At 50.3% G+C, this 827975-nt stretch overlaps 232 protein-coding genes across 232 annotated transcripts; 115 read left to right on the top strand and 117 right to left on the bottom strand.

The window, feature by feature from the left end:
- Nucleotides 1–10692: 10692 nt before the first annotated feature.
- Nucleotides 10693–15840, bottom strand: T069G_01405 (histidine phosphatase superfamily (branch 2) domain-containing protein; the record flags this gene model as incomplete). Its single annotated transcript, XM_056168615.1, has 8 exons — nucleotides 10693–10927; nucleotides 11062–11642; nucleotides 11718–11749; nucleotides 11813–12147; nucleotides 12208–14436; nucleotides 14556–14577; nucleotides 14689–14817; nucleotides 14913–15840. The coding sequence occupies 8 exons, from the start codon at nucleotides 15838–15840 to the stop codon at nucleotides 10693–10695; spliced, it is 4491 nt and encodes a 1496-aa protein (XP_056033931.1).
- A 1427-nt stretch (nucleotides 15841–17267) lies between these two features.
- T069G_01404 (utp21 specific WD40 associated putative domain-containing protein) lies at nucleotides 17268–21090 on the top strand (the record flags this gene model as incomplete). The annotated part of the gene is made up of 4 exons (XM_056168614.1): nucleotides 17268–17378; nucleotides 17459–20135; nucleotides 20202–20509; nucleotides 20650–21090. The coding sequence occupies 4 exons, from the start codon at nucleotides 17268–17270 to the stop codon at nucleotides 21088–21090; spliced, it is 3537 nt and encodes a 1178-aa protein (XP_056033930.1).
- Nucleotides 21091–22709: 1619 nt separating this feature from the next.
- Nucleotides 22710–25314, top strand: T069G_01403 (16S rRNA methyltransferase rsmB/F domain-containing protein; the record flags this gene model as incomplete). Its single annotated transcript, XM_056168613.1, has 3 exons — nucleotides 22710–22727; nucleotides 22804–23015; nucleotides 23112–25314. 3 exons carry the CDS (start codon nucleotides 22710–22712, stop codon nucleotides 25312–25314), a joined length of 2433 nt encoding a protein of 810 aa, XP_056033929.1.
- A 243-nt stretch (nucleotides 25315–25557) lies between these two features.
- T069G_01402 (GTP1/OBG domain-containing protein) lies at nucleotides 25558–27351 on the bottom strand (the record flags this gene model as incomplete). Its single annotated transcript, XM_056168612.1, has 1 exon — nucleotides 25558–27351. One exon carries the CDS (start codon nucleotides 27349–27351, stop codon nucleotides 25558–25560), a length of 1794 nt encoding a protein of 597 aa, XP_056033928.1.
- Nucleotides 27352–30026: 2675 nt separating this feature from the next.
- Nucleotides 30027–30821, top strand: T069G_01401 (uncharacterized protein; the record flags this gene model as incomplete). Its single annotated transcript, XM_056168611.1, has 2 exons — nucleotides 30027–30196; nucleotides 30290–30821. The coding sequence occupies 2 exons, from the start codon at nucleotides 30027–30029 to the stop codon at nucleotides 30819–30821; spliced, it is 702 nt and encodes a 233-aa protein (XP_056033927.1).
- A 1506-nt stretch (nucleotides 30822–32327) lies between these two features.
- On the bottom strand, nucleotides 32328–34085 carry T069G_01400 (uncharacterized protein; the record flags this gene model as incomplete). The annotated part of the gene is made up of 3 exons (XM_056168610.1): nucleotides 32328–32459; nucleotides 32536–33693; nucleotides 33948–34085. The coding sequence occupies 3 exons, from the start codon at nucleotides 34083–34085 to the stop codon at nucleotides 32328–32330; spliced, it is 1428 nt and encodes a 475-aa protein (XP_056033926.1).
- Nucleotides 34086–35176: 1091 nt separating this feature from the next.
- T069G_01399 (uncharacterized protein) lies at nucleotides 35177–36064 on the top strand (the record flags this gene model as incomplete). Its single annotated transcript, XM_056168609.1, has 3 exons — nucleotides 35177–35269; nucleotides 35355–35437; nucleotides 35539–36064. 3 exons carry the CDS (start codon nucleotides 35177–35179, stop codon nucleotides 36062–36064), a joined length of 702 nt encoding a protein of 233 aa, XP_056033925.1.
- A 980-nt stretch (nucleotides 36065–37044) lies between these two features.
- T069G_01398 (uncharacterized protein) lies at nucleotides 37045–38728 on the bottom strand (the record flags this gene model as incomplete). The annotated part of the gene is made up of 2 exons (XM_056168608.1): nucleotides 37045–38260; nucleotides 38394–38728. The coding sequence occupies 2 exons, from the start codon at nucleotides 38726–38728 to the stop codon at nucleotides 37045–37047; spliced, it is 1551 nt and encodes a 516-aa protein (XP_056033924.1).
- A 9568-nt stretch (nucleotides 38729–48296) lies between these two features.
- T069G_01397 (uncharacterized protein) lies at nucleotides 48297–48895 on the bottom strand (the record flags this gene model as incomplete). The annotated part of the gene is made up of 2 exons (XM_056168607.1): nucleotides 48297–48683; nucleotides 48731–48895. The coding sequence occupies 2 exons, from the start codon at nucleotides 48893–48895 to the stop codon at nucleotides 48297–48299; spliced, it is 552 nt and encodes a 183-aa protein (XP_056033923.1).
- Nucleotides 48896–51208: 2313 nt separating this feature from the next.
- T069G_01396 (uncharacterized protein) lies at nucleotides 51209–55145 on the bottom strand (the record flags this gene model as incomplete). Its single annotated transcript, XM_056168606.1, has 6 exons — nucleotides 51209–51983; nucleotides 52068–52305; nucleotides 52366–52720; nucleotides 52784–53527; nucleotides 53579–54907; nucleotides 54975–55145. 6 exons carry the CDS (start codon nucleotides 55143–55145, stop codon nucleotides 51209–51211), a joined length of 3612 nt encoding a protein of 1203 aa, XP_056033922.1.
- A 1184-nt stretch (nucleotides 55146–56329) lies between these two features.
- Nucleotides 56330–58212, bottom strand: T069G_01395 (glycosyl hydrolase family 76 domain-containing protein; the record flags this gene model as incomplete). The annotated part of the gene is made up of 3 exons (XM_056168605.1): nucleotides 56330–57628; nucleotides 57684–57963; nucleotides 58040–58212. The coding sequence occupies 3 exons, from the start codon at nucleotides 58210–58212 to the stop codon at nucleotides 56330–56332; spliced, it is 1752 nt and encodes a 583-aa protein (XP_056033921.1).
- A 3069-nt stretch (nucleotides 58213–61281) lies between these two features.
- On the bottom strand, nucleotides 61282–64349 carry T069G_01394 (variant SH3 domain-containing protein; the record flags this gene model as incomplete). Its single annotated transcript, XM_056168604.1, has 6 exons — nucleotides 61282–61577; nucleotides 61648–62322; nucleotides 62403–62490; nucleotides 62547–63688; nucleotides 63758–64060; nucleotides 64133–64349. The coding sequence occupies 6 exons, from the start codon at nucleotides 64347–64349 to the stop codon at nucleotides 61282–61284; spliced, it is 2721 nt and encodes a 906-aa protein (XP_056033920.1).
- A 6060-nt stretch (nucleotides 64350–70409) lies between these two features.
- Nucleotides 70410–73025, bottom strand: T069G_01393 (calcium-activated chloride channel domain-containing protein; the record flags this gene model as incomplete). The annotated part of the gene is made up of 7 exons (XM_056168603.1): nucleotides 70410–70494; nucleotides 70589–71132; nucleotides 71194–71637; nucleotides 71708–71816; nucleotides 71905–72794; nucleotides 72853–72890; nucleotides 72964–73025. The coding sequence occupies 7 exons, from the start codon at nucleotides 73023–73025 to the stop codon at nucleotides 70410–70412; spliced, it is 2172 nt and encodes a 723-aa protein (XP_056033919.1).
- A 709-nt stretch (nucleotides 73026–73734) lies between these two features.
- T069G_01392 (calcineurin-like phosphoesterase domain-containing protein) lies at nucleotides 73735–74832 on the top strand (the record flags this gene model as incomplete). Its single annotated transcript, XM_056168602.1, has 3 exons — nucleotides 73735–74255; nucleotides 74321–74402; nucleotides 74464–74832. The coding sequence occupies 3 exons, from the start codon at nucleotides 73735–73737 to the stop codon at nucleotides 74830–74832; spliced, it is 972 nt and encodes a 323-aa protein (XP_056033918.1).
- Nucleotides 74833–75119: 287 nt separating this feature from the next.
- T069G_01391 (WSC domain-containing protein) lies at nucleotides 75120–77640 on the bottom strand (the record flags this gene model as incomplete). Its single annotated transcript, XM_056168601.1, has 4 exons — nucleotides 75120–76655; nucleotides 76737–77179; nucleotides 77257–77474; nucleotides 77546–77640. 4 exons carry the CDS (start codon nucleotides 77638–77640, stop codon nucleotides 75120–75122), a joined length of 2292 nt encoding a protein of 763 aa, XP_056033917.1.
- Nucleotides 77641–78380: 740 nt separating this feature from the next.
- On the bottom strand, nucleotides 78381–79658 carry T069G_01390 (pex2 / pex12 amino terminal region domain-containing protein; the record flags this gene model as incomplete). The annotated part of the gene is made up of 1 exon (XM_056168600.1): nucleotides 78381–79658. The coding sequence occupies one exon, from the start codon at nucleotides 79656–79658 to the stop codon at nucleotides 78381–78383; it is 1278 nt and encodes a 425-aa protein (XP_056033916.1).
- Nucleotides 79659–80725: 1067 nt separating this feature from the next.
- On the top strand, nucleotides 80726–81299 carry T069G_01389 (thioesterase superfamily domain-containing protein; the record flags this gene model as incomplete). The annotated part of the gene is made up of 2 exons (XM_056168599.1): nucleotides 80726–80818; nucleotides 80874–81299. The coding sequence occupies 2 exons, from the start codon at nucleotides 80726–80728 to the stop codon at nucleotides 81297–81299; spliced, it is 519 nt and encodes a 172-aa protein (XP_056033915.1).
- A 132-nt stretch (nucleotides 81300–81431) lies between these two features.
- T069G_01388 (f-box domain-containing protein) lies at nucleotides 81432–83338 on the bottom strand (the record flags this gene model as incomplete). The annotated part of the gene is made up of 6 exons (XM_056168598.1): nucleotides 81432–81744; nucleotides 81810–81948; nucleotides 82019–82271; nucleotides 82333–82938; nucleotides 83012–83110; nucleotides 83180–83338. The coding sequence occupies 6 exons, from the start codon at nucleotides 83336–83338 to the stop codon at nucleotides 81432–81434; spliced, it is 1569 nt and encodes a 522-aa protein (XP_056033914.1).
- A 504-nt stretch (nucleotides 83339–83842) lies between these two features.
- T069G_01387 (uncharacterized protein) lies at nucleotides 83843–84573 on the bottom strand (the record flags this gene model as incomplete). The annotated part of the gene is made up of 2 exons (XM_056168597.1): nucleotides 83843–84317; nucleotides 84518–84573. 2 exons carry the CDS (start codon nucleotides 84571–84573, stop codon nucleotides 83843–83845), a joined length of 531 nt encoding a protein of 176 aa, XP_056033913.1.
- Nucleotides 84574–85777: 1204 nt separating this feature from the next.
- On the top strand, nucleotides 85778–86298 carry T069G_01386 (uncharacterized protein; the record flags this gene model as incomplete). The annotated part of the gene is made up of 2 exons (XM_056168596.1): nucleotides 85778–85780; nucleotides 85834–86298. The coding sequence occupies 2 exons, from the start codon at nucleotides 85778–85780 to the stop codon at nucleotides 86296–86298; spliced, it is 468 nt and encodes a 155-aa protein (XP_056033912.1).
- Nucleotides 86299–88967: 2669 nt separating this feature from the next.
- On the top strand, nucleotides 88968–92320 carry T069G_01385 (fungal specific transcription factor domain-containing protein; the record flags this gene model as incomplete). Its single annotated transcript, XM_056168595.1, has 3 exons — nucleotides 88968–89284; nucleotides 89455–90366; nucleotides 90433–92320. The coding sequence occupies 3 exons, from the start codon at nucleotides 88968–88970 to the stop codon at nucleotides 92318–92320; spliced, it is 3117 nt and encodes a 1038-aa protein (XP_056033911.1).
- A 581-nt stretch (nucleotides 92321–92901) lies between these two features.
- Nucleotides 92902–94541, bottom strand: T069G_01384 (protein kinase domain-containing protein; the record flags this gene model as incomplete). Its single annotated transcript, XM_056168594.1, has 4 exons — nucleotides 92902–93720; nucleotides 93795–94312; nucleotides 94382–94454; nucleotides 94524–94541. 4 exons carry the CDS (start codon nucleotides 94539–94541, stop codon nucleotides 92902–92904), a joined length of 1428 nt encoding a protein of 475 aa, XP_056033910.1.
- A 1688-nt stretch (nucleotides 94542–96229) lies between these two features.
- On the top strand, nucleotides 96230–96849 carry T069G_01383 (sin3 binding region of histone deacetylase complex subunit SAP30 domain-containing protein; the record flags this gene model as incomplete). The annotated part of the gene is made up of 2 exons (XM_056168593.1): nucleotides 96230–96424; nucleotides 96523–96849. 2 exons carry the CDS (start codon nucleotides 96230–96232, stop codon nucleotides 96847–96849), a joined length of 522 nt encoding a protein of 173 aa, XP_056033909.1.
- A 1686-nt stretch (nucleotides 96850–98535) lies between these two features.
- On the top strand, nucleotides 98536–100235 carry T069G_01382 (dnaJ domain-containing protein; the record flags this gene model as incomplete). The annotated part of the gene is made up of 3 exons (XM_056168592.1): nucleotides 98536–98721; nucleotides 98789–99987; nucleotides 100061–100235. 3 exons carry the CDS (start codon nucleotides 98536–98538, stop codon nucleotides 100233–100235), a joined length of 1560 nt encoding a protein of 519 aa, XP_056033908.1.
- Nucleotides 100236–101134: 899 nt separating this feature from the next.
- Nucleotides 101135–101918, bottom strand: T069G_01381 (dnaJ domain-containing protein; the record flags this gene model as incomplete). Its single annotated transcript, XM_056168591.1, has 3 exons — nucleotides 101135–101666; nucleotides 101726–101769; nucleotides 101844–101918. The coding sequence occupies 3 exons, from the start codon at nucleotides 101916–101918 to the stop codon at nucleotides 101135–101137; spliced, it is 651 nt and encodes a 216-aa protein (XP_056033907.1).
- Nucleotides 101919–102315: 397 nt separating this feature from the next.
- Nucleotides 102316–105097, top strand: T069G_01380 (DEAD/DEAH box helicase domain-containing protein; the record flags this gene model as incomplete). The annotated part of the gene is made up of 2 exons (XM_056168590.1): nucleotides 102316–102580; nucleotides 102666–105097. 2 exons carry the CDS (start codon nucleotides 102316–102318, stop codon nucleotides 105095–105097), a joined length of 2697 nt encoding a protein of 898 aa, XP_056033906.1.
- A 688-nt stretch (nucleotides 105098–105785) lies between these two features.
- Nucleotides 105786–108740, bottom strand: T069G_01379 (uncharacterized protein; the record flags this gene model as incomplete). The annotated part of the gene is made up of 1 exon (XM_056168589.1): nucleotides 105786–108740. One exon carries the CDS (start codon nucleotides 108738–108740, stop codon nucleotides 105786–105788), a length of 2955 nt encoding a protein of 984 aa, XP_056033905.1.
- Nucleotides 108741–115073: 6333 nt separating this feature from the next.
- T069G_01378 (cation efflux family domain-containing protein) lies at nucleotides 115074–116750 on the bottom strand (the record flags this gene model as incomplete). Its single annotated transcript, XM_056168588.1, has 9 exons — nucleotides 115074–115421; nucleotides 115493–115543; nucleotides 115616–115807; nucleotides 115865–116037; nucleotides 116107–116187; nucleotides 116255–116405; nucleotides 116472–116516; nucleotides 116565–116614; nucleotides 116669–116750. 9 exons carry the CDS (start codon nucleotides 116748–116750, stop codon nucleotides 115074–115076), a joined length of 1173 nt encoding a protein of 390 aa, XP_056033904.1.
- Nucleotides 116751–118426: 1676 nt separating this feature from the next.
- On the top strand, nucleotides 118427–124257 carry T069G_01377 (vacuolar membrane-associated protein iml1 domain-containing protein; the record flags this gene model as incomplete). The annotated part of the gene is made up of 8 exons (XM_056168587.1): nucleotides 118427–118978; nucleotides 119047–119502; nucleotides 119542–119928; nucleotides 120325–120906; nucleotides 120949–122676; nucleotides 122752–122816; nucleotides 122862–122920; nucleotides 122987–124257. The coding sequence occupies 8 exons, from the start codon at nucleotides 118427–118429 to the stop codon at nucleotides 124255–124257; spliced, it is 5100 nt and encodes a 1699-aa protein (XP_056033903.1).
- A 900-nt stretch (nucleotides 124258–125157) lies between these two features.
- Nucleotides 125158–126979, bottom strand: T069G_01376 (sodium/calcium exchanger protein domain-containing protein; the record flags this gene model as incomplete). The annotated part of the gene is made up of 2 exons (XM_056168586.1): nucleotides 125158–125195; nucleotides 125260–126979. 2 exons carry the CDS (start codon nucleotides 126977–126979, stop codon nucleotides 125158–125160), a joined length of 1758 nt encoding a protein of 585 aa, XP_056033902.1.
- A 4405-nt stretch (nucleotides 126980–131384) lies between these two features.
- T069G_01375 (HEAT repeat associated with sister chromatid cohesion domain-containing protein) lies at nucleotides 131385–137108 on the bottom strand (the record flags this gene model as incomplete). The annotated part of the gene is made up of 5 exons (XM_056168585.1): nucleotides 131385–131966; nucleotides 132015–134911; nucleotides 134978–136605; nucleotides 136670–136853; nucleotides 136961–137108. 5 exons carry the CDS (start codon nucleotides 137106–137108, stop codon nucleotides 131385–131387), a joined length of 5439 nt encoding a protein of 1812 aa, XP_056033901.1.
- A 574-nt stretch (nucleotides 137109–137682) lies between these two features.
- T069G_01374 (transcription factor s-II (TFIIS) domain-containing protein) lies at nucleotides 137683–138123 on the top strand (the record flags this gene model as incomplete). The annotated part of the gene is made up of 2 exons (XM_056168584.1): nucleotides 137683–137797; nucleotides 137870–138123. The coding sequence occupies 2 exons, from the start codon at nucleotides 137683–137685 to the stop codon at nucleotides 138121–138123; spliced, it is 369 nt and encodes a 122-aa protein (XP_056033900.1).
- Nucleotides 138124–138187: 64 nt separating this feature from the next.
- T069G_01373 (HEAT repeats domain-containing protein) lies at nucleotides 138188–139216 on the bottom strand (the record flags this gene model as incomplete). Its single annotated transcript, XM_056168583.1, has 2 exons — nucleotides 138188–138698; nucleotides 138762–139216. 2 exons carry the CDS (start codon nucleotides 139214–139216, stop codon nucleotides 138188–138190), a joined length of 966 nt encoding a protein of 321 aa, XP_056033899.1.
- A 1013-nt stretch (nucleotides 139217–140229) lies between these two features.
- On the top strand, nucleotides 140230–141255 carry T069G_01372 (NUBPL iron-transfer p-loop NTPase domain-containing protein; the record flags this gene model as incomplete). The annotated part of the gene is made up of 1 exon (XM_056168582.1): nucleotides 140230–141255. One exon carries the CDS (start codon nucleotides 140230–140232, stop codon nucleotides 141253–141255), a length of 1026 nt encoding a protein of 341 aa, XP_056033898.1.
- Nucleotides 141256–141362: 107 nt separating this feature from the next.
- T069G_01371 (cofilin/tropomyosin-type actin-binding protein domain-containing protein) lies at nucleotides 141363–142208 on the bottom strand (the record flags this gene model as incomplete). The annotated part of the gene is made up of 4 exons (XM_056168581.1): nucleotides 141363–141548; nucleotides 141643–141776; nucleotides 141895–141997; nucleotides 142143–142208. 4 exons carry the CDS (start codon nucleotides 142206–142208, stop codon nucleotides 141363–141365), a joined length of 489 nt encoding a protein of 162 aa, XP_056033897.1.
- A 429-nt stretch (nucleotides 142209–142637) lies between these two features.
- T069G_01370 (putative molybdopterin binding domain-containing protein) lies at nucleotides 142638–144062 on the top strand (the record flags this gene model as incomplete). Its single annotated transcript, XM_056168580.1, has 7 exons — nucleotides 142638–142817; nucleotides 142950–142994; nucleotides 143068–143162; nucleotides 143235–143252; nucleotides 143319–143611; nucleotides 143681–143891; nucleotides 143957–144062. 7 exons carry the CDS (start codon nucleotides 142638–142640, stop codon nucleotides 144060–144062), a joined length of 948 nt encoding a protein of 315 aa, XP_056033896.1.
- A 7292-nt stretch (nucleotides 144063–151354) lies between these two features.
- T069G_01369 (ras family domain-containing protein) lies at nucleotides 151355–152337 on the top strand (the record flags this gene model as incomplete). Its single annotated transcript, XM_056168579.1, has 4 exons — nucleotides 151355–151372; nucleotides 151489–151603; nucleotides 151756–152031; nucleotides 152102–152337. 4 exons carry the CDS (start codon nucleotides 151355–151357, stop codon nucleotides 152335–152337), a joined length of 645 nt encoding a protein of 214 aa, XP_056033895.1.
- A 1579-nt stretch (nucleotides 152338–153916) lies between these two features.
- Nucleotides 153917–157340, bottom strand: T069G_01368 (uncharacterized protein; the record flags this gene model as incomplete). Its single annotated transcript, XM_056168578.1, has 2 exons — nucleotides 153917–155140; nucleotides 155202–157340. 2 exons carry the CDS (start codon nucleotides 157338–157340, stop codon nucleotides 153917–153919), a joined length of 3363 nt encoding a protein of 1120 aa, XP_056033894.1.
- A 972-nt stretch (nucleotides 157341–158312) lies between these two features.
- Nucleotides 158313–159351, bottom strand: T069G_01367 (uncharacterized protein; the record flags this gene model as incomplete). Its single annotated transcript, XM_056168577.1, has 4 exons — nucleotides 158313–158634; nucleotides 158779–158951; nucleotides 159026–159091; nucleotides 159166–159351. 4 exons carry the CDS (start codon nucleotides 159349–159351, stop codon nucleotides 158313–158315), a joined length of 747 nt encoding a protein of 248 aa, XP_056033893.1.
- A 1419-nt stretch (nucleotides 159352–160770) lies between these two features.
- On the bottom strand, nucleotides 160771–164121 carry T069G_01366 (exportin 1-like protein domain-containing protein; the record flags this gene model as incomplete). The annotated part of the gene is made up of 8 exons (XM_056168576.1): nucleotides 160771–161569; nucleotides 161648–161810; nucleotides 161904–162480; nucleotides 162529–163187; nucleotides 163270–163360; nucleotides 163476–163757; nucleotides 163813–163902; nucleotides 163993–164121. The coding sequence occupies 8 exons, from the start codon at nucleotides 164119–164121 to the stop codon at nucleotides 160771–160773; spliced, it is 2790 nt and encodes a 929-aa protein (XP_056033892.1).
- A 1725-nt stretch (nucleotides 164122–165846) lies between these two features.
- On the bottom strand, nucleotides 165847–166482 carry T069G_01365 (AAA domain-containing protein; the record flags this gene model as incomplete). The annotated part of the gene is made up of 2 exons (XM_056168575.1): nucleotides 165847–166257; nucleotides 166321–166482. The coding sequence occupies 2 exons, from the start codon at nucleotides 166480–166482 to the stop codon at nucleotides 165847–165849; spliced, it is 573 nt and encodes a 190-aa protein (XP_056033891.1).
- Nucleotides 166483–166852: 370 nt separating this feature from the next.
- On the top strand, nucleotides 166853–172238 carry T069G_01364 (RNA dependent RNA polymerase domain-containing protein; the record flags this gene model as incomplete). Its single annotated transcript, XM_056168574.1, has 4 exons — nucleotides 166853–167740; nucleotides 167798–169591; nucleotides 169668–170978; nucleotides 171069–172238. The coding sequence occupies 4 exons, from the start codon at nucleotides 166853–166855 to the stop codon at nucleotides 172236–172238; spliced, it is 5163 nt and encodes a 1720-aa protein (XP_056033890.1).
- A 172-nt stretch (nucleotides 172239–172410) lies between these two features.
- T069G_01363 (5-formyltetrahydrofolate cyclo-ligase family domain-containing protein) lies at nucleotides 172411–173266 on the bottom strand (the record flags this gene model as incomplete). The annotated part of the gene is made up of 2 exons (XM_056168573.1): nucleotides 172411–173066; nucleotides 173173–173266. The coding sequence occupies 2 exons, from the start codon at nucleotides 173264–173266 to the stop codon at nucleotides 172411–172413; spliced, it is 750 nt and encodes a 249-aa protein (XP_056033889.1).
- Nucleotides 173267–174517: 1251 nt separating this feature from the next.
- Nucleotides 174518–177797, top strand: T069G_01362 (OPT oligopeptide transporter protein domain-containing protein; the record flags this gene model as incomplete). Its single annotated transcript, XM_056168572.1, has 2 exons — nucleotides 174518–176820; nucleotides 176894–177797. 2 exons carry the CDS (start codon nucleotides 174518–174520, stop codon nucleotides 177795–177797), a joined length of 3207 nt encoding a protein of 1068 aa, XP_056033888.1.
- Nucleotides 177798–178265: 468 nt separating this feature from the next.
- T069G_01361 (proteasome/cyclosome repeat domain-containing protein) lies at nucleotides 178266–181257 on the bottom strand (the record flags this gene model as incomplete). The annotated part of the gene is made up of 4 exons (XM_056168571.1): nucleotides 178266–178292; nucleotides 178394–180877; nucleotides 180982–181055; nucleotides 181131–181257. The coding sequence occupies 4 exons, from the start codon at nucleotides 181255–181257 to the stop codon at nucleotides 178266–178268; spliced, it is 2712 nt and encodes a 903-aa protein (XP_056033887.1).
- A 622-nt stretch (nucleotides 181258–181879) lies between these two features.
- T069G_01360 (RIO1 family domain-containing protein) lies at nucleotides 181880–183204 on the top strand (the record flags this gene model as incomplete). Its single annotated transcript, XM_056168570.1, has 4 exons — nucleotides 181880–181942; nucleotides 182014–182088; nucleotides 182152–183094; nucleotides 183140–183204. 4 exons carry the CDS (start codon nucleotides 181880–181882, stop codon nucleotides 183202–183204), a joined length of 1146 nt encoding a protein of 381 aa, XP_056033886.1.
- A 450-nt stretch (nucleotides 183205–183654) lies between these two features.
- On the bottom strand, nucleotides 183655–185582 carry T069G_01359 (RNA recognition motif domain-containing protein; the record flags this gene model as incomplete). Its single annotated transcript, XM_056168569.1, has 7 exons — nucleotides 183655–183820; nucleotides 183870–183929; nucleotides 183984–184241; nucleotides 184303–184394; nucleotides 184451–184540; nucleotides 184596–184686; nucleotides 184744–185582. The coding sequence occupies 7 exons, from the start codon at nucleotides 185580–185582 to the stop codon at nucleotides 183655–183657; spliced, it is 1596 nt and encodes a 531-aa protein (XP_056033885.1).
- A 3544-nt stretch (nucleotides 185583–189126) lies between these two features.
- On the bottom strand, nucleotides 189127–191348 carry T069G_01358 (FAD binding domain-containing protein; the record flags this gene model as incomplete). Its single annotated transcript, XM_056168568.1, has 4 exons — nucleotides 189127–189144; nucleotides 189219–189365; nucleotides 189429–189497; nucleotides 189561–191348. 4 exons carry the CDS (start codon nucleotides 191346–191348, stop codon nucleotides 189127–189129), a joined length of 2022 nt encoding a protein of 673 aa, XP_056033884.1.
- A 3062-nt stretch (nucleotides 191349–194410) lies between these two features.
- Nucleotides 194411–202300, top strand: T069G_01357 (cell morphogenesis central region domain-containing protein; the record flags this gene model as incomplete). The annotated part of the gene is made up of 7 exons (XM_056168567.1): nucleotides 194411–194414; nucleotides 194606–195273; nucleotides 195329–196360; nucleotides 196418–196802; nucleotides 196881–196963; nucleotides 197021–197207; nucleotides 197262–202300. The coding sequence occupies 7 exons, from the start codon at nucleotides 194411–194413 to the stop codon at nucleotides 202298–202300; spliced, it is 7398 nt and encodes a 2465-aa protein (XP_056033883.1).
- A 1293-nt stretch (nucleotides 202301–203593) lies between these two features.
- T069G_01356 (uncharacterized protein) lies at nucleotides 203594–204190 on the top strand (the record flags this gene model as incomplete). The annotated part of the gene is made up of 2 exons (XM_056168566.1): nucleotides 203594–203792; nucleotides 203859–204190. The coding sequence occupies 2 exons, from the start codon at nucleotides 203594–203596 to the stop codon at nucleotides 204188–204190; spliced, it is 531 nt and encodes a 176-aa protein (XP_056033882.1).
- A 450-nt stretch (nucleotides 204191–204640) lies between these two features.
- On the top strand, nucleotides 204641–205192 carry T069G_01355 (uncharacterized protein; the record flags this gene model as incomplete). Its single annotated transcript, XM_056168565.1, has 1 exon — nucleotides 204641–205192. The coding sequence occupies one exon, from the start codon at nucleotides 204641–204643 to the stop codon at nucleotides 205190–205192; it is 552 nt and encodes a 183-aa protein (XP_056033881.1).
- Nucleotides 205193–205932: 740 nt separating this feature from the next.
- T069G_01354 (chromosome segregation during meiosis domain-containing protein) lies at nucleotides 205933–208366 on the bottom strand (the record flags this gene model as incomplete). The annotated part of the gene is made up of 3 exons (XM_056168564.1): nucleotides 205933–206138; nucleotides 206211–208044; nucleotides 208112–208366. 3 exons carry the CDS (start codon nucleotides 208364–208366, stop codon nucleotides 205933–205935), a joined length of 2295 nt encoding a protein of 764 aa, XP_056033880.1.
- Nucleotides 208367–209494: 1128 nt separating this feature from the next.
- Nucleotides 209495–210224, top strand: T069G_01353 (uncharacterized protein; the record flags this gene model as incomplete). Its single annotated transcript, XM_056168563.1, has 2 exons — nucleotides 209495–209609; nucleotides 209710–210224. 2 exons carry the CDS (start codon nucleotides 209495–209497, stop codon nucleotides 210222–210224), a joined length of 630 nt encoding a protein of 209 aa, XP_056033879.1.
- A 4136-nt stretch (nucleotides 210225–214360) lies between these two features.
- Nucleotides 214361–218186, top strand: T069G_01352 (rhoGAP domain-containing protein; the record flags this gene model as incomplete). Its single annotated transcript, XM_056168562.1, has 7 exons — nucleotides 214361–214441; nucleotides 214515–214545; nucleotides 214738–215806; nucleotides 215855–215904; nucleotides 215984–217771; nucleotides 217848–217981; nucleotides 218040–218186. 7 exons carry the CDS (start codon nucleotides 214361–214363, stop codon nucleotides 218184–218186), a joined length of 3300 nt encoding a protein of 1099 aa, XP_056033878.1.
- A 1553-nt stretch (nucleotides 218187–219739) lies between these two features.
- T069G_01351 (uncharacterized protein) lies at nucleotides 219740–223221 on the bottom strand (the record flags this gene model as incomplete). Its single annotated transcript, XM_056168561.1, has 6 exons — nucleotides 219740–221018; nucleotides 221082–221204; nucleotides 221244–221465; nucleotides 221537–222433; nucleotides 222486–222604; nucleotides 222667–223221. The coding sequence occupies 6 exons, from the start codon at nucleotides 223219–223221 to the stop codon at nucleotides 219740–219742; spliced, it is 3195 nt and encodes a 1064-aa protein (XP_056033877.1).
- Nucleotides 223222–224571: 1350 nt separating this feature from the next.
- Nucleotides 224572–225339, top strand: T069G_01350 (peptidase of plants and bacteria domain-containing protein; the record flags this gene model as incomplete). Its single annotated transcript, XM_056168560.1, has 1 exon — nucleotides 224572–225339. The coding sequence occupies one exon, from the start codon at nucleotides 224572–224574 to the stop codon at nucleotides 225337–225339; it is 768 nt and encodes a 255-aa protein (XP_056033876.1).
- A 583-nt stretch (nucleotides 225340–225922) lies between these two features.
- On the bottom strand, nucleotides 225923–227059 carry T069G_01349 (uncharacterized protein; the record flags this gene model as incomplete). Its single annotated transcript, XM_056168559.1, has 1 exon — nucleotides 225923–227059. The coding sequence occupies one exon, from the start codon at nucleotides 227057–227059 to the stop codon at nucleotides 225923–225925; it is 1137 nt and encodes a 378-aa protein (XP_056033875.1).
- Nucleotides 227060–229370: 2311 nt separating this feature from the next.
- Nucleotides 229371–229684, bottom strand: T069G_01348 (uncharacterized protein; the record flags this gene model as incomplete). The annotated part of the gene is made up of 2 exons (XM_056168558.1): nucleotides 229371–229452; nucleotides 229542–229684. The coding sequence occupies 2 exons, from the start codon at nucleotides 229682–229684 to the stop codon at nucleotides 229371–229373; spliced, it is 225 nt and encodes a 74-aa protein (XP_056033874.1).
- Nucleotides 229685–233169: 3485 nt separating this feature from the next.
- T069G_01347 (uncharacterized protein) lies at nucleotides 233170–234160 on the bottom strand (the record flags this gene model as incomplete). The annotated part of the gene is made up of 2 exons (XM_056168557.1): nucleotides 233170–233865; nucleotides 233936–234160. The coding sequence occupies 2 exons, from the start codon at nucleotides 234158–234160 to the stop codon at nucleotides 233170–233172; spliced, it is 921 nt and encodes a 306-aa protein (XP_056033873.1).
- Nucleotides 234161–239275: 5115 nt separating this feature from the next.
- On the top strand, nucleotides 239276–240487 carry T069G_01346 (uncharacterized protein; the record flags this gene model as incomplete). The annotated part of the gene is made up of 1 exon (XM_056168556.1): nucleotides 239276–240487. The coding sequence occupies one exon, from the start codon at nucleotides 239276–239278 to the stop codon at nucleotides 240485–240487; it is 1212 nt and encodes a 403-aa protein (XP_056033872.1).
- A 1128-nt stretch (nucleotides 240488–241615) lies between these two features.
- T069G_01345 (uncharacterized protein) lies at nucleotides 241616–243020 on the top strand (the record flags this gene model as incomplete). Its single annotated transcript, XM_056168555.1, has 2 exons — nucleotides 241616–241843; nucleotides 241923–243020. The coding sequence occupies 2 exons, from the start codon at nucleotides 241616–241618 to the stop codon at nucleotides 243018–243020; spliced, it is 1326 nt and encodes a 441-aa protein (XP_056033871.1).
- A 576-nt stretch (nucleotides 243021–243596) lies between these two features.
- On the bottom strand, nucleotides 243597–245103 carry T069G_01344 (cytochrome b5-like heme/Steroid binding domain-containing protein; the record flags this gene model as incomplete). Its single annotated transcript, XM_056168554.1, has 2 exons — nucleotides 243597–244732; nucleotides 244809–245103. The coding sequence occupies 2 exons, from the start codon at nucleotides 245101–245103 to the stop codon at nucleotides 243597–243599; spliced, it is 1431 nt and encodes a 476-aa protein (XP_056033870.1).
- Nucleotides 245104–248211: 3108 nt separating this feature from the next.
- T069G_01343 (protein kinase domain-containing protein) lies at nucleotides 248212–251341 on the bottom strand (the record flags this gene model as incomplete). The annotated part of the gene is made up of 2 exons (XM_056168553.1): nucleotides 248212–250302; nucleotides 250370–251341. The coding sequence occupies 2 exons, from the start codon at nucleotides 251339–251341 to the stop codon at nucleotides 248212–248214; spliced, it is 3063 nt and encodes a 1020-aa protein (XP_056033869.1).
- A 5208-nt stretch (nucleotides 251342–256549) lies between these two features.
- T069G_01342 (ATP-dependent protease la (LON) substrate-binding domain-containing protein) lies at nucleotides 256550–259942 on the bottom strand (the record flags this gene model as incomplete). The annotated part of the gene is made up of 2 exons (XM_056168552.1): nucleotides 256550–256717; nucleotides 256778–259942. 2 exons carry the CDS (start codon nucleotides 259940–259942, stop codon nucleotides 256550–256552), a joined length of 3333 nt encoding a protein of 1110 aa, XP_056033868.1.
- A 2035-nt stretch (nucleotides 259943–261977) lies between these two features.
- Nucleotides 261978–263306, bottom strand: T069G_01341 (transcription factor TFIIB repeat domain-containing protein; the record flags this gene model as incomplete). The annotated part of the gene is made up of 1 exon (XM_056168551.1): nucleotides 261978–263306. The coding sequence occupies one exon, from the start codon at nucleotides 263304–263306 to the stop codon at nucleotides 261978–261980; it is 1329 nt and encodes a 442-aa protein (XP_056033867.1).
- A 2061-nt stretch (nucleotides 263307–265367) lies between these two features.
- Nucleotides 265368–267505, bottom strand: T069G_01340 (protein kinase domain-containing protein; the record flags this gene model as incomplete). Its single annotated transcript, XM_056168550.1, has 2 exons — nucleotides 265368–266078; nucleotides 266129–267505. The coding sequence occupies 2 exons, from the start codon at nucleotides 267503–267505 to the stop codon at nucleotides 265368–265370; spliced, it is 2088 nt and encodes a 695-aa protein (XP_056033866.1).
- A 1216-nt stretch (nucleotides 267506–268721) lies between these two features.
- On the bottom strand, nucleotides 268722–272207 carry T069G_01339 (uncharacterized protein; the record flags this gene model as incomplete). The annotated part of the gene is made up of 1 exon (XM_056168549.1): nucleotides 268722–272207. The coding sequence occupies one exon, from the start codon at nucleotides 272205–272207 to the stop codon at nucleotides 268722–268724; it is 3486 nt and encodes a 1161-aa protein (XP_056033865.1).
- A 968-nt stretch (nucleotides 272208–273175) lies between these two features.
- T069G_01338 (fungal specific transcription factor domain-containing protein) lies at nucleotides 273176–274887 on the bottom strand (the record flags this gene model as incomplete). Its single annotated transcript, XM_056168548.1, has 5 exons — nucleotides 273176–273554; nucleotides 273605–273846; nucleotides 273913–274347; nucleotides 274419–274714; nucleotides 274773–274887. The coding sequence occupies 5 exons, from the start codon at nucleotides 274885–274887 to the stop codon at nucleotides 273176–273178; spliced, it is 1467 nt and encodes a 488-aa protein (XP_056033864.1).
- Nucleotides 274888–276037: 1150 nt separating this feature from the next.
- T069G_01337 (transferase family domain-containing protein) lies at nucleotides 276038–277444 on the top strand (the record flags this gene model as incomplete). Its single annotated transcript, XM_056168547.1, has 1 exon — nucleotides 276038–277444. One exon carries the CDS (start codon nucleotides 276038–276040, stop codon nucleotides 277442–277444), a length of 1407 nt encoding a protein of 468 aa, XP_056033863.1.
- A 2009-nt stretch (nucleotides 277445–279453) lies between these two features.
- Nucleotides 279454–279909, bottom strand: T069G_01336 (uncharacterized protein; the record flags this gene model as incomplete). The annotated part of the gene is made up of 1 exon (XM_056168546.1): nucleotides 279454–279909. The coding sequence occupies one exon, from the start codon at nucleotides 279907–279909 to the stop codon at nucleotides 279454–279456; it is 456 nt and encodes a 151-aa protein (XP_056033862.1).
- Nucleotides 279910–285345: 5436 nt separating this feature from the next.
- Nucleotides 285346–288039, top strand: T069G_01335 (uncharacterized protein; the record flags this gene model as incomplete). The annotated part of the gene is made up of 1 exon (XM_056168545.1): nucleotides 285346–288039. The coding sequence occupies one exon, from the start codon at nucleotides 285346–285348 to the stop codon at nucleotides 288037–288039; it is 2694 nt and encodes an 897-aa protein (XP_056033861.1).
- Nucleotides 288040–288556: 517 nt separating this feature from the next.
- On the bottom strand, nucleotides 288557–289609 carry T069G_01334 (TAP42-like family domain-containing protein; the record flags this gene model as incomplete). The annotated part of the gene is made up of 1 exon (XM_056168544.1): nucleotides 288557–289609. The coding sequence occupies one exon, from the start codon at nucleotides 289607–289609 to the stop codon at nucleotides 288557–288559; it is 1053 nt and encodes a 350-aa protein (XP_056033860.1).
- Nucleotides 289610–290146: 537 nt separating this feature from the next.
- On the bottom strand, nucleotides 290147–295665 carry T069G_01333 (DNA gyrase/topoisomerase IV, subunit A domain-containing protein; the record flags this gene model as incomplete). The annotated part of the gene is made up of 4 exons (XM_056168543.1): nucleotides 290147–291565; nucleotides 291645–291899; nucleotides 291960–295283; nucleotides 295600–295665. 4 exons carry the CDS (start codon nucleotides 295663–295665, stop codon nucleotides 290147–290149), a joined length of 5064 nt encoding a protein of 1687 aa, XP_056033859.1.
- A 3894-nt stretch (nucleotides 295666–299559) lies between these two features.
- On the top strand, nucleotides 299560–301151 carry T069G_01332 (uncharacterized protein; the record flags this gene model as incomplete). Its single annotated transcript, XM_056168542.1, has 5 exons — nucleotides 299560–299929; nucleotides 299997–300106; nucleotides 300178–300262; nucleotides 300322–300353; nucleotides 300426–301151. 5 exons carry the CDS (start codon nucleotides 299560–299562, stop codon nucleotides 301149–301151), a joined length of 1323 nt encoding a protein of 440 aa, XP_056033858.1.
- A 383-nt stretch (nucleotides 301152–301534) lies between these two features.
- On the bottom strand, nucleotides 301535–302743 carry T069G_01331 (uncharacterized protein; the record flags this gene model as incomplete). The annotated part of the gene is made up of 1 exon (XM_056168541.1): nucleotides 301535–302743. The coding sequence occupies one exon, from the start codon at nucleotides 302741–302743 to the stop codon at nucleotides 301535–301537; it is 1209 nt and encodes a 402-aa protein (XP_056033857.1).
- A 921-nt stretch (nucleotides 302744–303664) lies between these two features.
- Nucleotides 303665–305383, bottom strand: T069G_01330 (major facilitator superfamily domain-containing protein; the record flags this gene model as incomplete). Its single annotated transcript, XM_056168540.1, has 3 exons — nucleotides 303665–304824; nucleotides 304882–305247; nucleotides 305314–305383. The coding sequence occupies 3 exons, from the start codon at nucleotides 305381–305383 to the stop codon at nucleotides 303665–303667; spliced, it is 1596 nt and encodes a 531-aa protein (XP_056033856.1).
- A 3470-nt stretch (nucleotides 305384–308853) lies between these two features.
- T069G_01329 (HIT domain-containing protein) lies at nucleotides 308854–309567 on the bottom strand (the record flags this gene model as incomplete). Its single annotated transcript, XM_056168539.1, has 2 exons — nucleotides 308854–309384; nucleotides 309505–309567. The coding sequence occupies 2 exons, from the start codon at nucleotides 309565–309567 to the stop codon at nucleotides 308854–308856; spliced, it is 594 nt and encodes a 197-aa protein (XP_056033855.1).
- Nucleotides 309568–310381: 814 nt separating this feature from the next.
- On the bottom strand, nucleotides 310382–312328 carry T069G_01328 (major facilitator superfamily domain-containing protein; the record flags this gene model as incomplete). The annotated part of the gene is made up of 4 exons (XM_056168538.1): nucleotides 310382–310497; nucleotides 310565–311928; nucleotides 311996–312069; nucleotides 312140–312328. The coding sequence occupies 4 exons, from the start codon at nucleotides 312326–312328 to the stop codon at nucleotides 310382–310384; spliced, it is 1743 nt and encodes a 580-aa protein (XP_056033854.1).
- A 1882-nt stretch (nucleotides 312329–314210) lies between these two features.
- T069G_01327 (pre-mRNA splicing factor component domain-containing protein) lies at nucleotides 314211–316614 on the top strand (the record flags this gene model as incomplete). The annotated part of the gene is made up of 3 exons (XM_056168537.1): nucleotides 314211–314859; nucleotides 314902–316211; nucleotides 316282–316614. The coding sequence occupies 3 exons, from the start codon at nucleotides 314211–314213 to the stop codon at nucleotides 316612–316614; spliced, it is 2292 nt and encodes a 763-aa protein (XP_056033853.1).
- A 205-nt stretch (nucleotides 316615–316819) lies between these two features.
- Nucleotides 316820–318959, bottom strand: T069G_01326 (major facilitator superfamily domain-containing protein; the record flags this gene model as incomplete). The annotated part of the gene is made up of 5 exons (XM_056168536.1): nucleotides 316820–317462; nucleotides 317524–317710; nucleotides 317765–317789; nucleotides 317879–318161; nucleotides 318268–318959. The coding sequence occupies 5 exons, from the start codon at nucleotides 318957–318959 to the stop codon at nucleotides 316820–316822; spliced, it is 1830 nt and encodes a 609-aa protein (XP_056033852.1).
- A 3408-nt stretch (nucleotides 318960–322367) lies between these two features.
- T069G_01325 (uncharacterized protein) lies at nucleotides 322368–323858 on the top strand (the record flags this gene model as incomplete). The annotated part of the gene is made up of 5 exons (XM_056168535.1): nucleotides 322368–322563; nucleotides 322632–322739; nucleotides 322812–322993; nucleotides 323102–323397; nucleotides 323549–323858. The coding sequence occupies 5 exons, from the start codon at nucleotides 322368–322370 to the stop codon at nucleotides 323856–323858; spliced, it is 1092 nt and encodes a 363-aa protein (XP_056033851.1).
- Nucleotides 323859–324628: 770 nt separating this feature from the next.
- T069G_01324 (uncharacterized protein) lies at nucleotides 324629–326253 on the top strand (the record flags this gene model as incomplete). Its single annotated transcript, XM_056168534.1, has 8 exons — nucleotides 324629–324746; nucleotides 324800–324846; nucleotides 324894–324925; nucleotides 324979–325199; nucleotides 325254–325501; nucleotides 325557–325847; nucleotides 325900–326031; nucleotides 326092–326253. 8 exons carry the CDS (start codon nucleotides 324629–324631, stop codon nucleotides 326251–326253), a joined length of 1251 nt encoding a protein of 416 aa, XP_056033850.1.
- Nucleotides 326254–326765: 512 nt separating this feature from the next.
- T069G_01323 (FHA domain-containing protein) lies at nucleotides 326766–331269 on the bottom strand (the record flags this gene model as incomplete). The annotated part of the gene is made up of 6 exons (XM_056168533.1): nucleotides 326766–326812; nucleotides 326871–327754; nucleotides 327815–327983; nucleotides 328047–329138; nucleotides 329189–330261; nucleotides 330314–331269. The coding sequence occupies 6 exons, from the start codon at nucleotides 331267–331269 to the stop codon at nucleotides 326766–326768; spliced, it is 4221 nt and encodes a 1406-aa protein (XP_056033849.1).
- A 351-nt stretch (nucleotides 331270–331620) lies between these two features.
- T069G_01322 (phosphorylase superfamily domain-containing protein) lies at nucleotides 331621–334514 on the top strand (the record flags this gene model as incomplete). Its single annotated transcript, XM_056168532.1, has 4 exons — nucleotides 331621–332369; nucleotides 332447–334062; nucleotides 334126–334179; nucleotides 334231–334514. 4 exons carry the CDS (start codon nucleotides 331621–331623, stop codon nucleotides 334512–334514), a joined length of 2703 nt encoding a protein of 900 aa, XP_056033848.1.
- Nucleotides 334515–337657: 3143 nt separating this feature from the next.
- Nucleotides 337658–339433, top strand: T069G_01321 (uncharacterized protein; the record flags this gene model as incomplete). Its single annotated transcript, XM_056168531.1, has 3 exons — nucleotides 337658–337779; nucleotides 337839–337922; nucleotides 337984–339433. 3 exons carry the CDS (start codon nucleotides 337658–337660, stop codon nucleotides 339431–339433), a joined length of 1656 nt encoding a protein of 551 aa, XP_056033847.1.
- Nucleotides 339434–340469: 1036 nt separating this feature from the next.
- On the top strand, nucleotides 340470–341554 carry T069G_01320 (scavenger mRNA decapping enzyme c-term binding domain-containing protein; the record flags this gene model as incomplete). Its single annotated transcript, XM_056168530.1, has 3 exons — nucleotides 340470–340542; nucleotides 340651–341392; nucleotides 341452–341554. The coding sequence occupies 3 exons, from the start codon at nucleotides 340470–340472 to the stop codon at nucleotides 341552–341554; spliced, it is 918 nt and encodes a 305-aa protein (XP_056033846.1).
- A 5-nt stretch (nucleotides 341555–341559) lies between these two features.
- T069G_01319 (gamma interferon inducible lysosomal thiol reductase (GILT) domain-containing protein) lies at nucleotides 341560–342544 on the bottom strand (the record flags this gene model as incomplete). Its single annotated transcript, XM_056168529.1, has 4 exons — nucleotides 341560–341703; nucleotides 341781–342063; nucleotides 342155–342234; nucleotides 342296–342544. The coding sequence occupies 4 exons, from the start codon at nucleotides 342542–342544 to the stop codon at nucleotides 341560–341562; spliced, it is 756 nt and encodes a 251-aa protein (XP_056033845.1).
- Nucleotides 342545–343853: 1309 nt separating this feature from the next.
- Nucleotides 343854–345590, top strand: T069G_01318 (hexokinase domain-containing protein; the record flags this gene model as incomplete). Its single annotated transcript, XM_056168528.1, has 4 exons — nucleotides 343854–344041; nucleotides 344156–344173; nucleotides 344264–344765; nucleotides 344811–345590. 4 exons carry the CDS (start codon nucleotides 343854–343856, stop codon nucleotides 345588–345590), a joined length of 1488 nt encoding a protein of 495 aa, XP_056033844.1.
- A 768-nt stretch (nucleotides 345591–346358) lies between these two features.
- T069G_01317 (alcohol dehydrogenase groES-like domain-containing protein) lies at nucleotides 346359–347891 on the bottom strand (the record flags this gene model as incomplete). The annotated part of the gene is made up of 5 exons (XM_056168527.1): nucleotides 346359–346637; nucleotides 346694–347172; nucleotides 347239–347331; nucleotides 347383–347682; nucleotides 347741–347891. 5 exons carry the CDS (start codon nucleotides 347889–347891, stop codon nucleotides 346359–346361), a joined length of 1302 nt encoding a protein of 433 aa, XP_056033843.1.
- A 1857-nt stretch (nucleotides 347892–349748) lies between these two features.
- Nucleotides 349749–351118, top strand: T069G_01316 (uncharacterized protein; the record flags this gene model as incomplete). Its single annotated transcript, XM_056168526.1, has 6 exons — nucleotides 349749–349882; nucleotides 349939–350109; nucleotides 350174–350245; nucleotides 350323–350645; nucleotides 350766–350978; nucleotides 351093–351118. 6 exons carry the CDS (start codon nucleotides 349749–349751, stop codon nucleotides 351116–351118), a joined length of 939 nt encoding a protein of 312 aa, XP_056033842.1.
- Nucleotides 351119–351546: 428 nt separating this feature from the next.
- On the bottom strand, nucleotides 351547–352143 carry T069G_01315 (uncharacterized protein; the record flags this gene model as incomplete). The annotated part of the gene is made up of 2 exons (XM_056168525.1): nucleotides 351547–351835; nucleotides 352109–352143. The coding sequence occupies 2 exons, from the start codon at nucleotides 352141–352143 to the stop codon at nucleotides 351547–351549; spliced, it is 324 nt and encodes a 107-aa protein (XP_056033841.1).
- A 167-nt stretch (nucleotides 352144–352310) lies between these two features.
- On the bottom strand, nucleotides 352311–352895 carry T069G_01314 (uncharacterized protein; the record flags this gene model as incomplete). The annotated part of the gene is made up of 1 exon (XM_056168524.1): nucleotides 352311–352895. One exon carries the CDS (start codon nucleotides 352893–352895, stop codon nucleotides 352311–352313), a length of 585 nt encoding a protein of 194 aa, XP_056033840.1.
- Nucleotides 352896–353843: 948 nt separating this feature from the next.
- Nucleotides 353844–359989, bottom strand: T069G_01313 (phosphoribosyl transferase domain-containing protein; the record flags this gene model as incomplete). The annotated part of the gene is made up of 6 exons (XM_056168523.1): nucleotides 353844–354068; nucleotides 354128–354404; nucleotides 354554–354975; nucleotides 355366–355815; nucleotides 355885–358797; nucleotides 359327–359989. The coding sequence occupies 6 exons, from the start codon at nucleotides 359987–359989 to the stop codon at nucleotides 353844–353846; spliced, it is 4950 nt and encodes a 1649-aa protein (XP_056033839.1).
- Nucleotides 359990–364864: 4875 nt separating this feature from the next.
- T069G_01312 (transglycosylase SLT domain-containing protein) lies at nucleotides 364865–365623 on the top strand (the record flags this gene model as incomplete). The annotated part of the gene is made up of 1 exon (XM_056168522.1): nucleotides 364865–365623. The coding sequence occupies one exon, from the start codon at nucleotides 364865–364867 to the stop codon at nucleotides 365621–365623; it is 759 nt and encodes a 252-aa protein (XP_056033838.1).
- A 498-nt stretch (nucleotides 365624–366121) lies between these two features.
- T069G_01311 (uncharacterized protein) lies at nucleotides 366122–366607 on the top strand (the record flags this gene model as incomplete). Its single annotated transcript, XM_056168521.1, has 1 exon — nucleotides 366122–366607. The coding sequence occupies one exon, from the start codon at nucleotides 366122–366124 to the stop codon at nucleotides 366605–366607; it is 486 nt and encodes a 161-aa protein (XP_056033837.1).
- A 1329-nt stretch (nucleotides 366608–367936) lies between these two features.
- Nucleotides 367937–368525, top strand: T069G_01310 (uncharacterized protein; the record flags this gene model as incomplete). Its single annotated transcript, XM_056168520.1, has 4 exons — nucleotides 367937–367939; nucleotides 367998–368307; nucleotides 368363–368385; nucleotides 368439–368525. The coding sequence occupies 4 exons, from the start codon at nucleotides 367937–367939 to the stop codon at nucleotides 368523–368525; spliced, it is 423 nt and encodes a 140-aa protein (XP_056033836.1).
- An 845-nt stretch (nucleotides 368526–369370) lies between these two features.
- On the top strand, nucleotides 369371–370127 carry T069G_01309 (uncharacterized protein; the record flags this gene model as incomplete). Its single annotated transcript, XM_056168519.1, has 2 exons — nucleotides 369371–369977; nucleotides 370030–370127. 2 exons carry the CDS (start codon nucleotides 369371–369373, stop codon nucleotides 370125–370127), a joined length of 705 nt encoding a protein of 234 aa, XP_056033835.1.
- Nucleotides 370128–371308: 1181 nt separating this feature from the next.
- On the top strand, nucleotides 371309–372163 carry T069G_01308 (alpha/beta hydrolase fold domain-containing protein; the record flags this gene model as incomplete). The annotated part of the gene is made up of 1 exon (XM_056168518.1): nucleotides 371309–372163. The coding sequence occupies one exon, from the start codon at nucleotides 371309–371311 to the stop codon at nucleotides 372161–372163; it is 855 nt and encodes a 284-aa protein (XP_056033834.1).
- A 655-nt stretch (nucleotides 372164–372818) lies between these two features.
- On the top strand, nucleotides 372819–374733 carry T069G_01307 (fungal specific transcription factor domain-containing protein; the record flags this gene model as incomplete). Its single annotated transcript, XM_056168517.1, has 4 exons — nucleotides 372819–372878; nucleotides 373033–373608; nucleotides 373662–373805; nucleotides 373864–374733. The coding sequence occupies 4 exons, from the start codon at nucleotides 372819–372821 to the stop codon at nucleotides 374731–374733; spliced, it is 1650 nt and encodes a 549-aa protein (XP_056033833.1).
- Nucleotides 374734–375459: 726 nt separating this feature from the next.
- Nucleotides 375460–376579, top strand: T069G_01306 (uncharacterized protein; the record flags this gene model as incomplete). The annotated part of the gene is made up of 3 exons (XM_056168516.1): nucleotides 375460–375737; nucleotides 375794–376365; nucleotides 376515–376579. 3 exons carry the CDS (start codon nucleotides 375460–375462, stop codon nucleotides 376577–376579), a joined length of 915 nt encoding a protein of 304 aa, XP_056033832.1.
- A 140-nt stretch (nucleotides 376580–376719) lies between these two features.
- Nucleotides 376720–377806, bottom strand: T069G_01305 (uncharacterized protein; the record flags this gene model as incomplete). The annotated part of the gene is made up of 3 exons (XM_056168515.1): nucleotides 376720–377483; nucleotides 377537–377655; nucleotides 377709–377806. The coding sequence occupies 3 exons, from the start codon at nucleotides 377804–377806 to the stop codon at nucleotides 376720–376722; spliced, it is 981 nt and encodes a 326-aa protein (XP_056033831.1).
- Nucleotides 377807–378767: 961 nt separating this feature from the next.
- T069G_01304 (nmrA-like family domain-containing protein) lies at nucleotides 378768–379736 on the bottom strand (the record flags this gene model as incomplete). The annotated part of the gene is made up of 1 exon (XM_056168514.1): nucleotides 378768–379736. The coding sequence occupies one exon, from the start codon at nucleotides 379734–379736 to the stop codon at nucleotides 378768–378770; it is 969 nt and encodes a 322-aa protein (XP_056033830.1).
- A 967-nt stretch (nucleotides 379737–380703) lies between these two features.
- On the top strand, nucleotides 380704–383103 carry T069G_01303 (wyosine base formation domain-containing protein; the record flags this gene model as incomplete). The annotated part of the gene is made up of 2 exons (XM_056168513.1): nucleotides 380704–380746; nucleotides 380813–383103. 2 exons carry the CDS (start codon nucleotides 380704–380706, stop codon nucleotides 383101–383103), a joined length of 2334 nt encoding a protein of 777 aa, XP_056033829.1.
- Nucleotides 383104–383720: 617 nt separating this feature from the next.
- T069G_01302 (MAS20 protein import receptor domain-containing protein) lies at nucleotides 383721–384490 on the bottom strand (the record flags this gene model as incomplete). Its single annotated transcript, XM_056168512.1, has 4 exons — nucleotides 383721–383837; nucleotides 383907–384007; nucleotides 384088–384333; nucleotides 384430–384490. The coding sequence occupies 4 exons, from the start codon at nucleotides 384488–384490 to the stop codon at nucleotides 383721–383723; spliced, it is 525 nt and encodes a 174-aa protein (XP_056033828.1).
- A 576-nt stretch (nucleotides 384491–385066) lies between these two features.
- T069G_01301 (vps51/Vps67 domain-containing protein) lies at nucleotides 385067–387219 on the top strand (the record flags this gene model as incomplete). The annotated part of the gene is made up of 3 exons (XM_056168511.1): nucleotides 385067–385267; nucleotides 385323–386794; nucleotides 386856–387219. 3 exons carry the CDS (start codon nucleotides 385067–385069, stop codon nucleotides 387217–387219), a joined length of 2037 nt encoding a protein of 678 aa, XP_056033827.1.
- A 1339-nt stretch (nucleotides 387220–388558) lies between these two features.
- Nucleotides 388559–390126, top strand: T069G_01300 (calcineurin-like phosphoesterase domain-containing protein; the record flags this gene model as incomplete). The annotated part of the gene is made up of 7 exons (XM_056168510.1): nucleotides 388559–388714; nucleotides 388865–388906; nucleotides 388995–389100; nucleotides 389171–389704; nucleotides 389867–389939; nucleotides 389993–390042; nucleotides 390104–390126. 7 exons carry the CDS (start codon nucleotides 388559–388561, stop codon nucleotides 390124–390126), a joined length of 984 nt encoding a protein of 327 aa, XP_056033826.1.
- A 682-nt stretch (nucleotides 390127–390808) lies between these two features.
- T069G_01299 (uncharacterized protein) lies at nucleotides 390809–391931 on the bottom strand (the record flags this gene model as incomplete). Its single annotated transcript, XM_056168509.1, has 2 exons — nucleotides 390809–391783; nucleotides 391890–391931. 2 exons carry the CDS (start codon nucleotides 391929–391931, stop codon nucleotides 390809–390811), a joined length of 1017 nt encoding a protein of 338 aa, XP_056033825.1.
- A 2002-nt stretch (nucleotides 391932–393933) lies between these two features.
- On the bottom strand, nucleotides 393934–394811 carry T069G_01298 (alpha/beta hydrolase family domain-containing protein; the record flags this gene model as incomplete). The annotated part of the gene is made up of 2 exons (XM_056168508.1): nucleotides 393934–394290; nucleotides 394389–394811. The coding sequence occupies 2 exons, from the start codon at nucleotides 394809–394811 to the stop codon at nucleotides 393934–393936; spliced, it is 780 nt and encodes a 259-aa protein (XP_056033824.1).
- Nucleotides 394812–396497: 1686 nt separating this feature from the next.
- On the bottom strand, nucleotides 396498–399636 carry T069G_01297 (HIRAN domain-containing protein; the record flags this gene model as incomplete). Its single annotated transcript, XM_056168507.1, has 9 exons — nucleotides 396498–396724; nucleotides 396800–397431; nucleotides 397479–397583; nucleotides 397634–397906; nucleotides 397974–398542; nucleotides 398623–399042; nucleotides 399099–399191; nucleotides 399254–399339; nucleotides 399399–399636. 9 exons carry the CDS (start codon nucleotides 399634–399636, stop codon nucleotides 396498–396500), a joined length of 2643 nt encoding a protein of 880 aa, XP_056033823.1.
- A 971-nt stretch (nucleotides 399637–400607) lies between these two features.
- Nucleotides 400608–401380, bottom strand: T069G_01296 (cysteine dioxygenase type I domain-containing protein; the record flags this gene model as incomplete). Its single annotated transcript, XM_056168506.1, has 3 exons — nucleotides 400608–400729; nucleotides 400789–401041; nucleotides 401102–401380. The coding sequence occupies 3 exons, from the start codon at nucleotides 401378–401380 to the stop codon at nucleotides 400608–400610; spliced, it is 654 nt and encodes a 217-aa protein (XP_056033822.1).
- Nucleotides 401381–404280: 2900 nt separating this feature from the next.
- Nucleotides 404281–405878, top strand: T069G_01295 (voltage-dependent anion channel domain-containing protein; the record flags this gene model as incomplete). Its single annotated transcript, XM_056168505.1, has 4 exons — nucleotides 404281–404501; nucleotides 404627–404865; nucleotides 404932–405656; nucleotides 405732–405878. 4 exons carry the CDS (start codon nucleotides 404281–404283, stop codon nucleotides 405876–405878), a joined length of 1332 nt encoding a protein of 443 aa, XP_056033821.1.
- Nucleotides 405879–406308: 430 nt separating this feature from the next.
- T069G_01294 (ATP synthase regulation protein NCA2 domain-containing protein) lies at nucleotides 406309–408395 on the bottom strand (the record flags this gene model as incomplete). The annotated part of the gene is made up of 2 exons (XM_056168504.1): nucleotides 406309–408298; nucleotides 408379–408395. 2 exons carry the CDS (start codon nucleotides 408393–408395, stop codon nucleotides 406309–406311), a joined length of 2007 nt encoding a protein of 668 aa, XP_056033820.1.
- A 1760-nt stretch (nucleotides 408396–410155) lies between these two features.
- T069G_01293 (fatty acid hydroxylase superfamily domain-containing protein) lies at nucleotides 410156–411213 on the top strand (the record flags this gene model as incomplete). Its single annotated transcript, XM_056168503.1, has 3 exons — nucleotides 410156–410166; nucleotides 410225–410330; nucleotides 410416–411213. 3 exons carry the CDS (start codon nucleotides 410156–410158, stop codon nucleotides 411211–411213), a joined length of 915 nt encoding a protein of 304 aa, XP_056033819.1.
- Nucleotides 411214–412364: 1151 nt separating this feature from the next.
- T069G_01292 (uncharacterized protein) lies at nucleotides 412365–412949 on the bottom strand (the record flags this gene model as incomplete). The annotated part of the gene is made up of 1 exon (XM_056168502.1): nucleotides 412365–412949. One exon carries the CDS (start codon nucleotides 412947–412949, stop codon nucleotides 412365–412367), a length of 585 nt encoding a protein of 194 aa, XP_056033818.1.
- A 352-nt stretch (nucleotides 412950–413301) lies between these two features.
- Nucleotides 413302–413743, top strand: T069G_01291 (DASH complex subunit dad4 domain-containing protein; the record flags this gene model as incomplete). Its single annotated transcript, XM_056168501.1, has 5 exons — nucleotides 413302–413304; nucleotides 413362–413418; nucleotides 413471–413515; nucleotides 413567–413651; nucleotides 413715–413743. 5 exons carry the CDS (start codon nucleotides 413302–413304, stop codon nucleotides 413741–413743), a joined length of 219 nt encoding a protein of 72 aa, XP_056033817.1.
- A 561-nt stretch (nucleotides 413744–414304) lies between these two features.
- On the top strand, nucleotides 414305–416762 carry T069G_01290 (actin domain-containing protein; the record flags this gene model as incomplete). Its single annotated transcript, XM_056168500.1, has 4 exons — nucleotides 414305–414482; nucleotides 414538–414858; nucleotides 414936–416656; nucleotides 416733–416762. 4 exons carry the CDS (start codon nucleotides 414305–414307, stop codon nucleotides 416760–416762), a joined length of 2250 nt encoding a protein of 749 aa, XP_056033816.1.
- Nucleotides 416763–417601: 839 nt separating this feature from the next.
- On the bottom strand, nucleotides 417602–419510 carry T069G_01289 (bZIP transcription factor domain-containing protein; the record flags this gene model as incomplete). The annotated part of the gene is made up of 3 exons (XM_056168499.1): nucleotides 417602–418114; nucleotides 418390–418802; nucleotides 419474–419510. The coding sequence occupies 3 exons, from the start codon at nucleotides 419508–419510 to the stop codon at nucleotides 417602–417604; spliced, it is 963 nt and encodes a 320-aa protein (XP_056033815.1).
- A 3063-nt stretch (nucleotides 419511–422573) lies between these two features.
- T069G_01288 (amidohydrolase family domain-containing protein) lies at nucleotides 422574–423938 on the bottom strand (the record flags this gene model as incomplete). Its single annotated transcript, XM_056168498.1, has 1 exon — nucleotides 422574–423938. The coding sequence occupies one exon, from the start codon at nucleotides 423936–423938 to the stop codon at nucleotides 422574–422576; it is 1365 nt and encodes a 454-aa protein (XP_056033814.1).
- A 667-nt stretch (nucleotides 423939–424605) lies between these two features.
- T069G_01287 (pterin 4 alpha carbinolamine dehydratase domain-containing protein) lies at nucleotides 424606–425206 on the top strand (the record flags this gene model as incomplete). The annotated part of the gene is made up of 3 exons (XM_056168497.1): nucleotides 424606–424812; nucleotides 424878–424940; nucleotides 425012–425206. The coding sequence occupies 3 exons, from the start codon at nucleotides 424606–424608 to the stop codon at nucleotides 425204–425206; spliced, it is 465 nt and encodes a 154-aa protein (XP_056033813.1).
- Nucleotides 425207–425497: 291 nt separating this feature from the next.
- T069G_01286 (uncharacterized protein) lies at nucleotides 425498–426322 on the bottom strand (the record flags this gene model as incomplete). Its single annotated transcript, XM_056168496.1, has 1 exon — nucleotides 425498–426322. The coding sequence occupies one exon, from the start codon at nucleotides 426320–426322 to the stop codon at nucleotides 425498–425500; it is 825 nt and encodes a 274-aa protein (XP_056033812.1).
- A 168-nt stretch (nucleotides 426323–426490) lies between these two features.
- Nucleotides 426491–427206, bottom strand: T069G_01285 (uncharacterized protein; the record flags this gene model as incomplete). The annotated part of the gene is made up of 3 exons (XM_056168495.1): nucleotides 426491–426664; nucleotides 426750–426940; nucleotides 426999–427206. 3 exons carry the CDS (start codon nucleotides 427204–427206, stop codon nucleotides 426491–426493), a joined length of 573 nt encoding a protein of 190 aa, XP_056033811.1.
- A 6395-nt stretch (nucleotides 427207–433601) lies between these two features.
- T069G_01284 (got1/Sft2-like family domain-containing protein) lies at nucleotides 433602–434327 on the top strand (the record flags this gene model as incomplete). Its single annotated transcript, XM_056168494.1, has 5 exons — nucleotides 433602–433629; nucleotides 433715–433741; nucleotides 433817–433865; nucleotides 433942–433957; nucleotides 434031–434327. The coding sequence occupies 5 exons, from the start codon at nucleotides 433602–433604 to the stop codon at nucleotides 434325–434327; spliced, it is 417 nt and encodes a 138-aa protein (XP_056033810.1).
- A 552-nt stretch (nucleotides 434328–434879) lies between these two features.
- On the bottom strand, nucleotides 434880–435609 carry T069G_01283 (profilin domain-containing protein; the record flags this gene model as incomplete). The annotated part of the gene is made up of 5 exons (XM_056168493.1): nucleotides 434880–435014; nucleotides 435107–435250; nucleotides 435312–435396; nucleotides 435465–435480; nucleotides 435597–435609. The coding sequence occupies 5 exons, from the start codon at nucleotides 435607–435609 to the stop codon at nucleotides 434880–434882; spliced, it is 393 nt and encodes a 130-aa protein (XP_056033809.1).
- A 4135-nt stretch (nucleotides 435610–439744) lies between these two features.
- Nucleotides 439745–442051, top strand: T069G_01282 (uncharacterized protein; the record flags this gene model as incomplete). The annotated part of the gene is made up of 1 exon (XM_056168492.1): nucleotides 439745–442051. The coding sequence occupies one exon, from the start codon at nucleotides 439745–439747 to the stop codon at nucleotides 442049–442051; it is 2307 nt and encodes a 768-aa protein (XP_056033808.1).
- A 532-nt stretch (nucleotides 442052–442583) lies between these two features.
- T069G_01281 (synaptobrevin domain-containing protein) lies at nucleotides 442584–443541 on the bottom strand (the record flags this gene model as incomplete). Its single annotated transcript, XM_056168491.1, has 5 exons — nucleotides 442584–442624; nucleotides 442703–443068; nucleotides 443178–443260; nucleotides 443344–443426; nucleotides 443521–443541. 5 exons carry the CDS (start codon nucleotides 443539–443541, stop codon nucleotides 442584–442586), a joined length of 594 nt encoding a protein of 197 aa, XP_056033807.1.
- A 565-nt stretch (nucleotides 443542–444106) lies between these two features.
- On the top strand, nucleotides 444107–450164 carry T069G_01280 (sec63 brl domain-containing protein; the record flags this gene model as incomplete). The annotated part of the gene is made up of 3 exons (XM_056168490.1): nucleotides 444107–445015; nucleotides 445074–448005; nucleotides 448060–450164. The coding sequence occupies 3 exons, from the start codon at nucleotides 444107–444109 to the stop codon at nucleotides 450162–450164; spliced, it is 5946 nt and encodes a 1981-aa protein (XP_056033806.1).
- A 587-nt stretch (nucleotides 450165–450751) lies between these two features.
- On the bottom strand, nucleotides 450752–451837 carry T069G_01279 (ras family domain-containing protein; the record flags this gene model as incomplete). Its single annotated transcript, XM_056168489.1, has 2 exons — nucleotides 450752–451479; nucleotides 451642–451837. 2 exons carry the CDS (start codon nucleotides 451835–451837, stop codon nucleotides 450752–450754), a joined length of 924 nt encoding a protein of 307 aa, XP_056033805.1.
- A 1330-nt stretch (nucleotides 451838–453167) lies between these two features.
- On the bottom strand, nucleotides 453168–455493 carry T069G_01278 (dynamin family domain-containing protein; the record flags this gene model as incomplete). Its single annotated transcript, XM_056168488.1, has 6 exons — nucleotides 453168–453413; nucleotides 453485–453776; nucleotides 454068–454288; nucleotides 454352–454530; nucleotides 454591–455183; nucleotides 455252–455493. 6 exons carry the CDS (start codon nucleotides 455491–455493, stop codon nucleotides 453168–453170), a joined length of 1773 nt encoding a protein of 590 aa, XP_056033804.1.
- Nucleotides 455494–456725: 1232 nt separating this feature from the next.
- On the top strand, nucleotides 456726–458498 carry T069G_01277 (uncharacterized protein; the record flags this gene model as incomplete). Its single annotated transcript, XM_056168487.1, has 1 exon — nucleotides 456726–458498. One exon carries the CDS (start codon nucleotides 456726–456728, stop codon nucleotides 458496–458498), a length of 1773 nt encoding a protein of 590 aa, XP_056033803.1.
- A 1132-nt stretch (nucleotides 458499–459630) lies between these two features.
- On the top strand, nucleotides 459631–460693 carry T069G_01276 (SUR7/PalI family domain-containing protein; the record flags this gene model as incomplete). Its single annotated transcript, XM_056168486.1, has 3 exons — nucleotides 459631–459759; nucleotides 459817–460123; nucleotides 460194–460693. The coding sequence occupies 3 exons, from the start codon at nucleotides 459631–459633 to the stop codon at nucleotides 460691–460693; spliced, it is 936 nt and encodes a 311-aa protein (XP_056033802.1).
- A 671-nt stretch (nucleotides 460694–461364) lies between these two features.
- T069G_01275 (large-conductance mechanosensitive channel, mscL domain-containing protein) lies at nucleotides 461365–462185 on the top strand (the record flags this gene model as incomplete). Its single annotated transcript, XM_056168485.1, has 3 exons — nucleotides 461365–461537; nucleotides 461662–462016; nucleotides 462096–462185. 3 exons carry the CDS (start codon nucleotides 461365–461367, stop codon nucleotides 462183–462185), a joined length of 618 nt encoding a protein of 205 aa, XP_056033801.1.
- Nucleotides 462186–463016: 831 nt separating this feature from the next.
- On the bottom strand, nucleotides 463017–463939 carry T069G_01274 (uncharacterized protein; the record flags this gene model as incomplete). Its single annotated transcript, XM_056168484.1, has 2 exons — nucleotides 463017–463497; nucleotides 463662–463939. The coding sequence occupies 2 exons, from the start codon at nucleotides 463937–463939 to the stop codon at nucleotides 463017–463019; spliced, it is 759 nt and encodes a 252-aa protein (XP_056033800.1).
- Nucleotides 463940–464680: 741 nt separating this feature from the next.
- Nucleotides 464681–465626, bottom strand: T069G_01273 (uncharacterized protein; the record flags this gene model as incomplete). The annotated part of the gene is made up of 2 exons (XM_056168483.1): nucleotides 464681–465191; nucleotides 465358–465626. 2 exons carry the CDS (start codon nucleotides 465624–465626, stop codon nucleotides 464681–464683), a joined length of 780 nt encoding a protein of 259 aa, XP_056033799.1.
- Nucleotides 465627–466311: 685 nt separating this feature from the next.
- T069G_01272 (uncharacterized protein) lies at nucleotides 466312–467174 on the bottom strand (the record flags this gene model as incomplete). Its single annotated transcript, XM_056168482.1, has 2 exons — nucleotides 466312–466738; nucleotides 466909–467174. The coding sequence occupies 2 exons, from the start codon at nucleotides 467172–467174 to the stop codon at nucleotides 466312–466314; spliced, it is 693 nt and encodes a 230-aa protein (XP_056033798.1).
- A 2651-nt stretch (nucleotides 467175–469825) lies between these two features.
- On the top strand, nucleotides 469826–470674 carry T069G_01271 (uncharacterized protein; the record flags this gene model as incomplete). The annotated part of the gene is made up of 3 exons (XM_056168481.1): nucleotides 469826–470023; nucleotides 470123–470265; nucleotides 470323–470674. 3 exons carry the CDS (start codon nucleotides 469826–469828, stop codon nucleotides 470672–470674), a joined length of 693 nt encoding a protein of 230 aa, XP_056033797.1.
- Nucleotides 470675–472458: 1784 nt separating this feature from the next.
- T069G_01270 (glycosyl hydrolase family 76 domain-containing protein) lies at nucleotides 472459–473931 on the top strand (the record flags this gene model as incomplete). The annotated part of the gene is made up of 2 exons (XM_056168480.1): nucleotides 472459–472540; nucleotides 472598–473931. The coding sequence occupies 2 exons, from the start codon at nucleotides 472459–472461 to the stop codon at nucleotides 473929–473931; spliced, it is 1416 nt and encodes a 471-aa protein (XP_056033796.1).
- A 271-nt stretch (nucleotides 473932–474202) lies between these two features.
- Nucleotides 474203–475478, bottom strand: T069G_01269 (aminotransferase class I and II domain-containing protein; the record flags this gene model as incomplete). Its single annotated transcript, XM_056168479.1, has 2 exons — nucleotides 474203–475343; nucleotides 475405–475478. The coding sequence occupies 2 exons, from the start codon at nucleotides 475476–475478 to the stop codon at nucleotides 474203–474205; spliced, it is 1215 nt and encodes a 404-aa protein (XP_056033795.1).
- A 490-nt stretch (nucleotides 475479–475968) lies between these two features.
- Nucleotides 475969–476784, bottom strand: T069G_01268 (uncharacterized protein; the record flags this gene model as incomplete). Its single annotated transcript, XM_056168478.1, has 1 exon — nucleotides 475969–476784. The coding sequence occupies one exon, from the start codon at nucleotides 476782–476784 to the stop codon at nucleotides 475969–475971; it is 816 nt and encodes a 271-aa protein (XP_056033794.1).
- Nucleotides 476785–477955: 1171 nt separating this feature from the next.
- On the top strand, nucleotides 477956–479011 carry T069G_01267 (uncharacterized protein; the record flags this gene model as incomplete). Its single annotated transcript, XM_056168477.1, has 3 exons — nucleotides 477956–478475; nucleotides 478537–478854; nucleotides 478908–479011. 3 exons carry the CDS (start codon nucleotides 477956–477958, stop codon nucleotides 479009–479011), a joined length of 942 nt encoding a protein of 313 aa, XP_056033793.1.
- A 3495-nt stretch (nucleotides 479012–482506) lies between these two features.
- On the bottom strand, nucleotides 482507–483211 carry T069G_01266 (uncharacterized protein; the record flags this gene model as incomplete). Its single annotated transcript, XM_056168476.1, has 1 exon — nucleotides 482507–483211. One exon carries the CDS (start codon nucleotides 483209–483211, stop codon nucleotides 482507–482509), a length of 705 nt encoding a protein of 234 aa, XP_056033792.1.
- A 3685-nt stretch (nucleotides 483212–486896) lies between these two features.
- On the top strand, nucleotides 486897–487883 carry T069G_01265 (dienelactone hydrolase family domain-containing protein; the record flags this gene model as incomplete). Its single annotated transcript, XM_056168475.1, has 3 exons — nucleotides 486897–487134; nucleotides 487206–487281; nucleotides 487355–487883. 3 exons carry the CDS (start codon nucleotides 486897–486899, stop codon nucleotides 487881–487883), a joined length of 843 nt encoding a protein of 280 aa, XP_056033791.1.
- A 1021-nt stretch (nucleotides 487884–488904) lies between these two features.
- T069G_01264 (GDSL-like lipase/Acylhydrolase domain-containing protein) lies at nucleotides 488905–489996 on the top strand (the record flags this gene model as incomplete). Its single annotated transcript, XM_056168474.1, has 2 exons — nucleotides 488905–489821; nucleotides 489894–489996. 2 exons carry the CDS (start codon nucleotides 488905–488907, stop codon nucleotides 489994–489996), a joined length of 1020 nt encoding a protein of 339 aa, XP_056033790.1.
- A 1162-nt stretch (nucleotides 489997–491158) lies between these two features.
- T069G_01263 (uncharacterized protein) lies at nucleotides 491159–492633 on the top strand (the record flags this gene model as incomplete). The annotated part of the gene is made up of 4 exons (XM_056168473.1): nucleotides 491159–491414; nucleotides 491491–491753; nucleotides 491823–492163; nucleotides 492219–492633. The coding sequence occupies 4 exons, from the start codon at nucleotides 491159–491161 to the stop codon at nucleotides 492631–492633; spliced, it is 1275 nt and encodes a 424-aa protein (XP_056033789.1).
- Nucleotides 492634–497167: 4534 nt separating this feature from the next.
- Nucleotides 497168–504001, top strand: T069G_01262 (carbamoyl-phosphate synthase L chain, ATP binding domain-containing protein; the record flags this gene model as incomplete). The annotated part of the gene is made up of 3 exons (XM_056168472.1): nucleotides 497168–497762; nucleotides 497839–503885; nucleotides 503942–504001. 3 exons carry the CDS (start codon nucleotides 497168–497170, stop codon nucleotides 503999–504001), a joined length of 6702 nt encoding a protein of 2233 aa, XP_056033788.1.
- Nucleotides 504002–505162: 1161 nt separating this feature from the next.
- T069G_01261 (pyridoxamine 5'-phosphate oxidase domain-containing protein) lies at nucleotides 505163–506183 on the top strand (the record flags this gene model as incomplete). The annotated part of the gene is made up of 2 exons (XM_056168471.1): nucleotides 505163–505220; nucleotides 505405–506183. 2 exons carry the CDS (start codon nucleotides 505163–505165, stop codon nucleotides 506181–506183), a joined length of 837 nt encoding a protein of 278 aa, XP_056033787.1.
- A 748-nt stretch (nucleotides 506184–506931) lies between these two features.
- Nucleotides 506932–508006, bottom strand: T069G_01260 (uncharacterized protein; the record flags this gene model as incomplete). Its single annotated transcript, XM_056168470.1, has 2 exons — nucleotides 506932–507602; nucleotides 507820–508006. 2 exons carry the CDS (start codon nucleotides 508004–508006, stop codon nucleotides 506932–506934), a joined length of 858 nt encoding a protein of 285 aa, XP_056033786.1.
- A 5582-nt stretch (nucleotides 508007–513588) lies between these two features.
- T069G_01259 (corA-like mg2+ transporter protein domain-containing protein) lies at nucleotides 513589–515069 on the bottom strand (the record flags this gene model as incomplete). The annotated part of the gene is made up of 4 exons (XM_056168469.1): nucleotides 513589–514442; nucleotides 514508–514629; nucleotides 514769–514859; nucleotides 515003–515069. 4 exons carry the CDS (start codon nucleotides 515067–515069, stop codon nucleotides 513589–513591), a joined length of 1134 nt encoding a protein of 377 aa, XP_056033785.1.
- Nucleotides 515070–516112: 1043 nt separating this feature from the next.
- Nucleotides 516113–517811, bottom strand: T069G_01258 (protein kinase domain-containing protein; the record flags this gene model as incomplete). The annotated part of the gene is made up of 9 exons (XM_056168468.1): nucleotides 516113–516185; nucleotides 516240–516423; nucleotides 516493–516571; nucleotides 516633–516989; nucleotides 517109–517208; nucleotides 517279–517322; nucleotides 517429–517558; nucleotides 517643–517690; nucleotides 517756–517811. The coding sequence occupies 9 exons, from the start codon at nucleotides 517809–517811 to the stop codon at nucleotides 516113–516115; spliced, it is 1071 nt and encodes a 356-aa protein (XP_056033784.1).
- Nucleotides 517812–521082: 3271 nt separating this feature from the next.
- On the bottom strand, nucleotides 521083–524378 carry T069G_01257 (carbohydrate phosphorylase domain-containing protein; the record flags this gene model as incomplete). Its single annotated transcript, XM_056168467.1, has 7 exons — nucleotides 521083–521493; nucleotides 521550–521622; nucleotides 521675–522591; nucleotides 522665–523174; nucleotides 523235–523500; nucleotides 523581–523901; nucleotides 524219–524378. 7 exons carry the CDS (start codon nucleotides 524376–524378, stop codon nucleotides 521083–521085), a joined length of 2658 nt encoding a protein of 885 aa, XP_056033783.1.
- Nucleotides 524379–526780: 2402 nt separating this feature from the next.
- Nucleotides 526781–528266, bottom strand: T069G_01256 (g-protein alpha subunit domain-containing protein; the record flags this gene model as incomplete). The annotated part of the gene is made up of 6 exons (XM_056168466.1): nucleotides 526781–526880; nucleotides 526953–527191; nucleotides 527250–527379; nucleotides 527506–527634; nucleotides 527714–528059; nucleotides 528143–528266. 6 exons carry the CDS (start codon nucleotides 528264–528266, stop codon nucleotides 526781–526783), a joined length of 1068 nt encoding a protein of 355 aa, XP_056033782.1.
- Nucleotides 528267–536202: 7936 nt separating this feature from the next.
- T069G_01255 (transport protein avl9 domain-containing protein) lies at nucleotides 536203–538510 on the top strand (the record flags this gene model as incomplete). Its single annotated transcript, XM_056168465.1, has 4 exons — nucleotides 536203–536453; nucleotides 536518–536944; nucleotides 537032–537244; nucleotides 537308–538510. 4 exons carry the CDS (start codon nucleotides 536203–536205, stop codon nucleotides 538508–538510), a joined length of 2094 nt encoding a protein of 697 aa, XP_056033781.1.
- Nucleotides 538511–539534: 1024 nt separating this feature from the next.
- T069G_01254 (cullin family domain-containing protein) lies at nucleotides 539535–542100 on the bottom strand (the record flags this gene model as incomplete). Its single annotated transcript, XM_056168464.1, has 5 exons — nucleotides 539535–539723; nucleotides 539794–541679; nucleotides 541763–541839; nucleotides 541899–541985; nucleotides 542057–542100. The coding sequence occupies 5 exons, from the start codon at nucleotides 542098–542100 to the stop codon at nucleotides 539535–539537; spliced, it is 2283 nt and encodes a 760-aa protein (XP_056033780.1).
- A 1323-nt stretch (nucleotides 542101–543423) lies between these two features.
- Nucleotides 543424–544606, bottom strand: T069G_01253 (uncharacterized protein; the record flags this gene model as incomplete). The annotated part of the gene is made up of 2 exons (XM_056168463.1): nucleotides 543424–544388; nucleotides 544474–544606. The coding sequence occupies 2 exons, from the start codon at nucleotides 544604–544606 to the stop codon at nucleotides 543424–543426; spliced, it is 1098 nt and encodes a 365-aa protein (XP_056033779.1).
- A 1808-nt stretch (nucleotides 544607–546414) lies between these two features.
- On the top strand, nucleotides 546415–547992 carry T069G_01252 (extracellular mutant protein 11 domain-containing protein; the record flags this gene model as incomplete). The annotated part of the gene is made up of 1 exon (XM_056168462.1): nucleotides 546415–547992. One exon carries the CDS (start codon nucleotides 546415–546417, stop codon nucleotides 547990–547992), a length of 1578 nt encoding a protein of 525 aa, XP_056033778.1.
- Nucleotides 547993–548353: 361 nt separating this feature from the next.
- On the bottom strand, nucleotides 548354–549421 carry T069G_01251 (uncharacterized protein; the record flags this gene model as incomplete). The annotated part of the gene is made up of 2 exons (XM_056168461.1): nucleotides 548354–548961; nucleotides 549109–549421. The coding sequence occupies 2 exons, from the start codon at nucleotides 549419–549421 to the stop codon at nucleotides 548354–548356; spliced, it is 921 nt and encodes a 306-aa protein (XP_056033777.1).
- A 1168-nt stretch (nucleotides 549422–550589) lies between these two features.
- On the top strand, nucleotides 550590–553857 carry T069G_01250 (short chain dehydrogenase domain-containing protein; the record flags this gene model as incomplete). Its single annotated transcript, XM_056168460.1, has 6 exons — nucleotides 550590–550748; nucleotides 550826–551252; nucleotides 551326–552119; nucleotides 552173–552583; nucleotides 552841–553004; nucleotides 553131–553857. 6 exons carry the CDS (start codon nucleotides 550590–550592, stop codon nucleotides 553855–553857), a joined length of 2682 nt encoding a protein of 893 aa, XP_056033776.1.
- Nucleotides 553858–554553: 696 nt separating this feature from the next.
- T069G_01249 (uncharacterized protein) lies at nucleotides 554554–556581 on the bottom strand (the record flags this gene model as incomplete). The annotated part of the gene is made up of 1 exon (XM_056168459.1): nucleotides 554554–556581. One exon carries the CDS (start codon nucleotides 556579–556581, stop codon nucleotides 554554–554556), a length of 2028 nt encoding a protein of 675 aa, XP_056033775.1.
- A 788-nt stretch (nucleotides 556582–557369) lies between these two features.
- T069G_01248 (uncharacterized protein) lies at nucleotides 557370–557927 on the bottom strand (the record flags this gene model as incomplete). Its single annotated transcript, XM_056168458.1, has 1 exon — nucleotides 557370–557927. One exon carries the CDS (start codon nucleotides 557925–557927, stop codon nucleotides 557370–557372), a length of 558 nt encoding a protein of 185 aa, XP_056033774.1.
- A 1307-nt stretch (nucleotides 557928–559234) lies between these two features.
- On the top strand, nucleotides 559235–563078 carry T069G_01247 (subtilase family domain-containing protein; the record flags this gene model as incomplete). Its single annotated transcript, XM_056168457.1, has 6 exons — nucleotides 559235–560441; nucleotides 560587–561053; nucleotides 561113–561142; nucleotides 561214–561893; nucleotides 561943–562399; nucleotides 562485–563078. The coding sequence occupies 6 exons, from the start codon at nucleotides 559235–559237 to the stop codon at nucleotides 563076–563078; spliced, it is 3435 nt and encodes a 1144-aa protein (XP_056033773.1).
- A 995-nt stretch (nucleotides 563079–564073) lies between these two features.
- On the top strand, nucleotides 564074–568939 carry T069G_01246 (WD domain, g-beta repeat domain-containing protein; the record flags this gene model as incomplete). The annotated part of the gene is made up of 5 exons (XM_056168456.1): nucleotides 564074–564667; nucleotides 564721–566706; nucleotides 566783–568091; nucleotides 568170–568255; nucleotides 568391–568939. 5 exons carry the CDS (start codon nucleotides 564074–564076, stop codon nucleotides 568937–568939), a joined length of 4524 nt encoding a protein of 1507 aa, XP_056033772.1.
- A 991-nt stretch (nucleotides 568940–569930) lies between these two features.
- On the top strand, nucleotides 569931–570395 carry T069G_01245 (uncharacterized protein; the record flags this gene model as incomplete). Its single annotated transcript, XM_056168455.1, has 1 exon — nucleotides 569931–570395. The coding sequence occupies one exon, from the start codon at nucleotides 569931–569933 to the stop codon at nucleotides 570393–570395; it is 465 nt and encodes a 154-aa protein (XP_056033771.1).
- A 586-nt stretch (nucleotides 570396–570981) lies between these two features.
- T069G_01244 (uncharacterized protein) lies at nucleotides 570982–572304 on the bottom strand (the record flags this gene model as incomplete). The annotated part of the gene is made up of 1 exon (XM_056168454.1): nucleotides 570982–572304. One exon carries the CDS (start codon nucleotides 572302–572304, stop codon nucleotides 570982–570984), a length of 1323 nt encoding a protein of 440 aa, XP_056033770.1.
- Nucleotides 572305–574481: 2177 nt separating this feature from the next.
- T069G_01243 (pyridoxamine 5'-phosphate oxidase like domain-containing protein) lies at nucleotides 574482–575163 on the top strand (the record flags this gene model as incomplete). The annotated part of the gene is made up of 2 exons (XM_056168453.1): nucleotides 574482–574679; nucleotides 574741–575163. The coding sequence occupies 2 exons, from the start codon at nucleotides 574482–574484 to the stop codon at nucleotides 575161–575163; spliced, it is 621 nt and encodes a 206-aa protein (XP_056033769.1).
- A 111-nt stretch (nucleotides 575164–575274) lies between these two features.
- Nucleotides 575275–576247, bottom strand: T069G_01242 (tetrapyrrole (Corrin/Porphyrin) methylases domain-containing protein; the record flags this gene model as incomplete). The annotated part of the gene is made up of 3 exons (XM_056168452.1): nucleotides 575275–575875; nucleotides 575929–576053; nucleotides 576113–576247. The coding sequence occupies 3 exons, from the start codon at nucleotides 576245–576247 to the stop codon at nucleotides 575275–575277; spliced, it is 861 nt and encodes a 286-aa protein (XP_056033768.1).
- Nucleotides 576248–576477: 230 nt separating this feature from the next.
- Nucleotides 576478–577253, top strand: T069G_01241 (zinc-finger double-stranded RNA-binding domain-containing protein; the record flags this gene model as incomplete). Its single annotated transcript, XM_056168451.1, has 2 exons — nucleotides 576478–576831; nucleotides 576894–577253. 2 exons carry the CDS (start codon nucleotides 576478–576480, stop codon nucleotides 577251–577253), a joined length of 714 nt encoding a protein of 237 aa, XP_056033767.1.
- Nucleotides 577254–577784: 531 nt separating this feature from the next.
- On the top strand, nucleotides 577785–578416 carry T069G_01240 (ubiquitin-conjugating enzyme domain-containing protein; the record flags this gene model as incomplete). Its single annotated transcript, XM_056168450.1, has 2 exons — nucleotides 577785–577950; nucleotides 578052–578416. 2 exons carry the CDS (start codon nucleotides 577785–577787, stop codon nucleotides 578414–578416), a joined length of 531 nt encoding a protein of 176 aa, XP_056033766.1.
- A 317-nt stretch (nucleotides 578417–578733) lies between these two features.
- Nucleotides 578734–580284, bottom strand: T069G_01239 (uncharacterized protein; the record flags this gene model as incomplete). The annotated part of the gene is made up of 3 exons (XM_056168449.1): nucleotides 578734–579696; nucleotides 579765–579958; nucleotides 580014–580284. The coding sequence occupies 3 exons, from the start codon at nucleotides 580282–580284 to the stop codon at nucleotides 578734–578736; spliced, it is 1428 nt and encodes a 475-aa protein (XP_056033765.1).
- A 1684-nt stretch (nucleotides 580285–581968) lies between these two features.
- Nucleotides 581969–583812, top strand: T069G_01238 (cation efflux family domain-containing protein; the record flags this gene model as incomplete). Its single annotated transcript, XM_056168448.1, has 5 exons — nucleotides 581969–582471; nucleotides 582526–582702; nucleotides 582764–582982; nucleotides 583041–583190; nucleotides 583257–583812. 5 exons carry the CDS (start codon nucleotides 581969–581971, stop codon nucleotides 583810–583812), a joined length of 1605 nt encoding a protein of 534 aa, XP_056033764.1.
- Nucleotides 583813–584548: 736 nt separating this feature from the next.
- T069G_01237 (uncharacterized protein) lies at nucleotides 584549–586535 on the top strand (the record flags this gene model as incomplete). The annotated part of the gene is made up of 4 exons (XM_056168447.1): nucleotides 584549–584552; nucleotides 584610–584623; nucleotides 584691–585518; nucleotides 585576–586535. 4 exons carry the CDS (start codon nucleotides 584549–584551, stop codon nucleotides 586533–586535), a joined length of 1806 nt encoding a protein of 601 aa, XP_056033763.1.
- A 1333-nt stretch (nucleotides 586536–587868) lies between these two features.
- On the top strand, nucleotides 587869–589014 carry T069G_01236 (mitochondrial carrier protein domain-containing protein; the record flags this gene model as incomplete). The annotated part of the gene is made up of 2 exons (XM_056168446.1): nucleotides 587869–588208; nucleotides 588338–589014. The coding sequence occupies 2 exons, from the start codon at nucleotides 587869–587871 to the stop codon at nucleotides 589012–589014; spliced, it is 1017 nt and encodes a 338-aa protein (XP_056033762.1).
- A 775-nt stretch (nucleotides 589015–589789) lies between these two features.
- On the bottom strand, nucleotides 589790–591860 carry T069G_01235 (uncharacterized protein; the record flags this gene model as incomplete). The annotated part of the gene is made up of 2 exons (XM_056168445.1): nucleotides 589790–591746; nucleotides 591826–591860. The coding sequence occupies 2 exons, from the start codon at nucleotides 591858–591860 to the stop codon at nucleotides 589790–589792; spliced, it is 1992 nt and encodes a 663-aa protein (XP_056033761.1).
- A 1358-nt stretch (nucleotides 591861–593218) lies between these two features.
- T069G_01234 (uncharacterized protein) lies at nucleotides 593219–593611 on the bottom strand (the record flags this gene model as incomplete). The annotated part of the gene is made up of 1 exon (XM_056168444.1): nucleotides 593219–593611. One exon carries the CDS (start codon nucleotides 593609–593611, stop codon nucleotides 593219–593221), a length of 393 nt encoding a protein of 130 aa, XP_056033760.1.
- Nucleotides 593612–593707: 96 nt separating this feature from the next.
- On the bottom strand, nucleotides 593708–594426 carry T069G_01233 (uncharacterized protein; the record flags this gene model as incomplete). Its single annotated transcript, XM_056168443.1, has 4 exons — nucleotides 593708–593792; nucleotides 593855–593907; nucleotides 593977–594219; nucleotides 594367–594426. The coding sequence occupies 4 exons, from the start codon at nucleotides 594424–594426 to the stop codon at nucleotides 593708–593710; spliced, it is 441 nt and encodes a 146-aa protein (XP_056033759.1).
- A 1048-nt stretch (nucleotides 594427–595474) lies between these two features.
- Nucleotides 595475–596708, top strand: T069G_01232 (peptidase c13 family domain-containing protein; the record flags this gene model as incomplete). Its single annotated transcript, XM_056168442.1, has 2 exons — nucleotides 595475–596007; nucleotides 596075–596708. 2 exons carry the CDS (start codon nucleotides 595475–595477, stop codon nucleotides 596706–596708), a joined length of 1167 nt encoding a protein of 388 aa, XP_056033758.1.
- Nucleotides 596709–597251: 543 nt separating this feature from the next.
- Nucleotides 597252–599885, top strand: T069G_01231 (transcription factor IIIC subunit delta n-term domain-containing protein; the record flags this gene model as incomplete). The annotated part of the gene is made up of 6 exons (XM_056168441.1): nucleotides 597252–597266; nucleotides 597556–598341; nucleotides 598395–598652; nucleotides 598709–598886; nucleotides 598943–599629; nucleotides 599695–599885. 6 exons carry the CDS (start codon nucleotides 597252–597254, stop codon nucleotides 599883–599885), a joined length of 2115 nt encoding a protein of 704 aa, XP_056033757.1.
- Nucleotides 599886–603979: 4094 nt separating this feature from the next.
- T069G_01230 (uncharacterized protein) lies at nucleotides 603980–604738 on the bottom strand (the record flags this gene model as incomplete). Its single annotated transcript, XM_056168440.1, has 2 exons — nucleotides 603980–604393; nucleotides 604481–604738. The coding sequence occupies 2 exons, from the start codon at nucleotides 604736–604738 to the stop codon at nucleotides 603980–603982; spliced, it is 672 nt and encodes a 223-aa protein (XP_056033756.1).
- Nucleotides 604739–610565: 5827 nt separating this feature from the next.
- T069G_01229 (uncharacterized protein) lies at nucleotides 610566–611424 on the top strand (the record flags this gene model as incomplete). The annotated part of the gene is made up of 2 exons (XM_056168439.1): nucleotides 610566–610580; nucleotides 610696–611424. The coding sequence occupies 2 exons, from the start codon at nucleotides 610566–610568 to the stop codon at nucleotides 611422–611424; spliced, it is 744 nt and encodes a 247-aa protein (XP_056033755.1).
- Nucleotides 611425–613549: 2125 nt separating this feature from the next.
- On the top strand, nucleotides 613550–615190 carry T069G_01228 (AFG1-like ATPase domain-containing protein; the record flags this gene model as incomplete). The annotated part of the gene is made up of 3 exons (XM_056168438.1): nucleotides 613550–613745; nucleotides 613806–614259; nucleotides 614326–615190. The coding sequence occupies 3 exons, from the start codon at nucleotides 613550–613552 to the stop codon at nucleotides 615188–615190; spliced, it is 1515 nt and encodes a 504-aa protein (XP_056033754.1).
- Nucleotides 615191–619205: 4015 nt separating this feature from the next.
- On the top strand, nucleotides 619206–621504 carry T069G_01227 (variant SH3 domain-containing protein; the record flags this gene model as incomplete). Its single annotated transcript, XM_056168437.1, has 4 exons — nucleotides 619206–619335; nucleotides 619416–620908; nucleotides 620980–621115; nucleotides 621215–621504. 4 exons carry the CDS (start codon nucleotides 619206–619208, stop codon nucleotides 621502–621504), a joined length of 2049 nt encoding a protein of 682 aa, XP_056033753.1.
- A 1701-nt stretch (nucleotides 621505–623205) lies between these two features.
- On the top strand, nucleotides 623206–623895 carry T069G_01226 (CVNH domain-containing protein; the record flags this gene model as incomplete). The annotated part of the gene is made up of 3 exons (XM_056168436.1): nucleotides 623206–623561; nucleotides 623625–623758; nucleotides 623810–623895. 3 exons carry the CDS (start codon nucleotides 623206–623208, stop codon nucleotides 623893–623895), a joined length of 576 nt encoding a protein of 191 aa, XP_056033752.1.
- Nucleotides 623896–624996: 1101 nt separating this feature from the next.
- Nucleotides 624997–625611, top strand: T069G_01225 (uncharacterized protein; the record flags this gene model as incomplete). The annotated part of the gene is made up of 1 exon (XM_056168435.1): nucleotides 624997–625611. One exon carries the CDS (start codon nucleotides 624997–624999, stop codon nucleotides 625609–625611), a length of 615 nt encoding a protein of 204 aa, XP_056033751.1.
- A 2396-nt stretch (nucleotides 625612–628007) lies between these two features.
- Nucleotides 628008–632904, bottom strand: T069G_01224 (AAA ATPase domain-containing protein; the record flags this gene model as incomplete). The annotated part of the gene is made up of 8 exons (XM_056168434.1): nucleotides 628008–628061; nucleotides 628119–628661; nucleotides 628725–629915; nucleotides 630154–630977; nucleotides 631119–631847; nucleotides 631919–632240; nucleotides 632303–632700; nucleotides 632757–632904. The coding sequence occupies 8 exons, from the start codon at nucleotides 632902–632904 to the stop codon at nucleotides 628008–628010; spliced, it is 4209 nt and encodes a 1402-aa protein (XP_056033750.1).
- A 623-nt stretch (nucleotides 632905–633527) lies between these two features.
- T069G_01223 (calcineurin-like phosphoesterase domain-containing protein) lies at nucleotides 633528–634961 on the bottom strand (the record flags this gene model as incomplete). The annotated part of the gene is made up of 5 exons (XM_056168433.1): nucleotides 633528–634409; nucleotides 634464–634525; nucleotides 634594–634684; nucleotides 634762–634885; nucleotides 634945–634961. The coding sequence occupies 5 exons, from the start codon at nucleotides 634959–634961 to the stop codon at nucleotides 633528–633530; spliced, it is 1176 nt and encodes a 391-aa protein (XP_056033749.1).
- Nucleotides 634962–635696: 735 nt separating this feature from the next.
- Nucleotides 635697–636050, top strand: T069G_01222 (uncharacterized protein; the record flags this gene model as incomplete). The annotated part of the gene is made up of 1 exon (XM_056168432.1): nucleotides 635697–636050. The coding sequence occupies one exon, from the start codon at nucleotides 635697–635699 to the stop codon at nucleotides 636048–636050; it is 354 nt and encodes a 117-aa protein (XP_056033748.1).
- A 1484-nt stretch (nucleotides 636051–637534) lies between these two features.
- T069G_01221 (uncharacterized protein) lies at nucleotides 637535–638428 on the top strand (the record flags this gene model as incomplete). Its single annotated transcript, XM_056168431.1, has 2 exons — nucleotides 637535–638339; nucleotides 638415–638428. 2 exons carry the CDS (start codon nucleotides 637535–637537, stop codon nucleotides 638426–638428), a joined length of 819 nt encoding a protein of 272 aa, XP_056033747.1.
- Nucleotides 638429–639073: 645 nt separating this feature from the next.
- T069G_01220 (CDC45-like protein domain-containing protein) lies at nucleotides 639074–641775 on the bottom strand (the record flags this gene model as incomplete). The annotated part of the gene is made up of 4 exons (XM_056168430.1): nucleotides 639074–639818; nucleotides 639882–640951; nucleotides 641011–641056; nucleotides 641108–641775. 4 exons carry the CDS (start codon nucleotides 641773–641775, stop codon nucleotides 639074–639076), a joined length of 2529 nt encoding a protein of 842 aa, XP_056033746.1.
- A 6377-nt stretch (nucleotides 641776–648152) lies between these two features.
- T069G_01219 (methyltransferase domain-containing protein) lies at nucleotides 648153–649512 on the top strand (the record flags this gene model as incomplete). Its single annotated transcript, XM_056168429.1, has 4 exons — nucleotides 648153–648310; nucleotides 648462–648652; nucleotides 648751–648964; nucleotides 649062–649512. The coding sequence occupies 4 exons, from the start codon at nucleotides 648153–648155 to the stop codon at nucleotides 649510–649512; spliced, it is 1014 nt and encodes a 337-aa protein (XP_056033745.1).
- Nucleotides 649513–652500: 2988 nt separating this feature from the next.
- On the bottom strand, nucleotides 652501–655172 carry T069G_01218 (fungal specific transcription factor domain-containing protein; the record flags this gene model as incomplete). The annotated part of the gene is made up of 4 exons (XM_056168428.1): nucleotides 652501–653889; nucleotides 653984–654478; nucleotides 654560–654602; nucleotides 654718–655172. 4 exons carry the CDS (start codon nucleotides 655170–655172, stop codon nucleotides 652501–652503), a joined length of 2382 nt encoding a protein of 793 aa, XP_056033744.1.
- Nucleotides 655173–656915: 1743 nt separating this feature from the next.
- T069G_01217 (major facilitator superfamily domain-containing protein) lies at nucleotides 656916–658826 on the top strand (the record flags this gene model as incomplete). The annotated part of the gene is made up of 4 exons (XM_056168427.1): nucleotides 656916–657441; nucleotides 657493–657591; nucleotides 657654–658139; nucleotides 658192–658826. The coding sequence occupies 4 exons, from the start codon at nucleotides 656916–656918 to the stop codon at nucleotides 658824–658826; spliced, it is 1746 nt and encodes a 581-aa protein (XP_056033743.1).
- A 412-nt stretch (nucleotides 658827–659238) lies between these two features.
- On the top strand, nucleotides 659239–659631 carry T069G_01216 (uncharacterized protein; the record flags this gene model as incomplete). Its single annotated transcript, XM_056168426.1, has 1 exon — nucleotides 659239–659631. One exon carries the CDS (start codon nucleotides 659239–659241, stop codon nucleotides 659629–659631), a length of 393 nt encoding a protein of 130 aa, XP_056033742.1.
- Nucleotides 659632–660248: 617 nt separating this feature from the next.
- Nucleotides 660249–661558, top strand: T069G_01215 (maintenance of mitochondrial structure and function domain-containing protein; the record flags this gene model as incomplete). Its single annotated transcript, XM_056168425.1, has 2 exons — nucleotides 660249–660525; nucleotides 660585–661558. 2 exons carry the CDS (start codon nucleotides 660249–660251, stop codon nucleotides 661556–661558), a joined length of 1251 nt encoding a protein of 416 aa, XP_056033741.1.
- A 433-nt stretch (nucleotides 661559–661991) lies between these two features.
- T069G_01214 (PX domain-containing protein) lies at nucleotides 661992–663869 on the bottom strand (the record flags this gene model as incomplete). Its single annotated transcript, XM_056168424.1, has 3 exons — nucleotides 661992–662851; nucleotides 662913–663366; nucleotides 663429–663869. 3 exons carry the CDS (start codon nucleotides 663867–663869, stop codon nucleotides 661992–661994), a joined length of 1755 nt encoding a protein of 584 aa, XP_056033740.1.
- Nucleotides 663870–664364: 495 nt separating this feature from the next.
- On the top strand, nucleotides 664365–665285 carry T069G_01213 (uncharacterized protein; the record flags this gene model as incomplete). Its single annotated transcript, XM_056168423.1, has 2 exons — nucleotides 664365–664457; nucleotides 664515–665285. 2 exons carry the CDS (start codon nucleotides 664365–664367, stop codon nucleotides 665283–665285), a joined length of 864 nt encoding a protein of 287 aa, XP_056033739.1.
- A 16-nt stretch (nucleotides 665286–665301) lies between these two features.
- On the bottom strand, nucleotides 665302–666252 carry T069G_01212 (uncharacterized protein; the record flags this gene model as incomplete). The annotated part of the gene is made up of 3 exons (XM_056168422.1): nucleotides 665302–665970; nucleotides 666038–666098; nucleotides 666182–666252. The coding sequence occupies 3 exons, from the start codon at nucleotides 666250–666252 to the stop codon at nucleotides 665302–665304; spliced, it is 801 nt and encodes a 266-aa protein (XP_056033738.1).
- A 1359-nt stretch (nucleotides 666253–667611) lies between these two features.
- Nucleotides 667612–669889, top strand: T069G_01211 (uncharacterized protein; the record flags this gene model as incomplete). The annotated part of the gene is made up of 6 exons (XM_056168421.1): nucleotides 667612–667677; nucleotides 667818–668418; nucleotides 668530–668976; nucleotides 669037–669422; nucleotides 669501–669548; nucleotides 669614–669889. 6 exons carry the CDS (start codon nucleotides 667612–667614, stop codon nucleotides 669887–669889), a joined length of 1824 nt encoding a protein of 607 aa, XP_056033737.1.
- Nucleotides 669890–670427: 538 nt separating this feature from the next.
- On the top strand, nucleotides 670428–671924 carry T069G_01210 (cupin-like domain-containing protein; the record flags this gene model as incomplete). Its single annotated transcript, XM_056168420.1, has 1 exon — nucleotides 670428–671924. The coding sequence occupies one exon, from the start codon at nucleotides 670428–670430 to the stop codon at nucleotides 671922–671924; it is 1497 nt and encodes a 498-aa protein (XP_056033736.1).
- A 200-nt stretch (nucleotides 671925–672124) lies between these two features.
- On the bottom strand, nucleotides 672125–673663 carry T069G_01209 (uncharacterized protein; the record flags this gene model as incomplete). The annotated part of the gene is made up of 1 exon (XM_056168419.1): nucleotides 672125–673663. The coding sequence occupies one exon, from the start codon at nucleotides 673661–673663 to the stop codon at nucleotides 672125–672127; it is 1539 nt and encodes a 512-aa protein (XP_056033735.1).
- A 5965-nt stretch (nucleotides 673664–679628) lies between these two features.
- Nucleotides 679629–680132, top strand: T069G_01208 (uncharacterized protein; the record flags this gene model as incomplete). The annotated part of the gene is made up of 1 exon (XM_056168418.1): nucleotides 679629–680132. The coding sequence occupies one exon, from the start codon at nucleotides 679629–679631 to the stop codon at nucleotides 680130–680132; it is 504 nt and encodes a 167-aa protein (XP_056033734.1).
- A 1288-nt stretch (nucleotides 680133–681420) lies between these two features.
- Nucleotides 681421–685258, top strand: T069G_01207 (GRAM domain-containing protein; the record flags this gene model as incomplete). Its single annotated transcript, XM_056168417.1, has 4 exons — nucleotides 681421–681668; nucleotides 682178–683253; nucleotides 683344–684519; nucleotides 684597–685258. The coding sequence occupies 4 exons, from the start codon at nucleotides 681421–681423 to the stop codon at nucleotides 685256–685258; spliced, it is 3162 nt and encodes a 1053-aa protein (XP_056033733.1).
- Nucleotides 685259–688147: 2889 nt separating this feature from the next.
- On the top strand, nucleotides 688148–691741 carry T069G_01206 (uncharacterized protein; the record flags this gene model as incomplete). Its single annotated transcript, XM_056168416.1, has 4 exons — nucleotides 688148–688332; nucleotides 688549–690491; nucleotides 690576–690841; nucleotides 690917–691741. The coding sequence occupies 4 exons, from the start codon at nucleotides 688148–688150 to the stop codon at nucleotides 691739–691741; spliced, it is 3219 nt and encodes a 1072-aa protein (XP_056033732.1).
- A 2882-nt stretch (nucleotides 691742–694623) lies between these two features.
- Nucleotides 694624–696800, top strand: T069G_01205 (uncharacterized protein; the record flags this gene model as incomplete). The annotated part of the gene is made up of 2 exons (XM_056168415.1): nucleotides 694624–696277; nucleotides 696385–696800. 2 exons carry the CDS (start codon nucleotides 694624–694626, stop codon nucleotides 696798–696800), a joined length of 2070 nt encoding a protein of 689 aa, XP_056033731.1.
- A 2568-nt stretch (nucleotides 696801–699368) lies between these two features.
- T069G_01204 (dynein heavy chain and region d6 of dynein motor domain-containing protein) lies at nucleotides 699369–712657 on the top strand (the record flags this gene model as incomplete). The annotated part of the gene is made up of 4 exons (XM_056168414.1): nucleotides 699369–699729; nucleotides 699836–706640; nucleotides 706689–712158; nucleotides 712220–712657. The coding sequence occupies 4 exons, from the start codon at nucleotides 699369–699371 to the stop codon at nucleotides 712655–712657; spliced, it is 13074 nt and encodes a 4357-aa protein (XP_056033730.1).
- A 1871-nt stretch (nucleotides 712658–714528) lies between these two features.
- Nucleotides 714529–715320, top strand: T069G_01203 (uncharacterized protein; the record flags this gene model as incomplete). The annotated part of the gene is made up of 1 exon (XM_056168413.1): nucleotides 714529–715320. One exon carries the CDS (start codon nucleotides 714529–714531, stop codon nucleotides 715318–715320), a length of 792 nt encoding a protein of 263 aa, XP_056033729.1.
- Nucleotides 715321–717689: 2369 nt separating this feature from the next.
- On the top strand, nucleotides 717690–718736 carry T069G_01202 (uncharacterized protein; the record flags this gene model as incomplete). The annotated part of the gene is made up of 4 exons (XM_056168412.1): nucleotides 717690–717708; nucleotides 717770–717986; nucleotides 718045–718447; nucleotides 718503–718736. The coding sequence occupies 4 exons, from the start codon at nucleotides 717690–717692 to the stop codon at nucleotides 718734–718736; spliced, it is 873 nt and encodes a 290-aa protein (XP_056033728.1).
- A 637-nt stretch (nucleotides 718737–719373) lies between these two features.
- On the top strand, nucleotides 719374–720049 carry T069G_01201 (4'-phosphopantetheinyl transferase superfamily domain-containing protein; the record flags this gene model as incomplete). The annotated part of the gene is made up of 2 exons (XM_056168411.1): nucleotides 719374–719678; nucleotides 719779–720049. 2 exons carry the CDS (start codon nucleotides 719374–719376, stop codon nucleotides 720047–720049), a joined length of 576 nt encoding a protein of 191 aa, XP_056033727.1.
- Nucleotides 720050–722185: 2136 nt separating this feature from the next.
- On the top strand, nucleotides 722186–726971 carry T069G_01200 (ABC transporter domain-containing protein; the record flags this gene model as incomplete). Its single annotated transcript, XM_056168410.1, has 6 exons — nucleotides 722186–722277; nucleotides 722433–723359; nucleotides 723420–725992; nucleotides 726035–726427; nucleotides 726485–726797; nucleotides 726866–726971. The coding sequence occupies 6 exons, from the start codon at nucleotides 722186–722188 to the stop codon at nucleotides 726969–726971; spliced, it is 4404 nt and encodes a 1467-aa protein (XP_056033726.1).
- Nucleotides 726972–728133: 1162 nt separating this feature from the next.
- Nucleotides 728134–730369, top strand: T069G_01199 (glutamine amidotransferase class-I domain-containing protein; the record flags this gene model as incomplete). Its single annotated transcript, XM_056168409.1, has 8 exons — nucleotides 728134–728170; nucleotides 728223–728260; nucleotides 728323–728358; nucleotides 728429–728508; nucleotides 728652–728893; nucleotides 728955–728962; nucleotides 729018–729209; nucleotides 729266–730369. 8 exons carry the CDS (start codon nucleotides 728134–728136, stop codon nucleotides 730367–730369), a joined length of 1737 nt encoding a protein of 578 aa, XP_056033725.1.
- A 5071-nt stretch (nucleotides 730370–735440) lies between these two features.
- Nucleotides 735441–738173, bottom strand: T069G_01198 (phosphorylase superfamily domain-containing protein; the record flags this gene model as incomplete). Its single annotated transcript, XM_056168408.1, has 5 exons — nucleotides 735441–735451; nucleotides 735515–735627; nucleotides 735693–737133; nucleotides 737186–737710; nucleotides 737801–738173. The coding sequence occupies 5 exons, from the start codon at nucleotides 738171–738173 to the stop codon at nucleotides 735441–735443; spliced, it is 2463 nt and encodes an 820-aa protein (XP_056033724.1).
- Nucleotides 738174–739344: 1171 nt separating this feature from the next.
- T069G_01197 (uncharacterized protein) lies at nucleotides 739345–740455 on the bottom strand (the record flags this gene model as incomplete). The annotated part of the gene is made up of 2 exons (XM_056168407.1): nucleotides 739345–739552; nucleotides 739647–740455. 2 exons carry the CDS (start codon nucleotides 740453–740455, stop codon nucleotides 739345–739347), a joined length of 1017 nt encoding a protein of 338 aa, XP_056033723.1.
- A 1602-nt stretch (nucleotides 740456–742057) lies between these two features.
- T069G_01196 (NUDIX domain-containing protein) lies at nucleotides 742058–742657 on the bottom strand (the record flags this gene model as incomplete). Its single annotated transcript, XM_056168406.1, has 1 exon — nucleotides 742058–742657. The coding sequence occupies one exon, from the start codon at nucleotides 742655–742657 to the stop codon at nucleotides 742058–742060; it is 600 nt and encodes a 199-aa protein (XP_056033722.1).
- An 848-nt stretch (nucleotides 742658–743505) lies between these two features.
- T069G_01195 (CHAT domain-containing protein) lies at nucleotides 743506–746676 on the bottom strand (the record flags this gene model as incomplete). Its single annotated transcript, XM_056168405.1, has 1 exon — nucleotides 743506–746676. The coding sequence occupies one exon, from the start codon at nucleotides 746674–746676 to the stop codon at nucleotides 743506–743508; it is 3171 nt and encodes a 1056-aa protein (XP_056033721.1).
- Nucleotides 746677–746922: 246 nt separating this feature from the next.
- Nucleotides 746923–747339, bottom strand: T069G_01194 (uncharacterized protein; the record flags this gene model as incomplete). The annotated part of the gene is made up of 1 exon (XM_056168404.1): nucleotides 746923–747339. One exon carries the CDS (start codon nucleotides 747337–747339, stop codon nucleotides 746923–746925), a length of 417 nt encoding a protein of 138 aa, XP_056033720.1.
- A 386-nt stretch (nucleotides 747340–747725) lies between these two features.
- On the top strand, nucleotides 747726–748619 carry T069G_01193 (uncharacterized protein; the record flags this gene model as incomplete). The annotated part of the gene is made up of 1 exon (XM_056168403.1): nucleotides 747726–748619. The coding sequence occupies one exon, from the start codon at nucleotides 747726–747728 to the stop codon at nucleotides 748617–748619; it is 894 nt and encodes a 297-aa protein (XP_056033719.1).
- Nucleotides 748620–750246: 1627 nt separating this feature from the next.
- T069G_01192 (d-isomer specific 2-hydroxyacid dehydrogenase, NAD binding domain-containing protein) lies at nucleotides 750247–751383 on the top strand (the record flags this gene model as incomplete). Its single annotated transcript, XM_056168402.1, has 2 exons — nucleotides 750247–750354; nucleotides 750418–751383. The coding sequence occupies 2 exons, from the start codon at nucleotides 750247–750249 to the stop codon at nucleotides 751381–751383; spliced, it is 1074 nt and encodes a 357-aa protein (XP_056033718.1).
- Nucleotides 751384–754377: 2994 nt separating this feature from the next.
- On the top strand, nucleotides 754378–755910 carry T069G_01191 (alpha-L-arabinofuranosidase b, catalytic domain-containing protein; the record flags this gene model as incomplete). The annotated part of the gene is made up of 1 exon (XM_056168401.1): nucleotides 754378–755910. The coding sequence occupies one exon, from the start codon at nucleotides 754378–754380 to the stop codon at nucleotides 755908–755910; it is 1533 nt and encodes a 510-aa protein (XP_056033717.1).
- A 1534-nt stretch (nucleotides 755911–757444) lies between these two features.
- On the bottom strand, nucleotides 757445–760046 carry T069G_01190 (fibronectin type III-like domain-containing protein; the record flags this gene model as incomplete). The annotated part of the gene is made up of 6 exons (XM_056168400.1): nucleotides 757445–758452; nucleotides 758518–758859; nucleotides 758911–759219; nucleotides 759284–759356; nucleotides 759413–759656; nucleotides 759710–760046. The coding sequence occupies 6 exons, from the start codon at nucleotides 760044–760046 to the stop codon at nucleotides 757445–757447; spliced, it is 2313 nt and encodes a 770-aa protein (XP_056033716.1).
- A 1785-nt stretch (nucleotides 760047–761831) lies between these two features.
- T069G_01189 (uncharacterized protein) lies at nucleotides 761832–763001 on the top strand (the record flags this gene model as incomplete). Its single annotated transcript, XM_056168399.1, has 2 exons — nucleotides 761832–761994; nucleotides 762070–763001. 2 exons carry the CDS (start codon nucleotides 761832–761834, stop codon nucleotides 762999–763001), a joined length of 1095 nt encoding a protein of 364 aa, XP_056033715.1.
- Nucleotides 763002–765660: 2659 nt separating this feature from the next.
- T069G_01188 (methylenetetrahydrofolate reductase domain-containing protein) lies at nucleotides 765661–767504 on the top strand (the record flags this gene model as incomplete). The annotated part of the gene is made up of 3 exons (XM_056168398.1): nucleotides 765661–766310; nucleotides 766353–767359; nucleotides 767410–767504. 3 exons carry the CDS (start codon nucleotides 765661–765663, stop codon nucleotides 767502–767504), a joined length of 1752 nt encoding a protein of 583 aa, XP_056033714.1.
- Nucleotides 767505–768519: 1015 nt separating this feature from the next.
- Nucleotides 768520–770990, bottom strand: T069G_01187 (PWI domain-containing protein; the record flags this gene model as incomplete). Its single annotated transcript, XM_056168397.1, has 7 exons — nucleotides 768520–768852; nucleotides 768953–769095; nucleotides 769153–769522; nucleotides 769568–769986; nucleotides 770064–770627; nucleotides 770715–770833; nucleotides 770926–770990. The coding sequence occupies 7 exons, from the start codon at nucleotides 770988–770990 to the stop codon at nucleotides 768520–768522; spliced, it is 2013 nt and encodes a 670-aa protein (XP_056033713.1).
- A 989-nt stretch (nucleotides 770991–771979) lies between these two features.
- On the bottom strand, nucleotides 771980–774875 carry T069G_01186 (elongation factor tu GTP binding domain-containing protein; the record flags this gene model as incomplete). The annotated part of the gene is made up of 3 exons (XM_056168396.1): nucleotides 771980–771997; nucleotides 772054–774562; nucleotides 774868–774875. The coding sequence occupies 3 exons, from the start codon at nucleotides 774873–774875 to the stop codon at nucleotides 771980–771982; spliced, it is 2535 nt and encodes an 844-aa protein (XP_056033712.1).
- Nucleotides 774876–776566: 1691 nt separating this feature from the next.
- T069G_01185 (uncharacterized protein) lies at nucleotides 776567–786503 on the bottom strand (the record flags this gene model as incomplete). Its single annotated transcript, XM_056168395.1, has 3 exons — nucleotides 776567–777361; nucleotides 777428–786122; nucleotides 786181–786503. 3 exons carry the CDS (start codon nucleotides 786501–786503, stop codon nucleotides 776567–776569), a joined length of 9813 nt encoding a protein of 3270 aa, XP_056033711.1.
- Nucleotides 786504–786968: 465 nt separating this feature from the next.
- T069G_01184 (organic solute transporter ostalpha domain-containing protein) lies at nucleotides 786969–788777 on the top strand (the record flags this gene model as incomplete). The annotated part of the gene is made up of 4 exons (XM_056168394.1): nucleotides 786969–787060; nucleotides 787116–788286; nucleotides 788346–788454; nucleotides 788521–788777. 4 exons carry the CDS (start codon nucleotides 786969–786971, stop codon nucleotides 788775–788777), a joined length of 1629 nt encoding a protein of 542 aa, XP_056033710.1.
- Nucleotides 788778–789192: 415 nt separating this feature from the next.
- Nucleotides 789193–791778, bottom strand: T069G_01183 (glycosyl hydrolase family 92 domain-containing protein; the record flags this gene model as incomplete). Its single annotated transcript, XM_056168393.1, has 5 exons — nucleotides 789193–790084; nucleotides 790139–790518; nucleotides 790569–791045; nucleotides 791102–791623; nucleotides 791683–791778. The coding sequence occupies 5 exons, from the start codon at nucleotides 791776–791778 to the stop codon at nucleotides 789193–789195; spliced, it is 2367 nt and encodes a 788-aa protein (XP_056033709.1).
- Nucleotides 791779–793385: 1607 nt separating this feature from the next.
- T069G_01182 (uncharacterized protein) lies at nucleotides 793386–795678 on the top strand (the record flags this gene model as incomplete). The annotated part of the gene is made up of 2 exons (XM_056168392.1): nucleotides 793386–795510; nucleotides 795569–795678. 2 exons carry the CDS (start codon nucleotides 793386–793388, stop codon nucleotides 795676–795678), a joined length of 2235 nt encoding a protein of 744 aa, XP_056033708.1.
- A 790-nt stretch (nucleotides 795679–796468) lies between these two features.
- T069G_01181 (exocyst complex component sec5 domain-containing protein) lies at nucleotides 796469–799701 on the bottom strand (the record flags this gene model as incomplete). Its single annotated transcript, XM_056168391.1, has 5 exons — nucleotides 796469–797176; nucleotides 797253–798311; nucleotides 798375–799032; nucleotides 799114–799330; nucleotides 799398–799701. The coding sequence occupies 5 exons, from the start codon at nucleotides 799699–799701 to the stop codon at nucleotides 796469–796471; spliced, it is 2946 nt and encodes a 981-aa protein (XP_056033707.1).
- Nucleotides 799702–800686: 985 nt separating this feature from the next.
- On the top strand, nucleotides 800687–802207 carry T069G_01180 (isocitrate/isopropylmalate dehydrogenase domain-containing protein; the record flags this gene model as incomplete). The annotated part of the gene is made up of 5 exons (XM_056168390.1): nucleotides 800687–800770; nucleotides 800833–800892; nucleotides 801071–801157; nucleotides 801237–801359; nucleotides 801416–802207. 5 exons carry the CDS (start codon nucleotides 800687–800689, stop codon nucleotides 802205–802207), a joined length of 1146 nt encoding a protein of 381 aa, XP_056033706.1.
- Nucleotides 802208–803815: 1608 nt separating this feature from the next.
- On the bottom strand, nucleotides 803816–804922 carry T069G_01179 (uncharacterized protein; the record flags this gene model as incomplete). The annotated part of the gene is made up of 1 exon (XM_056168389.1): nucleotides 803816–804922. One exon carries the CDS (start codon nucleotides 804920–804922, stop codon nucleotides 803816–803818), a length of 1107 nt encoding a protein of 368 aa, XP_056033705.1.
- A 4427-nt stretch (nucleotides 804923–809349) lies between these two features.
- On the bottom strand, nucleotides 809350–811513 carry T069G_01178 (uncharacterized protein; the record flags this gene model as incomplete). Its single annotated transcript, XM_056168388.1, has 5 exons — nucleotides 809350–809406; nucleotides 809640–809647; nucleotides 809704–809988; nucleotides 810046–811228; nucleotides 811310–811513. 5 exons carry the CDS (start codon nucleotides 811511–811513, stop codon nucleotides 809350–809352), a joined length of 1737 nt encoding a protein of 578 aa, XP_056033704.1.
- Nucleotides 811514–813371: 1858 nt separating this feature from the next.
- T069G_01177 (f-box-like domain-containing protein) lies at nucleotides 813372–816657 on the bottom strand (the record flags this gene model as incomplete). The annotated part of the gene is made up of 6 exons (XM_056168387.1): nucleotides 813372–813842; nucleotides 813896–814764; nucleotides 814807–814984; nucleotides 815069–816011; nucleotides 816107–816447; nucleotides 816553–816657. The coding sequence occupies 6 exons, from the start codon at nucleotides 816655–816657 to the stop codon at nucleotides 813372–813374; spliced, it is 2907 nt and encodes a 968-aa protein (XP_056033703.1).
- Nucleotides 816658–819326: 2669 nt separating this feature from the next.
- T069G_01176 (transglutaminase-like superfamily domain-containing protein) lies at nucleotides 819327–821351 on the top strand (the record flags this gene model as incomplete). The annotated part of the gene is made up of 2 exons (XM_056168386.1): nucleotides 819327–820112; nucleotides 820161–821351. 2 exons carry the CDS (start codon nucleotides 819327–819329, stop codon nucleotides 821349–821351), a joined length of 1977 nt encoding a protein of 658 aa, XP_056033702.1.
- Nucleotides 821352–822250: 899 nt separating this feature from the next.
- Nucleotides 822251–823817, top strand: T069G_01175 (glycosyl transferase family 4 domain-containing protein; the record flags this gene model as incomplete). Its single annotated transcript, XM_056168385.1, has 2 exons — nucleotides 822251–822694; nucleotides 822837–823817. 2 exons carry the CDS (start codon nucleotides 822251–822253, stop codon nucleotides 823815–823817), a joined length of 1425 nt encoding a protein of 474 aa, XP_056033701.1.
- Nucleotides 823818–824872: 1055 nt separating this feature from the next.
- On the bottom strand, nucleotides 824873–827647 carry T069G_01174 (PHD-finger domain-containing protein; the record flags this gene model as incomplete). Its single annotated transcript, XM_056168384.1, has 1 exon — nucleotides 824873–827647. One exon carries the CDS (start codon nucleotides 827645–827647, stop codon nucleotides 824873–824875), a length of 2775 nt encoding a protein of 924 aa, XP_056033700.1.
- Nucleotides 827648–827975: the final 328 nt, after the last annotated feature.

The raw sequence follows: 827975 nt of genomic DNA, 5'->3' as shown, positions 1-827975 counted from the left end.
GAGAATCCCCCCAGATGGCCTGCCATGAAAATGGTCAATCCGGTAGCTGTTGTCGATATCAGCCTTTGCTGATTCACTAGCTTAGGCTGCCTGGGTGCATGGGCGGCAAAGATGAAGCTTGCAGTATGTGCATTCGTAGATGGCCCAGTGAGGTCCCGACCGGCAATGCTGGCAAACCCACTGAACGAGGGTATTGTCAGACTTGATCATGACAAAAGAGTGAGCGCAAGAGACTGCCATTGTCATTGGGTTTGCGGTTGATGGTCGGCTTAGCAGAGCCTTGTGATTGAGTCAGGAGGAGTTGGCTGGCTATCAGAGATGAAGTCTCTGAAAGAGATAGATTCTTTGACTGATTCTATCAAAGAACAATAAGAATTTAGACAGTGTGAAGCCAAGCAACTTTGACTCAAGGCGGCTGATGCAAATAGATGATGTAGTAGATAGAGCCTTGGTATGGATGTCAGACTGTGGCGGCTTACAAGAGATGAATGTGTCTCTTTAAGTTTTCAACGGTGGAGAGTTTCTTAAAAGATAAAAGCTTGTTAGAGATGAAGAAGAGGCTTTGAGTGAACAATGCGTGAACAATGTGTGAACAATCAAGGTGTTATATAGACGTGAATGGTTGAGTGTTGATGGCTGTGAGCGACAGACCGGAGGGCTGCGAATAGCAACCTTATATGTAGTAGTATCGGCGTACTGAGCTCGGCAACCAGTTCTACCCGCGTTTGTCAAAAAAGCTCCTAGTAGTAGCTCCTCGTTCAAACACTACTACTGGGCTTTCAGGGATATTACATACGCTGGGAGGCACGGGACGTGAAAGCAGGGGGAGGGTTCGATAAGCCGGGCGTGGCCTGTCAAAATCTGGAGCAGTATGACGATGTAAAGCTAAACATCCGTGCCCGACGATTGCGACTAAGTGACGAAACAGCCTGGCCAGGGTATATCAACAAAAATAGAACAAACCAACAAGGCGTTTGTTTGATCCTCACCGGGAAGAAAACGGGGATGCGGGAGCGGGTGCCGACAGAGATGTAACACCGGAGCCAGTTCCGGCGGTAGACAAGTGCCGAAGTGTTTCTGGAAGGCGACGAAGCGGGAGTGTGTTTGACGACGATGAACGGAATCAATCAATGGCAGGAGAAGTGAACTGGCGGGCTGCTTGCCACACGAGCCTCTGCAGAAGGATATTAATTGTCAATCACGCCTTTTCCTGTTGGTAATTGACAACAAAAGTTGCAAAACCCGTGCAAGGATGGTCGAGGGGGAGGGGTAGAGGGGTTGAGGACAAGGACGAGGATGAGATGATGTGATGATGGAGCAGAAAAGAGAAGGGAATGGAAACGCTGAGGAGGAGGAGAAGATTGAAAGGAAAGGAAGGGGGGTGTGTGGTTGAAAACGTCAAGCAAGGGATGAATTGGCTGCATGTGAATAGAGACAGCAAGGCCAAGGCAAGGATGCATCAATGCATATGTACACGCAACTTAATATAAATGGTACTTACTTACATGCAGCCCACAAAGCAAGGCAATGCAAGGCAAGGTACCTTCTCTGCGCACTCTGCGTCCCTCGAGGTACCCAGCAGGTGCTCTGCAGCCCAACTGTCCATCTGGGGCTTGAGGCAGCAAAGATCAATGCCTGATAGAGCGCATCTGGACTTTGAGGTTAGCTATACTGGATCAAATCGCTTCACTGAATTTCAAATGGTTCGAATCTCTTCTCCTCTTCTCTCTTCTCTCATGCAAGCAACAAAGAGTACATTGCAAGGTGCCTCCCTCTGTGGAGATGCAGAAGCACGGCGACCCGGCGGGATGGAAGGATAATCAGATCATCGCGCATAGCCCTCCTGGCCCTGGCCCTGGCCCCCTCCAGCCCTGGCCCTGGAACCGTCGACGGCCAAAGCAGATGATGCGCTCAAACACGCGCGGACGGACGCAACTCTCCGTTTGAACCGGAAAGATCGCTGTTACCTGTCTGCTGGTCACGCTGCGGGCGATTCGACCGGGGCTAGCAGCCAACAGAGCCTCAGCACAGGGGTGCAAACATTCCAAAACGGTCAAGGCCAGACCCCCGGTTTGTCAACGACTAGCTCGGGGTGGGAAAAGGCCATCGTCATCATCACTGCTCGACTCCGTGTTGTATGTATAGAAGAGAAAACGTACACCCCTCCGAGCTGACCCGACCCGCAAGCGCCGCTCAAGTCTCTCCCAAAGGAAGGGTCTGACTTGCCCGGAGACACGGGAGCGGGCTTTCACCCCTGGACCTGTCTAGCACTAGGACGAGCGTGAAAGACACCACGGGTCACCTAAATAAGAGCTACTACAAGTAGCAGTAAGCTAAACTGCGCCCACTTGCGACTCTGGGAGCGGCCAGGCCTAATTCTCGGCAAGAACTCACATTGGTGCTTTTTGCTGCCATTTGTAATGCAGGTGGTGGTGAGTGTAAACTGATGGCTTGCTTGGGCTGAAGTTGTATGCCGGCCACGTCGTTCCGAGACAGGCTGATTCATGCAGCAAAAGGCTGCGAAGATGTGCGTTTGGGCCTCATACATGGCAGACCACGTCAACGTACGTACGGGTGCGGGTGCTGCATGTACATGCAAACACATGACGCACCTTGAGTATCTGGCAAGGAAGCATCTCTCCCGGGGCATTGCGGAACAACCCTGGCAGTCATACACGACACCTGCGCACCTGCAAGTACTCGGGCTCGTATGCTTCAACAAGAACGGCACAGACATACGACTAATCTCCAAGACTCGTACGCCGCATGTAGCCCTACCGGCTAACGGAATGGGGCCGCTCAAGGGAAAAGTTCCCAGCTCCAGCCAGGCCCGTATTGACGACACTTGTCCTAGATGGGATCAAGATGCGCCGAAAGCGAAAGTGAGAGGGTGAGACGAGCGGGTGACAGCCTACATGTATGGACTTGTATGACCACTTGCTTGTTCCAGGTGAGCAGTTTACCGCACGTCTGCCGTCCATGATGTACGCCGTGGTTCTCTCGTCTCTTCCCTCAGCCGGCCCCGGCGTGGACCTTGACAGCAGCGCCTCATGTCGGATGCTGTTTATTTAGGGCTCTTCGGTGGGGTCCTTGCAGGCAGGGCTTTGCGTGTGTCGGCGCCGTTTGGAGCCTGGCACTGAGCCGAAGCTGGAAGCAGATGGAGACGGGCGGCCCGCCCTTGGAACGAGACCGAAAACACGGAGGAGGATGAAGCAGGCCAAGATGTTGACTGAATCAGTCTTGCTGAATCATTTTGCCGCGCCATGGGAGCGGTGTGTTTTGTTTTTTTCTGCCAAAGCGTGGCGAGGAAGGTGCTCGGCGAAAGGACTTGAGTGAGGTAAGGCAGCGAGACTGACTGACACCATACGAGTAACTCCATAGAGCCAGGATACACTGAGGCTGAGAATCTGCCGTTGCTCTTTGCATATGGAAACAAGGCTTCTCATACATTAGCTGCACTCATGCATGTACGGGCATGCACTCCGTATCTTGCCTCGTTACAGGTCCAGACCTGTGCTTTTTCAGCCCGTATGGGGGTAGCGGTTGGGTACTAAGGCACCCTTTTCCCGAGGTAGCATCTCGCAAGCTCTGCCTGCTTCGAAGTATGCAAAAGCAGGCTTGATGAAATTAGCCCTAGCGAGGAGGGAGATACTGACCCACAGGATTCAATTGCGAAGCGAGGGAGGACATGAAGCCGATGTGATTGATTTCTTTTCTCACTGCCCTGGCTGCTAATCTAGTACTACTAACATCTCTCAATCTGGTGGCTTGAGTTGGCCCAGGTACATCGACTAGGCTCTTATAGCGGGATGGCTTAACAGAGTAATTCAGCGCACCAATTGACCAATGAGAGGCGCTCCCCCAAGACCAAAGTACATCTGCACTTGCATTTCATTAGGGCATCTCAACCAACCTTGGGCAAATGTACCGAGTCTGGAGCTAGCCGTGGGACGATCTCGCGCTGCTGCAAAGATACTGTAGCCTGCTGTAGAGCCTGCAGTAGAGCTTGCAGCAGCATGCAGCTTCTTTTCACCGGTATGCAGCCCAACAGCCAATGCGATCTTAGAGCTGTTGTTTTCTCACTCAGCTGCTGTAGGCACCGCCCGCATCTCTGCTCCCTGCCTGGGGCTTTCGCACCGGCGCCAACAAGCGAGCCAGCTAATGCAAACGAGACCGGTTTGGGTCCAATGCGCAGCATCTCTCACATGGGAACGCCCAATGGTGATTTAAGGTAATTCTTTTGTTTACTACATGTGAGTTATCACTCTTTACACGCTTTCTTGCATGCCGCATTGATTGGCCTTGGCATGAGATTCGGAGTCTCGACCACAGCATTGTTGTCATTGAACCTGGCCAAACGAAGGGGAGAAAAGACGCCCTCATCTCTTCTGCGCTGGTTTTCGCATTTTGAGGCGTTTACTTTGGACGACTAATACTTCGTGGTCTCATCTCTCAGGGTGGTGTCTCAGGCTGCTACTTTTTTTTTTCTCTACTTATCCCCCTCAATGGATATCCAAGGCGTTCTAGCTTTTAACCCACCCCATGGCCCGCAATGAGTTGCCTGATATTCTCTTACCACCCACACCACCCACAAAGCCTGCTCAGTACGAGACGTGTGTATGTTTGCATGTGGGATGAATCGTTTGATGGCCAGGGTACGTGTAATGCTCGAGGGAAGACACAAAAAGAAAAGCAAGGAGAAAAGGACGCGGCATTCCGGAACCTCGCATCAATTCCCGCGGACACGGACAGACATCGGGGAAATGCTGGAAGATGTCCCGGACAAGGTGTTTAGTGCTCTTGTAATACTTGGTAGTGTGATTCAAACCGTGGACCTGGACGTGCCCGTGCAATTTGAAGTGTTGCCCGAGAGCATTGCCCGACGGGCTTATGTAAGGGGAGCTTACCAAGAAATTCAGGCGTGTAAGGTAAGGTATTCCGTGAGATGGATTGATTACCTTGATACCTTGCAAGTATTCCATGCTTCATGTTAGGTTGGGACTCAAATTAACCTCATCCAACAAGGGACGCGGAAATCTGTGGCTTAGCGAGCCTTGTACGTACCGTGTTACTCTTAGGTACTGTAGGCTGATGGACTGCATGGCACGCTGCGTTAATACTTGCAAAAGTACCTGCCACTACTTCGTATCTGTAAAACTTGTTCGTATCGCACTTGTACTACAGGGCATGATGCTCTCGGCAAGCACAAACAAGATGACAGGGGGCCTATTTCCCTATTTGGTACACAGAATGTCAGCGAATAAAATGCCCCGCTATTCCACGACTGCTTCCTTTGTTGGTTCTGTGAAACTGCTGTTTTGGTTCGCCGCCCAAGTTCCGTTTGGAAAAAGGAAAGAGCACGGGAAAAGCAAGAAAAAGGAGGAGGAAGGAGACAACAAGAGTAGCCCAGAAAAGGAACTAAAATGATAGGCTCTAATAAAATGACATGTAATGAATAAAGGAAAGAAAAGAAAAAAGCAAATAAACAAATAAACTCAGAGAAAAGAACGATTGCCAGTGTTTTGGGCCTATCATCATTCTCTCACACCTTGGGTACGCACACTGACCACCCGTGTTTTCTCTCTTCTTTGTTGTCACCACCACCTTGCCTCTTCTCTCCCTCCCCATCGGCTTGGCCACATTTTGATACGTTCACCCTTTTCACCCTTCAACCGCCATCTCGTCAAATATCATCTTCGCCGCCGCAGCACAGCGACCAATCATCTCCGCCGCCAACTGTCTGTCTTCTTTTGAAACCCCGCATGGCCGACAACAAAGGCTCCGCAACCCCTGCCAAGTTGCTTTACCCAGTTGTCATCCATGGTACAAGAGGTGCTGGGTATGATTGATTGATGTGCAGCGCTGCAAGACGAATACTCGCACATGCATATGCCTGCGCCTACGCCTGTGTCAGTGCCAGCAACGGCATTGAGGCAAAACACCTTTGTCCGGGCGTGGCTGCGCAGCACAGCACGGGGAACCGGCCTGCCCTGGTTCGCGCCCCATGCCATGTTACAGTGAACTCATCTCGCTGTACAACAGGATCGTGCTGATTGATACATGTAGTCGCACATGTGCCACTCACTCGCTGCCAAACCCAGCCGATCTACGATTCGCCGTGCGCCACCGCCTGCCTGCCGCCGGTAGCTTAACGGCTAGCGAATCCTGGCGCCGTTTCTGCTCCTGTCACATCTTACCACGTACTCCGAGCTCGATGCTTTGTTTTATATACGATTTGCCCTTCTTCCACGCACAAGGCCCGCCATCAATGGCCATCCAAGGTATCTGTGCTGCGATGATGCCGTGGCTGCTCAGCTCCCGGGATTGACCAAGTGCGTATCAACTTGGTACAAGCACGTAATATCGTCGCACTAGGAGCACCTGGGATGACATTGGCTCTTCTCCCACCCCCGCCTGCATCCTACTACTCCATGGACGCAATCTAGCCCGCCCCCTCCATACGACTCTGCTTCTCAAAGCATTCAAACATGGCTTGCTGTCCTTGCATGCAGGATGCCTGAGCTATTGCCGCGGCCGATATATGACTGCTCTACTCATCCGTTCTGGCTATGGGGCCCTGGCTAACCCTTACATGAAAGGTACGGCCGGCTTGTCTCGTAGGTGCCACATCCGAGCAGACCATTGTAACCACGCAGTCCAGCTAATCTATGCTCTCAGCAGCATGACATGCTGAGAAAACGACATGTCGTCCTCATCCACGAATGATTCCCAAACATGACTTATCTGTCCAAGGTTACAGGAGGGTAAGCCACCTGCAAACGTAACCATGCGCTCACACCATTACCATCGCCGACCTCGTATGGGCGGCATGACCGGAAGCCATTCCCGGCAGCACCAAGAGCGTTGTATTACCGAGACGCATGCTATTTGCACTCGTACAGATCAACTAAAGCAATCGGTTGCTGTGCGATTGGCAACTGCAATTGACCACCAACCAAAAGTCACAGGGCTACGTCGATCAACAATGCATTCATATCCTAAGCCGCCAGCCTATCATCCCCAGCCGTGGGTATACGAGTACACTTATCAGAAGAATGGATTTCGCAAGTGTGTGCTGCGCCATAAATCATTGAAACACGTAGCCCAGCGTTCCAGATCCAGCAACCCCAGCCGAGAGGGAGGAGGATGAAATCGGCAGAGAGCAGCGGGAAAGCTGGCCGGCAGACAGCGACGGCACTGAAATCACAGTCGCATGGAATCCTTACTGCTGCGCTCCTACCACCTCTCTTCCGGCATCCGGCTTTCTACTGGTACAAAGTACACAGCTCAACTTCTTCTTGCTTCAGTCTCAACCCACAATCACGGCCGCCCACTGAATCCGTATAACAGATGTCCCCAATAGTTCCAAGCTCGGCCCTCACGGAAGAGTTTGCTCAGCAGCCGTCGCATATTTTCCTTGGTCCTGGCTTGTTGTCTTTAGCAGATGCAGATCTTCGTGCACATTGACGACACCAGCCTTGAGAGTCATGATGAGTCGACCAAGGTGGTTGACCACAGTCCGACGATCTAGCCATTAAAGCACCGGCACTCGATTCCGGTTGGTTCGCATCACATCGCACCTAAAACTTGCATGGACGGGCTTTCTACATATCAACCCAGTCCGGCTATCGGCTGACAGGGCCAGGGTCTGGGCGCCGTTTTACTTGTATGTACATACTTTATTCCCGGACGCATGAGGCCTCTGAATGCTGGCTGGAATGATGAAACAGCTCCCCCGGCCGTGGTTATTGTCCATCTCTTTACCCTTACCCGCACTAGTGGTTTATCATGTGACTGCTGCGGTAGGAGATGAGCCATCTTTTCCCAGTGCTCCGTGTTCCCTGTTCAGCGTGGTGATCGAGTCATTTGAAGATGATGCAGCTCCGGTGTTCTCGGCGTTACCTACTCCCTACATATGAGAGGACGCACATCTGGCACCCGAACAATGGCAGACACGCCGCTGACTGGCCCCACTGTGTTGGCTCGAAAAGGTGAGGACGGCGCGGCCATGCCCGGAACATGGCCTTCATCCGACGCCGGCGCATAATCAAGTTTGAAGAGAATCTTTCCAAACCAATGACGCTCTCAGATGGGATGACTTGTGGCCTGTGCAAATCCTGATTGCGGGTGTAGTGGCATAAACGCCGCCCGTGAACCTCGACTTTTATCTGCGCCATCTGCGCCATGTTGGTTATAATACGGACTGACGGCTCTTACATCAAGCCCCGTTGCCGGCGAGCATGGCCCCTTGCAACATCTGGCGCTGGCGTTTTAATAGTCTCGCTTGGTGTTTACAGGTGTACTCCAATTTCGACATCTCAACATACTTTACTCCGTACTCATTCCCGCTTTGTAAGCGATCTACCTCGGCGTTACTGCCGATTTCAATGATGTACCGTTGTGCAGCAAATGCCTCCTGGAACACGAGACAAGATATTTCGATTGCAATCAGCTAGGCTTTTGGAATTTGAAATCGGAAGCTGGTTCCCAAGTTGACCAGGCGATTTTGGATCAAAGAGGCATCTCTCGGAGTTCTAAAATGTCTATACGTGCGTTATGGGCCATTGCAAAATTGAGCTGTTCACTGGTCTCATAGGTGGTCTACTCGTATATCCCAGGACTACCAGCGAATGGTCTTGAGCGACACGGTAGACAGGTATATTCTAGAAATCGACTTCTGGGGTATTCTTAGACACGATCGGGGATCCCGGCTAACTGCTCCCGTTTTCACAGCACACCTATCGGCTACCCTGTTCACCGCGCCGCCGGCTCGGCGTTTATGAAAACAGGGCGGGCACAAGCTATCCATCAACGTACTAGTCCGGTCCGCAACTCTACTTGTATCTCAGCTCCTTGAAAGCGGCTGTGGCGTATGAAGACTCCTATGTATTACTGAATATCTGTTGCTTTGGAACTCGATTACTCATTTCAGATCTTATACCTTGACGGGAGCCTTCCACAGCAATCAGTTGCCATATATGGCCTACGGAATTGTAGTGCTTACCGATGCCGACAAAGCGAGCACGACCCTTGGGATCTTGCGTACTCGAACCCAGGCAGGGCTCAAGATACATATGTTCGATGCAGCCCCGAGTCTGTTAGTCTGCTGACTTGGCCTGTCAGCAATATGAACGAAGTGCCGAGGACCACGTGTTTGGCCATAGCAGCATCGCCAAGAGACCCGTCAAAGATGGGATGGCATGCCACTACGTACTCGTAGCAGCATTAATTCCAAAACCTCTCCGCAATAGCCGTACCTAAAATACAGGTACTTAGCATATCACCCATCACACCCCCCAGGCGGCCGCTCCGGATTCCTTGATGGGTATCAGGGAACACTACTGCAAGTTTGGTCATGCTACCAGCACCGCTGCGCCGGCACGCTAGACAAGGTCCTGAACCAGCGCTAATGCGCCTCCTCCCGTGCCCAAGTTCCTGGGTCTGACGTTGATTGGGGAGCAGCTTTTGCCATCTCTGGACGGTGAGACAAGTCATCCTCTAGGGTGTTGTACCGAGCGCGCCCTCGAGGCCGCTGGTGGTGGGAAGCCGGCTCAAATTGTGTCTGCCTAAATCACACACAGCTGGGACGGCCAGAGAATGAACCCGTTTTCAGCCGTGATGGAAACCGGGGCTTGCAGTGAGTAGCAGGGGTGTTTTTGACGTATTGATGGCTTCGCGCATGACTTTGCGCATGACTTTTTGCTGCCAAGACATGCTATTAATGGTACTGCTCTACTGCCATTACGTTTGATGCAAAGCTGTGGAGTCACTTCTCTCATGAGAGTGAGGGAAATGCTTACTGTAGTGGTCAGAGACAAATTGTCTTTGCATGCTCTCAGGAGGGGTGACATAACATCATGTAACTCTGGAGATGTCTTCCCATTGGCCCGCCAATGCTAGGATAATTGAGAGAATGGCATTTACATAATAATTCGTCGTCCATCTACACTACTGCACACTTGTGATTAATCGAAACAACGATTATCATCTTAAAGATGTATTGCCATCTATTGGTTCCAAGGATGAAGTCTCGAGGAAAGAAAAACAGCCTAAACATGCAAAGTTTCTACCTATCTATATGCAAACCCCTCCCTCCCCCCTCCCCCTTTCCCTGTAACCATTCCAATATCCTTGATCCTAGAGAGACAAGAAGAGTGATGTAAAACAAAGCCCCTTATCTAAAATGTTGTTATTCCCGACTATGCATCTCACTTGACACATGGCAAAGGCGTTCTCCCACTTCGATTCCGATTACCGCGCGCGCGATGCCCATGGACTATGCGATCCTTCCGAGACGCCCCGGGCCCTGACACGGATATTTCCGACAAGTCACAACGGAGGCTGAATCAGAACACATGACGTTTGGAACATGTTCTGTAGTATTGGCGGCTGTGTCGGCAAGCCTCGGCTTCGACGTCAGGGCGTGGCATGTTTCAACGACTCTTAAAGAATAAACATCGTCGTCAAAAAATAGAGTCCGAGAGGAAAACACGCCGACAGCCCTAGGAGAGAGCTGTCTTATGTATGGGTACCCCAGTAAGGATAGAAAAACATCCTTACATCCCCCTAGCGGAACGAGAAAGAAAGAGAAAAAGGAAAGAGAATCAAGGTTATTCTGAAGCCGGGGCATCGCTGTCATCCCCACCAAGGCATGATCGTTGTCTCGCCTTATAGGGCTAAACTAATCAAGCATCAAGTGGGATTGACAATGGGACCCTCGGGTTCGGGGATAGGAGCAGCTTCGTCGTCGACGACCGCGCAGCTGCTTTCTTCGTTGCCGGCATCAGCGGGTGCTGCCTTATCCCTTACATGGGTTGTTGACTTCATTTCGAGGCCACCCTCCTGATCGCTTCCATGTCTTTCGAGCTCTTCAAAGGTGAAGGCATCTGACAGGTTGATGGCGAGGAACGTCTTTGGCAGTTTAACCCTTTATATCATAAACATGTTAGCCACCGTACTTTCTTAACGAGATCACTGACAGAACGAAAACAAAACAAGCTTATACCAGACAAGAGCCGAAAACGAAAGGGGAGGAGGGGAATTAAAGGGGGAATAACATACTGATTGAATTTGGCGCGTAGGGTCTTGATGACCTGCAGCCAATCTAGATGGGGCGTGAGACTGCGCCGCGGCGCACATCCGATGCAGTGCCGGCTATCCAGCTGGACGTGCAAGGGATCAAAGACATGGCACCCAGGGCTGATGGTGATGCGGATGCTATAAGCAAAAGTGGGCTCGTCGCCATCCTCGGGAGGCGGGTTGACTTCCGATTCATACAGCTCAAAGCAAATCTGCGAGAGATAGTCCAGCTCAGGGATGGTGCTTCGGTTGATTTTGGTCTCGATGCCGCCTTCGATGATGCAGTTGAGCAGGGTGTAGATGTGCGACTCCTTGGTGAAGTAGAAGAAGGACTTTGCGTCGTTGGAGGCCTGCATCTCCTCCAGATCCTGGACAATCTCCTTGAGGAGCGGCAGGGATGTCAAAAGTCCGATTTCCAGCTTCTCGCTATCCGAGATACCGTACTCCTGCGGGCAGATGAAATCGAAAAGAATCTTGGCCAGCCGGTACAGCTCCTGAAGCGGTTCGTTCCGCGGATCCGTCTTATCCGCCGCGCCGCTATTGCTCTTATACAGCCTAAAGTACTGCTCAGGGGGCGCCTCGTCATTCATGTGGCGGAGGCCATTGAGGAAGGATCTTCGCCGGAAGAGCTTGCGTACTGTTGCCGACCGGTTGGAGCTGTCAGCCTTGTCTGAGTTGTCGGGAGTTGCCCCTGTCGCCTTGCCGTCATCCGCCGCCGCCGACGACCCTTTACCGGCGGCGACATCCTCGCCGTCCTTTGTTTTACCATCTTTGACACCATACTCCTCCTCGAGCATGCTTCGCGGCGGGGTAAACACCCACTCCAAAAACTGCCGGTTGTGCAAGGCGTCAAACTTCATCGTGTCGTAGAGCTCAGAGATCTTGCTAGGATCCACCTTCTCTGCGTCGCAAAACTCCGTAAAGAGCTTCTCCCACCTCTCGCGGAAGAGATCCGCGTCCTCTCCGCAACACCATCTGGGCTGGATGTTGGTGACTGCATTAGCCTGCGATAGTGCTGACGAAAGCGACGAACTAGATCCCTCCCCATTGAGCTTCTCGGTGCTGGAGCTAGAGATGGCAGTCAGGGACGTGGCAGCGTTGCTGTTGTGTAGTTTACCATAATTGTACTGCATCACTCGGCGGTGGAAGTTCATTAGTTGTACGACTCGGTTCTGGACCTCTGACGGCTCCGGCATGTTCTCAGGCCAGGCAAACTGTGCTGGACGTTCATTGCCCTCACGCAACAGCCCCTTAAGCTTCTTCTTGACTTTGTCTGTTTCATCTTTGGCGGCATTAGAGTCATCCAAAAGGTCCTTACGGATGGTGATGAAGTCTTCCGGGAGCTCTTTCTCGCCTAAAAAGGAGCATGCCCAGATCTGTGCGCTAGCAGTAACTCGCCTCTCGGAGCTGCTATAGATGTGGACCTCGTCGAGGATATCCCTGTTGAGCAGCATCAAATCATTACGCATATTCTCTCCCAACTCTTGTGACTGGTACCTTGCCGAATGGGTCGGCTCGCCACCCCATTTGACAATGAGCTGGAGCTTGTCGAGGACTAGGCTCTCTTCCGCGGCGGTAAACTTTGACATGGTGACTTCTGAAACTGAATCATGTCGTTTGGATGATCGCCCCTCAGCTTTATCTGCATCGTCTCCTGGGACCAGGGGCGTGCTATCGCCGGTTTGGCCCGGCTGGGGAGCTTCCTCAGCTTCCGGCACTGGCTCCTTCTTCTTCTTGCGGAACATGGGCTTAATCTGCACCTTGGTTCCAGCCCAGCTTCCTTTTTTAACAAGGACATTTCGGAGAGATCGAAGTTTTTCTCGGTCCTCAACACCTTGTATGTAGGCGACATCTACGGCCTGTATCACGCTCGCCAGGGCAGGCTCTCCAATAAGGAGCACTTCTTCCTGGTGGCCTTTAAGGAGGTCGATAAAAGGCTCAGTGTGGAAAGTAAACTTGTACTTTTGCTTGGGAGTCCTGTCCGCATGCCTGATAACTGAAACCATACCCTTCAACTTCCACGAGTGCTTTGGAGGAGGAGGAGGGGGAGGCGTAGGTTCAGCCACGTCCTCTTCCTGCGCTGATGGACCAGCAGGAGATTGTGATGCATCCTTGCTGGACCTGGGAGTTGATGACAAAACGCTGGGTGACAAAACATCTGAAGGCGGTAGCAGCGGCTGTGGAAGCAAGGGGCTCCCTGCCGAGCTCTGGCCAACGGACGTCCGCGCACTCTCTATGGTTGGCGATGCCGTACCGCTAGGGGGGACTAGCGCGGACTCAGCTTGACTGGGTTGTTCAGCTTGCGTCGTGCTGTTGTTTGGCTTCGCCGCAGATATGGGCTGGCTGGTGGTAGCCCCGGTGGTGTTTGTGCCTCCTGATTGCTCGTGCTCCGTAATCGTCTGTCCTGCTTTTGCGATAGGGTCGGCATCCGAAGACGGGGCGGGAGAAGCAACTGGCGGCGGTGTTATGCCGCCACGGCGAATTCGTTCTTTGATGAAGACATCCTTAAGAATACTGGCGCAATGCTCGTAATAGTCCTCATTGTCCTTGACAAAGCTCCAGCCGTTGACATCAATGACATAGCTCTTTCCCGAAGCTCTGAGCAAATCGAATCCGCAGACTCTCTGTCCAAAAGCAGTCGAAATCTTGCGAGCAATTTCTCGCTCTTCCGCACCGAGACTCGTCACATAGCGCAGCTCCTTGCCGTGCGTGTTTCGTCTAACGATGCCATCGACAACTGGAGACTTGCGGGTTTCCGCATGGCAGTACTGAGGGCCAACAGTATAAGCCTTGACATCTTCCGCGTTATCCACTTCCATAAAGCTTTCGTAGATGTAGCTGCCTTCGGGTTCGGAGATGGCTCTGGGGACGTTGAGCTCGGGAATGTATTCAGAGCTCTTGTTTCCAACTTTTCGGAACAGCTTCCGTGCTCCTCCTCCAGAGCTCTTTGGAAAATATATGATGATGTTGTGATCCTCGCCGCTGATTGGTTTCTCTACAAAGGGCTTCTTGAGAAGGGCTCCATCAACACTGAGAACGTCTCCGTCGTCTATAAGTTCAACTTTCTTTGGTGGTGGAGTATTTTCGGGGTCAGCGGGTTCCAGTGTCACCCCAGACACTTCCTTGATATATTTTGACATTTCTGGGGTGAGAACCTCTGGGCCACCGTCCCGCGTCACTTCAAGCCGCTTTGGCGTGCGAACCTGAATCTTGTCCAGCAGACGCAAGCACGCACGCCTGTCCCAAAGGATCTTTTGCATCGGCACATCGTTGACGCAGAAGGGCTTCCTCGTCTTTATATATGCAATAGCCTTTTCCAAAGGAAACCCATCCGAGTAGAATGATATTAAATAGTCACTGAAAACTGTTAGCCAATATTGCGTGTTCTGTGGTCTGTTGTTTTTGTCATCTGGTTGATACGCCAAGGGGATCATGCCACTATCCTCTTTACGCTGACCGAGAAGGGAATTGCTCACCACATTGGCCAATTTTCAACCTCTATACGAAAAATTTTCTGTTAGTACCACCATCCTTTTCAAGAAAACATTAAAGACGACCTGTATTTTTTTTTCCTAATCCGAGGCTGGTGAAATCGAAGAAATGGCATACCTTCATCGAGAATGGTTTTGTCACCAAAAACCACCACATCGAACTCGCGGTTCGCTATAAGGCGATTCAGAATGTTCCGGCTCGGCTTGCTTCTGGCCTTGATATCGAGAGCGCAAATGCCAATAACACCTAGCGGCGCAGGTTTGACTGAAGCATAGTTGTCAGCTACAATGTACAATCCAACGTGGGAGACTTGCCCGATCGACAATCGATTCCACACGAACCTTCTTCTTTCTCTCGATGGTGCGGTCCTCGTTCACTGCTTGGGCTCTGACTGCTGTATGCAGTGCTTCCGCTGAACCGTCTCTTTGCTCTACTCCGAGAACGATCGGGCTGAGTACTTCGCATGGTTTCGGATCGTTGGTTTCGCCTGACGAGATCAAGATGCGGCGGTTGCGAGTCTCTGGCCGCGAGACTGTGAGTATTAGGCGATCCATGTCCCGACTGGCTGCCTGAAGAAGTGGTGACGGTGACGCTAGACAATGCAGCTTCAGGTTGGGCCGAGGCTGGCCCTTTTCCGGACGACATCAGACTCGGTACCGATCGCGGAGGCGGTCCTTGATCAGACGCAGGATTGGGTTGCGATTGCGATGGGCTGATGATGACGCCACGTGCCGAAGCCAATGAATACAACGATGTTCCCGACAGACGCTTCGATCGAATTGAATGAGAATCTGAAAACGACGACCTGGTAGTCAGAGCGGGTTCGGGGAGAGCCGAGTGGTTGGCTGGAACTTCTGGGTTGGGGCGCATCCGAGGAGTATCGTTGTCAGAGAAGACCTGCTCCTGCTGAGATTCTCCCAAGTAGAGTTCCTCAGTCAGGGCTTCTGAAGCGGCCGAGTGTCGTCGACTGTACGAACTCATCGATCGAGCACCTTTGAGAAAAGTGGAAGAGTGAGGGCTGCTAGAGAAGCTAGATCGTTCGGCGTGGATGTCGGAGGTGCCCGGCTCGGCATAGCGGCTCTTGCTGCTGACTGAGCCCGTGAAGGAGGAAACAGACACGCTGCGGGATTGTCTCGATGGCTGGGACGGCAAGGTGTTCGGCGAGGAATTGGCGGCACTGGCGTCGTACGAGGCTTCCGATGGTGGTGGCAGCGGAGCCTCTTCGTTCCCCATGGCGGGATCGCTGAGGCTGGCACTGGAAGGGTCCATGATTTGGATAGTGGCGGAGGCTTGCCAGCAGAAAGAAGCCTTGGGCGGGCTGGCGGAGGGGAGATAGTCTATCGGCTAACGGTCTGGAGGTAAGCAGGAGGAAAGGAAAAGAAAAGACTGGAGTCTCTCGCCGAACGGGATCCGGGAGGAACCCACTCTGTGCGGTCAATATGGGTACAAGTATTTTGCAGGAGCTTGGCTGCAATCATCCGGTGCTAGACACGGGCGGGCGGTGACATCATCCGAGAGCGGCGAGTTTACACGCTGCAGCAAGACACGTGGGGGCTGGAATTGAATCAAGATAATGAATGGGGGCTGGATTGAAAGAAGTAGAGCGTTTAGATAGGAGATGTAGAATTGAAGAGCATTCCTTCCTCAGTGCATATATGTACCTACAACGAACCTTATCAAAAGTGTAACTTGCTACTGGAGTCGCTCCAGAGACGGTCTGTGTGGCGGCGTCCTTGGAATAATTTTTTTTTTCTTCTTCTCTAGGCTTCTGGACGGTCCCTTTTGGCGATTGCTGAGATATAATTGGCTCAAGCCACATGCAGCGTCAGCTAAACGAGGGGCAAATCGGGGAGCTGAGCAAGGATATGCTTGGCACCAAGTAAGAGAAAAAGAGGGAACAAGCTGCAATGGAGGGGCAAAAGTCCAATTGGCGAATGGAAATTGATGTCCTGGGGCTGCAAGGGGACAAGTCTGAGCGAAACCAACCAACAGAATCACTATTTGACGTCTAAATCCACTTGGCGGTGAGGCCGTCGTCGAGCTGCTATGACAAACCTGTGCTATGAGGGTCTCTTTATCTCATTGATTTGCGCTGCAGTCTGGGGATGGATCATATATACGGAGCACTGTAATGAGGTTTTTTAGCCTGCAACACCGGAGAGGCAGCAGATGCCGTCTGTGTAACCGCACCGAGGATTCAAATCCATTGAAAAAAGGTGGTCGTCCGACACGTGTGGTTGGCTCTATGGCGATCAAAGAGAGTTTGCTGAAGGTTAATACGAAGTTGAAGCTTTGTGGTATTTAGTGACACTTTGCAGAACCTTGAGATCTTGCCGTAAGCATGTATGTACGTATCTCGCATCAAAGAGCACCTATGCAGATGATTCCAAGCAGCCGAGGGCATCTGTCGTCGATCAATATGATGCTGCGCATATAGATCACAAGAGGAAGGGAAATAATTGGTGCCACACATTTGGGATGAAATCCTTACACACATCGTCTACAGACTTGGAGGGCATGTGGCGGTGTCATGTGGCGGGGACATGCGGTCCAGCCACTTGTCATGGCTAGCTGCTCATTAAGTAAGCGGCAGAAAACGGCAGTATCCATCACCGCCAAAAATTTACAGATCCACGAACAAGTGAGTGCTGCTCCCGACGACGAATCGCGAAACGCTGCACAACACCAGCGTAAAGATGCCGCATTCCGATCCCGATGGGCCGCTGGCAAAGCGCCAGAAAGTGTCGACTTTGGCCAATGCGCCTCAAGTCTCAAGCAATTCCTCTCGAATCTTTGCTCCTTTCCGAGTACGTATATGCGATGCGCTCTTCCTATGAAAAACAGCTTTTAGCAACTAGATGCGTGTTTCTAACTGCTCATCCTGTAGACTGTCGGCCTCGTCTCTCCATCGAGTATTCCTTTTACGTCTTTTCCATTGGGAAAGACTACTTTCCAAATTACAACATCGGTCGGCCGGTCTCTCCAGACCTACGATTTGCTCCGAGGTCTCAACCTAGTCTTTGTCACCCGGCCGCAGACGCTCGCGGATATCACTGCTACGTATGCCTGGGGAAAGAAGGTCTTTGCCGCATGGGGTGGATCGCAGGATGGCGAGCCTCAAGGCCTATGGGTCTTCCAAAGAGGTAGAAAGGTTGATGAGGTAGCTCTCCCCAGCGACTTGACAGAGCCAATCCAGCAAATCACTATCTTTGGAAGCTGGTTCATCGCTTGCGCCAAGACGAGGATTGAGGTTTTCAAAACCGCCACACTCGAGCATTACACTACTATCCACACCATGGCTGCTGCCAAAGGCGGCCATGAGATCACGAGCGGCGTCGTCACTATGCCTACATTCCTCAACAAGATCTTCGTTGGTCGCAAAGATGGTTGGGTCGAGATCTGGAACGTCAGCACTGGAAAACTGATATACACCATTTTACCTCCTTCTCCTGACTCTGGCTCCGTAACTTGTCTCGAACCCACTCCAGCCCTCTCCTTGCTGGCCATCGCCTACTCAAGCGGTACCCTAGTCATCACCAATGTTCTAACCGATAAGCGCGCTCTCCAAGTCGAAGCTGGAAGCCCAGAGGCCCCCATTACTTCGATATCATTCAGAACCGATGGTATGGGAGCTGGACATGATGGCAGAAAGGACGGCGTCATGGCCACAGCTACACCATCCTCAGGCGATATTACCTTTTGGGATCTGAATAAGGGAGGTCGTGTGATGGGAGTCCTTCGAAGTGCCCACAACCCACCTTCAGGTGAGGGCGGTGACGTGCGCGGTGGCATCAGCAAAGTTGAATTTTTGGCTGGTCAGGCAGTCATTGTGTCTAGCGGCCGAGACAACTCGCTCAAGTCATGGATCTTTGATGAGACGCCTTTCTCTCCTATTCCAAGGATCCTGCACTCCCGGAGCGGACATTCTGGTCCTGTAAACTGCCTCCAATTCTTGCCCTCCGATTTCGATGGTGCTGAAGCTGGAAATAAATGGATCATCAGTGGCGGCAAGGATAGAAGTCTCTGGGGATGGAGTATGCGTCGCGATGGTCAGAGCACAGAGCTGAGCCAGGGTAACATACGGAAGAAGGCGAAGAAGATTGGCATCCTGGCTAGCAATGCTCTCGCGCATGGCCCAACGACAACACTGGAGGACCTTAAAGCCCCCGAAATCACATGCATTGCCACTTCACTTAACCGCGATGGTGGCATTGGCGCCTTGCCTGGCAAGCAGGAGATTTGGCAGAAAGGACGGGACCCCAAGAAGAAGATGGACGCGGAGATTAGCGGGATGACGGGCTGGGAGAGTGTAGTCACTGCCCATAAAGGCGACCCTTTCGCCCGTACCTGGTTCTGGGGTCGAAAGAGAGCTGGGCGCTGGGCATTCCCAACTGGCGATGGCACCAACGTCACAACCGTTGCTATTAGTCCCTGTGGAACATTTGCGTTGGTCGGCTCCGGGGCTGGTGGTATCGACATGTACAATCTTCAGTCTGGTGTCCACCGCCAACGCTTCCCCTCCAAGTTGACGCCAGCACAAGCCCGTCAGCTGAAAATGCAGCAGCTTCGACAGGCAGATGACGTTGTTCAGCTTCAAAGCGAAGGCAACCGAAAGTATCCCGCCGGTGTTGGCAAGCATACCCAGGCGATCACAGGCCTAGTTGTTGATTCCATGAACAAGACTGTGGTGTCTTGTGCGCTAGACGGCAAGATCAAGTTTTGGGATTTCTTGACTGGAACCCTCTTGGAGCAGTTGGACTGGGCGCCCATGACATTCCCGACTGGCTGCCGTTATCACCCTGCCAACAACCTCTTGGCCTTTTCTTGCGATGACCTGTCCATTCGAGTTGTCGACCTGGAAACAAAAAAGACCATTCGAGAATTCTGGGGTCCCAAGGATGTCATCAACGACTTTTGCTTTTCAAATGACGGAAGGTGGATCATTGCCGCCTCTCGCGATTCCGTCATAAGGATATGGGATCTTCCCACCAGCCATCTCATCGACGCTATTCGACTGGAGAAGCCGTGCAAAGCTGTGGCCATGTCATACACAGGCGAGTACCTGGCTGCTGCTTTGGAGGACAGCCCTGGTGTTACGATATGGACGAACAAGGCTCTGTATAAACATGTCCCAACTCGCCAGATATCCGAAGCTGAAATTGGCTTGGTGACTGCCCCTACGACGTCCGGAGAAGGAAACCTCGGCTTGCTGGAGGCAGCATTTGAGGAGGACAAGGCAGAAGAGGACGTTGGCGTCGTCGCGCCTACCGTCGATCAAATCAGTGCTGACCTGATGACGCTCAGTTTGGTTCCTAAGAGCAGATGGCAGACGCTTCTCCATCTGGATCTGATCAAGGAGCGTAATAAGCCGACGGAGGCACCCAAGCTCCCCGAAAAGGCACCCTTCTTCCTGCCATCCACATCCGGGGCACAGGTGCCTGGGACCAAGGACGGATCAGATGAACCAGAAAACGGGAGCAAGTCTCGTATCAGTAGATACGACAAGGCTCGATTTGAGGAAACATTCACGTCGAAGCTGCGTGCTGGCGCTGCCGACGGCAACTGTAAGTTCTTTTTTCTTTCTAGACATTACAAAGCTACAAACACTGACACTCTCCTCTTCTAACCAGATGATGATTTCATTGAGCACCTCAAATCTCTCTCTCCCTCGACTGCGGATCTTGAGCTTCGGTCGCTTTCCCTGGGCGAGGATGACGATTCCAACGAGCTCCTCCACTTTATCCGAGCTCTTACAACACGGTTACAAGCGCGAAAGGATTACGAGCTGACGCAAGCGTGGATGACGGTGTTCCTCCGACTTCACTTTGATATGGTGATGGAAAACAAGACGCTGCTCAAGGCTCTTGAGGAGTGGAAGGGACAGCAGGAGAAGGAATGCAACAGGCTGGATGATTTGGTTGGATATTGCAGCGGCGTGGTGAGCTTTTTGAGAAGCCCAAGGACGTGATGAGCTGTGGTTTTTAAAAGGTACATAATAGATGGATAGAGGAGCGGATGAAAATAATGCATGTGATCTGTCAAAGTTCATTTATGATGTGCACGATGTGACTCGACAAGGATGATGTGAGAAACTATGTACCACTCACCAAAAGAGAGATCGAATACAAGATGCTGCAGTTTGCCAAGGCGTCCATCGAGCACTCCAGAGAGGGAGACACCAACATCATACCAACAACGTTGGACGTCACGAACTGGACGCGCAGCAACTTGGCGAAGTCGACGAACAAACCCAACGCAAAATGGCACCGGAACTCGAGCGCCTCGAAATCTGTTTGCTATTGGCCGTTCTACACGACTACGAGACACCTCACAGCACAACCTCACAGCATCCTTCTCATATTCACGAAACGTCTTCTTCGTGGCTCCCGCAAGCAGAAGCAACACAACGAAAACAAAAAGCCGAAGCCTTCAAAATCAAAAATTGCGCCTCCCATGGCCCCGAAGGACAATGGAGCAAGGAGTGACTCCGCGATGTGCAATGCAGGCCCTCCACACTAGCACTCTGAATTCTTGAGCTCAGATAAGGTGCTGGAGCAAGGTAAGTATACAGAAGAAAGGAAGAAAAGCGAATCGAAAGGGAAGAGGGAGGAGGAGGGTTATATAGTTGGGCAGAGTGGTCTGTGCGCGGGGAGGAGGAGGGCGGTGAAAATGGGCAGGTGAGGCTGCTGCCTGGAGGGCTGAAGTGAGGGTGAATTGAAGGTATAGGTACTGTAAGTGATGTATCGTTGGGGGGAAGATGAGGTGACTGTACTTGCAGTTGGTCAGTCGTGTTTGTAGAGGGACTTTTTCTTGCGTCAACTGGAGTTGATGGCATTACTCCTGAGGTGAGGCTGAGATGGATGCCTGATGAGAGGAGGATGGGAGCTTCGGATCGCCGATGGTTGGAGTACAAAATGTTCTAAAGGTTGTCAGCCCAACTAATCGCTCAATTGTTATTAAAAATATCTTGTATTTGAAATCAAGGCATAATCAGTACGCCATTCAAGACGGCAGCCGGGAAATGGAACCCGTGATAAAGGATCAATGGTGCTAGAATATACGCCAGTCGAATGATAGATCAGGCAGACTGGGATGATCAGTTGATCTCATAAAAACATATTGGTAAAGGAGATTGTAGTCCAAATTTGCAAAGGTGTTGAAGTTCCAAAGAAAGTTGGTCAACGTCTTGCCAAGATCACGATCGAGGCAGTCTTGCAGTCGTCTGTCGCTGCTGGATGGTAGCTGGCCCTGAAGGTTATATCCATCTATCTTTTCTTACATCGAAGCAATGATCAACGGTCAATGAATAATCACCAGTGTCCCATTGATCATTTCGATGACAATTTGAATCTGGTATCCAAGGTCTGATCGAGCTCAACCCCTTCCGCCCTGTTTTTGCGTAAGATTTGATGGCCTCGATATCGCTTGCCAGCACCTCTTTGGCGTCAGATGTGTTGTGAGGCGAGGACAAGGGCAACCAAAAGCATGTTGTATTGTATTAGGTATCTTCCAACTCCTAGCTAACATCACGTAATGATTGTCGAGCCAATACATTGTCCAGACGATCTTCAACCCTTTCATATACATGGCCTGAAACACAACGGCAAGCAATCTACTACATTCAACTTATCTACGATGCCACCGGGCCTCTTTTGTCAACAATGACCTGTTGGTACAATCATCAGAAAGTGTTCGAAAGGAGGGCCAGGAGGAGGTGACTTTAGCTGTAGAATAGAGAGTGAATGTACCTCATCGTGTGAAGCTTTATTAATTACATCTATCGTAGCTATGAGAGAGATACCCTATAGGTGTTTTACAAGGCCTACAACAGATGATATGAAAGTAAACCTCGAAAACGTTTTCCTCTGGATGAGCCTACATTCACCATCCATATCCACGATCCATCCATATTATTTGAATTCTACGGCTGTAGGCATCCATCGTCAATCAATGGATGGATCAAATGCTACCAACCTGCATTCCTTAGCGCCCTTAGTCTTTGAGTTTGGAGGTTTGGCGCCACCCACCCTCTGGCTTTAGCGCATTCTACCCGCGATATAGCGGGGCATCCAGATTTTCTATCCTGTAAAATTTCCAACCATCACAAGCTCCAAACGCCAGCAGGTCAAATCGCAACGATGGGCAAGAAATTCAGAGTGAGTTTCATCGAGGAACCAGCGGATTCAATTGAAAGCAATTGTCAAATACTGATGATTTATTCTTCATATATAGGGAAAAGGACGTCGTGGAGGCGGTGGTGGACGCGGAGGAGGCGGTGATCGCGGCCAAAGCTGGAGAGACTACCCTGCTCTCAAGAAGGAGAATCAGAAGCTCCAGGAGTTTTACGACTCGCTGCTGCAGCTTCCCGAGGAGGAGAAGACGCAATTCTGGGACGCATTGAAGCGAGAGCTTCCCAACAGCTTCCGCTTCTGCGGTTCCAAGGGGTACGTTGTGCTTTGCGCTCTCATGCTGATTTTTCCCAACTCTTCCTTTTACGTCGGTCTGATTACCTGCGCTCAACGCTAAACTTTGTCGCATAGCCATGCGCTCGCCGTCGAGAGACTTCTGCGATCCCGATACATTCCCGAAATCGTCAAGATTGAACACACGGATGGCCGCCCCGTCGACCCTCCCCAGCCTGTGTCCTGGTACCCCGACGAACTCGCTTGGTGGATGACTACGCCCAAGAACGTTGTTCGCAAGTTCCCGCCCTTTGCGGCCTTCCAAAAGTTCCTCGTCTCCGAAACCAGTGTCGGCAACATCAGCAGACAGGAAGTCGTCAGCATGATCCCTCCTCTTCTGATGGATCTCCGACCAGGCATGACTGTGCTGGACATGTGCGCCGCGCCGGGAAGCAAGTCTGCTCAGCTGCTGGAGATGCTCCACGTCGGCGAAGAGTCTCGCGTGAGGAAGGTTCTGCGAGAATTCGCCAAGGAGGATGGTTTGGACCTCGGTTCCGAGACCAAGGACGAAGCCGAAGCCGATCTCGAGGCCGACCCTTCTGACGCCGGTCGCGCCACGGGCCTGTTGATCGCCAACGATGCGGATTACAAGCGTGGTCATCTTCTTGTCCATCAGCTTAAGAGACTGTCATCGCCTAACCTCCTTGTGATGAACCACGATGCCACCCAGTTCCCCTCTATCAAGCTGCCTTCGACCGACAACAAGCCTGTCTACCTTAAATTTGACAGAATTCTGGCCGACGTTCCTTGCTCCGGAGACGGAACAGCACGAAAGAATGCTAACCTGTGGAAGGACTGGCAGCCGGGTAGCGCCTTGGGACTGCACGTCACCCAGATCCGTATCCTGGTCCGAGCCCTGCAGCTCCTCAAAGTTGGTGGCCGCGTTGTGTACTCCACATGCAGCATGAACCCAGTTGAGAATGAATCGATCATTGCTGCTGCCATTGAGAGATGTGGTGGCTTGGACAATGTTGAGATTGTTGACTCTAGTGACCAACTCCCTGGCCTCGTGCGACGACCCGGTCTGAAGACGTGGAAAATTATGGACAAGAGCGCTAGGATTTGGAGCTCATGGGAGGAGGTCGAGAAGTTCGCCAAGGAGAGCAACGAAGGTGTGATTCCTGGACGACTTCAGTCATCCATGTTCCCAGACCCTGCGGGGACCAACCTGCCTTTGGAGCGTTGCATGCGAGTCTACCCTCACCTGCAGGATACTGGTGGCTTCTTCATCACCGTTTTGGAGAAGAAGTCTGAGTTCAAGGCGAAGCCTGAGAACGAGGCAAAGGAGGCTGCCCAGTCGAACGAAGCCTCTGAGACCCTCGCCGCTCCTGCTACCGAGGCAAAGCCAGAGGAGTCTACCGCAGCGGAAGAAAAGAAGGAGGATGAGCCAATGGACGATGCCTCCCCAGCCGCTAGCAAGCGCCCCCTGGAGACTGACGATGGTGCAGAGCAACCAGCCAAGAAGACCAAAACTGGAGAGGAAAGCTCAGCAGCCGCCACTCCCGTTCCCGCCCCTACCACACAACGCGAGGACCGTCCAGGCAAGCCCAAGAGAAATGGGCCAGTTGAGGAGCCCTTCAAGTATCTCGATCCCGAGCACCCGACCATCCAGAACATTAAGGAGTTTTATAAATTGTCCAGCCGCTTCCCCACCAACCGATACATGGTGAGAAATGAGATGGGAGAGCCTGCCAAGGCCATCTACTACACCACCGCCTTGATGCGTGACATCCTCACGGAGAACGAGGGCCGAGGCCTGAAATTCATCCACGGCGGTGTCCGCATGTTCATGAAGCAGGACGCGCCCTCGGCCGAGGTTTGCCGCTGGCGCATCCAGGCCGAAGGCATGCCCATCCTGCAAGGCTACGTTGGCGAGACCCGAATCGTGCGACTGCGCAACAAGGAGACGCTGCATAAGCTCCTGATTGAGATGTTCCCCAAGATCAGCGACGGCGGGTGGCAGAACTTTGAGGAGATTGGCGAGAGGGTGCGCGACATTGGCATGGGATGCTGCGTGCTGAGGGTCGAGCCCGAGGGCGACGACCAGGAGTGGCAGGAGAGGATGGCGCTTCCGCTGTGGAAGAGCATCCATTCGCTGAACCTGATGCTGCCCAAGGAGGATCGGTCGGCGATGCTGCTGAGGGTGTTTAACGACACTTCGCCGTTGATTAACATTAGTCTGCAGAGGAAGGAGAAGAAGGAGGCTGAAGAACAGCAGCAGGAGGAGGAACAGCAGGAGATTGACCTGGAGGATATTCCCACCCCAGAAGGATCTGATTAAATGGGATCGTGATAATAGCTACCCCTGAGACAAGGATGAAAAATGTACAATTGGAGCTTATTTGGAAGAAATTGGTAGAACTATCTATTTAGGTACTTATGTCTATATGTTTATTTTCGTTTGATCCAAAGATGTCTTTCGTCAGGGTGATTTTGCGTATCACATCTATTCATACAAGCGCTGCTGTCCTCCCATACATATCGTACATATCCCGCTTTTTAGTCCATCTTTTATGCGACGACTCTACTCGTCCAAAAGTCCAACAGTCCAGTGAACAATCCGGTCAACCCCCTGGCCATGAATCGCACTGACTGGAATAGCCGCACAGCTCTTTGTCCACGCTCCCTCAACGCCACTCGGATGCGGCTCTCGTCCTTCCGTCACATCATCCAGATACGACTTGAGCTCCCGGAAGTTGTCCTGCGTGTCCGCCAGATCCGCCTTGGTGGCGACGATAAACCAGGGCTTGCCCGCAATGTGCAGCGTCGGCGTCCGAGTTTGCGCCTCCTGCATGGGCAGCGGGGTGCCGTATGAGGCACCCATCAGGTTGACGGGTCCGCGCGTGACCTGGGAAGCGAGATCCCAGTCGACTCGGGCCTCGATCTCGCGGGAGCGCTCTTCTTCCTGACGCATTTCGGCGTAAAGGCTGACTTCGCGCCAGAGGGACTGGAGGGCCTTGACAGCGTTGCCGGCGCTGAGGTCGATGACGAATGCGAGGACGCCTGCGCGCTCGACGTGACGGAGGAAGGCTATGCCGAGGCCGCGGTCGAGATGGGCTCCTTCGATGAGACCTGGGATGTCTGCCACACTGAACCGTGTCCGCGGCTCTCCCAGGGCGGAATCGTCAGTGTTGGCTTCCTGGGATGAAGATGGATAGCGGTGGCGGCGCGGTTTGACGCTGGGGCGGCCAGAGTATCTGTCCAAAACGACGGTGCCAATGTTAGGTTGCAGAGTTGTGAAAGCCCAGTTGCCGACCCGCGTGCGGCTGTTGGTGAGAGCTCGCAGGAGAGTGCTTTTGCCGGCGTTGGGCAAACCCACCAGACCTACATCTGCGAGGAGCTTGAGCTCTAGGGAGATTTTCATAGTCACGGCTTCATCACCCTTGGTGGCGAAGACCGGTCGGGGGTGATTTCTCGAGGTAAAATGAGGGTTTCCGAGGCCGTTGATACCACCTGCGGCCAGCAGGATGGGCGTGGGCGTCGGTCTGGAGAGGTCGAGATAGACTGGCGCAGCAGGCTGCTGGAAGAAGCGAGTTCTCTTGGGCAGTTTGGGGAACTCTGCTGATTTCATGTCGTTTTTGGACATGCCAGGATAGAGAAGCCACTTCTCCCGCTCCGGATCATCGGCATCTGGATCGTAGTCGTCCTCGGGACTGTATTTCTTTGAGCGTCGCTCATCCATGGCGTCTTCCTCTTCTTCTGCTTCTTCTTCTACTTTTGACTCTAATTCCTGTTGCTGCTGAGCCAAAAGCTCGCGTCGCCTCTGTTTCTTCAGCGCATTGTATGCCTTCATGGCCATCTCCTCTTCGGCTGCTGGGTCATGGCGCTCAATCTCTTGGACGATTGTGCCCACGGGAACAGTAATGACAACGTCTTCTCCTCGCATGCCTCCTTTTCCACTTCCCTGTCCGTGCCTTCCGCGCCCAGCACGGACGAAGCGTCGACGAGCCAGTTTATGCAATGAGGTTTCACCATGCGCCGCTTGGATATAGACATTGCCCCCTATGCCGCCGTCGCCACCATTGGGGGGGCCGTCAGGGAGAAAAGCCTCTCGCTGGAAGGAGACGCAGCCGTTGCCCCCACGGCCGGCATAAAGCGTCAATTCGGCTTTATCAGCAAAGCTCGGCGCCGCATAGTCGTCCGGTGCGGGATTCAGTCGCGACTCGGGGAGGCTGTTCAAGGGAGACGAAGAGGACGAAGAGTGACGAGTGAGAGTCGTTCGGAGCAGCGCAGAGTGGACGAGCCGAGGGCGAAAGAGTGCCGGGTAGAGGAACGGCGCCAGAGGCAGCTGAGACGGGCCGGGACACCGAGGCGGCATGATGAGATTATTTGCGCCGCTGTAGTTGCTCGCCCATGATTATATACGGGTGTGTCTGATGATGCGACATTGATGCACCAGAAATTTTGACGATGCTGCGTCGCCGATAAGATAAGAACCCAATGGCTCACCCGCTGGATATGGAGGGGTTCTAGTGGTAACTACGGCCTGTAGCCGGGGCTTGACCCCACCAGCGCCGGCATAATAACGGGCATGGCGGGGTTTGGAGGCCGATCAGAGGCTCAATTGAATCAAGCACCAGAAGCTTGATCAGCCGCTATAATAATAGGCAGAAGACGGGAGGCTGGATTGCTGGAGTTGCTGCTACAAGCTCTAGCGGTTGTTTGTACGACTCTTCAATGCATAGGTGCATAACGACGTACACGAATGAGTCAGTTTGCACTCATTGGATTTGTGCATTTGCATGTACCCTGTACACACGCTGCAGGTGTTGCCAACTCAGCGAGTCCAGCTGGCAACAGCAACTGCGCTGTAATCAACACTCGACTTTTCTAAGCTTGATTCCATTTTGTCTGGCACCCCCGCTTTGAGGCCAATCACTGGACCCTGGCTCTTCAGTCCCCCATGTCGAATCCGTGACAGCGAAGAGAAGAGGAGAAGGAGAAAAAGCACGCACGAGTGCAGAATTGAGGTCGGCAGCCTGTGATTTGATTTGCTGCTGCTGTCAGATCGCCAGTGCCATGTACGAGTACGGTCAACAGAAGCACCCGGTGCCGGCATGCCTCTCGCGGAGGGGCGAAGCAGAGCAGACAAGAGACAAGTCAACAGCTAGAGCATGGCAGATCTCTACCACTGCCAGCCAGCATCGCATCGCATATCACCAGTTTCCCAGCATAGTCAGCGCATCGTGACCTCTGCTGGCTGCTAGGGCTCCTCTAGCTCCTCGCAGCCTTGTCCACAGGGAAGCCATCCGGCCAACGGCGGGCCTCGTCCATGCATGTCCCGCCCCTCGTGATTCGACGGTGCATGCTCGAGCCCGCTTCCCAATGCTACAAAGTGCGGTGAAATCTCGCTGGCTGCCAGCTAGTCTAGATGCCCGCTCGTCGGCCTGGCTGTCTGATATGCTGTTACTCGCAGATTTGCGGCTTCAACGTCTCCATCCGCAGGTGACTTTCCCACCTGTTTGCCCGCATTCCCGCAGCAAGCACCTACATAATACATACAGCATATAGTCTACGGCACAGCACGCCCGCAGGCAACACAAGGCAAAGAGCAAAAGAAAAGGCACCGGTACGGACACGACGGGGCCGCTGCAGGCAGAGGATATCAGTGTCTCGCTAGGCCAGACCCGATTGGTGAGACGAACCGCCGTCAATCGGTTTGGCCCTCTGCCGGCTCCATCCGCCTGCTGAGTTTTCGCTGCATGAGACCAGCCCATCTCTCTCCTCACCACGGTCAACAAGTCAGCGGTCGGTCCACCAGCCTCCCTTGTGTGTGTGTGTGTGTGTGTGTCGTGTCTTGCTTGTGTGACACCAGCGGCTCCATTGCTGCACGGACAACGAGACGCCAGCGGCCACATATCCAGACTGCAAGAATCGACCGCCACCTTTTAGATTACAAGTACGAAGTGCTGCTACGGGAAGACGGACTGCGACTCTGCGTCTCGGCCACGGCAGATACTGTACGGCCTGGGGATACTACACGTACGTACGAAACCAGCTGGCATTGTTCTGCATCTGTGTCTGTTCTGGCAGTCCAGCGGAATTAATTACTCAGCCCAGTCTGCTCTTTGCAATCTCGGATTTTCTCTCTTTTGCCCTCCCCAAGCCCTCTCTTGCCACCACAAAAAGACGTCGCCTGCTCGACAGACTCTCCTCTCCTCTTTGGGCACCTTCATCTTCGTTGGGCCAGTTCGCTGCTCGTTAGGCTAGCCTGCATAGGCTCCTCGATCCCGCATTCGAGCCACGACAGCTGGTCACCCACCTGCCGCCTCCTCATTCGACCCCCAGGACACGCTCGTCGTGCTGCAGCTGCCCTTTGGCCTTCCCCACGCTTCGGTCCCGGACCTTGAGATCTTGTCCCTCCCAAAGGCCCTCTTTCTGGTCCCCTCCGGAAAGCTTCATCCTGGGCCCGACGCCGCCAGAGCTGCTTCGTGCTTGTGCTGTGCTTGTGCTTGTGCTTGCAGGATACATCCCAACTCACCGGCGAGACAGCGTCAGCCTTCTGATCTAGCACAGCAGCCGCTGCTTCTGCTGGCATTTCCTCTATTCCCTTTACCGCTTGGCGTGACTCTATCGTTGCTTCTGCTTGTCTTATCCTTTCCTCAACCAGGTCAGTCTCTCTCTCACTCTCTCTCTCTTGCATTCTCCTTCTCTTCCATCCCTTCCCCTCCCTCTTCCTCTTCCGCTCCTCTTCTCTGCCCATATACCACATCTTCCATCCGATATCTGCCACAATCTCCCGATTTTCCCACTTGCATTCCCCATGAAGCCCGTCTATGGGCTTACCAAAGGGGGAGTGAGGCCTTGCTACTGCGGTTGATTGCCTGCCAACAAGCCCACCGTGCCCTTTCTCTCGCGTGCCTGAATGCTTTCTGTGTAATACTAGCCCGTATTCTGTTTCCTATCCGTCTCTCCCTGGGATACCCTCTCAATTACACCTTTCAACCTAAACAACGCCTCCCCGCCAAAACCCAAAGATACCCCATTGCTAAGATGCATACCAGAGATACCAAGGTGCGCAAGTCCTTCATCAGGATGGACCCGGACTGCGCCATATGCCATGCTCCGGCCTCGATGGCCTGTGACTGCGAGGCAAAGGGCCTCGAAGTAGCCGTTAAGCAGGCCGAGGAACGCATGATGCGATCCATATATAGTGACATACGGTTGGTTTGGCCCTTTCATCTTCTTTTTATACTGCCCTACCTTGACCGCCCTTGATGCTGAGGCTTAGCGTCCACTAATACGTGAGATAATAGTTCGTGGGTACGGGCCCATGCTCAAGATTATATTCTCGAGTATTTCCGTCAACTTGCCGAGCGACGAAAGACGGCCCACTCGGCTCATCTTGACCACATCACTGCCCACGCATTTTACCATTACAATGCGCCGCCACATCCAAACCAGATCGCCGAAGCTCAGGCAACTCTGAAGCGAGGCATCGATGAGGATTGGCAGGCCAGCGTGCAACGTTATCCCGAAGTCCTCGAATACTTCTACAGCCTCATTGAACTTACCCTTCCCGCCGATGATGAGGCTGCCGTAAAGAACCCTCCCCTGACTGCTCCTCCTCCTCGAAAGCCGAGCCGTCGAGCCGGCTCAATCAGTGCCAGCGCTGGTTCCGCTCCTCCTCCTGCTATAGCTCCTCCGTCTCAATTTCACGCAGATCGCGATGCCCTCATGGAGCGTCGTACCCCTGCACCCGCCGCAGCACCCCGAGACCGAAGGACATTCAGGCCACCACCTCCCCAGCACCACCCATCTTCATCATACTACGCACCATTTGGATAAGCCGAAGAAAAGGATACCAAAAACAAATAAGCAACTCAAAAAAAATATGAATGAACTTTCTTCTTTCATCATGACATGAACGTCAGAGGCACAAACAGTCTACATATCATTTTACTTTACTTCTACCACCTCTGCGACAAAAGCATCACGACATGTACGATCACCATTAGGTTTCATTTGTCTGGGATGGGAATGGCATGATTGCATGGTAGTTGGAGTAGCCTTACTTTGGGACCTTGGACGTTGGAACCTTTTCCTGTTTTTTTCCTCTTCTTTTTGGCTACATTTACAAGATTTTGGATCACTGTGTTTAGACGAGTTTGGAAACACACACACACACATACATACCATTCAGCCTGGCGTATAAAGTATGCATCAAAGGAAGCGAATGATTTTGTCTGGAGCACAGCATGACCATGGTCGAAATGTGAGTGGCTGAGCCATGAGGGGAGTGCTCGTACGCACTGGATTCTTTGTGTCTCGTCATGAAACCCGTCTATAGTGAAGGATAAATTGGTCCGTATGAACCACTACGCGCATGGGTCCTCGTGGTGGGCAGTTTCGAGATGAGATTCTCAAAATAGTTGAAGCTGGTTGAGCAAAATATCTAAATGAATGAATACTACGAGCCAAAGCTTACAAACGCGGTGAAGAATGTTGCTCAACTACTAACCTTAGCTTGTTCATGCGTTGAACAGTTGTGGATGCACCTAGTTTAGCTTCAGTTGGTGCCAGCCAATTCACATGTGATCAATTGAACGTATTCTGTGTTCCCGTAGACGCACAACGCATGCAGCCCCTTTTGATGGCCTCGGATGCAGGCCGCTGAGAAAAGCAGCCACTCAAGACCATCACACTCACCGAGAATGAACAAAAAGATTCGGGCATGTACAAAGTTGCCGGGCGTCACATGTCATGTTGCAGGGAGGGAAGAGCGTGTTTTCCTTTGAATCTCTTGGTTTTCTTGTTACATCAAATCATGAGGTGTATATTTCGTGCTTGGGCCTAAACTCCTTTTCCCATGAGAGGAATAAAGATAGATATACCTAGGTACAAAATAAAGAGATGACAAAAAGCTAAAAAAACTAGATAGAAAATTGAGACAAAAAAAAACAACCCAACACACGCGGGCACACGTATAACGATATAGGGGGTGATGAGAGAGGTTTTCGGGATGGAATCACACTCTCCTGTTCCCTTATTTTTGGTTCTTTCTCATTTCCCTTGCATGGACATGTTTTTAAAAAAAAAACAAATTCCTTCTTTTCTGATTCCCAAGGAAAAACTCCTGGGATTCTACATTCTTGAAGCTGACGGTGGAAGAGGTATATAATATAGCGATGTATAAAGAGACGAGAGCGGAGCTGGGAACGAAAGATGAGGCTCGTCAGCTTGATATGATGAACGTAACTTTTGAAAAGTTTAAAAAAAGAGGTTACCATCGGCTGTCGATGGTTGTCGATGGCTGTTTTGACCTGCAAGGGAGACAAGAGACTCGGGAGCCGTTTATGACTCCTCCTGCTTCTCCTTGTCCTCGAGAGAGGTGTCCTTGAGATCGGCGGCGACCTCCTCGACCTTGTCACCGTTGGCCTCAGCCTTCTCAATCTCCTCGAGCTTCTTCTTGGCCTTCTCAATGTTCTGTTCAGGGGGAAAAGGGGTAATTAGTCTATGCCTTTCTGAAAAAATGCTGTTTTTAAGGGGTTAAAGCACTTACACGCTGGGTCTGGGCAGCCTGGTCCTCCTTCCAGTGCTCAAGCTTGGCCTTGACCTTCTCAATCAACTCAGGCACGTCCTCCTTGCGCATGGGGGGATCGAGGGAAAGGAACGTGCAGTCCTCGACCACGGAAGGAGGGCAGTTGAAGCCCTTCTGGGCGGAACCGGCGTTGTTACCCTTCTTGCCCTTCTTGCCCTTGGACTGGGCGGGGAGGTACTCGTCATCGCGGTCCTCCTTGCGGACAAGCTTGGTACCCTTGAGACCAGCCTCGTCAACGGTGCGCTGAGCCTGAGCAGTCAAGCCAGAGTTGGCCAGCAGAGGGGTCTTCTCAGCCTTGAAAGTAGGGTCGAGGAAGACCAGCAGGCTGTTAGCGCGGCGGATCTCGTCGAGGTAGGCGGGCTCGCTGGCCTCGGCAAGGACACGCTCGGCATCGGCCTTCTTGCGCTCCTGGACGTACTTCTCACGCTCCAGGCGCTGGCGCTCACGCTGCTTCTCGCGGGCCTCACGCTCGTAGGCCTGGTAGGCCTTCTTGGCGCCATAGTAGTCGTCCTTGAGCTTGCGGATGGCGGCAAACTTCTCCTGCTGCTCGGCCTGCAGCTTGGTGCGCTCGTCACGGAGGCTGGACAGGCTCTTGTAGGCCTCATCCTGCTCGGCCTTGATGGTGTCGATCTCAGCCTGGATCTTGTTGTACTGCTCGGACAGGGCCTTCTGCTCGGGGTCCTCCATGGAGTCCTTGATCTCCTTGATCTTGGCGCGGAGATCGTCAATTTGCTTCTGGGCCTCGTCGAACTGGCCAAAGTTCTTGCGGAGCTTGCGAAGGTTGGAGATGTCGGTCAGGGCCTTCTTCTCGTCGACAAGCTTCATGGTTCCCGAGTTGACCTGCTTGTCGAGAGTCTCAATCTGGCGGTCGATATCCTCGGCGCTCTTGAAGGGGACCTTGGCCTTGGCAGTCTTCTGCTCGTTGATACGGCTGCGGAGCTGCTCGTCAAGGCGCTTGATCTGGTCCAGCTTGGAGGTACGGGCATTCTTGCCACCGGCCTGCTTCTGACGGATCTCGTTGGCCTGAGCAATGAGCTCCTGGCGACGCTTCTGGGTAGGGCTGGGCTGGTCCTTGTTCTTGTTGGGCAGAGCAACGTCAATCTTGGCCTTGATGGCGTTCTAATGAATGGATGGTATATTAGCAAAAGTCCGGCATCAATCGACAATCTGCCTCTTGTCATCAACCCCTTCTCTTCTCCTTCTTTTCCTCTTTTTTCTCCTTTATATTTTCTTCATTGTGCGAGTTGCCAGTTTTTGTTGGGGAGACCATGTTGAGATCGTGTCACTGCACACTCGAGTAGAGCCTCTTATAAATCAAAGAAGGGAGGTATTAAACACCAAGGGAAAAGCAGCCACGCCATGTGAAAACATACAAACTTGTCCATAGAAGCCTTGTGCTCCTTCTCAGCCTTGGCGAGCTCCTGCTTAAAGACATTCTCGTCGGGTCGAGTCGGGCGAGTAGAAGGCGCAGAATCAGCCGCGGGGGCAGCAGCGGCAGCGGGAGCGGCCATTGTGCTAATCAAAGCCGATGGGCAGAAGATATTCTCTGAAAAGAATGAAGAGGCCAGACGAAGCCGTCACGACTTCCCTGTGGAGAATGGAATGGGAACCGGGGGAAGGGGAGGGAAAAGGGCGAAAGTTGACGATGGTTGGTGCGACGTAGCAAGAGGAGGAAAAAAAAGCCGTAGTCGACACTCTCCAATAATTTGGTGGTGAAAAAAAATTGCCCTGGACGCACCACGTTTTTCTTCAATGGTCTGGGGCCCACACCCAAAAAAAAAATCAATATAAAATTCAAGGCTGTCGAATTCAACAGATACTTCAAATACACTGAGCGACGACACAATTGGATTTTTACAGGTATATTCTAGCGATTGGGATGCTACAACTTCCACTAAAGGCCACTGCTGTAGAGGACACTGTGGTGCCAAGTCAGGGCGAGTTTTAGTGAGAAACTTTAAGCGCGAATGTTGGAGCTGTTAAAAGCAGCAGTATCTTGTTTTGTGAAGTGCTAAAGTGCTTCTGGTTTGCTGCGGAGGGTTTCCGAAGTGGGATTGAGTGGGGTGGAGAGCTGGGGGAGCCAATGAGAGCCCTGAAGTTGCTGTAGAAGCCAGCACATATGTACATGTACGAGTATGTAGCTATTCTGCCCGTATGCAGCCTCAATTGAGCAATTCCGCTGCCATGTTGCATTTTGTGTCTTGATTCTGCTTAGGATTCCCAAGCTAAGCTATCCGCGAGGCTCAATTTGGCCCCCAATTCACAACCTGGGAGAGATTATACCTCCTCTTGGGAATTTCAGTTACAGGCACAGGCACAATGCCACGTTATTGCTTACTAACTTATCAGCCAAGTCACATGACACTTCCTTATCAGCTCCGAGCGGCCCCAGCAAATCGCCCAGCGAGCCAGCCAATGCAAGGCTGCGCAAACAATTTTTGAACGACCGCCCATCTCTCCTGCGCAGCGGACCTTTGGAGCAAAGAAAAAAAAAACCAACCATCGCGACAACGCGCAGCCCGCCTTTCCTCCGACCTCTGGCCCTTGTCGATCTCTCTCCTCGTACACCTCTTTCGAAGCGATAAATCAAAAGCTCCCCAAGATGATTGACGATTTGCCCAACGATGCCAAGTCCAAGGAGGTGGTGAGACTCTGGCGCGCGTGGAGGACTGTTCACGAGATGGTTGCGGACCGAGTATGGCTCTCTCATTCTACTGTGCCTCGTTCTTTGGCGTATCGTAGCCTCGAAAACGCTTGACTGACCGTGTTGCCTTGTTCAGGAGTACGAGCTCGCCGAAGACGAAGTCACCATCTCTCTCGACCGGTTCCGCGACGAATACTGCCATCCCGACGGCACCGTAAAGTACGACCACCTTTCCGTCTCCCCTCCCTTTCCCAATTCTATAAATATCATTTGTCCACGTAACAGAGTCACAAAAGGCTAACAAATGCATACAACAACAGCCGCGCCAAACTCCAGTTCTCCGCCCGTCCCAGCGACTCCATGCTCCGCAAAAACACCCCTCCCGCCACAGCCTCCAACCCGGACCCCGTGCCCGACTGCGGCCCCATCTGGGTCGAGTTCCTGACGGACAAGCAGTTCGGCGTCGGCCAGATCCGCCAGTTTGCAAAGTACACAATCTCCAACAACTACAAGACGGGCATCATGGTCACCCACGTGCCGCTGTCGCCCGCCGCCCGCAAGTCCCTCGCCAGCGTCGAGAACCTCGCCAAGATTGAGTGCTTCCTCGAGGACGACCTGCTCGTCAACATCACCCACCACGAGCTGGTGCCCCGCCACGTGCTGCTCTCCCGCGAGGAGAAGATTGCGTTGCTCAAGCGCTACCGCCTCAAGGAGACGCAGCTGCCGCGTATCCTGCAGAAGGACCCTGTTGCGCGGTATCTGGGGCTCAAGAGGGGGCAGGTGGTCAAGATTATCCGAGTCAGTGAGACGGCGGGTCGATATGCCAGTTACCGGTTGTGCGTCTAATGGGCGTCTAATGGAACTTTTGCTCCTTGAGTCTCCTAGCTTTTTTGAGTAGAGAGACATTGGGAGATGGGGATTGAAGAGGGTGACGATTTGGGGGGAGGGCATGTGCTCGCGAGGAAGTAACTGGAAGAAAAAAAAGCAAAATTTTCAAGTTGGATTATTTCAGCTGGAGGGGAGCAGCGACGATGCTGTTTGATATATTGTTTTGCATTTGCAGTGTGAAAGCTGGCGTTTTGGGGGGTTAATTAACTAGAATTACGAAACAAACCAATCAATAAATTACCAAGTATATTTCACAACGTCAAAGAGTGGAAACCGCATGAATACTACAGACGAGGCATGGATCGGTAGGCGTGTTTCAATTCACATGGATATCATAGCACATACAAGCACATAGACACTTATGCAGACACCAAATGTACGTTTAAATCGTTTCAATTCTCAACGTATTCATCTACCACGTCTTATCATCAACCATGCCCTACACGTACAGGGCACCCCCTCTTCAAAAACGGTGCTAGTCACCGGGGTATATGCTTGCCAAAGTACCTGGCAAATAAAACAAATCGCATTTGCCTCCCGCTTCGTTCATCCCTCTCATCGCTTGTCACCCCCCTCATCTTCATTCCAAAAAGCTGGATATGCCAAAGCCATCAAAACACCATCATTTCCGCCGAGGTATCGTTCTTGATGCCAGGAAAAGAGAAAAAAAGAAGAAAACAGAAAAGAAAACAGAAAGGAAGTGTACTATATGTATATATATGTGTATATGTATACAGCGAAAAGTACTTTCGTGAACGCCATGCCTGACGGGTCATATCTAAAGATATAAAGGTGAAGGTGGTAAAAAAAAAAAAAGGGCCAAATAAAAAAAGTATTTCCCAGAAGGAATAAAGAGATTCGTGATATCAGGTCGTAGATTAGTTCGTCAATTAGATAAACGGCAGGTGGGTGCGGCTGCCGTAGAGTGCGTCTTCGTCTCATGATCGTAAAAGGCCACCGGGGTCCATGAGAACGAGATCTGACGCTGCGCTTCCAGAAGCATGATGCTCCTGATGAGACTGTGGGATTGGTTGCAGTTCAGTACCAGTTCTATGCTTGGAACGGACTGACGACTTTGAGTTCAAGGGGCCTAGAAGGCCACCCAAGTCTTGCAACAGAGCTGTTGAGCCACGTCGAACGCCGTTTGTGCTGGCTTTTCGGGACGCCTGCGGGATGGCGGCTTGAGAGGTGCTTGCCTCCTGGGAAGACGAGGTAAAGCTGCTCCCTCTTCGGAAACTTCCGCTGCTGGTGGCGGGTCCCTCTTCGAGAAGGCCACCGACATCAAACAGTGAGAGTTTTCGAGATTCGTGCTGAGATCCGTGCTGGGATTCGGTCTTGTAGATCAACAAGTCTTGGCTCGCTTGAGCACTCTCCTGGGCGCTTTCATGCGCACTCTCGTCCTGCTGCTGCTGCTGCCATTGCCGTTGGCGGTCTTGTCCGATAGAGCTCATCGGCTGGATGGGCGCGTAAAGATCAGACGACGGGCTGTCGGGCTGCTCTCGGAGCTCAGGTTCAACGGCCAGCCCAACATCCCTGACCAAATCCTCATCGCTACCCCACTGTCTGTGGATGGTTGGCCTTCGGATGGTGTTGGTGCGTTCGAAAGACTCGGCGGCAGTCGACGTTCGCCTGGGCTTCTGCTTCTTGACGCCTCGGTCTCGGACGAATGAGCCCAGAACAAGGGCGTTTGCGGATGCAGTGGCGAAAATCAACTCGACTGACGCCAAGAGCGATCGGTACTGCTGTCGACCGTCGACGTCGATAATCCGCGGGACCCGGTAGAGGGTGACTGCCACGACGGACAAGCTGAGAGAGAAGAGGATGAGGAGCTGAAGCTTTCTGCGAAGCGGCATGTGGCTCTGAATGATGATAGGAATGGGAAAGATGACAAGCATCAGGTCGGTTAGGATGTTGCAGGTGGCCATGGTGATGAGCTGGACATAGCCTTGGCGGCACTGACCACCGGGGTCAGGCAAGACCTGCCAGTAATGCTTGAAGGGGTTGCATTCTGCAAGATCGCTAATGATGACGGCGATGAAGGTGAGCCCGAGGGCCCATCGAATGGCGATTAGCGTGTACTTTTGCGACTGTTGCCATGAAAGGTCGGTAATTCGCCTGAGGAATTCGAGAACAGTGCCCTTGAGGATCCATAGTCTGTAATTCGGGATCAGTCAGTAAAATGCGTCTCTTCTCATCCATTCATCCATTCATCTATCCATCTATCCATCCATCCCATTCACTCCACCACTACGCGCTGAGTAACATTGCAAGCATGCGGACTACTTACGTCGCGGCATAAAGTATGCGGCTGAGGAGAACGAGGCCGCTGGCCACGGATCTCTTGTGAATCTCGTCGGGGGTGAGGGTGACGCCGGTGAAGTCGGCGTTGTTAGTGCCGTGGATGAGGATGAAGTGGACGCAGCCCATGCGCAGGAACAAGGGGACCAGGGCGACGGCGGCGAACTTGTCTTCGGAGAAGAGCTTTTCGGTTCGGATAAATCGGCCGGCGATGCGAAACAGGATCATAAGGGCGCAGAAGATTGTGGCCCACCAGCAGACAAGCAGCGTGGGCTTGTCCTCAGAAAACGCTCGCAGCGCCGGGGGATCTGAGTAGATGGACATGGCGGGCTTTTTGCTGCTGTGGCCCGCGCCCGTCGACCTCCGCAGAGGGCTCGACGAGCGAGGTAGGGCGGGTTTCGGGGGCGGGTTTTTAGGAGAGTCGCGATGCTATTGTTCTTGGTGTTGTTGTTGTTGTTGTTGTTGTTGAAGAAACGCAGACGCTAGGGAGTCTCTGTCCAGCGGGCATTCGGCCTCTGCTGCTGGCGGAAGCGCTGTGCTGGCGGGAGCGTCGATTCGGATAGCGGGATTCGGAGGGGTTGCTGCATGAACGCTGCAAGTATAGTGGCCGCAGCAGGCGGTTACATCGGGGGGGAAGGACCTCGTCGGGATAGCAGCAAGAAAAATATAGAGAGAAGGAAGAAGAAGAAAAAGAAGACCGATGGGAGGGTTGGCGAGAGATGAGATTCTCGGGAGGGACCAAATGTATGTATGTATGTAATGGGAAGAAAGGTGTGTTAGGATGTGGAAAGTAGTAGATATGGATGGAGGGAATGGAATGGCGGCTGAGAGAAGAGAGTGCGTGCATGTACTAGGCCTAGTAGCAATGTAATGTAAAGCACGGAGCAGAGGTACATGTATGCACAAAAGCGAGGAGTCAGAAGGCAAAAATCCGCTGCAAGGCCAAGACACAGGGTTTCCGTCGTTGATAAGACTGGAGCAGCAGCAGCGCGGGAGATGGGACCTGAAAGGCAGCGCAGCCCCGGATGCGGTGGCGTGCGAGGCAATACCTAGCACCTGCTAGTGGGATGGAGGGAATTAGCAGTACCAGCACCTGCACCTTGGCCGACTTAATTAGAGAGTACCTGGCGATACATTCCATGTCTTGGGGCGATGGGGATGCACACGAGCGCGCTGGTGCTAACCCGTTGCAGTCGCACCAATTCCGTGGCTGGGCCAGGATTTGCTACCGCGCATCAGGTCGACTTCGCCAATTAGCCGCGACTGGCCTTTCAGCACTAGAGCAGCTGCAGGTTCCATGCAAGTACTGCGCCGTATCTTCTTGGGGCGAGGCGAGGGGACGGAGTAGGGGCTAGACTCTTCAATGGTTGATTGATTCACCAACTGGACGTTTGATAGATAGCGGTAGCGGTGTCTATCCTCCTGTCCTCCACGTCTGGCCCCCGAATTATCTGACGAGAGACGGGGGGTGCTAGGCTATGGAATCAATAGAATAAGAAGACGCTTACCTATTTACAATGCCTGCCAAGCCTTTGCACAAAACACAAGACACAAGACACAAAAACACAGACGGTACATTCCGCAGGTACCTTACAAGTACACTACAGTAACGTGGGTACCTGCTCGCTGCAGTGCTCGTCGCACACAAAGTCGCCAGGCCCCATAACGCGGACCCGAGTCCTTGTTCCCTGGTGCTGGTGCTATTCCTGGAGCCCGCCTGTCTCTCTGGACTTGTCATTAGCTCGTGCCTCATTGGAATTACTCGATCCAGTAAACTGGGCAGGGGTTGTGGAGCGCAGTGGCGCAGCGCCATTGGTGCAGCACACGATGCACGATTTGCAGCCCCATCCAATCCAACCCTCCTGATCCCAAATGCTGCAAGCCTTCGGTCCAGACGCCAGACAAGAGAGGGGGGGCCTGTGCGACCAAGGCAACCTATCCGTTCACTATTTGCACCAGCTGGTTATCTATCGACCGACAATCGATGATTTAATATTGGCCACCGCCTCTTAGATGCCCTGCAAAGTCAGCCACCGACTCTTTTCATTGGAGCCTTCGTATCAAGTAAGCCAGGCAGACTGACTAACTGCCAGCTTACATGCACTCATGCCCCGTGCTCAAGACGAGGCTCAGTAGTCCGACTCCCCAGAATGCCTCGCTGCAAAAGGATGAGAGGCCGCATGCCAGTGGCAGGGCTGGCTGTTGTGTAACGGTCTGGCGCCATATGGAACTTGTTCGGAGCTCGGTAAAGCAAAAAGGCAAAATTTTCTTTCAAGGGGGGAGGGGGAGAGACGTTATTGTGGGAAAACAGCCACAAAGCCACAACAACAGCCATGGACGGCGACCACCCGAGAAAAAAAATGGAGGCTATCAAGCATGTACTTTGTACTGTACTCCGTACTGCACCTAATGATGGCCCCACGAAACAGAGCGCGAAAGGGCGAGATACGACGGGGCTGCCAAATTGCGTAGTCGCTGCTGCGATAATGTTCCCAGGAGTTAGGCGCATGGCTCCGCCCGCCGATATCCAAATTAACCTACCGATGCTTGTCTCTGAAGGATGCGATACCGTCCCTCATCTCTGTCTCTGCAGCAGGTCAAGTACCAAAATGTACAAGTGCGGTAGGGTATCTCGCGTCGTTATCTCAGCCCGCCACTCTTCGGAACAGGTAGGTACTTTGGTTCCGAACGGTAAGGATGCTGCATCAGATTGTCTGTTCTGTGCATCCTTTTCAGCAGGTCGCTGTATGTACATCTTACTGTACGCGACATGTGGTTCAGCAAGGCAATTCGTGTCTGATGTGGTGGCTTTTCGCCTGTGCCATGCGAGCCTCACGTGTGTCAGTCTCTGGCCCTCCGCATGCCCTCTGAGACATTGATCTAAAGCTAGCGAGGCTTCCAAAGTATGGAGTACGAAGATCCTGACCTGCAGAAACCTAGTGCGCTAGCTGCAGCCCGCAGGACGCGCAAGTACCTGCGTCGGTCAACCAATGTTGCAGTACATGGGCCCCGGCTTTTGAGAGTTAAGGCGGCGGCGGGTGGCCACGAGGCGAGAGTTGGGAGGTGGCCTGAGCGGTGCTTTTTTTCTTGTTCCAGGCTCTTACGACAAGACAGCCTGGCGCCGCCGCCGGAACGCTCGACTGGCTTCGCAAAAGAAAAGCGCGGTACCTCGGCCCGGCGTTTGTCCAGGCGCAGCCCCAAGTACCATGCAAGAGAAACCACACCCGCAGTAAAATCCCACGCTCTGAGTGACACAGTGCATCACATGCATTCCCATGGCGATGATTCCTCTCGGCGCTACTACCTACTCATCTTCAAAGCCAAGATATGTATGCAGCTTCGCAGGACACAACGCGTACGGAGCACATTGTGTGCATGCCTGTGCATGCAAACACTCAGCTCTTAGACGAGCACTCGTACCTCTTGGTACCTACAGGGACAAAGAGAGCATGATACTGCTCACCCACCAGCGTCATCTCGACTGCTGAGGATTGGCTGGCAAGGTAACCCAGCACGCCTTCTGGGGCTGAAGACCCAGTCCAACCAAGCACAAACTTGCGACAGCATCCAAGGCCGTTCCGCAACGCTGGGAGCAGCCGAGGCCATGGAGCCCCTCTCTCGCAGCGCGCACGGAGCAGCATGAGGCATCGGCCTCCAAGTGGACTCCTAGTAAAGCTCTCCCCGCCGTCCGTCAATGAACCCAAGAGCCGGTGCTGGCAGATGGCACAAGAGAACAAAGCTTTGGATGCGATGTGATTGAGATCGCGATTTTGATCGTGCGCGGGCCCCTCGTGTCGGCTTTTGCTCCCCTCCAACCGAAAAGTCGACTGAAACGGGCAGCCCTAAAGAGGAGGGTCAAGAGAGCAAATTGCATTAGTGCCAGAACTCAAAAAGTCGAGCCAGCTTCCATATCGGATAATTTTTAGGGGACCAGCTCATTCGAGCCTTGCAGATGCTGGACTTAACTACTCTCCCCTTGTCCCTTTTCTGACCCTCTGCTTTGTACGAGTACAGCACGACGGAAAATTGAGTCTTGACTGGAGGGGATGCGGTGAGCGCAAAAGCTAGCCGGCTCGATGCATGCGGGCGCCGGGTAGCTAGCGGTTTACCCTAATTGCCCACGAACTAGAGATCCGTGCTGGGGATGAATTTCAGCCAGAACCCCTGATTGGCGTTCTCTACGAGGTACGAGTACGCGTTTCTGAGATTGTCGCCGTTGTTGTCGTTGTTTGCAGGCTTACGGTTTGTTGATCTCTTACTTGGCCCGTCAAAGCAGCTCTGGTGGGCAGTGGAGGCCCATGGCAAAAGACAATGGGTCTGGACTGCAGCCACCGACGGAGCACGGGCACCAAGTACGTCACGACTTTGGTTCCAAGTCAATTGATTAGCGGGGCCCCTGTCACTGTGCCAAAAAGCTGGGCCATCATCACCGAATGCCTTCTAGGCGTTGATATGCACAGTAAAGAGCCTTATCACAATGGCCAGGCAGCAGCATTCTCTGCTTGCACATTCGTTCTTGGCATAATCCATAGAGGCGGAAGCGCTCTGGTGGCGGTAGATGTCGCCAAACCGCATGTATGGAGAAGTACTTGAAGGAGTCCTGGTACTTCAAAGTTCGGATACGAGGGTACAATCTGTCAGTGGAATCTGGGTACATTGCGCTCCCGCCCTTTGGCACGCGCAAATGTTAGCGCCTCCCGTGCTGTCACTGCGCAATCTCTTATCTCCATCACGTGGTCGTAGCTTGTCACCAAGCGCCTGTGCGACGGACGTAGCTCCGTACCTTTGTGCGAAGATGTCCTTTGTCGCTCGCCTCTGCCTTGTGCGCCATCCGCCACAATGATAACAAAGGACGAAAGGAACAATGAATTAAAAAAAGATGAAATTAGAGAAACAAAAAAAGAAAAAAAACTAGGCCATCCTTGTACACTTTGGATTCGCCTATCGTACCTATCACCACTCGATCCACCGTTGCGACAAGCCCCGATTGATTCGCTGTGGACTGTATCATCCATCTGTCTCATTTCTTATACGGAGAAGCGGGTACCGGCATGAGGCACTGCATGAGGTACGGAGCAGGAGCGGTCCGACGTGTGGAAACCAAAGTATTACAGACAACTGGAGCCGTTGCTTTTTATGGAGCCCTCCTTACGAGCAGGTACTCCATCAACTCCGTATCAAGACTGAAATGACGAGCGTCGATGGAGCAATCGCCGATATCCAGGGGTGGAAAAGGGCCCCTCAGGGAGCTGTCAAATTGTTTTATTTGCTTTGCTCTCGGAATACGGCTCCGCATGAACACGCGCCATGCATGATTGACTGCCCCCTTTCGCCCAACCTTGTTGCCGAAAAGGGACCTGTCAAGTACTGTAATCTAGCATCTTCAGCTGCGTCGTGACAAGAAAATGCGAGCTGACGGGCTTGACAGTGGCCATTTCCTTGAGCTTTTACTGTCTAGCTGGGCTGAAGCTTTCAAAGTCAGCTTGCACGTGACCTTGCCTTCTGTCAGCTCTCCACATTACTAATCTTGAACGGCAATTGTGTCGGCAATGCTGCGTCTCGAGATAGCAGCAACTTCCTACTTTGTACAGAAGCAACGGCAATCCCAGCAATCCCTTGGCGCCACCAACAGATGAAATTTCTATCCGCCGGACCGATGCGCATCTCGTGCGAGTTGAGCTGCTTACTCCGTTCCCAAAATACTCTGTGATAGTGGCCGTTTTCTGTCACTACGGTATCTCAAGGACAAGCTGGCATTGTTTGTCGCGATCGTGCTGTTGGTCGATGGCGAGACTTGAAGCGTTACAGGTCCACCAACAAGTGCCAAGAGCAGTCGAGATGAATTCATTCCAATATGAAACCATTCATACATAGCCTCCCGTGGCATTGAGACAACAACAGCAACAACAACAACAACGCCTTTTCCATTCATCCAGAAAGTCGGGAATAATGACGAACTACCTCCGAGTTGTCACTCCACTTCACCCAACGTCCAGATGGCTAAGAGGCGCCACGCCGCTCTAGCTGAACCATGTCCATCAGATTTTTCTTTCCCTTCTCAACTCTCATGCTTCTCATCCAATACGGTACCCTGCAGGTACAACCTAATGGAGCGAGTTCTTAAAACGTTATATCGAAAGAAAAGGTACATATCCATACAAACGTCGTGGGGGTGACCGCTACCGGGTTTGCCATCCTGACGCTCCATAAAATCTTTCGCTCGGTGAATGATACGGAATAGACGCCATCATCTGCATCGACACTCAATGGATACAGACATACACCAGATTGAGTCTGCTCCCATGTCTGTGCGCAATGTCTTGTGACCACAATAGTGCGACACGGCTTGCTCAATGTCGAGCGTCAATGTTTCCCCTGTGCTTCTTGCCCTGGACCCTGAAGGCTCTAAAGTTCCGATTCACGCCATGTGCTGATAAACCTCCTATCATCACTAGCTCACAAGGAGAACGTGCGAGATGGCATCAGCATCAGCACTTAATATTGCCCTTGCTTGCTAGCTGGGTAGGCTCTCAACCGCGCGGCAGGAATGCAGTTTGTGGCTGTTTGTGACTAGCCACGTGAGAGAATGCATTTCTGAGAGAAGCAGCAAACGTGGTTACAATGCTTCAACTCTGACTCAAGGGTCGACTGGGTGCAGTTTTCGTTTCAATTCTGTGGATGCCTGGAATATAAGCTTCTCACCACCATCCTGCAAGCATGGTTCGTGCGCGCGATAACACTGTTTGCCGGATCGGGCGATGTGCATTTCCTTACTTGAATCTCCAGCCTAAACGAATCTCGGTGGCGGTCTCACCACAGGGGATGATTACAAGCTCCCCATGTGTTTACTGTATCCTAGCGGTCCGGACTCGACATGTGGTCATACATCTTGCGATATGTAGTTTCAGATAACGCCATTCTCAACGTTCTTATCAGGGCTGACGGATGCGTGCTGCCGTCTTTCGGCAGCAAAAATCCCCAAGATCCAATCCCTGCAACAAAGGAGCTATCCTAGCAACATTGCCAACAAAATCCTGGGGTCAAGGCACGTTGCCACCAAGGTTATCGCTCCACGTGTTTGCTTCCTGGAAAAATGCCACCCTGCATCGCTTCGTGAATGGAACGACAAACTATTGGATCGACTAATCCCAGACCACAGGTACGGGTACGCCACGCTTTCATCGAGCCCCTGAAGCGGTAAACCCATGATTCGGGGACATTCATTGTGCACTACTCGTTCTACTACATACGAAGGCTTGATACTACTAGCATCTAATTTCGTCGCGACGTACATGCCTGTACTCCTCCTATACCGCTTGGCGTTCGCCCGAGTTCGAGGAGAGCATCACAAGTTTTAAGCCCCTTTGAAACCAGAAGCAATTTTACTTTTGCCTAGAAGCAGGCCAGACGTCTTCTACGACAGGTGGCGTCAAATTAGGAGTTTGCGACTGACACATTGCCACCCCAGTGAGGCCTCACCGCATGAGTCGTTTGAGCAATTACGCGATCTTGCCTTTGACTTTTTGACTTTTGTGATGACTTTGTGGTGGCGGGAAACTTTATTTGAGCGTGGTGGTTTGAAGTTGTTCCAGGCTAGAAGGGTGGCTTTCCTTCTAGCCGCGAGGTGAACATCTGGGGTAGAGAGATGGCTGTTTCTAGCCTGTAGGGCGAGCCAGCAAGCGCTGGAGATCACGATTCATTCGTTCAGCTCAGTCGATCCCATTATGTCAAGAATACGGAATACGGTTCAGCTCGTGTACTAGCCCCGGCTCTCAGCTCCCTAGGAAATGCCACCCGGCATCAGATGTGCCGGCAGTGAAGTTTCACGCCAGCGAGCGTTGCCGTCAAATTGCAAGAGTGTTTCTCGCTTATGGACAAGAATATTCCATACTCTGCTAAACCGAACGAGTATAACTCTGGATTACCATATGGGGGTTACATTTTTTTATCAAGAGGGTCAGTAAAGCTGCAATAGCTAGGTCAGAGCAAGGCTACGCCCCAGCCTTTGGTTCGAAATCCAGAATCACTCTGTAGCTCAACCCGATCGGCCAAAGCCGACCAAGTCAAACCTCGAAGATTCAGGCCACAAAGTATGACTGACTGGATTACCATATATATATCTTCTGGAGAAACGTCCAACTAAAGTCCGAGGCTCTATTGAAACTCAGAATGCCTAACGAACGGTTTCAGCTCTTCTGCAGTAACTCATTCAAAGACAATCTATCATCAGTTATTTCTGCAATTACCCCTTATGTCAAATCAATATTACAGAATTTCAAAGGAGACAAGTATTTGCTTTCTCAACAACTTGCCCAGTTGCCTACAGCAACACCTGAATGGCAACAGCCCGGCTCAAAATACATATATCTTTACCTATATACAAACCAAAATAACAATCCAAACTCAACAGCTATATATATATTGGCCAGAGTCGAGCTAATGTATGGTTATGGCACCCCTTAGCCATGAAAGCGCAATGACTCTTTACCCTACAATGTGTATCAGGCCATACAAGGTCTGATCACGGCATCAATGGTCACAATACATAGAGACCGGAGGTGATACAGAAGGTGACTTGATGTATCTAAGGGCTATGGCAAGTGTAGCTACCTATATAGTAGGTAGGCGGAGGTCATGTGGCATCACAATGTGGCATCATCGAATTGCAAAGCGTTCTACTAGCAATTGTCGACTTATGATCCCGTTGTCAGAGAACTAGACGGCGTTGTTAGAAGACTAGCACGAGGCTCTCGTCGACTCCGAAACTTTGGAGGCTGTGCGCAAACTTATCGAGATGATCCGCGAGATGGTGGCCAAAAGTTCCTTCTTGCCCCCTCCTCCTCCTAATCCGACTGTTAATTTGAGCCAACTTCTGGCTAGGAGCTTGACAGAGCCATTTCGGATAAATTTGTGGCCTAGAAAGGAAAAAGTCTCATGGGCCTTGAAGGGCAAGGCAAAACGAGAGGCTCAAGTAGAGGTATTTGGGAAATTGATCCAACACTTACATCACCTTGTGCCCATAGACACTATGTCTGGACCTACATTTGTTGAAAACGCCTCATCTCGAAGTTTCTCTTGTTTAAACCGCCCAAATCAATAGTGATTGTGCCTTCCAGCATTACCAAGCTGGCGTTGAGTGATTAAAAGCGGTGGTAAGCTCACGAATCATCTGCGAAAGAGCAGCCTTTTCATCTTCTAAAGTTCTAGTTCTCTCTCTCTCAAAGCCGCGATTTCAATCGAAGGCGAATGCCGTCCTTCATTGGCGTTGAGGGTAGGGTTGAGCTGAGGAGAGTAAGTTGGACTCTTCGGCTGCGGTCCGGGAGTTGTTGAAGGAATAGAAATGGGCGTTGTGGCCCAAAGACCAACGGTTGGTTGAATCGACGCTGAATTTGGCTCGACTGGTGCTTCATCAGGAGGAGAGAAAGGGATCCCACGCTTGACGAGCCGTAAGAGGCGGGGCGGCAGGAGCAAATTGTGGTTCGTTGGGAGGCGGCGTCATTGGCTGATTGATGGGGGTTGCACCAGTAGAAGGAGTCTCATCTACTAAAGTTGATCCATGGGCTGGTGCCGCAACTGCTGAAGCAGGACTATCTTCAGTTGGCGACGGCGTCGAGTGGTGATAAGAATGATCGTAATGTTCTGAGTAGTCCATAATTTTCGAAAACATCGCCAGCGCCTTCAACATTCTCTCGAAGATGTGGGAGCTTGGAGATGCCATAAGCGGCGGCCAACATGACAAAGTGAGCATGGCAATAAGCATTCACTGGGTCCTTGAGATACTTCCACAGTTTATTATTACTGGGCGTTGTTCTGTTGGAGGGACCAGTTTGGCGTTCCTCACCTCCAGTTGGGCAATCTGATTTCCCTGGCTGGTGATTGTTTCTTGCTGAGCTTAGCGTAGCTCTCTTTCTGTCTGGAGTTCCAATTCCAAGGCCGCTATCTTGGTCTCAATTTTGTTAGTTCGACTCTCGCCTGTTCCCGTGGGGTTGTTTGGTAGCGGTGTTGCCGCGAACCAGGTCGGGGAAGGGTCTTCGCCGTAGTCGTCGTCTGGCAAGCGGAAGCGGGAGGTGGTGACTTTGAGTTTCTTTGGCCGTCGATTGTCATCTTCTTTGTCCTTGCGCTTGTCCGGGGTATCATCTGGGTCGTCGGGCTGTTCCCATCCCGATGCTGGCACCCATGTAGTGTCGTTGTCTTTCAGGATTCTTCGAGTGTCTCGTGGCACGACGCCGACCTGCCCGCCTGTATCCAAGTCTCCGTGGTTCTCTACCACGCGTTTGTACTATTTTTGTTGGCTGCATAGTTTTGGTCCAAAGTAGAACTCCGGACCATTTCAACGTATTTTTCTTGCTCATCCGGGGTCATTGTTATAGCTTGTCGGTGATAGTAATCCACCGTTTGAAGAGCGATGGTGTACGATTCGTGGGTAATGCTGATCTTGATATTATCAAGATCCAATCGATGAGGTCTGGGATATGGGTATTCGCTCGACATTGTGACAAGAACTGCTAGAAAGACCAGTTAGATAGGCGTTACTAAGCCATCAAAGTGTGATTTCGAAGGGTAATTATTACCTGTTGAATATTTGAATAGATATAGGTAGAAGGTGGCTGAAGATGTTGAATCTTTGTATGTAAATGGTGAATCTAAATAGATGTTGAATCTAAGTAGATAGATTGGGTGGTGTAACAGGCCGCCCAGAAGTAGTCTCGTCCATCGTTAATAACGGTGTCGATGGATAGTAATAGTAATTGTAGTATTCTGAAGAATCGCAGAGTTTGAATAACCCATCTCCATGTTCAACAATATCTCGGAGACGTGAGAGACAGTGAGTACTATAAATACTAGTCAGTATTACGAAAAAAAAAGACGGCAATATAGAGCCCTGTTAGTTAAGACTCTGGAGCCTTCTAACTTTGCACGAAAGGCCACTGGGAAAAGTGAGCTGGCACGGGTGCAGGCTTCCGGTCAGAGTGAATTGGCAATGTGGATAGCTACCTTTTGTTGAGCTGCTTAAGCATGCAGCCTTTTTTGTTGAGTTGATAGACAGAGCTGGGTATTTCACCCAAGTAGCCGGATCATTGTCAGATTTCCAAACCATTCGAGCAAAGGCTGCTTGCTCGTCTGGGGTCATCAATGTAGCTTGCTGGTAATAGCAGTCGATAGCCTTAACATCGATAAAGTTCATTATCAACAGGTGATGCCGTAGATAGAAAGACTGAGGTAACACCAACGAGACCTCAATATGCAACGAGTATGTGGTTGATTAGTTGCTGTAATAGCCGCAGAAACGGCTTTCGGGTAGTTGGTAATGTTGGATATGTTGATAATGTCGACGAGAGACAACAAAGGTAGAATAATGAAGATGAAAAACGAAGGAAGAGAGAAATTTTTTCAGCAGGCGTTGTAGAAGTTTTCGCGTTTTATGTTTTCTCAGTGGCAAGTGGCAGGCGGCCTGTCACTTTTTATTCCTGAGACGTCGCCAGATGTATACATTAACGCCATCCATCTTTGGGCTGGCAGCTGTTAACTCAAGTTTTTGAGACAGACGCTTTGGATTGGCTTCGTTTATCGGCTATCATAAAGAGTAACATTGGATCATGCGGTTGTCAATATTAGAAGATGACGATGCTAGAATAAGAGATCAATGGTAGAAGAAGATATTAATAGTAGAAGACGATGTTGACAATAGAAGAAGATCAATAGTATAACTCTGATGGCTACCAAGGTAGGTAGGTAGGGGTACACAAGTTGCTAACCCCAAAGTATATACAGCTTGTTATCAACTATTTACCACGGCGTAACTCATCAATAATGATATGTGTAGACAATAAACTCAACCGCTCTCATTTGTCAATCTCTCAAAGACATCCTCAAAGCCTCTTCTCATTCAAAACTAACCATACATGTAAATCACCTTCCCATCCAAAGCAATTTTACCAACGCCCATCTCATATCAGATTCCAACGACTACAACGCACCACCGCTTTGCTCTTCACAGAGATGACTTTTACACTTCGTCTCGCTCCCTTCATCCTTCGAGTTAGACCTCTCGCGAAGACTCATCGGCCCCGACTCCGGACAAAACGGATGTGATATGGCCTCGCGGCACGGATGCTCGCTTCCAGTCGTGACGCTGCCCATGTTGGAGGGTTTACGGGCTTTTTCCAGTGCGTAGTCGCCAGAATCGAAAAAAGTCCTCCTCTTTGTTCAAAATCAGCTTGGGTCCAGACGAACAATTGGGGGAGAGATTAGATTGGTTGTACGTCTAGCTGGTGGTCGAGGAGTTGAGCTCGGTTGGGCACTATTCCGTATATATCTCGGAGATGTGTTTCCCTGTCGCTTTCACTCTTATTGGCCGCTTCGTTTTTGGATTCCATCATGTATAGATATAGATGTGTTCCCAGTGTCTGTAGGAATTAATTAAGGGGAGTAGAATTGATCGTTGATTGCTGGGCTGATAATGATATCATAGCCATGTTGGGATATCTTCACCATCGCCACATTTTGTGGTTAGGAGCATAACCACCGGGCCTAGTATTCAAGGTGGCGATAAATGCTACCTCTTTACTTAAACAGCCTTACCCGTCGATTTTCATCAATCTTGTGTTTTATGTTTGGACTATAAGATAAGTTCTGATTCTTCGTTTAAGAAGCTCTGTCTATCTGTCTATGTTAATAGTAGCCCAAACAAAGACGCTATGCTGTATCCATGACAACCTCCTCTTAGATAAACAACTTGTACTCTATCAGTAACAGTACCTCTTAAACAGCTTGTGATGTATCAGCAATTACACCATAGCAAGTCTATTCCAACTTCAGCTCCGTCACCAAAGCCTTGATCTGACCCTTCTCCGCACTCGCCCAATCCACACCCGTCAACCCATGCCCATCTGCTTCTCCTTCTCCATCCTCGCCAACCGCCTCCTCGCCGCCCACAAGCCCCCAAATCTCATCAACCACAGCACTGCGAACCCGCGGCCACGGATGCGACATGAGCGCACCGAGTCTCTTCCGCGCATCCTTGGCTCCAGCCTCCACATTCACTCCTCCATTCGCAGTCCCGACTGACGCAGCGATACCGCCGTATACTTTGATGCAGGCAATCACCTTGCGCACGTTGCCCGTCTTGTATCCCGCCTTTTGCGTCTGCAGGCAGAGGCCGCGATAGCTGATGCCCTGAGACCGCTGAAAGAGTCCCGCGTAGAAGAGAAACGCGATAATCTCCAGAGTTGGCACAATGATCCGGTCTTCGCTCTGGCAAGTCTTTAGGTTTTGTATTAGTGCGGAGCATACTCGCTGCAAGTTTTCTGGTGATTCTTCGCAGTACTCTGTGAGCGCTGCTCGACTTGCAATGACCAGCTCTTCGTTTCCGGTGTCTGCGGATGAGACGAAACCGGCCATGAGACCGGCCATCCAGTTGTCGTCGGTGTTTACTATGGCCATGATGTGTGGGTGTAGAGCGTCCTTGGGGATGAGGTTAAGCAGCAGAGCAAAGTAACCTTTTGATGAAAAACTCAAGAATTTCGTAAAGTAAGTCTTTCTTGATGGCTGATTCGAGTCCTTCAATTCATCAACGGAACTAAACATGAAGACACGAATTAGTATTTGATACTTTACCAGTCACTCGAGAACAGGGGCATAGAGTTACAAGAAAGAAACCCACCTCTCACTCATAAGTAGCGCAACAACGTCCTTGGCCACACGACGGACACGATCCAGTTTCTCTGCAGAGAGCCGCAGGATGTTGTAAATCAGCTTCCGGACCGACGCTTCAACCCAGTCTGCCTGGCTCGTAGGATGTCCAATATCTCCCCAAAGAACTGCAATGGCTTTAAGTGTCTGAAACCGCACCAAAGAACCCTCGTCACCTCTGGCTGTCGTCGTGTAGTCGTTGAGGCCCTCTGCAAGAAGGTCCAGGAAAACTGTCGGCCTGTCCTTGAGAATGCGACTACTCAACAGACTGTGCAGAATGGCAACCCTGGTCTCAACCTCAGTATCGACGCTCCATCGCTCAAGGAACGCATTGCACACTACATCGCTGCCAGAATTATCTTGTAAAGTGTGAGAGAGAGGTTGAGCCATTGCCATGACGTGAAAGTAGCCGTTTCCAGTGACTATCGATCGGCTTCCAGGCTTAGCTGCGATCAGCTTGGCCCACTGCTCTAGAATCTTGATACGTTCTTCCGTTGAAGAGAGCAAAAGAAGCATGAGACCGGCTGCAGAAGCAGAATCGGCAGTTTCCTGCTCGTTTCTACTAAGCCAATTTGGCATCACATCTCGCAGCCTTGAAGTCAACGTCTCCATCTCAGCAAGCTGCTGTGCAGAAGCAAAGGCTGAGGCAATGTCTGGCAGCCCATTCGTTTTTTCCATAGATAACACATCGCTTCCCTTTTCTAATTTGTCGTAAGAAAAGTTGCTTAGCGTAGCAGCCTGGATGAGAGGCAAAGAGGAAACAACCAAGCGACTCGCTGCCTCTACAATAAGCTCAGGCCGACGATACTCATTGTTCTTGCAATCTTCAAGAATTCCAGATATATAGCCCAGTATCTTGCGGACAGTAGCTCGGTCAAGCAACTTCCCCTGAGCTTTCTGAGCAAGCTCAGGGAAGCCGTCTACGACTCCGGCAAAGCACGCTAGCAAACCATGTCGTTCTTCTACCTGTCTTTTTTGCAAAGTGCTCAGGCGATCCATCACCAAGTCGATCGATTCTTCAAAGCGAGAAAATGGCGTTTCCGAGGCCGTGTTCGACAACTGTACTATTAGCGTGCCAAACGCAGAGCCAGCAGCTCGCCTTGAGCCCGTATCCAAGTCTCCGATCCCCCGCCAGCTCAAGATGCCATCAATAACAGCCTCTCCATACTGCGGTGAAAGTTTTGTTGCACCAGTAGCAACCTCCTGAACGGCGCGCGATCTCCGAGCCACGGCGTGGTAATCGACGCACTGAACAACTCCAATGCCATGCTCCACGGTATCCGGGTGCCGGCCAATGAGTTCCTGCAGCGCAGCTGAAGCTCCGCGCCTAATATTTCCTTCCGGGTCCAAGGACGCCGTCGTTACCAGCTCTGTACCCAAGACTTGAAGAATGGAGCTCGTCGCAGGGTGAGATTTGGCCGCGTAGACGGACTTTGTGGACACGGCGAGGAGCTCGTCAGTTGTGTATCGGCGAGCAAGTGCCCAGATGCCAAAGCACGCTGCGTCGCGAACGTTTGATCCCACGCTAGCTCCAGAAACGCCGCGCTGCTCAAAGGTCAATCCCAGAAGAAGAGAGTGAAAGATGTCGGAGAGCTGGCTGGCTGGCGGAGATCGCCGATAGAGCAAGTGCGACAGGGTCATCATCAAGCCATGCCACTCCAAGGGATTCACAGCGGACAAGTCGCGGACCGGTTTAGCCCCTGACTTGGCTGACGTCTTGCTCCAAAGCACATTGCGGTTCAGGGACTCGAGAACAGCTTCGACAACTTGAGATGCCATGTCTGGGTCCAGCTTCAACGTAATAATGCTAAGCGACTTGCTAGCAGACAAACGAACCGGAGTGTCGTTGTCAGAGAGGCTCTCAAGGAAGTAGCCAATTGCATTCTCTACCAAGACTGTGGTCTTCATATCTCGTCGGGAGGAACGCAATAGCGAAACAACCAGCGAACGGATGACTTTCAGCATCATCTTCCGTGCTGACGCCTGAGACATGATGATTTTTGAGATGGCATCTTCACCAGTCGATAGTTCAAGCACGGATTCAAAAATGGTGGGCAGATAGGTGTCCATATCAGACGTCTCCGATGCAGACCGTAGTATTCCAGCCAGGAAAGAGAGAACACCAATGTAAAAATAAGGATTCTCAATCTCAGTCTCCCTCTGAGGCCGTAGCGATTTCAGAGACCACTGCACGAGGCTCTCCAGAATACCAATCTGCTGCATATCACGCCGCATGGCGAGTCTCACAAGGAGAGCTTTGGCAGCATCTCGTTCTTTTCCTGCAGAAGCGATGTACTTTGTAGCCAGAGGAATAACCCTCATCGTAAGTCCCGGCACATTCGCAGGCCAGGTAAACCCAGCAATAGACGGCACGCCCTCTTCATCAAGATCAGCAGAGGAAATAGTCGATAGGTCAAACGGCGCGAACAAAAGGTGAGAAAGCCAGAGCAGCGCAATATAACGCTGTTCCCACGACCATCCTTCATCGGAATCTCGCTCAGCAAAGAAATCCTTCTTTTCCTTGCCGGCGTGGACTTCAGCTTCTTCGACAGCTGAAAGGATGAGCTCCAGATACTTGGTCTCAACATTGAGAAAGCGCACAATGACCTTTTCCCCGCGGACCTTGCAGAACGAATAGAGGATCCTGGAAATTGCATAGTCCAGGGGAGCAAGCAAGTTGGTCTGCTCTGGAACCCTCTTGTGCCGATGCCGCGTCTGCAAATACTCCAGATATGACTCTGCTAAATAGGGAATCCACTTGGGCAGATGCGGATCCAGCAGTTGAGGCAGTTCTTGAAACTGATCCAAGACCTACAAAGACAAAGTCTCTCGTCAGCAATAGACACACATACACACTCCATCTCTTTCAGAAACTCACAGCACAAGTAGCCTTCATAGTCTCCCTGATCCGCACCCATCGCCGTATGCGTGTTCCCCCCCGGCCATCCGGCTTCCGCAAACAGGTCACCAGGCTCTGATCCAACTCATCAAGCAGAATCTTGGAATGCTTGTGCAGATACACATCGATGTCATTCTCAGAGGCATCCATTTTGAAAAAGAAAAAAGCGATTTCTATCGCTCAATATCTTCAAAAACGAGTCGGGCTGAGCATCCCTTTTACATCAAAAAGGATAAGAGAAAAAAAGAGGGACGTTAGGCACCACTTTATGAGCGCAGCTGGAGGCGGTGACGATGTTTTGTCGTTGCAGCTAGGCAGCTGAATAAAATCACGTCGGCTTACAGATGAGATTTCTTGGTTGTGAGTTCGTCTTGGGGACCGCCAGTGACCTTTTGACGGCTGCCTGAACATCGGGCTCACATCAGTATCGCGTGCATCTTGTCAAGTTGCAATCTAATCGGGTAATATACAGTGTGTATAATGTATAGCTCACTGTCTGCTGTAGGGTAGGCTCCGGCTGAGTGACGCTGCACTTGGTACAGCTTGCTGCCTGACATTGTGCATTTGCCTCGGCAATGTCAATCTGTCTACGGACTTAAAACGGAGCAATTGTTCCCAATTAACCGCTTCCAGATCGCCATCTTGCAATTCGGAGCTACATGTCAATTAATTTTTAAGGTTTTGACAAATGTGTAAATGGAGTGTTTGATGTAAAGTATGATTAACACTAGATCGAATCTATATCTTATCGCCAAATCGATAGGCGTTTCCGGTTTCTGCGCCTTTTTATCCGTCTGCGGCGCTCATTCTATGCTGTTCTTGTTATCCTCGCCTATTATATTTCGATGCTTGCAGAAGCTCGTATTCAAAGATTTCAGTAGCTAGAGACATTTCGGCTCACACATTTTTTCTCTCGGTCGCATAAAGCTTGGCAAAATGATAAAATTGCTTAGCTATCACTGGCGAATCATGACCTTGCCACTGTCCAATATGAAACACGACAATGTGACAGGGGCATTTGCCATGTGCCCCATATTAAGGCACCGTCTCAAGCGAAGGGGGAGAGGGAAAAAAAGTAAAGGAATGTTTCACAACATTATGATTTATCATTAATGATGCCCAAAATGGTTGCGTGCCCGTCGCGCAGATTAGAGAAATAAAAACTCCAAGCCCACACAGCAAACGCCTGGCTCGGCTGTGACCTGAGTAAGGAGTCGTACTCCTGAAATGTTGTCGTCACCAGACGGTCCAATTCAAAAGCAGCAAACGATGAGAGAGAAAGGGGGAAGTAAAGAAAATTATCAAATTGCCAAGACGGGGGAATCAAGGTGAAACTATGAAACAGCAATCGCGGCCACTAGGGCATCTAGAGCACTGCTGTGGGACGAGCCAGTAGCCGCCACATAGGGCCCAGTCCAGGCGACGCCAAGCATGTTTTGGCTGTTGCGATCGTTGTTCCAAATGGACTGAGCATTGCGGAGGATGAAGTTCTTGAAGGTGCTGCTTGGTGCCAGGTCATTGAGGTATCGCAGGTTGCGGATGAAGGCACCCTTGAACTGTTGACCATCTGTGCCGCAGTTGCCTGGGTTGAGCTCGCACTTGTCTGCCTCGACGAGGATGCCATCTGAGTTGGAAAGGGCGTTGATGGCGGCGTTGGCAATGGCGGAAGCTTTGGTGAGAAGAGAGTTGTCACCAGTAGCCCTGGCGAGCTCGCTGAGACCACCGAGGATAACACCCTGGTTATAAGACCAGGTGGTCAGGCCGTTGTTCTTGCAGTTTGAGTCAAGACCATCATTGATGAGGTTGTTGGAGTTGATCATGCCACTCTGGGAGAACCATTGCCATTGAGCCTTGGCAATCTGAAGGTAAGTGCCGTTGGATGGCACCCGGTTGGCAAGAGAAGCGGCAACAGAGAGGTACAACTCGTTGGCGATGGCGTTGACGTAAGTGCGGTCCTTGCTCCAGTAAATGCCCCCACCACAAGGAGTTCCTCGACCGGTCTGCATATCGTTGAAGATTTCAATAGCCGAATCGAGATAGTCCTGATCGCCGGTGGCGTCGTGAGCGTGAATCAAGGCGAGAGCCCACCACCCCTCGTCGTCGTAAAAGTCATCGAGGAAGTCAGCAAAGCCTCGCTTCTGGAGACTGGTGGGCAAAGAGGCCGCAAAGGAGGCAGAGCATCCTCTGCCGTTGATGCAGTGAAGAGTTTGGGGAAGACCGGCAGCATTCACAAACTTGGCGACAGAGACGCTTGTGATCTGAGCCTGGGCGTAAGTGTTGCGTAGAAAGCCACCAACGTTGAGCTGGTTTGCCTCGTTGAGACGGAGCTGTGCAAAGTCGGCCAATGTGGTGAAAGCATTGGCGCTGTTCCACCAGGCAGCGCTCCAGAGACCAGTCTCAACATCATAAAAGGCATTGTTCAGCTCCCGGATAGCTGTGACGGAGTTGGCGACATAGTTTGTAGCAGATAGAGAAGTAGAAGGAGCGGCGGATGAAGGGTTAACGAGTGACGAAAGGACGGCCGAGTAGGCAAGAGCGTGCTTCCAGATCCAGCTTGGAAGTGCCATGATGTAAAGAATGTTGCGGTGGGAATAAAAGGCAAATCGATCCAGCTGGGAAGCCGGGAGCTGCGTCTATAAAAACAAATGAGCGGAAGGGGGTAAATGGGAAAGAAAAGAAAGAAGATACCGAGACATCAGGAAGAGCTGCATCGAAATCGGGGCCGCGAGCAGTTAATAAACTTAATAAACCGGAGACTAACAATGCAACGGACAGCAACACGAACACCAAGCAAAGCTTGTGAATCAGGGACGCGAGGGAGAAGCTCCGTGGCGGGTCCGGACGAAGCTTGGGACTGGCATATGAAGGGCTAGGAGACAGGGGTCCGGATTTGGATCCATGGTGGTGATAGCTCGGCGGCTCGGCAGGGCTGCCGCGATTCTTTTCGGACTGGTCGCAAGCGGCTTGACTAGAGCATGAAACTGGTTAGCAGTAGCAATGGGTTCGGGCTTCACCATGTGCCCCTTCATCAATCGTTGGCATACAAGCAGGCTTGGCCGCCTCTGCCAGCGCCAGCGGTTGTCATTTGCTGGGTCGGCGTCAGGGGTACACAGGATTCAGGGCCCGGCGAGCCAGGCAAAGTGGCGTCCAGACCGATGGCGGCTTCAAAGCGGCCGAGCCACGGCGCAGCATCGGGAGTGGCGCTACGGGGGAACATTGTGTGAATGATGCTTTTGTGTCTCACGCTTCCGGACCTTTGTGCTTTGTCCGTCTGCGTTTTGCCGGTGTTGTTGTTGTTCTCGTACAGTACGTATGAGACAACGCGGGGCCTGTCGCCAAGAGTCTTGGATAACAAAGCGCTTCTAGGGACTAATGCGAGGCTTCCAGCGGTGGCACCAATTGGACTGGATTGTTCTCTTCTATTTTCAGTCTGTTTCTCTCTCCCTCGTTCCGAGAGTGTTAGACAGCGTTAGTTAGCTCCGGCCGGCGCGTAGGTTTAAAATCAGGGCGATGAGCTGCGGGCTATTTCGCATGATTAAGTTGGGACGAAGCGGACGAGGCTTGGGATTTAACGGTAGCACTTGGTGCAAAGTATGTATGCGAGGCGAGGGGCAGATGATCGACGCCGATCCTTCTTTGGGAATCCATCACGAGGATCAGTGTCCCGCACGGTGCACCACCTTCTGCGACAATGGGAGGAGAATCGGAGGTGGTAGAAGTTGTTCACGAGATGTGTTATGGAAGAGGGGAAAATACAAAAAGGTGAAATAAAATACAAAGAGAAGGAAAAAAGAAGACCGGGGTGGCTTGCCTCAATGAGGAAGCTACAAAGGATGCTGTTGTCTTGCCTTGTAATACCTTGAGCGCATAGGTTTGAAGCAGTCTTACTGAGGAAATCACCACCACTGTGCTTGCTTCAATGTTTTCACAAGCTTGTGTTAGTCTATGATGTCACACAAATAATGACATAGCTTTATGAACGAATTGAGTTTTTTCTCTCTCTGACATACAATCATCCATCGTATTTCTAGATAGGCACTAGTAGATATTCCAACTTGATGATCCCGTACGAGGCAACACTTTGTAAATAAGGTTGTATCGACATCTATACTCTGTCACATCTCGATATCCTGCGTGACCATCTCTCAATTAACTCAGTTGCCTCTTTCACTCACGCACGCGGCCTCATCGGCATCACTGATTGTGCCGGCATCTCGCATCTCGCCGGCAGTGATACAACCCCCAAAAGAGCCACGAGACAATGGGCTCCATCTCCGCATGCCCCTCACACACTCACCCACACACTGTCCTCCCTTGTTATGCTCGGTTCTGAATGTCTGACTTTCATCTCCGAGGCGTACAATCCAGAGCGGTGTGCGGTGCGAGCTGATGTGTCTCAGGTTGGGAGCTGTGATGGACTAAGGCATGTACAAACGTTGAATGAGGAAAGACAATGAATGTTGTCATTTTACTCTCCCCTTTGTCTTGGAATCCGAGGCTTTCACTTTCAGGTCCAAACTCTACTCCGCTTACATGGTGGCATCCAGCATTTGCGATACGGGCATTCATCGCAGATACAGACGGCACATGGCGTTGACCCGAACGCCCTCTTGTCGGGCAAAAAACAAGGAAATGCAACTTTGTTTCCCCTCACGCGACAATCTCGTATTTGTAAGAGAGGACAATGCAGAGTAAAAGCAAAACAAAGCTATTTAATGGAACGTGTGTTGAGAGGCACGTGTGTATCTGTGTGCCTTGATTCCTGTGCGCAACAAAGCCCCTCTGTGTGAACGGCACTGCATTCATGTAATAAAGAAGAGCATGGCCAAGGCGACACAAGTGGAAATAACAACACCTGAACAACAGCACACGGGTTGTGTATTCTCTTTGTCCGACTCCCGGACCAACAACCCGGCGTGACAATGTGTAACCAAATGACTGTTTTATTCTGCGGTGCCACCACTGAGAATACCAATGCTCAGATGTAACATAATTATCTCGTCATTGTTCACGTTGACGAAAGCACTTCCCATCTTTCCAAAGAAAGCTCAAAGCCAATTACCCAAATGGGTTGACCTACCTAAACCCAAAGCCTTGACCACTTTCACGATATTGAACTCATCTTACAACCGTAACCGATTCATTAAGCTCCCATTAATTCCGTAGCCGACGCACTACCCCAGCAAATCAATCCCACAAAGCCCAAATCCAGTGGATGCGCCACCTGAAAAATCTCCTCCATCCCTTTGGGCCTCCATTGAGCGCTTAAAGCAGAACCTGGAAAGGAAAAATTCCCGGAGTTCCCTAAATTTAGGTTCGCTCGACCAAACACCCCGGCCTCGTCCCCCTCGTACCCAGAAACAGACAAGAAACAAGGGCCTGCTTAGCTGTTCCGGGGGCATTGACGCCTGCATCCTTTCATTTCAACAACAGCTACCCCTGTCTTACCAATCAACTCGTTATCTCGTCACATTGTGGTTTTGTGCATCGATAAGGCGACGACGAAAGGCTATTCGTGCATGTTGCTAAATTAAACCTTCGAAGATTGCCAATGGAAGCACGTCGTGTAATTGTAATTCCTCTGCAATTCCGGGCGGACTCTCGTAAACGAATTATTGTCGAAGGAAAGCCAAACCAATGGAAGACGAGAACGTCGTGTAATTCCTCGGGCGGACCTCGTAAACGAATTATCGAAGGAAAGCCAAACACCACAGACGCTGTGTCTTCGGACCCAGGCTCTTCATTCAGTCTAGCATCATGATACAAAAAACTGTTCGTTGCCGAGCAATGACGAAAGGACAACCTTTATGGTATCATTTTTAACTCTCCCTTCAGGCACAGGCACAAGACAGGATTGGCCCAGATTTAGTATATTATTTTTTTTAAGTGCGACCAGCTTGTGTGCATTTCCAATATCTCGTAACCATATTACCCATGATCCTCAGCCAAAAAGAAAAGGTCCTCTCCGACATTTGTCCTCCAATAGCGTCTGTTGATGACGTCTCGCTTCTCTCTATGTAATGCAGAGCGAAGAAAGACAGAAAGAAAAAGTAAAAAAGAAAAAGAAAAAGAATGAAAAATAGATATGCCCGGCTCACCCAAAAGTTCCCAAGATTCCCCAAATGTGAATTTTACAGATAGATAGCACCACAAAATGAGAACATTCTCAGGTGGAAGTGTTGCAAGCCAGGGCTCCCGTCAAACGCCCGCTATGATATTTAGAAAATCCCATTGGTGCCCATATTAAACACATACACCATCACACTCAATATACCTATATTCCTGTTCAGTAATCCTCTCGCGATCGTCGAAGGCTCCTTGAGTTTCCAAATACCGATCGTGTTTCTCCACTGCTTGTCGATCCGGCGACGCTCGGCGGCCGTCCGTTCTTGCTCCGGGTGGAAAACTTGGGCAGCATAGTGTTCGACTTGTTCTTCTCGCTGCTGAGAATGCTGGCGCGGTCTGAGCTGATGGTCGATGTAATCTCTTGCAGCGAGTTCGAGTCGAGGAACGCCTGGGGGAAGACTCCCCATTTGCCCTTTGAGTTTGTACCGGCCCAGCACCAATACTCGGGATATGACCCTGGTCTCATGTTAGCCCTTCTATTCTTCTTCTCTCTATAGTTGAATGTTAGTAGTAGTGTAAGACTTACAAGTGATGTTGGTGATGATTTCGTCCTTGTCAAACTTGAGCCAGTCCTCGTTCTTTTCCTTGGGAGCAAACTTCCACTTAGCCTTAGCACGGATGCGGCTCGTGTTGTTTCTCTTGATCTGGCTGAATGGGGGTCGATCCAGCTTTATGATTTCCATTGGAATCGACGCGTGAACACCGTCGTGCCAGCCGAAAGCCCACTCTCCGCCATATCGAGCTGGCCAAGTCAGCCCCGTAATCTTGGCTCCTTGAATCAGCTCCAAGGCTGGTGTTCTGTCAGGTAGCAGTCTCTGGCCGAAAAGTCTTCGAGCTGATTCTTTTGCATGAGCTGTAGGGAGATGGGCAATCTCGGCAGCTCTTTCCTGTACAGGGTGAGGTTCGGGAGGGCTCTTGAAGAGGAGATCGTAATCGTTGACCAGATGCGGTGGGATCTCTTCTTGGTCCACTACAGCGATACCAGGGACATCTGGAAGTGGCCGAGGATGCCGGGCCAAGTGGGCAAACAATGCAGCTGTAGATGTGAAGACCGTGGCGTCGCTCTGGTCCAGTGTTCGACTGGTGTGGATGCAAAAGACGCAGGCATACATGATATCATCAACGCGCTTGGCTTGCAGGTGGCTCTTATGCAAGAAACGGAGGCGGTATCCAACGCCATGCTTGGTGTAGTTACCCTCCTCTAGAAAAATGGGTTAGATATCTGAACATAGGTCTTTCTTCCTTTATATCTAAAGATATCACTGTTCGCGGCAGACATACCTTTCTTGCTAATATCATACTCCAGGTGCTTAAAGTCGAGCTCATACAGACAATGCGTGCATTTAGCAACCACGGCTGTGGTGAGGCCCTGGATAACTGAATTTAGTAATGCCGTAAAGAAAAAACAGAGGAGGGAACACTAACAGGTTTCTTTTGTCTCTTGACACCAATTCCTCCGTTTATAACGTCGGTCGCTCCAGCGCAGAATTGCTTCTGCACGTAAAATGAACTGAAATTGTCGATGGACAGATCCTGCGGTGGTAGGTTCGCCAGATGAGCTCCAGGCACAGAGGAGTCTACTGGAATCAAGCCACTATCCATACCATCGGACAAGGTAAGGCCTGTGTTGCGGCGAGCGAGCTCGAGCCCTGGTTGTTGCTGCTGCTGCTGCTCTTTTGTTGGTAGCGGCGGCTCTGGGTTAGGAGCTACCGGCGGCCCGGGGTCGGCAACGGATCCTCTTGTGCTGATGGGTAGAGGATTCGGGTCGATTAAGCTCTCGGCGTCAGACTCTCTACGCTCCATAGCTTGATGTCCGGGCTCGCTTAATGAATCGTTCCTGAATGAATCATTCCTGCGAATAGTCCTAGCGTCATCCATTCGCTCATCAGCCGAGGTTGGGTGCGATGGCTGGCGTGGACGCTGCGATCTGTAGGGCATCGGTGAGTACATGACCGCAGGGCGTTGTCGTGAAGTGCTCCTCGACCTGATATTTTGGGTCTTTAGCATTTCCTCGGGTATAGTTGGCGTGCTGCTGCTATAGGTGGGGTTGCTGTGATTGCTTGGTGCTCGAGGCCGTGAAGTTTGAGTAGGGCTCATGCTGTAGTTTGACAATTGGCTGCTGATTGTGGTGGCCATGGACGAATGCTTGTCCTCTGAATCGCTCGTGTATTCCTGAAGCAACCCAGAGCTGCGAGCACTATCCGGGTGGTTGGGACGCGGAATTGAAAAGTTTCTAGAGGTAGTATACGGGCTGATTGGTGATGTTCCTTCAACCGGTGTGTGGAGAGCTGGCTCAACAGGCGGCCTTCGGCGTGCTGAAGGGGCATCACGTGGCCGTTCATCGTCAGAAGCGACAGTCTTGACTCTAATGTCCCACGGGTTCGTTGAGGGTGGTCTTGGGGGCAGTTGTTCCAGTGTTGCCGGTGGCGGCGGCGGCGGAGGAGGCAGGGCCCTGTCTGGAGGTGGCGCTGGGGGTGGTTGAGAGATGAGCTCGAGGGTGTTGCTGTCGCTGTTGAACGCCTTATCAAGTATCACACTCAACTGCTCGTTGGCATTCTCAACCGGGCCTGTATCCATGACAGATCTGCTGTCTGTCTTGGAGCTCGATATGGAATCCCTGCCGACTGAGCTTGCACCAGTTGTTGAAGGCGGTGCTGTGGTGGGCATCATGTTGGGCATCATGGGTGGTAGAAGCATCGTTGGCGTGGGATGAGGCGATGAGGGAGGTGACAGTTGTGACATGAAATGCTCTTGATTGAATGACTGGACCGGCGCCTCGAGCTTCATCTTCAAGAGGATATCATAAATCTTGGGTGCAGCTGTTCGCGACATCATCTGAAGCTCGGTAAACTTGTCGGCATCAAAGTCATCTACTTCGATATAATCGTCAAACTCCCACAGCATGTCGGTAAGTTGGACTCGGAACTGGGCAATGTCCTCTGTTTGAGGCAGTTTTAGCTTCTATTGCTCCGAGAGCATATCAATGCATCTTTTTCTTTAGAAAAGCTTACCATTGTCTTTCACTGCTTCAAGAAAGGCCGGCCCATAGTCGTCAAAGTGCTTCTTGCATAGCGGCTCTATCTTCTTTAGAGCACGCTCGCCTTCCTTCAGCAGGGCCTGAGAGGCCTTGAGCATGGGCTGTGTGTCACCAGCATTCTGGATAGCTGTTCTCCCCTTGTCGACGATATCCCTAAACGGGGTGAGGATCAGATCGACAATGGTTTCCATCTTTGCTGTCCCCGGGCAGAATTGCTCAGGCGAGCAGCGTCAACACGCCGGCGGGGCGAGGGACTGGGGGGGTTTTTGTACGATGACAGCCTCGTGCAACCGACTTGGTGCAAGTCGGTGCGTACGACACGTGCGATATTAAGCGCAGGTGGAAGCAATGCAATGGGAAGCGGAGATTAAAAGAGGATAAAGATGTTATAGCAAACTGATAGTCTTGGACGGTGGTTGCTAGGCGTGGCGTTTTATAAAAAGGGAATCAGCACCGAGAGACTCCCCGCGTGGGGCAAGCCTATGAGGAAGTGAGAGTGAGCCTTGGGAGGATCTCGAACAGACTGTTAGGTGGAATGAGTAGCTGCAATTCGACAGCAGACACTAGTGAGATAGAGTGTAGAGTTGTAGAAATTGTGAAGTTGGGAGAGGAGAGAAGAGGTAGATGGAAACGGGGAGAAGGAATACAAAAAGTGGAAAATGCCTGGAGAGTGCGAGGAAAGAGAGGCGTATGTATCAAGAAGCTGAGAGAGAGAGAGAGAGCTGAGCAACACCCTGACACAGGTAGCACCATTCGTGAGCACTGTTAGTCTCGAGGCTGAGGGATCCATGGATGAATGCCTAGGGCAGATCTTGGCCATGGCTGCAGCCACCCAGGCGTCGATATAGTACATGTATGGATAGCATCGCCTGTGCTAGCTATCACGGACAATCACAGCAGTTGGCACGGTTGCAACAATCAATGGACAGGTACCCGCCTAGCCTTAGTAGGGCAATTTTGGATGCATGGATGGACGCATGCACGATTATGGGACGGAACGGAGACAGACAGACAGACCAGACATGCCAACCAAACCACGACCAGCAACGGTTGGACATGCATGGAAGCGAACGAACGTCGGGTCTGCATCCCCTGAAAGATCCATGGATGCCCCATTCCGGGGCAGCGTTGCCAGGCATGAATGAATCGACCGAGAGCGAAACCAGGCGTTGACTCTGGACCCTCGAACATCATCTTTGTGAGGCTTGTGAGCACGAGGGCACCGACGATTGGATGTCGATTGGACAGGCTCCGTATGTCGATTGGTACGAGGTCCCCCCAGTGGATGGGCTAATTCGGAAGCGGGCTGTTAGTGTCGCGATCCTGCCGGGACCCCCTGTAACTTGCAGCACTTGTAAGTAAATCCCTGCTCGGTCAGTAAGCCCGGGACTCGAGCTGTCCTGTCCACGTTGCGCAATGGCGATCGTGCATTGGCCGGAGCTGTCAAAGAAAGCGCTATTTTGGGAATAGCGGCCTGGCGCCAGTTAGCTCGTGTGCGCGCGCCTTTGAAGTTGGAACTGCAGCAGCCTCACTTTTTTGCAATTTTCTTGTCGAACGAACGAACCTCATTAGTTACTAGCTGGGCCATGCAGACAAGGAGACAAGGGTTAACGGTTGCGGATATGCTTCCCCTCTTTGTCTGGAGCAAGCAATTCGTATACACTGACGATGGAGATGGTGGTTCCTCGTACGAGCGGGCATGAACTGTAAGAGCACTAGATGGATATCACCTCGCGTGGGAGATGGATCCCGTACCTGGATGCAATATGCAATGCAATCAATAAACCCCAACCTCGTTTCTTCTCGCTGCCCACGCGGTGCCAAGCAAGCAGAATAAGAAAGAAATCGGTGACTGACTACAGTAGTGTCCCGTATCCGGTGGCGTTTGGTCATTGTTTCGCCTTGGCTTTGATGCGTCACATTCGCCTCTGCTTCTAGTCAAAGATCTGGCACGACGGTGCGGTGTCGCAAACGGCAAAGGCTGCAATAGTGCAAACATGAAAGCTCTGAAAGGGACCCCTCTTCCCCTTTGCTCAATCTCAATCAAATCAAACAAAGCCGCCGCTGAGCGAATATTTCATCTTCTTTGTGGATGCCAGTCCAGCTCCAGTCGAGTCTCCTTAGCAGCTTCTCTGCCCCTCCACTCCATGGATCCCGTTCCTGGATGGTGGTTGGGCTGAAGATGGAGAAATTTGGGAGCCGCGAGAGTGGTGAAGAGTGGAGAAGGCAGATGCACGCAGAGGTAAGACATTTGATCCCATCCATCCATCCATGGACTCGTAATCCATGCACACACAAGCATCCAGGTATGACGGACCAACGGGTAATTGTTCTGTGCCCGAGCGTCAATGCTGTGGTTACATGACATGAACCCTAACACGAACTGCTCTCACCTCAACAACACCCAATTGAGGCCCTGGAACATGGTTATCGGCACGCTCAAGACCAATTGAGTCTCAGCAGGTTATCTCAACAAATCCCCAAGGACTTTTGGGTCATCGAGTTTCCCGTTCGAGAGTAGCAAAAAAGGGGGGACCTCACGATTTAAACAGATTAGCATCTCACATGGGGGACGCAAGGTGTATCAGCCACTCACTCTCCATCCATCCATCACAAACTCACGTTCCGGGTAATGTTGCAATGCACACACCCCCTTTGGTTGGCCGATGCTGCTTATTTCCATGTGCCTCTAAAGAACTGGAAGCACGGTTCGTCACATTTCAGTGAGCACTTGTGCAGTAGCTCAAAGCAGGCACCGTTGTTGATCGATGTCGATACGAGTGCCGCATTGGAGCTGCTCCATCAAAGGACTTCGAGGCATCAACAAGAACCATTTACTTACATCAGTGCCCGTGAGAGAATGAGACAACGAGAGAAAGATACATCCATGTATTCGTAAGTACTGGGACAAAATTCAGCTCACCCATTGGCCCTCGAGGTATCACTCGTTCAACATTATGAGCTCATCATGTATGAGTATGTACACGCACATGTAGTCTTACTGCCCGTACCTTGCATGTACGACATGTAAGTGAATGCACTCCAACCCCCATGTCCCATTAGTCCGCATACCATCCGCATAAACAGATCCTACTGGCAATCTACCAACACCACCTAGTCGGATCAGTCGCCTCCATATGGGCTAGCCACCCATGAAGGGTTCTCGACCGTCAAGGGTCTCATGGGAATGTGGACTGTGTGGAATCTGGACCGGCCAGTAGGGCCATTTAGCACCACTTCCCCTCGGGAAGTTGACGCCGCGTAACAGGTTAGCACTCGTAGCTCCTTTATGTTCTTCATGCAGCCTTGCTAGTATGGTAGCGAGACGCGAGAAATTGCAACATGATAATGAGCGGAGATGTGGCCAGCCAAGTGCTGGTTTGAGATGATGTAAACCATCCGCATGAAGCTCGCTTATATTGTATTATCAAGGTGCCTGCTATAGAAAGCCAAGTGCTACAATGTATGTACATAGACCTACCTACTAAGCACATCCAGCTACATGAACATCAAGTTGACCTCCTCCTTTGAGCGAGGAGGCATCAAGGCGGGCATTTAGTCTAGGTGCTATAGTAGCCCGTGTAAGTTTAAAACTTCAGCCTTAAGAAAGACCGAACCCTGTTAGGGCCCATGCCTCTACTACAAGGCATGTTCCAAGTTTATTAGTGATTCGCATATGGTCAAGCTCGTAGGACTTCAGGTTTGTAGATGTGATGGATGCTGAACGGTGGGGCCTCACTGAAAACCCGAGCCTTGTGTCTCGCTAGGTGGAGAAGTATGAGAGAAGCTCTTTGTAACGCAGTATTCGAAAAGTTATCAAATTGTGGGTATTAGAAAACCCAGGAAAGCAGTGTCCTATTACAGTCTCTCCGAAGACATCGGGCATCATCCGGGTTGGCCTCGCTGTTCTACTCCGGCCTACTGCTGCAATCATCTTGCGTACTGCTTACCACATTTAGGTTAATAGACCGCCAACAGGCATGTTTTGTCCTGTTTCATGACTGCATTTCAAGTTTATCCGGCGGATTGTTTTTCGGCGGTATCGGCGGGCGTGAGACTGTGTCGAGCTCGCTATTTCAAGAAAACTGCCATGACGACACTCCTATTTCAGGCCTCGACATTTATACCTCGATTCGTAAATAAAGGTTGAGTGGCCCTGCAAAGCGTCGGAAACTGTGTGCTTGAAGTTTTCCAGCTGAGTGACGGGGGTCCTTGCCCACGTTCATCAGGAACGAAGGATGGTGTTGGCGGAGGAGTAGAGGCCGTGATGATGCTCAAGCCTTTTGGGGACACGGCTGGGACACGGCTCGGCGGAATAGCTACGCGGACACGGTTACGGGGCGGAATACGGAGGTGGTTAGATCGGGTAACTTGCTTTGCATCCTTTGTAGCAATTATTAGCAGTGAGTTGACCCGTTTGAAGAACTAGGGCTGCTTGCATTTATAGAAGGTTGATGAGGTCTCTAGTTCTGGCATTGTACAAATCGGCGACCACAGGTCGAGAGAACAATGGACGAAGTTGCTTACTACGGCTGATCACGTCGCTTGGCCTGCTCAATTGTGTTGAGACCGCTTATTCAGCTCATCTGTTGAGTTGAGGTTATACAAGTTTCAGATCCTCTGTCAGGCTCCAAGAAAATCCTCCCAACGTCAGCGTCGGAATCCTTATTGCGATGTGAGCGCCACTGAATCCTTGGCTCTTTTAGTTTTACTGCCTGCTAGGCATCAAAAAATTACAGATAAGAAATTGACACAAAGGCTGTATGCAGTCCCTCCCAAAATGTGTGTCTCATAACACTAAAAATGCCATACCAGCGAATCTCAACCTTTTTTTATCAGCGTTCAAACGATAAAGATTTTTCAACCATCCAACTCCAACCCATTTTTAGCCACAGATTTTCAATAAGGCAGCCTAATCCAACTGCTTGCTAGCATGGTATTCACTTGTCACATTTACCTGTGCGTACATGTTATCCTGAGTATGGGGTAAGATCGATTAAAAAAAGAGATGACACGGAACTACCTAGGTGGATCGTGGGACCCCTTGTTCAAAAAAACTCAAATTCTATCAACAATTACATACAGAAGCGCATCTTGATATCAAATTGTCAATTTGCGGAACACGATCGGTTGAGCCCTGCCGGTACCTGTGAATGGGGCAGGCTTGCATGCTTTGTTGAGGCCAGTATTGATGCAATGTTTGACTTCATCTCAAATCTATTGTTAGATCAGTCTCGAACTTCCCGCATCCAAACCAAAAAAGTCGGTGACAGTATCAAATCCCTTGATCCTTGATTTTTTCTTGTTTGAGTTCATCTCGAATCTATTGTTAGATCACTCTTCATCCAACGTCTCGCGTTGAACCGAAAAAAGTCGGTGACAATATAAGTCCCTTGATCCTTGGATTTTCTCCATCGTCAAAGGAATCGCAGATCACCCTCACGCCTGTGCGCCCTCATGCAGAGCATCTATAGGTTCCATCTCATCCTTTTAAATCCTCTAGCTGCATCATGTGCGAGCATTGCGGATTCCTATTGTCCAACCCGCCGATCAGATCTGGCCTTGTTTGCTCGCCTCTCCCCTCGTGATCAATCGCCATGTTGGGCAAGATGTGCTAGCTGCACGGGCTTCCTATTGTCTGAAGACACAAGCGCGACTTTTTTTTTGTCTGATCCTCAAGGGGGCGTGGGCTTAAACCAGGGGAGGGGTGTCTTTTGGCGTTGATAGTTCAAGCCAAGCAGAGCCAACGTCAACATGCTTGAATCTCGTTATTCCATAGGCGAGAGAGAGCATCCTTGTATAGATAGCATCAAGTTTCTACAGCACAAAACACACGACAAACTCATCGCTTGTGAAAAGGATTCAAGACAAAACGCTAGCTAGCGAGCAAGCTGCTTTCCAAAATCCAGCAAACAGTCTCCATAATCAACTTCAGACCCCCGTCTTCCGTCCTCCGGCTTCCGTCTTCCGTATCGGTCTCAAGCTCCGAGCACGTGCTGTGTCTTCAACATCGCCGCCCCACCTCGAACGCCTCCACATTGTCCCATGTCTAAAGTTGTCGGTATCGCAATGGGGCATATCCCCATTTCCAGAGCCCGCGGCAAAAGTTAGTCGACGGGGCACGCAGCGTATTAATCCGTACGGAGTCTTCTGTACGACGGCTGCAGGGTGTGGCCTTGACCTGGACGCCAGAATCTCCGCACTCGAGAGATTAGTCCAGATGCCCCTGATGCCCTTAAGCAGGCTCAACCTCAGGCCTTGCCACTAGACTGCTCTGCGATCAATTTCCGGCCGACCAAGATTGTATCCTGCATGCCTCGCTGGCGTTGCCAGAACCTGTTATCCATGTCAGCCACAACTGAGTCTGCACGACCTAGCATGCAAGGCTATCCAGAAGCCAAGCAAACAAGTTTGACACCAAATTTCTTACAGTTCTTCGGGGGATCCATGCCCATGGATCGAGGCCAGCCTGGCTTCCTCTTCCAACGTTTGCCTAGTGATTTGCTCCGTCTTTTCGACCCCTGGAACCTCGACTGTGGCCTTCTCGCTCGCCACGTGGCCGACGGTCTCCTCCAAGAGCTTCTTCCTCATCTGGAAGCGTTCCTTGCGTTCCCTCTGGAGGCCAGGGCTCTCCACCTTACCCATGACAAATCGGACGGTAAGCTGAGCCGCAAAATAGAGGTGTTCAGCTAGGAGGATGCTCAAGAGAACACCGCCTGCAGTGATGTATGATACGGTGCCGTCTTGCTTGTCGGCACTGCAGAGATAGACAATAGCAGCGCTGGTGACGCTGCCGAGCCATGAGAGGAAGCCCAGGGCCGTCAACCACGGTCCAATAGAGTCAGCTCGCCACGGGATAGGTCTGCGACAGCCAATGACAATCTTCAGAGCATCGGATCGCAGCTCGATCCAGTTGTTGAGAAGGAAAAAGCAGGCCGTAAGAGGCCATGAAACGGAAAACAGAGAGAGATAGCCTGTTCAAAATTATTAAAGGTATTCCTTCACGGCAAAACGTAATGCAGAGTCTCAACTCACCATACTGCATTACCATCTCACGGTAGTCTGCAGTAACGTCGTAGACCTCGAGTCCAGTTTGATTTCGTACACGTTTCAAGAACTCGGCTTCTTCGGGCTGGTCATTCGACTTAACCGCGCCATTGGACGACAGCTCCTTTGCTTTAACAGTAGCTTTGTGCTTGATGTAGGGTACAACGACTTCGGTAAGAGTATTGATAATTTGTGCCGTGACCGTGGTGTAGTACATTTGGTTGGCAATCCTCTGGGGGTTTGATTCAAACTGGCGCGTGGTCAAGGGAACCTCGCTCATCGTGAGAGTTTGAGCAGTCTTGCCCCAAAAGTTAAGGAATGGCTGCAGAATGCTACCAAAGGGAATGTAGACAAAGGCCGTAAAAGTCAATGCCATATATGAAGTCATGAAGTTGAGCACAAACTGTTTCTGGACCAAAGCAGCATGGTGTGCTTCAAATGGAGATTCAGTTAGTTTCGCTTCGCACTGACTTGCTTTGAGATTTGTGCTTTGTACACGTACCATCCATGGTATCGTAATTCTCTTTATCTGTCAACTTCTTAGCAGCAGACATGAGAATAGTCGAAAATGTTGGTGTCAGGGTGGCAAGTAAGATGGATGGCAGGAAGCCCTATACCGCGAATATTAGTATTGCATGTTGCAAAAATAGTGAATAAGGACAGGATAGGGGTTCTCAAGTCGAAAAATGGCATACTCACCAAATACGCCTTCCCTGGACCAGCATATACTTCGTTAATAAAGATCTCCAGAGAGTTTACTGTAGCCACAAGCCCGCCCAATACAACAATGCAAGCTAAAGCAAAAGGTATCTGAAGAAGCTGAGTTTGTAACCGCTTAATAGGAGCATAGATCTTGATGGGCTCTCCCGTAACCGCGTCCTCCGCCTCAAAATCCCACTGAAATTCCGCTCGTGGATGCTGTATCTTGGAAACGCCGCGAACACCCCAAGTGATGGACAAATCAGCTTCCTTGCGCTTCCAATACTCAAAAAACACGACGGACCAGAGACAGCTGCAGATGGCATAAAAAGTAGAGAACTGTCCCATCAGCATCCAACAAGAGAAGCCTACCACGGCCGGGAATATCTGGAAGCGGAAGTAATCCTTGAGGAACGCAAAGTAAAAGGCAACGCCCTCGCCAAACTTGTCTCGAATGTCGTCTAAATCGGATTGGTCCAGGATGTACTTTTTGCTCCATTTATGCAGCCACTCCTTGTTGAATGCATTGTTATGGAGTGGAAAGATGGCCTCGACGTACTTCCACTGACCTTGCCCCTGCGTGATGCCCGCGCCTCCCTCATTTCGAGACTCTGTAATCAGGAGATAGACCAATCGAAGCCTCTCAGCCTCAGTAACGGGCTCGTCCTTGATTGCCTGCGTGACATCGCTGGCAGGGGCTTTGATGCGGACTCCTTGCAGCCAGTCCTGAAGGCGAGAGCTGTAGACCTGCCGGGCCAACAGATCATTTGAGGCGAGCCTGGTGAAGACGAGAAGAGAGTCCTTGTCACCGCAGCGAACGGCGGTGGTGAGACCGATATTTGTGAGAGCTTCAATGAGCTGAACAAAGGCGGCCTCTGCCTTGGCTCTCTCTAGAGTGGTGTAAGCCAGTGCAGGAGAGGATGAGTTCAAATATCAGGACGGACGTACCCTTGGGTGGTATTCGGTAATGAATCACATAATCAACCCTTTATTGTTTTCAACATGGGCCGTTAATTAGATTATGAGATGGAAAGCTGCAGATCGTCTTCACATGCTTACCCAAAGTTGCCCTCTATACCCTGATCCTCCCCCTTACCGTACAAGCCCCGCAGGCTTGACATGTCGATGACGTCGAGCACGAGACAAGCAAAAGAGCTCGAAGAGGATTGTTAGGAAGAGAGAAGTGAATTAATCTTTACAATTGACTGCATGCAGCACCTGGGAGCGCGCGTGCAAGAGGTACGCAGTTGTAGGGGGTTGCAAAACAGAGAGAGAAAGAGCTGAGCTGCGTATGTGGTCAATCGATAGCAAGATTGTCAGGAGCTGTTGTGGGGATGGCGGGCAAAGACGTCACTGGGCTGTGTGGTTACCCTATAAGGATTAGCCTTGTCTAGAAGCAAAGAGGTTGAAGCGTGCTCTGAAAGACAGAAATAGAGGATATGGTGAGAAGGATAAGAGTGAAACTGAAAAGGGGCGAGGAGGGATGGGAAATAAAGAAGAAAAAGACGACGTGCATCATCCATTACAGCTGAAAACCTCGTCATGTGAAGCCATTTCCAAGCCATTGACGATCAGCTACTGATAGCTAGATCCTAGATTTAATCTCCAGAAAAGCCCGGCTAAGCCTCTCCCGGGAAGGGCTAGAATCCAGCCAATCAGCGAACAGTATTGACACCATGAGCCATGAGCTCATCCCTCTTGAGATGCGTCATGCTTTCAGCCCTTCTCATTACATGCAGATTTTCGTATGCAAAAACACCACAATGCTGGTCAATTTCTATCAAATCTAGCATCAACATCTCCAGTGCCAGCGCTGCTTTAACGCTCGTCATGGGCCTGCTCACTTTCCTCGGCCTTCGCCGGGAGAACCAGTGGGAGCGCCTCACTCTCCTCGATCAGCTCCTCCTCTCGCCATTGACTTTCATCACCGTCAGGCTCTATCACATCTTTCTCTTCCTCCGAGGCCAGCCGTTTGTTCCTCCTCGTGGCAAACCAGCTATTCGAGTCGTCTGCATATCCGACACCCATGACCAAGTGGTCGACATCCCCGCGGGCGACATCCTCATTCACGCAGGCGACTTGACCAATTCTGGGACCGCTGAAGACATTCAAAAGCAGCTCGATTGGCTGAAGAGCCAGCCTCACCAAGTCAAGATTGTTGTCTGTGGAAATCATGATAGCTGGTTTGACTCGCGTAGCCGCCTTGACCCGGACGTCAAGGCTGGTGCTGTGGTTAACTTGGAGGGACTGCATTATCTTGAAAGTGGCTTGACTGTGCAAGAGATCCATGGACGTAAACTCACCATTTTTGGTGTGCCCGACATTCCGGAATGTGGACCAGAGAGCTTTGCGTGAGTGTACCAGCGAGAGACATTGGCTTCGAGTTGGGACATTTGGAATGCTGACTCGAATATAGATTCCAATATGAGCCTACCAATTCACCGTGGTTTAGCAGAATCCCACCTCAGACCGATATTCTGGTGACACACTGCCCTCCGGTATAACAATTCTCCTCTTCTGTCTACCAAAGGCTCAGCCTGCTAATTTGTCTCGTATCAGAAACACCACTTGGATCTTGGTCTTGGCGATCCTAATCTGCTTAAAGAACTCTGGCGCGTCAAACCTCGTCTCCACGTCTTTGGCCACGTTCACTGGGGCTACGGCAAGGAATCCATCTTCTTCGACGACATGCAGCTTGCCTATGAGCGGTTGCTCTCTCGGCCTACTCGCGGACCCTTTTGGGATTTTGTTCCAAACGCTGCTTGGTGGGATCACTTCTACGTGATGCTGCATGGGGTTCATGCCGTGTTATGGAAATGGATCATGGGAGGCCCCGGAAGCAACCAAGGTGGCCTGCTTGTGAATGCTGCTCAGATGTATGGAAGCACTGGCAAGGTGAAGAATAGGGCGGTGGTCGTAGATATTTAGCTTGGATGTTTATTAGATACGAAACGCAAAGATCAATGTATAATGACCATGTTTTGAAAATGGGAGGAGAAATATAATGAAAATTGTGTTTTTAAGAATTTGTCGTTTATTAAATCCTATAGGCTACATACTAAACAAAGGAGATGTCCCTGTGATTAATACTGATACAATGCGCGCACTTTATGCTGGGAGTGTTCTGTATACAAAAGATAAAGGCCCCGTCCCGAGCGTTCATATTATGTTGTTCCTTTTTTTGTCTTTTGATGTTTTTTTCTTTGGATTTGAAGTTAAATGATTCTCATGATAAGAACCACTATGCTCAAACCCAAGATTGCTAGATACTTCTCTAATCCCGCATACATTGTTGATGCTCCTGCAACAAGCACCACTGGCGGGCTCACAGGAGTATCTGGGTACGTTGAAGGCGGCGGGTGAGATTTGTCATGATCGTTATTGCGTGAAGGAGGATCATGAGGAGGATCTTGCCAATGGTCGTCGTGTGATGGTAATGGCCCAGGAGGAGGGTGAGGAGGGTCAGAAGGAACCCAAGGCTTCGGATCAACATGCGGTGCCCATGTCGGTGTCACAACAGCTTGCTTTGTCTCGGGGCAGTCAACGACCGTCTCCGTCACCGGGATCACAATCTCTGAGATCTCAGGTTTCGAAGGCCAGCCCTTTTCCTCTGCTGCTGAGGGGTCCCAAGAAGCGGATTCTTTCCAGTCACCCTTATTGTGACCTTCATGGTTGTTCCAATCGTGTCCGTCTTTGCCCTCGTCGTCACAATCACAATCTTCGTGATTACCATCTTCATATTTGTCTCCGTCATGCTTCTCGCCATCGTATTTCTCACCTTCATCTTTCTGCCAATCATTCTTCTCACCATCCTGACCACTCCACTCATGGCCACCTTCATGCTTGTCACCCCACTGCCAACCCTGTTCACGAGAATCCTGCTCAGAAACCGGGAATACAGTCACTTCAGCCACCTCAGTAATCGTCTTAGACCACCCCTTCTCCGTCCAATTCGACCCCGGTGCCATCGCCGGCGGTTGTTCCAGCTTCTCGTCTTCAACAAAGCCGTACACAGTAAGCGCATGCAGCGGCAAAGTCTCTGAGACAAACTTCTTGCGTGGCGCATCGATGTCCCTGGGCGTGACTATACCACCACAGAACTCAAAATTGTTTCCTGGACACTGTTTGTTGCATAGGCCCTCTTTTCTGGTGGCCAATGTTTCAGCATCGAGAGTATCTGCGCAGAAACAGTGGGAGTCGAAGATGCCCACATAAGTCTTCTTGTTGCATAGATCGACGCATCGCTCGAGAGTCATGTCCCAGTTGTCAGCGACTTCGTGGAATGTTTCAAAGCCGCTGTTGGAGTAGAAGCAGCCGAGGTACGAATAGTGATTGATCTTGATGGGATTGACAGGTGCCCTGGTTGCCACCGGTTCAATTGCATCAGTCGTTGCAGCAGGAACTTGACCATCCCAGGGACGGTGAGGAACATGCCCAGTAGCGAATACCGTCACAGTCTCGGTCCAGCGAGTGTGCTTGTATAAAGTTGTTGTACGCTCATCACTGTAGGGACCTGGACGAGGACGAGGAAGAGTCAAATTCCAGCTTGGCTTTGGCTGGGTTGAGTTCCAGCTTGGCCACGGGTCGTGGACACGCGGACGGTACTCATAGGCATCGATATATTGCACGTCCCAGTATGCATTGGTAAATGCCTCCGGGTTATTTGCCACGTATTCATCGCACGTCGGGGCAAATTCATCGCATTGATCCGTTTTGCCCCAGACAGCATCACCGTAATCGCCGCAAAAGTTCTGGATATATCTTAGTCAGTCTCAGAATGCTCTTCTTTCTCAACGTCCATTGCGTATGAGCAGATGTGTTTATATACTCACAATGTTGAGAACCAATCTCATGTGCTTAAAGTAGTTGTCAACCTTGCATTGCGATCCACCAAAAATAGCAATCGGCTGTCCCCATGTGTCAGGATCGGGCTTCTTGGCCTCGATGTCTCTCGGGATCGATCCGCGAGGGAAGTGCCAAATGCGAATATGGACATTATCCCATTGCATGGCATAAACACCTCCATGAGCGGCATTGAAACCGTCACCATATGATGAAGTGTCGTCGGGTGAGGGATGAAAGCCGCAGCCAATGTTATCCGTACCAACGGCACATTCTGTGTTGATTTGCTCGCCACTGAACAGTCCGAGTATGTCATTGCCCTGACTACATCCGTCTGCCGTGTGAGCTGATATGATGTTGGTGTGGGCTGTGTTGACTCCTTCAATGATGTCAATCTCGCCGTCGTACGGCCAGTTGTCACCATACGTCCAGACTGTTTATAATCCATGGTCAGTCAGTATCCTGAACATTTTGACCTTCAGTATCATAAAGGACTCGATTCAAACTTACATGCTGGCCACAATCCACAATGTGAAGGAGGCATGTGTAAGAAGTCGGCAATGAAAAGGCCCTGATCAAATGTGTCTTTGCTCTCAAGTCGAATACTCGGCCGACCCCTATCCGAGATGGAGTAGCTATTCGTGCTGTCAACTCCTAGTCTAACAACTCCTGTTCTATCATCGATCTGGTATAAGCCCATTGCGTGAGCATTTTGTCTATTCTGATAACTACATAACGCAGATTAAGTGTCAGCTCAGCAAACATAATCAATGGTCAGAACCACGTCAAAAGCACTTACGAAACAAATCCGTGCGAGGGATCTACCCCATCGAACCAGTTAAAGTTGGAGAGCAGAGACTCTCCAGCATATGTTGTGGATAAAAAGTACTCCATCCTCAATCAACTGCAGCACGACGCTTGATACTGCAGTTTTTGGTTGAAGACAGCTTGTCATGAGAGAAAAAGAAGAAGGAAAGAGGAGATTTTCAAAGCTGAAAAAGGCATTTACACATTATATACACGAATATCTCACCAAGGGCTTGAATCCAGCCCCTGGAATGTCCTCTCTGACCCGTAACCTCATGGCGATCAAGGCCATAAATAAGTGAGACACACTATAGCCAGTCTCAATCCGGACGTGCAACATGTATCGTGGCATTGAGAGGCATTGTTTCCCGGGGAGATTTGCCTCACCTCTTCATTGTCTAGAGCAAAAAAGGAAAAATGCCAATTCCTGGAAGCCTCGTTGCCGGGATGGCCAAGACACAGAAGAATGGTGGTGCTGGCAACACACACGAGAGGGCATTCCAGAAGGTGAGACTTTCAATTCACAGAGTCACAGAAATGGCTGCCTGTCGCGCAAATCCCAGGCTTTTGACGCGTGCCATTGAAAAGTTTTAATTGAAACAAACGCGCGTTAAGTAAGTCTATTTTCAGGTCGGGTATTTCGCCCAAGTAACGCCCCATGATATGCCTCCATCTACAGTCGCTTCCCGCTTGCTTAGATCTTTTAATGTACATGTTTCTAACCGAATTAGACTCTGGCTGTCATGCTATAATATCCACCTCTTGTATATATAAATGATTCTCAAGTATCCTCCCATGACCCTCCCTGTGCGATTACGGAGGTTCCTTTATACAATTATCCTCCTCAGGCCTTCTGTGCCACCAAGCACACGTTTCCCGGTAACGGCGCATCGACCCTGGCCACTCTCCCACTTGCCCTCGCGGTCTTCCATGAACTCCTCCTGTTTAGGGTGCATGCCCTCAATCCATCGGTGGATGCATGTGTAACAGTAGACAACACCCGTCTGGCAAACCGTTGGGGTGACGATTTCATCCACACAAATAGGGCACAGGGAAGAGTCTTCTGGGAACCGAACAACAAAGATGGGGAGCATGGACGGCGTTGCAATCGGCGCCTCCTTTTCCGTAATGGCCACCTCTTTTGATTCCTCCTCTTCCTCCTTGCCCTCCTCCTTCTTCTTTTTGCCGAAAGAACCCTTGCCAGATACAATGGGAGGAGGCAACTCGATGCTCTCAGCTGCCTTTCGTGACAGCTGCTTCGCAAAGTCTGACTGGTACCACCACTCGAGGAATTTCAGTGCGAAGATACTCATGGGTAACAGCAGAGAGAGGCTTGACATGGCCCTGGATGCCAGCTCCTTAGGCGTCGACAGCAGAGATCGCGGACCGGGCTTGGCGGCATTGCTCGTCGGCTCGGATAGCTTGTCGATGGCCTGGTAGTCGGCCATGGTCATCCTTCGTATTCTCGTGCCAATGAGCCACATGAGCGGGTTATGGTATTTGGTACGGTCGAATAGGTAGGCCAGGTTGAAAGCCAGCATGGCGAAGCAGTAGGCCGCGTTGACGTGCGGATAAATGTTGCGCAGGAACCACCTGTAGTAGTGCATGAATCGATCGCGCAGAGTCGGATTCTCGGGCATCCGCGTGTATGCCGCGCCTAGAAGCGCTCGGGGCGCATTAATGTCGTATGACTCGTCCAGCTTCCGCTTCAGATACGGCACGCCGACTAGCACGGCCAGGTTCTGCCACACATCCTTAGTCGTGAGCTTCAGTGTCTCGCGGACCAGATGCGGCGCGGCGAGGCTGGCTCTCGGGATCTCGCCGTGAAGCGCTTTTTCGCGTTTTAGGCCGTAAAAGTTCTCTGTAAAGGAGCCGCCGCGGGTGCGTAGGTAGTGACGCTCGACGGCAAGCATCAACAGCGCGTATAGCTCGTCGAAGGAGTTGAGGATTCGGAGCAGGTATCGCGGATGGCGGTGCGTGGCGACGGTCAGGAGGTATCGCAGCGTCGGCGGTAGCAGGCTGTTGAGCTGCTGCTCGGAGAGAACCTCGAAAAGCGAGGGCTTCTGGCCGTCGAAGGTGCCCCTGAGGGCCGTGATGAACTCCATGGCGGCGGCTTGCTAAGCTGCTGAAGCTGCTGTTGTTGCTTTGCCGCTGCCAGTAGCAGTATCAATCCGATGCTGTCGCTGTCGCAGTCGATTAATGCTGTATTTCGTGTGTGATGCCGTGGATAAGAAGAAAATAGTCGTAGTGCAAGGATGGAGGAGACAAAAGTGTCGATATGGTGGATTGTTGATGATGAGGTGAAAGTGTCAGGAGGAATAGGTACATCTCATCTCAATAGCCTGGATTTCGGCATGGCGCGGTCCACGCACTAAGCCAATGACGCTCCAGCCATGTGAAGTGCCTCGGTAAAAGTGCCGTCGCCATCTGCCCCAGATTCCCCGGAAACGTTGGTTTGGAGCGGGCACTGGGAGACTTTATGTTGGTTTATTGATTGACATAATTTGAAATAATATAATAGTGCTATGGCTATATAATTGTTTGCTTGAATAGGAACCATTTTCATATCATATCAATTCCACAGTCTCTTCAGACGCTCCAGCACCGAGTCCCGGGTACTTGCTAGCTTTATGGAAGCTTCAACGAGCAGTATCTAAGTTTATGAATGCATATCGACTTCCTTTTAAATTGATATTCCGATTGTCTATTGAGAGGTATAGACTACCTGGGTACTTTAATTATGGCCTCTCTATCGGAGCATCAATTAAAAAACATTTGCCTTGTCTCGTCGTGCGAATGATGTACCAAATAATGTACAGTACAAGTGTGGTCACTTTACAGCCAAAGAAGGCCATCATCAATCCGCTAAGCTCCCGCGCTAGCGAGATCCAAACCGAGGTTCATTTCACTACCCGATCCGACACTTTCCCATCTCGCTCTCACTCTCACTAATCACGTCCACTTCGCCAGATATCAACCACCATTGCATTTCCGCAATTGACGATTAAATTCGCTCTAAACAAGCATTATTAAATCCTCATTTAGTTTTATCTACATACAAATTAAATCCGGACAAATTTGGAACCTCTCTGCGCATCCTAGCTAGAGCCAGCGCGCCGCGTTCCGTCTCATCTCATCTTCCTTACATAGGTACCTCAACCACTCATTCAAGATGAGCAACAATAACGACATCCCCCACGAAGACACCGATGTCGGAAAAGTCGAGGCTTGGTTAAATCACTTTTCTCAGCAAGACGGCGAAGAAGTATGCTCGAAATCTTCTTCTCAAAGTAAAGCTACAAGTGCTAACGAACTCACAGAATCAGCGGTGGATGAGTAACCTCATACCCAACATCAAAGTCCTATCTGCATCATCAGCTCTCCCCCATCCTTCGGTGAAATTTTCTTTCACCGTCGAAGGCAAGCATACCAACGGCTTCAACAACCTTCACGGCGGGGCTGCAGCGTCCTTACTTGATTTCTGTACATCTTTGGTCCTTGTACTCGTCAGCAAGCCTGGTTTCTGGCAGACCATGGGCGTCAGCCGCACCCTCAACACCACGTACATGCGCCCCATTCCAGCTGGCATGGAGGTACTCGTGGAGTGCGAGATCCTACAGGTTGGTAAGAGACTGTGTGCGCTGCGAGGCACCTTGAGAAGAAAAAAGGACAATGAGCTGCTTTGTATTTGTGAGCATAACAAGGCAAATGTCGATGTTGTTGATCCAGAGCCTTCTAAGCTGTAATGGACAGAGGTCACAGATTTTCCAACTTGACAAGTATTGTTAATGAGAAATAGGATTTGGTATGAAAGCTTGCTAGTATAATAGAAAAGAGACCCGTCATCCTACATAGACGCCATAAGCAATAGAAACATTTCAAGCCCCAGATGACGGCTCTGGATGATCCTCGATGTGGTGGGTAATCTCGATAATCTCCAATTCCGCATCCAGTAACAGCTCTGGCAGCTCATTCGCTACCGGCTCGGATTCAGAATCATCCTCTTCCTCTTCCTCTTCATTCTCCATAGTGTACTCCATATCGCCCTCTGGATCAGAGTCTTCCATCTGAATCAGTGCGCTCCATAGGAGAAAGTTTCTGGGAAGAACAGCGTGCGTACCATGCGCCGTCTCCGAGTCGCTGGCCTTCCAGAAGGCAGATGGCCCACAAGGTCCATGAGGGTCGTAGTCTCTGCAAAACATTCTGGTCAGTCGAGGGATAGAGATGGGATGGGATGCACAAGTGTTTGGCCCTACCTATCAAACCAGTTACCGATAACTTTGCCACTTTTTGGACCGCTGAGCTGTACGCCTTCTGATTTCCAACGCTCGTGTCCCTGAAAGATGGACACTGATGTCCATCGTACTTCGCCCTCCTTGGTCAAGCCAACAGTGCCTTTAGAAGTAAAGTCTTTAGCTTCAGCAACGCTTATCAATAAAACAGCTGCAGCGATCAAGATACCTACCTCGGAGATCAGATGACGCATTGTCGTCCCAAGAATCATCAAGCGGGCGAGAGATGCCCTCATAATGGACGATAGGTAGATCCGAGGAGTACTCCGAATCCGGTCCGGCCTGCTCGATTTTTGTGACGTGAATCCTCATAATGATAAGACGAGTAGCTTCCCCAACATCGAGCGTGTGAAGAGGGGATTCGTCTCGTTCGGGGTTGGTGAAGTTGTAACTAAAGAAATCGTTGTAGTCAAGGAAACATACAATCTACAAGCAAGTTTAGCTATTGGGCACAGGTTATTTCAGACCGGGAGATAGGACAACATACTCTATACCAAGTGCCGGTCACGCCGTATGGATCCATGGCATCCAGTGACGACTGGTCGGTAATGGGGGAGGATATGAAGCTGCCTTTCCACGACCCAGAGAAAGGGCTGTCCCAAACATCGTTGAAGAGCCGCGTGAGCTTCTTGGTGTAAATGTTACTTCCGAGTACAATGAGGATTGCCTCCACCTTCTCCCAATCTACTTTTAAATCGCCAGCTTCATCCATGAAGGGGCCCCATCGAGTCCGGTTGGTGTACTGCCGAATATCATAGACTTTAGAACACGCATAAGGGTACGTCCTCGCGGATCGCAATCTTCCAGTCTCAAGAATTGGCTTGCCGTATAAGCAGTGGAGCTTGGCGCTTTCTTGTTGTTGCTTCTTATCCAAAGCCGGGAACGGGTGGTGCTGAGTTCTGTAGACCCTCTCAAACAGAGACGACTTCTGAAGAAAGGCTTTACGGTTGGACTCGTCTTCAAAGAGGGCATTGAGAAAGTCTGCGTTCCTGGACGCATACTGAGTGTCGGATGTTTCCACAGCATGGCTTGCGGGTGAGGCATGCTTAAGCAGTCGAGTCACTACTTTGTATACAAAACTCAGCTCACCCTCCTGTATTGTGTAAATGGTTGGTTAGCGCATGATTATTTTCACAGATTGGTGAACCAGTAACATCAATATATACCTTGTCTTCAACATTGTCACGGTGACAGATATTCTCGAGCTTGACGATATCATGCAACTCAGTCTCCCAATCAAGTCTGTCATCATCGGGAGGCGAATCCTATCTCCCGTGATTAGCTTGTGCTCTCAATACATCAAGCCAAGATATAAGACCCGCGAATGTACTCACAAAATGATGAATATAAATGTCTTCACACAACTTCTGATTCCCTTTCACGAAGCTGTGAAGTGCTTTACAGACGCGGGGTAGCGACTCGAGGTCCTTCGGCGCCAGCCATTGCAGAATGTTGTGAAGGATCTCGTTTGGCAGCGTCGTTAGATGGGCCATGTTATCTTGTGTTTTGTGTGATGAATGGCAAGCTTTCCGCGGTGCCGAAGCTGAAAGTTGAGGTGACGGGTTCCCTATCAGGAGGCGGGCTAGGTGATGATGCCATATCACTTGCCCGGGTGCGACTTGTACGCCTTATCTCCGTTCACACGCACTGTACAGTGAGCACTATGCGGGGCGTTTCGGCGTGGGGGATCGGGCCTAGTCTTTGTCCGTGCGGAATATAACTCCGTGCGGGCGGACCCGCGGCGTGCACAGTGCCGAGAACAGGTACTAATCCAATGTACCTACCTCTCGTAGCAGTGATTCCGGTTGCGGTTCTGGCCAAAGCTTACATGTACAGATATCCAAAAAGGCAAGTCTCATAGCCATTCATCCTCCAATCAGAACCGGCCGCGTCGGAAAAGATAACTTTATGAGAAGGCCGGGGATGATGTCCATCGTTCTTGGATCAAGCAGTGAGGACATAGCTATTAATATCGAGCGTCCCCTATGAGTTGTTCTTCATCCAACCCGTCGGCTAAGGATTTTTTGCTGCTCCGATGAGAGCAAGACGCATATACTCTGAGAGAACATCTTGAGCATAGGTACGCTATTGTTTGCCAGAACATTCCCCTTGTACGTCGGATCGGGAGTGAGCAAGTGGCATTGGGGGTTGTCATCACGGGATACAGCTTCCTTGTTGTTAGGAGTAGCAAAACCCATTGCTCTCGTAGTCAGGCGAGTGCCTTGGACAATATCTGGTGCCCGCGCATAGCTCAGCTGTAGATCTGTGCCCCTGCCTCCCTCGAGAGCTGCGTCGATGAAATGTATGTCACTCCGAATACAGGTAACCAGCGTCCTGGGAACCTCCGTATGCTGGCATCGTGCAGGAAGAGGCGCAGTTCCGCGGAAAGCCTTGAGCAAACTGATAGGATATGATGATCGTTCGGTCTGTTTGTAAGGGGCCAACACGGCAATGACAGTTGTCGTGACATTCCTGAAGCAGTCGTTAGTCAGGTAAAGGATTTGGTGGCTGCTCTCGAGGTTCACAGGAGCTAATCCAAAGGCTCAGACCCGTGCCGGTGGCGGAAGATGTTTCATGATGGCTCCTGGAGCTGAGCCACCTATCCCGTTTGCATGGCGTTAAAGGCGTCATCGTGAGGAAGCGTAGGAGATCCTCTCCCTTGCAAGTCGTACTGCATGGATGGGTGACCGTCACCAAGGCTGGCCATGCACGAGCGTCGGTGATCCATGATTCAACCACGACACTAACTATTGAACAACTGCAAAAGGCTGAGTTAGTTAGCGCTTGCAGATTTAATAGCACAATTCAACGAGACTTACAACAACCCCCGCAGCCGAACATCGACGGTTATGTGCATCTATCGCCCCCAATCTCACATGTTGGAGAATGCCGATCTTTACGGCTGATGATGAGAGGATCCCACGGCATGTCTAATTAAGCTCGCAAGCCAAGTTGTCGGTATGCGAAGTTAATTGAATAATACCACCCTTCCCCCTTGGCAAGGCTCAAAAGGGGGTCGTAGTGGGATCAACATGCAGCGGGGGTCTGAAGAGAAGGGAAAAGATCAACCCTGAGGTGAAGTATAGGTATAGATAGGCGAAATTCAGCTCACATATTGCAGCCTCTCATCCAGCCACTGGCTTTATATGAAATTATACGAGAGAATGCGAATCGGCGCTACACTGCAATTTGTGATATGACTTTGGTCTCCAGAGCATGTATCCACCATCGTACTATGCCTGTTCTGGTGTTTATTACTTAGTTAGTCCTCCGTATTACTCCATATTACAAGAAATGTTTGAGGAATATTTGAAGCGCAATATAGAGGACATGATTAGGCAGAATGACAAGCATCTTGGGCTGGTAGCAGTGATGGTAGCACCAATAGAAAGTCACCTCATTATGTACCTTCGCTGTATTGTCGCATCTTTTGTGGATTGAAGAGCCATTTACTCCTATTAGAAAGCCGCATTGATCTGGCGACGCTGGAGGCTGACTGTCTCCCCATACTGCCCGGAAATCAAGGCGGCGTCAGCTGAATCACCCAACATGCATGTGTCTGTTTGCGTATTCTTATACGAGAATACCAATTAGTGGAAGAAGGGCAACCGTGGCTGGAGTATTTGATGGCATTTGGATGCAAGCTGTTGTGAAAATTTGTAGAATGCCACCTATAAGTGGAGGTGCGACAAGCCTATTGTGCAAGCACTGGATCGAAGGCATTCGGCCCGACAGTGCGAGATCGATCTCTGTGACTTGCAGGACACGAGAAAAGCAATCCATCCAGTGCGTCTTATTGCTGTCAGTGATTGCTTTTTGGTAGAAAGTGATGAGGCAATTACATTGAGGTACATGCATGTATGCTTCCTCTGTCCTTGTACGAGTAGGCCTCCTCTGCGCGTGCTCGATTGACCCAAACCCCGGCCTCGAACATGGTATGTACCATTTGCATATGAGCAGTCAATAAATGCTGACCGAGAACCTGCAGACAGACGCCCCAAGTGCTTCGATTGATGCATCTGCCATTCAGCTGGCGTGGGCTCAGCAGATCCCTGCTCTGGTCCGTGGCAGCGGCGCGGGTATTGCTCCAACAACAATCGACCTGCTGCCACTTTGTGCAGCTTTCTGGCCTATCAAAGCATCGCGGGCGTGGAGGCTTGAGGATTCTCGACCGCTAACCCCCGCACTTGGCCAGCGCCCCCAACGCCAACGGCTTTGTGCCGGGTCGTTAGACAGAACGTCGAAGCTAACGGCTGTCCACGCGGCATCCTTCCTCGACTTTACTGTAGACCTCCCTGATCAAGAGCGACGATCCATGCGAAACGGAGTTTTGGCCTCGGAAAACGTTGATCTCGGCGTCTTCCGCGCCTTGGGACCGGTGCCAACGGCCTGCGTGGGCATTGAGGCGTGCTCATGTCATGTGGTGGCCCGCTGCGTAATCGGCGATTATTAGGCCGGTGGGATTAATGATTGGGATGCTCCGCATTCTCAAGGCTCGGCTCTGCTGGCCCAAGCACCGGAGCATCGCGAGATCGATCAAGGTGTTACCAGCACCTGTATGTACGAGTTACTTCGACGGTCCGGACTTACCCCCATGGCCTCGATTTTTAGCATTTTGCATTTGGGGGTTTGTGCGTCTTACTTGTGGCTATCGCCCGATAAGCTTTCACTCGGGCCCGCTGCTACACAGACTACACAGACTACACCGGCCTGCAGCCACTCAGTTTTTTTTCTCTGCTTCTCTTTTGTTATGTCCTCTCTCGAATCTGCGGCTTGCAAGGGAAGTCTAAACTCCACAGCGGGCGGGTCAGGCCGCGCCAGCCGATGAGGGTGACATAGCAAGGCTGAGGACAATGCACTACTGGGAGAGGTAACTGAGAATGGTGTGCGAATGGGTGCAATGGGCTTGGCATATGAGTTCGGCATCAACCTTTTTTTTCTGACGTGCTCGCATTGGACGCTTGACTTGTCTTCAACAGGCCGTTCATCGAGCCTGCAGACCTATGAGACGACGACATGGTTCGCAGCGGGCGTCTCTGGGGCTGGCATAACGGCTCGTACCTACGTGGGAGCTCATGCTGTGCAACATTGACGGGTTTGGCCAGGGTCATGAATGGTAGGCTTGTGCTGGGGTATCCCTCCCTCCCATGGGCATGGATCACGAACATGGGACTCGCCTCCGAATGTCCCGCCTACTGTCCGAGTATACAGCGTTTGCACAAGCAAACACCGATGACCGTCTGTTGGCGAGATGCCGCTGCAATGCGAGGCAGACTGCGTGCGTGCATCGAATAGCACTAGCACACGAAGCCACGGAGCACGACAGCATTGGATTACTTGATGAATTATTAATGCCGTGCTGTCCCGCGGATGTTCCCTCATCAAGACAAAGGTAACGGCCGAGGGAGCATCAGCCGTTCGTTACGCGCATCGGTTCGTACCCTTTGCCTGTGCCAGTTAGTTAGGCTTTAACGGCTCCCGCGTTGGACAATACCCGCTCTGCAAGGTGCTGCTGCATTCCGCCGAGGGAGTTTGAGCTGGGAATGATTCCAGGCTGCGACATCCAGCCCAGCCTCCACAAGGCGGTTGCGCGGTTAATGTTCAGTGCCTGGACGGGAAATAAAACTCCGCAGAATCAAGGGACAGGTATGGAGTAGCTGAGCTGAACTGTACCATGGAAGGGGTACGAGTACAGTCGTTTCCTCTACTCGTGCAGAATCACAAGTAAACTGAGTGGTGATGCATCCTCTGAGAGAAGAGCACTATCCATGTACTGTACTGTACTGCACACGATGCACTCAAACTTCAGCCCTTTTTTTTTCGTTTGCTCTCAACCTCTTCCATCCTTTTTGCTTGCCCAACCCTGTCCAGTCTAATCCAGCCTTTCTTGCGCACCCAATCAGGGGTCCAGCCGCAGCATCGCTTGCAAAGGCCCGCCCGCCTCGCCCTCACTGGCTCAGTCCCCCAAAATAGCGCTTGTAGGTGCATTTAGCAATTACAGTGCAGCGCTGGAGTGCATGTGCTAGGCCTGCCCGGCATGCTAGTGCCAGTAAATTCATGGGTGACCCCATGGTTCAGCATGGGGCAATGTTCCATGGGGGTCCCTCCACTGTCAATCCTTCTTTTGCAACGCCCAATCTCCATCTGATCGCCCATTGTGCCCGCGCCATCTTGTCGTCCCATCACCATCAAAAAAGGGACCAGAAAAAAAAAAAAAAAAAAAAAAAAGAGGACGGCTGACTGCTGCAACTCACCAGCAACACGCCCGGCCCGACAAACGGCTCCGGTCGACGCCTCGCAGGATCTTCCCTGCTCTGCTCGGATCTGCTCTGCTCACGCAAGGCATCCTGTCTGTGCTTTGGGCAAGCTCCAGCTTTTTTCAGCTTTGAGGCCATCGTCGAGTCGAGTCGCTCAGCTTTTGCCCCCAGTCCCGCACCCGTCGCCGCCCCTCTCCAGACGCCAGACGCCAGACTCCATCGTGAGCCTCAGTCTCGCCAGAGTCTCTCCTACGCGCCCTGTACTGCACTTTTTCTGCGCTTCTTTGCCCTGCTTTGCCCTGCCATTGCCGCCGTGTCGGTGCTGAGCCTTGCCCTGCCAGTCACACGACGGTGCGCTATCGGCTGTCCATCATCTTGCCCAGTCCTCGCCGAGCCTCTTCGTTCCCTCGCATGATCGGGCCCGGATCTTAACCGTTGGCCGGGTCGTTCCGTTGGGCTGGTTTTGGCAGCCATGTTGTATTGAGCGCATCCTTATAATCGCTTTCCTAGACAGGCTGACATAGAGGACGTCGTCTCGCCAAGTCCAACACCTGTCCTGTCTCTGGTGTTCTTTTGCGTCCCGCTTCCGCTGCCGGTCCCGTCACAGAGGTCCCGCAAGACTAGAGATCAAGGACAAGAGAGAGGAAGAAAAAAGGGGAGCCACTCCGCGGAAGAATATCTTCGAGTGCCTGTTGATCGGAGTCGAGGCCGTTGTGCAATCGTTTCTCTGCCTATTTTGTTTCCCGTTCTACCGACGCGGCGATCCGGATCCCTCCCTTGACGCTGTCCACACCTTGTTGGTGGGCCCTCGATCTCTGCCCTCCTGACTTCTCTACCCAAGAGAGAAACCGTCTCACATCAAGCAATGACTATTAGTGTTCAGTCTGCAGCGGCAAAGCCAACTTTACCCATCTCTCCGGCCAGCTCCACCGCCATGGGCTCCGCCCGCGATGGAAGCGGCGCGTCGCCAGAAGACTCTGGACAAGCCCGAGTTCCCAAGACGGAAAATGGGACCCCCAGTCGTGATGAGAACCCAAAGAGAAATGGCGATGACCAAAATGAGGCATCGTCAAATTCCGAAGAGCCAACACGCAAGAGGAGGCGGAGCCGTAAGGGCCTTGAGAAGAGATTCGAATGCAACGCCGAGGGCTGCGGGAAGAGCTACTCAAGAGCAGAGCATTTGTAAGTTGACCAATTCAGATACCCGTGTTTTCTTTGTTGCTTCTCCCTAGGACGGTAACTGGGATCGATACCGTTCCTGGCTGCAGCACCCGTGCGTCTTCTTGGTGCGGGATATACAACGTCTGCATTCTCCAGCCCTTGTCAGATATGCTCGACTAACAGCATCTCAGATATCGACATCAACTTAACCACAACTCCAAACAGATTTTTCGCTGCGAGTACCCAGACTGCCCTCGGACCTTTGTTCGAGGCGACTTGTTGAAGCGTCATATGGACCGGCATACGGCCAAGGGCTCACAGCTTAACAGAAGAGACTCCATGGTTAGCCATGCGGCATCTGTTACTTCTCCCAAACTCGTTCCCGTTGATTCTAGTCGGCCTGTGCCTGTGCCTGTGCCTATTCCCGCGCCCGTGCCTGTGCCTGCATATCATGATCCCAGGCCACCCCCACCAATACATCATCATCACCCCTCTCCCCAAGAGCCTCCGGGGGACCCTTACCCTCTGATTAACAATGCCGGTCCTCCTCTATTCCCCGGTAGTGTATCGTCTGTTGGGCATGATGCGTATGGGCGTGACCCCATCGCTCATGGCGCGTCTGCGCCTCGCAGGCTAGCAAGCGGCCAGCCTTCTCATGGACCGACCCGGCCGTCGATCCAAACCAATGTCGGGCCATATGGCGTGATATCACCAGCCTCCAGTGGACAAGGCTACCATAGCCAATCTAGCAGTACTCCACAAACTGCCGGCTTCGTGCCTCAGCATAATGTTCTTCCATTTAGCTTGCCGCCAGCACAATATTCTCACTTACAAACGGCCCCAGCGCCGCCGAGGGATGGACCGCCGTCTCATGGAACGACAACAGCATCGGCGCAGTATTCTGACGCCCACCATCATCACCCAAACGAGATGATCATGCTGGACCACATGGAAATGTCAAGCAGTGGACCCGTATTTGCTGACGATGGTGTCAACAAGTCTCCGTATGTAGGGATGCCCGAGGATTTCATGGCATATCTGTTCAACTCCTTGCCAGCAAATGGTTCTCCTCACCCACAGGCGCTGCCCCCTCCTCTCCTACCGTAAGCAAAACTCAACGCACCCCCAGCTGGGATTTGCTATAATACCAAGCTAATACCCCTTTTTAGTTACGGCAATTCGCAGAATGGCAGTCACGACGACCACTTCTTAGGCGAACATTCAACTGTGGGATTCTTTCCTTCTGACCCACAAGATGTTATGGCTGTTAATAACATCTTGGAGCAGCATGCCCCAGAGGCCAATATCACAGAGGAGCGTAGCCAGGAGATTTTTGACCTGATTAGCGACCGCTTCCAAGAAGACAATGAGGACATTTCAGCGAGACAACGGCGCAACAGCATTCTGGGCGGCGACCGCTCTTCCGGAGAGCACATGCTAAGCAGACGGATGATGCAGGCCTACGTCGGGTCGTACTGGTACCATTTCAGCGATCAAATGCCAATCTTGCACAAGCCCACCTTTGCTACGGAGAAGACACCCAACCTTTTGCTCATCGCCATCATGGCCATTGGCGCTGCTTGCCTGGACAGAACACACGGGACGAAAGTGACAATGGCAGGGGCTGAGGTGTCCAATTTCCTTGCGGAGCATCTGCGATGGGAAGTATTCATGGAGCGCAGTTTTCGGCCTCCCGCTAAGTTATGGGTTTTCCAAACGCTGATCCTGCTTGAGCTTTACGAAAAGATGTATTCAACGAGAGAACTCCACGAGCGAGCTCACATTCACCACGCCACTACAGTTACCTTGATGAGGAGAGGACGATCTCTCATTGGAAAATCGACATTGGACTCGCCACCCCAGCACAGTTCCGACGGATCACGAAAATCTTCGGCCTCCGGTATAGCTCACACAGCAGACGAATGGTGGAACCACTGGATTACGAACGAGGCCACTCGGAGAGCTGCCTTTGCTGCCTTCATCATCGACTCGACTCACGCCACCATGTTTGGCCATTCGGCAGTCATGGTAGCCCACGAGATGAGGCTAACGCTCCCTTGTGACGAGTCACTATGGAGGGCGGCCAGCAGCGCTGAAGTCGGTCGAGTCGAAGCCAACCTAATGTCCCGTGGCATCAAACCCGTAACGTTCCTCGAGGGCCTGAAACGCACACTGAGCCATCAGGACGTACGGACGACACCATTCGGCCGATCAGTCCTTATGGCCGGGCTTCTCAGTGTCACATATCATATGCACCAGCGTGATCTTCAAGTCAACGTGCTAGGAGGAGGCGTCATTCAGGCCCTTGGTGGGCGAGACAAGTGGCGGGCAACTCTCACCAGGGCATACGACTCATGGAAGTCCAACTTTGATAAGGCGATTGAACAGAACGAATCTGACCCCTATCGATTGGATCTACAACAGCAAGATTTCAACGTCGTATTTGAGAGCCGTACGGTGTTGCACCATTTGGCCCACATGGCTATGCATGCCGATATTGTAGACTGCCAAATGTTCGCTCGGGCGAAGCGGCTTCTTGGTCGGTCGATCGGCCATCAAGAATTCCTCAGCGCTCAGCGAAGAATCAAAGAGTTTTGGGCCCCGTCTGCAAGGGCTCGCGATGCGGTGTATTACGCACTCAAGTTTCTGTTATCTGTCCTTGTGCCTGATCAAGCTGGACCTCCGTATTCGACGAGTCCTGATCATGACAAGCCATACGAGACCCGCGATGATGTGCTCTTGAATCGACCTTGGGTCCTCTACTTTGCAGCACTGGTCGTCTGGTGCTATGGGTTTGCGGTCGAGGGGCCTTGCTTGGCTGGATCGACGCCCGTGGGTCACCATGAACAATGGCAGCAGATGAGAGCCTACCTCAGCAAGTATGGCGGGGTTACAGACCCCAATGAGCTGAGAAATATGCGAGGGATAAACGGCAACACGGCGTTGCTCATGGTGCTGAAGGATACCTTTGACAACTCTCGATGGGAGCTCCTCCACGAAGGGGCAAACCTGTTACACAACTGCATAGTGCTGAACTCTGGAGGCAATGTCCTGTAAAAGCCTTGTGAGCGACTGACACTTTTTTCTACTTTATGAATTCATGGTATATTTTTTTGCTTTTGGTTTTATATTTTCTATTGGATTTTCTTGGTTCGTCTACGCATCACGATTTTAAGGGATACATCAGCCGGAGGGTGGGGGGTACAGCTGAAAGATTTTACGTGCGGATAGCTGGCGGATTTTGCCTCCAACATATGGGACGGCGCATACTATTGCTTGGTTTCAAAATACCCCTTTTTCTAGTGACAGCAATGGCGGGTTGTGTACGGTCTGTGTTTATTATTGAGGATATGAAATCTTTTTGGCTTTGTGGGAAATGAAGGGACAAAAAATAGCCGGGCTTGTTAAATAAAAATGGAAAGTTTTATGTGCTTTTCGTCTTCTATGCTATTTTGTGACAATGTGAACACTGACAGGTATTCTGTTGCAAACTACGCTTTTGACCAATACGCCACCTTGTTGAAAAACAAAATTCTACACTCAGTACTATACATTATACGTGCATCATGCATTTATATAAATCTCATGCTCTACCAGTTGTCAAAAACGATATGTCTTGTCGAGCCTTGTCAATGAGCCTAGGCCCGGGCAAGGGGTTTCTTTGCTGGCGCTTTTTTGACAACGACCTTGATTGCAGCCTTGTTCGCAGCCGTTTTCTTCGCAACAACCTTTTCCTTCTTTTCCTTCTTTGGCTTCTTCACTACCTGGGCAAGTTTGCCTCGGCGTGTTCTCGGAGGAGGAGGGCTTTCGCTCTTTTTCTTTTTGATGAATATGATTCTGGGTTTTCGCTGTGGCTTGGCGGGTTCCTTGTCTTGCTGCTTTGTCTCTTCCTCCTGCGCTTTTTGTTCCTCCTTGACCTTTTTCGCGCGAGGTTTTGCTGCCTTTTTGGGTCTTCCCTTGATCTTTTTTGCGGGGGGTTTGTAGTCTTCGTCTTCCTCTTTCATCTTTTTCATCGGAAGGCTGTCATTTACCAATGTGAGCTCTGAGTCCACCGCCAGTTCTTTGTACTGCTGCACGCTGCCATGTACCAAGGTAATCTCTGGGCCATGTTGCATGTTGTTGCTACTACCATCCTCCAACAAATCCCAGTCATAGACGCCATCGTACTTATATCCTAGGCGCTTCATCAGCCTTCTGTACATTGCCCTCAGCTCGGCGTACTTGGGCTTGTGGTTGTACTTGGACGAGCGGGCGTACATGAGGTGTCGGGCGAAGGGGGAGGGCAAGCCTTTGCAGATGTGTTTGATGGGGAGGCCGAGCTTGAGGCGGGCGACGCGCTGATCCAAGAGGGCTGTGTTTTCTTTTTCGTTGGCGTAGCCTTGCCAGGGGAGGGAGCCGCTGGCGAAGTAGATGAGCATGTAGGCGAGGGATTCGAGATCGTCTTTGGGAGATTGAGACTTTGAAGGTTCTTCTTGTTAGTTTCTTTGGGAAAGCAGATGATGAAAAGAGCAAAGGGAGGAGATTTACTTACACGGTTCAAGTGAGCTGCTATAGGTGCCCAATAATAAGTGCCGCAAAATGCATAGCTAGGCGCAGCAACAACCTCTTCGTCTTTCGTATACTCACCAACTAGACCAAGGTCTAGGATATAAACCATCTTCCCATTCTCTTTACCAAAGCCCATGACGAAATTGTCCGGCTTAATGTCCCTATGTACAATATTGTGCGAGTCAAACAACTCGAGACGCTCCAGCAGCTGGTCCGCCAGCATGAGCGTCGTCTTGAGCGAGAATTTTTTCCTGCAGCGGTAGAAGAGGGTCTGGAGTGACGGGCCGAGGAGCTCGTAGACCATGAACTCGTGGGCGGCTTGACGACCGATTTTTTCTTGACGGCCGTTCTCGTGGTGGGTTGCGATGCCTGGGTTGTTGCGGAGGAGGGTGTAGTAGAAGGACTCGCTTTCGAGGTTATCCATTTGAGAGGGTGAGGATGTACCTGGGGGGAGGTTTTGGAGTTTGACGGCGACGATTTGGTTTGTTTCGAGGTCGGTTGCTAAGGGTTCTGCGTGTTAGTGGTGGATTGGAATGTGATTGAGATTGAAGGAAGAATGGGATGATATACCGATGTAGACGCTGCCAAAGCCTCCTTGGCCGATGAGGCCATCGAGGCGCCATCTTTTGTTGATGACATGTTTCTTGAAAGACTGAGATGATTAGTTTTCTTTTTGCTGGAGATGGGTGAATTTGGATAGTGTGAGATATACCTGTATTATTTCAGACATGATGGCCTATTGAACTGTAATAGAGGCTGCCAGAAAGTAGGATGTAAGTGGAAGAATATTACAGTTGAGTTCTTTGGGTGATTCTACGAGGACATATATACAAGTTGCAGAGCATTTTCAAAATTGCATTATTTCTTTGTACGAGTTGACGGCCTCTTTTATTATGATCATGATCTATAAATGGAAATTGGAGATACGCTTTCGAAGGTGAGGATAAAAGAAGCATAAAGACAGCATGAGGAAGGAAATAGGTACATGTAACAAAGAATATGATATAACAAGAGATGAAAGATGTTTCAATGGATCTGCTTATCTATCCATTGTCCTGCAAATATGGCCTAGTATGAGCTGGGTTCATTGTACGAACTATGCTTCTGAGATATTGCTGACATCTCCAAGCTTGACAATTTCATGTACCTAAATATAAGCACGGTGTTGGAATTAGGATCTCGAGCTATGGGCATTGAGACCGAGAAGTCAATGGCTTGGTGCTAGCCCCAATGCGGCAATGTGTTGTCAGGGTCGCTAGTGACATCACCGATATCTTATCGCAATTCGGGGTTCACCGTGCTTTTTATTTTATTTTTCTTCAGCAGCTGCGGCAGCGGCAGCAACAGCAGTAGCAGCATTTAGAAATAATATCTCCTAGTTAGGTCCTTGGCAGAGCAAAATAAAGGGCTTGAATTTTTAATTTTTTTTTTTTCAAAAAAGAATAGCCGCGGCTATGGCAGATCCTTGACTCAGCTGCATGTCTCAATCCGATCTTTTTTTTTTCTCCTGGTGAGACGCTGCACAACTTGCACCGCGCTTATCCAGGCGCTAGCACCTTGCACCAGGAACAAAAAAAAATCGAAAAGGAAGAAAGAAAACCCCCATAGTGGCAAATCCAGCAAAGTTCAAAGAGGCGAGCACCTAGAAAGGCATAAAGAAGCAATGGAGAAGAATAAGAAGAAAGCGACTGGAAGAAAAAGTCAAAAGCCCGCCCTAGCGAAGCCATTGATGCAAGTAGCTCTGCTCAATGCACCACTGTAGGTACATGGCGGCGCATACTGTCTGCCACCAACGTGCAGTACCTACCGCACTAGGCCTAACTCTCATCCCATGTGCTCTAGCGCTGCTAATGGCTGGCCTTTGGCTGGCAAAAAAAAGGCACCGGCACACGCATCCTCTTAGACGCCAATTCGGTGCACGCGACGCATTAAAAGCGACCCCACCAGAAGCGCCTTTGGTGGCTCCCCCACTTTCTGAGGGCGGAAGGTCAAGGACAGCGACAGGTACCCTCGCACCGAGCAACGCCGTCAGCGGTACTTTGCTCGGCGCTGTCAAGGCTCGGTAGCGCGTCATTCCGCCCACAGTGCCGGTTCAACGTTCCTGTACTTGCCCTCGTAGCGGAAAAAAAGGCGGCCATAGCATTAGCAAGAGTCAGGTGCTGCACTGCCAAAGCCTCTCCCTCCAGGTTCCTTGTCCAGACCCTCGCTTCTCCTCCGAACCTCGCAGCCCACACGCAAGCCAAACCAGCTGAGCACTTTTCGTCCATGAGATGTGACGATCTTCCGTCTCCTCTTCTCTTCCCACAGCTCCATATCCCGCATTCTCGCTCCTGCTTCTTCGTCTAGCAGCTCCAAAGCCACAGCTTGCATTGCCCTGATTCGGTCCACTTTCTACTTTCTACTCTCTCTACACCTGCCATGGCTCCGACCAAGACGTCTCGAAAAGATCACGACGACCACAAGGCCGACGCTCCCGTCAAGGAAAAGAACGGCCATGGTTCGACAAAGATGCGCCGTGGCGCAAGCCAGCAGACTCACGCTGCCAAACACGACCTTCATCCCGCTCCCACATCTGTGCCCGTCCAGGTGCCGACCGAAGCCCTGCTCCCAAGCGTATGTCTTCTCCCTCTGTGGTTGCTTATTCCACCTCTCCAATCCTCAACTCAGCACGTCAACAGCGTCCAGAGGCGATGCTAACACAACCCTCACAGCTTCCCTGGGACTCCTTCGAGCGACGATCCCTCCACGCCTACCTCCGCGAGCACGAGCTGACCACGCCGTCGTCCTACTCGAGTTCCTTCCATAATTGGGTGCTCTCGCGACCCGGCAGCTTGGGCCTATACTCTCCCACAATGGTCCGCAAGCAGCAGATCAAGCGACAGTCCAAAGACCAGCTCGCCCTGGCCGTGCGCAAGCACTTCAATGGGCTGGGCATCCAGGAGAACGATGTCATTGTCGACTTCATATACAAAGTACGCAATCACCAGGTCGTAAAAGACCAAGGCACGGTCAAGCAAGTCATTGTCGTGGCTGAGTGATCTGGTGCCTCATAAATGGAGAGCTCTGGTGAGCAGCTGCATCGTTTTACTGGCATGGATTGGTGTTTTGGCGTTACAAGGTTCCTGAGCACGACACCAGATGTGTGTACGTGGTGGGTAGATACCCGTGGGAGTCGTTTGGCACTCTGATGGCTTTTGTTTTCCTTTTTCCTTTTCCTTTTCTTCTTGCTCTCTCTCTCACTTGTTTCCTGCGAGGCACATCGTGGTGTGCTCTATCGCGCCACTTGTTACTATGGTAGTACGGGCCAAAGAACCCGTCGGTTTGGGACTGGTTCAATTGTTTTAAGCAGCATATCGACAGGCACTGGTCCAGGAATTCGCAGCGCCACTCATATAGAAGGGGACGAATTGGTGTTTTTGTTTATATATATCCTGTAGAGAACTGACGAATACAACATGATGCTGAATGAATCTACAGTTAGCTTCTTTCTTTTTTTTTTCGTGTCGTTTAGAAAAAACGGTGGCGTGAAACATTGCATGCGAGACATAGGAGGGACACGAAACATGCTGCAAGGATGAGAGACACACTGAAGAAATTCCTTCATAGGGCACGGGCCTGGCTCAGGTGGTTCGACGATCCACCCGCCGCGCACTCTTGCATGTTACTCGTACTCGGTACTTAAGTCCACAGCGCTGCATGTCATCTGGCCAACGGCTCGGGCGTCGCTTGGCCACGACGAGACGTGCATGGAGCTGCCCGACAGGTCGCCTGGTACAGCCAGCAGGAGTGCTCCATTCCTCGCAGCATTGTACCAGGTACTTGTGCTTGCCACTCAATGGATGTGTGCTGCAGGCTGACCTGATAGAGGTAACCGTACTTTAGTAACGTCGGGTTGATATGCGCATTACAGTGAGCAGCATATATAATATCACCTGATTAGCATCCATAGTAATATTCGCGTCCAATTGCATGAGTGAAGCCGTTCGCGAGCTTCGTCAGTCAGTCCGCCAGTCTGCCTGTCATCCATGTCGGTGGGTCCCTTCCAGCGGCTGGCTTATCAATTCTCGGCATGCAGTAGAAAAGTGACAAGGGCAGGCTTCTACTGTATGAGCATTGGCGCTCTGTATTATCTGGAGCTTTACTAATATCACCCATGCTACAGGTGTAGAATCTCCCCCATAATTGAAGCCGCCCACAGAGTCGATCGAGTGCGGTTATCCGTTTCCTCTGCCAACCTGTTTTCCCAAGCAAAACGGCAGAGAGCGGGATCGGCCGGGTTATGACGGCATATCGGAGGCGCGGAGAGCGAGCCACCAATCACCAGGCACGCAAAAGGCGTCGAAGACAGCAGCTCGAGCTCGGCTTAAAATCGGCAAAAACGCGGCAATTCCAATGAACCAGCCAGAGAATCAATTTACCCCCACCTTTTTTTCGGTGCATGTTCGTCTAAATTATTTCTCGTCGCAAACATCGACGTCCGTGGAAGCTTTTGGTGGAGAGCTGCTTAATAACTTTTTGGAGGGGACAAATTTCGAGCCGATCGCCGTAGAGCCGGTTCTCTTTTCCTTAGCTTTCCATCTGCTACTCGGTCTCATTCTGTCTGATCTTATCTCTGTTCGGGTTTTGCTCGGTTTAGGTGAAGGATTGAGAGGCAATCGGAGGACAAGACTAATCGAAAAAGAAGGAAGACGAAAGAATATATTGGGATTTTGACATCTTCAGCAATGTCCAACCTCCTCTTCAAGGCCGCGGCTCCGGCGCGCGCACTTGCAAAGAGCCATAACTTTTCCGGGGGACCGAAACTCCAGCAATGCCTTCGCAAAGGCGCTCGGCTTCACACGGCTTCTTTCCGCTCTCGAGCTGAGCGACCCAGTGCCCGGAAAGAGCACAATGCTCGGGCGTCTCACAGGGTAGGTTCTCGACACAAGGAATGGATGGGTTAAAAGCTGGATACTGACAACATACTGGTGATTATAGACTTTCCACGCGACCAATACCTTGCTGCAGAAGGATCCGTACAAGGCCCTCGGCGTAGACAAGTCCGCAACCGCCGCCGAGATCAAAAAGGCATACTACGGCTTGGCCAAGAAGTTCCACCCCGACACCAACAAGGATCCCACGGCAAAGGATAAATTTGGCGAGATCCAAACCGCCTACGAGATCCTCTCCGACCCCAAGAAGAGGGAGCAGTACGACCAATTCGGCGATGCCAGCTTTGATCCCAACGCGGCCGGAGGCAATCCATTTGCTGGCGCGGCTGGCGGCAATCCTTTCGCAGGATTTGGTGCACAGGGTGGATTCGGCGGAGGATTCGGCGGTGGTTTCAACTTTGAGGACTTGTTTTCGGCTTTTGGTGGCCGTCGATCGAATCCTTTCCAGCAGGAGATTCTCGTGGGCGACAACATCGAGTCACATGTGAGCATCAGCTTCATGGAGGCAGCCAAGGGAACGAGCAAAACTATCACCATCACACCTGTCGAATCTTGCAACACATGCTCCGGCAGTGGCTTGAAGTCTGGCGCTCAGAGGTCTCAGTGCCACAGCTGTGAAGGAACGGGAACGCGGGTGCACTATGCGCAGGGCGGCTTCCAGATGGCCTCGACATGCGGAAGTTGTGGAGGAACTGGCTCAACGATCCCAAAGAGCTCCGAGTGCCGGACGTGCTCTGGCCAGGGTGTCGTGCGCAACAAGAAGACCATCACCGTCGACATCCCCGCAGGTATCGAGGACGGCATGCGGCTCCGGATAGACGGGGCCGGTGATGCTCCCATAACCGGAAGGTCCACCAGCCCCGATGCCCGGGCCCAGCGCGGAGACCTCTACGTCTTTGTTCGGGTTGCTACGGACCCCAAGTTCAGCCGCGAGGGCTCCAACATTCTCTACACAGCAAACATTCCCCTCACCACGGCCATTCTCGGCGGACAGGTCACGATTCCCACGCTGGACGGCACAGTTAACCTCAAGGTAGCCACCGGCACCAACACCGGTGACAAGGTCACTCTCCCCGGGATGGGTATGCAGCGCCTCGGTTCGCGGAGAGCGGGTTCCGGTGATCTAAAGGTCGAATTCCGAGTCAAGATGCCCAAGTCGCTCAGTGCCAGCCAGCGCACCATTCTCGAGATGCTCGCCGATGAGATGGACGACAAGTCAGCTCGCCGCGTTATGAACGTTTCAAGGTCAGAGGGAGATTCCAAAACTTGAGCTGCCGCGATCGCTTTACTAACATGCAGGTTTATTTCCGACGTGCAGCCCTGACCCCAAAGACCCTGATTCTCACAAGGACGAGGGGTTTCTCAAGTCCATGTGGCATAATCTGACTCACCATCCCGCACACGAAAAAGACGCCTCTGGAGCCTCTGGATCGACCGGCGAATCCACCAGCGACGACAAGGGGAAGAAGGAGAACAAGTCTGCGTCCGACTAAGATCTTCATATCTTCTGGAAATAGTGCCGATATCTATCACCAACCTACTTCACTTTTACTCGTACAACATTCGAACCGAGGAAATCAAAATCTTAAAAACTGAAAAACCTAACGCGATCATGCATGAAACGTTGGTAGCTCCGAAAGGAGAAGGGAGGATCATTTTTGCATAGAGCTGGGAAACTAAACACACACTCACACACTCATCACAAAAAAAGGAGAGAGAGCTTGCATTCGACGGTGTTGTCGTTGAAAAAAAAGAAGGCCTTGAATTATGTATGATATTGTTTGACGGCGGCGTTTTTGCTCAGAACGGTTTGGGGCCCTGGCTTTTGGGGGTTTACTGGCGGCGGTAGATGCTTTGGGCATTGTGTATATTAATATCTGAGAGATGATTTTGAAAGAAAAATAAGAAAGGGGGAGAGGGGGACGAAAGAGACGCGGTTTCGCGGAGGCCAATCTCCCCTCTTTGATATATACGGCGCTGTTTGCTACCTATTTCTATGTGCATTGTGTTCTAAGCTAAGACGTGGATTGAATCATGGCTGCGGAATTGCCGAGCAGCCAGATTCATCACCGGTCTTCGCCGTGTAAAAATCGTATATTCTGTGATGTCCATCTTTGTTTCTAAATCCGTGCCAGAACATGCTTAACCATGACCCAAATCATCGTCGAGGCAGCGAGAACCTGCTGAGACCTGTTTGCGCCGATGGTATGATATGCTTGGCTACCATTGTCAGACGTAAAACCTTCATTAAACTCCAAGCGACTCACAAGGAAAGATATCATCCTCCAACCAAAGACCCTCCCAGCTCCCTTACCTCCGCAAAATGCAAAAGAGGCAGTTCAGAGGGAGCTCTGATGATTCATATAATTTAAATTCCATCCTCCCCTGTCCTTCAACCAATCGGCTTAAGCTTCTTCTTCTTCTTCTTGTCCGGATCGCCCGACTTGCCCTTCTGAAACTGCCGCCAGCTATTAATTCTTACGTCCCGCGTTGCCTCCCAGTCCTGCTCATGCTGCCTCTTGCGCTTCCTGTCCTCAACCTCCTCGTCCTGCCGCCGCTGCTCCCTGCCCTCCTCCTGCAGCTGGGCCTTCATCTGCCGCCTCCTGCGGTGCTCGTTGTCGATGAGCACCTCGCGCGTCTTGTCGCGCCACTTCTTGGCGAACTCGTCCGTCTTGAGCTCGGGGCTGTCGACGGTCCACTTGTTCTCCCTGATGAGCAGCATGCGGGCGTCGGCGATGGCCTCGTCGAGGCGCTCGCGGTGCTTCTCGTCCATGAGCTCCGTCTGGGCCTTCTTCAGCCGGTCAAAGGCGTCGGGGGCGCGCGGGTTCTTGGTCTTGTCGGGGTGGATGAGGAGGGATTTCTTGCGGTATGTCACTTTGATGTCTGATTCCGGGACGCCGGGCTGCAGGTCTAGAACGGCGTATCTGTAGAGGTGAGTGTTAGACGGATGTGATATTATGGTCTTGGGGCGGGTCGTGCTCACGCATCGAGGCGGAATGCCTTGAGGATCCGGTCAATCTCGGCATCCTAGGATTCGACTTGATTAGCATACAAGTGATTCGATTCTGCGCGGCGGAAAGAGGAGGGTAGCTGCAGCGAACCTTGTCGAATTCCTTGGCCTCTAGCTCGAGGGCATCGAGGGCATCTTTATCATCCTTTGTAGTCGCATCCGCCATTATGACGATGGTATCGGCCGAAAGGCTTTCGCTTTATAAATATGCAACAAATGATTCTTTGACGACAAGAAACGGAAGAGGAACAACGAGCGTGAGGTGAGCAGTTGGGATGTCGGCAAGGCAGCTTCTCGCGTGCCTTTTGTCAATTGGAGCGATGATTCGCGCAAGGCTCGAATGTAGCAGCGAAAAAGAGTGGATGCGATGCCGCATTAAGAACTCGACCGGGGTCCACAATTCCGCACCCCCACTGGGCCGATAAGATAAGGCCCCGAACTTTTAGATGGAGAAGAAAAAAAGTTGGCTGCGAGTTTCAAGTTCCAGCACGTTGAGGCTGGTGGCAGTGAGAGGAACGCAAAATTACATTTCATACAGCGAAAGATATCGCTGGTTGCTCATCATGCCCAGTCGTCGCGCAGCTTCACCGGCGGCCTCAGAGCCCGAGCTGGACATTCTCGACTCACTATATCCCGGCGACGACGACAATGGACAGCAAGGCGGCCAGGATGGATTGGACTTTGATGCCTTTCTCAATGCGGGCGCGGCTGGAGGAGGCGAAGAAGATGATGAGGCGTTCATTGCACTGCAGCAGGCAGCTTCATATCGCAAAGCTTCAAACTTGAAGGGCAGAACAGTCAAGAAAGGCGGTGGCTTTCAGGCAATGGGTGAGTTGGAGCGCCAGAGAAAGACTGAGCTTTGCGATGCATTGGCTCTCGATCAAGGCACCATTCTAATCCTAAATCTGCACAGGTCTCAATGCGAACCTTCTCAAGGCTATCGCTCGCAAAGGATTCTCAGTCCCGACCCCGATTCAGAGGAAAACGATCCCCCTGGTTCTCGAGCGGAAAGACGTCGTCGGCATGGCGAGAACGGGTTCAGGAAAAACTGCGGCATTCGTTATTCCCATGATCGAGCGACTGCGCGCCCACAGTTCCAAGTTTGGTAGCCGAGCGCTGATTCTTTCGCCCTCACGAGAACTGGCCATCCAGACCCTCAAGGTTGTCAAGGAACTCGGCCGAGGGACAGATCTCAAGTCGGTGCTTTTGGTCGGTGGTGACAGCTTGGAGGAACAGTTTGGTTTCATGTCTGCCAATCCCGATATCGTCATTGCCACTCCAGGTCGGTTCCTGCATCTCAAGGTTGAGATGGGGCTTGATCTCTCATCAATCAAATACGTCGTCTTTGACGAAGCCGATAGACTTTTCGAAATGGGTTTCGCTACTCAGTTAACCGAGATTCTACACGCCCTCCCCCTTTCAAGACAGACACTCCTCTTCTCCGCGACACTTCCAGCTTCATTAGTCGAGTTCGCCCGAGCCGGTCTGCAGGATCCCAGTCTTGTGCGACTTGACGCAGACACCAAGGTTTCCCCTGACTTGGAGACAGCATTCTTCTCTGTCAAGGGGGCTGAAAAGGAAGGATCCCTTCTACATATTCTCCACGACGTCATTAGAGTTCCTCTAGGACCTCCCGCGGGCGTAGAGGACGAGACGGAGAAGAATTCAAAGAAGCGGAAGCGCCAGCCAGACAACGGCGCCGGAAAGCCCACACAGCACTCGACAATTATTTTCACAGCTACAAAGCATCACGTCGAATATCTATACAATCTACTAAAGAGCGCTGGATTTGCAACATCCCATGTGTATGGTTCTCTTGACCAAACCGCTCGACGAATACAGGTTGAGGAGTTCCGGATGGGCAAGACGAATCTACTCGTCGTCACAGATGTCGCCGCCAGAGGTATCGATATTCCTGTTCTTGCCAACGTCATCAACTACGACTTCCCTCCTCAGCCAAAGGTATTTATCCACCGAGTTGGTCGTACCGCTCGTGCAGGCCAGAGAGGTTGGGCTTATAGTCTGGTTCGAGACGTGGATGCCCCATATCTTCTAGATCTGCAACTTTTCTTGGGCAAGAAGCTAGTTGTTGGACAAACAGAGACAGAACCGTCATACACTGACGATGTTGTTGTTGGAGCTCTACAACGAGATGCTGTTGGAACCCACGTAGAATGGTTCAACAAATTCCTTCATGAGAATGAAGATGTCGATGCGTTGCGAATCGTTGCCTCCAAAGCAGAAAAGCTCTACATGAAGACGCGAAACTCTGCCTCAAGCCAGAGCGCCAAGCGTTCGCGAGAGGAGGTGGCATCCAGGGGCTGGTCGCAGCTACATCCGCTCTTCGGCAAGGACGTCGACGGCGCAGAAGAGGCTCGCGCTGCCATGTTAGCCAAGATTAGCAACTTCAAGCCTCAGGAGACAATTTTCGAGGTTGGACAAGGAGACAAGGCGACGAGCGAGGCGGCGGAAGTGATGAAGCAGCTCCGCAAGAGAGTCAAGCCGCGCAAGAAGGAAGAAACCAACGACGAGGAAATGGAAGTCGACGACGACTACGGCGGCGCTCAAGCTCCCGATAGCGACGAAGACGCGAATATGGATGAGGATGACGATGATGAATACGGCGACGATCTCGAGGTCACAATCACCAACACGGGCAAGACCAGGAAAGAAAAGGGCCGGACCGACTGGCGCGACAACGAGGTCTTCATGTCCTACACGCCGCGCACCATCAACGCCGCCGAAGAGCGCGGCTACGGCGTCCACTCGGGCGGCCAGGGCTCCAGCTTCGTCGAGCTCGCCCGCGACGCGACGATGGACCTGACCAACGACGACACGGCAAAAGCCTTTGGCGCTCCCACGAAGCCACGCATGCGCTGGGACGCCAAATCCAAGAAGTACGTCAACAGCGCCAACGACGAGGACGGCTCCAAGGGCGCAAAGATGATTGTCGGCGAGAGCGGCGTCAAGATTGCTGCCAGCTTCAGTAGCGGCCGCTTCGACAAGTGGAAGAAGGCTCATCGCGTCCATAAGCTTCCTCAGGTCGGCGAGCTGGTCAAACCTGGTAGTGCTACTACACAGCTGCCGTCAGGCGTGCGGTACAAGCACAAGAAGGAGCTTGCGCCCAAGGAGGCCGATAAGTACCGGGACGACTTCCACGTGCGCAAGAAGAGAGTCAACGAGGCGCGCGAGAAGCGTGTTGGACGCTTCAAGGACGGTATGGGTAGTAAGAAGGAGGTCAAGGGGTTGACTGATATCCGCAAGGCCAGAGAGGAGAAGGAGCGCAAGAGGGCGAAGACGGGCAGACATCAGGCAGGAAAAGCAGGAAATGGCCGGAGGAGATAATTGAGCGTGATAGAACTTGATTTAAATACTGTATTAATTTCTTTAAAAGCAAGTATATGTCCGGTGTATCAATAGACGCTGAACTTTTCCACATGGAAGCACGAAAAGGAAAGATTCCCATTACTAAAATCACCACATATCTTACACATTATCACACGCGCCAGTAAAATAGATTGAAATGAACATAATTTGTGTCTTTCAAATTAATAAAAAGCGTACTCTATCAAAAGTTCTTAGCAACAGAGAGGTCTTGTGTGGCTAAGTTCAACGTAGCAGTCATAGCCCGTTTCTGTCATGTCCATCCAACGCCTCGCTCAAAAATAAACGCGAGAAAAAAAAAATCAAGATATCGCTAGGCCAAAAGACAGCTAGAGAGAGCGAGAAGCTTCAAGAGCGTGGCCGTATACAGCTGGAATTCGAGCAATCGTATATTGGTTTCCGAACCAACCGATAAAATCAGAAGATAGGGTGCGTTTAAAACATCTTTGCACCGCTGGGGTATCATATGTTGGGAGTATTAGGGTGGTGGTGGTGATACAAGCTTCGTTTGGTTGGTCGTCCCATATCGTAGAAACCAAAAGTTCATAACGTCGTTAATAGGAGAAACGTCAGAGGAAGTGTTGTAGAAGACAAGAACAGAAAGAAAGAAAGAAAGATGATACAAGAGGGAGAGTGAGGCCCTCAGGGCTTATTCGCTAGAGTCAAGAGTGCTTGCCCACTGCCTAACCGCGTCACGCAGAACGCTCTCGCTAGCTGGCCCTTGCTTGTTGCGTCCAAAATTGTTGCCGTCGTCATTGTCGATAACCTCTCGGATAGTGTCTTCCAAAGCAGACAGCACAACCGTCTTGCACTGTCTCCGCGGTATCTCGAGTGGAGGCTCCGGCATCTGCGTTGACTCCGAGAGCGTATCCGGTATGGCACTGCTGCCACCACTCTCGATAGGGCCGAGGATATCAACATGAACCTGGGAAGAGGCAGAAGAGTGCTCTTTACTAGAGTCTGGGATGAGGTGAATAACCTTCTCCAAGGCATCTGCAAGATTCTCATCAGGCACGGTTACTGTTTCCTCGATCCACTCTTCATCCAACGTCGTTTCATGAGGCAAAACCGAGGGAGTGATGGCAACACCTCCAATCACAGGCTTTTCCACAGTCGGCCTTGGCTTGACTAGCCTGCGGTAGGTAATGCGGAGAATCGAGTCGGTGGTGGTGTCGGCGACAAGAGCCGAGCTGACATCAACCCAGCGCTCAGCCACGTCGTTGGCATCAGATTGGACAACTACCGGAGTGGGCTCAGCCTGGAGCGAGGCCTTGATCTTATCAAGGAGGCCTTCTTGAGGAGGAAGGCCTTGTAGAACAAAGTCGGGATGAAAGCGATTTAACCAGCCAGCCGCGTTAAGGGGCAGGTCGCCGTCGATCGAGATGCGTCCAGTCTGCTCAAAGGAGTCAAGGCCGGGCAACCCAGGCGTCGAAAGGTACCCGCTGCTAGAGGGAGAACTGATGGCTGATTCAAATGAGGCAATGTAATCCGGGAATGGAACATCAACATCAATGACGCCATCGTCTGCGTTGATCGAAGTCTTGACGGGAGACTCAAAGGCGCCGTTAGGATCAGGTGTCCTATCGCTCTGGGTGAAGGACTTGCGGCCGCGCTCGGTGGTTTCCCGCGTGACGTCGACATCCCTAGCATTGCTTGCCCGGCGGAGGTTTCCCAGTCGTCTATCAGGCCCTTCTTCAGCGAGAGACAGCTGAGCCAGGTCGGAAAGCTTGTTTGATTGAGAGAAGCCCGCCTTGATTGGTGACCGAAGGTCGCTGGCTTGGCTATACGTGCTGCCGCTGTCCATTGACTCACGGCGGCGTGCGCTCCACAGTCCACTCATAAGGTTGCCCCATCGCAGGCCTTGGCTTGGGGGCCGCGCATTTCCTGCTGTGCCGCTTTCGCCCCTTTTCAGGGATCGCTTGAGGTCATCAGCAGCAGCACTGCCACTGCTTCCGGGTCGTCGCCACCTAAGACTATCGGCCCGTTGGATAGTTGCAAAGTGCGGGATTGTTGAGTCCTGCATAATAGTGGAAGTAGCAACACTGCTCTTCCGGCTCATCAAGTCATGGCCCGGAATTGGAAGCCCGGTGGTCCGGATGGAAGCAGCGTCGGAAGCGCGCCTGTGGTGGCTCGCTTGGTCCGCAGCGCTCAAGTGTCCCGTTTGAGACGAGACCGTGCCGCTCCGGGTGCTTTGGCTTGCTGTCCTGGAGTGGGAGACACGCCCAAGCCCGGTGCGGCGGTTGATCTTGCGGCGAAGAGACTCTTCACGGACAACAGGGACAACGTAGGAGGGAGGAGAGTTTGAGAAGGCACCAACCGAAGCCGAAGTGCTTGGCCGATGCACTCGGGGACCGGGAACGTGCTGGTTCGCCGGCAGGAAAGCAGAAAGCAAGAATATGATGCGTCGTGCGGCCATCTTATCGTCTGAAACGATAATGGTTCGCGCCGGCAGTGACAGATCATCTTCGTTTTGGTTCTGCTTTCGGAGCAGTGCTCGCCTCCTGTACGCGGGAGAGCTGAGCGCTTGAAGCCAGTCAACGTGCGTGGCCAAAAATCCAGTAAGCAGAGTGTGGAGGAAGACGCCTTGGTTAAGCGCAACAGCCCATTTGCATGTCCAGATAGCTTCGTCTCGCCAAATTCCCCAGCGTCCCTGTCCTGTAACAACACGGGAGGCGCTCAGGCCCATGACAATTCTGGATCTGGCAAGACCAACCTCGGATGCAATATGCACGTCATCTGAGAGACAGTTAGGCAGCAAGGAGACGAGTTTAGTAGTACCCTTAGACGGCTTGACTCGTGATTCGTCCAGGCGCCTCTCGGTCGGAAGAGACGGCCTCCTGGCACTCATGTTTGCCCAAGAGGCTGAGTAAGGACCTGGAGAGGCCATGTCGGTTTGCTTAAGCATGGTGTGCAACCTAAATGCAGCAATGGATTGGAGATGAGTCAGAGTGCGCATGATGATGTCCCAGTGCTTCGTAAGCGAATCGATGCGATCTTCGACATCAATGGAAAAGGATGAGTCGGTAGTTTCGCCGTAAAGGCCCGATCCGGACATGTTCCAACCAGACATACGAGTTGAACTGTAGGACGAGGAGAAGAGGTCTTGGTCATTGTACGATCCTGGCTCGCGAAAGACAGGCTTAGGAGGTACGGCCGAAGATATGCGTGACGGTGACGGTGGGAGTTGTACGACAAGGACTACGGCGTACATTGGCGTGCGCCGCTGCTTTGGCTGCGGTTTCTTCTTCTTTTGGGCGGGCTCGTCGCCGGTGGGAGGAAATGGAAAGCCGCCATTGTCATCTGAGTACCGGCTGGGAGGCGTAACGGTGGAATCCAAGTCGTCGGCAGCGAGGGTCACCGGGAAGAGTCGTGTGATGAGAACCTTCTTTCTCTCACTCTGGCGCGGAGTAGATGCGCCAGTCGGCAGCTGCGGGTGAGTTGGAGATACGGTTTGCGACGAGTAGGATTGGGATAGCTTGCTCGAGCGGCCAGTGGCGCGTCCAATGGAGCTGCGGCCGTCTCCGAACATGGAGCTTGCATGGTCCGGGATGCGAGATTCCGATGGCACGACGTGGACCTTTGTGGAAGTGCCCTTGTAAGCCATGAGCTCTGAGTTGCCAAAGATGCAGCTGGAGAAGGTAGCCAGCTCCTCTCGATACTCGCGCGCAGCTCGCTGCCCATCCGTTTCCCCAAAGCTATGGCTACGGCTATGTACCGAGGCCCGACGGTCAAATGCCCCCTGGCGAAACTGAGAGCTATCCGTATGGGGGATGGTTGGCCGAGAGCTTTGGCTGTGGCTCCCCTTGCGAGGTGAAAGCGGGTTTGTCGTCGTCCTCTTCACGTCCTGGGTAGCAGTGGAATGCCTCTCAGTAGAGGCTGCAGCCTCGGGAAGGGGGTGGCTGTCGAAGAGGAGAGATGCATTAGTGGGACCGAGCGCATCCTGCATGATGATGACACGGACGTCCTTTACATCGAGCTCGAGGTCTTCGTTATAGTCGAAAGCGTTAGCCGGAGAGGCAGATGTTGCCGGAGCATTGAAGAATGGAAAGACTTGGTCATTGCGATGCTGGTAGAGATCCTGGGCGTCGGGAAAAAGCAGATTGCGGGTGTGTGAGTCCTCTTGGACAGATTCCAGGGAAAGGATAGGACGAGAGCCATTGTTGGACTGTGTAGGACCCGTAGACTGGCCACCAGAGCCAAGATGCAGAAGCCGTCCTAGCATATCGTGTAGCGCCGTCGAATGGTACAAAAAAGAAGAATAGGAAAATAAGACAAGAAGACGAGAATAGAAGTGGAATATCCAAATGCCGGGAAGTAAAGCTCAGCGAGGGCGCGGAAGATGCGGGATATCAGCTTCGGCACAGTTAACCCAAGCGATGCGCCATCACCAATAATAAAGTCGGGACATGGCGGCGGCACATGGACATGTTCGTTTCTTCTTTGTTCTTTTGATATTTCCTTTTTGCTGCCCTTGATTTAGGTTCCCTCTCAAGTCTCGTCAGGCGCCAGTGCGTTTAGCCTCTTGGAAAATGGGCTGTGAGTCGCAAGCCGTGTCACCAAGCTGAGATGGTCGCCGTTCAAGGTTTCGCTTATTTCCCAGATACTAAATGGCTGCAGTACAGTCCAGCCGGTTCGGAGACCAGGGAGATTAGCCTGGCCGAAAGGGAAAGGAAAAGAAAGGAAAAAGTGATGTGTCTATCGACGCAAGACAAGACACGCAGCGCGCCGTGATAGATGGTGTGGCGGCAGAGCAGCTCCAGCTCCAATGCAAGGCACGTGCGTAAAGGGAGATGCTGGGCTGGGGGGGCGACGGCAGCGACGACGATGCGATGCGACGGTTCGTATAAGTACTCGAGTATGGATTATTGGCTGCGAGCGAGAAGCAGCAGGAAATCGCCCCTCCAAAAGGCTGATTGTGCGAGGCCTATTCGCGAGGCAGCTCGAGCCTTTTGTTGGTGATGGGCGAATGAATGGTGAGGGAGAGGTCGGGTTGGAATCCAAGAGGTCGGGACCAGCAGACGAGCGCCTTTAGGGCGGTGGGGGCGAGGGCGAGCACTGAAAGCGAAAAAAACAGCAGCCCCCAGCACGGCCAACTCCCGCTAGCGCTCAGCAGCAGCAGGTTGCGTAGTGGGCTAGGCAGTGGGCTAACAGTGGGTTCGCTGCGCTGTTAGGGCTCTTGGGGTGCCCCAGAACGCTGGAGCCCACTGGGGGCGTTGCCAGTTGAGGTGGCGCGAGCCAAGCACTAGGAGCCACAGCGCAGTAGCCGCGGCGGAGAGCGCGGGGCGGCGTGTGCGCTGTGGATTTGGTGCAGTACAAGAGCGGCTGGCGGAGGTTCAAGTATGGGGTACCTGGTGTATCCCGCAGTGCCTTGTGCAGCTTGCAGGTACTCCATACATGCGAACTCTTGTACATTCAGGACCGCTGGACTTCAAATATCGACAGGTTGACTGGCAAATTCAATCCAAGGACACACTCGCAGCTGTGGGTTCGATGCTACTAGGCACTTTAGCAACTGGTGACCAGTTTAGAGTCCCGTCGTTGTGCATCACTTTTCTCCTTGCGTTATTAAAGTGCCGCTGCTGATTGGCTGCAGAGCTCAGATCCCCAAGGACAGGAACGAAGAAGCTCCAACTGCCATTTGATTTGCTGCAAGTATGACGGCGCACCGATACGATCCCGACCCGAGATATTGACCGTTGCAGTAAAACCACCGCCTTGCAAAGAGAAACCATGAACATACCAGGCCATCCTGACCGTTGGCATCATTTGCATGGCCGCAAATGCTAGGGCATGGATGGAAGCAGTCGCAATCCTCGTACAAGCACTTTATGCGAGCTTGGGACTTTTGACTCGGCCCTCAGCCCGCCAGGTATCAGCCCGAAATTGTCTGGTACTTGCTTTTTCTTCCTTGCTTTGGTAGGTTGGTTTGGTTTTGCTTTTGTTTTGCATATCAGGGCTTGAATCCAAAATGCGCCGAAAACACAGCGTAGAAACGTCACTCGCCTGTTCCCATGTTGTTGTACAGTAGTAGTCGGTGCGTTGTCTTCTCCCAACGCCAATCCAACCAGCACATGGCACCCATTTACAACCACTCAAGCTGTCCGTCTCCCCCATCCTCCATCGCATCTGCCGCCCAATGATGCCATCGACGCTTTCTCAATCAACAACGATGCAGCACAGCTCCAGCCCATCATTCTCTAGCCCACTCACACTGTTTGACAGTAGAGTCACTGCGGTAGCGTCAGCGCGAGGGATGAGATGCTCACATGCCACATTCAAGCACAGGTGGCAAGGAAGGGCCTTGCTCTCTGAAACACAGCTACGAAAATGCGGTGAATGCAATGCAAGCTGGATGTCCCAAGTCCTGGCCTGGCTGGTATGGGCAGGAATCGGCGGCGCACTCCTCGGCCGCCCACTCCATTTCTCCCTACGGAGTATGCTATGCTGCTACTGTATGCCTATCCACCCCCGCCTGGCTGGCTCGATGCGCTACTTTGTCTTTGCAAGCAAGCCAAGGTCCGAATGACCTGTGACTGGTGACCGACCAGGGACGGCGCATCGGTCTTGTTCGGGCCATATCCACAGCAATGCTGATCTTGCGAGGGGCCAGAGCTCTCAACGATGAAAATCCAGGGTCCTCAATGGGTCCCCAAGTCGGCGGCGGCAAGGGAACCAGAAGCTGAATTGCCACTGGAGCACAGCTCTTGTTTCTGTACTCTACTGCACGTTGGTGCGCGCATTTTGACTGCACATCTGTTGCATCATGTCCAACAGATGTGCAGAGCATCGCTGCTGAGAATTCGCCCTGAGTTGGTGCAGAGCTGCGAGATCGCCTTGGCCTTGACATCATCATCCCGTCTCTCTCAGGCTCGGCACCTTTCCAACACGTCAGTCGAGACCAACGGGACAGGGGCCCAGGCAGCAAAAACGCCAGACATCCACTTAGACTACCGTACAGACAGCGAATTAGAGGTGCCGGGCACCAATGGGGCAAACACCTCGCGATGCCCAATGAGCTGGTGGACGCATTGCTCCTCTAGGTTTACACGAAATATGCTTTTCACGCGCCTCATCCGCGCGAACCATCAATCAGTCGGCCGCGCCGAGCGACAGACCGTCTTTTCGACACTCACTTACAAAGTCCAATTACTCAAGTAGCTGCGTCGTGACAATTACTAGCGCTGGTACAGCCAGTAGTACGATCGTTGGGCCGAAGATCATCTGAGCGCCGCGTTGGTCTTAGCCATCCGAAATATCATTTGCTCAAGTCGAGGTTACGAGTATGCTTGGCCTTGAAGCACTTCTCTGTGCCGGCCCGACACGACATTGCAGACGGACGGGGCATGTCGTACAGCATGCTGCGGGTAACTAGTAGGTAAAAATCTGACCGTCGCCTGCTTTAGCGAGAAGGAAGCCCCGTTTTTCTACCATTCAGATATCAAGCACTAACTTGAGTGCTTTGTACGAGACTCCCTACAGGTAGGTAAGATGAATACGGAGCGCGGGACGGCATGGTTCGTGCATATAGAAGCACCATGCAGCTGCTCGTACGCCCGCACTTTATGGGATATGCCTATTCAGATACACGTACGATAGGGAGTAGTATTACGAATACTCCCTTATTTTTGGAAGCATCAAGCAGTCTCGCTGTTGTAGGTATCTGTTCAATTCCGTGGAGCAGTCATGTCCGGCACTTCACCAGCGGATACTTTTGCCTCCATATATGTGGGTTTGGCGCCGAGGGCTGTGAGACGGTCCAGTTCGAGCGGAGTCGTTTCGGTTCCTGGAGGAGTGCCGCACCCTGGCGTGTAATAAACGCCGACGGAAGAGAAGGAACCCATGGCCCTACGGTTGCTAGATCTCTGGAAAGTAAATGGCCTGCTCGTATCTCGAGCAGTGGACTGAAGCCAATGTTGCTGAAACCCCTACCATCTTCCATGGGGAAGACGGCGCCGCAAGCTCTTCGCTTCGAGTGAAGCAGTTGTTGAGTATGCAAGCTCTGACCAGTTCTCAAGCCACAGACGGTATGGTATCAGCGAGGACGGGTCTGCCGGCCTCTCCCCAAATAGCCACCAGAATAGCCAAGCTTTCTTCTCTTACTTTCCATGCCGCCAAGAGAGAAAGCATGATTACTGGCGCTGGTTCGAGTAATCGTACCTCCTATCCTGGAAAGGATGCAGGCATTATCCTGCAATCGGAATGTGAAAGACAGCCGGCATGTCAAAACGATTCGTCAGTTACTAGCTTGACTTCTAGAATCCACGGGCCTGTATGTGACCAACATCTGACAGAGATCCAACGACAATGGTGTCCAAAAATGGAATCTATCACTCTCTCTGGGAATCTGTCATTTCCGGAGCTTTCCGGACAAGATAGGTCTCAGAGCCAAGCTGTCAAAGCGCGTTGTTGGTTTTCTGTTCTATTATCAGCAAGTGAAAAAGCCCACATCAAGAGCCGGTCCCACCAAACGCCAACGCCACGACTCATTGCCATCGAGCTTGTCCAATGGAAAGCGCAAACTCTGTTGCCATTTGCTAATGGGGCATTCTTCTAGAACAATTCGCCGCCGTGCCGAGCGAAGGGGATCCCGGTGCAAAGCGAGGGCCCTGAGATGGAAAACTTTCACAAGCCAGAGAAGCGTTACACCGGGCTGGCATCAACGGCCAACGACTTCGCCCCATGTAGGGTGATGTAGGTGTGCGCAATTTTGCATGTACAGGAAGCAGCCCTGTTATCTGTGCGTCTCGCCTACTGCATGCTGCTTGCACATGTGACATTTCAAGGAATGATGGATGCAACCTGAGACCAGCCTACAGAAACCTTGGAAACCTTACCCGGACCAACTGATGGCTGGCTAACCACCACTACCAAATGTATCAAGATGTCTGATATGCGAGTTTCGAGTACTATCTATCCGAGACCTTGACCTCGCTTGCGGCAGGCCGAAATTGCTTGCTTCATGGCTCTTTTCACCGAATGCCCACATTCCGAGCCTCGGCATGGTGGAAACCGGCTCCAAAGTACTAGAATTGTCAGCTTGATATTTACCAGTGAGGCTCAGTTACAGCCGAAGATGCCCTCATCGTATTGCCTACATACAGGAACTCGCCGAGATCAACCCGGCGAATAGACGGAGAATCGATTCATGCTCGTCCACATTCGCCGCTGCCCACTTCATCGCGAGTCGTATAGCGTAGTCTGCCATCCACATACGGATCGGGATATACTAACGTTATATGGAAGATATTTTCCGTTGCTAGAGCATTTAGGTTAAGAGCTCGGAAAAACAGCTCCGTTTCTGTGTTTATATGATATGCTACTCCGTACATGCATCTGTTTCTGGCTTTAGACCATCGAGACTTGTCCATCTAGATTTCTTCAGCATGCTACCTTAAAAATGACATCCTTTTCAAATGTTAAATCAAAATGAATGGCTTCGTCGTAGCCGGTTAAACCAAGATGTAATTAATGATGTGCTTTTTTTCTCTCGCTATTACTGGTCTCAGTGCCGGACTTGAGCGGGGGCATAAATGAGAACCTTGATGGCCACCGCTATTAGAAATACAGAACGTGGCCTTCTCCAGTTTTCAACCTCATTTCCTCTTCTCTCAGATGTGTGAACAAAGTTCGTCAACGAGAGACTCGTAGGCGAATGCAATTTTCTGGTTCGAAATCATGTTTTAAGATTCTCAAAACCACTATTTACTAGGCACATACTATTTGCTGCCGTGGAGATGTGCTCCCCCTATTGCCAAAGCTGTCAATAGCTGCGAGTGATACATCCAATTCTTTCCCCATGCGCCTGTTTATCGCAGCCCCTAGAGCAACCATCTCGCCCAGCTCTGTTCAAGTGTCTCTCTCGTTCTGCGGTCTTCAAGTGAAGCCAAGTCTTCCATTCTTGTTACATTCGCAGCGTGTCCTATCAAAGGCTGGTCTTTCAAGAGAGCTGTACCGATGTGCAGCATCTCATTTCGCCGCACTGGCTTCCGCATACAATCTGGCAATCAGCGCCGTTATCACGTCGCCGTTGAGTCGGCGTTCCGGTACCAGAGTTCGGGGACACGGATGAGCTTTGAGCTTGCTGCTGCTGGTGAGCAGGCAGTACCTCTGGCTGCAGTGTTGCCGAGTGGATGCCGTACGCATGGAGGCATTCCATGATGATCTTGGCCGTGTCTGCAAAGCTTCGGACGGTTCTACCGTCAACGACAACATGTGCAGATGCAATCGACTTGCGTTGATCTAGTCGCCAGACGTGAAGTTCATGCACAGATTCGACACCAGGGACCTGTGGGCTTGATCAGCATTCAACCACTTATTTGGGTGTGCAGCAGCTTGGGAATGGAAAGCTGTGTCTACCTTATTGATATCGTGCTTGATGTCATCAATCTCTATCTCATTAGGGGCAATCTGCAACAGAATACGGCCGCTGCGATTTGTCAATGGCCAAGCGGTCAAGAAGATCATCAGAGAAATAAACACGCCAATGGCAGGGTCGGCATAGTATCGTGCTTCCCCTTGGGCTTTCCAGATAATAAGGGCCGATGCTATGACGCCAATGTTGTTGATGGCATCACCAACTACGTGGATCATAACGCCAAGCATCCCCAAGTCCCTGCTAGGGCGAGATGGCGAGACTGATACATGCCTGTGCTGGTGGTGACCGCTGGATGCCTTTGAGGTTTCTTTTGTCAGACCAGCGAGCTTGATATGGTGGGCCAAAATACTCACCAACGTGGGACGAGCCTCTGCCTCAGGCGCCGTTCCATCATCTATCCTGTTAGCAGCGTCTTCCTCGTGCAGGGTTTCATGCCTATGGCTGCTACTATGGTCGTGCTCGTGCGCATGTGCGTGTCCATGGTCGTGACCGTGGCCGTGGCCATCACCATGATCGTGATCATGATCTAAACGATCATGCGTTAGCCATTGGCTTGAGGCATTGCAGAAAAAAGGGGGCTCAGGGTGAAGCTTACCATGAAGAAACGACAAGACCAGGAGATTCAGTCCTAGGCCAATGCATCCCACGATCAGAATGACCTTGGGCTGGTCGATGACTTTCGATGGAATTCATAGTCAGCTCAATTCCGCCAACCCGTCCACAGCCTGAGTGCTACAACTCACCGGTCACGTTGACAAATCGTTCGATAGCTTGAACCAGAATGCTGACGCCGAGCGCCAAAAGGAACACGCCGTTGAAAAACGCCCCCAGAAGCGTTGCACGTGCCCATCCAAATGTGAATTTTTGTGGTGGTGGATTTGGGTCCTCAGACACCTAAGAAAAAAAGAAAAAAAAGTCCATCAGATGGTGCTGCTGTATTTCAGATTAGGGGGGACGAACCACGACAGCGACCAAGGCCACCACAAATCCAATCAAATCGCTCAGCTGCAAGGGGTCAGCGACGCAATCAACTATCTTGGAGATATACCATACATAGTGGAACGCATCAGCGATCAATGCGAGAGAGTGGGTGTAAAATCCGGCTTTGCATTCACGTTAGGGCGATTGGTACTTAGAATCATCATGATCAAACACACCAATGAGTTCGGCCACGAAAAAGGAGAACGAAATGGCTATCGTCGCGGTCAATCGCTGTTTGCGATTCATTCGGATCGCCATCTTGCTTCGGAGACAACAGATGCGGAGTGTATCTTGCAATATCAAGAGCGACGTTGGATCTTGTCGACTGGACAAACGCGACGCTGGTCACAGCTAAGGCTATATGAAGGGGAGGAAAAGGAGAAGAGACGTCTCCTCATTGACCGCAACATACCACTCGGATACCAAATAGCCGGACAGCGGCGTCGCTTGGGAATTCCGATGGATGTGCCTGAAGCGGGGCTATACTAACCAGCTTTTTGCTACGTGGTTTGATGAGATGCAATCAGTTTTAGCATCAACATGGTTTCAATGCTACGTACAAGCGGGACGTTTGACAGCTGCACCTGCCGATTGCTATGTCTAGTTGCCCAGCGGACACTCCGTATTATGCGCAGGAGACCATGTGCAAACAGGTACCCGATCAGAGGATAACAGCAATCTATCTCCGATGCTGTGGTGATTCGAATTGAACCCTTGCACGGAGAACGGCGCGCTAGAAGGCGGATGAAAGGCCCCCAATAACGCAGCATCTCACAACATTGCCACCGTCCGAGGAGCCAACGGGGCAGGAGACCGTGCTCATGGCGTATCCTCTATAGAGGGGCAGAAAAAAGCCATCTGTTGGCATATTAACGGGCCGAGAAAAAAACAATTATGGCTCGGCGCATGGGCTACGGATTGACAGGAGCTGATCCCGCTGTCGTCGGCTCCGAGGCAAACAAGCCGATTGAAACTGATTTGCCTGTGAATGGGGCTTTGTTCAAACATCAAGATCCTGGCTGAGCAAACTTGCACTGCGTCACCGGGAGGGGTGATGAAAAGTGTAGGAGCTACCTAGGTGACGGAACAGAGCATGATTGGGGTACGAAGTACCCATCTCGTAACGCCGACATTGATTCGGTTGCCGGTGTTTTAATGCCCAGTCTTGATCATTTCAGTGACGGTCTTATTCAGAGTTGACCATATATCGTAGCCGGATCGTAACATTTACAGGGCGTAGTAGCAAACTTGTAAAGGCAAACACACCAGAGCCACAAATTTCTTTGTCTTTTGCTGTTTGTCGGTTTTCTCTTTGTTGACAGGCCTTGGCTGTGATTCGATATTAGGTACTACTAAGTATTCGAATAGTCCCAAACCTGGAAGTCACATCGTGATAGAGCAATGCGAAATATGCAGTGTGCGATTTCTCTAATTCAAACTTTGGGATTTAAGTCTATATCTATGCCCTCGATGAAGGGAAGCCAGGATAAACAATAGTAAAGGTCAAGGTAAACCTCTTTAGAAGCTTATCTCGAGTGGCACTGGAAATATTTCATCTCAACCTAAAAACAGCCATATAATACAGTATGAGACACAGTAAGAGCAAAGTATGGACAACTTTGGTTGGGTGCTTCCTCGTGGCATTGCGGCAAGTAGCGAATACCCGCAGTCTTCAGCCCCACAAGGCTCTATGACCCCACTGAGACAGTGCGGATGGATGCAGCAGGCGGTGAGGCGCCTTGTGCTACCATCAAGCTCCGTTTCTGCCGCCACTGCTCAGCTTGTTGAACCGTCTACATTCATACCCCCAAATTGTCGCGCGACACGCATCAGCTGCTGAACTGGCATACATCTGCGCAGTTTCTCGCGGGCTATGCTCCCATAAACCATCCCCCCTATGATTTGCACATCGTGAAAACGCCCGAGCCGATTCCATGTCCCGATATGTCGGCGCAGCACCATCGGCTCCGCGGAGGGGACCGCATTGGTCCCATCACCTTCGACAGTCGAGCTCGACCAACTCAGACCGCGCATCCGAGATATCTGCCGCCTCGCCCAGGAGTGTTTCTACGCATTCGACTGTCAAGGACGTAAAGGATGAGAAGCCGCGAAAGACTGAGCGCTATTGCGCCGTCACTCTCAATGACGGATATTCGCGAGATGAGGTGTTGCTAAACCTGGACCTGATTGGTGGTGATATCAAGCCAGGCACCTTGATGTCCATCGCCGTCCTGAAATCGGAATCTGTGAAATCGGCGGCGGGATTTGGCGGCCTCAAGAAACAGTCGCATGAGGACAATGGCAGCTTGCGATACCAACACATCGGCCCCTGCGACCCGAGCTCCCTCGGCGACCAGTACATCTTTGTCGCCAAGGATATGCCCAAGGAGACCAAAGCTCGGCATCCTGATATCGAAGTACAAGTTGTTAAGCACATTGCGGACATATTTGGAATGAAGAAGGGGTCCATTGTCCTACTGGCACCAGTTGGTTTATTCTCATCACGTATACTAAGTAGATCCATATGGCTGACATACCTTTTTCCCCTCCCTAGGTTGATAATGACCACCCGGTTACCGAAGCTACACACGTGGAGATGATATTTAAGGATCAGTATCTATCACGAGCAGATATGTGGAGGGTAGCCGTCGGGGAACTCACGCAGCGGACCGTATATAAAGGACAGTCCCTCCTCTTTTTGGGCACGATAAAGGCACAAATCACGACAGTCTATGTTAATGGGAACAGCGTCCAATCCGCTTACTTTGGCCGAGAGACGAGGCCGATATTTCGCAGCGAGTCAGCTAGATATGTCCTCTTCATCCAAATGTCCAAAGAGATGTGGGACTTTGACTCCGACAGCTCTGGCGAAATCATGTTCAATAAAGTTGTCAACGGGTTTCTGCCAGCCCTCTTTAAGAGGTGGGCCGTGCTCAAGGTAAAACACTTGGTCAGCATTGTCCTCTTTGCTCGTGTCGAATATGATACGGGCTTGACCAATGAGCTGGACGTGAGCGCACTCCAATCGGATTACTACACGGGAATCCAGCCCTATGGGAACCGGCGTCCATACAAAGACTTCTATCGAGTCGTAGTGAGTGAAATGGCTAGTGGAGAGTGGACCAAGATCCTGTACCAGCTGAAAAGGCAATTGAACTACTTTCGAAAAGACATCACTCTGCATCACCAGACGGCATTAGATGGCCTGAAAGAAGGTGCATCTGGAAATGAGGCAGCCAGTCGAATCAGAGCCGAGTCTTCCTTTTCCATCCACGGCAATATTCTGGAGGCCATTAACCTCGCTTGCGCACAATTTGCTCACGATTATATTGACCGGGACTTGACCAGGACGGGCATCTCCATCGCCGTCATTAGCGCTGGCGCTGGCATCTTTGAAGTGGATTATGAGACACTGCGAAGAACTACAGAAGCCCTTGTAGGAAATGGCATCGGGATTGATTTGATCTGCATGGCTCAAATGCCCCTGCATTCTGTTCCTCTTTTCAGATACAGAAATCCACGATTCTCAATAGCGGGAGACTCCTCTCAAGATCGCCACCATTCACTCTCAAGGTCCTTTCACAGTCGTGATAGCACACCAGGCCAACCAACTCCCGTTATCGGAAGCTTTCAGTCCACCGGTGGCTCTTTCTCGCCCTCAAAAAGCAGAGACATGATGCGCCGTGTTGAACACTTGGATTCCCAGAGTAGGCGTGATGAATGGTGTTATGTACTGCCGCAATGGCTGCACGTTTCATTCTGGACGGGCACCTCAAACGAGGCACTTTCATACGCGGGCGTGGCCCTGTCTGTGTCCAACAAAGTGGATCAGGACGACGACGATGATTTCAAAATAAGATGCCGGATGTACGACCTTCAGATGCGGAGCGCACTTGATACGAATGAGATCGAAATCACCCCGCTGCACTCGGACCCTCATTATCCCAGCGATATCTTTGAGAAGAGTAGCTTCTTGAAGAGACGCCAAGAGGCGATTGGCGATATCTGGTACAACCCCCCGACTCGTCTTCCGGATCACCTATACGATACCATCCAGGGGATTCAGAGGTTCTCGCCCGAAAGGCATGCGCGGCCCGCGGAAAGACCTTCTTGGAGACAGCTACAGGAATTTGATGATTCTAGAGCCATCCTGACTCGCCACAAGCGCCACCACCACCATAGCTCGGAAGCAGGTGGCAGGTCGGACGAGACTCGAAGGCATCATATGGAGGACTTGAACGTCCTGGGCTCTTCTCTCCCAGAAAAGAAATTATTCAATAATGTCCCTTCGGCTAGGAAGCTCTCCATGAACCAAGCAGAGATGGAGAAACCGAACATGTTCTCAAAGCGAAAACTACCAGATCCGCTACCTCTGAAAGAATCGCCTTCTACACAGCAATTACCACTGCCGGCCGTTACGAAGGTGTCTTCATCTTCATCTTCGTCGTCAAAACAGCCCAAATTTATGAAACAAATCAGTCTTGGGCACCGAGGATTTGGCATAGCAGCTCCAAAGATTGCAGCAGCCGAAGTGAAAGCAGAAACTGTCAATGCAGCCGTTACCAAGTCAAACGCACCACCAACTCCTCGGTCACGTCCAGATTTGAGGCCGTCCACTCCGCAAACAATCCGAAGCCAATCGCCATTCTCAGTTAACAGGCTCAAGCCGGAGACGACTGATCCTGAAATGGTGAGAATGTCATCAACGCCAAGCATCCCCATCCTGAAGAAAAACGGGTCGAATCGTCACGATATGCATTTGTACAACCTAAAAGCGGGAACACCTGCACATACTTCAATATCCCGCGCTCATGGTGACAGTCCCGAAGATGACAGCGAGTTGTATCAAAACATGTTCCGCACGGAAGATCACAAAGTCGTCCTGAGCAAACTTCGTGCAGGAGTTGGCGTGACACCGGAGCCTCCTGTGACGGTTTCGCCATCTTCGGCAATCAGTCCTTGGCTGGTGTTGTTGAATCCATCTGATCCAGAGAAGAATCAGATAGACGCGGCCAACTTGTACACGCGCTGGCAGCACATCTTTCCTCGCATCTCCGAGATGAAAATACAGAAATGGAAAGCCCTCTGCTGCCCCGCTGCAGTTCCATTGACGACTGAATACTTTCCTACTAGAGCCCAGTTCGATACCGAGTATCAGAGGCACCCTTACAACGTGGATCAAAACGCAGACGATGACGAAGAACCAAAGACTCGACAAGAATTTATCAGCGAGCTGATTAGTCTCCGATTTTCACAAGGATTTCAGGTGGTAGTTGGTCCAGCCGTGGCGAGAGCATTTGGCCAAAAGGTGATCAAGCTCGGAGACATATTCTCGCGTGACCAAGTTCTTGAAGACGGCACGAGTATATTCATGTCTGTCGGCAACATTATTCATCAGCTCTCATGCGTAAATGGGACTGAGGTAGAAGTCAACATCTACATTAGAAAACCCACGGCAGACATGTCAGGATTGCCAGAGGGATTCTCTCCCATGTACAAGCCGGCCATCCGAACGCTGTTTGATACAGACTATGAGGCCCGACATATAGAACTGCTATCGATTCCAAGGCCCGACCGTAACTGGAACATGATTGATTCGTACGCTGCGGGTCATCACGATGAAATGATGGAGAGCCTGCGCTTCTGGAGGGCCCGATTCGTCCTCATCCCACTGGTCGCCCACAATCCTTCGGTGCCCAGGACCCAAAACGGTCTATATCCTGAAGAAATCAGGATAGAGGGCATCAAGCGGTTGGCACAGCTGTGGCAGAAGAATCGCTACATACCGCCATCGGAACGCCGGTTCCAAACTGCCAGAGGGCGCAGGCAGCTGGACCGTAGTCCTCTGGATATTGTCTACAAGACAGAGGATCCGTCCGTTGTCATTGCAGCTGAGCTGGAAACACTACCCCTAATCGAGGGCCTCGAGGGCGGCATGAGTAAGAAGCATCAGCTCGTATCGAGGAAAGACCGATTTGAAAAATCCAACTTGAACTTTTCTGTCTTGGCCGAAGCTATGCAGCAGCCAGTGGAACAGGGCGGCGTGCCTCTGCGGAACCGCCGCTGGCATCTTCGTTTGCATTATCACTCTTTCCTCGGGTCTGATATGACAACGTGGCTATTGGAGAACTTTGATGATCTCGAGACGCGTGAAGACGCAGAAGATTTAGGCAATGCTCTGATGGTACCGGAAGAGCCTAAAGGCAAAGACAAGGATGTGTCTGAAAAAGAAAAGGAGAAGGAGAAGGACAAAGAAAAGTCTAAGGGGCTTTTTGTGCACGTCGAAAGACGACACCGTTTCCGAGACGGTAATTACTTTTACCAGTTCGCCCCTGAGTTTGCGAAACACTCGTCGGGCTGGTTCGGCAGCAAGAAGAAGGAAAATCCCCTGCCCTTGACACCCATGACGGAGTCGTCCATGGGCTCGGGTAGAAGATCGGTACATGAAGATCACTCGCCGTCATCACTGACCAGCACTCCCACGCTGTCGTCAGCACATATAGCCAAGAGTCGCCCCAAGGTTATCCTCAGCAAGGTCATCAAATACGATGTGGATCCTAGGAAGAGGTCATATCGCCCTGAACGGATTGACCTACACTACGACCGCCTTCACAACCCAGACAACTGCTACCACGTGAGGATCGACTGGATGAACGCAACAGCCAAGCTCGTGGAAGACGCTGTCGATGTTTGGGAGCGCGAGGCTAGCCAGTACGGCCTTCGCCTCGTCGAGGTCCCCATAAGGGAGTCCAGCGGCATCACGGAGGTCAATCCCTTCCGTAAGCCATTCCCCATCAAGCTTGCGGTCCAGCCACCCGACAAGCAGCCCGAGACGTTTTACGATCCAAACTCTCTGGGACCGCAGACGGTCCCGACGAAGCACTTTTATCAAAAATCTATACTGCGGCACTTTGACTTTGTGCTCGATATCGAGGCGGCCTCGAATTATCCCAGCAATGTAGACATTATCTACTCTTGGGGGCGTCCGGATTACAGATACACGCAGTACATTCATCGCTCGGGAGTCCTTCTCGCCCAGGTGACGGATGATGGCAACTTCATCGTGTTGGCAAACAGGCTGTACGGCAGAAGAGCTGTGAAGGAGAGAGAGGCCGCGGCACGGAACATGGCCCCGATGGAGCCGCCTCGTCGCTTAACGGACGGAATCGGCCCACGAGTACCCTCGTACGACTCCTTCAACCTCTCGGAATCAGTCATGGCGGGCTCCTCGATGCATCATGCTGCTCATCAGGGGCACCTGCAGCACCATCACCACGGTGGGATACATCAACACCAGCATCACCACCACTATCACCATCCATACCACCACTACTCGCCCAGCATCAAGGCTGTCAACATGTCCGGCCCGACCAGCGACAGCCCCGTGGGCAAAAGCTCGAGCCAGCATCATCAGTTCCATTCCTCCACCAACCCCACAGCTCATCTTGGCGAGCCCGAGGCCATCAAGGAAGAGCTCGAGGCATTCTGTTCCGATGCCGCCGCCCTCGAGGCGTTTTACAAGGAGACGCTAGAAAAGGCCCAGCACATCGAGGGCACGCCCGCCGTCGCCGCGGCGGCCGGTCCACCGGGCTTGGAGGCCGTGCCTGAGGCGAGCATCCCGTCGTTGGGCCTGCCGCCGGGCGTTTTAGCATCTTTGGATGGGGGAGGGCCGGCGGCGGCGGCGCTGAGGATTGGTAGCCCGATGATGTTTTTGAGGAGGGGAAGTGTGCAATTTGATGGCATGGGGTTAGGATCTAAGAAATGAGCTGTGATGATTTACCGAGTGAGTGGATTTAGTTGTCTATGTAAGTTGAGAGATATTAGGAATGAGGAGTAATGTAATGAATGTCATGTATATATACATCTATCGGTTTCTTTTTTCTTGGAGAGAATCTTGTCGTGACTAGAAATCAAGTCAAAAAGGAATCAATAAAATCCTCTCATTATTCATAAGTTCCATGTGTCAAAGAATCAAGAGTAAAAAGCCAATTATTTTTCCTTGTCATTCTCTAAGGCATTCATGGTATATCAAACTACCACTACCCAGCTCTACTCAAAACAACTTGTAAAATTTCCATGCCATTTCATAAAATAATAAAACTACTCAAACAATAAAGCCCCCATCCCTTTCATATCCATCTCAAAAAAAAAAAAAAAAAAAGCAAAGCCATCATAGTAATAGTAATAAAAAAGGCTAATAAAAAAGCACAAAAATGCGTCGTGTTGGTCCTGGATCTTTGTCTTTATATGTGCAAAAAAAGTGTTTTTCGTGTGTACGTCATGAAATAAGTACATCGAAGTAAGAAGAAACAATGAAAAATTCGTATTTTTTTTCTCCGCCGCAGAAAAAATGCTGGCCGCTACACAACGATAAAGGTAGGTAGTATATCCGGGGGGATTCCGATCTAAGGTAAAGGTAACAATCGTTTTGAAGTTTTGTGTGAAATGCAACCGTTAGAATTTTTTTTTCTCGCGTTGATTTTTTTCTTTTTGGTCCGTAAAAAGGTGTGTATCTTCATAAATCCTCCAACAGGCATTAAAAATCCGAGGCAAATAATTTGCTGTATGCAGAAGACGAAAAAAAATTAAAAGAGCAAATGTGAGTGGTATCAAGAGAAAATAGAGAGAAAACAAAAACGAATGCAACAGATTTTTCTTTATTTTCTTAACCCGACTCGGCTCCGGTGTCTTGATCGGGATAAACTAAAGATTTATGTTAGCAACCAAGATTCTCTTGATATATGTCTTGAGCTGTGGTGAAACTTACAGAATGCGCAAACTGCAATGATTGCGTACAAACACATCAAAAGCCAGCCTTCTAACCAGTGGCTCTTTCCATCGCCAATGAGGTAGTTGACAAGCAGGACAGCGACAAACATGACGGCGACCTGGAAGGTGTCGAAACTCAGGTTCATCTCGTCGTTACCCATACCCCAGCCGATAACAACCAGCATGGGGATGAGGAACAAGGCGACTTGCATACTAGATCCGACGGCAACACCAATGGCCAGGTCCATCTTGTCCTTTACGGCGACGGTGACGGCAGTAACGTGCTCAGCGGCGTTGCCGACAATGGGAAGCAGAATAAGACCAACAAACTCCTCGGAGAGGGCGCCGTTCTGGGTGATGGCATCGATGGAATCAACCATGTACTCGGCGCAAAGGGCAATGATGGCGGTGGAGGCAGCAAGAGTAGCAATGGCCACCCAAAAGTGCAACTGAGGCTCCTCCTCCTCTTCCTCCTCTTCCACTTTGTTCTCAGAAATGTTGGCCATGTGTCGCCCGTTGTCGGTGTCGATCATGATACTGCCCACTTGAGCGCTGGATGCTAGGCCTGATTTGATGTTCGCCTTGGAAGTGCTACGGAACGGCTTGCGCTCTACCTTTTCGCTCGGGGTCGCAAATACCTCCTGGTGGGTCTTGAGCTGGAAGAACAGATAGGCGCCATAGACGACAAGCAGGATGACGGCAGTGCCGCGAGACAGCTTGGCGACCTTGTCGGTGGGCGTGTTGGCGGCAGCGTCGAAGACAGTAGGGACAATGACCGAGGCTGCGGCCAGAGCCAACATGGAGGCGGCCGTCTGGGCCACAGTCTTGTTGAAGTTTTGCTCGGGGCGACCCAGACCGCCAAAGAAGAAGCAGAATCCCATGACAAGCAACAAGTTGGAGAGAATGGAGCCGATAAGAGAGGTCTGGACGATGGCGACCTTACCGTCGACAAGGGCAAGGATGGCTACGATGAGTTCGACGGCATTACCAAAGGTGGCGTTAAGAAGACCTCCGAGAGTCTCACCGGTTCGCAGGGCGATTTCTTCGGTTGCGAAGCCCAGGATAGAGGCGAGTGGGACGATGGCCAGGAAGTTGACGACAAAGACTGCTTTGCGGTCGACGGCAGGGATGTAGTTTATCGCGATACCGACCGGGGCAGCGAGAAGCAGCAGGTTGATCCATGAGCTCAGGAACGTTCGCTGGATCTGGTTGGCCACGGTAAAGGGCTCCTTGGGGTAGACATGGCGGATGAAACCACCCTCCTTTTGAGGCTTCTTGGTCTTGCTGGTTTCAGGGTCGTCGACCCGTAACTGTTCGTTCGTGCCATCCTGTTCTCCCTTGCGATTGCGCAACGAATTCCGTTCGATGAGCGGAATGTCGTGGCTGTCTTCGCTCACCTGCTTGCCAGCAGCGTCCTCGGTGCCTTGGCCTGTTCCGGAGGTCGAGATATCTCTCACGCCACCACTGGTCGGGTAAGGTGAGGTGGCGGCATGTGTCAGATCTTCACCGTCGCCCTCGGTCTGAGCCTCGAGACGGCCGCCGTTCCATGTCTCGGCGCGCTTGGGCTTCCACGATACGTGTCGGAAGGGATTCCATGCCTCGGTGCCTTGGCGGCTGATGTTGTGCGCTTGGCGCTTGATGCGAAAATGATTGACTGAGAGCAGCTGGGTTAGTCTGTGTCTCCCATTTTCGCCATCAGTCGTCTCGTGTGACGACATTCGCGATGTATGGCAAGGGAGAGGAAGCGTGCTGCTTCAAGGGCACGGCGCAAGAAGCATGAGATGGGCGGGCCCAAGATGGTAAACAAATGCACAAGGAGTGACGGGTGAGGTGAAAGTCAAGGAAACAAAGCTAGGCTAAACAGAAACAAGTGTCTATTGATGCTGCGCTCAAGTGAGAGAAATCCCGATAAACCACACCAACGGCAGGGCCATCGAATGGTCTGCAGTTTCGTACGGAGTATAGGAAACGGGTATAGGTATAGGTTCAGGTATAGGATCGGGGTAGGGATAGACAGATGGGATGCTTTCGGCGCGGCCGGGGATTGGGATGGGGATTTTGAGAGACGGGGGAACAAGGCAATTAACAGGAAATGAGTGGTGCAGAGACGTTGCGCATAAGAGACTCACAGGTATCCATGGTATGGTTTGGGTCGTCGACTCAGCACTGCCCGGTCCACAACAAAAACTCCCCACTGAGCGATTAGTCCCGTCAGGTACAGACAGTCAAGGGGATTGGGTTCTTGGGTTCGGACGGAAACTTGGCGCGCGCGTCCGGTTCGGTGTCGGAGGAGAATGGATGCCGGATGGTGTTTTGGGGCGGGCAGGATTGGGGAGGGACTTTGTAGTTTCTTAGTTCTGGATCAATGGGCGGCCTCGATTTGAACAGCCTCAGCACTGCTCCCTTGAATCGTCTTGGGACGCGTATTGATTTGGAACTTGGGGATCCAGCTGCTGGTAATTCCACCGTTGCTCCTGGGGCTGTGGCTGGTGATGGTTTCTGCAGCGGGGACTGCTAGTACCGGAAGAGTAAATAATATCCTGGGCACCCCTGGCAAGGCCTAAACGCGTACTTGTGCGGAATGGATTCGTGGGAGAGTATCGCAATAAAAAGGGTAATTTGCCCTTGTCTCGGAAAATGCCTGTGCTGGACTGTAGCGGACAGGTATGTGAATGTGTGGCTGATGAGCCGGATAGTATATCGCAAAGAGCGACTGGATTGTTATTTGATCAAATGTTGTTGTATGTCGCTATGCAAAGAAGCTGCAAGCTGCAAGCCAAGATTTCTCCAAGACACTTCTTTCAGCGTCGCACAACAGCCGTTCGTTCGGATCGATGGCCCGAAGCGTCTTGGCTCTTGGCTCCTTGGCTTCTGGCGATCCGTGAGGCAGACAGACCGAAAGTTCGCTATTGATTCCACGGCTTCTTGATCAGGCAACCATGGAAGCCAAAACCGAAGTCCGGAGGCGGGGTTTGCGTCTGTTGGGATCGAGAGAGGCGAAAAAGGAGGCTGTGCGAGATGCCGGCAGTACAGTAGTAGCAGTGGCAGGCAAATGCGCGCGCAAAAAGGAAAAAGAAGGGCTATGCAAGGAGAAAAGTCGAAGTGAATGAAGGCGCCGCTGTTTTCCGTTAGAGTGAATGGCGAGAAGCAGTCAGCCGTGAGTAATCTTTCTTTTTCTTGCTGCAATCGAGAGAGAGGAAGGAGAAGAAGAAGAAGTAGGAGAAGATCAATGCCTCCAGCTATGTGGAAGTTGTTCAAACGAAAAGGAAAAATAGCCCAGATCAATGACGGCAGGCTGATCCCCTAAACACAAGCTTAAAACTGCCCGCCAACACGTTCAATTGTTGGTGCTGCGTCTTCAGGGGGCTACAGAGGGCTGCTCGTATCGTACTGGGACTATCAGGTGCCGAGCAGGTACCGCACAAGTACTCCGCAGTTACTCGTACACTTGGGCAGAAGGGGCAAGAAGGGGGGCCAGTGTGACGCTACGGTATCACTGGCTACTGGAGATTGCGTTGAGATGGTCTGGTGGTTTTCACTGTATTGCGCTGCAGTGATCAATTGATCTCATCACGGGATCCCTGTTCTGCTGGAGGTTGCGCTGGCTAGTGTGTCTGTTAGCGGTATAGCAGCATCGCCTGCAGGGGACTTAACAACTTAGTATTAGGACGAGACACTGTATTCACATCTTTGGGCACGTAGCCAATGAATCATGCATCGAAACAGACCGTTTGATGGCATGCCAATCAGTGGGCTACTGTATAAAGTACGGAGTACATACACGCACACCGGTTCAAATGGCTCGGAGGCCTCCTTGACAACTCCTCAGACGGGTGTTCAAATCTGTTTGTCTTAGGAAAACGTCAATGTCCAGGTCAGTGCCGTTCAATAACGTCTGTGCTGTTCGTCTGCTAAAACAATACGAAACGTTTCCGCCTTTTTGCTTACAGCATTCAAAGGGCGACATCAAAGCCTCGTTTGTCTTCCGTTCAACGGCCCTTGCACCCACCGCCTGATTCAAGCTCCCGTTCAGCTTCGTTCAGCCCGTGCCGTCTTAATACCCACCTCAGACAAACAAAACCACCACCCGACAACAGTACAGTACCTTACAAGTACATCACAGGTACCCCTCCACCAAACAAACACACCGGCGCGTCGAAATCGCTGCCCCATCCACACAAGCGCTTTTCTCAAACCCCTGTCCCGCTCCTCCACCCCTGATTGATGAACGAGAGCGAGCTAAACTCTCTTTTTTTCCCATGCGCCTTGGGATGATTTTCCTTCTTTGTGTCTGAATGTCAAATCCTTCTGCTCGCTAGTACAGAAACTCTAGAACAATCATCAGGCCCCGTGGAACAAACAGTTTCAATAGGTATCAATACATGTACGAGTACTCCCAACCCAGAGCCACGGCCCAACCAACGGCCCATTTCACAAAAACCTGCTTGCATTGAGCCAATCACTCGCCCGCCCAATGCCCAACACAGTAACCAAGACGCCACCTCATAATTACAGTCCAACTACGTACTCCTACTCCGTACCTAAGTGATCAACATGGCCCAAAATCAAGATTTCCTCCAATTGTGTGAATGCCCAGCGCCCACCAAAAATCTCTTCGCTCTTTTTTTGCCATCAGTTTCAACAAGCAGTCCCTTTGGTTTCATGCACTCCTGCGTCCCCTCCAAACCAACTGCATCATCCCCTGCCTGACGTCAGATGCTGCACTCCCTGCAACCTGCGTTAGGAATCCCATTCGACTGGAGCTCTTCACCGTCCTCCGTTCTTCGTCATCTCTCCTCCGTATCGGCCGTTATATCCCCCGATCGCTACTAAAGAATAGCCATTACGACTCAAAGAGCAGTCTGTACTAAGGTTATCTCGGGCGATTTACAAAGACACTGCCCTCTACCAGGCCTCGTAATGCGCTCAGGCTCAGCCTTGGGGATGGATGACACCAGCCACCCCAAGTAATATCTCGTACAGTTTACCCAAACCGGCAAAATTCCATATCATCCTCACCGTAAGCATCACCACATCTTTTCTGCAGCAAAGCAATATATCTCTCGAACTCTCGTAAGCCCATAAAAAATACAGTCATGGTCCCCAATCCCCGAGTATTCCACACCTCCCCGTCCAATCCAGTCCTGCCACACCTTAACCTCTCATCCCTAGTCAATGCAGCTACTATTACTACCATTCGTACAAAAAACAACTCGCTGCGCATACGCCAATTCATGCAAAAAGCTTCTACTCGTAACCACCGTCTCGTTAATATCTAGCCGTCCCAGCGTATCAAAATAAGCCACTTTGGCCTAACTTGCTAGCTCTTCCGCTAAAACATGAGAAAAATATCACCTTAACTCCCAACCAATCCATCCACAGCATAAAAATGCCAAGTCATCTTTGGGCTGCGACGAGAGTCGAATCCTTCTAGTACGCATCATCGCCAAATTCCCACCAGTACAATCGAGGAAACCCCGAGCATGACGCCTGCAGTAGCACAAACAGCCAACTGTCGCGTATCAGCATCACCCCATTGTCACATTGTCACACATACGCCAGCTCTTCGTCGTCATTCGGTAGTAACGGTGTCTCAATTACAGTACTACCAAAGATGCTAATTCCTTTCCCATCTGCCGCCCTTGTATCTCTCTGTGGCGCAGAATCCTTTTTCTATCATACAGACTGAATATCAGTATCTTTGAAAATGCCTTGAACCAGGTCCTCCCATTAAACGCCATTCCTCCATCAGATACGTCTCGTCCGAGATTTGTCTTGTATGCTGAGCAAAATGCACACCCCAGATTGCTTTCTGCGCCTTGAATATGACATCGATCCAGGCGCTGCCCAACCATATATAGCCACCATCGTAGATCAACCAGTTCTCAATACCCACCGCTACTCTCACTGTTGCGTATGAACAATAAATGAGAGGGGTGTGAGTAAGGGAACATAAAAAAAATATGTGAGAAAGAAGAAAAAATGAGGGCGCCTTGATGCCGCTATGATAAAACGAGAAGAAACAATGAAAAGTGATAAAAAATAGAAAAAGGAGAAAGAAGAAATCATCAAGTAGCATCCGACGCCGGTTCGGCCCAAGTCAATAACCCCCATCTAGGCGCTCTAGATCCATTCCATATCTTCGTCTTCATCGCGTGACTCCGCTCCTTTACGTGGACGACCCCGTTTGCGTGGCTGAGATCCTGAGCGAGCTCGCTTTTTGCGGCCTCCGGGAGTGCCTACGCCTTTCCTCTTGCGACCCCGTTCCGGTGTTGTGCTCTCTTCTTCGCCTTCGCTAGGCGTACTCGGCCCCTCCAATGCCATCTCCTCGTCGTCGTCGTCTTGCACCTTGAGCTCCTTGTCGACGTTCATCAGCTCCACAAACGCCTTACACTTCTGTGCCATTTTGCTGATCGTCTCCAGGCTGCTCACATGCGCCGTCACCTCGTCCCAGAATCGCTCTCCGTGAACTCCCTGTACTTTCATCGGCATCTTGTTGAGGTCCTTGGCCAAAGCCTTGGCTTTGCCGTCGTGTCGGCTTGTTCCCATTCCATACAGGCGCCGGAGATGTGTGCGGGCTTCCCACAGGCAAGAAAGAATAATGGCCCCGGTAGTCAACTGGCGAAGTCGATTGGGGTCTACTTTGAGGCCGACGAGGGATTCCCCCTCCGCAGTCGCCTGCGCTTCAACCGTCTCGCCCATGAGCTGGTCCGTAACTTCGTCTTGTTCCGTATGGTCCAGATCGAGACGCACGTCGAATACTTCCGACTCAATTAGGTGGGCAACTGCTGCGCCTGTTGTACTCACAATCTTCTCCATCATGTTCACAATTGTCTGAAGCTCTCCAACCGTTTGATACTCGAAAAAGGCCATGTTCTCGATGACGAACCGGGAAAAGTCGAGGTGTGGCGGCATCTCTTCACTCGCGTCCAGCTGGGCAATGTCAAAGTTGACCAGTCCACACAGCTTCTCCAAGAAGCGCTGCCTGTTCTTCATTTTGCTAATCTTCAACACTTCCATCATAAGATGCAGCTTGGGTTGGAACAACTCAGGAATCGCCCCGTGGGAGTCTTTGACAATGTCTCGCTGGTAGTTATAAGCCGATTGGATTGCCTTGACGTATTCTCTTTCAAGCACTGTCTCGTGCTTCTCATGAAGTGATCGATGCTCCATAAAAGCGAGTTCCGCAATCTTTCGGTTTGACGATGTCTCTAGCGTCATCAGTGTCACTCCCGTCTCCTTGGGGTGCGTCAGACCTTGACGGTTGATGCTGCCCAGGACTTCCATAGCTAAAAAGGCGAGTTCATCTAGGCTTCCCAAGGAGATTCGCGTAATGTCTTTGAGGAACCTTTGAGTAGTAGCACTGGCAACGTCGTCAAAGTTAGTGCCGCCCATCACCGTCAACTCTCTCTTTTTCTCCGTCGCCCCAGACTCGGCGGCAGCTTCGGATCGCCTTTCTTCCGTGAGGAGGAATTCTTTGAATGACTTGAGAATCATTGTTTCCAGAATAGGAACCTCCTCTTGGAAAACCTGCTGGAACGCTGTGTAAACCTTGGCCAACACGTAATTTCGCGGCCAGGACTGGCAAACCAGGCCAATCGCTTCGAGAGATGCCTTTCGTGCCTCCAACGGCTGGGAAGGTGAGGAGAATGGCGATAGCACATCCACAATGAGCCGAGGAACCGAGTCGCCCTGCCATTTGGGAAAGCGAGCCTTGAATATTTGCATCTGCTGATCCAGGTCGCAATGCTTCCCAACGCTGCCAACAATGATAGAGTAAGCAGCCAGATGGTTGATCCTCTTGCTATCCAGGGCAGCACCCCCAGCTCCTAGTTTCTGAATACCCAGCAGACCGGATGCGACTAGATTGCCCAATGGTCCAAAGTCTTTGAGCAAATCGCAGACTACTTTGGTACATGCGATCAAGTCATCCAAGGCTCCACGAGAGGAAATTTTTCCAATGCCTTTCAATAGCTGGAGGCGAATTTCGGTCAAAAATTCAGAGTGCACTGTGGGCAACTGGGGAAGTACGCGTTTGTAGATGACCGTCACGGCTCGAAACGCTGCCAATTCGTCGGTGCCACTGAAACTTGCGAGATGAGGTTTCAGAAGTCTAATCTGCTCCAGACTGAATAGCTTGGGGTCGGCCTTGGCAAAGATTGTGAGCACTTGCAAGGCATCACGGCCGGTCGGTCCTCCTTCCTCCGAATCTCCGCTATCGATGAGGCCAAACATGCTGCTCACCAGGTGGGAGCAAACAGCAAATGGACCTTCCAGCGACTTGTCTTTCGGCCGAAGAATGGACTGAAACACCTTGTCTAGAATCTCCGTCACGTTTCCTGACTTGACCGTCTGGATGATCAGGGCCACATGTTCGGTCAAAGAGGTTTGGAATGCGGCCGAGTTGTCGCGGCCGTAGAAAGGAGCAAACCAGACTTCTTCAATCATCTGGCGGGCAAGGTCGCGAACACCTTCGTCAGGATCTTGTACACGTCGGAGAAGGCCATTAGCTATAGAACTGCGAAGTGCACTGTCGTGGTTGCGGAGATAGATGTCGCGGGCAAGCTTCATGGCTCGCTTCCTAACACCAACACCGGCGTCTTGGAAGCGGTCGATGATCTTGGGTGTCAACGGAGATTCTAGAGCCGGCCTCAACGTGATACAGCTTCCCAAAAGGCCAAGGGCAGAGTCTCTCACTTGCGTAGAGGAGTCGCTCGAACAATCTAGAATAAGTTGGATCACTGTGGAATCCCCATCCAGAATGGATGGATCCGTCTCGAGAACCTGGTTGATACTTTTCAAGCTCTTGCTGCGGACTGTTGCTTGATCACCAGCCATTGAACCAAGGAGAATGTTCAGAATCTTGCCAAAGGACTCAAAGAGCGGAGAACGCAGCAAAATAATGGAGTAAGAAAGCTTGGCTTGAGCAGGGCTCACAGCTTTGAAGGTGTATTCGTTGGAGAGCCATCGGCGGTCTTGAATCATCATCCGCAATCTGTAAGCAAGACGTCCAAGTTCCCAGTCTCTCTCATCTTCGCTGTCCTGGATTGCATCATAGCCCGCATGCACCCGAGTAGCCCAGTCGGTTATAAGGAACGACACAGCGCTGAATAGATATGGGTCATCTGATAGACGAGCCTGCAGGAACTCAAGCGAGGCACGGTAAGGTCCATCCCAGGCCACAATCTGCTCGATTGAGCTCTTCTGTTCAAGGACGTGGCAAGCCAGCGCTGCCAAATACCGCGACAGATCGTCGACGTCAGTGGTTTCGAATGTGTTGGCAGTCTTTTTAACGTGAGATCGCAGGCGAGATATGGCCGCACTCATGGTACCGAGGAGCTCAAGAGCCATGTTCTTGGCGGGAGCGGGTGTCTTGGGAGCCTCGAACAACTGCACCATCATGAGCATGAGGAGGCGCAATAGCAGCTCGGCTGATGGCCAGTCCGGGGAATCGAGACATGTCGTGAAGTCTTCGACGAAGAGATCCAAAAGGTTGCGATATGGTGTGTCACCCGACTTCGTCGACCCAATAGCGCGCTTCACAATAAAGTTGATAATGTACGAAGCATTCCGTCCGGCACCTTCACTGAGAGGGGCAGCTGCTGCCTCCAGCTCTTGAATGGCAACGGCGTGCTGCTGTGCGCCTTGTTCTTCGGTGTTGATAGAGGATGTGAATTGCGTCTTTTTAGCCCGGTTATCAGGCAATTCATCCTCACTCTCGTTATCCTCGTCCATCTCATTATTGCCATTGCCGAGAGCTTTAAGCACTGCAGTACGACCACCCTCGTTCTCTTCTACCCTCCCAGAACTAGCCTGGACCAGTCGCATGAGAAGTGCCGACACCGGTTGAATGCTTCCACCTTCGGAAAGCTTAAAATGGCGTGCGCTCTGTTTTCCCACGGGAAGCTTCTCTAGAGAGGTGAGGATATCGTCAATGATGCCCTGTCGCTGCTCAGGTTTGATAAGAAATATTTGGCAGAGCATGTCCATAGCAACACTGCGAATTCCATCAAACCGCTGGACTCCGACGGCTGAGTCTTTCTCAAAATAGGCGTTTTCGACAAAGATAAGCTTGGACGCGGTAAACTCTAGAGTGTTGAAGACGCTTTCCGAGAGCTCTACTTTCGTCACCAGCTCAGCAAGTGTGGCGAACAACTTCTGGCAGTTGAGAAAAGTAGACGACACCGCCTTTTTATGCTTTAGTACCATTCGGAATAAGTTGGCAGATGTTGAGTTTCGAAGCTCAACGAGGGGGATTATTATGTCTTCGGTGACAGTCTTGAAGATGTTGACGCATCTGTTGATGATGCTTTCCGAGTAGAGTCGTTTGTCTTCTCGGCCTCCAGACAAGATTCGCAAACAGGTACGCGCAGCTTTCATTCCTACTTCAACTTCTGCCAGCTGCTGAACCCACGAATCAAAGGCAGCTTCATCCCAGCTTTCATCAGCACGGATATCCATGCCATCGACCTGCTTCAGGCTACCGTCGCTGAGTTTCATGATCTGGAGAAGGCCCTCCACCGGAACTCTACCGAAGCACTTAAGTGCGATAGCCTTCTGGATAGCGCCTTGCATCTTCTGCTGCGTCGCGCCATTCAAGACGACCTCATTCTCGGGCGTCAGCGTCACGACGTGATCATATCCGGAGTCCATCCCCAAAGCTCGACCAACCGCCGAGAAGACGTTGCGCATAAGCGAGTCGAGAGACTCTAGAGCGGCTTCAGCTCGCTGCTGTTGGTCAAGACCGCCGCTGCTAACGAGGCCCTGGTCCCCTAGGGCCATATACCTCTCTTTCTTACGGGAAGAAAGGTTCTCAGGGGCGGACGGTATATGGGCAACTTCTAGGTACTCGTCCCTCTTGATATGAGACAAAGGAAGCTCAACTCGAAACGAGGCAGGATTGTAGTTGAAGTTTACATCAGAGGATGCAGAAACGGCAGTTAAATTACCGTCCGGGCTGGCAGGCAACGCTGACGGCGCCTGCAACACCGGAGTCTCGAGCTCAACTTGAGGCTGAGAAGCGTCAACATAAGCTGAGGGATCAAAGCCCCCTCGTCTTGACGGGATGACCACTTCTATCCTTGACTGAGGCTTCGGTGCCTCGTAATTATCTATACGAGCTGCGTGATTCTCAATACTGCCGGGCTGTATAGCCATATCCTTCGAGACGGTTCGGCTCTTGTTGCCGTTCACGCTAACAGCATGAGGGTTCACAACATTGGGCTTGGTAGCCTTGAAGTAGCCTCCGACTTTTTCGTAAACGGCTCGTGTAATGGGAGATAGTCCTTGTGAAAGACTTCCGGGCCGTGAAGTTGCCTGCCCTGTCAACACGGACTTGAAGTTGCTGGATAAAACGTAAGCAGAGGTACTTGGGACTACGTTTGAGAAGCAGTCTGTCTCAAACTTACTAGTGCGTTCTTTGGGATGGCTTTATTTCGTGCAGCACAAGGTCAACGGCCTGCTTTGTGTTTCTTGGTAGGTGAGCCTGCCCGAGAGCTTCTCTGTTGAGTCGGTCGAAATCGCTGTGGGGGAATATATCGGATATGGATGGAGCTGGCGAGCCAAAGCCTATGTTGGGATCGGGGATGATTTCTAGGAGGAGAGGATGAGTAGGTAGCTATAAAATGGCAGAATATAGATGGATGCAAGAAAAGTAGAAAGTAAAAGGAATATCAAGCAGAGGTAGAGCAGCGACTGACCAGGAACAAACGGCACAGTGGAGGTTTGGGGTGAGTACGGCAAAGATTCTTGCAGTGTGAAAGGTCGTGAAATCGCGTTTTGCGAGGCGGCCGCGCTGTGGTTGGCGCTTGGCCCATCCTCGAGGTAGTCCATGTTGCGTGGCTGCATTGTGTTTGTTTGCCAGAGTCTCGATGTTGGCGAGGCCTCACCAGAGACGCATTGTCGGTACAGGAGCTACTGGGACATCAGCCGCTCCCCCAGCGTGTCATGGAAAGAAGCTGCGAGATTTGAACACGGCGGAAACGAGGGAAACTTGGGCCGAAAAGAGGACTCGTGGCGTCGAGACGAATTCCGGGGCGAATGCACACTGCATTAATAGAAACGAGTGCGGCTTCAATGCGTGCCCAAACGCTGCCAGTTGGGTTTGGGTATTGCTTCAGTCGAATCTTCGAATCACGCGCTGGCGCAGCCTGGAGAATCCGACAGCCTCGCTGGACCAATCTCGAAAGTCAAAAAGGATCCAATGGCCCGTGCGCCCCGCCTGGCGCCAATCAGCGGCGCTTCCGGAGCCGGTACCTTGCTTTATCAGTTATTCCGGATTATCAACCCCCTGCAAGGCCTGCAAGATCTTTTGCCAGTTGTCTTGCATGACAATTTTTGTACAGCTGGTTCCACGCGATCCCTCCCATTGCACAAGTAGAATTCGTCATAGTGTCTCTGCGCTGGCAAACTGACGAAGAAAATGGCTGCCATTGGGTCCATGGTGTTCTGCACCGACTGCGGAAACTTGCTTCCGGCGACCAAAGGAACCGAGCAGAATGTGCTGAGCTGCGAGTGCTGTAGCGCCGAAAATAAAGGTTTGGCTCTCCGGATTGGGCAGCATTTCAGTTGGAGTAGAGAGAAAAAATTTTAACAAATGAGCTTCTCAGATACTGGCGCAAAGATCATTGTGACAAAGTCCAAGCCCTCAGATTTCCCTTCTTTCCTGCGGCAAAAGCTGCAGTCCAGCGTCCAATCCGTCGAGCGTCACACACTCAACACCGAGAGCACGGTTCGCGAGCGATGTCCAAACTGCGGCCGAGAAGAAGTCAAATACACAACGGTGCAACTGCGGAGTGCCGACGAAGGCTCAACCGTTATCTATAACTGCGAGTGTGGATTCAGTTGGCACGAAAACAATTAAACTATGTCTGGAAAGTTCTGCTATTTGTAACACGGAATTTTATCTATTTTTTTCGTCCTTTCTTCTATGCAGAGGCGCCGGCCACTTCTGGGATCAACGCATATTCCGTCTGGCCACCCCTCTCATACTCAGCCATATCTAATGCTACAATGACACTCTCACGAACAACCTGCTCCTTGTCTTGAAGGAACCGCTTCAAGATGTCCTCGACGCCGTCTTCGTCACCAAGACTGCCTAGAGCCTCGGCAGCTTCGTGACGCACCATGCTCGCCTCTTCGGTGTTGCTCAGGGCCTCAGTAAGGGCAGGAATAGATGCAGGATGTGAAAGCTGGCCAAAGACGAAGGCAATCTCGTGGCGGAAAAGTGCTGAGGAGTCGGCGAATCCCTTGGCTAGAGCGTTGACAGCAGGGACAGCAGTTGGGCAGTCTGGAGGAGAAGCCAGATCGCGGAGGGCAAACATGGCACGGTATCGCATGAAGAGGGGCTGGTTGACATCCATCAGCACTCTGCCGAGTTCGTCAACCGACTTTTCGGACTCGGGCATAGGAGGTGCCGGGTCGACTGAAGCAAAGTCGCTTGAATAATGTATTAGCGAAATTCAAGACCATCAAGAATACAAATGATTTGCATAGATTTACCTTTGACGCAGCTTCTCCTGCTTCCTTGCCTCGGAGTTTTCCCATTCAATGCGATCAATGGCAATCTCACAGGTCTCTGTAACAACAACTTCCTCGCCAGCACGATCTCTGAATTGTCGGAGCAGATCCAAGCTGGATGCATTGCCCAAGGCGCCCAGAGCTTCAGCGGCCTCATGTCTGCACATGGGGTCCTCCTTAAGATCTGACAGGACATCACGCAGCGGTGCAATAGCCGCCTCGTTACCGGTCTGGCCAAGACAATATGCGAGCTCGTGCTTCAACAGAGCAGACGGCGAAGCGAAAGCAGCGGCGATGGCTTCGATAGCCGCAAGGGCGGATTCAGGGTCGGTTTTGGCGACATGTTTGAGAGAGAACAGGGCACGGAAGCGCACAGGAAGGGGAGTATCTTCAGAGCAGAGGCTCTGCCTGAGACTTGCGACAGTAGCGCTAGACATGACGAATTGCAATTTCTATAAAGTTGAGGGTATCTTGAAACAAACGACAAAAAGACAAGACAAGTTTGCACGGCTCGTAAACCGAGATGCACGCATCTATCGAACGAAAATTTAGGTGGGGTGGTGGGGTGACACCCTTTGAATTTCTCTTATCAGATGCCGAACGGCGATTTGCGAAAAAGCGAAAAGAAAAAGAAAAAAAGAAAAATTTTCATGGTGATTGCGTTTATAGTATGCAAATCGATCAAAGTTGGCATGCCATGAGAAGTGGATAACCACTTCAGCGGTTCCATGGTCTAACGGTTATGACTGCGGATTCTGATTCCGCCAGCGAGGGTTCGACTCCCTCTGGAACCTAGATCCTTTCTTTTTTCTTGGAATTCTTTTTGCCATGTCCACAACAAGTCGATAATTAGTTTCCAGGTAACAGTTTCACCATCCTGGACTCTTTTTGAGTTTCAACTTGTTTTTGCTCTTTTTTTACTACCTTCAAAGATCTGTTCAAGGTCCATTGTCTATTGAATAAACGCTGTCAGCGTTATACAAGAACACTCAGAGGTGGCGAATAGCGTCTAATGGCTAGCGCATTCAGCGTCTTCACTTCTTACCCTGTATCATTCTCATGAAAATCGAAGGCCTCATATTCCATAACTCCCACGGCATTGGTGCGATTCAATATCATATCATAGAGTTCTACAGAGTTCATTGCTTCATATTTTCATTCGCTAGCTCTAATAGTGCTGTTGTGTTGTGATCCCGATCTCGGCCAGGCTGGATTACCAACTCCAGCTATCCACTGAGGCAGCTCACATTATTAAGCTTCCATCCACCCTCCAATTCCGGCCCGAAGAATCAACAATTCTCCCACTTCATACAACATCATAGGACCTTGGATACCCAGTACGAACTTCATCACTCTACTCCGCAAGAAGAAAGGACCCGAATCTTGCGACCGTTGAAACCACAACAGACCATCACTGCAAGTTAGGACCTTTATACATCCAGCCGCCGCAATGGCGCCATCATTAGAGGAACCCGAGGCCATCGCCGACGTCCTCGCCAACCCTCTCAAACAGAAGCCCCAGCTCGTTGCTCCCGAGCCAGAACACTGTCCAGGCCCCGAATCTGAGCGTGCCGGAACAGCATCATCATGCGATGGCTGTCCTAACCAGGCCATCTGCGCATCTGCCCCCAAGGGTCCCGATCCAGACATCCCGATCATCACGGCGCGGCTGGAGCACGTCAAGCACAAGATTCTGGTGCTAAGCGGAAAGGGCGGCGTCGGAAAGAGCACGTTTACCAACCTTCTCGCTCACGCCTTTTCAACGAACCCGGACAGCACGGTGGGCGTCATGGACGCCGACATTACGGGCCCCAGCACGGCCAAGATGCTGGGCGTGGAGGACGAGACTATTCACGTCAGCGCTACGGGCATGTCGCCCGTGTGGGTGACGGAGAACCTGGCGGTCATGTCAATACAGTTTATGCTGCCAGATAGAGATGCCGCGATCATCTGGAGAGGCCCGAAGAAGAATGGACTGATTAAGCAGTTTCTAAAGGACGTGGAGTGGGGAGAATTGGATTTCCTACTGGTCGATACGCCGCCGGGGACGAGCGACGAGCATCTGAGCGTCAACTCGTTCCTAAAGGAGAGCGGGATTGACGGCGCCGTGGTGGTAACAACGCCGCAGGAGGTTGCGCTGCTGGACGTGCGCAAGGAAATCGACTTTTGCCGCAAGGCCGGCATCAGGATCCTGGGCCTGGCGGAGAACATGAGCGCATTCGTGTGCCCCAACTGCAAAGGCGAAAGCCAAATCTTCAAGGCCAGCACAGGTGGTGGTCGAGCGCTGGCGGAGGAGATGGACATTCCGTTCTTGGGGTCGGTGCCTCTGGACCCGAGGATACGCATGGCATGCGATTACGGAGAGAGCTTCTTTGACTCGTTCCCCGATAGCCCGGCTTGTATTGCGTTTAAGCAGGTGGTGAGGAATGTAGGACGGCAGCTGGGCTTGGATGAGAAGAGCGTGCTGCCGGAATAGACTTGTCTAATACCAGAACAGAAGGAAAAAATATTGTATATAATTGGATAAATAACGAAATCAGGCATAGCAAATGCGATAGTCTCCGTTTTATTTTATTAATAATTCTACGTGGTTAGCTGCGTTGGAACTTCCTCCAAATCCTCTGTCGATTCTATATCAATAACCTTGTTCACCTCGGCCGTGTTGCGTATCAGCTCCTTGGCGCCGGCGTAGAGCATCCTCGTCTCGGCATTGCATGTGATGGGGAGGTAGTACAGCAGAACATAGGGTACGGATAACCGTCCGTCGGGCTACATAGTGAAGTAGTTGGTTAGCAACGCTGAATATGTATATCGGCATATGGTAGGTAGAGTCCACGTGGAAAGGGAGGGGCATCGGGCTCACCATTGTCAAGGGATAGCTGAGGAGGATGAATCGAGGGGCGTGGTCGGGCAGGTCGTCGGCGATCTCGTCGAGGGATGTGTATGTAACCTTGTCTGCATCCTGGTGGATTTCGTGGGTTGTTTTATCAATCAGGTCTATGCATTTCAAAAAGCCTCTAGTTAGCATCGTATGTTCAACTCTCTCCTCCCCATAGCCATGACTCTCGCTGCAACCGCCACAACTACAGAAGAGAGAGGACCGCGACGTACATACATATAACTGCTTGAGGCTTGCTCGCCCGAGACGTCGTCAAGCGAAACTTGCGCAAGTGCTCTTTGGTCTCGCCGGAGATGTTGTAGAGCCTGGATTCGGAAGCCTGTTTTACCCTCGAGTTAGAGGGGTATCTTCGACATGGCGGGGTTGTGATGGGAGGGACTCGCCATGGCTAGGTAGGAGTTTGTGAAGCTGGAAAGAAGCTGCTGCTGGTAATGTCAAGCCTCCCGGGAGAATTGAAGCAATACAAATCCAGTGTAGACCAAAGGTGGCACGAGATTTGACGGGATTTGATGCCTCCAGAAGCCTAACATAGCAGTTTGATCTCGCCTTAGACTTTAGCTCCGGCCCTGATAAAAAGCTCCCCCCCAAAAGTCACCCCCGCTATAAGCCCATTGATTATTCCCCCACATAATCCAGTTGTAATCCATCGCAGCGGCTTTCCGGCCTCGCCCGCAAAAAAATGGCGTCACGGGCCGTCTTCACGCGCCCTCTTTGTCCCATCGCTGCGGGTTCCGGTTTTTGCTTGAAGCTCGGACTCTTGAATTTTCATTTTCCATTCCAATTGATCTTGAATTACCTATTTGAATACGGAATTGACCCCTCTTTCTTCTCTCTATCATTTAGGCTGTTGATGCCCAATTAGAGCAAATTAAGACGCAAAGATAAAAAGAGAATAAGAGGACATTCACGCCTCTTTGACGTCTTACCCGTCTTCCCATCTCCACCACCTCTTTTCACCCATGTTCTCGCGGCTATCACAGGCTACAACTCATCGCTTACTCACAGCCACATCTCCCTCCTTCATCACCCAATCCTTCGCTCGACCGGCCGCCTTTTCCCTGAGAATGTCAGCCACCGGAAGCAGCACCATCCATACGGCAGCATGCCTAATCATTGGCGATGAAGTGCTGGGCGGAAAGGTATGAGATAAATGAGCTGCGTTATTTGAGCTAGATGAAGAGAAGCTAATGGAATTGAAAAACAAATAGACTGTTGATGTCAGTATGCCGAGGTAGAATGAGAGGGGGAGCGTGAGTTGACGGGAATCACAGACAAACTCGGCATACTTTGCAAAATGGTGCTTTTCTCTCGGCATCGTGAGTCTTACATCTCGATATTGGTGTTTGAGAACCCTGATGAGCTGACACCCTATGTGATGTGCCGGTGTAGAACTTGAAGCGTATCGAGGTCATCGAAGACGATGAGAGCGAAATCATGGAGGCCGTGCGCCGAATGAGCAACCGCTATGATTTTATCATCACCAGGTAAGCGACTCACCACTCAGAACTGAAACATCGAATCTTGTTCTCTTGCTAATCATCATGAACACTCTTTAGTGGTGGCATCGGCCCAACGTAAGAATGCCCTTCTATCTGTCATCTATAGAACCCCCGTCTCACAGCAGTCATCAAATCTCATAGGCACGACGACATCACTTACCCGTCCATCGCCAAGGCCTTCAACCTCCCCCTCAAGCTCCACCAAGAAGCCTACGAGAAGATGAAGAAGCTCTCAAAACCGCACCCCAAGCAGCCCAACTTTGACTGGAACGTCGATTCGCCGGCCCTCAAGGCTAGGCTGCGCATGGTGGAGCTCCCGACAGACGAATCCCGCGATCTGAGCGAGCAGTTCATCTTCCCGAAGGAAGATCTGTGGGTTCCCGTTGCGGTTGTCAACCGGAATGTGCATATCCTGCCAGGAGTGCCGCTGCTCTGTGAGTGACAAATCCTTTATTTCTTTCCACAGGAAACTGGGCTAATGAGGTGTTTTCCGTATCTTATAGTCCAAAAGCTGCTTGATGGACTGAAGCCCCACGTCGTCCCCAGACTGGAGGGCAAAGAAACTCACCGAATCTTAATTTCCACACCTCTACCAGAGAGTGAGATAGCAGAGTACCTCACCCAGTTGGAAGCCAAGGCCAAGCCTCACGGCGTCAAAGTAGGCAGCTATCCTCGATGGGGCTTGAAACGAAACACCGTTACGCTGGTTGGAAAGTATGTCCTCACTCTACATCTTCATCTCTGGTTTCTAGAACCCCAATTAATGTTTGGTTTCATAGGGACAAGGACTATCTGGAAAGCCTTGTGGCGGAAGCAGAGGAGGCGGTCCAGGGCAAGCGTGTCTCAAAAGAAGACGAGCTCGACGAGGCAGAGAAGAAGCTCTAGTCGAGAAGACATCTCAAGCGTCGTTAGTATGTAGCATTACATCCTCCTCTATACAGAGAACACAAAATACAAATCTTGTCCTACCCTAAGAGAGGACATGAATCTTCTACTACCGTTCCCTCCACTGTCTCGGACCGCGCCTCTCGTCTGTTCCTTGCTGGCTTTTGCCGAAGCGAGCTTCTACGACTCGTACTAGTCCACAACGCCCGGACCCTATCGCGAAAGGCACTGCTTTGGTGTCAGTTCGGACTAGTAACCGTCAATGTCTCACCCAGAACCCGTGGCATGGCAAGGATGTAATTGATGCCTATTAGAACCCTTGTAGAATCCCCAGAGATAGGCGCACAACGACGCGAGACAGGCGTACTGTAGCGGAGGAGCGATGCCTACAGTACGGTGATGGTACTAAGTGGGTGTATATCCAGTATACATCTATGGCTCGGTCCAAGTGTTGGAGGGCCTGGCGCTGTTTTACGCTCGTGCCATCTTCTCCACGATTCAGCCTACAGCTAAAACATGTCTAAATGGTGGCATGGCTGAGCTATTGGAAACACGTAGGTTGGACTATAGCTCTTGGTTTCAGCCTCAGGGTAGCTACGCCAACGGTGTATACGGGCTGTAGAGTATATGCTGCGGATGGAGAGGCATCTTCCAGCTATTCTCCCTACACTCCATCTAACGTTTCTCTCTGTCTTGGTCATCTCTCTCAACTACGATCGGAGAGCTCATATTAAAGCCCTCGATAATATGCCTCCATATTTTCTTTCGTGTGTAAGCTGCGAGCTGGCATTTATACTCGGCAACTCTCTGACACATCTAAAGCTCAGCTCAGAGCCATCACCGCTGATCAAACCCCACTTGGCTCGTTTCTCGACCGCAAGCCAAGGACGTGACGAACTGGTGCTAATTTAGTCATTTTGCGTATCATCATGGATCCCCAGAGTTGCATCGTTGTCAGCCTCCCAGCAGAAGAGCAGCTGCCCAGTTTGGATCTGACTGGCTCCCCCATTTGGGCACTCTCTGTCCGGCAGTTATGGATCGAGCAAAAGAAGAAAAAAATCCGGCGAGGGGGGGAGCGGATGAACGTATTACGTGCATGCTGATATCGAAATCCCCGTAGTCTGCTTGCCGTGGCTTGACTTTGATGAAACCAGCTATTAGACGGAGGCCAGCTGTTTTACATATGTTGCTGGGACCATCTCAGCTGAGCTAGCAGCACTTCCACTACCTGAGCTGTAACATCGGCACTGATTTTAGATTCTTCAGTACTGCAGGTACGAGTTACAGAATAGGATGTTGGTTCTCTGTATCAGGTAGTAAGCCAACGTAGGGTGGTAATCCGATGCTACAGTACGAGTACGTGTAATACTCGTACTCTGCGAGATTCGTGATGGCTGAGCGAAATACGCCAATTTTGCAAATTGATAATGAAGCTAAAAAACAATCAATTGATATTTGCAGCAGGGCAGAGAGGGGGCGCCAAGACAAAGATTCAGGTGCATCATCGGAAACACACTATTGCGATGAGAATCTTTATCGAACCGGCCTGTCGTACCCCGTATTACGGGTACAGGTACAACTGTTGATGACGTTTTTGGGTCGCAAATATGCTTGAACATGTAGCACTTTCGCGCAAAAGAGCTTTCGCCAAGGGCTAAAAGGGGGACAAGGGGGCAAATGGTCAACCGGGAGGGGAGATGAAGAGGCCAGTGGAGACGGTGCGTGTGGAGGTGTCGAATGTGGAGAGCAATCATTCTAGAAGGTCGATAAGTGGCGCGAGATGGAGCTTTTTGGCTTGAGCTTCATTTCAATTGATTGCGGAAGAATATATCCATGCCCGATGCCTGATGCTGCTTGAGATGAGATGCGAAGGACGCGATAGGGCAATTCAAGCAGAAGCTTCCCCGAGGATGCGGTCCATGCTAGCTTCGGGTATGGAGTCTGTTCATTCTATCTGTACAGATGGAGCACGAGATGTATAATATGTGCATGTTGTCTTAGTACGCATGCGGTAGCATAATCAGTCTGGACATATAATTACTCTGTCGGGTCAGAACAACAGCCCTTGACTCGTCAATATAGTGCTGGGAACGACAGGGGCTATTAGAGAGAGAAATGGAAGAGCGAGAAAACCCGAAAGTTTGTCCGCCTGAGAGACATGATTGACATTGAAAAAAGTGACAGAAGAAGAAAAAAAATATGAAAAGAAAAAGCTTACCCCAGATGCCGGGTCTGGCAAATTGCTAATGACGTCCACGCCTCCAGTGTTGTCCAGGGTCATTCCGTATAAAATTGGCTTCACAGAGTCGCGATCCACCTGCGACGGATCGTCTAGGCTGGGACCCAAGAAATCGGCACCGGACCGAAAAGAGGACTGCGGCGCCACGACTCGCTCACGATTCGACGGGCGAAACGGGCTCCGAGACAGAAGCTGGTGTCGCAGAGCTGGGAAACGAAGCCTGACTCGCTCGTGTAGTTGTGCGAGCGCGCGCGTCAAGATGCACCAAGACCCAATCATTTCCTCACTTTCAAGCAGTAGTCGAGATGCTAGTAGGCATAGCATCCTCGCAGCGGGCGGCATCTGCTATTTTCGAGGTTTTAGACTGGCTCGAGTCGAGCGGCTGTGATGTTGGTCGTTGGCAACAATGTCCAACCAGGGCCCTCTTTTTGGCGCTTCATCTGCGACGTACGTGTACCAAATACCAAATACAGGCTCATCAAGCGCTTGATCTGCTGCCTCAGCCTCTATCGTGAGGCCAACAACACTGTACAGTAGGTTGCATGTGAGTAATCGGGTCGGCCTGCCGGTCGCATTGCCGCCCGTCTCAACATCTGCATGACAGAGACCTCAACTTGGTTTTGATCCACGCCCATGTTTGTATGCACGCCCGATACCAATCGCCTGCAAAAGTCCACGCGAGGCTGCATGATATCAGACCTGGCGATGCAGCTCCAGTCGTGTGCTGTGTTGCCCCAACTGCAGCCTGCTTCCGGTCGGCGGCAATAGTAGAGCCGGCATGGAACAGATGTACGAGTCCATGTAGGTAGGATTCATTCACTGGATGGGGTTGATGGCTCCGTGAGACCTCCAAGACATGAATGTGGTCGAGATGGAGGAGCACATGCACACACGCCCAATACGAGTACACCAGCAACTGTCCATCCATCCATCCATTCATCCATGGATCGAATCGGGTTCCGCACTTTGGGCGAAAGTCGAAAATGGTCTCATTGTTGAAGTGAACTGGAGACCAGTTTGATTGGCGCAGGGGTAGTTAAGGTAATTGCACCTCCACCGGGCCATCGTGCTAGTACTCGTACGGCGTAGCAATCGAGCTGTAATTGATGCTAGCAGTGGTAGCACAGCGACTGTACGGAGTGCGAGTACACTAGCGAGCTGCGATTGATGCGTCAGGGGCGGCAACGAAGAGAGACAAGCATCAGGACTTTCTTGATTATGAATGGCGCCATCCGAGGAGCAGAGGCCACTCTCGGGCAGCAATTGACGACCGGGGGTGCTGCTTTCAACAAGCACCCATGAATCACCAAGCAGCTTACCCCGGCTATACATACATGTCCAGGTACGAAGTAGCAGTAGCACCAACTTGTCTGCCGTTAAATTTGCAACGCGAGCGGCGGAAGAACCGGCTCGAGTTGCCGCGACATTGACCGGATCTTTTTTCCTGCTTCTCTCGTAGGTATGTAGAGGTTGTATGTACGTGCGAGTATCGTAGCATCGTGTAATACTGCCACTGCCGCTTATGGCCAGAACTCCATGTCTGAGGCGATACGGAGCACAAGGACTCTGGATTGCCGAACCAAATCCAGGGGCTGGGTAGCGAGAAGCGACGCGACGGCAGACGAGACGAAGCAACGTTGATGCTTGGTAGAAGTACGGTTGAATGGTGTAGAGAAGTACTGTAGAGCATCGGAGAACTTGCAGTCTTTGGTGCGACGGAAGGCACTACTAACGGTCGCCACGTGAATCCGGATATTACAGGTACCCGGTTGTACTTTGTTTCCATTTTCTTTTCTTATTGCTCGCTTCTACTTCTTTAGCGAGAGAGACATCGCTTGGCTTATCTCGAGGCCAATGCCAGCGATGCCAATCAATGCTGAAAATAGCATGTGAGTGTCGAGCCTACATGGTTGTACGGAGCAGTACTCGTAGTAGCAGCAGTGATTGATGCTACCCGTCTGTGCTGGCACTTTGGCCACAACGTCACGGCTGGCCTGCCTGTTTGGTCTGGTCATTACAAAGAACGAGGGCATGTCATTGACGGAAATAAGACGAAGGTGGCATCGACGTCAAAGGAGGTTTTGTCGGTCAAAGACGGCATCCAAATCTAAGGCACGGGGACATCACGGATATCGCCTGTCAGAGTGCACGTGCTTGGTCAAAGAGATGGAGGATCTGGCGAATCCTTTGTCTTTGCTGCCCGTGAGCCTTGAAAGGAGAAGTTGGGAGAAAAGGAGCTGATCGTGAAGCATTTACGGTCAAAGCTTGATACTTTATCTCTGTCTTAGTTGCAGCTATGTTTGCCCGAAATGACTGTAGGTGTACACACTCCGTACCTACTAGTAGTACACAGGGTGTATATTGTATGGGCTTTTGTCTTCAACCGACCAAGCTAGTGTACAAGACATTCGATGCAATTGAAGAAAGAAAAGAAGCTTGGACCTCGTGTAAGCCATTCGGCAAAAGAATATTGAAATTATAAAGAAATGGAAGAGAGAAGCACACGGAGAAAAAAACAGCCCGTGAAGGTGGAAGCGAGGAGCTAATATCAATTGATTAATGGCAGACGCAAAATGGAGCTCACGCCCCCCCACACGAACTACGATGGTGCACTTGGACCGATTCGCAGACCGAGGCACAACGGCCGCCGTCTCTTGATGGGGACGGATGCGGATCATGGCGACCGAATTATAGCTTCGAGAAGCCAGTATCTACGGCTGTTGAAGGAACGTGCAAAGAAAAGAAGAGGAATGAAGCAAAAGGGAGAGGGCGACAGACAACGGAAGAGACTCCAAAGCTGGGACAGGCAGACAACGCAGACGAGCAGCAAGCAAGGGGGTTGCGCTAATAACATCGTCCTCCACTTTGGGCACAGGTTTGCCAGTGCTAACTCTGTACGAGCAGCCCGTGGTAATTCCGCCTGATGCTACTGTACCTTTATATCTCCCCGTAAAGGATGCGTGAGGGTGTCGCGTTCTAATTTTTTTTTTTTTTTTTGCCTCCATCGCTGGCGCGTGCCCTTGCATTGAAAGCTGCGATGCCGACTGGCTGCGGTCTGGGGTACATGCTACAACGCACCTCGACACATGCACGGCCTAGGGAGTTAGTTGCAGCGGCAGACGCGCATGTATGGAGTACTTTGGGCCGTCGCTGCACAGTGATGTGATGAGCGACTGGCAAACATGAATCAGAACGAGACGGGAGGACGAAAGAGATGCCATGACAAAGCGGCCGGAAGGGGTCCGGGCGTTGACAAGGGAGGGGGGGGGGCAAGGGAGAAGAAGCCAAAAAAGGGTGATTTTTTTGAGTGAAATATGAGAGAAGATGAAGTGAAATCAAGCAAATGGGGAGCTCGTACTGGGGGGACGCTAGCACTTTGAGACTACGACAGTAGTACCCGTAACTTGTACTTTGACGAGTTGAACCCAGACATTTGATGGATGGATGCCATGCAAACAACGTTGGACAAACATTTGGTGAATGTTCGCATGCCGTGGTCCGTATCTGCAGCACATGGCGTCCACTTCAGATGTACATGGCCGGTACCAATCAATGCTTGTACAAACAGAGGGAAAACATACAGCACAAGAGAGAGATTCATGTACCTATGTTCTCCTTTCCTCTGCGTATGTACCATATCGAGGTCTACATTAGGCACAAGCAAGCATTGGCAAAAAAGCACTGACTGGCACTTTTACGCGCGCTCTTGAAAGCAGTCAATGAGAGTGATAGGGAAATCAAGCTGCGCTAGTCAAAACCCCATGCTTGCTTGAAATGCACTTTGCAGCTCCCTGCGGCAAGGCGCCACTCCGACCTCCTGTCCGGCTGCAAGTACCCCGTCGCGGAGTACCAGGTACTGCGGATTGTGTGGAGTACAGGTATCAACCGCCGGCCCTTTTTTTTTCTGGTGCTTCAATTCTTTCAATCACTCTTTCATCATATCGTACAAAGTGGCACTGCGTACGAAGTACATGCCTGTCTTGGTAAGAAGATGTCTCAAGCTGTGAAATCTCTAAACTTTGCTTATCGACAATGTATCATATCATTACTGACCCCATCATCTTGTGTTGGGCGAGCATTATCAGCTTCCATGTACTTCCAACTCCATACCTCAAGCTCTTGTGTCTTTTTTCCCCCGTGTTCCCTCTCGCCTTTTTGCTCCGCACCCCTTTGGTTTGCTGCTAAACCAGGGACCAGCAGGGGGATCTAGCAAGCCACTTGGACCGCTGAAGCACCCGATCCGCCGCTCCTTGCACAAGCCTGGACCAGTCTGGCTTCTTTTCACAGCAGATAGCAGCATCAAGCATCAAGCAGCGCCGGGCTCGTGAATGTACCCTCTACCGGCGCGCGTGTACCTCTCGTCGCACGCTGGTGCCTGCTAGCCTCACAGCACTCCCCCAAAAAGGGCCCTGAACCGCTCACCACCCCCTCGATCGCCCAATCCGGGCCCGCCATTCGCCTCCACCAGGGCCAGCCTCCACCCCCCCAAGACCCCCCTTCTGCTGCTAACCTGAACGCCTAGGCACTGCTAGGGGACCATTGCTAGGGACACCGACCAGGTGCTACTAGGGGCCCTGGCCTGCTCCATGGCCTGCTCCCCAGCAGCGCAACCAGCCAATCTCTCAGGGCCGTCCAGCCTGCCGTTCGACCAAGGTTCCTTTCCACTTCCTACTGCAATCCGCGTTCCTCCTCAGAACCTAAACCTCTCCTTCACCCTTTGCTTTTTCCCGTATTCCACCCCTCTTCCATCTCTCGTCTTCCATCTTCCATCTTCCTCATTCATTCCTCTCCCAATCGCCCTCTGCGGCTCTTCTTCTCTGCTTTGCATTGTCTTCTGGCCAGCTCTGTTTTAATTTTCTTTTCCTCTACACCCCCCAAACTACGAAGCTCTCAAAACCATCCTCTTCCTTACTCTCCCTACCAGAGCCGCCTTTTTTCTTGTCCCTTCATTGGCTGAGGTACACCTCCTGAAGCCAAGAAGCAGAAAAAAATATTACACAGCTGCGGAAGCAATCCTTTTTTCCCGCTAGCATCATCAATCAGTGCCTTTACAATGGCTTCAGCAACCAAGGTACGTTGATCAACCTGTCTCTCTGCGCGCGCGTTTTTTTCTTTGTCTCCCCTTGTCCTCCCCCTTCTTTTGCCCTTTGCTTTAGCCTGTTCTGTATAGCTAACATTAGCTGCTAGTTCCTGCGAGAGTATAAGCTCGTAGTTGTCGGCGGTGGTGGTGTCGGTAAATCTTGCTTGACCATCCAATTGATCCAGAGCCACTTCGTCGACGAATATGATCCCACAATTGAAGGTTCGTCGCTCTCCCGCAGCAGCTCAATGCTACCCCCTTTCCCGGGCTTCGCGGCTCGCGAATACCGTCTCCCTATCCGCCACCCTGTCTACCTTGCCCTCATCTGGTTTGAGTATTCGAATCCTTGGCTAATACGTCGATAACGACAACAGACTCATACCGAAAGCAATGCGTCATTGATGACGAGGTCGCCCTGCTCGATGTTCTAGACACTGCCGGCCAGGAGGAGTACAGTGCCATGCGAGAGCAGTACATGCGCACAGGAGAGGGTTTCTTGCTGGTTTACTCAATCACATCACGACAGAGCTTCGAGGAAATCACAACTTTCCAGCAGCAGATCCTGAGAGTCAAGGACAAGGACTACTTCCCCATGGTGGTTGTCGGCAACAAGTGTGATTTGGAGGGCGAGCGAGAGGTCACCAGGCAAGGTAAGCAACCGTCGTACTCCGTCATGAGCTGCTTTACAGGTATCTAACATGGGATTTTCTACTTGAACAGAGGGTGAGGCGTTGGCACGATCATTCAACTGCAAATTCATCGAGACGTCGGCCAAGTCCCGAATCAACGTTGACAAGGCCTTCTACGACATCGTCCGCGAGATCCGAAGATACAACCGTGAGATGCAGGGCTACTCAACCGGCAGCGGCACCAACTCTGGCGCAAACCCTCCCAAGCCCATGGACATTGAGGGCGAGGAGCAGGAGGGCGGCTGCTGCAAGTGCGTCATCATGTGAGCGCCACAAACCATAATAGGGAGGCTGCATTGTCTTGTTGTTCATGATGATAGAGGCGACATTCATGGTTGAAACGGGAGGCTCTTGGACGCTCAATGGCATGGCATGGAGTGTGCATGCAACACCACGCGCGGCTGGACGGCCTTGGACGATCGACGAGCACGATACCTCTCAATGCATCGGACGGGGAGTCGGGTTCTGACTTGGGTCGCGCATTCGGATTTCTTTTTTTAGTTGCCTTTTTATTTTTTCATGTCTTGTTCTATTTCGATGAAAATATTCTCCGCGCGTTGGTGGGAGATGGAACCGACGGGGTCGCTGTGTCAAATGGTACACACAGCCTGGGAACCCCCCTGTCAAGAGCGCGTGCTGGCGAAAGAGGGCTGTCTCGTTGCACTACCAGAGGGGAAAAAGAAAAAAGAAGGCTTGGGAGCGATTTTGAACGAAAGGGGGTTGGAGGCGCGGATGATGACGAGGGTGTTTCGACACTGCGCCATGCGTGTGTGCGTGCAGGCGAACAAAGGCCTCGGGGGGGACCATGGCCATTAATTCCCCTCTTGGGCTTTGCGAGGATGGTTTTCTCAGACTCTGAAACTATGGGTCATACGTTCTTCTCTTATATCCCATTATTTCACACGTGTAATTTCATTTTTTTTTCTACTTATTGACTGTTAACTTGCATGGTAATGAGGATTCGCTTCAAGATTCTACCGTCCTTTTTGTATCTAGGACCAATCAATTCTACTCGGGTGCCTTTGAACTCTTTGCTCACCTCTGATTGTTTTTGAGTTTTTTCTTCCTTTTTCCCCCTTTTCTTTTCTTTTCCCTTTAGAACGTCTTGACAGTTTCTTTTCTTTTTTTTTTTTTTCCTTATAACATCTTGTCTTTTCTTTTTCTTTTTCTTGTTTTACTTCATTTTTATCTTCCCTTTTGCTTCATTTTTTCTTTTTCCTATTCCTATTCCTTTTCCTTTCTCTTTTACCCCTCCTCTTTTTCTTTCTCTTTCCGTTGATAAGACCAATAAAAAGCAACTTGTAATTTTTTGTCTCAAGTTAAGTGGCATGGGTGACTCGGTTGGCTTCAAAAATACCTTAGGTTGTCTAGTGCGAGTAAAATAGACTTACGTTGAATGGTGAGACGGCAAAAACGCGGCCGGGTACAAGCTACGGAGGATTTCAGGTGCTGAAACCCGTCGTTTTAAGTGTGTACATACATACATCATACCCTTGTAATTGTGATCGATTTGCTAACATACATTTTGGAAGTTTAATCGTGCAGAGTTGAAATATGGCACTACTCCATACTGGGCACCGAGCCAGACTTCCGATTTCAGTGGCGGATATAGGTATATCGTCTGGTTTAATGCTATGGTCTTGGTGAGTTGCATACATGGTTTCACGGAGAATAGGTAGGCTCAATATTTGTCTTTCAAATCTTGTTAATCGTGAATGACAATAGAATACTCGTACATGGTCCAACAAAGCCCTCCTTCTGAATTATGAGAAGAGAGGGAAAATATAAGCAAGTGTTTCTTGACCTCTTGATGTCAACGAGACGCACCCAGTAACGACAAAAAGAGCTAGATCGGGCGGTGAACAAGAGTCCAAGATCCCCCCCAAGAGGCTTCTTCGTTGGACTCGGATGTATCCCGTTCTTGAGCTTGTTCTCCATCTGCCCGTGCATTTCGTCCTCCATTTCGTCCTTCCTGCTCTGCTTCAGCTTGCTCGTATAGCATTCCTTCTTGGATCCCATTTGATTCTTCGTCCCAATACGTTATCGATGGCACCCCAAAAGATACCTGGTCTCCATTCGATCCTTCGTCCAAGTACGTTGCAGATGGCGATGGCTCCCCAAAAGATGCTTGATTTCCAGTTGCGTATGACCGAAGCTCTTCCTCTCCCTTCAGCTCCTCGCTAGATATTTCCTGTGCAACATACTCAGTTTCTTGCTCTTCTCCATCCTGGCTCCCATATACAGCGTTAGTAATTACCCGAGGTATCGAAACTATGGCTTTGGGCCCTTGCGGTCCGAAGATGCTCATAGTTGGTTGATTCAGGACCAAATCACCGCAGACAAGACACTGCCAAGCAGTGCATTTGGCCTGGTTGGCAGCCCACTGCCGTCCCTTAAAGGCAACTACACGAGGCTGGCTTCCCTTGAGACAAACAAAACAGGTTTTGGCGCCGTATTTTTGTTGGCACCAGTCTTGCATCTCCTGAGCCTGCTTCACGACCTCGTCCCCGTACTTGAGGCGGTGGCTGTAGCAAAGGCGTCGGTAGAGAAGTTTCGTTCCGCACAAGCACCCGGTGATCTTCTGGGCGTCGCCCATGAAGGTGATGGTGCCGCCGTCCTTGTTGAACAGGACGGGAATACGACTCGCAAGGGGAAATTCCTGGCATTTGCCCCAGACCTTGAGGTCGCTGGTGAGCCTGTTTCGCAGCACGGGGCGGACGTCTTTGCTGACTTTCTCGGCGCAGTGGTTGCAGAGGTACGCGCGCATATTCTCAATCGCGGCCAAGTCGAACGAGCTTCCGATGCTGACGAGCTCGAGGGCGCTCGCCTTGCTGCAGTGGTCGCAGACGTGGACGCGGTCTTCTTTTACGTGCGAGCCGCTTTGGCAGATGGAGTCGGCCGCGACTTTGTGCTCGCAGAATTGGGCGTCTCGTAGTTCTAGGCATTTGTTAGGAGAACTTGGTGCAACGTGCTTGGCACGTCGCGGTATGTCTTTTAGGACATTATTGAAACCACTGGGTTCCCCGTTGATCTTGTCATGAGCGATGCCGAACGAGGCATCCTTAGGGTTCTGCTCCATTTGATCAGACTGGCTCGTCATCTACCGGTGCAGTTTCATCAAGCTGAGGAACGTCTTCAAGGAGTAGAGGCGTCGAGTTGGTTACGTCGCCTAGAATAGTCATGCATAAGGCGATATCCCTCCTTGTTTGTTCGGGATCTATCCTGGGATCTGTGTTAGGATTATTAAATGGAAGCGGATTGAAGTCGACAAATTCCGTACGCAGTCTGGGATCGATATTGGCTTCTCTATCTTCCTCGTCGACGAGAACCTCGGGTGGATTAATTACCAAACCCGCCAGCAAGCTGAGATCGATATCGGTGCGAATGTTGGATTCACCAACGGGAAAGTGATTCGAGGAGAAGTTGAGATATGAATCGAGGTCCGCATGGAAATTGCTGGAAGCACTCTGAGGTGGGTAGAGTCTGGCAGCTGGCACACAGGGGCTGGGATAGAGATTCAGACCAGAACAAATATCCATGTCAACTGGTAAATCTGGGCTGAACCTGACAGCTGGCAGCTGCTGGTCAGAAGGAGCTGCAATGGTAAAGTCAAAGTGCAGATCGGGCCACTGGGAATTGAGAAATTGGAGTGCTCCTGCTCCCTGGCACATGGTATTCTCATTCTCATTCTCATTTTGATTTCCATAGATGTAACCCGTTGCATTGATGGTGTCGTTGCCATCAATATCCATTGGTATTGGTAAGAAAGCCATGGCATCATCATTCAAGAAAGGAATCGGAACCTGAGCTGACACGGGGACAGGGCTGACGATGGCAGAAACAGCAAGATTATGGGCAGCGACATTGCCAGCAACATCGACGCAACAATGCTCTCCGCAATCAGGGCCGTGTGTGAAGCTCCTCGGTTCGTTGCTCAAGAATTGCTCGACGCGGAGACGTGGCCTTCCGCTGCGAAGATTCTGCACAAAGGACTTTGCCGCTTGGATACAGTCTGCATATCCCTCATACTCCTTGATCGGGTGATGCTGAGGAAACTTGGATTCGATCCATGCCACAATGTTTTCCTTGGTTATCGCGCTCGCTGGTCCAAACATGACGCCGTTCTGAGCGACATCACCGTGAGGAGGCTCTCCATGTGGAAACAGTTTTCCTCTTAAATTAGCGGCGAATGAGGCGACGAGTTGCCTATTATCCCTCCCGAGGATCATGCCGTAGATGCTTGTCAACGGACCTACCCAGTGTTCCACGGCAGATCCATCTTTGACATCGTTGACACCATTGGCACCATATCCCAGCGCGAGATAATAGAGTGGCCCAGGAGGCGGGTTTAGTCGACCCTTTATACAATACTTGGTTGTTTCGTCCTTCCACGCATCGCACTGATCGCCGTGCTCGATGCATGAATCACACGGGCGCTGTAAATCGCAGTTTCTCCCGTTCCGTATGCAGCATGAACACTGGAGAAAGGGCATGTGTAAGCCGATGCCAACTCTGGCCAGGTCGAAGATGGGATAATACGTGTCATTGCCACTATCGACACAGTCAATGCCGAGCTCAGCACAACGAGTACACGCATAACGATAATGCCCGGCATCAGCATGGCAGTGACCGCGCTTGTCCTCGAGACATCTCTTGCAGGTTCGACGGGTTGTACCGGTTTTCCTACAGTCAACAAATCCAAATTCGTGGGTGGCAGCGACATTCCACACTTTGGGGAGAGTCAACGCTTGAGGCTCGGCGATGAGGCGTCCGCCGTTGAAGCACGCCAGGTTGCGGGATTGACAGTTGAAGCAGGCTTCGTTTGGATTCGCCCGATCCCTGAGCCAACTGCATCCGATGGTGATCCTGCCATTCGTCGTCATGTGCTCACAATATTGGCATTCTCTGCGTGTCCAAGAGCCACCGAGGCAAATGACAGAACTGGGCGCTGCCTCCAACCTGTGGCCGTTGAGTGTACAGTGGCCCTCTAGGCAGGCCTTTGTTGCTGTACAGCCGTAGTTGAGAATGGAATCGACGTTGCACTGGTTGGATTTGCCGCTGGTGATGCACTGGTCGCAGGGCTGCGCCGGATATGTCGAAGGATGGTCTATGCCGTACCGGCGCCAGACCTTTTTATTGCGCAGAAGCTCAGGAGGTTCACACTTGATTTCTTTTTCTGGATGCTCGGAGCGATAATCGGCGCAGTTTTGACACTCGAGGATGTCTCCGTTCGCAAGTATTTCGTAATTGCATGCCCTTACTTGGGCCATTTGCCTGCCTTGGAAACCGTGTAAGCAAAATTTGCAGCATTGTTTAATTTTCTTCGCCGGTGGACCGTTGGAATTGGGATCATTATTGGAATTGCTGTCATTGTCTTGTTCATAAGTATCGCGGTTTCTCCTTTTTGTGGACGTTGGGTTGCTTGTAAGGGTCATTTCAAGACCCTTGTTCTTGATTCTATTTGCAGGACTGGCCATGATATCGAACTTTGGATACTGCACTCTAGGATATGATGCTAACTTGGTGGCTAATGTTGAGTAGAATGTAGAGTATTTTTTTTTTTACAAAGATGGGTTCATAGACCAAGGGTAGATATGCTAATTATATAGAGACTTTGAGTCGTCTTTTATCATATTCGCGAGTGTGACACCATCTTGGACACACCTTGTTAACCGGATAATTTAGTGTTCAGAAGCTGTTTCACCAAATCGAAACGGCGGTAACGAGATGCCTTTGTCTGTTTCATTGGAGTGGCTAAAGAAAGAAAGGGTCTGTACAAGAACAATTACAAGAGAACGGATGGCTGCAGATTGAGGCGAAGCCTACAAAAGGAACAATTGGAAGAGAGGTTCAGATGAGAGAAGAATAAAGGAGAAAAGCGCTTCCGAGTTTCAGACTAATATGAAGAAACAAAGAAAGACAGGAAGACACTGAATGGTAGGGGTCACGATAACAAAGAAAACTCTTTATTTAGAATACAATAGTAGCGGTCTACCAAGGATTCTGTTATTTTCACAGCAGTATCGAACCGTGTTTGTTCAATTGAGCGAAACGAGTGGTTGTGAGTTGAAGAGAGAACAAGAACAATACAGTTGCACAAATCTAGGACCTCGAAGGCGGTGCTTAACAGATTAATAAACAAGACTTTGGATACACTGTAAACCTACAGTTACCATTACATCTACGCCGTCTAAAACGCCCCCCTTTGAAACAACAGAAACCAACTCAACTCCATCAAGCGTTCAAACAAGCTGCTTCTTCATAAACACCGACGGCACCGAAATCGCAATCCCCGTCTCCTGGTCCACCCACTTGTACATCTCGTCAACATAACAAATGATGTCGTACCCCTGGCGCGTGTACCACTCTTCGTTGGAGCGGAAGTCTGCGCTGGCGACCTCGGAGCCGCGGATCTTGTTGAAGATGGCGATGCTCTCGGGGGTGGTCTGGAACTTTTTCGTCGTGGTGTCGAGGGCCATGACGGTTGCGTTGAGGGGAGGGAGGGCGGCGAGGCGTTCGAGTTGGTGCATTGCGGAGCGGCCGAAGCCGCCGGCTTGGATGGCCCTGATGGTGATGATGGGAATGAGAATGAAATGGCATTAGATGGGAAACGAGCAGTGATGATGAGATGAGGGATAATGATGAAGACAACCATGAAGATCGATATGAGATGAGAGAGTAAAAGAAGAAAGAATCTTGTAGACTTACCATGAAATGTACAGAGACTTGATCCAGACCGTGGAATCAGGCAGGGAATACTGTTCCTGGCGTTCCGGGTACAGTTCGAGGGCAATGTGGCCGATGGGAATGAATGAGATTAATGTTGGTGTTCTCGATGACTTGCCCAGAGTTTCTGCTGTGTCGACGATGGCTTCTTTTTCCTACATAACAAGGTAAACATTTTCTAACCTTTTCATGAAGCATGCGTTTTATTGCTCTCTCTTGTTTGACTTACTTTGGGAAATCTTTCGATGTGCTTGGCCAAAAAGTCGTCCTTCTCAGGTAACTCATCATTAATTGTCTGTTGCCGCATTGTCAGCTCTTCAAGTCTCCCTTCACTCTCTCATCCGCCTAATCTCAGACAATTAAACTCACAATCCAGTACATAAACTTTGTCCCCTCGCGCACTTTGGCCCTCCATTCCTCAATCAAGTCGTAGTCCCACGAGCACGCCAAGCGCTGCTCGTACAGCCGCTTGCACTGGGCCTCGCTGTTGGGATCAAAGGGGATGAGAGTAGCCGAGCCGTATTTGGGCGAGTTGATGAATTCCTGGGGCGACATGCTGTCTGTGTCTGTTTCCTTTGCTTCTTCTTCTCTTTTGTCGGTGTGTGTCTCTGTGTTGAACTGTTGGATGCGAAGAAGAAAACACAGTCTTTTTTTGTCTTTATCTTTGTTCTGTTTTATTTATTTCATGAAGCTGATTGAACAAGCAAAGAGTTGTCTAAAACAAAAAAGAATGAAAGAAAGAGAAAAAAAGAACAAGTTCGGTGTGTCTTACATACATATGCACATAACAACTAATAAATGACTCCCCGGCGTAACTAACAGCCCAAAACTCACACCCCAGATCCAAGTCCCCGGTCTCCAATCTCAGTCACAACCCCCACACCTCTCTCGACTCGTAATCCGTATAACTAAAAGCTCAACTAATAAACTTGAACCCACTCCCCTCCAGATTTCGTCCTTCTTTTAGCCTCCCAGTTTAACGGGCGCCCGCCTCTCTGCTTTGTCTTCTGACTCATGCAGCGCCAGGGCTCTAGTCTCTCAATTAGGCAAAGACTAAACTTCATCCAGGGTGCCCGATCTGGTCACTTGTTAAAAAGTGCTGGAATTGAGTTTTGTTAAGCAACTCGCTCTTGTTCTGGTTTAGGTCTTACGCACAGAAAAGTCCGAGTTGTAGATCTAACGACTATTAACTTGCATGTGAATGATTCCATATCATCCATCGGTACTTGCCGCGTCCTTTGTGCCAACTTGCAGCCATTAAATCCCTCGTATCTCTTGCATTGTTGCCTAGGTATTGAATAACTTAGTAGTTGCTCCTTGACGGAAATAGATATAGATTCAGGTTGTGTGTAAGCACCTTGTCAGTTCCTCAGCATGCAAATCTGCCAGTGACGCCATGCCAATATTCCAACATTGTACATGCCAAACGCCGATACAAGAGAAGAGCCAACAAGACCGCAATCAGCGTTGCTAAATTTACATCTTCGGTATTATTCCTACTCTCCTCGTCTACTCCTTTCTCGTAAAAATATATGTCTCTATCTACTGTAATATTCGGATATTTGCATAGTCAGCCTCCCCCATAGAACAACCCAGATTTCCTCCCAATAAGTCCTCAGCTCCAAATGCCCGTTCATCACCATATCGTTAAGTTGTCGATTCCTTGCTTCAAAAATGCTCTTCTTCTCTTTTCGTAAACCTCCCTTGACTTCGCCTTCAAATTCCAACCCCGGACCCTCTCTTACAGTTCTCCCCCCATTACCTTTGTGCTCTCTGAAACATACACGCTTGCGTCGCCTCGCCCTACATTGTCCTCAGGTCGGATCCGTGTTGGTCGACGATTCCTATGCTCATCACCTCTCTCATTTGCTTCACCCTCCCCAAACCCTTATTGGTATTTGCTGTCAAATGGTATTTTCTTTCATTTCAAATTTGCTCTCTTTCCATATCTGTTTATTCGTCCCTGAATCCACCTCAGCCGGCAAACTGGAATCTGGTTGCCTCAAGCTGTCCGAGGCCGTCTCGAGGAGCAACGTTACGGCGCCGATATGTGTTGGTAAAGTCTTGTAGTAGCACCCTCACATGTCGGATACCTCCGGCCTCATTTACCGCAAGTCGCTCCTTGATCTTGGCCATCAGTCTGTTTGCTTCTTCCGGAGATACAGTGCCTGGAGGCAGTAACTGGATAGTGCGCGAGACCCATTCCGTCGTCTCCACGGGCAAAAGCTCGAAAAGACTGAGCAAAACGCCACTACCGTCCGCGAAGCAGTCCCTTGGGAAGGTAATCATCATGCCGGCCATGCACTGCTTGACCAGGTTTTCACCGTGGCTGGCGAGGAGGCCCTTAACTATAGTCCTGATTTCAGCCGCGGTTGCTTCCGGTAGCCCCTCACTGGTGGCCGGGTTGTCGCCACCGTATGACAGCAGATCCCTCAAGAAGTGAAGCGTGGAAGAAAGAGGATCCCGCTGCTCCAGCGTCAAGGCGTAGATGGAGGCCTCGAAGATGGGCACCAAGAGTGGGGACGGCACCAGCTTCTGAGGATAGTACAGCAGCGCATCAATAAGCAGTCGGAAGAAGTCGTCAATCACGTCCGGCAGCTCCTTGGGCTGTAGCTCGGTCATGACTCTTAAGAACGTCGTCATTTGCGCTTCAAAGAACGTGTAGATGTTTTCGGTGATGGATGGATCCACGTGCTCCCGTGCCTCGGAGAACTCTCGCAGAATGGCAGACGTGACCCATAGGAAACAGCCCTCCCTAGAGACATTGAAGCCGCTAGCCAATTTGTTTGCCATGTCCGCCAGCATGGGCGCGATCGCAGTGCGGTAGGAAATGACCATGTTTCTCCAGCACCTACATACTCTCTCGCAGATAGGAGAGAAGGTGAGGAAGTTGTCCAGAACGGTAGACAGAATAGGGAAGATCTCCTGCCAGTACTTAACTGCGGGATTCTCCTCTCCAGGGTTAATGAGTGGCATCACATTCTGCACAAAGATGGTGATGAGCTGTAGGTGATCTGTCATTTCGAAAACGTTAGCAGAGGAGCCAGGACCGCAAGAGTGGTGGGAGAAAGGGGAAGGGAGAAAATGGCGGAAGGACAAGTCATTACCTGCTACGGCCAGTTTACCCTCGTCTGTGGTCGCATGGTTTGCCTTTGTCATCAGCCTTTGGACCAGAGGATCGCAGTAAGTCTTGAGCAAGCGATAGGTCTCGGAAACAGGCTGAACAGCGAGGACATTGGAAACGCCCTCAGTGACCTCTTCCTTGCTGAGATCCGGGAGCTTATCCAGAACTTGGTCGTAGAACGTCTGAAGCTGCAACACTTGGCCGCTGAGGAGATGCTTGCAGTCGGTGCAGAAGAACTTGAGCGATAGCGCCGCCGCGCGGTTGATTTCTCGCGAGTCGGACTGGAATGAGTTGACAATGTAGTTGAACTGAGGCTCCAAGTACTCGGGGTGAGCCGCCGTCCACTCCGTATAGCGTCCAAGCACCATGATGGTGGCAAAGCGAAGCTTCTCGTGGCTAGGCATCTGCACCAAAAGGGGCATCAACTGAGGGAGAACAACATCCTCCTCCTTGTCCACCATGCGGCCGAGGGCGCGCATCGCGAACAACGGAGCCTCGAGCTCTTGCCAATGCGGCACTGTTGCCTCAGTGGCCTGGCTGGCGTATTTTTGCGTCCACAACTGGATGGCATGGAGCACCTTGGTGAGGCACTCGGTGACGCCCATTACTTCACAGCAGTCCTTGAGCGTGTCACCCATCTGGTGTCGGAACTCGCGAAATTTCTCTTCTTGCTCACGGTCTCCGTCGAACAGATCCGTTTCGCTTCCAGACTCTGGTCGTGGGTATTGAAGATGCAATAGAAGAATATCCACAAGCTTAGAGAAGACGTCGACCAGCTCCAGTCTACCTTGAATATATCTTTCCAGCACCAAATACTGCTTCAGTTCATACCAGAAGTTGAATGTGTGCTCGATAACCTCTCGATCCTTGTCTCGGGCGGCGCATTCGAGGACAGCGTCAACAAGGGGCCGGAATTGAGTTGGCTGTCGTGCAATGGCTACAACCCAGCTTTCAGCTGCTGTTGCTAGAACCTTGGTTAGAGATTTCAGCCCTTCGGTATCCTCTTCTTCGACGAGGGTAGCAATGCGCGGCGTCAGACTGATAATTCGAGGGAACAAGGTCTGGATAATATCTTGGGATTCGTCGACGTCGCCCGTCTCTCTTAACATCGTGCTCAGACACTCTGCAGCCTCTTGACTGCACCCGTCAGATGCTATCCCATGGAAAATCGCATCCAGAAGCGGTGAATTGGCAATGGTGGCCACGGAGACTTCGCGAAGCCAGGATGTAATGCATTCCATCAGGAGTGGGTTTTGAGATGCGGCAGCTAGAGAAACTCTCATGTCAATCTTCCTTCTTATTATAGATAGGCCGTGGGGGCTGAAACCCCAGGGGACAGAATAACTTACGTGAAGATTGCGAATAATTGATGAGAAGCTGCACGACTTGGTCTGCATTATCTCCCAGCAATGCCTGCGTCCGCAATGCAAGGTCTTCTTCCTATTTCCAAACAATTAGATGTATTCTTCGAGGGTGACTACCGATCGGCCGAAAGGGTAATCGATGAGGGCCAAGCGTCGCGCCGATTTTTTATAGAGTATCGCAATCCACGTACAGACAAGGTAATTTTTCGACCTTCAGTCACCTCCTCGGGAAGGACTCGTAAAAAGTCGAGGATACAAGCATGGCTCTCGGGGCTGTCGCTCAGTGACTGGACAACCGAATGGAGCACATCGTTCCAATCCTTCATTTGGATCGCCAGAATGGCCAGACACACGCATAGCTGGACCCGGATGGGTTTTGGTCCGGAGGCGTAGTGCTTCAGAAGGAGCAGAATCTGATTTCGAAGTGCGGGCAGCTCGTTCGGAGGCACCTGCGTGATGAGATCATAGGTGATCTGGTATTGTTAGTAGTCTGCAGACAAACGCAGGATGACAAGAAAATGGAACAACCTTTCCACGAAGTGTGATGGCGGCAAAGAGTGTCGCCTCGGGTTCGGCCTTGGACTGGAGAATGCCAATTACTGTTCCCCACGAGTCCTTCTATAGATTAGATTGGTGGTGATGATTAGCAAGCTGTAAGCTCCAAGCTGAGAGCTAGTCAACCAGACGAGCAGGTGGATTGCGACGTACCGATTTCTGGAACGCCTCCAAGTATTCGTGCGCCTTCTTCTTTGCCTCCTGCTCCCCGCTTCGCATCGTCATGACGGCACCTAAGACGTCCGTAGGCGCAAAGGCCTCCTGCGTGCCGTTCGAGGCCATCTCGGGCGCAAAAGAGAGAGACAGCTGGGGAGCTCAGAGAAGACGAGATGCCGACAGAATCTTTTCAGAGCGGATTTGAGTAGTCGAGGAGCGAGCAGCGCTCATGAGCCAGCGTTGACGTGCTGGAGAAGAAGACAATCGTGAGCTGAATCCCGGGTCAAGAGAGGCTAAGCCAGGCCAGGCCGCGAGAACCAAGAGAGGGTACTGGAGGGAGAGCAGAGGAGAGGGATAGAGGAGAGGGATAGAGGAGAGGAGAGGAAGCGACAGAGGCCTGGAGCGCGAGGAGGCTTACAAGAGTCGCAGACTTGCTGGCTTTGCTGGATGACTGGCTCCAGGCAAAATCATGGAAGTCGGCCTTGCCTTGGTCGAAGTGGCATGGCTCCTCAGAGGCTTGAATTGGCGGGGCAAATCTGCTGGAGGAGCTCTGGCAGCCGATGTTTTTCCGCCTCCGTGGCATGTGGGTGTACTTGGTCACTCCCGCGCCCGAATGAGGGGAGCTTTGTACTCGTAAATGTACATGTACTCTCCAAGACGACGAGATGCTTCAGACCAAGAGAACCATTATTGACCAAATTCTAATGTTCAGCCATGGCTTAGTTATGGTTTGGTCGCCTCAAGGCTTATCATAATCTGTACAATTCCAATTACCACAAGTCAAACCAACTAGGACCTTATGTACCTACCCATCTTACCCTACCTTAGTACACATCCATTGTGTTGCCAATAGCGCTGCCTCATCTTATACTGTTTACCTATTGCAGGTTCTTCAACCTGCCGAGTAATTTACTTCAAGATTAATCCCTTCCATATTTTCTGTAATAGGAAATAGGTGAGCATAGCTACATGTAGCGCTGTTACACAGAAGCCTAAGTGGCTGGCTTTATCCACATGCAGGGGAACCGTATAAAGAGGCTGCACTAGGATACTACCTTCAGTAATGTTATATTGTCTAGCTATGTATACCGCAACCCTCTCGTAGATGGGAAACTTGTCATTTCAGTTCAACCCAGTTTTCTCAAATCTCAATTTTCGCTATAGGTACGTTGGTACTCAACCTACCGACCCGTGAGCCTCCCATCTACCCTGCATGCATGTGCACTCTATATAATATATGAGACAGGAGGTTAACATCATGTCAAAGTTATCCGATCTGATAGGACAGCAAACCAACAAAATGAAGTTCAATAATTTGATCACATGCTTGATGTTGTATTTCAGCTTTGTGGCTTGCAAACCAGGGGCCCTGAATGACACAGCAGCTGTTGAGGTGAGAGGGTTGGGTCCAGGACTTTGAACATCGTTGGTGAGGGTAGCATCTGCCACTGTCGGAGCACTGATCAAAATGATATCAATGACAAACGGCGGTAGTTTTTACAGTGTATTAAAACGCGATGAGGACCTATCAGCACAGGCTAGCTGCGGAAGCGGAACACAGTATTTCGACAATTGCTGTGCAGTCGAGATCGATTGAAAAAAAAAAAAAAAAAACAGCGACTTATTCACTTATTCACTTAGGTATTCATCGATCTAGCGATCCGACTCATCAGACTCATGGGACGAGTCCAATGAGCCCCTCACCTTAACTGGATAACGAGTTCACTTCTTACACTCGTTTAAACAACTTCGATGTAGGTACTATCCAGTAGGATGTCTAATATGCCTGGTATCTCTCGTAAATATGTGTAGTAACATCTGAAGTTTACATCATTTCGGCGCAATGTAAGTTTAAGCCAATGTAGCATTCTTCCACCTCGACCACACAAACGAAACCCTATCTTCAAGACTTTTGACCGAACGCGGGATCATCTGGTACGGTATTTCTGCACTCTCCAGCATACGACAGAATTCATTGTCATATTCCTTCCAGTCCTCTACATCTCGTGGCATAAGTCTGACTCCATCGCTTACAAGCCAATCCTCCACCGTTTCGCAGACAAACACCAAGGATTGCGACATACGATCTCTCAACTCTTGCCAATATGTAGACGAGGTCATGAGTTTTACGGCCTCACTTCCAATATGGCGCGATGCGTATATGATGGGATCTATTCCCGAGCGATCTGATATAATCCAAGGATTCCTTGTCAAGGCATCGCGCTCGCTGTTGAATTGAGCTTCCAGTATGAGCGCCTGTAACTGCAAGCAACGAGCAGGGTCTGAGGTGATGTCACTGGCTGTAAATCCGTGAATCTTTAGCACCGAGCGAGCGACTTCTCTAACAATAATGGGAGGCGTGGTGCTGAATAAATCGGCAAGGGAGCTTTCTAATGCGTTGACAAGTGAAGTTTTGCCCGTACATTGTGCGCCAACAATGTATATGTTCTTTGGCTTGAATTGCTGAGGTACGCCGACAGCTCCCATATTGCTCACAAATTGCGTCCGTGAAAGGTATTTGGGTGAGAAACGTGGAAAGGTCTAGAACAAGGGCATCATTGGCGGAATACGACGATATATAGAGTAATCGGCAAGGGCTAATGCGGGAGGCCTTCGATATGTATATGTACAACGTATCACCAGAGCCTCGTGCGAGTGCGGAAAAATGCCGTGCAACCAACCCTGCACATTCACATTCCCCTCCCTCAGGGATGCTGACATTCACAATGGATTTCTCAAACTGAACCAGCAGCACGACATCGCCCAAGTGAAAACAGAGAAAATATTTCCACTTCATTCCATCCATGTACACCAATCGCAGTACTGAAACGAGCAAACCAAATACAGTCACCCAAAGATGCCTCCTCGAGCTTCGTCTAACCCCAAATCCTTTGAACGTGTTCTGCTGGACAAGATTTCCCTAGACGATCAAAAATGGGAATTTCAGGTTCCGCGGCTACCCACTGCCGAAGCAACAAATGGGTTGAAACTCATCAAAATGGTCAGCCTCTCGACCAAAAACTCTCAACATCGGCTCGAACTCCGCTATGGACCTGTGGATATGAATCGTGCTATCCAAGACCTGCCCCTTGACCGGTATCTGGTCATCTCGCTGGCTGAATTTCGCTCTCTAAAAGGCGCCAGTCCTTCGTCTTCGTCAGAGGGAGCTACAGACAAAGTAGTACAACCAACAACTTTCAGAGAATGTTCAGACTATGCAGTCAGGCTTCTTCGTACAGGGATCACCATACAAGGAGTGCATTACAACTTTTACGGTCACAGCAATAGTCAACTCAAGTCTCGCACCTGTTATCTCTGCGCAGCCTCCAAAGAGCAGATTACACAGAAAGTGGAGGCATTGGGTGACTTTACAAAGATGAAGACTGTAGCCAAAAAAGCAAAGCGAATTGGGCTACTATTTTCAGTTGCTCGCGCAGCAATGCAAGTTGATCCGAAGAAAGTCGAAGACATCCCCGATATCGAAGTGGGAGACTTTATATTCACAGACGGCTGTGGGCTGATAGCACCCGGCCTTGCCAGCCAGCTATCACGTCGCATCAAGATTTCGTTTCGAAATATGAGATACACACCTTCTGTCTTTCAGATACGATATCGTGGATACAAGGGCGTGGTGACGTTGGATCCCACCATGCCAAAGGGCGGACCATGGCTCAAGATGAGAAAGTCGATGAAGAAATTTAGCGGCGGCGACGACTTATCTTTTTCGGTTGTAGAATACTCAAAGGTAAAGTTCATTTCATCTCATCATGTATCGGCATACTAATGGTCCATGCAACTGTAGCCATATGTATTTGGACATCTCAACGACGAGGTGGTTGTTCTTCTCGACGCGCTGGGCATCAGTCGACAGACTCTCCTTCGCAAACAGGAAGAGCACTTCAAATTTCTCGCCGAGGCACATCAAGACCCACGAGTTGCGTTTAGAATACTCTGCCATTTAAATATGCCACAGGTTGCCGAACGGGTCATTATTGATTCGTTGGACGCCGTACGGCCAACAATCAACAAACTCATCAACGCTGAATATGACAAGATGCTGAACAAGCGAGACGAACAAAAGTGTCGTATTCTAATCCCGAAATCAAGGCTCTTATTTGGAGTTTGTGATGCCTGGGGCGTCTTGAAACCGGGCCAATGTGCCGTCAAAGTGACCATGGATGGGGACGGACAGCCTTACGCATTGAAAGGTATGAAGGTATTGGTAACGAGGAATCCTTGCTTGCATCCAGGAGACCTTCAGAAGCTCGATGTTGTGGAAAGGCCTGAACTTGCACACTTGGTTGACTGTATCGTCTTCCCTACAACAGGACGACGACCAGCCGCGGATATGATGTCAGGAGGCGATCTGGATGGCGATACATTTTTTGTGACGTGGGACCCAGACATCATCCCATCGACGGTATCCCAAGCGGCACACTATCCAGGGGTCCGTGAACCCTTGAGGTTCTCGCCAATTACAGATGATGACCGCTTACTCTACTTTGCCAAGTATACAAACGCCTCACTGGGTCGCGTCAAGAACCTCTATCTGAAGTGGGCGAGAGCCACTAATGCCATGAGCCCCGAGTGTCAGGAACTCAACCGTCTCTTCTCACAGTGCGTTGATGGTAATCGCATCAAGGACGATCAGCTCAGGAAATTCGAGAAACCGCCGGAACCAGGTGCAGATGCGCCCCCCTTTGTTCTGGACGAGCTTCACGAAGCAGCCAAGAAAATCATCATAGAACAAAAAAACATGACCCGGAATCACATGAATAATATGGAAGGGTATACCTTTGACGGCGTTCAGCTATTGCTGTGTAGAGACGATATTGCCATTTCTGAGGTTGAGTTGATCAGGATGACTGTGAGATGGTGTAGGAGAACAAACACCTCCTTCTACGATTTGATGCACATGTTTGACCTGAATTCTCTAAGTTCAGAAGAGAAGGCATGGATTTTAGCCCAAGTACCTGCGTACATTGATGCTCCAAGCCTAGTTCTCAACGCTCTCTCCTCATCAAGCCTGGTCAGCGAAGCGGAACTGAAGCATTTCCATCTCAACTATCCCGGTCTTCATTGGAAACGCGTCTACACGTCCGAAGAAGACCGACTAGCCACCTTCTTGGAAGCAGCAAGCAGAAATCTCGAGCTGTTTCATAAAAAACTAATCGTCTTCCGCCCAGATGAGCGACTGACATTGGCAATGTACGTGCCGCAAAAGATCACGCCGGCCGATGACTTTGTGGTGGGCAATAAGGTGAGGCTGTTTGCCTTTCCGCACTCTCAGGGGAGAGAGACGCAAAGCCGACTTTCTCTGCCGACGAAGAAAGAGTATAGACTCTTTTGCGATGAGAACAGATTGCAGTTGTTTGATCGCACCGTGGGGAGCACTTGGGTATTTATTGGGCGTTCGGGATCAAATGATAGTAGCTACCGGAATGCGGCCAACGAACAAGATCGCAGAAGGGCAAGGCAACAGACTCTTGCGAATGGAACCAATGTTGATTACAGAGCGAGCGTTGCGCTGGATAAGTTTAGTAGGAATCTACAGACGCATATTGGGAGACTACAGAGGCAGGGCATCTTGGCTGCGGTGAGTTCTTTTTTTACCAAGTACATGAAGAAACACCATGCGGCGCAATAATGCTAATAGCTGCTCTGCATCGAAGGAGATTTATATCATCAGCAATAGAGATGTCAGTTCGATGCGCAATCTGGACCTATGGGAGGACTACATTGGGACCGAGCAAGTATTGCCCCTATTCCCTCGCGAACCCAAGGAGTACGATGTCCCAAAGCTTCATGATGTCGACTGGTCTTTGGGCGCGCAACCTCCTCTTGTAGTCGAAGTTGCCAAAAGGGGAAATTTGTCTGCTCTGCAAGACGTCTTAGATCCGGCAACCTTGCAGCAACTCTTCGCCTGGCTGGTAGAACGTGAGCAGCGAGGGCTACTCACACGCTGCTTCGAACACTTGATTACGAGCATCAGGAACGACAAAGTGATGGCTCCGGCGGATACTCTGCGCACCATGGCCGATTTCTTGCAGACGATGCCCTACGTCTCAGCTACATTTGCCAATCTGGGCTCGTGGAGAGAACTGCCCGAGGAATTGAGCGTTGTTCTGCAGAATAGCAGCCATATACTACTCCGCAGCATTATCCTATCGGAAGCTGAATTTGGAGACCTTGTGCTCACTCCCTTCCATACCATATTGGACAATGTGGATTGGCTTAAGTTGACCTCCTTTGCCGACCTCGTCGAACTGATTGCGCTTACCGTTCACTCGTCGAGCACGGCGCTGGATCTTCTTCTCGAAGGCCTTGATAGACACAGCTCCAGGCTGCTAACTGGTAGGCCAGCCATTGTTCAAAATTTTGTTCACAACATGATCGGCATTGCGGTAGAGCACATTGGATCAGTGCAGGAAGAAGCAAAAAAGCGAGACGAGCTTCTGAATATCCGAATCGCCAACAACGAGAAAGAAACAAACTCGAGCACAGATCAACCAGGGACTTCAGTCGAAGTCACTTTTAGAATGGATGCCATTGGCGGCACACCGATATCCAATACTCACGTACGACTCATCGCAGCCAGTCCGCCGTCAAGCTCGATTTTAGACAGGGTCTATTCAATGGATGGTCTAGTCGTCGAGAGCAGGTCGGGGTTTGCCAAGATACGTTGTTTTCATCCACCGCCGTCTTACGCTGAGAAATGCTCCTGGATACTGCAAGAGTGTGGCTTGTTTGTGACTGCAAAGACGATGCTAGATGCCGTGCGTGATCTTGCGACTTATGAATACGCTTGCTGTGGAGTGCTTGATCAAATCATTGGAATTCAGTCCCAAGTTGTCCCCAGCGCACCAACTATTGTTGAAAATGCAAACAACGAAGTGGCATCAACTTCGACTCTATCTACAGCAGAGGCTTCATTAAATCCAAGTCAAAAAATCGCAGTGGAGGCATCACAGAACAACAAACTTGTCTGTCTTTGGGGTCCCCCAGGCACCGGAAAGACGCAAACCATCGTGGCAATCATCAGAAGACTACAGCTAGATCCTAATATCGGCAAGATACTAGTCACTGCTCCGACTCATAACGCCGTGGACAATGTCATGAGACGATATCTCGGGCGAATCAGCCAGGAAGGTCTCTTGCAGGGCTCAAAGATGACTCCCTTGCGCGTGGCGACAGAAGTCCGCAAAGTCGGCGAAGACTTACGAAAGTATACATGCGATGCGTTGGCTGGCCAGGAAGTACACTCTAGTCATAATGCCATGCGTGAGGCCAAGAAGCGTGTCAAAGCCGCCGGGATCATCTTCACGACGTGTATCGGAGCTGGATTAGGCTTGCTGAGAGATCAGGTGTTCGACACGGTGATTGTCGACGAAGCATCCCAGCAGACAGAACCTGCATCGCTTGTGCCGCTGGCAAAAGGGTGCGAAAAGGCAATTCTCGTGGGTGATCATGTACAGCTGAGGCCGACTGTACAGAATATTGCACTTGCGTTGGACTTTGACGTCTCACTGTTTGAGAGATTATATACTCGAGATAAAACAACACCAAACATGGTCAAGGTGATGCTGGACACACAATATCGGATGCATCCCTCTATATGCAGTTTCATCTCGAAGGAGTTTTATGAGGCAAAGCTATTGTCTGGGCTCAGGGATGAAGATAGGCCGATGCCGCCTTCATCTTTCCCCTGGCCAACCTCTCCAACTACCAATGATTCAACGCATCTCCCTCGGATGATCTTTGTCGAGTGTTCTGGAAGAGAAGATTTGGGCCACAAGTCTAAATCTAATAAAGAGCAGGCAGACTTGTGCCTCTCGATTTGCAAACTCCTACGCACAACTAAAGCTACATCATCGACTGGAACAGACGCCAACAGCGCGCAGGCCACTAATAATACATCTATCGCCGTGCTGACTCCTTATTCACGACAATCCGAGATTCTCCAAAGATCGCTTTCCGGAATTCCCAACGTCGAAATTTCTAGTATTGACGGCTTTCAAGGGCGCGAAGCCGATATTGTTATTTTTGTCACCGTTCGCTGTAACGAGAGCCGAGAGATTGGGTTCCTCAAGGACCTGCGTCGGATGAACGTAGCTCTCACCAGGGCCAAGTTTGGAATGATTGTGGTGGGAAACAAGGCGACTCTGACGGGCGGGAGGGAGGAGGAGGAGAGTACAGGAATGTGGAGGAGGTTTATGCAGCAGCTTTCTAGCGTTGAACTTTGAGCTTTTGTACAAACAGATTGCATGTAGCAGCTGAATCATGAAGGCGGAGGAAAATTTTTGTGATTGATGGGACGTGGGACCGGGTCACTTGGATACTGTGGCGAAGTAGACTCACAGGGAGATGCTATGCGTTCGGCGAATGGAAGAAGAATCGTAATGACATGGCATGGTATCAAGATGCGCTTATTGTCTGAATATCGGGTGAAAGTTTAATCTCGCCATTGCCCAGTATCAGGCCGTGCAGCTTCCGATCATACTGACCCATGGGCACCGGCTCATCCGTCTCTGGGTTAAGAAGCTGCTCCGTAAGAGCCAATCCGTAGAAGCGTAGTACAGGGCCGTCATTACCAGCTTCATCATGAGGTTTCGCAGCCAAGTACCTGTTGAGAAAGAAGTCGTAGAAGCCTTTGCCGTGGCCTAGTCGTCGAACACTTCCCGCATCATCGGTATCAAAAGCCACACCAGGCATAAGGATCAAATCCAAGGTGGACTGGTCTGATTTATGCACATCTGGTCCCCCGAGGATGCGCTGCCGCAGATGGACGGTAGCTGGATCTATGCTAGGAATCCCCCAAGAATCTCTCTGAAGGCCGTCGTAGTCTTGGACATCTTGAAGCTGAACCATGTCCATTACGCGAGCTGGGGTTCCAGGTTCATCTAGGGGTGATTTATGCAGATATGGGACAAAGACTTGCTTTCCTGAGTTTAGAGCATGGCGAACAATTGCGTCTGTCTGAATCTCTCCGACGGGCATGGAGAGGTATACACTGATGCGGTTGGCGTCTTGGTAGGGTTTGAAGGTTTTGAGCGTCTCGAATATTGTGCTGCCTGATACAATTTAATTGTCAGTTCTCTCAAAAAAGAAAAAGAAAAGAAAAAATCTCAAATTTGATAAGGAATGGTTGGATGTTGATGCTGGTTGGGTTCGCCATACTTTGAGCGAGAACGGAATCCTGTGAGACTTTTGAGAGCCTCTGCTTGAGTAGACGCCGGAGCTGCTGCTTGGCAGTAGCCAATGGAGCGGCCATAGTGAACTCAGCCTCAAATGCCCCAAAATTTGTAGAAAATTACGGAGCTGCAAAGTCAATGTGAGGCTGGTGATGAATGAGATGAAAAGCGTGTGGAAATTGATGAGCGCCGATGGCGGGGAGAATCATCGGATCGGAGGTCCGTGATCCGGCCGGGCTTCCGTTCTAAGGTTCCAAGGTGCATTTGCATGGCAACAGGACCCGAATCAGGCCATAGCTATAGCACACTAAGAGGCTCGGCTCGGGCCATGGCAGTGATGGGAAATTATACGCATCTGCATGCATGATGACGACGATTAATACACAGCATTTTGGTAGAGCTGCACTGAACTGCGCTGAACTGAGCTGAGTAGAGCTGAAGATTTTCTGTGTAACCCGAGCGAGCGCCAGAGCTTTCAGGAACTCTAGGCACCAGCGCGTGTGTATATGGGTGAAGAGGTGGTGATTGTTCATTTGGTGTGTGTTATTCAAGGTCCAATCAGTGCGAGTATATTTTGTACAGCATGAATTATTTGATCCATCCTTTCTGTGCCGCCTCTCCAACGCCTGATTGATGCTTTTCTAGTCCAAGCTAAGCGTTGTCTCACATTATTGTATGTCACCGATCCTTCGGGTCCGCATTCGGACAAGGTCGGACAGGCAGCAAGAAGGCCATTCACGAAAGAGACATATTTGGTAGAATATCACTAGTATAACTGGACAAAAAAGACAGCGAGTGATTCATTTTTTACTTGGCTGCATATGAGAGAGACAAATGGCAGCGCTGGGAGGCATAACGGTTGGAAATCCAGACGCGCCGATTGGGCTACAGGACAGAGGATTTTAATCTGATATATATTAGATTGCCGGTGTGACTAACTCCAGCTCCAGCCGGAACTTTTGATTGCATCACTAGCTGGATTGCGGGTGACACGCTGCATGCAGACAGATGCTCTATTCATGCAAGGAGAGGCCCAAACGGGACACGGCAGCCGAAGCAGAAAAAGGTGGTTTGATATCTGATGCCGCGGATTGGGCCAAAGTCGAGCAAGCATCAGCCAGACAAACAAAAAATGTTTCAGCCGTTGGTTATCATCACATCAAATTGACTGCCCCGATCCTTGTCCATGTCCTCTGTGCTCCAACTACAGCGCCCGCATTAGTGCATTCTCCCGCTATAACCCGCTATCCAACCCTCGTTGAATTTTCGGCCCCCTCTCCCCCACCATCACCATCGATTCGATCCGCCCTTTTTCGCACAACCGCCCCGCCATGGGTCGAGCCAGCGAATCCAGAGAATCCAGAGAATCCAGGACTTCAAGCTCCCCGGCCAGCGATTCCTTTCCGCGGCAGCATGGCGTTGCCCTGCAGAATCTGGCACGAACAACAAGGGAATCACAAGCAGTAGCACCAGCAGCGCCAACGTCATCCGTCACCTCACCACCAGCCGCTGTCTCAGTCTCCTCAGCCTCGGTCTCAGTCTCAGTCCCGGGCTCTCCAACAACCACAGGGATCCCCGTCCCACAACCTCAATCCCAATCCCGTCCCCATTCCCGCTCTTCGACTACTTCGACTACTTCATCTCTTTCTCTCCCCCCTCCTCTCTCTTCCTCCATCCAGCATGATCGCTTCCCTGGGCGTCAAGAGGCTGTAGCCCAGCCTGCTGCGTCTGCTGCCATGGCCTCCTCCAGCAAAGCCTCCAGCAGGGCGACGAGAACATCAGCAACAGCTTCAGCAACAGCAACAGCAGTAGCAACGCCGCCGCTGCTCTTCGCCGATGGCCGTCGATCCGACTCGTCGCCCTACGGCTCCACGGCCATGACCCCGAACCGCAGCCAGTCCCCCTCCGGGTCCGGCTCCGGCTCCGATTCCAGCAACCGTGGGCTTCGCCTCGCCCGTTCAACCAGCCGGGGCGAGGTCTCCAGACGATCCTTTGCTTCCCGGCGCTCGTCTCGCAGGTCCGGGAGCTTCGATGGCGCGGCGCTGGTCTCCGGTGTCGAGGGCCGGTTTGGCATGCCCGAGGCTCTTCTGTCAACCGTTGTGCTCGACGACGACATCTCCGAGGACGGGCCGCTGCTCGACGGAGCTTCTTCCTCGACCGAGATCCCCGACCAAGATGCCGACGAGAACTCGCCCAACGAAGCCGTGCGAGCCTCTGTGTCACCAATTGACGATACGACTCTATCTATAAACACGCCGCGCATGTGGTGCTTGTCCATACTCTTCTCCATCCTTGGCTCCTCCACCAATCTGTTTTTTTCTTTGAGATACCCCAGCGTTGCCATTACTCCCGTCATTGCGCTGTTACTCGTCCACCCTCTGGGCCATTTATGGGATTATTTGTTGAAGCGGTCGTACGACCCCGAGGAGGAGTTCACCGACGGTGTACGGACCGCCATCTCGTCGCATAGCCATGACGGTCATGGCCAAAAGAAGCGGCTCGACTCCCTACGTCTGTGGCTGGCCCAGGGCAGGTGGAATGAAAAGGAGCACACATGTGTCTATGTGAGCAGTAATGTTGCCTTTGGCTTCGCCTTCGCCACGGATGTCATTGTCGAGCAGACACAATTCTACAATCAAGAGGCGCCCATTGCCTACCAGCTACTATTGACGATATCGACGCAGATTCTTGGCTACGGCTTCGCGGGAATGGCTCGCCGCTTCTTGGTTCGCCCCAGCGGCATGGTGTGGCCCGGCACTCTCATGTCTGCCGCCATGTTTTCCACCCTCCATAAGCAGGAGAACAAGCCGGCCAATGGCTGGACTATCAGTCGTTGGAAGTTCTTCTACATCATCTGGACCTGTGCCTCAATCTTTTACTTCCTGCCTGGTCTCTTGATGCCCGCTCTCAGCTACTTCAATGTCATTACCTGGTTTGCGCCCAAGAGCGTCGTTCTTGCAAACCTGTTCGGCGTGTCCTCCGGCCTTGGTCTCTTTCCCATGACCTTTGACTGGGCCCAAATCACATATGTCGGCTCACCTCTCTTGGTACCTTTTTGGGCTGCCATGAATGTCGTTGGTGGTCTAGCCATCGTCATGTGGATAATAGCACCACTGTTCTACTACAGCAATGTGCTCTACTCCTCTTATATGCCCATCCTTTCTACAGCCGTCTTCGACAACACGGGCAAAGTCTACGACGTCAGCAAAATCCTCACTCCAGACTTTCTCTTCGATCGGGAAGCATACTCAAACTATAGCCGCGTGTTCTTGCCAGTCACGTATATGCTCAGCTACGGCGTTCAATTCGCCGGCCTCGCTGCTCTCTTGACACACACCCTATGCTGGCACGGCCAAGACATTTGGCACACATGGAAGAAATCGCTAGTCGAGGCGAGAGGACAAGGCAAGGAAGGCTATCAGCAAGTCTCTGACTCCCCCGACCCTTCATCAGCCACCGCCGCACAGTCAGAAGGAACTCCCCGTGTATCAATGTCGGGATCCCATATCGAAGGCCTCATGAGCCACGAGGATATCCACAGCCGCCTTATGAAGCGCTACAAAGATGCCCCCATTAGCTGGTACTTTGCCACCTTTGTCTCCATGGCAGCCATTGGCATCTTTGTCGTTGAATAGTAAGCTATCCCTCTCAATATGAATATCTCATATGTCTTCAAAGTTGTTACTCACCTCCTGTGTTTTCTCCAGCTATCCTGTCCACCTCCCCTGGTACGGCCTTCTCCTCGCCCTGGCAATCGGCGCCATCTTCTTCATCCCCAACGGCATCATCATGGCCATCACCAATCAGCACAGCAGCATCTACCTCATCTGCCAGCTCATCTGCGGTGTCGCCTTCCCCGGCCGCCCCATCGCCAACATGGTCTTCGTCACCTACGGCTACATCTCCTCGGCGCAGGGCATCAAGTTCGCCTCCGACCTCAAGCTCGGCCACTACATGAAGATCCCGCCGCGCATCATGTTCTCCGTCCAGATCGTTGCCACGCTCGTCTCCTCCGTCACCCAGATCGGCGTCCTCAACTGGATGTTTGCCAACGTCAAGGGCATCTGCACCCCCGAGGCCGTCAACGGCTTCACCTGCCCCATCGCTCGCGTCCACTTCAACGGCTCCATCCTCTGGGGCGTCGTCGGGCCCGGCGAGTTCTTTGGCGCCCGCGCGATATACCGCTCCTTAGTATGGTGCTTCCCGCTCGGCGCAATCCTGCCCATCCCCCTCTGGCTCTACTCCCGCCATAAGAAGCACAGCCTCTTTCGCAAGGTCAACCTCCCCGTCATCTTCGGCGCCATGGGCTGGATCCCGCCCGCCACGGGCCTCAACTTCTCCGTCTGGGCCCTCGTCTGCTTCTTCTTCAACTACCTCATCAAGCGCCGCGCAAACGCCTGGTGGGGCAAGTACACCATGACCCTCAGCGCCGCCCTCGACTCGGGCCTCGCGTTCGGCATCGTCATTGTCTTCTTCGTCTTCATATACCCCGGCTGGATGAAGGGCTTCAGCTGGTGGGGGACCGAGGTGTACAAGCAGGGCTGCGACTGGCAGGCTTGCTCGTTCAGAACCGTTGACGACGGTGAGCATTTTGGACCTGATTCTTGGTGAAGCGGTGTGTAAAATGCTTCACTTGCACGTACAGATCCTTTGTTTTTGTTGGATATATAGATTTCTATCCATCTGTCTGCGATGTTCTCTTGGATATCATGCATATAATTACTCTACTACTTACTACAAACCACATTTGACGATATCAATGACAAATTAGCAATAGAACTTACCAATCTCAATCTAAAAAAAAACATCTTCAACACATAAGCAATGCAGAAGACATCTAGTATACCAGATAAAGAGAGGGGCGACAGCAAATGTCACCGTCAATGTAAGATATTACCAAGTTACTCATGACCATGTTTTTTTAAATTTTGAAATTTGCTTTCTTGTGGCGTTCAAGTAAATTACTATACAGCGCAGTTTCGCCTCCTCCCTTTCTCGTCCGGCCCAAGAAATATTTCTATACCAGTGGTTTCTCACCCGACCTCATGTAATGCCTTTTTATTTATTTAATTGCCTTGTTTATTGCTCCGCTTGCCATTCGGGGTTCTATACACACGTAAAATGTTAGTCAGCATGTTCTCACGGATAGGGTCAAATCAATCAAAGGGAAGGGTGGAGTTGTTCTTGTTGAGGGCGGAAAAGCTCACCTTTCGCAGAATCACTATGCCTTCCAGGAGGGTGCTGTTAAGGCTGATGTACTCCTCGTCCTCCAGCTCCGCTCGGTCGCCGTAGCTTAGCACCACCGGCGTGCTCTGTGTCTGCCAGCCGGTAATAGTCTTGGGTCGACCAGCCTGGCCGACAACGTCGACAGCCTGACCTACACGAACGTTGACCTTCAGGAGGTTCAAGTCTTCATCCACAGTGACAAGGAATCTAGGGTGCATGGCAGGAACAAGGAAATAGAGGAGGTAGTGCGAGTTGGAAGCGATAAAGTCCTTGGGGTCAAGCATGGCAATGATGGTGGTCAGCAGACCGGCGGTCGAGACGGGGGAGAGCACCTGTCTGTCGGAGTGGAATGGGTTCAAGGAGAGTGTTCCCTTGCCCATGTGCAAGAGACCCTGTGCGATGCGGACCATGAACAGGGCGTCTTGGTCTCGGTGGTAGTAGCTCGCAAGCTGTCGGAGTAGCTGAGCCAATCGAGCGTTGTTGGTGCCCGCACCCAGCATACCCATAGCGAAGATAGCGTTGATGGCCACTTCCGGATCATTGTCGTGACTGTATCTTGAAAGCGTGTCATAGACCTTCATCTGCGGGTTGCTCGGGCTAATCAAGCCCATAGCCAAAGGCACGGCTTTACGAATGTTGGGCTCGCCGTAATGCATGAGATGACCAAACTGTCTCAGGACCATCTCCTGGCCAATGTCCTCTCCCATTGACACGAGCGCAATACCCAGGACCGCGTACGCTTGCAGAAGTTCGTCGCCCTTCTTATCGTCCGACTCTTCTTGGTGCTCGTTGCAAATGTGCAACAGCTCCTGGATCTTCAGGACAGCACCGGTACCGGCCCAAGCACAAATCTCAGCCAGAACAGCTGTAGGCTTGGCCATGGGGTGGTCCACAGCCTTGAGCGTCTCCAAGATAACATCCACCTCTTCCTGACGACCAAAGAAAAGGAGTCCCAAGCCCAGACCCAAAAACCTCGTCCACTTATCGGTCAACTGGTTCTTGCGCTCTTCGTCCATAAGTGTCGTCACGATAGCCTCGCTCACTTCGGGGTGAGATGTGCCAATAGCAATGAGACCACAAGCCAACGCTGCCATGGCCGAGATTTGCATGTCCTCCTTAGAGTCGACAATCATGGGCATGATCAAATCAATAACGTCCTCCTTATTGGATCCAGCATAGGCCAATCCGAGACCCATCAGGCAACCAGTGCGGACAAGAGGGTTTTCATGGTGCAGCTTGTCAGCATCTCCCAAGAGCGCAATGGTTGGCTCAGATTCCAGCCGAACACCCGAGTTCATGATACCAATGGCAAGCATGGAACCGGCTGTGATCTCCGGCTCAGTGGCATAAGTGTACCTGTCGACGCTGTCGAGGCCGTTCTCAATATCCCACATCAACAGGGTACCGAGGGAGGCAACAGTTGACATCATGCCCTCACCCTTGGTCTTCCACACCCAAGCCTCCTTCTGGGAGTCGACGAGCATCATCTTGTCGTTGCCGAATCCAGCATTGACAAAAGCATTGACGAAAGCGGCGGCAAGGTTATGCCTAGCAGAGTCCAAGTTGGTCATTCCGGCTACTCGACTGCTCTCCAAGTGGCTCTTGTAGATATCCTCGGTGGACTTGGGGTCGAGGATGTTGAGCTCCTTGCCCAGGCCCTTGAAGTACCCTGACAGCTTGATGTTGTGTAGACACTCGAACAGCTCCTGGTCATCGCCCTCACCATCTTCAACCATGGGCATGACAATCTTCTGACGTGAAATCAAAAAGGCCAGCTGTCTCTTGAGTATGGGATCTTCCGCCTTGTCGAAATCTTCCTGGAGCAGGTCAATGTCGTGCAATCGAATAGCAAGAATAACTGCCTGAGTAAACTGCTTGTGGGTGATGTAGATATCGTGGGCGACACGGAGGAAGGTCTCGTTGTCGGGATATGTCAACAAATTCACCATGGTGACCATGTACAGGCACACTCTGGGGTAGGAGTTCTCGTCCACAAACTTGCTAATCTCCTCAATGATTTCCAGCTCGCTCATCAGATCCACGGCATCAGCCTCCTGGTTGCTCTTGATGAAGAGCGGCACCAGAATCAGCGCCAGGTCGACAAGGTCCTTGGTGGGCTCATCGGCCGTGATGCGCTTGCTGTACACCTCGCCGATCTCGAGAGCCAAGTGCCGGACGTATTCGTGTCCCCAGGATCCAATGTCGGTCGTGGGGGCCAGGAGTCGGTACTTGAGTGTGTCTTGTCGGTCTTCATCGGAGAAGGTCATGCCAATAACTGACAGAACATCGGCCAGTGACACCTTGTTCTCGTCGCTGGGCCACTCGTCGTACAGCTTGGTCAGGGTCTCGTAGTGTGGTCGGAGAAACTTGAGCGGCTTCGGTACTGCTGTCATGGACGATGTGGAGGTCTTGATTGCGCTCTTCATCATCTCAAGGGCGGATTTGTAGAGGGAACTATCGGATTCCTGGAGACAAAGAAGTAAGCTTCCAAACCGCATCGGACAAACGCACAGCTTGCCCCTCCCTCATCTTCCCCTCCTCTTATTGTATGTTATCCGGCAATACTCACTGTTAAACGCTCCACCATCATATCTAGCTCGCTCTTGAGCTGCTGGTCCTCTTCATTGAGCTCCTCTTCGGCAGCTGGTACCCCTCAAGTCAGCCATTGTAGAGAAAACCACGGGATATCGGGCGTCTCCAAGGGAGTGGGGTATTTACCGTCCTTCTTGTCGTCCTCCTTCTTGCCGTCCGCGACAGCCTTGTCATCTTTGACCTCATCCACGGCCTTGCCCTTCCCCTTATCAGCAGCCGCCGCCGGCTTTGGCAAATCGCTGTCCTGGGCCATGGTGACGTAGAGAGATTAGGCGTCTATGATGAACCCCCCCAGCAAAGACGTCGGGGGCTGAGATGGATGAATGCGGAGGAAGTCGTTGAAAGATGGTTGATAAGTTAGAATTAGAATTGCTCAGTATCGCAGCCCCGGGGAGGTTGAGCAGGTCGAAGTTGCGGGCGGAATCAGGTGGAAGTGCTGATGGAGACTTTGCTTGGTAAAGCTCTGGGCTGGGTTGAAGCGCTACTCTCAACAGCTGCCATGGGCTGCTATGTACACTAGGTACCAGGTATTACGCGAGGCGCTGCCGCCTACAGAACCAGCTACGTACTCTGAACCCCAGCCTTATGATCACGTGCAACGACCCCCAGAATTTGCTCTAGGATGAATTAGGGCTAGTCGCAGCCATTCCAACCTCTATCTTTTATCGATAAGATCTTGGTCAATTTTCTTTCATCAAGGTTGTTTGCTGCTGGTAGACCCCACCAACTTTCCAACGGAACCCCCCATCCGTCGAAGAATTAAATTGAATCAAGATACTCGCATATCAGATCTTGCGGTTTAGCGTTGGACCTTACCGGCTTCAGCAAACTTATTTACAAAGTTCGCCATATTCAGTTCATCTATATAGCCGGCCATGAAGTTGGACACTAGAGCAATGCGCCATCTGGCGGCCGAGGACTGGCGAGTCCTCACAGCAGTACGCCCAACAAACTCGAGATAATATACAAACAAAAGATTCGCTAATCATATACCCCTTCGCCATTACAGGTCGAAATGGGAAGCAAAAACCACGAGATCGTTCCAACTCCTCTAATAGAAAAGCTGGCCCGCCTTCGAGGCGGCGTAAGCGGCGTCCACAGGAGCATATCAGCTCTCGCCAAGGTCGGCCTCATCGCCCGTGTCAAGGAAGCCAAATACGACGGATATCGCCTGACATACGGTGGACTCGACTACCTCGCGCTACACACCCACGCCAGCCGCAAGGATGTCTACAGCGTCGGCAACCGAATCGGCGTAGGAAAAGAGAGCGACATCATGGTTGTCGCAGATCACTCCGGCAAGCAGTGTGTACTCAAGATCCATCGCCTTGGGCGAATATCTTTCCGAACAGTCAAATCAAACCGAGACTACCTAAAGAACCGCAATGCCCAGTCGTGGATGTATCTCTCAAGGCTCGCCGCCATGAAGGAATACGCCTTCATGAATGCGCTTCACGAGGAAGGCTTTCCTGTGCCGGTGCCGCTGGCACAATCCAGACATACCATCGTCATGTCCCTGGTAGACGCATTCCCTCTCCGACAAATCAGCGAGGTTCCCGACCCGGCCTCGCTCTACGCAGATCTCATCTCCCTCATCCTACGCCTAGCAAGCCATGGCCTGATTCACGGCGATTATAACGAGTTTAATATCCTAGTCAAGGAGATTAAATCAACAGCCGAGGACGGCACAGAGTCTATCGTACTCGAGCCAGTTATCATTGATTTTCCACAGATGGTTTCCATGGAGCATGTCAATGCCGAGATGTACTTTGATCGAGATGTAAACTGCATTAAGCGTTTCTTTTTACGACGATTTCATTTCACACCCTCCCAACCAGGGCCTTTTTTCAAGGACGCAAAGAAGACTGTTGGAAAGGGTGGTCTGAAGCGGTTGGATGCTACCGTTGAAGCATCAGGCTTCACCAAGAAGATGTTGAAAGATCTTGAGGCAGCAATCAAAGATAAAAAGACGGACAAGGAAGGTCAAGAGGGGGCAAACGAGGATGACGATGACGACTACGATGAGGATGGTGATGAGGATAGTGAAGAAGAGGAAGGAGAAGAGGGTGAGGGTGAGGATGAGGATGAAGGTGAGGGAAGACAAGAAGCTCTTTTGAGTGGTGGGCTCTCGGAAGGTCTCTTGAGTGGTGAGCCGGCCATAGACAAGGCCAACAGCGAAATGGCAAAACTGGCAGTATAGTGGCCGGATGATTGATACAAAGAACCAAGAACTGACATGACAAAACAAAATTGAATTTCATTAGCAGCCGTTGTTCAAAAATGGTCAACGGGAAAAGAAGACACAACAAAAGAATTCCTCAGCATGTGATGGAATGATATCTCATCATTGTGTGTAAAACGATGCTAACGCCGCCAACTTTTGCCACAGCCTGCCATTATCTAGACTCTAAAGTACACGCACATAAAATAATCCCTTCACACAGTTTGATCCCACTTATTGGCTATCTCCAGACCTAGAACATGTTTCAACCGTGGCGTAAAAGCTACCGTGACTGTTGGGGTAAGTGGTCCCAAAAAAGTCCAAAACAAGTAGTGGTAGAGATGTTGAACCAGCCGGCATCATATTATGGCACAAACGTGCGGACAAAAAAGACACAAAAAAGCAAAAGAATGAAGACTGCATGGGTGTTCACTGCGAGTCCTTCTTCGAGGCCTCTTTCTTGACCGAGGGAGACAGCTGGATGTTCTCCTTGCCGGCGGCGGCGACAACGGCTGGGTCCGCTCGAATCGTGACACTCTCATCGCACTCAGACGTGGTGGGAGTCGAAATCGTAGCGTCCGCGCTCGTGGTCGCCCTACCGAAAGAGTTAGAACTTAGCAAAAATGCTGCGGCTATATCCATACGCAGACTGTGCACGGGGCAATGAGCTTCGCGTGTCGTCAAGCGACGAGGACGATAGGCCGCTGCGAGATGTTAGTGGCAAGTCAGTGTCTACCCCGGAATCACCAGAAGCAAACCTTCGGGACTGAGGTAGATTGCGTCGCCAGTGGGCTTGCTGGTTGTACAGAGCAGGGTTCAGGCCAACAAGCGGAGTGCCGTAGGCGCCAATATTGTACTCATTAGTGCGGAACTGACGACGTTCAGCTGTAACTCGTTTGAGCTCTTTTTGAGCTGGAGTATCGGCATAGCGAATGTTCATTGGAAGACCCTCTTCACCAATGCCGATGCCGTTGAACTTGCGAACGATCTCATCGCAGATGTCTCGAGAGTCAAATCTAAACTGTGTCAGGAGGTACAGGACGTTGTGAGGGCCGACAGGGGCTTCAAGAAACCTACCGAGCAAAGCCGACGCCACGGCTGTTTCCCATGCTATCGCGAAGGATCTTGCTGGACTGAATGTGGTATCCAAGGAAGATGGTGGCGAGTTCCTAGGCCAGGGTCAGCCACACAAGCTGCAAGAGAAGAGTCAAGTAAGTCAACGTACCATCTCGTTCAAGCTCTTGGGCAGGTTGGAGATGTAAAGGTTGGTTGAACCCTCATCACCCTCAGCTTTGAGCCGAGAATTGAACGACTCCTGGAAGTTGTTAGCTCAGAAGAGCTGAGAGAAGGGGAAAGAGGTTGAATCGTACCCGGGCAAAGCCGATCTCGTAGCCGAGGCGGTGGAAGGCCCGAATGCACAGTTCAGAGTCACGAACATCGTAGAACTTGGCGAAACCAAATCTATGGCCAGTCAGCATCAAGTAGAGAATTGAGTGTTATAGGACGAGCAGAACTTACCCCTTACAAGCTCCAGTGTTAGTGTCGATGATGGCCTTGGACGTCTCAACAGCACCAAAGCGAGAAGTGAAATGGTACAGCAGCTCGTCATCCGTAGTGGGATGAAGACCACGAATGTACACATTGCGGTTGCCGGGAATGCGATTCTCCAAACTTTGTTCAAGAGTCTTCATCTGGCCCGGAGGAGTGAAGACAGCTGGAACCGCCTTGGGAATGGCCGGATCCTTCTTGAGAAGCTCATCAATGGTGCGATCCGAAATGACCATGGGAATCGGCTTCGTGGTCTCAATGGGCGCAAGACCCGTGGCATTAGGAGACGGGGTCGTGTATGAAGACCGATCAAGGCTAGCAACACGAGGGGGATAATCGCGGACAATGGAGAAGGCGCCGCCGTAGTAGGGGGTGGCAGGAGCAGACTCCGTCGTAGAGTAAGAACCGCGACGATTCTCAAGCCCTGGGACATCTGAATGCCCACGATCAGCACGAGGCTGGGCCGTGCCTGGGCGGCCAGGGGTAAAGGGCATAAGAGGCATCGAAAGGCCAACATAGGAGGCACCATAGCCGCCCGCGGCACCCGGATAATTGAGATAAGGGTTCTCATTAGAATGGCCAAGGCCCATGGGTTGCGCAGTTGGCACAGGCGTGAGGACGAACTGGCTGTCCGAGTTGACCATGAACGCATGACCTGGTCCCATTGGGACGGGAGCGGCATTGCTGGGCATGCTCAAGCTGCCGAGAGTCAATCCATTGAAGTGATTAATAAGGCTGCCGGGATCAGCAGCTGCATGAGCGGCTCGACCGGTGTAATAAGGATTAGCAACGCCACCGTTGGCTTCCATTTTGGATTCGGCAACAGTGTGAAGATGGTAAGACATGTGTTTGCCTGTCGTTGTCGCGGTCAGTGATTTGCGGTGACGTAGAGCGTTTTGGTGGCAAAGATGGCAAGTGACATGATCAAAAGACATCCAAGACTTGGGATGGGCTGCCCCGATATTGGCGATGGCAAGAGGCTCATGATTCAGGGCATCAAACCCGAGTCGAGAGGAGTAGAAGATGAGTTGGAAGGTTGGCCAGGGGTGGTGATTCAAGAGATGAAGCTGAAAAGAAGGCAACTTACCCAAAGAACAGCAGATCGGTCACAATGGTGATCGAAGAAATGACAAATGATTCGACAGTACGACGAAAATCTGGAATCAGTTAATGAGTTAGAATTGTAACCAAGATGAAGCATAGCGGTGCTGAAGTGGTCTTCATGTGCAAAGCCGACTGGAGATGATGAAATACGAATATCAGGCAGCCTGGCAAAGAGCTGGAAACGAGAGAAGAAACCATGGAGAGGACAAATGGAGAATGACGTTGCAGATATGTAGAGAGGGGGGGATTCATCTACCAGCCTGTAGATGGGCGGCTCGAGAGATGAAGATTTGCTCGAGCAAATGGAGACAAATTCGAAGAGAAGCAGAAGGCTAGGTGATAGAACGAGACTATCAAAATGCATGCTCACCTTACCCAGTCTTGGGAATTACGTGGTGTTGCAGACAATGAAGCTCGAGGGCCAAAGGCAAATGGTGCTACCAAGACAATTGATTGAGATGAAGCGAGAGTAATTAAGATAGAACAAGCTATCAAGCAAGATGAAGTCTCGAAGAGATTCGGTCGAGGCAGAAGGCTGCAAGAGAGTGACGAGGACTGTGGGATGTGATGCTGTGAGGAGAAAGAAAAGGAAGAAGAGATTGAGGAGGAAGAAGAGAGAGAAGCAGAGAAGTAGGCGGAGGCGTAGACGAGACTTACCTAAGCCCTGCAGAAAAGGAAGCTGCAACAAAATCTATTTCTCCAAGAAACGGAAGGAATCGTTGTGATAAGCTATGCCAAGGGGAGCCGACGCTGGTGTTGGTGCAGGCGTGATGGCCGCGATATTAAAGACTAGAATTACCACCAAGCCAGGAGAGACGCGTGTGAGGGAGGAAGAAATGACAACAAGGCAAAAGGAAGCGAGAAATGACGAAATACTCGCGGCGTTGATTTGGCAGGCTGGGCTGGACAACTGCCAGCTGGCTTGACTTGCTGCTGCCAGGTGTCTGTCCGTCTGCCACCAGTGCAGATGATTCAGCTCGGGCCGTTGATATCCAGGCTTGCGGATTGAAGGATATGTATATGCAGGATTGAGAGGTTAGTGCTGATCCTTTTTGTTGCAAAAGATGTTATCTGTTTGTTTCTTTGCATCTGCAATGCAAAGTCGATGCTTGGTACCTGTGTTAACAATCAATTCTCAGTGGTAGCATGGCAGGTTCGTTTCTATTACTCACCAGCGTTATCCTATCCGCTCCAACGAGCTTAGGCTTCTCCTCCTCCCAATACCAAGCAGATCCCTTCTGGGCTTCCGTTTGTCCCTAATAGCGATGCAGTGAAGGACAATTGATGTTATATTCGAACCGACAGTATCTTCCGCCTTTGTCGACACCCAAACGTTCGCTTTGAGCCAACAAGGCTGCTCGAACGTCCCTAAAAGGCACTGTTCATCTGCGGAATCAACTCGATGCTATTGCTCCAAACATGCATTACCAAATTCGAAAGTCTAGCAGACACACTCGAACGAACAAGGCACAAAATACTCCGACAGATACCGGGCAGATAGAGGCGATAAAGATACAATCGAGCCTATAGAAGGTCATGTAATAAGGAGCAGAATGATCATGGAATACTTGGACAGGCACAACCACTGTCACGTTTCTTTCTGGGATGTGCACCTCTTATAAGTGCCATGGGGCTACCCGTGCAATACGGTGGATGCAACAATGCATTACTACGACAAGAAGTGTAAGTATCCCAACAGAGTGTGCCCTTCTGACACCGATGGCACCCAGCAACAACAGTCTTTCCTTTTTCTCCCCCTTCGCTGTCAGACATGCGCACAGATGGCCGTGGTTCACTATTCCCGGAGCCAAGGTACTGGCCAACCGGATTTCTGGCCTTGATGAGACCAGATCCATTCTTGGACGGGACGCAGTCCCCAGATTGTACTCCATACGAAGGCCACCAAAGGGTCCTGAATCCACTCGTCCGAATTATTGTGCCTATCAACCCCAGCAAGGAGCACGGGGCAGGCGGGAAGGTGGTTGAATTTGTGTCAACCCGCAAGTGACTAGTTGGGAATAAGATTCGGATGGCTCCTGAGGTCCATTTTACTAAGACATGTTGTTTGTCTGGCAGCCGATCCTGTGCTTGGACCGAGACTACGGGATGTTCCTTTTTATGGTGCTTGTCCGAGACCCTTTGGCCAATCATCCTCACAAGTGTACTGATTATGCTGCGCCTTTTTGGTTTGAACAGAGCCGTTTACTCACAGTCATCTCTCGCACGATGAAGAGCGGATATCGACTATATGGATCGGATCTCGGTAGATCATCTCCCAGGCAACTGACTAGAGCCCTCCTCCTACCATCCCCGGATAAGAGACGATCTCTTATGCACGGCGTTTAAACTATCAATTTTTTTCCACCAGAGATGGATATTATTTCCCCTCTGGGGCGACTGGCAAGAAAGCAAGGAGGATGGTGCTAATTCCGCTTGTCTCCCTGGCCAACTAACAGCCAATCCAAGATGCCTTTGCTCCATAAAGCACCAACCACGGTAGCTTCATAATTGCTTTTTTTTCCTCTTCTGATACCAAAAATTAATTTCACTATCAAGGGTCACGAGCGCCACAAACATATACGACCAAGACTCCTGGGGGTGCCTCTTAAGACCAGAATCATGACCTGTCATTATCGCCGTCTTGGTATCTGTGTTGAGCGGGCTGACTAAGTGCGATAATGGACCGGGCTGAGACATGGACCCCAGGTATTCAAGACAATTATCCCAAGTGAAGTTTTCGTACGAGTATTTAGTAAATTTAGTAGATTTAATACATACTATCAATGGCGATGCACATGGCATAAAGAACAATTATGTCAAAAATATGTAGTGATATTCTCAGTATCTTCCCAGCCTGCACACGTTTTTTCCACCAAAACCATACATATCCAAGCCATCCATCTCTATTTACCGGCCGGCCTACCCTTCCCGCACAACAACGAATAATTACCAAGGTCTGTAAAATAAAAAAAACCTCTGTGCAAGAAAATGGGCCCGGCCTTCCCTGATATAACCTCTAGATCCGATAGCTCAGGTATTTACGGATCCGTCTAAGAGCAAATGTCAGATGTTGTGCATGGCTTCATAAACAAACGCCGGCGATGTGCTTCGCAGTCGAAATGACTCCGGCCCCCCTTCCCGACAAAGTATTTATGCAAAATTTATTTTTTTTCGAGCAGTAGGGGGGTTTTGGTCCCCGTACAATTGTCGAGAAAAAAGAGTAAATCATTTTGTGCTAGATGCATTTTTTTATGACCAGACATCCTCCTGTAAAAAATGTATTAGTTGACGTTTTGTTCCTTGGTTGGACTTTTTAGGTGACGATGGGGGATGAGACATACCTGGTACTGGTTTGCTGCTCTCATGTTCTTGACAATCTCCTCTGCCTTGGACTCTGAGACACCGCGGCCCTCAGCAATGATTTGAGCCAGGACAGTGTTGACTTCACGGGCCATGTTGGCAGCGTCACCGCAGACGTAGAAGAAGGCCTTTTGGGAGAGCAGGTCGCTGATCTCGGCGGACCGCTCCTTGAGTCTGTGCTGAACGTAAACCTTTTTGGAAGATTCTCGGGAGAAGGCAGTGACCAATTCGAACTTGTCGCCAAGAGCTTTCTTGTATTCCTACACATGGCAAAAATGATGAGTCGATGGGAATCAAAAAAATGAAAAGAAAGGAAAACATACCTCGAATTCAGATTCATACATGAAATCCTCAGTGCTCTTACGGCAGCCGAAAAACAGAATGGTGCGACCGACATTGATACCTTCACGTGCCTGCTGAGCTCGCTCCTGGATGAAACCTCGGAAAGGAGCAACACCAGTTCCAGGGCCAATCATGATAATAGGCTTGGCAGGGTCGGACGGCAGCTTGAAGTTGGAGTGGCGGACGTGAACCGGGACGTGAATACCATCGTACTTGTTACGGGGACCGTGGAGCTCGTAGGTCAAACCGAAAGGCGAAGGTTCGGGGTCTCCATTCTGCTTCTGCTTCAAAGCCAGCAGGTAGTTGGTGGCGACACCGCGGAACGGGTCCTGTCGGCCGACAACCATGGACGACTCGACGACGGCGGTAACGGAAATCTTCTTAGGCTGAACGTGGGAAGACGACGAGATGGAGTAGTAGCGGGGCTGCAGCTTGGTCAAGCCTTCAATGAAAGCAGAGAAGGGGATCTTGTCCCAAGTCTCTCCGTTGCCGACGTGTTCCAATAAGCGAGCAATGTTGAAGAGCTGAGAACCAGTCTTCTCATGGAAGTAGTCCTTGTCGCTACCAAGCTTGGTCATCTCGGTCTTGATCTCCTCAGTGGGAGCAAAAGCAGCCAGAGTGGAGACGAATTGACGGGAGACGGGAGCACCAATTTCCAAATGGTAGCGGACAATGGCATCGTAAGTGGTCGGGGTCGGGAAGGGAACCTTGGCAGTGGGCTCGAGAGCCTTGACAGAGATGACTTGCTCACGCTTGTCGGTAAGTCCAGTAACGCGCAGGAATCGGTCAACCTCGTCACCAGCGTTGGTAGGCCAGATGGCAATGTGGTCACCAGTAGTGTACGAGAGGGTGGAGCCGCTGATGTCAATCTCAAGATGGATGCAGTTCCTGTCCTTGACCTTGAAGAGTTCGTAGGATTCGGCAATGGGGGCAATGTAAGGGTTGTGAGCGTTGAAGGGACCCTTTTGGGCGCCTTCAAGGTGCATCTTGTTGGGCTCGCCGAGATAGACTTCGGGGGACTGAGGAGTCAGGCCCTCACGGACAGTAATGCCAAAGACGGGTTCGTAGACGGCCTCGCGCTCTTCCAGGCCCATGTGAGCAGCCAAAGCGGCCCACATGGGTTCCTTCCAAGCCAAAAAGTCCTCTTCCATGGTTCCAGCGCCATCGTCACCCTCGCCGGCGTTGCCAATGCGGTGAGCGCCATACTTGGTCAGGAGCCTGTCGACATCCCTCACCATGGAGTTGTAGTGTTCGTAGGTGTTGTTACCGAGACCGAAAGCGACGTAGTGGAAGTTGTCGAGAGGAGCGTCCTCGCCGCCCTGGGAGAAGGCGACGTCGTCTCCGTTGATGAACTCGTAGAACTCGACAGCGTTATCAGTAGGCTCGCCCTCGCCGTAGGTGGCCATGACGAAGAAGGCGATCTTATCCGAGGGCAGTGTATCCATAGCGTCGAAGTCGTACTCTTCTAAGTCAGCGACCATGGTCTCGAGGCCGAAGCGGCTCTTGCCCTCCTTTGCAAGGCGAGAGGCGTAGTCCTCAGCGGTGCCGGTCTGCGAGCCATAGAAGATGATGCAGTTTTTGCCGGACTCCTCCATCTTCTCGACAAAGTTGCGCGTCTTGCCCGCCTTGGCGGCATTGCCGTTGAGGTAGGCGGCGTTGGCATAGGGATCCTTCTGCTTGGCCCAGAGCGTGCCCTTTGTCAGGTAGGCAAATGTTCCCAGCAGGATGACACCCAGGACCAGGATGTCCAACGTGTCCAGTTCCGCCATGGTGGCGGGGTTGCAGCAGCAACAGGCGATGCTCTGCCTCTGCTCTTCTCTCGGTCAAGTCAAGCGATTCCGGCGAATCAGCAAAGCGAAACAACGCAAGCAAAGAAACCAGGTGCTCGAGAGTGTCGCGCAAGTCGGTCCCCCTTGCAGCAGCAAAAGTGTTGGCCTTTGTCGATTTAAGGCTGGATCTGTCTGGCGGTTTTGCGCGGCCCAGTCCGGAATAATTGGACGGGGGAGGGGTCGGACGAGAGAGAGGGTGGGCCGTGGCGCGGAATAGAAAAAAAAAGAATCAAACCAACCCAGCCAGATAACGGAGCCTGGCGGGTGAGAAGCCACGGCTTATGCTAACGTGTGCTTGGTATCGCCCTACTTTGTTTGCGGGCAAAAGTCAGCCCGATGTCGTTCTCAGCCCCTGAGCAAGAAGACGGGAAAGGAGAGATTGAAAAGGAAGAAAAATTAAAAAAAGAAAAGAAGAAGGTTTGATCAAGTCTGTTTGAACTTGGAGGGGGGAACAGCCTCTTTTTCACATGATTCGAGTTCGGGATTATGACCAGGCATTGCTCAACAACCTCAGCTTACATGTACTTTCCGTGTACGTGTAAATCTGATTGAGGAATTCCGCCCCAGTGCCGGCTCCGCCCCCCGGCGACGGACTACGGAGTAGTGGTGCAGCCCGCGTGCAAATTCAAAGTTCATGGTGCGAGAGAGTGAAACCATTCCGAGTGCAAGGCTGGCTGGTTCCATGCATTGCGTTGCGTCCGCTTACTAGTCTAGCAGGGTCACCTGTGCCAATCCCATCGAGATTGTATCCTATCCTATCAGAGACTCACTGCCCAAGTTGGTGATAAGAGGCCACGTTGTAAGTTAGTATCGGTGAGCAACACAGCTTGTAAAAAGGTAATACATATGACGTTGAACAACTCAGAAGAGATGCAACAACCAACAGTGTAGACTCTCATATTGTATATAACATCAATGATAGCCAGCTCTACCGCGTGGAGAAAACTCGGCAACAAGTTGAGGCTATTTGCTATTAGTCCTAGGTTCTAGCAACCGCCAACTCTTAAAGAGACCAAAAGAAGAAACCCCAATAACCCGATCTCGCTCAAACTTGCTTTGATCAACTAAAACTACTCCGTAACCCATGAGACATTTTCCCAACAGCCAGGACACTCTTGCACTGGTCGCATCTTAATTTCGTACCCGGCATGCTCCTAGCGGGGCAAATGACCTGAGACCACTGATTCCATCGTGTCGAGGACGAGCGACGTGCAAAACCCGAGTACGGGGTATGGAGTCCGAGGCGTCGGCGCGGCGTCGGATCAAATGGTGGCACCGCCAAGGTACGGGGCCAGGGCCTGTGGCTCTGGGGGATAACCAAGTACCATGCGGGTACCTAAGATAATGCGCATCAGCTCGTACGAGCTACTCTACTCGTACGAGCATCACATATGCCCGATGCGTTTTCTTTCTAAATACTACATTGACAAGGCTGCTGCAACTCTATAATACCTTGATGTGCGTCTGCATCCTAGGGCATAAAAAGAAACAAGAGACACGACCGGAATAAGGAGGGCTGTGGTGATGGAAGTTGATGGAAACGATACAACACTATCATCAGCCATACGGTAGTGAATGTGGATGGCAAGAAGGGTTACACTTTATGCTCTCGTGCATGAGTAGTCAGCCATGACTAGACCTGGTTGCAGATAACTGATCACCACACTAACGAGATCTTTTTCGTCTTCCAGCTGCAATATGCTTGGCCCTGGCTCCCATGCTCACCTCCTCGTACAATTGATATCAGGACAAGTGTTCATACAACCGCGGAACCCTCCGGACTGCATCTGCAATGACACACTGCGGTAGTCTTCCAGTCGCAGATTCGCAGTTAACAGGCTTTGATCCGGAAACGAGCACCTCTGGCCTTGCCCGTCTTCTCCCGTGGGCGTCGGTCTCGGTCGTCGCGTATTCGGGATGTCCGCGGAAGCGAGGCTTGCGAGCTGCTATCCGTCGGAACCTCTTCCGAATTTATGAGCGACGAAAAGACGTCCAAATATCCCGGGCATAGGCGCGCAATAGATCAAAATGCTGGGGAAAGGAATATAACGGGTAAGTAAGGAGATCTAATACTCCCCGCCTCAGTTTCCTTGCCGATTCCGATTCCCCAGGAAATCCAAGTGCCGGCGCTTTGGTCCATTTGCTGGAGAGCACGCGCCACCGACGCTATTTGGGAGGGCTAACATACCGCATTTGGTGCAGTGTCGTCAATGTCTATCAATTCGGCATCGAGCTAGAAATCCGCGGCAACTGTGCTTCGAGTCGAGTTGACCCTGCGGCTTTCGGACGGCAGAATGCGGGGACTCTCCCTCGCTCCGTATTTTTTCGTTTCTTTTTCCTTTTCCTCTTACCACCCACCAAGGAGAGATCACATGCATATATAAAATTGGGCGATGCTTTCTTCCGCGTGGCCGTGGCGTCCCAGACAGACATCAGCCAAGGCGCTACCCTGGAGCTCTCCGCATTTTCAAAATCTCCCTTACATGATCTAATTGACACCGGTCCAAGTTCTCCCCACAAAAAAAAAGAAAAGGCTCAGAGGCAAAGGCAAGGGAGAATTAGAAGAGGAAAAAAAAGACAACTCAAGGAGATAGACAATGCTATTCAGATTTCGACCTAGCTTCGCATCCCGGAGGACCCTTAATCCGCGGCCAATCGTCTGCCCGCCGGCTGCCCCTCCCTTTATCATGGCCGCCGCTGATAGGACCAGCCAAATGCCCTTGCAGCTCTCGCAAGACACCTTCTAAGCCCAGGCGGCTGGGGAAAAAAAGAAGCAAAGAGCCCAAGCCGGGCCCTATAAGGAATTAGTCTCGCTCGGACAGCGTTAACGGGGAGCCAGGCTAAATTGACTATCCTGCTGTGTTTCCCTGCTCTGTGCTTCCCGGCTGCAGCCGTGTCATCGTACTGGCTGATAGCTCCAAGACTTGCTGTTTGGCGTCATCGTTGGAACAGCGCATGCTACCGTAGGCAGATGATGGGATTGGGCTGCGGTCCGATTCGAGATGGGTAAGTAGAGCGAGATTTCTGCCTCTGTCTCTGACCCTGATTAGCAATCTCCGGTTTGGTTTGGTTTGGTCGATTGATTGATACAATATCAAATCAAATGGCGTTGCCTGTCTTGCGTCTGTGTGTCTCGACGGGCGCACCAAAAGCCTCGTTTTTGTCAAGTCTAGCTGCTGACAGATGAACGCGCCCAGTGCCATCGCAATCGGCGCCGGACAATGCTCACGAGTCCGCCAAGTTCCCGAGGCCTGCGGCGAGGCTCGATGAGGAATCCGACTGGGATCAGACATATCGCCCTCCTCCTCCGGCCTTGGACCCGGCCTTGCGCCATCCTCAAGATCCGGCCGAAAAGACGACTCCTCTACCTTTGCCTTTGACATCGCCGCGAACTCTCGGGCCTCCCCCGCGGTCCAACGTCGTTGATCCGCCTCTTAGCTCGGCCAAGACCACGTATGGCCATCATCGCCAGACTTCCATCGTCCACGGCATCCAGCACTCGAGAAATGGCAGCGGCGCGAGCTCTTCGTCAAACCCGCTCAGTCCCCAGATGATTGCGGCTGCTGGCTTGGGCCTTGACCGTGTAGATTTACAGACGGCCCTAGCTCGCTTAGAAGGAGATACTGCGCCCCCCAGGCCTGTTGCTACACCGACTGGGCAGCAGGCAAATTCCAGCGATGGAACCTATCCGATGAAGCGATCGCCTTCGGGCAACGCTGTTACCCCTCCAGGGACGGCTCCTTCGCGAAGAGCAGAGAGAATGCATAGCAAGTCGAGGCGTGACCATCCATCACGCTCGTCCCGCCACCATCGAGACGAGCAGAAGACTGTGGGCGAATATGCGCTGCACGTGCTGTTTACATCTGTGAGATGAACCGAACCAGGCATGACAAAATGATATGCTAATGCACTTGGAACAGTTTATTGCTCAAGCAGAAGAGAAGCTGAACGAATGTATAACCACCCCGTTTGACCCCGAGCCTCAGATTGACAAGATATGCGGCCCTGGCGTGGACCCGGCCTTTGACCAACTCATTGTTGCCCTTGGCCATATCGCGAGCCCCAAGCCCAAAAACCTGATAGACTCGATGATGCTCTGGAGGAAGAGCAAAAGCGATGCTGCCAACGAGGCGAGGACGCAGCTGCAACAATTGCGAGGGGGTCAGGGTCAGCCTCTGTCACCTCTGCTGCGCAGAAACACCGAACCTGTCCCAATTGGACCGGTTATCTCTAATGGATCCGACAGTGGCCTCTCCGGAGGCAGTATGCTAGCTTCAAAGCAAGAATTTGTAGCCCAGCAAGAGCGCCGTTCAACTGTTTCCATTTATATCCTCTGCCGCGTCTTGCTCGAGGTCATATGCCAGAGCAGCCTGGCAGCCATTACCCCAGAAGTAGAAGACAAGCTCGAGAGCATCATCTTTGGCCAGCTCAAGATTGCCGATAGTGAACAGCTGCTGGCCTCGCCCTTGAAGATGGCCAATTGGAACCTCTTTGCACTTCTTCTTGGCCATATGAGCGATATAAACTTTGCCGGCGTTACTAGGAGGTTTATCGAAGATCTCGACAATTCCCTAAGTGAGCGTGTGGCCAAAAGTCCCACCTCCTTGTCCAGTCGTGTGGATGCCAATGACGGAAAGATGGATCTTGTTCTGGGGGGTATGAAACACCTTCGCATCAAAATCTCGCCTGAAGATGCCTGGGAACAATCGTGCGATTTCCTCGTCTCTTTGGGCCGCCTTTTCAATAGATCTCATGGTCAAAGAGTGAAAACAGCCTTCTGCCAGATTATCGACTTGTTGCTCCTCGGGATCGCTTCCAAGGCGAGTAACAGCCACCTGATGCATCCAAAGTGGATGGAGGTCGTGGCAGCTATTGGAACACGGCTGGCACAAATGTTTACAAAGCCGCGACATTGGGCTGTCGCATTCCCACTCACTGCCACGATGCTTTGTGTGTCTTCGCCAGATAACTTTGGAGCTCAATGGCTGCAGCTGGTCCTACCTCTGCAGACGAAGATAAAGGACCGACTGATGAAGCCGCTGTGCTTACAAGTCATCTCCCGCTTGGTGTGGACTTACCTCTATCGTACCAACGATACCTTTCAAAGTGTGGCACGGAAGCTGGATGATGTGATAAAGCTGGTGCTTCCTCCCTCCAAGCGCGGCGTTGTTGCATCTGATGCCACCATCACAGAGCCCCTGATCCAGATAATTCGCATCATTGGGTTCAAATATCCCGAGTTCTGTTTCCGTACCATAATCTTTCCTCTCATCAATGCAGAGCTTTTCATTGCCAATAAAGAGCTGAGAGTTGAGCAGCTGGACCCGGACAGAATTGTAGTTGGCATCAGAGCTTTCTTGTGCATCATGTCAGATTTGGAAAAGGGGGAGCAAGGCAGGCCGCCATTTCCCCAGTTGTACGACTCGGGGACGCCAACAATCGCAGAACGATTCCCAGCATCACCCATGTTAGCACCGCCTCGCAGCGCTTCTATCTCTGTAGCGAGTTCTTCGACAATACGAGAAAGCCACGTTTCGCGACCCGTCCTCACACACGTACTGACGGATGGTGTCCGAGAGTACTACAACAAGTTTTGCGAAATTCTTGGAAAGATCACCATTGTGTGCGATAACACATTTGGTGGCCAGGCCGCCCTGGATGAAAAGTTTGGCAGCCCTGGACCCAAGACGCCAATCACAGAATCCTTTACCTTTTCTCGGAGGGATGAGCATCAAACTGCGGCGGACCAAAAGCAGGCGTTTTACGAGCTGCTACATGTTGCCGTTCAAGCACTCCCGCGCTGCCTCTCCGTCGACATACCCTTCAATTCTCTAATCAATCTTTTATGCACAGGCACTGCTCACGTTCAATACAATATTGCGGAATCTTCTGCCAACTCCCTCAAAGCAATTGCTCGCCAGTCCCGCGCGCAGCAAGTCACCATGGGGTTCGCCCGCTTCATCTTTAATTTTGATGACCGATACTCGACCATGTCTGACGGAGGAATGCTTGGGGCTAATCATATCGAGAATACGCTACGGCTCTATGTCGAACTCTTGAAAATATGGATAGAAGAGATTCGGCAGAAGGCTAGAGACGCCGCTGCGGCGGGCGAATCCGAGGCCAACGGGGCTGGTGACCGGGCTCTAGAATTCTCTGGCATTTGGGCCGAAGTTGACCAAGCTGAGGCGCATGGATTATTCTTCCTTTGTTCCCAGTCACGTCGCGTTCGATACTTCTCCATTACAGTCCTCCGTCTCATTACCGAGTTTGACAAGGCTCTTGGGAAAGACACATCGGAAGAAAAGGACTCGTTGAGGTTGATCAATGTTCTTGAGAATGACTCGTCTCAAGTGATGAACTTTGACGACGAACACCTATCCGTTGCTGAGCGTAGCAGGCTTCAGCGAGGCTTGCAGAATGGCAATGGCAAAGGCGCCCTCGTTGAGCTCTGTACTAGTGAGGTGACCTACGATACGACACTGTGGTTCAAGATATTCCCTAACTTGATGCGGATTGCCTTTGAGAAATGCCCATTAGCGGTCACAATCTGCCGAGATCTCATCTGCAACCGCGTACTTCAAATGTACAAACCCATTGTCTATCTGTCTGAACCTACAAGAGGTCCATACCACACTGGCGAGGGTATTCACAATAACCGCCCCGTGCCCAGGTCGCCCACTACTCAGCCGGAATCGATAGTGGAGCAGTGGAAGCTGTATCTCATCTTTGCATGTACCACTCTGGCAGATCCAGGGAGCGTGCCGCAGAGCATTCCCAAAGATGCCATCCAGCACACGCGCAAATCCTCCAAGCCCTCTGGGGCTGATAAAAACGTGACGGCAAGGACTCTTTTCAAATACTTGATCCCGCTCTTGTCTGCCACATCAGTATCCGTACGGGATGCCGTTGTCGTTGCCATGGGATCGAGCAATATCCACATATATCAGACCTTACTAGAGGAACTCCAAGGCCAGGTATCTCGCTGCAACGACGACGCTCGTGCGAGAATCCACCAACGGACAAACAGTAGCCCTCGCAGAAACCGCAAAATGGATCTTCTGAGAACAGAAATCACACACGTCTTCAAATTGACTTCGCATTTCCTCAAGGATCCAATTGTTTATCAGTCCGAATTCTTCCTCAACACTTTGACCGCGTACGCCAAGGACCTCAAGTTATTCCTAATGGACGGAGAGGTGCAGATGGATTGGGATTTCCAAAAATTGAGAAGATATTATTGTGGACTCATGGAGTCGCTGTTTGAAGGAATCAACCGGACGAGCGACCCAACTCGCTGGATGACGTTTGAATCTCGTAAATCGGCATTTTCTCTCATGGAGGACTGGTGTGGATTCTCTCCCAACCAGAATGAGATCCGGGCTAGAGAAGACAATATGCGACAGAGCCTGATGGATCAGCAATCCTTGGGCGAACGGGGCACGGCCACTGCGGCCATGGAAATCGAGAAACGCAACTTGAGGACTGCAGCCTTGAGTGCCATGTCTGCATTGTGTGGCGGGCCTATCACTTTGACGACTGAGAGCGGTGCTACGCTGCAGTTTGATATTCGCAGAATGCTTGCCTGGATCGAGGCCATTTTCAATTCGGGCAGCGACAAGATGAACGTCATCGGCAGGAGAGCTCTGAAGAATCTCGTGGTTCACAACAAAGAGTATCCGTATCTGCTGGAGCATTGCATCGCGCGTTGTTACCTAGCTGACGTTCCCAAGGTTCTCGAGAGTTACTTCATCGTCACTGTCGAAGTTCTACAAGAGCATGGCGATTACCCCTGCCCCTTCTGGAAGCTTCTTGCGCTGTGCTTGTTTATGCTGGGAAATGATCAAAGCGAAATCAGGTCCAAGTCTTCAACTGTGCTGAGGATATTGGAGACTCGCCAACAAAGAAACTCCAAGATCCAAGACTTTGACATTAGCATCTCAGATAAAACTCAAGCTGTGTACAAGTTGGCCCAGTTTGAGATCTCAAAGCGACTCGCTAATCAGTACACGGAACTCGCCTTCCATGTCATCTCTGAGTTTACCTTGTACTTCAAGGACCTTCAGCCGGCAGCGCAGCGAAATGTCGTCGCAGTTGTTTTGCCCTGGATCCAGGCCATTGAACTGACGCTGGATCCGAATGGTGGCCCTACAGCGCAATCCTACGTGCTTTTGGCGAACCTGTTGGAAATCACAATCAAGTCAGGGGGCGCCCTGCACAATGAAGTCCAAGCCCTATGGCAAGCGCTTGCTACTGGACCGCATCTTGGGAACGTGCGTCTCGTGCTGGATTTCATCATGCAGCTGTGCCTAGAGCGACGTGAACAGAACTTTGTCGAGTACGCCAAACAAATTGTCGTCTTCCTTTCCACATCCAACAGCGCGCCTGGCATCAAAGTTGTCGAGTTTCTGCTGATGCAGATCAACCCCAAAGCCATGGTCCCCATCGAAAAGAGTGGGATATCACAGGCGCCGCCTGACACCAGCAGCCTGCCTTACTGTGCAGATTTGGCGGAGGCTCTCCCCGTGGGCACAAAACAGGCCGGGTTTTCTCTCGGTCAGCTTTCGCTAATTTTGCTCGTGGATCTCATGGTGTCTCCAGTCCACCTTACACAGGAGAGCGTCCCGCTTCTACTACATGTTGTTACCGTGCTTTGGGATCACTACACTCCGTTGGTCCAGGAGCAGGCTCGCGAGATGTTGGTGCATCTCATTCATGAGCTGGTCATGTCACGCATTGATGACCAGACAGATCCCCATCACAAGGAATCCATAGAGGAATTGATAGATTTGGTTCGTCGGCATGACCGTTCCGTTGTGTGGAGCTACGAAGACAGCAATGGAAAAGTCAATGATCATGAGAACAAGGTCCCTCCAAGCATGGAATATCTCACAAATGAGGTCGTAAGAACCTTTGAGGTATCGTTCCCGGGAATCAAAGAACAATGGGGCAGGTTGTCGTTGACATGGGCTACTTCGTGCCCGGTTAGACACTTGGCATGTCGCTCATTTCAGATCTTCCGATGCGTCCTCACGTCCCTGGACCAGTTCATGCTTGGAGATATGCTTGCCCGCCTTTCAAACACGATTGCGGACGAGGACCCTGAAATTCAAGCATTCTCTATGGAGATTCTGACAACCCTCAAGACGCTCATCGTCAAATTGGACTCTGAGAAACTCATCACCTTCCCGCAGCTGTTCTGGACTACATGCGCATGCTTGGAGTCTATCAATGAGCGTGAATTCCTCGAGGCGGTAGAGATGCTGGACGAGTTGATTGGCAAAGTCGACTTTAGAGCACCCAATGTGAGGAGATTGATTGCAGATGGACAACCAAGTCGGTGGGAGGGCCAGTTTGAAGGGCTTCAGCCCTTACTTCACAAAGGCTTAAGATCATCGCTTTGCTGGCAGCCAACGCTCGACATTATGGATAAGCTCGTCATGCTCCCCGGAGATGGCCTCATTGGAGATGACAACCGACTATTCTTTGCTTTGCTGGCCAACTTTCCACGTTTTCTGGACGAACTAGAACGCGGTGGTCTTAGCCCAGAGGCAACAAACACGGCCAGGATACTCCTCGCCGAATCCGATAGGCAGGGTCTCGAAGGCATTGCGCTTATTATGGACGGCTTGATTTCCGACCACTTCCAAATCGCCGAGGATTTCATGAACCAGCTCTTTGGAGCACTCCGCGAGTTTTATCTGCCGCATATGGAGTTTAAGATGATTACGTTTCTGATTGGGCTGCTTACCAACTCGCTCTCCTGGGTCAAGGTTCAAACTATGCGTATCCTCTGCCTAGTAATTCCAGATATTGATATGCGCAACCCAGAAATTGCAGTCCACGGCTCTGATCTCATATCCCCGCTGTTGCGCCTTTTGCAGTCCGAGTTTTGCATGGGGGCTCTCGAGGTGTTGGATAACATCATGACCATGTCTGGAAGCCACATGGACAAGCAGCATCTGAGAATGAGCATGGCTCGCTTAACATCCAAAGCTGTGCGGAAGGAGTACGAACGCGCTCAGAGCCTCTTTGGTATTCCAGAATTGTCCGGATGGGCCATTCCTGTTCCCGCTCGGAAGACGGAGGCTACAAGAGCCAATATCCACGCCGCCTTTTACATGTGCCAAAGTGCTGAAGGCTCGTCGACCGAACCCACTCCTACGGCGGAAGTTGAGTTCCATTCGGAAGACTTTCCCTATGGATACTTTGATTCCCTGGAGCGCTCGGAAACAATGCTGTCTGATGAGGCCCGAGTGGATGTTCACCCAGGCGATCTAGTCACCAAGCTGGATAGCCTTGATGACTTCTTTGACGAGCCTGCGAGTCCTCACACGGATGATGATGGACGCTCCTCTCTTACTATTACCGAGTTTACTCCCGAGTCGTATGAGACGGGAACAGAGCTCTACGACGAACAGATATTGCCAATCCTGCATGAAGCGTCCACTAATAACACTTCGTTTCAAAACGGATTTGTTGATCGACCCGCAGTGGTCTTTTCTCGAGAGCATGCTGCCAATACGATGACTCCGGGGGCATTCACTGTCGGTCGTGTCCTATCGCCCCCAACTCGCCCCGGTCTCCACGCTCGCTCCATTACATCGCCTTCCGCACCGTCGTCTCATTACCCGCATGATTTTGCATCTGATGACGAGCTGGTCATGGGCGGCTTTTCAGACGCAGACGACGAGAGAATCGATCTGGGAAGCATGGACGACGCATCGTTTTCACTGGGGAGCAACAGACAGGGCGCTCCGAACCCAAACTTTTTGCGCCTCACAAGCAGGTCTCGGGAGCGGCAGAGAGATAAAGCGCCGCCGCAGCCTGTTCCCAAGATGTCGAGCAAGTTATACGTGACGAATATACCTGGACAAGGCGACGTTATTTAAAACAAAACAAAAAATACTGGTTGAAAACAAAAACAAAAGCTATATAGAGGTGTTTTTTCCCCTTTACTTATATTTTTTTTCCTTCTTTTTTTTTTTTTTTTCTCATTTACGAAATGTTATGAGGCATGTGGGAGTTTTTGTTCAAGATGAGATGAGATGTTACTGAAAATGGGAAATAGATGGACATGAACCTGTATGAGTCACTGACAAGCAAATAATACCCTTTTGGCAGTTGTTATAAAAATTGGGAAAAAGAAGGAGAAAAAAAAGGGAGGGCGATGGCGTGTGCCTATGAGGATTGGGGGGTGCGTGTGAGTTGCGGAATTGAAAATAAGGGGATGTGTGTTGGAGGGCGGGAGGGAAGTTGTTGGATGTGTATGGGTGGTGGATGCAGATAATAAATAGTTTTATTTTCTCTAAATGTGAAAATGGTAATGGGATTGGGCTTTTGAGCCGATTTTGGCCATTGTGATGAGCTTTTAGAAGCTGATAGATGATATACCTATATATATAGTTGCTGTCAAGCATGGAGTGAACCGTGAATCCATAGGCTTCGTCATAGGACAGATATATTGAACTTTGGAGAGCGCTATTACTTACTATACAGTATTCCGAGCATAGAACGAGCTAATATATAGTAAATAAAGGCTCTATGACCATTTTGAATGATGGATTCAGACATAAGATAAGTGAAATGAAGAAGATGCAGGTCAGTTAATCGAATTATAGGGTAATCGAGACTAAATGGCTACCCAGCGTCCGAACTTGGCTGCCCGGCATCTCAAGTCTACGTCAGGAGATGTAATTTGTACACAATTTGACATACTGCCCTTTATTAGAGAGCAGAAATCGTAGAAACGACATGGATAACAGCAAAACGGCAGCGATGGTATTCACAGTGAAAATCGGAAGCTTGATATAACGAAAGATGAAGCACGTGACCGTAAGTGGGCATTTAGGTTGGAACATCTACTCTAGCACAACTCTATTGTAAAGTCGTACCATTCAATCAACTCATCCATAAACACCAAAGCAGAAACCAAACAAAGACAACACATACAATTTATTCAATCCCTCCAACTATCTCTTATCTCGGACCCACTTTTAGTGAACCATCACTTTGAGCGAGGGTTGCCAGCGCAGAACAAACCTGATCGCGCGGGGCATCTCACCACAAAGCTGCGCTTATACGCCCACCCGGCTACGTTTTGCGTCATAAGAGATTAAAAGAAACCCCGTACCCAATATAACAAAATCACTCTCATCTCATCACCTCTCATCTCATATTTCATCATGGCCTCGGTACTAAAAGACAAGGACGAAATGGAGTCCGCAATCTCAAAGCTCGCAATTGACTCCGCAAAAGCGGCATCCAAAGGCAAGGCCGCAAAGGCCAAGAAGCCCGTAGCAGACTCATGGGAAGACGAGGACGTTTCCGACGAGGAAGAAGAAGACGACCAGTCCACAGACAAGGACGCGGAAGCAGAAGCAGGCACATCAACTCCCTCGTCACTCGCCACGCCCGCCGTCCCGCCGCCAACACCCGCCTCGCCTTTAGGCTACGACTCGCCTCATGAGTGGGCGTCTCTCGGCAGCCAGAGCCACAGCCAGAGCCAAAGCCAGAGTCAGAGCCAGAGCCCGATGGCGACGTCGGCGTCGGGGAGCGGGGCCGGGACGCCGGCGAAGAGGCCGGAGAAGACGGACGCCGTGGCGAGGCGCATGATTGCGGCGGGGTTGGGGCTCAAGGCGCCGCGGCAGACGGAGGAGCAGAGGGCGTACCAGCGGTCGGTGAGGGAGCAGGAGAAGAAGAGGCGGGATGCGGAGAGGGCTGAGGAGGAGAGGCAGAAGGAGTTGGCGGAGAAGGCGAAGGCGGCTGTGTGGGATGATTGATCTTTTTTTCGCTGTGTATGGAATACTATGGATGAACCTTTTGTTTTGGGTAGTCTCTTGAGATGTTGGTGTAACATGTTGATGCTTATAATCAAGCGGAGGGTTTGCTTTCATCTACGGGGTTTTCACTTTCCCCTATTCTAAGCAAAGGGGGGGACTCGACATGCCAGCGGCAGCGTAGCCTTGACCTGACTGGCTTCAACGTGTGTGAGTCAAGATCCATGCTGCTCGTGAAACCCTCCAGCTTCAACAGCAAGTGAGTGAGCATGAAGCTCTCTTCAAACAAACGGCAACGGCTCTCCATTCTTAACAAGAACAACCTCACCAACATCCCTCCCCCCTCCCCTCCTCAATGCAACATCAACGCCCTCCAACCCCCTCTCTTCCGCCCTCTGATTCCAAAGCATCTGCCTCACAACCCCATCCTCCCCCTCACAACAAAAATACCCCATGGGCATCCCCGCCCTACCCAGCGCATCCCTCATGCCCTTCGTCGCAGTCTTCTCCGCCACAAGCAGCCCCAGCACGCCTTGCCCCCTCCACCCGGCCGGCGCCCCGGCGAAGGATCCTTCCAGCTCCCGGATCATGTGCGGGCCTACCCGCTGGATCCCGCCTTTACACTGCACCAGGACTTTGATTGCTGGGGTTGTTGATGATGGTACCGTCCATTCGCCTACTAAGTCGACGCCAAAATCTGATGCGCCGCCTATTCTGCGCAGCGAGAAGCCGTATCGTGCTAAACGCTCTAACACGAGGTACTCGTACCGCGTCCCCGTGAAGAAGGGCGATTTCTCGTCCAGTCCCCGTCGTTTTGCGTCCTCGAGGAAAGACTCGAGGTCAGAGTGCTGCGGCGACAGAGACACCAGCGGAGAGGAAGAAGAAGAGGAGGAGGAGGAGGAGGAGGAAGAGTTATGCTGCTTCGGCTTGGACTTTGTAGACGTTGTTGCACTTGCAAACCCGCGGACAGCGGGCATCATACGGGGTATTTTGACGGCAGCATGATTGCGGATAATGCCTGTGGTATTGAAGAGTATGCCATAGCGTGGCATTGTCCCTTAAATCAAAAGGCTTGAGTTTGACGTTCAGTCTTATAGCTTTGAGAGAGGTTGACTTCATATAAGACAGTTATTCAGTAAACGGGGCGTATCCCACCAAGACCGCTTATTGGAATATAGAGCTACAGCTGTCTGTATTGCGAGAGGAGAACGAACGTTCAAATTATTTACACACCCAATTTCAGCTTTGTCCAAAGAACTGAATTGATTTTTATTATATTTAGCTACTGAAGCTTAAAAATACTTTTCATCTTCTGCATTAATGGGAAGCCAACACCATGTCTTGATACATGTAGGTTAAGGCGCACAGTAAAAGTGTAAGGTAGTTGAGTGTACACGTGCTTTTGAAAAGTCACAGAATGGAGGGCGCAGCGTCAAAATAACAACTACTCACCTAATTGCATCGAAAATATGAGGAGGGGAAAAGAACCAGTAAAAAGTAATCTATGCCGAAAAATATAATCCGCCCAATCGAGAAGAGCTTTGAACAGGACTCAATCCTGTGTCTTCTAGTGTTCCAACGTCCAATATCACCTGGGATGAGTGTGGTATGTCATGACGAAAAAGGATAAAAAAAAAAAAGAAAATAGAACGTAGGTGAATATGATGTACATGCTCTGAAGCAAATGACCGCGAAGACACTGTTCAATCTTGCACGGAAGCAGAATGACGGATAAGTCTCATTGCTCAGTCCGTCTGCTGAGGCTTTACGCCTAGGCCACGCAGGCGCTGAGAGAGCAGTCCCTCAGGAGCATTTCCAGGAGAGCTGCTAGAAGCAGAGCGGCTAAAAGCGTTCCCTCCGTAGCCGGCATCGCCCCTGTTGAGCTTCTCGTATTGCGATGGGCCCCAGGTGTCAACGCCTCCCGAGTCCTTGGTGAACGGGCGGCTGTTGGCTAGAGAAGACGAACCATTGAGTGAAGCATGTTCCACGACGGCTCCACCAGAACCACCATTGCTCTCATTACCAGGGGTGTTTGGCTGCGGAAGACGCAGTGGGATTAATTCCATGGGAGTGACGCTGCCGCGATCAGAGCCGGGCGACGGAGCCGTCATTGGCATTTCCTCAGGAGATGCAAGGCCGTCAATACCATCAAAGTTCGACGTGTTGCCGCTCATGAAAATGCCCAGGCTGCGCCGCCGCAAGGCCTTTTCGTTGGCCAACATGGCTCCCGCGCCACTGGAGGTCGAAAGCGGAGGATTCATCACACGGATGGGCTTGTAGGGAGAGAAGCGCGGTTCGGGCAACGTTGTTTCGTTACGCAGCTTCTCCTTGCCGTCAGGCACCCGGTTTGCAAAAACAATGCGAATGCTCTTGTACAGGTAAAAGCGCCCCTTGGCGGGCGAGCAAATGTGCAAGTGAACGAGATATCGGAGAATGGGGCGGTCGCCGTCCGCCTGGGACATGTTTGGTACATTATCAATTATGGGACCAGCAGAATAACTGCGCTGGCGGATAAAAGTCTTGGTTCCTGGCATCATGCCGGTCAAGTCATATGGCACTAGAAAGAGTTTGACTGCTGTCTTGTTTGGGTTTTTGATGACGATTTGAATCTGCCCTGTTTCAGGGATTCTATAGCTTCCTCCTGGGGGCGCTCTCGGAGAAGCCGGTAGGCGCTTGGACTTGGCAGCCTTTTGCCGTTCTCGATCCGCCTCCGTTTCTTGGACACTCAACCCGGCTGTTTCGCTGCTGGCCTGCTGCTTTCTGTCACTGTACCGGCTTTGTGCCTTTCTTCGCGATCTCGACTCCTCTTCGGGGTTGGAAAGTCCGTTCTCCAAGTCAATCTGGCCGACGTATGGGCTTGGGCCGTCGTCAAGGAGCGATCTCCCATGGGGAGCACCACCGTAGCTATAGTAGACGGCGGGGAAGGGGAGAGTTACATGCCGCGGGCATCTGAGGCTGGATTTGCAGTTGCCCTTTCCCATTACGCCAATCTGGGCAACAAACTCAAATGGCTTTGATGGTGTTGTTGACATGCGGCCACGCAGAATGCTCTCTTCGTATGAACCAACCATGGAGGCGTGCTGGATGGGCGAGGTGTCTGGGCCAAAGGATTGTCGTCGAGAGCGCAGCAAGGCTGGCGTTTGAGGAGAGGAGAAGTGGTGGTGACTGTGGGGGAAAGTAGGGGTAGAAGTCAAAGAGCGGCGAGGCTGGTGGGCTTGATATGGCAGAGCACCCTCTCGTCGTGGCGGAAATCGTGACTGTGGCCGTGACCTTGAGGAGGGAGGATGAAATGGCGAAGAATGATTTGAGTTGAGCTGGTGTCGCCACGTTGACTTGTATTTCATAGAGGGGAATTCAGGAGGCGTAGAGAAGTCGACATCTTCATTCGTCTCAGACTGGGCAAGGGGACTAGTCGGAGGTTGATACGCGAAGCTGGACAATGATGTTGATAGAGGAGAGGTATCGGACTTGAAGCCATCGGCGATATCTGTATCCAGCGGATGTGTTCTCCTACCATGGGCCCTTACTCCGTAGGGAAATGGCGTAAAGTGTCTAGGTGGTGAGGTTGCGAACCAAGCATGCTCAGTCGTCATTCGTCCTTGGGCACCAGGCCTGCCCGGGTCGTTGTGCTGCCCATTCTCAGATGCTGTTACGTCGCTCGTGAAATCGCCGCTATGAAAGGCTGATCTCGGTCGTTCGATGCTCAGCCCATCTCGTAGTCTCGCATCGGCCGACTCTGGCAGCTTGGTTTTGTCTGGTGTAATCGGCGCTGGCGGTAGGAGATTAGGTGACTCGGGTGAGGTTCTGCCTTGCTCCTGGGCGCTATGGGAGTTTTCATGCTGAAGAATCGACTCAAGCTGGAGAGGATTTGGTTAGCAAGAAGTACGAAAAGCCTCTAGAGATATGCGCTATGCTTGGGCTTACATGTCGGTTGGGGACCCAAGTTGGGCTCTCTCCCCGTTTCAACCTCTCTATCAGCTCGGCTCTATCCGATATCCTGTTCTCCTCGTCGCCCTTTGTTGTCGATGAATGCATAGGGCTATCGGGAACCGGCCCTTCGCAAAGTTCGGTTCGTAGACTCTCCTCAGACAAGCGACGGCTCCTCGAGGGTGCCGGCTCAATAGCGATAGGGCTAGAGGCCGGCGATTCATGATGAATGTCGTCCTGGAAGATGGGCATTTGCGGCCGATTTTATGGCGGTGGTTCCGCAGCAGCTCCAAAGCAGCTGGAAATTACCGTATCATGAGAAAAAGAAAGCATGAGTATTGAAAATCTCTGCCGCCGGGATGATGGACGCAGCCGCAGCCGGAAACGTCACCATCGGAATCGATCTACTGGCCGGGCTGTTCATCCAAGCGGGACGTTCGCTGATGTTCTCGTGCTAGGTAGGGAAGATGCCGGCGGAAAAGCTGAGCTACGGGGGTGTCTTGCTTCGGTTGCTGCACGTCTGTAGCAAGGGTCGCTGCAGGTAGACGAGGGCAGCGTTGCTTTCGGTTGGGGGCGAGTAGAAATGCTTCAGCTTGGATGGACAAGGGAACAAAGTTTCTTGTGTTTACTCAAGTAGTCTACATACTGCCGGGGTGTCGTTGGGCGGTGAATCACGCAAACATTACGTCGGAGCCCAAAGGGCCCCGTGAAATGCCGATAGCGGGACGCCGGATAGCGCACGTTAGTGGAGTTTGGGGATCATTTACAGGCCATAGGGCATGCGCCTAAGATAAGGTGCATTGGCACCTCATGGATTTGAGAAGGATGATATTGAGCACGGCCTAATGTTTGATAGCATTGATGCCTTTATTAGGCCTCTCAATGACGATGATGAGCCGTGGGAATGTAGCTGCATCATAGGTCCTGTTCCAGCTAAAATCACGAATACTTGAAAATGAAATTCATAAATGTTCTTTAACACGCCCTTCTGTCTCACCATGAATGTCGTCGCATGACTTGCATCTGGCTCCGCTTCCATCTGTTGATCAGGTACTTGGCCCAGCAAAGGCGCACGCAGCTCTCAGCTTGTACTCGCCTACTGTACTCGCATGTACAGCGGGCTACAGCACCCCACCTGCCGGCAGTGCCGCTGGAATAGCGAGATGGTGCGCTGTTCCGGCGTGTCCTTCAGTGCTCACCTGTGAGGGGCTCCCGATTATGGCGCTACACTCGCGCTCACCCCACTGCCCAGCACCAAAAGGGCTAGCGGCCTGCTCTCACCTCGCGCCTCACCGGCATACTCACTTTTGCTCCAAAAGCAGTTACAGGGCATAAGAAAAAACGAGGCAAAGACGATATTGATTCGTCTTGACAAGCCTAATGGCCCCCAAAGGAGCATCTGAGGGCGCAGGCACCACGTCAGAAGCCCCAAAGAAGAAACACGGCTTCAGAGTCGGACCCGAGAATCTGCCAGACGGGCCATGGCGCCGTAAAGGTAACGTTCAAATTTTTTCCCTACAGATTTTTTCATCTCACTTCACATGGCTGTGTCCTGAGCTCAAAGAATGAAACTTACACAATTGTCTTGAATGTAGTCGATCAGAAGAAGCGTGATTTAATTCACAGAGCCAAGGTCAAGAAGGAGTACGCCAAGATTAAGGCTGCAGAGGAAGCCAAAGCCCGGCCCAGTCACGGTGATGATGAGGATGATGGCAAGGATGAGGTGAACTCAGCACAAGGCGACGCCCAGGAGGGCAATGAAGAGGAAGGAGAAAAGATGCATCCCACAAGGCAGCTCATGATTAAGGATGAAGACATGGCACAGGTGGGAGCTGAGGCGTCTGGTCCCAGCGACGGCCAGAGGCGGAGGACTCGGCGCCCAGGCTACTACGAGAAGCAGCTGAAGAAGGCTGCGGATCGCCGTCAAGAGGCCGATGCCAAGAGAAAAGAGTATGAGCGACGAATGGAAGAGCGAGCACAGAAACAGGCTGAGCGGGAGAGATTCAAAAAGGCCATGGCCAAGACGAGGGACAAGGACGGCAAGAAAAAGCTGGGCAGGGAGAGTTCATTGTTGTTGGAAAAGGTCAAGAGGCTTGTTGCTCAGAAATGAGTGGCATCTCGGAGTTTTGCATTGTTCATGTTTTGTTACGATACCTTTGGCATATCAGATTTTGCGATTGCACCCTACGATAATAATGGAGCAAAGGAATGAAGACTTTTGATATCAAGCCGAGCGGGTAAAGCAGACACGGAATTGCATAGCACCCTTTACAAAGACCCAAATTGTGAAAATTGCAGATCAATTTCATCAGCTCAAGTAAGGAGGCGCAAGGAAAGAGAGAGATGAGAGAAAACACGGTATAACAAACACCAATATTGATCAATTCAATTGAAACACCGGGTAGAGCGAGACACACAGTTGCCTGCCTAGTAGAGGCACAATCTATTAATCACAACAACTACTCCATACTACCTTGTAGGATATGCAATAGGCATAAGAAGCACAGCAGGGCTCTGACGGCAGATCGACAGCTCGACAAGGGTCGGGTACATGTCATGGGTGAGCCTCACACGTCTGCTGGAAAGCTTTGGCTCACGTTGTCTGTATCTCTATGCCTGGGTGGGCTGAGACAATGAGCGGGCTGTGATACTTGGAACCCCTGCTAGAGTTTGTACATTTTGCTTTGTTCAGCTGGGCGTTTAGGGCAGTGTAGAAAAGTTTGAAAAGGCTTGATGAAGCCTGAGGCGGCATTTGACTGATAATGTTACAGCAAAAAGACTGGGCAAGGTTGTGATGGTAGACGTGGGCTGCGACAAGGTACAGATCGGGAAGCTGGCTCGGCCAATTGATGGGGATTTTCCATTTACATGAGGCGCCTTGTTGGGTTCGTCTTGTCTGGCGGAAAAGACTGCCATCTTTGGGTTGTAAAAGCGAGTGTGACGAGTAAATGGAGGATTGCTGGATGGATTGAAGCTACATGTACTAAAAAGGCTGTTACTCGGTGCATTTACTCGGTCTATTACACGTATGTTGGTTGGTTGGTACTGCATTTGAAGCAAGTAAATTGAAGGAAAGCCACCATCTCCACGGAGAGATGAAGTATACTCGTAAGAAGGAGAAGTCTAGTGCTGTGTTTAATGAGTATGTCATTCGACGCGGAACAGCCGGGTGCTCATTTCAATGCCATGAGACGTCAAATGCATTTCGTCCGAAGCAACCAACGCCCGCCCCAAATTCTCATCACCTCACCTTGGATTATTAAAGGCCGTTTGCTAGGAAAAGAGGCAAATAAGAGCCGTCCCGTCCTGTTTCGTCCTAGGAGCTGGAAAAGCCCAATCAAGGTGAAACACGGCCCTAGTGGAGAGAAGGGGTTCAAAGTCATGCCGTGAAACACACGCGGGATGATGACTAAGGAATGTGTGGTGGTTTGAAGGCTGAAGGCTGGAATGTGGCGTTATCAAGACAAGTTATTGGGCAAGGGAAAAAAAAGAACAAGAAAGAAAAGTCGCCGGCAGAGATGAAACGGGCAAGGGCTGGATTGCAACGATGAAATGGGTTCGCATGGCACAATTATCACTCCCGAGTCAAGAGGCGTGTGATGTGTGGAATCATTCGAGCCATATCCCCACGGCTTGTTTTGGCGGTGGGATCCCCCCTGGTCCTGTTAGTCTCACATACTACTCGGAGTATGGATCGTATGTACGAGTAGGTACGTAGAGATAAAGACTGGACACATGTGTGTAGAGACAAAAGAGGCAAGTTTCGAAGGCCCCCCTGGACGATTTGGAGGAGGATGAAGCTACATGTAATGTATCAAGTCAGTCAGTCCTGGTTAGGCAGTGTGCGACTGTTGTTGGAAAAGTCTTCGTGCTACCATCCTTCAAAAACTTGCAGGTTACCTCTGGACCCGTTTGTCGACGGATGTTCCGCTGCAGATGTGGAAATACGTGCTACGCAGATTAGAATTGATACAATCAAATTATTTGATGGATGCTCGCACAAGCAGGTTGGCTCAGCTGAATAAAGGAGAGCCACAGTCTTTCCTGTAACACGTCAATTTGGCAGAATGATTGCACGTTCAAGTATTCGCATGTACATGTACACGTACTCCATATAGTACACGTACTCCATATAGTACACAACATCAAATCCATCGGCAAAACTCTCAAGGCCGAATTGGTTTCAGCATTGTTCGAGCGGCATCGACTGAACAGAGCAAATCGTGCGAGGCGGTCGATCCCTCAGACAGCGCCAAGGCAGGCCGCTACACCCGCTGCAGTTTAGGATTCACGGCCAACAGTGGCTTGGCGACCGCGAAACAGCGTTTGGAGGCGGTTAAGCGGCTACATCTTCAAGCAGCGTTGAATTGCTCTAAGAGAGACTAACAAGCTCCCTTCATTTTAGGTCTGTGTACTCGTACCTCTGTTGGTACCTTGGCAGGAACTTGTCCATCTGAAGTCGACAAGTACCGTGTCTTGGTGCATACTCGTATCTAAAAGTGAGATCCATGTACGTGGAACGGCGAATTGCCTCTAACTGTACGGAGTAGTGCTTTAGTAATTGCCCAGAAGCGTGTTCTCCAGGCCATGTGAGATGGATTGATGGCCTTGTTTGCAACGTGCTGCCCCATGGAGCTGCACAGTTTAAGTTTCATGTTTCAGCCGGATCCCGGCCCTCCACGATACATGATTGAGGCGAGGTAATAAATCGACGGAGAAGGAAAAATAGGGAGCAGCAGCCCGCCTCCCTTGTGGATGTTCAGGCACGAGTACGAGTGTGGACATATACAATCATTGGGTTGCTGCTCATGTTCCTGAAGAGCAGCCCCTGACCTTGCCTTGACTTCTGCAGTTGGACAAGCTGCGCCCTGCCTCCTGCCAGGTACAGGTACCAGTACCAAGGCAACAAAGTCCATCCCACAGTGATTACGAATTGAAGACTTCGATGCACCCAAAAGATACTCCGTAGTGCGACAAACTCCTTATTGCTTCTGTCCAGCATTGCCTTGATCTAATTTGAAGTTTTTTCGCTGATGCCAAGTACAGCTGCCAGCCTATGAGGTGGCTGAGGATGTTGGGCGGTCGAGTCTTGGTGGGCACAGGGGGAACCACTCGCATGCAGATGCTGGATATCGGGCCATGTACCTGTACCTGTTGGGACCAATGGATGGTTCTCAGCTCAAGCAGGTACAGGCAATCCCATACATTCCAAACAATCGGCATGTGGTTGCCGTCGTCAATAGAAGCACGCACATGTAATAACTGCATCTACAGCAAAAGTCAATCCCGAGCAGCAAACACAATCAATCTCACTGCCCGGCCAATCACCACGCATCATCGCAAATCTTCATCACACTTCCCTTCACCATCACGCGCATGCTGATTTGCGTGGCTTGACGCTAATCATGTGCTAAAGAGCCTTTTGGTCATGAATCTGCACCGTCTAATTTTAGGTACATGTACTTCCCATCTTAACAAGCAATGGCGCAAACTTGTAACACCCTGTCAGTGCTGGACAATGTACCTGTTCCGTACCTGTTTTAGGGGACCATGGGGGGGAGGGGGGTCCTCTAATCCTCTAACCCTCACTGGGGATTGCTCTACGGGGGGTCCTCCATTATTTTTGGGGGGGTCCTTTTGGCGTGGCAGTCCCTGGTACCTGCTTCTACGAGTACAGGCGGCCAGCACATCCCCTCCCCGTGGCCATCCTGGACTGGAGCATCTTCTCTCCATCTCGCCGCCTCTCCTCCGCCGCTCTTCTTCTCGAACCCTTCTTTTGCTCTGCTCAGCTCTGCTACAGCTAGACGCAACGCCTTTGGACGCTCGCTGTCCCGCTGGTGCCTTGATCCCTTGTCTTGCAGCAACGACTGCATTGCTCTGTGTAGCACCGGCCCCAGCCAGCCGTCCGCGATTTGCTGCGAGAGCTTGCGCCAAAGACGCCTCCCCTCTGCTCTGCTCTGGCCACGACGAGACGACGAGACAACAGACTGGGCTGGACCAGATTGCTTCCTGTGTATCGCCATCGATGCCTGTCCTACTCAGCCCGTAGCCGTCAAACCTGCCCGCCTCCAACACTCCGGCCCTCGACGTTTTGCTGACGAGACGTCGGACACCGCACAGCCTGCGAGCTCGCGCACATATACAAACTCGACCTGTATATATATACATATATAACGCCGCCCCGACATATTCTGGGCTGCGCCATTCTCCCCCTCTCGTCCCTCTCTGTTTACCCTCTAGCCCATCATGGCTTCCGCTATCGTGGACGAGTATTTGGAGACGCCGATGGAGGCCGACGATGCGTTCCCCTGTAAGGGCTGTGGTGAGGTTTGTAATGCTACCCGCGCTGCGGGACATGCTCCCTGACTTATGGCTTCGACTAACGGTGCTCGCACTTTAGATACTAGAAGAAGGCAAAGCTTTTGAGTTGGGTAAGTTTTATTGCTCTGTCCTGGGAAGAGGGAAAAGCTGTTTCAAAGTTGCTGGAGACCGCGGTGCAGCCTCGACGGGACCCCGTTGTTTCTTGACCGCCACGCAACTTGTGACATGACCCTACGTTGAATGGATCCTTTCTTCTTCAGCGTGTGTGAGAGTGTCTACGTACTAACATAATGACTTGCTAGCCGGCAACCGATGGCATCTCGACTGCTTCCGTTGCACCTCGTGCGGTTCTCTCCTCGACTCCGATGCCAACCTTCTCCTGCTCGGCGATGGCTCCCTCATCTGCAACAACTGCACATACAGCTGCACTGCGTGTGGCAACAAAATCGAGGACCTGGCCATCCTGACAGGCGACCAGGCCTTCTGCTCGACATGTTTCCGTTGCCGAAACTGCAAGCGTAAGATCGAAAACCTGCGTTATGCGAGGACGTCTCAGGGCATTTTCTGCATGGACTGCTATGAGACTTTGATGGCTAGGAGAAGAAAGAAATCCAAAGCAGCCGCAGCAGCAAAAGCTCGAGAGAAAGAACAAGCACCCACGGTGCCGGAAAAGTCTCTTCCGGCCCTCCCACCCGGTGCGATTCCGAACAACGCCTTCTCCGATGACCGCGTCGACCCCGATGGGCCCACGGAGTTGTCTCCTCGGCCTCGCACTGGCCATCGACACAACGAGTCGTCGTCTAGGGGCGGTTCCAAGGCCTCGCGCTCTCCGGAGCGTGCAGCCGCTGATGCGACCAAGGACGGCCTCAACCTTCCTTCAACTACATATCGCAGAAACCGCAACTCGACCATCACTTCCAACAACGGTGATGGTGGTGACGGCTTCTTGATATCTGTGGCTCTTGATACGAGCCCATCGCCCAATGGTGCCCAGAAGGAGAGTACTAGTGAGAAGAAGAAGGACAAGGACCACATCCGACCGACCATGAATGACAAGCGCGCCGACTCGCACTCTTCCGCTACCCACATTGCCTTCCTGGGCGCCGCCGCAGCTCCTGACCCTTCGCAGACCAAGTCTTCGTCTCGTTCCACTTCCAAGTCGGACCCGGCCAAGGCATCCGCTGATGAGGCCCCGAGGAAGAGAAGACCTACAGAATCGCGGACTGACAGCTCGCAATCTGTCCCTCAGCAACAGGAAACCCCCAGTCGAACTGGCACCAGTACTCCACGCAAGGACAGCACCTCGCAGCCTGATTCACGAAAGGCCATGGACAATACTCCCGGATCGCGAAGCTCCTACGATTCCAAAGCGCAAGACGAAGCTGATTCTGCTCCAAAGATTGGACCACGCTCTGACAGTGTCAAGAGCATTCCGCGAAAGGAGGTTCCGTCGGCACCTACCCGTCCTGGTATTACCCTCCCCCTCCACCCCCCTTTATATCCGCCACGCAATAAATTCACGTTCGTTTCACTAACAACTCTATTCAGTCAATGGCAGCCCAAGTGCCGCGCAGGGCAAATCTTCCACTTCTGAAGATGCCAACGTCTCGACCCCACGCCAGAGCCCTCCCTCTCGGTCTGGCGCAGCTGACAAGCCCTTGACTGACACCTACATGCAGCCCAGAGCGGCTCCTGTGCCCCCAAGTAGCCAGGCACAAACTCCGCCCAAGGAGGGCACACCTGCAGCCAAGGGTTCTCACGCCTCACCCACTTCGCCGAAGCTTCCTAGGTGGAGCAGCGGCGCAGATTTCACAATGGAAGAGGACATGGTCAGGATCCTTGGCTCTGATGAGGGCTCATCATCTATCCTTAGGCGTGTCTCCAACGCTGTCCGCCACGGCCGTACCAGCAGCGTTGAATCCAGCCAAAACCATGCTGCCTCTCGAGGCTCCCACACCCGAAGCATTAGCGAGACGACGCGTGGTGCTATTTCGCCTCGCTGGCCCAAGACGGACGATGCAAACGGCCAGGAAGGTGGCAGCCCTGCTTCGCTCACATCTCCAGATAACGCCACCGTGCTCAAGCAACAGCTTAGGTCTTCTGAAATGCGAGTGGCCGAGTTGGAGAGGCAGTTTGGCGCCGAGAAGGATCTGCTGAACATTAACCAGAAGCTCATTGAAAAGAGAAAGACCGTTTCCGTACTGGACACCCAGACTGAGATTATGATTCGACAGCTTGAGGTCCTGGCTGGATATGTTGAGCGGGCAAAGGAGACACAGGCTCCTCTTAATGTCCAAGAGTTGGAGGAATCCGCCATCAAGGAGTTCGTTGAAAAGCTCGAAAAGGTCAAGCAGTCCTTTACCGAGGAACTCGAACGCCTGCACGAGGAGCGTGATCAGCTTCTTGAAGAAAAGAACCAGGCTGTGACGGACCGGGACCGTGCCCTCATGGAGTTTGAGCAGCTGGCCTCCAAGAACGCCCAGCTTACAGACATGAACAACGATCTCACGCACCAGATCCAGGAACGCTTCAAGTCCCAGATTGGAGATGGCAAGTCGAACGGCTTGGGCATCTACGGTCAGCACAAGGGCGCTTCATCCATCAACCTCGACAGTGCAAGCGTTACTACTGGCACTACCCTTATCGCTGACGAGGATCCAACCATTGTTGAGCACGGGCCTACTGTGGTTCATGTCAGAAAAGGCCAAGTCAAGAAATTCAACTGGAAGAAGGGCTCCAAGACAATGGCACAGAACATCACAAAGGGTGTCGGGCGTGCTGTCGTTGCTTTCCAGAACGATCGCGAGAGAATGCAGCAGCAAGGCTTGGCTGGTGACAGCATTGGCCTGCCATACAACATGACTGTGGCCCAAGGAGAGTCCGCCAACCCGGCGTCGGCTAACCCTCCAGCTGGACGACAGCACCAACAACAGTTTGGCTTCTTTGGCAAAAAGAACGCAGCTGCCAAGGGCGGACCAGCTACCCAGGCCAACATTGTGGTGGCGCAAGCAGCTCCAGAGCCTGCATCGACTCTGTTCGGATCCGAACTTACAGAGAGATGCGATTACGAGCATCGCCAGATCCCTAGTGTGGTGACGCGATGCATCGAAGAGGTTGAGCTGAGAGGCATGGACCAGGAGGGTATCTACCGAAAGACTGGCGGTAACTCCCAAATCAACCAAATCAAGGATGGCTTCGACAAGGACGAAGACTATGACATTTCAGACCCTGACATGGACATCACTGCCGTCACGAGTGTCCTGAAGCAGTACTTCCGAAAGCTGCCCAACCCCCTCCTAACGTTTGATGTCTATGAGAAAGTCCTGGAGTCCAATGGTGAGTTTTATTCATCTTGTTCTTTTGTAACCGTACACCATTTTCCAATTGCGTATTCTAACCTTTTAACCCATAGCTATTACCGACGAGGCCGAACGGTGCTCTCATCTGCACAAGGTTTTTACTTCAATGCCCCAGGCCCACCGGGACTGTCTAGAGTTCCTCATGTTCCACCTTCATCGTGTGGCAATTAGAGAGCCTGAGAACTTGGTTAGTCTTGTTTCCCCTGTACATTTCATCATCTGTTTTGCTCTAACCTACGTATCAGATGTCGCCCAAGAACTTGGCCGTCGTGTTTGCTCCAACCATTATGCGAGATCTCAGCATTGAGCGTGAAATGACTGATATGCACAACAAGAACCTTGCCGTTCAGTTTGTCATTGAAAACACTCACAGAATCTTCCAGGATGAATAAGCATCCCATACATGCACTTGACAATGGCCTTTTTCATGTTGTTTGGTTATGATGGAGGCTTTGTTGGCTCGCTGTTGTGAGCCTACAGCCTCTGGGCGGTTTTTTTCTCGTCATGATTCGATCCCCTTGCTTTTGGGTTTGTCGGTTTTTAGCGAGACGATGTTTACGGCGTTTTGTGCTTGGCCATAAAAGTAATGTCGGCTTTTTTTCTATTGGCTTTGATCAAGACCGAGATTGCAGTTGAAGAGGAGACTACCATCTCTCTCTTCAACCAATTTTCACCTTTCCCCCACACACTGCTCGATGGTAATGTTGTTTTGTGTTTAACCCGCCCCATGTTGAACTTGTTTGTTTTTCCTGGGCGGTATGAAGTCTGATGTATCTCAACTGTTTTTCATTCGAGCTGGCTTCGTATGGCTTGATGACAGAAGCTGATGCTTGGTTTTTATTTTCTCTTTCTAAATGCTTCAGCTCATGACTTTTTTTTTTTATTTTTTTTTTTCGAATCTTGTTTTGGCCGCATTTTGTCAGCATCGTTGAAGAGGAGTTTGACGCGAAAGAGAAACAGAGGAGAGGAGCTGTCTAGGAATGGATGGCCTTTTCGTTGCTGTTTGTTCTCTTTCATACACCCCCTTTATCATTATATAGCTACGATTTATATTTGGACTGAGCAAGGCAGGCGGGCATGAAATGATTGAAATGGTTGAGTGATGATGCTTAACTGATTTGATTAGCATGATGAAGGAGTGAGAGAAAAGAAAATATGAAAGTTTAATGAATTTCTTTGTACTTGATTTGCCCCTTGCTTCTTGACTCAACTTCTAGTATCATATTACCTGCTTGATACATGTGAATAACACACCACCATGCCGTATCACGAAGTAAACATAAAATTGTGAGAATATAAATTTCCAAAATTACAAAAAAGCCTAACTGATAATCGCGGTGCCTGCCTGCCTAACTTAACAAAATGGTGTAACAATAACTACATGTACTTTGGAACTTGATGCGGAACCACCAGGGGCCGTCCAAACAAAGGGGGGCCTTTTTTCACAGGAAAAAAAAAAGAAGTGAACAAGTCGAAATAAGAAAAAATATGAAAAGGCCAACAAAGGGGGAGAGGAGGCAAGTTTTTGTCTCAAAGAAGCAGAAAAGGGGGTGTTTTGGTTTACAACGGGAATATAACAAGACCAAGTGAGAAAAAGCGAAAAGAAGAAAAGAACAAGAGAAATGAGAAGAAGAAATCAAGCCTTCACTTTTTATCCCTCCTCCTATTTTCCATCTATTCCACCACACACACACAAAGACATCCGCCGCATTTCCATGTATGCAAAAGTCACGTTTCGAAGACAGAGCGAGAATTTTTCTTCAAGAACAATCCGCCTGACGCCTCTCCCATAAAGATGACACTTTTTCTTTACTCCTCGCTGTCAGATTCTCCAGACGCCACGCCTCATCTCTAGACTTCGTGATTGCAAACTCGTGAACTAGGAACAGCCGGAAGAAAAATAAAAGTAAGAAAAAGATCAAGCGAGAAATAAAAGTGCAAAAGCTTATGCGGCAATGCTATCTTCACGCTGCTTCTTGACAATGTAATACGTGATCAAGCTCTTGGGATCGTCCTTGATGCCAGCCATGGCCTCCCAGAACGCCGCCTCGCCGACACGAGCGTGCAGAGCAACGCAAAACTTGACGGCATCCATGCGAACGCCCGAATCAGCCGATTCGAGGCACCGGCCCGCCATACTAGTGAGTTGCAGGAGCTCCTTGTGGGTGGGCACATACTCGGGTCGCTTGTCAAGCATCTCCTTGAGAACGTGAAGGCCCATGCTAAGGGTACGGCAGCCTTCGGTGGTGGTATCGCTGCACGACTGCAGACGTTTGGTCAGCACGACGGCCGTTTCGGAGCCATTGCCGAGAGTGACGAGTTCATCGGCCAGAAGCTCCAGGCCGCTCACTACGTGTGCTCGGGTATCGTAGCCGCCACGCGTCTGGAGAAGAGACTCAAGGCCCCTTGATACGTGGGGCTGGAAGTTTCTCCGCTCCTTTTTCAGAAGCACCTTGATAGTTGTCAGGATCTGGGCCTTGACGTCCTGAGCCTTGTCTGCGGAGAGATCTGGCAGGGGATCTTCCAGGTACTGGAACAGGCCGATCAGCAGGGCCTCGAACCGCTGATCAGTGAAGACGGTCCTGCTGTCACGGATCAGAGACTGTAATTTTCGGAAGCCGTGCACCTCTAGACTCTTGGCCTTGATCTTCGTTATACCGCTATCCAAGAGGCGAGCGTTTTGTCCATTCTTATCTTGGGATTCGGAATCATCTGAAACAGGCGGCTGCGAAGGTCTCTGAATGTTTGCCGCATCTTCATTGATTGCCCTCTCTTCCAAGACAGGTCCAGTATGAAGGGACGCCGTTGGCGTTGGCTGGTCCTCGGTGAAAGGGTCTTCATATACCTTCAGCGTTCGAGAAGATGGCTCGTTCCGAGGTGATGTAGAGGTTTCGCCGGGGAGAAGAGGAGATGGTGAGGCACCCAACGACTCTAATCTAGGTGAAGCCGACTGTATACTAGAAAGCGTTGGCACCACTAGTGTGAGATCGTCGGTTGCTCTTGTTGGGCTCATCATGGTTTGGGAGTGCCTGAGCCTAGCCGGGCTACCTCGCGGTGATGGTATGCCAGTCGGTCGGATATTGGTTGGCGATATCATGCCCGACTCGCTTGCATGAGATATATGAGTCCTTGAAGATGGCCTTTTTGGTGTAGTAGCTCCCCCAGGCCTCGACGATGACGATGACGTATATTTGGGCTGATCATTTTCTGGGCTATGGGCTTCCCTGGACGAAGGTTGATCTCGAACAGAGTAAGGGCCTGCTGTTGCAGGACGAGCAACATCTGGCCGTCTCTTGACTGGCCTCATAGGAGCTACCGACATGCCGCTAGCGTTGACTGATATCGTGTTAGTCTCAGTCCTATGCCGGGCCAGTGGTTTCGAGGCAGTTGTGTGAAGTTGCGTGCTGGAACTATGAGCCGAGGATGGGGTAAACGTAGACATGGCGGACCCAGGCCGGCTTGGAAGGTTCTTCGTAGCTAGTGTAGCTTTCTTCTGGGCCATCATGGTTTCCCGCAGACTCGGTTTGCTACCGACCGCGGTGGTGCTTCTTGAGAATCCTGCACCGGGCCTGGCGGCGGCGGCTGGTGCCTCTACTTTCCTTCCAGGGTTGGGGTTGTTTGGATCCTTGATGAGTAGCTTCTGGGCGGTGGTATCCAGGTCTGCCATGATTCTGTAATTTGTTATGCTTGTTAGTCTGAATTTCTTCCGTATCCCAAGATTTTTTGTTAAGACGAGACTTACGCATCAGCTCTCGCTGGCCATACAGCATAGAAGGCCCAATAGAATGCCCTCATCTTTTCTCTGACACCAGGATTGGCGTCACCCAGGGCCTTTTTGATACATTTCTCCATCAGTTCGACGCCTCCGGTATGTTCAACGTGGCTTTTGTGATGAGCCTCCTTCCTCAGTATTGTCAACAGCCATCCAGACGCATAGGTTCGAGGCTGTACATTCTTGTCTTGAATTGCGCCCCAAATGTGCTGCATGATACGTGGAGTGTATGTGACCTTGCTCACAATGGCGTCAATGGCAGCATTGGCCATCTGGGAGCTAATTTTCTTGGTATTGGCAGCCAGTTTCATAAACGTTTGCATGAGAAGCTCAACCAAGGGGTCCATGGCGGGCCCAAATGCGACAGCCATCTCTTGAACCAAACTGCAGCCCTCTTTCGACAAGCTTGTTCGCAGTGAGTTGACGGCCTTGATGATACCATCTAGCAGCGCCTTGAGCCCAGGCATGAAAGTGTCCAAAAAGTCTGCCGGGCCGTTGCCAGCCACCAGCCTCCGTAATGTCACGATGCCCTTCTCTCTCTTCATCCAATTGTGTTCAGATTCCTTTCCTTCAAAATGGGGGGCCATCTCCTTAATGATGTCGTCCAATTCGCGATGGGTGTTGACATATTGCGGCTCGACGGCTTCGGCTGGAATCTCCATGGGCGTTACGGGTCGGTCGCTTACGGCAAAGGACGAGGGCGCTGACAGGGCAGGTCGAGGAGGAGCAGGTGCGGCATCAGACGGAGTTTCTGAGCGAGGGCCGGTGGGAGCGAGGGCCTTGACGATGGCTTGTTCGATGGCAGGGCGGACTTTGAAGTTTTTCAATTGTCGTTTCAAGTCGGATTTGGCGGCACCGGGAGCATTCCTGGTCATTGGGTTAGTCAATATGGTAAAAGGGGTTGGAAGATGAATCTCACTTAAAGAGCTCGATAACGGTGTTTTTAGCCATATCTCTGACCATTCCGTCCGCATCTTCCAGAAGCTCCATCAGATTTGGGACATAACCTCGAAACGGCAAACCGTGCTGTTGATGAGTCTAGAGAGCAATATCAGTCTTGGCCTAGCTCATGCGCACGCTGAGAGGGCCGATAGACTTACCTCCAAAAGCCACTGCATAGACGCCTCCTTGGCCCTCGGATTCTTGCTACCCATGGCCATGTTTCGAATCGAGCGCTCTACGTCGGCGGGGGCAACGGCGTACAATGTGTTTAGACTCTGCATTGCCAATGCGCGAGGCTTATCCTTTGAATCCCCCAACTTCTCTATGACGAGAGGGAGTGTCCGAGCTGCCTCTTTGGCCAGATACTTGGGCTCCTGGCGCGACATGCGCGTAAAGAGATGATTGAGGGCCGTGAAGCCGGCCGTGGCCAACGCGACATGTTGGGAGCTGGAGGCGCTGCGGAGGCCCTCAAAGAGCTGGGGGATGCACGTCTCGGGGACGTTGTGCTGCTTAATGCCGGTCTTGATGGTGTTCACATACTGTACTTTGACATCGAAGTGGGTGTTGTCGTTTCGCAGGACGGTCGTCAGGTTGTTGACCTGGTCGTCGGTGAGCTTTGTATCGGCCATGGATCCGGTGGCAGACCGAATCTGCTGCTGGACAGTCTGCGCCTTTGTCAGAACCTTTCTGTTGCACAGAGTAGAAGAAGCCATGTGTGCGAAAAGTAGCGAGTCAGTTTTGCGACAAACTGGCCTGTCGCAAAAGAGTGAACAGAGCCAGCGCAAACTCCTGATGATGTTCTTCTATCACTCACAGCAATAAGCGGGTTGTTCTTTGCGTCTCAGCAGAGAATTTCCCCTCCCCGATCTCCTTATCTTTTCTCCTTGTTTTCTCTCGCTTTAAGGTCTCAGACTGTGTATGCGCGGGTATCGTTGGAATGAAGCTGGCATTTGGAGGGGCAGCGCAAATGAATTAGTAATTTGCTATTCCTTTTGCCTCTTTCTTTTTCTCTTTTTTTCTCTCTTTTCCCCCCTTTGCTGTTGATTTTTTGCCCTTATCGCCGTCTACTTAGTGGGCGCGGGCGCGTGTGTTGATGTGTGGTAAGTGTGAGTGTGTGTGGAGTTGTGTTGTGTTTTTGTCCGGCTCATTTCAAGCCCAAACAAAGAAAGAAAATAATCAGGAGGGAGTTTTTGCGGCGTGACGTGACCATGCTTGTTGCCCCGGTCGCCAGTGCGCCACGTGTGGCTTAGCGCTGGTGGGAGCTTGGGGCTTCTGCTGGTCTGTGCGCGCAATTGAGCAAGTGAGCAGCCGCCCCTGGAGGGGGAAGAGGGGCTGATTTTGCGTGTAGAGGGTACTTGGCAGGGAGCTTAGATGAGGGCTGTTTAGTGGTTCCAGTGACTCCTCCAGGGGGCTGCCAGCGGATACACCAACACGAAGCCCCTGAGAGCCACAAGTCCCGGATACCTCGGAGCCCTGGGAGAGCGTCAGGGCCGTGGCTTGGGCACCAGATTAGCCCCAGAACCCCTAGAAGGCCCAAGCCAAGGGTCCCCTACCCCGCCATCGTGAACGGTTATTACAGCGATGCCCCGCGACTTCGTTACCGCTCCAAGGTTGAACACGACGAGGAATAAGCTGATCTGATGCATTATCGATACCATGGCTGATTACCTTGAGATGTAAAACACCCGATTGGGTGCTGAGAAGGATTGTTATATAGACTGAAGTAAGAAGGTGTAGAAGCGTTGATTTGGCCGGCACTTGTATTCTTCAGCCCCATTTAGCCATGTGATCATTAATGTCTTCCGCAGTGGAATGTTGTCTCTATCCCATGTTCACTTGTCTCTATCTCGTCTTCACTTATATCTATCTCGTGTTCAATTGTCTTCATTCCGTCTTCACTTATGTTTATCCCATCTTCACGTATATATATCCCGCCTTCACTCACCTCTATCCCGTCTTCACAGCCTGTCCTCTTACATATTACAGCCTGTCTTCTTACATATTACAAACTGTCCTCTTACATATTACAAATATCCAAGTAGACAACAGACGACATCAACACCATGACCCGAATTGCAGAGCCCACGCCACTTCCCCCCTCAGCTCACATAAACGGCAATTACAAACACCAAGACCAATCTCAAGATGAGCGCAAGGACAGCTTGGACACCTTCTCCGTGCCAAACATCCAGCTCCAGATCCGGGACCTCAAGCACCCCGGCTCAAAGCGCTTCCTCGGCGCCGTCAACGCAACCGATTTGCTAACCACCGGCACTCTGAACGTCCTCAAGCTCTTGTACAACACTCCCCCAAACCCGGAGACGACAGTCCCACCAACCAGCTCCGTGACGCTCGTCCTCGAGGACATGCCCGGCGTAGCCTACACAGTCGGCCAAAACGACAATAACAACATCAAGGAAATTCACTTTTCGCTCTCGTACATCGCGCAAATCAACCCGCCGTCTCGCGTGATCCCCGAAATCAACGGTGTCGTAACTCACGAGCTCGTCCACTGTTTCCAGTACAACGGCTTCGGCGCTGCCCCAGGCGGGCTCATCGAGGGCATCGCAGACTGGGTGCGTCTTCACGCCAATCTTGCACCTCCGCACTGGAAGAAGGAGGTCAAACCGAATTGGGATGCCGGGTACCAGCACACTGCCTACTTCCTGGAGTATCTTGAACGGCTCTATGGTCAGGGGACGGTTCGTCGAATAAACGAAAAACTAAGGGTCAGCAGATATGTCGAGGACACCTTTTGGCCTGGGCTTTTTGGAAGAAAGGTTAAAGACCTGTTTGCAGACTATACCAGGACATTGCAACATGGCGTATAATTAGATTTGAGGTATGTGCATTAGGAATCACAAGGCTGCCGTCATCATATGGGCCATATCATGGGGGGAAACTGGGTAGCCAGCATTCCAGCCTGGCTGTTCAGCCCCCATGTCTCAGATATATATATACTTTTTCGTAATAGTATTTTCCATAGTAAGATAGAAAGCACAGACTCCAGTGAAGAAAGAGAAGGTGGTTCGAGCTTGATTTCATTGATCGGTAGATACCTAGTTAAGGCAATGGTATTTAGGTAGTTTGAAGGAGCGCAACAGGACAGCAGAAATGTGAACACGTATATCTTGCCCCAAGGTGCCACAATAGTTGACTATTAACCTTTCCAAGAGATCAAAAAATTCGACAAGAATGAATAGAATATACACGCCCGTAAACGATAGAGGGGCTACCTGCAGTAGTGTCATGTCTGGTTAAATCAGATCCCGGAGCGCCAAAACTCAACGCCACACCATTTATACCCAAAAAGGAAACAACATATCAAAAGGAAATAGAACAGGATCCCGGTTTAGGCTCTCTTTTGTATGGTGACAGACCGCATATGCATATGCCAAGTTACACACATTACGCTCACGCGTGCATTGGGCCGTCGTTGTCGCTGATGACGCTACCCACCTCAGACCAGCTGGCCGGGGTGGCCATGCCCTCGCTCTCGCTCATCACGTCCATGTACCGTCCGTTGCTGTCATGCTCGGAAAAGTGAGCATCATTGGCAATATCCTCGCCTGACCCAACAAGAGAAATGGAGTCGGTGGGGGTAAGCTCTCCTTGAGAAATGACGTCCGGCTCAGACATTGGTGCTACGGGAGTCACGGGGAGGGGGGAGTAAAAGTCACGGCTCGATTCCTGGGCCCAGGCCTGGATGGTAGCATGAACGTCGCGGCGATCATCTTGACCAGCAGACATGAACTCGTTTTCGGCAAGCTCTCGCTCGAGGGTAGGTGGCGGTGACTGTGATGGAATGGGTAGCGGAGCGACATCAATCAACGGTGCTGGTGAGACAGGCTCCAGAGTAGCAGTTTGACGCTCTTCATGATCATCACGGGTGGTTGCGCTGTAAATGTCTGACATGACCTCGCCCTGCTCTGGGGCGAGCTGGCGGGCAATGTGGGCGTCTTGGATTTCGTCGGCTTCGATGTGATGCTCGTCTGCAAAGGGATTGGAGTAAGCGGGCGACATGAAGCCTCGGGCGCCTTCTCCGCGACGCCGCAGGCCGCCATAGTCTCTAGTGTCGGCACCAGAGTTGAAGACATATGCACCTTCTTGCTCGGCAGAGGTATCCGGCTGCAAAAAATCGTCAAAGGTAGATCCGCGAGGTAGTTTGGCTGGTCTGGGAGGCGGGTCGGAGGAGTTTCGCTGTTGGCTCTCCCGCTCCTGCTGCTGGAGCCGCACCGCATTCCAGTACAACAGCTCCTCTCTCTGCCGGCGGCGGGTTTCGTCATCGGCATCGACGCCAGGCTCTGCACCTGTACCACGGCGAGACTGGAGGAAACCCTCGGCGTCTTCGGGCCTGTTGAAGCGGGGCTCTCTGGCCGGAGGAGTGATGCCGTCACCCATGGAGTAAAAGGCCATGGCGATGCGTCGGCGGACGTCGTCGGCGTACTGGCGCAGCTCGGGGGACTCGTAGATGGCGATGAAGGTAGCCACTGCCACTGAGACGGCGACGACGGCGCCCGAGGCCAGGACCATATGATGTGCTATGGGCATGTTGGCGGCTCGGCGGGTTTAAGTAGGTATTCGGTGTATGTATGTATGTAAGAAGCAGGTCTGAGCTGGTCTGAGCTGGTCTGCGCAAGAGAGCGAGAGGGGCAGCAGACGGGCGGCTAAGGCACAGACAAGGCAACGAGCGCCTGAGCTGCTGACTTGGGAAATGCGGATCAGCAGGCGGCTGCAACTCTACAATTGCGTGCGAGGAGGAGAAGAGAGCGGAAGCGAGAGGGAAAAGGCAGCCGAATGAGCGACAAGTCCTTTTCTGCTGCTCTCAGTCTATATCGACCCGGTCTGTGAAGAGTTGAGAGAGGGAAGAATGGAGGGAAAGTCAAAGATGTCACCGCCACAGCTGGTAAAGGAGCAACAGGACAAGCCACATGAAGCAAGCCCAAGGCGACCTGATTGCGTGGTCCTGGGCGAAGCTTTGCCACTTCCTCAACGCTTTTTGCTGGCGTATTCGTAACGCCATGCGCGGCCTGGGTGGGCGCCTGGGTGCAGGTACTCGGTACTGCCAACCTGGGGCTGAAGCGTCACATGATCTGATCTCTGACCTGTCATGACAACGCATCACGTACCTCTACCTGAGACTTGATAGCTGATACCTGATGCTAAATGTGCTGTGCTGATATCCAGGTGCCCAATAATGTGCTGAGGAAGCACTACATGGCGGTAGCTCAGACTCAACGTTGGCATCCGTGATGTGTCAAGCGGAAACAGATGCCATCTGGCAGCAATATGCAAGGCCTATAATGCTAGTGCGGTGACAGCCTGCACTAACAGACGCAAGCTCATGTACGATGATGGAACCCCCACTAACAGAAGACGGTTTATTTGTGGGGGAATTTAGATAACGCTCCCGTCTGAAGAGCTTGAAGAGAAATCCATAGATATTTCATGTACGAGTACTCCGTACATGAATAAAGGCGCTGTCATGAGAGTAACCCTATTGCAGATACTGCCAGTGATAGGTGGGTGCATCAAGGTGATAAATTCCAAGAAATGGAAGCTGGGGATTTCCTGGCCAGGCACCATGTGCATCATCGTGATGCTGCCTTGTTGGTAGTAAAGAATCGCCAAATTCGTCGATTCTTCGGCGCTTTGTGTGACATGCTGACAGGGTTTGCCTAGCCGCTGGCTTTCCACTTTCTCAATGCAGCAGAATCATAGCTCTGTTAATCCCAGTAGGTGATGCCAATTGACAAGGGTCATCTCTGGGATGTTGAGCGCCGGATCGATGTGAAGCATGATGAGCAGAAGGTAGATGATTGAGTTGAACATATCCATATATCCCGTCCTGACTGTTTAGTCAGTAGTGAGCACGCGACACACGATATGTGAGTGCTCGCCTCATACGCTACCCCGTAACTAATTACGGCATGGAGTCTTAACCCGCATTCTTTTTACGTTGATTATCGACCAACATCCCAATCGAGACACCGAAGAATCGAAACGCCAAGAATTCACAATAGCATAGAACAGAGAGACAAAAAAAAAAAAGGTAAGAAAATGGTACCAACAGCGAGTATTACTCTGAATTTCAACGTTCTTCTCCCCGATAACGGCCCGATCCGATCCTAGCCCAAACACAGCAAAGCAACACCTTAACTTGGCCAGAGAAGCTTATCAAAATCAGGTCATACAAACAATCACATCGCACAACTTGGCACTCCGTCACGCGAGCTCCCCGGCATGCAAGTCACACATGGCAAATATTTCTCCCAAAGCTGCGAGAATGCTTTGCTGTTGGCTCGATGGCTCGATTGGATCCTTCTTTGCCAAGCTGACGGCTCCGGACTCGAGCGTCCTCATCTGGAAGCCATGCCCGTGTCCTAGAACATTCGAAGCTTGTGGTCCCTGTCCAATTGGCTCCGATGATGCCGTCAATCCTCCTGGACAAGCCTTTTTTTTCTTGCTCTAAAACTCTTGGCCAGGGCGTTGAAAGCTTGTCTTGCATGAGAAGCGGTGCAGAAGGATTAAATGTCCCTCATTCATTTACAGCACGAGGCAGAGGAAATAACGTAATAAATCAACGTAGTATGGTTCTAATCTGCAAAGACAGCTCGGGGTTCTAAAACGCCCCCAAGATCTAAGTAACAAATCCCAATCGCTAAAAGCACGCATCCACCTATAACACCGACTGCTCAAAGTGAGGCAGTATGAAACGGAGCTCCACGATTTCCCTCCTGCAGTTGTTCTGAATCCCTAGCGTGGAAACGAGAGCGACTTCAAGAGCGCGAGAGTGTTCCCCTAAACGCCATAGTATAGCTCTGGTAGATTTTTTTGGTCTCGTTTTATTTTTTTCTTCGTTTTACTTTGACTCGGCAGTAGAAGAAGAATCGGTGGTGGAAGTAGAGTCGGTGGAATCGGTGCGCTGGGCCTTCTTGCGCTCACTGTTGTTCTATGTTAGATGCTGCCGTGTGAAGTACGATGTGACGAGAATCTTGTGTTGCGCCAGAGTAATGGTAATGATGGGACATACTAGTGAGCGCGGTCCTGGAGAGTGCATTCCCAGCGAGCATTGCCCGTCTTGATCTGGAACTTGATGGCCTTGTTCTCGCCGAGGCCAGCAGGAGCAGGACCAGCAGCAGGGGCCGCAGGAGGAGCAGAAGAGGTTGAAGGCATTTTGGTGTTGTAGGCGTAGTAAAGTTTTGGTGGAAGTATATGCCACAGTGGAAGAGTCAAGAGAGAATTCGGCGGGTAAGAGAAACGGTTTGGAGGAAGAAGAGGAAGCCAAGTGTGGGCAACGGGGGGAGCAGGGCCGCATTTATAGATCTCCAGTTTATATAAGAACAAAATAAAAAAGGCGGGAACGGAGATCCAGCGATCAGCTCGGCCCGGTGCAATGGATACACGTAACTTTCATGCCCTATTGGGGGAGACCTGATATCGGCACCATTTACGGAGTATTAGTCCAGCCTATCACAGACAGACTTTGCCAATCTCGTGTATGAATCAAATGATTAAAAGTCATTCCCCCTTTTGGCTGTTTTACTTTTTTTTATTATATTTCTTCCTGTGGGCGTGGCCCCCAAACGGCTGACCTAGACTTTGCGCTTACGCTCTCCGGAAGGATTAATTAGAGATTCACAGCTGAAGGGGAAAAGGAGCCGCAGATTAACCTCCAAGGTTTATCTCAGATTCAAGGTTTGGGGGTCCAGCTGGATAAGGTAGGTGAGCTATTTAATCCCGCGCCTTATTTTTTTGCTACTACTGTTGGACGGACGTACTCGTATGTAATGCTTCTGATATGTGTGGAGTTTGTGGGTTCTCCGTAATATTAATTACAGAACGTCCATGCTTCTTTATTTTTCCCCAGTCCATGGACTCCAATGACAAAAAATACCGAATCAGGGATATCATTATTTACCCCCTATTCAGGACAAATCAAATAGATGTAATTCACAGAGGCTCTTCTGTCAGCATCTTCCTGACAAACAAGGTAGCATTACAAGACGTGGACATGTCGATAGCCAGACAATCAGGTGCTCGCCCTGTGTCAATCGTTTCACTACACACATCAACGCATGTACTAGACTAGCGCAACACAAAAGCACCAAATAGCAAGCAGGCGTTTCCTTCACCGAGCCCTGAAAAGATGGCCGCTCAATGCAAGAAGGTCGTTGTTCGGTCGGCAAAAGCGGTCAAAGGCGCGGCTCGGAATCCGGAAATTAGGACCGCAGACGCACATGCAAATGGAGATGCAGAAGCAGATGCTGGTTTTGTTTCAGTGGCCCACCGTGACATAATGGCATAAACGATGATCTAATAGTGCCTGTACAGAACCAATACGTGGTGTTGTTTATATATATGTTAGGCATGATTCAGAAATTGGAATAGTATTTTCATGCGCTGCGGCAAAGGCGGTGATGAGAATGAATCCCATCGTCAAAGCAAAAACTCTCCACAGCCACGCTACTGCACACACTTTGACGTCGTTGGACACTCAACGTTGCAGCCAAGTCTTCTAGAAGCCGGCACTCCGCCGCCAAGACTTCTTCACAGGTGACTGAACAGCATGTTGTGTGTCAAACTTTTTGCCACATACACACAACAAATCCATCAGTCTTGGCGGTTACATTTTGCGATATGAAAAACGGTATCAAACATGGAGAAACTCGTTTCTAGCCCCTAAAGTAACAATCGGGTTTAACGACAAATGTCGCACGGGGAAGAAGAAGCAAAACTCAGCTGGGCTCACAAGCACAAGGTTGGTGGCGCTGTGTCTCGTTGTAGGCTTCCAAGACATATCGTTGTGATGCATGGGATTTGATTGGATGTAAATGTTTCTTTGGAGGCGCGACGATCAGTTTACCAAAGCGAAAAGCGAAAGGCATCTAACATGCAGGTATACACACATTCACACACACACACATGCGGCCCCCCACACCGCTGATATGACATTATTCGTGTCTCAGTGGCTAGCTAGCTGTTGGCTGGGTAGAAAGTCATTTGTCTCTGGATAACTCGGCTTCAAGCTTGGAGTTTGGCAATGATTACCTAGATGGTGGCGCCGCCTTTCGGCAGATGCCCGACAAAGTGGTTCGAGGTTTTTGGGCTGAAAGATGGAAACAAGATGGAAACAAGATTTCGGCTCATCGGTTTTATGCTTACTATTTTTCATCAGAGAAAGCACAGCGAACCGAGTTAAAAGGCGTGTTATCTCCGTGCCACATGCTATCACGGGTAAAAGAGGCGCCCAAGAAAGTCAATACTCTGGGGAAGGGTCCCTTTTTTTCTTCCAGGTGGCTTCGATAATTAGGATCCATGCATCCATGCAACACAAGCGAGAAGAGCATTTTTCTGATAAAACGACGTTACACAATAGTTCTCAATAGTTCCATCAGGATTCGGGGTTATTCGGTGGCCGTCTGAGCCCGTTTTTGGCGCCGCCATCTAACAGCAAAGTCCATCCATCCCACATCGCCGTCTTATTGCTGTCTTCCCCCACATTGGGGCCCCACGATAAAGCTGAGACGTGATGGAATGACGTGCCGATTGGCCTTGAGGAACAAGTATCAACCAACCACCGAGCACTGATAGTCCGGATTGTCTCAGTCTCACCGCTGCTAATAATGTGAATCAGCAATATTGGCCTCTTCAGCCAAGATCCCCACGGGTTTCCTCAAGCGGGGTGGCGGATGGTCATTGCTGGTGTGGTGCTTCAGCTAAGAGAAACTAGCTGTCACAAAAAGCGTGGTTTTCCGCGATATATTTGTCTTCGATGCTGTTTAGCCTAGAAGGCAGAAAGCTAGCCACTAATGATTCGTTTTTGCAAAACCCTCTGTAAGATAGGATATTGACTCGGCGTTATCCTAATATGGTGGTCAATCCACTTGAACATTTGAAGGCAGATTTGGCTGCTTTATCCCTATCCCCAGTGTCGATACCGTGCCATCCCTTGTATATCCCACATCGACACTGTTCAGAAGAACAGCGAGAAAAATTGATATCAGAGTATCAAATCAGATGATGCGTCGAGCAATGATGCTGTTGTAGTAGAGAATATGAAGTGCAATACCACCTCTACAAACTACCTTAACACTCCTAGTACTTGGCGATAGTCTACTTGGAGCACTGGCTGGCCATTTCAGGCACTGCGGACTCCGACTAGGCTGTTGCATCACTCAAAGAGACAGTTATGCAGGCAACCGATTTCCGATGGCACGGCATTCTGCCAAGCATCATGGCTCCGATCCAGAGCTGTTGCAAGGATTCGAAGCCACTGTCAGCATATAGGAGCTCAAGAAGCTCAGCTAAGGCGGTCTAAATCGAGACCATTCCGCCTGCGACATTTCTCAACCCATTCCTTGCTCAGCCAAGCGACGCCTCGTGGGGTCTGAAAATAAGACCTTGACGATATTGGTGTTGGCATTTTTGTGACAGGAACAGCGGTTTTAGTTGAGGTAACCTTCGCATAATCGAATGATAAATCGCCGGATGACGAATTCCGGGAGTCCTTTGGCAGCTAAAACCAATATGCCTTATGCTGGCCTTTGACTCGTGTTGCATCTGGATGCGAGGCAGATTTCCAAGCTTGGCGCTTCTAAGCGGACAGCTTCGTGCACGAGCCCAGTTTCGTAGTTTCATTCACGGTAGAGTTTGTTACCTTACCGGCTGTCCATCATTCGCATAACTTCACCCTCTTCATCTCGAGGTGTATTATCCCCGTTGCCGACTTGTAACCCTCTCCTATGCAATTCGTCCTCCACCATGCTTCTCCTTAGCATGCTGTTGCCAAAGCTCGGGAAATCTTCCTTGAGTTTTTGCATCCATCCTTCAACGCTACGCATGGCAACCACTAGAAATCCCAATTCTTCACGGTCAACGTCAAAGACCTCCCACCACTCATGCTCCGGCATCTTGGCGCCTAGATCACGCGCCGCATTGTATATCGCTGCTGTGGCCAGGGCATTAGGCTGGTGCGTTATGTAAAGCATCTGGGGTGACAATAGAGCTGTGTTGAGATATTGAATCGTTCGTAAAGAGACTGTTGTTCGTGGCTGTGATAAAAAGTCCAGAGTCTGGAGATAGGTAATGGCTAGCGGATGTGGAAGAGAGACTTGGGTATCAAATGAAAGCGACTGAAGGATGCGAGCCTCCAGGCCCAGCATCCGCTGCTGGAAGGCATAGTAGTCCGCTTCGGTCTGATAGTATGCCCTTGGGTCGTCCTTGGGCAGCTCGCCACTGGGGAAAAGGGCCGAGTTGGCAGATGATAGATAGGCATAGACGTTCGAGACGTCTCGTGGCGAGCGAGGGAGTGGCCCCAGCTTCGAGACGAGATATATCGTAGCAGCAGATACGTCCTGTGACAAATATCAAATGTTAGTCATCTCCATTCGCCCTTGGCGGCTATCCATCTATCAAGGAACCTACGCTGAATTCATGAGCCATTGGCGACTCTGCCAGCCAGAACCGCGCCAGCAAGACATTAGCCTGCGCCGTTACCGATTGAGGCAGTTGCAACAACCGGCCCGCCGCCTGCGTCAGGCATTGCGTCGCAAAATAAACAGCCTCGTCGACATCTCGCGGCAAGATTGCGGAAGAAGCGCGGCGATACAGCTGCGATGGCGTCGCCAGCGGGTTTGCGAGGAGGCTCATGATTGCGGATGCGAATGCGATTCCGATTGCTAGAAGCCGTAGCCGAGTCCGGAAATCTTGCCGAGGGCGGATTGGCTTTTTCACCAAGAAGTGGGATGCCGGCTGACCCTGGCGGAGAGATTACGCGAAAATGTGCGAAGCGGTTTGGGGATTTCAAATATTTGAGAGGCAAGAAACTTTTTGGATGCGATGCGCGATTGAGCTCCAGCGACCCACCAGAGCTTGCCGCCGCTGTACACGCGTATACATGTGACAGGTGCATGCTCAATGCTTGGCGTGATGTACTTGTCGAGTACCAATATTGCATCCATGGATTTACACCGAGTACCAGTAATAAGGAGGCAATAGCACTAAATTATGATCAATGGATATGCCCATCTACTGCCTCTACTCTTGGTATTCCGCGGACCTGGGAATCCAGCATGTTTGTAGTTGAAGTAGCCTAAAAGCGAAAATGGTCTGCATTGGCGTTGATATCAAGTCGACATTACTAAGGCATCTCTAACAACATAAGCTGCGCTAGAAGCTTTCTCTTCGACTTGTATATGATTGTGCAGACGCTCCCATTGGTAAGCTTACAAGCTTATATTAGTATAAGAGCCTTTCTGAATCGTGCACCTAGACTTCAATAACGGGATATGCTTGTTACTGTGGATGGCTGCATCATTGGGTAATCCATTCGAGAAGGTTATCTTACCTAAAAAGGTGACTCGAAATAGTTTGTCTTCGCCACCCGATTGCCGCTCTCCTTACCTCGGGTTTTAATACGGAGTACACCACTCCAATTCCCGGAGGCATGCGGATGAGTAATCGAGCCGGATTTCATCTCTTTGTAAACGCCGGCTGCAAGAATTTCTGCTTCTGGCAAAAAGCTTACAGGGCGTCAGATGGACTTTTCGTATCCAGAGAGCATGTGTCACGCCAGTCTGACCAATGGCATTCCTAAAATATTACTTGGCTGCAAGTTGTGATGCCATTCAAGAGCCTGCAAAAGTCTCGCCTATCTCTCTTTTGTTGGCATTTGATATGTCTTTCGAAGCGACTTGGTGGCTTTAAACACTGGTGTGTTATGCCCATGGCCCGTGTGGCTCAATGGCGACGGGGATTATTTGATACCCGCTCGCCGAGCTGATCTAGCAATTGAGCGCCATGAATGACACAAAGTCCGCAAAACTATCAAGAGGGCGCTCTTCAGCTAGTTAGGGCTGAATGCCACAGCGAAATGCTCATTGGCCCATCGGGCTCGATTTCAACAACTTTTGAAGCTCGGGTCCGAACGTCCAGCCCTCTTGACGGTGCCTAAGCACTAGCCGTTTAGCCCCAAAGCTTCCTAACCTCGCCGTCTAAGTTGACCACTGATATCCTGGGTAGACCAAGGGAAATGGCGGGCGGCTGTTCAGCCTTACAAGGCCAGAAGAAAGGTGACAGCGTGGCTCGCCGATTATCACGTTGTTTTGTTGGAGGAGGGGGGAAGAGGAGGGCGACTAAATTTCGTGCTTGGTCGTCTGAAGCTGCTTGGAGCTGTCACTGGCATACCTCGTCAAAAAGGCAAAGAGCTGCGGTCTTTTCTGGATTGAGTTGCGCGTGAATGCACCTCGCCATGCAGGGAGGCGCAAAGCATTGGCGAAGGATTCAATGTGATATGATGCTGACTGAAACACTGTCTGGGCATAGGGCAGGATGCAGATGCAACGAAACCTGAACAGTCCATGCTAAAGTAATCCCGTCTATCCGCCGAACCGGTGCCTTCGGATGAAAAATTCCGCGTAATACTTGCCAACCGCTTGCCAATAGTGGTATCCAATCCGTTTTTCCCTAATTGGAATTTGGATGAAACGAGGCAATCTATTGAATGTCCCATCCTTTGAACCTGGTTGGCCCCCACAATCGCCATCTGCAGAGAGGACCAAAACAAGAAAAGAAAACGAGCCAGTGCTGTGAGCTAGTCTTGGGAACTAGTTGCAAGTTTCATTTTCCACCTCGTGGCTACTCGAGTCATGAACTGAGCTGGCTCTGGGGATTCTAAGTCGTTAGTGGTGCCCAAATCCTCTGGAAAGGGTCTGCCGGCTAGATCTGGGACCCAGCTATTAATCGGGGTACCGGCCTCACGGACCCGGGGCGCCATGATATGATCGACGGGGCAGACGAACCAACACGTCCAAGGCATTGTCAGCCGGGTTATGTTTGCACCTTGTCGTCTTGCATCTCGTGTTGTGTTGTGTTACGGTGGTGTACTGAGGTGTGCGGCGTTGAGCCATTTTTCTTTCCTTTTTCTGCGCTCTCCTTCATTGTCTCGGCTTTTTAGTGCTCGATTGTTCAGACACCCATGCCGGGCACGTGTACCTGTGCGTGCCTCAGATGCTGTCTTTCAGGGCACATGCAATCCATGCCAAAGTCCTCAATGCCACTTTTGCTTCCTGCCAGGGTACTGGCAATTGTATGTACCACTAAAGCCACTTTGGCTTAGGAGTTGAGGGCTTGTCGCAGATAATGGCCATGACAAAGAATCCCGAATGGAAATCGCCTAAAATGCTATTGGCTATCAACTCCAAAAGAGCTTGCGGGCACCCGGGATTCCGTAGCGGTGCTCGGATTTACTGTAGGTACGGTATACAGTGCTCCCAGCATGTAATACTTGCCCTGTTGCAGATCGAGGTTGGTGATGAGATTTTTTTCTCACGCTTCTCGGTTTACCCTGGGCCAAATGGATCAACCCACTTTCTGGTTCGTGAGGCGTCCCGGAAAATCGGTTGGGAGTGCTACCTCGAACCTGCTGCTGGGAGACATGGGTCGGCTTATTTGCAGGTACTTTTTTGACGTCGGGTGTGGGCGGCAATACCTCGCACTTCGGTACTCGACACCACCTCACAGGTACCACGCCCAAAGTAGACCCAATGTACTCCTTACGGGGTCCGTAAGCACAGCCGCCACAGGTTAGGCAGGCTGGGAAAAGGCCTTTTGCAGCGACGAAGTACGATGCGGTACTTTGCAAGAACCATGGCACACTTCCTGCCGTGCGCTCAACTCAACCTGAAGCCTCCATGTGGCAGCCCTTCCATGTTCCTCTCCCTCGGAATTATATTGACTTTTGGCCAAAACACCACATGCAGCAATTCCCAGCCGCTCTCGCTCTCGCTGTCTTTCGGCGTCCAACTGCCGCGGCCGGCAAGCTACGCGCCCCCCTATGTCGGCATTTTCAATCAATGACATGGCCTTGCGACAGACGGCTGCAAACGGGCGGTTGAAGGTTGTGGCCAAGAGGCAGGTTAGTACGAGTTCTGCTAGCTACTGCGACGCTGCGACGCCTGCAGGGGGGGAACCACGGCAGAGCAAGCCGTGGGCGCTGGGACTACTGTAATCTACTGGGGCTAATCTGTTAGGTTGCATATGTGCCTGTCTGTGTGCGACGAGGTCGATGCCAGGCTAATGTTGCCAATCCACCTGGGCCTCAGCCCAGCGAGAGCCGATGGGGATGGGCTTGGATGAGCATGGCATCCAAGGGCCAGCCACTAGACTAATGGCTAATGGCCCAGCTTAGGCACGCCCCTCTCGAGCCCGTTCGATGGCCTAGTCCAGCCAGAGTCTCCCAAGGCGCAACTACTCAAATCATCTAATTCGCTCCGTGCCTCCTTTCGGCGTGGAGTGGCGACGTGCCTCCGTGACCAGCCGAAGAACCAGCTCGATAGAAAACAAGAGTTGCACCCTTGTCCGATGTGCTACGAACCCCAAGACTTGGACTGCTGCTGGGAAGAAAAAGTCCTTTCCCTGCAGCGCCTTTTCCCTGGCTCATTTCCATCGCCCTCCTCCCAGTTTCTCTTTCTGCTTAGTGTGGTCAGGCTCCGCATTCCGGCCCGCGGGTCAAAGACTCCCTGGACAGCTTGGACTTGAGCGCGAGAGAGCGAGCCAGCGGGCGACAGGAGTGGGCTTTGAAGCATTGCAAGGCCGTTGACAGCCCACTTGACTGTACAAGTATCTGCTGTCAGCATTTAATATTTGTTTGTGCTGGCTGTTTTCCTGCTCCCCGCCATTTTGGTCGTGTCAAACACGTACTGGCCCCCGTTTGGTTGCTGAACAGGGTCGCACACGAGAAGGGGAAAAAATAATCCAGAGAGAGAGTCTGCAACGATCTTCGCTGGCTGGGGGCTTTGAGCCTCTTTCGTCCGCCAAAAGAGCCTCCCGTCTGGCTTCCACTCTAACCGGCCGTGTGTTGGTCTTCGTCCTCTTGCGTTGGGTCGACCTGCTCGTACTTGGGCGCATCTCTTCTGCACTGCGTTAGTGCTCGCATCGATATTGGCGGCTTTCAAATTGTTTGTTTCATTTTTCATTTCCATCACTTTATTGGAGAGGCGTGGGATCTTCAACTCCAAGCCGTAACGCACCTCGTATTTCCAGCCAATGCATCGATCATGGCGCCCCCAAAACCCTCTCCCACGGCTTCCAACGTCGTTACTCCCATGACACCACCGCAGGAGTCGGAAACACCCCCGGTCAAGGAAAAGCGAAGACGGGCCGGCAAGCCCAAGGTTCGGACGGGCTGTGTGACTTGGTATGTTGTGTAACCCGACCTTGTGTGAGGGCGAGGCCCCTTACATACGTCTCCTCTCATTCGCTCTCCGCCATGACTTGAACCTTTTGCGGCTAACAACCGAGGAACAGCAAGTGAGCTACATCCTCATATACCAAACCGAGGATGAAGATGAACTTCTCCTCTTCCCCATATCCCCTGCTTCCATTCCGCATACTAACCGTGGGACTCACTGTTACAGAATAAGAAGAATCAAATGCGACGAGCAAAAACCGGCATGCCAGAGATGCATCTCGACAGGTCGAACTTGCGATGGCTACAAAACTACCGCCAAGCCAAAGGCGACGAGGAAGCCTGGGTTTTCTCAGCAGCTCTCATCATCTTCATCGATTAATTCATCATCATCTTCTCTGACGCAACTGCGACCCCTGGTGACCAACTTCAGCGGCGACACGGTGGAGAGTCAGTACATTTCCCAATTTCTTCCTCTAGCGGAGGACTTGGTGGGCATCACGCATGTTCACAACACCTTCTTCTGGGGACATGTCGTGCCAGAGTATTGCTTCACGTCTAAAGCCGTGAGGCATGCCATGGTCGCTCTCAGCTCTGCATATCACGACTTTAGGCTGGCGGGATCCGGCACAACTGTCATCGGCCCGCCAACTAACAGCGAGCGCTACATCATCAGACAGTATAACCTGTCGCTGAACAGGATGGCCGAGGAGTTGAACGGGCTGCCCATGAGGAAACGCTACGGAATCATCATGATATGCTGCGTCTCATTTTTCTACATTGAGATTCTGCGAGGGAACTGGCCGACTGCCATGATGCACCTCGCCAACGGCATCCGGCTAATGTCCAACCTCCCAGACGAGGTCGAGGACGTCTTCCGCCACCCAGAAATATTCAGCCACGATCACGACAATTCTCATGCCAGGGCAACCTACATGACGAAGTTGCTTCGCAGGTGGGAAGGATCGGCGGCATTCATGAGGACCAATTCACCACCGTCCTTGTCTCTCCAAGCCTATGAGACAAGGAAGAGCAACGCTGCAGGGCCCAAGCAGTTTACATCGTTGGAGAAGCTCCAAGAGGTTGTTGATGACTTTTTCCAGGATGTCAACGCCTTTACCTGGATGTGCAGGCAGTACAATGGTGATGACACTGCTTGGGATCATGAGGCCGCTCGGTTCCAGTTCGACGTGCTTCACCAGAGATGCTATCATATCAGAGAGCTGCTGAAGAAGGCAAACAGCATGTACGGGGACATGGAACGGGCGCCGAACCCGCGCGACTTTCTGAAATATATGGGCTGCCTGCTCAAACATCGCGGCGCGTCGATCGGTCTTAACTTCATGCCTCTGCCCCAGGGTCTGGCATATACGCCCCCCGACGAAGAAGAGAGCCAGTTTAGGGAAGTGGCCTCTATTGCAGAGATGATCAAGGATGGCTTGAGGGCGACGTTGGTACCCGGACAGTCACCATGGTTTAATGTGGACTTTGGCGTCGTCACCACGCTATATATCGCGGCATCAAACTGCTACACGGTCTCGATGAGCGAAAAGCTATTCGACATGATGAAGAGCTGGCCGTGGCGGGAGGATCTGTGGGACGGCCCACAACTGAGACGACAGTTGTACGAGCTCCGGAAACCCATCGTTGAGGTCCCCGTCGCAACCACGCCTGATGCGGAGACGCCCGTTCCTACAACGCCCCATCTGATGAAGCTCGCGCATCGGCCACCATCCCGAGCAGCAGCAGCAGCAACATCAACACCATCAACACCAGACTCGGACGATTAATTTTTTGTTCTGTTTTGGACGTATGATATATACCCCTTATTCTTTACCATCTTTTCTTATTACTACACAAACGAGCGCTTCAGGTCCAGAAGCTGGCCTCGTGGCGCAATTGGCGAACGACTTGGGGAGAAAAGAAACCGTTCCTCCATCGCCCTGGAACGGTTTGGTTTTTATGAGTTTTTAGACATGGGCAGCGATCTTTTTTTGTTTTCCTCTTCTTCCCTCCTTTCTTCTCCCTCTCTTCCAACCATCCCTCTCTCTTCTCTCTCATTTTACAGAATGCACTGGGTTTTTGGAGTTCCTGTCAGGCACGGATGGGGGCTGCATTTTATTCATAAGGTTACGAGTGTCACATATTGAGGAGTTTTCTTTAGTGGATAATATCCTGCTTCAACTTGGTGGACTGATGATTTACTTGGCTTGGGACCTTTACCTACATGCGTGCTCTTTTTCTCTCTCCTTTCCTCTCCATTCAGAGATGCGCTTGGAAGGCAGCGAGCTCAAAGAATGCTCTGCGATTCAAAGTCTATATATATCTTACAAATACACGACATTTGATCAAAGCCGTTTTTGTAATGTGCTTTTGTGATGTAGCCAAACTAACTGAGTCATTCAAAAAGAATAGTAGAGAGACAAAAAAAGGTTCCAGAGGGAGTCGAACCCTCGCTGGCGGAATCAGAATCCGCAGTCATAACCGTTAGACCATGGAACCGATTGAAGTGGTGATCCACTTCCCATGGTTTGGGGATGTTGAGACGGAGTTCGAATTGAAGACTTTGAAGCTTTTGCTGGTGAGCCACTGTGGCTGAGCGGGCACAGGGCAAGCCACAGACAGGTACCTCTGCTGCCCCGCCAAGTGACCTCAAGCTCGAGATTATCTTGCTGCCATTTCCGTCCGTTATCATTTCACATGCAGCCTCAACTTTCAACTTCACCTTAACAAAGCCCATGTATCCAGTAGCTGCACTGGATACGACAATAAGCAGCAATTCGATTCATTGTAGCAGATTCAAGAAGCGTATCAATTGAACAAGCGCTTTTTACCCGATTACGCACCCAATTCGCCAATTCCCCAGTATCCAAGTTAGCTCTCCAAAGCAAAGCCAAAGTCGAGCACAACATAGAGACATGACAAGCTCGATCCCGCAGTCGCCGACCGACGACGAAAACAAGTCGTTTGACCTCAACCTGCAGCACGGCCACAGAGACCTGGTGCAGGCGATTGCGTTCAACGCTTACGGCGACCGGTGCGCGACGGGGTCTGTGGATGGCAAGATTCGGGTGTTTAACCGGCATCGGGATGGGACGTGGAGGTTGTGCGATACGTGGAGCGCGCATGGAGGCGAGGTTGTCGAGGTTTGTCTCTGTCTGTCATATTTACCCTTTTGTTTCATTACAGAAAGCTGACGCTTGAGATTCTTTGCTATTACTACAGCTGCAATGGCTCCCATCTACGATATATCCCAACCTCGTTGCCTCTCTCGGCATAGAGGGCTGGTTCCGTCTCTGGGCTGAGAATCCTTCAGCTGCCCCTGGGCGCCGCTTCTGCGCCGCGCGGTCGGTCAATGGCCGGCCTGCCTTTGACACGCGGTCGACGCGGGCGCCGTACCGGTCCTTCTCCATGAAGCACAACGAGGAGACGCGGCAGACGTACCTGGCGCTGCTGGCGACGGACGGGCGGCTGACCGTGTACGAAAACGACCAGCCCGAGAACCTGGCCGAGTACACGTCGATTGACGAGTTCAGCATCTGCCCCCGGCCCGGGCGCGGCGACGAGGTGGCCTTCAAGGTGCGCTTCGACCCGAACCCGGAGCCGTGCTACGCGGCGCTCAGGGCGGGGGTGCAGTCGGACTCGCTGGGGCTGGTGGTGGCGGGCATGACCTCGGTGAAAGTGTACCGCACGCGGGAGATTGCGTCGTCGAATTTCGGGGCCAACACGCTGCAGAAGGAGTTTTACTTGGCTGTTGAGATTGAGGGTCATAGGGGGCTCGTCAGGGACGTGGCGTGGGCGCCGGGCAACATCAGGGGCTACGACATGATCGCAACGGCCTGCCAGGATGGCTACGCGCGCGTCTTCCGCATCGATACGCCCTACTCTGATAACGACGGCAAGTCGTGGTCCGCAGCCCACCTCCTCAAGCCCGACAGCCGCGCGCACAAGGATGCATCATCATCAAAGGACGACAACAACAACAGCAACACGCCCGGCTCCGGCACAGGCACAAACAACCACAACTTCCAGCACCACCACCAGCCGTCCTCCACGCTCAGCGCCAGCCTCGCCAAATCGAGCGCCGTCACCGAGCGCGCGTGGACCGGTCAACCCGGCCAGATCAAGCACGTGGCGCGCGAGGTCTCGCGGCTCGACAGCCACCGCACGCCCGTGTGGCGCGTGGGCTTCGACGACGACGGCCAGATATTGGGCAGCACGGGCGACGACGGGCGGCTGCTGTGCTATCGGCAGACGCCGGACGGGCAGTGGGCCAAGAGCTCGGAGCTGGTCATGATGAAGACGAGGATGGCGACGCCTTGAGTGGGCGAAATGACTTTTGATGGGAGTATGAATTGAGTATATAAGGGTTTTGCGGATGAAATGGGATGACTCGGAGTTTTTGTTTTCAAATGTTACGGCGAATGCAGGCATCAGTGTTTTGTTTTTATCAGCTACGGCTTTCACGCAAGGGTCTTTAAATCGTTCAAGTAAGACGAAACATGTATATATAATTGTATATATCATCATTGAGAGTTGTCTTTTTCCCACATCCCCCATCGCTCAGTGGAATTGAATCTAGCCTTCCCTTCTTTCTCTTCATTCTGTTTAAATACAAACGCCCCTAATGTCCGGCCTATTCAGCAGGCCCCTTTAAAAAGAAATACACAAAAATGTCCCCCCTTTGAAACGCCAATTCGTGATAGTTTGTTTTCTGGTTTGTTCAAAAAGCCTTAGATGGTATGCAACCATCACATGCTAATTAGTTCGGGAGCTTTCCCCGATCTACCCCACACACCGCTTCTTTCTCCTCACACAGCTTTTTTTTCCCAGCTTGGAAAAACTCCATTCTTTTCCTTTAATGTGAGAAAACAAAAGAAAAACCTGACGACCACTTATTTAAGCAGCGTCGGCGCTGGCAACGGGCTGGGCGACCTTGGTGACCTGGGAGCCAGCACGGACGATGCGCTGGCCGGCAGAGTCGTTGATGTAGGTGACGTCCTTGTTCTCGAACTGAGCACGCTTCCAGATCTCGACCTCGCAGCCGCCGCGGAGGACACCGACACGCATAGTGGACAGCAGGTTGTGGGCGGCGTTGGAGTGGTTGTAGACACCGCCGTTGAAGATGGCCGTGGCGTCCTTGCCGATGGCGGAGGAAATCAGGGCCTTGCCACCGGGGTGATCGCGGATGAAGTTGCCGACGTCGTGGATAACACCAGCAATGGCCACGAGGGCCTTTCCGTTCTTGGAGTCGGCGACGAAGTCATCCCAGTCGACAACGGGGAGCTGCTCAAGGGGAGTACCCCAGTCGAGGGTGGCACGCTTCTGGTCGAGCTTCTTCTGGAGCTGCTGGACACGGCCCTTTTCGATCTCGTTGGCGCGGAACTGCTTCAGGTCGTAGGCCAGGCCAGTCCACTTCCAGAAGACAATCATCCACTTGGTAGGGTCGTACTGCCACCACTCAATGGCGTTTCGGTAATCGGCCGGGAACTCGTGGTGGAAGTTGTGGTAACCCTCGCCGAGGGTGACGAGCGCGGTGATGACGTGGTCACGGGGTGAGTTGCGGTCGTCAAAGGGCTGGTCGCCGAGCCAGTGGGCCAGGGAGTTGACGCAGAAGGTGGCCTGCTGGACGAAGCAGATGCGCAGGATGCCGGCGTAGACGAAGCCACCCAGCCAGTCGTCGAACATGAGGCCACAGAACATGGTGGGGAAGACGAGGCCCATGAAGATGACGCACTTGAGGTAGTTGCGGTGCTGCCAGACAACGATGCTGTCCTCGTTGAGGTCGCTAATGTCGCAGCGGCCGATGCGCTTGGGGTTCTGCTTGAACAGCATCCAGCCCATGTGGGAGTACAGGAGACCCTTGCGGACGGAGTAGGGGTCCTTGTCGGTGTCTGTGTATCGGTGGTGAGAGCGGTGGCCTCTTGACCACCAGCGGATGGAGCCCTCGACGGCACCAGCTCCAACGGCAGCGAGGTAGATTCTCAGAGGGAGAGTGGCCTTGTATGAGGAGTGAGCCCAGAGACGGTGGTAGCCTGTTTTGAAAGAGAAATTCATGTAAGTAAATCTGAGCTTGAATTGATATCCATGAAAAGCCGTTCTTTTACTTACCAGCTGTGATGCCCAGGCCAGTGTTAAAGTAGTAGATGACAGAGAAGATGGCGGTGGAAAGGTGCAGAGGCACCCAGTAGGAGGAGACAAAACCGGCCAGCGGGATGAAGACGATGAAGATGGCGTTGAGCCAGTTGATGTGCTTGTACCAGTTGCCCCAGGTCATGGGCAGGTCGGAAATGTGCACCTTCTTGGGATCGTACTTGGCGTTAGACCGCAGAGGCACATAGTCGGTTGTGCCATCTGGGAAAGCTGCCGCCTGGACCTTTGCGGCCGAGGCTGTGGGTTCGGACATGTTGAACGACGTCCTTTTGGAGTTCCCTTCCGTGTTGAAGAAGAGGAATACCAATGTGAAGATGAAGAGTGGAGGTTGACACAAAGAGAGGAGGACGGGGAAGCAGAAGGAGAGAGAAGAGGCTTTGTTTTAAAAAGCGTCGAGTCTCGGAGGAAGGGAGGACAAGGGGAGCTATCGAGAGGGGCGGAGGGGGAGGGGGGTGTGTGAGCAGCAAAAAATGGATGATATGAGTGAAGCTTGTCGCTTCTGATATCAGATTCCGAGGAGGGGCGTTTGATCAACAAGGATGGGGGGGCGTCCGAGATCAAATCAGAATCAGCCCAGATCAAGCCTGAAAGTCCCGGATATCCTAGGCGGAGAAGAGCAGAGAAACTAACAAACGACGTGCAGAAACGAAACCCCGAGCGAGACCATTTGGCTGGTCGTCGTTCGTCTTTTTTTGCCCCTGTGGAGAAGTTGAAGTGGGTGGGAAGAGAAAAAAAGAGAGGGATCGAAGAGTCAAAGGCCAATCCCCAGCGGTAGGCTGTACGCGCCGCCACTGCGGCCAATGGCGGGCCGACCGGTGTACCAGCTACCGGTGGCTGTACTCATCGGAGCAGCACTTACGGTATGCCTCGTGCATAGACTGCCGAGCGCGGTTTGTTGGATCTTTGCTCAGCTTGGTTGAGGAATAGAGACGGACGGTCATCTTGCAGGCTGCAGTGCGACCAGGTCCAGGTTCCAGGTCCAGGTTCTAGGTCTAGGTCAAGGTACAGGTACAGGTACAGGTACCCAGGCGCTGCACGATTACCGCTCTCGCTGCAACGATGGTACTGTAGTGTCTGGTACTCTTACTGCAGGCGAGTCGTTGAAACAGTTGGGGGAAAAGTCGCATCGCATCAGCCCATGGCTGCTTGTACAAGCCGCCCAACAGGCTGCACAACAAACACTGCAAGGCGAGTCTGAATCTGAATCGTTCGCCCCAAAGTTCTTCAATCAGCAGATGAGCAATTCATTCTGGCCTGACATTTGTTTTTCTCTCTCAATCTTTCTCTCATCCCATCGTCAGCATCCATTGTCAACAACTGTAATGTCATCCATGTATACATGCTCAATATTGAATCCCCCCTAGTACAGGTACAACTCGCCAATCCCTCCGTCAGTGGCTAAAAAATCCTGGTAGCGGCTTTCCCTTGTCCGGGTTGAGCGACACGCCATCCCCCGCAGCCAATCACCGCTCGCCGAAACGGGACCTTGCTCAACCTTTTTTTTCTTTACTTGTCTCTTGCAAAGAAAAAAAAAATCTTCCCCAACAACTTTTTTGGGGCTGCGTGCTACTGTACCGCTACCAGTGCTAGGTGACCTTCCCGCCCCAGATAGAACGATGGGAAGACCCACCCAATTGGTGGGCTCTATTTCAGTATATCGCTGCATATGGCAACTTGTTTGCAATTTTCTCGATGGGCCTGAAACGGGAGGACGGATCAAGCCTGTCGTCCGCTTGAGGCTGTTTTACTTGCGTGAGCATGTTCGGTTATTTCATGAAAGGATAGAGCGGTAATTAGAGAGAACAATGCTGCTAAAACTGCAAGTTACTGCGCGGTGATGCTTTATCGCAATTCAGTCAACTCGTTTGCATCTAGTAGGTGCCTATGATAGGTACGATAGCATATTTTCAGCTTGCATCGAGACCAATCAACTGGCATCAAATTCATCCAACAACAACTGCAACAGCAATTCGCATAGATACCTTGTAGTACCTGCTACGTATACAAATACGTGTACAATCAACGAGTTACCGTGCATCCAGTAAATTCACCAAATCTTAGACCATGAATCCACCAAGATAGATAACCAACTCATCTGCAAACCTCACATGTCCGTCTTCCCCAGACGAAATCTACCGAATAGCCTATCCATCCAACCATCTCAATACATTTCACATTCACATTCACGTTTCAATCAAAACATGCCTCGGCATCAACCACTCCCCCAAGCAGAAAAATCAAATCAAAAAACCCCCATGTGCAGCTTCTACAGTAACTCGTGTGTGCATACACACACCCCCGAACTAATCAGATCCATTCCCCCCTCCCCTCCCCATAATCCCCAACAGAAAATGGCCCCGTCCTTCCCGGCTGCCGAGCTTCATCCGCATTACCTCTAGACGGGGTAATTCGGTACGTACCTTTTCTTTCTACTCTCCCCCAAAAAAAAAAAAATAAAAAAGCTTGCGCCATTTGCGCCACTGAGTTGATCACCCTTGTCGGTGCGCACCGCCACATTGGACGTTGCAACTCTGAGCTTTTTTGACATGCAAACCACCAGTTGTGCCATGGGATTCTAAGTTACGTTCTGGAACATTGCCGTGTTGGGAAATTAGCTTTTGATGACACTGCCTTCTTTGATGTGACGTGTCCAATGGTATCAAAAGTGGTTTGCCAAAGAGTTAGAGACCGCAAAATGAATATGAAGAGAACAAGAGCATTACTTTAGATGAGTTTAGTGTGATGAGCATATGCGGATCTTTCGATTCCGTGTGTTGATGATAGTCGAGTCCCTCTTTTTTTGTAGACAGGCTTGGTATGTATGACGCACTCTGCTCTGCTGAGCTCTGCTCTGATGCTCCACGCTTGGTATTTCAAAGAAAAATTAATCTTTGCTAGTTTACCATTTATCCAAATCAAAGTCACATACGACACATTCAGTTATAAAAATAAAATATTCATATTCAATTGTCGCTTGCTTAATGCTTGCTTGTTCGCTTGTGTGCTTGTCTGTCTGTTTTGTCTGTACCAAAACCAAGGTAGTCCTAGTCATATCTCATATCCATCAGGCTGGGCGCTCTTTATACCTCGCCGCCATATAGTAGTCATTTCAGTGTCATGATCCCATACTCATATCCAAAAATCGTCAGAAACAAGAACAAAAAAACAGAGAAGCCAGGTCAGTTGCCTGCAGCCATATCTACTTGTACAAAAAGGAAATGGGTAACGAGTCGCAAATAACAGGACAGGAAAAGAGAAAAATTCAAAAGGCTGTGGTTGTATGACAATCGAAATTTTGTGCGTGATGTGTATGCGCTTGTGTGTGTGAGTGTGTATCCGTGTGTGTATGTCTGGTGTGTCTTCATGTCTGAGCATCTGTCGTAATCATAAGCGGCGCCGCTGCTTCGGGTCGCGTCATTAGTTGAAATTCGTCATCGATAAGTCCCTTCTCTTGCAACAGCTCTCCCTCAAGCCCCAAATGAGCTGCTCCGATGCCCGTCAGCGAGACATGCATTGGCCCGTGTCGTGGATATCCAAGCCCTGTTTCCGTCTGGTTGCCACCGTTGATCAGCTGTCCGGCCCTCTGCGCATCGCTGGCGTTGTAGCCTTGCCTTGGGTCGGGAGATTTGAAGCCTGGTGACCGCGAGGCGATATAATCAGGCTCCGACTCCGTTTCTGGCGTCGTAACTCGATGAGCTACCCCATCGTCCAGCCGGGAGCCTGTTGGGGGCTCTGCCGATATGGGCGTGTTGGGCACCTCTGTATGCTGCGGCGTTGGGTGAGAAGAAGATGAACCATAGCCATCTTCAACTCTCGTGGCTTTCCGGAGCCGCTTGACCTTGATGTTGGCAGCGTTCTTGGTGAGCTTGAGTCTCCCACTTGACCTTGACCTCGGTGTCGAAGCATCGACACTTCGGGTGCTATGCGTCCTTTGGGCGGTGAAGCGCATATCAGCGGCTGACTCTTGCTTGTTGTCTTCTTCACGGTCGACCTTCTCCTGGTATCTCTCGTGCTGGGATTTGGGGCTTCCCGGCTGAGCTACCGAGTCTAGGGGTGACTCGGTAACAACAACGGCAGGAACCGGTGTAGGTTCGTCGTCTGCATCGACGTGGGCTGCTGATCCTCCCCAACTAGACTCGGGGGCCCCTGGAACGAGACCAATTGCTGTCCTATCAGCCTCGTCGTCTACTGCTGTGAAGTAGTCGGTGCTTTCGTATGAGCTGAGCTGCTCAATTGGCCGTGAACGTCGGTCACTGATATTCAGAAACTTCCCGGCCGAAGGCGTCGGGGGTGTAGGCTGTCGCCGTATGTCGTATTCGTCCGGCAACACATAGCTCTCTCCGCTATCGCTGTATGATGGGGCAATGTTCCTGTTTGCTGCCCAGCCCGACTTGTACGCCGGATCATTAACGTCCACATCGCTCGGCATCGGGCTTGGGGGGGACCGGCCTCGCGCGGAGTAGTTCTGGTCATAGGGCATGAGCCCGCTTTCAGCATAGGCCGAGCCTGAGTAGGACCAGTCGTTGACAGGCCGCGTCGCCCTTGCTGCAAGATGGGAGTCGACTTCGTAGCCTTCAGAGGAATAGTCGTGCGCCACGGCGCCGTTATCCATGCGGACAGGCTCCTGGTCCGAGTGCAAGGCATCGCTGTGCCCGTCGCCAGGGAGGGCGTGTGGGAACATTCGAAGTAGCGAAGCCGCCTGCAGTCTCAGTCGTGGGTCATCGCTGAGGCAAATCTCCGTCATCTGTCGATACCAATCGGGCACGTTGATCTCGGGCCCCAGAATCAGCGGCCGGCCTTGGGTCTCAGGTTCGTCCTCAAGCATGGCGAGTCCCCAGAGCACCATGCCGAGCTGGTACAGGTCCGACTTGACTCCAATGTACATGGAGAGACGCTGGTTGGACTCAATCAGGGCCGTGGCCTCTGGAGGCTCCCAGCCGACGGGGCAGCCACGCCTATTGATGTCGATGATTTTAGCATCGCCGTCGTCGTCGATGACAATGTTGGACAAGGTAAAGTCTCCCTGAACAAAGCCCGACTCGTGGACATCAGCCAGCCCCTGGACGATTTGTCTTGCCCACCTCTCCCTAGTCTCCCAGGGGATACCAATGTTGTTTTCTTTGCAGTTCTCAAAGATGATGTCGATCAGGGCGCCCTGGCCGGCGAAGCTAATGAGGAGGCCTTTGACGTGCTCGTCATTGTCATCCACAACAACCCCGTAAAAGTCAATGACGTGCCTTGAGAAACGCAGGCCGTTGAGCGCATTGACCTCGTAGAGAAACTCCTCGACGGTGTCGGGGCTGGGAATCTCCTTCTTGATCAGCATGTTGCCATTGACGCTGACCTTGTAGACAAAGCCAGACATGTGGGAGTCGAAAACAATGTCTCGCTCTTTGACTCGCCTGCACCCCAGGTGCCGAATCTGGCTGACGGACGGATAGTGGATGATTTCCTTTTTGAAGCGCGGCTTGTTAGTCTCGTGACGAGGGATTGCGATTCATGAATGGGCAGTCACTTACATTGCCATCTTCTACTACGTGGACATGTAACCTCCCATCCGTGGTCTCGAGCTTCAGGTTAGTCACCGTGTCGTAGAACTGGATATCCGGCAGGCTCTCGCGGATGGCTTCGTATATCTTGGCGCTCTTGTCTCTCTGGTATTTGGTGTGGCTAAGCTCCCACTCGAGAGAGTTTTCGGGCGCATCGCGATAGTCGAGCGATATGGTGACGCGGCGCCACATGTAGTCTTGCTCGCGGTACGTAACAAAGAACTTTTCCCGCTTCGACCGATCTCTAAAGTGCATGCTCAAGTTGAGGATCCATTCCCTTTCGAGCTCGTCGTGGATCATGGCTTCGTACTGCGACGCCGTCACGGAGCGGGAGTCGGCCACCGATGCACCGTCCTGAGCGGTGTACTCGTCGTCAGCATCGTCAGCCTCGGTGCCGTCAACATCGCTCGCGGCGGCGTCCTGCGGCCTGTCTGAATAATTTGAGACAGCCGCCTCCAACTCGGCAAGGTCGATTGGTAGCGACTGGGCATAGTTTGAGTTGGTCTCGTGAAGCGGCTCGCCAAAGAAGCTGGGCGCGCTGGAACGAGGGTCGACGTGAGCTCTTGAGCTTCGCCGGCCTGGCTTTTGCGGAAAGTGAGTACGTCTATCGACCGAGGCCGCTCTCCGCTCCTCGGCTGAAGGTTCTACAGGAGCAAGGTGCTCTCTGCTCTCTGACAGCTGGCGCTTGAACGTTTGTGATCGAGGCAGGCCGGGCACGACTCTCCTGGACAGGCGCTTGACGAGGCCGGAGCCGGAGACGGGCGTGGAGCCTTGCTGGTCGGCGGAAACGGAGGAGGCTGACGACTTTGAGCTCCGGGAGCTCCCCGATCGGGCCAGCAGCTTGCGCAAAAAGCTCTGCTTGGTCGGCGACGACGGTTGCAGTTGCGAATGAGGTTGCAAAAGAGACGGCGAAGTGCATGGCCGGTCATCTAGCGGAGGCATGTTGGGCAACCCGAGCTGCAGATTGTGTGTATGTGTACTTGTCGATATGCGCTATGGAGCTGCGCAACGCCGGGTACCTGCTGTCTACCACGAGTAGGGATAACAGGGATGGTAGAGGTAGCAGGGATAGCGCAGTTGATGTAAAGAGCCGTCTCTCTTTTATTCTCCCTCGCTCTTTTTATTTTAGCCAGTGAGAAACGAGAGAATTGTCAGATTATCGTGGGATGGCAGCCAGTCGTGAGGCTGAGGAAAGGAGGGGTGCTGGGCCCGTGTAGGTATGGAGAGCAGCAGACACTCGGGATATAAATAGATGTCGTTATGATATACTGATTCACCGTTGATTCAGCTTGGGCAAAAACAGGCGAGCCTCCCTGGAACACGCTCAGATGTCGGGGTAGACGCCTTCAAGTGCCGTCTGAGTCAAGAAAAAAAAAAGGCCGGCTCTTTATGTTATGCTGGTCGCGGAGGAGGCTGAAAGACAAGGGAGTCGAGAGGCGAGCAGGCAGAAATGGGCAAGCAGCGGCTCTTAGTGGTTGGCGAGCTTTGGGTATCCAGTAGGGAGAGCTGTCTGGCAGTAGGTGAGTGTAGGTGAAGGCGAGGCGAGGCGAGGGGCAAGGCGGGATGGATGGATGGATGGATGGATAGTCTTTAGGTAGGTCGAGAGAAGAGCCGCTTGAGCGGCGAGGCAAATGGGGGCGAAGAGGCACAAATAAAAGCTCGGCTGGAGATGCACGATGGGCTGGCGGGGAAGGGGGGAAAAGGAGGCAGCGAGACGAAGACGAAGACGAGACGGGAGTGGACTGGATTTGACAGGCGAGACAAGGGCAGGTCGAGGTGGAGCGTCGTATGTAAGGTGAGAGCGACGAAGAAAAGAGGTTGGAAAAGTCGATGATCTCTGTGGTGTTGCAAATCAAATCAAATCAAATCAGTCAGTCGGCTTGTGCACATGTGTCTGTCTGGAGGCGATACAGCACAGCACAGGCGCACGAACAAGGGTCGTTTCTGGGGTCGTGACCAGGTTTAAAATGTACTCGTACCAGGTTGGCCGCAGCAGGCGGCAGTACCCGGCTGGTACCTGCTACCTGGGTTTGGATTGGACCCGATGGACGGTGAGAGTCGGCAGAAGCGAGCGGAGGGATGGATGGATGGATGAATTCTTCCCCAGCCGTGTGCTAGCTGCAAAGATAGTAGTTGAGTATTGATGAGGCAGTGCAGGTTGTAGATTGCAAGTCTCTAGTCCGTCCAGTATACTTGAGCTGATGCGGATTTGCACATTTGATGCCATCAGCTCCAAATCCCCTAAAAAGCCACACACAGCCGTGGCCCGCGCCCTGGCAGCCCAAGACGCTGCTAAAAAGCGAACTAAGGCTTCATGCCGCTGGTCGTGCCCGAGGCCCGTCGAGCTACTTTAGCGGTACCGGCGCTGGCTAGGCCCTGCTAAGCTACTGCTGGGCCCTTGCTAGGTACTTAGGTAGGGGTTTTCGCTGTCTGTCACCCGCCTTCAAAGTCCAGTTGGGCTCTCTTGTCGCTGGACCCCTCCTTTTCCTGTCGCTGGAAGAGGTCGAGGTGGTACCTCGGGCTGCCAAAGGCCCCTAAAAACGGGCGACTGACGGGCTCTGGATGGCACCCTACTGGTAGCACCCGGGTACATGTACAGGTTAGTTGACCCCAAACGGGCAATTGGGCGGTGGCATGACGAGGGGCAGGCCATTGTCACAGTGGGGCGCCGTTGTGATGGCGTCTGGCCTTGATCGCAATCTTTGCTCTTCCATCCATCTTCTCGCGCGCTTCCAGTTTACTCTAGGGACCACGCAGCATCGTATACTTGTGCTGTGCTGTATACGCTACTTACAATCGCCCATTTTCATGCCCAATCCAGGGAGATTCATGATCTCTCACATCTCAGACCTGCAGCTGCTCTCAAAAGTCAGATACGGCACTAAAAAAGGGCTCACCATGGCATCACCACCGCACCGCATCCTGGGTTGCCCCATCGACCACTTGCATCCATCCGGCTTCGTGACCGCCAATTCGACGACGCCTGGCCAGCTCCGCTCGCTTGTCCATTTCGGGTCGAAGCCCTACAGGCGGAGAGACAGAGCAGAGGGCAAGAGGAAAAAGAAAAGAGCCAGTCATGGGATGCTCCAGATTGCCATGGCAACTGCTGCTATTGATGTGATGTGATGTGTACATACGAGCACAGGCACGAGCATGTACGTGTGTGCGTTCGCGCATGCTTGACCTAGCTGCTGGCCGGGGACACGAGTAATAGTTCCGAGAGCGAGCTCCAGCCAGGCATCCCTAGCCTGCGAATTTGAGTAGATTAATTGCCTACTACAGCATCATCTACAACCTGGATGGAGCAGAGATAGTACGAGCACAGCATCATCCAAGATGAGTTGGCAATCAAACAACAAATCTAGCCCCGGGTAATGCTGGCTAGTTCGTGGGACCGCCTTCGACGTCGCACCGCCAGCTTATCACCACCAACAAGTCGGCCTGTGATTGTGGTGGTGGGATTGGGCAGCGAACCGCTATGTGCTGCTACTGCTTCTGCTTTCTGCGTCTCATGCTTACTTACTCGAACACGTACATGCGTGCTAGCTCCAATCCGAGCCCGTCCCGCCGTGTCTGGAGTCAGGCTAGATCGGACTATGCCGTATCGTACATGGCCACTTAATCAATCGAATCGGTACCTACTGTGCTCATCTGCCAGGGCCTGCTGCGTCTTTTGCGCATTACAGCTCATGCCAGGCCATCATACATGTACCGTCTACTGTGTTGTACATGCAGATGCTCGTATCTCTCTCCAGGAGATGGAGATGGTTCTCGCCTCGTCACAAATGACCTCTTTGGGAATCCATTGACCAAGCAACAGAGCTATTGATCCCTATCCCGTCCCGTCTTGACTCGGACTTTCCGGGCAGCCATATTGCTTAGTGCCTGGGTAGCCATGTAAGCAGCTCAGGGAACGTGGAATCCGGTTCCCGGCCAAATGGTTTAGGCCATGCCATGCGCATCACACACATGACATACACGAGGTTTGGGTCCATGAACTGATGCAGAGCCAGAGATGCAGTGGTTCCATGGCTAGAGCCCAGCATGAACAATGACAGCTCAGATGTCCGATTTCACGCAGCATCCACGATGGCAGCAATGCCCAAAGTTAATACTACCATGCCTGGCAGCACACCTCATGAAATAGAAGCCAGCCATTCATTGCCCAACGACTCACACTTCGGGTAAACCCCCTATTACAGGTACGAGTACGTGATAGCCTCTATCCCTCCCTATTCAACAAATAAGTTGTCCAGGAACGGAACACATCCGCAGACTCACATGTCAGCCCCAACCCCGGGCCCCCGTTCCGAGATGATCTTGGCTGCGCACGCACATCATGGCTTATACGTTGAGGCGTATTTCACGTACCGGCAGACTGGCAACTTTTGAAGCCGGAGGGTTGCTAGCACGGCAACCAGCCTCTCGATTTCATGGATGTTGTTGGCACGAGCTTCCCTCTCCACTTGGACCCTTGATTCTGGATTCTGGATTCCTCGTTTTTGAGCGCTGCCAACTCTCATTCTCGTCAAAATGATGACCATGTTTAAAGCAGAAGAAAAAAGCTCAGTCGACTCTACTCTATCGTCAATGACCCTCTCTTGCATTGAGCACAACCATGGTTTTAACCTAGCGTCGGGGTCAGGCACGGCTGCATCCCGCTAAGCCCAGCACAATGAGGCTGCCCGCCAAAGAGCACCAAAAATCCTGGAAATTCGCTCCCTCGGGCTTCCACATGGCGTCCAGTGTCATGCACTTGCTCGCATCATCATTGATACATATCCTAATCTATCCATCCACACATTCTCGCTCATAATGTGGTTTGGGCATTAAACCAACGGGCTTCATTGGGCAGAACCTCGCCAACCCTCCATCACCAGATTTCGAGGGGAGCACATGTTCGCTTTTTGCGCGTAGCCCAAAGATGATGATGATGCTGATGACGGGATTTGATGCCAATCATTGTCCGCCCCTTGCATGTTCCTTACTTTTCGTCTGTGTACCTGCAACAAGAGGGCAAAACTAAGTTCCCGACTCTACCCAATTCAGCAGCATGCGCTGAACGCCATGAAGCAACCACTCTAATCCCCCAGCCTGAGAGATTCCAGTATCGTCATCCAACTTGCTTCTCTTCTTCTTCTCTGTCTTGTTCTCTCTTCACCTATTTTCCCTGTTGGAGTAGTGAACGAGTAATTCGGCACGATAGTTACCAGGTACTTGGTTCTAGACCCCCATCTCGCCTTTGCCGACCCGCTTCGCCGCTTCGCCGCTTCCGAGCTTCGAACTCCCTTGCAAAGCCCGTTTTTTGGCATTTTGTTTTGCTTTGTTTTGTTTTGGCCAAACTCATACACTTTGTCCAAGTTCTGACGTACGAGTATGTACACGTAGATTATGCACTCTGTTGGAAATAATCATCACCTATCGGCACTACATACAACCAGCTAGAGCTTAACCCTGTCAAGTCAACCTTTATTCCACCAGTCAACTTGCTGCAGACAGACATTTCTCAACTCAGTCACCGTGTCAGCCACTCAAGCAACACTACACAAGCATCATATCACATCAAAGCATCATTCATCAAACCTTCTAAAGCCGTAAAATATGCCATTTGCTGATTCCTTACATGCCTTTCTTTCCCTTCTCTATTGAATTGGAGATTTCGTGCTTTCATGTCACCTTCCCCCCCGCCTTTCTAAACCACCCGTAATTCTACATCGCTCGTCCACTAACCGAGTTTTTATCTAATATACATTTGCTTGACCCCCAGTCCTATCTTTGCCCGTCTGGACAAAAACAAACTGAAGCCTTCTTTTTTTTTTTAACCGTTTGGTTTTTCTTTTTTTGTGTCTTTTTTTACAATGAGTAGGAGTTATTCTGTTCCGTCAAATCCCCCCGAATTCCATGAAAATTCAGAGGGGAGAAAATAAACGCCCAGCTCATGCACCCCATGGCAGCAACATAGCCCCTTCGTGCGTTGCGTTGCGATCCGGGAAGTGAACCAAATGAAAAAATGATGAAAAGAGATATAGAGTTTGACCTTGAATATGAATAAAGCATTTTGCTTCTTTCAAAAATGCTTTCCAGGTTGAGAGGCGTTCAACCCCTCATGCTCGCGTGGTTTCCAAGAGTATGCTTCATGACTCGTCGGCTTCAGTCGTCGTCTTCCTTGTTCTCGGCGTCATCCTTCTTCTTCTGCTGGGCCTTCCACTCGCAGATCTTGCAGGTGTTGGCCTTTTCGCGGTCGATCTCGGGGAAGACGAGATTGAACACCTCGGTGTACCAGCTTACGGGGTGACCCTCGATGCCTTCCTTGATTGTCTATAAAGAGAGAAAGAGTTAGCTATATTCTATTTCCTTAAATGAGTTATAAAAAAGTACCTGTGGGAGCTCCAGCCAATCCGACATGTTGTCCTTAGGGAAGATGATAGTCTTGCATCCCGCTCTTCTCGCTGCCACCGTCTTCTCTCGCAGCCCACCAATCCGGAGAACCTTTCCGGTGAGCGTAATCTCACCCGTCATGGCCACCGTCGGGTTGACTGGCGTATCCAAGGCGAGCGACAAAAGAGACGTGGTCATAGTGATACCAGCAGAAGGACCGTCCTTGGAAACGGCGCCATCGGGAACGTGCAGGTGCATCTTGGCCTTGTCAAAGAAGTGGTTGTCCGCAAACTGGTTAACCATGAACGACTTGGCGTACGAGTAAGCAATTGTAGTCGACTCCTTCATCACGTTCTTAAGGTTTCCGGTAATCTCCAATCCGGGCCGCGAGCTGGGTCGAAGGGGTGCCTGCAAGATCGACTCAATGTACATGGCCGCACCACCCATCTGCGTCCAGGCCAAGCCCATAGAGACTCCGGGCGGGCTCACGTCGTACAACCGATCCGACGTAAAGACTGGCGGTCCAATGTAGTCTGTCAAGTTGTCCTTGCCGATGCTGACGTGAACGCTCTCTGGCACCTGTAGGGGCTTGCGTGGCTTCTCTGTAGTTTCGCTTTCGCTGGCCTCAGTAGCAGCCTTCTTTGCACTGCCGTCCTCAGCCTCTGCAGACAATTCCTTGGCCTTTTCCGCAGCGGCGGCTTTGCCTTCTTCCGTCAGTGCCTCCTCTTCGGGTAGGGCGTCCTCTCCCAGCTCCTGGACAATCTTTAGTGCCGATTTACGGTAGACCTTTTCAATCTGCTTCTTCAGATTTCGGACACCTGATTCTCGGCAGTACGACTTGATGAGCTCTTCGATGGCTTCGTCAGTCAGCTGAACGTCTGCGTCCTTCAGACCGGCCGCCTCCTTGGCAGCCGGGGCGAGGTACCGGTTCGCGATAGCCTTCTTCTCGTCCGCGACATATCCAGACAGGGTAATGAGTTCCATACGGTCCAAAAGAGGTCGAGGGATAGTGTCGGTCATGTTGGCCGTGCAAACAAACAAGACCTTTGACAGATCAACTGGAACGTCCATGTAGTGGTCCAAGAAGGAGCTGTTCTGTTCAGGATCCAACAGCTCCAGCAGAGCCGAAGATGGATCTCCCTGGTAGCCTCGTCCAATCTTGTCAATTTCGTCAATCAGAATTAGGGGATTCTCCGTCTGACACTTCTTCAGTGCCTGGATGATCCGGCCAGGAAGAGCACCGACATATGTTCTTCGGTGACCCTTGATTTCCGCCACGTCGGTCAGACCTCCAACACTGAATCGGTAGTACTCCCGGTTAAGCGCCCTGGCGATAGACTTTCCGATACTCGTCTTTCCGACACCAGGAGGTCCAACAAAGCAAAGGATTTTGCCCTCAACCGAACCTCGGAGCTTGCCCACAGCAATAAACTCCAAGATTCGATCCTTGACGTCCTGCAATCCATAGTGGTCCTCGTCAAGGACCTTGACGGCGTTCGGGATGCCAAAGTTCTCGGGACTCCTCTGACCCCAGGGGATCTGAGTGAGCCAGTCGAGGTAGTTTCTTGTCACGTTGAATTCCGAGGCAGCAGTCTCCAAATGAGCCAGCTTGTTGATCTCCTCGTCAAAGACCTTGCGGACAGGGTCAGGCATGGCAAGCTTGGCGGCCTTTTCCTTGAACTTTTCAACCAGCTTATCCTTGCCATCCGACTCTAGGCCAAGTTCCCGACGGATGCCCTTCATCTGCTCCATGAGCCAATACTCCCGCTGGCGTTTGCTAATCTTACTCTCAACGTCCTTGGTAATCTTGGACTGCAGCTGCGCGTTCATAAGTTCCTTCTTGAGCACAATCAGGGCCTTTTGCATCCTCTCCTCAATGTTCATGCAGGCCAGGACCTCCTGCAGCTCATTCTGCTCTCCGGAAGAGACGGCAGCGGCGAAGTCGGCCAGCTTGGCAGGCTCCGAGGTGACATTTCCGGTGGACTGGCTCATTGAAAAGGTGGAAATCTGGTCGCGGAAAAGATTGTTCATAGTAGCAACTTCCTTAAAGACGTTGACGATTTCGTTGGTCACGGCGCGGATGACGGGGCTCTTGGGGTCGTAGGGCTCGTCCACCAGGTTCTCCACGTTGACCAGGCTCACGGGGTATCTCTTGAGGAACGAGGTGGGCTCGTACTTTTCTGTCGCCTGCTCAGACTTCTTCTCCACGGCACTCTCTTCGAAGCTTGCCACCACATCACCCTTCTTCTCTTGCTGGGCATCCTCCTCAATAGTCTTTTGTGGTATCGGTTCGGGCTCGGGCTCCGTCTTGGATTCAGCCTTGTTCGCATCCTGTCCTCCAGGTGCAACGAGACTGGACAGCTTGATTCTCCGGTGGGGGTATAGAATTGCCGTCAAAGCGCCCTCCTGTCCGTGAATGGGGAATGCGCTCGTGATCTGGGCAAAGACACCAGTATCGTACACGTCGTTGACGTTTCGAATAACGTCATCGTCCTCGTTCTCATCCTTGAAGAGAAAGGCCCCCACATACGGCTGGCCGCGCTTAATGGACTCGGTAATGGCAGTTGCGACATTAGGATCCTTGATCGTAATGGCCTTGTAGAAGCCCGGGAACAGCGGCCGCCGGGCAATGGGGATGGCCAGGACCTGCGGATACACCTCTGGGATGACGGGCTTGGACAGCGCCCTCTCGGCAGCTTTGCGACCTCGCTTCCCGCCCTCGCCGCCGGATCCCTCACCACCCGCGCCAGATCCGGCACCGGCAGCACTTCCTGCAGCGCCGCTGGGCTTTCCGTCCTGCGACTGTCCGCCCTCATTCTTTGCAGACGAGGCTACTGAGTCGGCGGTGGTGGCCTTGGACTCCTCCTTGGCATTGTTCTCGAGCTTGGCCTTGGCCTCGTCCTCCTCCTCTTTCGGCGGCTCGACGGCAGAATCGAAAAAGTTGTTGCTCTTGTCCTTTTCCTTGCCCAGCCTTGCGCTTGTGGAGAATGCCGCTCCCGGCACCCGGGGTCGTAATCCGGGATAGCGACGGCCGGCGATCTGCGTGGCCCGGAGAGCCGAACTCAGCGTCCATGCCCGGGGAATCGAGTCGGACAGCGCTCGAGCTGGGTGTGCGGCCGAGCGCTCGAGGATCAGGCGCCCAGAGGCTCGTGATCGGGGCAGCATGGCGAAGGGTCGAAGTCGGAGTCGAAGCTCGAGGTCGTCCGACTACCGGGATTCGGGGTTTTGGTGGTTGTATTAGAAATGCACCGTGATGAGATGAGACAGGGCACAAGAGAGGGCGAGAACTGGAAACGGTCGCAATTGTTCAGCTCTTGGTCCTCTTAGCAAGCCCGCAAGAATGTGCCCGTCGTGAGCATTGCCGGGTTGGAGGTGTGACTGAGTAATAGTAATAGAGAATATGTACGGGTAGAGAGTATTACAGAGCCGTGCAGTTAATAATCCACTGGAGGCAGCTCTAGGCGGCATCTGGCTACGACATGGCCGAAAATTCGAGGGCCTAGTACATTCCATCGGCTAAACTACGGGAGATGGCTGCTTGGCCCAGTGACGGCACGCGGGGACCTGAGCGAGGTAGCAGGTACAAGCGACCGAGTGCGGAGCTGCACGAGTGGCGGGGTATCTGCCGTGAGGACTGACGTATGCGACATGTATTGTCTACCAATTGAAGCAAACAGGGAGATATGGGCATAAATCATCGTTTACATGTACTGGAGATGTCTGCTAAGACCTCACATTGTACATCTTTCCAAAGCCTATCAATTGAGCTCAACAGGTCACTACACTGCTAATACCGCCTCTTCGGAGACATTTCCAATAACCAAGCATCAAATCTACACCCAAGTGGGCTGCTGCGGGGCACGTCACAAGCGCATCTGTCTGCAGTACTCGCTCACCTTAATAATCTATCTCGACATTAATAATGATCAATGCGGTTTAATACCTCCCCATGCTTGCCGAGCAGGTACCTACGGCATTACGTATTTCAACTAGTGAGTAAAGGGCTTGGTGGTTTGGTAATTGATATAGCTCTATACCTATCTAGTTCACAATTGCTCGTAGAGTCGTTTGGTCTTTGTGTATACACAGGACAGCCAGCATCAACAATATTCAGCTACCCGGTAGCCATATACATATCTGCATTTTTCGACATGAGCACATTGAACATGCAACCATGGGAACAATTGTGTCGAACAAGTAAACTATAGAACAATCTGCGTATGCTCCAATTTCATTTTAGATTTTGAGCCCTTGCAGAAAATCAGGATGAATGCCTACTAGTCTGTCCATTTCTTGCCAACAATTTGATGAGGCAAACCTCCAACCCTTCAAAAACTAATCACATAGGAGCAGTATCTTTGCATCTAGATGCCTGCCAATATTGATTGCTTTTAAACTTCCTGGTATCTAAAAGAGCATGTATCTAAGGATAGTATACCTAGATGCCCACTTCAGTTACCAATAAGCCCGTAAAATTCACACCACTCAAGACAAGATATCTCAAAACGCACGTTAGGTACATTCGGGATATGCTGACAAAAACAAATAAACAAAGAACCTAGAAGAGAAGGAAACGAAGAAATAAGAAACAGAGAGACAAAGAACTGAGGAAATAAGAAAACAAGGAACCGAGGAATCAAGGACACGAGGCAACACAGATAACAAAGAAAGCTAAAGACATCTTCCCATAAGCTTCATCCTCCGGTAACAGATGGCATGTTGCCTCAATCCAACGTATATCATCTTCCCTAAAACCCCCATTCATCTCCCCCAACGGCATCTCAACTGTTTCCAAGGCCTCCAAAGACTCCGCCGCTGCACCCAGCCCTGCCAGGATAACGACCATGTCCCCGGAACCAGCTACATTGCAGTCGAGACCTTCTTCAGCTACGCCGCTGCCTCCGACCCTGTCAGATTAACGACCATGCTGGAAGATGGCTCTCAACCACATGTGAGCTGTTAGTCGAGCCAACTGACTGCTCGCTGCCCCCAGCCCTGCCGAGTTAACGAGTATGCCCTCTGGCCGACTAGCACTCGATCTCAGTCACCGTCTGCCTTGTGTTTATGCGACGTAGAGGCTGCCCACTGCCCTCAGCCCTGCCAGGTTAATGGGTGTGCCATTAGTCGAATAGCCCTCAGCTCTGAATCCCCCCGTCATGTTCCTCCTGTACCCCTGATGATATTATCATCATCGTGGCACTTAAGTCTCCCGTTTATAAGCAGCTACGCATGGGGTGCCATCCTCGTCAAGAAACAGCAGCTTTTGTCTAGTATCCCGCCTGGAAGACCGTCTGGAACGCACGACTTGATCAACAGAGGGCGAAGCTTTCCGCTCTCGGCGGCTCTTCTGAAGCGGCTGCTTCTGCGGTGACGACGTCTCTTGGTCTCTGCGTGACCATCTTTTGTCGACTCGAAGCCGGTGGATGGCGCGAGACACGCCCTTGGTTCGTTTCGAATCCACCGCGTCGGCAGGAGTATCTTTGACAGGGGGCTGTTCAGCACCTCCTCGTGGAAGCGCTTGGCTGGCGTCGACAGTTCCCAGATGCTGATTGGGAGGTGACTGACCGCTCACTGAAGAGGCGAGACCGCTGGCACTTGCGCCTGGCATTCTCGTCTTCTTTCGAGGCCATTGCCAGTTGGCCCTGTCCGAGGCATCGTCATGGTGCACTGCAATTGGAGACAAACCACCCGGGCTTGACTCTCTTGAATCCGACGAAGATGCCCATGGATCTGTTGACGACGCATAACCATCGGGTTGGCCCCTAATGGGTGAATCAGGTACCTGGAAAAGGTCGGGCACTGGACTGTAGTTCGTCCTGGGCCGCTTGTCTCTTGCTTCATCTTCCGAATCGTCTGGCCTTTTGCGTTTCTCGGCCCTCTTCAATGTTGGTATGGCTTCCGCGGCTTTCGACTTGTCTCGACTGGCAGCAAGCCTCTCCGTGTCACTATCCTCATCACTTTCGCTCATCACGCGTCGTCTTTTCTGTTTGGATTCTTGTGCGTCTTCATCATTCGTTCTTTTTCCTGCTGTGCTCGTTTCAACAGGAATTTCCGGCGCGCTCTCGGCTTCAGCATCTTCGAGGCTGTACACGAGGTCTCGGAATTGTTCAAACACTCTGACAGCTTCTTCCTTACTAGTACGAGTATGCCGCAAGACTTCTTCAAGCGTTCGGCGTACATTTTGTTGTCGACAAGCGACAAAGACGCATATGGCAACAACAGCTTCCTGGGGCTTGCCGTTTGTGAACTTGCGCCTGTCTATGAGTCCGAAGATGCCTTTGGCACTTTTAGAAACATTCGCTCCCGCATTAATTGCCTCGCAAAGCGCACCAATCTCCTTGTACGCTTCGTGATGGTGCCCCTTCCACGATGTGGGTTGCGACGTATTGCTCGGGGCTCCTGGAGACACTTTGCGTGACGATTCTGGTTTATCATGTTCCTGAGCGTCATTATCCCCAGCACTTTCGCCCTTAATAAACGGGAACTTTGGCTGGTCGAGGCGATAAGCCGCTCTCTTAACCTCGACCATATCGAGATTGGTAGAGTAGTATATTTCTTTAAACTTTTGGGATACTTTGTGTATCCGACAAGCAGTAGAGAGGCATGCGCCAATAATATTCTCCTGACCAAAGTCTTCCAAAATCTTGTGCTCATCGACATACCTGAAGATATCCTTCGCTTTATTAGAAATAACTTCTCCCGCGTTAATGATCTCGCAAAACTCATCAATCTTCTTGTACGCTTCGTAATGCTGTTCCCTTGACGATATAGGGGCTTTAGGTGATGACTCTGGTTGATCGTGTTCCTCCATGTCGCTAAGCCAGACACTCTCGCTCATCACTTGTCGCCAACTCCGTCGGGATCCTTGTGCGTCTTCTTCATTCGTGCTTTCTCTCGTGGCCGAGCCCTCGGTCGTTTGAACAGGCCTTTGCGCAGCATCCTCTTCTTCTACATGTGGGAACTTATTCAGGAAGTCCTGGAATTGTTTAGCCACTCTTCTAACCTCTGTCTTATTCGCGTTAAGCCAGGAGAAGATTTCGCTAAACGTTCGGGGCACGTTGTGCTTTCGACAGGCAAGAAAGATGCACCCGTACAAGACAGCGTCCTCGGAATGGCCGTTCATCATCTTGTACTTGTCCATGAATCTAAAGAGGTCCTTGGCATCATCGACAACAGTCTCTTCCACATTGATGAACTCCTCGCAAAGCCCCTTAATCATCTTGTACGCCTTCGTCAAACCCTCCTGAGCTTCGTACTGCCGCCCCCTTGACGATGCGGGTTGCGAGTCGCTCCGGGCTTCCGGAGACGCCTTGCGTGGCGACTCTGGCTTATTGCGTTCCTCGACCGCCTCTGTAGGGCCTGGGGTGGCTGTAGAAGGATCGTCCTCTATAGCCGGTCGTCGGCGTCTCCCCGTCCACTTTGCGAATCGATTTTTGCGCTCGTCTCTGACGTAGCCATCGAAAAAGGTAATAATGTTATCAAACGATGGCATCCGGGCGTATTGGACAAAGGAAAGCCACCGCTCCGTCCTGGTGTCGTTGGCTGATCCCGGCGGTATCCCCGTATCTTCATGGTCGTCTTCCAAGCAGACCCTACAGCCCAGGAGCGCCGGGCGAGTTCCAATAGTGATGGCGACATCATCCCATGCATCATTCAGCTCTTTGATACGCTGCTCCTTGCGTTTTTCTAGCGCCGAGTAGAGTTCTTCCAAAGTGTTGCTTTCACAGATGAGCCCGCAGACATCGTTATGGAATGCCGCAGTGTTTTGTAGAGGTATCGTTTGAGTATTGAAGCGATCGTGAAGGGTGGTAAACATGTCCTCGTGTTTGAGACCAAACTTTCTGAAAGGCCATCGCCATCCGGCATCGCTAATAGTGGGACGTACATAGTTCATTTTGAAATGAGACAGGGAAGTGGTGAAGCTGGCGGGTAGAATACTGACTGAGGTGAGTAGGAGTAAAGACATATGGGAGCCGTTTGGGAGACAATCAGGAGATATATACACACACGAAACACATAGATGGATCACATACATGCATGGAGCTCGTGCATGTTTGGCCTTTGTGATGCAGTGCTGGAGCCTTAATCCAATAAAATCAAGCCACAGGCGCCAGGTGTTACGAACGGAGAGTTGGTCATACTAAGGTGATACAGAAGGTAAGTAGTACCTATCAATACCTCCTGTAGCATCGACTTGTAAGTGAATCATATCTTGGTCCCTCCTCGATGACGTTGGTCGCCTTAACGGGATCATGCAGCTCGGGCTCTTCCAGTGGATGGCACAAGTCGATGATGAGGCTTGGTGATAAGCACCTGACCTGTTATAAGCGCCCAGGCTGTTCAAAGAACTGGTTGGATTCTCTCTCTGCTACGCAAAGTAGTGCAGCTGTATGGCTTCAAGTGTTATATTATCATTTCCAGGTTCTTTTCAAATGGAGTTTTATTTCAAGCCACCTTAGGTACCTGTATAAAGTATTGCCGTACAAAGGAAAGGGCTGGAGGAAAAAAAAGGAAGCTAAATGAAAGAAGAAGACAAAGACAAAAGCAAGAAAAGAACAACCGCCCATACATCAGGTACCGTAACCTTCCATTAGTAGATCTCCGCCTTCATGTACGCAAATGTGTAGTTGCGACCGTAGTCGTCATACTCTCGAAGCGTCTCCACGATCTGATCTCCTGTCGCCCTTTCCTTGGCTGTCACCGCCACCATTCGAGAAATTACCTTCAACACCTCCGGATGAAGTTCATCATCAACCATCTCCTTGACCTTTGCTGCAGCTTCAGTGATAATTTTACTCCATCGATTCATTGCATCCTGGGCTTTAGCGACTGCAGGGCCGGAGCCGCTGGAATGGCGAATTGGCCATACCAAGGGCGGCGACTGTTTCTCTGGCAGCGGGATTTTGCGCAAGAGAAACAGCAAAACAACACCAAGCGCAAAGATATCACCAGGGGGGCCGCGTGTACCGCGAGTCGCGTACTCGGGCGGTATATACCACCGCGTTCCATTGCTATGGACAGACCCGGCCGTTGCCAAGCCAAAATCGAGGAGAACCGGGCGTATCTCTCTGGTATAGGCGATATTGAAGGGCCTGATATCATTGTGGGTGATGCCTTTGCGGTGAATAAAGTTGATGGCATCAGTCATGTCAAGCAGCACCCGTCTCGCGTCTCTACTGTTCAGAATGCAATGCGGATTTTCATTGCTCTCGATGTAAGAGGATAGACTCGGGGCGTCAATATGCTCTTGATAGAGCGCCAGAAACCTTGCGTCGGAGCCATAAAAACTGGCAATCGACCGCTAGAACAGCATTAGTACGCAGCATGTATAAGGAGATGGTCCCGACCTACGTGCTTGCTCACTTGAGAGTGATTCTTTACTTCATTCAGCCAGTCTGTACTGACAGTATTGAGATCAGTTCCCGAGTGACTACGCAACGTTTTGACTACGACCGCCTTCCTCGGGAACCCCGAGTGTCGAGCCGGGAAGGCGAGCCAGTTCGGCTGAACTGCTACATCTCCTTCGCGGACGAGGGTGTAATCATCATTCTCGGCCCGAGTGGCCACCCGGATGGAACCATGCAGCTTGAGCTCTTCCAGTGGATGGCACAAGTCGGCGATGAGGTCAAACTTGAACTCCAAATCGCCGCTGGCTGTGGAACTGAAACTGCTTGCAGCAACGGCATCGTCGGTGGGTTGGTTCACCTGGATCGCGGCGCTGGTATTCGACTCGGTGCCGGCATTTGACTCGTCGCTTGTCTCCTTTGTCTTGGGCTTCTTGGCTGGCGGGGAGGTGGACTGTGAGGCCAACTCTTCGTCGTCGTCCTCCTCGTCATCCTCCTCGAGAGCTCTCTTGCGGCTATTCGTCTTCGGTTTGCGATTCTGGGGGTCCAGTGAGATGTACCTGCGCGGGATAATAGTCATGTCGAGAATAGGCTTGCCCGACCAGGAGATGCTGTATGAGGCCGGACCAAGCATGGCTCCTTCACAGGACTCGATCCTGGTTGGTGCCTCCTCAGGAGAAGCAAGCTGTCTTTTGATGGTGATGAATTGCTCCCCGTCATGACTGGTTTTATTGAGCAACATGACAGAGTCGCTGTTCGGATCGAAATAGATGGCCATTTGGACAGTAGGGTCCGACCCTTGGTGAGCAGAGTCCTCTTCGCCCAGGCAGAGCGTTGCCACCACGTGAAAGCCAGTGTTTAACTCTGTCTGATCAAGGACCAACAGTTCTCCCTTGGTTTGAGCAAAGTCCGTTTTCCCTATGCCTATGTCTGTTGCGACCAAGTTGATGACATGCTCACTCGACTCGAGAGCAAGCCTTTGGAGGCTTCGATAGGATGTCGTTCCTGGGGCATCTTGAGTATTGGCGCCACCATCGCAAGACTCTTGGCCTGACTCGTAACTGGAAGCACCACCGCTTGCTTCTTCGTCCGTGGGGAGGAGGAGGCGCCGTGCCGGAGTGCTCCCGTCACTTGCAAATGCATTGCCCAGCCAGTCCTTCACCTTAAACAAATCATGGAAGGTGATAATATTATTGTAATCATTTGAAGGCTCATGTGGAGAGCTAGACCACAGTTCCGTATCTGATGAACGATCCGCTGGCCCTTGCGACTCTGTAGCCACACTCGAGTCGCTCGTCGGGACGGTGCCAGTGGTATTCGACGACTCCGAGGTTTTGGATCCCGAGCTTTGAGAACCCGAGTAAGATATCTCGCTGCTTTCCATGGCGATTTGAATACGCTTTCTGAACGAAGGGTTCCGTTGAAAAATGCTTGGGCAAAGGTAATAGTTGAAATCTTCTGCGTATGCGTTGGATATTGGGGTTTCTTTTCAGGAAACGAGAAGAAGAAAAAAGAGCACGATTACAGAGCCCATATATACTACGAGAATAAGACTGCCTACACTCATCATCATCATCAACATGCACTTTTCTATCAGCAATCCAGCGCAAAAAAGTCGTGTATACTGAGGTCATAACTACATGTGCATACCCGAGGACAGCCACTTTGTGTACCATAGCCCGCTCATTTGCCTACCACCACCATTGGCCATGGACGATTCTGCAGTTCGACTAGGCTCTCACAAACATTGCCTCCGGAAGTTTGTTGTGAAACGCTGCGGTTAGCAATCGCAGGCAGGAGGATGCAGTGAACGAGGTGTTCCATCACCAATGGAGATCATCACACAAGGCAATCCAAAGGTCGTACATGTACCGGTTCCCATCACAGATATACGCTTGTCAGTGGGAATTGTCGCACGAGGCGGATGGATGGCCACACGGATTCAGTTTTTGATCAAAGAGATGTGATTGACGTCTGGAGGGAAGAGTCGCACAAGGCGGATTGATAGACACAAAAGACTAGCTCTGAACAAAGAGATTAGGGAGAAAGGATCGTGGCTATTAGCCGCCGTGGTCGTGAAAGAGGTCGTGACGTGGATGTGGCTTTGATGCTGTTGTCGGTTCTTTGTTCGATTCAGTCCTTTATCAAAGCAAACAAAACGGCCGGCATCACGAGACTCTACTAGACCGAACAGTACGTGATACCATTCGTCTAAGCCTTGTGGCTGCCTAGATTACCCAGTTGTGAAAATCTCAGTCCAAATTGCTCATATGTGGCTCACTAGGAGACGAAAGTTTGGTTTGAATTTATCAAAGATATTTCATTTTACTTGAGCACCACCCATAGACAGTAGACATCGTACTTTGATATGTAAATGGCCAGAGAAGCCTTTCATTTTTTTTCTATATATGCTCATCATTTCATGCTTGTGATATTTCCTACTGTACATGGCGAATCCTACACCTCCCTCATCTAGAGATTACCCAAAACAAAAGGTCTATACTAATACTTCAAAACTAAACATGTCATGTGCCATGTGTCTTTACGCCCTTTGTTACACTACAGAGACATTTGCCTCTCAAAGACCAACTCGTTTCCTTTCATTCGCCTCGTTCTTCACTGTCTTTGGGGACCGTCTTCTCTGCCTTGGCGTTGGATCTCCGCATACCGCGAACTCGACCCCTTGACACGCCAGAGACAGCTCGCAAGGGGCTTGTCATCCGCCTTCTCTGCTGCCTACTACGCTGTGACCGAAGTTGTCTTTCCAGCGTCTTCTTCATCCCCTTGAGCTCAGCATGCGAAAACGGCCTAAGAATCTCCGTAGCCCTCTTCTTCAAGCTCGCTTTCCGGTTCAGATCCCATCCACCAGAAAGATGTTCGAAATCCGTATTGGTAAAAGCATAATGCAAACGGGGATACAGCCTCTCAATCTCCCTCAACTTAGCAGAGACGTCAGCAGACCAGGCAGCCAACTTGCGAAGTTTCAGCCACTGGTGCTGCAAGCTAAGGACAGCAGCATTGGAAGCCTGGAGCACGCGAGTATTCTTGAGATGACGACGCTCCTGAAGATTTCTCTTGCTTGGGTTCCAGCCACGCCAACGCGGCATGAGCATGGTTTCACACCAGCGCATAGCAGGCTCCCATTGACCCATCTCAGCTAGATATCGAATCAAAAGATTCCAGTTGTTCCTCGTGAGCTTGAACCCGGACGAAGTGACTTGCTGGACGCATTCAAGCAGGCCCTTTCCGTTATTCTCTTCTCTAAATGTCTTTGCTACGATCGTCATCGGTCTGGAGACGTCGTATTCGTGGACGGGGTAAACACCCGTAGCTTGGCGGCGCTGAGCCCGAACAAGGACCCTCTTCCAGGTTTCGTCCCACATCCTGTGTATCTGGCTGAATTTCCTGTCCTTCAAGTATCCCAGCATAAGTGCAGAAACCACCTCAGGGGGGAACGGCTCGCCTCCCCTATGCTTAGGGAACATGCTGCTATACAAGTTCATGACTTCTTCAGCCGTCGTAAAGTCTCGCAGCTCAACCAGAAGCTTGATAGCGCGGCCAATGCTCTTGGTCTGCTTCTTCAGGTGCCGAATGTCGCTCGGAAGCGTCGAAACAGCGTTAGCATCTCGTCCTCTAGTCTCATGGATGAGCATAGAGCGCAGGTGGTCGACGAATTCCTTGCCAAGCTGGCGGGTTCGATCTGAAGATGGTGTTTTTCTAAACGAAGCTTCGGCCAGTGCTACTTTGGCATTAAAGTTCATCGCCTGACCTGCTTTGAGCAAATGCGTGGCAAGAATCTCGACAAGCCCAAGGTCGCCGGTACGAACAGCGCCGGCCATGACAACGGCGAAATGTTCCGGCCCAACTGGAAAGAGCTTCTCCTTGTAGGCAGCCCGCAAGAGGCGGTAGGCAGGCTGGACCTGATCTACTCTAACAAGTGCCTGCAAGAGAAATTCGTGCGTCTGATGGTCCCATGTAAGGTCAAACGACTTCATAGCCTGGAGCAGCTCATAGCATTTGTTGAGTCTTCCTTGCATGCCGTTGAAATGGATGAGCTGGTTCCAAATGGCTGTGCTCGTTGCATTTCGTTCCGCTAACTCCATGCATATTCTTTCTGCCTCCATCAGTCGATCATTGCGGCAGTACACCATGATCAAAGACATGGCCATCTCTTTCGATACAGGGACACGGTCCTTTTGAGACCGGCTGAAAAAAGCAAGCGTAGTCTCCAGGTCGCCCTTCTTGGCAGACATGGCCATGATGTGGGCGTATGTAAAGGAGTCAGGGCGATACATGCTGCAAATCTCATTGAAGCAGGCCACCGCTCTATTGTAATCCTGCGCTCTCATATAACACTTCAACAGAGTGTTCCAAATATCAAGATCCGGCTTGACTCCATGGTGATCGGTCATGATTCGAAGCTCCTTTTCGGCCCTGGCGACGTCGCCAGTCTGCGCATAGGCATTCATTGTGCTTCTAAAAGCTCTGGGTTTTCTCAACACACGCGGATACTTGGCCACATATCGCCCCCATAGCTGTTGAACGGCCCGGACATCGCCCACGCCAGCGTAAAATTTGAGAAACTTTTCATATCCCCACTGATCCAAATCTCCCCAAGCGCGATGCCAGTCCTTGTAGATCTCTTCGAGTGTTGCAGCGCTGGTTGGATAATGTAGCTCAAACATGTGCTGAAGTAAAGAGATTGGTGGATGCGCACCAGGGAGTTTGCGATATGTCTTGTATAGCTCTGATAGCCAAGTGACGTTGGAAGTAAGCTCAGGCTTGCCGCGCCAGGATTCTAGCACGCGAAGGAAATAGTCCTCATACATTTGGTGGTCGCTGAAGAGTTCCAAAATGGCAGCGGCTTGCCTCGGTTGACAAGGATGGGCCAGTGCCAGCTCTGCCATCTTCCGCCTTAAAGCTTTCAGACCTAGCTTCGTCGTCTCGTAGATGTTGATTGGCCGCATCGCTTTTATACCCTCTGCGGAGAGATATTGTTCAAAAGAGAAGAATAGCTTGTCCAAGCCGGGCAGGTTTTCGAGCCGCTGCAAGCGAATGGCATCTGGTCGACCAGCTGGCTCGAACTTCAGGCGAGATGCGTAGAATTCCAACCATACCCCTATGAGCATGGCCCATTTTTCATTGGCAATAATATCAGCCAAGACGTACTCAAGACCGCCGACTAGGCCCTTGAGGTCCATTCCAACCTTCAATCTATTGATGGCATACTCTAGATCACCAGATCGCATAAACGCCAAAACACCCGCAGCAAGAAGATCGTCATCCCAGCTGGAAACGGGAATCTGGCGGAATAGCGAAATAGCTCTTCCAATCTCAACTATGCCGCGAGATTTAGAGAGGTATATAACCATGTATCGGCGGAATTCAGCCTGGTGCTGTTCTTCCAACCTGCAGTATAAATCCCAAACATCGTGAAAGCGTTCCTCGCCTTGGTGCGAAAGCATGTCATGTAGAAGCGCTGCATTCGACTGCAATCGTGGCGTCTGTTTTGCGCGCATGGGAGCTGAGCGGTGGGAAACTTGATCTGAAGTGGCAGCTTTCGAGTAATTGTTGAAATTATGTGAATCCCTCACCACAGGCGCTCCATTATCTCTCTGGAGTGCTTGGCTCCCCACCGAAGAAAGGCATTCCATCGATGGTGGGGTCGAGCTGCCGGGGTGGAATACATTCTCAGAGCTTTGCGAGCCATATTCGGCGGTAGCAGTGGAAGAAGTGTAATGCCTTCTTCTCGCAGCGCTGCCAGATTGGCTCCCTTCCTGAGGCCGTGGGAGTCGTGGATACAATCGCCGTAGGAGCGAGTATGTGGCGCTTGGATATAGAAAATCTAGCAAAAATGCCGAGGCGACCAGTCCTGCCTGCAGCGGGCGGGTGGCATTCTCGACAGGCTCCGTCTCGGGGATCCGGCCCACGGCAGGCCAGATGCTGGACAGCTCAATGGCAGATGCGCCATGCTGCCAGAAGCCTGTGTGAAGCTGGCGGGCGCGCTTCGTCGAGCGGGTCGGCTTGGGAATGATACGCTGGATGTTGCATGATTCCAGACTCGCGGCCGCGGTTCTTTCGAGCATTTGTCCTAGCAGGCGCCCCGGGTCGCAGACGGCCTGCTAGTATGCGATGGAGGAAGCGGCGATGGCCAAATTGGCATGCCTCGGGCGGCAGCCAGACGGTAAAAACGAGGTTGACGTTGATGCTTGTCGAGGGCAAATGCTGGGTGCGGGTCTGCGGTTTGTGAGGCCAATCGTCTCTGAAAAGCTGGTGACTGAGGATTGAAGCTGCAAAGACGACATAGCATTCAATGGCGCCTGAGATGCTGTCCGGAGCTTTGCAGGCCGAGGCGGAGGTGCGTGGGAAAGGGCCTGAGGTTTAATGCAAGGGCAGCCTCATCCTCACACTTTTAATCATGGTCTGATCAAAAAAGATGGTTCGGAGGAGCCACCAAAGGTCCGGGTGGGTCTCGGAAACGGGCGAGCAGTCGGCTGAGTCAGCTGCTGCCAGCTGTTGGCGGCTGCAGAGATAACGATAAGAGGCCCCGCCTAAAAGTAATGGCCTGATGGAAAATTATTAGTGGGATATTATATAATTATTAAATAAAATTATAGTATTAACTTAGTACTTTATTTTCTTAATATTAATAAGTTTTTTTTAAGGCTTTAACCTCTGATAGCGTTGACGAAAGGGCGCAGTGAGGTAGGGGGTTGGTTGATTTGTTAGTAACATCACGGCGGCGGCTAAGACTAATTATTTACATATAGTTCCCTTAAGCCTTTGGTTCCCTACCATCCTTGTAAATAGCAAAGGGATCATACCACGGCAACGCTGGTGCCGGTGCTAGCGTTGGCTCAGGTCTTGATTTAAGGGATTAGCTCGATGTACTTTCGTAGCTCTGAGTCAGTATATGTTTGGGAACCTAACACATCAACTGGATGAAACATGCCATTCACTATCTTTTTAACAGGGTCATTAGACAGAAGAAATTTGATATAAGCTCAACCGTGCGACGTTGACTCGTCTCTCCGGTCTGGCTATTTACGCATGGTCACCACCATGAAGGTGACTCGCCGACAACCCAATCATGCACAACTCCAGCGAGCTCCTCAGGATCTTGGAGTAATAACCCGTTCTCCATATGATCATTATACCTAATGATATGGTCAAGGTTGTTAATAAAGTGCAACGAATCTTGAACCTTGTCATAACCTTCAACTCGAATGACTCCTGACTCGACTATGGCGTTAGCAACTTGCGCTAATGCGGCACAGATTTTGTATAACCGTTCAGTAGCTTTTGAGACGCTATTAATGCTTCGAAGTGTCTCAACAACCTGATTGAGGAGATGTACATCTTCTTCACTTTTAGCGGCGATGGAATGCAGAAAGACCACGATAAATGGAGTGAATGACGAGAGATGAAGAATCCTATACATTAGTTAGTATACTTCTCATATTATATAGTGGATTCCTGTTACCAATCTGCGTAATCTGCTTTGGATATTGTGAGGTTCTGTTGGTTCGGATATGCAGAAAAGCACAAAAGGTGGCTCTGTAAGCTAGATCGAGCAGCCTCAAAACACTGTGAACTGACGTAGCCCCTGCCATCTGAACTAGGTATAGGTCTTAAAAGTAAGGTGAGGGTCGAATAGTACATAACGTCCCAGTTTATTCTTGATAGTTTAAATATCTGAGTGTTATTGACGCGGCTGTAGTCAATCTTCAAACAAGTTAGACTTGCGGTTCGGTTGTTAATTCTACATACCAATAGACGTCCGTTTCTTACCTGCTTAAATCTGGAGTACCACTCTTTTAAGTCTACTGAAAGCTCTGTAATACGAAGCTCTCTCTCGGGAATCGTATACATGACAGCATCCTTTGAATAACAATGGCGGTATATTAAGCCTTGTATTGTCGCAAATTTTATCGCCATGATGAACGACTCGTCCCACGGCCGTCTTTTGGGATCTGTCGACGCCTTGGGATAGAGTGTATCGATTTCGAAATCCTGAAGATACGAGGGCCGGCCGTGAATAAGAGATATGTTTTTATCAAAAATGTATACGCTCCAGAAAACTCGGCGCATTTGTGATGCCGTCTTAGTTGAAAGATTCTTATATATGCCCTCCCTACAGTACCCCAGAATTCTGCATTGACTGCTTGCAGCAGACAGAAGGGAGCAACACAATGTCGGTTTCGATAATCCTTGGGCTTTCATAATCTAAGTGCCACAAGTATTAGATGTCAGACTTTGAAGAATCAATAAAAATATATCAGAAACCAACAGCTTACCCCAAGAGACAGGGCGAAGATGTTTTCAAACGCAGGAATGGCCAAAATATCATAGGTCTCTATGGCCACGTTGAAGTTTTTATCACATTGCCGTAAATGGTCTGTGACGTCAAATTCTTTCGGAAGAGGTTCCTGGAAGGCAATATGTTCTCGAAGGAGACACGCTAGGATCCCATGCATCGTTGTTATGTCGCCTAGGGAGATAGGAGTTGTGGGGAAATAAATCTTCCGACAAAGATCTTCAAAGTCGTTAGGATCGCTGATAAGATATGATGAAAGGAAAACGGAATTCCGCGCTATGATGCGTCAGCGAGTCTTCTCATTTCCTAAATTTAGCAATGCGAGGTGTCCCACCCTTTGCTTGACGACAAACAGCGGCGACTAAAGCTAGAGGTAGAGGTTTTAGTTGAGGCATAGGTCTCTGAGGGGAGGTTACGGAGAATTGACAATCCGCCGCAGATGAGGCCATGCTATCTTGTTCCAACAGACTCGCCAAATTTGTAAAAGATGCCTTTAGGGTACATTGATCACCCGCAGTAAGTACATCATAGCTCGACTGAACAGCTTCACTCGCTTTATGAGACTGGCTGGCAAAAGAAGAGGCGCCATCATAAACATGATCTAAAGATGGAGTCAATGGCTGTGAGACAGCTTGCGGAATTGGAGCGCCAAGAGTAACGGATGGGTTGGTTTCCGGGGCCCGGGGCTGGCTAGCTATCTGAAGTTCAATGTTGGATATGCGAGCTCGCAGGTGGTCTACCTCCTTTCTTCTAACAACCAAGGTCAGTATAACGCAGGCGTTACACTGGAAGCGTGCCCTACAGATCTGCAACCCGTGGCGGGTTCTCGGGTGCATTAGGCCCCAGAGAGTAATGGCCATTTCGGCAGCTAATACTCGATGCCTGGCAGTTTGAGCATGGGTTGGCCCGATCACAACGAATCTAATATATGTTGAGCAGTTGCGATGCGTTGCGTTTGGGTCTTGGTGCTTGTTATACTTTGCGGATTTTGCACGCATCACACTGAAAAGTCAATTAGCGACAGCTCGCCTACGAACACTGTAATATCTCCATACCGCGCGCGGAACTCGAGACAGTCGCTGCCGTCTCTGCTGAATCGTCTCATCGGAGTTCATTCCGGTCACTGAATGCTGAATTTCCGCTCCGAGTTGTTAGTCGGAAAGAAGTGTGCTATTACGGTTCTAAGATTTCGGCACTGTAAGGTAGTCGACCAATCGCGAGATCGGGCCCGCGGACCCGATGGTCCGAGGCTAAAGCTGCCCCTAACCATTATTTCCGATGACAATAATTCGCGACACAGCCGAGTGATGTTGTTCGTAGCCCATTTTTAGCATCTTACAACTGCGGATTAGCACTCATCATACGATAGCGGAAAGCTCTGTCACATTAGCTAAGGAGGCGTATCAGCTTGCGAGCATACGATGCCGGAGATTCGGGCAACCGGGCGCACGGAAGGCGGAAGTCGTCAAGCTCTAATAGGCCTTACATGCTTCTTGTTTGTATACATAAGTACACGTAGGTCCAATAGACAGGAATATTTCCAGTTCTCTAAATAGTCTTTTCTGTTCCTTAAACAAGGTTACTTATCCTTCATCAAGCATGTCTGACAAAGTCAACGTCGTGCGGTTGACTCCGCTCGATGTTATTATGCCTCCAACGTACGCAGGCGTTCTGCTCACCTTTGAAACAACCCAGTCAACTCATGTCATTGAGAATAACCTGCAACACGGCATCGACAAGCTTGTGACAGCTATGCCATGGCTAGCAGGTCGAGTCTATCGAACAGCTCCGGCAGAAGGGAACCTCAGCCTCGAACTACGTTGGAGCCAAGATGGGACCAGGTGCACATTGTTTAACAAGGGGTCTATACCAAATGCCTACCTCTCCAACTCTGACGCTGGCATGTCTCCAGAAGTTATCCCAGCGAACATTTGGCCAGTCCCTTTTTCTTTAGATGACGAGACTTGGGCAGCTGGGGTACCCGTTTTTTCCACAAGTTTCTTTCAATTTGCGGACAAGCAAGGAGTAGGCTTGTGTATCTGCGTTCACCACAATGTTGTTGATGCCTCAGGACTTTCCCATATCATCACGCTCTGGGCTAAATACCTCTCAGAAGACCTGGACACTGGATTGATCTTGGAGCTCGACTCTATGGGTCGTCTTTCTAAGGCTCTGAATCCCCAACTGGAGGCACTGTCAAGCCAGTCAAAGGAGACCCTTTTTGAGGCACATCCTGAATACTCCACAAGCCCACCAGCCCTTCCCACGGAGTTTGTCCCAAGTGCCTGCAAGCTTTTTCGAATACCCATCACCTCAATCAACGAAACGAAAACTCTTATAAAAGATCATACGGCCTCGGACCCGTCCACAAATACTACACTATGTGCCCTTTTGTGGTCTACGATTACCGCGGCCCGGAGGAAGCGTAACCCAGCGCTTACTGAGCAGACCAGTAAACTCATCATGGCTGTTAATGGCAGATGCAGGATTGGCCATGATTTCTCAACGCTCAATCATCCCTACTTATCTAATCTCATACTCTACTCACTTGCAAGCTTCTCTAGCAGAGACCTAATTGCTGCAGGAGATTCGAAAGATATGAAAGTACTGGCGCAAATTTGCGCCTCAATTGCCGAATCAAAATCCCTCGACAGCATCAACGCCAAATCCATTGCCGAAGTTTACCGCTTGGTAGAGTCAGTGGACAGAAATACCACAATTTTTCCTGGGTGGGATCTCTTCGGATCTCGGGATCTAACTGTTACGAGCTGGGCTGATCTTCCTTTGTATGAGATGGACTTTGGGCCCGGGCTTGGAAGACCACAGCATATTAGGGCACCATATTCTCCAGCGGATGGTGTTTGTCTGATTATGCCAAGGAAAAGGTCCGATCAAACAGCGGCTGGGAAAGTGGAACTACTGGACGTCATGGTGATGCTACGACAGGATGATATGGATGCACTTCTGCAATCATGGTTGGGCAAAAGTCTAGTTGCAGTGTTCTGAATCCGCACGCCGCAGCACATCAGAACATGGTACCCTTCTGTCAGATACATAGAATTCTGAAGCTCCTGTCGTCCCACTGGTCTTCAACACTTACAACGACAAGAACCCAAAGCAAATCTTCATTGTCTCAACGAGAATAAGTAACTAAGAAGATATTTACATACCAGATTAAATCCACTCTCCTAATATTAATCGCTGTGCACCCCTTCCTATCCCCAAGTTGTAAAGCTTGTCTACGTTAGCATGATTTATCAATTTTCCATACAAAGTCAACTTGCACTACTCTTGGTCCGGTGCACGCAAAGTGCAAGTCAAGGAAGATGTAAAAGGGAACGTCAGGGGCAAAGGAGAGGCTCCTGGCTCTGGGGGTTATATCAATGTATTTGATTCTTTTCATAGCAAGTGAGTTATTTCCTCTGTTCATCTCTCGATTCAGCTGACTTGAAGCAGCATATTACCGAGTCCTCCAACTTTCTTAGCTTCCGTTGATCGCCTGCGGCAACTCGGAAAACCCGATGTACCTCCCAGCAGAAGTGTACGTTGTATTTCCAGGTCAGATCTCCAGATCGAAACTCGACATCCCTCAAATTCAGCAGATGATTCGCTACGCTATTCTTAGGGTTTAGATAGGGTTAGATTACTATAACTAAGCTATCTTATTATTTCTCTTTCTATTATAATATGAGTCTTCCTATTTGCACCGTAACATATTCCTATTTAAACCGTAGTAGTCCGTGCCCGTACTAAAATCATTGCGCATACACCACCAATCCCATCAATCTACACCCAATTACAGTGTGACGCCCTGGTATATCACTTACTTTGCAACACCACACAAGACTATTGCAACTTCAGGATTACGAAGTTCGACATTATGACAGCTTCCTAGGCGACGATGCCCTCGATCTGCCGCTATCGTCAGAGCTATTGCACGGCACTGGCCTCGATGAGATTCGCGCCCTCTTCCCGTCAGAAGCCCCGGCGCCGGCAGAGGCACCCGAGACCGAGTCTGAGGCCGAGGAAGTTATCCCGGCCACCCAACCCGGCGCTGAGGAGCCGGGTGAACTCTCTGGGCTGTGAGAAGTGTCTACATCAGGCTGCATCTTTCAAAGGAATTGGCACCGATTGATAGTTGATAGACTTATAATGTATGATTTTGTATGAAGATATTCGCTCCCAGTGTGTTGCACTGTACTTTGGTATATGGTAATTGTGATTTGGGGTGAACGCAACTTGTAATGTGGAGTACTACGGTTCAAATAGGAATACATTACGGTGCAAATAGGAAGACTCTATAATATAATAAACCAGTGTCTATAGGTTAGTATAAATAATAATTTCTGAAGGATAAACCTTATAGAAGGGAACAAGCTACTAGAGCTGTTAGTGCTACTACTCTGCAAATGGTTGGTCCGGGGTATCGAATAGCCGAGTAAGAATGGGCAAGGGAAAAAACGAGGGAAAACACGGACCTTGGCCACATAGTGTATTACTAGTTACTCAGGGGCTAGAAAGATAGTCACACGACGAGAACACACAAGTATCAAGTTGAAGAGTTTTGGATTGCACACTATCAGTTACAAGCACACCGCTCAGTCGGGTGGTTTTTGTTTGCTTCCTGCCATCATCAATGGGCAATTACATGGCAAACTTGACCAACGCCCGGGAAGAGAAATGGTAAGTAATTAAAAAGAGAACAGAAGAAAGAAGAAACAACTCTGCCAGTCAAAATGGCAAAGAGAAAAAGAAAAAGTAAAGAAAATAAATGAAATAAAGAAAAGAAGAAAGACCCATGGTCAATTATCCCAGAAATCCAGTCTCAAATGTAGCTTCCCATGCAATGCCCATTCCAAACACCAAAAGTAAAATATTAAAAGCAAGTGTATGTTTTCATGTCCCTCCCGTCATGGTAGTCATATTACAGGTATCATTCCCCTCCAAGTCATATGCAGTAGTGGCGCAGGCGCTCATCAAATCAAAATGTGGTAGGTGGTGATGATATTCCCATGTCAGCAGGCCTTGCCATGGTTGGTCTCCTCGTCCGACAGAAACACCTCGTTTCGCAGGCTGGAGAGGTGATCGACAGGTCTATGGAGTTCCTGCTCCACACGAGGACCGCGGCTTCGGCTTCTCATCCGCGGCGGCTGTTGTTGAAAGGCGTCTTGGTTGGCGGGCGACGCATATCTGGAAGGGCAGTGCTCGCGGCGCTTCTCCCTCATGCGGTTGTGCAGCATGAGTCTGTTGGCAGATGGCTTGACCGCGGGAGAGGAGGTTCGAGAAGTGAGGCTGAAGGGAGAGACTGATCGTCGACGAGACCGGCCCCGGAGCGTGCTTGATTCGTCCGGGCGCAGGTTCTTGGAGTTGGGGATATTGCGGTCACGTGTGCGTCCTCGAGAGGCATCGAGGTCTGTGGGAGGGACGACAGTCATTTTGATATCGCGGAATGAGTCGCCAGGAGGTGCCATTGTAAGGTTGATGGCAATTTGTGAAGAGCAAGGTGTTGTGGTGCAGCCAAAAGACGAAAAGTTGGGGAGATGGAATGTCTTTTAGAAGGACGGGTGGGAAGTAGAAGCCGAGAAGAGCAAGGGTTTTGTCAGGTCCCGTGCTTCCGTCGCTCGCTTGTGGTGAAATATGGAGTCTGGAGTCTGGAGTATCTCGTACTCGTATGAAGTGTGGCGTAGAAGTACAGGCGGTACTCGTACAGGTAGAGCAGGTAGAACAGGCAGAAGAGGAATTGACTGCTCAACCAGGAGCAGCAGACGTGGGCAATATAAAGGCGAGTGCTCGTATGGGGTCTCGTGGTTCTGCCAGGAGAGCAAGAGCAAGGGCAGCCGGCATGAATGAGAGCGGCACTATTAGAAATGGTCTCCAGTGGTGTTTCAAGCCCCCGCCAGCGATGAATTTGGTAATAGAAGAGAAAGGCAGAGAAGTCAGTTGAAGAAAGAGAACATGGAAGGCAGAGGGACGAGCCAGGGGTTGCCGGTATTGGTACTAGCCGTACGCAGACGGAGCACGAGAGAAACAATTTATAGAGTTCCCAGGATTCAATCTAGCTGATGCTCCATCCATGCTTGTCTGCTTGTCCATGCTCCAGGGTCTGACAGGGGGGCGAAGTGCTGTGCATCATCCCGGCAAGAGCCCGCGGGGGTCACCTGAGCAGGCCCAACAGCAGTAGCCTGGGGTGGCCTAATTAGCGGATGCTAGCGCTGTAGTGGTGCAACTTAGGCCCTCGGGCGCCAATCAGACGGGCTGGCCTGGGCTTCCGAGACGGCCGGTGCTGGAAGGGCCATTGACTTCATGTTCCATTGGGTTGGATTGGATTGATTCACGACAACGAAGCAGACAGACCAGTGTGAGTACAATGCCGAGGACGTTTCAATTGGTACTGGCATGTAAATTATTGGCCGTCTTTTTTGTTGACAAAACACCGAATGCTGGAGGCTTGAACTTGATTCACCTCTGGTACATGTACCCTACTTGCATGTACGTGCATGTGCATCTGCTGTATGTTCAAGCTACATGTACTGTAGCGAGTGAGTGAATGATGTTTGACATTGAGAGCCCGACTGCAGATCGTGACACAATTCACAGATGCTCCAGCGTCAAGTCAGCCAACAGCCTCCCAATGCCGTCTGCCGTCCAGCGCCACTCATCATAGCGTGACGCCGGCCTGCATAACCACTTGATTGACGCACGTTGCAAACTGCAAACAATGCGGCTGTGGCTCGCCTGCTGGCCATCCAGAGGGGCCAAAGGGGGGGCAAAGATTCACCAAAAGCCTCGTACGCGGGTGGAGGGTTGGGGACATGGAATTGGCTTTTGCAGCGTTGTTTGCTCGTGTGCCATTGCTCGCTGGCCGCTTCTGATTTATCCGCGAGGCATCGAATCGAATCTCTCCCCGTCACCACCACCAGCCTATCTTTGGGGGCGCCATCACAACCCCCTCCTGGCCAACTGGCCTTAGCCCATCAATGCATTGATTGCTAAAACTGCGAGCATAACCTTGCCTTGATGCTGGCAAAAGGTGGCGACGCACTACTGAACGGTATGGATGCTTGGTCAGACGTTCACATTGGCTGAGATAACTACAAACAGTGCTGTCAACCAAGCAGGATTCAAGCGAGAGGCGGCAGACGTCCCGACCAAGCCTTATAACCGGAACCTTGACACCCCCGGGCCCAAAGAGCCGGATAGAGCATCTTGAGCATATCGGCTCCGTCTATCATGGCGAAACGCTACTACAGTATATCAATCGCCAAGCAATCCAACCAGACGGGAATCAGCCACGTCATCTCCACTTGGAATGAACTCTGCAGCCTCTGATGCTGTATTTGGTTGCTGAGTGCAGCAGTCAAGCCGGCTTTGATAAGCTGATAAACAACAGATGACCCAGCCCATTTTCTATTTTAACCTCTCGGGCAGCCATCAGCCCTCTTACAAATGTGGTCTATACACTGTATCCGGAGGAGGCGGCTTGGTCATGATCCAGGGAGATGGGCATTTCACCTACGCCTCCAACACACCATGTAAAGTCCTACCGTAATACTGCTGTATGTATGACATGCAATAACTTTCTTATCTTCCGTATTGATACAGTGATTGTCGCCCGGAAACTCTACGCAAATGAACGAAATCCTTCCCAGCATGGGATCGAGATGACCGGCGCTCTAAGACGTCAAGAGACAGGGACGATCAAACCACGGCGCCCAGGATGCCTTGATAGCTCTCTGAGCTAACGTTAGTGCAAGCTGGGGTTCAGCGAAGTTAGCTCCTTGGAACGCAGGCACCCTTCGGTTGGGTGTAGATGGCGCCACAGTGTAGCATTAGCCAAAGTATGACAACGGTGATGGTTGACTTTTGACACATCTGTGAGCCGGTTTTGGCTTGATTTCGCCTCCGCTCGCCCTGGTTATCGGCTGTTTGGGAGCGAACGCACCTCCCAGCACAGCACGTGCATTGCACGACCTCGACAGATAGAAATCAAGCCTCCAATCAGCCTCCAAAGAGGAGAGAGGAGAACAGAGACAACCTGAAGAGAGAATGAGTGAAGCTGCTTCTTGCGCCCGGCCGCGTAGCACAATAGATTAGATTCCGCAATTCGAGTGGGTTAGCGCCCGTCTGGTTACGACGAGTGTGCCGAGTAAACAAGGCAATAGAACGATCTGTGCTCCATTGCCCACAAGCTTCCATTTGCCTTCTGTGTCAACAAAAAGAAAAATTTGGGACTCCCTGGGCAGGCAGGGGACAGGGGAATCTAGCTCCAAGACACGGACTTGGCCGTCTAGAGATCCATCGAGCTGGCCCCCTTTTTTTCTCTCTGCCCAAGGTCCTTCTTTAGACTGGTTTTACGGCCTTGGGGTTGCAAAGTACTGCAATCAATTCCACTCCATCAAGATCCAACAAAGGCGTCCTCGTATATCCAATGGAGCGCAATATGGAGTCCTTCTGAACATGTGATGATGGCGGCCTGCAAATTGGGTTGGCGGAGTACCTGCCAAGGCTCTTGTTTGCAGCAGGCCTGATTCATTCATGGGCTGTGAGGCCTCAAATGATACTTTACTCGGGCACAATTGAATGGAATGAAACGCTGGCGGAGCTTTGACCATTTCTTGTATCTTCACAGCTTTTATAGTGGAGCCATAGACGGCAGACTGAGCTGCTGCTTCGGCTCGGCTTTGCTAGATATTCCGCTTATAATCTGATGCAGATCGCAGCCAATTGAATCAAGCAGGATCTCTTCTGTGAATTCTCCAGCAAAGAGCATGGCCTGCCTTTTTGGGCGGATGGGTGCTGTACTTTGAAATTGGAAGCGCATATGTACTTTCAAGCTTCTGTTTTTAAGAGTACAAGTTCTTACTGGCGCCAGCCTACGAAGTAGGTACATGTACTCCGTGTTAACTTGTAAAATCACTCAGAGCTGTCCCCACGCTCTTATGGCCAAACGCTGGGCAAAATGATATAAACCTGGAAAATAAATAAATCTTCAGGTCTGCTTAATTCATGTTGGGTGTTTAGTATGGTTTTCTTATTGGCTCGGCGACTCTCGCTCGGTATAGAAAAGTTTTGGCATGAACTACAGATCGTCTCTGTTTCTACCATGACTTGTGACAGCTTGCATATAAAAAGGACGAATGCCTCCAGCCTCTTTTGAACCAATCGACAAACTATTAACGTGACAATAACTCTCATATTATAACTTTAGAATGAATACAATATTCAATATTGCTTGTGAAACTGCAACACGTGCATTTACGATCAATTTCACTTACATCTTGAGCGCGAAACATTTGTGTAGGTGCCCGTGATTACATAACGTATATATGCCTAAATTTCAGACGAGCCAGCCATCAAACAGTGCATTCCTCTGTGGCGCAATTGGCTAGCGCGTCTGACTGTTAATCAGGAGGTTGGAAGTTCGAGCCTTCCCGGAGGAGAAACATATGGCTGTTTGTCTTTTTGCCACTTTGGTTGTCTTTTTATGGTCATTGTTGTCTTTCGAAATGCTGTCGAGTAGTTGTTTGCCTCAACCAACAACCAACCAACTGACTGACTTATATAGACGAAGACAGTGATAATGGCTGGTAACTCAAGGGCATCTTTTTGTGTGTGTGCCTGCATTCAACAATGAGGAGAAAATAGTAGTGGTAACTATTCTTGGTCTGTTCATTGTCTGTCTTGTCTCATGTAGTATCCATTTTGCCACAATTGCTGGAATGACACACAAACTTTATCAACAGAGAAAACGTCCATAGATCCATACAACTTTTAACGATCCTCGTATTTATAGGTGCCTTAGCCAGGGCAGGCAGAAGTCACTGCCTAAGGCCACATCAACTGCGGCACAGTCACTGCCACTGCAACCGATCGCTAGGCAACCACTGCATCTGTGTGAAAAGGCATCCATGGATCCATCTCTGGTTGAAGAAATACTTCCGTGATACAAACCCGGTACAAGCCACCCCTCGTCCAATGCCACCAGCCTTGGCCCGTCTCAGCGCTTCCAGTGGCCAAAAGATGTTCCCGTCAACCCCACCGTCTCGCATCGGCAGCAGTCACGCGGGAGCTGCTGGCCCTGCCCGATGTAGCGCGCGGTAGAGTTTCTGTATCGCCCTGGTTTGGGCTGTGACTCGTCGTTTTGCGCTGGGCAGGCAGACGAGGCAACCAGTCAGCGGCAACTCATTGAAGTCATCTGGCATTCGTCGCTTTAGGTGACTAACAGCAGTTACGTGGACATGCCGTTACGGGTTGCAGCGGGCTGTGTGGCCACCGTTAACATAAAATAAGGCATGGATGTTAGTAGCTTAGCATATGCCTTGGGCACAGTACTACACCTGTACTATAAGGTAAGGTACCTGTAGCTCTTTGACTTGTCATCGACACCTTCGTCATCTGGCCTTATTTTTCCGTCTCTTCTCTTTCGCACCTCGAATTCTTCATCCTCCTTGTAGCTATAGCTTCTTGACGTCCCACTTGCGCATCTCAATCATCGACTTGTTAAGCATCAATCGCCTCGTCTTCTTCGGAGCTCTCTCCGTCTGTGTCTCTCTCTCCGTCTCTCTTCTCCAACGATACATGTAAGCAAGCTTAGCTGTCCGAGCTTCGAGGGAGCTTCTCCCTTGCATTGTGGGGGATTCATCGGCTCATCAGCAGTTCGCACAGCCCAGATTGATCACCAATCTGGAGTAGCTCTCCATTCTCCATCTCTTCTTCATGTAAGTCTGCGCTTTCATATCAACTTGATGCGACAAGCTACACCTTGCCTCATTAGATTCCTCTATGGCCTGCAAATCAATGTATAGTCTAGACGCTTCATACTTGAACCCTACAGCTAAATTCCTTCTTCACAGCGTTTGCTATTCACTCTAATGGACAATTGATTGCTAATAGCACAACGCAGAAAAATGAACGACTATGTCAACGAGCCGTGGCCATCCACTACTCAAAGGACTTCCAATATTGTAGTACCTCTAGTGCAGAATCAAGCCAGCGGCGGCGCCTCAGAAGATACCGTCGTAGTCCCTGGGAACGCTCATGATCCTGTGTCCGATCCGGGATCGAATAACGAAAACTACAGCCTTCTCGCCCTCCTCAACCGAGTAGCTCAGAACCCTCAACACGATACGTCAAGTTCGCTCAAGGTCGAGTACGACAAATTCGAGTTTCATCAACTTTCCCAGTGGGCCAGGGTTATGAAAGGCCTCATGGCCGAGGACTCTATCCCGTCATCTCGCTTTGTCGAGGTCTGCAGGCTGCGGTCCATCGAGCAAGAGCTCAACGAGGGGGACACGCTGGTCTTCATCGACTTTCCTGATCTTTCGCGGCGCCAATGGGGGCAAACTGACTGTTACGGCATGCCATACTCATCGAAAAAGTTCCGTGTACACTCGAAGAAACTGCTCGCAACCGGCTCCGCCAAGTTCGCCGACATGTTAAGCCCGACTTATCAGTTTCGTATTCAAAGACGGAAGAAGCTGGCCAAGAACCTCCCAGAAGGCATCAAGTACGTGCTCGACTTGACGCCGCCGTCTGAGGGCGATGAGCTCGTCTTCCAGATGACTCAGTTGTCTCTCACTCCCGGAATCATCAAGTGGTGGGCTTCCAATGCCCTTCACAAGGTGTCCAACTGGCTGGTGTCTGGACACGACGACGTCTGCACATGTGGCCAGCCGCCCATTCCCGGTTGGGGGCTCCCCAGAGAAGAGGTAAAAGAGCAGAGACATGATGAGAATTTCAATGGAGAATCAGCGTCAGACATCAACAACGACATCAACAACATGATCATCAATAATAGTAATAAAACAGATGTCACTGATGCCATTAATGGGCCGAAAATCGTCCCGCCTTCGCCGCAAAACTTGGTTGACAAGCAGCTTCACGGAATCAATGAACCGTATGAAACGCCAGAGTACCGCAACATTCCCGACTATTGCCCCACGCGCCACTGCATTAACATCATCCGTCTGCTGCTGATGATTGAAGGACGCGATGTCATGCTCGACTCGGCAAACCGTGTCTGGACTCTTGTTGCCCTGGCAAAGATATTCGACTGCACATCCGTCATTAGAGATCAAGTGGCCCAGTGGATCATGTATGGCGACAACACAAAGTTCATCGAAGTCCTCCCGGAAGAAGCGCTACAGATTGGCTTTGCCCTAGAGCTTGTGCAAGTCACGCAATGTGCTTTTCGGATACTCGTCAACGAGCTGGCCCTCAAGGACACAAGCACCGACTCGACCCGGGATTTGAGTCGCGTTACTGTTTTTGGAAGAAGACTGGGCAATTTAGATGACGAGCTGCAAAACATAGTTCAACACGCTGCTCGGGCTCTTGTTGAAAGGGTGTCACTGATCCCTGACACATTCGAGAGTCAATATAGCCTCGACTGCTGGATGGTTGAGGAATGGGTCAAGCTTCGAAAAATGGAGGGTATACTCACCCAGCATCGCTCTGCATCTGGCAAGCTGGCCTTGGATGCCCTGCGTGACTTGATGACTGCAATCCAGTTTAGCGTCTCACACGCATTCAACAGGCCTATATTGGGCACCATTGAAGATGGACGGCAGGCACTTATTTCCATGGACGAGGACCGGGCTACCTATGTGCTGCCCAATGACTTTCAACTGCTTGAGGACATTTTACCGGCTTTTAATCGCACCCAGAAGCTCCTGTGTCCGTTTATTTACCAGCAGATAGGCGAGATGTGGGATACCAAGTACAGTCATTCCAAATGGCAGACTATGGCATATTCACGATCGACCAGGTCGATGGCCCGGGCACAGGCTCATGTGCAGGCGATGGTCGAGACAGCCCCAGAACTAGCAGCCTTGGCCCCCTTTGAGATGTTCATGAATCAGGAGAATGGTGTTGAAGGAGGGACTCTCAGCGTGAAGGATCCCCTCATTGATCTAAACGTCCTCAACCGGCAGATTCATGATGCCATCTTGCCGTACAGTAGTTCATGGGTACGGTTTGACATTGAGCCGGCGCTGAATCTGACCCGCCACATGCTTCTCACACTCGATTACAACGAGCTAAAATTTCTTCCGCTCTGGGCTGGAGGATGCAATGATGGCACCGGCGGCGTGTTTGAGACAGAGCTTCCTCCTGCTCAATGGGGTCCGAATGGGCCTGGACCAGCCTATCACACTGGAAAGACGATTCCTTCCACCACTTCCAGTGTCTCGGGCTCTTTGGTCGACGACTTCTCTACGATGAAGGTTAGGGGCAGCACCGTAGTTGGGTCGCTGGATGCTCAGGACAGCATATCGACTGTGTATGCCCGCGACCACGTCATTGCCGATAATGTCTCCGTTGCGTCGGAGTCTTTTGACATGGACGGAACGGAATATTATCAGGAGGCGAGGTTCGTGATCCCGGCAGAGCATCAGGACACTGGTCGGGCGGTGGACATGATGGTTGAATCTTTACACTCTGATGCGGAGACGGCGTCAGTCATGACGGATAGAGTGACCAATAACCACGATAGCGGCGATGACGATGTTATGAACATTGATGATCCGGTGGCCAATGTGATTGCTCAGAGCGATGAGAGCGATAGCGATGCGAGCACATTAGGGGGGTGGGATGAAATATGATGAAGACATGAGACTCTGGATATAAAATTTTGGGTTTGTTTTGTTTGCTTGGTCTTTTGGGGGATAATATCATGGGAATACGGTTGTTTGATATCGATGTCTTTTTGTTGAGTTACAGAATGATTGGATGAATATCTGCGAATGATGAGTTTATGAAGATGGATAGATTGACAGCACAACTCACAGGATGAGGTTTCTATTAGCAATGCAGACATTTGATGCAAGCAATTCTGAATAGGTTTTTTTAATAGAATTTTTTTTTTTACCTTGATCTAGTTGTTCAGTCTATAATGTCGAGTATTAAGTGGTCTATTTTTTCATATTCCATAAGTAGTCGCCAACGTAGGTAGTTGTGTTCCGCAAATCCGCTTCGCCTATCCAATATCTTCATGCTCTCCAAACTAAAAGAAAAGGCTGCAAATTTCATTTGACAAGACAGAAAAGTAAAAGACCAAAACCACGCCCAGAGAAAGAAAGCATCATCACTGCCAGCCCATTTTCAACGTTTCCTTTTCTCTTAACCCATGTTAAGCGTATTCCCTGACCCCTTCCTATTATCATCCGTGAAATCGTCCCACTGTCGCGCCTTGTACGTCGCTCGATCAACGGCCTCCATGTCATCCTCATCGAGCTCCTGCTTCGGAGGCTCCGTGCCGCCCTCGAGGATGCCGCCCCGGCGCTTCTCCTCCTCGAGATACTCGTCTATCGACATAGTAGGCAGGTTATGTCCCGGCCGGAAGACGCCGCGGGCGAGATCGGCGCGAGAACCCACGAGCGTGAAGGGCTGAAGAGGCTTTCCCTTTGTGGAGAGCAGAGGACCACCGGCGCCGACGCGGAGCTGGCTGAGAGGCTGGTCGAGCCTGAAAGACGTGTCTGTGGGATCGTCGGACGAGGACTTCGGGGCGGCGGTTGGCGAGGGCGCGGATCGGAGCAGCGGCACTTCACGGTTAAGTGAATCGAGCGCCTGGAAAGTGTTGTGAATAGCGAACTGGATGCTGGTGATATGCACCTCGCGCACAAGCTCTTCATCGCCGTGATCGAGATACCGCGGGTTGCGCTTCAGCGTCTGCAGCTTCTCCCGCAACGCCTTCTCCGCCTTGAAGTTCGCAATCTTAGCCTCCCTCTTCGCCGCCATATCCCCCGCCACCGCCGCAAACGCCTCCTCATCATCACGATACCTCTCCAGCAACTTCCCATACGGCCCCGTCACCAAGCCATACCCATCCACCGCGCTCAAAAACTTCTCATACGAGGCCCTCGCACTCTTAAGCACCTGAAGCCTTTCCTTCGGCGCCAAATGCGGCGTCCGCTGAACAAGCTCAGCAAAGTAAAAGTCCACGAGCAAGTACGGCAGCGACGACGTCGCGACGTCTTCCAGGCCCTCGTTGGCCGAGAAGAGCGATAGCGCCGAGATCTGCTCGAGGGCTTGTGTGTAGAGCTTCAGCGCGGCGGCGAGATCTTCTGCGTATTTGGGGGATGTCGCGCTGGGAGCTTCGTTGACTTCTTGGCGCTTGTCTTCGGCGGCCTCGAAGACGGCTCGGAGGGATTGCGGCTCGTCGGACGAAGCCATGGCTGGATGGAGTTTGGGGATTAAAAGATCGAGATCGTACGGCGGAGATTCCAAGAATAGTTTCTCTGTATTGTCTTTGCTTTGGCGTTCGTTGGAGGTTATGAAGCTGCGCTGTGTTTGTGAGGTTCGGTTTGTAATATGGAGATGGTGTGAGCTTAGGAAAATAGCTGGGGTGGAGGGGCAAATAATCAGCCCCTCCAACAAAGGATATCGATAACGGCGTACTCCCAGGCGCTTAAGATACAAACATCTTGGTTTATTAAAATCACGTAATAATATCAAAGCACTTCAACACGTAATAAGGACCAACAATATTTTACATTCCTCAGAATAAGCAAATTAAAAAAAAGCTATGCTGTAATAAAAGAGAAAAAAATAACCTGTGAAATACCAGATAGACCTATCATGTACCACCTTCACCCAAGGCCAACCCTGTCTATCACAAACATTCATGTCAAAATAAACCTATGCACTGATGAATCCAGCCTCTAAAAGCAATATCATGAGCTCTCAACATATGCCGCTATTGCATCCTGTTTAATCATCATCATCATCAACCACAAACGGGTCGTCGCTCTCTTCTTCTTCCTCTTCATCTTCTTCTTCGTCGAGCGCCATGGATGAGTCGTCGTCAATGACAACCTTTCGGTTCGCAGCCGCAGCCCGCCCAGGTCTCGATCGGGCCGCCGGCCTTGGAGCAATCGACTCATCCAACTCATCGTCTTCGGCGTCGGAATCGTCTTCCAATGCCTTCTTCTTCGCGGCATATCTCTTGGCAGCTGGCGACAGAGTCGAAGCTGTTACTGCAGCCTTGAGGGCCACCTTGGGCTTGCTTGTTGGTTTGCCTTCCGCCTTGCTCGTTGCCGGCCTGCCACGTTTCTTGGCTGCAGTTAGGCTTGAAGATGCTGCAGCCTTACCCTTTGAAGAAAGTCCCAAGTCATCGTCATCGCCCGACGCTTCATCGTCATTGTTCGCCGGCTTGAAGGGTGACGGCTTGGCTAACATCTCATAGTTGGTCTCATCAGGGCTGTCAAAATCAAAGGCCTTGGCTGATTTGACCCTTGGCTTTGAGATGGTTCCAGCGCTCGTGTTGCCATGGCTTGAGTCGGGTCGGCCCATGGTGTGCAGGCTGAGTCGCGCGCTGGCTTCTCCAGAAGGCTTGTCTTCAATGCCCTTGACCAACGCGCCAACGTCACCAAGCATCTGATCATCGTCCTCGTCACTATCTGAGTCGGCATCGAACAAAGTTCTGGCTTTGGAAGCAGCTGCTCGCTTGTTGCGCACAGGCACCACCTCAGGCTCCGATTCCGACAGCGAGGCGGATCGCGACTCAGAGGTCTTGGGGGGAGCTGCTCGCTTGTTGCGAACGGGAACGACCTCAGGCTCCGATTCCGACAGCGAGATGGATCGCGACTCAGAAGCCTTGGCAGCTTTAGGTGCAGCTTTAGGCGCAGCCTTGGGGGCTGCTTTGGGTGCTGCAACTTTGGGTGCTGCCGCCGGTTTGCTCCGGCTGAGGGCGGCGAAATCATCGTCAGAAAAGTTGTCAGACAGCTCGACCACCTCCGGCTCCGACTCCTTCTTGACCTTGGGTTTGGCGCTAAACATGTCGGCAAACCTCTGCGCCGTCTTAGTCTCTGGCTTCACAGCGGGCGCTGCCTTCTTTCGACCCTTCTTCTCGGGCTCATAATCATCGTCCGCCCCCTTGGCCTTCTTGCCGCGGCCACCTCCTCCAGCTCCTATCTTTTTGGATACTCGGCGGCCCATGCGACGAATGTTGGTCTGAATTTCTGCGCTGAGTGCAAGAGATTTCTCCCACTCAGCCTCAAAGGCGACAAGATCCTCACACCACAGATCTTTGTCACTCTTGGCCTCCAGCTCGTCATACTCGGCCTTCTTCCTCCGAATAGCGTCCTTCAACTTCTCAAGACGCTCTGCGGTCAATGACCAAATTGGCATCTGGGGAGAGGAAAGTTGTGTTAGATGTGATACGGCATAATGGCAGCTGTTTGAATGGTTGAAAGGGGAGAAAACTTACTGAGAGAAGGTAGTCATAGTCACGGGCACTTTCTTCACCCTCTTCGTCCTCTTCTTCCTCCTCCTCTGGAGTCTTCTTTGTTTGGCTATTCTTGATTGGGGGGAACGCCTCATATTTGCGATCTCGCAGCTCTTTGACAAGGACATCCTTCCTCTTTTTACCAACGATCAAGTCACCGTCAATAATCTCCTGGATGAACCGTGCCTGGTTCTTCAATTTCCGGTAGTCGGCATCGTAGACACTCAGCCAGTGATTCTAGTGCAACATAATTAGTCAGTGAAAACACAAGGATATAACAAGTAGCCTTTCACATACCTTTCGCTTCAGATACATGCCCAATCGATAGACGTAGTATTCCTCCAGAATATCCTCAACCTTCTCATACTTGCGAATCCGGCCATTGGTGTCGAACGCAACCAGGTTCGATGTCGCCACTTGCTTAGTGAGCTTGAACCGCTCCAGCAAACCTTCTTCAAGGACCTTGGCCATGTGCTTCTCATCCACTTGAATCTCAAAGTGGACAGTCTTGTGGTCGTTGAATTCTTTGTAGTCCTTGATCCAGGTGGGGCCATCCACGCCGCTGATAATCTTTTCCAGACGAGCCTTGAAGTCATCAGTCCATACGCGGATGGGAAGCTCAGTGATGACCACCTCATTCGCGTTCTGCTCATTCTGGTAGGCAATACCGTTAAACTTGTAGCGATCAGGACCAGCAGCCTCTGGCGTGCCCTTCCAGCCCCGGAACCAGGGAGTCATGGTCTCAAATGCCTTCTCTTCATCATCACCTTCCTCGAGACGACCCATTCGTCGCCTCAAGTTCTTCACAACCTCCAGCGGGTGGTAGTTGGGGATGGAGGTGCTCCAACCCGTGCCAATACCATCGGCACCATTGATGAGTACCATTGGCAGGACCGGAGCGTAAATCTCTGGCTCAATCTGCTTACCATCCTCAAATTGGTGGTTCAGGTTTGGATCGTCGAGGGAGGAGAAAATTGAGCGTGCAAACGGAGACAAGCGGGTGAAGGTATAACGAGGGCTAGCAGCATCAGAGCCACCGGCAAGTCGAGAACCAAAGTTACCGCTGGGCTCCAGAACATTGATGTTGTTGGATCCCACGAAATCTTGGGCCAGTCCAATGATGGTTTGCTGCAGAGAGGCTTCACCGTGGTGGTAGGCAGTCAGTCCAGAGACATAACCAGCCAGCTCCACAACCTTTTCGTCCTTGACCACGTTCCTCTTGAAACATGCGTAGAGCACCTTTCGCTGACCGGGCTTCAATCCATCAATCATTGACGGAATGGATCTTATGTTATCCGCCATGCTGAACAAAATGAGCTCCTTGTTCACAAAGTCGCCATAGCTGATAGTCTTGGCAGAGTGATCCAAGTAGGTGCCGGGAATAAAGTTACCCAGCCACTCCTTTCTCGCGTCGGCCTTCTTCTTGGAGAAGGCCAGGTCGAACATGTCCGCCTCCTCCGGCTTCATGACATCAAATTCTTTCAAGTGCTCGTCGAGGTTGGTGAAGTATACTTGGGCATCTTCGTTGCTGCTACTGCCCAGACCCTTCAAGTACTTGTAATGCCATCTAGTGATTTCGCTGCCACGTTCTTCCTTCCATTCTTCATATTGCGGTTGTGTGAAGAAGGACTTGAGTCTCTGCGGCTTCTTGGGGTTGGGACCCTGCCAGACTTTGACAATAGGCGTGATGAATTCCCGGAAGAAATCAGGAATCTGGAGTAGTGAAGGGAACTGCACCTGAAGGAAGTTGATGAGAAGACCCTTGATGTGACTACCGTCGTGATCCTGATCGGCCATGATCATCAGGTGACCGTAACGAAGACTTTTTGTGTCCGTGTACACCTGCTTGTGCTTGAGACCCAGGAACTGCTTGATGTTCTGAATCTCCTGATTTTTGGTGATTTGGTCGATGGAGGCGTCTCGTACATTGAGAAGCTTACCACGAAGCGGGAAAACGCCGATACGGTCGGGATCCAAGATGGCTCGTCCAGAAACGGCCAGACCTTTGGCGGAGTCACCTTCGGTCAAGATGAGCGTGCATTCATGGCCGCGTCTAGTACCTGCCAAGTTGGCCTCGACAAGCTTAGCATTGCTCACTCGAGAGCGCTTGTTGCCATCACTCTTGGCCATCATCTTGTCCGCCTTTCTTTCGGCAAAGTCCATGATGTTTTTGATTGCGTCGGATTTGGCCACCTTCTTCAGGAAATCCTCTCCCAGGGCGCACTTGCTACCGAACTGGCTTGCTTTGGTAGTCATCTGCTCTTTGGTCTGCGACGTGAACGCAGGGTTATCGACCAAGCAGTTGACGAAAATGAAGATGTGGTTTCGGAGATGCGCCTGCTTCAAACCGTGTCCTTTCCTCAGCTTTGTCACCGCCTTGAGGAGGTATGCTGTAATCTGGTCAGCGATATAGTTGACATGAGTACCTCCTGACGTTGTTGCGATCGAGTTGACAAATGACACTTGCTGGAAAGTGCCATCTGATACAGTGAATCCAACTTCCCAGCGGGGATGGCCCTTGTCCTTGTCAATTTCGACAGTACAAGTTGGGCTGCCGCCCTCCTCCATGCTCCTCTCGCCTGCAATAGACTTTGCATAGAGATCGCAGTATGCCTTGAAGTCCTTGATCTTGATAAGTTCGCCGTTGAGTTGAACTTTGACACCTCTCATTGTACCAGCCATGTCGTAAACTCTTCGGTAGAGCAGTGCCTCGAGGTCGTCTGTGATACCTTCTTCCATTCCAAATCGAGCGTAGTCCGGCTTGAAGGTCACTCGGACGAAATCTGATGTCTTGTTGGAAGTAATTTTGGCCTTGTGCATGGTCTGCATATTGTTGGTCCATAGCTGCTTGTATCGTTTTCCGTTTTCGCTGTCCTGGCACTCCAGGGTGAATTCTGTGCTGAAGACGTTACACAGCTTCGCACCATAACCGTTACGACCACCCACGGTTTTCTTCTCGTTGTCATCAAAGTTGGAACCAGCCAACAAATGACCAAAGATGAGCTCAGGAATGTAAACCTTTTCCTTCTCGTGCATGACAATGGGGATTCCCTTGCCGTTGTTCTCAACACTAATCTCGCCAGTAGCGCGATCAATGGTGACCTTCATCATGCTCATGGAGCTGTCACGCTGTTTATTGTCGGCAGCGTTGACGAGAATTTCGTCAAAGATCTTGTAGAACCCAGGGACATATGTAATGTTGCGATACTCCATCTGTTTCGACTCTTTGTTGTAGACCCAGATCTGTTGGTCTGTCTTTTCCACGGAGCCGATATACGTATCGGGACGTTTGATGATGTGCTCGAGCTGTGTCAGCTTCTGGTACGTTTCCGTTGCTGTCTTCTTCTTGGCGCCAGCCTTGGGCTCGTCTTTGGGCTCGTCGTCGATGATCATGCTGTCATTTTCCAGCTCCGCTAGGGGCTTGCCGCCCGACTTCTTCGGTGGAGCTGCCGTCTTCTGCTTCTTAGCGGTTGGCGGAGTGTTGGAGAAGCCAGATGAGGCACTCGGGTCCTCGTCGTCTTCATCGCTTTCCATGATGGGGCGCTTCTTCGGCGCTGGTTTTGATTTTAACGTGGTTTGCACCATCTTTTTGGCAGCTGGCTTCGCGGCAGCCTTGGCTTTCTATAGTAGAGACGTTAGCCACTGCGGGATAAACACACGAGGTTAAGCCGACGCAGATGTGGGATGATAGTGTTGCTCGTAGAGTTGATATGTTGAGTCGTGCGTGGGTGGAGGTGATGGAAGAGGAAGAGTTGAAGGGGCGGGGTCGAGATGTGAAAGAGTGAGACGAGAGTGAATCCGTGCTGAAGCTACACGTGCGAAAGTGAATGGGAAATGCAAAGTCACATCACATAACCCAACAGCAGAGCGGCGCATCGAATCGCATCTCCGTGCAGCACCGATATAGGAGCCTCGAAAGGGACCCAGAGTAACTTACGGGCTTTGGGACATATCCCTCGGAATCATCTTCGATAGCGAAGACAGAGTCATCGTCGGAATCCATGATCTCGGTATCTCTCAGCTGAGAGCTGACGGGAAATCGTACAGTCGTAGATGATCTCGGGCGCACAAACAGGGTACTCGATAAAGTCGTCGACAAGGATGAGGCAGGGCTTGAGACACGCGGCTGTGACAAAGGAGAGTTGAGCCAAACGGCTGGAACGGCTCGCGAGCAGTGTCGCAAAGGAGAGAAAAAGGGAGCGGCCGTGACCCGGATCGAATTAGAAAAGGGCCCAAGTCACATGGAAAGGCCAAAGTAAAGAGCGATGCTGGTAAAGGCGGTGATAATTTTTTGTTGTTGAGCCCCGCGTAAACAAATAATCGATCCTTTGATGGACGCGACCTGGCTATCGCTTTGTCGCAGAATGCCGCATCGGGGCTAGCGCTGATCCGATAGTGGAGCGCGTTTTTGCTGCCTGAGGCACAAGTGAGATGGCCGACCTATCAAGGTACTCGGCGATGAGCCTTGAGTGAGATGCGGTAGAGGTACCACTTGGCGGTCCAAACGCTAGCCGGTACCTGCACAGTAACCAAACAAAGTACGAGTACCCTCTACGTGCTTGCCATAGAACAAACATTAATCTTTCCTGGCTTCACGTTCTACCATTCGCATTTAATTTTACATCAAGCTTTACTGCTACTTATCTAATGAAGAAGCATACTCAAAGTCTTTAAGGATTCTATCAAGAATCACTCAAATTGTCTTTCTAAAATTTGTTGGTCTTTCGTTGAACAAAGCTTTCAATACTGTTTGTGCAACACTCAACTTCCCAAATGTCAGCCGCAAACAGGACGTGCGTGTTTGTTGGAATTCAACTCGACACAACAACCAAAGTCCAATTGCCAAAATCCAATCGATGAAGTGATCAAAAGCATCACATCATGATATCCCAAACATACCAAAACTGATTTTTACGCACGTTGGTGATGATATGTTGCAGACGTCTGTGTTATTGGTTGTTGGATTTCCCCTACCCTGGAAATTTCCTTGACCGGTTCAGCAAACATGAAAGCCTGACTTGGGTGACAGTGTTACTGTGGCACGAATCACGACAGCAATTATCCTCCCCTGCCGGTTGGATAATATTGAATCAAGAGAGACCCATTTCTATCATGGTCAGCGCTTAAGGGTACTCTATCTGCATGGCCCTGCTGGACTGGTGGCCCTTAATTTCTGGAATGTGCCTTTCGATGGAGTCACTTCCCGACCAGCTTCTTCGCCTCATCAAACGAGGACCGATTAGCCAGCGGTTGCGAATGAGATATGCCTTTCGAATATTGATCCGTTATAACGTCTGGAAAGTGTGACTGGGACCTTGTGGCCTAGGTAAAAAGACGGTGCCATGCAGAGCACAGGGCGTTTACATCGAGGTATGCAAACATCCGTTATAGCTTCAGTTTCTTTGCAGAGAATACGGCATAATACCTGTAGGTTCCTTCAACGTCCCGCGTACGACTTGATTACTGTGCCATCATATGAAACTCCCCCGCCAGAGTCTCTGCTGTGGATGTAGATGGACCTTTGTACAACGACAGTCATATTTACCTACGTGCATGAACGTTCGATTGACATTCCACGGCCAATATTTCCATTAGCATCTATTTGGTTTCAAACAGTGAAGTGGCTCCTAGAGAGATAGATCGTCCAATACCCTCATCCGTTTGCCGCAACGCCCCTGCTTACCTTTAAAATTGGTTATTAGCCTTTGCCGAGGCATGGCACTCCCGCCGGGCTTCCGTCTTCCACGTTCCATTTCGTGATGAGATGGGAACAAATAAATAGTACGAGGAAATGATGGTTGCATGCCGAGCTATCGGGCCGGGACAATCTGCCTGCTTATTCATGATAACAGGCGTTGACAGGCGCAATTGGTATCCCATCAAGCTTGACTCGAACTCGTTGAGCACACTACTCCTGATTCAGAATCGTCCTGGAGAGCTGCATGAGTCCTCTGATGCACCTGCTCGATGCCGAGAATTTGTGCAACAAAAATTACCTGCACCATAGTTATCTGATGAGAACCGTGCCTGGCAGAGGAAAGCTCAGCAGTGTTGGATAACAGACATCGCATTGCGTTTTTGACAGCAATTCTCGTTGCCGACATATAATTGAATCGACAGTATGATTAAATAAACCGGATTTTTTTCTCAACCACTCCTTTGTTCGGACTCTTTGCTACCGAGACGGATTCACGAGATGATTAAACTTGTGCATCATCGGAGAATTTCCCGGAATCTGTACGCACACACTGCTCTACGTCGACTCCGATTTGGAATGAGTTGAAATATTGAATGGAAACCACGATTACTTTGCTTCTTTCGACTTTGGTTGACTGTCGACTCAAAAAGAAGTATGGTTGGCCGTGGCTACAGGTTCGTTGACCTGCCGGCTTCTTCACCCTACAAGCCCGTCTTGTTGATCTGGTCAAAGTTCGCTCGCAGTGGCAACTCTGATGATCTCATTGTGGACAAAACTCACCAGGGCAAGGAATAAGGTTACATATAAGATTTTCTCGCTCAAAGAACATATCCGTCAAGGCAGACATCAAACCATATGATGCCGCGTCCCCAACACGTGGCCAATTCGAAGGTATCCTGTCATACTTGGAAAGATGTCAACGGATAGCTGGAACACAGGCCAGCCTCTGACTCTCTCCCGTGCTTCGTAAAGGCCGCAATGGACTGGGGGATAGCTGACTGGTGATGCCGCCGATGCGGCTACCCGTACCGATAGCCGCCTCTCTCAACGGATAAAATATGACATTCAAACAGATGACTCCTCTGAAATGCGTGCGGCAGCCGGTATTTGCGTTCGTCGAACCCATTTGCTCTTCTAAGCGACTTTCCGGAACGCCTCATCTAGAGTAACATCATCTCCCACTCAATAATACGGTTGTCTGCAGTGGTAGCGGTGACCTTGGCCTGAGATAACAGATTAGCATGCCCTCGAGCAGGTATCTGAACAGAATGATGTCCAAGTGTTACCGCTGGCTGAGTTTGGATCACAGAGAAGCCGATTTTTCTCGCGCTTTCGTAGCGTAATCGGGAACACTGTAGCGCATTTCCTCTTAGTTTGCCGTTGGAAGTATGGATAAGATCTGGGCTGGAACTCAGGTGGCTATCTTGAACCTTCAAATACACGGCTTCTAGATGGTCCTCACCAGCAGCAACAAGATGCGGCCCATTCGCCGTTCACCAGACTTGGCGAAAACCAATCTTCTCTAGCAATCGAATCGAATCGAATTGAACCCGACTACAGTAAATGAAGGACACCGGAAACCACATTTTGCAATCTGCGGCGAGATAATTTTGGAATCTCATCTCCTGGCCCGCCAACTTGTACCCGGGGTCGACTGCGGAGTGCTTTTGACGCTCTGGCCGCAGTGGAGATTTACAAACGCAGGAATAGAGAGGCTTATGCGTACTGAAGGCCAGAATCCGAGCGCTAGAATCTGGAAACCTTGTCTTGGAAGCCTGGGACGCAAACTTCATCTAAGAAGCACTTGATCGGTGGCTGCACCGCTGACTGTTTAACGTCTAGATCCCCGCAGCTCCTCTGTGCCCCGGATTTGTGGCCCGTTGTTGACAGACAAGCAAGCCCAGGTCCCTTTATTGGACAATTTCTACGTCAAAAGTGACTGTCCTCTCATTCTTGTTTGCCAAGCCAGAGAGCCTGAGGTGCTGGAAGTCTCCATGCTGCCTTCGACTGCTCTTATTGCCAGTGATAAATCATTTGGAACTTTATTAAAACTATACACTACACCTTTTCCTCCATTCCCAAGAAGAAGGGTATCATTTGCCCGACATTGTCGCATACGCTCAGGCTTCTGAATTGGTTGGCTGCGCTGGTCCTGCATCCAAGCCATATCGTAGGATGCCTACAAACACTGGGCACAAGATGCTACCTCTGCATTCTATTATGAATCCTGCTTTGTCTGGGCAGCCTGAGCCTGGTTTCCGACAGTCTGATCCAGTGTTGGCAAAACCATCGACACCATTGCTGTCAGGAGCATTACGAGTGACGACAGATGGGTCAATGCCTATCCAAAAGGCGAAAGCACAGGGAAACGCCGACCCTATGCCCAAGCCGAAGTTACAGGGGCCAATCAATTTCCCCCCCTTCGAAGATGTCGACCAAGCATCGTATCGAGAGGTTCAAAGGTTTCAAGTCAGTCCGTTTGGACAGATACGACAGAGTTGCGACCATATTCCTTACAGTAGCTCAAAGAAAGACTTTTTCGAGAAGACGGGAAGAGAGAGCATTGAAGGTGAGGTTCTTTCTTGAGACAGGTTACTTTTTGCTTGAAAAAAGGGGCTGACGAGACTTGATTATAGTTTTCAAGTATGAGTTCTCCTACAACGAGACAACCTACACCGTCATGTGGGATTATAATGTTGGCCTTGTTCGCATGACTCCATTCTTCAAATGTTTGGGGTATGCAAAGGTATGGCGTTGCGTTTCCTCCCCCTTTGCCATCTATACTACTCATTTAGGTGCTCTACTGATAGTGATTAGACCAAACCCTCCCAGATGCTGGATAGAAACCCGGGATTAAGAGACATATCGCCTAGTATCACCGGAGGCGCCGTGTCAGCTCAAGGTATGCCCGGAAAGAATCCAGTATCAATATGGAATGCTCATACTTCGCTTTATTCATAGGATATTGGATGCCATATCCATGTGCAAGAGCGGTATGTGCGACTTTTTGCACGAGAATTGCGGGTGCATTGATACCGCTCTTTGGCCCATCATTTCCCTCTCAGTGTACTCCTTCCGACTCTCCTTATTACAATGATATGGTGATCAGTCGACTGGTCATCATGCAAGCCACTGAAGACGTCGCACGGTTTCGGTATGGACAGGGACAAGGAAATCGAATTGTAAAGGCTGTCGGTGGAATACGTGGCCCTCTGGTGCTTGGAGACTATCCCCTGCGTGGCAAACGGGAAAGCCAGCCAACGCCCTCTTTCAGACTACCGTCACGCCCTCAAATTCCGCGTTCTCAGCGTTTGATCACCTCGATTCCTGAGGCTACCGTCGGTTACCATCCCATGGCAACTTCGGCTCCGAGTACAGCATGCGAAGCCCGCGAAGTCAATCACTTTTCTAGAATGAGCATGAACATGACTGGTCGATCTGTTCTTGATCCTAAGCTTTTCCAGCCACCGGGCTCTTTCTTCGATGTGTCCACACGAACCGAGACGAGTGAATCTGAGAGAAATCATGTTGAGAAATGGAGACCGAAGCGGCGTAGACGAGCTCATAACGAGGCTGGAACAGCGTATTCGCCTGCTCCGCTTATGGAAGCAAACCAGGAGAGACGGCCACAACTAGAACTGGAGCATTTTAGAGCAGCAGCAGCACTGCTAAGTCTGCATAGAGAACCTCGAGCGGCAGAATATTCCTCCACGATAGCGGTGGAAACATCGGACGACGACTTTTCTGAACGACGTCACCAGAAGAAACGACCAAAGGCCCATTCCTTTTAACGACTGGATGATGCTGGTTAGACTGCCAAAAATGGGGAACGTGATGAAGTTGCCATTGGGGACATTGATCTACGTATTGCTCGTTTCAAGATACCCGCAGGACTGGCGCTTGCAATCAGATTGTTTTTGGGTCATCTTTTTGGAGAGGTGTTTTTGGTTATGCTTTTTTGTATGTTGTATTTCAAGTTTTCGTCAAGATTGACAAGATGTAGTAGTCTCGATGTAGGTTTCGATTCTCTTCTTTTAGAATATTGGATTCACATTTCCCACATATGATCTTGATGTTACCCCCTTCTCCTTGATATCTTTTCACTGAGCAATTTTAAACGCCATCTCTAAACCAATTTTTTTTTTTTTTTCATTTAAACCATCATCAAATCATATCACCTGTGTTCTCCTCTCTCTGCTGCTCTCTTCTCTTTAAACTCCTTGACCCACCCCTCCGCCTTTGAAGTCGGCAGTACAAAAATCCTCACCACTTCATCCACAACCTCAACTTTGCCGCCACTCAACACCTTCAACAGGGGAACCTTCTTGCCCATCTTAATCAGACCACCTTCTTTCGTCTCGATGTAGCACGTCACTCCCGCAAGAGTATACTGTCCCTCGTTATCCCACGGCAAGGGGAATATATAACTTAGGTGGTCCTCCAGAGAATGCGTCTCATGAAAGGCCTTGATGAAATCAGATTCCAAGTGGAGCGGATACAGCAACACCGTGGGGAACGCCAGCTCGGACGAAGGATCGTCTTCATCCGGTATCAGTCTAACTTTTGCGTCCTCCATCTCCGGCGGCTGCTCCGTCGTCCGCATCTTTATCCCCCGCGCAGCAATAGCCGTCTTGAGGAGCAGTGCTCGACGCTGCTTCTTCGCTTCTCTTTCCGCTGCCTTTCGTTTCAGCTCGTTGAGCGTCGTGGCACGCTTGATGATGCCATCTGCGACACTCCGCAGCGCCTTATTCTCCGGCTCAATCGCCAACCCTCTCGCACACACGTCGTCGGCCTCCTCGATGCGATCCACCGCCAGCAGCGCCTTTCCGCTCCGATAGTACGCCTTGACGTTGCGCGGGTTGAGCCGCAGCGCCGCCGCGCAGTCCGTCCAGCAGCTGCGGTAGTTTTGCATCTCCAGGTGGCACGCCGCGCGGTTCACGTACATGGCCTCGAGCATCTCCTTCTGCTGGCGGATCTCATCCTCGGAGTCGGGCTCCCCGGTCTCGGGATGCTTTGTGATTTCACCATGGCTCCTCTTCCGCTCCTCGACGAAGAGCACCGCGATGCCCTTGCCGTAGAACTCGCTGGCGTCTTTGTAGCCCTTGACCTTGAAGCACTCGTTGCCGCGCTCCTTGAAGTCCGCCGCGTTTTCCAGCGCCGTGCCTTCGTATGCTAGGGCCTGCAGCGCGGCGATGTCGTCGTTCTCCTCCATCTCCGTCATGAACAGCGGCGATTTGTTTAGGTCTGCGAGAACCTCCTCGGCGGTCCTGTTGCGGTTCAAGGCCAGCTGAGGAGGAAGCGCAGGTCCCGTTCCATCAGCGGGCATTTGGTCAGCGAGGCTCATGGCCTGCTCGATCTGGTCGGCGAGCTGGTCGATGCTCATTGTTGAACCGGGCACACAATTATTTTGTTTTATCTGGAAGAGAATATGCGATGAAGGGGATTATATGATAATGTATATCCCCCTTCGTTTGTGTTGTTGAAGGTGCACGCGAGAATGTGTGTATTTTTATTGAAGATGAGGGTGGCGCATTGGGCTTGAAATTTTGATGAGTGACAAAATTTTGTGCAAAATCTTGGAGCCTTGATTTAGTAGCCCAAAATTTGTACTTGCCAACAGGATCAGCACGACAACATGAAATTCTAGAAGTTTCACCATTTATGAACTAATATTTCATGTCAAAAATCTCATTTGTTATCAATTTGTGTTTTTATTTTTATTTTTTCCTTAACTTTTTCTGTGCTCCGGTCAAGAAGCGTCGAGTAGAGCTCTACTCGTAGTGGCAGCACTGTCTCAGTCACCTCACCACCCAAACGAGAAACAGAAAAAGGAACAAGGTAAATGAAGATTTGTACAAGCATCATCATATACTATCTTTTCTAGTCTCTAATGCTATCTAGTCCCCTTCATTCTTTGGGGACAAGAGAGAGAATAAAAAAGTACCGGGATAAATACACACTTTTCCAAGCCCCAAAACGCCGACAAATGCGCGATCCATACGCCAAAGCAATTTATGTACATGCGCCTTTTTGGATATCATTTGTACTCTTCCACCGAACCCTTTACCAACCAATCTGAACATGAACCATTGGGTATATATCCATTCTGAACCTCTTCTGCGGAAAGTGAACGCCGGTTGACTCGTGCGTAAACCTGTTCATCAAAATTAACTTATCCACCACTGCAACTTGCAGGGTGTCTTGTATAAATGTGACGGCTCCTACTAAGAGGATGCCGTTTATCATTTCTCTCATATGCATTCTTTCTTTTCTTTTAAAAAATCATTTTATGATTGCGTTTTCTTCACTCCACATCCTCGACTGAAACTTCAGTGGGCGTGACAGTGTGATTTTGTTCCTCAGCGTCTTCCTTGGATCGTTGACAACTACGATCTCGAGGGACGGAGAAGCATTGAACAGCACCGAAAATGGCAACTAGGGAGCTGCAAAACCATGGTAAGGCAGTGCAGTCCACCTGGCTACCCAGTGTGTAGAGATAGCCTGCGACTGGTGGCGCAATCATGCGGCAGGCAGCGCCAGCGCTGGCGGCCAAGCCGTTGACTTTGCCCAGGGCACTCGCAGAAGGGGTGGCTCCTTTGATCAGGATAAGGAGAAGGGGATAAAGGGTGATGGAAAGTACGTTGCGTACAGCAAGGCACAAGTAAATGGAGGGGAAAAGAAGGGAATCGGGGACGTAAAGTAGAAGAGGGACAATAGCGTAAATGATGGGGTGTAGGACTGTGACAATGAGGAAAAGTCGGTATACACCAAACTTTTCGGCTGCCAGGGGGAAGATGACAGCTTGGACGAACAGAGCTATAGCTCCGTTGACAGCCATGATCATTCCCACATCTCGAAGGGAAAGGCCCAAGCCTCCGGGAGAATAGAAGGGTGAAAGAGCACCAAACTTGGAGAAGGTATTTACCGAAACTCGCTCGTCTTCAAAGAAGATTGGCATGAGGTGGTCGTAGGTCATCGAGTGGTAGGTGAAGATGCACAAAGAGATAATGAAGCCGACGATGCGCTTGTTCCAAATAGTGGTGGGCATCTTCTTTTCCATAGCCATCTCGTTCGAGTTGTTCTCTGGACACTCCCCGCTGCTGCTGCTGCCGCCTCGAATGGTTCCATAGGTCTCGGCACGCAAATCAACTGCCGGTCGCTTTATGGCGTCTGAGGTCTCCAACAGCGGAGTCTCTTCTGAGACATAGGTGTCTGCTGGAAGGGAAATTCGAGGCTGCATGTCCGGGTGAGTTTCCTCCAGGAGGAGAAAGCCCATGACGATGCTGAGAAACAAGAGAGCAGCGCAAAGCAGGTTGGGCAGCAGATAGGGGTATCGCTCGAACAGAGAACCCTTGGGGAAAGCATTGGGCCAGGACTCGTGAGGGTCGGCAAAGGTTCCGCCAATGCAAGGACCAATGATGGTTCCAATGCTCCACACAAAGGGCATGACGGAGAAGGCGCGCGCTGGGAATTTATGTTAGCCATCTTTATGATTGAACACTGGAAGGGGGAATAGCTTACGCTCATGCTCGGGTTTTGTGACGAGCTCACCGACCATGGTTTGAATGACGCCGATGTTGCCGTTGAGGAGCCCCCCTATCGCGCGTCCAACCAACGCGATCCAGATATTAGAGGCGAATCCTACCATGATCATGCTGAGCATGGTCCCCACACAGCCGAGCATCAGGACTGGTTTGCGACCGATACGGTCAGATAAACCGCCCCAATACATGCCCATGAGGGCTTCGGCGAGGGAGAAGGAGGAGATGAGAAGACCCGAGTAAAAGGAGGCATCTTGTTCGTTTCCGATCTTGAATCTCTTGACTAGAGCCCAGGCATAGGGGAAGATGGAAGTGAGAGCGATTGGTTCGGCAAGGCGAACAATGGCTGAGGAGCTGGGTTAGTCTCGGCTGCGAAGCGCATTGCTGGTTCTTTCATTAAAGCGGAACTTACCGAGGAGAAAGAGTTGGAGGGTCGGGAAGTCGTCGGGGTTGCGAAGACGAGCCTGCTTTGTTAGGGTCATGTCTTCTCTGCTTGGTGTGAGCTTACGACAACAGACACAAGCACAGGCGATAAGAGTGCGTGTGTTGGTGTGCGTATCTTTAGAGAGGTTGACAAGTCTCTAAAGAAGGGTTGTGAGAGTTGAGAATCGAGAGTTGAGAGTCGAGTTGAGAGCAAGGAGTAAAAAAGCTGATTGCTGTGTAGGCGAATGTGTTCAAAGGTAGGATTTGCTGAAACTGAACAGATGTTTGTTGCCAAGTCCTGCACACAAAGCGGCAAGATTAGGCAACGACCGCAAACAAGAATGAACAAAGAACTGATTGATTGATACAAAAGATGTGAAGAGCAGAATCGATGGAAACTGGGCGAAAGTGGTGGGAGCAGGCCTATTTCTACCGGCGTCTATCAAGGTGGGAGCAATACAGTAAGACACAGTGCTTGAGCAAGATATTGGGTGGGGCTCTGAACGCATCGATAAGAAGAGACATGCATCTAAGACATGTAGAATTCTGTGGCTGCATGTGGCATGTGGAGGCTCTAGCGCAGTCTGCAGCAGTATGCAGGAAGCGAGGTGACACGAGCCACACGCTAGCCACCTTCTAGGTATTTTAGCCTCTGGCAGCAGCCGCAAGCGTCGCACCCCGGGGGTCTCACTAAGGCGGTAGCAGCTGGCCTTGTGTCTGTGGTCGTTGTGTCTTGCATTGTTTTACATATAGCTGGGCTGCTTTCGAACGGCAAGATTGTGTGATTGTAATTATGATGCTAATTCTGATGCCAATTCCAATTCTCCCCAGTTTCACAATTGAATGCATTGTTTCCGAATTCGCCACATCTGGGGGAGGCGAAAACGTGTTCGTTCGCTTGCTACAAGAAGCAACTCGTCTCTCATTTCCCGAATGGCGAATCCGTGCCAGCCGCCAACTGCTTGCAACGCCGACTAGCAACCGAGAGAAAAAAACAAAAAAACAATGCCCTAACTAGCAGCGATCAACCAGCTAGCGAACAGTCCTAGTTTGAAATGCTACGCTGTCCAACCTTGCACCATGTGGGAGGTTATTTGGTCTCGTGTCGCTTGTCGGATCCAGGCATCACATGCTTTGCTATTGGCCATCGGAGGCTGGCAATTTTTTCCACCTCCGAACTAGGAGTTTGATAGTGATAGCGCATGGACCTGCGCCACTACACAGTATATGCATATATCGCGCACGAGCATGCAATTGGGCGTGGCAATTGGCCAGTCATATTTCCTCCTCGCTTCACTAACCCCACCAAAGATGGCAAGTTCTCGACAACTTTTGCATTTTGCGTGGAGGTTTCTCGGTGGAGCACCGACGACCCGACGCTTTTCATCGACGATCTCCTTCGTTGCATCAACAGTGCTTCGTATCTGCAAAATTTTACTTTGTACGGAGTGGCGCTGCGTCTTGATTCTGCCAAACCGTCACAGCCGAATCTCACCTTCACCTGGCATGCTCAATTTCTCTGTCATGACCTTGCAGGCAGAGACGGATGACCGCATGACGGTGCAATGACGGGAATGATGATGACCAGGTTTCATGGCTGGCGACGCGCAAATCAATCAGTCACCGTCGACGGAATTAATTCAGTGGAAACGATTTGCTACGCTGTTATACGGTTGAGGCATTACTATCCATCTACTCCAAGGTGAAGATGAGTGGTGTTGTTGTCCCTCGTTTCCGCTTCCCATGCACTTGGCGCCAAATCGCCGACCCACGAAGTGGTTCTACAGTCGGATGCGACCCAGTCAAATTTCCCATGCAACATTAGATTGACAGTCGAACCAAAGATGGGATCGGTTGCATGCTCGTACTTGCATGCAGACGAAATTTGCCAGGATATCCCCGTGCGAAGGGTCCGAGTTGCCATTACTCAATGTCACTTGGCTTGGACCATGGGCGCCAGTTTTGCTCGGTCACGCTACACCCTTTTTCTCCCGCCAGCACCAATTTGATAACTTATGCAGCTTCCCAGCGCTAAAGCCGGATCTACAACTGGTCGACTAGCGAATAGGCAAGATGGAAAAGTAAAAGAGAATGCAGGCGTCATCAGCCCAATGAGCTTGTCTTGAGCTTTGCAGAGCATCGAATCTCATAGAAGTCACGAGAACTGAGGCGGCCGTCTGCAAGACGCGGATTCCGGCTGCAAATTGAGAGCATCCGGATCTGCGCGGCATGAGCCAACATATCACCCGGAGCGTCTGTTCCCCGCCTTGTGCCCCTCCTCGACATCTCACGCTCCTCTCTCCCTTCCTTCCTCCCCGCTGCTCACCTTGGCTGGAATGTGTCTCGAGTCGCAGCCGGAGCAAACAGGCGGTCTGGTTCGCAACCCCCAGCTCGTCCAATGGGTGCTCCGCAGAGCATTTGGTTTAGCAGCCTCATGACCGTTTTCCCGCAAGGCACCCGCCGGAAACCACCCCAGGCGGGTGTCGCGATCCAAACATCCACGCACAAGGTACGAGGCAAACAGGCCGTTGAAAGCCCGACCCGGGACGCCTCCTCCGCCGACGCGGATCTTGGCGTGAAAGGACACCCACAAGCTGCAGTGCCGAGACTTTGACGACCTTACACCCCTCTTTGCATGACCTTGAAGCCACTGGGAATAAAAGAATCGAACAAGGGTGGAGCACGAGCCATTCTTTATGCATCTATCGAGCGAGCACTAAAGAGCGAATTGCGCTAGTTCCCGAGGGCTGGACCACACTGGGTGGAGCATCTTTTCAACATCAGATGGGCTGAGAAGTGAGATAGAAGACGACGCATCTCTTACGTGTAGTCATTGGGTCAAGCGGTAGTCGAACCACTAGGGGCCAACAGCAACCGTGACGCGGGGCCTTCTACACTTGTGATACTTGATAGACAACAAGGGGGCTTCAGTCGTCTTCCCGGATGACCTTTGTCTCTTCAACGCTCTTGATAGCATTGGTATTGGCTCACCGAGTGCCGCTTCGCCGGTCTCGGGGGCGCGATCAGCATCGGCTATTCCGACTGCATTATCAGTTATGAACCTGTTGTGTTGCATGCAACATAGATTGGCTACAACACTGAAGAAAAGGAAAAGTATCCGCTGCAACAAGACACAACCTGTGCTCAATGAAATTTTACCTGTCTAATCATAGACAATTTACCCCTAATTCCTATCTGGAAACTGATACGAATGCATACCGATGTTCCGAGCGACATGAGCGGGAAAAATCCAGGCATTCAACAGCCAACCTCAAAGGGACGCATTTTGTTTCAACGACATGAGACAAACATTGTCAATCGCTGCGGTCATAGGTTGCCTGGTAATGTGACGATAACACGAGTTTTCAATACATGACAACGATAACATACCGCCCTTGTTTAATCCTTGTATCTCTATCGACCATGGATGCTCATGCAGCATCTAAGGTATGGTAACACATATACCGTGTATGCAGGCACACAGCGCTTCTATGCACAACATCTTCCCTTCCGACAGACATCCGGGCTTTTACAGCCGCTCACTTCCCCTGGCAGAACTTGCGATGCCCATCTCCTCCAGCACGGTCTTGAACTTTTCCGCTTCCTCAATCATTTGCTCCATTGTCCGCGCATTGCGCTCCGCGTCCTCAATCCTCGGCATTCTTCCAGCCGGTCGAGGCCTCTGCTGGTCCCACAGTGCACCTCCCACATTGGCTTCCTCGCTGGACAGATGCACATAGATCTCATCCATAGCTTCTCCCATGTCGCCCTTCTTACGAGGAATCACATGGACGTGCACGTGGGGGATGGTTTGTCCCGCCTCCGCGCCATCCTGCAGCGCGACGGTGAAACTACCCGACATGAGATCTGAGGGATCCGGAAAGTAGAGCCGGGCGAGGAGCTTCTGGACCTGCTGAACTGTGGCGAAGAGATCTGTTGTTTCAGCGGGGGACATATCCAGGAGGCGTTTGTGGGGTTTGAGTGGACAGATGAGGACGTGGCCTGGGAGGAGAGGCTTGAGATTGACAAGACCGTAGGAGTGCGGAGTTGTCAGGAAGACCTAGAGCGATGTTAATCAGCTGGGTTTCAATCGGTCTACATGAGGGGGTTTCCTGGAGATGTTGATTTTGTGATGATTTATGAAGAAGAAAGGGGGTTGACATCGGTTTTCCATGCATACCTGCTTCGTGACCTCAAAGGGCCCAAACTTGATAGTCATTCCGTCCGTGTTAGTCGAAGTCATGACGCCCCTCACAAAGGAAGGCTTCCCGAAACTCTTCAGACTAAACGCTCTAGCAGGACGATCTAACCAAGGCCGAGCAGCAAATCGGCTTACTCGGAACAATGCTAGTCTTGAAGCCAATAAGTCTGCAGTCGCGATTATTCAACCTTGTGCATTAGCAGCTTCAATCTTTTTTGTTTCTCAGCGTTGCGTGAATTTCTCCTGACTAACCTGAATGATGAGACAGGCGTTGGAGAAATTGGCTCATGGGTGAGAGGAGTGCGGATTTATATGAGTGCCCAATTGGATCCTCCTTTTTTGTTTTTTTGTTCTTGGGTGATGGTGAGATGAGAAACGTGAGAGTGAGATGTGAGAGGTGAGATTTAAGACTAAGAAACGTGTTGGAGCGGGGGAGCAGCCGCCCATTAAGAAGTGTTGATTGGGTTGAGTGTGGAGTAAGTTTTCAACTCAGAGTGACAGCTTCAACTAAGTTATGGAGTCAGCTAAAATGGCTATAAGACAAGCCATGTCATATTCACCGGATGAGATTTTGCTTGCTCCGTACAGTGTATTGGTTGGTATCTTCTAATGGTATTCTAGCATTACATTTCACATCATACAAAAACCCCTCCCCTCAAAAAAATTCAGTAACAAGTCGCTCATTGTTTACAACATGAACAAAAGAAATCCAGCTCAAAATGCCCAAAAGTTTCTACATCCTGCTTCTAATTGGCCTCGCCTGCTGTCGAAAGAAATACTCACCACCAGCCCCTGCGCCGCAAACCGCTGGAAAACAGGCGTCATCGAAAAGTGCATCGTCAGAAACATCCGCTTGTTAAAAGAAATCCGTCTCCTCGCCGGCGGAGATGAGTTGGCCGGCACTGGCTTCGAAGCGTCCCGAGCTTTGGTTCAATGGTTCTTCGTCTTCTTCGCCGACATCTTCCCAGTGGACTGTGATTGATTGTTAGCAGCTGAAATGAGGGGGGCTGAGGATAGCGTTTGTTGAGAGAATACATACCATGAGGCTTAATGATGAAAGCACATATTAAGCCGATGCAGAAAAGCCCACCGAGGAGCACGAAGATGGCCTGTGGGAATGTGGCAACCGTCACGGCGTATAGGCCATTGAACATGAGAGGGCCGACGACTCGTGAGAGCGCCTGCATGAAACCAACAGCACCGAGGACCTGCCCGACGCGTGACGCGGGAACATGCTTGGTAACGGCGGCCTGGACAGTAGCGCTGCCCAGGCCTCCGAGAGCGGTGATCATTCCACTGGCGAAGAAGAGGTGCTGGTTCCGAGAGAGGGTGTATCCAATACATCCAAGCACGTCTGATGTCAGAGCGAAGCGAAGAAGCCAGATGTCCAGGTTGTCCGCTCCCGTATTCACCTCTACCGCAGGTGCCCCAGACTCGCGTCGTCGTCGAGCTGCTGGTCGGATGCGGAAGACGTAGTTGATGATGGGGAAGAGGACCATGAGCACGACAACGCGGATCATGGACAGGAGCGAGATGAAGCGGGACGTCTCAAAGGTGCCCCATCCAAACATGTATTCGCTATACAGCATCAGGCAGTTGCCCACGGCCATCATAGATCCCATGATGATGGTGTCGGCAATTGCCAGAGCGACCAAGTTGATCCGCAGCCTTGATGAGGTTCCGGGTCCAGTGGGCCACAGAATCTCAAAGGCCTCAAAGGGGTTATGAACTCGGCGAGCAGGAAGCAAGCCTTCACTGGTCTCGGATCTCGCCAGCTTCTCGCGGGCCAGCATCTGTCTTCGCTTGGACAGTGACTCTGGCATGATAAAGCGGACGAAGACGATGAAGAATGCGTGGCAGCCAAGAGCTACATAGAAGATGGAAATAACGGTTCCGGTCCACTTGACAAAGTAGCCGGCCAGAAGAGGGCCTACAGCAAGGCCGGTAAAGAGACAAGCATGGACATAGCCAATGGACACGGCTCTCCTGGATGGTGGTGTGCAGTCGCTCGTGTACGACTGACTGAGAATGCTGCCAGCAGTAAACGACCCCGTGATGCCGTCAAACATAGCACCCACGAGCATCCACCGGTAGTTGAAAACCTGTGGGTACTTTGCGCAGAGAATAGTGACAACTTCGCTGAGCAGGCCGCCGCAGGATGCGAGAGCCATGAGCTTTCGTCGTCCGTAGCGATCGGAGAGTTTGCCCAGCTTGGGGGCGACGATGGCGCTCAGTCCGCCGATGATGAGGTTCAGGCCCAGCATAAAGGTGGCGACATTTCGCTGGACTTCGGGGATGTTGCATTGCGGGTTGTCGGAGCCCAAGACGATGGGCTTGTAGGTGAAGTGAGGGTTGATGAGTTGCTGGTCTGCAAAGTACTGCTTGCAAACAAGATCGAGAATTCTACAGCACCGCCATTAGCAAGATATTCCACCGATTGGGGAAAAACGTCATCTTGGTTGTTGCTTACAGGTTGAGTTTAGGAACAATCAAGCCGCCAAAGGCGAGAGTGAAGACGGCATACGGTCCAAGAAGCCAGAATACCTGTGGCGCTTGTTAGATGCTGTGTCGCCATGGAAGCTGTCTCTCCGCACTCGGGACATGTGAAACATACAGACGGCCTGCGCCACCACGGCAAATGCTGGAAATCGACGTCGTTGTCCCAGCTGTCTTTTCTCGCTCCGTATCCTTCGGGGCCGAGCAATTGCGACGTCTCGGTGACGTCTGAGTCGCGATCATTGTCGATTTCGCGAATCGTTGGACTCGGACTCCGGTCGTCGCTTATCCGTTTCGGACCAGTCATTTTGTGTGTGCAATGCAGTTATTACTGCGAAAAAGAGTTGTGCGTGTTGATGCGACTCAAGATAATCCAGTCCGAGGGCAGGAAAACAACAAAAATAAAATACGAGGAAACGCCAGAACGCGCTCGCTCAGGTCGGGAAGACTATGGGGAAGCCTCCGGAGTTATGGTAGCGACAAATGCCTTGACTCTGTCCCATTTCTCGCCGGGCCGGAACCTCGATCTATAGCTATACGGGACAAGGGAGTGAATATTTATATACTTTGGTAGTACATACGATGAAGGGAAGGGGGCCCAAGAAGCTTTGCAGATGGAGGAAGCGAGATGAGTGCTGGAAAGCTATTTTCTGGAGTACAGTAAGAGCTTACATGCAGAATTCCAGCAAACGGGGGCATGGGAGGAATGACAGGGGAATGCCCGAGTGGAGCCGAGGAACCAACAAAGCAAGTCAATCCCTCAAGGTGTCCGTCAAACGTGTTCTAGCAATCGCGTGGACGGCCTCGAGTGGATTCGGAAACGAAACCCGGGGGCCCCAGGAGGAGGGAAGATGGGACGGGCAGAAGCTGAGTTTGGCGCCCTCTGGGGGATTGCGAGATGCGGATTGGTGTGACTGGCTATCTCGAACCCCGTACGGAGTGTGTGAGTGGTGACGACGTTATCTGCATCAGGCTCGTTGCTCCTCCTGCTTCGTCTCGTCTCGTCTTGTCTCGTTTTCTGCAACGCAATGCTGTCTTGAAAACGAGACAGATAGACAGAATCGGGGCAAACCACGTCGTCGAGGCTAGCGGGCCAGCGCAGCAAATCGCATGCAGCTATCGGCCAACCAGTCGACGAATCGATGACGCTTGCGTTTGGGCGTCGCCCGCGATTATCGTGCCTGAATTGCACGCTTCCTTGCGATAGTCGCCCACCACCAGGACGCTGCCGGTGGCCGAGAGTCGCAGGCGGTCCGCAGCTTCCAGCCTATCCGCGTACAGGATTTGAGCCAGAAGGGCGGGGCCTGGCGACACGCCTCTGGGAATAGGGTTGTGACTTGGTCCTAAGAGGGCAAAGCGAAAGGATGGGCTGCCTTGGTTATCTCTTTGTTGGTGTTGGGCAGAGCGAATCTTGCTTGGTAATTCGGACTTTTGGGGGACGGTGGAGTCCGAAGTCCGCCCTCCGCAAGCTAAAGTGTACGTATGTGTTTCTTTGTGATGATGTCTGGATGATTAGCCTTTTGATGGACCAGTTTCACACTGCAATAATTACGGGTTAGACTTTTTCAGATGAGCAGGGCAGAGCTATGATGTATGAATTTGCTCAGTCGGATTTGGAGAGAGGAGAAGATGGTACTTTTTGTTTTCTCGGTTGCTCTTTTGCCCTTTTGCTGTTAGTTCGCCGATAGCGAGTGTTGGGCTTCAACCGGCAATCTAGTACTACGAATAGATAGACTCCATATTTTCCGTTGATAGGAAGCCAGAGCTTCTACGTGGCACGTCATGCAGGTTGTTGCAAGGGGACAAGATAAAAAATAAAAAATCCATCGTCGAGATACTGGCTAAGCGGTCCAATTGGGCCATCAGAGACATCCGTTGGTGCCTCAAGCGTACCTGACAGTTTGCATGATCGGGGAGCCCTAACAATGCATCCTCTAACAGAGCCGAGACATTGGATGATAGGTAACCTGCAGCCATCAGTAGCATTACAGTATGCCTAATCGGGACAAGGTGAAGAGCTCGGTAGCCGCCGCTGAGCTGTCGGTGGCCCACCAATCAGAACCCACATGTGAAGATGACTCAGCAATTTCCAGCTAAATGCAACGCGGTACGGCTGCGAGGCTTTGGATATTTTCTGGAGCCAAACCGGCAAGCGGACACGCATCGCCATCACCAATTCCATCGCCACAATGCCCGTCGTCAAGGGAGGCGTCTGGACCAACATCGAGGACGAGATCCTCAAGGCCTCCGTCTCCAAGTATGGCCTCAACCAATGGGCACGCGTGTCGTCGCTGCTGGCGCGCAAGACGCCCAAGCAGTGCAAGGCCAGATGGAACGAGTGGCTGGACCCCAGCATCAAGAAGATCGAATGGAGCAAGGAGGAGGATGAGAAGCTGCTGCATCTCGCCAAGATTATGCCCACGCAATGGCGCACCATCGCCCCGATCGTCGGCCGAACTGCGAACCAGTGTCTCGAGCGATACCAGAAGCTGCTTGACGAGGCCGAGGCCCGTGAATCGTCTGGCCTTGGTCTTACCGGCCCAGATGGTGGCGAGACGCAAGCCCCAAGCGCCGATGATGTGAGAAGGCTACGCCCAGGCGAGCTGGATCCAGATCCAGAGACGAAACCTGCTCGACCTGATACCATCGATCTTGACGAAGATGAAAAGGAGATGCTTAGCGAAGCCCGTGCCCGTCTGGCCAACACTCAGGGTAAAAAGGCCAAGAGAAAGGCTCGAGAACGTCAGCAGGAGGAGTCTCGTCGTCTGGCGACTCTACAGAAGCGGCGAGAGCTCAAGACGGCCGGCATCAACATCAAGGTGACCACGCGGAAGCAGGGTGAGATGGACTACAATGCGGATATTCCATTCGAAAGGAAAGCTGCCCCTGGATTCTACGACACCTCGGAGGAGTTTACGCGGAATGAGATGCAGCGGGCGGCGTTTGATCCTAGAAAACAGCAGCTGGCTAATAAGCGAAAGGGCGATGGCGATGAGGACAATGAGCGCAAGAGGAGGAAGAATGACAAGGACGGCATTTTAGAATCCCAAAAGGCCGCCATCAAGGCTGGCCAGATGCAAAAGATTCGGGAGGCCGAGCAGAGCAGCAAGCGCCGACCTCTAAACTTGCCAGCACCGCAAGTTAGCGAGGGCGAACTGGAGGAGATTGTAAAGATGGGCAAGATGGGCGAAGCCGCCAACTTGATGGCCAAGGAAAGCGATAATGATGCGACTCGAGGATTTGTAAACTCGTATTCGACACTCAACACAAATGCACCAATCCGAACGCCCAGAGCGCCTGCGCAAGAGGACCACATTGCCAACGAAATCAGGAACATCCGGGCGCTGAACGAAACACAATCTGCATTGCTGGGTGGCGAGAATACCCCTCTTCACCAGGGTTCTGGCTCAACAGGATTCGAGGGCATCACGCCTCGGAAGCAGGTCATGGCGACACCGAACCCTCTGGCAACACCGTTGAGAAACGGTGGCGTCAACGGTGCTGTCCCTGGACAGACGCCCATGCGCACCCCTCGAGACACTTTTGCTCTCAACCAAGAGGACGGCATGTCGATGACAGGAGCAACCCCTCGGGACGTAAAATTGCGACAGATGGCTATGCAGAACCAGCTGCGCGCTGGACTGGCTGCGCTGCCCAAGCCAAAGGATACAGAGTGGGAGTTTGAGATACCCGAAGACCAGGTGGACAGTGCGGCAGGTGACGAGGCCATGGAGGAGGATGCTGCTGAGCGGGACAGACGAGAACGCCAAAGACGAGAGGCCGAGGAGGCACTTGAGCGGCGACGACAGACTCAGGTTATACAGCGAGGGCTTCCACGCCCCGTGGTTGTTGACTTGACAGAACTGCTCAAGAGGGCGAAGGATATTCCCGATCCTGCTGCCGCTCTGATTGCCGTGGAGACTGCAACTCTCATGGCCAATGATGCTACAAAATTCCCGCTCAACGGCTCTCAGGTCAAGGGAACGCTACAGCCTCTGGATCAGATTGATGATGGACTCCTTGCCGACGCGCGCCTCCGCATTCTCTCGGAAACCAAGCCGTTGCCCAGTTTTGAGGATATCCAAGCTGCCTTTGAGAGCCGAGCTGGAGGAGATTCTTTGCTTCTGGGTCTGGGATGCTATAACGATGATGAAGATGAGCAGGATGCTGCTATGCGAGCTGCTTTTGACGTAAGTTGAGACTCTACTCGACAGTAACTTTCTTTCAGTGTATACCCCTGATTCTAACCATCTCAAACAGGCTGTTCAAGAAACCATCATGACGTCGGCAGAAGAAGACGCAAAGCTTGAGAAAAAGCTTACGCTGCACCTGGGCGGATACCAGAAGCGGCAAAAGATGCTTAAAGACAAAGTGGCAGATGCCGCAGACGCCTTGGAAAAGGCGAGGGTGGCTCTCAGCGGATTCAAGACGTTAGCCATTTCCGAGGATGTTGCCATCAACAGACGACTGGAATCACTAAGGGATGAAGTAAACTTTATTAGTCGAAGAGAGAGAGAAGCACAGGAGGAATATCGAAAAGCCAAAGAAGAGCTGGAAGCTCTACGAGCCGGGGACGTCAACGGATACCATTAATCGGGAGACAAAATGGATTTTTCAATAATGTTACTATTACGAAGGGGTAATTTGAATGGATAGGCATCAGGGAGGTTCATGTACAAAGCAAATAATCAAGTCAAATGCATTCTATTCTTGACGCGTTTTCTAACCTAGCCATACAGAGCATCTAGGTTCGCCCTTCTGTCCTCATTTTTCGCAGATTCTCCCCACTTTTCTCATATCATGATTTGCGATTTACCGGTGCTAAGCGCGGCAGCTTCATAGGCAGGACGATGAGGACCGAAATTGCAGCGACCACGGTGCAGAGGATAAACATCAGCCTCAGAGACGCCTCGTAGCTCTGCACGACTTGTTCCCTGTACGGCTCTTGTAGCTTGGCAACGGCCTCGACAGACGCCCTGACAAGCTCGATTATTTCGGCCTTGTCTCTACCCTGGACGAAGAGATTCAGATAGTACACCAAGGCGTTTTGTACGACAAGACTGCTCATGGCTATTCCCAGGACGAACCCCAGACTCCGCCAGAGGATCAGCGTGCTCGTGACGACGGCCTGCTCCGACTGCGAAGAAGATGCCAGGATGGCCATGAATGTGCCCGGAAACTGAAAGCCCTGGCCGATGGACTGGGGAATGAGAATGAGGAGGTATACGACGGTGGACATGCTGCGGTGCAGAAAGCAGAGGATGATGCATCCGGCGAGATACCACACCGTGCCGGACACGACGGGCCACTTGAGGCGGCGGGTCAAAGTGATGGCGAAGCCGGTCGAGGCGCCGATCATGGAGGATGTGATGGAGGGGAGGGCGAGGCGTAGGCCGGAGGAGGTGGCGCTGGAAAGGAGGACGGCTTGGAAGTATAGGGGGCTGTGGAGTGAGTGTGTTAGGTGAGAGGAGCGAGATGTGGAAGGGGGGAGCTTTTGCTTACATGTTGAAGAAGATGCAGTTGGAGAGGAAGGCGGCGATGAAGTTGGCGAAGATGAGGTTTGCGCGAGGAGAGTGGCGGATCAGGCGGAGAGGCATGATGGGTAGGTGGACGCGGGATTCGATCCAGAGGAAGGTTGGGAAGGAGATGGCTGCGATGGAGAGGGAGGCGATGACAAGGGGATGAGTCCCTGTGAGATTGTCAGAATATGCTTGTGTTGAATAGGGGGGAGTTGGTCACTTACATGGATAGATGTTGCCGCCAAAGTTCTGTGAAGCACGGAGATGTTGTTAACTTCTCTTCTTACACAAACCTTACCACAATTCTGGGAGAATGAACGCAAACAAGAGCAACTTACCAGTCCCAAAATCGCAGATGTCGTCGACACAGTCAGCAAAGCAGATCCCTTAAAGTCAAACTCGCCCAACGCTTCCCGAAATCCCTTACGCGGACCCTTGAGCCCAATGTCATCCGGAATCACCAATACGACGACGGCAATGCAGAGCAATAGCGGCGGGATCTGGACTCCAAATTCCCACCGCCAGCCAAGTGCCTCGGCCATGGCACCGCCGAGGGCGGCTCCAAGTGCGGCGCCGGTGCCGAATGACATGTTGACGTATGATTGATAGTTTCCACGACATCTGGAAGCAGAAGAAGAAGAAAAGATTAGTTATATCAACAACACACATATAAGCGAGAGCGAGAGTTTCAGAACAGCATCAGGGGGGAACGCCAAAGACAACATACTCAATCGGCACCAAGTCGCTCGTCAAAATGCTTCCCAAAGTCATTGCCCCTCCCGCCCCAAGCCCACAAACTGCCCTCGCAGCGACAAAGCTCTCAATACTCCCCGCAAGACCACACCACAGCGTCGCCAAAGCAAAAATAGCCAAGCTCATCACAAACAAAGGTTTTCTGCCCATGGCATCCGACAATCTGCCCAGCAGCGGCTGAAAGGCCGTCGATGTGAGGAGGAACGCGGTGGAGAGCCAAGAGGCGGAGTTTGCAGCCTTGAAGTGGGAGGTTATGACCGGGTGGGAAGAGGCCATGAGGGTGCTGTCGAAGCTGGCGATGAATTGGGCGGCGAGGATCTGGCTGAAGATGAGCCAGAAGCGGGTCGGGGAGGATTCGCCGAGGAAGATGAGGGATCGTGCGGTGGAGGAGGAGGTTGTTGAGGATGATGAGTTGCGGCGGTGGAGGAGGGGGGAGTGTTCGGTGGGAGGGTCGTGGTCGTTGATGAGATTGTCGATGTGGACGTGGATATTGGCTTTGGCATCTTGGCTGTTGTTGCTGTTGTTGATGATGAGATGACTTAAAGGTTGTTGATGTGCTATGGGAATAGCTTCATCGCCACTATTGTCAACTTTACGACTTATACCTTCGTCGACTTGAGTCTCCGGGTCCGGATCTCGCTGAAGTTGTGGCTTCGCCCACGGCATTTGGGAAGACATTTCGCTCTGACGCTTATACTTTCGAGTTCTCTAGCTCTTCGGACCGCTTGACATAGAAATTGCAGACACCGAATGACTAGCGAGAGAGAGAGAAAAAAGAAAAACTCAAGTCATTGGAAAATTGAAGGCAGACGTTTAGAGATGCAAGGGGGGCGGCAGGGGTGGAGGCGGTTGAGGGGGGGTCTTGTGATGCGTGTAAGTGGCCGCGGATCTCGCTCTCCGATGTGACGGATGGCATGCGGGTGGTACTGCTGAAGGTTAAAGTCTATCTGATGGGATGAAAGCCAATAATCATTTCAACAGGAAAGAAAATGAAAGAGAAGTATATTTCTGGGGAACGGACGGAGTCACGAGTTGACGTCTTTATAGCTTCAATAGAGTCATGGTCTATTTAGTGCGAACCGTGAATCAGCACCATGCAGCGGCCCAGATACAGTTAACGAGATCCCATGCAACCATCTGCGGCTATAACGGTCGGGCAAGGATTATAAAAAAAAAATGGAGAGCAGGGATCAAACCGGAGCGAGTTGTCACACACCAAGAGAAGCCCGGCCTATCGGCGTAAATCAAAGGCAAAGAATGGGGGGAACCGAGTGGTTTGGAACGACAAAGTGAATATACACATACATGAGAGAATACGACTACCTATGCTAGATGAGCTTAGTGTTGTGGATATGTGCGGGTTGTCTGTTTCTGTATGCTGATGGTTGCTTGAGTCCCTCTTTTTCTGTGTAACCTAAGCCCTCTGTCACTTACACTTAAAACACTTGGATGCCGCTTTTTTCCCTCTCTACTTTTGTGGACGGCGATTTTTAAGAGAATTTACAGACGCCGTTGTTCGGAGGCTATGTGCGGGAAGTTTATTGCTGGTGCGGGAATAAAGCGTATGAAAGCTGCAGGGCGTGGTGATGTGCTCTGTGCTACGAATGGCGCGAGACCCGAGATACACGGCATGATATTACTTGATAGACTTTATAATCAAGTATATCAGGGATGTCTAATTCGTTCAGCATATAAGATAACATGAACTTTTTCCACTTATTTAGATGACTTGGACAGCTAGTTATTTTGATAGGGAGATGTGAGCTGCCTAGTAATTAATTGATGTAGGATTGGTGACTAAGCTGGGCTTGGCCCGGCTTCATGGTATAAACGAAGAATTATTTCTTACAGTTGGACAGATGAATCAATTCATCTTATCGCGATGAAATGAACTTTAGCTGCTATGGCGGCCTCATTCTTGAAGAAATGAAGCCACGACGCCTAAATCAAGTAATGCCTGACTTCTTCTCGCGCCGTGGTCTCTATAGTGGCCGGACGAGCCAGGTTTCTCATGTTACGTTCGGTATACCCCCAGCCCAATTCAAAAGTGCGATCTCTAGCTGTCAACAAACTATTACCACAGTATTCAAAATGTAATTAGATTGGAACATGGGGATTTTTTTTATTGGTATTCTGGCTGGTGCCCGCACCCCCTCACCTAGCCGGGCTTGGCCATGCCTTCTCTACTCGCCTGGCTGGGCCTTATATTCTCGCCTTCGCTTCTCCTAGTTCGACAAAACCATACATTTTCTCTTCCATTCAGCCCTCTGTCACTCTCATACCCCACCATCTTGCCTTAGGCCTCTTCTCTAGCGTCCTTGACTCGACTACTCGCCTTCGCCAATCTCACCGTCCCTCGTCTCCAATGGCCGTCTCTCTCCAAGAGGTTATGGATGGGTATACGTGGTGTACAATTACTGTGGATGCTCCTGAATGGTACATCTGCCCCGTTTATAAGACCAAGCTGGGGGACTAGGATTCCTTTCAGCAGATCTGTTCCAGCACAGCTTTGGTAAAATTGCCTGCTTACTGACGTGACCGTCTCCGATATAAAACCGCCAGTACAACCAGTTTTGCCGGTTTGCGCACCCTGAACAGCTAACCTATTACTGTAGAAACAACTGCTTTATTGAAACAACTGCTTTATTGCAAAATTATCAAACTGTGAGCTGCAAGAAAAAAAAAAGTGAGAGAGCGAGCCCGCAAGCGCAGGACAGAAAAACCGAGACCGAGAAAATTTCAAACACCCGAGTCAAATTATACGCCTGTTCCTTAAGTGCTAAGTATCTGCTACTATAGCTATATTTCTTTAATATTTTCTACTATATTTATAAGTTCCTTATAACTACCACTATATCTATATCTCTCTATCAACTACTACTATAGTTAAATGGTAAAATTCTAGCTGAACAGGCGTTCCCCTACAGAGGCACCACATGATGAGCTGATTAGGTACCCATATTGCTGAATGTTTTTACTTATTCATTTTACCGTCTTCTTTTTCTGTCCTCCGCTTAGCCCGTCCTATATCACGTCATAGTCTGGTAGGAAGCTGAATGACGAATACCCCAGAATAACACAATCCTGCTTTTGCCACTTTCTCAGCTAAATATTGACATCCCGAACCAATATCACATCCATCACAAGCCCCCAATCATACACAAAGTATCGGGATCGCCGTCTCTTCCATACGAACCAATTAAAAGTTGTCCTAAATATTCACCGACCCGGAATCATTGTAATAATGTCTTTCAAAAAAGGGCTGGCTAGTCTTTTTTCGGTCGCTAGTTGAATCTTTGCCGCGGGATGGACGGCTATCATTGGTCAAGCTGAGCCAATATTTCCATAACGGCGCCTAGTCTCATCAGCTGTCATAAGGATTCAAAACACCGCTGCAAGGTATATCCAAATCAAGAAGACAATGGCTGGCTGAATAGTTATGTAAATAATATGAAAGGTATGTATAAAATATGAAAGACATGAGACTTACTTTTGATAATCAAAGTGGTCATTTTTAGACCAGCTAGAGCTGATATTGAGATGAGGATAAACATGTAAAGCTGTACTGTGGCGCCTAATTCAAACAGTCATACATGCACAATTACAGACAGACCAACTGAATTACAGATGATGTTCATTGTTCTATTTGTTGAGCAGCTCAGTCCAGTGCGGCCGAGGCCTCAGCTCGCGATGTTGTCCCGTATAAGTGGCGTTTTGAAAGACAGCTGAATGCCTGAATAGGGATCAATACTTTATTAATGATATCACTATTTTGAAGCCATTGATATCATGAGGTAGAAGAACGTGGTAACCTGTGCCGTGTATGTCTTATTTTATGTAATTCAGTGGAAAGAGGGCGTGAAGATTGATGATCTTTGCTAGAGGAGTAGTTGATGGAAGAGAGGAGGAAGAGGGCAGAAAGCGAATATATAAAGACTGAAAACCTCCCCTTTATTCCCCCTTCTCCTTCATCAACACAAGCCAAGAAACATACTCACTGAGATCATATCAATTCATTGCTTTCAAACATATCATACTCTTCACAGCCTTCGAAAGAACACTTTGTCATTCACGATGTCTACTACATACAAGATCTTTTTCACCAACTACTCCGGGTTCAACAACAACTTTGCCTTCTTCAGTGCCACTCCCATCGTTACCAACAACGGCGGCAGTCCTGTCTACGGCAACATCATCGCAAGCCAGTATGTCCCGGCTGATAGTGGCGATACCACCTTCGAAATCGACGTAACTCAAACCTACTATGTTTGTAGGAACAACACTACCCTTCCCTCCTTTGTTCACTCTTTGGCCTTGCTAATTTGCGTATCTTTTTAGGGACAAGCATCTCGCCTGTTGCTACCAAGGATCTACCGGGCTCGAATGTTGTCACAAAGATCAGCAACTCGAAGCTCGCAACGCTGGGAAAATCTGGCTCGCCAGGAAGTACGTGTGATGTCAAAGTATTAACCTCGCAATTGTGAATGAATCAGTTGGCTAACCTTGGTTTCCTCTTAGGCACCTTCAAGCTGGTGAACAGTGGCGGCAACCCTACCTTCGATGGCAATGCGACCACGTACCAAGCTCCCGACGGAACATACCAAATTGCTTCTGACCCCGGTGCTTTCCTACCGGACCAGAATTTTATTTGCGGTCTAGGTTCTGTCGATAGCAATGGTCAAAGAATCCCCGTTGCGACGGTAAGATGTGCCCCCGATCCTTCCCTGCCCTCATCTTTGGCGTAGAGTTGGATATGCTTCGAGAGAAAGAAAAGAGTAAGGCTAACAATTAGATGTATCTTGATACAGTTCGCTGCGCAACCTAACACGGTTGCAACCATCGCGCCCGTAGTCAAGTTCTACATTGCTCAGTACGGATCTCAGCAGGGTACTGTGATCAACGTGTCCATCTTGTCTAACAAGGCCGCCGAAATCGACTTCACCGGCAAGGGAGTCCATGCGGCGTTTGTCAAGCAGCTGTCTGGAGGCGGCTGGGAGGTCAAGTACGGCACTGCCGCGGCAATGCTCGAGGCATCCCAAGCCTTCACCGCTAAGCAAAAGAGGTCGCTGCTGAATGCTCGACAGCAAGACATTGCCAAACTCATGTACGTTTTGCATATACGCCTTCGTCCCTGTCCCAAACCAAGACCCCTCCCCCTTAACGCCGCCACGTCCTGGTGAAAAACAAACAAGAAGAGTCCTTTTATAAAAATCACCTTCTTGCAAGCAACTATATGCTAACATAATGAAACATAGGGGACTTCTGCAGGCGAACTTGGAGTCCAATGACGTTGACGATCGTTACTTGTGCTCGTTCAAGTGGGCTAACGGAACTTCAACTGAAGATAAGGGCGCTGCAGTCACCGGTTTGGTAGCCGCAATGACTGGGCACGGATACCATGTTCTCACCGAACCATCGAGCCCCAACTATGATCCTGCCAACTTTGGCATCTCGGCGGTCGGATCTCCGACTACAATTGCTAATAACTGGACGCAGGCTGTCAATGCACTGGGTGCTATTGCTTCTGACCCCAAGACCATCAATGCCAACCTTGTCGACCAGTAAACAGACGGTGACGGCAGGGATCAGGCAAGCAATGCTATATAAACCGGCATATCCCATGCTAGGATGTTGTCTCTTGTGGTTATATGTTTTTAAGTTCGCTCGTTTTTGCAACTAACTGTACCTGTATTTACCTCAGTCTGTCATTTATCTACTAGTAAATCTATATGCTTTTTCTATCAGCTATTCCCCGTGACTCAATACCCTGCTCTATTAAAGTGAATACTGCGCTATAAGCATATGCCCTAATATGTAATTCTCTTGTCATCAACCCTACATGTCAAGTATGAACTTGTCACAATCTGGAAAGCCAGGAAAGCTATAGTAGCTTTCCACTTCGGCTCAGAATACACGACTGAAGAATTGTTAGCTTCTCTAAACTCATTTAGAATAAAGTAATTAAACAGTTAGTTGTCATCATAACAATCAGATCGAATTCAGATACCTCATCTACACGCCAGTGACAAAATTACCCATCCACCGACCTAACCTTCGGCCAACATCAATTATACCGCCAGTTTAAGCCCCCCAAAAAAGCGTTTTTAATAATATTCGCTTATTCTATCTACCGCCTGATCGCTCCAACGACTCCCCATTCTCTTAGTATTGAGAAATCGTGCTGACATACTACAGTCTCCTCTTGATTGGCCAATCAGCTTATGCATATATACACCAGGTCACGAGGGCGCAAAAGAGAGAAGCTAAGAGGAATAACAATAGGCAGCTATTTCTCGAAAGCTGTGTATAGATAACGGCCTGTACTTTTAACCGCCATGAACCAACCTGAAGTCATCGATGCCAATGAGCTGGAAGTGGCGCTTCAGGAAAGGGAACAATGGCAAGGAGTTTGGCCTGCAGTCCGTGTCATGGACTTTCATGATGGGAAAATAAGTAAATACATAACACTTCAACTCTTGGGGTACAGTTGAAGTTGACTTATTCAGCAATTGATCGTGCTTTTGAGCTTGCTACCGAGCTAGAGAACTTTTTGGTATGGCAACCCATGCTTAGGAAGCCTTTCGCTAACTAAAGTTGTAGAAAGAGAAACCACAAGCACAACTACGATTAATGTTAGTTTTCCCTTTAAAGTCGTACAATCATAACTATTAACATGAATTCACAGTCTATTAGAGACTCGTCAAGTCACTCCTAGTACAAAAAGTCCTAGGCAAGGCGAGATTATCTCCGCCGCTATCAATCCAGCCATGCTAAAATGTCTCCGAAAGCACGCAGGGCTATTCAACACTTTCATTGAGGCGACTTGCGGCATCGGGCACTGGTACTCAGCAAAACACATGTGCTACAGCGATGATTACAAGGAACAGCAACACAAAAAGGATTTCGGTACTGCAATGCTCGTGATACAAGCAGTCTGTTGCAATAACTAACACGAATTAGAGATTTTCTACGAATACATCCCTCAAGAGAAGAAGCACTCGTGCACGCAACTCTCAATAGCCAAAAGCTCAGCCACATACTTCTTTCTTGATCTTCCCGGATCGGTGCTTGCACGGGTTCTCGGGGATGTAGCCGAGGATGCTAAACTCTCGGCGCGCTTCTTTTACATCGATACCTTGATTGCGGATGAAGCAATGAGGACATGGCAGAAAGACATTGCATTGAAGCGCACAGAGCTAAAAGCTTTAGTAAGATTCTATGTGGGATAATTGTTTTTATTAGCCGCATGCTCATCAACTCCAGGACAAAACAGTCGACCATTCAGAGGTTAACAACCAATCCATCCATGAGCTGCATGCCCTGGCTCGGGAGTGGCATATACTAGCACGGAATCTGTCCGACTATTCTGCCCTTCTGAAGTTCTTTAAGAGTTGCACGTCACGATATTATGCGATAACAACCGTATACGCAAATCTATCAGCGCGGGAGATCACCCAATTGACTGCGACTCTCGAATATCTGGATTCGAGTTGCCAGTCACTGACCTACTTGATCTCCGACTACAGCGGTCGAACCAAAACACGGATTGACTTAGTAAGGGATGCTGGAACGATGAATTTGACTCTATTTACTGACGAGAAATCAGCTATACCATCTTGCCAACCAAGCAGAGAGTCAGTCGACCCGGGAGCTCGCCGAACTAGCACGGCAAGACAGCGCTGCGATGCTCACCATTGCGGCAGTCACTCTATTATTCCTCCCTGGCACTTTTATTGCGGTGAGAATATCATCACCTTTGATAATCTTTGCAGTACGAAGGCTAATTGTCTACATCTAGGCGATATTGAGCACTCCCATTTTCAATTTTGCGGATGGAGAGATGCAGGTTTATAGAAAGTGGTGGATATTCCCCGTCACTGTAGCGCCGTTTACTATTCTTGTGTTTGTCGTCTGGTTCGCCTGGCTGGGCCATAAGCGTGGGAAATGGGACAAAAAATAGACTATCCAAATAAGTCCTGGCCGACTCAATGAGAAAATCAACGTACGTTGCCGGTGAAAGCAGATGAACCTTGTCAGCAACTGGTTGACACCTTGGATCGTAATGGCCAAGGGACAGCTGTAATTGCTACATTTATACTTCTCGTTCCATGCAGTCAGATCATACAATCTTGCTATCGAGACGCACAAAAAGAGAGGCAAAAAACATACAACAGCCGGTGTTCGCTGATGGTCTCCCACTCAACTACTAATCTGCCGGTTAGTGGCTTGTCTCTGGGGGAGCAGACGAGACCCCGAATTTTCCACTACCTATGGTCGTATGTGGAGGTTGACGGACTCTATTCAACTTATATACTATCATTCCTCCTACAAGACCGTCTAAGCATCAAGAAAGCAGCGTTTAGGAGCGAAGTCTGTTTCTGTTTTAGTTTAGCTATGCCAATGCAAGGACAGACGATGACATTGAAGGAACCCATCGATAGACACCATTGTCGCCGATTACGAAATGATTCATCATTCAGCCAGAGCTTCATCCAAAGCGGGCTGTGTAACTGATACATCTATATTTTTGAGCATGTCAGCAAGGAAAGAGTGTCTGATTGACATAGGGAACCATACCGTCTAACTCGCTAAAGCTACTGCCCCTGCTGGGCACACCCTCACTATGTTCCTCAGAGTTCCGAGTGTCTGTGTTGTGACGAGGAGAAGGCGGCACATTGCGCCAGGGAAGCTCAAGCCCCGACTCATCTGCGTGCTCATTCATGCGCTGGCGCTGGCGCGGGAGCATGCGCAGGCGCAGGCGCTCACGCTGTGCCTCTCCTTCTTCTCCATCGCGCGCAAAATCCACATGGCCAACTCTTTTGAGACGGGGGATGAAGAATTCATCTTCTGTCTCATTCGCTTCTTCTGGGTCCTCATTCCCAGAAGACAATTCGCGGCCAGATGTAACTGGCTTCGCGGCAGTTGGTCGCTTTCCCAATATCCGAATGTCCAGCATTGCAATATCTTCCATTTCAAGCCTAAAGGTGCCCGGCCTAAGACTCTTGTGGAGACGCGGTTTAACGATATAAGATTCATGCAGTGACAAGCTGCTGCTAGCATGAGACATCCGGGTGAGTGAGACAGGCACAGCCGACCTGTTTAAGAAGGCAATGCTATTACGAGCTGGATCATGATAGTAGAGTTCAAACCATAACGGCGGCCGTGATAAGTCATCTCCGATAGACCTAGGTATCCTAATTGTACATTTAGCGTCTATCGAATCCTGAGTTATAGCCAGGACCTTATGTTTAGGGCTATTTGGGGGAGCCCTATCAGCGCGAAGTGCGAGCCATTTGTAATTACTGCCGCCAGAGTTTAAGACCAAATCGGGAGACTCAAGAAAAGGCCGTACAAGGATACGGACACCCTTTCTATAATGATGATCGTTGACTTGCAAAATCTCAAGCGGAACAGCCTCAATCTCTGATTCGGAAAGGGGCTGAGCCTCCTGCTCCTCGAGTCTGGTAGCCACATCATACGTCAGTACGAATTCCGTGCATATTCATGATCTGAAGACTTACAGTTGACTACTTAAAGTAGCTAGGCGTATTTGATAGTTCGTAATTTCCTCGCAGAACGCCACGCTATAAACGAGAGGTTTGATCTTTCCAGTATATAGAAGGCGTTCCTCTTTGAGCAAAGTGGACTGTAGATCCCGGGATATATTGGAAAGCGAGCGGGAATGGAGAGCTAGTATTAAGGGCAGTTTAGCACCGTAACTTCTTGATCCAGTCGACGAATGGAATGACTTACGGTTATTTATGGCATCCATAGCATGATTCCGGCTAAACAAGTAAAGATCCTTCTGGAGGGAGATTAAGGCGTCCCTGCACTTGCCTAATAAGTCGGACAACAACGGGCTCTCTGTTAACCGCGAGATATGATTACCAAGAATAATATCCATAGCCTGGAGGATTATCTCAGGCTTTTCTTCATCTCCATCCAACTCCTGGGAGTTTGAAGGGGCAGGACTAGCAACTGGAGTGGGGCGGATGAGGTTCAACAGAGGCCGATCGCCCTCGGAAGACAGATCTCGAGATATGGACGCGGACGCATCAGTAGCCTCTTGGGTAACTCTTAACCGTTGGATATCGTCCGGATATATTTCGTTGTCGAGTCTAACATCTGCATTGGGATTGTCATGGTACTCCTCCTGGCCCCCCTCATCAGGCCGTGTCTCGATAACAACCACTCCATCGGCTGATTGCCGCTGCCATTTGTCCACCACCGATTCGTGAAGGGAGTCTTTGCGAGACGAGATTTCATCGGAAGCAGTCCTTTGCGCCATCATAGACTCGCGATAAGACTTATCTGCGGCTTCCAAAACGACGTCCATATCTGAAGGTAAACCTCCCCGCCCGGTGACAATCTCAGCCTGTGAGGCATAGCGAGCAAGGTATTCCCCTACTTGATGCACGTATGCCCCCTCTTGCTCATCATCTCGGTGCGGGATTTGAACTCGGAAAGAAAGATCGTTCATATCATTGTGAAGAAGGAGACAAATAATATCTCCCGAGCTTAACCCTTGTGAAATAAGTCGCTTATTAGAGGATTTTGGGTTACGATAAGTCAGAAGATTTTTGTTGATGAGAGTGCCATTAGTAGACATATCTTCAATCATAACCATGCCGTACTCATTGACGTATATCCGGAAATGCGTGTTGCTGATTCTTCGCAGCGGATCATTAACGAAGGCAATATCACACCTGTTAGGATGTCTTCCAAAGGCAAAACCAGCTGCAGGGATTTTAGTTTGGCTTGACAGCCGTAGTAAAATGGCGTAGTCACCATAGCTTGTGGTGTCAGGCTCGAAGAGGCTCGGGTGGTTCTCCAGATCTTTTTTAGCTATAAAACTGTGAGCCTCGTCTTACCAAAACTGTCGGCCTCGTTCTTACCGATGATGTATGGCGATCCTCTCATGGCCAGCTGCTGGGCCTCCTTGCTAGCAACCTCTGAGTGCGGATACAACACGCAGATAATATCCGTGATGTCCACCAAGTCGCTTCGCCAAGACTGGTAGGCTCCAGACTCAATGACCATGTTTAAAAATTTATCATCCTTGGCTTCGAGATCATCGTATTGCCTTGGGACGAAATTGAGATCAAAATCTGTGTCAGGAACTGGGATACTTTCATCCGCGATGTCATCATCCACGTCGTCATCTAGCTCCATGGCGCCCTCCGCCTGGTTTCCGTCGTCCTCATCCGCTCCATCTTTCATTATGACGTCTACCTCGGAGTCGATGTGAGATAGTTTTCCTAGATCAGTACCGCCAATTGAGGCGCTGTTTCCTTCATCGATATTGACGGAATCACTCTTGGTTCCATCATCCAGGTCCTCATCATCATGTTCCAAGGCTGCGACGAAGCGTAGGGTTAAAAGCATCAGTACTTGTAAATGTACCGCAACATGCCGAGCTACAGCCTTGGAACGGTCTTTGTTACGCTGTCTTCTATTCTGATGAGAACTCATGCCGTCCGAGTCGGAAGAGTTGTCAGAGAGGTCCAAATCTGAGTTGTGAGGATTGGGACTCGTCATTTCCAAAGTCTTCCTAGCTCTTTTGCTAGCTTCTTGCTTCGGCTGCCCTTTTCGTCGTTTAGGGAACATCGGCTCGTCAGTGTTCCCTTTGTCTTGCACTTCAAAACAGCAAAGAAGACAGTCGTCTGAAGCTCTCGGCTCTTCTGTTTTGCTCTGTCGTGAAATGGCTTGGAGTTGCTCGTTTGTGAAATCGTCACTATGAGATTCTTCCAGGTGAGAATACAAGGCTTGCGGGCTGCTGTAAACGTCTTGGTTGAATTCACAGACGGTACACACCCAGCTAGATGTCAGGTAAATTTGCTGATGCCATCGCGAGTCGTGCAGTTCCATGTGTGTAAACCACTCGTCAAAAGTAGGGTAAGCTGGGTGTGCTTCAGGGCATCCCTCCGAGAGACATATGTAAGGCTTGAGGTCTCGATCTATGTGTTGGCTGAGAGTAACTTAGCATCTTTCATCTCTGATATTTGAGAATGACTACATACCGCCATTCGCTTTCAGACAGCGTTTTTTTACTAAGTAGTTCAGAACACCAGTAGCAGGTGAAGATGCTACTGCCCTTTTCCGTTGTGGGTAGTCGCGGATAGTTGCCTTGGTTTACCTGAATCGACGACGTTTTGTGAAACCTTGTCGATGCCTCGTCTGGTGGTCTGAGGCGATTTCTGATCTGATACATATTGACGCTAGACAAATCGGATAAAGATGGTGCAGAAGGCGGCCGTAAAATGTTAGCTAGAACTGGATTCTTGGGCATCACAGCCAGCTGGATGACGGGGTTGCTTGGCTGTGTCTCTGAATTGGGTACTTCATGGATGGGTGCCAGCCCTATGCGTCGTTCTCGGCGAGTCTCGAGTTTTTTATGACGAGAACCGAAGAATAGCATCCTTGCATATCTGTCTGTCATTGATTTGCTGAGATAGTCTTTGAGAGACTGATGGGCACCCGGATATAAAGCTTGCACGGCGTTGGCACATAGAAACGCAAATAAGCTTAGATCAAGGCCCGCAGCGAATTTCTTAGCTCTAGCATCGAACTTGCCACGACCGGACTGGCGAATGGTAACCCCTAGACGATTCAGTCGAGTGAGGGTATCGTCTATTGATTTCAGAGCTGCTGTTGGAACTGCTTCTTCCTCCCCGTGGCTAGACGTATCCGCCGTACATTGTTGCAAGCTGCGACGGAGGACATCCAGCAACCGAGCAACGAGATCTTGAAGATCCGGATGATTTCGGAGCCTCGTGTCTAGGCATTGGCTCTTTCGAGCAAAAACGCCGAGATGTGCTGCCCATACCGCGAAGCGTTGTTGAAACTCGGCGCATAGTTCAACAGTTGCGACTTCGGATTGCGTCTTCTGAAAGGCTTCTTGCAGCTGGTAGAAGAGACCTTCACACTCATAAGCTAGATTATAGAGGAGATCTTCGCCCTCCGAATTAACTGGCATGCTGCTGTAAATCTCATGTTATGCATCGGTTGCTAGATGTAGATAGATAGACGAATTGAGGTTAAAGTCGTTATTTGCCTAGCAGTGGGAGCAACACCCATGTATGCTAAAGCGGGGAAGCAACAGCTTTGTGATGCGCCCCCAATTTGAGCGTTTTGAGGCGAGACGATCTTCAAAGGTACATGTACCTGTAATCCCGGTCACGGGTCAGTCAGTACAAGGTACGAAGGATTCGATACCACTGCATGTACCAACCATGAACTGCCATCTCCACTATCCTATCGCTGAGCCTCATCTCCTCCGCATGTCACTCAATCCACCAACCCGAGCCTTCAGTACTCCATCTCTGAGATGCCATATCTCATTGAGTTGAGCGAATGGCGCTTGCTCCGCGGCATAGGGTCTCTCCTAGACCACCGGAAAGCGCCATATGTTCACATGCAGTCACGGCCGTTCAATGATTTGAGAGATCCCAACGCCGACTTATTCGAGGTTGAGCTTCGGCGCGCATTCATAGTCCAGGAACTTCCTCGGGACCTGAATTCGAGAGAGTTTGAGGATTGCCAAGCAAAGCTAGAGAGCCTCTGCTTGCTACTGGATAGACTTGTATTGGACAGTCTTGTTTCGACTAGCCTTGCATGGGGTCAAAGCCATAGTCATGAAAAGGTCTTCCCCCGGTTACGGGCATTGACCACATTTCTAGAGTCGACATCTGAAACAGTTGATCTGGCGATTGGTGCTAACAGAACCCTCTTCAAACTTCCCAACGGTGCCGAACTCGGCAGGTGTCTGCAGATTGTCACAGAATGCAACGATACTCTCAGTAGATTGACTGCGTCAGCACCTCGAGAGCCAACTATTCAGCCTCTCCAAAAACAGCAAAAGAGGCGAATGTGGAAGAAGGCTAGAATACGAAACCGATCCACGTTTGTTCTTGGCACTCTGTTCGAACATTTTAGATGCGGAACATCGCACGAGGTGTTACTAAAGCTTATCGAGGACCCCGACGAGGAATCGGTTTTGCCAAGCTTGCAGCTTATGCTCTCACCATGTCCAGAGTTGGAATTATGGCAGGAGGTGCAGTGCGAGTCTGTTGATCTGTATGTACACCCGACCTACATTTTTCTTAAATACCCGCACTTGTTTCTTTCCACGTGTCAACTCACCAAGCATTAAGTGGTGAAACTTCAATTTCTCGTATTCCCGATATCTGTACAGACATCCGACAGCACACCGGTCAAGGAAAGGCATTAATGCTTCTTATTGAGAAGTATGGGATATTCGGCGCCTGGGCAAATCCCACTTCCTCCGGGCCGGACCCCTCATCCAAGGAATCTCTTAACCAGCTCATCGAGAAAGGGGCTTTTAAGCCTCTAGATCTCCATGCATTGATTCATGGAACGTCACAGCAGAAATTTAGCACAAAGGATAAACGAGCACTGGCTGTCAAGCTTGGGTTTTGCCTCATGGACTTCTTCGACGCCGACATCACCTCGAAAAGGATCTATTTCTTGAATGCCCCAAAGCCAGGTCCCAGGGAAGGATTCCCCTACTTGGCATTTGGCTCGAAGCTTCCGGCGACAGCCGATCCGTATAGCTTTCGAATGGGCCACCCTGCACTGCTTTCCTTTGCAAAGCTCCTGTTGGAGATTGATTTTGGCCAATGTATCGATCTAGAGATCAGTCCCTACAATAGCCAGAATCAAGCCACCTGGGCTAAGCTCGTGAGCTACGTGGACCGCCTCGAAGAGGATAGAAGCGACTCATATCTCGAAGCCATTAGAGCTTGTCTCCACGTTCATCGCAAGATAGCTGAGAAATTGAGATCTCGTGACCTTGACAGCAAGGGTGCAGACTCGAGAATACGGAAAACGCTCTACAAGGAAGTTGTTCACAAACTCGAATTGGGGCTCGCAGAGTCCATCCCCAGGCCTGCCCACAAACGACAGAGGTCAGAGTCGCCGCCTGCGTCCGATGACCGCAACAGGGCTCAAATTGGCCACTCCTGGAAAACGGCCCCACGATCTTTAGAATCTCAACCTTTTGCAGCAGGAATCAAGAGACGACGGACGCCGGAACAGCATAGTTGGTCATCCCGTGCTGTCTCTGAGTCGGCTCCAAGTGAAAATAGCAACTTATCTGATCTCAATATCACGCATTCCGAAACCTCTTTTTGTAGCTTTAGACCCAACTCTCGCGAAGGTTTCCAAATCGCCCTGATCTGCGCACTACGGGTCGAATTCGACGCTGTTGAGGCTCTCTTCGATGACTATTACGAACAGGACTTCTCATACTCCAAAGCACCAGGTGATCCGAACGCTTATACAACTGGAAAGATGTGTGGCCACGATGTTGTTTTGGCCTTTATGCCAGGTATGGGCAAAGTGAACTCGGCGAGTGTGGCGGCCGGGTTCCGTGCCAGCTTTCCTGGAATTAGGCTTGGTTTGGTAGTGGGCATCTGCGGAGGCGTGCCAGTTGGGACAGATGACGAAAAAGAGGTCCTCCTCGGCGATGTTATCATCAGCACGGCACTGGTCCAATTTGACTTTGGGCGGCAATATACGAATAAGGCTGTCAGAAGGGATACCCTGCAAGACAATCTAGGTCGGCCAAATGCAGAGATTCGGGCATTCCTCACAAAACTTTCGGGATCAAGGGGCCGTAAAACGCTGAAGGACAAAACTTCTGTCCATCTTGAGGAGCTCTGCGAGAAAGATGGCTTCAAGCAGTCTTCATATCCAGCAGAGGACGATAAGCTATACCTATCCACGTATCGCCACAAACATCAAGACGGCTCGTGCCCCATCTGCATCAATTGCAATGGCCCAGATGACGATGTCTGCGAGGCCGCACTAGAGTCAACTTGTGAGGAACTTCATTGTCAGGATAGTGAATTGGTATACCGGGCCCGTGTTGACAAGGCAAGGGGTGTTGGTCACTATAGAGACACATCTACCGCAGGGATGTTAGAAGCACGGAAACCTGTGATCCATTTCGGCGTCATTGTGTCAGGGGACTCAGTCATGAAGTCTGGACAGCATCGCGACGAAATTGCTTCCCGCGAGAAGGCCATTGCGTTTGAGATGGAAGGAGCTGGTGTTTGGGAAAGCTTCCCGACGGTTGTGATTAAAAGCGTGTGTGACTATGCCGATAGTCATAAGAACAAGAAGTGGCAGAGATATGCTGCCGCAACGGCGGCTGCTTGCATGAAGGCATTCCTAGGGGAATGGAGGCCGGCTCGGTAGCACAGGTCATAGCTATTGACTCTTGTATATCAACTTATATTTACTACCTCAAAATCTGTTAAATTTAATTGCCTTGCATACGACTAATCTCATGGAAATACTTGTTTCCTCACAATGTTGTAGCTCTTGTACAGTTTTGTTTATATGGTTTACCTCCCGGGTATCCTTACCGCAGGGACCTCAAGATGCCCTTTACCCTTGAGTCGGGGAACAGAGATGTTGTGCATTCATCATATTAAGCAAGGTATGAATCACGTAAGGAAACATCTGTCTTAGATTCATTCTACATGAAGCACGGCTGGAGCCACAGTCGGATCGATCGATGAAGTCATCGACATTCATACATGGAGGTTTCACCCACAGATCGCAGGTGGTTCAGCGCACGAACAGTTCAACTAGGGCCTATCTGCAGACGCGAGTTGCCAGGGAGCAACGAGAAGGGAGAGTGGACCTGCTGTAGAGATTGAAGCTCCGCTAGTCCACGTGGAGAAGAGGCAGAGCTGAATGTTGGGACGATTGCGGGAGCAAAATTACGCAGGGTACCTATGCTTGTCTACGTGGGTTGATTCATCTTCAAGGATTCGCGGTGCTTGGTAGTGCTATGAACATTACCGACTAGAGCAAGAAAGCCGAGGAAGCGAAGTGAACGGTAAATAAGAGGTTTGAGAAAGCTTGCTCAGCTTTTGAGTGTTTGAGTGACACGTTTGACTCCAGTCGATATCGTAGCTTTCGAGATACACACACGTTGCCAGCAACACATGGTTGAAGACACTGATGTCATGTTGCTACCCAGCAATGACCACTGCCGAGACAAAACAAACAAACTGGAGTTTACTTGTGATGCACTCATCTCATCGACAACAACTGAACTGAACTGAACTGAACTGTCTCTTCTGCGAGCAATTGCCCTTGCAGACGTGCTTGGCACAGAGCTGCAGAAATCAGGCGGGTTTCGCACCCCCTGCCGGCGCCATCCGCAATATCCCTGCTCGCCAAATTTGCGACGGTTAGGATATTTTTTTCTTTCCTGCGTGCTAGCGAGAGCGAGATTGGACGTTTGTTGATCGTCGGAGAAAGTGAAGGCAAGGCTGTTTCGAGTGAAAGATGATGTTCTTGACTACCGAATCCCTCGCGAATCCCTCGCGAAGAGTACATACGAGTACTGGTGCGGTAGTCGTGCGTGTCGTTGCGTTTCGAGACTGGACAGATGCTACTCGTGCGGTACCTGACATTATGCGAAATAATGGCTGCGGCATTGACAGGGAGCAGCATAAGCCTCATGTACTGCGCTGTACCGTACCGGTCTCGTATGTTCCATAATCTGGATAATACCCGATGGTGGAGCTGGGCCTCCAATACGAAGTTCCATGCGTACGTGTTTTTGGCCGGTGAACGGGAGCCGCAAAAGCCCGCTGAAGATTCGCTCCGATCACTCGCGATGCACTGCAGATTTCCACAATCCACTCGAGTATAAGCGCATGCATCTGTGGCACCTCACCTGAGGTTGATCGGGTTCGGGTTCCTGTGCAGCGTCCACATCCATCGACCTCCCTTCAAGCTTGGGCATAAACTCTCACCAAGCTCGACCCCTTTCGTTTCCACCTCAAACTGCAGCAATGGGCCAATGGAAGCGCTGTGCCTGCGCCTAGTCGACGCTAGACAGCTTCAGGACCTGCCTAATGCCGCCCGAACTAGCGGCGGTCCAGCACTATCGAGCGCTACAGCCGGTGCCTATTCGTGCTAAGGGCGCTACTCCAGATGTTCGTTGGCCTCGTTGGCCCGAGCTGCGAGTGCTGGGAATCAATCAAAACAAAGAGGCAGTGAGAAAAAAAAGAGTACAGCAGAGCCCGAAAACACCATCACCGCAACTTGTTCCAGCCATCTGCTTTTGCTACCCAAGTCCAACCAAGTCTTACCTGCAGCATCCACTTCCGCTCAGCCTGCTTTGTGTTTATTTTGTTTCGTTTCTTTCTTTCATCCTCCCTTTATCTCACTCTTTCTCTTTGATACAGAGCAACAATCGTCTTCTTCTTCATCTTGGCTCCTTCAATCGTTGGCGCTAGACCAGCATCTTGTCTCGCATCCTCGCTTGCTGCTCCACCTCGAGGCCACCCCCTCCCTACTAATATCCCACGCCCTAGCTTCTCTGGGTCGCTTCGGCTGCCAGTTTCGTGTTTCCCCAAGGAAGCCGTTTCTTCGCCTCGCCTAAGCTTGAATCCCTCTTCTTTTCTCTTCTCCTCGTCCGTAGGCCACTCGTTTTCCGTGCATTTTATTCTCGCCAAGCTTGCCCACGGGGTCGCTTCTCCCAGCGTCGACTCGCGTCTGACCTTGGAGCTGCCTGGGCGCGACATAAAAAAAGAAAAGAGAGGGAAAAAAAGACAAGGAAAAAACAAGGTCGAGATTCGCCAGGTTCGAGGCGGTCGGAGCACCACGGAGCGACTTGGACCAGCAGCAGATACCGCCAAACCGCTGCTTCGACTCACCGGCCTTCTGTCACCCCTTCCCGGGCATCAAGCTTCGCCATTGGGCCTTACCTTCTTTTTATTTTTCTATTTTTCTCGCAATTGCTAGCTTTCATTCATCCTTTCGAGGACAAACCGCGGCTTCCTTTCCTGGATCGTGGTTGTTGTTGATGGGCTTTATTTTTCTTCGCTTCTTGTATCCTGGTTGTTGCTCTTTCTCTCGCCACGACTTTTCCCGACATCGCGTTAATCTAATCTTGCTCGACTTCGCACGACATTCATTCAATCGCTGCCTAGAATTTTAACTGCGTAGCTTTTTTCGGCTTTTTGGTTACTACGGTCGTTTTTTGTTTTCAGCTTGCGTTTATAGCATCTGGTTCCAGCAGCAACACATTACGAAACTCGTATTCACCTCATCTCGATACCGCATTGGCGCCGCAACTCGCTCGACTCGACCTTGCTTCGACTCTCTGCGGTAGTTTTCGGGCTTTTTACATATCGAGACATAATTTCAGCTTTCCGCGCGCTTAGATTTTGGGATTCATTGGGCATTCCTTGGCCACCGCTAGTTTCTCATTCGTCAAAATGGCCTGCGAGACACGCCCGGCAAGGGCTCGTGGCCATAATGGAGGATCACAGCCGAGACACAGACAATGGACGCTCAGGAATGCATCAATAGCCATGTTGTCAGTGCTTTCTGGCTCCGCTTCAGCTCAAGACTGCATTTCCTTGAAGGGATCGACAGCATGCCCGGCCTTTCAAGCTGCTTCTATATCCACCAACCAGTCATTAATCGATACTTTGTGAGCTGCTTGCCCCTGTCCGGATTCAGATGATCAGGTTACTAATGCCCGCGATACAGCTCATTCTTGCGATATGTCTCTGATAGAGAGACTTTTGACACTCAATTGACTAGTTTTGTCAAAACCACCTATCTCCAAGACAAGTAGGCAACTCCATTAGGTGCAGCTCAGATGTCCCAATGTGCTCACCTGTGATGTCTTTAGGTTCCAGTCAACATTTGGCTGCCACAATATTAACTATACAAACCCCAGCGACATGTACGCACGATACACCACTACAGTTATTTGCAGCTCCATTGTCCAGATGTCTGCGGCTGGCTGCGGCGTATCAGCATCAAACTCGCAGCCCATCTGCGCCGAAACCTGTGCCGAGTACGCTCAGAGCGAAGCTTACATCACCGCCGACACAGCTTTATGCGGGAACCCTAACGGTGACCTGAATAAACTGATTCGAGCCGATTTCACTGTCTGTGCTCTTCCTGAGCAGGCCCTTTCCGGCGGCTGCATCGTGGGCGTGGATAATGAGCCGGATAACTGTGGATTTGGTAACAGCACCATTGGTCTCTGCTCATACTGCGGTGCCGGCGGCATCAACTCCACGGATACCTGCTGTTACAGTGCCGGTGCCGAATCTCGATGCAAAGGGGTCAAGTTGCCCGATATCACCGCCACCTTGACCTTTACCGCGCCCACTTCGACCTCGACACCGACAAGTTCCCCATCGGCAGCTGCCAGCAGTGGCGGCAGCCACCTCAGCGGCGGTGCCATCGCCGGTATTGTGATTGGTTCCATTGCTGGAGTGGTCATTCTTGCTGCTCTCTTGTTCTTCTGTATTAGGATGATGAGGCGCAGACCAAGCAGCGCACAGGGCAGCATCTTCAACCAGCCTTCCCCGGCTCGCAAAGGACCTCCCATGAGCCAGGACGGCGCGGCAGCTCCCCGAGGATATGAAATCCTTCCCGGTGGCCGTATCGCGCGCATGTCTGCTTTAGAGGGCCACTCGGGCAACTCTCCTTCCCGCCACGGTAGCTCTCCTTCTGGTCGCGCCGTGCCCTATGCCCCCAAGGCTGGAGATCGCATGTCCTCGTCCGAATTTGGCGACACTCCTGAGCCCGAGACTCCCTATACATCACTCCGCGGCCCACCGATGACATCTAGGAGGCAAGGCTCTCTATCCAGTAACTCTATGCTTGGAAGCGATGTCCCTGGTAGCCCCATTGGATTTTCATCTCCCGGCGGACTGGCAAGTCAGCAATCGGAGCAATTGCCTTTCTTCAAAGACTACTACTCCCAAGACGACATTCACCCTGGCGAAAAGGTTGCCGTCCTGTGGGCTTACCAGCCGCGGGCTCCGGATGAGTTTGCTCTGGAGCGTGGAGATATGCTCAAGGTCGTGGGCATCTGGGATGACGGTTGGGCGACGGGTCTCATGGTTGATCAGCGAGCGGAGGAATGGGAGGCGCGGAGACAGGCGCAGAGAGATAGCGGCGTATCGAGCTCGTCCGCCCCCCGAGACAGTTCGCCCCAGGGCCACGGCGACCTCAAGGCTTTCCCCTTGGTGTGCGTCTGCCTGCCAGAGCACTGGAGGAAGACGATTGAGGGAGACGCTTCGACGGATACTGGAGCCAGCGGTCTCCACGGGACGCCTGTTTGATAAAACACCCACTGTTGTTTGATGATATATAAATATTCCCATCATCCGTCTCCTCCTCACCCACTCTCCTGATTTCTGGAACGACAGGATATTTATTCCCTTCGACAAATGTTGCATCGTTACATATATCAACCCACCCGATTACCTCTCAGATGCACATATTCCTCTTGACGAAGTACATGAGAAGCGCCTTCACAAAGCCCGAATTTGTGGGACAGAGATTGCGCCGCGTTTTGATACATTTGCAAACGTTTTATTTTTTCAAAATACCCCATTTCAGGAGCGACGAAGTTGATGTTTAATTGGAGACGACAGCTTGAGATGAAACAACTACCTTAATGTTTTTTTAGCCAGAGTTTGAGGATGGCGCGCGAGCGGAATCATTCTTGTCACTGGGCTGGGCTACATTTCTCAGAGCATGGAGTTGTGATGGAGCTGAAAGAGTTGGAGCAACATATTACCGCTGATGTAACACTGAGGTGTTGCGTATTACAGTACAGGCATGGACATACAAGGGGCGTCGTCTCAGATATACTTGCCTACTTAGTTTCGATAGCAAAAAATGGCCTTTTCTTTTGATGTGGACATTTTGAAGCGTGAAAGATGTGAGTGAACGATTTTGTTTTTATGATGCGATGTTTGGGAGGGATTGTGCTTTCGATGTTTGTTTACTTGAGAATGTAAAATAGTATATGTGGAGTTTGGGGTACCGTAACTTGGGTGCTAGTGGGCGGATCACGTTAATTAATTGGAAACCGATGTGCCATTGACTTTTCGAGTGTCCTTTGACAGCTCCCGAAGTGCATGTACCGGTACCCGTAATCTTATCGACCGTTGAGGAGGGGCATTTGAGCTTCTCCCACCTTGGAACTTGCAACTAAATTTCGACTTCATTCATCTCCGGCTTCACCAACGACCCAGCTTCACATAACTTCATTCCCCTTTAAAAAGTCATTCTCGGGTTAAGAATTGCCTAGTAATTCTCCTCTGGCCATATTCTTGCTTAAATTACGAGAAATCGTCCAATTCACGCGCAATGGACGCCGAGATTAAAGCTAAGGCCGAGGCGGCGGTGCCCAAATTCAAGCTTCTCAAGGTTCTCAACCAAGGTCTGTATGCCCACATTCTTCCATTCATTCGTAGCTACACCACTTGATTCATTCTTCTGAGCCCTACATGAACATTTTGCAAACATGATACTAACAACAACAAAAAAGACCAAGCAGGCCGTCGCGTAGCTCTCCACGGCACAATCGACGACCAACCCGCCGTCATGGTCGTCGAGCGAGCCACGTTCCCCTCATCAGAGGTGTATCTCGCCGGCCTGCCCTCGTCGCTCTCGCGGCTGCGGAATCTAGGCGCCAACGACATTTACGCGTGGAGCATGGCCAGGACAGGGCCTGTGGAAAACGAGGTCAAGCCCGATGGCGACAACGGACACGAGAATGGCGTCGACTTCTTTGCCGACTTGAAGATCAACTTGATTTATCCTTGTACAGAGGCGCACGTCAAAAAGTACAGCAAGCAGGGCGTGCGATTCGTCACGGAGACACCCGAGATTTACAAGAATCACATCCGGCCGTTTATGCAGCAAAAGAGGGAGCAAGGGAGACTAAACTGGGTATTCAACATTATCGAGGGCAGGACCGAAGTGGAAGACGTAATCTACAGAACCAAGCTCGGCGAGGCCGGCGACGAAGGCTTCCTCCTGCTGCCGGACCTCAACTGGGACCGCAAGACGCTCGAGGGCTTGCACCTGCTGGCGCTGGTGGAGCGGCGGGACATTTGGTCGCTGCGGGATCTCAAGAAGAAGCACATTCCCTGGTTGGAGCACATCAAGGCCAAGGTCACCAGCGCCACGACCCAGACGTACCCGAGCATCGAGGAGAACCAGCTGAAGCTCTATGTTCACTATCAACCGACCTATTACCACTTTCATATACACATTGTTCATGTCGCGTTAGAGGCCGGGGCCACGCAAGCCACGGGCAAGGCCGTCGGCCTAGACAGTATTCTAGAGACATTAAAGGTGATGGGGGGAGACGACGAGACGGGCATGGATGCGCTGTCGATGAGCTACACGTTGGGCGAGGCGAGCGAGTTGTGGACGGATATCTATGAGCCGCTTAAGACGAGCGGTACAGCTTCTCGATAGCGAGAACGAGGTCGTTGACCCCAGGGCCGTTCGGGCAGTCCTTCCATTGATCGTCGTCGCGGATGCAGTAGACTTCGTTGTTGAGTCTGATGGTGCAGCTAATCGTCACGTTGGCCTAAAAGAAGAATTCGTTAGATTCATTGTCATGGCATCTTTCCAACCATTCTCGCGATTTGTAAGGGGGAGGCTCACCTCAGCAGACCGCTGGACGCTGTTTCGCAGCAACTCTATGCCGTGGGCGGTCTCGTCGCGGGCGGCGCATTCGTTGAGCTTGTTGAAGTCGATGGCATGCTCGAGGGCGCAGTCTTCGATGAGCGTGCGATCGGGAATTTGGGGGTAATCCTTGGTCAGGCACATGACAAAACCTAGGTAGATCTTGGGGTCGGGATACAGCTCGTGGGCGCAGAGTTCGATGATGTTGCCGATGCACTCGGAGGGGCCGTGCTTGCAGTCGACGCCGCCGTTGGCAGTGGGCCTGAGTGCCAGTGTGTTAGCATGGATGCTAGATGTGGGTGATAGGCATGATTGCGAGATGCCATGGATATGGGAGAGCTGGGTTGACATACTTGCCAATGTACGAGAGCTTGAAATCAACCTTGTCGTGTATTTTCTGCATGACGGGCAAGATCAAGTTGCGGAGAGCGTGCTATAGAGAGAGACCATTAGAAAAGATAGAGTATAGGATAGTCGCGTCGATTCTCGCATACCCTGGTATCAGGACACTTGCTGATGATGTGCGCTTCAAATGGGACGAGGCCATTGGCGCTGCCGTCGTCTTGCGTCGGCGCGAGAGACTCGGTGGCCTGCTGCGGCAGAGGGGGCACTGTGACGGAGTGTGTCCAGAAGTGAACGCCCACGAAGAAACACATGATGAGGAGCAGCAGATCACGGGCGCGGTAACGCTGAGGAGATGCCATGGTTTGCGGTTGATGCTGATGCTGATGCTTCTCGTCCATAATGAGGGCGCGGGATGGATGGCGGTGATGGGGGAAGTCAAGGGCGGGTGTTTTGTTTCTGTCGGTTGGCACAGAAGTTCTCAGTTAAAACTGAAGATGTAGCTGGACGTAGATCAAGACTTTCTTGCTAAACAAGAAATAAAATAAAATGATATCCAAAATGATAGAAAAAGAGTTGACTATGGCGATGCCTCTTCTTTGGAAGCACTTGAGCTTCGCGCGAAGATGCTGCGACGAGATTGGACGGAGCGCATAGCGTCATGGAGAGGAGCGGTTGCGTTGCTTGGGGATGGCGCTAGTCCGAAAGGAGCAGCGCCGCAGGGGTCGCTATTGTTTTGGAAGTACTCGGGTACCGATGTACCGATGCAGCGATATACCGGTTAATGAGTTTTGAGGTTGGAGTCGAGGACAGAGTAAAAGAATGTCGTAGCATTCTAAAGTAGGTAGCATTTAATGTCGTGGATTATACCTCATGTTTGACATCTTTTTCATGGTCGAAATCTATTTATAAACTACTAGTACTAATGAGATAAGCAGTGATGCGGAGTACGAGTAATACAGAGGGCTGTATCTTGGACATCAGCCCAGCGCTATCTCTTAGTACATGTACCTTAGTAGGACAGAGCACAGGCACTTACTGTAGCACCAAGGCAGCAGTAATACTGTCCATAACAATATGTTCGAAACAACGCAACTTACCAGGTACCGCTCAAAATAAGGCTTCGTCTCGGTACTTTTTTGAATCATGCAAGGCCCGGCCCGGCCTATTTTAACCCAATGCAACAAACATTGAAACTAGCTGCGAATCAGTGATCCTGAAGCCCTTCCAGAAGAGCCAGAAGAACCAAAAGAGCCCCATCTCCAACCAAGATTCGCCCGCAAAACCGCCGGCAACCCGCCCTAAGAGCCAGCAAACAGGAGGAAAAGAGGGAACGAGCCCCCATAGGTTCCCCTCCAAAAAAGGCCACTAAAAATCGATGCTACGTTCTGACCGGCTTCCAACATTTGCTCCATAACGCCTCCCATTCACTGCCGGGTATATTTTTCTTGCTATCTGCCATCTCCATCCTATTCAGGGAGGTGAGCAACTTTGTCTGTGTCCTGTCGTCCTGCCTTTTGGATATCGGGAATCTCACCATCAAGAGTCATCTGGCGTCTGTGTGTGGGTGTGGGTGTGCTTTTTCTTGGGGTTTATACCCGGGTGGCTGCTTCTCTTCTTTTTTTTGCGCCCTCCGCATAATATCATGAGATTCCCTTGATAGCGTCTCTTCTTGCATTTTCGCTGGTACATACAAAAAGCTCTAAAGCCATGGCTTCTTACACGGACATCCACCGGTTCTTGGAGCCGCTGAGCATCGACGTCGATAGGTCGGAGGAGCTGTCGCGGAAATTTCTGGACAACTTTAAGGACCTGGCTGCGAATTCGAGGGATCAGTTCTTGCCTACGCCGATATCTGAGTCTATCTTGAGGCCTATCGCTGAGCAAGGAGGTGGAAGGTGAGTGATTCTATTGTCTCTCCTCGAGTGCAATTCAAGAGTATACTGCACATCGAGTGATGTAAGCTTGGTGGAAGTGAACAGCATAGGGCTAATGAATTTCATGATATCTAGGCACCTGGCAATAGACATGTGAGACTACCTGGCCTCTCCAACGAGAGGATTTCATCAAGAGGGGGCCTTCAAGCCTTGGATCGTTTATACTAACCCCATATTGCTTAGAGGAGGGACAAATCTTCGAGTTGGCTTCGTCGAGCTGCATGGTGACCACCAAGATCCTGCATCACGTGTCCAGCGACCACTTGAGAGGTCGTGGCCCATTGACAACCATCTCAAAAACGACAACGCAAACAGTCTCTTTTCATGGATAGGAAGATGCATCGCCGACGTTGTGGACGAAGGCTGCAAAGCATTTGACATCCCCAACGATGTGCCCCTGCCCTTGGGCGTTACTTTCAGCTTCCCCATGGAGCAGCGATCCGTCTCTCACGCCTTGTTGATGGACATGGGCAAAGGATTCGCTCTGCCGTCTGGCATCGACTTGGGAGCTTACATTGAGCAAGGCTACGCAGATTCTGGACGGACTGAGCTACCGCCAATTAAAGTCACCGCTCTTGCAAACGACGCCGTATCGACGCTGGTGTCGTGCATCTTCAGCTACGGCGGCACGGAGCATCGTCGAGCAGCCATGGCTCTGATTCTTGGGACGGGATCTAACGCTACGGTGCCCCTGAAGCTGGATCTGTTGCATCCTAGCAAACGCCCGCAGATGGTGAGCCTTCTTCCCGGCGAGGAGGTTGCCGACGCCAAAATCGCAGTCAACACCGAGTGGAGCATAAAGGGCACACTGCCGCCTATGGCAGAGGTAAATCTAGTCACCAAATGGGACGATGTCTTGTCTTTGCAAAACGAGAGGCCCGGCTTTCAGCCCCTGGAGTACATGACGGCAGGGAGATATCTGGGCGAGCTGGCACGAATCATCCTGGTCGATTATCTAGTCAACGAGTCCAAAGTAGCCGTTGAGACGCTCCCGAAGAAGCTTCTTGAAAAAGAGAGCCTGACAACAACATTTCTAAGTCATTATAAGCCGCTACAGCCCCCATCCGCCCTGCTGGAGAAGCTGCGACGCCAGATCCCCGAAGGTACCGACTCCTCTTTCTCGTGGACAGAAGATCTTGCTGTTGCACTGTATCACATTGCAAAGGCCATTGAAGTGCGGGCATCAGGCATTATCGCCGCCGCCATCGTCGCCCTGCTTACACTTGCAGACGAGCTGCCCGAGAACGCAAAGGCAGGCGCAAACGGAGACGCAGATACGAGCTCCCCCATTCGCGAGCTCGGCGTAGGTTACACCGGTGGCTGCATAGTTCATTTCCAGGATTACTTAGCCGACTGCCAACAATTTCTAGACGAGCTGCTGGCACGCAGATTCGGTGACAACGGCCGTCTGCGAGTCGTGTTGAGTCCTTGCCACGATGGCGGTGTTACGGGAGCGGGTATTTTGGTGGTTGCTGAAGCGTCGTCCAGTAGGAAGAAGTCGGAGGCATGAGCGAGGTTCCTCTTTTCTTCTTCCTCTCCTTGACTTTCTTTTTTTTTTTAAAAAAAAAACTCTTTTGTCTTTTTGTTGCGAAAGCACAGCGTAGATGAACGACTTAGATTACCGAGAGCCAGAGACGGATATGGCTTGTTATGACGGGATAGAATAGTGCGTGGAGCGAATCCAGGGCTTGATGGATGGGAGATGGGCGATATTGATGATAGTGAGAGGAGGTTGCTATACCAACTTGTGTACATGCATATATAGTATATATGTTTGTGTACGCCATGATACACGATACATTGTGCCTGTTAAACCGCTGAACTATCGCTTCCTTACCTATGAGAGAATTCTGTGCAACTATCAACCGGCTACCCCTGACCTTTTTTTATAGTAACGACGGTATAAGATTAAAAGGAAAATACTATTCAGCACCCCAACGACTGCGTGAGGTTCAAGTATTAGAATGTTAGAATACGCATCTAGTCTTCTAGCAAGTGATAAATGTTTAGCTCTTCAAATATTCACTACTTTCAGTTACCATCAATATTTTATTCCAGTATCTGCTACTACCTATACATGTAGTTATATTCCCCTAGTTTCTGGTATTATCCCTTGCTCCTTACTAAAATACCTATATGTAGGTAGCTTTAAATTTGAGATACGAGATGTTGCATAGTGGACTTGGGGTGCTGGCTGGTATTATCTTGGAAAAAATACTATAACTATGTAGATAGGTGCTCGGAAAGAGAGGATATGATATGGGACTTTACAATAAATTTAATACCGAGTTACTTCAGGAGACTCTGGAGCCTTGGGCAGAGAGAATCTGGTCTCGACAAACACCTTTTGCATGCCTTCGTCCTTTGCATCGAACTTTGCATATACCTTGCCCAGATCTTCGAGTCTGACTCTGTGAGACACCATCTGCATAGGGTCGAGCTCGCCTTTCTGGATCTTGGCAAGTAGTTCATCCCAGTATTTGTGCACCGGTGCTTGGCCGTTTCCTATGAGTCGAATGCCTCGCTGCATGAGGGAGCCAGCATTGAAGTGATTGGTCTTATTCGATTGTTAGCACATGGTAATTTGAGAGTGCGACCCAGACATGTACTTACGTATGCGACATAAACTCCCGTGACGCCACAGCGACCATAGTTGCGCACTCCTTCAATCATCTCATTGAGAATCTCGCTGGTATCAGTCTCAGCACCAATCGTCATTTCCAACCAATGCATCCAGCCCTTGGCGTATTCTCCTGCCGCACACTCGATGGCGACGTCTGGTCCTCGGCCGCTGCAAAGCTCCTTTAATTTGCTGACAACAGTTTCCTTGGAAGTGATGCCGTGCGACAGCTTCTTATAGTCTACCAGAGTAAGTTTGTCGCTGTGCTCTGAAGGGAAACGCTGTTTGATGAAAGTGAGCCGCGGTTCGGTGTCTACGAAAATAATTTTGGAAGCTCCCTCTCCTAGGGCAAAAACACCAGCCATCTGTCCGATGGGGCCTGCGCCGAAGATGGCTACTTGATCTCCTTGATAGACAGCTGTATCTTTGACGGCGTGGTAAGATGTGCAGAGAACATCAGAGAGATATAGCGCTGTGCGATGGGTTAGCGTTATGATCATTTAGAACTTGAGGCCGTGAAGATTAAAGTCATGCTCACCCTTTTCGTCCGACACATTATCAGGAATCTCCAACAAATTCACATCACCTAATGGCACACGGACATATTCTGCCTGCCCACCAGCAAATCCGCCTGTTAGATGAGAATACCCAAAGATGCCTGCCGTCCTCCCGCCATACAGGCCCTTCATAGTCGTGTTTGCGTTGGTCTTTTCGCACTGCGACGACAACTTTTGCTTGCAGAAGAAGCAATCTCCGCAAGCAATCTGGAAAGAAGCGACATATCTCTTCCCGACCTGAACTTTGGTGACAGCGCGGCCTACTAGTTCTACGATGCCGCAAAACTCGTGTCCTAGAATGTCGCCGTCGGCAAGTTGTACCACTACGCCATGGTAGAGGTGTAAATCTGAGCCGCAGACAGTGGAACCAGTGACTTTGAGAATTACGTCGGTATCCTCTAGAATCTGGGGCTTGGGGACCTCGGCTTGGGAGAAATGTAAGAATATTGAAGAATTATTAACAATGAGAGGGGATGTACAAACCAATCTCGACTTTTTGCTTTCCCTTCCAGACCAAAGCCTTCATGGTATCTAACGAGTCTTCTGGATAATTGGAGACATCTTGCTCAATTATGGCATTATCATCATGCCCAATAACCTTTTCGGCGAGATACGCCGCTTTTGAAGTTGCCATGGTTGATAATAATTAGATAGTCTGCGTGCGTGAAAAGAATTAGCAGAATATTATATGCGCTCAAGCTCCGTTGCTAACAAAAGCGAAGAAGTACGTAAGACCGCTTTCTGTAGGAGATGCTTTCAATTAAATACCAATCTCCCCGCACGATTGTCGCAGAATGTTCAATGTGCTTGAAATCAATATGACATAAGAACCATGTGTTTACGATTATATATGACGATGATAATATGACTGTGGGTTGAGAAATGGCGGATGTCAACACAACGTCATGGATTTCTAGATACACCCTTACGATCAACATGACGGTTTTCTCGAAGCACCCCTGCCATAAATAAGATAAGTAAACAAAAACATATAGGTGATTGTTGTCCAATAGGCTTTACATATTCACCATTTTTGTTTCCTGGTACAAGGAATGATTAGCAACGAACTCTTTTGCAATAAAGGGTGCAAGTAGAGTACCTATGGTAGGTGGGTGGAGCATGCGTCCGAACTTGTGGCCAACAGAATGATATAATCTACCACCAAATATGTAATAAATCTTGGTATATACGACAGGTATGTCGTGGATGTACGAAGTTAAGCTATTCATTTATAATATGGGGAAAGCGAATAACGAATATTCGAATTCTAGTTAGTTACCTATTTAATGTTGGGTGGCGTTCAGAAGTGAAGAAAGTAAAGGTACATTCCTATCCACACAAAAAAACCGTCGCCGTAACAAAATGATATCTGCTTAGGCTAAAGACTCAGCTCTCTAAAATAACCCATGCTTAAATATTGAGTTTAGGGAATGGTTACATACTGTATATCCAGCTTAAATAAAATGGCGAGACACTCAGAAACCGCTTTCTATCTACTGAGTCTTTCTACTACATTCTATCATCGCTACTTTCTTTTGTTATCTACTTCTTCTATCACTACTACATGCATGTTCCTCTAGTATCTAGCATCCTCTGGCGGTGAATCGCCACTCCCCTTGATTTTGTGCCGATGTTTACATGCGACCAACAACCGAATCCTTCAACGCCAAAATAGAGTCTAGCGGCTTTTTACAACCAACACATGAATCGCTTCACCAGATGCCGCGGTTTATCTTTTTCTTCAAATAGAGCTCAATCTGCGATTCAATTGACTGCCTTCTTCTTATTCGCGCTGTCATGCACTCTATTTGTTCGCAAGTCGGAAATAGATACTACACGTGCCTCTGGCTTGAGATACAGCTCCAAGCGCCTTGATTCAAATGCTGTTGGACGGCACTCTTCGAATGCTGGTCACAGATGCCTAATTTAAGGGACATGGGTAGTGCAATTTCACGAGCTGGAGTGGAGCATCCGCGCCCTGCTTTTTTTAACCAGTTCCAAGCTCCCTCTCACGGAGCCGTTCTCTTGTTCCCCTAAGTTTGGTTCATCAACATTGAGATACTGGCGTACCTTGTTCAAGCGCATCTGAACTCGATGCCTCTCTCGGTTTATTATTTGGTCCGTTATTTCACGGTTTTGACACCTCAAAATACCTGATTTAAGAAACTTGACCGAAGTTTTCAGCGCTAATATCCATATTAGCTATGGAGTGTGCTCCTGCAGCCACTTGTGTACTGTCTAATCCTCTCAAGGAATGCTTGGTATGGGGTTTCAGGGAATGTTGATATTACTGCTGCTTGCAAGTATGTGTTTTCATTTTACCCGTTCCAACGTCTGTATTAACAGACCACTTAACGCTTTCTATAATAGTGCCACATTCTATGAGACGGTCGGATGCAGCCTCAGACTTTATATGATTGCCATGGGACAAACTTTTACCTCGCCACAACTTCTTTCCGAAATTTGCACCAGAACCTGTTGGAGTGATCTAATGGCCTTGAACGAAAAACAACGCTCCGTTTGCGACAGTTCAGACTTTCTGGGGACAGAGGATTATAAGCTTCCTCCCACCTATGTTTCGGACCTTCTCTTATACACGTTTCACTACTCCTGTGTGAGAGACCCGTGAGTGTGGCTTTGCCATGATTACGTGTCCATCTTCGCTGATATAGAGCGATTAGGGCCACGAAAATTTTCTGCTCTCCGTACTTCTTCAAATGGAACACTAAAGAGAATGCAACGTCTGCCGAGCTGTGTTCGGACTGCAACCTGCTCGTTCAGCAGGCTCATTTGGATTTTCCTATCGGATACGATGATGAATTGGCCAGCGCACACTCGTCACTGGCGTCGTCGTAAGTCCCTCCAGAATGCGCCCTGTTTGTGACAAGATGATTATTAGAGTTGACCGACCGATAGATGCGGAGTTGCCAAATACCCAATCACTTCTCAACCTCCATACACTTTAAATGAAGCAACCACTGCAACGATGTAAGTGTGAACCGTGATATCCTCCCATTAAACGTTGCATTTATTTACTCAACGCGCTTGCTGATCGCGTTATAAAGAACGGCTCCTCCCAACAATCCTACGCAGACCGACTCCAGATCTGCTTCTTCAAGCTCGAAACTCCGTCCTGGTGCGGGATACAAAAAGGGCCCTGGCTTCCATATGGATAAACCAGTACCTCAACGCATCCCCAACAAAGTTACCAACAAAGTTACCAACGCACATGCGACAGTTGTCCGCATCCCATACACCCCGAAACCTCTGCCTCTGGCACCCGGAACCGCGGATTCCTGCAAGTCGTATGAGCACTATAGGGGGCCCATATATTACCTCAGGGGGAAAAACGTGAATGAGTGTCTGTGGCTTGCGTCGGCCTACAGGGGTAAGTTATTATTTTCTCCCTTGTCCCCCACGACTCGATAGCTGCGTCTATCCATTATCGTGTTGCCGTTCCCCCGTCTTCTATGAAAGACACGAAACTAATTTGACACTCATACGTCAGTTGACATTGACGAATTGATCTCATGGAATCCGTCCCTCTCTTTCGATGAAGCGAATCCATCTGCCTGTGCCATCTCGCAGGGCTATCGCTACTGCGTCAGCAGGCCCGAAAAGACGGCGGGCAACTCCTCCAACATCACTACAGCCTCTTCCACTAAAAAAAATTCTTCAGAGCCAGCAAGAATCACACAATCCCCTGGCGATGGGAGCGACAGTGAGTCTATATACCAAGGAGCATTGTTACTCGGGAGCATTTATTATTCTGGCCCCGTGATATATCTCTGCGACATAGATGTCCGTATAAATAGAGATCGCTAACATTTTTTAGTGCAGAAGAAACTTGAGAGCCTCTAGAATGGCAATAAATGGGTGAAGATGCGGTAATGTAGCCATTTTCTGCAGCGCAGGTTACCAGCTTGCATCTGAATGTGGTGATCGTGCTCTCGTCAAATCCCTCGACCTCAATTTTACCTGAGCACCATTTGTAATGAACTTTCTGCTAGATTAAATGGTCAAGAGTTGCTGAGGCGTTCATAGATTTATACTGTCAGTGGTTCGTGTTGTACTCTATGAAGGACATAAGACAACTCTTCTTGGCAAATACACTTTATAATTGGCCGTGTAAAAGCTTGTTCATAATTCCACTGATAACGGCGAATAGCCGCCTCTAGAAAAAACACTGGTCAAATGACTATGCGCACACCATATCCCTTATGCTGTGTATACTACGTCTATCGAGTGACGGTCTATGGAAGCCCAAATCACTGCTGAGAAGCACTGAACTAGAGGCTAGTTTCCGTCATCTCATCTTGGTTGCCCACTTTGTCATCGGATTTCTTCATAGCGATCTTTTTGGCCCACCGTACCAAGGCCATGACATGATGAGCGATGCTCTGTCGACCATCCATGGTGGCACCGTCTAGCCATTCTGTTGATTCCACCGGTAGGAAGCTTCCCAGGTCAGCGGTTTCATCCCTTGGGCTAAGAGTCTTGAATCGGTGATGAAATGTATCGGTAATCGTAAGGTGGAAGAATTTGATGTGGTGCTGTATGGCAACAATAACAATGACACTGTCGATTCAGTTAGCTCAAGAGACTTGTAGCAGGGCCTAGAATAGAAGACGAGGAAGGAGTGTAAAGGGGACTGGAGGTGTCTAGAGCAACTAGAGGAATCTAGAGAAATCTAGAGAAATCTAGAGAAATCTAGAGGACTCTAGAGATATCTAGAGATATCTAGAGAAACTGGAGATATCTAGAGAAACTAGAGATATCTAGAGGGATTATATATGTCTAGAGAAGTGGGGAGTACTGATATAAGCTAGAGACATTGCTCAAAAAACTTACTTCTCGGCAGAAACGGACACACCAGAGTCTCTCATAGCCAAGGCCACCCAACAACTTGGCTCAAAAGGCCATCAGAAACAGTTGGTTCGCCATTTTTCACGTGCTGGAATAGACGTTTCGACTCGAAAAGGGCCACTTGCTTCCGCGAGGGTAAAACTGCAACTTCAACCCCACCCTCATCGAATGACCAGGAGTTTTGTCCCTAGTGTATACGCCTGTTATTACGCAAGTCGATGGAGGGTTTTTCATCCAGTGATTGACCAAAGGCAATGATGGTTTGGATTAGAGCCTTTGCAAAGACGGCCGTGTACTCCGCAACGAGTGGCTCTTCTACATGCTCGTGATAGATGATGCAGTCGGTTTGAGGGTTTGGGCGTAAGCCTGCTGGGATTAGGCCGTCGTTGGGAGCTTGCAATTTCAGGGTAGACGCCAAATGACCCCAGATGTGTCCAATCACGGAATTTTGATAGGAGCGAAGTATCTTGCCCTCCCACATCTGGCCTAGAGTTGCGTTGCTCTCTCTGGGACCCTGAATCAACTCGTTGATGATATCGTGCCACTCATCCTTGACTGCCTTGACACGTGAGATTTCGCTTTGGAGGAGAGGAAGAACTGCGTTTGGGGGTTTGCATATGACCCGCAAAGCGAAGAGGTGGTCGGCACCCCAGTGATACGCGGCAGTCTCCTCGTGAGCCGAACCCTGAAGCGCCTCGAAACTCTGGGCTTGACGAGATGATGCAGCCGCCTGGTAGCTGCTCTCGTTCTGAATAGAATCGTAGTAGGCCATTGCGGACGAGTGCCGGACTGCGAGAGCGTGCGACTTGAGTGTGATGCTGAAACTTTGTTGCATGCAAGATTCTGTTTGCTTTTTATGTCCAATGCGCGTGACTTTCTGCCATAGGCTCTACATCACCGCCAAGGGAATGCAAACGCATTCAAGTTGTTTGTTTTCACTTGTCCGTCACCTACAAACGCAATTCACTTGCCTCTATGCGAGTCCTCGAATTCAACATTAGTTTACTACACGGTGATTTGAGAGCAAAGAGGAGAAGGGGACTTACATGTATTCACTCGCCTTGGACCAGCACCTTGATATACCTCAGGTTTGTAAGGTGTTGCTGAAGTATCGTAGGAAAATATAATAGTTAAAATATTCTTTATATACTACTACCTAATCAAATGCTTAATTTCTTAAGTATCTACTATTATTACTGGTTTCTTTTAACATTTACTACTATAACTACTTTCGTTTTACATCTTCCATTATAGCTATGTTCCTCTGCTTATTAATACAATAGAATCATAGAGATTATCTTTCGTTCTTTTTCCTTTTAAAACCAGTCACAAATTCTTTCAGAGAAGCAATAAGCTCACATGCTTACGCAACACTGGAAGCTGCTCACCCAACACCGGAAACTTCTTTATAGAAACAGACACGCCAGAGTCTCTTATAGCTAAGACTGGAGTGTTGTATAAAGATATAATGGCCGAAATATCCTTCATATACTACTACCAAAGCAGATACTGGGTTCCCGAATATCTGTTATTATAGCCACTTTTTTCTAGTATCTGCTACTATCGCTACTTTCTTCTAATATATTCTACTATTGCTATATCCCTTTACATGACACTGAAGGCATCTGAATTTGCACGCTATAGACTCATGGTGTATGCACCTCTTTGTTTAGAAAGATGGTATATTCGCGGCTTTAGGCTTTATATATTTTTGCTGACCTCACTTGTAATAATTGGCAGGATGAAGCAGGATTGGGAGTAGGCGTGGGCGGAAAGTGTCGTATGGCTCTAATGGTACGCGGATATGGTGAATCAGCAACGGTTGCTGCGCTGACTTGGTAGGTTGGCGGGAAGGAAAGTCAAATTTGTTGAGGTAGTTGGATGAAATATGTGCGGCAAAGAGGTGGACGTATTCATCCTCACGATCTGTCACTACCCCCTGAGGCTAAGTATAATGAGTCAGTGGATATATGAAGGTGACAATGCTATGGGGAGACAGCATACCCAAAAAGTAGACCTGGACCCTCTCGAAGATTTTGTCCGGTACCGTTGGTTATATGCAACTGCCAACAGGAGGGCTACTATGTATGGATCATGTAGACGGTTGGGTGGCGTAACTCTTTTCACATGGCGATCGTATATTCCGTTGGTTTGCTTGCTGAAGCGTTTACCACGGTAGGGTAACATTTGTTCATAGCGAAGGGATTTGATACGCTCGCAGTCGATGCAGACGAAGGCGATTGGCGCCTTGCCCGTCTCTAGGGCAGCCTTATTACCATGCCTGCTGGTGAAAAGTTGACATGGGAGACTGCTGACGCAATGACCATCAAAATGGAAGCCAACTGATGTCTTATGTAATCTTTAATTAAAGGGAAGAAAGAGAAGAGAAGAAAGGAATGAAGCAACTCCTCCTCCGATATAAAGACCTACCCGTAGGGCCTCAGTGGACAATCATCAGAACCGACGATGTATCTGATGGCAGCATCGCGGCGCTGCCAGACTTCATTTGCAGCCATCTTTTTCATGGAATATATAAAACCTTTTGTAGCAGGGATTGCGTCCACCTCGTCCAGGTGTTCTTGTGAGGGCGGAGGTGGTAGGGAGTCCTCAAATGAACACTGCAGCACCTCAAGATGGCGACCGGTCCACTCCAGAGGGTGAACCAAAAGCTTGTTCCGCGGATGCAGCCGAAGAAGCTGCTTGATGGACAAAGTCTCCAAGGGAGGCCCTGATTGCGATGGCTGTTGGTTGGAACCCATGAAGGAGAGCAGCGTAAAAGACGCTTGACTTGGACGTGTTGTATTGGAGCTGATGGAAGCTGTCGAAGGTTGCCTCTTGGAAATAGCTTGAAGCTGGCAGTGGCTTGCTCGGGCCAAATTTGATCCAGCGGGATTCCATCAGGATTGATGGATGGCTGCAAATTTGGCTTTACACTAGAGACTCAGCACTGCTGCTTGTATAAATACCAGCACGTGCTTCAAAGATCCATGTAATCATACATGTGTACGTCGTCATGACACCGAGTCCGCGACCCGTATGGGCGTGAGAAGCAATGTGTTTCAACGATTTTAAAGTGACATGGTATATATCAATATACTTCAAGTTTATAAGAGCCCTACAACCTAAGATGACCCATGACTTAAGATCACAGGCATCACGATACATGTAACTATATAAAGTTCCGGTAGTCCCTCCGCCCCTTGTTAAGCCCCCCCAAACACCAAAAGGCTTTGAATACTGACTCTTCCAAACCCACAACGGCGCATTAGTTCCCGTCCACGATGAGCAGGAAATTCAGCCACGGCCATGACACTGATTTGATCAGCGCTGACCCCAGCTTCAGCCAGCAGCTGCACAACCGCACAGAGCGTCTCACCCGTGGCAAGAACATCGTCCACGACTAGCACAGACGCGCCGCTGCGAATCGCATCCCGCTCCATCTCCATCTTCTTCTCTCTTGAACTGTTGGGTGTTGAATGTGAAATGTGCGACGGCCTCTTGACAACAGAAACAACGGGTGGCGGTAGCTTGCCAGCTTCACGAATCAGAACCAGGGGTAAATTTATATCTGACGCCAGCGCAGACGCAAAGATGAAGCCTCCAGCCTCGCAACAAACCACTGCTTCGATCTTGTTCCAGTCACTGGCGAAGTGGCTCCGAAACAGAGACACACACAGCTTCAATCCTCCCGGCTGCTGGGAGATATCGAGCAGGTGGCGAAACTCGATACCTGGGCGTGGGAAGTCGGGTACCGAACGCACCATGTTGGCCAGCATCTGCAGATCCTCGCTAAAGAAGGGAAGCAAATGACGTTGGCCGTACTCTTCTGCCATTTTACTTCCAGACGTGTCGTTGTAGAAGATGAGATCCGGGCACCAGTCTGAGTCTCGCGCGCCATTGGTGCCATTTATACCGTTCTTATTCTTCTGATCAACAATCCCATCACCGATCTGACAACATCCACGAGCTAGCCGCATCTCTTCTCTTGATTTGACACGAACTTCGATCACTCTGCTGTCTGACACTAGATGTGACAGAGCTGCAACTGGAGCCTCATCTCTCATCCCGGTGATCAGCAATACGTCCACATCCACGGCGCCATGCACTACATCCAGAAAATGCTCCTCTGGCAGCCGAGGTCGTTGCCGCACTTGCTCTTGAAAGAATGCCGTCAAGGCTGGCCGGTGTTGCTCCTTATAGGCACGATCTTGGAGTAGAGCGTCCAAGTTAGCACCAGCGGCCGCCGCATATTCTCGCTTGGTCACGTCACTAATGCTAACTACCAGTGCCTTAGAGATGTTGGGAGAAGTTGTATTGAACACGGATGCCCAAACGTCGGCACAATAGTCCTTACCGGCACCATGTTCTCCCGTGACAAGAACAATGAGCTTTGGTCCCATTGGCACCTCTGGAAGCGGACAGGCATAAGCCAGCACCTTACATGGGTCTGCATGTCGTTTAAGACGAGCCAAGCGCGGCCGGTTTGGACCGAAAGCTTTCTTTGCCAGATCGGCGTCTCTGGGATCTGGTCCGTGATCTGCACTGTAAACTCCGCTAGCCAGGGGCAACAGAGTTTGGGCAACATGATAAACCCAGTGTACAGCAGCTTGAGCAGTTTCAGTTCCGTCTTGGTGACGAGGCCAGACGCCGGTGACAACGCAGGCAAAGTCCCAGTCACGACAACCGAAAGCCGTTGCATCGGGAACCACATCGGCAACCGCTCCGCCGCCCTGCAGCAGATGGAGATAGCATAGTGTCGTGGGACGAGATTCGACCGCTGCTACCAATATTGCAGCCACGTCTGCAGCTCCAATATCTTTTAAGAAGAGACACCGCTTGAACGAGGACGTCTTGTCGCGTCCATGTCCTCCGTGCATTCCGGACACGTACATCTCGGTGTTAAACAAGCCAACGCCGTCTACAACTTTGAGATTGCATTCTGGCCCCAGAATCGTATTAGCAAGTGTAGGAGTTTCTGAGACCGACCTGGCTGTGCAAGCTTCAATCGTGGTAATGCCAAGCTGCAACCCTCCAGCATCGCAATACAGATACGCATCTGCGGAACAGTTCCGAGGGAGATGGCTAGCGATGAGCCTATCAAATTCGGTGAGTCTACGCTGTGCTTCAACGTTCTCATTCAGTGGCATAATCCAGTTTCGAACTGTATAGACCGGGGCCGGATACGCTTTGAAAATGACGCTCGTCACGATGCCAAAGTTGGTGCCAGCTCCTTTCGTTGCCCATAGCAATTCGGCTTCGTTTTCCGGGCGTACACCACCGGTCGGCCAATATTCATTTGGTACATGTCCGACACACAGGATATGGGCCGAGTCAACACTCACCATTATGAAACCGACAATGGAATCGCACGCAAGACCATGAAGTCTGGCCAGATGCCCGAGGCCGCCTTGTAACCATAACCCAGTGCCCACGCTTGGACGAGCTCCGAGAGGCACAGTCAAACCCACCGCCATGGCAGCACGAACGATATCTCCCGTCTTGCAGCCGGCCTCAGCAATAATCAAGGAGCCGGAATTGAAGCCAGAATCTGTCCCATTATCTCTAAGAGCTTGAACATGTACTTGATCAAAAACCTCCATGTCAACTGCGACAACGTTGGGCCAAAGACAGTGGCTACTGTGACTTCCACCAATGACAGTCAAACTAACTCCGTGCTTCAAAGCCCATTGAACACATTTCTGGACATGTTCGATCTTTGTCGGCTTGAGAATTGAAGCGGGACGGTGGGCTCGAGCCTCCCAGTTCTTCATAGTCCTGTCCTCTTTCGCCAACGACACTTGCGCTGTGAGTTCCGGCAACATTGTGGCATGATGATTGAATGCTATCATAACCTCAGGTGCACTGAAGAAGAGATAGCCTGGGTGAGCTTCCTGACGGCGACCCAAGTCACGACACATCTTACGCCATTCGACGTGGATAGCGTCGTCTGCGTCTTTGTCTTGCATAACAAACTCCGCGACGAAAGAGGAAAAGTTATCCAGAATCTTATCATCATCTGCAACACGAATGGTCCCAGAAGGGAATGAAGCCATTTTATGGCACACTAGGCCATCAAAGTCCACACCATCACGATGGAAGACAACCACCACCCCGCCTTCGGGTTGCACAGCCAGCTTCTCTAGTGCTCGTTCGATGAAGCAGCGCTTGGGTGTCATTCCATACATACTGTGGCAGAAGAGGACGACGTCGAACTTTTCTTGTTCCTCATTTGCATCGGTGACGGTGCTGTCCAGAGTAAAAGGCACTCGATAGATATCGGGCAGGCTTTCCAGACAGGGGAGCGGAGATTGTGTCTCCAGCCATTCTTGCAATTTTGTGGCATATAAGTCGTTTGGTTCGAACGCAGCGTACTTGTTGATCTTGCGTCTTTGATCATCAGGCAGATAGCCAAGCACGCTCTTGGGACCAGGTCCTATCTCCAACACCGAGATGCGGGTTCGCGAGTTGAACAGAGGGGTCAGCACTTGGGATAGCTGGGGGAAAATAAAGTCTTGGTATGTCTTCCATCCGGGACCCTGGAGCAGGATGTCAAAGCCAGCGCTATATTGTTCCTCGGACAGGGGCTGCGTCGGAGAAGTAGCTTTTTGTCTCAGAGCCCGCTTCAGAGCGTCGAGAGTGGCCATTTTAGTTTGCTTTGGGAGCGAATTTTTGCACTGTTACGGATGTTAACAATCCTGATGGAGGCATGATGTATTGGTTGCTACGAGAGGGGGGAGAAATACAGGTAGTTGTGCAACACCACGTGAATTTCGTGTTACTCTTGGGTAGTCGTCCCGGAGACTGCATCACAGACCTCCTTCCTCTCAAAGAGTTGTCCAATCTCTAGCCTGGGCGTTGTGGAGACGAAATTATGACAAAGTCACTCATAATTCACTAATACCAAATTCATTCTTCAAGATGTATCATCTTGCAGCTGTATCCTACACATGACTGGATGTGGCTTAAGTATGTAGAATGAACTACAGATATAACGACAATTATTATATTAGATGGATTGCCAGAAGGGGTTATAATTATAGGGACTAGACCTACACCTCAAGTATTTAGAAACAGTAGTGTACAGCTTATTGAAACAAGATCTGAAAGTCACAGCGTAGCCCAATTACAATAGACGAGGTCCTTACTTCCACGAAACAAATGCAATAGACACGAAAACTATTTCTTCAGCGAGTGAGGCCTTACCTCGTGCTTCTGCTCGGGGGGCCTTTTCACCGCAATAAAGTAGTTTTGTCCAGTCTCAGAGACGGCATGAACCGCAACATCTTCGCCAAAGGGCCATTCTTCAACAAATTTTGCGTCGCCCCGACGATCAAACTCTGCATACTCTGTTGGATCGAGAGACACATGCGCAGCCGTCCAAGCATCCGCACGATGGACATACGTCCCTTCAATTTCCGTAGTCTGCGAGCTGCCGCTACGATCGGCGTTGTAGTCCACCGTAATCTGCAAAAGATAGTGCAGGAATTTTGCGCCCTCGGGCAGCACTATCTCTCCATCTGACGTAGCAGTCAAAGCCTCGTTGTTGGGGGTAGTGTCGATTCCCACGAGAAACTCCTGCCCATCAAAGGAGCGGGCGAAAACCAGCACGCCGTCGCCGTGGGTCCAGGGCTTGGCTGGGTCTTCGTCGGCGCGGACGCGATAGACTTCAAAGTCCTCGGCTGTGAAGTTGACGGCTTCTAGGGCGTGGCTAGCGTATTTCTTTGCTGCGGCAAGGGTGCCGTGGGTTTTGAGGACGAATAGCGTGCGGTTGGCGCCGGAGGCGTCGTGGGAATAGTCGATTACAGTGAGAACAGTGTGGAATAGCTGTTCTGGGACGAGTTTGGATGGGCCGTTGGTGGTAGCCATGGTGTTGATGGGTTTGTTACTTTGTCAGTTTCAACTTGTCAAGCGGAATATAGCTGGTTTGTTTGATTTGAACACCACACGTCTACCTCGCAGTATTTATGTATCAAATGGGCAATGTTGCCACGCGTAAATGGTGCTACGATCGTCATACGATGATATCTAAAGCTAGCGACACTTTTCATCACCTGACTATAGCTTAAATAGCTTTCATCCTAAGGAAGTTCAGTAGAGCTGAGAAACTTTGTTTAGAAAGCTCATGCATAGTCTCATGTGAAATCGGATCATCAGGGCTCAAACTTTGTGGCTGAAGGAAAATGAGACTGACAGAATATGATGGGTGGGTCGGAGAACGTTCATACGATTTATACTCTTCAGTGGCGTCGATGATCAGACAGGCTGACAGATGAGTGCCGAAATGCTAGCCTTAGTATAGATTAGTAGTGTTGAACTGACGACCTATTGCTGGCAGTTTTCCGCGGTAACTACAAAGTTAGACGGAAGTTACCTATGTCTTAAACCGAGGCATATGTCGTTAATCTTGCAATGAGTAAATGGTCAGGCTAGCTCCCGCTGTCCAAGATAACTATTTGGTGATAAGGTAACTAAGGATATAAATAAGGTGCCTAATCTTGCGAAACTCGTAAAGCAACGTCGTGTGCTGTAAACCAAAAGGAAAGTTGGCCTCTCATTTCATAATGCTTCCACGATAAATTTTTATCTCGAAGATGGAGGTCGTTTTCCAAATCAAAACTAACATACACGCTTTTGTGCCTTTTCCAACTATATTCCGTGGTGACGTATGAGAATTTTAATGGCCGATTATACTTTTGAACTGAATCCAAACCCAGGCGGCATTGTCCAAGGGCTCTCTTCAAACCATTGCTATACTCGATCATTATGCCTTTGCATAGCTTAGTTGAATCATCAGTAAAGACAAAAATATTTTGAACATTCTCCAACGACGCTGAAGAAAAGCAACCAAACGCGAGGGGCGACTTTTTTGGTGTGATAAAACCACGAGTTATCATCTTAGGCTTAGTGTTAAGCCCAATATATGAGATAGGATCTCCGCTAAGAATGTTATGGATAAGCAATGGATGTTCGTCCTCCATTGTATATAGTTTTTTATTGCGCCGGAATTTTTGCCCATTACTTGGCAGAGTACCGATTATAGATTGACCAGATTTCATCATCAACTAAAGGTTATTAGATCTCATTTGAACCAGAAAATGGTATTTGAAGACCTACTGTAATAGTAACTGCTGACTCCGTACGACTATACCGCCTAACACAGATTTCGTTAATCTTATCTTCAGTCGTTAACGGTATATAGGTCCAAATTAGGTCGCCTTCGTAAAAATCGTTCAAATTGCCATAAGTCTCGAAAGCAGGGAAGCTTTTTTCGCCGTGTCCATGAATATACACTATACTTCTCCAGTTTATAAAGAAAGAAAGTCCTGTGCAATACCTTGGATCTAAATTGATAGCGACGAAACGTGGAGATGAAGGAGATCTAGGCAAATGTACCTTGCGCTGAAACCTCTGAAGATGGAGAAAGTTTTTTATGGGCATCGGCGCGCTCCAGATGCTGAACTTTGATGACTCAGGAATATGTAAACGACTCATGCCAAGCTGAGAAAGTCAGCGGATATTAAATTCAACATTGCTCAAAACCCGACAGAATATGTACAGTATTTAGAAGTACATACCTGAAATTCCACGTTGATTGTTTTCATTGTCTCTGCGAGTTCTATAATAAAGACGTGAGGATTCTCGGAACCATGGAATTCGTCATTTGCCGAAGATTTAGATATGCGTTCTATCGACTTAATGCCTCGAGAATCAATGTTTAAACAAACATAAAGGCCGACAGTCTGTTCGCTTTCCACAAACTTGGGAACGCTGCCGCGAGACCAATACAGCACTTTGGAAAGCGAGCAGGTGACCGCTTCGTGTGTCTTTGCCGAATTCAGTTCCTCCATAAGCTGAAATATGGAACATAATCTCCAGAGAACGTTGGGTTGAAAATAGCTCTGTATCATGGTGACGATTTCAGGTGGAAGTACCTTATGAAAGCCACATATTTTGCTTATTATGTGCGGAGGAGGAAAAGCACTATAGCTAGGCAACTCAAGAGGTTTCATCTCTCTCCAAGCATATCTCCAGGTTGCTCCAAGCCAAAAGCGACTTAAACCCTCTTTGGAAAGGCCATCCTTAAAGTCTTGTTTGCAAATTCCCAACTCCGGACGGCAAAGATCTGTTAAACAATTCATATGGATTGTTACGCTTTCATCCACAATACGGCAATGAGCAAGATATGGCCTCTCCCAGCATAAATACTTGTAACCTCCTTTTATCCAAATTCCTTCTCGTGAAAACTTGCCGGCGTCATATACATATGCACTTTCGCAAAATAGCACTGTAAGCGTTAGTTATGACGTCTTTTGAGGGTTGGAAATATTTCCTTACGTGCGTAAATACGATCATGAGGTAGAAAAAGCTGTCCGCAGGCACCACAGTGTGGGTGGATGCATATATGTACGCGACCATCCACGATGTTGTTGGGCGGAGGCCCTCCCATGTTTTGAGGGTGTTGAGGGTATTCGTAGATTCTCACAATATTATAGGGGAAATAGTAGAAAGTTGGTATGTTGGAAAATAGTAGGTACTGAACAAGTAGGGTGCTTACCCAGAATTTAAATAAACTATTAGAGCCTCGCGGACCCGAAGATGGTGAAAGGACGCATGTTCAAAGGATGTCGTGGCCTTGCCTCAATCAACAAAGAATTAATCTGCCGTCGCAAGCGAAGGTCAGAAAAAGCAAGACCGCAAAATGAATACGTACACACATTCAGTAATATAAGCACTTAATCAACTCATCTAAGAGAGCCTTTGTAGGGGAACGCTAAGACAGCTAACACGTCAATTTTAATATAAGGTTTATATAGAGTAGCAGTTACTAGAGAAATATTTATATAATAGTAGTTACTAAAAGAAATGCAGATAGGGTAGTAGTTAATAGAGGAATATATATATAGTAGGAGTTACTGGAGAAATAGTAGTAGTTATTGGGGAAATGTAGATATAGTAGCCACTCTTTTTGTAGGCGTATGATTTCACTCGAGTGAGTTCGAAATCTTCTCAGTCTCGGTTTTTCTGTCCTCCGCTTGCGTGGCAATCACATGGCATGTCGAGCCAGACGCCCAGGGCAGCTTGGGATGCCGCCGTGTACATGCCTCCTTCATGTTATTGGTCCTATTCAATTGTTGCCTGGAGATGCGAGCGGTACAATTTCTTTGTGATATGATCAAGTTCCAATTAGCTTTCTAGAGCTGTCATTATTGGCCTACTCTTTTGTCCTGCTGACTCTACGGAATGCTGGATCGCCCCTTGTCCCCATGTTTCAACAAAGAACTGTTTCGTGGTAAGCTTAGCCTTGTAGTACGGTGCTCCCTCAATCCAATCTCAGATTCTTTGTCGTTTTGAACTTTCTCATGGCTCTCTGCTAAATTGCGCTTTGGCACTGCTCCCAACATTGAACTTACCACCACCAAATTTCCCTTGACAGCCAATTATATACTGAGATGCGTATGAGGGAAAATGTGTTAATTTGGTTGACTAGATATGCGTATACGGCATATTGATCGTTTCATTAATTATGTGTCATAGAATCATGACGAACGCCTGTGGTGCTTTCTCCCAAGCTCATCACTCACTATCGACACTTGCCTTGCCCAGGTACATCTTCAATAGACACAACACTTTTATGGCCTATTCGCTTCCCAATATGCTAATGCATCCGCATTGGCTCGTCGCATAATAAGCTATCGTAAATATAAGTAGCTGTCTTCAAGTTTTCGCCAATGAACAAAGAGTAAGGATTGTCTTATGACTGTTGCTATTTGCAAAGGGCAGTCCAAGCCTGTCCGAGAGGCCATTGTCAAGTTGGTTATGTCCAGGGTCGAGCCAATGGCAGCATGAAGTAAGCTCTTATAATGAAACAACCAAAAAAGTGGCGCTGTTGGGAATAAACAGAAACAGTTTCGCTGGACCGTCAGCGTCAGGCTGTCACAGAGAAGCTCCATTGTATCCGTGATTATAAGTTACCTCAATATTTCTCTTGCAATAACCATATTCATAGTCCATCTCCATCAACTACCATAGTTGATGTCTTGTACAATGCGTGGCTAGGGATACCGGAAATATCAACATCATACCGCGAATGACTAAAACCAGCTCCTGCGGACACGATGTAACCTGCCACTTAGATCGTAGGGCGAGCTAGCTTGATAAAAGCCCTGTTCGGAAGTGTCAGCTCTTCTTCCACCAATTCCATACGGACTTAAGTCGTTACGGAAGCCCGCGTAGAGGCAATTGGATAACAAAACACTGCCAGCAACATACTCGTATTCGTCCGGGCGATCGCCCACTAACACTAACACGAGCTTCCCTATCCGTCCCAATGCTACCCGTCGTATCCCCCTAGACGGCCGTTCTTCGGTCGCAGCACAAGGGGGCTCTTTAAGGTTCTGGAAGGTCTTCTTGATTGTGACGCTGAAACGGACAAACGTTGCCGGCAGTGGAGAGAGTCCCTTGCCATTCTGAGCATTTGCAGGTTTCATGGCGGCTTTGGATCGGCCATGATGTTTCCGAACGTGGCAGGTCAGTCCATTAACGCCTGTCACCGCCTTCCGACGATTCCAGCAAGATCTGCAGAGGTTGCAATGGAAGTATCGCGAGAGCCTCGTTTGGCTCCAGGCCAGCGAGAGCCGGATGGGTGTAAATAAATAGGGAGCTGGGGATGGCCATAGTTCAGGTAGTTGTAGACCGGCACAGTTCAATCCATCCCTCATCTTGCAATTAACTAGATTCACCATGACTTCGTCATCTCGCTTCATCCAGGTGGCTCTGGCCGTCACTATTGCCAGACTAGCATCGGCTCAGACAAACCCAAACGCACAAGGTGCTTGCGCAACAACAACAGGCGGTTCAAATGCATGCGGTCCCAACGGTTCCGAAGCCTGGCTTAACTCTGGCCTTAATGGCAATGGTTGGAATCCCCCCTTCTTGGACATTAACAGCCTGTCACACATCAGCCTGTCAGACTACTACAACGGCGTTGGTGCACCCTGCCGGCAGTATGATCAGTACTTCCAGTCATCCGGCCAAAAGTACAACATCGATCCCGCCATCCTGGCCTTCATCGCCATGCAAGAGTCTTCTTGCAATGCTGATGCGGGCGGCCCAACTCCTGGTCTGATGCAGTGCGATCCTGGAAACTGCCAGAACGGCCAAAGCAGCTGCCAGTATCCCATCCAGGACAATGTCGACTGCGGTGCCTGGGTTCTTCAGTCTGCCCTTGACAACACTGGTGGCAATGCTGTCCACGCTCTGGGCTCATATAATGGATGGTTCACAGCTAGTGATGGCACTGGACTCAACGGTGGCAGGGGAATCACGCAGGACTATCCCTGCTCTCAGGAAGGAAGAGATCACGGAGATCCCCAGAACCTTAACTATCTCCACGAGACGCTCAATGGATGGTTCCAGGGCAAGGACATGTATGGCTCTGACGCAAATCTCGATGGGTCGTACAGCTGCTCGGGAAGCTGCAGCGACGGTGGTCTATGTTAGATGATAATATTTAATATTTATTGCATCAAGAACTTAATGTCGACTTAAACCCACTGGAACGCTGGCAGTAGAATAGACTGTGAATGTGTCCGACCTAATTATACCGTACAGAATTTCAAGTCATGGCAATAGTTCATCACCTTCAATTTGTTATTAATATCGTATCACTACGAGATTGAGGAATGCAGCTTCGCCATCATCGTCAAGTTGTAACGCTCTTTAACTCATAACCAATTTCGCATCCCGGCTGCATGTTTTTCCTGTATCAGGGTAACACTGTAGCGCTAAACATAGCCGCGACAGAGAGATGCTGCATTTTGCAAGGATGTTTTAGGCAGAAGCCGCATTTTACAAAGACGTTTTGGTTCTTCCTATAATCTACACACGCGTGATTGCGCTTAATCGCGATTCATCAACCTCATCAAGAATAAACTCTTCTCCAAAAGCGTCCTCATCTGTCAACACCAACGTCACTTATACTCCCTCTTAACTCCAAAGATGTCAAACTCTCAATGGTACTCAGTTTATAAACTCAAATTCACGCTTGCTGTTCAAGACCCTGATATGCCGAGCCCTCGATATCATACTGTCATATTTGTAGAGACAGACGTTGATGCCAGTGGTACGAAATTTCATGTCATTGGTGACATTACCAGTGGTATGAGCTATGAATCAACAACCTTCCACATTGAAGATAATTCCCAGCCCCTGCATTCGAAGGAACTACTAGGATACACCAAGGCTGTCAACTTTAAACAAGAATGGGATTCTATTCTAAAAAATCTCCCGCCACCGCCAAAGCAGAAAGCTTTTAATATCGAAACTATGAAGACAGAACCAGTGAAGGAGTGGGATCCGTTGACATTTTATAACCCTGGGGAGCATCGGAAGCCTCTCGTTAAGTGCACGGAATGGACAGAGAAGCAAGCAATTCCCGCACTTCTTAAGGCTGGCCTTATTAAAGAAATTCCAATCATATCTTAGACTAGACAACTAGAATTTAAGAGATACAATAACAACGTTGCGCTGTCGATAAGGAATACGTTTTATCAAGTATTACAAACGAACAAGGGACCAGTCATGCGTTAGAGCGTGCATTCTTCTTCAGTGCGGCGCTTATGGACAGCTTCTTCTACCCGGTGATCGTATTTGCGCACGTAACAAAATAATGGATACTTGTCATGTATCTAGCACTGCGGAAGTTGTCGTCACTAACATGCACAGCGCTGTCGAATGTTGAAAAGCTATAGACGCCAACATGATCTTGGAAACGGCAATTCAAAGAAGGTTTTAGGCGCTTATGGCTCGCAGCAACATGGAGATATGCTTGGAGAACTATGCCACCTCACTTCCATTTTGAAATGCAAGTACCACGGCAATTTAGCAATATGATCTTCATTTAGAGAGCGTGTACCCGTAGCCTTGTCAGTGGTCCAGAGTTGTCAGAGACTTATTACGTATTATTTGTATTGTTTAATTTTCTGCACTAGAATCACCAGAATGTACACGTAATTCCTCCGTGGGGACACATGGGCCAGCCTTTTTCTTTTCCTTCCTCTTCTTCTTTTCTTTCTTCTTTCTTTTTTTAGAACACTAAGATTACACTTTTCCGGATCTGCTACTATCTTCAAGGGCGATGCGCATGGCTTTGTCAGAACTAATATGCAGACCTGACACAGCAGTCTTCAATGCTACCACTTACCGAAGTGCGCTTTCATCCGACGGGATCTAATAAATGTCAAAGACGAGAAGGGCCAGCCTCCTTACAGTGAATATAACACTTCAAATATAGTGAAGCAGATCTAACATTAATCCTGTGATAGTTTGGAAGGCTGTCTTGCTTCCTCACCTACAATGCAGCAGAGAAGTATGAACAGCAAGCCAAAATCCATTACGCCTTTCAATGTAGATTGTACATACAAGATGAGAGCTGCTAGAGCCCAGACAGTCAAACAGCAATTCCTCGAGCTAGCGCCGCCGCTTTATGATTGTGGGTATTAACCACGCGGATAGATTACACATGGACTCGGCGTTTCCCGCTTAACCAACATGTAAAATTAGACATCTATGGGCTTCGATCGGAGTCACTGCTTACAGTTTCTGAAAAATGCCTTTTGAGTGTTATATTTATAGGAACTATATTTATAGAAAGTATACTTATAATTCAGGACAAGATATTTAGTAAAGCTATAGTATCTAGGTTGTTGATATGCTTATATATATGCCCGAGCATCACTGGATGATAGCACCAGTTCCCTGCTGCTATATCAGAAGACAAAACAAGAAAATAAAAATTCCAAGCCAAGAGATAAAATGGTAACGAAGTAACCGCCAACTCATAGCCAACTTACATCAACTAACTTTCTCGTACTAGATCTATAATAAAGTCTTTGCCGCTGTGGCTCTAGGCCTAGCCGCTACCGTTTCTGCAGCACCATCGCATATTAAGGAGCTCCAGGATCGAGCAAATTGGAGATTCAATCCCAACATTTTCTTGTTCCCGGACGGAGCTTGTACGCAGAAGCCGATATATTCGAAACCTACGACTGGACAAGATCCACTCGCTTGCGTCAATTTCGACCAGAAGCTCTACGGCGCTCATGTGCTGACGGATTCTTACCATGGCTGTACCATATACTTCTTTGAGGGTAGAGACTGCCAAGGAAATTCGGTTACCTGGTCCAGTAAGTGCATTCCAACAGGAAGAACTCGAGAAACCAGTCACTAATAAATCGTCAGTTCCTAAGGGTGACCTCTGGTCGGTAAGTGGTAGTATACTACATTCCATCTGCTGCCTCTTCTAACATTTCTTTAGGAAACATGTTATCCCATTGCGAACAATAATCAAGGTGCATTCGTGCTTACCGAAGGAGTTCACAGCTTCTTCCTTGCCCTTGATTAGAAACTTTTCCGATCATTTGACTAGCCACACTGCGTCATAGCCTGATATTAATGGCCACCTGAGTATGCCTATGGTGTAGGCACTACAGGGACTGGCCGAAGGACAAATCATTAATGGGAATGACTCACTCGTTCGATCGTAAGATCCAGGGAGCCAGTGCCCCGAAAGGAAGCACATCACCATAGATACTCTAAAATAAGCTTATTGGCATATCTTATATAGCTAGCTATTGACGAATTAATCGTTGTCTAATAAAGTAGCTTCGTCAATGCCGCTGTACAACATGACCTAGAATTGAAGCATCCCACTCTACTCCGTGAATTATTTGCTATGAATCGGATTAATTGCCTAATCTCTAGCTATGTGGAGCGCTCTAGTCAACAACTTCGGTACGATTATCAAAGCACATCCTATGCAGCTGCTATACGACGATATCCGAACGTGTTCGGATATGAATGCCTAGAATCGTGGGGCATTTTGACCATAATACTACATAATATTGATAGTTACTACGCTGGGAATGAGCTATCTCAATTATGAATACAACTAAGTAACAAAATAAAGGTTTCTAGCCAGTATGGCTCAAGCTTTGTGTATTGATGAAATTTATAACCCGACTTACATCGGAGCAGAACCTGATAGCCACACGATGAGGTTATTTGAATAGTCTGTGAACTACTTCCCTGTCAACCTAGAACAGGAGTATTTGAACCCGTAAGAATTAGCTATAAAAGCAAACACGTTTGATGTAGATAATCCTCAACAGTCTTCTTAATACAATTCAACTCAACGTTGCCATTCAAAATTTACCTTCCACTACTTTCAACCAAAAGTTGCTCTAGATCATGGCCCAAGTCCCTGAAATAACTATCGCAGGAGTCACGGTGATTGACACTCCGATCGTGCAAGCTGCTCAAAAGTATGCTCGCGCTCATCTTAATGATATGGGATTTAACCATGTAATGCGCTCATGGATACTGGGTGTTGTCGTTTACAAGAAGCTCCATGAGGCCGGTGCTATCTCGGAAATTGATCTCGAAGTACACGCTGTGAGCGCGATCCTCCATGACCTTGGCTGGGACATAACAGGCGAGCTTGTTTCCCAGGACAAGAGGTTTGAAGTTGATGGTGCAGAAGCTGCTTGCAATTGGATCAAGGAAGAGCAGCAAAACGGAAAAGCAGAAAACTGGGATGATTTCAGACTTCGGCTAGTGTGGGATGCAATTGCGTTGCATACTACTCCCTCGATAGCGCTGTACAAGGAACAGGTCATCAAGGTCTGTGCTCTCGGAATCGCCGCAGATTTCCGGGGCCCAGCCTTGGATGAGAATGGTACGATCTCTGAGGAGGTATACAATGCTGTCAACAAGAAGTTTCCTCGCCTCAACTTAGGAGGCGGTCTTCGCGAAATTATCTGTGGCTTTTGCCGTTCTAAACCACAAACTACTTATGGTGTGTATAATATGCGATGTCATTGGTCTGTTTCTGTGCTGACATTGTGTAGACAATTTTCAGATGGAATATGGCAAAAGGTTTGTCGGGGGCTATACGACGGAAGGACGCCTCTTGTTTGACGCTGCCCAAGCAACTCCAAGTAAATAGAGTTATAGCGCAGCATTGGTGCTAGCACCAGGCCTGCAGTTGTTGACTGAAGTATATGGGCTTGGTTTTGAAGAATTTCTGCTGTAAGCTAAATGTTAAATTGCGGCTATTCACCAACCCAAGTTTGCTATCTAGCATCCCGTGTCTTAAATTTAGAGCTAGTGATAGTATTGGATGTTAGAAGGATATAGTAGGAAATAATGATAGTAGCAGACACTCGAAGAATTGGACATCTTCTACCTACCTGCCTAGGCAAGTAAATAAGGGGCATTCTTTCATATCTTGTTCCAATGCTTAAACTCCACATAATCACTAGGGTACTAGGCAACCATCCAGGGGTAGTAAAAAGCCATTCTCACTTAGAGGCTTTCCAAGAAGGATCAAAGTGAATATCAGAGCCGAAACGGTTCGGAATTGAACGCCCTCGGTCTGTATTACAAGGTCAGCTCCACTACCACTTAGATGTAGCGATGCAAATGTAGGAGAAGAGACAGATAGCACACTCAAAGCTTAATATTCAAATATTCAGTACAACTTTTAGTTCTATCTCATATTTTCCAACTCTTTATTCATCTGCTTGGTTCGTATTCTTTTTTCTTTGGTGGTGGTGGCGTTTTCTTGTAGAAGCTGGCTCTTCGCCAATCATGTCGCCGCTGACTCCGCGGTCCCGAAACTAGCTGTCTTCCTTCCGATTGCCCTCGGAATAAACACAGCAAACTTAGGAACCGTACATTGCTCGAATTTTAGAAAGCCAATCACAAATCGTCTATACACGCCGTAGACCAGCCAAAACCATTACTCCTTTTTCCAAATGTAATAAGAATAGACCAAGCCATCTCCTATTAAAACACGTCAAAAGGACAATATTTCATCAAGAATCGCAAGAACCTTTTCAATTTTATATACTTCATCTACTTGTAATTTCTAGTTAATATTTGTTGCTTGCATATATTCCAAGCTTAAACATTATATATGACGAGTACAATTTGGAATCCAATGTAGCTGTAGCTCGTATCTCAACATTATCCGAGACGACTCGGATATTACCAACACTATCTACTCTCTGATAGTTGAAGTGAACTACTCGTATGTCTTACATAAAAAAGGCAGAATAGCGAAGAATTCTCTATCAAATCTTATACAGGGCCCTTTTGCCATACACTTTAAAGAAACTGCCCACAATGTCTGCATCAGTCTCTAAATTTGTGAAAGTCAGTGAAGATGTCAATCTTCACTTCAACCAGACAAATCCCTCAGGAGTTGACGTTACGAAGGTTCCGACTTTAATATTTCTCCATTTCTGGGGCGGGTCGGCTGACACTTGGTCATCAGTTGTCCGCGTCTTGTCTTCTTCATTCCCAACTATTGCGCTGAGCTTTCGTGGCTGGGGCGCTTCTTCGGGACCTGCCGAAGCTGGGGCTTATAGCATTAGTAACTTTGCCTCAGACGTCGAAGCCGTCATTCAGAGCCTTGGATTGACAAATGTCATCTTGGTTGGTCACTCCATGGGCGGCAAGGTTGCAGCCGCAATTGCTGGACGACGTCGTCTTCCACCAACCGTTTTGAAGGCCCTAGTTATGGTCGCTCCCGCCCCTCCAGGGCCCCTTTCTCTTCCTTCAGACATGAAGGAACAACAGATTCGTGCCTATGACAGTACCATAAATGCCGAAGCGGTTATTCGGAGTGTTCTCACTGCGCCAGGGAGCCCGGCCCTGACAGATGCCGTGGTCAGGGATTTGGCCGGCGATATGGTCGGTGGTAATAAGTTTGCAAAGTCTGCATGGCCGCATTATGGTTCCGCAGAAGATATCCGGCCCCTGTTTCATCTTATTGAGGTCCCAGTGTTGGTAGTGGCAGGGAAGAGCGATGTTATTGAGTCGCCCGAAAAGATGATCACCGAAGTTCAGGAGGACCTGAATAGCAGACGGAGTGGCCAGGCGCAGCTGGTCATTATTGAAGACTCCGGTCATTTGCTGCCTGTTGAAAAGCCTGATGAGGTTGCCTCGGCGGTTAAAGAGTTTGTCCAGGCTCTATAACCCGCGGCGCTGGGTGTCACATTTTGATCGACTCAATACAATTTAGAAGTATACTTGAACTCCTCTACACAATGAGATGTATTAATATGAACGATTAACATGCTTCTCTTTAGAGTCTAATAATATTCCCTTCTGTAATGTTCAATAACTTGCTGTACTTAATATCTACTCCTGAAAGAAAGCTGTTTATTTACTGTATAAGTATTCATTGAAGTAAAAAAACCGCTATTTACCTAGTCAGCATGCAGACAATTCCAGAGTATAAACAGAAGACCACGTCATGAGACGACGCGTTTTGACAGCGTCAGCCTTATCACACTTCAGTTTCCATCGCCAAAAGGATTTTTGTAGATGGTAGGGAATGATGGCCTATGAGGCTTAGGAGGTGGCGGTGACGCGGCTACATGGTGAAGTCCACCAATTACACGTATTGAGCACGGATAAAACGGTATAGATCTCGTTGGAGCCACATTCTAATGTGTAGCGTCGAGCTGGTTACCCAAAATGGATTTGCCTAAATAATGGGGGTGCTGCCGCCATCAACGCCATTCTCTTTTTATTCAACTACTAATTTCTCAAACATTTCCATTGTTAGTCAACGTATCGACTTCTTCTTTTGGCAATCTCTTGGCAACAGTAATTGAGGACACAGGTCATGGTTTATCGCGGCAAGCCGAGCGCTGCGTGCGAACGCTGCCGGCAACGCCGATTAAGGGTAAGTTTAGTACTTACAAGCAAGCTGGAGACCGCATATGCGTTCAAGACAGCAGATACATTTCGAGTTAACAGCTCGATTACCTTGTTAATCACGAAGAAAATAGCTGAGTCAGGGTTGCGAAATTTTGCCGGCTAATCATCAATATTCATAGTGCGATCATAGACAGCCTTCGTGTACTCAGTGTTTGCGAGCTGAGGTAAACTGTCTCGGATACCGGAATTTGCTGGACCTGAATTTCCAGGATCAGAGCAACGATGTTATTCGCAATTATAAAGTTCCAGCGCGCAAAAGGCGCCTTGGACCGACGCGCATTGTAAAATCTCAGACACTGGTTTCAAATGGAGTGTCCGAGGATCCAACTGATCATGGACCGTTGTGCAGCGACAAAGCGACTGCGACCATTCCAACAGCTGCTCTTGCGTACCCTGTGGAAGAAATTGCGAGGAGCTATCTCTACGTTAATTACATGACAGGAGGCCCCCGTTGCAGTTATATGTCATATCTATTACCTCTTATGGAAGACTCACAAAACTCGGCAATCAACGCGGCAGTCAATGCCGTTGCGTTAGCGGCTCTATCAAATATCCGACTGTCTCCTAATACCATGCTGAAAGCCCAAAAAGAGTATACTACGGCCTTGTCTAAGACCAACTTGGCCCTGAAAGATCCTGTCCTGTGCAAGACGGATGGTATCCTAGCAGCGGTGGTTATGCTTGGTATATTTGAAGTAAGCTAACCCTGGATAATCAACATAGTGTCAACTAATTCTGAGAAATCAAGGTCATGACATGTACTGACGGTTCATTCATTGACCGTTGGGTGCATCATATGGAAGGCGCAACAAGGTTGATAGAGATCCGTGGCTCAGAACAGCTTTCCCGGCAGGAAGGGCTAGATTTATTTACACAACTACGTGGTCAAGTGGTAAGGTCTTATATGAACCTTTAATATTTTAAGGCTATGCTCATCGAAGTAAATATAGAGCCTCAGTCGCATATACCAGGAGCGATACAGCTCACCAGTCTTCAATAAACTAACCGAAAGAATCCAACGAGATCAGAATCCCAATGATCGAGTCCTGGACCAACTCGCCACTATAGTTACTCGATTGACAGATTTTTGCGCCAATGTAACTAGGAGGCACATTGTTGGCCCTACAGAAATCATCCGCACCGCTCTGAAACTCGATGCAGAGCTGGTATCACTAATGATTGGCGTGCCTCCTTCGTGGAGATACACTATAGTCAATATTCCAGTATTTGAGGGAAAGCCTATCACCAAAGCTGTCTGGGGTGACAGCTATCACATATATCAAAGCATTCCCGCAAGCAGCATGTGGAATAATTACCGTTCAATTCGTATCATCATTCAAGAGCTCATTATCGATACTCTCAAGGATCTAGAAGATTCCGAAAATGATGATATTGGCCTTTCGCAGCGCAGCAGCTTGGCTTGCCAAGCTAGCCAGACAGCACTTCAGTTGGTGGACGATATATGTGCCAGCGTGCCTTACAACTTAGATATAGGGATAGAAGACGACACACGCCTGAAAGATTCTGCTCTAAAAGCCACACACACATCTACTTGTCACGGGGTGGACGTGGTGAGCACTCTATCACCCTTTCAAGCTTCAGGAGCAGGCGGCCTCACCATCATGTGGCCTCTCTTGGTTGCTGCAAACTCAGGATTTGCATGCGATGATCTCCGCAAATGGATTGCGAACTGTCTGGATAAAATTGGCCATTCGATGGGTATTAATCAAGCGCTGGCCATGTCGAAACTAATACAGGATGGGGTTCGGTCACGGGCATTCCTAACACCAGAATATCGATCCCATCCTTACAAATTATAAAATATTGTAATTAAATAGGTTCCTAAGCTACTAGATGCTGTATGTTAGATAAACTATTCTTCATCATTTGATTCACCGTGTATTTAGGATTAAGAGATGACTCATATGTACATGTCCATATCCAGACTGACAAGGCAGACTGCTGAAGTGAGCTGGCGCACTGGTACCCTACCCGTTCTTACGCAATGCAGCCTTCCTTTTGAGCTGGGTCCTTAACTAAAACTTGAAGCCTCGTCACGACGAAACGTATACTACAATTGGAATAGCGCAGCCGTGGGGTTGTGGCCCAGCCACTTTCTCTGTTCGACATTCGCGCTCCCCTGGACAGTATGACTGGTAAAATTGACAGCGAATGCAATCTAAGAGGCCTCTAAATCTAGCGCTTGATGCTTTCCTCATTAAAAAAAAGGGAAAATGAAGAAACAGCAGAAGTGTTTAGCGTCGAATTGCATCCTAGAATGGGTTATGGATAAAGTTGACGCGTGTGGTTTGTATCGCTTCAGTTCAGCAGAAGTTGATATAGTAATTCTCTTTTGTATTCAGTGTTGAAGAACTTAAATAGATGTGATATCTACTCCCTTTTGGTTGTTGTTGAATCAATATGACTATCATCAACATCCAGCCCATTCCTATCTCACCTTACGCATCTTACCTACCACTGAGCCAGAGTATTGTGACCCGGCAGAAGCAACCTGCAAATCAACGGCACAAACAACAATCTTCGCCATGGGGCTTCATTCACAAGACTACGTCTCCATCGTAGAACTTGTTATCTACATACCAGCTCTCATCGCCGCCATCAGTGTTACCGCGCGCCACGGCTTCCACAGAGCCTCAGGATGGATCTATACGGTCGTCCTTTGTACTGTACGGATCGCTGGCGCGATCTGTCAGCTCCTCACTCACACTGATCACTCAGACGGTCTTCTTACGGCATCTGTCATCATCGACTCTATCGGAATTTCTCCTCTCTTGCTTGCTACCTTGGGAATACTCTCACGATTGTATGCACGCCCCCCAACAGATCACTCCCCAGAATCTGCTTCTAATAACAATCTAGTATCGACTTCGTCAACGCCAAAGGAGTTCAGCTTTTCAGTGTTAAACAGTTTCGCTTTGTTCAACTCCTCATTACCCTTGGCTTAATCCTTAGTATTGCCGGTGGCACTGGAGGGTCGACCGACAGCAACGGCACCATGACGGTTTCCGGCACAAGCAAAGCGGGCATCATCCTCTACATTGTCGGCTTCGCAGGGATCACATATTTCTTCCTTCTTTCATCCAGCTACAGAAGTGGAGTGCCTCTTCAAGAACGCCACAGCCCGATTGCCGTTGCCATCGCCTGGCCTTTCATCCTCGTCCGCCTCATCTACTCTGCGCTTGCGGTGTTCGTTAACAATGACACCTTCTCCGTCGTTGGCGGTAAAGTGAGCGTGCGTGCTGCTATGGCTGTTATTGAAGAGTTTCTGGTTGTCTTTGATTACCTGATTTTGGGCTTCATGTTGCACAAGCTACAGCCTGAAGAGCAAGGCGAGCTGGCTAACAGGCCATGGAAGGATAGGAGGGGAAAGAGGAGGGGAAACAGTAGGGAGAACAGGAGAGGAAACAGCAGGGAGAATAGGGGAGGAAACAGTAGGCGAAATAGCAGGGACAATAGTAGAGAAAGCAGGAGGGAAAGCAGGGGACAGTAGCAGGGGACAGCCAATTTACGGCTCTCACTCTGTATGCTATTCATGCTCTTACATCACTCTTTACCTTTCATATGTACACAACCATTATAGACTCGGACAAGGGCGACTTCATTTCTTTAACGAAGCCACCATCCGTATCTATAGACACTCAATAGATACCGGCATAAATCTTGCAAGACTCTTACGATGCTTAAGCGAGAACAAGATCACTTTATAATTAGAATGATACATTTCTTTCATCTGAATCATTATCTACCTATTTCCGTACCTTCTCTCAAACTCTGGATGATCTAAACTAAATCCCTGTGGTGTCGATCCCAATTCCTAGCCTTCGATTTCTTGACTCCGGCCATAGCACGCCGATTGCCATCCTAGCAATCACAAATGGAAACGTAAATGGAGCTGAAAGAAACAGTCCATAACCCATACCAGCAGCAGTGAGAGTGCTGCTGGCAACGAGCGTGCTACCAGCGACAGCAAAAGCATCACCAGTGGCTCTGGCCGTCACCATAGCGATCCCCGTCTCAATCTCTCCCCATGTCCACTCCCAGGTTGACATCTCCTTTGACACATTGTCGACTCTGTCACATTGCCTTACCAGTTGTTGCACCAATGCCACTCTTGCGGCTTGTCGGGTTTCGGGGCTGCTGTGATCATAATTGCATCCAAATTGGATATAGCCGTGGTCAGTAAACTCTTCCCATGTTGTGTTTTCAAGATCTGCGACTCTGTCTTCATACAACTGCCTCTTCTCATCTGGCACACAATCCCATTTAGTTGTAACAAAGATGAGAGTTGGCAGCTTCCCTTCTCGTTTCAATTGTCGTAAACACTCGAGACTCTCCGTTACTCCGCTGTATTTTGGGCCAATTTCGATGTTATGAACGTATAAGATGCCGTGGACTCCGCCAAAGTAGCGTGTAGCAAAACCAATGGCGCCTTGAATAGCGCTCTTAACTTGAGATACACTGTAACCCGCAGCACCAAAACTAGGTGTATCAATAAAGACGAAAAGTTCGTTCTCGAGGGTGACGAAATGGCATAAGGCGTCCACGGGTCCTAGTGCAAATGCATTAGCTTGGTTATATCGCAACGAATCCATCAAATCTCACCATCTGTTGTGCGATAACCGATTTGGACTGCACTTCTTGAGATGAACCTGAGCAAATTGCTTTTACCGGCCCCAGCATAACCTGTGATAAGAACGACCTTGGCTCGACCACGTAGTTGACTGAGCATGTTTAGTAAAATGAATTAATTATATGACCAGCATGTTATACTCACCCACTTCTTAGTCGGCGGATTATGGTGTCATGTTGAGCTTGCCTCTCTTCTTCGTTCGGTGCGCTCCCTCCAGCTTGTGAATTAGATTCATCAGCCATTTCGATCAGTTATGCCTCAAAGTGCTTTAGAAAGTCTGAGTCAAACTTTACATAACAACTAATTAAAATTAAATATTAGATATGGTGCACAGAGAAAGTTGGAGCGTTTGTGCCCGATGCATTACCCCTTTCTTATGCTTCAAATCGACACGACCCACCACCGCGACGACATGGGCTGGGCTTACATGCAGTCATCTAGCCTGACGAGGGCATACCCATGCACTCGGCATTTCAGACGGCTCCAGCTTTATATGAATTCTCTACAACCTGAATGATATATGAATTAACTATTGTTATCACCTTTGTGCCCAAGCCTTCTATTAGTATAGCTTGAACAAGAACCACACATTGAAAAGTTGAGGAGCCTTGGCTATGAGCATACGCGGACTTTAGTTTAGCTAGGCACCTAGTTGGAAAAGGGCCTCGAGAGCAAACTGACACAAAAGTGAAAAGTGGCGATAAGTGGTTACAACTAGCAAAGATATTGACAATGGCGCGTATAGTTCTGGTTATGATGGTTAATGCTCTGGGTCCATACTTAGGGTACTTTCTTGATACCAATTCCATAACGTCAAGCTGAGCTCGCTGTCACGGCCATGATATATGGCTGTCTATTATGATACAGTATAATAATTTGACAACCATTTATCTTCTACCGTATCTGTTAGATTTTACATGCGTATTTTAACATCTCTATTGGTTCATTGTGTTCATACAATTGATCATCTATGAACAATTATCTAAGGAGGACTTTGACCCCTCTTGCTAACGACACAAGATAGGAATCTAACTGCTGCTACCGAATTACATCTTGGCGTATCGCCTCTTATATTCTCAAATATGACTCTACAATAATACAAGCCTTTTTGTGAATTGTATGCTACTAAATTCAGCTCTTCTTCAAGAGTGCTACTCACAGTACCCATGTCATAGTAGCCAAGATACATTCTGTTCAAAAAACTTAAGGGGCACCAATGAATTTCCTTGTTTCCGGGTCTTTAAAGACTCTTTCAAAGACCGAATGGACTGGCTCCGGATGAATATCAGGGAAGAGAGCATTATCAAATGGCTCCGGCAAAAGAGTTCCGCCTCTTCCTTGGATCAACTGATGGCTAGCCTCCAGTTCCAGTTCAACATCGTTGAGTCGTTTTGCTCGGGCTTCCTTTTCCACGGCTGTTTCCACATCATGGTAAGTGACTGTGTATTTATGACCAGTAATTGCCTCCAGGTCATTGAAGATTTCATTCCAAGTGGGAGAGGAGCCATGGAAGCGATATGTACGTCTGTGGCTGTTATTGGTAGTTGAGAACGGGTGCTTGAGAGTCTCCATCGTGTACGCAACGGCATCTTTGGTCGGAAGCAACGACTGTCGTCCCTCAGGCGTTCCGTAAATATTGGCAACGTAGTTTGTATTGTCGATTCCAAAATGCTTGATAATGCTCCATTCTGTGAGGCGTCCCAGTTGTATGTAGGTCCAGCCCAGATCTGAAGTGTCCGTATCGCGGCCACGCTTCTCCAAGTGCTCTCTTGTGATAACCTTGTCTCTATAGTAACGCTGCGTCCAGTTTGATCCCACGCTGAGGTCCGCTCCCCATTCGCTTGTATAGAAATGGCGTACTCCAGCCGTGATGGCCGAATCGATGATGGTGGGCTGGAATTTAATGGCGTGGTTTCCCAATGGCATCAAGACACAGTCAAAGCCAACGAATGGTTCTGTGTCTTTGTATTGCCCAGAGACTTGCTCCATCCCGCCATTGCGGAATGTGTCGAACAGTGCCCGTTTCTCTTCCGTCTCTGGCCGAGATGTATCGTTGAAGAAGGCAATGCGTTTGAATTCAGACTTTCGGGAAATCAACGACTGGCATAGAACTTTGCCGATGGAGCCCGTAGGACCAACTACCAGTATAGCATTAAGGGTTTGAGAAGCCATTGTAATATTTGATATCAGAGACGCGGGATCCAACGCTCTGAGAGACAATGAATCAATGAAGGCTGAATAACGACTTGTGTGAAACAACAGCTTTTTAGAAGGTAGAGCTTCATTTATACCTGCAAAAGTCTTCTTGTATTAGTATGCTTCGGACTTCTACATATTCTCCGGGCGAAACTTAGATGGAGATGGTGAGAGCCACAAGTTCCAAGTAACCCAATCGGGACAAGGCATTGGTAATCAGCCTCTGACATTCTTACTCCTTCATACCAATTATTTTCGCAATGCACGTTCTTAGATGCATGTGTAAGCTTGCCTGATGAGGTATTTGTGGCTTTCCTAGTACGGGTTATTGGCGATGTGTAAGATTGTTTACTAGCCAAGTAAAGTTACGTTGAGAGATTCTCTCATCATGGATCGCAGACTTTGTATGCCGTAATTCCGAAACAGTTGCAAATATGTTATATTGGTGCGATGATAATTAATCACATGTTGTTGAGACCCATAATAGCACCGTAACCAGACAACAAGAATCGGTCATAGAACGGAGTTTGGGATAGAGAAGGCATCTTCATCCGCACTGAGGAAGCTTGTCATGATGAATTATACAGCTGCGTGGTGCATTTCATCCAGTATAAGTGCATGCATAGAACAATTGCAAAATTCATTATATCTTGGATCTATATATCACATAAATCGACTGTTGAAGAAGCAAAATGCTATGAAAGCAGAAGCTGAAAATGTGGGCGAATAGTAAACCAGACAGTGCCATTTACACGAGCGTGCACTCGGCATTGAGTCAGCAGCTGCACTTTATCGTGATGCCCCGCCAAAATTTGCATCGCGGGGCACAGATTTCTTAGCAGCATTGAAGAAGTCTCCGGCATCCCCAGACAAGAGCCCACGTGCTGCATGAAATTCTTGTGCGCAAACGTCTGAATTGCGCGCAAGAGCTTCTGCCGTCAAGATGGATGCGGGATCTCGTCTCCAGCTGGAGGCGATGGTCGCTGGTGAGTTTCTCGTGGATTTTCGAGCGGCTAGACGTTGAATCGCGTGCTGACAAAAAAATGCAACAGACCTGGTCGAAGTCTGGCACATTCATCGCACGACGATAATCCTAGCTTCTCTCTTTCTCCTTGCTGGTCTGCGCATATTCCTGCACACGACGGAGAAGAGAGAGCCTCTGGCTGCACTTCCAAAGATTTACAACCAGGAACAGCCCAAGACAAGCGAAAAGCCGATTGTTAAGGCGCAACCCGTTGTCGACACCGAGAAAAAGTCTACTGGCCCTCGACGTATCAAAGGAGGATTGACAAGGAAATCTTCTCAGGAGGGAAAGACGGCGACGACCGAATCTACGGACAGACCTGCCAAGGTGCTGGTCTTCTTCTCATCTGTTACTACAAAGACTGAAAAGATCGCCCGCGATTATATCAATGCGCTCGAGACATTCGTGGACCAGAAAGCAAAGGAAACAGACGGCAAATTCCTAAAGCCAGAATTGCTCGATTTGACCGAGATTGACTTTGAGGACTACTTTGTCAGCCCTCCCAAGTCCGCTGAAGGCGCCGCATACTTCTACCTCTTCCTCATCCCGAGCTACAACATCGACACCATCAATGATACCTTCTTGCAGCATTTGCAAGAAACCCACCATGATTTCAGAATTGATACCGCTCCCCTGTCTTCCCTGATTGGATATTCTGTATTCGGTTTCGGCGACAAGGAGGGATGGCCCAATGAGGATGAAGGATTCTGCTTCCAAGCCAAGGACCTAGACAAATGGATGTCCAAGTTGACCGGTCGAAAGCGAGCCTATCCCGTAGGAATGGGCGACATGAAGAGTGATCACGCGGAACGATTTGCGGAATGGACCTCAGGAGTCCAAGATGTCATTGCTCAGGCCGCCCAAACCGGGTTCCTCGGTGAAGGAGTACCCGGTAGTGGTGATGCGGTCGAAAGTGATGACGAGGAGGCCGAAGCTGATGATGGCGAAGTCGTTTTCGATGATGAGGAGCCTAGCGAGGGCAGAAAATCCGACGATTCCCGACCATTGGACGATGTTGAAGATCTTGGCAAAATGATTCGCACAAAAGACGGAAATGAAGGCACTCGGAAAGCACCCCTAGCCGTCGATTTTACCACATATACTTCCACCAACAAGAAGAAGGCTCAGGCACCGATCATCAAGGAAATGGTAGCAAAGGACTCACCGACTTATACCGCTCTTACCAAACAAGGCTACTCCATCGTAGGCTCCCACTCTGGTGTGAAGATCTGTCGCTGGACCAAGTCTGCTCTGCGTGGACGAGGTAGCTGCTACAAGTACTCTCTTTACGGCATCAACTCTCACCAGTGTATGGAAACCACCCCTTCGCTCTCATGCTCTAATAAGTGTGTCTTTTGCTGGCGTCACGGAACGAACCCCGTCGGCACAACCTGGCGATGGGTGGTTGATCCTCCTGACATGATTTTCGACGGTGTCAAGGAGAACCACTACAAAAAGATCAAGATGATGCGCGGTGTACCCGGTGTCCGAGCAGAGCGATATGCCGAGGCTCTGAGGATCCGACACTGCGCTCTGTCTCTGGTTGGAGAGCCCATTTTCTATCCCTACATCAACGAATTCCTCGCCATGTTGCACAACGAGCGCATCTCGTCTTTCCTAGTCTGTAACGCGCAACATCCCGACCAACTCGCTGCTCTCAAGGCCGTCACGCAGCTATATGTGTCCATTGACGCCTCCAACAAAGATTCGTTGAAAAAGATTGACAGGCCTCTCCACCGCGATTTCTGGGAGCGGTTCCTCCGATGCCTAGACATCCTCCGCGAGAAGCGTTTCCGCCACCGCACCGTCTACCGCCTCACCCTCGTCAAGGGCTTCAACGTGGAAGACGAGGTCGAAGGCTATGCCCAGCTCATTGAGCGCGGACTGCCATGTTTCGTCGAGGTCAAGGGTGTGACGTACTGCGGCACGTCAACATCCTCCAACGCCGGCCTCAGCATGTCCAACGTACCGTTCTACTGGGAAGTCTGCGAGTTTGTAAAAGCCTTGGACAAGCGGCTTGCGGAGAAGGGCCTCGGGTACGGCATCGCAGCCGAGCATGCGCACAGCTGCTGCGTCTTGCTGGCGAGCAACCGTTTCAACGTCGATGGCAAGTGGCACACACACATCGATTATCAAAAGTTCTTTGAGCTTCTTGAGGAGAGGGGCGCTGATGGCGATTGGACGCCTGAGGACTACATGGGCCCGCCGACTCCTGAGTGGGCGCTGTGGGGGAATGGAGGATTCGATCCTCGAGACGAGAGAGTGGACAGGAAGGGCCGCAAGATGGAGGCCATTGTTGCGCGAGAGGCGCCCGAGTAAGATTGCTTAATGTTACAGTATGTATGAATAAGATGAAAAGCATAATATCATAGTATTGTCATCCAAAAGACTGGTAGATAAGAGACATGCCCCGACAACATCACGTAGACCAAAAGAATTCAAGCCATTAGAATTTCATGTTGGATTATGGAAACGCTACCCGCACTGCCCTTCCCAAAGACCTCCCATGGCTGTATCATATCACCGCATACAACTGTTTACACAAATGCCCACCAGATATTTTGCATCCCGGGGCGAGAAGAAAGAGCCCGTAAAGAAAGAGGTACAGGATTTTTATGGTACACCAAAGCGATTTTTGCGTTTCCCCCCTCATGTTTTGTTTTTCTAGGTACAGATGGAGATGTATAATGAAAGAGGAGGGATCCGGAGCTTCGAGTCAAAAAGGACTTATTTTTGTCAGTTTTTATTTTCTTTTTGTTTTCTCTCCCTTGTCATCAGTTCTTTGCCAAGTTCAAAGGCTTTTCGTTTTCGTTGCAGAAGGAAAGTCGATGCATTGTCTTTTTTTCTTCCCTTCTCATCATCATTTTTTGATAGAAGCTGAGTGGAGTGGAGAGGAAAACACTCTGCTATTTTGTTGATTCTCGGAGAGTGTTGATTTAGTCGAGGCCAACGCTGGGGATGTCGCCCAGGTTGATGCCTGCGGATGAGGGACGAGTGCGAATGCTAATGTCGCCGTCGTATGCAATCATGTCGGCCAGGATGTCTAGTATAGGCTGTGGGGGAACAAAATCGTCAGCTACAAATCCAGTCGATGCAACGCATATAGCAATGACATAATCTACCTTGGGAACAGTGCTGTCGTAGATCTTGATAAGGTCGCCGGGAGCAGGGTAGACCTTGAGACCCTTGTAGAAAGCGAGCGCAGAATCGATCATCTTAGAAGCTATATTGGCGAAGAGATAAGAGTCAGTCTTTGTGCTTTTGATGGTGCGTAGATAGCGACATGGAGGGGTTCGTTCATACGATCCTGGCTCAGCATCTCGCCCGTCATAACCTGTTCGTTGAAGAAAGCTTCTCTCTCCTCCACGCCCACAGGGAAACCCTCCTCCTTAGCTTCGTCCACCTTTGCCTTGATGAGGCCGCGTAGTCGCTGTGTGGAGGCTTCTGCTTCTTCCTTCTCGGCCCGGACCTGCTTGCGCTCGTTTCTTCTCAGGTTCCGGCGGAATTCGGAGTCCTTTCTTCGCTTGTAGTCAAAGTACATGGCATAGGCTGTTGCGACAGAGAAAAAAAAAGAAAACCAAAAGGTTAGCGAACCCAAACGTCTACCGGGAACATGCCGCGCATGTCATTGGAGCAGCGACGAACCAACGAGGCCTGTCGCAACGGTTGCGACTGATGCCGTCACCACGGTGCTTGTGTTAACCATTTTTCGGCGAAATGGAGGGGAGCTCTGGGGGAGTTTCTAAGCTGCAGCTGCAGGTGAGAAAATAAAAGACGACGGGCTTCCGGGGGGTTCGGCCTTTGCGGGTGCTGCTCAGAAGAAGCCCTGGCGTAATGTAGCAGTGAATTGAGCCGTGGCTGGGAAGATGCCGTCGCCGGTTTCAAGCTTTTTTGGCTCTGAAAAAGATATCACAAGGAATATGGAGTCCAGCGGCGATACCTGCTAGTAGCTCGGAACATCGATTGAGCGCTGGAGGCGGCCGGCACATTATCGGGTAAACGGCACCGCCATTGAGCTTGCTCTTACTCCGCTAGTGCTTGGTACTTGATACCCCATACATTCGTTGTATCGAGTTGCATCTGCCACGCAACGGCCATCCTATCACATCACCGTGCAGCGGTAGGAAGCTCTGTGCAGCAACTTGTGCGAGCAGACGCGACTGTGGAATTGAGCGATACGTGCGGATGCATTTGGACTCGTCATAAAGAGGCTGTCTTTCTTTTCTCCCGTGCTGAACCAATCAATCAATCTCCACCGTCATTCATTCAATGAGCAGGCACCATGTCTGAGGAACGCAGCAAGATAACCCTATCCCTTCGAAGCGGAAAGCGACGAAAGGCTCGTCCCGTCATCAGTGCGCCGCGACAGATATCTGCGCCAATCCCTCAAGATGGCTCGACAGGAGGAACAGCTGCTGCTGCTCCTGGGATGCTCTCTATTCCTGAAGCGCCTCGCCCCCGACCTGTAGGAGCGGGTGGAAAGGTGAGATCTCGATGCTACTGAGAGGGAAGTTTCTTGACTAATAGTAACTTTGCAGACATCCGACTTGGTCAAGCGACGCTTTTCTTCTCGATTCAACAACTTGCCTCCCGAGTTCGACGCGGCCGCCCCGCCAGTTCCAAGTCTACCTCCTCTCGAGCGGTACAACACCGACTATCAGCCGCCCCCTCCATCCCGAGCAGGGCCAGGAGCTGCGCCCGTTGTCGACCTCAAGGCGCTGCGGGACCCGAACCTTATCCCCGATCAATATGTAGCTTCAGTGCTGAGCGAGGCGAGTGAGGACCAGATCCAGGAATATGCAGAATCGCTGCAAGGCATAAAGACGCGCGCCGGTGCAGACTTGCAGCAGAATCTACTACAAAATCGAACGCAATTCATCAAAATTAGTAAAGAGGCGGAGAAACTCAAGGGGGAGATGAGAGCTCTCCGCAACCTAATGTCCGAACTCAAAGCAAACACGACGGCTCTTAGGCAAGCCTCTGGAAGAAACGAGGTGGACTCATCTATCGGAGGAGCCGTCACTATGAGCAAACGTGACAAGCGCAGCTCCGTCGCAGACCGAAGCGTTCTCTGGACCTCGCAGATGCAATCTCTTTACAAGACGGTGGAAGGATCGCAAAAGTTTCTACCAAACGCGATTGGGCGCCATGTGGTTCTCAATGCTGGGCCTTGGATCGAATTGGACAATGCAACATATAAGAGCAGAAGGGCCATGCAAATATTTCTGTTGAACGACCATCTTCTTATCGCCTCTCGAAAGAAACGCAAGGTCGACGCACCAAACGCAGATACCCGTGGACCCATGGTAAAGCTCGTCGCGGACCGTTGTTGGCCCCTGCTTGACATTGAGGTCATCGAAATGCCTGGGACAGGCGATTCCATTGGCGGCCGTACCAAGTTGGCCGACGCCATCATGGTTCGGGGTGGTGGCCAAGAGACGTTCATCTACCGCACGGAAAAGCCAGAAGCGAGCGAGAAGAAGGCATTAATGATGAACGTGCGCAAGGCAGTGGAAGAGCTACGCAAAGGTTTGCAGTCCGAGATGGAGGCCAATAACAAGGCAAGAGAGACGATCAACTACTTTGCATCAAGAGACCCTGGTTTGCTCCAAAAGACAGAGCTGCTAGAGACGCTATCTGATATCAAAGACATGCTCATCGAGGTGGACGGCAAGCAGCAGAATCTCCGATGGGTGGAAGGCCAGATGGACGAGCTGGATATTGACATTGCTCTTCAGGGGTTCGAGCCCGCAGTAGCTCGCGTGGAAAAGCTCAAGGGATTAGCACGGGGCCTCAAGGGCAATACGGTAGCCCAAGACTTTATTAACTTTGAGGTTGAAGAGAGATGCGCCAAGCTTGCGACGATTATTATTCACGGGATGGAGACGACGCATCACCAGGCAAACAAGACGAAGCGAAACCTTAGCTGGTTGGCAAGACTGGGCTATGAAGACAGGGCCAGAGAGGCGTATCTCGCGGCTCGAGCTGACACGATTCACAAGAGAGCCAGGTTCGTTTTCCCTCGACTTGCATTGTGTTACGCATTATATGAGCTAACGTTTTGTGAACAGACAATGTCTCTTTCAAGGTGATTTGCACCTGTACATCTGGCAGCTATCCTTTGTTTACTTCACCCTCATCCACAACACGGTCCAATGCTTTCAAAGCTGCTTCCCTCCACCCATGATGAGCACGTGCGTCAAGTGGGCAAAGGAGCAGGTCGAAGCATTCAACGTGATTCTTGCCAGGCAGCTGGCGAGCACGGAGCGCGGCGGACAAGTCTGGACGCAGTGCATGGACCAGGCGAAGGAGCACGCGAAGAAGTTGTCTGATGTAGGACTTGACTTCACAAGCTTGGTGGGCAAAGGCGTGGATGGGCCGTCCAGTGGTATGGGAGCCGAGACTTCGGACCTTGTTGGGCTGGGACTGGCTTGAAGGATGAAGGCTATGACGCAGCAAGAGAAGGCAGCATGATTATAGTGGTTATTATTCCCTGAAATACAGCAGGGCTCGATTAAACATGTCTATACAGAATGGCTCTGGGCATGAGCCTGGAGTCTACGGAGCCGGGCATCGGAGCTGAGCTCCCCCTTTCATGCAGGTGTCGATGAGGTTATGAGTCAGCAGCGTCGTGGTAGCTGCGTAAAGCAAATAGTTAGTTCCACTACTTTAATATTCAAAATATACATAATTCAGTCATCAGGTTCGAGAGATAGTCATGGTTTCTGTATCGCGGCAATCGGTAGCATTTGTCGCATCTGTTACAATTTATATGTAGATGATGTGCCCCGATTCTGGAATAAGCTTGGCGGGGCAGCTCCGGAGCTGAGGTCGCCAGCTTGGCGCCAAAGGGGGGAGCTTTTAATTTCGTTTCCCCTGGGCCTGTATCTACAGTAGCATCATAGCGCGGGTGAGGAAGTATCATCATGTTGGTTCGAAAAGAGATGGATGGAATCTATATATATATATATATTTCAAGATATTTTTAAACTCGATATAGTAGTGCTTTGCATAAGAGCTTGAAGTTACATACTCTAAATGGAGGATATCAAATACTACTGATAGCTACCTAGGTAAGCTGAGAACCAACCCCTCATGCTTGGTACTTCGAGCACGCAAAACACGGCCTAGCGATTTCGAGACAAGACGCGAACGCTTGAGCCGTCCAGTGCACAGCTGAAGATTTGCAGACAAAGAAGAGATCAATAAAGAAGCCATTGATGCATCTTTCATGAAAGCTGAATCCAAACCAATAGCATCCAAGTTCTTTGTAACTCGTCGCTGCTACTGTAAAGCCTCAGTACCCCGTTTTATTGACTCTGCTTGTTTTGAACCCCCTCCCCCTCCCCTTGTCATCTTTCGCAATCTCTCGTGCTCCCTCCAGCTCTCTCACACATAATCTCTCTCCCCATATCCCTCCTGTCCCTCTCTTTGTTCTCCCACTGCACTGCACTGGCTGATAGCGACCACCGTGCCGTATCCATCACTATAAAACCGCGTCCTTTGGCGCATCTGCCCCACCACCGGCCGCTATTTGCTACTGGACTGTACAGCTGCCAACCGCTAAATTGCCACCCGCCGTCTGCTGCCAAGGCTGTTGCTGCCAGAACCTCTTGGGACAGAAACCCGAAGCGTGACCGCAACGTCATTCAAAGCATCAACCTTCTCCCCTCCTAAACCTCAGCCAGCTCGACCCCCCTCCCTCTATCTCCGCCTCTCAACCAGCAACGCATCGCCAATCGACTCGCCTCGGCCGCAGCTGCGCTTTTCGACCATGGACACAAATATGGAAGACGTCGGGAGGGTACCGGCCGACGTGTCGCCAGTGCAGACGGAGCCTGCGACCAGATCCACGCTGGAACAGTGGATTGAGAATCTGATGAACTGCAAACAGCTGTCCGAGGCCGACGTCCAGAGGCTGTGCGACATGGTGAGCATTCGATGCTAAAGCGATGGCGATGCGAGAATCCCAGATTTTTCGACCTCTTGGGTCCTGGACTGGTGGCCCTTTTTTTGGCGCCTGCTCGTGATGCTGTTTTGTTGGGCGCCAGCGATGCTGACTTTTTGGATGTTTGTGTAGGGTCGAGAGGTTGTCCAGGAGGAATCAAACGTCCAGCCAGTGGTAGGTTTGGCCCTTGAGCGATGCGGTGATCGGATGTCTTGTCTGGTCGCTGGCGTGGGAGAATGCTGACTCTGAGTGTCTTTTGCAGAAATGCCCCGTCACGGTCTGTGGCGATATCCACGGCCAGTTCCACGACCTGATGGAGCTGTTCAAGATTGGCGGCCCCAGTCCCGACACCAACTATCTCTTCATGGGTGCGAACAGACGCGACTTGATTCCTCCCTTGAGCTCCGTTTGCTGACGACGATTTGTAAACTGCCGCAGGTGACTACGTCGACAGAGGATACTACTCAGTCGAGACCGTGTCGCTCCTCGTCGCCCTCAAGATCCGCTACCCCCAACGCATCACCATCCTGCGAGGCAACCACGAGTCGCGCCAGATCACACAAGTCTACGGCTTTTACGACGAGTGCCTCCGCAAATACGGCAACGCCAACGTGTGGAAGATTTTCACCGACTTCTTCGACTACCTCCCCCTGACCGCCCTGATTGAGAACCAGATCTTCTGCCTCCACGGCGGCCTGTCCCCCAGCATCGACACATTAGATAACATCAGGGCCCTCGACCGTGTCCAGGAAGTCCCCCACGAAGGTCCCATGTGCGATCTCCTATGGTCTGACCCCGACGACCGCTGCGGCTGGGGCATCTCTCCCCGCGGTGCGGGGTACACGTTTGGCCAGGACATTTCAGAGGCTTTCAATCACAACAACGGCTTGACATTGGTGGCACGAGCGCATCAGCTTGTCATGGAAGGCTACAACTGGTCTCAAGACCGGAACGTGGTGACAATCTTTTCAGGTGAGCCTTTTTCTTTGATTTTTACATTTCCCTTGTTTGCCAATGGCGAGCCTCTGCTGCACCGACAGCTCTGCTGCCCGCGTGCCGCCTACCCTTTTTCAGCCGCCTGCATCACTTAATAATACTTGGGCTTTTTTTTCTAACGATACCGCTTCTTGACAGCACCGAATTACTGTTACCGATGTGGTAACCAAGCTGCCATAATGGAAATTGACGAGCACCTGAAATATACCTTGTAAGCAGCAAAGCTCCATCTCACGTTAGACCCTCAAGTGCTAACCCATACAGCCTGCAATTTGATCCGTGCCCGAGAGCCGGAGAGCCAATGGTCTCTAGACGTATGTGTTGCAATTCCCACCCAAATGCTCAAATCAGACTATTAACTTTTTTCCTCTTTAGGAACCCCCGACTACTTCCTCTAATCTAGTACCGACGTTCTTCATTCAAACGAGTTATTGCTGTAAAGGGCTTTTTGCAAGAGGGTTTATAGTTGTTAGAGCCCAGGGAGCCGGGCATCTAAAGAAAAAATAATGTACGATTAATCCTACTGCCGGTGTACGGGCCCACGCCACCCAGCCGTGACAAGTCTCAATGTGAACAGGAGTTGCCAAAGTGCCGCCGCTCCAGACTGGTTCAAGTTTACTAACAGGGATGGTGATGCGCTGATGTTACTGATGTCAGCATGTGCGTACCTACCTATGCATTGCCATGGTCAGAACTGAGAGCAATAGAATTGGAATAGGAGAGAGACATTGGCTATCAGTCTTTTTGCGATGCCACACACACCCTCTCTTATCATGCGTGTTAGATGACAAAACTGCTAATTTGGCAAAATAGGTGATATCATTCTTGTTCTATTCATTATTCAAGAACGCTTATTTCTATACTGAGAGAAGATTCTTCAACCTTTGTTCTAAACAAAGGGGGCCCTTTCGTGATATTCCATGATTCCAGTCGTACAATGCGATGCCCTATCTATAACCTAACGCCATGTGATGTCCTTGTCTAAATATACCGAGCACACTGACACATATATACAGAACCTCAGGTGCCTCCATGCTGTGATTATCTGCTTCTCGCCCCCTCTTCTTCGTTTTCTCCAAATCATTTGCCAGCCTCGAGCTTGTTTTCGAGCGGCGTGTCCCAGGTGGAATCATGCATGGTCTGCGCAGAAGCGCTCGCCGGAAGCTCCTCATCGAATACTCGCCCATCTGAGCCTGGAACGCCGTTGACATAGTGTCCGGGAGAGCTGCTTCCATCAGGAATGTGGAAGCGCTTATCAAATCGAGACAGGGAGTATGTGAAGATGACGATGAGCTCGATGACGTAGATGAAGCAGTAGAAGCAGGCCTTGTGATGGAACCACTTTGGCTGCGTTACTGGAACGCGGTAATACGACACTCCTGCACGGAACGCCGCGCCGAGAGTGAGTAGGCACGCGCTGAAGATCATGAGGAAGAGCTTGTAGCGCATGCTTCCGGCACCAAACTTTTCGATGCGCTGGCGGCGGGGGATGATGAAGCAGAGGGCGATGACGGGGATGGGAAAGAATGCCAGGAAGGCGAAGTATGTCAGTGCAACGACTTGGGCGTCGTGGGTCTTGTCGATGGCGGACTGGTCGAGCGTGTAGGAGCTGTAGACGATGGAAACGATGAGCATGATGAGACAGGCCACGACCGAAACATAAATCGAGCGAAAGACGATCTTGGCGGGAACGCTCCAGCCAAGACGAGGATGATAGGCCCTCAAGACACGCAAGACGAGGATGATGTTGATGACGAAGACGAGCAGGACACCTGCGTTTGCGAGAATCTGCGCGGCGAGACCGATGCGCCCGTTTTTCGGGTAGCACGCCCAGACGATGCGCATGACGTTTGCCGATATGCGGGCCATGGAGAAGCCGAAGAAGAGGCCCGACAGGACGAACTTGTGGCCGCGGCGGCGGTTGCGCTGGAAGATTGTCATGTTGAGGGCGGCGGAGCAGATGAAGAAGAAGAGGATGACGGCGGAGATGGGGATGTCGACGCCGACGGTTGGGGTGAGGCCGAGGCCTGCGTATTTGGGGGGGTAAGGAGGGCTCTGAGAAGGAAGCTCATGTTAGTTTGGTGTTGATGGGTTTGGTTTGAAAGTTGTGGTGATGGATTTGGTGATGGTGTTGAAGGGGGAAAGGGGAGGATGAACGTACCATGTGTGGCGGCACTCCGCCGCTTTGGCTGTTGGACGCCATCTTTTCGGCTGAGATTCTTTTTTTATCAAATTGATATTGATGAGATGGATATTTTCGTGATTGTTGAGGGTTTTGTTCGATTCAGGTGATGGATAGGCTGGCGTGAGGAGATGCGTATAAGTCGTCGCCCCAAGTCACACCACCAAAAAACACCAAGCTCGTGGGAGTCGATAACAACACAGCGCACGATGGATCCGCTATACTCGTTTGCGCAAAGGCCAAGAGATTGAAATATTAAGATGAGCGAGAGATGGAATAATTATATTCGATTCGAAGTAGCCAAGTAAACAGGGGGTTGGTTGTTGGCGAGAATGGAAAAAAGAAGGACTTGGCAACTACTGCCCACATCTAGTAATATAGTAAAAAGAAAATATATTACACGAAACCAACGAGCGTCATTGTACATTAGTTATCTTTTGATTTCAAAAATCCTCCGCAGCTCAGCTGTCCGCTTTCGCTTTCGCGCGAGGTGCCATGACCGACAGCCTGGCCTGGCCCGGACCCTTTGCGCTACGCTACGCAAGACAAACGAAACGACGGCCGGTGTTGCTTAGCAGGCAGGTGGCCCCGGGTCTAGGCCGCCGACCGGGAAAACAGAAACATGTGTGATCGGTGCTCGCACTTTGTGCAAGATCCGGGGTTCAGAAGTGGATGGGGATACCAACACGTAGGTCCGGGCGCGCGTTGGTTGGGTGGTGAGTGAGCGGCATGGATTTTAACGTTAAACGGGAAGGGGGGAAGAAAAAACGGGGGCCGTAAGGGGAATGGATGGGTTTTTGGGTAGGTTAATGGATAGGCTATTTGGGAACCTGTTTTGGCGCGGCCGATGATACGCCAGATATACGAGTTATAGCTTGTTGCTTACAGAGGGATAGATAGACAAGACTGAGACAGAGAGGCCCGGGTATTCATTTTCTAGATGGGATAGAGACAGCAGGGCTTGTAGCTGAATAGATTTAGAGGCTTGGCTTTTTTGACATCTTTTTTTATTTTAAACATCAAATCTTGCATTCACTGTTTTCAGTTTGCAAATCCACAGAAAGCGTCAAAATACGCAGTTGGTTTCGCTCAAATCGCGTTCTACAAGCAACGGCTCTCACCAAAAGAACATCGGAGGTCGGAGCATCGGAGCTTCGCTGTCGGCGCGAGTAGCCCCAGGCGGGCCGACATCTGGCTTAGCTAATCGGCGGGATGGGTAAACAATAAGTGCGGAGGAATGATAAGTGCGCGATGACGAAACCAAGAGGAAATTTCCCTCTGTAGGATTTTTCTTAAAATATTGATTCCGTGGTTTATCTCCGTATTGCTTTCAGTGAGTTTTGAGAAAATAGGAGATTCCGTGGAAAATAGACCTCGTGTTGTTTGTTTGTTGATAGAGGGAGATGGTTACCGGTGGGATATAGGTCCGCTGAGTAAGCTCGCGATTGTATGTAAGTGAAGCAGTTGCTGCGAGGGAGTGCGTGTACGACCACATCGCGGAGGCGTTACATGTCCGAAATCCATAATATTGGATATAGATATAGGGATAGGTTGTTTGATGTTTGATGACGACTCATACGATACGGAGTTTGCGCGGAAATGTGGTATAGGGGCATCCCTATTATCAAAGTATGGTCCTATGATTCCTTAAGGATGCAAAGGCGAGTCAGGAGGACAGCCAGTGCCTGTGGCTTGCCGAAAAATTGGATCGAAGGAGCCGCTATGTTACTTTAATGAAGTTAGGCGTCTATTTCTGGATGGACATGTATGCTCAACTACTTACTAGCAGTTTGATGCTGGATGGGGCCTATCTTGACTTCACCGATCTTCTCACCAGCATCACATCCGGCATCACGTTTAGAGAGTGAATAATTTGGTGAAACTTCTTTTCAAGACGATCAAGGGCATGCCAAAAGAAATCTTGATGCTAATATTCTTCTTCTGTCCTTCAGATTCATGTGGTATATACTAAACACTATGTTAACAAACCGCGAATCTAACCCGTCACAAGTAACACAAACACTCAGCTCTTTGCAAACTCCGCTATTATCTCCGCCACCACTGTCGTCAACTCATCCGGCATCGACAAGTATGGACTATGCGAAGCCTCCAAGGACCTGATGATCCATTCGACCCCCGACTGAGCAAGCAAGCCATCCTGCGCCGCAAGAGGCAACGCGCCATCCTGAAGACAGCGAATGTACGCGCGACGGCCATCATACACATTATCTAGCCAGCCAACTGCAGCAGGTTTCGATTGCACTGACAGCCCAGACTGTGACGTTAAACTTGCTATCATGGTTTTGGCTAGTTCGGGAGAGACGTCGTGGTAAAACGTCTCTATCTCGTTCCTCGTGTATGTGACGCCTTCGGTTTCGAGCTGGCGGATAGATTAGCACATCATCATGATATAGATACCACACTTTACTTGAAAAAACTAAACATGGGAAAGAAGAAGCAAAAGGGAGTTCGACTTACTTTACTTGTATCAACCCATGGTGACCACGCCCCCCCACCCCTCATCTCAAGAATCGACTTCTCCGGTGCGGTCATAAGAGCCGCGATGCAAATGATCCCGATGACGCCTCCCTTCAAACCTCGAGCTTCTCTGCTTCTTTTGTCCAAACCTGCAATGACTCCCGATCCAACCACACCGCCATACGAATGAGCGACGACCACAATATCTTTACCCTCGTCGATCTGAGGGATGAGTAGAGATTGCACGTGTGCTACGTCGTCTTGTACGGTGATGCCTGCGTTGCCGGCACTGCGGTTTGTGGTAGTTTCAGCAGAGAATCCTGCCGCCTCGAGTGATTGAATGAATAGGTTGAAAGTGGAACCTGGGTGATAGGCTCCAGGAATGACAAAGATGTGTGGCTTAGAAGACGGAGTTACAGCCATGGTTACTAGATCGAAATATTATGCAGTGTAGATTTCCTTAATGAGAATAGAAAAGAAAGAAAGCCTTGTGGCTGAGATATGTGTCTAGTTGTTGATTCGATGTTCCTTTATTTACGTCGACGGAACGCATCATGTTTATATACTCCGCCGTTAACTTGCAGGAGCCACTCGGAACCGTTCCGAAAATAGCATGATTGTATTTTCCAGCTTACAGCCTCGGAAAGGGACTCCATGATTAGAACAACGCAGGCCATTATGGAGATTTTCCTTGCAGGATCGTAGATTACTAATTGGTGTTTAGTCGAAGCTGGTAAAGATCAACCCACGTCTGTTTATAAATCAGCCAGGTTACCGTCTCACAATGTAAGATCAATAGCCAAAAGTTAGAATCAGACAAGGCGAAATAGACAAATCATTAAGCTTTGGATATAGTTTATTAGTTAAAGGTAGAAATGAATTAAAGATTACATCTTTTTCAAACTCTTTGAAAGAGAATAAATAATGGCATCTTCTGTTCTTCAGTTTAAGGGAAATTGTTGACAAAAATGAGGGTATCAAGAGTTGTGAGTTCATTGTGAAAACGCGCACGAACTCGCACGAAACCTCCTACTGCATCTTTCCCCTCTTTGGCATAAATTACCTGATCTAGGCGTTCCCAAAATACATATTCGCCGCTAGATGATAACGATGGAAAGTCCGAGTCATTTCTATGATAAGCTAAAGTAAGCTTAGTTGGTTTGTGTGTCTCGTGGCTTGAGTGATTTTAGGCCAAGTCTGTTAAGAGGTCTGCCACTAGCAACTCAAACCATCTATATTTTCTTTAAGTCTCCACCATATTTATCTCGTCTAGTGGGTCGGGATAATTTGAGGAAAGTTGAGTTGTCAACTTCAACTCCATGTCTCTCGCATGCCTTGTCAAAGTACAGACAACGGGTTGGTCATAATCGGTATTATAAACTCGCTCTATATTATGCTTAAGAGATTCAATTCTATGTGAAACTCTCATTGCGATTTAAATAATGTTTAATATTAGGTCAATTTCTTTCTAGATTATACCTTACACCTGGATAGATGATCAGATGGAAGAAGCGAGTCATAGCGTATCAATACAAAAGTTCAAGCAATACCCAGTCTAATTTGACTATTGATAAATGCTATGGGAAGGTTACATTGTTCTAGTAAAGATAGATCTTACTCATACGATTTATAACCAACAAGTGGTATTTACAAATCATGCCGATTTCATGAATGAAACACTATAGTTGGTTTACAAGTACATACCCTTGATCGAAAACTTACCCTTTACAGCAACTTTATACATTTGACCCCTCGTATTGCAAAGGATCCAGCCAGCTTCTAGTAAGCTAGTGAATGCTCAGATGAGGAGATTAGGTGAGCATCAAGTAGATGGTATTGACTAGGTAGTCACATCTTCTCATTAACCACAAGCCATTGTATACAGGGACATTGACTGTCTCTCATAATATGTCGTATGTAAGCATATGTCAGCATCGTAAGCTATACCGCCTCTATCAACCCTAGGTAGACGGAGCAAAGAGATCCCCCGTGTCTATGTCGTATTCCGCGGAAATCTCAAGACTACTCTTAAGTTGATAGCATCGTCTATATCATATACATTATATGGAGATCGATCGGGAACCAAATTGCGCCGCCCAATGTATCCGTCTAAGAAAGCAACCTTACCACATCCGCCATTCTCGTCTCGTTGGATTTTTTCGCCTTGTCCTTTTCCTGAAACGCCTTGGTGACTAGGTCGCGCTTCTCTTGCTGGACATCTAGTACACGCTCCTCAATAGTGTTTTCCATGACCAGACGCCAAATCTTCGTCTCGCGTCTTTGGCCGAGACGATGTACTCGATCAACGGCTTGGTCTTCGATTGCTGGCGCCCACCCTATGAGAGTACAAGTAAGTATAGACACATAATGGGATGTACAACATGGGGGCTACCAATAAAGCAAGGACTTACAACTGTCGGATAAAATGACTGTATCCGCGGAAACAAGGTTGAGCCCCACGCTGCAAACCGCCAAACTGGCCAGCAGAATGCGAGTCTCTGAATCATTATCAAGAGCATCGATGGCCTGATCTCGTCTGTCTGTATTCATGCTTCCATCAATCCTGCAATACTTTAAACCAGCACCTTGGAGCTGCTTCTCTACAATGTCAAGGAATGATGTCCATTGTGAGAAGATGACAATTTTCGAGCCCTCATTCTTCAATGTGGCTCGAACTATTTGCAACATTGCCTCTGTCTTTGAACTCTGCTGTTCAGTGTCAAAGTTCTTATCAAACGTTCCCTCGGGGGCTGGCTCCAGAAGGCTGTCCTCTGTCAGCGGGTTGCGGCACATGGGGCATTTGTGCTGTAGCTGAATTGCCCTGGAGATGCAATGGCGACAAAACACATGCTGGCAGTTTGTAATCACTGGGTTAGTAGGTAAATCGTAGCAGATTGCGCACTCTTCTTGACTGTCAATGTATAGCCGAAGAGCTTCCTGCAACAGGGCGCGGTTTTTTTCGGTCAGAGGTACAACGTCTTGGTCTTTGAGCATCTGCATCAGATCATTAATCCGTTCTCTGCATAGAGTCCAGTGGTTGCACCTATAACACATCAGCAAGCAGCATCAGACAATGAGCAGGTGACTTACGACTGTCGAAGCCGAAGAAGGCGCTCCAAGACGTTTTGGAAGCGGCCCTTTTGTCCAGTTTGCGATCTGGCTTGGTATTCCTCCAGCACGCCCCTGGCCTCAGATCTACAAGTGAGTTAGTACCAAATCCTCAATCCAAGAATCATGTGACATACAATAGAGCGTCGTATTTGGCTTGTTCCTCTGGGTGAAATGTAATTCGGTGGAGGTACTCTGTCTTCTTGGGAAGTTTGAGGTCGACAAATTTCATGTCTTTCCTGCGTCGCAGACAGATGTCTTGCATCAAAGATTGCAAAAGGGCCTCTCCACTGCGATCGCCCATCATCAGTTTGCGCGAGATTGCGTTGCCGAATATCTCAGGCTGTTCAATGCCGCCCGTGATATGCAGAAACTTGACTAGAGATTGGAGATCCTTGACGGAATTGACACTAATGATATGTTAGTGTATCGTGGCAATGAGAATAAAAAAAAGGCCAATTGGAACATGGCACTCACATTGGAGTTCCGGTCAGCACCCAACGGGACTGGGCGTGGAGCTCGCAGGCCGCCAGAGCTGCCTTGGTCTTGACGTTCCTTATTGTGTGCCCTTCATCGAGCACAACTCGCCGCCAGTTCTTCTTTTGGCTCAAGAGAGTTTTGCTGACGCCGGGATCCAATTCCTTGGCAAGGGTGCCATAGCTAGTAATGACAACGTTGTATCCTTCCAGCTCTTCAGCTACCACTTTCTTGGCACCATGATATATTAGGATACTATGTTGATGTTCCTCTTTGACATGCCTTCGAATTTGCTGCTCCCAGTTACTCATCACACTAACGGGAGCAACTATTAGCGTTGAACCCGGGCCACCGGTAAGGATCAAGCTGATGATTTGGAGCGTCTTTCCCAAACCCATATCGTCCGCAAGGATACCGCCTGAGAAGAGCGTTGGCGGCTTAGAGGTGATGAACTCGGAGGCGACATTCCAAAACCGGCCCTTGTTGTCACGTCTCCACAACTGGGTTACCGTATCCGAGCCCACAGCTGGAAGTTTGGGGCTCTCTTTCGATTGCATCCAAGCCAGGCCCTTTTTATGCGCTGTTAGTTCTGACTTGACACAAACAAGGACTAATAGAGAGGGGCAACAAAGATTTGGTGCAGACATACCTGTAGCTGATATGGCAGGAGAGTAGACTTGAGCTGACTGGGTTGTTCGGCCTGTGGCATCTTGGACAGCTCATCCTCGCCCATTGCCAGGGTCTTGATGGCGTCACCGCTTTTGCGGAACTCGACTGCATAGCTGGACTGGAGGATTTCCTCGAGTGATACTTCGGGAACCGCCTGAGTAGTATCGAAGCCAGCTGTCGATCTGCTTTGAGATAGCCCAAGCACTACCCTACGTGCCTCGGCTTCCTTCCTGGTCTTCTTCAGCTGGGTAGCCTTGACAAATTTATCTGCCTTTAGAGCAGTCTCGATTCTGGTCCGCTCTGCAGGGTCACTTGGCCCGTAAAAGGACAATCTTATGGGACAATCGTAGTAGGCTTTTTCTCCTATGATTTGGCCTTCCACAGTGAGATCTCCAGAGTCCTATTTCGCATTAGCTGTATACCTGAAGGGGTAGTATTTAGAGGCGCCAAACTTACGATGTAGTGAGCGAGCTTCTCAACAATTGTGCGAGGCAAGTGGCCTATTTGTTGGTGAAGGACATTGTCTATCCGGATAGCATTTTTGTCATACTGTTTACGTATTAGGTCTGTTACTTGATGATGCCAAACCAGCTGCTATGCTTGATGCATACCCGATTTTCCGGCTCTCTGCGACACAAGACGGCCTCGCCAGGCGAAGCATATCCATCATAGTACCTCACACCGACGATTTTGCCATCTGTGTAAAGAAAATTAGCATTCCACTGACGAACAATTGGCTTGAAGGAAGAAACGAACCAAAAGTGCCATAAAACTCTTTGTCAGCGGTGTCATCGTCTTGCGTCAAGTCCAGATAGTCTGGCTCTTGTGTAGCCGCTGGATAAGCAAATGATTGGCTCCTCTGAGATGCATAATTCAGGCCAGGAGGTGCTCGGGAAGATTGTGAAGAAGAAAGAGCTGGTCGTTTGCGAACTGGCTCAGGGGAATCTCCTGTGAGATCAATGAACTCGGCGGCGGCACGCTTGCGACGAGGCATGCTGTTATAACGAGAATGGATGCTTTTAAATAGATGCTATAAAAAACAGAATCATGAATTCGAAAGAGAGGACTTTTGATGTCTGAGGCTGCTAAAGTGGAATAAAATTCTAGAGCTGAGCATCTCTATCGATTTGCTTCTTCTCAACTGTTAACTTCTACAATTATGGCAGGTCCGCCAGTTGACTTCGCGTTCCAATCCGCTGATAGCCTGTACGAGTACGAGACTACAAACGCGAGGTCATGTGACGTGTCAGAGATACCAGCAACCAGGGAGCAATTCGACAGGCTGAGCATGTCACTCCGACTTTTGGCAGCTCTCGTACCATTTTTGTAAGCAATATGGAGCACAGGCGCCTTAGTCCCTCTCTAGTCGGGCATCCACACAATCATGTCCCACGCATGGAGGGAATCAACACATCAATACAAGTCCAGCTCCCTTATAACACACTCCCTACCGTCTAATACATCTTGTCTCGTGTTTTTTGTGCCTGTGAACGCTTATAATCACCGTGACTAAGCAGCCAGAATACCGTAATACCTCCGTAACCCCCATAAAAAGTGCGCCGAGATCCGTCACCACCAAGCACTCGACTGTCCCCAATTAGGTCTAGCCGAAATCACGCCATCGATGGCTCTCCAGAACAAGAGCCGGAATATCAACGACATGCGTCCAACCTTGCTTTTCTTCCAACTACACTCTTCTTTTTTGCTGTAACAGGGGAGACGAGCTTGTATGCGATGAGGCGTTTCATTCAGTACCAAAAATGCTGTGCTTCGCTATATATCCGTCGCTGAGGACCGCTTCTCCTCCGCCATGGATGAACATGGCAGATGCTACCCAACGACACCCAGAATCATGAACTAAATCAATACAGGCAACAAGACGATTATGAGAAAGACATTACAAAACCAACGCCAAAACACCGCTTCCTATGAACCCGATGCACACGCTGCCAAGTCTGCTGCTTGCTACTCCTTGACCAGGCGGCCATACATCGAAAAGTACATGCAGCCAGGCACATGGCTTCGCTTGCCAGTCTTTTCATCAAAGATGTGGCAGCCTTCCCTTGCTACGTTGGGGGGAGTATATACTGAAGAGGTTGTTTGGTCAGGTCCAGCACAAGTGTCTTGAGGCTGCGATGCAACTTACAGTGCAACGAGACAGCGAAGTCGCTGCCACGGTTGGATACTCTATGGAGGCCGAGCTCGTCGGCCATGTATGTCACTTGGTTCTCCTTATATGTCTTCTCGGAGATGACAGTCATCGGTCCCTCGGGCTCGTCCTTCTCTGGGAAGGCGTAGCGAGTCTCAGTGAGATCGCCGCGCAGAATCTTCATGACGCAGTGCGCGTTTCCGTGGTCGTGGATGGGGCTGCCCTTTCCTGGGGACCAGACGAGTACAAGCTAGTTTGCTTCTTGTCAATACTGGGATGCACCTGTACGCGGTTTCGAGACATGACCTACCAGGTTGCTTTTGCCATTTCCCTCATCGACGAGGTTACGAGTGTATCCTCTGCTGCCGTCGCCAAAGGCATACTTGGACCACTTCATGTCGTTGCCATCATAGTCGCGCATAAGCTCCATTAGGAAGCCGACGTCGACATCGTCCGACGTCAAACCCGACGACGGGCCAAGGGCGTCCTTGAGCGCCAGCACGAGTTCTTCGAAGCGATCCCCCTTGTGCTCTACGACGTCGCTGACGCCACCGAGGGCTTGGCTGCTAGACACAACGTTGACGGTCATGGTTGATGGTATCTTTTGATGATGGCTATAGAGGATGGATTGTATAGGGATGTATGCTATGAGGGATCTAACGAATGGGCAATACAGAACGATACGACGAGTGCATTTATCAAGATCTCAGAGATACGCAACGAAAAGCGACACACCGACTGGGGGCGGGGATGACCGGTGTCTCTCGTGTCTGGTCAGCTGAGCGAAACCCCCGACGGAGGGTAGTGCAACCGGTGTCGGCCTGTCAAAATCCTCGATTGACCCTCAAGCCACACGAGAAAAAAAAGGGCAATGGTCAATGATCGCCTGTACGAGCAACGGCACAACGGGGAACGGGTACACCTGGCAACTATCGGTGGATTAGGCCGCGCAAGTTTTGCACAATCTGGTTGGACGGCCAGGCGCTAGGAGCGCACAATGGCCAGCCAGAGTTTAGGCGGTGCAGCGAACTGCTGACGCGCAGCCTCAGAGATAAAGATAACATGAGATTGCTACGAAATGATGACGACCGGACATTGTCAGATTCACGAAACCCCGATTCTGGACGTGGTTACTTTGCACATGAACTCGGTTTTCCAGCCTGGAATGTCACAGGTCTCACGGGAGGCTTTACGATAGGGACTCGAGCATCGAACTGAGACGAATGTTGGCAGATTTTTGGTGACTAGACGGACAGTATCCGCCAAGCGTGGGGCTTCGTGAAACCTGGTACATGCTCGGAGCAGTAGCGTCGTGCTAAGGGAAAAAGTTCAAGGGAACCTTGAGAGATGTTCAGTGACTGATTGCGATATGCGAATGGAAAGGGGGTTGGCAGAAGATCTAGAACTCTGTGCTCTCCTTACTCGCTATCGCCTTATCTGCCCCTGAGTTGTCAATTATTTATATATCTGAATTGATTGTAATTTTTTCCTTTGCAAGAATCGCAGACCTTGTCAATTTATGTATGTCTTATATTGGTGGCGCTGTTCCACTTATAAGATAAGATGCGGGATGGACGGAAAACGGACGAAGTACAAAGGTACAAGATCCAAGACACAGAATGACGGCAGCGGCTCGGGGTTCTCCGACATCCGCCGCCGACATCCGCTCTGGCAGTTTTAACTTTCGGTCACTCGGCACGGAACCTGGAGAGGTCGAATCTCAGTCAATATAGAGTTGAATTGGTGTCCACGGAATGTGCACCTCAAGTTCCACAAATATCGCCAAGCTTTTCAATAGGAGTTTGCTTGTGCTCCACTGTGTAACTTCCATGGTTGAGGCTTGGCTTCACCCGCATTGACTGAAGGATCTTTCATCTGATACTGTGAGACAGCATGTGTTGGGTTGCCTTTGCTGGTTGGACCTTTTTTTCTTCGACCAGTCGACTCACGAGCCAGTATGGCAAAGCGCACGGGTAAAAAAAAATTACTAGAAAGAAAATTGAAAAGAAAAAAGAAGATCTGCACAGCGCAACGCATGGCTGCTGCTGCTACAAGGTGGATTGCAATGATATGTGATGTACTTGATGGAGAACTAAGGACCGACTGCCACGTAAAGAACGGAACTGCTGGGCCGGGCTTATGTGTCCAGAGTATGCCATGTGGGCGAGATGAGATGTCAATTGGATTGCATTCCCAGAAGAGTCCTTATCTCCGGTATGATATCCATCTCCATCTGGTTCGTGATGCACCTCGGGAGTAAATGATATTTGACCCTAGACATATATTGACGTTGTTGGTGAATATAAACAAATCGTACCTACTCGTAGCTATAAGCATATCGATGGCGATAAAATTAAATTCATAAAGCTATTTGAACCCTTCAACCTCAATTGCTACAGCCATCTAAGTCATGGTGAAGCTGTTGCTTGGGTCATCTCGTATCTTACCTTAATCACGAAAGCCGTAACTTGACTCGCAACAAGAGTGGAGAGCTGCAATCTTCGTTGTCTAACATCTTTTCACTTGCCGTATCGCATCTCATCTCCGGCTTCACTTCCAATCTATTCTTACAAAGATCCCAAAATCATCGTCATCACGGCTAGCATCACCACCGCAATGTATCCGCTCCCCTTCTACCCGATGCCGCAATAACCGTTTGAGACCAAAGAAACAATGTCAAAGACAAATTTCAGCTCGGCACTTCCATCCAGCACTCATCATCACAAACCCGCATCTCGGCCCGTCGCCCAAACGGAACAAAAAGGCAGCCCTGGTCAGCCATATCCATCTCCCACCGACAGCCGCTCCCCATCACGCCCCGATGCCGAGCTTTCCCCAGATTCGCAGCCGCCAAAAGAGCGAATAGCGGCGGCCCATGTGAATCATGTTTGCACGTCAGAGGGCTGAGCAGCTACCATTAAGAAAAAAAAAACTGGATTTGTAGCTGCTAGGCAATCTTCTAGAATCTGATACTGGTGGATCCCCCATCGCCGACCGGTTCATCGCAGGTGAAGGGAAGAAAAAAAAAGGGTCTTCCGTACCTGGACGGCCGGCTGGCCGGTGCATCATCTGACTAGGGGGCGAACAAACCAATTAGTCAAAGAAAATTCTTTTGCCTCAGTAGCTATGACTAGAAGGTTTATATAACGGCAGACCGGCAACTCGATCCCATTCACATGAAAAGGGAGAAGCAATTCAATTCATTCAATCTCGTCACTTGCCCCTATTCCCGGAAAGTAAATCCTTCGGCTCACTCATTCCGACGAACCGCTACGGCTGCATCTTTTGGTGGCTTACATACAACAAATATAACGTCATAGCGAACGCCCCGAATACCGAAAGGCTATGCCTAAAGCAATAGTCTCAAGACATTCATAAATACGACGATTGGACGACGACTTCAAATTTTTATTAACATCAATTGAAGTTTCAGTACTTTTACAACTATCAGCTTGAATTGCTCTTTGGTCTCATTGGAGACTCTCCATCATGATGGCGACTACAACAGCCAGGCCGGCAGATGCTCAGCTCGGAACAATAACCGAGAAGCCGCCACAGCCAGAAAACAATACCAACAACAACGACAACAACGACAGCAGCAGCAGCGATGATGATGCCAATACTCCCGATACTCCTCCATGCCCTTCAAAATCAAGACCCTGCAAGAATAACCGCGGCTGGCGCAAAATCGTCCGCAACTTTACTCCATCGTAAGTCTCACATACACTCCAACCGCTCACTTACACACAATACAACCACCCATTCCTCAAAGAAAAAAAAAAATCAACCCCCAGCATTTGAACTCGGTTTAAACTAACACAACAATCTCAAAAAGATGGTTCGCCGTAAACATGGGCACGGGCATCGTCTCCATCCTCCTCTTCAACCTCCCCTGGAACGGCTACTGGCTACACATCATCTCCTACATCTTCTTCGCCTTAAACATCCTGCTCTTCACAATCTTCTGCATCATCTCGCTACTACGATATACGCTCTATCCTGAAATCTGGATGGCCATGATTTCACATCCCGCGCAATCTTTGTTCCTGGGCTGCTTCCCCATGGGATTTGCCAGTATGTCACCTCCCGTCTCATCTCATCTCGTCTCAACACCAACTAACTAACTTACCAACTCTTCAGCCATCATCAACATGATGATCTTCGCCTGCGCCCAATGGGGCCCCTGGCTCATCTACCTCGCCTGGGCATTCTGGTGGATCGACGTCCTCGTCTCAATGGCAACCTGCATCTCCATGCCCTTCATCGTCATGCACCGCCACCGCCCCGGCCTCGACAAGACCACCGCAACCCTCCTCCTCCCCATCGTCCCCGCAGTCGTCGCCGCTGCCACGGGAGGCATCGTCGCCGACGCCCTCCCCTCGTCCAGCCACGCCTACGCAACGCTCATCGTCTCCTACGTCCTCTGGGGCATCGGCCAGGCCCTCTCCGGCTGCGTCATGGCCCTCTACTTCCACCGCCTGACCATCCACTCCCTCCCCCCTCGGGAAGTCATCGTCTCCGTCTTTCTCCCCGTGGGACCTCTCGGCCAAGGCGGTTTCGGCATCCAGCAGCTCGGTAAAGTCGCCCTCAAGGTGATTCCCCAGACGGAAATGTTTCACGTCGCTGGCGTCGATCCCACGCGAGGCGCAGAGTTCCTCTACTTCCTTGGCATCTTCTTCGGCATCGTCATGTGGGGGTTCGCTCTCGCCTGGGTCTGCTTCGCCCTCATCAGCCTCAGGACCACGCGCCAGTTCCCCTTCAACATGGGCTGGTGGGGATTCACTTTCCCGCTCGGCGTATGGGGAACTTGCACCAATGCCCTGTGGAAGAATCTGGGCAGCGAGTTCTTCAAATATGCAACCATGGTGAGTTGCCTCCCTCTCTCTGTGTCTGTATGACCTATCTTGTGGAAAACGTCCATCTAACCCACTGTTTGCTAGATCATCTCTCTAAGTGTCGTCCTCCTCTGGATACTCGTCAGTCTGAGGACTTTACAGCTCGTCATCACGGGCGAAATGTTCTTTGCTCCCTGCCTCAAGGACCTCCGCGAGAAGGAAGAACCTCCCACCGACAGCGAAACTGTTTGAGCATTACTATTTTCCTTTATTGAATATTTTCTAAATCTACCATCATCATTGGGACACCAGGTAAAGGGTCACAAAAGCATGAGTCATGTCATCGGAGTACACAATTAGGGTGTTTTCAACAAAATCATCTTCCAATATTATTGTTGTTATAAGAAGCATTTAACGTGGGCAATGGCGCAACGGGTTGCGGTTTTTGGAACAAGATTAGTGGTTTGGCAGCATCAGGCGATACAACTTTAAGTACCCTAGACTAATACGCAAAATAAAAATGCACGTTGAATATGATATCAAAGGTATTACTTCAATATGGGAGACGTAATTGACATGCTTTTTACAATGCTCACTCGCCTGTCTATCCTCTCTTCTAGTCAAACAAGAATTCTTTCAAAAAGAATTGCTCTCCGATATGTAAAAATACATTGTGTCCGGTTTACCTAAGCCATCTTGCGTATGCCCAGCGAATCCTCTCTAGAGCCTTTGCTTGAATGTGCACCCCCTTGACATTCGCAAGGTCGTCCAGATCCTCCAAAAACTCCTTCTGTATGTTATCTGGCATCAGCTTACTAGCCAGATTACGAAGCACGTGAACCTCGCACAGCAAAAGGCCGTGATCCTTGTAGGACAGGACATTGTTCTCCGTTGGTCTCGCCTCGGATAAGATACGGTCAATGTTTCGAAGGATGCGAATGGCCTTGCCAGAGGCTTTGCTATGGCGCCGTCCAGATCGGCCGCCAAAGATGCTGCGGAAGTATTGGAAGACGCCAAAGGAAACAAACACACCAGGAGTCAGTCCCACAAAGCCAAAAACCAGCTCTTGGCTCTTGAGGAGCGAATCAATGCCGGTCATGGCCACTTCGAGGTCAACCTTTGTCTTCTGAACCTGGATTAGGAGAGATCGGACAAGATCACCCCGGACGGCACCGACAAAGGGGCTTCTCAAGTCTTGCTCGTACGCTCGAAGAACCGGGGTCACGTCGCCTTCAGCCACTTTAGAGCGAATGTCTGCGATTTGGGATTCGGTGATGGATGAACCACCAACAGCAAAGTGAGGCTTGTCGGTGGCAAAGTCGACAACCATTCGCTCCAGGCTCTCTCGATCGGCCTTGAGGCTGTCTCTGCTCATAATGGCAATTTCACTCGTCTCATCGTGCCGAATCGTCTTGATAACCTTTTCGGTTGGCTCAACGACCCAATGAATCCAGAAATCTCGCAGCGTGCTTCCAAAATCCGTGATCCATTGGATAATATCTGCTTTGCGGTTGACCAAGATCTTAAGAATGGTAGTAGAAGACGTAAGACCGATGAGAGCCGGCAGCCAGTATCGAATAATAACCGGCGGTCGACCGTTTTCATTAGCAAGAGTCTGCATGGCGTTGATATGTTGGGGTAGCGTCTTGTCAATTATCTGAAGCAGTCGGCGAGCCAGGGTGCTTGGGCGATAGGGAGTCATGTCTTCCTCGACATGTACAGATAGCTCAGCGTCTTCTTCGACACCGGCAAACACCTTTTCCTCAAAGTCATGAATATTGGCTTCCAGGCTGCATGCCTCCTTGAGAACCATGTCCATCAATGCTACGCTGCGCTCAACGACCCCCTTAAGGTCTTCATGATCCTGCGCCCCAGCTCTCTCATCGTCGTGGCCTAGCTGAAGGCCTTCATCCATGAGCACTCCGAGACCGCTGGCTGTCATTTCCCTCAGCTTTCGCAAGTGCGCCTGTTTGCGCCTAGCCTCGGCTCGACATAGAGCAACGGGCGAGAGTACTTTTCGCTGTATGTTGGCAAATGAGTGCTCCCGAATGCTGTCCCGAACAACGCCGTAGAATCTGCTCCATGGCTGTGAGATGGTGGATCGTGTAGACTCGACAAGCTCGGCCGAAGCCTCTGCAGCAGACAAAGAGCGTAATCGTGCCCGGCTGGCTTGGTATATGTCATGCGACCACGCCAACAGCCGGAGAGGAGATGTCTGTACCGCGTAGATACTGCTATAGCTGTAGGAGCTCAAGACTCCATCCCAATACCACAAATCATCGCTCAACGGGACAATACGATCAACCAGCGTGTTGAGAATAGCTCCATAGACCTGAACCGTCGCTTTGGAGACAAGGAGCCACTCGATTTCGTTCTCATACGGTGTCTTGGTTTGTGCATAAGCCCCGCCTGCGGTGCCATGACCCTTATTCGCTATCGCAGGAATGCCTGATTCGTCGAGGAGGAGTTTAACACGTTCGAGAGAGAGTAGCGGCTGAGAAGACGAGGTGGTGCTCAGTGAGCGAATGATGCCTAGCAGACGGTCCAGGTGCGGAACGTCCAGCGCCTCTGTGACGGCAAAGGGGTGCCCAACTTCGGAAACCCCATCTTCAGAAGCCTCTTCGGATAGGACAGGGAGACGGTCGAGGTAGGCATCCAGTCGCCGCACTTGGCTGTTGCAAGAAAGAGATTAGCAAAGTCAGCACAGCAGTAGCTCGCTCTAGAAGCTGTTGGAGGGGGGCTGCAAACTCACTCGGCAACCAGCGACATGGTTTAAAATTGTATGAGCCGATGAAACGATCAGACAAGCGAACGGTCCGGCTGTCTCGACCAGGGCTAGGTTAACCTTGCTGAATCTGCATCGATCTGGGCTGGAGCTGGACCAGGTTGCGGGTGGAGTCGAATCCGGAGGTGCTTGGACGATAGTCAGACCATCACACCACAGGCAGCGTCCGGAATTACAGCTGGCCGAGAGTAAACAGGTAACAGGTGGGCGCGGCTAGTATTATCGATCCATCCGCGGTTTGCTGCTCTGCGAGAGGAGGAGAAGAGAGGAGGAGGAGGAGCTTCTGCGTGGGGCAGTTTGTGCCCGAATTTTTCCTGAGCTCCAGAATATGGAAACGCCGCGATTGATTGTTGGATGGCTCGTACTCGGAGCGACAAACGAACAGCTCACGTCATGCACAGGAATAGGGGGAAGAGGATGAAGCTAATGTCGAGATGTCGAGATGATGGAGGGGATGAGGCGAGAATGGCTGAGCAGAATTGCGTATTCTCTTATTGGGGTGCTGATGTGTTTAACTGTCCAGTGCCTTGTTGGAGCTGCACTTGGCTGTGATGTCACTACTGTCGCCTATTAGAGGCTTAAATGCGATAGGTGTTATGGTGTGCTAAAAACCACTTGAGTGGCCACTGTAGAATTTAATGCCTTTGATGAGATCATAGACAGCTCCAGTAGTTGCAACTCCAAAAATCAAACTGGACCCCAAAATTTGGAATACTATTACTGTAAGTGCGCGTACATACAGCACATGGGCACTTGATGGCAATATTCAGCGTCAGGCAGTTCTACATACATGGAGCCCCTATGTAGATCTGCCCCATCCAATTACCAGGTCTCCGATAAAAAAGCTGCCCAAAGTGGCGGGTGCATGTCGCTCGCGTACTGTAGCCCTGCCTCTGTCTATCCAAAAGAAGATATATGGGCAAAGCACAGTACAGCACCCCTGGCACCTTGTTTAAAAAGATAAAATTAAATAAACAAAAAAAAAAAAAAAAAAAACTTGAGAATGCCGCAAACTATCTCACAAAAGATGCCGAGCGGCGGCCGCTGCTGCCACGCACGTGGAAGCGGTCAGTGCCAAAGACGAGCAAAATGGGGTCAGCAAAGCATCAAGATCAGATCAGAAGGCAAAAGAGAGCTAGCTGAGTTTGTATGAGCTCGTATGTACGAAGGAGAGATTGTGTGCGTGTGTGTGTGTGCTCTCATCGCGAGAACGAAGCACCAAGCCACACAAATTCGCCCAGATTGTCTCACTCCGATGCGAATACGAATGCGGCCCATGCAGGAACACCCTCCCGCCACAGCCTATCACAGCGCATCAGCGCCCAACCACGGCCTATCACGCCGCAGCAATTGCGCGAGGCTGCGCGGGCCGTGGGTAGCTCCGATTCGATTCGCACGCATTTGAATCCCCAGAGCACGGAAACTCTTGTTCCCTTGTGGGCTCATTGCGCGGGTCCATAATTTTTTTCCCAATGTAATGTTCTTTTTGGCCACACAAGTCCATCTCCTGACTAGCCGTTAGCACGGCCAATGAAAGCCTTCAACTCTGCGAACCGACGATAAAAATCTCCCTTCTCGCCCCCACTGCCAGTCCCCTAATACGCTTGTCCTTTCCTCAAGCTCATCTCCTTATCTACACCAGTCTTCCGCTCCTTTGTTTCTAGGAGCTTTTCTTTTCTTTCCCACATCCCCTCAACAAGTTTGGAAGATATCTCAACAGCATCTCACCAATTGGGCCTCAACCATGGACGTGGCGTAAGTGAGCCGCGTTTGCACCTGGCTGGCCAATTTTCTAACCCGCCATCTTTAATAGGAGCGCGACTTTCACCGCGTTGAACCAAACGCAGGGCTACTTCAACGTCCTCGAAGAAGTTGGCAAATACAATGTTCAGCTTAACTACTTTGAGCGCCTCTGGGCTGTACGTTTTGCACTCTCGACTTTTTTTTCTTCGCTTTTTTTCCCTACGCGAATCCGAGAATAAAGACTAACTCGAGAGTTTTCAGGCTTGGTACCTCTTCATGCAGAATGACACTCTGGCCACCGGCATCATGAGCTTCGTCATGCACGAGGTCATCTACTTCGGCCGCTGCATTCCCTTCATGATCATGGACAAGATCCCCTACTTCCACAAATACAAGATTCAGTCTCAGAAGATCCCGACCCTCAAGGAACAGTGGGACTGCGCCGCCATCGTCCTCATCAGCCACTTCACCGCCGAACTGCCTCAGATCTGGTTCTTCCACCCCGTCGCCACCTACTTCGGCATGGACTACGGCATTCCGTTCCCCTCGCTCTTCACCATGGCCTGGCAGATTGCCATCCTCTTCGTCATGGAGGATACCTGGCACTACTGGTTCCACCGCGCTCTTCACTACGGCCCTCTCTACAGGAGCATCCACAAGATGCACCACCTGTACTCTGCTCCCTTTGGCTTGGCTGCCGAGTATGCTTCGCCCATTGAGACTGGTCTCCTCGGACTTGGTGTCGTCGGATCTCCCATCCTTCTCCTTGCCATCACCGGCGAGCTCCACCTGCTCACCATGTACGTCTGGATCGCCCTCCGTCTTCTGCAGGCCATCGATGCCCACAGCGGCTACGACTTCCCCTGGAGCTTGCGCCACTTCCTGCCTGTCTGGGCCGGTGCCGACCACCACGACATGCACCACGAGAAGTTCATTGGCAACTACGCTTCCAGCTTCCGCTGGTGGGACTACATGCTCGACACCGAGGCCGGTGCCGATGCCCACAAGAGACGCCGTGAGAAGAAGTTGGCCCAGATCAAGGCCAAGAAGGCTCAGTAAACGGGTCTGGGTTCGCCCGGCTTGTTTGAAGCAGAGTTAATGGAGACGATTCAGTTTTTCAAACCGACAACGAAAACGGAGGCACGATTTGAGAAATGCACATACTTGATGACAACAAAAAAAGAAGGATTAGATTAATAAGTCAGCTATGGCCTGGCTGCGGCAGCCTCCGAGATGGCAATGGCATCAACCGGCGTTGGGGGGAGTGGCGTGAGCATGACCTTTTAATATTTTGTATATATACGAACTTTGTGCACGCCCTAGACATATACTTAATACAGCTCAACGTCAGTTCAATGGTTAAAATTACGCTTCCTGCCTGTCCTTGTAAACCAACATGATTATTGGGTTATTTAGCCATATAGAGGCATGGCCAGTAATAATTTACACGTACTTTAAAATGCAACACGCTGGGATGGTGACCCACTCGTTATGTAAGCGAACCAGAGCTTCAGTAGAATATTTTCTTACGATAAATTTCGCAGCCTTGGATCCATTCTTGTTTTGTTTCCTCATGCTACTAACAAGCTCTACATTATCCAAGTACACCATGGATGGCAACAATGGTAAATGGTAAAGCTATCAGATATCGAGGTTTCAAGTGACTCGATCATTGGCCTTTAATTCAAGGTCTTCACCATCCCATTGAGGAGCATGCTCGTCACGCCAAATCTACTTCTTTCATGGATATACAACTGATTCGCTATTGTTTTACTCCCTTTTCGCTGAGGGAGGCATCAATCACAGCTACGACAACGTACAACTTGATCATTAAACGTTTGCATATTATTCATGCTACCACTTGCCCTGACAGCCACCGCCATACTAGCTCTGGCAACTGAGACGTCTCTCCATACGTTTTTCGGTACTCGTTCAGGGCAAAGAACAAGCTCGCGATTCCGATTAAGCCGGAGCGTCAATTGCCATCCTCTTGCTGAAAGGCGGGAGGTGCATAGTTGAGGCTTGACTTTGTGGATCCAACATGATTTCTCCCAAATAAAAGCCCGTGTAAATATATAAACAACCCCAGTGCGCCGTTGCGATAGATTTTTAAAATACCCTTCCTTTGTGCTTGGTGAATTCCCCCTTACTAGAAAAAAAGCCTTCGATGTGCTGTTGATATTCAAGCTCGTATAATAATCCACCGGCGCTCACTTCAGCACCGTATGAGCGCCACGAGCAGCCAGGAACTGCTCCGCAGAGCTCTGAGGCAGTGTTCGGATCAAGCCAAACACTTCCTTGTTGTGATACCGCAGTCGAGTCTTAGGATCCAAGTAAGGCGCCGGAAGGCCCGTAATATCGCAGTAATGCTTCGAATGTGCTAATGACGGCGCCGACTCAATATTTGTGTACGTCGCGTTCGGGGCCGACACAGCTCCAGCCCCTCCCACAGGCGGCTTCAACGTCTTCTCCAGCACGAGCTTCGACAAACTACGCGAAGCCTGCGCAAGGTTTGGCGGCGGCGGGTTCCCATTCGTGCTTGTGGCCGGCGTCGAGGTGCCGCTGGTCGAGAGGCCATCGTCGGCCGCGGGGGTCGCATCGCCGCTGACATCTTGTGGAGTTGCAAGGGCAGACGCCTCTCGTTTCGACGCGTCGCCTACGATGGCCTTGAGGTTCTTGTTTCGGCGCTGGTTGGGCTTCCAATTGGGGTTGCGGAAGTTCTTGTGGATGGAGTGGATGTCGAGCTGTTCGAGCAGCTGGATATGCGCGAGCTGCGCTTCTGTTGGAGCGGCCATGGCGGGATGGGATGTGGTATTAATCGAGGTATAGGGGATTATACAAAGGAATTGGAAATTAGTGTTTGTGGTGACCGTTTTGGAGAGATTATTGATGAGGCGGAATGATCAGGCAACTGATGAAGGGATCGACTGGCCAAGGTCAGAGCCTCCTAGCCTTGTACTACTGCTTAGTCATGGATGTGATGCTCTCGCTGAGCTCACCGAAGACAGGCTGATAGCACGCTGTAAAGTACAAGGTACAGGCGGAAGTGCTGCTAATTGGGAGCCCCTCTATCTTTGTCTCTGAGTTGCCATAACATATCATCAACAACCATCCACCGAGGAGCCGCGGAAGCCTTCCTTTTTAAATATGGTATTTATTAGAATCGTACATGGATATTTGAACGTGGATTTGCTGATTCAGGTACAGGAGAGCCCACACGAGCACCAGCAGAACCTGCTGCTTTCGCGTATCATCACAAACGTCGTATGGCCATCCACTACCAAGACTGATGTGAGGCTTTGACTAATGAATGCAGGAAAAACTAAACGAAGCAATCGTTGTGATGAACAAGAGCCTTCAGGTAGGTTTTTGTTGTCATGTATCTATTGTGCTGTTTACCAATGTGGCGCAGGAGATTAATGTTCAAAACATGAACGTGGAGCTCGTCGCCCAGATGTTCAAAAACTACCAGTCCAACGTCCTGTTTCATCTTGAAGGTGCGTTGATCTTGGAATGCGATGAATGAGTGCTCTTAACAAGATTCTAATTCTATAAAATAGCCACGGATAACTTGAAGCCTCCTTCATGATGTTTTGTAAATGAACTTTTGGTGTATTTGTTATGACATTGGTTGTTGGGTGGTATTACAGAGAGAATGGATGGCAGTGTTCAAGATACCAAGATATAAACGACGAATATGAATTAATAAAAATGGAATAAAAATTCCTGTTAAATGAACAAATACTAATACTTTGCCCATTGTAGAAAGAACCTGGCATCTTAATAGGGGCCGTCCAACTTGTCTTCATACGGTGCATACGCACTCGTGTACTGCTACTTGCGCTGCCTGTCTCAAAGCCCGTGAGGCGACCAAAAGAAACGTCCGACGCGCTTGCGTTTAGCGGCATGGACCCGCGCCAATGCATTTGCCCGTCATCAGCCTTGCAGCCTCGCGATTATCCATTGAACCTTTTCAAGCTCGACAACGTCTTCAGATCCCCCAATTGGCCATCATCCAACAACGGCCATCCATCAAAATCCGCCCACGCACATCGAATTCTCTCCTCCCCAACATGGTCTCTGCTTAGACCTTGTGAGAGCTACGTCCTGCAACTCCTGCGATAAACTCCCTTCCGACGAAATCATAATCATGGCTCCCTCTGCCATCGACGACCGAGTGCCCCAGGCACCGCACGAAAAGACATATCCGCCGGCCAAGATCTTCCCCGTCAAGGAAACCAAGTTTGAAAAGTTCATCGAGCCCCAGACCGACGGCTACAAGAGAGCGCTGGAGCAGCCCGGCAATGCTGCCATCGTGATAGATAATGGTGAGCCGTCGCACCGACTCGGAAGACCTAAGGAAGGGGGACTGACAGTGTGTAGGATCCTCCGCTGTTCGAGCAGGATGGTCGTTCGAGTCCGCACCCCGGATAAACATACCACCCATCATGGCCAAGTACCGCGATAGAAAGCTTGCAAAGACCTTTTCCTTTGCCGGCTCAGACTGCTACGCCGATACGACGGCACGAGGCCATATCCGAAACGCATTCGAGGCCGGTACCGGCATTATAAGTAACTGGGATGTGGCAGAGCATGTCCTGGATTACGTCTTTCTGAAGCTGGGCATGAACGATGCCAGCGGCTCCATCGATGTTCCCGTGGTCATGACAGAAGCCGTCGCAAACTTGCCTTATTCAAGGAAATGCAAGTCAAATCCAACCCCAAATTAAAGACTGGTCACCAAGAGATTTCAATCAGCTAACATTTTGCCCTACATCTAGCAATGACCGAGATCATTTTCGAATGCTATGGCGCACCATCCCTCGCCTACGGTATCGACTCTCTCTTCTCGTACAGGCATAACAATGGAAAGACGGGATTGGTCGTATCCTCTTCTCATACATCTACTCACATAATACCAGTCTACAACTCAAAAGCAGTCCTTTCTCAAGCCACAAGACTGAACTGGGGTGGCTACCATAACGCCGAGTATCTGCTGAAGCTGATAAGGTTGAAGTACCCTTCCTTTACAGGTAAACTCAACTCTTCACAAGCAGAGCACATGATACAGGATCATTTTTATGTCTCCAAGGATTATGACAACGAGATTCGCGATTACCTTGACTGGAATGGCCTGGAAGATCGAGATATTGTCATCCAATACCCCTTTACAGAGGAAGTGATTGTTCAAAAGAGCCAGGAAGAGCTGGATCGCATCGCAGAGCGCAAAAAGGAGAGCGGAAGAAGATTACAGGAGCAAGCTGCCAAGATGAGACTCGAAAAGCTCATTAAGAAGGAACAAGATTTGGAGTACTACAAGAACCTCCAGGGTCGGTTAGTCGACGAGACGAAGAAGGAAACGCGGCGTCTGCTCGACAGTCACGATATCAAAGACGAGGGCCAGTTGGAAAAGATTATCAAGGAGCTGGAGAAGTCAATCAAGAAGGCCCGCACCAAGGACGTAGGGGGCGATCCTGAAGAGGAGCAAGAACAACCAGATTTCAGTCTCCTGGAAATTCCAGACGAGGAACTCGACGAAGCACAAATAAAGCAAAAGCGGCAGCAACGTCTTCTCAAATCTAATCACGAAGCTCGAGCTCGTGCTAAGGCTGAAAAGGAGGCAGAGAAGGCCCGCATCGCCGAGGCCGAGCGGCTCGACCAGGAGCGTCGTGAGAATGATTTAGACGGATGGCTCGACAAGAAGCACCAAGCCTTGCAGAATACGCTCCAAAAGATCAAGGAGCGCGATAGGTTGAAGCAAGACTTGGGTAACCGCAAGTCTCTCGCATCTCAGATTCGCATGAAGAGCATCGCCAACCTCGCTTCCGACAACCCGACGAAGAAGAGGCGGCGCGGTGGTGATGACGACAACTTTGGTGCCAACGATGACGACTGGGGCGTCTATCGCCAGATTGCAGTGGGAGACAACAGCGATGAAGAGCAAGAGGAGGAAGATCTCGCTTCGACCCTGAAAACGCTGGAGCAGGATCTGCTCAAGTACGACCCCAACTTTACCTACGAAAACACCCAGGAGGCGCAAACCGTCTGGTCCAAGTCTCTACTCCACGCCTTTACGCGCGGCCCGCGGCCCATCGATCCGGCTTCCCAGGCAGAGCTGCACCAGATCCATCTCAACGTCGAGCGCATCCGCGTGCCCGAGGTCGTCTTCCGGCCTTCCATCGCGGGCGTTGACCAGGCCGGCATCATTGAGATTGCGGGCGACGTGCTCACGCAGCGCCTGGGAAGTTTGCCCAACCGCGACGACTTCCTCAAGGACATTTTCCTCACGGGCGGCAACACCCTGTTCCGCAACTTTGACGACCGTGTAAGAGACGGCCTGAGGGCTCTGCTGCCGGCGGATTCGCCGCTCCATGTGCGTCGGGCTGAGGATGCGCTGCTGGATGCTTGGAAGGGCGCTGCTGGGTGGGTTGGGTCGTCGGCTTGGAAGACTGCGGCGATAACGAGGGAGGAGTATCAGGAAAAGGGGGCGGAGTATATCAAGGTGAGTTTTGTCCTGTCATTGCCTCTTTGCTTTTCTCAAAATTTGTTTTTGCTAACCACTCTTGATGTATGTGCAGGAACACGACATGGGCAACTCATATGCGTGAAAATGTTTGGATGGGGGAGTCACTTCATAAGTTCACTTTTTTTAACGTCTCGGTAGTCTTTAATATACTTCCATTTATTCGGGTAATTTCCATTTTCAACATCCAAATCATTCCATCACCCGCAACAGGTAGAAGAAAGAACGAGCTGTTTCTCTACCATTAGTTTCCTCCAAACTCACCATCCTATAATATCGTAAGCATCATTGCACATAGCCAAAGCACTCGCTTTGCCTCTTATTATATAATCGTATGCATGTCGTGTTCTCATAAGCAACCATTCTCCTGTTTTATTTTCTCTTAAAAAAGCTCTTCTACATTCAGTTCGGTATTTCCGCCTCACACACACAAGTTCCCCTCCCAATCACCACACACACACATCCCAATATTGATATCACTTAAAAATTCCCACCACAAAAAACACAAAAGGAAAAGGGGGTTATAAACTTGCCCAAGTCACACGCCCTCTATAGAGACACATCAAGAGAGGATCGAGGGGACATAGACACAAAGGAAACCAAGAAATAAAAAAAGTGTATGATGAAAAAAAAAAAGATAATTTCATATTAGAAACACAAAAATGGTCTCTTTCTCCCGGAACGCCACACCCATCGATTTAAAAGAACCCCCCTTTCCTTGATTAAGAAACAAACAGAAATAAAAACAAAGCTGCGTCTGGATTATATCTGCACATACAACGCAATGACAGCCCTCAAACGCCACCAGCAAGAACTAGCCCTTTAAAATGAAAGAATAGAGGAAGAATAGACAAACGCTTTCTTGGTCACCAAGTAGGTAGCTTTTTCTTTTTTAAAATCCAGCCTCGGTCAAGCTTCTTGTTTCTAGGGCTGGCTTGGTCGTTCTTCTGGGTTCAATGACCTGTTCAAGTCGTCCGCAGTGGGACGAGGCGTGTTGTCCTGCTCGCCTGCCGGGTCAGTCTTGAAAGGCGGGCTAGGATATGTCTGCGACCGCTCAACCATCTGCTCCTGAGCGGCGAGGCCAGCGACGGCCTGTGCGACAGCCTCGAGAGGGGTGCCGACGCCAGAGTTGCTGCTGTTGGTAGCCTGCGGTGGCGGGGGCGGCTGGTGGTGCTGCTGATGCTGCTGCTGGTGGTGCTCAGGGACGCTGGGCGGAGGAGGCGCGGCAGACGAGGGCTGCGAGAGGTTGACGTTGGGAGGGGGCGGTGGGAATTCGCCCTGGGTATCAAGCAGTCGAGACTGGAGGTGGATGACATATTCGCGGAGCGCGTAGTTTTCGGATTGCATCGACTTGTACGAGTGCTCCAAGTCGGCCAGGTCGCGAACTTGCTGCTCCAGCTTCTTGATGTAGCCCTCCTTGCGCTGTCTAAAAGCCCGCTGTAAGAAGAATACGAGTCAGCAATTGCGACGCCATTGACGTGAATTGAGCATGTTTTGGGCGCAACCCAGGCGCTTGCTGGTAGTTCATCCACATAGGGACGCGATGGCGATGCGCAATGGCTTAATGCAAGTCATGCGAACCAATCCGAGCGTTGCCGGCGCCGTCTTCTCGGCTGACCAATCCGGCATTACCCAGCAACAACCCAGACAGCGCCAGCGCCATCGCCAAGTGAATTGGATGAATAACGAAGCTGAAACCAAGACAAACTCACCTGTGCAGCTCTGTTCTGGGCGGCGCGCTTAGACTGCGACAACTCGCGCTTCGCCTTGCGGCCATCAGCGGGATTGGAGTCGTCCATGGACATTTGCTGCGGCGGCGCGGGGGCCAGGGGCACAGCCGAAGGTCCGGGACCAGCAGGGCCAGGGCTGTGGCCGGCGGGAGGCACCATGGGCATCATGTTGGCAGCGGGCGCGTGGCCGACGGAAGCTCGAAGATCGGGGTGGATGTGCGCTTCAGCGTCTAGCTTGGCGAGAGGGCGGGAGACGTCTTGAGGCGCCAGGACGTCGTATCCATTCGGCGGCCGCGACGGAGCTCGGGGATCGCGCGCGCTCGGGTTTGGCGAGGCGGACGAGGCAGCGGAATCGTGGTTCTGGAGGAGCTCGAGCTGTGCGCGCAAGTGCTGTTCTGGAGAGCCAGCTTGTGTTAGCTCAGCGATCATGAGACGGCGTCCCAGGATGGAGCGACGGCGTTAAGGACGGAGGAAGAAAAAAGTAGAGGAAGAGGGCCGATGTGTGGTTCAATGGGATGCCAATCGAGGCGAATCAACAAGGGAGAAATATGTTAGGGCAGATGGTGATGTGGTAAGCGGATCGTGGTGTCGTGTGGTTGTTGTTTTCAAAGCCGCTGGTCCTGGAGCAATGGCAAAGGAGTAATACGGACCGTCGGCGTCTAGGTCGCGCGCCAAGCGGCGTTTGAGAGACGGAATAGGATTTATAAAACCCGGAGGAATCCGACAGGCAACTAGAAAAGCTGCCGGGCAATTTTCCTCTTTATTTTTGGCGGACGGCGTTGAGGGGACGAGGCCGAGACAAGCAGCCGCACAGGTGGTGGATGTTGATGATGCTTATGCTGATGCCGATGCTAGTGGGAGCAGTGCCCTTTTACAGCAACGCCGAGCAGAAGCGCAAGCAACAAGCAAGCACAAGTAGAATATTGGAGGGGAGAACCAGGGCCGGGCCGGGATAGGAATAGGAATAGGAATAGGATAGACAAGACGAGGGCAGAGACAGACAGGCCAAGTTCGAGGGAAAACGAGAAGCAAAAGAGCAAAAGAGAAAAAGAACTGCTCAACTAACCTTGCGTGTTTGCGCCGTTGGCGGGAGAGCTCTGCATTGCTCGAGGACTCTGACTCAGCATCCGGGACGAGTCGTAGGCAGAGCAGCTTAAAGAGCGAGGAGAGGCAGATTGAGCTTCGCAGATTTTTGATGACTACTCAGAGGGGGGCAGAATTGCTGACGTGAAACATGGAAAATCCAAGTGCAAGACGAGCTGGATGCGACGGGATTATGTAACAGCGGCGTGGCGGGATTGCCTGGGAAAATGGCGTGGCTGGCGGGCTTGTGCTCCGTGCTCCGTACAGTACGGGGTTCGGTTCTTCTTTTCTTCTTTTCGTCTGCTTCTCCAGGTCCGCCCTTTCTGGTCTGCTTTTTGCTTTTGCTTTTGCTTTTTTTTCTTGGCTTGGGTTGTGCACAAAAGTGAATGGGGCTTGATGATGACTGATCGGATTCCGGGACGCGGAAAGGTTGGGTAATGATTTGAGGAGAGCACTAGCGGGAGGGAAAAGAAGATGGACTCGACCTGACCTGAGTGAATCGAATCAAATCAAATGTCCGGAGAACCGATGCAGGCATGGCATGGCATGGGCACGACCCAAGTACCTGACGGCTGCCTGTGCTTGTGCTGCGCTGCGCTGGAGATGGCGCGGAACCTGCGGCTACTTTGAGGGCCTTGCAGCGGAGGCTCAACTGATACCCAAGTCCGCTGCAGATTTACCAAGACACGCCACGTACTGCCCCATCCCTCCCACTTGCCGCTGCTCAACATTGTCAAGTTGCGACCAAGTACACGGCCGTATTGTCTTAGCACTGTCCCGGGTATCAGGCTCGAGCGGTACTTGGGAGACGATTTGTACCGGACCTCCGTGCCGCATTACTCCTCCACAGTAATGGTGCTTCTGCTGCCACACATACAGTAAGCCGTCAATACCTATTTGAGCCAGTGGTGCCGAGTACGGTGAAGGTGTAGATGACTACAGGTGCATAATAAGGGTACCACAGCCGTATGTTCTCTACCTGTATCTGTCTGTATACTACTACCGTATATACCACCCAAACCCGAAGCAATAGAAACACAGCATCAACGCGTCTCCTCACCAAAAGACGGCATTGACATCGGCAACAACAGCAACACCACCATTTACTTGGCAGTACCTTACAGCACAGTCCTAGTCAAAACAGCCACGTCGGCAGCGTAGGAGTCCAGCCGCGTCCAGTCCATCAGTCCATACAGCCGTCTCTCTTTTGTTTTGTCACGCCTGCGGGCGCCTCGGCCTTGACTGATCCCGGCTTCCAAGCCGACACCTGCAGCTCCTCAAAACCCGATCGGAGTTTGTCAGCAGTGTTCCGTATTAGCCCCATCAGGGCTAGCGAGATTAGTCATGTTTGATAAGAAGTGGGTTCTCTTCGCTGTCGGATAAATGGGGTCTTCCCTCGCTATATTGCGCCGGAAGCGGTAAACGGTGCCCCAATTTTCAGTACCGCTGCAGTACGGAGCAACACAGCGCCCACCCCGGCCGCTTGAATGTATCCGAAGGTAGTTCGTGCATGAGGGCAGAATACAGTGCCAATATTATGCCGCTTACGATGCCGCACACACAGTGCATATTGGACTCCCGTTTGCACAGTCAGCCGCCTTCTTTCGATTTCTTCTACTACCACTTCTTCGCCAGCCACCAAATACGAGTCACGATTTCTCCTCGGGAGGGGTGTCTGGTTGGTGGCACTGATTCGTCCATGGCCCATGTCCCTTTTTGCCTTTTTACGTGATGACATGGCCTGCCACTGGACTGGCATGGGGGACAAAAGCTGGAATGAGGAGCTTATTTCCGAGCCTGGCTCTGGGAAGAGGGAGAGGCATGGTTCTTCGAACAAAAAGAAAAGACAAACAGCTTCGAGCGGACCGCGTCAAGAGCTGCAGCGCAATTCGATGGGGCCTCCGCGTCTCGCCTTACGGCTTACCTCTTTTCGACGGCTCGTGCTAACCCACGTAGTCAAAAACAAACACGCCCTTGATCACTAATACGCTTTGATGCTCTCGAGGGTCCCCGTACTCGTACAAAGTCGACTAACCACAGTCAGTGCCATGATTACTCGCCCAGACGCCAGACGCAGCAATGGCGTTGGACTGTCTGCCACCTCTGGATCGAGTTCTTTCTCCGCTGGTGACATTATTGGGCTCCGAACAATGCCAGAGTTTGGCAGCTGTACGTCAAGCATGTGTGGACGAAGCACAAGTGTGCTCTGTTGGCAGAATCAAGAGACCCGCCCTGTCCGAAGCTAGGTACCACTACTGTACTTTGCGTCCCTCTTCGAGTGAGGAAGAAGGATCTCTCGGATGTTTCCAAACACGCCAGCACTGGCCCGTCCAACAAATTGGGTTATATCTACGCTCTACAGTATGCTCCTCGACGTGTTGCTTCTACAGTACGGAGCATGGAGCGTGGAGTGCAGTAGTAAGCTCAAAAATTGCCCCATCAGGCATTAGCTCGACCTTTGATTACATAGTAGCATTCCTTATGCTTGTGTCATCCCACCTCGGAATCGACAGGCTACTGGATTCAATGACAAGCTGCGTCCTGCTATCTCCGGCCAAGGTCCCTCGGCAAGTCCCGTTTTTGCCGGATCTCTCTCGGGAAACCATGCTCTCGATACGGAATAGCCTCCTCGGTGACTTTTTCATTCGCGATAGTCTAGATGCGGAGTCTACTACTGTAGCACGCGAGTCTATCGATCAAGGTGCAAACAATGGAGGCCGTGTTGTGGATGGGTACTTGCACCCGGTACTTGACAGCCGATCTGATAACGATCCGTGATTTCTAGATGGAATTCCTGGTTCTTCGTGAGCGGAAATCGTATGTGTTCGTATGCAGCTACCCAGCGGTTCCCGAGTCAAAGCAGCATATGAAATATATAGTCGAGGTCTGTATTTTGATTACGCTTTGACTTCGATGGCATCCTACAAGGTGCATCTTACAACAACATGGGCAACTTTTCGCGAAGCTTGATACCAAATTCGGCTGTCCAATTGCATGACAGCAGACCATTACACGCCGGAAATAGCATTCATAATTAAGGGGGCGTCTATTCTTCCAAGGAAGAAATGGTCAACTCGTGACTTCTAGAGCAACTCATCAGATATCTGAGTTGGCATCTTGGGCCGACTCTTGAACAACTTGCCGCCTTTCCATACGTGCGTTATGTTACTGGTGTCCGTCAAGACTCGGATATCATTCAGCGGGTTCTTGACAACAGCGATAATATCGGCATCATATCCCGCCTTTAACTGCCCGCTCAACGGTGCCAGCCCTCCAAGGGTCTCTGGTCCATTGGCTGTTGCGCTTTCAATCGCCTGAAGTGGTGACATACCCAGTTCTACCGCGTACGTGAGTTCATGTGCATTGTTGCCGTGTGAGAGGGCCGATGCTCTCGCACTACTGGTCATGTCGGTTCCTAGAGCAACTTTGACTCCTCTCTTAATGGCCACTTTATATGCGTTCCTGGACTGGTCATAGATGCCAAGCAGCTTGCGTTTGACCGGAGCAGGGAGCAGATCGCTGTAGTCTCGAGCTAGAATACGGATAATGTGCTGCGTAGGGACGAAGATGGCATCCTTCTCAAGCATAACGTCGGCCACTTCATCGTCGAGGTAGCAGCCATGCTCAATGGACTTGACGCCCGCTCGAAGCGCAGCCAGAATACCAGCTTTACCCATGGCATGAGCGGCCACTGATCGTCGGCTTCGAGCCGCCTCTTCGACGATGGCCTTGAGCTCCTCGTCCGAGAACTGGCGGTCTTCCGGGTCATCGTTGAGACTGCCGACACCTCCGGTGGAGCAGACTTTGATGCAACGAGCACCTCGTCGTACCAAGTTACGAACCGCCTTGATGCAATCGTCGACGCCATCGCATACACCAATGGGACTGCCGCCGCACTTCATGGCAGCCATGACCGTGCTGATGGGCGCTGAGTGGTCATCAGCGTGGCCGCCTGTGATGGACAACGGAGCAATCGCGGAATAGATGTTGGGTCCGATCAGGGGGCCGTTCTTCACGGCGGGCCACAAGTCTCCTCCGTATCCTCCCAGCTCCCGCACCGACGTGTAGCCGGCCAGAAGCGTCTCCTTCAGATCATCAACCGTGACGGCGCCGGCCAGGGCATTGTAGCCTGGGAGGTATGAGCCCATCGAGGCCAGGTCGCTAATGACGTCCAACCCCATGAAGTGGACGTGGCAGTCCCACAGGCCCGGCATCAGCACAGGCACATGTCTCGGCGGGATATTCTGATACTTGGGCGGCCTGTCGAAATAGCTGCCAACCCACTCAATCTTGCCGCCTTTGATGGCAAGCGCTCCGTTGTTTATGGGCTCTCCGCGGCCGGGAATCAGCAGTGTCGCTACGAGGAGAGATACAGTCTCGCTGTCTTCGACTGGAGGCTCTGAAGCAATATGTGAGGGGTGAAGGGGGGGCTGGATAGGAACGCGCATATTAACGGGAGTTTGGAGCAATTATAGAGCAACTCGAATCCAAGGACAGGAGATTTTTTTTTTACCAAATCAATTTGACAAGAAGAAGCGTGCAGAAAAATAAAAAGGAATGATAGCTATATCCAACGGTGATGGGCTAGCAGGCGTCCTTTTATAGCTCCTTGGCGGTTATCACACCCGCATTGCGTGGCTGGGGAATCCTCCAAAGGGAGCTTATATGACATGGAGATACGATCAATACGATTTAGGCGCACCACTTGCCCGAACAGGATCCTGGCTAAATGCACTCCTACAAAAGATCTTGAGACGGACGTTAGCTGTTGGTTGTGGAGCGGGTACAGGGGCCGGAGACTGATGGAAGCTATCGAAGCGGGGACTTCGGGATCATCGAGATTCTATCTGTTTTTATCTAATTGAGGGATTGGCAATGAGATGATTGAAGCAACGAATACCAATTGTTAAGATATAAATGAAACAGTGTTTAAGCTTTTGATGGATGTGATGTGATATAGATCATTGACGTAGCAGTTATAGACACATACCCTGGAGTGAGCTTAAAAAAATAGCGTCAAAACGAACCTCAACTAAACAGCTCTCAACCAAAACCTCCATCATCCTTCACAAATACCAAAATCACAATTCATCAATGTTCTAGAAAAAGAAAGAAATGTCCCGTTCAAAAATCCCATCCTTACTCTTCTCCTACAAGAACACTTCCCTCGCTAGTTCCGGCATCAGACACGCTAGATTCATGTCCTCTCAATCCCCCAAGCTCGACCAGCTGCTTGTATCGAATGGCGGCAAGTGGACGCTGACGGCTGATGGGGAGGCTTTGGAGCGGAGTTTTAAGTTTAAGAATTTCACAAAGACATGGGTATGTGAATATACATGATGAGATTCGGATTGTTTGGGCTGATGAGTGAGTTTTTTTTTTGGTAGGATTTCATGACGGCTGTTTCGTTGCAGTGCAAGATCTGGAATCATCATCCTGAGTGGTCTAATGTGAGTATAATACATATTTCACGAATGATACATAAAGATGAGAGAATAATGATGGATTGACTATCTAATAGGTTTATAATACGACATTTATTCGGTGGACAACACATGTCCCGAAAGGCCTATCAGACAAGGATATCGGCCTAGCTACTCTCTGTGATTCCATAGCTAAGGATTTTGGTGAATTGGAACCGGAACCGGCAAGTTGCGAGATGAAGACTTTGGCGGATGAGGTTGTCAAGGATGGCAATTGCTGCGTGAAGAAGTAGATGATGGAGATGATGGAGATAAAAGCAATAATTGTGGTAATAGAGATGCTATGAAAAGCTAATCAAGATAACTGTGTAATTTTTCAGTTTCAACCTCGGTCCCTTCAGAATCAAAGTCTTCGAATTGAAAGCGGGCCTAATGAAGCGTATCGTGTTTTCCCAATATGATTGTCAAATACAAGTCCTTGCATATATGAGGACCATCCTACGTGCCTCGTGCAGGGAAGGCCGAGGGTAATCGTGTTCTTCTTGATGGATCGTAGAATGAGTATGTTTTCGGATCATCCTGAATCAATGCCATAGTGTCGTTGCTCTGCTCTCGAGGTGCTGTAAATCCAGCGGATCTCCTGAATCCATGGCACATGAGCTGGAAATATTTTTCCTTCTGTCGGTCTCGGGTGACAGGCTAAATCTCCCCAGTAATGAGACGCCGCCACTACCTGGAAGCCTGTGCAGGTTCTGTAGAGGCTGGAAAGAAGATAGGTTGAAGTTGGGTGATATAGTAAAGGTATATCTGTAGGGTTTGGGGCTGGTGCTCAAAGGCTCAATGTTGTCTGGCCGCGTCTCGTTGTTACGTGTAAGAGTCAATCCCATGGAATCGGTCGTCCAATTTGTTTGCCACAGCGCCCGGTTGCAATTTCCAATGTCCAAATGGTCGAATATGGGGATTCCGAAGTCATGAGTGAAGAAGACATCTGAATCGAGACATGCCCTTGTAAAGACATAATCGAGGCCAAAATTATTATCGAAGCCGAGTAATTGCTGCAAATGTTCGAAGCCTACCGTGGGCATATCGTCTTTATTAGCGCGTTGGAAAAGCCGTTGCTGGCTTTTTGTGATCGTCTGTGAGTCCCGTACGCTGACTAGCGCTTTTGAAATGTTAGAGACGTCTCGGCCAAAGATAGACACCAACTCAGCGACGAAGTGTGCGTTAGTCGGATTGATGTAAGACGTATTCTGTTTTTTCTCGATAGGCGCAACCATGAATATAGCAAATACGGTCGCGTTCAGTTGCAATGGCAATTTGTACTGGTTGATAAGAGTCATCAGATCCTCTACAAGTCCCTTCCTGATATTGAGATATCGGACGTAATCGTGAATATCGTCTTCGATCATTTTGTCATCGAGAAGGTCTAATATGAACTTGTGCCGTTCCAAACCCAAGCTGAGAAGAGGCTGGAGCTTCTCTTGTCCATCAGCGGCGTAGCTAGCGGGACAACAACAAGACTGGGTTTGCGGAGGAAAACAAGGTATGGCTCCATGTTAATCATCGGGGGCATCTGGCTATACGGCATCATGTGCGGTAGGAGCTCCAGCCTCGCCTGTGCGGACATATGACCACGCCCCTGTTATATTTTTCGGTGATTCAACCCTCAAAACAAAGTCCTCAAAGTCAAAGTCACCCAAATGCTTGTAGCTAATCCCTGTGGCCGCAAACACAAGACGTGTTTCTGTCCCCTAATCCACTCCAAAGCAGCCACGGAAAAGTCTGTCAGTTTATCCATCCATTTGAGGAGCCTGATGCACTCAGAGTCTTCAAAACCTGAGATGCCAAGTCTCTGCGCCATAGTGAGATTGTCATCTGTGTAAAACTAAACGGCCGTCGCAATTCCTTGAGAATTCGGGTGTCGCCTGATGTCCACTCATGGACTTGGACTTGCTGCCCGTATCTCCTCGATGTGGAGGTGAGTTGTCTGTCCTTGTATATCTCAAAGTCAAGATCTTCATTGGCCACTATTTTCTGTGACCCAAATGATGTTTTGCTGATGTCTGTGCCCAAGTTGAATCCTACCGTGTGCAACGTGGTGGAAATTTGTTAAAACAGCTTTGTTTGCCCAAACTGGCAATGTTGGTATTTGTTTAATCCATCGCAAGGTGGTTGATGCGAGGTAACTGTAGGCTGTTTCATCAACGTCGAACTCCTCCTTGTTGAGGACCAGTGTGCCTTGTCTGTCCAACTGGTTCTTGTATGCTGCGAAAATCTTTTCTAACCCCTTCATGTTGTTGAGTGTGGTTGCTCCTGTAAACTTCCCATCAGAGGAGTTTAAGTGAGAAGGATACAATCATTAATTCTTTGATCAACCTCTTCCCCAAACAAATCATCATAGCTAACCTGCCTGCCGGCCCTCATCTTTCTGTCGGCCCTCGTCCTCATTGCTTGCCTCTGGGCTGTTTGGCACCGTATGGACCAGATTTACTCCGTCTCTCTCGAATTCCTGAAACGTGCCGTTGGAATTCTGCTAGTCTAATGGGGCCATATTAGATCCAGACATCATTCGAGAAACGTATATTGGCACTTACCGATTCCAATGCGGACGGCCCAAGCCGTTAGAAGGCGCTGATGCTGATGAATAAATTCCAGTGCCTCATCGATGGAAGCTCGAGTCTCGTATAAGTTGCAGAATTGCTAGGGTAGGATCTGAAAACAATGGCTGGCCACGTTCACCAGAGGACCTGGAGATGACGCAAAGGTTGCCTCCGCCGATTAGGAGTAGTACTCTGCAGTCCCTAACCCGAAACTAAAAGACATACCATTGCAATATAATCAGAATCACCGCCTCAGTCATGGCGTTTTATGACACTGTTCGAACCAGGGAGACTTCTTTAGAAAGCCTGTGCTGAGAGCGCCCAAAGTATCCAAAACCTTCTGAACTTGACAGAATGAACAAGCGCGGCAAGTAGCTGGGGTATCGAGCATTTTTTGTATGCTGAGTGATCTGCAGCAAGCCAACCTCGGTCTTGTAAAATGCAAAACATACAGCCGAAACGCTGAAGAAAGAAAGAAATGGATGGGACTCGGTCATCAAAAAGTTAACCTAAGGACCTGCGGCCATGGTCCCTAGTCTTGATCCATGGCGTACCTGCAACCTGGCGAAGCTCAAAGTGTCAAATGCTCGGGCCTGCCGGTCAGGACTCGTGCAGCTCTTTCGCGACTGATGAAAAGTGTAGACTGTAAACACCCCGTTCCAATCTTTTGCGACTGAAGTTGTTACGAGTTGCTGGTGGAACAAGAACAAGACTGAGCTTGGAGACGGCCCCTGTACGCCAGGCTCACCCACTCCTTCACCATCTTCGTGATATCGTGGCATATGAATATGTATGTAACAAGGAAACTTCCACCGTCAGCCTCCACCAATCCGGTCGCCCCTTTTGGTGATGTGAGTTGTTCAGTATGAATAAGCACAGTAGTAGAGACTTCAAGAGGTTGACTAGCAGTATGAAATGCTCATTATCTCGCTCCTTCCTACCGGCTTCCTCGCTGGCATTACGCTTCGCAGCCACGCCATTTTTCTTCCACATCGATCGTCTGGCCTTGCGAGCTACGGCCTGCATCTTCTTGAAGCGGGACTACCGGCTAGTTAGTGGCTAGAAGGCGGCTAGGGAGCAGTTACATACATTATAGCCCTTCTGGGCCAGTTCATGGATCTTCTTGGAGACACCCAAAGTATCGGCGGACACCTTGAGACAACCCTTGTTGCCCAGCTTGCAACGGGTACACTTCGAGAGAAGATATTATACGATCGCGCCTTGTTTCTTGCCAAAGCAGGCTACAAGCACACCCCAAGCCCTCTGAAACTCAATATCTTCTTTCGTATAGCCACCAGATTCCAGGCTTGCTCGAGGCCAAATTTGTTGTATTCAAATGGCGGTTTGGCTAGGCTGGGCCGTCGGCATGGTGCGTGTGTGCAAACATCCAGCAATGCGAAATAACGCAGCTGTTGCCGCTTCTAAGTATAAGATGAAATGGAGTTGGCGGTTGAGGATTCCTTCTTTGACAGCCTGTACACGGCTATGCGAATTTATTATGAGAGTCAGAGGAGAAGCACGCGTGGCCCAGGCATGCATCAGGGAGTATTCCACATTCATTGTTGCAGCTTTCTTCTCAAGACTCCCGGGCTAACCATACTCACTGCTCCCTCCGGGCAGAAGAAGACGTTCTCAAGGTGCCATTATCAATGGGTATCACAACTGTGTTTTGCCTGTTCCAAATTCGCTCAAGGAAATGGTTGTCTGAGAGTGCCGCTTGAGAGATTTTGCCAAATGGTGAGTATCTCAAAGGGTGTTTCGTAGTAAACTCGTGTGCAAAACACTCGTGGCTTATAAGACCTTGATCTCGTGTAAATACTTTAACCGTAGACTAAACGTCTGACCTAAGGAAAGGAATTCTTACTGCTTTATTGTCAAAACTCATGATAAGATGAGGTAGGTAGAAATCAGAATAGTGATGGGACATGTTACTTACTCGTCTTCAGAGTCGTTTTCTTCCATGACCTCATCAGAGTTGCTATCATCCATGTCCCCATCAATGCCGCTGCCGTCCTCGCTTGTCTCTGGGGAGACAGAGCGAGAAGGCTGGGAGAAGGGGTTAGAGGTTGAGGTGGAACCCTGCCCTCGTCTCGAACGACGAGATTTGGGCCTCACCACGGTCCAATCTTCAGTCGCAGGCATCTTGCTCAGGGACTTTCACTTTTCAGGGGTAGATGCAGACGGAGGGTGGGTTGTTGAGAGTGAGTGAGTGTGTGATGGGAGAGATTCCTCCATTGGACGTTGGTTGATTTTTCTTTTTAGTCCTCGCTGTGGGTGTTGGGCACCGTGTGAGCCAGTAGCAGTTCATCAATATCAGGTTTCTCGTTTTCGGCATCTTGGTGTCCCTAATGTCCATGGAGTAACTGTAGATAGGTAGATTTAGAGTCAATTTTCGTTGGTGAGGTGGGAGACAGCTCGAGACGGCTGTGGGAAAGGGTTGGAAGTTGAAGTGGAGCCTTGGTCTCGTCTCGATCGACGAGGTTTAGACCTCACCACGGTCCAGTCTTCAGTTGCAGGCATCTTGTCAGGGGCTTTCAAACTCTCAGGGGTAGATGCACTTGTTGGTTGTTGAGAGAGATGACTATTACTCATCGGTAATTGCATAGAGGGTGAATTCCTTTCTATGGGTGCCAAAATTTGATCCAGGAATCGCAAAAGGTCTAGTGGTTTAGGGTTGATCTTATCTTCGTCGACTTTGGGTCTGCTATTGTGCGGTTGCTTGGGCAGACTGATTTTCCGGCTGCAGTGGATGTAGGCAGCCAAAGACTGCTTGTCCGTGTCTGCGTTGTGGTTTCGAATTGATTGCAAACGGCGTCGGGATTGGTTGAGAACTAGCTTGAAAGTGCAGTGTGTTGGAAACAACTCGTGATGACTCGCCTGTGTATAATCTCCTCGCTTCTCCTAGTCGAATTTGAGGATATACTTCTTTCGCTGATTTTCGTTCCAGTGACGCCACACATCTTGATGGCGATGACGGCGGATTCAGCGGACAAATACAATTAAAAAAGACCAAATCAGAAGAAACAACGGCAACGCAACGATGCTCTAGGATTTGGGAGATTGATATCCCATCATTCCTTGGCATAGGTAGCACCCTTGGTTGATTGACCATGTTGGAGGGCAAAGGGCCATCCTCAACTGTAGAATTCCGGTAGCCCCCTCATTTTGCTCAATGCGTACTGACGACTTTTCGACGCCTCCATCAAAGCACAGCCAGTACTCATTATCCTCCAGTAGTGTCTGTGACGAATAGGCAACCTCTGGTCCATTCGTGTATTGAGATTAGAGAGAATGCGAGAAGTTGTTGCGAACGATTGATTGATGTTGATGCTCAGTTCTAGGCGATGCTGCTATGCGGGGCGACCTTGTAGGTAGGTACGCTCAACCGGTCCCACCTTCCTCAAACATCTTGTACGTCTTAGTGCACTCGCTGTTCGATACTAGGTAGTTGTTTGGTTGTCAGGAGTTGTATCCATTGGTAAAGGTAATTCTTCTGTAGGCGGCACTGAGAAGAGTACAGATCCTCTTCCATTTCCGTGTTGTGGTGTTTTTGGGGTTCCGTTTTCCCGTCGAGTAAAGATGAGCTGTATATACCTTGGGTATAATATGGCAAACTTCAGGATGTAGCTCCGGCAGACAGCTCCCAGCTGGGACCTTCACTTTCCAATCCCTCATTGGAAATCTGTTGGTAAATCTATGGGGCAAAAGTTGACGTGAGTTCCATTGCCCAACCATCCGTGTTTGATGAGTCTTGGGAGAAAAGTAGTTCATATTGAGGATCTATGCCCTGCGTATTTGTGCCAAGTTGTGTGCTGTCTGATGGTCAGTTTTCGAGTGCCCCCGTCAATCTTCTTGCAGTGGATGAAGACCAATTCAAAAAAGGAAGTGTAGAAAGGCGATTATACTCACTTCGTGTTTGAATTTGTACAATTCCTCTCAGATGTCTGATGTGAAGAGTGAAGGCGGGCGTCTGGTAAGACCATTCGCCAGTCAACAGGGCCGTGATGGAAGCGTTGGTTGAAAATGGATAGAATGACTTACGGTAGTCGTCGCCTTCGGGATATGTCTCCACTAGGCGGGTTTTGTAATTCCTTCTGACTGCTCCTTGGCTTCGTTGTTGGCTTTCTATGCCTCCTCTTTGGCAAGTAGCCATGCGTATAGTTGGGTTGCTGCACAGCGAACCCTTTCTGTTGCCCGTTGCAGTCTTGCGACTTTGCTGAGGCTCCGGCTTTCTTGTGCTGCCCAGAGGCAGTCCATTCGCCGGTGGTAAGCTTTCACTAGCGTAGTGCTTGCGAGCGGATGCTCTTCCTATGTGGTACTGTATTAGCACCGCAGAATTTAGAACCCAGGGTATATATGAGTACCACGTACGCTAACTGCCTGTCTACCCCGGTTAGGGGTCCAAGGCAGATATCGCAGGTTGCTAAATTAGTTTACCAGTTAGCCAGATGTATTATGTTAATAGCGACCTTGGGGACCGCTGCTTACCGCTATCGCTGTCGAGGTCTAAGTTTGTTCGGAGCTGGGCCGTCGGATTACAATAGTCGTCCTCGAAGTATATCAAATATGCAAGTCATAACTATGCCATTGGAGGATAGGATTGAGTCCCTTGGTGATGCATCTTCTGTAACAATCTGTAAAATGGGTAGATGATATGGGGCTGTGTGAACTTGGGAAGGAAATCGTGCTGGAAATGCTGTGACATTATATAGATCTTTGTGATCTGCCAGACGGATTGAAAAGACCAAGTGAATTGACGTTCAATTCACTCTAGGCTGTGGTTACCCATGGTTGAGAGCTCAACACTGGGTTATTGCATCTCATGTGTGCGTTGTCCCGACCCAAGACACCAATGAGATGTGCTGGTTTGATGCGGCCTCTCATGCTTTGGCGGTTTCTACTATTGAGTAACTAAGTAATTACGGACGTAGAAAAGCATACAACATTGACCGTCAGATTGACCGCCGGTCGTTTGCATATTCGGATTAAGTGAAGCCATCCCTTGGTGTCATGAGGCGGAATTAGGTGACAGGTCCAGGCAGTTTTGTTGAGGACTCTATGCTTCTCTCCGCATTCACTCCAGTCTACAACGTTATCACTCATCACGAGGTCGCAAAATGTTGAGCTCAATCTTTTATTTTCTGCAAGAACCCTATCAACAGGCGTATTTGTTGAGACGCTGTACTCTTGATCTATGAGGCAGTCACTCGACAACGCAAGTGTCAAATGACATCAACGGCTGGTTGCTTGATGTAGTTGACTTTTTCACAATTCTCTGAGGCCCAGTAACTTGGTATGAGTGCGTAAAGTAGCGTATGTCAAGTCTGCGTGCAACATTCGCTTGTTTATTACAAATTCGTTAGGAATTACTGGTCCTACAACTGAGTATGATGACCCCTTAACGACATGGAATCATAATCTGTTAAGAATGGAGACACTTCTTTTCGTTTTAGTCATAATATGGTTAAGATGAAGCATCAAAGCAACAGCAACAGTCTCGCTTCGAATGAAACCAACATCTTCCCTCTGAAACCCCCTTCGCCAGTCTGATACTCCTGCCAAGGCTTTTTGTTTATAAGTCCATCTTGGCAACCAAACGTTCAGACACAAGTCGTGATGATGTGGTTATTGAGACATCTCATCATGCCACACTCGACTCATTATGAATCTCTACTGAAACCAACCAACACAACAACCTCAACCTCACTCACATGTCAGAATACCAACATCTTTCTTAGCCAATCAAGCAGCGTGACGTCGAGAATCACAGCCCAGCGCAGGTACCTCGTAGAAGACCCTTGCGCTAAGCCTAATCCGCGATAAGGTGAGCAGACAAGCCCCCCAATCGCGTTCCGCCATGGTGTCCTAAGACAAGGGAAGCTTCATCTCCTAATTTCTGGTAAATCCAGGTTAATTTGCTGGGCTGCTTGTTATCTTTTGCTTCTCCATCTCTTCAACCAACCAGCATCGCGCATCATCTGTACCGCCCTTCCAAAACCCGAGACCTTTCATCGCGACAACTTCAGCAAATCGCATACGATATCACAACTTGTTTAAAAAAGGAGGGGAATAACATCAGCTCACCAAAATGTCTATGTGGCTGTCGGATAACCAGAGTAAGTACCCTGCAGAAGCGACCTCACGCGAGCTTCTGGGCTGTCTCCGGTAGCGATGCGATGGCATGCTGACTCGTGTAAATAGAGATTGGGGTGGTTTTCTGCTCTGGCGGTAGGTATGCGACCTTGTCTACAAGCTTCGACGTAACCAGGGCGCTGTTGATCTAACGAGGTCGCTTCGTTTCAGGTGGTCTCTTCCTCGTCGGTGGAGTGATGCTATTCTTTGATCGCGCCATGTGAGTCGTCCCTTTCCAAGGACCTCTACGCGAATGTCTCTGCGGCGTTTCATCTGGCTAATACCTTATTTCACAGGCTTGCGATGGGAAATGTGCAGTCTCTCCCATGTTTACCCGCCTGCGAACCGACGACCGAACTGACAAACCACCTTGTTGACAAAATAGATCCTCTTCCTCATCGGCTTGACGATTATCATTGGTCCTCAGAAGACATTCTTCTTCTTCGCTAGGAAACAGAAAGCAAAAGGCACAGCTGCATTCTTCGCAGGCCTCACGCTGATATTGATAAAATGGACGTTCATCGGCTTCATAGTAGAAGCATATGGAATCGCCGTATTGTTTGGCGATTTCCTGGGCACGATTGCAGGATTCGCCCGAGGTTTACCTGTGATCGGGCCCTACATCGGTATGCTCGCAGATCGGATAGGCCTGGGACGCCGCAACGCCGAGCTGCCCGTCTAAGATCCCCGTGCACTTTCGCTCCGATGACAGCTGCCATATCATGATTTGGTTGCACGTTGGAAAATGCTGAAGAATCCGAGGGTGGGGTGATGATAGCGAATATACTCAAGGGTTGGCAATGACTTGGCTCGAGTGAGCAGCGACATCGGCGTTTGTGGCGTTAACTGAACAGCGGCTTTCAGAGAGACTGGACGATGTAACAATACTGATGGATTGTAAAATACGTGTATCGGCCTAGGCTTAGGCGGGACGGTTATGATGCGAACTGTAGTGATAGCTAAACAGCTAACATGAAGGATCACTTTGAATCAGCTTGACAAAGGGCACCGCGGTTTGGAGTTGAAGCCATTTTGGAATGAGACTTGAAAAATGCTGTTATTTTTGGTTCTGCCAAGAAGACGTCTCTGTCCTCCCAATACACGGCAGCTAAGTTGCAAAGATTCCCACAGAAACTCCCCCACCCCCTATGTCATCCAACGCTATCCCGACACGACTGCTCGACCACTGTGAACTTTTATGCCATTTTGACTCCCCATCTATCGGCGGCCAAAATTAATATCCGGTCTTCTTAAGGTGATCGGCGAGAGCGGCGACGACCGAGGTGGCGTTTCCGGCCTGCACGGCTTCATTGTGAATGCCGACGACGATGGCCTGCTTGGAGGGGGTAATGCAAACACCATCACGGCCCTAACAACGCATATTAGTATGGTTCCCAGTGGAGAGTGTGTGTGCATATGTAATGATAGTGTGAAGGACGAGGCTCGGGATCGTGGACGTACAGCTCGTGCGTAGATGTCGTCCGCGGTCTTGGTCAAAACGTAGCGCACTCCGGCAACGTGAATGCCCTCAGCGTAAGCCTTGTCGATGGCAGCCTGGTTGCCAGCGACGATATCGGCAATGACCTTCATCTCGGCAGGTTGAATCTGCACATTCCACCATCAGTCTCACCGCACAGTCTTAGGTTAGCAGTCGGGGTCACAATACCGTCAGCTCAGGAGAGGAAGCCCAAGCGCTGTCGCCAGCTATGCTGATGATGGCGCCCTTGGTGATGTGGCCGGTACCGACCAAGCTACAATCCCGCAGTCAGTATTCGATGGTTCGGAGAGTCGGACGAAGCGCGGGAGGATGGAAAAGTACCTAGTATCGACGAAAGCTGCGATAATGAGGCATGTCAGTAGCTGTCATTTTTTTGCTCTCCTCGAAGGTTCAAGGTGGGGTTATTCTCGGATCAGGGGGGAGAAGAAGAGCTGAGCTGGAACTGGTACTGACCTTGCCAGGACATGGTGAAAGCGGGAATGTGGTGATGGAGAAGAAGTTGAGGAACGAGAGAGCAGCAGAGAAGACGAAAGAGAAGATGAAGATGGCAAAAGTTTCCGCGACTGGAAGAGTCAACGCAAGAGGAAAATGGCGGAGTGGGTTGTTTATTTGGGCGGCTGTGGATATTGGATTGGATTTGTACTGAGTGCTGAGCCGTGCCCGTGCGTGCTGCCCCTCAGTCGTTTTCTTGAACGAGGTGTGCAAGGTACCTGCCAGCGCCGGTATTTTTGCGCCAGCTTCCATGTCACTGACCAATCCGCGCCCAAAGTTCCCCGCTGCGGGAGGAGGCAACACTTGTTGACTTGGCCAAACCCCACCAAGAACCAGCTCAGCAGTACAAACCTTGAAGCTCTACTCTGGTGCTATCAGCGCTACGTACAGGGCGTCTCTACCGCCACTCTGATGCCCGCTGCGGGTATCTCCAGATAGGAGGGCCCGGTATAGGAGACCAGATTCCAGGGGGGCCTGATGCTGATGGATTGCCAGGTGATGCTAATTCGGGTGCCTGCTTATTGCATTCAGTAGAGGCAGCGCTAGCTTGGGCTTGACGTCAAATTCAGCGAGATGATGCTACTGGGCATGTACATGTGCCCAGCCCGTTCCATGGTGCATGGTCACGAGCAAGCCGGTTGGTCTACTGGTATAGAGAGAGACAAGTATAAGAAGCAGTACATCAAGGTACATAAAAGGGGTTTACCTGTGATATTTGCAAATTAAACAAATTAATTGTGATGCCTTACCACCTACTTAGGCATCCAGATAATTTGAACCGCCACATGTATCCAGGATTCGCTCCAAGACGCCAGAAATTATGGTGGCAGCCTATCCAATATACTCGAAAGCCACCAGTCTACGCCTACGATGTCATCCATGCGCTGATTCTGATCATCCTTTGGCTTCTTCTCCCCGGACTCAGTTTAAGGGGGTCCCTTTCCCCAGCGGAACCATCGAGGCCTCGGCAACGCTTCAGGGTCTGACAAGTCCACTTGTCCAGGTATGGATTTGTCCAGCTATTCATCCAGACTCAAAGGATATCTGAGGCAAAGCGGTTTCCATTGCACCTACGTCATCAGGATATTAGGGGACGATTAGAGAGCGCACCGTCCAACTTGTGAACATTCGAGCAATTTAGCCGAGCTTCTTCCAGCGGCTCCAGAATATTCATCCCATTTGGTTCTCGTCCAATGTTGTCGGTGAGAGCCGAAAGAGTCGAGTCACGCTCCGGATTCCTTCGCGCATCCATCATGCCCATGTCTCCCAAAAGGATCATCCGTGTCCAGATCATCTGCCACAAGATTTTGGATAGTTGACAATGACTAATAGTTGATCAGAGATTGGATCACATGAAACGGAACTCTCCTCTCCCAAGCGGGGCCCCATTTCCCCATCCTCTGTTGTAAGTGGGACGGAGAAGGTATCGTGAAATGATGAGATTTGACTGTAATTTCCTCCTCTATACAGAGGATGGGAGTAAATCATATTGGTTTCTATTATCAAACACTAGTAATTTCTGTCTTCATTGTCCGAGAGTATGACTATAGATGGCAATTTCCGCAGTGACATTGCCTCCCATTCCGCTATACTCGCATCTTCTCCTTAATGCTGTTGCCCTCGCTTTATAAAATCTTGCCTCTTCTTTTTTTCTTCCGTTTATCAACATAATGGTCGAGAATTGTATCGCTGGCACAAAATTGGCGTCCATAGAATCGCCATTAGGGTTGCACTCAGAATCGTGAGCCTTTATCACGGATTTCCGCAGAACCACCAGCTACGTCTGATAAATGACCAGGCATTATGTAACTTTCAAAAACGTTGATATATATCGAGTGGAATCTTTCTAAGAGATGGTTGCTCGTTACTAGGGTCATTCGAGATCAATTCCGGATATCGTACCGCTGACACCAATGGCGATTGTTTAATGCAGGATACAGAGGTTAAATATGTCGATGCTCGTCGGATGTCATCCCGAAATTGCAGTAAGCTGCTGCGCATCTGACGTGTAAGCTATTAGACTATTCCCGCCATCTCCCAACGGACCCTGCTCTCTATCTGATACAATAACAAAACAACAAGCTGTCAGAATCCACCTTTGGAAACAATATTGAGGTTATTGTTTATCGTATGACTTGCGATGGGGTGCATTGTGGTGTCTCTGACAGCAGAGACATGTTGACTGGCATATGTAGTCGATGCAAGGCTGTAAAATGTCACCGTCCCCTTTGTCCCGCCGCCACTTCCTTGGCAAGCAAGTAACGCTATCGATATACTGCCTTTTCTGGGGTCATCCTCCAACCTCTTACATAGTTGAGGAAGCGGTGCTTTTCTAATTATACAGATGCAATGTGTAAAGTACATTGCGCACGGAAATACGACGAGGATAATAAATGCCAGGCAGCCTCGTCCACGGAAGAAGTGAAACGCAGAGGGCATCCCCTTGACAAAGTGAGTCGACAAATCCCAGCAGCAAATTACAAGGAGGAAGAGGAACCGATGGGAACAGCAAGGGCCAACGCAAGAGCTGAATATGCCCATGTTGATTGATATACGAAGTATTGCAGCTCGGAAGAGACCCTTGAATAAAGATTAAAAGAAGGCAGAGATTTGGCTTAGCTGCAAGCGGTAAAACGGAGGCGTAGGCCATCTGTCGCTCGGAGGTTGACTACGATAAACGAGCTTCCGTAGCATCGCTTAATCCCCTTTCGGCCTCTTCGCATCTGCAACGTCACGACGCATAGAGCGTACTTTTTCGCATGTGCTCCGTGGCTTACGGAGTCAAAATCTAAACAAAGGACAGCACCAGCACAGTCAGGCACCGGCCAACAGGGCTGTCGCAGCATGTCTTCAGGAGTCGAGCTTAGTGTCGCACCCCGCCATGTTAAATTATCAGGGGGCTGAGGAGCCACCGCGTCTGATCTCAGATCGGCCACTGGCTGGGAGATATTCGCTATGGATTTCTGGAACGTCGGTTCAAGCATATTTCTGCTGCAGTTTGTTGCTATATTTGTAGTCTCTTTAATTGATCAACGTGTTTGAGAATAACATTTTGTCTGTGCTTTTGTTTTTGTATGAGATTCTGACGCCCAACTAAGGACTGGAGGTAGTATCGTAGGCGGTAGCTTAAATGCCGGGCAGTATCCCCAATGCACCAAGGCGGTGACGGTTACCGACAATCGATAATTCGCCGTGTTGGATCAATGCTAAAACCGCCCAGCTCGTCGGCTATATCGATCCTACAAACATATCCATGCCGGTCATTTCCCCCACTGTCCCGAGGCTGCTTTTTTGTTACAGAGCAGATTTCCGCCTGTAATCGCTCGCAAACTCGGAATGGAATGGAACCCAATTTCTCCAGCTTGCCCAATCCGGCAATCCTTGCTAGTCCCTGATTTGGGCCCTGGCCTAGCCATCCTGGTGCGGATCAAGCCGCCTTAACATCCGGACATCGCGACCCCTCTCATCAACCTCAAACATAGCTTTGCCAACCAGAAGTGCCGCGCGTTATGCTACTGGCCAAGATCGTGGCCCAAGTTCCGCATTTCGATGACATGGCTGCCCCAAGTCTCCCGCTACAGGGGCGGTGAGGCCCTTTGTCTGCCGCCTTGATGCATCAAGTAACACACACCGAGTGCCCGCTCATACGACTATTCGTACATTGTTATGCGCCGCGCCGGCGTCTAGGGGTCTTTCCGCTTGCAGCGTCAAAGTAAACATGGGGTCTCTAACAAGCCAACAAGTCGCCCAGGTGAAGATGGCCTTGTCCTACCCCGGTGAGTAGGTAGCATTTGCTCTCGTGCCCCGAAAGGACGCCGCTAAGTATGCAAGGCCTTTAAAGGTGGATGAATGTGCAAGTCGGAGGACAGGTATTGCGTTTTGGATTTCGAAACGCCACTGTCTTCATGCCGATCCGCCACTTCGGCGCTATTACTGGACTGGTGCCAATAGTTCGCCGGTTGCCAACTAAGAGCATCTTACCTTTATCAAACGCCTCTTCCCCGTGTGCTGAGCCAAGAGGGAAAATCATCGCATGATCGCTTCTGATCGACTTTGTTCCCAGGCCAGTCCTCGTCTTCTTCACAGAGTCTGGCCCTGGTTGCTCAACAATGGGGCTGTTCAAGGTACGGGCAGGGGACGCCGCAACCTTGCAAAAACAAAATTTCTCCCAATCTGAGCTTGCCCACAGCAGCACGCCGACTTATGCAGCATCAGAAGAGGGCCCGCAAAAATGGGCAGATGGGGATCACAAGTCCTCTTATAAACCGGCCTCGTCCGCGTCGCTCAGATCAGTCGCGACTGAAAGCGCTGCTAGCCCTTCTCAAAACCACAGTCCTTACCATTCTTCAGGCCTGGATGCCAATTCTGCCGCCGGACGGCTTAGACAAGTTGATCAGTTTGGATATAGCAGGTCTACCGATCAGATCAGTTTAGATTCGAAGGCGACGATCTCTGTTGATCGCTCTACGAGTACGAGACACTTGGAAGGACGAACTATCCGGCAATACCACATCCCGTATCCACGCGAGATATCGTCGCCAGCATCAATTTCCAAAAATACGCCAACTTCATCTTCACTGGCACCACCTTCAATAAACGGCGGCGATACACCAACTACGATCGGAATGGCACTTGGAAGTCCCAGCCACCCTCCTGGATCTGCCGAGGCACCATGGAACCAGACTCAAGTCCTTACGACAGTAACTTCTGGGGGAGATGTGTCGGAATCCAATCCTAATCCCAATGGCATGTCAAGATCAATGTCGAAAAGATGGAATCCTTTTAGTAGGACAAAGTCGAAGCGATCTAAGCCGGCCGATAGCTCGGCCTCGCGAGCAGCGGGTACAGATTCGGGCAAGAGCATGGACCTTGGAAGTCGTACCAATGTATCGAAAATTGGTGGTGATAAAGAGAGTGACAGAAAGGGGTCAACGGCACGCAAAGACAGCTCAGGCAGCTTATCGAGACATCCGGTCCCCGAGATGCCTGTGCTGCCACGAGACACAGCAGCACCGACACGAGAAGCTCCTGCTCCGCCGCAGATTCAGATTGAGCAACCGAAACAACTACAGTCACTGCTGAGTATTGAGATTCCGACAATTGAAATGGAGCGCTACAGCATCATGTTTGGAAATATTCTTCAGAAGCAGCAGCAGCAGTACCAATATTTCCTGCAACAGGCCCAGGAATCTCAACCACCAAAAGAGTCGCAGCTGGAAGCACAAGCAGAACAGACTGCGAAGCTGCAAGAAGTACAGGAGGCTCCAGAGGTTCAAGAGGTTCAAGAGGTTCAAGAAGTTCGGGAGATCCAGGTGCCTCAACGTCCCGAGGCACCTAAACGGCCTGCGCCCTCACCAAGACCTCAGCGATCAAACTCAAAAGAGTTGGAAAAACCCGAGGAACCTCGGGAGCCACAACAATCACAAGACTCTCTGCAGTCGCTGCAGCAGCCGCCGCAACCGTCACCAAGGCCTAGCTTGCCTGACCGACGACAAATCAAGATACAAAACCTAAACCTGCCTGCAGCCAAAAGCTACCGAGATAGATCTATACCCATCGAGATAGTACGGAGAGGCAGCTCACCTTTACCAGAGAGCACACCATCAGAATCTCTCGCCGTGCCCAGCCAGGCCCCAGCAGGCAACCCCCCTAGGGGCTCCTCACGGAGACGATCCAACACCACTCCTGCTGCCGTGGTCAACTTTCCGACTCCAGCCATGTATAAAGTCCCAGCACAGTCGAGAAAGAGAACGACTTCAGTTTCTACCCCCTCCAACGACGAACCACCTCTGCCCGCACCCGCAGACGCCGAAACGACGCCAGAGCGACGCGAGCGCCTCATCTCCAAGTTCCATCGCAAAGAATCGCCATCCGAGCAGCCCAGCGTACCAAAAGTCGCTGAGCAGTTATCTGAATCTCCTGCCTCCGTATCCACACAACCACAACCACAACCACCACAGCCGCGATCCATCCTCAAAAAGCCATCAGGACCACCGCCTCCTCCACCCACAAACCGCGTAGCCGAACCCACAGCAACCTCTCAGGAAACTGCGCCTCCGAAGCAACACCAACACCAACACCAAATGTCCATGGCGTCCATCCGCACCGATGCAGGCGAAGAAGAGGTCGAAAAGGCCCTATACGAGGCCGTGGAAATCTCGATTGCGCGGCAAATTAGCGTCTCAAGGCAGCAGCGTAAAATGCTGGTGCCTCTGAATCGTTCCACTTCGAGGAGGAACCCGGGCGAGCCCGCGCCTGACGCGGCCTCCAACATCAAGCTAGACAAGAACAAGCGGCTTGTCGAGACGAGGACCGCGGTCCCGGTCTTGGTGCATCCTGCTAGCAGGGCGAATGCTCCGCAAGGTGGTGGTGGTGGCTATCGAAAGAGCTCACGTGTGGTTCTTGAAGGAGCATGACGGAACGACCTTTTCTGTTTCTGACTGATGTATTCTTGTCTATTTTTTAAACCCTTATTTTTTCTTCTTTATCTTCTTTTTTATGATTTTAGCCGCCTGGCGTGCGTAACTAGCTAACCTACCCATATGCCCTCACTTACTTCCATTTCATCTGTCATTTTTTCTTCTTCATACTCGATTACCCGACTTCTTCAAGGTTCCCTTCTACTTTATTCAATAGCATTAGTGCATAGCCCCGGGGGCCAGCCTTGATGGCGGATATATAAAATATTACAAAGCGAAACACGGCTGTGTTGAGCAGTCTTATGAAAACTTTAACGAAAATATCATTTGGTATTTTTTATATATTTGTGTGCAAAATTCGCAGTGAACACCCTCGTCTTTCCCATTGTGTGTTGTGTGATACGTATTAAATATAGGTAGGAGGTATTGTGCGAGTTGTGTGTCTTTCGTAATAACCAATCTTTCAAAGCAAACACCCCATTTGTTGCTGAAACATGAACCGCATGCAACGCCAAATGAAACGACCTAATTACATCAACACGCAGCAAGAGTTTTGCTTCTTTGCTTGCTCTATTTTCGAAAACATGTTAGCAAACCAATTCCAATGATCACAAAGGGGAAAAAGATAAAAGACAGGGGTTGTCATACGATAAAACATTTTGCTCTGAGCGCTCAGACCATCACTCTTCGCCACCAAATCGTCAATCTTCTCTCCTCGCTGCAACACGCTCTCGATAGTCTTGTGCAGAACAATCTTCGTCTCGTCAAGCTCCTTCTGGATCTTCATGATGCTGTCGGCCTGCTGCGGGTCCTGGTACTTTTCGAGGTAATCCTTCAGCTCGGGGAAGGGCAGGACGGGCTCGCCGGTGGCCCACGAGGAGCGCGGGTGCTTGGTGAGGAACTCGTCGACGACTTTGCTGAGAAGCTGGTGGGCGACCAGGGCGGGGTATTGGTGGTCGGAGATGATGATGCCGCAGATGCCCTCGGTGCGGCCGTAGGCGTGGAAAGTGTAGTCTAGGTTGATTGCATGTGAGCGGTCATGGGCTGGTGATGGTTTTCTTTCCCCCCTCCCCCCTTTGGGGAGTTTTGGCAAGGGAGGGAGGAAGGCGTTTGGATTCCGTACCTTGTTCTTCGACGTCTTGTCGCTGGGCGGGTCGGGTGCGCTCGGCGACGGTCTTTGCGAAAAGGCTCATGAACTCGCCATAGCTGGAGAAGATCTTGTTAGTTGTTGCTTGGGCAAATCGGTGCCTTGGGAGAGACGAGGCTGGCTTCCTGCGGGGGGGACGAACTTGCTGCGTGTGAAGCGCGAGTATGCGCTCAGCTCCTTCTCGGAAACGATCTCGACTGCGGGCTGGCTATCGTTGCGGATGATCTATCTCGAGAGATTCTATGTTAGCCAAAAGGGACGATTAGGCTCGAGGATTCGGTGAAGACAAAGGGTAGCAGGGCAACTCGATTGGACGTACGCCGATGTAGTGAAGCTTCATGTTGGGCGAATTCTGTGGATCGTATCTTGGTCTATCCGTCTAGATGTTCGAGTAAGGAGGTGCAGAATCGTGCGCGGCGAGTGTGCGGGTTGAAATTGCAGGTCAAAGGAGTGCGTTAAAGAGGTGGGAAATGGATGAAGTCGATGTTCAAAGAGGTCTGGTGTTTCAAGAGGAGTTTCGAGTGCGCTAATGTTGGTTGATTCATTCCGCAGGGCTGCACGGGCGGAGTTTAGGCGCCCTAGCACAACGGACCCCGCTAATTCCAGGCGTGCGACAAGCAGGATTCAGCGCTGTAAGGTGATGTCTTTCAGGCGAATTAGTGGGGCCCGGACGGCTTTTGGTTTCCAGTGGGGCAAGCGGTGAACGCCCCGGTGTATGACTCTCCAGTGTTATGCGTCAGTCGGATTTCGAGCATTTCTGCGGGACAATAAAAGGTTGGAGGAGACCACAAGCATCAAGAACGCCAAAGCTATAGATTGCGACTTTTTTGCGTTTGGATCGACTGCGCTCGCTCGATCTCTGATTTACTACAGCTCTCAAGAATAAGTTAGACGTTGGACCAACAATGGCCTCAGCTGATCTGTTGAGCGCAGAGGCCGAGTGGAGGCAGCAATTTGCTGCTATGCAGGCGGCCCTTGCTAATCTCAAGCTGCCTCAAAATAGCATCAAAGCGCCCGATGCTGATGCCGATCTGGACGACGACGACTTTGGTGGCTATTCCTCTACGACCAGCGGCCACGACGTCTGGGACTTCATCTCTGACGAGGACGAGGAGTACTACAGCAGCGACTTTGCGGAGGATGGCACCGGTGCAGCCGCTGGTGGATTTGGGGCCGAGTGGCTTGCCGCCAAATGTGCTTCCATTGCAGCCAAGAATGGCATGTCTCCAGATGTTTTCGAGTCTCAGATCGTGAGCGTGCTGTCATCTGGCCAGCCCGAAGATGAACTGCAGGCTCATCTCACTGATTTGGTTGGGTTTGATGACTTGGACTTTATCATTGAGCTCTTGGGACACAAAGATGAAGTTGTTGCTTCCGCCTCGGCTCACCATGAGCAGCCGGAAACCCAAGGACGAAAACTTTTGACCAAAGCTCAGAGAGATGAGGCTCTTCGTATGCGAGACTACCAGCACAAAAACGCTGCCCTTGCGCCCAGCTACGCCAAAGAGCCTCAGTACCCTCACGTTTACAGGGCATACAATGCGGGAAACACCCTGAGCTCTTCTGGTAAAAAGTACGGCCTACCGGTTGGTAGTGAGCGTCTTCAGTTTGAGAAATATGAAGAGTATTTCGTGCCAGCTGGAAAGAAAGGCGTACCGGGCCCAGGGGAGAAACTCATCAAAATTGCTGATTTAGATGGGCTTTGCCGCAATACATTCAAGGGGTACAAGACACTCAACCGGATGCAGAGTTTGGTCTTTCCAGTTGGATACAAGACGAGTGAGAACATGTTGATTTGTGCTCCAACCGGTGCGGTAAGTTCACTCGACTTCGTGACAAGCTCTCTCTACCAATGCTGATGATTATGATTAGGGTAAAACTGATGCAGCCATGCTCACGATTCTTCACACTATTGGCCAGCATATTCAGCCAAATCCTATTGAGAACCCCGAGGCGACTGAATTTGCTGTCAACACAGAGGACTTCAAAATCGTCTATGTCGCGCCCATGAAGGCTCTGGCAGCCGAAGTTACCGAGAAGCTGGGCAAGCGTCTTGCATGGCTGGGCATCAAGTGTCGAGAATACACTGGTGATATGCAGCTCACCAAGGCTGAAATTGTGCAAACTCAAATCATCGTCACCACCCCTGAAAAGTGGGATGTTGTCACCAGAAAGGGAACTGGAGATACGGAGCTGGTGCAAAAGGTGAGGCTGCTCATCATCGATGAAGTTCACATGCTTCATGACGAGCGTGGAGCCGTTCTAGAATCTCTTGTTGCTCGAACAGAGAGGCAGGTAGAAAGCACTCAGTCGCTCATTCGAATTATCGGCCTGAGTGCTACCCTGCCCAACTACGTCGACGTTGCCGATTTCTTGAAGGTAAACAAGTATGCTGGTCTGTTCTATTTTGATGCTTCATTCCGCCCTGTTCCACTAGAGCAGCACTTCATCGGTGTCAAAGGAAAGGCCGGGTCCAAGACGTCTAAGGACAACTTGGATAACGTTGCTTTCGACAAGGTCAAAGAGATGCTGCAGCGCGATCATCAAGTCATGGTGTTTGTGCATTCTCGGAGAGACACTATGGTAACGGCAAGGATGCTTCACCAAAAGGCAATCGAGCAGTTCTGTGTCGATCTTTTTGATCCATCAGGACATCCTCATTATGGCCAGGCATCACGAGATATAGGCCAGTCCAAGTCCAAGGATATTCGAGATTTGCTCTCCAAGGGTATCGGTGTTCACCATGCTGGTATGGCAAGAGCAGACAGAAATCTCATGGAGCGACTCTTTGCCGATGGCGTGCTCAAAGTTCTCTGCTGTACTGCTACTCTGGCATGGGGTGTCAACTTGCCGGCTGCGGCGGTCGTTATTAAGGGTACTCAGGTATACAGTGCACAGGACGGTAAATTCATTGATCTCAGCATTCTTGATGTGCTTCAGATCTTTGGTCGTGCCGGTCGTCCCCAGTTTGAAGACACTGGTATCGGCATGATCTGTACCACTCTTGACAAGCTTCCACACTACTTATCAGCCATTACGGAACAGCAACCCATCGAATCAAAATTCTCGACCAAGCTGGTTGACAATCTCAATGCCGAAATCGCGTTGGGCACTGTCACGTCGATTCCAGAAGCCGTACAATGGATAGGATACTCATATCTGTTTGTGCGTATGCAGAGGAGCCCGATGACTTATGGCATTGAGTGGGCAGAAATACGTGATGATCCGAACCTGGTTCAGCGACGTCGCCAACTGGCGATACAAGCCGCGCGAACTCTGCAGCAATCGCAGATGATCATCTTTAATGAGAATACCGAAGAGCTCCGCAGCAAGGATATTGGTCGCATTGCCAGTCAATACTACATCCTTCACTCGAGCATCCAAGTCTTCAACACAATGATGAATCCTCAAGCCACCGAGGCCGACGTCTTGAAGATGATTAGTATGAGTGGAGAGTTTGACAATATCCAGTCCAGAGACAGCGAAGCAAAGGAGCTGCTGCAGTTCAAAGACATTGTTCCTTGCGATGTTGACAAAGGCATTGACACGCCTCAGGTAAAGACCAATATTCTGCTGCAGTCATACATTTCCAAGATCCAGCCAGACGATTTCGCTCTTACCAACGATATGAACTATGTTGCTCAGCAATCCGGTCGAATCTGCAGAGCCTTGTTCATGCTTGCTCTCAACCGTAGATGGGGCCACCAATGTCTAGTGCTTCTGACCCTGTCCAAGTCAATTGAGAAGAGAATCTGGCCGTTTCAACATCCTCTCCATCAGTTTGAGCTCCAGAAGCCAATCCTCAACCAACTCGATTCCAAAGAGAACTTGACAATCGACGTCATGAAGGAAATGGAGCCTGCAGAGATCGGAAGTTTGGTACACAACCAGGGTGCTGGAAAGAACATTGCCAAGATACTCAACAATTTCCCAATGGTTCATGTGGAGGCTGAGATTGCCCCTCTGAACCGAGATGTATTGCGTATCAAGTTGTATGTTATCCCCGACTTCCTGTGGAAAGATCACATCCATGGAACGTCGGAATCCTTCTACATTTGGGTCGAGAACTCGGAGACTTCAGAGATTTACCATCACGAGTACTTTATTCTCAACAGGAGAAAGCTGCATGATGAGCATGAACTGAATTTCACCATTCCTCTGTCAGACCCATTACCGACACAGATCTACGTTCGAGCCATCTCTGACCGATGGCTTGGATCGGAGACGGTAACTCCTGTTTCTTTCCAACATCTCATTCGACCAGACACAGAAAGTGTGTATACAGACTTGCTTAACCTGCAACCCCTTCCCATCACGGCGCTCAAGAATCCCGGACTAGAAGAGCTCTATGCCAAGCGATTCAGCTTCTTCAACCCGATGCAAACTCAAATCTTCCATACTCTGTACCATACTTCAGCAAACGTTCTTCTAGGTTCTCCTACAGGTAGTGGAAAGACTGTTGCTGCCGAGCTTGCCATGTGGTGGGCATTCCGAGAACGACCCAAGTCCAAGGTGGTGTATATCGCGCCAATGAAGGCCCTGGTTCGCGAACGTGTCATAGACTGGGGGAACCGTCTTGCTAAGCCCCTGGGACTCAAACTGGTTGAGTTGACCGGTGACAACACTCCCGACACGAGGACTATCAAGGATGCAGACATCATCATCACGACGCCTGAGAAGTGGGATGGTATTTCTCGTTCTTGGCAGACCAGAGGATATGTTAGGCAGGTCAGCTTGGTGATTATCGATGAGATTCACTTGTTGGCTGGAGACCGTGGCCCGATTTTGGAGATTATTGTTTCTCGTAAGATGACCTTCTTTTAATCTAAGATAGTCCGGCTGCTAACTGATTAACTAGGAATGAACTATATTTCATCCTCGACAAAGAACAAAGTCAGGCTGCTTGGCATGTCGACAGCATGTGCCAATGCCACTGACCTGGCTAACTGGCTTGGTGTAAAGGAAGGCCTCTTCAACTTTAGGCATTCCGTCCGCCCCGTCCCTCTGGAGCTGTACATTGATGGATTCCCCGAAGTTAGAGGCTTCTGCCCATTGATGCAATCTATGAACCGGCCAACGTTTTTGGCAATCAAGAACCACAGCCCTGAGAAACCCGTCATTGTGTTTGTTGCGTCCCGTCGACAGACTCGCCTCACTGCCAAGGATCTAATCAACTACTGCGGTATGGAGGACAACCCACGACGCTTCCTTCGAATGGACGAAGAAGATTTACAACTCAACTTGTCGCGTGTAAAGGATGATGCGCTAAGAGAAGCCATCAACTTTGGCATTGGCCTCCATCATGCTGGTCTCGTCGAGTCTGACCGACAGATTGCAGAAGAGCTCTTCTTGAACAACAAGATTCAGATCCTCGTCGCAACCAGTACCCTTGCATGGGGTGTGAACCTGCCCGCCCACCTTGTCGTTGTCAAGGGCACTCAGTTCTACGACGCCAAGACCAGCGGCTACAAGGACATGGATCTCACAGACGTCTTGCAGATGTTGGGACGAGCTGGACGACCTCAGTTTGACAACTCTGGTGTGGCCCGAATCTTTACCCAAGATGCCAAGAAGGATTTCTACAAGCACTTTTTGCACACCGGTTTCCCCGTGGAATCAACCCTACACAAAGTCTTGGACAACCATATCTGCGCAGAAATCTCTGCAGAGACGATTATGAATAAACAAGACGCACTCGACTATCTGACATGGACGTTCTTTTTTAGACGACTACACAAGAACCCGTCTTACTACGGACTGGAGATTTCGGCTGAAGAACACAGCACCATCGCCGCTCAGCAGCTAGCCAACGAATTCATGATTGACATGGTCGACAAATCCCTCGAAGAGCTCGACGAGTCTAAGTGCGTCGAAGTCTTCCCCAACGGCGACGTCGACCCTACTCCCCTCGGCAAGATCATGAGTTACTACTACCTGTCGCACATGACCATTCGGTATCTCTCGCGCAATGCCAAGGCAAATGCCAGCTTCTTGAACGTCTTGTCGTGGATGTGTCACGCAACGGAATACGATGAGCTGCCCGTCCGCCACAACGAAGATCTGGTCAATGAGGTGCTTTCGCAGAATCTTCCTTTTCCTGGAAACTCGTTCAATTTACCCATGTGGGATCCTCATGTCAAGTCGTTCCTCTTGCTGCAGGCGTTCATGTCGCGCATTGAGCTCCCCGTTACCGATTACGTCGGTGATCAGACCAGTGTGCTTGACCAGGCAATTCGTATCATCCAGGCCTCCATCGACGTCCTCACCGAGATGGGTTTCCTCTCTAGCTGTCTGCAGATGATGAAGCTTCTTCAAAGCATCAAGTGCGCCAGATGGCCAACCGATCCTCCCGCATCAATCTTGCCCGGTGTAGAACCAGACTCTACAAAGAACGACACGACGCTCGCGACAATCAGCACGTATTCGCAAGACCAAATCACCGCGTTTGCCAAGAAACTCCACGTTCCATCTAACCTCCAAGCTCGCTTCAAGCGCGCCGCGTCGATGCTCCCCAACGTCGCCGTCACCGTCACCGACATCACCACGCTTTCACTCACCGTAAACGTCAAGCGTCTCAACCCCCTCGTCGACCGCGACGCACGCATCTGGGCGCCAAAGTTCCACAAGCCCCAGAATGAAGGATGGTTCGTCATTGTCGCGGATGTCGCCAAAGACGAGGTCATTGCCGTGAAACGCCTCGGTTGGGGCAGTCCTTCTGCAGGCAGTTCAGGAGTAAAGAAGCCGCTCGGCCAAGGCTCATATCCTTCTGCTCGAACGGTGCTCGAGCTTCCCCCGCCCAAGGCCAAAGAGGCACGTAAGCTGGATATTATTGTCGTAAGTGATGGATACGTCGGGATGGAACACAGGGTCCTCGGCGTAGATATTCCAGCTCCCCCAGCAGTGGACGATGATTTGGACAAATCAGGACAATCAAAGAAGGTAACAGAAGGATCATCAGCATAAAAAGCCCATAGAAAGTTTTGTAGCAGAATCTGTTCATGACCTGCATAAACATGAAAAATATTAACATGTCAAAGTCGTACCTACGCTACCCTAAGCTCCAACAGGAACAAACACGTAACAAAGCCAACCAAGACATCAAGTATAAAAGAAGCGAAAAGATGCTAAGAAAGAAGAACAACGTAAATCAACCCATTGCCCATACCCCCCGTATATCCCGTACCATAATCCGCAAACAAACAAAAAAAGGAGTACAAGCCATAGTCTCGTGAGAGCTCTCTTTCCCAATCCTCTGTATAACAAAGCAAAACAAGCAAACAAAACAAACACCCATTGGGTAAGACGGCACTCCTATCATCCTCTCTACTTCTGCCGTCTTTTCCAGCCCGTCCGTACATTGTATCCTGAACGCCAACCAGCCTTCTAAAAAGTTCCATATGAGCAAATCGAGAAACAAAGCCTCGTGAAGCCCCAAGAAAAAGAAAAAAGTAGAGTAAAAAGGAGCCAAGGTCGCCCAGTGCGGCGAATCCAATGAATTTAGCAACACGTAGCTGCCAAAAGCAGAAGTTTCAGTGATCATGGACAATCATCTAGCAGCAGCTGCTCCGCCGTTGTTTCTGCCGGCTGTCGACCTGCTGGTCTTGCTCTTGTGTAGATCCAGCCCTGTCAATGGTCACAGCCGGTGAGAAGCCCGGCGGGAACAGCCAGCTCCGCCTGTCGCGTCCGATGCGGAAGCTCCCTCTGGCATTCATGCCCTCAAAGTATCCTCCGTCCATACCGGATTCGTACCCAGGAGTATTCGGAGTTGCGGTCGCCTGGAGAAGAGCCTGCTGCATTTTGCGGTTCTGCTCGACGAGCTTCCTGGCAACGACGCGGAAGACCTCCTCGACACCCTCGCCGCTCTCGGCACTGATCTCGTGACAGGCGTCCCAGCCAACCTCCTGGCCCCAGAAGCCGGAGCTCCGCTTAGAACTGGGGCTCCGGGGTTCGACGCCGCCCATTGAGGGATAGGAATGGCCGTTGCTGGGCGTGGCGGTCGGGGGCGGCGTGCTGCCGAGGCCGGGGGCTAGATTCTCGGCGACGTAGGCGATGCAGCGCTCAAAGGGGACTTGGCGGAGAGAAGGATCGCGGGCAACAATGTCGGCTTTTGTGCCGACGACGTGCAGCACGACGTCTGCAGGCAAGTTGCGGCGCAGCTCCATGAGCCACTCGCCCATGTCGAGGAAAGATTGGGCATCGGTGATGCTGTAGCAAAGAATGCAAGCATTGGCGCCGCGGTAGTATAAACGGGATATAGAGCGGAAACGCTCTTGACCGGCTGCAAAAAGAGTCAGCATAAAATGTTATGCAAATTACGTGATTTCAACATAGAAAAAAAGTCATCATCGGGCATTAAAGACGTCTAGGCAGCACCCAGCAGAGGAATGGCAGGGATGCAAAAGGCAATACGACAGCAATACAAAGCAGCAGATACACATACCCGTGTCCCAGATCTGGAGGCGCACAACAGTGTCGGAGTCATTGTCGACCACGCGCTTGGTCAGGAAACTGGCGCCGACGGTGGACGTCGTCTGGGCTGGATTGAAGGAGCCTTTGCAGTACCGCATCACAAGGGACGTCTTGCCCACGTTTTGGGCGCCCAAGACCACAATCTTGGCCTCGAGAGAAGACGACATGGTTTACGGAAAGGCCGTGCAGACGAGGAGAAGAGGGTGAAATCTCAAATGGGGTGCGGATCGAAGGGTGAAGTTTGGTAGGGAGAATGAAGCGATGAGTCGAAAGCGAGGATTGAAAGTTTGGACGAGCAAAAAGATGAAGGACGGGATGGCTGGCGCGCGGGTGGGTCGAAGAGGTTGCTTATCGCATTGTCGATCGCGTCAGCGTACTCGGAGACGGTGGCGGCGTAGATTCGAGAGACGATGCGAGGGCATCGTAGGGGGAAACAGAGACGACACGGGAGTGAATGAGAGGGAGGGAGAGGAAGAGGAAGAGGAGGAAGAAAAGTTATGGCGCGTTACTCTTCCATGGAGGGAGCTAAACAGCTAGTGGCGCAGTGAATCGACCTGAGCCCCTCCAAAGTGCCTTCAGTGGACGTTTGTGCTGAGTTTCGTCGAGGTGGGGGATGAGGAAAGGTAGAGGACAAGCCTCGTGGAGATGAGGCTATTCCGAGGTTTGTGATGTGAAGAGGAAAGGTAGACCAGTGGAGGAGGTACATGCAGTAAGTAAGCAAAAGCGGTGATTGTGAGGAGAAATGGAAAATGGACGTTCAGATAAGAGCCGATAATGGGCTCCCACATGGGAATGACGAATAGCTGCAATGCCGTTGCGGAGAGGCATTGTGGGATGGAGTGGAGGGGGGCTCTGTAGCAGTAGCGGCTTTAGTGGCCCCTCTACAGCCCCCCAGCGGGCTAATGTCACCGCTGACCAACGCTGTAAGTTCAAGGTTCCTTTTCACATGAAGCTGGTCATGCGTGTGCCAGGCAAATACAGGCTGCAGAGCTACCCAAAGGTCATGTTTTGTCTGGAGATGGTGCAATCCTGGCTATTGGTGGTCAGATGATTTTGAGACTATGGTGGTGTAGTAAACAATGCCATGCTGCGTGAAGGATCAGACGACAGGAGAGACAATGACAGGTAACATATTCGATGCTATTGAACAATAGAAATGGAGTTTACGCCAATAGCATCGCATGTACCTCGCCCACATGCGCGTACCCTGAACTAAAGCAAAAACTCTATTACAGCATCGTCTATCTGGTGACAGAGGATGCTTACCAAGCCATCATTATAGCTGTGAATATCCATTAGATCTCATCGACGATTAACACAGGCAGATGAAAGGCGGAGGCCCAAGATGGGGCCTTGCGCAGATTGCCAGATTAGGAAATCTGCGTCTCCGCAAATTGACCCATGTCAACGGCACTTCACGAGATTGACGCCATCGTCGGCCTTATCGTATACACTACTTAGTAGATAACAAATACAAATACACACCACCGTCAACCCTCAGTCTCTATTATAGTTTCCCAGCAATTTCTCTAGATCGGCTTCGGCTGACGTTAAGATACTGATGTGCTCCCTCAGAGTCCTTTCCTTTTCCGCATTAGCATCCTTATTGGGATCTTTGGTGATCTTGTCGAATAATGCATTGTTGTACATCCAGTCGTGCCTAAATAAGTCGTCAAATCCACGCAGAAGACATCTCTGTACAACTTGGACGACGACATTATCGATATATGTATCCCTGCATTTCTGTTCGGGAAAGCATGAGCCAAGCGAGTCAGTGATCAAGAGCTTTCTCTTCCAATCGAGTAACTCCATACCTTATACACCAACATGAGGTTCTCTAGCTGTTTAAGAGCCGTCATTCGATTCACAACGGCGAGCTCGGCGCGTTGTAGTAAAATGTCTGTCTCTTTATCTCCTGGCTTTTTCGATTCAAGTTGCACCGGTTCAGGCTTCGCTGGCTTAATTGTTTTGAGATTGTCGGAGAGCCTTATGGCGTTGGACTTGGCCACCATCCACATGTCTGGATGAAGACTCATGGGGGCGTCCCCTCGATCGTAGTCAAGTAATTTCAACGTCGCTAAAGCTGCTTCTTTTCGCTCCTCTAGCCTGCCAAGGATCTCATTTCCTAGCAGCCTCTCGGCACAAGCTTGATCATCCAGAACAAAACAGACCACATCACGTACAAAGTCCTCGCAACAACGGTAGCACTGATCAAGGTACTCAGAAGCCACCCGATACCATGGTTCAGAGAAACTCTTAAAAACTAAGTTCAAGATTCCATGGCCAGATTCAGATGGTAAAGTGCCAGACTGCGTTCTGTGTAACAGGACAAGCATTTGCTCGACATCTTTCGACATGGGATCAATTGGTTGAGTGACGTCCGGTTTCCAGACGTACTTGTTAGAGTTATGGCCTCTTGTCTTCATTGCTTCGTAGAATTCCTTGCTCTTCTTATCGATCTTGGACCGAAGCCAGCGACAGCTTTCTTTAGAAATGACAAAGAAAGGCCCATCCTTGTGTATGGCTGATGAAACTTGCTCCTGGTAGCTCCCAGTAGAAGCTTGATTGGCCAACTTGCGTAGATCGTAGATAGCGTTTTCGAGACTTTTTCTCATCTGCTGAGGGTCTTTTTCTTCTAATTTAGCAAGCTCATGGTTTTTCTTCTTTAGCGCTTCTTGTACACCGCGGTAGATTGGTAAGACTTGCTCGCTTGCCCTGTCTGACAGCAATGCAACCAGTCTGTTTCTGAGGTTCTGAATGCCCCATCGATCAGATGACTCCATTTTATACACTTCGTGCCATCCGTTCGGTATCTTCTCTTTGTACCGGTCATTATTGAGGTTCGGCGGAAATCTAGTCTCTGCAGCGAAAAAATCCCTTTCTTGTGCATCTCTATCATCCAAATTGATGTGGTAGTCACCATCTTGCGTCTGTGTAGGGCTGCGGTTGTATACAACATGGCTACCTAGACCAAATTGCTCGCGGTCGGGTTTCAGAACTTGTTTCACCCATCCAGCTTCTAATCCAGATCCCGGATGTGTCATGTCTGGCTTGGTTATAATCCCAAATGTCCTGTTAGTGCAGGCAGAGTCATTGACCATTTTTAAAATCCTCAAGTTTTCTAGATCCTCGGCTCCATTCAAAACGGCAAGTACAAGCGACGTTGTTCTTTGGATGTATTTTTTCGTATACCGCTCCACAAGCTCTTGATCTCCAACTGCCACAATGCCTGGAAGGTCAATAAGGGTCAACCGTGGTGCATGCGTCGGCGATGCTGGGTCTGGAAAGTGATACTCAATACTCAGCACGTTATGGGAAAACCTTCTCACGTCCGATATTCCCATAATCTCCTTTGCACGATTTATTAAGTCTCCAGGACAGTGCGATGATATTTCCACAGGATCTTCGTGATCTTGAAAGTCGTTTATTGCAGACGAATCATCACTTGGCCGTGGACAGAATCGGACTTTGCTCTTTATATAAGAGGTTTCCGCTCCAGAAAAGAGGCGTATCCTAATGTATAAGTATCAGGTAAGAGACCAGAGTCTATTTACAATCCGGTGTACATGGATATAACATACTCGATCGGAAATCTAGTGCATGCGCCGCCATCTCCCTTCGGAAATTCGAGTCCCGTTAGAGCCTCCAAAACGGATGATTTGCCAGAGGACTGCTGGCCGCATAAAACCAGCTCTGGGACATCAATATCTTGTTCAAGATCGCAGTGACGGATTTTTTCAATGATTTCCAATATCTTTGCCTTTTTTCCATCTGGGGGGAACTGAAATCTGGGCAAATGAGCTGCTTCAATAGTTTCTGACATGGCTCGATACTATGTTCTAGCCCTGGCGCAAGATGAGGTGGAATACGTACATATACCTATGTAGGCAGTTACTAGACTAATAGTCGCGAGTCTCAACAATCAGGCATCAATGATGCCTGATAGTACCTGTCATGCCGAGCGGGGGAAGTAATGTACATACATCGGTACATACACATATCTTAGTAGGATATACTTCTTGCTCAGCCTGATGCACTTGTCCTCTTGTGCAACCTACCCAATTACAAGTTCCGCACCTGGAAAGCGTTTTCTTATCAAGATCATACAAATTCTTCGAGTTGAAAACAATTTGGCGCTGAAAGCCTTCTAGAAAATACTTGAACAATGGTCCGACAGGAATTGCAAGATCAGGCTGTCGCAGCCGATGGTGCAGCCAATAATAGCCCGCAACCACCCGTCGAGACGATAAATGTCGAAGAAACGCCAGTCGAAATAATATGCAACGGTTGTGAAGATATAAAAATGCAGGTCGAATACTACTGCGATAAATGTAACGGGCCTCTTTGCAAAGTCTGCTTTTCGGACCGGCCGGTCCATAAGAAAGAAAATTCCTCCCACAAGAGTATTTCTTACGAAGCCTAGTAAGATCCTGAGAGATTGCGTCGAGCTGTTCTATATAAACTAATTAATAAAGCCAATTATTCAACAAAACTGCTGCTCTTCGTTTGACAGACCAAGAGCGCCAAAGACAGCACAATCGGGACATTCTTACTCTCTGGTTTTCGATCGATGAAGCGCCCAACTCCCAACTAGGGCTTCAAGAGTACGGCCGGTATAACGAATTGATAAAGGAGCACCAGCATCAGTTTTCTTTAAACCATTCATGCTATTCCCAGATTGTTACATTCATCGGATCCACAGGCGCCGGGAAAAGCACCCTGATGAGAGCATTGATGCAGCGTCCGTGGCTCAAGGGAGATAAAAGAGGCCCTGAGCCGGATGCAACGCACCTGCCAATACCAGGCGACCCCAATAGCACAATCCCAACATCTGGAGATGTACATCTCTACAAAGCACCTCTTTCCGAATTGAAGCGGCCATGGAATGTCTTGATGTACGCAGATTGTGAAGGGTTCCGCGGCGGGAGCCAAGCTGCAGCCGTGCAAGCAAGGGGAAAGGCTTTGAATAGCAAGACACCCCTCGATACAAACGCTCCAGATAAAGCTGCATTTCGCAAAAGAGTCGTATCATATTTAACAAGATGTGTTAGCAGAATGGTCAACCTCAAGAGCGATAGAGAAGAAGCTGTCAAGGAACTTTTCCCCAGACTTCTATACAACTTCTCCGATGTTGTGGTCCACGTCATGACAGAAAGCACAATGAGAGAGATGGAGTCTGAATTAACACGGCTCATTCAATGGGCTCAGAACTCTCTACACACAGCTGTCAACAGAGCCATTCTGCCTCGACTTATCGTTATAGTCAACAAATGTCCGAGAGGTGTTAAAACTTGGGATCCGATCCAAACTACGGAAGAGATTTTGCATCAACAGAGTGAGAGTGTGAAGCACAACAAAGTTATGCAATCTTACTTGAAAATGCACGGTTTTAAATTAGAAAAAGAAGAACAAGAAGACGCTTCCGAAGGGGAAGAAAATGCCGCCATCGAAGTAAATAAGGAAAATCCCGTCGAAGGAAAAGAGGAAGTGCCTGTCGAAGGTAAGAAAGAAACCCAAGTCGAGGGAAAAAAGGAAGATCCCGCCGAGGACAAAAAGGAAGACCACGTCGAGGAAGAAATCCAAAAGCTTGTCGAGGACAAAAAGGAAGATCCCGCCGAGGACAAAAACGAAGACCCCGTCGAGGAAAAAATCCAAAACCCTGTCGAGGACACAAAGGAAGATTCCGTCGAGGGAAAAAAAGAAGACCCCATCGCAACGCTAGGCAGCCTGCTGGGCCGCTGCTATTCTTCTGTTGAGATTATTCGTCTCCCAACAGTGGATAATCAAGATGTATTCTCTGAACAACTTCAGGCACTTGATGAAAGCATTAGAGACGCTGTATCGAAATCTGAAAAACAGAAAATCGCCTCCAGATGCTGGATTACAACTGAAATGCAAAGCAGACTATTTACAGCAGCTTTTGACCACTACAAAGAGAGTCTGGATAAGCCATTTGACTTCCTTGAGAGCCTATACTCAATAACGCCAGTTGAGGATAGCCTGGCTACATCTTGCTTCGAACTGCTGAAGCAGGCTAGAAAAGCTGGCCCCGGAACGAACAAGCTTATGACAGCAGAGGAATTTCCCAAGGTCGTCACACCTGTTCTGTGCTCTATGGTTGCTCTCGACAGTTGTCGTTCACCCATAAAGTACCCTGGAAGCCTGAAAGATAGATACAGGGGCAAGTCTATTGAAGTACACGACTCCCATGAAGTCGGCCTAGGTGACACCAGCACAATGACATACCAGGTGCGAATGAGCAAGGCGTTGGCTGAGTTCCTTGATCGAGCCTGTCCTTGTGAGTACCAAGACAAAAGCGGCAACATATGTGTCAATTCTCGCTTATCACATGACAACGTTTTGCATCACCAGAATAGTTTCGGAACAGTGATTGGGAATGGCACGTATGAATCAGACTTTGCGGATAAATTGTTGTTATGGTGGGATAAAGAATTCGATGGATATATAAACGCCGCGGACATCAAACTAGATGGAACGACATCCTCTGTTACGTTGCCGGGCCAGCTTGAGAAGGGAGACGAGCGATTGACTTGGGCGGCCCATTTAAAAGTTATTCAACAGCTCTATGGCATCATGCCAGCTCTGAACTTCACTGGCATGGGCATATGTTGCTGGTGCTTCAACAAATCAGTGAGATTATTAGATTGTGGACACGATATTTGTTGGAAATGTGCCCAGATGATGGGTGAGCAGGTGGTATTCGAGAAGGTTGATCCATTCTTCAGGATGTACAATTGTAATCTCCACCCAAAAACTCACACCTTCGAGAGGCCCATCTATATTCATCTCGGTCGGCCTCGTGAGTAAAGGGCTCTTGACAACCATGACAGCAACAGATAAATTTAGCAAAAGTCTCCTGATTAAAATTAAAGCTGATACTATGTCTATATATGTACTTGCTCCGAAACATTGCGCATGCGTTACACAACGCCAAAAATGCATCGGTCCTCGCGAATCTTAGGCTGGTAACGCCCAGCCTGTTTCAATTAGGCGCCTAGCATCGATTGGCCCAGCGCCTCAGAAGCTGAAATCCGCCCTGTGGCGCCTGTAACGGCGGCCTAACGCGGCTGTCGCATCGAGAGCCGGTTTTTTGAGTCATCAATATCCGAGTCGCTTATTAGACAATTTTAGAAATGAGAATACTAGCTTCGTGCGCTGTTCCTTGCATTGCCTTGTTGATAGCACGTATGATACCAGACATTTATCAGATTGATGAATAAATTTGTTAGAGATCAACAATACACACAAGCACATAAGAATTCTATTCAATATGAACCTGTGATGTACAATCAATTGTGTTCGTTCAATTGTCTTTGCTGTTTGACCCCTGCTGCCGATCCACCAACAGTTGAACACACCCCTGTTCACGATTCACCCACTCTCAGCCAACCATTCACCCCCAGCGCCGCCATCATGATGCAAAGCGTCATCCCAGAGGCAAATCGCTCCCGTGAAACTGCTGCAGCGGATTTGCGCCTACGAACTTGTTTTCAAGACACTTGATTGTCGCGCGGCTAGCCAATCCCAGACATCGGCTACGACAATCCGCGGCAGAATCGAGTTTGTCCTTTTGGTTGCCTCTTTGATCCCGGCGCTGATACGCGTAACTTGGGCTCTGGGCCAATCCATTTTACCACTTAGACAAAAAAAAAGTGAACTGGATGTGAACGTGGGTGTGCACTTCATCAAACAGACCAGGCCAGGCCAGACCAGGCTTTATTCACACAATCATGGCCAAGCCGACGATTATATAGAGTCATCGTCGGCCCCCTTCTTCGTAATTTACACACTCTCTCTTTTACGCCTCATTCCTTTTCTTTTTCCCATACCTACCTATAGGATTGCATCCTGGTGATACACTCTCTTACACATTATTACACCTTTCCATACCTCTAACATTGCATCCTGGTGATTCATTCTTTCATACAAATTAATAATCATGGCTGTCCTTTTAAGATTCGCTGTTCTCATCCCCTTAATATTCTCTTTCGTCGCCTTTGTCCTAACGAATTTGACGCTGTTTGCTGGAAGCAAGAAGGGTTTCATGGAAGAATATGCCGTCGTCAGAGTAAGTAAAAATCACCAACCAAAAGACGACTTACGCAGAGCTAATGCAGCCATGCAGATAAATACCACAATGCTTGGTCAAAACATACTGTCATCAGACGACAAGTCGAGCAACGACGACGATGACGATGGTGACAGTCTCTGGGACCAGTTCACAGACGGCCTCGACGACCTCGGAGACGCTGCCAAGGGCAAGATCAACGACATCGCCGGCGACATCATCGGCGACATTGCCGATGAGCTGGGCATCAGTGACTGGTACTCGCTCCACGTCATGAACGCTTGCTGGGGAGGCTTTGGGCCAAACGCAACGGAATCGCACTTCCAGCTCAACACCACCAACTGCACTCAGTCAGCTCCCCAAGGTAAGTCTGATCAATCTTCGTGATTCTTACTTCCAATACCCAGCAGCCCAACTAACTCAAGTCGCCATAGTTCGGTTCAATCTCACTTCACTCATGGACCACCAGCTCTCCCTCGGGCCCCTCCACATCGACCTCGCCAAGATCCACTGGCCAGGTTCCATCCAGCTCAAAATCGATGCCCTCAATGCCGCCCTGATGGCTCTCTTCGTCTTGTACGTCTTGGGCGTGGGCTTCAGCGGCCTCGCCATGCTGGCCTGCATCCCGGCCATCGTCTTAGGAGACAAGAGAATCCTCCTCATGGTGAACACAGGCCTCGCATCGTTTGCCGCCTTTTTCATCACCATTGCCAGCATCATCGCCACGGCAGCTGGATCTGTTGCCGTCAATGCTATCAACACTGAAGGCAAGCCAGTTACCGTGGTGGCTACCAACGGCACAAAGTTCTACACTATTACATGGGTCACCGCGACTTTGATGATTCTGTCGTCGTTATTCTGGATCGGCAAGTTTGTGTTTATCTGGAAGAAGGAGAAGAAGGAGCGCGAGAGATACTCCAAGGAGGGATTCTAAGCTGACATGGCTCTTGTCGGCGGTCCCTTTCCCTGGTGCTGGCGCTAGGACGAATGTCTGCATAATGACAAAGAAGAGAAAAATGGAGGGTGTAGCACTTGCACTATAATGATTTCCCGGTTTTTTTTTCTGTTTTCCTATTGTTCGCTCGTTATATCAGAGCTCAGGCTATGGACTGGATGGTTTGGCTTTAGGGTGGCTGTGGAAAGGCCAAGATACAAAATGCTACGAGGGCAAACCTCACTAATATGCACGCTGATAACAGCAATGATATCAATCTCTGAATAAAAAAACAAATCACTCTCTTTTGACCAAAATTAAAACACCAAACCTCTTATGCAGTGCTAGATAAGGCATTAATTGCAAGCATAATGTTGTTATTGGTGTTTATCCTTGTTTTATCTTGATACCATTGAATGCTTCGCTTATTCCAAGCCTCCGCAACAGCGCATTAGAGCCAGCGCCATCTGCGTCATACATTGCCCAAACAGGGAATTGAGCGCTTCGTCTCTGCAACAGCCAAAGCTCGTGACATCGACGATCTCGCGCCTAACATCAGGCATGAATCTTTTAAGTCCAACCTTTATTTTTCACTAATAAATACACGTAGATTGTCATTTCAGACAGAAGACTTGTAATCTTCATCAGCATATTCATAGAACCGCCCAAAAATGAGCTCCAAACGCCCAGATGCCTCCTCTTCCTCCCACGACATTGAGATTGGTGGTCCTAGCGAGACAGACTCTCTGCTCGACAGGGGCCGCACACGAGTGACACGATTCTTTCATGGTTTTGTAGACTTTGCGTTCCAGGGAAACATTTTGCAGATTGCGTTTGGTTTGATGTGAGCAGCTTTTTTCTCAATTCCCACTTACACACAACAAAGGGTATAACCTACACCAAGAGAATACAAAGACAAAGCAAATCCGCATCATGGAAACCCCCTTAAACTAACCACCACCAACCAGCCTCGCCGCCGCCTTCACAGACCTCGTCAAATCCTTTGTCAGCGCAATCCTCATGCCCCCCATCTCCGTCATCCTCCCCATCAACAAAAATATTGAAGAAAAGTTCGCCGTCCTCCGCGCCGGCCCCAAATACAATGCCTCCTCACCCGCCGGGGGCTACAACACGCTGCACCAGGCGCAAGCCGACGGCGCCGTCGTCATGGCCTACGGATCTTTTATCTACCAGATGGTGTCGTTTACCTTGATGGGCTTTTCGCTCTACGGGCTGGCGCATGTATATACGCTTGTTTCGCATGATCCTATTATCAAGTATTCTAAAAAGTGCCCATATTGTTTGAAGCGGATTAATGAAAAGGTGAGAGATTTTGTGTATATTGACTTTACTCTATGGAAAGAATCGAAGGACTAATACCTAGGCAAACACATGCATGTAGTCTCGCCGATGTATCAACTGCAGCAGCTGGCTTGACGGCAGAGAAGACATTGACAGCACACCCCGAACCACGCAGCGCGACACTGATTGAATCGTGGGCACCTCCCTGACATGTGCTATTTCTTCCGCCTGACAAGACAATAAGTAACCATACACAATCGCATTAAACAGCGTCCGAATGGTACCTTGGAGCATCCATACCCGACGCGAAAGCCTGGGGCTTATGCTCCATCTGTCGAAGCAATCTCTTATAATGCTGATCCCCGCATTGGCAATGTTCTTCGTCGGTTGGCTTGGCCATGCTTTTCCTGTATCTCACCACTATGTAAACGATGGCGACAAGATACGCGGCGATGACGAAGGACTTGGGCAAGATCGCCTTGATCCCGTGCAGAATTCTGCTGTAGAGGTTGTACCCATGTTGTTGGGTGGAAGTGGTGAGAATACGCTGGGAAGAATCCATTGTGGAAGTGGTGGAAAATAGATACGCTGGGAATCACTGAAGTGTAACTTTGAAGTGTGTGTAGTGATTGTGAGTGGTTGTATGGATGGTTGGCTTGGGATGTCATCAAGTCGGAAAAGAGAGGCTTATAAATACTAGATATGAAGGGCAATAACAAAGAAACGAAGTGATTCATGCTGGCATCACAGGTTGTTCAGAAAATATGAATCTAGGGAACAGGTGTCAGGTTAGTCCAAGCATAGAACACAAAGACTATGTTCATATAATGCGCCGTTTCATCTTCATCCCAACAATGCGGGTCCTGTTCAAAACGACATCGATTATTCTATTACAAGTGATTATGACGGTAATTCAAGTTCAAGACACTGAAAAACAAATGGCTTTTACACAAAGCTAACAACTCTTATGTTCATAAATTCTCAACACATATCCTACCTATTATACGTCTTCTTCGTTCAACTACAACATCATAACACCACCGACAACAGCAGCCACACCAGCCAACAAACCATTCTGAGCGTTCATAAGACCGGCAGCGTTGGTGCTACTAGGCGCAGCAGTAGTAGAAGAAGTGCTGGTACCAGTGCTCACAACGGTTGTCTGCTCAGCAATAGTCGTCGACGCAGCACCCGAAGAAATAGTCGTCTCCTTAGCAAGACTCGTAGACGCAGCTCCCGAAGAAGCACTCGTCTGCGAAGTCTCAGAAGCACCAGTGCTTGTAGGAGCAGAAGTTGAACCATCCGTGGCCGTGGAGCCGGGAGCGGCCGGGAGCTTCTCGAGGCCGGCGGTAATGGTGACGGGAACCTGGAACGTGAGGAACGGCTGGGTGCCCGAGGACGTAGAGGAAGTGACGCTGCCGTCGGTGCTTGTTGCGTATGTGTAGATGGTGCATGAACCCAAGTCTACCGCGCTGGAGAGCTTGCAGTGACCGCCCAGGGTGCTATGGGAAAATACTAGGTATCAGCTTATATTCACTCCAAAGTGGTGTCCTGTTTATATTCTTAGATGGTGGGAAGTTGTTGCTCAACAGGTGCTTGGATAAATGAATGGGCAACCGAAGACATGAGACAAATATCATCAGCATAGAGGCAGAATGTCACTTACACAGAGCCCTCCTCAATAGTATAAGTGTAAATCCATGTGCTAGGGCCCTGAGTAACGGTCTGGCTTTTTCCAAAGCCGCAGTCTTCGTCATCGGGTTTGACTCCATTGAGTCCAGGTGCACACCCATAGGCGTACGTCGTAGCCGTGCTATCAGCGCCAATAACAGAGCCAAAGTAAGCATGGCGAAGGGTATAGGGTAGTAGCAGAGAGACGGTAGTAGATTGAGCCGCCATTGCAGCGGCGCCGAAAAGCGCGACAAGGGCGAGTGAGCGAGCCATGGCTGATGGCGATGGATGAGGCGAACGCGTGTGTTGTGCAAAACTGCTCACCTTTATATATTGTGCGCTAATAATGGCTGTCATGGGTAGTTGTGTAACGGTGTGTTGGTCGTTGAATCCTACAGACGAAAACGAATGGCTATTGCAAGGATCGTGTCCAGCTTGAAGAGATCCAAGTGGGTTCTCGAATCTCAATCCAGCCTATTCATCTCCTGTTCCTCCCAAGGTAGCGGCACTACGAAGATGCTAGTCTCGGCCATTGACTTTACAAGTTAGGCCATGAGGAAAAAGGGTAGAAGGATCACCGGAAAATTAGTCATGCTGCCTGATTAGAATCTCGCGATATATTATCATGATGTAACGGAGCTTTTTGTCCCGCATCTTGTCTTGTCTTCTGAGCTAGGCATTGTGCCGGCTTACTTATATGGCGTGTTCCATAGCGGCGGGTGAATATATATATCATCGTACATGGGGCTATCATCATGAGTATTTCATCGTCGGGGTACTTTCGACGGCACGCTCTTGGTAGTATTGATCGTTGAGATACTTTGTATAAGATGACGCCACAATTGACGGGCTGCTTGGTTGTTGGATCTGTTAAATCCTTTATTATATATATTAATTCTATACTAGCTATACTTACTAATTAACTTAAAAAGTATATATATATATATATTATATATTCCTCACTATCTTATTAAATAGCTGCTGCTGTTGGAGCTTAACCAACGTCTTCTCTAATTACAACATCATAACACCGCCAACAAGGGCAGCAACACCAGCCAGCAGACCGTTCTGTGCGTTTACAATGCCTGCAGCATTAGTACTATTAGGCGCAGCAACAGTAGAAGAATTGCTGGTACCAGTGCTCACAGCAGCGGTCGTCTGCCTAGCAAGAGTCGTAGACCCGCCGCTCGAAGAAGCAGCAGTAGAAGCAGGGCCCGAAGAAGCACTCGTAGACGTATTAGCACCCGAAGAAGCAGCAGTCGTCTGCGAAGTCTCGGAAGCACTAGTGTTACTGTTGGTGGGAGCGGCGGCGGCTGAACTATCCGTGGCCGAGGCGCCAGGGGCGGCCTGGAGCTTCTCGAGACCGGCGGTGATGGTCACGGGGAGCTGGAAGGATAGGAAATCTGATGCAGTGCCGACGCTGGTAACGCTGGTGATGCTGCCGGTGGAGTCCGTCGCGGACATCGACATGGTGCATGAAGCGACGTCTGCCGCGCTGGAGAGCTTGCAGTGGCCACCCTCGGTACTATTGGGGAAACATTAGCTTATATATTTTTTTTTTTTTATTTCGAATGGCGTTTGTATGCTCATATGATGGGAGTAGTAGTTGCTCAACGGTTGGATCGATAATGAACGTGCCGCCGATGCCATGAGATCATACTATAAACATTGAGGCAGAGAGTGTCACTTACTAATGGCCGCCCTCGGCATCACCGTAAGTATTCGTGTAAATCCATGTAGTAGGACCTTGAGTAATAGTCCGGCTAGATTCGAAGCCACACTTATCAGCGGCTACTCCAGGCGCACATCCATAAGCGTAAGTCGTAGCCGCGCTATCGACACCAATAACAGAACCGACGAGCTTCTGGGGATCGGTAGCCGGCAGTAGCAGAGAGACGGTAGTAGATTGAGCAGCCATGGCGGCGCCGGAAAGAGCGAGAAGGGCGAGCGAACGAGCCATTGTTGACGTGTTGATAAGAACGAACGAGGTAGTGGTAAACTGCACGCTTAACCTTGTATCTTATATACAGGTAGGTAATAAGCTTAAATGTTGGTTGCCGGGACAGTTGTGTAACTATGTGTTGGTAGTTGGATCTTGCAAAAGAAAAAAAAAAAACGAATGGCTGTTGCAATTCAAAATTAAAGCAATGATCGTCGAGAGAAATGAGTGGGATCGCGATAGTCAAGTGAGAAAAAGGGAAAACTCAAGCGGCCAACGACTCGAGTTTTAAAGGATTCAAAAAAGGCTCTCGTTGCCAAGTCTTCACTATTCGTCTCCTTTTCCGCTTCAAGGTAGCGTTGCATATGCTAGTCTCGGCCATTGACTTTACAAGTTAGGTCATGGGGAAAATGGCAGAAGGATCACCGGAAAATTAGTCATGCTGCCTGATTGGAATATCACGATACATCTACATGGCGCAACGCTTGGCATATCGATCGTTGGGATACTTGACTAAACCTGTTAGATGACTCCGCAGTTGACGGGCTGCTTGGTTATTGGATCTGTCAGATCCTTTATTGTGTATATCAATTCCATGCTGGCTACTAATCAACTCAATAAGCATACATACGTGTATCGTGTATTCCTCGCCATCCTGTCAAATGGCTGCTGCTGTTGTAGCTCAACCAACTTCTTCCCCAATCAATTACAACATCATGACACCGCCAACAAGGGCAGCAACACCAGCCAGCACACCGTTCTGGGCGTTTACAATGCCTGCAGCATTGGTGCTTGAGGGACCGGCCGTAGAAGAAGCGGTACGAGTGCTGTTACCAGTGCTTGCAGCGGATGTCTGCCTGGCGAGAGTCGTAGATGTAGAGCCTGTAGGAGCAGCCTGGGAGGCGCCGGTGTTGGTAGGGGCAGGGGTTGAGCTATCGGTGGCCGAGGCGCCGGGAGTGGCCTTGAGCTTTTCGAGACCGGCGGTGATGGTGACAGGAAGCTGGAAAGTGAGGAAGGCCTCAACTCCACTGCTGCCGGTAGCAGAGATGCTGCCGCCCGTCACTTGGGCGAAAGCCATGCTGCATGAAGCGGCGTCCTTGGCAGTGTTGAGAACGCAGGTACCACCCTCGGAACTATATCAGAAGCGTAAGTGTGTCTCCTTAAGTATGTCCATTTGAAAGAGAGGTTTATGCTCGTCTCGCGTGTGAGCCTGGCTATTGAAAGGATTCCAGGTTTCGGTTCAAGGTAACCAAGCCCACCATACTCAAAAACATCGCTGGAGTTAAGCCAGAATATCACTCACACTGAGTTGCCTTCAGCAGAGTAAGACATAGAAAAGGCCCAGGTGGATGGACCCTGAGTAACAGTCTCGCTGCTGGGAAAACCGCAATCGTCTTCAGAAGTTCCAGGAGCACATCCGTAGGCATAGGTCGTAGCCGTGCTGTCAACACCAATGACTGAGCCGACCAAGGGTTGAGGGTCGGCAAAGGGCAGCAGAAGAGACACGGTGGTGGTCTGGGCAGCCATGGCAGCGCCAGCAAAGGCGAGGAGAGCGAGTGAACGAGCCATTATTGATGTTGATGTTGATGTTGATCTTGATGGATGAACGAATGTGCTGGCAGAGTAGTCAAGTCTGGTCTTGTAAGTTGACAAGTCCAAAGATTGATATTGATTGCCGTTGGTTTGTGAAAACGAGTGAATGGTTGGTTGACGTAACGATCGAATGAGTGAATCGTAGAACCAAGAAGAAGAAGAAACAGTCCAGCGGTTTTAAACCGGCCACCACGCGATCTTTATTTAGCAGCTTTCAAGCTCATTTTGGCCTCTAACGGTCCAGACTACTCCCGTATTGTCCCCTTTTTTTCCTTCTTCAAGGTAGCGCTGCACACATGCTAGTCTCGGCGATTGACTTTACAAGTTAGATCGTGGCAAAAGACCCGGACTGTCGGATTGTCAGAACATTAGTCATGCTTCCCGATTTGATTCTCACGATATTTAGCGCACAGAGCAGTCATTTGCGTCTTGGGCATCATTACTTGAGCATTAGGAGAGCACTTGAGATGTCGAGTGGTGCTGGAAAAATTAGGCTGCCTATGACTTTCTCTTGGCTGCATCACATCGTCAAGCCCAGTAGTGTGTCGTGATGTTAGGACCGCAATGCTTCGGTCCCTGTTCCGACTTTGTAAGAGGATCCAGAGCCAACAAGGTTTGCATGGATGATGAATTTTTGCCCTTTGCAGCCCCTGGCTAACCGATTGGTCTGGCGGGAGGCGGCATTAGAGTGATCCAATTTTCTTTCTAAATGGAAATTCTTGCCATGACAGGGCGCAGTTGGTTTCGGAGGTGGAGAGACGAGTCTAGAGCTGCTCGGCGAATTAATAAGAGCGAAATGCAACCTTGACACGGCACCTGTTGCTTGCACGTTGGGTCATGTCAAATCCTTTGCCGTGTACGAGTATACGAGTAATACTCCTAGTAGAAATCAAGTAAGCATATTATGCGGCCTGTGTATCCCCAGAAGCCAGCAGAGCTGTGTAATCCTCACCATCCCGCCAATGGCTGCTGCTCTCGGGGCTCAAACAGGCGATCTGTGCCACCTGGATTTAACCGCTAGCTGCTTTGTTCGGGCTGCACATTCAAAGTCTCTGCACTTCGCTTATTTTAGCGGCAAACATGAGACTGGCTGTGTAACCTTGTTTGAATGACGCCTGTTTGAGATGCTGTGCAGAATCTTGAGATCGATGAGATGGCGATGCAACACTCAAATTTGCCTGTGTACTCGTACAGTAAACTAGATTCACTCAAGATAAGGTGAGCCGTTGTTCCCTGCCTCCTCACGTGTCTCTACTAGACTAGGCTCTTTACATGACGAGATCGGCACAAACATTCATTTGGGAGTCACGAACCCAACGGAGAGTCCCGTGCCTGCCCGCCGATCTTTCTCTTTTGAGACGCACATATGGACAACGCTATAAATGCAATTCACCTCCAAGGTACCGCCGCGCGTAGATATGCGCCTGAGCTTGCCCGAGGATATGCTCATCGGTACCCACGCAGATAGGGAGATATACGTACGGAGTACACTAAGCGGAAATGCCCGCTTCATAATATGCACCTATCCGGCAGCGCTCGCCTCTTGGCAGCCACGCGCCGGCATCAAACCTTCTCAGACGTTGTCTTGGCAAAGCCTTGGCGGCCCATTGGTTTGACTCGCAAGGTCGCAGAAAAAGAGGAAGGAAGTTGGGAAGAAATGCGTGGCCGCTTTTGCGGCAGCGTGCCAAGCCGGTCGTGATTTCCCTCCCTTGCTCTACGCCGGGTGTTTGCGCCTGCCTTGTGGATTTACCGTGTGTTGGTGCCGCACAATTTTCTATTGTGCTGCTTTTACAAAGTACAGCCACTTTTCGTATCTGCGTGTGACAGTCACAGGCCCCTCATGTTCCCTCTTTATTTCTCTCTATTAATGAGACTCCAACAAAATACTTCCACTACTACGTGAGCACACGAATACTCTTATAATGATTATATGACCTGTAATGTACATAGATTAATTCTCATCTCATCTCTCATCTCATCCATGTGCTTATACCAACTGATGCTCCACAGGTTACCACCTACAAATCGACGTTCGTCATGGGCAAAGAAAAAAAAAAGGAGCCCGGCAGTGCCAAGACCTCATGGAGAAAAACCCCCTTCGTAGCGGCACTGGCTCTAAACCCAATTGGCCACATGCCTTGCGACTTTGCTGCAAAGGAGACAGAGTTCCAACTCTTGGCATCGTGGGACCAAAATCGCTAGTATTTGACCCTTGATGCTTCTGCTTTCCATGGGCCGCTCTCGGGCTTCTTCTGGTCTCTGGCCGGACCTCTGCCGTTCCGTCTTTTCATCTTCCATCTCGGCCGTCCTCCATCCTCCATGCATCTGCCCGTGCATCTTGTTCGCCCAAACCAGTGGTGACAGGACGCCCTGACGATTCCATAACTGCTGTCAGTCAAAGCCTTGCGTCAAACGGCCAACCTGCGGCAATCTACTAGTCTACTGTCCAGTCGAAATTTGACAATCGGCACCCGAAAAACGACTCTCGGAACTTTGACGCTCGCGGAATCGCTCATCTCTCAAGCCTCGCAGTTGCGCTCGCTTGGTTTGGCTTCGCGACAACCTCCTCTACCTTTCCCAGCAGTGCCGCTACGAAACCACATCAATCGAGAAAGCGACGACTCGACATGGCCAGATTTAATCCAAAACCTTGGTCGGCATTGGTTGCCTTGCTCGCGCTGGTCGCTCCATGTGCTGCCGATGACGAGGCAGATGGTGAGCCTCACAGATTGGCCTCGACCCCAACAGTGACGGCGGCTCCCATCTATCTGCCCTACTATGACGAGCGCGCGTGGTCGCTGGTCCGAGGGAGCATCATTTCAACGGTATGCCGGGTCCACAGCCTTTGGTTCTTTTGCCTACATTCTCCACTCTCTCATTTGAGATATACGAGTACCTCCCAGCAGGATTAACACAGCCTCAAGGATCCATCCGCCAGCAGAACAACGTATACCATTTTCTGCCCGACGCAAACGCCCCTCGCATGCGACCTTTCTCTCGAATTCCCCTTCGTCATCGTGGAGGGGCCCGGTACGCTCGAGTTCCACGGAACAGTGACTTCGACATAGTGAGCAGTGTAACTTGGTGTAGGTGTGGAAGAGATAAGCTAACGTTGCGTCAAAAGTATTGCCGACGTGGAGTGCGACTTGAAGGGCACAACGGCCGCAACGTGCTCGGGTTACTCGAGCTATAGATCTGGTTACACAAACGCATATCATACTGGACCAACGCAGGTTTCATGGACGTCCACCTTTACTGGATCAGAGGTGCAGTGGGGTACCTTGACGATGGCCGAACCCCCAGGGACAACCGACGATGACTTTGACCCTGCCGGAACCATGACCACGCCCTCGGCTCCCTCTGGGATGATGTACGAACCGTCGCCGACGTCGCTAGGATCGAATTTGCGCGTTTCCGGATCGCGGTCGCTTTATGGGCTCATGGCAGGCATTGCAGCCGTATACCTGACTTTATAGTAATGTCGGTGCGATACGAGCTCTCATTATCGAATAAGCATGGAGACAAACGAAGGCGAGGGACGAAATGGCTGGTCAAAAGTGACCAAGCCTTGGGAGTGTGCTCTGTCAAGTTTTTACACCCTGTTTCCCGGAGGCGTTATGATTGCGTTATACCCTCTCTGCGATTTGATTTTTTAGCGAAGCATATGGAGGAGTTTGTAATTTCATGGGAATTCAAAGCGTGGAGTTTTGGGATTGAATTTGTCAAAATGTTTTGTTTTTCCGGGCTACGACGGGGCACTTGTACGGTAGCCTATGGATTATCGAGGGATAAAATTTGGTAAACGGATAGCCAAGTCAATCAGGCATCGACTTTTCATGTGTCTTGTTCCGTTTTGTGGCGACGTTTGTGTTGAGGGCTATGCTCGTGCGGATTCTCCATCGTGACGCTTTATTATACCAACAGCTGTTTGACTACTAAGGTAGGCACTTGTCCCATCTGGTCATTGTCACAAATTACGGTTTATTCAGACACCCTTCATGATGCTAAATAAGTCACGATGCAGGTGAAGCTCGAATGCTCAAGCCGCCAAAATCACCACACATGTCAGCCCGATCCACCCCGGCTGTTTCAACCCCCGTGTTTCATGAGCACGAAGCGCTGTCAGCCAATCCAGCTCTTCTGGGGAGATGCCCAGCTAGACACAGCCTTTTTTCTGCTGCTTCTTTTCGTCTGTCAACCATTCAATGCCTATCGCTATAACTTATCCCTAATGACCAGCTGGAGAACTGGAGATGTTTTTTTTTTTTTTGCCGCGCGGGCAACATGAAACGCGGCCCCCCATGAATCATTTTCTCTTTTCCCTACAAACAAAACATATGCCAGGCTCTTCGTCTTTTCCTCGCCACCAGCACCAACGAAACCCCTGCAGCCGCGCCTAAATCCAAAATGCAGCCCAGCTCCAGTTCTCTTCTTAGCCAAATATCCCGCGGGGGATGAGCGTTTCGCCTTCCAAAATCCCGCCCTATTCGGACCTATAAACCGGCACAATTAGGCTAGATGGGCGGCCCCCCAGACCAAATCAAGCGCTGGACTCTGCATGTTTCATTGATTGGCGTGAGATGCACCGAAGACAAGATGCACGATCTGGTTTGTGGGCTTCCTTGTTTGGAAGAGGCTGCATTGGACGAAACAATATGCAAGGGAAGGGAAGGGTGCTAGCTATTGTTACGTGGGACTTGCTATTTATTTTTCACTTTGAAGTTAATACGAGCTTGGTGCTTATTTATTTATTCGTTCAAGCTGCCTTCTGTTTCTGTTCCCCGGTTTTATTTCTATCTTGTTCAAAGGAGTCTTGAGCTCTCTCTTTTTGTTCACTTTCTTTTCTTTCTGTTCGCCAGGTCAGGGGATTGTCGCCCTTTTGTCGCCTTTATTATCTCTCTTTTCTTCTTGCTTGGATCTTGCTGCGCTTGATTCTTTATTTTCTGGCCTTTTCCATTATTCAAGTGGCGACAATTGCATATTGACTGCCCTCCTTTGTCGGTATCTGACGTGCCTGACCCCATCCTATCGATTCTCATTCGACCTTTTTGCCGCTGGACGCATCTGGTCGCTCGTTTTTTCCCAACCCTTTCTTTTTGGGCTTTTCTGTCTTCCAGGTCGGAGATAGATTGATTCTGCATTTCATTATTCTATTGGTATCGAAATATCCTTGAGGCCGAGCTTTGAATCGATCTACTGGTGGTGGATATCCAATAGATCGACTGGCTATAGATTGGCCTGACAGAAATAAAACGACAACATGAAGTTCATAACCAGCGTCCATGCTGCGGCAGTAACCTCAGCCATCACAGCTCCCAACTCGTTAGATGTCAAGAGTCTATGTGAGTGCAATTAAGATCCAATCGAAGACGAGGCAACTAACACCAGCTACCAAACAGCATCTGTACGAAATGTCGCTGCCACTCTTGCATACGATGCCATGTCCTACTATAAGGGCAATCTCTCGGCCCCAGACTCGGTCGCCATGGGAGATCTCCAGGATCCGTATTACTGGTGGACGGCCGGCGCACTCTGGGGGGCCATGCTCGACTACTATCACTTCACAGGGGACTCGACTTACAACGATGTCGTGATACAGGCCCTACTGGCACCTACGAACCTCGGAATCCAGAAGGCGTACATGCCGGCAGAACACGAATTCGAAGAGGGAAACGACGACCTCTTCTTCTGGGGCTCAGCTGCCATCGCCGCCGCGGAGAGAAACTTTCCGCAGCCAAACACAACTCTGCCCTCGTGGCTGGACTTGGGAGCTAATGTCTTCAACCAGCTCACGAGCCGATGGACCACGCAGGACTGCGGCGGCGGTCTCCTGTGGCAGATTTACGCATCCAATCCGAACGGCTTGACGTACAAGAACTCCGTCAGCAACGGTGGCCTTTTTCAAATAGCCGCGAGGATGGCACGCGCCACGGGCAACGACACGTATCTCGAGTGGGCAGAGAAGGTCTGGGATTGGTCTATGGATATTGGTTTCATCGATCCCGAATCGTATCATGTTTACGATGGCGCTGGTATCGATACCAACTGCACCAAGACGAACCCGGCATCCTTCACTTACACCAGCGGCATCTACCTTTACGGCGCGGCGGTCATGGCGAACTACACCAAGAAGCCCGAGTGGAAGCAGCGCACCGAGAAACTGCTGGACGGCGCTGGCTGGTTCTTCACTCCGCCCAACAGCACCGCCAAGATCATGTACGAGGGCGCCTGCGAAACCGTCGAACGCTGCGACGCCGACATGACGACCTTCAAGGGCTATCTGGCACGCTTCATGTGGCAGTCAACGCAAATGGTTCCCTCCCTCCGTGACAAAGTTGAGAGCCTTCTCACTATCAGCGCTCAAGCCGCCGTGAAAACTTGCACGGGAACCGAGACTGGCCGTGCCTGTGGCCAGAAGTGGTACGTGGGCGAATTCGACGGCTTGACCAACTTGGGGTCAGAGATGTGCGCGCTCGAGACCGTTCAGGGGCTGCTGATCGATGGGGCTGCGCCGCCGTTGGAGGCAAAGGATATCAAGACTGTGCGGGATACGAATTGGCCTCCCCAGGAGAGTTATACGCCTACACCCTCGCAGGCGCCGACGACAAAGCGAGGCATTGCGGGAGATGCGAAGCCCACCGAGAACTCTGCCAGTTCGAGACTGAATTTCGAGTCAAAGCCGTTGGCTGTGGTTGGTTTTGGAATACTGTTAGCCACTTGGGGTTTGGCTTGAGAACATCTCATTTCCTCGCATTGTTTTCCTTGTTTTGTATATGTATATAGTGTAAAGATCAGCCGGCTCTGTATATATCGTGCTGGCAGTATGTGGCTCTAGAACATGAACTGAATCGGCATCCCTGTTTTATATGGATAGATATAAACGCTCTATTTAATGTCATTGACGTCCTCTTTTATTCTTTTCTATTTTCCAACATGGTATCCATCTAGGTAAATCGCTGTTCCCCCCTTTTTACAATCAACACCATTTTTCATCATCTCATCTCTCACGCACTTCCTCTTACTTCCGCCAATGTCTTCTTCAGCGCCTCCAAAAGTCTTGTCACTTCTTCCTCCGTACCAATAGTGATCCTCAGGCAACCATTACATCCGTGCTCCTTACCCCTAAATCGCACAACCACGCCCTTAGTCTCAGCAAGCTTCTCATACACAGCCAATGCAACGGCATTATCCGGCTGACCCTCCGCATTAAGCATCTCATACAACAAAAAATTGCTTTCCGTACCACCGCGAAGCCTGCCGACACCGGGAATCGAAGGCAGCTCCTTGATGATTCTGTCGCGCTGGGCGAGGATCTTGGCGCGGTTGCCGTGCATGACGGCGAGGCCCTCTGTGCTGACGGCGGAGGCGGCGAGGGCGCTGGTCGGGCTAGAGATGTTGTAAGGCGCCTTGAGGCTGTTGAGGAGAGAAGCAATGGGGGCCGGGGCGAAGGCGGCGCCGAGACGGATGCCGGCCATGCCGAAGGCTTTGGAGAGGGTTTGCATGACGACGAGGTTGGGGTACTCGGTGACGAGCTCGGCGAGAGAGGCATCTTCGGGGGCGAAATCGATGTATGCCTCGTCAAGGACGATGACGCCGTTCCATGATGGGTGGTTGAGCAGAGCGACGACATCGTCCTTGGCTAGGAGAGAGCCAGTAGGGTTACCGGGCGAGCAGAGATAAAGCAGCTTGATGGACGAGTCGGACGACAAAGCAGCAGAAATGGCGGGAACATCGAGGCCAAAAGTAGGCGCAGGAAGAAGCGGCACCTTGACGATAGCAACGTCATTGACCTGTGCTGAGACGGCGTACATGCCATATGTAGGAGGGCAAGTCAAGATGCGATCCTTGCCCGGGACGCAGAAGCACCGCAGCAGCGCATCGATGGCCTCGTCGCTTCCAACGCCGACAAAGAGGTTCTCAGCAGTCAGCGTCTTGTCCGTGTGCGCGTGAGTGTTGCGCAGCTTGCATAGCAGCTGCTTCAGATCGACCTGGTGAGGATCCGGGTAGCGGTGCAGGCCGAGGGGGTCGATTCCGAGGCCATTTTTGCTTTTCGAGGCGACGGACACGGCGGAGGAGGAGAGGGAGGGGCCGTATGCGTTTTCGTTTGCGTCAAGGAGGATATTTGTGCCGTCGTCTTTGTAGTCGCTGTTTATTATGTGTGTTAGTTTATATTCTAGGTGAGACAAAGACATATGGGGAGACAAACTCTCGAGCGCAGCGGTAGGGCTGGAGTGCGAGGATATTGGGGCGAGCGCAAGTCTCGAGGTTGAAGGGAGACATTTTTGGCGGGGGGGAATTGGGCCTCTGGAGAGGTACCAATTGACGAAGTTGAGGCTGTTGATGTGGTATAAAGAGAAGAAGAGGGGATATAAGAAGGGGGAAAGAAGAGGCAAAAGGGTATTTGAGACTTGCGCTGAATGCGTCCAAGTCGGAAGAAGTTCGAGTCAAGTTCAAGTTATGAATCAGATGGTGATAACGATAAGCCCCGAGGCCGGAGGTTGATTTTTGGCGGCGGGTTTTGGTGGGGCGATCGGGTTTGGGCTCCGGAGATGCGGCGGGCAAGTTATGTTGATTGTGGCATTAAATGAGTTATAAGATTGAGTTGAGGAATAATAAACGATGAATTGCATTAGACAAAAAAGAACTATATTCTATCTCAAATATTTCCCTTCTAAAAACCCACAAACCCAAAACCTGGTATCGCTTTCGTTGAATCATCCATATTAACCATAAAGAAAAAGGAAGCCTGCAGACATGTAGACAGCGCCCTTCACAGGTGATAGCCAAACAAGTACCAGCATCTCTTCCTCATAAACAGCTGGTGAGTCACAATCTTCCAAAGAGTCATTGCGCATGCCAGTCCACCCGCCAGCAGCGGAATCAACTGCCCAACAGACTTAATCTCTTTAACGCCAACCTCAGTGATGCCGTTTCTCTCAATCAAGTGCTCAACCAAGTAAATAGACGTGCCGATCAAGGCCATGGACAGAATCAGCAGTACAAGCTCCACCTTTGGCCGCGCCCTTTCCTTTGTCGCAAATGCGTCTCGAATGCCGCCCCTGAATCTCCTCATTGTCGCAAAGACGCTGAAGATGAGCGAAAAGACGCATATGATGACTCCCAGCACGGAAAACACCTTGCCCGCGGTGCGGAATGGTCCGTGAAGGCTGACGTCTCCGAAGAAGGCAATGTCGGGACATCCCTCCACTGTCATGTCGTCTATCCCGTTGAACCAGAACCAGCAGCCGTACGAAGAGACGGCCGTGTAAAAGATGATGCGAAAGATGCCTGAAAAGTGGCTAAAGTGACCAACACCATCGCCCGTTAGACTGGAGAGTGAGCCGAACAGCAGGTATTGAGTGATGACGGCGCCAATGACGGGGTCGCCGGGCTCAGATTGTGTGCAGAGGCCCAGGAAGATGGACCACTGGATGATGAGGTTGGCGATACGGTACGTACTCTCCGTCTTGGGGTCGAAGAGAGTCGCAAGCAGTGTGGCGACCCATTGCGCGTAGAGACCGGCACGGACGCCGACTCCGTAGAGATCTGAGTTGCCGTCCGGGCAATAGCTTGGTGCGTCGACCATGATGATGATTTATATGAAGCTGTTTTGATTTGATTATGACGGACGGAGATGAAGCGACAACTGCCAGGGGAGTAGAATGAGAGGGCCGAGCTGAGGGGGTGAGGTGAGTCCAGCAGAAGCCGGTAAAAGAGCCCGCCGATTTCTTCACTTATACCAACATGCAATACTCCGTAGACTCGAGGGGTTCGTGACACAAACGCAATCTCTCACGCTCGCACAGAGGGTTATAAAAAGAATTTAGTCGCCGCCAAGCATCTGTCGATTCCCGTGAGCAACAGAACTCGGTCCTCGATTAAGTTATGGGCCCCAGCCGCTAGATATGTGATTAACGCAGATCAAAACCATTGATTTTCTAGCCCCCTCTCGCAACGAGGTGGCAGTGCTCATCTAAAAGCTCAAGCAAAACAACGTCAACGACAGCCTTGCTCTGGCGATATCCGCCTCACTTCACTAGACTATATCGATCGTCATGTGGTGTGTGGGGGAGAGACAAGACGACTTGTGGTGTCTCTTCCTTGCTTTTTCAGCCTCACAACTCAAAAACTACTGCGAGCTCCCTCTTCTTGAGACATTGGGCACAGACACAGACCAGGGGCGCTGGCCCGAACCGCCCTCCGCCACAACATCGTTCCACATCTTGAGCCAATCAAGATTATCGTGTGAGAGCGAGGCAGACACTTTACTGACAGGGGTAGCGGGCCAGCGATGCGCTAGCAAGTATAGCTGTTCTTGGTGTTTCCCCGTTATACGATCGCTGTGCCTCTTTTCGTCCTGTGTCTTGCTTGGTTATGGCTATTTCCCGCATGTGATGCTTGCTAGCTCGAGCGGCTGAAGGAAGGGATGGGGAGGGGCGAGAAAGAACATAGTTGGGAGACTGAGGCTGAGGAGACAGGCAACCAGCATCTGAGTGTAACTCCCGACTGGGATTTGCAGCATGTGTGGAGAGGGAGCCTGGCTGTGTGGCTGTGGTGCATCTGGCGATGGTGGTTGGGTTGCATGGTAGATACAGGTAGATAACATGGCATGGGGGGCTTATATCCTTTCACAGCTTTATTACACAAAGCTGTTGTTGACTTTTTCAACAACACAACACAACTCTGTAGCCTAGCCTTTCCGCAATTCAACCCAACTCAACTCAACAACAGGGTAAAACGTACAAACCACCGGAGCCATGAACTCCACCGAGATCCTCCAATGCCCCGTCAATGGCGACTCCGACCTCTACGGCCTCGGCATCCGCATCGGCATCTACATCCAAATGATGACCGTCCAGCTCTCCGGCCTCGCCAGCGCAATCTTCAAGACCGAGGACACCCTCGGCCAGGGCACAATCATCCTCGTCCTCGCCACGGGCATCGTCCTCATCCGCGAGCTGCGGGACAAGACCGTCGAGGCCGTCGAGGTCTTCCCCATCCTCACCCTGCTGCTCGCCCAGGTCGGCGTCTGCCGCGTTCCTTACTGGAAGGGCCAGACCACGGCGCTCATCTACACGTTCGAGGTCGGCGGTTTGATTGCGCTGTTTGCGTGGTTTTGGTGGCATGGCATGGATACGCTGCCGCGTGCGTGTCATGACGACAAGGCTTTTTTCTTTGCAAAGGTTAGCATTTGGCACTGGTTCCGCACTCTTAACAAGGTCGGCTCCGTGTTTGCCATTATCGGCGGTGTCGTATCAGTCATATTCTATCTCGCAGGTTAGTCCTTACAATTCTCCAAATGGAAGACTCTCCAGACACTAATACCTTTTGCATATAGCTATTATTCTCTTCACTTTTGTCCGCGCCGCCAATTTTGTGCAGAGATTCCGCGGCGAAGGAGGCGGAAGATCCAAGGAGGAGGAAAACCCCATGGGCTTCGGGCCAATCGACTTCCTCGTCAACATTGGCGCCATCGTCTATGTGGAAATGGCCCTCAAGTGGAACAACATCTCAGGTGTCCACAGCCTCGTCGCTCCGGGCCAGTTCATGCCATTTTTCATCGCACTCGCGCAGCTGCTGAGCGTATTCTATGGTGTTGGCAAGGGGCTGATGTCCTTGGCTGCGGATGAGGATGGTGAGTCGGATTCTGAATTTGGTAAGGCTTCTTGATTCAATTGAGCTGTAGAGGTTTACTAATACTTTTGATAGAGGATGAAGATCTGCCTTGTCCCCACGAAGAAAAGGGATGGTCTTGGTCTTACAAGAAGCAAGACTCTCTGCCTCTGGTGGTTGTTCCCTCTACTACAAAGTGAGTGGGCGGACAACGCGCAAGATGAAACTGGACACGGCACTATAAAGTGCTAAATTTATGATCACGTTATACCCCGTTTGTGTTTTTTTAATGGTATGAACTTATAATGGGCAGGTTTGGATATATAGTTAGAAATTGGGTAGGATAACGGTTACGTCGGAACGGTGTTTGGCAGCGGTATGCTGGATTATATACAATAGATACACTGATGGCAATATTTGCTTTTCTCTTTTTGATTACTCTTTACATAGCATCGAACAATGACTACTTCAATGTGCTTTTCACAAACGTGTTCTCCAGGTGGCCATGAGAAATATGCGACGTAGTTATAATAATTTATGGTTCGCACCTCCACCTACTTATATGAAGAGAGTTTAATAACTTTAATGAGAAACACTAGTGCTATCCAGCATCTCGTGTTTCAGATTCGAAGCCACATAATATTAGATGATAATGCCAGGAACAAGACAATAGAGAAAGAATAGAGCAATAGTAGCAGATGCTAGGAAAATATGATACTAGTAGCAGACAATAGGAAATGTAGTGATAATAGCAGAAAGTACCTTAGTAGTGATAGTACCTATGGAGTAGCAGAAACTTAAAGAGCTGGGTACTATATATGTACATGTAATTATGTACATGTATTAACCTGTAAATCAGCTGCTAGCTTAAAGCCACTTTGGGCCTTTGATAGTGGCGTGGGCGCATTTGTGTGTATCTCACAAATTTTTATGTTGGTGGTTGTTAATTTGGCACCCAACACCGATACATTTGAACCTACCCTCCCAGACTTGTTAGGTATTGCCCAACAAAGCCGAAATTAGCTGGGCACGAAGGTCGCAGCTCTGGCCGTGCAAAGCTTCTCCCTTTACACCGTGACCAAGTGACGATACTCAAGCGTCTCGAGATTTAGCTCCGTTGGCCTTCAGCTTCTAGTCGGGTGATTCCTAGGACTGATATCTAGGGAGCCTCCTCGTCGTCTAAAGAGATATATAAAGAGCTACTATGCTCCCCGAGTTGCTGCTTCTCTCCATAAACTACCACTATCCCTTACAAGCCAAGAATACCATCTTCTTCTCATTACTATACCAGCCTTGCCAAAGTCGAGTCATTTCTTCTTGATCCACCGACCGACCCCTACCATGGCATCTCACAAGTCTAGCGGACCTGACGCAAGTTGTGCCACTTGCAATGGAAGTGGTACTTGGAATTATACGGCCATGGTCGACACAGAAGTTTACTGCTGGGTGTGCAAAGGCCGTGGATTTAAATGTCCTTCACCAAGGCATTCTGCCGATTGTGACAGGAGCGCAAGCTATTGGGGCTTCAGAAACTGTGATTGCGCCCATTGCCGGGGATCAGGCATACGAATTGAACAAGTACGACAAACTGTCACACATGATTGCGACTGCTCCAAGTCCTTTTAATCACTTCTAGGGTTGATGATGGCAATCTCAATTCAAGGTTCGATTCAGGAATTTGCGACCAATTTAGGTACTGTTAGCAACTAGGGCAGGTGGTTGTAGTCTCATGTAATGGATTGGTGTCAGGAGTTCTCCCTTGTCGGTCATGTTTGTGGTTTTACTTCTATTGCAATACAATCATTACTGCCACGGGCTATATTTTGGTGTACTGGCCAGACAGAGGTAATTAGCAATCTATACTGAATAGACCCTCACGGCTACAAAGAGTGACACTCTAACCAATCGCCCCGATCCTCTTCTTCTATAAATGAACTATTGCACGTCACCCATCCTGTTACCGTTAGGTAGAGTGGACTCAACAAAGGGGGAAATAGTATGGTCGTGTAAAGACTGAGGGCGGACGGATTAACGCCAAACGTTGAGCAATGAACCGGTGACGGTGGTGACACTCACATCCCAGCAGAAAACTTTTTTTCCCAATATTCCTTTACCTTATTCCGAATGATATAATAAGGCCCGATCAAGGGCAGTAAGTGCTGGTGGTGGTGGGTGTAATAGGGTCATGATAGACTTAGACGCTGCGAAGGATCATCACGCTTCTCACCATATTCCCTCGTATCGTTTAAGAATTGAATGAGTCTTCGATCTCTTTGCCTCCTGCAGAATTCCCATCACTTCGTTTTTCTCTCGTCGGAGGAAGACTGTCTTCAGATTTGCACCTGAACAGCTGATCGTGAGAGAATGGATATCCGAGGCGGAAGTCTGTTGGCCTGCGGTGGACTTACTCCTCCGGGGTGGACGAATTCGCCAACGTGCGCTCTCGATCGGTGTAAGCGGTACTCTTGCCCTGACTAGACTCCAATGCGGATTGAATCTTGGACCAAAATCGGGCCTCGATATTATCTTTAAGCCATCTTGCGTCCTCTGGATACGTCGCTAAGAATTGAATACAATCATCTGTAATGATCGCATCGCGACGAAGGTTTGCCCGAATAATCTGGCGAAAGGTTTTGGTATCATACCGTCCAGGATTTGGCCTTCGCGGGCGTTGATTTGGATTTGGTGGCCTCGTGAATGGATACCTTTTTAATTTGGATTGTATTTCCTCAGGCAATGTTTGCTCAATAGCAATGCTACTCCAAGTGTTAGTAGACCGATGATGGCTTCACAACGCCTTAAGGTTCTTCTAACAGGGATTTTCCCGTCCACTTGTACCGTAAAATTGGCGGATCTTCAGCAGATTCGCCGTGATCGATAAGGAAGTAGCAGTTACGGTTCTCATAGCCAAAGTTGTCACCGTACGAATTCCAACGATCCTTGTTCCAATCAAAGTCGCGGTTCCAATGGTGTTGACAAACGATGTTTCGTATAAAATCGATTCGTTAGCCATAATCATTTCCTGGCACAAGGCTTGTTACTGTTTGCACCATGATCCGTACCGGTCCCGGATATTGCGAGGGCGGATTTGGTTCGACTGTGGGGACCTCCATGATGGCTTCTGATAGATGAGAGATGCAAATTCCTATTGGCACGGGCCGTTGCGAATAAAATGATTCAGCAATGTAAAGATTAATAAGTAAAGATGAATTGCAGTAAGAGTGAAGAGAAGCTCAAGATAGTGAGCGAAGAGAAAGAGCCGAGCTGCGACGTTGTTTGATGTTGACGTTGACGAAGGCGGTGGAAGGGCAGATGATGAACCGACGTCTAACCAACAAACAAATATCACTAGCCCACCCTGCATGGCACTGATTGCAATGTTTGCTTTACTTCTCTTGGTCAATCCTTATTCATGTACTATCGGACAATGGCTACTCGTGGCTACTTTTCACAAATATGTTCTCAAGTTAATGATGTCAAATGTACAATGTATTTATACCCAACTATGGACAGTTAAGACATCTCTTTAGCTATTTGAAGAGAGTCCAGTGAAGTTCAAAGACCACCCGTATGTACAAAGCCTCTTCTCAAAAATATATATACTGAATCAGATTCACAACCGCAGCTAGCCTCCCAATGCTAACATCTCACTTTCTCGATTTCCTTTCAAGTTTTAGACAGATATCCTTTCCGATTTACACGTTCAACGGCTGGGCGCTGCGCCTGCCAGTGTTGCATGTGCCAGTGGGAGGAGCAGTGCCGGCAGAGTTGAAGTCGGTATCCGGGCCAGGGTTGGGGAAGAGCACATCCTTGCCCTCGAGAGTACCGCAGCCGTTGTTAACGTTGGCAACAAACTGAGAAGGACGGCTGCTGAACGGGTCGGACGGGCTGCGAGCGGCTTTGCTTCGGCCCTGGATGGTGACGTGGGCGCAGTTCATGTACATCTCACGGTTTCCAATCTTGTTGAACCAGGTCCACGAGAAGATGGCGTCTCCAGCAGGCGTGTCGTTGGGCAGGGTGAAGCTCCAGGTGGGCTTGAGAGGGCACTGGCCGATCCACGAGTGGAAGGCCTTCCAGGTTCGGCCCTGGTCGTAGGACAGAGAGACTTGGCAGCTGCCTCCCTCGTGAGTGGCAGAGCCGGAGAGGGTCAAGTTGTAAGTGCCTCCAGCTTGCCAGGTGACGACTGACTTGCCCTCAGGCTTGTTGAAGTCGACTTGGTATCCCTTGCAAGGATAGTTGCCGCCGGCCTGGAACAGCGGGTTGGTCATGCTGTAGTCTCGCAGAGCCTCAGGCACGTTGGGGTTGAACTTGGAGCGGAAGGCATAAGGCCATGAGAGTTCCATGTGGGCCTGAGCCATGGCGACGAGGCCAAGAATAGAGGCGAAAGTGAAGACCTTCATTGTGATGATCGTATGTGAGAGTGTTACAAGTTTGTCTTAGGTCAATGATCCAATTGAGTCGAGCTGTCAGAGACTGTTGTTGTATGGTAGATCCAAGGGAAAGGCTGGTTGGAGAGATGAGAGACAAGTAGTCTCTTAAGTAGTTATTCGAAACCTCATACAGACAAGGCACGAAGCAATCCATTAGATTTAGGAAAGAATACCGAGCTAGACCCATTGTAAAGGTTTGCCAGCGATGCGGCAGTCGTTCCGTTACATCTGGCGTGAAAGGGGGACAGGCATGTTGCTGATGCCATGAATAGCAGAGTCAACCTCCCAGATTGGGGCATGCCATCTCCCACCATCTCTGACCCCCAATGCTACCGAGTCTCGAGGTCACCACACTGGTCTCTTGGCATTCTATGCATTGTTGGAATCCTACGAGATAATCATTCACATGGGCGGCATTGACACCGACCCCGGTAATAACGAAGGCCAACTCGCGGCCACGCTGGGCGGCAACCGACTTGGGTGGTCCAATTAACCTGTTGACGGCGCCATTGTGGGGGAAAGAAATGCCAGATGCTGTCAAACACAGATCGTGACCAGGCTAAAATGTCTGGAGTCTATCCCAGCCACTTACACACACGCTTCTCTTGTGACTACCAGCTCCAGCACAGGGGTGCCATGTGGACCTGAACCACTGCGACGAAACCATGAGGCTGTGATGCAGAGGCTCCCTTGTCTGGTCCCACCGCTGCGTATGGAAGCTGGTTATCATGATACTGCGAGTAGTATTTGCCAGTGTTACTAGTAAGCCGTGTATGTGTGTAAGCGGCCATGATGAGCCAAGACGCCAAGCCCATCAAATCAACTTGCAACGAGCGGCCGTTTTAAGAAAGAGATGGAACTGAAGATCACTTAATCGCATACTCATAAACGTAAAATATTCACATGCTATCCTCTACTTGATAGACATTCACGTGTTGTCAATTCGAGCGATGGTCCGCCAGCCACTGCCTTGTCCAAACAAACACGCAAAGGGCCTTGTAAGCGCCCCGTAGGAGAATCAGCCAGCCGCCAAGTCCTTGGAATGAATATTTCCCGCTTATTCACCGCCGCATGAAACAAAACAGAAACATTTCGGGGAAACAACAAGGCTCCGAAAGATGATGCGGAGACTTGACAAAGAAACAGCCATGGACTTGCCTGGCTCTGGAATGCTTGAGGCTTCGGACCGACAGCCGCGGATCCCACCAATCGGGTGCCCCTGACAAGAGGTAAGCATGCGTTTGACGGGTGCAGGAACAGGAACATACAGGGTTCCTGTCGATCAGCGCATTCTCCAAAGTACACGAGGAGGTGGTGGAGAGAAGGGACGAAGAAATCATTACTTTGGTCTTGGCTGCGGTCTTGTAAACCACCATCTCTCCATTTGACACGTTACAAATACAAAGGGGTGCAGAGGATGGACTTGGATATTGACTAAAGCCAATAGATTTATTGGCCATCCTTGGCGCCAATGCGCAGAGGCAGCCTATACAAATCCCGTCCTCAATCTACATCGGACATGTCTATGGGCACTGATACGGCAACTACATGTATGCAGGATCTCGGCACGTTATTGCTCGGAGCGGCAAAGATATGGGCTGCTTCAAATCGTCTCATTTCGCCGATATCACACATTTCAGCCATATTCCCGATAGTCTTCACTCATGACCAAAGGTCGCTCACCGTGAATGACCAGGGCTCCAACTCTAGCCTCTCGTATAAAACACCAAACTCAGACTATCGTCAGCGCAGCCCACCAAATCTACCGTTTAGAAATCCGGCCTCGCTCTCCGACATTTCCGCGCAGTCTCACCCTCGCAAACATACACATATAAAGAGGAACTTTTATCATGACAACCCCCTAATTGCCAGAGCGGTAGGTCGCAATGTTCGCATGCCGCGCCGTGCGACGTTCGTATCTCACGGCCTTCCTATTCCAGAAAGAAGCTTGAAATTTAGATGCCTCCGACTATCGATCTCCCTTGCCCGCGCCATTTTTGCCATAGACGGCAACGCGCTAAACATGCAACGCGAAACGGCACTCAAGAACATCCCTTCATCAGTTCAGATACTCTAAAAGTATAGCCTCCCCTTGTCCTTTTCTCGAACCGCTGCCCGTAACGTTAACTTTAAAAATCCCCCTTGACGCCGGCATCTTATTAGCCTAGCAATACTGGGGGTCCTAAGAACAGTTCCTCCTGCCCAATGGAGACCTCTCATGATCCCCCCTGCTGCCTATTCGAGGTCTAGTCGAAGCTTGCAGAAGAAGCTTGATTCCTTTATCTTGTCTTGTTCGCCTTGGCGGCGGTGCGCGTGGGCTCCTGGATGCTCTCCTTGCTTCTTCGGCTTGAGATGAAGATGGGGGCTCGTGGGCCGCACATGTCTGTGCTTAGCCGTGAACCGACGAGAGCCGAGTAATGGCAGCGTCAAGACAAAGGTCATTATTGACCTTTCGGGTCATTCGTGAAAGATTGGCAACCACACTTTCTACATCTACGGGACCATTCGGGCGGAGGGATCTTTGCTATCTGGCGCCATGGATGAGATACAACCATCCACGACTATCGTTTGTCACAGTGTTGATATCATTTGAATAGAAAACGAGGTCTCGGGTTAACTGCTCTCGGACAGACAGGACTCTGTTGAGAGTCTACACCGACTTACACAGAGAAGCATCATCAAAACCAAGCCTTGGCGGTGGTAGTCTGATCAAGAAGCAAAGCATGCAACCAAAGGACCACGAAAACTATACGGTAGCATTATTAGAATACCGATCGGCGAAAAGAATGGTACATAGAAGTTATCTGTATTCTTCAATACAACTGTTTCCTACAACATTAGCGAGTATCTTGAGTATTCGAAGACCATATCCCTAATGCGTACACAGTTGCCTTGTACTATCGTTTCTTCATTATATGTACTTTCAAATTTGTCAGCTTTCTGGCTCAATCCATCAGACATCCATGGGTAACTACGTCTTTGATGGGTTTCCTACCTAAGAAGCATCGGAGAGTAACAACTGAGCGTTCAGTAACACTCATTGGCTGCCATTCGACTCGAAGTTGAGTCTAGTGTTAGCGCTGCCGAACCGGTGCCGAAAACGCATGATTTGATCGGTGAATACTACTACATTGACTTTACCCTGTTATTCTACCTAGTGGTGACGACTCATGATAAGGACTCGATACCTATTCATTTAATTCATGGGTTACAGAGTATTTTCATCGGTTAACGCAACCAAGGTATCGCCAAACATATAAGTTCAACGTTCGCATTCAATTTTCGCATGGTGGTGTAGGGTGGCTCAGTGCAAGCTCTCACAAGCGGGCACTACCAACACTACTAACAAAGGTGTCGCTGGTTCTCACGCTCCGTGTAAGCTGTTATGCATACGTATTTAGTCTAATTTTCTTCTTTCAATGGCATGATCTGCGCGTAGACAATTTTAAAATTATTTGAAAAATGATGAAGTTTTTCGATTTTAAGACTGCCGGATGTTGCTATCCTTATCTCCGGGCATGTGAAATTCCCCTCTCCTCATCTGATAAATACAGACAAAATGAACTTCAAATATTCACCTTTCCAGCCAATTCCGTTCGCCATTCTCAATTCACCACCTCTCTTGCATCGGAAAATTAAGTAAAAACTCTACAAAATGTCGTGCCCGGATTGTTACCGCGGCTCGGTCCACGAAGGCGAGCCGCGGGGAACTGTCACTCGCGCCTATGGTCTCGAGACCTACGTCGTTGAACCAGCTGATGGGACGCCCCCCAAAGGCATTGCCGTCATAATTCCAGATGCATTTGGATGGGCCTTTGTCAATACAAGGCTTCTTGCAGATAAGTATGCCGACCAGGGCGGGTTCAAGGTGTATGCTCCGGATTTCATGAATGGTAAGTCAGCCTCGATATACAACCCATGGCTCATGAAGCACGCTTTAGACATTGAAGGCTGATTGTTGCAGGCCGACCTGCACCGTTGTACATGATTGACGACATGAAAATTATATCATCGAAGGAAGCTGGAATCTTCTCCAAAATGCAAGTACCATGCTAAACACCATTGTGGAAATTGAGCTACAGTTGCTAACACGCAGCTCGAACGGACTTGTAGCTATCACTTCTTCCACGCTCTTGGCGGCATGTTGCCCTTTATCACCTACAATTGGCCCACCAGGGCATGGCCAAGAGTCAAAGGCTTCTTTGAGCAGCTCCGCAAGGAAGAAGGCGCCTCACTACCAGTTGGCGCCGCGGGCTTCTGCTGGGGCGGCAAGCAAGTCATTCTGCTGGGTCGCGGAGATACAATCGACGGACGACCGCTGATTGACGCTGGATTCACCGGACACCCAAGTATGTTAAGTCTCAACAGCGACATTGAAAACTTGAAGTTGCCAGTGTCGTTTGCGATGGCCGAGCACGATGACTACCTCTCTGTGGAAAAGGCTGAGGCTATCAGAGCCATTGTTGAGGCGAAGCCCGAACCAGCTCGCGGAGAATTAACTATCTATCTAAAGGCTGGACATGGATTTTGTGTGCGAGCGGACCACAAGTTTCCTGACTCTTTGCAGCAGGCGGACGATGCGACTGAGCAGTGCATCAAGTGGTTTACGGCCCATTTTAGCAATTTTACACAGCCTTCCTGAGAAACTCATAATGGGGGGAGCTGAATCGTGTGGATGGCTAGGTCTGCTTGAGAATGCTTTGGGAGGATTGAAGGAGAATTGCTACTCATATTTACAGCGTGTTTGTCATATACCAAAGTTGAGCATATAATGTAATAGGACTAGGCTCTCGAAGAACGAATTTACGCTAAAGGTGATACGATGCCGAGCTATGTGATTCCTTCTCGCGAGGGTTGCTGTTTATGCTTAGTGAATATAGAAAACATAGTATTTATCTCCATAGAATCAATTTGAATAAGAGCAACTTATTGAAATGACGCACTTTTGCTACCATCCGACCCAATGAACTATTCTCGGAGTATCATTCGGAGGCCATGATGGCTCGGCATAAGAAGCTCTATCATCGAAATAGGAAAGAGGGTTGGAAATCTGGGGTAAAGAAGACGGTGCATTATAGCCGACGGCAATTACTAATTCTGATGACTCTCTCTGCATGTCCTATGATGGTGTTGAGGAGCAGACTTTGTGATGGACCGTTTGTGCTACATGTATGAAGGTGTGCTGCATGTAGCTAAAGAGACCGTTCATACACCTTACATATTTCACCTTTTCAAATTTTAACAACAACATTATGAACCAACCGATTGTGCTATCCAAAATGTCAAATAGAGGGGATCTTGTAATTGGGCATGTGATCTTCTACAGTCTCCATTGCAATGGCGATAATGCGGGGAAGATGTGCCGGACAACGGATCTGGGGATTTCGGCATCTAAAAAAGGCCGGGTCTCTTATATTCCACGATTGGCCAGGCATAGTGGCCCATTTATTTGGGATCGTATAGTTGAACAATTACCGTCGGTTGATGTCTATTACCAAAATCGTGCATATGATTTATAAACCCGAATAATTTGTCCAACTCTCGTGAATGGCATCCGGTCGACCGAACTTGATAATGTATAAATATCATGTCAGTTGCTGATATCAAGGGTTTCTGTCGACAATCTTCCGTCCGGCGCAATAAACCTGCACACATAAATCAAGATGCTTCCTCTTCTATTATACGCCGCTGCCGTCACGGCGGCAAGCACAACCGGCCTGCGGAAGCTGAGCAATCTGGTCACATTCGGCGACAGCTATACAGACGAAGGCCGTCTCAACTACATTTTTGCCAACAATGCACTGCCTCCTCCAGGCCAGCTTCTACCCGTGAACAATGCAACGTCAGTAGGCGGTTATGCCTGGCCAAGACTCGTAGCACAAAAGACCGGAGCCAAGCTCTACGACTATGCCGTTGCCGGCGGCATGTGTTCTGATAGCGTCACCCAACACTTTCTCAGCAACATCAACGGGCCGTTCCCATCCATCTTGGATTACGAGGTCCCAGCATTTAAGACAGATCTCGGCTACAAGGGCTTGTATCCAGATAGGAGGCCGGACAACACTGTCTATGCGCTGTGGATCGGTACCAATGACCTAGGAATTGATGGATTCTTGGGCAACAACCAAGTCAATGGCGCTACCATCACAGACTTTGTAGAGTGTGTCTGGAAAGCCTTTGACGGCGTTTACAAGCTGGGGGGCAGGCAATTTGTGCTTCTGAACGTGCTGCCACTACAGCTCTCGCCGATGTATGCTTCTATCGCGAACGGCGGAACGGGAAATAATGAGTATTGGGGAAACAAGGCAACATACAACACGACGGACACTCAGTATAAGATGGAGGAATTCTTGACCAGTGCCAACACAATGTTCGCCACGGGAGCGCCGTATAACTTATTGGTCAAGAAGCGCTGGCCAGGGGCTACTGTCAGCTTACTGGATGTGCACTCGATGTTACTGGATTTGCGTTCAGACCCAACCAAGTATTATACAGAGCCGGTTGACATTACTGGGTCTTGGAGAGGATGCGGAGACTCGGGATGCTTCCAGTCGACGGAGCCGCAGTCGAATTTTGTGTGGTGAGTGCTCTCATAGCGTGATTTTGAGACGGTATAGGTGACAATTGGAACTCTGACTTGAGATTGAATTAGGTATGACGAGGTGCACCCATCAGAGAGGACATGCGAACATGTTGCCGATGAGTTTATCAACCTGCTGGAAGGAAGATCGAAATACGGCACCATCTACCACTAAGTGAATTCACTTGATTGTGTGGTGAATGAGTGGCATCCAGATTGCAGCCAGAGTTACAACGGCCTTTGGTGGTCATTGCGCGCTTTATACGTGGAAACATGATTCGAGGCTGAGACAGTAAAGCTGTGTCGACAATTACGTTGGCTGGTGGCCGGTATTATTCGTGGAGTAAGCCGGCGTCTCGACGCATAACGTTGCTGAGTGTCTGTGTGAATCACGGATGAGATTTATAATCGCATTTCAGCTTGTCGTATTTATGGTGATTGGTTAAAAGGGGCGTGGACTTTGTTGTAAAATAGTATTGGACATTCCTATCTTGGACTGATGAGAAATGATGATGACGAATGGGCTCATGTTTAGGTACGAGTGATGAACAAGATACAAGTTATGAAAGGCACACCCGCTTGTTCAATTTCATGCTGAAGTTACCTTACCTGTGGCTGAATTTATATACTACAAAGTTGACATGACAGTATACGTGCAGTATAACTTCCTCTCGGTAGTATATACTTCTTACACATATAGCTCTGCTGCTGTTCTTCCGTACCTGATACCAGCATCACATCACTTCTACCTGATCAAAAGCCCAAGAATCTCTTCCATTATCTGCGTCTCTCAGCAACTCTCGCCAGCTTATTCAGCAGAGGCACGGCCCGAGGCTTGCAGCCCGACTTTGCTCATCTCATCAGATGCAATCCAATAAGCTGGCCAAGTTACACAAGCCGTCGCATTTTTCCGAGCGCCAGCAAAACTTTGCTGCTCCATCCGCAAAACTATAAATAAACACGCGCAGATAGGAAGATATAAAAACAAGGACAAGTCTCTTGTGTTTATTCTCTTGCAGTCAATCGTCTCACTTCATAAAAGTCATTACACTTGCCCTTTATTTCTCTCCATCTCTGGTGTCTTTTGGCGATACTCCCAGCGTATCGGCATCGGCATCTCACGTCATTTCGCGACTGCAAAGGACAGGCTAGGCCACTTTCGCGCTTCTCTGACCCGCTAAGGCCATTTTCCATCTACAACTTCTTCTCAGCCAATCCGTCCGTCCAACTACATATAATCTACAGCACCGAGTCTCGCCACTTTACTTCGCCATTCCTCCCTCGCCATCGCCATCGCCCTCTGGACACGACACGACCGGTGCAATCCATCGCCAGCCATGTACGCGAACAACTACGGCTTTGGCAATGCCGCGCCCAACTTCAACCCCGCGGGCACACCGCAGCAAGGAATGCAGCCGGGCCAGCAGGTCATGTTCAACCGCCAGCAGCAATTCGCCGGCATGGCGCCTCAAGGGGCGTTTCCTGGAGCGAACCCGCACATGATGGCCGACGCAAACTCGGCAAACTCCATGATGCAGTCGCAAGGCATGATGCCGTCGCAGGGCATGCCGGGCATGGCGCCAAACAATCAGAGTGCGTCTCTTCTCCCCTTACAAGCAGTCGCGCGACAGGCAACAGGCCAAGCGAGCATGTGCTGACCGTGCAACAGTGGCTTACCAGCAGCAATTCCCCGGCGCGGCGTACGGCCAAGTCCTCCCCGCGGGTGTCGGACCTCAAGGCTTCGTTCCGAATAACTACATGATGGGTGCTGGAATGCCGGGCTTCCCCATGGGCCAGCCCGGCATGCCTCAGCAGCAGCAGATGATGATGCAACGAATGCAACAGCAGCAACAAGCTCAGCAACAGCAACAGCAACAGCAACAACAAGCTCAACAACAACAGCAGCAGCAGCCGAACCAGGCCATGGGCCAGGTGTCGACTCCCCAGAGACCCCCGAGCACAGCCCAAGGAACGCCGACAAACATCATGCCTCCCCAACAGCCTCAGTTCTCGACTCCGCAGCCCATGTCCCAGGGACAGACGCCGACAAATCAACAGCCAATGGGATTGGGCACCCCTCAGACACCGACATTTTCCTCCAATCCGGCCAGCGGCATGGCCGGTCTCCCAACGGGTGCGGTACCTATGAGCCCTACAACAGAGGCTCTGGAAAAGGAGAGGTTCGCCTTGCTGTTAGACATCAACCACGAGCTACTATATGAGTCGATCCAGATCCAGACAACGCTACAAGAAATGAAAAAGGAGTTTGCCGCTGTCAATGGCAACATCCCAGACAGGAAACCTTCCGAGGAGGAGAACCACTTCCAACAAGACTATCTGCAGTATGTTTCACATGCCAAAATATTGACACAGACACACAAAACTAATGGTACATAGTTGCATGCGACGATTACAAGCCAATCTGTCATATATGGCTGCACTGGCAGATAGGAAGCCAGAAGTCAAAGGACCGCCTTGTCCAGCATATCTCAGTGCACCTCCACTGAACTTGACTCTCAGACCCAGAGCAGTACCAATTGGCGCCGAAAATTCAACAACGCCTCCAGATGCTGTAGCGGATAGAGAAGAGCGGAATAGGTCTATCCAGGATCTGTATCGACGACTACAGGCTGTCTTCCCCACGTTCGACCCCAAGAAGGAGCCAGCCTTCCGCACGACGGCCTCGGCCCAGAAGCCTGGTAACCCAATGGCCCCGAGCCAGCATGCCAGTCCCGCTTCCCAGAGGACACCCCAGCTGCCTAATATGCCTGGCCCGCCAATGAATCTACAGCCCAACTTGGCTTTGCAGTAGGTCGATGAAACTCGCCGTTGGGCTGCGTAGTGATTTGGGCATTTGTGGACGTAATGGAAGAACAGGAATAGCAGGGAAGGGAAAGCGGGCCTGCGATTCCCGCTATCCTGTTGGCGTTTTCGACTTAGAGGCTTGATTTCGGTTACTTGGTTATATGATACCACTTGGTATTGCGTTTCCTCACCTTGGATTTTGGGGGGAGACCACATGACAGCGACGTTGCTTGGAGACGCATACACTCATGAAGCATAAAATGACGAAACTCTCTCGGGAGGCATGCTTTGTTTAGATTAGCTGTACCTATCTATTTCTTATACACTAGCTAGTACTTGTATAACTTCTCAGTTTACAATGCTGACGAGCGGTTAGCTCATGTGAATATTTGGATTCTATGCGGATAGTCCTCGTTGCCATGCTCTATTGACGGTTTGCCTATGGCGTTACACTAAATAGGAGTTTTCAAGAAAGGGGTGTATCATGTGATACTCGGAGATTTTGCTAAAATATCTGTCCCACTCAACGAAGATGTATGCCTTTGGTGTAACGGTGCGTGTTCGTGATCGCTTCAGCTAAGTCAAAGCTTCATCTGATATGCAAAACCCGATCAAGAGTGTAGATCTGCTAGCGCCACGCTAAATCTTTAGCTACAGTTTCCTGGTGGGCCATTGAGATACGAGTATAACATCGAGAGTTTATGTTCGTCCTCCATGTCACTTTGTCACCTCAGCCTCAAGATAGAGTAGGTACCTGTAAACTTTGTTATATATAGATAGATATGCGTGAATATGAGAGAAAATTAGGACTTAAGCATCATTGAGATGGATCGGAAAAATTGCTCAAGATCTAGCTTTGTCTGCCACGGGAGGGGCAGCCTCTCACACGCAATACATGTTTTATCCTTAAATTGAAGTCCCATCTTGCTTCTGCTCAACAATTCTTAATCTCGCCCAAATATTCAGAACCTAAAGATACTACATTGCCATCCTTCATTCACTAAGTGAACCATTACTCCACACGCCATGGCACAGAAAACAGCCCCCCTCCCACCATATCATCTTCCTAAGGAGAATGGGTGTACGTGTCTGCATCACCCAGCTCCCTCGTACATGGACAATTTCACTGATTCCTTTCTTAACTAGCCGTGAGGACACCTCCTGGCATGAATAGAACTGAGCAGCTCATCTGGTGGCGCGGTGAGGATCGCATCGTCAACAACACCGTCAATTCTGCCCATGTTACACTTGCCAGACGTGGCTATAACATTCAGCAAATGCTGGGCATTCCCAATCAATACGGCATGTTTTCGTCCGGCCCTGCTCGCCTGCAAGCTTATGAGGGGTATTTGGCGGCATATTTAGCTTGCCTCCTCCTTTTGTTCCTTATTGTTGTTGCGGCAGTTCTTATGCTGCATTATCTTGTCGAGTCAAGAGAATTCTCGATTCTTAAAGTAGTATCGGCTTATTTGATGTTTGCGATTCCCCTGATTGCCATTGCTTGGCTATTGGTTGTTTTCCATCGTCGCCGTTCGCCAGATTATGTCTGGACCAAAGGTTGGAAATTACACACGGTATAGCAGATGCAGATCATTGGTTTGCTTCAAGTCAGCTACAATAAGAGTATTAGTTTTGTCATGTTTTGCCATTACCTGTGATCTATAAATTAATAATCCGAGAGTGGATTTGACAACGCAGATACGAATCGGCAAATCACGATCTGGCAGTAAGATCGATGCTTGGGATGTCGGTTTATGGATTCTTACTATGGAAAATATGAAAGGAGGCATCTGTGTATGCGTTTCTCTCCGAAATGCCTCAAGTAGCCTTCAGGGCAAGGCTTTGAACACGTACATGTATTCTGGCCTCTACACCAAAGTTTAACAGAGGGCTTCGAAACTCAGAATCTGCCACTGAGATTGTTGTCGGATACACTTTTGGGAACCTCTAGGACGCTGGTGGAATATTCTAATATACTTTCATTCTCTCTTATAAAAAGAAGTGCCACCATTCATCAGAAAATAGGATAAACCTCCCCTTACACCAATTTACACCTTCATCTACTCGACCATTTGGCTGCTCTCATCAGCCATGTCTTCAACGTATCCAACGACTCCCACTCCTCCTCCTCCCCCTCATCTTCGCCCTCCCGCTTATCTTCCTCCTCAAGGTAAGATCAACGCAGCTATAACTGCGCTTCGCCGGTTCACCTTCCAATCAGGGCAACTCGCTGACTTACACCAGAAAATGCAACTGCTGAGGCCTCCAGACCGTCAAGAGATGCCAAGAGAGGTACCATGAAGACCGTCAGGTTATTATTCGGCCGCCAAGTCCAAAATGGCCAGCCAAACCCCGTCCTCGTTTCAGTAGCCACCCGAGGCTACAACATCCAGTCTCGCGTTTTGCATATTCCTGACTCGCTCGGCATATTCACACGCGGATCCCCTCGCCGATCAGCTTGGGAGGGTTTCGTGTTTGTATATGCATCCTTAAACCTTCTATTCTTGGCCATCATGTTCTCATGTTGGATAATGGTTCTGGAAGACTATGGAAATCACTCTCCGATGATACCGATATCTTTTGTAGTCTTGTACATCGCGGTGGTAATGCTCATCTGGGTAGTAGTGATTTACAACCCCCGACGTATGCCAGGCTATAATTGGAGAGATAACCCGCAGGTGCTGAGGGTGTAATTGCTGGGCGATTTGTATCTTTTGCGGATTGAACGGCCCTTTATACTGGTGGTGGCTACCTACCTGATGTTTCGGTTAATGGTATCCTACGAGGTAGTGTTAGATGGTATATTGGTACTATTTGCAACTTTGGAAGACAGAAGAGCAAATCTCTTTTTAGATTGACTACAGAGAATTGGCCTTGGCCGGGAGCAAAATAGCAAGAATGTGTTTACCTCTCCAACGGGCGGCAGGATAATCAGACAAGTAGTCAGACAATTGATCAGACAACTGACAGCTTGGAGCCAATTAATAACATACTTAAAATAGTCGTTCGCCCTTAAGCTTCATCATGGTTACGATTTGTACGGAATCGTCAGTCACCTCACATCCAAGTTCAAGGTACAGTCCTGAAGACGTAAAAAGTGTGCAGCTCTTGAAGTAGATGAAGCATCAAATGGAGACTACCAATACACATTAAGTAGACTATTGTTGACTGGTACTATATTGAGAAAGCTGTTGATTGAATGAAATTCTTCATTACAGTACCTCTGTAGCTATCAGACAGCTTAACAGCAACACACCTGACGTAGACTTTCCGTAAATATGTAGGTAGGTGGGCGAGAATGAAGGTCACCTAGGATGGCATCTAGTTCTCTTCGAGCATGGAAGAAATTTACAGACTAAACTCAATCTCATTAGGGCTGAGTTGCCAAGGTCCAAGGTGAGGATAACTTGTACGATAGACAATTACACATCGCAACCGCTTACCTACGGTTTCAACTAATCGAAATAAGAGCAAATCAGGATGCTCGTCCCCCAACCATCTCTGCATCTTTTTTTGGCTTGCCGTGATCCACATGGTGGGAAAAAAGCAAGAGAAAAAAAAAGATCTGCGGAGGCGTTTGGATGGTGCTCCACAAACGAGATGGTGGTAGAAACATGTGCTTCTGGGAGAGAGGAAGAGTCTCGTGACACCAGGAGAGCCGGTTTCCTGCTTCACAATGTGCTCATTCAAGGCCAATTTGGAGATATTTGTATTCTACAATCCATCTCTATTTTCCGCTCTTGTCTTACAGTTTGCCTCGTGCTTGTTCAAACACTCAACGACGCATCGTATCTCGTCCGAACCGGGGAGGCAACAATGAATCCATCACCGATGGAGGGGTCAATCTTATTCGATCCATTGAATTTTTTTTTTCTTTTGGGGGTCCCAGGGCCGCTGCGGGGTCCATTTAGTGCGTGGGCTTCTGAAGGAATACCACGCAAACGCCTGCAAACATCCATCATAGGCAATCTAGAGCCCCCCGAGCAGCGCCGTCATTGGCCCATCTGGCTGGTGGCGGTGGAACGGGCGCTGTGATCTCAGCTGCATTGGCCAATGGCAAGGCGCTGGCTCTCAACATTTTGAGGCTAATCCGCGCCAGTCATGGCTTGATGATGGTATTGATTGGCAAGAGAAAAAAAAAAAAAAAATAAGATGGTGTCAAATCCGCCGAGATTTTTTTTCTCTTCCTTTTCCTTTCTTCTTCCTCCTCCTCAACTACGGCAAGAGCATCCTTCAAGCTTCTTTCTTTCTCTCCATACTCTCTGAAGGACGCCTTGCAATTGTTGAGGAAGCAGATGACAGCGAGGTAGCTTTTGACCTGCCCGGGAGAAGCTCTGAAAACGAGTTTTTCGTGTCAGTCGCCAGCAAACCTTCGCCCCTCACTTTCTCTTCATCACCATCTTTTGCCCCGCCTTGGGTATCGTCAGTAACAAGACAGCTGGGGAAAAAGCTTCTTGAACGACGAAAAGCCAAGAGTTGTTTTCTGCTGAACCTCAATCACACAAAAGAGGAAAAGAAACCAACTTTCTACACCAAAAAACATGGCTGTTCAGCTCCTTAAGCCCGCCTCGGCCAGCTATGGCAGCAGCGAGCGCCTCGTCTGCCTTGAGCTCGAGGATGGCTCAACCTACCAGGGTTACAGCTTCGGTGCTGAGAAGAGCATCGCCGGAGAGCTGGTTTTCCAGACCGGCATGGTGGGCTACCCCGAATCCATCACAGACCCCTCATATCGCGGCCAGATCCTCGTCATCACCTTTCCCTTAGTCGGAAACTATGGTGTCCCTTCGCGGGAGACGCTGGACGAGCTGCTCGGCGACCTGCCTGCCCACTTTGAGTCGTCCCAGATTCACATTGCCGGTCTTGTTACCGCTTCTTACTGCGGCGAGGATTTCTCCCACTTCCTCGCTACCTCCTCCCTGGGCACATGGCTCAAGGAGCAGGGCGTCCCCGCCATGTATGGTGTGGACACCAGAGCCTTGACCAAGAGGATCCGTGAAAAGGGTAGCATGCTGGGTAAGATGAGACTTGCCAGCATCGCCGCTGCTGGTAACGGCGCCGCCAATGGCCTCGCCTCTCTCAACGAATTCGAGGCAATTGAATGGGTAAACCCCAACACACAGAACTTAGTGGCACAGGGTGAGTTTCCCCATCTGCCTCCCTTTTTACTAGATAAGAAAACCCCAAAGAGACAATATGCTCATGCCTTTCGTAGTGTCCGTCAAGGAGCCCAAGTTGTATAAGCCTCCCGCGTCCGTTGTTGCTCGCAAGCATCCCTCCGGCCGGACAATCCGTGTTCTCTGTGTCGATGTTGGTATGAAGTACAACCAGCTTCGATGCTTCCTCAAGCGAGGCGTCGAAGTCGTAGTTGTCCCCTGGGACTACGATCTGGCCAAGGCTGCCGGTGAAGAGTACGACGGTCTCTTCATCTCCAACGGTCCTGGTGACCCAGCTGTCCTTGAGAGCACTGCCAAGAACATTGCTGCCGTCATGGAGACCAACAAGATCCCCATCTTCGGCATCTGCTTGGGCCACCAGCTCATGGCCCGCGCTTCTGGCGCAAAGACTGCCAAGATGAAGTTTGGTAACCGCGGTCACAACATCCCCTGCACAAGCATGGTCACTGGAAAGTGCCACATCACTTCCCAGAACCACGGTTTCGCTGTGGATGCCGCCAGCCTGCCCACCGGCTGGACAGAGCTCTTCGTCAACGCCAACGATGGCAGCAACGAGGGTATCATGCACGTTGAGAAGCCATACTTTAGCGTCCAATTCCACCCCGAGAGCACCCCTGGTCCTCGCGACACAGAGTATCTCTTTGACGTCTTCATTGACACCATGGCCAACTGCGCTGAGAACCCTGCTCTGCTAAAGGCTCCCGTCGCTTTCCCCGGCGGAACCATTGCGGAGAACGAGAGGCTTCACCCTCGCGTTTCTGTCAAGAAGGTCCTTGTTCTTGGCAGTGGTGGTCTTAGCATTGGCCAAGCTGGCGAGTTCGATTACTCTGGTAGCCAGGCCATCAAGGCTCTCAAGGAGGAAGGCATCTACACTGTCCTCATCAACCCCAACATTGCCACCATTCAAACCTCAAAGGGCTTGGCCGACAAGGTCTACTTCCTGCCTGTCAACGCCGAGTTTGTCCGCAAGGTCATCCTGTATGAGCGACCCGATGCCATCTACGTCACTTTCGGTGGCCAGACTGCTCTGCAGGTCGGTATCCAGCTCAAGGATGAGTTTGAGAGCCTTGGTGTCAAGGTCCTGGGTACCCCCATCGACACCATCATCACCACTGAGGACCGAGAGCTCTTTGCCCGAAGCATGGACTCCATCGGCGAAAAGTGCGCCAAGTCGGCCTCGGCCAGCAATGTAGACGAAGCTCTCCACGTCGTCAAGGACATTGGCTTCCCCGTCATTGTCCGTGCCGCCTATGCTCTGGGTGGTTTGGGCAGTGGTTTCGCCAACAACGAGCAGGAGCTGCTTGATCTCTGCCACAAGGCTTTCGCCGCCAGTCCTCAAGTCCTGATTGAGCGAAGTATGAAGGGATGGAAAGAAATCGAGTACGAAGTCGTTCGAGATGCCCAGGACAACTGCATTACTGTCTGTAACATGGAGAACTTTGACCCTCTCGGTATCCACACTGGTGATTCCATCGTGGTCGCCCCCTCGCAGACCCTCTCAGATGAGGACTACAACATGCTCCGAACAACGGCCGTCAACGTCATTCGACACCTGGGCGTTGTCGGTGAGTGTAACATCCAGTATGCCCTGAACCCCTTCTCTCGGGAATACTGCATTATTGAGGTCAACGCTCGATTGTCCCGATCCTCTGCCTTGGCCTCCAAGGCCACTGGTTATCCCTTAGCTTTTATTGCCGCCAAGCTGGGTCTTGGAATCCCGCTCAAGGAGATTAAGAACTCGGTGACCAAGGTTACCTGCGCCTGCTTCGAGCCTTCTCTCGACTATGTTGTCGTCAAGATGCCCAGATGGGACTTGAAGAAGTTCACTCGTGTCTCCACCCAGCTCGGCTCTTCCATGAAGAGTGTTGGTGAAGTCATGAGCATTGGTCGCTCGTTTGAGGAAGCCATTCAAAAGGCTATCCGAGCCATCGACTTCCACAACCTTGGCTTCAACGAGACCAAGGCTCTCATGAGCATCGACGACGAGCTGCAGACGCCCTCTGATCAGCGTCTGTTTGCCATTGCCAACGCCATGCACCAGGGCTACTCCGTCGACAAGATTTGGGAAATGACCCGAATCGACAAGTGGTTCCTCCGAAAGCTCAAGGGACTGAGCGACTTTTCCAAGCAAATGACTCAGTTCACCACCGTCGATATTGCGCAGAACCCCAGCATCCTTCTGCAGGCCAAGCGTCTGGGTTTCTGCGACCGACAGCTGGCCAAGTTCTGGAGCTCCAACGAAATCGCTGTCCGCCGCCTCAGGCTTGACGCTGGCATCCAGCCCTTTGTCAAGCAGATTGACACGGTTGCTGCCGAGTTCCCTGCCTTTACCAACTACCTGTACCTCACCTACAACGCGTCTGAGCACGATGTCGACTTTGAGGACCATGGTGTCATGGTTCTCGGCTCTGGTGTGTACCGTATCGGCTCGTCTGTCGAGTTCGATTGGTGCTCTGTCCGTGCCATCCGCACCCTGCGAGCCACCGGCCACAAGACCATCATGGTCAACTACAACCCAGAGACGGTGAGCACAGATTACGACGAGGCGGACAAGCTGTACTTTGAGAACATCACGCTCGAGACGGTTCTGGACATTTACCAGCTGGAGAATGCACACGGCGTTCTTGGTGCCATGGGTGGCCAGACCCCCAACAACATTGCCCTTCCTCTGCACCGCGCTGGAGTCAAGGTGCTGGGTACCTCTCCTGAGATGATTGATACCGCTGAGAACCGATACAAGTTCTCTCGTATGCTGGACCGAATCGGCGTCGACCAGCCTACCTGGAAGGAGCTTACTAGCTTCGAGGAGGCCAGGGCTTTCTGCCAGGCAGTCTCCTACCCTGTGCTGGTCCGCCCTTCATACGTCCTTTCTGGCGCTGCCATGAACACTGTTTACTCTGAGAAGGACCTGGAGAGCTACCTGGCCCAGGCTGCCGAGGTCTCTCGCGAGCACCCAGTCGTCATTACCAAGTACATTGAGAACGCAAAGGAGATTGAGATGGACGCTGTCGCCAAGGACGGTGTTATGGTCGGCCACTTCATTTCCGAGCACGTGGAGAACGCTGGTGTTCACTCCGGTGACGCCACGCTCATCCTGCCCCCTCAGGATCTTGAGCGCACCACTATCGATCGCATTGTGGAGGCCACTCGCAAGATTGGTGCTGCTCTGAACGTGACTGGCCCCTTCAATATCCAGTTCATTGCCAAGGACAACGACATCAAGGTCATTGAGTGTAACGTCCGAGCTTCCCGCTCGTTCCCATTCGTTTCCAAGACCATGGGTGTTGACCTCATCGAGATGGCCACCAAGGCCATCATGAACCAGCCCTTCCAGGAGTACCCTCCCACGGATATTCCTCCTAACTGCGTTGGTGTCAAGGTGCCTCAATTCAGTTTCTCTCGTCTCTCCGGCGCCGACCCCGTCCTTGGTGTCGAAATGGCTTCTACTGGTGAAGTTGCCTGCTTCGGTGTCGACAAGAACGAGGCATACCTCAAGGCTCTCCTGTCCACTGGATTCAAGATCCCCAAGAAGAACATTCTACTGTCCATCGGATCGTACAAGGACAAGAAGGAGATGCTGCCGTCGGTGCAGAAGCTGCAGAAGATTGGCTACAAGCTGTTTGCCACCGCTGGTACCGCCGACTTTTTGCAGGAGCATGGCGTTCCCGTCCAGTACCTCGAAGTCCTCGGCAAGGAGGAGGACAAGGAGTCGGAGTTTTCGCTCACTCAGCACCTGTCCAAGAACACGATTGATCTGTACATCAACCTGCCTTCCAACAACAAGTACCGCCGCCCGGCCAACTACATGAGCAAGGGTTACCAGACTCGTCGTATGGCTGTTGACTACCAGATCCCCCTGGTTACCAACGTCAAGAACGCCAAGATTCTCATTGAGGCCATTGCCCGAAGCTTCGAGCTCAACGTTGCCAAGCGCGATTACCAGACTAGCCACAAGACGGTTGTCTTGCCCGGCCTAGTCAACGTTGCGGCCTTTGTTCCCGGACTTGTCACTCCCCAGAGCCACGACATGGAGATTGTCACCAAGGCCTCCATCTCTGCGGGCTTCAGCATGATCCGCGTCATGCCTCTCGGTCTCGAGGGTGCCATCACTGACGCCATCACTCTGAGGGCTGCTCAGCAGAACAGCAAGCTCGGCGACTTCTGCGACTACAACCTGTCTGTCTCTGCCACTTCGGAGAACGACAGCCAGATCAGCGCCCTTGCTGGTGAAGTCGGCTCCCTCTTCATTCCTTTCAACCACTTGTCTGGCAACATTAGCAAGGTGGCTGCCGTCACTGCCCACTTTGACGCCTGGCCGACGCACAAGGTCATTGTGACCGATGCTAAGCTGACTGACCTGGCGTCGATCCTGTTGCTTGCTTCTCTGCACAACCGCCGAATCCACGTTACTTCGGTTACGAACAAGGACGACATTCGGCTGATTGCGCTGTCCAAGGCCAAGGGTCTGCGTGTTTCTTGCGACGTCTCCATCTACTCTCTCTACCTGTCTACCAAGGACTACCCTGAGCTTGACCGACTCCTCCCCACCCCCGAGGACCAGGCAGCTCTCTGGGAGAACATGGCACACATTGATGTCTTCTCCGTCGGAAGCCTGCCTTACCAGCTCGCCGAGTCCCTGGGTCACAAGGCTGACACGTCCAGCGGCGTTGCGGATGCCCTTCCGCTCCTGCTGACCTCTGTCACCGAGGGCAAGCTGACGGTTGACGACCTCAAGGAGAAGCTTTACCAAAACCCCATGGAGATCTTTGAGCTCCATGATCAAGTCGGTACCAGTATCGAGGTTGAGATTGATCGTCCTTACCAGGTTCTCCCCGGCAGCGTGTGGTCGCCGTTTGAGGGCCGTGTGATGCGTGGATCTGTCCGCAGGGTCACTTTCCAGGACGCCACCGTCTGCTTAGACGGCGAGCTCCTGCCGGTGCCCCCCAAGGGCAAGGATATGTCTTCGCACAACATCTCTCGCGAAGTCCCCGTTTCTCCCCCTCTGAAGCCCGCCATGGGCCTCATTACCCAAGTCACCGAGAGCCCCAAGCCCAAACAGCAGGCCGCGTTCAGCAGCCCCAAGATTGCGGCTAGGTTCCGCAACATGGAGGGACTGGGCTCGCCCGCCAGACTGGGAAGCGCCGTGGATGAGTTGGGTCTGTCTCTGTCACCCCAGCCCGCCGCCAGCTCCCCTCTCCAGCAGCTACTGTCGCAGCCCAACTCGTTCAAGAACTCTCACGTTCTGTCCGTGAAGCAGTATACCCGAGCTGACTTGCACTTGCTGTTTACGGTTGCCCAGGAGATGCGACTCGGCGTTCAGCGTGAGGGCGTCTTGAACGTCCTCCGCGGACGTGTTCTCTGCACGCTCTTTTACGAGCCCTCTACTCGCACTTCGGCCTCGTTTGATGCTGCCATGCAGAGACTTGGCGGACGCACCATTGCGATTTCGACATCTAGCTCGTCTGTTCAGAAGGGCGAGACGCTGCAGGACACTCTGCGAACGCTGGCCTGCTACGGAGATGCCGTTGTCCTGCGCCACCCCCAGGAGACCTCTGTGGACATTGCAGACAAGTACTGCCCCGTCCCTGTTGTCAACGGCGGAAACGGTAGCAAGGAGCACCCTACCCAGGCATTCCTTGACCTCTTCACCATCCGTGAGGAGCTGGGCACTGTTCAGGGCCTGACGATTACCTTCCTGGGTGATCTCCTGTATGGCCGACCGGTCCACTCGCTGGTGTACCTGCTCCAGCACTACCAGGTCAAGGTCCAACTGGTCTCTCCCAAGGCTCTATCTCTGCCTGCCAAGGTGAGAGAGCAGCTGATTGCATCAGGACAGCTCCTGGTGGAGTCTGAGACTCTGACGCCCGAGATCCTGGCCCGCAGTGATGTCCTGTACTGCACGCGTGTTCAGAAGGAGCGGTTCGAGAGTGTGGAGGCTTATGAGAAGGTCAAGGATTCATACCGCGTGGATAACGCTACGCTGAAGAATGCCAAGAGTTCCATGGTTGTGTTGCACCCTCTGCCCAGGAACGAGGAGGTGGCTGAGGAGGTGGACTTTGACCAGAGGGCGGCGTACTTTAGACAGGTAAGCACGACTCCCCAGCGGATTGAGGAGGTGAATTGGCTAACATTGATTTACAGATGCGGTATGGTCTTTACTGCAGGATGGCGCTCCTGGCACTTGTTATGGCTAGCTCGTAAAGAGGCTATATTTTGTCAGACGCGGCGGCGCATTTTCCCAAAGACTGTACAGAGTAGATTTTTCTTTCGTTTCGGTTTTCACTTTCGATGGTTTCTTATGGATGGAAGGCGAATAGCTCGGCTCGGTTTATTCAAAAAGGCGGTATGATGTAGAAGGCTATTTCTTTTTCTTTTTCCCGGACGTTACGTGTTAGAGTACGTCCTAGGTATAAAACCCGTATTTCAGCAAAGGGCAACATTTGCTTCATTTGGAGGGTTTTTTGGGTCTGTGTGGCGTTGAAGCCAGCAGACCGTAGATGATATTCGTATGATACCCAATAAACATGTTTGTATACGCATACGTATTTTTATACGTATGCGTATGTGCGTACGTATGTACGTATGTGCGTTTCGTGCGTTTTGCGTGTATGTGTGTTTTGTATGTGTGTGTTTTGTGTGTAGACTTTTTTACAGGTGAGTTGTAGATATTTTACAGGTATGTTTACTTCGACATTTTCGTCGAACATCAACAATTGTAGAATTCAACACTCGAGAACAACGAGTATACAACTCTTAAAGAGTTTCAAAGAGAAGGGATTCACTTCACTTCATCAAGTCGTTAAGATTGCTTAACAGACTCGAATGGCAGTGCACAAGACTCCGGCTTCATCAATGCTTTGTCATCAAAGACACTGGCTTTGTAGTGGAGAATCTGGCAACGTCCAGCGTCCAATTGACTAAAAACAACCCGCAAGCACCAATCAAGACGGAATCAACAGACCAAAGTACACTCTACTCATCATTTCGCTGGTGTAGACCTGCCATGGTAGTGTAGATGCTACACCAACTCCCAGATCCCCACGGCTAAAAGCGCCTCATTCGATTTCGAGAGCGTCATGCAATCGGATGGCTGCCCCACTTTTAGCACCTTCTTTCCCTCAATTTCTACGCATCGAACTTCATTTACTAAATCCATGATGATGATTCACTGCTAAGAACAAAACTTCATAAATCTCGTAATAATCAGACCTCACATATTAGAGGCTCCCCATCACAGCTTTGTTCCTACTTTCTTTCACGGGAGGGGGGATCAGCTTTAGTGCAGAAAAAGCTACCGGCTGGTTTTTGATGAGATATTCAGGCTTGCGATATTTCGCTTCGACGGCCACGACGAGGACGAGGATGGCTTTGTATCGCCGGCCTTCGACGGTGCTCACCACTGAGGAGGAGAAGCTGATTTGTACGTCGCTCTGTCTCTCTGTCCCTCTCTGTCTGTACCTCCTTCACTCACTCACTCATCATACCTAACTCATCTCTCATGACTCATCCATCCTCTCAACACCACAACTCAACCATCACCACCCCCTTAACACCACATCACACAGCATCATATCAAAGCTAACATTCCTCCCCTCAAAAAACAGTCGCCCCAGCAGGCCACCACCCCCACGGCCAAGCCCCCCAATTCACCCTCTCCCAACTCCACCGCAAGGACCTCGACCCAACTTCCCCCATCCCCCAGTTCAACGCCTGGTTCTCCCTCGCCCAGCGCACCCCGTCCATCTCCCAGCCAGAAGCATGCACCCTGTCCACCGCCCACCTCCCCTCCGGCCGCGTCTCCTCCCGCATCGTCTACCTCAAGGAGCTCGACCCCCACGGCTTCGTCATGTACACCAACCTCGGCACCTCGCGTAAAGCCCACGACCTGCAGACCAACCCGCACGCCAGCCTCGTCTTTTACTGGCCCCCCTTGCAGAGGCAGGTTCGTGTCGAGGGCATTACGGAGACGAATTCTCGGGAGGAGAGCCAGACGTACTTTGATACTCGCGTTAGGGGAAGTCGTATTGGCGCTTGGGCGAGTCGTCAGTCTGCCGTGCTCAAGCCCCAACCCTCAGCGAAGCAATCAGCTCCTGAATCGGGATCCGAGGCGCTGGTAAACGGCACGGACGCCACCACTAATCCAGAGTACGAGGACGACGGCAGAGCCCAGCTGGAAGGCTGGGTCAAGGAGGTCGAAGAGCGCTTCAAGGGCCAGGACAAGATCCCCGTGCCTGACTTCTGGGGCGGCCTGCGTCTAGTCCCCCAGCGCGTCGAGTTCTGGCAGGGTAGGGAGAGCAGGTTGCACGATCGCTTCGTGTACGAGTGGGAGGAGGGTGAGGATGGAAAGGAGGGCAAGTGGCGTTTGGAGAGACTGAGTCCTTGATTCTGCATATCATCCCCGACATACACTACATGGCTCTCTATATACATGTAATATTAGAAAAATGCAACATGTCTGGCATAGAATGCACTAATACAAGGCTCTTGGTGAAAGAAAAGGGAGAAAGGGGGAGCAGATAATACAAAAGAGTCAAAAAAGAAAAAAAAAAAAAACAAAGTTCAGATCATGATAGGTATGGAAAAACATCATATTGGGTATATCATATGCCCCCCTTTCTACAGGAGGGCATCAAGTGATTACTATGCTCAGTATCCAAAATACAAAAGCTATGTAGCTACTAACTAACAGGATATAAAGTGGTATAAAGAGATGGGTGTCCCATCCAAAAACAGCCATATCCAACTCAAAACCCTCCCAAGTTATGATTCCCAAGAGGCCTTTTTGAGTCACAAGGGTACATCCATCAGGACAATACCATACTAGTGACCCTTAAAAAAGGCAATCAAAAATAATAAAAGATCCCTCAACCCAGTGAGCCGAAATGTCAGGCCACTATTGCTCCACGCTTTGCAATTCTCCAAAACGCCCTTGTAAATATGCTCATGTCCTCAACATGCTAATAAAGGAATAACAAAAAATGCCGGATATTAGAAAAATGAATAAATGCCCATCGCTTTGTCAAATGACTCGTCAAGTATGCCGAAAACAAAATATGGATAACTTTCCAGCTTTGCGGGATATTCAGCTGAAACATCACCGTTTCCTCTTTTTTTGCGCTGCCCCCACATCTTCACAGGCCAAACCCCACGCCAACCGTCGTCTTGGATCGGGTGTGGCTCGGCACAAACTCGCAGTCGCTGCTGGCTGCACTGTCCGGAGGCGTGAGTTGGCGGGCAGGCTTCCACCGCGAGCCCGACTCCAGCTCTGCGGCAAGCTGCATGTCGACCATGGCGTCGGTAAGGCAGTCGTCGTCGCAGAGCGGCAGGATGCGATAGTCCAGGCTCTCCATGATGCATCGCTCCGTGACGTTGAGCTGATCGTTGGACCACAGGCCGCGGCCCCACGCAAGACGGTAGAACTGCGGTGGCTGCTGCGGATCCTGCGTGAACTTGGCCGCGATGACAAGCGCTGCCAGGATGATGATTTCGGGACGTACGGAATCGATGTGAAGCTGCCGGCGGGGAGCATCGCGCGGCGTCGACGGCAGAGAGTGTCGCTTGATGAGGGATGGCGATGCTGCGGTCGAGTCGACATCGTCAGGGTGCAGCGGGCACGACAGCGGGCACGACAGCCGCCACGTGCGGGCAAACTTTGTGTCGAGACTGTCGAGGATGCAGACCGCCAGGGCCAGCATCTCCATGGTCAGGTCGGCCCTCGACAGCATGGCCTGGACAAAGGGCACCGATGCGCTCGCCAGCGACGCCGATGCGGGAATCAGATTAACAAGATGGATGGCGGGACCTGCAACCAAGAACTGTTAGCAAAAAATTGATTCGCCCAGGCACAGCGGCAATGCAGATGCAAGCCTTAGGTTGCAGTCGGATTACTCCGTATTCCGCCTTTCCGTGTCCCCATCCATGCAGCCAGCCAAGACAAGACGGTGCAGGGCACAGCAGAGCAGAATACGGAGTAGACCACAGAGCATGGCTCGTAACAAGCTATTTCCAAGAAAACTCACCTCGGTATCGCGGATTTAGCGTCTCATCGCCCTCGAGCGATTGGTATTGGTCCACGCTCGCCTTGCTCAGGGTTGGCGGCGGTGTGGGCAGCCTGGACAGGGGCCGGTAGGTAAAAGTGCGCTCATAGTCGGAATCGTCGTCGTCATCTGCCGCAAAGCGAACGTCACGGTTACCTCGTCGCTGCATCGTTGCGGTGTTGAGCTGCGGTTGCGTTTCCGATCTGGTGTGGTGCGAATCGGGTAGGGCCGCTTCCCATTGTTTGCAGTGCAAAGAAAGACAGACGCCTCTTGTCCAGATAACCCCAGGTATCACAAATATCCGCCTCAATTTCCTTGCTCTTTCTGAATGCTCTTCTTTTCTTTTTCTTCTTTCTTTTCTTTCTTCTCTATTTTGTCGTCGTCGTCGTAGTTGTCTTTCGTCCTGCGTGTGTGTGGTGTGGGGGACAGACCCTGAAATAAGTAGTCCAGCAGCAGGAACAAGTACAGTAGCGGTAGCTGATCACGCGAGCAAAGGGGGCAGAGACGCAAACGAGCAATGCCAATACCAGTAACAAAGCGAGCGGAGGAGCAGTGAATCGAAGCTGAGCAAAGACGCAGGTTGGAAGATCGGTGTGCTAGATATATGAAATCAACGACAGCCGTTACAGGGGACCCCCCTCCCGCTCCGTGCTAGGAGAAAGCTCGCCCACGCTCATGTTTCTTTCGTCTCTGGATAAGGCTGAGTCGCTGCTGACTCCAGTGGAGGCGATGCCAAGGCCAGGGAGCCCAGTGACGGTGCGGTGGCGCACCCGCTAGAGCCGCTAAAGTGCCAGCGGAGAGAACGCCAGAAACAACCACGCTAGGGCACTTTCCAGGGGGCTGTTCCAGCGAATAGACGCCTCTCCGCCGCGAGCACAGACCCGGAACCCCCCAAAGATCAAGGAAGGGATGCGGCCCCAAGCTGCGGCAAGCTGCGAGGTACGAGTATGTACTTGCTCGCAGTGGCATTCGGCTATGCGATGCGCAGGTACCTGTTCATCGACCCGTAAGGGGAATTGCTTGACAGTAGCATTGTTGATCAATCATTGGAAGCGGTTTCGTTTGCTAGCAGCCCTCTCGGAGACCCTTTGTGCTTGCTGCAGGTGAGATTTGGGCATGTGAGATTTTGCTCAATGAGGAGCGGCCAAATCCAAAGCTTATTTGCTCACCAATCTTTGTCGTTCCAAGTCATCCCCTTCTATTCTTAGCCGTCGCCATCTCCGGCTTCACATGTTTGGAGCACGGGCTGCGTCGCACGGCGTGTCACACAAGGCGTCACGGGAAGGAATAAAGAACATTGAACGAGGCACGCTCTGATGTCTTCATGTTGGGGCCAAGCAGTGTTCGGGAACAGCTGCATGTCTGGATGTCGGAAATCCCTGAAGATGAAGATGCCGTCCACAAGCTTCCCCTCTGTGCCGCTGCGCGCGCAACACACCAATCCCGTTGTCGAAGCCATCTTATCGACCAAATTCGAGTACGTAAATGCCTTCGGTCCAGAATTGAAAGGCGTCTGCAAACTGCAGGTACACCCATCGGTGAACCACCATGAGCATGGCAACCCTTGCATGCCATGCCATCGATTATGACATGTCCTCCGAGTCTGAATAGGCTATTCCAGGCGGTGAATACAGAATTTGTCGTGCTCCAAGGATCACCTTCGCTTACAAGCACCCCGTGCATCTCCGTGCATCTTCCAGATCGCGGTTCATTTGGTCTTCAACATGCATCTTGGCATCTCCCTGCCGTTATCAACTCAAGCCCAATCCAGTGCAGCGTGTCTGGCGGCCCCCTTTTTCGGCTTCTAGACGGTTTAAACGTCATGATCCCTGACAAGCCAGTGAATACGAGCCCCCTCTAGTCTCTGCTGCTTCGGCTCGTACGAGAAGCGCCGTTATGGCCGTCTGTGGTTTGGAAACAGTGCGTGCTAAAGCGTTATTTACCGCTCTGCCGACTGGTCTTGACCACCGTCTGCACGCGACTTTCTTCCCACGGTGGAGACGCGGCGAACAAACACCATTGACCCCTTTAATTGTGAATTTTCGTCACGTCCCGGAGCAAAGAGGATGCCGGGATCCCGTTAATTCCAACTCGGAGGCTTTTTCATGGCATTCTTCCTTGGCTATTCCAAGCTCATATTTTTGGAAATCGGATTTCGTTTTTAGCTCACTCCGCCTTGGGCCAGCTAACCATGAAAGCGAGATTGCTTTGCTAGCCGATCAATCAGCTTATAAGCTAGATTAATATCTCCCCTCTTGGCAGTTTCAACGACCCCTTGCAGCAAGATGACGAGAGAGCTCGAATGTCCATATGTCGATTGTGTTAGTGGTCGTGTTTGTAGTAGTAGTAATCAATGGACAAAAATGTTAAACCCTGTGGCCGCTAACATCGTGCGACGGATACGGAGCGTCTGATGATGACTGTCTCACAAAACCACAAAACCTTTTTTTTTTTGTGCGCGGGATGTCGTGTAGCGGTGGCAAACGGGAAATCGAATAGAATCCGTACAGAAGCTTCCCAGTCCTTGAATGGTACTGTATGGAGTTCGGAGTTGATTAGAGTCTTGCAAGCGATGTCAGTCTGGAGAGAACGGTGGACCCAGAGTTAGCTCAGGTTGGATTGTCTCGATTTGGACCCCGTTGCCGATGCTGCCGCGGATCATTTGAGCGCCGGGGCCATCTGAATGTTAGTAGTCGCAGATTCGGGGAAAGGAGATTGGCTGATATCGCACGAGGAAGAGTGGTTGGTGTATCCGGCACCTGCAGTGAGGCTGAGTTGGGATGGCGGGGCGGCTGTAAATTGAAATGCGAGTGTTCGGCATCTGGGTTTGCCGTGGGAATAATAGGAGATGCCAAGGACTTACAGAAAATTACTCAAAGGGGAACACGGAGGTGAAGATGTGAAGAGGGACAAGATGGAAGATGGAGGCGAGATTTGCGACTCAATTTTGAGGCGGAAACTCTGGTAAGAGGAATGACTAACGGGAAGGTGTCGTCTGTCTCTGTTCCTGCCATGGCAATAGGGTATCCAGGAGTACCATGTATCATGTCCTATGTACCAGATCCAATAGCCATAATAGCAGCACTCGAGGAACCAGGTGCTATCAGATGAAAGATGTAGACTTATTCTGCATCTCGTTACACTGTAAACAGCCATTTAAGTTCAGGATCTTCATCACTTCCTTTAAAAATCTATCATTGTCCATACAACTTACTCTGTATCACGGAATTCGAGGTTGTGAATATGGGATGTATGGGTACCTGCGAACGAGTACTATTCTTATGTCATCATCAACCAAAGCTCTGGAACAAGCTCTACACGTACATACACACTCGAACATCTTCCAGGCCTCTTCTTCTCATCATCGATTCTGGACACTGAATTTCATCATGTATCACAAACATGATACCGACAAGCCGTCACCGTCAGGAACTGGCCGTTCAGAAACGGTATTACTCACTTACACTCACAGAAGAACTAACACTCCTGGTTCAGAGCATGAGCCTCCAATAGACAGGCTTCCAACGTGACTATTTTTACGAGCATCAACCAAGCCCTACTTCTAGACAGCAAAAGTCGACAGTGGATATGCTGAATCTTTCCAGGAAACACAGTGGAGATCTCAATGGCTCCTCTTTTGTTTCATTGACCAAAGACCAGAGACCAGAAGCGTGCTTACTTACATGTCACCTCCCTCACCCGCGTGACGATGCCAGCGACCAACCCCGTCGTGAGCAGCCGCAATCACACATGCACATATGACTGGACACAAACGAAAACCATGCAAATACAAACACCTTTCTCTCATTCCCTCATTCCACAACATTCGACGTGGCTGCCCGCGGCTCGCGGCCTTAATTTCGGTGAGCCACTTAGCGTAGGCATATTTCACACTCAGCTCGTCGCACTAGTCCGTCCTCCCGCATCACGGACATCAACGCCACGGGCTTGTTAGATGCTTGTTGGCAGCCGCCTCACTTTTTTTTGTCCTTGTCATGTCAGCCGCAAAAACGCCATGGCCGCTTTGGACCCTGGGGCTAAGCACGGATCGAGTAGCAGCCCTGACTTTTTGACGTATATGCCAACTTTCTGTGGAGTGCGTGATACATATCACATTGCAGCTCTATAGTTTGGCAATTTTGTTACGAATCGTACGAGCTATTGAATATGAGTGAGGCGCTGATATCAGGTTTGCGTCAAATATTTGCACAGGTTGTTTTTTTCTCGCTTGGCGAATTCTAGGCGCAGGTAGACGCCTTGTGTGGAATGGCCTCGACTCAGTCCTTATTTTAGACACATAGGACTCTGCATTATGTGACATATCCACTCCGATGATGGCATGAAACACCTCATAATTCAAGGCAAGTGTAGCGCCGTAGGATTGGACATGGCTCTCATATCCACTGTGACAGAATGACTGCTCACATCAGCTTCTCCTCGACCTATAGCTTAGCCTGTTCGCCAATGAATACTTCAAAGTGATGAACAAGGTGTTTACGAAGAGGCTGCAATCCGAATTTGTGGCGAGAAAGACAATATTGTTCTCCATTTTTATATATACAGCCATCTATGACATATTTAGGACACGGGCATGTGCTTAGGGCATAACAGGATCAGAGTAAGCTTGTCATCGTCCAATCCAAAAATGCGCCACTATCATACAAGTCATCTTCGAAATCTCATTGGGTAGTCCAGTTCTGACTTGAGCCATCTGTGGCTGTGAAATCTTTGGTCAATATTTGGGCTCTGTGTGCTATATGTAGCTACAAATCCTATTACTTTTTATTGTGGCTGTATATGTAGTCTTCCTCTCGTCAAAAGTTTGCATCACCAAGAGAAGAACAATAGTGATAGGTAGGTAAGTTATTGGATAGCATTCTAGCTACAATCCTGTAGCTAGGTATATAGTAAAGACTATATTTATTCTGAACTTCATTTACAAAGGTGATGCCCTTCCTCTTTTCTAGTTCTACTGTAAGTCCCAAGTCCCAGCTCTGAACCCAGATGCTTTGTTCCAGCGATCTGGCATCGAGGCTCTTCAGCTGAGATCTATTGTAACCCTCGCTAGGGACGTATGCTAAAAATGCCTATTCAGAGAGTTATATTATTAGTGAACGGTATCTTGAAGCGTTATCTTCATCATATGTTGGAGTAAATCGCATGGCAGCTAGTTTATCAGTAGGCTATACATAGCTCTTGTGTTCGGAAAAAGACGGATTTAATTCTGCAGATTCAAATTTTACTAACAGTAGAAACCTATAACTTGTAGAAGACGAAAGCGAATGATGTTTAGTTAAACATGAGCCGTATATAAATGCAAGATTACGCATGATTAGACAGGATTCTTATAAAGTTCGCTAATTCAGACAAGCCATCAAGATAAGTCTGAAGCAATGAAGATAATTGTCTTCGGATCTTTGTGAATGATAAAAGAGCTTAATATCACAGATTCAATAATACCGCCACAATGGTTTAAATTCTGTATAAAATTGCATCAAGTTAAGTCTCATCGTGTTATCAAGTTGTCGTTAAGTAAGTCTTTTCCTATTTCCATATATCCATTTCTCCATGAAATAACAAATGCAAATACCGAAAAACACCCAATCACCCAGATCATATCCTTCAAAAGACACTTTACCTAACACCATCCCCCAGCCTAAACAAACAAAGACATTCTCTTTCTCAAAAAAAAATGAATAATATCTCAAAACATCCTCATCTTCCCCTTCAAAACCTCAGTCACTCACTCACTCATTCAATCCACCTCCTCCACTGCGGCATTATCCTATCCATAATCCTCGCCCCAAAAAACCACGACACAATCGTCACAGCAGTCAACGGCACCACCACCACCCAATATAGCCAGAAATGGCTCGAAAGCTTCCATATTCCCGTCGGCGCATCAAAATTGAAAAACGAAGTGCTAAATATCGCCGCCACAAACGCCGCCGGCAAGAACAGCAGCCCAACCAGCGAAATCGCCCGCATCGCCGAGGAATCGATGCGCGCCGCGTCACTGTACGTGAGCGCCATCTCGTTCTGGATGCGCGTGTTGTTGGACTCGGCGCGATGCCGCAGGTTCGTCACCAGGTTATGCAGCGAGTCGAGCCGGTTCTGGATGTTGAGGAAGAACAATTTTGGTGTGTCGACTTTGTCTGTTGCCAGGAATTGGTTGTGGTGCTTCTGGATGCTGGTTAGGATGCTCTCCGTCACGTAGACCATCTCGTTGACGTGCGTCATGTGCCGCGGGATCTCGTGCAGGTACATGTAGCTGAAGCGGTAAAAGGCGCGCCGCAGCTCAAAGTCCCGGAGCAGGTTGCGAGTCTCCCAGATGGTCACGTCGTGCAGCTGGGCGATTTCTTCCACCATGCTGGGATACACCCAGAACGGATCGCCCAGCTCGCGGGGGTTGATGTTTCGTAAGATGGTTTCCCTGTTTTGCAGCGCAAACTGGGGATGGTCGAAGAGGACGATGTCGGTGCGGTTATTTGAGGCGTACCATCTCGTCACGGCGTTGAGCTTGACCCAGTGGTATGTAAGGGTCTCGTCGTCGCGGGCGTCGAGAATCTTGCTGACTCGCTTGACCATGAACCTCACCCACGAGACTGAAAGTTTTTTCTACGTTAATTGTCTGTTCAAGTGAAAATTCATACTGAATCCAAATACTCACTAGTACCCGTCCGGGTGCCATCTGAATCAAGCACATCCTGATGCCCAAAATACCCATTCGATCGCCTCGCCAACGTCGTCCACCACACCCGCGGGATCTGAAACTTTTGTTCAAACGCAGTCCTACAATTCCGACATTTGCGTATTTGATCACCCTGAGCATATCTATTCAATGCTAGTTAGACACACAGAAAGTCCAAAAATAAAAGTAAGAAAGCAAAAAACGTTGAGAAGGAAAGAAAAAGAAGAAAATATTACGAACGTGATAGTAACATCAGCAACAGCAAACTCCGTCTCCTTGCTCTTCAACAAGTCCTGCGTAGTCAATTTCTCCGTCGTAACCACTTTCTCGCCTACATCCATTCACCATCAGTCAGCATTTCTCATCCCAAGTCATCAATTCTGCCCCATCTTCATTCAAAAAAGAGTGTTGGTGAATCAATCTCAAAGTCGACAAAGTGGCGGTGTCTAGGGAATCAAGGTGAGGCATCCATACCTGAACAATCCCGCCATGAAACCGTCTCCAGCTTCGGGCAGTAGCAAGGTGCCTTCCGACGACCCATTTTCTCCTCGCGGCAAATCTCCATAATCCAAAAAATCTCTTCTTCCAAAATGTCGTTACTCAATTCCTTTCGCTCTCGCCGTAAAGCAAAATGATATAAAGCCGTTTAAATGCTCAAGGCTTCCAACAAACAAACAAAAAACGGATGAAGGGAAAAAAGGGCGCAATCAGTCAGTAATAGCAGAATGAAAGAATGCAACACAAAAAATCAGGCGACAGCCAAGCCGAAAAAGCACTGCCTTCTTCGTCGTGAGGTACAAAAGACGGGCTGTTTCGCCCTATCATAGCCACCCAAGAGCCGACCACATGTCTTCAGATTGAGCCGCTGTATGGCGATCGGGAACCGGAATATGGAGAAGCTGTGCAGCATCGTGTGTCTTGCTAGGATTGGCTCTTTTCCTGATGGGGTCGACTGAGCTCTGCATCTATCCCGCCCACCCGCTGTTGCTGCTCCGCCTCTTGTGTGAGGCGTGTGAGGCTCTGCTTCGGCGCTACGACTCTCTACCAGGCAGGATTCAGTTGATCTTTAATATTTCGTCACACCATTGGCTGCCTAGATCTTCACTATCAACCTTATAAGTAGCCTCGATTCGAAAATCTCAAAACCCCCTGCCATTCCGCCCCTCTCCGGCCAAAAAGCCGGCCGAGGCAGTGCTTCGGGATAATGGTCTGTACTGCCAAGCAAGCGTCACGAACCCGGATAAAATCAGCAAAAAAAAAAAAAAAACAGAAAAAGGAAAAAGAAAGCCCGTTTCTTCGTATATTTTATCGTTGTCGTCGCTGCACACAGAATCACAAGTCTTTACAACATATTTAACCCTTCCTAATTGCCTCCCCTTTCCCCCCTCCATGCCAGTCTTTCCATCCCCAACGCCGGAAACTGCAAAAAAGCATCTGTCTCGGAACAAGGTGCGCTGGCCCTCGTAAGTCGTGTAACCGTGTGTCTGCTAGACGCGCGCGTTCCTGTATCCGTCTTGTGTGCAGTGGTTCAAAATCTTTTTATGCCACCCTGTAATTTGAGGTCTGCTCTTCCATTCTCTCAATCTATTGTGTGGGGAATTGCTCCTCCATGTTGGGCGCGCCCTCGACGTTGTGGTAGTCAAGAATTTCCGAGTACCTGTAGTTCTCAAGTCAGTTGAGTAAATCATGATAATAAGACGAACAAACGTACATCATAATCTTCCAGGTATCAACGGGGAGGTCGGCATCATTAAAACTCCAGTCAAACTTCTCATCGGCAACAGGCTCATCGGTGGGGTCGTGATATGGCTGGAGGTACTCGTGGGCCAGAGCCTGAGTGGCTGTTACTCGCTTCTTGGGGTCGAAAACAAGCATTCGCTCCAAAAGATCAATGGCTGTGCAGATTCCTGTCAGACAAGAGCATCTTCCAATGGGATAGCATTTTAGGTGCTATGGCCTCTTACCTGAATCGTCTGCATTCTTAAACTTGTTTCGAAGTGGCTGTCGTTCTCGCTTAGGTAGTGACTTGACGAAACGCAACGTCTAATTCTCGTGTCAGTTGGCTGTCCATATCGACCACATCTCGAAGAAACGGGAGACTCACATTCTCGCTAGCAATAGTGTTGATGACATCGTCCGGAGGAGTACCAAGCAGCTCGGTGATGATGGAAAACTGGTTCACGTGGTCCTTGCCCGGGAACAGGGGCTTGCCTTCGAGCATCTCGGCAAAGATGCACCCAGCGCTCCAGATATCGACCTCGACGTCGTACTTTTGCCATGTGAGCATGATTTCCGGGGCGCGGTAGTATCGTGTTGACACATAGCCCGTCATCTGCGGGTCCTGGATTCGAGCCAGACCAAAGTCGCAAATCTTCAAATCGCAGTTTTCGTTGACGAGGATGTTGCTGGGCTTGAGATCACGATGGACGACACCGGCCGAGTGGACATATTTCAGGCCTCGCTATATGAAAAACGCACACGTTAGCTGCTGTTGCGCTGCCGAGCGCTGTATACGGCGGCATGCTAATTGCCAACCGACACAAGCGTAATGCAAAGGGAAATTGATGTGTCATCGCATACCATGATCTGGTAGAGGAAGTACTGGATGAATTGTTTCTCGAGCGGTCGGGAGGTTAATAACCGGTGCAGATCGGTGCCAAGAAGCTCTGTGACGAAATAGCTGTAGAAGGCGATGTTAGAAAAAGGCAGAGAAAATGGGGGCGAAAACAGCCAAAAAGAACAAGACGTACATGTCCTCGAGGGGAGAGATGAAGATATCGCTAAGAGAGATGACCTGCGAATCGCCCAACGTCAGCATGGAACGGCCGGTGTCATCATCAGCATCATCATCATGGCTTGATGATGCAATGCGATGGAGCGACAGCCTGGAAAGCGCATACATTTTCGTGTCGGAGATGCTTGAGCAGCTTCAGCTCACGGTACGTCCGCTTAGCGAGCACAGGCGTGCTAAAGGGCTTCATGATCTTCTTGACGGCGACATTTTGGTTGGTGAGCTGGTCTCGCGCAGAGCTATTTGGCGGGGGAGGGGAAAGTCGCAATTAGCCAGGATTGCCTCAAAACGCAGTCAAAAATGCAGGGGGGGAACAAACTCACCAGACAAGACCAAACGCTCCCATGCCCACGGGCTGGAGGTCCGAGTACCTGATGGAATTGATCAGCTTCTTTTGCTCCTCGCGCGGCCCCGGATTCTCGCCTTTTCCTCCTACCTTGAGGTGATCTCGAACGTGGTGCCAAAGATCTGCGCACGCACAAACTCGGCCATTGTGACGGATCGATTTGACTCGTGTTGGCGGGGGAATCTAGTTTTTTATCGGTAAAGAATGTGTGAAAACTCGACGCGGGTTGCGATGGGCGAGATAAAACGACCAAAGATGCGGGCGTAAGAAAGAGGTTTGTCGAGGGTGGAAAGAGTTGGATTAGAACCCCTCGCTCCAAAAATGGGATGGATGAATGTTGCTGCTGATGCTTTTTTTGGTCGGCTCGGTTGGGAAGAAGAAAGCCAGCACAGGCGGTATTGCGCAGGATTACAGAGGAGTTCCACTCGCTCTAGCAGGCGGGGGCGCTTTTGCACAGCGGGCTGAGCTTATTGGGACTTGTAATTAGCTGCAAATCTCGATCCGGGCCTCGTAAGGATGGAGGATCGCAGCGGGAGGATGCGAGTAAAGGAGAGTCTGTCGGATCGATTGGTTCTGCGTCTCTTTTCACTCTTCCTGATTCTCGAAAACTCGTTTCTTCTTTCGTGTTTTTCAGCGATAGTCGGTCGAATTCTCCCTGTTTTCGCGAAGGCGGGGGTGGACGGTTCTAATTGCCACCAGGTGGGAAATAAGACTGGAAGAGGGAACTTTGGCAAGCGAATAGCGCCTAAAGAGATTGGATCGGTACGTTAGGTAGAGAGTTCAGGTAATAAAAGACGCCCTGCTTCCCAAGGAGAGAAAAGGACACCGAGTTAGTGGGCGCACGGGCAAGGTTCGGCAGTTGTACTTGTGAGAGAGCGCACTGCGCGGGGTAAAAGCCAGGTAGCAGGCTTGTCAATTGTGCCCGGGCGGCTTGACACCAAGACGGAATCAAGGCCCAGCCCAATTGCTGCCTTTGACCTTGTTTTTTGGCTTCTCTGGTTTTTTCTTGTTTCCCAACTTACGTGTATCTTGTGAATCGCAAAAAAGGTGCCCAACGCGTTTTCTAGCGATTGCAGAGGCCACTGAATGTCACTCGTTCGGTTCGGTCGCAATGGTTTTCGCCTTCAGTGGGACGGGAGGCGCAAAAAGATAATGAAGCCGTCGCAACGCAACTCAACGATCAAATCCAGAAATTCGAAATAATGAAGGGACACAGCCACAGATAGCGATGGTATAACCGAAGGCCAAAAATAAGATGGGAAGAATATTTCCTCGTAAAAGAGCAGAAGAAGGGTCGTGGAACCGCAAAAGCTAAGAAGGGGGGGGCAAGCTCGTCCCTACTTATACGCGCGCCGTCTCAGGCGATCGATCGATTCTTGCTCCAAGGATCCAAATGCCAATGCCCGCGTGCCCTCGTTGGGTCTCGAAAATCGGGGAAATGTGCTAATTTATCTTTTCGGGTCCTTATGTTTTCTTTTCGGTATTAGGCGCCCAGCAAAATGGGTGCACAGAACTCGGGCAAAAAAGACTCCAGATCAAGAAGGACCCTCAATCTTATACGATACGCAGTTTTGTTGTTTTGGCAGGGCAGGGTATCAGGAAGTAGGCAAAGTCCCAAATCATCACCATGCCGAGACAGGACAAAGGCTTACCTATAAACAAAACCATCAATCCCCTCCTCCTCCTCTTCCTCTTCCAGGGACTTCCAAGCATCATCATCGTCACGCCCCGCAGCGACGACAACGACAGCGCTTCAGGGACGCTCATCCTCGTTCGCAAACCCAGCTCCGGTGACGACATCGTGCGCCTTGCTTGCTGCCCCCATGTTTTTTTCCTTTCGGGTTCAACCCCTCCAATGCCTAAACGACAACCCTTGCCCATGCTCACTCACAAGCCTGGATTAGCTGAAAAGCCGCGGGAATGACATTCATCATCCCACTAACTATCCTAGCCTCTAAACCACCGTACCGTTGCAAGCCATCTACACCATCCGGCTTTTGCACATCTGGGAATCTCTGATCTTCTCGCCACCGTCAATCTTTTCAAAAGCCTTTCCCTTCGAAATCTCCATCCAAGAAATTCAAAATCCCATCTTCATCCAGATCGACATTTCCCAAATCTTCATCCTTCTCCTCATCCCAAAAATAGCCCTATCTACATCCTACCTAAACGTGGACCCCCCAAATCTCGTTCATATCAAAAAACCAGCTTTCTTTCCCTCGCCCCCAAAAATGAGCCCAACCCAACCTAAACGGCTCTCCGATCCCATTCGCCCAGCACTTTTGACCCCCCTTCTCTCCAACTAATAACCCCTTGTTCCCACATGCATTAATCTAATCCTCTGCAGAGAAAAAAGACACTGGACCACACCCCAGGAAAAAAGCAACGCAACACAGAACCTTGACATCGGTCGGTCTACCGGTGATGCCCCAATGACGTCACAATCAAATCAATCTTCAACCCACATCTTCCCATGACCCACGCTAACTGTACAGGGTACCTAGTACTTTACATCACCCATTTTCATCAAACAAACCACATATTTGCATGTAGCGAATTAAGTACACGATACACTTTCTTCCCCCCAACTTTCAACTCAGCGATTCCGCCTACTGATTCAGGAACGGGCCCCCCCTCCCGCCATCGAAATAATCGCTGCGAATCGGCTCGCGGCCCCTGGAGATTTTGCTCCGGCGTCTTTCGCACCTCAATTTTTTCCATTGTCCAACGACAACCCACTCAAGTCGTGACACCGCTCTTGCCTAAATATCAAGTTATTTGCCTGCATTTCAATGCTCTAGCTTGTACGTACAAGTAAACAACACATTTGCAAGTCTTGGGAATATCCTGGTTGCTGTGCCTGCATGAGTTTTCTAGCGTCAACAGGCAATTACATCGTAAGTCAGACCATATACTAATCGGCCACACAGAGCATTCGGCCACCTCCCAATACTAATTTGTAAAAATAATATTTATGTAACATCTAATATTAAAATATATTTTCTATCAAGATTCTCTTATATGTTATAAATCCTAAGCTTATATGACTTTTTTAGAATTAATTATAAATTTTTAAAAAAAACATTGAGTTTTGGTGTAAAAGGGTGGCCGATTAGCATGTGTGGCCGACTCGTATGTGATCTGACTTACGTGGTAGATGCAGTTCTAGGCACATGCAGTTATGAATCACACTTCCGAGGTTACATGCATTCACCAACAACTGGAACCACGTAGCAGTCAAAAAGCAAGAAACGTCAAGTCATTGTTTAATTCAATATTGGACATTCAATTCATCATGTAGGAAGAGAGCGTCGTATCTTCTTCACTCCTCCCTATTGTGTAACTGTAACTCTACCTGCTCGAATCTATCGAGGTATTCCCCCACTGGGTTCTACACAACTCTACTCGAGGGAGACTCTACGTTTCAGTGACATCCAGAGGCTCAATGTTCCAAATCTCCTCAGCGTACTCGTTGATGCAGCGGTCACTGGTGAAGAAGCCCATCCGGGCTACGGACGTGATGCACTTGGTCACCCACTCGTCCTGGTTGCGATAGGCCTCGTCGACGAGGGCATGCGTCTCGATGTAGCTGTGGAAGTCGTCCGATACCAGGTAGTAGTCACCATGGTCCCTGACAGCGGCAATCAAGGCGCTAAAGTCGTTGGGCAGGCCAAACGTGCCCTTTTCAATCTCGACAAAGACCTTCTCCAGGTCGGGGTCGATGGCGTGAGAGCCAAAGTTGTGGGCATGGCGCAAGTCCTCCACATCCTCGGCGAGGTTTCCGAACAAGAAGATATTGCTTTCGCCAATCTCACGAGTGATTTCAATCTGTAAAAAGAGTCAGCATGTTGCAAGCAAAAGTGAAAAGCTCAATGAAGCCTTACGTTGGCGCCGTCGCAGGTTCCGATGATGAGACCTCCGTTGAGGACAAACTTCATGTTGCTGGTACCAGATGCCCTATGTGTTTGTTAGCTCGTTATTCCTCTTGGGCTTCGATATGTCAACTCACTCTGTTCCTGCAGTGGAAATGTGCTCGCTAATGTCGGACGCGGGGATAATCATCTCAGCCTTGCTGACGTTGTAGTCTTCCAGGAAGATAACCTTGAGCAGGTCGCCAATGTCGCTGTCCTTGTTGACAACCTCACCGACAGCATTGACCAAGTGAATGATTTGCTTGGCCATCCAGTAACCGGGGGCAGCCTTGCCACCAAAGATGGTGACGCGGGGCAACTGCTTCTTCCTCTCCTCGGGGCTCATTGCCTTGAGAGTCAGGTACCGGTGGATAACTCCAAAGATGTTGAGCTGCTGGCGCTTGTATTCGTGGATTCGCTTGACTTGCACGTCGAACAGGGCTGCTGGGTTGACCGATACGCCGAGCGTAGTCTGAATGTACTTGGCCAAGCGCACCTTGTTGGCATACTTGATCTCTGCCCACTCCTTGCGGAAGGCCTTGTCCTTGGCATGAGTTTCTAGCTTGTTGAGAACAGTCAAATCCTTGAGGAAATTGTCACCACCGCACTTGGTAGCAATCAACTCAGACAAGCGAGGGTTGGCCTGGTGCAGCCAACGTCTGGGGGTGATGCCGTTGGTCACGTTGGTGAACTTGTCCGGGCCGTAAATCTCAACAAAGTCCTTGAAAATGGTAGTCTTGATCAGATCCGAGTGCAGCTCAGCCACACCGTTGACCTTGTGGGAACCTACAATGGCCAGGAAGGCCATTCGCACCATCTTGGGCTGACTCTCCTCAATGATGGAGACTCTGCGGAGCAAGTCTCTGTCATTGGGGAAGGCCTTTTCGACCTTTTGCAGGAAGAACAGATTGATATCATAGATAATCTGAAGATGTCTGGGCAGCAGATGTTGAACCAGTCCAACGGGCCACTTCTCCAGAGCCTCTGGGAGCACGGTGTGGTTGGTGTAGCCAAACTAAAATTGCGAACAAGACATGTTAGCCAATTCCTCTTCTTACTAAAGGGGTGTTGTGGTCGGGAGACCCTACCGTGGCAGTGACAATATTCCATGCCTCGTCCCATTCCAGGCCCTCATTGTCAATGAGGATGCGCTGTAGCTCGACAATGGCAAGAGTGGGGTGAGTATCGTTGAGCTGGATGGCGACCTGGTCGGGGAACTCCTTCCAGGAACGCTTGGTCTTCTTGAAACGGCGCACAATATCATAGAGAGATGCTGCCACCCAGAAGTATTGCTGCTTCAGTCGCAGCTCTTTACCCTGCTCCAGGTTGTCGTTGGGGTACAGCACGGCACTGATGGTCTCGGCCCTCTGCTGATCGGCGACAGCACCTTCGTAGTCGCCGTTGTTGAACTTGGGGAAATCGAACTCGCCTCCGGACGCCTTGCTAGACCAGAGTCGCAGGTTGTTTGTGGTGGGTGTAGCGTAGCCAGGGATGGGGACATCGTAGGCAACGGCCTCGACAATGTCGCCGCCTTCCCAGACAAAGGCAGTCTTGCCATCGTTGTTGGTCTGCTTGTGGACCTTGCCGTAGAATTGGATCTATTATCACAGGGTAAGCTTCGTCTGATAATTAGTATTAGGGGGGTTGGGGGCTCTCACGTTGACAGTAATGTCGTGGCGGGGGAACTCCCATGGGTTAAAGTCCAACCAGTAATCAGGAACCTCAACCTGGTAGCCGTCAATGATTTCCTGCTTGAAGATTCCGTATCTGTAGCGAAGACCGTAGCCCCAGGCAGGGTAATTGAGGGAAGCCAAGCTGTCGAGGAAGCATGCAGCGAGTCGGCCCAAGCCACCATTGCCTAGACCTGCATCATGCTCCTGGCTGATGATGTCTTCGATTCTGAAGCCAAGCTCAGAGAGACCATCTACGTAGCGGATGAGTTAGCAAGATGATACAAACGGTCGTGCTATATATATACACGGCGAGCATGGCAGCAGATCTTACCCTTGGCAACGTCCTTCAACCCCACATTGAGCATGGCATTGTCCAGGGTTCGTCCCATGAGAAACTCCAGACTGAGGTAGTAAACACGCTTGGTATCACGGAATGTCTGGCGCTGCTGAGTCTTGTTCCAGTCGGTGATGAGTCGATCACGGAAGGCCAAGCTGGTGGCTGAGTACGCGGCAGTCTCGTCGCAGTTGAACATGCTACGGGCCAGGGTGGTCTCGACATGGCGGACAACTTCCTTCTCAAAGGTGTCCTTATCGGTGATGTTCTGGACTTGATTCCGCCTCCATGCCTCGCGCTGGGGCTCGGGAATTGAGGCTGTAGGAGAGCATCATTAGTAACTGTGAATGGAGGACCCGCTACTTGGTAGATTGATTCATTTGAGGAATCAAAAGAAAGGAAACAATTGGCACATGGAACAGTGGATAAAGAGAGCGATGAGGGTAAAGCAAAACACGGTAGCACTGGTTGCATGGAAGCCCCGCCAAAAGCAAGTTGAAGCTTCCCCTCCCCCGCGCCGCACGGGTCAAGCGCATGTAAATCGCCCGCCGATCACAACGCTCAACAAAGCAATTGATCGCATCAAGAGGGGGCAGAAGCAGCAGAAATAGAAGCAAGAATTGAATTTGACGAACCCTCAACGTGCTTGATTTCTCCAGCGCCAAAGCCGGTAAAAGTCCTCCTGTGCTTGGGCCGAGAGATGCCCGCTGGGCCGACAGCTCCCTGGATGTCCACAAGGGGAGCTCCAGTGGAGGGGCGACGCTCGCGGACGGGCAGCGGCTGCTTGGTCGCCATGGCGGGAAAACGAGGCTGCAGGCGGGTGAAATTAGCAAGCTGGGTGCTTTGATGAGGGGAGGATAAGGATAACGATGCAGAAAAAGAAACGGGATAGGGCAAACAGGATAGAGATCGAGATGATAAAAAGTATGATGATGACGGGTCGAAAGAGGGCACGGGCGAGAGAGAACAGGTGGTTGCGCGATTGTTATCAATGGACTTACATCAGCTCAGCTGCAGAAGCTATGGTGGGGCAGCAACGCAACAGCGGGGTATCAGGAGCTTCCTTTGGTCTGCTTGTCTCGGACTCGGCAGATAAGAAGCACCACTGAACGGGTTCAATTGGGAAAGTTTGAGTAGAAGGAAAACAAATCGTGAAAGAAGTAGAAGAAGAAGAAAGGAGGAGAGAGAAGAAGAGAAAGAGAAAGAGGAGGCAGAAGAGGCACAGGGGAAGGGACAGCTTTAGGTACCCAAGGCAAGCGGAGAGGAACCAAGGAGGGGCAGCATCAAAAAACAAGAAGATGAGACTTGCGCGATGTTGCCCAATGGATATGCACGAGACGTGTAAGTGCATCCCATGTCCGTGTCTGCGTACTAGGTATGTAAGTATCTCCCACAGCAAGTTTTTGCCCTTTAGGTTGTTCGATTACATTAGGTGCCTATACCACTAATAGTACCTTAGAGCGGGCGGCACCATTTCCGTAGCGCCACGCTGGTGTCATCATCGTCCATCTCTCGCGGAGATCCGGGCATCCCATCCATTCGTATAGGTACTCGGATACGGGCCCTCTGGGAATTGCATTTTACCCAATTGCTCTCTCCCTCTCTACTGTTACCGTTCCATTCATTCAAAAATTACTTTCAAGTATTACTACCTCTTTTCCTCCCTCGTGCCAATAGAATCCTATCGCAGCCCGTATATTGCCTCGCGCAACTCCTCTGTTGGGCAACAACAAGCTCAAGCACCTCGGCCTAAAAGCAAAAAACCACAGGACTTGTCCATCCATACTTCGTACAGCCTGCATCATCACACCACTTTTTTGGCCGCAGCTGTGTGGGGCCTCTGCGAATCTGTGACTGTCGAATTGCTCGGATGATGGAAAAGTCGGAGCCTGACATGTCTCTCAACTCGCCATATAGACTGGCTATGATGCGTATGGCTCTCGTTCAATAAACCTCGCATTGCAGATTCCTGTTGCTCCAAACAAATCGAGGCGGCTAAAAGCATCTGTTAAAGCAGCCATTGGTTTCATTTCATCAATTCATCCATCAAAAGGGCCTTTTTTGCTGGCAGCCCAACTCTACCTGCTACTCACTACGAAACACCACATCACATGCATCATGCTCGTTTCCCAACGTTTCGCACATGAGTAATTTTACCAAGGTATCAATTATAAACGTAGGTACTGTATTCGGACATAATCCATACGTCAGGCCAATATTAAACAAAGGGCGCAGCAATTAATACCTATTCTCGCGCGTGTAAAGCTGAGAGCCTATCCAATAACTCCTCCCCCAATCCCAAGCATCCTGCATGCGCGCAACAGCCCAAAAGCAAAGCCCGTAAGCCGCAACAAAAAAGAAAAATCCGCAGCCAATTCTTGATAATAATAAAAAAAACATCTCTTCTTTTGTACTCTCGGTGTCTCTGCAAAAGATTTCATCTTGCCGAGCCTATTCACGCATTCCCGCCTGCTAACTCTCATATTCGCTCAACCCCGGGCACGGGAACCACCACCAGATCGACACATCAGAGCAGGCCTGATCCACGTCCAACCCCGGCCTCCAAGGAAACGGTTGTCGTATCCGCTTCCAAACTTCCTCTCGGCCCGCCATGGTATCCAATTGCCCGTCTTTCAGCTGTGTATCTAGCTGCCGCTGCCCCTCAAAGCGAATCATCGTAAACACCATTTCATCATGTAGTCCCAATATCAAGACACCAACCAGAGACGGCTTTCTCATGTCAGCCTTATACTGTAGCTTGCCACACGGGACTTAGACCGTAGTCGCCAACAAAAATATTCCGAACACAGAAAAAAGGAAAAGGGGAATATAAAATATATCGTTCGAGTGAGTGAGAGTGACCGCGCCTTGCTGAGTGGTAATAGACAGGAAAATAGCCATATCGAGGTGCAATGTTCTTCAGACCCTTTGGGTTAAAAGAAAAAATTCAGCCCTTAGAGGGAGTTTCGTCGCATCGCAAAAAAGGAAAGAAAAGAGCGTAATGTCGATGTTAAAGAAAATGTCGGCTGGATGGCCCCATGTACCGTTAGGGGAGAGAAATGCATGGCGTGAACCAAGTCAATACGGGTCGGCGGGTAGGCGCACTGTAATTCGCGCCATATTATAAACGCCTCATCTCCCGAAGCGGATTTTTGGTGGATGGATAGATTAATGACGAAGATTCGGACAGCATAAGCTTAGAGGATACCCGAGTCCTTGAGTGCGTTATTCAGTATAGTCTCCTTGACCGCCGCAAAAACGAGTCGGATGTTTGATGTGTCGGTGGCCTGGGTAAGACTAGGATTGACAGTCACGTTAGCCAGCGGCCTAAAAAAAACAATTTTAGAATCCATCTGCGCCTTTACTCACTGTGGGTATAGGTTGAGATGCGCTCTGTTGACTTGATTGAATCGCCATAGCAGATACTTGGCGGCTTTGTTGACGTCAATGCCGCCAGTGTAGTCGGGGAAGTAGTTGGACAGAGGTGATCGGCCTAGCTTCTGCTTGAAGATATCCACCTTGTTCAAGAACAGAATGATACTTGTTCTCATAAACCAGCGTGAATTGACGACGGAATCGAAGAGTAGTAAGCTCTCCATCATGCGGTTCTGTATTCGGTCAGGTTAGCCTATCCGCAACGTCACGCAGCAATCGCTCGTAGCTTACCTGACTGCTCTCCTCAAGAAGAACTTGATCATACTCGCTGAGCGCAACACAGAAAATGATTGATGTGACGTTCTCGAAGCAGTGTATCCACTTCTTTCGTTCACTCCTTTGCCCGCCGACATCAAACATGCTAGAAGGAAACATTAGCCCCGTTGTTTAAACAATGCAAATATGGAGCTCCAGGATAAGCTTAAAGGGGAAAGAAGATGGGAAAGGAAAAGTAAAAAATGGGAAAATAATTGTCGATGCGACGTACTGAATGCTAAGCTGGCCCATTTGAAAACGCGTTTCGTAAATGCCGGTAGTTTTTGTACGGGCGCGTAATACGTCCATCTCGTTAGGTAAGTAATCGGGCGCGACGATGCGCATTGCTTCTTGGAAAAAACTGAGAAAAAGACGGCATGGTTAGAATCAAAGTAGAAAATCAGACAGCGCGTCGCCAGCCACGCTTCAGTGCAACTTACTATTCAGCAGAGTCCATCAGGTAGAACTCTGTCTGGTGCTCCATCAACTGGTCTTTGGCCGGGTCACTCCATATTGCCTGCACAGCGAGTCCCACCTGGGGGTCGATGTGAGCTTGCGGCCCAGATTCCGCTTGGTAGTCTATTAAAAAGTCGGCAAAAGATCTGTTGTCCTCCTGCACAAGCTCAATATTGAACTGCTGCATGGCAGTTATGACGGCTTTGGCACATTCTACTAGATTCTTGAAGACGGTCGGTCGGTAGTTGTAGAGCTCCTCTTCTGAGTATCCCTTTAGGTGGATAATTTTCATTTGCTTGACGATTGTCGACTTGCCACTCTCACCAGAACCTAGACAAGCGAGAAAAAAGAAAAAGGGTGAGCGATTGGGACGCAACGACATCAGGGACCGCCAATCCCGGGGAGAGACATACCTAACAGCAGGATCTTGCATTCTTTCCGTAACCGTTTTGAGTCCTCGTCCAACTCCTTATCTATAGCCTGACTCCTCTTTTTCTGCTCTACCTCATCATTGTTGGAGCTCATGCATCCGCCCATGTTGGGCGATTCAGCACTCTTTGGTGTTTGATGGCGAGATTGTCGGCGTTCTCTAAGGACTTGACGAATCGGTAGACGAAGCGATTTGGATCCAAAAGGTGGGTTTGCCATGCAGCCAATTACACACGCATAAGCAGCGGACACTGAGAGAAACGGTTGACGACGCGAACGGTGATCTTTTCTTTCTTTTTTTCTCTTTTGCTTCTTTCGTCTTTCTCTAGGTAGTTGCTGCTGGTTGAAAAAAATGGAAACGAAAAGTCGGAATGCTTCAGATAGAGTCGCTCGAGCTGGGGGCTGGAGTTTAGCGGAGTGTTCGGCAGAAAATGGCGGCGGCGGAGGCGGCAAATGTCGTTGGAAGGGTCAGTGTCAAGTGCAGCAGCAGAACCAGCTGCAGCAGGTTGCGGGGAGTTGATGGAAAGGTGAAGAGGGCGAAAAGGTTGATGATGACGCCGGAGGAGAGAAGTCGGTAGGCTGCCAATGATGAAAGGCGTCAGATGTCCGGGCCGGGGCGACAAAGGGCGGTCCAAGTTTCGGCGCGCGGAAGCAGCCTCGTGAACGAGGAGATTTGGACTCCTGCTCTGGAGAGTGCCGGGAGGAGCTGAGGCTTTGACCGTGCACGCCAGGCTTTGAGGCGTGTGAAAGTGAGCGCTACCCCGTACATGTGCGAGTGCCTGGATGTATGTACAAGCACAAGCTCGCAGCAGAGAAGCATGGGATCCAATCCAATCCCAAGCTCCAGGTGGTGGATACAGCCTAGGGCGTGGCTGTAGCAGGCCAAATGATGACAGGTCGGGCGGAACAAGTGGCACCTACTGGCGTCGAGCGGCGGTGATGCTGGGGTGGGAGGGCAGAGAAGAAGAGCCTGGCCTGGAACCCCAGCCGTGTTTTTGGAACGTCAGCGAGCAACACAGTACAGGTACAGGTACAGACACGAGACCCGGATCATCTGGGCACTGGCTGGATGGATGGATGAATGAATCATTCACCCAGCAAGGCTTTCAAGGTGGCACAAGAGCGAATTTCTGAGGCAGGGCGGCCACGCAGGATGGCTTGAGGTAGCGGGGAGGGGATTCGCCTGATGGCTTTTTTTTTGGTGTTTGCCTAATAAGGATTCGATGCAAGAGCCGGGCCGTTCTGGCTACCGACTCGAGAGTGCCAAGCTGCGCGTGCGAGTACCTGGTACCGGCGAAGCAGCAGAAGATGACGGCGCAGGCCCGCCACTGCCAAGTACTGCTACCGGCTTCTGCTCTGACCAGGACAAGGGGCGGCTGGGTTCAAGCCAGCATAGCTCTTTGCACGGCAATGTGCATACTCGTACATTCATTGTGGTGCGTTTTCGTATTGGCGACGCAAAAGTACTATATAAGCAAATGACAAACAAACAGGTCAGTCAATCAGCAGACGAGCCAAAGGAGCAGCTGGAAATGCAACTCTGATGCCGCCTGATGCTGCTGGGTCGCCAAAGGGATGTTGAGCCATCTGCACACATTTCCATGGAGGCTATTGAACCACCCCATCCCAATCCCATCTTGTATCGCTACCATTCATCTGGAATACGGAGTAAAATGGGACCGCCTTGTACCTATTCATACCCGTAGCGGCTATACAATCACAGTACCGTAGCGTACAAGTAGCACCAAACAACTCGACCGGAAGCCGTGGTGCCAATCTCGAGTTATCGCCGGTGCAAGCACGAGTATGGGGCACCAAGTGGAAGCCCACCTGTTTGTGCATACATGCGCCCTGCAGCATCTGCGCCGGCGGAGCAGGTACCCGGCTATCGCGTCTCGACCGCCCTTCTACACCGTTGTAACTTGTGCCCATTGAATTTTTACTTTGCATTCCTTCGTCCTTCTCAGCTGTCCCGGTCCGCGCTTGGCTTTCTAATCCCAGGTGGTGTCAAACTCTCGAGCAGGCTATGCTGCTTTGATCTTTTTGCGCCGGCCCATTCGTTGCGCGGCTGCGTGTGCCTGATGCGGTTTCAGCAACCTTGCATTGCGGCTGTTTGACGCTCCCTTGCCTTGTTCTTATCCCAAGGTACCCGAACGACAACTGAACATGTGAGGCACGGGGTACCAAACGCCTGCGAGCGTGTACATAGAGTACATACACACACAGCTCGTGGCAACAACCCGATTCTCGCCTCAAGTGTCTCGTCTGCAGCATCAATCGCAGCTGGGCGGCGAATAGCGCCCAGAGAACAAAGGCCCACAGGGGGGTGATGGAGTGATGGATCAACTTGCGGCGCCCATTCAAATCCAATTTCATTTCTCGGGACACCGAGTCTTCGACACCTGATCCGATTGCCTTGTGCCTTATCAACGACCTTCGCTTCCCCCATTTCCAGCGTCCCCACAGCGCCATGCCATTGCCGGCTACTCGCCGCTGTCCGGCTTGAGCATGAGCGCGCAGCTCGCCAAAGAAACACTGAATGAGCAGCCCTAAGCTGCTTTGGAGGGGCCTGTGCGAACGGCGCTAGAGGGCCTTTGACCACTGAAACCCCACAAGCCGACCCAGTACCCCAGCAAATTCCTTCAGCGGCGTCCAACCAGCGTGCAGCAGCGTCCTTTTGATGCAGGAGAAGGCTCGAAGCGATTGGATTCAATTCGCTAGCACGGCGCTGGCGACGAGTGTGCTGCCAGCACTAACAAAGGGCGATTCTGCATTCCATATCGTATATTGATCCAATCGTATATAATAAAGAGGTGTGATACGCCATTGTAAAATTATCATCACATTGATAGCAAACTTAATATTGCCTTTATTTGTTTTTACCGCCGTCAATAGCAGCTTCCTTTTCTCCAATGACACTAGATCCAGGAATTGCCGAGGCCACGTGCGCCTGGCTGTGTCCTTGTACCTGTACCTGTCCAAGCATTATTACGGTCAACACCAGACAACATTGAAATTACACTTCAGCTTCACAACTGCTCCCCTTCCCGGGCCTTCATCTTCCTTTGTCTCTCATGATGCAAACGTCCATGCGGCATTCGTGGCCCCCAATCCGTCTGACAACTGCCAGCGTGTCGGTACCAGAATAATTTAAGCAATACCAGCGTCACGGTCCTCGGGAGAGCAGGGTCAGGACGGACCTCTCCATGGTCTGCAAATGTATCCTTGCGTGTTCTAAAATAATCCCAGGCCGCGACCATGAGGGCGCCGCAATCTCAGCTGTTTCTCGGGACGCCGAAGTTTGCTTTTTACAATGTGCAGCGCGGCGCTTCCGGTTCATGGAAAGTTATATTACTACCTGGACTCGTACGATACAGCCAGCGTACAAGATCACAGGGCTGAGGACTCCATTCTATATGCCTTACCGAGCACTCTCCAGAACTCGTTCATGTGCTATTCGTGCTTGGTATTGGCGCTTCCCGTTAACCGTCAAGTGCAGCAAAAAAAAGCTTAGCATATTGTCTTTCATTTCGGATCACAAAGGGGCTCCATATTAATGCTGGGTGATAATCGTCGTGATGAAAAGACCCTGGTCCATTCGGAGACAAGATTACATGTACTTCAGCCTCACCACTTCAAACCCTGGATCCTTGATGGCCAATTGATGTCTTTTCGACCTTTACGGAGGACAAGGCACGTAATCTCGTACTTCGTACCGGCTTACTCTTCAAAAACCCTCGCGGCAGCTCCAAGATTGATCCGTTTAGATGGCGATCTTCGAGTCAATGCCTACACCCATCTCTCGACATGGCTCCCCGCCTACCCCTAGTCGGCGCCCGCCGGCAGCTTTTAGTAGCTTACGACATCGCCTCATACTTTTACAAGGACGGGGCCTGAGCAAGTATTTCTTAGTGGTCTACGGAGTAAACAAGGAGTGCAACAGTCAGTCCGCCGCCGATCGTCGTCACCAATGAACGGCGTCTTGGCTGCAATTCGTCCGCGGTGCGACGCTGCTGGATCGAATTCGGTGGCTTGTTTTGGGGGGGTTCCAACAGCAAGCAACCTCAGGGGAGCCCCCTGGATCCAGCTTGCCAGCTCCGACAGGGAACGCACGTGGTGATGTCTTCGCCGTCAGTCTGTCTCCAATCAGCCATCTTCACCCAACCAGATTCGATTTGGCCATCCGTTCGATGTGACGGCCCTTTCGATAGCTCAGTCTTGCCTTGCCCGGGTGGTGTGTTTATCTGGCCAAGATGGGCCAATGGCATGTGAAGGATTCAGGCGGCCATCGAATGGGCAACCTCAGCCTTGCACTGCAAGAGCCAATTCGCCTGGCAGAAGCAGAGCTCGCCCCTTGAGACGACACCAAGAAACGAGGCGCCCGTCGAGCTGCTTGCCCCAATGGAATGGCTTGATGTCTTTGGTCGCAGCCTGTGGGGATGTTTGGAAGCACAGCGCCGCCTCAATCCACATTCACACATCCACTGGCAAATCCCGCATCAAAGCCACCCTTTTGGCTGACTGGGGCCCTGCAGTGCGAGAGCGTGGAAGCGTTCCAGAATTGCCGCTCGGCTCCGTCCAAGAGGCGTTTACCAGCTAACAAAGTCTCAGATTATCCCTGTCTGCAGACCTCCATTTTGGCATGTCGCAAACATGCAGCCGATGGCTAACACGCAAGCCAAGGAGACTTGGCCTCTCATTTAGCGGCAGTTTGCTCCTTGGGCCTCCGGTAGCCCGTAGGCTAGTATCACCGCGGAATAGAGCGCTTTACCCTCGACAATTAATAGCACAACGGCGACTCATTCTCATTAATGAGATGACAATGATTACAGCGGATAGAGACGGAGCCCCTGATTAGTGTTGGCACTAGTATGTACTACTCGTCCAGTGGATGGAGTTCGCCCTGGATGTCGGTTGTCGTTAACAGAGGCGAGCCATGGCAGATCGGGAACTCGGTGAGTTTGGCGCTGCAAATCACACCTAGGGTTTATCATATTCTCCCACGGCGAGCGAGCTGTTGAGGTTTTGTTCCCAACGATTTCCAGCTAGCATTAGGGATTTTTTGCCCTTCGCCGCACGGTTCATCGTGCATGATGGGAAACTTTAACGGGTTATCCCTCGGGATTTCCCTCCACTTTTTGCTTATGATTCCCACGTGCCGGGATGCCTCTCGCAGCCTTATTCGAGTTGTGCTTCCTGGGAGTCGTTCCGGGAATGCCTGCCTGTCTGCTTGGCTGTGGGACGGTGTGTCTAAAGTTCTTGGAAGAAGGATATGCCTCGTATAGCTGTGACAATGGGCTACGTGTACGTGGTTGGGACATTGGTTCTTCCTACGCAAAGAACTGATCTTGAAGTCCCGTCGAAAATTGGTATTACTGTAGCTGTGATGCCGGCAAACGCGATTCTACATAGAGAGCTGCCCTTGCGTACAAAGCACGGACACCGGATAATATTCCGCATACCCATTTCCCATCGAGGCTATTCATAGCAAAAATTTGCTCCAGTGTTTTCTCTCTTGTCATACCGGGACAGTAATGCGGAATCCATCCGCTCGTTCCGGCATCTTGTGCTCACTCTTTTTTTTCTTTTTCTTCCCGGGGCCCCTGTTCATTTTGTTCACGGCTGGGTGCGGGTTTCATCAGTAATAGGGAGCTATGTTTGTTCCCCCGAGTGCCCTGTCTGTCGTTTTTGTTTCAAATCTTTGCGGGCCGTCATGATTTGAGCTTTAGCTTCAATGTGTGAAAGACATTTAGTTTTCGTTAGAGTATCAATGTCTAGATGTAATTCCTTTTGCTGATGCGACGGGTCAAGGTATTAAGTACATCATTATAACGATTATGCTTGTTTTGCTCCGACCGTGGCACAGACGTAGACGTAGACGTAGACGTAGACGTACTTTTGCCTTGAGCTTCATATAAGCTTCAAGCTACTACTACCCTGTTATCAGATGAGACTACTACCTTGGTAGGATATGCTTCTGGGTACAGGTAGGTAGCAAACCAGATGATTACGGTCTTTTTTGTATTCCACAAATGAGATGAGACGATGTTATTGCACGTTACATCTATGATACTGCTGCGGCCTTTTCCATTTCAGTGTATGTAGCCATTCGGCTGGTTGTTTCATCAAGATTGGACGCAGAAGGACCACGAGGTGACAGGGTTACATCATCGCCATGAGAACAGGACATTCTTGGGTTACACGGGTGACGCATCTCGCCGACAAGATGAATCGAGTGACTTCTCTTCTCCTACATTATGTTGTAACTCTCATGTAGGCGTCTCCAGGTTTGCGGGCGGTTACCTACATTTCTGGTGGCCAAAAACATAAGATTACAGAGGTAGTTACATGCATCTGGCTCGTTTTGGTTGCGTGATCGAATCCGCGATGTCGGGACGGGACGGGGGAAATTGGACCTTGAACAGGACTGGGGGGTTTTCTACATCTGATTCTCTAATGCAGCAGAGCAGATACAGTAGGTGGCTTCGGAGACATGCAGCCCAATGTGCGGTCTGGCCAAGTACCCTCTCTTGATGCCACTCCTGTATGTACGTACGACAAACGGCTCCACATGACGATACCTCATATCCCATGATATCACGCAGCAAATCAACCCCAATACATGTCTGGGTTCAGCATGACATATCGATATTGGCAAAAAGGAAAGGAAGCAGAAAAAAAGGCAAAAAAGAACCTCAAGGAAGAGCAAAGAAGGAGAAAAGAGGCGGGCATGGCTCGCAAATGCAATGCAAGACACGCTGGCAGACCAGCATCCGGGTCTGCCATTCGCTGGCGCATCCCTGCATGGGCTGCAGCCAAGAGAGATCGTGCAGGAAAAAGAAGGCTTTGGGATGGCAGGCTGCTGTTGACGTGGAATCCTGTCGGCCTGTAAGATGGGATTTTTGTGTTTTTGTGCGTGGGTGTGGTGTGGTTTGTTTTATTTGCTTGTTCAGTATTATTTGTCTTTTGTGGTGATGCTTCTTTCGCTCGGAGATGGATCGGTGATGGTCTTCTCGAGCACTGGAACAAGATATAACTTGGCCAGTGTTTACAACTGAATGCTTCCGTCACATGCCTTCATGTAGTTGTACCTACGTAATGCATCTAACCAGACACACGGCAATGTTGATTTTCGGATTGATGCCGGGTTGAGAAAAAAGAGTCTCCGAGCTTGCACTTTTAACAGGTGCACCCACCTACCCTACTAAAGTCTACAGCGACAGCGACGTCAAACTCCCGGCAGTTCAGTTGGCGTCTCCATGTACCTTTGTTAGTGGACCATACAGCTGATGGTCTCTTTGCAGAGCCAGCACTAAGGCAGTGTACCAGCTTTGCGTGGCGGGCCCTACCAAAGTCAGCACTTCAAGGTTCAGTCTCACCAACAGGAGTTTGAACAATAAACTTCAACTTATGCGGCCCGTCACCAGCCACTCACTCGCCTCTCCAGACTGCTCTAACCACGGCCTACAGAGGCATATAGAGGCCCTCGCCTGCTCTGATATCCTGCATCTTCACTGCGTCGAGTGCAATTGAAGTCGATTCTCAGCATCAGGCCAGCCCATCTTTCTCCTCTTCCACCCTTGTCGTGCTCTTGAGGCTGCCAGGGATCCCCCGCCATTGCCAATTCACCTTGCAGCAAGACCGGACGCGCGACCATTTGGGTCCTCCCCCCTGGACTTCGTTGCAAAAGCCGAATTGATCCTGTCTCTTTTGCACCAGGCTTTCCATCACGTCACAGAGCAATAGCCGAAGCAAGTCTGAGGTTGCGATCGGCTTACTGGCAACGACTCCAGCCTGTGTCAATCTTGGAATCCCGCCTTTTCGCCACACCGACTTGCCTGTGCCCGTTTTTGCTTGCCCGCCACCGCTCGAACCATATCCAAGCATAACCAACTTCGACAGAACGGCCGAATCCCCCTCCGAACTCGAACGACGCCCGTGAGCCCCCGGAGTCGGTGACTGGAAGCTTCCTTGGAAGCGCATGGCATCGCTGTAGCGGCGCCGAGCTGCAGCAAATCTTGACATCCCAACGGGGAGCTGAACCATGACCACCGAGAGAATCAAGGTCCCGCCCAATGGGCTCGAACTCAAGAGTGTCTTATCGCCAATTACCCCGACGATACCCACCACCCCGTTTGTGTCTGGCTTTACGCCGCTGGTGACGGTTGTTGGCTTCCATCATGCGCGGGGTCCCGAGGTCGAGAGCTGGTTTGGAGCCGAGGAGGGCGTTGACCCGGCCGCCAAGTATGGATGGACTCTGCTGCCGTTCATGGCTCTGAGTGACGGAGCGCATGCGTATGTTCTCCTTGTATGTCTCGTAGCTGGAGAGCTGCTTGCTGACTTGAAGGTTGTTGATTAGGTCGGAGGAGGATTTTTCCTACTTTACCCTGCTGCGGCCCGAGACCGACGACGGACCTGCAACATCTCTGTTCGGCATATCATGCACTCGCCAGCTCGATTCCTCGCAGCTCATCAACCGGCCTGCCGATGTTACTCGCTCAACCGTGCAGAAAGCGGTTGTCGTCATCGCAGATAGCCCCCAGTTCTTTGGCATGCTGAGGCAGCGTCTCAGCATAGTCACCCAAGCATGGTTTGCCCAGCGCGAGTTTACAGACGTTGATATCCTGCGAGGCTTCCAGGACAGTCTCGCAGATGAAAAGCGTCGAGGCCTTTTGCAAGAAGAGGCGCAGCGGGACCAGTATTTGGGCATGAGTCTGCGCGAGCTGATTCACGAGTTCAAATGGCAGGCCCTGGTGCTACTCAAATGCTGTCTTCTTCAGCCCAAGGTTGGTAACTATTCTCTGCAAACCCATTCAAAAGAATTGTGCTTGCGTTTTGCTGTGGAAGACCAGACTTGCTAACTGCCAGCCTAGATGCTCTTCTTTGGCTCTCGATGCGATCGGTTATGCATGGTCCAATTTTCTCTCATTTCACTGATACCCGGACTCATTCGTAACCTCCAAGATTGCGCAGATCCCGAGCTCAACAGCCACGAAAAGAAACTTGCCCAGCCGACGAGTTTGCAGAGTAGTAATCGCAACTCGCTTCTGACCTATATGGGCCTCCCACTACAGATATTTGGCAAAGTATGTACCAAACTTGTATCCTCTCCAAAGAATACCATTTCTTACATGAAAACCCAACTTTAGGGAAGCATATTTGGACCATATACCCCATTACAGCAACTCGACCTGCTGGCCGATGTCGGCACAAAATCCTACCTTGTCGGCAGCACCAACTCTCTACTTCTCCAACAAAAGGATCGTTACAGCGACATCATTATAAATCTCGATGATAACACCATCAACATCACGTCGCCTTCTCTAAGGCAGGCATTGTCCCTGACTGCAGCGGACAGGAGATGGATCGACTTCTTGACCCAGGAGGTCAACGATACCTGGGACGAGTCCAATCCCAGCACGCCAAAGACGATGAAATACGTGGGAAGCGAAGAGTACATTAGAGCCCAGTTTGAAGGCTACATCATTGGCCTGATATCCTCCGTCAAGTTCCACAACTATCTCGTCAGCAGCGCCAATGCTGGCCGTAACACATCGGAGAGCGACCCCGCCGTCGACTTTGGGCTTGATTGGGTTGAGGCATGGGCGCGAACTGAAAACTACCGCATGTGGGACTCACACACTGATACGAACCTCTTTGCCGTCTCCGAGCCGAGGCACCCCATGGCTGGCGGCCTCTCCATCGAGGACGTCCAGAGACGTATAGCAGAGCAGGTAAAGGAGCTTCATCTCGACGAACGCTTTGCCCAGGGCCGTGACATCCTGGGGCGCAACTTTGCCGCTGGGCGGGAGAAGGCATCGACAATGCTCAACAGGCTGTATAACGACATGGAGCAGATGCGTGAGGCACAGCGCCGTCGTAACGAGGAAACCGCTAGACTTACCGAAGGCAACGGCAGCAAAAGAAACAGCATGAACGGTATCAACGGGGACGCGAACAAATCGCAGGAGACAGTAAGCAGCAGAGCCAGCGCCTACATGGCAAGCTGGGCGTCTTGGGCCGGCGAGAAGCGCAAGAACGGCGGATGGGGCGCGGGCTGGGGCAAGAAGAAGGTCGACGAGACGGCGTCGATGCCGACGAGCCCCATTGAGAAGGACTATCAGTTCGTCAGCATGCTGGCTTCGCGCGGCAACTCGACCGAGGCGTACCGGCCCATGACGCAGGGCAGCTTCAGTGAGAGCATTCTTTCTGCGGCGGATAGTGATAGGCCTGGCACGGGGTCTTCGGGGGCTGATGCTTCGGCTCCGTTGACGCAGTATCCGAGGGAGTTTGATGATGGGTTTCATGAGGAGACGCTGGTTGGCAATGGCGGGACCAAAAGAGCTGATTGAGCGGTATCTGGGTTTTTTACATGCATGACAGTTTAAAGAGAAATATGATTTGGACAAATAGAGACGAAAAGATGAGTATGTACATGGGATGGAAATGATGAAACAAGGGAAACAGGACATTGGATGGAAATCAAGATGTGGTGCAAAACAGAAAAATCAAGAAGAGCACGCACATACACACAAACAAGTACGAAGCAATGTCAAAATCAAAGATCAAGATAAAGAACCACAAGGGAAGGCTTATTTGTTTTGTAGTTACGGGCGGTGGTAATGGGACTTGAATGACTATTTTTTTTTTTGGAAACAAAAGGAGAGAATGGGATTTGAAAGAAAGTTATTTATACAAGCCATGCATATATATTCAGCTCCTTCTTTATTTCGTTGATATGCTGGATTTGATGATTTATGAACAGTTTATTGAATACTAAAGCCGACCCTATTGAGTTTGTGCATCACAATTTAATAACCACATCCGTTTATATGGCCATCTACCCCTTTCCAAGACCTCCCAACCAACACACAGCAATCCCATCATGCAAAATGGGTTACCAAAAAGCCAGAAACAAAACCCAAAAATGATCACAAACAACAACCCAAAAAAAAGGGAAGAAGAAGAAGACACATCAAAAAAACACATTGAAATCTCGCACAGTTGGGAAGGGCATTCGTTTCGTCGAAATGTCCATGCTTAGAATCTGCTGGGCCGCATAATGCCATAATGCCATAATGCTCTGTTTAGCTAGGGCATAATTCGCCAATTATGAAAAAAATCAAGCATGCAAGCAAAGTGTTTAAAGGAAATAAACACAAAAACAAAAAGCAACCCAACCAACCATGCCCACTCCAGCTGATCCCATTCCCAATATGACCTGAATCTACGCATGAATGACCGACTGAGTGATGAAAAAAGGTGTGGATAGAGACATGCCTGTATCGAAGGGGGAAGGGCAAAGGGGAAAAGGGGGATGAAGAATGTTCGTTGACAAGCTCCGTGAATTCTACCGGAGGTTAAGAGAGAAATATTTTATGCTAAGTAGCCCAATTCATCATCGTCCAGACGCTCCAGATACTCCTTGTCAAGGAGAATTTCTATGCACTTTTTAATGTCGCCGACCTTGGGGACAAATCGAGACCGGATCTGGTTAATGGTCTCGCTCACAAGCTGCGTGTGCTTCATCTTCTTTCGCGCCTTCATAATACGAACAATTGCAGACTGTTGGACGAAATGTTAGCATCATTATGGTTGTGGGGAGTTGGAACTTGGATGTGGGTTCAGAACATACCTGCAATACCAACTTGCGGTCCTCTTCGATGGTCTTGTTCGTCTCGACTTCCTCCTGCTTCGCCTCCTTGACGCCGCCAAGGTTGAGGTTCACCCTGATCTTCTTGCTCTTGAAGTCGTAGTTGAGGCGGAAAGTCTTGCCGGGTCCGGGCTTATCGCCGCCATCCATCAACAGCACCTTTGCCTTGAGAATTACGGCCAGGGCTTGGTCGAGCACCTCGGAGCTCAGCTGGGTGGCGCTGGAGATGTCATCGTAGGAGTAGCTGTCCTTCTCGTTGAACAAGAGGAGAATAGACATTTGATAGATTGAAACCTGGAAAGTATAGGGCGTCTTGCTGTTCTTGCAATAACCGGCCTTGATCTCACCCTTGCACAAGTGCCACAACCAAGTCAACTTACGGCCGTCATGCTTGTGCTTGTAGAATCGGACGAATCGCTCAATCTCGGCGGAAATTTCCGGAGGCGGGTCGAAATGGGTGCTTGGTGGTGTCAATGGCCAGAAACCTGTGCCCAAGATAGAAAATGTAGAATCAACAGCCTTGGCATTACCGACAGTCTCTAAGTGATCTCGGAACTCCTTATTAAGATCCTTTGAGATCTGCATATCTTGGAACATGCGCTGAAGCTTGTTGGTGTATTCAAACCCACAGGCTTCCTTTAGCTTGCTAATCATGCTGGTCTCAGCATCGTCCGAGGACGAGTTGCTGTGCACCAATCTCCTGGCCAACATGCGGGAGTAAAACTTTTGGAAAACGTCCTTGTCCTCGATGTACTTGAAGACGGTCATGATCTGGGACAGGGTTCGCTCCAGATCGGCCTCTTCGATGCTTGTGGTGCTCTTGCGCAAGAGGACATCTGTGTACTTGGCGAGCAGCTCGGGTGACTTGTTAGACCCAGACTTGCACACCTCGTTTCGATTGACAAACTCGCGGCAGGCGTTGTCCAAAGACCGCGTGAATTCGGGTTCATCGGTAAAGGCCCTCTTCACCAAGCCCTGATACTGGGTGTGTATCTCCAACAAGGCATCGACGTAGACCTTGGGCTCCAGCTTGTCACCCTCAGACGATTGAACTTTTTGGACGGCGGCCAACCCTGCTTTCCGGACATGGGTTTCGAATCTGGTGCGCAGCGGATCAAGGCCGTCGGGGATGCGAGATAACAGATTGTACATTCTAGCCATGTCTTCCTCACGATCGTTGTCTAGAAGTACCTGGAACTCTTCCCTCAGAGACAGGGAATGATCGGCAATAAGAGCTTGGTTACAGCATCTCTTGAGAGGAAGCGCAATGTCCTGGTGAAGGTACATATTGACGCGCTCTTCCTCCTCTGCCAGTCGCGCCTCTGCCTTTTTCATGTACTCAACGACAGTGTTCTCAGCGACAAATTGTTTGGACTCGGCCTGGTAGAATTCCTTTGTTGCTGCCAAGAAGGGGCGCTCAAAGTGATATCTATACACGTCGAGCGTCGACTTGGATGGATCGGCCTCGTCCAGGCCAAGGGACACAAACGAGTCGACGACCTGTTTGATCTGGCCGTACTCGATGGTCTCGCCGTTTCTCTGTTTCTCCACAAGCTTTAGAACGGCGTCCATGACCTTTTCTGAGACCTGCTCGAACAGCACTTTGCGCCATTGGACGAGGTGTAGAGTATAGACATCGTATATGTTCTTCTTGCCTTCGTCGATTTCCCGCTTGACCCAGTGCCTATTAAGATACTGAAACAGGTGATGGATGTATTTGGCAGCGACGGTGTATCGGTTCCATTCTTTGATGTAGTAGGCTAGCAAAGCCTCGTCTGTGTGGGATTTGGATGCCTGGACGAGGTCCGCTAAATGACGCTGGAGGTATTTAATCAAGTGGTTGTAGAGATCTTCACCCAACAAGTGAGCTGTTCAGCCGACAAGAAGAGCGGGATACAAGTTAGCGAGCGTTTGACTTGGTGTGGGGAGAGAGATGCAAATGTCAACGAACCTCCGCGATGACTTGTAGTCATGGTAGGGCCGCTAAGGCCGACGGCTTTCTGCGAGGTACAGAAGTTGTGGACGGCGCTGCGACGATGTGAGCAATCGGGCGTGGACGTGTGAGGACGGGAAAAGACACAACATACGTATAGACTCCCATGTACATTTGCATGTCCATGCCCTGTTCGAGGTCGTTCATGATGCGGGTGATGCCATCCTCCAGGTACTTCCATCTGCAGGGGCAGTTAATGTCATGTCACGCCGGCGACGTTGCCATGATTGACACCATGGGGCGACGACTCACGTTGCTTTGATGTCCTCACGGTTTGGAACCGCAGGCATTCCCATTCTGGCCACCATCATGGAGCGTGTGGATCGAGCCCTGTCAAGAAGCGGCAAGGCGGGGTGAAGAGTGATGCTCCTGCGGCTCGCGTGGGTGGATTGGCCGACGATGCACGCAGCGGCCGGATCGCCTGTGTTGGCTCGGGATTACCGCGGCGGAAGAGGCGGACGAGAGCTGCGTCGGTGAGGACCGAGGAAGACGCCGTGGTTGATGCGTTGCACTGGAGTTGCACTGGCGTTGTGAGAAGGCTTGGAGAGAGCCCTTCAGCTCAGGCAGCGGAAGTCAGCGGTGATGCTCACGCACCAGCCGGACGGACAGTGGGTCACTCGATTAGAAGCAAACCAAACCACCGGCCAGTGAAGCTCGACGCGAGCAAATGGAAGAGGGAGGAGTGAAGAAGTCCCTCGGCCGGTTCGCTGCGAAGAGATGCAAGAAAAAGGAGAAAAAAATCGGCGAGAAAAGTGAAAGAAGAAGGGAGGCTGAGGAGTCGATAGACAAACAGACGTAATGATGAGGGATCAGGCAGTCAAACCCAAAGCTCGAGTTGCTGAGGCAAGGCTCCTTGGCAAGGCAGGCCTGCAGCCACAAGGGGAATAGCGCCGCTTTCTGCCCTTCTCAACCGCCTTTTGGCTTATTACTCTCGCATGCACTACTAAGACTCGAATAAGACGGGACGCGTTTCAGTGATTTCGACCGCATCTCATCTGGTTTTTATCTCACTATCATGCTTAAGTACCTATTACGGCTTTTTGCATGGCCAATCCAATATTCTATCAGTCTAAAAGCCAAGTGTGAATAACGCAGCGCAACTTGGAAGAAATGAATGGATCGTATTGCTCTCTGCAGTTGTAGGGACTTGCCTCCCTGTGATATTGCGGCTAGGCGGCTACCTGGCAGGCACGCTAACACTAAGCCGCTAAACCTTCCAGCAGGCAGCTCTCCCTGATCTATCAATCCTTTGCAGTGTACAGAAGAAAAGGAGCTTCCATGCTAATATCCATACTCATTATGATTCACTCGGCATTCGGCTTCATGCTGCCTAAACAAGATGGGTCCTGTAGTTTCTTTCTTTCTCTTTTTCTTTCATGTTTCCTTATGTACATGTATTGATATAAGGTAGTACTAGCTGAAGGTATATACAGTACAGGCAGCGCTTCTAGCCTCGGACTGACAGCTGGAACCATTCATAAGCTTCATTCAAGTCGTAAAGTTTCGTAAGCCACCAATTGACGCCGTGGGAATCCCCTGACCTGACAAACGCTCAAAGAAATTAAAAATTAAAAATTAAAACACGCTGTTTGTGCTTTTCCCACTCTTGGTTGGTCCTATCACATGCGCTGCTCATCGCCACCACCCAACTTCTCTACCACCCGGAAGATGTTGACACAGAGATTTGCGGTCCACGCGAGGAGGCCAAGGAGCATAAAGGATGCGAGAGCTTTGGCTAGCCCCCGTACGATGTGGTCGCCAAAGGTGTGGTAGACGACGTGTTCAAAGGCGAGAGCGGTGCCTGCTGATTTGAATATGATGAAGAATAGATCGAGCAGGATGAGAGACATTTTCGAACGGGCCGAGCGCAGGCCGAGGGGCTTCCCTGTGTACTCATCGTATATCATATACCCGTTGAAAGGAATGGCTACCGAGTCCACCGCAATGGCAAAGATGGACTGTGTTCGCTCAGCGCTCTCGCCGAGCGCCTTGTCTTCGAGGTCGAACATCCTTGCGGCAATCCCTAGGGCTATCATAGACATGATAATAACAGTCAATCGGAAGAGCAAGGGAGAGAGCGAGCTGCGCATAAAGTGGTTCCACAAGCGGTTGGAAAATACTTCCTTGTGCCGCTGCTCATGGTTTTTGTCTGGTAGGTGCAAAGCCATCTCGTTTGGCCTGCTGTAGCCAGGTTGGAGCTGATTGAGGGCTTCGATATCGATTATATGGCTCTCCTGCGGGCGCCCCCAAGCCGACGACTGTACGAAATCTGCCCATGAAGTGGTCGGCTGTCCATAGGCTGATTGTTGAGCGGAAACAATGACGGGCTCGGCGGATCGAAGATGATCCCACTTCCTTCCTCGTGCTGAGGCTCGTCCGTACTTGAACAGGTGTGGTATCCGGCCGCGCTCGTTTTGCGGAGAGCCCAACTTGGGGTCATCTTCCCAAGAGTATCCATCTTTTGACATCCGCCGTTGGGTGGGCTCGGGGATGGCATTGCGCTGTGGTGCTGCAGAAGGTTGAGGAGGATTTAGCAGCCGGAGCTGCTCTTCGGTGAAGGGCCCATCACGGACGGCAACCCAAGCTATACGGAGTCGAAGAGACAAAGGTTAGCACTCAGTCACTCAGGCCGGAGCCGCCGGCACAATAGACTGCTTGCATATCCTTACGAGGGATCGTTCTCACTGGGCGCTGGCGAGCCTCTGATGCTGTTGCTCTGGATGATGCTGAGGCCGAGGCTGAGGTTGGAGAGGGAGAGTCGGATACCAATCTCGACCCGGGTTCTGGCGGAGGTGACGCCATCGAACGAAAGGTGCAATCTCTCTATGGATGTCTACCTCCCCCGGCTGGATGCTAAGAAAATCTTGCGTGAGGGTCGATGGACAGTCGCGAACACGGATCCGAGGTATATATGCTGGGACAGAGAGGATGGCCTGCCGTCACAAGGACGCGGGTTTGGGTGCAAGTGGAATCTCGTAGAGGAACAATCATACGCATGCCGCAGCTAGAGATGAATGGGTGTGAAGCTTGAAGAAGAGGTGGAAGCACGAGGTGGGTCGACAGGCTGGAGAGATGCTGAGCCCATGGTCACACGCTTTGAGGCAGAATCTGGTAAAAAGCCATGCAATGCACGAGTTACTGCCAAGGCCTGGGCAAGGTGGAGAGGCAGGCCAGGGAGCCTTGAACCTTGTTTTGCGAACCTGGAACCGGCTCGCCAGGGCGGCAAAAGGGCTGCAAAGCGCTCCAAACAATGGCCTAGAGCTTAAAAACAGACATCCCGGGACGAGCTGAGACCTCCCAGGTTGCCTGCAGCTGAACCCGCGTGCAGTGCTCCATACTGTATGTACGAGTGCCTTACGTAGGGAGAGGAAAAAAGAGAGAGGCCGGCGCTGGGTCTGCTAAGAACCGGGGCGAGTTAGTGCCATAAGTTGGGACGATCCCAGGTTCCGAGTACCGAACAGTATTCTTACATGCCGCGCTGTTGGAAGCATGTTGGTGGAAGCTGTGCCGAAGTGTGGCGGAGATGAATTCGTATGCCCGTGCTGTTATGTTGTCGTAAGACTGGACTGCGCACGGGGCCATATCTATGAATCCAATCCATGGTATATAATACGAAGCAACTGGGCTTGGATACGAGCATAGACAGGTACTCGCAGAATATTGGATAATACAAAGTCCCAGAGTTGCCACGCGTAGAAGAGCAAATAGCGCAGAATTTAGCAGCATGGAGTACATAATGGCACCCAGCAAATGGCACCCAGCAATGCCGCGGCACTGGGCGGTTCCCTGTCCCTCCTACGTAACTTGGTAGACTAACTAATCTAGCGGAGTCGTTTTAGCAGCAATCTCCGTAAGCCGTGCGAGCTTATCTCGAATCGTTCTCGTTCATATGACGGCATAGACTCACGAGATTTTACAGTCTCCGAATTGATTTCCGCCGACTTTGGTACCTTGTGGCTTGTACCTTGAGTCTTGTATTTTGTATCTTGAGTCTTGTATCTTTGTCCCATCGCGTCACCTGACTGCGCGCGCCTGTTCTTGTTCCCGTCAGACGCGCAAAAGCTCAATGGCGGCACAGCCTTTAGGCGCCGTGTTTCAAAAACAGCATCGCCGGCGCTTGGTCTGCTGGATCTGAGTTAGATCGGGCATCATCGGCGTTTTGTTTTCATTCTTCTTCTTTTCAGGCGCTTCTCCTTCGGGCTGGCTGAAGAATTGCAGCCTCATCTCTCTTTCTAAGCCTCAGAGTGTTTCTGTACCTTTCCCCTCTTCTTCTCTTCTCTTTTTACGGAACATCTTTTGTTCAGATTTGGCATCTGGTTCTATTTCTTGCCCTCTTTTTTTTTTTGTTGTGCTTGTGGCGGCACTGTCACCGCTCGCGCCTTGCTTCCCAAGCCCAACCTGCCGCCAACCCCATCTCCTTCCTCATCTTCGCGATCCTTTCGGCCGCACAACAATTTTCTTTCTTTTCATCTTCGCTACCCCTCACTGGTGCGAGGCTTTTATTCTTCGACACGACGGGCGATCCCAATTCATTTGTGCCGGCGCAAAGCAAAGATCTGAACCATACGTAGTTTCGAGTTGGGAGATAAGCAAAAGGAAATATCAGCGAAATGCCGGCCTCGTTGAAGGAGCGATCGAGCCGGCTGCAGATGTTTGCACGCCTCAAATCCGACAACGAAGTCAGAAACAAGTCCAATGCCGACGTCAACACCAATGGAAATCTCAACGGCAATGCGGCAGTCCAGCAGACTCGCGAGCCAGAGCGCTATCAGAGCTCTGCTCCACCAGCCTTCTCGTCGGCTGTAGAACGAAGGGAATTGGCGGACAGCGCTCGAGTTCCTATCCCAGGAGCCAATGCTCGCCAGCCCAGCGCACATCAGCGGAGATTTAGCCAGCCGCCGCCCGAGTCGGTGCCGCGATCCCATTCGCAGTCCCCAGCCAGCCAGCATCGCCCCATGGACATATTTACGGGCTCCCAATTAGGCGACAGCTTTATGAATTCTGGCCTAACAACGCCGCAGTACGAGCCATCCGAAGCCGATCACGAACCAATGCCGGATAAGAAGAATACAATTGTTACTGCTCCTGCTCCTGCTGTCTCGATCGCTGCTCCGGCCGCCATCACCAGACCTGCTCCCCGCTACAATTTTGATAGGAGATTTCTCCCCAATGACGGTGCCGCCTTTCAGCTCGGAGAAGACCTCCTCATGAGAGTAGTTCCAACTAATGGACACCGTAACGCCGCATCCACATACATGAACGATGGTTTCAATCGAACCGCCGTCAATGGGTACAACAGACCACCCGGAAACTATCGACCAACCTACGCTCGACTAGAGGCATCGCCAGAGAAACAACCCGTGTTGCCCATGCGCGATATCAAGGTTCGACATGTGCCGAGGCCGAGACAGTTTGAGTACGACGACAGAGAAAAGAGGAGCACATCCCCTGCTTTTGCAAACAGAGGGCGGCCGATGAGAGATAGAATAGACGATTTCCGTCCCATGGCCAGATTTAGAGACCTAGAGGAGGTAGAGGATGAGGAGGGGGCAGCTTACGAAGAGGAGAATGGAGACCAGGACGATGGCACATCCACTGTGGGTGGCCGCGAAGACGGACATGCCACTCCGAGAGTGAGAGGGCATCCTCTATCACCACATCGAGCTGCGCTGGAGCGCCTCATGACGACAACCATCCCACCTTTTAAACCAGCGGCGCCTAAAGACAAGAAACGCCGACGGGGAAGCCTCGATTACGATGACATGGCTCTCAGCAACATGGCCTACGCCGATCTCGATAAAGAACCATTCGATTTTGACCCCTCCAAGGCGACAGCGCAGACCAGTACGGGTGCTCCTGCGGGTACTGTGGAAGCTCGCGTCGCAAGGATAGAACAGGGCATGCACCAGAGCGAGAAGGAGCAGCGCCTCATGTTTGCAAACATGGATTTCGACGACTGGGAAGAGGCGGGCGACTGGTTTGCCGAGCAGTTTTCCGAGATTATGCACAAAATGAGAGTGGTTAGGCGTAACAAGCGGAAAGTGATGAGGGAGTTTGAGGACGAGGCAGCCTCTCGCGAGGAGGCGGTCCGGGAACAGACAGTGGCTATTGACAAAAAATTGAACCGGATGCTGCAGGAGGGCCAGCGTTTGATGACTCCAAACGACGCCAAGGCTGCCCAGCAGTGATGCTTGTTCTTTTACCCCGAGCAAGCTGCATTTTCCCGGTGCTGTGTCATTTTGAGTGCGGAGTTGTGGGTATTCTTGCAGGCTTGACAGATGGGATGGGATGGGATGGGATGGGCGGCGCTGGGCGTGGCCTAGAGCGTCTTTGAGCCTCACAATGGAAAGCATGGCGTTGGCGGGTAATGATCTAATGAACTGAGATTGTTTTTTTCTTTTTCTTTTTTTATGTGGGATATAAATGGAATGGTCTAGCCAAGATGTGCTCATGTTGCGCCATCTAGAATTCTTCGTGTTGCTAAAAGAAGCACTTTTCTGTTGCAATGAGACAACTAATCTTATCCTCTCTCTGCCTCTTCTTTCATGTTCAAATCTCAATCACCTGCTTCACCTTTCTGTCACGCCCAACCACCATCCGCAATTGAGCCCCTGGCTTGTCTGAGAAGAGGCCGTTTCGTAGACCTTCGGAATAGAGCTCGTAGGCAGGGTAATAAGCGTCGACAAACCTGACGACCTGCTCCTTGGTCATGCCGGCATTAGGATCCCCCCTCGTCAGACGAAGATGCTCCTCCTGCTCCAGGCGCCAATCGTAGACATACTCGGTATTCTCCGAGTCAATATGAAGAAAAGCATCAAACAAGCGCGTCACATCATCGTATTCACCAAGTTTCTCGTTGATAGCCAGCAGATGCTCTAGGCGGTGCTGGTGGAGAGTGCGGCTTGGGGCGGAGTGTTTCGCGGCGACGGCTTCGGGGGAGATGGGGCGGAAGCCGATGCACCAGCCTTCGAGGATGACGACCTGGAAGGGGTTTTGGGGAGGTTGTTGTTGATCTTGGTTGATGGGGGTCCAGGTGGAGGGGGGGAGGCGGTCGCCTTGGCCGGAGAAGAGGGCTTTGTCGTATTGGGGGAGGGAGGTTGGTGCGTGGGTGAGGAGGGAGGAGAAGACGGATTTGAGGAGGGGGATGTCGTGGGTGCCTGTTGAAGATGTGAGTTTTTTATTGTTTTTGTTTGAAGAAGTTTTATTGAAACTGATGTGAAGATTGAAATCATGTATATAATATGATGAAGGGTGTGTGTATAAGTGGTGTAAGTGAATATGTGAGTAAATGAGAATATACATACCTGGCTCCCCACGGACCTGCCACAGGGCATTATCCGGATTCTCACGCGCCAGAGCAAGCTGCTGCTCGTGCGTCAGATAGAAATCGTCGATGCTGCAGACGAGGGTCGGGATGCCCTCGCGGTTGAGGGCTTCGGCGAGGGGCACGACGAGGGTGGATTTGCCGACACCTTGGAGGCCATTGAGGCCGATGATGAGGGGACGCGGGGGGTTATTATTATTATTGTTGGGGTTGGCTTGTTGGTGTAGCTTGAGGCGGTTTAGGATGAATGGGATGCATATTGGGGATTTGTCGTCTATGAATTGCGTTGCCATGGTGGTTTTTGTTACGAGAGATTTCTTATGAGATTGGTGGTTGAAGGTGCGCGAACGGATATTGATATTGATGTCTATATTATGGATGGACTACATGGGGGAATGTGGGCTGCCGGTCTCCGGGGCCGCACCGGTGACTTGATTGACCGAGTGGTCGGGTTTGGCTTTTATTATTAGCGGACTAGAGGGTGAAGGTGAATTTGTGTGGGGAGGCGGTAGATTGATGAAGCGTGGGGGAAAGATGAGAAGCTGAGTGAGCGAAACACGTGATGTCGTGATGTTAAGATGGGAGTAGTAAGTAATAGGCTATGGTGTAGCAGAAGAGGAACTATTAGAGATAGGAAAATGGAGTAGAGGGCAATGAGTTGCAGTATGCTGGTAGTATGTAAGATCAGACCGGTGATGCCCGGGGGAGAGTATGGGGTGCAGAGTGTGGAGAGAGATGGAGAGCAATGCCATTGAATGCAGTGCAGCCAGCACCCGTACCGATAACCGTCAGATGCTCGGAGAATACTAGGGTATTAAAGAAGGAGGATGGATTCGAATTGCATGTGTCATGTCATGTCTGTAGAGATAGCAGGTGCCTAGTACACAATACATGCTACTCCGAAGCTTACCGTAAAGTATAGACGTCTCACAAGTTCTTAGTAAATGGCTGACATGAATTGGACACGTGAATGTAACTCGTATCCTGTCATCCCCCAGCTTTTGGCCTTTACAATACCCCAACTTTTCTGCTACTCCGTACTCCGATGCACCAGCAGAACTTCTCCAAAAAAGCATGTGAACAAGCCTCTCCCTGCTTCTCCGCCATCCGCCCGCTTCTAGTCTAGCGCCCTCCCCGGCCTCGTTGGACCTCTAAACTCGGTCCAAGTCGCGGTACAGAGCGGTAGAGAAGTGGTACAGAGTGACCCGCCCCAGCTCATGCCGAGGCATCGACACCTTTTGCTTGTCCAAACCCGGTCCGTCCGCATCACTTAAAAAAGTCCGAGGAGCGTGACACCGTTTTCTCTTCCTTCTTCTCCTGATTGAACTCTCTCTGTACACCATCTAGATACCCTCCCCTTCTCCTCCTCTTCTTCTTCCCCCCTCACATTTGTGTCTTGACGTCGTATTTCGCTTCAGCGTCACTCCCCATCATACACACACACAGCAACCTGCCGACGTCATGGCTGAGCAACTGAGATACGACGGCCAGGTTGTGGTCATCACCGGAGCTGGCGGTGGTCTGGGCAAGGCCTATGCCACTTTCTTCGGCTCTCGAGGCGCCAGCGTGGTTGTCAACGACCTGGGCGGTACATTCAAGGGCGAGGGAAACTCTACAAAGGTCGGTGAATGAATGAATGCCCTTCTTCTTCTTCAAACTGTAGTCGCAATCGACATAGCTAACCGCCTCCTCCACAGGCTGCTGATGTCGTCGTCGACGAGATCAAAAAGGCCGGCGGCAAGGCCGTTGCCAACTACGACAGCGTCGAGTTCGGCGAGCGCATCATCGAGACCGCCATCAAGGCCTTTGGCCGCATCGATATCCTCATCAACAATGCCGGCATCCTGCGCGACATTGCCTTCAAGAACCTCAAGGACGAGGACTGGGACCTCATCATGAAGGTTCACGTCACGGGCGCCTACAAGTGCTCCCGCGCCGCCTGGCCTCACTTCCGCAAGCAAAAGTACGGCCGAGTCATCAACACCGCCTCGGCCGCCGGTTTGTTTGGCAGCTTTGGCCAGACCAACTACTCGGCTGCCAAGCTCGCCATGGTTGGCTTCACCGAGACGCTGGCCAAGGAGGGCGCCAAGTACAACATCCTGTCCAACGTCATTGCTCCCATTGGTATGTGTCTTCTATGAGGCTGAATCTGGCTTTCGTTTCTGAACCGATTGGCTAACCTGAGCGTGACAAACAGCTGCTAGCCGCATGACCGAGACCGTCATGCCCCCCGATGTTCTCAAGGCTCTGCGCCCCGAGTGGATTGTGCCGCTCGTTGCCGTGCTCGTTCACTCCAACAACACCGAGAACGGCGCAATCTTCGAGGCCGGTGCTGGTCACATCGCCAAGCTGCGATGGGAGAGATCCAGCGGTCTCCTCCTCAAGGCCGACGACTCATACACCCCCGGCGCCATCCTGAAGCAGTGGAACAAGGTCATTGACTTCTCCAACCCTCAGTATCCCTCTGGCCCCAACGACTTCATGACCCTGCTGGAGGACTCCATGAAGATGGGCCCTAGCGAACAGGGCGAGAAGCTCGACTTCACCGGCCGCGTCGCTCTTATCACTGGCGCCGGTGCTGGTATTGGACGTGCTTATGCTCTGGCCTTTGCCAAGCACGGCGCCTCTGTTGTCGTCAACGACCTCGTCAACCCTGACACCACCGTCGAGGAGATCAAGAAGCTCGGCGGCAAGGCTGTCGGCGTCAAGGCCTCCGCCGAGGACGGTGATGCCGTCGTCAAGGGCGCCATTGACGCCTTTGGCCGTGTCGACATTGTCGTCAACAATGCCGGTATCCTCCGTGACAAGGCCTTTACCAACATGGACGACAGCCTGTGGAACCCCGTCATGAACGTGCACCTGCGCGGTACCTACAAGGTCACCAAGGCTGCTTGGCCCTACTTCCTCAAGCAAAAGTACGGCCGTGTCATTAACACCACCTCCACCTCTGGTATCTACGGCAACTTTGGCCAGGCTAACTATGCCGCTGCTGTAAGTTATTCCCCGAATTCATGTCTCTTTATAAGTCTAACGTAAAATCACAGAAATGCGGTATTCTTGGCTTCTCCCGCGCCCTGGCTCTCGAGGGCTTCAAGTACGGCATCTACGTCAACACCATTGCCCCCAACGCCGGCACTGCCATGACCGCCACCATCATGCCCAAGGAGATGGTCGACGCCTTCAAGCCCGACTACATTGCTCCCCTTGTCCTCGCCCTCAGCAGCGACAAGTGCCCCAACCCCACTGGCGGCCTGTACGAGGTCGGCAGCGGCTGGGTCGGCAAGACTCGATGGCAGCGAAGCGGTGGCCACGGCTTCCCCATCAACGTGCCTCTAGTGCCCGAGGAGGTCGTCAAGCAGTGGGAGAAGATTATCAACTTTGACGATGGCCGTGCGGATCATCCCGAGAAGGCTCAGGACGGCCTGGAGAAGATCATGGCCAACATGGAGAACAAGGTATGAAAACGTCACGTACACGATGTTGAATGACTTTTCTTTTTATTATTTTTCTATCATTTGTTTTGTCTCTCCATCTGGCATGTCAACATTTGGAAGAAGACTCTGTATCACCACCTCGAATCTATCAAAGCCCTGTACATATTGGATAGTTTCCTAAAGATGAAAGAAATGTTATTGGAAAGAAAGAGAACAAGAATTTCACGTTTCACATTGAATGACCCGTGCTAATTTGTGTGTGTTTTTTCGCCTCATAGAGCGAGGGTGGTTCTGCTACCGCCCCCGAGAATGAACATCTCGCCGCTATTGCTGAGGCTCTCAACAAGGAGGGCAGCCCTACCGAGTACAACTTGACGGAGCGTGATGCCATTCTGTACAATCTCGGTGTTGGCGCCAAGCGAAAGGAGCTGAAATATGTCTTGTAAGCCGTGATAACCCCCGAGAGCCCTTTTATCTCACAAGAAGAACACACTACGTTCTCATGAACCCATCTCAACATCAATTATCCTCCAATTTGTTAAGAAAGGACATATCTAACACAAAACAGTGAGGGCGCAGAAGACTTCCAAGTCCTCCCCACATTCGGCGTCATCCCGGGCTTCAGCGCAGAAATGCCCTTTGATTTTGACACCATTGTGCCAAACTTCTCGCCCATGATGCTGCTCCACGGCGAGCAGTACCTTGAGATTCGCAAGTTTCCCATTCCTACCGCCGGTCGCCTGCATTCTCGCGGGAAACTCCTCGAGGTCATTGACAAGGGCTCTGCTTCCATTGTCAAGACTGGCATTACCACTGTTAATGCTGAGACTGGCGAGGATGTATTTTATAATGAGATGACTGTCTTTTTGCGCGGCGCGGGAGGTTTTGGCGGAGCGAAGAAGGGTCAAGATAGGGGTCCCGCGACGGCAGCCAACGAGCCTCCCAAGCGTGCACCCGATGTCGTCGTCGAAGAGGCCACGGGCGAGGAGCAGGCGGCGATTTACCGTCTGAGCGGCGATTACAACCCTTTGCATATCGATCCTGGGTTCGCCAAGATGGGAGGCTTCAAGGCGCCCATCCTGCACGGCCTGTGCACGTTTGGCGTTGCAGGAAAGGCTGTATACGACAAGTTCGGCGCGTTTAAGAATATTAAAGTGAGGTTTGCGGGGCCGGTGATTCCGGGGCAGACGATTGTGACGGAGATGTGGAGGGAGGGAGGAAAGGTTGTGTTTCAGTGCAAGGTGAAGGAGACGGGCAAGTTGGCGATTGCGGGTGCTGCTGCTGAACTTGCGTGATGATGATACAACTTTGATGAAGGATAAAGCTGGATGGAAATGTGTACTATATTTTTTAATGTTTCATGTTGTGTTAAACAGGCTAGAATGCAATATTTTCATGTCGACGATTTGTTTTAATTCATGTGTCAAGGAGTTTTCTATCCATCCAATTCATCAAGTTCTGTTATTATCTCGCCCTTTACATGTTCATGAATCGACGACGCTCAGTCCCTCGTAAAAAGAAAAAACAAGCTCATGAAAAAACAAATTCCCAATGCCGAACCGTCCAAACTAAAAGGAAACACATATGCAAAGAGAAGAGATGAAGAATTAAGGGAACGCGAGAACAGCCGTCATCTATCCTCGTCCTGTACTGTTTCTTCTGAAATAGTTGCAGAATTAGACGAGTACTTGGGTGCGCTCTTGATAAAGACAAAGGAAATAATAAAAAATCGTTAGGCAGGTCTAAGTCAAGCCCATCTTTATGGAAAGATATCCAAACTGGCTTAAAGCGCTGCCAGAAGCGCATATCATCTTTGGATCATGCATAGCAATCTCTGATAGTCCACATGACGCCGCGCAGAAATGATTCTCAAGTCATGAAAACGACAAGGAGGAGAGATAGAGAGAGAGATACGCCAGAAATGCAGCCCGAGCAACTCATTCTCTAGCAAATGCTGACAAACCCCCAACATTGGCTTCTCCCCATCTCGCTCACACGAGGATCATCTCAATCACAATGTCCAAAACTTCCCCCAGAGAAGGCAACCGTCCCGCCACCAGGATCTGCTCCACGCTACCCATGCCCGTAGCACGCGCCGCGATGCCCGTCTCCAGAAACGCCTTCTCCGGCCCGGACAGGTCCCTCTTCTCCGTGTCTTTCCACTTTCGCTCTGCTTCTTCGCGGGCTTCCTGAAGCACTTGGTCGACATTCTCCGACTCCCATAAATTGCACCTCTCACACTCGAGGCATGGTCTTGGATCACCGTCGGGCCGGAAGTGGTCGCAAAAGTGCCGATATCCTTCTTCAGTGAGGTCGGCACGGCAAACGTAGCACATCTTGTATCCGCAGGGACAGGTGAGCTTGTTGCAGCCTGCATTCTTGACAAATGAGGTGTTGCACCGAGGGCAGACTCGTTTGATGGCCATGCTCATGGCCTGCTCAACCTGTGTTCGCAGCGCAACTAAAGATGACTCGTTGCAGACATGAATGTCTGTCCAGACCTTACTGCACGAGAGGCAGGATACTCTGCCACACTCGGGATTTTGGCAAGAAAACTGAAGACCACGTCGGCGTCGAGAATGTCTTGCAACGGCAAGCTTCCATTCTGACGATATTTGCTTCCAAAAAGACGTCCAAGAGGTGAACGCCAAAGCGGTAAGAAGAGATATCGCAGCCAGAGGAAGGACGAGGACGACGCAGACGAAGCAAAAGAATAGAAACATCAAGTGAAGAACGCCGGCAACCCGAATCCGCATCTTTGACCTTTGATGCGGCAAGTATATATCGTCAATCTCCGCATAGTTGCAAAACGGACAGTGTACCAGTGGTAGTTTTGCGGCAAGCAAAGCGTGCTCTGCAAGTCGCTGGTCTAGTTGATGTAAAATCTCGGCACCCTTCTTCTCCTCCAGCATGGCCCTACGCATATGTTCATATGAGACATAGCCGGGACACTGGTCGCGGTCGACGGCCATGCACCTCAGGGTTCCCGTCTCGGGGATGATGCTACTCAGCCAGCCTTGCCCAAAGACGGCCTCCTTGATGGAGTGCTGGACGCAGCGGAAGCAAATCATGTGTGCGTCCTTGTTGCAGTGCGTAAACTCTTCAAATGGGCCCGTGGTGAAGCAGCACGTGCACTCGTGGATGGCGCCCGCCTCTTCGGCTTCCTCGTTGTTTAGCAGCACAGCGGCTGCGCGGTCTTTAATCTCCCGCTCTTCTCTATCCTTTTCTTTCAGTGGGCGGATGAGCGCATCGTATAGCTCGCGATCAAGCTCGGCATTGCCCGTAGACCGCACCGTAGGTATGCTAGAGCCATGACCAGTCGTGCGCCAGCGGACAAGAGGATGGTTGTCTGCCTCGCCCGTCGCCACAGGCTTCCGTCTCATGAATATAGACGAGATGGTGAAGCGCCATGATTTAGATGACAGCGTCACAAGAGTCCTCCGAGCGTCCAGGTATGAGTAGTTAGACTCGGCAAGGACCGCATTGATGGTCGACTTGGACAGGCCTTTAAACTCCTGCCACGCAAGGGCTTGGACCGCCTTCTTGTACTCGTTGCTTCGGAATATTTCTGCTCTCGGCACCAGCCGATTGCCGGGGCCATCAACCTCTGCTTCCTCCTTGTCCTTGTCCTTATCCTTGTCCTTGCTGTCGTTCCCAGCCTGCAATCTGTTGTGGCTCTCGGGCCCGGCAACTTTCCACCTGCCCTTGACCCATACCGCACGGTTCTTCAGCAGAGCATCGGCCACCAGGGCGAGTCTCGATTCGCCGTCAAAGTTGCCCAGCAGCTCCCGAAAGACCTCGATCTGGATATCAGGGAACACGGCCGCCAGGGCCTCGAGGCCGCAGTTGAGCTCGCGCAGGTCCGGTCGTTCGGGCGGGATGCATGGTAGCTGGGCCTCGTCGTGGATGTACTCGGGTGGGATGTCGCCGTCGACGGCCGGGACAGAGCGCGCCTTGCTGGAAGACGAGCCGAAGGAAGACGATCTATCGCTGGAAGAGAGCAGCGCTGGCAGGGGCATGGCGGATGCTCATGCTGGAGCGGTGCCCTATGGCATGGGCCGGGATCTAGACGGTGGGGGATGTCGGTTTTGTCTCGATCGATGCTGCTGATGGAGGCAAAAGGTGCTGCTGTACTCTTGTAGAGATGGCAGGATTGTTTGTTGCTGTATGATGATAGTGGGAAATGATATGGGGGTATGAATATGGAAAGAATAGCGGTTGAAGATGAAGATGAAGGTGAAGATGGCGATAGCAGGTTGTCCACGATGGTGGAGTTGCTAAATTGAGTTGCTCACCTAACATTGAACCTAAGGCCGATCCTCGTGCTCTAGTGAGTGCGCTGGTCCCTTGTTACCTGCTGGTAGCTGTACTTTAGTGCTGTGACGGTGTGCCTTTAATTGGTAAGCCTCATATGAAGCTGCAGTATTGCATACCTGTCAGGGCGATTGGAATTCTGCTGCGGCGGGAGGTATTCTCTACTTTAGCTTGATGTCAAAATGATCTGCATTCTAACTGTTCTTTGTTACTGCCAACATTCACTGTACCAAGCAAACAGTCTCAGGCACTCGCCCGATTCCTAACATGTGATTCTGATACCCTACATCTCCTGATTCTCAACTGTCTTTTGCTCTTCAATACTGGCCAGCTGCTGCAAAGTTAATATATACGGGAAATACTAACCAGCACTCCAGTCTAATATTTAGCATCCTATCCATTTCTTAAATTTAAAGCTACACAAGCAAGTTGTAGGTAATGATACTAGCAACTAGAGAAGTATATCGATGTATTGAAATACGCCAACTATCGATCACCTGTAGTAGGAATGATGAGACTCAACCCCTACAATTCCTTTCATCGGCTCAAGACCAGTCAATGCACCTCCAGCAGAGTCAATCAGCTTGCTCAACAATTTCCCCTCCGTAAGAGCCCCCAGATTATCTATAGTGATGCTTTCCAATAGCTTCTCACCTACTCCGCCAACTCCATTGACGTCAGGTTTCTCCTTGGAGGGATCAAAATACACGGGGTCGTCCTCTGGTCTCAGAAGCCTATAAGCACGGCGCAGGCATTGCTTAAAGTCATGTATGGAGCCGGCCTCAGCCTGCAGGTCGAATTCGGCTTTGAAAGAAATGGCTTTACCATGATGGTGTGATCGCTCGACGAGGACTGCCAAGTGGAAGTTGGGCATAACGCCGTAATTCTGTAGCTCGTTTTGCTCACAATACCACTCAACGCCAGAGAATCTCCTAGTGTTCTTGTCATAAAGACGATCTGCGGTTCCTCTATCAAAGTGCCGCCGAGTGTACGAGATCTCAGAGCTTTTATTCGCGCTGACTTCTGCTTGAACGACTTGATCGACGCCCATTTTGCCTCCATATCCATTGATGTCTGTAACATTTGCTTCCGTAATGTTTCAATATTCATCCTGTACAAACGGTGCGTAAGCAACCACCTGAGGACATGCTTTGAAGCCGTCCCTTTGATCGCGTTTGTCGTCTTCGCCAAATCGAAGACTGATCCTCACCGACTGGAAACGAGATTCGCGGTCGTGGCAGGATAGCTTTACCCCCAAGACAATCAGAGTCATGGGTACCTCTTTATCGGGATTCTTCCAACCATGGCAGCAGAGGATAAGTTCAACCGTCTTCTTGAATTTCGATTTTTCTGCAGAGACATGTATCGCTGATCGCTGGAATCGATTGTCTTTGGGGTTGAATATTTTGAACCCGCCAAGCGAACCGCTGAAATCAGGTTCTAGATCTTCGTAAAGGTTATCATCCGCATGGAAGATAGCATTTCTGATGGGAAAATTGAGATTGGAATTTTGAGCCATGTTTTAGTTATTCTACCCGCAAGCCGAAGTTGGGAATGTTTTCAAACCATGAGGTGTTTAAATGGGTACCATTAGCCTTTCTTCCCCAATACTACTGAAACTGGAAGAAGTGAAAAGCCAAGTAAGAATGTAGAAATAAATACAAGACGTTAGGCACGCCGTAACAGAGGCGAGATACATTTTCGTGCCGCCTTTATAACTTCCGCCTAAGAACATTGTGTGATGATAAGCTTGTGGTACAACGGCTCGTATTTGTAAAGGTAGATATTCAATCCTGTACACTATCCCTATATTAAACATGTTGTACAGAAACTCGTATTTGTAAACATGACAGAGTACTTCCTGCTATGGTAATATTAGTCTTGTTGTACTACCTCGTATTCATATATAATAAAGTCATATGCACTATACCGATATTAAACTTGTTATACAACAGCTCGTATTTGTAAATACAACAAGGTGCATATTAGAAGTACATGGCTGAACAACAACAGGATAAGGCATGATTGGCGGAAGTTCTTATCGAAGTTTTACAAGGAGTCAAGGACGACTTCTTGGCGGCCAGCGAAGATGAAACCCTCTCAGATCCGCCTGCAGTATCCCGATCTTTACAGGGAGCTTATGTTTTTAAGTATTGATGCCTGACTAAGATAATTCGCGCCATTATTCGAGGTTCCCGAAAACTTGCTTCTTTCAGTCCCAAAGCAGCTTAACTCTCATCTCCGAATGCATTTGGATTCTAACTAGAGCTTCAATTCAGGTTGAATGTTGTTCTTCAGATTCATTTTAATGCCTAAAACTAAGTTTTTGGTACTCGATATGACCAAATCGATACAACCATGGATTCAGTCAGCTCTGGCTCTCCAAAAGTCCAGCCGTTTTCGCTACTAGAACAATTGGGGGGTTATGAAGATATACCGTCCTACTGGGAGGACCTGGAATTTAATTATGACGAGGATATAACACTTGGACAAATCATCCAGGCAGTCGTCAAATGCTTGGAAATGGAGTCAAAGGCACCTACCGAAGAAATCGACGCAATTATTCTCGATCAACTGCGAGCAATCTTGACGTACGAGTCTGAAGAATCACTAGAACTCCAAGCTAAGAAAATCCAGTTGCTTCAGGCAGCCACAAAAGATCACGCTTATTACAACCAAAAACAAATCAAGGTCAGGATGATCGAGATGCGACTGCGGTGTGGAGGCTTGATTGTGAAGGCTATGTGCTACCGTCATCCGAAGATAGCATTCCAGCCATGCCCGGATAACCATGACATCGGCGGGAGGTCTTTTCTTCCGTCCGCGTTTCAATTAGCAGCGGAATCAAGATCTGAATATATATTACAAATAATACTTGACGAGCTCTTGGTAACTTTTGAGCACGACAATAACGCCTATTCCGAGTCTAAATCGCCGGTGCAGCAACCACAGGAGATCATTCGCGATGGCGAAACCGCAGAAAAGAACATGGCGGAGGTTGTAGAGCTATTGCTCAATACCTTCGCCTCCTTACCACTTGACGTTTCATCTAAGGTTATGGATATCATCAAGATAATGGTGGGAAGAAATCCAAGTCTTCTCAATGAGAAAACTTGGGAAATCGCAGTCAAAACGCCATCACCAGAGTTCGTTCGTCTTCTACTGGAGTCAAATGAATCAAAATTTCTCACAGAAGCGCATGCTTTATTTGTCGTGGAAAAGGGAACTGCGCAGATGTGGGATATGTTTCCAGAGAAGTCTCGCCGCGGTTTCATTTCAAAGAAGAACTGCAATTTCTTGCATATAGCCGTATCACTGGGAAAAGTCGATATGGTGGAGGTACTCTTGAAGCTGGAGCCTACTCTAATAGAAATAATAGCGGGAGAGGCGGGGCGTGAATCGCATGAATATCCTATACAATATCTGAAGAAACTTGAAGAAAATCCGAAAGTTGATGAGGACGGCAAGGCGTATAAAGCCATTCGAGATCTACTTGTTCACGCCATGATTCGAAGCCAAAATTTTGGGCTTCAGAAAATTCGAGAAATACTGAAAGATTCTAACGGTATGTTGACAACAAAATTTCCTTTTTACCCGGGCGCCAATTCCAGTCAATGTTAACAAGTAGGAATTTATTATACAGTGGAAGGTGAGTGTCTTCATGAAAATTCTGTGACTTCATAAACACCTGTTGCTAATATCTCCACAAGCCAAGGATATGTCATTTCAATTCCCGCAGTTCAAGTCAGATGCGAAGAATCAAAGCTGTACAGACTACGTTCAGATGCTGAAAGTAATGAATGCCAAGTTTTTCCAGTATGAGAAACTTCTGAAATATGCCGCCTTTCCTGATCTGAGCGGCCAAGCGCCATTTATGGGCAATGAAGACTTAAAGCAAGTTCACAGAGAAGTCAAAGACGTTTTCGACTGGTTGAAGGAACGAGGCGTTGAAGAGGTAATGACCTTGACGGTAGAAGATCGCTTACACTGTCCACATAGTGACGAAGATGTGGCGGCATGTGTCAACAATTTCCGTGTCAGAGTTCTCAAGTGGAGAAAGCTGGACATATACCTCAAAAATATCGACAAAGATTCAATAGAGGAACTGCATCTCTATTCCAGTGGCAATCAATCTGTTCACGATCAGTGGTTAGTTCAAATACCACAATTTAAGCGGGTAAGATGCCGAACCTGCCCCTACCAATGTGATCATGCCTGGTTTTACTCAAGTGCTAGCTGAAACGACTATACGTGTATGTGGTAAAGGTAAGTCATGAAGCTGAAACACTTTCGCCGCATCGCAACGTTAGCACATGCAGTACTAATGGCGCCATTAGGATGTTCTTAGTCCGCTTAAGATAGACAAAGTAAAAAATCAGCTTCAAGAAGATTTGAATACGTTGCATAGAAAACCCGGCTATCCATGGACAATTCATGAAGAAGAGGCGAGTATTGACAAAGATGGAGATTCCGAAAGACAAGACAAGATCCAATCCAATCTGCCTAAGACCCAACCGAGAATTACATCTGAGGCCCAATCCAAGATCACGCCTGAGATCACGCTTGAGATCATGTCTGAGGTTCAACCTGGCATTTTTACTAAGATCTCGCCTGATATCCAACCTGAAATCTCACCCGAGATCTCACTTGATATCCAACCAGATATCTTAGCTGAGATCCCGTCTGAGATCCAAACTGGCATTCTAACTAAGATCTCGCCTGATATCCAACTAGATACCTTAAATAAGATTCCGTCTGAGATCCGACCTGGGATTACAACCGAGATTCAATCTACGATTACACCTGGAATCCTAACTGAGATCTTACCTAAAATCCCAGCTGAGATGGTTGATAAAGTTGTTGCTAAGATTCCAACTGAGCTCTTGAATAGAATCCTAGCTGAGATACGAGCTGAGACGCTTCCGACCCAGCCTAAGACTCGATACCAGATCGAGGTTGTGCCAATACAATGGCTTCAGCTGCGAGAAAATATTATATACCGAAGCTTGGATCATATGTAAGGCTCAAAAAATGCGCTATATATTTAATGCTCACATTTCTAATAGTTCTTCGGATCTTGTTGGCTCGCATTTGGCAAGATTTATCCAAAACTTTTCTCAATACCACTATGAGAACATAGGAACAAAGAAGACAAAAATTGCACTGATCGACAGTGGTGTTGTTGTCGTTGGAGGGTCGCACGGTGAGAACTACGAAAGGAAAGAAGGAAAAAGAGAGAAGGAAGAGAAGGAAGAGAAAGAAGGTAAGGAAGAGAGGAAAGTGGTGGAAGAGAGGGAAGAGAATGAAGGGAGCGCATCTGGCAGTGTCCTGGCACAGCGAATTGTTGAAGGCATCTCGCTTGTCAGCAGGGACAATGAAGAACAACCATGGTGGCATGCTACTGAGCCACACGGCACCCAGATGGCAACACTTATTTGCTCTATAAACCCTTTCTGCGAACTTTACGTTGTCAAAGTCGCCGAGTCAAACGCGTCTGGAATAACGGGGCATAACGTAGCCAAGGTGAGAGCGATTTCGTTCCATATCATCTATTTTCTTATGGTATCATGAAAATGGAGCGAGAGAATTAACTCTTATCATGCTTTAGGCTATTGACTGGGCACGAACTAAAGGGGTAGACATAATATCCCTCAGCCTCGTTACCTTCTCAGACCCGAATAAGGACATGGCCGCTGCTATCCAAGCAGCCAAAAGAGATGATATTGTCATCACTTGCAGCACCGCAGATGAGGGCAGCATAGTTGCTCGCTCGGTGGGCGAGAAAAAAAACGACAGCGTCCTATCAATTGCCGCATGTGATAAATGGGGTAACTTACTCCCTCAAAGTCAAAAAACGGGCTTCACATACCAATTCATTGGTCATAATGTCCATGTCGGCCAAGTACCCTATTTAGAATCTGCTGAATCTATTGAGGGGAGCTCGGTCTCAACCGCAGTCGCTGCAGGAATGGCTTCACTTATTCTGGCATGTGCTCGGATTTCATCAAGCGTTAAGGTCAATGAGGGAAATGACAAAGGCGATCGTACGAAAAATTGGAGATTTGACACGGTAAAAGGTAAGTTTGACGCAATGTCAAAAGATACTAAAGGCTGGGTTGTTTTGGAAAATCTATGTGGACCAGGGCGACTTGAAAAACCGTACGACTTTAAGAAGCTAGTAGATGAAACTTTCACGAATTAGGGTTGAGAAATACCTAGAACTTAAGCATTTCTGAATGTGCAGTACTTTGTTTCCATGGAGTCGGTCAAATTGGCATCATGATATAAGATCATAGACTCTTGCGAATGGTGACGCAGGAGCTGGTGAGCGGACCAGACCATCCAGGGTGAATGAGGCCCCATCTCATTATGCCAGAACCAACATCACTTTCGGGGCGAGAGGAACCGCCGCATCCGGCATAGATTGAGAACTGACCAAGGGCTGAGATGAAGCTTTATGTTCTTTGTCACTGTCAAAGGAGCCCAGGCCCGTCCAAATCTGATCTGACGCCGCATTTAGAAAGGAAGACGAAAAAACCACCCATAACAAAGCATATCGGAAGACTAGCTTAACTATGCGGTCGCCTGCTCTGAGATCATTGGTCCGTAGGAAATGATTTCGAAGATACCAACTCAATATGTGGTATCTATCGGGCCGTGTTCGGATTCTACCCAGGGACTGTGTGTTGTACAACTGGTATAATGGGTTGCAACGAGATAACGCTGCGACTATCCCACCAATCGGGAGCGTAAACATTAAAATTGTGAATACTCTGTCCTACATCGGCATTCTCTGAGGAGTTGGCTGTGAATTCGACTCTTCTCCACCAATGAGTTGCAACAACAACCTGGGCATGTAAAAGGTCTAGCAAGGGGTTCGGAGCTCGCCTTTGTATACAGGTAGGTAGGTATGTAGGAGAGCTAAAGCGGATTCTGAATACATGTGTAACCAGACATAAGCTACCCACCGGGTAGACGCAGATGATACAAACGGCCAAAAAAACAAAGACCAGCCCTCAGTATGAAAGCGATATTAGGACCTAAACTGTTCCCGCCTTGTCACACTCGCCTCTCCGTCCGCCTTTCTTACAGTTAAAAAGCTGGGGTCATTCCACATCAGTTTGTGACGAGGAACATCGCAACGCTTTTCTGGCTTCACCATCTTCAACCGACTACGGCACCAATATAGATAAAACAATGAAGAAATTCACGAAACTCTTTTCAAACGACCCGCTTGACATTAGCGGCGATGAATCTTCGGGCCGCAAAACCCTTGAAAAAGCACTGCACCACCTGCTCGGGCACGGGCACAAAGAGTCCACAACGAGGCAAACGGAAGCACACAATACATCTGCTGCAGAAATGAACATCACTGGCATCCCGCCTACCCACCAGTTGGCACCCTCAGATGATGCAGCAGCGCTGACACAAGTCAAACGCGAGCATCTATGGGATGAAGCGTATGACAATCTGAGACTGGTTCATCCGGAGTTAGTTGGGCTATACGAGGAGATCTTGTCCCTGGAAATTGAGGCCATGGCCACTGAGCCTTCCATGGGGAGAATATCGAGAACGGAGCATATGAAGACTTCCATTTCCCAAAGTGATATAAAGGATAGATGGCATCAGATGTGTCACCTATTAAACTGGTGGCTTGATAACCGGAATCGAGGCTGGAGCAGTCGCCAAGGCAACCAGCTTCGAGATTTATTAAGAGACCATGTACGAAGGTCAACGGGCGGCAAGTCGCCTTGTGCGCTGGTTTGGGTATGCGTGTGTTACGCTTCGCGGGTAATATACGCAGTTCTAGCAAGTATAGATTAAGGTTGCTAATTCAACAATAGGTACTACTGCATCCCTCGTCGAAAACGGAAGCTGTCTGCACCGGGCTTTTGGATATTATCGCCAAGATGAATTGGTATAATTGTCTGCCGAGAATCATCGTCAGTGGCGATACTGGTGAACTCCTAGAAGGAGAGCAGGTTCTACGAGAGCGAGTTGTTGATTTGTACAGTGAGATTTTGTCGTATTTGATGAATGCTGCCTTGCCAGCTGGCTGTCAGTTCGACGCTTGGGATTCGAATTCGGCACGATTGAAAGTGGCAGAGGACCATCTTTCGACTTTTAGTGGGAGCTTGGTCGTTCAGCAACTTGACGAGTTTCTGAAGCTTGAGAGAGAAAAAGAAAATCGCCAACTCTCACCCAGAAACCAGGAAACAATGAGTTTAACAAGCGAGATCGGCCAGAAACTAGCCCGCCTAGGCAGAATCAGCGCAGAGTCAAGCGTAATCGAAGCGCGAAACGAAAACGGACTTTTAGCCCATGAGCTTTGTCAATGGATCTGCTCAACGGAACAATACAAGAGCGTTGTTAATTGGAACACGAAAGGCATCGAGAAGAACGACTCCGGACAGAACGATACAGGAAGTATCACGAGCCATGTCCTTCTGATCAGCGGTGGCCAGGGAGTCAATAAAACGGCTCTCATGGAGGCAATCGTCCGACGTCTCTCTAATGAGATAAACCTGGAAAAAACTGATGTGAGCAAAGGCGGCTCAAAAGCAATATACAAGGGTTTATCTTATTACTCATGTGGCCGTACTAGCCATGGAACGGACAGCTCTGCTAGTGTGTTGAGAAGCCTCATACATTCGCTACTTCAACAACAGCCAAAGTTGATCTCCCACTTGGACAATGCTCTAAGCCGGACGGAAAGAAACGGGTTTGACAGCCCTAAAGACTTCTTTGCGTTATCAGCAATATTTTTTAATATGCTGGATGACCAAGCTTTTGTTCGATCATATATAGTGATAGATGGCATCAACCAATGTTCATCTAGCCATGGAAGAGACAGTGGCGAAGATCTTGGCGACTTGATGCGGTTAATCGAGGCGACAGCAGATGTTCCGCATAAAATCAAGTGGCTTTTGTCCACAGATATGGATGCTCATGCCGAATTTGAGTTGATCCGAGAAGGACATTATCAATGCATCAATCTAGGGGGGACTACCTGGACACCTGGGCTCGCGGGAATCTTTCGCCGAAACCTCGTTTCCATAGTTGGCCAGCTGGCCAAACAAAGAAGATATCCAGAGCAGATCAAAGAAGAGTTTTTAAGACTTATCGGCATAAGATCACGAGGCAATGCTCTATGGATATTTGTTGCTTGCTCCCTTCTTCGAAAAGAAGAGAGCTGGTACGCGGTTGAAGCCCTCAAAGAGATGCCTGAGAGACTGGATGAGTTGTACGACTACGCGAGAGCCAATTTGAGAAAGCTTCCTCGTCAAGATCCCATATTCTGTGAATCAGTGCTTTCGACCGTGGCCATTGTGCACCGCCCCCTTCTGGTGTCGGAATTGGTACTACTTGCAGATCTACCGCCAGAAGTTGATCCATTGGCAATAATCGAAAAGTGCTCACTCCTAGAAGTACACTCAGGCATTGTCAAGTTCGTTGACCCAACAGCCCGACATAACACATGGGAAGAACTACATCAGGACTTGGCCAGATTTTCAGACGCGCATTCTATCATCACGCGGAGAGCCCTAAGATTTCTATCAGCACACTTCGAAACGGCCACTTTGAGGGTAACCGGAATCAACTCTGGTCAGGACCAGAACAAAGAGGAGAGTTTCGTCAACGCATATGGGACTACTCATTGGATAATGCATCTTCTCGATGTAAAAGACATTGCCAAAGATATAGAGACAACAAGCCTGGTGGTTTCCTTCATACAGAATCATTTCTTGCTCTGGTTAGACGGAATCATCTCCAATGGTCTTCAAGCCGATACCCTCATGTTCATGAAGAAACTTGAGAGTGTTCCACTTGTGAGTAACCCAAAGAGCACAAGTACAGTCAAGTCGCCAAAATGTTAAGGAATGACAGCTAACGGAGTGGCTTTAGGAACAAGCGAGAGAGGAGAAGAAAGAACCACTGAAGACACAGGATTTCAAACAACCACAAAGTGAGATTCCAGAGCAATTAGCAGAGAACGAACAAGGTCACATTCTTTCTTTGGTTCAAGGTTGCGTCCAGGCCATCCGTTCCCATATGTCTAGCGACAGCATTTTCAGCACAAATCCCAACAGTGTCATATTTTACCCAGAAGAGAGCGCTTTAAGACAAGACTGGGTGGCCAAGAACAAATCTTGGCTAATTATGCCGCCAAAAATGGCACAAAGCTGGGGCGATAGCTCCCTCACTTTAGCCGGGCAGAGTCGTATTCGAAGCATCGCATTCTCTCCAGATGGGAAGCTTTTAGTATCAGGATCTGATAGCGAGGCTATACGCGTGTGGGATGCTGAAACGGGAGAGGCACAGATAACTCTCAACCGCTCTGGAGATTGCGGATATTACGTTACCTTTTCTTCCAATGGCGAACTAGTCTGTGTTTCTGATAAAGGTATCATTTACCTATATCAACTAAAGACAGGACGCGGTTTCAAGACCTTGACCGTCTATGGACGTAAGGTAACGGCTATTCGGTTTTCACCAAACGGTGGACGGAACGAACGGCTGGTCTTAGGCACATTAACCGCACTTTTACTCGTGGATGTCTCCGATCTCGGTAAGCGGGAGTGTAAATGTACGCATAAGGTTCTCGAAGAAGGAGATCCTGTCTACGCTGTGGACTTTTCCCGGCAGGGAACGTGGATAGCCTCTGGAGGCAAAGGGGGAGACATCAAGATCTGGGATGCGCGACATGACAATGCAATACAGAGAACACTACAAGGCCATGAAGGAGATGTCAAATCCGTTACATTTTCGAGGGACGAAAAACGCCTTGTCTCAGGCTCTGACGATTTGACAGTCAAAATCTGGAGCGTGGAAACTGGAGCAAATCTCAAGTCTTTCGGCTGTGAGCATATCATCTGCGAAGTGACATTTTCGTCAGATGACTCTGTTATTGCAGCAGCATCCGGCAATCAGATCAAGGTCTGGGAGAGTGAGTCAGGAGCCCAGAGACATGTGATGATAGGACATGAAAAACCTGTGACTGCAGTTGCCTTCTCGTCGCAAGGGCGCCTTGCATCAGGATCTGACGACATGACTCTCCGGCTCTGGAGTCCAGAAGGCAGCGTGAGCAATGACAGAAGTACCCTAAGTGAGCTCGGCAACGAAAAGCCCATCAACTTTATAGCCATGTCTCCCGACGGTAAATATCTGGCATCAAGTTCCAGGGACAACATTCACCTCTGGGATGGAACGACTGGTATACCGATGATGACCCACGAGCTTATACAGGAGAAATTAATCTCTATATCGTTCTCCCCTGACGGGAAACGTTTAGTCTCGTCTTCGCGAGATGGAACCGTGGGGGTTTGGGATGTAGCCACTGGAACAAAATGTCGCACATTTAAAGCTCACACCCATTGGGTTAGATTTGTCACCATCTCCCCTGATGGAACCTCTATTGCCTCAGCATCCAATGACCATAATTTGATGGTCTGGAACTGCCAAGAAGTTGGAGAGGAGGGAGGTGCAGAGATTCTTCCGGGTCACAGCGGCAAGGTTATTACGGTCGCTTTCTCTCCAGATGGAAGGCTTCTTGCCTCAGGGGGGCTGGATTCAAAAATAATAATATGGGATCGCAAATCTCTAGAAAGAAAGGGCGAAATGACTGATCACTCAGATGGCGTCATAAATATCATTTTCTCGCAGGACTCTTCCCGAATTGTGTCGCGGTCAAAAGACTTCACCTTCTGTGTCTGGGATTCAAACACTGGGGCTCTCATCCAAGGTCCCATGAAGGCTCTCAACCCAAATCGTTACATTGGATTCGATCTTCGGATACCGGAATATTTCCTGACTGAGTATGAAGTCGACTTGTCGACCTTGAACCCTTCGCCCTTCCCCGTCCAAGAAGGCCAAAAAGTTGCACGGTATGGAGTAGGGCCACGTGGTGACTGGATTACATGGAATGGCAAGAATATCATCCCTATACCAAAGGCGTATAAACCTACGGCGTCGTGGGTGCAAGGCAACATCGTGGCTATCGGAACCCGGTTGGGCGAGATGTTGTTGTTTCGGTTTTCCACAGAGGTAGAACCGCCAAACTAAGGTGGATGCAAGTGAGGCTTCAGGTTTTTTGTGTAAGACCATTCAGTCTTACAATGTGTAGGTCAAGTAGCTTAGATTAGTAGGTACTGAGGCAGCATAGGTATGTAGTATTGATTGAATAAGAAGTGTATTCTCTCCTTAAACGACACTTCGCAGTGCTTCAGCGAAACAGCCTGGTCGTAATAAAATCCAGCTTACTCTTACCTACCATATTAGGGGAACATTACTTGCGGCAAGTATTGGACATTGCTGACTGCCGTCAATTATGAAAGAACAAATGGCCACAAAGCATCTCCCCTGCAAGACCTACCCTCACAGCCACCTCTACAAACCCTCCTCTCCAAACATCACACAAAACGCCACAAAAGAAACCAAAGCGAAACAAGAATCCTATCAGCAAGCGCCCACCGCCCATAGAATATTATTCCCACCATCACCTCGCCCCATCCCCATCAACCACCACACTTTCAGGATACAATGTCTATACGCGCACTACACGGCAGGCAGCTCTAGGACGAAGCCTACGAAGAGGTCCGACAAAGCGCCCCATCCATGGTCGAGAAGTACGAGGAAGTGCTGAACCAAAGCTTGGAGGGCATACAAGACGCCCCGAGAATAGCTACGTCTGAAGGAGCAGTCCTTGAGATTTCGAGACAGTGGGACGTGAGATTCGAGCAGATGGGGTATCTGTTGGACCAGTGGCTCGAACAAGCGAGATGCGTCCACATCGACGAAGGCCAGGCGGTTCTAAGGCATTATCTCGAAAACTCGTGGGAATTGTTGCAATATCCAGTGCCTTGGACATGTCTCTGCTGGGCTGTAGAGGTAATACATGCTCCCTCACTCAGCACCAAAAAAAAAATTCCAAATCCGTTATGAACAAAAAGCACCACTTCGCTGACTCCTGAGAAAAAATAACACGCAGAGCCTCGTAATACACCCACTATCAGACCCCAAATTCCGCAAACTCCTCGTGATCACAATCACCAAAATGGGCTACTACATCCGTCTCTCCCGAATCGTCCCCGATGGGCCCCCAGCCCACAGGGAACATCTTCGCCAGCTCCTCCGCATGCTGTACAAGACGGTCCTGCAGTTCAGCATGCTCCTCGTCGCTTATCCGAATTCTGATTACCTTCTTGAAACTCGCAACGCGGAAATAATCAGAGCCGAATTTGCCAACAGCGAGAGAGATCTCGTGACGTTCGAATCAAGCTGGCTCTATCCAAGGCTCGAGAGTGCTCTGGGAGCCGTCCCGGAGCCCAACGATCACGACACCGATACTTCGTACGATTACATGATGTCCAGTGAGCCTGATTCCGAGACTCTGGATCACCCGACCAGTTCAGATTATGCTCCTACTCCTAGTCGTAGTCAATCTACTAGCCCCGGGCTCCGGTACTGCATTCACAGATCAGCCATTGAAAGCAGACGTGCCGGCACCGTATCAGTGTGATTGAAGCAAGGGCAGGATGGAACATCTCCGAGGCGGTATAAATCTAGGCATGTGAGATAATGCCAGTTGGGGGGTTTCACAGGCGGGAGTTGCCAATCTGATGTCGTATACGATGCATGGTTTTCATCAATCTGGCCTCAATCTTCGGCTATAGCGACTACAATTCTCTCAAACACTTTGTTAGTATAACAGCGAATAAACTGCACTCTTTTTCACTGATAAATTGACGTGTTTGTGTCAAGTAAGTCGCAGTGAGATCAGCGTCATCTACTCGACCCCTTACAGCAGCCCTCACGGCCCATGTCAGTCTACAAACACTTGCACGAATCTCAAACCACTTCTAACACTCAACCGAGGCAGTGGCAACATGGAATTTATTGCATAGCTTCGCAAATCTCAGACTAGCAGCCGTTTAAACCCACTTGTATTTTGCTTCCATCAAGTACAGAGCTCCCTTTTTTTGCCACCATCCGCGGGGGTATCTAAGCACATAATACTACGCAACATCTCTCTGCCGCGGTAAATTCCTTCATTATCTCAAATCATGACGTGGGCAATGCACAAACAAATAAACACAACGAGCCTCTTACTCGTAGTCGTCGCTCATGAACCCCAATATGGACGAGCCGGGGTGGGATTCGCCGCAGCACGGACAGATCCTATCTTCGTCACTATCCCAGACCGAATCTTCAATCTCATATCCGTTAGTTCGAGAGAATTGGATCCACATGCGCTTGTCGGATTCGCGGGTGACGGGGACCTTCTTCCAGATGACTCTCTTCTCGTCGCGAGTTGATGGGGGGTGGCCTTCCTCGGAGGGAGCGGCGGGCAGTGTGCCTATCTTGTGATAACCCTCAAACGAATGCAGATGGAATTGTTCGTTCTCATCGTCGTCTTCCCCACTCAGCCCAAGGCTTTCTTCCTCCATTTCCTCCTTGAGGTCCTTGTATGCCCTAATCACTCGAGCACACCAGTTATCTCCCGAGAGGCTCTGCAGACCTCTGGGGTGGGCAATAAAGGCGGCAGATGCATCCAGATAGAGGCCTTCGTCCTTCACCAGACCGCTGAGCTCGGCAGAGGCCTTCATACCAACATCGTCAAATGGCATTCCGGTCACTTGCAGTTCATTCAAGGTACATCCCAACTCGTGAGATGCCACTTCGTGAAGCTCGGATCCGGAAAATGGCAGCAGAGAATCTGAAAAATTGACCAAGTCAAGCCGCAGAGAAGACAGGGATGGGAGCAGTCTTGGTCTTGGGTTTTTCTTGTCCTTGTAAGTCGGGTCAAACGGCGCACGAAGAGCCAAGAGGAAATCGATGACCTGATTCCAGGTGTAGCAGCGAAAGCCACCGCGGACAAGAGGCGACTCTTTTGGGCGCATGTGGATCTTGAGAGGCTGATCCTTCTTCAAGTCTGGGTGATAGTACTTTTCGAGCTTGTGCCTGCGACGCTGGTCATCGTAATAACGGGCAATGACTCGCATATTGATATGCAGAATCTTGTGCCGATAGTGGAAACTGAGCTCGCTAAAGTTTCGCAGAGCCTGTGGGGTGGTGAAGATGAAGTGATTAGACTCCCAAAGGAACCGAGTGCCTTCGGCATGCATTGCTTTGCAGGTGGCCAGGAAGTGGATGGCAATCTGGTTACCTCTCTTCTTCTCTTCATCCGTAAGATTTTCAGCCGTGACAGTGCTGAGGGGGTCAATGATTGGATATTTGCTCTTCATGGCAAACTTGAGAATCCGCAAGAGGACTTCGGTAGGCAAGAATGGCGAAGTTGATTCACTAGGACCAGCAGCGGCGATGGAAGATCGGGTCTTGCGCCGTGTGGGATCGTTTTGATTCAGATGAGTCTGCGCCAGTGGCGACCAAGAGATTCCGTTTTCACGAAGGATTCGCTTGAGTCTCATATTCTCCTCGACGAGAATCTGGTTGGTCCGGCGGAGAGGATTATTATAGGCAATCCATGCCTGGTCCTCTTTATCGCGGCATTCCCACGGAAACACAAGCTGCGGAGGAGCATGAGTATCTAATCTGCAAAGGGAAAAAAGTCCAATGTAACGGGGAATCGTATCCTTACCTGTCCAGTCATCTTGCTGTGAATTCGCTTGCTGCAATGGAAATGATAAAATGACGATGAATGGACAAAGGCGTCTAATGGAAGATAACGCAGTGCTGAAACAATTTCCTCAAATCAAATCTCAACAACAGAAAAAGCACCTGACACTCAAGTTGACTGTAATACGCGGCTGCTGATACGCCGGAACGGGAATAGCCCACTGGATGGGTTTGATAACTGACAAACGACACACGATGAAACGACGACAAAATGAAGAAAGAAAAGTTTGCGAGGTGTGAAGTTGATGTGGAAGTCGGAGGGAAAGACGAGGGAAGAAATGGCACACAAAGCAACCAGCCTTGTGCGACTCAATGCCAGCTTGACTTTCCCCCTCGGTTCGGCACAGTGAATAAAAGGGATGCCGGCTCCCGCAGCTGCTGGACAGTTGGCAGGCAGTAAACAGGATACGATTGACCGTGATTCACCGATGAGAGAGATGGTTCGCGGGTTGGGCAAGCTGGCAGCAACCAGGGCACTTTGGGAGCAGCTGGTCGGCTATTGGGGAGAAATAAAATGGCCAGATTGAGGATGATTCGGCAAATACGCCGAATGGGTAAAAGTCCCAAGTAGACAAGGATGACGAATGGGAAGATGACAAAGAAGACTGAGGACGAGGAGGACAAGGAGGATTAAAGGAAAAGAAAAGAAAAGGACAAATTCACTTGGCTGGCAATCTGGCCGCACAATCCGAGAGGCCGAGGGAAGGAGAAAAAAAGGTTGGGAACTGGGCCCAACTTCAAGGCAAGAAGGCGAGAAGAGAGCGATAGAGCGATAGAGCGGAAGGACCTGACTCGACGGGCTCCTGCCTCGAGATAAGTGGCCGCCACTTCCCCAGTGTTCGGAATTGGCAGCAGGACTTTATCCGCGGTGGCAGTTATTGCAGGAACAGCAAGTCGTGCCTTCCGGAATCGCTGGTGGGAATAAACGGCGGGAGAATGGCGCGGGGAATAGAAGAAGGAACGGCGTCAATTACGGCATCCGCGGCGGGCTTTGGCTCTTGCCGAAGGTGAAGAGGACGCGATATCAGGTGACGGACGGTTCGCCGTCAGCACGGCAGAATCTTGGTGTGTATTACTGAGTACCAGGTAATAAGGTAGAATTGCTATGGCCGAAGGGTGTGTGGTGGTCCCTGTGAGATTGCTTCAACTGAATGTACACCTCATGTAATCAGGTCGTCGAGGGGACATGGCCTAATACTTACTCAATGGACCCTGGGCTGGGCATGGCGATTTCCACAGGTCCGTCGGAGACTAGGCAAGCATCGACTAACCTCAGTAAGTAATTGTCGCTATCGTGGAGACGGCTATCTATCGTGGGTATTAAGGTATCTGCCTCTGCACCATACCTATGATGATTGATTCGCCTGTCATCGCTCCAATTCCAGCTGCCAATGTCTCAAATCCCGATTTCACTCTGTACGGACAAAGTACACGATTGGTTTCTGTACCTGAATCCCAAACAAACAGGGATGCCGAAGCGAAAAGGATTACTTTATCAAGGGTGGTTCGATCCGGATAATGGGAAACCCAGGCTCCAGACCCCAGGCTCCAGGGTAGGCAACGCCAACCTCGGGACGCCATCGAACGATAAAAGATGCCGTTGTTGTTTGGCTTCAACTCAGTTTCCAATGGTAAACTAAAGCGTCATCAGATGACTTGGCTTGGACTTGTTTAAATTGCTACGCTGCTTAAACGTGTACAGTGTTGTGGCCAAACACCACCTTCCTGACGTCATGATTCAGCACATCTCTCCCGACCATCGCCCCTTGCTTTCGATTTTACGTACCTATGATGGATGTGGTGTATCATAGACCTGTGCCTTGGTATAAGATCTCCGGGAACCATAAGTTAGGTATATAAGGTATGTCCATGTAAGTCGAAAGTCTATATACACTTAAGCAATCCAACTATTACACTCTCATCTCCCATAGGTAATATATACCATTTCAACAAACATTATTTCCACAACATGTCTACCGCAAGCGCAACTCTCGGCGACAAGCCTGCCGACCCTTACACCAAGGTCAACAAAGATGAAGCCGACCTACAAACCAAGGTGACGGATCTCGTTGATTTCACCACCACCTGTAAATTCGGCATGATGACCACGATCGAGGCGTCGTCGCAGAACAACCTAGTCTCTCGCTGCATGGCCCTGGCTGCAACGGTAAGTGGAGGCACACCCCCTTCCGTCACATGCTTAAAGACAAACTAATCTCTATATATAGGAATCCGGGGGCATCGATCTCCTCTTCCACACGAATACCGAATCCGGAAAAACTCACGACTTGTCCAATGACCCCCACGTCAACGTGTCTTTCATCAATAGCTCTGGCGAGTGGGCGTCCGTCTCGGGCAAAGCAAGCCTGGTGACGGATCGCGAGCTGGTCAAGGAGACGTACAGCAGCGGACTGAAGGCGTGGCTGGGCGACCTTGGCGACGGAGTCCATGATGGGTCGGAGAATGATCCTCGCATTGGCATTATTCGCGTCAAGACGACCACCGTGACATACTCGCTGCAGACCGGCAACTTCATCAGCCGCGCTGCTGAGGTGGCTCAAGGGGTGATCACAGGGAAGCCCGCTCATGTGAATAAGCTGCGGGAGATTTCGGCCGAGGAAGTTAGTAACTGGCGTGCCTCGAATGTCTGATTACCTGAAAAAGTGTGAAAACTGGAAAAACAGAGGGAAAGGAATCATATGTACTCAAGGTTATTTCATGAATTAACGTCATATCTTATAATTATACCTCTATCGTGACTTTCACTGCTTTCCGTACTCTTCCTGCCATATCCTGTTCCACTTCTCCTTGTCCACAGCGAATTCACGAACGAAATCGCGCTCAAGCTCGTGAGCTCTCCTTCCCAGCAGGACAAGGCTGTGCAGAGGCGGTCCCAGCTCCTCATCTGCAGAGCACAGCTCCTCGAGTGTTCCTGCGACGAATTTCTCCGTCTTGCCTCCAACTCTAGCAGCACCAATGGCCAGACTGTCCTTGGTGTAAACGCCTTCCTTGCGTTCCTCTTCGATCTCGAGCATCTGCTGCGCGCACTGTCCAACGGTCATGTATCGAGGAGGCTCGTAAATTAGTCGGCCTCGGGCCATGTTCTCCAAGCTCTGCTCCTTGACTTTGATGTCGACAAGAACCAATGTATGTAGACCAATCTCCCGGTTCTCCTTTATCCTGTCGTAGAATGAAGAGGGCTTCCAGTTATCGGTGAAAAAGACCATGGAGACGGTCTGTCCGAAGTTGTACAGCTGAAGGCCGCAGGCTCCAATGCCGGACATGATGGAAGCGTTCGGTACGGTTCGCACAGGGATAGATAGTTCGCGAGCTCGGATAACGAGGTCAGTGTGTGTAGTAGCTCTGGGTATATACTGTCAGTCAAATGCCAGGGACATGGCCGAAGTGTAACCAACCCAAAGGGATCTCCAACAACGCAAAAGGCAACATCCTCGGTTTGGGCATCTCTCAGGATCTCGTCGCTGTTTGACTCGACCATCTCACGGTCGGCAATGATTATCGGTCGTCCATAGTAGTTTTCCTACTTTGAGAGTCAGCGTTAGCTGTTTTCCCCCATCAAAACATGTTTTGTATGTATACCAGAATGGACTGGTCCACGAGCAGAATGCTTGTGTAAGCCTCAAGGTAGACACGCGAGGCCTTCTTGACCACCTCGAGGCCCTTGACGGTGATGTCCGTCTCATCAGAGAGACCCAAGCCAACAAGGTACAGCATATTGGCTCGATTGACACATGCAGATTGTTTGTATGAATTGGAAAAAAGTCCTTCTCGGAGCTGCCCCGCGGTGGGGTTGACAATTTCTTATCTTAGCGCCGGTTGACCCTTGTCTGCCGCTTATGCCAAAGGCTTCGGCGGTTTCTGGTGTCGCGTCTAAATCTGCCCGTTCCTAAGCCGCTTTCTTTTTCCTTACACCTATTTCCAACGACGCAATTCAACTAGCCGACATGTCTGATTCAAAGAGCAAAAGCGCCTACGGAGTGGCAGCGGGGGATACTGATTTCCGAAAGAATTGGGATCTCGACGAATATGCAGCGAAAGCCAAGGAACGCGAGGCCAAGGAGAGGGAGGAGGGCAAGGCGCGTTACGAGGCCAAGCTCGCCGGCAAGAAGTACCACAAGCCCTTGACGGGTAATGAGACGTATACGTCGGCGCGGAGAAATATCATCGACGTGAGCGCACAGGTTGGAAAGACACAGCTGGTGCCTGCGGGAACGGGTGTTGGAAAACGAGGCAAAGGCGCCGGTTTCTACTGTGAGGCCTGTGATCTTACCTTCAAGGACAACCTACAATGGGTCGAGGTATGTATATGCATCTTGTGGTGAAATATGGCTGTGATACGGGACTAATAAAGCACGTGTAGCACTTGAATACGACACAGCATCTGCTCAACACGGGCCAGACGACCGAAGTCAAGCGAGCTACTGTCGAGGAAGTGCACGAGCGAATCGAGTTCTATATTCGCCGGAAAGAGGACCTCGAGAAGGAAAAAGCCACAAGTCTTCACGAGAGACTGCAGCTAAGAGAAGAAGAGATGCAAAAAGAGGCGGAGGAGAAGAGGAAGAAGCGTAAGGAGGAAACAGAGAAGAAGCGCCAGGAGAAGGAGCAGGCGGCCAAGGTCAAGACGGAGTACGGTGAAGATGTGCGGATTGAAGGAGAGCATGACGAGGACGATATGATGGCACAGATGGGATTTACCGGGTTTGGCTCGTCGAAGAAATGATTTGTGGTGGAAGTGAGGGAGTGATTGGATGATTTAATGATACCCAGACTGGAGGAGATTTGAAGACAGGACTCAACGGAGCAGGGACGAAGCAGCATATGGACGCAATGTAAGGGAACATTGAATGAGCGGTATATATATCTGTACATATTCAAGCATACTAAATAATGATATAAAGATCCAAGTATGAAAGCAATCTGCACATTAGTAGCAAATCTCCAAATCCCCGGTGGCCATCCAGGTTCAATTGCTGGGGGTCGTGTGCCACTCAGCTGGTGCCGGAATAGCGGACCTCGAGCCCCGCAGCCCCCCAAAGCTTCCAGCGCTGCTGCCAAACCCCATCCATGATAGCCCAGGCCAGGCCATTTCGTCCGTATCAAGCGCTTAACGCCGTCTCTCCCTCCTCTTACACATTGGGCATTCCCACGATACTGCAGCTTCCCTCGTCTCAGCCCACTCACGATAGGGCATCACCTAAATACCTATTCAATCCGAATTCATTCGAGCATCGGCCACCTCCTCGTTACAGCCATGGCTTCAGCTGGTGCCGCCGCCGCCTCGCTGCTGAGGCGGCAGCTCAAGGAAATGCAGACGGGCAAGGACCTTCCAGGCATCTCATGCGGCCTCGTTAACGACAACAACATGTTTGAGTGGGAAGTCATGCTCATGATCAACGACGACTGCAAATACTACGGCGGTGCGTTTCTTTTCTTCTTATTCCTGTTCTTTTTTTACTCCCTTAGGCGCCTTTGTAAACCGCGGTTCGGAAAAGCTGATTTGTAAACTGCTACTGTCTAGGAGGCAACTTTCGTGCTCGACTCGCCTTTCCCGAAAACTACCCTCACATGCCGCCCTCGCTCACGTTCCAAGACCCGATCCCTTTCCACCCCAACATTTACGAGAATGGGAAGCTGTGCATTTCCATCTTGCATCCTCCCGAGGAGGACCAGTACGGCTACGAGTCTGCGTCTGAGCGGTGGAGTCCCGTGCAGACGCCCGAGACGATCCTGCTCAGCATAATTAGCTTGTTCTACAGCCCGAACGAGGAGAGCCCTGCGAACGTCGAGGCGGCGAGGATGCTGCGTGAGGAGAAGGAGGGCAAGCACAAGGACTATCGGAGACGGTGTCGGAAGTGCGTGAGGGAGAGTCTGGGCGAGGACTAGAGGTGCAGAGGGGGTAATACGGGAGGGCCAAGGTGCATGTGTGCAATGGCGTGGTGGGTTTCTATTCCTCTTTTATTAATATTAAAAGTGTGGATGGCGTTTATCAAGGACTGGGGTGTCCTGATTGTTTGCATTGTTTGGCGTCTTGGAGATGCCGGCATCCTTTTGGAGCCTGGGCAGGAGCTTCACTCATTGATGGCGAGATAGCATCAGCATGACAAGATGAAATTTTGTCAATAGTGGCAGCAAAATACAGCTACATCAAGCCCATATCGGAACTGGCAGGTAAAGAAGTTTTAACATTCATTAAGTCAATCCTATGTCTGCCTGGCTACCCCTATCAATGGCCCCACGACACTGTCCCATTCTTCGTCCCAGCGCCGTGAGCCTTCCTCAATGGCACCTTTTTTCAGATGGGCCAGCTCTTGTGCGCCCTCGAGGCTCAACAGCCGCCTGAATATCTCAGTGAGCTGGGGCACCGTCTCAAAGCCACATCCGTTCTGCCCCTCCTTTACGAGCTCCCCAATGCTCTCAAACCCAGCGTACGCAGCTACGGGGAGTCCTGCTCCAAACATGTCCACCACTTTCATCGGTAAATCGACTCCAGAGCTTGATTTGTGGAGAGAGATGCCGAGATCAGCGGAGGCGAGAAGCGAGGCGTAGTCACGGTTAGAGAGCCAGGCACTGAGAATTCGGATACCGGGAAGTTTGCCGCCATCTTGGAGCTCCTTGATCTTTTCGAGGTAGGCTTCCTTTTGTGGACCTTTACCAGTGATGATGGCCAAGATGGGCGGGACATCTTCCTGATCCGAGGATGGCGTGGCGTAGGCGACTAAAGCATCAAGCAGCATACCAAAGTCCTCATCTGCTGTCCAGGAGGTGCTGCTTACGACCAGGCGCAGAGAGCCATCGACAATATTCTTGGCATGGCTCTTAGTCTCTGCAAGGCGAGACAGAAACTCCAATCGTGCTTTTGGAGAGATGATGGGCTGGAAGATCTCGGCTGGCCGGTCGTGAAGTGTGTAAACGGGGTTCCTGAGATTGAATCGGCCTCCGGCTTGAAGCTGCTTCGTCATGGCGTCTGTGACTGCGAGGTTCGCATTTCCTAGATACTTGCCTAGTCTGATCTCGTAAAACTTGTAGAAAGGCACAAAGATTCGGAGGAGAGATTTTTGAGCCAAGATGGTATGGCCGTAGTTGTGCCAGTCGACGATGACTTTGCTACCACGAAGCCAGGAAACAAATAGAGCGACGTGAAACGTGGGTATGGAAGGGGGGTTCTAAAAGCTTGTTAGAATGACTTATTTGAAGTCAGAGATACTTGTAGTCTAGATACGGTTATGGTTACCTGAATGATGATCCATTGAGCCGGGGGAGCAGTGTACATGAGTGTTGCGAAGAGAGTCCAGAACTGCTGAATGACCTTGCAGGGGATGTTGAGGAAAAAAGGCAGCGTTTCCCATGCGATCCATTCTGGCGGAGGAGCGAGAGGATAAACAGTGACGTTGGGGTTGCCGATGAGATCTGGATGTCTAGCCGTCTCTACGAACCCAGGATAAGTATGTTTGATGGACAGCATAAGGCTTGAATTGCTTACCTTTATATCCAACAATGTCCACTTTTCTTCCGTGATTTGCAACGCTAAGAGCATGATACTGCATCCGTGGGCTTCTGCCAATATCCCCCACGACTAGAATCTGGATGTGCTCATCCTCTGGGTTCTCGGCGGGCTGATAGCGGGTGGGTACGATATCAAGGGATCTCTTGGCCAGCCACACGAGGAAGCCCCAAAGGCGGCCTAGGGCAATGACAGACAAGCCACCGATGATTGCAGATATTGCAAATGAGATGTAGTAGGAGGTGGACATTATGGGCAAACTGATCCTTGGAGGTGTGGTTGATGTTTAGAGCGTGGAGCTAGAGAGGCAGTGAGTGACAGCTGTCCAGTCTCACAGGGATGACTTCCAACAAAGCTTCCTCTGGCCTCACTTGTAAGACGCCTCGATGCAAAAAGGGAGATTATGAGACCTCAAAGAACGCTGCATGAGGGCAAAACGCAACCTGAGCTCATTTACCAGGTGATATCTGGTGGTTAGCGTTGCAAATGAGCTGCCCGTATGCGATTCGAGTGTTTGCACCGCCTCAGGAAGCTCATTGCCAAGCTGTAGTTTGATAACGCCATTTGGGACTTTTGGACTGTGGCTGGTAAGGTGCTGTGGCTGGTGAGAGACTGGACTGTCGTCATTTTTGCAAGTCCCTGAATGTGATAAGCGCCACATGCAAAGGAGATCGTGGGGACGGAATAAAGAGCCAATCAGTGCCGTCGAGATGCAAGACATTGGGTACTACCTTATGCTATTACATAGATACGTGGGCATGCCGTGAGATCTTGGTAGATTTGTGCTGCCCGGCAGTTAGTAGTAGTAAGGATTGGCCCTGCCCTGACGCTGTTATACCCATGGACGCTGAATCGAGTATCTATGCGCATGTGGACAGAGTATACAGGCGATTGATTTATTATGCGACTACTGCCACTAGACAATTTGATAACTCACCTTACAATTAATGCTGTCAATCACGAGGCATGAATTAGGTTTCAACCAGCTCCGTTAGGCTGGGACTAACTGAGAGATTCCGTCCTTTACCTTCCCCTTTTGACGTCCCCATTATCGCTTAGACCGCCGTCTTGCATCGTCGATCTGCTGTACTTCGATTTGATAGGAATTGATGTTTTCTTCCTATTTATACAACATCATGCTCATGATACATCTTGATAACTTTGGTGCATTGCATGATTCATCCCGACACATGCCTTTTCTTGAAACAACCCCAGACTGTCCCATTGCGTCACCATACCTGCAGCAACTTGGCAATCTCATTACATCGCATCTCACCTCATCTGTCTCACATTGTTGGTGTATCAATGAATCAATATTATTAACAGGTACAGTCCCTGACCGTCACATTAGCACCAACAGCCCGCGGGAATTGCTGGTACCTGGCCCGCTAATCGCACTGATAAACAGCGCCCACACACACTAACGCCCTCACTGGCCACAGCTGGACGAGACCCCCAAAAAGCGCCTCCACGTGCCCCGCACCCTCCTAAAGTCGGTCACTCTGGTGCTCGAGTAGCGCCTCCGTGGCACCTTGGCAGTACCTCAACTGGTTTTTTTTCTCCAGGTTCGCCTGTTGTCCGTGCTTGTTCCCCTATTTGGCCTGCCCAGCTTGGCTCCAGTCCATCTGCTGTCTGTCTCCTTCGACAATCCCAAGCTGGGGGGAGGGGGAACTGAACTTCCAATCTGTCAACCTCGCACCTCCACTCGTGTCGATTCGATTCCCCGAGTCCGCCTGTGTCGCGCCAATTGCGTTTGTCGGGCATATTGCAGACGCTTGATGCGGGTGTTTGCTGTCTGCGAGACGCATCTCTCGTAGCGACGCGATTGTCCGCGGCGGAGCCCACGAGCAGGAACCGATTTCCTCGGCTCCGACGACCTCGATACGGCCTGTCTTTTTCTTTCTTTTTGCCGACGATCGATCGACCTCCACACGATGGCAGCCTCGTATTCCTTGCCGTCGTCGGCATTGCCGCACGCTCACCGGGTTCACACACAGTCCCAGCCGGCATCGCTCAACACCTGGCGAATGACGGTGTCAAGCGAGAGTCTGCCCTCTGCGCTGGAGGACGACGAGGACCAGGGCCACGATCACGATCACGATCACGATCATGATCACGACCATGACCATGATCACGACCACAATTACGATCATAGCCGCTCCCATTCCCACTCCCACCCGCGCTCGCAGGCGTATTCCATCCCGCCGCCGTTACCCTCTCCCTCGCACTTGCACGCGCACTCCTTCAGCTTCCCACGCCATGGCCGCAGCGGCTCGCAAACCTCCAATGCAAGCTCCACCGAGAAGCCGTCAATAGGGGGCACAGTGAGTTGGTCTCAGGCGAGGAGGAACCGCTATACACCAGAAGTTATTGACGAATCTGCTCACGACCATGACCATGACCACGACCACAATCATGACCATAGCCATTCCCATTCGCATTCTCATTCGCATTCCCCTGCCCACTCCCACTCTCATTCCAATGGCCATAGCCACGACCATAGTCACAGTCACCATCATGGCCACGACCACACCCACGAGGCCGGCCACGACCATAGCCCCAAGCGGTCTCTCTTCACAAGAACAATCCTCCCCTACACGGTTGGATGGCCCATTCTTTATTCCATAATAGCCGAGAAAGATTCAAGGCGGATATTTTACTTCATGTCGTATGTTTGCACTCATCGTTCCAAGATTCAGTAGATGATGGTGACTAATAACGTGATACAGGCTCAACTTTGGTTTCATGATCATCCAAGCCTTTTATGGCTACGTAACCGACTCGCTGGGCCTTCTCAGCGATAGTATCCACATGTTCTTCGACTGCGTTGCCCTGCTCGTAGGATTGCTAGCAGCTGTCCTGAGCAAGTGGCCGAAGAGCCAGCGGTTCCCATACGGCTTTGGAAAAGTTGAAACGCTGAGTGGATTCGCCAATGGCATTCTGTTAATGTACGTACAATCTATGATGCGCCAATGATGATGATTCTGACCCACCTATTTGATTTAGGCTGCTGAGTGTTGAAATTGCGTTTGAGGCATTCGAGAGATTGTGGGAAGGAACACAAACAAAGCGGCTGGGCGAGCTCTTCGTTGTCAGCAGCCTTGGATTGGCCGTGAATTTGGTTGGCATGATGGCGTTTGGACACCACCATCACGGGCATGACCATGGACACGGACACAGCCATGGGCATTCTCACGGTGAGAAACATGACCATGGATGCAGCTCACACTCGGGCCACGACCATAACCATGGCCATGGCCATGACCACGACAATGAAAATATGCGAGGCATCTACCTGCATGTTTTGGCAGACACTTTGGGCAGTGTCTCAGTCATTGTATCTACAGTTTTGACGAGCTTCTGGGGCTGGGCTGGGTGGGACCCGCTTGCTTCGTGCTTCATTGCCGGTCTCATCTTTTTATCTGCACAACCACTCGTGTTTTCATCAGCGAAGCGTCTGCTTTTGACCGTTCCCGAGGGTGTCGAGTACAACTTGCGGAACATTCTTGCCGGCATTGGACAACAGCGAGGCGTTGTGAGCTACGCGACCCCGAAATTTTGGATGGACGATCATGGAGGTAATCAGTTATTGGGCGTTGTTCATGTTACGGTGGCCCGCGGCGCTGCCTTGGAGGAGACTAAAGATCGTGTGCGAGAGTATCTGCTAAAGGAGGGCATTGATGCCGTCATACAAGTGGAAAGAGATGGAGATAATGGATGCTGGTGTACTCGCGGACGAGCTCCAACCAACCCGCCGCAGATGTCCAAGCAATTCTAGGAGATGAGGGGCCGTGTCATGCATACAACAACAGAGACAACGACAATTCAATGGTTGCCCGAATGACAGACGAGATGAATGACTGATTATTTAGTTGTACGCATCTACACAGCGAAACAGCGTCAATTGCGCAACTTGTCTGCTTGGTAGCGGTGGTTTGATGGGAGGGATTGGCTGTATTTTATAAACGGTTGAAGCGAGATGCTTGGCGTAAGGGTGCGAGTTACTGGTTTTGCTTAGTGTTTAGGATACGTTCGCGTCTATAATTAGTTCCTGATTGCATATACTAGAATTGCCTAGATACATGATGGAGTTTTTTTCTTCCCACTCTCTTCCCACTGGAGATTGAAGCAACACGAATATGCCAGTTACTGAGGTTGAATACGATTAGTCCGTAATATTGTCTCGAGCGCTGAAGCTGCCGGGCACTTGTGGTGGACAGACACCTTCGAATCAATATATATTGCGAGTTGGTGATATATCCGGTCTTGTATATTATTAATGGCGATTAAATGAGAGCTCGATCTGGGTTGGAGGTATAAATAGAGCCGGAGCTGTAACTACATGCTCTAGTCGGAAGCTGTGATGTAAGCACAGGATCCGTGATTCATGGAGGGGTAGGAGGGGTAGGTGTAAAAGAGGCAATATTCCAAGACTAGACATCTTTCACCTCCCAACGCAGTGAAACCGCAGATTCACATCTGCTTCTCGTGAATGAGGCCAGTGTCGTGAACAAATGAGTATGGCGATGTATCCTCTTCCTAAAAATAGCGCCCGGCTAATACTACATTAACCAGCTTCCATTGACAAGGTATGATGGCGTCTGCTTGGCTCAGAGATGATCCATTTAAGGCTAAACGAGGCAACGCAAATTACAGACAGGCTGTCAGCTATGCGGCGTTACGTTCAATATTAATCGCATCAGGACTCGCAGCGAGCCTCGCAGCTCTGCGTGGGGAAATTCTTATACTAGCAAGCATAACAGTCGGGAATGGGTTGCGCTCTCGGGTGGCGATGCGCAGGAATGTCCAGATGGCAGTTGTGCTTCTGTCTACCGAGGGAGACCGCCTGGGGAGCTGAAGTTTTGTCTGCGCTTGTATGAGGACGATCCGGATGATGCTTCGTATGTGTATGAGAGCGACGAGGACGATGAACCTTTGGAGTACGACTCGAATGCTGAGGATGATGGCGTCGATGAGATGACTGAGGAAGACAACGAGACGAGCTCGTCTCAATCTCAAGAATCAGATACGGAGGAAGAGTATAAATGGTTTTTCAACGCTACTGGACTCGATCCGCAGCCAGAGTACGATACCGAGTTCTTGCCGCTCTCCGCGCCATACGACGACGAAGGCGGTGCGGAAGACGAAGATATAGGAGTTGATCATCACATCATGGCGCTCCCAACAGCTCGCAGATACGAACACATCGCTGGCCCGGGCTGCTGTAATCTTCGGGGCTACCATGGAGACAGGATTACTCTCGACGAAATGATAGATTGCCATACAGTGCAGGGGCTCTACAAGAAGACGAGCGATTGGGAGCCGAGTGATGACGACATGGACTTTGAGAGAGAGTCAAAGAATTACCATCTTACGGGGCTATCAGACTGCATGCCTCCGAATGGAGGAGATGTGAAGTGCGCACCGATTCGTGGTGGAGCAGACTGGTTCCATGCGTCCAACCTCAGCGATACATGGAAAGATGTATGTGGCCGGGAAACATGAGATAAAACTTACCACTGTGCTAACAAAGATTATCAGCTCTTTGGATGGGGAACTTATGTGCTTCCATTTCACCCTACCTGCTTTGAGATATTCATCAGGATAAGCAAGCAGCAGATGGGTAGGGTTAGCCTCGATTCATTGATGAAGCTCGAGAGTACTGCATCCCGTAGCATGTTTGGCGAACGGCATCCCGACATTGTGGATGCGAGAAACAAGGGCTGGAAGTGGGCTTGTTTGCTTGATGCGGAGTACTTGGCCGCCAATCCCGTCTTCATCTCCGGCTTCAGGGAGATTTGCGATGCGGCTATTTCTGACGCGGAGGATTTCGATAGCCAGAGCAGTCCGTTTCCAGAGCGGCCTGAGAAGCAAGATGTTTCCGCAGTGCAAGACGACCCGTTTCTGAAGCTACCAACGGAGCTTAAGCATACGATTGCTTGGCATCTCGGCTCAAAGGATATAGCGTCGCTGCGGATGGCATCTCGGGCATTCTATCATCTACCCATGACTTTGTGGCATACGTTGATGGTCCGAGAGATGCCGTGGGTGTACGAAGCCTGGTGTGATGACCCTATGCCGTACCCCTGGGCCATGGCAGACGCTTCTTACCTAAAGCAGATGCGGGAGCGGGAAGAAGCGTACACGGCCGAGCGAACCCGGCGAGCAGACGTTCTAAAGGCCAACGAACCTGACTTCTATCCCATATGGGAAGAGAACGAGCCTAAATCTCCGCCACTGTCGCCTGAATTGGAAGCCCAGACAAGGCTATTTAAAGAAAAGAAGCGAGCTATGGCTCCTGTGAGACTGCCGCGAGATAGGACGAATTGGTACCAGCTGTATACGGACATTAAAGCAAACGAGGATAAGTTGAAGGGACTGCGCAATAGGAAGAGGATATGGGGGACTGTAGGCGAGATTGTGCAGAATGTTAAGAAGTGCTGGGAGGCGGAGTTGGTTGAGATTAACACGCCGTTTGCTATAATGGAGGTTGATGGTTGACTTTTTTGTGTATCTTTAGAAGTGGATTACTATAGAGGCTAGCTACTATCTGATTTCCAAGTTAATGATTGTGACAGCGTGCCTATACTCGTGGGGGGAAGAATGGGAAGCATGAGAGTCGTCATAGTACAGTATAGTATTTTGGCCTGACATGTGATTGCGCGCCGTGAGAATGACGAACGTGGGGTTGATAAAAAAGATTCCCCGCTTTTCCCTTTTTTTACCCCACGGGCAGTGGCTTTCGACGGTGGCTTGCTTGGGCCGAGGGTTACCAGGTACATGTACATGTCATGCCGCCCTGCCGCCTCCATCATCGGAGGCGATTTACCGAATGGGAGAGAAATCACAGTTCGATGGAATTACAGCGCAAATTTCGGTCGATTTTTCTTTCGGTTATCAGTTTTCTCATTATTACGTGGACTTGAAGACAACTCAAGTTTCCCCCCCGACACTGCCGTCACGCGGGGCATGGAGCTTTGACCCGGCCGACGGACGGAGTAGCGAGCCGAGGTTCGAGGCGGGACCCGGCTGCGGTTGAGCTTGACTTTTGTGTGCTTGGACGGCAGTATGGTGATATGCATTAAGAGGGTATATGTTGGTGGATGAAGCCAAATTGAATTGAAGTGTATATCTGCCACAAGGCGTCAAGTGTAATGTAGCAGCGCAATTTTCTGGTAGCATTTGGGAATAAAGGTGATATTCCAATGACATGTGCAAATCGGACTATATAGGTGCTTTTCTGCTACCAAGTTTCGGTACACCAAGCATAATCACAAGCTTCCTCGAGGGAAATAGGAAGAAAGGAAGAAAAAAGAGAGAGAAGGATCTAAAACCCGCAGTCATATGGCAACCATCACGCGGGTCTTTATATCTCAGCCTACTTAGTTGTCCCCGGTTTCCCTGAATCATCAGCCTTGGGTTTGTAATGTAATGTGCCATTTCGCATCCCGTCGTCCGAACTTCCTTCTCTCCGTTCTCCATCCCACACACAAATTTTAGGTCATTTTAGTAACCCTTGACAGCTGATGAATGCTACATGCCATCTGGGTCGTAGAGATGCGGCCGCCACAAGTACCTGCGCTAAAGTGAACGCGCTAAATCGGACGTGATGTACATGTACCTTTTGATGTTCGGGCTATGTGCATATTAGAAGCAACCTGCGTTCGTTCTTGCTTCCTTCTAAACCTCCCCATATTCCACTTCCTCCTCCTTTTTCGCATCCTCTCTAATATCTGCTCTTCCTCTCCTCTCCTCTTTCTTCTTCCGCAAATCTCCCTTCTTTTCTTTGCTTTGCTTTCTTCTCTACTTTTCCACATTCACAATCCCCGCCATAATGTCTTCCTCAAGCTCCTCTCCCGCCGAGGCAGTCTCCTCCATCGCCGACAAGATCCCCTCGCCCCAAGAGGCCAAAGAGACCGCCCAGGCCGCCGCGCCTGCCGCTCAGTCCGCTCTTCTGTCTCAGCTGCGCGCCCTGACAGCCGGCGGCTTCGGAGGTATTTGCGCCGTCGTCGTCGGCCACCCGTTCGATCTGGTCAAGGTGCGCCTGCAGACGGCCGAGCGCGGCGTCTACTCGAGCGCCATTGATGTGGTGCGCAAGTCGGTCGCGCGGGATGGACTGAGAAGGGGCCTGTATGCAGGTGTCAGTGCGCCGCTGGTTGGCGTTACGCCCATGTGTATGTTCTTTTCCCCTGTGCTCGATCTTGACATTTTGTCTTGGGGTTTTCTTTTTTTTTGCCGAACCTCGGCACAAGTTTTGTGGTGAGAACATGTGTGAGCTGACGAGAGGTGCGCAAAAACTATAGTCGCCGTGTCTTTCTGGGGCTACGATCTCGGCAAGCAAATCGTCGGCGGCGTCTCGACCATTGGGCCCGACGGCCTGTCCACCGGCCAGCTCGCCGCCGCCGGCTTCCTCTCCGCCATCCCCATGACGGCCATCACCGCCCCCTTCGAGCGCGTCAAGGTCATCCTGCAGGTCCAGGGCCAGAAGCAGCTCGCGCCCGGCGAGAAGCCAAAGTACAGCGGCGGCCTGGACGTCGTGCGCCAGCTCTACCGCGAGGGCGGCATTCGCTCCGTCTTCCGCGGCAGCGTTGCTACCCTCGCCCGTGACGGGCCCGGAAGCGCCGCATACTTTGCTGCCTACGAGGTTATTAAGAAGAGCTTGAGCCCCAAGGATCCTGTTACTGGAAAGCCCACTGGCCAGCTGAGCCTGACCGCCGTGACGTGCGCTGGTGCTGGTGCCGGTGTTGCCATGTGGATTCCCGTCTTCCCTGTCGATACTGTCAAGTCTCGTCTCCAGACTGCCGAGGGCAACGTCACCATCGGAGGCGTCATCCGCGAGCTTTACGGCAAGGGCGGTTACAAGGCCTTCTTCCCTGGCTTCGGACCTGCGCTCACTCGTGCTGTTCCCGCCAACGCAGCAACATTCTTGGGCGTGGAGCTGGCACACCAGGCCATGAACAAGATGTTTGGGTCAAAATAATGATGGTGATCTGTGATTCATTTTAAGGCTTGAATTTTTTGCGATATCATTGGCAATGTTTTGTTTTTGCGCGTATAAAAGGAACTTTTGGATTTTCGGGAGGGACAAGAAAAGTATATAGGGGAGAAAGAGGGGGAAGGGAGGCATCGAGACATACCCTCATGATTGTTTGGATTATTTTCTCCTGCATGATGGAGTCATGGAAAAGGGATTTAGACGGCGGTGTTCTTGTACTCGCCCCGTAGATTAGATGCCTTTGCCGTCTGTTTTTTCTGCAACACAAGGTGACGCAAGGGCTATACATCATCATCACCTTTTCAAATCAATAAATAAACAAATAAATAAAAAAGTAACTCCAATATTGCATGCGAACCAAGGAAAAGTGCGATATTCATTCTGTCGGTCTGAAATCTATAGCCAGCCCGTATGCAAAACCCAAACCCAAACAGAAAAGATCAATTTCCAGAACCCCAAACTACCCAAACGTATTTCGCTCCCAAAAAAAAAGAGAAAAAATTCACCAGGATATATATATAAAACACAAGGCCAAAGATTGAAAAGATCCATCGCTCATGCCGCCCCCGTTTTCGCCCTGCTGTAATTGTTGTACAAATCCAAATTCGACTCATGGGGAGAACTCCTTTTTGGACCCCTTTTTAATGCTTCGTTTGCGCCAACTTCATCCCAAATCACAATTCCCATAAGTGAGCTCCAAATCGTCCCCAATGATAAAACAAATAAAAGATCTCCCTTAATAAAAGAAAGAGGGGGGGAATCACCAAGCCCTCTCATTCACGGTCCACCTCCTCTTTGCCTGGCTCAAATCCCTAAGCCTATCCGCTTCGCTCGGCGGCATGGCCAAGGTCCAGAGCCCGCCCAATCCCGACAAAGGCATCTCATCCCCGGCGTCTTCAAACGAAACGTCCGTGTTGAGTTTGATGGGAGCAGAGAAAACCGGCCCCTTGGGAGAAGTGGGAAGCTGGATGGCAGGAGCTAGACTTGGAAACGGCTCCAATGGTTTAGCCTCCTGCGATGGCTTGATGTTTTCGTCAGAGATAGGCCTAAACTTGTCGAAATTGGGGAGTATGTTGTCGTAGTCGTCTACTGCCTCCTCGTCGACATCATCAATCAGACGCAATGAAGAGCGCGCGGGTGCCCACAGCCCTGATCCTGAAGAGGGAGCCCGCGTCCGTCCTGTGGTGTAGCTGTTGGCCTCAATCTCATATCCTGCGCTCACAGGCGGTGCCGCCCTGGGGGACCGCCGGCTGGAGCCTGAATCTCGTCGAGTAAAGGGGCCAACTGACGGGTTCGCGGAAGTGCTCCGAGTGCTTGCCGTCGAGAGCGGCTCGAGGAACGAAAGGGGGTTTTGCACGGGTCCATCCACAGTAGGCGAGGTGGGCAATGTTGAGTTGCGGCCACGACCAGAAGAGCTCCAGGTGTTCCTGGGAGATGCGGGCCTTGCGGTGACGGATGCGCCAGAGTTGGAGCGCAAGTGCTCTGTGCTTGCAGAGAGGCGAATCTCGTACAAGTCATCAACGGCAGCTTGGGGAGTTACAGAACCACTGCCCTGGTGCCCTGAGGAGACGGCAAGTGCTTTGGCATAATCGGCATCCGGTCTTCTGACAGCTGCGGTAATGGAGGCGATTCCGACGTCCATGAGAACGGGCTTGTGAGTGATGGCCCCGATCAAGGCGTTGCAGCCGGCACCGTGGGACACGATGATGACCACCGTCTCAACCTCCTCCTCCTCCTCTTCGCCATAGCCGCTGTCGCTGCAGCTGTGGTCATTTTCGGTGCTGACGGGCGCGCACAGCAGTTCGTCGGGAGAGTCCGTAGTCGCATACCAGTTGACCATTCGCTTCAGCCCCGAGCGGAAGCGCTGGTGCATCGACTTCCACTCCTCGGGCAACTTTCCGCCATCGCCAAAGTCCAGCGGCGCCCTCATCGAGTCCCACTGGTAGTCAATGACGACACACGAGTCCCTAGCATGGGCGACAAACCCATCAGGTATCTTGCCGTTGCTGGAGATGGCATGCAATGGTCGCGGAGGCTGATAGCCTTTCTTCTGCTCCTGGGATGCTGATGACAGAGCTGCAGCCATGGCGGAGGAGCTGAAAACACTACCCTGGCCTAATCCAGATGCGGGCTGTTGCGAGGGAGACGCCGCCACCGGCGAACTCCAGAGGGCGCCATTCGACGCCGGTTGAGTGGTACTGGGCATGGGCACGCCTGCGTAGATGCTGTAATCTTCGCGTCGCAACAAATCAGCCTTTGCGCCGCCCATCATGAGGGCCGGACCCGGAGGAGGCGTGATCATCTCAAAGTACTCCGGTGACAGCCACTCCCCCAGAAACGTGTCGAGCCGTAACAGGGCGGACTTGTGTGGGCTCTGCTGCCCAATCGGGGCCTTGCGCGGGACGATGACATCGGAAGGCTGGTATATGGATTCGGAGGCTGTCTGGGCGAGGCCGGAGCTGATGCCCACGGACGTCTGGACACACCGCAGAAAGGGCGAGCTGTGGATGACGACTCTGAAGCGTCGGCGCTTCCCGGTCAAGGAGGCGCCGTTGTTTGTGACCTCGGCCTCGACCTTTGCCTGCTCCAGAATGCTGGCAATCTGGTTGCCGACCTGGCGGGCCTGCAGAAAGCCGCCGTATGTCAGGGGAGGATCGTAGGGAGTCGGTGAGGTGAGGTGCCATTGCTTGTTGGCGGTATCGAGTCGATTGCCGTGTCTGAGATGATTGCAGAGGTTAGCAATGATTGGCCAATTGGAAAACAGTGGGATTTAAGACTTGGGGGTTTGTCTCCTACCTTACGACGAATATATGCGACGGTAACCGGCCCATGGTTGATCTTCTGTGGTGCGGTTTGGTTTAGTTTGGTGTAGAAAGAATGCGATGCGCGTGAAGCTTGGATGGAGTGCGTATATCGATTAAAGTGCAGAGATAGATCGACAAATAGGTGAATAGAGGAATAGAGGAACCACGCAGGCAAACAAACAAATTCGTTGATGTTGGTTCCTGGCAACTTTTATAGACCACCGACGCCTGATCAGCCGCTTTCTGACGTGTCTCTGTCCAGCTGGCTGGCCTGGCTCAGCCGCTCCTACGCACTGGCACTGGCTTGCCTTCTCCGCATATGAGGGGCCGAATGACACCAGGCTTGGAGAAGAGAGTGAACAGGGAATTGCAGGCGGGGTTTGATCAGCTGGGCAGGATGGAAATGGAAGCGGAGGAGACGCTGCAGTTGCAGTTGCAGGGCTGAGGATGCGAATGCGAGAGTCGCAAGGAATCGACAGACGGGTGGTTCGATGGGGGATAGGCCGAGTGTGATGGATGAGATGAGGTCAGTCAGGCCGTGCAAGGAGAGAGACAGGACAGTGGCAATGAAACTCTGTAACGCCGCCTGTTGGCCGTGCGAGATGCTGTAATTACTGGGTTCAATGTTGGATTTTAGAAGGGAATTAGATGATGGGACGAGATGTTCATGTATTTATCACAGGCCAAGAAGGCGATGGAAATTAAATTGGATCATTACTACTAAGTAGCACCAAGTCGCTTACTGTACTGAACTGACAGTCTCTCCGCCAAATTAATTTCAATCTGCTTGTTCAATCGGGGCAAGGCTGTCTCGTCTCGGCTGCTCCTTTGGGAAAAGACACGCCCCCCGAGATTCCCATGTGACGTGGGCCGGTTTTTCCTTCTTCTCCTCCTCCTCCGTCCTCTTTTTGTGTGCATCTTGGGCCTTAATTAATAATGTCTCTGGTGACTTTTTCTTTTTTCTTCTCCTTTCCCTTTCTTAACAATGGTCCCCTAGCATGAATTTTTTTTCACGCTTCTCTTGTTCCGGCTGTTTCGTCATTGAGGGCACGTGGGGCGCATGCAACCCTGGTTGGTGGTATGCATGACGGCCCTTTTGCTTTTCTGGCTTGTGATTCTGGGCATCTTTTTGCTTAGGCGTGAGTTTTTGGCCAAAGATTCGCGCGACTGCAACGCGGGGGTAGCAGTCTTAGCAGAGCATCCGCCCCAGTGACGTCGGGGTAAGGTATCGTTTTGGAGGCACTGGCGCCCCCCACTCGTTCTTATTTTCAAGATCTTCAAACTATATGCCTACTCCGTATCTTTAACCGGGTTCCCTCTCCGAGTGAAACAGGCATCACATCTTTATGTCTATGGTGCGAAGGTACGAAATACATGACAGGCAGCTATTGAGATGACGAATTCCCCAGGATAACTGCATCGAGAAAAATCAAGTCATCGCTTCCCTCCTGCGCCGGAATCGTGTTGCCATGCTCGTCATGCTGAAAGCCATTGTTTAGGAAGAGGCCTGCAATCGTTGCAACTTCCACGCGATCGTCGTAGCCCTTCATCAACTCCTTAAACGCCGCCCAAAACACATCGCGAAGGGCCTGCTGGTTGGGGAGATAGGTGTAGCCCACGCTGACCCTTCTGATCCCTAGCATGGCCTCGAGACCGCCCAGCGACATTCCAAACGGACTGACCTCGGTGTCCTTCCAGCCGCAGATACCGACGAGACTGCCCGAAGTCGTGTCCACGTAGATGTTGTTCTCCTGGAGGTCGATGTGGTTGGGGACCATCGGCCAGTCCCCAGCAAAGAGCTCCGGGAGTCGCGATCTGATCTTGTTTAGAGTCTGGTGAAAGCGACTTGGCAAACCTCTCTCTAGCGCCGCAAGCTAGGCGTCGTAATTTTGGAGGAGCTCGCCACGGTCTGTATCCTTCATTGCCTGAGGCGTGTTCCACCATGCCGAGCTGAAGAACCTGCGTTGGTAAAAGTCAGCTGCACGGCTCCCTCTAGCTTTAGATTTGGGGTTCCCACAGACCTTGCGTAGTCTTTCAGGGTCCTCTTCAGGAGGAAGCAATCATTCGCATGCAGCTAATCGCGGGCCAGATACATCGATACCCCGCCGACATTGTTCATCCTGTAGACGTGGACATTGCCTACCTTGCCCACGCTCTCATGGTGTGGAACGAAGCCCTTGTAGGCTTGTTCGATGTCCTGGAGAAAGCCAAGGTCTAAAGCAGAGTCGCTGCTGCGAAATTGGATAACAAGTGAGCCACTTTCAGTGATAACAGTGTAGCTGCATCCGCCCTGCACCGCCGTAGGTTTGACAGGTTCGCCCGTGATGCGTTCAGCCTCTGTGTTGCATTGAGCTTGCGTTACAGGGGCGCTCTTCTCAAAGAATGCCTATATTTGTGTCTGCGATAGATTCCGAATCAGGCTCTCCATGTCCATTTTGTGGTGGGCTGCTGCGAATACTGGGTGCTGAGCTGTTGTTACTGGGTATCAGGATTCTGAGTCCTTGCCTTATATATCAAGGCATGACTCTCGGACCCAGACCTTGGCCAAGGACGGTAGAGGTCGTTGGATGTGTGTGTTGGTCAAGATTCGCATGATTGCGACGCAAGAGCAAACAATTGAAGCATCCGCACTGACGACGCATCATGTTGGAGCGCCATGTCTTTCCTCTCCTCTATCAAGATACCAAAATAGTAAACTAACACAATGCAGTATACTCCTTTATGGGGGTGTGTCATATCCGGATCTCATCCTTTGCCCTTGCTTTTGCCATCTTACTAATGCTTCCTCCAATGTGTGTTGGATTTGATGTTGCTGGCTTGGCACCTACTAAGCAATACGACCACATCCTCTTACGTGTATCCATGGCGTCTCAGTTGCTCTGTATGTGTGTCACTTGCTGATATTACGGGCAACAAAGATGGTCTGCGAGTACATACTGTACAGCCAAGGGTGTGCCTACTAATTAATGCATCTCGCGGAAACTTCCGATGAGGCGTCCTAATATCAGCTTGACACCAAACATGAGCGCTTACATACTCCGCGACACCGAGATGTCGGATCGCGCCACTCATCCCGGATATATTCTCCTCTCTATCCGTATATCCGTATAGGCAAGTATTTACTCCCTAAACCCACCAGCCCAAGGGACTTCTTCAACCGAGCAGTCAATATCCAAAATCCCCGATGATACTTCTCCGGATTTGTAATTTCGCCTGCTCCATCACATGCTTCACATATTAGCGGCCGCTAGCAACGGGTACTTCCTTTATCCAAGATGCACCCCTCTCTGCTGCTCCACACGCCCCGCGGTAGTCATTTTCAGGGCACATTTTCAGGTGGGGGTACTGTGTACTTTATAAAGCTAATAAAACTCGGCATTCAGTATCGTACTCTCTACTTGCTATTCTGCCCATGAAACTGTTGGTAAAAAAGGGGGCCCAGATTTGTAAGCGCCCAAGATTGCCGAGCTGGACTTGACCACATACCTGCAGCTCATTGATCGATACATACAATCAACCTGCATGACTATGGCTTCGCGACAACCTCCATCAAGCTAGCAATACTTACCTAGTACCTACGAATCTGCGAGGTATCCAGTCGTTATTGTTGTCAACATCAAATCACCATCACCACCGTCGCGATGAAGCTCTCGGGCCTGAGCTTCAAGGCCATCGTGGCCTCGCTGCTGCTCGCATCGGCCTCAGTCGCCGAGCACACGAGCAACTGGGCCGTCCTGGTCTGCACATCGCGCTTTTGGTTCAATTACCGTCATCTCGCCAATGTCCTGTCCATGTATCGAACGGTGAAGCGCCTTGGCATCCCCGACTCGCAAATCATCCTCATGCTGCCCGACGACATGGCCTGCAACCCCCGAAATGCGTTCCCCGGCACCGTCTACAGCAATTCGGACCGTGCGGTCGACCTGTACGGCGACAACATCGAGGTCGACTACCGCGGTTACGAAGTCACTGTTGAGAACTTTATCCGTCTCTTGACGGATCGTGTCGGCGACGAAACACCCCGAAGCAAGCGGCTGCTGACCGACGACCGAAGCAACATCTTTGTGTACATGACGGGTCATGGTGGAAACGAGTTTCTCAAGTTTCAGGATGCTGAGGAGATTGGCGCATTCGACCTTGCCGATGCCTTTGAGCAGATGTGGGAGAAAAAGAGGTGCGCATTAGACTTTCCCCCATATTCTTGTTGCAGCAGGATTCATCTAACCTCTGATACGATGCAGATACCACGAGATTCTATTCATGATCGATACCTGCCAGGCAAACACTATGTACAGCAGACTTTACTCTCCCAACATCATCGCCACTGGATCATCCGAGCTCGACCAATCATCATACTCGCACCATGCCGACAGCGATGTCGGCGTCGCAGTCATCGACCGATACACCTACTACAACCTGGAATTCCTAGAAGCCCATGTACAGGACCTCAGCAGCAAAAAGACCGTCGGCGAGCTGTTTGACAGCTACGACTTCGACAAGATCCACTCCACCGCTGGCGTCCGCTATGATCTCTTCCCCGGCGGAGAAGAGGCCGCGCGCAGCCGCCTCATCACCGACTTCTTCGGCAACATTCAAAACGTCGAGGTCGACCGAGCCAAGGACCTAGCCTTGGAGGAAGAGCTAGTCGAGCTAAGCAAGACCATTGCCATGCTGAGGAAGAGGGAAGCCGAGGAGGATGCGGCCCGCCACAACGTGTCGTCCATTCCCGCCAGCGTTCCCACGGCGCCGCCGAGGAAAATCCAGGGCGCCAAAGCTCTCACCGAGGATGACTGGTGGACGAAGAAGGTCATTGGAGCCACGGCGCTCGCTGGATGTGCGCTATTGTGGGGAGTTGGCACATTGTTGGAAGCATAATTTGCGACTGTTTTTTGTATTGGTTTTGTCTTGTTTTTATGAAGCACCGAATTTAAGCTTAGATTATATATCATCCTAGCGCAAGAATCAATGGTATCAGATTTATACACGAACAATCTCGTTGATCACTGCCATACACTTTAGCGCTGCTGAGTAGGCCTTGAACTCTTGAGCGCGAGCTCGAGAGAAGTAGCCAGTAAGTTTCCCTCGAGCTTGAATCATTCAAAATAAATAGAAAATCATTAGAGTAATTCTTCATGAAAAGAAATGTCCGCAATAATTTAACTCCAATTCAATTCAAAAACAAAGGTTGATGATATCATGGGCGGTCCACGCAGGTGAATGGCTTAGTCAGCAGCAAATTAGACGTTGCCAGTCTCATGCAGCATTCTTCAAGATTGAACCTTGTTCGTAAACTTTTCATCTCGACGACCCTGCCGAGCGAAAATTGGATTGTTCGCAAGCGGAAGTGAAAGACACCAATGAATCAGATTGTAAACCTGCGCGTTCTGATGAAATTGGCTACGCCTAGCCCTCCATAGCATGGACCGATTCAGGGTGAGTTGAGCAGCTTTGAGATCAGTGATTGGTTGGACAAGGCATCTGGATGAGCATCTCTCGGTTTCAATATTGATGTTTTGTTTAATGTCTTCCCTCTTCAATATTCTATCAACCTATAGCGTCTTCATATGTATAGAACAATCCCAGCTCTTTCTTCTCCAGCTTCTCTTACCCCAGTCGGCAGCTCTATTCTTGATTTCTTTCTTTGCCTTGCAGCCTCTTTTGCTCACGAGTTCAGCATATCGACATCAATATCTTTGCTGACCTCGGCCACCAATCGTCTTAGGCGCGTCCCCTCCAGACGCTTTCTCTCACTTCGCGTCCGCCATCGCCACATGCCCTTGCCTGGTCATGCGACGCTGAACTAGCTGTTGCGACGCAGGAATGCATCTACATCTTCTTGCCTGACTATCTAGCCGGCCACGATGCCGACGCAGATGAACGAGATGCCTCACAGTATCAGTTTGCGCTCTCTCTCCAGCCGTCTGCCGTCATCAATCCAAATACCAAGATAAATGGCCAGCTGTGTGCCCAAGTAGGCATCAGGCTACCAGCTCCTAGAACGGGCGACGAGGGCAGTTTCAGAGGCGTTGGTACTGGGACGGTTACAGGGTCTGGCGCAGCATTGGGACAAGTCATCAGAGTAGAGTGGTCGCCAAATGGACTTGGCTGCAACTCTCGGCCAGTGCTGATGGCCCTGACAACTACTGGCAATCTCATCACGTTTGGGGAGCAGGCCGACAGCCAGTCATCCGCCACGTCGAGCATGAGAACCCGAACCTTTAAGAATTGGAGGGTGCTTTGGGGCTTGGGAGCCAGGCTTCCGATTCCAGATTCCAATTCCGAGGACGGGTTTCGTATCATGGACGAGCGCATCATCTCATTTTCGTGGGCCAAGGAGATTGCCCCGGGAAGAGCCTTGTTGGCCTACCTGAACGACATGGGTCAGATTGTTGTCATGAGCATCCAGTATCATCGTCGCCGAGATTCTTCCAAACGCGGCTCTGAGCAAGAATGGGTCTGGACTTTGACGGAGCACATCAGAATTGATGGACGGGGCCCTCACAAGGAAGTGAGTCCACCTCCTACTGTCTCCGTACATGCCTTGTACTTACTCCTAGTTAGGATACAGATCCACAAGATCCGGATTTCAGTCCTCAAGGCAGCATCTTTTCCCTTAAATGGAGCCCCTGGCTAGTCGACAATGGAAACAGAACCGCGACCCTGGCATATCTTTCGAAAAACCATGCTGGCTTCCGCAGGATCGTATTGTATGGTGACTGGGAGAGGGGCGAGTTGCCCGACGTGGAATCCGAACGAAGCGACACTACGACAATATGTCTCCCTCTCTCTAGTGACGCGTTGATTGAGTGGGAGGATGCGGTGAGTAGTGATTGTTCTGCATATCCAAATAAGATTGTTGACACTAATGGGAGCAGATATGGGCCGAGGGAGATTCCCATACTGCCCGAGGTATCATTACAACCCCATTCACAATCAAGTCTTTCCAGGTCGTGCTCAACGGTGTCTTAAGTGAGCCGTCACCTCGACACTCTATCTGGGAGTGCGCTTCAGCCTATGCCGACGAAGAGGATATATCGACAAATCCCATCACAGGTAACGTTGAAATATCGTATCATCAGATCATCCATGTTCTTATAATTTTGCCCTAGGCCTCATTGTGCATGATCCTGATCCCAATAATAAGCCCCCGATTCCATACTATTCTCTGGTTAGGCTATCCGCCACCTCCACGAATCTCGACTGGTACCAGACAAATTTGCCCGAAGAAAATCTTCCGCAATGGGTAGAAGATATAGGGGACCAGAACGCCCGTCTCGTCTCTCGAAGGGCCGCACTATATGGTGTAGACTCGGATTTTGAGTCGGACTCTGAAGATGAAGACAAGGCGATGCAAGATGCACCTCCAGCGCCAGCCGAGCCCGTTTTGCAGGTCCACCCGTACCGGTTTCGCCTTTGGGGCTTGGCCAAGTCCCCCGGCGATGGATGTACTGCCGTCCTTGCCTCGAAGCACGATACGCAGCATCCCGATCGTCGAGGCGTTTCAAACGTTCACTTTGATTGGCAAGTCTCTGCTGATGCTGACGATAAACCCCAGCGCGTGAGACCAATCTCTAAGCCACTGACCACGGAAGGCCGAGTTTGGGAGTGGATGTACGGGCTAGGAGGCGACGTTCCTGGCGTGACCCCAGGGTACAAGACTTCGTCTGGCAGACAGCAGGCCAGTCCACTAAAAACACTATTCAAACACGTGGCTAAGAGTTTGCCCTGTATATTCTGTGAGGCTCGGCTATCTATCAAGGATGACGTAGCTACTTGCGAAAACCGTCATGCATTCGGTACGGGATCATCTTGTTTTCTTTCTTCTCTCTCTGGTCTACTATCATGCTAACGCCTAACGCAGCTATATGTGCCACATCTGGCATCCCCATCTTGGCACCCGGGATATCTCGAGTCTGCGGCGTCTGTAAGATGCGCTGTCTCAAGGTCTCTGAGCTGGAGAAGTTGGCGGAGGAGCACCTTGGGAGTGTGGATGCGGTTGGGGATTCGCAGGGAGAAGTGTGTGGAGGTTGTGGTGGCAAGTTTGTCGTTTGAGGGCAAGCTTTGTGTCTCTATCTTAACCTAATCAGCGATGGGGAGGCATCTACGTGGTTCAGCATGCTGTGATGTGTTGGGGAATTACACAACAGTCGGCTTCTTGTCTTGTGTAACGCGTGCTCATTGAAAAAATGCCGATTAAAACACTTTGTGCAAGGTGGTGACATGATGAACTGTCAGGTGAATTTATGATGCCCCCTAAAGACGCTGCATTATGCCGCTGTCTTCCTAAACATTCACTTAATGAAGGCGGATAAATGCTTTGATTCCACATCATAGATACAGAAGTATGTGTGAATGACTCACTAATGATGGCGTGTCAACGGGCTGTTGCGTTAACTTTATCGCGTCTCTGCATTAGAATGTCGATGAAGCGGTGAATAACGCGGATATACCCTCTTCTTTGACTTTTTCTCTTTTCTGAGAACAAAAGTCCAGGGAATTGGGTCAAATGCTTTGGACATAAATAGGTCGTCTGTTTCCATTACAATTTGTCTGAACAGTTTATAACTAGCCAGCTGACTCTTGACCACAACTGACATGGCCGACGAAGACTGCAACAGAGATACGATTGAACACACAGACACACCAACACACACATCATACACACAGACAAAGATCGGAAAACTTTAGGCTTTTTTGTCACCCAACAGACTAAACTGTTGCATGTAAGTCTCTCTCTCTGAGTTGAGGGTGTGAAACTTGTACTGGGTTAACTGACGTCCCTGACGTAGCTGTTGCTATTGCCAAAGAAGAAAGCTACTATGCTCTTTTGACGGTATCGAGTAAAATGCCAGCACAAGTGCTGTATCACTCAGGCCTCAGAAGCGATTATACGCGATACAGCGGCTGTTGCTGTTGGTGGCACAAACGCCATCAGCGTGAGATGTTCTCATTCAAGACCATAATACCACTGCCCGCAATGTGACCGCGCACGCACAATACGCCAGAGGTGTTGCTGCTGTGAAGTTCTACCACAAGCAGGCGACCAATATGAATCTGGAGGAACAAACCGAATACATCACGAACATCGACGTTCCCACTTTCTTTCTGGAACTACTTACACACGCTCCCAGAGACCCGTCAGCACATTGCCTCGCATTTGAAACAGATACTCTGCCGATTTACACTATGCTCAGGCAATCCTCGAGGATATCCCTAGAGCCCCAGAAAATAGCGACAATAACACTTGTATATTACATGTACCCCTATCATACGATGTTGACCACATCCAGCGATTCATCAACAGCTATACATACGATCTCCATATCCACTGTTCATCCATTCTGTCTCTACCACTGGAAAAGAGGCATGGGAGATGACAACAAAGAGAACGAATACAACGGCTCATCTTGGCGGCACACGGCCTCCAGTGCCCGGACATTGTTTCCAACGGCGGGCTTTCTACTCGGGTCCAAATCCAGTTTTACTAGATGCCAATCAACGTCCAAAATTCTCGACTTTTACTACTATGGCGCAGCTAGCAACTATAAAGCTGTCGACGAGATGTCTGAATCCACGGCGTCCGATGTGCAGAGAAGTTGCTTCCATGAGCTGGAGATTGGTCAGACTTTCGAGATTGATGTTTTCAGCGAGCATGGCAGAATATGAAGGCTGCTCTAGATTTACAATGGGCCGTCATCGACTTGCAGCTTTTTCTAGCGTAGCTAAACTTTGGAAGCTCGATCACGCCTAATAACACAGGGATGGGCATACTTCATCACCACATAGGAAATGGAGCCCCCAACAACAAGAAGGAATACAACCTCTAATCGACAGACTACGGCGAGTATCCACGCGACACTTGCATCACTTGAGAGCCACCACATGGGCAGATACAAGACAATGAGCAAAACAGGCAGCAAGAAGTTCGGGCACACGAAAGATTATGAGCAACTCAACAGCCGTCACGACAACCCAAACAAACAATGTAGCAGGCTGTCTTTCAGGTGACACTTCCGACACCGAGACTCCGCAGAATGTGCTCCTCTGGAGGGGCGTGGTCAACATCATGAACACAGGCGTAAACTTCCACCATGTTCGGTATATCAGCTTTCTTGCAAACAACCATTTTAACCCAAAGACTACGCTTCCGACTCTCTTGTGGCTTTCTGAAGGCCATCTACCCCTACGAACGGGCGAGACATCAATGTTCACAAAAACGCACACAAACGAATGCGCAAATGGATGCCCCTCAGCATCAATCCACAGCGATAACTCTCCCTTATTGGAAAACCTCAAGTGATTCACAGAAAGCCTTGAAATTAGTGTCAAGACTTTCAGGGGAACCAATAGTAACAGACGAAGTATTTGGCACCAAGAGCGAAAGACCCCATCCGACATTCTATGCCCCGGCCCTTGGAACACCACCAGAAATATTCACGCCATGAGCAACACGTCAGATCAAACCATTCCAAGTCGATATATTTCGTTGACATATTTTTTACTTGAGGATCACGACATATCCCCATACAAGGTGTCTTTCACAGTTGCAGGGCAAGTCAAAGATACCCTCCCGACAGCTTGCCCATATCATCGGGCAAACCTTTGCATAGCCTCCAGACAAAGAAGACAAAGCTTAAGCTATGGCGATCTCAAACAAAGCTGTTGGCCTAGAGATTCCTCTGCCACCGCCAACGCAAGAATATGACTCGTTCGAGGAACTCTTCGACTTCCTTCAGGCGTTCCACCGCGATAACGGTGCAGCGATCGTGAAGAAGTCGCCCAGCAACAAGAAAAGCTTCCACGGCAAGGCCATTCCAACCTAGCACGCGATCCAGAATCCTCGCACACAGAAGATCTAGAAATTAGAATGGCAGCGACTAGCAAGGTCGACTGTGAGTTCAATCTCACAAACTCATGATTAAATAATGTAACAAGATGCGAAAAATAGTGCGCGGGAATATAGGATATCTACATGTACTAGGCTAGACATATGAAGGAACGACTTATTGCTCTGATGGAAGACATCCTCTTTGGAAAAGTAACTAATTTACAATCTGATAGCACTCACTCAATGGTATTCTCGATAACATTTACGCCATTCGGAGAAACTTGCATCAAGCTACACCTAGACCAATGAAATTCAGACCTTTATTTGTTGGTAGTAGCAGAAAGTGTGTCAGATTTATCACGTCTATTATTACTAAGATTGCCACAAATGCCACTGGGAGTGTGTAATCAAGATCATGAGGCCACGACTATTTTTGGTGACGAGCAATTGTTCAAGTGACCTGATACCAGCCTATAATAGCAGATACATTCATGGAAGATCCTTGGTCTTCAGAACTACCAGCTACTAGAGTAATAAAACTCATATACTCCGTATAGTCAATGAGGATTCTTAAGATTAACAAATTATCTTCATTAAAAGCTTCACTTATTTGAAACTGCATATTCATATAATAACCTGGAATAATGAAACTCTGACTCGCAGCATCCTTCCTTCAACGCTATGTAATTTCTCGTATATGAAAATAGAAAGGCCATTGAGAACCGGGCTGGCAAGAAGACGCGAGCGCGAAATGCTTACCTCAGAGCGCCCAGTCAGCAGCCTCGTGTTGTGTTGCCATACGACTTCATAAGTGAAATGCTACGCTCTTCTCTTGCAAGGGAAGAACAAGCGTCGGCTGTCGCCGTTATACGTCCACCAATCTGCCGCCGTTGATACAGATTGTCAAAGTTGCCATTCTCATTCGCCGGTCAGACATTTCAACCGATGGCAATAACAACACCTAGTTGCTGTTCGTATTATAAATATATATCCAAAACAAAACGAATTCGCCAGAGGCTAGGATATATAGTACACCTATATATATCCGGATTCTGGGCACATTCTAAACACGGTTAGGATGCGTAAGAGAACGTAAATTAACATGCATTACCAAATTATTATTATTGTCTCATGTTTCTATACGCTGATGGGATGACCAAGCTAAAACCAACACGCTTTCATCTGCATGTATCCACAGTTAAGGCCGACATCAATCCAGCCCATAAGCACTACTTTCCTCTGACTTGACAGGGCACAGCAGCAAATCCAGTCTAATAGGGTATCTAATGATTTGCTTCCCAAAAAAGCACCAATTTTTTTAAATCGCCATCATGAAAGCGAGTGCGAGGGCGCCAACGGAGATAGACAAAGAGACGCTGCCGTTATCCTTGCCGTCCTTGTCAGAAGAGCTGTCGCCCGAGCTGCCGCTTCCGCTTCCACTGCTGCCTCCCTTTCCGGAGCTGCTGCCACCGCTGCTACCACCCTTTCCGTTGCCATCACCGCTGGTGGAGTTGTCTGAGCTGCTGTCATTGTCGGCAATCTCTCCGCCAAAGGAGGTTCGGCCGGGGGAGACACTCCTTGCCAGGGTTGAAGCGCGCTTCTTGTAGTCGTCGAGGGTCTGGTTGCCCTTGGGGTTGATGATGCCAACCATGCCGCCGGCGCACTCGTTGCCCTGCGAAGAGTAGAACGGAATGGTGTCGGTTCCGTTGATTTCTACGCGAAAGACTTTGTCCTAATGCCCTCATGTTAGGATATGGTACTTAGAAGTAGTGGTGATTGTAGGAGTGAGCGAGAGAGAGAGAGAGAGAGAGAGACGTACATTTTCGCCGCTGGATGTCGCAAAGAAGCCAGAGAAGAAGCCGGTGCCGAGCTCCAAGGGAGAGCAGGGGTAGCGGTAGTCACCAGCGACCACGGAGTGGTTCTTGGGCTCGAAAATGAACTCCAAGACGTCGCCATCATTTGCCTTGATGGTTGAAGGATCAAAGGTGTTGGAGGAGGTGGCTGTAATCTTGATGGTGGTTGCGTTGGCCAGGTACGCAAGGGCAAAGGCCGAAAGGAGGCTCTTGATGGAAGGCATTTTGTATGTATGCAAGTATAATCAAGCGCGATGATCTATATGTAAAAGGAAAAGAAAGCAAACGCTAGATGATGGAAAGCAAGAGGATGCTATTTGAGAGCAATGCAGAGCAGCTTACTTTACAAAAAGGAGAACAACAACAAGAGCTGGGACATAGCTCCTTAAATACGGAGGTCGATCCCGAAGGATTCGGATAGCTCCCTCTCGTATTACACGTTGATTCTCGTGAACAGGAGGGTCCAATGGCGCAGATCTTGGAAAAACACGAAAAAAGCCCAAGCAACTGGCCAACGAGCATCCGATCTTGGCTCAAATCAGTCTGCGCCACGCAAAGCCCCCCATGCATCCATGCATGTTTAGCTGTGTAAGTTGGCGCCCCTTTGGGAATAGACTGCAGTCGTGTCTTGGGAGCTTACAGTCACTGAAACATCATCGTCGGTGTTATGCGATGCCATTACGGCGGCGGAAAAATGTCATTGAAATTGATAATGGATGCGAAAATGTCACTTTTCTGTCATATAAGTTGTGCAGCTTCTTTTTTACCAGCAGAGCAGCCTTTGGAGGCTGTATAAGAGGCAGCAATACTTGGGCCTCTGACAACCACCAAGAAAGCTCGGACCAGGAATAGGATCATTAAGGCACGGGTATGTAAGCATCAGGCAGCGTCTCACCGCATCCAAATAGTCCCAGAGCTATGCCGTGCCAAATATAGTAATCCAGTGGTTTTTTTGTCCGAGTCGCTATTTATACTCGGACGCATGAACGAGTTGGCCGCTAGCCTTACCCAGATCTGGGATCTGGGATGTGGCTGTGGTGCTTAGTAAAAAAGGAACAGAAAAAATAGGGACACCAAAAACTTTCCGCCTTGGGTAAAAAGGACGGCATTGGAAACCCGGAAGAAGCCGTAGGCCAGGACAACAGTCCTTGCAGCAGTTCTGGATATTCCCGAGGAGAAAAGCCGTTTTGCCGTCCAGATGGACGCATCATAATCGTACGATACGACGAATCTGAATGTCGGGGAATTATCCATAAATCTTCAACGGCTTCGGCGACTCCTGGGCCACAGTTCAGCTCTGCTAGGGGCAAGTAAACGGAGACGGGATGGCAAAACAAAACAGAACTCGAAGCACGAAGCACGAAGCACGAGTACGGCCGCATATCGGCCGCGGAACCCAGTGGCGGAGGTCCGTGATTTTCGGGGACCCTTCCTTGGCATTGCCACCGGTGCCGGCTCTGGCCATCGGCTCTTGGTTCGCCGCGACGGCTCGAGTTGTCTAGTTTCATGTAGTGTAACCATTGGTTGGTTCCTTGCTGCGGAAGAGAGGCATTTGGGTCGACCGCTCAGGCCCGGTTAATAGTAGCGTCGACGGAGTATTAGCATTAGGCATAGCTGGCATAGGCATCTGCGTACGGACGGCACAGTACTCCGTAGCATCGGCTTCGCGCAGCTGCGGCAAAGACCGTTGTCCAGTCGCTTCGTCTGGAGCCCCCGTTAGTGTCGTCCATAGGGCAAATTCACGTGGATAGGGGTACTCTATCGCTCCATTTGGCAAGCCCTTTTTTAAGCTTTTGGATCCAGATCGGCTGCCGGGCCAGACTCGATTTGCCTTTCTCGGCCCTCCAGATCACGGAGGGCGCTTCAGGTGGTTTTTTTGGCTTCTACGTTTTGTTCAGCTCATACGTAATCAGCCAGTTCAGCCGCTACCAGAGAGGCGAATGGTGTCGCGTCCGTTTCCCTTTCTGGCTGTTCTGCTCACACGTCAGGCCCAGTCTGTGGCGCCTCCCTATTCGTACTGTTCCTCTGGGCTGGGCTGTCAGCCCTTTTTTGCTCTCAGCCTTTTGGTAGCTGGCAACTCTTGGGAGCTGAGGGAAAACGAGCCATCGAGGGCATAAATACAAAAACGACGAGGAACTCTATTCCAGCAGAGATGGGGGTGGTGGCTCAACCCTGAGGACGAGGCGTTGGGTGTGCGGATGGTTGTTTGCCTTGTTCTCCGTCGGCAGTTCGATTCAAACCAAGGGCGAGGCAAGCAACTAGACAGTTGAGCACGGCCGTGTTCCGGTGCGGCGAGAAAAGAAACGAAAAATAGGCCGTTGGGCTGGAAAAGGCTGCAACTCAACTCTTAGCTGTCTGCCAACCCAGAGTTGAAAACTCGGGAGCACAGTCACCCCCGCGAGTTGACTGGCCGGAACTCCCTGAAGCAGTTCGTCACGGTGGAGAAGGTTAGTCTTGTTTCTTGCTCCAGGATCCATTCTTGTAGTAGTAGATGCACGGCGAAATTGCGCCCTCGCAAGACTCACCGGATAACATGTCAATCTTCAATTGCGAGGGGAGCTGCTGCACCCGCTGCTGCGTTTCACGATCAGTCACCCATGCGAAGCTAGCGTGCCAGTCGAGAGGCGCGCGGAACCAGACCCATGGCATGCAATGTGATTTGATTTGACTTGTGTCGCGGCTGAAATTGAGCTCGAGCTGGGTCAGCGTATCATCGTGGGGAGACGCCGGGGTGAGCCGAGATGAGGAGCCAATTTACTTAAGACTTTGCACGCATACTTTGCGATACTGTACACGTTTTCAGGTTGGTGCTGCGAGAGAAAGGGCCAGAGCAGGAAATGAGAGGAGCAGCGAAGTCGCGAGAGAGGGTGAGAAGCTTTTGTCAGTCTCGTGTGAAGTCATTCGCATCATCGCCAGCGGTTGGGTGAGCTTGAGCCAAGATCCAGCGACAGCCGTCAGAGGAGAGGAATGTGAGATGCAAGCACAGGAAAAACACTTTGCAGCTAAGGCACAGGCCAACACACACACACACTTACAGTCACTTTCACACTAGAGCTCACTGGAGGGCTGAAAAGGCGCGCATCCCGTATCGAGAGAAATCGAGCGCCTCGTGATCAACGCTGGGTTACGAGCCCAGGCACCTCCAGCGGCACCTCCAGCGCCAGAAGGTTTCGATGGGTGGAAACCTTAGTCGTCAGGCATACTCGTAGCATCGCATCGGGGGCCGGAAAGGACGAGGAACATGGCGGCTGTGTAGGGGTACATGACCTCATTCATCTCTTGGCCATGTTTTCATAATCGGTGTTAATTTACCCTCAACTTGATGTTCATTTGATGGGATGTCCTCCCTCCTCACCTAAAGTACCTCCATACTAATAAGGCAGTATAGTAGCGCTGGATGAGAGAGGCAAGGAACATTTGAACCCTGCAAGGCCCGTCGGTGCACTGGAAAACAACGTGGAAGAGGGGCAGCTCGAGCACGAACCCGGCCGCGAACCGCTAGTACCGGATACCACTATATCGAGTATTTTGCTACATGTACGACGGAACTTGCCTTAGTAACCCAGCAATGCACGGCCTCCAGTCAGGTACCTCTTTTTTTTTTTTTTTTTTTTTTTTTTCTTCGCCTTGATCTCCATCCATCTTGCCTTAGTACGTGCTTGCCCTGTACATACCAAGATTGGGGGGGCGTGTGGCAGACCAGGCGCTCCTTCTCGGAAACAGTTGCAATGTAACTACGGATGAGTGGCGTTTTCATCAAGGTCCTCTAATCTGCTGCCATCTCTTTTCTCTCATACAACAAACACGATTCAATTTTAACACCCCGGACCTGGGACTAGAAACCACATGGCAACAGACCGGGGTGTCAGAGTCTGAATTCGAATCTGCACTGTCTGTCGGAACGCGCCCCGGCTCATGCATGTACCGTGCTGTGCTTGTTTGCTTGCTTGTCGACTCCCCTCTTCTCTCTCGACTCCTCCTGCTGCTCCTCCTCTTCGTCCTCGTCGCAGGCGGTCATCTCCCACTCGGAGGGCTCCCGTAAGGAGGGGGAACCAAAGGCCGTGGATGCTTGCAAGCGCGCGGGCACCAAGCAAAACCACCACAAACCCAAAATCCTGCCCTCTGACGGCCGTCCTCGCACAGGACACAAGATGGCGTCGCTAGGGCTAAGCAGCCTCTTGCCCCGCCATAACGGCGCTGGCGTACCACCATGGCATGTCAGAATCCAGTCTGTCGGGAGTGTGGCTCCAGCAAGGGATTGTCTCATGATCGCCCATCTCTGCGCCGTCAAATGCTGTCACACCGAACAAAGCATGTCCGCGTAACTACGGAGCTTGGTGTGTCCTGTACTGTGCGCGTGAGGGAAGAGGCGGCCCTGTCAGTCTGTCCGAACGAACCGCAGGCACGGCATCCCGCCCGCACCCCCCCAGGCGCTGCCTCTTGTCTCTTGGTCTGGCGTCTGGGTCGCCCTCCGCAAAAAGAGAGACAGTGATATTACGCCGTATTTCGCTATGTCCACAGCACGTCTATTGCGAGCAGGGGAGGCTGGTAACCCAAGACCAAGAGGCGGCGACCTTGTGCCAGGGCCAACCAGCACAGCGCAAGCACCGCACAGCACAGCACAGGCAACTTGGCAAATCTGCCAGCCTGCTTTAGACCATCTTACTAGCAAGCTTTGCGCACTCACATGTGCATGTAAACACGCATCTCTACATATTAAATCCCGGACCTCGACAGAGACCCGCCCAAAGCGCCCACCATCGGGCACTGGGCTCAAAGTGACGTGCCAGACCAGAGCGGCTACTAGGGGCGACGTCCTTCTCCCCTTTGATATCCATATCCGCTTCTCTCTCTTGTGCTCTCGCAGCCCTACGTGGCCACCAGCCTAGTACACTGGCCATCTACACGTGGATCAGAGGCGTGGCTGCATACCTTTCGACGTCCGAGGCGGTGTTATTATTGCTCGCCGAGGTGGCTTGCACACTCCAGAGACTTGGGCGGCATCGTCGACCCGTGAGTGGCGCATCTCGCCCCAGCTCCAAACCGACATCCATGGATACACACGAATAAACGTGGGCGGGCTAGCTTAGTACGAATTCTTTGTGGAGGCTGGACCTCTCCATGTAACTGCTTGCTATCTGGGGCTGGCTGCCCACGCTGCTCGTCTTTTAGCGCGCTTCCCGTGTCCAACATGGCATCCATACGGTATTAGACCTAAGCCTAGGGTACGCAAGGCAAGCAGTTCAAGTGTCCAGACTTGCCAAGTACATCTCCCGATTTCCCGCCTAATAAGCTACCTGGGTCCCCCAAATTACCTCTTCCTCATCCCTATATCAGAGCCAGGGACTCTTTTTTGCCCGTGCAAGGTGAAAGGTGACCTGTGTGCGCCTGGGTCGTTGTCGTGTCTCCTTCTCCTCCCCGCTTATTGCTGGCTGGATAGCTCCTCTGGTCGCCTTTTAAAGAGGTACGGCTGTCTGAGAGAGTGAGAGTGAGAGTAGGAAACGAGAGGGGACAACAAATGCCCATGTTTGCCTTTATTCCTCGGCCGCCGAACTCTTGACACCTCCGTCCTTGGAAGATACGGATGTTCCTGAATCCATTCCCTCCGGGGCACTTAGAAGCAGACAGACCCGTTTCTTTCGTCCTTCGTTGTCGCCGTCCAGGGCCGCGACTTGCTTGGTGGATCTTGCTGACCTTTTCTTCCTAATATTCTTTTTTAACCCATATCGCCTCTTCTCTTTTTTCTTTCTTCTCTTCTTCCGGCCATCTTGTATATCCAAGATCCCCATACGGACTCGAGGTCATGGTTGTTGTGGCTTTGAGTATATGGATTTCACCATCTTGTTTGACGAGACAACCTTTTCAGACCCCTCCAATATCTACTCCATCGCTATATGCCACCGAGAAAAAAAAAAGCCCGCCGTCAGCGCTGCATATTTACGCCCTGCCTCCGCGCTCCCCTCCCCCTTGCGGACGCCATCTTTAACAAACCTTCTTCCGGATTCGAGCGATAGGTCGCTATTTATGCGGCCAAGTCAAATCGGGCCCTAAATGTCAACTCCTGCAGTAAGTGGTTCAGCCCGTGTATCATGTTTTCCCCTCCTTCCCTCTCCTCCCCCAATCACCATTTAGCTTGGAATCAGTGGCCGACTTACCCCTTCTCCTCTTTCCCTCACGACAGCAAAAAGCCAACCTTGCTCGCATCCGAGACAACCAGAGAAGATCTCGTGCTCGGAGAAGGGAATACATCGCGGAGCTTGAGCAGCGCCTAAGAGCTTATGAGCTGTCTGGTGTCGAGGCAAGTTCCGAGGTGCAGCTCGCAGCTCGGCGAGTGGCTGAAGAGAACAGACAACTACGAGAACTGCTTCACAAACACGGCTTCCAAGACGATTACATTTCTTCCTTCCTCCTACAGCAGGCCGGAGCCTCTTCCTCGACAGACCCGGTTCAGGCACTTCAACAAATCATTGCCCCTCGAAGGCCCGTGTCTCTGGACTCCAGCGTGCCTTTTCCCCTGCCCAGCCAGGTGACCAGGGAAATGCCATCAGCAAGCTTATCATCAGTCAGCGCCGCCCCATGGGATCCTCAGCAGGTTGCCATGCAATCATTCGGACATCCTCACGTCGCTCCACAGCAGGTTGTGCCGCAGGGGCCGCATACTTACACTTCGCCAGTCTTCACCGAAGGGCCTGCGGCTTCCCTAAGGTCATCTTCCTTCCAACACATGAACCCTTCAAGTTCACTGCTCGAAGACGTCTCTCAACACGGCGGAACCACTCAAGCAGCAGTCGGAGAAAATCCCGCAGCGCTGAATTACATTCCCATGAATCCGTACCATACCCCTACAAGTCGTGATTTTCCTCAGCAGCCTCAGCCTCCTCCGCCTCCTCCCGGGGGCGGCTACTATTGAGACGCAGCAAGCCGAAAGATGAATTTACGCACGACGACCCCCTCATAGCTTCGGCGTTCTGATGTACGAGACGATTTCATGTGTTCCCCAAACAGAGACTCGCATGGTTAGCGAGAACGCGGGACTCTACTGGGTTGATCGCAAGAGATGTCGTGGAATCTAGGTGCGCCATGCGCCAGACATTGCTGGGTGGGCAACGCGACAGGGCCCCAGCCACGACACGCGCGAAATCGCGAAATCGCAAAGGACAAAGCCAAATCAGTCCCTGGATGCCGGCCGGTCTTTGCCGCACATGGCGTTCTTCGACATATACGGAGCCGCCCTATCGAGTCAACGATGCGGCAGCGAGATACGCGGATGCTTCCAGAAGCAATTGGGGGGTAACGCTATCTGCTGCTCTGTGCCCGATGACACGAGGGCCGTCAAGGATCCCGGCAGTGGACACGATCGAGGCATAGCCTCTGAGGAAGAGTCTCAATGCGGAACGATGGCCTGAGTTTATGTGTGGACCCCGGCAGAACCCCCCTGGTTCCTGTCATTAAATACATTCCAAAAGGAGCAGATACCCGGCTTACGATGTTGCAGCCAACTTATGCCATCTATACCTTGTTTCATTGTCCCTTGGCAACCTCGAGGAAGGGACCGAGTTGAATAATCAAATGTCAATTGTTAAAGCACAGTTTGTGATCTGGTTAGAATATCTTGGTGAATGATTTTGTCTACGGGCAGCTATACGATCAAAGGCTTCATTCCGGAGTTTTTCTCTTTGGACGAGATGGATACGATGGATGTGTACCTGCGTTTGGTGTATGATAGGTGGCGAGTTAGATATACCCCCCAAGGCGATTGAGTTAATATGATGCCGGGCGGCAACCTTTGCTTTTAGCTCTGCGTTATCTGGCCCCAGCTATTCGTAAACGATTAGAATATTACTCTTCCGAGTATTACTCCAGTGAAGGGCCGTTTCCCATCTAGTTTTGCTTCGCCAGCCTCGCGGCGCGTGGAGCAAGACTAAGGTAGACTAATACCATGTGCCCCCAAATGCTTAGTATTGCCCGCTTGCTTGGGAAAATGGCTGACTAAATTAGTGGCTTTTTTTTTTGTACTTGAGGAGAGAAAGTTGCGCTGACTGACGGAGAGAAGTTGTTGGTAAGACGGCTAAACGGGTGGGAGGATGGGAGCAACTAGAAGGCCTAGAACGTGCCTGACAAATTTTGGTGCTTTTATTATTTGAGAGAAGGCTGGCTTTTCTTATCTGCGTGCGTGCGTAATGCTGCCCGCTTTCGATGTGGGAGATGTGGGAATTGGCACGTGGGTTGGAAACGAGACTTTGACGCCTTGTTAGTGTTATTTACTAAGAGAAATAGTACAAGCAAAGAGGAAAAAAGAAATGAAGTTGCTTATGGAGTATATTGTCAAGGGTTGTGGGTGAGTTGTGAATATTAAAGACAAGTTGAAATATCTGATTCGGATATGTTCTAGGGTATGACGGTCGTATGCAATTTTTTTTTTTTAGTATGAAGTTGTCGCAACTCTGTGCCTGTACAACAATTTCGTCGCGTTAACTTTCCATACCACATCTTAAAAAAAGGGAGAGAGAGAGAAAAGGAGAGAGATGAAGGATATTGATTAACAATAGAATTGATAATATGACCTAAAATTATTTTTTAACCTCTATTGGTAGAAGCCACGAAACAGACTCTACTACAACCTATTTTTGCTTTCCCAAAGTGCGCTCACAACGTCACTCGTGTCCGGAGCCAGCGCCTAAACCACGGCATAATTGCCATGTGATGCCTGTCACAAATTCCATGCAATGCCCGGACGCCTCCGAAACTCGGTAGTTCGGAATCGACCCGCATGGCGTTATTCCGCCTGAGCCGCACCGCCACTAAAAACTACATCATCAGATGTTTCTAGTTCCGCATATATGAGTCTTTGCTCGCCTTCCTTTCCCCAACGCCGGTGCTCTCTGTGATTCTGCGATACTAACCCCCGAGACGCGAAAATGCGAGGCAGTGTCGTGGCTAGCAGGCCCTTGAGCCGGATAAGCTGCTCGGCGTGTTGCGCCCGGAGCCGGCAGTTTACCAGGTCGTTTCGGGTGCAGTCGGCACAACCCGTGGTCATGCGAGCGGGATTGAGTGGCGGCGTTGGAAGATATCTCGATGCAGCAGCAAAGCGCGGGACATATCAGGTTTCATTGGCGACGACGAGATCTATGGCGACCGTTTCAGATCGTCCGGTGGTTGGGCTGGGTCCGTTGGAGGAGTATGATCGGCGGGTGGACGCTGGGATTCTGCGGAACGACGAGCATCAACGAGGTGAGCTTGCGCGATGACAATGTCTCTCTGTAGCTATATCTAACTGGTACGTCAATGCAGGCATCATCGAGAACCTGCAGCACCTCCACAATGAGCTGCGCAACTACCATGCGCCGCCTGTTGTCCATCCTAGCTTCGATCTCCTCAAGCCCGCCAAGAAGTCCGTCTTCTCGTCGTTATTCGGCAATGGCGGCGCCGCAAAGGCTACGATTAAAGATATTCCCGAGAACTTACCTCGGGGATTGTATCTATTCGGTGACGTGGGCAGTGGCAAGACGATGCTCATGGACCTGTTCTACGATACCCTACCCAGCACGGTCAAGACAAAGACGAGAATACACTTCCACAACTTTATGCAGGACGTCCACAAGAGGCTGCACAAGCTGAAGATACAGCATGGCAGTGATGTTGATGCCGTGCCGTTTGTTGCGGCGGACATTGCGGAGCAGGGCAATGTGCTTTGCTTTGATGAGTTTCAGTGCACGGATGTGGCAGATGCCATGATTCTGCGGAGGTAAGCTTCTTTTTGCTTGAAGTCATTGTAATTTCAATATGACGATAAGCTAACTTTAATGCATAGGCTACTAGAAAGTCTCATGTCTCACGGTGTAGTCCTGGTAACGACATCGAACCGACATCCTGATGACCTCTACAAGAACGGCATCCAGCGAGACTCGTTCATCCCGGCAATCAAGCTGCTCAAGAACCGCCTACATGTCATCAATCTCGATTCACCAACCGACTACCGCAAGATTCCTCGGCCACCCTCGGGGGTATACCACACCGCCCTGGACCAGCACGCCGAGTCGCACGCAGAGAAATGGTTCCGCTTCCTCGGCGACTCGGAGAACTTTGCGCCACGCTCCGAGACGCAGAGGGTCTGGGGGCGCGACATTTTCGTCCCGCGCGTCAGCGGGCGGTGCGCCTGGTTCACGTTTGACGAGCTTATCAAGAAGCCAAAGTCGGCGGCGGACTACCTCGAGCTGGTGCGCAAGTACGATGCCTTTATCGTCACCGAGGTGCCTGGCATGACGATCCGCGAGCGGGACCTTGCGCGCCGGTTCATTACTTTTATTGACGCTGTTTATGAGGGCAATGCTAAGCTTGTGCTTACTACTGAGAAGCCCCTGGCTGAACTGTTTGTCTCGCGGGATGAAATCGCCGAGAGCCTGCTGCAAAGTAATCCGACAGCCGAGACTACAAAGGCCGCTACGGAAAATGTGATGGAGAATCTCGAATCCAGCGTCGTTGATAAGCTGAAGAACTCGAACCTATTCGCTGGTGAGGAAGAGGCCTTTGCGTTTGCCAGAGCCCTGAGTCGGTTAAGCCACATGGAGAGCAAAGAGTGGGTTGAAAGAGGACTCGGGCTGGAAAGCCAGGGAGGCAAAGAGGACAAGGACAGCTGGACGAAGACGCGAAGTCGACAGATGGAGGATTCGATGTGATTTCAATTTCTTTTGGTACGTCATTTTGTTAAAAGGGATTTTGTCCCCCAGGGCGGTTCATTGTTTGCTGCTTTACAATACCCTGAGCGGATTTACTAGAATACTATTTGCCTAGACGGACGGACGGACGGGAAAGGCATCTTGGGATGAATATGGATACGTCCAAAGCATGTTTTCCTTATGTGTACTATATGTATACTATTTACGGAGATATATTAGCGGCATAGAATAAGCAGAGCGAAGAAAAAATATGATGATGATGTACGACAAATTAACAGCAGATTTTTCTTGTCACGGTGATGAATTTAGCCGTCTAAGTGGTTCCATCTGGAGTTTGAAGGCGAACAAAGGGCCCGCGATTTTGGGTCCGTCTAGTTCCTGGATTAAAAACAAGTAAACCAAAGATACCCGCAGAATCTCCGTAGGGGAATAGGACACGCCACACTCTGCGAGCTAAACACGTTGGACTAACTAGGTAGAATCCCGCGGGTAAAATGGGATTGTTCGAGTGAATGTGTAACACTAAACGTGAGGAGGCCGCCTGCTGTGTGGCGCTCTTTTGGTGGGCTTAATTTTGTATTAGACACCCTACACTAGAGTATATTAGATGAGGATGGCGTATCGCATCATATTAGTAGAAGCCGCAAACACAGCTCGGAGTTTGTGCAGTACGGTACTGGCAGATAGTACTCTTAACACGGGTATGAGCTGAGTCCCATGGATGTTTCTCTGAGACATAGTCAAACAAGCAAATTTCCCACAGCCAGCCGGGAGCCCGGGACCTTGTTTTGATCCTTAATTGCGGGCGGGTGCGGGCTGGAGGAGATGGCCTATGTGCCGCGATGACTCGGCCGAAGAAGCATGTCTCTTTTCGGTGTGTGATTTATTTGATTATCGCGGGAATTGCCCAAATACGAAGCGCGTTGGACGGCGCACAAGATGGAAGCTTGGCGGGTTTTCGCCTAGCAAGAAGTCCTGGACAAACGGACCAATGTTCGAATTACATTAGTCCGGGAGCCCGGGCAAAAGAACTGGTCCCGCCTCCGCGAATCTTTGGGGGGGAGCAGGCCGAGTAAGATGTTTCTTTGGGCGTTTGGATTGGGATTGCACGGTCCCCTCCATCGACATGCTCCATCGCTCGTTGGGTCGTCCGATCCGGGCCCCGCAGGACACGAGGTTTTATCCTCCCTTCCCTTCAGAAGCGAAATGGGACAAAGATGCCGGAACAGCCCAAGGTCAAAAAGAAATTTGTTCCTTTGCTATCGTCGATTTGCGAAGCGTATCCGACGAACATAAATTCAGCCTTGGGGTGGGGAGGGGGGAGCAGATGGTCAAAGTGAAACGGCCTACCTACTCGGGAAGTTTTTTTGGTTGTCTTGTCTTTGTTCTGGCGAGCTTCTTTTATTTCGTTCGCAGAGGTTTCCTATTTCTGCTTGACTTGTGGAAGGCCCGGGAAGGTAGTACGATTAAAAAAAATAAGCCAGGGGATGGGTCTTTTTCTTCTATTTTTTACTCTAGCTATTTTACAGTGCTACAGTGGAAGGATGGAGAGAAAATGGCTCTTTGGGGGTTGATGATGCCAGGGCTGGCCTGCACAATGACGACGGAAATACTACTAAGCAATCACCAGTTTGCATGCCAAGGCCAAAGGGGGGTGTTTCATGAACCCCGGCTAGCTCGTAGACCGAGTTGAGAGCCGGGTAGCGCGTTTACTGTAGTTTAGTCGAGACATTGGGGCGAGTGGGATTGAAGTCTTGGGAAAATTGCAGATGGAAGGGGAAAGAGAAGGGCAGAAGATATTGGGAGAGGGTGTGAGTTGGGGGCCGAGGTGGTGGTGCCTCGGAGATGGAGTATTAGCACTGGAGATGTTAACGGGTATATGGCGGCGTGATGGTGTGAATCCAAGATTTCGTATTGGCGTAGTGCTTGTGAGCGAGTGAGCACAATACATACACGTGCTCTTCCTGATTCTCGAAATCTGGGTGTCAGACAGATCCTAGGTAGTGAGGCCGAACTGTATGAAGCAGGGGACCTCTGCTGTATTGTACGAGGATCATGCAGTCGCTGGGTTCGCCATTCAACCAAGTGCAGCTGGTGAAGTAGCGGTAAAGGTGTCTGCAAGCTGGCACCAAATCCCGTATTCAATAATAACAGCACGACTCAGTAATGGGTGCTGACGGCGCCACAAGTTCCCTTGCTCGAACAAAAAAAGCAGCACGATAAGTGATCCGATGGTGCCGCCATGGCTGTCTGTGGCGGATATTGAAGGGGAGCTGAGCCAGGGAGGAAAAGCCACAGCAAGCGCGCCTGTATGTATGTACCTAAGGTATCGATAATGCAGCACCTCATCAAGTCGACAAGGCACCAAGGCAGCAAGTCCTGGTACCTGCATGCACGCAAGCTCGTTTTTGCCAAAACAAACCAACGCCAACAAAGGACAAGGATTCGTGCAGAACGCAAGGCCAGGGGTCTTTGTCCAAAAGCATGGATTGAAAGGTGACGAGCTAAAAGACGCGAAGCAGCGCCTCGCACGGGCCAATGACCGCATCCCTCTTCTGGATTACTGGGGACCAGTTCCTGGATTAGCGCATCCTGCCGCCGGCCTAGCAGCCAATGGCAGCGCCGCGGTGCCTGAGCCAAGGATTGACGGCCCCTGTGCGGATCCTGGGCGGACTGCAGGCTTTTTTGCCTTTTTGCTGCTAGCAATCTTAAGCTTGGGGGAGCTGGGAGCTTTCGCAGCAGCTGGCTGGATTTGGTCGACAGCAGTGCTGATCCTCATATCGTCGGCTGTCACAGGCGCCTGTCTGGACTGGACCCGGGGCTGGCGCGAGGGCTACTCGTATGTGGTGCTAGGGACTACCTGTACTCGTACTTGTACGGGTGAGGGCACTTACAGTTAAAGTTATAGCTGATGGGCGATTGGAGAGAATCAAGGCTACTCAGCCACTTACCTGTCATCCCATCAATTGAATTTGAGGCTTGATTCAAAAGTGACAAACGTCAAATGTCTCTATTCCGGCTAGTTGGCTGACCGTGGCGATGCAAGCCCTTCAACAGCAAGCGTGCACCCACCACATCACTCCATGCATCTTTTCTGCTTAGGTGCCCTCCTGCACAGCATCTTCAGCATCGCGCTACTCGTACTAGTACCTCAGCCGACTGCTGCAGCGCTCCGGCTAGTGGCCAAGCTGCTTACCTGTGGCAGCCAGTGGAGCGCCCAGCAGCTGTTTTGATTCGACACAGCGTTGGGCGCTTGCCAGGCCCCCAGAGTCACACAAGTACAGGTACCTGCGTATCCCAGGACCCTGGCTCGCCCGTCCGTCTAGGTTATTCCCCAGCTGTCGCTCGCTCGCTTCTCGCCTCTCCCCTTCTCTTTTTTTCCCTCCTCACCACCGTCCTGCCATCGCTGACGACACATCATCGCCTCTTGAAGCGAGCGATCGTGCGGTCTGGGCCTCTGCGTCAGTTTTTGAAGAGCTGCGCTCCGGTCCGTCCATTCATTCATTCATTGATTTGATCTGATTTAATCGACGCAGTCATTCTTTTTGCATCTGCTCAGCCATCCCAATCCTATTCGCGATATTGCGCGCATTACTCGAGTGCACACAAAGTCTCGATTCGCTCCCTCTCTCTGGCTTTTTCTCGCACTGCCGTTTGCATCATCATTTTACTGTACAGCCTGGGACATCCAGAAATAACCACGGCCTGGCATTGTCTCGAAATCCAGCTGCCCCGTTGGTCCCTTGTTCCCCCCAGCAAAAAAAAGCAAAGACATTTGTCTCTCCCCGCCGTGGAAGAAAACGCTCCTTGACTCAATAAGTCACCACATTCTTTCTCCCTCCATTACTGGCCGTCCCCCGTTCCAGACGACCACTTCCCCAGCCTCTTGCGACTGCGGAATCGAATTGCCAATATATTCAGAGCTCAAGGCGAAGATCATCGTCTTGCTTTTGCTCTGTGACGCCAAATCTTTTCTTTTTCTTTCCTTGATACCCCGGAAACCACTTTCGACAAGATGCCCCTCTCACACAGGCACCTCCACCGTCATCGAGATCTTCTCGATGACATTGACGACATCATCAATGGCGTGAACCCCCACGACAAGCACGACAAGGAGAGTTCCAACAACAATAATGCCGAGAAAGGTACCTATTAACTGCTTATTAGCCTGGATGGCCTTGGAGTCATCCATTTCTGCTGCCTTGACATGCTGACTCCCTCCTAGGTCAACAGACTGTGGTTCAAGTTGTCTACAAGACCATGTCAGCTACCTTTTCCGGCCCTATTGGCGGATACGTGACTGTGCACAACCCTCCTCCCCCGAAGGAGACGCCGAAGCCTGAGCCCAGCCCAAGCAAGCAACCCGAGTCCAAGGAGACGCCGACGCCAAAGGAAACTCCCAAGGAGACGCCGAAGCCATCGCCAACCCCCAAGGAGACGCCCAAGGAAACACCAAGCCAGCAACAGCAGAAGCCGCCATCCCAGACACCCAAGGAGAGTTCTTCTACTCCCACTGCAATTCGCGCTCCTGCTCAAACCCATTCCGAGTCCGATGATTCAATTGTCAAGGCTACTGGCTCACCTACGCACTCTTCCTCGCCGACGCAACTGGCTGTTGATGGCAACCGAGCTCACTCTGCAGCCTCTTCTATCAGCCCGGCTTCAGCAACAACGACCCCTACCAGCGTCAACGGAGGCAGCTCTGGAACCAGCGCTGGTGCCAAGGCAGGAATTGCCATCGGAGTGCTCGGCGGTATTGCTCTTGTAGGACTGCTCATCTTCTTCCTCATCCGCCGTCGTAAGCAGCAATCTCAGCTTGAGCAACTTTCGGACGACGATGAAAAGGCTGCACCTCCACCCCCCGTCCAGCAGCGAGCAGTCGTGGCACCAGTTGTAGCACCGGTCGTGAAGCCAGTGATGACACCTGCTGCGGCACCTGTCGCGGCACCCGTTGTTGCGGCTGCTGCTGCTGCGCCTGTTGCACGAGCAGTCTCGCCAATGTCGTTTGAAATCTCTCCCGCACCGTCTCCGGAACCCATGGAGGATCCGTTTGTTCGCACAAACCCGAATGCTCCCCGCATCAGCCTTCGACCTGTCACCCAGTTCCTCCCTGGCTGGGATCTCGAGAAGCAGACCGCCGCTGTCGCTGCCGCTGGCGCTGTTGGTGTTGCTGTTACTGGTGATGGTGCGGATCGACCTAGTACGAGCCAGAGCAGCCACCCCGCCAACCCCTTTGGCCAGCAAGCCGAGCGTGTTCCCTCTCCTATCAGCGATGCGCCAACCCCCCAGACTCCGACTTACAAGCCCTACACGCCTTCCGTCATGTCCATGGCCGAGAACGCGCCAGAGCCAGACCCGTTCAAGGCTGAGGAGACTGTTGCCGTGGCCGCTGCTGTTGCCGCTACTGGAGTTGTCGTTGCTGCTGGAACCACCAAGTTGGCTCGCAAGGCTTCCATGAAGAACAAGAACAATGTTGACCTGACCGTGAACACTATGGAAGCTGTTCCCCCAAGCCCCACCGGTAGCGTCTCATCAGCCACTCTTGGATCTGCTCCTAACATGGGTTCATCTGGCGCGGCAGCTATCGCAGCAGCTGGCGGACCCGCAAACTCAACTGTTCATCGCGTGCAGCTCGATTTTAAGCCCTCTCTCGAAGACGAATTGGAACTGAAGGCGGGCGACTTGGTACGCCTACTACACGAGTATGACGATGGCTGGGTGAGTATTTCGATTCCGTAGCCCCCCGCTTTTTTGCATTCCCCGGCCTCTGCTAACCTGCTTCACTTTAGGCGCTTGTCATCCGCCTGGATAGGTCCCGACAGGGTGTCGTTCCTCGCACATGTCTGTCTACACGACCTGTGAAGCCTCGACCACCACAGGGAGCTCCTCCCGCCGGCCCTCCTAGGGGACCCGGCTCGCCCTCTGGTCAGCGACCCATGACTCCCCAAGGCCAACGCCCAATGACACCTCAAGGGATGCGTGCTCCCAATGGCCCTCCCAACGGTGCTCCCCGTATGGGTCCAGGTCCCGGCTCGCGCCCCGCTTCTCCTGCCGGTCCGATGAACCCCAACGGCGTAGGCCGACCCCAGTCTCCAATGGGTCGCCCGATGAGCCCGATGAGCCCCGGACCCAAGAACCAGGGCAGCCGACCCCAAAGCCCCAGCACAACGAGCCAACGCGGGAGCGGGAGCCCCCCTGTTTCCAGCCCATTGAACCCAAACCCACCATCACCAACCTCGTCACCAACAGAGCCGGCGCCGGGACCACAAGCAGGTCCCATCGGTAGAAAGCCTGTCCCTGGCCAGGCTTACTGATGGAACAGCCAATGCTAAGTCACTGTCTATTTTTGATAAAGCATATTGGCCTTGCGCGCAGCATCTGGGTAAAAAGGGTGGCGCTGGGCGTTTTGAGAGGTATCTAAACACTGAATATGGCACCACGGCGACAACTGAGGACATAATTTTGTTCTGCTCCTCTTTTGCTGTCTAATTGTGCCCTGTTTTTAGTGTGTGTTTTCTTTTTTCTTCCAATATTTTCCTTTTTTTCTTCTCTATTCTATACAGCTGATCTCAGCACTTTCATTTACCCTGTGTATATATCATTCACATACGCAAAGGCGACGGCCTCGCCCTAGCCCCCGTTGTATTGGGACTGCTACGACAGGTGACCAAATTACATCAGGCCTATGATTGGATGGCGTGTGTGAACACTGTTACAAGCAGGACTTGATGAGCCTAGCCTATGGCTGGCTTGTATTTTACTTCACTTCTCTTTACCATTTTTCACCTTACACTTTGATCCTACGGGATGTGACGAAGCTGCGGAGTTGGGCAGCGCTCATGTTCAAGATTATGATGGCGGGAAGAGATTGTATGTCCCACGAAGGGGAACGAGAACGTTACGGAATGATTATGTGTTAGCCAGGAAGATACTGTAGTCACTTGTTATTGATATGAAGAGACATGCTTTAAGATTGCGTTGTAGTTCCCCTGCATTTGTGAGCAAGTTGTTATACTGCCGTGCCTTGTAGTTGGTATGGAGTGTTGGTTCGGATGAAATGTTCTCCCCAACACGCAGTCTGATGCTGTAAAGGTAAAGAAAGATATGTGATTAAGATGAGCCAGATGCCGCCCTGCTGAGGCTGAAACGACAACAGTAGTAGCTTATGCATTCATTCAAGCCTTTGAACCTACCAACTACCAACAATGATATAGTACTCTTCCAATAGTAGCCATGATCGGTTGTTGGTGCCTGTACATTGTTGTATTGTTATTCGGCTATTTTGAGCCGAATTCGAAGAGGAGGTCTCTGGTGCGCTGAGGAAGGCGCATCCAGCACAAATAGATCACGTTACTAATCCCTTCCTCGACTCGCTTCTTCAAACATTCTCATTCAGATGGCCTTCTATTATCCCCCCTCTCAACAATAACGGCGACTTTTGCAAAATATACCCCTGAATAGGCATCCGAAGGCTGGCTCCTCGATGCTCAAGCCACATGCCCCAACAAGCGAACACGATGCCGACATTGTCCTGTCAAAGTTAAGAGAGGCGCCACGAGGGGGGACATATGATCGAGATCTAGATCCAACCTTCACTCCTCATTCCGAATATCCAAACTATCGGTTTCACCAACTTTAATTTAACGCTCAACTCAAACGAAGAAAGCCGACGCACGTCAAGCAGGAGGGCCAAAGAGTAGCAGTGCACGGGGTCAGGAGAGGACTTTCGCATGGTTGTGCGCTCCAACTGCCCCCATATTGTTTTTCTTTTTTTCGCCGTTTGTCGGACAGCTGCATCTTGTCTCGGACGTTGCTCCACTCTCTCTGGGCCTTGGGGCTTTCGTTTTCGTTCCCTTTTATCTACCCTGTTTCTCTCGCGTTATTTCGATTCTTTTCTTTGAGGATTTTTGTTGTTTTTCTTTTTTATCACCGTTTACTTAAGAACTGCCACCGGAATTTCATTTTACAAGAGATTAGCCAGCCAACAGCGGAAAAAGCCCATATTCACTCCCATCATGCAGTCTATCGTCGTTCTCTTCCTCGCGCTGGCGGGTACCAGCATTGCAGCTCCTGCTCAGGACCAATCTGTTGGCCAACATGTCCCCGAGGTTCAGGGTCAGGACGCTCCGGTTGTGGAACTTCCCGGCTTCAATCACCTGGCTCGGAACGCTACGCAGGAGGCTGTTAAGGTTCCCGCTGATGCTGCTTTTGATGGCACTTGTGAGAAGATTACGCTGGGAGGACATGGAAAGGTCGGTATGACGACTCTTGATGGTCTTTGCAGGAACAGTGCTGGTGATTGGTGGAAGACGAGCTTGAACTTGAATGAGTGTATCGGAAATGTTGGGGGTAAATTGGTATACCAAGCAGGGTAAGTTTAGTATGCATCATTGTGTTATTTAAGATGGTTAGACTGACGTTGCGGTTCTTACAGTGGTGGATTTGATGCTACTTGCAGGCCTTGCACGATTGACAATGTCCATAGTGGGGACAACATGAACCTCAAGTGTAACTGTCTGGACGACAACCGGATGCCAAAGTTCACTGCTTTGGAGATTGGATCTCGTGGTGAGTGAACTTCCTTTCTACCTGGACAGGAGAGATGCTAATGAGAAATAGTTGGAAACCCCTTGGCCGTCAAGCTGGTTGACGGACGTTTCGTCTGTGGCGAGAATGCTGGTAGCATGGGCCCAGCCTTTGTCTAGGAGACCAATGACCCTCTTTCTTTGAGAGAAAGCAAGTTACCGAGGATGGAGGAGCTGATAAATGGATAAGCTATGTGTTTAGTTAAATGCATGAAGATGGATGGATGGTATTGGGAACATCTGAAGTCAGCTTAGGAGATGCTAGCGAATACATATCAAGAGTGCAAATTGAATCACATTTGATGTCAATATTGCTTGTAAATTGCCTTAGGCCTAGTGTATAATTGCCATTCATCTTCTGATTCTATTGTCCGCATTCACGGGTACGTCTATTCAGCACCCCGATATGCTATCCAGTATCCCGTGTCGCGAATTTAGTAGTACCTAGTACCTAGTGTCAGTAACAAATACTAGACGAGTATAGTGACGGTCGAAAATACTGAAAAATATATACCAATGACCGCAGATCTTGGAGGAATATAACATTAGTGGTAGACAATAGGGGAGTATACTTTGTAGCTATGAGGCTTTCCTTTACCTCCAGTTTCGATGCTCCAACTTCACGCAGCCTCCAGAGTGCTAGATAGCCAATTTGGGTTGCCGAATAGTTATTCACGCATTTAATTGCCTGCATAGCGTATCCAACTAGTCAGGTAGATACTCTGAAAGCTGAGATGATGTTATCACGTCGTACACTATGTTTCGAAGAAGGAGTTCAACTGTCACCCTCAAACAATGAAGCCATAACCCCAGCTTCTCACAACGAGATACCACAAAATTGGGCCCTTCTTAAGTCTTCGAGGGAGAACGCCATTTAGTTCGAATTGAATTCATGGGAGAAGATGGCAACACACGTAACTATCTACGTACCAATGTATCAAATGGTTGTCAGCTGCCCGTAGAGTACACTCGGCTCACGACCGTAAATCATCGCCAGTTGCCGAACACTGATGCTGCCTAACCCTGACAGCTGCCACACATTTAATTTTTCTTCTATTTAATACAAGTCACTATTCATTTTCTCTTCCTCTCTTTCTTCCTCTTCCACTCACTCTTCCTCTTCATCATCATCATCGCCACCTCATTCAAACCTCTTCGAGTGCCTACCTACCACCCTCTTCAATACTTCCCACCAAAGTCCAAGCACTACCATCTTTCACGATGAAGATGAAGATGAGCGATGAGACGATGGATGCCCTCTTCCCCATCGGATACCCCACGCCACCAGACGTTATGTTCAAGATCATCCGGAAACTCGAGAGAAAGACCGTCATGGCCGAGATGCAGCCGCTGCTCCTACGCCTTCGCGAGAAGTGGACTGACGAACTGAGCGCGGATATCGCAGCAACCCTCACGCCCCACAAGCTTCAGGTGATGGAGCCGGAGGCCAAGGCACTGTTCTCGGCATGGATCCATCAACAGAAGGATCAAAAGTACGTTCAGTGGCTCAAGGACGCAGAGGCAGACAAGACAGCCATCGAACGGCAGGAGATGTTGACAATTCCCGGCTACAACTACTGGGCGTCTACTGTAGTCATGCGCTCTGCTATCAAAGAGATGGGGCAGGCCTTGGAGAAGCTCACGCTCGAACCTGAGCAGAAAGCTCTTTTCGACGACTTGTTGTCGATGCTCGCAATGTTCTTGCTGCGTGTGGATTGGCACACCAGGCGTGGGATTGAACTTCCACAACTGGATCCCGAACTTGTGGAGCTTCTCACTATCCACAACGAGAAGGGAAACCACTTGCATCAGGACAAGGGCTCTTTCGAGAATTGAGCATCTCCCGCGGCATAATCTGCCATCTAGGCTTGATGGAACGAGAGGAATTTCGGCGCTGGGCTGGTGGATTTGACACGGGGCATGGATATGGCGGTTTCTACTGAGTTACTTGGCGTTGATCATTTATCTCACGCTGCTGAAGGGTTTACAAAGGGACAATGGGAGGAGGAGTAACACTTCTGGTTGATGCGCGGCTCAATGATTGGGATAGGGACGAGTCTTTTGGGGAGTGTATTGGGTAAAGCCAGCGTCATGGGTTTCTGGGGTCTCGATACCTTCACAAGGATCAAGAAGGATCCAATCTCAACTTCATTAGTCTTCAATCAAAAGCACTCTCTCCTCAGACGCCTGTATTCATGTCTCTGCTTGTGCCACGGATGCATTCACATGAGCATCCAGTCGGTTTGCTTTCGTGGTAGAGGCAAGTGCTCAACTCATCAGGGTGTGTGTGCAAAACATGACAATATTCTATTCCCACGCATAGCCAGTCGTTAAGATCCTATTCACGCCCTATTTGTTAGTGTCTCCTAGTATTACTGCATTTCTCTGATACTCCTCTGCTATCAATAGGCAGATAACTTGAGGCGCTGGCTGGCCAGTCACTCACAGTGCTAGCCAGGAGGCGGCAAGAGGGCAGAAACCCCCATTAAGTTCACATTGACGTGACGCCTGGCTAAGAGCTTCTTCCTTCTTCCTTCATTCATCCAAGTCTCACATTTCTGAACCAACAAACTCCATTTTGCCATCTATTTCCGCATTCTCTGATGCTTCAGAGCTTCCACCTTCCCCAAATATTTCGCATACAGGATTCCCACCTCCCCAACGAGAGACGTTCAATACAAACGACAAAGAATTACGCATCGACAGAGGGCCATCCTAAGGGAATTCGCGTATGCTTCAAATTCTCAGTGAAGACGTAATTCCAACATCGCCCCAGAAACAGCCTCCTGCTATTCTACCCGACAATTCGACCCTTGTATCACTTCTAGTCAAAGCTATGAACAAGAGTCAACAAAGCGAGTCCTTCCTCATGGAAGTAACACACGTATGTACCCGCAAAGAAGCAGAAGCCTCACTCGAGCACATCCTTGACCACTTCAGAAACGATAATCACAACTTCGTAACGGAGGAGATGGCCAAAATTATCGAGCTGAAACACACAAAGGTTCTCAGCAAGGGTTACAAGTCCTGAAACTAAACTCCTCTACAGATGAATGGCACTGTGGACTCGCATGTCCTTTAATAAGCATAAATCCTTGACGGCATGATGCCACTGCCCCTACTTTTAGCTGCGATAATGCAAGGCCGGACGACAACATTTTGCTCCAGTTGTGCATTGTGAAGTTGGAGGCACTAGAAGACATTGGGAGAGGATGCAGTTGGTAATATTGAGTAGACAAAAGGGAAACTAAATAGGAGAAAGAGACAGCATTAATATTCATTCATGCCAGTGCTTTGCTCTACTGTTTAGAGGAGGATCGGTGAAACTCATCTATAGATAATCGGTTTCAAGGCCATTCTTACTTGGATAGGACAACCATGCCAACCTGAATCCGTAATTATACTGGTTTGGATGAAGCAACACTCCCGAATAGCCAAACATTACCTGATTGAACGAGAAAAAAACTGAATTGAAGAGCATATAATGGTATACATACGTGCAACGGTCCTGTCTTATACAGAATTACCAAAGAATTAGAAGTGGTGGCTTTTATGTAATTGCTTCCGTGTTAGCGGAGATGGGGTGGACTCGAATTCCCAACGTATGGAGCCGCTGCCCAAGGTAGTCGGCTTCTATATCGTAAATATACGTAACGAAATCGAATTCAGTAAAAGAGTTTCAAGCGTATAAATTAAACTTATAATTAATTACATGCGGCGAGGAAACGGTATCGCAGAATATAATACCAGGAATTCTCTCATCCCTAGGATCTCACGGATGTCACTGGTTCCATTTACCGAATTATGAGACAAGGAGCGTCTTACGTATAGCATGAAGGCCTGGAAGGACGTTTTTCGACAGCAATTTCGTAGGTAGGGACCGAAGGTGATGTCTAAGGTGACTTATCCCCTATAAAGCTGTTGGAGAGCTACCTGCCTACTAAGTAGGTATGAAGCACCTCGGCGACTGCTTGACGTTCAAATATCGGAACGTGATGCAAAGGAAATCCTTTTATTTGCTTGTTTACTCAACAAGCACAGTTGGTAAACAACCAACATGACTCTTTAAGTATCTGCTACTATCCTTATCCTCTGTTCTAATATCTGCTGCTATAGTTATGTTCCTCTAGTTACTAGTCTTATCACTACAATCTTGAGGCAGGGCATGCTGGATAGAAGACTCAGGGTTTTGGCTAGTATACCCCTTTAATTATTTATGAAAAACTGCCATACTACAATCCATCAAGTACCATCGTGATAATACGGCTTCCGGACCCGAAGATAAGCTGAGATTGAGATACAGCAACATGAGATGGGCGATATTCTAGAGGTATCCATAATACTCTCTTCGAATCTCTCATCAGCCAGTCTTTATTTGGGGATGTCCAATATTTCTTCAACATTGATTGTCTGGCTTTCTCAATAGCCATATGCTTGTGGACAATAAAATCCGTGTTGACAAAGGCTGGAGGAAATTTGGATCCCATATACTCGGCAAATATGTCTGGAATAGGGTAGAAGCCTAGAATATTTTCTCCTGTCGACGTATTATAAACCTCGATTTTGCCGTTTGACGCAATGGTAATTAACTGCGCCCCCTGGGCTGAAAACATGACAGATGTGCCATTGAGATCCGCGTTGATGATAGACACAGGTATTAGACGATCCGTCGAAAAATCCTCAATACGAATGTTCCAACGGTGGATGAATGCCACTTTCGCGCTATCCGAAGATATGACGACTTTATTAATTTTCTCGTCAAGTTCCTTCAACATTCTCCTAGAATTGCCGGCAATAGAATCCATAATATGTATCTCAGACCTAAAAGAGGTCCTAAAAAAGCCCCAGGACTGGCTGGAGCTGGACGTGTAAATTATCCGATTATCCTTGAGGAAAGCACATTGTAAATTTGTGCCGTTCGAAGGTTGCTCCGGGGACGTGCTTGATACTTGTATATTCCGCAATGTCTGTATCTGACGACACTGATTCAAATCCCATATCTCTATATATTCGTCAAACAGGATTGCCGCCAAAGGCGCGAAGCTTGAGAATTCAACGTGAAACACCAGGTCGTCGGGTTTACCAATATCTAATGGGTTGTATCTCATGTGTTTCAAATCTAATGTACCAATCGTGTCTTTTGTTGAAAAATAGATTGTTTGGCCCTTCGAGTCCAGAGACATGTGTGTAATAGTACTAGCATCACCGATCCCAGATGTTGTAGAAGGTGGGGTATGTAAGTCCCATATTTTGATCTGGTCGGTTGAGGAGGATGCTAGCATTGTGTCGTCTAGAGAGAAAGCCATGTTAAAGATCTTCTCTGTGTGGCCGGTAAGGAAGTGTCGTAGAGCTTGATTTTCGACATCCCAGATCGCAATTATCTCATTAGAATAGCCCGAAATTGCGAGTATCTCTTGGTTGTTAGATAAAGCGAGCGCCGTGATCCCTTCAACTTGTCCGTCAAACGTTACTCCTGTTTCCCCCGTCTTGATATCTAGGAACTGAATAATGCCTTTGTCGTACCCAATGATTAGGAACTGTCCATCATGGTCGAAGATAACCTTATCAATCCTGTGCGTTTCGCTTTTGAACTCTCGGCAAATAATATTGGCGTGGAGATCCCAAACAACAATGTCGTGTGAATCAAAAAAGGCAGCCCATTTGCCATCTTGCGAAATGTATGCTTTTATACCCACAGAACCAGGAAATCCACTGAGTTGAACACTTGTGGATTCGCCAGATAATACATTGAAGACTGTGTAATCTCTTTCTGATGATATGATGGAAAGAGCGTCTCCGATAAGCGATGAGGATATGATTGCATATGGCCACGTTCGAAGAGTCGAGAATGTATTTAGATATTGTTGATCTTCGATGTTCCAAAGCTCTATATCTCTCTCTCCTATAATTATGAGTCTACCATCTGGGCATGCGAGAAGTCGATTTATCTCTGGCCCCTTGGTATTGAACTCATAAACGCAAGATACTGTTGTCATGTCCCAGATCTTGACACAGCCGCTATGGTCGCTGGTTATCAATTTCCCGTTGGATAAAAAGATGAGACCCGTTAAAGGATATTCGAATTCCTCATGTTCTAAGGTTTGTACACAAGCCGGCCAGTCAGAACCAATCTGGGGCATCTGTTTGATGAAATTTGGACCATCTGATTCAAAAATCTTCCGAATAATGCTATTCGTTGGCGAAAAAACGAGCGCTGAATTATAAATTTGCAATGGTGCTTCTTGAATTGCTGGTCTAAACGTGAGAATGAATCTGTTGGCGTCTTGGAGCAGCTTTGACATTTCCAAACAATGGCATCTCTGGGCGGCAAGGGTTAGTACTCCATTCAGAAAATTGGGTATTCTGAAAGAAACATACATCGGCAAGTGTCTTCAAGGTAAGTATGATTTCAACCCCTTCGTTGATTCTTCCAAGCCAAGTCAACGCTTCGATCCAATTTAGCATCTTGGATTGAAGTAGTTTATGCTCTGGTCCTCCATCATGGAGCTCTGTCTTTCCTGCTTGCACATGGAAAACCCAATAGATGCATGCGTAAGCTATAGCTTGGGGTAAATGTTTCTCAATTGTCTCTTTTTGAACGTCTTCTCTACCCACGCCTGGGTCCTGAAGATTGCAGATATCGTTATGCAAATCCGTCGATAACAATTGTACACATCGCTCTGCCAACAACGCATGAATGGTTGCTTCTTTGATTCGTAAGCCTCGACAGGACTCGCTATTCTTGCCAATAAATGAATTCTCATCTAATAAAAAATCTCGGTATGAGAGATGGAATAGTTTGATCGGCGTATCCGCAGATTGGACATCCAACACAGAAGAAAGAGGGTTTATTTTGTTGTATATTTCACCCTTGTGAATCCCAATCAAATTGGAGAGGGAAGAAACAGATAGAGGGCTGGCAAGAAGAATGATTGACCCAACAATTTTCTGAAACTCGGCGATAAAGTTGTTTCTGGCATGAGTTGGAATTTTGTCCATAATTTGAGCCAAAATGGAACGGTACAAGTCTTCCACATGCCCTTCACCCCTTGTGCTGAACTCCAGGATGTAGTCAATCTTTTGATTAGGTGTCGCTGGCCACTGATCGTTTCTGAGCATTCGAGAAATTGTTGCAGCAGAGATAAACAGAGGGCTCGCCATCCGTACTAGCCGATCGAGTGTCGTTTTTCCAGGCCATTCCACTGAAAGCGGTTCATCTTGCCCCATATTTTCTTCATTATGGTTATACTGGATTTTGTATTCCTGTATATCGTTCTCTAAGAAAGTCCTAATGTCGCTCTGGATTATAGTTTCTTCCACCCGATGCAGTATCATATTCTGACGGATACTATCTGTAATGTTGAACTGTTGGTTTATATGATATTCTGGTCTGCTGGTAAGAAAAATCTTGATTTTAACAAGAGGGCCCATATTGTGTGCCGTTAATAGTTTGATCAGAAGCTTTGCATCCTTTGGCGGATCGCATTCATCGAGTGCGTCGACAACGACCACAATCGTCGTCCACTCCGGAGTAGACTCGATATGAACCTCCTTGAGAAGACGAGCCCACAACTCCCGAAACTGAGTCTCCAACAGTTTGCTTCCGATCTCGGGTTCTTCCTGAAGTATCTCATGGAGAACCTGCGTTAAAATAGGTTGCTTGCGGATCATTTGGCTCGCAATTGTGGCAAAAAACCGCCGAGCCGTTCCACGGTCGCCCACACCTCGCTTGAAGAAAAAACTTGCGCCCAGACTTTTCCCGTCAAGATTCTTTGCTACTGTCTGAGCTATGGTTGATTTGCCAGTCCCAGCCAACCCTTGTAACCAGAAAATGGAGGGACTAGATGGATCGGCTGCCCACTTATATATGGTGTCAAGTATTTCAAGCCGTGTGCCAGGGTGGCATTCATCTCTGAACGCTTGAGAAAAGTCATCATAAGCTGCTCCTTGAGCAACCTGAAGCTTACTTAGGATGAACTCCTTTTGTATACTTTTGAGAAGTATTCTATGTACTGTTAGAGCCTCAAACTTGAATGAAGAAGTGGTCCTTACAAGTGGTAATTTGACAAGTGCTGCAAGTTATCAATGAGCTCAAAAAGCTTTTTGAAGGATTTGTTCTGATTGAAACAAAAAAATCTCTCACAGTCGTCTGCGCGTCTAGTAAGTTGGGAAGCGCTCTCGTCGAGATTCTTGACTCTCTTCTCCACCTCGTCGAGTAAAAATGGAGCTATGATTGCCATAGATTTGTTTTTGCAAGAATATAGGAAGCTGAGGAAAAACAAAGAAGTTACGTATGAGTCAACAAGGGATTTCTCGAGAGCCTCTAGAGCGTCCTTGATACCATCCGTGGCAGAGCTGGAGGTTAAGTATAACCTTTGATACATGTTGCACTGCAGAAGAAGTGAGGTAACAGAAGCCAGACCTCCCAATATTCGAATATTTAACTGTTGATTCGCCGTAATACCCTAACCGGGACGTTACACCGTCAGTCCTTTTCAAGTTTTGGCGTCCATGGCATGATACTTACCACAAGGACCACTCGTACAGCAGCCCATGGGAGGGCTGCATGTACTGGATCATAGCTAACTGCAATATCACCTACTGAGATGAACTGATTGAGGATAGAAATAGTCTTTTCAACATAGGCGGATGTCGAATTATGACCATGCTTATCCTTAAATTGATGCTCTATCACCTCTTTAATGCTTGATATTAGGTCTGTCATGACTATCGGTCTGGCATTAGAGGATCCATCCTGGGGAAAATGTTTCTCGATTTCATCGATCAGATATATAGCGTCTCGGTCTTTTGAACCCTTTAGTTCCAGTAGCACTCGGTCCCACAGGGATTTAGCAATTCTTTCTTCGTGTCCCGCCGTCTGTGTTTGTTCGGGTGCAATCTGTGCGTCTTCCGATGGAGGTGGTCCTGTTGGTCGCAGTATTAGCTTTACATAACACCTAGTCATAGAATGGCAGGCTTACGGTGTGACAAAGCGACAGATAACAAGACATTGCCTGCCCTGACAAGTTCTTTGTGGACTGAGCTTTCCCCCGAGGGTCTTGGGACAACCTCAGTAGTCTTTTGGGCTTTAAGTCTTTTGTTTTTAAAAAGAAGCTTCAAGTCCTTCATTGCGAATATTATTGACAGTAAAGAGCCGATTCCTTTGATAAATTAATAAAATTGGAAATGAACTTGTAGGATAAACTGTTTGTCAGATTGGAAAGAAAGATCTGTGTTTAGGCGGCAATGGCGGTTTTATGCCGACATTGCCCGAGAATCCAGCAGCTAATATCTACAGGTGGTAAACCACGTGTCTTGCTACAATTGGTTAACATAACATGCATTCATGCAATGAGAGGCGAGAAGCAATTGATCTCGGGTATATAGCTACATGTAGTGGGGGTTCACAAGGCTCTGGTGTAACCTCAGGTTGGCCAATACCCTAGAGCAGTATTATTAAGTTGAGGTGAAACGGCTTACAAAAAAAAAAAGACAACCGATAACGGCAGATGAGCGAACGTCTGCTGAAAAGATTACTGTGCTTGTGATTGTATTTGTATTTATGAACCTCCGTACGCCGAAACAACAGTTGGTTATCCGATATGTTCGCCCCTAAAAAATACAAGTTTCTTTGCTGCTCCTGGATTATGGATAACCAAGAAACAAAACGGTGAATGTGTGCAAAGGAGAAGAAAACCCTCTAAATGCTGGAAAGACAGACGAATGAAGCAAACCGAGCCAAAAGACCTCCCTCACAAGAAATAATCTGCAACTGGTTTCTTGGCAGGCATCCCCCTAGAGTCCTGTGGCGCGGCTTGAAACACGCGATACCGTCGAGCAGGGCCATTCTTGGGACCACCTCTCGGCTCAACTATGCCACCGGAACTACGGCCGACGTCTCCATTTGTTCTCTGGAAGATGCCAGTGCCTGATTCGTCCTCGGTGAGTTCCAGCACGGCGGCGACATTGCCACATCGGTAGCAGTAATTAGGAGCAGACCAGACGGTAACAATGGAAGCATCAAACATTTCCTTAAACCCTTCCATAACAAGCTGATGCGCACGGGCAATGAGACTTAGATCGTTTCGGTGGTTGAAGACTTTGACAATATCGGCCCCAAAGAGGAATCCAGCTCCTCGGGGAGAGAGACCCCAGCCGTCGATTTCATCCGGATCAGACCACAAAAGGTCGCACATGGCTCCCTCGTGAGGTACCTCTTGTTTACGATCAATGAGTCGAATCTTATCTACTGTGTCGACCAGAGGACTCAATCCGCCATGCACGCAGAGGATAGCCCCCGTAGGGTTTCCCACGCTGCCACTGCTGGATCCAGATGCTCCTGTGCCGGGTGGACCCGTCTTGTCCACTGTAGCTTTATTGGAGTTGTCGAGTTTCTCTTGGGAAGATTGATTGGCGGGCTGTCGGGGAAACCGGCTGATTATAGAGCCGGCCTGATCGCAAACTTCAATCTCGGTGTCGTCGTCCTCTGGCGAGCCGGGAGAGAGCGTGCTGGAGGCACCCAAAACAATGGCGCCGAGAGCGAGGTAATCAAATACGTCGCAGCAATAGCGCCATACATTTGCGCTGCCGTACTTGCGAAGACACTCATCATAAAACCCATACACTGTCGTGATCTGCCGTGACTCGTGGTTGCCGCGAATCAGTGTCATGCGGTCTGGGTATCGAACTTTGAGGCAGAGGAGGAGGAGAAATGATTCGAGAGAGTAGAAGCCACGGTCGACAAAGTCACCTAGAAGATTCATAAAACGTTAGGAGGAGATAATGACGATTGATCAAGGCTTGTATGGAGAGTCGTACCCATGAAGAGATAGTTGGTATCGGGAACGTCGCCGCCGACGCGGAAAAGCTCCATCAGGTCATGGAACTGACCGTGAATATCGCCGCATATCTGTCACCATAGCAAAGCCGCATTGGTTAGTACCAATCCTCCTCATTGCAATCTCAGTCTCCGAGAGAGAGACGTACCGTTACCGGCGCCGTCACGGTGACAACGTTGCCCTCTTCGATAAGAAGCTCTCTAGCACGGTGGCAGAGCTCTCGCACTTGGTCTTCCGGGATGGGGCGGCACGAGCGCAGCTGCGCGATCGCTCTGCAATGCATATTAGCAGGCAAACAACATTATGAGCCAGGGTCGGTGTGTGAACGGACTTGTCGAGATCGCTCATGATGGGCGGCAGCGAAAGAAGGTGACTGACGCCACAGGAGGGTTGCGCCGGTCAAGCTGGTGCGATAATCGGATAGAGATAACAAATGGCTATAACATGTCGCGGTAAAGAGGTTGTTGCAATGCAGAATCGCCGTTTGGCGTGGGAAGCGGCAGAGTCACGCGAGGCGCAGCTGAAAGATTGAAGTCAAAGATTCAAAATGGATCACCACTTTAGTCTATCGCGTTCAAGATGCGGCTGCGTTTCGGGCGGAAGTATTAGAGTGGCATGCCGCTAACCCGCTTCATGTCTAGCACTGATTGATCGCTATCCCACAACTCCAGCGGCTGTTTTTTTAGCGCTCCAGCAAGGACTTGCAGCTGCCCGGGATTCTGGGACCAGTGGAATTATATTGCTCCGGTGCTCCGGGAAGCTCCCACCTCCCACTAACAGCGCAGCCAATGAGGGCACACCTAATCGAATGTCTGTGCCGATCATACCAGGCGCCTTTTTTCTGCTGAGCTTGTCGATATCCAGCTGCAGTTGGGACTGCCAACCTCCAATTGGATGCGCATCGTGGTTTGAGGGAACATGCGACAATTACCTTGTGAGTCTTCAATGCTTACATACACATGCATCTATACTCTACATGTCACTGGTGTTGGAACGGCATAGGTAACTAACAGCTGGTGTCAAATCTACAGCCTCAAACACCACAGTCAATCAATCCCGCTGACAGCCGAGGGATTGCCCAACATGCCGCCGCATCTGCACCCACGGTCACGAATGACCTCGTCACTCTTCGCTACGACGGTCCTTGCCAGCTTCTTCGTTGTGGCCCTACCGCACTTATTACCATGCCCGGTCCCGCGGATAAAGTACGCTGATGGAGAGATAATCGTCGACGAGAACGGCCGACGGAAGAGATGGAAGAGGAGGGACGTCGATACAAAGGACGGACTTGTGCAGTTCAATCAGACAACAGACGACGAGATTGAGCGTGCAGCCGAGCGAATGACGAGAGAGTGTCCCGTACCGAAACCCGGAGGGATGTTGGGAGAGTGGCTTGGATTCCACGCCACGGATGACAAGACGAGGGCAAACAGATGACGATTGATACCACCAAATGAATAAAAAAAGAGAGGAAAAAAATTTCAAATATGCGAAATCTCGGCAGAATACTGTTCCGTGAATGTGTGCTGCATGCGGAGATCAACAGCTCCTCTCTTTATTCCGATTAGGCCGGCCCCTCAAGGCTGACATCCGCGAGAGAGGACGAGTCGACATATCGAGAGGATTGGTTGTTGCACTACCCGTTCCACAAGTGATCTGAAAACAACTGTGCTATCTACTGAGCAGAGTCATTTGAGCTGCAAAGCTGGAACTCAATGGATAACCTTTGTTATTAGCTTACAAGCTTGTTCATCGGTTCCGCGCCCCTGGTACTAACCCCAGCGAACAATTGAAACCACAACAGGCAACATCCGCACCATATTCACACAAATCATAATCATCTGGGTCAATGCTAATTTTGGAACCTTATTGTTAACCCTGTATGAGCGGCCCCCAAGTCAGGCCAGCCGTTTATGTTTCTGCGTGGTTTATAAACCTCGGAAGGCGATATGAGAAACGCCCCGAAACTTTCAAACATCATGACGCATTGGCGCGACTCAAGCCAGACGGCACTTTCAACATCGACGCTCTTCCTTTGCCTCCGTTGCCGCCGTCTAGACTGTTGGGGTTCTGCGGCTTTGTTTGTTGCCGGTCGATCTGGCGTCTGAGAATCGCCAGGGGGGTGAAACTTGCCCCGCGGTCTCAAACGTGGGATCAAGACCAAGCTTTTCTTACCCCAAACAATGACACTTACCAGATCCAGCTACTCTTTTGGTCATTCTGCGACGCTTCACGTTCATCGGTTTGAGCTTATACCGCCCGCATTATCCTCGATCCTACTGTGATGGCGTTTTGAACTTTACTTGGGTTATGGTGCGCTAAGCTTGGATTTAGTGTTGCTTTATAGCTTCTGCCGGGAGACGATTCGCGTTTCGCATTAATATTCCCCGACTCATGAGACTTTCGCTTACGGTTGTGCTTTGGGGATTGCTGGCACTCACCCATGATGCCATGAGAGCTGTGACGATCAGCTGAGATCGATATGTCATCAGAACTAGCGAATCATCCGATAGACCAGGGGCTCTTCCTCCCTCACCTCCGTAGAGGTAGCCTCTGGATACCATCACATCCGGTCTCAGGGGCTGACGACTCATACAAGTTACGACTCCATGGCTAGGCGACCAGGGCTCCGGATGAAGATGAGACGAGCAAAAAGCTTGTGTACGGCAGCATCCGAGGCATCCTCTCCCCAAGAGTATATATCATGCCCTCTCTCCGTCCCATTCTGGTCTCTTCTCTTTTTCTCCTCAGGGTCGCTGCGCTTCACTCACTTTACATTCAATTCTTTTCTTTTCCTAAACAAGAGCTGTGCTCTGTTTCCTTCGATTCACTGAAACCTTTTGCTCGATTTTATACCAACCAATCTTTAAACTCTTCTTTCTTTTTACCATTTCTTCTCTTATTTCATCACATCATTCAAAATGAAGCCTTCTTCAATTCTCCTTCTCGCCGCTGCCGGCCTTTCGTCCGCTCTGCCGGCTCAGCCAGGTACCGCCAACACCGGTGTCCAGGCCCGAGACAGCCGATCTCTCTTCGGCCATGCCATCAACGCCATTGCTGCCCGCAACCTGGTCCCTCTCAACGCCAACACGGCTGCTCCCCCTCCTGCGGCTGATCCCGCTGCCGGAAAGAAGGAGGCCCCTGCTGCTGCTCCTCCTGCTGCTAAGCCTACGGACAAGAAGGCTGGCGATGACAAGAAGGCTGGCGATGCCAAGGCTACTGATGCCGCGGCGACCACTACCGCTGCTGCTGCCACTACCACTGCTGCCGCCGCCGATGCCGCCGCTACGACCGTTGCTGCTACCACCACCTCCGCGGCCCCGGCCATTGAGACCACCGCCGTCGCCGTCGGCAACGGAACCGCCTCCGACAACGGCAAGGGCAAGGATAATGGAAAAGGAAACGGCAAGGACAACGGCAAGAACAACGGCCAGGGCAAGGGCCAGGGCAAGGGCCAGGGCAAGGGAAAGCATAACAATAACAACAATAACAATAACAACAACGGCAACAACGCTCTGAGCGCAGCCATCGCCGGCGCCCTCAACACTCTCGGCCTCGACGGCGTCCTGGACGCCAGCTCCCTGGACAAGCTGAGCGTCGGCAGCCAGATCTCTTTGTTGGCACAGATCGTTTCCCTGCAGACTATGAAGGATCTGCAGATGGTTGGCGGTCAGGACATTGTTATTGTGTTGAACCAGGGCTTTAAGAGCAATGGACTCAATATCGGTAAGTCTAAACCATGATTCTCTCTTATAATTGTTTAAGTGGGCGAGAATAGAGTGTGCTAATGAGATTGATTAGTTATCAACGCGTAAGGTGGAATGAGAAACGAAGCTTCTCGTTTTTGGGTAAAATAGGAATGAAATGGAAATGAAACACGACAAGGGTTGGAGCTGGTTGATCTAGCATGGAGAGTACGTAAATCATGATAACTCGGAAAAAAAGAATTGTCAATCAAAACCTTGCTCCTTGTCATGTGAATGTTAAGACTTTTCTCTCGTGAAGTGTGAATATTGCAGGAGTCAAGCTCCAAGAAATAAACGTGCTGCTCAGCCGTTGTCATCTATCATCCAATCTAGTATAATCAACCCAAAACACAGACAAGGTATAAGTCAACGGAAAAAACAGTAAGCGTGATTCGATACAATTAACTCATACAAGAAACCATATGTATAGCCCCTTGAGAAGAAAACAAAAAAGCTATCCTTTCAAAAATATGCCCTCAACCTCATGGTTCTTCGCTCCCAAGCCACCAGCTCCCCATAACTCCCCCATCCGATCCTTCATCCATTCAATATGATGTGTGATTTCCCTTTTCTCCCCTAAAACACCTGAAAAATAAAAAAGAAATTTATATAAACAAACATTCCTACATACCTTTCGTCAATCCCGTCGCTCGCAGAGAAATAGCTCATGAACGTCGCTCATCTTCAAGCCAAACACATGTCCACGACCATCTATTAACCCACCACGGCCTTTTCACTGAGACTCTCGAGGAATCCTCCCAGATCCTCCTTCTTGACTTCCACGACAGAGTGCTCGAAGCTGTCAATTCGGACTCGCGCGCTCGTCTCAGAGATGACTTCCTGGAATGCGTTGCCAAACTTGTTCAAGCCGTAACCTCTATCGTTCTCAGCATCTTCGTCATCCGAGTCATCTTCCGATTCAGAAGAGTCGGACCCTTCAGATTCCGTCTCCAGTTCGTCATCATCGTCGTTGTCGTCGTTGCCTTGGTTCGCAGCTCGTTTAGCCGCACGCTTCTCTTCGCGAATTTTTTCCTTCGCCTTTCGCGCCTCCTCTTTCTTCTTTGCCTTGGCCTCTTTGTTTGATTGCCTCTCTTGCTTAGTAGCCTTGTTCATAAACACGCTATCAGGTCCTCCGCCACCACCAGTACCAACGACGATGTAGACTCCACGCTTCTCGTTTAGGCTCGCCACTACCAGGGGTGTTCCACGACCGCCATGTGACAGCTTTCCCTGGGATTCCTTTTCTTGTTCAGCCAAAGCCTCTCCTATCCAGAGAGCCAGTTTTGTCAAGGCGGCTGGGTGGGTGAAGAGAGCAACATCTGGGCCGTCTTTGACGACGCACATGCGGAAAGCACGGAGATGCTTGATTTGCTTCTTGTTAATGAGAGATGTCCCTGTTCGGTAGATTGCGCGGTGCAGGAATTGCGCCGTCGGCAGTCCGGCTTTGAGAGCATCAATACTGTCATATTTCGTTAGCATATCAATTTCATTTTGCTACATTGGACTTATAAGTGCAGCTCACTTTTCCAATGCATCATACGCTTCCCAGAAGCGTCCAATCCACTCCTCGCCCTGCGCAGCCAACTCTGACTCATCCTCCATCTCGCGGGTCACCTGGCTTGGTCCTCCGTTTGTTGTTTCCAAAGTTTGAGCATGTTGTCCAACCTCCAGCAGAGCACCAATGACAACGCCAACATCCTGAGCGCTGAGGGTGGCACGCCAGCCCCAGCTGCGGACAAAGCCCCATCCATCCTTGGCTCCCGCTCGATCTTTGCCGTCTGTGTCGACCGCCGGGACCATCTCGTCCAAGTTGTATAGAGATCCGTACTTCAAAAGCTTTGCTCTCAGCTCGCGCTTCAGCATCATGTCCATGTGCGTATAGCTCTGTTTGCACTGCGCCAAGCTGACTCCCATCTTGGCGAGAAGCTTGTGAAGCCGCTTGATACCCGCTTCGCTCCAGGTTCTTAGTCTGGAAAAGAGATATGGCGAGTGTAGCATGCTGTCGTAGAGACTCCAGTGGCGGATCAGAAGAAACCTTGGCTCTGGTGACAGGCGAATGCCCGTGTCTTCAGGGTTCCTGGCCGTGGTTGGTATGATGCCGTTATTTTCAGGGGCAACTTTTCCGTTTGTCATTTCTGGTGGGTTCAACCTCCGGACCTCATCTCGCAAGAGCTGTCGCAGGCGAGCACCTCGCACGCCAAACCACCCAGATGGTCTCCCACCTCCACCAGAGCGGACGGGGGCGGCGACGCCCGCCGATGACCGTCCGTAAAGCTCCATCGATGTAACTCCTACTATAGCCAGCCAGAGAAGGTCATTGTCATCGCGACCGAGTTCGGAGGCCAACGAGTACATCATGGACGAGATGGGTTCTGCAAAAGACGATCCCATCCTGTAGTATTGGTGTAGGACGGCTTCTTTATCTTGTCGCATTCGTAATAATCGCTTTCGCAGGGTGCGGGCAGAAACTTTTGGCGGAGGCTGGGCTCCTGATGGAGGTTCGACGGGGTCGCTCGACAGCACTGCAGGATCTCGGATTGACAGTAGGCCTCTGGGCTTTGGTCTGCGAGGAGAGCTGGCTATGGAACTTGACTAAGAAGTGTTAGATGCATCAACACAATGATATTCAGGGGGACGCTTAGGTGACGTACGGAATTACTTCGTCGCCGCTGACGAGGCGGCTCTTCCTCGTCGTCACTAGACTCGTCCTCGTTTAAGCTCTTTCTCTTCTGTCCTGCATGGGCTGACTCTTCTTGACCAGAATGGGCCTCATCGTCGTCCTCGTCTTCGCTGGAGTCCTCGTCGCCCTGCTCCTCAATGTCTGGCATATCCAGAAGCGCCAGATACGCATCACGCTCCGTCATGAGGTCCCCTTCAATATCACCGTCGTCAAACACCACGATGCCGCCCTTGCCTGAGTTGTATGATCGATTGATGGCGCCTCCTGTGATTCCTGCCGGACTCCTCGACTGGTATGAACTCGATACTTGATTCGGGGGCTCGAGAGGAAAGCCGCCAAAGACATTGGCCAAGTTCCAAGGCCTATGAGCATCAAAGACCCAGACTTCGACGCCGCTGTAGGGAGACTCTTCACCTTCAGGTTCTAATCCCAGCAACGGGCCAAGATCGACCATGCCTCCAACGCCGAGGCAGACGACAACTCCTCCACTGCCTCCCTGCGACTCCATCATCGGGACCACAAGCTCCCTTCCGGCCTTCTCCAGGTCATTGTAGCCTGCGACGGGTTGGATCTTGTGCGGAATGTAGTCATGTTTGAGGAGGCGAGTAAGGATACGGCAAGCGCAGAGAGCATCCGGTTCGAGCGCGACGAGGATCAGGACGGCCGGGGAGAGAGGATGTCGAGTGTTTTGAAGGTGCGAGTAGAGCTTGGATATCAGAGAACGTGGGAGATACATGGCTCGAGGCGGCGGGTATGGATATCTGTGTCAAAACTTATAGAAGTCCCAATTGATGGAATAACGGCATGGAATAAAAGCTGCAAGTAAATGCTTCTTTTCTCTTGTTTCCTGGATAGGAGGTGATCACTCCGGAAACGCGCCCAATCCTGGCCTGGTCGTGACAGAAAACGGAACTGGCGTTAGACACGGGTCCAAGGCGCATAGCACAATGAAGAATCTAGTACCAAGACTTTTGGTTCCAAGTTCAAGCCGAGCGAGAAGGGAATATGGAAATAAAAACCAGATGCAGCATATCAATGAGGAAAATAAGGAAAAGAAACAAACAAGAGACAAAATGCTACGAGCAAAATGCTGATGCTGATGCAAATGCTGACGCTGATGCTTAAGCTGTGCTTTTTTTTTGTTGTTGAAGAGCTCGAATGTTTGAAGCACACGATGATGTTTTTGCGCTAGAAAACGCGTGTATGGGCGGCCATTAAAGAAACGCCCAATTGAGTGACGCGCACCGCGACGAGCAAGTGGGAAGGATCGATGGAGGGGTCCTGCCAAGTGGGGCACGAGTTTGTGACGTGACATGCAGTTTTTTGATCCGCGGATTTCTGAAGCCTCTATTTACCTAGATATTCCATAGTCTATGATATTAGGTAGAGTATTAGATTTTCCTTGTATGAAATATTCATTACTCTCTTCATGCTGAATGAAAAAGGAAAAGAATCAGGCATGGAGCTACAGCAGCTGCTGCTTACCTTAGTAGTCACCAGCTCACATCAATACTATTAGCTAACACCCCTGCCAAAACAATAACACACAGACACAGACACGCAAAAAAGTGAGGCGCCAAAAGATGCAAAACATCCAGTGCAAAGCAACGACTCAACCTCAACGCAAGGAGACATCAGCAAAGCAGCCCGCACCGATAAAAGCATCGCCTGGCTTTCCTGCAGGCCAAGCAAAGGACGGCCATTTCCGTCCCGTTACCCGCCTAAATCCAAACGCCTTTTGGGCTCCCCCCGATCTTGGATTTTACGCCCGTTCTGGGGGTTTTAGGTTTTCGTTTTTTCTGATTCGTAAGACGGGGTGTCTGCGTATAGATGCGAGTCAAGCATCAAATGTGTTTTGCTTCGGGGACCATATTGCCAGCAAACTTGCTTGTCTCGGCCCGTTCGGCTGTCAATTAGATTAAACACTGTCAGCTTAATATAATCCATTGGTGCATGTCATTCTCCGGGCCGTATAACACGTATTTCAAACAGGGAAATGCTGCGGCGCTCTGTGAACCTAGGCGTCTAACCCACACCCTCTGGGCTTCTTGGGCTCTTTACGAAAGCGTCACACGAGTGGACACGGGTGGTCGGTGGGAAATCCCGAGCCAAGGCCTTGGGAAAGCAGTGTGTCATGTAACCTGTGCTGATTCAAGGATTCAAGGCTTACTTGGTTGCTTGGTTACTTGCACAAGACACTCATACATGTACTCGTACAAACAGGATGAAGTATTGGGAACACAACATGTCCACCCTGGTAAAACTAAGATGGGGAGAAGACAGCTGTCATGGGAATGCGGGCAACTGTCCCTGTATCATCTCGTATTTTCAAAGGGAGCAAGCCTAGGCTGTGAGGCCGCAATACTAGGCCATTATTGCGACTCTAGGCCGTCTCCCTTCCGAAATTAAACTGCGGGTTCCATCTTCTGTAGGAGGAGAAGGAGGAGGGCGAGTGCTAGCGCATCACGGCCTGTGTTAGTGACTCCCGTACAAGTCATTCTCACCATCTGAATAGCCTGAGTCACTAATTTTGCGGAGCACCAAGCATTGTGCCTAGGAGGAGAGATGAGGAGAATCAAAGGTCTCTCTCTACTAATCATGCGGTCAACGACGGCATCGGAGCCGGACGACGACCTCTGGAAGACCCCCGCCCTTGAGGTGTGGAGGTGTGTCCGGTTATTATGGCCATGGTACGATGTTTGAAGAGCTAGCTCGCAGCAGGTATGCGTCTCATGCACGCCTACCCGCCTGTGCGGCAGCCGGGAGAGCGTGCTTGGGACGGAGCAAAGTGTACCTGATGCTGACAGGCAGCCGGAGCTAAGAAGAGGCTGAATGATTTCGAGCCGAGACATGTGAAGGACAAGGAAGCCAGGAATCAGGAAAATCAGGACTGCAAACAGGAACGCCACCAAACTTGGCCTCCTAGTCCTCGTACACGTATCGTGCTCGTACTGGCAACCACCACTGCACTGCATTGCGGGCTTGTCCCATGGCCCTGCCCGGGCTAACAAACTGGAACATGGTTCACCGTCCTCGCCAAAAACCCCGCTGCAGCTTCGACGTGCTTTGAGCGGGTTGGGGGTTCGGATTGCGGATTGGACCAGCGGCTACCGGCTGTTACATCGAGAGACAGCAGATCGCCTTAGACGGAAAAGCAAAGAGTGGAACCCCGGCGTGGATTTCAAGGGAGGGACCAGCGTGGCCAGCAGTCGATTGCCCAACATGAGTAAGGCGTGGAAAGAGAGAAAATGGTAGGTTTCCCTTTTCTGACAGCTCCCATGGGTCCAAGTTGACGGAGAGGAAACTGTACACATGCAGAAGAGAGAAGAGAAAACGGAGGGAGAGTTGAGAAACAAGGGCGGTGAGAAAGTTGACAGGACATTGGCGGGCGCCACCAGGACAGCATGTACCAGCACCAGAATGAAGAGGTACTTGCGGGTGTGCGCATCTAGCAAGGTTCGTGCAGGTAACAAGTACATGCACCTGTCGTACCCAAAGAAGCGCGCCTTGCAGGCTGCGGCAGAAACGGAGTGCAGAAGCCGGAGCTTGGCGGAGAGAGGGGGGAGTGCGCATTGCAAAAAAACTTGGGTATGGGTCGAGGTATTATCGAGGCGGAAATCGCACATCAACGCAGGTTTGCTGCCAAAGTTGCAGCTATGGAACGTTTGTGCGGCTCAGCTGAAGGATTTCACAAGCCGGCAGCATCCCGCAAGCGGCCAACGGGCGATGACGACCTGTTACCGACACGACGGTAAGGGCTTACGGGTCTAATTTTGTTTCTTTTTCCCTTTTTTTTACTCTTACGCTCGGCTCGGAGAAAATATGATAACAAATTACTTTTTTTTTCCACATCCCGTCTCATCTCGTGTGCGAGCGGGTGCGAGTCAGACAAAAGAGAGACAAGGCAAAGCGGCGTCGCCAACAAGCGAGAAGTACAAGTACTCGTACGAGCATTAGTACTGTACTTACATGTACCAGCACCAGCATCCCGGACTCGGCAGTTCCGCTACAAGCGCTCCCTCCAGCCTCAGGTGTGCGTGGGTGCGCTGCGTATTGCTTTGGTGCATAGCATACAGGGAGACCGGACTGTAAATTGCCATCTATTAGTCAGGTAATTTCACTGAGAACGGCTGACGGCATGGGAGGGGACTCTGGTTTAGTCCAGTCCATGCACAGTAGCCGTTCTGATGGATGGGGGCTCGAAATGCGAGGGCCGCGGATGGACGCATGGAGCCCATCGAAGTTGAGTCCACTGCACTGCACTGCGCTGCGCTGCAGAGGTACCCGCTCCATGTTCGTACCTGTACCTGTGCCTGTGCCTGTACCCTTACCTGCGCCTGTACCCGCGAGGTACCTGACCCAGCCCGGGGAGGCCCTTCTGGAGCGTAAAAAGGGCACTACCGAGACCTGAGCCTGGAGGATGACACACCGCACCAGACTGTCGGGTCCGGCTGTTGCTGGCTGTGCCACATTTAACCAGAGCGCTGGGCCTGGTTTGCCCTTGGACGCAGCGCTTTTGGGCACAAGAGCCCGAACAAGTTTCTGCAAAGGATGCACCGCTAGAAGAGGCTTGCTAACCGGTAGTATTCTAGAGCTTTTTCGCCAGTGCTAGCAGCAGCCCCAAGGTAACGGGGTCGGTCATAGCACTGGAGCAGAGCCCAGCCAGCTTGGTGGCTTTCAGGTTTCTGCTGTAGCTCCAAGCTCTGCGCCGTTTTTAGTGCTGGTAGCACTGGTGGGAGAAGAGCTGGAGCTGCTTGCTGCCCTGGACAGGACAGGACCGGGGCAGTTTGATGATGGCCGGGCTTGGCGAATAACCACTTCTGTTTGTGTTTTTCAGCTCTGTCTCTGTCTGTTTTCCCTTCTCTCTTTTTTCTCTTTGCTTGCCAGTGGTCCCCGGGAGTGTATCCCGTGTCTGCGCTCGAACCAACCAACCAACCCCATTACTCGGTAACACCAGACACCAGTCCATCCCTACTAATACCAACACGCCCCTAGCACTCAAGTTTAGGCCAATGGACGTCTTTACCCTCTGTAGCAGATTGGATACTTTGGCCCCCCTCAGCCTAGCGACCATCCACATTTGCGCGCTGCTCGGCGGAACGGTCCACCGCCTTAGCTGTTTGTGAGCTCTAGCGCCTCGCATGATGGAGTGCACACCACCAGATGAAAATCGCCCATTTTTCCTAGCACCGATTTGCTAGGAATTCGGCTGTCGATGACGGGAAAACAAGACAGCCAAGACAAACAAAACGGATTGACACTACCGTCAGAAGGGAGGGGAGCCGAGTATAGTGTACTTGTAGTTGCAGCATGTGCTATGCCTTAGGTACTCGTACATTCGCACTGACCCTCGCCTCGCTCGCCTGGCCTCTCGCTTCGCATTGCCTTTCCATGCTTGCCTTGTCCGCCTCGTAAATCGAGCTATACTCCGTTCCGTATTGCATCAAAGCTTCTCCTCGCGTAAGTACCTGGTTAGGTAGATGGAATGGATCAAATGCAGTGCAATGTACCTTTTTGCCGCACAAGGTTTCGGCCACGGCATCACATCAGGGTCTGAATCCTCCCGATCTTTTTTTTGTGGCTTCCCAGTGCATCTCCGGCTACCCCTCTTGCAGCCTTTGGGACTGTCTGTGGCTTCAAGCCTGCACTTTTGCCCCTGCTGGAATGCGTCGCCGTTGCATCCAGCCAATCCAGTGCCATTTCGAGTTCAAATGTATGTTGCCATTCTCGTTCACGTCTCCTCTTCTATCTTAGTAGGCTCTGCTCTAGCTTCAATGTTCTGGCTGTCGGGGCTTTCAATCCAATCCCATCCATCTAGTTAAGCAGCACCCAGTACCCAGTGCCTGGTTTCAATCCTCCATCCTTTTTGTTGGCCGCGTCTGCGTTGTGTCTGCCAAATTCCCCCCTTCATAATATCCATCCATCCCATCCCATCCAAGTTCGCTGCCCCCGCCTTTTGGCCTCCATCTGCTATACTAAAAGTTGCTAGCTAGCTAAAAGTGCAATCTTGCTTGGCAGCTCGTCACTATTCCAGTTTTTTTTTTCCCTCCCAAGTCCCGACAGTACGGCGCCCAGGCAAACGGTAGCTAATGTAATAAGCCACTCTCCACCCGCTACCAGATCTCTGGCTCAGACACCGACCAACAGCACAACTATAACTCTTTTTGTTCCTTCGAGCCACGCCCTCACGCCCTCGTTTTCCGGGCCTCCACGCCCCCCGGGGATCCTCCTTGCCTCGACGTAGCAGTTGCTGGCAGGGTATCCTCAGGTATCCTCACTGCTAAAACAGAGCAAACTCCCGCCATCCGGCCCCCGAGACTCCAAGGGACCCCCCCATCCCCATCTCTGCTGTACTCCTCCTCCTCACCCCCGACTTGGACTTTGCACCACTCCGTCTCTTCTCGCCCTCTCACTCTCTACTGTAATATTTTTTAAATTACGAGTACACTAACCTCCCACCTCCGCCATCCCTGCCCCGTGTCTCTGTCTGGCCCGAGTTCCCTTGTCTGACGCCGCTATAGCAGCTGTCAGGTCAGTGCTTATGTGCTTGTCTGACCCTCCATCCCAAGCTGCTGGGAAGACGGAGGATTCTGAGCCAGAATCGCCTCGCATTGGCCAGTTGCCAGTGCCCACCGACCGGTGACGGGACCCAGCCTACTGGGCCTTGCAAACTTGTGCGTGCTCAAGCTGTGCCTTTTCCCGTGTCTGTCCGCGGCCGCTGTCTGTCTGGTGCTGGTGCTGGGGGGCGTCTGCTTTCTGCTTTTCATTGCCGCACCCTCTCCTCTCTCAGCCCTTTTTGGCTTGCTGCAAATCACTCGGGGCCCTTCCACTTCTGTGCTAGAATAGATCGACCTTGGCTCCCCGAAACGGAGCCCTTTCACTCATTTCTTTTCTCCCTTTGCAACGCCGACCAGACACTTGACGGACACTCGATCCAATTGGCCTCGGGGACTCGTTTCTAGCATAAAGATTATTATTTGACCCTTTCCCCCCTCTCTCGTCTCTCAGTTCAAAGAGCTTCTTCTCGTCTCTCTTTCTATCCTCTCCTCAAAACTCCTCTCCCTACATCTACCTTGATATTGAGAATCTGTCGTTGTATACAATTTGGCCGCCATGAGTCTTAATAGTGCACAAGGCCCTCCCGGGTCCGGAGGGGGCGACCATCACGGCTCCAGCGAAGACTCTACGTCAGATTATGCCGAAACGGTGGACTTTTCCGAGTTCACATCCATCGACACCGCCCAGATGGTTCACAGATACAAAAACGGGAGGTAGGTCAAAGAATCCCTGACAAGAACGCCCGCTACCCCCTCGGGTGGCGAAAAAAGGGAACAAGGAAGAAGAAGGGGAAAAGAAGGAAAAGAGAACAAGGCCAAAAAAGAGGAGCCCGAGTCAAGTTCATGAGAGCTGACGAGTCAATAGGCGGTATCAGGGCTGGTTTGACGAGCGCTATGGACTGCCAAACGACGACACGGAGCAGGCTCGCGAACACCTCAAACACAGAGTCTACTCCGACTATCTCCTCAACGGCGACTACTTTATTTCACCGATCGGCAACAACCCCCAGAAAATCGTCGATCTAGGCACCGGCGCGGGCTTCTGGCCCATCGATGGTTCGTACCATTCCTTCCCCTTTTATCAGCTACCAAGAGCTTTAAAAATGCTCTCCATCCTCGATTTGAACTCAACTAACCCTCCTCCTACAACAAAGTGGCCGAGAGATACCCGAGTGCTCGTGTCATTGGCAGCGACATTTCTGCCATCCAACCCCCTTGGACACCGCCAAACGCAGAGTTTCGCGTGGAAGATCTCGACGACGAGAGCCGTCCGTGGACGAGAATCTACGCTGGTGCAGACCTCATCCACACAAGGTCCGTCATCCAGACGGTCCGCAACCCCGAGCTATTTCTGCAGAGAGCTCTAGAGTACGACAATGACCCTATGCGTTTACTCCTTTGTTTACCCCTCCCTTTTTTTACACACCTTTTAGAACAAGAACAGTGGCTGACTGAGTCGAAATAGGGCCTTGAAGCCTGGCGGCTGGCTCGAGTGTCATGATCTCTTCATACCCCTTACCTGGGAAGACGGCACTCCCGCAATCGACCATCCCGTCCAACGCCTCTACGACCTCGTGAACGACGGCCCCTTTGCGCGAAAGTACGGCTGGCAGCTCTACTTCCCCCCGACACTGCCCCAGGTCCTCCGCCAGATGGGCTTCATCAACGTCCAGGAGCAGCACACGCACATCCCCGTCGGCCGATGGTCGCGCCGGTCACGAGAGCGTGAGATGGGCATGTTTAACCAGGACAACCTCATCGACTGGACCGCGGCCCTTCTCATCCGGCACGACGACCTGGGCATCACCGAGGAAGAGGCGAGGCAGCTGTGTCAGGAGACACTCATGGCCATGGACAACACAAAGATCCATGCTCGCCTCGACTGGGGCATTGTCTGGGCTCAAAAGCCGTTATAATCTTGACAAGGCAACGACGGATTTATGAACATTTTACGACAAGAAAAAAATAACAAGAAAAAAAAAAGGATGAAAAGGGGGAACCGCTGACGACTGCATTTCGCTGGCTAAGGGAAAGAGATACAAAATCCCTCTTTGACACGATTCATATTGCATGGTGATGTCTCGCTCAAAGAAAAGAGCTGGTTGGAGGCTTCGCAAACGATACATGACGATGGCATATACTCTGGGTTTCCTTTCTTTTTCTTTTCCTTCTCCCTCCCTCTATCCCTCTCTCTCACTCTCTCCTTTTGGGGGACTGCCTACGTGGGGGCTGTTTGGCAGAACACAACCAAGCACCGCTTTTGTCCAAGACTCTTAAGCGCCGAAGAATAAAAAAAGATGTATAAAAAAAAGAAACGGTATAGGGCCGGCAAACAGACGGTGGGGATGGACCACAATACTCAACGCTGGCATTCTTCCCCATCTCCATTGATTTACCTACTGCAGAATGCCTCATCACGCACACACACACCCCTGGCACTACCCCCTCCCCTCCCCCAATCACGCACTATCTTGTCTCTACCTATCTACACAAATTCACGTATCGCATACCAAAGCGTTTGGGAAACATGAACCTTGCATCACGGAGAAAATCAAAAAGGGTTTACGGCGCTGGGCTTCGGGACTTATAAGAGCGGGAAACGAAAGAAACGGGCACATGTTTTGTTTAGGTTTGTCTTTTTGGTTATTTTTTGGGGGAGCATTTTATGGGTGTATATTTGGAGGGGTTACCATCAAAGAGGATAAGGACATGCCCACTTTATTCTGGGGATTTATTTTTTCGGGAGGGATATCTCATGAGAAGCGCTATATTGGCGCTTCAGCTATCACTTTTTGGCTCTAATCTTTTTTGGAGAGGGGTTTGTGATATCTTGGCTGTTTTCTTTGTATTTTGGATATCCTGACTCTGTGTGAGTGAATGGTTTTATTTACCTACCTAGGCTTTTCTTCTGTTTTGCAGTGGATGTGGATAGACAGACATGTCACCAGAGCTACGAGCAAGCGGATACATATCCATCACCACTTCATTTCAACAAAAAACACACGATTCCACAACAGCCGAAGACAGTTACGGTGTACGGGAGTTGAGAGATGGTTATCAAATGTGTGATCTGGCAGAAGTCAATCCGGCTGCTACCCTGTCCGGGGGCATGACACCTCTTTCTCTTTCTTCCCAATCCAACCCTGCTCTTTTTTGTCCTACGAGTTATAATACCCTTGTTCCGCCCAACGTTTTCCCTCCAAACCCCTGCTTGGTTCTTTATGCTTTTACCCACTCCGTCATTGTCCCTCAATTCGCAAGACAAGCCAATTCTCTCTCTCTTACGGAGCCCCTTCCGGGTCCCGCCCCCAATCAATCACCTTTTCTTGACGCTCGCTGTCCCTCCCTCCTTGATCGGATATAAGACGCACATCTAGCCATCCGCAAATGCACAATCCCACTTCTTTTGTGTGCATTAGCCGCCCATCAGGGCCTCTCCGATCATGGGAAGAAGAGGTCAGCAGTCGCTTGGTTACATGTTTGAACTGCCACTAGCCTCGTTCTTTTTTCGTCTTTGGTCTTCATGCCTACATGTGACCGATCGCTTTGGCGGAGATTGCAGGGCCCGATTTGTTTTTTTTGACCGTTTTGTACTGTATCTGAGGGTGTATACATATGGCCTTTTTCCTCGTTTCGCCTTATCGGACGAAGCGTGTTTTCTCTGCTGTTAGTCTATATGTGTGACGGCAGTAATAGATATTTGACACAGCGATGCTATGGACAAACCATGAGAACAAAAAGGATAAATCTTAAGAAATAATAGATTAATTCTTTTAGACCATTCATCCAAAGGCCAAATACAATTGTATACGAAGTACTCCGTCCAATAATGCAAAAAAAACGACACTATGCTTTGAATGCACCAGAACTGCCATTTACAGCAACTCAAAACACACCGAACCTCTATCCGGTAACTTACAGGGATAACCACGACAAAATAGTTCGTGCCTCACAGAGAGCACTACGTACAGTACCGACATGAATTTACAATGCTTGATTTTACTCTTCATGACGTTTGTTGGGAAGGGGAAAAAAAAGAAAGAAATACATAACTCCCCGATAAATCATACTAGTTTCTTACATCCCCTGCTTCCAAAGCGGTGTCCCTCGTTTGAACCATGATTAAATTATGAAAAAAAATAAGGACGTGCGTACGTACAATTACTCGTCACCTACGAAAAAGATTATTATGGAGTCAAAGTAGCGGACCGATGCGACGGAACGCAAACGATGAGAAAAAAAGCTGGGGCGGAAAAGCCACTTGGAAATCCGTCGCTTTGTGTTGTCAAGGGGTGTGACATGGCGTAATGCCAATAATGCTACTATACTCCTACTCTGTAACAGTAGTTCTCAGGAACCAGTTATAATAAATGAGGTGAGATTCTTATTTTCTTCAAGGCACGAGCTGCGCAAAACTGGCGGAGTTGCCCGATTCTTACAAATGGTCGAGAGCCGGGCTTACCAACGTGCGGTTCTTCTCCCATGCTTGCCCAGGGGGTGTTCCCGAACAGCTCGTGGCTTCGGCGTGGCCAGACAGACAAGCGACGCTGTGATCGACATCGATTGCTTGCGACGGGGGTTAAACGAGGCGTACGTGTTACGGAGAAGTGAATAGTTCTATTGGAATCTGACTGCCCTGGAAAAGAGCTTTTGCTGAGTGATGATGACCAAACCGCTGTCTTACCTGTCACCGTGTATGTAGTATCTTCTCCTCCTAATATTAATAATATACACCACAAAATTCGAGTGATATTCCTGAAAGAATAAACAGTGAAAAGAAGAAGATACCGTTCCGCGTCGTGTATTTACGCACCCAAATCCGAGAGGTGACATCTCTCAATCCCTCGCTCCCCCCCTTTTCTCTCTCCTTCGCCATGCTAATGCACCTGTGCTTCTCTCCTCCTCTAGCTTCCAAACATGTTTCCTCCCGGTCCTCCTGGCCCTCCTGGCCCGCCGAATCCGCTCATGCCGTTCCCGAAGCCAGCGTGATTAGGCGTCGTGAAGCCTTGGAACGTGTCGGCATCCTGATAGCCAGCCATGAGGAACGACCAATCCATCTCTCCGTCATCTCCAGACGCCGAACTAGAAGGAGCCATGGCCGGCTGAGGGGGGCCAAACCCGCCACTTTGGTCCACCGGCGGAGTCATCATGACGGCGTTGTCCAGCGAGGTCGTCGACATCTCGCGGGTACGTGGTCGAGGAAAGGCTACCGGCGGCTGCTCTGGGACGGACCCCGTGGGATTCTCTGAGCGCGCCCTTCGCTTGGCCTCGGCGCGCTCCTGGAGAATCTTCATAAATCGCGGTGTTACAACCTCCTTTCCTGCAGCCCGCTGGGCATCGCAATGGGCCGTCCAGGCTTTGATGAATTGGTTACCGAAAACTCCGTGCATCGGGCTGTGAAGATTGGATAATAAACCACGAAGGTCATAGTTCGCCTCGATGGCTGCCCATGCTCTCTCTACCAGCGGTCCCGACTGGCGCTTGCGCAGTTCCTGAACAAGGAACATGTATGCAGGAAACGGGAAATAGTGCATCGCGTACCATCTATACGGTCGAAGACTCTCCGAGGACATGACTACATTGTCATGTTCTACCCATGATATGGCTTGCGTAGTTAGGGCATCTCGTTCGATCTCGCTCAGCGGCATGGGCTCGGCGTTGTGTCTCCGAACAAGGTAATTGATGATTCGCATCTTGCAGAGCGCTGCCCGCGTCATAGTCATGGTAAAGAAATGGAGAGGAATCTTAGGGTCGCAATGGGTCAAGTACGTGCCCTCCATATGAGCACAGAATCCTTCAAGAGTGTATACCGGAGCATCTTGGCCAGCCAGACGTATTGTCACGGCGGGTGGCTTTCCTTGTTGTGCGGCTTTTCCTGATTGCGGTGAGCCAGCGCAAATCTCTGGGTTCATCTTGAAGCTGTCTCGATTGCTGTTACTCGCCACGGCCATGGAAAGCTCGACGCGCGTCAGAGCAAAAAGCATCTCTGTGGGTCCTGTGTGCGGCTTTGGAGGTTCTTTGCCATCAGCGTGGAGATCAGAATCATTGACGTTCAAAGGTTTCTTGCAATCACAGCCTGAGGTGAGGGCGGTGACTGTTGAACCCGTCATCTCTCCGACTCGTCGGTCATATGAAACAAGCGTCCACCACAATCGCCGCCTCTGCTCGACCTCGAAAGGAGAGAGGCCATAGCCGTCGGGGTCTCGGTGAAGGCCCATCCGCTGGGCGATACGAATGGCGATGCCCATCATGCAAAACACTTGCCTCGGATCTATATACCACCGAACGGTCATCTATAGCATACGTTAGCGGGGACATGGCATAGGAGGTACTCTCTAGTGGTCTATGGAGTAACCAATATGAGAAAAACGAGGAGTAGAGACTCACAAGATATAAGAGGTATGCCTGCAGGGTCAAGGGATCGGGAATCCGCATGAAACTGGCGTTAACCAGAGCCTGCTGAAGTGCTGGGAAATACCGGCCAAGAAGTTCCTGCTTTGACTCGCCAAAAATCCTCTGGATTTCAGCATCCTCAATGGAGTTTATAGAGATTACGTAGATGCCAAACATGAGAGCCTCTATATTCTTCGGAGCCTCGTGAGGCCGAGAGGTTGCCTCGATAATCTTGCTCTGAATGCTAGGCACATGTGTAATTTTCAACAGGGGATTAATGTTGTCAATATATATCTGCCAAAGTTGCAGCACTTGGACGGGAGAAGGGTGGTTGTGAGTGACGGGGGCAAATGAGCCTCCAATGATGAAAGGGAAGCCATCTTGGTTTTCAAACATCTTATCAAAGGCAGAATGAATGAAAGACCCCTTCTTGAAATTCTCATCCTCATCTTCGGATGAGTCTTTCAACAGCTGCTCACTGGCTCTAAACTGTTTCACAATGGCGATTAGGATCAATAGTAAGACAACGGGGATAAGTGTACATAGGTACACGTTGGGCTAGGCTCTTACCTCTTTATGAAGAGAAAACCAAGCTCCAGGAGGCTCTTGGGGACTAATAATAAGCAAATTCCTCGAATCAGCATCAAATTCTCTTTACTTCCTTCCATGTCCTAAGCGACGTATATCTTTGTCTGATAGCATGGGGACTTATATGAACAAGTACTTACGCGACAGTAGTAGAAGAGCCAGCAAGTGCTTCTGGAGAAGTCTTTAAACCCTCGAAATCGGTTTCAAGCTCGTCAACATCATCTCCGAGGTTGCCGTCCGCCCTGTAGTCCGGATCAATGGCATCAAATTTGACGCCATTCTGTGCCAGCAGGGTCTCATACTTTCGCAACCTCTCGAGCAAGTCCTTTTCCTGCAGCTTCTTGCGCCGCCGCCTCGGAGGCTGCGGGGGAATCACTCGACATTCTGCACCCGCCTTGACGCAGTTGGCACAGGGCTTGTTCCTGTCGCAACGGACCTTGCGCTGTTGGCACAAGACACAGCTAGTGCCCCGGGTGAGTTTGATCACCGAAGGGTCAACCGGAGGTGAGTGTTGGGGAGGCCGGCCTTGGGAGGCGGATGGCGGCGGCGGGGCTGAGCCGGGGCCTGGCAGGCGAGCAGAAGCTTCAGCAGACATTCAGCCTAGAGGACGGGAATTGGCTGCTAAAAAAATGTCCCGATCTGGAGGAGCCGATCCAGTCCAGTGGTATCAAAGGGCGCTGGCCCAATCCAATACTCTTGGCTAGTCAGCGCAGCGGCGAGAGCTGGCACGGACTGATTGGCGGACGCTGACACAACCCTGCATGCAGCTGAGCTGAATACAGTAGATCTGTTTGCTCAGGGCGCTTTTTACGCTGGAGATGCAGCGCCTGTACCTGTAGGCTGTAGGGCTGAGGCTCGGCTGGGGCCGTCGGTTGCGAAAGAGTCGTCTCGGACCCGGGCCCAGACTTTGTTGGAGACGGTTCGTCTGGCGATATTTGAGGGGAGCGAGGAGAGAGAAAGCGGGGGCTCATTTGCGGTTTTAGGCAGCCAGGCCAATGGGAGGCAGATTAGCAAGCCGGTGGGGATTCCTGTGGCATGGAGCCGCTTTTTACCTTGTTGGCCAAGATTTGATGGTTTGAATGCGGAAAACATGGCGTGTTTTGGCTTTGTTGGTGACGAATATCATGACGTTGGTTGACTAGGCCAGGAACCATCTTTGGACGTGATGGAATAGAATAGCCTCAGGCACCAACCAGGTGGTAGATGGGTTATGAAGCCTTATCGGATCAAATCTCTATCGATTAGATTGGAAGGCTTACCTGATACTGTACATGCAAATGTATCTGCTCTTGTACTTGGCACTGCTGGAATGCAGCTACAATCAAGGAATTACATGCGAATATTCACATGATACTGCTGCCGATTGCTTCAAGGTCATAAGAACAGTTATTGATGTCATTAATTCGATGTAAATACCTTGACAGGCGACCTCATACGAGTAAGTGGCGATACTCGTTGAATCAAGTGTATAAGTCAGCCTATCTCAGGATTTACATCCCCAATAACACCCAATATCTCGGGTACCTTAGCAGATGCTGGCTACCCGGTATCTTGGTAGTACTACAAACTTCAATAGGCATCGTACCACTCCGTGCAACTGCTATAATGCCATAATGTCTTCTTGATACTGTGTGTCTTGACGATGCTCTCTTGCCATCACACGTTGTAAGCTTAATTGAGGAGTATGTGCAAGTCGAGCTAGAACAAGTCTTTCCCGGCCCATCTACCGTGTTAATGTACAAACTCACCCTCCAACGCCACTCAGCACTGCTTGTACTCCGTATCAGAGTCATAATGTCAAACACGCGTATGAGCGACTACAAGTATCATCAACTCTGCTTCATCCTTGCCTCAACATTCGTTTCAACGGCGTAAAAATTCGAAACATACCCGAGAATGGCCAACAAGACCAACCGCACAATGGCATATGCTTCAGCTCGGGCTTCGGTTCGGGACCGAGAGCAAACGCCACAGCCCAACGTGTACTAGCGCCCAGTTCCGTGCCCGAGTGCATGTAAGTCAAAGGGAGGCTCTCCAGACTCACGGAGCCGAAGAATGTAATGACGGGCACGATATGCATTCTTTTCTTATTTCTGCCTTGTCGGGCATGCCAAATATTATGTGACCGAAGGCAGACGGTGCCGGGTACGCGTAGCCACATACGCGGAAGAATGTAGTTTATTTTCTTCTATAAACTTCAAGGCCGTCTTTTAGATGTCTTCTTTACTAGCATTCACGCATATCTTAGACAAGCATAGAGATTGATTCAACAGAGTGTATCTTGAATCCTTTCATTTATTGATGTGCACCATCTAATAGTTCATCAAATCTCTTCACAATGTCTCTCCCCGACGAGAAAAAAGGGATGGAGACGGCACCGTCTCCCATCCAGCTGTCCACAACCTCTCTATCATCATCACATAATTGGCGAAACATCGATGCTACAAGCGACGACACGAACAGCCCGCTCAAGAAAGAGACAGATTCACCGCCAGCCGACGACAATGCTGAGGCCGCAAATCCCCAGGGCCCGCCCACGGACAGCGCCGAAGCAAGCTACAAGCCAGGATCTCTCAAGTTCTGGCTCATCATCATCAGTGCCTTTGTGTCCATGTTCCTCGTTGCTCTAGATCGAACCATCATCTCTACCGCGATTCCTACAATCACCGACGACTTTCACTCTCTCTCAGATATCGGCTGGTATGGATCATCGTATATGCTTACAACGGCCGCCTTTCAACTGATTTGGGGACGCATTTACCGCTTCTACGATCTGCGATGGACATTCTTATGCTGCATCGTCATCTTCGAGGCTGGATCTGCCATTTGCGGTGCTGCACCAAGCTCGTCCGTTTTTATTGCTGGTAAGTTTGCAATGGGATGCAGGTCTGAGACAACTGCCTAACAAATCATAGGACGTGCTATCGCAGGAGTGGGCTCTGCAGGCATCACGACCGGATCCCTACTCACGACTATTGACATGATTCCATTGGCGAAGCGTCCCATGTTTCAAGGTATTACAAGATCCCAAAAGTCTCAGATATCGAACCTGTCTCCTAACCTTTGACACAACTAGCCGCGTTCGGTCTTGTGTTTGGTGTATCGAGTATTACAGGCCCTCTTATGGGCGGCGCCTTTACAGAAAACGTTTCGTGGAGATGGTGCTTCTACATCAATCTTCCCGTCGGCGCCGTGGCTTTCGTCTTCCTGTTCTTCTTCCTGAGACTTCCCAAGAAGACTCACCCTCCCGCCACCATCAAGCAACAGATCCTTCGCCTCGACCCTCTCGGCACCTTCTTCTTCATCCCGTCGACTGTATGCCTCTTGCTTGCCCTGCAATGGGGAGGATCAAAATACGATTGGAGCAACTGGAGAATCATCTTCCTCTTCATCATGTTTGGAGTGACTGCCGTGGCATTTGCCATTGTTCAAGTCAAGATGCCCGAAACGGCGTCGCTACCTCCCAAGGTCATTATCCAGAGGACCATGCTCTCCACCACATTCTACATGCTCTTTGTTGCAGGCGCCATGATGCTCTTGGTTTACTTCATTCCCCTATGGTGTAAGTCTAATCCCCTCCGCGGTCGGGTCGTTGACGCTGACATATTATTTAGTCCAAACTACTCATGGCATCAGTCCCGTGAGATCTGGCATTTATACGCTCCCCCTTGTGCTGAGTCTCGTCGTCTCCGTTACCATATCTGGATTTATGACACAGAAAATTGGATACTATTTGCCGGCTTTAATAATTGGTCCCTGCGTAATGGCCATCGGCGAAGGCCTTCTATATACTTTGAAGCCAAACTCAGGGTCTTCTGAGTGGATTGGATACCAGTTTCTCGCTGGATTTGGATTGGGCTTTGGGTTCCAGACCGCAAATCTTGCTGTCCAGGCTACGATCCCAAAGAAAGAGATTCCTACCGGAGTTTCCATCCTCTTCTTTGCCCAGCAACTTGGAGGTGCTATTTTCATTTCCGTCGGCCAAACAATTCTGAACACCTTGCTCGTTTCCAAATTGGAGAATGTGCCCGGACTAGATCCTAAGAAAATTATCACGACTGGTGTGACTGAGCTGCGCAATGTTGTTCCTCCGCAGTTTGTTTCGACTGTGATTGATGCGTACAATTACGCGTGCACGCACATCTTTATTGCTGCGTTGGCATTGACTTGTGCTCAGCTGGTTTGTGCCTGTTGCGTGGAATGGGGAAGCGTCAAGAAGCCGAAGAACCAGCAAGAGAAACCACAGTGAGCAAGTCATACATGGATTCAACATTCACCTGGACTATTGGCGTTTGCGGCGGGATAGACAACTGGAAAATGGACTATTTGTTAGATTAACTGGCTCCTTGGAATTTGGGAAACTTACTCTCCTCTCTGTTTATGTAGATTTTTTTAACCACTTAGCTCAGAATAAAATAATGGTAATTGTCTAAAATCGTGTTCAATTTCTTTTCCCGTTGTTGACCTAGTTCACTGCATCAGCCCTCGTTCACATATCGTCACGAATCCAGACACGATGAAGTTACTGGCACTCGACTTTTACTATATAACTGCTCCAACATGTGCTTTGATGGAGCTCACTCGTTCCCACCATACTAAACCATGCTAATCAAATCATCAAGAACCATCAAATCTTCGCTCTCTCACTCCCAACCTTCAAAATGTGTAAAGTCACCAGAACCAAGTACTCCTGCCGGCATACCACCACCGAGTATCAGTCCCAATGCTCAGACACGAGCGGAAGATGCGAAAAAGAAATCACAAACTGCAACTCCAATGACCAGTGCCAAAAGTGCAACCCAGACAATCGCCAAAAGAAAATTGTGCATCTCTACGCCAAATACACCGAAGAGCTCAAGAAATTGGCGGAACTGGCAAAGGCCGAGGACTGTAAGACAATGACGGCGCAACTCGAAGAAATCATCAAGAGAATTCCGGAGCAGAGGATCAAGGCCCTGGCAGAGATGCAGGGGAAGACTGAGATTGAAATGGCCGCGAAGAAGCGATTCGAGGCAGAGTTGGCTCAAGAGTCGAGAGGGAGATGGCAGTCTTGAGTTTTGTCTTGGCCTATTGTTGGAAGAGGCGTATTGGGGAGCAGATGGACCCTTACGACATTATTTGATAGTCTAAAGAAGAGATAAATTTTCGGTCTTGTGTTGATTGAATTACCTGAGTTAAATGCGCATTGATCTTGTATAGAGCCTTTTTTAGTAGTAGAGGTACCTGTGGAGTGGAAGTGAATCTCTTTTTCATCTATAGAAGCTATAATTACCAGGAGAGGCGAATGGAGCGTAGTTCAGATAAGATAAACGTCTGCCACTAATTTGAGCTTCAATTAAACTTTAGATTCAAAATATAAAAAATAATATATATAAAGATATAAATACCAATGAAGACTTCTGTCGTTGAGCTCCTGGTTGTGCTTCAAGAGGTTTCATGATGATCAAACAGATCGATCGGCTTAGTCATCGCTCTGCTGCCTCTCAACCCCACGGCACGCGGGGCAGTTGCTCAAACGTCCAACATACAACCAACTTCACATCTCAGCTCGTTTCACGCTTCTTCTCCATTACATCATTTCCCCTACAACCCAGATTGCAGCCTCAACAATAACCATCACGTACGACGAATCACTTCCCGCCGATAATACCGCGATATACCTTCCGCCAACATGGATGCTCCCAGCTCCAACCCTCTTCTATCGACCCAGAAGAGCTCCCAGCTCCAGGCCGTCCTGCACCCGCTGGTGCTTCTCACAATCTCCGACTACATCACACGACATACTCTACGAGAGCAAAAGGGACCCATAATCGGAGCTCTATTAGGCCAGCAGAATGGCCGCGAAATCACCATTGAACACGCCTTTGAGTGCCACGTCAAGGAAGCACCCGAGGTCGATGGAGGCTACCTAGTTGACGTAGATAAGTTCGGCAGAAGATTAGAACAGAGTGCGCCAAATCCACCCTCAACACCCCGTCGGAAGCTTTGCTAACTTGCTTTTTGCCAGTGTGCCTTGTGCATAAAGACCGAAAACTGGACTTTGTCGGTTGGTACACGCTGCTGTCGTCATCAGGTCCCTCGCCCACCATCCTGCCTGTCCACAGCCAGATCCTCGAAAACTGGAACGAATCAGCAGTTTTGCTAGGTTTCCACCCACAAGAGGTTGCGCAGCATTCAGTCGGCGGTAAATTGCCGTTGACGATCTACGAAAGCAACTTCGAAGTCGACGATGCCAGGGCGGAAAATGACGGAGAGGACAAGAAGATGGACGACGGCGACTCCTCGCTCAAGCTGAAATTCCGAGAGGTGCCATATTCTGTCGAGACAGACGAGACGGAAATGATTAGCATGAACTATGTGGCAAGCGGTGGTGGAAACGCAGCAGCCAGTGCCCCAGCTCCGGCCGTCAAGGAAGAACGGCCAGCTCGTTCGATAGAGTCAAACGGAAAGGGAAAGCGGAGGCTGGTGGAGAGCGAGGTTGAGGAGAAGAAAGACGCGGTGGTGGATGAGGCGAGCGCTCTGACGCGGGAGGAGGATGAGATGATTGCTTCGCTGACGGCAAAGGCCAACGCCATCAAGATGCTCCACTCCAGAATCCAGCTCATTACTACCTACCTAGAACACTTGCCGCCTTCGTATATCAACGGAGATGACCAAGGAGAGAGCATGGATACGGACACCAACAATACTACGCCATCTCATAACATTCTCCGACAGATCCAGGCTCTGGTCAGCCGTCTCGACCTCGTCATTCCGTCAGATAGGGAGGCCTTCGAAAGGGAAGTACAGAGCGAATCCAACAATGTCCACCTCCTCGGCCTTTTGAACTCCATAATGCAGGGCGTCAATCAGGCAAAGGATGTGGGCAGGAAATTCCATGCTATTGAATCAAGCAAGGGTGCAGCGAGACGTGGGAATCTGGATTACAATATGGGTGGTGTCCCGTTTAACATTCCGGGCACGGGCGATCTGCACGTTTGAGGATGATATTAGGTTTTGCTCATAAGGCTAGAACTTTGGGTATTTTTTTTTGTTTGCTTGAGGCATTACCATGGGGCGTTCTTTTCTTCTACTTCTTTTTCCTTTACCATGCGTTCAATGCAAGGGAACGATTCATAGATGGGTAATGAATGACATAACGAGGGCTGGCGTTACTATCAGCCATAATTCAATTCACTGAAAACGTGCATGCAATATAGTCGTTCGAATTCTTAGCAAAAACAACTCTATTTCATTTCTACACTCTTAATTATTCGTCAACTTGGTTCGTTTCTTAAAATTGAATATAAACATGTGCTCGTCTGGAACTATATTTTAACGACAACGGCCGCACTTTGGCATGGAGTAGAAAACAAGAGCCATCCCCCCTTATAAAATCACCAGCGTCTCTTAAAAGGTGCAAATCACCAGCGTCTTAAAAGGTGCTCGTAGCCAACCGGCTCGCCGCATTTCTCGCGTCAATTCGGTCCTCGTCATCCTCCTCCAGACCGACCAAGTTGCCGAGCCCGCTTCCGTGCTTACCAGACCCAGACTCCTGGCCGTCCTCACCTTCAGCCTCCTCCACCTTGCCGACGCCCGAGGTGCTGCGGCTGGTGGCGTCAGACCGACGAGGAACGCCGCTCCAAGCATCTCCCTTAGGTCCCTGGCTGGCAGCGAGGCTCGTTCGTCGCACGGTAGGATGAGATTCACGGCCCAGACGGCTCAGGCCACCAGAGGCATCGATGGACCGGATATCCGCTCTCACGCTCTCGAGGAGGGCCAGTGACCGACGTTCAGCCTCAATCTCACGGAGGACAAGTTCTCGAATTTCCAGACGCAGGTCGCTGGCCGTTCTGTCGAACCACCTGCGGCGTTCTTGAACGAGGCTCTGGGTAACTCTACTTGTCTTGTTGAAGAGCTGGGTTTCGTTTGTTCGGGCTTCGTCGAGGGCTGCGATGGCCTCGTCGACCTTTTCTCGCCGAACGCTGGAGCTGGCCTTGAGACGATCGGCAGCGTTTAGCTTGCTTCGCGTTACCTCCTGGGCTTGTAAGAATTCGCGGATGAGAATTTGACGGTTGGTGAGAGACTCCTTGACGATAAAGGCATCCTGCGAGTGGTACTGGAATGGGTCGCCGATGGTGGCAGCCTCAGCCGTGGCTTGAGCGGCGTGGTAGTCTCCCACAGTCTGAATCACCCTACCGAGCTTCTTGTAGGCGTTTGCCAGTCCCGGGTGCGGCTCCTGGACATGCATGGCGCCAAGCTTCACACCGTAATCAGACTCGACAAGTCCAAGGCCTACGATTTATAGTTATTAGCAAGGCAGCATAAACACACTTAGCTAGCACTCTTGTCTTACCTCTCCTAGCCTTGACGAGCTTGTCGACCTTGTGGCCAGCATCCATGGTACCAAGATAGAACAGCTTAACGACAGGACGAGCCTCTGCGAGCTCAGGGGTATCATCGGGAGGCGGAGCAAACTGCTTCAAAATCTTCCTGCGAACACCAGTTGCGGGCTGCTTTCTCTTCACGAGCGGGCTGTAGCCAAAGTCGCTTTCAACAAAAAGCACCATCTCATCGTCTCTCATCAATACCTCGTTCCCACACACGTAGTTGAACCATCGCTGCATCAGGGCCTTGACTCGGTTTTCATCCTCCTCTGTACCAGCGCCAGCCGATGTAATAGGGGGAGGGACAGCCGGTACCAGAGCTTCGGGGTTTGCAGATATCAGGTGCTCTCCAAGCTTGACAAACTCGGAATGCAAACGTCGGACATCTCGGTACTGGGTGGTGCGGAATCGAGGCAGGTTGGTCTGAGGGGCGGCTTGTTAGATCAATGGCACTCTCTAGTGACACAGCAGACAGGACAACTCACGTGAACGTCAAATCGCAGTATCGGATCCTTCTTTCCCGTTCGTTCCAGGCCTGTAATCTTTGCCTGCAGCCGGAATTGGGGCTGTGGAGGCTTCCGAGGCTGTTGCGCATCCTCTGGTGGCACCTCTGTTGAAGCTGCTGACTGAGGGGCCTCAGATGGAGGCACGGTGCCAGACTCTGAAGATGCAGTCAATCCCGCATCCTCATGCTCGCTCCCTCCGCCGGCCGCAGGAGTTATTGAGCCAGACTGCGGAAAGACATCGTCACCACTTGGTCCCAGGCCGTTGGACGACTGCGGGGTGTACGGGAAAGCGGGAACAGGAGCATCACCCGTGAGGCTCGCAAACGTGGTGCGGTCATGCTGGGGAGATGAGCCTGGAGTGTTGCCCCAGGGAGATGCCGCCGGGTCCTCGGTCTCGTGTATAGAGGCGCTGTAGTCCATGGTGACGGCCGGATTCAACAAAGGCTCGATATAGCGGCAATATATGGGTGAACGGCGAGGCAGGCAATATCACGATGAGCCTGTGCGAGCAGAGGATAAGATACGGCGATTAGATATGGAGAATCTCTCAGAATTGAGTGTCGCTCATGCCGCAACGCCCGATTGGAAGCTCGGCGAGGGTGGATGCGCGAAGTTGAGATTCCGCCAGTGAAGCTGCTGATCCAGTTCGGCTACGTAAGTTGCGACGACATCCAAGTGGGAACAGAGGCACAGTCTGGGGAGTGGCCGCTGGTTGGCTGGTTAAGCGCACGTTATCGCGTCTATTTAGCCGCCACAGAGCTCTTATCGTGGCTAGATGCGGTATAGCGCGGGGTATGGAGAACAAAAATTCGTTATCGAAGCTCAGTTGAGATGAAACCAAAAGACTTGCTTCGTCATTGCGGAGCGCATTCAATCCATCAATCGCAAAAACAATTCAGATAATCACAAGCCAAAATGGGCAAAAAGAGGTCACGGGAGGAGGCTAAGGACGTGCCGCCGGCGGATGCAGGTGCCGACCGAATGGAAGAGGACAGCAGCGATGACGAGGTGAGATGAGAGAAGCCGTTTTGTTCTGCTCAGTGGAAGATGCGCTGACGTTGTTAGGACTTTGATATGGTCAATGTGGACTTTGAATGGTTCAACTTCGATCCCGAGATTGATTTCCACGGCACAAAGTCATTACTTCGACAACTCTTCGATGTCGACGCCAATCTCTTCAACATGTCTGCGTTGTCGGATCTGATCCTGTCGCAACCGACGATTGGCTCAACGGTCAAGGTGGACGGCAAGGCCAACGACGCCTATGCCATGCTCACAGTTCTCAACACATATGAGCACCGCGAAAAGGAGCCCATGAAGGACATTCTCAAGTACATCGTGGACAAGGCCCAGACCAACCCCTCAATATCAGCCGTTGCCGAGCTCATCACCGCACAAAAGCCCGTTGGACTCGTCTTTTCGGAGCGACTCATCAACATGCCGTCTGAGATTGCACCGCCGCTGTATACAATGCTCATTGAAGAGGTGGAGGACGCCATCGAAGACAAGGAGCCGTATGAGTTCTCTTACTACCTCATCTTCTCAAGGACGTATCAGGAGGTAGAATCAACGCTGGACGTGGAGGACCGAAAACGCAAAAAGGCCAAGGAGGAGGCTTCAACCTATCACTTCCACCCCGAGGATGAGATTCTACAAAAATACGCCGTAGCACACGGCAGCTTCCGGTACACAAAAGAGGACGATGCGGTGGCAGACAGCAAGCGGGCGTTTCAAGAGCTGGGCATCAAGACATTTGGACACATGATCCTCATTGAGGCGAGTAAATTCAAGGAGGCCGTCAAGGCCGTGAGTGACTATATAGCTGCGCCGCAATAGATGATATGAATTTGCTCTACTCTTCCGGCAGGAGTCTCTGCATCAAGTACTCAACCTCAACCTCCTTGGTCAAGGGAATGACAAAGTCTTTGTACATTGACACCACCGCGTCCACGTTGATCTTGACGGGCTGCTCCACGCCGCCCAGCATCGACGGGTCCTTGCCGTAGGTCTCGGCCTTGAGACGAAGACGGGCGAGGACCTGCTCCTCGACGGCTCTGTTGGTGATGGACTCGCCAATCGCTTCCCGGTCCTCGTTCTTGATGAGCTGCGTGTAGAGCTCAGGGTCTGACTGGAACTTGGACTCTGCGACAAATTTGCCAAAGTGAATTCTCCTAGACAGGGCCTGCAGGCAGGCAATGTCGCACGTAGATGTCGAGCCGTAGTTTTCCTGCGACTCTCCTCGGTCCTCGCGGCCAAAGTTGGGGCACACCTCTGGTAGGAACGTTTCAATGTAGAACTTTTTGATCTTGTCGTTGACGCAGACGTCGTTTTTGTGCAGGATCTTGGGGTAGTTGAGGGGCTTCAGCATGGGCTTCTGGACGGACTCTGGGAAGAAGGGGTATTCGTCGGGCGATTCGAAACGGCGAATCAGGGATTGCAGCTTCTCTTGCTCAGAAAAGTACCAGTCGAAGAAGCTCAGGCGGCTGTCGGGGATGGGGAGGGCGCCAGGCGTGTAGATGGTCTAGACAAAGGAAGCTCGAGTCAGTAACAGGCCTTGTTCAAATTGATATTCAGCATCTGTGACTCACCTTGTTCAGAGGAAACTGTACTCTCTCAATGAGGGAAAAGGAAATTGTGTCTTCGAGTCGGCTACATGAAACATGTCAGAGCGCATGCAAAGGGACGAATTTGGGGCTTGAAAGCTGAGCTTTGCATAGCTCGGGCCAACTGACATGAGCTGGAAGCGGATGCGCGCCAGATCCAGCGCTCGAGAGCTGTCGGCCATGTCCACGGCGGAATCCATCTTGGAGAGAAGCAATCGAAGGGGGATATCGCTGAATTTAAATATTTTGGAGAAGAGAAGCAGGAATAGCGCAAATGTCAGCGAAGATTGAATCGAAAATAAGCTGACGGGCAAATCAAACTTTCAGCAGCGTGCCGATGGTCGATGAAGTCAAGTCAAGCTGGGAACGGAATTGATCCGCTCCCCGAGACCGGCCGTCTAGAAGACTGGACTCACAGCGAGCCCCATCTTTAGCGGCCGGTGCAGCTTACCAAAGGCTCTATCTACTAATACAAGGGCGGCTCAGATCTCAATCCATGGATCCTTACGAGATGCGCGACTAAGAGCCTTTCATGTGTCGAGTAAGAAATTGAGGCGCTGCTGCCATTGGGAATCTTGTCGCCAAAAGGAGCAAATGCTGGCTGCCTTGGTATGTCTTACGGCATCGGGATTGCTGTTTAGACTTGTTTGTGTTGGTAGTAGCGGAACTTGTAAGACTTGCGGACGGAATTGAAGAATAGACGGGTTTGAACTTGATGCCATCACTGCATAAAACATGACGGAATACGCTTAGATGCTGGTTCTGATAGTATACAATCATCAAAGCTTCCAAATTCTCCATCTCCAACATCCATCAGATATACTTCTAGGGTCCCCTGGCGATCGAGTAAAGTCAATCCTTTGCTGTTGAACTGCTGGGGTCTGCCCTTGAACCCCGGAAAGCCCCCAGTGGGGCATCGAGCGAACCGCACAGGCAAAAGATTGAGATGAAAACCGAACTAGCAGAGACAAGCCGAAACGCCGTGCAAACAGCAGCTCGACTAGCCGGTTTCTCGTTTGATTGTTTATGCGTCGGGTTTACAGCTCAGCTAATCAATCTTGATGCTACCTTGGCTACTAACAGGTATTAGCAGTACTTGAGGATAGCTACTGGTGTGAGTTGCATAGTTCAAGGTACTTAGAAAGTGCAACATAGACTAGACACCCGCACAAATCACTTGCATCAATGCATCGGCACAGTGGTGCCAATTCCATCGGATGGTTCAAAGTTTACACACAAAGGGCAGCTGGAACAGCTAGAGGGGTGGGCGGTACAAAGTGGCCCAAACCAGTAACAACAGTTTAGCAGCGGTTAAGCAGGCCCCAGCATGTACTTGTACTCAATAGCCGGGGGGCCGGTTGGTGCCGCTTCTGCACTGGACTTTGCATTTTCTGCGCGCGTCATCCAAATTTCACACCCGCAAGCCATGCCCGGTTTTGCGATGCAAACCCTCCAACTCTTGTTCTTGTTCCCTTGACCAAAGCAACGCAACTTCGCCTTTTGCCTTGCGCTGCCTCGAGCCCCGAATCCTGAGCCTGCAGCGGGCCAGCCGTTGAGTAATGGCCGACTCGGAGAGCCATTATGCCTTCGACGATGGCCCCGATGACGAGCAGTCCATCATCTCTGTATGTCGCAAACCGGCAAAAACTCTCAAAAACTCTGCCTGCCGCAAGATCCCATGCCATTGCATTGAGCCGTCCCTTTTTTGCGATTTGCCCATGGAGCGCAGCCTGCTAACCATGTCGTGTCTCTTCTCTGCCCGCAGACTCGAGGACTCGAAGCCTTTAGCCGCAAGGTCACTGTCACGGCGAGCCAGCTCATGGGCCCGGCCGCAGAGGCCTCGGGAGCCCATTATCGCGCCGCCCTGGCCGAAGTTCACAAGCAGATGAAGCGCCCCAGCGTCCAGCGCGGCATGTTCTCCATGGCCCGGTCCAGCCCGACCGAGATTGTGCGGTCCAAGCTGTCCACGGCCGAGATCCAGCACCGCGCCCTCACCCACCTGCCCGACGAGCTGCTGTCCAACATCCCCGAGCACCAGAATGCCTATTCGCTGTTCCAGGGCTTCCAGGCCAGCTTCCCCGAGCTGGCTGACGACAGGAAGAAGCACCGCCGACAGCCGTCGAGGGGCAGGAAACTGCTAGAGGAGGGGGAGAACACACCCGCAACGCCGACCAAGTTGGCCCAGCTCAAGAAGGAAAAGACGACCATGGTGCACGAGCTGGAATTGCTGGGGGTGCGCAAGAGCATGGTCAGCTGTGAGATCCGTGAGATAGACAACAAGATTGCCAATCTCTACGGCATGCGTAGGATTGTGCTGGAGAGGTTGGCAGGCTTTGAACAAGACGAGGCGACACTCGAGCACGATGGTAGGTGTTTGAACCCATACCCCAGTAGAATGCCTTCATTTTCCCCTTTGCCATTCTCTGCTTTCAAGTTCTATGTCTAATTAATGCTTCTCTTTGGTTGTCCCTGTGTAGTCATGGACCTCGAATTGAAAATCGACGAAGTCCAAGCCGTCGTCGACGAGGCCGAGGAGATTGCGCGCAACACTGCCACCAAGGACGAGCGAGATCTAGTGGGAGATGCCGACGACCACGACCCCGAATTCATGTCCAAGTCTGTCTACGAGAAGCTGCCTGCTGCCGACAGCAAGCAGCGCAAGCCGAAAAAGGTCCATCGCCGGAAATCCATGCCCATTCTGCACGAGCACTTTGCCCCGGGATCCAACATCCGCGAAATCCGGGCCCACCGCGACACGATTACGGCCATGGATTTTGATGCGCCATTCGGAACTCTGGTCACTGCCGCACTGGACGATACTGTCCGGGTTTGGGATCTGAATGCCGGTCGGTGCATGGGCTACCTGGAGGGCCACACGGCCTCGGTGCGAGCATTGCAGGTCGAGGATAACATTCTAGCCACCGGTTCTATGGACGCCACCATCAGATTGTGGGATTTGAGCAAAACGCACTACAACCCTCAAGGTGGCAAGGACGCTGGCGATGACGACGAGGACGCCATTGCTTTTGAACACCCCGATGCGCAGCCCATCGAGCCTCCGGAGGGCAGCATGGACGACTGCGCTCTCTTTACGCTATCATCTCACGTCGACGAAATCACCGCACTTCATTTCAGGGGAGACGTTTTGGTTTCTGGTTCAGCAGATAAGACGATCCGGCATTGGGATTTGGAAAAGGGCCGCTGCGTTCAGACGCTCGATGTCATGTGGGCGGCCGCTCAGGCATCGGCCATTGCAACGACTGACGATACCTGGAGGCCGACTGGTCGAGCCCAGGGAACCACGGCCGACTTTGTTGGTGCCTTGCAAGTGTTTGAGTCTGCGCTGGCATGCGGTACTGCCGACGGCATGGTCCGCTTGTGGGATCTCCGAAGCGGCCAAGTTCACCGGAGCCTGGTGGGCCACACCGGCGCCGTGACATGTCTGCAGTTTGACGATGTACATCTAGTGACGGGCAGTTTGGACCGAAGCATCAGAGTAAGCCTAACTATCTCTTTCTATATCATCTTTATAGAATTGACTAACAAACCTGCCTTGTACAGATATGGGATCTCCGAACAGGGTCCATCTACGACGCTTACGCCTACGACAACCCCGTCACCAGCATGATGTTCGATGCGCGACGGATTGTCAGCGCGGCCAGCGAGGACGTGGTCAAGGTGTACGATAAGGTCGAGGGACGGCAATGGGACTGCGGAGCGGGCATTGCCGCGTCCGAGGGCGCCAAGAATGCCGCCGTCGTCGAGCGTGTACGTGTTAGAGACGGCTACCTGGTAGAGGGTAGGCGGGACGGCATTGTGGGAGTATGGACTTGTTAGAAAGTCCTGCCATTGTGGGGTATGGACTTGTTAGAATAAGTGTTAAAGTCGGCGCCAGCTCAAGCGATGTAAACGAAACGAAAAAATTCGATTGTCTTGTACGTTAGGGAGAAATTTGGTTTGGGTTGTTGGGGAGGTCTTTTGTGTGGTATGAAAATATTATTCTGATGAATCTAAACTTTTGAAGTGACGGATGAGTTGAGAGTGAATGTAAGGCAACGATTGAAACAAGGCTTTTGAATTAAAGAAACTTAAAACATGACAATGTGTAAATCTCTATTTTTCATAAATTATTGATGGATTGTTTGATTAATCGATGAGTGAGTGAGGTAGTGATGCCACAAATGGTTGATACTTTGTAGGGTACCCTGTATAGTGAGGTGGGAATATGGCTGGTCTAAGGACTTCACTCACACCTTGAACTTTTTTCTCCCTCTTCAACACTATCAAGAGGCCTCACTCACCAATTGTAATCCCTTCATTAAGATATCAAATTCATATCTTCTTCCTCTTCTCATAAATCCATCGCCCTCGCATCATGTCTTCCCTACGCGATCAAGTTCTATCGCAATACCGCGATGCTGCAGCCACAATCGCTACATCACAATACGCATCATCCGATTCTCAAACCACCACAACCAATACGCCTCCCGAGTCATCACAGCCAACAGACACGGATCTAAAAGCACTCGCGATGCAGCAATTACTACAACGCCAAGCCCTGCTTCTCATCAAATTGCATGAATCCCTACACCAGGACACAGACATCAGCGTCGACGAAGATTTGCTGCAGACAAGACTGGATGACCTCGCATCGGTTTGCATGACGGCGTTTTATGCGTATCGGTTTGACTTGCTGCCTTATTACTGGCGGTGGATATACACGGATACATTGATTCTCATGTCATATTACGCCATCTTGAAGGCAGTGCGAGAGAATTCATTTGATGAGAATCTCATGGATCGCGTGGTGGAGAGTCTAGACAGGGCACTTATCGTAGCTGGCGGCGCGGGAAAGCCCCTGGGCAAACAATGGATCGAAAAGACATTGGAACTACTCAATCGTTTTTGGGAAGAAGCAGAAACATCTGAAGAAGAAACTCAACGGCCGCAGAAGCGCATCAAAAGGGACACAACCTTTTCTACTCACGAACCATTCGGTAGACCGAATCTCGCTGCTGAAAGGACTTGTCCGCGATATGAAAACTGGACGCTGGAGAAGTTTGAGAAGTACATGAATGAAGAGAGTCAGGGAAAACCTCTACCGATTGTCTTCACAGATTTGACGAAAGAATGGCCTGCTTTTTCAGATATGCCGTGGAATAGCCCCGAATACTTACTCTCGAGGACGTTTGGCGGGAGGAGGCTCGTCCCCGTTGAAATTGGACGCAGTTATGTTGATGAAGGCTGGAGTCAGGATCTCATTCAATTCAAACACTTTCTCGCAAAATACATCGACCCAAGCATAGCCACCACCTCAACCCTCGACACAGCACCAAGTGAGAAGCTTCAGCCCGAAAAAGTAGGCTATCTCGCCCAGCACAACCTCTTCCAACAAATCCCCTCCCTACGAAATGACATCCAAGTCCCCGATTTCTGCTGGGCCGACGTCCCGCCTCATCCTACCGACTCTACAAAGAACCAGACACCAGTACATGTCCCCCAGCTAAACGCGTGGTTTGGCCCTGCAAAGACGATAACGCCGCTTCATACGGATGGATATCATAATTTATTGTGTCAGGTTGTTGGGACGAAATACGTGAGGCTGTATTCGCCCGAAGAGACGGCACGGCTGCGGCCTAGAGGGATGGAGCATGGTGTTGATATGAGCAATACTAGTGAATTAGACGTTGGTGTCTTGGAAAGCTGGGATGAGGACGGTGATGACTGGGAGAGTATTCGAAAAGAGTTGAAGGATGTTCCGTATTGGGAGACTATACTTCACCCGGGGGATACGTTGGTGATACCCATCGGGTGGTGGCATTATGTTCGGAGTTTGAGCATCAGCTTCAGCGTCAGTTTTTGGTGGAATTAGATCAAGCATTCACATCATCGTAAGGAGAACATTCAGGGATGACACCTTTGTATATTTCAGAGCAAATTTACGCCGGCAAAACGCTTCTTTGCCCTACAACAACCACAACATCAAAGCTCAAGTAGAGACAGACAAAGCAGCCAAATGGCTTAAATTGGGGACAAACCCCTTCGAAAAGAACGCATCAGCAGCACATGAAATCACACTTGAGAAGAGCGTGCGTCTTCAATGCTCTCAGCCGTCACTTGTGCCTCCCTCCTCGCCTTGGCACCCGCCTTCAAAGTCTCCCACTTCTCACGGTACTTTTCAAGCGTCTTTTGCATCTTACGGTTGTCTTTCTCCAGTCGTTCCATGTGCTTCGTCATTTCGGCAAGTTGTTCTTCCAGTTCATTATTCTTGCGTATCAGTTCATCGTCATTCGCTCTCCCGCTTCCCCCAGGGAGCGGCGACCCGCCAGGCATGATACGATAACTTTCAGCGAGAGCGAGAGCAGAACTCTGGGCGCTAGCTTCAAAAGTATGGAGTCGTTTCGACAACTTGTCAAGCATATCCTTTAGCGACTTGTTTTCCAGACTAAGTTCCTCGATTGTATTATACAGTTCCTTTTCCGAGTGAGTACGCGTAATCCGTCGTCGGGCGCTTACAGAAGAACCAGGGGCTTCACGGGCATCAACAAAGTCATCGTCGTCTTCATCCTGAGGCAAGAAGTCGCCATGGGTCGAGGCTTCCAGCCGGCGCTTTTCCTTTTCAGCGTAGCTGAGGATGTTGGCATAAGACATGGTGTGACCGGTAGAGGGAACAACGTAGAAGGAGTCAGCAGCAGTGTGGCCATCTCGGACGAGGGCGCGCATGGTGGCCTTTGAGTAAATCTTGGACAGGTCAGGATCGGCGCTGGGGGACGGGGAGGCACGAGCACGGGGCTGCTTGGAGGGAGACAGGTTGACACTGGACGAGGGCATGACAGAAGATTCAGTAGGGGTGGCGGGCTCTTCCTGGATGAGCGGCAGACCGGCGAAAGCAAGAGGGGCAGAAATCTTGTTGATCAGGCTTCCAAAGGTGTTGTAGAAGCGGGTGTAGCCGCCGTCGTCCCTGGGAGGGCCTTGCTCGACCTTGGGAGACGCGCTGCCATTTGCCGCTCCCTCTTGCTGCTTAGACACGGGAGTGATGGGCGGGACCCATGTCGGGCGACCAGTCTGGCGTTCCATAATGTTCTGCATCTTGGCCTTGGAGGCATCGCGTTTGGCCTGGGGATCGACATTGCCGGGTGCCTGGTCGTTGGACACGCTGGGGCTGAGCGGCTGGCTGCGATCCTTGGACCGGATGCCCCTCGCCGACGCAAGATTGCTGGCAATGGACGACGACATTTCGCGAGGCATGTAGCGGCGCTGGGCCAGGCCGGGCGGCTGGGCCTTGGTGACTGCGGCCTGGAGAGCGTCGCTTGCATCGGTGCCGAGGCCATCGCCATCCTTCTCCGACGCCGTCTTCTCGCCGTCGTCGCGCGCATGCGGCACTTGCTCCGGAGGCAGCTTGAGGATCTCGGCCAGCTTCCTGTGATGCTCCTCCAGCAGCTTGAGGGTTCGGAGCGCCTCGACGCTCGACGTCAGGTTGGCGGCATTGGCAAACTCGCCCGCGGCTAGAGTGTGTTCGCTGATGGCCACGGTGGTATCGGAGGATTGGCGAGTGGCTACGGCAGCAGCTCGCGCGTGGTCGTGCGCTTTGGTGAGCGGCGAAGATTCCATATTGACGAATATTGTTGCAGACGCGCTGACACGTCTATTCAGGTTGTAAGAATTTGCCCCCTTGCGGGACAGGCGTCGTGGTTGAGCTGAGCAAGCTTCAGCTTCGGCTTGCGGGTTGAGGTTGCAGTTGCAAGATAGTGCATGTGCATACAACTTTAACCTGGTGGTAGGACTGTGTGCGCATAAGTGCGCATGGTTTGTGCGGGCACTTTCGGCGTCCCACTTATGACGGCATGCCGAAGGACGGGAGATACGCGGGAGAGACAGCGGACGGCCACAAGCCACCCGCAGCGGAGGAAGTATTCACAAGTACTAGAAGTACTATGCGATTTGACATCTTAAGGCTGAACCAAAATGGACCAAAGCGGCCACTAGGCTAGCATCTGATAACTTGAGCTCTAGTTTAGATTGTGTAAGCTGTAGCTGGGTAGAGCTTTAAGAGACATCAAGGAGCACAGACTCATACAAGCCAAGGGATAGATACCTCAATAGTACGCGCGGGAGGGGGTTCTCTGACATAGGTTCTATAAGGGTTACTGCAAGATTTTGGCGTTTAAAAATCTTGCTGTAAGGGCCGACATATTGTTGCTATACAAAATGCAGCGCCTTTTAATTTCTATATAATTTGTTAGGCTAAAGTAAGCTTTTAGATCAGCATAGCTTTACAGTTTAAAAATGTTTATAATAGCATTCAGCTAACGAAATTTACAATCTATTAGCTGGGTATGGCTTTTTCAACCCAGAAAAAGCTCATAGTAATCCTATTAAGCCGAAGTCGCTGTTAAGCAAAAAGGTATTTATGTACCTTGTATTATACGTACCTATAAATAGTAGCTTGCGCTAAATGTCCTTAAAAATTATTTCAACTAATCTATTATTTAGCTCTAAGCTCAAGTCAAATACTAATTAATGGAAAGAGCTGGAATTAAAAGGATAGGTTTATTTTACGTTTAACTACTATGGTAGTTACAATAGAAGTTAAAAGGAAGTTGGAAAGATATTATGAAAAATTAATATATAAAAGAAGGCCCGCAGGGGTATAGTAGGCTTCAGGGCACTAGGCGCTATAAGATTGGCCGCTATAACTGCTGCCGGACGCTGCCGGGCGCTACCGGACGCTATAAGATTGGCCCCTATAACTGCTGCTGGGCGCTGCCAGGCGCTGATGGCCGCTATAAGTGCTATGGTTATAGCGGGTATAGCGCTGCAATTTGGAACCTAAGCTACATTGGATACTTCAATTAGTATTCCATTGATGTAAAATGTTAGGATGTAAAAGCTGTTACTAGGCTCAATAGCTGCTACCGGGCCCTACTACTAACACTGTCCTGGAAATATTCCCTCCCCCCCCGGGCGCGTGTTAAAGTACATAGCAGATCTTAGTACCTTTACATAGTAGATCTTTTGATCGGATTGCGACTGAAAAGGACGAAGGCTGGTAGGTATTGAACCTAATAGATATAACAGCAAATGCAAGGGGGCAACTATTGCTAATGGAGTTTGGAATATTATGCGGCCTTTAAGACAGGGGCCTGTGTCGCAAGATAAGGAAATGAGAAACCCAAAGGCATACTAATCTTTGGTTTACAGTGATGGCACCTCTGTAGCAATACCATAGTCTATATTCAACAAGAGATAATAGTATGTTGCCATCATTTAAAACTCTTCATATGGTGTCTTTCAATAGTATATATACTAGCAAATGATAAGGTCATGTATATTTTACATTACACCTTCTTTTCAATGCGTTTTCGTTGATTGAGCATGAAGAAACCCCAAAAGGAAGCCACGGAATACAGGAACACACTTAGCTATATATAGTGCTAACTCTTGGTATCCTCTCCACGCCGCGTCGAAGCCGAATATGTACAAACAATCACTTCAGCTGTCACGTCTTACCAACGCGGACGCGTTGCTATCAATAAGAAAAAAAATACCTATGTAATTAAAAATGAAACAACTAGTGAAAAATTCAACAGAATTTGGGAAGGATTTGGGTAGGATGACACTAAATGCATTCAATCTAACCCAGGATATAACAAAATGTAACCCTACTTGGCTTGAAACTATTTACCGAAGTTGCGGTCAGCTTACTATTCGCACGTCAGAAGAAGTAGATATACTTTGCGAAATAGGTTATCAGTATACAATAGAGAGGTACATATACATAGATATAATTTGATTCGCTAGTCTTATGCATAACAAGTGCCTTTCTAGCTGCTGTTGGCTCTATAGTGTAGCCAATTTGGGGAGTAATCGGGTTGATTGGAGGGGGGTTATGGAAGGGCAATGGTCAAAAGCTGGAGAAATAGGGGGAAGGATTGGACGCGGTGAAGCTGAATGCGCCCTTAGCGGCCGTCGCAGGTATCTGTACGGGCGTCTTGAACAAATCACACCTACTAGATAGTATTAATTTGTTTATGGAGTAAGTATATATACCTTTTTATTTATAAACCTGACTCGGTGGTTGCTCGAAGACACTCTAATACAGAATCGAATCAACAAGTATAAATAGACAGCTATTTCCCATCTTAATCGCCATATAATCTTACTATTGCCTATAGACAATTACAACACAGACCAACTATTCTATATAAATAATACTTCACTTTCTTACAGCTTAACCGCTACATTATACAGTCATGCCTCAATCAGCAGGACAAACACAATCAATCAAGAGCTCGTCCGTCGATTCCTTCAACGACGATATCCTCATTGATGAAAGGATGTTAGAGGCTCGAGAGTATATTCGCCGAAGGCGTAATGCTATGCTACTTAGACACCTTTTTACTTGGTTGGAAAGAGCTTCCTCTAACACAAAGAGACTATCTAAAAGCTCATCGACAGTCGGTTGATGTTGAAGAGCCTTTGTCTGAGCCGCAGTAGGTATAGCCTTCAATACCTAATAGTATTATGAGCTGACTCTCTCTACTAGGGCCATCAATAACGTTTCTGTCAGCAATTTATCATCTGCTACCGGATCTACGCTTTAAATCCTACGAAAAAAAATCCCCCTTCCGAACATTATAAGAAAAATCTCTTTTCAAATCTATTAAAAAAAAATCTCATCGAAAACAGGGTTACAGTCGGACCCAGAATTGATATAGAAAAGTAAGAAAAAGAGAAGAAAAATAAAAGTAAAAAGGTTTAAGTATATCTCCGAGACTGGGATTTGGAGAATGGGACAAAGATAATACTTATTGTCGACGCGTTCAGAGAGAATGGTAAACAGTACCTAGTACCAAGCGACAGGCGGAGCGTTTGAGCATTCTTCGGATAAATTACAGAAAATAAGGGGCATTGGGATTCTAAGAAGGACATTACATTCTTTAAAGTAGGTAGAAGTAGGTAGAAGTAGGTAGGAATAGATAGCAATAAATAGTACATTCGTTTTAAAGAGAACATAGCAATAAATAGGTATTATATCTATTTAGATATAGAAACAGACATTACATTCCTCTAACACATTTGCTAGTTCCGCCAACTCACGATGTCACAGATTAAGCTACTAGGTATATTCCAGATATGAGACGGCAAGGGAGCATACTTACAGGTACTACAGTGGGGAGTCAAAAGTGACGAGCAACCCCCACTTTTACACCAAAACACATAATTTATAATATAGAAAAAAGGGACTTAAACGGTAATAATAGTTAAAAGAAAAACCAATATATAATAATTTAATATATAAAAATACTAAAAATATATTTTTTATCTTTATAATATTTTTCTTTATTTTTATATTGATATTTACATATAGAGTAAAATATACTATAATTTCTGACGCTATATTTCTAGCGCTTATAGTGTACTACCCTGCTGTATTTTAGATGCTAAAGTCTACTATAAAAAATTACCCCTCTCTATAAGTAAAAATTACTATTTTTATATAGTTTTAACTAGATATTATATAATAAATATAAAAGATAATAAGCTATAACTTAAATATATATATCTTTAAGTATTACATTTTATAAGTATATTTTTTATTTTTATTTTTATATTATATTTAATATGTTATTCGCTTTTACGTATAATAGGTTTAGTGGGTTTTATGCAGGGTACTTGTATTTGCTCGTCACTTTTGACGCGGGACTGTAGGTACATGTATTCTTGATACATGCACGTTTACTTCTATCAACCCTTTATTGTCAATCTGAGTGCTTCTCCAATATCTTTAGCAACGGCTCTCAATTTTCATTTTCCATCAAGCATCTGGTACACTGCATTCTCAACCCCGTCTTTTCGGTCCAATTCCGCTCTCCTCTCAGCAATAAAATCCAGCCATTCCCTCATTTGAGATTTTACACTGTTTTCCTTCTTCTCTGTCTTGGGTTTTCTGTCCTTTGCTTGCCAGCTCTGTAGATTGGACCGAGAAAGATGGTCTCTTTGACGTTCCAGTCAAGTGAGGCCTCCATCCCATGCATCTCTTTGAAGGTCGAAAGGCAGATTGTTTGTATGACCTCGCTGACATTAGATCAATCAACGAGGCGAGGCAACCCAGGGTGCTTCATACCTGCATAGGTGATTCTCACAAGCCTCCGCTGGTACTCTGCGCTGCTTTAAATTTAACAGGCGTGCGAACTGAGACAGTGAGTTGAAGCACTGGAGATGTTATGGTTCAAGTTTGGACAGGTATTGTGATGTGAGCAAACGAAGTGTTCCAACCTTCAAAGAGATTGTAGTAGTAGTCGCTGTGGTACACATTGATGCGAAATGAGTTGGCGGCTATTAGCACACGGGTACCTGAGCCCTTGGGACATTACTACGGCGTCCATAGTACTTTGGTTACCCTCCACCTCTGCCAGATTTTCTACAAGGGTCTGAATCACATCAAGCCGATGCCCGCAGGATGAATAGAGAGAGATGCCGCCTGATGCAATGAAGACTCAAAGGAACTCTCTCACAACAGGTTGCTCAAGTGCGCCTGTTCGCAGACCGAATTAACATGAGTGGATGAGCACTGAACGGCCTCCATCGAACAAAAAGTTTTAGCGTGGCACGAGCGCTAGAATCTCGATTCCGGGCGCTAAAAATTTGGGGGATTAAGCGCTGTACTAAAGAGTTAGTGGCCGAGAAGAGGTCCCCAGTGAGCTTAAGCTCCCCCTACCATCGCCCAGGCCGATCGAGACGACCGTGACCGCGAACCGAGTGATAAATTGGGCATATAATAAAATGACTCTATTCGAAGTTCCAGACGTGGCCATACAAAAAACTCGAAATTGGTGCAAAAACATCGTTGGCGAACAGCTTGGTGGTCCTCGACAGCTCTGGGGGGATTACTGGCGTCGATTCAACACCATGCAAATCCCCATGTTGGGCGAAGACGAATACTTAAGGACTGCACCAGCAATCGCGGAAGTTGCTGCCAATGAAGAGGAGTTTGAAAAGCTCTTCATGAAAAGGAATAAACAACGGGAGGAAGAGCTATTGGATTTGATTGATGATATCACCGAAGCTATTGCTCGGGATAAGGGCCGGTTTCCATGCTGGGCTGCCAGGCATGCAGCTCTCAATGCCGGCAGAACGGGTTGCTTTGAGTACTTTGTGTCCCTCTTACGGGGCAACGTTCTCGGTTGGGAGGCTGACAGGGCATGAGATGATGTGTCGAATAACTCTATTGCTCACTTTAGAGAAGAGGTGCAAAAGCCAGAAGACGAAGAGGTGCAAGGCTCCAGCGACTATGAGGATTGTATTGACTATGCAGGTTCTATTGGCCATAAGGGTTCTCTTTCCCCTTGTTTCCCCAGTAGTAAAACGCAGCGTTGGGGAGACACTGATCATTTCTACGCAATGGAAGACCTTGAAGCTTATATTGAGTCAAAAAGAGAGATAAAGGAGGAGCAAGAATACAGAGAGAAGAGAGCAAAAGACATACAGTTTGTACCGCCGTCCCTGATTGTTTCACTCGTTGAATGGAAGCTCAAACCTGATTAGGGAAATAAATTCATCTGACGAGGAAGACATGGGCCCTCATGGATATGGACGTCGGACGTTAAAGGGTCCCGTTAGGCACATCTCAGCAACTACAGCATCGCCAGACACAAACACCTCCTCTACAAAGCAAACTACTCCCGGAAACTCGAGGAGGCGAGTCAATTTTCATGAGGATGATGACGATCGTGAACATAAACGCCAGAGAACGCAAAGCCCTGCACCTGCCGCGCCACCTGTCGCCTCTTCTGTACGACAGCCTGCTGTTGCAAACTCCAAAACGAGATCCGGAACCAACGACGGCGATGATGACGACAAAGGTAATCAGAGATGGAAGCGGCAGAAGATAGAAAACACGGCATCCGATCCTACTCCTCCCGTCTCCCTTTCAACAAAAGAAGCAGCCGATGGAAATGTGGCCAAGAAGAAACGCAGAGTCAGTGGTAGGCGCAAGTCTCGAGGGCAGAATTCAGCTTCGGGCACCCTGAATCCCACTTCCGCAGAGGTCGGGTGCAGCGGCGTAGCTTGCGTATAGCAACTATTAACGTGCGACTTTCTAGCTGTATTGTAGAGGATATACTCCGTACCTAAGGTATAGATAAGCGTTCTTATACATGAGTTTATTTACTTGAACAATACAGAAAGATGTAATACCAGCTATGAGAGCTGATTCAATAGATGCAGGGTATGTATGTGGGCAGACGGTTAGTTATTGCTTAATGATTCACCACCGCTTCAGTCAGAGCGACAGCACTCTTTAAGCTTTCAAGTGAAAATATCTCCACATGTCAATCTCTTGAATTGAATGCATAAAGATGTCTTGTTTGAAGGTGATTTGTGCCGTGAAGCTAAAGTTTTTGACTTTCAACTGTCAAGCCCAAAGTGGGCGAAAGCGGCGATTTGATCTGCAAAGAGCGGGTGTGTGTCTGTAAGTTCGGGGTACCGTACCTGCAGCGTACGTTGACATTCTACCTATTCTGCTCGTGTGCCACAGCATCAATTGGTTAATAACAGGGATCAAGCACAGATCCAAATAGGAAGCAATTGCACGCTGCGGACAAGGATATACTATCGCTAACCGTTGACGGGTTTCGGGTTTCTGCATCTTCCGACAAGGTGCTGAAACCTACGTGTACTCGCACTGCTCCGTCTATACTCGTACAGACGCACGACAGATTGGTCCTTTGGTGGCCTAGCGGGCTTCTTTAGTTGCAAAAGGCTTCCACGGTTCTTCAACGACTCCGTCATGTTGGCACTAGGAAGCACAAAAACCCCACCTCGAATTCTCCTCTCCAGGGGGCCCCTCGTCACATAATCTCGACAAGCTTCCCTGTCCTGTTTCGTCATTAGCCCAGACGGACCATTTCTTGCATCTTCTGGACGAGACTCCGTGTCCTCGGCCCCGATCAAGCGTCCCGTGCAAATTGCGCAGAACCGGAGACGGGGCTGTGAATAAGTTAGTTCCTGATCCTGATTTCAGGAGTCGGTCGGTACGGCGGGCGATGCTATTTATATAATCTCCCGTCTACTGCGGCATCGTATCATGCTGGAAACGGTCGCGCGACGACGAGACGACGTTCTGAGAGCTGTGATAGTTAAAAAAGAAGCCCGCTGCAAAGATACGGGGCGGGGGATTTGCCTACCGCTTACTTGAACAGCTATTCACACCTTTTCACCATATTCGCACTTGTTTCTTTTTCCTCTCCATTTGCAACAACCTTCAATTCACCATCGACATCTGGATCAGCCGGCTCTGATCCGCCTTGTCCGTGTCTCACTCGGCCAGCTATACTGTAGCGTTTGCGGCCAGGCGATCAGAGAGGATGGACACCACCAGCACCACCACCAGCAACACCGGAGGAGGCCTGGGCAAGCTTCTAGCCAAGCGCAGGCGAAGGGTCAAGACGGGAGGGCTAGAATCGGATGCATCAGGACGTGAGGATGGCCGCGACTTTGCGCGAGACAGTGACGATGCGGCGTCGCTCAACGTTGCGGACGACGATGAGATGGACAGTCGCAGCTTCGGGTCCTACGAGTCGGGGGGCGCCGATGCGGACGGAGAGTCTGATCGGTAAGTATTATTGTCGTCTTTTTTTCTGAAATTCACCACGCACTTTGCATGCATCATTGCCATCGTCATTATCGTCGTTGCTCAAGTGGCAAGCCCAAGATGACAGGTAGCGCAAAGTTACAGGCCTTGTAGCCTTGCATGAAGCTCCACGGCCAATCTGCAGTTAATTTCACCTCCCTCTCCTTCTCCCGTCCCGTCACCTTGCGCTCAGACTCAGACGCACGCTCCTTCAAAGCGCCACACCAGCCCAGCTTTTTTCTTCTTCTTTTCTTCATCTGCGCCATTTGATTCATCTTGTTTGTTTATTCGTCGTCACTCGTTAAACCACGTTCTTTTTCGTCTTCTTCTACTTTTTTCTTCTCGCCCAATCATACGCTTCATCTCTCCCTCCCTTTGCTCGTATTCGCACTTCCCGTGTCCTCATTCGCCTTTGCCCACGTATGCCGTCAACCCCCTCCATATCGAGCCATGTGCATTGCATTGCAACCTCAGATCTAACACCGAATCAGAAGCAGCTCTCGCCCCCCGCTAGCTCGTGCGACCACGACATCAGTTCTGGCATCTCCCATCGTGCAGGTCACCGACTTGGACCCTAACCCTCAACGCGGCGAACGAGAACGACGCCCATCTCTTCTCTCTCGGCGCCTCCGCCGTGGATCCTCCAGGAGCACGTCTCCTAATGCGTCCAAGGAGGCTCTAAGCGAGATAGCTCAGCTCCCCGAACCACCAGCGGCGGCCAAGACAACCTCCTCCCCTGAGAAGCACACGATACTCTCGCCCTCGAGGCTCACGACTTCGGCTCGGCCTTCCACCAGCAGCGACAATTACCGCCCCGTCATTGTGAATACGCCGCCTACACCCGTCGAGAGAACAAACCCACTCGCTCTACACCTCGACAAGAAACTACCACCTGTCATATCAGAGCCTGCATCAGCTGGGGATGCAACGTCCTTTTCTTCTTCTTCTTCTTCCCAGGGTATAAGCGCACATCGAAGAACCAAATCGGGATCTGCCAGCATCGGACCCAGCAAACTATCCAACATCACCACTGCTCCGCTCTCACCCACCCCTGAGATCGGCGAAGTCCAACCCCCGAACTCCGCAGGATTCTTCTCGTCCATGTTCTCGGTTGCCCAGAACGCTGCCAGCACAATTAGTAGCAACATTCAGGGCGGTGGCATTGGGATTGGAGGAAACAAGAGTCGGACGAATCAGGCGTCTAAGCCACAGTCATCCCCTGCCGCAAGCCAAGTAGAAGGCGACCGTGCAGAACCCCCACCATCCGAGGCTCAGTCAAGCACCGGAATGGATAAAAAGGAGCCAGCAGTTAAGACGATTGGTACTGGAGAACTCAGCTTGAGCCAGCTCGGTATTATGGAACCCTCAGCAGCCATGCCCGCCCTCGAAACGTCTCGATTTCCCGATCTCAACGACACCCGGGCGCGTTCCGAGTCTGCTCCAGCAGCAGATAGCCAACCCAGACTCGCAGACGATATCGTCCTCGACGAGTCCCTCAGCAGGCCCAGGTCGCTATTCGAAGCGGCCAATGGCGAGGAGGGAGGTTCGCAGTCTGACCAGGCCGACGGTAAGGATGAGAAGAGCGACTCGCAAAGGAAACGGGGAAGCTCTACAGCCACCACAAATACGGTCGCGCCGCCGGCGCCAGCTGGCCCAGCTCCAAAGCTCACGGGATTCGCTATTGCTAGTAAAAAGAGGAACCGTGATTTCCATACATTCTTCAAGAGTGTACCGGATGATGACTACCTTATCGAAGACTATAGCTGCGCGTTGCAGAGAGAGATTCTCGCGCACGGTCGGTTATACGTCTCGGAAGGCCATCTTTGCTTCAGCAGTAACATTCTCGGGTGGACAACGACATTGGTCATGAGCTTTGACGAGATTGTATCCGTCGAGAAGAGAAGCACTGCCCTCGTCTTCAAAAACGGACTCATGATATCAACCCTGCATGCCAAACACATATTTGCCAGTTTCACGAGCAGAGATGCTACATATGACTTGATTGTCAACATTTGGAAGCTTGGCCACCCCACCTTGACTAGCACTCTCAACGGGGTCCGTCTGGAGGGCACCGGCGGCGACAAGACCGAAAAGCTTGATGTCGAGGCCGCCAGCCTGGAACCAGAGACGCCAGCCGGATCCGATTCCGAAGGGGATAGCGATGATGATGACGATGAAGATTTCTACGAGGAGGATAGCGATCGGGCCCCCGAGCCTCAGGTGGCAGACGCCAGCAGCAACGGCGCAGACAGCGGCAAGCCAAATAGGAAAGCATCCGGCGCTGTCGCTCCCAGTGCAGCTGTCGTTGATGCGGCGGCCGACGGGCAAGCCCCGGCAGCCGCCGCCGGATCGTTCCCGGGCCCCGCGACTCATGCTCCGACCGAGTGTGGCGACGCCGATACGCACTATGACAAGTTCCTCGCCGACGAGATCATCCCAGCTCCTCTGGGCAAGGTATTCAGCATGCTATTTGGTGAATCCTCTGCCGAATGGATGGGCAAATGGATTACGGAAAACCAAAAGTGCTTTGATTTGCAGATGGAGGACAAGAAGGGCATGGGTCCAGACAGCCGCACTCGCGGCTTCACTTATATCAAGCCACTGAATGCCCCGATCGGCCCCAAGCAGACAAAGTGTATCGTCACTGAGACCGTGGACAATATCGATTATGAAAAAGCGGTCAATGTGAGCGTGGCAACGCAGAACCCCGACGTCCCCAGCGGAAACATTTTCCGCGTCAAGACCAAGTACTGTCTCTCGTGGGCTGAGAACAATGCCACTCGTGTGCAAGTCAACTGTACTACAGAATGGAGTGGCAAGAGTTGGCTCAAGGGTATGTATCATCTCTTCTTTTTATATGATTTTCTTGCTTTTCATTTACAGCCTTACTAATATATCAATCTCGTATAGGTACCATTGAGAAGAACGTCAACGAGGGTCAGGCCCAGTACTGCAAAGATTTATTTACAGCCCTAAAGGCGGCTGTTTCTACCCGACCGCGGTCCGCTACTAACGGAAACGGAGCTGTAAAGGGCAAGAAGAAGGGCAAGAAGAGCAAGGCGCTGCAATCATCAACTGAGTCTATTAGCCCAAGTGCACGCGCCAAAAAGGAAGAACCAAACTGGGGCCTATTGGAACCCGTGCGCCCGATCCTGGAACCCGTTGTCGATATCCTCAAACCGATCCTCACCGGCAACATTGTTTACGGGCTCCTCGTGGGTTTGTTGGTTGCGACTTGGTTTGGGTTTGGTCTCACGCCTAACAGCAATAAGAGCCCCGCACCGTTTGGGCATGAACCCGCCATGCAGAGCGCATACCGTCTTGCGGCATACGACGAGATGTGGCGCCGGGAAGACAGCGAGCTTTGGGACTGGTTGGAAGAGCGCGTGAGCTTGGAGCGGCTTTCCGTAGAACGGTCGAATACTCGCAGGCGAGAGGCAGACCCCCGAACGTTGGAAGAGAAGCTGAGAGAAGAGCGCATGGACGAGCGAGAAGTGCAGGAAGCGATTCGAGTCACGGAGGAGAAGCTCAAGGTGTTGAGAGAAGTCATGGCGAGAGGCAAGCTGCTATAACAACTGCACGCCTTTGTAAGAAGAAGGATGCATCCTATTTCGTTTTCACCATCTTTGTTCAGGTCACACACACATACGGCACAGCACCGCATCCCACGCAGCGCACATTACGGCATACATATCATATGTTTGAGCCCTTTCTTTAGTCAAAGTATTTTCCTTAGTTTATGTATATATAAGAGTACGGAGTATTTGGCGAGCCCAGCGCGGGAAATATCACAATTGTTTGCTATGTTATGAGGGGTTGGGCATTTTTCCTGCTACTACCAGTGCTTTGTGTTACAACGAGACGAGTTTGATCTCGCTTCGGATCAGTTTGTACATGACATGTACTTTTTGCAAAAAAGCCTGCTAGGTATTGAAATTTGAAATGTCCAAATCCCACGTCTAAAAATGTCTACGCTGTTGAGACGATGTCACCACAAGAAACCTAGCGAGGTGAAGTATCGCCACCCGCTGCTGACACACGTTATGAAATAAGTATAGTAGGCCGCGTTGCGTTTAGGTAGTCGGAGTTGCGGTAATAGAAGAATAGAATCTCACTGCAAAGAGGCAACCGTTGCTAATACGGAATGGTTTTGTTTATCTGATTTTCCTCAACCCACTCCGAAATAAGCAGTTTAGTTATTGTTTGGGGGCGGGAATCGATTCACGGGTTATAGTCTGTGTGGGCTTATCGATTCACGGAGTTTTGGTTTGTTGTGGGCTCCTCCTCCGTCTTACATATGGGACTAGAGGCCCGAGTCAGCCTTGTGAAGGCTTGTAAGTTGCCTTGAAGTGGCTACTTTGTTGCTGTAGTATGTGTTTTTAGCGCGAAAATCACACGGCGCCACAGGATGGCATTTTTTGGTGTGTGGCTTGTGTGTAAGAGGGACTGGAACGGCTGTTTTTGCGTAATAGGGAGGTTTAAGAGTGCCTTGGGGTGGTGGTGCAAGGGCGAGAAGGATTCTGTGTTTCGGTGGTACCGATCAGGAACGCGAGAGAAGAAGACAGAAGAAAAACAAAAATGGTACGAGGTGAGGTTGAACAGGAAAAGAGAAAAGAGGCTAGACAAAATAAACACAATGGAAAAATAAAAATAAATTAATAATTGAAAAATTAGAAAATCATTTGTAGTGTTTGTGCTTGTTGGCTCTCAGGGGCTAAACATTCGCCCAAAAGGCCATACGTACAGTAGGCCTGCAGTAGCATCAATCATGAACTGCCAACACTAACAAACGCCGTGAGAAAATGGAAGCCCAAAAGGACAACAAGAAGAAAAAGAGAAAAAGAGAAAAAAAAAAAGTCACCCCACTTGGCGAGTTGCCGAGTTGACGTGGCTTCACGTCGCAAATGCCAGCAAAGAGAAACGCCAAAGCACATGGACGGAGACACGGAGCTGGCCATGTAGCATTACAGATGGCCTTAGCGGCTCGAATGTACGAATTGTATGATTCTAGAGGTCACGACTACATGGAATTAAGGGGGAGCCGGGCGTTGCGATTATGCCCGAAGAGCGGTCACGGTTTTGGTTGTTTGTTAATTGGCGGTGGCAGCCCAGACAAGAAAGTTGGAGGCTCTAAAAAACGGTTGGGGGGGGGAGAGAGGGGATGGAGGCTCTTGTGTGCGTGCAGTAGGTGATTTTTACCTCCCTGTATTTTTGGCTTGGTGGTTGGGTAGTATCATGTTAGTAGTTAGTACGTAACCTGTATACGTGTGTTGAGGAAGTAAGGAGAAGTCAAAATAGAAAATGGAAAATAACAAGAACAAAGTGGGTGTGAAGAAGGCTCCGTTCGTGATCGAATCTGAGACAACAGACACCGAAAGCAGAAAGATGGGATACTGCAGAGACGTAATGATGGCAAATGAACAACAACGACGGCGTCAACGTCATTTTGCTGGCAGCATTACTTGCAAAGTACTTACTCCTGTACTTGGCTTGTTTACTTCCCTGATCTGATGCTGGGCCCCAATGGTCAGATACTAGCGGCTCTCTGCGCCTCAGCTTTATCTCTGCTTGTACCTGGATGTGGCGCAGCTGCCCCTCGGTTAAGCCCAGAGCAGAGCGTTCACGAGCAAAACTACTGGAACTAAGCCCTCCAACAACCAAACCCTTTCTTACACTTTGCACTCCACGGCACGTAAATATCCCGGGCACTAACGGAGTTGGCGATGCTTGTCGTGATCAAATCAAGATGCCCAGAGATACCAAGCCCATGATGAAGAAAAAAGTTCGACAACGGCGGCGGTCCTCGTGATGCCCTCGTCATCGCAACAAGCCCGTCATCGCTGCTACTCCGGTGCCTTGCGTACGAGCACTAACACGATGCACTCCCGGTCTCCAAATGGTACTTGGCCTCAAGCCACAGTCGGGGGGCCGATTTGGGATGCAGCGCGCAGGGATCAGCCTGGCAAAGACAAGAATTGGCCCATCAGGAGGATCCCTTGGTCCCCCCCCCTCCTCTTGGTCGCCTTGCGAATCGAGAATCAGCCGCGGAAACGGTGGGCATGCACCAAGCCGGCCCAGAGAGACCCCTGCGCGAGTCCTACTAAGCTTTGAAGCAAAGTCCTAGACCTCATTCGCCCGTGCTTGTAGGACCGTTGGCAAGCTGCCTCCAAGGCTCCAGCTCTGGCTCATGCTCATGCGATTAAAGAAAAACACCATGGACGGTGCCTGAAAGGTGGCCAGCTCGCCTCGACCTGCCCGTCTTTCTTACACTTTGCCACTTGTCTGTACTGATACAGTATTGGATCTTATTCAACCCCCCGATTCAGGACCAATCTCCACAACAACGGCCCCTTGGTTGGGAGAAGCCTGCGTCTGTACCTTGCCCTACGGCACCTTACCCTTATGCCCGGGCCCGTTACGACCACCAAGCACAAGAGTCAAGGGCATAGCTACAGACCGCCATGGAGAACAAGAAAGTCGACGACCCTGGTGCCCTGGCCTTACGGCGTCTGGTCCGAAGCCCAACCGGCAGTCGTCTGGCTCCCAGGCGCTCGTCGACAAGTGCTTCATGTTCTTCCAGCAGCAGCAGCTGCTCGACATCTTCAGTGACTTCGTCAGTCGACGGCGAGATGCCAACTTCCTGTGTGTAAGTGAAAAACAGCCCTGTTGACGGAAAACCTCAAGGAGACGGGGGTTGGTTGGCCAAGACCAGGACAAAACGATTAGTTGATATCCTCGTTCTTCTCCTTCTGCTCCGCCTCGTCGCCTCCCTACTTTTTTTTTCTGTCTTTTTTTTTTAAATGTTTTTTGTTTCATGTGCTATGTACTGACTCTCGGTTTTTTCTTGCTTGCTCCCCTGAAGCTCACGCAACACTTCGAGCGACGAGTGTGCCTTGTACAGGTTCATCGTATGGGCAGCCGTCAAGCGCAATGCCTGCCCCAAGATGACTTCCGAAGAGCGGCGGGAGTGTCCCTTGCTGCGCTGCCGCAAGAGGTTCCCCAACCATGAGCTCATGCTGCAACACCTGTATTCCTGCGACCACCTCGCCGGCGGAGAGTACTGGTGCTATGACTGCGAGAAGCCCGAGCAGCTCAGCGATGTCAAGTGCAGGCGCTGTCTGGGCCACCCGTCCAAGAGGAGAAAGATCATGACCATGGCCAAGAGCTTCTTCAGTTCCTTGGGCCACAAGCCAAAGTCTCACAGCCTGGCGCTGGTTGCGTCCTCCATGGGCATGGGCGGCTTGGGCGTGGGAGTGGGCGATGGCGGCTCTGGCGCTGGCGGGGGTGAAGACGAGCCCCCAAGCTACGACTATGTGCTCTTCTCGCCTCCGCCTCCGCCTCCCCAGGCCGAACTCTCCTCGAACGAGATACATGAAATCGGTTCGAGTGAGGTGCTGCTCCCCACTATCCCGGAGTGTGAGACCGAGACTGAGCCTATACCCGCCCCTGGGATGATCCCCTGTCTCCCCCCATCCACATTCCCCATCTCACCACCAGGCTCCCACCCGGGAGCCGTGCCGCTGCCATCGACTATGGAAGCAGACTTCATAAATTGGAGGCCTTCACCACCTTCCCCCCAGACCGTGGCACCTCAAAGCCTAATGAAGTCGAGCACATCACGGTTGGTCGATCGCCCAACGCTCCAGGTCAACACCCACCTGGACCATTACCGAGGCCAAGGGAGACGACGCAGTAAGGTGCTGGCCCCGAGCTCCTCTGTCCGGTCCACCAGCAGTACCGACAGCACAGATAGCACTGATAGCACCGCCAGCTACAACATCTCGCCCATGTCGGGCTGGTCCAACGGATGGACAAAGACGTCCGGCTTCGAGTCTGCCTTGACGTCACCTGACGACCTCATCAGTCCTCAGAGCCTCCTGCCCATCGGTCCCTTCTCGACAAACAACACCACTGCTACTACTACTAATACTGCTGACGGTACCACCACCTCGACGAGACCAATTCCCTTTAGCAACTTGGAGTTTGAGAACATGGTGGCCAACTCATGCCCATCAGAGCTTCCCGCCGACATTCCCATGTTTGACCTGCCCTCCACCATGGATCCTCAAAAGACACAGGCGCCCATGAGCTTGGACCAGGCTGCCTTCTCCTTCAATACCGATATTCCTTTCCAGCTCCCATTGGAACCTCAGCTACCCTCGACCGATAGTGTCGACTATGGCCTTGCACCGCCGCCGCCACCACCTCCTTCACAACAACAACAACAAACTACCCGTAACACTGAGTCAAGCCTCATGCAGAATACCAATTCCTCCAGCCTCACAACCACCACTCGTAATACCACGCAGTCTCTGGCCAGATCAGTCCATGACACGCTCCGCGAGCATGTTGCCGATTCAATCAGCAAGCTCGATGTCATTAATGAAAACCCCATCTTCATGCAGCTCAACCAGATGTCCCTCCCCTCCATCGCGGCTGTTGGTCTGGAAACCATGACTGAGATCCTGGAAGGCCGCCAAGCCTCATCGCCTCTGAACCTCATTTGCTTCGTCCACGTCGTCTTCTCTCTATCTCTGGTGATTCACGAACAGGATGTCGCCAAGCACTCTGCTGCCATGTTCAAGCAAGCATTGCTGTACAGCGATTGGTTCTCTGACGACGACAAGATATCATTCATCGAGGTTGTTTACACACTTTGGAAGCCCAGCCAAGTAAACGATGACGAGATTATTGCACTATTGAAGTCACCTAGTGCTGGCATGTCCAAGGGCAAACAGCCCGAACGGTTCCCTCAAGGATCAAGGTCTGACCCGCTGATACTGATTGCGGCCTACTTCCTAGATGGTACATATGCGCACTCAATCCTCCCGTCCCGTTCCCTCTCATTGCTCAAGATGCTAATGTGAATGTGTGTGTGCTTTACTATAGAGCTCGAGTACATGGCTATCAACGACAGCAGCTATACTGGACAGGCCTCTGAACTTGCCATGCAACACCACAAGGACGGCCTCGGAGCTAGCCACAATTCGCCGTTCGCCATTGCAGCCAGGTTTATGATTGACAACATCTTTTCTCATGAATACTCTCACTACCCAGGGTTCGAGCGCCGCATGCAAAGACTCATTGGCCAGATCAACTCTGGCGAGGTGGGAACCGTGCGTCGCTTGGAGCTAGAGCTGATACAGGCCGGAAGGGTAAGATATAGAGCCACTTTTATTTTCCAAAAATACAGAATGCAACGATAACTGACCAGGGGTAACATCATCTAGACGTACCTACCTCCCGACGCATTCTTTAGCGAATATGTCGAAGTCGTCCGGCGGCAGACCGACTCGCTGTACACGCAAAGCCCGTTTTTCAGCTCGCGGTCGACGTATCACCGGTGCGGCATCCAGCTGCTGATGAAGGAGTCTAACAGGAACCCAGTCATTGTGGAAACCGGAGTTGAGTCATCGGCGCCGTCTTCCGGAGCGCTCAATGGAATCGTGGGCGTAGTACCAGTACCAAACAGCTTCGACATTGACTTTGGCTCAATGCTCGACTTCAATCCGGACCAAGGATTGGATGACGATGTTGCCGAACCTGCGGCCATTGCCGGCGCCCCACTCATGGGAGCCTCGCGGTGGGCACCAGGAGATGCCGCATTTGTCACAGTCACAGCTCCAGACGGCACCGCCGCCATAGCCACGCCTGCAGCGCCTCGGCCTATGGACGCTGATGCGCTGCCGCTGGTGGACGATGATGCGCTGATATCCCCGATTGCATCGACGCCCAACAAAGCAGAGGCATCGGCATCGGCATCATCGACCAAGGTGGAATCCGACAGCTGCTGCAAGCTTTGCGGCTATCGACCCAAGGGCGACCCCCGGTGGTTCGTGGGCAGCATGGCCAAGCACATGAGGACGATACACAGCGATAACCCCCAAATCTTCCGATGCCCCTACCCGGGCTGCACGAGCCAGTACAGCAAGCGCGCGGACAATTTGCGGCAGCACCAAATTGAAAAGAACCATTTCGTGGACGACGAGGAGAAGCAGGGACGGCGACCGCGCAAACGGAAGCGTCCATCAGACGGCGGCGTCGGCGGCGAATGATTTTACGTTCCTTTGTTCATGATCTTTTTTTACGTTGTTTTTCATTTTTTTTCATACCCTCTCATTCTTGTTTTGTTTCCTTTCTTCGTTGGCCATTTGAGACATGTTTGGACATTTACATGAGCGAGCAGCAAGAGCAGGCGAGGCGTATATATGGGAACCAGGCCAAAGACGCGATACAATGATTTGATATCCACGAGCATAACGACGGGCGGCGTGGGTTACACTCACATTCACACTCAGATTCACATCCACATTCACATGACATACCGAGAGCGTTGTGTCGGTCAACCGGTGTTGTTGGGTGGCATTGGGCATTTACCCTGCAGGGGAACGGAGGTGACGTATGGGGTGCTGCCAGCGCAAGAAGCAGTCCCGTCTCTCTTCGATATACGATGTCTATTTTTCTTTTTTTTCTTTTTGTCGTTTACTTGATCATCTCTCCTACTCCTCTCTCCATCTGTCATCTCCTTCTCTCCTTGTCTACCTCTTGCGTATCTTTTTTAGTATTCCTACTCTTTGCACTCCCTTTAGCTTTGGATTTCCTTTCTTTTCTCTTATAGTCGGCAGAGATGCCCTACTATTGAATTTGTATGCATATGCAATGCAGATCAGAAAGAGGATTAGCGTGGCAGCGCTGGAGTGGTCTGGATGCTGACGGGCCGTGTGGTCGAGCCGAATCCATACTTGGCGAAGGGAGAGCGAGAGACAGAGACAGAACTGGCTTTTTTTTTCTCTTTTTGGTTGCCAGCAGAGCTACAGTTTTTGTATGTACGGGGGTGGCAGCGCAAGGTACTACACATGTACGAGTTACGATACAGCCTATTATAGACGAAGCAACGGGTCTCTTGACGGATCGCACAATCTTTGGCGAGTACAAGTACGTAGCACAGGCTGGAACAGAGCCAGCAAGTAGCAGTACCAGCGAAAAAGGTGAGACATGTCAGGCATCTCTCAGCTGGGGTCCACCGCATTTGCATGCCAGGGTGTTGGTTTGGTCGCTTCGGATCGCAAATCCAGGCCGGAATTTCCTATCTAATTTTTTTTCACACGGCTGGATCTAGCAGGTGACCAACAAGTTTCGAGTTTCCCGCTTCCGCTTTTCTGCTTTCTGCTTTTCTGGGGGGGGCTGGGCGCGGGTAAAAGGCGCGCTGAGTGGCGGGAACTCGAAACTTGACACACTGTGTCTTGCGGCGCTTGTGAGATTGGCACCCCAATAAAAGGACGGAGGAGCAGCTCGCGGCGGGATTGGACGAAGAGGCTCACCCCATTAAAAAGGACAAGCAGCTCACGGTTGGATTGGACAGAACGCCATTAAGAGGACGGAGCAGCTCGCGGCGGGATTGGGCAGAGGCTCACGTAAGTTTTGGCGGGCTGACATCACATGGCGCAGGCGCAAGGTGGCCAGGCGGACTTTGGACGAGGTGATTCGACGGCGTTTTCTGTATGGGATGGGGATGCGAATGGATGCGTGTTCTTCTGTGTGTGCTATACTTGGCACGTTGGCACGTACGGTATGAAACGAAAGTACAGGTAACCTGAAGGTGAGGTAGGGGTTGGGATGCGAGGTATGACGACAAAGCACAGCAAAGGCCCTGCATGGTGGCCGGATCAGAGACAACAGGTAGCGGTACTCGAGACGGTGGCGCTACCGGCATGCCAAGTACAGGAGAACGCAATACGGAGTACCGACCGCCCAGTGCTGTAGTGCTGTACAGTATCAGTAACTCGTGTGCTACCTGTACACCTCAGCTTGGATACCTGGACGGAGGATGTCGAGGGAATCTGAAGGATGATGGAGGGGGGGAGATGGAGATGGAGATGCGCGTTCGATGTGGCGGATAGATAGGGCTGAGCAGCATCCCGTTTGCTCGATGCCGGACCCTGAACCTGACCCGACCTGACCTGAAGCGATGTGATGCTCCGAGCGGAAGGACAGGGTTAGTACAGTGGGAGTCTGGAGGTTTTGTGTAACCGATGTCATCACAGCAAATGGATCGCATGGATGTGGATGTACGAGCACTGAAAGAGACTTGGAAGGGTACCTCGGGGCTAGGTAGCGGTACAAATCACAGGCAGCAGCTGGGGGCAGTGCCGAAGGGAAAAACGCAACCCCTGTTAATGCTGGCGAATTGGGCGTGAGAAACAACGGATGGGTTCTGCCCGCCCAGCCCATAATAAACCCAGCCCATCGCAAATCCATGCCAGCGCCTGTGCCGGCCAGGTAAAAGGCAGAGAGCAGAGAAGGAAAAAAGTGACAAAAAAGAAAAAAAAGAAAAATTCTCAGCGCTCAGGACCCAAGGCTCAGTCAGCAGCAAGACGGGAAGAAGAGAAGAGCAAAACTTTTGCCCCCATCGACTAGATCTTGCTTGACATCAACCCCCCCCCCCCTCTCCCCCCCTCTTCAAAACAAACCCCCTCTCTCAACCCCCCAAGGTTCCCCAAACGCACACCAGCAGTTTGCCTGCTCGCACTTTTTTTTTTTTCTCTCTCTGGTCATTCTGCCCACACCTCCTACCCAGCGCGCACCTCCACGCTTTGCACGCCTCTGCCAGCCCCATTAACGACACCCCCGAACCAGGATTCCGGGTTTGCTCGATAGAAACGAGGGACGGACAGGAAGCACAAGAGACGAAGGACAACGTCGAGATCTCAAGATCCAAGATCCAAAGGCGCTGCGCTGCCAGAACGTCGGTCGTCGACGCTTGACCGTCGCGATCGATCGATCGTAGAGCCGCGACCGGTCCGGCTGACGACGACACGCCCTGACGCCGACCGGGCCGTGCTTCGTGCTTGTCGTTATTTTTTATTTTTGTTATTTATTTTTTTAATATTTTTTTTTTCGCGACTCGAGGCGACCGACCGATCACGAGAAGCTCATCATGGCTAACCTGGGCCAGTCCGGGCCCAATCCCCACGGCCTGGCTTTCCCCCAGTCGTCCTTCAGCAGACGCAACACCGGCTTTGCTCCCGCCCACCCGAACCAGCCCAACAAACAGTCTCCGGCGCCTCAGGCGGCCTCGCCATACCAGTCGCAAGCCTATCCGCCGCAGCAGCCGCCTCAGGGCTACCCTCAACACCTCTTCAACACGCCGGCGTCGGTCAACGCAAGCGTCGCCAATGCCTCGTCGCGCGCGCCCAACATCCACGTCCCCAATGCCCTGCCGCGACAGCAGCGCGCCGCTCCGGCGCGGCAGCAGATGCAGGCCCAGCCGAACCCGCCGCCCATGCTCTTCCCGACGTCGATGAGCCAGCCTGTCGCACACGACTCTATCCTCTCTCACCAGCACCATCCGCAACACCACCCGCAGCACCCGCAGCAGCACCCGTCTCAGCAGGCATTGGCCGGCCATCCGGGGCACGCGCAGCAGCAGCACCACCAGCAACAGCAGCAGGCGGTTCAGCAGCAGCAGGCAGTACAACAGCAGCAGGCTCAGCAGGTCCAGCATCACCCGCAGCAGCAACAGCAGCAGCACCATCAGCAGCCGCAACACCATCCTGCTTACGCTCAGCACCCTCAGGCTCACCAAGCGGCTCATGCCTCTCACCAGACACATCAGACGCACCAGACGCACCAGGTACCGCAGCAGATTCAGCAGCAAGCCCAGCACCAGCACCAGCAGGAGCAACTTCATCATATACACCCGTCCCGCTCCCAGCAGGCGGCACAACAGCAGCAGCAGGCGCAACAGCAACAGCAAGCACAGCAGCAGCAGCAACAGCAACAACAGGTGAAGCAGCAGCAATCTTCGCGGCAGCAATTGCAAATCCCACAGCCCCAGGCTCAGCAGCCGGTGCAGCAGCAGGTACCACAGCCGGTTCCGCAACCAGTCCAGCACCAGGTCCAACAAGTACAACACCAGCAGCAACAGCATCAAGCTCAGCAGCAGGTACAACAACAGCAGCAGCAACATCAACAGCACCAACATCAGCAACAGCAGCATCAACAACAGCATCAGCAGTTACAAGCTGCTGCTCAGCAGCCTGAACCCATTTCTCAGCAGCAGCAGGATAACCATGCGGGAGAGGACTTGGATATGGACGGTCAACCGGATGGAGACGATGACAACAGCACCCTGGCGCCGTCGAAGCTGATGAATGATCAATTGGCAGCCACTCAACCTTTGGGAGAGATGATGTCACCACCTCCTGAAGGCGGCAGTTATCCCACGCTCGAGGCCGTTCAGAAGGCTGTCCTGCGCTACTGTACCTCGGTTGGCTATGCCATCGTCATCGGACGATCCAAGAAGACGGTGCCAGGCCTGAAAAAGGTCCTGTTCGTCTGTGACCGGGCCGGCAAGCCACCAAGCCGGGTCAGCCCCGAGTTCAGAAAACGTAAGACATCGTCGAGAAAATGCGACTGTCCCTTTGGCTTCTTTGCCATTGAGCAGCGAACTCAGTGGACTATCCGCTACCGGCCGGACCCTTCGCACTTGCAGCATAACCATGGACCGAGTGAGAGTCCGTCAAATCACCCTGCAGCTAGAAAGCTTGACAGTAAGATGGTTGCCGCTGTGAAGCAACTGAAAGATAGTGGTTAGTATTCATCTCCCAAAAAAAGTCGAAGAATGACGGAAGTGGAAAAGGGGAGAGGCGGAAAGGCCTGTTGGGCAGAAATTCTCGCTAACCGATCCTATGTGTAGGTGCAGGCGTATCTGAAACACTGCAGATTCTCCAAACTGATAATCCTGACTGCCACTTATTACCGAGGGACATTTACAACGCGCGGGCTGCGATTAACCGTAATCCGCAGAAAGTAGCCACGGGCCTGGCGGAGAACCGGCCGGCCATATACACCAAGCCGTTGCAGTCGCCCGAAGACCGCATACGAGCCGAGCTGAGGCGCGAGCTGGCCAAGGCCCGCGAAGACTTGAAAAAGATTGAAGAGGAGAAGCAAAAGGAGATTGACGACCTCAAGGCCAAGATGGCGGAAAAGGACAAGCTGATAGAAAAGTTTGAAATGTTTATCGACATTTGTAACGGCAGAGTCATTCTGCAGAGAGAAAGGCTAGCTGGTCCTGAAGGCGGCGCGGCGGGTGGTGGCAACCCGAGTGTTTAAGCCTTCGCTGCTTTTGCGTTTGCCTGTTCCCCCTCCTCAACTCAACCCCCCTTCTTCCCTCCTCCTGGCGTATCGGTCTTTGATATGATATACATTAAAGGGGCACACTGGAGAGCAGTCGGTCGTTCCGGTTCTACGGAGTCTAAGTCTACATACGGAGAGGCGTTAAGAAACGGTATGGTGTGCTGGTTTTTCATTCATTTATGACTTTTTCTGTGTGTCTTTATGCAAGTATATGACGTTGTGGATCGATTTTCTTTGCTTTTCTATCGTTTTTCTCTTTTCCTATCAGAGGAGGTGGATTCATTTCCGACCTGTCCAGAGACTTAAATTAAGACGGCTTTTTTTGCATTGAGGTCGTTTTCTTTTTTCAGTTTTTTTTTTTTTTTTTTGTCTTTTTCATTTTTTACGTTTTCTGCTGTTGCTCTTTTTTCTTTTCCGTTGGGGCGTCAAATATGTAAACCTGGTCTTGAGGATGATGAAGGGGGGGACTATGTTGATGGATAAGCAATTGGTAGTTTTACGTTGGTAGAATTTACTTAAGGGTCAATGTTTGAATGATAAAGTAAATGCTTTTTTTTTTCTTTTTTTCTTTACGAACGTGGCCCTTTCTGTGGTTTCTTTATGTTGTTTTCTACTCCTCCCTTGCGCTTTGGGGATGAATGAACGCATACGCATGCACTGTGGGTGCGATGATATTGGCCCCTCTACCTACCTAGTATTATCTATATAACCTCAATTCATATGCATACCTCCATTTCCTTATTAAGACGAGAGCCGCATATCTAATGTACACAAATCCTACGACCCTGTAACACCACTAACGTGGTACAGCTAATATGCACGTACGTAGCGTTCCAGAAAATAAAGATGGGAACGAGGTGGAGTGTTAATATCGAGATACCGAAAAAGATAGAAGACGTTGGTTGAATCGAAAAGGAGAAGTGGCGTGGCGTGGCCGTATGGAAATGGATTTGCTAGAGGGAGGGTGTGGTTTGCGGTTTTATTTCTGCATGGAGATGTGGTGTCGAGTGTACCTTATCCGGTAGACGCACCCCGTGTGGTTAGGGAATTTTTTTTCCCTCCAGGGGAGGTGTGTGTGTTTTTAGGGGACGGGAGTTGCGGGATGGTATGGAGGCAAGGTAAGGTTGGGTTTAGGTTTGGTCTTTTGGTGGCCCGGGGTGGTTTTTGTTTGTAGATGAATGATACTGTACTGGCAATTGTTCTTATAGAAGGGGGTGATGGAGAGGAGGGGGTTGGATGGTTTGTGCGGTGCTGATTGGGATGGAACAGCTGATGAGATGAGTATTTTGAATATTGTTTGGATGATTGGTGAGGGATTCCACGTATGAGGAGGCGTTGCTGGGAATAGGGAGTGATGGGTTAGTGTTCTGGAGATTGAGCTCTACTATTAGTTGCCGTCCGCTAAAACTCTTGGTGTAGATATCAGGAGTACAGTATATCAGATGGATGTAGATATTGGTTCATGCACCTGTACTCGATGATGAGGTGCTTCAACTTCAAACCTCAACTACGAGTAATTGATTGATGCTCACTCAACTGGGATCTTCTCTACATCAACGCCTTTTCTGTTCCATCCACAAAAAAACTAAAACACCAAAAACAATGGCCCTCAAAACGCCACGTCTCTAGCCAATCAGGCACTCATTCGACCTTGCTCCCACCCCCACCCGCGTGCGCTGGCAGCTTGTTGTCCCACCGCCTGACGATTGATTGATTCACAGCGACTACAGCAGGACTAGCACTGGACATGGAACTAGGGGTCCCTCCGTTTGGGTTTGGGCTTGGTTTGGGGTCGAGCAAACCGGAGGTTGGGGCCATTTTAGCTTCAGTTCGACGGCTTGTGCCTGTGCTGTAGCGCATTTTGCATGTACCACCTCTGTAGTGTACTAAGCTGCTACGGATGTATGTACCTTTTTGTGGATTGGTTTGGACTGGATGCATGCTTCTGTCTTTGTGCGGTGAGCCTCCTATTCGTTCCCTCAACGGCACTTCAGTTTCTCTGCTTCTTCTCCCTACGCATTGTCTTCTTCGTCTTTTCGTTTTGCGATTTACTCTGAACCCCTGCAAGAGACTAAAGTCGATTCCTGCTCGCTTGTGACAGAGCGAGACCCCGGAATCTCGGAGTGTTTCTGTGTCGGTGTACTCACACTGCGGTACCTCGAGCTACTTCTGCCAAGGTACGAGCTCAACGTGCAGCGGCGCCACGCCTGCATCTCTCCTTGTGAAACCTCCTGCTTTGTACTCACGACAGCTCCCAAACTGCACGCGAATAGCATCTTCTACCTTACCTACTGCTTGTACTTCTTTTCCCCCCTGTCGAGCTTCCTTTTGTCCCGTTCCTCTGCCTGAGCCCCTCTCCACACAACCCCTGGCCAACATTCCTTCTAGCCCCCCGATAAACGAGCAAACGAGCGACCTCGACACACCCCACCATCGAAACCTATCCCGAACCCGACGTCTCTGGAGATGACCGGCTTCTCGACATAGAAGCTCCCTTTGTCCCCTTCTTTTTCTCGGTCTCTTCCACAACTCGACGCTCGCGCCATGGAAGTGACCTCGGCCAACGCCCCGAGCCTCGGCGCCTCCAACGGCAACGGCGTCTCGATCCCGGCGCCCTCGTCGCCCTCACCGACGCCGACGCCATTCCCGACCATCGAACCCGAACGCGTGGTTGACCACCTCGCTGCCATATGCGAGATTGCCCTGGGCGCATCGCGGAGCGACCTGGAGCTGCCGGGCAACCTGCTGCACAAGGCGTCGTATGCAGAGACCATCTCGCGGTGCACGCGCTTCGCCAACGATACGCTCAATGTGCTGTATATCCAGAAGGACGTGGTCCAGTCCGGGTCGCTGGAGAACGGCAATGAGAACGGAGACGCGGGCGAGAATGGCAATGGCGTTGCTGGTGAGGATTTCTGTACTTCTCTCTCTCTCCCCCGACTCCCCCATTTCCTTGTTGTCTTTTTTGTAGCAGCTCTTGTTTTGTTTTCTTTGGCTGACGCTTGTGATAGCTCCCTCTACCTACGACTACACTCTTTCGACCGAAATCACCTCTACACCTACTACCGTCGCCACTTTGATTTTGCTCAAGGCATCGCAAGCGATTGATCCTTCTCGTCCTCTTACCTCTCAGATATTTATTACTAATCTACCTGGTCCTGCCTCCCTTAATGCCGCCTCGGGAGAGCAGGGCGTTGCACTCTCCCCGTGGGAGGTGCTCCATTCTCAAGTCCACCATGCCTTGGTGCCATACTTTGACGCAAACAGCAAGAGCCAGCAGCTGGCCAACGGGTCCAGGGGGCGAGATGTCGATGCGAAGACGGGCATTCCAGTTACCAAGAAGCGGTTGAACGACTTGGAGCTGAGTCTGCTCCATCTGCAGCAAAACGTCGATATCCCCGAGATTTCTCTGGCGTTTCACTCGCTTATTCAGAATGTCCTCGACGATGCCGAGGTTACCCAGACGAAGCCCTCTATGGAGGTGATTCCGAAGAATCTTTTACAAGACAGCAGTTTTCTCAACAAGCTGCAGGCCAACGTCAACACCTGGATCAAGTCCATCCAGGGCATCACCAAACTAACAAAGGAAACCTCGTCCAACGCTGTTCAAGAGTTTAGCACTGCTAGCCAAGAGGTCAACTTTTGGCTGTCCATGGAATCTGCGCTGGAGGGTATTGAGGACCAGCTTAGGAGCGAAGGTGTCCTCCTGACCCTCGACGTATTGAAGCATGCGAAGCGTTTCCAGGCCACCGTCAGTTTCGTTGCCGATACGGGCCTGAAGGAGGCCAAGGAAAAGGCGCAAAAGTACAACCAGCTGATGCGCGACTTTCCGCTCGACGAGCTGCTGTCTGCTCCATCTTTGCTAAAGGTTGAGGAGGCCATTACTCAGATCTTTGCTCACTTGATGAAGAAGCTGAGGGTGTGCCCGTATCCTATTCGGAGAGCGCTGAGCTTGGCTCAGGCCATTTCGGCGGATCTAAACGACGTGTTGCTTCGTTTGCTTCCGGGTACCGAGCTGGTCAACCTGGGCTACCCAGAGTTTCAGAACGTCATGCGAACATGCGACAGCATCTTCGTTGCCTGGGAGGACAATATCAAGGAATTTACGCACCTGGCTCGTATGCTCATCATCCGCAGAAACGAAAAGCGGATCCCCATCAACGTCGAGAAGAACCACTCTGAGCTGGAGTCACGAATCAAGTATGTCAGCGCATTCCGAGACAACCACGAACAGCTGCAGAGGACCATTGTCAACGTTTTGGGACCAAAGGCCATTATCCCCGGCGTTGTCGACATCACTTCCTCTTCTGCCAACCCCACTGCTACTGCTGGCGCCGTCATTGAGGAAATGGGCGATGTAGATGCAGTTGAGGAGGTCAAGCGAGCCTGGGAAGCGCTGCAGAATGTCGATCTCTTGGATGTGACGGACCAGGGCAAGGAACGGTGGGCGCAGGCCGAAAATCTGTACAATGAGCGCACAACACGAGTTGAAAACTCCATCATTGCGAGGCTGCGTGACCGCCTTGCCACCGCCAAGACTGCCAACGAAATGTTCCGCGTCTTTTCAAAGTTCAACGCTCTGTTTGTGCGGCCCAAGATTCGTGGTGCCATTCAGGAGTACCAGAACCAGTTGATGGATCACGTCAAGCAGGCTATCAATGGCCTACACGAGAGGTTCAAGCAGCAGTATGGCCATTCCGAGGCCCATGCCATGGCGCAGCTTCGTGATCTCCCACCAGTCTCAGGTGCCATCATTTGGGCTCGTCAGATTGAGCTCCAGCTTGACGGATACATGAAAAAGGTCGAGGCCGTCCTTGGACCCGACTGGACTCTGCATGCCGAGGGCCACAAGCTCCAGGAAGAAAGCGAGCTGTTCAAGAACAAGCTGGATACCGGCAGGATATACGACGCTTGGCTGGCTGATGCCAATCGGCGCAAAATCTCAATCGCTGGTCAACTTTTCAACATCAACCGAGTGAGGTCTGCAGGTGGTATCCTTGAGCTCAATGTCAACTTTGATCCTCAAATCATCACCTTGTTCAAAGAGACCAGAAACTTGACCTGGCAGTCTTACCTGGTTCCCCATGCGGTGACCACTGTGTCCAAAGATGCCAAGAGAGTGTATCCTTACGCCGTTAGTTTGATGGAAGGTGTCCGAACTCTGTCCCAGACGCTGCGGCAGATATCCACAATGGGCGAGGAAGCCATCCTCCTCAACGGATACAAGAACGAGGTGTACAAGCTCATTGGCGACGGTGTCCCGTTGAGGTGGGAGTCCTTTGTCAACTCACACGAGCTCTTTTATGCCGATCAGAGACAGATTCGCCCCTTGCTTCCTGGAAGCACCGGATTTGGACCGGCCAAGAACACCGAGAGCAAGCATGGCATGTTCATCTGGGGCTTCTCGGCGGCCGTTTCCGTGCTTCAGTCAAAGACGGCTACCCTTAATTCCATCTACGCTACAATCGAGCAGGCTCTCAAGGACCTCAGCGGCTGCCCCTACGATGCTGCTGCTTTCCAGTCTTACCTTGATACTATCCAGGGTGCTGTTGATCAGCTCAACTTGGAACAGTATGCCAACCTGGACTTTTGGGTGCGTGGTGTCAATCACAAGGTCCAAACCATCCTGCTGGAGCGTCTTTCCACCGCTGTTCAGGCCTGGATAGCTGCCTTTGAGCAAGATGTCACCGAGGAAGATAGGTGGAAGCAGTCCAAGGACGACGATGGAAAGCAAGATGGCCCAACCATGAAGCGCCTCATCCTTGAGATTACCATGCGGAACCAGGTCATCTATCTTGACCCGCCGTTGGAGTACGCCAGAGCGAGCTGGTTCCTCCATCTCCACGACTGGCTGGGCATTGTCTGCAATCTGCGCAAGATCAAAGCTACGCGATACCAGATGAGCCTTAACACTGACGCCCAAGAGGAAGCCCGCTTCACCGACCTGCCTTCTCACTGCGCGGATATGCTTCACCGCGTTTACCTGTCTGTCGAGAAGAAGCTCAGGGAAGTGAGCATCTATGTCGACAAGTGGCTCCAGTTCCAGTCTCTTTGGGACCTCCAGTCTGACCAGGTCTACGATATGCTCGGTGACCACCTCCCTCGATGGCTCGAGTGTCTCCAGGATATTCGAAAGGTCCGAACGACTTTTGACACGCAAGAAGTTAGCCGCTCATTTGGCCACATCACCATTGACTATGATCAAGTCCAGACCAAGGTGAATGCCAAGTACGACCAATGGCAGCAGGAGATTCTCATCAAGTTTGCCAACCGACTGGGCAACCGAATGCGCGATATCAACGCCGAAATCGAAAAGGCGCGAAAGAACCTCGAGGGCCAGAGCTCAGACACCTCATCTACTGCGGCCGCCGTCTTGTTCATCACGGCGGTGCAGAGCTGCCGACGCAACGCAAAGTTGTGGGCGCCAGAGATTGACATGTTCCGCCAAGGACAGTCTACTTTGGTGAGGCAGCGCTACCCATTCCCCAATGACTGGCTCCACATCGAGCAGATTGAGAGTCAGTGGGAGGCACTCAAGGAGATTCTGGAGAAGAAGTCCAAGATTATGGAGGAGCAGTCTGATGCGATGCGAGCAAACATTATTGCTCAAGATAAGCTGATCAATGAGCGCATCAATGAGATTGTGGCCCAGTGGAATGAGGAGAAGCCAGTATCTGGCACTATCCAGCCCGACGTCGCCTCTGCAACTCTGACCACCTTTGAGACTCGCATCACGGCTTTGCAGGAAGAGTTCCAGCAGGTCATGAAGGCAAGGGAAGCCCTCGACATTCCCGGCAACAATGACAGCATTTTGGAAATCACTCTGGAGGAAGTTCGTGATTTCCGGTCTGTTTGGTCCAATCTCTCCACCATTTGGACGAGTCTCAACGAAACCCGAGACATGCTGTGGACTGCTGTTCAGCCCAGAAAGATTCGCCAAAAGGTTGATGACTTGATCAAGAGCACAAAGGATATGCCTAGTAGAATGAGGCAGTACGCCGCTTTTGAGCACGTCCAGGGAGTCTTGCGAGGCTTCCTCAAGGTCAACAATATTCTTTCTGACTTGAAATCCGATGCTATTCGCGAGCGACACTGGCATAAGATTTACAAACAGATTAAACCCCAGAAGCGCTTCTCACCTAGCTCCATGACTCTTGGTGACGTCTGGGATCTTAATCTCACTGCCACCGAAGTCATCGTCAAGGACATTATCGCTCAGGCTCAGGGAGAGATGGCTCTCGAAGAGTTCTTGAAGCAAGTTCGTGAAACGTGGCAGAACTATGCTCTCGAGATGGTCAACTATCAAAACAAATGCAGACTTATTCGTGGTTGGGATGACCTCTTTGCCAAGTGTAGCGAGAACTTGAACTCTCTCCAAGCTATGAAACACTCACCTTACTACAAGGAGTTTGAAGAAGATGCCGTGGCGTGGGAGGACAAGCTGAACCGTGTCCACGTACTCTTCGACGTCTGGATCGATGTGCAGCGCCAGTGGGTGTACCTGGAGGGTGTCTTTACCGGAAACGCGGATATCAAGCACCTTCTTCCTATCGAGTCTGGTCGATTCCAGAACATCAACAGCGAATTCTTGGCCGTCATGAAGAAGGCCAACAAAACGCCCTACGTCCTTGATGTGCTGAACATTCCTAATGCCCAAAAGTCCCTGGAGCGTCTGGCTGAAATGCTGAACAAGATCCAGAAGGCTCTTGGTGAATACCTGGAGAAGGAGCGTGTTTCTTTCCCCCGATTCTACTTTGTTGGTGACGAAGACTTGCTGGAGATGATTGGTAACAGTAACGATACCCTACGTATTGCCAAGCACTTCAAGAAGATGTTTGCTGGATTGGCAGGCCTCATTATGGATGACGAGGGAGTCATCTCTGGCTTCACTTCCAAGGAGGGCGAGGCTGTCACACTAAACAAGGAGATTTCTTTGGCAAAGACGCCTAGAATCAACGACTGGCTTGCGCTGCTGGAAAATGGAATGAAGCAGACGCTGGCTGAGCTGTTGGCCAAGGCCGTGGAAGAGTATACTCCGATTTTCGAGTCTGAAAACATCGATCGGGAAGCTCTGGTTACCTTTATGGATGCGTTCCCCAGTCAGATTGTTGTCCTCGCAACACAGGCTGCCTGGACGACAGCTGTCGAAAACTCGCTTGCTGCTGGCGGCCAGACACTGCAGACTCTTTTTGAGAGAGAGGTGCAGGTTCTTCGCGTCCTTGCGGAGACTGTTCTGGGAGACCTCGAAGTCATCCAGCGCAAGAAGTGCGAACAGCTGATTACCGAATGCGTTCACCAGCGAGACGTGATTGAGAAGCTGGTCAACGTCAAGGCTGATTCGGCCGGCCACTACCTTTGGCAGCTCCAGATGCGCTATGTCTACACTCCCGAAGGCAACTTCCTCACTCGTCTGTACATCAAGATGGCCAATGCCAAGCTGAACTATGGCTTCGAGTATCTCGGTGTCCCCGATCGTCTCGTTCGAACTCCTCTTACCGACCGATGTTTCCTTACACTTACCCAGGCTCTTTGCCAGCGGCTCGGAGGTTCGCCGTATGGTCCCGCTGGTACAGGAAAGACAGAATCCGTCAAGGCCTTGGGTGTCCAGCTTGGAAGATTTACGCTCGTCTTCTGCTGTGACGACACTTTCGATTTCCAGGCCATGGGTCGTATCTTTTTGGGTATTTGCCAGGTTGGTGCGTGGGGCTGCTTCGACGAGTTTAACCGTCTCGAAGAGAGGATCTTGTCTGCTGTTTCGCAACAGATTCAGAACATCCAGCTCGGTCTGAAGCAGGGAGCCGAAAACGACAAGTCGCAGATTGAGCTTGTTGGCCGACAGCTCCGCGTCAATGAGAACACGGGCATCTTCATCACCATGAACCCCGGTTATGCCGGTCGTTCTAACCTGCCCGATAACTTGAAGAAGCTTTTCCGAAGCGTTGCCATGTCCAAGCCCGACAAGGAGCTCATTGCCGAAGTCATGCTGTACTCGCAAGGTTTTGGCCAGGCCAAGAGGCTTTCGAAGCAGACGGTGCCCTTCTTCGACAAGTGTTCAAAGGAGCTGTCCAAGCAAGCCCACTACGATTTCGGTCTTCGTGCGCTCAAGAGTGTTTTGGTCAGCTCTGGTGGTCTCAAGCGTTCTCGTTTGTTGGGTGATGGCGATCTTGGCGCTGAAGAGATTGTCGAGCCTGAAATTCTTGTGCAGAGTATTCGCGAGACGATTGCACCCAAGCTGATCAAGTCGGATGTGGACATTATGATCAACATCGAGGAGGACTGCTTCCCTGGCGTCCAGTACGTTCCTGCCAACTTGCACGCTCTGGAGGATGCTATTCGTACGCTCGCTGCTGAGCGCCAACTTGTGGTGACGGATCTGTGGATGACCAAGGTTCTTCAGCTGTACCAGATTCAAAAGATTCACCATGGTGTCATGATGGTCGGTAACTCTGGCACGGGTAAATCAGCCGCCTGGAAGCTCCTGCTTGATGCTCTGCAAAAGGTGGAGAATGTCGAGGGCGTTTCTCACGTCATTGATTCCAAGGTCATGTCCAAGGAGGCTCTTTACGGTAACTTGGACTCTACCACTCGTGAATGGACGGACGGTCTCTTCACCAGCATTCTACGAAAAATTGTCGACAACCTTCGTGGCGAAGACTCCAAGAGACACTGGATTGTCTTTGACGGTGATGTTGACCCCGAGTGGGTAGAAAACTTGAACAGTGTGCTTGACGACAACAAGCTGCTTACCCTGCCCAACGGAGAGCGTCTCAACTTGCCGGCCAATGTCCGCATCATGTTCGAAGTTGAGACGTTGAAGTATGCAACGCTCGCCACTGTTAGTCGATGTGGTATGGTTTGGTTTAGCGAGGATACCGTCTCGCCCAACATGATGGTGACCAACTATATCGAGACGCTCCGCAGCGTTCCCTTTGAAGACCTGGATGAAGATAACGTTGCCACAGGCCAAAGCCCGGCTAAGACGCTGGCCATTCAAGCCCAGGTTGCCGATATGCTCAAGGGATACTTGACAGAGGAAGACTTTATTAACCAGGCCTTGGAGCGAGCTCAGCGATACAACCACATCATGGAGTTTACTGTTGCTCGTGTTCTCACGACTCTGTTTTCGCTATTGAACAAGGCTGCCCGCGATATAATCGAGTATAACGGACAGCACGCCGACTTCCCGCTAGAGTACGATCAGATTGAGGGTTTCATGGCGAAGAAGCTGCTTCTTGCGCTTGTCTGGGCACTTACGGGAGATTGTCCGCTTGGTGACCGAAAGCTGTTTGGTGATGACATTTGCGCATTTGCCAACTTTGGGTCACCACCACTGGATGGTACCAGCTCACTTATTGATTTCGATGTTCTCCTGCCCCAGGCTGAGTGGACGCCATGGCAGAACCAGGTGCCCACCATTGAGGTCAACACACACTCCATCATTCAAACCGACGTTGTCATCCCGACCCTGGATACCGTGCGCCACGAGGATGTCCTTTATTCTTGGCTGGCTGAGCACAAGCCTCTCCTCCTCTGCGGTCCTCCTGGTTCCGGTAAGACAATGACACTCTTCAGTGCTCTTCGTAAGCTGCCCAACATGGAGGTTGTCGGTCTCAACTTTTCCAGCGCAACTACACCTGATCTTTTGATCAAGACGTTTGAGCAGTACTGCGAATACAAGAAGACGCTGAACGGTGTCATGCTGTCTCCTACTCAGATTGGTCGTTGGCTGGTCATCTTCTGTGATGAAATCAACCTTCCGGCTCCCGACAAGTATGGTACTCAGCGAGCAATCTCCTTCCTCCGCCAGCTTGTGGAGCACAACGGCTTCTGGCGAACTTCTGACAAGTCGTGGGTTACTCTTGACCGCATCCAGTTCGTTGGTGCTTGTAACCCGCCTACCGATGCCGGCCGTACGCCCATGGGCGCTCGTTTCCTTCGCCATGCTCCCCTTGTCATGGTTGATTACCCCGGCGAGCTCTCTCTCAACCAGATTTACGGCACATTCAATGCCGCCGTGCTCAAGATTGTGCCTTCGTTGCGTGGATATGCCGAATCGCTTACTCATGCCATGGTCCGCTTCTACCTCGAGTCTCAGCAGAGGTTCACGCCCAAGATTCAGCCTCATTACGTGTACAGTCCTCGTGAACTTACTCGCTGGGTTCGTGGTGTATATGAAGCTATTAAACCTCTGGAGGCGCTTTCCTTGGAAGGTCTCATTCGTATCTGGGCGCACGAAGCCCTGCGACTTTTCCAGGATCGTCTTGTAGACGAAGAAGAGCGAAAGTGGACCGAAGAATCTGTTCGTCGCATTGCTCTCGAGTATTTCCCCTCCATGGATGAGGAGAAGGCTCTTGGCGGCCCCATTCTGTTCTCCAACTGGCTGTCCAAGAACTACGTCCCCGTCGACCGAGAGCAGCTCAGAGACTTTGTGTCTGCTCGTCTCAAGACTTTCTGCGAGGAAGAGGTCGATGTTCCGCTTATCCTTTTCAACGACGTCTTGGAGCATGTGCTGCGTATTGATCGTGTATTCCGACAGCCGCAGGGTCACTTGATTCTCATTGGTGTGAGCGGTGGTGGCAAGACTACGCTCTCGCGATTCGTGGCCTGGATGAACGGTCTCAAGGTGTTCCAGATCAAGGTTCACGGCAAGTACTCGGCTGAAGATTTCGACGAAGATTTGCGAGACGTGCTGCGGAGATGTGGCTGCAAGGGTGAAAAGATTTGCTTCATCATGGACGAAGCCAACGTTTTGGACTCTGGTTTCTTGGAGCGCATGAACACCCTGCTTGCCAACGCTGAGGTGCCTGGTCTCTTTGAGGGCGATGACTACGTTGCCTTGATGACGGCTTGTAAAGAAGGTGCCCAACGACAAAACTTGCACCTTGATTCACCTGAGGAACTGTACAAGTGGTTCACTCAACAGATTGTCAACAACTTGCACGTCGTCTTCACCATGAACCCGCCCGAGGGTGGTCTCGGCTCCAAGGCCGCCACCAGTCCGGCCTTGTTCAACAGATGTGTGCTGAACTGGTTTGGAGATTGGTCTGATCAGGCGCTGTTCCAGGTTGGCCACGAACTCACACACTCTATCGACCTGGATAAGAGCAGCTTTAACGCTCCGGACACAATCCCGGTGGCTTACCGCGGCTTGCAGCTACCACCGTCGCATCGCGAGACAGTCGTCAACTCTATGGTCTACATCCATTACTCGCTGCAGCGGTATAACCAGAAGCTGTTGAAACAGCAAGGCAAGGTCACCTTCTTGACTCCTCGTCACTTCTTGGACTTTGTTACCCAATATGTCAAACTGTACAATGAGAAGCGCGAAGATCTCGAGGAGCAGCAGCGCCACTTGAATGTCGGTCTTGAGAAGTTGAGAGATACCGTCGACAAGGTGCGTGATTTGCGTGTCAGTCTTGCGGAGAAGAAGGCACAGCTCGAGCAGAAGGATGCCGAGGCAAACGAAAAGCTGCAGCGAATGGTTGCAGATCAGCGTGAGGCAGAGCAGAGGAAGAACACTTCCTTGGAGATTCAGGCGGCGTTGGAGAAACAAGAGGCAGAGGTGGCAATGCGGAAGAAGGTTGTGTTGGAGGATTTGGCAAAGGCTGAGCCTGCGGTCGAGGAGGCCAAGGCCAGTGTCAGCAACATTAAGCGACAGCACTTGGTCGAAGTGCGTGGTATGTCTAACCCTCCACAGAGTGTCCGGCTTGCACTGGATGCCGTGTGCACTTTGCTTGGACACAAGATCAACGACTGGAAGGCCGTCCAAGGTGTGGTTCGAAGGGAAGATTTTATTGCCAGCATCATCATGTTTGACAATGCCAAGATGATGACCAAGGGCCTGCGGAACAAGATGCGCAATGATTTCTTGTCGAACCCCGAGTTTACTTTTGAAAAGGTGAACCACGCTTCCAGGGCTTGTGGTCCTCTTGTCCAGTGGGTCATTGCCCAGGTCAGCTATTCAGATATCTTGGATCGTGTTGGACCTCTCCGAGAGGAAGTCGAACAGCTTGAGGAGCAGGCGCTCGAGACAAAGGCTAGCGCGATGGCGGTCGAGAAGAACATTGCGGAGCTCGAGTCTAGCATCAACACTTACAAGACGGAGTATGCCACTCTCATTAGCGAAACCCAGGCCATCAAGGCGGAAATGTCAAAGGTCCAGTTCAAGGTCGACCGAAGTGTCAGGCTTCTTGACAGCTTGTCGTCTGAGAGGGCTCGTTGGGAGGAAGGAAGCAAGTCGTTTGAGACTCAGATCAGCACCCTTGTTGGTGATGTTCTCGTGGCTTCTGCCTTTTTGGCTTATAGCGGTCTTTACGATCAGACGTTCCGAAAGAACATGATTGACGACTGGTATCACCAGTTGGATTTGTCCGGTATCCAGTTCAAGTCGCCTAACCCGGTGACGGAGTACTTGTCCAGTGCGGATGAGCGACTTGGATGGCAAGAGAATACACTGCCGGTCGATGACTTGTGCACGGAGAACGCCATCATTCTTAAGCGCTTCAACAGATATCCTCTTATTATTGACCCGTCTGGAAGAGTTACAGAGTTCTTGCAGAAGGAGTGCAAGGACCGCCGCCTGACAGTTACGAGCTTCTTGGATGATACCTTTACAAAGCAGCTTGAGAGTTCGCTGCGTTTCGGTAACCCCATTCTTATCCAGGACGCTGAGCATCTAGACCCCATTCTCAACCACGTCTTGAACAAGGAGTACCAGCGAACTGGTGGTCGTGTCCTCATCCAGCTTGGCAAGCAGGACATTGACTTTTCGCCATCATTCAAGCTTTATCTTTCTACCAGAGATCCGTCGGCTACTTTCGCCCCGGATATTTGCAGTCGTACTACTTTTGTCAACTTTACCGTCACTCAGAGCAGTCTTCAGACTCAGTCACTTAACGATGTGCTCAAGTCGGAGCGTCCTGATGTGGACGAGAGGCGATCCAACCTCATTAAGCTGCAGGGCGAATTCAAGGTCCATCTTCGACAGCTGGAGAAGCAGTTGCTGCAGGCTCTCAACGAGTCTCGCGGCAACATTTTGGACGACGACAAGGTCATAGAGACGCTGGAGACGCTCAAGACGGAGGCGGCAGACATCTCCGACAAGATGCGCAACACGGAGGGCGTCATGGCCGAAGTGGAGGAGATTACGCAGCAGTACAGCATCATTGCCAAGTCGTGCAGTGCAGTGTTTGCCGTTTTGGAACAGCTGCACTACATTAACCACTTTTACCAGTTTTCGCTGCAGTATTTCCTGGACATTTTCCAGTCGGTGCTGCGCGGGAACAAGAACTTGGCCAAGGAGACGAATCACAATGTTCGCCGAGATATTATTGTCAAGGACCTCTTTGTCAATACCTTCAAAAGGACGGCGCTTGGTTTGCTGCAAAAGGACCGCATCACTTTGGCCATGCTTCTCGCTCAGGCGTCTCCGTACAAGATGGACAAGTCGATGATTGACGTGATTCTTGACAACCGGATCGCGGGTGTGGATGTGTCTTCTGACCTCGATGCCAAGGATGCGGCTTTCCAGGATGCCCGAAAGCTCAGCGTGCTCAAGGAGAAGCTCGATGCCATTCCGAGCAGCGATTGGGACAAGTTCTTTACCGAGGAGCTGGCCGAGGCTGTAGTGCCCAAGGTTTGGGAAGAAGGCACCTCGGAGACGGACCAGGCTCTTTACTCCCTCTTGTTGGTCAAGCTTTTCCGCATGGATCGCTTTGTTCCTGCGGCGGAGCGCTTTGCTACTCTCGTCTTTGGCTCCGACATGTTTGACATTGTGGACGACTTGACCAAGACTGTTAGTGAAGTATCTGCTACTCTCCCGATTGCCCTGGTGTCTAGCCCTGGCTTCGATGCCAGTTACAAGGTGGACAGTCTTGTGCAGAGAATGAACGTACGTTGCACAAATATTGCCATGGGTTCGAACGAAGGTCTGGCCAGCGCCGACAAGGCTGTCAGCAGTGCAGCAGAGACGGGATCGTGGGTCCTCATCAAGAACGTGCACTTGGCGCCGACGTGGCTGCAGAGCCTGGAGAAGCGCATGGAGTCGCTCAACCCGCATAGCGATTTCCGCTTGTTCCTGTCTATGGAATCGAGTCCCAAAATTCCTGTCAACTTGCTCCGTGCCTCGCGCGTACTCATGTATGAACAGCCGGCTGGTGTGCGAGCCAATATGAAAGACTCGATGTCTTCGCTTTCGACGCGCGCGGTTAAGAGCCCCGTTGAGAGGACGAGACTTTACCTCTTGATTTCATTCTTGCATGCTGTTGTGCAGGAGAGATTGCGATATGCGCCGAACCTTGGTTGGAAGGGTTTCTGGGAGTTTAATGATAGCGACGTAAGGATCTCTTTCCCTCTTTGGAATTTCCGTGTAGAATTTTGCTGACTTGTGATGATAGTACGAATGCTGTGCGTTTATTGTTGACGTCTGGATTGAGGGAGTTGCTGGCAATCGAACCAACATTGCGCCGCAAAACATTCCGTGGGACATGATTCGCTACCTGGTCACAGAGACGTATGGTGGCAAGATTGATGATGAAGGTGACTTTAAACTCCTCGGACAACTGGTTACGTCGTTCCTCACACCTGCTGCCTACGACGCCGACCACAAGCTGGTGGAGGGAGATGACCCGCTCCTCGTTCCGTCAGGTACTGGTCTGCAAGACTTTTTGGCCTGGGTGCACAAGCTTCCTGAGCGTGAGCCGCCTACGTACCTTGGTCTGCCGGCGAATGCAGAGAAGTTGCTGTTGGTTGGCTTGGGTAGGAGCTTGGTTGAGAATTTACGTAAGGTTACGGGGTTGTTGGATGAGAATGAGAGACTTGTGACGGATTCATGAATAGAGATGGGGAAAAGGAGAGATGATTAGATGATGAATGAGGATTGGGATTATGGGCCATGATGGTTTTACGTTATGACCTTTTTGAGACGATTAGACGGAGGTTATTTATGCTTTTTTTTCGTTTTCGTTTTGTGTTTTATGGAGGGGATGCTGCTTAGTAGATGAGATTATGCGGATACCCTGAGATGAAACTTGTTGATTGGTAGTTTTAGAGGTATGCATATACATATGTGTTTTTATGATTCAGATGGTATGTGTTGTGAATTTGGAGTGTGGTATGGTTGATATGTGTGGATAGATGAACATGATATTGCCGGATATTCACTCGCTCATGTTGGTATTGTGATCCTCATTTTTATTTCGATTGAATGATTTAAAAGACTAAATCAGTAGCAAAGATTAGTGTGTTTGCATGATTGCTTTTTACAATTCGCTCCGTGCTACATCACTCCTCGACAAGTGCTCTATCGGCCTTTCTCTGATCTCAATTCTTACGACAACTTTATGATTCCCAGCCAAAAGCTATGTGCGATACAACAATATGTACCTACTGGAAAACGACCTCTATTTTGCTCAAAGAAATTTTCGTGGTAAAATTAGATTGCTGGATTGTGGCAAAAGAGTCTTTGTCTGTGGAAGTTATACTTCTTGTACGCAGCAGGAGAGGCTGCCGTCTACTGAGGTGTCTGGTGAAGCTTTTGTAGGAAGAACGAAAGTATGGGAAGCCTAAGAGGCGAAAAGGTAAAAGAGCTTGTTAATGGTTATATAGATAGTCGATTAGGGAATAAGTCGTCGTTGTAAATTGCTCTTGAATGCGATTGGTAGTTGCCGTCGAGAGGCGCTTTAACAAAGATGTGCAAGAAGCTTAGTAAATGGATAGTAAGGCGGGACAAATGTATATTTTTGGGTATGAGGGATACATTTTTGGACACAAATGGTACCTATATTTTGGGCATATAGAGTGCCTTGACGATGCCAATATTTATGTTCAAAAAGAGGCCGATGGATCTTCAGCATTGCCGTTCAAATGGCATATCACTGGTATTGAACCGCTGGTTCAGAGTACACCAGTATTGGATATTAGAGATGAGCTTTTAATTTTAGTTTCAGGAAAATCTGGATAATTTCGAAACAACTTACTATAACAATGTTTGTACAAAGTATATGCGTTCCGTGGCGCATCTTTATCTTGGTAGGCTTGAGGCAGTTATAGAATATACGTTCAGACAAGATAGAGATATTTAAGAAGTCTCGACCCTTCCTTTCTCTGTCGTTGTAAATTTTCATTTCAACTTATTCTGTCCTTTTAAATTTCCTTTCATTCATTCTTTCCATCTGGCCTGCCATTTTAGCGTTTGTCGATACACTCATCAAGGTGTTTATCCTCACTCCCAAGAGTATCAGTGTTTAGCAACACTACTTGTCTCTCATTAAGCTACTCAGCATCAGTTCTATCATTCTTTGTGGCCGGAAAAGTATTATTTCATCGGAACATCAATATCGTTAAAAACTTTGTCGCTATTGATTGCTACGGTCAAATCGAATCAGGTACAATTATGGGTATCATCCTGTCTAGTTTGCGATTTCTACGTCGCTTGCTGGGTAACAGCGACGATGCCAGCAACAGTGACGTTAACGAAATGAATCCGTTGTACCGGCTTCCGCCAGAGCTTTTTAGCATGATAATCAATAGCCTGGATTTACACGACGAGTTTGTCCTTTCTCAGACAAGTCGTGGCCTGCGGAGCTTCTTTCGTCGCCACTGGGAGTGGGAGATCTCTCAACTCCCCTCTAATGATAGGTCTCGATTTTGGGCAGGATTGGCATTTACTTTTCCGGGTCACTGGGCATGTCCGCAATGCAACAGAATGCACCCCATGGATGAGTCGGATACACCAAATACACCACAGAATCCTCCTTGTGGTGCTGATCTTTCTCTACGAATGATCAACCGAGGAGGTTATTCCCTCCAACAGAATCACATACAGAGTGCTCTAAAGCTCTCTCGCCTGGGAAATTCGCACCAAAATTACCTCGACAGCTTGATGAGGCCCCATAAGCACATTAGAGTGACGGAATTTATGTTTGAGCCGTCCTTTACAGAGACCTACACAGCGAGGCCTAGAATTATTAATGGCCGATTCATCCTGCGAAGAGAGTGGGTGATTACAGATGAGTGTAGTGTCATGAGACCTCTCTTCGATCACATCACCATCCCCGGCTGCCCACACTTGAATGTCTTTGGCAAGGGGATCATGCACTCCAAATGGTGGAAACGGACGGCAGCCAGATGGGCTCAGGGGGGCAACCCCAGGCTCAGAGCAAATATCCACCTTGAGCAGGCGATAGAAAACGCGATAATATACGAAGGGTGTGGCGTTATCTGTTCTTGTCCACGGTGCCCGACGGACTACGAAGTCAAAGTCTCTAGGGATATGCGGACGGCGACGATCCGGGCCTGGCACGACTTTGGCGGAGAGGGTGCGCCCGTGGACACTGGTTGGGACGCACATGTAAAGACTCCTGGTGTATTGGATTGGGTTTACGAAGAGCTGCGGTTTGGTCATGTTCCAGGTAGCATTGAGAGGTTGTGGGTGTATACCCATGAAGAATCAGAACTGGCAAGTCAGCAGAGGGCGTCTGGAGAGGTCAACTCATGATGCTAATTCTACCACATGGGTTGGATTGGATACGTATGATGTGTATAAAATAGACTGGCAATGCGACGGAGTATGTATTTACTGAAGGGGTGTGTTATTTTGGTGGTTTGGTTTTATTTTTCGTTTTGGCGCTCATTAGACAAGACCATATATCATGGACTATGCGATGCGTTCATCATACCTACGCTGGTGGTTTTATTTATATCGCAATAATAGAATATTCCTCTTTTATTTTCACATTATTCAAGATTATAGAGTATATGTAATACAATACGCAGAAAGAAATGTTTTAAACACTTATAGCGAGAGCTTATCCACTCAGCGGCCGCGAAGATCTTATGGTCCATATAATCTTTTTTCCCGCGGAGGCTTTGCTATCAGATTGATATGAGCGCAATGTGCAGTAACCAATAATACTTTCCGGCATGCCTTTTCTTCTCTCAGAGCGTTGGGAGAGGTTAAAAATCTGTGAAGAAGGCGGAAGAAATCGCCCTGGTCAGGTTGTCTCACTTCTCCAGAGGCTCTCATCTTCCACGCCCTTAGGGCGTCCGGGGAGGTTAAAGATGCTGTGAAAACAGAGAACGGCCAGTTACACACGCTCTGCGGTTCACATTTCCCCAACCGGCAATGTGTAAATAGCCTGTTTAGGTTAGGTGAAAAGTCTGGCCAAGTATCCAATCTTGACATTGGCGGACAAGGGTGAAATGAATATATTAAAAAGGAAAGGTAGGCTATGCGCAGTTCCAATAACAGCACTGGATATGTGATAAAAAAAAAGTTCCCGTGCAGTCTTTTGCGCGGAATAAAGGCTGTCTTTTAGGATATATACTCTGAAGGATTCGAAGTTAAGACTCATAATTGGGAGACATGGAATTTGTGCATATGCCCGCCTCGTATAAATGTGAACGCTTCACACATCAGCTCTTTTATACATGACAAAAATATGCCAAGAATCATAGCTGGGGACAGTAATCAACCTCTGGTTAGTTGGTGGCCGAGGAGAGACATGCATGAGCCGGCGCCTCCAAACGTGTCTATTTAGGGTAGGCTCGTCGTATTCGTTGGGTTGAAGTCGGCGATTGGGATCGCGATGCTTGCAATAATTGGCTAGACTAGCGGTGGTTCTATTAATGAATTATCCGCCATCTGGGGTAATAGGTGTAGGCACTTTGCGGGTGGTGTGATTTGGAGGATTCGATTACGCTGGCTGTGGTGCCGAGATGCCATCAAGCATGTGAACAAATGCTAAAAGGTACATGAACCACCGCCGAAATAATCGTGGACATAAGGTATCGTATGATCTAAGAGAACGCAAAACGTTGGCTTGGCAATGCATCACCACTCAGCATCATCATCACTCTATTCTTACAGTATCGTGAACCCAGACTTCGTACTGCAGATGAATGTAACAGCGACAGCTTCCTTCTTTCAGCTCACCACGGCCGTGGCCCGATGGGGTCACCTGCTCCCATTCCCCCACAGTACGTGTAATAAGACAGACACGATCAACCTATTAGGCAAAGAACGTTGCCCACGATGAGCATCGTCTCCCGCTTCAAGAGGAGCTAAAGGCAGCCTAGCTGTGAGCATCGTGACAAGGGGGGAAGCAAAGTGCATAAACCTTTTTTCTTGTATTCGTATGAAGCTACGTGCCCTAGTAGTACAGTATAAAGGAAGCAATGGCTGGCAAGGGAGGCTCAGAGGGGCGTGAAGCTTACACGCCCCCATCCCTCCCTTGCATCCTTGCCATGGATGTCGACGGCGTGTACTTTTTCATTTGCTGGGGAAACACAGGCAAGCAAATGGTGACGGGAGCTGCGCGTCATGGGCCGGATCGCAGAGAATCGGCGTCGGCCTTGTTGGCGCTTGTATGACAAGGGACAAGGGACGATTCACCGTGTGCGGGCTTGTCTCTCTTTTTTTTTGGTGCTTGGTGGCGGGATGAGTTTGCATGCTTCCCCGCAAATGGGTGACGAGTTCAGGGTGCAAGCTTTGGAGTGAATGGGTGGGATGGACGAATGAAGGTGAGGCGATTGGGTAATGAGGATTGTTCTTGTGTCTTTGTATACACACACGCAGTCACTCGTTTGCTTATGGCTGAAGGGTATTTAAACCACTTATAGCCTCGATTTGGGGAGCTTGCCCTCTTGTCTCTTTTCGTCTTGTGCAGCTCATAATTTCCACTGTCTGGGACGATTGGTTTCTTTAAAAGCATAAATCGGCCTTTCTCATTCTCCATACCATTGGCGTGGTTGGCATTTCTGCGATATCTTGTCTTGCTTCCTTCTTCGTACTCGAGGTACGGTACCCTGACCGCGTGGTCATACGAATTCGTCGCATCGCCGAGTTGACACATTAAGGCAGACATCATGGCTGGGTGGCAGTCCTGTAAGAGACCATGATCCCAACAATTCCCATTCTTCACAACTTGCTAATATCCCCATCACAGGGAACCCCTTCAGTAAGAGGGAGACGCACAGCAATGGCTCCATCGTCGCATACAAGATTTTGACCTTGCTATCGTGGCTTTTGTCCGTCGTCGTCACCGTCTACTATGCCGTTGACGAGCCTCACGATGGCTTCCATATCCGCCGGCGCATATGGGACCAGAACTATCTGTATCCCAGCGCCTTTACCATGAACCACATCCTCGCTGATATCTACTGGTAAATTCGCCATGGCTTCGTCACTTCTCGTTCAAGCTTTCTGACACCTGAAAACCAGGATTGTTCTCTTCATCCTCCAGTTTGGATACGTCACATCGCTCTTCTCCAGCAGTGCCGACGTCGTTGCCGCAGCTGCTGGTGTCGGAAGCCACTTCATCCTCAACAACCTACTTCACTTTGCATTCGTTATGCTCTTTGTGAACTCGCACTTCCACATCGCCGAGGTCATACTGATTATCAACTTCTTCAATCTCAGCTCGCTGTATTTCCGCCACAACACCGTCCCGCGCTTCATTCACGTTCCTGTTGCTACAGGCCCGTTGGCATGGACGTTTGTGGCCATTTACTGGAACGGCGCCATCATGGTGCCGCACCCGCACAGCCTGGTGGCTAGAATTTTTGGCAACGTCTTCATCTGGTCCATTTTGGCGTACGGATTCTTCTTCATCATTGCCTTCAATGTGAGTCACAGTTTCTTGGTTTCCCTTGCATCGAATACTAATCATCACAATCCAGGACTACACCATGGGCTTTGCTCTCAGCGTCCTCTCTGCGGCAATTGGCGTCGCCCAGTTCAAGCGCCAGGTGGTCGCTTTCCAGTGGATCTTTGCCTTCATCATCATGGCCATTCTCTTCATCTCGACAGTCACCGTTGCTGTTCCAGCAATGTCGGGCAGAGACGTCAGATGGAGGCGAACCACGGGCAGAGACGAGGAACGCGCGCCGCTGCTCAACGAATCGGCCGCCTAAGGGGACAACAGGCACATCAATTCCTCACCAATTCCGCGAACCCAGAAGCGGTGAGAAGATGCTTGTTTCACAGCAGACAGAATCACCCGAAAAGCCTGTTTGCTGAATCACAAAAGATTCTCAATGTCAAATGGATATGACGTAGGGAGAGTAGCACCACAGATCTGTGGATCTGAGTTGGCAAGGGGCTTATCGCCATGTTTTGGTTCGGCGTACGAAATTAAGTTGAGATTAGGGTATTTGCAGTCCTGTACTCGTAATTGGTAGCATCGGTCGGTTCTGGCTCTGTTTCAGATCCGCGTTCAGTTGGTTACATAACATACAATCTTCATATTGCATACAATGATCCCTAGATTTTGCCAAGCTAGGACCTTTTGTTCCGTGAAGACAAAAGCATCATTCAACGTGAGACATTCTGCTTATGACTTTTCCTTGACGGATCGATGACGTCGACGGAAGCTGTGCTTTGGCCACCCGTATCGATAAGCACCTTTGTGCCACCCCTGACGTGGCGATAGAACAGGTCATCTCCACTACAACTCTGCATTTGCACAATGCATCTTGATATTGTCATTCGCGTCGATAATTGTAATCAGCTTTTATCTCTTCGTCCGGTTTTCATGTGGTTGTGCAGCAGATGAAGCCTCTCAGGCCGTTTCCCTTCCCGCTCAACATCGGAACGGATATTTGCCGGATATCTCGCATCTATGGCATCTTGAGGAGCCCTCGGGGCATGCGATTTGTGAACCGCATCTTTTCTCCAGAAGAGCAGGCGAGAAAGGATCCCAGGCTACGATGTCTCGAGAATCGCCCACTCGATAAGCCTCTTCTGAGCGAAGGAAGCACACATTTTCAGTCGAGTGTTGGGACAACGCCGAGCAGTGAAGAACTTGCTCATCGGGACCCTGAGAGATGGGCGGCTGCTACGTTTGTTGCGGGCAGGTAAGCTCACACACATAGACTGCTTCTCTTGTAGAAATAAATATGAGAAATTTTATGTGAAAGGAATTTCTAACTCTAGAGGAAATTTGCACTCACATAGATTCGCTGCTAAAGAAGCTGCCATCAAGGCTCACTCCCATCGTCGCCTCACATTTCACGACGTCGTGATTGAGCGCCGTGGCAGAAACGAGGAGCGTCTAGGGAGCGGACCGCCCGTGGCACGTATCAAGGGCGATGAGGGCGAGGATGAGGATGCGAGTGCCATGATTTCGATTAGCCATGATGGCGACTATGCAACGGCAGTCTGTATGGCGTATGATCCGAGTGTGGTGAGCGTGGGTGGTGAACAGGACGAGGGAATAGTGCGATGAGGAGATGTTGACGCCCTTGGTATACCCTATTTATGAATCGAGAAGCATTATAGATGACAGACGAATGGTATATACTGTACATGTTCGGTTTAGATGATGAACAGGATATCTCACCACTTACTGGTAGCTGCTGTATTGCTGACTGCTTGACCATGTTGCAAAACAATTGCAGAAATGCTGCCGCAAATGTTCACACAGTTGGCAAAAAATAATAATAATAGAAATGTCATATGTAGCAAAAAAGGCATTCGCATACATCGACGTACCAGGGACTCGAACCCTGAGCCTCAGTCTTAGGAGGACTGCGCGCTACCATTGCGCCAGCACGCCTGTGAATGACAGTTGATGGTTTGGACCAATTGTGACTAATGGAGGGCGCGAATTTAGCTTGTCCTATAAAGCTGTCGCAAATGTGGACTCTCGTTTCTTGATATTCTCACCAGAGAGTTTGAAGCCGAAAAGGAGAATGATTGATAAACTATGAGATGAGTTCTGTGTGGAGGAATTGGGAACTTAGTCAAAAGCTGGGTTGGTTCATGGAAGGCGGTGCGCTGTGGCATTTCACCCTTTTGCGGCTGCCCTTTTCGTAGTACAATGACAGATTAGGTACATTGCGTACGTCGCTGCACTTTTCAACGTCAAACCATTTCAACTTCAGACTGATCACCAAACTTATATCGTCCACCTTTGTGAGGTACTGGCATGTTGCTTTTGCTATTGTACACATAATCGTCAAATCTTCCAACATCATCAAACGTACAGTGATACTTTGCCGACACGGCCCCGATCCATTGCGGGGACAGAGTGTGGCTTAGATGCCAGGATTACAGCCTTGTTTCCGTCGCTGCCTGTACGCTAATACAGATGACTGATGGACGACCTGCGAGATACAGTTAAAGTGTGAGTGGGTGGGTGTTTCAATGGCCTTGCTCGACTGTGGTGTTGCGACTTCATATATTCCGAGTTTGATGTATGACTCAACTGAATGGCCAATAGTGTCGCTGGTGAGCCAAGACAACATTCGCCAGATACCCGAGTTGCCGAGCACGCGATAGAGTCCTTGGAGGACGACATGGACTAGCCAGGGCTCGACTTTCCGGAGCTGGCAACCTCTCTCTTCCGACCACCCGGCTTGGGATACGATATGCCGACCGGTTCAAGCATCTACAGACCGCACATCTTGTTGCTCCCGACGCTCGATTCTATCAACCAGAACTCATGTTGGTTGCGATGCTGCGCATCATATCCATATGTGAGATTTCTATCAAGGCTGCCGCCTAAACCTCCAAAAAGGATGGGCATATGACACGCAATTGGACCAACCAGGCGCGCGCCTTTTTTGATCCTCCGGTGGCTGCAGCTCTGCCGATGCCGCTTAAGCCGTGCATAAGGACGACACGGCGCCGATGTTTTGGGCTCGCCGAAGTTGTTTTATTCGACCTGCCGTCCCACTAAGTCTCACTGTTTTAACAGATTTGATATCAGGGCTAGCATTTACCCGCCATTAGTCAATGGCAACGCTCGTACGAGACATGATTAGTCCAGAAGAGCAACATTACCGCATATCCGTGGTATCTTATTGACCGCATCTCTCCCAAGGATCTGAAGCATGGGCCAAGTGCTCCCTTTGCTCACCGTCCCAGCGTCTGCTTGAAGAAACGGTGAGAGCTTCAAGCTGTCCGCTTTCTCATAGGTCCCCCTTATTAACAATGGACGCCTTTTGCGCACTCTGCCTGTAAGATACGAAGCGCGAAAAGCCCACTAACAAACAAATGCATCCGATGTCCCCATATCGGTCAACTGTGGGGGGCCTAGCGCAGGGATTTTTGCAGCCGCGGTGCATGTTGCAGTTCGCCAACAGGGATTGCGACACCCTTTGATGCAGGGCCTACAGGCCAAAGAGGCCTATAAGCGGTGATGCCACAGGGCCAGCTACAGGGGTCGGGGGGCAATTGGGGGCAATTGGGCGAATTTGCCGTTGAGCCTTCTGGCGGGACCCACTCGCGGCGTTCAGTTTTACATTCAAGATTGTACTTCAGCTCGAACCGTTTCTTTGTTCCTCACTCAATCCTTTAATTCCTTTTCAACATCTTCAGCCTTCTCTCTAGCGAAGGCGAAGCTCTGGATGACGGCACCATGGACGTCGTCTTATCCCGCCTTGGCACTCAGCTGCTCACGCCCAGTACAGACGAGCTGCTGTTTCGGGAACCTCCCACCTTTCTAAGTCGGTACGTGTATCCCAAGGTTTATCTGGTCAGCATTTCGCTGTCTGTGGTACAATGGCGTGCGCCTCTCATTTCTTGCGTGATGAAATACATCCAATACTTGATTTCTACCAACCTCTGTCTAATTTCTGCTAACAATATGCCTCCGCAATAATCAGCCTCGGCATCGATCCCTCTGAGACTGAATGGATAGGCCGCGTCTCCGAGTTTGCTCGGTCTGGTATTCTTCAGGGTGCGATTCTCGCCACTTCGGCGGCTTGGCTGACTTTTCGTCTTATCCGGCATCGCAAGAACTCCGTGCCAACCACTAGGTCCAAGGCATCATCGATTAAATGGCCCTACGAAATTGTGTCGCAAGCCGCCCGCATCGCTTCGCTGGTCTTTTTGACAGTGGCCCTGATCAAGGGGAGAGTGCATCTGCTTAATGTTGTTGCCATTGCCTACGCTTTTGTCCTCGGCTTGATACGACCCATTAGCCATGATCTCGCCTGGCGTCATCTCGTTCTTCATCAAATCAACTATGTCCTGACTGCCACGTTTTTCGTTCTAGCAGCCGCACAGCTGCTGCCTTGTATTGAGATTGGCACGGATCAATGTGTTGGGGATGCTGGCATCGTTGGCTGCCTGTCGTCGTTGGGTGCGGCCGTTATTGTCGCATTGATTACTCCACGAGAATGGGTCCCGCCTACCATCAAGCATGATATTCCTGGCTACACGGATCAAAGTGATCCTGCTCCTGAAGAGACATGCAGTTGGTTCAACTATTATTTCACCTATGAGTGGCTGACACCTCTCGTATGGAAGGGCACAAGACAAAAGCTTGACATGTCTGGTATCCCAACATTAGCCTGGTACGATGAGCCCATGTATTTACTCCAGAAGATCAAGAAGGCCCGAGCGCTCTACAAAAAGACTCTGTGGACGGCCCTGAAATTCCAGCGTAAGGAGTTGTTACTGATGGCTACGTGGGCTGCTGCCGCTTTTACAATGGAGAACGTCTCCCCGTATGGCATGTATCGTCTACTCGACTATCTCGCTAACCCCAGTGGTGCCCAATACCACCCAGTTGTATGGCTTATTCTCATGTTTGTTGGCCCCTTGTCTCGATCCGTCTTGTTTCAGCAATATGTCTTCAACTCAACCAGATTGATCGTTCGAGTCAAATCTGCCATGACTCAGGAGCTATATCACAGGGCTTTGGAGTCAATGGAGTTGGAGGAAGACCCCTTCGATATCAAGGCAGGAGGAAAGACCGATAAGGAGAAAGAGGCGCAGGGAGCCCAAAAATCGACGTCTGCTGGACGTTTGGCAAATTTGATGGCCGCTGACGTGGATGCTGTCTATCGAGCACGAGATGTAATATTGGTTTCTGCGGGCGTCCCTGCAGGTACCATCATATCTCTCTACGGCCTTTACAAAATGATGGGCTGGGTATCTCTGGTGGGAACGGCGATTTTGCTTTTGGCTACTCCGATATCCGTGTACATGGGCCGGCAGATGTATGGCGCACAGAGACGAGTGAGGAAGGCACAAGATACACGTATTTCTCTTGTTGCGGAGTATCTAGCTTCCATCCGCGCCATCAAGTACTTTGCCTGGGAGGATCCCATCACAAATCGAATCATCGAGTCCAGGGCGGCCGAACAAAAGGAATTGTGGCGAGTGGCTGTTCTGCAAACCATGGTCAACCAAGTTACACAGTGTTTTCCGTACATCGGCCTCCTCGTCATGTTCGGATTGCACGTCGGGGTAGAAAAGCACCCCCTTGACGCTTCTACTGCCTTTACCGCCGCCTTCCTCGTGAAGAACATCCGTAGGAACATCATGATGGCCAGTGCGTTCTCAAGGAACTTTGCTGCTGCAAGCGTCGCCTTCAACCGGCTCGACAAGTATTTCGATAGTACTGTGCCCCTCCTTCGATATCCCGTTGGGCCCCTGAGAATTGAAGGCGCTTCGTTCCGTCGAAATAAAAAGGCTACATTCCGCCTCGAGGACATCTCGCTAGACTTTGTCGAAGGTGGTCTCAATGTTGTTACTGGTCAAAGTGGAAGCGGGAAGAGTACGCTGCTGCTCGCAATCCTAGGCGAAACTCATCTAGAGGGTGGCAAGGTCACCGCGCCCAACGATATTGCCTTTGCTTCGCAATCGGCTTGGCTCCAGAATGATACCGTTCAAGCCAATATCCTCTTCCAAAGCCCCATGGACCGCGCTCGATATGTTAGAGTAATTGAAGCTTGCTGTCTCAATATAGACCTCAGGGAGCTCTCTGACGGTGACCAGACTGTCGTAGGTGAGAATGGTACATCTTTATCTGGAGGACAGAAAGCTAGAGTGGCCTTGGCTAGAGCCCTTTATTCCAAGGCGTCTCTGTTGCTTCTAGATGATATTTTCTCCGCTCTCGACGCCAAAACCTCTGCTGGTGTTTGGAAACACTGTTTCTGTGGCGATCTACTCAAGGGCAGGACTGTTGTTCTCGTCACTCAGGTTCCTTGGATCTCAGCACAGGCAGACTTTTCCGTCCTCCTCGAGAGAGGTCAAGTCAAGAATGCCGAGGCCAACATTGGTGCAGTTCGCAGGCCCATCCAGATTGCCGAAATCCTTGGAGGAGATGACGATGATATTGAAACCGAAACCGAAACCGGCACAGAAACTCCTCCGGAGCCTGAGCTTCAATCTAGTGGAGATGCCCTGAATGATCCGTCAAAGGTGGCCACTGAAACCTCGGCCAAAGATATTGTGAACCAGGAAATGAAGGCATCAGGGAAGGTCGGTCGATTGGCCTCCTTGGAGTATATGAGATACTTTGGACACCCACTCTTCGCCGTCTTTTGCTTGGTTGGCCTCGCCGGCTCCAACGTCTTCTTCTTCGCATCCAGTTATTGGATGGGCATTTGGGTAGAGGCCTACAATAACAACGCTCATGTGGACATTGCCTATTACATGGGTATTTATGCCGCCTTCACCTTTGCCGAGCTAATCTCCTTTGGTTTGGTCATTATCGCTTTCGAATGGGGTGCATGGCGTGCTGGTCGCAAGCTTCACAATGACTTCATCCGTGCGGTCATGAGAGTCCCCTTATCATGGTTTAAGACGATCCCCATCGGTCGCATCACTAATCGGTTCTCTGGCGATATGGCGTCGATTGATTCAGGACTCAGCTCTATGCTCCGGGTGACCTTTGACTCCATCATGATGCTGTTTGCCCGCATTGCCGCCGTCAGTTCAATCATGCCGATTTTTATGATACCCGCCTTCTTCACCTGCATTTTTGGCGTTGTGGTTGGTGAGATGTACACACGAACAGCCGTCATCATCAAGCGACTTGCTTCGTCCGCACAGTCGCCCGTCTTCTCCCAGTTTGCCGATACATTGGCTGGGCTGCCCATCATCAGGGCTAGGGCGGGCATGGGTGAAACTTTTGGCCGCGATCTGGCATCCAAGCTGCGCGTTTGGTCGGCCGCAGCAGAGGCAAACTATAACTGCAACCGTTGGGTGGCCATGCGAGTGGATTTTGTGACTTCCCTGGTCGCTCTATTTGCCGGCATTATTGCGCTCTCCAAGGTTGGAGTAGTTGGCGCTGGTCTGGTCGGTTTCTCCCTTAACAATGCCAACGGACTGAGCCAGACTATTCTCATGCTCGTACGAGCCATGAACGACCTTGAGGTAGAGATGCAGAGCTTCCATCGTGTCAAAGAATATGTCAAACTGGAGCCTGAAGGTAAAGACGATGAAACATATGCCGAAGAAGGGGAATTTGCAGACGATGAAAGTCACGTCATTCCCAAGAATTGGCCCAAGTCAGGAGAAATCGAGTTTCGCAACGTCACCATTAGATACGATCCTGATGGCCCCAACATCCTCACGGACGTCAATCTCAAGTTTAAAGCTGGAGAGCGAGTTGCTGTCGTCGGACGAACCGGCTCCGGCAAGAGCACTCTTGTTCTTTCTCTCTTGCGGTTTACGCATATTGTCTCTGGTCAAATCTTATACGATGGAATCGACATTACCAAAATTCCCCGGCGCAGGTTACGTGAAGGCCTCACAATCATCCCTCAGGAAGCGACACTGTTTAACGGAACTGTGGAATCTAATCTTGATCCTACCGGTCTCGTTCCCAAGGCTATTCTCGAGAAGGCGTTGGAAAACTGCAAGGGTATCGCGTCCTTTTCTAGTGACGATTCTTCTGATGAGACGATTGTCGACGGTGTAGATGACTCGGTTCACGGACAGTCCCAAGGAATTTCTTTGACGACCCCAGTGGATGCCCGCGGAGAGAACTTTTCGCACGGCCAACGCCAGGTCTTGTCTCTCTGCCGTGCGCTTATCCGCCAGAGCAAGCTGATGCTGCTAGACGAGGCTACCGCCAGCATGGACTACGAAACAGACAAGGGCATTCAGCAAGTGTTACGCACTGAACTTGAATCTGCGGGCGGAGACCGCACACTCGTGACAATTGCTCATCGCTTGCGGACCATCATCGACTATGACTCCGTGGTCGTGATGGGCGCCGGCAAGGTAGTAGAGTAAGTAGCCATACCTCCAGCGGTACAGCGCTTATTTTGTTGTATAATTAATTGCTAACTTTCAATAGATACGGTTCTCCCCGAGACTTGTACAATTCCAAGGGCTTGTTTTACGACATGATATACCACAGTGGAGAGATGGAGGAGCTACAGGAGTTTTTGAGGGATAAATAATGGAGTGTATTTTTTATTTTTATTATTAAATGGCGATAGAAGATAATTTTGGGTGCATACGAATTTGGATAAACGAAGCTTCTGGTATAGAGGCGAGGACGAGAGATGATACCTTTAAAAGGGGGTTGTGGAAGACTGAAACGCAAACGATATTCTAAATAATAAACTTCAGAAATATGAGACGTTTTCTCCTACAGGTATTGTCTATAAATCGAATGAACATGCTCATCCATGGTTATAGAAAAAATCCTTGTTTTTTTTTTTTACGAAGGAATGAACGATTGGGTTACATTTGCTCCCTTACTCGTATCTAACTCTTTATGTACCTACCCTACTATTTTGTACTCTGTTTATGTGCAGATCTGACATCTCGAACCATGCTTTCAGGAATTATTCTTCGTTTGCGATATCACCAATAAACCTGCCTAACTCTGACCACAATATGCGTAAAGAGGATTCTTGCGGCCACCACAACAGCTTATGGGCGTGTAAAACAACCACCCAACGCAAGTTCCAGATGCCTATCCGTCATTTACACGCTAACCTCTCACTATGACGGCCACGCGAGTCAGGGATGTCATCACTAGAAAAGTTGAAAACTTGTGAGTTTGGCCGTCAGATGTGTATACGAGGATAGGAATAGGCCTTGGTAGTTATTCGAATGGTACGTGTGAAGAGCGTCTCGAGGCCTGGCAGCTGCAGCGACCCTGGTTGACAGGCATCAACCCTTGATCGTAATTCCCCGACTCGGCCGAGATGTCAACAGAGTCATCCGGCATCATTTGGCTAAATCTATAAAGGCTGGAAGACTCATAATATGCATGATAAGAGTCAACACGAAGCTGTGAGCTATGCTATATCAAAGTTATGCAATTCACATGATTGTACGCGGTAGTCGGGCAAAAGCGTGCTCGGATACACTAAGAGCATGCATATGCAGACGTTCAAGATACTGCCGGGCGGTGTGTGCAGATTTACCGGATGGAGCTCCATACGCGGATACATCATTGGCCACCTGCCAGATGCGGGGCTGTGCACGGACCTGCCGTCCGCGATTAGAAGAAAAAAAAAAAAGTTCCAAACTTCTTAAAAACTTCACATGCGCTGTCATCGTCATTCTATCCCTGTACCTCATCGATATTGACGAACAGTTCTTGTCACCATGCGTTACATTCTCGTTTCGGGCGGAGTTATCTCCGGTACTGCACCTTGCCCCAGACAATATTTTGAAGTCTGCTAACGATTTACTAGGTGTTGGAAAGGGCATTATTGCCTCGTCCACGGGCCTGGTATGCTTCTATAACTCGTCCATGGCGGGACGCGGATCTTCGAATATTAACCGCCCGAATAGCTTCTCAAGACGCTCGGCCTGCGTGTCACCTGCATCGTGAGCATCACCTACCTGGAATCGCCTTAAAAAATCAAGAAATAGCCTCTAACTTTAACGATGACGGCAGAAAATCGATCCTTATCTGAACATTGATGCTGGAACTATGAACCCGAAAGATCATGGAGAGTGTTTCGTTCTGGACGACGGGTAAGCAGCTTTCGGAGCCCTTTCTTGCCCTTTCGAAAACGACTCTGGCAGCCAACGACAAGTGTCTCGTACCGGAGTTGAAAATTTCGAGTCCAGGGAGAAAAACTTTTACATGGGGTAAAAACTGACTCTTGGCATCCCAGTGGCGAGTGTGACTTGGATCTTGGTCACTACCAGAGATATCTGGGTATCAACCTCTCCCGAGACCACAACATCACTACCGGCAAGATCAACATGGAGGTCGGCCTGAGGGAACGTCGTGGAGATTACTTGGGCCGTACCGTCCAGGTCGTCCCTCACGTCACCAACCTCATTAAGGAGTGGATTGAGCGGGTCGCCAGAATCCCCATCGATGAGTCGGGCGCCGAGCCTGATGTCTGCATTGGTATGTCGCATCCGCATACACGATCACAAGCTATACTGGACATTCGCTAACAACCTCTTAGTTGAGCTTGTATATACTCTCTTCCAGTCCTTATGCTTGCCCTCCTTCTAACCTTCGACTACAGGGTGGCACAGTTGGCGATATCGAGAACATGCCCTTCGTTGAGGCGCTTACACAGCTCCGACACAAGTGTGGCAAGGGCAACTTCATCAACATTCAGGTCTCATATGTTCCCGTCATCAACGGCGAGCAAAAGACCAAGCCGACTCAGCACGCCGTCAAGACTATCCGGAGTGCCGGTCTCATTCCCGACTTGGTAAGAGCCTAAACTGCGTTATCGCCTTGTAGGTATTCAGCTAACGGCCCTGAAAGATTGCTTGCCGTTGTGAACGCCCTCTTGATCAAGATACCATCAACAAAATCGCCCTTCACTGCCAGGTCGAGCCTGAGCAGGTGATTGCCGTCCGAGATATGCCCACAGTCTACCAGGTGCCAGTCCTTCTGAAAGAGCAGGGCCTGATCACTGTTCTGCAGTCGATCTTGATGCTGGACAAGCTCACCCCTGAGCCAGCCCAGGTCAAGAAGGGTGCCGAAATTTGGCAAAAGTGGAAGGATGTCATCTCAAAGAACTACACAGAGACAATCGACATTGCCCTGGTTGGCAAGTACGTCGAACTTCACGACAGCTACCTCAGTCTCTACAAATCATTAGAACACGCGGCCATTCACTGCAAGCGCAAGCTGAACCTCATCTGGGTTGATTCTGAGCATCTCGAGGAGTCGACCCGGGAGGCCGACCCCGCCTTATACCACAAGGCCTGGCACGATGTTTGCTCAGCCTCTGGTGTGGTTATTCCCGGAGGCTTCGGCGAGAGAGCCACAGAGGGTATTATCAAGGCTACTCAGTGGGCCAGAGAGCACAACACCCCCTGGCTGGGTATCTGCTTCGGTATGCAGCTGGCCGTTTGCGAGTTCGCCCGCAACGTCTGCGGACACGCCAACGCCACCTCCGAAGAGTTCGACGAGAATGCCGAGTACCCCGCCGTCATCTTCATGCCCGAGGGCTCCAAGGAAACCAAGGGCGGCACCATGCGACTTGGCCTGCGCACCACGCACTTCCAGCCTGGCAGCGAGGACAGCAAGCTCCGAGCCATGTACGGCAACGCCGAGACTGTCGATGAGCGTCACCGACACCGTTACGAGGTTAACCCTGCCCTTGTTGACGAATTCGAGAAGGCTGGCTTGTCCTTTGTCGGCAAGGACGATACCGGCAGGCGTATGGAGATCATCGAGATCAAGAGCCACCCTTACTTCGTCGGTGTGCAATACCACCCGGAGTACATCAGCCAGCCGCTTAGCCCCTCTCTCCCCATTCTTGGTCTGGTAGCCGCCGCCATCGGATGCCTCGACGAGGTTACCAAGGAGGTCTGCCAGGCCAGAAATGAGGCCAACGGCACTGTCAACGGAACCGCTTAATGGAATGAGTACTGAAGGTCTTGTATAATTTTCTCGGCTAAACCCCGAGGCCTTGAATCCTTGCAACAGCATGTGTAGATATAGAACCGCAGGTTTACGTAGCAAAAAGTCTGTGGATGTTACTATCTTGATTAAACGGTATATATTATACCGACCCGCTTAGCCCCTTCAGAGTGGGCAGGCTATTGACTGCTTCCAACGCGGCCAGCCTCCCACTCTAGAGCCACTGTGAGACGTCTTCAAATTTCCCGACGAGGGGGAGGGACGCTCACTTGGTTGAAGGGCCTAGCGGGTTTCAAGATAGACATTGTTTTGTTAGCTTTAGATATACTATTTTTTAGATAATGCCTTGGCTTCATCAAGCTGGATTGACTTGATGCCTCGAGGCCAGCACGCGAGCGCTGGGCTTAGATGCTTCTTAATGAACAAAATAAAAATAAAAACAATTTTGCACTTCCTCGTCCCACTCCCCACCGCCAATTTTAAAACTTGGCTTGATGAGCTACTCTGTGTTCAGCTCGTTTTCATTATTATTCTACTCCGGTATGAGAGTGGTGTCAAACCAGCATATGTAATCTCGCTTCTTATTCAGTATGACGCCTACAGATTGGACTGGTGTATACTACGGTGGCTGTGTTTTATCCATGCCAGGTCGAGACTCGGTCTCGTATATTGGATTGACAAGATATTAAAAGCAAGAACTTTAGCGAAATAGCCATTGTGGAGGCTTGATGGTGAGTCGAATATGCTCTGTGTCTCGTCGTGTGTAAGTGGAGGAGCAAAAAGTCTGATAGTGAGGTATGCGCTTCCACTCTCAGCGAACAACAATTTTCCCCCCATATATATATATATAAGACAAAGGAAGTTTGATGAAAAAGAGGTATAAATTAATTCATAAAAAGAACAAAAAAAGAAATCCCATGTCCGAATGGCGGCTGGTGAGCATTGCTCCCGGCAGGGCTTGAACCTGCGACCTTCGCATTACCAAGACTTTGAGTCGTGAAGACTTGAAAGTATTAGTACGAAGCTCTAACCAACTGAGCTACGGAAGCCAATCCGGATGGAGGATTTGGTGGATGTGACCCCACTTTCGGAGCCGGGATGACTCTGAATTTGTTGAATGACGGCGTGCTTATTATGATATATACAGGATTTATACGTATTTACTCAATATGCTTGCTGAAGATGTCTGTTTTGAGATCACCATCAAAGCAGGGCCTGTTTTTGCTAATGCGTAGTCAACATCGAAAATTGGTCCGAGTTAGTGTACAGTAAAAAGAAGACCAGGCGGAGCGCAATAAGTATCACATCAATGGTCACGATGCACCACTTCCCGATGCAGCTGTGAATGGACGAGTGAATGCGATTAGACGGTCCCCCCTTGTCAACGAGAATTTTACGAAAGCTACTCCATTTTAAGAACACTGGATCAAGTGGATTGAGCCATATTTGTATCAGCAGAGAGGTTTTACGACACAAGTAACCTAGAAAACGACTATCAAGACGATTTGTTACACAGCCGTATACACTCTGCTCATTACAGATATTGAGAATATCTTGCAGAAAAATCCATATATTTATTCTAATCTCCATTTAAAATATCTTGTTATTGAACGTACAAATTGAATGCTTAATATAGAGTACCGCTTTAGTAGGCTTCTGGCCGGTGGTTATTCTACTATCGACAACCACGCTGGGCCCCCATGGCTCCGCTGCCTTTGTATAACCTTGAGTAATCTTATTCAAGCGGCCCTTAATGATAAACGGAATATGCTCGGTCACTTGAGCCTGTACCTCCTCTTTGTTACCATAGCCAGTAACCTGTTTTCCAGCTAGCAGAAGAGTCCCATCAGGCAGGCTGACTTCAGTAAGAGCTGCAACTCAATGGCATACAGCGGAGATAACCTTGCCCTTATTCAAGAACTCGACAATTAAAGCGTGTGAATCCTTATCGAATGCGAGATGAAAAAACCCGTCCATGACCTCCGGGATAGTAGATGGCATCGAATTCTCGGGCCCGGCCAAGGAACTCTGATAACTTCGCGGTGTTGCTCCATAGATGCTTATGTTGCTGGTAAAACTCGATGGAGAGCTTATCGTCTTCGATATGAGCGATGGAGTTAGGATCAATGTCTTAAAAAATGAATGCAGAGACTATCGCTATAGTCGTTTGTATCGCTTTAATGGCGAAGCCTAGTAGGTTTTGCCCCGGGACAGCATGTACAGAACAGTAGCATGGAATTACGTATACTGAAAACTTGTGATATCTCCGATAATAAAGCTTCTGCGGTTGAATTGCGTCATTTATAGACTTGAAGATCATAAATGTTATTCGAATGGCGCTTCAGTGGATCGCAAATTGGAAGCAAGGTGGTACGACTGGCACTTGGTAGCTTGTCAATCCAATAGTTGCACATGCATCCCTGGGGCACGACTGTAGAAGATTTACCCATTGATGACGTGTTTTCTGTATTAAAATCACCCATATATCTGTCTATATAATATCTAGTCATCGAATGGATTCTGATCCGCAAACAAACTAGTGCCAGTAAACATGAAGGATGTAATGGAATTGGTGGAGTATCTGCAGTTTTGTGCAGTTTTGCCATGAGGGACCCCCTCTTTAGATAGAGACGATATAGGTAGTAAAATTAGGTAGGTAGAGATAGATATTATTATCCGTGATTTATAATCATATGTGATAAATATTAACCGGAGAGCGAGTTCCGTCCAAGACGATACTTACTCATCGTGTACAGCTTGTTTCTAGTTAAGGAAATAATACAGTTGCTTCATGATAGTTGAAGATATGATGGATCGTATGCCGCCCTTTTGAAGAACATCTCCACAGCCCTCAGCACTTACAATGTATTTGGCAAATTAAGTAGTAACTGGATATGTACTCTGTCAGATAATTAAAATGAAATATGCATGCCGATACAAAACGTTCATTTGGTGTTATTTCAATTTGATATATCATTGTGTATAAGCTGAAAATCTCATTATCCAAACTCTTCCTGAAGTGCAGCCGACAGCTACAGTTGACTTATTCACAGCGGTGACATGTGATCGATAATCTGACGGCACCCACAGCAGGTTATTTCCATTCCACGTGATCCAAGAGCGATCTACGTTAAATCCATAACCCTCAGCACGGAAACTGTACTCGCCTTCTACAGTAGTAAATATCCCCACTGGTGTAAGAAGGTGTAAATTGTCAAGTGCGAATGATACTCCTGTCAAAAAGTGATCTTTGTGCGTATGGAATTCATGGACACACTCTCCTGTATCAGAACGCCATAGCTGAATGGTACCTCCGAAAGTTGCTGCTACAAGCGACGAATCATGTGAGAAAGCGACTGAATGATAAAAAGGTTTTGGGTTCTCAAGTATCTGCACACACTCGCCTGTAATAATAGACCATATTCGACTGTCTTGCTCTGCAACTGATGCTATAAGCGATGAATCCTCAGGTGAGAAGGCCACTAAGCAAGCTTCCCAGATCTTAAATATGCGCAGACAATAGCCTTTATCAACGCGCCATATCCGGACGATACCTGCTGAAGTTGATGCGACAAGTAACGATTCATAAGAGAACGAAGCGGAACGGACGCCAAGTTTATCATGACCTTTGAGTTCGTGGATGCATTCGCCTGTATTAACACTGCATAGCCACAGAGATGTATCTCCCAAAGAGAATGCCACAAGCGATGAATCATGTGAGAAAACTAAGCAGCTATGCCAGTCAAACGATGCATTCTGCGGAGAATACATGGGGCTAGTTCGACTCTTGAATTGTTGTACACAACCGCCTGTATCAGTACGCCATGTGCGGACGGTACCATCGAATGAAAGCGATGCAAGGAGTGATGAATCGTGAGAAAAGGCCACTTTGTCTATGCGGGCGCCATAACCTTCAATTCCCTGGATGCGGTCGTCAATTTCAGCATGCTCTCGAGGGATGCCCTCATTGGTGTTGAGTTTGGATTCCTGGATATCATCAAGGTTGACGTGCCATAACCGGATGATCCCATCCCTAGATGCTGATGCTATCGTCGATGAGTTATATGAGAAAGTTACACAGTTAACTTCGCTGTTATGACCGTTCAATTCTTGAATACAATCGCCTGTAGTAGTTTGCCATAAACGGATCGTATTATCATCCGAAGCTGACGCCAAAAGCGATGAGTTATGTGAGAAGGATATAGAATTAACGCTGTCAAAATGGCCTTTGAATTTTCGGATGCAGTCGCCTGTATCAGTACGCCACAGCCGGATGATGCTACCGGAGGCGGCTGCTACCAGTGACGAGTCACTTGAAAAAGCAACAGATGTCGCTGACGACCCGCCTCTCAATCTTCGAATACACTCGCCCGTAGTGGTGTCCCATAGATGGATAGTACCATAGCCGGAATTTGATGCTATAATGGACGAATCATGTGAAAAGACCACACAAGCGGTGTCAAAATATGGAACATTGAGTATTTGAATACACTTATTTGTACGCGTGCGCCATATTCGAATGGTACCGTCGGACGAAGCTGATGCTATAAGTGATGAGTTATGCGATAGGGCTACAGATTTAACCGAGCCGCAATGGTCTCGAAGGATTTGGAAACATTCGCCAGTATCGGTGTACCACAGCCGGATAGAGTTGTCATGTGAACCTGATACCACAAACGACGAGTCGTGAGAGAAGCCCACAGACAAAACCGGGGAACCGTGGCCACTGAGAGTCTGGACGCACTTGCCTGTGCTAGCATGCCATAGGCGAACGGTGCCATCATACGAAGCTGATGCAAGAACAGACGAGTCATGTGAAAAAGCTACTGACATAACTGAGAGACTATGACCTTCGAGTGTCTGTATACACTGGCTCCAGTTGTTCTCTACCTTGGGCTGAAGACATATCCACTTAGGAATTGTCCCCTTGAACAAGTTTCTAATGATACTTTTGCTTGGAGCAAATATAAGAATTGAAGAATAGAGTTGAAGAGGCGCCGTAGTAATTATTTGTAAATTTGATTGAAGGATATGCAAAGCGTCATCTAAAAAGTCAGAGAGCGCTTTGTTACTCTGGTTCTATCACAAGGTCAACGTTTTCATCCACTAAATTGGTACTCAATCGTAGATAGAGAGACTTACTGGTAAAATTGCCTGTAGGCTTCTGATCATATTGATGCTTTCTGGTGCCTGATGTATTAAACTCAGCGCCTCGATCCAATGTAAAAAATGCTGTTCCAGGAATTGCAGTATTTCTGTATAATTTCCAGTGTGATATTTTGCTTCTTGAAGGTGAAATACCCAATTCAGGCATGCGTACTGAATTGCAGCAGGAATAAACACAGTTATGTTTTGAATATTAATTGTAGAACCCTCCAGCCTAAGTGATCGTAAGTTGCAAATGTCTTCTCGGAGAAACTCTTTCATGATGCGCAGACAGTTGTTAGTTATACTCGCATGAGCTTCTGCCTCATTGACCCAAAAGGGATTTTGCCCTCTTTTCTCGGGATCGACCAGGAAATCACGAAATGAGAGGTGAAGTAATCTGACCGGAGACCCATCTGATTGCGGTACGCTTAAGACGGAATGAAGCATATCTAATCTTGTATCAATAATATCTCTGGAGATTCCAAGGAGCTGTGCCAGACTAGGTGTCGGTAAAGGACTTGCAAGGAGCACAATAGAGCCGACAATGTATTGAAATTGTTGTAGTACCTCGTTTCGCTCACTTGCAGAAAACCCGGTAACCTGTTGATTAAGGACAGGCAAATAGGTTGCATCGAGCTTAGACTCTTGACTTTTGGTTTCATATCTTAGGACTTTGCGAAGCCGGGCATCAGGGTTCCCATATTTGCGGTCAGCAAGAAAGCGACATATAGTGGCGGCAAATATAAAAAGAGGAGTGGCCATCTTCACCAGAGTGTCAATATTGGACTGGCCGGGCCAATCCTTGTGTAACTGTCGATATTCTTGCACCGTTTTATTATAATTGACTCGGATTTCTCGTAGCTCATGACGTATCAGAATTGACAAGTCACGTTGAATCATTGGCTCCGATATTTCATGGAGAATGACCTGCTGAAATTCCCCTTGGATTTCAGAAAAGCCCAAACGAAGTGGAAGCTCCGGTCGGCTGGTAACGAAGACCCGTAAATTCAAATTTGTAAGACGGCCGAAAAGGCGAAGAATAAGTATAATGTCATCTTCAAATTCACATTCATCTAAGGCATCAATAACCAAAACAATGACAGCAGCATCTTTGTTCTCCAGAGAGACTGCGGATAGAGGTTGTAAGATGAGCGTAATAAACTGTTCCTGGAGCCCTTTGTCACCAATGTCAGGGTTCATCTTAAGGGCATTTTTAATATGAATGTCGATGGCTGGTTGCATTATTGCTAACTGAGCCGCTATTGTTGTAAAGAACTTGACTGGCCTCCCTCGATCACCCTCGCCTCTTTTGAAGAAAAAGCTGGCGCCGAGATGACTGGTTCTGGCAAGAGACTGGGCCATAGTGCGTGAAATAGTTGACTTGCCAGTCCCAGCCATTCCGTTTAGCCAAAAAATACTTCTGGCATGTGGGTTATGAGCCCAATTCAATATACGTTGAAGTAGTTCAACTCGGGTATTTGGGAAGCAGGTCGGATTGCGCTGCTCGGCATAGGAGCTAAAAGCAGCTCCCTCCACAACTGGAAGGCCGAGTGATAGGATATTTTGGCTAATCTCATCTATCTTTTCATCGACTTCAGTTATCTTTTTATCGACTTTGCTCTATCAGTATAACGCTATTCACCATGGGATAGACCGAGAGCTCACCTTTCATAATTATATCATTGATTCTTTTTTCCGACTCGATTTTCTTCGGAGGTATGCGGATTAGAAGCTCTTTGGCGTATGCAGCAGCCGCCATTGCTGCATACCCTTGCCAATCTGAATTTTTGTGCGAATCTGAGTAATCGCAAATTCCACGGATGACCAGACAAGGAAAGTGATTCATCAGCCCTGCGGCCTCCATTTCAAAGCATAGCACATCATTCTCGGCTGCGAGCCTGTCCCTTAATTTCGCATCTTTTATTAATTGGTTTGCCGATGCGATGGTGCCATAGTGAATTGTTGGATTATCATCGTCCTCTGTTCGTTCGTGTCGAGGTTGTAAATTAGACAAATCATTAAGGCAAACCGTTACACAGCTTTCTTCATCCGCCGGATGAACTATTTCCCTTTGGAACAACCTGTCACTACTTTGGTCTGGTCGCTTATACTTCTTCTGTAGCCTTCGCTTTTTGGCAAGAATGTCACTGATCATTTCTTCCAACGGGTGGCCCTCAGCCTCGTATTGAGCTTTAAGTCCGGCGATGGCCGTTCTTAAAATTGTTGGTGGCTGGTCTAAGAATACAGTTTGTCGGAATTCTTGATCCTGAATTGTTTTACCAAAGTCGTATTGGAATACACCTCCTTTCCCGTTACGAGGCGCGCTGACCACAATGTCGCCTAGGCGGATGTCGTGCTCGGCACTTGGTACACCACCGCCAATGCCCACCATTAAGCCAATTCTAATATTGGGGAAGGTGTGTAACATATCTCTGGCAACAGTAGCTGCAGAAGCTGTTCCATACTCGCCGTCAGGTAGGACAGCGATGACCACGTTGTGTCTTCCCATTTTCCCTAAAGCGTAGGCATTATTATCATGGATAGAGACATTTTCAGGACCTTCATGCTTCTCGTCTAAAAAAGCTTCGGCGGCGACACGCTCAGTGCTGATGGCACAAATCCACCCAACTGTGTAGTTTTCAGGGTTCGACATGTTTGCTGGTGAATTAAAATGTTATCAGCTGAGCTCCGTGAGCTTCATCGTAGGCCTTGAGTGATACTGTAAAATTCCAAAGATATATCTCAAGCATGAATGAGACGAACTAAAGAAGCTCTTGAGCAATTAGGAAAATATGGTAACCTTCTTGACCCCGCTCGCATGTGGTTGGGTCAGGCTGCAGCTATGTATCATATTTGCTGACCGATGCTTCTATATTCCGAGAGAGACTCTATGTGGGTGATTGACCTAAAAGGCTAGCCTACTAGATTCGTAGCCGACAGTATCTTTATGTCAACAATCTCGCAGCAGCCGTGTGATTTGGAAAGCTTCTAACGTACTTTGAAGTTATCTAACCAAGCTGCGAAATATTGATTGTCGCCTCTGCGAAGATCCTCTATATCTAGGGCTTGTCTGTATATTAGACTGCGAGGTTGAGGGCATTACTCAAGCTATAGCGCTTCACAGAGGCATTATATCGCTGTGCAGAGATAACGATCAGCACTTAGTTGTTTGATATATTATCAAGCCAGCGCACATTTATATCTACTATCCCGGTGGTCGTCCTTTAAGATATGTGGTTACCAGGCTTGAATGTCAGCCACCGGCGTCTGTAGCAAAGTGGTTTGGCGTGTATCGTCTTCCGGCTATGTAAATATGTATCTCTATGCGATTTTATCCAGACATGTGCTTCGTAGCAGCATAGTAGTTCTTTGCAGATAATCCACGATAATATAAGTTCAAAGGAGTTATTTTCTGTTCCAAATTACGGCCAAAAAGTTCGGAATATTGAGCCAGTTCGGCTTCACTCTGGTCTTACATGTACCACTTACTCTCATTACTTCCGGCTTTGCCTCGGCGTATACAACCTTCAATACTTGCTTATAACAACCAGAAACGCTAGCAGAGGTAACTCGTCAAAGTTATTGCTTCTATCATTGTTTAAATAACACTGTATGAATGGGAGAAATGCGCTGATCATTAAAACCATTCAACAACGCCTCACAAGCCTCCGCCACTTATGCCCACTACTATTTCGCAATCATAGCATCCCCGCCGCTAAATTGCGCTGTAGTATCGTTAGACTTCATCTGATACTGAAGGCAGTGGGCGTTCATGTCGGATAGGGGTCGTCTTGTTGAAGAGGGATGGCCAGGGCGCTGATTTGCTAGACGGTGTTGTAGTGCATGGCGGCTGGTTGGATATACGCTTCGCGAATGCAGTTTATAATATCGAGGACGGCGAATTTGTAGTTGGAGATCTTGTCAAAGTATCCGATAATGCCAACTACATGATCCTCTGTAGCTTGTTGATGTTGCACTAGATGATGGTTGAGTTCTTCGTTTGGGTGCGTAACTGCGGAAGCAAGGCCGTAGCTGGCAAAACAATGTGTACGAGCCCCGAATTTGCTTACATATCGGCGACCTTGACATTCATAGCCGTCATGTCCATAGCACCATCACTACCTACTGCAGAAACGATTTCACCTCCTCAGCCTCCTTGTGGATCTGATCCCACTGGATTCCCATCAGCTCCTTGAATGCGACGGCATCGGTATCATTGCTATATCCAATAGCTGTAAGAATGTTGTAAATAGACCCAAGATAACCACCTGCCCGCTCGCAGAGTTCGACCCATAAGCCTAAATTTGTTATAGATTGGTTGATGGTTTGCAAGTCTTGAGTGCGTCTGACGATTTGATTTCTGAGCTTAACTATTTCAGAGTCCCTTAGCGCTTTAAGCTCGTCGAGTTTCGTGCCATCAGTGGGCTGGCCGAGTCCCAAGTTTTGAAACATCGCGAATTGAGGTGGGCGCACTTGGTTAATCTCCTGATCGTATTGAGTTTCTACGCTCAAGACTCTGTTTTTCAGCAGAGCAATCTCGCTCTCGAAACGATTGATTTCCTCTCTGGCGCACCCATTAGAGTTCATGAAGGCGTTGTTGGCAAGACGCGAATTCTCCAAAGCCATTCTGCAAGAGATTAGGGCCTGTTTCTGAAAGGCTGCGCACTGAGCGACTTCCCTCTCTGTAGTGGGCACGTTAGGAATTTCTTTAATCCATTGCTCGGAGACTGATACTAGAGCGAGCGTCTTGTCGAGCATTTCCAGCATGCTGTGTCGAGCGTTTGCCAGAATACCATTCAGCATCCCGCTGCTGGGATGGTCAGAGGAGAATGGCGTTGTGCTAGCTAGTAGAGGAGTACCAGCGAGAATATTGGAAATGAGTGTTCCGGGATATGCTGAGGGGATTGTGCCGACGGCACCAGCAGCAGAGAACATGGTTGATGTGAGGCTGGGGCGAAAACGGGAAAAGCGGGCGAACAAATCAAGGGCCTCAGCAACCTCTTCGGGGGTTCTGTGACTGGAAAAGAGCTGCGTGGAGGCGAAGATCGTGAGACAAGGCTTATCCAGCTAGAGCAAAGGTCCCTGTATTAGAATCGTGAAATATGCTGCCTAGTAAATTGTCGAGGACCGCAAATTTATCTCCCTTTACGCCGTTTGTGGTAACACCGTTGATACGCGTGACTCTGGTTGAGTACCCGTGTCTTGACAAGGTCAGGGCCTTGCGATACAGTCTGAGCAGCTTGCCTAATTGTCTCGAGAGCCCTATCGACGTGATTACTCCGTGGAAGTCTTGTGAGATATTGAGTTTCAAAATTGAAGGGCGCAGAGTTTAGTCCTGAGGAGATGGGATCAAAGTTGAACAACGCCGAGACGGCAGCGGTATGCCAGTAAGTTATACCCTGTGTTGATATTGGGTGTGAAAAAATAGTGGAATACTGACCATCTGCTCTCATTTATAGACATCTGTCCTGGGCGAACTCTGGGCGTGTCGTGTCCAGAGAGGTTAGAGTGGTGCAAGGCATTCCTGGTTCTGTGAACGATCCAAAGTTGCCTTGCTTGTGTATATGCACTATTGGCTGTGAAGATGCAGCCCCCACAGCTCGTACCCGTCCGCTTCGTGGCTAGCTGAGTCTTAGTTCACTATTATCTTGTCCTAATGGCACTTTATTGATTTCGAACACTAAAGCTGAGATGTTAGTCCAATATTTCCTAACGGGAGTTGATTCCGAGACTTGATTGGCTCCCGCTTTGGGCTGAGACTTGATTCTCGGCACGCCAACGACTAGTCAAGGCAATTAGTTTCTGAAATTGAAGCCGTTCCCTTGTCACCCAGAAACATAGTGCCCGTAGCCTACCTTGCCCGGTTCTGGACAAGCTGGGCTGTTTAATTCGTAGCTGAGGTGGCAAATGTGAGTGATCAGTAAATAGAATCGATAGTTTGTCCAATTTTGGTGGCTATGGTCAGACGACGAGTGACTTTGTGATATTGAGATTGTCAGAGGTCGGGGCAAACACAAATAGTTCTTTTTAATGAAGCGCTTCTGGCCCTCCATAGTTTGGCATGAAGAGCTTCATCGCACATGAATCGAGCTATTGCAGCATTACACTCTTCAGCGCTTTGAAGTTCATTCTTAACCGTGGTCGCAGTTTGCGTTTCCGCATTGGTCATTCAGAATTGACTAAATACAGTATGATGTGACTTCTAGATAATTGGTTGAATTCGACATACATACGGCCACTGGGGACAATGCTGCCCTAGGGAGACCCAAGATTGAAGAGGACTGATGAATAGTTGATGGCTTTGAAGGTGATATTTTGAAGCCGATCATTAAAGCGTTTACTCTACTTCTTGCTATCTTCATTACTCTATCATAGCTTTGAGAGGGGATCTTCTTATACAAACGGACTGTGTAGTCTGTTTGAAGCATCTGCCTGTTGGCCATCCAACATTAGCGACAATAAAAGAAATCTACCAGATATTGTCTATCAGCTCTCTGGTATACCCTGAGATCTAGAACCACTCTTTCTTTCACCTTGTCACCGGCTGGCACTCCACTGGAAGGCTTCCCGAATGACTACTCTTGTCTCGTCTGTAATGTCTAGTTCATCCAACTCTTCCTCTGTGGCCCAACGGCTCTCCGAATGTTCGTCTACGCTCAACTTCACCAATCCATCGGATACTGAAATCACATAGTTGAGCTGAATAGCGCTCTTGACAACAAACACTTCGACTCCTGCGTCGCTTTTGATGGTTTTCTCAGTTTGGTATGTCATTGGACTCAGCTGTGCGGAGATTTCGGTGATATCTAACCCCGTCTCCTCTTTTACCTCACGGACAAGGGCATGTTTGAGTGTCGGGTCAGTTGAATCGACTTTCCCGCTAGGTAACTCAAAGATGTTGGGGAAGTATGGTTCATGAGGTGCCCTTTTCAAGAGAAGAATGCAGGGCATTTTCGAAGAGCTCAAGTTCGGAATATGGCGAAATATGGCCGCCCCAACCACGACCTTGTCATACGGTCGGCCAGACGCAGAGAGTTGGCATTCTCGAAATTTTTTGGCTGAATAGTTAAGTAATTGCAGGTTGACAGATTTGTCGATAGACAAGGACTCGACATGCGTCTGGGTTGCCATGGCCATTCTGGCTAGGTAGATCTACTCAAGCTCAAAGTGAGAGAATCTAATAAGCTCGTGATTGTCCTCTTAAAGGCAAATGTATAGCTTGCAGTGTACTCTGTAGGCCATTCACTGTGGCTTGAGAATTGGCTTGGATCGAAAACGAAATGTCGATGCTTGAAAGTTGAGGCTAATAAAGGATGAAGAAGGTGATTTTGTTCGATAATCGAGAATTCGGATGAGCTTATAGCCCAGCGGCTAGTGAGTCATCGCCGAAACATACCCTTATCAATCAGGCCGCAACTTGAGTTTCACCAATTAGCATTTGTTGAAAATGAAAAATTTTAAAGCTCAGAAGGTAATCAAAGTATACCTATATGTTAACAGCATTTATCCGGGCCTATAAAATAGGTAATATCTACATAGCCATCGAATTGATACGTCAGTTGCCTATAACCTCTAGGACGCCAGAAAGATGAACAGACTGCGCTGTCTTCTGTCAGCTTAGTACCTACAGCAAAATGCTCCATATTTCACAGATTATTATTTAATCTTTATGTCGGAAAGATGCGTCGTGGCAAGAGCTCAGAGGTTGTATTATTGCTGCTCATGTTTACTGCTCATGTACTTATTCAATCCGAAGTCGCTCGACTTCTCGGCGACAGCGTTCCACATTGAGTATATTGAGAACCTTCTCAGGTACGAAAGAAGAGTGAGGAAATTCAATGGTTCTGAGTATGCCTAAAGCAAGACTTTGGGGCTAAGATACATACAAAGGAGCGATTTTTTTTTAACTTTATTTTCATGGGATATTATTTTGGTCTGTAGTGGAGTCAAGCTGAAGTTGCCCATGGAAGAAAGCAGTGCATGATTCATGTTCCACCATTGAAACTCGGAAAGAACCACAGGCCATGCATCGCAATCGAAGCCCAGCAGTACGCTTGTTTATACTGTACTCCGAGCTCACCGCGTCTCATCTTCCCGACAGTGATACCCAATGCTTGGGCCAAGTTCACTGTTTGGTTACCGCCTATCGTTATGCTCCTCATATACCTCACTTCGTCGTAGAAGGCTTCGCTAAATGCACGACCTGCAGAGCTTTTGATGGGCCACTGACATCCTAAAACTGAAGTGGCCCCAGCATGAAGCAGAGCTGGGATAATCCCTAGAGGTTCATCTCCAGGAGATAAGTCCTGAGTGGCTGATTCGCAGGCAATGATTGTAAAGTGCACGCCTCCTTGCGGCAAAGTGGTATTGAACAAGTCAACAACGGAGAGCTCATCTCTTCCTAGAAGGAGGTTTTCAGCATTGCTATTATCGAAAATATCTTCTCCATTGCTCAAAATGAGTGACGATTGAAGAACATCTTCTTTGCAATAGCGAGCATGGCCGTGATAGTGCAACCATGTAGCTGTGGAGGATGTCTCAATAAAACGCGATTTTGTTACTTCGGGTCCGAGGAAAACATTTCCTGGTAGAACTGTGGAAAGGGTTTGAATGTGACTGAATATAAGATTGCGCTCATTGACATGAAGAGGCTCTTCGTACACTGCGAAAAAGGCTGTAGTTTCTCCTGTATTCCGTTCTTCGCAACTCCTTTCGGAGGCGCTACGGTCTAAACACTGGCTCATTACCGCTGCGCTGGATGCGTAAACTACCAGATTGCGCTCAACTAATGGTCTTCTTTCGATAAATAAGGCGTGTAGCGGTACGTTATTTAGTTGCCCTGATGGAGAGAGCACTAAAAGATCACCTTCCGCCGAGTAATCTGTCAGCCAGTCGACAAGAGCATTCATCTCCTGGAGTAGACGATTGCCCGTCTTTTTGTTTAGAGGATGTTCAGCCATATCAGGGTATGTGAAGGCTTTAGAAATCCATGCTTCTACCTGAGTAACAGATATAGCCAACTGCTTCGTCCGGGTCGTACCGTCTAATGTCCGTACAAAGCATATTATCTGCGGATTTTCCTTTGTTTTCGATGACGGAACATACCAGTCGACAAATTTTACTCTTTCTCGGGAAAGATTTGTCCTAGAAAGTGCCATATCAAGACACACTGGATCTATTTCCAGATTCAGCGTCGTATTTCTGATTCGAGCAATCTCAGCTAGTGGAGGATACTCTTGAACGCGTTTCCTGATCGAAGTAAGTTCCCGCGCTACAAGAATGTGATTTACTCCAGGCTGGTTTAGGGCGTCTAAATGCATTTGTTCCGCCTTCAAAAGGTCACAGGCTGTTTGATCGCTATTGATTCTCTGCAGTAAATTTTGCGGAACTAATAGTTTTGCGCCGAGAGAGTCTGAGAATGCCCTGGACTTTCCTTTTTGTAGCCATGTCCAAGCTTGAGCTGAGTCATTGAGACGTAAAGCTATGCGGACTCCTAGCTTGTATATCTTGAGGCTCGAATCCTTGGCGACCAGAAGTCTTTTATTCATCAAAGAGGTCAGGCCTTCAATGGGTATGACGCTTCGTCTCATATCGTCGCATATTGTTTCTGTTTTTTGCAGTTCATCCATGAATCCACTGAGTAAATCACGCTCTAAATCTTCTGAAATCGTCGATAGTATGTCTGAAAGCAGACTGCCAAGAGCTAGAGTGCTGCGAATGATCAACTCAGAGCTGCTGGTTTGTCGCCATTGCTGAAGCGATTTATTTGCCAGGTCTAGCGCGGACAATAGCTGTGTTGTGGCATGGAGTCGTTCTTCTGCAGTGGTAGTTTTATTTTCACCCACTATTGCTCGGGAACAAAGCCATGCCTGGTGAGCATCTCTCGAGTACGCCTGCGCTTTAATCATCGGCGGCACAAATGGCAGCTTATCAAGATCGTTGAGATAATCCGTCGATAGTTTCGAGCTCTCCAAAAAATTCCCTTGGCGCATTAGCATGCTGACTTCGAGGTCTAGAAGTTCGCTTCGTTTCAGGACATCTGTTTGGCTTGGTAAAAGTTTCTTCACTCTTTCAATCCATGGTTTCTCAACTGGTGTAAACTTCAGTTCCGGGTCGTCGGATGCTCGCAAATTCTCCCATTTACCAACCAGCATACACTTTTGGACCTCTCCATCAGTATAGCCATTATCAGCGTCACTTTCAATCCACTCTTTTAGAATATCCATAGCTGATGACAGCCACTTGATGTCTTCGGCGGATTTTCTTGGGTACTGCTCAGAGATAGAGAGATGACGAAGCCCCAAGATGAAAGCAGCGTCTGAGCAAGCTTTATAAGATTGTCCAGACTTTGCAATCTCTAGGCTCTCTTCTGCGGCCTTAAGAGCTTCCATATTGTTTCCAAAACTTCCATATATCATTGACATGATGCTTGCCAAGAGTGCGTGGCTCTTTGGATCAACCTCTTCCGGAAGGTTCATGTATTGAGGCTCCAAGGCATTAAGCGCGAAACCATATTCCGACGCATTCAAATTAGCTGAGCCTGCGGCGCGCATCAGAATAGCGGTTTGTATCATTTCACTGCCCATTTCATCGGCCAACTGCTGCTGGAGCTCGATCGCATATTTGACTTGCTCGACATAGGCATCAACTTGCTCAGAGAGAGCAGTTGTGAGGCATAACATCATTTGCCCATAATGGTTGACTTCGAAATATTTTCCCACGAGATTAAGTATTTGAACGAATTTTTCTTCGGTCGAAAATGTGTGACCAAAAGAAATGCGAGTAAAATCCAAGTTAATGTTACCGAAAGCATGGGAAACTTTGTTAAAAAGTTCTTGTGCTTCTTTAAACGTGTCTTCAGCCTTTGAGCGAACTGTATCATCAGAAGATTGGAGTTGAAGTTTAAAAATCTCAGCCAAAGTGAGAGCCCTCTCTACATCCCACATATCGCCGTTCAGAACATTTAAAAAACTTTGAAGCCGATGCATTGCTTCCTCCGGGATTGCAATAAGCTGAACTTCGAAGTAAAGGAGAGAGGAAGCCTCTTGTAAACGATTCATAGCCTGCAAGGCTTGCCGTAAAGAAGAAATGGTCGTTGAAGCAGCCGCTTTGGTGACCGACTCATCAAGCAGACCGTGAACGGCGGCAGCAACCATTATTTTCCAATAGAAAGACATCATTAATACCTTGAACGTCAAATCAAATTTAGCTATCGCATGTGAACATTGAAATTGACTCACTCTGTATTCTGAGATGTGTGACGTGCTCCCACAGAACACTTCTATCTCTGGCCCTTGGGTGCTAGAAATCAGTGGACTTCTACCTTCATTTTCTCCATGACTTTCAGTGATTGTATCCAGTATGACAGGCTTATCTTAAGTTTTACAATCAGCGCTAGTCATCTAGATTGTAATCGAAACGATCATACCAAGGTTCCAAGCACTGCCAAATCGTTGCGCAATCTCGAGCGCCGTCTTGACTTTCGAGAATCTCACGACTCGTAATGTGAGAACACGCAGAAGCTCAAAAGCAACGACGTCTTCATCGTGGTTGGAAAATGGGAAACTTTCGCTCTCGATTTCGGCAGAAGATGGTCCGGGAACATTATTGCAGATATCGGTTGCCAAGCGATATTGTCCTTGGGCAAGGTATAATTGGACGGCTTCAATTGCTACGCCCCTCGAGTATCTAACATCTTGCGGCAGCTGTTCAATGAGTAGCGTTGCTTCAGCAAAGTGCCCTATAGAGCGGTAAGCTCTGATTTTGTGCCTAATGTCCTCAAGTGACAAATTAGCAGATTGTTCTGGATGGGTTTCCATTTGCTGATTATATATATGTTCCTCCTGTGTGCTGAGCGAAACAAATGACTACTTTACTCAGACGGGATCCGAGCTGTGGCGGCTGCCAGAGGTTGTAGGTGGAGAAAACCCAAGCTCTTTGGATTTTTGGATATTAGCCACTCAAATCTCTAGTATAATAGCCTTGCAGGAGCACCAAATACATTGTTACATACCTACATGAATGGACTTATGCAAGGCTGTGGTCATGCGCTGGAATGCGTTGGACTTTTGTCACTGGTGTGGCGGGGCACGATTCTTCAATCTTTAGATTCAGATATCATCATATAATAATTTCTCAGACCTTCTTTCTCATTACCAGATACTATAAATTACTTGTTCGTCGGCCATTTTCGATCATTAACTCGATGTCAGACACAATAGATCCACAAGCGCTCGGTTTTGAATGCGACTTTGTATTCTCAGATGAAGATGACGGTCTGCTGGGAATTCGGAACGACGAACGTGTGAATCGGTCACTTGCGACTCAAGATCAAATCGGCAAAACAGGCTACAGTGCCTATGTTCGTCATGTTCAATACGGTACCTACGAGAACAAGTCTGCATGTCTGCTTGGCATTGACTTCGCCTTCCGTTTCCCTCCAAAGGGACTCGGCCGCTTCTCCTCTGCAGAGATCGAAGTCACCTTTGAGAAAGCTCTAAATATCAGCAAACCTCACCTGCGCTCGACTGACGCCTCATTGGACCCTATTGTTGCCAACTTTGCACCTAGACAGATACTTGGGCAAACCAAACCGCGAGATAACCACAAAATCTTGGAGATTAGCGCACCTGTTGTCTTTCACACACCCTTCGGCCCGGCTCAGATGTCTGCCAAGTGGTCCCAAGAGACAAGTTTCACTGAGGAAGGGCGACTCGAGGTTCATGGTAACTTGGCACAAGATGACGACCATGACGATGGTGCAAATTCAGTCACATGGGACCTAACAGAGAATCCGGTTAGCAAGAACGGTATTCTCCGCTCATTCCGTGGTGTTATTGTCTTGTTTTGCCGCCCTGGCGATGCTTTTTGGATGCGCGTGTCAGTGAAACCTGTGGTAAAATTCGCACTAGATCCCCGGAAATTGTTGACTAAGAGACTTGTGGGTGATAGAGATGAGCCCGTATTGCTTAATGGGAGACAAAGCCTGGGTAACTCGTCATGTTTTGGCTACAGCGAGTTTGATGCTGAAGACTTTCCTTGGCTGGACGTGTTGAATCTACCTCAACCTTTAGGAATCAAAGATGGGGAGCTACCCTAGCGGTAGCTATCTATATAGTTACATCTTGACAACTATTGAAACAAAAGAGAGTCGGTCACTGCACTCCATTTAATCAATGTTGGCACTAGAGCGCCAATGGCATTATTCAGACTCGTAGTTTCGGCGCTGGCTTTGCAAAACATTCTTCAGCCTTAATATTGTGCGAATTATACCCATTACTACTTGTACTCCCTTTAAAGCAGCTTTGAGATAGCATTTTACATGTACCGTCATGTAGTTTGTCGATCCATAGTCCGGGAGTAACACGGAACGAATCGGCGAAGATGGTCGGTCAGAGTAAGCGGTCAATTACGGAGTAAAAATGCAGATATAATCGTAACATGACTAACCATCCATGACTCGCATCAGCCGATATACAGAACTGCAGCGAGTGTTTTAATGGCAGGAGACCTGATTGAACCTAGAGAAGCCCAGTGAGTGGACACCATAATTTAGCCAGTGATAGAAGTCTGCTAAAGGTTCAACAGCTGTAACACAGTTATAGAAGTTAAACTTATAATGGATGAGAGTCAATAAGCTTTGACGCAGAGTATGACAAGCTTGAAATATATTTTGATAACAAGCCAGATGAGATAGATGCTCTGTTATCAAGCCAGTTTCACGCAAGTTTCAGGCTTGACTGATCTAGGCGAGAAAACTGTCATAGAATACACGGGTAATGGCTCGACACCGACTGAGTTGGAAACGTCAGATGCCTTAGAAAACTAGGCCAGAATCCAGAGGAGCGTAACTTTTCGCCCCGAAACTCATCCAAATACAATGAACACGACGAATTAAGTTATACACAATCTCAAAACTAAGCCCACACTGGGCTAATGCGGAGTTGTTGCATTTGTAAGCGAATGGCATTTGTAAGAATGTATGCGGAGGTCGATCTCCGTTCACACTCTCCTCGCATTGTTATTAACACGGATGGTCATGATGAGAAGTCATTATACTTGGTCAAGATGAGGAGTCAGCACCAATGCTAGATACAAACGTGGGAATGCCGAAAGAAGCCGATGACAAGTGAGGAGCGTTGAAAATGTAAGAGGCATTCCGACATCGCAGCTAGATCTACCAACCTATCAGAGATCCGCCAAGTTGAGCAACTAGATAGTTTGGGTTTGACTATACATCTGTCAAAGGTTGAGTTCTTCTATCTCGAGCTACAGTTGTACACAACGTGTTCAATTGTTTTCGTACGTCGTGATGTGGCAGCTAATACTATCACAATATTCCGGACTGGGCCAGCCATGATTCTCTACATTCGGGGGCAATTCCAGGGGATGTTGTCAAATGTATAAGTTCAGCCCGCTGTTGTTTAGTATCTTCATCGTAAACAACTAGGTGATAAGACCCCACGTATGCAATTAAGCTGTTGGGTATATCCTACGATATCTTATGCCGCTGTATTCCGTGAGCTCATGCCGTTTACCGAGGCTGAGTTTCTGGTTCTCAAAACCCTTGTTCGTACTTCTACTTTAGTATTCTTGTATAAGTTATAAGCTATTGCCCAGACTTCAAAACGTGTATCATCTACTGTTATATTTTGATAAACTACACATCTTAATTGTGTAGAACTCATTAAACCTCTGTTCTATAATCCGCATACTTCTTTCCGATAATGCAACCAAAGAACCACAAAGAAAGGCCGTTTGTCGTCTGGCTTGGCTGCCCGAGACATGACGGAGGAGAATATCTCTCAGACTTTCGTAATGAGTTCGACTATACTGTACGTAGATTACGTTGCGTTAACAGGCAATTAAAGATAATTGGCTGATCCAAGCTCTACCAGATCCTCGAAGCCGATAACCGCCAAGAAGTAAAAGAAAAACTCCCGGCTCTCATAGCTAAGCATGGTCCTATCGACGCTTTTATTGTACCGATGGGCACAATGACGTATGCGCCTTTCGACCAAGACCTTTTCGGTCCATTAGCTTCCGAGTGTGGTATCATCACCTCGTCAAAAGCGGGATACGACGAGTTTGACGTTGAATGGATAACGAGTCAGGGAATCTGGCTATGTAATACGACCAACGCAATAGTCGAATCAACGTCTAACATGGCTATATTCCTAACTCTCGCTGCCGTACGCGATACGTATCGCACAGAGCAGACGCTCCGCAACGGTGCTTGGACCAGCGTTCTATATCCCACTCACGATATCACGGGTATGACAATTGGTATTGTTGGAATGGGCAAAGTTGGAAAGCGAGTGGCTTCAAAGGCGAAGGCTTTCAACATGCGCGTCAAGTATTTCAATCGTCATCGATTGAGCGACCAGGAGGAGGCCTTATACAGCGCCTCGTATTGCGACTCTCTACATGCTTTACTGAGCGTGTCGGATATTATATCGATCAATTGCCCACTCAATGAGGATACTCGCAATCTCATTTCCACAGCCGAGTTTGCGGCAATGAAAGATGGTTCGTATTTGATCAATACTGCCCGTGGAGCCATTATCGATGAAGATGCGTTGATCCAGGCTCTTGAGTCCGGCAAAATTGCCCGAGCTGGGCTTGATGTGTTTTGCAACGAACCTCATATCAACAGCTATTTCCAAAGGAGCGACAAGGTCATATGTCAGCCCCATATGGGTGGCGTTACCCAGGATGCTTTTCGGCTTGCTGAGATAGAATGCCTTGAAAATATTCGGGCATACTTTAAAACCGGGAAACCTATTACTCCGATCAATGATCCCTCGGCTCAATTTCAGAAAGAATTAACAGTGAGCAGAGTCAGCTATATATCTCACAACTGAGCAAAATCGTACCATGTGGGATTGTAAGATTGAAGTCTGTAGCCACCACCCTGATAAAGCAAAATTGACATCGTTCCGAGTCAGATTGTTATTTGGTGGATTATTTTAGCCAATTCTGATGCATTTTTGGGGGGATATCTGTAACTCCTCGTCCCAAGGAGGTTATTCAGAACAAATACTGTCGACTTTATTGCATTATTAAGCTCACATCTTTGAGCTTCTTCCACAGACCCTGAACAAATTGTTCTCCAACATATAATAGAGACGAGAACGCTATTTAGTTGAGCCCTTATCTGTAGGCTAGATATAGGGCACAGCGGAAATCATTTGAAATACAGCTTCAATATCAGTAGTTAGAACTACAGTTATGCGCAAGCTACACTATGCAGCCTGTGAGCAGGGGATTGTGAGGATACGGTAACATTAGCAACTTGATATATGTAAATCCACCACACGGAAGCTCCGGCTTTGGCTCTAATAACTTCTACGAATTATCGAATTAAGAAGCCATAGTTACGGGGCGACTCGATAATTTCTGAGCCAAGATCCAAAATCTTTCCGTTCTGATGTTCCTATTTATAGGCATAATCCTCGTGGCTTAAATAGCTGGGATACTAGGGACTCCACGGCGTCATAATGGCTCGAGTTGTCTGCATTTCTGGTGACGCTAGGAGACTAACCAAACGTCAGCGACGACCCAAAGAGACATGATAAAGAAGCTAGACTATTTACTCTATGGCGATTGCCGAGACTGTATTTTTTGAAAGCCTACGAGAAAGCGCATCGCTTTATGTGTCACCAATCATGGTAATATTATGTTAATTGCGCTACAATAATTTATCCTCTACTATTTCCCCGCACTAGAAAAAAAGGGAGAGAAAATCTCACAGAGGACAAGTGCGTATAAGTAGAAAGCAGTAATAATCTGTACAAAGCTCACTGTTGAGTTCAAATATTATATGGTACAGCCAGGTATAGCAGCGGAAGAGTATTTAACTCACATAACTCTCTTCAACTATGCACTGGCTTTCTTTCATAAAGAAGACTTTTGATGTTAGTAGTTGAGAAAGATTATTCACATTTTGACAGAATATCACCGAATACGCACGGGATTTATATCAACCCATGTATGATACGACATCACGCACGAATGGAATGCTATAGCTACAGTTGGACCTCAGGAACCTTGTGACTTTAATTGTGGACCTTGTTAGTTTGTGCTCGAAACGTGTGAAAAAAAGAATCATTGTTTAAGACAGCAACAGGGTAACTTTTCTGTGGCTGCAAGCTCACAGAACTGAAAATGGACACCTCCCTAAATAAGTAATTAAGAAGTGGACCTCCTGCCTGACAAGGAAATCCGCCACAGCTGGTTCCTGAATCTGAAAACGAGTCGTATTCCCGACTGACGTATTTACAATGAAATACGCCTTAATTTTGGAGCTTTCTGGTGTCTTCAGTAGCAGACAGAGTAAAATGTTTTTACCTAGACTGTTGGCCGACTTGTTCGTTTTGTGTTATTTTCTTACTTATCCACCATCATGCGCCGTATTAGCACGTGTTTACCCTCCGAGGAAACGCTGTCCCAGCTGATCCGGCTAGTTTGGGACTTGTAAATCTAGTCATACGCGCACTTGAACTCTGGATCGGCTCTGTTTTGGTTGCTATGATTGGGCAAAGAACGTCAAATAGATCATCTCACAGCGACATCTTCCCCTCGCTTCGGCTTCGGCAGGGATTTCCCCACACGAATGCAACTCTGTGATTCCCGTGAGCAACAACGAGAGCGCAATCCCGCTCCAATCACAAGGGATCTGCTCACCAGAGAACAGGCTTAATGCGCAGCTTCGTCGGTGTCATGTTTTGGAAGGCCGCTTCTCGGCTTTAAGCACAAATTCCTGAAGCGAGATCAAGCTTGGAAGGATAATGAAATGCAGCTCGAATGATGCTCTGATTTGGACATGTGATGTTGCCTCAGGACGGCTTTAATCCCCGACATTAACAAGGTTTCCCCACGATGGCAGTGGATACTTGTTTGATCCTTCTTCAGGCAGCGCTGGAATATCTGTTGCTATTGGTACGCTTGGTGGAAATTCCCGCACGGGCCAAATTGAGCAAGCCGAAAGGAAGCTATTCGAGTAGCCTGGTGACTAGTGAAGCGGTATTCTGTTTCAAGCGTTGGGTAGAATCTGGTTAATATCGAGCCGGGACTGGGGTAGTCCGTCATAGTCTCCGATGACGCCGGTAGTTGAAAGGAACGCCTAGATGAAGGGTGTAAGTAAGGGCTAAGTAAAGCCGAATATATTACCAATTCTTGAGGGGTTTTTGTTAGTTGAATTCCAGTAAATATGATACTCCTTCTGCTTACACCTTTCCTTCTTTTGGTGGGCTGCATTATCGAAACTCAATTTATTGAAACTCAATGGGTTTTTAGCCGGATTTATTTCTTTTGTTGAGCTCTCTATAAAGTTTAAAATCAGCTTAGTAAAATGCCGCTAAGACACGAACTGAGTAAGAGCTTGTTGATCTTGTCTTCGATCCGTCTACAGTAAGACCCGTGCCTTGGCGGTGACCTCATGCCCTGGCTGTCATGAGATGCGTTGTGCCAGATGTTGAAGAACGGAAAACAAGGCACAAGAGCACAATATACACGGGACTATGTCGGTCTTTTTAAATTAATGTTCAAGACTACTGTAGCCTGCATGATGATTTAGATCCTATTAAGAGCAGGGCACGCCCATGGGTAGCATTCGCAAACATATGCGATACTTCATCCATGACTACAAAGGCAATCTCCTGCCTCTTTTGTGTTAGATGTTCTTACGATTACTCAAAAGAAGACCATTCATTAGGTTTGAGACGGCGCACAGGTAAACAGGATAGTCATTGTGTAGCTTAAAAGCCCAACGATATCGCCCTCTTGCCCCAGAATCAGATCAACATTCTCGTCGATCCATCTCATTGTGACCCTACACAACAACACTACGCTCTGATATGTTCTCTCGAGTGAACCACCGACGCTCTGGCGTCCTGACTTTTGGCCTCGTTGCCACTGGTTCTCTTGTTGCTGCAGGGCCTTGTGATATCTACGCATCTGGTGGGACACCATGTGTTGCTGCGCATAGCACGACACGCGCTTTATACGGAGCTTATTCTGGGTCGCTATATCAAGTATCACGCGGTTCTGATGGTGCTACAACTAATATAGCGCCGCTGTCTGCTGGTGGTGTTGCCAATGCCGCTGCTCAAGATTCATTCTGTGCTGGCACGACTTGCCTTATCACCACCATCTATGACCAGTCTGGTCATGGCAATCACCTTACCCAGGCTCCGCCCGGAGGTGCTGCAAGCGGCCCTCTGCCTGGTGGTTTTGACAATCTGGCCAGCGCGTTTGCAGCACCGGTTCGGTTGAATGGCCAAAAGGCATATGGTGTCTTCATCGCGCCTACAACTGGATATCGTAACAACGCTGCTAATGGTACGGCCACGGGCGATGGATCAGAGGGCATGTATGCCATCTTTGACGGAACTCATTATAATACGGCTTGTTGCTTTGACTATGGCAACGCTGAGACCAATAGTCGCGACACGGGTAATGGCCATATGGAAGCCATCTACTTTGGCACTGGAGATGGCTCTGGTCGTGGCACTGGTTCTGGTAGTGGTCCGTGGATCATGGCAGATCTTGAGAACGGCCTGTTCTCAGGTCTTAGTCCTATCAATAACCCTGCAGACCCGACCATAAACTTTCGGTTTGTCACTGCAATTATCAAGGGTGAGCCAAATCAGTGGGCCATCCGTGGAGGCGATGCTACATCCGGAACACTTTCGACATTCTACAGCGGAGCCCGCCCTTCGGGTGGTTATAACCCAATGAGCAAAGAGGGTGCTATTATTCTCGGCACTGGTGGAGATAACAGCGATGGCGCCCAAGGCACGTTCTATGAAGGCGTCATGACGTCTGGCTATCCATCAGACAGCACCGAGGCCTCGGTTCAGGCCAATATTGTGGCTGCCAAATATGTCTATGACACTTCGTTGATGACTAGCGGTCCTGCTCTTACCGTCGGCTCCTCCATCTCACTGAGGGCTACGACTTCTTGCTGCACAACACGTTATATTGCGCACACAGGTGCCACTGTTAACACTCAAGTTGTCTCATCGTCTAGCAGCACTTCCCTTAAGCAACAAGCTAGCTGGACAGTCCGTACAGGTCTCGGAAACAGTGCCTGTTTCTCTTTCGAATCTGTTGATACCCCTGGAAGCTTCATCCGCCACTCCAACTTTCAGCTTATGCTTAATGCCAACGACGGCAGCAAGCTCTTCCACGAAGACGCCACGTTTTGTCCGCAGGCCGGTCTCAACGGCCAGGGCAATTCCTTCCGCTCGTGGAGCTATCCTACCCGCTATTGGCGTCACTTCAATGCATTGCTTTATATCGCGGCCAATGGCGGCGAGCACGATTTTGATTCAACTACATTGTTCAACGACGACGTGAGCTTCGTCGTCAGCGCGAGCTTTGCTTAATTCATCAATACTGTACAGGATTTCTGTAGCATTTGTCTCATTCGCGTCCCTCGCAAGTTGTTTTCTGACTAGCCCGTTTACTGTCATCTACACGGAAAAGAGGAACATTGTATATAGACATAAAGTCCAGCTTGAATATAGTAGACATCAAATAAACTTTGACATATATAAATGATTCTTGTTGTTCGGGCCTTTTTGCGCATGTATTTTGAGTTTGGCCTTGAGCCTTCATCGGCTATACCTTGTGGCCTGAATCTTCGAGGTTTGACTTGATCGGCTGTGGCTGATCGGGTTGAGCTGCGGATGGATTCTGGACTTTGACACAAACACTGGGGTGTAGCTTTGCTTTGACCTAGCTTTACTGACCCTCTTGATAATGAATATAACCGTATTAATTAACATTTGCCAATAGTTCAAATTAAATTGAGTGACCTTATTTCTGTTTAAAGTCTCTTCCTGATACACAATACACTGTATCTACAGGAAGTCGCTACTGACAGGTCTACATCTGTTACGCTCCTAGTCGCTCTTCGAAATAGACTGAAAACATGTTGCTTTATTGCCCGTTATGCTTTGGTGATCGCATTGATGAGGTCAAGTAGTTGACTTAGTCGAATTCCTTCGTGATCCAGCTGTCTATAAGCCGCCGGCCGTGGAATTTATTGCAAAACGTTTTTTTCAGAGCACCATTGCGATAGGCGAGCCTCATCAGCGAGGCGATCTGAGCTCGGTCGACATCTCTGTGGAACATCTTAACAGCTAGCTCTATGCAGCATCTCGATTGCATGGAGTGACCGTTGCCAATATTTTCATGACAGCATGGGCAGTGGTGTTACATAATTTTGTCAAGAGCTCAGAGGTATGCTTCGGCTATCTTGTATCTGGTCGAGATGTTCCTGTAGAAAGGATCGAAGACGCAGTTGGGTTCACATAAATCTCGTCCCTTGCAAATGTACGATACCGCAAGACAGTTCGCTACAGCAGCTACTATAGATGTTCACGAAGATTTTGTAAGAAGTTCACCTAACCAGAGCTTCACTCTTACGAATTTTCCGGATGGGGAATTCCAAGCGAGATCTCTATTTAATACTGCAATCTATTTCCAAACAGACGACTCTTCTAATCAGGAAATAGCTCCAGACAAGACAATTTCTTCGGAAAGATTATGGTCAAAAGATCCCACAGAGGTTAGTTATTCTTTGACGAATATAGGTAAAGGTCAGAAAGCTAACATTTATACAGTACGATATTGTGCTAGGTGTCTCTGACAGAGGTGACGCACTACTGGTATCTCTATATTTCTACAGTAGGAGGATTCCAGAGACTGAAGCTAAAGCTATCACCATAGTCTTTAGCCATGTGATTGCTTCCATAATCGATGAGCCAGAGCACACTATCCAGCAGGTCTTACCAAGGTATCGTTCATAGTTACTTTAGCTAGCCGTTCAGCGTCATTTATTCATTTCTTTAGGTAGGTTTCTCAATATCAGTTTGGCTTAGATAGGATTTAAATTAGTATTGATATGATTTAACCTCATGAAACCGTGACTGTCACATTCCCCTGAAATTTCTCACTAGAGTTACCTACGAGCACAGTGAACTCTCCAGGCTCAACAACATACTGCATCTTTCGGTTCCAAAGGCCCCAGTCTTCCACAGCAAGATCAATTTTGACAGTTGTAGACTTACCAGCCTTGACAGTGACCTTTTTGAAACCCTTCAGCTGGTAGCGTGGTACCTCAACAGACGCCAACACGTCCTTGACATAAAGTTGAACAACCTCTGCACCATCTCGCTTCGACGTGTTCGTCACTTTAACAGAGACAGTTACAGTATCAGAAGCGGAAACGCGAGACTTGGAAACGGAAATATTGGAGAATTTGAATTGGCTGTACGAGAGGCCGTATCCGAATTCGTAAAGTGCCGTTGGATTCTCCAGTACATATGTGCTACCAAATACAATGGTGCCGTTGTCATACACATGGCCGGGGTTGGGATACGACCGCGCAGAGTTGAGGTAATCGTAATAGATGGGCAGAGTTCCAACATCATAAGGGAAACTCACAGAGAGTTTACCGGAAGGGTTGACGTTGCCGTACAAAACGTCTGCAAGAGCGTAGCCGCCCTGTTCGGACTGATAGAATTGCTGAACAAGAGCAGATGCCTCCTCTGATATCCATGGCTCTGTTATGGGCTTTCCGGAGCTGTATACAACAATCGTGGGCTTTCCAGTGCCGATAATGGCCTTGACTAGGCGAGGCATGGCACCGACGAGGTTCAAGTTGCTCACGTCAATGTGCTCGCCAGTAGTCGCATTGAAGCCACTCCAAAGCTCATTCTGGTCTCGCGACCAGGTGCCAACGACGACGATGGCGACATCCGATGCTTCGGCGGCAGCAATGGCTTCATCAAATCCGGATTCATCGTTGGACCAACGCTCGCATCCTTTGGCGTAAGTGACTTTGCCTTTGCTGACAGAGTTGATACCATCGAGAGGGGTGACGCCTCGGGTCATTGCAGTGTGAATTACGTAGTCTCCGTACTACCCAGGCATGCATTAGCCAACTATTCTTGAATGAACCCCAATCTCGATTTCAAGATACTCACATTAACATAGCCATGGGCCATGGGACCAATCACAGCGACATTCGCATCCTTCTTCAAAGGTAGAACGTTTTCGTGGTTCTCAAGGAGCACGATGCTCTCCGAGTCAAGCTGTCGGGCTATTTGCTTGTGCTCTTTGGTGTTGATGTATTTGAAGATGTCTTTGTCAGAAACGCCAGTAAAAGGCTTCTCAAAAAGTCCCAGGGTGAATTTCGAGAGAAGCACACGGGAAACGGCGGTATCCAATACGTTCTCACTCAATTTCCCAGATTCGATCAGTTCAGGGATAGACTCGAAGCTATAATAGCCACCACCCATCTCGACATCGTTGCCAGCAGGCAGAGCCTATAACCATTAGTTCTCTGTATATGAGAAAGCGTAACGTCTCCAGCGTACCTCTAGAGTGATACAATCGTTGTCCTCAATCTCACAGACATAAAATGCATTAGCAAGGCGAGCAGTGCCACCAGCGTCGGAAGTAACAAAATATTTATAGCCCCATTCGCCTCGAAGAATGTCAGTAAGGACTTCCGAGTTCGCAACAATTGGGACGCCATCGTATGAATTGTAAGACGACATGATAGAAGTAGCACCACTATCGATAATGGCTCTTTTAAATGGTGGAAGATAGAGGGATCTTAGTTCACGTTCACCTCCGTGCACCGGGGAAGTGTTGATACCCTGCTCCGGTGATGCAAAAGCAGCCTTTCATTGAAGAACTAGCAATTAGCCGGTTTCTTTCAGAATAAATTAACAAAATCTGACGTACAAAATGCTTGATTGTTGCCGAGACACCTTGTTCCTGAAGTCCTTTGGCAAAGCTGTATGCCATCTCTCCCGTCCTGACGACATATATTAGTGCACGGTCAAAAGGCATACCGTGGGTAAGAAGACGTACAAATAAGGATCTTCACTAAAGCATTCCTCCACTCGGCCATATCTCAACTCTCGGGCAAGATCAGCCAGCGGAGCGAAAAGCTGATTGACTCCAAGGGCTAGACTTTCCGTCGCAATGGCCCTCGCCATTTCTTCGACGAGTTCAGGGTTAAATGAGCACGCCATGCCAATTGGGGAATTGAAAATGGTAGCATTCAACCCTAAAAATCCGTGAAGGCCTTCGCTCTGAACAAAAGCAGGAATGCCTGGAAGGCGTTAATAGGAGCTGATCAGGAAATTCCAAAACACCAAGTCTGACCTAATTCTGTTTCTTTGGTCAGGTAATCCTGTGCCAGCTGGGCAGCCTTCTTAACCGTCGTCATGTTGGTATAATAACCCGTCCAGACCGAGTTGGCTCGGTACTCCATGTTCCACTCGAGACCCGTTTTGTTGAACGTGCCGTATGTGAGATCGAGGTAGTTGGACATGTCGCCTTGGATCAATTGAGCCATCTTTTCCTTGACAGACATGCGCTTGAGCAGATCTGATACTCTGTCATCAATTGAGGCGTGAGGGTTCTTGTACAATGGCTGATTTGCTGTGGCCTGGCCAACGGCCGCCAAGGCCGCGGTACAGAGGCATATGGACGATTTCATTGTGAGCTTGGTGAAGAAGGGGGGCCGTCAATCAGAGGTGTAAACTCTGAATCCATGAGTAGAACCTCATGGGCTCGAGTGCAGACTATTTACCATCTTGGGCTCACGGGTAATTGCTGTCATCGCAGCTGGGGTGACGAGATGAGTTTAAGTATAGGCATGAGTCTGCACTTTAACGTACATAATTGTAGTCATTTATCCGGAGGGGTTGGTCTTGTTCGGACTTTCCGCGATGGAGCTTTGGACTGTTCTTTTGTAATATCTGCGCAGCTGTGAGCGATCCTCCAACACCTGGCCTTTGTGGTTAGATCTAGGCTGTGACTTTAGGCGAATCATATTGTTCTATTCTCCTCAACCGAACAAAGATCGCTAGGGGTCTACGAGGAATGGCATGTTCTCAAAGGTGCCGATAGCGTTAACCAAGGTTGTCGAGGATTCCAACGGAAGAGCGACATCCGTATTGTTTGTATGAGGTTAGTTCTTCGCCGGTAGCTGTATCCGGAGCTCCGCCTTCATCACCGGCACAGCTAAGAGTCTATTTAAATGCTGCAAATAGCATAAAGCCATATACCGAGTGCCCAGATTCACATCCATAAACATGCTTTAGTTCCAAGTGGCTAACCAAAGAACATCGTTGTTGGTGGCACATAACCTGCATACCCCGGAATGATTGGTATCCGCTGATTGGCGCGCGTAGTTTCTAAGCTGCCGGGTCTTCTTTGATCTTCTGCCTGGGCAATCAAAAACTCGATGCAGGATTCAATATGCTCTCTTTCTATCAATGGCTGTGCGTGTAGGAGGTGATTAATTTCTGCTTCCGCTAAAGATACATAGCCATAGCAGCAGGAATTAGACGGATAGAGCTACAATAACGCAGACTAGCATACACTAGAGAAATATAGCTAGAGTAACAGATGCCAAGAAAAAAATAATAATAGCAGTAGCAGATATTCAAAGAGCCGAGTATCTATTACCTACAAGGCAAGAAGTAAATGAAGGCTTCTTTACGCGTGCTGTTCCGACACTTCAACCTCACGTAGTCGTTGGAGTGTTGAATAGGTATTCTCTTGATCAGTCCTCTTAACTCGTTGCAAATCAAGACAGCTGTTCCTCCCCAAAGAGAGATAAAAGTGAAAATTATGTATATATAGTCTATATACAGAAACCTATATTACATCTCTGAGAATTCCAAAATGCTACCCTTCGACCTCGCCTTTCAAATACCTTTGCCAGCCACAGAAGAACACTGCTGGTCGGACTTGAATTTGTCCGGCTTACAGGGCTAGATATAACTCACCTAGCTTGCGGCCCTGAATATCACGATTGATATTATATATCGTCATTCATTGAGAAGAAAATTGTCAAAAATTGGTTGTTAATGTAAAAAAACAGTATGGGGTGACGTTGTCTTACATATCATATCCCATCTTTTGATGGTTCTCACATGTGAATTCGGGGCACCTCAGCTCGAAGGCGCTACACTGTTTGAGGCTCGTAGCCCAACAGTCATTGCCAGGAACTAGATAGACAGTACTTGGCACCCACGCTAAGTTGATGTGCGCAAACAGGTATACCATATCCGTTATGCTGCTACGCCACAGTGCGCTAATTCCATCGTACAGCGTTATGCTCTAGTTAAATAGATGCAAGTCATATAAATAGACAACCGCCCCAAACGATGATGTAGCAAAGAATATTTGTCAATTAACATAGCTGCTCTTATACAGAGAATCCAATTGACCAACCACGACTACTAGTTCCATCAAGCGTCTGCCGGCGAAAGCAATGATGTCGAGTGGAGAGTGCCCATCACAAGCCAACACCACTGATAAGCCGCGCTCGAGGCAAAGAACCTTCAAGCCAGCCCCAGTTCTCGAAGTACCAGACATTGAGGAAAACGCGCCGGAGAGAAAACGGATTCTTAATGTGCTGGCACAGCGCAGATACAGTTAGTGGTACCTCCCGGTGTTGCACCAACGGCAACGCTGTCAGTTTCCCGTCATTTGCTTACCCGTGAGTGTAGGAGAGAAGAAGCGCCTGCGACGACAAAAAGAAAAGAACAATGGAAACGGCCAGGAAAGCAAAGAAAACAACAATGTTATAGGCGAATCACAGAGCAATAATGATAGAGAGATTGAGGCTGAAATCATCTCGACCTCTAGCCAGTCTCCTGCTGCTGGTGGCTTGAACGAGATTGACCTCGGCATGTGGACTACGACCATATTCGGCAACAACATGAGCAGCAATTCATCGATGCCATTGTTGCTTTCAAATACAGTAAACATTCCGAATTTCTCATCTGCATCAATAACAGGGGAAAGCTCTGGAGAGGAGGGTTTCATTTTCAGCAACGGTGAAAGCCTCGATGGAAATTTGACGGATATGATGCCACCAACTTGGGACAGCACTTCTCCATCGTCATCATCGTCGGATGGAAGCTTTGCCGATAGCTATCTCTTACCTGTTCACGAACTTACTCTATTGCGGGCGGTATTGAGAATATCAGAGCGCATTGGTTGCGGCCAACAGCTTTGGAATCTGGAGGCCGTCTCTCCGTTCTCCCAGGGAATCGCCACGCCGAGCGAGCAACTCCCCGCCGCATGGAAGCCAACTGCCTCTCAGATTCTGGTTCCGCATCACCCAATGCTGGATTTTCTGCCGTGGTCGGAAGTTCGTGATAGGGTGATAAACATATTTTCGATGCCCGATGAGATGCGGCCTCCCAATGCGAAGGGCCCGCTTGCCTTGGTCAACTTTGCGTACGACTTTGAGGATAACGCAGAGGGTATTCGTATCTATGGCGGTGATCCGTATGATCCAAATAGCTGGGAGGTGGGCCAGGTGTTTTTTGAACGATGGTGGTTCATATTTGACAGAGATGTCATTGAGAATAGCAACCGCTGGCGTCAATTGAGAGGAGCGCCGCCGCTGGCATTGAAGGGGACACCATCATGAGAGCCGGGCTCGATGCGTCACCTATCCTCCACTCTCTTTTTGAAACAGCGGAGATAAGGCTATGAGAACGAGAGTCCCGGACCTATATCTTTGGCGAAGAGCATGACAGCTCACTCTGCGTGAGACCGAGGACGATCAGCCAGCTTCGGCCATTTGTAGATGCAGAGGCCCGAAGTAATCCTGGCTAGTATTATCTGCCAACACGGTTGTGAGATATCCTAGCACTATATAAGACGGCAAACAAGCGGGTGCCTGCATCAGGCATGAGGGGAACGAGAGAGTAGGCGTGAAGTCAGACAAGGCGCTCAGTATTGTATGTACAACAGTCATGAGATTACGTGTCGAGATATATCACTGCAAATCTACGTGGAGTCTCGACCCCGATATCAGATACGAGTACTACATGTATACTATCTTCGATACTAGCAGCGATGAAGCCTGTTCGGTGAATTCTGTCGGTGGATTTCGGGGTTGCATCGCGGATTACCTACATGTACATACTTGGACACACGCACACCGCTGTGGGCTTACACGGGCCGTTGCCAGCAGGGTTGGTTGGTTGCTTCAAACTACAGCACCGATATCAAGCTGCGGGATGATTCCCCAAGTAACTTGAAAATAAGCTACCTAGGTTTCACATAGTAGTGCAAATAATCCACCGAGGCACAAGTAGGCGGCCGGCTACACACTGTATATGCAGCGTAGGGGACGGACCAGACAGGCAGACCATGCGAGGATGCGTTGAAGAGATGACGGCTACAGTGTTTATATACCCGTGAAACTGTATCCGGGCATGGAATGCTCCCATTTTGACTTTTATTACCTGCGGGAAGCTCAGATAGCACGACCATCTACCTCGGTGTTGCTTGATTCAGCCTTAAATCTGACGGCTGGACCCTTGATTTCGTCATTGGCAACGCATTTGGAGTATACTGATCTGACTTTTGTAGATTTCGAATGTAAATAGGATCGCATTCTCGCACTTTGTAACAAGACAGGCGAAGGTGACCATAGGTGATGTAGTATCGGAGCACAGTGTGTAATTAATACGGAGTCGTGGGATGAAGTGCGGGTGAGATGCTGTCAGACGGGGAGGAAGTAGAGTGGATGTACCGGGTACCTCCACATGCGACTTTTACGACAGCGGGGGAGGGGTGCTCAACAAATTGATGAATGAGATGAATCACATGGAAACACCTGGATTGACTACAGGATATGGACTTGTTGATTAGGCTAATCTTTACCTGTAATAGATGCTTGTTTGCTTTGAATTAATTGAAAAAGATTGTTGCTTTAGTTTCCATCGATTGCTGTCGTTCAAGTTTGTTTGCGGGTACGTTATGCCATCTTGTAATCAATCAATCAATCGATCAATCAGCTCACCATTGCAAGACTCGGAGATATTCCCCATGTGGAACAACAAGACAACGGCGCTATGGATGGTCAGCAAAAAATCCCATGAGACACTGAATCTGTTTATTGGCCCTGTTTGCGTTTTCTCACCTCTCACAAGGAGTTGTAGTTGCAGAAACATGCTTGGTAGATAAGTGATTCATAGGATTCGATTTATAGATACGAGTACGAGCAGCTGTACCACGTGTAAGCGTTACGCGCTCGACAACTCATTCTTTTGCTCTTTTCTTTGCATCTTTCCATGGATTCCGTTTTTCGCGACCGGCCTAGAGCGTACAGGGTACAGATCCTTGTGCAGCTTTCCAGGCTTCGTGCAGGTATTCCTACGTTAGCACATCTTACATGCGCAACGGACATGCATCTTGCATCCTGGCCGCCATCAGCAAATACTACTTGCCCTCTGTAGATCCTTCTCGAAATTCTGTGTAACCGCTGCGGTCTTTTTTTCCATCCATGGATAAGATAGAATATCACCTGCAACTGGTATCACTGCATGCGCCCAGGTTGCTCTGCTGGAGGACAAAGCGGACACCTGGCGAGTACCCTGCAAGTAGCCTGTACATCGCCATTCCTAACTCGGCGGGCGGTGACCCGCAATTGGCCCAATCACAGCCCCTCCATAATTCGGAGAGCGCCCCAGGTCGCATCTGTCATTCATTGTTCCGCATACAAATTTCGGCCATATTCTTCTTTGACGCCGTTTTACTTTACTTTGTGACTCCCCCCCTCTTTGATTTGTTTGCACCTCTTCCTCTTGCAATCTCTTGATACTCTCACCTATTTCTCCTTTTTTCCCTCTTTCACCTCTCATCCTCTCCCGCCTTGTTCTCTCTCTTGCGAGTGAATCGCTCGAATCCATCCTCGACAGATTTGCGACCCGCACTCGGCGGACTGTCGGCGGCGTTGGACGAAATTAGTCTGGCTTGCGAATAATCGTTACGATCGCTGTCGGTTCGACTTTGCCGCTTCTTTGCAGCATATTTCAGTCGAAGCGGCGCAACCAAACGCTCCAATTCACTCATTCTCGTCCTTTGGCAGTCTCTTGTCTGTGGTGGGTTGATCCGCGTGGCCAGCCTCTGTCGGACTCTGTTCATGCTAACTCTTCGCTCTCCGATAGCAACAGGAACCTTCGCGCACGAGCAATTAAATTGTCTCTTTGCCGTTCGCATTGTCAATCGACTTGTCGTCTCTTGCCCTTTGCTGCTGATCCCGTTAGCATTGTCTTGCTCCTTGCTGCTCGCCCAACATGCATATCAAGAGTTTGGTCGCCGAGACGGAGAAGTCGAAGGCCCCGTCCTTCTCCTTCGAGTATTTCCCTCCGAAAACGGCCCAGGGTGTCCAGAATCTTTACGATCGTATGGACCGCATGAACAACTTTGGACCCAAGTTCATTGACATTACATGGGGTGCCGGTGGTGGCATTGCAGAGCTGACCTGTGAAATGGTTGTTCAGGCTCAGGCTGTCTATGGCCTCGAGACCTGCATGCACCTTACCTGCACAGACATGGGACTTGAAAAAGTCAATGATGCCCTGCAAAAGGCGTACAAGGCTGGATGCACTAACATTCTTGCCCTCCGTGGTGACCCTCCCCGTGACCAAGAATCGTGGACTGCTGCAGATGGAAACTTCCAGTATGCTCGCGATCTAGTCAAGCATATTCGTGACACATATGGCGACCACTTTGACATTGGTGTTGCTGGCTACCCCGAAGGCTGCGACGACAATAAGGACGAGGAATCGCTGCTTGACCATCTCAAGGAGAAAGTGGACATGGGAGCTGGTTTCATTGTCACGCAGATGTTCTACGATGCGGACAACTTTATCCGATGGGTTGGCAAGGTCCGCGAACGCGGCATCACCATCCCCATCCTGCCCGGAATCATGCCCATTGCCACGTATGCTAGTTTCCTTCGCCGTGCTAAACACATGCAGTGCAGGGTCCCTCCAGACTGGATGGCCAAGCTCGAGCCAGTCAAGAACGACGATGTGGCCGTGCGTGAAATTGGTAAGACTTTGGTTGCCGAATTGTGCAAGAAGCTCCTTGCCAATGGCATTCACCATCTTCACTTTTACACCATGAACCTTGCTCAGGCCACTCGCATGGTCCTCGACGAGCTGAACTGGACCCCTTCGGCCGAAAACCCTCTCAAGCAAGCCCTCCCCTGGAAGCAGTCCAAAGGCTTTGGCCGACGCGACGAGGACGTGCGCCCCATTTTCTGGCGCAACCGCAACAAGTCCTATGTTATTCGTACTCAGGACTGGGACGAGTTCCCCAACGGTCGATGGGGTGACTCTCGCTCGCCCGCTTTCGGAGAGCTCGATGCCTATGGCATTGGCTTGACTGGCACCAACGAGCAGAACCGCAAGAAATGGGGCGAGCCCGCGTCGATCCAGGACATTGCCAACACGTTTGTCCAGTACCTTGAGAAGAAGCTCGAAACTCTGCCCTGGAGTGAGTCAGGTCTTGCCGCCGAAGCTGATCCCATCAAGGACGACCTCGTGGCTCTCAACAAGCGAGGTCTCCTCACCATCAACTCTCAGCCTGCAGTGGACGGCGCCAAGTCCAACCACCCTGTTCACGGCTGGGGACCTTCAAACGGCTACGTCTACCAAAAGGCCTACCTCGAGCTGCTGATGCCACCTTACCTCTTGGAGGAGATGATCAGCCGCCTTGACGATTTCCCCAACTTGACCTACTATGCTGTTACCAAGAACGGACAGCTCAAGTCCAATGCGCCTTCAGACGGCCCCAACGCCGTCACCTGGGGAGTTTTCCCCGGCAAGGAGATTGTGCAGCCTACCATTGTTGAGTCTGTCAGCTTCCTGGCCTGGAGAGATGAGGCTTTCCGACTGGGTGTCGACTGGGCTCATTGTTTCGATGCCAACACTCCTAGCCGCGCGCTGATCGAGGGAATCATGAATGAATGGTATCTCGTTAACATTGGTGAGTTTGTTCACGCCCGGTTCTTTCTGCAGTAGACTAACGGTATCTAGTGAACAATGATTTCCGCGAGAACAGCACCATTTTCGGGTTCCTCGAAGGCCTTGAAGTCAAGGACCTTGCCGTCCCTGTCACTCTCACGGCTTAATTCGGCTTGACATAGTTTCTCCAAGGGAGTAAAAGTCTTGTTATGGATCAAGCGATCCCCATTTTTGGGTATTGCTTTCTTCATCTCAACCATGGCTTTAATCACACTCCTTTTTCTTCTTATTCTTTTCTTTCACATTCATATTTTATTTTCTCGTTTTATTTCGGCGCAGACGACAAAAAGCGGCGTTTCTTTTTGCAACAGAGGCGGTAGCCGGTGTCTTTTTCAACAAAAAGTCCACACCGGTAGCAAAAAATCATGAACAACGGGGTTTTTATTATTAACCCGGGGCGGCGGGCGCAACGGGACATCTGGGTTAAATGGTCGAGTTTTCGATCCATTTGGGCATTTTGCTGGTTTTTTTTTCACAACAGAAATGTGAAAAAAAGAAAAAGGAAAAAAAAATTGGGCACAGAAAATTGGCATTGGAGCCCCGGTTCGACTTTGGAATTGCATATTATATATCTCAACGATACCCCCGCCTGCGGACATTTTTTTGGTTTTTTTTTATGGTTATGAGAAGTAGAGATAGAGAGACTGTCATGAGAGGAGAGGAGTGTGGAGGATGCAGAGAGAGAGAGAGGCTGAAGCATTAGAAAACTGGGATGTCGCTGAAAACAAAGTTGTGGGTGAAGTGGCATGATAGGACATACATACTTACATGAGCATCTATATAAGTATGTAGTATATACACTACAAGTATATACCTATTCATCATACAATACGTCTGTCTACCTCTGTGTTGATATCGTGGGTAAAATATATCTTACCCATATATGTATTTCTGTATAGCGGATCAGAACAAGTCTGTAGGCAGCTTCTTGTATATTTTGTGCTATCTCATATATTACGGCTGGTAGGTTTATTCTTCCCTCAGTTCTGCCAATGGCTATACATCCATGATCTTGTATCCATCTGTTATGTGTGTATATACCTGTCTCGTGCCGCATCTATGCCACGTTGGCGCCGACTTATCAAATTATTTCTCTTCCCTTCCTACTCCATCCAATCCCCATCATTCAACCCACTCACCCTCCTCCTCACCGACTTCATAGTCCATATCCACCTGTCGCTCCCGCATATGCTCCTCTGGCAAGCCCTCGTCTGCATTCCCCTCTTCATCATTCAGCCCTGCCATGGCATCTCCATCCTCAACATCCTCATTCTTCTTGGAAGACCCCACGGGCGGCAATGGGGTGTTGATCCAGGAGAGCTCGAGCGTGCCGCTAACACCAGGCAGCTCTTTGCCGTGCAAGCTATAGTAAAACTTCTCGGCTGTTTTACGATCTTGGAAAGATACGTGTGTGACGGTGGCGGTGGTTTCTACAGATTCAAATTCGCCCAGGTTCTACAAGTATAACGAGTTAGTCAGAGTGTTTTCGAACAAGTCCCGCAGACAAGTCACTGAAGAGCCTGTTGCATCAGGGGGGTACATCAAAGTCACTTACCAAGAGGAAATGTCGAAGAGCCTCATCTTTATCCGCAGGAGTAAAATCAACACCAGTCACGGCCAACTTCCTCGGCCGATTATCCAATGAGTACTGCGCGTAGGCTGCATGTCTTCCCGCTTGACCTCTAAATGAGCCACGACCTCGAGGTGCAAAGCCTCGATCGCTACCTCGTCCACCACGCCCTCTAAATCCGCGACCTCGTGAGCTGTAGCCGCTTCCATCTTCAGCGGCATCCGGGTCGATGCCGAGAATCTTGGCTTCCTGCTCTAATGCCGCCAGCTGAGCACGTAGCATATCCGTTGATGATGAAGACCCCGTAGCTTTGGCATCTGCAGTCGCGCCACTCTTCTCTGCTAGCCTCGCTTTTAGTCTCTCGCTTTCTTCTCTGTGTCTTGCCAGTAGCTCTTGCTGTTGCTTTTCCAACTCTTGTCGTTGTCGCTCTAAATCTGTTCTCTTAGCTTCTCTCTCCTGGTACTGCTTTTGTGCTTCTTCTTGCTTCCGTTGAAATTCTTCCATGTCAATCTCGGGCTCAGCTTCTGGTGGTGCGGCAGATCCATCACCATCAATCTTAGAGAGTACACCATCTCCATTCCCTGCTGCCGAGGATGGCACCTTGACACCCTCTTCCTTGTACCAAAACACCTTGACAAATCGGTTGTCAAAAATGACTTTTGGAGATCGGTATGCTGCATTCGCTGACGCCCACTTGTCATATTTCACAATCGCTAGGTGCTTGTACGGCTGCATCGAAACCTCAACCACTTCGCCAAATTGTGAAAAGAACGTTCGGACCTCGTTTTCATCGAAATGATCCTCGGGAATGTTCTCTACAACGATGGTGCTCTTAGTGCGATCGTTAATGGGACCTTCTGCCGAAAAGGGGGCTCGCGCACCCCCTTTCTTCCCTCCGCGACCTCCGCGGCCACCACGACTGCTACGACCTCGACCACGGCCCATAATATCCATAGGGAACGAGTAAGGGTTTGCGGCATGGCCTGACATGCCAAGTACAGCATTGCTGGGATCGTATTCTAGAAAGGAAAGCTCGTGTTAGTCTGTATATCCGGTATGTCTCGATTCTTAATTAGTATAATCTCGTGATGCGTACCTTCGATTCCAGAAAACATGGGGGGAACATAGACGGAAGTGTTCCCATGATCATACATGCACTGGTTTCCACGAGAACAGTATCCCTTGGTATCAAAATCTCGACAACGCCCTCTCCGCCGCTGCGAGTTCCTTCCACCGCCAACAGGAGGCATCTGAGCCATGAATTCGGCCATGCCAGGGTACGGAAGTCCCATAGCCTGCATCTGCATGATTGTTTCAAGGGCACTCTTGGGATCAAAGTGCTTCATGCCCGGCATAGAGTCCACAGACACGTAACCGCCCATTGTTGAGTCGTCCATCCTCCCATGGTTCGAGCCTCGCCGGGCCTGTTTGTGTCCCCTGCCATACGGTGCCGGTCCCTCGTGTTCCATATCATCTGCAAACCCTCGTTTCCTTGAGCCACCCTGATGAGGCGCACTGCTCTGTACGCCCGAAAACGCAGGAAGAGGAGGAGCTCCAGCGCCAATGGCACCGGTGGCGGGTTTTGGAGGCGGCGGGGCACCTGGTCGATATGACTTGTACGCGATCGCTTGGAAAACATCGTCGAGGAAAGCCTTTGAATCTGAAAGCCAAAGAGGATAAACGAGTCAGCATGCCATGTTCCCCCATTTACAACTAGATCTCCACCGCCAGCGCGTCTCAAACGAACCTTCGGTCAAAAAGTCGGGAATCTCAGCTTCGCAAAGCTGCCGCACCGACTGGGCATCGCCATCGTGTTTCAGCAAAGCAATGACATAGTCGGCAAGCACATCAGAATCTGCATCGGATCTATACGAGAAGGAAAGGAGAGGTCAGCATTGGAACAGCAAGATAGCTATCAAGAGGGAGCATCGCGCATCCCCGGTTGCGGGCAGACAAACGTGTTTTCGATGCGCTTGACAATCCACGTCTTCAGCAGCGGCGCATCTTCCTCCGGGAACAGCATCGTTCGGTTCTAGAGGGAAAAGGGAAACCAAGGAGAAGAAGCAGAAAAATAATGATCAATGAATCATGGAGGATATCATAAAATCGTAATTGGAATAAACACGGCGTTGTGCGCAAGAAAAGAAAAGGACAATTGAGCCAAGGGCTCTTCTTTTTCGTTTCCTCTCACGTCTGATGGCGAAGGAAAAAAGAGGTTGGAAGGATGAATTCTGATTTGGCACAGTTGCAAGGCAAGGCTGCGCCTGACGATGGCCGAGGGAAGGTGCTGCTCAGTGGCTTTTAAAGTGGGGACTTAGCATTTAGCCCGGCAGTTCAGCTCAATCAAAGAAAAAGTTATCGAAAGGTAAAATAGTTGAGCTTCTGATAAGGTTTAGAAGCTTTTCAAGTTTGATGCTGGTAATGATGATTAAGATTTAGATCATTGAAGATTGGATAAACTGTTTAATTAAAGCAAATTGTATTCCTATTTGGTTGCTAAACGGTCCTGTTCAGAGCCAGATATAGTTGCACTACAATGTTGTTGTAGCTCATGAAGCTCTCCTGGGGAAAACTGGCTAACCTATGATCATAGGTGGGTTGTCTTCAAAAAGAGAATAACAGGAAGAAAATCAAGAGAAACAAGTTCGTAACAAGAAATTAACATGTTAAGTCTACGCGTGAATCACATCATAGATACGTGCAATTATTTTTTGAAAGTTCTCATAAATTTCATTCATCCGACTCCATCGGCATAACTACATGCATGAAAGCCGCCAGGTGAGGCGTCCCTTAATTATGGCCTCAACGAGTATTCCCTTTTTTTTTCGACGGGGTGGTATTTTTTTTCTTCTTTCGTCACACAACCGCAACCGTCCATCTACCTTTCAGATCAGCAGGGCGGCGAGCCCTCTTGGATACGAGTAGTGGCCCTTAATTTTTGCTACCAGTTGGCTGACGTATTGTGCCCATTTCGACACGAATCGTAATTCTATCGGCAAATAAGGGAGCCGTTTACAGCTTGTCATAGTACTAGAAGATACGTTAGCCTCATATTGTGGGAGAGATGAGATTGGATCATGACTTACGTTCTCAACGCCGGGAACCTCAACCTTGATACCCTTGCGCTTACGCATATCGGTAACAATGCCACCAACCTTGGAGGTGGGGTCGAGAGGAGAGCCACCGGGCAGGACCTGGTAGTGGGAGAAGACGGACTGGGGGAAGGCCTGGCCGGAGGTGGCTTGACGCAGATCAGCGTTGAAGCCGAAGGACTCCAGGACGGGCAGGTAGGCCTTGATGTTGAAGAGAGGAGTTCCGGGACGCTGCTCCTCGTTGAAGACGTGACCACGACGGCGGGTCAGGACACCATAGACACCACCCATGGCAGTCTCGGGGACCTGAATCTCGACCAAGAAGATAGGCTCCTGCAGAGCAGGCTCAGCCAGCAGAGCAGAGGCGTACAGGACACGACGAGCAGTGGGGATGATCTGACCACCACCACGGTGGATAGCATCAGCGTGCAGGGTAACATCAAGGATGTTGAAGCGGATAGCACGCATGGGCTCCTCAGCAATGGGACCCTCACGGGAAGCCCACTGGAAACCGGAGACGACGGAGTCCTTGATTTCGTTGAGGTACTGGACGGCCTTGGTCTGGTCAACCAGCAAGTTGGCACCAGTGCCATCGGGACCGAAGGTCCAGATCTTTCGGGCGTCGGTGACATCCCAGCCGAAGTCGTCGGCGAGGACACGGGCACGAGCCTTGAAATCGTCACGGGGGGCGACCTTGCCGGCCTCGATGGCGTTGGCAAGCTCCTCGTCCATGGGCTCAGCAACCATGTAGAGACGGTTGTGCTTGTTGGGGGACTTGGACAGAGCAGTGATGCTGGACTTGCCCTGGACGGTCTCACGGTACTGGACGACGGGGTCGGAGATGATGAGGGGAACACCAGCGTGGTCGTTCTCAAGATCGTTCAAGCAAATCTCGAGATGCAGCTCACCGGCACCGGCAACGACGTGCTCACCGGACTCGGAGGTGGAGATGAGGACGCAAGGGTCGGACTTGGACAGACGCTTGAGACCCTCGACCAGCTTGGGCAGATCCTGGGCGTTCTTGACCTGGACGGAGCGTCGGACGACGGGGGAGACGGAGAACTTCATGACCTTGAGGTTGTGGGCAGTCTCGCTGGTGGTCAGGGTACCAGACTTGAGCAGGAACTGATCGATACCGACCAGACCGACAATGTTACCGGCAGGCATGTCGTCAATGGGCTCGACCTTGCCGCCCATCATGAGAACGGTACGCTGGATGGCCTTGATGAAAAGATCATCCTTCTTGCCAGGCAGGTAGTTGGGACCCTGGATGCGGACCTTGAGACCGGAGCGGACAACACCGGAGAAGACACGACCGAAGGCGTAGAATCGGCCCTTGTCGGAGGTGGGAACCATCTTGGAGACGTACAGCATGAGAGGACCCTTGGGGTCGCAGTCACGGATACCAATGGCAGCCTCGTCGTCCATGGGACCCTCGTAGAGGGTCTCGACACGGTAGCGCTGGGCAGTGACGGGAGAGGGGAGGTGGAGGATCATCATCTCCAGCAGGGAGTCAGCAGCGGGCAGGAAAGTGCGCATGACGGCCTTGAGCAGCTGTTTGCCCTCCTTCTGCTTGTCCTCGGGGCTCAGGTTGAGCTGGAGCTTGTCGAGCAGGGTGGCGATCTCGTCCTTCTTGAAGTTCATGACGGCAGCGAAGATCTTGAAGATGGGGTCGAGAATGAACTGGTTGAAGGCACGCTCGAGCTGCTTACCCTCATAGGTGCCGGACTTGGTCCACTTCTTGGTGTGGGGGTTGAAGTAGTTGTCACCCCAGAGACGCTCCATCATCTTGTTCTTGTCAACACCAAACTTCTTGGCGTAACGGACGGCGAACTGGCGGACGGTGAAAGCCCAGCCGTGAAGACCGGAACCGAAGGCAATGGTTCCCTTGTAGGGGTAGACCTGGAGGTCACCGAGGGTCTTGTCGAGGTAGGTGGAGATGATGACGTTGACGGACTCGATGGTACGAGAGAAGGACTGGTACAGGTCCTCCTTGGAGATCTGAAGCTCGAGAAGAGCACGGTCGACCTTGTTGATGATGACAACGGGCTTGATGCGCTCACCAAGAGCCTGTCGGAGCACAGTCTCGGTCTGGACGCAGACACCCTCGACGGTGTCGACGACGACAAGGGCACCGTCAGTGACACGGAGAGCAGCAGTGACTTCGGATGAGAAGTCAACGTGACCTGGGGAGTCGATCAGGTTGATCAAGAAATCACGGCCGTCGGTCTTCTGGCCAACAATGTCCTTGATGTCCTCCTCATCCTCGAGCTGACCGTACAGGGAGATGGCAGTGGACTTGATGGTAATACCACGCTCCTGCTCGTCGGCACGAGTATCTGTTGCTCGAGCTTCACCAGCCTTGGCAGTGGAAATGATACCAGCCTTGGCCAACAGGGAGTCGGTCAGGGTAGACTTGCCGTGATCGACGTGGGCAATGACGGACATGTTTCGGACATTGGTGGGCTTGTCCATCAACGCCCGGATCTCGTCGACTGTGAAGCTATCATGGTGAAGGCCACGGTCAGCAACATGGATCTAACAAGTGCTTAACTCCGAGCAAGCAATGGGAAGCTCTCATAGCGGCGAGAGAGTAGCAGTATGTGTGTGTGTGGGTTGAACGGGCAGAAAAAAATTTTGGGAAAAAAAAAAATTCGCCGGCAGCGGCAGTGTTGTGAGCCCCTCCAGACAGGACAGAGAGGGGATGCTTCACCACGCCAGCCAAAGGCCATTGCCGAGAAGCAAGAGGGAAGGGGACGATGATGAAGCTCAAGGCTAAATAGGACAGATGCAGCAGAATCAACTTACTTCACCATCTTGGCGGTATTGAGGCTCGGAGCCTACAAAAAAACTTGAATGTGGTTTTTTTGGGTGTGTAGGAGGGAAGAAAGGAAGAAAAGAGCAAAGCGGGGTTGAAGAATTTGACCCCGCGCTTTATGCTCAAGCGAACTAAATGCTGCTACTGCTGCGTAAGCACAAGCTTGTGCCTAGAGGGAGCGAATAGCAAGGGAAGACACCTGAGTGATGGAGAGGAACAGCGAATCGATCACTGCTGCTCTGCAAGAAGTGTCAGGTTTGATGGGGAAAAGAGGAAGAGGGTGGGTTGGGATTTAAGAAGGGGGAGGGAAAATATTTGGTGCGAGCAAGCAGAAGCAGAATGGGCGCTTGCGACTCGTAAGGTTTAGGTGAGGCATGACTAGCACGGGCAGCTTGGGCTTAGCGGGCGTTTTACTGGACAGCTGTGAGTATGAATCCACCCGGCGAGAAAAAAGAGGAAAAAAAAAAGAGGATCAATCAAGTGCGCAGCAAGAGAGAAAATAAAATAAAATAAAAAAGAATTAAATAAAATAAAACTGGTCCCCAGTACAAGGTCACTACTACGGATGAATTTTTTTCTCTTTGCCTCTGGTGGGGAGACGAAGGCACGAGGTGGTAACATGCCATGGCACGATTGGAGTGTCTGAGTGGGCACAGCAACAAGCGGGCATCGATGAAATCCAGAGTGGGCGTCATTGCTCAGGCCAGAACTGCTCCATCAGGGCTAGGGCCACAGCTGCGAGTGGCGCCGCTAGGCTTGTAAGAGCTGCTTGTCAATCAGAAACTGGATCATGGATGCAAAATTGGAAAAAAATGAAAAAAATTCCAAGGCTCAGAGTGGAGGGCAGAAGCCCTCACGGTGATACGGCCTAAAGCCCGTCTCGTTCGATGGCCTGGGCTGGAAGCGGAAGCTGAGAGGAGGCCCAACGGGCTTATCAACGCATTGTGCACTGCCGCTGCTGTCAATTGACGCTGTTGCCGTGACAATTACCCATTTTCTCAGCAGGTGGTAGCAAAATACTACAGCGTTGACCTACTATGTATGTATTGACGCTATTACTCAGCACCAGTACTCTCCTCAGCTGTTCTCTCCATTGAATGAAGCCCTAAAGTACTTCTACTTCTCTCATCCAGCATCTCAGGTCCCCGTATCTCTACCTGACTGCCTGGTACTGCTCCTCATATCACCTGCATCTCCAACTCGCCACCAGCGTTTGTCATCATATCTCCTCTATCACCAGCCCAAGAAAAAAAAAATCTCACACAACTTGCTTTGCAACAAATCGATCCGCAGCAAAATGGAGGGGCTCGAAAGGAGGGGCAAAGTGGGGCGCTGCATGCTCATGCTGTCAGCCGTGACTCTCTGATTGGCCGCTTTGCTCACACCGCCCAATCCGGAATGGTACACTCTATCTCGTACCCAGAAGCTCTATTTGGGAACTTTGAAGCTTCCCACTGAGCTCCAGTCATGCTCATACATACAAGTAACTAACATCAGCCTCATATTAATTATCACTATAGCTACTGTATATTACGCAAAGCTTCCTTTTTTCGCCTTATTTTTACATCACCAAATCATTCGCCGAACACTCATTCATTCAACAACAAGGCATAAACCGAGACAAAAATGAGACAACGCCGTACTCCTTCGCTTTCAACCTATTCACCCAGATGACTCACGCCGACGCCTCTAGGACGAACCCAAAATCCGCGAATATGCATCTTCCACCTCTCCCGCCAACTCCAGCAGCGACACAATGACAATCTGATGAGTCAAGTTCGGCAGCCTATCTCTGTGCAGCCCAATCCATTCCAGCGGTGGCGTAGCCTCTCCCATATCTCTCAGCTGAGGCGTTTCGATGATGGGAGGCTCCAGCGCGAGATACTCATACTTGGACTGTGGCACATTCACCTCGGCCGTAATCTTTTGCTGCTCGCCGCCCTCACGCTGCCCTTCTTCAGCTTCCGGCACACCCGTGATCTTGACTGCCGTCAGGGGCAGCTGCCGACCCCATGTCTCTTCCAGCGACTTGTTGTGCTTCGCCCACATGCCTCGGATGTAGCTGATGCGGGAATAGTTCCAGCCAACCTCGACTTTGCCTTCAAAGGCGCTCTTGAACAGATAGTCGATGTGGTTGCTGTTCGGCGTTTGCCATGTCTGCATCGCCGCTTCAACTCTCGGTACCTTGAGGATTGTACCACCCCGCGATCCCGTAGACCGCTGCACCACATCTTCCACAGACATTTCGCTCAGCGTCTTGGGGGCCTCAATGTTCCTAACCCCTGCCAATCCAATCCGAAGCTGTCCCAGAGTCATCCTTAGGATGCTGTGTACTCGTCGTTGCTCAATGCTGGCGGCAAATCGTGCGTACGCGTTGAGCGCCTCCATCTTGAACACCTGGTGATCGTAAAACGTATTGGGGAACACGCCCAGGTTAAGTGCCTTTAGTGTGACGACAACATCCGTGTCGAGCGAAATGGGTGACTTGGCCATGGTATCGTCCTCCGGTAGCTTGGGAACCCTCGTCGGAGCCGAGACCGATGCACGTACCGCCGAAGATTTTCGTCTCATAAACTTTTCAATTTCCTTGAGCGACAACTCAAAGTTCTCTCTCCTCTCCTGCATAAGCTTCTGTACAGCCTGGTAGAGAGCGACGGCTTGAGCAGCTGACGTCGCTGTGCCAAATACTTGCACGGCATCGCCATCAAAAATCGCCACGAGGCGGTCTCCTCGCCCATCACTGCTCTCTCTCACATTGTACATCATAAACTCCAACGAGGTAATGTCTGCAATTAAAAAGGCCTGATAGTCAAATGCAGCCTTGACACGTAGCTCATTGAATGCGATGGAGGCTTGTACAAGAGGTGTTTCATTGAGTGCTTCTTCCCGCTTCGGCCAATGAATCGAGGTCCGCAGTCGGAAGTGCCGCAAGGCAATGAAGCCACTCAGACGACCGGTACAGTCAATACCAATCTTGTCGAAGCCCAGGCAGAGGTTTTGCTCCCAGTCTGACGTCTTCTTGGACGATACCCAGAAGTTGTTGATCTCAAAGACGGATTTACCAATCGCCTGCCCCATATCAACGCTGACATCAAGGGCCGCGATGGATATAGTCGCCGTCCAGGGGAAAGCTGCTGTAGCAGCCACCTGCTGATATCTCTGAACCAAGTGTCCCTGCGATGTTTCCGTAACTAGCTTTGGAACTGGTGCTGCGGAGTCTGCACTTCTCATGTCCTTTGGATACCAGATTTCACGGAACAGTAAAAAGTCTTGCACTTGTTTGGCGTTGATGGAGACCTTCATGGGGCTCACACTCAGGATGGCCGAAACACCACTTGTGCCGCTGACGTGCTTGCTATTCATGAATGAAAGGGTGACTGTGTCGACTTCGAAACTTGCAGTCGATTCTCTTGAGTATACATGCTGCACTGAAGCCTGTGGCTTATAAAGAACACCAGATATGGCAAAGAAATTACCGTGCTCTTGCGAAGAGACCGTGTTGAGCGTAAAGTAGACGCTTTCAAAGCTTGTCGTGGCAGCAACACGGGCTATTGGCTGACAGCTTAGTGAAAATTCCTGTCTGCAAATGCGTAGGCCCAGATTCAGTTTGACGCGACCCAATACCGCACTGGGATCTGCGGTGAGGATGTTATCCTCATCACCAGTCTTCTCAGGCTTCAATTTCGGCGGCTCGGGTTTCGGGGCTGGTTCGTTGTCATTGTCTTTCCTCACGACTTCCTTCACGCTCGCCACGATATCCATGATGAGCGGAACAACCGAGGGGTAAAGAATATTGCTCGAAGCATCGATCTTGACTTCGCCGGACAATGCAGGGTCATCCTTGCCGTTGTCCCGATATTCTGCTTTCCACGCAAGCCCAGGACTGCGTAGAACTGCGCCACTTCCTGTGTCATCCGTAGTGAATTGGCCATATTTCCCTGCCAGTGATGGGCGGTCGTTTCGTAGGGGTCGAGCAGAACCCTTCGCACTTGATACATAGACAACAGCACCTGCAAAATCAGCGTCGACGAGCAAGCTCTCAAGTCGTTTGTTACCAAAGATGCTCCGTGAATTCTCTGTCTTTGGTGCAGTCGCAGGCTTCTTGCTGGTGGCGGTATTGTTATTGTTCTGCGCCGCCTCTGTATTCCACTGCACTGACGCCCGCCGCACATTCTTTGCTGATAACGATATTGATTCAACCAAGTTTGCAGCAGGGACGATAAATGCCGACGTCAATCTCAAATCCAACGATGCGCCCACAGCTTGGAATGCTAGACGACGAGCGTCTGGGGTGGAAAAGTAGGCAATGTTGAAAATGATTTGCGGAAGAAGCGCAGAGTGCACAGATCTAATATTCCGGTCTTGGCCAGGCGGTACGGTCTGCAGCTGAAAGTCTTCTATAGCCAGTCGCGCGGACCTCTTGGTCCTCGTACCGAATTCAATGAGCCTGATGGACAGCACCAGGTCCTCTTCATCACTTTCCTGGTGGCCGCTTTCGTCGGCAACGTTCCAGGAAGCCCGGATGTTGCGCAGTTCGAAGCGATATACAACCGACCCCAAGATAGAATCGAGGATATCCGTATACTCCGGCAGTACCTCATCATCGTTAATGGAGATGCGAGGCTTAGACTGTCTGAGTTTCCTCAGGTAGTCCAATTCTCGCGACGTATCCAGGTCCTTGATCTTCGTTCCGAGGTAACCCAGAACGTCAACGGCCGTAGAGGTCGTCTCCGGTGACATATTTACGTCAAAGTCATCGCTTCTAAAGTTGAACGACCACTCATCCTTGCCATCATCTCCAGGGCTAGAGCTGGCTGATACTGTAAAACTAGCACCAAAGTTTCCGCATGACCTCATGTTGCCCTCAGTGCCCCTTTCAATGTCAAATCCAATGTGTCTGAGGTTCAAATGGACCTCTGGATACTTGAGAATAGGGCCGTGGATTTCATGGCGATTGGATGCCCGTAGATATGCTTTATCCATAGAAAAGAGTACGTGGGCAATCGCCTCGGTATCAGATTTCAGTGACGTCTTGGCGGCAACTTGCAGTCCAGCAAAAGCAAGGTGGACGGCGTACACGAGATTCGAGCTTGGCTTTTGGACCTCTGTCGTCTCTGTCGTCTCGCTGGTTCCAAAGATGTCTTCTACATGTTCCTGTATGGACTTGGCTTGCTGCTGCACCTCCTCAATGGCGGTAGAAATCTGGGGTCGGTTCAGCGCTGTGAGAAGGTTATATATTGCCGATGCATCGAGACGCATTACTTCCACAGAGCAGAGTACATTTAAGATGCTTTCCCCGTTTTGTCCTTGGCTCAGTGTGACGCGTCCATTGGTAGGCGGTATCTGCAACAGAGATATAGTGCGAGAGTCGTTCTTGACATTAATTTGCATCTCATGGGAGTTCTCCTTGACGTCAAAGTCAAAGATGATTTCTTTGGACGAGTTGGCCGCACACGCTGCCCGCGCCACGACACCAGATATTTGATACGTTAGAGTCGGGACCAGAGGTAGTCTAATCTCGTAAGCATCCAAGAAGGTGGCAATATTAATTCTGAAGCTCGGTGGGCGATTGACCTTCTCCACGGGGGACTGCGGTCGCACTGGGGAGTCTGGAAGCTGTGTCTTTAAGCGGTAGAGTTGGGCAATTTCATCTCTGAAGAGAAGGTCGAGAACTTCCATAAGACCGATGGGATCCTGCTTCACGGCAAGATTCAAGCTCTGGCTACTGGCCGTCGCCTTGACCTTGTGCGCTGCCGCCTCATCGGCCGATCGCAGTTCATGGGAGACACAGAGACTCGGCTTTAAGAATTGGGACCTTCCGAGCGGATGTGAATGACTCTTCAGCGAAGAAGTGACAGCATCGCAGTTGATCATCAGACTAGTGAGGGTTGCGCCATCCGTCGTATCAAATGTCAGTAAAGATGCCTTCAGTCCATCACCCAGAGTCTTTGCACTCAAGTTGACTGTTTCAAGCTCAATGGATCCTTTGATTAGTTCCAGAGCAATGTGAAAGGCAGATGATTTCTTTGGCGGTTTTGCGGGTTCCGGAACTATCTTCTGAACAGGAGATGGCGGTGGTGGACGTTGACTCTGACTTCTGTTGTATAATCGCAAGATATCGTCTGCCAGAACACACAGCTCCCAGTTCAAGTTGAGCGAGGCATTACCGCAGCATATATTCAACACCGTTACAGGAATAGTCCCTAAAACGGCAGTAGTAGGATCGCCCAGTTTTCTCTCGACTCTTGCACTGAGGTCTACAAATCCAATTTTGTTTTCCTTTGGTCCTGGATCAAGCACCAGACAGATTTTGCCAAGCTTGCAGGCACCAAGGAGAGGGTATAGTTCTTCCTCTTTGCCATCATTTGGCTGAGTATCGCCAAAGACTTTCTTTAATAGGAGAGTACTTGAAACATTTCCCAAGTCCCAGTTTCTCCACTTCTCAAAAGAGTTCACTACACGTTGAGCTGCATCGGGTGGGAGAGCTGGTGATTGGCCCCAGCATTCTTGTATCAGGCGGGATTTTTCTATTTCGTTCTTAGTATCCCAAATTTGACGAAGTCGTGTTATCATCTTCCAGGAATCAACCGTTCTCAAGTGCTGAGGTGCAGATCTCAGAACCGCCGAGGGCCTGATGAGGAAAGCAGGGTCGTTTGTTGCCTCTCCCACCTGTAAGAGACGTAGAACAAAGTATTTGATGCAGGTAGAATGGTGCTCATTGACTTCTGTTAACAGCCGCTCTAACTCTGAAGCGACAATTCCCGTGCGATGAATCAAAGAAGCAAGATATTCAATCTTGCCAGATGCAGTTCTTCCAGCGATTGAACCAATATCGGCATCAAAATATGTGATTTCTTTAGCTCCCAAAGAGACTCTAACGCCGTCTATTTGCAGCACCACAGCTGCTTGTGGTTTGTGGACAGACGAAAGGCGCTCCGAGGCAGACATCTCGACGGATCCTAGACGCAGATCTAGCGAGGTCCTGGAATTGACGACACCCCGCTCTTTTGTAGTTCGAGTCACAAGAGAGACTTTACATATCGTCAAGTCATACTGATCTAGCTCTTCCTCGGACGGATCTGGCGAGTCTAGTGTTGATGAGTTGAGAAACCGAACATTGATTCTAGGCACCTTGACCATAATATCAGTCATCTCCCCGCTGATATTTGCCTCCTTTTTAGACTTGAAAATGTCCGTTATGGTGCTGGATTGGAGAGAATCCAGTACATCTTCGGGCTCAGTTGGCTGCAGGGCGGCCAGCAGAATAGTTGCATGACGCACAGCTTCAGGCGTAACAAAGGCACTTATTCCAGAGGGGAATTCGATGATGGTGCTTGACTGTGCGTGGTTTTCACTGAGATCATCGGGATCAATATCGTTCAGGTTCGTTTTCAACCGATTAAAAAAGTCCATATCTTCGCGTTCAATAGGTGGGAAAGTCGCGTCTCGAGAATCTGGTCTGACACCCTCTAGGGGGAAATTTGGCGTAAAATACTGACTTGAAAAAGCAATGGCCGACTGCTCAGGGTTTTCATGTGCTGAAAAATCGCCAACGGTACTGTAGAAGGAAGACCGTCTACCGGGTGAAACAGACTGCTCGCCCTTGTCAAATTCAGAGCGAGAACCTCTCATAGCCGCAGATCGTATCGACAAACTGTCACCAAATTTCGATGGTCTACGCATGGTGCGAGGACTGTTGAGACGAAAGCTGCTACTACTTGAAGTACTAGCGAAGGAGACAAACGATTTTTGGCGAGTCACCCTCCGCGAGCGGGAGCTCATTGTACTCGGAGCCGAGATCTTGTCGTACTCAGCTTCACCGAGTGGAGGGGGAGGTGGTGGCATGCACTGCGCAGGAGGGTCGACCTGCTCGGGGATATAATCGCCACCTGTACCAGGAAGAATTAAGAACGGCGTTCGGTCTGTTCGCTGATCCTCACGGTAGATTAGATCTTGTTGGATTTTGCGCTCCTCCGTGAAGTGGAATTTCCTTCCAACAGTCGCAAGTCGAACATCGGTCCTCAGATATGCTTGGGTTTCAACAGGGTGCTGCGGACGCGCTTTGTGTCTCGCCGCTGACTCTGCATTTATACATGAGAACTGAATATTTGGTATGAGCACGTTTGCCCGCTTAGAATAATGTGACCGGGCCCAGTCATTGCTATTCACGTCGATAGTGTCGGTGGAGAAGCAGAAAACGCTCTCTTCCACGTGTATCCAAAGGCGGATTGACTGGACGGCAACACGGACAAACGTTACGTCGTAGAAGATTAGAGAGGAATACGGGACAAGGGCGTTCTCCACATCATCAAATGTAAATCCAAATGCTGGTCCTGCTTTGGTTAAAGCCGCCAGAAAATCGGGTGTGCATTCTCCGGCAACGGTGCCAACAGAAACATCCCAGTTACAAAGGTACGTTGGTTCTGATGGAGGTAGGCCAAATGTGCGGTGGCCATATACTCGAATACCATCAATAAACAGCTGCGTGCTGGAGGACGACATACTGGGAGAATCCAAATCGCTATCGGAGCTGCCCAAGGACAGACTCAATGGGCTTATATCAAGTTCCATATCCATATAATAGTTTGTAAAGCGCAAGTCCAGAGACAATGAGGCCAGTTCGCCCTGCAAATAGCGCTTGGCAGAATAGATATTAGTTGGAACCAGTAGGCGAGGATCGTCCACTCTAATGGCCAAAATGACATCCATATCATTCGACTTTTTAGGAGGGGGGCGGATGGCCACCATCTCAGCATCCGGATTCTGTATCTTGGCCTGCAGTTGCTCCTGGTATTCATCTTGAGTTTTGAAATGAACATGCTCTCCGAAATAATTATCCTTAAGTACCATGATGTATCGGACCAAGAATCCGTAGAGGGAAACGCATGGTGATTGTGCGTGGACGTTCAAGACCAAAGTGTCTGTGTTGGCTGGAGAAGTCGTGGCGTTGTATTGATAGCTTCCATTAACCCCCAAGCCCTCAATATGTCCTAGTTCCTTGGATTTCACAAAAGTCGCTTGGGTACTAGACTGAGAGGTATGAAGTGTCAAGTCAAGAGTGTCCGCTCGGACGTCAAAAGGAATGCTGTTTGTGCTTGGTCGAAACTTGTCAAGGGGTATACAAGTTTCGGCTTTCAGTTCCGGACTAGACAGAATAAGAAATGAATTATCGTCCATTGCAGTGGCTTTGTCGATGATATTCCCATCGTTGACGTTGAGAAATATTTTGACGTTTTGCAAGCTGAGATGAAGGTGATATAGAAAAGGTGTGAAGACAAGGTATTCAGCAGGAGGCCCTGCCGCCCAGTCGTCAACCAAGTCAACAATCAAAAAGATGTGATCTCGCAAGAGATACATATCCATGCCATCAAAGGTCAGGTTGAAATGCCAATTACGTAGCGTGTTCCACGAGAGAGGAGTTGCCAGATCGCATGAGATTTTCAGAGCACCAGATCGCCAGAGCAAATCGTGATTGACACTGCTCCACAGCTCAGAAGTCGGCAAGTGAATGTTGCACTTGTTTTTATACCCAGCCGAATTCGCAACCATGTCCATGTAATACCTGACGGTGGAGTTTTGAGGAATCTTGAATTCGAGCCATCCGGCAGGGCGAGGCTGGGTCGCTTCGCTTTTGGAGTTTTTCTTGCCCCTGGTCCGATGTTTGCGCGTATTGCGAGCCGTATCCGGCTTGGCCATATGCTCTTTACCACGCCAACGCCAGTTCTTGGACTCTTCCCTTATAGGGATGCGCAACGTGACTGTATCTTCCAATTCTACCAGCAGGTCGAACTGGGTAGGTACTCTCCATGCGCCAACAGGAAGCGGACCGGTAGCACTGCCATCTTTAGACAAGGAGGGCACAAAAACACGCTGTAAATCAGCCCTCTGCCTATCGGCCCACGGCCCGTAATTCATTGTCCCCCCTTTCACCGATAACCGCACTCCCCATGCCGGTGGCTCAGATCCGTTGATGTTCAAGGACGGGTCCAGTTGCCTCTGGCGATGAGCTTCTTCAGTGACCTTGCTGACGGCATCCCAGAATACAGTCAACTGGCATAAAGGGCTATCAAGTATGGTCGAAACAGCAGCATACTCAACGGGGGCCCAGCGAGTTTTATCATCTATGTCTTGGTCGTCGAGATACCGTGATAGACCTTGCCATTGGACAACTCCGGGGACGTGGGCGGGCACAACTCCCCCGCCAGCTCGAGCATCGCTTGAGAATGATTCGACAGACCTCCGCCAGTACGGCACCAAGTTTCGCAGGGAACTAAGCGCCTTGCGTCTTTGCTGGCGGAAATACGACTTCCTTGGGACATGCTGTGGTTCTTGAGGCACGCTCTCCCGTTCCCGTTTAGCACGTGTTGCCTGGTCTTCCTTATAATCCAGGTTGTCCAACATTTCCACCACAGGATGCTCCAATTCGAACTTGAATACTTGTCGATACTGGTCCACAGTCGTTGTCTCCGTGGCATCGACGTCTCCAGAGAGAGTATCGGCTTTCACGATGAGAATTGCCTTCGTATTATCATTTCCGAACACCGCTGCCGCTTTCTCGCATTCTATTTGAATAGGAAATAGTTTGAGGATAAAAGGCAGCTCTTCGTTTTTGTCATCTTCGCTTTCGTCGCTACTACCGCTACTCGAGCCGGTGCTAGGTCGACTTGCGTTTCCATTCAGCGGTTTGTTGCTCTTCTCCCGGGAAATGGGAGCTCGTTCGGACGAATCCTCATGGGTCGTATTTCGTGATCGTAGGCCTGCATCACCCTTTTCATCAAATGCCCCAGTACTTGAGCTTTCGCCAGATGAATTTGGGTCGATGATACCGGCGAGAACCGAGTCATATGCCGGGCTGCGGTTGTAGACAAACCACTCGAGACCGACAAGGTTTACGTTTATGCGACATGGTAATTTGGAATTCTTTTCTCTTGCTGATGCCACATTGTCCTCTCCTTTCGACACGAATATGTCGGCCTCTCTTACGCGGCGCAACCAATATCGCCATGTGATGTCTCCATGCTGTACCAAAAATGTTTCGTTGGAGCCGTGATATCGCAAGCCCATGAAAAAGATTCGTCCGGCTAAAAGAGAGACCTGAAGCGCCTGGATGTCGAGATATATACGGTATCGATGCCAAGTCCAAGTCCTAATACCATAGGACACGATGGAGCCAAACACTCGGTTGAAGTAGAGCAGGAAGAATATGGCGAGGATCGCAGACAGAATGATGAAGATGAGAAACTCACTAGATAGAGACACTGATTAGTTTCACAACGGGTAACTCCATGGCCAGTGTAACTCACTAATTGAAGCCCGGCCGCGGCTGGCCAGGCCCGATATCCGGGATCACCAGACGTTCCATCTCGACGACACCTTCGCAGAGCTTCCCCACGCCTGCCAGAGATCCAATAGCATTGTCCGAAGCCGCCGCTCTCCGAATGTCGGGGGTTATCGCGATAGGCGTCGGTTGATGCTCAATGCTGGGACGATGCTCTTCTGCATGGCTCCGAAGCTGCGGTATAGAGGCGGTGCGCTTCGACAAGGCGCGAGGCTGTTGGTGATGGAAGATCAGATGGATGGATTTCAAGGTCCAGGTTCCAAGGTCCGGTGGAATTGGGATTGGCATCCACTGCGGTTACCCCCTACGGAGCACTGGAGCTACCCGCTAAATTGCCCTTTTCAGCAGTGACCATCCACTAGCGGCCAGTGGAGCTTTATGCACGAGCTAAGCAAGCAGCAGCACATGCTCTGTACATCATCTGGATGTATTTCCGCGCCAGGCGCTGGTGGGCGGGTACATCCTCCGGGTCCAAGCTCCGGCCGCGAGGCCCTTGTTTGGGAGCCAACGGAGGCAATGACCAGTCGATCTGATCTTGTGAGCTTCGTCACACTTCGTCTTTTCTTCCTCTCCTCCATAGCCACGGAGCTTCTTATCTTGATCGCTCCGAGTGCTGTGTGCTGTACCTCGACAGCAAACTTTGCTTCCAACACAACATCCAACAGAGCCATGAGCTAATCTCCAGCTCTCCTCCCAGCGCTTTATTCAGACTCTCTCCCAGATCTTCAGAGGGTCGCGTCGTGGCCATCCATCATGCCTGATCATGGCACCGGCCAGAAGTTCACCACCGCCACCACCATAGTAGCAGGTGTCGCGTCTATAGTAGCAACGCTACTATCGGTGATGTAAGCTATCCGTGCTCTTCTCCTGGCCGCGCAGCTTGCTGACCAGCCTCGACAGCTCAATATGGCTCCAAGCAAAAAACTATCGCAAGCCGCTGCTACAGCGCTATGTCGTCCGCATTCTACTCATGGTGCCCATATACTCGATCGCGTCGTGGACAAGCATGGTTTCCTTAAAGGCCGCCGCCTTCGTTGACCCTATCCGAGACATCTACGAGGCGTTTACCATCTACACCTTTTTCCAGCTTCTTATCAACTACATGGGCGGAGAGCGAGCGGTCATCATCATCACCCACGGTCGGGCCCCAGTCCATCATCTGTGGCCCATGAACCATTTCCTGCCCAAGGTGGATATCTCAGACCCGTATACCTTCTTAGCCATCAAGCGGGGCATCCTTCAGTATGCATGGCTCAAGCCCATCCTGGCTGTCGCAGCCATCATCATGAAGGCTACAGGTACCTATCAGGAAGGATACATTGGAGCTAAATCTGGCTATTTTTGGAGCGGTATCATCTACAACATCAGTGTCACAGTCAGCCTGTACTCTCTGGGACTGTTTTGGGTTTGCATGCACCGAGACCTGGTACCGTTTCGGCCGGTCCCCAAGTTCTTGTGTATCAAGCTTATCATCTTTGCTTCCTATTGGCAGGGATTTTTCCTGTCGATTCTAGTCTGGCTCAATGTCATCCCCGACGACGTTCAGGGCTACACCCGCGACAACCTTGCTGCGGCTATCCAGGACGCTCTGATCTGCGTGGAAATGCCCATTTTCGCCGTCGCCCATTGGTATGCCTTTTCTTGGCATGATTTTGCCGACAACCGCATCCAATCGGCTCGTATGCCACTCAATTATGCCTTCCGTGACGCATTCGGAGTCAAAGACCTCATTGAAGATTCCAAGGAGACATTTAGGGGAGACAATTATGGTTACCGATTCTTCGACTCTGGAGACAGGATCATGGCTCATGAAGACTCCAGGTCAAGATTTGCTAGATTACAAGAAGGGATGCGGTACGAACGCGGAGGTAAAGGGAAATATTGGATTCCCAAACCAGGAGAGGTGAATGCGACATCGCCGTTGCTGGGCAATGGCAATGGATCCTCCAGTTCCACTCGCCCTGATCAGTTGAATGAGAACGTACATGGCACATTTGAGGAGCCTGAAATTGACGCCGATGACGAGCATCTGTATGACAACGCCCGGCAGCTAGAATATGGGGACTGGAATGTAAGTTGTCAGCCCGTTTCCGAACTGTTCATGTTACTGTGCTTACACTGCGTGAATAGTACCCAGTCGTTACTGCGAGCGAGCCGCTCAGGGAGCGCTATGCCTCCTGGGCAAGCAACTCAGAAACCAGGCTCTACTCTTCTCCATCTCACGCCCCTACGCCATCACGTAACAACTCAGCCAGTTCATTGCGCCAGCAGGACCAGCACACCGAATCAGAGCAACCGCCTCCAGTGGTCGTTATCAAGAAGAAGAAGAAGTCCAAGAAGACTGTACAGCACACAGAACCGAGTCCATCTGATGTAAAACCTCATCAGGAAGACCAGAGCAGTGCTAGAGCAACACCGAGCTACGATGGCAACCAGAGTCCCGCCATAGAAGAGCACCAGCCGTGGGCATCTACCGAACACGAAGATGTACACGACCAAACGCCCAGGTATCAAGTTCCAGACTCTGATGAATTCCGCAACGTTTGGGATGGCGATAAATAAGCGCCTTTGGTTTTGTTTTGTTGCTATGGAAAAGAAAAGAAAAATAACTGCTAGAAGAGTTTCAAATCTATGTGTCTACCCTGGGCCAGACAGGCATAGCGAGGCGTTCTTTGGGTGTCGGAAATTAAGGAGGGGGGAAATACCAGATTTGTTTTCTTCTTGATGTATGCGGATATGTACTCATTATATACCAGCCGCTATTCATTCAACTATTACTATTCAGCTTGCTCTTTTTTCTGTTCTTTACTCTCTACCTCTTCCACCAGACACATGTTTTGCTCAGTCATATTGACCAAAAAGGCAGGTTTTGAAGCGTGTAGCTACCAATTTTTTCAATATACTACTGCTACTTATATACTATATCCATTTTATACTCCTCCTTCTCTTCTTTATTCTGTATATACACCATCAAGACTTAGCTCGCCTTGGACATGTCAATCAATATCTTCCTCGCATTCGCCGCACTCGCACTCCCAGGACTCGGCGGGGTCGGCCCAGTCGTCCAGTTCGTAGGCGAGCTGCCAAGCACAAAATCAAGAGTTCCGCCGTTGGCAAAGATGTCGTACCAGCTCACCCAGCTCTTATTCCACGTCTTGCCATTAACCTTGAGCGACTGAACATAGTAAACATCTTCGCTCCCGCCGGTAGTAGTAATCTTGAGCGTTTTGCCACCGCCCAAGGAAATAGTCAGGTCAGTGAACCAGGGAGATCCGATGAGAAAGGTAGTCTGACCCGTCATGGGGTACAAGCCGATCATATTCCACAACAGCCACGACTCCATGGCTCCAGCGTCGCTGTTTCCGGGTAGGCCACCCGGCGTGGGCTTGTAGTACGATTTAGCAATGAAGCGACTTCGTTTGACGGCGAGATCTTGTCTGTTGACGAAATTGTACAGATAAGGGGTGGCGAAACTGGGTTCGTTGCCAGGGTTGAAGATTGTGCTACCAAACGCGCTGTTGCCAGAGTAGACACCGGGTTGGAAGGTCATCTCGAGGCGCTGCACGAAGGTGTCTGCTCCGCCAGAGTACTGGATAATGGTATCTAAATCGTGGTGAGCGTTGAAAGAGTATTCCCACGGGAGAGCCTGGTAGTAGTAATCTGCCCAATAGCAGCCACCGCAGGAGATGGGATTTTGAGAGATGAAACCGCTGGTGTTTCTGGGACCAAGGAAACCCGAGAATCCGAGAGCAGTCATGTTAGTGTTCCAGTGATTGCGCCAATTGTGTGATCTGTTATAATATTTTTGAAAGTCATTCTGAAGTCCAAGGCCGTTGGCAACGGTAGCCAACATAAAGTCATTGACCGAACTGCAAGAGAGGTTAGAACACGCAAGCTTGAATGCTATAAGCGGATCGACTTACTATTCAACAGCTCTGCTAACAGACCGTCCAAACGAAGGAGTGATGTAGCCATATTTCAACCAATCTGGCAGGGCACTTCTCCCTTCCTTGGTCGAGCCTGTAGGGTCTCGTGGATCATTGTTGTTTGGCGGAACGACTTCAGCATTCTTTACCATGGAAGCATAGGCACCTTCCCAGTCGACTTTGCCACGAACACCCTTGACAAATGCATCGGCAAAGACGTTGTCGCTGTTTGAGCCTCCTTGGACGGCGCCATTCCAGAATGAAGAGCGAGCGTCCGAAACATAGCCTTCATGGCGGTAAATGTCTACCATGGATCTGAGAAGCTCTTCATGGTATGCAGGCTGAAGGATGTGGAGTAGAGACGTTGTGCATCGATGCTGTAAGACGGTTAATCACAGTCCGTTTTCAAAATGAACGCGCAGCTTACAGTATCCCAAAAGGTGAAAATATCATCGTAGTAAGGCTCGCCAGACGTCCAGAGAGGATTTTCTCCTGTCTTGTTTGTCGGCAGTAGATGCATGAAATACAGGGCTGAGTAAAGCTGGTTCAGCTTAGTGACGTTAGTCTCGGTTGTTGTCACCTTTTGTAAGACTTGAGAGTTCCAGGCATCTCGAGTTCCTTGACGAACAGTCGCTAGACTGGTTCCCTGAGGAATCTCGGCTTTGACGTTGGCACAGGCTTGCGTCTCGGAGACGAAAGAAACTCCAACTCTAGAGATGACAGACTGCTGCTGGAATGTGAAGAGGGCACCGAGCCTTGCCGTTTGGGAGCTGTAGTTTGTCTTGTTGGAAAACTCAGCCAAGGTTGATGAGTTTAGGCTCGTTCCAATGAATGTTTTGTAAGTAGCTGGAGCATCGAAATATCCACAGAAGTACACTGTCCACGGGCCGGCTCTGTTCCATCCCTGCATTCAGTTCAGTATGTTGCTCAGATTTTCAAAAGAATGGGATCTCGGCTCACATTGTTATAGGTTCCGTTACCAGTATAATAGTAATATCCGGGCTTGGTGTCTTGACGGACATTAATGCTGCCTCCTAAGAAATGCTGCTCCAGCCCTTGGCCGCGGTAGGACGACAAAACATGAGACACGTCAACAAGCACATTGAGATCCTTGCCAACGCTAGGGAATGTGTACTGAAACAAGCCGGCCTTGTTGGTAGCCGCCATTTCCAAGACAGTTCCAGAGCCAAGACTTGCTTTGTAGTAGCCAATCTCGGTAAAATCAGGCGCGGCACGGGTGTCATTGATGGCGTCGCTCAGAGGGTTTGCAACAGTCCCAACAACGGGCATCTGAGAAACGACGCCGTATTTCGGTGCGCCTCCGGTGCCGCTCTCATGGAGCATCGTGAAGCCCGTGAAGTTGCCATTGGAAAGATAGCCAGAGTAAGCATCGGTGCCCGAGTACAGATCAGGACCGAGCTTGACCATGCCCAGTGGCCGAGAAACACCGGGGAAAGTGTTTCCGCCATTGATAGTCCCCGTCTATACACAGTCAGATTGGTTCAGTTGGACATGAGTTGCGGATTCAATCATTCACTTACACTGGTTAATACATAGCCAGCCAAGTCAGCGGAACGAATCGCAGCTGAATTGACCAGCGATGGGATCAACGGCAATAACAATAATGAAGAATACATTGCGACTACAAATATAGACAGTCCAATAGAACTACACAACATGCTCGCAACGACGATCCTCTGCACCCGTCCATCCTGCTGGACTTATATGCAACCCTCGGACCATGGATCTTACCCCCCTCCCTAGACAAAGTGCCCAAGGGCGGAAAGCGGAAAGCAACACGGCGATGCAAGCTCCGCACGAGAAGCTGCAATGGCATGGTTGCAACAGGCATCCCGAACACACACATACAGTCACGTTCTTGTAGGATCATCATAAGTGGGCGACGACTGAGAGACAACGTGGGATGTGCATGCCATGTGAATGGTCCAGAGGGGTAGCTTTGTGCTGGAATAGGCAAAACGCTAGTGAAAAAGGCCGGAGATCTGTGAGGAGAAAGGCATTCAAGTGCCGATGTGGCACAACATTAATATCATTTGAATCTTGAGATAATCGGAAAACATGCAGATGCGCGCTTTTACGTAGGTAAGGGGGATGCCAGGTCGGGAGAAAGGGTGCCGAGTCTTGAAAAGTGTGAGTGTCTCGGGGAATCCAAGACTTGGCAATAAGTCGTACGAAGTACTCGAAATTAGATTTGGCGCCGCTTCGGCCGTCTAGGGAGCCGTTCGAGCGACAAAAGGGCATCAAAAGAGCACGCGCCACCTAGGATGAAGCCGGTAGGTGAGTGTACAAACATGTCGCATGACTTGGGGCGGCTTAATGGGTGGCATCACGAACAGGATTGGCACAGCATAGGGTAGGATTCTCATCTCGAAGCACTATTTTGTTCTCGTGGTGCAAGCCCAAAACAAGTTAGGCCCAGGAACGCCGTGTGAGTTCCGGCTTGGTAGTGAGTCTTGGGGAAGCTGTGAATCGTGATTTGCCCGCTTCGTCTGTTCTCGTTGGCGTCTCTGTGATCCATGACATTTTTCCAAGAAGCGGGGTGTACTCCCAGTGCTTGAAACGAGCAGCATCAGATGAAAAGACAGACATCAAGCACCGAGTAAACTCACGAATACGGAGATATCTCGTGATTGGCCTGGATCTCTTCACATGCACACACAGGCCAAAGAGGCACAACAATGTGGGGGGTTTGCTCAGCCAGTTGTTGTTCTTCATTGCTTTAGACAGAGCCAAAAGGCAACGAATGGTTCGGATCGGAGAATTTCAGCCAATCTTGTCGCGTGGTCGGATTAACGTAGTGCCGATAGCCTAACCTTAGCGGCGTGCACAAAAAAGCGGGCGCTCATAAACTATCCGCACACAATGACCATATCATCTCGCACCACCAGCACTCCTAAATGCTGAGGCTCGGCACGCCCATATTGCGGATATGTAGGCGCGTATTTGCCCTCGAGTCCCTCTTTTTTCTGCATACCGCTTGCCACCGAACACCAGGCGGTCTGAATATTTTGTCGATAACGCGGGCAGAATCCATTAGGCCCACGTCTGAACCGTACTGCTGCTGCATTCCGCCTTTTCTGCCACCAGCCAGACAGGATCAACATCCAAGCTGCCTCGTCACTGAGAGCTTGGATTCAAAGCCAACGGGCGGAATCGAGTCGCCAGGCCCTTGTGCGCATCACTCCGCGAGCCGGGCGCCCCCAATCGAGGCCCGTCGTGCGCAATGGGTCGCAAGCCGAATCCCCTCATCCTCGAGTATTTCGTCCGCGGGCCGAAGCTCAACGACAACAGCAACCGCTATCCGCACACGTGCAAGCAGTGCGGCGAGAACTTCCCCAAGGGCCGCATCGACAGCCTGACGACGCACATCACCAAGAAATGCCCAGCCATCTCCGACTCGGACCGCATGCGAGCCTGCCTCGAGCTCCACGGCATCACCACCGCCAGAGCTGCCATCGACCGTCCTCAGGGCGGGGCCCAGGTCAATGGCCAACCCACCGCTCAGCTCGCGCTGCCTCAGGGATGGAGTGCCCTCGAGACCCTCGCCGAGGCATCGCGCCAGGTCGATCTGAATGAAAACAATCGCGGCCAGCAGAAGACTTCTGAGACCCCTAATCCTGCTGCTGCTAATGGCGGCGGCTTTGTGCCAGATCGACTGGAGCTGCAGGAGCAATTCACATTGGAGAACCCTCCCGCTACGTACGATAGCCGTCCGCAGACAAGCACAAGCCTTAAGAAAGGCTTACAGCAGTCCCCTTCTCGCTCGACGCCGGGTGTGGGGGCTGACCTGGCAGCTTTTGCGGGCAACGCTGTCGTGCAGGTGCCGTCACCGACTCCTGAGCTCTCGCCAGAAGAACGTCTTCAGGCTCTCCTCCCCGCCAGCGAAACATCACCAGATCCATCCAATATCTCCGTCGCCGTTGCTGCCACAGCCCGCTTGAATCCGTCCTTTCTCGACCCCCAGCTTGTCACCACCGACATTCCACCGCCGACCTCGTCGCCTCCAACCGTAGAGACGCAGGCACCTATCGATCCAGTGCCAACCTCCTTGCCCACCACCTTGCCCACCTCCCTACCAACCACTCTCGCCGATACGAACGTTTCCCAGCCGTGGGGCGAAATGACATACTTGGCCACTACTACCCCTATTCCCTTGCTCACGGAGAATTCTCCAGCATTGCCTCTGATGAGCCGCGGTGGTGTTCGAATGGACACAAGCGATGGGCTCATCAACGGCAGGGCACGCCACGCACGGTCGAGATTTACTCCTGCCAGACGGAAGGAGGTTCAAGAAGTCCGCAAGATAGGCGCTTGTATTCGATGCCGGATCCTGAGGAAAAATTGTGGCAAAGGAACGCCCTGCGATACATGCCGCAAGGTTCTGGCACCCCGTGTCTGGAGGACTGGCTGTGTCCGCACTCGCCTACATGAACAACTCGACCTATATGCTGCTGGCGTTCAGGTCGTCCTATCTCAAAACCGTATCAACCTCATCAAAGATCAGCTCAAGCTCACCAACGACGGAAGCTTGATTGAAGTATCCCACTTTCCAGAGGCCGGCAAAAAGATTGTCTTTGGAGCCCTGGTTTATCCACTGGAGCCAAACGAAACACAGGCGGAGGCTCGTGGAGACAAGACCCCGTTTCACCAGGTCATCATGATTGACCAGGATTCGGAAGATATCCCAGCCAAGGCCGAATCGTACATGCGAGATGTGCTGACTACATTTATTGAGCGCGAGCCGTCAAAATTTATGAAAGTGACGCTCGAAGCTGCATGCAACCAGCTTTCAAAGGGGGAAGACGACCTTCTCAGGAAAGCTTTGGAACTATGGGGTCTCGTCGAGAGCATCGACCGCGAACGGCAGTGGACGATACTAGAGAAGCCAAGTACTGAGGGGGAAGAGCCGAGATGGATAAAAGAAGCACAAAACGAAAACGACGCAGACATTTACACCATGATTTGCATGCAGCTCAACGCCGCCGCGGAACGAAAAGCTAACAGCACCTCCAAAAGCCTGCTGAACCACATGGACAGGCTGCTCACTGACAGCAAGACAAAGGTTGGATTCAAGATTTATCTTACCGCCATCATCTTCCTCAATTGTGTGGAAAAGTCTACCTGGGCGTTCAAGGCTTGGGAGCAGGACCATCTCCGCCCAGGCTGGCCTCTTGAGCGAGACCCAAGCGTCTTCACCCAGCAGGGCGGCAGTTTAGCCGGACTGCTGAAAATGCTCTTGTCTATTCGCAAGGCGTTGCCCCAAACCCTGAGGGGTCTGGATGGGAAATTGACAGTTCAAGACAAAGATCCGGAAATCACGGAATACTTTCAGACCCTTGATCTTGATTGTAAGCCTCTTCTCCAAATCACTCAAATTTTGTGCTTTATATGCTAACCATGCTACAGTCGACACCATTGAAGCCCGCCAAAAGGCCTCACAATTCTCCCCTGCAGACTCACGTTCCCTCGAGCTGGCGTTTTGCTCCCATCTTTTACTTCCCAACCTCCCTGCCTAAAGACTTACGAGACATGAGACTACGACCTTGCGCAAACTTTTTTTTTCTTTTACTATTACTTTCATCACTCTAATTACCAAACATTCTGTGATTCTTCGATTTAGATAACTAAACTGACTTTGCCTCACTGGCGCAAAGAGGATTTCTTTACTACTTTTTTTTTTTGAGAGAAAAAAAGGGGGAGAGGCGCGCTTTTAGACTGGTGGGCAGGAGAGGAAAAAAGTACAAAACATGCACACTTAGACGGAACGCATTCACGATACGGAGGAACAAAATTTCAAGGGGCAACAGTCCCTCTTCTTTTTTTCATTTGTTCACCTTCCGAAACAAAAAACTTCGCATGACTCGGCGTTTGTTTCTGGTCCACCCCGTGGTTTTATATCGGGCTTTCATTTCACAAAAAGCGAGGCACAAAAAAAAGCATGATAGATTGGCCTGCTCGGATTTACTTTTATTAACCCTTTTGTATGGTGGGGAGATTTTTCATCAACATCTCCCCTGTTCTTTTTTTTCTTTTCCCTTTGTGTATTTATTTTATTTCAAATTACATAGAGCGATGGCGCAATGGCGTTCTAAGACGCCCACGCGCGCTGATTGATTTTTCGAAACCATTTGAGGGCGGTTAGCCAAATATGCAACTTCAGTGGCCAAGTTCACATCAATAAGTTAGACGATTTATACTCTTTCTCCTTCATATACGTGAAATTTCCAACTCATCATTAATACTTGACATCTCTATAATGCCCCCTATAAACTTATATGCATCTACCTATCCATGAACCCCAACCTTCTAGGTCGGCGACATGCTCCCGCTATCCACCCTCGAAACGCCCTGCCCCGAGCGCTTCGGCTTCCTAAAGCAAGCGAATTCGTTCTTGCTTGCCTCCCTGAGCTTCTTGAGCACGTTACGCATCTCAGGAAGCTCATTCTGCAGCCTTGCGCGGGCGTCATTGTCCGTACGGCTGTCCAGCTCCTGGTAAATCTGGCTCTGTAGCTCCGAAGCCTTGTCGGTGGTATAATGGCTCAGCGTCTGAGCAATAAACTCAACGTCGAGTGTAGCCTGGATAAGAGCACTGAGAGAATAGCGAGCGCGTTTGCGGAACGCATCCAACAGCTGCAAAGACGTCTGCTCAAGCAAGAACGAAAGAACCTGAGGCGTAAGTGAGGCAGCCGTAGTGGAAACCTGGGAGTGGACGAGCACAAGAGTCAGAAGCGTCTCATATACGTATGGCTTCGCCGTCTGAGGCCGTTCGCCTTGCGCTGGTGCCCAATCATGGTCCGCGAGGCCAGAGTGGATGATTTCACGCAGCTTCTCAGTAGCTTGTTTAGTGTAGGATTGGAAGAGGCGAGCATCGATTTGGCCGAGCACATCCTTGATAGTCTTGGACTCATCCGTGAGCTTGACGGAAAATGCATTTTCAAACTGCGAGTTCAGGTTGGGGACTACTTGAGACCGTAGGGCCTGCAGATTGCTCAGGGTAAGGAGCATTCGGACGTTCTGGTGCCAGTGTTAGTTTGGAGATGAAATGGGGGAATAAAAAAGAAAAAGGATAAAAGGGGGGTTCAAGACTTACTCGGTCTCCAGCATCAAGAGTACTCTTGCCCACTGACGATGCAGCAACGCTGGAGATGACCCCATCCTGACCAATAGACCATTCGTCTTCTGTCTTCTTGACTGATCGCTCTGCATTCTCCACCATGCCGCTGAGAGCCTTGTACAAGGTGGTTACATACTGACTCCGAACCATCTGGAGCAGCTTGGCCGGCGGCGGCAAGACAATGTCACCAGCACCTGGCTTCGACATGGCCTCAGAGATGTAGAGAATCTTCTGCATGCCGGTGAGAAGAGCACCCTCGAATGCGGCAAAGCTGGCAGGCATCCGCGTAACATCTCCAGACTCGGCAGACGGTAGCCAATCTTCTATGAACTTGATGTTCTCGGCGTCCCGGTTCCACGCAGCGCACAGAGCCGTGACGCAACGCTCTCTGGATACACCAGTCAATGCCTTCAGCTGCTCAAGAACTTGGCCATTTCCCGAACGAATAGGATCAATGGTGGCAAGGTCAGAGGCACCTGAGCCGACCAGTGCTAGCATCCTGCAGAGATAGTACACTCCGCTGATGGAATTCGACCAAGGAGGCCAAAACGCTAGCTTTTCCCACGGCTCACCCTTCTTGGGGGAGGACGGTGGCGGGTTATTCGGGTCAAAATTGAATCGAGGATCGCGGGTGGAAGTTGGGCTCAGGGAATGGCCAAAACCGCCAGCTGAGGCGGGTGAGTTGGGTGAGACAGGAAGCGGCGAGAAGACCACACTAAGATCTTCAGGGGGCAATCCGGCAAAGAAGTCATGTACGTGTCCACGCAGCAAATCTACGAGTTCCACGATGCCCTTCTCAAGGTCCGTAACATTTTTTTGTGTCAGCTGGTGGTGTCCCTGAGATTCGTCATTGTAGCCCGTTGGTAGCGTCCTTTGTATTCTGCCTTCAATAAAGCCTTGTGCAGTCTGCCAAAATTCGAGGAGGTCCCCAAGAATGCCCTGAGGGGAGATGAGGCCGGTCAGAAAAGCAAGCATCTTCTCCCACAACTCAATGACGTCTGCGGAATCGCTCGATGTTGGTTTGCTGTCGATGCTCTGTCGGCCCAATGTGCGCAAATGAGTGGCCACAACCTTATTAGAGGGCTTCTCGCTACCCGCCAGCCTTCGGCGAAGCACCTCAATTTCGGCCTTTGTGTGCTCGGCGGTTGACTGAATCTTGGTTTTGAGGTACTCGTATCGACTCATTAGCCACACCCATATTGGATTATCTTCGACGCCAAGCTCCAGCAGCAGGGAAATCATGTCCATGTGCTGGTCTGGACCTCGGCCAACATGACTCTCGGATTTCGACAGTGTATGCAAGGTAGACAATCTCTTCCATGCATCCCGTTTGAAGCTTTGGATTTGGCGATCAACGTCATACCATACCCGGGCCGCAACCATGATCTGGTAGAGCTGGTCATCTTCTGGCATTTGGCGGTCAATGTACTTTGATACTTCGCGCGCATCGTCGGCAAACTTCCTGGCGCGGTTGTATGCCTCGACCAAGGTCTCGTAGTCTTTCCTCTTGATGCAGTCGGATATTATGGTGCTCAGCTCCAGTGGATCTTTGAACTGTTGTACGTATCTCTGAAACGATCTCAAGTGTTCCTCCTTTTCTCGACCTCCTAGAGCTGGTCCCCACACATCTTCAGCTTTGGCAGAAACGTCCAGCAGGGGAACTTTGATGCCCAAAACACCATATTCACTCTCTTTTATCAGCGCGTTCTTCTTTCGAGAGTCGGACGACAAGGCCAAGGGGTTGTTTAGGCCAGCCCTGCCAGAACGCAAGCTCGTTCGACTAGAATGGCGACCATGGATGGAAGATCTGCCGGTGTTGGCTTCGGTTCCACGATACTTCATCTCCTTATAAACATTGTCTATAGTTGCCTTTGCCTTGACGAATCTTTCAAAGTTGCTCTCCACGAGAACCTTGAGGGAGGCTGACTTTTGATCGATTGACTGCGAAAGCGTATCCAAGCCCTCGAGTAACGTGCGCGTGTCAGCGTGCTGGTGTATCTGTGACAAGAACAGGGTTGGCGAAAAGGTAGTCGAGGACAGCATGAATCGGTTGCCTATCAAGATGCGATCAGCCCCTGCTGAGGTAGACTCGGGGTGGTAGACTCAAGGTGGTAGACTCACGAAGTCGCACGTCATCCTGTGCCGGGAGTCCAATTTCTCTCAGCGAACGGACGACACTATCTGTGGTGCCTAGGGGGTCTGGTTCATCCTTCAAAACATGGTTGTTGGCAGCTCCTTTTCCCACCGCGGCCTTGCCATCGCCCGCGGCCGCCTCGAGGGCCTGATATCGCGACTTTTGCCGGCTGTGCTTCTTCGTGTCAGCTTCGTCCCCGGAGGAGTCGTCATCTTTCTCCGCAGGCCATTCGGAGGGGTATGAGGTGGGGAGCTGGTAGAATTCGAGGATTGTTCGCTCGTAATCGGACATGTTGTCGGCCTCGACGCAATCGCGGGGGGGGATGAAGCTCGCGAGCTTAGCTTGGAGACGGTATCAAGGATGGCAGAACAAGCCCATGCATGCGGCAGCAGGAGATTCAGATTGTTGGAGTTTCGTCCTGAGGGAATGGAAATGTGTTTTGGTGAGGAGCGTAAGGATTATTGCTTTGCTCGCAGCAATATCAGCTCCAGGATGCGAGCACGCAGCCGCTACTAAGGTAAGATGGGATGCAAGATCATGTATAGCGCCCAAGTTTAGCAGTTACCGTAGTTGAGGTACCGCTACCCCGTACTGCAAGAGACGCCAGCTGCAAACAAACCACAGCTACAGCCACCAGCCACAGCCAGTTCTGTGTTCAATTGTCGGGTTTCATCAGCCACAAGCCACAAGGGACCACCAGCCACACCCGCTGCCAGTTCCGATTCCATTCCCAAGTTGCAATTCCACCAGCCTCAATTCTTAATTTCTTTTGATTCCTTAGTCATGCGGGATTGGCATTTGATGGGTATTAGTACTAGCGTGCGCAAAAATCAAAAATCCAATCAAAATCTGCGACAACTCGGGGGAGGCCGAGGCAAGAAAAAGCTCAACCAATTAGGCGTAGCTCGGAGCCTGCAGCCGCAAACCGACCGGCTCCGAGGCGCCTGACCGAAGCGGCAGAGCGGAAGAAGCGTCGAAATGAGGGAAATTCCACAGGCGCGCCACAGGCCGTGTGGCTGGTGCGCTCCACTCAGCTCGCGATTGAGCCACTCGCAGCGCAGCAACCAAGGCTGAAGCGTGCATATCGCCGGCTTTCAGTGTCGCCCATGCCGGGCCCGAGCCAAAAAACTTTCAGATGGCCATGTTTATTCCGGACCTCTTTTATTCCCCTTAGATACCCTTTTTTCTTCACTTTCTCTCCTTCTTTTCTTCCTCCCTTGATAACCCGCTTCTCTTCTATATATTCTCGAGAGTATATACGTCACTCATCGTCACAATGCTGGCCATTCGCTCTCTCTCCAACCCTGCCAGGCACTGCCTGCGAGCAGCTCCCCGCGCTGCCGCCACCTGGTCCGTTTCGGTATGAAGCAACGGCGCAACGGAAGAGTCTCGATGGGAGTTGTTGGCTAACGTACCGTCCAGAACAAGCGATTCTACTCCCAGGAGCGTGTTGCCAAGTATGAGGGAACCAAGGACTCCAACGTACGTCTTTTCGACACCTAATATGCGCATTTCCCCCCAATCCGCGGCTATCTGGATGACTTGCTGCGTCTCACCTATGTCACCAAAAAATCGAGGGTGGGGGGAATAAAATTCACTCAAGGCGCAGAGCTTGGAACTGGTGCAGCTGTCCTGAACAAGATGCTTACAATGTGAATAGGGCAACTTCCTCGTCAGCTTGATCGAGGGTGACGGTATCGGTCCCGAGATTGCCCAGTCCGTCAAGGACATCTTCTCCGCTGCCAAGGTACGACAATCTTGATGCCACAGGATGGAATGATTCCGCAAGAGAAACAACACCAACGATGGCTAACAATGAGACATAGACCCCAATTGCTTGGGAGCCCATCGATGTCACCCCCATCATCAAGGACGGCAGGACCGCCATCCCCGACGCCGCCATTGAGAACATTAACAAGAACAAGATTGCTCTCAAGGGTCCTCTGGCTGTACGTACAGAATTATATTCTGGGCAATGGATATATTGTGCTGACACGCTTGACAGACCCCCGTTGGCAAGGGCCACGTTTCCCTCAACCTGACTCTGCGACGAACCTTTAACCTGTTCGCCAACCTGCGACCTTGCCGATCCGTCGCCGGCTTCAAGACCCCCTACGACGGTGTCGACACTGTCCTGATCCGAGAGAACACCGAGGGCGAGTACTCTGGCATTGAGCACGTTGTCGTCGACGGTGTTGTTCAGAGCATCAAGCTCATCACCGAGGAGGCTTCCGAGCGAGTCCTGCGATTCGCCTTCCAGCACGCCGAGTCCATTGGCCGCACCAAGGTCCGCGTCGTGCACAAGGCCACCATCATGAAGATGTCCGACGGTCTCTTCGTCAACGTTGCCGAGCGTGTCGCCAAGGACTTCCCCAACATCGAGTTCGACGCCGAGCTGCTCGACAACACCTGCCTCAAGATGGTCACTGACCCCACCCCCTACAACGACAAGGTCCTGGTCATGCCCAACCTGTACGGTGACATTCTGTCCGACATGTGCGCCGGTCTCATCGGTGGTCTCGGCCTGACTCCCTCCGGCAACATCGGTGACGAGTGCTCCATCTTCGAGGCTGTCCACGGTTCCGCCCCCGATATTGCTGGCAAGGGCCTTGCCAACCCCACTGCCCTGCTGCTCAGCTCCATCATGATGCTGCGCCACATGCGCCTCAACGACCACGCCAACAAGATCGAGAAGGCCATTTTCGACACCCTGGCTGAGGGCAAGGCTCTGACTGGTGATCTCGGCGGCAAGGCCAAGACCCACGAGTACGCCGCTGCCATCATTGGCAAGCTGTAAAGAACGAAAACAAGCGTTCTTTCATCACTTTTTGATACCTTTGTCACCTCTACCGCTGCCTTTTGCACACCACTGCAAAACTACGCAAAAATCATCAACCACACAACCCACCATTCCGCAAACTCATAAACAACTCACCCACGTAACTGGGGGCTGCTCCCATATGAACGTATAATCGAACGCCCCCAGTTTACTCGCGCCATACACCATCTTGTTCACTCTTAAAAAATATGTCACTAGGAGAGGATTTCATTTCATCACGGTTTTCCAAAAGTGTATTGAGATATAGCAAGCATTCAGTACCTTGAGGACCCAAAAAAGGGAGGGAGAGAGAGACAGGGCAGAAGCGGTTTAGAATATGTATGCATGTACAACTTACTAGAACGTATGTCGTTGCGTCGGTATTTAGGCTTCACTGCTTGAATATCCGTCCACGGCATGGCAAAATTACCAAAAACAAGTTTAAAAAATCAAGATTCTATGAGTTCGTGTCTTTTTTTGGCGTGTGATTCTGTACGCACTACGGAGTACTCGGTCAGTAGCTTCGTTTTCCATGCGGCAAGGATATCGCCGTCGGTATCAAGTCAGTCACACGAGCAGTAAAACCGTCATACCCTCACGTACGACATCCGACGTGCGTACGAGAAACACACAAACATTGGCCCACTGCAGTCAAAGAAGAAGAACTAGCGTCGCATAATTATTAATTTGTACTCACCTTTGCAACTTGCAGATATGACGTAGCTCAGTGTCTCCCAACATCAAACAAAAAGAAATCGTCCAACGTACGCCTATGAAGTCATGGTAAGGGTGTGTCACCGCATCAATAAGATCCGCCGGCCCATCCCATCGGTGCGGTAATAATGGGGTGTGGATGTGCCGAATTGGGCCATGAGATCAATTGATTAATGCGCGAGAGAAGCAGGGAGGCTGTGGGTGACATACAAGATATCCATCTAGCTGCCATGGTATGATATCAAGTGTACATCGGATTTGGGACTAAGAGGTGATAGAGTAGCCTGAGAGGGTGAACTAAGAAGATTGCATTGCAATTTGGTATTCGAGATGAGAATTGAAGATGTGTATGTTGGTATCTAGACCGTGAACTAAGGCAATAAAAAACAGAGATGGCTGATATAATACAAATACATGATTGATAGCAGATTTGATACAAAGAAAAAGAAAGGAACCCGCCGGATATCCCATCTGCAAAGAGTGCCGGCTAGAAACGGGAGATTGAAAAAGGTGCCCAAATGCCGCGCTCGTACAATAAAAAAACAAGAAGTGGTGTCGTAAATCGTGACGTCTCAGATCCCATTGTTCCCGCCCAATCCAGCCCAATCCGTGTGTGTCCATTTCCATATCGTACGCCCAGTAGATGACCAAAAAAAAATGTGCCCAAGATCCAACTCCGACTCAATGCAGGAAAAGAAAAAGAAAAGAAAAAAGCATAACCAATTGCTGTGTGACACCAGGATTCGTCTCCCAAGTGGCTGAGCAGGGCCAAGTGCACGCACTCACATGCATTTTGTCTCACCATGGCCGCATTCCAACCGATCGAAAGCGGCCATGCATAACCAAAACCATGGATGAACAAGACCCTTCCCTCTAGCTGAATAAAGACAAACCAAACAGACTGCCGGATCCTCCGCCCAGCACAGCGCAGGCTTCCCTCTCGTCATCGTCCCATCGTTTGTGGAGGGACCCGGGGCTGTAGGTCGATCCGCGACGATTAGGCCGACTGGGGTAGAAGATATGGATGCGGTAGCTCTCGCTGAATCTCGCCCACTTCCAGTCGCGCGGAGAGCGGCAAGATCCGAGCTGGTGGATGGCTCGGATGACGATACTGTGTGAATCGTCGGCACAAGGCTGGATCGTGATGTCATAATCCATCAGGCACAAGCCACACGATCCCGGAGCCTCGCGGCATGGGACGAGGCCATCGCCTCCAGCTGCGGGCTTCTTGAGCAGCTCGGGGATGGACTGGCGAAAGGGCGATGAGGCGGGAAATAGAGAAGTGTGCTCGCACAGCTTGATGTCGCGCGCGCCGGTGCACTTGCGGAACTCGGCCACATCTCTATTAGCGACTGTCAGAGCGTAGGTGCGCTGTAAGAATAGCTCGTCGTCCATAATCTTGGCCGACGTCGAGCATCGTATCGTCATCAGCTCTCGATGCTCGCTCTGCTCGGTGCACAGGTTGGCCAGCGGGATGCCGTATTCGGGCCCGTATAGGTGGCCGTTCATGGCTAGCCTGGCATGGGTGTAGCTCAGTGAAAAGGGGTTGCCGGTTGGAGAGAATCGATCTCGGCTCATACACTTGAGTCGTTTCCCATCAACGCCCAACTCGGGTCCAGAGTGAGGTCCAGTCGTCTCGTTGAAAGGATGAAGCCTGTTGCAAACATGGCAATAGACGGTTCCCTTGCCCAAGGGATCCTTTTCAATAATGGGGAGGAAACGCTTCTTTAGATATGGCGGCAGCGACTTGTAGGTTTGTGGAAACAGAGCATAGGTGCTCCGGCAGGCGAGCTTGAGACTGAGGAGTTCTGCATCATTGAGGTAGTCTCCGATGAGAAGCAGAACATCGGATGGGACGTCGAGAATGGGTGTTCCTTGAGGAGTTTGAGGAGCCTGGGGAGCATCGTCGACGGGTGAAGGAGGTGTAAATGCGCGGAACCAGCCGCCTCTACTCCAGAGAGTGGTGAGGAGCTGATCCATTTGTGAAGCTGGTCAGGTATGTTGGGTACTGATATCGCCACGAGGCTGTGGGGCTCTCAAGTTCGATGTTTGTTTGTGTGTTTGATGAAGATACGAGATTGTGGTCGGGCTTCGATCAAGTATCGCTATGAGTAACAGTGAGGCTCAAATCCTATGATGATCGGGAAGGAATTAAGGATAGATTGGAGAATGAGGAGAAAAACAAACATGGAAGAGATGATGATGGCACAAACTACTAGTGAAAGCTAGAGGAGCGGGCATCCGGCAAGCTTAAAAACAGCGAGGCGAAGCCACATCAGACTCGAGCAGTCCGGGGCGAAGCTCCCAGCGATGGGTATTGCCCAAACAGGAACCTTGTACATCTATAGCGGGGGGTGCAGCTGGGGGGTGCTGGCACAGGTACCGAGACCCCTGTAACCTGGCAGTTTTAGTGGGATTCTGCACCCACTCGCTGCTGCGGATACCTACGTGGACATGTACTCGTACCAACAATATACATCAAATGATATGGATGAATGGCTTTACAATATGCTTGGACAAGTGGTATTATAATGCAGAACATTTATATGCACTTTGTATATGATGTTTAAAAGATCAACAGCATTAGCGGGATAATAGATTGATGACACAATTCAGCATTAGTTTAAAACGTTGGGCGCAAAAGAGTGGCAGTCAGCCATGACGATGACCCAGAGCCGTGGAATCAAGACAAGGTCTCGGAATATCGCGTGCTGCAGTTCCATTTTCCGCCAGAGAGGCTGAGACTTTTTAACAGCCACAGGGTCTCTATCCAGGGAGAGACGACACCTAGTCACTGTAGCATCAGCAGCAAATCTATCCCGTCTTGCGAGTACCTACTGGACATTGACCACTAATCCATGCAAGTCGATGCCATGGTGTGCCGTTGCTGCTGCTGCTTCGTACAGGTACTAATCATACAAATACCACCTTGAATATGCAGCAGCCCTTGTCCGGAGCCACGGCGGACGGGATTCGGGCGCGTAACGCGCGCGCTGCGTACAGGTACAAGGTGGTGTCTGTCTCTGTTTGTCATCCACGGCTAGGTATAATGAAGCCATGCATCACGCCGGAATGTGATTCCATGCTGGCCGCAGCTCCAACTAGAATTGAACATGGAACCCTTGGCTCAGCTCTTATCAGCCAGCGTTTGCCAGCCCCTCTTATCAATCACGCAGCCACCGGAGAGTTTGCTTGATGCAATGTACAGGCACGTGTGGACTTGCATATATTGGTTACTTCACTGGCCAGAGCTGTGAATACAACCTAGATTCCAGCCATCAATATTGACATTGAACAATCAACTTTGATAGATTGATGCGGTGTATCCAATAGCGAGCAGCCTCTACCAAGGTGACCACTAATAGCCACAGTGATGCAGTCATGTGCGCTGCTCTAATCTATCAACCTTCCACTAACCTGCCTGTGCCCCTCACCAACATGGAATCCCCAGGCCAATAACATCAACCTCCTCCCGCCATCAGCCACAAAATCTTTTGCGCATTGCCGCATTCAGCAGGGTCACCACGCAGCAAATGTCTCTGATCAAACCAGTCTGTGTCCGGCGTAAATGGAGCAATTACTCGCATGTCGCCTGTCGCCGCCAGTTCTCACCCGGATCCGGGCCCTGAAGCTGGTCTAATCGAGGCGACGACGTCGAGCAACTGTCATGGTCTCGACCCAGCGCCACGGCATATCCTTGTCTATCAGCTATTCAGCTTTGCGGCTCCTCGCCCAGATTTCCAAGTTTTTTCAGCTTCTCTGCCGCCTCCATGGTCTGGAAGCCACTACTGGCAATATAGCGCACAATGTCTCACCTTGACGCAAAAATAGAAGCTTCTGAGGGGCAAAAGAAGACGAATAGAGGCATGGGAGCTCCACTACGAGTACATGTATTCTCCATACTAGCCTTGCTGCCCCAGGTCTGGGGGAGCACAGGAATGATCTAGCCTTCACCCATGTCCGTCAACCTGGAAGACAATGCAGAGGGAGAGAGTTTCGGAGCTCCGTTCCAAAAATACATGCCCACGCGGGACAGCTCTCCACGGCCGGTTGGGCAATCAATCCGCCATCAACTTCGTTTGGACGAGTTCCTTGAGACAACGATAATCGATGACCGCACAATCTCCTCTTGCTGTCCGTGTAAGCAGAGATCAACCCGGCTATCGCGGGTACCGGCGATCGACAACGGCGCCAACTCTAGCGTCGTGCTCAATGACTGGACCAAAGCTATTGATTGACCTTGGGTATATGCAAGGACTACATCAAAACGATCATCACAGGGAAGGCCACAACGACATCAACAGGGATGATTTCAATCTCATGAGGCAGCTCGTGTCACAGCCAAACAAGCCACAGCCTGATTCCGTCGACACGGCACTCTGGCGTCATGCCACCACCCTCGATCAGTCTATGCGGGACAGGAGAAGCAAGCCACAGTCACAGCTTCGCCGTGGGGTTGGAAACGTCTGATTTGCCAGCCTCCCGACACTCTGGGCTACTCATTCCGCCTTTATGAAACAATATCGATGCAGCAGGGCTTCCGTGTTACCGCTGCCGTACGACGGAATCCCTCTCTTACAAATCTAGCTCCGTTCTGCAGGCGAGTTCCGGTGCGCTTGGATCCTCTTCGAGCAGGAGAAGCCGTCACTTTCACACACTTGCGTGTTAATGCTATCGCCAATACATGAGAAGGAACGTGATCAAATCCACCATCACTCATAGGTCTTATACCAGGTAAATGCGTCGCATCTTTATCCTGGCCTAGCTGCACGAATATCAACGTTTCAACAGCAAACGATTTGTGTGAACCATGGACAATGGCATAAGATTGCCGGTTGAGCTTCTCGACATTGATCACGAAGCAGGAACCCAGGCAAACTGTACTACCGGCTAGTACATGCTACACCTGCGACATGCTACACCTGCGCAGTACACTGCCAGAAACAAGGCATCGTGCATATCCGTACGCTGCGCTATTGGTTTATATGTAAGCGTACATGAGTGCATTGTGAAAACACGGGAGCATACCGGTGGAGGCTATCCGACTCCGCCTCCACCCACCCATCACCAGCACATCAGGCCTTGTCCCGTCTTATTGTTTATCGACGGTGTCCAGCCGCCCACCATCAGGCACCAACCGATTCTCCACCTACGGATTGATACGGAGCGATTGGGATCCAACGATCGAAGCACTGCCCTGGATCGGCCGATGCTACGATCCTGAGCAGCTTTCGGAGTGTTTTCAAGTATCCAAGCCTCCAAAGAACCTAGCCTATCCTTTCCGCCAACGCCTTTATGCTGGTTATACACGTAGTGTATTTTACTACGGCTCTGTCGAGCCGGTATCGTGAAGATAGATGCCTTAGCCAAGTGTCTGTAACCAGCACTGTCTGAACAGTATATGAAATAACATCATGTCGGGACAGTACATCCTTCTACTGTTCTGTGTAGATGTAGCTTCCGGTTCTATTCTCTCTTTTAATAAATATGTAAGTGGAGGAACTTTAGAAGACATATCAGTACATTACTGATAAAGGAAAGTACCACCGTCAAAGACTGCACTGTCATGGTGGGGTTGCGGGTCTTATATGTTTTTGAGGTTATACTGAAGGCCAATATCACTTCCACCAATACTGTACATAAAACAAACAAACAAACAAACATTTGCCAAATAGGCGCATTTCTGTCAGCTTATCTATATTGGCCTGTAATGGCATAGTGCATACTTGTTCCATCAGTGGTTCCATTATTGCAGGACCATGAACATCTATGAATAGTACTTCAATTTCCCGAGGCACTAGATAATTTTCTAGGCATCGAGAACAACCGAACAAGAATGAACCAACAGCAGCCCCAGAAAGAACAAACATCGCCCCAGGCCATAAAATCCAGCCGAAAGAGTGTCCAATAGCCATGCCAGACTGTCTAACAGCCACACGAGAAAATCAATGAGAAGCGCCAGAAGATAGCTACAAGTTCCCAACAAAAATCGCCCTAGGGTGTAAAAAGCGGGCGAAAGAGTGTCCAATAGCCATGGTAGACTGTCTAACAGCCATACGAGAAAATGAAAAAGATGCGCCAGAAGATAGCTACAAATTCCCAACAACGAAAGCATTAGCGCGGCAACAATAACCAATGCAGTGCACGTCATGAGTATCATCTTTCTGTCGTGCTCAAGCTGCCCGTCAGCTTTCTCCTTCGGGTCGACAAAGTCTGTCGGCGGTTTCCAGCCCTCGTTGTGAAATAGCGAGGGATGGGCTGTCTTCTTTATATCAGATTCATCTTTCGCCTTGTTATCATCGCATGGCTTAGTCTGTTCGATGGGGCCCGTTGGTATTTTCCTGTTCTCGGTATCAAATAGCGAGGAATGGGTTGCTTTGCTAACCCCAACTTTCTCTTTAATCTCGTTATACTTGAACCGCTGATTCCGGTGGGGAGATTGCGTTGATGCTTTCCGCTTCGCACTGTCAAATGATGAAGAACGGATTGTCTTCTTGACATCAGGTCCATCTTTATCTCCATGGTTTTTGCACGGCTGGTTCAGGTGAGAAAAGGGTGTTGGAATTCTCCAACTCTCGTCACCAAATAGTGAGAAAAGCCCCATTGATTCTAGGCCACACCCAGTTCCTCTGATTAGGGCCATGTGCTCGTTAAAAGACTTATACATCGCTATATTGAGTTCGTGCTCTTGTATTACCGGGAGTGCTGTGAATATTACGTTAGTTATATGAATATTAGATGTAAGGGATGGCGGAATTAACCATGTGCAAGCATGTCCTCTGATCCCCGGCATGCTTCTCCAAAAAATGGTGCAATGGTTTGTATCGACTTGAGGCCCCATTCTTGGGCCAGCCTCATCCACTTTAAAAACATCCAAAACCTAGAACATGACTGCCGTTGATACCCGTCTAAAAGGCAGGCAAGTTTGTTACGGCGAATCGATTCATATTCCGGGGATTCCCAATCTAAATCCACACATCTGGTCCAGATCTGGAGCATGGTATTGGCTATTGCCATATCTTCATCAAAAGTCGCCACTGTCCCACCTACCACGCACGATTAGCATCTCCAGTAAAGATATAGATGAAGAAGTGTAATCGTACCCAGTCTTTCATAAATTTCGTCAAAATTAGAACCCATGCCGTCCTTCCCTGTCCTCGCCCCTTCCAAGAACCGCGCTCCAGCAATGTTCTTAAGCTGGAAGTGATTCAGGTCGCGATCCTCACTTGGCCAAAAGATTACTTTGGGGTTAATCTCCCTTCCTTCACGTAACATAAACTGAGACAAGCCTTCAATGTACTTTATCTGCTTAGGTACGTTCTTTCCCGTTAAATTTTTCCCTACCTCGCACGGTTCTGTTAAATACCATTCCATCAAGTCCAGGAAGATGTCTTTCCGATTGAAAATGATCCTCGAGCCATGGAACGCGTGATCAATTAGGAGGCCATTGATGATTCGGACATGGCGAGTAGGTATTTTGAAGATTGTAAAGCAGAAACTGTCATTTATATCCAAGCGGTGGTTCCGTCCAGATCTTGGCGCTAGCCTCCCGTTGACTATTTCCATATAGCTATTTGTTGCTTTTCGGATAGGGAGATCTTCCAGGATAGATTCAATTCCGCTCTTGCCATAGAGAGAGTCAATCCACAGCTGCCTCTGGAATTGCCGCCACTCCTTAATGGCCGGATCCGCATCCTCAAGGGGCTCAGGCAGATAGGCAGACCGTAGGACTATTATAAGCCTCGGAGAAATCGGTGCAAATCTGTGAAAGCAAGGACCCATACTGGTATGCTTGCCTGTACTAACATCAAAATAAGCAACAGTCCGCCCCTCACGCACGTTATAGCAATTGTCTGTAAGAACAAACTCTTCATCATGGTTTGCTGGTGTGCAGATAGCCATGTACAAATCGCAGATGTGGTCAATGAACGAATCGGCAATAGGGAAGTAAATGCTCTCGCAAATGTGCCGTTTCCAACATCCCTTTGTGTCAATGTCCAAATCTATAATCGTCTCCAAGCTCTGAAACCAGACATCAATCGGTTTGGTGAAGCCGTGCTTTGTCATGTAGTGTTGTAAAAGCTCCTTGTCGCCATCATCATAATCCTGCATGCTGTCTACGTTGTACTTTCGGTGGTATTGCTCTCCACGATCGGCGAGTAAGAAAACGAACTTTCGCAATACATCTTTCTCCGTTCTCTTCAGCCATATAGCCGGCTTTCCATCTTGATAGGCCTTGATAATTTTGCGATAGATGCAGCTCGCTTTGTTCTCAAAGACGGCGAACTTTTTCTCAAGATGACCATGGTCTTGCAACGGTTTTGTCGGATTCACATACATATTTTCCAAGCCACAAGTACGCCTTACCGAACTTTCATCAAAGGAAAATTCATCATCAGATAGGCAAAGGCTGTTCACCGCTTGGTCTCCAGGGTACATCTTCTTCTTGTGGTCGCGCTTCTTGGATTTCCCCTCTTTAGACTTTCCGGGGGGTGCATATTTGTGAGAGAAGTTTCTCAGTAGGAACTGAGGAATGAAATGTTGATACTCTGGCTTGTGAGCTTCTTCCATGCTTGGCCTGACTGGAGATTCAGCCCATGTATCGACACAAGTTATGAGATTGGAATCGATATTGAACCCCCGCTTCTGATGTTGGGCTGAAAGCATGAGCGATCGTGAACATTGCTGATTGGTTGTCGGTCCATACTTCTTCCGTAGTACTTGGCGTTGCATTTGTGGCCTTGTTTGGTTGGCTGCCGGCTGCCTTTCCAAAGCCCAGTGTTCCCTGTCTCATTAAGCGAGTGACGAGGCTGTGGTTGGTTGATGCCCGATGGGAGGCCTCGACAAACCGAATTTTCCTATCTGCTGTATAGATACAATAATCGAGCATCAAGTACCACTGATAGATGTTGGGGTAGGAAGAGGAGAAGCACACCTCCAGCAGCGGTGTACTGGCACCGCCACGAGCATAGCCTCTACCAACACATGTCTGCTCAGTTACTATTAGGTCTACAATGTGACCAAGATACTTTGACGCCAAAGCAGAACCAATGCCAAACACATCATAGGCGTACAAGTAAGTTCATCCGTGCATGTTGCGCTCACCAGCGGTAGAGATAGCCTCGTGATGCCGCCGACTTCGGCCGCTTCAGATATCAGCCCAAGCCCGAATCCACGAAACCACTGTAACTTACACCAAGTCTGAATCAACCTCTATCAACAAAACAGCACTCACATATATATCTTCCTTGTCCCTTGCCGATTTCTCCATTGGGAATGTGTTATCACCTACGGCATCAAAATTGTCACAATACTTGGTACCTAGTAGGAACAAGTACAAGAACTCGATGCCACTACCAAGGTCAAGGATTCTATCTACATCAAATAGGAGGGTGTGTCGCCTACTTCATCCTGCTGGAAATCCTGACAAAAGCTGCGACACATGTGGGCTGATGTGACGACACAGCCCGAAGTCCTACTCTACGATGCATCTTGGGTTTCTCTATGCACGTACAGTGATACGATGACTGGCCAAGCCTTCCTGCTTCGCCATCTCATTTCGTGCCAATTATGATCATCACAAGCAATTCCTAAACTTCTCATGTCTCATTCAGGCCTTAGTTATCTCAATTATTCCTCTTTTTCGTACCTAGGTAGTAAATAATGTAGCAGCGTGGGGGCAGCACAGAAACCATAACATACCCTACACTGTTCAAACACAACATGATCGCAAATTTTCCCTTGCATGGCTTCCCACGGACAAATTCTCACTCATAACGAACACATTTTCCTTCTCCTCCGGGCATATACATGCATATATCTATCTTTGTGTGATTCAAGGTGGCCAGTGGAAGAGGCCAAAGCAACACACCCTAAATCCCACCTCCGCCACATTACTGCCAATCAAACATGTCCTTTAAAATGTATGTAAGGTCGAGTTGCCAGGGATCTCCCTGCAATATTTTTCAATACTTCAATACAAGTTCCAAAAGAAGATAATACATTGCACTTCTTTTCTTAGCCACACTTCTTGCAACATGCAGGACAAGCACATGCAAGGAAGGGCGTCTATATCACTCCTCAGAAGCCACTGCTATCTTGATTCTACCCATCCACGTATAGAATCTATCACTCATGTACACATCGACCACTTCAGTAACTCATCCTTCTGAATTCTTTTTCACTGTAACTAAACTACTTGTAATTCTCTCCTACCCAAATCCGAAAATTGTAACGCAGCATCCCCGTGGATATTTTGTTGCGCTTCGCTAATAGACGCCTTGTGCCGTTATGCCCTATATCTGAGCCCCAACCGGCTCGCCCAAATCTGTTTCGGTCCTATAGTTATGTACAATTGGAAAATAATGTTATTTCCATTCGCTGATCGCTTTGTTGCTGTACCAGTAATTATTTTTCGTACGCTACTTCTTCATAGTCTTCCACTACGAATCTCCTTGTCAAAGATCTTGACTCCCCAAACATCGTAAAACTGCAGCGGTCCAACCGTCTTGAATCGCAGGCGAGACCCTCCGTTAAACTCGTCATCGCTATCGCTCTCCGAGTCGAGGCCCTCCAGCGGGAGAGGCGGAAACATGTTGCCGTGGGGGCCCAGAGGTGTCGTAACTGGGAATTTGTCCTTGCTCTTGCCCTTGGCCCGCTTGTTGTTGTTTCGCTCATCTGGGGCGTCGTTGGCCTCGTCCGACGGCCGGATCACTCGGTCAACACGATCGTCTTCCATTGCGATCCATTCTAGCTTGAGCTCTGGATAGTGCGACAGATTGTCTACAATGAATCTCAGGATTTCTCTAACAACCCAGATGCAAGTATCATTGTTGCGGAAGTGTAAGATGTTGATTGCGCGCAGGCTAACGAGACCAGAAAAGTATTGCATGAAAATATGCTGCTCAGGTTAGCTTTATGTAACAAATGTTTATAGAGATCGGTTTGACTTACCACAGCCTGAATATTCATGCTCAGTGCCAATTCCTCGAGTTTTCGTCCCTGGGTGCAAATGAGAATCATCGTCTTCTCATTACAGTCCCAGCGAGTGCCGCTGGCTTCATCCTTGATCATCAATCGCCTAAGGTGGCCAATATGCTTCTTGAGAACAAGCCTACGAATCTGGTCCATATTTGCAAAGCTCGGCATGGAAAGGGTCTCGGGCTTGCTCTTAGGGCTGCGCTCGAGCAAAAATAGGTCATGTATCTCCTCGAGCTGAGAGGCAAAAACGAGGAATTGATTGCACACGTTGTCTGTGAAGATGCTCCTCAACGGCAGCGGCCGCACCTTGTTTGCCTTAGTGAACAAAGACCAGATGGCCGCCTGGTCTCCAACATTGAGAAGGGTGATCTGCTTAAGGCACGATAGATTGATGGTCTGCGACAAAACGGATGCCTTGACGGGGATAAGGTAGATGCTCAGGGATGTGAGCATCAGGCCTCTTGTGCGGCGGACATAGTCGCTCATGCTCTTGGTATTAACGCCTGCTGCCCGGCGCTCCGACTCATCCATCTCCTCCTCGATAACCTGGATTTCGTTCTGGAGGTCAGTGACCATGGCACTGAAGCCCCTGAGTTGGGCGTCAGCATCTTTGATCTGCGTATGATCTATTGCCGAGCCTTGAGCATGCAGGTCGTTGATTTTCTTCCCTATGGCTTCGCTCTGGTTCCGGAATGAGTCAAGTTTGGTCATCAGGTTCTCCAAGTTGACCTTGTGTGCAGAGGATTGAGTGGCGTTGCCAGGCGTCATGGAGGGGGCTACGGCCGCATCAGCCGCTGGTGTAGGAGTAGCAGAGCCAGAGGAAGAACCAGTTTGACCAGGGTCTGTTTCAGAGGTGTCTCCTTCCACAGGCTTGGAATCGGTACCATCTGGAAGGCTGGAATCCTCGGCTTCTTCAAAACCATCCCCAAGAACTTCGATATGGGCAATGTCGATATCTTCAGGAGAAGCGTCGACGCCGTTCCTCTTTGGTGCCTTGCTAGACGAACTTTCGCTAGGCACCGTCGTCTCACTTGCCTTGGCACTAGATTCCTCTTCAACTTCCTTAATAGGGGGAGACGTAGCAGTTGTCTCGTCCGCTGCAGTTGAAGACTCGCCCTGAGATACACCGTTGGTGGTGCTTGTTACAGCCTCCTGGTTTTGGGGGTCTGGCTGCCCGCCAGTCAGTGCTGATGTATCGACAGAATCTACATAATTCCGCGCCGCCTTGGCTATGGTATCAAGCATATCTTGCGCAGAGGCAGAGAAATTGGAAGATCCACTGGTAATCGTCATGAGTTTGGTAGATGCATTCTTTATGGATTCGATGAATGCTTCTCGAACATCTGCTGCCGAAGCCTCCGGTCCCTTCTTATCATCCTCTTGCTCAGATTCGACAGTGTCAGCTTTACGCGGCGCTCCAGGTGGCGGTGAAAATAGCTGGAATATTTTGCCAAGGACGGCTTCTTGAAGTCTCCGCTCCTCGTATACCCTATATGACTTGGAGTCGAAGCTGCTACCATTGTTGTTCTGGGTAGCTGGGAGAACCTGGAACTCGTCCTCGACATCAGAATCGTCTGCGTCGGAATCAGGCGGCGGCTTACGCGCCCGGCTTGCCAACCCATCCGAAAAGGATAGTTGTAGTTCAGTAAGCGTTGAGCTAGAGTTCTTGATGCAGGCATTAAGCTCGCTCACGATATCGAGGTTTTCGATATCCAGCACACTGAGGCTCTGGAGGTTCTTGAACCCCGAAAACGTAGATGGCTCCTTTGCACCAGTCACACGCTTCCCAGTCTTATTCTTAGGCGCTGACTTGGACGACGGCGGTAGGAGAGAAGGCGGGGGACCGCTGACAACAGGTGGCACGACGCCCGGAGGCGGAGGCAGCAAGCTGAGAGGAGCAAGCGGCGGAATGCCTCCCCAATGGTTTGTCGATTCTGGCTGGGGGTGAGGATCGATGGAGACGGGCAGCGGGGGCGGCTGTACGTAGTATGAGTCTCCCGCCTGCATCCGTATATGCAGCTTTTTCAGCGATGCGATTCTATGCAGTTCGCGGTAGACAGGTCTGCTGAGTTCCACACGGATGTTCCATCTAAAGCGCCGAGACTTAGCATGCCTCACTGAGACGAAACCCCCCGATGATTGGGATCTTGGGTGCAATTGGGCAGGTTCCAGACGGCGACTCACCGGAAAACCTCAAGCGATCTGGCTTTTCTGAGTGTAAGGTGCAGGAGCGTGTTTAGAAACTTGCCGCAACTGGCACTATACAGATAGGATTGGTAACAGCACTCTCCCTTAAGTCCAGCGCTGAGAGTGTCCATGGATAGATCCCTCAGATGCTTGGCATAATCATAATTACTGGTGGTGAAAGTATCAAGACCGCCGGCAAGACCGTCGATGGGAGAGTCGAAGTTGAGGTCGTCATCGTCGGGGAAGATGATGTGGAAGTTCCTGTATAGCTGAGCCGAGGCGAGTTCGTGAAAATGGCGGGAGACGAGAGCAAGACATATCAGATCGCTCTGGGAGCACTAGATGAGAGGACCAAGAGGGCACACGTAAGCATGGGGATGCAAAATGGGTGGGAATTTTCGGAATCCTCTGGAGAGATGAGCTTGAAACAAGGGACTTCGTACATGTGAGATGATTTCCCGCTGAGTCTCGGTGGGCAAGTCGACAAAAGTGAGTCGCTGCTTGTTGGGCTGGGCCGCCACCTCGTCGCCGGCATCGCTCGTGGCCATGATGGGATACGTTGTGAGAGCGACAGCAGGCAGGCGAGAGGGCGACGCTGGTGAGAGGAAGCGCGCTCCTCAGGGCCTCAGACGATGCCGGGAGGAGATGTCTCGACGGTTTGGACGGTTTGGCAAGGCTTGTCGGCCGAGAGCGCGCAACCTGCCGATGGGAAGTGGCGAAAAGAGGAGATGCGACGCTAGGACGACGGAATGGGATTGCGGCGCAAAGAGGCTACAACGTGACCCGGCGCCGAGACTCGAGATTGACCGAATAAAAGATGCCGGTGACTATGCTGGTGTTGATACTGTACTGCCGCCGATGTAGGGATTCGAGAGACGGGAAGACGGTGATATTCGGGGTTGCGACAGCACCAGATGGACGGCGAGAGGAGAGGAGAAGAGAGTTAAGAGTAGAGCAGAGCAGCCACAGCGTAACGAATGCTGTCAGGAAACCCGCACAACAGCACTGAACAAACGGCAAGAGAAAGTAAGTTGGAGCCAAATTGGCGTTGGTCGGACAAAGGGCAATCTGCGGCGCCTTGGCGGGTTCTCGGCCTTTGTTGCAACTCTGTTCGTCTTGCTTGCGTTGTCTCTTCGTTTGGTCTGGCTGGAGTCGGCCAACATGGATGTGGATGTGGGGAGGGAAGTGTTGAAGAATCAGAAGATGGGCCAGGCGGGTAGAGGGGCCGGCCAGCGGGGTGGATGCGAGGACAGGCGACCGTTTAGGCGGCTGGCGCTAGTTTTTGGAGAGTTTGGCCCTGTAATTATGGGGGTGTGCTGGCTTTTGGGCTAGGTAGGGCCGGGGCTGGTTGCACTACAGCAGAGTGGAGGGTTAGAATGAAGTAAGACGGCGACATACGGCTGAACTGGAGGAGGGGAGGGGCAGAAGAGGCGGGCGGGGCTTGCGGCAAGTTTTCGTAGGTGCTTGGATCTAACTTGATTGTATTGAGTGAGGCTTTGACAATTGATCGTGCTACAGTACAGCACCATAACCGGAAGAGTTGATTGATGGTAAGTGTCCAGAGCTGAGCTGAGGGCGTTGATTCACGGCATCTTTTCCCATCTCGACCCCTGTGCAATGTCAGCGCTTGAGGGGAAAATGTACAGGTACAGGTACAAATAGCCGAGGAACAATGTGCGAGTACCTGCGTTGGAGCTCATTCAGCCACTCGCCACTGCAAACAATCCATTGGATCCCCCTCTCGAGACGAGCCAGAGCCGTCTATTGGCCACAGTCCAGGTCACAAGGAGGTCATTGGAAAGCCGAGCTGACGGAGACGGGGCCACCCGTCTTGAGTAAGTAGGCCATAAGTTGAGGGGACATTTGATGTTGAGGCGAGTAAGTCGAGTACCTGTTACAGTACAAGTGCAGAAATGACGCCCGACTTACTGCTTCACGATGTAAACAATTGTCGCCGGTATATAAAGGATTGGTGTCTGCTGCCTTGCTGCAACTGTCCATGGCTATTAATATGAGCCAAGCTGCAATTTAGTGAGTCATAGCCTCCTTCGACTAATGCACTCTGCACATCAATAAGAGCACAATTGATCCTAGTCATGATCCTGTAAACACACACTTACACACACTGTATTTTGTCCACCCAACAGCAGCGCTCAAGTCACCAGTACATGGATCGATTGCTGTACCAAGCAATACCTGAGGCAACAGCACTGATTAAGGTACCTGTTGATATCCTCAGTTGATGCCTTCTACATCTCCTTGACATCAACACCTCTCTCTCTGTATTACTCATTTATTCACCACTTACAACTTATCAAGCTCAGACAAATCCTACAGCAATTCAAACCCCCCTGGCAAAATCAAATGCAATGCAGCCCGGTTAGGCAATTGCCGAGCGGGCCTGGCATTCATCGCGCCACATGTCCTGCTTTAGCCGCCCCCATCCATTTAATCGCCCAAAACACGCGTTGAAGCTCGTCTTTTCTTCTGCAAGCTCTTTACGGCATTTCCCTCCCCATTTCCCAAACGAGACGAGACTGCAAAAAATGCCCGCATCTGCCTAAACCAGTGTCACTGCGACTGGGGAACTCTGCTCTGTGCACGACTATCAGCATTTGAAATCACTCGCGCGTACCAGTGACCTCGCACGGTGGCAACTGCTGGTGCCAACAACGTGTATCAGTGACACGGCAGAGCCCCCGTGAGCCAAGTGGGCTGTGCAAAGCAAAGCAAACTGGTTCCGTCTCTTTTCCAAACCGCTAATGCAAGTGCAGTTGTGTCTTGGCCCTTAAAAATAGCCATCTATGTCAACGGCGGTCCCAGCTCAGTCTCTCAGTTTTCTCCAACAATCTTCACCGTCTGCTTCAGCATCGTCCAGCATCGTCCAGCACCGCTCTTTTCCTTGTCGCTCTTTGATGATGCGTGGGTAGCTGGAGGAAAATCAAAAGAAGGAAATTTGTTGCTTCTTATTCGTTTTTGCATTCGATTCTTTTTTATTGAGTTTCTTGCAATATATTTGCGGCTCCAAGCTGAGACGTCCATTCGTTCTCTTTACTTGCTCACTGAGCTTGAATCTCGCCACTTCATCCAACCACAGCTTGCCAAGCACCAACATCTCTTCCCTGTTGTCATCTTTAGCAATCAGGAGAGGAACCCAACAAACAGATTGAGATATAAAGCACACAAAAGAACATCACATCAATCAGACATCCACACCATGGCCGACACTGAGGAACCGCAGTTTAATACGCTGGCGGAGAGGATAGCAGCGCTGAACAAGCAAAAGAACTTTAGCAGCGTCGGCACTCCAGAGGCAGCTCGCAAAAAGCCCAAGCCTCCTCCTCCTCCTGGACGTCCTGCTGTCGAATCCCGAAGCCAAACTGCCCCCGTCGTGACCGTCAACGGCTCGGCTCATGAAGCAGCGCCGCAGCAGCCTCCGAGACCCGGCAGAGCAAATGCCGATGCACCGCCACCATTGCCTCGTCGCAACACACAGAATGCGACCTCACCAGATGCTTCTGCCCCTCCGCCGTTGCCATCGAGGACTGGATCCTTCCAGGCGTCGCCTGCACTACCACCGCGACGAACATCAACGATTACCGTTCCCAAACCCTCAGGACGGCGCAATTCGGCTTCATCAGAGGCATCGATGCAATCTACCATGTCGTCTCTGTCTTTGACCAAGACCATCTCTTCTACTACGAGCAATGGATCCAACGGGACCGTCGTGCACAAGCTGCCACCGGTTTGTGATATGAACAGCTTGCCTCCTCTCCCGCCTACAAAACGGGAACTAGAGGCAAAGGCAAAGGAAGAAGCTGTCACAAGACAGGCGGCCATTAGAGAAAACTCCGTGAGGATGGCAGCCAGACAGAGTGTGGACCAACCACCGAGCCAGCCAGCCAGACCTAGCCTCCCTCCCAGACTGCCATCCAGGCCAGCTAAGCCCCAACCTTCGACGAGCACGGAGACTCTACCAAAGCCAACGCCAAAGCCTACACCTGTCACTGTTCAGATACGGGGATTTGGGAGTATGACTGAGCCTCCAAAGATGCCAGCAAGGCCCAAGATTGATGCCGCGGCTGATGACGGGCCCCCTCCGATCCCAATGGCCTCTCGTCCATCAGTGGCTCAGATCCAAGCCATTTCCTCCCGTGCGTCACCAGCTCCGCCAGCATTGGCTAATGATTGCTGGGTATGCCGAGACTGGAGCGGACCTGATGCCGTTGCCGCCCAATATCCAAGAGAGCAGCTCCCCCAGCATGATGTTGTGGGATACCTTGCCCGTGTACTCTGTGACCCGTTCCCGTCATACAACGACAAGGCAAGAGCCATCTTCACGTGGTTTCATCACAACATCATGTATGATACCAAGGCATTTTTCAGCGGTAACATCAGAGGTATGACACCCGAAGAAACAATACGCTACGGTGCGGCTGTGTGCCAAGGCTACGCGGAGACGTACAAGGCCATTGCCAACAAGGCCGGCCTGGAATGTGTTGTCGTTGGTGGCCATGGAAAGGGCTATGGCTATACTCCCTTGAAACAAGGACAAAGACCACCACCTCCCGATGCGACTGGTCATGCATGGAACGCAGTCAGGGTTGATGGTGGTGTCTGGAGGCTTCTCGATGCCTGTTGGGGAGCTGGCCACATTTGCGGAGCCAACAACTTATTCAAGAAAGAGTTTAGCCCCGTCCAGTTCACCAACAGCGGCGAGAGGTTTGGCCGTACCCATTTCCCGTCTGACAGCAGACACCAGTTCCGTGAGGATGGCCGTACAATCACTTGGGAAGAGTACATTGTCGGGCGCTCTCAGGGTCCGCCGGTGGAAATCTTTGGTAATTGTGGCCAAGAAGGCATTGCTGAAGACACTGTTGAGCCTGCATCAAAGCAGATATCCGTCAATAGCGGCCAAGTTGTCCGATTTCAGTTTGCACAGCTATGTGAGCACTGGAAGGCGGAGAAGCACGGCCTTGGGAAGCCTTCTCTGTTTCTGCTGCAGATTCATGGCCTCGATGGCCGCAAAGATGATTTTATTCCGATTGAGACGGATGGCTACTGGCACTGGGCCGATGTCCATGCTAAAGACTTAGGAGCGCCAGGGCAGTCGGTCATGGTGCTGCAGTTGACATCGATGGATGGACAAGACGCACGAGGCGTGACAGCTCAGCAATATCTTGCCAAGAAGGGACGGGTTGCGATGGCCTGGGCGTATGTGGCCAAGTGGGATTTGGTTTAAGGTTATGGCGAGAATAAGCATAGCAAGAGAGGGAATTTTTGGACTTAGTAAGAGACTGTGGAATAGGGAAGACGGGTTTGTGATACCATTTGATGAACGATATACTGCACTTTAGCTAGCCCTTGAGTTTGAGGATTAATGTAGCAGGTAAAAGACGAGAAACGTCTGGGTAATGGTATTCTGGAAGGATATATGACGAGACTTGGTGAGTTTACGGCTATTGTATGCAATCTTGTGATGATTGCTTTGATCTAGCAGTAATCTATATCATTTATTTTCAAATGTCCCGTGCAAGATGATTCAGCTTGTTCTATTTGTTCGATGCATGTCTAATGATATTGTATTAGATGCCTCTATCCACACCCCTAACTGTTCCCTCAACCCCCCCATTCACCTTCTGCATCCTCTTTCCCTCATCTCCACCCTACTCAGCACACGCCTCCCAATCTGACAGTACTTGCACGTGCAACACCCCCCTCTCCCCTTGGAATTGATGACGAAACGCCACTTTTCGCTTTTCCGACATGCTGGTTTCAAAAAGTTGATCGACGTGGCAGAAACGGCAGCAAATCAAACGGTTCTTATTGTTGTTTTCTGGCTGCCCCCTTTTATCGCCATTGCGGTTGCGACATTGTCGTTTGATGGAATTTAATTGGTTTTTATTGCGCGTTTCAATGGTTTGATTTTTTTTATTCTGTTTTATAATTTCTGCTGTTATAGATCTTTGCGACGAGCTGTTGAGCTCCTCGAGCTACTACTCACTTATCCTCAAACTTGCGCCTCTACAACACCCAATCGCCAACACCCAACACCAAACTCTCACCAAATTACAATGCAACCGGTCCAATTCACCGCCTTATAAAGAAACCCTCTTCACACACCGTCAAAAAACCCCAACCATGGCTCCCTCCGGCTCCCCCCACGCCTCCCCAGCAACAAGCCTCTCCCGCACCGAAACCCTCAGCCTCGTCTCCCTCTCCGGCGCCTCGCTCGCCATCCTCGCAAACACATTCCACGGCGACGGCGAACCCCTCATCGCCTCTCTCTCACTCTCCCTCGTCGCGTTCTCGCTATGCTATGCCATGATCCGGTGGCTCGGCCCGACCTTCATCAAGGCCGGCTTCCGGGGCCGCGACCTGAGCAAGGTCAATAGCGCGGAGCTGCCAGAGTGCATGGGCGCTGTATGTGCTGCCGTGTATCTCATTACGGTGATTATTTTCATCCCGTTTCCTTTTTACAAGGACATTGTTGCGGCGACGAGCGGAGGAGGGAATCGGGATGTTGTGGTGGAGATATATCCTGCGAACGAGGGACGGTTCTTGCATAGATTCCCTCATAACAAGGTCAGAAAGATATCATTGAACCTCTACCATATATACACACAAATGAGAACAGATATGAGATATACCAACCCATTTCTTCATCTCTTCCCCTTCTTCTCTCTCACCCTAGATATAGAATATGCGTAACTGACCATATACACAGCTCGCCTCCTACCTCGGCGCCATCATCTCCCTCCAAACCATCGCCCTCCTCGGCATCGGCGACGACCTCTTCGACATCCGCTGGCGCCACAAGTGGTGGATCCCAGGCCTCGCCTCCATCCCCCTCCTCGTCGTCTACTTCGTCGACTTCGACGTAACCTCCATCGTCATCCCTGTCCCTCTCCAACCCTTTCTCGGCGACCTCCTCGACCTCGGCGTCCTCTACTACGTCTACATGGCCTGCGTCGCCATGTTCTGCCCCCAGAGCATCAACATGCTCGCAGGAATCAACGGCATCGAAGTCTCCCAGTGTATCGTCGTATCACTGCTCATCGCCTTCAACGATTGTCTCTACCTCTTCACTCCGTATCCTCATCCCGCGACAGACTCACATCTCTTCTCGTTATACTTCTTGCTTCCTTGGATAGGCGTCTCCGTCGCCCTGCTCGCCCACAACTGGTATCCCGCAAAAGTCTTCGTCGGAGACACCTACTGCTACTTCTCCGGCATGGTCTTCGCCGTCGTCGGCATCCTCGGCCACTTCTCCAAGACGCTCGGCCTCCTCCTCGTCCCCCAGCTCTTCAACTTCCTCTACTCGTGCCCACAAATCTTCGGCCTCATCCCCTGCCCGCGCCACCGTCTGCCCAAGTTCAACGCCCGCTCCGGCCTCCTCGAGCCCTCTATTACGCCCTGGTCCCCCGATCGACAGCCGCACCCTCTCGTCGGCAAGGCCCTGCACCTGCTGCACCGCCTGCGTCTCCTCCGCGTCACGACTGACGAAGCTGGCCTCTTCGTCGAAACGAGTAATCTAACGCTCCTCAACCTGTGGCTCGTCTGGCGAGGTCCTCTAAAGGAAAACCGCCTCGCCTGGGAAGTGACATTGCTACAGCTATTCGTGGGCCTCTTTGGCCTCTTCGTCAGACATAAGCTAGCGCTCCTCATCTTTAAGGAAGACAACTGGGGCAGCACAGGACAGCACTAAACCACCAAGCTTACTAGAATCTCACAATTTCTACACATGTATATACTATTCTAATTAGACAAGCAAGCAATGGGATACCACACAAGATTTAAAAACATCCATCACTACCCGTAGAATGTCATGAAAAAGACTGAGTGAGAGTCCAATTTTCTTTGCTCATAGTTCTATCTGGCTACCTTATACTTTGAACCCGATTCATCACAGAACTTTGGTCCCAAAACTCGAACAATCGTCTGTTCAAAAAAAAAAAAAAAAAGATCAAACGGATTTGTCTGCCATCCATTATTTCACATGTCGTCGTCTCAACCCAGAGGCCACACATAAAACCCAGTGTCCTCATCCCATCCGGCCGCCGAGCAGGGAATCGAAAGAAAAAATGAAGGATTCCCGCTCTACCAACCCGTATCCCCCCATCCCGTCCGTTCAACCCAACCTCCGTCCAGTTAAAATTCATAAAGATCAAGATGATAAAAGTACACAGGACCCTCTCCCGCCCCCCCAGAAAACCCTAGTTTTTAAGTGTTGGAAAAAGCAACCATGTCCTAAAGTTACGCCCCTCCTCTTGAGAAAAGAAAAAGAAAAAGAAATAAATAAAATTCCCCGGCCCTAGTGTCCAGCAGACTCCTTTTTTGTATATCCGGAGCGTTGGGTTGCCTTGAGACGCCGTTGCCTAGCACCAAAAACTTTGGACCAGGTCAAGGATTCAATATAGCAGGTAGCGTTGGTCTTGCAAGTTAGAACTCCCTGCGTCGACCTTGCGGCTCGACATCTCCATTGGCGCCAAATCTTTCATTTCCCAAAATCGTCGTCTTCCCTTTCCCCTAAACGCCCAGTAAATAGAAAAGAAGTGTAAAGTAAAAAGTAAAAATAATGATGGGCAACATATCCGAGTCGTCCATTGGCCTTGTATAAAAATTTGAAACAACTCCAACCTCCATTTTTGAGACTCGTCCAATTGATTTCCCTTCATCCATCGAATGCGGTACATGACTAATCGCGAATTCCCGCCATGAAAAACACGAAATGAACACAAACATCATCCTATCCTACACATTTCATGGGTGACCGTTTGTAGTGGCGGCGGCTGTCGCTGTAGGTGTAACCACTGCGCCTTCGACTTTCTCCATAGTTGCAGACTCTACATTCTCCAGCTTGATCTCATCTGCCTCTGAAGGGCTAGGCTTTGTAGAAATGAGGCTCAATGAGGGCTTCACTGCGGCCTTGTTCATCCTGCTCTTGGTGTAATCGCTAAGGCTCAGCTTCTTCTTGATTGGACTTGAAGTTGCAATGGCTCCGTTGACGGTTGCGTTGATGCTAGAGATGATTACTGATTGCACAGCAGAGCTGCTTGCCGATAGTGGCGTGGTCGTAGTTGAAGCAGTGGCATCGAGTGCGGGCAAGGTGGGCATTTGAACTTTAAGCTCAGGTGCCTTTGGCTTCTCTGGGGTAGACTCCGCTTCACCCGGAGGAGCTGCTGGTGCTTCTTCAGGGGCAGGTAGAGGGGGCGCATCGTGCACTTCCGCGTCTTCTACATCTTGAGTTGGGGGAGGAGACGGAGGCGGCTGAGTTTCCTCTTCGGCTTTTGGTGGGTCCAATTTCTGCTCAGTCTCTCCGGCATCAACGTCCATGGCGTCAGCCGTTGATGGCCGCGAGTCTGAGATGGATGATGTTCGCTTGCGGTCCTCTTCAGCGCGCGCTCTGTACCTGTTGTTGAGGAGTCGCTGAGAAAGTGAAATGATTCGCTTCTTGCGACAGGGGAGTTCTTGCGGCTGACTAAACCACTCGTCGTCTACGGGATCCGTCTGAATGCCCATGTCGCAGTAGACGGGTCGTGGCGATGCGGATGATTGCCTGGCTCGTATGTCTGCTGAGCCCTGGCGGACTGCAGTAGATTTAGAAGAGGTTCCAAGATTTGGTGATCTTGAGCTAGCAGGCGAACCGGATTTGCTTCGGGAGGTGGTGCTTGCATCAGCATAGCTGCCAATGTGAGGGGTTGAGCCGGTTCTGGATTTTGATTTGGAAGACGTCGAGGCTGTTGTAGTGTCTGATACCCTCTTCTTCTTCCTCGGTGGTTGCTGCTGCTCTTGTTCCATACGGCGGAAGGAGTCTTCCACCATGGCCACCTTGCGCTTGTCACGATCTGTAGGTTCGGTCAATATCCCTAATTGATCAAAAGAGCCCTGGCGCAGCGGAGTTCGATCCCTGCTAGAGGGCTTGCTCCGTGCCGGGACCGACCCATCTCGGCCCTCACGCTCAGCGTGCTCATCGACATGGCCTTCACTGGCAGCACGACTATTTGTGGCATGACCGGTGCTGCTTGGTGAGATGGTGTGGGCCTTTGTCTTGCGTGATCTCTTCTTGTTGCCGCGGGACTGGCTCTTGCCGTATAGATAGTGTCGATGGAATCGTGCGAAGGCGCAGTTATTATCCTGATCACACGCGCAACCCCCATATTCTGACAATATCCGGTCGATCCAGTTGGAGATGGCTGTATACTCTGACTCGTCGAGTTCAAACTCATCTTGCGCTGCGCCATCATCATCGCTGAGGCCCAGCAGATGTAGCCAGCGCTGAGAGACGCTCTTTTCTAGACGAAAGTCCCACGGTAGAGTAATCTGCTCGCTGGGTGGGATGTATCGGTCGCTGACGAGCCAGAAGTGGTAGTCCGACTTGTTGATGAGGAAGGTGTCCAGTTGAGCGTTGGGCTTGCAACTTCTCCGAACATAGCGGGCCAAGGAGCCTTCTTTACGGGTGTCGATGTAAAGTGGGAGAATAGGATGGAAAAAGACAAAAGGGAGGGGCGATGAGAGATCAGCCCAGAGGTTATCACTGTCTGCACAGTAATCCTTCTGGAAGCCAATCTCGCCATTCAACTCGATGAGAGGCACGTCCTTTTCGATGGAAGACGTCGACTTGAGAGAGCGCCAGAGCAGGGTAGTGCCATTCTCCAGCGCCTGTGTGGCGTCCTTGATCTCAAGCTTCGGTCGCTTTCTCTCAAGAGCAGGCAGTGCGTCCTGGAAGACCTCTGAGTGTCTCCGGCCGACCTCCTTTTCCAGAGCAGAAGGCGACTCTAGCCATCGTACCAGAGCGGTGGGGATGGCGAGGTTGGCAAATGCATTGGAGCGAGCGTCGGGCACGTCGTTGTATAGGGAGCAGAAGCTCTCAGAGTAGTGGTGGATTTGAAAATCGTCGGGGAGGTCGGGAGGAGTCGTGGCGGGACTCGGAGGGTGCGTAGGATTCGCCCGGTTGTTCCCATACGAAGGGCTTCGCTTGGAAGGCTGGGAGCTCACGGACAGGGAGGGTCGGTGGGAGGTTTTTGATTTCTTGGCTGGAGGAGGGTGATGGTCACCGTTGTGGCCGTGCTTGCCGCCCTCTGAAGCCGCGTGGATACCGTTGAGAAGAACTTCGCTAGGCTTGGTTTTCTTCTTGTGGCTCTTGGAAGGGGGTCGCTTGGTGGATTTTTTGTCGATGCTCTCTGGCTCTAGGATGGTATTCCTGAGCCGTAGAGTGCGCTCGATCGCCTTTTGTCGATTCAGCGGTCGGGGCTTGCAGTCGGCACACGAGTGAGCAAAGTCCTCTCGGATGGCCTCCTCCCGATTCTCGGGATAGAAGCAATCAATGTGCTGCCATGTGTCGCACGTCTCGCAGTATATTGTGTTTCCGTCGTCGTCAGAGAAATTGCAGATACACTTGATTGTGTAGGGCTCTTCCTCTGGCGCCTCAATCTTGTGGGCGACATCGTCGGGGCCGGTCGGGCCTACGAGCGCGATGTGGTTGGCCTGGGTGGAAACTGCTGCTTGCGTCGACAGCGGAGCTGGCTTGTCTGTCATAGTCCAAAGGAGGACCACGCTGGGTAGTCGATGTCGCAAGGGATGCGTGGATTGATTATTGTCGCGGTCTTGAGAGCATGACGGCGCCGATCAAGACGCGCGCCGGATGAATGAACTGGAGCGTCGAGCGGTCGAGGATCGCGACCAGCCGCGTCATACGCCGGAGCGGAAACGATGGCGCAGTCGAGTCTTGGACAGGCGGCAGGCGGCGTCTGGGCACTTGAAGCGTCGTGATTTGGGGATTGACTCAAGGGCAGAGGCCTAATCGTCAACAGCCGTCAGTAGGAGCGAAGAAAAAAATGGGCGACGGGTTGAAGAGGAGGCGAGA

The sequence above is a fragment of the Trichoderma breve genome, chromosome 1 (assembly GCF_028502605.1).
Source record: "Trichoderma breve strain T069 chromosome 1, whole genome shotgun sequence".
NCBI lineage: Eukaryota > Fungi > Ascomycota > Sordariomycetes > Hypocreales > Hypocreaceae > Trichoderma > Trichoderma breve.
Note: the sequence above shows the minus strand (reverse complement) of the source record. Positions and strands in the feature narration are given on the sequence as shown.